This window comes from Typopeltis vanoorti, chromosome 25, assembly GCF_054136105.1.
Source record: "Typopeltis vanoorti isolate ZY-2024b chromosome 25, IOZ_Tvanoo_1.0, whole genome shotgun sequence".
Classification (NCBI taxonomy): domain Eukaryota; kingdom Metazoa; phylum Arthropoda; class Arachnida; order Uropygi; family Thelyphonidae; genus Typopeltis; species Typopeltis vanoorti.
In genome coordinates, this window is record NC_143573.1 from 31,675,728 (window position 1) to 32,829,160 (window position 1,153,433).

At 35.0% G+C, this 1,153,433-nt stretch overlaps 3 protein-coding genes across 4 annotated transcripts; 1 reads left to right on the plus strand and 2 right to left on the minus strand.

Moving 5' to 3' along the window:
• Positions 1 to 230: 230 nt before the first annotated feature.
• On the minus strand, positions 231 to 193,194 carry LOC150092636 (E3 ubiquitin-protein ligase RNF217-like). Its single transcript, XM_090414493.1, has 4 exons — positions 191,681 to 193,194; positions 105,259 to 105,424; positions 13,424 to 13,625; positions 231 to 1,039 (listed from the first exon to the last, which is right to left on the minus strand). The coding sequence occupies exons 1-4, from the start codon at positions 192,742 to 192,744 to the stop codon at positions 870 to 872; spliced, it is 1,602 nt and encodes a 533-aa protein (XP_090270619.1). The 5' UTR covers positions 192,745 to 193,194; the 3' UTR covers positions 231 to 869.
• Positions 193,195 to 193,337: 143 nt separating this feature from the next.
• On the plus strand, positions 193,338 to 646,252 carry brun (trafficking protein particle complex subunit brun). Of its 2 annotated transcripts, XM_090414220.1 has the most exons (25): positions 193,338 to 193,497; positions 195,763 to 195,903; positions 222,411 to 222,599; positions 232,076 to 232,874; positions 255,296 to 255,567; positions 278,213 to 278,346; positions 288,053 to 288,121; positions 296,036 to 296,107; positions 304,546 to 304,674; positions 315,654 to 315,723; positions 345,051 to 345,144; positions 376,410 to 376,586; positions 388,947 to 389,098; positions 415,604 to 415,689; positions 427,099 to 427,225; positions 446,482 to 446,692; positions 457,759 to 457,844; positions 480,126 to 480,269; positions 500,040 to 500,152; positions 512,172 to 512,314; positions 541,240 to 541,507; positions 566,278 to 566,371; positions 601,760 to 601,858; positions 625,295 to 625,419; positions 645,130 to 646,252. In XM_090414220.1, the coding sequence occupies exons 2-25, from the start codon at positions 195,834 to 195,836 to the stop codon at positions 645,400 to 645,402; spliced, it is 3,996 nt and encodes a 1,331-aa protein (XP_090270346.1). In that variant the 5' UTR covers positions 193,338 to 193,497; positions 195,763 to 195,833; the 3' UTR covers positions 645,403 to 646,252. The 2 variants fall into 2 exon arrangements, with proteins under 2 accessions (XP_090270346.1, XP_090270347.1); XM_090414221.1 differs by lacking the exons at positions 541,240 to 541,507; positions 625,295 to 625,419; positions 645,130 to 646,252 and having other exon boundaries at positions 566,272 to 566,371.
• A 214,350-nt stretch (positions 646,253 to 860,602) lies between these two features.
• On the minus strand, positions 860,603 to 898,865 carry LOC150092638 (two pore potassium channel protein sup-9-like). Its single transcript, XM_090414532.1, has 3 exons — positions 898,644 to 898,865; positions 871,589 to 872,103; positions 860,603 to 861,971 (listed from the first exon to the last, which is right to left on the minus strand). The coding sequence occupies exons 2-3, from the start codon at positions 871,869 to 871,871 to the stop codon at positions 861,151 to 861,153; spliced, it is 1,104 nt and encodes a 367-aa protein (XP_090270658.1). The 5' UTR covers positions 871,872 to 872,103; positions 898,644 to 898,865; the 3' UTR covers positions 860,603 to 861,150.
• Between the last annotated feature and the right edge of the window lie 254,568 nt (positions 898,866 to 1,153,433).

Consider the following 1,153,433-nt stretch of genomic DNA (forward strand, 5'->3'; position numbering starts at 1 on the left):
AATTGTAGATAGGAAGTCAGTAATGATGTAAATTTTTCATGCAGTACACCCCTTAAGGATATATATCAGGAATTTGATGATGATAGTTTCCCCCTCCACACACACACACACTCCCCTACTAGTTCCTTCTTTAATAATGTGTTCTCAGGAATTTATCTCAGTAAACTTCTTTATCCATTACATTTTTATTCATATGATGCTTAATTTAAAAAAAATGACAAAGTCAAACACCAAGAAAACAGTTTTATATTCAGCATGTGTTTACTTTTCATGAAATTTAAAAAATCTACATTTTGCATTGGTTTACATTTTTTTCAAAGAAAAAAAGGTTATATGAACATATTTAGTGAGCATTTAAAAGTGAATTCAGGAATTTGTGTCCTCCTACTTAAAAAAGACATCTTGCTGACTAATGCTCACCTAATAAGCATATAGAGAACTGAGTATGCTGCAGTAATTTTCAGTTCTACATAATTTAGGTGTTAACAGAGGAAGTATTGACACAAAAACATAGCACACTCCATTCTCTGCATGCACAGTTAAGAACAGCCACTCATTGGCTAAGGATCTTCTTTTATGTTTCACAAAAACTGTTGCACTGGCTGGTATTTTAATAAAAATAGCTACTAGTTACAATAACAAATGAACAGAGATAATTTAGAAAATATTTATGTATTAATCATAAACTACACACCTACACAATAAACAATACACTATTTTAATAGAGCAGCTGATTAATAAACATTGCATCTGATTTCATTATAAAAATGAAACAAAATCTATTATTATGGATATCTACAGTATATGTTTCACAGGATCGGGTTACTTTTTTGAACATTAAATTTGACATTTATTAAAACTAGATTTAGTTAGGGATCATGACAGTATATGATCCTATGCTCATTTTTCCTTCTATTCTTCAGTTCATATAACTTGACACCTCCATATACAGGCAAAGCAAATATCCCAATTCCAACAGCAACTACTCCTGCACACAGAGCTAGAGTTCCAAGCACTGGAGCAGCCATTATTTTACTTCCTATAAAAAAGAAAAAAAAAAAGAGTCAGTACTTATTTTACTATCATCATTTATTCAACACTTTTACTCAATCCTCAGGAGTAACTCGTTGTTTCTCCTCTCCAAGTATGTACTGAAAAATTCCCCTTCGTGTAATTTATAAAACCCCTTTAGCAACTTATTCTTGTCACATCCTCTTTCTTCTGTCTATCAATTAATTTTTGTAACCTACAAACCTTCATGTGATATAAGAGGTATCTGTAGAAAAGTTTTCTATTAAAATCTAGAGTATGAATTAAATCCTGGGTATAGCACCTATGGATGAGGTCTCAAAGGTCAAAACTGGCCTGAGTAGTGATCTTTCAATAATGCATACCATTATGAATGTCTGAAAGTGTGCTTCTCATTATGATGGAATATCAGCATGTTTGCTAAAGGAATGTTCAACCAAATTGGCTATGCCTTTCACATGTGTGTATAACTTGAGTCTCAGCTCAGGAATGATACCACAAGAATGGAAGAAATGTATGATAGCTCCATTATACAAGGGTGGTGCAAAAACTGATGTATCTAACTACCAACCCTATTAGTATCTCTGGTGTGGTAGTGAAGATTTTAGAGAAGTTTGTAAGAACTTGCATATAGAAATAGATAGACCAACAAGCTATACTCTGCAGGGAGCAGAATGGGTTTATGAAAGGAAGGTCATGTTTTAGCAATTTGCTCATATTTTATAATAATATTATGGCCAAGTTGGATAAAGGAAATGGATAGTATAATGATGTTGGATTTTGCTAAGGCATTTGATAGGAGATCATATGAAAGACTGCTGCATAAACTGGAGAATATAGGATTGGAATATAAACTCTTGGCTTGGATCAGTGGATGTGAATGCCATATTTAAGGTGACCAATGGTGTACCTCAGGGTTCAGTCCTTAGGTCACTGTTTAATGACATTAGAAAGGGTCTAAAAGAGATGTGAAATTGTTTGCCGATAATGTGAAGATAGGCAGAGCAATCAGGGATTCTACTGATATCCAGCACTTACAAAATAATTTAAATAGGCTGGAAATTTGGGCATACAAAAATGGCTGTCAGGTTTAATATTGGTAAGTATAAAGTTATGCACTTTGGCATGATGAATTTCCAGTGGCATATTATATTAGTGGGATTATGCTACAAGAAACTGATGAGGTTAGGGATCTTGATGTAATGGTGGATAGGAATTTGAAGTTCAACAGTCACATAGCAAAAGTTGCAAATAGAACTCAGAGGATAATTGCAGATAATAATATAAGAGGATAATATCAGAGGATAAGGAAGTCATTTTGCCTTATTATAAGGCCTTGATAAGACTTCACCTGGATTTGTGTGCAGATTTAGTCTCATTCCAAGGGGATAAAGAAGCTGTGGAGAGGATGCAAAAAAAAAGAGTTACAAAGATTATATCTGGATTATAGTATTTAGATTATAAGGAGAGATTGCAAGTATGTGGATTACAGACTATGGTTATAACAGGAGAAAGAGGTGATATGATAGAGGTCTATAAACCTCTGAATCGGTGTTATAGGATATTGTTTTTCTCTCACAGAGTAGGAGCAGCAAGTGAGTGGAATAGTTTGCCTTTAGGGATAGTGAGTACATCTAGTGTGAATGAATTTAAGGGAAGGTATGACAGTTGGTTTGGGGGATTTATAAGCTCTCTTGATGAGTCTGTACAGGACTCATCAAGAGGTGGCTACACATTATAATAATTTCTTGTCAATTAAAAGTCTGTTGACTACATGGAGGCCTATTAATAATGATAATAATATACTAAGGAAATGGAACATTATGTTCCATAGCCAGCCTGGTTGGCTGAGTGGTTAGCGTATCTATCTGCTCTCCAGCCAAAAGGCTGTAGGTTCGAATCCTGCCGTGGGCATGGATGTTTGTGATTGTCTGTGAAAATACTAGTGGTGGCAGGCGGTAGATGGCGTTGGTGTAGTTGCAGTTGGTGGATTGAATGGTAGAGATGGAGAGCTGTAGAGTAGGTGACTTCCCTCGATGAGTTTTTGGACTCCCTGGAGGTGTCACGTAATAATAGTAACTAAATTATAGAATAATGGCTTATCCTGCTAATTTTTTTTTTTTATTTGCTGGCCTGGTTGACCAAGTGGTTAGCATATCCGCTCTCCAGCCAAAAGGTTGCGGGTTCGAATCCTGCCATGGGCATGGATGTTTGCGATTGTCTGTGAAAATACTAGTGGCAGTGGTGGGCAGTAGATGGCATTGGTGTAGAAGATGATGGTAGCTGCGGTTCTTTATATAGCTGGTGGATTGAGTGGTGGAGACAGTTGTAGAGTAGGTGCCCTTCCTCCCTTGATGAGTCTTTGGACTCCCTGGTGGTGTCACGTAATAATAATAATAATTATATTTTGAATAAATATTAACTCTATATTATACTATATATAGTTAATATACTCTATACTATACTATATTAATAAATATACTCGTTAATATTAACTTTGTTTATAAGCTTAAATATTATTGAATACTCAGAGGGATGAAATTAAAACAAATTTGTTTAATTAAATATAAATTAGTTTGATGTTTCCAGCATTTTGTCTCATTACAAAGATATTGTAATTTTAACCCACTAAAAAGACTCATGAAGATAGTAAACGGACAAACTTTTTTGGGAACGAACTGGCTTGGAATAAGGATTTGAGAAGAAAATTACCGAAAACAAAAAAAAAAGCAGAAATACACGTATTAGTGTATTTCTGCTTTTTATATATAGCCACCTGGAATGTTAGAAGTATCCACCACAAAATCATAGAACTGGACCAAGCACTAGAAGAAAGAAATGTAAAAATAGTAGTAATTACAGAATCTAAAAAAAAGCAGTGAGGAACAGACAAAACTGAAAATTATATCTATATATACAGTGGGGTAAAAGAAGAGAGAGCTAAATCTGGTGTAATGATCTTTCTACATAAATCTCTTAGAAACAATATAATCCATTACAACTTTTGGAGCGATAGAATAATAGAAATGAGAATTAAAATAGACAGAGGCTATATGGTAATTGGAACTTATGCACCTGAAGAAGGAAAAGAGGAGGACTCAGAAAACTTCTACACCCAACTGCAGAACATATGAAATAAGACCAATCCTAAGGATCACATTTTGGTAATAGGAGATCTCAATGCAAGAATTGGCAATAAACCATATAAACCAAACATAGGACCTATCGGAGAACTTAACTGAAATGGAAATAGATTAAGAGATTTTACTATAAGCAATAACCTTAAAATAATGAACACCTTCTTCAAACATAAAGACATCCACAGATACACCTGGGAAGCAAGAGACACAAGAAGCATTATTGATTACATAATCAGCAATATCAAAATGTCAGAAATGATAATAGATACAAGAGTATATAGAGGATCTGAAATAGAATCAGATCATTACCTTTTAATTGGAAAAATAAAATGGGAACCAAGATGGAAAACAACAAAAAAGCATAAGGAAAATAGAAATTTTGAATCTTTCAAAGTTAGACTTTTGGATGACAGTAGTATTAAAGACTTGTACCAAAAAAGAATAAAGAACTGGATGACAGGTATAAAACAAAATCAGAACATAGAAGAAGAATGGTCAAACCTAAAAACCATAATGACAAAAGCTGCAAAAGAAAGTTTAGGAACAAAGAAAAAGTGGAAAAGAAAAAGAGGCCTTAGGGACTGGGATGATGAAATTAAATGCATTATTGAAGAAAAGAATAAAGCATATAAACACTGGCTCAGCCTAAAAACAATAGAATCAAAAATGGAATACAGCAGAAAAAAAGCAATAGCAAAAGCAGCATGCAGGAGAATAAACAGAAACAGATGGAACAATTTTGTAACAAAATTAGAGAGATTGTATGCTCAAAAGACCTAATGCATATAAAATCCTTCAAGATCTAAGCAATGAAACTAGAGAAAAAGCAGATATTAATACCATTAAAATAGAAACATGGCAAAATTACTACCAAGGTCTATGGTATGATGAAAACATTCAAAACAGAAAACTACCCTTTGTAAACATCTCTCTACAACAGTGGTTCTCAAAGGGTGCACCCTAGAAGATTTCCAGGTATGCCCTGTGGTATTCCAGAGAAATATGTGTCCAGATATAAAAATAAATATAGTTACTCTATTATACCTTTTCATTACGGATATACCGCTCTTTATTATTATTCTTTAATAAAGAATAATCATTATTATGTTAATTAACAGCGGATTTTCTTGCAAAGAGAACAAGAATATGGTTTATTCTTGTTGTGTATATTACTTATTTTAAAAGTGTTGGAAGTGGATGTTATGTGCATATTACTTATTTTCAAATAAATACACCCAAATAAAATGGATAGATTTCTCAAAAAGAAGCGTGATATTGAAGAATCAGATTCTGGAAGTGAGCAAAAGTTAAGTGCAAAGTAAGAAAGCAAAATCGCGGCCTACTCGCAAATATAATGAAAGTTATTTAAGCTTTGGTTTCACTTGGACCAGAAGTGAAGATCATCCTTTGCCGCTATGTTTAGTATGTGGATGTAAAATGGCAAATGAATCATTGCTTCCTAGTAAATTTAGAGATTGTCTGAACAGCAAACAAAAGCAGCAAATTCTTTTAAAAGTATAATGACTGTTTCTGATAAAGCTCAAATCGCTTCTTATCAAGTCTCAGAACTGATAGCAAAAATTATGAAAGATCATACTTTAGGTGAGTCACTTATTTTGCCTGCATGCAAAACATGGTCATGACAATGCTAGCGCCTCCGTAGCGCAATTGGAAGAACAACGGTACATTGCGCCCTTCGATTGGAATAGGCCTAAGTTCGATTCTCGTCGCGACGGGAGGAATCTTTATCTGGTCGATTTCAATCGAAGGTGAGTTAGCCGATCTCATATGGAGGTAGCAGGGTTTTTTCTCCCGGAAACTCGGGCTTTTCATCCCGCATACATACAAATCGGCCCATCAGAACACACGCAATTTACAGACAAAAATTACTAGTTGTGGTGGTGTTGGAAGTGGGCGGTAGATGGCGTTGATGGAGATGATTCGTAGTAGAGGTTAGGTGTAGAGAGAATTGTAGATGTCCTCCCACGATGAGTCTTCGGACTCCTTGGAGGTATCAGGAATAATAATAAATTGAATAAACATTTTAAAACTATACACTCTAATTTACAAGATAAATTTGTAAGTTTTTTCAAGAGATTGTCTGAACAGCAAACAAAAGCAGCAAATTCTTTTAAAAGTATAATGACTGTTTCTGATAAAGCTCAAATCGCTTCTTATCAAGTCTCAGAACTGATAGCAAAAATTATGAAAGATCATACTTTAGGTGAGTCACTTATTTTGCCTGCATGCAAAACATGGTCATGACAATGCTAGAAATGAAGCAGCAATGAAAATAAGCAAGATTCCTCTGTCCAACGATACAGTTCACAGGCATATTATAGAAATGTCTTCTGATATTGAGAAAAATGTATGCAGTAATAAACTTCAGTATTCAAATTTTGCATTGCAAGTTGATGAGTCAACAGACATTACCAACAAAGCACAACTCTTAGCATTCATCCGTTTTATTAATGAAGATCAAATAGTAAATCAGTTTCTTTTTTGCAAAGAATTAAGTGTCTCTACAAAAGGTGAGGACGTTTTTAACATTTTGAATAGCTATCTTGATAAATGGCAGTTAACATGGAAGTCATGTGTAGGCATTTGTACAGATGGAGCACCTTCCATGGTAGGCTGTGTTAAGGGCCTTACATCTTTTGTAAAAAAACAAAATGAGAATGTTATCGTAACTCACTGTTTTCTTCATAGGGAGGCCTTGATGGCAAAAACATTGGGAGAAAAATTAAGAGAAGTTTTAGATCAAGTTGTTCAGATGGTAAACTTTATTAAAACAAGACCTGTCAAATCACGTTTATTCGAAAAGCTTTGTATCAATATGGATTCACAACACAGATGGCTGCTTTTACACACTGAGGTGAGGTGGCTGTCAAGGGGGAAAGTACTTACCTATGTACACGAGCTACGACAAGAAATGCTTGCGTTTTTTGAAGAGATGAAACAATTACATTTTTGTAACCTCCTTCGGTGTGAATTTTGGATTGCCAGGTTACAGTATTTGGCCGATATTCAGCAGCTCAATATTTTGAATACTAGCATGCAAGGGAAAGAAGAAAATATTCTCACATCCACTGACAAAATGAAAGCGTTTCAGAGAAAACTACAGATTTGGAAAAGAAAAGCTGTTGAAGGTAATTTGGAAATGTTTCCATTGGTAAGTAACACTTGCATAAATGAAACACTTCCAATAATAGTTGAACATTTAACAAGCTTAGAAGAAAAATTGAGTTCTTATTTTCCATCACTTAACACTGAACAATACGATTGGATTAGAAACCCATTTATGGAAACTTCGAGTGATTTTGGTTTAACATTAACAGAAGAAGAAGAACTGGCAGCTATATCCACTGATCGTGGATTGATGATTAAACATAAGGAATTGTCTCTTGAAGCCTTCTGGATTTCTACAAAAGAAGAATATGTGTCAATATCTAAAAAAGCTTTGAACATTTTACTACAATTTTCAACATATTTATGTGAATTAGGATTTTCTACCCTCACCACAATTAAGTGTAAAAAGAGAGGAACTCTTCAATGTATTGACGAGAAAATGAGAGTTTGCCTTTCAAATATATGGCCAAACATTGAAGCAATCGCTAGGACACATCAGGCTCATGTTTCTCATAAACACAAGAATGAATAAACTTAAGGGATGTTTCATTTTATTTTATCACATTATTTTTTTCTGTAATATTTGACTTAATTATTATAACATATTTCTCAGAAATTTGTATATAGTGCGCCTACAATTATTTGTAGGATTTTAAATGCGCCTCGACTTCAAAAAGTTTGAGAACCACTATTCTAGAAGAATTAACAGAAGCTTTAACCCAAAGCAAAACAGGAAAGGCTCCAGGAGAAGACAATATAAACTTGGAACTTATCAAATATGTAGGACTTGAATTCTCACTCAGGTTACTTAACTTTTATAATATGATCTGGAAAGAAGGAAAATGCCCACAAGATTGGACCAAAGCAATAGTTATTCCCATCTAACACAAATCTGATTGTAATAATTATGGTGGAATCAGCTTACTTAGTACCTGTTATAAAGTATATGCAAAAATCTTAGCATATAAACTTAACGTATAGTAGATCCAAAATTAATAGAACAAAATGGATTCAGAAAAGGCAGGTCTTGCATAGACTCTGCATTTATGTTAAAATTATTAATTGAAAAACACAGAGAAATGAACGTAAAAACACACATAGCTTTTATAGATTACACCAAAGCATTTGATAAAATTATCAGAGAAAAACTATGGGAAATCCTAGAAGAATATGAAATACCAAACCAACTCTTTAGAGCCTTATATAATATATATCAAGATAATAAAATATCTGTGAAGTACAATCATTCAACATCAAGCTGGAAACCAATAAATAGAGAGTACGTCCGGGTTGCCCTCTCTCACCAGTTTTATTTAATATATACATAGATAAAATCAAAAGAATGGAAGATAACTAATGAAGGAGGATTCAAAATAAACCGTAACACCAGATTAGCTACTCTTCTTTTTGCTGATGACCAAATAATCCTTGGAAATAATGAAGAAACTACAAAATTCATTATGGAGTCTAAATAATCTGATAAAAACATGGTATGGAAATATCAACAGACAAAACAAAAGTCATGGCCTTCAAAGGTGCTAATCTAATAAGAAGCAAAATAGTATAAACAACAAAATAATAGAGCAAGTAAATACATTCAGATATTTAGGTTGCACAATGTCATATGAAAATGAAGCTGATATAGAACCAAAGATATCAAACTTTTTAAAAGTAACAGTTATCATAAATAAAATTTTTAAACCCAATTATGTACAAAAACACACACAAATAAGAATCTACAATACAGTAGCTAAACCAACCTTACTTTATGGCAGTGAGATATGAGATATGAACAATAAAAAAAGCAGATGAAAGAAGAATTTAATCATCCGAAATGAAATTTCTGCGCAGAACTGAAGAAGTCACAATAATGGACAAAACGAAAAGCAGCGAAATCAGAAAAAAACTTGGAATTACACCCTCCCTAAATGAAACAGTTATTTGCTATAGAGAAAAATGGAAAGAACACATACTAAGAATGAATAGAAGCAGAATACCTAAACAAATTCTAAATTGCCACCCAAAAGGTACTCGATGCAGAGGAAGACTCTTAAAAAGGTGGAATTGAGTCCGGAACAGGCCACTTGGCCTATAAGCCTGGAAAGGAAGAAGAAGACAAAGATATTGTAGGAACAGTGTAAAACAATAATGTGCACACAAGCAACACAAAGTGGCCATTATTACTACCTTTCCTAGTCCTAGAAAAGGAATCCTCTGTGGGATAGTTTCGACTGTTAAGCAGGAAGCCTAAAAATTGCAGTTTGCCATATCATAAGGAGTTTTATATGCATGTTTATTTTTGTTAGAAGTTTATTTATTTTTTTTTTTTTTTATTTAGTTCTGTGGATAGTGTCCATGACATGATCAACTAAGCCTGACTGGCCATAGTTCTGAAAGTAAATTGTACTTTGGCTTGAGTATACTAAAATTGGGCAATATTGAGAATAATTGGATGGTCTCAGTGCAAGGATGATATGAAAACTCATGAAGCATTCCAATTTGTGTGTGTGTGTGTGTGTGTGTGTGTGTGTGTGTGTGTGGTGAATGAGAAGGTGCACACTCCAGGAAAATAAAGTTTATTTTCCTGGAGTGTGACAGGAATGGAAGTGAGTGTGTCGCCCAGCTATGACAGTGGAGAGTTGAGATAGTTAGAAAAGATATGTGAGAAGAAAGGATGTGTGAATAAATGTGGGATAAGTTTGAGAGATGAATGCAATTGTATTAATAGTGATGGATTACATTTCAATGCTTTTGATGTGACTCAACTAGAAAAGCTATTGCAGGAAAGGAGGACAATAACTGCTAAGAAGAGAAGATTTAAAGAAGTTAGAGATAATGTGGAAGGGCAAGAGAACTGTGTTGGAAAGATTGGGGAAGTGCTTGTGAAGAAAGAGGTAAGTAATGTGAGTAAGGGGAATGAGTTGTAGAAAGCTTTCACTTGGTTACAAAGTAAATTATACTTGCCAAGAAATTACATTCTTGTTTGATCTTTATCCAAGTGTAAGCAAAGTTTGCACATGAAGTATCTTCATGACCTAGCAGGCTGATGACTTCACATCAATTGCCTTAGTATATCATAATGCAAAGCACACTTTCTTTTCGATGTGAATAATACTATACGTTGGGGGGGGGGGGAATCACTATTCAGACTAGTTTTGATTTTTATAGGTGAAAAAGTAAAGGATGTTTATCATAGGCCTAGTACAGAGCAAGAGAGTCATAGTATTAGGGGGGGGAAACATTTAAGTTCCAAGGACATATTGCAAAGGCTGTGAAGACATGTCAAAAAATTGCTGCAATGTTAAGGAGGACATTGACCCCATTAGATAAAAGTTGGGTGGTCCCATTGTATACAGCTTTGATCAGACCACATCTGGATTTCTGCGCTCAGATCTGGTCACTGGGATTTGAAGGGGATGAAATAACCTTGGAGATGGTGCAGAGACGGATAACAAAAAATGTCATCAGGACTGTACAATGTTAATTATGAGGACAGACAGTGCATGAAGACTGCACAGTTTGGTAAATAGAAAACAAAGGGATATGATCAAGACATTTAAGCTGTTGAAGGGTTATTATCGTATTAACACCGAGGAGATTTTTCATACCATAGAACAAGCAAAACGAGCAAGAAGAAGGGCCATTCCTGGAAGTTGCAAAAGGGAATGATGAGTAGTGTCCACGCAGTTAGCCAAGAGGCTATGCACTTCGCAACCACATGCCTAGGAAAGGAGTGTCCTGGATTCGATTCCTGTTACAGACATGAGGAGCTTCGGATCTTTCTCAGACATAGCCAAGATAGCCGGTCTTGGGTATGGACTGCAGGGTTTTCTCCCCAGTTAATCTGGGGTTTTTCATCCCACAGACAGGCAAACCAGACTTGAGAATTCAATGCTTCTACATACATAGGATACACCGAGAGGAATAGGGCTAACCACCTTATCATTGTGTATGGTTGCAGTTAAATGAATAGAAAACCCTCAACACTACAAGGTAAAAGAGGAAAAAAGGAAGAAGAGTAAAAGGATAAGAAGTAAGTTTGTGCATGGAAAGTGATAGGAGCATGAAATGCATTGCCTGAGAGAGTGATGAATGTGCAGACATTGGATGAGTTTAAGGAGTGGTATGATAGACTTTGTGTTGACCTTCCACGATGAGTCTTATGACTTCATGGAGGTCCAGAAATAATAATCATAATAACAATATGAGAGAGAAAGGCCTCAGCTTTTTTTATATCATCATCATATAGCCAAAGGCTATCTTTTCTTTTTCGCCAGTCTCATGCAGCTGAACAACTAACAGACCAATTGAAACTAAAATCCCGAGGATAATTAGTACCCAGGTGGTTAGCCTTATCTAGAGTAACTTAGATAAGGCTAACCACCTCAGGCCAACTGCCTTGAGTTGGCCTGAGAAAGTTTGCCAGTCATCAACATTCCTGCTGTTGACAATAACACCATAGTGAATTAAGAGGATGGAACCATGCCAGCTTGGTTGGTATATCTGCTCTCCAACCAAAAGGTTGCAGGTTCGAATCCCACCGTGGGCATGGATGTTTGCGATTGTCTGTGAAAATACTAGTGGTGGTGGTCAGCGGTAGATGGCATTGGTGTAGATGAAGGTAGTTGCGGTTGGTGGAGACTGAGAGTTGTAGAGTAGGTGCCTTCCCTCAATGAGTCCTTGGACTCCCTGGAGGTGTTATGTAATAATAATAATATTAACAAACCTCTCATAGTAATAAAAATAAACAAAATTTTATCTCCCCTGGTGAATGTTGCATAATGTTGGTGGTCTATACCACCTAGCTAAAAATTTGTTATCTCCAGAATGCTTCTTTCTAAATACAATAATCAGACTGAACAATCAAATTTCCATTATGCAATATTGTGAAGCATTTGTATGTCATATTGCTTTTCAAATCCATGTTTTTTTCCTAACTTTCTATGAATGATATTTCAACTCAGTTATAAAAATCAAAATTCTCTTCCCATTGCTGACAAGTGGGGAGAAGGGGGGTATGCAAAAAAAAAAAAAAAAAAAGAACCCATTCTGCTGTAAGTAATGGAATGCCCAATACATTACATATTCTGTTTCATATATGCATAGCAATAGGACAGCTGTGGAATGTATGTTCTACTGCTTCCAATCTGTAACATATGTCACAGATTGGATCTTCAATATTAAAGTACCTCCATTTGATGGCATTTACTGAAAGGTGACCATTAAGATCTCTTCTGTTAGGGTGTCCTTGGAACTTCAGTGAGTTAAACAGAGTGTTATTGTTAGTGTCCAACTGGAAGTTCATGGCTGAAGAGGTTAAAGATTTCATTATAACAAGTTTTGCCATTATTAAAAAGAATGTCATTCCCAGAATGCTGTAGTATTCAGGAATAATCTCAACTCTTGGACCATCATTCGGTATAGATGAAGCCCTTTGGTCGGAAAGACCTAGGTTTGATTCCTGTCCATGACGTGAGGAACCTTTATCAGGTCTCTTTCGACTAAAGGTATGATCCGTATGAGATAAGACTGCCTAATCTCACACGGAGGTAGAAGATTTTTTTCACCCAGAAATTCTAGTTTTTTATCCCTCAGAACATATATGGATCTACAATCATAAAATATATACTTAATCCCTCGTTAGGAGGGCTCAACCAGTCCTAAGGGATGGTAAATAGGGGAAAGATGTAAACCAGGATACACGTGTAATATTTCATGAATTTTTGAAGCTGTATTGTTTAAATAGCAGAATTTAAACAAACCTCTCATAATAATAAAAATAGACAAAATTTAATTCATATATAATATAATCAGTATGTAATCAGTATAATATAAGCAGACTGATAATAATTATCAGTCTGCTTTCAATTAATTTTTATCTTTTATGTATGTTACTGATAGTTTAATAATGCTTAATTTTATTGATTTTACTGTAATAGCTGGTTATGGAAATACAAGGTTTTTCTGCTAATATAAAAAAAGCAGAATCTTTAAATGAGTTACAATACATTAAAAAATTCCTGATAGCTGTAAATTAATATAAGTAATTGCTAATTCCCAAAATAGGTGATAAATAATATGCAATAAATAATTTTAGAAAGCAAATCCCTAGAATATTGACTTACCAAATACAGCTCCTCGTACTAACTTTCTTTGAACTGGTTTTTCAGCTTTATAGCGAAACTTGCAACCAAACACACTCAGTTTGCTATAATGGTCCCCAAAGAACTTGAGACGCCGAAACCGATCTCCACATCTATAACAGAAGTCAGTTTTGCATCTGGTACAGTGCATGTGATCACATCCAGTAGTACGCTGAATGAAAATCTGTTAAAGAAATATACTTGAATAAGATATATTCATCAATAATTTCCAAAATATGAAATTAATATGAAGAATATGTATTTTTCTTCAGATTAAAATAACGATATGCTGACAGAAGAAAAAAAATCTGACTGGTAAAGTGAATATGACTTTTTTCTTTAGTCTTATATTCTGATTTCTAAACCATAACTATACTTGCTACTTGTGTGGATGGCACTTTATTCAGGGAGTCTCAAGGTCCCCACTAACCTATGCAATGCTTACTGTACCTCTCCTTATATGCATTTACTCAATGCACTCACAACATCTTAGCAATCCATTTCATTCATTCATCTTTGTGATACAACATAAGGCTCAGATCCATCTTCTCCATTTAGCGCTCCATCTTTTGCACTGATTCTGCTTCTATCAGGCCTCTGTAATGAAAAATTTATTCAGCATCCGTTCTATAAAATCCATTTAATAATTATACGCTTTCATCATATCCCTTCTTTTTCATCTATTAACCATATTTTGATACCCACAAATCTTTAATCTATCCTCATACCAAGCATTCTACAGATCTGTTATCACATTGGTTATCCACCACCACAAAACTTAGGCATCCAAATCTGAGCACATTAGTCCAGAAGGGTAATATCAAGGCCTTTTGAAAAGGGAGAACTTTCTTATTATTTCCTACTGATGTGGAAAACGCACTTATGGTTAGTCTATTCAAATCCACCTTCAGGATCTCTACATCAGCTTCATTTATTATTGCTTTCCAACTCATCACTTTATTCCCTGTTTAAATCCTCCATGATCTCATTGGCATAAAAATTTAGCAGCAGTGTGGTCCAAGCACCGAGTCCTCTGCCATGACACTAGTCACCTGCAGTCACTTAGATTCTGCTCTACCATATACTACTTTCTGATAACTATCAGTTACTGTCTTATCCATGCCACTGACTTCATATTATCATCATCACAGCATCTCCATGGAATCATAAAATTGGACTCACCACAAGTCTGCTTTAGATACTACAAACCTATTATAGACATTACAAAGTCTGTTATTGACTGAACTCCAATTACATAATGCCACAACCACTTAACTGTCCAAACTACAATCTGCATGACTGTCTGCCAAGGGTGGAACTTGTGTTTTTGTGAGGTCTGAATATTTATTGATAGAGATGCCTCAATATTAAATACACGTTTTTTGCCCTTCTGTGGCTTATGAATTCCTTGCCTCCTTTCTACTGTCTTTATGCTCTCTCAATTCTGGTTTCTTTGACCTTCTTACTGACTTCTGGAAGCTTGATTTCCTGCAATCCAGCTATCCCAATAGTGAAATCATCCTCCTCGAATTTGATGTCTACAATTCCGAGTAGCTCCATTTTTCCAGTTCCACTGACCAAAATACTGGACAATCCTTTCCAATCACCAAACATACTAGATTTTTCCTTAACCAGTTCTCCTTTAAACACATTGAGATGACCTCTCTTCTTGATAATTCAGATCATAATTATTATTATGTGACACTTCCAGGGAGTCCATAGACTCATCGAGAGAGAGTGCCAACAGCACTGAATGACTGATCCCTTCCAACTACTTACCACGCTCAAACTTTCTTAATTTTTTGCATGAGCCATTAGTAGCAGAGGCTCTACCAATCTTTAGTGGGATGCCCTTCTCTCAGCAATTCACAATCACACATCTCACACTACAACAATGCCAAATGGAAAGATCTCCATATATTTTTACTCTTGGGAGATCTATACTCTCTCTCTCTCTCTCTCATGAGAAAAGATCATTGAACCATGCCTTGAACCAGTTCACAGTTCCTGCAGTTACACCACTTTCAGACAATCCATTCCGCTCACCAATCACTCTCCATGCAAAGAACCTGCTTCTCACTCCCCTGCTTGCATCCTCCTCTTTTTCCATCCATTAAACAGAAGTAATGCAGTATTTCCATATACAAGTGGTCAAAAGGTGTCATATCTTATTAATAAAATACTCTGGATTAGAGATAGATGTTGAAGAAGAGAAAAGCCAGAATATTTTAGTAACAAGGTATGACACCTTTTGACTACTTGTATATGGGAATATGACTTCTGTATTACTTCAACCTTGATATCACTTCTGGTCTGGCTCCCACTGATGAGCCCTCAGTGAAGGTCAAAACCAGTCTGGATAGTGGCCCTTCTGATAATGCATAAGTCCGTAAGGATGTGTATAGTATTATACATGTCAGTAAGGATATGTGCATTTCATTATGGGATACTAAGGCAATTAATGTGAAGTCATTAGCCTCTATATACGAGTAGCCCAGTAGTCATGTTTCTTCACGTGCAGATTTTTATTTCCTTCCACTTGGATAAAGGATTTAAACTAAGAATATAATTTCTTGGCATTTTTAATTTAGATTTTTGATTTTCCAGATCTAAAAACCGGAATATAACAAGGTAGCCTTGTTATATTTCATGATTTCTCAACTATTTGTCTTAAAGTGAAAATCTGATCCTGACATCTACTTAGTCTAGATCTTATTTCCTGTCATCATATAACACGAGAGCTGTTCAATAAGTCCGTGCAAAGTCTAAGAGATGGCGCCACCAGTACATATCAAGGTTATTTTTAGTTGCTGGCAACTGTTGGAGGATCGTACACTATGTTTCAGTCAAATAGATCTATTACTCTGTGTTTGGCGTTCATTTGAATCGATCAAGTACCGTGATTTGTGAAAAATGGATGAGTAAGAATTTCGTGTAATGATTAAACATTACTTTTTGAAAGGCAAAACGGCTCAGGAAACCAAAGCTAATCTTGATAAACATTATGGTGAGTCTGCGCCTTCGATTAGAATGGTTTATAAGTGGTTTAGTAACTTTCGAAGTGGTCATATGAGCACAAGTGACGCTGAACATTCTGAACGCCTTGTTGAGGTCACTACTCCAGAAATTATTAAAAAACTCCATGATATGGTGATGGATGATAGAAGAGTGAAGGTGCGTGAAATTGCTAAGGCTGTGAGAATCCCAAATGACTGCGTACATAATACTTTACATGAACATTTACATATGAGAAACTATCTGCAAGATGGATGCCACAAATTGCTCACACTGGATCAAAAGCATCAATGTGTGAACTGTTGCAAAATTGTTCGATTTATGCTACAAAGTCCTTTCGCATCCCCCCCCCTCCCCCACTCTCCAGATTTGTCTCCCTCAGACTACTATATGTTTCGAAACATGAAAAAATGACTGACAGGAAAGAGATTTACATCCAACGATGAGGTGAATGCCTAAACAACTGCCAATGTTGAAGATTTGGACAAATCATATTATATGGATGGGATCAAAAAAACTAGCATAATGGATTAAGTGTATAGACCTCAAAGGAGACTATTTGAAAAATAAAAAACGTTTGTGTCCCCAAAAAATTATTTTCTTCATTTTTGCAAGGACTTACTGAACAACCCTCATACTTGTATGATGGCAGGAAACAAGTTTCCTTTTCACAATTTTCTTTTAGCTTCTCTTACATAAATCTTACTTGAAATACCCAGTAAGAAAATGACAATTCTCTCATTGTTTTATTTCTCTTTTTTTTTTTTTTTTTTTTGTAGATTAGTATAAAAGATCTGCACCAATCATCCAGAATTTAACACCCTGGCCAGGTTTTCTAAATTATGCAGTGAATCTGCTGTAAAACTTTTATACCTCCATATTCAAGCATTCATTCCAGCACCTTTCCACATTTCAGATGTTTGATACCATTTTCTCAAGTGTTGTATGAACTCCTGATTGCAGTCCTCTTGAATGTTTTCTATCACTGTTCTGTCATCTTTATTTAACAGTCTTTCAAAATAATTACTCCAAACATCTCTGATATCATTACTAACTATTATAATAACTAAATTAACTCACGTCAATTATTCTTTATTCGTAGAATTTTCACCTGAGTATCACAGGCATCATCAGTACAGGTACAAGGCTAATTAAACAATAACTGTTATATTCACAAAGTGCCACCTAAGTAGCTAAGGTTAAATTTCCTAAATTTATTTAATTTTTATTATTAAATAATTATTTAATTATTCAATTATAATAATTTAAAAAAAACATTTTTTTCTCCTTCATATCCAATGGCTATAAGAAGTCCTTCATAAAAAGAACTTTAAGTAGTCATGCTCCAGCATCCTCTTCAAGTACAGAAGAACCTACACATATACCTATCCCCTATGTACAAAGGGTTGGTGAACACATAGCTAAGGTGCTAAAACCACTAAATATCTGTGTGGCTTTTTGACCTGTCAGAAAAATCTCCACTTTCCTAATGTCTCCAAAGGACAAGCTCCCACATCTCAGCTATCCAGGTGTCTACCAGATTCCCTGCTCGTGTGGATTATCATATTTTGGACAAACAGGAAGATCTGCTCAGGTCCGGTTAGAAGAACACCAGTTGTACATCCAGTACCTTGAACCCGAACAGTCTGGAATTGCAGAACATGCCATCAACACAGACAGAGTTAAGTGGAACAAGACAAAAGTTGGTTCCTAATGGAACGGCTATACAAAGAAACATGTGAAACATTACTTTACTCCCCTAACCTAAACAGATCCGATGGTCTACGTCTTTCCTCCTTGTGGGAGATAGTACTTTATAAAGCAGCAAATCTTTCCTAACATAATTGTATACACATGTATATACTAAAAATAAAATAAAATTTTAATTATTATAATTGAATAATTAAATAAATTTAGGAAATTTAACCTTAGCTACTTAGGTGGCACTTTGTGAATATAACAGTTATTCTTTAATTAGCCTTGTACCTGTACTGATGATGCCTGTGATACTCAGGTGAAAATTCTACGAATAAAGAATAATTGACATGAGTTAACTCAGGTTATTATAATAGATAGTAATATGTCTACTCATGGTATTTCCTTACTGAAACTTAAAATCTCTGATATCTTTATCCTAGATGTCATGTCACTTACCATCTCTGATTCCTTTTACAATACTCTTCAATTTCTAAGTTTTTCAATGGCCTCCAAAACGTTTTGCCACTTTCCTGTAATCTTCTATATTATTGCTCAAGTCTTCTCATGACTTTTGTTGAGCTACTGTTATGCATAGCTTAGTTTTCTAACATTTTTCTCAATGTGCTATGAGGGTGCCTGTAGACTTATTTACCAAAATGCTTTCTTTTTATGGACTGCCTCTAATTTCCTGAGTCCACCATGGAATTCTAATTTTTCTCTTCTTGCATACAACTTCACCAAAAGCCTTTCTGACAAGTCTACTAATGAGTCTCCAGAGTTTGATTATCTTTTCTTCTTTTGATTATTTTCCCCCAATAATCTTTGTATATTTCAATCTACAGTTCACTGAAAGCTGCTCTACTTTAATTCTTTTTAAGTTTCTTACACATTTTTCATTTCATTTTATGATATTCATTTTTTATCCTCCTCAAAACCAAATCATGATCACTTGTAAATTTCCTATATACCTTGTATTTTGAACCAAAAGAGAGTGAAAAGCAAGTTTTTTGCATAGAGAGTTGTGAATGATTAAAATTCTTTGCAGACACCAATGTGTTTAAGGCACACTGTATGACGAAAGGGAACCTCCCAGATGAATCTGACTCCATTAGGATAATAATAATATCACTATTAACAATAACATGGGCAATGAGACTTTTCTTGTGTCCTCTCTCCATGTTAATTTGTGAGCATCTTTATTATTATACCACACCGTCATGAAGTCAAAAGGCTCATCACAGGAAATGTGCACTGTCACATGCACACAAAGCTCAAACTGTGCTTTAAATTCATTCAACATGCATTCACTAACACTGTCAGGCAATGCATTCCACTTACCAGTTACTCTCCATGAAAAGAACCTGATCCTTACTCCCGCCTTATAGTGTTATGAAATCATTTTTTCTTGTTTCAAGATTAAGCATGTTAGAGATATTGTAAGGCGCAAGAGAGTGGAGGTGAAAAAGATGTTTATTTTGGCTGTACAAATGCTTTAGCAGGTGATAAGTGCAGTATGCAAGAAGATATGAAAGACTTGGTGGTATGTGCAAAAAAAAAGTAGAGTGAAAAAGTAAAAGTTGTAAGTCTGTTGCTATGGTATGATATAGGCTCCCTTTGAGTCTTTGACTCCATGAGGTCTTGGGATAATAATAATAATAGATGCTGAGATATATAGCTATCATCGTGAATGAATCAGTGCATAGATTGTGCAGGAGGAATGGTGTGTGGAGTGAGTTTGAGGGAAGGAAAGAGTTATGAGTATATAAGGTGGATCAAAAATCCATTTTTGATCAGGAGTCTTGAGAAAGTATTGTTCAGTGATATTTTAAAAGTGTGGAGTCAGGGAAGCTAGAATGCTTGTGAGAAGATGTAGGTGAGTGTGGATAAAGGTTAGCAAGTGGGAGAGCAAACACATGATACTAAAGGTAGCATATTCAGAGAGGCCAAAAAGAACAGAATTGGGGGGACGGGTTTTTGCTAATGACAGCAGAGCAATTGCTACTCAAAAAGAGTAGAAGTACATAAGCACATCAGAAGACATGGATGCAGAGGTCAGTTCATTTGAGGCTATCTGGTGTGAGATAGAGGCCAACAGGACAAAATATAATTGGTTACTGCTATAATCCAAAGGATATAAGGGAGCATATAAATAGATAACATGCATTGGTCAAGTAATTATGCAGGATTTGAACTATGAGGGCATAGATTGGGAGGAGGAATGGTGACAGAGAAAGAAGGAAATGAAATTTATATAGTTGCTAAGAGAGATAATTAGATAATGAGACAGCATGTAATGGTGGGGATACAAAGTTTGAGAGTGCTATATTTGGTCATAACATTAGAAAACTGCAGTAGCCAATGTAGCCAAACTGCCACTGCTTGGGGAAAGCAATCACGTAGTCCTGGCTGGGAGATTGCCAGGTATGCAGAATTTTTAGTTAAGAAAAGGTATACGCTGAATTACAAATCAAGTGATTATGCCAAACTGAGGAGTCAGCTTGCAGCAGTGCCATGGCATAAGAATGTGGAGGGAAGAGATGTTGGAAGTGCATGGGAGATGGTCAAGGTGTGTGTGGGGGGGGGGGTTCGAAGAAAGCAGTATCAAATGTATACCCAGAGTCAGAAGGATAAATCAAGTAGGAGTTAGATGGATGAATAGCATCATTAAGCAGGAGTTGGAAAAATAAAAAAAGTTGTTGAGGAATATAAAGAAAAGGTGATCAGCATGCCCATGAGCAGTACAAGGCATGGGCAAGAGAAGTGACTGGTGTGGTAAAAAGTACCAAAGTTAATTATGAAAGAAACCTAGCCGATGAGGCCAAAAGAAATCTTAAAGAGTTTCTTTCACTTGGCAAGTAAAAGGAGGATTGACTGTGTAAGGATGACTTTAAAAAGTGGTGATGATGGTGGGGAAGGAAACAGAAGTAAACCAAGTAGTTGAATTACTGAGTGAGCATTTTGCAGGGCTGTACCATCAAGGTGGTGATGGTAATTATCAGCTCCTCTGACCAAGCTGTTTAATTTTAGCCTCAGTACCAGGAAGGTGCCAATGGGGTAGAAAGAGGGCTTAAGATAATCCGGTGCATAAAAGAGGCTTCAAGACAAAAAAAAGCAAATTATAGATCAATCAGAATCTCAAGAGTGGTGGTTTAGGTATTGGAGAAATTGGTGAAAGAATTCGGGATTGGGTAGATAGGAATATGATACTCTGTAAGGGACAACAAGGTTTTGTGAAGGATAGATCTTGCCTTAGTAATATGCTTATTTTTTATAATAAAGTGACAACAGAGTTTGGATAAGGGAAATGGCTAGAGATATTGCTAAGCTTTGAAAAGGCATTTAGACAAGATTCCACATAGAACTCTGTTGCATAAATTGGAGCAAATGGGGTTGGATATGAATCTGGCAATTTGGATTAGAGGATGGCTGATGGACAGATATCAAAGAATAGTTTATGGAGTAGTTGGGTCGAGAAGGCAGGTGATGAGTGATGTACCACAGGGCTCGGTACTTGGTTCTCTTTTGTTTAAATTGTACATCAATGATATAGGAAATTATCTGATGGGAAATTTCAGCTGATAATGCAAAACCAGGAAGAGCGATGATAAATGAAGGTGATGTAGAGATCCCCGCAGGAAGAGACTTAAATAGACGCAGTATGGGCAAAAGTAAATGGCTACCAGTTTAATCTGGCCAAGCGTAAGATGATGCACTTTGAAAAGAAGAGATTGCAAGCTGTGTACTATATTGATGGAACTGAACTGCAGAAAAATAATGAGGGCTAAGGACTTGGGGATGATTATGGATAGGGAGTTGAGTATTGCAAAGTAACAAAACAGCACATATCAGATTACATACTAACAAACAGAGATAGAGTAGTTATTGTTCCCTCTATATAAGGCCACATCTGGACTACTGCATGCAATCACACGTGCACACCCACACACACACACACACCCCTGGGTTCTATGGGAATGAAAAAATGTGGAAAGGATCTGGAAGCAAGTGACAAAGACCGTGACATGTCTATAGAATACTCCCTATGAGAATAGATTGATGGTCTGAGATCTTCAAAAATTAGTTGATAGACAAAATGGAGGGGTTTTATAGGATTGATACTGTAGACTTTTTTTTTTTCAGTACATGCCAGGAAGGAATAGAATGAAAGATCACTCATGGAAATTGTGTAAGGGTGCGGTTAGCAAGAGTGTTAAGACTACATTTTTTGATTTGTGGGTGGGTGGTGAATGAGTTGTAATAGGTGGTTGAGTGCTTCGTCAGTGAATGAATTTAAGAATAGGTACGAGTTATTGTGTAAATAATAGCTAGGGTATGAATAATGGATCACCCATGATGAGACTTTTGACTCGATGGAAATATCTATATAATGAATGATGATAATAAGCTTACAAGAATAACCTCTTGTTCGATCCACACCCTTCTATTGTATGAAAAATTTCTCTTACCAAGTTAAACATCTCAATTATATTCCTCTCCTATTCATGAAAATTTGTAAAAATTTGTACAAAGAATTCTTTTTACAAATGTCCTATTTGTAAAAAGAATTCCCACAATCTTCACACTCCAAATTCCTAAGACCAGTTATTACTTGGTCAATCTTCTCCTGACCCTTTCTAATATATTCTCATGACCATGAGCACCAGGTAGCCAAATCTGTGCACAGCAGTCCATAAGGGGCCTGATAAGTCTTATACAATGGAACCAGGAATTCTTGATTTCTGTTCAGAGGTTCTCTGCATCATTTCCATAAACCAAGGTGATGACTTTACAACTTGTGCAGTGTGAACCCTGAAATTCAGTTTTATTCCCCAAAATTTCAACCTACCAAATTTCAGAACCTTGAACAGGCAATTTGACTCACTTCCTCACAACGTCTGCTGAACACTTCAAGGTTCTTCCCAATTCTGCATCATCTGAAAACAGTTGCATATCTCCCATTATTCCTACCACAATATCATTAATATACAAGTTAAACAGCAATGGCCCAAAAGAAATCCCCTGCAATACACCACTAGTAGTGACTTTCCTCTTTCAGGATACGGCATCCCTATAAACAACATGCTTCTTCCTCTGCTGTGCGTTTTTCCTGCTTCCATCAGGAAAAATGCATGTTTCATAGATACGAGTTTGTTAGTACAACCCCCAGCCAGCCTGCAGCTGGGGGGGGATATATTTTTTTACTGTAGCAGCATGTGTTCACAGGGCCAGTTTGCCTGCTTGTGGGATGAAAAACCCCAGATAAACTGGGGGTGGGGACTCTGCTGTCCATGCCCGAGACCAGACCTTAAGCTCCTCACGTCGTCGATGAGAATCAAACCTAGGACACTTCTTCCCCAGGCATATGGTTGCGAAGCGCACAGCCACTAGGCTAACTGTGCAGAAACAGCCTGCTGGTTTATGGAAATACAGTCTTTATTTATTTACACAATAGCTATTTGTACCTATTCTTAAATTCATTCACTGATGAAGCACTCAACCAACCCATCTGATAGCCAGTCACCTATCCAACTCATCCCATCCATTCTAGTTTAGTAACTAACTTGTGTAGCAAGCTATCAAAAGCCTTTGCAAAATATCTAAATATACCAATGTATATACATCTCCCTTGTCCAATGAAGTCATCACATTGTGATAGTACATAAGTTGGTAAAACATGACCACATAGAAAACTGCTGTTATCTGCCTAGTTTTGTATCCTAGCTCTCAAACATCATGACCACAATTCGATATGTAGATTGTTGCTATATATATATATATATATATATATATATATATATATAGATGTAGAAAGTATTTTACCTTGGGTATAATAAATGTTAAAAGATACCAAGCTATTTTAAACCTGGTTTTACTCCATTTCCCAAGTAAGCAAACAGACAAACAAGTCAAGTTTGCGCCTGCAAGTGTTGCAAGTCTAGCTGACCCTGCACGTAGTGCAAGACCAAGGCAATTCATGGTAAAAGGAATAAGCTCTGATCACAGAGCTTATTCTACTCTTAATATTTACCCTTAATGCAAAGCACATCTCCTGGAGGAGATGTATGATGTTTTGTATTAAAGGCAAGGGACCACTACCCAGACCGGTTTTGACCTTTATTGAGGTCTCATCAGTGGGAGCCAGGCTAGAAATACCAAGATTTTAGTAATACAGAGCTTATAAGTATTTTACCAGAACAAGTTACCATAAGGTGTTTTAACCTTATTAAATAAAAATCTCAGGAGGAGATATAAATGTAGAACTACGTGCAGGGTCAGCTAGACTTGCAACACTTGCAGGAGCAAACTAGACTTGTTTGTCTGTTTGCTTACTTGGGAAATGGAGTAAAACCAGGTTTAAAATAGCTTGGTATCTTTAACATTTATTATACCCAAGGTAAAATACTTTCTACATTTATATCTCCTGCTGAGATTTTTATTTAATAAGGTTAAAACACCTTATGGTAACTTGTTCTGGTAAAATACTTATAAGCTCTGTATTACTAAAATCTTGGTATTTCTAGCCTGGCTCCCACTGATGAGACCTTGATAGGGGTCGGAACTGGTGGGGGCTGGCTTTGAGAGGCTCTACTTGGGGAAAGGTTTTTGCCTGTCTCTGAGTAGGGAAACCGCTGAGATTATGGCTGTGGCTGGTGGTGGGGTGAGCCTGCCACTGGGTAGAGCCAACACTGAGAAGTTCTTCTCAGTGAAGCCTGTCACTGAGTGGAACAACGCTGAGTTGGACAGTCTTTCGGCCACTATGGAGTGGTCTAGGGATCGTACTAATTTTTAGAGAGGTCTTTACTTAAATACACCTCAATAAAGGTCGAAACCGGTTGGGGACTATTATGAGTTCACTCTCTTAAGGTTTTTGCCTTAAGGGAGCAATTTGAGTCTCTGGGGGGAGTGTTTTCCGGTACGGCCCAGTGAGGGGCTTTATCGGTGAATGTTTTTCTTTGGAATATGAGCGGTTCTGCTCGGTGGTGGTGGTGGTGGGTGGAAGACCATCACTGAGTGGAGCCAACGCTGAGATGGACGGTCTTTCACCCACAATTTAGTGGCCTAGGGATCGTCCGAATTTTTAGAGACAGCTTTACTTACTCATAGGGGTCGGAACTGGTGGGGGCTGGCTTTGAGAGGCTCTGCTTGGGGATAGGTTTTTGCCTGTCTCTGAGTAGGGCCACCGCTGAGATTATGGCCCTGGCTGGTGGTGGGGTGAGCCTGCCACTGGGTAGAGCCAACGCTGAGAAGTTCTTCTCGGTGACGGGGTGAGCCTGTCACTGAGTGGAACAACGCTGAGTTGGACGGTCTTTCGGCCACTATGGAGTGGTCTAGGGATCGTCCTAATTTTTTGAGAGGTCTTTACTTAAATACACCTCAATAAAGGTCGAAAACGGTCTGGGTAGTGGCCCCTTGCCTTTAATACAAAGCATCATACATCTCCAGGAGTTGTGCTTTGCATTAAGGGTAAATATTAAGATTAGTGATCGGAGCTTATTCTACTTTTACCATGAGTTGCCTTGGTCTTGCACTACATGCAGGGTCAGCTAGACTTTCAACACTTACAGGCGCAAACTTGACTTGTTTGTCTATTTGCTTACTTGGGAAATGGAGTAAAACCAGGTTTAAAATAGCTTGGTATCTTTAACATATATACAGATATATAATTTGTAGCATCAGCCTTATCACCACTTTTCTGAAGTGAATAATTTTACTTTCTTCTACTCCTTTGGGACTTATGGTGTTTCAACACATATGCCAGGTTGAAGCTAACTCCTGGAATATTCCATTAACACTTGTGTTGATATGTCATCGTCCTATTTCCTTATTGACATCAAGCTTATTTAACTCGCATAGAAATAGCAATTCCTGTTTGACTTCTCCATTCAACTATTTCACTCTAAATTTCAGGACTGCTTAGGCTAATTTCTTATTCTATTATAATCACCTACGCTGTGATTCCTTACAGAGTAAGACTATTAAACTGTTAAATGTCACCTTAATCCTGAAGATGACATCTCAGTCATAGTCAATCTTCTGATACTACAACCAAATTCAAAATGCCTTCACTTAAGATGGCTATTCTTCAAGTATTCAGAAAATTAGTTTCTTTATTACCATATGTCCCTAATCTATATTTTATTGATGGTACCACTCCAAGCTGCTTCATATTTGATCTGTACTTTCACATATACCTCTTCTTCACTGAAAATTATGCATATTTAATTGCCTCCAAGTTAAGACAGCATAATTACTGTCAGACTGGAGGGCAGTGTAGTGCTTCTTTGGTTACAGACAAATTCTCTAATGCTATCATCATATTTAACATACTCAAAAGCTAGGGTCCTCTTCACACGTTTTAAATAATTATTCCTTAGTTCTATAAATTCCACTGCTTTCATTCCAATCTGTCCTTTCAAAAACATTAAAATCACAAATAAGTATTACTTATTTGAGATTTTATCAAGTTCCTTCCCCTCTCCCAAACAGGGTATATACAGGATTCCCTTGTTCTTGCAACTTGTTGTATTATGATCAAACTGGGAGATCTGCTAACATCTGCCTTGAAGAACACAAGAAATATATCTTCCGCTATGGTTAATCTGTTTTAGATGACCATGCCTTGGACACCTCACACAGAATCAAATGGACAAAAAAAAAAAAAAAAGTATTATGCTGTAGACCTGATAATATGGAGGGTAATGAGAAGGAAATGTTATAAGCTAATTAGCCTGGCTAGCAAGAAATGAGTGATTATTATGGGTGACTAATTATGGTAATATAGACTGGAATCAAGAGACTGCATCTGGGGGAGGGGAGGGGCAAAGAAAATGAATTTCTGGAGTTTTTCAGAGAGAAGGTTACCTTAGGCAGTATGTAACAGAGGATATTGGATATGTTCATTCCATCAGATGATATTGTAAATGGGGCATCAAATCTTCCACCAGTTGGTGAGAGTGACCATGAGGTGATCACTTGCAGGGTGACTAGTCATTTGAGGATGTCTGTTAGAAAGGGATATATGTGGGATTACGATAATTATGAAAAGCTCAGGAAATAGCTTGTGGCAATAACTTGGGAAGAGGAACTGGATAGAAGGGATATCAGTGCTGCTTGGGCCCTACTCAAGAACCATTTGGTGGAGGCAATATCAGAATGTATTCCAAAGGTCAAGAGGATAAATAGAGCAGGTGTGAAATTGATGAATCAAGAGTAAGGCATGCAATCTGGAAGAAGAAGGTATTATGGAAAAAAGCACAAAATGAGTTAACAACCATTTGCATGAGAAGTACAAAGGGCAGGCTAAGAAAGTAATAATAATAATAATCGTATGATGATACATGGCCATGAGTCCCCTTTACAGGGAGGTACGGCACCATCTTAGCCCACCCAAATTTTATCCGGGCTCCGGAACCGGCATAGCTGATGAATCAGACCTATGGCTGGATCAGTATTCCTGACTGTAATCCGTGTGTATTCACTGAACCGATTTGCCTGCTTGCAGGATGAAAAACCCCAGATAAACTGGTGGAAAAAACCCTGCTGTCCACACCCAAGACTGGCTAACTTGGCTATGGCTGAGGAAGATCCTTAAGCTCCTCGCGTCATCGACGGGAATCGAACCTAGGACACTTCTTCCTCAGGCATATGGTTGTGAAGTGCATAGCCACTAGGCTAACGATGCAGACAGCTAAGAAGGTGACTTGCTGGATAAGAGTAACAAAAGTGCAGTATGAGCAGCAGTTAGCTAAATTGGCTAAAAAAATCCTAGGGAATATTTTTGATATATGGCCAGTAGAAGAAAGAATGGCACTGATTGGTGAAAATGGAGGAATGATAACCACTGCAGAGGATATAGTTGACATATTTGATGAACACTTTATAAAAGTACTTCATTCCTGTGAATGTGATCATGAAGAACTTGAATGCAGCAGGAAAGGAGGCAGAGGAACTATTAGTAAGTGAGCAGGGGGTATATGAGGAATTGAATAAACTTTATGTAAATAAGGCTTTAGGACTTGATGCTATTTCACCACGTTTTGAGGGAATGTTTCAGGGAGTTAATGGCTTTTATAACAGCAAAGGAGTGGAAAGGGGTAAAATTGTTCTGATTCATTCATCGATAAGTAGGGCTTGAATTATAGGCCAGTCTGCGTGTCTGGAGTTGTGGTTCAAGTGTTAGAGAGGTTAGTTAGGAACAAGATTCAGAATTGGGTTGACAACAGTAAAATACTCTTTGATGGCCAACATGGTTTGTTAAAGAAAGATAGTGTTTTAGAAATCTGCTTGCTTATTATAAAATGACAAATGCATTGGATAAGGGTAACGTATATGCAGTGGTACATTTAGGTTTTGCAAAGGCCTTTGATAAATTGCTACATGACAAGCTAGTAATTAAATTGGAATGGATGGGACTAACAGTAGATTAGTGTGCTGTATTGGAGACTGAGTGTGATAAGTATTAGTGACCTGTCTTTGGAGGAGCAATATCCCAGAGGAGGAAAGTTACTAATGTTGTACCTCAAAGATCTGTTTTGGGTCCATTACTGTTTAAGTTATATGTAAACATTATTGGGAGAGGTCTGAATAGTGATATGCAGTTGTTTGCAGATGATGAAAAGTTAGTGGAGGGCTATCAGGAGTAGAGCAGATGCTGTGGCTTTGCAAGAGAACTCAAATACACTGGCTGAATGGGTACATGAGTGAGAATATCAATCAATGTTACAATGTGTACAAAGTTTTGAAATTTAAAATTTGGGAAGTACAGATGGGATGCAGAGTACACAATCGGTGGAAATATCTTGGAAGAGGTAGAGATGAGAGATCTGGGAGTGATTGTGGACATAAATTGTGGACTAAAATTTTGGGGACATATTGCTAAAATTGTGAGGATAGCACAGTGGATAATGGAATGATGCAGAGGGCATCATTCTGTGATGATGCCCACCAGACCAAAACTGTGTACAGATTTGGTCTAGTTTTCACAAAGATAAAGATGTATTGGAAAAGGTGCAGAGATGATTGACTTATATGGTTTCTGGTCTCTGGAACATTGAGTATGAAGACTGATTGAGAAAATGCAATTTATAAAAATTGGTGGATAGGAGTTTCATCTCCATTCCTGTCAGGATGTCATCCTCATCCAACCATGTCTCACTTATTCCAACAATTCTTGGGTGAACAGACTCAATTAATGCAACCATTTCATTTGTCTTGTTTCTTACACTTCTAGCATTTGTATACAAACATAACTCATTTCTGGATCTATAGCAAATTTCACTGATACCACTTATTAGATGCAACTTCTCCATACTTAACTCAAGCCATTTCTTTTCTTCTTATTCATCTTAGAACCTTCTTCAAATTCAATAGTTTTCCCTTCCCTTTTTGTCTGCACATGCATTCACATCCTCTTGGAGCATCAACCTCTCATGCGATGTTTCCCTGTCCACCCTGAGCCTCCCCATACTCTCCTGCTCTTTCACATTGCTTCTTACTTGCTCAGATTCATTCTCTGCACTCATTACCTCTCTTCCAGCAACAGTCTCAGGATGAATAGGAAAAGAGAGATATGCATCCCACAGTGTGCATGGAATAGCAACACCATAATGCAATACTGATAATGATATTTTACACAAACCTTCAGTTTCTAAATTACACCAGTCAGGTTAGTCACTGATTATTTTATTATCTTCTAATGCCTTTTATTTCTTAAACAGAGCCAGCAAAGATCCTTTAATCCTAACTTCTAGCCATCCAGTCTCCAGTCTCCATCCTTCACATAGTGAACATCAGAGCCAAGGCTTTCAAGAAATAGAGAGAATGACAATCAACTGCTGCCATTTGTGGCCCTAAACTTCAAAACTCGTACTGTGGTCTGTAATAATTGCAAGTTCTACTATGGATTTGTAATGAGGTAAAAACCCAGGCTTCCAGAGGTTGGGGCATCCTACTTGCTTGCACCAAAGATCGGCAAAGTCAGAAACCAACCGAAGAATGGCTTAAAAACAGTTCCGCTGGTCAGCAACTAGAATCAAACCTATAATGGTCTTTCTTCATCCTAGGATGGGCTACACCAGGGCTGTCTTAAGACATGGGCACACTGGGCAATTGCCCAGGGACCCCATGCTTCCCCTCTTTTATTTTGTTAAAAGTACCAATAAATCTATAGGCTTAATTTTATTGACTATTTACATTTTTATTCCCATAGGTGGGTGGGTAAGGGCCCCAGTGCATTGCTTTGCCGAGTGGCCTACAGTACTGTTAAGACGGTACTGGGCTACACACTTAAAAAAATAGAATTACGCTACTTTAAGTGTATCACACACAATACTAAATACTAGAAATACCAAAAGTAGTCGAAGTCATTGCATACGATTCTGTAAATATCAACATTGGCTTCTGTTCCTTCTTATTCCCCTAAAAAAGAATTTGTAGTTGACAACAGATTTTCTCATGATAAGCTTAAGAAATGAACAAAAATCCATTTTAAAAAATACATCAATCGTTATTGGAACTTTTATTTGCATTTTAGCTCCTTTGAGCTTTCTGTCAACAGAACGAAAGTTCGGTGACATCTACCCTATTTAAACTTTTTTTTTTTTTTTTTACAATCTCACCGAGAATGCCATCAGTGGGAAATCATTAGATTACAGAGGAAGTAAATTGCGTCTAGCAGCATAGTTGGAACACTAAGTGAACAGTAAGAACACTTTTGCTATCTCCAAATCTAATTATGCTATCGTCGATTTAAAGTTAACACTATTTTTTTTTTCTCCCCTGGTTACCGATGTCTCGCCTGCTGGAAGGCGCATAGCTAATGAAAATAAGAAATGGTTGACAGGACGTCGGGACCGCTACTCAGGCGGTGTAGCTTAATTTTTATCTTCGAGCGAAATTTAATAACCTTGCCGTAACAGCAGCACAGCATTCATCCTTGATGTATTGAACGGCGAAACATTTTATAGTTCAAGAATGTGCCATGAAGTTAAAAAGATTGTGCGAATATACTTCTTGCAATGGAAAACGGCTATCGAGCAAGCTGCTTGATTGGAGTTGGAAATAAGAAATAAAAGAAAATAAAGAGAGAATAACATTTGTTAACGTGCTGCTATTCCAGTTAAATCAACTGCATAATTTAATGAAACTAACTTAGCTGCCATAATGAATCGACGTCACAGTAATGCCAGCAAAGGTTGACCGATTGGACTGAGCCATTAGAGCCTCTGCTACTAATGGCTCAGTTAAGTAAGTTTGAGCGCGGTTAGTAGTTGGAAGGGATTTCGTTCGATGTTGTTGGCACACTCTCCCTCGATGAGTCTTTAGACTCCCTGGCGGTATCAAATAATAATAATAATAAACGGAGAAAAAAAGTGGCTGAAAGAGTAAAGATCTCAAACATATCAGTCTGCCAACATCTCGTGTGAGAATTTAGAGAAGTTAGTTAGTAGTCTAACTTCGAGTTCTTTTGACTGTTAAAAAAATCCATATTTACGAACTCTTAAATTCCATTGGCCATCATTGAGAAATACTAAAAAAATAATCGAAAAGTCGTCGTCGAATACACTTTTTTTGATTCTGTAAATATGTACATCAGCTTCTGTTCTTCCTTATTCCTCAAAATAACACCTTATAGTTGACAACGAATTTTCTCTAAAATAAAATTTTTCGCCCCCGTGTTCCGCAAAAAAAAAAAAAAGGGAAAACATTTCGCCCCCGTATTCCGCAAAATGGGAAAACAAAAACAACAACAAAACCACTTTACTTCTAACGTCTGGCCCAGTAAAAAAATCGCAGTCATAGTTGGCGGTAGGCAATCTGTGTGTGTACAGGATAAATAATCAGGAATGAGCATAACTCTGTGTGCATCTGGGCAGTGGTGGCTTGAAATCGTGGGGGTGCTGCAACTTTCGAAATATACATACACACTGTAAGTACAGTGTATATGTGTTTGGATAAAATATCGAGATTATGATAAAAATTAAAAAAAATAATTAAACGTGATAAAATATTGTTTATTATCGATAAAATTATACAGTTTAGTATAATTCAAAGTCCGCGCGGTTAGCCTAGTGGCTTTGCGCTTCGCAGCCATATAAAAGGTGTGTCCCAGGTTCAATTCCCGTCGAAGACGTGAGGAATTTGAATATCTGCCATAGTCAAGTTAGCCCGTCTTGAGCGCGAGCAGTAGGGTTTTTTCCGCCAGTTTATCTGGCGTTTTTCTTCCCGCAAACAGGCAAACCGGCCCCATGAACATACGCTGTTACAGTCAAAAATATACCCCCCCCCCCCACCAGCGACAGGTCGGTTGGGAGTGGTACTAACAAGAAGTCGCATCTAAGTAACACGCGGACCCTTCGCAGGAAGCGGGAATAATGTGTAGTGAAAGAAGAAGTTTAGTATAATTCAAAATTACTATAACAAATGTTATGTCTTTAATTGTAATGTCCAAATATTTAAAGATACAGAGTAAACACGATCAGCACTATGAACACTCCACTGGCGCAAACTGCATATAAACAATAGTAGAACTGCGCGACGGACAGTGCCACATTACGCTAATAGCTCGTGTCTCACTATGACGTGCATATGCTTGCGCACGTAGCAAATACTAGCAATATGACACTGTGGTAAACACAGTGCTGCCAGCGCCCTCCTAAGCGCTACAAGATGGATTTTTATTATTTTTTATATAAAATAAGAGAATTGTATAGGATTGTTGATGATAAAATTAAATATTATAAGCAAATATAAATAAAATAATGAATATATATAATTAAAAGAAACACACGTATTAACCACAGTGAAAATTATTTAATTGTAAATATTTCATCCTAAGTATCTTAGGACATCATGATGTCCTAAGATACTAAGATACGTGTGTTTCTTTTAATTATGATCACACCACAGGTTTCGTTATTTAAAAAATATTTATATATCGATAAAAATTGGGAGTTCTGCAGTGCCTATGCACAAGTCGCCCCCGGACATGCATCTAGTAAAGCGTTATCAAGAATTTACAATTCATATTTACAATAGGTTCTTAAAAAATGCTATCCTCGACATCAAAGCACATTCATCTGCATATGACGCATGCAGCTCGCATTTTTTAAAACTGACGTTTAATTTTATATCATTGTGAATCTTACCTAAGAAAGACTATTAGCCTATAGTACATGATGAGCATTTATACCACTATTAAAGAATTAAATAATCTGTAAACCTTACTGTAATGACTAAACATCGAACTTTTTTCCAGGCCATTTCTCCAATAAGCAAACAGGATAATGGTCTTCCAGAGGGCGATGAAATTCCTGTGCCTGCTAAAAGCATTCACAAAACATCCATGTCCACTGTGGGATTCGAACCCACAGCCTGTTGGAAAGTGGGTACACTCACCAATCATCCAACCAAGTCAGTATTCGGGCAAGGGAATTCTGAATATTGCGGTCCTTTACGGACTGTAGCATAATGCTTACCGATCAATGCATGTTGGGTCTCCACTTCTGCACATACACCAGCCGTTCATTCCCCCAACGCAGAAAACAATCCACATAGTAAGGTCCAGACCTAAGCGCCTCTGTAACGCAATTGGAAGAACGATGGTACATTGCGCCCTTCGATTGGAATAGGCCTAAGTTCGATTCTTGTCGCGATGGGAGGAATCTTTATCTGGACTATTTCAATCGAAGGTGAGTTAGCTGATCTCATACGGAGGTAGCAGGGTTTTTTCTCTCGGAAACGCGGATTTTTCATCTCGCATACAGACAAATCGGCCCTTCAGAACATACGCAATTTACAGACAAAAAAATACTAGTTGTGGAGGTGGGCGGTCGATGGCGTTGATTCGTAGTAGAGGTTCGGTGTAGTGGTTGAGACAGTTGTAGGTGTCCTCCTACGATGAGTCTTTGGACTCCTTGGAGGTGTCAGGAATAATAATAATAATAAGTGACTAATTATTATTAATGGGTATCTCCATGGAGTCCAAAGGCTCATCACGGGAGGACCACATCGTTCAAGGTATACCAGCTACAATGCATCCAAAATTTCCCCATGGGAGGAAGAAGCTAACTATTTTGTGCACCATCCACTACATATCTCCAAACAAAATGGAGGAGCTTCGTGATGGAAATACGATCTGGCCAGAGGTAACATCAAATGGTAGGAAAACCATTTTTGTGGATGGTTTTCCTACCATCTGGTGTATATAAAATATTATGTGACTGCGATATTCCTTATTTCGGGCAGACAGACTAATCTGTCGAGATGCGTATGGAAGAACACATGAGAGACATTACTTACAAGAGACAGCGAGCGAGTACATTATCAAGTCATATATCCTTTTCTCGGCTAATCGTAATGATGATAACCAAAGTCACAAAGTCTGCTGGGAAAAATCTACTAACATCTTCCGTTGCAATGACGAAATAGAGAGAAAAATTGTGGAATCTAGAGAAATCATCTTCAATCCTGTTCATCTAAATAACTTAAGCTACAACCTCCCAGATAGTCATTCAGCTGTAATCGTGTACTGGCGTTCACGTGATGCAGCAAGCACGCACTCTCCCAACAATGCAACAAATGAAAGAACAGCATCAACTACAACGTTTTCATGCTAATTATGTATAAAGACTGTCCATGTTGTTCATAGTCTTTTAACCGTCAATGTTTAGTTTTTTTTCTTTTATAACGTCACCTGAAGAAGGCTGTTACAGGCCGAAACTAGTAGTGCGTTTATATTAAAACCTTTTTACTTAAATCTCGGTTCTAGTCATTCAATTTATTCATAAATATATATATTTACATACATATATATACCGTTACGTTATATATATTTACAGGGCATATTGCAAAGATTGCCAAAACATCACATCAAATTACATGGTTGTTGAGGAACACACTAACAAGCAGGGATAGGGAAGTTATTGTTCCACTCTATAAGGCATTAATAAGGCCGCATTTGGACTATTGTGCAGAGATCTGGTCGCCAGGATTTCTTGGTGATGCGGAAGTGGTGGAGAGGATTCAGAGGCGGGTTACAAAGATTGTTGCAGGTCTGTGGGATGTTACCTATGAGAATAGATTGATGATCTGTGGCTCCAAAAACTAGCTGATAGACGTAGGAGAGGAGATATGATAGAGGTATTTAAATTGTTAAAGGGATTTTACAGGATTGATACTGATGATATTCTTAAGACCAGTGCAGGATGTGAGAGAACGAGAGGCCATCCCTGGAGATTGTGTAAGAGTGTGGTTAACAAGGGTGTTAGGACTAGATTTTTTACTTGGAGGGTTGTGAATGGGTGGAATGCTTTGCCAGAACTGGTTGTGAATGCTTCAACTGTGAATGAATTTAAGGAGAGGTATGACAGGTATTGTGTAAATAATGGTTAGTGTGCCAATGTCGGGTCTCCCGCGATGAGTCTTTTGACTCCATGGAAACACTGTTAAAATAATAATAATAATAATAATAATAATAATATACCGTTACGTTATATATATTTTACATATACATCTCGTAACGATATATATATATTTCAGAACTAGAAATACTTTAACAAAAATAAACGGCATATTTCTGTTAATTTCCAGGTTTATATTAGACAGTAGGTATACAGCTTATGTCAAATCACATTATTCATATAATAGGATCATCGAAGATTTTATTGGAACTAGAAATACTTTAACAAAAATAAAATTTCAAGCGTAGAAATCGAAAATCAGAAGATTTCATAACAGTCGACTTCGCGATCGATGATTACATTCTTACGTAAAGGAGACTACTGATTTCCCTTGTGATATCGAAAGCCCAAAAGTTTCCTCTAGAGAATTTGGACTTGTTTTGAGATAGTTTGAAAGAAGCGGCCAGTTTTAATAGATCTTCCTTATAAACGAAAGAAATGGGCTAAGCACCACGCCATCGCACCAAGACCGAATACTAGGAAAAAACTATAAAAGATCAGTCGTTCGTTTCCAAACCTATTGCTTTCCATGTGACATAAAATGTCTCACAGAAGAGCAATGGATTCCCATATTAGCCAAATTTTGTTTACCTACACTTGGATAAAGGATGAAACCAAGAATATAATTTCTTGACATTTTTAATTTATAATATAATCAAGTCAAAAAAACTAAGGCGATACGTCTTTTTATTTCATGCATATGGGAAATACAGTATATGAAATCTGCATTACTTCAGCAGAGTATATAAGTTCTTTTTGCTTCAAGACGGTGGAAGATGAATACCGGCATGATGGTTGTTGTTGCGAAGAAGGACTGAGTTTTGATCGCGGTTGCTAAGTGTTTATATATATATATATATATATGATCCATGATTTTGACATTTGATATAAAATGTGATTCAAGGAATTTTAACGAGTATATTTACTGGCAGTAAATAGTTTTACTGGTGTAGTCAATCGGTTTGGTTTTCAAACAGGTCCAAATAATCAGCTAAGTAGGTAAGTCAACAAATTTTCAAAACAAGGGCGATACGCTAGGTCTACTACCATTAGTATCGCCATTGTTTCATTGCTTCATTAGAAACTATGTACTCATTATTGTGGAAAGGAAAAGTCATGTCCTGTGGTATAGAACAAGGCTTAGGTCTAACCATGGATGCACCGTATGAAGAACTTACTTTTAAGCAGCTTCTGGCTATTTTCAAACATGTAGGCAATTTGCTTCACACGAAATGGCCAGGAAAGTTGTTCATGAAATAAAGGAAGTCGATACAGATGACTCTCAACACTTAGAACTTCTTCAAGACAGCGCTAGCGAAACAGCAACAACTGCTGATGATAATCCCCTAACAGACCACTCTGATTATCAGGAGGTTCGCGCTCGCAAAAAACGAAAAACTACAGCCTCTGTACTACCAAATTCAGATGAAATTGAAGAAGATGGCCCTGTCCCGGACTCTCCTACCTCATCAACGGAAAAGATACCCCTTATTCTGCGCGAAAAGAATAAATGGATGTCGCTAACGACTACGATGCAGAACTTACAGATCTCATACAGCCAAGCAAAGAATGTCACAGACGGTATCAAAATCCAACCCAGGTCAGTGATGGACTATCGTCGGTTAACCTCTGAATTGAATACCAGAGGTATTCAGTATCACACTTTCTCACTTTGATCAGAAATAAATCTCAAGGTAGTGATTAGAGGTGTATCTGAAGATGTTTCCACAGAAGAAATCACTACAGATCTACACCAGAAAGACTTACCACCCGTAAAGGTCATCAGAATGACCAGGAGAGACAAGACTCCAATGCCACTGAAGTTAATTGAGATCGGTCAAACCTACAAGCATATATATCATCTGACAACCATCTGTGGAACAGATGGTTGTCAGATGATATATATGCTTGACTGAAAATCACTATAGAACCATTAAAAAAAGGCTTCAACAGGGCAATGCCATAGATGTCAGAAGTTTGGTCATGCCCAGAAAATGTGTACGGCTGAGTTTAAATGCTTGAAGTGTGGGGTCGGTCACCCAACCGACCATGCTCTAAGCCAAAATCCACAGCAGCTAAATGTGCCAACTGTGGCGGTCCTCACACTGCCAACTATAGAGGATGCGTGCACAATCCACGAAATAGAAAACCAGTTTTTCCAGAAGAAGGAACATACTCTTCCTCTCTTAGCACACCTACATCAGAGATTACTTCACAGCCTCCTATTGTTCAACAAAGAATCAGAAGCCTATTTGCTGAAATCTGAGACCCCTAAAAGAACAACCCAAAAACAACAGTCTAGGACATATGCGGATGTAACTCGCCCTAAACAGACATCCCTGGAACAGCCAACATCACATCCAAATCTGACAGCTATCATTACCTCTTCATTGGCAAATATGCTGTTGATTTTAGCAGATCCAACCCTTCACAAAGTTCTACTAACAGATTTCTAAAGGACACCCAAGCCATCATTTCAGCGCTCACTAATGAACAGTAACAAACTAAAACCAGAATCTCTAGAGATTATTGCGTGAAATGCGAGCTGCCTGAGGAGTAAGATTCTAGAACTTCAAAATTTTGTCCAAACACATCAGCCAGATGTCCTTTTAATAAATGAAACGCACCTAAGACCTTCAGACAGTCCCAAAATTTGTGGATACCAATTGTACTGAGCAGATAGACGATCCCACAGAGGTGGAGGCAGGACAATTTTCATTAAAAATTCATCTCTCATAACTCCATAAACATCCCTCCTACCACCAACCTTGAGGTCACCAGCATTGAGATTCTCACGAGTTCTGTCGGCAAATTAAAAATCTTTGCAGCATATCATCCTCCACAAAAATTATTATTGTTCTCGGATTTGAATGCCTTATTTGATACTGGAGAGCCTATCATTGTGGCAGGTGATTTAAATTCCAAGCATTCAACCTGGAATAGCCGTTCCACCAACAAAAATGGACAGATACTACAAAACTATCCTGGTTTCAACAACCTTCATGTAATAGGTCTTGCTGACCCCACCCATCACAACACTTATGGTCGGGCTGATGTGTTGGACATAGCCATACTGCAGCACATCAGACTCCAATACAATTTAATAACGATTAATGATGTCATCAGACCAAAACCCAATATGGTTAAAATTGGGAAACCTTGAAAAATTATCTCCCCCCCCTTACTCATTCATTCCTTGAGAAAGGCTCTCCAAGGTACTTCCAAAATATATTGGTCCTGTTCCCATCATTAAATCAAAAGAGGATTGAAACAGCTGTTAAAAATTTAACAGAACAGATTAAAGCAGCCTGTGCAGCAGTTACTACCCCTGCAACTACCCGCAAGTCAAACCACTTGCCAGAATATATTATGAATCTGATTAGAGAAAAAAATAAGGCAAGAAAAAGATATCACAACACCAGGGCGCCACAAGACAAACGGATCTTGAACGTTCAACTCTGCAGTGAGAGATGCCCTTGCAGCCCGTAGAACTCAACTCTGGGAAGAAAAACTAACCTCCATCTTTACTGATAATCACTCCATATGGAATCTCCCCCCCCCCCTCACCTCTAAACAGAGTCGGGTCTCATCCACACGGATGCTGATAAAGCTGAAGCAATAGCAAATCATCTTGAAAAACAATGTAAACCTGCATACGATCACCTCGATTTTAACCATATATACAAGATCCACCGTAATGTCAGATTTACACTCAATTCTGCTCTCACATATTCCACTCAAATTGCACCCACATCACCTGCTGAAATATATGATATTATTAAGAAGTTTAAGAACAAAAAGGCTCCTGGACCTGATGGTATCTCTAACAAAGTCATAAAGCTTCTCCCACGTAGAGCTATTGTCCAACTTACAAATATAATTAACTCCATCCTTCACCACAAATATTTCCCTTCCTACTGGAAATCGCGGACATAATACCGATCCATAAACCTAGTAAAGATCCCAGATTGCCTCAAAATTACAGACCAATCGGCCTCATCTCAAATCTCTGCAAAATTGCCGAGAAGGTAATTCTTACCAGACTTCAAGATTCAGTACTTCGATTAAATATCCTATTTGCGGAACAGTTCGGTTTCCGACAGTCGCATAGCATCACGCAGCAAATATACAGATTGGTGAAACACATCATCACGGGTTTTAATTGGCGTCAATGCACTGGGGCTGTTTTCTTTGATAGCCAGTGCATTTGACAAGGTTTGGCATTATGGTTTGCTATACAAACTGATATCATCTGGTGTACCAATCGGAATCATTTATCTTATAAAGGCATACCTCTACGATAAGCGCATGCAAGTCAGGATGTGTGGAGTAGTCTCGACACAAAAACGCATCTTAGTTGGAGTTTCACAAGGATCCTTACTAGCACCAATCCTATTCTTATACTTGTATGATATACCACACAATCCATTATCTTCAATTAAAGCCCTATACGCTGATGCCACTGCAATATTAGCCAGATCTTTAAAGCCCGACCTAGCCATTAAGAAACTGCAAGAAAACCTACTGCTAATCGAACAATATTTTTCCAAATAGCGACTTCAAGTGAATCCCCGGAAGAGCGTAGTCGTCCTATTCTCCAGAAGATCACTGCTTCCTAAAGAAGATATTCTCCTTTTCAACACTAAAATTCCGTGGAAAAATGAGATCAAATATCTTGGAGTAATATTGGACAGAAAACTGACTTTCAGCTCCCATATGAAGACTTTGTGCAAACACATCAAAATCCATAGCCCAGCTCTATCTGCTAATTAATAGAAACAGTAAGCTGAGCACCAGAATCAAACTTCTCATATACAAACTGACGATTAACGATCTGTCATCGGACCATAACCCAATACGGTTAAAATTAGGAAACCTTGAAAAATTATCTCTCCCCCTCACTCGTTCATGGTTTCCCAATTTTAACCGTATTGGGTTATGGTCCGATGACAGATCGTTAATCGTCATTAAATTGTATTGGAGTCTGATGTGCTGCAGTATGGCAATGTCCAACACATCAGTCCGAAGAGTCTCGGGAAAGGCTCTCCAAGGTGCTTCCAAAATATATTGGTCCTGTTCCCATTATTAAATCTAAAGAGGAAATTGAAACAACCGTTAAAAATCTCACAGAACAGATCAAAGCAGCCTGTGCAGCAGTTACTACCCCTGCAACTAACCGCAAATCCAACCACTTGCCAGAAGAGATTATGAATCTGATTAGAGAAAAAAACGAGGCAAGAAAAAGATACCACAACACCAGGGCACCGCAAGACAAACGGATTTTGAACACGTTCAACTCTGCAGTGGGAGATGCCCTTGCAGTCCATAGAACTCAACTCTGAGAAGAAAATCTGACCTCCATCTCTACTGATAAACACTCCATATGGAATCTCATCCGAAAGATTAAAAACAGAAATAAACCTATTCTCTCCTCCAAACAGATTTAGGTCTCATCCACACTGATGCTGATAAAGCTGAAGCAATAGCAAATCATATTGGAAAAACAATGTAAACCTGCATATGATCACCTCGAATTTAACCACACATACAAGATCCACCGTAATGTCAGATATTCACTCAATTCAGTGCTCACATATTCCACTCAAATTGCCCCTACCTCATCTGCTGAAATATATGGTATTATTAAGAAGTTTAAGAACAAAAAAGGCTCCTGGACCCAATGGTATCGGTATCCCTAACAAAGTAATAAAGCTTCTACCACGTAGAGCTATTGTCTATCTGACAAATATAATCAACTCCATCCTTCACTACAAACATTTCCCTTCCTACTGGAAACCAGCTGACATAATACCAATCCATAAACCTGGAAAAGATCCCAGATTGCCTCAAAATTACAGACCAATCAGCCTCATCTCAAACCTCGGCAAAATTGCCGAGAAGGTAATTCTTACCAGACTTCAAGATTCAGTAGTACTCTGACTAAATATCCTGCCTAATGAGCAGTTTGGCTTCCGACAATCGCATAGCACCACGGAACAAATACACAGATTGGTGGAGCACATCATCACGGGTTTTAATTGGCGTCAATGCACTGGGGCTGTTTTCTTTGATAGCCAGTGCATTTGACAAGGTTTGGCATTATGGTTTGCTATACAAACTGATATCACCTGGTGTACCAATCGGAATAATTTATCTTATAAAGGCATACCTCTACGATAGGCGCATGCATGTCAGGATGTGTGGAGTAGTCTCGACACAAAAACACATCTTGGCTGGAGTTTCACAAGGATCCTTACTGGCACCAATCCTATTTTCCTTATACTTATGTAATATACCGCACCACCCATTATCTTCAATTAAAGCTCTATATGCAGATGATACAGCGGTATTTGCCAGATCGTTAAAGCCACACCTAGCCATCAAGAAACTGCAAGAAAACCTACTGCTAATCGAACAATATTTTACCCAATGGCGACTCCAAGTGAATCCCCTGAATAGTGTAGCCGTTCTATTCTCTAGAAGATCAGTGCTTTCTAAAGAAGATATCCTCCTTTTCAACACAAAAATCCAGTGGAAAACTGAGATCAAATCTCTTGGAGTAATATTGGACAGAAAACTGACTTTCAGCTCCCATTTCAAGATTCTCTGTGCAAACTCATCAAAAACCATAGCCCAGCTCTACCCACTAATTAACAGAAACAGTAAGCTCACCACCAGAATCCAACTTCTCATATACAAACTGATGGTTCGTCCAATACTCATCTACGCTTCACCGGCCTGGAGTCATACTGCAAATATTAATATTCTCAAATTGCAAAGTATCCAGAATAAATGTTTCACAATGATTCTAGGTGCCTCATGGTTCATCTGAATTGTCCAGCTACACCAGGACGCAAATTTACCCTATATTTATACTTTCATGCAGACTATAGCAATCGAATTCTTCTCAAAAGCTTCTGTGCACTCTAACAAACTGATGGCAGATTATGACGCAATGGATTATTTCAAACATAAAAGACCCAAAGCCATCCTAAACTTCAACACTGAGGATTAATCTCCTAGCCCACTCAGGGCGAGCAATTAGCTCAAACTTTCTCCACTCAGTTTACCTTAAGATAGCGGGGAATATGAAAAGCTTTTGCTTCAACCCTTATGTCAGTAAAGTTGATAGCTTTTGTGGCGGATTACGAGGATTAAATTGGAATTGAGTGGTCTCACGTTTTTTGATTAGTGTGATATTGTTGGGCCTTCCGAATGATATATTTAGAGGTAAGCTTTCTTCCTTTTGACTATTTTTGTGATTACACATTGCTTAGCTGGTAGACTCTTGCGTTAGTCTAAGGGATTTGTCAATAGACCCTCCTAGGTCGTCAGGAATAAGACATCGGATATTCCTTCATTGTACACAAGGATGGAGAATGTAAAAGATATCAAGGACAACATTTAAACAAAGATATGTCACTTGACATTCTCAAATTCATTCAAAAGAAATTTGAAACGGATTATCCTGGTTGCTTGAATCTCTTCACCCAAGTAAATGACACCAAAGACGATGATTTGGACATCGAAGAGGACATTACACCTGTTCCGTCTACAAAGACTCTCCGACAGTTCGATTGTTCACAGGAGGAACAATCTAATAAAAGACGCAGAACATCGGAAGATGGGATGGAAGATGATGTAACAACTCACGAAAATCAGGTCACCCAAGATAGAAAAGAAAAGGTCCCTCCAGTTATCCTTCGAGAGAAAGATAAATGGACCTCAGTCTCAAAATCCCTAGGGGAACAAAATATTAATTTCTACTGGGCAAGAAATACTGAAGAGGGTGTAAAGATTAATCCTACCACTGTCACAGATTATCGCATGATGACGAAAATGCTGGACAACTCTAAATTGCCCTTCCACACCTTTGCGCCAGCAAGCGAGAAGAACCTGAAAGTGGTTCTAAGAGGAGTGGCTGAGGGTATCACAACTGATGAGATCAGATCTGACCTCATCAGTCAAGGATTGACCCCAATCAGTCAGTAGGATTCTGAGGTCAGATAAAACACCGATGCCACTGGTGTTGGTCGAAATCTCCAATACACAAAATAGAATCTATGAAGTTACTGACAGTTGTAAGCTTAAAATTACAACCGAACCTCTAAGGAAGAAGGCATCGGCAGGGCAGTGCCACAGATTCGGGCACGCCCAAAAATTGTGCAGAGCTGCCTATAGATGCCTAAAATGCGGTGAGGGTCACCAAACTCACTCCTGCACCAAGCCCAGATCCACACCTGCCTGCTGTGCCAATTGTAGAGGACCACATCCCGCTAATGACGAGGGATGCCTTTTCCATTCAAAAAAAAGTGGATCAACAAGAACGAACCATGCTCCTCCAAGCAATGCCACAAACAACAAAGCAGGTCGCCCTCGAGATCATAATACCTCACATTCGGCAGCACAGGAAGGCACTCTACCTTCATCCATGTCAAAATCATATGCGGAAACGGTAAGAACCCAGACTCTTTCATTGCGAGAGCAAACAAGCTTTAAACTCACATCAGCTTTAACCTTGTCACTTGCAACAGTGCTGCATGAATTCAGCAAAGCAAGCACCTCACCATCTTCCAGAAAGAGATTCTCTAGAAACCCAATCCATATTAACAGCTCTATAATTTTAAAAAAAATTAAACCGAATTCCCTCATGATAACAGCATGGAATGCCAATGGCTTAACAAATAAAATTCTCGAGCTGCAAGAATTCGCAAAAAGATACAATCCAGACATAATCTTGATCAGTGAATCCCACCTCAGACCATCAAACAACCCAAAACTAAGAGGTTATATAGGACAGACAGACTTAACTCTAGTGGAGGCGGCACAGCTATTTTTATTAAAAATTATTTGAGCCACAACTCGTTGACCATCCCCCAAACTAAACCTTGAGGCGACAGGTGTGGAGGTGCACACTAATAACGCAGGCAAACTCAAAATCTACGCAACGTACAATCCTCCCAGCATTCCACTATTGACGGCAGATTTAGACTCAATCCTCGGCTCCACAGATTCCATAATTATAGCAGGAAATCTAAACTCCAAACATACGGCCTGATTCAGTTCGTCAATCAACTCCAAAGGCCGTACCTTATTCAACTACACGTCACTCAACTCATTAATAGTAGCTGGACCGACTGAGCCCACCCACTACAGCCCATCAGGAAGTTCTGATGTATTAGACATAGTTATCCTCAGAAACATCAAATATCAATACCAGCTGGAGACATTAGAAGAGCTTAACTCAGATCATAATCCCATCCTGCTCAGGCTAGGACTTCAAGATCAGCTCTCTCCACATCATTCTTTCTTACCACGAGACAAGCTCTCTAAGGTTCTCCCAGTCCACATCGGTCCATCCCCTCTCATTCGTAAAAAAGAATAGACCAAGCTCTAAGCAATTTAACTAGGCAAATCAACACAGCAATAGCATCAGTCACTCAAACCAGTCTTCCACGCTCCCAACTGGATTCCAGAAGAGATAATGGACCTGATTAGGACCAAAAATAAAGCCCGAAAGCGATATCACAATCCGAAAGCGAGCCCCACAGGACAAAACAACCTGAACAGTCAGGTTCGAGAAGCCCTCCAGATGCACAGGAATTCCAAATGGGAATCCAAACTTACGGAAATCAAGACCCAGAAGATAACTCCATGTGGAAATTTGTAAAATTTCTTCATACCAAAAGACAACCCCGTCCCCCTTTGAAGCCCAATCTTGGAATTGCACACTCAGATGAAGAAAAAGTAGAAGCCCTAATTGACAATCTGGAAAATCAATGCAACCCATCTTACATAAACTTAAATATCAATCTCATTTACAAAGTTCATCGTAAAGTTAGAAATGCATTAAGACAGCCTAAGGATGATTCAGAAACCATCACTCCCACATCTCCAACAGAAATAATAAATATTTCTCATCTGAAGAACAAAAAGGCTTCCAGCCCTGACGGCATTACCAATAGAATGATAAAGCTACTCCCACGGAAAGTCATAATTTATCTAGTTAATATTACCAATTCAATTTTAAGATTACAGTACTTTCCCACAGATTGGAAAATCACTGACACTATACCTCTGAAAAAGCCTGGTAATAACTGACAACTTCCCCAACGCTACAGGCCCATCTGTCTTCTTTCCTGTCTTGGCAAAGTAACAGAAAAGGTCATCCTGTCAAGACTACAATAAGCAGTGGACAAACAGAAAATAATCCCAAATGAGCAATTTGGGTTTCGCAAAGCTCACAACACAGTACAACAAATTCAGACTAACAGAACATATCACTCATGGTTTTAACTGGCACCTTCACACTGCTTCTGCTGTATTTTTAGATGTTGCCGAGGCCTTTGATAAGGTCTGGCATCAAGGCCTTATCTTCAAACTAATTGAAAACAATATACCAATTAAACTAGTGAAACTCATATATTAGTGAAAGATACATGCAAGTAAAACTCAACGGAAATGTGTCATTAAGGCGCAAAATTCTGGCGGGAGTACCTCAGAATTCTCTTCTGGCCCCAATACGTTTCACTACTTGCATAGCAGATATTCCTCTCAACGCAAGAACAACTACTACGGCCCTTTATGCCGACGACACCGCTATTCTAGCAAGATAGCTCAGCCCTCGCCTAGCAATCACCAGACTCCAAAGAAGTATCAATGATCTAGCAAACTGGTTCACCAACTGGAGGATTCAAGTGAACCCCCTCAAAAGCTCTACCATGCTGTTTTCAAGAAGAAAGGTCTGCAACAAAGAAGACATCCTGCTCTCTGGTCATAAGATCCCATGGCAATCAGAGACCAAATATCTTTGAGTATTAATGGATAAGAAACTCCTTTTTAACAAGCACCTCAATCTCATTGGCTCCAAATCTTCCAAAGTAATAGCACAGCTCTACCCATTGATCAACTGCAAGAGCAAATTGAACCTACATAATAAATTGCTTCTTTACCGGATGGTAATATGTCCAGTCATTACCTACGCCTCACCAGCATGGAGTCACACTTCAAGACCAAAGATTTCGAAATTGCAGAGAATCCAAAACAAATACCTTGGGATGATCCTGGATGCACCGTGGTTCATCAGAAATTCACAGATTCACCGAGAAACCGGCATTCCATACATCTCCTTCCTTCTTCGTGAAGTCAAGTTCACATTCAAACCCACTGATCGTACAAGCTGTCAATTACAATGGGACTGATTACTACACAAAAGACCGAAGGCTATTCTCCTCTCAACTGATCATAGCTAACACAACTGTCCCACCAGAGGGCGAGCTTAAAAGCTTTTGTGGCGGCCGGGGATAAGAATAGTCCCACTGCAGCCCATGCATGTCATACGAGACCACTAAAATGTGCACCCAGGGAGGGTAATGGATGGCAATGCTGTAGTCAATGAAGTTTTAACTGAGGCTCGGCTATTGCTGTTACCTTCCTGCTATGATCAAAGCTTATTGCTCTATTATCTGATCCATACATTTTCTTATACAGATAACGGGGAATATGAAAACCATTCTTGATTCATCCATATAGCCAAAAAAAAAGCTTTCGTATTCGATTCGAGATTGCAGTTAGGTAGTCAGCGAGTTTTTGTGGCACATATTGTGAATGTGAAAGTTATATAACCTTAGTATCATACCGTTGTTTATAGTAATGATCCTATTCAATCTTGACTTTTCTGTTTGTGAACATCAGTAGCTGATTATCAGCTAAGAATTTCATTTCCCATGGAAAACAAACTCGGACGACTTAATCAAAAATTTAGACCGCCACGCTTGACCTTTTTAAAAGTTGTTCAAGAAGTTTGAAGTCAAGTTGCCGGGATATTTAAATCTATATTCATTGGCAAGTGACCTGGAAGGTGACGACGCTGGTACAGAGGATGAAAATATAAACTTAACCCTGTGGAGGTCGCGACTGATCTGACAGATACAAACAAACTGTTTAATATAAATATTCTTACACATATCCAGTGTATAGCTTGGAGGACATGAGTAGCTGCACATGCATATATTACGAGTGATATTCCACACTGTTTATGCGGTCAGTTTTGGTTTAACACGTATTATGATAAAGGTTTGTGATATTTCTTAGTAAATTGCACCTGAGAGATACCACGACCTCCGATGTCAGTATAATATTGGTTTAGTTTTTATTATCATTATTATTTACCGTTGAAAATGTCTGGAAAAATATATCGATTGGATAATCCATCAGATGTTAAAGAGATTCAGCGATTTTGTTCTCGAGTCTGATTATGAGAATGATAGAGTCGAATGCGAAAGTGATATTTGATAGTAAATTGTATCTGAGAGATACCGCGAACTCTGATGTCAGTATAGTATTGGTTTAGTGTTTTTTTCTTTGCTCAATAATTTCTAGACTGTAAGTGAAAATAAATAAACCATCATGTATTATATTTGCAGTTTTTTTTTTTTAAGTTTCATCGAATTTTAGCACATACTAGTAATGAATGCATCTCTCAGATAAACGCGATCTACGCTGCAATTTTTTCGACCGCGACCTCCGCAGGGTTAATCGTCTCCTCACCTAAGGAGCTTCATCAGTTGGATTCACAGGAGGAACATGTAAGTAAAAGAAGAACTGAAAAAGATCACAAAGACGATTACATGGAGGATGACTCTCCTATAAAGGATGTGCCATATAAGAATGAGAAGGTTCCTCCAGTCGTTCTACGCGACAAAGAAAAGTGGACTTCGGTCAAATTATTAAGGATCAAAATGTTGCCTACTCATGGGCAAAAAAATACAGATGAAGACAAAATTTCAGCCTACCACAGTTAGCGATTATCGTCAGTTAACTAAACTTATAATACCACACATTTGCCTTAAACAGTGAAAGAAATCTAAAGGTTGTACTTAGATGAGTCACTGATGGTATCACAATAGATCCTATCAATCATGGTATGACTCCAATTAAGGTGAGTTAGATGTACAAAACGGACAAAGAGCCAATGCCACTTGTGTTAGTGGAAATTAACAACACTCAAAAACAAATTAACGTCTGTCTGCGGTCTCAGAGTTGCTACTGAACCCCTTAGAAAGAGAACATCAACCAGGAAATGTCATAGAAGCCAAAAATTTGGCCAAGCTCAAAAGCTGTGTAGGGTTGACTACAGATGTCTAAAAGGCGGTTAATATCGCCCAAATAACTCACGCTAAACCTGGAAACGAGGCCTGCCAATTGCGGCGGGCCTCATCCAGCCAACTACAAAGGATATAATTTCTATCCAAAAAATCGATGGAAGCAAAGAAATACACAGCCTCCCTGCCATTCGTCCATCCTTGTCGATCATACTGATCATCCTCCAACTCAGATAAACTCAACAAATCAGGAAGGAAAGCAACCACTGAAGAAAACTTACGCCGATGCGGTGCGTTCCAAGAAATCGACACACTATGAACAAATAAATTCCAACCTACTTGCGGTTAAACCCGCTTCACTAGCTACCATGCTACACGATTTTAGCAAATCCAGTCCAGCACTGATTTCTACACAAAAATTTCTGCAAGAGACCCACTGTATTCTAATTGTACTTAGTAATGAATAGAACCAAAATTCTACCAAACTCTCTCCCGTTCGCCACTTAGAATGCCAACGGCCTCATCAACAAAATCCTTGAACTGCAAGAATTCGTACTCAGACACAACCCAGATATCATTTTAATCAGTGAGACACATCTTCCACAACAATGTGAAATTACGAGGATGCACTATGTATAAAAATGACAGACTCGATTCAAGAGGTGGCAGTACTGACATGTATATTAAAAACTACCTTAAATATAATACCATAGCCAACCCCCAAACCAAAAATCTGGAGATAACAGGCATTGAAGTTTACATCAACAATGCTGAAAAACTCAAAATCTATGCAGCCTACAACTCACCGAGTAAACCTTTATTGATGGCGGATTTAAACGTCATCTTAGGTATCAGATTCCACCATCAATGCAGGGGATTTAAATGCCAAGCATTCAGCATGGAACAGCTGAATGAACAATAAAAACGATCGTATACTGAAAAATGACATGAGCTTCAATTATGTCGCAGTATCAGGTCCCACAGAATCTATTCATCATGGTTCTTTTGGCAGTCTGGATGTTCTAGATCAGGGCTGTCCAAAGCACTGCCCGCGGTGCGATTTTGTGCGGCCCGCTTGTGGGTTTTGATTTTCACGAGCGAAAAAATAAAATGACAATTTGAGTCGAATGCGTATTAGATATTTTAATGCTATCACTAATCAATAATCGATCTTGGAAATTTTATTTGATGCTTTTAACATCATTATATACCCACGTGTTTTTCAAATATTAGATGTATCAAAGCATTCTTACACTGTTTTGTTCAAACGCGCATGCTCCGGGCGCTCACGGGGAACGTGAGCGAGCGATTAGTGTTGTTCGTTTGTTCAGCTTTCGAGGTGTGTCGCTGCCGCTCACAAATTACTACCGTATATTCCGGCGTATAAGTCGACTTTTCAACATTGAAAAAAAGTACTACATTTTTTAGGTCGACTTATACGCAGGGTCAAAAATTGATTGCTTTCCAAGAAAAAATCTAGTACGTATCATACTCTGTTAAATTTATTAGCAATATACAAAAAGGATAAATAAGTAAAAATATTTCAACTTATATCAAATCTATTTACAGAAAAAATTATGTACATGTTATATAATTATTTATTTATAAAAGAAAATAGGTAGGTAACTACATAATTAAAATTTAATTTTCACTGTCTGAATGTATGAAAAGTTCATTGTACTCTGGTTCTGTAATTTCTTCCGGTATATCGTCATATAAATTGTATTCGTTTTCTCCATCAGACTGAGCATCAATTTCGTCATCATTGTAAGCAAAATCATCTTCCGAGCCATCTAATTTGTTAGATATAGCACATTATTTAAAAGATTTTATTACTGTATCTGGTTTTATTTGATCCCATGCTTTCGCTACCCATTCACACACAGTCACCAAAGACGCGTCGCATTTGTCCTTCTTTTGTGTAATTTTTCTCTCCTTCTTGCATCCACGCATTCCACTGTTTTTAAACTGTCTTTAAATGGCTTGTTTATACAAACATCCAACGGTTGCCTAGTGAAGTTAACCCATGGAATCACTGCCATATTGGTATTATTCTCTCTTAATAAAGATTTTGTGCTCTCCGTTAAATGGGATTTGGACATGTCCCACACTAAAAGACTGTTTGGATTTTTTAATGCACCTTGTGTATTCCAAATATTTTTTATCCACAGCTTAACTCCTGCTTCGTCCATCCAACCATTCTCATGAACAAAAACGTTTCTTGATATTTTGATCTTTGGCATTGTTTTTCTTTTAGAAATTATCATAGGTTTTAATTTAGTACCATCAGCCATACAAGCAAGTACAACGGTGAAACGGCTTTTTTCATGTCCAGTTGTTTTTAAAGAAATAGTTTTACTTCCTTTCAATTCTACTGTTCTATTCCCGATCATATCAAACATAACTGGAGTTTCATCCATATTTCCGATTTGAGACAATAAATAATTTTTTTGCTTTCTTTTAGCAATTATAAATCTTTGAAAACTTAATAACTTATCATCCAAATCCTTTGGCAGCTTCTGTGCGATTTTCGTTTTTAGTCGAAGCATTAAATTTTTCCTTTTCAAAAACCGGCTACACCAACTCCAATGAGTTGGTGTAGCTTTGAAGTTTTCGCTGTCCTTTTTGTTTGCTTTGCCCCACTTCAAAGCAAATAAATGAATATTATTTCTCGTTATAATGAGTGTCCATTTTGGCGATTTTCTCGAACCCAATCCGCAACATTATTTTCCAGAATAGGCCACTTACAAATTCCTTTCCCTAATGCGCACTTAATTTTTGGCATTTTCATTATTAAAGTTTCATTTTGTCTCCAATCGCGAACTAGTTTTTCGTTTACTCCGAACTGAAGTGCAGCAACACATGTTAGTATATTCTTTTGCAAATTGAATCGCTTTGCATTTAAAACTCGCGTCATATTTCATTCTTTTAAAAGCAGCCATTGCATTTTAGTTCTCTATTGGTCAACTGGTCAATGCGAAAAAGAAATTTTTCGAGCCGACTTATACGACGAGTATACTATAAACTCAAAAAAATTCCAATATCGACTTATACGCCAGAATATACGGTAGATATGTATTGTGATGCGGCCCTCGGTTTTTTTTTTTTTTTTAATGCTTCGGCTCTCAGATTACCGAAGATTGGACAGCCATGTTCTAGATATTGCTATCCTACGAAATATCAGTATTAACTGCAAACGATTAATGAGCTGTCGTCAAACCACAACCGTATCTTACTTAAATTAGTAAATAGGAATAATTCTCTCCCTTCATTCCTTCATAGGGAAAAATTATCCAAAGTGTTCCCCGAATACATTGGTCCAGTACCCACCATACAAAAAAAAAAAAAAGGAGATAGACGAAGCAATAGCCAACCTCACAAATCAAATTAACAAAGCATTAGCAGCAGTTCCCAAGACTACAACTACTTTTTTCTTTGAAGTTATTTTATTTTATAAGCTTCATATTCTAGTACAAAATTTGAACAATCATATGGGTAACCAATCAGGAACAAAATAAAATAAAGTAGTTAAATAGCATTTAAATTTTTTACATTTTGCACCTGCAACGGGATCTTTTTAATGCCAATATGCAAAAACCAATCATTTATATTATTATTCTAAACAGCTTCCTCATTTCTGTGTGAAAATAAATATTTTTTTATTCGAGTTTGGTATTTGTTTGGGTTAGTTTCATTTCTTATTGTTAAAGGTATCGTGTTGAATATTTTTGGCGCTAAATAAGTACTGTATAATGTTTGTGCATTTGTGTATATTTAGGCCCTTATGTCTACTAAGGAAAGCATCTTGTTTGATATTTACGTATTCGTTGTAGTTTTTATGAATAATAGTACCAGATAGGCATATAAATATCTAAATGCATATGCAAATATCCAAATGCAAAGGGATATATGTTTAGTATGGTGTATTTATTACACATTGCAGTATCCTTATATTTGTTTCTAGTTAAGATTTTAATTACTTTATTCTGAGTCGAGACTAAGTTTCAGAGTAGTGCGATAGATTCCTCCTCTTTTTTTTTTTACTACTTTGTTTAGGTAGTAAAGTCTGTTTAACATAATCCTTACTTTATTTACGACATCGGTATTATACGGTTTCCAGCTTAAATTACTATCAATTTTTAATCCCAAGTAACTTATTACACTGACTTTTTCTACTTCCTCACAGTTGCAATTTGAATGTGTCCTGGAATTCCAATCATGCAAAATTAATTGTGCAGTGAAGTTCATTTTGCCTGTTGTATTTCGAAAGTTAAACTTGACATATTTCATTTTTGAGACATTCAGTCTGAGTTTGTTTGACTGGAACCAATGTGTTACTTTTAAAATATCGGCATTCACTATGGTTTGCATTTGTTCGGCTGTGTCTGTAGAGAAAATTAGTACCGTATCATCTGCAAAAGTATTTATTTTACTATTTAGTTTAAGATTGCAGAAGTCATTGATATAAATATTAAATAAAATTGATCTTAAGACAGATACTGCAGCCTACTGTGTTGGATTCCTCGTATTCCTATGACTTCTAATTTTTTTATTAAAATTTCATGTGATACAGAGTCAAAAGCTTTGTGTACATCTAGAGATACTGCTGATGTTAGTTTATGGTCATCAAGGGAGGTATTTGTGAAGTTCAGTAAAGCATGTTCTGTGCTAAACTTTTGCCTGAACCCAAATTGATTCTTTGAAAAGAAGTTGTTTTTGTCCAAAAATTCATGACTAATATTTACCAATTTCTCTAATATTTTCGAAAAAACCGATATAAGGGGAGATTAGTCTGTAAATAGGTACAACTACGGCCTTCTTAAAATCTGATGGAAACATCAGTGATAAGTTAAAAATATACATTAGGGGTTCCATAATGTACATTTGACATTCTTTTACAATGCTAGTATTAATACCAACGTATCTTGAAGTTTTAGTTGTTTTTAGGCTAGCTATAACACTTTTAATTTCGTTTTCATAAGTGGGGAAAAGATATATGGAGTTTGAATTCTCTTGGGAGTGCAATTCTGAGCCGTGGTTTTAGCATTTTTCAGAATGCTTTCACTGATCGTGGGAAAGTGATTATTGAATTCATCAGCTAATCCTCTGTCTCCATTTTCTCTATTCCTGCCGATATCTTTACGTATGGGGAGGGTTTCTTTGTGTATATCTTTGCCGATTAATTTATTCACAAACTTCCATTGTTTTCTGGGGTTTCCTTGGCATTTTAGGAATTCATTTCTGTAGTATTCGTTTTTAACTTTCTTTTAATTTCTGGTGTATTAGATTTCTATAGTACTTAAAACTGTGTTCATAATATTGCTTGTGCGGTTTTTTTAAAAACATTTTATACACTTTATCTCCAATTTTTATGTAGTGTCTGATTTCCTGTGTAATCCAGGGCTTTGTTTCTTTCATTTTGTCTATTATTTTGACTTTAATTGAGTATTTATTTTATTGTTTGATATTGCAATAAATTTATGATACGAGGTATCAATATTTGTTTCCGTCGTTATCTCTTACCAGGAGACAGTACTCAAGTTACGTTTCAATACTCTGAAGTCAATTGTTGTGAAGGGAATGTTTTTCGGTTGTATTATCCCTGTGCTGTACCTGCAAATGCACGTGCAAAGATTATTTAATAGTATAATTTTCGCCTGTGTGTCACAGGCATCTTCAGTACATTAAGCTCAAATTAAACAATAACTGACAATTCCAAAAAGCGCCACCTAAGTAGCTGGTGTAAGATAACTAAGAAGGTCAATAACTTTCCTTAAAAAAAAAAGTTAGGAAAGATGAGCTGATTTGTAAAGTACTATCTCCCATAAAGGGGATAGACGTAAGCCGTCGGATCTGTTTATGTACAAGGCATCAGTGAACGTATACAAAAGTTTTAAAACCACTGAATATTTTTGTTGCCTTTCGACCGTTTAGAAAAATCTCCACCTTTCTCACTTCTCCTAAGGACAAGCTTCCACATCTTAATCATCCAGGTGTCTACCAGATTCCGTGCTCTTGTGGATTATCTTATTTCGGACAAACGGGAAGATCTGCCTCTATTCGGCTAGAAGAACACCAATCTTATATTGAATACTTTAAACCTGAAAAGTCTGGACTTGCAGAACATGCCATCTTCACCAGACACAGAGTTCATTGGAGAAAGACAAAAGTTCTTCACAAAAGTCAGTTTCTCATGGAACGCCTTTATAAAGAAACATGTGAAACTCTGCTTCATTCTCCTAACTTAAACAGATCCGACGGCTTACGTCTATCCCCTTTATGGGAGATAGTACTTTACAAATCAGCTCATCTTTCCTAACTTTTTATTGTATTGATTTTTATTTTATTATTATTATTATTTTATTATTATTATTTTTTTTTAAGGAAAGTTATTGACCTTTTTAGTTATCTTACACCAGCTACTTAGGTGGCGCTTTTTGGAATTGTCAGTTATTGTTTAATTTGAGCTTAATATGTACTGAAGATGCCTGTGACACTCAGGCGAAAATTATACTATTAAATAATCTTTGTACGTGAGTTTTTTCCGTTATTAATTTTGTATCGATGTCTACTCACGGTATACCTCTTTTAAAACTTAAATGCACGTGCGCCACTGCCAATCCGTATTGGCAGTGGCGCACCCGGGGGAGAGACAGTGGCCCGGGCCTCCAAAAAATAGAAAAAGGAAAAAAACACTAGAAAATTTTCCGAAAATCTTTTCCTAATTAAAATTATTATTTTTTTTTATTTATGTTGTGTCGCGTCATGAATTTGCACTCATATAAGGTGGGAATGCCCTATAGCGCTCAGGAACCACGGCCGCTGTGAATGCAAGGGGAAAGAGGTAGTGCTCAGGCAGACTGAGCACTACCCGAGCAGGGTCATAGGATATCACGGGTATCATGTATCGGCGATCACTGCAGATGCTCAGTCATAGATTGTATGCAATTCGTAGTGTCTATTTTCAAATCGTCTACTCAACTCTCCCCCCCACAAGATTAAATCCTGAGTGCGCCACTGCCGATTGGCAAGTGATCCGCGAGAGGTTGGCACAGAACTGCTGCTGTTCAGATTTTGTTTCCAGTTAAAGTTCTCTCGAATACATGATCTAGGCACGTTCTACTACCATTGAATTTTCTCATGGGGACAATAATATATTGTTCGAGTCCATGCATGACAAGTAGATCTAGATAATCTTGAGAGGAGCCGCTATTCCTCAGCAAGTCAATATTTATATCCCCAATTATGAGAACATTGTCACTTCTGATCTCATCTAGACTATACTAGAGTTCTTGTATAAAGTTGGACTCTGCGTAACAATGCGACCTATATACAGTCATTATATATATATATATATATATATATATTATGATGTTCTAAATATAAATTGACATTTTCAGCTGTTTTCATTTTTATGTTAGTAATGTTATTAACAGATATTGAATTTTGGATAAAGATAATTACTCCTCCAGATTTGTTATAATTTCTACATTGATAATAATTTTAAATCCGCTTAACTGATACAAATCAATTTCTTCGCCTTTAACCCAGATTTCTGTTAATATCAGAACATCTAGCCCAGCGTTTCCCAAATGGTGGGTCACGAAAGTTAAATGCTGGGTCGCCTAAAAAAAAACTCTCGAAAACCTAGGTTTTTCATTTTTGGGTTTTTTTCACGAAACTCTAAAATACAAGTAAAAAGCGTTTAGTCGGGACTAATTACTAATTTAATTAATAGAGACGAAAAACGCTCCCCGTCTGCATCGCCATTTCACAGTCTCTTTGTTCGCGGTAAAGTGGCTCAATTAATGGCGAGGCTGCGCGGCGGCAACCGCGCCACCAGCCGGATCGTTTGGCAGTCTGGCGTTTGTTTTACTCTCTCGCCACGTACTGTCCAGTTTGAGAGCATCGAGAGAGAGAGAGAGCGTATTTTTTTGTATTTACTGAATCTATAATTGAACTGTCGTGTGATACGGCACTCAAAGACATCTTCAACACAATACCACTGATGGATTTTTGGCTGTCTTGCCGTCAGGAGTACCCAGTTTTAGCAGAAAAAGCGATAAAATTTCCAATGCCTTTTGTCACAGCCTATAAGCGTGAAACAGGAATTTCAACACTGGTTTTTCTAAAAAAATAAATATAGAGACCGATGTCGAACCGGAAGAATAAAGTTATCTTTTCCTCCAAACCTGAAGTTTCTAGTTACCAAACAGCATCACACTTCTCATTAATAAATTACTTGGCTTTAGTTTAATTTCTTTATATTTTTGTAAGAGTAAATACTTCTTTATTATAATAATAATAAATGAAAACTCTATGAAGATTCAAATCTGTTTTATTTTACCTATTGGCCATAAAAATTTTAGCGGGTCACGAAGATGAAGTATTAAAATAACCGGGCCACGGAAAGAAATTTGGGAAACCTTGATCTAGCCGATAGTTTAAATTGTCTAGTAGTAATTCAATGTGCTCTAATTTATCTTGAATACTTTTTATATTTATATGCAAAATATTCAAGGTACAGGATCAGAGGATAAAAAGTTTCTTAATTCTACTGAATCATGACAAATTACACATTTCTGAAAAGGGACATCACAGTTATTATTCTCATCTGTCATTGTTGTTCGTAATTAGTTATCACTCTCGCTGTTTTCTCAGAGTTTAGACCCGTCTTCTTCGCATCTGATTCGTCGTATTTTAGGTGTATCGTTTCTTCTCATGAAAAGTTTGCCCTCTTTGATCCAGAGATATTTGTAGTGGACTTCTTTACATTTCTTGGCAATAAAGAGGTGTTTTAGGTTTCCAGTCAAGTGCTCGTTTAAATATAGTTTACATCCTTAAAATTGTCACACATACGAGTATATCAGTTGTACTTATATTTGATACTTTTGTTTCGGTCCAGCCATTCATCTCTGATCGCTTTACTTTTAAATTTTATAATGATAGGCATTGCTCTGTTTTTCTGCCCACTAGGAACACAATGTATAGCCATCAATCTAATCTTCGTTATAGTTGATCTTGATTTTATGTGCAATTTTCTTTGCTATTTCATGCACATTTTCACGTGGAACACCAAAAATTTCTAGGTTTGACCTGATTGCCTGTTGATTCAAGTCATCCACTGTTTCATGAATTTTTTTCAGCTCCCTACGCGGCTCCATATTTGCGTTTTCTAGTTCAAAGTTCTTTTTAAGTTCCTTAACTTCTTGTGTCAGGTCAGCAATGATGATAGAAAGTCATCTATTTTGTTCTTCGACGTATATTCAGTCGAACTTCTTAAGTCGTTGACGTCTTTTTTTTAATTATTTTATTAATCCCATTAAATCCGTTATACATATATTGTCTGTGTTACTAATCTCTGGAATGCATGAGTCTTCACCCCTGGGAGAAGTTGCCGGAGGGCGTTGGCTAGCATTGGAATGGCGTCCGTCGTGGAACAAAGAGTTGAAACACTGAGCAGGTCTTAGTTGTTCGCCGATTTTGCACGAAGCGCATTTCTTACACTGATAAGTCCAACTGTCTCCAGGATGAGATTATGAATCGAATCAGGGAAAAGAATAAAACCAGGAAAATATATCATAACACACGTGCTCCACAAGATCGAAAACTCATCAACAAATTGAGCAATCTAGTTAGAGAAGCTCTCAGAAACCACAAAAATCAAGAATGGAAAAATAAGCTAACATCTCTAAGTCCTGAAGATCACTCATTTTGGAAATTTTTGAAATCTCTCGATAACAAACGTAAACCTCTCCCCTATGTAGGCCGAGCACGGTATGGTACATACAGATGCAGAGAAAGCTGAAGCTCTCGTCAGCAATCTGAAAAACAGTGCAGTTCAGCATATGAAAATATAAATATCAACCTCGTCTACAAGGTTCACCAACATGGAGAAGAAGGCGCACTTCTTCTCCAGCAGAATTAAAGATATCAAAGATCTCAACAACAAAAAAAAAAGCACCAGATCCAGACGGCGTCACAAACAAAATCAAACTACTCCCACGCAAAGCTATAATGCATCTTGTCAACATCATAAACGCAATACTAAGATTGCGGTATTTTCTTGCGACATGGAAAATTGCCGACATTATTCCAATACACAAACCTGATAAAGATTCCACAGTTTCCTCAAAACTACAGACCCATCAGCTTACTATCCAATCTAGGAAAAATTGCTGGAAACAATCATCCTATGCAGACTGCAAGAATCAACAGATAAATTAAACATCATTCCAAATGAACAATTCGGTTTCAGAAGAGGTCTTAGCACAGTTCAGCAAGTTTATCGACTTGTTGAATATTAATTACTACAGGATAAATCTGGAAACAGCACACTCGTACTGTATTCCTAGACATTGCAAAGGCTTTTGACAAAATCTGGCACCAAGAGCTTCCTTACAAACTCAAAGCAAATGTACCAATAAATTTAATGCGTCTAATTAAATTACATCTGAGTGACAGAACAATGCAAGTGAAGATTAGTGGAATAATCTATACCAAATGTAATATCATGTGTGTATATAATAACGTAAAACGTAACCTCGTGTGTGTGTAACAACCACCACTATGGCAACTTGTCCTGGGTTCTACAGCGACAATGCCTACGCATTGTAAAAATCGAGTACGGGGTTGCTAACATTATTTTGTTATATGGCTGTGTCGTTGATGTCAAGACAATTACAATAAAATCTAAGAGGAAAAAAATAATTGAAGTAATATGAAGTAATATTGAAGTAATGATAATTTGTTATAAAAACCGTTTTATGTGCTGTAATAAGAGGCAAGAGAACGGCTGGTAAAGACTTACGTTAATCATCTACATTAAAAATGGTTTCAAGCCTGAACATAGACACAAACATCCCAACCGATCGCCTTCATTCTTCCCACTGTTTATGTTTTATAATTTAATACGAAGCAATCCATATGCTAAATAACACACATAACTCAATATTCTTACGATGAACTTTACATCAGAGTATTTTATGCGTTATTGATCATAATTAAATTTCCTTTGCTTTTTTCAATAGAGTTCCCTTTCTTTTCTCGTATCTTCATTTTTCTGGAGCTCTGAGATATTTTCTCATCATTCTTCCTTCGCGGTTCCGTTTGAGAAGGAAGTCCGTTGTTTGGATGAAAAGAGCTCATTTCAAATACTATCACAGTATTGTTCATCTCCTCTTCTTTCCAAATCTCAGTTAGGAATTATCCTTAAATGATGTTGCCTCCCCCTCTTTTCATGACTTTGGGTCCTCCTGTGTCACAATTTCGTTCCTTCCTTTTAAGATTGGAATCATCGCAGAATGATCCCTTAGATACTGAAGCGTCTCTGGTAACAGCCAATGACTAATTACTATCTTGTACATTTATATATCATACTTTCTTGTCAGACATCACTCCTGTGTATTATTCTTCATATGTTACAGTCAGCTTTGACCTCATCTATACCACCTTCTTTACACAAACTTTTCCTTTTGGCTTACGACAATCTTACAATATCTTCTAAGTATATGCTTATATTTATTTTGTATGATATGTTTCAGACTAAATTATGAAAAGAAGAAGCGATATGCGTGCCATGGAAGGCTGAAGTGAAGTCACTAACCGTAGCACGGCAGTGATTCTGTATACAGCGTTTGCAAAATACCACCAGCTCGAAGATATTCGAATACATCGATGACAAAAAAAAAAAAAAAAAAAATCCGAACTGAGTATTCTGAAACAGTAAAGTATAGAGAGGCCCAGAACAGTGGACGAGGATAGTGAATGTATATATGTTACTTTCAAGGAAGTCCATTCATCGTGACAATAACGAATTGATATTCATATCAAAAAGAAAATTATGCTACATGCTGGAGCATGTGAACTTCAGTCCAGACTACATGACGCGTCTTACGAGGTTGAAAGAGAAAACCCAAAAGTTAATGTTGGGAGTGGGCTCGTGCGTAATAGGGTTGTCGGGCCATTCTTCTTCTTCGCAGATAGAAAACATGTATGAGAAAGGTAATGTGCAGTTAGACATACTTCAGATGTTTGTGCCATTACAATTAGAGGATCTAGCCTCATATTCCAGCAGGGAAGACCTCTCAGGTGGTCTTGCTAGGTTGCACCTTCCATGATAGCTGGGAGCCAGACGATTGAATAGGTACAGATGGACCAATTACTTTGACCACTTAGATCAACCTACCTATCCAGCTTGACTTTTTTTCTCTGCTGAGTTATGTGAAAGGTAAAGAGTACTTTACATAGGTGCAGAACTGTTTTCAATTGAAAGAGTGCATCACATTAGCAGTGGCCTCTGCGACACTGAACCATCAACATCATATTATGCACTCTAATATATCTGAATTTTGTTTACATATATCATCGGAAATTCAAGCATAATGTAATAAAAAGTCGTTTTCAACGTTGTCTGATTTCTATTTAAACATCCTGCATTATACTTCTTTCCAAAATATCTATATATTATTTCTAAAGAATATTAATTTTAACATCTAAAAACAGTTGGTAAAAAGCTTCAGAAAGTAAACTAGCATATCAGACATTCATTTCCTAGTCTTCACTATGTAATTTAGCTCGGTTATGCAGTGGAAAACCAAATAAAAATTCTTTATTCCTGATTATTTTTTTTTCAGTACTACAAAATAGATATCTTTTAGGATGCTATACGAAAACTAAAAAGAAATTAAAAACTTAAAATACAGCAGTTGAAAGCCCATTAAGATTATATTCCCCCTGATTATTTTTATCTATTTTTTCAGTATTTCAAAACGGATATATTTAGATATGTTTTAGGATGTTATACGAAACTCGAAACTAAAAAAGGAAATTAAAACAAAAATACAGTTGTTTTTTTAATTAAAAGCCAAATATGTATTTGTTAAATATTATCGTATCAAAACAAATACATTTTAAGTGAACTATCCTATCACCTTAGGGATGGAAAAATAAAGATGGCGTCTTTCTTGCTAAGAAATCAAATCACTCGCGTCACAAATTTCATGGGAAAATATTCCTAAAATCTTTCACGAAGACTAGCGTAATCAATAGATTTCAGTCCTTTTAATGTTGCTGCCACTCCGCGTTTGTTTCTACCTAGGAGGCTCTTCTTATGGCTCATATGGTTTCCATGATATTATCCTACCAAATATAAGTCCAGTGAAATATTTGCCTTTACGCAGGAATGAAAAACTCAAATGACGGAAGAGAAAAAAACTCTTGCAGCTTCACATGAGACCGGCTAATTCACCTGCAGCAAAATCCCCTTTATAAATAAACTAAGTCGTTCCAACCAAAGGACATCATTTACCGTCTGGGCTACGGAGGCTTAATTAGAAGGCTAAAATAACATAAGCAAACAACATCCAGTATATTAGTATATTTAATTAACACTTATGTGACGACGAAGAAAAAGATAAACACTCAAAATTAGAAAGTCATTTAAAAAAATAAAGATAGTCATTTAAAAAGATACGCTTGCTGCTTATGAGATATTTAGTACTTTTTGATTTTCTTTGAGAAACGTATCCAGTTCTCGAAGAATCGTTACGTTCTGTTAATTAACATGGCAATTTTTGAAAAGTGATACGAGTTTTGCTTTGGTAATAAGATGTAATTAAAGATTTCTCACGGCGTGCCAAAGAAAAGTTTTTTTTTCCCCATCGTGAGTGTTTTCAAAGGTGAGTCATTTTTAGCTTGATGTTATCTTTAATGAAATTATATTTTACTTTGAAAACTCAATTTTTCCTCTTTCAGTTAAGCGTGAAACTCCAGGACTGTCGAACACAAAATAAAAATATTTCCTTGCGCCTTTCAATAGAATCGAAGAATTAGAATCTCTCATTCTTATTCGAGAAATATGTCTACCAATGCCAAAGATTTTTGAATAAAAAATTGTCATTTCCGAATTAATAAAAGAATTATATTAACATTATATAAAAATTTGTGTTATTCATATTAGAACAAAAGTAAAGTTGTATGAAGGAAACTTTTATTCGAAAGATAAACTTATTTCGAATAACGTATTTAAATCACATAAACAAGTACTTTCACGGCGAGGTTTTCCAACTAAAGAGTTTTCCAACTCTTTAGTTGGAAAGATTTGAGTTCGAATCCTGTTTAGGATATAAAGAACATTTATAGCGACTTTTCAAATGAAGGCGAGTTATCCGGTTTCTCACGGAGAAAGATTTTTTTTTTCCCTTGCAAAACAAACCATCATTGGATGGACACCAACGCATGTTTATCTACTGACGTGCACGCACACAAACATTGACAGCCGTGGAGTACAACAGAGATCATTAATAACCCACGATAGATGGTAATTTCGTTTTAAGGCTGAAGATATTTGGAATCGAAAACACTAGTCAGTCTCTCTCTTTGATAAGCTGATGTAAATTACCAAAATAAAGAGCCAAAAGGCTTCGGTTCGGCAATGTAAAATTACATAAGCCAAGTGGATATTAGATCCAGAATTATTTCAAAGCCGAATGTAGAAACTGAAAGTTTCGTAAGGTAAGTTGACCAGAGAGTTTACGAGAATACATCCAGTATTCACGAGTTGACTTAGTATGGACCACTTAGAAGACATAGGCGCCGCCCATTCGTGAATGCCGGAGAATGTATTCCCGTAAACTATCTGGTCAACTTACCTTACGAAACTTTCATAGTTTCTATATTCGGCTTGGAAATAATGCTGGATCTAATATCCACTTGACTTATATAATTGAACCTGTAAATATAATTTCCTTTAATGTGTTTAAGCTCAAAGGCCTGCCTGTCGGAGTGAAGTAACTTTGCTTCGTTTTCACCTAATGAATGCGATGTTTAATAATATCTACAAGACTTATGACTGTCAACTGAGTATTTTCTTCCAGGTATGCTTGTTTTGTAGGAAAGAAAATCCGAGTTTCAACAGGAAAATCCTACTATCCATCTTCGTTATGAGCTCAACTAACTCAGTTTTAACTTCAAAGCCCTGATAAAGGTTCTTCCTATCCCAGATGGAATGCGAACTCAGGTCTTTCCTACCAAACAGGATCATCATTACTAACCAGGAGGCTCATAATATATAAATCCATTAAGAACATATTTAATGCTATGATAAGGCAGTTAATTCAACCTACATAGTCTGCTATGCTGGCGTGTTCGGACCGGTTAATCTATTCTGCGGAACGCGTTTCCAAAAAGGAAAAACTCTTGAAGAAATTCTTCGAGTTCTCGTTGGCCGAGTGGTTAACGTATCCGCTCCTTACCAACAAGGATGTGGGTTCGAATACGGCCTTCGGCGTGAATGTTTGTAATTGTTTCTAGGTGGGAGATGAATTTCATCGCTCAGTGTGAGACATCCCTGCTTATTGGATGCCTGAAATGGCTTAAAAAAATCGCATGTTTGGTTTCGTTACTACATCATATTAATTTTAACTTCTCCACTGGTAGCCAATCAGAGATAGCTAGCCCAAAAGATCATCACTAATTATAAGTGGCAACCGATGAAGAGACTGGCAAACAAGTGCTGCCAGTTCTTATTACTTAACCCTAACAGGATATGTTCTTATCTGAAATAGTATGGGTTCTACGGTCATTTTCTTCAGTTTACGGGACGAAAAACTAGTTTCCGGTGGGGGGGGGGGATGAGAGAGAGAGAGAAAAAAAAACGCTTGCCCATGCCAGAGATCGACTAAATCGGGAACCAGTTGACTTACAAAAAGTTGCTGCAATCGATCGACGACTAGACTTGAACATGGAAGTTTAAGTGGCAAGCGCCACTTCCAAGCTACAGAGGCTTTTTCAGTACTACATTAGAGTAGGAGTTCCGTACTATGTAAAAAAATAGATAAAATTAATAAAAACAGAAAATAAAGAGCTTTAGGTAAAAAAAATTTTTTTTTTTTAAATCATCCACCATACTAGCTTTTCTTTTTTTTTTTTTAAAGCAAACTTTCGTGGGTGGTGCGAGTCATTCGAAGTTGTCTTTCCTAACAAAGGACATCATCATCACCACCGACCCGTTTACAAGGCATGCCCATATATAACTTTTATTATTATTTTTAATGATAATCCCTACCATGAAAAGTTGGGAATCTATAGCATATGAATAACCGTTGGATGAGATAAACCTGCAGTCCTGCTTTGGGAAACCAAACATGGTCTTTTTCCCAAGCAACTTCAGGATTCCTATTAAGCAGAATATCGTACTGCATATGGCAATCAAATTAATATACTACTTTCAATATTTTTTTTTGTCTTGTTTGTAATCTGATAGAAGCATATTAAGTTCGAGCCAGGTAGAAACGTGTAATAAGAATTAAGAAACAATAAGAAACACTATATTAAAAGAAATAATAACGTATACCAGATATCTTTATTGAACCAAATCAAGAGGTGACAAGACGAAGTGTCAGAATTATGAAATGTTTATGACTGCTAATTTTTTTAAGAGGAAGTGATGAAACAGATATAGCAATGTTATACAGGGAGTGTTATTTGTGACTGTACTGATAACTTTCCAGTGATAAGTTTTATACGGATGAGATTATACAACATAAAGAGCAAAAGACGATTAAGAATATACTAACATAAGGCATTTCGACCATTAACCTGAAAAAACATCAGTACTTAAATAGATAAAAACTGTACATAGTAACTGAAGGTTGAATATCGGGAAATATGGGAGAGAGAGATGAACATGCTCAATTTTACCGAAAAGGAGAAGAAAATCAATTAAGTAAGAAACAACTTAAGGAAAGAGGGGGGGAAAGGTTTAAAGAGATTAAAATCAAGTTAGGTTGGTTCAGATGAGTGAACAGGGGCAACTAAGGTTAGGTTTGATTCTGGTTAATATATATTTTAAGTACTAAATTTCTGGATGTTACGGCTGAGTGAGTGAAAAATTCCATCCATTGGTGGTACTTGAAGTCATACTCCCTCCACTCAGACCATGACAAGGGGTGATAGCGGAGAGGAAGAAGGAGATGGTACACGTAAGAGATAGAATTGATAAATCAGCAGAATGATGACAGAGGCCATATAGATGACTGGAGATCGGATCTACAGGTCAAAGAAAGGCGAACAGGAATGGATAAGGTGCAGATATTAGAAAAGTCTATATATAAACGGCGCGGAAGTAGAAAAGGAAGAGATCTTTGTTACTAAATAAATAAAAATTATGGCATGAAGTTGTCAAAGCATAACTATCGGCATGAATACAGTCTAATCGATATATGAACTTGTTCCTCCGATCATTAAAACAGCAAAATGGGGATTTAAATAAGCACTCATCAAGCCTGCAGGTAACTGAAAAATTATACAGGCATTATTTCATAGAACAGTAAACTATATGAAGTTTCTGAAGCTATTACAGGGCAATAATTAAAAAATACATACTGTAATTAAATTTTTGGAAGATTTTAAATTAATAATCGTAATGATTTCTTTTATGGTGTTTCTTAAACGATTCCCACGAACTAACTTCTTACATAAGATGAATTAAATGACATTAGACGGACCCCGATTAAGGGTCTGTTCATTTCTATCAATGGGTTAAAACCACAGTGATAAGAATCTATATGATTATTACTAGTACACTTGTCAGCATTTATAACCTTCGCATGAAACGCAAAATTCTATATTCATTTATTAACCTTAGTTTCTAAGACAAGGTTATGGCTTCGAACTATTTGTGACTCTTTTCTTAGTAGCACGATGGATTATAAACCTACCGTCTTGTCTAGGTTTCAGACCTGGTGATTTCAGTTTTGGAAATAAAAACTAATTTATATAATTATTGGTGAACCTAAAATGCGAAGTGTTAATCAAGTGACCATATTTTATCGAATTCATATAACTCGTGAGGGAAGAAAAGATACATAAGATACACTAAGCATTAAGTTAGGCTTAGATAGGAAGGAATTCTTGAAGAACTGTATAGTAGCGATAACAATGAATTTCCTGCAGTAAGAAGAAATGAGATAAGCAGCCTACGCAGCATGTAGGTGTGATAACTACGCAGAAATATAATCTTTATAACAAATAGCAAAAAAAAAAAAAAACTATTAGAAAACAGAAGTGAAATATGTTAGAACCAACACTTCTTGTAAAAACAAAATCCTTAAATTACTGATATGAATTCACGGGCTAGGAAAAACTTTCAGCGATGTTATATACCGGTATATTAAATTAGCATTAGTTTTTTTAAGTTACGTGTTTTATTGGAGGTCATTATTTTGTTTTAATAGTACTGTATTTGAATTTTCATAATACTGATTGTCCATTTTTTTCTATATTTATTAGCATAATTCGTTTCTAAAATTTATCCCAACCTAAAATAGACGTTCCCAGCATACTTGTAATTCAATTCTCTTACATTCCACCTTCGATGCCTTACTTGGCTTTACTCAAAGTGATACGTTTGGATTTGTAAGAAATGCTTCCTCAGCTCACTACTTTTTGAAATCTTTCTTCAAAAGATACCTCAGTCGGGAGAGGGGGGGTGGGGAAAGAAGTCTAATGCTAAGCTTCAACTCGATCCGTAGGGCACGTGAGTGAATGATAGAAAGAAACGGTCACACACACGCATGCACACGCACAAGTATTTACAAAATTTTCCGAAGTGCAGAAACTACCTACCATTTTGATAGGCAGTTCCTGCAGCGAATTTAGTCTTACCCTCAACTGATATTATAACTCGTCCGAAAGTGTTCTGTAAGGTAAATACTAAATTTTTTATCTTCATTTTTCTCAAACTGTTTGGCGCCACTAATCGATTCCGTAGAACGCTCACAGCGTAATAGAACTGTTCGGAATTCGTTTTTTCCACACACTAAAACAAGGTTCCAAGTCCAAAGTGAGATACGCCCATTCATCACAACGCTGGCATGGTTGGCCGAGTGGTTAGCATATCCGCTCTACAGCCAAAAGGCTGCGGGTTCGAATCCCGCCGTGGGAATGGATGTTTGTGATTGTCCGTGAAAAGATGATGATGAAGGTAGTGGAGTCGGAGAGTTGTAGAGTAGGTGCCTTCCCTCGATGAGTCTTTGGACTCCCTGGATGTGTTACGTAATGATATCACTGGAACGAGGCATTCTGTGAGCACCATTCTCCTGGGAACAAGAAACACGTCCATCCAGTTTAAAGGGTATGCAATTCGTGATTCTCTACTCCATACTATGATGGAGTGCATGATGTCTGGCTTGTACACTTACATATAAACCAAGGCTACAGAGTTCAGTACTTAATGTTCTAACAAAAACCTGTGAAGGCCACGATCTCCTATTTCAGTGAATTTAAGGATGAACCACATGAGAAACACTCTTCGCTTGCACTCTCCTATTCCATTTTTCTGATTTGTATTAATCGGCACTGACTACCTCTTAGGTTTTTTTTTTTCCACCATCACGTTTCCGTATTTTAGTGACGTCGACCACAGTTGATCTGAGATATTCAAAGTGTGTTAAAATTATACCAACTGATGAGGACTTGGCACGGCAACTATGACGAACACCTCACTGGAAGTTATTCAACTCTATGCCACACCTTTAACGATACTTTGTTGTTCTACGTGGTACGATAATGGCAGAAACAGATCAGGAATATCAGAAAGAACGTATATGATGACTTAAAAAATACAGCAACTGCTTTGTTTTCAGACCTCGAGAAGGTGATAAATCAATAGCCATATGCACACAATGATGACATACTCGCATCCGAACCAGGCCTTTGTACACCCTCTGTCCAAAAAGAAACCGAACTTTTCGAAAAGGGAAAAAACTAGTGGCGCCACCTGTTGTATCTTTTTGTTGTCGAAAGCGGCAACCTTCAGTGTTGTGTCAACTGTTTATGACATTTCTTTCATTAGAAGCCGAGTTATAGTGCCAAGAGTGACAGTGTGCTTTGACGAACGGTCGGTCGTCACGATATTCATGCCGTACACCAGTGCTTCCCAAACTTCTGGATGTCAGGGCCCCCTTTGCAAAAATTAAAATATTTCACGGCCCCCCTCGAAAAAAAATCGTAATAGAGAGATATATTATTATAATATTTATTGTATTTATATTCAAAACAAAACATACACAGCGAATATTGCAAAAATCAAATGCATATATTGCATTTTTTGCCTCTTACCGTTTGGTTCTGAAGACGATGCGGGCTGTTCTGGTAAAATATGAAATACTGTCCTTTTGTTTTTTTGAGTCTGTTTCTGCTTCTTCTGATTGTTCGTGGGGATTTTTTTATATTTTTTTTATCAGCTACTTATCCATCTCAGGGTTAAATTTTTTAATGTAGAATAGATCAAATAATATCGCCACTTACCGCTTACCGATACTGGCACACCACAGACTGATAACATGAAATTAGTGAATATTACCTGAATAAGGGAATCCCCAGACAAGGAACATTTTTCTCTTTTGTGACTTTTCTCCCTTTAAGGTAATTAAGCCTAACGCGAAACAGACAGCAAAGGCAATGTTATGAAAAAGTGACAATTGAGTTGAAATGTTAAATCTCTTCAACCGAATTCCATATGTGAAACTGCCATAACATTCATTATATATATATATATATATATATATACATATATATACATACATATACACACACACACACACACACACACACACACACACACACACACAATAGTTTTTAGTTAGACACTGTGTTTGCCCATGCAACATATGGTTTTATTCCAGTCTATACAGCATAGTTTCTGTATGAGGGGACATGTGATTCATTAATTAGTGTGTTTTTATCCCAGTTGTCTCTAATTGCACTATTTGTTGAGAAATATATTACACAGACTCCTCATACTTTATTCACTGGCATAATAAAAGTACTTGTTTTTATTGCCTCTGCAGTATAGTGGCTGTTAGGGAGGGCGTGTTGTTTACCACTGCAAGGGAGTTACTATTTCCCCACATGAACTTGTTTAAGCTTTTTTTCACGTGTGAAGTATATGCGAAACTTTTATTGGTAACAGAAAACTAGCTCGGATGACAGTGATAATATAAAACAAGTTTTGATATGTATATAAAGTCAATATCAACAGTCCCTGATTACGAACGCGTGATGAAAGGGATGGAAGATTTGGAGCTTCCCTGGATAGCATTCGAAGTAAATACAATTAACCACTACTTTGAAATTAAACATATGAATAAGCAATATTTACTAATATTCATTAAGCGCCGAAATACGCAGGAATTCAAATATTGCAAATGATCCAAGCAAAGTTTGTGAACCAACACCAATGTGTGAATTTTTCCATTAAAATATAAAATAACAACAAAAAAGAAATAATAAATAATAAAAGTTAAATAAGTTTCTTTTAAAATAAAAAAATTTACTTAGTCTTAAAACATTTTAAATTTGTTTCCATTATTTCACGGCCCCCCTCAACAAAACCTATGGCCCCCAAGGGGGACGCAGCCCACAGTTTGGGAAGCGCTGCCGTACACGACGCATTCTCGCTATCAATCGCTTCAAAACTTCGAGATAAAACTCACCATTGACTGTTTGGCCAGGCGGAACGAATTCTTTGTGGATAATGCCCTCGGAATCGCAGAAATAAATCAGCATTGTCTTTACTTTTGACTTCTCCATGCGACTTTTTTTTCGGATGCCTCTCTTCTGGTTGTCTTCACTCAGCACTCGGGGGCTTTGTTTCGGGCTCATACTCAAAACACCACATTATTACCTTTTCACCACGTTTTATCACCGCTCATAAAGACTCAAACTTCCTTGAAAAAGGAAGTGTTCAATTCGATACAATACATTTTTTGGTCTTCGGTCAACTTGTGGGGAACAAATTGCGAATTCAATTTACGAAGGCCCAAACTCTCAGTCAAAATGTTGTGCACAGTTGATTTTGGAATCCACAATTCATCTTCAATCAAATCTCACGGACGATTTTGGGTTTTCTTTGATGAACTCACGCAACTTTTGGATGTTAACTTCGCTCAGTCCAGCTTTTGGACAGCCCGGCTTCTCGTGTCCTCAAGCGTCTCACGACCACTTTGAAATCGCTTAAACCACTTGTAAACTTGAGTAAGGGATAAGCATTCATCACCGTATGCTTTTTGAAGCATTTGACGCGTTTCGGTAAAACTTTTACTAAGTTTAGCACAAAAGTCAATCGCAGCTCTCTGTTTGAAACTCATTTTCCGAGCGTTCGTCAAAACACTGTCACTCTAGGCACTATAACTCGGCCTCTAATGAAACAAATGTCATAACCAGTTGACACAACACTAATGAAGGTCGCCACTTTCGACAACAAAAAGATACAACAGGTGGCGCCACTAGTTTCTTCTGTTTTCGAAAAGTTCGTCTTTTTGGACAGAGGGTGTAGTTTAGCCGGTAGCCTGCTAAGAAGACAGGTCTATATTTGAAATCCTCTTCCCCACTTCACACATACCTATTAATGACAGAATATTTTCTGGGGATTTTTTATTCCAAAATAAGTAGTTCACAAGTGGAAATCTCCAACAGGGAAACCTTAGGATCAGATAAAGAAATTAGAGACCGATTGCCCACTTTGAGTCAATGAACAAAAAGTGCAGGGCAACATCAGGTCCGTTTTTCTTTCCGCTTAGCGACTTTTTTTTTTTTTTCCCCTGCATTTGTATATGCCAGTCGATTCTACAACTTTGGTCACTGAGAAATAATCTAGGAAAAGCCAATATAAACAAGCTATGGCGATCCAACCATAAATAACATGTGCCATCAAGCTCACTCAGCATCTTCAGACAATATCCTATCTTATCGAAATATCGCAGATGATCAGAATTGAATAGAAACGTATAATGCATAATCAATGCAATGTATTAATCCATTGATTATGCATTAATACACCATTTAGAAGGTTGCTTGATGTGGTGTTTCAGGGTATGAAAGAATACAGTCCGAACTGAAATGTTAAAGTTAAGAATTCGAAATCGCATGTTGAGATGTTTGCGCAGATAAAAGTTCTGATAGAGAGAAAGATAGTGAAAAGCTATACACTGAAGCTCTTAAGTGGTAGGATACTTTATTTCGTTCTCTCTCTCTGTATTGAAATCCTTTTCAATACAGAGTTGACTATTTTTTTTTTTTTTAATAGAATTTCAATAGGAAAAATTTCAGTTGCGATTTACTTTTAGCTTCCCCCCCCCCCCGCCCGCTGAAAGTAAATAGTGCTGAGGTCACGGAAAGTGTGTGGCGCTTTTCAATTCGGATACATTTATCAACTAGTTTAAGATCATTTTCTTGGCAAAAAACTCTTGGAGATAATAACTTTCGAAGTAATATATAAAAGCGAAACATTTATAAAAAAATAAAAAATAAATAAAAAAAAAAAAAAAACCAGATGGATCAGAAATGAGATTTTGTCATATAATAGAAAGCGATGTCACTTATTCACCTGAGAATAGAACGAAAAGTAATTTGTCTTCGTCAAAAATTCTTTACGTACATCCCACACAGCGCTCTTACATGACATTTATTGAAAATGAACATTCAGTCAATGAACGAAAGATTAACCACTATACGAATCAGCAATGTTTGGCTCAATGCAGTTTCTGCCTGAACGAAACGAAATCCTACATTCAAATATCCTGCACTTGTCGTCCTTAATAAAAAAACACATAATACAAACATTGTGTTGTTACACTGGCTGATGCATGAGTATTTGAACTTCATTTTTACTTTATAAATTTTAAAAAATGCATCTTTACTTCTATTTTATTCACTAGGAATTTTCCAAATGTGTGCCAGTTTCGTATTGACGTTCAATACAACAGAACTTCGCGAAATCATTTAAGAAAATGCAGTTTAATAAATTATATGAATACTAGAAGCGGGAAGAAAATCATTGGCAGGAGCGACTCGTGCATAGGCACTGCAGAACTGCAGCATCCCCAATTTTTCTCGATATATAAATGTTTATTAATTTATTTATATTTGCTTGTAATATTTAATTTTATCATCAACAATCCTATACAATTCTCTTATTTTGTTTAAAAAATAATAAAAATCCATCTTGTAGCACTTAGGAGGACGAAGGACGCTAGTAGCACTGTGTTTACCAGTGTCATATTGCTGTGCGCGCAAGCATATGCACATCATAGCGGGATGCGAGCTATTTTAGCGTAATGCGGCACTGTCCGTCGCGCAGTTCCACTGTTGTTTATATGCAGTTTGCGCCAGTAGTAGAGTGTTCGTAGTGCTTATCGTGTTTACGCTCTTTAAATATTTGGACATTAAAGACATAACATTTGTTATAGTTTTTATTTTAGAACATTATTGGGGTTATGATAATGGATTTCATTTTTAAGTAATTTTTAATTATACTAAACTGTATAATCTTATCGATAATAAACAATAATTATTTATGAAACAAAACAAGAAGAATTTAGAAAGTTTTTTTACCTTGGGTATAATATACGTTAAAGATACCAAGCTATTTTAAACCTGGTTTTAATCCATTTCCCAAGTAAGCAAACAGACAAAGTCAAGCTTGCGTCTGCAAGTCTGGGTGACCCAGACTTGCAGGCGCAAGCTTGACTTTGTCTGTTTGCTTACTTGGGAAATGGATTAAAACCAGGTTTAAAATAGCTTGGTATCTTTAAAAACAAGAAGAATGTTTTAGTTTTAAGTAATTTTGAATTATACCAAACTGTATAATTTTATCGATAATAAACAATATTTTTTGATGTTTAATTTTTACCATAATTTGGATATTTTATCCAAACACGTATACACTGTACTTACAGTGTGTATGTATATTTCGAAAATTGCTATATCCCCAATTTCAAACCACGAGCCGCCACTGATCACTGGTAAAATCAAACTGTACGTAAGAAATAAAGTGTTTTAGGCTTTTGTTAGCTTCTCACACTGAGCTTAACACAGTTTCTCGCCCTTCTGCACTATACTATATATTCATAGTAACAGTGCGTTTGCGAGTACATCGTGTCTATCCGTTACGATTTTTATCTTTAAAACTATTTGATAACTTTGGTGAATTTTGGAATAACAATTCTGTTATAAGAACATTCACCCAGGACCAAAACAAACTCATCTGCGCTTTTATACAAATGATATCAATTAGTTTTTCTAGTATTATATTATCTTCCTGCTTGCAATATGCGAGATTCACGACATATGACAAAATGTTTGCCGAAGTATGACTGAGAATGTTACAAATTACATCGTGCATCACGTTAGAATAAAATAAAAAATAAAAAAAGCGAAACTGATCATTTTCAGTAATATATAATGTAAAAGTTTTAATTACAAATTTTAAAAAATTGTAATTAAGTTTTTGGTAATGGAATTAAATATTTTCACAGGACCTGACGACACAGTTCTTTCCGGTACTTATTAGGAAGCTTTAATAATAAATCAGAATTAGACTCATTAGTTATAGTAATTCTACAGAGTGATTCTTCAAAAGTCTTCAGACATCGGGAATGACGTTTAATTTTTATTTTTTCTAATTTTAGGTACCCTTCTAAAATGTCTTTGTCTAAAAAATAACAAATAATTATCATTCTCGTGGCCGCATCAGGAAGCTATCGCAAGATTGCAATGGAAATTAACAGGAGACAAGCAAGCACACCACTGTTACCAAACTTATTGAGAGTTCAGCAAGTCTGTGGATGTTACTGACCAACCGAGAAATGGTTGGTCAGTAACATCCACGAAGATGAGATAACTGACGTTTACTTTGATGGATGTCGTATTAGTACTACTATAAACCCAGCAGCATTATTCGAAGTTAGGTTAGTCGTGTCTGACTTTAAACTATCTCCTTATGTCAAGCTCATGAACTAACACTAATAAGAATGTATGTTACCAGCTGTTGAACTGACTTGTGAGAAAGGCATAATACGCGGACCTTGTATTATGCGTTAAACTGCGTGTTTTTCTGGACAGTTTGCCTGTTTTGAGAGTTTTTCTTCCGAAGACTTGAGATTTTTCTCAAGTCCGAGTTTCCCGAAGGAAAAACCTTCTCGATAGGAGATCGAATAACTCGCCTTCGAATTCAACCAAAATAGATGAATAAAAATAACCTTTTATCACGGACACCGCAGTTCTTTTTGTATTTCTAGAGTAGTTTCAGATGATTCATTAACATAATTAGATCCATAAAAAGGTAGATGCTACTTTACAAATCAACCTACGAATGCACAAATAAAATCTTTCAAGAGATGATGCTATTGTTCAAGTATGCCTTTTAATCTTATCAGTAAGTTTTTTTTTTTTCAATTAAATTTGCAAGAACGAATACAGCGAGAGAGAGAAAATGGATATTTCTCTCAAAAGGTTTGCTTCAGTCTCACTGGAAAGAATAAAATATACTGTACAAGGACATACTAGAGAAATAAGCAGTCGCTTCATGCTGTGTATTTCTTAAAAAAAATCAATAATACAGATTTTATACCTTCAAGAACTGGCGGTACGGATGCAACTTTATACGAGATTATATTAATTTTTGAATGCATGTGACCTCGTTTTCTTGTTTGTTGGAAAACAGCCTATCACACTTGAAAAGGAAACATCAAATTATAAAAAAAAGCAAAACTCAACGAAAAGTGATTCAGTACAGTAAAATAGCAGATTGCAGTATAATGGTCTATTCAATAGTAACGCATCATTATTATTATTTTAAATATATATATATCAATGATACTGGTCATGAAATTAAAAGATTAATGTTTAAATTGACCGATGGTACACAAAGTGGGAAAGATAATAATGAATAGCAAAGGGTTACTGTTTCAGAAAGATATTTTGTTGGTCTGAGAAATGGTAATTAAGATTTAACAGCTAAAAATGTAAAGCCTAAATCTGGCTAGAAAAAAAATCCAAGGATGGTCCATTGTTTTGATAAGGATAAACCCCAAATAGTGGAAGATAAAAAGAACTTAGGAATAGTAATGCAGTCTAACACGAAATTTTCAAACAATGTAGTTTCCAAATAGTCAGCTGCACACTGGATTTCTTTTCTTTTTAAAATTGAAATTTAATTAACACTGTAGAAGTAGTATAAATGAAAATATAATACTACGTATGTTATATAAAAATATCCTACAATTATTTCCACTTGGTAATATAGAGATTGATAGTTAAAGAAAGGACATAGAACAGAAAATGGAAATAGATAGAAGGAACTAAGGGCTGTAGCCATACTGGATACCACAAAAATACAAATGATGTGGGTGATACAGTCATTAAAAATTAGACTATAACTATGAGGGTACATGTATACATACATACAGAAAATAACTGAAACATAATATATAATATTTAGAGTAAGTTCCTATAATATGCGTTTAAAATAAAAGTCGACATTATTTAGTCTCTCAGCCATTTTCTACAAGTGTACCCTGATGCTACCGACTATTTCATTTGACAATTTATTGCAGCTGCTTGTTGCTAAGTGCTCAAAAGATTCGTGAAAATTTGTTTTGTTTCCCTTGGGAACTGTCAGCAAATTTCTTACATATAGTATACAATTATATAAACCGAGTTTCTGTAGTGGCAAAATGTAAAGCATGACAAACAGGTCACTAGTCGGATATGTGAAGAAACTGGTAATAGCTATAGTGACTGTTCTATTTTGTATTCAAATTAAAAGTAGAATGTTGTAGTAATCTCCATCCCAACAGGCGCTACCATATTACATTGAAAAATTTACCCATGAATAGTATATCCATCTTAAAAATGTTGCATTTACAAATTTTTTAAATAATATATTCTATTAATAACAAACTTCAACTTGATAAAAATATGGTATGGGAGTTCTATTCAGGTTGCTATCAGTATGAAGGCCATTTCACTCCATTTTATAGTTATATCGTGATCTAGCTTATCTTTTAAAGTGAAATATGTGTATTTAGTTTCAGCATATCATAGTCCATCTGATTTTCTAAATCCTCAAGGATCGTTTCAGTATATATTAATGCCGTGTCATCAGCAAACGATATCCCATCCCAATGGCTTTAACAGGCCTTTAAGGCCCACAGCCTTCCAAGCATGCTTGGATTTCGTAACCAAAGTACGAGGATTAGGATGGTCACCCCTATGCCTCTAAGTATTCCTAGCTGTATCCCTGTGTGTTCACGGGGCCGGTTTGCCTGCTTGCGGGATGAAAAAGCCCAGATAAACTGGCGGAAAAAACTCAGCTGTCCACGTCCGGCTAACTTGGCTATGGGTGAGGAAGATCCTTAAGCTTCTCATGTCGGCGATGGGAATCGAACCTTTGACACTCCTTCCCCAGGCAGATGGTTGCGAAGCGCAAAGCCATTAGGCTAACCGTGCGGAGCAAACGATATCATTTTACCAAAAAAAGTGTGTACTCACGCAGATCATTTACATATATTACAAATAAGATAGGTCCTAGTACCGAATCCTATGGTACTCCGTATTTTATTATATTTATTGCGCTATTGAAGGTCGAACAGCTGATATTTAAATAACAGAAAACATAAGATTTGAACCAAATCATTTGTAACCCCTCTAATGCCATGTCTAGACATTTTCAAGAAGAGGAAGTCATGATATACTTGAAACCAATTCAGGTAGCCATAAACAAGTATTTGAAGGTCATTAATTCAGTATAACTGGTTAACCTTGCAGTCTGTACTTATGTACAATGTTTTTATATAGATCAGATGTTTTATTCACCTGGATATATGGTCAAAAGAGCACGAAGACAATAATTAGTTAGGTGATACTTTTATTTTCATTTGTTTTCATTATTAAAACATTAAATGAGAGTATTTTTTATAACATAAAAATAACATTTTCATTTAAACTGCATGTGTAAGACCGTACTTAGTATGTTCTGATGAAAATTTGTGTTACATCCTTGCATCAGATTTCATACTAATATTAATTGTTTCTTTATCACATTTTATTAATACACTAACCAGAATGTATGAGCCAGATTCTAATAATTTCTGTCCAATCATTATATGTCTATCTTTTGAAGAAATATTTTATAATTTTATATATTATGAGCCAATGACTAATCATGGCTTATATCAATGAAGGTTGCATCCAAAATTATTCATAATCAACAGTAAAATATTTATTTCATTTTACATTTTGCCACTTAATAAAAATAATTATATAATATTAGATTTTCTATCCTGTAAAAATTTGTAATAACTTATTACAAAAGTTTTAGATTATATTAAAATATTTTTGAATCATTAACTGAAAATTCTGCATCCATTTATTATTAAATATATATTGTGACAATAAAACTATTATTAATAAAAACATCCCGTTTTTATGTGAGGGAAGAATTTTATAATAAACGATCCCTAAACGTTTTTTTTTTAATTTCCCAAGGAAAGTAGGTGGCACTCTTTAGCCATATATTTTTGAAATCGACTGGACAATATTTCTGCTTTATTTTATTTTTTTTTATTATCGCCAAAAAATTATTGCGATCTCCAGCAGGCATGGACAGACGAAAAATAACAACAATACGACAGACAACTACCATATTCTGATCTATTTCTAATCCCAACTAGTATATTACTATAGTGTATGTTCTACAAGCGATTTTCTGAGTTGTTCTGTTAACAACTCGAGGTTTTTTCGATAGCTATGCTATTAATATGAATCCTCAGAAATGGCAGTTATGTTGGGAAAGATTGAGGGAATGAGAAGGAGAGGAGACTGCAGAAAAGTTGAAAGGATAACATAAAGGAACAATTTTGAATTTATGATTGCTGAAAGAAAAAGACAAGAGGCTGAATGAGGTGAAGAGCCTTTGTTCGCAAGATCACCAAGAGTCGAAAACGACTGGATGGCACATAATCGTGAAGAACACAAATAAGTGAAAAAATAAAAATTGGGAGAAGAAAGAACTAGGGTGAAGATCCAAAGCAATGCGATGCCCATCCATCAAATTAAAAAAAAAAAAAAAAAATTATCCTGGCAGTCTTTGCATCCGACAATTATTTACTTTATGTTTTCGGATTCTTATTTTTAATTAATTTTGGTTTGTTATGACATAAAAACACCAAAGAGGAAATCATGAACACGCTACTATCTAATTTTGAATTCCTTACAAACCCTGGCCTAGTTGATGGCGTAGTTAGCATAAATCGTTTTCCAACAAGTTACAAGTTCGAATCTCGCCGTGGGCATGGATGTCTTTACTGGGAAATGAATTTCATCGACTGGTATGAGTTCACTTCTCCGATTAATGGAAGCCAAAAGTAGCTTGAAAAGGTTCATGTTTGGTCTAGGAGGAGGGTTTCCGGAGTATGTAAAAAAAATAAAATAAAATAAAAAATCCTTAACCTACCGTTGGGTGAGAATCTCATAATAATAAAAAAAAATTAGTCAATGGAATAATTATAAGAAATTCTTTGGGGATGAAGGATTTAAATATAAAACAGGAAAGAAGTAATTGAAAAAGCTATAAATTTAGCGAAAAGACATGAGCAATATCACAAATCAAAGGAAAACTATTAGAGGTGAATTGGTGGCTCGTCTTTTATTGTGTTTTTCACCTTCAGAGGCTAAAAAAGAAATAAAAGACGAGATAAAAATAGAAAAAATAATCACAGGTTGAATCAATGAAAGAAGACGTCAGTGTTGATGAAATTAATGCTAATAGAAGAGAAACGTACATTTCACTAGAGACCAAACGTTTGGTAAATCCTAATGAAAGAAAAAGGTCAGCTATACCTGTTGCAGAAAGAGACGCTATTACTTCGTGAATCTAATAACGGGAAAAAAAAAGACCTGACAGAATCAATGATGCTAATGGTATAAGTATCGAAAATCGTATGAAGTTTTAAACAAAAATTAGTTTTTGTTTAAAAGTTGTGTGTGCGTAAACCTGCCATACATTTTCTTCTACCCATGTTATTTTCAAGTGCTTTTATTCATCGGGGAATTCTTATTGACTGTTTCTGGTGAGGTTGTTGGGGGAAATGAATTAATTCGTAATGGCTGGCCAAATGATGATGCCGTCAAATTGCAGCTGTAGCTTAAGTGCACCGAAGTACTTCCAGTCTGCAGTTGTGGCAGTATAAATAGCGTTCTGTAGTTGTCAGTAGCAAAACACAACGCAGAGTGCTCCCTAAAGATTAATGTTATTCGACCTTTCATGAGCACAACGATTCACATCTTTCTCTTTACGCGCGCGAGTGTGTGTTGGCACGCTTATAAAATATTCGTATTAAAAAAGCACGGTAGTCAACCAAGTATTTATAAATGAGCGCAATAAAAGAAAGTGTTTTATCGATCGCTTACTAAGATTATGTGTGTGCATTGCTTTCATAAATTCTCGATTTTAATTGCGAGAACTATGCATTATTTAAGAAGATTCGTCCTTCTTGGAACACAAGTTTTTTTTTTTTTTTTCAAGAAACAAAATAGCCAAACAAAACTGCAATATTTTAGTTTTTGTTATGTTGAAAGACAAGAGTTTGCATAAGAAAGAAAATAATGAAAGCCGAGGTATTAATTTCAGAAGCGGGTTTACTTTATTTAGGTAAATAAACATCGTTTATTTTACAATAAACAAATCCATTTATTGTAAAAAAAAAATGATACATAAATTAACATAAAAAAATACTAATTCGAAGCGTCACACAGAGCAAACGAATATTATTAACACCAGACTTCCATGGAATCAAAAGATTCATCGCAGAAGGCACACACAGTTACACACAAATCCCATCAAATCGTGCTTTAAACTCATTCATCACAATGTCAGGCAACACATTCCACTCTCCATGCAAAGAACTTGCTCCTTTAGCTCCTGCTCACACTCTCCGTATACGGATTCCAGGGATATCCATTCTATGAAACATTTCTTCTACATTAACTCGGTAACAACCTTTTACCAACTTAAATGTCTCAATTACCTCTCTTTTCCTCCTATTCACAAGGTTTTGCAAACTGCATTCCCTCAATCTGTCTTCATATCCCACATCCCAAAGACCAGTTACCACCATAATCTTCTCTGAATCCTTTCCAATATATCCTCTTCACCATGAAAACCAGGAAACGAAATCTGTGCACAATAATATATACGAGACTTGATCAAGGTCTTATATATGGAATCAGAACCTCTATTTCTGCTTGTTAAGATCCTCGGCATCATTGATATTCTTCGATGTGACGACTTCATAACGTGTACAATGTGACCTCTGAATTGCAGAGGATATGCTGGGCCTAGGAGAAATCAAGATTCGGTTTGGGAAAATACTGATAAAGCAATGTATTACGCCACAGCGCTTTTAATAGTATTTGGATATAAGAATGTCATAACAAGTGAATAGTGATATAATTAAGATATTAACGGGGAATGAGGCATTTCTTGCATCTCCTTTTGAACAGTTTCGTGATATTCTAATAAACAGGTAGTAAGCCATCACGTACTACCTAACGTCTCCTGAACACTTTCGTCAGAATCCCGTACCGTAATGATGTACCGTTATAAGGGCTTTTCACTGAAAATGAGCCAGTTATACAGAAAGGCAGAGATCGTCCTCTTGCAAAACAGGTAAATGGACTAAAAAAAACAGACTACGAAAATAAAACTGATAATTAAATCGCCTTACCATTAATAAAATTAGACATCTATGAAGACAGAAGGCCTTAACAGCTATATATTTAAGCTCAATATGATATGCTTTCTTATTTCAAAACCAAGCTAAACTAAATACGGATCTGATCAAAATAAAACTAAAGTTGCATTCAATTCTATGAAATTCAATGCTAACGAACTAATAACACTAGGATAGGTTACTTTTAAATAATTCTACTATACCAGAAATAAACATTTCTGTTATAAAAGTTGTTTTTTTCTCTACATCTGTATGGATGTCCAATTTTGTTAGCCTCTTGATTCCATCGTCTCAGCATATAGACATGCTCAGGGACGGCGAAAGCGTGCGGCGATGCATACGGGCGCCGCTACGAAGGGAACGCGGTTCATAAGTTCATTTTTAAGAAAAAATTTTTATCATAAAAACAAAATTCTCAGAATGATCAATATTAAAATAAATAAGGCCCAATACATCGAATAAAAATAAAAAAAAATTGTATATTTCCGCCTCTTTGATCAGTCGGCTGTTTACAATTTTGCAGCGAGAGCAGGCTAAATGCTTGCCTGCATTTTGTTGTGTCTACTGCAGTCTATCTAAAGTGAAACAGTGAACGGTTTTTATGCGCAGAAATGAATTGTCGTACAAAACATTTGTTGCTAGTTAACCATTCATATGGTACGCATCTCAGTAGGCTACTGAGAGTAGTGCAGTGCGGACTATTATTTCTTCCTGTGTCGTGTTGTGTAATAATTTCTTGTGGGTATAAAATAGAAATGGAATCAAAAATTAAAAAAAAAGTTATCCAGTGCACAAAATCGTAAGCGTCATGCTTCGAAAGAAGCAGATGTTAAAAAACAAACTGAGAGTTTTAATAAATTCATCATACGTATCAAGCATTTAGGCCTAGCATGGCCTGTTCCGGCCTTAGAAGTCATCGTTGAATCGTTTAAGAGGACATCCTGGTTTTCTTTTTCCTAATGGCTTGTACTTTAAGGCTTGTTTTGGTAATCTTTCTGTTTTCATTCTTTGAACGTGTTCCATCCATTTATGTTTATATTTTTTAATTTTTTCCATTACTGGTTCTTGGTTTAATTCTTTCATAATATCTTCGTTTCTTTTGTGATCAAATAGGGTATACTTTGCAGTTCTTTACAGCATAAACTTCATTTCTGCTGTTGCTAATCTTTGTCTTTTTGTTTTATTGTCCAGATTTCGCTTCCATACATTAAGACTGGTAAGGCTAATGTATTGTATACTTTTAGCCTAGTTTGTTTTTGAACTAGGTTTGGTTTAAATATAGAGTTAATTACACCTGTTATTTTTAAATATTTTGCAATTTTTACGTTTATATCTTATTCATATGTGATCATACATCCTAGGTGGTTAAATGAATTCACCTGTTCTAAGATCTTGTTATCTATTACTATTTTAGTTCTTGCTGGATCTTGTCCTTTAAAGGCCATAGTTTTTGATTTTTCTGTTGATACTATCATACCATAATCTTTGGATATCTCATTTAGATTTAAAATAGCTTTCTGCAAGTTATCTTCAGAATTTGTAATTATTATTTGGTCGTCTGCAGAGAGTGTTTATGTTAACTGTAGGTGAAAGTTTAATTCCTTGGTGTAACTTTTTACTCCATTTATTATTTCATTTAAGTAGATTTTAAAAAGAGTTGCTCAGAGGGGACATCCCTGTCGGATCCCTTGGTTTATCTCTCTCGTATATGATAGCTCGTGATTTAATCTTATTTGTATTTGATTATTTTCATATATACTTGTGATAGCTTTTAGGATATTATTTGGTATTTGTCCTTCTTTTAATATGTTAAATAATATGTTTCTTTTAACTTTGTCAAATGCTTTTTCAAAGACAATAAATGCAATATGTGTTTCCAAATTATATTCTCTTCTTTTCTCTACTATTAATTTTAGGCAAAAGCTGGGTCTATGCATGATCGTCCTTTTCTAAATCCATTCTGTACCTCTAGAATAAAGTTTTCGGAATATTTCATTAGTTTGTTATTTAGGATTCTGCTATATATTTTGTAACAGGAATTTAGTATACTGATACCTCTATAATTTTTAGGGTCATCTCTATTACCTTTCTTAAAGATAATAATCACAATTGCTTTTTTCCATTCTATTGGGGGGATACCAGTTGAGTAAATTTTATTTATAAAGAGTAAGAGTCTTTTTTTGAATGTTGTTCCTGCGTATTTATATAGTTCTGAACCTAGCTTATCTTCTCCAGGTGATTTTCCGTTTCTTGTTTCTTTCAGGCTGATTTCTAATTCTTCTTCAGTTATTTCCTTTTCATTTTCGTTAATTGTTTGCCAGTTGTCTTTTTTAAAATATTTGTCTGTCCACAGTTCTGTGTAGTAATTTAGAAATTCTTCTAATTTTACTTCAGTGTTTAATTTTATGTTTTCTTTGGCATCTGTATTTAGGTGTTTCAAAATCTTATATACATTGGGTCATATTTTATATAAATAATGTTCTAAATTGGAAACAAATTTATTCCATGATTCTGTGTTTTTCTGACTTCTCTTTTAGCTATGGCTCTTATTCTTTTATATTCTATTTCATCTTCTAATCTTTTACTGCTTAACCATTTGTGATAGGCTTCTTTTTTCTTTTTAATTATTTCTTTGATTGTATCATCCCAGATCTTCAGTTTTTTTCTTTTATTGAATTTTTTGTCTTTCCTAAGCTTTCATTTGCTGCTGCATTTAGTATCGTTTTTATATTAAGGCATTCTATTTCTTCATTTTGTTTTATTTTATCTAGATAGTGGTTAATTCTTTGTTCATATAGCCATTGTACATTTATCATTCAATAGTCTAGTTTTATAAACAAATGTTTCAATTTTTCTTTCTTTTCTTGTTACTTGTAGCCATTTAGGTGGTAATCTTAATTTTATTTTAAGAACGAAGTGGTCTAAGAATAAATTTGTTAAAATATTCTGATGCAGATTGTAACCAACTCGATACATCAGAAAGCAAAGTTGAAGAACCGTGCACATCATCCGCTTTCATGAAAGTACTATTGCAACTATTGAACAAGATAACAAGACGCATGATTTAAGTGAAAAACAGTTAGAAGATTTAGTTGTAGTTGACCACGAAACTAACACACTGTTAGTCTCTGTAAATTTAGAAGATCCAGGTGAATGACCATTATTATTCGCTTTGTTTCCTGTGACAATAGAATTGTCAAGATCAGGGAAAACCTTTTAGGTTTTGCAGATATATCAGATTCGACAGGACGTGGTTTATGTGCAACAATAATGGAACAACGGGAAAAATGGAACATTCCCATTGAAGACATGTGAGGGTATGACAATGGGGCAAATATGAAAGGGAAAAAATATGGACTCCAAAATTTGCTTTTGAACAAAAATCCTCGAGTTTTTTTTACGTGCCATGTGCTGCTCATATTCTAAATTTAATCATTTACGATGTAGCTAAAGTGAATGTAGATACAATTAGCTGCTTTGCAATTATTCAAGAAATATACAATTTCTTTTCATTCTCTTACAAACGTTGGTCAATCCTTTTATAAAGTTCGTAAAAAATTTAACATTGAAACAGCCATCAGAAACGCGATGGGAAAGTAAAATTAATGCAATCTGCCCTCTACGATATCAGTTACAAGAAATTTACGATGCACTTTTTGAAATTTTAAATAATGAAAATTTTAATAAAGAAACTCAGTATGAAGCACAAACATTGTGCACTAAAATAAAGGATTATAAATTTATTTGCTCTCTTATAACTTGGCATGATTTACTTAACAGAATAAACCTGTGAGTAAAATGCTTCAAGACAAAAATATGAACATTACACTTGCTTTAGAATCTATCGAAAACTTAAAAATATTCTTACAAGAGTATCGATCAGATACACATTTTAAAGAAGTTCTAAAAACGGCAAAAGAACTGAGTGAAGAGGCGGATGGAGAACAAGAATTGAAAACTGGTACGGAAGTTCGATGACGAAAGAAAAGACGACAATTTGACTACGAGCATCATGACGAAACGCCACAATCGACAGAAGATAAATTTAGAGTGAATGTGTTTTATACTTGAAGTAGAAAAGGCCATCAAAGGCTTGAAATGCGGAAAGGCAGCAGGAGTAGATGATATTCGACCAGAAATGCTGAAGTATGGTGGTATAAGAGTCTTACAGTGGCTGCACTGCATAGTTCAGAAAGCCTGGACTGAGGGACGAATTCCCGATGATTGGAGTAGAGCTCTCATAGTACCCATATATAAAAAGGGAAATAAAACTGCATGTGAGAATTACAGAGGTATTTCCCTACTGAGTGTTCCTGGCAAGATCTATGCAAGTATACTTGAGAAACGGTTGAGAAGAATTGTGGAAGAAAAGCTGGGTGAAGAACAAGCTGGATTCAGGCCAAATAGAGGCTGTCAGGATCAGATCTTCACTTTACGACAAATAGTCGAGAAAGCATGGGAATATAACAAAGATCTGTATTTAAGTTTTGTCGATTTGGAAAAGGCATATGACAAGGTGCCAAGAGAGAAGCTATTCAATATGCTGCAGTTATATGGTGTAAATGGGGCATTATATCAAGCAATACTTAGTCTTTATTTGAGTTGTAAGTCAGCAGTTAGAATTGAAGTACAGGAAGATGGTTTAATGTTAAATCTGGTATGAGACAAGGATGTACATTATCACCTCTGTTATTCATTATCTATATGGATCACATTATGAAGGAATGTGGTATTAAACCTGATATCAAAATTGGAGATGTTAATGTCAGCTCTTTTCTTTATGCGCATGATGTTATACTTCTAAATAAATCCGCTACAAGTCTGCAAGATTCTCTGACTAAATTGAATAGCTGTTGTAATAGATATGGTATGAAGGTCAGCAATAAAAAGACAAAGACAATGAAAATAGGCAGAATCATTGAAAATGTCAACTGTGTTGTGAATGGAGAACCTGTGGAACAAGTAAAACATTTCAGCTACTTAGGCACGATTTTTACTGAAGATGGTAAATTAAATATAGAAATAGACAATAGAATCAGCAAAGCTGGTATGGTGGGAAGTCAATTGAATAAATTCATATGGAATAAGAGAGAAATTAGTCGGAACGCTAAATTAGCTGTATACAAGACAGTGTTCAAACCAGTTTTAACTTATGGATCTGAGAGCTGGGTCAGAAGTAAAACATTTGACCAAAGACTAGAGACCGCAGATATGAGAGTCCTGAGAAAGATTAGAGGCGTGAACAGATGGCATCAATGGCAATATCGTATTAAAAATGAGGATATTAGGAAAGAACTTGACATTGTCAGCATCCAGGAATGCATTAGCAGAGCTAATCTCAGGTGGTACGGTCACTTAAATAGAATGGGAGAGGAAAGATTAGCAAAACAAGTGTTCTCTGCCAGGTTGGCAGGAAAACGACCCAGAGGAAGACCAAGATATACGTGGATTGATACAGTACAAAGTGCCTTCGACGATAGAAATATAAGATCTGATAATGTTGGAGTCTTGACAAGTAACAGACTGATTTGGAGGAAAATTGTAGATAGGAAGTTAGTAATGATGTAAATTTTTCATGTAGTACTATCATATCCTGTACACCCCTTGAGGGTACATGGCAGGAATTTGATGATGATGTGTTTTATACACTTCTAGACGTTGTAATGTGTTCATTAATGGAACGTTTTGAACAACTAAAAACATATGATAATTTCAATTTCTTGTATAGATTACTACAAATTAATAACGAAGATTTACGAACAAATTGTAACGATTTAGAGATTCTCTTGAAGGACGGTGACAATAAAGACGTAAATGCAATAGAACTATATGATTAGTTGTGCTTTCCGGGATATTTTTCGGAAGAATAATTTAAATATTTAAAGCCATTTCGATATTCTTAATTTTATCGTGTCCTATAATTTTTCTTTCCCTAACTTTTCAATTGCTTTAAGAATACTATTAACCTTACCTGTTAGTGTAGCGAGCGGTGAACGTTCATTTTCATAGTTGAAATTGATTAAAACCTGCTTAAGAACAAGTATGTCACAAAAAAGGCTTGTTAGTTTGGCGTTAATAGCTATTGAAAATGATGTCTGTGCGGAATTAGACGTTAAGATCATTATTTCTAATTTTGTGAATATGAAATCAAAAACCCTAAAATTTTAATTAAAAAAATTTAAAGTGTATTTATGTAATTTAATTTTTTTCTGTTATTCTGTAAAGATGTTATTTTTTGAATACTTATATTAAATGTTCTCATTATTTCTGAATTCTTTTCTTATTTTCTCATTTATCTTGAATTTCTTTTATTTTCCTAAAAGATAGTTGCACTTATAAAAATTATTAAAAAATTTTTACAAGTTACTAAGAATTTAGTAACTTTTAAAATGCAAGAATTTTTTAAACTTTAGTTCAAATAAATTTTAACTTTAATTAAAATTCATTTAAATTTTGTTAGCGATTCGGGTCGGTGAGAAGGCTATAATCCCTGTATCATTATATTCAACGATTAAAGTGAAGTGGCTTTATCAAAATTTGCTTTAACTTTTGAGAATTTTTTGAATATTCTGGTTTTTAACTATTTTCCTGCCTAGTCAACACCACCGGTTCGTTACATTTAGCGAACCAACGTGTGGCTGTTCTGTCAAAATTTATTTAAGAAATTTCAAATAATTTAAATTTTTATTATCGTAAAAGAACCACACACGCCCGAATCGTTACAGGGGCGCTTAAATAGACATTGCATGCGGGCAGCAAAGATCTTAGCGCCGGTTCTGGACATGTTATTCTCTGTTCCTCCTGAGTTACTGGGTTGGAATGTTCAACATAAACACCGAAAATCAAGGCCATTATGGGAAAATATATCTCTCGACTGCGTATATTAATAATGGGAATACCGTTTGTTTCTGTTTGGGAAGTTGTTTTTAGTAACTTCGTCAGTTTGGAGGGTAGCAATCATGGCACGCCAGAGAGCGTCTGTATCTCTGACTTATGATATTGGTTCCTCACGTCATAGACAGGACTTGAATCCAGATCTTTTAAACTAAAGGACTCGTCTATACCAGCTGAACTATGGAGGCTCTGTTTGGGAAGTACCTGTGAGAAATCGGACTCAGTTTTTGCTAGAACATTTGTGGCACTTCCTCGAACGAAAGTTTCAGAAATTCAACATTTCAAATCAAAGAGTCCGCGGATTTTCTTTGCTTTCTGAAATGAAAGCAAAGAAAATCCTAATAAAAACAAAACGATCTGACAGTAAAGTATCTATTCTCGAAATATGTTCTATTGTAATGCCATAAGAAAGAAGATGAAGCGCAGATTTATTAGAACACTGATGAATATTCAGAATCTGCACTAACGTCTAAAATGATATTTCCTAAGAACAGTTACGCAAAATATTTAAAAATATATTTTTGAACATTCCCATTTTCAATTTATTACATTTGCCATTTTTTAAACATCAGCTAACGACGTCATTTGGCTTGCAACACTTTCAGATAAATCAGGAATAGATTTACCCTTCCTTCCAAAAGAGGACAGTGCATATATTTTCCAAAATTCAAGACGAAAATATTTGAAGATAGTGGTATTTCATTTAAAAGTATGGCCTTTTAAAGCTTCCCAAATTCCCCAAAATGAATATTAATTCTTTGTTCTAAATAATGATCGCTCATTTTTACACTGCCAAACAAGCACTTATTTCACTATGATCCCTAGGAGCCGACTGACTATAATGAAAGTTGAAATATGTCGGATCTAATCTCATCATTTCTAAATTACGCATCGAATTATACATTATTCCAAATCAGTTTTCATTACTTTAGATAGATCTTTCACTCGCGTGTATGTGTTTCTGTATGCGCAATGTATCTTCTGGGCTGGCGAACCTATATGCTAGTTTAAATTCTCAAATCTCACATATCTTATTAAGTAAAATTGAATTTTTAAATACCAATTAACTGCGAAAACGGATCAAATAGGTTGACAGTAATGTAAGTATTAACAGTGGGGGGTTTGTGGCTTGAAATCGTGAGGTGTGCTGCAACTTTTGAAATACACACACACACACACACACACACACACACACACTGTAAGTACAGTGTATACGTGTTTGGATAAAATATCAAAATTATGGTAAAAATTAAAAAAAAAATTAAACATGAAAAAATATTATTTATTATCGATAAAATTATAGTTTGGTATAATTCAAAATTACTTAAAAATAAAATCCATTATCATAACCACAATAATGTTCTAAAATAAAAACTATAACAAATGCTATGTCTTTAATTGTAATGTCCAAATATTTAAAGAGACGGAGTAAACACGATAAGCACTACGAACACCCTACTATTGGCGCAAACTGCATATAAACAACAGTGGAACTGCGCAACGGACAGTGCCGCATTACGCTAATAGCTCGCATCTCATTATGACGTGCTTATGCTTGCGCGCGTAGCAATATGGCACTGTGGTAAACACAGTGCTGCTAGCGTCCTTCGTCCTCCAAGTGCTACAAGATGGATTTTTATTATTTTTGATACAAAATAAGAGAATTGTATAGGATTGTTGATGATAAAATTAAATATTACAAGCAAATATAAATAAATGAATAAACGTTTATATATCGAAAAAAAAATGGGGGTGCTGCAGTTTCTCAGTGCCTATGCACGAGCTGCCCATCAACTAAAATACTAAAAACTCAGGTAACATAAGTCAATTTTCTTAGAATACCAGAAAACCTACCAGTGTTTTTTTAGCCTGCGAACTGTAAGGAGACCGGGAGGATATGCCAAGGAATTTGCTAATCATGAATCTAATTTCCTAAAAGCAATAAAAAATGAATTGACAGAAGAAATATATATAACGAAATGTGTATTCTTTGCTGCGCTGCATCATGATTTCTGTTTCATTTTTTTTTTCTTTTTTCTCAATACTTAAGTGATTCCCTCAAAAGTTAGATAGGACTAAAACGGTCTCGCCTATTATATATATATATATATATATATATATATATTAAAAAAAGCCGAGGAGCCACACCTCAGCTAAAGCTGGAAAGACGCGGAAGAGGATGACGAGAGACTTGCATTCTTTAGACGGTTTCTTGAGATATTTGTATAATATCACAAACATACAGGTATTATTTTGTTCCTGTTTTAACTATTTTATACTCGCCACGCCCACAACGAATAACCTTCTCCACCTCGCAGTGCGTGTGCTGTGCTCGGGATGAGCAGACAAAACTAAAAGTGAGAAGTGTGTGTGGCGTCTGCGCTTGTTGTACATGTAGGTTAAAAGTTAGAGCCACAGTTACATGTTCAAAGAGCCGCCCGTTGCCGATAGCTGCCTTATAGAGAACAACAGGCGTCATCTGATTTTTTTGGATTTCATTATAAATTGGCGACTGCTTTGAAAGTATCCGCGGGACAGATATTGCCTTCAGGATTGGCATATCTGTTGTAAAAATCATAAAAGGTGCGTTTCCTAACTTTTCCTTTTTTAAAAAAGAAAGAAACAAACAAAAATATGACAATTTTTTGTAAGGATTCCAAATGGCAATTTTAATCAAATTCGTCCAGATAAATTTCTGGAATAGTATGAAAGCAAAATCGAATCTAATAGCTGCTTACACTTTGCGAGACCCGTCTAAAAAGATAAATCACTCAGGACAAAAATTAATAAATGCCATGCATGCAGTCGTGTCAAGAAGACCTAGTTCGTGTGGGTAGTGTGTGTCACCACTCCTCCAACCAGAGAATGGATTTTGGTTCTAATCCCATCATGAGCATGGATGTTTTGTGAACGTCTTTAAGTAGATGACTTGCGTATCCCGGTATGGCATCACCCTGTTTAATAGATGTCCTGAATTGGCTTGGAAAAGTACTGTTTGATTTTTAGAACAGGGTTGTTTAAATCTTAGCCTGCCCATGGTACGACAGGTTTACTTTTCACGGTGGGATTCACATAGAAAAAAATAAATAAATAAAAAAGCGCCAACCTGTAATAAAAATTTTCTACTTATAAGTACATAAATATAAAATACATGTCGCTCAGAGTAAAAACGTCATTTAGTAGTTACATGAATTGTCACGGTTGGTAAATCAAGTAAGTGGTGGGGGAAAAAAATGAGAAAATAAAGATTATATATGACTGGAAATGAATCAGCACGTGCCAGAAATCAGAAAACGAAGTACTCCCTAATAATCTTAATAAACAATAATATTACTGCACACTTCTTTATAAATAAACAATAAACCATTTTACGCGCATAAACTTTTCCCCTCCCTCTAGAGGTTTCGCTGAATTGGGGAAGGCGACGAATTTTACATCAAAATGAGAGTCCTGGAGTTACTCAGGCAAATGGCAGAGCAATAATTAATGGAGACGAAATTTGGCAATCAGATGATAGCCAGTAAAGTTGGAATTAATAATGCATAGCATACAGCTTGATATAAAATTTTATTGCTTATACACAAGCTTCGTAACTTTTTTTTTTTTTTTTTAAAGGAGAGTTACTCTGAAAACAGGCTTTACGGCTTTCTATGATTACACAACAGTTCCACGAAGAAATCAAAAATGCATTTTGCACTAAAAGATTACGCAATGCATTAGTAGAAGTATAGAGAATTAGCGAATAATTTCAAGCAATCCGATTTTTTTTTTCTATCGGCATTTTTCCCCTCTATTTTATATTTATTTTCTTTACTTTTTGCAAATTACACTTGCGAATGAAGACAAGTGTAAGATGTTTTACATCACTATGCAATGAATGCAGGATAATAATTAGCTCTATTCAGTGGGTATTTTATACTACATAAAAAGTTAACGTGAGCTCTCAGTGTAAATGTAAATATTAATGTTAGAATGGAGTCCATGCGCAGTTACTTTTCTCACACAAAATATTATAAACAGAAACTTAAGTTTAAAATTCATCATTTATAACAAAAATTTGCCAACTTTAATATTCTTGGACTGTCCTAGTATACTGCGTGCATAAATATTCAGTACAATTTTATTATACTGAATAAATATTCAGTACCAATTATAATTAATAGTGTCTCTGATTAAACATTTTCGATTTCGTAATTTTCTTATGAAAAAAAAATCCTGCAAATATACTTTTCAACTATGTAAAGGAAATCACTATAAAAAACTCATTTAATATTTTAAATTATTTAAAAAACTCATTTTTTAAATAATTTAAAATAGTTTCTCCCTTTCAAAAGTCAGATTCCACTTTCGAAATTACGTAAAAGGTGTCATATTCGTAACAGAAGAGCAATCACTCACCCTGGTGACAAAATATATAAAGCTACATATATATACAAACAACAAGAATCGTCTGAGCAATTCTAATATGAGGGTGTGCTGAAAAGTTGTGATAATCACCATGAAGGAACTAAAGTAGAACCAAATTTACGTAAATATGACCATACGTAAATAACGTACAATTGTAAAATATTATTCACTATTGAATTTTTCAATTCTGTATATTTTATAATACTTATGAAAACTTTTTCTTCAATCATTTTGGGAATTTTTATTCTAGACACGTCATTCACTTCCACGTGTCACGATAGTAGTGTAATGTATGATACAATCGCGCTTCTCTCCTACTCATGACGACCATAAAAATTGCAAATAATACAAGGCGCATTGCACCACTATACTTTGAGTCATTGATGATAATCACCGATATTCTTCAGAGTAAATATTATATTCATTAGAACCTCTGTTTTTTTTTCCCTTCTCAAAAATAAAACATATAATGTTGACCAACAAATACAAAAAACTGTTTTCAGTAAGTAATAGGAAATTGATGAAATTGATGTAAGCGATGCTTTAGGAATGCCCTTCCATTAAAACAACTGAAATACCGTAATTCCTATTATTTTATTTTATTTTTTATTTTCTTCGATGGTTGATTCATCGGTTAAGATATGTCAGATATCACCCCTTTTAACAAAACCTGTGTCATCCATCGGCATGTTTTCTGCAATGTGCATGCACAACCGAGTTTTACGGTAGAGTGGCTTCCTAGTATGAAGGATGTGCGCAGGTATTGGTAGTCAAGAATATGGAGTCACTCGACTTTAAACGCGCTCGTTGCCATGGTGATAGCGATAAGCACTTTTAGATGTCGGGAGCATTTTTAGATACGTATCAGCTTTTAGGCAATGAGCCAACCACGGATAGCCACAATTTCCATTAATTAATCATGCAATCGCATACACTTCTTACCTGTTCTATTCAGATTTGTCTTTCTTTTACCGAAGTGATTACTCAAGAAGTAGAAAAATTTACTTGCCTTTGCTTGTTAAGAATGAATCACTATTTGTAAGGTGACTCAGTGTTTATAACAAAACAAAATAGATGGCAGTTAGGTGCGTTTACATTCCCATTTCATTTGATCTCCTCGCTTACTCACTTGGTTTTTCCCCAGTCTACCCACGCCTTAGTACAAATGAAGGCTTGTAAACGAATGGAAGAGACCGATTATTCAAGAATAGTTTTACCATTATAAACTAAAGGATTATCCTTAAATATGTCATATTTCAAGTGACGTTAGAGAATATGACGTGTGAGAAGAGGGAGTGTATAGAATGAGGTGAGGAAAAGGTGTGGAATGTATTTTCTTACAATTTTTTTTAGGTTAAAAAAACCTTAACATATTTTGAAGAAAAGAGAATAAAAGGCCTACAATTATTAAAATAAAACATGTCAGGCCAGTAAAACTTTAATTCAAAAGCACTAATAAAAAGCGATCATATGAGTTCTTGGGAAAAGTTCGTTGTCTTTCAAATAATGAAATATCATGGCAACTTTCATGCAAAAGGTTGTATTTTCTTACATTATCGATCATTTGAAAAGGCAAATACGGTTTTGCTTTTTGATTATAAAATAATATTGAAGATTTATTATACTTTATTCGTTGTCTTTCAAATAATGAAATATCATGGAAATATCTCTTCACCCACCCCTAATTACTAGATCAATTGGTGCGCATGCTAATTGATTGGTTTGAGTACTAAGTAAATAAATCAGTAGCAAGTCAATAAATCTAAAAACTGGTAATCCAGTATTATTGTGTTGTTTTAGTTCATTGTTGTACGCTACTGCATGCAGTAATATGTAGACATTTATGAAAGCCTAAAGATAGGACTGATGATCCTATTTGTCATCGCTCTGGTTGGTACTTAGTATATTCCAAGCACATTCAACACTGGAATATTCCTATAATGAACAAAATAGTCATTACAGCAGTATCATAATGATGTAGTGACTTGTTACTGAACGGCCTCCATTATTATAATAAATAATCCAACCGTTTTCGAAATAGCAATTTGCTAGAAATAGAATCGGATAATTTATTCATTTCATCATCCCGCCAAATCGCAAAGGTGTTTTGGTAATAATCATTTTTCATAAATGTAGGAAAATAAATGACAGTATAAACAACATCTTATAGCGTAGAAATACAATCTTAAATAAGACGATAACGGGAAAAAAAAAAAAAAATCAAGCTGTACAGGTAGAAGCAACTGTACTAACGGGTTATTTCTAGCGTGTGTGCGCAACTCTTTGTGAAAGAGGGATTTAATGTTTGAGTTTAGAGCTTCGAAGCGTGAAAACAGCTACCATTAATGATTACTATATTGAGCATTATTCAGAGAAAAAGAAAGAGAATTACTGCTTTGCACTTAAGTCAGCTTCTTGATAAATACCCCGATCACTTAGAAGTTGTGAACTATTGCCATATGTAGTTTTGAAATGCGCTTTAAAAGGTTGTTATTTGCGAAATTAACTTATATACATTGTCTTGAGAGAAAATATTTCTATTGCTGATGTTTACTGAAAGCAAACAGAATAAAATGTTTTAGTGACTTAGATTTGAATCCTGTCTAGAAAAGACAAACCTCTATAAGGGCTTTTTTCTCGCCGATTTCTCAATTCGGCGGGTGCAAAGAACAGTGGGAATTACAAATTGGTAGTATTATTGTATAATATAGATCATATTGTATAATATAGATCACATCAGGCCGGCAACGTGATTTTGAGCGGCCCGCGGCAGGATAAAAACTGTATTAAATTATATGTATTATCAATTTAGCTATTAGTTTCGCCCCCAGATTTTCTGATTGATATACTAGTTATTCATTATTTCTGATGACGGAAACAATTTATATTCCCAACACGGAATCAACTTTCGAAAATTTTGAAAATTGACTTTGAACTTGTTGCCGCACATGAACGCCCACAGTGTTCTCATTAAGTTGTGTTATATGTAAAAAAAAAACCGAAATACGTAATCAAATTTAATTTAACAACTTATATTTAAATCAATCAAGTATTTTATATTGTTCTCCCAGCAGTAAAACGATTTAACAAATATAGTAATTCAATACATAACTATTGCCTTGAAAAAATGTGGAGTTTATTTTTATTTAAGTTCTGTTTAAAAGTGTGAGGCCCGTGATGCTACCACCCATCATATAATTGGCCCTCGTATAGAATGAAGTTGGCCACGCCTGATATAGATTGTTAAAATTATCTGCGCTTATCGGTTATATTTGACTATGCATAGAATTTTTAATGAACAGAGATAAGCAACACGGTATCAGCTTGTTCTTACACGTATTTCTAGAGCTTTATTTAGGATCTCTCTCTCTCTGTAATGAAAGAGACACAGATGCACGCTGGTGAAAATTCAATTACATTTCGTGTTGTGTTTTAATAGTACTTTTTCTGTCATTCTATGTCATATAGCCTGCACAAATATATTTATGCATTATTTAAAAATAATTCATATATATCATTACAGTTTATGCGTGTTTCTTTTAAAAAACGATAAGCTGTATTTCAAAGGCATTTTTATAAGCTGCATTGGTAGTATTATTGTACAATATAGATTCTTAAACTTTTTAATCAAACAATCTCAAATTAAAATCGTTTCCGAGCAACCAATGATCTAGATAATTTCTAAATATCAGAATTAATTGTCTTAAGCATCTCAGAACACTTATCGTTGCTTTTATAGTATATAGCTAGCCAGAAATCGCTATTTTCTGCCTAGGCTACCAGCTTTTTAGTTAATAATTTCCTAGCTCCAGAATTTTTCCTTTTAACCCCGCTTAATGGATGAACTTCTTTTGATTCTGATGCTTTCGGGTAGTCACGTGAACATCAGCAATATTCTCGTTATTTTTTTTTTTTAATAGAAAAAAATCCCAGAATGCAGTATTCTCAAATACTATATTTTCCCCCTCTCGCACTAAAAACGAATGTATGAAAGATGTGTCTTATCATTGCAACAGTTTTCAATGATATTTTCTGGTAATAGTTTTCGGTAGACTATATTACTCCATTCACTTCTCAGATGCACAGTAAACTGTCAATAACAGACAATTTTCGGAATGTCGCAGATATAAGTTTTTATGCCTCGCTTCATGATAAATTTCTCTTTACATTCTTATTGTGTAGCAACAGAGAACACAAAAACATTAGTAAAGGCGCGCTGCAAGACAATCTTTCCTTCTTTAATCGATTTATCTCTGTGAGCATCCGTTTTCTGTAATAATGTATTTAAAAATTCAGGCAAAGAATAAACACCAAACGATAATTTGATGTTCACCGACAAAAAAAGTAAACATTTTTAATTAAAAATTAATCCCATTTTCTACATCCTTGTTAATTCGCTTTTCATAAAAATAGTTTTATTTGCATCATCCATATCATCATCCAATTTGAGTGATGTGGTTTTGTTGAAGCATTCTGTAGACTCTTCTAGAACCGAACTAGCAAATTTTCTTTGAAATTAAACATTACTCGTTCACATTGCAAATAATGAAAAAAAAAAAAAAAAGATATGACCGAAGTCCTTTAGCCATGGACAATAACGAATATTATGATATAAGCAAAGCTTTGTGATAAAGAGAAAGTGAGTAAAGAAATAATTATCTATTGATTACAGGAAACAAGACTTAAAAAATAATAGATGAAGGACATATAACTCAAAAGGATATTGATGATTCATTCGTGATAATCCTTAAACATACCAGTTGGAATCAATATTGTAATGAGTGAAGATCTTGTTGATGAATCAACAAGATCTTCGAGTTACTTTCCTCGCCGATTTAATATTTTTGTTTAATTCTTCTAATTAATAAATTAAAAACTCATAAACATCTTAGAACAATTAGACCTAGATGATAAGGATGTTAAGAATCATTAAAAACCTCTACTGGGGGCAGACTGCAACTGTCCTAACGGACTACATCAAGACAAGCAATATTAAAATTGAAAGAGGAGTGAGACAAGGATGTGTACTATCTCCACTTCCGTTTAACACCTACTCAGAAGTTTTATTTCTCAAGGCCTTAGAAGGAAGAACTTTATCAACATGAAACCCACTTTATGTAACAAACTTAAACAGTGAAATTCGAGTATGAATTATGAAGTGCTACGTATGGTCAAATTTACTATATGTAGTTAAAACGTTAAAGGTAAAAGACAAATACAATCAAAACACTGGAAGCCTTTCAGATGTGGATATTTAGAAGGATGCTCAGGATCCCATGGACAGAAAAAATCAAGAATGAAGAGGTACCGAGAAAAATAAAAATGGAGAATTAGTCAATATTGTGAAATCAGAAAACTGCCTACTTAGGACAGCTAATGAGAAACCATAAAATAACATTCTGCAGGTAATGCTAGAAGGTAAAATCAACGGAAAGAGAAAACCTGGAAGAAGAAAAATAGCATGGCTAGACAATATAAAAAATTGGACTAAACTAAACACAGATCTCTTAATCAGGGCCACTAAAGACAGAAGTAAATTTGTAAAGGTGGTCGCTGAACTCCATTAGGAAATAGCACACTCGAAGAATTAATAAATAATACATTGATTTGCGTTTTTTAATAAAGAAATTACATGGTAATTTCAATCAAATCATAATTAGTGCTATTTTATTTTTTCTAATTAAAATCTCTAACAGCATAATTAAAGTATAAGAATTTCTCATAGCGTTTAACACCTAACGAATTAAATGGAAGCATATTCTCTCTCTCTCTCTCTCACACACACACACACACACAGATTGGGTGTCTATAAGAATTGCAACAAACTACTAAGGCCACGAGGTCAGCTTATTATGATTGAAAACTGTGATCATTCACTTCAAAATTGCCTTAAAGGTATTTTTGCCTCTAAAAATTAGATTTTTTTTTCAGAATTCGGGATATTAATTTAAACAGTTTATACAGATTTTAATTCAACGCCGAGGATTACTTTCATATAAAAGTCATTTTGCTGTCACCTGTCTAGAAGAATAAAGTAAAAAGTTATATTTTGTTCCATTACCTTAAGATAAACAAGAAAAATTGCAAATATTTTGTAGTGAGATATTTACTAAATGATACAGTAAAGACCATTTTTACGAGCAGATTTTTTGTTTCCATTTATTTTAAATATCATGGAAAGGCTCATATAACTGTAAGGCATATTTAAAATCAATGTCGAGAATGTAATCTGTCGTTTGCTATACCATACAATGGCTTTTTTTATTTTTTTTTTATTTCAAATGAAAGTAAAAAGGGGGAAAAAATCCGTCTTGCGTTAGTAGATGGGATAGAAGAAATTACAATTTTATATAAATATAAAAAATATATAAAAAATCTAATTCCAAATTTCGAGCTAGATTGCATGACGTTTAACACGACATGTTGGATTTAACCAGTTTCACAGTTCAGTGTGCTGTTCTATTCTGTTTGAACGACTGAGGATGGATGACCTTGACAATTCCGTGAGTTCATACCAAGTAACAGTGTTAAAAACCAATGAAGGTGATACTACTGATCTTCGACCTATTTTTGTCCCATTTCGTGCTATGATGAACGCATATGTTGGAGTAAGTAACGTCGTCATGGCAACGAATGTGGAAACACTGAAGCCTTTAACAGTTGTTCGGTAGGAATGCTGAAACCAATTAGACTGTGTGCGCGCTTGTGCGGGCGTTGGTGCGCGCGCGCACGCACGCACACACTTTCCTGCACCCTCAGCACCTTCCTGCCTTGAAAATCTAATTACCTGGCAAACATAAAATACATCCATACCAAATATCACTGCAGTTTCAAATAGAAATAGAGAAATGTGTGAATGGAACACTAAATATGACACAAACGCACGCGCGCGAGCGCACACACGTCCAGACCCAGCAAAAGTACTCTAAAATGTATTTTAAGTACTGTACTTCTAGTACTTTGTACCCAGTTCTGATACGGTTTGTTCTGAATTTGCACTTGAAGAATTCGATCTCAAATTGTTTTCAATCGATTATGAGAATAACAGAGGTAAGATCGGAAAGGGTAAATCCACAATCGCATCTTCAAATTATAACAATCATTAAAAGTGATATTGAAAAATTGGATGTGTACGCCATTGATGTTGTCTTCGATAACACTCGGTAAATAAATATCGAATTAATAATTATCAATATCGAATCATAATTAGCAACTCAGCCATGAATTGCAAAGAATCACTGGATTACTTTTATTACAAAAATCATTAGGATCCATATTCGATCTCCTGTAAATTCCGGTTCTAAGTAGAATATTATTGATCTACTATCCTACTATATTTGTTCGACAGAGATATTCAACAGGACACATTCTGCCAATTTTGAAGTGCAGTTAATGAAAGAACTACACTTTAAAAATATCAAAAAAAAAAGGCCAAAGGCGTAATTTTTTTCTTTCAGCTGAAATTTTTAAGTCCTACCGATTCGTAGTCCAGATTGGGTTTTCTCAAACTGAAAGCACGGCTCACTGAAGTGAAGAATACCACATAACGACAGCAAGGAAAAAAGCTGACTCAGCGATGGCCAAGTGAATTAAAATACTGGGACAGATTGTTTCACTAAAATCTCAGCGAGAAACCGACTGCATATTTTTCTATTACTAACTTTTTTTTTGACCAACTGATATACAAAATTTTTTTTACTGATTACATTAATCTTTACGCTAATTATTACGAGTATTATTATTTTCATATGACATCATTTTGGATCATAAAATGAAAACAGGAACAAATTAAATTGTCTGGTTTTGTATGTTAACAAATGAACGCTTCCACTAGTAAAATTCAAGTAAGCACTGAATTAAAACAGTAAAACAAAATAATTCATTCAAGAACTGCATCCACGTTTCGGCTATATCGAGTTTCATTTAAAAAAAGAAACGACGTAAATTCATTAGAAATAAGTCAAATGTAGGTTAGAGCAAAGGCGGATCGAGTCAGTGTCGGACATGGCAACCGCCAGAGCCCCAAACTCGAAGAGGGCCTTGAGAATCAACTTTTCCAAATGTAGAAATTAAAAAAAAAAAATTTTTTTTTTGACTATTTCTATTTCTAATTCATCGGAGGAAAAGAAAGATCTTTCTCAGTCTTAAAAAGGGTAAAAAAAAAATATCTAAGAAGTACGATGTCAGAAGAAAGGCGCTATTGTGTATGGAACAAGTATTAAATAACATCGATACTTCGAAAATACTTGAACTTGCTAGAAAAAAAATTTAACTTTTTACTCCAACTCAAATATATTTTTATTTTTTCTTAAAATAGTTTATCATCTTGTTGAAATTTTAATTTTTATAAATTTTATGCCTGATGATATAAAGAAAAATCGAATGCAATGTTTAGAAATAAATATAAAAACACATTTTAGGGGCCCTGTAAATTAACGCAGGGACCTCAAGCCGGCTTAATCCGCAACTGGGTTAGAGCATTATCGTACTTGGTGAACAGCACTATTTCTCTGTTAACATTCATTTCAATCTACGTGATTTATATCATAGTAGTTTAAAATCTAAATCCCCTGCTGTGCTTAAATAGAGTACTCGTTAAAAAGCTAAAAGGTCACCATAAATTTTCCCTCAACTCTTTATCAAAGATATGTGATATACATTATCGAAGAACGTACTTAGATATTATGAAATGAACTCAAAGATTCCCAAAAGCCAAGCTTGTCTACAATAGTTCAAAGGCCAGATAGCTTAATTAAAGCCGTAGTGTGTGTGTGTGTGTGTGTGTGTGTGTGTGTGTGTGTGTGTTATATTCGTCTCTTAAATAATATTCTTGGCAAATGCGTAGAACGGTACTGTACTTTCTGGACGTAGTCGGTTTATTCGCACCGACTACAGATTTCGGATAATTTATCATCTTGCGCTCCGTTAAGTAGATGAGATAAGAACAATAAAGTGGGGAGCAAATACCCATCTGTAACGCCTGTCGCTGAGTAATGAAATTATAGGTTCACAAGAGATGTTGTTCGCTCTGTCTTGGCGTGTGCACAGGAAACGTTGTTCGCCTGCTATTTATTGAGCACCTTACGGTTGTAGTTGGAATCGACTCATTTGCTGAATCCCGTGCTTCCATATAATCAACGCTTTATACCAGATTCCAAAAACATTTGCCAAAATAGAGTGAAATTAATGAAAGCTTTTAGCATTTTGTTGTTAAAGAAAAAGTGCCCAGCAACTGATTACTGAATGTCTTAATGATTTGTTTTATTAAATACACATTTCACGTGTGTATATATATATATATATATATATTTTTTTTTTTTTTTTTTTTCCTCACATTTATTTGCCTGCCTAATGAAATTTTCTTTCGACTTACGTCGGTGAAAAAAGGAGGGAGGGGGAAAGAAATGTTAACTATTCAGGAGAAAAATTAAGCTCATTTAATAATGTGTGTGTGTGCTTCGAAGTCTCTGGCCAATATTGGGAATTAAGGTATTTAATCACAAAGAATTAAAAGCTGGCGAGATCCTTCAAAACAACAAAATCGAGTTAAATACATGAAGAGGTTTATGGGAAGCATCGACTGGTTTCGAAAATTTAGCTGAACTTTTAACGAGAATGAAAACTTAAAATTCGTGGTAGTCACCTCAAGATGAGTACTTGAATTATATTCAGCCACTCAAGATGAGTAGATTAGAACCTCCGTAGCTCAGTAGGTATAGACCAGGGGTGAGGAACCTTTTTAGTATCAAGGGCGAAAATTGCTAATTTTAAAAACTTCCGGAGGCGACTGGAAAATTTTAACTCTTATATAGTGTATGTAGTGTGCTGATGTACATACGAGTATATCAGCAAAGGGGCGAATTGAAATAGACTCGCGGGCGTAAACAATCTTTATCTGATCTATTTCGACTAAAGGTGAGTTAATCGGTCTCATACGAGGGCGCTGAGTTTTTTCCTCCTGGAAATTCGGGTTTTTCGTTCCTCAAATCAGGCAAACCGGTCCCATGAACACATTTCTATAGACAAAATTTACCCCCCCACACACACACTCAACGCCAGGCTCTGCTTCGGCTGGGATCGCGCGCGTAAAATCGCATCATGTCAAAAAGCCGATTCCCAAATAGATGGGATAAGGCACAAGAAGAAAATGAAGACTCAAGACGAGTAAATTTTGATTATATTTGTTCTCGAAATTCGGGTTTTCGCTATAGACAAATCAGCCTGAGGACACACACACACACTAAAATAAATACCAGACAATGCGTAATATTGAAACAGTGCTTTTTTTTTAATTTATATATAAACAAGTAAAAAAGAATAGGTTCTACTCTGAAAAAAAAAAATCAACGTAAGAAAAAAGTTCCTATTTAAATTAGTTAGATCAAATATGAAAAGAAAATAAAAACTTTTGACTTGCTCATTGACTTATTTATGCTTCACTTGCATGAATATGATGAAAAAATAATGAATCACTGAAAAGTGACCATATCAGACTAGTACACAAGCAGTGCCATTTACCGTTAAAAGTAGGTCAAGAGAAATTGAAACAGTAGTACTTTGTGCTCGTGAGAATATTCAGGAAGGTACCTCTCCCAGACTATTCTATTTATGTTTATTTATCCAAGTATGCATATACCTGGAGAAATAATATTATCCTTACAATATTAATAAATTTAAGTAAATTTTAAATAGATAAATTTAAATAAAAATATTAATATTATCGAAATCGATCCAAATTATTTCCTCCCTTTTGCGAGAAGAGATGGAATAGTCTATAATCTGGATTTAAAATCCTGTGCAAAAATATTCAGTGATTATGAAAGGACAAAAAACAAAAAGGCAAACAAATGCTTTCTCCGTGTTAAGTTCACCGTTGGTGGTGAAAGAGTAGAAGTGCTTGAGTAACATTGGAATAATGATGCTATCTAGGTGGACGGACCAATGAAAAATAAAATCTCTTAAGTCTTTTATAATAATCAAGGCCGAATTATTATTTATTTATTTTTTAGATAGAGTAAACCGGTTAACCTGAAAAATCGGCTGGATATAACATTTATTAAGGCCACAGAAACATCACAGTGGTCTCATGGAAGTGTTTACATGTATTTCTATAATCATAGTTAACTACTTCTGCGTGTGGGATTCCAATAAATCAATGAATCAAGATTATTTTTTATAAATAATGGTACGTAAACATGACAGTGTCCTTAAAAAGGGTACTGTGTCAATCAATAAATGAAATTTAGAAAAAAAAAGGTTTTTAATATTAAACTTATAGCGTTTGAAGAGCAATTACGAAATATATTTCATTCAAATTTTATGTCAAACTAAATAATGAATTTAAGGTTTGAATGGCAGACATAACGGAGACTACCAAACCGGATCATCTTGTCCTGGAGTATATAACTAAATTATTTCCTCTTTATTTACATCGGGAATTCGTTTAATATATATATATATAATATATATATATATATATATTCGTTTTATATATATATTTCTTTAGCAATATATAAGACCGATTTTTAGCTGTACTCTGCAAAACAACTACCTATTAACTTCGAACACTTGTCTATCCGTATGCATATAATTACCTCGTTATAGCAAATGGATTTTTAATAAAATGCAGTATTTGGGATTCTTAAGAAAGCCTTATCAATTGCAGTGATCATGGTACAGGAAGGCTACACACGGTAGCCTTATTAATTTTTTAAATTGTTTCTGATTCTTCCATATTTGTTGTTTTTATGTAAATATGTAACAAACTAAGCATATAAATGAGTATTACCTAAGAAAATAAGAATAGTCCAAATGGATCATAACTGGATCAGCTACAAGATATTATCAATCAGAGAGAGAGAGCTTTCTCTTAAGAATAGTTTTAACCTTCAGTACCACGCCATATCAGTAATTAAATCCCAATTTATGCATTTGCCATATATAGTGTCTGGTTCCAACTCAGCTAATTACCAAAAATATCAACAGTTTGGTCATTTAGACACTGATTTAATTTTTAGATCGCTCAAAGCTCTCAGGTCGCGTTGGCGATCTGAATATATTTGAAACGAACATTGTGAGTTGGTTCTTTTTTTGATCATTTTAAGATGTCCACTGCGCATCTTATGATGCATTAAAAATTTACGGTAAAACGTGACATAGTACGTGAATACGGCGAGCTAAAAAAAAGTTTTATACAAAAATAGAATATTGAATTCTATTTCATATCTGATTTTAAAGAATTATAAAAGCTTAATTATGTAGAGACAAACATTAACACTTTTCGCACTTTTTTTCCTGTTATTAAAACAAACTGACGGCCACGAAATTTGCTACCTCTCAAACATTGATTATTTTTAACGTTTTACATATTACAGAAGAGCTTGTTTCGTGATAAATAACACTGTTGCTCAATGAGCTGTTTCTCTTGTAGCATTGCTGCTTCGATGACGTAATATGCTCGTCATCCGAAACATCTTTTCACAATATGAACACTAACTGGTATTTCATGACTAACCAGTTAGTCATGAAATTTGTAAAAATACAAATTTCATGACTTAAATTTGTATTTTTAAATTTTGCTGACCTTTCATTGAACATTAACAGCGATGCACCGGATCTTGATCCCTTAACAACCCAAAACTTTTGAATGTTGTCTAAGAACTTACCTTGCATTTCGGACACCTCTGAGCATTTAGTTGTCCATAGCTTCTCTCCTTGGCCCAAATTCTTAGTAATCTGTCACCTTTGCGAAACTGTTTGCACGTCATTAGTTCGTGCCATGGTGCATGACACTGGAAACACCAATCTAGCTGACATGACGGGCATTTTATCCTATTGAAAATGAAATGGAAAAACAATATGTACTTATAGTTCAGTATTAAAGAATGAAGAAAAGTAATAATTGGCAGCATATTTCGATACTAGGAAAATATTTTTACAAGTTAATTTTTTTTTGGAATAAGAACAGAATCATGGGAGGAAATCAACAGCGAGTCAATGGTGAAATAAGCAAAGCTTGTTGTTATTAGCAATCTGCATTAAGTGAGATTTCATGATAGCATATGGGTAACATTTAAAATTGTTTTTATGCTTACCTGTTTAAAAATAGCAAAATTACCACTATTTCATTTTTTGAAAAATAAACTGTTTTGATCTTTGGTCATGTGGAACAATCTCTGAAGGATAGGCTTGGTATAGCTCGCAATTTGCCAGCTTTTTTCCATTAAATTTCTCAATGGTGTACTGACTCATGTCTTCTTAGAAGACAAACTCTAAACCCAAGATTAGATTTCATTCTGGATTTCATTCTGCAGAATAAACACTTTTAAGTTTGAATTAATTAGCTCTTATTTTGGTATGATCAACAGTTCTCGACTTTAATAAAAAATTATCACACGACTCAGTGAGAATAGTACTGCGATTTTCCCCACTGAACAAGAATATTATATATGAACGAGAGAATAGTATAAGTAGTGGCAGAATTCAGAAGGCATTTTCTGATAATGGCATCCGTGTACCATAATTAATAAATGTCCTTGCATTGTCTATAAATGTTGGTAGCGTGTATTTATGTGTGTGGAAATGAGGGGAAAAGGAATACATTTAGTACACTTTTCTCGAAGAGCAACAATAGCTAGTTCCGCTTCAATATAATTGCTCTACAATAAATCCACTAATTGAACATTCTGAACTTTGGAAAAGGTAAAGCATGACAATAGAGTATTACAGTAATATTGCATGATTTGAGATGTATGAATACAGGTTCAGGTTTTTCAACAATTTATTTATTTATTAACCATAATTTATCTACGTCTCCATTTTTAAAAGGGCTATTCGCAAAAATCACGGGAGATGGCGCCACAGTCGATTGCGGGAAGTGTAAAATGAGAGTTTGCAAGCCTTAGAATAATAATTAAACACACACACACACTGAATGCAATTTATTTTCGAAACACATCCGTTAAGCTAATTTTGAATGATATAATAGTATGTTTTAAAAGCAAGCTTTTTTTTTAATTATAAAGATGACACAGCTCTCAGACATGATTTAGTGCAATATTTATCAGTATCTTAATTTGACATTACAAATATAATCATGGATCACACAAAACAGATACAAGTTGAAGATACTCGCATTAAGTTATCAGCACATATAGAGCAGCGCTCCTAGGCTTTGTAATTAGCAAAGCTCAGAGTCTGTATGCGTGTGGGATGCGAGCACACATCCCACACGCATACAAGACTACACGCAACTACTGACGTATATTATACAGCAGGCATTGCCAAATCCGTCGCGCAGATACATTCAAAGTAGCGCTTCAATACTGAGATTCGATTCAAAATTTCCAGAACAAATTATAAATATATTTTTCACAGATACAGTCATATATATATATATATACACACACACACACACACACACACACACACACACGAACATTGATATTCTTCAGATTCCATGGGAAAGAGTAAATTAGCACGAAGGCTATCTTCCTGATGGGCCCTGACTCAAGTTTATTATCAGGTGACTTCAGCCTTCTGAATTACTGCTTTCATACTGCACGCACTTAACGCATTTTCCTTCTCATAAAATTGCTTAGTAGTATGCTGACTCATGTTACGAGGTTAACGAAAGTAATAAACAACACTGAGATTTTTCTCTGCATACAGAACAGCTTCAAATGACATACATATGTATAGCAAAACATCCAGATGAACTTAGGTTTTGTAATCAAAGAAAAAGAACTGTCACTTCATTTGCAGATTTTTTTTTATGCAACTAGTCCTAAAATTAACCCTTTTTTGTTAATTAAAAACAATATCTCTATGTTAAGAGGTTCCGCTTACTTCAAAGTATAACGTTGAAGTAAGCGGAACCTATTATGGTCTCCGACTGTTGTCTCAAATGAAACTTTATGAGAAAAAATTGTACCTATAACCATTCCGTGTATCACAAAAATGAAGAAATAGCAAACTATTTATTTATTTATTCTTAATATGATGAGCGCACCTGCTATTCTTATTATATATAACCACCTCCAGAAACTCAAGATAAGGCCCATGACGTCATGTTTGTTTAAAGATATATTTTTTGCTAATATATTTTCGAAAAACATTTCTTTTCAGTTGATAAAGTTTTTTTTTCTTTTAAAGTACCATAACATTACAAATATTCTTGCTTACTGAGGGTTCTGTCCAGCGAAATCTTCAAAATACCCTATCTATAATTCATGCTATAAAAGAGGGGATTGAGCTGGTTTGTACGTGCACCCTTTGTAGAATAGCTTTCAATTAAGATTAATATCATGCTTTGAAAGCAGCTGAATACCCTCCAAAAATGCCGTTTTGGCATACAAAACTGTTACAGTTCTTTAATTCGAAGAATATATTAACTTTACTCTTTTCATTACCTGCTGTAAGCACGGTATTAATATTTAACAATAATGTGACCATCATTGCAAGTTAGTATAAAATCAATATCTGAAGTTCCCAAATACGATATCAGTGTTAGCTTTCATGCAGTTCTTTCATATATCATTCAATGAAACAGCACAACAAAAGCTAATACATGCTGAAAACATCAAACGTATTTAGGCGCAACAGCCTTCAATATTGATTCATTTCAAATTAATCACATTTAGAGACTATCTCGGGTATACATTGCAAATAATGTGCAGATAAATAAAAAAGTGATATTGTAACAAAATGACGATGTCTTACAACTATTTCTCAGATATGAGATATCTTGTAAAAATTACTATCGCCCGTGTACTTTGGCCTACACCTTAATCTCTTGCCTAGAAGAGCATTGACCCATTTAGTTGCAAGGACAGGACAGGTACAAGGATATAGTTTAAAATTATATCCCTGAAAACAGTTAAGAGATTGTCTATTTGTATTTTCAAATGGCTTTGTTTTTTCATAACTTTGTACAGTCTAGTTTTTAATCCAAAATTGCATACATAATTTGTAGTTTACTTCGATAATTAAAAAAAAAAAAAAAAATCCAGAACCAATAACGCGTGTGAGTGTCGAAATTAAAATTTGCAACTTTTTTCTTGGGTATCAGCTCTTGAAACGTTTCAAGGTTAAATGATATTTCTGTGCATTCCAACGTTACATTTTCATTCTGAGAAACTAAGTAATGCAGGGAGGGTACAGGAAACAACTGGGCTACTTTCCACTGAAGATTCGCGATTTTCACGTCTGTAACAGGTCCAAAGAAGCATTTCGTCACATTGAGATATGCTGACTAGATAGTGGGCAATGGACATTATATATAGTTTCCGTTAATATAGCCCTATTATTCGGCAATATTAATTGTCTAACTGTAGATCAAATCACAAAATTGAGATTCCCCGTAAAAAAAAAAAAAAAAAAAACTAGCAGAAAAAATTTATTAGTAATAAGGTTTTTGTTTACTTCCTTTTGCAATCATGCGCTTTTAAAAGAAATATCTCCGAAATGTTTATTTAAAATGTTCTTGAAAATAGAAGGTCAATCATACTAACGGAACATTAACATTCTATGCATTCACAGTTTTAAGGTCATTAATAATAAACAGTTCAAAACAGAGAACTAGGGTTTTCCATCTAGGAAGCGGAGTACCTTTATAGAGGTTGTCAATTGAAGTTAAGCTGACCGCCGGTCTCATATGGAGACAGAAGGATTTTTACTCGGAATTTTTTTTAATGCCTCAAAGTAGCCAAATTGCCCAGAGAATACATTCAATTCAGACATAGAAACGGGATTAACCGTCCTTTCATATCAATCATTATGTTTATATGAACATAATCTGTTGCAGAATAAGGAATAAAAGAGTAATGGACAATTATATAATTCCATTATATATATATATATAGAGAGAGTTTTTTACCTTGGGTATACTATACGTTAAAGATACCAAGCAATTTTATACTTGGTTTTAATCCTTTTTGCCATGTAAGCAAACAAGCAGGTAAGTTTGCGCGAGAAGTATTTTCAGGTCTGAGGCAACTCGTGGTAAAGGCGGAGTAAGCTCTGATCACTTTCTTTAGTATCCCTCATAATCAGTGGCGTAACAAGGGGGGGGGCGGTCCGTCCCGGGCGGCACTTAATCTTTTTGAACTTTTGCAATTAATCCTAAAATACAGTCTCGAGAACTCATTTCCAAATATTGTAATACTACTGCGAATTTTCCTCACAATTGCTATAAGTGTTGCTAGTTGTGAGAGGAGTTTTTTAAATAAAATTTGATTAAGAATTACCTACATTACTATGAAATAGATTTCGCCAATGTCATCGACGATTTTTCTAACAGAAAAGCAAGAAAAACATTTTAGAATGTTGAAATTATAGTTTTACTTCAAAAGTAAACAGTGTTTTAATTTATTTCCCTATAAGTCATTTTGACTTTTTGTAGTATTTTGGTGTGTACTGAGAGGGGCGGCAACAGCTCTAGCTACGCCACTGCCCATAATGCAAAATACATCTCCTTGCGGACATGTATGATGCTATGGATTAAGGGAATTCAACCTTTATTGAGGTCTCATCAGTGGGAGCCAGACCCTGAGACGCCAAGGTTGAAGTAATGCAGAACTTATAAATTTTACCTATACAAGTTGCCACAGGATGCTTCGACCTTATTAAATAACAATCTCAGGATGAGAAAAAGATGTAGAAATACTAAGGAAAGTGATCAGAGCCTACTCCACCTTTACCACGAGTTGTTTCAGACCTGAAAATACTTATCGCGTAAACTTGACTTACCTGCTTGTTTGCTTACTTGGAAAAAAGGATTAAAACCAAGTTTATAAAATTGCTTGGTATCTTTAATATATATATATATATATATATATATATATATATATATATATATATATATATATATATGGCAAAGCATTTCCAAATAACAGAAAAGGTAGATGAAGTTAAGAGGATGAGAATTTGCCCGGTAAATTTGAAGCTAAATAAATTGTCCAGCTGTTCAGTCTGAGTTGCCAAAAGAAGAACTTACACGATTAGTGAGAAGGGAAAAAAAAAAAAAAAAAACTGGTTAAGAAAGGTAAAAAAACTGTTGAGAGAATTATCTAGTATTCTAGTAGGTAGATGGAGAATTTGTGTTAGATCATTCCCGACCCAAATATATCGGCATTTCTTCTAGCTGGATCAGTGAAACCGAAGATGGGAAGCTAGTTTAAGTTTTGGTGGCTGAAGTTTTAGGGAGACAACTTCACTATTTGGATATTTTGAGCATAGAAAATCTAACAACTGAGAAATAATCGAAATATCTAGAACGTTAAAACTATACTGAGAGAAAAAATTATTGGACTTATGTTCCTACAAGTTTTTTTTATTCTTACCAAGAAAGATCGTATCGTATTATAAGACAAGGTGATTATTCAAATATCGCAACCTTTTCAAGATGTCTACTAAGACTTCAGATGCATTTATAAGAAATCAGTAAGTTAATTATGTCTAATACAGTGACGGCCCGTACATAAGCACTGCGACACTGCAGCTCTCCGAAGGAAAAAATGAAAAAATTAAATTTTGTTTGTGTTCATAAATAATAACAATGCTTACAACATTATATAAATGCTACAACATGTTAAAGGTTACAGCTTATGTTTTCACATTGATCGAACAGTTAATAATTGGAATTGTTCGATTAACGCTTTAGATTACGAAACAAATGCACTGCCATCTAACGCCGATATTCGTTTGCGTTTGTCATTGATACGAAACTTTTATTATTGGTGTTCGTTCGTGGCGAGGATGAAATATTTTTAATAAAGCAATTTTTAATATGTACATTTATTTATTTTATTTTTTTTTTTTTTTTGTATATGCAGCACCCCCACTTAAAATTTTCACTGGCCGTCACTGGTCTAATACCCGAAAACTGTATTTTTGATTTTTTCAGAACAAACATTTTTAGTAATAAATCAAGAATGTTTTTATTTAGAAAATTTTCTAAATAAAAATACTTAAGAAATTTTTATTTTAGAAAAAATTAATTTCTTGAAAGATTGCTGACACCTGATCTAAATTCCAGTTACTGAAATGTAATGCCCGAAAAGAGACTGACACATGAATCACCACAGCTAAATTAACAAAATGTTAACATCCCACGCCAATTAATAAACATTTCTATTACTCTGTAAGCGCATTATTTGTGTTGGTTTATGTAGTGCGTAATCCCTTCAAAAGAAATTTTCGAAATGGGAACATGGTATGGTGGCCATTAAAAATTAAAATCATAAACAATCGAGCGACAGATATAGACCTACCAATTATTTCCATTCAGAGAACGTCTGTCAATCATTCCCACTTTAGCCAGGAGCAAAATGTTTTAACTCAGCGTTCTGATGAATTTTTTAAGGGAAAAAAAAAATCAACGTTTTTTTTCGTTACAGATGTATGTTATAAAAAAAATCATTTCATGCTTCTTTCCAAAAGTTCCGAAGTATAAAAATAAGATGAAAAAAATTAGCCGAGAAAAAAAAAATGCATCATGAGAATCAAATTTCGTGCAACTCACACGAACGAGCTTGCAAGCGTCCCTGCGAGGAGAATATGACAATATAATTGAACACAGAATTGCACCATATTCCTGTAACTTGGAAGGAAATGTTTCTTAACTGTTTATGAAATGACTAATCCTATAACAGCCAGCAGCAGCAGACCGGTCTGTTAATGTGTGGGAATCCCTTTTTGTACAGGTTTCCTTGTTTAGAGAATGCCTATTCAATACAAACTGAACTATTGTTGGAAATGGTGCCTGGGCGTGCATTTGATATTTTGTATTGATTTTCCAGCATTATTCATACTGGGCGGAGTTTTTACCAGTCTACAGCATTATAGGAAATTTAGGCATTAAATATTCAGTCTCTCTCTCTGTACCCTATTTTACGAAGTCCATGTTAATCTCTTTGCGTCTTTTATGAGCTCGTATATGTAGCATAAAACTGGTAGCGCACAAGTAGAGAAAAGAGTAAACTAAACTTACCATGAAGAGTGATAGTAAATGTAGTTTAACGCAAATATCTAACTGCAGCGATGCCGTAGCAAAAAATTACCATATACACCTGAATTTTATCTAATGCAGTGGGGGGGGGGGGGGGTAGTATTGCATGCAAAATGTATTTGCTAAAAGAAAGTATAAAACAGCTACACTGTGTTTGCTACCAACATGGAAATACTTGCTGGTTATTGTGCAACTAGGAAGAATCGATAGGACCTACTGTTTGTTCTATACATGACTTTCATTATTAATGATTCCAGCTTCATTCACGTGCCCATTTCAAAAGCGTCTTGTTATGAGACAGCAGGTGCTAGCGATAATACGGATATGTAGAAAGTTGTATTGCAAACGGGAAGAGAACTAGGGTCATCGGTTGACGTGTTATCTTCACACCTGGACAAGCACGAGCGACCTTTGCAGTTCGCTTCCACAGTGCATCCAAGCTTGCATCCTCTATTTTCTAGCGTGTAAAATAAACATAAAGATGCCTTAGAGATTTTTTTTATTACCACTGCATCAAATAAAGTGCGTAACAAACGATTCGAATTGGAAACAGAACGCACTTAAACATGTAGAGATCCCATCACACAAACTCAGGACCATTCGTCCTGAAAACTCTGTTTTTCATTTCACAATCAGGCAAACGGCAAGGAGACCACAAGCAATGTAACTTACGAAGTATACTTATAGGTACAGAGCTCTTAGGGTTCAAGAGTTTATTGAAACCGCTAATGATGAGCTCTGTCATGAACATTTCGTTCTGGCATATCAAATTAATCATCTTCGGATTGTAGAACTATCGCACTACAGTGCGATTAATTAATTCATTCATTCATTTCTATAGTAATTCAACAGCCGTGAGCCTCTTTTACGGGGAGGGACCGGCATAGCTGACAATTCAGACCTATGGCTGGAGGGATTGTCTTAAGTATTCCTGACTGTATCCGTGTGTGTTCACGGGGCCTGTCTGTCTGCTTGCGGGATGAAACCCCCCCAGATAAACTGGGGGGGGGGGGAACCCTGCTGTCCACGCCCAAGAACGGCTAACTTGGCTATGGCTGAGGAAGATCCTTAAGCTCCTCACGTCACCGACGGGAATCGAACCTAGGACACTCCTTCCCCAGGCATATGGTTGCGAAGCGCATACCCACTAGGCTAACCGCGCGGATGTGATTAATGATACAGGGTTTAGAAAGTGGTGAAACTAATAGAACAGTGGTTTGATGAAGGATCTAAAATGGAACTTGGAGAAAAGTTCCAAGGTATCAGTGGAGAAGGGGGGGGGGTTACAACGAAAACGTTATACATCATGGAGGTCTAATGTGGGATCTCGAAAAACAACTGTGTTATCTTTCGTTTATTCAATGGATGAATATTCTGCACCAGGGTGATATAAAAGTGCGCATACCTACTCACTAGATTTTGAACTGGACAGGTCAAAATATATCAGAATGCCGAGCGTTCTACTCCAAATCCTTCCTTACGAGTGAACTTAGAAAAATATTTTTTTAAATTATTTTTCAAACTTTTAATGGGAACACTGCATCCAAAATTTTCAGAACCATTTTCTGGACTTCTGAAAGAAAACACCAGCCGACTTTAAGGCAAACTCTGTTCGGGAGATTAGAAACAATTGATGTCAAACAGATCATCACAGCACTCCAAACTTAAGTGTTTGGTTTGAACATCCCTGACCACATAATATTCTTTTCTTCTCTTCTCTGTATGGGAAAAATGAAACCCGCTGAAAAGTGTGGCTACTCAGATAAAACTCGTGAAGGTGTAAGACCATAGATAAAAGGATTTGGAAGTTGTCTTCAGTCTTCACAAATAATGGAACCAGAGTAAACATGAATGCCTAATTTGAACCACTACTGATACTGATTTACAGTTCAATAAACACTGCAGTCACCCTGAAAGAACTAAACTATGCAATAACGATAAATTCTGCATACAGCAGATGCATGTCAATCTAAAACCATTAATTATGCCACTGGTTTTAGATAAGTAAATCCGATTTCACAACTTGAATAATCAAATGTGAAAATGCTATCACTTCTTTAATGACAATTCTGCCATCGTAGGAGCGACTTAATAGCACTAAATTCCGATTTATCTCACGTGTCTCAGCTTTGGTTAATATCATTAGATAAGAGATTTTAGTTTTTATTTATTTTTACACATTTCAAGCATCATGTTATCTTTATATTGAAGATGAATATCTTAACACCGGATTAAGTTTTTTTTTCGATTATTTTTCAAAAAGTTTGTGAAACACCATCGTGCTTGTAGTGAACCGAAAGACTACTGTAGACGATGGTGTTTGCGATTCCAAGCGTACTGAAGAACTTACATGAACTGACAGGTGTTGCAGTTGGCTGACTAGGTCAATTCCTTCTGACCTTATAATCTGCGTATACCTCTCTCGCTGCACGCATAACTTTTAGTGATTCAGCAAGTCTTACTGGTTATGTACCGCATGATTAGATAAATAAATTAAGATAAAGAATGAAATAGGCTTTACTGTAGACAAAAATGGGCGAGTTAACAAGGGAAGACGAGCTCCGTAGCCCAGTTCAAATCCAGCGCAGGACATGAACCTTTATCAAGACTTTTCAGATGGACAGTCATACGGTGATGAAGATTTTTTTTTTTTTTTTTGCTTCCGGCAAATTGAGTTTTTCATCCATTACACTGGCTAGAGAGCGCGCACAATTTACGCACATGAATTTAGGCATAAGACTAAACTTTATACTATAATTATGGTTACAAAAAATTGATCAAGAGATGATACTACCACATTAATAAAAAAACTTTTGCCTTAAGAATAGATGCAGCAGAATAGGTTGGATCATTTTTCTTTAAATGTAGTATTTTTTTGCTGAGAAGTAATCGCGGATGATCGTGTGCAGTGCAGTTTTCTTTTTATCAAAAATGGCAGACTTCAAGAATGGCTGATGTTTGAGTTCGGATTCGAAGGTAAAATCTTAGTTATGAAAACATTTTTGGAGAAGAATCTACGGGTAGAACTAAAATATTAGTTGTTACGATTTCTAAAGTGGAGTAGTGTCTGTTTGCCGAAGGTTGCGGACGTCCACCAAAGAGCAAAGCGAATGAATGCGACGCTGACCAAAGAGCTTGTCCAGAAAACAGCGGAATTATTACCCACGAGTCAGATAATCCTTGACATCGTGCTAATAGCATTTCGATACAACGTCCATCATCATACACATGACATATGAACCGCGCCAGTGGCGCACTCAGGATTTAATCTTGGAGTGGGGGGAGTCGAGTAGACGATTTACGAATACACACTACGCATTGCATACGACCTATGACTCAGCATCTGCAGTGATCGCCAATACATGACAAATAGTATAGAAATAGAAGACAACATAAATTTTAAAAAAAAATCAATTTTAATTAGGAAAGATTTTTGGAAAATCTTCTAGTGTTTATTTCCTTTTTTTTTTCTTGGGGGGGCCTTGGTCCCCTCCCTGGATGCGCCACTGAACCGCTTACACTAAGTGCTGCAGAGGAGTTTGGTTCATCGTCCTTTCTCATTTCGATCTTTACAAGTTTTAGAGTTTGTTAATGAAGATTCGTTGAGTAACGAACAACAGAAGCAACAATTGTAAAGCGACAAGTAAATATCATACTATAAAATGCAAAGTATTTCATACGTTGGAATTAAGTTCCAAGTTAAATATAAAGCAGGAGATACTGGGAGATTGCTTGCGTTCTCTTCTCCCAGAAAATGGGGGGGGGGGAAACACAATCAATTAAGAACACAATACTGACCTCGCAGTCTTAGCTGTTTCGACTGCAATTCCAAAACAAATCTATGATACAAAATACGAAAGTAATAATTGGAATAGTAATCATCTCAGTTGGTTATTCTTGCAAAATAATTATTCAGCAAAATTGATCCTTTTTAGATTAAAAAAAAAAAGTCCGAGAGAATTAATAGCTTAGCGATGTTTAACGCAGCTCGGCTGTCCGCTTCCGCAAACATTTAAAGTAAATATGGTTTCATTTAGATGACTGAATTTTTGCTAGTCTTCATTCAGGAAATGTTGAAAAGCTATAGGATATTAATTGACGGATGTGCCAAAAGTTAAGTAAACCGGAGATCCTGCAATATCAAATATCCTGTTGGTAGTGGCAAAGCGAGCCTTTGTTTACTCGACTACCGAAGAGCAATCTCTAAGTAAAGCAATTTCACCGAGAAAAAATATTTTAGTCAAGTTAACGAGGGCAACCTGGATAAAATTCGAATCACACACACTTAAAAAAAAAAAATCTCACTAATAAGAAGGATGCAAATGTACAAGCACCACGAACTGGCTAAGATAAAGTAATCCTCGATGATTATAGGATATGAACCAAAATTTATATTCGAAAAGTACTGGATTTATTCTAGATACTAAACAGGATACTTTTCAAGCAGCTTTAGGTCTCCAATATTGGAGTTGGAGTTATTAATGAATAGCATTCAAGGAAATTTATGGGATGAATTTTCTGGAATGCTATCTCTTGCTGGGACTAATGGATATCACCTTATCGATTATTCTGGCTAGCTCTTTTAGGAATGTCACTTCTTTTCGTCTACTGACACACTATTTCTTATTATAAAAGGAGTAAAAAATAATGGTGTTAATATTTTCTATAGGTTAAACTTCAGATGAATGGTTAAAGTTAATACTACACCACTTAATTTTGAAGTTCTATAAAAAAAAATAATGAAGGAGAAATTAATCCTATGAATAAGTGAGCAAACCAGTATAGATTTATAGCGGTTATACCAACTCAAGCACGCGAAAATGAAAGGAAGAAAACAGTTTTTAATAGGAGTAATAACGTGAACGTTAACTTCGATATAAACAAACCACTTAACTGGTAAAATTTAGAAAAGCAGTGTCATTGTTATCAGATTTTAAATTTACTTTAATAAGTGGCAATATATGCAGGAAACATGGTTATTAAAATTAATCCTCTGACAAGAAAGAAACATTTACCCGCTCTACTGACTACGATCTGCCTTGGTTAGTGAAGAGATCCATCACACTATAAGACAGCAGCAGCTCAAAGGCCACAATAGGAGGCGTAATTAAGTAGAATATGATCTTACAAACAACTACAAGAATGATTTAATCCTCTGAGGGATTAATGAGGCTTTCAGTTTCTGAGGCTAATAAGTTCACGTCCTGGGAAAATACATTAAAAGCGTTACACAACAGGTGTCTTTTACAAAGATCAAAGAGAAGCAAAGACTTTTTAGCCTCGGCTCTAACCCAAAGCCTTCGTGAGTGGAATTCACATATATACATTTCTGTATACTCTGGTAATGTAAAGCAATGAAGTTTACAAAAATCAACATGGAATTTTAATTATATGTAACACATAGATCCTCCCCAAACTAAATATTCAAAAACTAAACCGAGCTGTGGATTTCGTAGATGGAATTTCGTTTTGCATAGAGATTCTCATTCTTGGGAAGTTTTCGTACAGAAAAAATGTCAACTATAAAACAAAATTTCATTAATATAATTCAATAAAATATTTGATTGTATTTATTTTAAGAGAAATAAAGCAATCATAGCTAAATCGGTATTGTCAATGACCATCTAGGACGCGAAGAACCTTTATAGGTTATTTTGTCGGTCTCACACGTAGATAGAAGGGTTTTCCTCCAGGAAAGTCTAGTTTTTCATCCTGTAATACACAAAAACCAGTCATGGAACACACGCAGTTAGGAGATAAGCGCTAACCATCTTATTCGGTTGCATGTGAAAAATATCGAAAGCCCGCATGGTAAGCTGCAGCTCATAAGCAAGTTCTAAAATATAAGCTTTATTTCATTTCGAAATAAAATTTATTTCTGGCATGTGTTTGTCGTTACTTTTCTTGTAGACGGCAAATGATTTCTACTCGGCATGCTATAATGCAGTTTTGACACTTAGAAAAGTTTTGTCAGGTTATTTAGAATTAATGTTAAAATTCGCTATGAACGTATTATGTCTGAATATATTACATTTACTTGGTGTTTTTCTTAACTCCAAAACTGTTGTCTTTATCGATATAACTGTAACTGAAACTGAAAAACATTTCCTTAATTAAATGTAAATATTAATATCCCCCCCCCCTTCCCAAATAGCGGAAGATGTCTGGTACTGGGCAGACAAAAGCAATTTCTGTCTGTTCATAGAACTGCAAAACTTTAACTAGAAATAAATGTCTGTTGCCATGGGAATGGAAACAGAAGTCTGTCAACACCGATTGTCTTTCCAAGGCCAGTTCAGACAGGATTTCCGAATTGCACCATCGATGATCAAATTTCGTTTTATTTCCTTTAAGTTCAAAAATTTACGGAAATTTAACTGACTGTAACATAGCGAAGGATTATTGTCAGCTGTCTTCAATATTTCAACTGCGTTGCTGAGTTCCTGGTGTTCAGATTACTATGGCACAAGAAAGAAAAGAACAACGTTCTTGCTCATTTCTATCATTGCTAGATAGAACCAACAATTAATTAGAACCGTATAAGAAGTTAAAATGGCGTCATTTGGACAGGAAATTGTTACACAGTAGTGTTTCTTTAAACTAGCTGTTTGCTAGTTAAATTTTCGCTTACTTACCATCCACTGTCACTGCCAGCCAATTTGACATTACGGCGCCAGTTTTATCGTCTCTGGCATGACGATAAAATTTATATTAACTTTCCATCTAATCACCCTTTCCGTACCACTTGGAAACTGCGGTGACTACCAGTACACCATGACGGTCTCTAGGGCGTACGTACTAGTTAGAGAAATGCTACTCTGGTGCGATTTTGACACCACTATTCACATTTAGACTAGACTATTTTAGTTTGCTGACTGATATCCCTAGATATTAAAATCACTGCTTTATTAGACTACTGAAAATAACATCAGTTAATGTGCAACACATACATATAGTATTTGAAATTTATTGATTTAAATAAGTTTATTTAATATTAAGATTAATTTATACAATTTAATAAATTGTTTTTATATAAATAACTAGGGGGCTCCTCCCCCTGGCGCCCCCCCCCCGTGTTCAGGACTGGGAGGCCAGTTCTCCTTGAACTCTGATGACTCGCATTTTGAAGACTCGACACTTAGGGTAGTCCCTGAGTTTCAAAACGTTTCAAATAACTTAAGCCTTTGTTATTTTATATTATAGAGTAGATTTATTTAAATAAGTTTATTAATTTATCAAAAGAGATAAATACTATCGAAGAATCGGCCAGTTTATTTTTTCTAATATAGTATATTAAAAAATAGTATATTCTCGTATATCCAATGCATTCAAAATTGGGACCAGCAACTGAAAGCTTCATTTGTATATTTTGATAATTACCGGCCTGGTTGGGCGAGATTACCACCCCACACACTGGAAGCGAAAAATGGGTGAAATAGTTTTTCTTAGAGCATGGTCATATGAACTTAAATAAAAGTATAATAATAAAAAAAAAAAGAACGAGTCCTAATGCACTATAGGCTTACATTCTTTCATAGACAGGAGTTAAGCTTCTGGACAAGATACTATTCCCGCCTGGTTGGGCGAGTGGTTAGCGTATGCGCTCTCCAGCCAAAGGCTATGGGTTCGAAACCCGCCATGGACATGGATGTTTGTGATTGTCTGGGAAAATATTAGTGGTGGTGACTGCCAGTAGATAGCATTGATGATAGAGGGACGATGGTTTGGTGGAGACAGAATTGTAGATAGATGCCCGCCCTCGATGAGTCTTCGGACCTCTTGGAGGTGTCAAATAATAATTATATATATACACGTTAAGCAAGCTGTGGTGTTTATGATAATGCTCTTTGTAATCTTCTTTTAGAGCTTCCGTAACTCAATTGGTATTGGGAACACCTGGGTTCGATTCCCATCTATGACGAGAAGAATCTTTATCACGACTTTTCAATTAAAGGTGAGTTAGCCGGTTTCACACCGAGGTGAGGGTGTTTTCACATGGAAACGCCTGTGGAAAAAAACCCTTTTCATCCCTTAAATGCTAGCCGTCCCGGTGAGCAGACAGATCTTGACATAAAATACTTGCTCTTAGGGGATGCATCAAAGCAGAGAACAGGCCGGCTCCATTAATTGTCTAAAAACCTCTGATGAGGGCACTCAACCCGTCTCGGATGGATTCCTCTTCTTTTGCGGTTTAATTCAGTTATTTTCCTTCAGCTATGCGGTTTTATTTTCGCAGAAATGTTCATATTTCTGAATTTTAACACTCTTCATTAGACCTGCCTGAACATAAAATCATATTTTCTCCTCTCTGCACAAGTCTCCACTCATTTCCATAACGATTTCAATAGATAAATTTATTTCTTTAGGTCTTCTCTATGTAAGATGCTAAAATCGTTCATAGGTAATTTTTTGCGAACCGAAAAAACTTAAAATGATCGGATACAGTCGTTAAAAATGAAGTGCAGAATAGCATTTTGCATAATACTATCATTCATTTTCACAATAAACGAACCTGCAGTCTTCTTTCAAGGTTCGTTTAACAACACTCATATCGCCTTTTTGATATGCTTTGTCAGTTTGTTAGTAAATTATCTTCTGCTCTGGATGGATGGATGGATTTTATCGAAATTCGATATACTTAAAATATATCGAGCTATCTCACTTTAGTTCTAATTGGGACCAACTGCATGTGCCACATTTAGCCAACGTCTCGAAATCATGTTTAGCAATAACTGCTCTTGAATGGATCGAATTTAATGAAGTTCCCTAAAATTCCATCCCACTCAATTTCGGTTTTAATCGGACCATTTCAGTAGCAAAACCAATTGTGTCTACACAGTATATAAATTAAAATTAACTGTAGTTTGTGTGTGTTAAAGAGCGATGTCACTACACAAGAATACTATGACACATTTCATTACTTCTCCAATTCCTTTGCTTTGATTATTATGTAAAGGAGGGCCTATACATTTTTATTTTATTTTTTATTATGTAATTAAACTTGCTTGAGTTTTATTTCATAAAACCCAAGGCAAGGCTTATCGGAAAGTGGAAGACAACAGAGCCAGTTCAGTCAGTGGCAGTAACTGTAGAAAAAAAACGTTCCATCTATTATTATTCCTCCATACATATACAGTACATATATACAAATAGGCCTTCCTTCAGCCTCATTGATAATATATCAGGTATTCTAGACAATTCCTCTTTCATCGTTATCACCAGCCCATGCACCATTGCTGAAAGCAATAGTCTTCCTTACGCTCAAAGTTCAAACTGTGGAAGTCCAAAACATGTTGCACACTGTGCCGAAAGAGACTAAGGTCTGTTCTTAAGTGTCCATCTTTTCAGAAACAACCAAAAGGTCCATGAGAAACAGTTCCAGATCATTACACCTCATAGTTTGGACGATGCAATAGGGAACATTCCTCGGTATCCTCTATACACACCCATCTGATCGAAAAGGGATGCATCGCGATTCATCGATCCAATATCAGGATTCCAACACTATGACCAGTCAAGATATTCTTTACATTAGTGGACACTAATGTAAAGAATATCACAAAGAATATTTGATACCAATGTATGTTAACTTATATGGCTGATGTTGAAACAGACTTCGCAACTTTTCACGTCCTGTCCTTTTACTGACCCCTTATAGAATCTGATCATTTTCGCATGGGACTGCAGAGATTTCGTACTACCTTTCTCTTGGTGTTTAGCTCCCTGTGCATTTCCTGGCTAAGGTGGCATCCTCACATCTTTATCGTCGGCTAATATTGGCTATATTTGATTTTAAGTGAAACAGTCAACAATAGGCAGCTGATAACACTTCTTTCGAACTGCACGTGCTTCAGTGACAGTATACAGATGTAGTGGACTAAGTGTATCTGTTTTCCTTCTGTAGGAGTATAGACAATGTGTAAAAGGAATATAGATCAGTATTTATTTCATTCTAAACGGGAAGAATATTTAACCACTTTTGAATACGTGCAGTAAAAATGATTTGTTATGTAGGTATTTTATTTATGACAGGCAACCGTTTCCAATAATCAGAAACCTGTCACCTATCTGCGAAGTAAAATAAATGTTTAACTTTCAGTTGCTGTTTTTGTAATTACATCGAAGCGATTAAGGCTAGGAGGCATGTATACGAGTATTATATCCATTATTTGTACGCATCTGTCTTGCATAAATAAAAATGGAATTCTGGAAAGAAAAAAAGGATGATACCCTGTACGAGTCATTCGCATTTTATTTTGTTGTTAATAATTAATAAAATATTTCGCTCATCTACATGTTGCAATAGCGCAGAATACACACTGTATATCTTATTCTATAGGTATAAATAACATATAGGGAATATACAGACGATATTCCTGTAATTAAAATAGGACACACAGACGGGAAATCACAAAAACTTTCGTAGTTTATTTCTACTGTAGTCACATTTAGGTTCTTTCTCTCTCTCTCTCTCGGATTATTTTTTTTTATTTCTACACGCCTCCATGAAATCAGAAGGTTCGTCGTGGAATGATGAAGTGGAGAAAATCGTTATTCGAACAATAACGCACGAACTGCAAGTTCAATTTAAAATAAATGAAAACAGAGTGAAGATATCAAGTAAAATTATAGTTGTCATGTATCCTTGGAGAGATTCCAACTTTTGAAAGGTACTATTGGAAAGAGCAAATTATAAATTTGCAGTCCTTAGCAAGAGAGAGGGAGCGCGCGCACTCACCACCCTTCCATCCAGAATTCCTTATAATAATAAATTATAACATTGAGTTTTTTAAAATTGGTCCGAGTCCAGTAAATCGATGTGAAAATACGTTTGATTATTATGAGTGACTGTTGGTATCAACACCACATCTTAAATATTTTATCTGGAAGACCAATGAATCCATGTGATTACTATCAAATCCCATTGAAACAGACTTAACCAACTCAAAGTGGGCCAATAATTTGACAAAATTTCATTCAATAGAGAAACATAGTTATATGTCGAATACATAGTTATTAACTTGAAATTAAGTTACTGAGGGCAGTCTGCCTCCCTACTTCCTCCCTAATACACCATTATTTGCAGCGAAAGAGCTATCACATAATATCATTGCATATACAACTAGCTGAAATATTCCTTCACTCAGAAATCACACCGATATCTTAGCACCAATTAAGAGTGAGAAATATAATCAAGTCGTGGGCCAATAGGCAAGCCCTAGGGGTGGTATCACTCGAAATATAAATGAACAGCACAATGGAATAGACATGGGCATAGATAATAGTGCTAGCTTTTTTTTTTTTTTTTACACGCACATTTATATTTGACCCAACAGCAACCTCTGTGTCTTTCCCGGACTCACTGGTTTTCCACGTTTTTATCCTCAGATGTGGGAATAAAGCCAAAGCGTTGTAAAATCCAATTTTGAATTGAAATTACCCCCCACCCCCATGTCTTCATATACAGATGGGTTCATTTGGGTATTTAGGCTGTCGCAGCACTCCTTTACTCATCCACATCACTGGAGAGGGTTATACCTCCCGATGCACCCCCCCCGCCTTTTAACGCATGCAATTCAATATACAAGTATATTAAAGATATCCTTATAGTTGTGCCTTTATAATGCGTTCCTATTTATTTGTTTGTTGAATACATATTACTCAGCTGATTACTTGACTTTGCTTGAATCTTAATTGAATTTAAAATACATAAATATTCACTTTACAAGATAATTTCTTGAGGGTTTTTTTTTTTTTTTTTTTTTTATTTATTTTAAACGTAGTCTCATTTCAAATTCTAGGCAAAATATCTAAACTGAATATTGCATATTAAATAGTAGCGTGCATGTTCCATACATTAGTACTAGCACGACGTCTCATGTTCCAAAAATATTAAGTATCTTTATTTAAATTAGGGTTTAAAAAATTGCCTTCCAATAAGTGAAGTCTTTTCCCCGTTTTTGATATCCTATCATCGAATGAAAACAAATTACAAATAAACGAATTGTTTTTCCTATACTAGATTTAAGGTTTCGACGCCCACAGGCAGTATTTTTAGTATGTCTTTATAATTTATTAATTGAGGCATATTTTGAAATAAAGGTTTATCACTTATGTTTATTTATATTAATTTTAAAGCTATTAAATTAACAATATTACATTTTAATTATGAATATTTTATTATTTTAATTATGTCATACGTTGTCTATTTATGCCTACGTATAAATAAACAACGTACAACATAAGTTATTTTCCAAATTACATGCATTTCACATGAAGGATTTTTGATGAAGGAGAGAGAGAGAGGGGGGGGGGCTTGTTTTCTAGAATAAAACACTGGCCAGAATATGCATTCTGAGGATTTGCGAACGACTTTGTCGCACGTTATCTAGCGTGAATAAACAAACGAACAACCCACAGGTTAAAATCTCTTAAATGAATTTAACAGCTGTCATGGCATAAATCAGAAGCATGTTGCCAACGAAAAAATAAAATAAAATAAATGCTCACGGGGAAGTTACTGCGGCTTTGACTGACAGCAACGTACGCACGCACACAAAGAGAAAAAACGGAAATAAATATTAAAAAAAGATAATTCAGACAGTGCCGATGCTAGGTTCTTTGCCGCCCGCATGTAATTTCTATCTAAGCGCCCCTGTAACGATCCGGGCGTGTGTGGTTCTTTTACGATAATAAACATTGAAATTATTTGAAATTTCTTAAATAAATTTTGACAGAACAACCACACGTTGGTTCACTAAATATAAAGAACCGGGGGTGTTGACTAGGCAGGATAATCGTTAAATCGCTAACAAAATTAAAATGAATTTTAATTAAAGTTAAAATTTATTTGAACTAAAGTTCAAAAAATTCTTGCATTTTACAAGTTACTAAGAATTTAGTAACTTATAAAAATTATTAAACCATTTTTACAAGTGGAACTATCTTTTAGGAAAATAAAAGAATCTCAAGATAGATGAGAAAATAAGAAAAGAATTCAGAAATAATTAGAAGATTTAATATAAGTATTCAAAAAATAACATCTTTACAGAACAGAAAATAAATTAAATTACATAAATATACTTGAAAATTTTTTAATTAAAATTTTAGGGTTCTTGATTTCATATTCACAAAATTAGAAATAATGGTCTTAATGTCTAATTCCGCACAGACATCATTTTCAATAGCTATTAACGCCAAACTAACAAGCCTTTTTTCTGACATACTTGTTCTTAGGTAGATTTTAATCAATTTCTACTTGGAAAAGGAACGTTCACCGCTCGCTACAGTAACAGGTAAGGTTAATAGTATTCTTAAAGCAACTGAAAACTTAGGGAAAGTTAAATTATTGGACACAATAAAATTAAGAATATCAAAAGGGTTTTGAATATTTAAATTATCCTTCCGAAAAATATCCCAGAAAGCACATAACTCGTCATATAGTTCTATTGCATTCACGTCTTTATTGTCGCCGTCCTTCAAGAGAATCTCCAAATCGTCACAATTTTTTCGTAAATCTTCGTTATTAATTTGTAGTAATTTATACAAGAAATTAAAATTATCATAATCTGTTTTTAGTTGTTAAAAACGTTCTATTAACGAACACATTGCAACGTCTAGAAGTGCATAAAACACATTCACTCTAAATTTATCTTCTGGCGATTGTGGCGTTTCGTCATGATGCTTGTAGTCAAATTGTCGTGTCTTCTTTACCGTCGAACTTCCGTACCAGTTTTAAATTCTTGTTCTCCATCCACCTCTTCACTCAGTTCTTTTGCCGTTTTTAGAACTTCTTTAAAATGTGTATCTGATCGATACTCTTGTAAGAATATTTTTAAGTTTTCGATAGATTCTAAAGCAAGTGTAATGTTCATATTTTTGTCTTGAAGCATTTTACTCACAGGTTTATTCTGTTAAGTAAATCATGCCAAGTTATAAGAGAGCAAATAAATTTATAGTTCTTTATTTTAGCGCACAATGTTTGTGCTTCATACCGAGTTTCTTTATTAAAATTTTCATTATTTAAAATTTCAAAAAGTGCATCGTAAATTTCTCGTAACTGATATCGTAAAGGGCGGATTGCATTAATTTTACTTTCCCATCGCGTTTCTGATGGCTGTTTCAATGTTAAATTTTTTACGAACTTTAAAAGGATTGCCCAACGTTTGTGAGAGAATGAAAAGAAATTGTATATTTTTTGAATAATTGCAAAGAAACTAATTGTATCTGCATTCACTTTGGCTGCATCGTTAATGATTAAATTTAGAGTATGAGCAGCACATGGCACGTAAACAGCTCGAGGATTTTTGTTCAAAAACCAATTTTGGAGTCCATATTTTTTCCCTTTCATATTTGCCCCATTGTCATACCCTTGACCTCGCATGTCTTCAATGGGAATGTTCCATTTTTCCAGTTGTTGCACATAAACCACGTCCTGTGGAATCTGATATATCTGCAAAACCTAAAAGGTTTTCCCTGATCTTGACAATTCCATTGTCACAGGAAACAAAGCGAAATAATAATGGTCATTTGTTCTATTTTACTTGCATCAGGTGTGCAGTATAAAATTATGGAATAATATTTAGATTTTCGAATTGATAATAAAATTGTATCCCTGATTGCGTTACTTAAAGTTTCCAATATTTCATTTTGACTGTCTGTACTCAAATGTTGTTTCGTTGTAGGGCCCTTTCAACATGATTTTCCATAACGGGATCGAACTTCGCAAACAGTTCGACTAATTTAAAAAAAAAATTGCCGTTATTCCTTGCATATAATTTATGAGATGATCCGCGAAAAGCTAAATTTTGGCTACCAAGGAATTTTATAATTTCAATCAAGCGTTCTAAAACACTCGTCTAATGTTTCTTTTCCATTTCATACATGCTTTGAGTCTGGCAATGAATAGTAGTTTTTTTTTTTTTTTTTTTTTTTTAATTTTTATCAAGTTCCTGCCATTTTAAGAAAATTTTCATGAGAGTTAAACTAGTCTCGTGTCTATGCAAAGTTATACTTATTTCTCCAATCGTTATAACCTTCTAGAAGACTACTTGATTAGGTAGGTGCGAAAAGTTTGCAACAAAAGCAAAAAACAGAATTTAAAGTTTCGGAATAAATGAGCCATATTCTTGGCACGAGCCCCCCGTTTTCCATTTTTCTATTATAATGTGTCGCCAAATTTACGATCATATGCATCTCTGGGATATATTATTATTTTTCTTTTTAACAGGCCTCATTTCAATTAAAACAACTCGTAAGCTTTCATCAATATTTCCCCATTCACCTGGGTCTTCTAAATTTACAGAGACTAACAATGTTTAAGTTTCGTGGTCAACTACAACTAAATCTTCTCCTAACTGTTTTTCATTTAAATCATGTGTCTTGTTATCTTGTTCAATAGTACTTTCATGAAAACTGGATGATGTGCGCGGTTCGTCAACTCCGATTTCTGATGTATTGAGTTGGTTACAATCTGCATCAGAATATTTTAATAAATTTATTAAGAGCCCCAGTTTGTTTCTTAATATCTGCTTCTTTCGCAGCATGACGCTTAGGATTTTGTGCACCGGATGACTTTTTTTTTTAATTTTTGATTCCATTTCTATTTTATACCCACAAGAAATTATTACACAACACGACATAGAGACGAAATAATCGTCCGCACTGCGCTACTGTCAGTAGCCTGCTGACATGCGTACCATATGAGTCATATGGTGCGCATGTCAGTAGGCTCTTGTTGCTAGGTGACCAGTCATATGATATGACTGGTCACCTAGCAACAAATGTTTTGTACAAAAATTAGTTTCTGTGCATAAAAACCGTTCACTGTTCGATTTGATAGTTCCACTTTAGATAGACTGCTGTAGACACAACAACTGCAGGCAAGCATTTAGCCTGCTCTTGCTGCAAAATTGTAAACATACAATTTATGTACAATTTTTTAAATTTTTATTCGGCCTTATTTATTTTAATATTGATCATTCTAAGAATTTTTTCTTTATATGATAAAAATTTTGTTTCTTAAAAATGAACTTATGAACCGTGCCCCGGCGGCACCCCTTCGTAGCGGCGCCCGCATGCTCTGAATGCTTGCTTCGGTCGGCCCTGAATTCAGATATATAACTTATTGCGTTGCTTCAAAACAAATTTCTAATCACTTGGACTGATTGGGGGTTAACGGTCGAAGTATCTAAGGCTCTGAAATCCATGTATTATGTCTGTTAACTACGTATGTTCTTGTGGCCGGGTTGCCTTGTTCCGTGGGATGAACAAAACTGAATTTCTTGGAATAAAAATTAATTTCCTTCAACGTATGAGACCGGCTAAAGGTTCTTTGCGTCATACGCGATTCGAAGTAAGGTAGAGAAGGGTCCGTTAGGCTTGCATGATCAGCTTTTAATCACATATATTGGTAGTTATATTTAAAAAAAAAAAGTGACGATTCACTTGCGACTTTAGTACAGGTACTGCAGCGAATTGATAAAATAAATTCAACCTTAATCATAATATATTTATTTATTTATTGCTAACGATAATCAACGATGCTGTGAAATAGCTTTTATTTTGTTTTGACTGCTCAACTACACGGCACCACAGGTGTTATGACTATAGATAATCGATATCGAGGTTCATAGCCCCAGTACTGTCAACCTCGTATTGCACAATCCATATTTTGAAAACCTTGCAAAAAGCAAAACAGTTTTGTACGCGTACTTTACCTCTGCTATAATTATCTACTCTACCAATTTTATCAACATAAAGGAATCACATGACGCCTCGAGGGAGTTATCAGAAAATGCCAGTCACACACCTAAAAGAGTAGAATTCTTTCGTAACATCTTGTATTTGTCAGTAGTTCCGTAACTAGGGAAAAATACGTACACGTCATAAACGGAAATGTGTGAAGTTCTCAGCAATAAAAATAGCGTCATGTAGCTTATGTTAAACGTGCGTGTTTCTGTGCTGGTCTGTAATATTCTAAAGTGGATAAGAAAGCGCTTCTATTTTACTTAGAAAAATATTTTAAGAATCTTGCAAAAGACTCACATTTATGAGAATTATTCCCTCCCCCCTAACAACCCACATTAATTAGAATTAATTAAAAATACAACTATTTATCATATGGGATCATATTGAAGCCAAAACTTGCAAAAAAAATTCGGCACAACTTATTCAGAATTGCAATTTTAATTAAATATTCTACAAAAAAAAAATTGAAAAGGACATTTGGTACGGAAAATTGAATAAACATTTAAGCCACTCTATAGCATGGATATTTGCGAAATGTTTTCAGGTGGTAGATGATTTTCGCAGTGTGAGATCTCCACGCTGCTGACTGGAGGCCTGAAATAGCTTTAAAAAAGGTCCCCCCCTTTGGTTTTCTAAAGTAGGTCCCCTTTATACTCTCAGCCTACATACGATAGCTTATTTTTATGACAATCACAAAAATTAAAACCGTCTAATTTCGTCCTTTTTTGGTGTGTGTGTGTGGGGAGGGGGGGCATTACCAAGGGTATTCTTGTTAAGAAGATTAAAAACGAACTCTCTCATATCTGGACACAACATGGGGCTTGAAGGGCAGTATTATTACTTTTGTGGTTTAGTATGGAATCTAGTAAATGCAGGACTATTGTAGTTGCGTACATCTGTTCTAGAAAGTATTATATTCAGATATGATTTTGCTCAATCCTGATATTTATGCATCTGCAATTACAAGATATAAGAACAAACCAAAATATTCAGGGACTTAGTAACAGCATTGCCATGAATGAATTTTTATCTCTTTGTATAAAAAATACAAACTGGCAGCCATTACAGGCTCTCTTTCTCTCTCTCTCTCACTCACACACACACGATAGCCAAGTAGCAATAATACACAAGAGTCCACAGAAAGAAAAAAAAAAATCAGCAGAATATAATATATGTAATGTATGTGCAGAATTAAAAAAAATAAAATAAATAAAAAAATATAAACATAAATGGATGGAACACGTCCAAAGAATGAAAACAGAAAGATTACCAAAACAAGTCTTAAAGTACAAGCCAGTAGGAAAAAGAAAACCAGGACGTCCTCTTAAACGATTCAACGATGACTTCTAAGGCCGGAACAGGCCATGCTAGGCCTAAATCCTTGATACGCATGATGACGTATGTGCAGAACATATATGGACAATACAGAAATTAGTTAATAAATATTCAAAATGCTATACATTCGCATTAATGAATTTATCAGCTCTGTTCATTACCTTCCGACATAAATCGGCATTAATTTGTGCTCAAATACGTAAATACAATTTTCTATATTGATGCAATGTAACACTGAAGTACATTGCATCAAGTATAAGAGTAACTGTATTATTGTGAAGAGTGGCTATTCAGTATTATCGACCAAATACCATTCAGAATCAGTCCATTAAATCTCTTTGAACGCTTCCTTAAATCTCTCTCTCTCTCTCAAAATATATCCAGTAAATGCTGTGCTTAGTATATATGGCGTGTTCAGCAAAATCAAATCGTGCTCAACGGTAGTACTTCAACGTCGCTATCAGCGTTTTCATTTATTCTTATCTCCAAAGAGTAACCCAGTGTTCCATTCTTTGAACTCAATATACTGGTCCCCAAGACATATACACTGTAATTTTCCTGTTTATTATTGCGCATACCATCGATATCGAAAACGGTCCGTTTAAATAGCTTGTGATTATAGTCATTTGGTAGAAATTGTTTCAAAAGTTTTTTTACTTTTTTGTTGAAAGTTCTTTTTTTCTTCCAAAAAACACACTTTGGCTCTCCAACACAACTGATAGAGAACAGACAAAATGGAGCCATAAAATACCATATCAATCACCATATGAATAAAATACATAATACCAATCTCTAATTAAAAGTGTGCGGATTGATATCCAGAGCAATTGGAAGTCACATAAGATTCTTCAGTAATAGGTGTAAATGATTCTGTAATCATTTACAGAATGGATGAAATGTTCTTTGTTATTTCAACACATATTCTTAAGAAAATCATGACCCGCTTCCGCTCGGAATCTTGCTTCCTGCAATAGCTGCAACCTGTACGCATAACACAAGGTTGGACTTGAACTTACACAGTAAACAGTTTCCTGATGCTTTTAAAAAAATCCTGCAATGATTGCATGTTCTGTGGGTTGAATTACGAGTCATAAGGATGCTTGAGTCAGTCAAAAATACCTCCCGTCTGTTTTCAGTTTAGCGGAAAATATTCTGCAAATACTTTACTACAGCACAGAAACACGGAAGTCTTTTGTCCTTAAACCTTTGTGGTATTACTTAGCTAACATCACTAGAAGCGTGGAAGCATATTCAGTGAATGAGTCGGGGGGGGGGGAGTGGTGTCATTCCTACTATTTAATATGCCTATAAGCTGAGGTGCAAGTTAGTTATAGGCATAATGGATTGATTTTAAAACAAAAAAAAAATTAGGAAAATATTTTTAAAAGTGAATAGAGAAGAACTTGTCATTTCTCAGATTATAATAAATAAATAATAATAAAAACGTTAACGGTGCGTGTGTGTGTGTGTGGGGGGGGGGCTTCAAGCGTTCTTAGCCAGATCATGCATCTTTCCAGACAAATATAGCAAACGACGTAGTTACGGATTATGCCGCTGTGTATTCGTCACACTGTGAAGAGAACTTAATTAAAACCTGAACTCTTTGTTTATTTGGAAAGTTAAATTCGTCGTTAGTTTTTATCGAAGTATTGTACTCTTTTAAAAGTGACAAAATGTACTTGTTTATATGCAGGTAGCGTAAAATAAAGTTCCAGAACGTGGTTTGGTTGGCAAAAAGTCGTCTGGCGCCGTCATGGTCTTTCACTGCAGCCTTGGTTAAATCGAAGGGAAAGTTTCGAGTATCGCTCTCAGTAAAAAAAAAAAAAAAAACAAGACATTCTAAGATATATATAAGAAATATTCTAGAAGTTATTGCATAACTTCTTTATATATCTAGATATCTGAAATTTACAATCATAGAAATGGTCATAATATGACAAATATCGCTAAATCGGCTCGTTTTACCATGTTTCTAGAACAATCCCAAGACGTCTTTAATACATGCTGTCTTTGGTTGCTTAGCAACTTATCATCAAGGAGTATTACTTCTGCTGTCATCTATTCTGGTTAGTGAACGGTAGTGCTATAATGTCTGCTTACATTAGAAAGCTCCAAAGACTATGTATGCTATGCATAGTTAAAAAGTATTTTTTTTTTTAATATAAAGCTGAAATAAAGGAGTACACAGACCTCGGTAAAATCATTAAAAATAAGAGAGAGATTTATATGCAATATATTTATGAGTCGTGTTAAATCTGAATATAAGAAAAAGATTATAAATTTTATTTCATCCGTTCTCTCTTCCAAGAACAAAACGATGGTGACGTCGTCATGTTTCTTGCATACGATTGTAGGAATGTATTAGCATAAAAGAAACAAATCTCTTCTTGAAATAGAAACTGTAGAGGTGAAGAGAATGTTCATTAGTCAAGCAGCACAGCGCGAAAAGAATGAGAATTGATGAGTTTGCCAGTGTTGCTTAGTAACTTCTCCATGGATCACTGAAAAGCTTATCTTTGAGGAAAATTACTTCTACTTTCGTCTTTTCCCTATTGACCAATGATTGCGCAAGCTACTCGACTAGTACTATTGCCAGGTTTCTCTGCTATGAGATAGCTAAGATCTATTTAAGCTACGCAATCGACAGAATTCCACAGAAGCTTATCAGGGTTTTTATGCATTGCACGAGTCAACATGTGTTTATTACAAGAACAAAAAAGGTTGCAGGCGGAAAATCCTGATGACAAACATTTATTAAAATGAGAGCAATATGTTATCACGACAGATTTATCACGAATTGCGTCAACGGAATATATGTTAAATACAGTATAAATCTTCCTTCTGAAAAGATAAAAAAAAATCTTCGATTTAACTTCAGTTTATTGAAATGAATAAGAATGACTTATTTAGTTAGACGCATTAATACTCTCTTTAAAAGCTTAAAATTGGAAAAAAGAAGAAATAATAACATTTTTGAATTTAAGCCAATTCTTAGACTGAAAATCAATAAGCGGTTTGATTTGAGTAATGCAAATATATGTACCTATCATCAGTGCTTCAGATAAGGAAGATCATTTCTATGAGTATCTATCCAACACTAAGAGATAATACGTTATTGGAAGATTATAATTAGAGACCAACTGTAATAGGCAAGAAAACACCAGGGAGAAAGTACTTTAAGTGTGGGACAAAGAAATGAGAGAGGACAAAAATAATGAATTTGCAGTCAGGGACTATTCATATGTAATGCTTAATTTAAAAAACAAAGTAAACCAAAGTGGATGGACATGGAGATCACCAAATGGAGAATTTTTTTTTTTTTTAACTAAACTAATGAACATCATGGAAATATTAGATGATGCATTTACTGTCGACCACGATAGTGATCACAGGCTAGTAAGGATAAACATTAATAGAGATCAGTAATGATCTCTATTAATGTTTATCTAACTAAATCCCACAATATAAGGTGAGGATGTAATGAACCATAAAGAAAAATTTGAGGAAATAATGGAAAGGAAGTTTAAAGGAAAAGTATCACCGAGTGCGACATCAAATAGAATGGAGGAAATAACTTGAACACTAACACAAGTTACTAAATATTTAAGAAAATCATTACCAGCAAACAGAACATGTAGGGAAAAAACCTCAGTTCGAATCGCGTCTAAAATGCAGAGAATCTTTATAAGAACTATTCAAATGAAAGTGAGTTAACCGGTCTCATACGGAAGAGGAAGTGAATTTTTACTCCAAGAAATTCAGAGTTGTGTTCATCCCACAAAACAGTCAAACAAGAACACACCCAGTTAACAGACAATACATCGACTCCAGAGCCTTAGTTACTTCGGCTGTTAACTACAAACAACAGTCCTCCGATAGTGATTAGACATTTATATTGAAGCCACGCGATAAGCTATATATATCTGAATTCTTTTTTATTTAAATATTTTTTTACATTGTTTCTATTTTGTATGTGTTGTCAATCAAAGCCGCAATAACTCCCCATTGAGCAGTTTTATATTATTTTTTCGTTGGCAATAATGCTTCTGACTTATGCCATGACAGTCTATTAAGGAAGAGATTTCAACCTGTGGGTTGTTCGTTTGTTTATTCACACTAAATAATGTGCAATAAATTCGTTCGCTAATCCTCAGAATGCATATTCTGACCAGTGTTTTATACTAGAAAATGAGTTCCTCCTCTATCCTTCATCTCATATGCACGTCATTTAGTAGATAACTGTTGTACGTTGCCTATTTATGCCTACGCATAAACAGACAACATAATCGAAATAAAATATTCATAATTAAGAGAAGTAGCGTAGACAATATAGAATTTGCAAAAATGAGAAAGTTTGTTAAAAAACAAAGGAAATCAAAACGACATAAGAAAATAAAATTTAAGGACAATTCAAAACATAATAGAAAACAAAAACAAAAAAAAAAACTTTGAAAATGATCAAACGAGGATTGAATGGAATTTAAAAACTGGATTCTAAAACTTAAAAATAAACGAATAGTACAATACAATAGAGAAAAAATAACGGATACAGTGATTTTTATATGACTAATAGAGAAACAAGTACAGATCCTGTACTAAATTTAGATGGGGCAGACACAAAACCACCAGTTGTAACAGAAGAACCATGGAAAGTCCTCAAGTACAAAGAACAATAAAAGTCCTGGATAAAATGATATTTTAACTACAAAAAAATCGACTACAACGGCATAAAGCAAAGATTATCTTATTATATAAAAAGGGATAGCATATATGATATCGACAACTATAGGTCAATCAGTTCGTTAACACAAGTGCAGAGAAATTTCATAACTACTATACCATTATAATAAACAGAATCACAGGCTGCAGAGTAACTCTTTACAAATAGATCGTATTCACTCTATTAACCAATTAATAGGAAAAGTAAATAAATATCATAATCCTGCATATTTAGTGTTTGTAGATTTTGAAAAAGTTAATTCTTTATATCAGTCTGAAAATAGCTTAAAACGGAGCACTGCATTTCAAAATATTAAAAACTACACAGTAGAATTCAACAGGTAGCAAAGTTACAACATGGAAAAAATGTGGCATTGAGAGAGGAGTAAGGCAAGGAGATCCGACATCAATCAAATTGTTTTCTGTTACATTAAAATTAAGCAGTAGCGGCTCGTGCACAGGCACTGTGGAACTGCAGCACCCCCAATTTTTCTCGATATATAAATATATTTATTAACATTTGCTTGTAATATTTAATTTTATCATCAACAATCCTATACAATTCTTATTTTGTATAAAAAATACTAAAAATCCATCTTGTAGCACTTAGGAGGGCGAAGCACGCTAGCAGCACTGTGTTTACCACAGTGTCATATTGCTACGCGCACGCAAGCATATGCACGTCATAGTGAAATGTGAGCTATTAGCGTAATGCGGCACTGTCCGTCGCGCAGTTCCACTCTTGTTTATATGCAGCTTGCGCCAGTAGTAGAGTGTTCGTAGTGCTCATCGTGTTTACTCCGTGTCTTTGAATGTTTGGACATTACAATTAAAGGATTTAATTTTAATGTCCAAAAATTGTAAATCCATTCCTTTAATTACAATTAAAGGAATGGATTTTATTTTTAAGTAATTTTGAATTATACTAAACTGTATAATTTTATCGATAATAAACAATATTTTTCATGAAACAAAACAAGAATATATTTTATTTTTAATTTTGAATTATACCAAACTGTATACTTTTATCGATAATAAACAATATTGTTTCATATTTATTTTATTTTTTTTAAATTTTTACCATAATTTTGATATTTTATCCAAACACGTATACACTGTACTTACAGTGTGTACGTATATTTCGAAAGTTGCAGCACCCCCACGATTTCAAGCCAGGAGCCGCCATTGGAAATAAGTCTCATTATAGTCTATTTCTTTAGAAATAAATCATGGGAAAACTGGAATTAACATCAATAGAAAAAATCAATCATTTATGTTTCGCAGATAGCACTGTTCTGCAAAAAATAAAGCAGAAGTTCGAAACGATAAACGCACTTGCTAGATAAAGCACGAAAAATGGTTTCAAAAATAACCAGAATAAAACTTATGGCAAATTCAGATCACACTGAACCAAAATTAGCATTTAATTCTATTCAAATTGTGGAAGACTGTTTACCTTGGACAATTAGCTATATTTAAGGAAAACAAGATAATGAAATAAACAGAAGTATCACACAAGAAAACAAAGTTTTGGATGAATAAAGATTATTATCTCTTAGATTATTGCATGTTTAAAAAGAAAGCTATTTAATATGTGCATTATTCCAGTGTTTATCTAGGGAAGTGAGACATAGGCAATGACTAAAAAACAGGTTGTGTGTGGTACAAAGAGCTTTATAGATAAGGGATGGAATCGGAAATAACTGAATTAGAGAGATGATTGGAGTAGCGGACATTGTGAAGTATTACAAAGCATGTAAATGGAGACGAGCTTCATATTAACAGGCTAGCAGACGAAAGATAGACCAAATTTATCACCGAGTGGATACCAAGAGAAGAAAAGGTCGCTAAAGAACAAGATGGAGGGATGATCTACAAAAGGTTTGGCATGAGAGGGTGGAAGTTGGTTAAAGACGAACTGGTAAGTTAAGCGGGAGGCCTACATTCAGCAGTGTATGAAAAGAGAGCTAAAGAAGAAGAAAACTTTTTTAAAAAAAGGAAGGCAGTATTTAATATGTTGATAACAATTTACTTAATGCAAAAAAAAAAAAAAAATCAATTCTCATTCTCAGAGAGAAATAAAGGTGCGTACAGAATTGAACAAGAAAACATTTTGTGAAATTTATTTAGAAAACAAATTAGCGCAGCTGGAAGAAAGCGATGATGCACCCTTTGATTGGAGGAATCTTTATATATGGACTTTTTCAAATTAAGGTGAGTTAGCCGATTTCATATGGAGGCTGCAGGGTTTTTTTTTTCTCTCAAAATCTTTTTTTTTTTTTTTTTTTTTTTATTCCACATACATGCAAATCAATCAATTTATTTATTTATTCGTATGGAGTTCCCTCCCTTTTCTCTCCCATCCCTATTGGAGCGAGTTGAGCCCCCTCATGGGAGGTTAAATATTTATGGCTGTAGATCCGTGTGTTCACTGGGCCGGTTTGCCTGCTTGCGGGATGAAAATCCCCAGATAAACGGGGGGGGGGGAACCTTGCTGTCCACGCCAAAGACTAACTTGGCTATGGCTGAGAAAGATCCTGAAGCTCCTCAAGTGGGCGACGGGAATCGAACCTAGGACACTCCTTCCCCAGGCATATGGTTGGAAAAGCGCAAAGCCACTAGGCTAACCGCGCGGACAATCAACCAATGAAAACAAGCAATTAACAGACAAAAATACAGTTAGTTGACGGTAGATAACGCAGTGTGTGTGTGTGGATGGTAGATTATGTAGTGCAGCGCTTCCCAAACTGCGGGCCGCGGCCCCCTTGGGGACCGTAGGTTTTGTTGAAGGGGGCCGTGAAATAATGAAAACAAACTGAAAATGTTTTAAGACTAAGTAGATTTTTTATCTTAAAAGAAACGTATTTATTTTTTTATTATTTATTTTTTGGTATTTTTTATATTTTAATGAAAAAAAATCACACGTTGGTGCGGGTTCACAAATTTTGCTTCCCGCATATTTCGGCGTTTAATGAATATTACTAAATATATCCTGATTCATATAAGTTTCATTTCAAAGCAGAAATCTAAGAATTGTAGTTTCAATTTCACCTGATATTGACTTTTTGTGTAGCAGTATTGAAACACATCCATCGCATTGAATTGTTATTAAACTTCTTTTATGTTTTTAATTCTTTCTTTATTACTAATCGTTTTACGTTTCGTGTGCTTGTACTGCAAATGTACAACAACAATATATCTATCTATATAAAAATATGTACCATGTCAAATGCGTATGTAAGATGCTAAAATGTAATATTTGCATTTGATTTTTGCAATATTCGCTGCATATGTTTTGTATTGAATATAAATACAATAAATATTATAATAATATATGTCTATATTATGATTTTTTTTCGAGGTGGCGTGAAATATTGTAATTTTTCAAAAGGGGGCCTGACATCCAGAAGTTTGGGAAGCACTGATGTAGTGTATTGGTGGATGATGTAGTGTGGATAGTAAATTGTGTGCATGTGGTATAGATCGTCCTCTCGCGATGAATCTTCGGACTACTGGGGATGTCAAGTATTGTAATAATGATATTTTATTGTATGTTATATAACTCGACATAATTACATTACCGTTTAATATACTGCATATGCATATTGACGGCTTGAAGTATCTTTAAAAAAGTTTCATGTTTGGTTTTTAAAACAGGGTTTTCCGGCTATGGGAAACATTATATATATAATAGAAATAAAATTTTAGCCCACTCACGATTCGAATGCACTGTAGAATAGGAGCCAGGTTATAAAAAAAATGCAAACTAGGGAAATGTAGAGGAGGGGGGGGGGGGATCTATCCAGTTCAATCCTTTAACGATACAAAATCGTATAATATCCAAAAATTGAAAGAAAAAAAAAAAAGAAAGAAAAAACTGTGTTCCGAATCCTTGGGATACATGATTGCTTCAGCATCATCCCTTCAAACTCGTTCACTACCACGCCGCCGACAAATGTCAAATCCCATTACTCACCACCAATGGCGGCTCGTGACTTGAAATCGTGGGGGGGGTGCTGCAACTTTCGAAATATACATTCACACTGTAAGTACAGTGTATATGTGTTTGGATAAAATATTAAAATTATGGTAAAAATTAAACATGAAAAAATATTGTTTATTATCGATAAAATTATAGTTTGGTATAATTCAAAATTACTTTAAAATAAAATCCATTATCATAACCCCAATAATGTTCTAAAATAAAAACTATAACAAATGTTATGTCTTTAAATGTAATGTCCAAATATTTAAAGAGACGGAGTAAACACGATAAGCACTACGAACACTACTACTGGCGCAAACTACATATAAACGACAGTGCCGTATTACGCTAATAGCTGGTATCTCACTATGACGTGCATATGCGCGTAGCAATAAAGCACTGTGGTAAACACAGTGCTGCTAGCGTCCTTCGTGTTACAAGATGGATTTTTATTATTTTTTACACAAAATAAGAGAATCGTATAGGATTGTTGATGATAAAATTAAATTTTACAAGCAAATATAAATAAATAAATATGTTTATGTATCGCGAAAAATTGAGGCTGCTGCAATTCGGCAGTGACTATGCACGAGCCGCCCCTGCTCACCACTGTAAGGTGTTTAAACAATTCGTAATGTTTCAGGATTACACTTATTTTTATTTATTTTTTTTTTCTAATTCTTGTGGGGCTTCGCATTACGATCAGAATTTTATTTTATTCTGATATAATGGTCTTAATTCCTTAAAAACTGCGGCTCAAATAAACTCGCCTTAAAAACTAAGTTCAAATAAACTCGACTTACTGGATACACTGTCAGTTTTGTTTAATAGTTAAACAGAATGAGAAAAGCCAACCATATTTTTCAAAACCCTTTACGTATAACTGGCAGGAAATATAATACATGCACATTATTCGTCTTAAATTTCTAGAGCAGAATACGAGAATAACCGTACTGTAATAATTCGATATCAGACGAAAACAAGAATCGCTTCTTATTAAGTTTCATAGTTGGAATATTTAAATTCCTAAGTGTGAACTTTAGCACGGTCGAGTTATGTTTATAGTCAGTAATCTTGTTTAAGTCTAAGTTACCTTAGTAAACAACTGAAGATTTGTAAGTTGTATGTTTTATTTTAGAACATGGAAAAAAAAATTTAATGACTACGAGTAGTTTAAGAAAATTCAGTGTATAAATTCAACGAAGTTATTTATTGGTTAGAAAAATATAAATCACATTGTTCGTGAAATCATGAAATATGGTATAAATAAAAATAAAGTATATCAACCGATTTTAACAATGGTAGAAGAGGATTTATTATTTATTTAGAATTTATTACAAATGTGTGTAAATGGAAATTAAGTAAAGATGAGTTTTGCAGAGTGGGTACCTTCCACGATTATTACTTGATACCTCCCAGGAACCATTAACGGTATCAGATGATGATGATAATAAACTTTGATTTTTTTTATATATCAGTCCTCCACACACACGAGAGGTCCCAAGACCTATGAGCAAAGGTTCCGTATGTGGGAAAGTTGTACACAGAAGAAAGAAATTTGGTGATCTGTCTCTTGAAGAGCTGAGGGTTGTAATCATTGGGGAAAACGGTATGGGAAAGACTGTTAGGAGCTGAACTGTATATGGGTGTTGACCAGCAGTTGCTCGTACCTGATTTAAGGAAAGTAGAGGGATGGTTTGACCAGTTCAACAGAGAAGCGTACACGTAAATACTTACAGAAAAAGACAATGCAGCAACAGAAGGCCTATAGGAAAGGAACAACTAAAGGAAGTCAGTGAGAGGTATCGTCAATTAAGCGAAACGCTATCTCCCTCTCTCTTTTGAATAGAATCGAGGATTCGAAGGGAAATCCTAAGTGCAACACACTAAATGTAAGAATAATATTGTAAGGGTAGACGGATTTGAGATTTATAAAAGGTCAGGAATTGAGCTGAAGAAAAGTGTTTTTTTTTAGAATGAAAAAGATGCCTGGGCCAGGATTGGCTAGACGTAAAAGTCAGTTCAAGAACAGTTGATGGAAGAGGACTTTGCTCCCGGATCCGTTTTACTAACATGTCCCACACATTCGCAATGGGCTTCAGATCCGGGCTTTGTGGTGGCCAGGAAGATTGTGGAAGTTGCTGTTATGCTCACTGAACAATTCTTGAGAGATTAACAATATCATTGTCGTCCATGAAACAACCGTCACCTGCAGCATAAAGTCAACATTGTAAGATGGCCTTGACTGGCAACAATGTTCAGATATTTCTTGGAGGACACCCGACCTTACAGCAATATCAGGAAACCCCGTTCCGTACCAACGGAACATGCCCCCTCCAGAACCTTGAGTCGTGTTTACAAGGAAAGCTGGGTTCATTGCTTCATGGGGCTTCCGCCAAACTCTCTGGCTGCTCGGTACAGAACAAGGTGTACCGTGACTGTTCTTCGCAGAAATCAGTGGTTTTTGTATAGGCATGCGACCGCCAATGCCGATCCTCTTTAATTACCTGCACGTAGTTCGGTGGAGTATCAAATAGTACTACTGGATATTTGTAGTGATTTTAAAGTAATGTGTTACTGCATGCATTGATGATTTGTAATTCTCGTATTTCAAGAAAATGTGACTTTCCCTAGAGGATTATATACTAGGAAGAGAGAACAAAAAAAACACAGATCCTTCATTTATCCCAAGAAAATATTTCCACCATAACTGCATATTAAATTGGGTTTCATGAAAAACTTTGTCAAAGCACTAAACAAAGATGGAAAACAAACTGCAAGATTACCAAAATATTAGTAACCAAACTTAAGGAAAATAATTCGGAAAGAGTTTCAATAGATTAGAGTAGGAAGCTTGGAATTCGTTCTGAGATACTGCTGAAGGTTTGGGACAAACAATAAAAAGGTCAAATTATAAAGAACTAGCTGACCAACAAGATGGGGCCTGGGATGGTACCGAAGATTCACTTTATTCATTATTAACTGGATCTCCTTCCTGAAGATCTTAGTGTGGTGAGTGAAAGAAATGGAGCAATGGTATTAGAGAGAATGCTGGTAGGATGAAATATCCTGTAAGTTTCTCAAAGACACGCTTTTCCTAATTGCGTTTACAAGAAGAAACAAAGTACTTCTAAGGACATTTTTAAATCTGAGCGTATTTTTGACATCCCCCCTAACTTATTTACAATAAGTTAGCGGATTGGATGGTCGCAGTGTCTCTGAATCTGTATTCAGTGGTTTGAATATCACTGTAGCATGGGTGTTTGTGGATTTCTGTAAGTCACCACTTTACTTATTGGAGTCCTAAAGTTGCTTGAAAAAGTATTATTTTTGGTCCCTAGGGAACGAGAGGGTTGGATTGCCGGGTTATATTATCTACCTACCTGTGGTACTAATGTATGATAAATTTACTTTCCTAAGTTCGTAATAAAATAAAAAAAAATCACTATAATGGAGAAATTAATGTTTGTTAAAAAAGAAATTAGTGAAAGGATAATTAAATCAACATATTTAGATAAAATTTGAAATATCGGTAAATTTTCAAAATTTACCGAAATTATTACGAGAACAAAAAACACTGTATAAAGGAATTAAATGAATAACACAATAATTAGATGACATGGAGTGAGATGAAATTCGTCATGGGAAATCATTAAACAAATATAAAATTTAAGCTTCGACTAATTATTATTATTACGTGACAGCTATAAAGAGTCCAAGCACACCGGGAAGGGCATCCCGCACATCACACTACACTACTCAATCCTCCATCTAAAGAATACGCCATCCGCCCACTAATAGTATGTGTTTGTAAACTACAAGTGTTCTGTGACTCATTTGTTTGTGGATGAAAAACTCTAGTTTTTTTTTTTTTTTGGGGGGGGGGGGGGAATACACCTCCTACCCTGATCGTTCTTCAATCTCCCTTTGAAAGGAGATTGTATTCTAGCGCATATACTAGAATGCTGAAACAGAGCATTCCAACATTTTAGGGAACGGGGAATGAAACTGGTGGAAGGAGTGTTATCGTACCCAAGAAGCAGATCCTCAGAATAAAACTGTGCCCTGTGCTATTTAAAGGACACGCCAGTCTTTAACTCCTCCACACGCCCATCATTATCAATTAAAATAAACTTTCTTTTGTCGTCTGCTCTTCCCTAATATATTTTATCTTGTATTTATATTTTAAGTGTAACAATGTTCCTTCACTATGAAATCAAAGCTTATATTTCTCATATAGCTCACAGTTAATACTGTATCCGGTTTTTCGCTCCTGACTCATCAAAAGGGACTTTCGTTAATAAGAAAAAAAACAGAGTTCTAGATTCGAAGCATGTATTTTATCGAGAATGGTCGATACGCTTTGCTGCTCTAGTTCTGTCACCCCCTCTCAAAAGTACGCTTCACTGATCTGATACGCAGACGAAGTGTTTAGTGAAGAAAAAAGCTTGGTAACCTAACACAGCAATAGTATGCTATCAGGAGGACTAACTGAATTATCTTGTATTGACATTAACTGAGTTACTCCAGACCGACGGAAACAAAAACAAAACAAAAAAAAAATTCGATGTTAAAAAAGACTTGTATCAAGAAAAGTAAACAAATAAAGTGGATTCCTTGCCATCCTACAAGTTGCATAAAGTTGGCAACGTCTCTTGTTTACAAAAGAAAAAGATAAATGTCAGTTGGTTAGCTAAATATAATTAGCACACGCGAGTACGAAGAATGCAGTTTACATTTCTTTAGCTTTTATAAACAAACACCTACGAGAGAACGAGAACAGAATGCAGATTTAAGATATTAATACTAGAAAATACTATTCTTTTTAAGACTTCTAACCTTTCGATTAGAAATACACATTCTCCCATATGTACAAATACTTCAAAAAAATACAAAATTACTACGACAAATACAATGTTGTGTATAACATGCTAAAAGTATACGATAAAACTATATTTGAAGCTTTCAAACAAGTTTCAAACAGAAAAAAAAAGTAATTTAACTTTTCAAAATAAAACATTTTCAAAGAAGTATGGGGAAGTGGGAGGATATTAAAATATGGTATAGTATAAAAACTCATAAAAATTTTGCCTTGTTTTTATCCCAGAATAAAAAGAAAATATTTCTCTGATAACCATCAAAGGTGTGGCTACAAACATTTAAAAATACCGAGCGTAGAAAGAGCATTCTATGTTTCTTAAAATGTGCTGAACCCTACCCGCATAGGCCTCACGGCCGTTGTATCACCATAGACTAACTAATGAGAATTATTATCGCAGTAGCACCCATGACTCCATACTATAGTTGGAACAGAGTAAACTTTTCAGTTATAAAATTCTAAATGGCCAGACAAGCATATCATTGTATTTAATCCAACTAGATTTAAGACCATGCTATATGATATATTTTATTCATATTTCCTAGAGGGTGGTTAAAATAACATTTTTGTTTCCAAATTTATAATTAGAAAAATGTCTTGCGTGACGGAAGTTATTGTATGCCACTAGTATTTCCCATTATAATCCACGAGTTTTCAGCACATTAGTCTTAGTTTCACTTCATGGTTCATTTTTCAATAATCAGATTCCTGCCCTATTTATTATACTTTTCTGAGTAGAATTCGTATCAGGGCATATTGTCCGTCTTTAGTTTTAAATGAAGCAGTAAAAGAGGGTCAAACAGTGTGAAAAGTGTCAGAATTAAACTAGCTCAATCTCATAATCGCTGGCTTGATCTTATACATTGGGAACACTGAAAGCTTGGGAATTGTTAAAACGATTCCATATTACAATTGTTAAACTTCATGGGTTAGTGTAATAAAGAGACAGAGAGCATAACTGTCACTTTCATTCTAGCGTATCTAAAGCATTTAGATAATAGTGAGAAGTGTACCGGTTTAAGTAGCCAGCAATCATAAGAATCATATATAATGCCCTTTCGCTTCACTTCTACTCAAAGAAACTGGTTAGCAATAATTTAAAAGCATTCAGTCCATCATGTTGGCCTTATTTGGCTGCTCCAAAAAAAGCCATATAAAACGGACTGATTTGCAACTGAAAAAAGTCATACCTTATTAAATAAACTAGTTGTTACATTTTGTATTGCCTTTCTTTGTTTATTCGCAGTTTTAAAATATAATTAACTGGGACAGAATTTCTTATCTCTTCGCAAGAATGTTCTTCGTATTTTTTTTGCGTCGCATGCTAGCACAAGTGACGTTATCACGCCCCCATGATGAACTGTGCGTATGATTGCGAACTGCTTATGGGATGCAAGAAACTATTTCTGGACACGCCATTGAAATACATAAGACAAATTGCTGTATCCGGAATCAGCGTGTTTTGAAAGAGGAAATGCATTATACTATGGTCTAAAGGTTTTTTGGCACCGAATACAAGAATAATTTCGATGTTATGCGCTAAATAGGAGATGAGAGGGCAGTGGATGCCATAGTCAATACCTAGCTGAGTTTATCATATAATGCAAAAATGCTAGCGATAACAAAGATAATATAAATTATAAAATGTGAAAGTAAGGCAAACAATTTGATAATTTTTTTCGTATTGATTACAAAGGAATGTCGAATATTTTTTTTTGTCACTTACCCTTCCAAATGATTAGATTCAATCTAAAATACACTTTCCATTAAATAGTATACAAAACAATTTTTTAAAAAATTACTTCACGGAAGAGATTAAATCACAAAAAAAAATAACAATAATGAAATAAAATAAAATAAATAAATACAAATAAGTTAAATAAAAATAAGGAAAATATTTCCATATTTTTGCAGTTTGGCACATAGAAAAGGTACGCTAATTAAAGTACAAATTGTATTGAAATCTGGAATCTAATGCATACGGATTTTATATCGTTTTGAAATGGGATTTAAATGCATGATACACAGATGTCCTCCTGCAATATGCCTAAATAACAAGTATGCTAATAAAAGTATAACGAGTTAAAAAAAAAAAAAAAAGACAGTTACAAATTGCGTATAAAACTTTTTCTCCAATTCTATAAGATTATTAGTTAAGGTGTGTGTGTGTGTGTGTGTGTGTGTGTGTGTGTGTGTGTGTGTGTGTTGGGGGGGGGGAGAGTACATAAACAAGTTCAATATCGTACATACGTATTTACATTTCAACACCTCCGTACACATAATTGGAAAACCCCTGAATTCAATTCTTGTGGTGATGAGGAATCTTTATACGGCTTTTTCAATTTAAGGTGAGTTAGCAGATCTTACATAGAGGTGGTTTTTTTTTTTTTTTTTCCTCGAAAATTCGGGTTTTTCTTCCGGCGTACAGGCCAATTGGCCAGAGAACGCACCCAATTTCTAGACAAAATTACATTACAGCCAATAGCATTCTGTTGGTTTTATAAGATGGTGATGCACCTGCCTATATGGCACTCAAGGCCGCGTGTCATACACTAAATAAATAAACCTGAACACTTGAGTATTTAAGTGATACGTTATATTAAAATTATAAATACATTTCAGAAGGTTTGCTATCTAAACAGGAATCTCTAACTCAGGCTTTCCAATTATGCTTACGGAGGTGTTGAAGTGAAATGCGTATATACAATATACCACTTATACTTTAATTATTCTCTCATTCGCTCGATCCAAAAAGTTAACAGTGACAACATCCTTATGGAATGTTCTGCGGTGTCTACAGAAAGATATCGAAGGAAAAACATGAAATGGTGCAATGGAGATTGATTTCTCCATCACGACAATAGTCCCGCTCATTCTGCTTTGTTTGTGCAAGAATTTATGGCAAGATTCTCAGATGAGCACTTTTTTTTTTTTTTTACCTTTATTCTGACTTCAAGCTTGAACTGGAGGGGGGAAAAAAAAAGATTAGATGACATCATAGCGATTTTCTCCCACCGGAAAAAAAAAATCTATAGTTGCTAACTTCGTAACATAGAACATTTGTGTTTATGTTTCCAAACGACGCTAAACATTGGACACATTTTATCAAGTTGCAGGGGAACTACCTCGAAGGGAATAGAATGGTACAGAAGGTTCTCATAAAACACATACCGGACATTTTTTGATGATATATGTTAATGTGTTTATGAGGTATGATAGTTCGTTACTAGAACTACTGTTGCCATGTATTATAAAATCTGAAGAAAGTATGAAGTGATGACTAATTGCGTCCTTCGGTCGAGTTGCCTGCTTCACAAGACAAAGTCCTGCCATCTTTATATGAGATACGATAAAAGCTTACACACATTCAGATCAAAAGGTTTGTCCCTCGAATCTAGACAGGATTCGAACAACCAAGGTCTTTTAAACGGCAGATGACCTGTTTCAATTGAGCTATAAAAAGGCAGCTCATTACTGCCACTACTAGTTTATTTTCTTTTTCAGTCTGATTCTAGTCCACGAAATGGAAGCCTATTTTACATTAGGGAATTCAGCAGGTGTGTTGAACTACATAATGTAGAAATCACGTCTAGAGTCCAAATATGGAACCTTTCAAGCCACTCCAGGTCTCCAATAGGAGAGTTTTGATCTTACACTGAACAATAAAATTCCTCTTTCACCAAAAACTTGGACAAACATCCATGCACATCCTTTAATTAGAACCCATATTTTCTGGTTTGAAGAGAGGAAGCGCTGTCAATTCGACGAACCAGTTCAGCTATAGTAGTTTATATAAATAATCTTTATATTGTTCCAGGGTTTCATAAGAGCATTCTAGATGGAATAATCATTTGCCATCTAGCGGATTTATCTATTTTTTTATTATTATTCTTTCTAATGATCCACGCCTGTATTTTGAACTGTTTTACAGCGAACTCAACCCACGATTTTCTATCCTAGGGGAATAAAATGCACAATATATTTCATTTGAGATCCCGCCGTCATCTACGAATATATCTGACTTTCACTTTAAACAGAACCATAGCAAAACGATATTAGCTTTTCAACCTTGTGGTTATGGGACTTTAAATTCAGTCGTAACACCGAACCAGCGGAAGACACGAATATTCACCTTTTCTTATTAAGATTCCACTACCAATTATAACGCTTTCAAATGCTTTTTTTTTTTTTTTTTTTTTTTTTTAACGAAAAGCAGGTTTCGATAAAGATGTCGATTGCTGGATCAATACTTTTTTGTTCTGTTAATGGATGATAATTATAATCATCCATTAACAGAGGAACTTAGGATATTGACAAGTTCCGGAAACCACTGAAGAATATATTCGAAGGGACGTCTGGTAGGGGAGCCTTTAAAAATGAACTCATAAAAGGCGAATATACGGGCATTTCAATAGTTATGCCTTTTATGAATTCGCATGTTGAAAGTCGTATGGCATCCGTGATGGCAGAGTTGAAGGCTAATGTAATAATTTTACCTGCTGCTTTTGAGTTCCTAGCAAAAACCGATTATATTCAGAGAAGATCGTGGGATCACAAATTGGATATATTCACTTCATTTTAAAATTAGTTCATTTTAAAAGAAGTCTGTTCAATAAAATTAAACAGACTTCTTTTTTTTAATATCAGCTATGGCCTAGGTTGCATTGTAAGCTAAGCCTAAGTTTTCTTCTTTATACGCAAGATCTCCCACAGGTTGCTGCTGACGTTTTTCTAGGGATTGTCTAGTTTCGCCTATACGGAATTTCTACACTAAAAAAAAAATTAAATTAAATTAAAAAAAAAACTGTGTATAAAACGTCAATTTCATAGGGCTTTAGAATAATAAAGAATTCCTGCAATTGCAGTAGATGGCGCTGAAATGTTTTCAGATATAATACGAAATTGTTTTTCTGTATCTTTTTTTTTTTTTCGTACGAATTAAAAACTATTTATCTCGTTTACTTTTAATAGTCAACGATATTGCGGCTACCATCAACTAATTGCCTATATCTGCCTTAATGAAAATCTTTGCCGCTATTTTGACGTACGCAGGAGTGACAGTTTCTGAAAGATCATTTCCATCCTTATTTGTCTGATGTATTTGCAGAATATTTTTTTTTTTTTTTTTTTTTTTTTTTTTTTTTACTAAATATGAGTCAACTTTTTTTTCTTTTTTTTTTTCACGAAGGCAAATTGTACTAGGCAGTTATTCCTTAGATAATCTGGCGCCCTTTTAACAAAAAATGTAACAGTACAGAAAATGTAATTAAAATGAAAAGCCAAACGGCTAGTTTTCTGGCAACTTAATAGATATTAAAGGGATAAAATTTTATCCCTTTTTTATCACTTTAAGTACAGAAAATGGTTATACAGACACTGAAAGTAAGCTGGCAACAATAATGAAGTCTGTCACATCAATAACAATACTCGATTGTCAATTTAAATGCAAGACGATTAGTGTGCTAATAATGAAGAAATATTGATTTATTACAATGGAACACAGGGAGAAGTTTGTTTTAAGAAAGTTATGAATACAATGATTATTTTAATATGATACCTATACGGTATTCTGTGAAAGTAGTTTTTAAAATTTTTCATTTCGCCCAAGCACTGTCATTTTATTACTATGTTTCTTATTGTGAAGAATAAGATTGTGATGATGTTAAAGTATCGTCTTGTAACACACTTGCGAGGTCAAGGATATGCACTTCTTAATTCCGCAAGCATTTCTTCCGTCACTGGAAAGGTTCTGCTTTAAATTCCTTTGATGACCACAGTACGAAACACCAAGTTTCGCATTTCCTTTTCTAATTAAAGAGACCTACACTTCAGATTTTTTTTTTTTTTTTTTTTTTTTTTTTTTTTTTTTTACCGCTGGAGAAGAATGCTAATTACAGGGCCCACCCAAATTTCGTGCTGGGATGAAATACTTATTATATGCCTCTCTCTTTCTCTACTTGAATGTTGTCTCTTAGTTTTTAATTCTTTGATTAAGGGAACATTTATTCAAAATAAAAATACATTAGAACATTAATAAGAAAAATACAAAAAAAAAACTTATATTTGTATAAATTATTGCATCTCTGATTCTGCTTGGCTTGGGATCGACGGATCAACTACGCATCTACTCGTTGCACCCTAGTCCGAGATAAATGGAGCTTCTGCAGTGGTGATAGGAATAAAGTTTTTAAGAAATAAAAATACAACCTGTATTAACAATTTACAGAAGTGTTGAAAAATAGAACATTTACACATTTTTTTTGCACCGAAAAAAATGTGTAAATTTTACTATTAACGAGACTGAATATATTCGAAAAATAAAACAAATGATACCTCACAATAGGTATATCGTGACTAATGTAATAACAGCTGATTGCATAATACATCCGATATTGCATCATCTAGAAATTATAATACTAATCTACGAGGACAGGTTATAGTTGCTAAGTTTCTTGGACTTGTTTCAGCACAACGGCATCGCTAACCCGTGAACAACATTTTTAGCAATGAGCAAAAAATTGCACTGCCATCATTCAATGTCTTATCTCTTTACCAGAAAAAAAGAAAAAAGTTAAGTATTGCTTTACACTAACACTTCTGATTATTACTAACTAAAATCTGATGACTATCGCATTTCCAGTAACATTTATTCTCAGAGCTTCTGCCTGAATATTCCTTGTACTAATTCTTTTTTTTTTTTTTTTTTTTTTTTTTTTTATTATACTCATCGATCTAGAGTGATAGAAAACGCTCCATTTCGATCATTAAATGGCTTCTATTTCGGGTGATCTGCATGCTTAAAGAAGCAGTAGTAACTTTCCCTTGTTCTTTGCTCTTATTTAATATAGTCCAAACTGTAGACTCGCTGTATCCCAGGTCTCGCACGATCATTGTATTATTAACGCCACGTTCATGTCTTTTAATGACTTCCAGCTTTTCCGCTCGCTGCAGATTGGCGACAAAAAATTTCGCATAATGTAAAAAAAAAAAAATCGCGTTAACTGATTAATCACTCGCTTAAAGCGGGAAATAGTATCATTTCATTCAATCGCGCTGACTGATAATCGCGTATATCGAATTCGCATTAAGCGAGGTTTCCTATAGTATCATGAAGTCAGTCGTGAAATCATACGCAGTCTGATTCCAGCAAGTCAAAGAGATGCGTTGTTGTAATAAAGGAGAAGGATGGTCTAGCGAATAGTGAGGAAACACTTGGGTCATGTATTCTTTGTTAAGTTAATTGTTAAGTTAAATGTTCAGCACTGCTCAGTAGTAGGGGTCCCACTCTGAACAAAATCAAGATACGATAAGGAATCGTGACGTCATGGGATTGGAATTTCCCTGTGGGCATATGTGTCAGTGAGGTGAGTTCTTGTGTTTTGGTTCGCGTATGGAATTATGGGTGATTGTAGAGATAAGGATTCGTGTTGTGATTGGTGGGACACTCTGAACAAGATCAAGATAAGATAAGGAATCGTGACGTGGGTGGTGTTATGAGATGTACATAAGTGACGTCATTTGTTAGTTGTAAATAAGCGACGTCATTTGTTAGTTGTAAATAAGCGACGTCATTGTTTTCAATGGAAAGGATGATCTATTAGTGTATTAGGAATCGTCGTGATTGGTGGGACACTTTTGACCAGATGAAGATCAAGATAAGGAATCGTGACGTGAATGTTTGTTGTAAATAAAGAAATGTATCCAGATAGGAAGTGGGAGAAATAGGATCCATCCTTCATGTTAATTGGGAGATAACCACATTTTTCGTTGGTAATTTATAATAGTTATAAAAATTATAAAATCAGAACTGTTTTTCTGTTTTAAAATAATCTTAAGTGATGTAATTATCGTTTCTTCTATTCGTCCTTAGTGGGAGAACGCCATTCTCTTCTACAAAAATAAGTGAGGAAACGGCAATTACAATAAGCCCCGGTACCAATACCACTGCTTGTTTCCAAAACAGATTGTGTGTGTACATACACAGATACCGCTAATGACAATGATATTGGCATTAATTCAACTCAGCACAAGATAACTACAAATTGTACAACTAAACTACAGTTTTTATCTCAGATGAAAACGTCGCATAAAAGCAAGTCTTTTAGATGTTTGGAAACAAGTTCATCACATTAGTCATGGATGCTTTTCGTAAGAAAGCACAACACAGCTTAGCCTGTTTTGCTTTGCCTAAATCCGATCTGTGTTTTATGACACTCTTTTGGGTAAAAAGTAATCTTTTTTTTTTTTTTATTCAGAACAGAAAAATTCTAACAATAAAATTATCGCAAAAAAAACCTATCCAGAAGATTATCTACAAATAATGTTGAGGTTATGTGTTCATTCAGAACCTCCACAAAGAAATACTGCAACAAATAGCTTATCTATCCAACAGAACACCACACGATCCATCCTATTTTCCAACATTTGATTTTTTTAAATTTTTTCTAACTAGTTCTCCACCGGACATAATGAAAATGTCAGATTTCATATGAGTAATTTAGATCATAACTTTGCCCAAATACCCTTTTCTACACCCACACCTCCTTTAACCACTCTCAACCCCATATCCCATGTACGGAGATATCCGTAATTTCTACTCTTCCCTGTCACAGTCCAATTATCGTTTTCACTCTAGTGATCTACATACCTTCTTTGATTTAACCACTGAAATAATTTAATTCCCGATTTAATATAATTGCTGGAATTAAGGTCTTAATCCTCAATTCTAACTAAAACCCTAGCCTATTATCTAGGCATCGATTTTCTGATAAGTGTGCCAAGGCAGTTCGAGCAAAAAATCAGCATACCACAAGTGAGTTGAAACAAAAACTACAGCTTCACACTTGCATTGCAGTTAATTTGTTTGATGATTTTAGAAACATCTGATAAAACACGGTGACGTTGAAAGTGCCACACGCATATCAACTAACCTTTTGCTTAAACGTCAGTCGTGCATTCTGGTACTTTCATGTACTTTTTTACTCCCATATCCAAATTGTATCATCCTTACCCTACAAGACAAAGCTGAATTCTGAGAAAATTCTTCGTCTTCATCTACTACAAATATGATCTAGACAGGGTTTCAGCGGCTGTTCTTCCAGGAAGAGCACGTTACAACTTGCTCCCCTCGGAAGAGAAAAGTACTGGACATTCGCTAACAAGTACAGTCATCCGTTCCATCTGGGAGGACGTAAGTCGATACAATAAATCAACGGAGTTATACAGATTAGGGACTTAACAGTAATAAGTATACTGTCATTTTAATTTTTAAACTTTATTATAAAACTGTATTATGCGTTACTGCCACTATAAAACAGGAGAATAATTACCGAAATCTTCCTCCACAATCACATCTTCATTAATGTGAAGGACCAAGGTGTAATGTAACTTATTTTTTGATGAAAATGTCCAATGTGCTTTGCTTATTCCTCCTCCTTTGTTTATAGCAAGCAAACGCGTCATGTACTTTCCTTTCTACGAATAAGTAGCGTTCAACATTGGGGTCCTTGTCTTCAACCATTTTGAGAACATTGCTAACTGCAGAGAGCATTTCTGCAAGACCCTTCACTGTGAGTTGTTTAACTACCTCTTCATGTTTCTCTTTTTCCTCTTCCTTTTCTCGTTCTTCCTCTTCTGCAACACGTTGTTCCTCCAGTTCGACCAATTCTTCGTTGGTCAACTTTCGTTGGTTCACTCAATTTACAAAATTCTTAATTTTTTTCAAACTTCCAAAATCCTGCACAAACCTTTTTAATGTCTTTTTCCATATGCCACTCATACATTAAGAGATCACTTCGTCCCAAACTTCAGCAATATTTTTAAAAGCATGATAAATATTGAACGCTTTCCAGAATTGCATGAGTCTGGTCGTTTCCAGTAGCCGAAATAGCTTGTGAAAAAGTTCTCCGTAGGTAATAAGCCTTAAAAAATAAGAGCTCTCTAATCCATCGGTTGGATCAATGAAGTAGTGTTTGGAGGGAGAAACATGACAGGAACTTGGTGAAGATCACCGATATAAGACAGATGACCTAGGCCATTATCTAGAATTAATTAAATTTTAAATTCTACATTTGCTTTCACACAACAGCTTTCAATTTCACTCGCATAACAGTTGATTAAGGCATCCCCAAACAATTTTTGAGTTCATAAGAAGTCATCCACGACTTCTTATATCTCTGCTAATGAACTGGAAGAGTATGCTTCCTGATGCTTTTGAAGGCTCGTGGATTCTCATTGTGCCATATCACAAATAGTTTGTTTATATCCAGCCACGTTTTCTCCTAACAGAATCGTAACAGGGTCTTCAAGAGCTTTGAAACCAGGCATAGATTTTAGTTTTTTGTGGATAGTCCGCTCGGGCATTTTTTTCCGAAACAAAGAAGTCTCATCGATATTAAATATTCGCTGTGGCAAATAATTTTCCTCATTAATAATTTTATCCAATTTATCCACAAACTCCTCGGCAGCCTTCTCATCGGAACTTGCAGATTCACCATACATTTTCACAATATGCAGCGCAAACGCTGCTTGAATCCATGAACCAACCAGAAGAAGCGTTGAATTTGCAATCGGGTCCTGCTTTCTCCTTCAACATGTTGAAGAGACTTTGTGCCTTAGCGGTTATGGTCATAGTGCTAATGGGTATGCGCTTTTGGTTCAGGTCCTCTATGCATAATGGAAGTAGCTTTTCAATCACCGATAAGACCTTGATCGTTGCTTCGTCACTATCGCTGAACTTGCAACTTCGTTTCAAGATCAACTGCTCGCCTCTTTTTCTGTAATTCTTCACTAAGTTTTTTAATTGGGCGTGTAGGGACCATGCTGCACAAAATATCGCGAAATATTTAGCGATAAATACACAAAACTTATTTTTCAAACACAAAATCAACAGAGGAACTGTTGAAGCCACGTGCCGAGAGAGGATGCCGCTGATTGCGCTATTGCCAATGCATTGTTGCTAAATAAAAACGTTTTTACTTTACGCTGGCATGCATCTTGTTCGAAAGTATAGTAGAAAATGTTATTTATTCCTTTATAGGATCACGGATGTATCTTCGAACGGACTTAAGTCGAGGGACGATTGTATTCTTTTTTGATGAACTAAAAATTGTTCATAAGATAGCCATTCTATAAACTGACGATCCTCGTTACAGGTTCATAGAGATTCTCACAGACAATCTATTTCTGTTTTTTTTTTTTTCCTCCCTAGATATTTTCGAATGCGCTGTTCTACTGAACTAGCATTCTTCATTACTCTACCCTCTTCTAAATATCTTAAAGAGAAGAAGCTACTGGTCAACATCTATTCAAAGTCCAACTTGAAAATTTATTTAAGTACTTGTCCTCTTCTTTCATTACGTCTTCGTCTGCCTTCCTCAAGTAGTGCTGCGCAATGGTAACCTCCAGATGTTCACGAAAAATGTCAGCGAGTCATTCTCTTCTTAATCCTCATGTCCACACACACAGGTTTGCTATTTCTAAATTTCTAAGAGACGCTGCAATCTAAAAAAAAAACACACACACCCGTAGCCCTCGATCCCCATAAGATCGCTAATAGTAACATATTAAAAAATGCAATATTTATAAAAATTTAAAATTTTTATGTAATGAATGGAATATACTTTATATTAAAATAATTATAATCGTGTACTAATATGCAAAAGACTGCTGCTTGGTTGGTTTGTAGGGTAGATTGCGTTTCCATTATTCAAATGGATTGAAGATTCCAATTTCAATGTAGAATGGATGCGAATTTCTTGAGATTGCGTCTAACGGGCGTGAGAATACCGCTCTAGTTACTGGAAATCAAAAGTGATTTCAAAAATGACCAAGTTTGATCTCTAGAGCGTATTTTTGGATTAATTAACCTTTAGCTTACCTTCGGTACTAATGTGTTATAAGTTTACAATCATTCGTCGGACTGAAAAAAAAAAATACAACAAATAACATAATGCGTAGCGAGTAGCAATGTTGCCTATATATGAGTGCAGGATATTTGGAGACTCGTTACTCGTGCATTAAAATACTCTGAATATCAAAAAAAGGAATAGTCACTTGTAATAACGACAATTGTAATATTATCGAAATGAAGTTTTTTTTTTTTTTTTTTTTTTTTTTTTTTTTAAACGAACACTAATTTAGCTATCTGGTTGCAATGATATTCATTACTTTTAACAGGAAAAGGAAAATATGGCGCAAATGTTACATCTTTATCAGATAGCTTCGTACCAGGAAATCCGCAAAACTTAATACAGTGATTTTACTTTGGTGGATAATAGGAAATTCTCTTTCATCTTTATTTCTGACATTCTCTGGCATAATCTGCTAAGCCTCTTTCGTCTCCTCGCCTACACCCGGAAGAGATTAGCTTTGAAATAACACTTAGAGATCAGGCAAGGAAGTTTCCATTAGGCAGGCCTGCCATTACTTCGGGCATCGCATCTGTTGTTTAAACAATGGCAAAGAATGCTGAAGTGAGCAGCTTCTACTTTGTCAGCACTACGTGTGTGCGCGCGCGCGAGTACACTTTTCTAACAGCACCAGGCTACAACGACAATTTCAATTAACAGTTATCATAAAAGTGCTCATAAAGCTACATTAATATTTACTGTTCCACGTATGTCGAAACTGAAGTGGATGTTTAACTTAAATATAATGCATCTATTCCTAAGATTTAAGAGATTTCTAATATCTGAAGTTTCTCTAAGAATATTCATAACGTATTAAATTTTTTAAGACATTCTGTTGATGTAATTAATATTAATATTTAATAATTATTTAATATTTAGTAATTAATATTTTATTGCTGATTTTCATACCAAATTTGTTACAGCGCAGCGGTTATTCAATTTAGTTAGAATTCTGAAGACGTGTACGAATTTATTTAAGAGTATAACATCTGCATAGAGTAAAAGGCTGAGATTAATATCTCCAATTTTAATATCAAGTTTTGCCACTTATCATAATATGATCCATACAGATAATGTATAACAATGGAGATGATGTGAATCCATATTATACGCATGTGTGCGTATGTGTGTATTATAAAACTGATTTTACAAACCATCTTCTTGTATCTTCAATTCTAATGACTTAAATGTAAACCATGTATCGCTCTGTATTCAGAACTGTAGTGTTTTGATGATTTATCAACTATTTGTGTTAACGAGAAAATCTAATCTTGACTAATCCTATTTTGTCCGAACGCATCTTGTTCTTTCCCAAGTCTGTGTTCCACAGTTTTTCTTAACTTCTTCTCAAGTATTCTTGAGAAGCAGCTAAGTAAAACTATGCATTTTATCTGAACTCAGTAGGGATAATCCTCTGTGATTTTCACATTCAGTTTTATATCCGGTTTTACAGATGGGTACTATACTAATGGCCTGTTTTCAGCAGTATGAAGCTTTTTTTTTCGTTTAGAAATTACGTACGTATACAAATCATGAATTTGTACTCAGCAGAATTGGTAGTTCTAAAATAAAAAATGCTCCATATACAAATTGGTTGTTTTGGACAATGTTTTTTTTTTTTTTTTTTTCCTGTAAGGGAAAAAAAAAAAAAAAAACCAAGAAAGCGAGAAGTGTGATGACAGAAACTGAACTATCAATTCTAATGAATTTGTATTTATTCGGCACAAAATTGTTTTTATAAGAAGCGAATTTTAATATCAATTATGTAATTCATTATCATCAGATATCTAGATCGATTCTGGTATTCAGAGTGGCAAATCAATACAAATCGAAATATAACTAAATTGCCTTTTTTCTTTCACAGCAAGCATAATGCCGTTTAAACAATGACAATAAAATTAATTAACATGTTTATACTCTTTTCTCAATAAAACAGACCACCAGTCATTCAATAAACACAACCAAATAAAAACAGAATAAGTGTAGCCACTTTACTACTGCGCGTATATTGTAACAGAAAAATAAATAAATAACGCCTCAAGACATACAGTTCCCCCCCCCTCACTTTGCATAGTCAACTTGAAGAAAAGAACAGAAATGCTTATATGACGAGTGTATACTGCAAGAACAATACGTTTTAATGTCGAATAGCCTGTTCCGCGTAACTCTTTTAATCCTATTCTGTATTTTATAGGGAAATACAAATATATGAATACATAGTGTCAGCAAGGCCGTTTAATACTGAACGTGCACTATCTAAGGTAAGTTATACTTGAAATCTCGGAAATATATTATACTTTTTTTTTTTAATAAGCTTTGAATTGCACAAATGGTTTTAATGACAGTGTACTTTGATTTCCTTAACCTCATTCACAATTTCCTCGGTATTGTGCTGTTCAAGGACAGGCTGAAAAGAAAGGTCTTGTCAAATACATACTTGGAAATCGGCTACTACACCCTTCTTACCGTTTTTAAGAAGGAGCGCTACACTCAAAACTTTTCCAACAATCAGGAAGTACCGATACATTTGCCTTTACAAGCAAGTCTTATCGCCGGCCTACTGTAACTGCACTGCTGAAGATCTGATGACCGCCTACCATCTCGAATGAGTTTTAGCTTCTTATAGTTATCGATTTTTTTTTTACTACTTCTTTATATTTTTTTTTTATATAGCCCATTTGAGAGTATGCAAATACATAGAGCACACCAGTATTCAGAAAAAGTGCACACAGATAAAAATTGGGAAAAGAAAATTAAAATAAGGTCTAATAGTGGATACCCAAATTGGAACGAGCAAAAATATATTTAACTAAAATAAATAAATTAAAAAAATACTGAATTCAAGTGAGATTGATATATACATCCATTGTACTTGTATACTATAGATTCTCAACCTTTTTCCAAGAAAAGAATTATCATAACAAAATAAATAAATAAAACTGCTATATTTATTTATTTACATATGGAGACAAGTGAGAGATGGTAAAGAAAAATCTACTGATATTTTTCTTGAAGAGCAAGAGATTGTAGTTGTTGGGGAACACTTCATGAGAAAGGTTATTCTAGAGGAGGAAGAGAGAGAGAGAAGTACATGCAATAAAAGTGGAGGAGGAGGATGATGGTGCGGTTGAAAAACAGGATTGAAAAAAGAATGTGTTGTACTCAGTGGAGCAGTGTCCACAGAACAAACCTGTAGAAGACACAGAGCAGAAACAGTTCATCTGTGAGATACTGGCTAAAGTAAGCCAATGAGGAAGGAATCATCTAAAAGCTGCATCACTCTCCTGTGAACAGCATTAAGATTTTAGGGAAGTTTTTGGTGACCACTCCAAACACGTGAACAGTATTCTAAGGAAGAGTTGGAATTTCTACACATTTAATAGTTGGATAAAATGTAGTTTCGTAAGGGGAAAAAGAATGAATAATTTCTCAGAAGTGAGGATGCTATTTATGTGATGTATTTATGCCAGGAGAGGCTGAAAATCAAAGTAAGTCCAAGGAGTAAGATCTTATCCTTTATTTATCATTTGGTGTAGTTGTACACTCTCTTACCAAAAAGAAACCGAACTTTTCGAAAATAGAAGAAACTAGTGGCGCCCCCTGCTGTATCTTTTTGTTGTCGAAAGCGGCGACCTTCATTAATGTTGTGTCAACTATTTATGACATTTGTTTCATTAGAAGCCGAGTTATAGTGCCAAGGGTGACAGTGTGTTTTGACGAACAGTTGGAAAATGAGTTTCAAACAGAGAACAGCGATTGACTTTTGTGTTAAACTTGGTAAAAGTTTTACCGAAACGCATCAAATGTTTCAAAAAGCATACGGTGATGAATGCTTATCCCGTACTCAAGTTTACGAGTGGTTTAAGCGATTTCAAAGTGGTCGTGAGACGCTTGAGGACGACGAAAATCCGGGCCGTCCAAAAACTGGACCGAGCGAAGTTAACATCCTAAAAGTGGGTGATTTCATCAAAGAAAAACCGAAATCATCCGTGAGATTGAAGATGAATTGGGTATTCCAAAATCAACTGTGCACAACATTTTGACCGAGAGTTTGGGCCTTCGTAAATTGAATACGCGATTTGTTCCCTACAAGTTGACCGACAACCAAAAAATGTATCGAATTGAACACTGCAAGGACCTCATTAAAACTGCTCGTAAGGACTCAAACTTCCTTGAAACGATTCTTACTGGTGACGAAACGTGGTGTTTTGAGTATGAGCCCGAAACAAAGCGCCAGAGTGGAGACCAACAGAAGAGGGGCATCCGAAAAAAAGTCGCTTGGAGAAGTCAAAAGTAAAGACAATGCTGATTTGTTTCTACGATTCCAAGGGCATTTTCCACACTAGTTAAAGAAAATAAAACACAGGCCAATTATAATTATTCAAATAATTTATTGTAATCAATATGCTCTCCCTCAGCTTCGATAGCGTTTGGCACGGTCAATTAATTCATTAAATGAATTTTTTATATCGGTTTTTGGGATACTGTTGAGGGTCGTGTTTACTGCTGCTTGAACGTTTTCGATGGTGTCGTATCGCTTTCCTTTCATCAGCAAATTGAGTCGGGGGGAAGAGAAAGAAGTCACAAGGTCCTAAATCAGGTGAATACCGCGAGTGATCCAACACACAAACTTGGTTTTTGCTCAAACACTGTCTCACAATGATGAGATGGTGCATTATCGTGCAAACGTGACCAGCTGCCTGCATCAGATATTCATGCTGTACGCGACGAATTCTCGCTATCAATCGCTTAAACTTCGAGATAAAACTCACCATTGACCATTTGGCCAGACAGAACGAATTCTTTGTTCCTTATGTTCGGCAGTTTGAATTTATAAACAATCAAGCAGTGGATCAAATCTACAGGAATTCGGATTAGCAGTAACAAGCAGTAGTATATACATAGTTGCACATTCCCCTTTTATACGGAAGAGCAGCTGCACCTAATGTAAACATAGCCATGCCAATTAACATTACAGATTATACAAAACATGAGAGATGAATCATACTACATAATTCCATTCCACTTAGAATTGGGGACAGTGTGGGTGTAACAGGCATCCGGGAAATGTCTTATGCCTGAGTACATCATCTCACCTGTGAAGTTTAATGGTATAGGAGTTTTTTTTTTTTTTTTTTTTGTTTTTTTTTTCACCACTTGGTAAGACTATAAATGATATATTTAGTTTAATCCTTTGTCCAAGTGTAAGCAAACAAAGTTTGAGCCTGAAGTATCTTCAGGAATGGGGAAACTCGTGGCAAAGGTGGACTGAGTTCTCATCACTTTCCTTAGTATTCCATAATGCAAAGCACATCTCCTTGAAGACATGTATAATGTCTATGCATTATGGGAAGGGCCACTATCCAGACCGTGTTCGACCTCTATTGAGGTTTCTTCAGTGGGAGCCAGACCCAGAGGTGATACCAAGGTTGAAGGAATACAGAAGTCATATTTCCATATGCCAGTTGCCAAAAGGTGTCGTACCTTATTATTAATTACTCTGGATTAGAGAAAGATGTTGGAAGTTTTTTTTTTTTTCCAAAACCGGTCTGGATAGTGACCCTTCCCATAATGCATAGCATTATACATGTCTGCAAGGAGATGTTCTTTGCATTATGGTATACTAAGGAAAATGATGAGAACTCAGTCCACCTTTGCCACGAGTTGCCCCAGTCCTGAAAGATGCTTCAGCCGCAAACTTTGTCTGCCTACACTTGGATAAAGGATTAAACTAAATATATACTGGTGGATTCATATATCTGCCTGTTGTTCGCAAAAGGATGAATACAACGATTAGGCAACACAGATGATCAAGTCTAAGGTTATCCGACAGACAGATAATGCAATGCGTCCGAAACACACTCATAAGCCTCTTTCAACAGAACAATGCACCATGTCATACTACAAACGTTACTGTGAGAAAGCCATTAGGAAAAAGAAAACCAGGACGTCCTCTTAAAAGATTAAACGATGACTTCTAAGGCCGGAGCAGGCCACGCTAGGCCTAAATCCTTGATATGAATGATGATGAAAAACTTCATTGGTCTGCGGTCTTGATATTAACTTAACACCTTTGATACGTACTGGAAAGTTTAGTGTGGGCCAGAACAGTGTGTCCAACAAACGCTCATTAGAGACTGGTGATAATTTTGAAGGAAGAATGGTTCAAAATATTTGACTCTTATTATTATTGGACTAGTGGAGACAGGGCCGACCCTAAGAATTTTGCCGCCCTCATTGTTACTAATATCGATATTACTGGGATCGCAATTAGAACTACTTGTTATGAGCTGAGAATTTTTGGTTTCGGTCCTTTTGCTTATTTTCTCTTACTACATTAACTGTTTCAGTTTTTACATATTTATGCTAAGTCCCTCTTTGTTTCTGAATATCGCGTTCTTTTTCCGATTTTCGTTTGTGATATTCTGCGCCTGACAGTTTTTTTTTCTTTTATCACACATATTGGAATGTCAAAATTATTTTAAAAGTCAAAAATCCTAATTACTCTATCAAAAAAGTGTTATTAACAATCGCTGCACAACTGTATTTATGTATTTTGATTCTATTTCTTTAATTGGTTTACTCTTAACTAATTATCTCATAATGATCGTTTGGACTCATTGATTAAATGAGATTTAACCTCAGGTCAAGGTCAACTCACGGCCAACAATGGAATCGGAAATAAATGCAAGATAGGTGTTCTTGAAAGTTTATTTATTTATTTATTATTTTTTTTTCACTTGGTTAGACTATAATATAATACATTTAGTTTAATCCTTTATTCAAGTGTGAGCAAACAAAGTTTGCGCCTGAAAATATCTTCAGGATTGAATGTGGTGTTGTACTACCTTACCCCAGTAAGGTAGTACAACACCATATTCAGTCCTGAAGATATTTTCAAGCGCAAACTTTGTTTGTTCACACTTGGATAAAGGATTAAACTAAATTTATGATAGGTGTTCTGTTATTGTCACGTCGTCTGATATTAACACTGACAGTGCGATATTATACGCAGCATAATACTACATTATTTTAAATGATTAGGAGTTTTAAAAAATATACAATACAATGAAATTTTATTATGCAAAAATTTAACTAACGACATTAGGAAGTCTGGTTTCAACAGCGAAGGAATAAATGACTATGATTTATTTTTCGTATAATTTAGGCCAATTTTACCGCTTCCCCAAAAACTTGTCGCCCTGTGCAAATGCAGGTGTTGCACTGTCGGTAGAGACGGCCCTGAGTGGAGAGGATGTCTATGAGGATGGAAAGTGTGGCTAGGGCCAGAAGAAGGCACACACTTTTGAGATGCAATTTAGTTTCTTTGAATAGAGTGAGTCTCAATATTTATTTCAAGATTCTGTAATTGTCATTACAATTATTGTGATATTTTCTGCAGGAAACTGATTTTAATTTTATTAAACGTTTGCATATTACTATTACAAACTAAGTTCACTGCAATAAAAAGTACAAACGACAACTTTAGAGACTAAAAATCATATTCATTGCATATCGTGAATTCCCTCCTCCCTGTGCTATCTTTTTAAATATGCAATGAATATATGATTTTGCTTAATGTTTACATGCGGTGCTTGGTCATCAAGACAAGGCGATTCACATATTTGATGAAGCCTTTTTATTGATTTTTGTTTCGATCCCTCTTGCATTTAGACAACTAACTCGTAGTCAGATATTACTGGATTCCCCATATAACGCTGCAGGCTAAGGAGTACTGTACGATGACATGAAATCGTAACTAGAATGTATTAATTTATAATTTTGTAGTTATCTGAGAGAGACACGCAATAATTTTACTAACTTTGTAGAAGCATTGCGAAAATTTGGAGTGTAAGCATATTAAATACAAAGGCAAGCGCCTAGAAAGAAAGATCGCTTAGTTACAGGTGCGATGCTTCAGATGCTGTTTAATGTACTAGTTTAAAAAAACGGGCTGAGAAAGAAAACAGCTGCAACTTTAAGTGAGCCGGCAACCGCAGTCTGATGCAACTTGCAAACATAATTTACTGTGCTGGTTTCCTATCGAATTCCACTGAAAATAAAACTGTTGGACACAATTTCCATGGAATATTTAATTACTGTTTATGAATCAATATTATTTATATTATTTAATTCTACTTTACTGCTATATATGATACTAACGTACTACAGGTTGATCAACCTCTAGTGTATGGGCCCAACATAAACAAAAATAAATTAAAAATAACTGACCCTCTTAACTCACTTAAAATTAAATTTATTAAATTTAATTTATGAAATGAAATCAATGATTAATTACTTATGTGAAATGATTAAATAACTACTACTAAAATGTATTAAATGATTTTTAAGAAATAAATTTAATATGCCTGTAAAATTTTAATACCATGGAAATATTAAGAAGAGGGGAGAATGAAAATCCTAAATATTTCATTAGAAATTTTCCAGAGGAAAAAAAAATAATGAAAATGGGTGTGGTTTTGCATATCTGTACGTGAATCGACGGACCGAATCAGGTACATCTATGGCCTGTCTTTTTTTTTTTTTTTTTTTTTTTTCTCCCTTAGGCTAGATCTTTGTGGACTGAATACTGAAGTCTGTGGGTCACAGTGTAGTAGGCCTGAGGCATTTTAGCATAGTGTGGAAATAAACCTCGGAAGTGCTTGACTTCCTATTTGTGCTTTTATATCAACTGAACATGCAATAACAATGTTTAAAATATGGGAGTTATCAATCAATATTAGTAAGAAATATTAGCGTTTTTGTTGGTTATTTGAAAAAAAAAAACGTACAGGTCTTGATATTTTTAAACGTTTTTCTAATACGTTCATAATCCAAAATATTTGACAGTTATGAATCTTTACCAAGCCTTAAGTTAATTCCAAATGCGAAATCCATATTTTCTACATTTTAGCAATTTCTACCTGTTAAGGATATCTTCTTATTGTGCTATCTTCTATCGAAGGTCAGCGACTATCTTGGCGAACAAACTGCGCTCTTGTGCTAATCTGAGCAGTTGTGCACTGCTCTTTCCTGTCCACTTCTTGATGTTGTCAAACCATGATATTCTTTTTCTTCCTCTAGTTCCTTTGCCATCAATTCTTCCTGCCAAAATAGTTTGTAGAAGTTGGTATTTGCTGTTTCTCATGATGTGGCCAAGATATGATGTTTTTCGTTTCTTGATTATTTGTACAAGATGTTTAGCTTTGCCAATGGATTTTAAGACATCTTCATTGGTAATTTTTTCTGTCCATGATATCGTTAGCATTCTTCTGTATAGCCACATCTCAAAGGCTTCGATTTTCTTGATGGTTGTCGCCTTCAATGTCCATGTTTTAACTCCATAGAGCAGAATAGACCACACGTAGCATTTCAGCATTCGGCATCTGACTTCCATGTTTAGGTCTTTATTGCAGAATAGTGTTCTCATTTTCATGAAGGACTGCCGTGTGTAACTTCAATCCTTGTCTTTATATCTATTTCTGGATCCCACCGTTCATTAAGCCAGCAAAGATATTTATATCTTGACACTTGATCAATATTTTTCCCATTGAGTGTCAGTTTCATTGACGAGGCTGGATGTTGCTGATGATCATGTATTTTGTCTTGTTAATGTTTATATTTATTCCCATTCTTTGGCTTTCTATGTATACTCTGTCAACGAGTTTTTGGAGATCCATAATGTTATCTGCAATTAGCACGGTGTCATCTGCATATCGTAGGTTGTTAACAATCTTTCCATTTATTGTGATTCCCTCTGGACATTCTTCCAATGCTTTTTTAAAGATTACCTCTGCATATATGTTGAACAGGAGTGGTGAGCGCACACATCCTTGTCTCACTCCTCTTTTGATGTTAATATCACTGGTGGTAATGTTGTCTAATTGAACGGTAGCTGACTGATTCCAATACAGATTTGTTATTAGTCTTGTCTTGTTCGTCTAGCCTTATTTGTTGAAGGATTTCTATTAAGTTAGTGTGTCTGACTGTGTCGAATGCTTTTTCAAAATCTATGAAACACATAAAGACAGATTTCTGTTTTTCTATGCAGTTTTGTATCAATATTTGGGTACAGAAAAGGGCCTCTCTAATACCAAAACCATTCCGAAAGCCGAATTGTGTTTCACTTAGAGTTTCTTCACTTTTTCTATAAATGCGATTCTGAATTACTTTCAAAAATATTTTTAATGTTTGGCTCATTAGACTAATACTGTAAGTCTGAAGTCACCACAGGAATTCGCTTTGGGTTTCTTTGGGATAGTGATAAATGTAGATTTGAGCCAATCTGATGGAAATTCATCACTTTCATATATTTTATTAAAAATAGTTTTTCAAGAAGTTTTGATGTTATCTGGTTCTATTAATTTTAAAAATTCTGTTTGCACACCATCTGGTCCACTGGCTTTTCCTGTTTTACTTGTTCGTATAGCATTCTCTATTTCGCATTTCATGATTGCTGGTCCTTGAATGTTATCTTTTATATTTATAGACTTCTGTCTAGTATCATTGAAAAGTTCTGTTACATATTTTATCCAAATCTGTGCTTTATTCTCTTCTTCTAGAACTATTTTTCCATTTTCGTCTCTTAGAGACACTATTTGCTTTTTCCTCAGTTTTCCGGAAATTTCGTCGATTTTCTTATACAGATTGAAATTATCATGTTTTTTCTGAAGCAGTTCAATTTCAGTACATAAATTTTTCATCCAATTTTCCTTGGCTTCTTTTATTTTTTTCTTGATGTTATGTGTTTCTGTATACCTGGCTAGGTCTTTGTTTTTATACATTCTTCTTGTATCAATAAGAGAAAGAATCTCATCTGTCATCCATTCCTGTTGTTTTATATTATTCACATAACCTACTTCTTCAATACTTGTTGTTACGATGGCATTCTTTAAGCTATTCCAAAGAGATTCCACACTTTTATTTTCTTCTATGTTAATCTGTTGTAATCGCAGGTTAAGCTGTGTCTTGGCACTTTTATTTATGTTCGGGTCTTTCAGTTTTTCTACATCAATTTTCTTTTTCTTCTTTTGTGATTTTTTAGCTGATTTTAATCTAAGACGTACTTCTGCAACTATGGGATTGTGGTCTGATGAGATATCTGCTCCAGGATAAGTCTTTGCACTCTTTATACTACTGTGGAATCTTTTATTTATCAGTATATAATCAATTTGATTTCTGACAATATTATGTTGGTTATCTTGAGGCGATTTCCAAGTGTACAGTCTTCTGGGTGGAAGTTTAAACCAGGTATTTGCTATTGTTAGATCTTCTTCCTGACAGAATTGGACTAGGCGATCTCCTCTGTCATTTCTAGTGCCTAAGCCATGTTCGCCAACAATTTCTCCATCACCCCCTCTTCCCACTTTTGCATTGAAGTCACCCATCACTATGTTTATATCACGTTTCTTTGTTAGGTTTTTAAACTCTTTTAGGTGTTCATAAAACTCTTCAACATCTTCTTCACTTTTGTCAGCTGTGGGTGCATAAGCTTGGATGATATTTATGTTAACGGGGTTTCCCTTAAGTTGTAACAGCATTATCCTTTCAGAAAATGGAATCCAGGATATAATAAAATTTATTTCACATTTTATTTCTAACAATGGATACAGGTGAATAATGGATGTGAATATTTTCCATAAATGCTCACATTTGTTAGTTAGATATATTTCTAAAATTAACGGAATTACAAGACGAAAATTCTTCGAATTAAAAATTAGCTTTGTCCAAAATTATTGTATAAAGGAAAGGAATAAGTTTTATGTAATGAGAAAAACCCCAGGTGTAGCAAATCTTTTCAACTATGCTCGCGCAGCAAAGAAACGGACGACACACACACATTTAATATTTCATTTTTTTTTTGTCTCGAATACTACATTAAAATTGCAATATTTGAAAAAAGAAATGAAGGAAGGAAACTAATTTGCTAATCGGTAGTTTTACACTCAAAATAAAGTGAAATAAACAAACACAGCTTCCCTCTTTCATCTACACCCATTTGATCATAATAGATTTTCCATTTCGTAATACCAACTTGACATTATTATTCAAAAGACATCGAAAAACAGCCTACACTGCTATTAATCTTAATCCTTTCACTATAATTATATCAGTATGTCGTGCCAAATTAAATGATTTTCACTTCATCACAGAAAGCATTCGTATTTTGATTAAGCTATTAAGAGTATCAGGGAAAAAAAAAATGTCACACACGCGAGGAGCTCATTACATCCCCATTAGTCTAATACTCTCTTTGAAAAACTCGGAGGGTAGAATTATGATAGTTATTAGTGGCTATTCAAACTTCCCTTTTTTTTTTTTTTTTTTTTTTTTGTTGTTGAAGATTCTGTATGACGGACTTCACAATGAAATCACTTCTTTACATTACCTTAAGACAACATAAGAGTTTTAATCATTGTTAAACTTCCGTATAGATGATAAACATATAATTTCAGTCAAAATAAATGACATTATCTGTAAGTTACATTAACATTATTATGGTAGGAAGCTTCTGATACTTCTGTAGGGATAGCTAATAGGAACCGGAAGTGACTGTGTGCACGTGAAAGTAACATCGATCAGTAAGACGGTGCACCATGGCAACCGGAATCAATATGCTTAGTGCAATTTACGCGGCAACAGATGTCTGATGAACTATCATATCAAGTCTCTGAAATAGTGGATATGAAAAAGAAATGACAAAGAAGAGAGAAATGCAGTTTTTCTATCAAAGGAACAGCTGCTGTAATGAATTTTTAGTATAAATTTAAAGGGTAGAAGTAGGGGGGGGGGTATGTGCAGTTCTACGAGACTAATCTATAATTTTACGCTATGTGTTAATTCACGAACTGAGAGAATTTGTTTATATTTACAAAAAAAAAAAAAGGATTTTAATAAAACACAAGTCGATATATATGTTAATATTTATGCATAAATAAATTCTAACAATTTCCATAACTTTTAAAAAAATATTGCCACATAAAATGTATGAGTTAATTACCAGATATATCTAAACATTAGATAAATTTAGATTTGAAATCGCAACTAGGTTATCTACTCATTTTGCTGTATGTTTAAAAGTACTTGGTTCCTTTAGAGCATCGCTGGTGGATATTCTCTCGGATCAATAGTGCTCGAATGTAACAGAGCAACTGTGATACCATACAATGAAGCAAAGTGCAGATGGTGGTTCTCGACATAGATACCAGGCGGAGACAATGAGATTTTTCAGGTGTTAACCATTAATGTATAGTGAAGTGAAAGCTACGAAGGAATATTATTTTACCAATGATTAAATCAATTCCAAACATCATGTATAACTGTTCCCTTTTATATACAAAGTCTAGGAATAAGAATACATGCATTTAAAATGTAAATAGGTGTTGTGTGTGTGTGGGGGGGGAGATTAAAATATTGCAGTAACAAATATCTTAATCAAATGACAGTTCGGAGAGTAAAGTTTTATTATTTTATTTATTTATTTTTATTTGATTACTTTTATCTTTTAAGACGTGCAGCGAAGTTCACTTTTGATGTATGTACTTCAATCTTTAATTCATTCTTTAAAAGTAAACCCATTAAAAATATAAGGAGTGGAAAGGTAGGGTCACAAGATGGCTAGAAAATTGATCCTTTTCTACTCAACATATTTCAGAAATGGACATCCAGGATATTCGAAGCTGTGTGTTACGTTTTTTTTTTTTTTTTATTACCAGAGTCATTAAATGGATTAAATCTGATATTCAGGTGAATTAGCCGGATAAATGCGCCTAAATTCTAGATGCACAAGTATAATATTATATTTCTAGTGATTGTTTGAAATGCTGCCATCTTGGCATCTACCTATTAAACTGTTGGATGTGCGCATGCGCGCACATCCAACAGTTTAATCGGTTAGTAAAGGTAGTTACAGGATAATAACGCGCATAAACAGTCAGGAAATGAGAAACGTCCCGTTATAATCAAAATTTTGATGAACTATCATGTCAAGTTTTTGCAGCACTCGATATGATACTGAGAAAAGAATAACAGGATCCTTCATGATCAGTGAAGGATCCTGTTATTTTGGATATTATGCCACATCCAAAATCGTCAAGAATTCCTCATGATTACTTTTCTTCAGGCAAAAGTTTGAACTAGGAGATTTCAAGAAAGAACTGAATAGCTTTCGGTAACAAATCTACTGGAATTTTTTCTTTCAGAGCATTTAAGTTATTTGTTTGTGATATTTCAAATTATCAGATTAGTGCTGCAAAGACGTCAATCATTTTAAAATGAGACCATGTAAGTCAAAATGTATAATTCGTATTTTACATTGTACGCTTGACAGCTGCAATAAAGTGTGACGCTTCAGAATAACAGTGAACAGAACTGGGTTGACACTAGATTGACAAGGATAGTGAAGACTTTTCTTTACAAAGAAGTTCTTTTTTACTTTTTTTAATAAATAAAAAAGGTGTGCTAATTGAAAATGATTTATGAACACAGACAATTGTTAAGGATGATAACAGGAAGATATCGTCTAGTAATTCACATTCAATCCAACTAAAAAGTCGTCAGTTGAAAGAGGCCAGGGAGATTGGATGAAATATTGTTTTATCACTTTGTGTGTATATTTGTGTGTATATCATTAGTGAGAATGGAAACAAGAGTAACCAGTTGGCTCCATCTGACGGTAGAATTTCTGAAGAAATGTTAACAGTAGCTCACTTATTAAAATCTTTAACTGTGGTAATTGGCTCACGACTATGAGAATCGGAATAGAATTCCAATATTCTACTTTAGAAAATGGTAACTAAACTTCTACTAGCTTACTACTGTGTAATTCAAATTAATGACAATATATTTGTAATATTTTCTTCTAGTTCGTGCTTATTAAGGCCAGTAATATACTAATATAATATTTTAGTTTCCACAAAGCATATGTCAGCAGTTCCTGCTACCTCATTTTGAAGTATTAAATAAAGACACGAAAGTGATCAGATAGCAATGAAATACAGTTTCTACCCCTATGGCAAGCCACACCCAAACAGCAAAGCTTATACTGTCGATTGAAAGTGGTAGTTTTCTATTCAAAGCGTTAGGATATTTCTGACAATCTCGAGTGGATGACAACTCCCTTTATAATTTGCTGACGTGCGGCTATTTCAAACTGAGCTGAGTAGTCAAAATTTCTAGCATGCGATCATCAAGATAACAAGTACAAAAGACAATGTACGATTTTCATTTTAGTGGATGGAAAGAAGAATGTAGATTATCATTGCCAATTCGATGTTATTCAGACTCGCCGATATTCATAATAGGTTACAAAGTATATTGTTTATCTTCCACACATGATTTGCATAGTGTCCAAAAATGTATTCAAGTAATCTCAGGTAAATTTAGGTATCGAGTAGTGCAAGATATTATAATAGTAATAAGTTGAATCCGAAAGTTGCTTCAACCCATACATTTCTGAATATGTAACTATAATTAACTCAATGCTAGACATTTCGGAAGTAAATAAGGAACATTATCGTGTTCAGGTAAGGAGGAGGATGGATTAATAAGCTCGTCGCCCGGAAACTTCGACCATACAACTTATACTATCCCAGAAATTAATACCGATTAGGGTTAGGAACCAGAGATGGCAGCAGTTCTCTGCCATATTCTCGCTATTACATGAGTCTGCCAGTGATCGATCTATAAACTTACTTATCGGAAAACACTAAGGATGAAGCCCGACTTCCGATTTCCAAAAGTTAGGGCTAAAAGAGTTCTGTGCCCTTTAGAGACTGAAAGGAAGTTAGAGGATATATATACAGGGTGTTCGGGATAAATTTGACATATTTATAATTAATTATATTTTTCCGTAAGTTACATGTATTAACACACACTTCTCTTCATTTAAAAGTTTGGACCCTTCTTCATTCATATACAAGATGTCAGAAAGGATGGATAGCTGGAACCCACCTGAATCATGGAAGAGAATAACTTGTATCATGATGATTCGTGCCCGCCATCAAAATAAGGATATTACGACTGCTGCCCAATGCTCCCTGAATACAGTAAAAACAATCAGGCATGAACTAGAGACTTGCAATGGTGACTACGAGGATGTAGCAAGAAGAAAGATCCCTAGCAGACGATCTGATTGCGTTCGTACAGCAGAATTCCTCGCAAATCTGCAGGAACAGGTGTTGAAGAACCCTGGCATTGGAATTCGGGCTTTGTTCGTGGAGTTGCTAACTGTAGTCAAGCCCTGGATAACAAGGGTAGCCAATGGTAGGCCGTATGTATGGCAGCAGGATTCGGCCCCTTGCCACACCTCTGGGAAAAGTCAAAAATGGTTGTCTGAAAATTTCTACGACTTCACCAGTCCAAATGTTTGGCCTCCAAACTCCCCAGACCTTAACCCCATGGATTATTTTGTATGGGGCGCAGTTGAAAAAGACACCAATCGCACTTCCAGTAATACAAAAGCCCAGTTAATGGATAAAATTAAAACAGTTTTTGCGGCCCTTCCCAGGGAGACTGTAGCATCAGCTTGTTCGAGGTTCCGAAGCAGAATTGAAGCTGTGATCGATGCTAATGGTGGTTATTTTGAGTAAATCTTGTTGATAGTATTGTAATTAACTCTGCCTGTAATGTTTTTTTGTCAATTCATTAAATTTAATAGATACAAAGAAGATTTTCTTTTTCCTTACGAAACTGTCAAATTTATCCCGAACACCCTGTATATATATATATTTGTGTGTGTATTTTCTTCTGGTCGTATTTCATCTGGTTATTTGTAACTGTTTACTTATCCGTGTAAGAAGAGATTCGATTTCTATAAAACACACTGCAGAAACAAAAATAACTAGAGATGAAAGTATGGCACATGTGAATTTATAATCTTACTGATTTATTAATTATTTTTAATTGTATTTTATTGTTTATATAATTTATATTTTGACTATCTGGATTTGTTTCGTACAAAACTCAGAATTCGTTTTTTAAAAATTGTTTTATCAAAATTTCTTTGTTTCTTTTTTATTTTACTCTTCTATAAGGACGAATTAAATTATAAAATTACAGCATAATTCTTATCGAGTAGGTCCTTCATTGAAAAAAAAAAAAAAAAGCATTTTCCTTTATTTTCTGTTATTAAATTAACGCGAGGACGTCGAGTATATTTAATGACTTCCATACAACAGACAGATATGACGTAAGGTGACCATGACAACAGTGGGTTCTGCTTTTGCCCACTATCACGCTTCCAGGCGTTCCAAGTTTTGAGTCCCTTACGGCGTAAGGCTTACGTCACAAATGTTTTTTGAATTAGCGAGAGAGGAAAGTATTATTTTAGCGCCCTACGCGCGCTCCGAGTTGGTATATACAGTATATAAATTAGAAATTACAGCAGTATTCCAGCAAAAAAAAAAAGTCTTAGCTATTTAAACACTAATTTTCAAATAACGAAGAAATAATGCTGTGCGTTATTTATAGATATACATCTTTTCAGTAAACAGGTGGTGCTGTGAATACCAAATACACACTGGAAAAAAATATACCCTTTATGCAGCGAGCAGGAAAGTCGAGATTAATTTTTACAAAAGCGTATTTGCACAGGTAACAGCTTCGGAAGTATAGCTCTTGACAATTAAGTCTGAAATTATCTGTCAAAGAAATTTTCAAGCATTTGCACGGAATAACAAAACAAACAATATTGGCACTGGCAATTTGATCTTCAAGTATTATATAAATAAGAAATATAGGCATAACAGATGCACTGTATTCTTTATCTGATCAAACGAATGTTAGATCAAAACAGTAGTTACAGCAATAGTCAGCGTTTAGCTTCACAGAACATTCGTTTATTCGTTAGTAATATTTGAAATTCTAATAACCATCATCATACATAGGAGTAGACAATAAGCTAGATGTATGGTTCAATGACTACACATGCAAAATGCAAAGCCAATTACGCAATTAGGACAGTTCATATTAGGGGAATATCAGTAACACGGAGAGTTTAACAGAATGTCAAACTTTTCTTAATCCTGTTAAGGAAAAATGTTTTGGCGATAACATCAACCAAACAAAATCATTTCCGCTGGTATTTGGTTGGCAGTGTTTAAGGAGTGTTCTTAACACTGCCAACCAAATACCAGTGGAAATGATTTTGTTTGGTTGATGTTATGGCCAAAACAACTAAATATTACGAGTGTGTTCTTCGACCCATTTGCTCGTTTTGTAGATGAAAAAATCCTCCACTTCCTTAGAAGGTCGGCCGACTACCTCGATGAAAAGCATATAAGGGTTCCTCGCATTCCTAGACGGGATGCGAGGATCCCTTATTGGAGTCCAGATCTTATCGACCGAATGTATGTCGTGTCGAAGGAGCTTGAAGGCTTGCATTACAAAACATAAATGTATTTTAAATTATCTAAATCATAAAAAATATATCGAACTTACATTCATTTTCCCATAAACCTTTGTATATTTCTCTTTCCCTATTTATTCCTCCATAGTTTAGTTAGTAACTTCACTTATTGCTGTTATTCGGAATTACAGCCAAAGTACGAGAATTGCGCATGTTCATCAGCCCAGTTTGTTTATTTTGAGTATTAAAAAAAAAAAAAAAAAAAAACCCCTGCCAATTTCATATGAAACCAGCTAACTCACATTCAGGTGAAAAGCTTTTATAAAAGTTCTTCGCGTACTGGATGGGATTGGAACCCATTTTCCAACCAGACTACGTCGACACATTGGTTATTCTAACCAATGTGTTCTAATCTCATCAGACACGTTAAGAAATCTCAAAAACTTTTCAACTTTGATAGAGTTACCCTGTCTAGGATAGCGAGACCTCATTTATTTTTATCTCGAAACAATTCAAGTTTACCGTCTGGGAATTAGCAAATCGTTTCTGCAAATATGTGTGACAAACATTATTACGGTTGATGACGCCAAGAAAGCAATGGGAAAGCAGGCTTAGTTCCCCATTTTTTTTTTTTAATGGTAATCCAATCTACCGAAGTTCGGAAAACTGTTATATTAGTACCATCCATACGCGAACTACTAGCTTACCGATGTTACTGATCTAAAGAGCACACATGCTACTTTTTTCAAGAAAATTTACGAAGTCCTCAAAGCATACTGGCTGACTGAAAATCACCGACTACTTAAAATATTTAATAGTTTCCATGTCACAGTGGAATTTGAACCAGCATCCTGTTGGCTGCAAATCAGTGATGCTATCTCTTCAGGCTATTCAAGAAGACTGGATTTAATGAATATTTTATACCCAAATTAACAAACAGTTACCTTTGAATGTTTCCAGAGTGATCAAGAGCTACCAAAATGCAAGTCTAGTCATATGACAAGGTACCCAGAGAAAAGCTTTTTAAAAACACTACAATTACATGGAGGTAAATGGAACACTATACAGAGCAATACATAGTCTACATTTAAGTTGTAAGTCAGCAGTTAGAATTGAAGAGAATACAGGAAGATGGTTTGATGTAAAATCGGGAGTAAGAGAAGGACGCACATTATCTCCATTCTTATTCATCATCTATATGGATCACATTATGAAACGTGGCATTAGCACTGATATTAGAATTGGACATATCCGACTTTGCTTTATGCAGAAGACGTTGTACTCCTCATCCAGAGCAAGTCTCCAGGATTCTCTAACTAAATCGAATAACAGCTTTAACAAATTTGGCATGAAATCAGCAATAAAAATACCAAAAACTACGAAAATAGGCAGAAACATTGAACACGTCAAATGTATTCTGAATCAACATGAGCCTATCAACATGTAAACTATTTAAGCTATTTAGGCACAGTTTTTACTGAAGCTTACAAGTTAAATCTGAACAGACAACAGAATAAGCAAAGCTGGTATGGTGGATAGCCAGCTGAAAAAAAAAATCATATGGAATAAAAGAGAAATGAGCCAAAACACTAAACTAGCAGTATACAAGTGTTCAAACCAGTTTTAAGTTATGGATCTGAGAGCTGGATTAGAGATAATGCATTTGATCAAAGATTAGAGACCACAGATACGAGGGTTCTCTGCTTATACATTCTTGGATGTATAAGCAGAGTTATCTAAGGTGATGTGACCACTTAAACAGAATGCGTGAGGAAAGGTTAGCAAAACAGTTGTTTGATGCCAAAATGGCAGGAAAGAGACCCATAGGAACACTAAAATCTAGTGTGCCTAAGACACTTCAGTTAGAAGTGCCTTAGACGCACGAAATGTTAGGTGTGACAATATTGGAGTGCTGACAAATAATAGATTAATTTGGAGGAAAACTGTGGATAAGGTTAATAATAATGTAAACGTAATGGTGATGACGATCAGTTTATATTTATGCATCATCGGAAAGATTGTCAACAAAGCATGTTATATTTTAGCTGTTTACTGGAAGACTTGTTAATTATAATTAATTATGCAAGTAAGAAAATTAAATAATTAAGTATGCTGTTCGTTTAATAAATTAAGTGGCTTCCACTGATAACACCTCAATCAAGATCGAAACCGGTCTGGGTAGCGACTCCTTTCATAATGCACAACGATATACACGTCAGAAAGGAAGTGCGCTTTGCATTATGGGATGCTCGTTCAAGCAGTCTAATCGTCAAGATACTTATTATGTGACAACTCCAGGGAGTCCAAAGACTCAGTATGCCAACAGCATCGAACGATTGATCCCCGTCCAACTACTAACCGAGCTCAAACTACACGTGCAAACTTTGATAACATCCAAAAGATTAAACAAGCGTGTAATTAATTTTCTTCGAGCAGTACAATAATTGAGGAATGTTTGCATACCTTGAAGTTTCTAAAATGCTGGTTTGAAAGCGCCAAGTTTGCAAGGAAGACAGCACATTAAAGAGGCAAAATATAAACAAGAGTGAACTATGATCTCTTTGTGCTCGCAAATCCCGATATACTCGTATGCAGGTATATTTCATTTACCAATCAAGTGACTAATATTCTGGAAATCGAGTGAATATCACTCGTAAAGATCATTTACTGGTTGGTAAAAATCCTCATGCAACAGTTTAAGAGTATTTCCCACGTCAGTTTTGGTAGATGTTTGATGAGGACTAGTTGGGAACTAATCTGCCCATTTCGGTGATCCTCTAAGCAAAATTTTTATTTATTTTATTTTCATTTATTTTTATTAAAAGGCATGGCAACTCATTAAACTCAGTTGCTGAGTCTTTTCAAAGACTCTCTCTTCTTGAGGTGACACCATACATATTTTGATTATGATTATTTGCATTTTTTCCGACAGCCTTCTGATGTATACATACTGGCTACCATGCAGATTAACGTAAACGTCACGTATGCAGCATATATGCAAAATACTTGCTTATGTGCGTCACCACGTGTTCTAGGCAACTATTTAAGACGGCTGATCAGTAATCGTTAATAATATTGTTCGATATGGGAAAAACAAAGGATCTTTAGGAGTTTCATAAAGGGTTTATTGTGGATACCAGTCTGGCTGGAGCCATGATTCTGAAAACAGCAGAGGTGATTGATTTCTCAAAAGATGAGATATTCCAGGTGTTTAATCAGTGTAAAAATAACCCATTTTCTTATATAAGAGGTGTAACTGTGCCCTAAGTATCGCGAATGAGATTGCCATCGTCTGAGAAGACTGGTATGGATAAACAGAACTTTGTGTGCAGCAATTGACGAACGCATTTTAATTAAGGCTGTTCCCGACCCATACCACACCAAACTATGCGCAGGGAATTGAAGAGGTATTGGCAGTCGCATGCCTAAAACAGAAACCACAGATTTCTGCAAAGAACCGGAAAGTTTGTCTACAGTGGTGCCAGGAGCACTGACTGGACACTGGAAAAAAAGTTGTGATCCAATGAGTCACAATACACCTTGTTTTGTATCGACGGTAGGCAGAGATTTTAGATGTAGCCCCATGAAACAATGCACCCAGCCTTGTAAACACAACTCAAGGTTCTGGAGATAGTATGAGTCATGTTCTGTTGTATGGAACAAGTCCCCTGATATGGCAGGAAGGTCGGGTGTCTTCCAAGGAAATCTGAACTTGTAACCGATCAAGTCCATCCTGCAATGCTGGCTTTTTATCCAGCAGTCACCGGTTGTTTCACGGACGACAATGCTACTGTCAGTCGCGCAAGTATTGTTCAGCAGTGGATTGACGAGCTGACAGCAACTTTCAACACCAAGCCCGGATATGAACCCCATCGAGAATGTATGGGATATGTTAGAAAAATAGAAGGGATCAAAGTCCTCTTCCGTCAAATATGAGCCAGTTAAAGGAATGTCTGGTGAACGCCTAATAGATGCAGTTCAACATCCTGAGCCAAACCGCATACACGCTGTAATTCGGGCTAAAGGAAGTCCAACACGGTATTAAACAAAAGCTTCTAATTCAGACCTGTATGTGTATATGAACCGTCACTATTCCAACTGCAGATCAGTCAAGGAGGCGTTTATCCTTGGCCAGCTGGATCTCCCATCTTAATTCTTTCCATCATCTCGGGTTAAATGAAAGCATTAGCGCATGCGCACAAGATTAACGATAAGGATGAACTTCATTAGGACTGTTGACTAAATTCAAATGATAAAACCAAAGCAAAGAAATGTGCATCAAAGAAAAAGGCAGATGTTTAGAACAATTATTAAAACAATTTTACTAATGTTCATTTCTTAAAATAATCGATTTTATAATATAAGTTCGCCGATAAATTACTTTTGCTATATTCTAGTTTTATTTATTTTTACAATTGCTAGATATCCATATCGGTTAGAAATCGAATCCTTGTTATCTTTTTTTTTTTTTTTTCCTCCACACATGGGATCAACCCCTGAAATTTTGTAGATTCCTGAGGTACATTGAATGATATTTTTAAAGTTGCAGATGAAAATCATAGGCCAGTGGTGAGCACTTTGCTTACTGAAAACCGTACGCGGTCAGAAAAAGTACCATGCTTGGTCTCTAGAGCAAAGGTTTCCGGATTATCTTGTTGAAAACTTACCATACATTACTAATGTAAGTTTTTGGTCTTTCATGGCTGAGATCGACACACATAGATTTAATTATAATTTAATTATAATTAAATACGAAATATTTCTTTTGTTTTATTTAAATTTAAATTTCATTTTTAAATACTTTCATTCCATAGTATGATTTTCTCGGTCTATATTTTCATTGGAAAAATGGTTATACAAATTGTTCTTTTAGTATATACATTGTACCATTTTCGAGAAGCGTTTTCTGCAACCAACGTTTTGTTAAATATCGACAATCAGAGGATAAGCTTATTTACACCTTTATTACTCACCAATTGCTAACTCGGCACGCCCTATAATATCATTGGAATATTCTCAGGCGTGATTATATCAATTATTCATGAATTTAAGCCGAAGTGAGCGGCTAATTCTGCCACCACGCCTTTCAGAAGCCCGCTGTATTTCACCGTTTTCTTGCGTTTTTACCAGTTCGTTATAATAAAGACGAAAGTGAATAACATACGAAGTGAGGAATACGGACAAAAAGTGATCTAATGTAATGTATTTCTTTAATTTAAAATATTTATTAAATCGAGAAAAAAAAATAACGGCCATAATGATGAATTAATTTTGCTACATCATTCAGAAAGTTTTTTTTTTTAATACAAAATTACTACTAGTAATAATATCTGAGATTAGTTCTAATTTCTACCAGTTATTGCTGAAGAAAAACCTTTGTCAATTTATTCAGATATTATTAGTTTTTCGAAGGAAAAAAAAATCTTATTTTGAAGAAAGAGCCTGAAGTCACATTAGCATAGCTAATGTAATTAAGTAGTATTGCGTCAAGCACGAAGGGGGGGGGGGATACATATCTCCTTATTTTGCACAGTGAAACAATAGAAATTTATGATGGCGAATGACAGCATAAAACCGTTTCCATGTTCACGAATGTGCTCAATATATCACAGTTCTTGAAGAACGAAAATACCTCCCCTGTTGGACAAAATATTTTTGCCTTATACCATCTTAAATTTAATAACAGTAAGAAAAGGAAAAATTATGTCCTAAAGATATTTTCCTTTCAACTGAAGGTGAGTTAGTCGGTTTCAAACACTAGCAAGTTTTTTTTTTTCCCTTTTTTCCCCAGAAATTCGGCTTGTTGAAACCCGCAAGACAGAAAAACCAGAGAATATATGCAATTAATAGATACAAGATCTATCATAGCGTGAAATAGGTTTATATAAAGACACGTTACGCAGCAGTGACAAACTAGTTTAACATGTAAAAAGAGAAAATGAAATGAGTGTCTTGCGAGGATGGGAAACAGAGCAACTTGATATGCATTAAGAAATGCTATCACGTAGACCACTTTGATTTTTTTCTTACTACCAACGTTCGGTTTGCCTTTCTTTTATGTGGCTATTATACTCGTAATTTGTCTCCCTCTCGCTCTTTCTATCATACTGTTTACACGGCCTATGTAGACAATGTGATTAACATATGGTATTGCGAACAGGCGAATGAGACATTTATGGCATACTTAATTCTGGGATCTACTGTACGATGCAAAATTTAGAAAAGTCCGGAACATTTTCTTGAGTTCCACGGAAAAGGTAACTTAATTTTGAGATGATAGATCCTTATTATCTCTTTCTTACATCTAGACAGAGAAAGCTGAATCAACTAGACTTACATCATCATCAAATTCCTGATATGTACCCTCAGGGGGTATACAGGATAATTATGATAGTACTATATGAAAAATTTACACCATTACTAACTTCCGATCAACAATTTTCCTCCAAATTAATCTGTTATCTGTCAAGATTTTAATATTATCAGACCGCAAATTTCTGTCTTTTAAGGCGATTTTTACACATCTTGGTCTTTCTCTGGGTCTTTTTCCTGCCAACCTGGAAGAGAACACTAGTTTTGCTAATCTTTCCTTGCCCAATGTCATATTTCCGAAAATCCTTGCCTTTCGGTTTAGGCGTCTCCACAGCGAAGTCAAGAGTCATGCTTTATTTGTCGTTCGGTAGAAAAAACAAGGGTCGAATCCTCTTCAGGAAGCGAGAAACTTCATAAGGGATTTTCCGCTAATAGCGAGTTTCGGTCTCATACGATTACGGTAGAGTTTCTCAGAGAAGAACTTTATTCCACTACACAATCGACAGACCAGCCAGAGAACACACAATTAGCAAACATAATATTCTAACCTCAGTTGCCTGTAAACCCAGTTCCAATCCTATATGGAATATTTAAAGTTAAGGATTATTAATATTATCCTTTGAGAATATAAAAAGCGATTTGGTATAAACTTTGGGAATCAGTGATTACTAAATCTTATTCTAATAAATATCTAATCATTTCTTTTCAACAAACAATTTAACTTATGTTGATGGAGGTAATGTCAATTTTATTATTCACTTGAAAAAAATACAGAAATAAAAATAGGATTTCTTTTTCAGCTACGTTACTTAACAAGCTGATAGATTTCTATAACGTCCTATGCCACAATTCGACGTAGTAGAAAAAAATTAAGGATTTATTCTCTCGCTGCTAAGATCCCCCCCCACCTCACTTTAGCCTTTGAATAGTTATTTCTTTTGTGTAATACGAGAATACTTCAGCAATAAAACTTCTGCAGCTGTAAACGCTTTCGTTTACTTTTTTATGCGTATAAACATCACAATTACAATTCCAAAATTAACTATACTATAGTTACTTATATATCATAATCAATTTCATCATATTCTACGAGAGGGGCGATGACCTAATACTGAAATTACTCTGAGACAACGGAACACACACAACTGAATAAAGCATCTAAATATGTGATGGCTGAGTGACTACATTTATTGCACACTGGGATCAACTGTCACTTACTAGTTCAGAAGAAGCCATGTGGAAAGCGAGAGTGTAACTCCAGGAGGGGCACTGACCATAGTGAATGAGCTAGTGATGAACAGAACAGAAATCGGCGAGAACTATACTTAAACACAATTACAAAGCTTCACTAGCAGTAGTCCTCAAATTCAGACGATGGAAAGTAGAGGTACTCAGAATTACAGTAGTATCAGTTTATCTGCTGGTGCATCATTATTATATTGAATATTACTGTATTTAAAATGCAAGAGAGGTTAATGACTTTACAAAAGATATATCACTACTTATTGAACATACGTCAGTGATTAGATGAATAGTTCGGAATTTGATAGACCACAAAACAGGACACGGCCAGAAGAACACACACAATATAATATATATATAATATACTGGCTTAAGTGCTTTGGTTGTAATTCCAAGTAACAATAACAATGCTGATGATAGACAATCAGAATGTATTTACGAACCATACTTAGTTGACGAATTTGCAAAAGTAAAACTGGCTATAAAAGTAGTAATTGTGAGGACACTGAAGAGCAATGGAGAAACGTTCAATGGATGATGATTACCAGTACAGGTATCCCTAGATATATGCGGTTAATTAATCCTCGATGGACACCGCATATATCAAAACCGCATTATTCAATGTTAAGAATTAATGGGAATAATTATAATGAATCCTACAAAATATAAAAATTTAAACATCATTTATTTTTTTAAGGTGACATGTATTTATATATTTTATTTATATATATTTGTTACATAAAAACTTATCTAACGTAAATTGAACAGTGGTAGCTTTTTTTTTCTCCTCCATGATTTTACGATAACAATCAATTTGTTTATCTAATCAGTGACTAACGAAGCCTAGAGCTCTCCCGATGTTTGCTTTGCTTTCTCCGTTATCAAACCTTTACTAATGTCAATTTTAGTAAGTATCGAAAGTAATAAGTTTTCGTTTATTACTCTTTTTCGAGACCATGGTTACGAAGGGTAATGTTTTACATAATTTGAAAATTACGTGATATGCGGATAGGTCGTAAGCGTACACTGTAATACATTCACATACGTCTGTACGCGCCACACTCTGCTGATCAATTGAACCACTGAGACGAGGCCATTATTATGACCCGAAAACCCATCCTGGGAGGGTAATGGATAGCAATGCTGTAGCCAATGAAGTTCTGTGATTCGGCTATTGCTGTTACCCTCCTGCCATGATCAGAGCTTTATAGCCAATGAAGTTCTGTGATTCGGCTATTGCTGTTACCCTCCTGCCATGATCAGAGCTTTATATAGCTCAATAACACCTTATCCTTACACTGTCCTCTGCAGATAGCGGGGAAGATAAAAAGCATTCTTGCTTCGCCCCTTTAAGCCAGTCCTTATAAAGGGATATAAGCTGAGAGTGATTATTAACGTTGGAGCACGACTCGTACCACGTGATCTGATCGTTTCATTGACCAAGTCTAACGCTTCGCTTATTTTCAAACTTTTTAGACCGCACTAATCAAATTTGATATCGCATATATCAAGTTTATAGTGACAATAATTTTTTGTGCACTAATCAAAGCCGCATATATCAAGGGATACCTGTATATGTTATTTCCTGAAGACAGAAGGGAAAAGAATATAGCGACAACACAAAGCCATACATCGATTGTCGCAGCAACAAGATAGACATGGAATGGTCTAGGACTTGCTTATGTGATACCCTTAGGCACCTTCATAAAAGCAGAACAAGAGATGAATGTGTGATCAACTTGAATAACATTGTGGTCAAGCACACCCATTCGTATTAGTCATTTACATGGTATGTAATGGACACGTTCAGCACGATAACACACCACGTAATAGGGTATATACAGGGTGTTCGGGATAAATTTGATATATTTATAATTATATTTTTCCGTAAGTTACATGTATTAACACACACTTCTCTTCATTTAAAAGTTTGGACCCTTCTTCATTCATATACAAGATGTCAGAAAGGATGGATAGCTGGAACCCACCTGAATCATGGAAGAGAATAACTTGTATCATGATGATTCGTGCCCGCCATCAAAATAAGGATATTACGACTGCTGCCCAATGCTCCCTGAATACAGTAAAAACAATCAGGCATGAACTAGAGACTTGCAATGGTGACTACGAGGATGTAGCAAGAAGAAAGATCCCTAGCAGACGATCTGAATGCGTTCGTACAGCAGAATTCCTCGCAAATCTGCAGGAACAGGTGTTGAAGAACCCTGGCATTGGAATTCGGGCTTTGTTCGTGGAGTTGCTAACTGTAGTCAAGCCCTGGATAACAAGGGTAGCCAATGGTAGGCCGTATGTATGGCAGCAGGATTCGGCCCCTTGCCACACCTCTGGGAAAAGTCAAAAATGGTTGTCTGAAAATTTCTACGACTTCACCAGTCCAAATATTTGGCCTCCAAACTCCCCAGACCTTAACCCCATGGATTATTTTGTATGGGGCGCAGTTGAAAAAGACACCAATCGCACTTCCAGTAATACAAAAGCCCAGTTAATGGATAAAATTAAAACAGTTTTTGCGGCCCTTCCCAGGGAGACTGTAGCATCAGCTTGTTCGAGGTTCCGAAGCAGAATTGAAGCTGTGATCGATGCTAATGGTGGTTATTTTGAGTAAATCTTGTTGATAGTATTGTAATTAACTCTGCTTGTAATGTTTTTTTGTCAATTCATTAAATTTAATAGATACAAAGAAGATTTTCTTTTTCCTTACGAAACTGTCAAATTTATCCCGAACACCCTGTATATTAACTATTCCTGGATAATCCACGAATAGTTACAGGAATGTGACAGTGAGTGTACCTTAATGGATTCATTTTTTTACAATTTTTTCCTAAAACTCTGGTTTTTAACTCCGCATTTCAAAAATCGATCGTACAACTCATTTTATTACAGACAATAACACAAACATCAAGGTTTAGGGTCACAAAATGGCCGTAGTTCTCGTTCTCCTGAAAAGCGTTGTTCGTTTGATATCTTGAATCAATGAAGGATGGAAACTAGCCACCCATAATGTCTTAGAAATTTGGGTGAAAAGAACTCTGCTAACTCCATTTGGGGAAAAGGCATTACATTTATATTTTACTCAGTCCTCTTTGAAATTTGAATTACTACTGTATAACAACCCAAACAGTGAAGGGACTTCAATGCTCAAGAATTCCTTTTCTTTCTTCACGACTAACTTTATTGAACAAAGTGGAAAACATGCTAAGGTAGAAGAACAACACAAACTGTCCATCTACCTACCTATGAGAACAATGGATAACTCTCACCATTCTACTAACACCCTTGACGTTTTTTTATAATTAACTCTTCTTCCAAATGCATGGTGAATTTAGGTTCTCTTGGTAACGTTTCCCTTTGTACAGAGCCTCCTTCATGCAGACTGTCTCGTGTCCTTTGGCACTACTCTAATAACAAATCGGATGACCTCCATGATTTTAGTCTTCCAACCGATGGTCCCATTACTATTACCACTCTCCTGATTCAGACACTTGCTCTAACCAAATAATTGAAATAACTCTCGCTAGAACGACCTTGCCTTCCCCGTTCTACCCAAAACCTGATGACTATCCAAGCTTCATCTCTCCAAAGCTGTCACAGTAATTAAAGATACGTTATGCTTTCCAACAAAAACTTCACCTCTGCACTACAACAGATCCAAATACGACGTTCAAAGGCCTAACTGCAGAACACCCGTCTTCTGTTTAAGCACCATTCCCTCCAGTAACTTCTGAAGGCAGAAGTTACTCCCAAACTAGTGGAAGTAACTTCTGCCTTCCACTTCTTTCATACATCTACACAGTATTAATATCAAAGATAAGCCTTATATTCCAGTCGTCACCCTTCTCATCTATATCTTTTATGTACAACGACCAAGAGAAATCATATCTCACTACACCAAGAATTCATAAATAACTTCAGTGATTTTTCTGATGAAAGATTCTGAGAACTGTGCTCCAGAATTATCCCATCCTATTAAAGCTGTCATTTACCCAACACTATGGAAATAAGCTTCGATCCAGCCCATTTATCAAAACGGAAGAAAAGTCTGCTACCAAACTATCATCTCGTTGTCTTACCTCAATTCTCTTGATAAGTGAAGAATGTCATAAATATAAATTTCTTCACTAGAAAGTCTAACAATTAAATAACGTTCACCAACATTTCATTTTATATTAAAATATTCATAAATATACCTAAATCATTCAGCATGATTTTTGATAATTAAAAACAAAATAAAGCTCTAGAGCAGGGGTTCTCAACCTTTTCCAGTGGCGTACCACTATATTTAATTCAAGATATTAGATGTACCAGTAAGGCAGTGGTACGCGTACCACAGGTTGAGAATCCCTGCTCTAGAGAATAGTAATATAAAATGCATTATTACCACAGTATGTCTGCACCATATTACGTTTGTGGCTGTTTAGGGGAAATTAGATATGCCATTTTAACAATTTCAGTAATCCCTTCGTGGCACAGGTCCATGTTGTTCACAAAACATGGGCCTCTGTTACAGAAAAGCTGACGTTTTCTTGTTTTGCAACGATATAAAAGAAACAAACTTGTTCTTAAGATTCGGCTCTATTTCAACTACGAATACCATCAACAATTTCTGTGACAATCTATCGGTAACAGCTGACTGATATATTTTTCAAGAAGAACATGCACAGATGTGTTTATTTCCATTTGAGGTATGAAATTAATGGTAACTTCTGAGATTAAATGAGCAAAAGTGTAAGTGGGACATTTATCCCAGACAGAGAGTAAAAAATGCTCAATTTACAGAAATTTGAAATAAAATACTGCAACTTGTCATTTGCTTAGAAAAGTTAATCTAGTAAAGATAGATTTTGTCTTAAATTTTAACACGAATCTTATGCTTTAGAATCTTCAGTACTGAGTAGTTCTTGAACTGGAATTCCAGTAATTAAAATTCGAGAGTATAAGGTGGCACATTAATTAAGCAGAATTATGAGACTTTGCATTCAAGTTACAGGATTGCAAGACATTCTTCTGAGTATGGCTTTATACCTAAAACAAGCATCTATTAATTTATTTTCTCTATGCAGTGATATCTTAAACCCTTTCAACACCAATTGGAGACCTCACTGACTGAAGTGCGTTGTGGTATGCTTGCGATTACGAAATGTGTCGAAATATTTTCCGGATTGCATATTTCTTTCTAAGATAACTGTGAGATCTGGATTCACGCCATTGATTAAACATCTATAAAAGTCTGCTTGCGATGTGTTATTTTTTATTTTATTCATTTGCTACTATTATTAGTTTTGAATCACAATGTTTTTTTTTTTTTTTTATCAAATCTCTTTTTCCTCTGGTGTCAAATGGTGTTAAAAAAGAAATCTTGAGGAGTGCCAGGCACCATTAATAAATATACTAACAATCAGACCAGAAAGAAATGTTTCACAGAAAATTATAAAGCAAACCAACACACAAATAATGATTATATTCATTGTTTCGCCTCCGTTAACAAGTTTTAACAACATATAGTTTTCTATAATGAGATACTCTTTGAAGTCTGATTTTTTTAAGGATAAGAATTCAAAACGTAGCAGCATTCCCGCATTACGAGGTCTTATCCTCTGAACTAAATAACGAATACCCAGCAGATGCTACTCTAATTACGACTAGCGCAGACATTTCGGTCAGAAAACTATTTGATTACACTTCGTATTTTTCTATAAATTACATACGTGTGATCCAACTTTATCGTAATACTGTCCAAATCATACTCAGCACATGCAGAAGCACACAATAAATGTAACTATCAACAAATCCAAGTCGAAAAACTTTTCTCTGGTCCAAACGGTAGCCGTGTCCTTCTGGTCTTCTCGCAAAAGCCATCGGACGTAATTTCTGCTCGCCTGCGCTCCCTTCCCACCCATCCAGATGGCACACTGTTACAGAATCCAAAGAAAAAGCCAAACTCCTAGCATCACTCTTTTCCTCCAACTCCTACATAGATGAAGGCAAACCACCTCCTTCCATACCAGCAACTGAGCACCATATGTCCTGTGGCCTTTCTGCCGAAAGGTCAAGAAAAATATTAGACTTGGCCACTACCCATACAGTCGTCTGGTCCATGGTAGTATATCTCCTAGTGTCCTCAAACGTTGTGCTCAGAGCTAACACCTATCCTCTATCGACTCTTCAAATCTTCTATACTAAGCTGGCACCTATCCCATCTCATGAAAATTAACATATATCCAACCCATTCCATAAAAGGGAGACAAAAAACTACCAACTAATTATAGACCTACTGTCATCCCCTCAATCTTCTCCAAAATAACGGAGAAATTTATCAATGGTCAACTTCTTCACTACCAAGAAGCTCATTTAATCAGCGAGTACCAGTATGGATTCCACCAATCCAGATCCATGGCTGATATCTTAGCCTACATGATTCACACATGCCGTGAAGCCTTGGAATGGCATTTCCAAGGCTTTCGATCGTGTTTAGCATAGGCTTGCTTTGCAAACCGCCTTTCGTCGGCCTACCTGCCACCTTCTGTAACTGGATAGCCAGCTTTCTCTCTAGTCATTTACTGTTTGTAATGGTGGATGGCATCCTCTATTCCAGATTTGCCACCAATGCAAGAGTACCTCAGAGCTCCATTCTCTCACCCACCTTCTTTCTCTTCTACATAAATGATCTACTCTTAATCGCTACAAATCCTATCTATCGCTTTGTTGACGCTAGCACTCTTCATTCATCGTACTTTTCTGACAAACCATATAGTTCCCAGACCCCTCAAATCAAGATCATCAGTATCCATACCATCCTACAGTGGTAGAAGGGATAACATATTGACCTTCAATGCCGCCAAAAGCAGTTCTGCCTTTTCTCTTGTAAAAGGAATCTCAGCTCACCTTCCCTCATCCTCAGTAACACGCACATCACCAGACAGAATGAAATGTCTCTCCTTGGACTGACATTTATCTCACACCACTCTTGGCACAAAAACATCACGTCAATAGCTTCCTTAGATTTTAAAAATCTAAGCATTATTTTCCGCTCGAGAAGCCATTTACAGCCACCCTATACAAACTTAAAGCTACTAACCCTATACAAACTCAAAATCAGTCGATCCTTAGAATATTGTTTACACCTAACACTTCCTTAAAAATCCTTGATGCTATCCAGAGGAGAGCAATTCGGCTCATAGATGATCCTTCCCTCACAGGCTCACTTTAATATCTCACAGATGCAGTGTTTCAGCTGTGTGTTCGTGCGTCTTCCACGGCCACTGCTCCAGTGAATCGGCAAAATCATTCCTCTACTTGCTGTTAGGCCCGTTAAAACAAGGCAGCAGCTGTCCAACATCTCTTTGAAGTACAACTACAAACTCATCGAACCTGCTTTTCTACTTCCTCGTTTATGACATCTAACTCTGAAACTGCCCTCCCCATGATACGTTCGCGACAATTTCAAACTACAGCTCTTTAAGAAGAATGTCAATAGGCTTCTTTTTCAAGCCTTATCTGCACCTCATGCACGGCAATGATGTGCTATAAGTTCTTGTACCTCTCGAGTATGGAGATTAGATTAGATTAAACAGAATTAAAATATTTCATCCAGTTTGGATAAAACAAAGTATTTTTATCAGCAAACAATTTTTTAATACATTTAATATTATATCAGTATGAAAATATAACTTCCAGAAGATATTTATTAAATAATTAACTGTCTTCTAGAAATTTTAGTCTGCACGGTGCTAAATTCATAGCGGTATCGTCACAACTCAAATTATCAATAGTTAAATACAAATATGTATTCCCTTATCTTGTGAAAAAATATATTTTTTTGTTTGATAAATTAATACATGTTTTTGATAATGCTTCTGTGGTAGAACTCTTAGGAAAAGCAAGATGTAGGAGAAAAAGATTAGCAGTCTTTTTTTTTCCCTTCAATTTTTAAGACTTTCTGCAAGAAACTCGACAGTATGCCAAAAATACACTGCTGGCATTTGTACAGTAGCGCAAGCTTTTTTTTAAGCCGGATATAATGCTTAGAAACAGATTCTTAAAAATTCTGATTAATCCACCATTGCTTTAACTAAAGGCCAGTCTATGTAAGTGGTAGGTTTTATTTATTTTAAATACTCCAGGAGACACACTGGTTTTTCATTACGCAAAATAGGCCAGAAGAACACGTGGAATAAACAGGTATAATATACTGGTCTCACGGACTCGGTATAGTTGTAAATTACAAACAACCCAACCGTACATGAGTGTTGGATAGCTTGGAAACTAATGGTGAGATTACTTAAAGATAGTGGCAATTTTTAGGAAAATATGCGGTTATCCATGTAAACCTGAAATTGCAAACAAGGAGGCAGTTCGCGTTATAAGTTGAATGATAATAAAATAATATAAAATCAACAATCCTTCAACGCCTTTTCATTTCCCTTTCGAACAATGAAAAAGCATTTATATAAACTACACAGACTTATGTAACTTCCCTAGGTCTGCAGGAGAAAGGCCATTAAGGGGTTCAATCAAGTCCGCGATTAGAGCCAATTTTTACCCCCCCCCCCCCCAGCTGATTTCAGAGTTTGTTGATCTTTACAGCGGGCAACTAAGTTTTTTTTTTTTTTTTTTCCCTCCCGTAATAAACTCTGGATTTCAATCGCAACAAAAATAGACGGAGAGTATGAGAGAGGTGGGGTGCCTGAGATTTCAAAAATAAAAAGTTAGGATTAAACGAGTACCCCCCCCCCCCCCCAACACCTGCGCTAAAGATCATTCTGAAATCTTTTTCTTTTTCTAATAAGATAAAAAAATCTGCATTTGGTGGCTTTGTTCAAAAAGAAAAGAAATTATACGATCTTCGTCTTGCAGACGTAGCATTATCTAAGGGCAAGTGGGCCTTTCGATTAATAATAACATTTGTAAGTAAATAAATAAATAAATAAATATATTTGCAAATTAGCAGTAACGTATATAAGTACCGGTACTCATTTCTGCTAGAGGGAAGAATTGTAAATATATATTAAAAATTGTAGTGATATCTTAATAGACGTAGTAAAAAATGCATATTTCATTAAATAACTAATCTTATTTGCATAACAGATAAACGTGTAAAAAATTTACTGAATATTACAAATCAGAATGTAACGCATCCATATATCACGCGTCATGTTAATAAAGGTGCCGGTACGGCGTACCGTACCCTTACCCCAAAAGCAGTATACAGTATTACACCACGATTATCAGCAGACTCATCGTGGGAGGTTCATTCAACTGACTGTTTTATCGTACTGAATCATAAAATCCTTAACACTCCCTAAATAAACAACATATTCCGGCAATGCGTTCCATTCACTCAATTCTCCATGTAAAAAATCTACTCCTCATACCTTTCTTCACCACACACATATATATTCATTTTAAGCAGAATGACATATTGTATACATAATAAAATAAGTACTCATAAATAATAAGTTTTGTAGAGTTTCTCAAATAACTGTCTTAATCTACGCATTTTGTTATTAAAAGTGGCTACAACTGTAAAACTTATGGATACTTTTTTTTATATCTAAGCTACTTTCTATAGAATATTTTACTTACCGATAACTCCTTCTGGAATCTATTTTTTTTGAACGAAGACGATCGATTTTGGTTATATGATTACATCGTGGACATGTTTTGGTACAAGCATCCTCATTTGCCAAAATTAGCAATTTGTGGAATTTTTCCTTTAGTGGAGAATCAAGACGAGCAGAAATTTCGTCTCTATGGATATATGTCTTGCAGTTCGGATTGCAGCATTCAATTTTTACTTGTCCGAATTCAACTTTTTGTGCAAAATATTTCTTTAAGCATTTGCTGCACGCCGAAAAAGAACAACATGGTCTCAAATAAAACCACTCCAGTTCGAAGCATATACCACATTCCTGAAATTCTAACTCTCCTACCGGGTAATGAGGAATAGGTTCTCTTGAAGGAAAATTTCCATCTGGTAGAAGGAACAGTATATCATGAAGATCAGCATTCTCTCGTAAATCGCCACTTCGAGTTTCTAGCAGTCTTTCTAAAAGTACTCTCATTTCCGAAAGTTCTCGAATGAGAACTTCATCAGGAAATGACATATCGTCTTCATCTTCAACAGGAGATGGAAAAAAATCATCGTCATTATACAACTCATTTCTTGCAGAATGAGCCTTTGTCACTGCTTTATTACATATATCAGCAGAAGATGCACTTTCTTCACTATTACTAGAAGAAGCCCATAAAAAAGGAATATCACTTACTTGGAGTGCACAGCGATGATTATCTCTGGTTTGACTATTCCACTCGTTACCATCATATTTTTTTAACGCAAGTTGGTCAGGTCCTGGTTCGGGACGATTTCTTCCTAACTGTGGCATATCTGGACCGAATGATAAGACAAAACAGTCTAACAAAAAGGCTAAATGGTGTACCGTCGTTGACTCATTGCATGAATGTGAATGAGAAATGTTTTCATTTTCTGTTAGCTCAATGCAACCTGCACAGCAATATATATTAGTTTTAGTTTCTTCATTGGCATGCCTTTGTTGCTGCACATATTCTTGTACGTGGTTAGTACTAAGAATCCTATTTTCTTCATTACCATGCAGTCGTTTGCAAATGGGTGTGGAAGTCCTATCCATTATATGCTGTAAACACGGTTTTATGTGGTCACAATATTTCAGGACTTTTCAATACTGATAGAAAACTGGCTAACAGTTTCAGCACATATTTCAAAAATATACATTTCAATTTATTTCGCTCGTAACTATAAGCCTCCTGTTAATAATCAATCAGTAGTTCTATTAGCATTAGAACTATATATTATCATTCTTTCGTAAACAGAACAGTAAACTCACAATCGTAGAATAAATACACTTAAATATATACCTGTCTAGCTCGATATTAGAGAATCTTCACAATTAAATCAATTGCTACGATGTCCAGGTAAAAATTTAAAAAAAGGATCGAAAAATCACTTGATCATTCCTTATTTAGTTAAGGTTGCATACACTCGATTTCGCTTAACTCGCTTCTCATCATAAACCCTTCGCTCTCGGTCTTCTGTAGCGCTCTTGTCGCTAACACAGGAATGCTTCTGTCAAGTGAGCTATACCGATGAAAACAAGACACCTGATCGATTCTTACTTTACTGTAGCGCCATCTAGCCTTATGAGGCGTAATCGATTTCGGTTTCAAGAGTGCAACATGGAAGAACGATCATCTGATCGGTGTCTTCAATCAACAAGAAATAGTAGTGTTGTAATAATTGGTGATATGTGCTTTTAAGCTTAATATTCATATGGTGACTTCCAGTATAATTCATATTGAAATTAATTTAGTATCCTGCAGATATATGTTGAAAATGCTTTATTAAATTATATACCAATATTTAGGTAAGCCTAATATTATTAGTTTTGTCACATGAAATCTGTTTCACTCATATTACTTCAAAAAGTGACGAGATCAGAACAAAAAAAAAGTTTATGAAGCATATTACATCAGAAATGGCATTTTTTATATATAAGCTACATATTTTTTAGTTGATTCATTCATTTTCTTGCACCATGATAAGTTCTAAATACTTGATCAGTAATTCATGTCAAAAGCGTCAATCCGGACAAAAACCAGTGTATTGTTTATACTGTCAGAAAACTATGTGCATGACAAATTTTTCTTTAATGTCAACAGCAAGTAACTGAGCAATTTAATTTGTGTAAAATAAGGTTGCTGTGGAAATTTCAGAATTTAGAAATCTATTGTGTAAAGTCCACAACGAATTAATTAAGTTCAAAATGTTAAGTCACGTGTTTTTAGTTCAGAGAAATCGGATATTAGAAATTCATAAAGTCAATTAGTATAACTCTGGTTTTATCCAGAGTTATTCCACTGTAACATTTATGCCCCCCCCCCACCCAATATTTATACCGGTCTGGGATAAAACCAGAAAATAAACCTTGTCGAGATGATAAAATGATAACATGCAGAATTCATAGCCAGACTTATAACCCGGTAACAATCCCCCCCCCCCCCACTTCTTCCAGAGAATAACCAAATTGGGGAACACCCACCCAACAGACCAAAATATCTTTGGTGGTGGCCTATTATGAGTTAGTGGGATTCCTTGGAGGTGCCATATAATAATTTCAAGTTGCAGTGAGTAATCATTCAATTTAAAAAAAAAAAAAAATTGTATAAATTGGACAGAACAACATGATTTTTACCCTTTCATGTGGCATGCCATTCACCATAACTAGATAACAGTATAACATAAGGCGATTGTATGAACTTAAGCAATTTTGATTTATTCAGTTAAACTTGCATTTCTTAAAGCATGGGCTACAAAGTATTTTTGTCTTTTGGAATATGCATTAACAATGAAAATGTTTTCTCTTTAAAAGCTCAGAGAAATTATATAATAAAAGTAAAGAGAATGCAATTTTTATTTATTGAAACTTGATAATGCCATATCACATACTTCTTCTTTTCATGGCATGTGATCTAGCAGTTACAATTCCACTCCCCCCCCTTTTTTTTCTCCCAACTATTTGTTGTTAAAGTTGTATTTAATAAAAGTAGGAGATATGATTGTAATGGCATCATTTTCACAACATCTAAGGTATTAATTTTTTTTTATCTCACATTGATTTTAATCATATGACTTAAGAAATAATCAGCTCTATGTCCATAGTCTTATTACATTTGGCAGTTTGTGTTCACAAATTACTCCTCCCATTTTTGTGAAGGATAAACATAAGTTGGTGAGAGAGCAGGGACAAAAAATAATAATAAAAAACCCTACTATCTATCTATCTGAGGCCAGGTGACTTGGTTCTTCGTGAAAAGACAATGAACATTTAAGTTTTACTTTTCTTATGCATAAGTGAAATGATTACACACATATGTAGATATATATACACACATGTATTTGTATGTATACAGCTGCACTTTTATGAGGTGTACAATATCAAAAATTTGATATTTAGCAAATGTCAGTTATTTATCATTCAGTTTGTAAGTTTATTATATTTTATTTTTAATATTTATTTAACGTATTTTGAAATTCATTGGAATATTTTATCCTTGATGACATCATCCATGTTTCTCTGTATTTTAAATAATGGTATTTCAGCTTTAATTAGCATTGCACTGATTATTATTTATAGTTATTAAATTTTAAAATATTTAATTAGAATTTCTTTGACATTATTACACTCTCTCTCAAGCAGTTCTCAAGAAAAATTACAATGACATATTAAAATGTTTTGCATGTGATTGCCTTATAGGAGCAAGTCTTTTTACTTTCAGTTCTGTGATAGTGAATCAAATTACTTTTGACAGTTCCCTTAATTAGTTATGGGTAAATGAGGGTTACAATTTATTGATGGATCAATATACTGTGTGTGTGTGTGTGTAATATAAATATAACTTCTGCTCTTTCATCTGTTTTCCTTTCCGGTATGACCCCTTCATTGTAATTATGCCTTTCTATATAGTACCAAGCAAGCAAGCAAACAAACATTTCATATATATAGCAGAATTGAATTTATAAATTCATTATAAGTATTGTATTATATTATGAATGCTTTATGTATTAACTTTTAATGTATTATTATTCTGTTAACCTTATTCCTCAGTTAATGATTTAAGTGTGTTAACAGGTTTTAGAATAAACAGCCTAGGAGCTATAATTAATAGACTATCTTAAAATGTAAAGAGAAGGTTGCTCATCATGAGCTCTCCAGATTATACTCAGAGGGCAGAAGATCACCAAGCCTTACTGATTCTTGTGAAACAAATAGGTAACAATTTTTTTTTATTTATATTTAAATGAATTATTAATGCAAGCATTGAAAGCATTTGTGTGCTGCTTTAAGTTTAAGTGATTGTTAAAAGGAAATGTTTGAATATAATATATTTTTTCTAATATATCTCAGCATTAAAAGGAGGGAAAAAAACCCTCTAATATTATTCAAAACAACTTTGAAATTACTGGTATTTAAATTCTAATTTTTTAGGAATCAAAGAAATGATTGGTTTTTGCTATAAGCTTTAGAAAGGAAAAAAAAACAGATCTAAGAAAGAACCTGCCAGGATAAAATGAATTTAACTGGTGCTTTTGATCATAGGAAAACTTTTAAAAACAGAAGACGAGAAGTGCATATTTTCACTTTTAGTGAAGGTTTTTTTTCCTTATAAAACATGTCTGCTTTATCCAAGTAAATTTGCGCAATTTCCAGTCATTTGTGTTGCCATGTGTCTTATTTATATCCAAGGAAAAAAAAAAAAAAAAATTAAGAAGCTTCTTCCATATGCATCTGCATCCATTTTCAGTTTCACATTGTATGACTTCTGGTACTGAACATTGCACGATTCTTCATATGATCATTTGTCAGTCATGCTTCAGCCATCATTAAAGTAATCTACTAATACCCGTTATATCAGAATCTGTAAATAAAGATGCCAAGAAACTGTATTATTGGGTTTAATCCTTTTTCTAAGTGTAAACAAACCAAGTTTGCACACGAGGTATCTTCACAACTGGGCTTCTTGTATATAGAGGCTAATGACTTTGTGTCAATTGCTTCAGTATCCCATGATGCAAAGCACACATGCCCTTTTTGTTGTGTACAATATAATGCTATGCATTATGGGAATGACCATTACCCAGACCAGTTTGACCACTGATTAAGTAAAGGTCTTCTTCAAAATCTATGTGATCGCTCAGATCACTCTAACCTCAATGAATGACACAAAGGAGGATCATTTTAACTCATAATTCTCCATCACTAAAAGATACTCAGCAGTGGTTCTACTTATGACAGGCTCACCCTGCCACTGAGCAGAACTGCTCATCTCCCACAGAAAAGCACATACCAAAAGGCCATACCATAAGCATCTAATGGAATGCTGTGATTGAGTCAACTTCAGTGGGTCCTACTGTATAAGTAAAGGGAATTCTTCATAAACTCAGGCAAATTCTAGATCACTCTAATCTCAGCAAGTACTTAAAAGATCATTTAACTTGTATCTCAGCAGTGGTTCTACTTGGTGATAGGCCTATCCCACCACCGAGAACACTCTGCAGTGGCAGACTCACCTCACCACTTGGCAGCACCATTCATATTCCAGGGTAAAGTATCCACTTCAATGGTCCCACCTCCATGGGGACCATTTCAGCACAAAAGCACATTAGTGGGAGCTATACCTATCCACTTCAATGGTCCCACCTCCATGGGGACCATTTCAGCACAAAAGCACATTAGTGGGAGCTATACCTAGAAGTGATGCCAAAGTTGAAGTAATGCAGAAATCATGTATTTCCCATATAGAAGTAGTGAAAAGGTGTATTACCTTATTCTTAAAATACTCTGGATCAGAGTTATATGTTGAAAGTTTTCCCACTTTGTTAAATTATATATTAAAGAGGCCAAGAACATATCCTTGGTTTAATCTTTTATCCAAGTGTAAGCAAAGTTTTCACATGAAGACTGGCTACTTACAAGTAGCCAGTTGTGAATATATAGCTAATATATATATATATATATATATATATATAATAAATAGCTAATAACTTCACATCATTTGCCTTAGTATCAGAATTATATCAGGATCATTTAAAATACTCTGGATCAGAGTTATATGTTGAAAGTTTTCCCACTTTGTTAGATTATATCCTTGGTTTAATCCAAGCGTAAGCAAAGTTTGCACGTGAAGACGTGAATATATAGCTAATATATATATATAATAAATAGCTAATAACTTCACATCATTTGCCTTAGTATCAGAATTATATCAGGATCATTTAATAGATCATAGAATAACTATCCTGATAATTCCAGATCAAGCAGGTCCAACATTAGATTGTAAAGTCATATATACATTTGACATCAGAAGCAGAAGACACAAACATGAAAAAGATGCTAATATGTAATAAGAGCCAGATATAATAACTGTAATTAAGATAAAAGATATAGTATTTTTAGGAATGACGAAAGAGATAGGAGAAGAGGAAAGGGGTTTACTACTAATGATGATTTGAGTTTAGTAAGGGTGAAAATTCATGAAAGCAATAGTAGTAATAACATTCCATGTAGCAGTGATGTGGTGATTAATAAATAATTTCATCTAACAAGATGAAATGTATGGTTGAGTGTTGCTATAGACCTAGCAGATCATTTGTTGGAAACACTGAAATGCATTACCAAATTATCCTCATTGGTACTAAAGAAATAATCATTATGGATGACTTAAATTATCTGAACATTGATTAGGTCGCAGAAAAAACTCATGACTAGAATGAAGAATTTACTGAACTGTTACTTCTTTCTCAAGCAGTATGGGAAAGAAGGAACTTGTACTCAGAGTGTTAGATTTAATCATAGCATTAAATCAGAAGGGGATCTCAGTTAAGGATATAACTGTTTTGTCACCATTTGATGACATTAGTCATGTGATACTGACCTGGGTAGTAGCTAAGTATATGGATGTTCCAATTAGGATAAGTTATTACATGTTGGACTACAAAGCTGGAAACTATGACATTTAGGAGATTACTATGTTGGGTCACATGGTATCAGTTACTGAATGGGAAACATGAAAGATGCTTAAATGATAGAATATCTGAATGTGCCCCTAGTTGAAAGAACAAATAGGATTGGAGTGAAATGGAGGTGCAGGCTAGAAATGTTAGGGGTATTATACAGATAGCTAAGTTGGAGTATGAAAAGACATTGGCAGTGCAGGCCAAAGGCAATCCAAAATAATTTTATCATTATTTTGCAAGTAAAAGAAAGAATGAATGTGAAAGAATAACTTGACTGAATGCAGTAAATTTATTCTTTACTGTCAGACACAGGTGCAGTTGTTCAAATAAGAGTACTCACTTGGCTAAAACCTATCAACCTTTTATATGCAACATGGCCTACAGTGCTATCACTGCATTGGATGAAGAGATATAGGTGCCTTAGAAGGAGGTTCTAGAGCTGTTACATAATCTATTCAGCAATAGGGACAAATTTAATATCATCGTTATCCTAAAAGACTGTTCAACTGAACAGTCTTTTAGGATAACGTATATATGATGGTATATATGATGGATAGCATATATGATGATAAAAGAAGTTTGTTTGCATAATTTGAGTCTCAGATCAGGAAGGATCTCACAGGAATGGAAAGAATATATGATAATTCCATTGTACAAGGGTAGTGCAAAAACTGATATTTAACTACTGACCTATCAGCATTTCTGGAGTGATGATGGAGAAGATATTAGGGAAGTAGAGGTAAAAACTCACATATAGAAATGGGTTGACAGACAAGTTGTACTTTGCAAGGAACAGCATGCATTTACTAAGGGGAAGTGTCATGTCTGATCAGGCACATATTTTCTAATAATGTTACAGCTGAGTTGGATGGAGGGAATGGATACACTATGATACTGTAGGGCTTGGCTAAGACATTTGATATGATACCACATGAAAGGCTGTTGCTTGCATTGAAGGATATGGGATTAAAATATAAACTGTTGACTTGGATAAGCAACAAACACATGCCCATGGCAGGTGTGAATCCTGCCATTAACATGTGTTTGGAGATACTAACTACTCAGCCAACCAGATCATGTTGAAGGAGGGGGAAAATAATTGTATTGCTTATGTAATGGATGCGCTAAGACTGCAGTATCAAATTATAGACCAGTCAGTCTATAATTTCATTGTACAATGTAAATCTTGGGAATGTTAATACAGCTATAGGAAAAGCTGGTCAAAGACAGAATTCAGAAATGGCAGATAAGAATATGATACTCTGTGTGGATAAGGAGTTAGCATGGTTTTGTGTGGCATGCTTTAATAATTTACTAACTCTATAATAAGTGATGGCTGAGTTGGATAAAGGGAATGCTTGATTTTGCAAAAGTGTTTGACAGGAATACCATTATACAAATGGAGATGGATATGATGCAGGTAATATGAATATGAGGGTGGCTAATGTATATACCAATGAGTAGTATATAGAGAAGTAGAATTTTGGAGAAAGCAGATGACTTGCAGTGTATCCCAAGGTTCTCTACTTGGTTGGCTGCTGTTTATTTTTTTATGTAAATGATGACTTGAAGGCAAATATTCAGTTGTTTGCTGATGATACAAAATTGGGTAGGATAATAATTCATTCTGATGTAGAGAGAGCTTGTAGCATGATTGAAATAGGTTGACAGAATGGACAAAAGATAATTGATACCATTTTAATGTGGAAATGTGTAAAGTTAAGCCTTTCAGGATGAAAATATTAAAAGCTGTGCACCACACTGATGGAACTGCCCTCCAAGAAATTGATGATGTTAGGGAAATGGGAGTGCTGATGATTAGGGATTTGGAATTCAGAGACCATATTGTAAAGATGATCAAGACAATTCATATGATAACTTCCTTATCTCTGCTTGTTAATGCCTCTCTTAATAATCAGATGATTATATGAGCTATTGTGGCCACCTTTGGCCTCATCTAGATTTCTGTGCTGTCTGGTCAATTGGGGGATTTCTTGGGGGGATGAGGAAGTGATTTAGAGGTGAGTGACCAAGATGTTGAGTAGTCTGTGGAATGCTCTGTTTGATGATGGTGATAAGAAGACATAATTATGAACATAATATACCTCCCTCAGTAATCTTAATTGCTTCAGCTATAATTGAAACTAAACCAAATCATACTGTGGTTTTGATTGCCAGCCCCTGGTGGGCCAAGTGGTTTGCATATCTGCTCTCCAACAAACAAGTTGCTGATTCAAATCCTGCTGTGGGCATGGATGTTTGTGATTGTCTTTAGGTAGGAGATGTTCTTCATTGCCCGTGTGAAACTACTGCCTATTGGAGGCCAGAAGTAGTTGAAAAAAGTTCCATGTTTGGTCTTTAGAGCAGGATTTCTAATTTATATAAAAAGAAATAAAAAAAATACAAAAAATAGAAAATTAATAAAATTAGAATAAAAAATCCTTAGTACACACATGGTAGGTATGTACAAGGTAATCAAAATTGAAGTATCCCTGTTTAAGGCTTTATGGAGTGCCACTCAATGATCCAAATGCTGCGAAACTTTGCAGGGATACATTGTGGTTTTACTGTGGTTTTGATTGCCAAATCATACTGTGGTTTTGATTGCCAGCCCCTGGTGGGCCAAGTGGTTTGCATATCTGCTCTCCAGCAAACAAGTTGCTGATTCAAATCCTGCTGTCGGCATGGATGTTTGTGATTGTCTTTAGGTAGGAGATGTTCTTCATTGCCCGTGTGAAACTACTGCCTATTGGAGGCCAGAAGTAGTTGAAAAAAGTTCCATGTTTGGTCTTTAGAGCAGGATTTCTAATTTATATAAAAAGAAATAAAAAAAAATACAAAAAATAGAAAATTAATAAAATTAGAATAAAAAATTCTTAGTACACACATGGTAGGTATGTACAAGGTAATCAAAATTGAAGTATCCCTGTTTAAGGCTTTATGGAGTGCCACTCAATGATCCAAATGCTGCGAAACTTTGCAGGAATACATTGTGGTTTTACTGTGGTTTTGATTGCCAAATCATACTGTGGTTTTGATTGCCAGCCCCTGGTGGGCCAAGTGGTTTGCATATCTGCTCTCCAACAAACAAGTTGCTGATTCAAATCCTGCTGTCGGCATGGATGTTTGTGATTGTCTTTAGGTAGGAGATGTTCTTCATTGCCCGTGTGAAACTACTGCCTATTGGAGGCCAGAAGTAGTTGAAAAAAGTTCCATATTTGGTCTTTAGAGCAGGATTTCTAATTTATATAAAAAGAAATAAAAAAATACAAAAAATAGAAAATTAATAAAATTAGAATAAAAAAATCCTTAGTACACACATGGTAGGTATGTACAAGGTAATCAAAATTGAAGTATCCCTGTTTAAGTCTTTATGGAGTGCCACTCAGTGATCCAAATGCTGCGAAACTTTGCAGGGATACATTGTGCATCATACAGAAGCAATATCTGAGGGGGGGGGATATTTGTTCCAAAATTCACCACCAGGGATGATGTACTGAATGTAGATGTAGTAATTTTTCTGTCTGTGTAACAAGGAGAAAAGCAACACAAGCATAAATAACACATTTTTATTCATTTCTGTTATACATTCATGGGTTGTACTGTTCAATGTGCTATCCTTCCTGGTATGCCACAAACTATATCCTTTGCACAGTGTTCAATGGCAGAACGCAGCCTGGTCGGGACTGATGTTACGTATATGCTGTGCTACTGTCTTTCAGTGCTTCCAGGTTATGTGGATGATCCTGATAAACCCCATCTTTGAGAAATTCCCAGGGCCAGAAGTCAAAATGGGGGGGGGGGGGTCAGATCAGCTGAATGAGGTGAGCATGCAGTGGAAAACGCATGGATGATTACTCTGGCTTCTGTGAAATGTTCTCAAAGAACCTCCTATATGGATTGGATCAACTGATGTGTGGAAAGACTGAATGACTTTCCACTGAATGAATGAAAAAATAACTGAATCCATGTACAGGTGCTGCAGCACAACAAAATTATTTATCATATCATATATATGCAACCTCCTGGCAGTAACTGAGCAGGTCACATGACTGGACTGGGAAATGTCCTCGAAGAAGAATGGTCCAATAATAAATGAAGCTGTAAACCTACACTAGACATTGGATTGCATACAGATTTTGTGTAGTCCATACATGACAATTGTAGGTATTCACAACTGTTCAGGTGAAAGTGAGCCTCATCTTACAACAAAATCATCCACGGCCATGCAGCATCCATCTCAACTCGAGCAGAATGTTAAAGTAAATGGCAGTTGAATTTCAAAGTCCTGTGTCAGGGTTCTCTTTAATGTTTAGAAATTCAGAATCATCCATATAGAATTTTTCAGACAGTTGTATAAGGCTCATCTATGTGTTTTAATATAGCATGTGCACTGCAGGAACCAGTGCTGTTATTCATGGCCCTCCACAATGGCAGTAGCAACTTCATCCACTTGTGAACTGATTGGTTTGCAACTATGTCTAACTCCCAATGATCCCATTTCTTCAAAAGAACTCTTATTTCGTTGCAAATTGGCATTTGTTCAGGTGACGAAATTAATGAAGTGAAGCAACAGCATTGCAATTGTTTAGATAGTAGTGTTTCATAAGCAAAGCACATTGGGGCAAGGTTAGTGCCATCACTGTGAACAGTATTAACAACCAGAATGAAAAGAAAAATCCTGTCTCCATATTTTTAAACTCTCATGGTGCCTGACATGTTGCATGAGATGCAAATTCCATGCATTAGGTGCTTACAACACCCCTGGTGGCAAATTTTGCAACGACTTTTTTTTTTCTCGTATGTTGCTTCCGCATATGCACAATATATTCCTGGAAAGTTTCACAACATTTCGATCACTGAATGGTGCTTCACAAGGCCTTAAACTGAGATACTTTAATTTTGATCACCCTGTACACAAAAACCTTTCATGGGTGGGAGTCGCATAATAAAAAAAAATAAAATAAATTTTGAAAGAATAATAATAAAAAAAAACTACCAGGCTTTGGAATCCTGCTTCGTTAATTGAGAAAGGCAGCATTATTTTTTCATCCTCCTGAGAATTGCCTCATCTTTCATTTGAAGACAGTATTTTGAACAAGTTTTTTTCCTCCATTAATTTTCTTTCTTAAAGAACAATTAGTCATTGAAATCCAGAGATGTCAGGATGTAATCTCAAATGATCTGATTCAGATTTCAAGTTTAACATTTTTCTGGGATATATATAATAGATCTCAAAGCTTTTTTTTAGTGTCCCTGCAAAATTATTCCATTGAGAGAGATTTCAGGTTAGAGTTCCAGCAAAGTAAGCAATTCTCAGAATGGCTGTTAAAAATTCCACTTGGCCATCTATACTCTCCAAAAACCTTTTTTTTTCCTTTTTTTTTTTTGATGAATGAAATTTTTTTGTCAATATTAATCCAAGTTGTGACCATGCATAGATATTGGTTTCATTAGTAAGAAGCAATGTTTAGCTAGCTGCTTCAACAATCTCACATGCCAGCAAAGTTGACCTAGTTTGATGACATTCGTTACTTTTCTGAAAAAAACATACATCAGTTTCAGTTTTCATTTTTAAGACTGTGCGGTATCTAATGGATCTCTCCTTGAGAGAGCCATTAGTTATTGGAATGTAAAAGAACAGACCTGATAGAGTTCTGGCTGCATTTTTTTTAGTTGCTAAGTTTTTCAGCACAGGAAGTCATGGCAACACTGACATTATTTCCTGAGTAAACAGTGAAACTGACTTCCTTGACCCAGGTTAAAAATCCTGCCCTGCTTCTCATCATGTATGGAGTTCCCTCAATACAGACTGCCAATCAGTTCATTCACTTAAGGACATGAATCTTGAAGAAACTGTTAACCAGCTTGAAGATGCCTTTGTCCTTTTGTCATGTTTTGCATTGAATATCAGAAGGAGAATTCTTTGATTGTCCTTTTTTCTTTTGTACCCTAAGAAGAATATAACCCAAGGATCATCTCCAGTACTGACTTCTTCCTCTCTCATTGGAGGAGGAACTCCTCTACTTTTTTTCAGTCTTATCAGGATTCAGTATTTAATACTGTTACTGGAAAGTGGTACCATTGCTACTGTGCAGCTGTTTTCATAAGTTCCTCTGAATGTTGTGAGACATCTAGTTCTTACTTTCCATGTCACCTTGTTAAAACTAAACTTACATAGGTCTCTTCCTCAAAGTCTGCAGGACTTGAAGTGCAACAAGGTGAATTTCACTAAGATCCTGTACACATTGCACATGAGATAATCCTATTCGCTCTTTTTGTTCAGTGAAGTCAAGCTTCATAAATTCTGGATTATGTATATTGATGCAAGTCACTATTTCTTGGCCATTTTTCCAAATAAGAAATCTGAAATATTGAGATCAAAATGGGCAGTATGAAATAATAGGAAATCATAAAAAAAATCACATTTCTGAAATCTGTAAATTTTTCTGTTTACTCTGAATGATCTAGTAATTAGGAAAGGCATTCTTCCAAAATGAAAGAGTGTTAAAAATCATGACTCTGAACTGATTTGTGATAGGTTGATGCTCATGTAGCAAAGAAACCAATTCACAGTATAGCACAAAAAAAAAAAAAAAACTACTGAACTACAATGATATATGTTATGGAGTAAATGAGTTTATTAACAAAGAAATATATGTTTACACATGATGATATGTATATTCACAACTATCGGTGGAATCTTGGTCGAATAAAGCATGATGGTAGATTATGTGCTCAAAATGGGCATCTTGTCTTTCAAGACAGGTTTTATAGCACTGCGAAGGTTCTCTGTAATCTTGGAGAACAAGGGTTGGGACATCTGCTGGACATATTGTGTGATTTTATCCCTTAGTTCATCAAGGTTTGAAGGCTGGTCATGGTGGAATACTTATTCATTGAACATACCCCATATGGAGGCATCACGTGATGCGAGATCAGGAGAATGTGAAGGATACGGGAATTTTGTTAATCTCGAAATGTATCTTCCATGGAAGTGTTCTGATAAATAGGCTCTAGAACCATGTGATGTGTGACAGGTTGCTCTGCCCTGTTGGAATACCTGTACACGGAATGGAATGTTTTTTGCATAGGATATGCAAATCCTGGATGAATGGAACCAACATATTCTTGATGTAACATTTGCTCTTCAAGGTCACAGTTACACCACCAATGTAGGATCCAGTTATGCCATGGCTGGAAACAGCACACCATGCATTGACCTTCTTGCTCTGAAGAGGTTTCTCTTCGACAAATTCAGGTCTTGAGAAACCAAGAAACCTGTAGGTTCATCTGTTTACATGACTGCTTAGATGGAAATGCGCTTCATCTGAGAACCAGACATTATGGAGGAAGGATGGATCTTCATAGCATTGGCCAGCACATGTGCACAGTATTCCCACCATGCAGTATAATCCATTGCGGTTGAATACCTGAATGGCACATGAAAAGACATCCAGCTCCTTAAGGATTCTCTGTAGTGACCGCTTCAGCATCAAAAGTTTCACTGCTGTTTGGTGTTGACTTCAGTTTGGAGCCTGTAACACTTGCTTTAGCACATACCTGCGATTCTCATTTGTGTTAACAATTCGTGGTCTCCCCAGATGCTCTACACTATACAGCAGAACACTCCCAGTATGTCAGAACCTCCTGATTAAGGCAGTGATGACACTATTGCTTGGGGCACACTTATGGAAATGAACTGTTCACAAACATGGCGTAAGCTTGGACCATTTGCTCTACCACTCTGTATGAACGAAAATTATTCTCAACAATAAACATCTTTTTTTCTTCCAACATCAGCACCATTGCTACAGCTAAATGTAATAGTATAGACTCTACACATGCTCTTCTATTAAAGTACATGCAGTTGAATGGTATATCTCATAACATGTGAACTATGACACTCCCTACCGAAGGGAGTGTCGTAGTTCAGCTGTTTTTTTGCACCATACCATATTTCTACATCACACCCGAGTATGATAGAAACAGTTCTTCTTGTATCTTGATTCTTTGATGATGCTTGGTGGTATAAAATAATTTATAGATTGCACTTTTTGAATAATTATTAAGAATGAATTGATGTAGAGAGGATAAAGCTGTTTTGTTTATTCCTCTCTTAAAATATGGCTCTGTTTTTTTAGACATAGTAATAATGCCAAATGTCAAGAGTAGTGAAAGAGCTAGCATAGACTTCATTTTGTGATATGACCATCAATAAAATTATATTCACTGTTGAAATAGGAACAAAACTTCCATTTCTCCATATCCCAATCAATAAAAAAACAAAACAAAACAGGAGGTGACATACCAGTTGATGTTTATAGAAATCCATTCATATAGGTTGATATCTTCATTCTAGTTCTTTTATTACACTCATTGGTAGAGGTAAAGAATGAATCAGGACTCATGTTGCTGCAGAAAATGATGAAACTGATTGGTGCATAGTTTAAATGCTTAGTGAATTATCTTGATAGCGCCTTCTTGTCTCATCACTTCCAGGAGACTAGTTAAATGGTTAGCTCACATAGCAGTCTGAATAGAAACTACGGTCCCAATTTGTATGATGTTTGAAAATCACTTATCTGGGATTGCAGCATATCAGGTTCTTACTGCTTCATTTACCTGTGAGTCATTTGAAACAGTTAACTGTGTGTGTGTGTGTGTGTGTGTGTGTGTGTGTGTGTGTGTGTGTGTGTGTGTGTGATAGATTCATCTGTATAAGATGTGCCATGGCTTTGAATTGTTACTTGGTTAAAAAAGAACAATTGTTATTCTTTGCATTGAGTTCTATTATAAATCTTTTTACCTTCTAATTGATTCACCATGTTAATACTGTTAAAACAAAAGACAATCATGTAGTTATTTTGTTTAAATTTAACAAGCATTCTGAATGCCATTATAAAATTCTTGGTATTCAAGAATATTCAAGCAGATATGATCTCAGATTATAGTCACTTGAACTAATGGAGTATACTATCATCAGCAGAGGTTTGAAGTGGATTTAATTGAGGTCAGTCAGAGAAAGTCATTTATGTGAAAGAGGAAGAAGGTGGGTGAAGGTACAGGGCACTAGGATATCCTAGCACTGGTGAGGATGCCTGAGGAGAGGAAGACATCTATCATGACACACAGTAAATGAACAGAGAGGAAACTAGTGATCTAATTACAAAGGGTCATAGGTGGACCATAAGATGTTTGCTGAGGCAGGCTGCTGGTCCTGACCTGATGAAATGCTCCAGAAATGTTGAGATTAATCTTATGAGGATCTCCATGCTTTTTCATTGCTTGTGTTCGAAGGTAGGGTGATGACTGCAGTGAGTGTGCTTACCTCCATATTGCTGATCACTAATTATTATTTGTGACACCTCCAAGGAGTTCGAAGACTCATCACGGGAGGACACCTACTGTACAACTCTCCATCTCCACTACCACGCAGAACCTCTACTACCAATCACCTACATCAACTGAAGGGCCGATTTGTCTGTATTCTTGTATATTTGTCGGTAATTAGTTGATTGTCTACAGAAGGTGCAGAAATTGGCATTTGATGACTTTCTTCATGATTTTTTGAGAGTTGAATAATAGTTTGTTGGCCAACTTTTTTGCTGAAGTTATCTATACAGGTTTTGGAAGAGTATAATGATGCCATCTGTGGATGATACTTCATTTTGACTGCCATTTGAACAGGAGGCAGTATGCTGCATTTGATTATTTCAAAATCAGATTTAGATTTGTTAACAGTTTTTTTATCAGCTGTTGTGAGCTGCAGTATAGGTTGAATGTAAAGTTCTAGTTCTGGTCTCGAGTTTTAACATGCTGAATTTTATTCTGCAAATGTCTTGGCATAAGATGAAGAAAGCATGGATATTGGTAGATGATTTTAAGTGGAATGGGAGGATGCCCTTCATTATTTCTGTTAGAATTATTTATGTTATTTGGTTGGTTTTTTGATCAGGATACCAATGCCAGTAATTAGACTATGGAAAGGAGGAGTAGAAGTCACATATGTTATCCCATTTAGCACCATTGTAATGCCAGAGGATACAAGACTAAGAAGTGTGTTTCATAGTAAAGGAAACTTTAATGAGGCTATGATCTGAATTACTAAGATAACTGATATTTTCTGTGCATTTGGAAGGAGAGAACAGGTGTTGGATGCTGAGGATTGTCTGATATTTTGGCAGGTAGATGGGTTATCTGTTCTAGGTTATTGCTCACAACAAATACCTCAGCATTCTTATTATGATCACTGGAATTGGAAGGGAAGCCAGTCTGAGTTGTGGATGTTGACTGGATATTTGTACAGTAAAAGATCAAACTTAGAGATATATAATTAAAGAGGATCAGATCTCAATTTGGAGAGTGGCAGAGAAAGAAAATGAAGGCAACAAACTATTATACATCAAGGAAATTTTGTGCCAGAATGGAATAAATAGGTAGGGGAGAGATTCAAGATTTAATGTTATTTTATATTGGATGTCAGATCTTATAAATATACGAGGGGGGGTCTGAAAAGTTCCCCACCTAACGATGAAAAAACAAATTTATAATTTCAAAATTATTTTTATTTTTCAACGTAATCTCCCTTAAGACTAATACATTTATTCCAGTGCCATTTTCCCATCCTTGTAGTGGTTCTCAGTAAGATCTGCAAAATACCCCTCTTCTTTGGCACTGAACAACCAGCTTCTGTCCACTGTTTTGACTGCTGTTTGGATTGTGGTATGCAATGGTGAATCCAAGTCTCGTCCATAGTAATAAATCGATGCACAAAATCACTTTTCAGAGATTTTCATGCGAGTGCATTTTTGATCTGCTGTGAGCAAGCATGGCACTCATCTTGTATTTTCATTTGCAATTTTTCATGCAAAATATATCTTACACGTTCTTTTGAAATGCCTATAGTCTCAGCAATTTCACGCACTTTGACTTGGTGGTCATCCGATACCATATCATGCACTCGATCAGTGATTTCTGGTGTTGTTACACTTTTTGGACATCCTTGACATGGATCATCTTCAAGGCTGGTACAGCCATGTTTAAACTCGCCAGCCCATTTCTTAATTGTCGAAAATGAAGGAGAAGAGTGCCATTCACATAATTATAGTATTTTTTAATTAAAATTATAATGGAATTAACTCACGTAAAATATTATTTGAATTTTTGCCTGAGTATCACAGGGATCTTCAGTACATGTAAAAAGCTAATTAAGTGATTATAAAGAAACGTGCGAAACTTTACTTCACTTTCCTAACTTAAACAGATCGAACGGTCTGCGTCTATCCCGTTTGTGGGAGATAGTACTTTTTAAATCAGCTAATATTTCCTAACTTTTTTAATTGTATACACCTAAACCTCTTTTTATGTGAATTTTTTTTACGCGAATTGGGATGTCAAAAATATTTTTTTTTTACGCAATATTTATTCACTTTTATGTGACCATCCTAAAGTCTATGTTAGGAAAAAATCCGTAATTCAAGAAAATTCTGAGAATTTTGTAGAATTGCATTCTTGTTTCAATTAAGAAAATTCTGAGATTTTTTTTTTTTTTTTGCATTCTCGTTTCAATTAAGAAAATTCTAAATTCTTACGAATTTCATTTATTGGGAATTCCCTGAATTACATAACTGACTGCACATAAAAAAGCAGTTCTTAGCAGTGTTTGAATTTGGTGTTTGAGTAGACAACACCGTTACCGCATTTTTTGCATTTGCATTTTTTAAGTGAAATCAAAATTGCGTTATAAAATTAATAATTTTGCCAAGAAATAATAAATGGTAAGCTCTATGTAATTTTCAAACTTTCATTTCATTAACCGAAGATTTTAATCCAGCCCTCACATGATGTTGCCGGTAACCAGAAAAAAAAAAGGAAAGCTGTTTCCTTGGATATAAAAAATTCAAATTTTAGATCGTCTTCAAACTGGGGAAGGTGCAACTGCTGTTGATAAGCATTTTGGAGTCCATGTATCAACTGTCAGATCTATAAAGAAAAATGAAGAGGCTATTAGAAAAGCGGTATGTTCTGGTACAAAATCGAGTGCAAAATTATCATCATACATAAGAGATGTTGTTCTAGAAAAGGCTGAAAAAGCTTTAGTGATGTGGATAATGTACAAAACAAGAATGCCAGTTGACGGAAATTCCATCAAGCAATCAGCATTGAGATTTTATGAACAGATTAAAAAACTGCAGCCAGATACTTCATCTCAATCGAAAAAAATATGAATTTCATGCAAGATGGTTGGCTGGCTAAGTTTATTAAAAGACATGCTCTTGATAATATAAAAATTAAAGGTGAAACGGCTTCTTCTGATGAAACAGCTGCTAAAGCATTTCCACAAAAACTAGCTAAAATAACTGAAGATGGAGGTTACACTCGTTTACAAGTTTAGAATATGGATGAAACCGGACTTTTCTGGAAAAAAATGCCAAACAGAATTTGCGTATCAAAAATGCAAAAACCTGTTGGTGAGTTCAAAGCAGCAAAGGATCACATAACACTCCTATTTTGTTTGAACGCTTTAGGAGATCGGGTGTTAAAACCACTGCTCATAAATCGATCATTAAGACCACGGCCAATGAAAGGAGTAGATTTTCAAAAATTGCCAGTTCATTGGATGGCCAACAAAAAAAGCTTGGGCGACCATTGATATTTTCACTGAGCGGTTCCACAAACATTTTGTGCCAGAAGTTAGATGCTATTTGAATGATAAGGGTCTCGAATTTAAAGTGCTTTTGATTCTTGATAATGCACCCGGTCATCCTGCTATAGAAAACCCAAATGTGCAATTTTTTTTTTTCTACCACCAAATACCACATCATTGCTACAACCGCTAGATCAGGGTATAATTGTGACTTTTAAAACATATTATGTCAGACGAACATTTCAGTACGTTTTGAACAAGCTAAATGATGATGAAACACTGTCAGTTATGGATGTGTGGAAAAAAAAATTCAATTATGGATTGTATTGATCAGGTTTGATTATCATTATCTGAATTGAGACCAGAAACTATGAATGCATGCTGGAAAGCTATTTGGCCCACATGTGTTAAAGAGAATGCTCCTGTTCCCTTCAATCATACTGCAGAATTCCCCAATATAATAAGTTTGGCATGTGAAATTGGCAGAGAAGGATTCGATGATCTTATCGAAGAATTGTTAATTGATAAATCTCTTAGCAAAGACGAAATAGTGGAGATTGTTTCTGAGACTCCTGAAAGCGAAGAAGTTAATGATAATGATCAAGATAATCCTACTTTTACTGCTGATATTATTAAAGGAGATCTTAAACTGGCTAGTAATTTAGACAATTATTTTGCCCGACATGATCCAAATGAAGAACGTGCTGGGAAATTTTCACATTAGCTTAAGTTGTTAATGTTTTCATACAGAGAATTATATCACGACTTATCTAAAGCATCAACACAGTGATTAATAACTGAGTTCATGCTTAAAACTACCGAAACAGCCAGTGGTACTTTTATTCAAGACATAACAAGAACAATTCCACAAGTTGAGGCGGAAGTCGATGACGATAATACCATATCTAGTAGTTCTAGTTATATTACAGTCTCACAAAAATGAAAGCTTTCGCGTTTATTGTCAGAAACTGATAGCGAATAACATATTTTTTTTATAGAATCCTTAGCAAACAACTGAAATGAATATGTTTTTTTTTAAAGTTTTTAAAATTCATTATATGTATGTGCGTTCTCCGTGAAATGTAAATAAAAATCTTATGATCCTAACGAATTTAGTGTTTGTTTTTTTTTCATTATTTTGCTTATATTTCAGGTTTGAAACCAATCTTCACTTTTTCTATGAAGTCAGTAGTTCTTTTTATGCGTAATTTTTAGGAATGTATCTATCGTGTAAAAAGAGGTTTAGGTGTGTATATATATATATATATATATATATCTATCTAATTTATTTATTTATTTTTTATTTTTTAAAAAAAGTTAGGAAATTTAATGACCTTTTTTTAGTTATTTTACATTAGCTACTTAGGTGGCACCTTTTGGAATTGTCAGTTATTGTTTAATTAGCTTTTTACATGTACTGAAGATGCCTGTGATACTCAGGCAAAAATTCTGCTAATAAATAATATTTTACATGAGTTAATTCCATTATTATAATTTTAATTAATATATCTGCTCATGGTATTTCCTCTGAAACATATATCGAGACTTTACAGAGAGTGTACTTCCAAACAGTGTGCTAATACAGTAAAGTATTAGTAAAGGAGTGCATTAACAAAATAATATTCCTAAAGCGCTGTAAGATAGCTCAGGTTATTCCTACCTGTTAAAATGCTCCAAGCACTGTTCAGAGATTTTCATGCGAGTGCATTTTTGATCTGCTGTGAGAAAGCGCAGCACCCATCTTGCACAGAGCTTTTTCATTTGCAATTCTTCATGCAAAATATATCCTACACACGTTGTTTTGAAATGCCTATAGTCTCAGCAATTTAATGCACTTTGACTCGGCGGTCATCCAATACCATATCATGTACTTGATCAGTGATTTCTGGTGTTGTTACACTTCTTGGACATCCTTCACGTGGATAATCTTTAAGGCTGGTATGGTCATGTTCAAATAAAAGAAGTTTTTAGGTCCCAAAGAGCTCATCGGATTTATTTAAAGGCCAGTAGGTCACTTTTAAATTATCAGCTACTTGAAGCTAAAAAATCTCTCGCCCTCTTAAATAGAGAAACTGTTGATATCAAGAACACTCTAAAATCTGTATTAGTGGCTGAAACTTTTAACACTATTTTGCACATATAGACTTTGTACCTAAAGGTTTTTAATGGTGATAAGTTAAAGCGTATGTTTGATTCACTGGTGAGCCTCCCTAGATCCATTACTAATGTCTGCGATATAGATAGAGTAGTTATGAATGTTTCTGGCCGTCCACTAACAGACAGTGAACGCAAAAGAACATAATTTCACCGTTGCTCTGAATAAGGTACCCTTATTCATCTTGATGGATTTTTTTATAGCACATAGACAGAGGTGTTCGATCCTTATCCTAAAAAACAGCCAACAGGACGCGTTTTGAATGTGCAAAAATTCTTTTTAATTCCAAGCCTCTTCATCCTAATCTATCTTACTCTGAATTTAAAGCACTGAAATCATTGATTCTCTTATAGATAATTTATCTACATGGGATGAAGATCGAAAGAAAAAACTTAAAGCCTTGTTCAGTTGTCCACCTAGATTGTATGGTCTCTCTCCCAAAAGTTCATAAACCAGGTATCCCGTTAAGGCCAGTTGTAGACTGCATAGGTTGTCCCACTTATAAAATTTCAAAATTTTCATCAAATTTACTAACTACTTCAACTAAAAGAATTGCTACTTATATAAAAAATACTTTGAATTCAAAAATAAAATTTCAGATCTTCATTTGGATGCTTTGGATATTATGATTAGTTTAGATGTTGTTTCATTATTTACTAATGTTCCTTTATCTGACAGCATTGAATTACTGCAACAAGAATTTCCTTCAGACATTGTTAAAATATTTGATTTTGTAATACATTCTGGTTATTTTTCCTTTAAAAACAAGTTATATCAACATATTGAAGGAACAGCAATGGGCAATCCTATTTCTCCTGCTATTTCCAACTTCTTTATGGAGCACTTTCAACAACGTATTTTTGACAAACATTTCACCTAGACCTACTCATTGGTTCAGATATGTAGATGATATTTTTGCTATCTGGAATGGCTCTTCTGATGAATTACAACAGTTTCTCTCTGAATTAAATGCACTTCATCCAAGGATCCACTTCACCCTAGAAGTAGAAGTAAACAAGCAGGTTAGCCATTTTAGATCTTTTAATTCTTCGCCAAACAGATAGTAACCTACATTTCTCAGTCTATAGGAAGAAGACTCATACAGGCCATTATATCCATGCTGAATCTCATCACCATCCCAATCAAAAGGCAGGAATTGTTAAAACACTGGTTCATTGGGCCCACTCCTTTTGTTCTTCAGATGAACTATTACAGAAAGAATTGCAATATATTATTTCCTCATTTTTATTTAATGGATATAAGAATTCCTTCATCAAAAGTGCTTTGAGTATAGTTCGCCCACCGATTTGAGGTCCCTCGACACTTCTGCGCATGTCAGAAAAAGGAGAATCCATTCCGATAATAGGGTAATCAGTCTGTCTTCTGGGATGTAATAATAAACAAACTGAGTTTGTTTATTATTACAGGTCGGAAAATTTAGCTTTTCTTTTACGAACATTGCTGTTTTTAAAGTGTAACTATTTTGCTTGTATAACAGTTGGAAAAATGTACGTAGAGTGTTAATACGTACTACATAAAACAATGTCACTTCGCTCCATGATAAGTTTCCTTTTATTCTGGGACTTTTTAAAACAAAATCCGATTTCATGAAGTATTTTCCTTAGAGTTTTTCTTTTCCAAGGAAAATTAATTTTTTCTTTAAGCACAGGAATCAATTTCGGAACAGTTGGCACTCTTTTCTCGACCACGTAAAATTCGTGAATAGCTCTTCTTATAACGTCTACATCAAAATCATTCAAAGCTACGATTTTGATGGTTTTCTTTCTCTGGCGCTTTTTTTTAGGAGATTTAAATTTTGGCTTACCTTCACCTTTTGATTCCCTACGAATTCTTTTAACAGTCGACCCCGATACGCCTGCAATTGCACTTGCATTTTATGACTTGAGAAAGGGGAACAAGAAGACGGCCTTCTGACTATTCTTTTTCGCAGAATGTCAGCACATTATTCAATATTCTTTTGCAAGAGCTACTGAAACGTGTAACAACAGAACTTGTTGACTGTACTGGATCCATCATACAAATTAATAATAAAAAAATAATGCAAAAAGAGAACAACAAAAATCAAGCTAGTACTAGTACAGCGACAGACAAGAAAGCACGTGATTTCGCATGTTGGCGACCAATTCGTACATCCTTCATTTCTTTCTCCCCTTCAGCATGAATCGACTATTCTTGGCACCAAGCCAAGAAGGGATCTAGAAATGGTGGGTGAACTATAGTTTGATATATCTTTCTCTTCAAATACAGAAGAAATAATGCATATTCCTATCCCTTATGTGCAAGGCATTAGTGAATGCAAAGCAAAAGTTTTAAAATCACTAAATATTTTTGTTGCATTTCAACCAATAAATAAAATCTTCACCTTTCCCACTTCTCCAAAGGACAAACTTCCATATCTTAGTTATCCAGGTGTCTACCAGATTCCTTGCTCTTGTGGGTTATCTTATTTCATGCAGACAGGAAGATCTGCTTTTATTTGGCTAGAAGAACATCAGTCTTATATTCAGTACCTTGAACCCAAACAGTCTGAACTTGCAGAACATGCCATCAACACTAGACATAGAGTTCATTGGAACAAGACAAGAGTCTTTCACAAAAGTTGGTTCCTCATGGAAATGCTTTATAAAGAAACATGTGAAACTTTGCTTCACTCGCATAACTTAAACAGATCCGATGGTCTACATCTCTACCCTTTGTGGGAGACAGTTTAAATCACCTAATCTTTTCTAACTTTTTTAATTGTATATATATATATATATATATATATATATATATATATATATATGTAAAAAGTTTTTTACCTTGGGTATAATATATGTTAAAGATACCAAGCTATTTTAAACCTGGTTTTACTCCATTTCCCAAGTAAGCAAACAGACAAATAAGTCAACTTTGCACCTGCACATAGTGTGAGTCTAACTGACCCACAAGGTAGTGCAACTCGTGGTAAAAGTGGAATAAGCTCTGATCACTATTCTTAATATTTACCCTTAATGCGAAGCCCATCTCCTTGAGGAGATGTATGATGCCATGCATTAAAGGCAAGGGGCTACTACCCAGACCGATTTCGACCTTTATTGAAGTCTCATCAGTAGGAGCCAGGCTTAGAAATAGCAAGGTTAAGTAATACAGAGCTTATAAGTATTTTACCAAAGCAAGTTACCAAAAGGTGCTTTGACATTACTTAACCTGGGTATTTCTAAGCTTGGCTCCCAGGTTTAAAATAGCTTGGTATCTTTAACATATATTATACCCAAGGTAAAAAACTTTCTACATCTATCTCTCATCCTGAGATTTTTATTTAATAAGGTCAAAGAACCTTTTGGTAACTTGTTTTGGTAAAATACTTATAAGCTCTGTATTACTTAACCTTGCTATTTCTAAGCCTGGCTCCCACTGATGAGACCTCAATAAAGGTCGAAACCGGTCTGAGGGCCCCTTGCCTTTAATGCATAGCATCATACATCTCCTCAAGGAGATGGGCTTTGCATTAAGGGTAAATATTAAGAATAGCGATCAGAGCTTATTCCACTTTTACCACGAGTTGTCTAGATTTGCACTACCTTGTGGGTCAGTTAGACTCACACTACATGCAGGCGCAAACTTGACTTATTTGTTGTTTGCTTACTTGGGAAATGGAATAAAACCAGGTTTAAAATTGCTTGGTATCTTTAACACACACACACACATATATATATATATATATATAATGTATTGTATATATAAATATATAATATATTTAATAATATATAATAAATATATTATTTATTTACTTTTCTATTTTTTTTTTAAATAAGTTAGGAAATTTAATGACCTTTTTTTAGTTATCTTACATTAGCTACTTAGGTGCTGCCTTTTTGGAATTGTCAGTTATTGTTTAATTAGCTTTTTATGTGTGCTGAAGATGCCTGACACTCAGGCAAAAATTATACTAATAAATAATATTTTACTTGAGTTAATTCTGTTATTATAATTTTAATTAAACTATATTATATGTTTCAGTAAGGAAATAACATGTCTACTCATGGTATTTCCTTACTGAAACATATAGTATTTTTTTAATATTAGTTGGCATAAATAGCAAGACAATAACTTGTGCACTTTGTTTTGGAAAAAAAGAATGAAAGAGCATTGTGATTAAAATGTAATTCTGAAAAGATCATGTTCCATAATAATTGAGTGATTTCATATTATGTTTCTTTCTTTATGTGTGAAGTGCTTTTGAAGGAAATGTAGTGTAAGTACTTGGAGTATCCATTTTTACATCCCCTGTCCAAAAAGAAACTGAACTTTTGATTGAAAATTAAACACAGGCCAATTATAATTATTCAAATCATTTATTTCAATCAATATACTCTCCCTCAGCTTCGATTAATTAATCAATCAATTAATTCGTTAAATGAGTTTTTTATATCAGTTTTTGGGATACTGTCGAGGGTCGTGGTTACTGCTGCTTGAACGTTTCCATAAGTGTCGTATCGCTTTCCTTTCATCGGCAAATAAAGTTCGGGGAAGAAAAAGAAGTCACAGAGTGCTAAATCAGGTGAATATGGTGAGTGATCCAACACACAAACTTGGTTTTTGCTCAAAAACTGTCTCGCAATGTTAGAACGATGAGATGGTGCATTATCGTGCAAAAGTGACCAGCTGCCTCTATCACGATATTCATGCCATACGCGATGAATTCTCGCTATCAGTCGCTTCAAAACTTTAAGATAAAACTCACCATTGACCGTTTAGTCAGGCGGAACGAATTCTTTATGGATAATGCCCTTGGAATTGTAGAAACAAATCAGCATTGTCTTTACTTTTGACTTCTCCAAGCGACTTTATTTCAGATGCCCCTCTTCTGGTGGTCTCCACTCAGCAGTCTAGCACTTTGTTTTGGGCTCATACTCAAAACACTATGTTTCGTCACCAGTAACGATCGTTTAAAGGAAGTTTGAGTCCTTGCGAATGGTTTTAATGAGGTCCTTGCAGTGTTCAATTCGATACATTTTTTCGTTGTTGGTCAACTTGTGAGGAACAAATTGCGAATTCAATTTACGAAGGCCCAAATCCTCGTTCAAAATGTTGTGCACAGTTGATTTTGGAATCCCCAATTCATCTTCAATTAATATCACGAACGATTTCGGGTTTTCTTTGATGAAATCATGCACGTTTTGGATGTTAACTTCGCTCAGTCCAGTTTTTGGACGGCCCGGCTTTTCGTCATCCTTAAGTGTCTCACAACCACTTTGAAATCTCTTAAACCACTCGTAAACTTGAGTACAAGATAAGCTTTCATCACTATGCTTTTTGAAGCATTCGATGCATTTCAGTAAAACGTTTACCAAGTTTAACACAAAAGTCGATTGCTGCTCTCTGTTTGAAACTTATTTTTCAACCGTTTGTCAAAACACACTGTCACTCTTGGCACTATAATACGGCTTCTTATGAAACAAATGTCATAAACAGTTGACAGAACACTAATGAAGGTTGTTTCTTTTGACAACAAAAAGATACAACAGCTGACGCCACTAGTTTCTTCTATTTTTGAAAAGTTCATTTTTTTTTTTTTTGGACAGAGGGTGTATAACCATAGAGATTGTTTCTTATCATGGTTCTAACGAACCTGGAAGTAAATTTGCAGAATGACTCCATGGAACACAAATGCAGATTTAATATGCATAATTAATTTCCTCACTTGAATTCCAAAAGTTCAAAAACAAATTAATTATAAAAAGTGTGGGGGGGAAGAGCGAGAGAAAGAAAAGTTAGTTATTCAAGAATGAAAGCAATGGAAAATATGTTGAACTTTAAAAGTTACAATAGACTTGCAAATCAGAGTACAAAATTTTATCACAGCTGTATTTTATCATAGAATGCTATACCACAGAGTTTAGCATTCTATGATATGTGAAAAACAGCACTGTTTTGTTTTCTTTTGCCTTGCAATCATTGCCAAAACATCATGTTTATGAGTGATTATGATCCTTATATGTTTTTATTTGTTTTTTTTTTACCCTTGTATCAGAGTATCAGCAGTTTGCAATTTTGCAATACATTAATATTAATCCATCTAGATTAATATTTAAAATTTTAAATATTTATATTTAAAAATATTTTAAAATTTGTCATTTAGTTTCATTTGAACTTTCTTGTGGAAAAATTACTCAGAATGAATTTTAATGTTTAGAGTATATATCCAAAATCAAGTTGTTTCATATGATGAATCCCCATGCACCTTATGAAATAGATGTACACATTATAGAATAATGTAAAATATTACAGAATAATTATTAGTCTCAATTACCTTCTTATGTTATCAGCATCTTAGGTAAAAGTATAGCAAACAAACTGGAATTTATTTGTAATATTGAAAGAGGCTTAAGATTCATCCCAAATAACATAGCAGACAAAATATGTTTAGAAACCACCAACATTTTAAATCATAACAAAACAATAACAAGCAACTTAACAAAACACTAATTAACAGCAGTGAAATCATTAAAATCAAATCCGAACATCGTAATAACTAGAGCCAATAAAGGAAGTGCCACCGTTATTTTAAACCGAACCACTTATTTAGAAAAAATAAATCTGCTAGTCTCGGACAATAATACATATCGACTCGTTAACTACAACCCAACCAATAGAATAAAAAAGAAAACAGAGAAACTACGTAAATCAATCACCACATGGCCCAAAGATACTGTCAAAAAAACTATTTCTGCACTACGCTCGTTCCCCAAGAATTTATGGGCTACCAAAAATACACAAACAAAACACACCACTCCGGTTAATAGTCGAAAAGATAGATAGCCTGAATTATCACTTAGCCGAGAAATTAGTGGCAACACTCAAGGAATTGGTAGGTCATTCCCCCTCCTATATCAGAAACACACAACACTTCATAAATATTATCAAAGACATTACATTAGAAAAGCATGATTTATTAGTCACTTTTGACGTTTCTGCCCTCTTTACGAATGTCCCAATCAATGACACAATCCTTCTTTTACAGAACAAATTCCTTCCAAATATCACGATGTTCTTTGTGCATGCATTATGTTCTAGTTATTTTGTATGATAAAACGCTTTCTACCTACAAAAAGAAGGCACAGCCATGGGCTTGCCATTATCCTCCCCTATTGCTAACTTTTATATGGAACATTTTGAGCAATATGTTTTATATTCCTCTCCTTTAAAACCCAAAGTCTGGCTTAGATACGTTGACGATGTTTTCGTGATCTGGTCCCATGGCTGCCAAACACTAGACACATTCCTTAGCCACCTAAACAAACAACACAAATGCCTACAATTCACAATTGAGATTGAAAAACAGAACACACTTCCGTTTCTAGATACATATGTCACATGTCTTCCTTCTGGCAATCTTTCCTTCACTGATTTTTATCGGAAACTGACACATACTGGCCAATATATATACATAAACTCCTACCACCATCCAACACAAAAACTAGGTGTCATTAATACTCTAAAAAACAGGGCTCTGAAGATCTGCTCCAGTGAACATGTACTGAAAGACAAATTTAAAGTTATCAGCAATACTTTTCAAAAAAATGCCAAAACACTATTAACAAAATTCTCTACAAGACCTCGATAAAAAGCAAAGACAAACCAGACTACAATAAAACTATAACCATTCCTTACATTAATGAGACATCAGATAAAATAAACAGAATACTACAAAAATACAACCTCAAAGCCACCTTTGAACCTCCTGCAAAATTAAAAAAGCTTACTCAACTCATCCAAAGACCCACTCCCTCCGCTGGCCCTCCCTTGAATATACCGTATTTATTGCACCTGTAACATATCATATATAGGGGAAACAGGATACACAATTCTTATCAGACAAAAAGAACGTAAACGACACATTAAATATAATAATTATGGTGAAGCCGGCCTTTCTGATCATGCCCTGAACACCTTACATAGAATTGACTGGAAAAGTACTAGTTGTCTGCATCACACCAAAACATGGTATGAATGCAAATTTAAAGAAGCCTGTGAGATTATTATCAGCCACCGCAATCTGAACATGTCTAAAAATCCCAAACATATGGGAGCCACATATTCGACCCACAGAACCTTCCTCTCTAAGAGTAACTATAAACAGGACTGTAGATAATCCAGGATCCTAAATCAAAAATAATTGTAATGCTAAAAAGAGGACATCATTGTTACTGAAAGAAAACTATCTATAAGAAAGAATGTTTATTCATGTTATTATAAATAGAATTTAGCTTGATGTAGTTTCTAAATAATTAATTTTTTTTTTTTTCCTCCCACTAAAGGTCATGCCAGTAGAATAACCTGTGATCAAATCATTGTTTCTCTAGCTTACTGTATGTAATGTAACTCAGCTTGTCCTGTATATTTGTATATGCTCCAGATGATGATCTTAATATGAAGATCGAAATGTCGGGAAATTAAAAAAGTTATTTATAACACTATTGTAAAGTCTATAATTTCTAAAATGAATACTTTCTTTCTTTACTTGGTGTGTATCATATCAACCATCTGTTATTTTGGTCAAACTGCCTGTTCCATCGAGAAAAGGATTATCGAGTATGAAGACTCATACATTATGGTGAATCTCATATCTAGTCTTGCTCAGCATCCTGTTTGATACTGAACATTATTGGATTCTTTGGAGATTGACTAAGCTCATTCAGAGAAGTCATTTTATGCAAGAATGTTTGTTTGAAATTTTTGAAGTCCTATTAATGAATATCTTCATAGTTCATCAGTTGGATCCTGCAATTTAAACAGAAAATGTTACGTTTATTTCTGGAGTTTATCCAGTGGTTAGATTTTTTAGCTAAAAAATGGTAATATATCATATATTTTCAAAAAAAAAATCATACCAAATTTTGTTTTGAATTATCTATTAAATATGTTTACATGTGATGTTAATATTTCTTATTAGGCCCTCAAATTAACCAGAAGACTTTTAACAAAATATTTGAAAGAATATCACGTGTTCAACATGTCAAAATTCAAGATACTGGTCAGCAACGTGGAATTTGGTTGAGATATCGAAAACTATATAGTACAGAAAACAATGAATGGGGAGATTTTCAAGCACATCGTAAAGTATTAGGTTTATTGTGCATTGGTAAGTAAAAATAGTCTTTTGTTGAAAGTTTCTATTATTATATCTGTATACAGATTTTAATAGAACAAGCATTTAGTAATTTTGAACACTCAGATACGAGGGACATCCAAAAAGTAAGTTCCATTTTTAAATATTTTCACTGTAGCACTGTGATTGCAGTGGTGCTCATGCGTGCTGAGTTTGTTGATTCCTTAGCAAGACATTGGTGTTTTCAGACATTCTCGCAGTCCTTACGCTTGGTGTGTGTTTATAATGTCTAAGAAAATTGAATCGCCCACTGCATGTGAAATTAGGTAAGTTATCCATTTCTTGAATGTGAGGAATGTTAAAGCAGCTGAAATTCATCGGCAAATTATTGAGGTTTATGGAGAACACGCACTGAGTGATTCAATGGTATGAAGATTGGCAAAACTTTTTAATGAAAGAAGGAAGGACAGGTGTGCACGATGATGAACGGAGCGAGTGACCATCTTTAGTGACTGACGATTTGGTGAGTTCAGTTGAAGAGAAGATTTGATAGAATCTTCTCTCTCACTGCAATTTCCAGAAGTTTCACGTTTATGTCTTTGTGAAATTGTTTCAGAGAATCTGAATTATCGGAAATTGTTTGCATGCTGGGTGCCGGAGTTATTTACAGAACAACACAAAGTGAATTGGCTGGGCAGTGCGTTGGAATTCTTGACATGCTACCATGAGGATGGTGATGCTTTCCTGAGCAGACTTGTCACTGAGGACGAGACTTGGGTGCTGCACCCAACCCCTGAATCCAAACAACAGTCCATGGAGTGGAGGCACACCTCATCACCAGTCAAGATGAAATTGAAGACAATGGTTTCCACTCGGAAAATCATGTGAACTGTTTTGGGACAGACAAGGACTTTTGCTGGTAGACTTTTTGAGTCAAGGCTCCACAATCAATGCAAGTATGTACTGCCAAACCCTTAAGAAACTGTGTTGTGCGATCCAGAATAAATGACGTGGCATGCTTACCATGGGTGTTGTTTTGATTAATGATAACACCTGCTTACAAACAGCTGGCGTAACACAACAACTTCTTGCCACCTTCGGCTGGGAACAATTCCATCATCCCCCATATGGTCCTAACCTCAACCGAAGCGACTTTCACCTGTTGAAACATCTGAAATTTTTCCTTGGTGGCTTTCGGTTTCAAGACAACGACGAAGTCCAAGAAGCAGTCGATACATGGTTTGTGTCACAGGCGGTAACCTTCTACGACGAAGATATACAACTCTTGGTGCCCCATTATGATAAGCGCCTGAACAATGGCAGAAATTATGTAGAAAAGTAGTGAAAGATGTCTACTTTAATTTTCAATAAAGTCTTTTTTTTTTTTTTGTAAGTATATTTTTGTTTCTCTAACAGCCCATTGGAACTTACTTTCTGGACATCCCTCGTGCATACTTTTCATTTCATAGTTGTTTTATTGTATATCAGTAATTAATATAATGAGTAATAACAACACTAGCATGAAAGCTGATATGTGTGATTGTTATTCAGTTTTTTTTGATTTTCAAAAAAATTCCTTAAGAAATTTACAGATAATACTGAGTCTTCTGGGACTTTAAGCTATCCTGTCTTCTGTCCTCTGGGCTCTGTTCTATTGCCTACCCTCTTTCTCACATAGTTAACCTTGATTACCATTAATCCTCTATGTCAGCTTTGCTGATGTATAGTACTCTCTGTTCATCCTTCTCATTTGACAAACCATGTGGTATTTAGACATCTCATCTTTAAGTTCATCTTCAACCACTGGCTTAAATGTTGATCTCCATACATCATTCAATCGAACAAGGACAATCTGGTCACCTTTAACGCAACCAAAACATGTTCTTATCTTTTGTTTTGCAAAAGATATCTCAGCTAATTCTACTTTTAGTAATATACAAATCACCAGACATGATCAGATTTCTCTCTGCTTGGACTGACATTTACTTTTAATTTCTCCTATTATAGTCACAATTAGAAATTAGATGGTAGTGCACCTAAAACCTTCCTAAAAATTCTCGATTGTATCTTGCAGACTCACTTCACCCTCTATCTAATAGATGCACTGTTTCAGCTCTGTGTCTGGTCTACAGGCTACTCCAATGCTCACTGCTCCACTAAGCTGGCAACCATCATTCCTCTACTTTCTCTTCGGCTTGTTAAAACAAACAGCATCTGCCTAGGATTCCCTTTTCAGCACAGCTGCAAACTCACTGAACCTGCATCTCCTCTTTCTCTTTAATTTCTTTAATTCCATCTGTAGCTCTTGAACTACCTTCCTCATGAAGTATTCCTTAAACAGCTACAACTTTTCAAGAAAAATGTCAATAAATGTCTTATTTTCCAGCCATCACCTCTAATCTCCCATACAGCATTGATGTGCTTATAGATTTTTCTGCTTCTCATGTATGTCAATTAAAAAAAACACATCTTGCAATGTTTGTTGGCTTTCTGTGGGCAGAAAAAGATAAGGCATCATTTGATAATCATGACCAGTGTTTTTAAGAAGAACAGACAGTTATCGATTTGATTTTTTTATATAGTGAACTGTAGTTTAGAATTTTGGCTGTTTAAATGTGCAAAAAAAGAATCTTAATATGTCTGGTCCTTGAGACCAAACAGTAAACCTACATAGTACAACCAGTCTAAGGGGTTTGAGTGTAACCATGTTTGGTGCTTTGTTCTTTAAGTGTTTATGTATAAAAATTAGTTAAGGGGAGAGAGAGAGAGAGAGAGAAGGATATCATTCGTTATGTCAGTGATTTTCAGACTCTCAAAACGTTCATTGCCAACCACGCGATATCGTGTGATGCGAGTTCTCATCTGGCGGCCGATCACGCGTTATCGCTATCAAGTAAAAAAAAAAAATTGGCCACGACACGAAATTCCAATTTTCAGCTTGGCAATGAATGTGTTAAGGGACACCTGCCACTTTTTTATTTTTTTTTTATTTTTATTTTTTTTTGGAAAAAAAAAAATTCTTCCCTCACTTTTTATAAAATAATATTAACTTGTATTTTATTCTAGTAAAGCTAAGATGTTACGATATTCATACAATGCTTTTTTTTTGCAGGGGACTGTACACAGTAGTATGGCCTACTGGCACTTTTATTAATAGTGGTGACATACTGTTGCGATACACTTAGAGAAATTTGTAATATTCAGTAATATTTTTCACATTTATCTAGCATTCAGTAAGCTGAGTTATTTAATGAAATTTATATTTTTGACTATGTGTATTAAGATATTTGCCATATTAAACTTTTATGCAGCAGAACATTGATTAACTGACCGAATTGGGATCAAGGTTGGTTAGGTTAATCATCATCATCAAATTCCTGCCATGTACCCTCAAGGGGTGTACAGGATATGATAGTACTACATGAAAAATTTACATCATTAATAACTTCCTATCTACAATTTTCCTCCAAATCAGTGTGTTACTTGCCAAGATTAAAACATTATCAGATCTTATATTTCTATTGTCTAAGGCCCTTTGTACAGTATCAATCCACCTATATCTTGGTCTTCCTCTCGGTCGTTTTCCTGCCAACCTTGCAGAGAACAATTCTTTTGCTAATCTTTCCTTGCCCATTCTATTTAAGTGAGATTAGCTCTGCTAATGCATTCCTGGATGCTGACGATTTCAAGTTATTTCCTAATATCATTTTTAATATGATATTGCCATTGATGTCATCTGTTCACGCCTCTAATCTTTCTCAGAACTCTCATATCTGCTGTCTCTAGTCTTTATTCAAGTCAAGTGTTTTGCTTCTGACCCAGCTCTCAGATCCATAAGTTAACTGGTTTGAACACTGTCTTGTATACAGCTAATTTAGTGTTCAGACTAATTTCTCTGTTATTCCATATGAATTTATTCCTTTGACTTCCTACCATACCAGCTTTGTTGATTCTGTTGTCTATTTCCATATTTAATTTACCATCTTCACTAAAAATCTTGCCTAAGTAGCTGAAACATTTTACTTGTTCCACAGATTTTCTGTTCAAAATGCAGTTAACATTTTCAACAATTCTGCCTATTTTCATTGTTTTTGTCTTTTTATTGCTGACCTTCATACCATTACAACAGCTATTCAATTTAATCAGAGAACCTTGCAGACTTGTAGTGGATTTATTTAGAAGTATAAAATCGTCTCCATAAAGCAAAGAGTTGACATTAACATCTCCAATTTTGATATCATGTTTAATTCCACTTTCCTTCATAACGTGATCCATATAGATAATGAATAACAGAGGGGATAATGTACATCCTTGTCTCACACCAGATTTAACATTAAACCATCTTCCTGTACTTTCTTCAATTCTAATTGCTGACTTACAACTCAAATAAAGACTAAGTATAGTATTGCTTGATATAATGCCCCATTGACACCATATAACTGTAGCGTTTTGAATAGCTTCTCTCTTGGCACCTTGTCATATGCCTTTTCCAGATCAACAAAATTTAAGTATAGATCTTTGTTATATTCCCATGCTTTCTCAACTATTTGTCGTAAAGTGAAGATCTGATCCTGACAGCCTCTATTTGGCCTGAATCCAGCTTGTTCTTCACCAAGCTTTTCTTCCACAATTCTTCTCAACCATTTCTCAAGTATTCTTGCATATATCTTACCAGAACACTCAGTAATGAAATGCCTCTGTAATTCTCTCATTCAGTTTTATTTCCCTTTTTATATATGGGTACTATGAGAGCTCTACTCCAATCATCGGGAATTCGTTCCTCTGTCCAGGCTTTCTGAACTATGCAGTACAGCCACAGTAAGATTTTATACCACCATACTTCAACATTTCTGTCCGAATATCATTTACTCCTGCTGCCTTTCCACATTTCAGGCCTATGATGGCTTTTTCTACTTCAAGTATGGATATGTATTCCTGACTGTATGCCTGTTGAGTGTTTTTTACCACTGTGCTATCACTGCTTGTTTCATTTAGCAATTTTTTGAAGTAATTACTCCATACTTCAAGGATATCTTTTTCTCCCTTTTTCATATCACCTTTATCATGTCTAACTCCTTTTACAACACTCTTTCCTCCATTTCTAAGCCTCTTCAACAGCCTCCACAATATCTTACCACCTTCTTGATATTTATTTTCTATGTTCTTGCTGAAGTCCTCCCATGACTTTTGTTTAGATAGTTTTACACAGTGTTTAGCTTTCTTACATTTGTCTCTGTATTCTTTAAGAGCATAAGCTGTCTTATTTGGCAGGAACTTTTGATATGCTTTCTTCTTTTCCTTCACTGCCTCTTTAACTTCCTGTGTCCACCATGAAGTTCTGATTTTTCTATCCTTGCAGACAACCTCACCACATACCTCTCTGACTGAATCAATCAGTGTTTTCTTCAAGGCTTGCCATTGAATCTCCAAGGTTTCATTCCTGTTTTCAAACTCTTTCATTTTTTCTTCATAATTTTTGTGTATTTTAGTCTACAGTTCATATCTGAGAGCTGCTCAACTTTTATTCGCTTTAAAACTTTCTTACATGTTATTCTTTTCAATATGAAATTCAATTTTATCCCGCTCAAGACTAAATAGTGATCACTTCCAATTTCAAATCCTCTGTACACTCTGGTGTCCTCCGCCAGGGAGAAAACATCACTATCAACTATAACATAGTCAATGAGACTTTTCTTATTCTTTGCCTCTTCTCTCCATGTGAATTTGTGCACATTTTTATGTTGGAACATGGTGTTAGCAATAACCAGTCCATGTCCTGAGCAGAAATCCAACAGGTATTTGCCATTATTATTAGCTTTGCTCTTTTCTCCAAATTTTCCCAAAATATTTTTGATTGTCTGACAATCATTTCCCACTCTGCTATTTAGATCTCCAAAAAGGAAAAACTTTTCCTTTTTTCATTGTGTCAGTTGCTTTCTCTAAAGCATGAAAAAATTCCTCTACTTCTACTTTAGTAGAACTTTCTGTGGGACCATAGGCACAAATAAGTCTCATTGTCCAGTTCCCCCATTCTGATATTTGCCCACATCACTCTACTTGAGACTGCCTGCCATTCATGAAGATTAGCCTCGTATTTAGTGTTGAATACTATGGTTACTACTTCTTTTCCTTGATTGTCATTGCCTTTATATAACATTTTGTATTTATTGCTCAGAAAGATCTCACCAGTTTTTGTCTTTTTTGTTTCAGTCACCCCTATTATGTCGATCTGGTACTTATCTAATTCCTCAGCTAGCGCCATTTCTTTGCCATTCAGGCTTCTTATGTTGATAGTACCGATCTTTAACTCTGGTGATGTTGATTTGGGGTGTGTTTTCAGATTTGTTCCAGTAGCTGACTTTTCGCTGTTCACCCTGGTTTCCTGGCAAAAACAACGGGGGCCTTGTTTAACCAGGCGATGCCCCAGCTGGCATGAAATTTTGTCATGTTGTACCATCATTTTGTATTTTGGTTTAAGCCAATAAGAATACAATTTGGTCTGCTAAATCCCAAATTGGCAGCCCATCCTCGTTCGTTCATTGTCCAGGTAGATACCCAACAGGGTGCACCACAAAAAGGGGAGGATTGGACATCCTCAGTTCTCCACATTCCTTTAAAGGCTATGTGGAGGTCTCCTCTCGGTTATATAACTTTGACTCTTAAGCACCCGGGTTAGGTTAATCAGATTAGATAATTAAACATATATGAGAATATCCAGTTTATATACAAAACAAAGTATACCTATACCTACAATTAAATTATTGCTTGCAAGGTTATTACTACTGTATTTTGAAATATGAAGTATTATAAAAAATAATTGATTCTGGAAATGGTTAGTAAATAATAACCAAAACATCTTGATGAAACGATGTATGTTATATTTATTTTGAACTTACCTAATTGTTTTACATGGTTTCAACTATAAATAACTTTTTTTTACATAAACAAATACAAGAAATTGTACATAAATAAGAGTATAATGAATCTTGTGGAGGATTATTTTTCAAATATGTAATCTTGAATTTATCTTTGAACCATGCAAGATGGTCTTTTTTTTTGCCTCAAGCTTTCTCATTCTCTTTAATAGTGGTATCTCCTTGGAAATTCGTTTAGACTGTTGCTTGCACCACAGAACAGCATGGAATTGTAGTTTCTAGCACAGTGAAGGCATCATCAGAATCACCTTGGTTAAAATAAGCAAGTTCTACATACTGGACTAATGCAACACTTTCTTCTTTGGTAAAATATGATAACCAGGATTGTTGGCACCATTGTTTAACCATGTGTCATCTTGCTTACACTTAGAAAACTTGTGAATCCCTTGAAATAAAGTTACAATGTCACCTATATCTTCATTCCAGTCTGGCACATGTGATCATCTCTCTGGCAGCACCTTAAAGTATATGCCATGCCTTTTTCAGATTCCCCTTTGACAACATTTCTGGGCATCTGTTAATCAGAATTTCTAGCTCCCTTATACCATGAAGAGTGAAATTTTTCAGTCATCCTATATTGGCTTTAAATTCAAACTTTTGATTCAATTGTAATGCTTTTTTGCATAACAGTGCTCCAGTAAAGGTTTGCTTTGACTTTTGTAGAAACCAGAAATAAACAGCTTCTTCTAATTTCTCATTGCTAGCTTTTTCCCCCCATAGAGTTCTCTTTTTAGAGCCATTTTCATTGTCTAGTTTTGAAAAATTTTATTTTTTCTACTCTTGTCAGATATGGTTGCTTTACCACATTAAAAATCTTAGCAAGAGATACACCAGTTTCATCCTTTTCCAGTCTATCAGTCTATTAATAATTGTTATCTTGTCTTCTATTGACAAATTATGAGGTTTCTTTTGCCTGTAGAATGCCATTATTAACACAAAGTATTAAAATTAAAAAAAGCAAGATGATATGGTATTTCACTTTGTGATAGCCACAAACGAAAACTCAAACATTCAGTTATTTGAAGCAAAACACCTTCAATAACTTCACATAGGCTCAAATTTCATTGCTCATTTCACTCAGTGGCTTAAATCTGACTGAGCACAAGCTTCCCCCTCCCCCAATACTTCCACATCCACAATAGATAACAGTAATTCATCTAGCTTACAGGAGACTGTCTTGGGTCCACACAGGGCAAGTGTACACTTGCCCTGTGTGGACAAGTATTTATAAATATTTAACTCTGTAATGATAAAATAAGTCTATTTTTATGCTATACTATATATTTTTGAATAAATAATCAGAAATGAATTAAGTAGCAGGAGCAATATTTTAGCATAGCAACCGATGCAATAAAAGTAGATTTTGGAAGCTCCAGAGGTTCTGCTAATTGTTCAGATAATCAACATTGTACTGTATTTGCTATATAAAATTTTAGTGGTTCAGATAATTGATGTGGTAGTGTATTTGTTATATGAAATTTTTTATTAAAATTATCTTGTACATTTTAGTTATTTTTATATACCTGTACAATAAATTTATATTCAACAAATCATGTTATATAGCTAATTTGCTGTTCTAATTCCTAAAACATTATCATATTATGAAGTAATTCAAACTAAACTAAAAATAAAACAGCATACAGATATATTTATACATGGAAGTTTTGTTTTAACGCTATATTATATTGAAATAAGTGGATAATATCAAGCACATGTGGAAGTTGTTGAAAATGAACAATAGTATTGTTTGCTTCCCCCCCCCCCCAGAAATGTTTTTGTGGGGGAATGCCTCACAGTTTGAACATTAGCTTATGGTTTGAGAGTATTGACAGACCTGCTTAAAAACTGCCAAAGTTGTAGCAAAATTACTCCACACACACACACACACACAAATTAGTAAAATTAATTACAGTATCAACTGGAAATGAAATTTTTGCAATGCAGAAATTTTTTTCTTTTTTACTTTCTTAGAGGATCTCATATTCTAAATACCTATAGCGATTGATTTGTTAACATTTTATTTATTTGTATTGGTTCTCATCTCCCACCCCATTCCTCCACTGTCCCTTAGGATTGGTTGAGCCCTTCTATGAGGGATTAATCCCCTTCATATGTATTTTATGACCGTAGATCTGTGTGTGTTTTCACGGGCCAGTTTACCTTTTCTGAGGGATGAAAAACCTGAGTTTCTGGTTGAAAACACCTTCTACCCTTCATATGAGACTGGTTAACTCACCTTTAGTCAAACGAGACCAGATAAAGGTTCCTTACGTCATGGAGGAACTTTCCTACCATAGGGCATCATCTATACTGCTTGAGCTATGGAGGCCCATTTGTTAACTTTGTAATCTTGATGAATGTAACTGCATTTTTTCTTTCCGTTTACTGCATGATATTTTTAATGAATGAAATCTTTATATAAAATACTTGCTTTCTGGTTTCATATTCCTATCGAGTTCTAAAAGTTTATTCAATTTTATAAATGCTTTTTCTTATCAGTGTATTAACAAAAACTTGATGTTGCCTGTTTTATTTCTAAAGGATAATAAATGAGTAATTTTTTTTTTAAAATAGGTAAATGCAGAAGTCAGGTAGATGTGGAAGAACTGTGTAGATACCATAATTTTTTACGCGAACAATATAGCTGTACTTTATATGATTCTCGATGCCTTGTGTTTGGTACAGGTTCTGCATTGGACATCACAGCATATTCCAGAAATTCTTCAGATGATAGCACCTCATTATTAACAAACTTTCCATTTGTTCGGGATGTGGCAAGAACTGACACTTTTGATGCAAATAAAGATTCTCCAATTGTGAATCATGAGTTTGTGCCAAAGAATGTTGAGTGTTTGGAGGACAAAGATAGTGGTGTATATGAACAGTTAAGCTCTTTTGTGGAACATGATAGTGCAGAACATGATACAGAAGATGGAAAAATAGTTGAAACTCCAGTGCATGTAAATGGTTCTTCTCTATCACAGGAGGGAAAAAGCTTGCTATATGCAAATATTTTAGTAACTCCATTTGAGAGTGCTTCTGGAGATGGACAGGTGGCTAGGGATTGTAGCCTTACTAGTATATGTAGTACAAACAGTTCTGATAGTCCCATAGTAGAAGGAAATAATTCTCCTTCATGTTCTAAGAAAATGACTCTATCTGTAATTAAATCTCAGAGTATACACTGTATATTATACCCAGGTGTAGATGACTGTGATAATTTAGAACCAGATCTTTTTGAATTTGTGTCATCATTGTTTTGGATTTTAGAATCAAAACGCCTTGATCGCTCATTTGAAAAACAGGATAAACTACCTCTTCTTACTGCTCCATTTGAGAAGAAAGATTTTGTAGGATTAGACAAAGATTCACGGTAAGTTATTTATTGATAATTTTGAATGATTTCACATGAATTCATCATTCATTCAGTAATTAATGTAAAAGCATCACTAGTCCTATTAGGTAGCTATTATGGTTTTTGGTGAGAAGATGAAAATTTAATTCGAAACAGCAGAACAATATCGCTCTCTCTCTCTCTCTCTCTCTCTCTCTCTCTCTTTTTTTTTTTTATACCAATCTAGTGCCATCTCTCTCTTTCCTTCAGTTGCCAAGTTACAGGGAACATGTGATCCAACCTCTTTGTCCATGTATCTCCTGTCTGACAATACTAATGCAATATATATATATATATAGAGAGAGAGAGAGAGAGAGAGAGAGAGACCTACTTAATCCCCTTCCCCAATTCTAGCCTTACTTCTTAATACATGCCCGTTTTCTCTTATTTTTGCATATGCTTCAGTTCCTCTTTCCTTTGGATTATACATTAAAAGGTAATCTCTTACCTGGGCTTTCTTTATATTAGCCAGTATGAATCACCTAGTTTCATTTAAGATGACTTTCTTTCTTTCCTTCTGTATTAAGAGGGATTAAGGGTTTTCTTTTAGCTCATGCTTGGCATCCTGAAGTGTTAGCAGCTGCTAACCATAAAATAATATAATAAAAGTGCTTTGACACACTTTTGTCTAATATCCAGCCTAAGACATTAACAAATTGTGTGTGAAATCTGCATAGAAACATAAAGTCATGACTGAAAATAATTTAACCAGATAAGCATAGGGAAAACTTATTTATTTTGCAAATGTTTTGTCAAAGTCATTGTACACTAAAACAATCTAAGAACATGATGATGTAACAAGCAAAGTGAAATAGAATAGTAAAAATTAAATTTATACAACAGTATGTGATATGTTGCTGATGTGATTCTTACAATTTGATCAGATATCACCTAAAGACATTTATAGGCCGGAGAGCAAAGTTACTGTTAATCCAGCCAACCAGGCCAGCATGTTAGATGTTCAAAAAAAAAAAAAAAAGCATAGTGCTGAGAAAGTGGCAATTGCATACAATTTAGGAGCATTTGTTTCATTTTCAAGTCACCACTCACCACTTTTATAATTCAAAAAGCCCTCCTACTTTCTTCAGTGCTCAGTGCTTCTTCATTTTTATGTATGTTTTTTTTTTTAAAGTATTATTGTTTAGAGTGTGTTATGTCCTTTGTTATTCTCATGATAAGAATGAAGGAGAATTTATTGATCTGTTGCTAGATAACTTTCTCAAGCAGCATGTGTAAAAGAAGGTACTCAAGGTCAAAGAGTATTAAATTTGATCATAGTGTCAAAGCGATCTCAGTTAAGAATGGGAATGTTTCGTCTCTCGGTGATGACAGTGATCATCCCATACTGTTCTTGTAAGTAGCTAACTACCTAGTCCATCCATAAATACTGTTACAACTTGAACAGCGCATAAACTTTTAATCTGTCAGTAAATCATTACAGCTTTCAGCACATACAAACCACATGTATAATGTGCATGTATCAGTACTCGGTGTTTGAAATGTCCACCTTCTGCCTTCACATATGCCCAAAGTCTGTGAAGGCATGCACAACATCCAACAGAAAATTTCCACTACTTACTTCAAATCCACCTTCAGTGTGGTGGTGCCGAGATGTTGTTTCTTGCAGGCTACTCTCATACTCTGACCCCAATTTGAAGTCCAACAGATTTATATCAGGACTTCCAGCCAGCCAATCAGATGGCAATATGTGGTCATGCACATTCGTCTCCTGTTTTGTGGTCCTCACCTTGTGTGCACTAGCTGAGTCCTGTTGGAAAGTCCACCACCTACCGTAAAATGAGGTGTTATCCAGGAGCAGTACCACAGGGTCCAGCAAAGTGTCTTGATATACTTTGTTTGGTGGAGGTTTTGACCCCTTGATCACAGAAATGCATCTTGGATGTCTCCTGACACAGGGTGATGATCTCTCTGAATCCTAGGTGCTATGGCACGTACTGTGTGATATACCTGATTTTTTGGCAGTTAAACGACTCTTCATTGAATGAAAATCTTTTCATCTGTGAAGAGGATATTTCTGTATCTGTTCTTCGCCTACTGCCAGAGAAGTGCCTTTGATTTTATCACTCTCTGCTGCATAAGTTGTGGTATTAGGGGGAAGTGTCCAGTAGAACAACGTTAGACTCTCACCCCCCCCCCCAGGTCAGCAGCTAGTACATGTGATATCATTCTCTGCAAAACATTCCTCTCTCATGACATCACTTTCTGCATTCTCGGATTCTGGCAGAAACATGCATTTGCAGTCCTCATAAGCTGTTGCGTCCCAGCGGATCATGTTGACCTGTTCTTGGCAGTCAGATACGGCTTCTATATCGTTATAACGGTCAATAATCCAATACACAAACATTCTACTGATCCCAAATGTTTTTCTCATGTTAAAAACAACAGGTGAGAATAAGACTGAGGAGTTAAGAAAGATATAATGCACAAGCCAGAAAAGTTGCATATATTGTATGGAATGCTAAATCAGAGTATGAAAAGAAATTGGCTGTGTAGGCTAAAAGCAATGTAAAAGAATTTTATTGCTATGCTGTAAGTAAAAAAAAAACGAATGTAGATGAATAACTTTAGTGAATGCAGATGGTACACTAGATGAAGAGATAGAGATGCACAAAAATGAGATTCAACAGCTGTTGCATAACCTGGATATCATTTCAGCTATAGGGCCAGATGGTATATCAGCACATGTGCTAAAGGAATGTTAAATCGAAATGGCTTAACCCTTGATGTGTTTATATAACTTGAGTCTCAGCTCAGGAAATATCTCATGGGAATAGGAGAATAGAAAGATTTTGTAGGAAAAAATATCCGATGACCATCATGAGTGGTACTATGGATATTTTTCCTCACATTTCACAACTAATGCTGAATATCACAGGTTCCATATTTTCATCCAACCACCTAAACATTGTGTTTTTCCATATGAAGTAATGTTTTAAAAACTTTCTAATTTTTTAATGCTGTACAGAAGAATGTCGATTTTTTGATGTTCTTTCTCTCTCTCATGCACACATGTTGCACAACTTATCAGATGTTTACTTTCTACTTTACCAATTTTCTACGGATGCTTCCATGACAATTGCTCATCAGAAATGATACCAGCCTTCCACATTTTCTAAACTAAGACACTATTAATTCATTCATTCGCACTTCAGCTCAGACTTGCAGAATAGACTTTTTTTCTCCATCTTATGTATTAATATATACTGTTGATATTATTTTACTTATGTAGTGGTGGTAGGGTTTTTTATTCATTAGAATAGAAACACTAGCTACAGAGCACATACGCTTTAACATGCATAATATATGAGTCCTATAGTCTTAGTTGCTTCAGTCATAATTGCAACAGTATCAGTGTTGTTATTTTAAACGAGTTGTCACCTATATAATTTTGATAAATATAGTCTACAGATATTTAAATTTTAATTTCTACTACTCCAGTATTAACCTTCTCATGACACTAATTTATTGGAGATCTTTATTTTTGGATTACCAAACAATACCCATTTTCCAGTATTTTCTGCCCTGGTTGGCTGAGTGGATAGCATCTCTGCTCTTCAGCCAACAGCAGGCTATAAGTTTGAATCTCTTTCTTGGGAAGCTTTAGGGGATAAATGATTTTTATTTCCAGGTGCAAAACCACTGTGCTCTTTATTTGAAGGCCTGGCATGGCTTGCCTCTAGAGGAGAATTCCCAGATTATTTAATCCTTCATCTACATGTACTAAATGTACTATAAGTTACACTAACCTTTTGTGAGTGGGATCGATATTGTATTCAATATTGCATGTAGTAGAATATTAGATATATTTTTTCCTTGTAATATATCAAACTATAATTTCTTGGTATCTTTAATTTATAGTATAATCAAGTGGAAAAACTTCAAACAACTGTCTCTAATCCAGAGTATTTCAATAATCAGGTGTGACACCATTTGGTTACTCGTATATGAAAATATGACTTTTGCATCACTCCAACCCTGGTATCACCTGATCTTTCTGGTGAGGGCTTCCAGGGTAACAAAGGGCAATGTTGTAGCCAATGAAGTTTTAACTGAGTTTTGGCTATTGCCGTTATCCAGCCATGACTAGAGCTTTTTAGCTCAATAACACTCCATCCACACAGATTTTCTACATTCAGATGACGGGATAAAGAGTCAAGGACTCAGTCCATCGCCCAGTTCTTTTAAGAACTTTAAGAACCTGGTATCACCTGAGAGAAATCGACCGTGAGATGCGGTGATTACTCATACCCTTGGAGGGTAATGGATGGCAATGCCATAGCCAATGAAGTTCTAACTGAGGCTCGGCTATTGCTGTTACCTTCCTGCCATGATCAGAGCTTTAATAGCTCAATAACACCTTATCCCTACACTGTCCTCTACAGATAACGGGGAAGATAAAAAGCATTCTTGCTTCGCCCCTTTAAGCCAGTCCTTATAAGGACTATAAGGATAAGGACCCTGGTATCACCTCTTGGTTTGGCTCCCACTGATGAGACCTCAATAAAAGTGAAAACTGGTCTGGGTAGTGACTCTTCCCATAATGCATAGCATTATACATGTCTGCAGGATATGTGCTTTGCATTTTAGGATATTAAGGCAAGTGATGCGAAGTCATTAGCTTCCATATACAAGTTGCCCCGTTCCTGAAAATACTTCAGGCACAAACTTTGCTTGCTTACACTTGGATAAAGGGTTCAACCAAGTATATAATTTCTTGCTATCTTTAATTTATAAAATAAAATTTAGTTTTTTTTTTATATTCAGATGATTTTTTTAGACTATTTCTTTTAATAAAAATCTGGTCTAGATTCAATCCAAATGTTCTTTATCTATTTTCTCTTTAACTATTTAACCCCCCCCCCCTTTTTTTTTTTAAAATCTACTTGCATAACTATTTCTTAGACCTTTCTGCAGAGTTTCCTCTAATTCTCACCTATTTCATTTTACTTCTTTATAAGTTGGTTTTCTGCATTTGACCTTTTGACTGAGCATTTGAGTTATGCACTGGACATATAGCCTGAATTGCATTGGCTGTAAATCCAATCAACCAACTGAATCTGAGTTATGTAACATAACTACTTTATTACTTTTAGACTTTCGCATTTAAGCGTGAACTTGATATGATAATGCAGGATGTCATTTTTTTGTAGAAATGAGTAGAGTTCAGGTTCTCTGTGACTTCTCACTGCCAAGACATCATCAATGTAGCATAGCCACATTGTTGGTTTTGGATCAAGAGCAAAAATCCTGACTTCTAGGTGTTCAAGAAAAAAGTTAGGTGATAAGGGCGAGCTCATTGCTGTTCCTTCCTGTTATTTATATATTTTATCTTTCCATGTGAAGTAACCTGATGTGATTGCAAATTTGAATAATTCCACTATGTCCAGTGGAAATTTTTGGGTTAACAATGCCATTGTTTCTTTGTGTGAGAGATTAGTGAAGAGAGGACAATGTCAAAGTTTACTAACATGTCTGTATCTGCTAGTTTAATATCTTTTAACCTTCTATGGAATTTTTTATCGAAGAGGTTGAGTGGCCAGTGAGGGGACGGAGAAGGTTAAACAGGAATCTTGATATTTTATATGTGGGACTGCCTATAGAATCCACAATAGGTCTGAGTTTTTTACTTTTATGTAATTACTTTTACTTTGAACCATATATTCTGGGAGGTCTCGCATGGTATGTTTTGATGGTTTCTTCATCTATGGATGTTGTTTCATCATGTAACTTATCGAGTTTTTTGCTGACTTTTGGTGGGATCATTATTAAGCTGGGAGTAAGTACTGTAATTATGAACAGTAATTCATTTTCCGATCATATGATTTAGCATCTAAGACTACAGTGGCTGGCTTTGTCGATAACTATATTATTATTACCTTTTAATGAATTCAGGACTTTTAATTCTTGTTATTTTAATTTAATTCTGTAAATTTATGTAAAATTAATTCTTTCTAATTGCTTTGGCTATTTCAAAACAAAGGCAATTAACACATTCGCTGCCACGCTTCTCGGGCATAGTTTGTTACCGCATGCCAAGCACTTTTGCTTCTACAAGGTGAGTACGAGTTATCTCGTAGCTGGCTTATCAGACAGAATTTTGTTTCATATGCCAGCTACGAGTAATCTTGTATCGTCCCCCACCTATGTCTTACATGCGCTGACAACTGTGCAACTTGAGCTCAGAATCAGTGATGGTCAGCATTCAGTATAGTAAGATTTATTGCATCTAGTCTTACAATTATTTAAAATTATCTAAATAAAAACCTTCAATTATGCCATGGCCAGTAAAAGAAAGCTTACTGATGAAAAATTAGAAGCTTACGCTAATGTGAGCGATAATGAATGGAATGAATTATTTGGTGCCTACAGATGATGATATATTGTATATATAAATATATGTATATGTTGAAAAAACTTCAAAAAATTGTTTTATTTGCATTAATAAATACACAGTTTCCGCAACAATATCTCTTATAATATACTATACTTTTGCTGAAATTATTTTCTTTCTATCAAGCCCTCAGACGTGCTCTCCGCTTTATTCACAAGCCATGGGTTCAAATTAATGTGCATATACTACAGGTTAACTCGTGCTTAGCATAGGAGGTCAGTAATCGACTTATGATTATATTCATAGTTGGCTTGTGAGGCTCATATACCAACTACAAGTATACTCGTAGTTGGCAGAGAACATGTGGCAAAATTGCAAAGTTATGACCTCTTGCTAGTTACATTTAGCTCATCTTCAGTTAGAGGCCAGCCAGATAAGTTCACAATCCATTTGTCAGCAGGTAATTTTGTTGTATTTTTCTTAAATCATTCTAGCAATGTTAAGTATTTTCTGTTTATTTATGATAAATCAACCCAGACTTCTTGTCTGGGTTGATTTGTAGGATTCCCATTCCATATATTAAAGGCATCTCTGAATGTGTTGTAAAAATTATAAGAAAATATCAACTCGTTGCTACAAACTCATCAACCAAATTCACAACTTGCTGCCTTCTCCAAAAGACAAACTGTCACCAATGATGCTACCTGGCATATACCAAGTACCATGTTTGTGTAACTTGTCTTACTATAGACAAACAGGAAGATCTATAAATAAATGTATTTCCAAAAATCAAGATCACATCCACCTTATCAAACTTCACAAATCTAGCCTTGCACAACATGGAATCGAAAATGCTAACAACAGGATCCAGTGGCAAAATGCCAAGTTACTACACATAGATCCACATATAAACATGAATGGGTATACAAAGCAAGTGCTGAAGCCTTACTTCATAGGCCTAAGTTTAATCAAAATGACTGTCTCACTATTCCAAATGTTTGGGAAATTGTTATCTTCAATTGTATTCAATAATTTATCTGCTATATTTTAATTTAAGTAATTTTACTTTCAACCCGGTAGTTTTTATTTCATGAACACACGACTGTATACATAGAGGGATTCCAAATTAAGCATGCATCTATTGATTTTTTGACTTCAATTCCTACCAATGATGTCTTATGATACATAAGATGAAATATCTACATAATAAAAAAGTTATTTACTGTGGCATATGTGTTATTCTATAGCTATCATAATATTGATTACATTTCTATGAAGCCATGAGAGTCATCGAGCCTAATATGTAAGATGAACTGAGACAAATAACAGGTTATGAAGATGAATCATGTTACTTTTGCTGCTTCTTTACTACATTCTTTAAATGTAACAGATGGAAAAAGCCCATGAGTATCTGTACTTTACCAGGTTCATTAGGAAACAATTTAGCAGCAACACAATTTGGTAGATAGTATTGTTTCTAAAATTTGTACTGATTTCAAAGAAAAGTAAACTAGAGTACAGTCAGACAGTTCAAAGCACTTTTTCCAAAAGAGACAGTGCCTCTTTTGGAGCAATTATTTTTGACATTTTAAAAGTTACAGACCTGTAACTTTTTTACAAACTTCTAGGGTGAATCCAACTGGGAGGCAACCTGTAAATGTTTGTAAAGGAATACTCTCCTTAATGACATAATGGTTTCTCTCAGTCAGGCTGATTTAGCCAAGAAACTATTGTGACCATGCACTTATCCTAATTTCCTATATATACTTACTTCCATTAGGAGTCTTACATCAGGGCTATTTTTATGGACCTAATGGGGCTGTGTATGACACATTCTGGCTGTATGGCCTGAGTATTAATTATTAATTAAATGACTTTCCCTATCCCTGCTTATCTGTTTTTTTTAGCCATCATGATATGTGGAGAGTGTGATGATGTGTTGGTATTTAAGTGTACACTGTGTTGCCAAATGTGTCTAGACAGCAACTGTTTGTATTTCCTGTTGCTACAGCATTGCTGTCAATAATGGCTGGAATAGCAAAAGCAGCAAAAGGCAGCCCAACGAGGTTGAGCCTCCTTTTGCTGCTTTTGCTATTCCAGCCATTATCCTTTGGGGTAGGCTCCACTAAGTTCTGTAAACAGCTGCTGGAATTCTTTTCCATTCCTCTTATATTATAGCAAACAGTGTTCACTATAATATAAGGTTGCATGCCAGACCTACTCATCCAATGTTAGTTGGGCAAGTAGGTCTGGCATGCAACCTTTGCTCCAGCTCATCCCGAAGATGTTCAGTAGGGCTGAGATTGAGACTTTGGTACTGCCCATTTTGGTTCTAACACCTCCATGTCTTCAAACCATGGAGCTACAGCCCTTGCTTTGTGTGGAGGTGCATTATTGTGCTGATACAGGAAAGGTCTTATTCCAAACTGTTGCCACAGTGTGGGAGAGAACAGAATTGTCCAGAATGTCATGTATGGTATCAGTGTTTAAAGATCTCGACACAGAAACCAGAAAAACAACCTCACACCATTATGCTACTGCCTTCAAATTTCACGGTTGATACAAGACATTTCTGTAACTATTATTCACCAGGTCAGTCACATCCTTTGGATTTCCAGATCATGTACTGCGATTCATCATTCCGCAGAACCATTATCCATCGATCCATATTTTATTGACAGTGTTGTTTGTATCATTCCAGATGATGCTGGGCATTGGCAGGTGCAATCAAGGGCTTGTGAGCAGCAGCATGATGATGATGAAACCCAAGAGCAAACACCTCCTTGCAAACAGTTGTCACTGCATCCATTCTAGAGCTGATGTAGGAATCATTTGCAATGGTTACTAAGGCTGATTGACGATTTACTGTGAAAACATACTTGAGAGTTCACCAGTCCCGATTTGTCAGTTTCTTGTGCCTACCAGTTCAAGAGAGGGGTTTGGTGGTTCCATCATGTTTCCACTTGATAACCTCACTGACAGTAGACCAGGGCACTTGTAATGTGCTGGAAAACTCTCGGACTGAACTTGTGGGCTCTGGCTATCATACCACATTTGAATAAACTCAACTCTTTTTCTCCTCCTCCTGACAGCAAAGAATGTCTATACTGCTGATGCCCATGTGCCTATGTTTATATAGCATTGTAGATGTGTATCTGTGTCATGCGGGCAAGACAACGTAGAATTATGTGAATGTCTAGAAACTTTTGGCAACATAGTGCATATGGAATTACTAGTGCAAACATATCACTACTAAAATACTATACAATGTGTTTGTGCCTTAGAGAAAACAAAGGCAAATAATTGTTTGCATTCTTATATTAAAATTGCACATTGTAATACATATAGTATTACTTCCAGGCAATGTTCTCTCTAAGCTGTGTGCATGCACACCAGTCAAAAAGGGAGTGCATGTGCACAAAATTTTTTCTTTCAGAATTTCTAATATATAGTCAAAAATTTTTGATTGTACTATAAAAATAAATTATATGATGAATCATATTTGTCACTGATTTTATTTAGTAATTTCTGCAGTCTCTCCTCTCCAGTATTACTCTAACCCATTCCAGCTTAATACACTCTTATTAGTTATTTTTAGTCTGCACTATGTGGGTGAACTAATGGTTTTCAGCAAGTTGCAAAGTCATATTTGTTTAGGGTGTTTACTGTTTAGACAATACAGGTAATGGGCTTTTGTTATCCACATTTTTGCATATATACACAGTTTAATTTCAGTGTATAAGGACTGTCGATGCTTCCTATTCTGGGTTTTTCAGAAACTTCTGTGTATTCTGTGTTTTTTGTAACTCCACTCGCTATACTCAGTGACTCTCAGTGTCCATTTTGGGTCTCTATCCCCTTTATGGTATTGTTTTTATCTCTAAGTAACTTCTGTGCCCTGAGCAATGAAGATCATCTAGCTATGGAAAAGCTCATTAGTACAGAATCTGGGCTAAGTCCTGTGGATGTTGAGCCTGATAAAACTCGCACAATGAAGATCACATCTCAAGCTTTTAAGCTGATAGATGTCATGGCTCTTTTTGAAAATGACTCTGCCAACATAAAGTGAAAAGGAGATTGAAAGCATCCTTAAATGCTACAAGGATATCTACAATCAGAAGTTGAAAACTGCAAGTCAGGTTTCCATTGAGAGAGTTTTCCATTGAAAAAGTAGCCTTCAACTTCAATATGCAATCTAAAGATGTGATTAAGATGGTTATGATGTATTAATCTCGAAAATAAAGAACCGCTTTAATTGTTATTTGTTTTATACATACTGAATATTTTATTTACTACTCTTATGCCTTAATATGTATGAAAAATAGGTGCTTTTATGATTAAATTAATCTTAAAAGATCAGAATCTCACTCACTTGGTAACACAACCTCTATTATCTCATTATTTAAGCCTCCCATTTTATGCATTTTTGATATACATTGCTATTCTCCAAAATGCAACCTCTGCATATAATGAGAATTACCTCTACAGTCACTTAAACTTGTGGAAATGGTGATGGATTTTTGTAGCTATGCAGATTTAAGTAATTAATTTAGTGCACACAGTTATACAGGTTAAAGCTAGAAAATAAAACAGGGTAACATTGATATGGGAAATGTTACATTAATGCATGCATTATGTCTGAGACTGGAAACTTGCCCACATGGACTAGCAAAAATTAGATGGACCATGATTTCCAAGCCAAAGAAACATTGCAGGAAGTCAAACACTCACAGACTACAATTAACTGTTATACATCGCCTTGAATACATTCAATGTTAGAGCACTCACCACCCACTCTGGCAGTGCATGCTATTCATTCATGGCCCACTAAGCAAAAAATATCTTCTTTTCACTTCTTTACTCACATGACCTATGTACAGTTTCCAGGGATGACTTCTCATTCTCACATCACCCATTATCATATGTAATAATTCCCCTGTATCTGTCTGATACACTTCTCACCAATGTATATCACCCTACCTCCTCCTGTCTGCCAAGCTCCGAAGACCACATTCTCTCAGTCTGTTCTCATGTTCAGTATTCCAGAGTCCTGAGCCAGTGTTAATTATTTGCATCTGCACTCTCTCTCCAATGTTTCCTTATCACCAGTATAACCAGTTGACCAGATCTGTGCACAGAAATCAAAATGAGTCCTAGTTAGTGCCTTATGGTGGAATTATTACATGTTTATCCGTATGTCAGGTGTTCTTTGCATTATAGGAGCAGTTGTTTTGCATAAGGTCCCCAGATTCCTTGCTTCTTCCAATTCCTGAAAGCAACGTTCCTCCAATATGGTATACCTTATTCCATCTTCTCTGTTATATCATACTTGAACTCTTCCATTATTGGTATGTTCACTATCCAGTTTGGCAATAGATTCCATGGACCTACCACTGCATCCAGTTTGTGGATTGCATCTTCCTTTTTTCTCAGTACCTTTTATCCTGTGCAATATTTCCCCTACAGCAACCTCATACTCTTCTTTGTCAAGCTGTGCAACCACATCCCTAAATTTCTTCTGACTTTTAGACCTGATGCAATCTTAATAATATTGGAGCACTTTATGTAACTGTGTTTTGTTTAATTTTCTTCTTCTTAAGTAGCATCTCCAATTTGGAAGTTAGCAATCGTGGTAAGCTACAGTGTCTGATCCTCTGCATTCTTTTGATCTTAACATCCATTTCTAGAAACATTTTTCTTACTGATCCTCTTAATATGTGTTCTGCCATCTTGCACTTTCTGTTTATATGGTCTTCTATAAGTGCTCTTTAGGTTCCCATTAACTTCAATATCTCTTCATTAGTTTTTTTCTTGTTCCAAGAAATCTTCAGTGCTCCTATAGCACCACATTTCAAAGGCCTGCAATTTCTTTATTATGAATTTTGTATATGTCCACGTCTCACATCCCTAATTCAATGTGGACCATACATAGGATTTTATTAATCTTATTTTAGTCTGTTTATTTATTCCAGAGGTCATTAGTAATTTATTATTCCAGAATGCTTCTTTTTCCTTAGCTATTCTTGATTTAATTTCTATAACTGTTGTTCCATCTTCAGTGATCATTACTCCTAAATGATTATAAGCTTTTACAATTTGAACGAATCCTGTTGATACTCTTAAATTTCTGCTTTGTTGCTGTTTTTTTACTTATTATCATATACTTGGTTTTTGCTGTATTTAATACTAAGCCATAATTCTGACTCTTTTTGATTAATATTTCAAGCATATTTTGTAACTCTATTTTTGATTTCACTATGAACACCAAATCATCAGCTAATATTGTTAATTCTAATGCCATTTATTTTTATTCCCATTTCCATTTCTTCATATTCTTTCATTATTATTTCACTGTGGGACCTGTTCATAAAAGTTGAGGGAAATTACTCTTGTCCTCATTTTCAAGGGTAAAGGGGATGCACAAGACTGTAAAAATTACAGAGGAATAAAGTTGATGTCTCACACAATGAAAATCCTAGAAAGGGTTCTTGATGGAAGATTGAGGAAGGAGGTGGAGATTGCAAAGGAGCAATTTGGCTTCATGCCTGGTCGATCAATGACAGATGCTATCTTTGGTTTACAGCAGACGATGGAAAAGTTTTGAGGGAAACAACGGGAGCTACATCTGGTGTTTATTGATCTGACATATGATAGAGTGCCAAGGCAAGAAGTCTGGAGGTGTCCGAGGGAAAAGAAGTTACCAGAGAAATATGTCAGGTTGGTGCAGGAGATGTACAGAAATGTGAAGGCGAGTTCGGACCTGCTTAGGACAGACAGAAAGTTTTCAAGTGACAGTTGGCTTGCATCAAGGGTCAGCATTAAGTCCATTCCTGTTTAATATTGTGATGGAGGTGGTGACAGAGGAGGTTCAGAGAAGACGCAACTTGGACAATGTTTTATGTGGGTGACATCTTGCTGTGTCCAGAATCAAGAGAAGTAGTGGCAGCTAAACTGGAAAGATGGAGGAAAGTACTGGAAGAGAGGTATGAGGCTGAGCAGAAGTATGACAGACTATATGTGTTACAAAGTGGATTGTGGCCAGGAGACAGATCTGGAAGGAAATGTCATCAGGAAGGTTAGGGACTTTAGATACTTAGGTTAAACAGCAGAAGAAGATGGAGCAGCTGAGAAAGAAGTGGGATGCAGGATACAAGCGGGATGGAGGAACTGGAGAGAGAGATGGCTCGAGTGCTATGCAATAAGAGAGTGCCGATCAATCTAAAAGGCAAAAACTATAGGACAGTAGTGAGACCAGCTATGATGTATGCTATGGAAACTGTGGCCTTGAAGAAAAATAACATCAACAGGATGGAGGTAGTGGAGATGAGAATGCTTCGGTGGATGTCCAGTGTGACCAGAAAGGATCATTTGAGAAATGACTTTGTGAAGGGAACAGTGAAAGTTACAAAGTTATGTGCTAAGATACAGGAGGCAAGGTTGAGATGGTTTGGTTATGTGATGAGGAGGGAGGACGAATATGTGGGAAGAAAGGTCATGGAGATGGATGTGCAGGGGAGGAGGAAGCGCAGGTGACCAAAGAAGAGATGGAGGGAGCTGGTGGAGGGGGACTTGAGGATGAAGAACTTGGATGTGGTTACAGCCCAATACAGGAGGATGTGGAGGAGACTCACGATAAACAGCGACCCTACTTAAGTGGGACGATCTACAGAAGAAGAAGAAGATCATTTCACTGTGTGTATATATATATATATATATTGAAAAGTAAAGGGGTATTATACACCCTTATCTCGCTCTTCTCTCTCCTTTTGATATATATTGCTTCATTATTAATGTCATTTATAATTTGTGTCTTCTGATTCCAGTATAATTTGATTATTATTCTGACTTCCTTTGTATCACTTTTAATGTCTTTTAATATTTCTATTAACTTTTCATGGCTTACTGTGTGAAATGCTTTTTCAATAATAGTTTTTAATTTATAAATGGCATTAATTGTACTTTTTCCTGGCATGAATGCTTTTTGTTTTTCACTTGTATGGCATTCATTCTAAAACGACATTCTGTTTTTTATTATTTTCAATAGTATTTTAGAAGTATGGGATATGATACTAATTGTTCTAAAATCTTTACATTCTGCTGCAGAAAAATGAATTAATTATTAATTTTTTTGGTATTGGGATGCAAACAGATTTTATAGTCTTTTGGTAGTATGCTGTATCATTTCTATTCTATATTATTTCTATTGATAAATCTGTTCCTTTTTTCCCCTGTCTCTTTTATTAACTCAGTTACTATTCCATCATTTCCAGTCATTTTGCCATTAGGTATTCTTTTATTGTGCTTACTATTTCTTCTTTAAGTATACCTGGATTTTTTGAATGAACACTGATCAGCTTTGCCAGGCTGTGGTCATTATACAGTTTTGTTAGGTATTCTTTCCATATTTGTATCTTGTCTTCTGGATTTATAATAACATTATTATCTTTTAACTGGTAGCTTAAAATAAAATAAAAAATAAAATAAAATTCCAATTTTATTTTTGAATTCAACTCTACAATTTTATTTTCTTTATCTAATTTCTCTACTTCAAAGCAGTTATTAATGATCCATCTATGTTTTTCTTCTTTACATTTATTTTTCATTTTTTTATCCAATCTTTTATATTTTTCATTCCCATTGGGGTTATTTTTCCAGGTTCTTCTTTTATCCATTAGTTGTAGTATCTCTTTAGTAGTCAACTATGTTTTTTTTTTAATTTACTCTTAGTTTTTCCAATACATTTTCTGCTGCTGTCAGTATTGCTTCTTTTATTATTATCATCATTATTATTAAGAGAAACCTCCAGGGAGTCAAGAGACTCATCGAGGGAGGCCATATACTACACACACCAGCTATCATACTTATTCTTGAATTCATTCACACTGCTTGCACTCACAACATCCAATGGCAATCTATTCCAATCACACCTCATCCTCTGAGAGAAAAATCTAGCCCTCACACCCTTCTTGGCAGCCTTCATTTTCAGCTTCCAAGGATGCCCTCTCGTCCTTTCCCCATCCTCCATAAATTGAAAAATTCCATGATTTGAAATCCTGTATGAAACTTTCAGAAGTTTGTTAGTCTCAATCATATCACTCCTCTTTCTTCTGTTTGCTAGTGTCTACAGTCTACAAATTCTCAATCTGTCCTCATAATCAGTATTCCACAATCCTGATATCATTTTTAACACTCTCCTTTGTACTCTCTCCAATATATCAGAATCACAATGGAAACCAGGAGACCAGACCTGTGCACAATAGTCCAAGTGAGGTCTTATCAAGGCCTTGTCAAGAGGCAAAATAACATCCTTATCTTTACATCTGATAAGAGAAAATTTCATGACAATTTGTCTAGGACGATCTCTTTGACAAATTTGGGTGCATTACTGTAATATTTGTATAGACAGATGAAGGAAATTTAATTGGTGGTTACATATTGTTGTGAAAAGCATCTTAAAAGACCTTACTTATTTTTACAGAAGTGAATTAGATATTTGATGATAATGGTAATTAGTAAATAATACAGTATGACCAAAAAGAAATGGAAGTATGTGATTATAAAGATGACTTGAACTTAATGGCATAGAAGAGCTCAGATAATAGAATGGAGAAAGGTTTCTATATATATATATGATCATATATGAAAGGGATTAATGCTGTGTGTGTGTGTGTGTGAGAGAGAGAGAGAGAGCAAAGTTGAGGAAGGCATTCATCCAGCATTGGACAGAAAATGGCTGATGAAGAATAAAATAATTGATATATTTTACATAGTATTCTTCGATTGATCATATTAAGTTTTAATTAATTTTTACTCCTTGTTAGTAATAAATTTAGTTTAATCCTTTATGCAAGTGTGAGCAAACAAAGTTTGCACCTGAAATTTCTCTGGATTTAGAGAAAGATGTTGAAAGTTTATTTTGCACTTGGTTAGACTATAATAAATTTAGTTGTTTGCTCACATTTGGATGAAGGATTAAACTAAATTTATTATAGCCAAACCAATTGCAAAATAAACTTTCAACATCTTTCTCTAAATCCAGAGTAATTTAATAATAAGGTGGCACACCTTATGGCAACTCCTATAGTTAAAGATGACCTCTCCATTGCTTCTGCTTGGTATCTCTACTTCAGAGCTTGGCTCCCACTGATGAGACCTCAATAAAGGTCGAAACCGGTATGATTAGTGGCCCTTCCCTTAATGCATAACATTATACATATCCACAAGGAGATGTGTTTTGCATTATGGGAGATACTGAGATAGGAGTGATGGTAGCTTGACCACCTTTGCTGCAAGTTGCCTGGTGTTGTACTACCTTACCTCAGTCCTGAAGATATTTTCAGGTGCAAACTTTTTTGCTCACACTTGGATAAAGGATTAAATTAAATTTATTATAGTTTAACCAAGTGCAAAATAAACTTTCTACTCCTTGTTAGGTTATCAAATTTCACTCTTTATTTGATGAGATAAGGAAAATCACTTGATTCTCTCCAAGTAATATTGAACATATAAACTATATATACAAAATAGTTGTATGCAATATAATGTATGCAATTGTAATATACACAAAGTGTCTAAAAAAGACCCAACTTTTGCTATAAAGACTTTCTTGCTCATTTCAAAGTAGTCGCCTACTTTGGAATGCCCTTTCTGTGATGGCATGCAGTTCTCTTATCGCATTTTCCTGAATCTCCTCTATGGTTTGGAAATTACATCCTTTCGAAGTGGTTTTAAGTTTGTGAAACAGGAAAAAGTCTGCTGGAGCTAAGTCCGAAGAATAGGGTGGATGGGGCACAACTAACATCTGATGTTTTGTTATATGGATGACTGCGCATAGCAATCCTCAAACTCGCTAAAACTTCCCGGTACAATTCTTTGTTTACCATCTGACCACATGGTACAAATGCATAATAGACAATGCCTTTCCAATAAAAAAAGAAATACAACCAACATCACCTTGATCTTTGACCGATCCATCCATCAACGCTTAAACCACTCATAGCATTGCATTCAGCTCATACAGTCCTCCCCTTATGCTTGGTTAAGCAATTGAAACGTCTCTGTAAAATGTTTAACAAGTTTGCAGAAAATTTCAAACACACATTGTTCTTCAAGCTCTTTCATTTTCACTTTGTCACTAATCTGACAAACAGTTTGTTTGTTGGATTAGTGCTCGCTTCAGCCGATGTAATTCGACGATTAATCCTCATAGCAGAACAGGGTAAATGGAAGTTTGTTCTCAAAAGCTGCCACTAGGTGCACTCAGTAGCTGCATTGAGCTCTCTGTGCCAGTTGGCACACTATTAAAAAAGTTCGGTCTTTTTTTGAATATGTCTCATATATATGTACTAGGGGACGCTACCCCTGCCTACGGCGCCCAACCACCCATGTTCCGGACTGGTAGGCCGGTTCTTCTTGAATTCTGATGACTCGAATTTTGAAGACTCCAAAGGAAGGTTCCCATCCCCTGGTGCCTACGGTGCCCAACCCCCCGAGTTCCAGATTGGTAGGCCGGTTCTCCTTGAATTCTGATGACTCGATTTTGAAGACTCAACACTCAGGGTAGCCCCTGAGTTTCAAAATGTTTCAAAAAATGTGACATACAAACATGACATAAAAAGGCTTATCATTTTATATATAGGGTAGATATATATCATCATCAATTTCCTGATATGTTATCCCCAAGGGGTATTCAGGGTACTCTGATGGCATTACATTGATTAAATTTACATTATTATTAATCTCCTATCCATATACCATATACAGGTATCCCTCGATTAACATGGTTAATTAATCCCTCGATGTTACCGCGTGTATCAAAATCGCGTTAATCAAATCTAATAATCAATGGTAAAAATTACAATTTGTCCACGATTGATTACTGCATTAATAATTCGTTTTATATGGTACTCTTTTAGGAAAGATAAAAAATGAATGCAAAGGTAAATGTTTAATAAATGCTTGTACCTACATTATTTACCGCAATTTTTTTTTATCAAAAGAAGTTATCAAGAGTCGTTTGAACAGTTTTAGTTTTTTTCTTATTGGCATAAATTCTACCATAACAAGCAAAGTGACTCTCCAGATCTTGGCAAACAAGCAATAAAACAAAGAAAAAAACACTGCAAATAATGTACAGTTACAATCTAGAAATTATTGAACAAAGAATAAAAAAAGAAAAAACTAAAAAAAACTAAACCATATTATACTGACATCGGAGGTCGCGGTATCTCTCAGATACAATTCACAGTCAAATATCACAAACCTTTACATAACACTTGCTAAAGCAAAAAAACTGACTGCATAAACAGTGTGGAATATCACTCATAATCTATGCATGCGCATATGTACATGCTACTCATGACCTCTGAGCTGTACACTGAATTGTGTAAGAATATTTGTATTAAACATTTTTCATGTATCTGTCAGATCAGCTGCGAGCTCCACAGGGTTAAAGGCACTTTAATCAAAACTCTTGCCATGTATATCAAGGGATTGCTGCAATTGATTACACTACGTTAATCAAATTCTGTGTTAAGCAAAACCGCATTAAGCAAGGGATACCTATATATATATATATATATATTATATTTGCATATGTATGTGAAGAATAGCTGAGAGGAAACAGTAACAGAATATACTGGTATACTTTTGTGAACAAGTAGTTTCATCCTTATTACAAACAACTTCAGGTGTACAAAAATGATAAAAGCAGATAGTATATATTGATAACAGTAGTATTAACAAATACAGTATTAATTGAGATTCTTGTCTTTAAATTACCAGAATCCATGTCACTATTCTCTGAATATGACAAAAGCTCTGTACACTTCTCACTATAGATTACTGAAACTTCCAATCCCACAACACTTATGCCATTTTAGTGGTATACCACTATACCAAATCTTCCACAATAATAAACTGTTCCATTGAAAATTTTTTCACTCTGTTATAAATTAAAGATGGCAAGAAATTATATTCTTGTTTTAATCCTTTATTCAAGTGTAAAGCAAACAAAGTCTGTGCATGAAACGTCTTCACAGCTCGTCTACTTGTATATAGAGACGATTTCACATTAACTGCCTTAGCATCCCATAATGCATAGCACACATCCTTCTGAGTGTGTATAATGTTCTGCATTATGGGATGGACCAATACTAAGACTGGTTTTGACCTTTATTGTGGTCTCATCAGTGGATCTGACCCAGAAGAGATACCAATTAACTATTCTGGCAGTATGAACTGATTGGACCTGTGGTCCATTATCCTATTGTCAGATTTGCAACAAAATTTCTGGATTAAGGAGTATTATTGAGCACTTGACTCATCCATTGTAGGCTATTGAGTATCAGTAAGTTTTTTTTTATTATTAAAAAAAACTTGTTCAGCATGCTTTTTTTTGGACATTTGTCTGGAGATATTTGTTTAGGTTTACCACTAGGTGGTAGACAGTAATGGACTTGGGATATTATTGAGCCTTTGACTCACCCAATTTTGTGCTTCTGGCAGTTGGTTTAAAAAACTTACTTGTTTAGTACAGTTTGGGGATGTTTGTTTTGCAGGGTCATGCTCACTGCAGTGTACTGCTTGGTGGATTAATGAGCTAGGATGGATAGCAACATTTGAAAAGAAATTTGCAGCCTTTTCATATAGAAAAGTTTTGATCTCAAGAATATTGGCCTCTCAGGGAAGCTGTATGTTTCTTACAAACCATGGTGCATTGAACACTATTCATAAACATTTGTTTTGGATTATCTGTAGTTTGTGAATGTTTGAATCCATTGTGTGACTCCTGTGAGAAGGTGTACTTCTTTTCCTGGTGTTGGGATTACATCTACTGCTTTCCATCATTCAGGGAAGTAGCGATATCTTAATATTGCATTTATAATAGCAACAATGTGCATTATGAGTTTTATGTGGCAAACATTTGAACATTTTTTTTTAGAAATCCCATTTGGGCCTGATGCATTCCTGTTCTTAAGTTTGATGATTTCATTCACCTCAGCAGGTGGTATCATTTGGCTGGGGTTTATATACTCTGTGCATTTTAGTGCACAGTATGTCAAGGTGTGTACTTAACTGACCAAGTCTAGGTCCGCATGAGTGTAGTTTGGACTACACTGCTTCTCTGAGTCATTGGTAAAAGCTTCAACTTCATATATGTCACTGTAAACCAGATCGCATTCACCATGGATTGGTTGGGAGGGATTTACGATTTATGTGTCGAGCTTCAGAGATACCAAGGTTGAAGTCATATATATTTCCCATACAAGTATTGAAAAGCTGTAACACCTTATTATTAAAATACTTTGGATTAGAGTAGATGTTGAAGGTTTTATTCACTTGGTTATAAATTAAATTAAAGAGGTCAAGAAATTATATTGTTATTTAAGGCTTTATCCAAGTGTAAGTAAATGAAGTTTGGACATGAAATATCTTTACGACTAGGTTACTTGTATATACATACAGACTATATACATATACATACAGACTAATGACTTCACATTAATTGCCTTAGTACCTACACACACATGCACGCACTGCTTGGAAAGAAGTCAATGGACACCCCCCCCCCCCCATGGGCAAGGTGCATTGCCATGTAACGAGTCACATGCTTGTAGTCGGTTTAACTTGGGAACAGTATGATGCTACCAAGTCAGTGCAACTGTGTCTTGGTGAAATGGCCACGTAAAGGAAACTGATGGAGTTTGAAAGGCATTGTGATAGGATGCCATGTTGCAGGTCTCTCTGTTCGGCAAATTGTTGATATATTGGACCATCTCAGGTTAACAATCAGTGATATCATACGAGATGAAAGTGCAGGGAGACAACTGCAAGTTCCGCCTGCAGTGGAAAACCCACCACACTCACTGAATGTGATTGTAATTTGCTATGAAGGATAATATGTAAAACTGCCATTCGCTGGCTGACTAACTGAATGTGGAGTTCCAGTCACTGACCGGAACATGAATCTCCACATAAACATAAGTTTCCATGGTAGGACTGCAATATGCAAGCCCCACTCATGGATGGATGTAGGTGTGGTGGATGCTCAGTGAATGTCTCTTACCAGAGTGTGTAACCCCAATTATGAAATTTGGAGGTGTTGATGTAATGTTATAGGCCTGTTTTTCCTGGTTTGCCCTTTGTACCTCTGTTTATGGTGCCACAAACGTTATCTGAACATTCTTTAGATATGCTTCTACTTTGAGGCCTTTCTTTGGAACTGACCATTGTGTCTTTTAAAGAAAGGCCTGAAAGTAGGAAGCATTGCATGTCCTTGGTTTGTGGATACATGAACGTCACACTTGACTGACCTCCACAGAGCCCCGATCTCAATCTTATTGAACATTTGTGGGATGAACTGGAGCATCAGGTGAGGTCAAGGAATGTTTGCTCCACAACACTCCAGGACCTCGTTACATGCCTACAGGAAGAATGGTCCAAAATTCCTATTGATTGCTATTGTATGCTTGTGATGTACAATATGGTGGTGTCAAGTATGTGCTGTAGGATTGCTGCAGTCATTGCAGTGAAAGGAGGTCTTATATCTTATTAAGTTGGGTGCAATAGCTGTTTGTTCCTCACACTGTGTCCGATGACATCTTTCTAAGCAGTGTAGTCTTTTCAATACTTCTATATGGGAAATATATGACTACTTCAATCTTGGTATATCTCTTTTGGGTCTGACTCCTACTAATGAGAACTCAATAAAGGTTGAAACTGGTCTCAGTAGTGGCCCTTCCCATAATTCATAGCATTATAGACACATTGAAAAGATGTGTGCTTTGCATTATAGGATACTAAGGCAATTAATGTGAAGTCAGTCTATATATATGAGTAGTATAGTCGTCAGGATGTTTCATGTGCAAACTTTGTTTGCTTACACTTGGATAAAGAATTAAACAAGAATATAAATTTCTTGGTATCTTTAATTTAATAAACTATTCCTTTTGTTTCTGTGAGATTACTCTAGTTGATTCTATACATATAGGCTGTAATAAAATATATTATATATATATAATTGTTTTTCTTTGTGTCATGTTTATAGGACATTTAAGAAACGATGTCTTGGAAGAATGAAAAAGCACATAGGAGATTTGGCATTACAAGCTAGTTTGCCCCTCGATGCTCTTTCTCTTTATTCTTCTGCATATGAGCTTTTAAAACCATTGAATGACTGGCAGTGGCTTGCAGCCATTCATGAAGGCCAGTGTGCAGCATCAGTAGTCCTTTTATATCCACCTCCGTTACAGAGTCCAGTACTTCATCGAAATTCTTCCTTTCCTGTTGGTAGCCAATCAGTAATGAAAGTGAAATCAGGTAGATATTATTATTTTTTGCATAAAATTTTAAGATATATTTCTGTCCTCATATTTTTCTAAGTGAGATAAGAAGAGATTAATGATTAACAAATTAATAATATATTATATTCTTGTTTTTTTTTCATTCATATTTATCATTTCATAATCAAACAATAGACAAGGTTTCCCTTTATATAATGACAGCAGTTAACTTCACTGCAAGATGTTCGGTTATCCCATATTGCAGAACATACTTTCTGTGAATCGTATTTTCCCATATTATACTTAATAGTCAGCAGCCACTTTTGAGATCCTGCTGGTGGGAAGATTGTCGTCTTTAGAAACTCAATGACAGTCACATTCCTTATAATAAAAGTAGCAAAACAGTATATTAATATATTTTTACGATTCTCTGAATTAGAGAGTGATATGATGAAGGTTTTTGTTGTGTTGGTTAGTATATTATCATCATCAGATTCCTGATATATGCATTCATTGGTGTACAGGATATTACGATAGTACCTCATGAAAAAAAAGTAGCTCATTACTAACTTCCTATTAAATTTTTTTGTCCGAATTAATTTGTTATCTGACAAGACTTCAATATTATCATAGTTTATTTTTCCTTCTAAGGCACATCTTACTGTATCCACTCAAACCTGGTCTTTTTCCTGTCAAATTGGCAAAGATTTTGCTAACTTTTCCTCTTCCATCCTGTTTAAGGGACCATATCACTTGGGATTAGTTCTGCTAACACATTCATGAATGCTAACAGCATCAAGTTTTTTCCTAATATTCTCATTTTTAATATGATACTGTCAATGATGCCATCTATTGAATCCTCCCCTCCCCTTCCATAATCTTTCTCACAACTATCATATCTGTGGCCCCTGGTCTTTAAACAAGTGTTTTATTTCTAATCCAACTATCAGATCCATAAGTTAAAATTGGATTTGTCTTGTATAGAGCTGGTTTATTGTTCTGATTGACTTCTCTTTCAATCAGAACAGCAAATTCCATATAAATTTATTCATTTGACTTTCTACATTACCAACATTGCTAATTCTGTTATCTACTTCCATATTTAATTTGCCATTCTCACTAAAAAATCATTCCTAAATAGCTGAAATGTTTTACTTGTTCTATAGGTTCACCATTCAGGATGCAATCAGTGTTTTCAATGTTTCTGCCTATTTTCATTGTCTTTGGCTTTTTATTGCTATGATACTGCTGACTTGTAAGCCAAATCAGACTATGTATTGCCTGATATAATTCCCATGGATGTACAGTTGTTGACCCAAGAGCAATTGCTAACATTCTCAGGAAGATTTTCATCCAAAACCAGCAGTATCTTCTTATCCATCCCCCCCCCCCCAAGTTTCTTGTCCAAAAATGTAAAGCAAAAAAAAAACAAATTCTGTTCTCTTTGAGTGGTATAAAAGAAATGAAAGCCACTTTGCTTAAATGTTGCCCAACTGCTGTTGTACCAGTTAACATTTATTATTAGATGATAGATGATCAAACATCTGTCATTGGCTACCAAGGATCAACTACTGTATCTGTTCAACAGAATATTCTGTGAGAATCAAAGGCAGTGATAATTGCCTTTTGATTTTCTAAGTTAGGGAAGGATTCAAAATCCTCAATTAACTATTGGTCAGAGCAATTGCTTTTTCCATATCAAAGAAAACTGATTTAAGTGCTCATATTTTAGGAAGGCATCTCATATAGAAGCTTCCAGTCAGACTAGACCATCAATTATTGAATGATATTTGTGGAAGTCAGATTGTATTCTAAAAAAAAAAAAAAAGGTTTTTACAGAATCTTGCACAAGCGGATTCTGGAAAAAATAGTTAACTCTCATCTTTTATGATTTTTCGAGAGAAACAACTTTATTTATTTTTTTAGAATGCAATCTGACTTCCACAAATATCATTTGATAATTGATTGTTTAGTCTGACTGGAAGCTTCCATATGAGATGCCTTCCTAAAATATGAGCACTTAAATCAGTTTTCTTTGATATGGAAAAAGCATAATGACACTGCATAGAAATTTGGAATACTGAAATGCCTATTAACTTTGGTGTCAGAGGGAATCTTTCTCTTTATCAGTAATTTTTTTATCCAACTGAATCTTCAAAGTCCATCTGGGAACCACCCTCTCCCAACTGTATACCCAAGAAGAAGGAATCCCACAAAGTTCAGTTTTAAGTGTCATGCTTTTTGCATCAAGGTTAACTTGATAACCAAATACCTGCCTCCAACTGTAATTTATACCTCTATGTAGATGACTTTACCATCTTCTTTCATTCATGTAATATGAGGGTCATAGAAAGACTGCTGCAGCAAGCCAGTGACCAGCTTTCAAAATGGGCATTTGCAAATAGATTCAGATTTTCCCAGCAGAAGGCACTTTGTGTATGTTTTTGCTTAAAATGTCTTCATCCTGATCAAGAAATTAGAATCATATATTCTACCATTCTTTAAATCACAGTTCATTTAAGTTGGACATATGCTACTGAAAGATTTGAAAAAAATTGTATGCAGTGATGCTTTACATTGTCAAGCCATTGCATTGAATTTTGCATAGAGGCCAACAGTAAATTATGATCCTATTTTCTACCTTATTTATTTATTTATTTTTTCTATAAGGAGTGGAGAACTGATTAGTTGATCTAATATCCAATATTCACCTTCAAGTGGTGTGCTGCATACAGAATGAATGAATGAGGATGGGATAGCAATTTGGGATATAGCCTACCAAACTGCATCCTTTATTGGCTTAAACCACAAATAAACATAATGGTACAATATGATGAAATTTCATACCAGCTGGGGTATTACCTGGTTAAACAATGCTACAACTGATTTCACCAGGGAACCAGGGCCAGCAATGAAAAGTCAGCTATCAGAACAAACTCAACATTCACAGATTTGAAGATAGGCACCATCAGCATATGAACTAGCAACAGAAAAGAAGTTTGACTAGCAAAAGAACTAGGGAGGTAGGACATAATTGGTGTTACTGAGACAAAGAAGACTAAAATCAGTCAGATCCTAAATAATAATTTAGTCCTTTGACTCTGGTGGTGTTAATAATAAAATCTTGATAAGAAAGGAACGATAATTAACCATAATCTTATCATTCAAATCTTAAAGTGACCTGAATTTTTTTTTATCAGGTTCATCTGCCTTAATCTCATCATCATCATCAAATTCCTGACATGTACCCTCAAGGGGTGTACAGGATATGATAGTACTACATGAAAAATTTACATCATTACTAACTTCCTATCTACAATTTTCCTCCAAATCAGTCTGTTACTTGTCAAGACTCCAACTTTATCAGATCTTATATTTCTATCGTCTAAGGCACTTTGTACCGTATCAATCCACCTATATCTTGGTCTTCCTCTGAGTTGTTTTCCTGCCAACCTTGCAGAGAACACTTGTTTTGCTAATCTTTCCTCGCCCATTCTATTTAAGTGACCATACCACCTGAGATTAGCTCTACTACCGCATTCCTGGATGCTGACAATGTCAAGTTCTTTCCTAATATCCTCGTTTTTAATATGATATTGCCATTGATGACATCTGTTCATGCCTCTAATCTTTCTCAGGACTCTCATATCTGCGGTCTCTAGTCTTTGGTCAAGTGTTTTACTTCTGACCCAGCTCTCAGATCCATAAGTTTAAACTGGTTTGAATACTGTCTTGTATACAGCTAATTTAGTGTTCCGATTAATTTCTCTCTTATTCCATATGAATTTATTCAATTTATTCAACTGGTATGGTATTGAATAAATTCCATATCAATTTATTCAATACCATACCAGCTTTGTTGATTCTGTTGTCTATTTCCATATTTAATTTACCATCTTCACTAAAAATCGTGCCTAAGTAGCTGAAATGTTTTCCTTGTTCCACAGGTTCTCCGTTCAAAACACAGTTGACATTTTCAACAATTCTACCTATTTTCATTGTCTTTGTCTTTTTATTGCTGATCTTCATACCATATCTATTACAATCATCATCATCATCAAATTCCTGTACATCCCGCAGGGGATGTACAGGATATGATAGTACTACATGAAAAAAATTACATCATTACTAACTTCCTGTCTACAATTTTCCTCCAAATCAGTCTGTTACTTGTCAAGGCTTCAACATTATCAGATCTTATATTTCTATTGTCTAAGGCACTTTGTACCGTATTAATCCACCTATATTTCTATATCTATTACAACCTATATCTCTATATCTATTACAACCTATATCTACTATACCACCTATATCTATTACAACAGTTATTCAATTTAGTCAGGGAATCTTGCAAACTTGTAGTGGATTTATTTAGAAGTATAACATCATCCATATCTCCAATTTTGATATAATTTTTAATACCACTTTCCTTCATAGTGTGATCCATATAGATAATAAATAACAGAGGGGATAATGTTCATCCTTGTCTCACACCAGATTTAACAATAAATCATTGACCTGTACTACCTTCAATTCTTACTGCTGACTTACCACTCAAATACAGACTAAGTATTGCTTGATATAATGCCCCATTGACACCATATAACTGTAGTGTATTGAATAGCTTCTCTCTTGGCACCTTGTCATATGCCTTTTCCAAATCGACAAAACTTAAATACAGATCTCTGTTATATTCCCATGCTTTCTCGACTATTTGTCGTAAAGTGAAGATCTGATCCTGACAGTCTCTATTTGGCCTGAATCCAGCTTGTTCTTCACCAAGCTTTTCTTCCACAATTCTTCTCAACCGTTTCTCAAGTATACTTGCATAGATCTTGCCAGGAACACTCAGTAGGGAAATACCTCTGTAATTCTCACATTCAATTTTATTTCCCTTTTTATATATGGGCACTATTAGGGCTCTACTCCAATCATCGGGAATTCGTCCCTCTGTCCAGGCTTTCTGAACTATGCAGTGCAGCCACTGTAAAATTCTTATACCACCATACTTCAGCATTTCTGGTCGAATATCATCTACTCCTGCTGCCTTTCCACATTTCAAGCCTTTGATGGCTTTTTCTACTTCAAGTATGGATGTGTATTCCTGACTGTATGCCTGTTGAGTGTTTTTTACCACTGTGCTATCATCACTGCTTGTTTCAGTTAGCAATTTCTCAAAGTAATTACTCCATACTTCAAGGATATCTTTTTCTCCCATTTTCATGTCACCTTTATCATCTCTAAGTCCTTTTCCAGCACTCTTTCCTCCATTTCTAAACTTCTTCAACAACCTTCAGAATATTTTGCCACCTTCTTGATATTTGCCATTCAAGAAGATTAGCCTCATATTTAGTGTTGAATACTATGGCTACTCCTTCTTTTCTTTGATTGTCATATTTTCTATCTTCTTGGCAAAGTCCTCCCATGACTTTTGTTTGGCTAGTTTTACACAGTGTTTAGCTTTCTTACATTTGTCTCTGTATTCTCTAAGAGCACAAGTTGACTTATTTGCCAGGAACGTTTGATATGCTTTCTTCTTTTCCTTCTCTGCCTCTTTAATTTCCTGTGTCCACCATGGAGTTCTGATTTTTCTATCCTTGCAGACAACCTCACCACATGCCTCTCTGGCTGAATCAATCAGGGTTTTTTTCAAGGTTTGCCACTGAATCTCCATGGTTTGGTTCTTGTTCTCAAACTGTTTCATTTTTTCTTCAGTAATATTGTATTTTAGTTTACAGTTCACATCTAAGAGCTGCTCAACTTTCATTCGCTTTAAAACTTTCTTACATGTTATTCTTTTCGATATGAAATTTAATTTTATACTGCTCAAGACAAAATATTGATTGCTTCCAATTTCAAATCCTCTGTACACTCTGGTGTCCTGCACCAGGGAGAAAACATCACTATCAACTATAACATAGTCAATGAGACTTTTCTTATTCCTTGCCTCTTCTCTCCATGTGAATTTGTGCACATTTTTATGTCGGAACATGGTTAGCAATAACCAGTCCATATCCTGAGCAGAAATCCAACAGGTATTTGCCATTATTATTAGCTTTGCTCTTTTCTCCAAATTTTCCCCAATATTTTTGATTGTCTGACAATCATTTCCCACTCTGCTATTTAAATCTCCAAAAAGGACCAACTTTTCCTTTTTCATTGTGTCAGTTGCTTTCTCTAAAGCATGAAAAAATTCCTCTACTTCTACCTTAGTAGAACCTTCTGTAGGACCATAGGCACAAATAAGTCTCATTGTCCAGTTCCCCATTCTGATATTTGCCCACATCACTCTACTTGATACTGCCTGCCATTCAAGAAGATTAGCCTCGTATTTAGTGTTGAATACTATGGTTACTGCTTCTTTTCCTTGATTGTCATTGCCTGAATATAACATTTTGTATTTATTGCTCAAAAAGTTCTCACCAGTTTTTGTCTTTTATTTTTCAGTCACCCCTATTATGTCGATCTGGTACTTATCTAATTCCTCAGCTAGCTCCATTTTATTTGCCATTCAGGCTTGTTATGTTGATAGTACTGATCTTTAACTCTGGTGATGTTGATTTGGGGTGTGCTTTCAGATTGTTCCAGTAGCTGACTTTTCGTTGTTCGCCCTGGTTTCCTGGCGAAAACAATGGGAGCCTTGTTTAACCAGGCGATGCCCCAGCTAGCATGAAATTTTGTCATGTTGTACCATCATTTTGTATATTGGTTTAAGCCAATAAAAATGCAATTTGGTCGGCTAAATCCAAAATTTTCAGCCTATCCTCGTTCGTTCATTGTCCAGGTAGATACCCAACAAGGTGCACCACGAGAAGGTGAGGATTGGACATTAGGTCTGAAGCCCTGTTCAGTTCTCCGTATTCCTTTAAAGGCTATGTGAGGTTTCCTCTCCGTTATACAGCTTTGACCCTTAACAAGTTCATTGCCAGTCATGCGATATCGCGTGATGCGAGTTCTCACCAAACGGCCGCTCAAGCGTTATCGCGTGGACGTCACTATCAAGTAAAAAAAATTTGGCCACCACACGAAATTCCAATTTTCAGCCTGGCAATGAACGTGTTATGCCCCCCAATCTGCCTTAATCTCCATTCATATGTGTGGTGAATATTGGTATCAGAATTTTCAGGAGTTTCAAGAGAAGGAAATGATCACAAGACACTGCTTTTCACAATAAATCCTTCAAAAAAAATCCTTAGAACTTACTTACTTCAAACTCAAATCATCCATGTGATACATTTTCATTTATGTTCTTGTCTTCTTTGATTCTTGACTTGCAGCTAAGCCTTATAGGGAGACGTTATTTCATGATCACTATAATGCTTTCTGAGAAAGTTCTTGTTCATGTAGTTAGTATTAACAATCAACCATTTAGACTTAAGTGCTGGTTTGAACTTATTATCCTGTATTTCATCTCAGTCACTTAGACATCCTCAGGGAAACACTATTAAAATTGCAAATCACACACCACAAATTTGCACAAACACTAAATGCAAAAGATTTGACTAAAAGCCTAAACTCTTATGGGGGGGGGGTAGGCCTGAGAATCAAAAGTCCCAAATCTTGAGGAGTTTAATACAACCCCTTATTAAGATTAGGTTGGTTTTCTAATTCTATTGCTGATTCTAAAAAAAGTCTTTTGTGCCAAAGCGTAGTAGTTTTTTCCATTTAATTCTGTGCTGCTAGATATCCAGTGCATGGGGACTCACCATGCTTATGGTTACAAATGTATTTTTTATCTTCTTCTAGACAGATGTTAGCAGATCTCTCAGTTTCACCATAATATTGCAGGAAGAAGGAACTTTGTAAAGCACTATAACTGTTAGAGGAGGTAGAAGATCGTTGGGAAAGCATATGAGGATTGGTTACTCATAACTATTATTTTTCAGGAAATAACAATGTATACTAAAATATTAATTATAAAAACTTTAATTAATACTTTCCTATATTTCAGCAACGTTACATTGCCATCATCAGGGATCACCCAAAACCGTGCACACAGTTTTTGGTGATCCCTGATTATTCACTGGGAAATGATCCTGAAAAAAAGGCAACGAAAGTCGGACCTAGAGTCCCAAATGGCCCTCCAAATGGGCTAAATCTTCAGCTCAGTGGCCAAGACTACCCAATTTAGCCTGCTGGGGATACCATTTGAACTCTAGGTCTGACTTTGGTTGCCTTTATTCAGCCTCATTTGCCCAGTGTTAGTGACTGCGTGAACACATCATTGTTTTTTGCGATCGCTGATGATGACAATGTAGCGTTCCTGAAATATAGGAAAATATTAATTAAACTTTTTATAATTAACATTTTAGTATACATTGTTATTTCCTAAAAATTAATAGTTGTTAGATAAGCTTTGAATAAAGATGGCCACACTCATTTGCTCTCCCAAGGATTCTCTACCTCTATCAGTTTCGGGTGTTTACAAAACTCCTTGTTCCTGCAACTTCTTACTATTGTCAAACTGGGAGATCTGATAGAAGAACATAAAAATACATCTGTAACCATCAATATCTAAGGTATGGGTTTGCTGACCATACCTTAGATAGTTGGCTAGTACCTATGGCTAGCCAATAGCACCCATAGAGGATGCTCCTAATAGGAGTTGATGCTTTCAGTCTAATCTTTTCCTCTTAGTGTTTGTGCAAATTTGTGTCTTTTTTGCAATTTTTAATATTGTTTCCCATGATAATGTCTCAAACATATCAAATGCTGACATAACTGCCAATATATCATATGTAGATGTACACAAATATTGTTCCTTTATGGTCTCTATCTCTTTCTCTGTTATTGTATTTCTGCTTTAAACGTATCTTGTTTTATACAACTTTAGTTGGTTGCACATCATATATTCCATTCATGAATGTCGAATTCATAAAGAGAATCAGTATATAGAAATTATATAATTGGATAATCACACACACACACACACACACACACACACACACATGCAAAAAAAAGTATATAATATTTAAGAGAAGGGCTATGGTAGCAAACGATTTGATGCATAGGCTATGTAGGAGTGGATGAGAGTTTTTGGATGTGTGGAGTGAGTTTGAGGGAAGATTGGATTTGTTAGAGGAATGGCCTACACCTGAATGTGTTTGTTATCAGCAGTCTAGAAAAACTAATAACTGGTATGAGACCTAACACAGTCAGGGAAACTAAAATATAAAGGGAGGAATGAAGTGAATGTAAGTATAAGAGTGACAATGTAATATAACTGCATTAATGACTGGAATGGGTTTTGTCATGGAAATGTTGACAAGAAGAGAACAATTTTGGGTTTCTGTTCATCCGGTTCGTACCCATAAAATGTGTGCAAAGATGTCTACATGTGTAAGGCATTAGAGAAGAATAGAGATCTGCAAGTTGTCCAACTGTGTCAGGCAGACATCAGACAAGACAATACAAAAGAACAAACAGGTAGGTTATTATGTCTGTACACGAATACTAGGAGTATCAGAAACAAATGGATAGAGTTTGTTGCCTTAGCCAATATGTTGCATCCTCATATTTGTAGGTATTAGGGAGACCTGGCTATCAGAATCAGACGTACTAACTGGTATCGAGTGTCAAGAGTACAGTATTTTTAGGAAGGATAGAGAGGATAGGAGAGGAAGGGGGCATGCTCATAACGATATCGGATGACTTGAATCCAGTTAGAGTTGAGACCTATGATTGTAATACTACTACTAACAATATTTCACGTGGTAGTGAGTTTGAAGCCATCTGGTGTGAGATGGAATCTAAGACGATCAATTACATAGTGGGATGTTGTTACGGACCTGATGGATCAGTTGCTAGTGACAAAGAAATCAACAATAGAAAAGATGAGCACGAAAAGAATAATCATAATGGGAGACTTTAATTATCCAAATATTGATTGAGTAGCAGTAGAATCTCATGAGAAGAATGAAAATGCATTTATTGAGCTGTTGTGGGACAACTTCCTCAAGCAGCATGTGATTGAAGGAACTCGAGGGCAAAGAGTGTTAGTTTTGATTATACTGTCAGAGGGCATTTCAGTTAAAGATATAACTATTCTGCCTCTGGTTGGTGACAGTGATCATGCGGTACTCACTTGAGAAGTGACTAAGTTTATGAATGTTCCATTCAGAAAAGGTTACATGCTGAACTACAAAGCAGGAATTATGACCAACTGAGGAGTATACTGAGTTCAGTGGAATGGGATTGGTTGCTGGATGGAAAGAATATTGATAGTGCATGGGAAGCATTTAAACAGCACTTGAATGATGTGATATCAGAATGTGTCCCAAGAGTTCGAAGAATAAATAGAGTAGGAGTCAAATGGATGTGTAATCTTATTAAGCAAGAGATTTGTAAGAAAAGGCCAATGTGGAAGGAATACTGTGTGCATAACGATGACTTCCGTATGAAGATTATAAGCAACAGCCTTCCGAACTGTTGTATGGAAAGCAAAGTTTGAGTATGAAAAGAAACTGGCTCTGCGTGCTAAAGACAACCCACAAGAATTCTATCAATATGCTGTAAGTAAAAGAAAATGAAAGAATAACTCTTCTAAATCCAGATGGAAGAGGTTGTCCAATTAATGAGTGCCCATTTTGTTAAAAGCTATCAACCTGGTGTATGCAACATTGAGCTCACTGCTACCTCTTCACTAGATGAAGAAATGCAGGTGTATGAGGACAAGGTATTAGAGCTGTTGCACAAATTGAATAAGAATTCAGCAATAGGGACTGATGAGATATCAGCACGTGTGCTAAAAGAGTGTTCAGCTGAACTGGCCATTCTTTTGACCAGGCTGTTTAACACTGACTGCCGTATGCAGCAAGTGTTCCTCACAACACACACACACTTTCCGCTAGCATCATGTAATATATATCTGTTTCACAGGTTAACCTGTCATTATTCCTTAGTGAAACAGTTGTGTCTCACAGCAGCTATTTTTAATGCATGGGCTGTATATAAGCATAGCCTCACTAGAAACTGAGCTTAGCCCATCAAAATACAGGCAGCCCTCGATTCACAATAACGGCGGATGGCTGCGTGTGCTTTCTTACTGCAGTGTGGTCTGACTCTGACTGAGAAACGATGCTAGCAAGCACTCTAGTGTTTGAGTGTTTACCGAGCTACTATGACATATGAATCAAATCTCGTTTTACTGTTGAATCTACCTAATTGTTCTGTTTATTATTTTTTTTTTTACATACGTATTTAAATTGATAAAGTATATAATTACATACCATGTCTGATAAAAGAAGTGCAGAACTTCGTGTTAAGAAGGCGAGCAAATCAATCGCACTGAAAAGAAGATGGAGGTGTTTCAAAGAATGGAAGATGGGCAGACATGTGCTAATGTCTGTAGAAGTATGAACTTACCTCCATCGACTGTTACTACAATTATGAAAAATGCAGATAGAATAAAACAGTCTGTGCAACAATCTATGGCAGTACTAAATGCAGAACATGTAAGTTATAGCAGGGGTAAACTTCATGAAAAAATGGAAAAATTATTATCATTATGGATGGATGACTTGAATCAGAAAAACATTCCTCTGACACAGGCTGTTATAACTGAGAAAGCAAAAACCATTTTTGAGGATCTTAAACAGACAGATGGAGGCGAAACAGTTTTAGGAAGCAAAGGTTGGTTCACGAGATTTAAGTCTCGAAGTAAGTGCCACAGTGTCAAATTATGTGGTGAGGCCGCAAGTGCAGATGTTGCGGCAGCGGCTGCTTTTCCTTAAGAATTTCAAGACTGTGTAGTACAAGGAAGTTATCCTCCTGATCTCATTTTTAATGTTGATGAGACTGGGCTGTACTGGAAACAATTGCCATCACGCACCTGTGAAGAACGTTCTGCTTTAGGTTTTAAAGCTGCAAAAGACAGACTTATGCTTTTGTTGGGTGCAAATGTCTCTGGAACTTTGAAGTTTAAACCAGTGTTGGTGTACCATTCACAGACACCATGCACCTTCAAGGGTCTAAAAGCCACGCTGCCAGTCTATTGGAAATGGAACAAGAGAGCTTGGGTTACACGAGACGTTTTTATAGATTGGTACACAAATTATTTTTGTCCTATCATACTTTGCTTCTGTAAAGAAAATGATTTGCCAGCCAAGGCATTGCTTCAATGGCTTGGTCGATCTACCAATCGACCAACCTTTGCCTCAGCCGGCAAAGGTTGGTCGATTGGTAGAGCCTCTGCTACTAATGGCTCAGTTAAGTAAGTTTGAGCGCGGTTAGTAGTTGGAAGGGGGCCAATCGTTCGATGCTGTCGGCACACTCTCCCTCGATGAGTCTTTGGACTCCCTGGAGGTGTCAAAATAATAATAATAATAATAATAATAATAATAATAAAACCTTGCTGAAGTAAGAACACCATTGGATGTCAAGGTTGTTTACAGGCCCCCAAACACAACATTGCTTTTGCAACCGATGGATCAGCGGATTATATCAATCTTCAAAGCCTATTACCTCCGTCTAACATTTATGGAAATGGTAAGAGTCTTGGACACTTCAGGAAAAACTATTAAAGACTATTGGCAGTCATTTGATATTTTGAAGGGCATTAACAACATCAAGGCAGCTTGGAACAAAGTGTCAGCAAAGTGTTTAAAAGGAGCATGGCAATAACTTCTTCCAGCATTTATGCACAACTTCAAGGAACTAGAGCAAGAGGAGAATGTTATTGAAGACATTACCAAGCTTGCGTGAGAGGTGGGATATTACAGCTGAAGATGTGACAGAAGTCTTAGAGAGTCATGATAAACCGCTTTTCAATGAAGACTTAAAGGAATTAGCCGAACAATTAAGTTAACATCCAAAGGAGGAGAAATAAAATGAAGAAGGTCCTCTGAGAGATATAAAAACGGCTGATTTACAACATATCCTTGCAAGCATTGACTGATGAACTCTGCGAAATGGACCACGATTGGGAACAGAGTGCAGAAGTAAAAAGGAGTGTAATTGCATCTATTCGACCTTGCACTGAACTTAAAGAAAGAAAAAGAAAATCTAGGCAGTTAACACTGGATACTTTTTTTCAAAAAAAAAAAAATGCAGGTGATCTGAAACCAGGAACTTCATCATAGAAATATGTAATATCTTTTCGAAGTTTCATACTTTTTGAATATAATTTTGTTTTGTTTTCGTTATTAATAATTTTATTTTAACAAATATATTTGTATGTATTTTCAAAGCTTTAAATATAATAATGTTACACATACTTCATGTGCATATTTTTTGACTGCACGGAACATAAACCTTGTACCTCCCATTAAATTTGGGTTCATTTTACGCTGATTCGGTTTACGCCTGTTTTTTCAGGAATGGAAGTGAGGCATAAACTGAGGGCTGCCTGTACTTGAAATTTTTCATGTATCAAAATAAGAAAACATATATATGTATATATTTTTACTATTTTTTCGCAAGTGTTTAAATAAAACAAAGGAGATAAATTGAAGTATTTATTTCAAAAATGCAAGAAACGTAAGCTATTTTGATTTCAGCTTGAAGACGATAAAAGAAATGTTATTTTTATTATTTTAGTCAATAAATGAAAAAAAAATAGCTAATTGCTAAAGAGTGCAATCATGGGCTTTGCAAAGGCATGTCACACAGTAATATTTTTCGCACTGGTCACATTTATTGATATGTTACTACCAGTCTCACCTTTATAGAGGAAATAAGAGTTTATGGCAGACGACCCTAGAACAGGGCCGGTTTTATCATTAGGCAAACCTCGGCAATCGCCTAGGGGTGCTAAGACTTCGGGGTACCCTGAAGTCTTATAGAGACAATAAGAAGGCATATAGAGACAATGTATAGGGGTGCTTAAATTTTCTTTGCCAAGGGTCATCAGATACTCTCAAACTGGCCCTGCCCTAGAAGCATGCCAGCGGCAATTTTTCTGTACGTCTATCATAAGAACAGAACAGAGCCGGTTTTATCATTAGGCGAACCTAGGCAATCGCCTAGAGGCACTAAGACTTTGGGGTACCCTGAAGTCTTAGAGAGACAATCTTCTGGTTCCCATCTGCCATACGGCCGCAGGAGGGTAGCTAAATGCTACCATTCTAGGGAGAGATGATTATGAGCAAGGTGGTTTCCCGTTGCCTTCCTTGCCGTAAGTATTTATGACTGTAACCTGTGTGTTCCCGGGGCCGGTTTGCCTGCTTGCTGGATGAAAACCCCGGATAAACTGGCGGAAAAACCCTGCTGCCCACGCCCAAGACCAGCTAACTTGGCTATGGCTGAGGAAGATCCTTAAGCTCCTCACGTCGTGGACGGGAATCGAACCTAGGACACTCCTTCCCCAGGCATATGGTTGCAAAGCGCACAGCCACTAGGCTAACCGCGCAGGCAGAGAGACAATAAGAAGGCATATAGAGACAATGTATAGGGGTGCCTAAATTTTTGTTTGCCTGGGGGCATCAGATACTCTCGAACCGGCTGTGCCCTAGAAGCATGTCAGTGGCAATTTTTCTGTACCATTTGATACATTTTCTCAAACTTGTTGAGTAAGATTTAATCTGGTCAGATAAATCTATGAAAGTCTTAGATTTGTTATAATCTACGACGCCATCAGGCTTATTTACTTCAGAATTTCGACTGGAGCTGACCATCATCATCTGACCAACATGCTTTGTAGAAAGAGTTGGGACATCACGTTTGTCCTGCCACTTCGTGACCACAATTCCTGTATTGCTCTCCATAGAGATACATTTACCTTTTCTTAGTTTTTTTTTAATTACTTCTCCTGGGTTGTTTTTCCTCAAGGTACCAACTAGTGGTGTGTTTTTCTTTCAAGTAACTTATGGGCAAGATCTACCCTCGTGTAATAATTGTCTACATAAATTGTTCTGCCACAATCTAGCAGTGGGTTGCATAATTTCATAATAACAGTAATTGGGACATTTTCATTGGCATTTGTCAAATTTTTTCTTTCCCGCAATAAGTTTTGAAGTCATGGGTATAGCCACCTTCGACGCATAACTTGAATAGTTTGACTCTGAATTATGTCGTTTGTTTATTATGTATTGCAGGAATGTTATCCTGCCTCGAAAAGGGACCAATGTCTTGTCTATACAGACTCGTTCTCTGCTTGTGAAATAATGTTTGAAATGAGCTCTCAAAGATTCAATTAATGTCTTGAGCTTATACAGTCTATTGGAAACATCTGCATTTTCATTATTCGAAAAATGCCAGTTTGATAGCAGCAGCTCGAAACAATTTTGTGACATGACATTACTAATTTTATTTGAATGGATTATTTTTTTCGACCAATAGTTAGACAGGTGAGGCAAACGGAAAAGACCGATCCAAAGCTGCGATCCAATGAAAGTCTTCATTTCTTGTATGTTGGTATCTTTCCATTTGTTGATTCTTGTACTGGGCAAATAACTTGCATTTATTTTCTGAGAAAAAAAAAAAATCATTGATCACGAGTTCTAACAAATGTTCATCTAAAAACAATCTATAAAAATCGATGGGTGACTTTTCAAACATATTTTCAAATAGTTCAACAAGTATTCCTGCATTTTCACCTTCGAATGTGCCAATTCCTTCAAATACCTACCCATTACTTCGCTCCATGCCAGAGAAGGTAATTCATCTTTGTTTTCTTTTTCTGAGGAATCGTATAGGTAGAAATTACTCCCAACATTCTCAATAGCTTCTGTGATGTGGTCATCTATAAAATAGTTTTCGGTAGGCACGTTTGTGGATGAGGAACAAGATGGAAAAACAGGAGGACGTCTGGGAGTGTTTTTTTCTTTTTCAAGAGTGGTCTTTCACCATCTGAAGATGATGAGTTTCCTGCTTCACTTGGCTCATACTCTGCATCATCAGATGAGCCCTCGAAAGGATGGTCTTCTTCTTCTTCGACATCAATTCGTCCAAATGTTTTTGCAATCTTTGCTGCTGTCTCTTGTAGTCACCCATATTATTAAATAATAACGTTCTCAAAACATTTCAAAACAGTCACTATTTTACATCAGAATTACCTAAGAGTTTCATGCCGAAGAACTATCGGCAAGTCCAAGTGTAAGTCAACACCTGGGTGGTGCAACTCAGAGCAAAGGTGGAGCAAGATCCATCACTATGCTTAATATTTTAACATAATGTAAAATGCAACTCCTAGGAGATGTATTACTGTTTTACATTATGAGGAGAAGTCACTACCCAGACCAGTTTCGACCTTTATTGAGGTCTCATCAGTGAGTAGGCAGACCTGGATAATACCAAGGTTTAAGTGAACCGAACTTACATATACTACTACTAACGAATTGCCAGACTGGTGTACCCATATATTATTATTACTATGATAAAGAGCTAAGAGGCTATTTTTCCGGTGGCATAAATTAAGTTAAGGGGATAATAAATCCCTCATTATTTTAAAGCTGGATACAAAACTCGGAGATTGAAATCTAAGAGTTTCATGCCAAAGAACTATCGGCGAGTCCAAGCGTAAGATAACACCTGGGTGGTGCAACTCAGAGCAAAGGTGGAGCAAGATCCATCACTATCATTAATATTTTGTCATAATGTAAAATGCAGCTCCTAGGAGATGTAGTACTATTTTACATTATGAGGAGAGGTCACTACCCAGACCGGTTTTGACCTTTATTGAGGTCTCATCAGTTAGTAGGTAGACCTGGATAATACCAAGGTTTAAGTGAACCGAACTTACATATACTCCTACTAACGAATTGCCAGACCGGGGTCTGGGTAGTGACCTCTCCTCATAATGTAAAACAGTAATACATCTCCTAGGAGCTGCATTTTACATTATGAGAAAATATTATGGATAGTGATGGAACTTGCTCCGAGTTGCCCTAGTGTTGTACCACCCAGGTGTTGACTTATGTTTGGATTCGCCGATAGTTCTTCGCCATGAAACTTTTAGATTTCGATCTTTGAGTTTCGTATCGGGCTTTAAAATAATGAGAGATTTATTATCCCCCTTAACTTAGAATTACCCGATGAAAAGAACTACCTGTTTTTTGTTTCACTATATCATTTAACTAGTGATAAAACAAAGTCACAACAACTCGGTAAACAAATATACTAAGAAATCCAAACTTGATAAATGGGTTATATGTGAAACATGCATGCCTCATATGGCCATATAGTGTTTTATTGTTGGCACAGTCTTTCTTTGCTCAGCAGGCCATGTGAAATGCATGTGTGTCACACTGAATAAATGTTTCAACAAAAACAAAAAATTATTTTCACAGCTCAGTTAAGTGAAATAATTACTAGAATAACATAATAACATCAGAACAGGGAAGATTCTGCAGGAATGGAAGGAAGGAATGTATGGTAATTCCATTGCACAAGGGTGGTGCAAAGACTGGTATCCAACTATCAACCAATTAGTTTCTCAGGAGCGGTAGTGAAGATTTTGGAAAAATTGATTAGGACTCGCATTCAGAAATGGGTTGATAGTGAATCTCTATTTTGCAATGAACAATATGGGTTTACTAAGGGAAGGTCATGTTTTAGCAACTTGCTCACATTCTATAACAATGTTACCATTGAACTAGACAAGGGGAATGGATTCACCATGATACTTTTGGATTTTGTTAAGGCTTTTGACAGAATATAGCATGGAAGAATGTTGAATAAATTGGAGAATATGGGTTTGGATTATAAAATATTAGTGTGGTTAAGAGGATGGCTGACTGACATAAATAAAAAAGTGGTATATGAAGGATGTGAGTCTGCAAGATTTATGGTAACCAGTGATGTACCACAAGTATCAGTGCCTGGTCCACTGTTATTCAATCTGTACATTAAGGATATTGGAAAGGATTTGACCAGTGACATACAGCTATTTGTTGATGATGCAAACATAGGTAGGCTAATCAGGAATGCTGCTGATATGCAGTACTTGCAGAATGATTTGAATAGGCTGGAATAATGGCCATGGGAAAATGGGTGTCAGTTCAATGTTATTAAATGTAAAGTCATTCACTTTGGCGTGATTAGATAACCAATGTATTATATTGGTGGGATTAGGCTAGAAGAAACTGATGAGGCTAGGGATCTTGGAGTGTTAATAGATAGGAAGTTGAAGTTCAGGGGCCATGTGGCAAAGATTGCAAATACAACTCAAAAAAGATAATTGCAATGCTGAAACGAACATTCACATGTAAAAATAAGGATGTTATTTTGCCTCTTTACAAGCCCTTGATGAGACCTCACTTGGACTATTGTGCACAGGTCTGGTCTCCTGGTTTCCATTCTGATTCTGATATATTGGAGAGAGTACAAAGGAGAGTGTTAAAAAGGATATCATGATTGTGGAATACTGATTATGAAGACAGATTGCGAATTTGTAGACTGCGGACACTAGCAAACAGGAGAAAAAGGGGATGATATGATTGAGACTTACAAACTTCTGAAAGTGTCATACAGGATTTCAATTGATGAAATTTTTCAATTTATAGAGGGGGGTGGGAAGGACGAGAGGGCATCCTTGGAAGCTGAGAATGAAGGCCGCTAAGAAGGGGGTGAGGGCTAGATTTTTCTCTCCTGCAAGCAGTGTGAATGAATTCAAGAATAAGTATGATATCTGGTGTGTGTGTGGTATGTGGCCTCTATCGATGAGTCTCTGTCACCCTGGAGATCTCTCTTAAATAATAATAATATTTTTTTATCACATTTTCAGGTTTCAATATCCATTATTAATGGTTCTAATTCTGCATCTTTCATCTTTGAATGTGAAATAATTCAATTATTTGGCATTGGTTATTGTTGATCTGCGTGTCTATTTTTGATTTTCTTTTCTTGATTGGCTGTTTACTTTGCAGTATGCTCGAATGCTCTCTAAACATATAATCATTCGTATGCATTATTTTTATTTGGTCATATTCCAAAATGGCAAAATATCAGTATTAGACAAAATAGATTTTTGGAGTGACTGGCATAAAACATCCTGTGAAACTGCCATTATGTAAATAAAGCTTGATGATATACTGAAATTCCTCCTCCTCCTCTGAATTTTTGGTTTCTAATGCTTTTCTGTCATAAAAAATTCTGACTCATCATGGACAAACACCCCCCCCCCCACAATTCCTAGGATGAGTATGCACAATAGGCTTGTGACTTGGATTATAGAGTGGGTAATTGATAGGTATCTTGGAGTGATATCTACAAAATACTACATTCTTCTTTGCTTGGACCACCACTGTTTAACCACTGTATATTAATGACATTGGGGATGGCCCAGATGAGAATATCCATTTATATAATGATGATGACGATGATTATGCAAAGATCAAATGTCTCTTATTATTTGAACTTTGCATAATCATGAAAATTCTTACAGTTAAACTTGAACAGCCTGATTATATTGACAAATGTTAACCATTGTAAGTTTCTTTTGTAATTACATGGTTATGCATTTTGGATTGAAACATGCAGGCTGAATTTTATGTTAATGGGAATTTGCTGTAAACAGTTGGTGAAACTAGAGGCCTAGGGGTAATAGTAAACAGCAAGTTGTAATTTAGCAGATTACTAAGGGCACATTGCACATCAGATAACTGCATGGTTGAAGTGAACACTAACTTAGAATGAAGTAATTCTCCAACTTAACAAAGTTTTGACAAGGCCACTTCTGGATTATTCTGTTTAGGTATGGCCACCTAGATTGCATGGAGATGAGCAAACAGTTCAAAAGATCCAATATTGGTAATCGAGAAAATATCTTTCCTGTGGAACTTTGAATATGAAGATCTGTTTCGTATTCAAAATGGAAAAAAAGTGATCTTTCATTTTGTACCATATTTTTATTTAGCATCTATATATATACCCTGTTGGCAAAACATTTTTGGTTACTAATGCTTTTCTGCCATAAGAAAGATCATTATGGGTCCAGTTTTAGTCATTGACTAAAGGAATGTTTTCTAGGTGTTTTTCAGGCATACCTGATCCTTTCAGGTTGAACATATAACTCATTATTTCAGACTATAATACTAGTTAGGGTTTATGATTATGAGTTACTGGCAATTGTTTGCTATATTCTTGCCCTGAGGTCTTTGAAGTCAAACTCTTAATTGTCAGTGATGAACAAAGGCAGTGATTGGCTGCTGATTTCTAAAAGTCAGTGATAGCTAAATGAGTTCTGTAACGTTTGGGTAATAAAAGCCTTTAGAGGATAGTTATTGAGAGTTTATTTTTCACTTCGTTAGACTATAATAAGTTTAGTTTAATCCTTTATCCAAGTGTGAGCAAACAAAGTTTGCGCCTGAAAGTATCTTCAAGACTGGGGTAAGGTAGTACAACACCAGGCAACTTGTTGCAAAGGTGGAGAAAGATCTCATCACTCCTATCTCAGTATCTCCAATAATGCAAAGCACGTCGCCTTGCGGATATGTGTAATGCTATGCATTAAGGCAAGGGCCACTACCCATACCGGTTTTGACCTCTCATTGCTTATGCCTTGGTGTCTTCACTACTGGGCCTTACTTCCACTGACGAGAATTCAATAAAGGTCAAAACCAGTATGGGTAGTGGCCCTTGCCTTAATGCATAGCATTACACATATCTGCAAGGAGACGTGCTTTGCATTATGGGAGATACTGAGATAGGAGTGATGAGAACTTTCTCCACCTTTGCAATGAGTTGCCCGGTGTTGTACTACCTTATTCCAGTCCTGAAGATACTTTCAGGTCCTAACTTTGTTTGCTCACACTTGGATAAAGGATTAAACTAAACTTATTATAGGATAGTTATTATTTAGAAGAATGTCTCCTGTTTTTGTCTTCTAAATTTATAACAGTTTTGTTAACATGGTATTTCCTTAATTCTTCTGTTAGTTCCTAGATAGCTTTACTGTTGCCCTTGCTCCCTGATGAAAACAGTGGGGTTTAAACCCCATCTAGCATAGCATTTGATCACATTGTATCAGTATTTATGCATAGTTTATTCCAATACATAACATCATTTGGTTTACTAAGTCTCAAATTGCTAGCACTTCACATGGAAAATTATCAAGTTTTGGATTTAAAAAAACATCTCTAGTGTGTAATCTAACAGATAAGCTTAGGTGTTGATGGTTATTTATGACTTATTTTTCACGGTATTAACAACACCACAAACACTTTTATCAACAAAGATGTTTTATTAAATTCTACAAACAGATTAATGGTACTGCTATGGGTTCCCCCCCCCTCTCTCCCCCGTTAGCAAATTTTTACATGGAACACTTTGAAAACAAAGTACTTACCATAGCTACATACAAGCCACAAGTGTGGTTGCACTATGTAGATGATGTGTTTGCCATCTGGCCCCATGGACAAGACACTTTGGATGCTTTTGTCACCTACCTAAACAGCCAACACCCCAAAATTCACTTCACAGAAGAAAAAGAATCAAAGCCTACACACACAGGAAGATACCTACATAAACAATCACATCATCATCCAGTCCAACAGTACGGCGTTTTAAAAACACTTACACACAGAGCCAGAGCCATTTGTTCTAACGATACAGCTCTGGATACTGAACTCCAGTACCTGCGCCATACGTTCTTAGCCAACGGCTACAATCCCTACAAAATAGATAAAATACTATATAGGCCCATTACTTCCCCCCCCCCCCAATACACAAGAATACAACACGACCATTTCTATTCCCTATATCAGAGGTACATCGGAAAAGACAGTCAAAGTATTGTTGAAACATGGCCTTCGCACCACCTTCAAACCTCATGTCAAGCTGGCAACTCTGATCCGCTCACCTAAGGATGAACTTCACCCTTTAGCACACCCAGGAGTGTATGAAGTTCCATGTGACTGTGACTTGGCCTATTATGGGCAAACAGGAAGATCAGTGAACATCCGCCTGGAAGAAAATGAAAGATACATTCACTACTATTACTATGGCAAGTCGGGACTGGCAGACCACGCTTTGGACACTCCTTCACACAGGATTAGATGGAGGAAAATGAATGTGCTATTTAGGAGTCGTTATAGATCTGAAAGATTATTTTTTGAGTCAGCAATGGCTTTGAAGAATTCTCCCAACCTTAACAAATATGGTTGCATTAATTTGCCAAAAATTTGGGAGACGGTTATCCTAAGAAAAACTCCTGGATAACTGCTTTTTTTTTTTTCTCTCATTAGAGGGTGCCAAAATAGGACTTTAGATCTTTTGTCTTTTGCAATATTGTTGTTTCACTCAATGTCACGTTTACATGTGTGTTGTGCTCTGATGATGCTGAGTTGAAAATCAGCGAAATATAAGCATTAATAAAACATCTAGTGTGTAATGTTCAGCAGCATGCTACATCATTTTATCTTTAGAGTAGTATTATCATAGATTTTATGCACATTTTAAATGTGTTGTTCTTTTTCTTCCTTTTATTCTGTAGTTTTCATATATTAAAATAATTTCATTGAGCATTGAAATTATTTTGAGACTATTGAAACATAATGTTTTGATTTGCATTACATTAGAAAAAATAATTATACTTACATTTTTCATCAATTGCATTTAATTATACTCTTCTATTATTATTATTAACAGTAAGAAAAGTTATATGAGTGATAATATTGAGATTAAAAAATAATGGATTCACTGTCTCACTTCGAGTTTTCTTTCTTGTTGCTTTAAACAAATTATTGATTTATACTGTCTGCTGCTTAGTTTTTTAATTACTGTATTTTTTTTTTTTATTTGTCAAGGAAACTTCACAAATCATAGTAGAAGCCTTCCAAATGGCATTGATCCATCAGATTATAAGGCACTTGGTAAAGGTGTTCTCTCTAATGACAGTATTATTGAAAAATATAAAACTTCCCTCAGTTATTATAGAAAAGTAAGTATATAATATGCTTGTAAGAAGACATTATTCTTTAAATGAAAAAAAAAAGTTTCATAAAACTTTTGGAATATGATTCAGATTTTTATGTTTGTAATTAGACTGTTAGTCTGATCTTTTTGCTGCATTTACTGAGAAATATATTATAGAGTTTAATAATTCAAATTTAGTTTGTTCAGTTCTAAAATTTGATTCTTAATAGTGCTTGCTCTTTTTCATGTAAAAATATAAATAAAATAAAAATAATTAAAGAAAAATCCACTGCCTGAGTACTAATATACTCAGGCACTGGCTACATTGGTGGGAAAATACAGGGTGGCCATAAAATAACTTTCCCTCTTTAAAGGCATCTGTAGCTAAAACCAATAAACGGAATGAGACCAAATTTTATATCGAGACTTTTGAAGGCATGGGGAGATGATTTCTGCGAAAAAAAGATTTAGTCGCCAATAGGGGAAATTTTGGTGCTGACAGAGCTGAAAACAAGCGGATAATTTCATTAAAGGCAGATAAAATAGAATAATAACATTTCGACGGTGTAAGCGACAGCCACATCACTCATTCCAGCTGGATATGTGGCGTGTTACAATGATGATAATAATAATAATAATTAAACTAAAACAACAACTTGCGAGAGAGACAGAAATTAATGTAGTGATTGAACTCACAGGAAATAATGTTTTGTTCATCAGAATCAGAGTCCCCTGGACCACATACATGATTTTCAATGTGCTGACCTTTCTTGTGTACAACAAATTGCATCTGGTGTGCGACATGCTCTACAGCTGAGCGTAAGGAGTTGGATTGGATGTTCATAACAGCCCGTTTTATGTTCTCTGGGAATGCCACCAACATACACAATGGATTTCAAATATCCCCACAGTCAAAAGTCGCATAGAATCGCATGGAATTTAATGTAATTATCCACTTGTTTTCAGCTCTGCCAGTGCCAAAATTTCCCCTATCAGCGACTTTTGGTACTAAATCTTTTTTTTTTGCAGAAATCATCTCCACATGCCTTCAAAAGTCTCACTATAAAATTTGGTCTCATTCCGTTTATTGATTTTAGCTACAGATGCCTCCAAAGAGGGAAGGTTATTTTATGGCCACCCTATACATTCAGCTATCATGGAAGCAAACTTGTAAGGAAGAAAAGTATATCACTGTATGATACTTCAGGCCTTTTGGCTGTTGTTTTTTTATGGTGAGTAAATTCACTGTAACAGTGATTACTGTAATGAAAAGGCAGTTGTACTAGGAAAGGACAACCAATGTCAGTATCCACATGTGCTCAATTGCAGCAGGGATAGTCAGTAAGGGAATCAGCACATTATTCATTCCTCACTGTACATGTCAGATTTTGAAAATTATTGGAGAGAGAGAGAGAGAAGCTGAACTTACATAAAAATTCAAAAAATGTCCAACAAATAGAATAGCATCACTTCAATCTTTATATTCTTGACACAGTTTCAGTCTCTGCTTCTACTGGTATGCATTCATAACTGTGTTGCAATAGAGTGAGAAAATGCTACAATTTTCATTCAGAAAATCTTCTGTACAACAGTTGATGTTGAATGTCATGTTTAAGTATTCATCAATTATGAGAAATAAATTCCAGCCCAGGGAGCAAAAGAAATATGCTTACTGAGTCATGCTGATGTCTGTTGTCATCACTTATTGGATACTCTTAACTGCTCCTTGAGAGTTCCCCTTGTACATTATACAGCAAGATGAGATTGGTCCTGTTGTAGGACATGCACAGACTCCAAAAGAGGAAAGCATAGAAAACACATACCAGTTGTAACATGATAGCTGTTAGTCACATCATAAACATACGAATAATGTTCATGATGTTCATGAATTCTGATCATTCTGTACATTAATGTAATCTGTTAACAATAAAGTTAGATAGAGATTACACTAATATAAGGTTGTAAATAAAGTAATGGCAATATTGTCAGGAGACATAGTTGGTAACTCAAATGTTACTCTTGACAAGAGTCACTAATTGTATGTACTGTACCCAGGCACAAGGCAACACAGCCCATTCTAACACGTGTCCTTGTGTGGAGAAGTAGTTAAAGTCAACTTCTCAGTGTGCAATGTTCTAAAGTATGTTCATAAGATTAGAACAACGATCCTGGATCAAGGTCCAGGTTGCATGAGGTAAAACTGCGAGCATTTGTTATCGCCTTAGGGAAGCCTCTGGCTATCATGCCCTACTATACCAGACTGTTGCAAGATGGGTCAGTTCATTTTGTGTAGGGGCAAGATCACCCAGATGATAATTATCATGCAGGATGATCTGCCATTTCATATGAGTATGTTGAGCTTGTTTGGGGACTCCTCACGGTTGATTGGTGATGGACTGCACACCATTTGTCCCAGAAAACTGGGATAAACCACCAAAGTGTTTGGCACATCCTAAAAGAGAGGCTCGGTATTTACAAAAACTTGTTGGGTTCCACGTTGCTTGACTGAGATGCAAAAATGGCACAGGTACACGGTTGCTTGTCTCTATCTGGAACAATACAAAAATGAAAGGGATGTATTCCTGAATTGTAGGGGCTTATGAGCCTGAACTAAGAAGACAATCCAATGAATGCTGCCATTCAGGATCAGCCCGCCCAAAAAAAAACTTTGCCAGGAAAAGTCCCAGCAAAGCTAGTCATGTCGATAGTTGTTTACAACATTCAAGGTGTAATTCTTCATCATGCTGTGCCCCGAGGGCAAACTTAATGTGCAATACTGTCAATGATTTCTGGAGCACCATTTGTCCAGCTTTAAGGAGAAAGCGACCACATTTTTTCATGGGTTCTCCACAGTGTCTGTTGCACAACAATGCCTGTTGTGCAATGTTCTAACCTTACACAACAATGCCTGATGTCATCTGTCACAATTGGTGATAGAGATATTGGACAGGTGGCAGATCCTCTGTATTCACTGGATATGAGTCCTTGTACTTCCATTTGTTTCCAAAAATGAAATTCTGGGTCTGTGGTTTTTGTGATGTGCAAAAGGTTCTTCAAGCAGTAGGTTGTGCTATCACCAATATCAACAGACAACACTGCTGTTGGTATCCACTGGCTCCCACAAATTTGGAAACAGGTGCAGAACATGGCAAGAAATTACATTGAAGGGGATGTAATTGTATAGACTTGATAAATAAACTATTTTACATTTTGTGCACATTGCCACTACTTTATTTTCAATTCTCGTAGTGCATTATGGAGATGAATAAAGACACAAAAGGATTGAATGATAAAAGTGGAAGGATTTTAAACATTTTCCATAGATCATATACATTTTTAAAGATTATGAACAGTCCTATGGAAATTAGTTTTTTTTTCTTCTTTATTTTCCATACACATTTTTTTTCCCCAAAACAAACATTGTAATTCAGAAGTATCAGATTTATTCACTGTTTCCAATACTTATTATGGTCCAAGTGACTGTTTTTTTATCCCCCTTGGAAATAAAAATATCATGTTGCCACCATTTCTGATAATTTTCTAGATATTTTTCTAGGTTTGTCTTTTATATATATTTTTTTCTTTCTCATTTCTTACTTATATTTTTAATGAATACATTCGGCATTTGTAATATCCTAGGTTTACATAAGAAGTGTAGATATTTTATGTTTGCTAATATTTAGCTAGATTTCACTTAGTCAAGAGAATGTGTGTTACAGCATGTATACATGGCCATGCATTTCATTTTTATCACTGTGTCTGAAGATAGAATTCATCAGCAACAATAAAAGTTCATTGTGTTTTATGGTATGCAAAATATGAGTCTGTGATTGATGTGCAACTAGAGTTTAGGTGACTATCAAGCTAATTCATCTGATAAATCATGCATCGATATAATTAGTTTAAATGAATTGGCAATGTTGAATAGCTTAATGCTAACAGACCCAACAGTTGTTTTGGGCACCTATTTTATGAATGAGTGATTGGAGAAAAGCATTGATTTTTTAGCCCGTTCTAACCCTACACCTAGGATGTTTTTTGCTATAAGATTACATCATTATCATCAGCTAACACCTTTTATTCCCTTCTAGGGAGTAGGTGAAGCCTTTTTAGCCCTGTTTGAATTTTGCAGACTGAGGAGGCAGTTCAATCTCTACTGGTAGCCAATCATAGATAAGATTACATAAGGTATAAAATGTACAGATCAAAAGTGAGTTTGCTATAAGAATTAAAAGACAGAATTAATGCACTCATGTACTGATTAGATGTAAGTTAGTTGTTGTACATTGAGCTTACACCAAATAGAAAACTTTATACTCCAAAACCAGCATTTCCCAGCTGTGTTCCATGAGATGTGAACAAGTGTTCCATGAAAAATTGTAATTAATAATTAAAAAAAGAAAATATTTTTTAGGTATAATTAGGAATAATGCTTTCCAGCATTATATCTAATATTAACCAGATTTGTGATTCAGAGACACAGAAATACCAATCCCATTGAAATGCAATTAATTTTTTCCTTTTAAAAATCATAATGTGTATTGTTTTGGCTATGTATGTTTGTATATAACTTTTCTTATATAGAATACAGCATTAATTTTCAACTGAATTTTTGCATGCTTATTTTTATTTTATTGGATTTGAACATTAACTATGTTTTTTTTATTATTTTTTATTTTAAAACCAAGTAGTGACTAAAAAAGTTTTGGAAACTGTGCTCCAAACTATCATTTACAATATTTGTTATTGTATTTTAATTTTTGCAATAATATTTACAATTAAAATGGTGGTATTTTTTGTGACATCCTCTGTATTTTCAGATATTCTCAATTTATGTAGATTGATTCTACTAATATACCTGATCTCAAACCAGCCAAATTACATTTGGCTGTGGATTCAAATTCTACCATAGGCATTGATGTTTATGCAAAGCTGCTTGAAGAATTTCTGTGTTTGGGTTCTAGAGCAGGATTTCTGACTAGCTAACCCTTAGCCCACCATAGAACTAAGATTAGCTAACCCTTAGCCCACCATAGAACTAAGATATTATAGGTTTACAACCTTTTGTGAGTAGGATTCATATAAAAAAATATATGTAGATATTATCAGGACATACTGACCTAGATGCATAACATATCAAGCTGATATGCTAACCTTAACTGAACAGAGCATACAGCACTAGCATCTATGCTGGTATTTATATGGTACTTAAACATATTTCGTTTGTTTAAGCACAGTTTTAAGCATAGGGAAAATGACTAATTAAATAGTCATTTTCCCTATGCTAAGATATTAAATATGGAAATAGGCAATAGAATAAGCAAAGTAAGTATGGTGAGGAACCAGTTGAATAAATTTATATGAAGTAAGAGAGAGAATTTAGCTAAAACACTTAGCTAGCATATATAAGACAGTATTCAAACCAATTTTAAGTTATGGATCTGAGACAGTTGATCACTAGACACTAGATCACTAGAGACCATCCTCACAGCAACAATTCAAGTCTTTCATCCTGCAAAACAAACCAGCAATAACCAGTAACAATTTACAGATATAACACGCTGGCCTCATAGCCTTACTTCATCCATAAATCTAAAACAACTAGACTACAGGTATAACAGTTCTGAAAAAAATTAGAAGATCAAACAAATATCATCAATGGCAGAATCATATTAAATATGAAGATATTAGGAAGGATGTTGCCATTGTTAACATTCAAGAATGTGTGTGCAGAGCTAATCTGAGTTAGTATGGTTACTTAACTAGAGTGGGAGAGGAAAGGTTAGCAGAATAGTTGATTGAAAAGATCCAGACCAAGATCTAGGTGGATTGATTCAGTCAGAAGTGTGCTACAGGAGATAGAAACGTAAGATCTGACAGTATTGGAGTGCTGACAACTGCTAGACTGATTTGGAGGAAAATTGTTGACAGAAAATTAGTAGTAATATAAAATTATGATTTCATGGTATTCTGTACACTTATTGAGTATACATATCAGGAAATTGATATGATGATGTGTTCAGTGATTCGATACAAATAATTTTTTGAAATAATTCTAAGTATTGAGGAACCAGTTTGCAGATTAAGCTAAGCTAACTTTAAAAAAAAAAAGTGTGTGTGTGTGTGTGTGTGTGTAGAACATAATATGTAGTTATGTTCTAATTACAATTGGCTTATTTTAACTGTAAATTTAAGCGAGATTATTTTTTCAATAACATGAAGTCGAAGTTAATTTTAGTAGTCACACACACACACACACACACACACACACACACACACACACACACACACACACACACACACACACACACACACACACACACACACACACACACACACACACACACACAGTTGACCTTTGAAGAACACAGGTTTGAACTGCGTCGATCCACTCATACTCGTTTTTTTATGAACAAACATATTGAAAATTTTTGGAGATTTGTGACAATTCGAAAAAACACCCAGATGAACAACATAGCTTAGAAATATCGAAAAACTTAAGAAAAGTTAGGTAGGTCATGAATGCATAAAATATATGTAGATATTAGTCTATTTTATCATTTACTATCATAAAGTATACACAAATATACAGAGGATGATCGGTTAACGAACATAATCTGTTCAAAGACGATGTTCCCTACCCAATTTGTTCGTTAGCCGATCATCGATTTACCATAGATTTTTATGGGAATTTGACTAATTCGTTTTGGAAACCCCCCCCCCAAAAAAAAAAAAAAAAAAAAATTTAAAATTATATAATTTCTTACTATGTTTATTTATAATAACAATAATATATGCATACACAGTCTTTCATTTTCATCAATCATGTTTTTTTCCCCATTTGTGGGGCGTTAAAGAATCTGTCCAATGTCAATTGCTTTTCTCTCTTCAGGATTTTTCAGAAGTGATTAATAGCATTGCATTGTAGAGATCCCCAAGCCTATTGACCTCAGCCTGATTTGGGTGCCATTCTAAGACCATTGTTCTGACATCCTTCCACTTCAAAAGATCTTTAATAGCAGATGTCAGCATTGGTCCTCTTTCGTCTTCCTCTTTTTCAGAAGAAAACACATCTCGCTGAGTTTCTTGGTGTTCTTCATTCAATAGTTCTTGGAGTTCTTCTGTCGTCAGATCATTTTCATGTTCCATTATGAGCTCTTCAGTGTCATCTTCATTCACCTCCAATTCCAGATCTCTAGCAGTTGTCACAATTTCATCCATAATTTCAGGGACATCATCTCAGTCTCCCTGAATGCAGGATGGACACAGCTTTTGCCAAGTAGAATTCAACTGTCATTGAGTGACTTGTGACCACGCCTTTTGAATGAGCCAGATAGCTTCAAGAATATTAAATTTTTCTTTCCAAAACATTTTTAATGTTATCGTTGAGGAGAACTGGCATGCTTCAAAACACCGATGAAACAGCGCACGAGTGTACAATTTCTTGAAACCCACAATAACCTCCTGATCAATCGGCTGAATCAACGAAGTGGTATTTGGAGGCAGAAACTGAACTGTCAGTCAGGGAAAGTCTTCCAGCAAATTATCTTCAAGGTCTTTTGGGTGTCTTGGTGCATTGTCCAGTAGCAACAGTGCTCAATGGCAATTCATTGGTCTGAAGGTAATCCTTGATGCTTGGGGCACAAACTTTAAACAGCCATTCCTTGAAAAGAACCTGCATAACCCATGCCCTTTCATTCGATCTTCACATCACTGGCAGTCTTTCTCTAATTATGGAATTTTTGTTGAATGCTCTAGGGTTCTCAGAGTGATAGACAAGAAGTGGTTTAAGCTTCATATCACCACTAGCGTTAGCTCCCAAAAGTAGCGTCAATTGGTCTTTCATGGGTTTATGCCCAGGAATATTTTTCTCATCTTTTGTGATGTAGGTATGATTTGGCATGCGCTTCCAAAATAAACCAGTTTCATCACAATTGAAAATTTGTTGTGGACAATATCATTCTTTTTTTAATGAATTCTTGAAATTTGAGACAGAACTTCTCAGGTTCTTTATCTGCACTAGCAGACTCACCGTGCATTACCACATGTTTAATGCCAGATCTCCTTCTGAACTTTGCAAACCATCCAGTGGTAGCCTTGAATTCTATCTCCTCATGTGATGAATGTGGAGTTTGTTTCTTCAGTTCTTCAAAAATTTCTCTAGCCTTCTCTTTAATGATAGTCATACTAGTTACATCTCTTTTCATTTCCCTTTCTTTTATCCAAACTAAAAGCAATCTCTCCATTTTTTCATGGATGGCACATCTTTGTTTCTCAGATGTGATTTTCGTTACTCCTTTAGCTGCTTGAGTCTTCTTGATTATATCTTTCTTAGCTAAGATTGTGCCTACTGTAGACCTGTTCGAGCCATACTGCCTAGCAACATCAGACATCTTCTACCCACTCTCTACCTTGGCTATTATCTCTTGCTTGGTTTCTATGGTGAGCATAGTTCTTGACACTCCACTCTTTTTAGGTCCCATGATACATTTTATCCGTTTTTTTTAAAATAAAAAGTTCAGAAAAGCACTTACAAAAATTCAGAGAACAGAAATCAACTAGCGCACAAAAAGGTTATGTATACAACTGTCAAAGTCTCGTTCCAGAAACCATTTATAGGTGGCAGTAAAATACAGTTCTACAAATCTTACACACACAGCGTCGCTTCTTCTTGTGTTTGTTCTGTGAGGTGTTCGTTATCCGAACATGCGTTTGTTGTGTGAACATAAAAATCTTTTGGGAAAGTGTTCATTGTCTGATTTGTTCGCAGTCCGAACTGTTTGTTAACCGATCATCCACTGTATTGTAAAAAGTTCAAATTTATCAAAATTATGTACACAAACACTTACCGACCATACATGGCCATTTGCAGTCGAAAGAAATCTAAAAAATGTAAAGGTGCAGTGTTAAATCCTAACTGCATAAAATTAATTGTTATTAATTAGTTAAATTAATTGGTATAAAATAAAAATTTTATAATGATTCATTCATTAGTCTATAGACTAGCCTACCATGAAACAACGTATCAATTGCACTAGGCTACCATAAAGCAATCATATTGCTGCTGCTTCATTTTCAATGCATGAATCATACCTGTAAATAAATAAATATGAATAATTTCTTTTTCACATTATCTTTTTTCATTTCTGATTATTCTAGTGTTAGTAATATGTAATCACATCTACAGTGTTTTGTATCATATAAGACAATATTCATGTAGCTACTGGCAGATATACGATTCATCTTGTAAACAGATGGCATAAACTTATAGTATTGATAAATACTATAAGTTTAGTATATAAATACTATAAGTATAAGCATTTACAGTACTGTACAGTACAGTACTGTAAATGCATTTTCACTTCCTTATGATTTTCGTTAATAACATTTTCTTTTCTCTAGCTTACTTATTGTAAGAATATAGTATACATACATACATACATACCATATAAAATATGTGTTAATCGACTGTTTATGTTATTGGTAAGGCTTCAGGTCAACAGTGGGCTTTTAATAGTTAAGTTTATGGGGAATCAAAAGTTATGCATGATTTTCGAACAATGCAGGGAGTCAGTTCCCCTAACCTCTGCATTGTTCAAGGACCAGCTGTGTGTGTGTGTGTGTGTATATATATATTTGAATTAAATTTTCTTAAATTGAGATCTTTGCTTATTTAATATTTTATGCACTTATGTTTTTGAATTCAAATGAATATGCTTTTTTTTGCTTAGAGTCAACATTTAGTCATTGTAGAAGCAGAATGTAATATGAAGGCTGCCCGAGTAATGATCCTACTTGAAGTAAGTAATTTCAATTTGTATTTGAACTTTTCTTTTTTGTCGTTTATACTATAATGTCTTTCTCACCATATGCTCAATATATGTTCTTTTAAAAAAATGGAGCATCTTGCAGATCAAATCAGCTCCTGAAGGATACTGTAATTTTTACACATGTATATGTCTGAAAAGGAAAAATAAATTAGGATATACTTGGATTTTCTGAAACTGGAAGAATATTACTGAAATAAACAAGTGTATTTTATGTACTGCTGGAGGAGATTATATTCAAGTAGGAGTTGGAATTAAGTTTCATAAAAGATAGCAAAATAATATCCTTCTATTTAAACCAGTCTCCCATAGAATTACAACTCTTAGATTAAAAATCAACAAGCAGTTTGATTTGGGTGTGTTGCAAATATATACAGATGACAAATTGTCAACTTGTATGAGGATATCTCTAACACTCACATATAACTTGTTATATAAAGTAAGCAAGAAACAACAAAGAGAAAGTTCTTTAGTATGCAAGTCATGGATCAAAGAAATGAGGAGACAAAGACTTAAGTTTGCACAGAGCCAAGAATTGTATGTAGATAATACTTTTGTATAAAAACTAAAAATGAAATGGACTTGGAGATCATCATGTGGAAGAGTTTTTAGTGAAATTTGATTATATTATGGAAATATTAGAAGATGGATGTATTTTCCACAAGTTTAACTATGCTGGTGACCATAGGCTACTGAGAATAAAAGAATTTAAAAAAAAAAACATCAAACGAGAAAGATTGAAATTAGTAATGAAAAAACCCACATTGATAGTATAGTAAAACAATAAAGAAAAAGAAAAGTAAAGTTAGTAAAACCATAAAAAGGTTACCAGAATTCAAAACATATAAAGAAAAACTGTGTGGACACTTGATATGATAAAAAAAAGAGAGAAGAATTAAGTTAAAAGGAAACAAAAGAAAAAAAAGCAGAGACAACATAGAATTTGTAGAAATGCAAAAGTCGAAAAGAAATTATAAAATCGAATCATTAAAAAGTTTTCATGGAATGAAAGATTGGATTCCAAAACTAAAAAATAAGCAGGGAATAATACAATAGATAAAAAAAATAGTGAAAATATGCAGTGTTGGCAGAATCTGTGAGGATAAGGGAGTGGAGTTTGTAAATGTGTGGGATGCATTTAAGAGAAGGATGGAAATGTACAAAAGTGAAAGACTGAAGCAGGAGCAAAGAGTGATGTGAGCTAGAGAGCTGAGGAAGTAAGAAATGAAGCAAAAGATCAGGAGAGAGAGAGAGAGAGAGAGAGGAACTGGTGAGATTGAAGTGGTTGTAAACGAGAATAGTAGTACTGTGAGTGATAATGACAGAATGAGAATGCTGTTGGATCAGTGACAGGCTGTCAGATAGGTATCAGAAAGTTGTACATGGTAGTGTAGAATCCTGAAAGAGGAAAGTTACTGGTGTATGCTAAATGGATCTGTATTGGGCCATTGTTGTTCATTTTGTATGTTAATGATATTGGAATGGGTTTAACTGATGATATTCAGCTGTCTGGATCATCTGCATCTTCTATGTCAACCTGATAACAATCCCTGACTAACTTATATGTCTCAATCATATTCCCCATCCTCTTATTCACGAGGCTTTGCAAATTTCTTTCAATCTGTCTTCATGCTCCATATTCCAAAGACCAGTTACCACCTTTGTGAATCGTCTCTGGATCCTTTTTAACATATTCTCATCACCATGAAAACCCAGTGACCAAATCTTTATCTGTGCACAATAATCCAGGAGGCCTGATCAAGGCCTTATACAATGAAATCATAATCTTTATTTCTGCATGTTAAGGTCTTCCGCATCATTGCGATTATCCGATGTGACATCTTCACAACTTGTGCAATGTGGCCTCTGAATTTTGGGCCCTTGTCCACCACCACTCCCAAATCTCTCATCTCTTCCACCTCCTTTAACGTTTCCTTTATATTCACCTCCTTTCTATTCAAGTCCTCCTGTCAGGCCATAACATATGCTCTACTTTGCATTGAAAATAGGCGACGTCCGAACCGGCATGTTGTAGCTGTTGATTGTATAGGCATCAGATAATAATCATGCTTTTTCTTTACACTCCTCTTTTATCCAGGCATGGGACTGGCATGAGACTCCTAAGGATTCCATGGCGGCTTTTTGCTTTGCTTTCTGGCAAAGCAGTTACAGCAGATTATTCAGTGCCTTAAAGGGCTTACGTTCATCATTAGATCCCAAAACATTAATGGTTGACATTGAGAAAGCAACTATCAATGCTTTTTCTAACATATTTACATCAACCTATAACAGGTTGTTTATTTTATAATACCCTTTATCATCCATTGATTATTTACAAAAATTAATGCGAAAATGTTTGCAGCGAATTTTCCTATTGTGAAAATGTTTACAGTGAATTTTCTTGTATAGGCATCACTTTATAACGATATAACTATAGGCCAATTGTACAATTTTTTTTATTATTTTAAATAGAATCGTGATTTTTGAATGTGAGTCGGCTTTAGAGGAAGATTTTTTTACAATAGATCATATCTACACTATTATCCAAGTAATAGGAAAAATAAATGAATATAAACTTTATGGATATTTTTAGCGTTTTGTAGATTTTTTGACAAATATTTTCATTCTTTATATCAGTCTGAAATAATGAACTTGGAATGTCTGTCATATGACTGGCTATTTAGCTCATTAGAAGATTTCTCATATCTGTAATCCTTTGCTAACTTCTTGAGCTGAGTAAGATTGATTGTTGCATTAAAACACCATGCTTAGAGTAGCATAGGCATTTAGTAGCTATTCAAGATCTTTGTGGCACATCTTGAGCAGCTTACCACTCACTGGTGTTGAAGGTACAAATAAGAAACTTTAATGATAAATGAAGTATTTGTTAAACTGAAATCTCCCAAACACTGCCAGCAAGGAACTTAAATTTGTTTCTAATAGTTGGTTGTGATTAACAACTTGTGAAATTTTATGGGGGGATGGGGGATATTCTTTGATTCATTAATCTGAATCTGTTCAAGTGAGAAAAGTGTGATACAGAGTTATTTTTTATTTATTTATCGTTATTTTTTTAAATCTGTAGCAGTTCATTTTTATGTTCAAAGGTAAACCAAGCATTGAATCTCGATAGGAAGCACGTTCTCCTATCGAGATTTAGCTTGTTCTCCTATCCTGTAAATACTCCATATCTGAGAAATGTATTTGGCCAATGAGTTTTATATTAGTAGATCTCCATATAGTTGTTTCATTATAAACTGTTTTTTATTTGTACATTATTTAGTATTGTTATTAAAGCATATTTACATTTGATTGAGTGAGTCTTTTCTAAAAACTGGAAGAGAAGTTATATCTTTATTTTAATATTTGCTCTGTAAGAAAAATTGTTATCTGAAAACATATCTCTTTCCCTTACTACTCAGCATAAAAAGGAATAATTAAATGAAAATCACATAATTAAATAACACAATGTGATAGCTGACTTAATTATGTAATGAATTTCATACTACTTATATTCTTAAGTTATATTCTTATAATTGAGAGCCTCCTAACTCATTCGGTATAGACAAAGCCCTTTGTTTGGAAAGACCTGAGTTTGAATCCCGTCTTCTAGGACATGAAGAACCTTTATCAGGGCTTTTCAACTGAAGGTGAGTTATTCGGTCTCATACGAAGGTTAGATGACCCAGAAACTTGGGTTTTTCGTTACTCAGAACAGGCAAACTGGCCATTAGAACACAGGCAATTAACATACATAATACACTTTTTGTAGGAAACAACTCCACTTCTGAGGAAGCTTAAAAAAACCAGGCAAGTAACCAGTAACAAATAGTCCAGTGGTATCCACAGCGGTGTGCTGGTTATAAGGGGCCAGCTCTATTCAGGCACAAGTGAAGGAAGTAAAGAAATGTTTGCATCATTAGAAAAGACTGCTGACAGAAGAAAAAGGGAAAGCTGGATCTTGTTGGAGATCTAAACAATAGGGTATGAAATTGCTGCGTTAATATAAGTATGTAAATTGACATACTGAGAAAAAATTAAAGATGGAAACTTAAACTTGCAATAAATAAATTTACTAGCTGTAAAATTTTCACCTACATATCATAGGCATCCTCACTTTATTGATAATGGAACACATTATAAAATTACAATTAAAGAATCATTTTCAATAACATGTGGCATGTTCTGCTAGGCCAGACTATTCTGGTTCATGGCACTGGATGTAAGTGTTCTTTATGATGGATGCCAGACTGCCCAAAGGTAAGATAAAGAAACTCATACTGATTGTTTTATCCATGCTAATTTTCATCATCATCATCCTAGTCAAAAGATTGGAACTATGAAAACCCTTGAACTATTGGTTCTTACTGATGAAACCCCAATAAAAGTCGAAACTGGACTGGGTAGTGGTCTTTCTCATAATACATAGCTTTATACATCTCCAAAAGGATGTGTGCTTTGCATTATGGAATACTAAGGTAATGATGTGAGGTCATTAGCCTCTGTATACAAATAGCCCAGTTGTGAAGCTACTTCACACCTTAACTTTGTTTGCTTACTTGGATAAAGGATGAAACCAAGAATATAATTTCTTGGTATTTTTAATTTATACTAAAATCCTGTTATATCATGCTCATAACATTTGTTCTACTGAAGATCTTTTACAACAAGAATTGAATTATATTTGCTTTTATGAAGAAAGCCTTTCACAGCTTTAGCCAACCAGTCTCTAGATTTCCTGAAGATTTCACTCCTTTTTTTAAAGGGATTTCTGAACATAGAGCTAAAGTCTCTTAATATTACAGTATCCTTTTGTCTTGTCAGGAAGATTTCTACCTTCTATTCTTCACATAAAGACAAGCTTTCTCCACTCAACCTTCCAGGTTTCTATCAGATCTCATGCTGCTATGGTTTGTCTTACTTTGGACGGTGTAGCAGATTTGCAGCCATCCATTGTGAAGAACATAAATCTTACATCCAGTACCATGAACCAGAACAGTCTGACTCAACAGAACATGCTATCTTGACTAAACATAGTTTTTGGAAGAAAACTAAGCTTTTACATAGAAGTAGATTCCTAATAGAGGACTTATATAAAGAGAGTTGTGAGATCTTGCTACACTGACCAAACTTAAACAGATCTGATTGCTTTTGGTTATCCCCTTTATGGGAAATATTATTACATAATTTTTATGCAAATTCCTGATTATTATTGTAATTAAAAAAAAAATGGCAATTTTACTGACCATTTGTTGTCCTATTAATGCTATTGTGATGCTTTTTGAAAATGATTCTTTAATTGTATTGATGTTGAAAGTTTATTTTTCACTTGGTTAGACTATAATAAATTTAGTTTAATCCTTTATCCAAGTGTGAGCAAACAAAGTTTGCACCTGAAAGTATCTTCAGGACTGGGGTAAGGTGGTGCAACTTGTTGCAAAGGTGGAGCAAGCTCACAAAACTCCTATCTCAGTATTTCCCATAATGCAAAACACATCTCCTTGCGGATATGTATAATGTTATGCATTAAGGGGAGGGCCACTACCCAGACTAGTTTCGACCTTTATTGAGGTCTCTTCAGTGGGAGCCAGGCCCAAGTGGAGATACCAGACAGAAGCATTAGCAAGGTCATCTCTACCTATAGGAGTTGCCAAACGGTGTGCCACCTTTTTATTAAATTACTCTGGATTTAGAGAAAGATGTTGAAAGTTTATTTTTTACTTGCTTAGACTATAATAAATTTAGTTTAATCCTTTATCCAAGTGTGAGCAAACAAAGTTTGTGCCTAAAAGTATCTTCAGGATTGGGGTAAGGTGGTACAACACCTGGAAACTTGTTGCAAAGGTGGAGCAAGCTCAAAACACTCCTACCGCAGTATTTCCCATAATCCAAAACACATCTCCTTGTGGATATGTATAATGTTATGCATTAAGGGGAGGGCCACTACCCAGACTAGTTTCGACCTTTATTGAGGTCTCTTCAGTGGGAGCCAGGCCCAAGTGGAGATACCAGACAGAAGCATTAGCAAGGTCATCTCTACCTATAGGAGTTGCCAAACGAAAGGTGGCACACACATTATAGTCTAACCAAGTGAAAAATAAACTTTCAACATCTTTCTCTAAATCTAGAATAATTTAATAAAAAGGTGGCACACCATTTGGCAACTCCTATAGTTAGAGATGACCTTGCTAATGCTTCTGTCTGGTATCTCCACTTGGGCCTGGCTCCCACTGAAGAGACCTCAATAAAGGTCGAAACTAGTCTGGGTAGTAGCCCTCCCCTTAATGCATAACATTATACATATCCGCAAGGAGATGTGTTTTGCATTATAGGAGATACTGAGATAGGAGTGTTGTGAGCTTGCTCCACCTTTGCAACAAGTTTCCCGGTGTTGTACTACCTTACCCCAGTCCTGAAGATACTTTCAGGCACAAACTTTGTTTGCTCACACTTGGATAAAGGATTAAACTAAATTTATTATATCTTTAATTGTAATTTCATATTGTGTTCCATTATAAAGGTACTGAGGATGCCTATGATATTTAAGTGAAAAATTTCCAGCTAATAAATTTATTTCATGTACGTTTAAGTTTGTCTTTAATTTTTCTAAGAGTGTGCTTTATAATTATAAATTATAAAGTATGAAATTATTATAATTTCATACTTAAAAACCTATCATATCTCTCTTTGAAAACATTTACTGAAGACTTCTTCACAACATCTTGTAGTCTATTCCACACAACTCCTAGCCAGCTTCTAGGGATGACATAAGTTTTACCTCACCATCCATAAGATGCAAAATTTCATTTGTGTGTGTATACTGTTAAGTATAGACACAAGTGAGATTTTTCAGCTTCCCTTACTAACTTGTATGTTTCTATCATATCTCTTCCACCTATTCTTAAAACTTAAGACTACATTCCCTCGCTCTGTCCTCATATGCACAGTTTTGTAGGCTAGCCTCATTATCTTAGTTACTTACTACCAAATCTTTTCAGATATCTTCCATCTCCTTTGAACCCTGGTGACCATATCAGCACACACAGTAATCTAGATGTGGTCCTGTCAAAACCTTGTAAAGTGAGAGAATAACTTCTTTATTTCTAGAAGTTAGTGTTCTCTTTAACAATGTTATCTAATCCAATGATAGGTTATCCTCACCCCATCAAAGAAATAGTCTGAAAATCTGTGTTTAAGACACTGTTATCTTCTACAAACAATGTCCAGATTTTCACACTATTCTTGAAACTTGAAATGCTCAGAGCAAGGTTTCTGGATTATGTAAAAAATAAATAAAAATACAAAAATAAAATCCATAGTCCAACCACAGTGCAAATGTATTATAGGTTTACAAGGAGTTTTTGTGAGGAGTCATAAAAAATTTGATATGAGGTCATCTTCTTCCATATACAAGTAGCTTGGTTTTGACATTACATGCACACATGCTCATTACTTTACATGCAAACTTCTGTTTGCTCGCATGTGGGTAAAGGATAAAAACAAGAATATAATATAATTTCAAAACAGAAATATAATTTTAGAAATAATGTAATAAATGAAATTTCTGATATGTATACCCTCAGGGGTTATATAATTTCTTCTCATATATACATGTCAACAAGTGTTTTACCTCTGTTGTAGGAAAAAAAAGCTTGCCCTCCACAAAAATATTGAATAAACATTGCATATTCCATAAATGTAGGTCTTATCTGCACATTCATTATTGTCTTTATTAAAAATGAACTTCATTAAGCAATTGTATTTTAATGTGTATATATACAGAATCATTTTACCATAAAATATTGATTATATTTTCGAACATGATTATTAGAAGAATATAAAGCAGTTTATGGATGATTAGAATTATTTGTATTGTTTATATTTTAGAAATATCTTGAAACAGCAGAATTCCTTCAGAATGTGGTTTTTATTAATCTACAGCAAAGTGACGAAGAAAAAGTATGTACTTTGTATTTATTGTAAAAATTTTTTGTTTTGGTACATCAAAAATGACATCAGTATTGTTTCATGAACCATAAATTTCTTTTGCTTAGGAAGTCTTTTATACCCACCCTCTAAAGCAGAAGTCAATAAAGCTCTCCAGGGCATTCAGTTATATAAGGACTCTATCATGCCTGTTACTGTCCAGCAAAGTAGCTTTGTTTGTTTGTTTGAATTCCATCTCTGGTTTTGCTTCTACATGTGTTAACATAGTTGGCTTATGCAACTCTGCCCGAAGTTGCAGTTGCATGATGCCTCATGATTATATGAACAGTGCACTTTGCTATGTATATTTGGTGAAGCAGTATTAAAATCTACATAACAAGTGATTTAATGGGAATGTTGAGAAAAAAACTTGATCCCAGTGAAAGGGATTTGTTTTAGATGCAGCAAAGTTTGAAAGCTGTGTTTCAACAAATATACACAGTTCTTCAACTTTTAAATGGGTTGTATTCAACTGAATTACAGAACAGCATATGCTACTGTAACTTCTGTTAAATTCATACTTCAATTGTATGAGTAAGAAATTATAAGAAAATTAATTTCTCACTGCTATTAGATAATTGAGAGATTGTTGAATCTTTATATTATCTCTATAAAGGAGTCTTCTCAAAATATGCTTTGCACTTAAATATATTAATTATTATAGCTACTGGTGGAACATTTGCAATTATGTCAAAATGATAACATTTAATGCATTTAGGTTCATGAAATGTTGCTTTTATGTGAAATAGATAGCTGAGTTAAGAGACTGTCATTGTGAAGTTAAAATAAAGTCTAACTTGACAGGATTTTATACCTTATCTTGCTTATACTTTTTCATTAAACTTGATTTGATGAAAATTCCTCTTTAAATAAGAATAGTGATGGTTTCAAGTATTTAAGGCAGAAGTTTGCAATAATAAGTGATGCAAAAATTAAAGAAAGTACTTTTATTGGTTCTCAAATTTGTATGCTCACAAGGACACTGCTTTCATTGACATTTTAAATGACACTGAAAAAACAGCACAGAAGGCTTTCATAAAGGATCTCTTAAAAGTGATAAATACAGAGATCTTGTAGAATATATGCTTTGTAGTTCTACAAAAAGAGATTAGAAACAACTGATTACACATATTAGATATTATCAGAACTTCACGATTGGTACATATAAATAAGTAATCAGAATAAAAATGTTAGATTAATTACTGTATAATTGTTGGAACAATGCTAGTTACTGCTATCACATTCTGTAGCCTCACACATGTTGTATCCTAGATTTGCAGCAGTTAGATTTTAAATGAAAGTAGACCAAACTTGGTTTAGAATGCCGTGATTTTTGTTACATCGTGTTGGGGGATCTGCAGCATTTGTGAGGCTTCCCTCAACTTTCTTGTAAAACAATTATGATCCATATAAGGCATTTTTGTTTGTTGCCAAACTACTTGATGGCTTGTGATAGTTGTATGGGATGCCAAACCTGGTTTATGCTGTCTCCTTTTTTTCAGCATCTTTTGAGGGTTTAGACATGTAGATTTCCCCTCGCCTTCCCATCTGGCTTACATAGCAAATGCTACAAGAGCAATGAATTTCATAAATGCCTGGTTTTTTTCATGGGATGATGTCGAGGTTTTGGTGGATGTAAGAATCTGAGATTTTATGCAGTAGTAAAAACCCACTTTAATGTTGTACCCATGGATGTGGAGCTACTTTGTCTATAACATTGCATTCTTAAAATCTTAAGTACAGGAGCTGTTGGTGGTGTTTTGTTTGATCGTCTTGGGTTCATAACCCTTGAGGGTGAGGTTATGCCTCAGGTAGTGCAGTTCTTCATTCCTTTTGATTGACGTATTAGGCATATTGCATACTTTATCTTGTAATGACTTAATCATGTCTGTCTTTTGTAATGGATGATGGTGTGAAATGGTATTTAAAAATCTTCCAGTTGCAGTAAGTTGTCTGTATACTGAAAAGGACAACCTTTTATCTTCTTTGTTTATTTGTAGTTTAGATGCAGTCAGTCTTTTTGTTACTGTACCTAGGAATGACACAGTGGGTTTACTTGTAATTCTTTTCTCACCAAATGCAGCAAGAATATTCAAACACTGTACGTTAGAATTGAAGGAAGTACAGGAAGATGGTTTAATGTTAAATCTGGTGTGAGACAAGGATGTACGTTATCCCCTCTGTTATTCATTATCTATATGGATCACATTATGAAGGAATGTGGTATTAAACCTGATATCAAAATTGGAGATGTTAATGTCAGCTCTTTGCTTTATGCGGATGATGTTATACTTCTAAATAAATCCGCTACAAGTCTGCAAGATTCTCTGACTAAATTGAATAGCTGTTGTAATAGATATGGTATGAAGGTCAGCAATAAAAAGACAAAGACAATGAAAATAGGCAGAATCATTGAAAATGTCAACTGTGTTGTGAATGGAAAACCTGTGGAACAAGTAAAACATTTCAGCTACTTAGGCACAATTTTTAGTGAAGATGGTAAATTAAATATAGAAATAGACAACAGAATCAGCAAAGCTGGTATCGTGGGAAGTCAATTGAATAAATTCATATGGAATAAGAAAGAAATTAGTCGGAACACTAAATTAGCTGTATACAAGACTGTGTTCAAACCAATTTTAACTTATGGATCTGAGAGCTGGGTCAGAAGTAAAACTCTTGACCAAAGACTAGAGACCGCAGATATGAGAGTCCTGAGAAAGATTAGAGGCGTGAACAGATGGCATCAATGGCAATATCATATTAAAAATGAGGATATTAGGAAAGAACTTGACATTGTCAGCATCCAGGAATGCGTTAGCAGAGCTAATCTCAGATGGTATGGTCACTTAAATAGAATGGGAGAGGAAAGATTAGCAAAACAAGTGTTCTCTGCCAGGTTGGCAGGAAAACGACCCAGAGGAAGACCAAGATATAGGTGGATTGATACGGTACAAAGTGCCTTAGACGATAGAAATATAAGATATGATAATGTTGGAGTCTTGACAAGTAACAGACTGATTTGGAGGAAAATTGTAGATAGGAAGTTAGTAATGATGTAATTTTTTCATGTAGTACTGTCATATCCTGTACACCCCTTGAGGGTACATGGCAGGAATTTGATGATGATGATGATGATGATGTACGGAAAACACTTTTTTCATATTTCAGGACAAATGTTGGAAAGAAAAAGAACTTGACATGTGTCCCTCCCCCATCTCCAGCCATGGCCCAACCTCTTTATGGAAAATTTCGAAACAAATACTATTAAAAACTTTGTACATTACATTCATAATATTTTCGTTATTTGGTTAGGAACAATGGATAACTTAATTCATTTCAATGACTATTTGAACAGCTTGCATTCCAATATAAAATTCACTCTTGTACTTTAAGATCACAAAAAGAAATTACCATTCCTTGATATCCTTTTTGCAATAAACAAAGAATAAAAAAAGATTGTCCTTTTCAATATGTGAAAACCTATTGCAACTGAAAAATTTTTCCATACCGCTTTGCCCCATCATTCATTACAAAAGATAGGCATGATTAAAACATTATGAGATAGAGCATACAGTATGTCCAGAACATCAATCAACAGGATTAAAGAACAACTACCTTAGGCATAAAGTGCTTTCTATTCCAGAACTGTCATATGACTTTTTGGAATGGTTAGCATGTGCAGACAATTCTTGTTATTGAAAGGAACTGATAACCAAAGGAATAATTTTGTTATAATGGAAAGCTTGCTGTATGTTCTTGAATATTCTTTAGCAGTATGGTTTGGAGCTTTGGCTCGGACATTTCATTAATTCACTATAGTGAATTCATTCATTTTAATGGTGTTATTTGTGTTAGCATAGTGATAGTGTAGCAGTGAATCTGAGACATTTACATTGTATTTTGATATCCAGTTGCATTTTCAGTACTAGACATACATTTTTGGTATGTTATCAGAGCCAAGAACTTTTTGCTAAAATAAATATTTCAAAAAGTTAAATATTTCGCTCCCTGACAAAAGTTCATCATCATCAAATTCGTGCCATGTACCCTCAAGGGTGTACAGGATATGAAAAAAATAGTACTACATGAAAAAAATTACATCATTACTAACTTCGTATCTACGATTTTCCTCCAAATCAGTCAGTTACTTGTCAAGACTCCAACATTATCAGATCTTATATTTCTATCATCTAAGGCACTTTGTACCGTATCAATCCACCTATATCTTGGTCTTTCTCTGGGTCGTTTTGCTGCCAACCTGGCAGAGAACACTTGTTTTGCTAATCTTTCTTCATCCATTCTGTTTAAGTGATCATACCACCTGAGATTAGCTCAGCTAACGCATTCATAGATGTTGACAATGTCAAGTTCTTTCTTAATATCCTCATTTTTAATATGATATTGACATTCATGCAATATCATATTGATGTCACACCTATAATCTTTCTCAGGACTCTCATATCTGCGGTCTCTAGTCTTTGGTCAAGTGTTTTACTTCTGACCCAGCTCTCAGATCCATGTTAAAACTGGTTTGAACACTGTCTTGTATACAGCTAATTTAGTGTTCCGACTAATTTCTCTCTTATTCCATATGAATTTATTCAATTGACTTCCTACCATACCAGCTTTGCTGATTCTGTTGTTTATTTCTATATTTAATTTACCATCTTCAGTAAAAATCGTGCCTAAGTAGCTGAAATGTTTCACTTGTTTCACAGGTTCTCCATTCACAACACAGTTGGCATTTTCAATGATTCTGCCTATTTTCATTGTCTTTGTCTTTTTATTGCTGACCTTCATACCATATCTATTACAACAGCTATTCAATTTAGTCAGAGAATCTTGCAGACTTGTAGTGGATTTACTTAGAAGTATAACATCATCTGCATAAAGCAAAGAGCTGACATTAACATCTCCAATTTTGATATTATGTTTAATAGCACTTTCCTTCATAATGTGATCCATATAGATAATGAATGACAGAGGAGATAATGTACATCCTTGTCTCACACCAGATTTAACATTAAACCATCTTCCTGTACTTCCTTCAATTCTAACTGCTGACTTACAACTCAAATAAAGACTAAGTATTGCTTGATATAATGCCCCACTGACACCATATAACTGTAGCACATTGAATAGCTTCTCTCTTGGCAGCTTGTCATATGCCTTTTCGAAATCGACAAAACTTAAATACAGATCTCTGTTATATTCCTATGCTTTCTCAACTATTTGTCGTAAAGTGAAGATCTGATCCTGACTGCCTCTATTTGGCCTGAATCCAGCTTGTTCTTCACGAAGCTTTTCTTCCTCAATTCTTCTCATCCGTTTCTCAAGTATACTTGCATAGATCTTCCCAGGAACACTCAGTAGGAAAATACCTCTGTAATTCTCACATTCAGTTTTATTTCCCTTTTTATATATGGGTACTATGAGAGCTCTACTCCGATCATCGGGAATTCGTCCCTCTGTCCAGGCTTTCTGAACTATGCAGTGCAGCCATTGTAAAACTCTTATATCACCATACTTCAGCATTTCTGGTTGAATATCATCTACTCCTGCTGCCTTTCCACATTTCAAGCTTTTGATGGGTTTTTCTATTTCAAGTATGGATATGTATTCCTGACTGCATGCCTGGGCAGCGTTTTTAACCACTGTGCTGTCATCACTGCTTGTTTCATTTAGCAGATTTTCAAAGTAATTACTCCATACTTCAAGGATATCTTTTTCTCCCGGTTTCATGTCACCTTTATCATCTCTAACTCCTTTTACAGCACTCTTAACTCCATTCTTAAGCTTCTTCAACAACCTCCAGAATATTTTGCCACCTGGATATTTATTTTCTATCTTCTTGCCAAAGTCCTCCCATGACTTTTATTTAGCTAGTTTTACACAGTGTTTAGCATTTTTGCTTTTGTCTCTGTATTCTCTAAGAGCACAAGCTGACGTATTTGACAGGAACTTTTGATAAGCTTTCTTCTTTTCCTTCACTGCCTGTTTAACTTCCTGTGTCCACCAGGGCGTTCTGATTTTTCTATCCTTGCAGACAACCTCACCACATACCTCTCTCGCAGAATCAATCAATGTTTTCTTCAGAGTTTGCCACTGAATCTCCAAGGTTTGATTCCTGTTCTCAAACTCTTTCATTTTTTCTGCAATAATCTTTGTGTATTTTAGTCTACAGTTCACATCTGAGAGCTGCTCAACTTTTATTCGCTTTAAAACTTTCTTACATGTTATTCTTTTCAATATGAAATTCAATTTTATCCTGCTCAAGACTAAATAGTGATCACTTCCAATTTCAAATCCTCTGTATACTCTGGTGTCCTGCACCAGGGAGAAAACATCATTATCAACAATAACATAGTCAATGAGATTTTTCTTATTCCTTGCCTCTTCTCTCCATGTGAATTTGTGCACATTTTTATGTTGGAACATGGTGTTAGCAATAACCAGTCATGTCCTGACCAGAAATCCAACAGGTATTTGCCATTATTATTATTAGCTTTGCTCTTTTCTCCAAATTTTCCAAAATATTTTTGTATGTCTCACAATCATTTCCTACTCTGCTATTTAGATCTCCAAAAAGGACCAACTTTTCCTTTTTCATTGTGTCAGTTGCTTTTTCTAAAGCCTCAAAAAATTCCTCCACTTCTGCCTTTGTAGAACCTTCTGTGAACTCAGGCAGGTATAACTTTAGATTTACAGACCTAGAAGCACGAGTCGTGGAGGTTGTGACACCTGATACTCTCACTCGTTGCTTAAGGTGAGTGATATTATCCTTGGCATAAGGCTCTATTATCTTAAAGTAATCCTCAGATATGATGGATGATTGAGCCCCAGTGTCCAGCAAAGCATTGCAGTGTCTTCCATGTGCACTGGCCTTCACCTCCATTTTGTAAGGATGCTGCTTTCTTCTTTGCCCCCTTTTCCATACTCTATTTGTATAAATATGTGAATCCACATCTCCATCATAACCTCTACGCTTCTTGTTGATGTAACAGTTTCGAGCAAAATGTCCCAGTTTGTTACAACTGAAACATCTTGGGGGATCTCTACTGCCACTTTGGTCATTAGCTCTCCCTTGATTTTGAGGATTAGTTGTTGTTTGTTGTGGGGTGATTTCTGACAGCCTCTGCATTACTGAGTCCATTTGATCGAGAAGAGGTCTTTGCAGACGCTCAACTTCCTCTTTAATTAACTTAGTGGTTTCCTCAGCTCTGCTATAATCAGGCTCTGGGGTCTTTACAGATAATGTTCTCAGTTGTCTCATCACTTTGTTTAACCAATCTATAATGGGGTTTTGGAGCATTTCTATTTCTTGTTTCACAATAACCCTGATATTATCTGAATCAGTATATGACTCTGTCAACTTGTTTATCACCTGCCTATTGTCTTCTTCTAGTCTCTCTCTCTTGCCTTAGGCCTTTCTCTACCAGTTCCCCATTCTCATGTTTGCCGACATTACTCTACTTGAGACTGCCTGCCATTCAAGAAGATTAGCCTCGTATTTTGTGTTGAATACTATGGCTACTCCTTCTTTTCGTTGATTGTCATTGCCTGAATATAACATTTTGTATTTATTGCTCAGAAAGATCTCACTAGTTTTTGTCTTTTTTGTTTCAGTCACCCCTATTATGTCGATCTGGTACTTATTAAATTCCTCAGCTAGCTCCATTTCTTTGCCATTGAGGCTTCTTATGTTGATAGTACCAATCTTTAACTCTGGTGATGTTGAGTTGGGATTCGTTTTCAGATTTGTTCCAGTAGCTGACTTTTCGCTGTTCGCCCTGGTTCCCTGGCGAAAACAACGGGGGCCTTGTTTAACCGGGCGACGCCCCACCCAGCATGAAATTTTGTCATGTCGTACCATCATTTTTTTTTATTTTGGTTTAGCCAATAAGAATACAACTTGGTTGGCTAAATTCCAAATTGCCAGCCCATCCTTGTTTGTTCGGTATCCAAGTAGATACCCAACAGGGTGCACCACAAGAAGGTGAGAATTGGACATTATGTCAGAAGCCCTGGTCGGTTCTCCGCATTCCTTTAAAAGCTATGTGGAGGTCTCCTCTCAGTTATACAGCTTTGACCCTTAAGCACTCCTGACAAAAGTTTTCTTGCTGAAATAATTTTGATTATTTCTGTTTTGCTACTAAAAATAATTGGACATCCCATAGTATAATAATGGAGAAGCATACATTTGTTACTCTGTTGATCAGATTGTCTATCAAATCATACAATCTGTTTTACCACACATCTTGTAAATGAATTATAGATTAAAGCATTTACAATAAGTTTTATAGAACGTGTGAAAAAATAAATTTTAGAAATTTTATTTTTTGTAATTGTTTCACAGTTTTTCTATTATTTTTTTTTTACAGCATAGTTAGAATTTTTATTTATTCTAGGTGCAAAGATTTAGTGCACTTTCTCAGCTTTATTCAGAAATTGGTTTCCAAAGAAAAGCAGCATTCTTTAAAAGAATAGCTGCAATGAGATGTGTTTCTCAGAAAAACCCAAATCCCGACTGGCTTCAGGTATAACTTATATATATATATATATATATATAGTATAGTATATTCGTGAGTTATTTTTCTTACACTGACTGGAATTATAAGATATTCAAAAATTATCTTTACAACTTTTACCAATATAAGCAGTCAACCAGAAGCTGTTGACATGCTGGGATTATCCTATTTTACAGGGATTTTCTGATTACCAAGTTTTAACAAGCTTTCTCTTTTTTTTTTTTTCCCAGATCTTCATTTCTCTGCTCAGCACAATGAATCCATAGGAGAAAGCATATTGTGTTGAGTAGTTTATTCAAACAAAATCTGACCACAGTTCTAATGAAGGTTTGGGATATGTTACAACTGATTATCCCATCAAGGCTAACCACAGAAGCTTGATATAAAAAGTTTATGGAAAGTGGAAATATGTAACACAAGAAAGGAGCAGGGCAAACTTGAAAATTGAGTGTATTTGAGAGGCCTTTGTTCAAAGTCTAGACGAGTCGACACAAATTGTATCATGCGCATTACAGTTGCTCCCTTTCAACAGTGCATGATGTTTTGCAAAAACATTTGAAGTTGCATTCTTATAAGTTGCAACTCTTGCAAGAGATTACGCAGAATGACAGCCTTGCCTGTAAGGAATTTGCATGTTTTTGCAAATGCATGAATCATATTTTTTGATGAGGCAGCTTTTCATGTTTCAGGTGTTAAATTGTGAATAAAATTGTTTTGTATGTTTTTATTCTTCATTCACATTTAACATAATCTACCATATACTAAGCAAGACTTGTTTAAATATTGTTTGTTAGTCCCTTGCTTAAGATTTATTATTCATGTATTATCCTTGAATTTTATCAGCTATTATTTAATTATATAATTTTAATGTATATTATACTATTGAAAGGACTCTGTAGTAAATAACATTTATCTTATTACTTTATTCCTTCAATAATATTATGAGGAATTCTATGTATGTAACTTTTATGTGCCTTATATAAACTGTAACATATATTTTATTATTATTATTTGTAAATGAAATGAAAGAGAAAATTAAGTAACTATAATATTTTTATTATTATTTTTCATTACTCAGTGTAAAGGTATAACCTTATATAACGTTAATGCTTATGTTTACGTTCTGTCTTCATCGTTGCTATTTCCATAGCAACGATCTCCATAGCAACCTTGCAGTAATTTATCTCTGATTTAATCTTAACTTCCTTAGATTTCTTTTCACCGATTAACTCCTCATTTAATGATCTCTTCACTTTATTCATGTGGGATTCATGGTTCCTCTCCTGAGGCTCATTTCTCCCTTCTTTACGTAACTCTGGAGTTTGCCCCCTTCTTGTAATCTGTCTCCTTCCCAATAGGTATATTTCCTTCCTCATATAATCACATTTAAAGTCATACCTTGACAGGAAATCCCTACCCAGGATCAGCTTGATGGGTGGAAGAGAGGCTCCTGATAGGATCAGAAACACCTGCCAAACACATAATTTGAACTCAGGCAGGTATAACTTTAGATTTACAGACCTAGAAGCACAAGTCGTGGAGGTTGTGACACCTGATACTCTCACTCGTTGCTTAAGGTGAGTGATATTATCCTTGGCATAAGGCTCTATTATCTTAAAGTAATCCTCAGATATGATGGATGATTGAGCCCCAGTGTCCAGCAAAGCATTGCAGTGTCTTCCATATGCACTGGCCTTCACCACCATTTCGTAAGGATTCTCCTTTCTTCCTTGCCCCCTTTTCCATACTCTGTTTGTATAAATATGTGAATCCACATCTCCATCATAACCTCTACGCTTCTTGTTGATTGTAACAGTTTCGAGCAAAATATCCCAGTTTGTTACAACTGAAACATCTTGGGGGCTATCTACTGCCGCTTTGGTCATTAGCTCTCCCTTGATTTTGAGGATTAGCTGTTGTTTGTTGTGGGGTGATTTCTGACAGCCTCTGCATTACTGAGTCCATTTGATCGAGAAGAGGTCTTTGCAGACGCTCAACTTCCTCTTTAATTAACTTAGTGGTTTCCTCAGCTCTGCTATAATCAGGCTCTGGGGTCTTTACAGATAATGTTCCCAGTTGTCTCATCACTTTGTTTAACCAATCTATAATGGGTTTTTGGAGCATTTCTATTTCTTGTTTCACAATAACCCTGATATTATCTAAATCAGTATATGACTCTGTCAACTTGTTTATCACCTGCCTATTGTCGTCTTCTAGTCTCTCTCTTGCCTTAGGTCTTTCTCCTTTCCTTACTCTCTTTATTATGTCCTTGCCCGTTTTCAGAATTACCCTTCTCTTCAATTATGTTTATTGACCCCAGAACAGGTCTCCCAGCAATTGTTCACGTTCCTTAACAGCATCGTAACATTCACTTAAACTGGACAACCTTTTATCGAATGTCATTTCCTTTAACTCAGGTTTGACTCCCTGTCTGAATTGTTGGAAGATGGCTCAGTCCAAGTGAGGCTTTCCTTCACTAAGGACACTCAGGGTGCTAGCTACTGTCAGTAACCTGTTATGGAACTCAGCTACGCTTTCCTTCTCCCTCTTTGTGCACCTCTGGAGCTTCCATAAGTTAGTTCCCAAGCTTCCCAATTTTGAGAATTCAGAAATTAGGACTGTCTTAAATCGGGAGTAATCCAGGGTTTCCTTGAGAATGGGGGAGGAATACAGGAAAGCTTTAGCCTTTCCCACCAGTTTACTCCGGAGCAAGACTAAAAACTGAAAATCAGTCCATCCTCTAACTCTTCTAAATAACTAAAAAAAACTGAGGACATCATCAGTCTCCTCGCCTGAAAATTGTGGGAACACCTGCTGTGGGTTAATATAACGAAAAAATTAGCCGTTATCCATGCCTAAACTACTAGAGGGATCTGTCATACTTGCATCCAGTTTACAGTAATTTACTCTTTAAAATTTTCAACAATACTTAATTAAACTTTTGCCTCTCAGTTATCTGACCTGCACCAAAAACCAACTTGCTGTGAATAGCTTGTAATTAGGATTTAATTAGCTAAACTACATCCTGCCGACTGCGCCATTTATGTTGTGTCCCATTTTATGATTATTATGCTTTCAACTATCCTTACATGTGAAACTCTACTTGTCTTTATCTAAATCTTACCTATATACAAGATATCACCCAAATAAAAATATTCAAGCTTCTTCTCCCCTTAGTGTCCCTAAATATTTATTTTATACTATGCCTTTTAGGACATTTAGTTTAAGATTCAAAAACAAGGAGTCTTCTTCTTCTTCTGCAGCTTCTCCCACTTAAGTGGGGTCACTGTTTGTTATGAGTCTCCTCCACACCTTCCTGTCTTGGGCTGTCACCACATCCAAGTTCTTCATCTTCAAGTCCTCTTCTACCAGCTCCCTCCATCTCTTTTTTGGCCGCCCACGCTTCCACCTTCCTTGCACATCCATCTACATGACCCTTCCCACATATTCGTCCTCCCTCCTCATCACATGACCAAACCATCTCAACCTTGCCTCCTGTATTTTCGCTCCTAAGTTCGTAACTTTCACTGTTCCCCTGACATAGTCATTTTTCAGATGATCCTTTCTGGTCACACCGCACATCCACCTAAGCATTCTCATCTCTGCTACTTCCATCCTGCTAATGTTATTTTTCCTCAGGGCCACAGTTTCTATAGCATATGTCATAGCTGGCCTCACTACTGTCCTATAAATTTTGCCTTTCAGATTGATCGGCACCCTCTTATCGCATAACACTCCAGCCATCTCCCTCCAGTTCCTCCAACCCGCTTGTATCCTGCATCCCACTTCCTTCTCAGCTCCTCCATCTTCTTCCACTGTTGAACCTAAGTATCTAAAGTCTCTCACCTTCCTGATGACATTTCCTTCCAGCTCCAGATCTGTCTCCTGGCCACCGCCCACTGCGCAACACATATACTCTGTCTTACTTCTGCTCAGTCTCATACCTCTCTCTTCCAGTAGTTTTCTCCATCTTTCCAGTTTAGTTTCCGCTTCTTCTCTTGAATCTACACACAGCAAGATGTCATCTGCATACATCATTGTCCAGGGTGCATCTTCTCTCACCTCCTCTGTTACCACCTCCATCACAATATTAAACAGAAATGGACTTAATGCTGACCCTTGATGCAAGCGCCAACTGTTACTTGAAAACTTTCTGTCTGTCCCAAACAGGTCCGAACACTTGTCTTCACATTTCTGTACATTTCCTGCACCAACCTGACATATTTCTCCGGCACCTTCTTCTCCCTCAGACACCTCCAGACTTCTTGCCTTGGCATTCTATCGTATGCTTTCTCTAGATCAATAAATACCAGATGTAGCTCCCTTTGTTTCTCTCGATATTTTTCCATCATCTGTCGTAACCCAAAGATAGCATCTGTTGTTGATCTACCAGGCATGAAGCCAAATTGTTCCTTTGCAATCTCCACCTCCTCCCTCAATCTACCATCAAGAACCCTTTCTAGGATCTTCATTGTGTGGGACATCAACTTTATTCCTCTGTAATTTTTACAGTCTTGTGCATCCCCTTTACACTTGTAGATGGGAACAAGAGTACTCTCTCTCCATTCCTCGAGTATATTTTCCTGTTGGCAAACTTTCATGAACAGGTCCCACAGCAGGTAAATTCCCTCTTCCCCCAGTGCCTTCCATGCCTCACTGGAATTCTGTCGGGGCCCACCGCTTTTCCATTCCTCATCCTCTTCATGGCCTCCGTCACTTCCATTCTACTGATGTTCTGCAGCATCCCCTCAGAAGGCTGCCCATCTCCTCTGTGAGTCCTTGCATTTTCCTCATTCAAAAGTCCCTCAAAGTATATTTTTCATCTGTTTCTTATGTCCACATCCCTCCATAATACTCTTCCTTCATCATCTTTGATGAAGGAAGATTATTATGGAGGGATGATTTGGTAATCTTATTATGGATTCAGAAACAAGGAGTAATTACCAAAATATGTCTGAGTATGAAACTAATATGCAGTCGTGACCTTTATCTCGTAACTTAACAAAATTTCCCCCCTGCGTGATTAGGCTCATATGTTGTTACAAATTGTGCATTGAGCGGCAATCTCAGACAACTGTATTTTCATTGAACCAAAGTTTATTGAACTTTTAAACATATTACAATTCATTCTTTATCAAATAAAACTCAATTCAATACTAAGAATATATAATACAAATTAACACTAGCTAAACACAAGTATTAGGCTAAGGTATGGGAATTGTGATCATACCACCATGACAGATTCTATACAAACAAACATATATAGTCCTAGAACTAGTTGACCCTTTATCTAACCCCTTACTAGTTTGATCACGCTATAATTCTGTACTTTCTAGGACATATATATATATATATATATATATTCAGTTACTCTAATTTTCTTACTAAGACAATATGGATTAAAATTATCCTTTCGCTGAGCTAATACACACTTTTGACCTTTAAAACTCTCTTAAATGAAAAATACAATGTACATGCATAAATCTCTAGGCACATGAATACTTATTAATTAATAGTAACAAGCTTATTCTCATTCCAGTCTGACATGCACTAAAGTCCTAGTATAATTCTCATTAATCCCTTCAACTGTTCTGGTATTGAACAATGATTACAGTTGCATCTGATTTGAATTGGTACGAGATTCTTACAGTACCTTTTTACTTGGATCTTCTACACTGGTTTCTACCCTTTTCTGATTGTACCTTCTTAGAACGAACTCTTCCATGACTTATCACTCCTAAGTTCCTTTGGCATTAAGATGGGCTTTCATGATCTTTGCTTTACATGCTTCAATCAAGGACATACATAGGATCATCTATTTTATGGCTGTGAAATTCACCATGTGGGCACTGACTTCTGTACAGATTTCTTTACCGTTATTATCACTGTATGATGAAACACACTGACATTATCTTCTTTCTTTTAACTAAACGGCATCCCTCATTTCTTAAAATAGGAACATGGAATCGAAATCCCGCACACTTTGTTTCCTTATTGTGTCAGACGGAGAAAACTCCTAACCCGTCACTCAGGAAAACTGTGTGAGACCTATACGAAGACTCGTGAAGAAAACGCTCAGGAAAAAAAGCCTCGTGGGGGGGGGTCCTAACCCTTTTATACGATGACCCTACTGGCACCCTCTTCAATTTCTTTTCTTCCCCCCTTTACTGGAGTCGATTTCACTGACCAATTAGAGTGACATTTTTCTGTCGAAACATCTTGCGGTCCATGTGCACGTGACTGACACGTGACGAAGTCTCAATTCAGGAATTATGCTCTTGGGCTTTAGTCTTTGTTTAAGCTAACCTCTATGTCATCTATACTAAATTAATCCCCCTTCCAACGAATCTTTAATCTCTTATTTCAAGTGTAAAAACTATCCTTTCACATACAAACTCCTATGACTAATCTTCTTTGCTTTACTTAACCTTATTTTGTCATATCACAACTGTAATAAAATTCCTTTCATCAAGAGACAATTTCAGCTATATTTTTCACTTGGATGCAAGCATATTTTTCTTTCTTTTAATTTTATATATTCGTTATTTCAAAGGCTCTTAATGATATCTGCTTAGGAACAAACTTGCTTACTTAGTTATTTATACAGGTTTTTTTTATTTTCTTCTCTTGTTACATCATGATAACTGAAATTTTCACATTCTTAAGTTATCAGGGTGTAACAGTGGTGAAATCGAGTTCACGAATGTTTGAGATCAACTTTCCTTTCTATTTTTATCCAGCATTGCTATGAGCTCCTTAGCAACAGTTGGGTCTTCAGTCTCTTCATTTGGCTAAAAGTTCCTCAGATTCTCTACTCCAGCATGGGATGTATTGCTTTCTGTAGCCTCTAGGAATAGTGGCTTTGGCTGCAGTTTTGATTAGTTTAACAAATCTTGGATAGTAATTAGGGGTGGGCAGAATTGCTCTAGTGGTTTGCTCAATTTGTTTCTCAAATGCATTGCAGTTGGGCCTGCGAAGGTTCCATCTAGCGATTGGTGTTCCACTGATGACTGGGATTGATGTGCCTGTCTCTATTAATGTAGGACAATACTGACTATTAGGGAATCTGTTGAGGATGTGTCTGGTTGTTGGCAGAGGGTGGTCTTCAGAGTCTTTAGATACTATGCACAGATCTGGAGTGTAGGTTCTGTTCCATCTGGCTGAGTGGAAAGTGCTTCCTGCTTGGCATCGTAAATCAAATACAGGTTATATGTATCCATCCAGTTAACTAGATTATTACTGTCCCAGTTGTTAGAGGAATAACCCCACATGGTGTGATGAGAGTTGAAGTCACCAACATAGATAAGGATAAGGTGGTGGCCAGTCTATCTGATCAGGCCACGATTGTGATGGTCGTTTGTAGACATTGTAGATGAAAGTATTTTGAACTTTAATACTTATGGAGTATTCTGCATTAGTATTCAGGTACACATTGGGTTATGTCCCTGAGGCTAGGCCAGATGTAAGTTGCCAGGCCATGTTTGGGATGGCTGTTATAAGACATGAGAATTAGGCCTGGGATCTTTAGTCTATTGAGGGCTGTGTCAGGCAGATGGGTTTCCTGGAGAGCCAGGATGTCAGTTGCTTTGTCTTTGGTTATTTTGCCAATGACTTCAGCTTTGGATTTAGATAGTCCTATGTTTAAGGAACATATCTTGAGAGAGTGTTGTTTAGGGGACTATAACTTATTTTTCGAAGCTTGTCCTTCACCCAAACAAGCAACACGATCCTTGTTATTCTGGGCAACGATTGAGCTGGCATGGAGCTTTTTAAGCTTTGTATTTATCATAGTTGCTGCAAGTATTCCTGGAGGCTTGGTACTTTTGGAAGCCTTGTTTGAGACATTAGCTTCATGTTACTTGATTGGTCTATAATTTGCTACTTCTGTCTTGGAGCTTTCCTTATGCTGAAATTATTTTTCCCTGTTTCCACTCTATTGGAACTTTACCAGAACTGAGGCTTAAATTAAACAGGCAGGTCAGAGGAGATGCTAATTCTCTTGCACATTCTTGTAACACATGGGCCGATATGCCATATAACCCTATGGCAGTGTTAGCATTAAGGTTCTGTAATATACTAAGCACCTCTATTTCCTTTTCTAAATGAAAATATTAAGAAAAATAGTTAACAAAACAAAATTTGATAGAGTTAAAAACAAAAAGATTTATGAAGAATATCAATTACAACCCATAAATGCCTGAATAAAAAAGAGAAGATTAGTAAAGGGGATAAAAATCCCTTATTGTTTTTCAGCCAGTATGCGAAACTCTAAGATCGAAAACTACGATCTAAACGTTTCATGCCGACGAACTGTCGGCGGATCCAAGCGTAAGTGACCACTTGGTAGTGCCACACCAATGCAACTCGATGCAAAGGTGGAGCAAGCTCCCTCACTATTCTTGATATTTTCTCATAATGTAAAAACACACAGCTCCTAGGAGATGTAGTGCTGCTTTACATTATGAGGAGAGGTCACTACCCAGACCGGTTCGGTTTCAACCTTTTTTGAGGTCTCATCAGTGAGTAGCTAGACCAGATGATATCAAAGTTTGAGTGAAAAGAACTTACATACCTTCGCTATACGAATGCCAGAAAGGTGTGCCACTATATTATATTATAACATATTATAACTAAGATGAAAAGCCAAACTGCTATTTTTTCTGGTGAGGTTGATAAGTAAAGGGGATAAAAATCCCTTATTGTTTTTCAGCCAGTATGCAAAACTCTAAGATCGAAAACTGTGATCTAAACATTTCATGCCGACGAACTGTCGGTGGATCCAAGCGTAAGTGACCACTTGGTAGTGCCACACCAAGGCAACTCGATGCAAAGGTGGAGCAAGCTCCCTCACTATTCTTGATATTTTCTCATAATGTAAAAACACACAGCTCCTAGGAGATGTAGTACTGCTTTACATTATGAGGAGAGGTCACTACCAGACCGGTTTCAACCTTTTTTGAGGTCTCATCAAAAAAAAAAAAAAACAATAAGGGATTTTTATTCCCTTTACTTATCAACCTCGCCAGAAAAAATAGCCGTTTGGCTTTTCATCTTAGTTATAAAAGAGAAGATTGTTGTGGAATCTTTAATCTGATGAACCCAAAAACCATAGGTAAACTAGCCAGAGACTGGAAACCAAATACAAAAAGACCAGTCGGTAGACCAAAAAAAGCAATGGACAGACTGCTTGCATTGAGGTATTGAAGATTTAACAAGCTGAGGTTTAATGCAAGAAGAAGAAATAACTCAACCAGCATCTGATGGAGTGAATTTATAATATATGACCATTAGGTCTGTTGATAGCATCTGAGAATATGTCTATAAATTATAAATGAGGTGACTGTTATGTCTTTGATTAGTAAGAGCAATCATGGCATTTTGCCCAAAAAGATAATAATGCATTTGGGGAATTTCACTAAGAAGAGGCATATGTGACTATAATAAACTGAGAGAGCAGTTTTGCATGAGAAACTGTATGGTAGAGGAATCCACAGTGCATCGGAAGTAGTCAAAGATATCACTGAAGGGAGCTGTCTGACTGCATTGCCAAGAGTTAGGAAAAATAAATCATGTAGCAGTTAAATGGATAAGTCACACCTTAAAGCAAGTGCTGCATAAAAAGAGAAAGTTATTCTTGACAAGAAATTGTATTCTTATTTAATCCTTTATCCAAGTGTATGCAAACAAAGTTTGTCCATGAAGTATCTTCATGGCTAGGCTATTTGTATTTAAATGCTGTTGACTTCAGATTGATTGTATCTCATAATGCAAAGCCTATTTCCTTTCAGACGTGCATAATGCTGCATATTAAGGGGAGGGGAGACTATTTCAACATTCATTGAGATCTCATCACTGGGTGCTATACCCAGGGAGATATCAAGGTTGAATTAATGCAAAAAGTCATTTCTCATATACAAGCAGTAAAAAGGCAATCACCTTATTATTAAAATATTCTGGATCAGAGATAGTTATAGAAAGTTTTTCATTTAGCTGCAAAGTAAGTTATACTTGAAAAGAAATTATATTCTCATTTAACCCTTTGTTTGCTTACCCCTGAGGAAGTCCCCAGATGGACTGGTATTTTCTTGGTGGATAATAATTTGTCAGCTATAATTATATTGCTCAGCATAGGGCGAAACAACTAAACATTTATAACTTTAACATTTATAACATTACATGTCTGCATCACATTTTACAATATGAATTCATATTTTAAGTGCCTCCTTTTCTCTTGATCTCATATGTGAGAGATTGGTTGGTCATTCAACCTATAGTATATTAGTACCACAAATGGGTAGAGAGTTGAAAAAGAAAAAACTTGTTCACATTTGATTTGAAGACCTGTTTGTTGTATGCATTGGGAAACCCATAAGAGGGAGGAGTACAGCAATGGAATGAAACAGGAGGAAGAGAAACTTGGTTCTTTGAGAGTGGCAGCTGCACACAGTGGATTTAGTAGAGAGTGGAGGAATTATTAATGCTAATTTATATAAACAATTTTTTAATCATATTATCTATTTTTGCCACAACAAAAGACATGAGATTCTTGACAAATAACCACTGATTGTCAAGCGTGGTGGGATAGTGATATAGCCTTTTGATGAATGTTGACATTATGATCCTAGCAATCATGAAAAATGTTTGACGTAAGAGAAGCAATGTTTAATAAAAGTTTTTTAGAGGTAAAAAATAAATAAAAATAAATAAATAAATGTTAAATTTTCCTTGATATTGATGCTAAAGAACTTTTACACATTTTATTTGCCTGTAGGAAGTGAATACAAAAATTGTTTCAAATGTCATAGCCACATTTTTATTGTTCAGTCTTTTATAGAAAAAAAATTATCTTTTGGTATTATTAAAAAAAAAAATAAGGATTTCATTTAGATTGAAGTTACTTTCATTTAAATCATATTTAATTATACAATAATATGATGCATGTGTATTTTGCAAATATGACTATTAATTTTAATAATTCTGTTTTTCAGAGTTATCTCTTCATGCTTCAAACTCTGGATGGATATAAACTTACTCTTGATCCAAAAGATTTTCCAAGAGGTAATGTAATAATGACCACATCTTTTAGACTTAATTAACAAAAAAAAAAAAAAAAAAAAAAAAAAAAAAAAAAAAAAAAAAAAAAAAATGCAATTTAAGTTCTCTTTAAATTTCCCCTCTTATCATCAGGGGAAATTTAAAGAGAACTTAAATTGCAAATTTTTTTTTTAAGATTTTGTAAAACATTAGATAAAGTATAGAATGTGATACATTAATGGTTAAGAGTTAATACTTAATAATTTCATAAGGATTTGAAAATATGAAAATATGATTTGAAAATTTCCTGATAACTTTTATTGTTTTCACATTTTTGAGAACATGCCATAACTATTTGCAGATATCGTATACTTTCAGTCATAATCTATATTATGACTTCAATTCAGTTTGCAAAAGTCAGATAATTTACATTTCATTTGAAATGTGGTTGTCCAAGTGATTAGCATATCCACTCTCCAACACAGTCTTTAGGTCTGATTTTATTTTTATTTTTAGGGGAGATGAATTTCGTTGCTCAATGTGAGGCCTCCACTTATTGGAGTCCTGAAGTGTCTTGAAAAAAGTTCCACATTTGATCTCAGAGTAGGGTATCTGGATTATGAAAAAATACAGAAAAAATGTATAAAGTTAATAAAAATGGCAAAAAAATGCTTAGCCCACCTATGGTGATAATTTACTATAGTTTTACAACTTTTCTTGGTGGAAATTATTAAACAAAACTCTGTTTCTTTTCTCTTTTTTTGTTTTAAACAAACAGAACTTCTTTTTAATTTCAGTTTGCAAAAAAATAGTTACAAGTGTTAACAAATTCATATAAGGAATGATTCTTGATTGATTTGTTATCCTTCAGAATTTTTCTTGCATTCAGACAGTAGCCTGAGAAACACTTACAGAACATGATGAATCAGTTGCAATATATAAAGATTTTTAGTAAAAGAACATCAGAAGTAGTAAGTAAGTTGTTTATTGCTGTTTTTTTTAGAGTAGGTCATAACAGTAATTAACTCTGCTTTGTATAATGCCTTCTGATGATTTTAGACTTTTCGAACTTGTTGATGGTTCACCATGAGTAATAAATAATGACTGGTATGTGCAGATTTTTATATACAAAAAAAAAAAAAAAAAAAAAAAGGGGTCGGGAGGGCTCAGCCAATTGTTTTGCTACCTAAGTGTCTAGAAATGCAGTGAACGTTCATTGTCCTCCAGCCTCATGGAAACATTAAATTTTCACATTGATGTAGTTAAGAAATGAAAATAATTGTCTCAGTTCTTTGAAGGTGTAGGGGTATGTGAGTAACACATCACTTATGCACCTAATACAGGTATTACATTTTAGTGCATCTTGAGGAACAAAGCTGTTCAAAGAACTCCATGTATAGACTTAGGGAGTACACCTGGTCATCGACTTATGACCGTCCGCACTTACGTCCACAAAAAAAAAAAAAAAAAAAAAAAGAATAAATTAATAATAAATCAAGCAGCTGCGCATATGATAACTATAGGATACGATAGTTATCGTACGATAACCTGCGTACGATAACTATCTCTCACATACACTCAGTCGCTTTCAAGCATCTATTGCATGTGGTGTATTAATTAAAATTCTACTGAAATACTACCCATAAAATGTCTACTAAAAGGAAAATGCCTTCATCTACACCAGCTAAGAAGTCAAGGAAAACTATTGATTTAGAGTGTAAAATGAAAGTTATCCAGAAGTATGAAGGCGGAAAGAAAGTGAATATGATAGCACGTGACTTGAGGTTATCACATTCCACGGTATTGATGATACTTAAGGACAAAGAAAGAATTTGGGAAGCTGTGAAAGGTTCTGTACCTATGAAGTCTACAATTTTAACCAAACAACGACAGGGTCCCATCTATGAAATGGAGAAATTGTTGTTTCTGTGGATGGAAGATTTAATACAGAAAAATTCACCCATGAGCCTTTGCACAGTGCAAGCGAAGACTAGAAGTCTGTTTCAGAGTTTAAAATCACGTGCCGGAGATGATTATGCAGAAGATTTTCAGGCTAGTACTGGATGGTTTAAGCGTTTTAAAAAAAGATTTGCTTTGCATAATGCACTTGACACAGGAGAAGCAGGAAGTGCAGATGAAGATGAAACCCAAAAATTCGTTGCTAGTTTCGACTCTTTAATCAAAGAAGAAGGTTATCTACCGGAACAAATATTTAATGTAGATGAAACCACCTTGCAATGGAAATGCATGCCTAATCGTGCGTACATACACCAAGAAACAGAAAGGATGCCAGGATTCAAAGCTTTTAAGGATCGGTTGACTTTGTTGCTTGGTGGGAATGCTTTGGGTTTTAAGCTGAGGCCTTTTCTCATTTATCGTTCAGAAAATCCTCGTGCATTTAAGCACATCAACAAGCACACACTGCCCGTTTACTACCATTCAAACCCTAAAGCTTGGATGACTCAAGCACTATTCAAAGACTGGTTCATGAACTGCTTTATTCCCCAGGCTCGTGAATATTGTGTGGAGAGAGGTATCCCTTTCAAGATTTTATTGATTATGGACAATGCCCCTGGCCACCCTCCTCATCTGTACGACCTTCAACATTATGTTAGTGATTTTTATACCACCTAACACAACCGCTCTCATTCAACCCATGGATCAGGGTGCTATTTCAGCATTCAAGGCTCACTACCTCAGAACGACATTTGCACAAGCCATCGAAGCGATAGATTCTGATGCTGATTTATCTTTGCGAGACTTTTGGAAGCAGTACAACATTCTTCAGTGTATCAAGAATGTTTCGACCGCATGGGAATGTGTAACAAAGAATTGTATGTCAGGAATTTGGAAAAAGTGTCTAAAATGTTATGCGAATACATTTGAAGGATTTGAAAAAGGAGAGGAACTGGAAGTGATTAGAGAAAAAATAGTTAAACTTCCAAAAAATCTTAAATTAGAATGTGAAATAGAAGACGTAGAAGAATTGCTAGATGCTGAAATAAAAGAACTTTCGGATGAGGAGTTGATTGAATTGGAAGCACAGAGAGTGTCAGAAGAAAAAGCGAGAGAGGAAGAAGAGAAAGAAGAAGAGGAGCCAGAAAAGAAATTCACTGCAAAGAGTTTATCAGATTCTTTTTCGCAACTGAATAAAGCTCTCGCCCGTTTCGAAGTAATGGACCCTAATGTCAAACGATTCACAAAGGTTGAACATATCATTCAAGATGCTGTGCGTTGTTATCATGAGATATATGAAGAAAAAAAGAAACAAACTGTTCAAACAAAGCTCAGCATGTTCCTCATCAAGAGAACATCTCCTACCTCAACCCAAGAACATGACCCTGACGATCCACAACCCAACACAAGCAAAGATTTCATTTGTATTAATTTTTACATTAATTTTAGATTGTATTTTTGGGTTTATAGTACAGTATTATTTTTCACATTATGTACAATATACATAATTATAAATTTAAAAGATTATAAAAATAAATTATAAAGATGATAAAAAGATTAGAAATATTAAAGAATACTGTTAATAAATATATGGCCGACATACAACCAGATCGATTTACGACCTGTCAGCCAGAACGGAAGTCGGTCGTAAATCGACAACCAAGTGTATTCTATTATTGTAAAGATTTTTTTTATTTTGCAAATTATGCATAAAAAAATGATTAACTTAGAGTAAGTTTAACTCTTTTTGTTAAATAGCATAGTAGTATTACATTATGGTTAGATTTTGCGAATTTTATTTCCTTGGCATGCTTAGGAAATGGAAAAAAATGGAAGTAAGCAACTTTGAAGAAATATATTGAGATAATGGTCAACATGAGCTAACATGTTGACCATTACCTTCACCAATGATCTCATACAGAGGTAATATTTTTTTAATTTTTTTTTATTCTGGCAATGAAGTTTTTCGTCCTGCATACAAGCAAACTGGCTAGAGTAAACACATAGCTGTTAATTGTGTGTGTTTACTCTAGCCAGTTTGTTTGTATGCAGGATGAAAAATCTGAATTGCCAGAAGAAGAAAAAACAATATTACCTCTGTATGAGATTGGCTAACTTACCTTTATTTGAAAAAGACCATATAATGATCCTGTTATCATGATAAGAATTGAATATGGATCTTTTCCATTTGAAGGGATTTTTGAAACTTATAGCTGCTAAGTTGAGAATTAAAAAGATTAATTTTATTTATAAATGCCATATTTGGCAATGAGGAATCCATGTCATAGCAGTGTCAAATAATTGGATTCTAATTGGGTTTATTACTTTATGGAATCAGTTTGTTAATAATCAGAAATGATTTGGTAGTGATGAGACACATCTAAAATACTGATGGGTCTATTTAGTTGAACAAGGCTTTAATTAAGCTTTAGAAATGTTACCAAAGGAAATTTAATGTAACTAGCTGAATGTAAATGTGAATGGTTATAATGGGAAGGATGTTCACATTAATAGTAGGGGAAAAACAACATTCAAGTGCACCTTGAATGGCATCATCATCTTATGTATTAATGAACAAAGCTTAAAGAATATGCTCACATAATAAGAATTTGCCAGCCTGGTTGGCTGAGGGTTAGCATATCTGCTCTTTAACCAACAGGCTGAAGGCTTGAGTCTTGCCATGGGAGATGAATTTCATTGCTTAATGAAATTCATTGAAGCCTATTCCCTGCCTAGTGGAGGCCTGAAATGACTTGAAAAAAGTTCCATGTTTGATCACTAGAGCAGAATTTCCAGACTATGCAATAAGTTAATAAAAATGCAAAAAACAAATTATAAGACTATTAAAAATAGAAAAAAAAATCCTTAGCCTGCTCATGGTACTAATATACTATAAGCTTACAAACTTTCATGAGTGGGAGTCACATAAAGTGATTTAATTTGTTAACTACACACACACATACATATTGTGAAGATTTCAGGGAAGATTTAGACTATGGGGAAGAATTTGAGACTGTGGGGCATAATAAACTTGGAGTTTATACATTGAGGGTTGGAATATGTTATCATAGTAGAGAAAATAGTGATAATATTATGGACCATTTACTTGAGCAGATTATTCTTATTCAGTGAGAACTCCAAGAAGTAAGGGACTCATCAAGGGAGGCCATAAATAACCTGCACCAGCTGTCATACCTTTTCTTGAATTCATTCACACCACCTGCACTCACCACCTCCAGTGGCAGTCCATTCCAATCACACACACCAAACTATAAGAACAAATTCTAGCTCTCAGCCTTTCACGTGCATTTGTTCTCAGCTACCAAGGATGACCTCTCATCCTCCATAAAATGAGAAATTCCATTGACTGATATCCTGTATGACCCCTCCAGAAGTCTGTAAGTCTCAATCATATCGCTTCTCTTTCTCCTGTTGGCTAATGTCTGCAAATTCTTAATATGTCTTCATAAACTGTATTTCACATTCCTGATATCATTTTTAACATTCTCCTTTGCACTCTCTTCTCTGTACCATGGAAATCAGATCTTCACACAAAAGTCTAAGTTAGGTCTTATTAAGGCCTCATAAAGAGGCAAAATTATTGCTTTTATTTACAACAAGGTTTGTTTCAGCATTCCAGTTATCCTTGGAGTTGTATTTGCAATTTTTGCTATATGATCATGAACTTCAACTTCCTATCTGTTTAAAACTCCAAAATCCCTAGCTTGATCAGTTTCTTCTAGCATAATCCCACAATATAAACTCATTACACTAAAGTGCATTATGTCGTCATCATCATCAAATTCCTGCCATGTAACCTCAAGAGGTGTACAGCATAATACTACATGAAAAATTTACATCATTACTAACTTCCTATCTACAATTTTCCTCCAAATTAGTCTATTACTTGTCAAGACTCCAATATTATTATTATCAGATCTTATATTTCCATTGATTAAGGCACATTGCACCGTATCAATCCACCTATATCTTGGTCTTTCTCTGGGTCGTTTTCCTGCCAACCTGGCAGAGAACACTTGTTTTGTTAATCTTTCCTTGCCCATTCTGTTTAAGTGACCATTCCACCTGAGATTTGCTCTGCTAACGCATTTCTGGATGCTGACAATGTCAAGTTCTTTCCTAATATCCTCGTTTTTAATATGATATTGCCATTGATGCCTTCTATTCATGTCCCTAATCTTTCTCAGGACTCTCATATCTGCAGTCTCTAGTCTTTGGTCAAGTATTTTACTTCTGCCCCAGCTCTCAGATCCTTAAGTTTAAACTGGTTTGAATACTGTCTTGTATACAGCTAATTTAGTGTTCCGATTAATTTCTCTCTTATTCCATATGAATTTATTCAAGTGACTTCTTATCATACCAGCTTTATTGATTCTGTTGTCTATTTCCATATTTAATTTACAATCTTCACTAAGAATTGTGTCTAAGTAGCTGAAATGTTTTACTTGTTCCACAGGTTGTCCGTTCACAACGCAGTTGATATTTTTCAACGATTCTGCCTGTTTTCATTGTCTTTGTCTTTTTATTGCTGACCTTCATATCATATCTATTACAACAGTTATTCAATTTAGTCAAGGAATCTTGCAGACTTGTAGCAGATTTATTTAGAAGTATAAAAGTATAGAAGTATATTTATTTAGACGTATCTGCATAAAGCAAACAGCTGACATTAACATCTCCAATTTTGATATCATATTTAATAGCACTTTCCTTCATAATGTGATCCATATAGTTAATGAATAACAGGGGATAATGTACATCCTTGTCTCACTCCAGATTTAACATTAAAAACCATCTTCCTGTACTTCTTCAATTCTGACTGCTGACTTACAACTCTAATACAGACTAAGCATTGCTTGATATAATGCCTCATTGACACCATATAACTGTAGCGTATTGAATGGCTTGTCTCTTGGCACCTTGTTATATGCCATTTCCGGATCGACACAACTTAAATACAGATCTTTGTTATATTCCCATGATTTCTTAACTAATTGTTGTAAAGTGAAAATCTGATTCTGATAGCCTCTATTTGGCCTTAATCTAGCTTGTTCTTCATCAAACTTTTCTTCCACAATTCTTCTCAACTGTTTCTCAAGTATACTTACATAAATCTTCCCAGGAACACTCAGTAGGGAAATACCTCTGTAATTCTCACTTTCAGTTTTATTTCCCTTTTTATATATAAGGGTACTATTAGAGCTCTACTCCAATCATCGGGAATTCGTCCCTCTGTCCAGGTCTTCTGAACTATGCAGTGCAGCCACTGTAGGACTTACAGTGGCTGCACAGCAGCAGGGGTAGATGATATTTGACCACCATACTTAAGCATTTTTGGTCAAATATCATCTACTCCTGCTGCCTTTCCACATTTCAAGACTTTGATGGCTTTTTCTACTTCAAGTATCGATATGTTTCCCGGACTGTATTGCCTGTTGAGTGTTTTTTACCATTGTGCTATCACTGCTTGTTTCATTTAGCAATTTTTTGAAGTAATTATTCCATACTTCAAGGATATCTTTTTCTCCTATTTTCATGTCACCTTTATCATATCTAACTCCTTTTACAACACTCTTTCCTCCATTTCTAAGCTTCTTCAACAACCTCCAGAATATCTTACCACCTTCTTGATATTTATTTTCTATGTTCTTGCTGAAGTCCTCCCATGACTTTTGTTTAGCTAGTTTTACACAGTGTTTAGCTTTCTTACATTTGTCTCTGTATTCTCTAAGAGCACGAGCTGACTTATTTGCCAGGAACTTTTGATATGCTTTCTTCTTTTCCTTCACTGCCTCTTTAACTTCCTATGTCCACCATGGAGTTCTGATTTTTCTATCCTTGCAGACAACCTCACCATATGCCTCTCTGGCTGAATCAATCAGGGCTTTTCTGTTATGTTACATTTACTAACACTGAACCAACAGCCATTTTCATTCTAGCCTAGTTAGCCAAATGGTTATCTTACCTGCTCTGCAACCAATAGGTTAAAGGTTCAAATCATGTTTCTGGCATGGATGTTTATGATCGTCTTACCTTGTATACTGCTGTAACCTTTGATATGGTGTTGTGCCCCCTTTCTTATAAATTCTTATACCTCTATATCAAGCCTTTAAAAGTGATGTCTCTTCTACGTGGGTCACGTGGTAATCTCTATCACACAAAAAAAATAACCTCAGGATAGAGCCAAAATTCAATGTGACAGAGTCCTGAAACCTTACCTCTCTTAAAATCCCAAGAAATTTGTATTTTTAGATTGTGCCACTTAGAATTATTAGATTGGAGATAATAACTCAATCAAGAAGTAAGTTAGAAGATATACTCATGTGACCTAGGGTTGCAATCGTGGCCTTGACCTTACTCAATTAAATTCCCGCTCAGATCCGTAATAAGTTTCACAAGCTAATTTAGTGTTCCGACTAAATTAGCTTCCTACCATATCAGCTTTGTTGATTCTGTTGTCTATTTCCATACTTAATTTACAATCTTCACTAAGAATAGTGCCTAAGTAGCTGAAATGTTTTACTTGTTCCACAGGTTCCCCGTTCACAACACGGTTGACATTTTCAACAATTCTACCTATTTTCATTGTCTTTGTCTTTGTAATGCTGACCTTCATACCATATCTATTACAACAGTTATTCAATTTAGTCAGGAAATCTTGCAAACTTGTAGTGGATTTTTTAGAAGTATAACATCGTCCGCATAAAGCAAAGAGCTGACATTAACATCTCCAATTCTGATATCATGTTTAATACCGCTTTCTTTCATAATGTGATCCGTATAGATAATGAATAACAGAGGGGATAATATACATCCTTGTCTCACACCAGATTTAACATTAAACCATCTCCCTGTACTTCCTTCAATTCTAACTGCTGACTTACATCTCAAATACAGATTAAGTATTGCTTGATGTAATGCCCCATTGACACCATATAACTGTAGCGTATTGAATAGCTTCTCTCTTGGCACCTTGTCATATGCCTTTTCTTGATCAACAAAACTTAAATACAGATCTCTGTTATATTCCCATGCTTTCTCGACTATTTGTCGTAAAGTGAAGATCCGAACCTGACAGCCTCTATTTGGCCTGAATCCAGCTTGTTCTTCCCCAAGCTTTTCTTCCACAATTCTTCTCAACCGTTTCTCAAGTATACTTGCATAGATCTTGCCAGGAACACTCAGTAGGTAAATACCTCTGTAATTCTCACATTCAGTTTTATTTCCCTTTTTATATATGGGCACTATTAGAGCTCTACTCCAATCATCGGGAATTCGTCCCTCTGTCCAGGTTTTCTGAACTATGCAGTGCAGTCGCTGCAAGACTTTTATACCGCCATACTTCAGCATTTCTGGTCGAATATCATCTACTCCTGCTGGCTTTCCACATTTCAAGCCTTTGATGGCTTTTTCTACTTCAAGTATGTATATGTATTCCTGACTATATGCCTATTGAGTGTTTTTTAGCACTATGCTATCACTGCTTGTTTCATTTAGCAATTTTTCAAAGTAATTACTCCATACTTAAAGGATATCTTTTTCTCCTGTTTTCATGTCACCTTTATCATCTCTAACTCCTTTTACAGCACTCTTTCCTCCATTTCTAAGCTTCTTCAACTCCAGAATATCTTACCACCTTGATATTTATTTTCTATGTTCTTGCCAAAGTCCTCCCATGACTTTTGTTTAGCTAGTTTTACACAGAGTTTAGATTTCTTACATTTGTCTCTGTGTTCTCTAAGAACACGAGCTGACTTATTTGCCAGGAACTTTTGATATGCTTTCGTCTTTTCCTTCACTGCCTCATTAACTTCTTTGTCCACCATGGAGTTCTGATTTTTTTATCCTTGCAGACAACCTCACCACATGCCTCTGTGGGTGAATCAGTCAGGGTTTTCTTCAAGGCTTGCTACTGAATCTCCAATGTTTGGTTCTTGTTCTCAAACTGTTTCATTTTTTCTTCAGTAGTATTGTATTTTAGTTTACAGTTCACATCTGAGAGCTGCTCAACTTTCATTCGCTTTAAAACTTTCTTACATGTTATTCTTTTCAATAGGAAATTTAATTTTATACTGCTCAAGACAAAATATTGATTGCTTCCAATTTCAAATCCTCTGTACACTCTGGTGTCCTGCACCAGGGAGAAAACATCACTATCAACTATAACATAGTCAATGAGACTTTTCTTATTCCTTGCTTCTTCTCTCCATGTGAATTTGTGCACATTTTTATGTTGGAACATGGTGTTAGCAATAACCAGTCCATGTCCTGAGCAGAAATCCAACAGGTATTTGCCATTATTATTAGCTTTGCTCTTTTCTCCAAATTTTCCCAAATATTTTTGTATGTCTGACAATCATTTCCTACACTGCTATTTAGATCCCCAACAAGGACCAACTTTTCCTTTTTCATTTTGTCAGTTGCTTTTTCTAAAGCATCAAAAAATTCCTCCAGTTCTACCTTAGTAGAACCTTCTGTGGGACCATAGATACAAATAAGTCTCATTGTCCAGTTACCCATTCTCATATTTGCCTGCATCACTCTACTTGAGACAGCCTGCCATTCAAGGAGATTAGCATCATATTTGTGTTGAATAGTATGGCTATACCTTCTTTTCCTTGCTTGTCATTGCCTGAATATAACATTTTGTTTTTATTGCTCAGAAAGATCTCACCAGTTTTTGTCTTTTTTGTTTCAGTCACCCCTATTATGTTGATCTGGTACTTATTAATTTCCTCAGCTAGCTCCATTTCTTTTCCATTGAGGCTTCTTATGTTGATAGTACTGATCTTTAACTCTGGTGATTTTGAGTTGGGATTCGTTTTCAGATTTGTTCCAGTAGCTGACTTTTTGCTGTTCGCCCTGGTTCCCTGGTGAAAACAACTGGGGCCCTTGTTTAACCGGGTGACGCCCCAGCCAGCATGAAATTTTGTCATGTTGTACCATCATTTTTTATTTTGGTTTAACCAATAAGAATACAATTTGGTCCGCTAAATCCCAAATTGCCAGCCCTTCCTCGTTCGTTCAGTATCCAGGTAGATGCCCAACATTGTGCACCATGAGAAGGCGAGGATTGGACCTTAGGTGAGAATACCTGGTCGTTTCTCTGCATTGCTTTAAAGGCTATGTGGAGGTCTCCTCTCAGTTATTCGCCTTTGACCCTTAAGCACCCTTGATTATTATTGTTAAAAGAGACCTCCACGGAGTCAGAGACTCATCAAGAAAGGCCATATACTACACACACCAGCTATCATACTTTTTCTTGAATTCATTCACACTGCTTGCACTCACAACATCCAGTAGCATTCCATTCCATTCACACACCACCCTCTGAGAGAAAAATCTAGCCCTCATCCCTTTCTTTGCAGCCTTCATTCTCAGCTTCCAAAGATGCCGTCTTTTCTTTTCCTCACCCTCCATAAATTGAAAAATTCCATGAACTGAAATACTCTATGACCCTTTCAGAAGTTTGTAAGTCTGAATCATATCTCCCCTCTTTCTCCTGTTTGCTACTGTCTGCAGTCTACAAATTCTCACTCTGTCTTCATATTCAGTATTCCACAATCCTGATATCATTTTTAATACACTTCTTTGTACTCTCTCCTCTATATCAGAATCACAACAGAAACCAGGAGACTCAATAGTGACCTGTGCACAATAGACCAAGTGAGGTCTTATTCATGCCTTGTAAAGAGGCAAAATGACATCCTTATCTTTACATGTGAACATTCGTTTCGTCATTGCAATTATCTTTTGAATTATATTTGCAATCTTTGCTACATGGCCCCTGAACTTGAACTTCCTATCTATTAACACTCCAAGATCCCTAGCCTTATCAATTTCTTCTAGCATAATCCCACCAATATAATACAACATTGGATATGTAATCATGCCGAAGTGAATGACTTGACATTTATTGACATCCTTTTTTTCAATTTTCCATCATGCCCACAATTCCAGCCTATTCAAATCATTCTGCAAGTACTGTATATCAGCAGCATTCCTGATTACTTACCTATCTTTGCATCATCAGCAAATAGCTGTATGTCACTTGTCAAATCCTTCCCAATATCATTAATGTACAGATTGAATAACAATGGACCAAATGCTGATCCTTGTGGTACACTACTAGTTACCATAAATCTTGCAGATTCACATCCCCGTATACCACTTTTTGATATCTGTCAGTCAGCAATTCTCTTATCCATGCTAATATTGTATAAAACAAACCCATTTTCTTCAGTTTATACAAAAGTGTACCATTCTGTATTCTGTCAAAAGCCTTAGCAAAATCCAAAAGTATAATGGTGTATATATTCCCCCTTGTCTAGTTCAATGGTAACATTGTTATAGAATGTGAACAAGTTGCTAAAATATGACCTTCCCTTAGTAAACCCATGTTGTTCATGGCAAAGTAGAGATTCACTGTCAACCCATTCTGAATGCGAGCCCTAACCAATTTTTTTAAAATCTTCACCACCACTCCTGAGATACTAATTGGTTGATAGTTAGATATCAACCAATTAGTATCTCAGGAGTGGTGTGGTAATTTATGGTAATTCCATTGCGCCACCCTTGTGCAATGGAATTACCATACATTCCTTCCATTCCTGCAGAATCTTCCCTGTTCTGAGACTCATATTAAACAGCCTGGTCAAAGGAATGGCCAGTCAGCTGAACACTCTTTTAGCATACGTGCTGATATCGCATTAGTCCCTATTGCTGAATTCTTATTCAATTTGTGCAACAGTTCTAATACCTCATCCTCATAGACCTGCGTTTCTTCATCTAGTGAAGAGGTAACAGTGAGCTCAATGTTGCGTAAACCAGGTTGATAGCTTTTAACAAAATGGGTACTCATTAACTGAACAACCTCTTCTGCATCTGTAACCCTCATGCCATCAGGATTTAGAATAGTTATTCTTTCATGTTCATTCTTTCTTTTACTTGCAACATATCGATAGAATTTTTGTGGGTTGTCTTTAGCACACAGAGCCAGTTTCTTTTCATACTCAGTCTTTGCTTTCCATACAACAGTTGTGACTATTCTAGCCTGCTGCTTATAATTTTCATAATGGACATCATCCTTATGTACACGGTAATCCTTCCACATCATCCTTTACTTATGAATCTCTCGCTTCATAAGATTATACATCCCTTTGACTCCTACCCTGTTTATTCATCGAACTCTCAGGACCCATTCTGATATTGCATCATCATGTAAGTATTGTTTAAATGCTTCCCATGCACTGTTAATATTCGTCACATCCAACAACTGATCCCGTTCTACTAAACTCAGTATACCCCTCAGTTGTTCATAATTTCCTGTTTTGTTGTTCAGCATGTAACCTTTTCTAAATGGAGTATTCATAAACTTTGTGACTTCACAAGTGAGTACTGCATGATCTCTATCACCAACTGGAGGCAGAATAGTTATGTCTTTAATTGAAATGCCATCTGACAGTATAATCAAATCTAACACTCTTTGTCCTTGAGTTCCTTCTGTCACATGGCGCTTGAGGAAGTTTTCCCACAACAATTCAATAAATGCATTTTCATTCTTCTCATGAGATTCTACCTACCCAATCAATATTTGGATAATTAAAGTCTCCCTTTATAATTACTCTTTTTGCACTCATCTTTTCTATTTGCTGATGCATTTCTTCCTTACTAACAACTGATCCACCAGGTCTGTAACAACATCCCACTATGCAATTGATCTTGTTAGATTCCACCTCACACCGGATGGCTTCAAACTCACTGCCACATGAAATACTGTTAGTAATAGTACTACCATCATAGGTCTCAATTCTAACTGGATTCAAGTCATCTAATATCATTGGCAGCACTTCCTCTCCTCTCCTATCCTCTCCATCCTTCCTAAAAATACTGTATCTTTTACACTCGATGCCAAGTTTGTATGTCTGATTCTGATAGCCAGGTCTCACTAATGCCTACAATCTGAAGTTCCAACATATTGACCAAGGCAACAAACTCTATTTCTTTGTTTCCTATACTCCTAGCATTCATGTACAGATATATATAATAATTTACCTGTGTGTTCTTTTGTATACTCTTGTTTGCAGTCTGCATGACACAGTTGGACAACTTGCAGATCTCTGTTCTTCTCTAGCGCCTTATACATGTAGCCATGTTTGCACACGCTTTATAGGTCTGAATCGGATGAACATAAAGTCAAAATTGTTCTCTCCTCATCAACATTTCCATAATAAAGCCCATCCCTGTCATTAACACAGTTATATAACATTGTCACTCTTACACTCACATTCTCACCATTCCTCCCTTTATAATTTAGTTTCTCTGAATCTTTGCGGTAGGTCTCATACTATTTATTAATTTTTCAAGATCTTGATACCAAATGCATTCAGGTGTAGGCTGTCTCTGTTATACAAATCCAGTCTTCCCTCAAACTCACTCCACACATCCAAAATCTAGCATCCATTCCTTCTACACAGCCTATGCATTGATTCGTTTGCCATCATAGCCCTTCTTCTTAATTCACTTTCTTACTCTTCACTCTCACCTTTTCCAACAACCCTTTCATGTTCTCGCTCTCTGTGTCATACTGAACTTATCGCTAGACATTAGTACCTACTACAATTACGATCTCGTAATTGTAGTAGGTATGAAATGAGGATTTGAAATTAGAAGCGATCACTATTTAGTCTTGAGCAGGATAAAATTGAATTTCATATTGAAAAGAATAACATGTAAGAAAGTTTTAAAGCGAATGAAGATTGAGCAGCTCTCAGATGTGAACTGTAGACTAACATATACAAAGATTATTGAAGAAAAAATGAAAGAGAACAGGAACCAAACTTTGGAGATTCAATGGCAAGCCTTGAAGAAAACCCTGATTGCTTCAGCCAGAGAGACATGTGGTGAGGTTGTCTACAAGGATAGAAAAATCAGGACTCCATGGTGGACACAGGAAGTTAAAGAGGCAGTGAAGGAAAAGAAGAAATCATATCAAAAGTTCCTGGCAAATAAGTCAGCTTTTGCTCTTAGAGAATGCAGAGACAAATGTAAGAAAGCTAAACGCTGTGTAAAACTAGCTAAACAAAAGTGATGGGAGGACTTTGGCAAGAACATAGAAAATAAATATCAAGAAGGTGGTAAGATATTCTGGAGGTTGTTGAAGAAGCTTAGAAATGGAGGAAAGAGTGCTGTAAAAGGAGTTAGAGATGATAAAGGTGACATGAAAATAGGAGAAAAAGATATCCTTGAATTATGGGAATAATTACTTCGAAAAATTGCTAAATGAAACAAGCAGTGATAGCACAGTACTAAAAAACACTCAAAAGGCATGCAGTCAGGAATACATATCCATACTTGAAGTAGAAAAAGTCATCAAAGGCTTGAAATGTGGAAAGGCAGCAGGAGTACATGATATTCGACCTGAAATGCTGAAGTATGGTGGTATAAAAGTCTTACAGTGGCTGCACTGCATAGTTCAGAAAGCCTGGACAAAGGGACAAATTCCCGATGATTGGATTAGAGCTCTAATAGTGCCCATATATAAAATGGGAAATAAAACTGAATGTGAGAATTTCAGAGGCATTTCACTACAGAGTGTTCCTGGCAAGATCTATGCAAGTATACTTGAGAAACGGTTGAGAAGAATTGTGGAAGAAAAGCTTGGGGAAGAACAAGCTGGATTCAGGCCAAATAGAGGCTGTCATTATCAGATCTTCACTTTACGACAAATAGTGGAGAAATTATGGGAATATAACAAAGATCTGATATCCAGATCAACAAAACTTAAACCTTCCAGTTTAAGTTTTGTTGATCTGGAAAAGGCATATGACAAGGTGCCAAGAGACAAGCTATTCAATACGTTACAGTTATATGGTGTCACTGGGGCATTATATCAAGCAATACTTAGTCTGTATTTGAGTGGTAAGTCAGCAGTTAGAATTGAAGGATGTACAGGAAGATGGTTTAATGTTAAATCTGGTGTGAGACAAGGATGTACATTATCCCCTCTGTTATTCATTATCTATATGGATCACATTATGAAGGAAAGTGGTATTAAACATTATATCAGAATTGGAGATCTTAATGTCAGCTCTTTGCTTTATGCAGATGATGTTATACTTCTGAATAAATCCACTACAAGTTTGCAAGAGTCCCTGACTAAATTGAATAACTGTTGTAATAGATATGGTATGAAGGTCAGCATTAAAAAAACAAAGATAATGAAAATAGGTAGAATTGTTGAAAATGTCAACCGTGTTGTGAACGGGGATCCTGTGGAACAAGTAAAACATTTCAGCTACTTAGGCACGATTTTTAGTGAAGATGGTAAATTAAGTATGGAAATAGACAACAGAATCAACAAAGCTGGTATGGTAGGAAGTCAACTGAATAAATTCATATGGAATAAGAGAGAAATTAGTCGAACACTAAATTAGCTGTATACAAGACAGTATTCAAACCAGTTTAAACTTATGGATCTGAGAACTGGGTCAGAAGTAAAACACTTGACCAAAGACTAAAGACCGCAGATATGAGAGTCCTGAGAAAGATTAGAGGCATGAACAAATGGCATCAATGGCAATATATATTAAAAACGAGGATATTAGGAAATAACTTGTCATTGTCAGCATCCAGGAATACGTTAGCAGAGCTAATCTCAGGTGGTATGGTCACTTAAACAGAATGGGCGAGGAAAGATTAACAAAACAAGTGTTCTCTTCCAGGTTGGCAGGAAAACGTTTTAAACGTTTTCCTGCCAACTGAAAACAATTTAAGATCTGATAATGATAATATTGGAGTCTTGACAAGTAATAGACTGATTTGGAGAAAAATTGTAGATAGGAAGTTAGTAATTATGTAAATTTTTCATGTAGTACTATCATATCCTATACACCCCTTGAGGGTACATGTCAGGAATTTGATGATGATGATGATGAAATCTGCACAATAACTTTTACGACACCCTGTATACACACTGGGAAACAAGATTCATCACAATACACTTTAGTAAGCTGTAGCATAAATGCTGTGTTAATCATTGACCCTAGCTTAACTTTTGGTCAAGAAAAAAAAAGAAGAGTAAAATTTAAATTAAAAAAAGATAATAAAAATAATAATAAATAATCGGATACTCGAATAAGTGGAACTACATAACTGCTACTAGTTAAATTCTCTTATTTCGATTTTATGTGCTGTTCCCATATGCAAGTTAAACCCACAAAATTAAAGTCCACACTCTTCTATTCCACACTTGCCCACCCAGGGGTATACAGAATACATTGCATGTAATTTGCCCTACAATTTGGAAATAGAACACACAATCCCAATAAGAAAAGAAGAACTCAAACAACACATTAAATTCCTTTGTTATGGAAAATCAAGCCTTTCTGATCATGCATTTCAAATGTGTAGAACTGAATGGAAAGACATCCTTACATCATACTAAAACCTGGGGGGGGGGGACATCAAAGAAGCTTATGAGATGATGATGATCCATCTTCCCAGCCTCAACAAGAATGATGGGTTATGAGTTCCAAGAGTCTGGAACGCTTAGCTGAACTCATATAGCATCTAGGAATAGAACAACAGAAGAAGAAGAGAATGGCACAACTCCAAAAAACCTAACACAGAAAATCTTTTCAGTAGACAATAAACAGAATCCAATCATAACAGGACTGTAGAGATTAGGTATTTGCTTATTCTGGCTTCACTGATCTTTCCATGTTGCTGCTTGTTCTCTTTCTCTACTTTCCTTTGGTTTATATTTACCCACATCTTTTCGTAGTTGATATCTTTCCATTCTAAATAAATGCTCTTTCCATTTTTCTCTATTGATCTTTTCATTTGCATTGTAAAGACTTGACTCTCTCTTCTGTTGTTTTAATTTTTTATATGGTCTAATTTTGTTTTAATTGTTCTTAAAAATCTCATTTCTGCTGCTTGTATTTTATTTTGATCTTTCTTGTTAACAATCCATGTTTCTGAGATATATAATAGAGTTGGAGTGGCTGTTACTTTATAAAATTTAATTTGGATATCTCATCTTGTTTGTTTTTTAATTAGTGTCCTTTTAATTGTTCCACAGTTTTTTTGAAATGTATTTAGTTTTTCATCTATACTTTGTCTTTTAGATATGTTATTATGCAAACCCAAATAATTAAACTGTGTCATCTGTTCTATTATTTTATCTTCTATGACTGCTTATGATCTTAACATTTAAATTACTTGACTTTTGTTTTCTTTTGTGAGATCTTTAAATTGTACTGTTGGAATATTTAATTCATAAACTGACTTGAAAGTCACCTGCATTATCTTGTAATATCATCTGAATCATCTGCATACAGCATTGTATCAGAATTGTATCAAAAATACAATATGCAGCGTATGCTGTATGTTGTGTTTTTGACAACAGTTCTTCTGGTTAACTTGGATACCTTGTTTTATTGCTGCTTTCCATTATTTAATAATTTGATCAATATATTGAATAGATTTGGAGACAATTACAAGGCTAAATGCATCTCTAAATTCCATCTTCTTTTAATGATTTGTTTTAAAACAGATATTGTCTATACATGATATACCATGTCGAAACCTATTTTGTTCTTCTGAGAGTAGACGGTTTGCAATATTTCCAAGTATTTTATTCAAAATTTTACTGTAATCTCATATTTTAACAGGATATGGTATTTAATAAACTTATTCTTCTGTAATTTTGTCATTTCTATCTTCTTTCTTAAATATAACTTAGCTTTTGACCAATGTGATAGCACTTCACATATCCTCCAATAGTTACTCATTAGCTTTAAGAATCTTCGATATTATTATTTATATGGATCTCTATGGACTCAATAAACTCATTGCAGGAGAACCACACTATTCATTAACCTGATACCTATCATACATCACCTTAAATTTATTATTGGGATGCTCACAACCACCTCTTTTATTTTATTTATCCTTTTCTTTTTTATGCTGGAGCTTACTAAATGTGATATAGCTTGTGTTCCACTGTGTACATATTTGTTCTTATAATAACCTAGATATAAGGGTCGAAATGTTGAATTTTGTTATATTTTAGTTTTAATCATAGTAATGGCTCTAACATAGAAGTTTGCATTCATAATTTCTACACAATGACTATGAAATATGTACTGATGTGATATCACACGTAGTGATATGGGTAAGAAATTGGTCAAACTGATAGATGATGGAAAGTAATGTTCAGAAGGAGAGCCTTCAAAGAGCCAGGTTGTTAGGAGCAGAGTACCACAGGGTTTTGTTTTAGGATCCTTTTTGTTGTTCAAAATGTTCATAAATGATTAAGATTCAAATATTAAAATTTCTTCCTTATCTGATGGATGTAGAAAGTTGGGCAGAATAGTTACTTGTTCTGATGAACAAAGTTTTGTATATAGGATGATCTTAATATTGTCATTAAGATCATCCTATATACAAATATTGGCAGAATGGATCAGGAGGTAGTGTTTAAAATTTAATGTTAACATTATTGTGATTTATTTTTGGTGAGTAATTTATGTATAATTGAATAGATTGGTTGATAAGGAATTTAAGTTCAGAGCTCATATTGGTAGGACTGTCAGTAAAGCTCAGCAGATTATAGGATTAATTGAACAAAGCTTTGCTTGTAAGAGGAAGGAAGGAAGGATATCATTATAGAAGTCTTTAGTCACACCAATATTAGATTATTGCTTCCAACTTCACTTGCAAATAATTTTAATGGATGTAAAGAAAATTGAAAGTATTCAGAAAGGGTTGTATCATATTTGTATGTAAGTTAGTTCATAACATATATAAGACAGACAGCAGGAGTTTGCTGCATTTGCTGAACCAGGTTCTGCTATATGGCATAATGAAAAAGATACTGAAGAAGATATGTACAAGTTCATTTGTACATGAACTTGTACATATCCCATAAGAATACCCCTCCTGGGGGGGGGGGGCATTATTATAGATATCATGATACATAAAAAAAGTTACATCATTACAAACTTCATGTTGACAGTTTTCCTCAAAATTAATCTGTTATCTGTAAAGACTCGAATATTACTAGCTCTTGTATTTATGTCTTACAAAACACTTCATACTGTATCAATCCACCTAGATCTTGGTCTTTCACTATATATATTTCTTCCTTTCTTGAAAAAAAAAAAAAAAAGAAAAAAGACTTCATTTCTTAATATTTCTTCTTTCATTCTGTTTAAATGACAATGCTACTTTAGATTAATTCTGCAAACACATCCCTAAATGCTAAGAACATCAAGTCCTTTCCTGAATCCTTGTTTTTTAATATGATACTCAAGTCCTTCCTAATATCCTTTTTTTTTTTAAATATGATACTGCTATTGATGCCATCTGTATACTCTTCTAATCTATCTCAGGACTTATATTTGCTTAGTACAGTCTTTGATTAAGAAATTTATTTCTTAATCAAAGCCTTTATTTCTAACCCATCTATCAGATCTGTTAATTAAAATTAATTGGAACACTTCTTGTATACACCAAGTTTAATGTTTTGACTAAATCTCTTATATCATATAACTTTATTTGGTTGATTTCCTACCATACTGGCTTTGCTAATTCTGTTCTGTGTCCATGTTTAATTTACCATCTACAGCAAAAATTGGGGCTATGCAGCTGAAATATTTTACTTGTTTCATAATTTCCCCATTTAGGATTCAGTTGATGTGTTCCTGCCTATTTATCTTTTCCTTTTTATTGCTCATTCTCATACCAGACTTATTGCAGCAGTTATTTAATTTAATTTGTCGGCTTGCTTTGCTGAATAGTTAGCATACCTGCTCTCCAACAGGCTGCTGGTTCAAATTCTGCCATGGGCATGGATGTTTGTGATTGTCTTTCTTTAGGTATGAGATGAATGTCATCACCCAGTATGAGACCAAACTGATTATTGGAGGCCTGAAGGGGCTTGAAAAAATTTCATGTTTGATCTAGAAGGGCTTCTGGACTATTTAAAAAATAAATGAAAAATACAAAACAATATATAGAGAAAATTGATAAAATAGGGAAAAAATATTTCTAGCCCGTTCACAATACAAAATGTACTTTAGGTTTAAAATAACTTTTCAAGGGTAAGAGCAACATAAAAAAAGGAAAAAAAAACTTTTTTTTTTTATTTAGAATCCTATAGAGCTGCACTGGATTTATTTAGGGGTATAACATCATATGTGAAGTAAAGAGCTGATCTTAACATCTCCAATTTTGATATCAGTCTTATTGTCACCTTCCTACGAGGGTGGTCTGAAAAGTTCTCGGTCTCGACCATAGATGGCAACACTATTGGCAAGATTTTTTTCTATAATTTTGGTACATCTGTCATAAGCATCCATGTGAAATTGGTCATGCTCTCAAGTAGTTGATAGCATGAAATTATATTTTTGTCATTGAAATTATAAATTTTTTTTTCATTGTTAGGCCTAGAACTTTTCAGACCACCCTCATGCATAATGTGAACCATGTAGATGATAACAGTGGAGATAATGTGTACCCTTGTCTGGTACCTGATTTAACATTAAACCATTTTCCTCTACCTGCTTCAATTCTAACTGCTGACTTACAATTTAAATATAGACTGTGTATATATTTATATATAATGTTCCATTACACCATATAACTGTGAACAGCATTTTTCTTGGTACCTTGTGTTATATACATATCTAAGAAAAATGCTGTTCACAGTTATATGGTAAATGGAACATTATGTGTACCAATATGTAATGGTGAAAATCTCATCCTGGCAATGTCTGTTTGGACTGAGAGCTTGTTCTTCTCTAAGCTTTTCACAATTTTTCTTACCATTTTCTCAAGTATAACAGGGACACTTGGTAGAGAAATTCCTCTATATTTCTCATATTCATATTTGTTTCCCTTTTTATAGATGGGTACTACGAGAGCTCTACTCCAGTCATATGGAATTTGAGTGGCTAACCGAGAAGAGACCTCCACATAGCCTTTTAAGGAATGTGAAAAACTGACATGGGCTTCTGACTTAATGTCTACTCCTCACCTTTTTTGTGGTGCATCTCATTAGTAGTTATCTACCTGGATACTGAATGAACAGGGATGGGCTGCAGTTTGATATTTAGCCAACCAAATTGTATTCTTATTGTCTCAAACTGAATAATGATGATGATACACGATGAAAAAATGATGATGATTGGTAATAGGAAATGCTTCTGCATCTCTACATGCTTGAAACAGTGCTGTCATCTGATCTATAACATTAGAAGGAGTAATAGACACGATTGGATAAAATGAAGCAGATTTTAAATGTGAGAAGATTAGAAAGAGAATTTGAATTTATTCAGTTTCTTATATTGAATATGAGTGTATGTATATATAAATGCTATCTTTGAGATGAAGAGAGCTAAAAGGGTGTAATTATGGGAGAGAGGAGTAGCAGTGAAGTAACTCATAATTGAGTTTCTTTTAGGAAGTGTGGTTCTGGTTTTGCAGATTTGATATGGACATCATTGAGGTTGGAATTGAACTGATATATATTTTGGGTTGAATTTGTAAAGATTTAAAAGTTTGCATTTGTTTGCATATAATTTGATTTTTTATTGGTGGTTTGTGATAAACTGAAATTAGTTAAGACATGGAATATGCAGTGAAGACTTCTGCATTACATATATGTTCTGCATAGAGAAAATCTTCTCAACAAGTTACCTGCCTGTTGGCTGACAAATACATAGAGGCAGTAAGAAGACACATTCACTATAATTATCAATTATAGATTGATAAAACTATAGTTATAGTATAACAATGGGAATAAAATAAAATAAAACACGCACACACACACACACACACACATACATATATACACATTCAATTTTGTATTCATAAATTACATATATCGATAAACACTTTAGAAACATATTCATTTAACTTCACAGTAAACTGAAAATTAAAAATAACTGAGCACAGCAAGTGAAATAAATCATGAGGCAGTAAGAAGACACATTCACTCAATTAGAATGGATGTTTTGACTGAGCAATCAGCTGTTCAGGTAGGTTCGGCTCTCAGGTAGGGAGGATTGACAAACGTGTATAGACATGAACTACAGCACTATGCTTTGTCACTTAGTTCTCAGAAATTAATCAATATCAGTGTTGCCAACTTTGCGACTTTATTACTAGATCTTGCGACTTTTGAGCTTTCACGACACATACCCCAAAATTTTACCATGTACCCCAAGGGGTGTGTGTGTACCACAGGTTGAGAACTCCCTCTAGGGTAAGATATAAGTATATAACTGAAATAAATGTCATTGCTTTCATTCTTCATTAAAATCAGTAAAATTTAAATTTTGGAGTTTAAATTAGCATTTATGGTCATAGTCAGTTATTTGTTCCTTTGACCCTCCATGACTGACATGCTATTCTTTGGAGAATGAACCTGTTCTTTATATTGATCCCATACATGAGAGGCTGAGGAACCTGTAAGCACATCAGTGCCATGTTTTGGATGCAGTTGAGAACTGAGAATTGGGAATATTTCATGAGAAAGGCTGTTCTGGAGGACAGAGGTGGACAGAATAAAAGAGGCAGAATGGAAGCAGGTTCTGTGTGTTTGCATTGCACAATAAAGGGATGCTGGGCAGCTGTTGCTCTTGTTTTAACAGGTGCAACAGAAAGTGAAGAAATGATGGTTGCCAATTCACTTGAGCAGTGATTATGGATGTACCTGTAGAAGAGAGAGACAGTGCTGAAACACTGCACCTGTGCAATAGAAGTTGAAGTGAATCTGTACGAGAGGGATCATCTGGGAGCCTAATTGCTTGCCTTTGGGCAGTATCAAGGATTTTAAGGGAAACTTTAAGTGCACTATCCCAAACACATGAGCAGTATTCTAAACATTGGCAGATTTGGGATTTATATATAGTTAAGAGTTGGTTGGGTATAAAATGGGCTCTTGAATGAAAGAGAATGTCATGTTTCTTGGATGCTGAGGAGGCTATTAATATGATGTGTTTATGCCAGTAAAGACTGGAGATAAACATTAGCAAAAACAAGGAGATCTGATGTTGTCTTGTGATTTGCATATTACTAAGGCTAGGGAATGGGTGAGCTGGAATCACTTTTGCATGAGAAAAGGCAAGACTGTGTTTTAGTGGCATTGAACATAACAAGGTTGTCCTCTCAATATTGAAAGATAGTATCTAAATCAATGTTTAAGGCATCTTGTAGCCTGGGATGTCAGAGTACTGCATGGTTTGTCAAATAAGTAGAATGAGTGGAGATCATCTGCATAGCTGTGGATGGGATTCATGGTTATTATGAGTAAGTCATTTATGTACAGGAGAAAGCGGATAGGTGATAGGACAAAGCCTTTAGACACTCCAGCAGTGGTGGTGAAGCCCAAAGAGAGAGATCTACCATCACTCACAGAGAACAACCAGAGAGAAAGCTGGTTACCCAAATATAGACAGAGGCTATGAAGCTTTGAAAATATCAAGGTGATATTACAAGTGTCTCTGAACCTTTCCATGTTATGTGTCCAGTGATGGTAATGTAAGTTACATGGTCAGCTGTGGATCTTGAATATCAGTATCCATACTGCTGGTTGCTGATTAATTGGTAGGCCTCTAAGCAGTGGAGAAGTTGGCTGTTGATGATTTTCTTTATTATTTTGGAGAGAATAGAAGTGATAGTAATTAGGCTGTAGTTTGATGGTAGACTTCTATTACCCTTTTTTGGAATAGGATGAATATGAGATTGCTTCCATGCATTGGGATAAGTACCAGATATATATAATAAATTATAGACACCACAGAATGGGTGTTAACTCTTGAGCACAATGTTTGAGAACCATTGCAGAGATGTCATCACGACCAGAAGGCTTTTTGTATCCAAGTTATTTAGTAGTTTGATGCATTTTTGTTGAAAAACTGTAGTAGGCATATGGAGCTTGGATTCTAGTATGGTAAGAGGTTATTTCTATTTGTCATCTCTGCAGGAGTTCAAGGAAAAGAGTGATTCCAGAGGTCAACTTTATCTTTGGGTGAAATAACAGTGGTACCATCAGGATGAGAGAGAGAGAGGTGGAAGTGCAGGAGAGCAAAAGTTGCATCCTACCCCTTTTCAAGGGACCAGAAGGCATGGCTTCCATTTGGACAGGAAAATCAGGACAGGGTTAGAATCATGTTTAGGATACATAAAACTCATATAAGAACTTTTGAAGTGAGGGTGAGTTAGCCTGGTCTCATTCAGAGGTAGGAGAGGCCCACCCCTCAGATTTTGCATTCTAGAAAGTAGGCATAATGACCAGAAGAACATATGTGATGAACACATATAATAACACTAGCCTCATAGTTTTAGTTGCTTCAGCTGTAAATCAAAACAGTCCAGCACAATTCTTTGGGAAGTGGTTTGCTTTTCTCTAAAGGTAATATCTAAAAACATATTTAAAAATAAAATAATAAAATAAAATAAATTCTCATAATGCCTTTTTATTCCCCAGTGGGAGTAGATGGAGTGAGCTGTTTTAGCCCTAACTTCCGTTTAAAAATTTTGGGAATGCTGGTCTATATACACTGCTTGGAAAGAAGTCAATGGACACCATAGTGTGATGAACAAACAGCCTTTATAAGATGTAGGACTTCCGTTCAATGCAATGACTGCAGCAATCCTACAGGGTATACTTTCCACAAATGTACGATAGTGATCAGTGATGTCCCTTGACCTCACCTGATGCTCCAGTTCATCCCACAGATGTTAAATAGGGTTGAGATCAGGGCTCTGTGGAGGCCAGTCAAGTGTGGTGACGTTATGTTTACAAACCATGCAGTTAGTCTTGGACACTTATAAACTCCATGTATTCATTGCCTGTTTGCAAAAGATAAATCCTCAGTTGTCATGGAGGGGGGGGTAAATTGTGTTTGCTAGTTTTTTCAGCTCTGTCTGAAGACCTAATTTCTTCATTTCATGAAGTGATTTGAACCAGGAACTCTTTCTCTGGTCAGGCCTTGCTCAAAGCAGACATATTTGCAGTCAACAGACATGCTGTACTTGCCTCTCATAGCTTTATTGCTTTGGTTGTAATTCCAATCTGTGAGAATCTTTCTCATACTTGTGTACAGGTTAGAAAAATCTCTGGAACTGGAATTCATTTAAAGCATACTTAGATACTAATTATACAAGTTTCAGTAAGGAAATACCGTGAGTAGACATATTACTAACTATTATAATAACTGAATTAACTCACATAAATTATTCTTTATTCGTAGAATTTTCACCCGAGTATCACAGGCATCATCAGTATAGGTACAAGGCTAATTAAACAACTGTTATATTCACAATGTGCCACCTAAGTAGCTAAGGTTAAATTTCCTAAATTTATTTATTAATTATTTTTTAAATTATTTAAATTTAATTATTTAGTTATTAAATTATTCAATTATAATAATTTATTTATTTTATTTTTTTTAATATATATGTGTATACAATTATATGTTAGGAAAGATTTGCTGCCTTATAAAGTACTATCTCCCACAAGGGCCAAGACGTAGACCATCGGATCTGTTTAGGTTAGGGGAGTGAAGTAATGTTTCACATTACTTCACTCCCCTAGTTAAGTGGAACAAGACAAAAGTCATTCACAGAAGTCGGTTCCTAATGGAATGGCTATACAAAGAAACATGTGAAACATTACTTCACTCCCCTAACCTAAACAGATCCGATGGTCTACGTCTTTCCCCCTTGTGGGAGATAGTACTTTATAAAGCAGCAAATCTTTCCTAACATATATATATTTAAAAAAAAAAAATTAAATTTATATAATTTAAAAAATAATTAATAAATAAATAATAATAATAATAATTAAATAAATTTAGGAAATTTAACCTTAGCTACTTAGGTGGTGCATTGTGAATATAACAGTTATTGTTTAATTAGCATTGTACCTACTGATGATGCCTGTGATACTCGGGTGAAAATTCTACGAATAAAGAATAATTCACGTGAGTTAATTCCGTTATTATAATAGTTAGTAATGCTAATTATACAATTTTTAAATCTTTCCCTGCTTTTTAGGTAACCTGAAGATGACACTGGTTAAGTCTATTTTATAATGATCCATGAATTTGATAAACAATACCTTCAAAATTAATCATTTCAACTACCATTTCATGTAGTAAAATATGTGATTGAATTTTTTCCAGACAGACCCCTAGATGATGCCACTGCAGTTAGTACCTTGCACTTCCAGTTAGTGGAAGAATGGAATCTGCCAGGTCATTTGTTTCAAAGTTGCAGCTTGCATTATTAAGATGTACTACTACTTAAATGGAAACTGTGTGTGTGCGCGCATGCATGCACACATGCTGTGTGTCAAAAATGCAGTGATGCCAATTGACATTTTTTGATATCCATCAAATTTTATCAAATATCTTGATAATGGCCCAAACTCTAGACTTCCTGTTTAAAAGGACAATATAGAACTTCACATAAATACCATTATCATAGAGAAAATAAAATGAAGAACTTTCTTTGATGAAATCCCAAATATACTTTCTTCATTTACAATTTCATAACGTGCAGATGAAGCAAAATATTTGCATAACTTCTAATGGCAGATCCATCTATGATTCTAAATATATAATGCTTAATAACTTTCCCATACCGACACAAGATCAACCAGTACATTAAGTTCATCACATAGATAATTTGATGATGTATTTAACAATTAGCAAAATGTATTTTGGCTTTATGGTTTGTTATACAGAAAGTTTACTTTTATTTGGCAACAAAAACAAGAAAGAAGCCTGAATACCATCTAGGTATGAAATTTACTGCCTTGAATTCTTTCTTTTTACACTGAAAAGTGAAAAGTATGGAAATGATATGAGAAAATCCTAATGCCCATTCTTATCACAAAAATTTTTTTTCTTACGCTAAAAAAGTAAACCATTCCGAAAATACACTCACTGATGCACATTTTTGTAGAGATAAAAGTAGCATTTATTGTAGACATTTTATAACATTTATTTAAAAATACCCTGCTTGGATATCTATAAATAAAAGAAGTCAACAGCCATGGCACCCACCTTAAGATGTAGAACCTCCTTTCACCTTACTGACAGCAGCAGTTCCATGGTGCATACGTTCCACAAGCATACAATAGCGATCGATAGGAATTTTGTACTATTCTTCCTGTAGGCATTTAATGAGGTCCTGGACTGTTGTGGGGCCAACATTCCTTGATCTCACCCAATGCTCCAGTTCATCACACAGATATTCAGTAGGGTTGAGATCAGGACTCTGTGGAAGTTAGTCAAGTGTAGTGACATTCATGTTCACAAACCATGCAGTAATGGCAGCAGCCTGGTGCATTGTCTTTCTGAAAGAGACAATGGTCAGTTTAGAAACCCCAAAGTAGGAAGCATTGTGTTGAATTTTTTCTTGACAATTATTCATAAGACTATTACACTATTACTGTTGTCACGCACAATACCAATTTTTTGTATGAATTAGAACCATCAGTTATAACCTAGTCTGTAACCTTCATTTTAGCTTACTAGTTTGTATTCCCTGAGGATGCCAATAGAAAAATTGGCGAAACATGTAGGAGGATAAAATAAAGCTACTTGACAAAGATTATATAAAAAAAGTGTAATAGTCTTAGGAAGCATTGTGTTATACACAATGTTCAGATTGCTCATGGAGTTCAGTGTTAAACCTGGAAAAAAAAAAAAAATAAGGATCACACTATCACCGCCAAATTTCATAGAGGTTACACACTCTGCTAAGAGACGTTCGCCAGGCATCTGCCATCGCCACATCCATCCACCTACTCGATAGAGAATCGTTGCTGCATAACAGTTTTCCAAGCTTCCACCTCTCTGTACTATCCTATCACAATGCTTCTTTCAAATGCCATCAGTTCCCTTCATGTAGCCATTTCACCCAGACACGTTGCACTAACTTGGGAGTCCAATTTATAGTGGCTACAAACATGTGAATCATTACATGGCACAATGCACCTTCCACATGGGGGGGGGTATCCATTGACTTCTTTCCAGCCATTGTGTGTGTTTATTTATCATCTGTATAGTTTTTGTTGTTGAACCTTATGAATGATATCTACTCATTTCACTGCTATGGTTAACTTAATCCTTTATTTTCTTCATGAAGTTAAATTTATTCTCTAAGATATTTAAAAACTAATTATTTTGTAATGTGCTTTTGTAAAAAACAAAACAACAACAACAAAAAAAAAAAAACAGAAATTAAGCTTTTATTAATTTCTTTAATTTCTGTTTATGCATGTGAGATTGGTAAAGTGATTGATTTAAGTTTGCTATTCTTATTTTAATGCTAATGTAATTCTCTCATAGATATTACATATGGATGGCCATGGATTCAGATTCAAATTCTGCAAGAGCTATCTAGAACAGCTAAAAGAATGGGAAACCAGGCTGTTGCTGTTAGGTAATTTTTGAATAATTTTTTCTTTATGACTAAAATTTATTATATGAAAATTATGTCAGTTTGCCATTTGCTTAATTTTTGCCATTCTTATTATTGAGGAGAAAAATGAAGGAAGCAAGTATTTTCTCAAACTCATTTTGACTGTAAACATTTAGGGTGCATTGTTTCCCCAGACTTTCATTGCATTTGTTAATATTATTTACCAATGATGAATAATATAAGCAAGAAGATCCCTTGTTGATCAAGAGAGGCAGAATCCATACTGGCAGCCATTAATTAATTTTCATATAGTATAGAATTGAGTGTTGATGGTTTTTCATTGAGTGAAGATGAGTTGAAATCCCTGTGACTTGTATTCATAATTTTTAATTAATTGCTGGCAAAAACCACTTAAACAATGTAAAACACTTTAATAAAATGACTAGTTTCATATAGCCTTATTGTGGCAAAGATTTGTCATGAGTTCTTAGATACTAGTGGAAAGAGTATAAAAAGGCAACATAGAACAAATTTCAGCTCTGGTACAAACCTTCAACTCAATTGGAAAAGTGCCATAAGAACCAGGAGGTTTTTCTAGTTATATGGTTTAGACAAGATTATTTTAATCTCTTTCTAGCAAAAAAAAAAAAAAAAAAAAAAAAAAAAAAAAGGATGGGAGGGGAATGTTGTGTACTTGGAGTAGCAATAGGATATTTACCAAGATCATGTATGCAAGAATTAGAGAAAAGTAAGATGCCTGGATATTGGTCTTATCTGTGGGTAAGAATCATGACTGCTATTTGTATATAATGAAAACTTCTTGCTTTCAGCCATTTCAAAATCAGATTTGGATGGATTGATAGTTTACTTTTATCTATTTGAGGCTTTAGCTTTGATCAAAATTTTCATCTTCCTTTTCTGTTTATATTTTTATACAACCTTGGTCTTTGGAGAACCAATATGTAGATAAGGAATAAGAAATTAAAATGGAATGTGGAATAAATGGTTTCATACCAATAAGAATTGCTATAGTGATATATTCAGTGTAAATGTTTTAATTAGAAGACTGAAAACAATAATCCAACCAAAGAAGTGAGACATAGGGATCACAGTGGTCCTCCCACTTGACATTCTCATAATGCCAGGCAACACATGGATGAGAGTGATGCTTTGAGTTTTGCTCCATAGGAGAAGAAATTGGTACTGAAATGTGATTTGAATTTTCTAGATGACAAACAACATGCCCCATTATAGAAAGTTCACCAGTGAGGAAGTGATCTGAGTGTGTAGACTGGTTAGAATTATCTGGTATTCTGCTACGTATGTGAACAATTTGTGTTCGGATATTAAATGTTGGAACAATTCTATCATTGCAATTGTGAACATGAAAAGCTATGGAGAAAATAATTCCTGTTAGGAAAGTTGGACTGGAAAAAATCAACATTTCAGAAATCAAAAAGTTCAGAATGATTGATGACATTAGGAGAATAACAGAGAGAATGAATTAGAATGGTGCAACAAGATTTTTAACCAGAGAATTTCAAAAGGAGGATATTGTAAGTTAGACATTATACATCAGAGTGAATATATGCACAAAATGCTACCTTTGAGATGAATAGAATCAATGTGTGTAATTGGGAAACTGCTTAAAGAAGCAGAAATTTGAGTTAGGAAAATTCATTTCCACCTCCAATCTTCTGATCCTGAAGATTGGAGTTGGAAATGAATATTGTTGAGGTTGGAACTAAGACCATGTATATTTATGAAGTGAATATGGAAAACTGGGTTTGGCACTATTTGTGTGTAATTTGTCAGCCTAGTTGGCCGAGTAGATTGATAGTGTCTTCATTCTCCTTAGAATCACGTTATGGACATTGATGTTTGTGATTGTCTTTAGAGTAGGGTTTCCATTCCAGATTATGTAAAAATGAAATGAGAAAAAAGAAAAAAAAATGAAAATAAAAAAAATAGGCTCACCTTCTGTACTGATGTATTATAGATATTCATCGTTTTGTGAGCCAGCCTGGTTGGCCGAATGGTTAGCGTGTCCGCTCTGCAGCTAAGAGGCTGCTGGTTCGAATCCTGCCATGGGCATGGATGTTTGTGATGTTCCTACAAACTTTGTGTGGAAAGGGAATCTGCGACCCTACCACTTATTGTAGCAGAAGACATCATTGCCAAAACCATGTGAGGTTCAGCAGTGACCATATGGCATCTATGGACGTCAAATGTGAAAATTTTTAAATGTGAAAACATTTTGTGAGTGAGAGCCTCAAAAAAAAAAAAAAAAAAAAAAAAAAATAGACTACCCTCATTAACTGAATGTGTTGCAGAGATTATTTTACTGCTCTTACCAATCTGCTCAAGTTGTGTATAATTATGGAGATTTTATCACATTTATCAGATATAGCCATATTTTAAATTTCTACAACATATTAATTTATATATTCTTTACAATCTGTTGATGTACATATATTTCTGCATGATTGATATCCACATAAATCTTGAGATACAAATACTTTTTATAAATTCTGTTTTTTTTTTCCCTTCATTTTTTTTTCTTTTAAACATTAAGCACATGGTCGTAGTTTTTTGATGTGCCATAAAAATTTAAAACAGCAAGCTGACTATATAGTCTGCTGTGTCTGTCAATCATATATGTTGATTTTGGTACCTTGAAAATCAAAAATTTTCATTATCCAATGGAAGACCACCATTTTGCTTATTGAAGCCTGAAGTGGCTCAAAAAAGTATCATGCTTGGTCTAGAACTGAATTCTCATTACGTAATCTTCACCTGTCCATGCCACTAATCCATGATACATCCACAGCCTTTTTGTGGACATGATGCATATAAAAAAAATAATAACAAATACATAGGTGTTCTGATTTAATTTCTTAATACACTGGTGTCCAAAAGCTAAAAACTACCTATATTTTTACTGGTATATGAAAAAATTTTCATGACTACAGCCAGATGTGGACGCAAATTTATTGTGAGCATACTAATAAATTATATTACATAAAAAATGTGTTATAAATTTCATACCAATTAAATTGCAATATGTTTTTGGCAAAAGTTATGAATTTCTTAAGGATGTAGTTGAGGAATTAATGTACAATGCTTACAGAAAACTATGCTGAGAGATATTTCAATATGGAATATATCCACCTCAAACTGTGATGCAGCTCTCACATCTACCATGCTTAGCACCAAGTGATTCAGGAGTTCTAGAGGCAAATTGACTCACTCCTTCAGAGCAAGGATTGTTTGTTTTCTGGAGGGGAATTTCGAGCAGTAATGCATCTCCCTATTACATCACAAACATGTTCTGTGGAGTTCAGATCTTGGAGGTGTGTTGGCCACTCCATTTGATTAATATCCTTGGTCTCCAGAAGTATCTCCACTGCTCATGTACGATGTGGTGTTGGATTGTCATCCATAATGTCAATGAATTCTTTGCTTACAGCACTGCAGAACAATCGAACATAATGTTGAATAACTTCATTGCAATATAGTTTAACATTCAGTCCCTTTTTCCAGCACTTGTAGCTTGGTGCATCCATTAAGCATAATGCCTCCCCCACACCATAACCCCACATATCCATCCTTCTCGAGGACATTCTCATGATGAAAAGCAGTACCACTTTCACACCAGATCAAGTGTCGTCTAGAATTGGAGGAAAGACTAAAATGATTCACCTGTGAAGAGTACATTAGCCCATTGGTATCTTGTCCAATTTTTATGGATACAACACCACTGAAAACATGCCTCTACAATTAGCTGTAGATAAAGTGACGTAGACTAGAGACTTTCAAGCATATAGGCCTACTTATTGATATCCACATAAATTATCGCAGACACCTTGCCACAGTTTGTCAAGATATTTGTGTATCTTGACAAACTTGACCTGCCGTGATGCATCAATTACATTTTGCTGCTGTAACCAAAAATCTGTCTTCATGCTCCATGGTAGAGTGAGGGCAACCCCCTTAGCAAATGTCTGAAACACATTCCATTATTTGAAATGCTGCCCAGAGCCTGGATACAATGCTATGTGAGATTCCAAACTCTCTGGCAATATTGGTAATTTCGCAGCCTTCTTCAAGCTTTCCAATAATTCTTCCCCTTCATGAAATCATGTAGAAGTTGTCTTTGAGACATTACAAGATATCCACATTTGCAACTTTACTCCTTCATGAAAAGAGCATCCTTTAACCACAGTTTACTTTTTGTAGCCTTTTGCCTTTTATCCTGTTGAGTGTTACAATGTGACCCCTTTGCATGTTATTCGAAAATTTGAATGTGTGACTGCTTTCTACTCAAAATCATCAGTTATCCAAATTGTCACAAGCTGATTCATCTGAATTTGTGTTGTAATCTTCAGAAATAGTGTTTCCTTAAGTTTTGGACATCAGTGTATTATTTCAGTTCCTCTTTTATGAATTTAACTTTTTTTTTTTTTTTAATTAAGAATTAAAAATCACTACTATATAGTTAACTATGTAGTATACATATTTTATGTTTAGTTGGTTTCTGTTGTTGTTTATAATTCTGATGAGAAACTGTATAGATATTGTCTAGATATAGACATCAAGATATTGTAATTGCTGTTATTCCTGTGATGTCTTCCAACTCAGTGGAGATGCTCATATGATAATATCACAAAAGTTTTTTTCTTCAAAGGTCAATAAATTTTTTAAAAATAATTATTAATTAATTAATAAAATTTCATTATTTAATTATTATTTAATTATTATTATTACAGTAAAATCCCTTTTTTACACTTTTCAGGGGACTGATGGGAAAAAGTGTAAATAGCAGGAAATGTAAAAAAACATTTAAAAAAGGCTAAAAGATGACTTACTGCTAGTATGAGTCGACATACTCGATTACAAAATTTAATAACTGAAAATAAATGAATTTACAATTACTTACATTTATCTATTAAAAAGTAATCTTTAATTGTTGATTGTTTTTGTTTTTCATTTTTTTTTCTTCTTTGACATAGTGCCAGATTGCTTTGCATTGAGTTCAATGCTTGACCTGTTTTTTACTATCGTGTTCCAAGTGGATACGGAGTGTCCAAGATCTTTTGCTAAATGCACACGTGTTCCGGCATGCCACTCTACACATCGCAGAATTGCCATCTTTTCTTCTATCGAAATACATTTTCTGTCTTTTTTCTCCATGTTACTAACATGGATAATCCACCACCGCAACTTTCACACATTAAGTTACGTAGCAGAACTTCTGCAATATCAATTCGTACGGTGATTGAAAAATCACGGTATCGCTCATCACTACATTACTGCTGCAAACGTGCAGGTCACCGTGATGGCAAAAATGAAACTACAGCCAAAAGCAACGCCATCTGAAAACAGAAATGTGCAATTTCTGCAGAAATCAATTCGAAAATCAGTATTGCCACCCAAGAAAAAAACGCGAATCACGGGAAATAACGTCCACATTGGGAAAACAATATATCATAAGAATAGGCCTCAGGACGGGACCAACAGAAAATGATGTAAATGGCAGGAAAACGTAAATTGCATGAACGTAAAAACAGGGTCTTACTGTATTTTATTTTATTTTTTTTTTGAGGGGAGAGAGAGACAAAGGAAATTGTGCTGGTACAAAGAAAGAAATGGCTAATTTTCATCAGAACCTCACCACCTACAGCACACTTTAGCTGGTTCATCTTGTGTGAGACATGATGAATGTTTGAGGGATCTTTCAAGTAAAGGTGAGCAAGGTTTTTCTTCTCAGAACCTCGGGGGTTTTTTGGAAAGTAGATATACCTGCTGTCCAGGATGAAGGCCTTTGGTCTTCAATTTCAGCCTTCATAGGCCACGAATCACTCTAAAATAGACACACATCATGGTGTTTCAAATTCAGTTTAGCTAACAATGGTAACAAGTTGGAACTTAACTTGTATTGGCAGTATCACAAAAGTGTTGTAATACATTTCATAACCTTTACTTCTGTCATGTGCCTATGACTATGAATCGTATGAAGAAAGTAGAGTGCTATAGCATTATCCAGGATGTGCTTCGAGGAGTGCAGTCCGCTTTATATTGCTGTATAAAAGTTGCATCAATCCTCTGATACTACAAATAAGTTAGCAGTGGCAGAAACACACTGCTAACTTATATGTCATTATTCCTGATCCAACTGCCAGACTCAAGGATTTAACCTTTCAAGACATCTGTGGTCTGCACTTAATCATATCAAGACAGGACATGGGAGATGCAAGCCCTGCCTTGATTGACTCTCCATATTCTAACTAGGGCAGTTTAGTTCAGACCATCTCATTAGTGATTATCCTATGTTCTCTTATCCTGGAATTTGTGTAGGCTTTTTTTGATGTTAAACTTAAAGCTTTATTGTGTATATAGAACTTCACTGTTAAACTATGATTCCCACTCTGTTTTATACGAAGGTGGTCTGAAAAGTTCTTGGCCTCAACCATAGATGGCAACAGTATCAGCAAGATTTTTTTCTTTCTAAGTTGTTACATCTTTCATAAGCATCCATGTGAAATTGCAAGTCATTCTATCAAGTAGTCTGAAGCAAAAGTGTTGTCTGTATCCCTTGAAATGGATAAAATTGAGTATCATGTGATTATAAACTTCTTTCTAAAAGAAGGTTTAACGGCAAAAGAAATTCATTCGAACTTCATAAAAGTTTATGGGCACTCTTTTCCTTCGTTTTTGACAATTAAGAAATGGGTGTTTAAACGTGGCTGTACCAGCCTTGAAGATGATCCACGTGAAGGACGTCCAAAAAGTGTAACAACACCAGGAATCATTGATCAAGTGCTAGGCATTTGCTGTGCTAAAGACTAGGCATTTCAAAAGAACATGTAGGATATATTTTGCATAAATGAGTGGACAGACTTATGTGTTCATCGTACATGTTGTTTATTTCTTAACAGTATATATTAGAACACAGAAAAATAAGTAAATAATTAATTTATTAACTTATTGCTGATATTTTGCTGGTGATATAACCAGCATTTTCAGAGGTTATATCACCAGCAAAATATCACACAAAACACAGTTTGTCACAATACGCGAGACTATAACAACATGGTGTAATCAACGGACTAGTTAAACAAAATTGTAGCAGCAACACAAAGACTAGAGTCCTGATTTTGGTGCCCTCTTAAAAAAAAAAAAAAAAAAAAAATTGCAGCTATCACATAAGACTAGAGTCCTAAATAGAGAAAAAAACGATACTAGTTTTTTTTTTAAGATGACTGTCTCCCAGATTTTAGGCAAATTCATACAGCCATATTTGTTGAGATTTGGAGTGTGTTTTAGGGCTTCTGTTGCCTCTAAGAGCAATCTCTCTGACTTTTAAGAGCTTCTGTGCAGTACTTTTGTGTTCTTCCAGTTGATCCTGTATGCAGGGGTATCCAGAGCATGGTCTGCTAGGCCCGACTTGCCATAGTGATAATGCCGGACGTATCTTTTGTGTTCGCTGATGCGGATGTTCACAGTTCTTCCTGTTTGACCGTAGTAGGCTTGATTACATGAGCAGGGTACTTCGTAGACTCCTGGATGTGCTAGAGGGGGAATGCTGTCCTTGGGTGAGCGGATAAGGGTTGTTAATTTGTCTGAATGTGGTGCGTTGTTCATGTTTATTAAGAGTTCTTGCAATCTTTTCGGATGTATGGGATGGTGACTGTTTTGTTGTAGTTCTCTGGAGTGGATAGTGGGAGGGGTTTCTTAGGGACTTTTAGTATTTTGTTTATCTTATGAGATTATAGTCATTGGCCAAGAAGGTGTGGCATACGTGAGCCAGTTCAGCAGCAAGAGCATTGTCATTGGAACAGATTGCTCTCGTTCTGTGAGTTAGCGTTTTTAAAATGCCATATTGTTGAGAAGAGTGATGGTGTGATTGTTTGTGTAAATATCTCCCTGTATGTGTGGGTTTTCTAAAAACTGAAAATGATAAGGAACCATCTGGAAGACATGTGATAAGTGTATCCAGGAAGGGCAGACAGTTATTAGCTTCTAGTTCCATTGTAAAGTGGATTTTTTTGGATGTTGGCTATTTAAATGCACTAAGAATGTTTCCAATGTCTCTAGGCCATGTGGCCAAATAGCAAGCGCATCGTCAACATAGCATAGCAAAAGTGTTGATTTGAGAGTGGCTGTATTGATTGCTAGTTTTACCAGGTGTTCCATGTAAAAGTTGGCTGGGGGGGGGGCATGGCTGTCCAATCTATTTGTTTGTATATTTTCCCCTTTCCATGTGAAATATCCTGCATGTATTGTGAATTTGAATAGTTCAAATATATCAGGGGGGAAAGTGTGACTGCAATTGAGGGTTTCTATTAGTGGTACATTTGTGAATAGTGAGGTGATATCAAAGCTTACTATTAAGTCTGAGCTTTTTAGGATAAGGTGTTTAAGATGCTTTTTAGGTGGGCTGCATTTTTGACAAAGGAGGGAGAATTGTTTGTGAGAGTGGCTAGTAGCTTCGCTAAATGTCTAGCCAGTTTGTATGTGGGACTATTTATACTGTCCACAATTGGGCGTAGGGGTGTACCTTGTTTGTGAATTTTTGGTGCTCCATAAATCCTAGGTGTTTTAACATGTTCATTGCCAATCACTCGATATCGCGTGATGCGAGTTCTCACCCAGCGGCCGATCACGCGTTATCGTGTGGACGTCACTATCAAGTAAAAAAAATTTGGCCACCACACGAAATTCCAATTTTCAGCTTGGCAATGAACGTGTTAACATGGAAGGGCTTGAGTTTGTTTATTGTGTCTTTGGGCCAGGAAGTGAATTTTTTCAATAATTTACGTGCCTTATTCTTTTGTGTGTTGGTGAGATTGCGATCTATAATTTTGTATGTTGACTGATCTTTCAGTCAACATACAAAATTATACAAAATTTAACAGCGTGTGCATTTTGTTTTCATATTCTGTTGTGTCCATCACCGCGGTTGCATTGTCTGCTTTTGTTATGATAATCTGGCTATTATTCTGTAGCTCTTTTACAGCAGTGATTTCCTTATGCGGGATATTATTTTTGGGAGGCTTAGACTTGATTAGGATGTTGGCCACATCTAAATATATGTTGTTGGCGGCAGGTCGTATATTCCCCGTTCGATGGACGCCATTATTTTGGCTTTTGGAACTTGTTTGGGAGTCACGGCAAGATTGTGCCCTCGACTTAAAGCACTAGTGGCTTCTTTGCTTAAGGTGAGCGACAATAAATTCACAAAGACAAGGTCTTGTTGTAATTGCAGTCATTGTATGGTGTTGCATTGTTGGAGATTTTCAAACTTATTTTGGTGTCGGTTTTTGACTATGTTGAATTCTTTTTTAGCCGTTGCGTCGGTGATGTTATCCAGGATCTAAGAAACCCCTCCCACTATCCACCACAGAGAACTACAACAAAACAGTCACCATCCCATATATTAAAGGCACATCCAAAAAGATTGCAAGAATTCTTAATAAACATGAACTACGCACCACATTCAGACTATGTGGCAAATTAGCAACCCTTATCCGCTCACCCAAGGACAGCATTACCCCTCTAGCACATCCAGAAGTCTACGAAGTACTCTGCTTATGTAATCAAGCCTACTGCGGTCAAACAGGAAGAACTGTGAACATCAGCAAACACAAAAGATACGTCCGGCATTATCACTATGGCAAGTCGGACCTAGCAGATTATGCTCTGGATACCCCTGCATTCAGGATCAACTGCAAGAACACAAAAGTACTGCACAGAAGCTCTTACAAGTCAGAGGGATTGTTCTTAGAGGCAACAGAAGCCCTGAAACACGCTCCAAATCTCAACAAATATGGCTGTATAAATTTGCCTAAAATCTGTGAGACAGTCATCTTAAGAAAAAAACTAGTACCGGTTTTTTCTCTATTTAGGACTCTAGTCTTATGTGATAGCTGCAATTTTTTTTTTTTTTTTTTTTTTTTTAAGAGGGCACCAAAATCAGGACTCTAGTCTTTGTGTTGCTGCTACAATTTTTTTGACTAGTCTGTTGATTACACCATGTTATAGTCTCACGTATTGTGACAAACTGTGTTTTGTGCTCTGAAGATGCTGGTTATATCACCAGCGAAATATTAGCAATAAGTTAATAAATTAATTATTTACTTATTTTTCTGTGTTCTAATATATACTGTTAAGAAATAAACAACATTTTGCATAAAGAATTGCAAATGAACAAGCTTTGCACAAGATGGGTGCTGCACTTGCTCACAGCAGATCAAACACTTGCGCATGAAAATCTCTGAACAGTGCTTGGAGCGTTTTAACAAGAATAAAACTGATTTTGTGCATTGATTTATTATATGGATGAGACTTGGATTTACCATTACACACCAGAATTCAAACAGCAGTCAAAACAGTGGATAGAAGCTGGTTGTTCAGTGCCAAAGAAGACAAAGTCAGTTCCGTCAGCAGGAAAGGTCATGGCATCAGTGTTTTGGGATGCTAAAGGCATTTTGTTTATTAATTATCTTGAAAAGGGTAAAACAATAACCGGGGAATATTATTCCAATCTTTTAACTGGACGACTAGACATGAGAAAAGATTTGTTTTGCAGGGGGGGGGAAATCATCTTTCATCAGGACAATACACCTGCCCAGAAAGGTGTTTTGGCAATGGAAAAATTAAGGGATCTGCACTATGGATTGTTGAAACATCCATAGTGCAGATAGTTGAAATATCCCTATCCATAGTTGAATCCAAATATCCCTATCCAAATATCCATAGTTGAAACATCGCTATTCCTCAGATTTGGCTCCCTCTGACTTCTATCTCTTCACAGAACTAAAACTCTTCCTTGCTGGTCAGCATTTTTCTTCAAATGATTGTAGCTGTAGAGGGGTATTTTGTAGATCTTACTGAGAACCACTACAACAATAGGGTAATGGCGCTGGAGTATCGTTGGAATAAATGCATTAGTCTTAAGGGAGATTATGCTGAAAAATAAAAATAATTTTGAAATTATATTCGTTTTTTCATTGTTAGGCTGAGAACTTTTCAGACCACCCTTGTATAAGTAATAGCTCCATCTTTTTATTCTCGTATCACTTTCTATATGTTCACCATCTGCTAAATTTATAAATAAATAATACTTTATCCATGTTTTTGTAAAATTTTGCCAATTGAAAGGGCGAGGATGTGGGAAGAAAATATCTCTTCTGCTGAAATGAAAGAGAAGGTATGAGGACTCACTATTCATGCAAAATGTTAGGTATGAAACTTTGAACAAAATGAGAGTCAAACAAGTATTGTTTGACACTCATTTTGTTCAAAATGAGTGGCAAACAAACCAGTGTCAAACAAGTATTGTTTGACCTAACACATTTTGCAGCCTGTTCAGAATTACACAAATTACAGCCTCTAGAGAAGAAGGATGAGATTAATGCATGGCATATAGGGGAAGTTGAAAACCTCATGTCTTGAATTTTATCTATAATGCCAGTGAAACAAGTTCACTTTATATAAAATTCAAAACACGGGGTTTTCTCCCTCATCCTATTCTGCATTATACACTTGATGTCAGAGTAACAGTGCATTAGGAAGAAAAAGATGAGACTGTTTTTTTTTTGTGGATCATTCTGTTAAGTCCAGTGGATGTGCATGGTAGAAATTACTGAAATGGATATGAATTGCCTACAGGACAAACAGCGTGAATAAGATACTATGGATGGTTATTGTATAGAGGGAATTAGTGGGCTTGATGTCATCCTGGGATTAGCCTATAGTCAGATTGTTGTTGGATTCTTGGTTGAAGATGGGTCCTCCACATTCTTGGAATAATTAATCCATCATTTATGTTCAGATTTGGATGATGTTTTAGCATCTCACAAGCTTCTTTGAATTTTCGTTCATACCAGGTTTTGGTTTAATTATTCCAAGAATATGGAGGATCCATTTTCTTCAACCCCAGACAGAAGAAAATCTCAGTATGAAAGGACCGTAGAAATTGTTTAATGTAGTTCCTTTTTTTTTTTTTTTTCGCACCAGAGGTCAGGCTAGGATAAATGATTAACAAACATTTAGATTCATTTTACTTTTGTGTAGTGCAACAGCATGTAGCTTGTATTTGTACGTATGTGTGTTTCCTGATGATGACTTCAATACAGAGGTCAAAACGTCGATTGTTACTTGCTTAATGTCAAGTAAAGTAATTATTCTAACACGTATTTTGTGTCTTCATAAATTCTTCACTATAAATATAATTGCAGTGTTTTGAAAAGCTTTTCTCTGGGCACTTTGTCATATGCCTTTTCTAGATCTACAAAACAACTTAAGCACAGATCCTTATTATATTCCCATGATTACTCTACTATTTGTCATAAAGTGAAAATCTGATCTTGACTACTTCTGTTTGGTCTGGACCCAGCTTTGTTTTCTCCAAGTTTCTCTTCCACATTCTTTTTGAATCTCTTTTCAAGTATGCTTGCATAAATCTTACCTGGAAAACTTAGTAGAGAAATTCCTCTGTAATTCTCACACTCAGTTTTATTCCCATTTTTATAGATGGGAGCTATGATAGCTCTACTCCAATCATCTGGTATTTGACTTATGTTCAGCCTCCTGAATTATGTAGTGCAATCACTGCAAAACTTTAAAACCTCCATACTTAGCATATCTGTCACTACTTTTTGTGTAACAGTCTTTCAAAGTAATTACTCTAGACATCTAGTATATATCCTTATCTTCAGTTTTCATATCACTTTTATCATCTTTGATTCTTTTAGAGTATTCTTTCTTGCATTTCTAATCTTTTTATAGCCTTCAGAACATTTTCCGATCTTCTTGATATTTAACTTTTATATTCTTACCAAAGTCTTCCCTTATTCTTTTAGGACATCTGCCAACTTATTTACTAGGAACTTTTGGTATGCTTTCTTCTTTTTCTGGACTGCTTAATTTTTTTTTATATTCTTACCAAAGTCTTCCCGTATTCATCTGCCAACTTATTTACTAGGAATTTACTAGGATGCTTTCTTCTTTTTCTGGACTGCTTAATTTTTTTTTAATATACAATAAACTAGTAAAGTCTTTAAATCTTACCAGTATTTTTGCGGTAATTCTCTTTATCTATCTTTTCTTTCCTCAACTCTAAGGTACACACTGTACCTGTCCACACTGTGCACAATTAATGCTAAGAAATGTATTTTATGTGGTCAGGTAGATTAACTTGCCTTATAGGCATCTTCTCACCTCTAACGGGTTGAAACTACTCTTTATTATTGATTACTTCCAATTTATAGTTAGTCTGTTTATGTACCTTTTTTTTTTTACCATCAAAAAAGGTATATTTGATTTTTGCTTGTAAATTTAATTTCGATTCCTACTGGTATGGATGGTTGTGAATGATTTTCATTTCCTTCTCTGAGACTATCTTCATTCTAATGGAAGATCACTAGGGCAAGATTAGTTAATAGTTATAGGACAGTCTTTCATGAGGAAGATTTACCATTAACAAAATGTTGCCTGTAGTTACTAATTGTATACTCAAATTCAGAGATCATTGTGATTATTGGTTATTTATTCTTTCTGCTACCAGTTATTTCTTTTCCTCTCTCATATTAATATCAATTAGAATCAGTCTGAGAAAAATCATTGTGGCTCTGCTCTTTACTTGCTTGGTACTCTTTACTTTCTATCATCCTTACAGGGCATAACATTTACTAAATTTGTTTCACTTCAATTTTACAAAAATTTGATTTGATAAACGAAACCAAGTATAAAATTATTATTAATTCCACATTTTCCCTGTCTTATTGATTTTTCCCCCTTTACATTTCTTTTCCTCTCTCAGTTTAATATCAATTATAATCAGTCAGAGAAAAATCATTGTGGCTCTGTTCGCTCGGTACTCTTCACAAGGATGGAGCAAAAACCGATGTATTTAACCATTGACCAATCAGTGGTGGTGAAGATTTTGGAAAAGTTGGTTAGGGCTTGCATTCAGAAATGGGTTGACAGAGAATATCTACTTTGTAATGAACAACATGGGTTTACCAAGGGAAGATTATGTTTTGCAACTTTCTCACATTCTATAATAATGTTACCACCAAGATAGACAAGGGGAATGGATACACTGTGATACTTTTGGATTTTGCTAAGGCTTTAAACAGAATACAGCATGGAATACAGTTCCATAAATTGGAAAATATGGGATTGGATTATTTATTATTGGCATAGATAAGAGGATGGTTGGGTGACAGATATCCAAAAGTGGTATGGGGGGTGAATCTGCAGGATTCAAGGTAACCAGTGGTGTGCATCAACTCCTTGGTCCCTTGTTATTCAATCAGTACATCAATGACACTGGGAAGGATTTGACATGTGACATACAGCTGTTTGTTGATGATGCAAAGATAGATAGGGTAATCAGGAGTGCTGCTGCTGATATGCAGTATTTCCAGAATGATTTGAATAGGCTGGAGTTATGGGCATGTGAACGTGGTTGTAATTCCAATGTTAGTAAATGTAAAGTCATGCATTTTGGTGTGGTTAGATAACCAATGTATTATATTGGTGGAATTATGCTTGAAGAAACTGATGAGACTAGGGATCTTGGAGTGTTAGTAGATAGGAAGGTCAATGGTCATATAGCAAAAGTTGCTATATGACTAATACAACTCAGAGAATAATGGCAATGCTGAAATGAACCTTGACATGTAAAGATGAAGTCATTTTGCCTCTTTATGCAGAATGACTCTTGTAAAGTGACTTGCAAAATGACTCTTGTAATTTTTGCCTTAATAAGACCTCACTTGGACTATTGCACATAGGTCTGGTCTCCTGGTTTCTGTGGTGATTCTGACATAGTGGAGAGAGTGCAAAGGAGAGTGTCAAAAATGATATCAGGATTATGGAATAGAGATTATGAAGAGATTGAGAATTTGTAGGCTGCAGAGACTAGCAAATAGGAGAAAGAGAGGTGATATGATAAAATTTCCATAGATTGAATTTTTCATTTTATAGAGGGTAGGGAAAGAATGCAAGGGCTTCCATGGAAGTTGGGATGAATGAAGGGGATTACGGATAGAATTTCTCTCATAGAGCAGTGTGTGATTGGAACGGATTGCCATTGGATGTTGTTTGTGCAATTAGCGTGAATGAATGCAAGAATAGGTATAACAGCTAGTGCAAATAGTATGGCCTTCCTGACTTCCTTGAGGTCAATCTGTATATCTCTTGATAATAATAATAATTGATTTATTTGAGGCTTCTCTGAGTTTTGCAGTCAGCAAATGTCAGCTCTTCTTTTCCTCAATATCATTATAAAATTACTTTAACCAAAATGTTGTAGCAGTTATAAATATCAGTGTATTCTTCATTATTTAAAGATTGCATTTTTCAGTTTCATAGGCATAACTTTTTTTCACATTTTCAGATTAGTTGTTACCAGTATACCATAAAGGGTTTGTTCAGAATTATAAATTTTGTTTTCAGGTGCTATAGAATAGGTGCTAGGTGGATATTGAAGATTGTAAAGATGATATGAGATGGGCATTAGTTATGGAGCACAGCTTTTAAGCATGAGTTAGCTTTATAATCAACATTATTTGGTTCTGTTTTTTGTCTGTTTCTTATCTGTTTCATCAAACTCAATTTTTACTAGGCAGAAAGGATGATACTTCAAAAATATTAACAGAGACATCCAGAGCTGATCAGGGACCCATTCAGGGAGGCTGCATGTCACCTGCACCAACTGTCATACCTTTCTTGAATTGATTCACACTACCTACACTCACAATCTCCAAAGGCAATCCATTTCAATCGTGCACCACTCTATAAGAGAAAAATCTAGCCCCACCCCTTTTTTTTTTTCCTGCATTCATTCTCATCTTCCGTGGATGCCCTTCATAAAATGAAAAATTCCCTCTACTTTTGTCATAATATGTGACTTTCAGAAACTTTGCCACTACTCCAGAGATACTGATAGGTCAGTAGTTGGACACATCGGTCTCTGTACCACCTTTTTATGCTATAGAAATTTACTACAGAATTTTGCATAAGCACAGTAAAAGTGGTCAAGAGATTTTGACTTCCTACAGAATGCTTACAGACCAGAAACAGTGAGCACAGCAACAATATTTATCTTGTGGAAACAGTTTCAAGGCAATGTGGCAATTGAAAAAAGCATGGTGCTATGAGAAAGATGATTGATTGTTTGGAAGATTATTGTCATGGAAGTTGCCCGCTAGTTTAAATGTCCCATTTAAACTTGCAGGCAAGTGTTCATTATATTGTTATAGTTGAATACTGAATTAAATATTTCAGTAGGTGCAGGATAGGTTTCGGTATTCTCATTGAATGAATAAAAACAGTGTTCTTGTAAGTCTGCTAATGATATATGATATTTGTTGAACATATCCCTGATTTTTTTTTATCATCTCTAATGACCTCTGATGAGTCTGGGAACTTCCATTATAACCAGAATCAAAATAGCAGTCAAGTGCTTTGAAACGAGCTCATGCCCACTGTGAGAATTTTGCCCACCACCTTTGTTTAGCATGATGGCTGATGTCATATTTTGATATTAGAAAAATCATATTTTTCAGCATAAGATTAGAGAGAAACATTGACTAGTGAGTATTAAAATATTGATGGATTGATTATTAATATTGATTATTGATGGAAAACTTACAGTATACTGACTTTGCTCTGGCATAAAAGTGATGGAAACCATTACTACAGTTCATGGTCACTATAGTGAACTCAAAGAAACTACAGGTACAGCTTTACTAGTGCAGCACTTCCCAAACTGTGGGCTGCGGTCCCCCTTGAGGGCTGTGAAATAAGGAAAACAAATTTAAAATGTTTTAAGACTAAGTAGATTTTTTTTTTGATCTTAAAAGAAACGTATTTAATTTTGAATATTTATTTCTTTTTTGTTATTTTTTATATTTTAATGGAAAAAATCACACATCGGTGTTGGTTCACAAATTTTGCTCCCTGCATATTTTGCCGCTTAATGAATATTAGTAAATATATGCTTATTCATATAAGATTCATTTCAAAGGTATTGATAAGAAGCACAAAAAAGCTTACAAATGCAAAATCTTGTGCTCATCTAAAATGGTCAAGTTTTTCATGCTTTAAATTAATGTTTTATTGCTAGTGTACACAGGTGCAGGCGATGCATGGGAAAGACATGTGCTTGGGGTGCAGGCGACTGCACTGATAGCACAGATCACGTGCATCAGAACTATAAATGCCAGGGATTCCCTTCTTCACGTAATTCACTAATTTCATCTTGTTAGTCTGCGGTGCCGGTATCAGTATGTGGTGCTATTATTTGATCTATTCTAGTTAAAAATTTAACCCTGACTGACTGATAAAAAAAAAAAAAAAAAAATCAGCAGAAGCAGAAACAGACTCACAAATGACAGTATCTCATATTTTTACTAGAACAGTTCGCATCATCTTCAGTGCCAGAAGGTAAGAGGCAAAAAATGTCATATGAAAAAATTCTAAAATACAATCCTTCTTATTTGAAATATGGGTTTGTACCATCATATAATGATCCAAACAAACCTATGTGTGTAATCTGCAGGAAACAGTTATCAAATGATTGTATGCGACCTGGAAAACTTTATCACCATTTAGATAATCTTCGTTAGGAATTTATAGAAGTAAGACAGTTGAGTTTTTTTCAAAGAAAAGCTGAAGAATTAAAACAGCAAACAAAATATTTTTAAAAACATACTGAATTAAATGACAAATTAGTAAAAGTATCTTTCGAAATTGCTTTGTTAATTGCAAAAATAAAGATACTCATACAATTGGTAAAGATCTCGTCTTACCAGCAGCAATAAAAATTTGCGAAAGTATCCATGGTTCCGAAATATCAGAACCTTTAAAAAAAATTCCTGTGTCTAATAACACAATTAAAAGAAGAATAGGTTGCATTGCCAATAATATCATGCCTACATTAATTTCACGAATCAAACAAAGTAATACATTTGCCATTCAACTTGATGAATCTACGGATAATACAAAAGCCTCTAATTTAATGGTTTTTGTTAGATACCTCTATAATTTTCAAATTCATGAAGCTCTACTGTTTTGCAGAAATCTTTCTAATACCACCAAAGGAAAAGATATACGGTGGTACCTTGGTTTGCGAGCATAATTCGTTCTGGAAACGTGCTCGTAATCCAATGCACTCGTATATCAAAGCGAATTTCCCCATAAGAAATAATAGAAACTCAGATGATTCGTTCCAAAACTCAAAAATATTCATATAAAAATGATTATTGTAATAATCTAACTGATAAGCTTAGGCGTTGCTGGTTATTCATTACTTATTTTTTCACGGTATTAACAACACCACAAACACTTTTATCAACAAGGATGTTTTATTAACACTAATATTTCGCTGATTTTCAAATCAGCATCATCAGAGCACAACACACATGTAAACGCGACAGTGAGTGAAACAATATAATTGCAGAAAGACAAAAGATCTAAAGTCCTATTTTTGGCGCCCTCTAACGAAAAAAAAAAAAAAAAAAAAAAAAAAAGCAGTTATCCAGGAGTTTTTCTTAGGATAACCGTCTCCCAAATTTTTGGCAAATTAATGCAACCATATTTGTTAAGGTTGGGAGAATTCTTCAAAGCTATTGCTGACTCAAAAAATAGTCTTTCAGATCTATAACGACTCCTAAATAGCACATTCGTTTTTCTCCATCTAATCCTGTGTGAAGGAGTGTCCAAAGCATGGTCTGCCAGTCCCGACTTGCCATAGTAATAGTAGCAAATGTATCTTTCATGTTCTTCCAGGCGGATGTTCACTGATCTTCCTGTTTGCCCATAATAGGCCAAGTCACAGTCACATGGAACTTCATACACTCCTGGGTGTGCTAAAGGGTGAAGTTTATCCTTTGGTGAGCGGATCAGAGTTGCCAGCTTGACATGAGGCTTGAAGGTGGTACGAAGGCCATGTTTCACCAATACTTTGGCTATCTTTTCCGATGTACCTCTGATATAGGGAATAGAAATGGTCATGTTGTATTCTTGTGTATTAGGGGGGGGGGGGGCAAAGTAATGGGCCTATGTAGTATTTTTTCTATTTTGTAGGGATTGTAGCCATTGGCTAAGAACGTATGGCGCAGGTACTGGAGTTCAGTGGTCAGAGCTGTATCGTTAGAACAAATGGCTCTGGCTCTGTGTGTCAGTGTTTTTAAAATGCCGTACTGTTGGACTGGATGATGATGTGATTGTTTATGTAGGTATCTTCCTGTGTGTGTAGGCTTCCTGTAAATAGAAAAAGATAGTGATCATCTGAAAGGCGGGTGACTAATGTGTCAAGAAATGGTAAACAGTTATTTGATTCTTTTTCTACTGTGAAGTGAATTTTGGGGTGTTGGCTGTTTAGGTAGGTGACAAAAGCATCCAAAGTGTCTTGTCCATGGGGCCAGATGGCAAACACATCATCTACATAGCGCAACCACACTAGTGGCTTGTATGTAGCTGTGGTAAGTACTTTGTTTTCAAAGTGTTCTATGTAAAAATTTGCTAGCCGATAAAGGAAATGCAACAGTTGTCATGAATAAAGAAGAGTATAACAAAAAAATGCAAGATCTCATATGTGACAGTTCTACGTATCAAAGTATACATCGAGACCCTACAATGGCGCAAAAGAAAAAAGTCCGAAAATTACAAAAAAAGTGACATCATGGCCCAAAGAAATCATCAGGAAAATAAAACCAATTCATGTTAAAACACCCCGCATTTATGGATTACCAAAAATCCACAAAACTAATGTTCCCCTACGCCCCATAGTTGATAGCATAGATAGTCCCACATATAAACTGGCCCGGCATTTAGCTAAGTCGCTTGCCCCTCTTACTGGCAACTCCTCTACTTTTGTAAAAAATTCTATCCATTTCAAAACACTGGTTAAAAATCTAATCCTAAAAAATTCAGACATAATGGTTAGTTTCGATGTCACCTCCCTATTTACCAATGTACCACTTATAGACACTCTTGAATTAATCAAGTCTAAATTTCCCCCAGATATTTTTGAATTATTTCAATTTACCATGAATGCAGGTTACTTTACATGGGGGGGGGGAATTCTACAAACAGATTAATGGTACTGCTATGGGTTCCCCCCTCTCCCCCCCGTTAGCAAATTTTTACATAGAACACTTTGAAAACAAAGTACTTACCACAGCTACATACAAGCCACTAGTGTGGTTGCGCTATGTAGATGATGTGTTTGCCATCTGGCCCCATGGACAAGACACTTTGGATGCTTTTGCCACCTACCTAAACAGCCAACACCCCAAAATTCACTTCACAGTAGAAAAAGAATCAAATAACTGTTTACCATTTCTTGACACATTAGTCACCTGCCTTTCAGATGGATCACTATCTTTTTCTATTTACAGGAAGCCTACACACACAGGAAGATACCTACATAAACAATCACATCATCATTCAGTCCAACAGTACGGCATTTTAAAAACACTTACACACAGAGCCAGAGCCATTTGTTCTAACGATACAGCTCTGGCCACTGAACTCCAGTACCTGCGCCATACGTTCTTAGCCAATGGCTACAATCCCTACAAAATAGAAAAAATACTACATAGGCCCATTACTTTCCCCCTCCCCCCCTAATACACAAGAATACAACATGACAATTTCTATTCCCTATATCAGAGGTACATCGGAAAAGATAGCCAAAGTATTGGTGAAACATGGCCTTCGCACCACCTTCAAGCCTCATGTCAAGCTGGCAACTCTGATCTGCTCACCAAAAGATAAACTTCACCCTTTAGCACACCCAGGAGTGTATGAAGTTCCATGTGACTGTGACTTGGCCTATTATGGGCAAACAGGAAGATCAGTGAACATTCGCCTGGAAGAACATGAAAGATACATTCGCTACTATTACTATGGCAAGTCGGGACTGGCAGACCACGCTTTGGACACTCCTTCACACAGGATTAGATGGAGAAAAACGAATGTGCTATTTAGGAGTCGTTATAGATCTGAAAGACTATTTTTTGAGTCAGCAATAGCTTTGAAGAATTCTCCCAACCTTAACAAATATGGTTGCATTAATTTGCCAAAAATTTGGGAGACGGTTATCCTAAGAAAAACTCCTGGATAACTGCTTTTTTTTTTTTTTTTTTTTTTTTTTTTCTCGTTAGAGGGCGCCAAAAATAGGACTTTAGATCTTTTGTCTTTCTGCAATTATATTGTTTCACTCACTTTCGCGTTTACATGTGTGTTGTGCTCTGATGATGCTGATTTGAAAATCAGCGAAATATTAGCGTTAATAAAACATCCTTGTTGATAAAAGTGTTTGTGGTGTTGTTAATACCGTGAAAAAATAAGTAATGATTATTGTAATACAAAATACATAAAGTAATCGAATTTATCAATTACATTACAATTACATATTACAGTAAATACAATTAATTGTATTTGGTAGGACGACTTTCATTGTCACTAACGGAATTACTGCTATCTGTTGGCTCTTTTTCTTTTTGTGCGACTTTAACAAGGAACCTATCCAATGACACTTGCTTTTGCCTCTTTTTGAGGATATCACGGAAATATGACATTACATTGTCGTTAAACAGATTCATCGCTCGCACTGCCATAGCCTTACTCGGGTAGTGCTTTTCTACAAATTTTGCACTGTTTCCCACATTTTACACACCTCCCTAATCTCATTTGAAGAGAGGGATGTCTCCATCTTTTTCTCCTCCTCAGACCAGATCTCCTCCATAACCTCTTGTTGTTGCTCGCGATGCAGATCCATCAGTTTGTCGGTGGTAAACTCCTGGCCATGTTCCTCCACTAGCTCTTGAATGTCGTCCTCATTCACCTCCAGTCCTATGGTCTTCCCCAAGGACACAATTTCATCGACAACTGGCAGCTCCTGTTCATGAGCAAACCCCTCGATGCAATCAGACCACAGTTTTCTCCAAGCAGAATTAAGGGTTCTGTTACACCCTGATACCTTAAGAATGTAGAATTCCCAGTTATCATGATGTAAAATGAAGAGAAAATAAAATAAAACTCCTGTATAACAGCTAATAGATGAATTATTTAAAAGAAAGAAAAATATTCTTGCATTCAAGTAAAATATATAACAAAAAAAGTATTTGTTGAAATAAATAATAAAAGAAGGAAAATATTACAGTTGTGATATAAAACAATTAGCTAAGTAAAACAGAAAATATTAGTAATAAGAAATTGTATGTGAGAGGCTAGAGATTAAAATATTAAGTAAATTCTTAAAAATTTGGAAGGGGGATTAATTTAGAGGCTAGCAAAAGAAAAACAATAGACTATCGTTCAGGGTCAATTCCTGGATTTAGACATCGTCATGGGCTTGCCGACCAAAGGATGTTTGGCAGAAAAATGCCACCCTAATTGGTCGGTGAAGTCGAATCAAGTAAGGGGCTGAGAAAAGAAATTAAAGAAAGTACCGTTAGGGGTCAAGGTAGAAAAGGGTTAGAACCCCCCCCCCCCCCCACGAGGCTTTTTCCTGGATAGTTTCTACACGAGCTCCTTGGTATTGGTTTCACGTGGTTTTCCTGAGTGGCGGGATTGGAGTTAATCTCCGTCGTCACAACAAGGAAACAATGGTGAGCGGGATTTCGATTCCGTATTTCCTATGATGAGAAACGAGGAATGCCATTTAGCTAAAGGAAAGATGGTATTATCTATGTGTTTCATAATCCAGTGACAACTACGAAAAAAGGAAATCTGTAAAAGAGGTCTGTGTCCACGTGGTGAGTTTCCCAGCCATTGTATAGATAATTCTAAAGGTGTCCGTAATTCAAGTACAAGAAGTTAAGATCGTGTAAGCACAGTTTAGTGCCAAAAGAACTTAGGAGTAACAGATTATTAGAGAGATCATACCAGGATAGAATAATCGGATAAAGGTAGAGGACAATATAGAAAACTCGAGAAAAAGGTACTGAAAAATTCTCATGTTAACTGAAATTCGTCTGTAATTGTTATCATTATTCTATTACTGAACTGTTGAAGAGACTAAGGAAAGTTATACTAGGACTTTAGTGCATGACTGATTATAATGAAAGTATGCTTGTTAATATTAATATTATATAAGTAATTATGTGTCCTAAAATTTATGCATGTGTATTGTAACTTATAGGAAAGTTTTAAATGTCAAAGTTATGTGTTAGTACAGTGAAAGGATAATTTAATCTACATAGTTTTGGATAGTTAAATAGAGTGAATTGATTACATATGTCCATGTGCTACAGCATATAGTGTATTCAGACTAATATAGGGTTAGCTAAAGTGTTAATTAGATAAGGGATTACACATATGATTGTATGAGTCGAATTTGTCATGGCGGCATGATCGCATTACTCATATAGAATCATAGCCAAATTACTTGTGATAAGCTAATGCTACTTTGTAAATATTTTCTTAGTATTGAATTGAATTATATTAGAAATTGAATTGTACCATGCTAATGAGTTTAATAAACCTTTGTTCATTGATAAAACAGTTGTCTGAAATTGCTGCCCAATGCACCACTTGAAAAACAAATGAACCTAATCACGCGGGAAAATTAATGTGTTAAGAAACGAGATAAAGTGTCACGACTGCAATATTGTTTCACATTCAGACATATTTTAGTAATTGCTCCTCATTTTTGTATTTAATATCTCAAACTAAATGTCCCAAAAGGCATAGCATAATATAAATATTAGGGATACTAAGGGGAGAAATAACTTAAATGTTTGTATTTTTGGGTGATATCTCGTACATAGATAATAGTTGAATATAGATAAGCATAATTTCACTAGATAGGATAATAATTGTAAATTGGGACACAACAGTTCTCTAGGTGACCCAAACCCAGGCTTTATCGATGATCTTGAAGCAGTTTACGATGTGGAAATGATTTTTCCAAAACTCTCTGAGGGTAAGGTTATTTCCTTCGGTCACCTCGAAGCATCGCTGAAATAGTGCCTTGGTGAAAAGCTTTTTAAAGTTCGAAATGACCTGCTGATCCATGGGTTGGAGTAGTGTTGGGAGGAAGGAACTTGACCTTAATGAACTCGAATTCTTCCAGTAAGTCATCCTCAAGGCCTGGAGGATGAGCAGGAGCATTATTCATAACCAACAAGACTTTGAGTGGCAATTTTTTTTCTAAAAGGTATTTCTTTACTGCAGGACTGAAGAACTCGTTAATCCACTCAACGAACAAGGTAGGAGTGACCCAAGCCTTGCTGTTGGACCTCCACATAACATTTAACTGGCTCTTCTGCACCTTGCATTTCTTGAATGGGTTCTCAGAATGATACACGTTTTCATTCTGATAAAATTTTCATGGGCTTGTGACCGAGCATTGCATTTTCTTCTACTGTAATGTAGGTCCTCTTTGGCATCTTTTTCCAAAAAACCCCATCTCATTGCAATTAAAAACTTGCTGCAGCAGGTATCACTCAGAAACCATGAGCTTCTGAAACTCGGCAATGAACGCCACAGCTGCCTTTGCGTCCGAACTCGCAGACTCTCCGTGCCTCACAACACTATGGATGCCACTTCTCCTCTTAAAGTTATCAAACCATCCCCTGCTCGCCTTGAAGTCTTCTTCATTTTCTGTAGACATACCTGGCAGTTTACTTACGAGGTTGGCGTACAAGGCCTTTGCCTTCTCACAGATCAAGTTCTTGGTCACAGTATCACCTGCTAGTTGCTTCTTGTTTATCTACACCAAAAGCAACTTTTCTACATCTTCCAGAATATGTGGTCGTTGCTTTGATACTCTTGTGATTCCTTTTGCTACATCTAGCCCTCTTAGTTCTTCTTTCTTCTTTAACACTGTGCAAATCGTTGACATAGACTTCTTATAAAATCTTGCGATGGTGGCCACTTGCATGCCTTGTTCGTGCTTCCCGATGATTTCCTTCTTACTTCCACCGTAATCATCTCCTTCTTCTTATCGCCTTCCTTTTCAACCCTTTTCTTCATTGGCACCATTGTCGTAGTACAGTTAATAAAGAACAGTCACTACATTTGGACACAAAATAAAAAAATGCTTTACGCACACACACACGTGGTCACAACACTAGCACGAATGTTGACTATACGAATGAGGTATGCCGACTGAGACTGTGAATGCGAGACGACTACCCACAATCCCGACCGGCTTGTGATCACATGACACTCGGCAGACAAAGCATATAGGTAATACAGTACTTGTATTGCAAGACGTCGCTCATTTATCAAGTTATAATTTATTAAAAATTTTTGCTCGTCTTGCGAAACACTCACAGACCAAGTTACTCGCAATCCAAGGTACCACTGTATTTGAAAAAGTGAATAATTTTTTTAAAGAATATGAACTTGCTTGGCAAAAGTGCATTGGGATTTGCGCTGGCAGTGCCGCAACCATGACAGGGAGAATTTCAGGTTTTGTAGCAGAAGTAAAAAAATAAAAGTTTATCCGAATGCAAGACGTGTTCATTGCCTTATCCATAGAGAAAACTTAGCGTTTCGACAAATGGAAGAATTGCTGAATAAAGTGTTATCAGAAGTTTCTACTATAGTTAATTATATAAAAAATAATGCTACTAATACAAGACTGTTTTGTATTTTATGCCAAGAGATGGATTCCAATTATGACACACTTTTATACACACAGAAGTAAGGTGGTTGTCCCGCAGATAAGTTCTAAAACGAGTTTTAATATTGAAAGATGAACTATGAATTTTTCTTCTTGATAAGAATCACATATTAGCAGATTTTTTCAAAAAAGTTAATGAATTGAATCTTTCTCTGCAAGGAAAATGCACTAATGTATTAACACTAAACATTAAATTGCAAGCATTTCAAAGTAAACTTTCTGTGTGGTTAAAAAGTTTTAAGGATAATGAAACGGAAATGTTTACTTCTCTTCATGAATATGTTAAAGATAATATTTTACTATCAACAGAAAATAAAAGGAATATAATTAACCACCTCACAAATTCCATGGTTTTTTTTTTCCTAAAAATTTTTCCTAATTTGAATGAAGATAAAGAATGTGATTGGGTGAGAACACCATTTGCTCTTTCTCTACAATATAGCAATCTTCCATGGTCATCGCAAGAAGAACTAATTGATAAGAGAATAGATTGAACCTTCAAATCAGAATTTGTTAACATTGGTTTATCCAAATTTTGGATTCGACAACAAAAAGAATGTCCTTCATTAGCAAACACAGCCTTAAATCTACTAATTCCTTTCATATCTACATACCTTTGTGAAACAGCATTTTCATCTTTATTGGTAATTAAAAATAAACACAGGTCCTGCTTATCAATGGAAGCATTGGAAAGAAATCTAAGAATTGCAGTTTCAAATATTTCACCTGATATTGACTTTTTGTGTAGTAGTATTGAAACACATTCATCACATTAAATTGTTATTAAACTTCTTTTATGTTTTTAATTCTTACTTTGTTTATTACTAATCGTTTTACGTTTCATGTGCTTGTAATGCAATTGTACAATAACAATATATCTATCTATATAAAAATATAAGATAATGGGCCATGTCAAATATGTATGTAAGATGCTAAAAATATAATATTTGCATTTGATTCTTGCAATATTCGCTATGTATGTTTTTTTATTGAATATAAATACGATAAATATTGTAATAATATATGTCTGTATTATAATTTTTTTTTTCGATGGGGCAGTGAAATATTTTAATTTTTCAGAAGGAGACTTGACATCCATCAGTTTGGGAAGCACTGTTCTTCTAGTGCAGGGTTTCCCAAACTGTGTTCTACGGAATACTGGTGTTCTGCGGAAGGTGAATAAGTGTTCCATGAGAAGTTCTAGAATTTGTCATTTTAGTTTTCTAAGCATTTTTCGTGAATAAATATTTTATAGTGGAAATATTCTGAGGAGAATAATATTCGTGAATATGTCAAAAAGCTCAGACCCAGAATCCTAATGACATCTGTGTAGCAAATGTTAGTGACCAAGCTGTGTACTTTTAAATGTGGAAATATTCATGAATTATCGTTAATTTTCACACATCGAAACCTTTCAACATTTGGGAAAGGGAATACCACTGTTTATGACTGGTCATAAAAATTGCCTGCTAGTGGATTATAACAATGGGCAGCATATCCTCTGTTCTCAAAATTGAAGGAAATGACATCTGTGTAGTAAATGTCAGTGACCAAGCGGCATATTTTTAAACATGGAAATATTCATGAATTATCATTAATTTTCACACATCGAAATCTTTCAACATTTGGAAAAGGGAATACAGCTGTTTATGACCGGTCATAAAAATTGCCTGCAAGCCGATTACAACAATGGGCGGTGTATCCTCTGTTCTCAAAACCATACAAAATAACATCTATGTTGCAAATGACCAATCAGCAAGGAAGTATAAAGAAAATTTTTCCACTAAAATTGAAGATCAAGGTAGTCTGTATCTGGCTCTCAAATCTAGTAATACTGAATACTTTCTTCGCAAGTTCGTATTATAAGGTGAAAGTTTTGAAACTATAGTGCCGTGATTTTTTAAAAGTAATAGGCCTGCAGATTTAAATTTTAATATGAATAAGAGACAAGGGACTTTGTTTATTTTTGGTATTAAGAAATCTCTTATTGTGAAGGTGTTTGTGATGCAACAGATAGTAAGTCCACCACTAACCTACAAAGCGATCTCCAGAATATACAAAAGGAGGGGAAAACTACTAGCACACAGGAGAAAAAGTCTGCATTCGCTGTTAAGTACTTATAATAATATTATAAATCAGCAAATTTTTGATGATCAGAATGGGATATGTCAATGAAAATCAGCACAAATTAATTTAATGATATTTATGTTTAATTTATGTTTAATTAATTATTAATAATAAAAATCAGCTATGTTAACAATTAATTATTAATTAATACATTACAAGATAACCAAGATGTTCGGTGAAAATTTCAGGATTTGTGAAGTGTTCCGTTGTAGGAAAAGTTTGGGAAACACTGTTCTAGTAGATGGTTTGCTATAGTGATTTTTTTTTAGAATAACATTATGATTAAAGTTTTGGTGGTTTGATACGAGTGAGTTTCTTTTAATGATTGCTGTAGTGAGATGTTGAAAGTTTATTTTTCACTTGGTTAGAGTATAATAAATTTATTTAGTTTAATCCTTTATCCAAGTGTGAGCAAACAAAGTTTGCACCTGAAAGTATCTTCAGGACTGGGGTAAGGTGATACAACACCAGGGCAACTCGTTGCAAAGGTGTAGCAAGCTACCAACACTCCTGTCTCAGTATCTCCTTTAATGCAAAACACATCTCCTTGCGGATATGTCTAATGTTATGCATTAAGGGAAGGGCCACTACCCAGACTAGTTTCGACCTTTATTGAGGTAGAATGGGAGTTCATGTCTCTCATCATTGGCCTTTGGAGAATAAAGCATGCTGAGGATCAGCAGACAGTAAAAGAGGAGTATGATATAAGATATAGTAGGAGGTAAAAAGAGGCCTCAGTCAACCTGTTTAGCCTTATTGGCTAATTGGTCTGTAACATATAATCTCAATTTATCTGTTCAGAAAAAGGTTAAACATAGACTTTTGTCTATAGTTCACATATTATTTTATCTAAAATAATGATTTACTCCAGTATTAATGGAGGTTCTTTTTATGTTACTAGATATAATATCCTTATTTTTATTCCAGGTATATAATTTTTTTTTTTTTTTAAAAGACAAGATGTAAATAATAAGACTTATTTAAATATTTATTTTAAATCTAAAATAACAGGACTTAAGGTCCGGTAAGTAGGAATGAATAGGAACTTACTGAGGAACTTGTATACCTGGTACCACTGGGACTTAGAATGGGGAAGAGACTGGCCCGGGAGATGCCGCTCACGAGGAGCGGCACCGCCTCGCAGTAAGCCTTCGCCGCCCGGGTTCTCAGCTCTCCCCCCCCTTGTTTGGAGTAAAGAAACCATGCCAGCGAAAGCTTTGTGGCTAGGGGAGACAGAGTGGTTATTCTTTTTCCTGGGGTGGTGGGGGATGGTGAGTTTTTTTGGGTTCTAAAGAGATATACAGGGCTTGATGCGTCCCTGTATAAGAAAGCATATTGTCGGTGGTTTGCAGTATTGATTCACAAATTTAAAGTCTCCTAGTAAGTGCCTTTCTTGTGCAAGAAATTTGGGTAAGTAGAAAAAGAAACCTTTTCTTATTCTTGCATACATTAAATTTGCGTCTCGTACCTGGGATTTTTTCCGTACTTTCCAGATGTGATATTTTAGTACATTGATTAGGAAGATAGTGAACTTTTGGGTTTTTTGGACTGGTGGTGGGAATTGTAGTCGTACGACCTCTTCTACTGTCAGCATGGGGATTCCCAATGCTGTGCTGAGTCTCCGCCAGATGCGTTGGGCTGGTGGGCAAAAATAAAAGAAGTGGTCCACCGTTTCCACGTCCCGGCAGACATCGCAGAATGGGTCGCATGGGTTAGGTACATACTGGGATTTCACCTGTTTCACCGGGAGCCGCCCGTAGGCTATTCTCCAGGCTAGATCCCGATGAAAAGGCTGTCCCCAGCTATTTTTGATGTTTCTGAAGAGAATTTCATTATTTGTACTAAGATTGGGTGTATCACGCCTGGAAAGTTGGAAGAAATCCCAGTATACTGCTTTGGGTTTGTGTGTGAAGATTGCTATTCCTCTGTCTCTGAGTGTTGTGATCGATTTCACTACTGTATGGTACCACTTGGGCACCCCCCTTGCGCGGGGTCCAGCATAGTCCGTGATCCCAAAGAGGGGGAGGAAAAGTCCTATAAAATATCTAATTAGTAGGCCAGAAATGTGGTTGGAGTTTAAGGCCTTCCGTACGGTTTTGAACGTGTTTGCTTGTAGCAAGCTTTTGTGATCGGGCAGAGCATAACCCCCTTCTTCCTGTTTGAGTTGTAGGTATTCTTTCTTTACTTCGCGTTTTCTCCCATTCCAGAAGAAATCCAGGAGTTCTTTTGATAATTTATTTTCTCGTGCCAGTGTGATGCCTGTGATATTGACAGCAGTGGGAGCCAGGCCCAAGCTGAGATACCAGGCAGAAGCATTCGCAGGTCATCTCTACCTATAGGAGTTGCCAAATGGTGTGCCACCCTTTTTTAATAAATTACTCTGGATTTAGAGAAAGATGTTGAAAGTTTATTTTTCACTTGGTTAGAGTATAATAAATTTAGTTTAATCCTTTATCCAAGTGTGAGCAAACAAAGTTTGCGCCTGAAAGTATCTTCAGGACTGGGGTAAGGTGATACAACACCAGGGCAACTCGTTGCAAAGGTGTAGCAAGCTACCAACACTCCTGTCTCAGTATCTCCTTTAATGCAAAACACATCTCCTTGCGGATATTTATTATACTCTAACCAAGTTAAAAATAAACTTTCAACATCTTTCTCTAAATCCAGAGTAATTTATTAAAAAAGGGTGGCACACCATTTGGCAACTCCTATAGGTAGAGATGACCTGCGAATTCTTCTGCCTGTTATCTCAGCTTGGGCCTGGCTCCCACTGAAGAGACCTCAATAAAGTTCGAAACTAGTCTGGGTAGTGGCCCTTCCCTTAATGCATAACATTAGACATATCCGCAAGGAGATGTGTTTTGCATTAAAGGAGATACTGAGACAGGAGTGTTGGTAGCTTGCTACACCTTTGCAACGAGTTACTCTGGTGTTGTATCACCTTACCCCAGTCCTGAAGATACTTTCAGGCGCAAACTTTGTTTGCTCACACTTGGATAAAGGATTAAACTAAATTTATTATGGTGTAGTGAGAGTTGACTAAGCTAGATGTTCCAATACAGCATTTTACACATTTGAAAAGTGAGTGGAGTAATTTTAAAAATTTATAGCACACCAAGGACATACCTTGAAAAGTAATGTCTGAGAACACCTGTCATATCAAATAACATATCAAATAATGTGAGTAATTTCACTTCTTTTTAAACCTCCATTGTAACTTGCATTCATGCCTGTCTAAAAAATAGTTATCCAAAAATTATTTATGCAACTATTAACTATATTTGCACAAATGCACTCATATGATTATTGTATCTTCATCAATTTGAAACATGCATTTTTCAGTCCCACCCATGAATTTTTAATATGTAATCTTCCCCCATTTCCCTTCGAAATCTCTCTTCTCTCTGTTTTTTCTACACACTAGTACAAAACATATATGACAAATTAATACTAATGCATTTTGAAGTTATTATACACAGTTGTATATTTCATTTTGTTTCAGGCATATGACATTCCTTCTTCATACATTATCAAATCACTTGTCACATACAGAATGTAAAGACTTTTGTGCAGAATTAGAAACGCTTACAGAAAGCTGTGAAGGTGCTCCAGTACCACTTGCATTAGATAATGGGTTAATCATTCCTCCAGTTAACCTGCTCAATTTGCCATATGTTAGGTAAGTTTACTTCTCTCTCTCTCTCTGTGTTGTTTTTTAAAATTATGGAATGCCAAACATGGAGTTGGGAGAGATTAGGGTTTAATTGTAATTATATTTCCTAATATTATTCCATAAGCACAAGAAATTTTGTTTTTATAACTTTTTACAATCAGTATGAGACATTACTTTCAAACATTCTGTTACTCTTCCCTGAATATGGTGACCCTAAATGGGAAATTATTATCTCTCTTCTAATATATCCATAAATGTAAGAAAAGTTTGAAAGAAAGAAAGAACCTCATTAATATTGGATTTGGATATTTTTAGATTACAAGTTTTAGGAAAAGAATAAGAAGGGGGGGGGGGGGAGTTATTCCAAAGAATGAGAGCAACTCTGATCAGTGAGGAGAAAGAAAAGTTGTTTCTTGTGAACTGCTAAATAAATTTGAATTTTGATTTAATTCTTAACTTACAGGTGTTACCCTTCTGTAATTCCTTCAGTTTTAATGAAGTGACAATTATGGACTAGTTCTATTGAATAATGGCTCGAGCCATTAATCAACAGACTTGGCAATATATATAGAAAATACAGATAGCAGTATAGTATAGTTGTGAAGGTGATGTGACATTTACCCTTTGGTTGGAAAGATCTAAGTTCAAATCACTCTAAAAAGCAAAGAACCTTCAACCTTTAAAGCTTTTCAACTGAAAGGTGAGTAAAAGACAAATGAAGATGGGAAGATTTTTCCTCCTGGAAAATTGACTTTTTTTTGGTATTCAGAACAGGCCAACTAGAGAATACGTTTGTTAACAGATGATGTACTCGGCTTAGATCCTTAATTTCTTTAACTGTAATTCAAATCCAAAAGTTAGGTGCCCTTTTCTGTTTGAGCCATTACTTCTCAGGAGAAGTGCAGTCTTTTCTTGTTTGGAACAAAACAGGATTGTGTTATGGGGTGGCATTGAAGCTGACAAGATTCATTTGATTCTGTGAGATCTTGTAGCTTGGGATATATGACCACTGCAAGGTTTGTCAAATAAGAGGGACAAAACTAGGGACATTATTTAAGGTTAGTGATAGAAAATAATTTATGACTAGTATAAAGAGCATGGGCAAAAGTACAAGAGTCCTGAAGTTCTTCAGCAGTTGTGGGGAAATCTGAAGAAAGGAATCCAGCTTACTATTATGTGTAGTGAATGATTCAAGAAGAAACTGACACTCTAATTGCAGAGGGTGAATTGTAAAAATAAGATGATAATTTGGTAAGTAAACCTTCATTCCAGGCATAACCAAATACTGGAAATGTCTAGAGTGACCACAGGGGCCTCATCGGTCAGCCAGTAAACTTTGGAAACTGGGTTTCCATAGTTTGTGTCCATATATGGGTGATTTGGAAAGGGATTTGCTATGGGTAGAGAGTGGTTGAATCCAAATTGGTGGTCACTGACACTGATTAACTGTGTTCTTCCAGGTGGTGAAGGAGTTGTTATTATTATTGATGATCCCCCCCCCCCTCATTATTTTCAATAGAATTGAGATAAGTTCTGTGGGATAATATTTGATGGCTGGATTTTATCTCCCCCTCTCTCTCTCTCTCTCTCTCTCTCTCTCTCTCTCTCTCTCTCTCTCTCTCTCTTTGGACTGGGTGAATGTAAGCAGTTTCCATGTTTGTTTGTTTTTTTGGGTGGATGCCACATGGGTATGAATAATTGTAAAGATGATATAAGATGGACATTAGTTCTGTCGCACAAGTTTTATGCACAGTTGAGTATACCATCAGACTGGAAGAGTTATTGATATCCAAGCTATTCAGGAATTTTCTGCTATCTTCATTATGAAAGACTAGAGAGAGAGTATGCAGTGAACCATTCCTAGTAATTTAGAGAGTACTTTGCCTTGATCATCACTATAGAGTTGGAGGAGAAGGATGCCAGGAAATCAGCATTATATTTTGGTAACATTGCAGTAGATACCATCTGGATGTGTGTGAGAGAGAGAGAGAGGTGGAAATATGGGTGTACAAGAGTTGCATTCAGTCATTGTGAGGGACTAGCTACCAGAAAGATTGTCTGCCATCTGAGTAGGAGGTAAGGTTCCACACTTGGTTCACTCAGAGGCTGATTGTCTTTATGCAGCCATTTTGTGTTACCTTGTAGGATGCTGAAATTTTGGTCTTGAGCCACTTGGGATATTCTGAATTGTTTCTTGAACTGCCTGTGCACTAAGATTGGGGTAGTAGTCTGGATTTTTGGGTGGAATAGAAGATGAAGGTTTTACTGCAGTAAGAATTATTATTTTAATTATTTGGTTAGGGGCATCTATTGAATCAGAAGAGTGTGTATAGTAGTTATCTCAAGGAGAGGAGAAGTAGAAATCATTGCAGATCATCATATTATAGTTTAATGGAATGAAGGTACATAAGGTATCTTTAAAGATGCAGTTTAAAAATTGTAACAATGTAAACAGAAGAGATTAACTGAAACTAAGGATGCCAGTAGACAGTCATATGCTTTTTTTCCAGATTCACAAATATTAAGTATAGAACTTTGTTACATTCCCATGATTTCTCAACTATTCGTCATGAAGTGAAAATCTGATCCTGACAACTGCTGTTTGGGCTGAAGACAGCTTGCTCTTCTTCTTCAGGCTTTCCTTCCACAGTTTTATTAGCCTTTTCTCAAGTATGCTTGCATAAATCTTACTATGAATACTCAATAGGTAAATTACTCTGTAATTGTCATATTTTGTTTTATTTCTCTTTTTATAGATGAGTACTACAGAAACTACTCCAATGATCTGGAAATTGAAACTAACCAAGCCTTCTGAATTATACAGTGTAGTTGCAGTGTAAAACTTTTATACATCTATATTTGAGTTTCTGGTCGAATGTTATTTACACCTACTGCCTTTCCATATTTCAGATTTTTGATAGTTCCCCCCCCCCCCCTCCCACCTCAAGATGTACTCCTGATTGCATTCCTCTTGAATGCTTTCTTTTACCATACTGTCACTGCTTGTTTTATTTAGCAGTCTTTCAGAGTAATTCCTCCAGGCATCTAGACTGTCTTTATTATTCAGTTTTTATGTAACATTTTAAATTTCTGATTCCTTTTCAAGTACTGTTTTCTCCATTTTAAAAGCTTTCTATTTTAATGTTTTCTCCTTTTTCAATACGCTTCAAAAATTTTTACTGCCTTCCTGATATTTACCATCTGTATTCTTATCAGTCTTTCCATGATTTTCATTCAGTTACTTTTACAGATTGCTTCACTTTATTACATTTCTCTGTCTGTTCTCTTAGAGTACATGCTAATTTATTTGCTAGGAACTTTTCAGTTTGCTTTTTTTTTTTTCAGGACTGCTTCTTTAAAACTTCTTACTTTGAGTCTGCCATGGAATTCTGATTTTTCTGTCGTACCAGGCAACTTCACCACATGCTTCCCTGGCTGAATCAATCGATATGTCTTCACTGAAATCCCTGAGATTTTTTTTTCTTGTATGTAAACTTTCTTTTTTGTTTCAATAAGATCGGTATATTCAAATGTGAATGAACTGCATTCAAACACAAATGCAGTTCATATCTGAAAGCTGCTTAACTCTAGTTATTTTTAAAACTTGCTTACATAGTTTTCTTTTCAATATATTCAATTTTATTCCACTCAAAACCAAATCATTGATAACTTTGCATTTCATATCCTCTGTATACTCTTGTGTCCTGAACCACTGCAAAAATCAGTGGATCAGAGACTGGCTATCTGATATATGTCAGCAAGTCGTCTATGGGGGAGCAATATCCCAGAAGAGGAAAGTCCTAATGGTGTGCCTTAGGTGGTCTGTTTAACTTGTATGTTAGTGAGATTGGCAATGATTTGGATGGGGATATTCAGTTGTTTGCAGATGATGCAAAGTTCGGATGAACTATGAAGAGTAGAGAAGATGTTGTGGCCTTACACGAAGACTTGAATAAATTGAGTGAATGGGCATGAGAATGCGAGTTCAGTGTTGCAAAATGTAAGGTTTAAAAATTTGGGAAACAAAAAGATGGGACATAGAATTTATGCTTGGTGGGGATATATTGTTCAAGGGGGGGGGGAGATAAGAGATCTTGGGGTAATAACAGATAAAGATCTGAAATTTAGGGGACACATTGCCAAAATTCTGAGAACAATACAAAGAATTATGGGAATGATGCGGAGCACACTGACTTGTAGAATTAAGGAGAATCTTGTTCCATTGTGTAAGGCGTTGATTAGACCACATGTGGACTGCTGTGAACAGATTTGGTCACCTAGTTTTCAAAAGGACAGAGATGTTGGAAAGGGTCTAGAGGCGACTGACTAAGGTACTTTCTGATCTCTGGAATGTCAAATATGAGGAAAGGTTGAGAAGATGCAATTTACAGAGAGAGTCTAGTGGATAGGAGGAAGAGGGATGATATGATAGTAACCTACAAGTTAGTAAGGGATCAATGTTGGAAAGGTTTTACAGAAAATGATGGGAGATCAGAGGAGAATAAGAGGTCATCCCTGGAAGCTGCATAAGGAGGGTGCAAGTAAGGGGAGTGTGAAGCAGAGTTTTTGCATGCAGAGTTGTGAATGATTGGAATGCCTTGCCTGAGAGTATGGTATCTGCAGAGAATTTGAGTTTGTTTAAGGTACCATGGTAATGTGCTATGTGTATGACAAAAGGACCTCCTAAATGAGTCTTTGACTCCATGGGGTCTTGAAATAATAATAATAAATATTGCTATCAACAGTAACATAGTGAATGAGAATTTTCTTATTTCTTGCACTTCTCTCCTTGCAAATTTGAGAATATCTTTATGTTGGACCACTGTGTTAATAATGACTAATTCATATCCTGAACAGAAATCCAACAGCTACTTAACCATTATTATTAGCTTTGCTTTGTTCTCCAAATTTTCCCAAAACATTTTTATATGTCTAATCATTTCCTACTCTGCTGTTTTGATCTGACATTGACCAACTTCTTTATTTCTTTGTGTCAGCTGGCTTCTATGATCTCTTGAAAACTTCTTTCACTTCTTCCTTAGTAGATCCTTATGTGATACTTGTGGCACAAAAAGTCTCACTCTTCAATATCCCATTCTGATATTTGCCCACATCACTACTTAATATGGCATTCTCATGCAAGAGGATTATCCTCATATTTACTGTTGAATACTTTAGCTACTTCTTTTTCATGAATATTATTGCTTGAACATTTTGTTTGTTGCTTAGGAGAATCTTGCCTGTTTTTGCCTTTGTTGTTTCAGTAACTATTCAGTACTTATCCAGTTCTAATTCCATTTCCTTTATGTTGATGCTCCTTATGTCTCTGGTGCCAGTCTTGACTTCTGCTGATGTTGGGTTGGAGTTTATTTCATTAGTTGACTTTTTTGTGCATTGCTTCTCTGACATAAACAGCAAGGGGGGGGGGTGCTTTTATTTTTTTTTTATTTTTTATTTTTTTAAAACTGAGCATCTTCCCACCTGGTATGAGATTCCGTCATATTACCATCCTTTTTTACTTTGGTTTAAACGATAACAATGCATTTTGAATGACTAAATCTCATTTTATCAGCCCATTTTCACTGTTGTTGTTGTTTCAATATCCTCTTAGAGACCTACTAACAGCACCACAAGGTGAGGATTGGACATTATGTCAGAAACCTCAGTCACTGTTCTGTAAACGGCTGCATGGAGATACCCTCCCAGTTATCCAACATTGACCCTTAAAGCTGACCAATATATCAAAATTATTTATAATGAAAGTTTTGATGTGTATTAAGATTTTGTTTTATACTCCTGAAGGACCTCTATGACTGAGATGAAATACTGAAGCAATAATTAAACATTAGTTATGATCCTTTCTCGGCATTCTTTTTATTCTAGTAAGCCTTTAACATAATTTCTACATAACACATAGCCTATGTATGCAAAAAAATTGAGTTATTGAATCAATGATGTACTATATTTTACTTTATTTTCATTTGGCATCTTGAGAATACAAATTGCAAGTGCAGTAAATATGCACCACTTAATTAGGTAATTGTCAAAACATTTCAACTCATAATGTAAAAGGAGCTAATGTCCTAATAAGATTCCATCTATGGACCAGATAAAAATGAAGTAAATTCAGGAAAGTTAGGCTAAATGTAATTTTCATCTGATAGTCTCTTATGTTGGAGGTTTAATGGATTTTTTACAACACTCAAAAAGAATTAAAATAGAATTTAATACTTCCTATATTTCGTCCTAGTCACTAGGACATCTACGGGGATTACAAAAACAATTAATGTAACATGCACACAAAAACTTACAATACTAAACCCAGCCACGTGGGTGACACTAAAGTCCTATCTAGGTGGAACGCCCTCTAAGGGCGGTAGTAGGTGGCCTGAAATGTAAGGTGGGACCTCTGGTGATGAGTGTTTCCCAAATCTTAGGAAGCTTAATGCAACAGTATTTATTGAGATTTGGTTGGTTTCTGAGAGCTGCTGCTGCTTCTAAGAAAAGCCTCTCTTTCTTGAATTTGCTGTGGTGGAGCATGGTGGTTTTCTTCCATGATACTCTGTGGGTGGTGTCCAACACATGGTCAGCCAAGCCTGAATGGCCGTAGTTGTGTTTAACGATGTACGACTTGTGTTCCTCCAGGCGGATGGATGCTGATCTGCCTGTCTGTCCAAAGTACGCAAGCTTACAGGAACAGGGTACTTTGTAAACTCCAGGCAGAGAGAGAGGAGGGAGCTGATCTTTCGTAGAATGGATAAGGGTAGCAAGTTTGCAGTAGGGCTTATGTGCTGTGTGTAGGTTATACTTTTTTAGTATCTTGGCTATTTTTTCTGAAGTACCACAGATGTAGGGTATGGTGATGGCATTTTTGAAATCTTGTTGATGAGAGGGACAGGGAATAGGGGAGGAATTGATTATTTTTTTGATACTGTGTTCGCTGTAGCCATTGGAGAGGAAAGTTCTGTGTATGTGGTTAAGCTCAGTAGTGAGGGCGGTTCCACTGGAACAAAGATTGTGGGCTCTCTTGGTAAGAGTTTTAATGATGCCATATGATGATGCGAGGGGTGGTGGTGGGAGAGTTTGTGAATGTATCTACCTGTGTGGGTTTTCTGTATACAGTGAAGGCAAGTGTATCATTAGGCAGGCGTGTGACTAAGGTGTCTAGGAAGGGTAAACAATTGTTCTTTTCCTTTTCCATAGTAAACTAGATTCTTGGATGTAGGCTATTGAGATGACTGAGGAAGGAGTCTAACGTGTCTGGGCCATGAGGCCAAATAGAGAACACATCATCTACATATCTTAGCCAGATAGAAGGTTTGAGTGGGGCTGAGTCTATGGCTCGTTTTTCAAAATCTTCCATATAGAAATTGGCAAGGGGGGATGAGAGGGGGGACCCATGGCGGTTCCCTCTTTATCTCTCTTAGAAAACGTTTTTCCCTCTGCCATCTTAGATCTCTTTTCCTTTGCCATCAATTCTGGGTATTTCTCTTGGAAGAACAAAATCTACAAGCAGATAGAGGGACCACCAAGGGTTCCCCCCTCTCACCCCCCCTTGCCAATTTCTATATGGAAGATTTTGAAAAACGAGCCATAGACTCAGCCCCACTGAAACCTTCTATCTGGCTAAGATATGTAGATGATGTGTTCTCTATTTGGCCTCATGGCCCAGACACGTTAGACTCCTTCCTCAGTCATCTCAATAGCCTACATCCAAGAATCCAGTTTACTATGGAAAAGGAAAAGAACAATTGTTTACCCTTCCTAGACACCTTAGTCACATGCCTGCCTAATGATACACTTGCCTTCACTGTATACAGAAAACCCACACAGGCAGATACATTCACAAACTCTCCCACCACCACCCCTCGCAACAATATGGCATCATTAAAACTCTTACCAAGAGAGCCCACAATCTTTGTTCCAGTGGAACTGCCCTCACTACTGAGCTTAACCACATACACAGAACTTTCCTCTCCAATGGCTACAGCGAACACAGTATCAAAAAAATAATCAATTCCTCCCCCATTCCCTGTCCCTCTCGTCAACAAGATTTCAAAAATGCCATCACCATACCCTACATCCGTGGTACTTCGGAAAAAATAGCCAAGATACTAAAAAAGTATAACCTACACACAGCATATAAGCCCTACTGCAAACTTGATACCCTTATCCATTCTACGAAAGATCAGCTCCCTCCTCTCTCTCTGCCTGGAGTTTACAAAGTACCCTGTTCCTGTAAGCTTGCGTACTTTGGACAGACAGTCAGATCAGCATCCATCCGCCTGGAGGAACACAAGTCGTACATCGTTAAACACAACTACGGCCATTCAGGCTTGGCTGACCATGTGTTGGACACCACCCACAGAGTATCATGGAAGAAAACCACCATGCTCCACCACAGCAAATTCAAGAAAGAGAGGCTTTTCTTAGAAGCAGCAGCAGCTCTCAGAAACCAACCAAATCTCAATAAATACTGTTGCATTAAGCTTCCTAAGATTTGGGGAACACTCATCACCAGAGGTCCCACCTTACATTCCAGGCCACCTACTACCGCCCTTAGAGGGCGCTCCACCTAGATAGGACTTTAGTATCACCCACGTGGTTGGGTTTAGTATTGTAAGTTTTTGTGTGCATGTTACATTAATTGTTTTTGTAATCCCCGTAGATGTCCTAGTAACTAGGACGAAATATAGGAAGTATTAAATTCTATTTTAATTCTTTTTGAGTGTTCTGAGTGTTTTGAGTGTTTTTGAGTTAAATCCATTACACCTCCAACATAATGTCCTCACAGCACTTAAGCCTCTACACAAGAATGATAGTCTCTTAGATCTTTGGCAGATTAATGCATCTGTACGTGTTGAGGTTGTGGAGTACCTCATAGGTGATGCTGATTCTTAAAATAATCTCTTAGACCTATAATAACTTATCTGTAGCACAGTTTTCTTCCATTTAATTCTGTGTGAAGGAATTCAGAGCATGACTTACCAGTCCTCGCTTGCTATACAGATGATCATGGATGTAGTCTTTTTGTTCTTCACGTCTATCATAGTCTCTCTCCAAAGTGGTTTAAGTTTCACGCACAAGGAACTTTATATACACTCCAAGGTTTGCAAGAGGTTGAAACTTAGGAAAATGGATGAAGGTTGCTAGTTGAACTTTCTTTTCTGTTATAGTTTGGATTATTTCTGCAGCTATCTAATCAAGAGCACTTTGTTTACAATATTTGTGAGTTGTGCTCTGCAGCTTCTCATTGGAAATCCAATGAAATGTTAGTTGGACGAAGATAATTTAAGGGTATTAAATTAATTATTATTTCATATAATAAATTTAGTTTAATCCTTTATCCAAGTGTGTGTAAACAAAGTTTGCGCCTGAAAGTATCTTCAGGACTGGGGTAAAGTGGTACAACACAGGGCGACTCCTTGCAAAGGTGGAGCAAGCTACACCAACACTCCTATCCCAGTATCTCCCATAATGCAAAAACACATCTCCTTGCAGATATGTATAATGTTTTGCATTAAGGGAAGGGCCACTACCCAGACTAGTTTCGACCTTTATTGAGGTCTCTTCAGTGGGAGCCAGGCCCAAGTGGAGATATCAAGGCAGAAGCATTAGCAAGGTCATCTCCTCCTATAGGAACTGCCAAATAGTGTGCCACCTTTTTATTAAATTACTCTGGATTTAGAGAAAGATGTTGAAAGTTTATTTTTCACTTATCAGAATATAATAAATTTAATCCTTTATCCAAGTGTGAGCAAACAAAGTTTGCTCACACTTGGATAAAGGTGCACACATTTGAAAGTATCTTCAGGACTGGGGTAAAGTGGTCCAACACTGTGCGACTCCTTGCAAAGGTGGAGCAAGCTTTTGACCTTGCTAACGCTTCTGCCTTGGTATCTCCACTTGGGCCTGGCTCCCACTGAAGAGACCTCAATAAAGGTCGAAACTAGTCTGGGTAGTGGCCCTTCTCTTAATGCAAAACATTATACATATCTGCAAGGAGATGTGTTTTGCATTATGGGAGATACTGAGATAGGAGTGTTGGTAGCTTGCTCCACCTTTGTAAGGAGTCGCCCGGTGTTGTACCACTTTACCCCAGTCCTGAAGATACTTTCAGGCACAAACTTTGTTTGCACACACTTGGATAAAGGATTAAACTAAATTTATTATATTCTGACCAAGTGAAAAATAAACTTTCAATAATTATTATTTCATCTGCTGTTGCTTATAATATGAAATACTGTTATGAACAAAATCCAACAATTAATCCTGTTTATACCTATAAAATGGAATTGATAAATCAAGAGGGCAATATATCCTAAAACATATGGTTGAATAATATAAATGGACCTAAAAGAAATAAATAGTATTAATGTGATATATCCTAGCTTCCTTGCACACCACTTGATAGTATGAAAATATGTAAGTTTTTTAAATACTATATATATATATCGGCATATAGGATGACCGGCATATAAGACAAGTCCTAAATTGTAGGCTATTTTTAGGTTTTAAGCTTATGTCGGTTGTATAAGACGAACCCCCAATTTCTTCTTTCTTGTATTAATGCAACATTAGATATTGTTGTTATATCCGTTATTTTTATATCTATGCATATCCGTTATTTTTTTGCATAGCATAGATTTAGTATTTACGCAAATTACCTTAATTAAAAGTGATTAGCCCAATTTTAATTATTAATTTTGCATTTTTTTTTAATTTTAAGATTATTAAAATTGTTATCATTTAAAATCATGAAACAAGCAACAAAACGAAGAAAGTATGAAGCACAATTTAAAATAAGGGTAATTGAAATGGCAAAGCAAACAAATAACTGTGCTGCTGCAAGAAAGTTTGACATAACCGAGAAGATGGTAAGAGAATGGAGGAAGAAAGAAGATATTTTAAAAAAATTGCCAAAGAAAAAATGTGCGATATGAACGGGGATCACCCGTTGGCAGCAACTGGAAAATCACATGATCACATGAAAATCACAGAATGGGTATTTGAACAAAGTCAGAATGGTTATAAGAAATATGATTAGAGCTTATACACTAAAATGGTCAAGATTGAATCAAAAGTATAGAATTTCAAGCTACTTCAGGATGGTGTAATCGTTTTATGAACAGACAAAATCTGGTAATACGACAAAAAAAAATACTCAAAAACTACCAGTAGATCTTGACCACAAACTTACCAGTTTCCATACATTTATTATTCAGTTGAGACAAGAACATAAAAATTTTTATTGTCAAATTTTGGAAATATGGATGAAACTCCTATGAGCTTTGATATGATAAGCAATAAAAAGTGGAGTCTGAAGGTAGTAAGAGTGTGTTAGTTCGAAGTACAGGTCATGAAAAAACAAGGCTTATGGTTCTGTTGTCATGTTTGGCTGATGGAACCAAGTTAAAACCAGTGATCATCTTCAAACGTAAAACTAAACCTAAGATAAAATTTCCTTCAGGTATTTTTGTACATTTTCATGAAAAAGGATGGATGGACGAAAATGGTGTGAAATTATGGATAAATAATGTGTGCAACATGTGACCAGGCAGTATAATGAAGAAATGCAGTTTATTAGTATGGGATATGTTTCGTAGTCATTTAACTGAGAATACTAAAAGTCTTCTAGAAAAAATATAATACAAAAATTGCTGTTATACCAGGTGGTTTAAATATAATATTGCAACCACTAGACGTCTGCTTGAACAAACCATTTAAAGATTACATGTGAGAAGAGTGGAATAATTGGATGTTGACTGATGAAAAATCATTTACAAATGATGGATCTATGTGCGCTGCATCACTTGATATGTTGTGCAATTTTGTGATCAAAGCATGGAATAAAGTTAAAGTATAGACTGTAATAAAATCATTTAAAAAGTGTGGTATCTCTAATCTTATGGATGGTATGGAAGATAATCTGTTGTGGGACACTGATGACGATGAAAACAAAATCAATTCACCAGATTCAAACTGGGATCCATATGACAATCATTTAAACAATGAATCTGAACTATTTTCAACAGATGATGAAGAAAATCAACATGAAAATTGAAGTTAATAATTATTATTTGTTTTTTAAGACTTACATCTATTGTAATATTTTAAATAAATTTATATAACAAAAAATTAATCTGATTTGTTTATAAACACTGCCTATTTTCTTATATAATGATGTATTGTAACTACCTAAATGTTCATCCAAGAAATTAAGTTTCCCTTTTTATACTCTCCGCATAAGATGACGCATGATTTCGAGAGGTTTTCTGTAGTTTTTGAGAGTCGTCTTATATGCCGACATATACGGTAATCATTTTGTAAATCTTATAAGTTCCTACTTTTCTCATCCTGTTTTAGGAATTTTAAATTACAGGAGCTTGCACCACATCTCCGACCTGTAAGGATTGCATCACAGAAACCTAAGTCTGCTATGGAACCTTCTGGCCCCTTTATTTTTTCACCATTACAAATGCAAAAGGAGAAATCAACAAAAGAAGATAACAAATTAGGTATTTTTAATCACTAATTCGCATAGCTTGATGATGATTTTGTTTATATTTATTTTTTTTTATGGATATTAATAAACAGTTATGTGCAGAATTAGGTATATTTATTTAGATATAAAAACTGTTCTCTACAAGTTACCTAAATTGAAGCAGACCTAAGCACACATTTGTATGGTGATTACTATTCCATTTTGAACAGGTAAATAAGTCTAGAGAACTATACAGTCCATTTATTTAATGCAGTTACTTAGAAGCTCACACTTTATTTTTATATCAGTCACGCAGGTACACAAGTGGATAATGATTGGGGTAGAGCGACAAATGAAGACTCTCATTTTAGATTCACATTATTTCAGCAATGATTCAGTGCTGGTATTTGGATTAGGAGAATGGAAATGACCTAGAAATTCCAGACATTATCTATCTGTCTATCTATATATATTAGCTAGTTTGGATGTGTCATTATTTACAAATGTTTGAAGTGAAGAATCTATCATTCTCCTAGAAATTTGAAACTGCCAGATACTACAAAAGTTTTTCAATGCTGCTTTTCATCTATCTTCACTTGGAAATGTCAAATTTATATCTACCACCATTCAGTAAATTATACCTAGAAAACTTCAAGGAGAAAGCTTCGAGCTCTGTCACAAACCACCTTCAAACCACATGTATTGTGGTGATACATAGACAATATATTCATTATTTTGAAACTTATCCCAACAGACTTGAACAACTTTGTCTGTTTCATAAATAATAGTCATCATCCTCCAAAATTTCAGTTTACACTGGATATTGAAAGGAATATCAAATTTTTTATTTTTTTTTTTTTGGATTTTAATTAACCAAACAGAAAATAGCAGAATATTTTCAGCTGTCTATAGGAAGCCCAACTCATACAGGAAGATAACTTCATGGTAACTCATGTCATCATCCAAACCAGAACTTAGGAATTATCACAACCTTAAAAAATCAAGCTATATGCATCATCAAAGTTGAAAAATTGTTCAAAAAAAAAAGAAAATTAACTTAATAATTTGTTTCAACAATTCTTCAGAATGGCTATTCAAAAAATTGTTAGAAAACCAGACTTGGATGTTGCACTGACTCATGCATTGTTCCTCATCCGCAGTCATATGACAAACATCAAGCATCCGTTGGGCCCCATCCACTCTATTTTCTGGACTTAGCCCCAGCAGACTTTTTCCTGTTTCCCAAACTTAAACCACTTTGAAAGGACGTCATTTCCAAACCATAGAGAAGATTCAGGAAAATGCAATAAGAGAACTGCATGCTATCACAGAAAGTGCATTCCAGGAAACATTCCAACAATGGAATAAACGTTGTGAACGATGTATTGCCAGTAGAGGGGGGACTACTTTGAAGGGGGACAGTGCTTAAAATGTTGTAAAATGAGCATTAAAGTCTTTATAGCAAAATATTAAGCAACTTTTTCTTCAAGAAATATACAGTGTGATCAATAAAGTCAAATATAAAAATTCCACCTCCTCACTCTAGGTCAGTGGAGTTTGTAGATGTATATCTCAGTTTTTAAAACAAAACAATATAATTGATTTCAATCCAGTTTTGGTCCTACAGAATTTCCTACATTGGTGCATACAAGATTTTTGTTCATGCAGAAAAGCCTTCATTGGTCAAAGAGGAAGAACTTTTGAAATACATTAAAAAAAAAAAAACACCTGAGTTACATTGAATACAAAGTAGGATCAGTAAAATTATTCTCACTTCCTGCATTATTTTGCAGAATGCCACGAAATGAATGGGTCATCTGCCCGTCATTTCATTGATCCATTGCCTCATCTAGAAGACAGCCTGTTGTTAAGGATTCTCAAGCAATCAGCTGAGGTCACACTCCCAATGCGCATATTGAATAGGAACCAAGAACATATCTTATATGACAATGGAAGTTGTTTATACAACTGTATAATATATCAGACCTCTATTATTGCTGTTAATCATCTAAAAGCAGATTGCAGTAAACAATAACTTGCTGAATAATAACTTGCTTCCTAATATGCTAAATGATTTTTGTTTGTAAAACTTACATAATGTTATGCTTTCAAATATAACTTTTATTATAGGAGTTCCCAGAGCTGTTGTTCTACATTTCTCCAGTTTTGTTAACCTGTTGAAGGTACTATTAGTGATAATATAGCAAAACATGTAGAAGTTGATTTTCTGTTAAAACCAACTTCATCAAATTCCTGATAGGTACCATCAAGGGTGTTCAGGCAATTATGACAGCACTACATGAGGAAGTTTACTTTATATCAATATTTTTCTTCCAAATAGTCTATTACTTGTGAGAATTTCAATATTGTTGTATCTAACATTTTGTTCTTCTGAGACACTTCTGATGGACTAAGGTGGTTTTGTTCCAAGTGAACAAAACCTTAGATGCTCTACTGGCACATTCTTGAATGCTAACGATGTCTAGTTCCTTTCTAATATGTTCATTTTTAATATGATTCTGCCATTGATGCCATCAGTTCACTCCTCTAATTTTTCTCAGAAACCCTCATATCTGTGGTCTCTACATCATGTGCTTTATTTCTAAGCCAACTCTTAGATCCATAACATAAAACTGGTTTGAACACACTGTCTTCTGCTAGTTGGGTGTTTTTGGCTAATTTCTCTCTTATTCCATGTACATTTATTTAGCTGGCTTCCTGCTATACCAGCATAGCTTATTCTGTTATGTCCATTTCCAGATTTAACTTGCTATCTTCACTAAAAACTGTTGCACACTAATCACATATAATCACACAATGTTTGGATCTTCATATGAAGGTCGTCATCTAGAGCAGGGGTCGGCAAACTTTTGAGACGGAAGAGCCAAACCTGTCCCTCACAACAATTTAAAAATTATTTGAGAGCCATAAATATATTTTTACAAATAAGGAAAATTTAAAGTAATATTATAGTAAATTTATAGCAATATATAACAAGTTATATATTGCTCATCATCATCATCATCAAATTCCTGCCATGTACCCTCAAGGGGTGTACAGGATATGACAGTACTACATGAAAAAATTACATCATTACTAACTTCCTATCTACAATTTTCCTCCAAATCAGTCTGTTACTTGTCAAGACTCCAACATTATCAGATCTTATATTTCTATCGTCTAAGGCACTTTGTACCGTATCAATCCACCTATATCTTGGTCTTCCTCTGGGTCGTTTTCCTGCCAACCTGGCAGAGGACACTTGTTTTGCTAATCTTTCCTCTCCCATTCTATTTAAGTGACCATACCATCAGAGATTAGCTCTGCTAACGCATTCCTGGATGCTGACAATGTCAAGTTCTTTCCTAATATCTTCATTTTTAATATGATATTGCCATTGATGCCATCTGTTCACGCCTCTAATCTTTCTCAGGACTCTCATATCTACGGTCTCTAGTCTTTGGTCAAGTGTTTTACTTCTGACCCAGCTCTCAGATCCATAAGTTAAAATTGGTTTGAACACAGTCTTGTATACAGCTAATTTAGTGTTCCGACTAATTTCTTTCTTATTCCATATGAATTTATTCAATTGACTTCCCACCATAAGAGCTTTGCTGATTCTGTTGTCTATTTCTATATTTAGTTTTCTATCTTCAGTAAAAATTGTGCCTAAGTAGCTGAAATGTTTTACTTGTTCCACAGGTTCTCCATTCACAACACAGTTGACATTTTCAAAGATTCTGCCTATTTTCATTGTCTTTGTCTTTTTATTGCTGACCTTCATACCATATCTATTACAACAGCTATTCAATTTAGTCAGAGAATCTTGCAGACTTGTAGCGGATTTATTTAGAAGTATAACATCATCCGCATAAAGCAAAGAGCTGACATTAACATCTCCAATTTTGATATCAGGTTTAATACGACATTCCTTCATAATGTGATCCATATAGATAATGAATAACAGAGGGGATAATGTACATCCTTGTCTCACACCAGATTTAACATTAAACCATCTTCCTGTACTTCCTTCAATTCTAACTGCTGACTCACAACTCAAATAAAGACTAAGTATTACTTGATATAATGCCCCATTGACACCATATAACTGCAGCGTATTGAATAGCTTCTCTCTTGGCACCTTGTCATATGCCTTTTCCAAATCGACAAAACTTAAATACAGATCTTTGTTATATTCCCATGCTTTCTCGACTATTTGTCGTAAAGTGAAGATCTGATCCTGACAGCCTCTATTTGGCCTGAATCCAGTTTGTTCTTCACGAAGCTTTTCTTCCACAATTCTTCTCAACCGTTTCTCAAGTATACTTGCATAGATCTTGCCAGGAACACTCAGTAGGGAAATACCTCTGTAATTCTCACATTCAGTTTTCTTTCCCTTTTTATATATGGGTACTATGAGAGCTCTACTCCAATCATCGGGAATTCGTCCCTCTGTCCAGGCTTTCTGAACTATGCAGTGCAGCCACTGTAAGACTCTTATACCACCATACTTCAGCATTTCTGGTCGAACATCATCTACTCCTGCTGCCTTTCCACATTTCAAGCCTTTGATGGCTTCTTCTACTTCAAGTATGGATATGTATTCCTGACTGCATGCCTGGTCAGTGTTTTTTATCACTGTGCTGTCATCACTGCTTGTTTCATTTAGCAGTTTTTCAAAGTAATTACTCCATACTTCAAGGATATCTTTTTCTCCTGTTTTCATTTCACCTTTATCATCTCTAATTCCTTTTACAGCACTCTTTCCTCCATTCCTAAGCTTCTTCAACAACCTCCAGAATATTTTGCCACCTTCTTGATATTTATTTTCTATATTCTTGCCAAAGTCCTCCCATGACTTTTGTTTAGCTAGTTTTACACACTGTTTAGCTTTCTTACATTTGTCTCTGTATTCTGTAAGAATAAAAGCTGACTTATTTGCCAGGAACTTTTGATATGCTTTCTTCTTTTCCTTCATTGCCTCTTTAACTTCCTGTATCCACCAGGGAGTTCTGATTTTTTTATCCTTGCACACAACCTCACCACATTCCTCTCTGGCAGAATCAATCAATGTTTCCTTCAGAGTTTGCCACTGAATCTCCAAGGTTTGATTCCTGTTCTCAAACTCTTTCATTTTCTTTTCAATAATATTTCTGTATTTTAGTCTACAGTTCACATCTGAGAGCTGCTCAACTTTTATTCGCTTTAAAACTTTCTTACATGTTATTCTTTTCAATATGAAATTCAATTTTATCCTGCTCAAGACTAAATAGTGATCACTTCCAATTTCAAATCCTCTGTACACTCTGGTGTCCTGCACCAGGGAGAAAACATCACTATCAACAATAACATAGTCAATGAGACTTTTCTTATTCCTAGCCTCTTCTCTCCATGTGAATTTGTGCACATTTTTATGTTGGAACATGGTGTTAGTAATAACCAGTCCATGTCCTGAGCAGAAATCCAACAGATATTTGCCATTATTATTAGCTTTGCTCTTTTCTCCAAATTTTCCCAAAATATTTTTGTATGTCTCACAATCATTCCCTACTCTACTATTTAGATCCCCAACAAGGACCAACTTTTCCTTTTTCATTGTGTCAGTTGCTTTTTCTAAAGCCTCAAAAAATTCCTCCACTTCTACCTTAGTAGAACCTTCTGTGGGACCATAGGCACAAATAAGTCTCATTGTCCAGTTCCCCATTCTGATATTTGCCCACATTACTCTACTTGAGACTGACTGCCATTCAAGAAGATTAGCCTCGTATTTTGTGTTGAATACTATGGCTACTCCTTCTTTTCCTTGATTGTCATTGCCTGAATATAACATTTTGTATTTATTGCTCAGAAAGATCTCACCAGTTTTGGTCTTTTTTGTTTCAGTCACCCCTATTATGTCGATCTGGTACTTATCTAATTCCTCAGCTAGCTCCATTTCTTTGCCATTCAGGCTTCTTACGTTGATAGTACCGATCTTTAACTCTGGTGATGTTGAGTTGGGGTTTGTTTTCAGATTTGTTCCAGTAGCTGACTTTTCGCTGTTCGCCCTGGTTCCCTGGCGAAAACAACGGGGGCCTTGTTTAACCGGGCGACGCCCCAGCCGGCATGAAATTTTGTCATGTTGTACCATCATTTTTTATTTTGGTTTAACCAATAAGAATACAATTTGGTCGGCTAAATCCCAAATTGCCAGCCCATCCTCGTTCGTTCAGTATCAAATTAGATACCCAACAGGGTGCACCACAAGAAGGTGAGGATTGGACATTAGGTCAGAAGCCCTGGTCGGTTCTCCGCATTCCTTTAAAGGCTATGTGGAGGTCTCCTCTCAGTTATACAGCTTTGACCCTTAAGCATCCCGTTATATATTGCTATATATTATAAAGATATAATATTAATTATATCTTTATTAAATGAAGAAAAAATCACACAAAAAATTGCTCTCATTGGTTTTAATCAGTGTGAGCAATGAGCTTGCATTTCCTTAGAAAGTTTCTGTATGTCTGGTTTGTAACTAGTCATTTTTAATTTAAAGCACGATTCCAAGGTGGCATCAGTAATTTGGTTCCTCAATTTACATTTAATGAAATTCATGTTAGAAAATGATTGCTCACATAAATATGTACACCCAAAGATACTGAGAACACCAAATGCAAATTTTTTCAACTCATGATATGAGTCCGGAAGACTATTCCAAGTATTGAAAATCATTGAGGCTGCCTTCTGTAGTTCTTTTAAAGCAGTCTGCTTATGTGCTGTGAAATCAGATTGCATTTTTCTTTTTCCAGTTCTATTTCAGTACCAAGACGTACAAATTTTGAGCTCCATAAGTCTTTGCTTGTCAAGTCCAGCAATTGTGTTTCAAAATTAGCTATGTCAATATCGGAGAAAAATTTAATTCCTTCACATTGGCATTGAGAGGATTTGTAATAAAAGCTAGAGTCACTTTATTATTTCTGAATTCCTGAAACCTTTGAAGAAAAGATTCTCTCATGTTTGAAACTGCTGTCTCGAAATAATCTTTGTTAATGAGGGCATTGTTTTCTTGGCAATATTGAGACAAGTTTGAGAAATAAACTAAAGTTCCCCTCTCTAAATTTTCAGTGAACAGAATCAGTTTCTTTTCAAACGAAATAATTTCCTCTAGCATTGAAAAAGCAGTATTTCCCTTGCCTTGTAATTTACGATTGAGCTTATTCAGTTGTGATGTAACATCCACCATAAAGTAAAATTTTTGCAACCACTGATCTTCTGTTAATTCTGGGTATTGATGAACAGCCTTGTTTTTGAGAAATAGTTTGATTTCATTTATGCAAGATGCAAAATGCTTTAACATTTCGCCTCTGGAAAGCCATCGAACAACCCTGTTGTACTGGAGAAGATCTGAACACTCGCTCTCCATTTCACTTAGCAATTCTTTAAATTGTTGATGGTTTAGTCCCCCTTGCTACAATGGTGTTAGTAATCTTAATTACCAATTCCATAATTTTACCAAATTCTTCTGTAAATGTTTGTGCACAGAGTGCTTCCTGGTAGAGTATACAATGGAAAGTAATCACTTAATGATTAATTTTTCCTTTTAAAATTGAAACAAAACCTTTTTCGCTCCCGTCATACTTTTTGCACCATTGGTTGCAATTGATACAGTTTTATTGAGTGGGATATGATTTTTTTTGATGCATTCAAGGACAGCATTTGCTATGTCCTCTCCACGCATTTGGCCCTTGAGTGGCAATAATCCCAGAAATTCTTCTCTAGGACCCTCAGATGATACATACCACACAAAAAGGGAAACTTGGGCTGTGTCCTTGATGTTGCAAGACTCATCTACTACAGTTCATAAAGCTGAAGCTAATTTAACATCTTCAACTTGTTGGTCGTCACATTTGAGGACATTGTGACTGTCCTATCTGCTACTGTTTTGGCAGATAATGGTATGCTTTTAATTTTATTTAAAATCTCTGCTTTGTTTTTGAAATCCCAAAAAAGTTCTTCAGATGCATTAAGAAAACAACATTTTATGTATTCACCATCTGTGAATGGTTTTCCTCTTTTAGCGATCTCCTGACTCACTACGAAGCTTGCAATATTAATATCATTGGTAGACTCTTTCCAATAATTAAATACAGAACTTGATTTTTCAAATTTTTCTGAAGTTCTTCAACTGTTCTCTTTCTTGTGTCACGGAGAGGATTTTTCTGGCAATTGTGGCATGTTTTGTTGTGAAGTGTCTCTCTAAATTTGACTTTTTGTTGTGTGCCAGTTTTTCTTGGCAAATAAGACAGGTTGGAAGGCCATCTGAGTTCGAGATGAACGAGAAAGATTCAGTCCATTCAGTTTTCAAGCCACGATGTTCATCTGTTGTTTTTCGTAGTTTTTTTCTTCGTAGCCATGTTGAAAAGCACCCTAAACAATATATTTTATTTAATACGTTATATAAATACATTATATAAAAAGAAAATATAAAGAACTAAATGATTACTCAAAATAATAAATGACAATAATTCGGAAATATAATAAAAATAAATCTCACCAGTAACACGTTTTATTGTAACAGTTGCAAGTGAAATAAAACACACTGCGGTAAATCATGACTGTAATAATTATAATTCTCGTGGAAAGGCTTAGACGTTGGTTATGCATTTTCACTATATTATTTCAGAAAATTACAACGTACTAGGATATACATTAAAATAAATTTTAATATATTTCTATATTTCGGCAACTTCATGCTGCCATTTTCAAGAACTTAGGTACAAGATACGTGCACGCAGGCACAGCAAAAACAATAAATGAGTAAGAAGAATGAAGCTATTATTTCTCCTAAAGTCCTGATGGTGCCCTCTAGTGGGCGATGTTGGTATTCTTGGGTGATTGGGCTGAAGGTCTTCTGATGTAGGTTTCCCAAATTTGAGGAACTCTCATGCAGCCAAATTTGTTGAGGTTTGGCTCGTTTCTTAGGGCTGAAGCTGATTCTATGAAAAGCCTTTCATATCTGTATTTGCTACGGTGTATTATCATGGCTTTTTTCCACCGTATTCTATGGCAGGTATCCATAAAATATCAGAATTTCAGAACACAAGGACTACATCTGGTTTCACCAATATAGATATGATAGAATCATATCTATATTGGTGAAGAACATAGAATCAGCTTCAGCCCTAAGAAACGAGCCAAACCTCAACAAATTTGGCTGCATGAGACTTCCTCAAATTTGGGAAACCTACATCAGAAGACCTTCAGCCCAGTCGCCCAAGAATACCAACATCGCCCGCTAGAAGGCACCATCAGGACTCTAGGAGAAATAATAGCTTCATTCTTTTTACTCATTTATTGTTTTTGCTGTGCCTGCGTGCACGTATCTTGTACCTAAGTTCTTGAAAATGGCAGTGTGACGTTGCCGAAATATAGAAATATATTAAAATTTATTTTAATGTATATCCTAGTACGTTGTAATTTCCTGAAATAATATAGTGAAAATGTAATAATTATAATAAAACCATTGTTATATATACAGCAATCCCTCGATTAGTTGCCTAATGCATTCTTTAAAACAGGTGCATTAATCGAAAATGCACCAATCGAGTATAATAACCTATGGAAAAAAAGTATAATTCGTTCCTCAAATGTTTTTTTTTTACCCTTGATTTTTTTATAAAAGAATTAGGGTATGTCTCAGGGCTTAGTTAAAGGAAAACTATGAAGCTGAAAGACAATAAAACATTATTCAAAATATAAATCTATTGTTCTGGCGGGCATTGTTTCTTTTTTTTTTTTTCATACAACTGCTTCTTCTGCAAATTTTCCTGCTTCTCTCTTCACAAGGGCCAGTCTCTAAGCATTGCTGAAAGTTTATCGAAGGTGTTGGTATCCTGCTCCACCTTTGCAACAAGTGTCCTGGTGTTGTACCACCTTACCCCAGTCCTGAAGATACTGTCAGGTGCAAACTTTGTTTGCTCACACTTGGATAAAGGATTAAACTAAATTTATTATATTCTAAGCATTGCTACTTAAAAGTTTCGGTTGCACGAAAATATTTAAAATTTGTTTCTGTGAAATCTCTTTGGGCTTGTCAGTGATTAAATTTTCTTCATATTCTTCAGGATCTTCCTGCTGTGCATCTAAATTTAGCAGGTTGGAATCACTCAGTTTCTCAGAATGAGATTTAATTAACTTAGAATCATTTGAAAAGCCTCTAAAATCATTTGCACAATGTGGAAGAATGTGCTTCCAAATGGATCGCATGTTGCTAGCAGTAATTTCATTCGACTTTGTGACTTTATAACCATGCTGATATTTCTCTGATTTGGGCAGAAAAGTCTTGGAAGGCATTGGCTTCCAAAAAAGGTCAGTTTCATCGACATTAAATATTTGTTGGTCACAATAGCCCTCTTCTTATACAGTTTTCTTCAAATCTCTGGATAATTTGCGGCCACCTCCTTATCGGCACTTGCAGCTTTGCCTGTGATTAGAGCATTATGTAGGCTATTTCTCAAACCATCCAGCACTAACATGGAATTCTCCTTTTCCATCGTTTATAGCCCTTTCTTTCAAGGTTGCAAAGAGACTTAATGCTTTTGATTTAATAAAGACTAAAGTCAGTTCTTAGCAGGATCCGTTTTTGGTTACAAACTTCGATCTATGTAGAAAGAAGTCTCTCTAATTCAATCATTACGATACTTTGATTTCGAGTGTACACACGATGAACTTGAAGCACTCCTTACTTTTCTCTTTGTATTCAATAGCTTTCTTTAAAATTGCTCTTATAGTTGATTCACCCATTTTTGTGTTCTTGTCTTATCTTTGCTCTGGACTCGCCTTGTTCACTTTATTATTTCAAGTTTTTCTTCCAATGAGATTACTTTTCGAATCATTTTCACACTTTCACTTTTTTGCTCACTAATTCTTTTACTCATGATGAAAGGTTGGGAAAATACTTTAAAATAATAAAAAAAATATGTAAAGAAAATAATTGCAAAGGAGGTACGAGATATGATCGTAAAAAATGCTATGTGAATTTTGACCGTAAAAATTTGGAACATCAAGTACACGTAGTATGCCATTAAAAATAACTTTGTAAAATGTTTAAAATCAGTAACTTAATTATTTCATTCTGGTGAGTGATTTTTTAAAATAGTCAGCCATATGAAATGTATAGATAGAAAATTTTTAAAATCTGTAACATTTATTTTTAAGATGTATATAGACGCACTAATCGAATTTTAGAGGTGTACTAATCGAATTTCAGTATCGAAATTCACTAATTGGTGCGCATTAATCGAATGATTACTGTATATATATATATATATATATATACATATATATATATATACATATATAAATATTGGCGTTCACGTGAACCTGCACGCACAATTGCAATAAACAATAGCACGCCAGTTGGAACAACTTGAAAAAATACGTTTTTATGTATCGATTATGTGAGGCAATTTGTGCCTGTAATTTCCAGTTTGTTTAGATAATTCAATGTTTATTAGTATTCCTTTATAAATACCTGAAGAAGGCTGCTATATGCCGAAACTAGTAGTATTTATCATTAAAATCTTTATATGTTATCTCGGTTTTATAGTCATTAAATCTATATTTTTTTCAAAATGTACAACAACCGAGTAAAAGCTGATCACCACACACACACACACACACACACACACACACACACACACATATATATATATCAGTGGCGTCGCGTGCTCATTTCAGTTGGATGTGCTGTCATATGGATTATGCAACCCGTACTATAAATTTCACGTTAATTTGACCGTATGCATGAGCGTGCGCACGCTGAAAATTTTCCACAGCGGGGAAGCTTGGAAACAAATAATTACATCAATAAATGTCTTTTAGCTTTTTTTTTGATGTAATTGTTTGTTCATGTAAACTATAAATACATTGTTGTCATTTGGCATCGATTTTAATGATCTTTAATTCTTGGGAGAAAAAAAGGTGTTCAGAATTAATAGATTTCAGCACAATTTCATATATAAAAAAATTGACCGGCATATTTTATTCAAAAGCTACTAATTAATTAATCCTAAATTAAATTATTTCAGTTTAAAAGCCAAAAAAAAAATCATGAAACTAAACTAACAAGTAAAATAATATTAAATTACATTAATTACACTTACATTTTAAAAATGTATTTTTTTGTTTAAATTTGTTTCACTATATTACAATTCACACTTCACTCTATAATGCATACACACACAGGGAAAACTAACCATTCATTCTCCACAAATCAGAAAAAGATAAACCAAAAAGAGGAACACATGTTTTATTGTTGCAATAAAACAGCATGTCTTGCAGACTACTCATAGAAGAAGAAACAGGCATAACGCATCAGCGCTCATCTTAATTGGTCCAATGCAATTAATTGCAGAATAACTTTGAACACTTCTGCATATAGTGGGGGAACAATCTGTTTTAGGATTTATTAGAAAACAAGAATGAAGGAGAATGCTACATTTGATTAGTATATTTGAAATACTGAAAGATGAAAATACGTGAACCATCATTTATAAGACATGTAAGAATGGGAAAAAATAAGTGTGAGTAGATACACTTTCATTAATGTTAAAGGATAATTAATAGTTATTCATTTGTGATATGTGTCCTATAATTTGCTGAGTAGAGTGAATAGCACGATCCTATAAATAAACGTGAATAAGGGAATTTATTATGGCATAATTGAAAAAAAAAAACTTATGCAGAGAGAGAGTATTGCAGGAATAAATATGGTTTGATTGAACAGCAAATCATCTCGTAAAATTTGTTGCACATGTTATGTGTATTTCTCTGGTTTGTCTATATTTCACTGTGTTTTTCAAGAAATTTCTTTTGTTTATTGAAACTCAGTATACATAACATCTGATCATTATCCGGAATTATTAATTAACATTAATTAATACAAAATAAATTGCAGAAATTTATCAAGACAAGTTTAAAAATTAACATAGAATTTCATAAAAATGAACTCATAATTTGACATACACATTGTCATATACAAATCAACATCAACCTATTATCAATTTATTAATTTATCAATATCAATATATCAATTTATTAATGCGATTTTTGCTGTTGTACATTAGATCTCAAATGCTTTATATCAGGTTCATATTTTGTCACTTTTAGTAATACACACGCAGAACTAGATTCATCAGTCATTCTATTTCTTAAACTGTCTTTTATAAAATTTATTTTGGAAAATAATGACTCACAAGCATATGTAGAGGAGAAAATTAATTATGGTATAATCATAAAGAATATTAATACACTTATGTATACGGTGTAGCATATTGACAAAAATAAAAGTACGCATTTAAATTAGTTATCAATCACAGGACTAATGCTGCAATATTATAGTTTCCTCAGGCCAACATCATTAAATTAACTTGTAAGTTTCATTGAGATATTCCATTCTGATCACCAAAAATTTATAATATTATTCAGTATAAAATTATTGATTATTGTATTATTAAATTGATTTTAATGATGTTGGCTTGAAAGAAAAAAAAAACGGTAGTGAGAAAAATATTTATTAATTGTAACTCACCATAGAAGTCAGCGGAGCAGGAGAAGCAGCAGAAGGATGTCGACTTGTCGGCGGACGCTTGCCGTCGAATATAACCTCCACTCGCGTATAACTGGCACCCCTGATTTCACTCATTAATTTTGCATGCTCTCCCCCAACAACCATTATATACTGTAGGTGCAAGAAAAAAAATAGTTTTATTGTATCGCTGAATAAGGTACAGAGGCTTTTGCAGTCTGTGTAATATATTTCTCAACAAATAGTGCAATTAGAGACAGCTGGAATAAAAACGGCACTAACTAATGAATCACATGTACCCCTCTCACAGAAACTACCCTGTATAGGCAAGCAAAATCATATGTTGCACTGAAACACAGTATCTAACTAAAATGATTGTCCAATTTCTCAATTACATGAAATAAGTGTTTGTTTGACTACATTTGAAATTCTCGATGTCATTATGACAGATCACAAAGGCTAACTTCAAATAAAAATCTACCACGAATTGAAACATGCCATATAATGCTTGTGTGAGTTCCTCTACCAGCTCAAATGCAAACAAGGCAATGTTTGCATTTTAAAACGAAGAAATATATAGTGAATGTTGTTATGACATTTGCAGATGTTATGGAATTCGGTTGAAGAGAATTAGCATTTCAATTCAAAAATTGTCGGTTCCATTTGTCTTTGGGTCGCGTGATCTTTTGTTGATACCGCACCAATCAAAATTCATGTCTTCATAGCTGCTCTCTCCTAAAACAAAATTTAACTTGTACGTATTGTGTAATAATTAAAAAAAAGTGGAATAATTTATAAGCATATAAAAGGATATCATATGTACATTGTTGACGTGCCAGCAAAATTCTCGGATGTGCCACAGGTTCGCCACCACTGCCCTATAGCAGTGTTTCTCAACCTATGGTCAGCAGACCACAGGTGGTCCACAGGCAGACTTAAATTAACCAAATCTATATATTTTAATTATCCAAACAAACAAATTAAAATTTGAATAAGTAATTAAAAATGATTGAAATAAAATGGATACTTAAAAAAATAAAAATAGCGGCAGAATGTTCATGGAATGAACGTTCTGCCAATATTTTAATTTGTAGTGGCAGAATGATGAGTAATAAAAGAGGGGTGAAATTAACAACAATATGGTTTTATTGCTTTCACCCTCCCTTGCTGTTTTGTCAGATTTGAAGTGAACACTGTTATCCACATGACCACATTTCATCCAATTGCTTGTTGTTTATTGATTTTTATTGTTGAAGGTTTTCCTCCTTCAACCAAGGCTCGATATATCTTCAGAAGTGCTAAGTAATACTTGGACAAAGTGTGTTGTGAGTTAACCCCAGTATTTATATATTTTTCAGAAATCGCAAGACTGAAAGATAAAAGCAAGCCGCCAGTTGAGTTGAAACGCTAACACACATGTTCGATCACTTATTAGTCACTTTGTTGCTCTGCAAATGACCTCAGATGTCGAGGCACCCTAAAACCTAATCCTAATTAGTCACTTTGTTTGGCTGCCCTGCCTACCATGTGCTCAACCATCCCCTCCACTCCTTCTGTATAATCTTTAAAAATTTTATAAATGAAACTATGATAGTTTTATTTTTATTTTCAATTTTACTTCAGAGCCACATGTATGTACCCAAAGAGTTGCATATGGCTCGCGAGCTAGTGGCTGAGGGCTTCGCAACCATATGCTTGGGGAAGGAGTGTCCTAAGTTTCATTCCCGTCAGTGACGTGAGGAGCTGAAGGATCTTCCTCAGCCATAGCCAAGTTAGCTGGTCTTGGGTATGGACAGCAGGATTTTTTCCCCAGTTTATCTTGGGGGTTTTCATCCTGCAAAGTAGGCAAACAGGTCTTGAGAGCTCAACACTACAATACATAGGATACACCGGGGCATAGGGCTGACCACCTTATCCTGTGAATGGTTGAGATCCGAAGATTAATAAACCCTTGACATCGCAAGGTAAAAGAGGGTAAAAGAAAAATGAGATAGTAAGCTAAACTCTCACACTAATGTGATCAGCCATTAACACTACTGGCTTGACCTCTGGCAGAGGAAAAAACTATTTGTGAACTATAATTCAGCTAACAGATTAAAATGAAAACTGTTAAATTACTTAAGTCTATCACTTCTTGACCATTGGTGGATCGTAACTTCTGCTCAATCATGTTTTATCGTCTTATAACTCTCTCGTTGGTATTTATTGGTTGTAGGCTGATATATCAATCGAATATGAAGAAAATTTATATTATACTGCTTCACTCCATATTCAGAAATTGCAAGAGCAACTTAGATAAATCACCTTCAACTCTATCAGGTAATCATAAGTTGATTTTAGGCCGAAGTTTTTATTTTTATTACATAGGGTTCCCGCTGAGATTTGAATTATTTTAATGAGCAGTGCAATGAAACAATCAGGCAAATACAAGATTCAGTTCAAACAAAATTATTTAATGTAGTTTCACATAAATTACATTATAATACAGTATTCCAACAGGGACATTACAATTAAACAAATACAAAGCTCTCATTAAGATTCTAGTATACTACTCAGCTGAGCTTAAACTTTATAATTAAAGATTATATTTAACAGATCTTATCTTTCTTGTTACAATGGACTTCTATCATAACTTTACTCTGAACAAGGTTACATTTCAAAACATTTTAAATATCAAATCAGTTCAAGATATTCACAAAGAATACAACTCATGAACCATCAGACATTCATTTGTGCTTCTCTAAAATATAATAAAATTAGTTTAATCCTTTATCCAAGTGTGAGCAAACAAAGTTTGCACCTGAAAGTATCTTCAGGACTGGGGTAAAGTGGTACAACACCAGGGCAACTCGTTGCAAATGTGGAGCAAGCTTCCAACACTCCTATCTCAGTATCTCCTATAATGCAAAACACATCTCCTTGCGGAAATGTCTAATGTTATGCATTAAGGAAAGGGCCACTACGCAGACTAGTTTCGACCTTTATTGAGGTCTCTTCAGTGGGAGCCAGGCCCAAGTGGAGATACCAGGCAGAAGCATTAGCAGGTCATCTCTACCTATAGGAATTGCCAAATGGTGTGCCACCCTTTTTTAATAAATTATTCTGGATTTAGAGAAAGATGTTGAAAGTTTATTTTTCACTTGATTAGAGTATAATAAAATTAGTTTAATCCTTTATCCAAGTGTGAGCAAACAAAGTTTGCGCCTGAAAGTATCTTCAGGACTGGGGTAAGGTGGTACAACACCAGGGCAACTCGTTGCAAAGGTGGAGCAAGCTACCAACTTGCCCATTAGGCATTAGGAAATTTTGGTAAAAATTCAACTCAGAAAAAGGTAAGTTAAATTGCCAAGCGATTTCCGGTCCTTTGAATTCCGTTTTCGGCACGTCAAAATTCCCCCCAGTCTCCAGCTACTGTTCTCTATACTCCCCTATTCAATTCTCTCTTTACTTTCGTTTTCATATCCACTCCTTCCTTTTTCCTGCCAATAACTGGTTCTCAATGGCTCGCATCAAACTTGTTTTTCTCTTGGTATATAGTAGTTCACGCTCCAACACGCACTAGTAGAAATTTGCATGTTTTCTCACAACAACCAATCAATTGATATCACAAAGAATCTTCTGGATATATTAAAATTACATACATTACAGTTTCTAATATTATTATTAAAAGAATAAAGCAAATAAAATAAATTACACTTTAATATAGAGGCATTTCATATCTATAATATATTTAAAAATTACATAAATAAAATTAACTAACAAAACTAAAAAGGAATTCATGAATAACATTTTATAAGCTAGAGACTAACAAAATAAATTTAAATAAATCCTGCTTATGATATGGTAGGTCTTGTTAATTATGAAGTATTATTAATTATAAATATCTTCATTCACAATTTAACACTATCAGACTGTTAAAACGGTTCTCACATTATGCACACTCTCCTAGAATTTATGGTGTTTCTAAAGTACACAAACATACTGTTCCACTTTGACTGACAGGTGAAAATATTGACAGCTCTAATTATCACCCAGCCAAGAAACTAGAATCAACACTCAAAGAGTAGATAGGTTATCTCCCTCTCTATATTAAAAAACGTACGACATTTCATGAACAAAATCTAAAATGTAATGCTTGACAAGGATGATTTATTTGTCAATTTTGATGTTTCTGCATCCTTGTCACAAATCTCCTAATCATTGACACAATTCTTCTCTTACAGAATAAATTTCCTCCTGATATTATGGCTCTCTTTGCCCATATACTGTGTCCTGGTTACTTCATGTGGCAAAATAATTTTTGTACATATAAAACAAAGGTACAGCAATAGATTCACCATTGTTACCTCCTTTTGCTAACTTATATAACTTTTATGTGGAAGCTTTTGAGCAACATGCTCTAAGATTGCTTTTCAGTTTGGTTTAGATATATTGATATTTTTGTTATCTGGCCACAACTGCTAAACTTTAAACACTTTCCTTAGCCACCTGAACAAACAACACAAGCACATACAATTTGTTATTGAATTGAAAACGAAACTTTTCTGGCTATACTTGTCACACGTCTTCCCTCAAGCAGTTCATCCTTCTTTTCGAATGAATTTCTTTCGGCAAAAGAAATTCATTCGAAGTTCATAAAAGTTTATGGGCACTCTTCTCGTTCATTTTCAACAATTAAGAAATGGGCTGCCGAGTTTGAACGTTGAAGATGATCCACATGAAGGACTTCCAAAAAATGTAACTACCAGAAATCATTGATCAAGTGCACGATATGGTATTGGATGGCTGGCAAGTCAAAGTGTGTGAAAATGCTGAGACTAGGCATTTCAAAAGAATGTGTAGGATATATTTTGCATGAAGAATTGCAAATGAAAAAGCTTTGCACAAGATGGGTGCCACACTTGCCCACAACATATCAAAAACGCACTCGCATGAAAATTTCTGAACAGTGCTTGGAGCATTTTAACAAGAATAAAACTGATTTTGTGCATTTATTTATTACCATGGATGAGACTTGGATTCACCATTACCCTCCCGAATCCAAACAGCAGTCAAAACAGTGGACAGAAGGGAGCTATTCAGTGCCAAAGAAGACAAAGTCAGTTCCATCAGCAGGAAAGGTCATGGCATCGGTGTTTTGGGATGCTGAAAGCATTTTGTTTATTAATTATCTTGAAAAGGGTAAAACAATAACCAGGAAATATTTTTCTTCAGATGTTTTAACCAGACTAGACAAAAAAATCTGTGAGAAAAGACCCGGTTTGCAGAAGAAAAAAAATAATCTTTCATCAGGACAATGCACCTGCCCACAAAAGTGTTTTGGCAATGGGAAAATTAAGGGATCTGCACTATGAATTGTTGGAACATCCACCCTATTCCCCAAATTTGGCTCCCTCTGACTTCTGTCTCTTCCCAAAACTAAAACTTCCTCGCTGGTCAGCATTTTTCTTTGAATCAAGAAGTGATTGCAACTGTAGTGGTGTATTTTGCAGATCTTACTGAGAACCACTACAGGGACGGGATAATGGCACTGGAACATTGCTGGAATAAATGTATTAGTCTTAAGGGAGAATATGTTGAAAAATAAAAATAATTTTGAAATTTTTTGAAATTGTTAGGCCGAGAACTTTTCAGAACACCCTCATAAACAGTGGCTATGATAAAAACCATCAATAAAATTCTTTGCAACATTACACCTAAAAATAGAAATGATATAGATTACAGTAAAACATCACTATTTCATATATTAAAGAGATATCAGATAAAATAAATAGAATGATACACCATAACAAATACCCCCACCTCAAACCCAACCTTGGGTATACCGAATCCAGCAAATCTGTAACCTACCTTATATTGACAAAACTGGATGCACAATTCTAATCTGCAAACAATAACACAAATGGCACATAAAATTTAACAATTTTGGTAAATCAGGCCTCTCTATTCCTGCTTTTAACACCCTACACCAAATTCATTGGAAATGAACCTGTTCCTTACAACACACAAAAAATTGGCATGAATGCATATTTACAGAAGCCTGAAATTTTGATCAGCCATCCTAATTTAAACAGCAATGGTGGCCTAAAAATCTTAATAATATAGATGACACACACATGCAATTTACATACTAGCAGACCCTCATTTTTGAACTTTAAACAATAATTTCAGCTCTTATTTTATTGGGTTGACAAATAAATTCGTTCAGTTTATACGTTAGTACAAGTTTACGCCGCTTCGTCTGTCACTATTGTACTACCGCAACGCTATTGCGCAGTTGAAAGGCAACATTTCACATAACCTTTCAGTGAATTTTCGTTTGGCCTACTTCAGTTGGGTATGTGTAACATAGTTTTATTAATGGAAGGAAATAACATACATTACCGGCATATTTTGCTTTTTTATTTCAAAAAAGGCAAATGAGCTGTGGAGGCCCATAAAAAAAATGTGCAGCGTGGTTTGCCAAATTCTATTCTGGAGACTTCGACGTCAGTGATGCGCCTCGTGCCGGTCGCCCGACAGAAGTTGATTCGAGTGTTGTGTAGGATATCATTGACAAAAATCTGTCACAAACAGTGTGGGAGATTGCTGCAGTACTGAACATATCTCATACATGTATTGAAAACCATTTGCACAAGCTAGGATATGTTTCAAAACAAAATGTTTGGGTGCTGCATGAATTGACTGAGGCCAACATGACTGTTCGCATATCCATCTCTGATTCGCTGTGATGTCGCCAAGAAAATGACCCATTTTTGAAGCAGATGATTATGAGAGATGAAAAATGGGTTGTGTGTGATAATGTGGTACGCAAAAGATCATGGGGGCACAAGAGCGAACCGCCGCAAACAACCTTGAAAGCAGGATTGCACCCAAAGAAGATCATGCTCTCTGTGTGGTGGGATTATAAAGTTGTTGTCCAATACGAGGTGTTACCGTCAGGCAGAACGATTGATTCAACTGTCTATTGCTCGCAGTTAATGCGACTAGCTTGTGCAATTAGCACAAAACGTCTTGAATTGGCAAATCAGAAAGGAGTTAGGAGTTGTCTTTCACCACAACAATGCCAGATCCCCCACACATCGTTAACAACCCGGAGTAAATTGTTACATGTTGGCTGGGATGTTTTGCTGCATCCTCTGTATTCACCAGACCTGGCAACTTCTGATTACCACTTATTCCGATCATTGCAGAATTCTCTGAACGGGAAAACCTTCGCTAATGAGAAGGCTGTCAAAAGAACCTGGATCAGTTTTTCGCCAGTAAACCTCAGGAGTTTAATGAACGCGGCATAATGAAGTTGGTGGACATATGGCAAGAGGTCATCGTTAAAGAGGGTAAATATATCACTGACTAGTATGTGTTATATATATTAAATAAAATGTGTTTCATTCCACTCTGAAAAACCGAATGAACTTATTTGCTAACCCAATATATTTGCCACTGTTAATACTGTTTTTGTTCTAATTTATCTATTAGTAATTCCTAGCCAAAAAAAAGATAAGGCTAACTTTCATGTGGTAGATTTTTTTTTCTCACCAGAGGTCAGTCCAATAGTGTTAATGGTTCACCAGATTAGTGTCATATCAAGATGGCAGCAGACCCCTATGGGCATTGGACCCATGGTTGATGATGATGATGAGATTAGTGTGATTTTGGCTTCCTGAGTATTGTAATATAGATTGTCTCATTGCACAGTAATTGTCTCAATAAAAATTTCATGATCAAACTGAGCAGATACCAAATTTTGAAGGTCTCGTCTTTATTTTAAAACAACTTATGGCTGCCATGGGTGTACAAAAATTATTGTTATAGATTTTAGTCAACAAAAATGAATACCAGCCAACAAAACTACACATAATATTTTGAAGTATCTTTAGCATAATTCCTGTTACAAAACAAAGAAATGTTTTTAATAATATTCATTACTATAATGACAAGTATAAATTAAATTATAATTTTAGAAAACAGTCATCATGCTAAACTTTATTGTGCAAAATAATTTTATGATAGCCTGTGTAGCTCATTGGGAGTGGCACATGCTGTCCATGATGCTAGACTCCTCAAAGAAAGAGCATCATAAGTTCTAGTTGCCAACTAGAGGAACTTTTTCTAAGCCTATTTGACCAGTTTCCAAGTAAGTCAATCTCTGGCACGGGCAAGTGTGCTTTTTTCCTGGAAACTCGAGTTTTTTTTGTCTCTTAAACTTAAGAAAATTGACTCTAGACCTCACCATTTTAGGCAGTAAAACATAGTGTTAGAATTAGGGACTATGAGATGACACAGCCCTCTCTTCACCAGATGCCTTATATCATTAGTGATAGTCTTGGTTGGCTACCGCTGATTGAATCTGGTGAAGATTGAATTACCCCCTCAACCTCCAAAAGTTAGATAGCTCTAAAATGGCCTCACTTATTCCCTATAGGGTAGGGATGCACAGACCGCGGGCTGTATACGGCCCTCCATTGATTTGCTAGTGGCCCGCCTCACTGTGTATTATTTTAACTTTAACAAGTTACACGATAGGTAATTTTTAAAAATGGTACATGTGCAAAGCAGCCGTGACGTCACAATTGCCTGTCTACTTACGATAATCGGTTAGTAATAATGTTAACAAATTTTATAATTCATCTATTTGTCATATGAGTATTTTGTTTTCGTAGGTGTGGTTGCTACAATTAATTATCACCCCTACGAAACGGTAAAAAATAAATTCTACAATGGATAAAGCAGGGCCAAGTAGGAAATGCAAACTACAGGATGAAAAACGGCAGTTTCAGGATAGCTGGACCGAAAAATATGGTTTTGTGCAGTCGATTAATAATATCGTGTGCTTGATTTGCAGAAGTGCTATAGCCATACCAAAAGAATACAATATAAGGAGATACTATGAAAGTCTGCATTCTACATTTTCAAATCTACCCGAAGAACTACATAAACAAAAGATTTCATTTTTGAAATGAGAATTGACAGATCAGCAAATGATGTTTACAAAACCTATTCAAGATTCGGAAATCACAACAGAAATAAGTTTTGAAATATCTCGCCTTATAGCAAAAAGGTGCCGACCATTTACAGACAGAGATTTCGTTAAAGATTGCCTTGAGATAGCTGCTAAAAAAATTTGTTCTGAATCAGCCAAAATGTTGAGAAAATTCATTTAAACAGGATTGTGCAAAGCAGAATTACGGCATTGTTGGAAAATGTAAAGGACCAATTAACATCTTATTCAAAGAAATTTGCCTATTTTTCATTAGCTATTGATGAATCAACTGACATTACTTCCACAGCCCAGTTGTTAATATTTGCACGTGGAATAACGCGAGAGTTTGAGGTAAGTGAGGAGCTGATTGGAATGAGTTCATTGTCAGATCAAATGAAAGGTAATGACATGTTCACTGAGCTTTTGGAACAGTGTTCCAAAATTGATTTAGATCTGACAAAATTATCAGGTATCACGACTGATGGAGCGCTTTCCATGATAGGAGCTAATTCTGGATTGGTAACATTATTGAAACAGCATTTGGGAAATTTCAGCAATTTCACTCTATAATCCACCAGGAGAGCTTGTGCCCTAAGAAACTTGGATTTGAACATGTCATGAAAGTTGTTGTTTCAACGATTAATTTTATAAGATCCCGTGGCCTTAATCACCGACAATTTAAAAAATTTCTTGAAGACATTGAAAGTGAATATGGTGACTTAATTTTTTACACAGAAGTGAGGTGGCTAAGTCATGGACAAACATTGGAGCGGTTCCAAAATTTAATTGATGAAATTGAAATCTTCATGACTGAAAAAAACAAAAATGTCCCTGACATAAAAAATCCGGATTGGTTATGTGACTACCTTTCTGGTTGACATTCTAATCATTTAAATACGTTAAATACACGACTTCAGGGTGAAGATCAATTGGTTACTCAACTTCACGGCCACATTTTGTCTTTTCAGTGCAAGTTAAATCTATTTCAAATCCAACTGAAGTCAGGGAATTACACCTATTTCCTAATTATAAGAAAGTTTCTGAAAAGTTCAATGTCAACTTCAAAACTGTGTATGTTGAAAAGATTGATAACTTGATATCAGCCTTCAGGGTTCCATTTTCTGATTTTAAAAAAGTGAAACCGTTGCTAGATTTATTTAGCAATCCTTTTGCCATTTTGCCTGAAAATGCACCCGAATTAGCACAGCTTGAACTCATCAACATTCAAAATGATGAGAGCCTGCGAAATAAATTTAACGAAGGCAATAAACTTCTATTGTTGTGTCGATAAAAACAATTATAAATGGTTGCTAGATAATGCATTAAAATGTGCAAGCCTTTTAGGCTTAACATATATTTGTGAACAAACTTTTTTCAGTTATTAATATTAACAAATTGAAAAATAGGAACCGCTTGACTGATGAAATTTTAGAATCTATTTTGCGGTTGGTTACTACAAAACTCGAACCAAATATCAAAACAATTGTCAAATCAATGCAGTGTCACACATCAAATTAAATTCACTTACTTTTTATTACCTTTTTTGTAACTATTATGATAGGTATAAATAAAATAAACAATATGTGGTAGATAACTCGAGTTTTTTTTGGCGGCCCTCCCATAAGTAACAGTGGAACTATGCGGTCCTTGGCCTTAACAAGTTTGTGCATCCTTGCTATAGGGGAATAAAAACATTAGCTGATAATTGTAGGAAGAGCAATTACATCAGCAGTTTATATTTTATTTCCTATATATAAAATTATCTATCCTGATTGACCAAAGTAGATAGTATCTGAGCTCCCCAACCTGTAGGCCATGAGTTCACATCCATGATCTATAGCATGGTTATTAAGTCTTTGGGTGATAGATGATTTTTATCACTTGGTGTGAGACCACCATCCTTCTTATTGAAGACCTGAAAGGCTTAGGAGAGTTCTGGGTTTGGTTTCTTCAGCTGGGTCCCTGGACTTTCTAATTTGTGATGCTTAGTATGCTTTGTGTTTCTGCCCATTTTTTAGGTTGCATTGACATAAAACACATTTATTTATTAATGGTTCTTCAGTTACCTGGCATACCTTATTTTGCTATTTGAAAAGATCTGATTTTGATTTTCATTGATGGTGTAAGCATACGCTGGCCTGCCTGACCAAGTGGTTAGCATATCCACTTTCCAGCCAAAAGATTGTCCGTTCGAATCCTACCGTGGACATGGATGTTTGTTATTGTCTGTGAAAATATTATTGGTGGTGATGGGTGGTAGATGGCATTGTTGTAGATAATGATGTAGTTGCAGTTCGTTGTAACTGGTGGATTGAGAGGTGGAGATGGAGAGTTGTAGAGTAGGTGCCTTCCCTTAGTGATTTTTTGGACTCCTTGGTGGTGTCTTATCTCATTTTCCTTTTACCCTCTTTTACCTTGCAGTGTCGAGGGTTTATTAATCATCGGACCTCAAACCGTTCACAGGATAAGGTGGTCAGCTCTATTCCCTGAGGTATCCTATATCCTGTAGTGTTGAGTTCTCAAGGCCGGTTTTCCTGCTTTGTGGGATGAAAAACCCCAGGATAAACTGGGGGAAAAAAAAAACCTACCATCCATGCCTAAGACTGGCTAACTTGGCTATGGCTTGAGGAAGATCCTTCTGCTCCTCACGTCACTGACGGGAATGAAACCTAGGACACTCTTTCCCCAGGCATTTGGTTACAAAGCGCACAGCCACTAGGCTAACCGCGTGGATGGAGGTGTTGCATAATAATAATATTTCTATTCTTTTGTGTCTTAAGTTAGTCAGTATCTGGCAGAGGTTGATTGGATTTTTCCTTATGCATACAAACAAATTAACCTTGGTAAAAATTTCTTACACTTGGATAAAGTTTAATCCTTTATCCAAGTGTAAGCAAACCAAGTTTGCACCTGAAAATATCTTCAGGACTGAGGTAAGGTACAATACCAGGCAACTCGGAGCAAAGGTGGACCAAGCTCTCGTCATTCCTTGTCTCAGTATCTCCCATAATGCACTTGGATAAAGGATTAAACTAAATTTATTATAGTCTAACCAAGTGCAAAATAAACTTCCAATATCTTTCTCTAAATCCAGAGTAATTCAATAATAAGGTGGTACACCTGTTGGCAACTCGTATAGATAAATATGACCTCTCCCTACTTCTACCTTAGTATCTCTGTGTTTGGGTCTGCCTCCCACTGACAACAGCTCAATAAAGGTCGAAACTGGTCTGGGTAGTGGTCCTTCTCTTAATGCAGAGCAGTATACATGTCTGCAAGATGTGCTTTGCATTATGGGAGATACTGAGACAAGGAATGATGAGAGCTTGGTCCACCTTTGCTCCAAGTTGCCTGTTGTTGTACCACCTTACCTCAGTCCTGAAAATATTTTCAGGCACAAACTTTGTTTGCTTACACTTGGATAAAGGATTAAACTAAATTTATTATAGTCTAACCAAGAGCAAAATAAACTGCCAAAATTAACCTTGAAACCACACAATTTACTGATTGTACATATAATTGGAATGGACTTGAAAAATTTATTGTCTAACTTTCCCAGATTCCATATATATATATCATCCCAACATGACAGCACCAGATACCAAATTACAAAACGTGTTTACAAAATAGTAATGATGTCATTAAAAAATTATTCATTATTTGTGTAAAAATATGCCAATTCTTAAATGATAATTGGCATATTTTAGGTGTAGATGCGTTTCATTACTTGTTTTAAGACCACCATTCTGTTTATTGGAGTTCTAAAGGCCTCGAATCAACAGAATATTTGGTCTCTAGAACAGGGAAGTTGAATTACTAACTTTGGTGCAGCCATGCTGCTAAATTATAAGCTTATAATCTTTAGGTGAGAGTTTAAAAAAAAAAAAAAAAAACTTTATGACTATTTTGCATTTCACACATGAAATGTTTGTTGTATTGGTCAAGCTTGTAGAATGTGTTGACACTTATGGTTATTTCCATTGTTCTTGTAGGTTTCAAGTGGGTACAAGGAGATGTGTGTGAAGTTTCCCTCCAGCTCTTCAATCCACTTCCTTTTGAGCTCAAAGTTACTCATATGGTAGGACATTTATTTCCTTTTTTATATCTGGAGGTACTTGCAGTTAAGAAAACTTCATATATAAGCACAATAGTAACATCTTAATTTCTACTTATTTACTTAATAAAAATGAACAATAAGTTTCTGTGCATTTCTCAATAAATTTTCAGTTCATATTTAATTTGGAACCTGAACAAGGGTCATTTCGAAAATTCTTTGCACCAAACCCCTGTTGTTAACTCAATGATTTAATGTAATACATGTACAGTGCTTCAGTATAGTCTTCATTCTGAATTAGTATGGGCAAAAGATAATAGGTGCCAGTTTAATTTTACATCAGAAATGTAAAATTTTGCATAAGTAACATTTAAGTTACTTAGAGGGTTTTCCAGGATTGATTCAGGAGAAACGTTTCAGTACTTGGCTAGAGGGGCAGAACAAGAGGTTATCCCTCTATGTTAGTAAAGAGTGTCTTTAGTAGGGATATGAGAACTAGATTTTTTTCACTCAAAGAGTAGTGAATGGGTTGCCGGAGTCAGTTGTGAGTGCTCTGTTAATGGGTTCAAGGAGAAGAGTATGATAGATATTGTGTGGATAGTCTAGGGCTCCCTCAATGAGTTTTTGGACTTCATGTAGGTATCCATACAAAAAAATAAGTCGGATCACTTAATTCGAAACCTCATTGGTGATAGTGAAGCTTCCTGTGGAGTGGTGCATTCAAATTGAAATTCATATTTTTCCATAAGATCATGTGGCCTTGCTGTCATTTTTGTGAAACAAGAACAGCAGAAACAGGAAAACAACACACATAATTTTTACTTAGTTTGACTTACAACTAACATGAAGATGGAAACTGTTGCTTCATCCTGCATGACATGCTTGTGCAGAGGAATTGACTCTCATATTTAATAATATTTTAAATGTGTGTATGAACCACTCATATCATTTAAGGAACATTGTAATGTTCCTTATTTTTAACAAGGAACATTACGATGGATGATATTATGGATCCATCCATATTTAATAGCCAAATTATTAATAGTTTTGAATATACCAGAGAGTTTGCCTTTGACATCAGAGTTGCCTTGGTGCACTATTTAAAAGACATGAACTTGGTCCAGTAGTCCATGTGTTTGCTTTTTATTAGTGCTTAAATTAGCAAGCAAAAAATATTTTTTAATTTTAATTTAATTTCATATTTTTATTTAATGTTCTTTCTTTCTTTCTTTTTAACCACAAGAGTCAGATGAGATGGGTTAAGTAGTTTTCGATATGATGTAGCTTTGTATGGTATGTTCCTGAAGATTTGACTCAATAAACTGAATATGACTGCTGTTCACCATGTAAATTCTCTGAATGAAAGTGCTTAAATTAGGTTTTACTGAACTGACAGTTTCAAACTGTTAATGCTAATCAGAAAGCAGGTGGAAACCTTAAAAGGGAAAAAATCGCATGTTCATACCATAGCAATTCACTTTCAGAAAGTTAAGCTCATCATGAGTGAATTGGTGTGTGTGTGTGTGTGTGTGTGTAATCAAATACTAAAGTATAGAGCCAGAAGGCTTCAATTTGGCATAAATAAGATAATATAATTGAGGATATTATGGATCCATCCACATTTTAAAGCCAAATGTAGAAAGACAAGCTTCAAAATTTACCAGAGAGCTTAATGGTTTGCACTGTTTAAAAGACATGAACGCTCCACAGGAGACTGTATCTTTATCTTTTGGCATTAAAGGGTTATTAGTAATGGTACTAAATATGGTAATGAATGGAAGTTTTTGCCTGCTTAAGGTTTCTTTCTGGTCTCTGATAAGAATCATCAATTTGACACAGCAATCAGGCTAGTGAAACTTAATTTAGGCACTAATAAAAGGTGAACATATAGGTTCCTGAGCAGAGTTCATCTATCAAGCAGTGCAAACTAAGTCATTGCCAATGCTGAAGGTTATATTCTCATACGTTTCTGGGTAAATTGTGAAACTTTTAAGTTTTTTCTACATTTGGCTATAAAATATGGATGGAACCATAATATTCTTCATTGTAATATCTTATTTATGTCAAATTCAAGTTTTTTTGACTCTATACTTGAGTAATAATGAACTTTATTTTACTTGTAACTAATTTTTAATGAAGTGTGGATGATTTGCAATAATATTAATGTTAATTAAGATACCAAATATATTAATGTTAATTAAGATACCAAATATATTAATGTTAATTAAGATACCAAATATATTAATATGCATTTAATTATATATGCAAACTTTACCATGAAATGTAGATTAAAAAACTTATCTGGTTAGAATTACAATTCTGTGACATAATACATAATAGATCATCATCATATCGCCCCTCCCCACTTATGTAATAGGCTTGATTGATGACTTATTATGATGATTAAGTACCATATTTAATATAAACCAAATGAATGCAATGATAGAATGGCTAAACATATCTTCATACTTTGCTATGTTTCCAGTTGTGTTTGTGTTCTTTAGTCAGTTTGCTTGTTTTTGTAGGACGAAAAAATCCTTCCATAGCTTCTCCATATAGGATTAACTTATTCACCTTTCATTGAAAACCCATATTCACCTATTCCTCACATCCTAAATTTAATTTAGATACAGATCTTCCAGTGAAAAACTTTTCTTGCTAATGGTCACTTTCAGAGTCACTTAATATATATTACAAATATATGTTATTATTTAGTAAAATATTCCACATTCACAGGAGAATATATAAATTCCAAAAATAAAAAATAACTGAAAATCAAAATTATGTCTCACAACAGCTATCACAACTGTGATATATTAGAATTATAATTGCAAGGAAATATTTAGTTATTTGCAAATGATGACATGAAACTGAGGATTATTAGTAATGGTACTAAATATTTGAATAAGAAGGAAAAGTCAGTGATTGAGTGGACCAGAGTAATGCAATTATGTGTAAGGTTTTGAGTTTCAGAATTGTGAGGTTGGAAGGTTGTGAGATCTGTTCATGGAACAGTACTGGAGGAAGTGGCAGAAGTAAAAATTCTTTCCCTCATTCCAGGAAGCTTTGATAATGATGGATAGTAACTTGAAATTCATGAAACACATGACAGAGGTTGTGAAGAGAGGATAGAAAGGCAAGTAACAAAAATCATATCAAGAAAATGAAGTGTTAGTTATGAGGATAGATTGAGAGCATCTAATCAGCAGAGTTTGGTAGGTAGAAGATGAAGGAATATGATTGTAACATTTAAATTGTTGAGAGGTATTATTTACCACATGGACACCAGCAAGATTTTCCAAAGGGTAGACCATGGGAAGGAACAAAGAAAAGTGTCCATTCCAGTAAGAAATGAGAAATAATATTTTTGCATGAGGAGTGGTTATTTGTTTATTTAATGATTCATTTTCATAATGAAAGTAATAAGAGAACAAACAGGCAGAATTATTATATAAAAAGTGTCATAGTTTAATGGATTAGAATTCACATTAACACTTCAGGTTTACTGTCAAAAAAAAATGTCCATATAAGTTCCAGATAAGATAATAACAAGTAGTCACTGATGTTTAATGGACTTGGCTAAATTGCTAGAATCACAGTATGAAGAGTCAGTTCATTTCCATTTGTAGAGCAGACTTTTTTTTGCATCTATCATGTCCCGATGGTTAGATAGGAATGGTATATAAGCCAGAGGTATTTCCTGCCAGTAAAATTTTCTAGTTACTGTGATATCAAGAGCTTGTGTGCCATTTGCACAGCAGTTCTGTAGACAGGTTGTCTTGATTTAAGTCTCTAAGTAGCTGTGTGGGAGTTGTCTTCATGTATGAACAATTCGTTATGCTCAGTAATTTTCTCCCATGAATTGCTCATAGCTCATTTCCTCTAATGGAGGAGGAGTAATATTATTATTATATTACTAGCTGGAAGCCACTAAGTTGGTATTGATCTTATTGTTCCAGAGACAGATCTCATGGCTCAATTGTAATGGACATCAACTAAATTGCGCATAGTTTCAGCACTGTTAAACCATGCTGAGGTTCACTATTCTATTGTGAATACACTAATGACAAAGTTGCATGCAGTTGAAGAGCCTGCTAGTTTCTGTAAGACATGATTGAGCTCTTAATTTACCAGCAAGTCACGTCAAGTGTTCTTTTAAGGTCAAGAATGTGTCTAAAGTCACTCCAAGATACTTTGGAGGCTTTAATGTATTTCACTATTCTATTTCTAAAGTAGAATTTAGCCATATAGTTTGATTTGCTCGGCTGAACTGACAACCATCATTCATCATTCCTCCACTTTCTGTTGCACCTGAGAAGAAGCAGGTTCGGTGTGTTTGCGCAGCTACAAACACATTGAACCTGCTTCTCCTCTTGCTCTTTCATTCTATCTCTGTCCTCTGAAACAGCTTTTCCCATGAAGTATTCTCTAACAACTACAACCTGCAACTCTTCAAAAAAAAAAAAAAAAAACTTCTTAGTCCCCATCTGCACTGCACACATGGCATTAATTTGCATTTAGACTGGTTTATGTCATTGTTCAAAGTAATTATCATGTTTTGATAAATCTTCTATTAGTGTATTCATTACTTAGTTTATGGAATTTTGAAATAATTAGCATATATCTGAATTCCTGTTTGATATCATATTGTTTACAATTAGCAATCTTGAGAGAAGGAATGAGCTCTAGGAATTTCAGGATGACTCTCTCAGTCTCTCCAGACAATATGCTTCTGAAAGATCAGCAGCATATTATATGCTGTGAAAGATTCACAAAAACAGAGATTGTCTTCAGTCCTTTATCACAACCTGTTTTCAGTATATATATATATATATGGTCAGTATACTGTGTTATTCTTGGATGTCTCTGTGCTGTGAATGATAGAGGGGAAATTCTTTCAAGAAGTTTCTGACAAATATTATAGAAATATTATTAGTTTTTATTGCTTTTGAGAATGGCACTGAAAACTTGTCACAACAGGCAGTGTCTAAAGCACAAGTTAAAGTTGTTACTACTGAAGAGAATCTTTATCCTGGTGAGCAGAAGCGTTGCTTCAATGATGATGATAATATATCTGAGGATAATCTGACATTGAAATATTCTGATTTAAAGAAATTATTAGAAAATTGACCAGAAAATTAGAAAAACGTTTAACAAAACTTAAACAGTATAAGAATCAGAACAAGAAGAGGCAGGAAATCATAATAATTATAACAACAAGGTAAGTCAATTAAAATCTAAGAAAAAAAGAGGTGATATGGTATGGTGATTCAATTGTAAAATTTGTGCTTACTGAGGGAGTCACTACTTCCCCGGGGGCAAAAATTAAAGATATGACAAACATAATCAAAATACAGAAGAGAAAAGTAAAATGATATGGCAGTTCTTGTAGGAACTAATAATTTAAGTAGTGACAAATATAGAATAAGAGAAGATATGAAAGGTCTGTTGGAAGAAGCAAGAAAGAAATGTGAGAGATCAAAAATTGTAGGTTTGCTACCAGGATAAGACAGTACTGAGTTAAGAAGGAGGGCAATGGTAGCAAATGATTCTGTGTGTAGGCTGTATAGAAGAAATGCATGTGAATCTTTAGATCTGTAGAGTGTGTGTGTTAGATGGCAGGAAAGACTTGTACAAGAGGGATGGTCTGTACTTGAATTCATTTGGCATCAGGAACCTGGACAAATTGCTTATTGGGATGAGACTAATCCAGAGTCAGGGAAACTAGATCATCAAGGGTGGAATAGGAAAAATGTGTGTGAAAGTTCAGGTATGGTATGGTATGCAAATACGATAAAGATATGAATGACTTTAAACATGGTTATATATCTAGACCTGGAAATATACACTTTGGGTTTGGACCTTTTGAGTATGTCTAGGCAAGGAAGAGAGAAAGTTCTACAAAAAGATCAAATAGATTGTATGTCTAATTTTAAGAATAGGCTATGTGGTAATTTGTTATATCTATACACAAATGCCAGGAGCATCAAAAACAAAGGGGTTGAGTTCGTTGCTTTATTGAATATGATGTGGCCTAAGATTGTTGGCATTAGTGAAACTTGGCTATCAGAATCAGATATGGTAACTGGATTGAGTGTAATGGGTATACTATTTTTAGGAATGACAAGCGATAGAAGAGGAAGGAGGGAGGGGGGAAGAAGTACTACTAATGATATTAGATGACTTATGTACAGTTAAGATAGAAACTCAAGAAAATAATGATGGCAAAAATGTCCCGTGTAATGGTTAGTGGTGACTTTGAGGCTATCTGGTGTGAAGTGGAGGCTAACAGAATGAAATATATGGTGGGATGTTGCTATAGAACTTGCGGCTGAGTCGCAGTATTTTGAAGTAACATTTGTGTTGTGGGAGGTTTTTGATATTGAGACCACATTATAATATAAATAAGGAGCTTAATAAAAATTAATTTAATTGCTTAATAAAAATAATCAATTAAAACCTGACAAGTTTTGTACGTTGTAAGACTTAAATTTTCATGGGTAGTGGTACATAAGTTTTACACAATAAAACCTATTAATAATTAATTACACATATTAGATGTTTTTGATAACTCCACAACTGTTAAATATAATATATAAACCAGAATACAAATGATAAATCCATTATATGCATGTTAGAACATTGCTAGTTATTGCTATCACATTTTGTAGTATTATGCGTGCTATATCCTAGGTCCGTGGAGGTTAAATTTTTGATGAAAGCAGAGCATATTTGATGTAAAATTAATTACTAAGCATTTATAAGGCATCTTTAAATTTTCTTGTAAAACAGTTACGATCTATATGTGACATTTTTGTTTGTTGCCAGAGTACTTGATGGCCCGGTAGTGATTGTGTGGAATGTCAAGTCTGATTTATGATCTCTTCTTTTTTTTTTGACATCTTCTGTGTGTTCTGGCATACAGATCTCTCCCAACCTTCCTGTCTGGCTTACATAACAAATGTCACAAGAGCAATGAATCTTATAGATTCCTGGTTTTTTCATGGGGTGATGTGGAGGTTTTGGTGGATGTAGGAATCTTGATATTTTTTGTAAAGGTAAAAAAAGCCATTTTGTGTTGTACTCGCGGTGTAATGCAGCCACTTTGTTTGTGACATTCTTGATGTAAGGCATCATGATTGCATTCTTAATCATAACTGTTTTACAAGAAAATTTAAAGAAGCCTCGCAAATGCTTAGGATCCCTACACTATGCAATAAAAAATCAAGGCTTAATTTTACATAGAGTATGGTTTGCTTTCATCAAAAATTTAACTACCATGGACCTAGGATATAGCATGCATAATACCACAAAACATGATAGCAACAGCTAGCAATGTTCCAACATGCATGCAGTAATGAATTTACCATTTGTATTCTGGTTTATCAATTATATTTAACAGTTGTGAAGTTATCAAAAACATCTGATATAAAAAAAAAAAAAAAAAAAAATCAGCTAACGCCTTTTTATTCCCGTATATACGGGAGTAGGCAAGGCCATTTAGCCCTATCTAACTTTTGGAGACTGAGTGGGCAGTTCAATCTCCACTGGTACCCAATCAGAGACAGATGGCCCAAGGCTATCACTAATTAAGCGGTACGCAGTGAAGAGAGACGGCTCAAATGTGCCGCCATCTCGTGGTCTCTAACCCTAACACAATATATTTTTAATGTCTGAAATAATGTGGGTTTTCTACGGTCGATTTTCTTGAGTTTACAGGATGAAAAACCCGAGTTTCCGGGAGGAAAAACCTGCTTGCCCGTGCCAGAGATCGACTAACTCGGGAACCAGTCGAAAAAAGGCTTAGAAAAATTTCCTCTAGTCGCCGACTAGACTCGAAACCAAGGCTTCCTTCGTGCGGCCTAGCGCGGTGGTGTGCAAACGCCACATCCACTGAGCTACACAGGCTCTAGTGCAGATTAACCCAGTCCAAAGGAAAGAAAGAAAAAAAAAAAAATCCGTGACGATTCTGGAAAGCCCATCTGATATGTATAATTAATTGTTAATAGGCTTTTATTGCGTAAAACTTTTATTTATCTACCACTACTCCTGATGATGTTTGTCTTACGACATCTGAAACCTGTTGGGTTTTAATTGCTTATTTTTATTAAACTCCTTACTTATATTATAATTGGTCTCAATACCGAGAACTTCCCACAGAACTGCTAAACCACAGAAACTTAGGGTATATAACATTTGTGTTGTTTAATGCAAAACTTCCTCCTATAAAACTGTCTGCTGCCTAATTTTATGCTTTAGGACATTTAGACACAACATCCACTAGTCTATTTCTAAAGCACATAAAAGCATATATGAATAGAGCTGATGAGAACAGGAAAGTTCTCTCTCTCCTTTTTTACTGAGAATCTGCAGAATCCCATTAAACCCAGCCTGTGACTTCATCTAAGAGATGAAATGATTAGCTAGGGTAGTAATATGCTAAAAAAAACTATGCAAAATTTGGAAGGGCCATTTGGTTACTACTGTGGCTTACCAAAAAGAAAGTTATCCTTTGAGGCTTATTATGAATTACCCTAATATGCTTACTTGGATTGCAAAATTCTTTCTCCTTTATTAAAATGAGAAGAAGTTTTGCACATGTAAGATAATCTAGATCTTTTATCAGAAATTAAACATATTTCTTGTAGCAGTTTTTTTTTTTTTTTTTTTTTCACTAGGTTGCAAAATAAATTATGTTTAACAAGAAATTTTACTCTTGTTTTTGTGTGGTGATGCACTGTTTTACTGCTTGTGAGAGCTATTGATTTAGCCCTCAATATCTCACAGGTTTAGCTCACTGGCGAGTTACTAAAAGTCAAAAATGATCTGGTTAATTGGTTAATGACTCTTCTCATAATGCATAGCAATATACATGTGTGAAAGTGTATATTATATGATATCTGCCTCCTTATACAAATAACCTACTGTAACATTACTTTTAGTGCTCATGCTTGGGTCTAGATAAAAACAATAATATAATTTCTTGTTAAGTATAATTCATCAGCAGGCTGTGAGTTCGAATCCCACCTTGGGTATGGATGTTTGTGATTGTCTTTATGCGGGAGATGAATTTCATTGCCAGGTGTGAGACCACTATTCTTCTTATTGGAGGCCTAAAGTCTCTGGAAAAAGTTCCATGTTTAGTGTCTAGAGCAGGGTTTGAAGATTGTGTTAAAAATAAATAATAAAAAAATAAACATGATAAAAATTTCTTAGCCTGCCAATGATTCTGATGTACTACATAAAGAAAATTAATTTAGCAACTTATTAACACTGTCTGGATGGATGTCATATCCAAGAGTCTTTCTCCTCTCACTGTATATCCCTGCTCTATCCTTTCATCCAAGAACAAATGAAACATTTAAATAGCAGTAGTAACATGAGATCAGAACAAATCTCTCTTGAAAATTAATCCTAACAAATAAGCCAAATCAAGCACAATATACAAAAAATGCCAGAATCTCTACCAATAAAACTTATTTTACCTCCATTTTACCAGCATCCGTGGTATATAGACAAATATAAATGACTTACAGACATCCAAACCAGACTTCCTACTTTTGACAGAAACCCAAATTACAGCATCAACAACACTTCAACTTTATAATGTCCAAATTCCCCCCTTTTTTTGATCTCCTTTGGCTCAAAGCAGTAATTGTAGCAGTGATTGGATACATTCATCAGCTGCTGTCCAAATTCCACAAATCACTCTGACTTCTTCATCTTCCTTTCCTAGAAGCTTGACCTGCAACCCATCTTTTCAAATAGTAATCTTCCTGGTTGACCTTAATGTTCACAATTCCAACTGGCTCTCCTTTTCCAGTACAACTGACAGTTTTTGCTACAAGCAATGACCTGTTACAAATCATCAATCTACCTTCCTAACTGAATTCCTGATAACCCTCTCCACTCTTGCAATATCCTTAATATTGTTTTGACCATTTCTTGTTACATATACTCTGTATAGAAGTCATCTCTCCTCTTATTTACTCAGATCGCAATTTTTACACAAGTCTCCTCTCCTACAGAATGTCCTGCCTTCAGCCACTTCCAACCTTATGTACCAAATAAGATGACCACATGAACTTCTACTCTTTCTTTCCATGGCCTGATCACTGCTTCTGCTCTTCTGACCTGTGAGAAGAGCAGAAGCAGTGATCAGGCCATGGAACAGTGAATCATACTTCCTGTGAGTGATTCACAGAAATTATTCATGCTGCTATTGAAGACCTTCACTTCCAGTTTTCCACCTAAAATTCTTGTCCCCTTTTTCAAACTCCCGTTCCACAGAAGATGTACTAGAATACATGTTCTGTTGAACTGGACTCTTGGGAAGTGCTCTTGGAACTGGGCTCTTCTGATTTTTTTTTAACAATCTGAAAAAAACTCGCCATACATGTTGAATTTTTTTTCAGGCGAATGAAAAAAATAACTCATCTTGTGTGCTTCAGTATACTTGGCCTATCCGGAAGCATGCAGTAAATGCAAAATAACCAGCAAATCGAAATTTGACTTCATAAAGGCCAGTAACAGAAAACTTTTCTTCTCTCCAAATGGAAATTGTATCTTCTGATCCCTTGTAAAAGCCATCAGACACTTCTCCACTTCTTGTCCAGATGTCACCAATCATAGCACCTAAAGATGAAGCTAATCTCCTGGCATCACAATTTTCTTCCAAGTCCATTGATGATGAGAAAGGTAAATCGCCTCTTACCCTACCAAAACCTCAGTGGTTTCATGTGGTTTTTTGACAGAAAGACATCAGAAGAATACTAAACAACTTGGTTACTAAAAAGTACTCTGGTTCTGATGCCATCTCCACAATTGTACTCGAACACTATGCTCCAGAGTTAATACAGTCTTTTATCCTCAGCTGACACTTATCCTAATGAATGAAAGTAAGCATATATCTGACCTATTCAAAAGGGAGATAAATCTTCCATTCAAGTATACCAACCAATCACCATCTCCTCAGTTCTCTTCAAAATAATGGAGAAAGTTAATTTAGCATTCAACTTTTCCACTACCTGGAAACCCACCAATTAATTAGCAACCATCAGTATAGATTTCATCACTGTAGATCCACAAGTGATCTGCTACCTCACTTAAACACCTTGCCAGCTCCATATTATACTGGCTAACTTACCTTGTGCTCTGGATGAAGATGAGTAAAAGCTTTATTTATAAAGTTCTTTGCATCATAGATGTGATGCAAGCTTTCTGTCATTATCATCAGCCTTTTCATTACCAGCTCAGCCTGTGGAGGTTAATCCAATAACTTGTTTTTATTAATTTTCTGAATTGCACTCTAAATTAAAGAGAGAAGTAAAATACATAGTTTATTCATTTTTAAAATGAGAAGTTAATGAGTTGAAAAAGATGTTTAAAATAAATATTTCTTTGAAAAATGTTTAATAAATAATACCTTTACAGGGTTTACTAGCTGATGGTATTGCATTTGAGAGTTTCCCTGCTAGCCTTACCTTACCTGCTAAGTCTGGCCCATATCCTGTTAATTTGTTGGGTACTCCTCTCAGTACTGGCGAATTACAAGTGTTAGGTAATGTCAAAGTACTACATATTTAAAATGACACATGGTTTTGTTTTTTATTATTTATATGTCAGATTACATTTAGTGCATTTGTTACTTTATCATACAGATAAATTGAATTAAAATTGTCATTTAATTAGGTTTTGTTAGTTTCTGGTAGTGTAATTGTTTGTCTAAAATGCACACTCTTCAAGGGTGGCTAGTTTTCTAAAAAAATTAATTATTAAAAATAATTAAATATAGATTTATATTTTTATTTAAATATTAGACTATAGAGAATAGAATATATAGAGTAATATAAGATTAAATATTGACACAAATATATATATATATATTTATGTCTTGGAAAAATATTATGTGTGTATCATGAATTTTTGCCCTTTATGATAAACACAATAAAAATCAAAATTGCCTCCAGAGCTGCAGTGAATAAGCTGCAAACTGGGATTGGCCACCACTGCTATATGTTGTTATCAGTTCTTCCTACATGGAAACTTCATGTATGAAGAAACTCCAGGTAACTTCCCACATGTGGAATGTCAGGATTCATAATGTTAAAGAAATGCAACAAATTAAGCTTGATCCCAGAACCTGTTTTGCATTTAGCATATCTCGGTTTGTGTGGCAGTGTTGGATGTTAATAAAATGTGGGGCATGTCCAGATGGTGGGTTTATGTGGGACAAAGTTTAAGGGTTTTTCTTCAAAGGCCTCCATGAAGAAATTGGCCAGGGGTGGAGAAAGTAGAGAACCCATAGCCGTCCCCTTCTATCTGCCTGTAGAATTTTCCTTACCAAATGAAATAGGCTGAGTTCAAGGTGAACTGAAACAGGACTGAAATATTGGGAAGAAATATGGCTGGGATGAGATTAAGGTATCTTTGAGTGAGATATTAGTGAATAAAGAGGAGACATCAAAACTGACCATTTTTTCAGTGTATTGGAGTATGAAGTTTTGTATATTGACTTTAAAGTAGGCTGAGTTTTTTATGTGTGAAGGTGTGTTGGAAGTATACTGCGTGAGTACTTTGACTAAATTGGCCACCACCAGGTAACATCCCACATGTGGAATGTCAGGATTCATAATGTAAAAGAAATGTAACAAATTAAGCTTGATCCCAGAACCTGTTTTGCATCTAGCATATTTCAGCTTGTGTGGCAGTGTTGGATGTTAATAAAATCTGGGACATATCCAGATGGTGGGTTTATGTGGGGCAGAGTTTAAGGGTTTTCTTCAAAGGTCTCCATGAAGAAATTGGCCAGGGGTGGAGAAAGTAGAGAACCCATAGCTGTCCCCTCTATGTGCCTGTAGAATTTTCCTTGCCAAATGAAATAGGCTGAGTTCAAGGTGAACTGAAACAGGACTAAAATATTGGGAAGAAATATGGCTGGGATGAGGTTTAAGGTATCTTTGAGTGAGATATTAGTGAATAAAGAGGAGACATCAAAATTAACCATTATGTCAGTGTGTTGGAGTGTGAAGTTTTTTATATTGACTTTAAAGTAGGCTGAGTTTTTTATGTGTGAAGGTGTGTTGGAAGTATACTGCGTGAGCACATTGACTAAATTGGCTACCACTGCTATATATTGTTATCATTTCTTCCTACATGGAAACTTCATGTATGAAGAAACTCCAGGTAACATCCCACATGTGGAATGTCAGGATTCATAATGTAAAAGAAATACAACAAATTGAGCTTGATCCCAGAACCTGTTTTTCATTTAGCATATTTCTGCTTGTGTAGCAGTGTTGGATTTTAAAAATTCCATTTATTAACTGGTAATAACTGGACTTTTCCTATGTAAAGAAGGGTATTTAAAAACATTTAAAGAGCATCTGAATTGTGCAGGCAATTTTTTCTTGGTGATAATTTTTTTTACAAACCATTATATTAAACTGAAATTGACATGTTAAATATCTCTTGCCATGTGCTTTTCAATTTTATTGTTTGAGCCTCACTTGACAGGAATTTTTACAGTCAAAATTACTAAGGTTAGGACATATTGCTGATATGTCTTAGAAAATCCAGATCTTAGAAAATTGGCATAAACAAAGATTAAATCAGCCTGAAACTGAGAGGAATAAAGTGAGAGAGTCATGCTAATAAAATTAAAGTGCATATTTTTTTCATGATTCATGTTGAAGTTTGGAACAAAAAAATACATAGAATCAGGAATGCAGATAAATAATTGACTGATTAAAATTAATTATTTACAGCTAACATTTTTCAAACTCAAGCTAGCTTTGTCAAAGGTTTGACGGTATACAGTCAGTGAAGACAGGGAATGAAATGACCTTGCACACAAGAACAGTCGTGTGCATGGAGGGTGACAGTTATGCTCTTTGTGGTAATTTTTGTTATTAATACTGATAGGCAGATGGGTTGGTGTACCAAAATCTATGCAGGATTACATCGTTAGTTCAGTTGCAATTAACCATGTTTTGTAAAACTGCAACTGAACTGATGGTGTAATCTTGCATAGAATTTGGGCACCACCCTAACTGTCCATCAGCATTAGTAACAGAAGTTATCATGATGAGTGTAACTATCACCCTCGATTCATGTGATGGTTCTTGTTCGTGAATTCATTTCATTCATTGTCTTCACTGACTGAATATTGTTAAAGTGCCTCTGGTAATGCTAGCTTAAGCTAGCAAAACCTCAATTATAAATAATTAATTTGTCAGTAAATTATTTATTTGCATTCTTCTTTCTACATTTTTTTTTTCCCCCAGAAACTTTGATTTGAATCATAGCAACAGCTACAGAAATGTGAACATGGAAATAAAAAAAAAATAGAATATATATATTCTTAAAAATGCTTAAAAACAAGTAAATATGACTTATAATTTGCAATGCATTGTAAACATATATGCATTGAAATCATGCACACAAGTTGATCACATAATTAATACAAATTTAAAATGAACTAATTTCTCATCCCATGCTGACACAGGTGTGACAAAACTTCTGCTTCAATGCAAGGCTTAAAATCATTTTAAATTTCACATAAGAATGTCAGTTCTGAACAAGTCAGTGTAGTATTGCAGTTTCAGTGAAGAAACCAACGGGGATCTGAACCTTTCTGTATTTACTGATCATATTATTCAAAAGGAAAGATTACTAGCAGCTTTTAAATCTTCCACTGAACTGTCACATCAAAATTATTAAAACAATAACCCATACAAAATAGGTATTCTGATTGATATCTTATAAAACTTCTTGAAATATAGTCATTGATGAGAGCTCTCTTACTGCACTGGTTGATACTTCCATGTTCCATTTTTTTTTGCACATACTTAAAGCACAAACTGTTTTGATCATATACCTGCTTTCTTTTTTGTTTTTTCATGAGGATGCCATGGAAGGTCATTTTTGCTTAGTAGTCTCATCTCATCTTCCTTTTCCCCTCTTTTACCTTGCGGCTTAGTAGTTTATGTTATTTTTTTATTCTTTGTTTATTTTATATAACAGCTAAAACAGGCTGTGTTTTAGCAAATTGGCTGTGTTCATGACAATTTGCATCTTCCCTTGCCCATGTTTTTTTATTATGCTTCCAACAGCTGATATCTTAAATATCTGGAAATTTGGTTATCATTATGTATGTGTGATGTGCTACACTCTAGAATTAGGAAACATGTGACTGCAATTTCTGTGAAGTGAGATGTTCAAAAAATGCTTAAAAACAGATAAATATGACTTATTACTCCTAAGTGTTGCTAAGAGTCAAAGCTAGATAACTGGGAGGAGAACTCCACATAGTCTTTCAAGGGATGTGGAGAACTGACTAACACATTTTGACATAATGGCCGTTCCTCACCTTCTCATGGCGTACTCCATTAGTAGGTATCTGTCTGGATACCAGATGAACAAGGATTGGTGGGCAATTTGGATTTAGCTGATCTGATTGTATTCCTGTTGGCTTAAACCAAAATAAAATAATGGTACAGCATGAGGGTATTTCATGATGTCTGAAGGATTGCTCAGATCAACATGTTCCCTGCAGATTTTGTCAGGGAACAAAGAGTGCATAGCAGAAGGTCAGCTACTAAAACAAACTTCAACTTAGCATCAACAGAGTTGGGGATTGGCACCATCGTCATATACCATAACAGAAAGGAAATGGAACTAGCAGGAGCACTAGATAAGTATTGATCAACATAATAGATGTTACTGAAACACAAAAATAGATAAGATTCTTCTAAGTAATGAATACAAAATATTATATACAGGCAATAATGAACAGGGATAAGAAGGAGTAGCAATACTCTTCAACACTACATACGAGAATGATCTTGAATGGTGGGCAATATCAACTTAAGTAATGTGGACAAATATTGGAATAGGGAATTGGATAGTGAGACTAAGTTGTGCCTGTGGTCCTGAAGGTTCTACTAAAGAAGGAGTGGAGGAACTTTTTAAGGCATTAGATAAGGTATCTAACACACACAACAACAACAAAAAAAGATAGTCCTTGTTGAAGATCGAAACCAGCAGAGTGAAATAGCAAAAATATTTCAATAGTTCAACAGGGATCTGAACCTTTCTGTATTTACTGATCATATTATTCAGAAGGAAAGATTACCAGTAGAGCCTTCTGGAGTGTGTAGTTTTATTCATTGATTTTGATTCAGCTATCATGTAATATGAGCATTGTACCTGTAGATTCTTAGATTATACTCTGTTATAATAAAAATGTTCTTAAGGGGGTATACGGATGTTTATCAGTTCATTCTGCTGTCCCCTGGGCACACATGCACTCTGTGGTCTTTCTTGTCAATATGGTGCTATCTGGCATGACTGATGTTATTGTTGTATTAATTTTTATGTCAGCCAGTTTATCTTGCATATGCTTTTTCACAGTTCCATTTCATTCTTTTATACTTCTGGAAATTTTTCGCTTGATGTTCTTTTTTTATAGTTTTATGATTAGCTAGAAGGTTATTTTTATTGCATTATTTTATAGTGTCATTTGGAATAGTGCCTTCCTACTGAGCTCCTCATATAATTGAGGTATTGATCCAATTCTGCTGAGAGCATAATGAATTAGATATTTATTTATCATAGCTGTTTCATTTTAATTGCTATTAGAGAGATTCTGTTTATGTTCTTCTTTTTGCAACACATTTAAAGTTTGTTGATATAATGTTTTGATTATATCTGATTTTTTTTTTTTTTTTTTGCATTGGGTGACTATTTAAAGTTAGATTTTGATTAAAATAAACTGTTTAATTTAATTTTTATTTATTTATTTATTTTTGTTTAATATTTTAATATGTGAATTCCATCTACAGAAAAATTTGTTAACTATTGCACATCATTACTGTCTGTCATGTTGTGCAGTTCTATATATTTCTAGAGAAAGGATTGGTCATTTTATTTCAATAGCTAGACTATGTGAGGGTGGTGCCTTATTTTTTTCAAGCTCATTGCTGAACTTTATTTTTGGATAGTGTTTGTTATTCACATATTACTGGCCACATCCAGAAAGTAATGTCAAGTCAAGAATTAAAAGGATTTATTATATGCTAAATTACCTACATAGATACCATTGACTTCCAGGCATTTTTGGTATTGTGGCATCAGCTTCTTCATATCTGTGTCAAAAAAAAAAGTGACACAATGAGTCATGCTGTTCTTAATTTCCTCATATTCTTCTTCAAATAGCTGAGATGGGAGCCACTGCTTCATATTCAGGAACAAGAGTATGAAGTTGGGACTTAGGTTGGGTAGTCAAGAAGTTTGGGTGGAACTTCGAGCTGCAGTGTGAACTTGCCTGTTATCATGCAAACTGATTGCTGATGACAACATTCCTCATCTTTTGTTCTGAATTGTTCATCTGATTTCTTCAGCATTTGACAATATGCATCAGCATTAATTGTAGTTCCTTGCTGAAGAAAATTGATGAGCAAGATCCTCCCTTTTCAGTCCCAGAAGTTTGCCATAATATGTTGGAGATAATGAATGGCACCACTACATTGATTGTGTTTTGACTCGACGTTGGTGTACAAAATCCACATTTTGTTGCCACACACGATACATGAAAAAAGTACATCTCCTTCATTTTCGTAATGCTCCAAAAATTTTTGTGCTGAGTCCAGTCATTGCTGTTTATGTGCATCAGCATTTTTGGGACTCATCTGGCATGCAGTTTCTTACACCCCAGCCTTTCTGTCTTAATTTCATGAATGACTGAGCATGAAACTTCCGGGAATTCAAAAGAAAGTTTTGTAATTGTGAAACTACAATTCTCATAAATGTTTGTGTTCACTCTTTCCACAAAATTGTCTGTCACTACTGTTGCTCTCTTCTTTAAACAAATGACGGCTGTCACTCTTTACATTATGCCTGTAAACCTTACACATTTGTCGGTGAATTTCTGCAACATTCTTGTTTTTTGTCAACAAAAACCGTATTGTAACAAACTTTGCAACTGGCAGGATTTTTTATCATAGCATTCATTATAAATTATTCAAAGAAGACAACAAACGATAATGTGATGAAAGTAAAATAATCAACAGCTAGATAATGAGTCATTCTATGCTACCATGCATGTACAACTCCTCTCCCATATCTTATTTAGCAGTAAATTTTCAACGGACCTTACTTTCTTGATGTTCCTCGTTATAAACTTTTCCACCTCTTCTATGTTTCTGCAGCACAGCTTGGTCTCATGGAAAAAAAAAAAAATATATATATATATATATATATATATATATATATATATATACAGGGTGTTCGGGATAAATTTGACAGTTTCGTAAGGAAAAAGAAAATCTTCTTTGTATCTATTAAATTTAATTAATTGACAAAAAAAACATTACAGGCAGAGTTAATTACAATACTATCAACAAGATTTACTCAAAATAACCACCATTAGCATCGATCACAGCTTCAATTCTGCTTCGGAACCTCGAACAAGCTGATGCTACAGTCTCCCTGGGAAGGGCCGCAAAAACTGTTTTAATTTTATCCATTAACTGGGCTTTTGTATTACTGGAAGTGCGATTGGTGTCTTTTTCAACTGCGCCCCATACAAAATAATCCATGGGGTTAAGGTCTGGGGAGTTTGGAGGCCAAACATTTGGACTGGTGAAGTCGTAGAAATTTTCAGACAACCATTTTTGACTTTTCCCAGAGGTGTGGCAAGGGGCCGAACCCTGCTGCCATACATACGGCCTACCATTGGCTACCCTTGTTATCCAGGGCTTGACTACAGTTAGCAACTCCACGAACAAAGCCCGAATTCCAATGCCAGGGTTCTTCAACACCTGTTCCTGCAGATTTGCGAGGAATTCTGCTGTACGAACGCAATCAGATCGTCTGCTAGGGATCTTTCTTCTTGCTACATCCTCGTAGTCACCATTGCAAGTCTCTAGTTCATGCCTGATTGTTTTTACTGTATTCAGGGAGCATTGGGCAGCAGTCGTAATATCCTTATTTTGATGGCGGGCACGAATCATCATGATACAAGTTATTCTCTTCCATGATTCAGGTGGGTTCCAGCTATCCATCCTTTCTGACATCTTGTATATGAATGAAGAAGGGTCCAAACTTTTAAATGAAGAGAAGTGTGTGTTAATACATGTAACTTACGGAAAAATATAATTAATTATAAATATGTCAAATTTATCCCGAACACCCTGTATATATATATATATATATATATATATATATATATATATATATATATCATGAGACCAACACTATATATAGTATTGGGGAGACATCATGCAAAACCCTTTGTGGAAATGGAAAATAAACTATATTCTGGTATATTTTTTTAAAAAAAAGAAAGAAAAAGAAAAAAAAACTTTTGAGGATTACATAAGTCAGAAAGAAAGAACTTGCACATTAACCTTGTACTTCTTTGAAAAGCTTAAGAACTTGTAGAAAAAAATACTTTTTAAAAAAAGTTAAATAATGAACAAGTTAAATAATAATCTAATAGACAAGCTTAGGTATTGAGCATTATTTGTAACTTATTTTAATGGTATTAACAACTAACAACACCAAATGAAGTACTTAATTAAAGAAGAGATGATTATTAACTGGCTTATGTTTTGCTGGATTTCAAACTGGCATCTTCAGAGCATGAAGCAGAATAAGCTAAACAATTCAAATTGTATTCATTTTAAAATTTATGGAATTTAGAACCGTGTTAAAAAACTTTTTTATTATCCCATCGTTTCGATCTTCACATCAAGATCATCATCTGCAGCATACATCAATATACAAGACAAGCTGAGTTACATTATTAACTGTAAGCTAAAGAGACAATGCTTTGATCACATGTTATTCTACTGGCACGCCCTCTAGTGAAAAAAAAAATATGTCAAGCTAAATTCTATTTGCAATGGCAGGAATAAACATTCTTTCAGATGGTTTTCTTTCAGAAACAACGATGTCCTGTTTTTAGTATTACAATTCTTATTTTTGCTTTTAAGATACTGGATTTTCTACAGTCCTGTTTATTGTTGTTCTTAGTGGAAAATGTTCCGTGGGTCAAATATATACTTTCCATATGTTTGGGATTTTTAGACCATCATTATTGTTCAGATTGGGGTGGTTGATAATAATCTCACATGCTTCCTTAAATTTCTATTCATACCATGTTTTAGTGCAACGTACCAGTCAATTCTGTGTAAGGTATTCAAGGCATGATCAGAAAGGCCAGCTTCACCATAATTATTATATTTAATGTGTCGTTTATGTTCTTTTTGTCTGATAGGAATTGTGTGTCCTGTTTCTCCTATATATGGTGTGTTGCAAGTACAATAAATCCGGTATACTCCAGGGTGGGCTGGTGGAGGGAGTGGGTCTTTGGATGAGTTGAGCAAGCTTTTTAATTTTGCAGGAGGTTTGAAGGTGGCTTTGAGGTTGTATTTTTGTAGTACTCTGTTTATTTTGTCTGACGTTCCTTTAATGTAGGGAATAGTTATAGTTTTACTGTAGTCTGGTTTGTCTTTGTTTTTTATTGAGGTTTTGTAGAGAATTTTGTTAATAGTGTTTTGGCTGTATCCATTTTTCTGCAAAGTATTAGTGATAATTTTAAATTCGTCTTTCAGTGCCTGTTCATTGGAACAGATCGTCTGAGCCATGTTTTTTAGCGTGTTGATGACACCTAGTTTTTGTGTTGGATGGTAGTAAGAGTTTATGTGTATATATTGTCCCCTATGTGTCAGTTTCCAGTAAACCGTGAAGGAAAGATTGCCAGAGGGAAGACGTGTGACAAGTGTATCCAGAAACGGAAGTATGTTGTGTTTTTTAATTTCAATTGTGAATTGTATGCGTGTGTGTTTCTTGTTTATGTGGCTAAGGGCCATGGGACCAGATCGCGAAAACATCGTCAACGTATCTAGGCCAGACTTTGGGTTTTAGAGGGGAGGAACCTAAGGCAAGTTGCTCAAAATGTTCAATGTAAAAGTTAGCATTGGGGGGGGGGGAGGATAATGGCTAGCCCATGACTGTGCCTTCTTTTTGTAAGTAGAAGGTGTTTTGCCATACAAAATAACCCGACCGTAATACATGCGCAAATAGTGCTGTGATATCTGGAGGGAATTTGTTCTGTAGGAGAAGGATTGTGTCATTGATTGGGACATTTGTGAAGAGGGTGGAGACATCAACACTGACTAATAAATCATCTTTTTCTAATGTAATGTCTTTGATGGTGTTTATGAAGTGTTGTGTGTTTTTGATATAGGAGAGGGAATGACCTACCAACTCCTTGAGTGTTGCCGCTAATTTTTTGGCTAAGTGATAAGTCAGGTTATTAATTCCTTCAACTATAGGTCTTAACAATGTGTTTTCTTTGTGAATTTTCGGTAGCCCATAAATTCTTGGGGAGCACGCGTAATGAGGAAATAGTTTTTTGACCATATCTTCGGGCCATGTGGTAATTGACTTATGTAGTTTCTCTGTTTTGTTTTTTATTCTGTTGGTTGGGTTGTAGTTACTAATTGGTATGTGTTATTGTCAGAGAGCAGCAGATTCATTTTTTCTACATAAGTGGTACAGTTTAAAATAACGGTGGTATTTCCTTTATCAGTCTGGTTATTACTATGTTTGGATTTGTTTTAAGTGATTTTATCGCTGTTAATTCATGTTTAGTAATGTTGTTTGTTATTGTTTTGTTATGATTTAAAATGTTGGCAGTTTCTAACGTATTTTGTATGTTAGAAACTGCCATGCTATGTTATTAGGGATGAATCTTAGGCCCCTTTCAAAATTACACATAAATTCAAGTTTGTTTATCGATTTCGGTGCTATAGCAAAATTTAAACCTTTGTTAAGTATAGAGATTTCGTCTTTTTTAACATGGTTGTAAATTCCATAAATTTTAAAATGAATGCTGATTACCGTGTAATTCTAAAAGAAAGAATTAAAATTGTAATGGACACAAGATCTAAAGTCCTAATTTAGTGTCCTCTAATGTTGTAAAATAAAGTAGTAGTATTACAGATATGTAGGAGTTGATCTTGAGATAACAGTCTCCTAAATTTGGCAAATTAATGCAACCATATTTGTTCAGGTTAGGAGAATTCTTTATAGCCATGGCTGACTCTAAAAGTAATCTTTCTGATTTGTAATTATTTTTAAATAGAGTTGAATAATATGTCTGTTAACTTTTCAGAGTTTATACCTGGTACCTGTGAGGCTTTAATGAAATGTGCTTACATTATATTTAGGATTTTACTAATTATTCATACTGTTTGTGATGATTGTATGAATCTGATAACAGTTTTCCCTGCAAATATTTCAGTAATTTGGATTTATACAAATAACATATTACTACTTTTGACATTGTTTGAAATAAATGAGTGAATGCAATTTTTTTTATTCATTCAACCTTTACTGTACAGTGCCAAAGTTGCTTTGGGAAGTATAATCACTTTTGCTAGGTCTTGTATCTTGTTAATTTTGTTGCCTTTTTAATGGCAAAAATTTTCTTTAAATGTAAGCAGCATCCATTTTTACCAGAAATACTTGACAAATGACATTCTTTAAATGGGTTGTTTAGTAACTTTGTGAAGAGAATTTAAAAAAGAAACATGATGAGCAAACTCATGAGCAGCATAAAGCTCACTCAAGAAGGGTAATGACGAGGATGTTAAGGTAGGTGAAATTAGCTAAGAAAGCCTATGGTATTCTTTTAGTGTGTGTGGCAAGTAAAAGGAAGAATGATCATGGTGGAATAATTTTGACAAATGCTGATAGTAGGGAAGAGTAGTGATTGAGCTGGATGAAATAATTGAATTACTAAATATCACTTTGCAAATGTATATCATCCAGGTGGAGATATTGCAGCAATATGTGTGTCAAAGGCAGATATGGAAATAGAGGTAAATGAAGTAGATGTGTTTTTTGTAGATAAGCTTATATGTTGGTTGAAATGACAACATATACTAGAATATTAATTTAAAAACTTTAAACAATACCTTCCTATATTTTGGCAATGTTACATTGCCATCATCAGAGATCACAAAAAACAATGATATGTACATGCAGGCACTAACATTGAGCAAATGAAGCTGAATAAAGGCAACAAAAGTCAAGTCTAGAATCCTAAACAGTGCCCCCTAGTGGCTAAATTGAGTTGTCTAGGATGTTGGACTGACAATCTTAAAATGTAAGCTTCCCAAATTTGAGGTAGTCTTATATGCCCAAATTTGTTGAGGTTTGGAAGGTTTTTTAGAGCTGAGGCAGATTCGATACATAATCTTTCATACTTGTATTTGCTGCAGTGTAATAGAGTGGCCTTCTTCCAGCATATCCTGTAGTGAGTATCCAAGAATCAGGTCAGCAAGTCCTGAGTGGCTGTATTAGTGGAACCGGATGTAGTTCTTGTGTTCATATATCCTGATATTTGGTGTCCTGCCTGTTTGGCCATAGTAGTTTGCAACTGCAAAGGACCTGGTATACTCCTGGTAGGTCTAGGGGATGTAACTTATTATCTGCTATAACTGACATTTAAAGAATGTCACTTAGAGATACATACCCTAGACCTGGTAGGTCTAGGGGATGTATCTCTCATTTGCTCTGGGTGGAGCAGATAAGAGATGCCAGTATGGAATGGTGATAGATTTTGAGTAATCTCTGCTTTGGGTGGTGAGGGGAAAGGGTGACAGCTGGTGAATGTATCTCCCTACTGTATATGTGTAGGTTTTCTGTAAATGGAGAATGCTAGGGATCTGTCAGGCTTTGCGTGTAATCAGAGTATCTAGAAATGGGAGACTGTTGTTGTTTTCCTTTTCCAAGATAAACTGGATCCTGGAGTATTAATTATTTATGTGTGCCAAGAAATTGTGGAGTGTATCCAGGCCATGTGGCCAAATAGAGAAAATTACAGAGCTTTCCCTGGCTGAGTATTCCTGGTAAGATTTGTGCAAATACACCAGCAGTATGAGTAGCCATTGAACATTTTATTGTATGTATGTAATTTACAAATTTGACTTATGTAAAATTCGAGTTACTTAATCAATCCTCTCATATTTAACATTCAGTGTAGCCAGACAGTAGGTTTATATGGGGTAGAGTTTAAGTTTTTTCTTCAAAGGTCTCCATGAAGAAGTTGGCCAGGGGCAGAGAGAGAGAGTGGAGAACCCATGGCTGTTTCTTCTATCTATTTGTAGAATTTTCCTTGCCAAACAAAATAGCCTGAGTTCATTGCGAACTGAAATAGGGCTGAGATATCAGTAGGAAATATGGCTTGGATGAGGTCTAAGGTATCTTTGAGTGGGATATGGGTAAATAAGGAGGAGATATCAAAACTGACCATTATATCAGTGTGAGGTTTTCTATACTGGTGTAAAATCTCTCACAAAAGATTAAATTAATTACAATTTTCCAAGTTCGATTTTACCGAGGTTTCCACATATATAAAATATGAATTACTACATATTACTATGTAGTAATTCATACAATTACTACATAGTAATATGTAGTAATTGTATGAATGTTAAATTTTACTGTAAAAGTACACAAACATAAGCTTTATTAAGTTGTATGTAAAATGAAGGAAAGCAGATTAGCCTGGATTATAACGATGGCTGTGCATAAACAAACATTTGCAAGATCTTGTGAACATAAAAATATGCACCCACGATATAGTGTCTTGCACAGAGCCTGCCAATGTGATGTCACTGTGCCGACAGGTGATCCTGGCAACAATTACGTGGTTACATAGAATGAGACAAGATATTTAAGAGAGCTGAAAGGTCTCTCAAAAAATTAGAGTATAGAGAAGAGAGGATTTAGAAGACTCTCACTGGTCACTCTATCACTCTCCTTCTTGAGTTTTGGAGGCTGCTGGCGCCGCTCCCTTTCAATGGATGGAGTCCTAGTAGTGAAGGTGAGGCCGTATTTCGATGGAACTCCAGCCAGATTGCAATGTCATGCTCGGAGCGTACAGCTATCCGTGGGCATAGCAGAAGACATCAGCAGTTCATTTCCTGTTTCTGACTGAGAAATCTACCTAAATTTCTCGGCAACTGCAAGAGTGAAGAACCGTCATACAATCCAGTCAACAGTCGTATTCCAGGAAAAGGTCACAAGGTTAAGCAGACCTAGCTGAAGAATTGTTCATGTTAACTGGACTGTATCTGTAAAGACTTGTTTTGTTAATGTTTTAAAAGTTTACCGTTGGAATTTATGTATGTAATGAAAGTGCTTATAGGAAATTGTTAATAACTATTTAAGTAAACAGTTATGGTAATGAAAGGAAACTCATGTAAATTTTATATATAGAATGAATGGAGATTAGCTAAGTTAGCTCATAAAGAATAACTGTATGTTAAATTTAGACGAGTTAACAGCATAAAGGGGGTTAAGCAAGTGTTATGTAAGAGAAAGTTAATTGTATGTTACACTTAATGTGTATATGACTAGGTTTAGAAAGAGATTTTTCTCCCTCTTATATTGTGATTTGTAGTTTCATACTAAGATCAAAATGAAATGTTTTGTTTGTATAACTATCTTGCCTTATCTATTGCCAATGCACTGTCTCCCAGAAAATTAGTGAACCTGTGAGCTTGTTTGAATAAAAATCGCCACGACTAGCAATAAGAGATTGTGTATGTTAAATTTGATCTTCCCTATGTTCCATACTTTAATTCTCAAGCTGTATATACAAATTAGAATGGCGCAGTCATTAAATAAATAAATTTTTCTAATTGCATAGTTTGAGAGTCGATAACCTGTTTTTTCGTGGATAGACTAATAACAAAGGTTATTTACTAGCAGTGGAAACATAAAGAAGATTATAAGGGATTAATTGAGAGGTCTATCTTAAGCAGATTATAGTTATGACTGGGTAAAGTAGAAGTAGTAAATTAGGCCTAAGGTGCACATGTAAAAGAATAACAAAGGTGCAATTGATAAAAATACAAAGTTGATAATAGATGTAGAATATTAGAATGCTGCAGTCAACATCAATTAACAATTAAATTATAAACCGATATTATAATTTAACACTGGCTTAAAGTATGCTAAGATTTTATGTGTGAAGGTGTGTTGCTGGTATACTGTGTAAGCACTTTGCTAAATGTTCGGCTAATTTCTATCTGGGTCGGGGAGGGGGGGTCTAGAGTTATAAGGTTTTAGTCTGTTTGTAACCTCCATAGGTCAAGTGGTAATCTTTTTAAGGAGCCTATGGAGTGTTCTGATTTGTGTGCTGGTGGAATCGTAGTCTATAAGGAGGTAGGTAGAACGATCTAAAATTAAAGAGGCAATCTTACCTAAGTAATCTGATTGGTTTAAAACCACAGTGGCATTTCCCCCTTATCCACTCTGGTGATTATTATTCTACTATTGCTATTTATCTCTTGCAGAGCTTCAAATTCCTTTTTTGTAAAGTTGATTTTTGGTGGTTTAGCTTGGCGAGATGTTGTTGGCAGTATAGTTGGGAAAAGTGTGGATTCGTCTTTCTACTTGTATCATTATTTCCTCTGCTAAAATTTTTTTAAGTGCTATTGCAAATTTATGGCCACGTGCAAGTATGTTAATTGCTTTAGGCTTTAGGGCAATGGAACTTAATTAATATTCTAATATACATTGTCATTTCCTGAAAAATTAAAAGCGAAGTAGATGTGTTTAGGATATTACAGCGCCTCAATATGAATATAGCTTTGGATTAAATGGATTATCAGTTTGCATGTTACCAGAATGTGCTAGTGTTAAATTGTGAATGAAGAATTTTATGATTTATTAATACTTCATTCATGATTTAACATGAATTGCATTTCCTGAGCTAAGTTTGCTCCTAAATAAATTGTAATTTAAACACTTACTGTTATTTGTTCATTGAAATAATAATTGTAATTTTTTTTTAGTTATTTTATCTTGTATAAATTATTAATATAACTTGTAAATGTATCCTAAGTGAACTGTGATGCATTTTATTTGTTGTTACGAAAAGTGAAAGTATTTCTAACGGACTCTGCTAATGTGATTTGATTGGCCGCTGTCAGAAAACTAAGTTAGTTCATGATAGCGCGTTCCTTAGAGAACTTTACAGTGATCACGTGATAATTTCATGGTGTGGGTGGGAAAAAAGAGAGTGGATTTATGAGATAGAGGAAGAAGGAACCAGAAGGAAAATGGAGTGAGTGTAGATAGGTAGCGAGACATGACCTAACTCGAGATCGAACGTCGCAACAAAGATTTGGAAGCTTGTTCTGATTTTAATGAATCTTACTTCAAACTCATAATTATTTAGTTTCCTGTCACCTTGTAAAGGAATTTACCTGAGTGAGTGGATAATAATAATATGATTGAGATTTATCGTAAGACAAGTTATTATGAGCACGAAAATATCTTTTCCAGTCTTGGCAAATAAGTTGTTGAACTCAGGGATACTACAAGTTTTGTGTCGTCTATAGTGGAAGATTATCGAGTGCCTAGAAGTGATGTAAGAATTTTCCATAATGTGCAAGCTATGATGATCATACCAGTAAGAATATCTATTCTATAACTAACGTGTGATAGTGTTGCTTGTGTCTGAAGAGCTTTGTAAAATTTCGCGTTGCTGAAGCCAGCTAGTCCAGCTTGATTGAGTGATATTATAAAACATTTCCTTGTGAAACAAAATGTGAGAAACTTCATTAAAGAAATAGTTCGTGTTTGAATGTGTTATCTCACAATGCATATGTATATTTAAGATTGAACCTTTTAAGAACTATTTTAATCCTCTGATATATATTGATGTTGCCAGTTAAGTGTTTGATAAATCGAAGTTTATGAATATTTCTCTGAGACTAAAAAGAATTAACTTTTAAAAAGTTTTGCTGAATATTGATCTTGTTTAAAGTGAAACTAAGTTGAAATCATAATGGATGAGAATTGTGAAAGCCTTATACATAAGTTCTAGCAGTAAATGATATACTCAGCTGAGTAGAATCTAATTTCTTTATAGAATGCATAAATTGTTTTCTAATTGTATTGATCTTAATAGAGTTCTTGTTTCTTATGTAAGAATAATTTTGTGAAAGAATTAAATATCTTGGTTAACTTGATTCTTATGCTTGCCTAATTTCAGTTTCATTGCACTGCTCATTAAAATACGAATCTTGCGGGAAACCCTATATATAAGTAAGATAATTTTGGCCTGTAGTAAGTTCTCATAGCTATAGTGCTAATTGGTGCTTGATTCCCCTCAATCACAAAATCAATTCCCTCAATCACCACTCTATGTTTAAAATCACAAAAATTGTGTGATTTTAAACATAGAGTGGTGCAGTATAATAAAAATTTTCTTTATGTTTGAAAGTGGGGTCAAACAACAGTTAGCAAATATAAGGCTGGATGAAAGACAAAACCAACATGGGAAAAATTGGCATTTCCTTTGACAAAATTGCTTGAGTCTTAGCTCTGGTATAGCCAATGAGAGTGGAAAGAAGGGGAAAATGGTTCCATTGTATGAAGGAGGCTCCAAGTCTTCTGTAGCAAATTATTGACTGATCAGCATGTAAGCAGTGATGGTCAAGATATTGGAGAAGTTGGGTTAAGGGCAAAATTCAGGAATCCATGGATAGGAATAGCATACTGTATCAGGAATGTTTTTTGGGGAGGTTACTTTGTGGCTCAGTAATTTACTCAATTTTTGTAATAAAGTAACAGCTGAGTTGGATAGGGAGAACTGGTCTATGATGATACCGCTTGACTTTGTAAAAGCATGTGGAGGATATTGCATGGGACTCTGTTACATAAATTGGACAGATGGATTTGGATAGGAAGCTAATGATGCAGATAGGAGAGTGGTTAATGGATAGACATCAGAGTAGTTTAGGAGTCCAGGAGAAGACATGTGTCCAGTGGTGTGCCATAAGATTCTGTATTTGGGCCACTGTTTTAACTTTTATATTAATTATAGAAGAAATGGTTTGAAGGGAATTATATAAAGAATTACTTGCTAATGATAAAACTGTGTAGAGCAATTGTTAATAAAGCTGATATAGAGAGCATGCAGAATGATTTAAATGGAATGGCATTATGAGCAAGGCACAATGGCTATCAGTTTAATGTGACAAAATATTAAAAGGTCATGAATTTTAGAATGAAAAGATTACCAGTTGTGCTGCACTACACTGATAGAATTGGACTATAGGAAATTCATAAAACTATGGGATTTGGGGGTGCTGGTGGACTGTGAGTTAAAGTTCAGAAATCATATTGCAGAAGTGGCCAAAAGCACTCATAGGATTTACTTGGTTATTTAAGAATACTGACTAGCAAAGATAAGGATGTTATTATATACCTCTTTTTAAGGCTTTAACTGTCTGGATTGTTGTGCACAGATGTCATTTGGGTTTCTTGGTTTATTTCTTCTCCCATGAAACCCAAATAACAAGATATGGATTGTTATGCACAGATCTTGTCATTTGGGTTTCTTGGGAGAATTGGAGAGGATCTAATAGGTCTATGCAATCTTCACACTATCCTTATGAAGATTCCATAGACTAAGAATTTTCATGGATTCCAAGAATGAAGATTTGTGAGTTAAAGAAATTGGTTGATAGAAAAGGGGGATATGATAGTAACATATGAGCTACTTAAAAGTTCTATAGAATTTATACAGAGAGGAGAATTAGGGACTATTTTTGAAAATTGAGAAGTGTAGTTAGCACACGAGAACTAGATTTTTTGCTTGGAGATAGTGGTGAATGATTGTAATGGGTTTCTAGAGTCAGTTGCGAGTGATTTGTTGGTAAATGAGTGAATTCAAAGAGAAGTATAACAGGTATTGTGTGAATCATGATTAGTGCTTGTTGAAATGTTACTTGGCATTCTGCATTGAGGTTCCCCTATAATAATAATAATAAAATTCTTTTGTCTTGTTCATCGTAATTCTCATATTTTATTCTTCCACAATAAATCAAGTTCAGTTGCATGCATTTCATTTTTTAATACTTAATTACAGAAATTCACATTCTTTATTAACAGATGAACATTAAATAATTCAGCACACAAACAAGGACACATTTTTTCTTCCCTTTGCCTTGTCATTTGTATTTTGTTGCACGAATAGCTCCCTATATGAAATAGAAATTGTTTCTGAAAAATGAGAATAAAACATTTTGAAGTGCATTAATCTCAAAAAAAAAAAAAAGATTATTGAATAATAATAAATATTAAATATATTACCTTGGATTTATGACTAAATTGTATTTGAGAAGGCCTGCCTTTTTTGAAACTCATGATTAAAACCAGAAACAAATTACTTTTTTAAAGTACTGATATGTACAAAATTTTTTGTTTTCTAGAGGAAAACTTAAAGCTGGAACTCTTCAGACTACCATTATGACTGTTAACAAAAACAAAAGTTCTAAATCTTTAATAACTTATGATATAGAAATTATGAACAATTTTCATGTCATATTTATGATATAATAGTGTGTTTACAATATTGTTTTTATAAGGAATTCCTTTTTTTTTTAAGTTAATTGAAGTTTATTAATTAATTGCATTTTATTAGACATGTAGTATGTATGTAGCGAATATTTTAAAACTCACAATGTTGCGCTTCATAAATGTTTGTTTAGCTTAGTGAATTTTTTTTGTCCATTAACTGCTTTTTTTTTTTTTTTTTTTTTTTTTTTTTTTTTTTTTTTTTTTTGGAAGTAACATGTTTTTAAGATATGAAGAATGATTGGTTAAAACTTTCAAGTAATTGTTTAACCAATGTATTTTTGTTGTATTTATTTTTTAACTGTTATCAGTATATATATATCTATTGATAAATACATAAAGGATCTGTATATTTTATTACAGGTTACACAACTTGTGTACTTGGGGTGAAAAGCAATTGTAGATTAAGAGATATACTAACTATTAAGAAACCCTTCTTCTCTGTTGATGTTATTCCTCTGCTACCTCAGCTGCAGGTTACTACCTCACTTCCAAAGGCCAATACTTTTTCCTCTTTAAGAGATACCAGTCATGTTGTTATTAGTGCTGCTGTAACTATGTATGCAGGAGAAAGGTATTTTAAACACACATACATACTGCTATTAGTATCCTTTTTAAGTTGAGTATTTCTATAACTCAAAGCTCCACTGTCACTTATGAATCATTACTAGTCAAAAAAAAAAAGAAAGTTGTCTGTGGACTTATTATGCAAATAGCAGCTTGCTGTCAGCTATACTGCACAATCACTAATTACATTTTTACTTAGCTGTTTATGTAACATTAACAGATGCATGCAGCATTTGTAAGACCATCTGACATTGTGCTAAGACCTATTTTTAGAATGGTAATCCTATTCACATTAGTGGAAATTTATAGTTTGTGTGTGTGTCAAAAGTTAGATTAACTGGAAATCCTGCCTAGAGAGACCAAATATCTTCTTCTTCTTCTGCAGCTTTACCCACTTAAGTAGGGTCGCTGTTTGTGGTGAGTCTCCTCCACAACTTCCTGTCTTGGGCTGTAGCCACATCCAAGTTCTTCATCCTCAAATCCTCCTCCACCATCTCCCTCCATCTCTTCTTTGGACGTCCGTGCTTCCTCTTCCCCTGCACATCCATCTGCATGACCTTTCTTCCCACATACTCTTCCTCCCTCCTCATCACATGACCAAACCATCTCAATCTTGCCTCCTGTATCTTTGCTCCTAAGTTTGTAACTTTCACCGTTCCCCTTACATAGTCATTTCTCAGATGATCCTTTCTGGTCACACCACACATCCACCTAAGCATTCTCATCTCTGCTACCTCCATCCTGCTGATGTTATTTTTCCCCAGGGCCACAGTTTCCAAAGCATATGTCATAGTTGGTCTCACTACTGTCCTGTAAATTTTGCCTTTTAGATTGATCGGCACCCTCTTATCGCATAACACTCCAGCCATCTCTCTCTCTCTCCAGTTCCTCCATCTTGCTTGTATTCTGCATCCCACTTCCTTCTCAGCCTCACCATCCTCATTCATTGTTGACCCTTTAGATACTTAGGGGACGGCAGCCAGGAGACAGATCTAGAGCTGGAAGGAAATGTCATCAGGAAGGTCAGTGACATTTCCTTCCAGCTCCAGATCTGTCTCCTGGCTGCCGTCCACTTTGCAACACATATACTCAGTCTTACTTCTGCTCAGTCTCATACCTCTCTCTCTCTCTTCCAGTACTTTCCTCCAACTTTCCAGTTTAGCTGCCACTTCTTCTCTTGATTCTGCACACAGCACAATATCATCTGCATACAACATGGTCCAAGGTGCATCTTCTCTCACTTCCTCCATCACAATATTAACACGTTCGCTGCCACGCTACTTTGGCATGGTCTGTTCCCCTACGCCGAGCAGTTTTACTTCTTCAATGTCAGTACGATAATCTCGTTACCGGAGGTAAACGTCCTACGAGTATACTCGTAGTTGGCTTGTACAGAGCATATACGGTCTATGAGAATACACAGTTTTGATGCTAGCCCCACAAGCCAAGGATTTTCGCTTCTTCAAGGTCACTACAATACTCTCGTTCCCGGCGGTAAGCGTCATACGAGTATACTCGTAGCTGGCTTGTGAAGCAGGTTTACCCACTACGAGTATACTCGTAGTTGGCAGCGAACGTGTTAAACAGGCTTAATGCAGACCCTTGATGCAAGCTAACTGTCACTGGAAAACTTTCTGTCATTCCCAGGCAGGTTCGAACACTTGTCTTCACATTTCTTTACATCTCCTGCACCAACCTGACATATTTCTCTGGTACCTTCTTCTCCCTCAACCTCCAGATTTCTTGGCACTCTATCATACGCTTTCTCCAGATCTATAAATACCAGATGTAGCTGCCATTGCTTCTCTCGAAACTTTTCCATCATCTGTCGTGCCCCAAAGATAGCATCTGTGGCCCATCGACTAGGCATGAAACCAAATTGCTCCTTTGCAATCTCCACCTCCTTCCTCAGTCTTCCATCAAGAACCCTTTCTAGGATTTTCATTGTGTGGGACATCAACTTTATTCCTCTGTAATTCTTAGTCTTGCGCATCCCCTTTACCCTTGTAGATGGGGACAAGAGTACTTTTCCTCCATTCCTCGGGTATATTTTCCTGTTGGCAAACTTTCATGAGAGACCAAATATAATAAACATAATATAATGACATCACTTACCTTCTTTAAAGAAGGTAGTGATGTCATTCCAAGAGATGAAAATCATCTACAAATCATGTATTTGTAGACATTTACAAACTTCTCAGTCACAGTCAAATTTAAATCCATAGTAGTCTTCACATAGTATGCTAGATACTTCATCCACTTTGTTGTCATTATTGTCAGTTAGTCAAAAATGGATTGGTGAAAAAATTCAAATAGAAAATAAAAATACCTCCTTTTGAAGACATAGTGGTTTAATCTGCTATTCAAAACTTAAAAGAATCACTGGCAGATGGCCTTATAGCTAGCTGATTTACTGCATTCTGTACATATCCTTTGATGTTATATGAATATCTTTGTACAAGTCTGTCTGTTATAAATAATAATTATCCTACAACTTAATAGCATAATTACATAGCATGAAGATGCAAATGAAGCAGTAGTTTAGCAATTAATTTCATTATTTCATGTTTTACAGAGATATCATTGGAGCACAGGAATTGTAGTATGCATTTAAGCAATTCAAAGGAAAGTATAAATGATCAGGTTTAGATTCTAGAATCCTAGGATGGCTATCGTGTGTGTGGGTTCTTTCCTGAACCTTGGTTATTGAGTAGGCCTTAATATCAGTGTTTTCATATCTTGGAAAGTTTTTGTATAATTTTTTTTTTATTAAGTTTTGAATTATCTTCAGTGTAGATGCAGAAATGTCTTTGTTTGAATTTTCTGTAATGCAGCATGCTTTTCCAGGGTATGCTCTATTAGGTGCTACTGGTGGTAGAGGATGTATTTTAAATATACAGTAGTCCTCCCCTTATCCATTGGGGATATGTTCCAAGACCTCCTGTGAATACCTGAAACTGAGAATAGTACCGAAAACCCTATATACACACACACACACACACACACACACACACACACACACACACACACACACACACACACACACACACACACACACACACAGGGTATTCAGTTATATATATATATATATATATATATCATGATCATCATCAGCAGCTATTGTCGATACACTGCTGGATGAAGGCCTTTCCAAGATTACTCCAAGACTGTCTGTCCATGGCCCTCCTTTCCTGTGTCACTCCTGCAAATCTGATGATATCAATTCACCGTGATTATTTAGGTCAGCGTCATGGTTGTTTTTCCTCTCGTGGAATCCAATCCAGCATTTCTTTTGTCCAACGTTGATCTTGTCTTCGAGCAATATGCCAAGCCCATTGCCACTTCAGATGTTTCACTCTTCCTATGATGTCAGACACTTTGCTTTGATTTCTTATCCATGTATTCCTTTTGTGATCCAGTCTTGTGATACCAAGCATACTTCTTTCCATGCTAAATTGTGTTGTTCTTAATTTTTGAATTTCCTTTACATTTAGTGTCCGTGTTTCACAGCCATATGTCAACACAGGAAGAATGCATTGGTTAAAAACTTTTCTGTTAAGGCATAATGGTAGTTGACTTTTGCATATTGAATGTAATCTTCCGAATGCTTTCCACCCGAGCATCATGCGTCTTTTAATTTCATCCTGATATTTTGTTCCATTGATATCTGTTGTCCTAAGTATATGTAATGATCTGCAGTACTTGTTTAATTTCATCTTTATTGATTTTTATTATTTCTGGTTGGACGTAGCTATTGAACATAACTTGAGTCTTCTTTAGGTTTATTTTTAGTCCAGCTGTTTTGCTAGCATGGAGTTCGTGGGTACGAGTCTATAATTCATGAGCAGTTGAAGTAAAGATAACCATGTCATCTGCAAAGTGTAAATGGCTTAAATATCTTCCATTTATCTTCAGACCTTTCCTTTCCTAATCAAGAAGTTTTGAATATTTCTTCAAACTTCTTGAAGAAATTGGCATTGGTGTATGTTGATTTGATGGTCCTGATGTATGGCTCCTGTATTTGTTGGTTTAGTAATACTTTAAGTATTGCACAAGTTTTTACTGAATCAAAGGCTTTCTCATAATCAATAAAACCAAGACATAATGGTAACTGATATTCATTACACCATTCAGTAATCTTGTACAACTTGAATATGGTCCATCGTACTAAAGCCACTTTGAATATATATATATATATTCAAAGTGACTTTAGTATTCCATAGTATATAATATTATGTTTTTTTCCTATACATACATACCTATGATAAAGTTTAATTTATAAATAAGCATAGTAAGAGATTAACATCAATAGCTAAAAAAAAAAGTTATCCGAATGTGAATGGAATCTTCGCAATCTCAGCATATGTTTTTATTTATTATTTAGGAAGTCGAGAACTTTCACCTTTTCACTTAAAAGAAAGCACTTTACAGCTTCTTTTGGCATATTAATAAAATGTAATGCAATTGGAAGAATGACTGCATTCTTCCAATTGCGTTACATATATTATGGAGATACAGACTGGAAGGAAGAAAGATCTCATGGCAAAAATGAAATAGAATTTATACACCTGCTGAGTCATAATTACTTAAGGCAGCATGTGATGGAGGGGACTAGGGGTGGGAGAGTATTGGACCTGGTTAAGAAAATACCTTGTTTTATTGTTTTCCATATTTTAATAATCTGATCAATATATGAGGGTGGTCTGAAAAGTTCTCGGCCTAACAATGAAAAAACAAATTTATAATTTCAGAATTATTTTTATTTTTCAATATAATCTCCCTTAAGACTAATACATTTATTCCAGCGATGCTCCAGTGCTATTATCCCATCCCTGTAGTGGTTCTCAATAAGATCTACAAAATACCCCTCTACAACTGCAATCACCTCTTGATTCGAAGAAAAACGCTGACCAGCGAGGAAGAATTTTAGTTTTGGGAAGAGACAGAAGTCAGAGGGAGCCAAATCTGGGGAATAGGGTGGATGTTCCAACAATTCATAGTGCAGATCCCTTAATTTTCCCATTGCCAAAACATCTTTGTGGGCAGGTGCATTGTAGTGATGAAAGATGATTTTTTTCTTCTATAAACCAGGTCTTTTCTCGTCTAGTCTTGTTAAAAGATCAGAATAATATTCTCTATTTGTCGTAAAGTGAAGATCAGATCTTCACTTTACGACAAATAGTCGAGAAAGCATGGGAATATAACAAAGATCTGTATTTAAGTTTTGTCGATTTGGAAAAGGCATATGACAAGGTGCCAAGAGAGAAGCTATTCAATACGCTGCAGTTATATGGTGTCAACGGGGCATTATATCAAGCAATACTTAGTCTTTATTTGAGTTGTGAGTCAGCAGTTAGAATTGAAGGAAGTACAGGGAGATGGTTTAATGTTAAATCTGGTGTGAGACAAGGATGTACATTATCCCCTCTGTTATTCATTATCTATATGGATCACATTATGAAGGAATGTGGTATTGAACCTGATATCAAAATTGGAGATGTTAATGTCAGCTCTTTGCTTTATGCGGATGATGTTATACTTCTAAATAAATCCGCTACAAGTCTGCAAGATTCTCTGACTAAATTGAATAGCTGTTGTAATAGATATGGTATGAAGGTCAGCAATAAAAAGACAAAGACAATGAAAATAGGCAGAATCTTTGAAAATGTCAACTGTGTTGTGAATGGAGAACCTGTGGAACAAGTAAAACATTTCAGCTACTTAGGCACAATTTTTACTGAAGATGGTAAACTAAATATAGAAATAGACAACAGAATCAGCAAAGCTGGTATCGTGGGAAGTCAATTGAATAAATTCATATGGAATAAGAAAGAAATTAGTCGGAACACTAAATTAGCTGTATACAAGACTGTGTTCAAACCAATTTTAACTTATGGATATGAGAGCTGGGTCAGAAGTAAAACACTTGACCAAAGACTAGAGACCGCAGATATGAGAGTCCTGAGAATGATTAGAGACGTGAACAGATGGCATCAATGGCAATATCATATTAAAAATGAGGATATTAGGAAAGAACTTGACATTGTCAGCATCCAGGAATGCGTTAGCAGAGCTAATCTCTGATGGTATGGTCACTTAAATAGAATGGGAGAGGAAAGATTAGCAAAACAAGTGTTCTCTGCCAGGTTGGCAGGAAAACGACCCAGAGGAAGACCAAGATATAGGTGGATTGATACGGTACAAAGTGCCTTAGACGATAGAAATATAAGATCTGATAATGTTGGAGTCTTGACAAGTAACAGACTGATTTGGAGGAAAATTGTAGATAGGAAGTTAGTAATGATGTAATTTTTTCATGTAGTACTGTCATATCCTGTACACCCCTTGAGGGTACATGGCAGGAATTTGATGATGATGATGATATTCTCTGGTTATTGTTTTACTCTTTTCAAGATAATTAATAAACAAACTTCCTTTAGCATTCCAAAACACCGATGCCATGACCTTTCCTCTGATGAAACCGACTTTGTCTTCTTTGGTGCTGAACAATCGGCTTCTGTCCACTGTTTTGATTCTGGTATGTAATGGTGAATCCAAGTCTCATCCATAGTAATAAATCAACGCACAAGCACTGTTCAGAAATTTTCATGCGAGTGCATTTTTGATCTGCTGTGAGCAAGCACGATATCCATCTTGTGTAAAGCTTTTTCATTTGCAATTCTTCATGCAAAATATATCCTACACGTTCTTTTGAAATTCCTATAATCTCAGCATTTTCACACACTTTGACTCGTCAGTCATCCAATACCATGTTGTGCACTTGATTAATGATTTCTGTTGTTACATTTTTTTGGATGTTCTTCATGAGGATTATCTTCAAGGCTGGTACAGCCATGTTTAAACTTGGCAGCCCATTTCTTAATTGTCGAAAACGAAGGAGAAGAGTGCCCATAAACTTTTATGGACTCGAATGAATTTCTTTTGGTGTTAAACCTTCTTTTACAAAGAATTTTATAACGCACTATACTCAATTTTATCCATTTCAAGGGATACAGATGACTTTTGCTTCAGATAGCTGTATAAAACAAACCACTTGATAGAATGACTTGCAATTTCACATGGATGTTTATGAGAAATGTGCCAACTAAGAAAAAAAAAAAAACAATCTTGCCAATAGTGTTGCCATCTATGGTCGAGGCTGAGAACTTTTCAGACTAACCTCGTATGTATATATATATATATATATATATATATATATTAAATTAAGTTGGAGACAAGCTACATCCCTGCCTGACACCCTGATTTATTTCAGTCTCTTCTGTTAAATTATTACTTAACTGTAACTGCATTTTTATATAAACTTTTTATAGCTTATACAAAATGTAATGGATATCCTTGTTTTTTCATTATATTCCATAGTTTTTTCTCTGTGTATTTTATCAAAAGCTTTCTTGTAATCTCTAAAGGCCATATGCGTCTCTAAATTAAATTCTCGTCTTTTTTCAATAATTTGTTTTAGCACATAAATATTGTCTGTACATGATCTTACATGTCTGAAGCCAATTTGTTCTTCTGAGAGTAGATTGTTGGCAATATTTCTAAGTGTTTTCAAAATTTTACTGTAAATTTTGTAACTTTTATTTAATAAACTTATTCCTCTGTAATTTCCACAATCATCTCTGTCTCCTTTCTTAATATGGATATAATCTTAGCTTTTAACCAGTCTGATGGAACCTCACATTTCCTCCAACAGTTGTTTATTAATTTTAAGAATCTGTAATATATTCTCTGCCATATTTTCAAAGCTCTGTATTTATGCAATCTAATCTGGTTGATTTTCTATTTTTTGATACCTTTATTGCATCATCATGTTATACTTCTAAATAAATCCAGTACAAGTCTGCAATTTTCCTTGACTAAATTGAATAACTCTTGCAATAGATATGGTATGAATGTCAGCAATAACAAGACAAAGACAATAATAATAGGCAGACGCATTGAAAATATCAATTGCATTGTGAATGGAGAACCTATAGGACAAGAAAAACATTTCAGCTACTTACTCATGATTTTTAGTGAAGATGATAAATTAAATATGGAAATAGACAACAGAAACAACAAAGCTTGGTATGGTAGGAAGTCAACTGAATAACTTTATATGGAATAAGAGAGAAATTAATCAAAACACAAAATTAGCTGTATTTCTAAGTGTTAAAAATTTTACTGTATATTTTGTAACCTTTATTTAATAAACTTATTCCTCGTATACAAGACAGTGTTCAAACCAATTTTATCTTATGAATCTGAGAGTTGGGCTAGAAGTAAAACACTTGACCAAAGAGTAGAGATTAGATATGAGAGTCTCTTGAGAAAGATTAGGGGCATGAACAGATGGCATCAATGGCAATATCATATTAAAGATGAGGATATTAGAAAAGAACTTGACATCATTAGCATGTAGGAATGTGTTAGCAGAGCTAATCTCATGTGGTATGGTCACTTAAACAGAATGGGAGAGGAAAGATTAGCAAAACAAGTGTTCTCTGCCAGGTTGGCAGGAGGAAGACCAAAATATAGGTGGATTGATATAGTAAAAAGTGCCTTAAATGATAGCAATATGAGATCTGATAATGTTGGAGTCTTGACAGGTAACAGATCGATTTGCAGGAAAATTGTAGATAGGAAGTTAGTAATGATGTAAATATCTCATGTAGTACTATCATATTCTGTACATCCCCCCTGAGAGTATATGTCAGGAATTTGACGATGATGATGAGTTCTTCAAATTTTATTGGTTCTATATCAGTACCGATTTCTTCATTATTATTTTCTGTTATTAAATTTGGAAAATACCATAAATTCTTATAATGTTCTATCCATTCTCTTGTATTATGTTATTTTGTGTTGTATCTCTTTCTTCATTGTTTAATTTTTCTTAATATTCTATAGGCTATGGCTTGTGTTCAATGTACATTTGTTTTATTAATAAATCTGTCCCAAGAATCTTGATGAGCTTTCTGTGCTATGGTTTTAGCTATATTTCTTTCTTTCTTTTTTTTTTTTTTTTGTATATTTCTTCTGTTTCCTTTGCATGTTTTTGAAGGAGTGATTTGTATGCCATTTGTTTTTCTTTTATTACATTTTCTATGTCTGTGTTCCAGATTTTTAATGTTTTTCTTTTTAATATTTTATTTTTCTTTACAGATATTTCAGAGACTGCTTTATGAATTATATTTATTAAAGTTTTCCATTCTTCTTCTATATCTTCACTGATTTGGGCTTCTTTAAGGTAATCTGTTAATCATGATTGATACTCTAATGGTTTATTCTTGTAATATATATATTTGTTCTATTTCTTGTTTTTTCTTATTTACTTTCTTTCTCTACTTTGCTAGTATTTCTATTTTAGAGACTACTAAATAATGATCTGAAAAAAATTTCACTTTCTCTTTAAACATTTACATCTCTCACACATGGAGCTAGTTTCTGATTAGTAATGATATAATCAATTATAGATTTTGTTCTTCTGCCATTCCAAGTATATTTATTTATATATATATTTTTAAAGTATTGATTATTTTAAAATTATTAAAAGTACAGAAGTCTAACAGTTCTTGACCATTGTTATGGTCAAGAATTGTTAGACTTCATTCCAATGAGAAATTGGAATGTTATTCATTCCAATTTCTCCATATTTTCTTAAGACATTAGGGATTAGATTATTTCCAACTCTAGCATTAAGATCTGCTATTAATATATAGTAATTTTTATTACATTCATTTAACTGTTTTTGTAGTTATAAAATTGTTCGGAATCCTCTTTCCTACCTTCTTCGGGGGCATATTCTACTATGATATTGAAGTAGCTTTTATTTGTTTTTAATTTAACTGTTATGATTCGATCATTTATAAAAGTGTACTTTCATATTCTATTTTTCCATTTATTATTGATTAAAATGGCCAATTCTCTAGAATCTCTTATACGACTGTCCACTCTCTATAGCATAGTAAAACATCTATATCTTTTGTTCCCTTTAATTTCTTTTTTGTTTCTGTTGTCACGGCTATATTAATATTTGTATTGTATTACCAATTTTAATTCCTTTGTTGTTATGCTTTGCACATTCCACGTGGCTACTTTTAAAATGTCCACGATTCCTAATAATTTAGCTTTATTCTTTCTTGATCATTTTCCTTTGTTAGTGAATCTAATGAATTTTCCAGTTCCAGCATCTTAATTATAGAAACTTTTTGCTTTGTAAAGTAATCAGTCTTACGCAAAACCTCCAACCTGGAAGATCAGGGTATCTCTCTGTTAGTCTGGCCCCTACCTCTCAATCTGTCCAGCTAGGGAGGCCTTTATTATTTATTTTATATTATCATTATTTTATTTTATGTTTTTACATAAACTGGAAACTCCTGCTCAAGAGACCAAACATAGCAATTTTTCAAGCCACTTCAGTCCTCTAAAATTTCTCACACTGGGTGATGAAATCCATTTCCCATCTGAGGACAACATGAACATCCATGCCCCTGGTGGAATTTGAACCTAGCCATTCTACTTTATAACCATGTGGGAACTTATAGTTGTCATTTTAAGAAATTGACTGTTAGTTATATTTTATAAGTTAGTGTTCACATTATATCACAGATTAGTGTGCATACTTTCTTTCAGGTTACAAATTTGGACTATTAACTTGAGCATTTGGTCAGTTAGGAGTATTCTCTTGATAGGTGACAGCTGGTTGGCGATTATAGATTAAGCATGGAAAAACATAAAGCTTTGAGGTGTCTACAGTGAGAATTTTTCTTTCTTTCTTTTTTAAGTCTAGTTAGTGGCACAGGATCTTTTTTAGGTATACACAACAACCAGAATAGATATTTAGAGTCAATGTAATGGAAATTATTTCATAACTTATCTGCTTTTATAAAGAAAATATTGCTTTATTAGTGATAGATGTTATTTGTATTGCAATTACATATTTTACGTGTGAATTGTTAATTTCTTCCCCTCCCATTCCACATGAAGGTTGTTTGTTTTTTATTTAATATTTCTTTTATTGGCATTTCTAAATACAAATATATTTTGAAAACTCATTTTTATTTTTAACAGCCGAGAATGCACAATTACATTAGCAAATTCTGGGAAAGAACTAGTTTCCAAAATTGACATAAGCCTTCAGACAAAACTAGAAAAAGGTATGTTTTATTATTAGTTAATGATTATAAAAAAACAATGTGTTACAGTTAAGTCATGTAGAGATTATGGTGTGGAGTCTTCTTAGCTGTATTATTATTATTATAGTTATCATCATCATGCCTCAGTAGGAGGTCCCTCTGTCACACATAGCTTATCATGTCATGCTTCAAACATTAATTTTCTCCACACTCTCAGACAGTCCATTCCAACAACCTACCACTCTCCATGTATAAAGTCTACTCCCCCACTTCTCTCTATTTCCCCTCGCACTTCCTCTTATAGAGCTTCAGGGAAGACCGCTTCTCTCAACCCCCCCCCCCCGGTGTATCCTCATTGCAGCAAAATCCTCATTCACATTTATCTGGTAATAATCTCTTATCATTTTATAAGTCACAGCCATAATCCGTTATCCATAGACTTCAAATTGCATTTTCTGAATCTTTCTTCATATTCAACATCCCAAAGACTAGGAAACCACTTCAGTTAATTGTCTTTGGACACATTCAATATCTCTTCATCCTTTTGAAAACCTAGTGAAAATCTGTGCATGGTAAATCCAATTATTACATGAACCAGGCCTTATACAATGGAAATATAATTACCTTACTTCCATATATCAGTGTCTTCTGCATTATTACCATGATCTATTGTTGTGTCTTCACACTTTTAGTAGTATGTTTCTTATATTTTAGGTCCTTATTCATCATTACCCCTAGATCTTTTATCTCTTCTATCTCCTCTAAAATATTGGCATTCCATCTTTGCTTCACAAATTTTATAATCCTACGCTTTGTAACACTGAACTAGAGACCCCACTCACTTGCCCATCCACTAGGTCAAGTCAAATCCTTGTGCAAATCCGCAACATCAGCTTTACTTTCATAGTCCTTCCCAAACTTTGCATCATCTGCAAACAACTGCATATTGCTATTCAAACCTTTTCCAATATAATTAACACACAAGATAAAGAGCAATAGCCACAAAACAGACTGTATGGGCACATCCCTAGTGACTTTCCATTCCTGGGATATTGTTCACCCAGCTTACCTTAGCTAAATGGATAACTTATCTACTCCCAATCAGTAAACCATGGTTGTTTGTGAAGAGGTAGTACATGCTTTTCACTAATTAGTTGGTGTAACCACCACTTGATTATTGGAGGCTTGAAATAGTTCTGTGATTGGTCTCTAGAGCAGGGTTTCTGGATTATCTAACCAACAGCCTACCCATAGTATTAATACTAATGTACTATAACTTAACAATCTTTTGTGGGTAGGATTTACATAAATATATATATATATATGTGTGTGTGTATATATATATATATACATGCACAATAATATACTGTTTATCCAATCTTTAGAACAACAATCCTTCAATTAATTGACCCTGGTATGTCAACTGACTTATCATAGAGCACCATCTAATTGTACTTGTACAATAATTGTATCACAAAAAAACTGGAAAGTTAGCAAGAGCAAAAATGAACTTCTCGTATAAACAAGTCAGGAACAACAACAGTCAAATTTGAACTGGCTTCTGCGTCGCAGGTCTAGTGTGAGGCATTAGTGAGTGGGAACTATCTAGAGAATGCCAGAACTGAATTACTGTGCTGTGTGAATCAGGTAAGCTATAACTTAAATTACTGTTCATGTGTGAGGGGTCCAGAACTATTTCTCTCGATTCTGCGATGCGTCTTTCTAGTTCATCAGGGCATTTATGTATATTTGTAGTAAGATTCCAGTCTATCTGGTGTTTGACACTCTTCTAAATTAGAGTTGGCAGAGAAAAGGACATGACAGGAGAGGATGCTTGCACTGGTTCTGTTGTAAGAGATATCACGTTGAGGCTCTTCGAGTCATAGTGAGATATGAATCTCTTTGCCCATAATATGGCTTCCTGCAACTACAGATGATTTTATATACTCCTGGAAACTGAAGTTCGTGATGGGTTGACTCAGGAAAGAACAAAGTCTTGGTAGGGTAGTGAAGTAAGTTCTAATGTTAAATTTCTTCATAATTTTCGCCAATTTGGGCAATAGAGAACTTATGTACGGTAATTGAATGTGTGCAATAGGGTTCAAGTTATCTTCTTGCCGAGGTTGGGGACGTAGATATAGATGGTGAGAAATGCTTCGAGGTGAGTAGCTGTTGTTTAAGAAAATACTTTTGAGGTGGTGAAGTTCGATTTGAAGATCTTCTGAAATTAGAGATCTGGCCCGATGAGCCAGAGTGGTGATAATTCCAAGTTTCTGCGAAGGGAAGTGATGAGAGGAGGCATGTAAGTATCTGTCCATATGAGTTGTTTTTTGAAAAATAGAAAATTTGAGACAATTAGGCATCCTAGTAATCTTTACATCTAAAAAGGAGAGGACACCATTCACCTCAAGCTCCAATGTGAATTTGATGTTTTGGAGGCGATTGTTCATAAGATCTAGGAAGGTTTGTAAGTTCTCTGGACCATATTCCCAGATGAGGAAGATTTCATCTATATATCGAAGCCACAGTTTTTGTTTTAGTGTAGCGCTACAAATTGCCTTTATCTCAAAGTCTTCAAGAAAAATATTGGCCAACACTGGAGACAAAGGGCTGCCCATAGCTAAACCGCTGGTTTGTTTAAAGTTATTTCCTTCAAATAAGAAATAGCTGGAGTTTACACAATGCATTAATAAGGAGAAAATTTTTTTGGAGAGTTTGTTTTTTAGGAGATTGAGGACTTCTTTAGTAGGAACATTTGTAAAGAGAGAGAGACAATATTAAAACTGACTATTCTGTCACACTCCTTGAGGTGTAAATTTTTTACCTTCTATATAAAATCTGCAGAATTCTTGATATAAGAGGAAGAATTCCCAGTGAGATGTTTTAAAGATGAGGCAAGGTATTTTGACAGGTTGTGAGTGGGTGAGTCAATGCCTTCAACTATCGGTCTTAAAGGTGTGTCTGCTTTGTGGATCTTTGGAAGGCTGTATAAATGTGGATTCAGGAGATGAAGAGAACGGGGAGAAACCTGGTGTGTCTTGGAAGTTCCAAGGTTGACTTGAGAAGTTATTGGTCCAGTTGTGAAGTTCTCTCATAGGGTCACTTTGTAAAAGAGAGTAAGTATTAGGCATTAATAATTCGTTGATCGTGATGCAGTAATCAGATCTGTTAAGGATGACTGTTGCATTTCCTTTGTTTGCTGGTAAAATAATGTTGTTATTACGAAGTTGGTGGATAGCTTTTCTTTCAGCACGAGATAAATTATCTGGAGGTGGATGACTGTTGTTGATTGTAAAAATAGCTTCTATTCTGAGTAGGTTCACTGCTTGTTTTGGGAGATGTGAGGCAGCCTTTTCTACTTTGGTGAGAAAGAGTTACTTGGGAATAGAGGCAGAGACGTGACTAAGTTGAGCCCTTTAGAAAGTATGCTTATTTCTGCTAAAGAAAGGGTTTGTGAAGATAAGATTTGTTTATGACAACATTTTTTAGGTCCTGTAAAGGAATGGAAGATGGACGAGTTTGTTCCTGTTTAAGGCAATTAAATTTCCTAATAAGAGACAATTTATTGATGTGTTAGGATCTAGAAGCACGGTGTGCTGATATTTTAACCATTCCAAGATGTGTTGTCTAAAGATGATTTTAGGCTGTTTTCTAATGAGATAGATGTATCTGTTTGCCCATAATACGGCTTCCCGCAACTACAGATGATTTTATATACTCATGGGAACTGAAGTTGGTGATGTTTTGGCTTGGGTTGACTCAGGAAAGAACAGAGTTTTGGTAGGGTAGTAAAGTAATTTCTAATGTTAAATTTCTTTGTAATTTTCACCAATTTGTACGATAGATCAACTTCACTTCCCAGGAGTATTATAAAATCATCTGTAGTTGCAGGAAGCCATATTATGGGCAAACGGATAAGCCTATCTCACCATGACTCGAAGAGCATCAATGTGATATCTCTTACAACCGCACCCATGCAAGCATCCTCTCCAGTGCAGTCATGTCCTTTTTCTCTGCCAACTCTAATTTAGAAGAACGTCAGCACCAAAGAAGTCCTCAATCTGCTTAAAAACAAACTCTCCAAAAAAATTTTCTCCTTATTAATGCATTGTGTAAACTCCAGCTATTTCTTATTTGAAGGAAAAATCTTTAAACAAACCAGCAGTTTAGATTTGGGCAGCCCTTTGTCTCCAGTGTTAGCCAACATTTTTCTTGAAGACTTCGAGATAAAGGCAATTTGTAGCGCTACACTAAAACAAAAACTGTGACTTTGATATATAGATGAAATCTTCCTCATCTGGGAATATGGTCCAGAGAACTTGCAAACCTTCCTAGATCATGTGAACAATAATCGCCTCCAAAACATCAAATTCACATTGGAGCTTGAGGTGAATGGTGTCCTCTCCTTTTTAGATGTAAAGATTACTAGGATGCCTAATTGTCTCAAATTTTCTATTTTTTCAAAAAAACAACTCATATGGACAGATACTTACATGCCTCCTCTCATCACTTCCCTTTGCAGAAACTTGGAATTATCACCACTCTAGCTCATCGAGCCAGATCTCTAATTTCAGAAGATCTTCAAATCGAACTTCACCACCTCAAAAGTATTTTCTTAAACAACAGCTACTCACCTTGAAGCATTTCTCACCATCTATATCTACGTCCCCAACCTCGGCAAGAAGATAACTCGAACCCTATTGCACACATTCAATTACCGTACATAAGTTCTCTATCACCCAAATTGGCGAAAATTATGAAGAAATTTAACATTAGAACTTACTTCACTACCCTACCAAGACTTTGTTCTTTCCTGAGTCAACCCAAGCCAGAACATCACGAACTTCAGTTTCCAGGAGTATATAAAATTATTTGTAGTTGCGGGAAGCTCGTATTATGGGCATACAGATAAGTCTATCTCACTATGACTTGAAGAGCATCAACATGATATATCTTACAACAGAACCTGTGCAAGCACCCTCTCCAGTCATGTTTTTTCTCTGCCAACTCTGATTTAGAAGAGCATCAACACCAGTAGACTGGAATCTTACTACAAATATACATAAATACCCTGATGAACTAGAAAGACGTATCTTAGAATCGAAAGAAATTGTTCTGCACTCCCACACGAACAGTAATTTAAGTTATAGCTTACTTGATTCACACAGCGCAGTAATTCAGTTCGGGCATTCTCGAGATAGTTCCCACTCACTAACGTCTCATGTTAGACCTGCCTCACGGACCACAGTTCAAACTTGACTATTGTTGTTCCTAACTTGTTTATATGAGAAGTTCATTTTTGATCTTGCTAAATTTCCAGTTTTTTTGTGATAGTATGTACACCTGAAGAAGTCGGCATTCTGACGAAACTAGTTGTGTTCTAATTAAAGTTTTTGTCTTATCTCTGTATTTCTAGTCAGTAAAATTCTAATATAAAAATGTCTACAATCCGAGTAAATATCCTTAATAATATATATATATTTGGTATGAAATTTTTTGTCCTGTTGTTAAACAACAACAACAATAGGAACTGGCATATTCAACAATGACATGCATAAACTGCATGTACATAATGTAGAGTGTCATGGTCTAATTATATTAAGGTTCTACTAAAAGTAACTGTAACAAGTTAAAAATACAGGCGTAGACTTCTGTGGCTAATTGGTTCAAAAGATATATTTCAGTGATTACACCACATTTTTATTATTCAGTTATACAAAATACTGAAATAATAGTTCCTGACAAGTTTCATAAATCGTAGGATTTACATCTTCAGGGGGTAAATAGTATAACTTAAAGTTTAAACAAGAGAATTAATAAATACAAATCATTACCGTCTGGTTATTCATAAACTCAAATAACAGAATGCAGATATAAAACGTTATTGACGTTGAACAATTCTGGTTTTTTAAGAGGATGTTGAGGTGGTTTTGGTGGATGTAGGAATCTCGAGATTTTTTTCCATAGGAAGGAAGGCTACTTTTATGCTGTGTTTGTTCATTAATTTGGCTAGCTTATCTGTAACATTTTTGATACGAGGAAGCGAGATTGCATTTTTGTAATCCTGTTTTATTGTGTTGTTAGTTGGAGGCATTTTAAGGATTCTCGTGATGGTTTTTGTTTCGTATCCATTCTGTTGGAGGATTTGTGTTAAGTATTTTAGTTCTTCATTACATCTTTCTTGTGTGCTGGAGATATTGTATGCTCTGTCTCAAAGAGTTTTAATTAAGCTTATTTTTTGTGAAGGATGGTGGTGTGAGGTTGCATTTAGAAATCTTCCAGTGTTTGTCGGCTTCCTATATACGGAGAAGGAGAGTTTACTTTCTTCATTAACTTCTAATAGAATATCCAGAAAAGGAAGTTTTTTATTTTCTTCTTGTTCTAAAGTGAATTTTATGGTGTTGTGCAAATTGTTGAGATAATTTTTGAAATTGATAAGTTCATCTGTTATTCCATTGAATATGATGAAAATATCATCCACATAGCGTAGCCATATTTTTGGTTTTTTATGGTAATTCTTAAGAGCATTGTTTTCAAATTTTTATATAAATAGGTTTGCTAATACTGGTGATAATGATGAACCCACAGCCAGTCCTTTTTGTTCCCAGATTCTGTCTTGATAGGTGAATAAAGTATTGTTTATACGATGTTTAAAAAGATTTAAGATGTCCCGAGGGAAGAGGTCTTCTAGGAGATTCAAAATTTCTTGTCTCGGGATGTTTGTAAACAAGCTGATAATGTATAGACTTGCTAAGATGTCTGTTGGACCAATATGTATATCTTTCACTTTTTCTATGAAATGTTTACTATTTTTTATGAAGGAAGATGTTTTTCCTATATGTTGTGAGATCATGTTGGTGAGGTATTTCACCAAGTTGGAAGTCTAATAAAAAAGTACCTCTCTGGATGGAAGAACTTAATAAATACTTACAATCAAAACATCCTTTGATACCAAGAATTTTTTAAGTTCTTCCATCCAGAGAGGCACTTTTTTATTAGATCATTTGTTTTTTTTGTGTGTATGCCAAGTTGGGTCTCTGTCTAAGGGTTTGTAGGTGTTTGTATCTCCCAGGAGACTTTTCATTTTGTTATCATATTCTGTAGCATTTAAAATGACAGTTACATTGTCTTTATCCGCTTTGATTACGACAATATTTTTGTCATCCTTTAACTTTTTAAGGCAGGCGTATTCATTGTAAGGTAGATTCCTATGAGGTAATCTCTGCTTTTTAATAGTAAAGCTGTACTTTCTAGTACAAGCCTAATCAAAGTCTTCATCAGTTCGCAGATATTTTGTTGCACATTCTCTTAATATATGAGCCAATATTCCATCCAATCCCACTGCTGTATTTGCATTCAGATTCTGCAATATCTTAAGTACCTCCAGTTTATCAACATCAACTTCTGTTCTCACATCAGTCCCCTTTCACCTTTGCCATAACAATATCTTTACTTGGATGATATACCCCTGCAAAGTAGTCACTGAGTATCTCAACAATTTTGGACAATCTCACCTCTTTACCATCTGCACTCGTTAAATTTCTTCCATAGTCATTCTTCCTCCTATTTTCCACATAACGAAAAACTCTTTGGGATTTCCTTTTGTCTGTTTGCTTAATTTATTCTCATCATCTGATTTTGCATTTTTTACCATGCTGCTCATGTTTCTTGCCTGATCCTTGTACTGTTCATGAGTTAGCTGGTAACCTTTCTCCTTCCTCCATAACATTTTCTTTTTTTTTGTAGCTCATGCTTAATGATACTACTCATCCATCTAACTCTTACGCGATTTACTCTTCTGCCCTTGGGTATACAGTGTGATGTTGCTTCCTCCAGATATCCTGTGACTGTTCCCCATGCACTGTGAACATCCTTTCCTTGCAGATCTTTATGCCATAGTCCTGCTTCAAATTGCCCTCCTAAGTGTATCATAATCATCCCTTGGAGTTCCATATATCCCTTCTTAACTGGAATTCCCACGTGTTTTGCTGCCTCTCAAGTCAAAAGATCACATGATCACTTTCCCCAATTGGATGCAATGTAGCTACGTTAGTTACAGACAGATCTTCTGCTGTAACCAGCTCCAACACTCTCGTACACTGAGTCCCCTCTGTCACATTCTGCTTCAAGTAACTATCTCCAGTAAGTGCACGAATTCCATTTCCTTCCTGTCATGTGATCTTTCCTCCTTCCATATTTATGTAAAACTATCTTCATCCATCTGTGCAGTTAGCCTAGTGGCTGTGTGCTTTGCAACCATATGCCTGGGGAAGGAGTGTCCTAGGTTTGATTCCTGTTGGAGACGTGAAGAGCTCAAAGATCTATCTTGGTCAAGGGCAGTAGGGTCCCCCCACCCCCAGTTTAGCTGGGTTTATTTCATCCTGCAAGTAGGCAAACCGGCCCCGTGAACACACACACATGCTACAGTCATGAATACCTCCAATAGGGATGCAGCAGAGGAGTGGCATGCCAGCTGCATTATTTCGCCATGATTCCTCATTAGGAGAAGACCCAACTTGTCTGAAGCAGATGGAAGGGTGAGATAGATGGACCTTCATCCTATATAACGATAGGAATTCCATTAAGTGATTAATGGTTCTGTATCATTTTTAGAGAATGTTCCCTTTGTGTGAGTATCATTCTAATAAGGAGAAGTCAAGAAATAATAAAATAGGAAGCAATGTTGATTTTCGAAAATATAATTTGTTACATTAATTTTTGTTTACTAGAATGGCTCTTTATATTACACAATATTACGCATATTCATCTGTGTTTTCTTAAATGTTAAAAAAAAGATTTTGTTTATAAGATTTTTTTTTATTGTTATTAAATAACAATATTTTATCCAGACTGCAGCTACTCACCACAGGTAAGTGGGTGAGCATATTTGTTGAGCCCTCATAATGATAGTAGGAATTATTAGACTTAAGAAATGTTTGATATAACCAAAGAAACACTGCTTGATGTCATGCAGATTGCATTGGTAGCATTTTGGATCCTCACTCTATGCTTAGAAATATGGCTTTCACAATATGAGCCTGTCTTTGTTCCAAGATAATCTTTCAAAATCTTTACTGAAATAATATTGTTTGAACTTTTATTCAGTATTTTCTTGCACTATGCATCTAAAATTCTTCACAAACACACACACACACTAAGGAAATTAGTTTCATAATTGCTGTGCCATGATGTCAGCAATGTAAGCTAACCAGTATCAATTACATAATGATATAATGCTCTAAATATTTCCATATACATTCAGTCTTGGCCACCTTTACAATATCAGTATTTTACAAAACATATATTCATCACAATAAAATATTTACAAACAATTAATGAAATGTGCATTACACTTGAATAATTATTCAATATAAAGTGATCATATTGTTGGATATTATTAGGTGTTATGAGGTACTATCATAAAGTTGAGACAAATAAGTAGAACAGATGTTGTGGTCTTACAAGAAGATTTGAATAGAGATTGAGGGAGATCATGTTTTAGTAATCTCCTTACTTATTACAATAAGGTGGCAGCTTTATTGGACAAAGGAGTGGATACACAGTAGTATACTTAGATTTTGCAAAGGCTTTTGATAGATTACCACATGATGAGTTAATAGTCAAACTAGAGTGGATTGGATATTAGACTAGTGCATTGGATCGGAGATTGGCTATCTGATAGGTATCAGCAAGTTGTGTATGGGGAAGCAATATCCCAGAACAGGGAAGTCACCAGTGGCGTGCCTCAGGAGTATGTTTTAGGGCCATTGCTGTTTAACTTGTATGTTAATGATATTGGGAAGATTTGGATGAGGATATTCAGTTGTTTGTAGATGATACAAAATTGGGACAAACTATGAGGAGTAGAGCAGATGTTGTGGCTTTACAAGAAAACATGAATAGGTTGAGTGAATGGACATTGGAGTTGGGATGCCAGTTCAGTGTTGCAAAATGTAAGTTGTGGATAATTTAAATTTTAAAATTTGTTCCTAAATGTTTTAAAATTTGGGAAACAAAGATGGGATGTAGAATTTACATTTGGTGGGGATATATTGTTGGCAGTGGAGGAAATAAGTGATCTTGAAGTGATGGTTGATAAGGATATAAAATTTAGAGGACCCATTGCCAAAATTGTGAGGACAGCACAAGAAATTCTGGGAATGATAAGGAGGACACTGACTTGTAGAAGTAAGGAGATTCTTGCTCCATTGTATAAGGCTCTGATTAGGCCACACATGGACTACTGTGAGCAGATTTGGTCACCTAGTTTTCAAAAGGACAGAGATGTTTGAAAAGATCCAGAGGTGACTGACTAAGGTAATTTCTGATCTCTGGAATGTTGAATATGAGGAAAGGTCGAAGATGTAATTTACAGAGTCTGGTGGACAGGAGGAAGGGGGGGGGGATATGATAGACTTACAAGTTGGTAAGGAGTTGTTATAGGATCAATGTTGAAGAGGTTTTTCTTAAAATGGTGGGAGATCAGAGGAGAATAAGAGGTCATCCCTGGAAGCTGTATAAGGAGGGTGTGAACAAGGGAGTGAGAAGTAGGGAGCATCTTGGCCAGCGTAACACAACAACTTCTCGCCACCTTTGGCTGGGAACAATTCCATCATCCCCCACGACCTTGTGCCAAGCGACTTTCACCTGTTCAAACATCTGAAATCTTTCCTTGGTGGCCGGCGGCTTCAAGACGACAACAAAGTCAAAGAAGCAGTCTATAAATGGTTTGTGTCACAGGCGGCAACCTCCTTCAACGAAGGTATACAACTCTTGGTTGCCCGTTATGATAAGTGCCTGAAGAATGGTGGAAATTATGTAGAAAAGTAGTGAAAGATGTCTACTTTAATTTCCAATAAATTTTTTTTTTTTTTTTGTAACTATATTTTTATTTTCTGACAGCCCATCAGAACTTACTTTTTGGACATCCCTTGTACTTTAATGATTTTAATAAATTATTAAAATAATTGAAACATTCTCATTGCACATGAAACTCTGATTCTAATTCAATTTTTAAGTATCATAACATATATGCACAGCTTTTTCTTGATCCCTTGACATCTACTAATTAAAATCAGATGTATGTTATGTGCGCACTAAACTTTTGAGTAGTAGTACTACTCTCTGTACATAACATACAATGAAGTTTTATGTCAAAGTATTTTTAACATGACAGCATTTGTTGCCAAAAGGCTGTGGTATGTATGAATTTTTTATGTATAAATTGCCACATTCCTTTTGACAGTCTTGTAATTTTGTATATATTGCTAAAAGAAAATCAAGGTTGTTGTAAGATTTTCAAATAGCTATACAAATTGCATTACTGGTGATTTTTCAAAAACATGTCCCACAGGTTACCATCTCTCTCAGTTTGTTGAAAATCTGCAGCCTACAATGATATTTTTAATATCTAAAGCAGTATGTTTAACTGTTTAATCCATATTGGATGTTTTGTTTTGCAGATTTAGTTCTAATTTATTTTTATGCTACACTACTAATAATCTAAAAATACAGTCTTATTTTCTGTGCTATATTAAAGAAGAAAAGTGGTTCAGTTTCACTGCAAAAAGCATATAGTTTAAATTTACTTAAACTTCACTGACATGCTCTTTACTGACATAACTTACAAATGGTTGTCACCACATATGATATGGCGCAAAAAGAAACAGTACTGGACTTTGACGCCCTCCTTCACTACATGCACTATGAGATATGCTGTTCAGTACTGTTTTTTTTTGGGCCATACTGTACATTCCATCAAGATAATTTTTGAACAGATGCTATACAGCAGTGTTTCTCAACGTAGGACATACATCCACAGGAGGGCAATTAGAAAATGTACATGTACATATTTATATTATACTTTTTCAGAACTTGGCTGACTATTATGCTAGGGGGGGCATCAAAATCTTTGAGATGTTGAGGTGGGGCATCAAGATCTTTGGGATGTTGAGGTGGGGCATGATCCAAAAAAGGTTGAGAAACTCTGCTATACAGCTAACTCTTGCTATATGCAGAGGTTGTGTTTTTGAGAATCTCAGTGTATATTGAAGATTTAAACAGGAGATTTATAACATGGGATAATTGATGCTGCATTCCCAAACAAGCAAGATTCTGATCTTTCAACATTAATTTAATTGAAACTGCACCTATGTTTCATACATATTTATGGGTGCCAGCCTGGTTGGCTGAGTAGTTAACATACCTGCTTTCCAACCAACAGGTGTGGGCTTGAATCCCACTGCCTGCATGTTGGATTCGGCGAACTTGTGTACTGCTATTTGGTTAAAACTATAAAATCATAAATCATCATATACATATTGAGGCAATTAGAATAATAAATAAAATATTCATTACATATAAAACAGTTTATTAAAATAGTTCTTTATTTTCAAGTTTCATATATTGTGCCTGTCTTGAAAAATATTCGCTGAAAATTTGTGATGCTATCCATCCTTTCTTATTTGCTCTCCAAACAACGGGTAGCTTGCTTTTACATATCCTTTTAGTGACTGCATGTTTTCTCAGTGGTACACCATGAGAGGTCTTATTTTCTGGTCCCCAGAAGCATTGCCTCCCAAAAGCAGTGTGTAGTGGTCTTTGGTGGCTGTAAAGCCAGTTGCTGTCTTTTCTTCAACCTTATCCTCCTGCTATCTTTGTTTTGATGAGATCATAAAATTCTTCGGTGGCAACAATAGCATGTAGACCAATAAGACAGTAGGGACACAGATACAAAATGGATACTGAGCCAGTGATCACAGTAGATGATGGTAGGAAATGGAACATGCATGGATGCTTCCATGACTTTGGATAGCAAACAGCAGTAATCCTTATGTACCAAAATTAAACCATGTATGTGCAAAAACTGGATAATGAAAGCACATATAGCGAGTTACCTGTATTTCAAAACTAAAACAACAGTAAGTCTTTATGTAATTGGTTATTATTAGCTTGATACTAAAAGTGTTGTCTGTATTTGAATAGAAGAATAAAAGAAAATTGTTATTCCATATTTACTGTATGTATGCCATTTTGGTAATGAATATGTTATTTATTCATATAATTGATTTTGGGATTAAAATGTTTTTTGTGAATCAAATGGTAAACTAAAAACACTATGCATGGCCTTAATATTTGATTTGGGAAAAATAAATAAATTATAAAAAGAGTGAATGCATAGTAAACAAGCAACTGTTGTGTGTGTGTGGGTGAGTGGTAATATCAGAAAAATAGCAATATTGACTGATTGATTTTGATCATAATCATTTTTGCTTGGTTATGATTAATCAATAAAAAATTGTTCTCTCTAAATTTTTGCCTGCAGTTGCATCAAGTAAACTGATCATGGAATAATGTGCTTAACACACCAACTATGAAATAACTCGTAGTTGGCAGTCTGCCGCTAAATGCCCACTATGAGTTATCTCATAGTGGCTGGGATGATCTATGACACAGACTATGATCATTCTCGTAGCAAATACATGCTAGCTATATGTATTGGGCGTCTGTGGCAAGTCCATTCAAAGCCTTGATGGTGACGGAAAATGAAACAAGTTGTAAATAAGATGGATTTATTCAGAAAATAAAAAAAATTCACATTTTATAAGGCGGGTTTTTCTTCACAAACTGGGCAAAAATATCTCGTTTCTTGCCAGCGTTTTTCATTCTTACAAACATGGCATGGTTTAGTTGGTTATGATTTTTTTTCAGTCGGTGATATGGCTTCCAGGTAACGGAAATTTTCAGGATTTGTAGATTTATTGTTGTTTGTCTTGGGCATTTTATTTCCAGTTAGATGGGCCATGAATTTTTCCCTGATTTTCAATGTCCTTATATCTGAGTTGGTATCTTTTCGATATAACAAATGGGCACATTATAAATGTAAATTTCTATAATATGTAGAAATATTTTCTTAGGTGACCTAATTGTTTTTCGCATAGTGAAATAATATGATAGCATTTGATCCGATCTGTCAGTGTTGGACATGCCATTATTATAGTCCTTGATAATGTTCGGCTTTACTGATATCTTACCATTCCTATTTTGAACTTCAACACATTGCACTTTGTGCATGTTTGATATAGCCAGAATGTCTCTTTTATCTTTCCACTTTCATACAACAACTGATTCATGTTTGCTCCATGAAACCTCACCTTTTTTTCAGTTTATTTGTTACCAAATCTTTCAGATTCCCTTTCCTGTTGGATCTTAGGGTCCCACAGACATATGTTTTCCTAGCAGTGAGTCCTTTCGTTAGCATGACAGAATAATAAAAGTTATCTGTTAAGAGCATGTAGCCTTTGTCCAAGTAGTCTTCCATCAATTCAAAGACTACATCTGAGGCATGGCCCATTTCAGTTGATATTTCAGTCTTGCCGCAATATATTTTGATTCTCAGCACCATCCCATTTGACTCACATAACTCATAAAATTTCACACTGTACTTGTAATTTTTGTTTTTAATATACTGCCAGAAAAACAGTCTTCCACGTCAAAGTACCGTGAACTCGTCTATACACAAACTTCTGTCAGGAACATATTTCTTATGCATTGTTTTATTGAAATGGTTCAAAACTGCTGTTATTTTATAGAGTCTGTCATTGCTGTCTAGAGAATTATCAGCGAAATGTAAAATCAATTGAAATCAGTTACGACTCATAACTGAACTCCAAAATGACATTTTGTATAGAATACTGGTATTCCAATAATGTTCAATACTTGGAAGTGTGCAAGGTCCCGTATGTAGTAACAAAACCAAGTAAAACTTCATTTCTTCAGTGACATCTTTCCAACGTGTTAATCGTGAGGACCTTGTCAGTGGTTCCATGCTTTTAACAAGCACAGGACCACTTGATTTGCATACGTTAGTCTGCATGACAAGGAGATTCAAAAATTCCTCTGTGAAGACAAGATCCACAAGATTTTCAATGGTCAAATTTTGGGAGTCAAATTGCAAGCTCCAATCCTCTAGAAAATCTAATTGAGGTGGATCTTGCTCAGTTTGACACCAAGAAATGATTTTGTTAGTAGCTGTAGGTTGCTGCTGAATGTCTTCATCTTTGTTTTCTTCTGATTTCAGAAATATATTCGTCATTTCCATGAGTATTCGTATTTGACGGCTGATAATTTTCATCGACATCTGAAGCATCCTGCAGAAAGTCCTTCCAATCTGATTTGTTCATATTTGCATAAATTTCTATTTCTCTTTCTGTTAACTTTCTTTTTTGTAACATGATGTGTATGCTGTCATACATGCACTTTGCATAAAACTGAACAATATCTAGACTGAATCTACACTCTGCAAGAATCAATTAGTTTTTACAAGCCGCTGCAGTGAGACAATACATAGAGATAAGTAGAATCGGTAGAAGAGGTGATACAAGATAAGTCGTAGTTCACATATGGTAGTACTACTTCTTTCAGGATGCCAACTACGAGATAACTTGAGTGATATTTTATTTATTTATTTATTTTTTTTTTTTCAAAAAAAAAAGAAGACTTTTGTAACAAAACTCATTTTGTCACAAAAAAGTATCAAAAAATCAAAATTCCTCATTTTCATATTGAATAAAGTAGTTTATAGACTATGGTGTCCGGGATCGGACTTGACGAATCCCCCATGGCAGTCATCATGTTAAAAATAGATTTTAAACTAGCAGCATCAAAAGGGATTTGGAACTGTTCACTTAAAACTTCTGACCAATCATTGTTTTCATCTGTTATTCATTTCCTTCTTTCTTTTATACAAGTGATTTGTTTCGGCTTTATGTCTTTTCTGTTAGGCTCTTCAATCAGCATTGTTCAAATGGAATGCATTACATTCATAATTTTGCCTCCACATGCATATACTTTCCTCAGAACATAAAAACACAAGCTGCATCTAAGGTTTTCACTAATCAATATGTTACTTTCTGTCTTCTCAATTTGTAACCAAGGCACTGTTTAAATAAATGTCACTTAGAATGTGTTTATATATCGAAATTATTATCATCAGATCGCCATGAAGTTCGAAGACTTATCATGGAAAATCCCACTGTTTTTCTTACACACACCACCATCAACATACTGAGTCTTAGCATTAATTGTATACACACTGTCAAGAAATGTTATTTCAACCACCTATAACTCTCCATGCAAAAATAAAATGCTCCTAACCACCCTACTTATGCCTTATTTATACAGCTACCAGGGATGTCCTTCCATCTGGTAATATCTCAATCATATCATAACCTCTTGTTCCTCCTCTTATTCACCAAACTCCGCAAATTGCATTCCTTGAATCTGCCCTCATACTCATCATTCCAGAGACTGCCAGTCATCCTAGTTAATTATCTCTGGACCCTTTTATATCACTCTTCATCCTTTTGAAAACCATGACCAAATCTGTGCACAATAATCCACATGTGACCTGATCAAAGCCTTACATAATGGAATGAGAACATCATTGCTTCTGCATATCAGTGTCCTCTGCATCATTGCCATAATCTGCTGTGCGATACTCACAATTTTAGAAATATGTCCCCGAAATTCAGGTCCTTGTCTGCCATCATACTCAAATCCCTCATCTTCTCCACTTCCTCTGAGATCCCCCCCCCACCAACTCCATACTTTGCATTCTGTCTCTGCTTCCCAATTTTAAAACCTTACACTTTGCAGTGTTGAACTAGCACCTCCACTCTTTTTACAGTTTGACTAATCTGTTTAAGTCTTCTTGCAAAGCTACATCTGCTCAACCCCCTCTTAGTTCTTGCCAACTTTGCATCTGCAAACAACTGCATATCACCATTCTGACTTTCCTCAATATCATGAACATACAAGTTGAATGGCAAGACCCTGGGCACACTACTAAATAAAGTAGGAGAGGGAAGAGAGAGATGGAGAGAAAGAAAAGATAACAGATATGTAGTTTAATGGTGGTAATATCATCGTTATCAAATTCCTGATATGTACTCTCAAGCATTGAGGGGGGGGGAAGGAGTTTAGGATATCATGATAGTACTACATGAAAAGATTACATCAATTGTTCCTTTATATTAATCTGTTATGTATCAGGATTATATTTCATTCTTTCATTTCTTATATTTCTGTCTTCTAAGGCACTTCTTACTGTATCAATCCACCTGGTTCTTGGTCTTCCTCTGGGTCTTTTTCCTGCTATTTTGACAAAAAATACCTGTTTTGCTAACCTTTCCTCTCCCATTCTGTTTAAGCGACCATAACTAGCTGAGATTAGCTCTTCTTCCTGGCTAATAATGTCAAGTTCCTTGCTTAATATCCTCATTTTTAATATGATTCTGCATTTGCTACCATCTCTTCACTCCTCTAATCTTTCTTAGAATTCTCATATCTGCTGTCTCCACCTTTAATCAAATGTTTTTTTGATTTCTATCTCAGCTCACAGATTAATAAGTTAAAATTGGTTTGAAACAGTTTTAAGATTTACGTCTAGTTTAGTGTTTTGACAAATTTCTCTTGTATTCCATATAAATTTATTCAATTGATTTCCTATGATACCAGCTTTGCTAATGCTTTTGTCTATTTCCATATTAATTTTGCCATCCAAACTCAAAATTGCACCTGAATAACTGAAGTGTTTTATTTGTTCTCTAGGTATTCCATTCAGGGTGCGGTTGATGTTTTCAGTGTCCCTGCTTATTCACATCTCTTTTTATTGTTGATTTTCATATCAGATTTATTATAGCAATTATTAAATTTATTTAGGAAATGTTTCTATATTGGTTTTATTAACAACTTGGCATCAAGTAAAGATCTCAGTTGAATATCTCCAATTTCATATTAGGCATTATAATAAGTTTAGTTTAATCCTTTATCCAAGTGAGCAAACAAAGTCTGTGCCTGAAAGTATCTTCAGGACTGAGCTAAGGTGGTGCAACGCCACTACCCAAATGGGTAGTGGCCCTTGCCTTAATGCATAGCATTACACATATCCGTAAGGAGATGTGCTTTGCATTATGGGAGATACTGAGATAGGAGTGATGATAGTTTTCTCCACCTTTGCCACGAGTTGCCTTGATGTTGCACCACCTTAGCTCAGTCCTGAAGATACTTTCAGGTGCAAACTTTGTTTGCTCACACTTGGATAAAGGACTAAACTAAACTTATTATAGTCTAACCAAGTGGAAAATAAACTCTCAACATGATATTAGGCATATGGACCCATTGCCACTTTCCTTCATAATTTGATTCATATAGCTGATGAATAACAGTGGATATTAATGTGCACCATTATCTTACACTATTTTGTGGTGGCAGTGGTCTTAGTAAATGATTAGAAATATATAAGGTGTTTATACATAAATTGTCATCAAATTCCTAATTTTTCCCTCAGTGGATATACAAGATATTATTACTAACCTCCTATCAACAATGTTTTTCCAAATTAATTTGTCATTTTTTAGTCTTCAGTATTATCAAGTCTCACATCCACCATCTTGATTATTCTCTGGGCCTTTTTCCTGCCATCCTAACTGTCATTTGTCAATCTTTCCTTTCCTATTCTGTTTAAATGGCAATTGTCCCCTTAGATTTATTCTGCACTTACATTCTTGAATGCTGATAATGTAGATTTCCTTCTAATGTTTACCTTTTTAATATTCCATGTCTGTGATTGACTGTTTTATTTTTAAGCAAATTATACTCTAAAATTGGCTTGAACACTGTCTCATATCATTATTAGTTTGTTTTGCCTAATTTCGCTCTTATTTAGATACCCCCCCCCCCCACACACACACCAAAACCAAATACTAGCTTCAATTATCTGTTTCCAAATTTCCAAATTTAATTTCCCATCTTCATTAAAATGTATGCCTAAATAACTGAAATAGTTTACTCATTCTGAAGGTGTCCATTGAGAATATAATGAATATTTGATGCAGCAGTTATTTTTTAGTATATGATATTTGCATAAAGTAATTAGTTGCATTAAATATTTTGAAATGTAATCTGTGTAGATGATGAATAAGGGTGGCAAGGGCACTCTTGTCTTGCACCTTATTTTATATCAAGCTAATTTTCCTGTAACTTCTTCAATTAACAGCCAACTTACTTCTTTAGTATTTCCTGTACTCAGTATGTCCTTTAATTAAATAGATTTTGTTTCATGCTTACTGTAAATATAATTGAGCAAAATGGTATATCATTTTTAACTGCTAGAATGTGCTCTTTCTGAAGAACACATGAATGTTGTAAAACTTTATTAGTTCTTGTGTAGATGCTGTTTGAGTGAGACAGTGTTAGTGCCTCGTGTCAAAAATTTTAACATGAAACGATGAGCACATTGTTCCATTTTCAAATTGTATTTAAAATAAAATTTTATTTTAAACTGGGCAAGTCCACTGCAGAAACCTTTCATAATCTTAAACTGGTGTGTGGGAATGGCTACCTATCACATGCACAAGTTTTTGAATGGTTCACACAGTTTTGAGATAGCAGGAATTCAATAGAATATTCATCACTAGGAATGTCTGTCTAGGTTTGGACTGATGAAAATGTGGAAAATTTCATGAGTTCATCAAGAGTGGTTGTTGAATTACCACTCAAGTGATTGTACAGAAATTAAATATTGGAAAGGAAGCAGCCCTGAAATTTTGCTGGAAAATTTAACAAAAAGAATTAGTTGTTCACAATTCATAAGTTTCTTCAAGCTTAATCCCAACTAATATCCATTGACACTTTCATCATGCCAAAGTTTATAACTTCATACTTATTAACATTGAATTCATAGCTGTTATCATTTGCTCATACTTCCAACCTATTTGTGCCATTCTATAAGATGCTGCATATCAGTTAGCATCCGTGACTGTCCTGTCTTTGCATTGTCAGCAAATAATTGAATATTCTCTATCAGGTCCTCATTAATATCATTAATGTATAGATTGAACCACAATGGGAATGAAGCAGATGAGTAACTTTATTAAGCAAGAGATTCATAATAAGAAGTGAATGTGGATGGAATATCATAAGAATAAGAAGAGCAATTATAAAATATATATAAAGCACAGACCAGAAAAGTAACAAGGGTTGTATGGAATGCAAAGTGTTGGAGTAAGAAAAGAAATTGGTTGTGCAGGCTAAAGGTAACCCAAAAGAATTTTGTTGTGCTGCAAGTAAAAGAAAGCATGAATATGGAAGAATAAACTTCACTGAATCCCCACATATGCTTGCTTTTAAAGAGAATGCAACTGTTTAAATAATGAGTCTCATTTTATTATGATATACCAACTTGATATATACAAGGTGGTGCACAATGCTGACACTAGATTGGAGGGAAAAAGTGGCTGAGAGAGATGCATGAAAAGAGGATTCCAGAGCTGTTGAGAGATTCCAGAGCCATAACCTGGACAAAAATTTGGCAATGTAGATATATAGAATATTAATGCATTTGCTAAAGAAATGTTCAGCTGAATTGGACTTTCACTAGTCACTTTAAATATGGTAAAATTACACACCCTGTAACCACTTTCTGATATCAGTCTCTCAGCCTTTTGATTATCCAAGTGAAAAGTTTATATTCCAATCCTCTACATCCCGTTTAGACAACAACCTTTAACATCGTATCCTGTCAAATGCCTTAAAAAGACATGACCTTTTTAGAGTAAACCTTTGCAATTCCTTTCTTTCTTACTCTGGCACTTTGCATTCTATACGATACTTATTACTTTTCTGGTCTGTGCTTATATATTTTACAATTGCTCTCCTCCTTATCCTCATGATATTCTTTTCACGTTCTCTTATTTTTATGATTATCTTTCTTAATAAGGCTATACATTTGTTTCATTCCCATTGTATATTTGTTCTTCACCCCAGGAACATTCAGATGCTGTATCATTGAAGCATTTTTTCACTGCTTCCTGTGCACTGCTGATATCCTTCCCATTCACTAATTGATTACAAATATAGTATTCTCTTGAGATTGTCATAATTGTTTGCTTTGTGTTTCAGTAGATAACCTTTCTTGATTGGAACATCTGTATACTTCAGCTATGATTGTTGTCAACTGGTGGCAACACAGTCATTATCCTTAAATCCCTTCCAATGGTATGATAAAATCTAATGCCCTTCAAGTTCCTTTTTTCGTATGTGGTTTGAGAACATTGTCTCACATCAGCTCAATAAATTTGTCTTCACTGTTACCATGGGTTTTCTCTGCTTCCCAATCAATGTTCAAAAAATTTAAGTTATCTATAATGATTACTCATTTCGTACTAATCAGAGTAATTTGGTGATGCATCTCATTATCTTTAGCAGCAGATCTGCCAGGTCTGTGGCAACACTCCACCATATATTTCATCTTGTTAGCCTTCACTTCACACCAGATAGCCTCAAACTCACTGCTGTGCAGGACATTATTGCTATTATTGCTTTCATGAGTTTCTACCCTAATTGGACTCAAATCATCTGATATCATTTGTTGTACCCCGTTTCTCTCCTGTTCTTCTTAAAACTACTATGCCTGACTCTGACCTTTTAATGCCGACAATCTTCTTAACCTGTACAACCAATTTCTTTTCATACTCCAGCACCACATTTTATACAAAGCCTTCTTAACTCAGTACTGTCATATCTTGGTAATAGAATAATAACTCTCACTCTTTCTTGCTTCTTCCAGCAAGCCTTTCATATCCTCTGCCATATTTATCAGTACTGAAATCCTTTTTTAGAGGTATTACTATCTCTTCTCTTTTCTGTTTCTCCATCGATTTTGCCACATCCATAATTTTTGTGCTCCTGCAAAGCCTGAAGTAGTAATGCCATCAAGTGCAGATATAATGAGCATTACCATACCATTCTATATAATTTTTTTTTTAATACATTGTACTTGACTGATCTTGTTATTCATTACTTTTTATGCTTTGCTGCCTCTTATTTTTTGCTTATTTTTTTTATCCTGTGAGTTTTTCTAAATGTTTCTTTTTTTTTTTTTCCCAACTCCCAGGTTGATTATGTAATAATTTGTTTGGTATGTTTGTTTAATAATTTATACTTAATTTCACCTTAAAATAACCTTCAAGTTATTGTACAAGTGTTAAGATTATATATATATATATATATTATTTTGTTTTTAAATGTGCAGACACAAAAAATTTTAGTATACGTTTTATGTATTTAAAATCATTGTCGGACCTTTAACAAGAAGCAAACGTTAAACTTAATGTAGTTGCACATGAAATTTTTCTACACATCTTTTATATGTAGAATAATAGGATTTTTTTTTTTTTTCAAGTTTCTTTTTTGATGTCATTTTTAATCTTGCTAATTATATTTGTCATAATTTTTATATAGCAAAAGAAGCTGTATTCTTTACGTGGAGTAAAGAGAATCTGGAGACCCAATTGCCTATACCTCCTGGAAGTTCAGCTAGTTTTACTCTTTACATCAATGCCCTAGGAGAGTTTGTAAGTCGTGGAAGGCAAGGAGAAAAGTCAGGTAACAATGTGCATAATATAGTCAAGCTGTAATCAAATGATGTTAGAAATGATATGCTACAGAAAAATCAACCTGAATCCTATAGAACCAGTGCCATTTTAAGTCTGTTAATGGTAAAACCAAAAGTTCAAACATTTTCTTTAACTGAATTTCCTAGCAAACAACATCATAATTCACCTGTGAAATTTTTCATTTGCTGCACACAGAAGCATATATTTCTAACCTAAGTTACTCAGCATAGCAGGAACATCTAATAGCAGCTTTGCCAGCTCTGATGCAAAAGGAAATCATCATGCCTTTCATGAAGGGTAGCTTTGCATAGTGTTTACCTGTACTGGTTGGTAATTGAGAACCAACCACTCATTGTGCAACTCTGGTGTAAGTAGTAGTAGTACCAGGGGGAAGTACTCTGAAATTTATTGCTATAGTTTGTATTAAAATCATAAACTAAAACATTTATCAGGTGAATGATTTTAACAGGTGCTAATAAACTCCTAATTTTTACTAGTTAAATAAAATCTGCAACATTTGGTTTCAACATATATTTGTAGAAGGGACCAGCTAAGCTTTTACAGGAGGAGACTGCATACCTGTTAATGGCCATGTTAAAGAGAGCCATGGTTACCATTTGGTAACTGTGGCACTCTTTTTGATTAGATAAAATCACACAACACTTTGGTTGGATACAGGATATGTCGATGGGGTTAAAAATCTTACGATGCTTTAAGTTACGATAAGGAAATCTATATTCTAAATTTGAGGATTGTAACTGTTTTTTGATTAGATAAATTTCTCAAAAATTTTATCATCTCTCCCTCCCAAATCTGAAGAGGGAGAAAGTACACAGGCAGACTTTTATGGTTCTTTATGTTATAATAAGAGTTGGACAGTATTCTAAATTTGGTAATTACATCTCCTTTTTGTTTCATAAAAATCTGCAAGACTTTAGTTTAGGCCTCTGGATATAAGGAGAGAATAAAAACCCTTACAGTCTTAATTTACAATCAAATGAAGCAAGTTTAGTGATTGTACCTGTGTATATTTAGATAAAATCTTCTAAGGGTGAGTTTGGACTCCCAGGTTTGGGAAGAGGAGCCAAACATTTAATGAATATCAAATTTGGATATTATAGCTCTTTTTTGTTTAATATAAAATTTCTTCACTATACTTAGTGAAGCATAGTTTGCTTTGGTGGGAAAGGGAAATGCAGTTGTTACAGTGCTTTGAGTTATAGTAAGAGGAAGCTGTATACTCAGTTTGGCTATTTTAGTTATTTTTGTTTAAAATCTGAAATTTCTAAGTCTAATTTTTCTCTTCCCCCTCCCCTCATCATGAATGGGAGATGCAGGAAGTGCTGATGATCCACCTATGTGTAAGAAATGTGACACCTGTCTTGCAATTAGTCATATTCTGGTGGAGTGTGAGGTGCTTCACATAAGATATTTTTACTGAAGCTCTCTAAATTTGAAGTTCTCTTAGCAAACTTCAAAATTGCACCAATAACCATTTGAAAACAACCTATGAGTTTTACAGAGAAACCAGACTAGCTCTCTGATGTTTTCATCCTCTTCCTCTATGGCTATATGGAGCTCTTAAAATTCATGAAATAGACACACTTCTATGTCCAATAGTAGAAGGGACAGATTCTCTGATATATCTGCTTTCCAAACATTTACCTAAACTACTTAGGAGCCTGACAGGACAATCACCATCCTTTGTTAAAAACTTTGAGCATTTTGTTTCAAGCAATTTTATCCTTGATGGACATGGCATTTTAGCAAGCTTTGACATAGTTAATCTGTTTACCAATGTTCCTACTGATGATTTACTTGCACTGCTACAAGATAAATTCTCTAAGAAGTTATGGCACTCCTAAAATACTGTATTTCATCTGGATATTTCAAATACAAAAGCACAATATACAGACAGAACTCTGGTCTTAGCTATGGGCAGTCCTCTTTCCAGTTTTAGCAAACCTTTATATGGAAGCATTTGAAAACAAGATCTTAGAAGAATACCATCATAGACCAAAATTATGGAAAAGGTACATTGATGATATATTCTTAGTCTGGAACCATCTGCTTTTTCATCAGTACATGAATTGTCAATATCCTAATATAAAATTCATCTATGAATTAGAATCTAATAGGTCACTCCCATTTCTGGACCGTTTACTAAGGAATTGGGGAAAATTAAAAGTCTCTATATTTCAAAAGTCTCCATATACTGACATATCTATTTGCCTCTTCCCATCATTATAGAACTCAAAAATTGGGTATTATTTCTACACTAAGAGCAAGAACCTGCCAACTCATCACTGACAAGGATGAATTAGCCAAAGAACTTCAATATTTAAAAAACACTTTTCTTCAAAATGGCTGTAATGATCACATCATGGTGTTTATCAGCTATGGTGCAATTGCCAGTCATCTTACTATGGACATACAGAAAAATCAATTAAACGATGTACTGAAAAACACATTTCAGATATTGAATACCATTAGAAGTGAAGCCCCAACTTTGTGATCACATGTGCTCTCTTCAGCAGACCCACAAGATACTTTGTAAATGAAACATCAAATGTTATGGAATAAATTGGAACTATCGCACCATTGCCATGATATAGCAGAGAAAAAAATCTGGGAGACTTTGGAAATGGCATTTATATCCTAAACATCTAATATCAATCCAAGTATCAACTTGTCTGAATACATCCTAGCCTTCATTAGCACATGGTTATGTAAACATGCACAACGTTCTGAACAATGTAACATGTAGTTAGAAATATTTTAAAATAACATCAGTCTCTTCTATAACTGCATAATAGTTTTTACTTTAGTTAACCCTTACTGTTTTGTCTATTAGTTTGTATGTTTACACTTGAATAAATCCTGTTTAATTAGGACGAAGCATCATGTTGTCAATTGAAATAAATGTTATTATCTTATTCCTGTGTTCTACCTTATAAACTTAGTCATATATTCATGAACTGGCAAAGTGTACATGCTTATGCATGTATGTTTTTGCATTTTCCTCCCAATAGTAACCCTACCAGGAGGTAATTTATTCCTACATGCCCCACTGCATAAAATACATATATTACATGTGGCTTCCAAGTACTGGTTAACATTTATATTTCCAATTTGGTATCAATATTCATATTTACATTTATATTTTTACATCTATATGTACATATTCTGACCTTTTACATCCATATTTATATTTTTATATATACATATATTTACACTATATAATTCATACAATATCAGTAATTTATGTTGCATTACAATGACTGGAAGTTGATCTTATTGGCAAATTTAATTAATTCTGTGTAATACTTTTCGATAAGTCTCTGTTTTGACACTGGCCACTTGTCTACAGAAGTAATGACATGTTGTATTAGGGGCATCCGAATGGAGTCCAGCATCTGAGAGTTGTAAAGTATGTGATAAAAGTGATGCAACAGTCTGTTGAAGGTGTGGACTACAAATGCATGATAGTGATTCCAGGATATGGAATCTGTGTAAATAGTGTTTTAGTTTTCCATGTCCCGTTAGTAGTTTAAACCTAGAGAAATTGCGTGTTTTTTCAGCCAGAGTCTACTTCGGATTCTTGGCAAGAATTCTTTTGTTGTTGATCTGTTTTTTGATGTTTCCATTCTTCTTCCCACAAGTCTAGGCTTCTTTCTTTTTTTTTTTTTATATTAATGCTATATGGTTCTGGTTTTTTATGCCATCTATAGTGCTTTTACTATCACTGTAAATTGTTGCTCTCTTTTGATGAAAGCTGGAGATATGTAAGTGAATGAAACTATAGCAAGTTGTTCTGCTTGGTTGTTGGAATAGAGTGGATGCAGTCTGGAGTAGCATTATTGTATAATGGACTACCTGCTATATGCAATGAAAGAACAACGGACATTCCCTCTGTTTTTGCTTCTGTTAGTGTATATTGGAATTTGTCACTTTCAGAGCTTTCCTTCTCCTTAGTATATATTCTCTTTGCTGGTTGAGGCCACTTACTGTAGTGAAGCGGACGTTTATAGCAATTTGGATCACTGTTGTAATTTTCATTGTATCTTCTGGAAGTGACTTCATACATAAGAGAGAATTCTTGTATTTTCAGGCAGATCGGTGTTAGAGCTGCAATAATGCAAGCTGCCTTGAAAGATATTGTCCTGTATCCTTTAATTAACGACTATAAGGCATTGAACTCTATTTAGCTTTTGTCAGTTTTTCTTAGATTTTAGTGTATGTTTCCAGGCAGGTGCAGCATAAAATATCAATGGCAGTATAACTTTGATATATATTGTTTATATCAATACAACATTGTCCTAATCCCCACTGACTTTGCTAGAAGGTTTACAATTTGTAAGCTGTTTTTTCGGCAACATATGAAATGTGCTTGTTGAAGGAAAATTTTTCATTTGTTGTTATTCCTAGGTATTTCAGTTCGCTGGCTACCTCGAGAACTTCCCCATTTAGGAAGACCATTACAGGTTGTTTTGATTTTTTACGTAAGATGTGGAGCACTTTAGACTTGGTGCTATTGAAGGTAACTTTCTTCTCGCGTGCCCATTCTGCAATTTTAAAGAGTTCTTTGTTGGCCATTACTTCTAACTGTAAGCCGTCATGTCCCCGAATCATTATCATCACATCATTGGCAAAAGCTATGACTTTTGCCGATGATGTGATGGTAAGCAGTGAAAGGAAGCCTTAATAGTGAGACTTCCTTTCACTACTTACCATCACATCATCATGATGGTAAGTAGTGAAAAGGAAGTCTTAATAGTGAGTCGTACTGGAAGTTGCAGAAGCCTGGTCTACAGCAAGAGCCTTGCAGACAGCCTCGTATGTTAAGACATATGTTAAAAACATAAAGGCATAAAAACATAAAGTTACAGTTGTAGTTTTTAATGTAATGGTTGCTCTTCTGTCTGTAAAATAATTTTTTGTAAGACAGAGTAAGTTTTTTGGACATTTTAAATCGTTTAATTGATTGATTATTGCTGGCCACCACATAGCATTGAAGGCTCCTTGTACATCGAGTGAGATCAGTAGTATATCTTTTTTTTTACTGTAGACCATCTTCTGTGAACTCTTTAACCTCCATAATTGCATCCATGCATCTACTGTGCTTGATTGAGGTCTAAATGCATATTGATTGCTGCTTAATATGTTTTTTACCAATTATATATTTAGTTTTATCCTTACACTTGGGTAAAGGATTAAACCAAATACACTCGGGTCTCTCTTTTTTTTTTAATTTTTTTTTTTATGGGTATCTTTTTTATCAGTTTTGAAGTTATGCAGTGCATATTTCATGCAAATTTGGGGTTTCCCCGTTGTACATAATGAACAGCGTGTTGCAGCGCATTCTGGCATAATGTGAGTAAGTAAGCAGTGAGTGTCCATGAAGTTTAGTTTTGCATTTGAGTAAGTGTGTTTGTCTTTTGATTATTGTAAGTCTAAATTTTGCTAATTTTTATTTTAAAGGGCCCAGTGGAGGGGAAAAAAAAAGCACCAAAGAAAAGCAATTTCTTTGGAAATGAAAATTGCAATTTTAGGTAGCTTAGCAAAAGGAGAGGAATCTACGGCGATTGGTAAACATTTTAATTTAGGCGAATCTACTATGGGAGCAATTAAAAAGATTGATGCTGTAATAAGAAAATCAGTCATTACTGGCACAAAACTAAGTGCCAAATTATCATCGTACTCAAGAGAAGCTTTATTAAAAATACAGAATGAGCGCTCGTAATTTGGATTGAAGAATTAACTCAAAGAGGAATTCCTATAAGTGGTTATTTAATTAAACAAAAAGCTCTTCGGTTTTATAAACAGATGAAACAACTGGAGCCATCTATTTCCACTTCCAAGGCTGATAAAGAATTTTCGGCTAGCAAAGGATAGCTAACCGGATTTTTAAAAAAGGAATGCACTTCATAACGTGAAGATTACAGACGAGGTTGCAGCAGCAGATGAAGAAGCAGCCAAAAATTTTCAAGAGAAGTTAGCAAAATTATTGAAGATGATGGATATTGTCCTGATCAAGTGTTTAATGCTGATGAAACAGGATTGTTTTGGAAGAAAATGTCTAGTCGAACTTACATCGCAAAGTCTGAGAAAAAAGCAAGTATATTTAAAGCAAGCAAAGATTGAGTAATGTTGTTACTTGGTAGCAATTCATCAGCGAATCGAATGTTGAAACCCCTCCTAGTAACTCGATCTCTAAGACCACGTGCTCTAAAAGGCAAAGATCTAAAACAGCTGCCGGTACATTGGATGGCTAATACAAAGGCCTGGGTAACAAGTGCTGTATTTACTGAATGGTTCAATAATTGCTTTGTACCAGAAGTGGAAACATTCATGAAGCAAAAAGCTCTCGATTTTAAAGTTTTATTAATTGTTGACAATGTGCCAAGTCATCCGCATTTAGAACATCCAAATGTGTGGTAGTGTTTTTTCCACCAATATAACAAGCATTATTCAGCCATTAGATCAAGGCATAATTGCTACTTTTAAAAAACATTACATTAAGCACACTTTTCAATTTATATCGGATAAACTAGAAAATGAATCATTAATAGTAACTGACTTTTGGAAAAAATTTTCTATTTTGGACTGTTTAAATCATTTTGCATCTGCTATCGCTGAATAAGATCACGAACTTTAAATGCCTGCTAAAAAGTAACTTGGCCTGGATGTGTTGTAAACAGTGCAACCATTCAAACATCTACGTTATCAGCTGAAATCATTACTTTGGCACATGAAATTGGTGGAGAAGGTACATTTAGCCAGAAATGTATCAAACGTAGATGAATTACTTGTGGATAATGCCTTAAATGACAATGATATTATTGGATATCGATTAACTTTAGATATCTTCGACGATCCAGAAAATGATAGTGAAGGGGAAGAAAAACCTGGCCCCCTCACTGCAAATATAATTCGAGAAGGTCTTAAACTGTGCAATAAATTGGAAAATCATTTATTTGTTAATGACACAAATTCTGAACGAGCCTTTAAATTTCAACGTGAGCTGAAGAACTGTATTTCTGGATATCAGAGAGCTGTATAAAAAATTAGTAAAATCATCATCATTGCAAAGTTTAATCAATGATTACATTGTCAGATGAAAAAAATTAGCACAGAACGAGGGTGAAGTTAATTCTGTTTGTGAAGAACCATTGCCTTTACCATACAGATCTGATGCGCTGACTATCTCTTCTGGTGATGAAAGTAATTTTGAACCAGTTCGCAAACATTGCCGAATATTTATAATAGCGACGATAATTCTGATGAAAAAATTGTTACTTTTCAATAGAATTAAATGATTAAAGCTTTAAAACAAACTTGGGCATTTTTATTTTCCTGAATTTTTATAAACTTTTTTTATGCGATTTTAGGTTTATTTTAATTCATTGCTTCGGTTTTATGTGGAATTACAAAAGTATGGAATGTATCCCTAATTTTTCAACTTAATTTAGGTCTTTTTTGTGCAATTTTTTATATGCAGTTTTCTGTGGAATGTATTATTATTACTATTATTACGGGCAACTCCAGGGAGTCATTAGACTCATCGAGGGAGGCCCCAAATCATATTCATCACAACTATTTGACATTCATACAGTATCTATCATACCTCGCCTTAAACTCATTCACTGTCACAGCATCCACCACAGACTCAGGGAGCGCATTCCACTCATTCACTACTCTAAAAGTAAAGAACCCAGCTCTAACACCTTTACTAACCACACTTTTGCCCAGTTTCCATGGATGTCCCCTAGTCCTCCCACAACCAGCCCTGTTCTCAAAAATATCTTCTGAATTAATTTTATAGAAACCCTTCAGTAATTTGAATGTCTCAATCATATCTCCCCTTCTCCGCCTATCAACCAATTTTTGCAACCCACAAATCCTCAATCTGTTCTCATATGGTTCATTCCGCAGACCTGCTATCATCTTAGTTATGTATCTACCACATTAAAAGAGATCCGACTGTATATAATTGGTAGCATAACCAAGTGAAAAAATTTCCATCAAAATATGTTTTTGAGTAGACATAGTGCATTATTTGGTTTATCAGAAACTTTTCTAGCACCTTATCAGCAATGTTTATGAAACTGATTGCCCTGTATTTGCTAATTTTGTCAGATGTTTCTTTCCCTGGTTTGATTATGGGTATAATTTTAGAGCATTTCTATACTAAAGGAAATTGCCCTCTTTTTAGGCCTTCATTGTAAACTGTTATAAATTTGAGGAATTTGACAAATGCTCTTAGGAGTATCATCATCGTCGTCGTGTAAGCAATTCAGGTATAGCCTTTATGTCCTGTTCGTGCTCTGCAGATGAAGTTGATCTTTCCACCTTAATCTTGGATGTCTGCGGTCTCTTCTTCCTGTAAGTTTATATTTAAATGCTAATTTGGGAATCCTGTTGTTATTCATCCTTTCTATGTGGTGTAGCCAATTTTGCTGATATTCTTCTATTTCTTATATGATGTTTTTTGTATCTAATCATTCTCTTATTTCTGTGTTTTTCTTTTTATCTAACCTAGTGAGTCCCAGGAGAGGTCTTAGACTCTCTTCATCTGTGCTGATTCCAGTCTTTGTTTCTTTGTTTTAGAATCCAGCTTTCATTTCCAAATTTGAGAGATGGTTTAGAGGTCATATTATGTAATCTTAATTGAGTTTCTGGTCATTTGTTTTCCAAAATCTCTTTTAATTATGCCATTCATTCAAAAGAGGAGCGATCCCAGGCATGTACATTCACATCCGAGCCTACTCGAATTCTTCTGTGTGCGTGTGTGTGTGTGTATACACATGCACACACACACACAAGCATGTAGACTTTGCCAGTTCATGAGAGAGAGAGAGAGAGAGAGAGAGAGACTATATCTAAACTCACAAGAAAATCCTAGATGACAAAATGATTCAACCATTTTAGAGCAAAATTGCCTGAATTTTTAATAATCCAGATAGTTGTTTGGATAATAAATAAATAGATGAGCATATTCCATCAACTATTGAAGCACATAGGAATATCAATCTTTTGAATTTTGAGTGTGCCATATAATCTTGGAGTCAGAAGGTGAAGAGATTTAAGTTTTTGTTTCAGTTCAATAGGCCAATATTTCCATTTCACAAATCAGATTGTTGGTTTCTTCATTGGTGACTTAGAGAGGATCACAGTCAGAGTGGAGTAGGTTGAAGAATCCACAGGCAGGTTATGGCTAAAAGCACCATAATGATTTGGCTACCTCTCTCAGGCTGAGAGGCCTAAACTAAACTTGTATATTTTAATTAAGCATGTGGATACTTTTGTTTGTTCATGCTTGAGTGAAATGAGGACGAAAACAAATATAATTTTTGGTCTTCATTTCTTGTCTTACATCCTCAGTCTAGAAGAGCTAGACTATACTAAAATTTGGTATAGTCTCCTCTTACTGAAAATTTAAAACAGAATAATTGAATATTAGTGGTGCTATGCATAGCACCACTAATATTCAACTGTCTCCTCCAGACACAGGGAGGCCAAAATCAAACACACTTGCCCTTGCAATATTTTATCTACACAAAAAGATCAGTACCCTAACAAGAGCAATTAGCACCTTAGGCAAGAAAAAAAGCAATCCTCCCCCTCCCCCTACTCCCATTACTAACAGAATCAAGATATCAAAAAGTGGCAGCAACAGTATAGTAACATGTAATTTTAGCTAATTATATATGCAATATATTATTATTATTGTACAGGCACTTCCATGGAGTCTGAATACTCATCATAGGAGACCCGAACTATCCACACAATATATTGTACCTCTTCTTGAATCCATTAACAAACAGTGCAATCAGAATTGACTCTGACAATCCATTCCACTCTTTCACAACTTTCCAAGCAAAAAATCTAATCCTCACACCCCAACTAACCACACCTTTATTCAACTTCCAGGGATGACCTCTTGTTGTGGAGTGCTGTGAAGTGCTGAAACGTGTATATGTTTGCATTATATGCAATTAAATAAATTTCATTTTATGATATAATCCCATCCATCCATTCAAGGCAGGTTATGTCTCGTAATTAAGGGTTTTAAGGCAATTTAATGCAGCAGGCTTGGCATTCCTCTACAGGTAAGTATTTTATGTCTGTGGATAATGTATGTTGTTAATTTATTTCTAGTATTTGGTGCATCAGATGACCACCCTGCACTACCCTTTTAACAGTTTTGTACCCATTAATTCACTTGGAACACATACCCCTACTTGCTCTATCCTTGTGCACTGGCTATAATTGCCAAACCAATACAAAGCTCTGTCTGTTACTATAACTTGAAGCCTGTTGGAGGGTCTACTGCCTACCATGAAACAAGGTGTGTTCAGGGGCCAGGCTCCTCTACCACCTCCAAACCATCACTGATGCAGCGTGATGATCCCTCCGAATCCTGGGTACCATGGCACATGCTGTGTGACCATCCGGGGCATATACCCAATAATTTTAGTGGTTAAATGACTCTTCAGTGGTGAAAAACTTTTCTGTAAAGAGGATATCTCTGTGTCTGTTGTTCATGTACCACCAGAGAAGTGCCTTTGATTTTATCACCCTCTGCTGCATAAGTTTTGTTGTTAGGAAGTGGCCAGTATAACGATGATAGGCTGTCAACCCCCCAGGTCATCAATTAGTACACGTTACATCGTTCTCTGTGAAACGTTTCTCTCTCATGACATCACTTTCTGAATTCTCACAGGATTACACCAGAGGCATACCTTCACAAGCTGTTGTATCCTAGCACGGCGTGGTTGACCTGTTCTTTGGCATTCAGATACGTCTTCTGTTATTGTTAAAATGGTTAATAGTCTGATACACAAACATCATACTGATCTCAAGTGTTTTTTTAGAGTATTGAAAATAACAGGTAGCTGCATTCCAGCCTTGTGAAGTGCTGTTACAGCTACACATTTCTCATAATCTCCCCACTGCATGTTAACCTCACAGCTAGACAACTGTCTCTCTCTCTCTCTCTATTGATAAACAGGCAAACATTGACTATGCATAGCACCACTAATGGAACTGGTCTCGTGCAATTCTGAGGACAGCACAGGGGTATGCAGAAGTTGTAATAGTATTTATGGCAAGACCATGTAAACTTTGTACATACATTTTATTTACTCATTTATCTTCTTATAACTTTATAGGTATATTTTATATTATTCACCAATTTATCTCTTTGTAACTATTTATTTGCCTATCAACACCCTATGTGCTGCTGTAACATGTCCTGGTGCATTATGACATTTGCTGTCCTTGTACAATAAAACTCCAAATCAATCAATCAGTCAATTCTGCCAATATCCATTACAGACTGCATCCATCCATACAGTTTCCATCCCATATGTTGGAAATCTTTCCATGAAGATTGCAGTCCTTAATCCTTAAGAGCCATAGCATCAGAGTAGCTTATTGTGGAGTATCTGGTTTTTATTCAGACAACCACATTTTATGTTTGCTGAATGCTAAAATAAACTTAGTTTATTCAATCTTATATTATATATATATATATATATATATATATATTGAAAAGAGAACAGATATAATTAAACATATTTATTCCTCCCCCTTTACAGGAATATGATGCAATTTTTAATACTGTGTTGGGAAATTTAATTTAACATTAAAATTAAAATTTACTTGTCTTCATCCTAACATAGCATTAAAAACTGCATTATATTACTGTAAAGAGGGGGGGTCATCATCAAATTCCTGACATATACTCTCGGGGGGGGGGTACAGGATTTTATGATAGCACTAAATGAAAAGTTACATCATTACAAACTTCCGATCAATAATTTTCCTCCAATTTAATCTGTTATCTGTCACTATTCCAATATTATCAGATCATATTCTGTCTTCGAAGGCACTTTTTACTGTATTAATCCACCAATATCTTGGTCTTCCTCTGGATCTTTTTTTCTTGTCATCCTGACAAAGAACACTTGTTTAGCTAATCTTTCCTCTCCCATTCTGTTTAAGTTGCCATGTCACCTGAGATTAGCTCTACTAACACATTCCTGAATGCTAGTAATGTGAAATTCTTTCCTAATATCCTCTTTTTTAATATGATACTGCCATTGATATCATGTGTTCAGTCCTCTAATCTTTCTAAGGACTCTCATATCTGTGGTCACCAGTCTTTCATCAAGAGTTTTATTTTTAACTCTGCTCTTTAACCAATTTTGACTTATGAATCTGAATCCATAAGCTAAAATTGGTTTGAACACTGTCTTGTATACAGCGAGTTTACTGTTTTGACTAATCTCTCTTATTCCATATAAATTTATTCAGTTGACTTCCTACCATACTGGCTTTGCTAATTCTTTCTATTTCCAAATTTAATTTGCTATCTTCACTAAAAAATGTGCCTCAATAGCTGAAATGTTCTACTTGTTCCATTCAGAATGCAGTTGATGTTTAAGGTGTTTCTGCCTGTTTCATTGTCTTTGTCTTTTTAATGCTGATTTTCATACGAAATTTATTACAACAGCTATTCAATTTGGTGAGGGAATCCTGCTAACTTGTCCTGGATTTGTTTAAAAGTATAACATCATCTGCATAAAGTAAAGAGCTGAGAATTACATCTCCAATTTTGATATCAGGTTTAACACCACTTACTTTCCTTCATAATGTGATCCATATAGATGATGAATAACAGAGATGATAATGTGCATCTTTGTCTCACACCTGATTTAACATCAAACAATCTTCCTGTACTTCCTTCAATTCTTACTGCTGATTTTCAATTCAAATAGAGACTATATGTTGTTTGATATAATGTCCCATTTACACCATATAATTGGAGCATTTTGAAAAGATTTCCTCTTAGCACCTTGTCATATGCCTTTTCCAGATCTACAAAACTTAAACATGTATCCTTGTTATATTTCCATAATTACTCAACTATTTGTTGGCCTGAACCCAGCTTATTCTTCTCCAAGCTCAAGAATGGAGATCAACAAAGTGTTAAATATATATCTGTATCTTTATCAGCCACAAAAAGAATAAAAATATTATGTAAATTAAGTCATTTTATATGCTTACTAAATAACTTAAGGAAATTACAACGTACAATAGAATATACATTAAAATAAATTTTAATACGCTTCCAATATTTTGGCAATGTCACGTTGCCATTTTCACAGGAACTTAGAAACAAGACACGTGCACACAAGCACACAAGCACAATACACAGTAAATGAGGACGAAGCAAGAAGCTATTCTTTCTCTTAAAAGTCCTGTTGGTGCCCCCTAGCGGGCAATGTAGGTATTCTTGGCCGTTTGGGCTGAAGGTCTTCTGATGTAGGTTTCACAAATTTGCGGCAGTCTCATGCAACCAAATTTGTTGAGGTTTGGATTGTTTCTTAGGGCTAAGGCTGATTCCATGAATAGCCTTTTGTATTTGAATTTACTACGGTGTATTATCGTGGCTTTCTTCCACTGTATTTTATGGCAGGTATCCAGAGCACGGTCTGCAAGACCAGAGTTGCTATATTGGTGAAACTGGATGTAGTCCTTGTGTTCCGAAATTCTGATATTAGCTATCCTGCCTGTTTGGACAAAGTAGGACAGCTTACAGCTGCAAGGGACCTGGTATACACCTGGTAGGTCTAGGGGAGGAGGTTGATCTTTAGTGGAGTGGATAAGGGATGCCAATTTTCTATATGGTCTGTAACAAGAAATGAAGTCATGTTTTTTTAGGATTTTTGTAATTTTTTCCGAGGTGCCTCAGATATAGGGAATAGTGATGGATTTAGTAATCCTTGTTGTGAAGTGGGGGTTGTGGTTTATTGGTTTTAATATTTTTTGGGTTTTTTTTTTGGTGGGAGTAGCCATTGGCTGAGAAAATGTTGAGAATGTGGTTTAGTTCTGTGATTAGGGCATTGTCATTTGAACAGATAAGTTTAACCCTGTTGTGTAGTGTCTTAATGACTCCATATTGTTGTGAGGGAGAGGTTGGTGGGATTGTTGATGGATGTATCTGCCTGTGTGGGTGGGTTTTCTATAATCTGAGAAAACCAAGGTTCCATTAGGCTGCTGGGTGACTAGTGTGTCTAAGATGGGAAGGCAATTGTTTTTTTCTTCTTCCAGGGTGAACTTGATTCTGGGGTGTTGGTTGTTTAACTGTGTTAGGAAGGAGAGGAGTGCATCAGAGCCATGTGGCCAAATAGTGAACACATCATCAACATAGCGAAGCCATATGTTTGGTTTTTGTGGGGCAGAGTTTAAGGCTTTCTCTTCAAAAGTCTCCATATAAAAGTTGGCCAAGGGTGGGGAGAGTGGAGAACCCATGGCTGTCCCCTCTATTTGTTTATAGAATTTTCCTTGCCAAACAAAATAGCCTGAGTTCATTGTAAACTGAAATAGGGCTGTGTTATCGGAAGGAAATTTAGCTTGGATTAGCTCTAAGGTTTCTTTGAGTGGGACATTTGTGAATAAGGAGGAGACATCAAAACTGACCATTATGTTAGTATGTTGGAATGTAAGGTTTTCTATGCTGGCTTTGAAGTGGGCTGAGTATTTTATGTATGATGGTGTATGCCAGTATAGTGTGTGAGCGCTTTGGCCAAATGTTTAGCTAGTTTGTATGTGGGGGAATCAAAGCCATCCACTATGGGACATAATGACACATTTTCTTCATGTATTTTTGGGAGTCCATATATAAGTGGGGGGGGGGGTATGGAGTTAAACGATTTTAATTTGTTAGTGACTTCTACAAGCCAAGAAGTGACTTTCTTAAGTAGCCTGTAGAGTTTTCTAATTTGAGAGTTGGTGGGATTGTACTCGATAGGGAGGTAAGTAGCCAGACCTAACAATAGAGCATTAAGCTTACCTGTGTAATTCGTTTTGTTAAGCAATACCGTGGTGTTCCCTTTATCCGCTTTGGTGATTATTATTTCCTTGTTTTTCTTTAATTCTTGCAGAGTTTTGCTCTGGATACCCGCCATAGAATACGGTGGAAGAAAGCCATGATAATACTGTAGTAAATTCAAATACGAAAGGTTATTCATGGAATCAGTCTCAGCCCTGAGAAACAATCCAAACCTCAACAAATTTGGTTGCATGAGACTGCCCCAAATTTGGGAAACCTACATCAGAAGACCTTCAGCCCAAACTGCCAAGAATACCTACATTGCCTGCTAGGGCACCATCAGAACTTTTAGGAGAAAGAATAGCTTCCTGCTTCGTCCTCATTTGCTGTTGTTAAATTCTGAATGAAGATATTTATAATTAATAATACTTCATTCATAATTAACATGACCTACCATATCATAAGCAGGGTTTATTTAAATTTATTTTGTCAGTCTCTTGCTTATAAAATGTTATTCATGTAATCCTTTTGAGTTTTGTTAGTTAATTTTATTTATGTAATTTTAAAATATATTATAGATATGAAAAAGCTCTGTATTAAAGTGTCATTTATTTTATTTGCTTTATTCCTTTAGTAATATAAGAAACTGTAATGTATGTAATTTTAATATATCCAGAAGATTCTTTGTGATATCATTTGATTGGTTGTTGTGAGAAAACATGCAAATTTCTCCTAGCGCATGTTGGAGCGTGAACTACTATATACCAAGGGAAAAACAAGTTCGATATGAGCTAAACCGGTGAGAACCAGTTTTTGGCGGGAAAAAGGAAGGAGTGGGTAGGAAAATGAAAGTAAAGGGAGAATCGAATAGGGGAGTATAGAGAATGGTAGCTGGAGACTGGAGGGGAATTTTGACGTGCCGAAAACGGTATTTAAAGGACCGGGAATCGCTTGGTATTTTAACGTACCTTTTTTTGAGTTGGATTTTTACCAAAACTTCGTAACGCCTAGCAGTGAAATAGTACAAGAAATAGGTTAATACGTATAAGAAAACAAAGAAATAAGTAGATAACTTAAACCAAGTGCATAAAGATTATATTCTCCCAAGTCTATAAATCAGTCGTGGAAATGGAAGATTCATTTAAATTTGCGTTACTACAAAGTAAAAGTCAGGAAGGACTTTAAAATTATTGTTCGATCTCCTTATGATGTGATGAAGCTATAACCTGGTAAGATTACCTTTACTATACTTAGTGAGAAGTAACGAAAATTAATTCCGCTGAAAGTAAATTATTCCTAGTTGCTGTATTCAGTGAGTCAAGATTTAATGTGTGATGTGCTAAGACTTTTCCCTCTACATTCAATAATATAAATTATAAATGCTGTATTATTGAATTAAGTGTTCATTGACTGAATGAGAATACTGTGAAGCCTATTTGATGTAATTTAGAAATCTCGAACTTACAAGAACTGAAATTGATTGACTGAGCTTAGAGAATTGCAAATGATGTCTGATGGTTCATGAGTTGTATTCTTTGTGAATATCTTGAACTGATTTGATATATAAATGTTTTGAAATGTAACCTTGATCAGAGTAAAGTTATGATAGAAGTCCTTTGTAACAAGAAGGATAAGATCTGTTAGATATAATCTTTAATTATAAACGTGTGGACAGACTTATGTGTTCGTCGAACATGTTGTTTATTATTTTAACGGTATAATAGAACACAGACACTAAGTAAATAATTGATTTATTAACTTGATGCTGATATTTCGCTGGTATTATAACCAGCATCTTCAGAGCACAAAAACACTGTTTGTCACAATACGCGAGACTAAAACAACATGGTGTACATTAACAAAATTGTAGCAGCAACACAAAGACTAGAGTCCTGATTTTGGCGCCCTCTATCTGAAAAAAAACAAAAACAAAATGTGTGATGTGCTAAGACTTTTCCCTCTACATTCAATAATATAAATTATAAATCCAACACTGTGTATTGTTCTTGCGTGCACGCGTGTCTTGTTTCTAAGTTCCTGTGAAAATGGCAACGTGACGTTGCTGAAATATTGGAAGTGTATTAAAATTTATTTTAATGTATATTCTATTGTACGTTGTAATTTCCTTAAGCTATTTAGTAAGCATGTATAACCAATGTCTAAGCCTTTCCACGAGAATTAAGTCATTTTATAAGATTTAAAGTTGATATTAAAACAGTTTATAAGTTTAATTTATTTTATAAAAATCACTAAACTTCATTGATGTTTCATAAAGAGCCCTAACACATTGAGTTTAATAGTTTCAGATTTTTTAATTTGGTGAGTAAATGTCAAGAACTTATAATTCTTTTACTGTATTACACTGAAACTGCATAGTAAAATTGTTTTCTTTCAACTCTGAAAATTTATTTTACATGTTGTTTGTCCTACCCATACAAGAACTCTATTAAATTAAATCTGCAGTTTAAAATGAGTGCATGCTTATGCAGACATCCAAGAAGTTGCACAACTTGTTGCAAGAGCTGAAAAGTTTTGGTTGTGGAGACTGGAATTGAATGTAGGTGAGAGCAAAGGGAGAAAGTAAGGAATTAAAAGAATGGAATCAGATACCAATAGATTTATGTTCAAGAGTTTCTTTCAGATTGTGAATGACCATCATAAGATATACATCTAAAGAAGGCCTTTGAAATACATATTGATATTAAAGATATTTAGACTAGTTTGGAGAAAGATAATTTCCCTTAGTAATTGGACTACTATTGTCATCCATACTAAGCTTGTTGCTCACACATTCTTTAATTGAAGATAGAATAATTTATATTGTTCTAAAGATAGTTAAACTTGAGAAGATAGCATTTAATTAAGATAGTGTTTACTTCAAGCCTGTACTGATTGCTGTCTTCATGCACTTCACCATCTCTCTCAAAAAATAGGTGTAAGTTACACTTGGGGGGGGGGGGGACTTCACCCTCCCTTCACCATCTCTCTCAAAAAATAGGTGCAAGTTACATTTGGGGGGGGGGAACTCACCCTCCCTCTTCCAGCATCCTTTACACGTGTGTGGAAGAGGTTTATTGTCTTCTATATGGTCTTCTGTATGTGTTGTTGCACAGTTCAAGATTCTCTGTAGTCAGTATATTGGAGGCAAGGAAGAAACAGTGAAATAGAATTTGGAACATTTTATCAAGCAGAAAAATTGTTTTTAACAAACTGTCAAGTCATGGTTCTATACCAGAGTTGTTTCTTTATGAATGTTTTCTGAAGCTAGGTAAATCTAATTTATGGTAAAACTTTTATGATGAAAACTGCCTAGGTAGGAGTGTATCGTTTTTTGTTTCCAGTTAAGAAAATGGATTCATTTTTGAAGTTGGATGCTCGTTTTGAATTTAAACAATCAGTTCTCATTTGAACTGATTGTATGGCTGATTGTATTTACATATAATTGTAATGGAGAACAAAGGGTTAACAAAAGGAATTAATGAATTTTCCATTGTTTATTTTGATTGTCACACTTAAAACTTATTATTTATTTTTTTTTTCTGAAATTAATTTGTGTTTGTGTGAGAGTGCATGTCTATAAAGTTCTTTTTAAATCACATGTAAATATTTATTTGTTTATAATTATATTTGTATATATATAATATTAGTTAATGTTTATTTTTTTGTATTACAGTTCTCTTGTCTTATATTTTTATGACTAAGATAAGTAAATATAGTAAATAAGAATAGTTTTAATAATTTGGGGAAACTGTTATTCTTTTAAGATAAATCAATTGAGATACTGGAAAGAAACCAGGTATGAATCTTTTAGATGCAGTAAAAACAGAAATTTTTACATATATATTTTTTAACATTATAAACTTATCTAAATTGTCTGTAGCTTCCTTAGATCTCTAAAAAACAGTATCTCCTTCTGCAGATATCCAGGTGCTTATAGAATTTCATGTTCTTGCAGTTTACCTTGCATAGATTAGACGAGCAGAAGTTTAAAATATCACAAAGGAACAACATCTCCGTGACATTTCATACAGAAGGGAAGAACGATCTCTTGTTCATCATTCATTTACCATACATTGTGCCATTGAATGGTCTGTCTAATGAAAAACTTTCTTTCCTGTCAAATCAAGGAAGGTACTGCTATCATTCACTTACATGGCGTCTTCAATCACCTCAATATCATGACTATACATGTCAAAGAACAATGATCTAAGTATAAAATCCTCTGGTGCTCCACTGGTCTGGTCAGCTCCTCTTAACTTGGCAATTCCATGCAATACTCTCTGATACCTGTCATGTCATTCATCCACTCTCCCATCTACATTACGTCTGTTTTGTACACCCCATCCTCTGAGTTTATATAACAACCTCCTCTATATGAAATCCTGTCAAGTGCCTTGACAAAAATTTAGAAGTATTCATAGAATATCCATCCATTCCCCTTATTCAACTCTGCAGTTGAAATATGCAGCAATATGCTCATATAAAACATGAGCATATTGCTGAAAGAAGACCTACTTTTAATACAGCATGGCTGTATTAAAAGTAGGTTAAAATTATAGAGGGTTAAAGTATCTACCCACGCAAGATATTGACTCTCCAACACCTTAATGATCACTCTACAGATAGATTTTATAATTGGTTTCGTCAGTTCTAGCATTCTTCCTTGTATAATGCATTTTTCTTGCCATCTTTACTTTCATTAATTCCTAATTAAAGGAACTTGTTCTCATTGCTAATTCTCTTTAGTGTATTTTTGTGTAGTGAGTAAGATCATGAGTTCAGTATTTTGGTATTGTCAGAAAGTCCTTATAAAATGTGCAATCACTGTGTTGCTTGAAAGTACCACACTGAAAGTTAGTTTATACAGTGACTGAAATTAGATTGTGATAACAGATTATTGATTTTTTTTTTTTTAAGATGTTAACAGTGACTCTGACATTACAAAGAGCCCAAGAACCCTTTCAACATCAGTAGGAACACCAAGCAGAAAACCAGTTATTATTACTAGTCCTGAACCTTATCCCCCTCAGGTGAGTTAATTTTGCATTTTAAGTACAGTGATACCCTGACTTACACGAATCCGGAGTTACGCAGTTTCTTATATGTACGTATTCCCGTCATGCCTCACCACTGGTCGTATCTTTCCACGCCGGCTGCATTTGCCAGTGTCGCACATGCTGTGAACAAGCACTGACTTGTTTCATGCAGTCTCCATTCATACACGATTTTTATAGTCTACAAAATCACATAAAAAATAATAATGTCGTCCAAAAGAAGCAAGTCCGATTCTTCTACAGCTAGCAAGAAAAGAAAAACATTGACTTTGGAAACAAAACTCAACATTATTAAGGATTTTGAAGGCGGAATGAAAATTTGTGAGCTATCAAAGAAGTTCGATCTACAGGAATCCACAGTAAGAACAATCATGAAAGATAAAGAAAGAATTCTTGCTGCTATGAAAAATGCCCAATCATTGAATTCAAGCATAATTTGTAAATGTTATGGGATTATTGGTGAGATGGAAGTGATGCTTAAATTATGGTGTGATAATCAAGTGAGAGTAAAAAATTGCCCAGTTGATCAAACGATGATATGCAGCCAAGCCAAGCTGATTTTTGAGAGGCTAAAAGTAGAAGCTGGAGAAGCGGCCAAAGAAGAAAATTTCGTGGCCAGTAATGGTTGGTTCAACCGATTTAAAAATCGCTGTAACTGGCACAGCATCGCGGAGAGTGGTGAGGCGGCAAGCGCTGATAAAGAGACTTCGTCTGCTTTTCCTGAGACACTTAAGGCTATCATCGAGGAAGGTAGCTATAGCAGTCAAACCACATTTAATGTAGACGAGACCGGCTTGTTCTGGAAAAAGATGCCTAAGAGAACTTTCATCGCATGTGAAGAAAAAACGTTTCCTGGCTTTAAGGCTTCCAGAGACCGGTTGATAGTAATGCTTGGTGGAAATGCAGCTGGTGATTACAAGTTAAAACCTCTCTTAATTTATTGCTCTGAAAATCCAAGAGCTCTGAAAACAAAATCTAAAGCTGGCTTGCCAGTGATTTGGAAGTCAAATTCTAAAGCTTGGGTGACAGCTTCTATTTTTGAAGACTGGTTTGGTCACCACTTCATACCTGAAGTTGAACGTTATTGCCAGTTTAAAAAAATTTCGTTTAAAGTTATGCTCATTATTGATAATGCACCTGGTCACCCTCCTGCAACTTTAATTGATTTGATCCACGTGTAAAAGTTGTTTTCTTGCCTCCAAATACAACCAGCTTACTTCAACCGATGGACCAAGGGGTTATCAAAACATTCAAAGCATACTACGCACGCCGTTCATTTGCAAGTCTGAATGAAGCTATGAGGCAAAATGAGCAACTGTCTGTTAAAGAGTTTTGGAAACCGTTTAATGTTTTAGATGCTGTAAGGATTATCGGAGATTCTTGGGGTGAAATTTCCTAAAAAACCTTGAATGGTGTCTGGAATAAACTTTGTCCATCCTTTTTTAAATGCAAAACGGAAATGTTGCCAGAAACTGATCAAGTTGCTGAGGCAATAGAAGAAGTTGTCAACCTTGCCAGGCAATTAGATTTAGAAGTCCACAGTGAAGATGTCTGCGAGCTGTTAGACTCACATAACAAGGAGCTTACAATGAGCTCATAGAGATGCGTAAGCAAAGCGTTACTGAAGAGACCAAAACCGCAGATCCAGTTTTACCAGAAAAGCACATGACAATTGCAGAATTAACAGAAGGTCTCAGCTTAATTAAGAAAGGTTTACAGATTTTGGAGGACATAGATTCTAACGAGGAACGAATTGTAGCCACAAGGCAAGGAATAAAAAAAATCACTGGCTTGCTATGAAGAAATTTTGCATGACAAGAAAAAGACATTATGCTGTCAGACGAATCTATTAGATTTTATGAAACCATAGACATTGAAATAACTTTCTTTTTTTTTATGTACGAAAAACTACAATTATGATTACTGTATATTTCTTAAAAAATATAGGTGTTTTTGTAAACCTTTGATCCCAATTGTATGTTTGTATATATAAATTACATGCAAAATTATATCTCGAGTTACGCGAATTCGACTTGCACACTTTTCGTTGATCCCACCCACCTACTGCGTAACTTCGGGGTATCACTGTATATTCTTAATAACGTAATTGATCATTTTGCTGAAACGAGTCATTACACTTCATCAACTCATAATTTCTTTGAATTATATGATTTGTAGTTAGTATAAAAGCCTACCAATTCAGCACATTTGTATATTTTTCCTTGGAAGTGTCACAACAGTGATACATGTGGAATTGATAACATAATATAAAAAATTGTTTTTGCTTATCAACTCAGTACACAGTTCAACAAACACAAAGATAAATAAAAATAACAAAACATTATCATCTTAAAGCAAAAAAAAAAATAAAAAATCTTCAAAATATTTCATTGAGGATCAGTTTGTTCTGTTAACTTATTCAAGTATTACTTTAAAATTTTAGTGTCCCATCTACATCGCTTTGTTAGTGTCCCAAATACATTGGGTTAATTCTTCCGGCAACACTGCTTTAGAGACAAACATGAAACTTTCATACCACTTCCGACCTGTACAGTGGTCTTCAAGTAGAATAGAAGAAAAGCATCTGTCACCTAAGATTAGAAATCTAATATAGAATATGATTAAAATATAAATAAAATCTTACTTTGGAAGTAGAGGCATAAATTGGAAGCTATCTTACAGAGATATATAATTACAGGTCAAAGCAGAGAAAATTAATTTCATTACAAATTAGAATTAAAAATCACCCTTTTATCTTATCAAATAAAATTGGATAAGATAAAAGGGTGATATTGAAACTGAGGCTAGAGGTGGTGGGATTTTTTTTTTGTATGTGTGTGTGGGAGGGGGATTAGAGTGATTTACAGGGGAATCTTTCCTTGATGCGACTGTTTTGAAATAGGAAAATATTAAGGGCTAATTAATAATTTAAAAATTAAGGCTAATTGTTAGAAATTCAACGACAATAGATGTGCTTAATAAATAATTGATGAAAACTTGATTTTTGATGCAAAGGTTTAGGAGACTGTAAAAATTCACAGAAATAATTGTAATAGTATGTACAAGTGACTTAAAAGGAGACAAATGTGGTATGAGAGAAAAGGAGAATGAATTGCTAGAAGTAGACAAAGAAAAAAAAAGCTAAAATTATGAGTGCTGTAAGCATTTGGAGAATGGTTGTGATGGCAAATGATTGGTTGTGTAAATTGTGTAGAAGGAATGGTGTGCACAATATATGGATGTCTGGAATAATTTCACTGGGAGAAATGAATTAAGCATTGGGCAAAGACTGTTGGTTTGTAAGAGTGTAGAGGAGTTAGTGAAGAAATGAGAATTTTTAAGGTACATTTTAATTTTTTAATACAGGTAAAGATAACATGGAGATAACATCACTGTTTTCAAGCAGAGTCAGCAATGATGATGTCTGTTGATTGGAAAGATCTGGGAATTGAATCCTGTCTAGGATGCCAAAATTCTAGACAGGATTCAATTCCCAGATCTTTAAGAACTTTTCAGCTGCAGCTGAGTTAGCTAATCTTATATGGAGATAGCAGGATTTCATCTCTCCTGGAAATGTAGGGCTATCCAAGGCATTAATTAGATTTCTCTGAAGCCAAGTTTCTTGGCCATGACATTCCATTGAGTCGAATGTGTAAAAGGAAGCTGAAAATAACTTCTGGGAAGAAACTTTGTTTGAATGCCATATTGTAAAAGATTGATTGGAATGAAATGTCCCTGGATACTTCTGGCCTAAGGGGTAATTTTTGTGGTTGTTTACCAATTCCAGAAACATCAGTAATAAGAGGTAGGAGGTTATGACTTTGGTTAGTTTGACTTACCCAAATATTACATTGTTGATGACAGCAGAATAATTGCATCCAGCAATAGTGGAAGTTTGATATGAAAACAGTAAATTAAGAGGCACTTTGAAGCCATCTTGTGTGTGATGTAGAGGCTGACAGAACAGAATATAGCTGGATGCTGTTTTAGGAATAGAGGTTCAGAGAAAGAAAATATGTATAGGCAAGTTAGCTAAGTGAACACAGGATGAGTAAACAAAGTAGTTTAACATGTACAGAGGATTTTTAATGTGGAGACATTGATTAAAAAGAGAAAGGAAATCCTTAGAGGATGGCCAAGGAATACTTATTTAAAAGGAGCATTTGACAGAAGGGGGGGGGGGAGCTAACTGTGTTGGATATAGATAGCATAGCATTTTGCTCCAATTTTTCTCCAGGTAATCATATAATTTTGACTCTGGAGGTGGTAGTGAGTAATGTGAAGCTATAGTATGTAGTAAGCAATTATGACAAATCTAGAAGACAGCTAGAAACAGTATTATAGCATCAGAAACTTCCAAGGAAGGTTTCAATACATCAGAAATAGTCAGATAGTTTGATGCTATAAATCTGGCTGTCTTCTAAAAAAAAAAAAAATCAGCTAACGCCTTTTTATTCCCGTATACGGGAGTAGGCGAGGCCATTTAGCCCTATCTAACTTTTGGAGACTGAGTGGGCAGTCTTCTAGATTTCTCTTCTTCTGAGCTGTCTTCTGAGCTGTCTTCTAGATTTGTCATAATTGCTTGTTCTGTAGCTTCACGTGACTCACCACTTCCAAAGTCAGGATTATATGATTACCTAGATTGAGATAGGAGTTAAACGGATGAGTAAAACCATGAAACAGGAACTGCATTAAAAAAAAAATGATAATAAAGTTGTAAAAGAATTTTATGTAAAGGAGAAATTTGATGAGCTTGCAAAGTAATACAAAGTGTAGTGTAGAAAGGGATAGGCATAGTGAGGAAGGTAAGGACTAGGAGAGAAAATTATCCAAAAAGGTTAAGGGAATCTTAAAAAGTTATTTTACTATATGACAAGTAAAAAGTAGAATAATTGTAGAAGTTCAGCTTTAATGAATGAGACAATAGGAAGGTGACAGGTAGACATTGCTGAATTACTGATTCTTTGCAAGGATATATCATGAAGATGGTATATCCTTGATGATATAATCATCACATCAGTGCTGTATAATCATCAAGATGATTATACGGTGCTGATGTGAGAAGAATGGATGAGAGAATAGAAGGATAAAAAATGGTGCTCCAGTATATTGCAAAATCTTAATGTGCATATATCTTGGAGATCAAATGGGATATCAGCATATATGTTATGAAAATGAGAATGTGATGAGGACAATGTCGGTCTGTTATAAGAGACGATTCATGTTAGAGGTAGCAAATCACATTACTAGTTATTGATGGGGGAAGTGTTTTTAAGTTACAAATTCAGGAATAGATAGGAATGTGATACTTTGTGGAAGATAAAATGAGTTTGCTAAGGACAGATCTTGCTTTGGCAATTTACTCAGTTTTTATATAATAATGTAAATGCCGGCCTGGTTGGCCAAGTGGTTAGCTTATCTGCTGTCCAGCCAAAAGGCTGCGGGTTCAAATCTCGCCATGGGCATGGATGTTTGGGATTGTCGGTGAAAATACTAGTGGTGATTGGCAGTAGATGTGGCTTATGTAGTTGCAGTTAGTTGTAGTTGGTGAATTGAGTGGTGGAGACAGAGAGCTGTAGACTAGGTGCTCTCTCTCGATGAGTCTTTGGACTCCCGAGGTGTCACGTAATAATAATAATGTGAGAGTTGAGTTGGTTAAGGAAAATGGTTACACTGTTTTTAGACTTAGGAAGAGGGGACTTGACAGAGTACCACATAAGATTTTAAATAAATTGGAGGAGAAAATATGGCTGGATATTGAACTGATTGCATGTTTTAGAGGGGTGGGAAAGAAATGGGTTGCAATCAGGGAATACCACATAATGCACAGATTAGCAGAATGCAGGTGAATTCTTATTAATGTCTTTGTTAATTGTATTGAGGATGATTTGAAGTACTGCTAAGTCAGGAATTGTATTATTAAATAAAACTTTCATAGAAACTCTGAAGCAAGATTTGAATACACTGATGTTTCAGCAAAATGTTAATTCAGTATTGCAAAGTGTAGGATTTTATATTTTGCATTAAAAATATTATATGCTATGCATTTCAAGACTAAAAAATGGTTACACTGGGGTGGGGAATAAATGAAAATGGAAAATGGGGCAGGGAAGAAATGGGTTGCACTCATGGATTGAATACAGCATAATGCACAGATTAGCAGAATTCAAGCAATCCCTGCTATTAGTTTATATGTTAATCATTTTGAGGATGGTTTGAAGTGGTGCTAAGTCAGGAATTGTAATATTAAATAAAATTGGCATAGAAACCCTGAAGCAGGATTTGAATAGACTGATGTTTCAGCAAAATGTTAATTCAGTATTGCAAAGTGTAGGATTACACATTTTGCGTTAAAATTATTATAAGCTATGCATTTCAAGTGCTAGTAAAATACAGTTCTGCCTTATTTCCCACAAAAAATTCCCTTCTATCTTAATTTTCACAACATCCAAATTTTTATTTGAGATGAGATTTATCTTCTTGAGATTACTCTAGCCTCAAATCTCTCATCACATAAGCATATCACAATTGTTGCTTCCTCTGCATCCAAACAATTAAGTTTTTCTTTTTTCTTAAGGCATTTCTTTATCGCTTCTAACTCTGTACAAAACACAGCTCTGTCTGACCATTGAATATTGCTCTCACATCTGGGTAGTACACCTAAGAGCTCCCTAAAACTGCTAGATTTTATACAGAAAAGATCAGTTAGATTGCTTAATGATCCTTTTTCACTAATGCACTTCTCTCTCTCTCTCTCACTATACATTTTCTTTGGATATTCTACAAATAATTCTATGATGGCCACTGTTCATCAGCAATGGCATCAATAATCCCCCCCCCCCCATTGTCAAATTTGTTCAAGTGCTGCAGCTAATCATTACTCCTCAGTCAATTCCAAACCTGTAGAACAAATTTCTTCTTCTCTTTCTTCATCCCTTCTTCTTCTTCTGCTGCTGCTGCCCTCTGGAACAGTCTCCTATTTTTGTTTCCTAAGAAGTACAATCCACAACTCTTCAAGTCAAACGGGAAAAAGTTCCTGATGGATTTGGCATCAAGTAGTTGGAAAAATTATTTATTAGAGTGAGATCTTATGCAACAAGTTAGGGAAACTAAATCATCTTGGAAGGAACACTTACACACTAAGAATGTGTAAGTTTAGCTAGGATTTCTAGATGTGATAGTGATACAGAGTCAGTGAACATGGTTTTGAATTTGGTAAAGGGGGTAACCTGTTAAGTTTGGACTTTTGAGTGTGTCTAGGAATGGAAAAGAGTAAGTTGTCCAACCAGGCCAATCAGACTGAAGAAGCAAATATACAAAAAACCAAGAGGTAGGTTATGTCTATGTGAGTATTAGAAACAAAGTAGTTGAGTCTTGGTGAATATGTGGCCTAAAATTGTTAGCATTAGTAAAACCTAGCTCTCCGAGTTGGATGTAGAACTGGAATCAAATATAAAGGATGTTGTATTTTTAGGAATGACAGAAGAGATTGGGGGGGGGGGGGGGTTCTACTAATGATATTAGATGATTTGAGTCCAATTAGGTTAGAAACTCATGAAAGCCTATCCAGTGTGAAAGGGAGGCTAAAAGGTGGGGTATAGACTTGGCAGTTGCTGGGGATGAAGAAATGCATCTCCAAATCATCCTGATGGGTACTAAATTTTGATTATAGCATCAGAAGGAGTCTCAGTTAAAGATGCGACTGTTTTGCTGCCAATTTTTGATGGTCATCATGTTGCACTGACCGGAGAAGTAGCTATGCATATGAATGTTCTGATTAGGAAAGATTATATGCTGAACTATAAAAAACCAAAGTACGAGTATGACAAACTCAGAAGAATACCATGTTCATTCCCATGGTATCATTTACAAAACAGGAAGAATATCATCAATGCATTGGAAGCTTTAAATGTATCTAAATGTGCCTTAGAGCTTGAAGAACAAATAGGGTGGGAGTGAAATGGATGTGCATCATTATTTAGCTAGAAATCCATAAGAAAAGGATGATGTGGAAGGAATATTATGAGAATAAGGGTGAGAGGAGTTATGAAATTTATAAAGTGTAGGCCAGAATATCCAGAATAAGGAGTTTTGAAGAAAATTTTATGAAGCCATCACATATTATGTGATGACATTTTTGGCTGATATTTCTTAATTATCTTATTCTAGAGAAGCTTCTAAGTGAATTTGTGAATCAAAGATTACAGCGTAGTCTTTATATATAATTCTTTTCAAATAATGCATGCATATTTGATACATTTAAACTCACTTTTGCTCCCTGAGTATATAAAGCTTTACTTTAAAAAAAAGTTTTTTTGAACTTTAATTTTTGTATTATATTTAAAAAGTTTTTAAATTTATTTAAACTTTTATGAACTGTTCATATATTTGAATCTATCATCTTAATGTTAGGAGTCTCACCCAGTTTACTCTATTATATAAGTACTGGGGGGCTCCTGACAAACTCCTGACATTTGCCTTCATGAGACAAATGTTACCGTGTATATCAAAATCACGTTAATCAAATCTAATAATCAATGGTAAAAAGTAAAATTCGTCCCTGATCAATTACTGTACTAATAGTTTGTTTTATATGGTACTCTTTTAGGAAAGATAAAAAATGAATGCAAAGTAAATGTTTAATAAATACTGTACCTACATTAGTTACTGCAATTTTTTTCAATCAAAAGAAGTATAAAGAGTCGTTTGAACAGTTTTATATTTTTCTTATAGGCATAAATTCTACGATAACAAGCAAAATGACTCTCCAGACCTCGGCAAACAAGCATTCTTCGATTACCATCTGGATCCATATCCATTATTTGCTGCTTAAGCGATTCTAAACTGCGAAATATTCCATCCAGTTCTTTGACTGTTATTTCCTTAGGAACCTCATCTTCACATTCCATTTGTTCGTTGTCTTCATATGTGCATTGTTCAATTTCAAGAAGATCGTTGTCACTGAAATCTTTTGAATTTGAATCCAATAATTCTTTAACATCTTCTGCATCAACAACACCATCAAAACCAAGGTCTTCACCAATTGCAACGATTTCTTTGACCACGTTGTTCACAGGATTTTGAAAACAACCTAAGTCATTAGCGCATTTTGGCAGAAGGTTTTCTAAACAGCTTTCATGCAACTAGAAGACACTTGCTTCCACAAGTCACGAATGTTCTCAATTGTGTGTTCAATGTTAAATTTTTACCAAAATTCCTGGAGTGTAATTGCATTTTTTCCCATTGTTGTATCTACTGCCTTTGAGAATGTCTTTTTAAGAAAATAGGCTTTGAAAGTTGCAATGACGCCCATGTCCATGGGTTGTAGCAGTGATATCGTATTTGGTGGGAAAAATAAAATTTTCACATTCTCACACAGATCATTAAGAGAATTTGGATGACCAGGTGTGTTGTCTAAAAGCAAAAGAGCTTTGAAAGCTAAGTTATTTCTCTTGCAATAAGTTTCAATTGCCGGGCAATTGAAACTTATTGCAAGAGAAATAAGAATTTGAAATAACAATTCGAAGTAGAAATCTTCGAATAGACTTTGGTTAAGCCAAGCCGTCTGATTCGCCAGACAAATTACAGGTAAGGAGTTCTTGTTACATCCTTTTAAAGCCCTTGGTTTCTGAATTCGATAGAGAAGCAGCGGCTTCAATTTAAAATCTCCATTAGCATTCCCTTCAAGCATAACAGTTATGTGATCTTTTTTTATATAAAAAAAAAAAGGCTGCGCTGCTTTTTTTTTTTATATAAAAGTTCTAGATGGCATTTTTTTCCAATAGAGTCCAGTTTCTTCTACATTGAAAATTTGGCAGTAATCGGAATCATTTTCTTCGATAATTTTCTGCAGCTCAGCAGGAAATGTGGATGCAGCATCTTCATCGGCACTTGCAGCTTCACCTGTTATTTTCACATTCTTTAGTCCAGCTCTAGATTTAAAATTTTCAAGCCAGCCTTTGCTAGCTGTGAATTTTGAATTGTCTTCTTAATATTTAGTCTCTTTAAGTCTTGAAAAACAGGCTTAGAGCTTTGGCCATGATATTATAGGCACTAATTGGAATTCTCTTTTGATTGCAGTCTTCCAGCCAAATAATCAACAGATCTTCCATTTCAACCATTATAGCACTCCGGTTATATGTGCATTGCATACTTTCAGATGTAGATGCTACTTTACCTTGCTCGCAATGCTCATCAGCTTTGGATAAAATAGTCCGTATTGTAGACTCGTTAAAACCAAGTTCGCATCCGATCTTACTTTTACTTTCACCATGTTTAAATCTTTTAATTATATCAAGTTTTGTATCGAAGGTAATTACCTTCCTCTTCTTTTTTTCACTTAATGACCTAGTTGTGGAATTGCTCTTATTCTTCGACATGATCAATGGGCTGTAAAATTTACGAAGAACGTAATTTGTAAATATGTACAACAGAACAACTGGAGCTTGTATTGCACCTACTCTTAATGCTAGCAGTGAAGTAACTGGCTGGCACTCAGCCTCGTGGCATGATTTTCTCAGGATTTTCCCAGCCTTGTGGTGTGATTTTCATGATTTTCACCCGTTGTTGTTTCAACTGCCTTTGAGAATGTCTTCTTAAGAAAATAGGCTTTGAAAGTTGCAATGACTCCCATATCCATAGGTTGTAACAATGATGTATTTGGTGGGAAAAATAAAACTTTCACATTCTCACACAGATCATTAAGAGAATTTGGATGACCACGATGCTAGCAGCCTCATGGCGTAAGCATGATTTTGTGTGGTAAATTTAAAGGCGCATTAATCAAAACTCTTGCCGCAATTAATTTCGACGCGATAATCAAATCTGCATTAAGCAAGGGATACCTGTACATTGTTAGTCGTTTCAAAACAATGAAGAGACAAAAAACATGACATAAAAATGTTTCCAATTTTGGCTTATCTTTTTATATATATAGAATGATATAAGACCAGTGTTCTACCTTCATTGCCAACGGTTGAGGCATTACTACTCTATGAAAAATTTTATTCTTCATATTAGCCATATACCTTTCAGGCATTAGCAGAATAAATTCAAGCTATTGTTAAGACATTGCAATCCTAACCAGCCAATGTTGGGCAGTATATCACATGACCATTGTTCAACAAATTTATGTAGAAATGATCAGGTATTTAAAGAAATGCTATCAGGTTTCATTGCCTTTGCAACCTGTTCTATGATGGAGAACAAAGTCCTGCTGAACTTGACTCTTCCACTAATTTTGATAAGATTATCGTGATTATAAAATGCTTTGCTAAGAAGATGTAATATCACTTGGATCATCAGAGATCTCCTATCCATGAGACTGCTGTGTAGCAACTTATTATTTGCATTAAATTTTTCAAGGATGCCAGGTTCTAAGATGGAGAACAAAGTCCTGCTGAACTTGACTCTTCCACTAATTTTGATAAGATTATCGTGATTATAAAATGCTTTGCTAAGAAGATGTAATATCACTTGGATCATCAGAGATCTCCTACCCGTGAGGCTGCTGTGTAGAAACTTATTATTTGCATTAAATTTTTCAAGGATGCCAGGTATCATTAAAACTAATAAGTGAATATTGATATCAGTACTGATAATACTAAAAGTTGTTCTATAAAGGAATGCTATTTCACAACATTATCTACTAAATAATTCTTGCCAAAAAATTAGAAATGTTGGCAATGTCATAAAGATGAAAGGTTAGTGGTTAATGTAGTCAGCTTCAAAACATAACATTTGCATCTTTCATATAAATTTAGTTCAGCAGAGATAATTTTATAACTATGCTATGCTATTTTAACAAGCACATGTCATTTGTGTAATATTTGATGCTTAAATATTACAAAAACTAATAATTACACATATTTTTCTACATGTGTAATTATTAGTTTTTGTAAATTTATAAAGCACATATCATTATGATTTGAACTTTTTTGCATTTTAAACCTGAATTACATTTGCAGAAATCTCTAAAATAAATATTTTTATTTAGATAGTGGAAGCAGTGTTGCAGCTTCAGTATACTGGTGGCCCTGGTATGGAGGCAAAATTCTGTCGACAATGTGCTGTTGCTATCAATGTGGAAGTTCAGTCATCTGTCTTTATTACAAAGTGGGATGTTCTTCCTGCTGAAGTGTAAGAGAAAAATTTATATTAAATATTGTGGATTGTAGCTACTTATCCTCAAGGGCTCACTTTCGTGAGTACAGGCTTCATGTAATATACATCTATTATATTATCTGTAGACTGGTCCCTCCCCTTTTTTTCTTTCCTTCTTTCTTTTCTTCTTGCTCCTTCCCCTCAATGCTATTAGAGTGCTCGAGGGCTAGGTGTGAATCTTTCCTATTTTGCTATTTCATCTTATGTGGAAATGGCTGCAATTCTGCAACCGTACCACTTTCTTCTTGCAGTGACTTCACTCCAAAATGCTAATATGGTTGTGCCTTATAACGCATCTCATGCTGCATCTGCTGTCGTGCAGGATAATCAGAGCTGTGTTCAGGGCTTAGGCAGAGGGTCCTGTTCAAGAAGTATATTACAGTCTCCATCAAAAGTCAGTGATACTGTGAACGAGCAACACAGAATGTATAAGATTAATCTTAGAAAGGAATTTTACATAGGCACATGGAATGTCCGGGGTTTATAGATGGGTACTCTTGAGATTGTCTGTAAAGAGATGGATAGGTATAAAATTGACATCTTGGGAATTACAGAGACCAGATGGAATTTAGAAGGTCACTTCAAAAGACAGGATGGTAAGCTAGTTATTTACTTAAGTGGTGATTCAAAACATCATGGGGGTAGCTGTGATACTGAAGACAGCTCAGGCAAGAAGCCTTCTTGGTTATAATCCCATTAATGATAGGATACTCTCTATTAGACTTAAGGCTCAGCCTACCAATGTATCGATTGTGATAGTTTATTTACCCCACATGGATAGGCCTGAAAAATTCTATGAAAACTTACAAACTGTTTTGAACTGCCTACCAAGGAGAGACGTACTGTACATCTTAGGGGACTTAAATGCAAAAGTGGGAAAGAGTATGAGAGTCAGTCCGGAGTGTGGCATGTTTGGTCTGGGTGAACGTAACACCCATGGTGAAAGACTGTTGGAATTTGCCCATGCTAACAGATTAGTTATTACCATTACCCTGCTTCCAGAAACATCCACGATGGACCTATACTTGGACATCTAACATTGATAGGTCAAGGTACCAGATTGATTACATCCTGGCTCTCCAGCGGTGGAAGACAAGCATCTCTGATGTGCATACTTGTTCTGGAGCAGATTGTGGTACAGACCATCAGCTAGTAAGAGCCAAAGTAAGACTAAGTCTCCGAAAACTTCCAGGTCAGGCACATCCCACTAGATTGGATGTTAGAGTAATTCCTAGTGGATTCACAGAAGAAACATCAACTCGGTTGGATGATTTTTTGGAAACCAATGAGGGAAACTCACCAGAAATGCTTCATGGGAAGGAGTCAAGATGAATACATACAGCAAAGAAGTATCTCAGCCCAATAAGAAAACCAAGAGACCCATGGATATTAGATTCAACATGGGAACTAATCAAAAGAAGGCAGTTGGAAAAACAAAGAGACACAATGACTGAAGAATACAAGAGATTACATAGAGAAGTCAGAAGAGCCATCAAGAAGGACAAGGAAAAGTTCTGTACTAATAAATGCGAAGAAATAGAGTTCCAGATGAGGATGCATAATTATAAAAGGATGTTTTATTTAGTTCGTGACTTAAAGCACAAGTTTAAGCCTGAATCGAATGTCATCAAAGATGGATCATTACTAACAGAAGAGTTGGAAATCAAAAACAGATGGAAAGAATAATTTGAGGAACTGTACAGCAGAGTGGATAAAGAAAATGTGGAGTCCTCCCACCAAGAAAATTTTTATTTGGAACCTCCTCCACCTAGGCATGAAGTTGAAAGAGCAGTTAAGCAGCTTAACAGCAGTAAGGTCCCAGGTGCAGATGAAATCCCAGCAGAGTTAATTAAGGCCACAGGGGATGGAGGTATAAGAGTGTTTCATAGATTGATTACAAGGGTATGGGAGACAGGATCATGGCCTAGAGACTGGAAGAAGTCAGTTTTCATACCACTATATAAGAAAGGTGATATGAAGGCATGCAAGAATTATAGAACTATTAGTTTGATATCTCATGCAAGCAAAATTTTATTAAAGATCTTACTAAATACAATTGAGGCCAAAGTTGAGGCAGAGATGCCCGAGGAATAAGCAGGCTTTAGGAAAGGTAGGGGCACCAGAGATCAGATCCTTTGCCTTAGACAGATGATAGAAAAATATAAAGAATTCAGACTCCCTCTGGTAATGTGTTTCTTAGACTACTCTAAAGCTTTTGACTGTGTCGAGCATGTGAAACGGTGGAAGTAATGAAAAGAATGGGTTTTCATCAACACACTATCAGGTTGATAGCCGACTTGTATAAGGAGCAAGAGCTATGGTAAGAACAGGTGTTGGATTGACTGACTGGCTTCAAGTTGGAAAAGGAGTTAGGCAAGGATGTTTACTTTCTCCTCACTTGTTTAGTATATATGCAGAGGACATCATGCATGAAGCATTGGATTAGCTCAGGACAGAAATTAGGATAGGAGGTAGATTGATCAGTAATCTGAGGTATGCTGATGATACAATACTCCTTTGTAATGACATGGAAGAACTAGGACTAATTCTTGACAAAGTTAACAAGATAGTAATAACAGAGGACTTCAACTCAATTCTAGCAAGACAAAGATCATGATTCTCAAAGGAAAAACAAACAGGGAAGCTCTTGAGAAAGAATTGAGGAAGTCAGCAAGTTTGAGTACATGGGATCCATTATTAATGTGAAGAATTGCTATTCAGAAGATGTCAGAAAAAGGTTAGGAATGGCTAAAACAACAGTCGGAGACCTGTCTAAAATCCGGAAGGATGGATCTATCTCCATGGGAACAAAGTTGAGGATTTTGGATGCAGTTATTTTTCCACAGCGACTTATAGATGCGAGACTTGGAACCTAAAGAAGTCAGATAAGAAATGGATATCTGCTTTTGAGATGTGTTACAGAAGGCTGTTGAGGATATCATGTACTGAAAGGGATACAAATGAATGGGTGTTAGAAAAGATCAGTAGAACTTTAAGGCTCCTTAAGGATATTGACAGAAGAAAGTTAAAATATTTTGGACACATAGAAAGGATGGAAGGAGGACTTCTCAGAACAGTAATAGAAGGTAAAGTTCCTGGAAAAAGAGGCAGGGGTAGACCATCAATGAGATGGATGGATGGCATGTGTGGAGTGATTGATCTTCAGAGAGTTGAGGCTGCCAGAAAAGCAAACAACAGGACTTCATGGCGAGGCGTGGTGTGAAACATCACAGAGCATTGGAGTGACCATATGGCATCTGTAGATGCCCAGTGAACATAGTAGTAGTAGTAGTACTTACTTCACTTTTAAAGGAAAAAAAAATAAGCTTCAGGATAATCATACTTTTTTTATTATTATTAATTTTAACATATATTCTGAAGTAATGGAGATTAAAAATCTAAATAAGTGATTAATTTATTCTTAAATCTGGATTTTGATGTATTTTAAAATCCTTTAAACTGATATTTTTAATAATTAACACAGAAAATACTAGAACCTGTAGTATGGGATTTAAATAGCTGTGACTTACAACAAAATTTTTTACTTGCAACAAAATGTTGCAGTAAAATCTAGTGTTAATACCTTTGAAAACTGCACTAAATTTTGCCAATGGTGATTTTGTAAAATTTTGTAAAGAAAAGGGGTGGAAGGAATGAACGAAAAGCCAAGTTTGGTGAGTGGGATGTTGGATTTTATATATATGATAGATAATTGGTGATGAATAAAGAAAGTGAAAGTATAGCAGATGTTCTAATGAAAAATGATCGTAGAAGGAAGTTTCTCTTAATAGCATGTACTAGATAAATGAGTAATATATGCCAAATGAAGCTGAAAGAACATCAATGAGACCTTCTCGTAGATTATCATCTTCATCCAGAGATAATGTAAGTTCATTGATACATTTCAATTGGTCGAAATGAATCTGTTTGATTGTTTACTTTCTTGAGGCAGGATGATAATTGTTTTAACAATGTTGCCCACGCTTACTCACACCTAACGAGAAAACAGACATTAGCAGAACAAAAGAAAAATCTTTGAATTTTCGTGCTACCTATACCAGTTACTTATATACAAATACAGGTATCCCTTGATTAACGATTAATTAATCCCTCTATGTTTCTGCTTATATCAAAATCACATTATCAAATATAATAATCAATGATAATATTGATAAAAATTACAATTCGTCCATGATGGATTACTGTATTACAATTCATTTTATATGGTACTCTTTTAGGAAAAATAAAAAATGAATGGAAAGTAAATGTTTAATAAATTCTTGTACCTATATTAGTTACGCAACGTAAGTTTTTTTCTTATCAGCATAAACTCTACGAAAACAAGCAAAATGACTCTCTAGACCTCAGGCAAACAAAAAAAAAAAAAGCATTCTTAGATTAACATCTACTTGCTGTTAAGCGATTTTAAACTGTGAAATATTCCATCCAGTTCTTTGATTGTTATCTCATCTTCACATTCCATTTGTTCGTTGTCTTTATATGCACGTTGTCGTTCAATTTCAAGAAGATCATTGTCACTGAAATCTTTTGAATTTGAATCCAATAATTCTTTAACATCTTCTGCATCAACACCATCAAAACCAAGGTCTTCACCAATTGCAACGATTTCTTTGACCATGTTGTTCACAGGATTTTGAAAACCACCTAAGTCATTAGTGCATTCTGGTAAAAGGTTTTTCCAAACAGCTCTCTCATACAGCTAGAAGATATTTGCTCCCACAAGTCATGAATGTGTTCAATTGCATGTTTAATGTTAAAATTCTTCCAAAATTCTTGGAACATAATTGCATTTTCTCCCATTGTTGTTTCTACTGCCTTTGAGAATGTCTTTTTAAGAAAATAGGCTTTGAAAGTTGCAATGACGCCCATGGACATGGGCATCATTGCATATGCAATTATGTCATATTTGGTGGGAAAAAATAAAACTTTCACATTCTCACACAGATCATTAAGAGAATTTGGATGACCAGATGCATTACCTAAAAGCAAAAGAGCTTTGAAAGCTAAGTTATTTCTCTTGCAATAAGCTTCAACTGCTGGACAAAAATAAGACAAACCAATCTTCAACAATTGGAGCTTGTAATACACCCAGTCTTAATGCTTAATGGGAGGAATGATGTCATCATGCTCACAACTTTCTTTCTCTCGGCTAGGAAACACTCATTGAGGTTTGCATGGTAAACTTAAAGGCGTGTTAATTAAAATTCTTGCTGCCTATATAAAGGAATTGTCACAACTAATTTCGCTGTGTTAATTAAATCCCACGTTAAACAAAGGCTACCTGTATATTCAGTTATCTTATGTAGCATTTAGTGAAACCGAGATAAATAGTATGTTTTAAAGAAGAAACTTTTTCAATCTTGTACAACCATATACAGTAGACAGTTGCTGTAGTGAACCCTTAGAAAAAGAGACATACTTATTATAATACTGGGTTTACTATAGGGAATTTAGGGTAAAAATACTAACACCTGTACACCATTCCTATGAGACAAAAGAAATCATGGGAAACAGAACAAAGGAAATCTCAAAATATTATTATTATTATGGGCAACTGCAAGGAGTCCTTAGACTTATCGAGGGAGACCCCCAAACATCATATCAAGAACTATCCAACATTTGTGCAGTATCTGTCATACTTTGCTTTGAATTTATTCACAGTCATGGCACCCATAACAAACTCTGGCAACCTATTCCACTCATTCACTACTCTCCAACCAAAAAACCTAGTTCTAACACTCTTGCTAACTACACTTTTACTCAGTTTCCATAGATGGCCCCTAGTTCTCCCACCACCAGACCTGTTCTGAAAAATGTCCTCTGAATTAATCTTGTCAAAATTCTTCATATTACCCCTTTTCTTCTTATCACACCAGTTTCTGTAACCCACAAATCTTCAACCTATTCTTGTAAGGTTCATTCCATAGACCTACTGCCATCTTGATTATTAGCCTCTGGATCCTCTCTACCACCACCTCATCAAGAAATCCTGGCACCCAGAACTGCATTTAGTAGTCAAGATGGGGGTCTTATCAACGCTCGATAAAGAGGAACAATAACCTGCTTGTCTCTGCTAATCAAAGTATTCTTCAGTAATCAAGTGATCTGATGAGCTGCTTTAGCCACTTTTGCCATGTGCCGCCTAAATTTTAACTCGCTATCCACTAACATTCCCAAATTTCTGGCTTCATCAATTTCCTGGAGTACAGTTTCACCAATGTGGTATACCACTGGTAATCTTTTCACTCCAAAATGCATAACCTTACACTTTGCCACATTAAACTGACATTCATTTTCCTTGCCTGGTCTACCAATCTATCTGAATCATCCTGCAAAATTTTGTCATCATCTTATTAACTATTGCTCTATCCAGCTTTGCATCATTGGCACATAACTAAACAGATCCTCTCAGATCATTTCCTATATCGTTAATGAATAAATTAAACATTAGCAATCCAAGATCAGAACCCTGTGACGTGCCATTAGTCACAGGCCTTTTTTTTGACTCTACTCCTGAATAAACTACTCTCTGATATCTCTCCATCAACCCCCCCCCCCCTCCCTTTATATCCATCTCACCAACCCTATATCCATCCCCATGTGCTGCAGTTTACTGATTAGAGTTCCATGTGGTATTCTGTCAGGCCATTGCAAAGTTCAGCAGTATCACTGTAAACCCATTACCTGTATCCAACTCAGCTGTTACTGTATTATAAAAGGGATCCGGAAAAGTCGCCTTTACCGAGTCGCCTTTACTGCTTTACCGAGCAATCTCCAGGATTGCTCGGTAAAGCAGGAGTACCATTGTTGCATCGAACATGACGAATGGTTCATTTAAGTAAATCCTTTTTAGGAAGTAATGCCGTGACATTGGCATGAGCCTCTGCAATTACTGATGCAACAATTTGCTGTGGCCGTTCGTTTGTGGTTGTTACATGTTGCTGTATTTGACCAATCAATTGCAAAGCTTCCGACCTTGCAGCTTGAGCTGCATGGTTATGTTTAGTTACGAATTTCACAGCTGGGCCTTCCAAACCCTCTGTCCAAACACGCCCTTTACAGGTGGAACGTTTTTCACAAACCTAGATTTCATGTTGTTCATCTACAGTTCTCTTTGAAAATACGTAAATGTGGTTGTCATCATCTACCAATTTTCTTTTGCCTCTTATTGACGGAACACTTTTTGCCATTGTACACACAGCATTAATCAATCAAGATGCAAAAATAATATGTAGATATTGCACTGCCTGCGATGCTCAGCTTGTTCACACGATGCACTGCCGATAATGAGGAGCGAAAACAGCAAATGCACGGTGTCCACTGTTTTCTCCCCCATGTCCGTCACTAATCACGTGACTATCATCCTCTTGGTCGAGTATGTATTCTTTCCATTGTCAAAGGATTGACAGTTCCAGTTAATACTTTAACAATGGAAAAAGAACCCTGAAGATACAAAAGGGGAGAAATTAGTTTAAAAGCTACGTGACAATTTGTACATGAATGTAATTTTAAAATTTGTTTGGAAAAGTTAAGAGTTTAGCATCAAATCTCCACTAAAGGGGCTGGGAATTCATTAAAAATTTGAGTTATCGAGAGTTGACTGTATTTACATTTTTGTAACCTACTCATTATCTACAGGGAGCGAAATTTGTTGGGGGGGAAATATGCTGGGGGCAACTTTTCCCGTAAACCATTATAAAATGTGTGCAAGTCACTGAGACATGACCTACCTTCACAAAACCATGCTGATCCTCCAAACAGTATCTCATTTTCATCTACCCATTCCTGTATGTTGCTCTTGACCAACTACTCCAATACTTGGACAACAACTCTTGATATGCTGATCAGTTGGTAATTTGCTAAAGGAGGCTTCAGTCTTGAAGCCTCTTTTATGCAATTGAACTATTTTCTCCAATTTACATATAAAAGAAAGCATGAAAAATAGCATAAAAGAAATTGGGAAAAACAGAACATAGAAAATAACAGTAAATATAACAAACGAAATTGCCAGAAATAGAACAAAAAAATATCATGAGAAATAAAAGTAATAACGGCAGCCAGAGAATTTTGTACTTAGGTAGTTATTTAGAAAACATGACAGACGAAAGAATATTAATAGAAGATTCCGAAAGGGAATCATAGCACTGTGAATCTTTAAACTGGAAGAGTTGACACTGTCAACAAGTGTTTAGTAAATAAAAGAAGATATTGGAATTGACACTCTAATTCAATGTTTGAGGAAACGCTAAATGAAAATTTTCATCTTATGTCTTAAGGATGCCAGATCTATTTTATTATTCTATGGGAAAAAGTTACAGAATGAATGAAACCCTGAAATTGTAAAGAAACTTTTTTCTCTGGTACAAAAATTGGTAATTTGTGTGTCAAATTGAACTGTGAGAGGTAAGAATATTTATACTCCAGTGAAACAGGAGGAATGATTGAAAAAATTGTATACTAAATAAGGAATTGGAGAAAAAAAAAGTATCCCATGAAAGTGAAGAGGTAGTTCTATGTTTCCAGGAAAGGGCCCAACAAGAAAACTGACTCTGATGAGTATTTTGTTGTGTAAACAAAGTGTTTAGTTTGGTAGGCATGATCAAGTATATATTAAACAAACTATCATGTATTATCGCGTATAATGTGATCCACGTATAATGCGAACTAGATTTTTTGTTTGAAAACTAGCCCTAAAATGCCATGTCCACGTATAATACGATCTGTTAATCTTGTTCCATAACATTATAAATAATACAATACGAATTAACTAGAGAAATATTTATTTTAAAACAATGTCAAAATACAAAACGAATTAACTAAAGAAATATTTATTTTAAAACAAAATGTCAAAATGCAATACGAATTAATGAAAGAAATATTTATTTTAAAACAAAATGTCAAAATCCTTTAAATTCTTCTTCATCTTTTGAGTCGTCAAACATTTCATTTATAAATTCATCTGTAGGGATTGCGTCATCAGTAGCAGTTGTTGTCATCGTCTTCATGCTCTCCAATTTGTTGTGCATCATCCTCGCTTTCGTATATGACGTGATCTTCGAATCCATCCATTGAATTATTTATTCCACATTTAAGAAATGAGCGTTGAATCATTTCAGATGGTATCGAATCCCATGCTTCTTTAATCCAGCTGGTGACTAGGGTGATCTCAGGCTTCTGAAAATTCCCACCATTTGTCATCTTCACTAAACTAGATGACATCCATTCTCTCCATTTTTCACGTAAGTGATCTTTAAATGGCTTATTCAAGCTGACATCAAGCAGCTGCAAAACGGAAGTTAGACCACCCGGTATGACTGCTAGGTCTGTACTTAGCTCACATGCTTTCTCTTTGCTTGCCTCTGTTAAATGCGCCCGGAACATATCCCAGACTAGCATGCTTTGTTGACGTAACAAGCTACCTGGACGTATGTTCCATACTTGATCCAGCCGCAATTGTACACCTTCTTCATCCATCCAACCTTTCTGATTGACACGAACAATTACACCTGGTGGAAATTTCATATGCTTTGGAATTTTCTTCCTTTTAAATATCACTGTTGGCTTTAATTTGGTTCCGTCTGCCATGCATGCTAGAACAACGGTAAAATGCGTTTTTTCATGTCCCGTTGTTTTTATGAAGACACCCTTTTCACCAATTGAGTTTACTGTTCGATTCCCGGGCATATCAAAGTACATGGGCATCTCATCCATATTGCCAATTTGGGAAAGTTCATATCCGTGACACTTCCAGGATTTTTTCAAGACTGTCTTTTTGCTTACGCCAAAGTCTAATATTACTCTCTGCTACACCAAATTCTCTCATAGCAACACTGTTATTGTGTTCTTCTGCAAACTGCACGACACGCAATTTAAATCCTGCTTCAAAAGATGAACGTTTACGTTTCTGTTGGCTCATTTTCAGGCTAGGTTTGTTTAACGAATAATATTTAAAATGAACTGTGGTTAAACCGATATACCTAACTGTGCTCTATCTATCTCGCTGTGCTCTATCATTCGGCGACGGAGAGCACATCGTATCTGCGCATAATGCCAGTAATGTAAGTAGCTTTATGCGCAGATATGATGCATGCTCGGTCGCCGAATGCGAGTGAGTCAAGTAGATTTGGTTGCATAGGCATTAGGTAGTATATATATTTGTGTGCAAGTCTAATAAGCTGTTATATTTTTTAGGATTTGCATATAATGCGAACTCCTAACTTTAAGTAGTGTTTTTTACCATAAATTTTTCGCATTATACACGATAATATATGGTGATTATAGAAAGAGTCAGAGAGTGAATGCCTGTATTCTTTTAAGATGAGGAGATCTTAAAAGAATCTTCTTATTTTAGGCCTTGGGGCGAGTTATTTTTGTAGTTATTTATGTAGTTTTATTTAAAATGTATATAATGTTTTAGTTTCATTAAAATGTATATATTTTTTATTTGGTACTCAAGTAAATTATTTTCTGGATTCTAAAAGAAATAGAGTTAGTCATTGCACCAATCGGAATAAACTCTTGTGTAATTTCTTAACACTCAGTGTAAAACAATTTCTTTACTGAGAAAAAATAATAATAAATAGACACTATCATGACCCCATTTGCCAACCTCAGCAATCATTGTCCACTTCAACTGCCAAAATTACACATTACATGGATGTTATGGACTTTGCAACCATGTTATAAATAACTATTTTAATTTCCAACGTTTTGACCATCATATTAAGGTCATCATCTGGAGTATACACAAATATACAAGGACAAGCTGAGTTAACACAGTACATTTCACACAGTATACTAAAGAGACAATTATTTGATCAATGGTTATTCTACTGGCATGATCTCTAGTGAAAGTATAATATATATTAAAAATATATATATAAAAAATACAAATAACATTTAAAAATTAATTAGAAACTACATCAAAGCTATATTCTATTCAAGATAACACCAGAGAAACATTCTTTCATATAGAGAGTTTTCTTCCAATAACTATGATGTCCTAATTTAACATGACAATTGTTATATTAGATTTAAGATTCTGGATTATCTACACTCCTGTTTATAGTTAACTCTTAAGGAGAAAAGGTTCCTTAGGTAGAATATGTGCCTTCCATATGCTTGGAATTTTTAGACCATCATTATTGTTAAGATTTGGGTGGTTGATAAGAATCTCACAGGCTTCCTTAAATTTACGTTCATACCATGTTTTGGTGTGATGTAAACAACTGATGCTTTTCCAGTCAATTTTATGTAAAGTGTTCAGGGCATGATCAGAAAGGCCAGCTTCACCATAGTTATTATATTTAATGTGTCGCTTATGTTCCTTTTGCTTGCTAGGAATTGTGCATCCTGTTTCCCCTATATATGGTAGATTACAGGTGCAATAAATACCGTATACTCCAGGGTTGGCCAGTGGAGGGAGTGGGATTTTGGATTTTGTTGATAGTGTTTTGGCTGTAACTGTTTTTTAGGAAAGTATTACTGATAACTTTAAATTCATCTTTAAGCGCTTGATCATTGGAGCATAGCTTCAAAGCCCTGTTTTTTAGAGATACACTTGCCACACATCTTCCTTCTGGCAGTCTTTCCTTCACTGTTTATCGGAAAGCAACACATACTGGCCGATACACACACACACACACATAAACTCCTACCACCACCGAACACAAAAACTAGGTGTCATTAATACTCTAAAAAACAGGGCTTTGAAGATATGCTCAAATGAACAAACCCTTAAAGATGAATTTTAAGTTATCAGTAATACTTTCCTAAAAAATGGTTACAGCCAAAACATTATGAACAAAATTCTCTACAAGACCTCACTAAAAAACAAAGATAAAATAGACTACAATAAAACTATAACCATTCCATACATTAAAGGGACATCAGATAAAATAAACAGAATACTACAGAAATACAACCTTAAAGCCACTTTTAAACCTCCTGCAAAAATTAAAAAGCTTACTCAACTCATCCAAAGACCCCACTCCCTCCACTTGCCTACCCTGGAGTATACCTTATTTATTGCACCTGTAATCTACCATATATAGGGAAAACAGGACGCACAATTCCTATCAGACAAAAGGAACATAAACGACACATTAAATATAATAACTATGGTGAAGCTGGCCTTTCTGATCATGCTCTGAACACTTTACATAGAATTGGCTGGAAAAACACCAGTTGTTTACATCACACCAAAACATGGTATGAACGTAAATTTAAGGAAGCCTGTGAGATTCTTATCAACCACCCTAATCTTAACAATAATGATGGTCTAAAAATTCCAAGCATATGGAAGGCACATATTCTACCTAAGGAACCTTTCTCCTTAAGAGTTAACTATAAACAGGAGTGTAGATAATCCAGAATCTTAAATCTAATATAACAATTGTCATGTTAAATTAGGACATCAAGTTACTGGAAGAAAACTCTCTATATGAAAGAATGTTTCTCTGGTGTTATCTTGAATAGAATATAGCTTTGATGTAGTTTCTAATTAATTTTTAAATGTTATTTGTATTTTTTATATATATATTTTTAATATATATTATACTTTCACTAGAGGTCATGCCAGTAGAATAACCATTGATCAAATCATTGTCTCTTTAGTATACTGTGTGAAATGTACTGTGTGAACTCAGCTTGTCCTTGTATATTTGTGTATACTCCAGATCCTTAATATGATGGTCGAAACGTCGAAAATTAAAATAGTTATTTATAACATGGTTGTAAAGTCCATAATTTCTAAAATGAATTACACAGCTCTTTCTGCCTTCTGATAAATGCATAAGGGGCAGCACTTGTGCATTTATCAGAAATGACATGCTATGCCAGAGATCACAAATCCTTGAATACCTACTGTTTGATCTCTTTTGGCTCAAAATTTCCCTGCCAAATCAAATTGCTCTTTTCATATGCTCTCTCTATCACTCTCCAAACTCCATCAACCACTCTGATCTCTTTCTCAAGCCTGACTTTCTGCAGCCGAAACACCTCAATAGTGAGGTCATCCTTTTTAGGGACTTCACTGTCCACAACTCATATTGGCTTCCCTGCTTATCCAGTTTCACTGATCAAGCACAAGCAGGGATGCTGAGGTGGTTGCCATCAGCAGTGACCTGTCTCGGTTCATCAATCTTCCTACCAGAATACCTGACCCCCCCCCTCCAATTTACCAACACACTTTACCTCTTCCTAACAAGTTCCCCTTCTAATTATACTGTTGATGCTAGTTCTCCTCTTAGTAACTCAGATTTCTTTTGCACAGAACAACATTCACTGACCAGTTTTCAGTCTCGTGTCCTTTGGCATAACAAGGATGCCAAATGGGATGACCTATGTGACTTCTATTCTTCCTCTTCATGGTCCAACTACTGTTTCTTCAGCAGTTGGAACATGCTCAGACCAAACACTTGCTCAGACTGAATAACATAAATCATCCTCACAGCAAGGTCCAAACACTCACATTTTAAAGAAAAATTTTAATTTTGCAAGAAAATAAGTACAAAAATTAAACTCCAACTTTACCTAATCATTTATATGTGCTTCTCTGGCTTAGACATGGACTCTACCAAGGTGGAACACGTTTTTATTATTTCTGCATCTGAAAACCATACTTTTATAATGGATTGTATTAAGTTATCCTTTGTATCACAATTTAATTTTCCAAGTCTCTTTTTCACTATGGCCCACAAATTTTCTGTTGGATTAATGTCAGAAGAATTTCCTGGCCACTGAAGCAGTTGGATGTAGTGATTTTTGAGGAACTCTTTCACTTTTTTTGAAGTGTGGCATGGAGCGAGATTCTGGTGGAAGATGAGTTCTTTGTCTTTCTGGATGTGTGGGACTACTCTTTTCTTCAATAGTTTTATGTATTGGGTTACTTTTCATCATACCATCAACAGGCACAAGTGATCCTGGACTGTTATGTGTAAAACAACCCCAGCACATCTTTTTAGTTGGGTGTTTAGGAGCTTGTTTGAAGTTAGGCAGGAGAAGTCTTCACAGCCGCTGATTTGTGAACATAGGGTACTCACTCTCCTTGGACAGAGAATTGGCTCTCATCTAAGAATATGACCTTTTTCCACTTCTCAACAGTCCAATCTTTACACACTTTTGCCCACTGAGCCTCTTTTCTGCATAGTTTTCGTCAACAGTTGTTTCTTTTTTGGTCCGTGGGCAGTCCTCCCTGCTTCCAACAATTTTCGATGGACTGTCATGTCAGAAACATTAATCCCGCTAGTTGCCAAGTCTTTATTCAACTCTACAGTAGACAATCTTGGATTCATTTTGCTTTTCTTAACTAGAAAACAATCTTGAATAAGTATAGCTTTCCTTTTTCACCTACATTTTCCTTTTGTCACAGGAGAAGTGACTGGTACATGTCTCCCTAAACCTCTTTAAAATTTGCATTAACAGTATCCAAACCAACATCACACTTATTGACAATTTGCCTTTGAGTCATGGATGTGTGCTGAGAAAGAGTACATATTTTTGAACACTTTCTTGGAGGTGTATCCATTTTATTCATACTCAAAATGAATAAAACATCATGAATGTCAACTTGTTTACACTATTAAAAATGCACAACACTATTAATAAATCGCAGAGACAGTTAAAACATGCCGCACCCAACCAAAACAGTGAACTAAAATCAAAACCAAAAATAGTAAATCCCCGAAACCAAAACCAAACTTATTGTGAACTGAAACAAAAACCAAAAACTTGAAAATTCTGGTTCAGATTAATTTGTTCTCTACTGTATATGTAGTTGTCAAAGTATGTAGCCAAACCATTAAGAGAATTGGTAGATTCCACAGATTCTTATATCAAGAACACCAAACATTTGTTTTGTGTGATAAAGGACATTCATCTTGAAAAAGATGAGTTCATGGAAAGCTTTGATTTTCCTTCTCTTTTCACAAATGTTCCACTGAAGAAGTAATAATTACTGTATATTCAACTCTTCAGAAAAGGCATAGCACTCTAAAATGTTGTATGAATTTAGGTTTCTTTGAGTACAAGGACAATAGCTACAAACAAAATTTAGGCCTGACATAGGAACCCTCTATTGCTGATGCTAGCAATTATCTATATGCTAACCTTTTGAAGAAAAAGCTTTGAGCACTTACTCATTAAGACCAAACTTTAGAAAAGATATATTGATAATGTTCTCTTAATATGGAGTTATGGTCAGAACACACTCTAGTAGTTCAGTTGAACAACCAACATCCAAAAATCAAACATGGCAGAGTTAGAAACTTATGGTTGTCATCCTTTATGAATCAGACTTTATTGTTCTTCAAACCAGTTGAAGATTGCAATACAAGATCAAGCCTGTGCTCTCCTTATTGATGAAGAAGAAACAACTAAAGAACTGAAATTTCTTTGAGACACATTCCAGATGTATGGCTATGACAAAAGGACTCTTACCAGACTTTTGTTTCATCCACAAGCATGCTATGAAATTTATAATAGTAAATTGGATGTTTATTTTGCACTTGGTTAGACTCTAATAAATTTAGTTTAATCCTTTATCCAAGTGTAAGCAAACGAAGTTTACGCCTGAAAATATCTTCAGAACTGAGGTAAGGTGGTACATCCCTTGGCAACTTGCAGCAAAGTTGGACCAAGCTGTCATCACTCCTTGTCTCAGTATCTCTCATAATGCAAAGCACATCTCTTTGCAGACATGTATACTGCTATGCATTAAGAGAAGAGTGACTACCCAGACCGGTTTCGACCTTTATTGAGGTCTCGTCAGTGGGAGGCAGACCCAGAGTGGTGATACTGAGGCAGAAGCAATGGAGAGGTCATATTTACCTATACGAGTTACCAACCGGTGTACCACCTTATTATTAAATTACTCTGGATTTAGAGAAAGATGTTGGAAGTTTATTTTGCACTTGGTTAGACTATAATAAATTTAGTTTAATCCTTTATCCAAGTGTATGAAAATGAAGTTTGTGCCTGAAAATATCTTCAGGACTGAGGCAAGGTGGTACATCCCTTGGCAACTCGTAACAAAGGTGGACCAAGCGCTCATCACTCCTTGTCTCAGTATCTCCCATAATGCAAAACACATCTCCTTGTAGACATGTATACTGCTATGCATTAAGGGAAGGGCCACTACCCAGATCGGTTTTGACCTTTATTGAGGTCTCATCAGTGGGAGGCAGACCCAGAGCGGTGATACTAAGGCAAGTGATACTCAAGCAACCTTGCTTGAGTATCACCTGCTTCATCAATTAAAATCAACTAAAATCACCTGCTTTCCTTGCTTCATCAAGTGAAACTAAAACACAGTAGCTTGAAATACACAGGTGTTTTATGTGACTGCCGTTCATGAAAGGTTGTAAACCTATAATGCATTAATACTAGATAGACTAAGAATTTTTAAAATTTTTTTATTTTATTTATTTCTTTATTTATTTTTTACATAATCAGGAAACTCTGCCCTAGAGACCAAACATAGAACTTTATTTTTCTTATTCAAACCACTTCAGGCATCTGATAAGCAGGAGGTAGTCTCACCAATATCCATGCACCACAGAACTTGAACTTGCAGCCTATTGGTTGAAGAGCAGATACACGAGCTGCTTGGCCAACTAGGCTGACAACGCAGTTTACCTCCTTTGGTGTGATTACAATACCCCATGTTATGGACAAACAAAGGAATCCATTGAACAGTGTATAGAAGAGCATGGTAGAGACATTGTGTGCAGAAGATCAAGATATTCAGCTCTGTCCAGTCACATTTTAAATTCTACAGATCAAAATGACAATATACTATATGCCTACTAAAATCAGTAAAATCACACCCATCAGAGACCTTGCTCTGATGCTTGATTGATTGAAAGAAAGATATTAGAATCCACAGAACCTTTAATCCTGATCATGAATGGATATGGATATAGATGTAGATGAGATGAATATAAATCTCATCTACAACTTAACAGCCTGTTATTGAACTGCAGTTCAGCTACAGTGAATGCAAGATGAGCACGCACGCACGCACGCACGCACGCACGCACACACACACGTTCAGCAGTACCATTAGGACCAGCATAGTTTCAAATAACAGCAATCCATTTTTAATGTAATGGCAGTTGCTATTTTTTTCCTACTCTTGAAGACTTGATCACCAGATCAAGTCTTCAAGAGTAGGACAAAAGTAATTATGATTTTTTAAAAGTTTAAAATAGAATAGTTTATTATTTATTTGTGTGTGTGTGGGGGGGGGGTATTTTTGTACTGCTATAAAGGCATCTATTATAATTTTACATATATGCAGATACTGCATTCCTTGGAATGCAGATTATATTGTTAACTATTTTTTGCACTACTATAATAACCTCTGACCTTGTGTGTTGCTGTGCCCTCTGCAGCAGTTCTGTTTACCTAGAGATGCTGCTTTGTGAAACTAGATTCTTGTACAGACATGTTGTTTACAATTTTCTGTAAATGCTAATGTTGTAACGTTTAGTATGGCACAGCATGACCTTTGTAGTTTTTGTGCCAAATAAATTATAAACCAAAAAAACAACCTAATTTCTAAAGGTAATATTTTTAATATGGTTTTGCATTGATGCCATCTAGTGTCTCTTATATTTCTGTGGTATAGTGGCTTTTTGTTGAAATGCTATTATGCAGATCACATTATTTGTAGAGTAAAATTGCTTCATTTAAAACATAAATAAAACAAACCATGTTATAAATAATTATTTTAATTTCCTGATGTTTCAAAGGTCATCTATAATATAGACATATATATATACAGAGACAAGCTAAATTACATTTCACATAGTATGCTGAAGAGACAAAGATTTTGATCAACGGTTATTCTACTGGCCTGACCTCTAGTGAAAATAAAATAAAATAAATTAACTACATTAAAGCCATATTCTATTTAAGACAATGTAATACAATTAATGTAATACAATTAATTGCAATTAAATACAATTAAATTGTCTTAAATTGTAATACAGTTTAAGACAATTTAAGATGATAATGACCTTAATATGAAGGTCGAAACGTCAGGAAATCAAAATAATTATTTATAACACACTTGTAGAGTCCATAATTGATATAAAATGAGTGTTATATTAACTGATTGGAAAACTAGAAAATATCATTACACAACATTATGAACTTCAAGAGTATAATAGAATGAAATCCATTTAAATGAAACAATGCATGCATAATGGAAAGAGAACCAATTAATGCTATTACATTCTGTGGCATAGAATCTCTTAGTCTAGGTCTCAGGATGTCAAATTATTAATAAATGAAGACCAAACTTGGTGCAGTATCGGATCTTTCATTTTGTTGCATTGTGTCTGTGTGTGGACCATTTCCTGATTCTTTCTTAAATTTTCTTACAAAACAATTGTGGTCTCATGCAGAAAAGAATTCATCTGAAGGTTTCAATTTTGCTTTGAATCCAAGGTGGATCTTATAGCTAACTTGGAAAAGGGATTATGATGATTATGAGGAATTTCTTCAAATCATATCAGCACCTAAACTGCTTCCTGTTACTCACTTGATTACCAGCTAGAAATATTCCAAAAACAGAAATAGTGGCTTTTAAAAAATTATGATGCAACAAAATTAGCATTGAGCAAATAAACACAATGCAACTGTTGCCATGAATGCAGAGAAATATGCAACAAAAATGAATAACTTTCTAGAAGTTACCAATACCTACACCACTTCAGACCTGGATCTGTTGGTGCCACATAACAAAACCAGTGACTTAGTTAGAAAGTTAGTCTGTTGGCCAGAAGATTTAAAGAAATCTCCAAAAATCCACAAACCAGAGGAGCTTTTAAGTTCTTTCATGGATGCTAGAGACTCTTCTGCCTTGAACTTTAGCAAAATACTTGTCTTAATTTGTGACCTCACATGGGAAAAACAGTCATATCTGAAGAACAGTTGACTCTTTATTGAAAGGGTTAAAAATTTAACACTAGAACTACCAGAGACATCATTATAAATTTAGACATTGTCACCCTTTTCACTAGTGTCTCAAGAGATGAAATGTTATATCTTAAAGAAATTTCTTTTCTCCAGATACCAGTATGCTATTCAGACATTGCATGGAAAGGGTTCATCCCTTTCACAGGTTCTATCAAATCTATTTATGGAAATTTTTGACAAGAAAGCAGTTGAAATATATCATAAAAAGCTTAAAACTCATATTTATGATTTGGTAAAACCAACCAAAGAATTAGAATATTCCAAAAATTACTTAACAGACTCAATAAGAGTTGTGATAATATGACTGGCAATTACGTCTAAGCTTATGTCATTCTTAATACCACTGATTTATTTTCCTCTACCAGTTTTTCCCACTAAACTCCTTTTTTTTCTACTTTAATATTGAAAATTCATATTCTGTGCAGTTTCTGTCTAATTGATGTTGCATGTTATGTCAAACAGCTTGACAATTCATGTGCAATTTCAGGATCATTTTTTTAAAGCTGTTCATATAATTATTTGCTTCTGTGATTTTAACTAGAAATTGTGAAATCTGTGTGGGATATACTTTTCAGCAGTTGCACTAAACCTTTTGTAACACTACAGAGGATTTACTCCTGTTCTTAGCTACTGCTTCAATCTGTCTTGTGCATGCACGTGTGTGCACACACATACACATGATATCAAGTGCTTTTGTGAAATTGCACTTCACTGGGGGATTAAGTGAAACAATGACATTTGGATTTCGAGTTTGAGCAATATTGAGCAGTACCAACTATTAAGTCAATATTTTCTAGTACTGAACTTAATTTCCTAAAGGAAATTTTGTTTAGCACTTGTCTAGGAGCATGTAGTGGTTTGTTATTATTGTTGCATGTTATCGAACATAAATCCAGACTCTACTCTCTTTCCCATTTTGTGGAACAAAATATGTCTGTGTCTAGCACTGAAGATAAAATGAATGTTATTTGATTCTGCTCAGTCACTAGACGAATATTCCCATGAGTAAAATCACCTACTTACACTGTTGGATCATTATAAAGTGGTGTACCTGGTTAATACTCAACAGTTAACATCGCTCTTTGGCATATATGCAAAGTGAGAATAGGGAGTCATGAGAAAATATGCAACATACTAATGGGAATAATGCTGCACTATATGAAATGACGAAATGTATCAGAGCTAGAATCAGCATTTGCAGTTGAATATTAAGGATATGAATACAGCAAAAGGTGAATGCTTATAGAAATTAGGCTTTGCTTAGTTTTCCTCCAGTTATACCATGCTTCATTTTTTCTATAGTCTGCATTTTGTCTATTATCCAAGTCTGCAGACTTGGATAATAAATATGAGTTCGAAGTATGAAGAATGATAGTATAAATACCATTTAAAAATAAAAAATAATTTCTGCAATGCATTCACAGTATGTGTAATGATCCAGAGACTAAAAGCACAAATGCTGTGAAATAAAAATTGCAGAGATCACTCCGTTTAACATTTTTGTCGTGCCCAATCACTTAAGGTTGAGAATGATTGAATGAAGTTTGATGCAGATTTCTTCCCTTATAGGAGCTAAATGGGAAGAAATCTCTTGCATGTAAGCAGCACAGTTGGAAGCATTGTTAGTGAGAAAAGGTGATGAACATTGGCAGAATTGCTGGGATAATCAGTAGTTCTGATAATTTCTTGTACCATTTACATTAAGTCACTGCTGAGCATAACCTTCATTTCTTCCATAATAGTATGTGAAAGTAGATTACCGTATATTGCCACGTATAATGCGAAAAATTTATGGTAAAAAATACTACTTAAAGTTAGGGGTTCGTATTATATGCGGATCCTAAAAAATATAACATCTTATTAGACTTGCACACACAATATATACTACCTAATGCCTATGCAACCAAATCTACTTGACCCACTCGCATTCGGCGACCGAGCATGCATCGTATCTGCGCATGTGCTCTCCGTTGCCGAATGATAGAGCACAGTTAGGTATATTGGTTTAACCACAGTTCATTTTAAATATTATTCATTAAACAAACCTAGCCTGAAAATGAGCCAACAGAAACGTAAACGTTCATCTTTTGAAGCAGGATTTAAATTCCGTGTCGTGCAGTTTGCAGAAGAACATAATAACAGTGTTGCTATGAGAGAATTTGGTGTAGCAGAGAGTAATATTAGATTTTGGCATAAGCAAAAAGACAGTCTTGAAAAAATCCCCAAAACGAAACGTGCTCGTCGTGGAGATGTAGCATCCTTTCCAGAACTCGAAAAAGAGCTAAATGAATGGATTTTGACGCAACGATAACAAGAAATGCAATTCGTTTTCGAGCTCCACAACTCAAGAATGGTAAATTCAAGGACACACCAGGTGTTTCATCTTTTCTTGCTTCACCTGGGTGGTGCAACAGATTTATGGAACGCAAAGCATTACGACACCGAACAAAAATTGTGCAGACGTTACCAAAGCAGCTCGAAGAAAAAGTGCAGTCCTTCCATAAATTTATCATAAAATTACGGAAGTGTCACGGATATGAACTTTCCCAAATAGGCAATATGGATGAGACGCCCATGTACTTTGATATGCCTGGGAATCGAACAGTAAACTCAGTTGGTGAAAAGGGTGTCTTCATAAAAACAGTGGGACATGAAAAAACGCATTTTACCTTTGTTCTAGCATGTATGGCAGACGGAACCAAATTAAAGCCAACAGTGATATTTAAAAGGAAGAAAATTCCGAAGCATATGAAATTTCCACCAGGTGTAATTGTTCGCGCCAATCAGAAAGGTTGGATGGGTGAAGAAGGTGTACAATTGTGGCTGGATCAAGTATGGAACATACGTCCAGGTAGCTTGTTACGTCAACAAAGCATGCTAGTCTGGGATATGTTCCAGGTGCATTTAACAGAGGCAAGCAAAAAGAAAGCACGTGAGCTACGTACAGGCCTAGCAGTCATACTGGCTGGTCTAACTTCCGTTTTGCAACCGCTTGATGTCAGCTTGAATAAGCCATTTAAAGATCACTTACATGAAAAATGGAGAGAATGGATGTCATCTGGTTTAGTGAAGATGACAAAAGGTGGGAATTTTCAGAAGCCTGAGATCACCCTAGTCACCAGCTGGATTAAAGAAGCATGGGATTCGATACCATCTGAAATGATTCAATGCTCATTTCTTAAATGTGGAATAAGTAATTCAATGGATGGATTCGAAGATCACTTCATATACGAAAGCGAGGATGATGCACAACAAATTGGAGAGCATGAAGACGATGACGACAACTGCTACACCGATGATGCAATCCCTACAGATGAATTTATAAATGAAATGTTTGACGACTCAAAAGATGAAGAAGAATTTAAAGGATTTTGACATTTAGTTTTAAAATAAATATTTCTTTCGTTTATTCGTCTTGTATTTTGACATTTTATTTTTAAATAAATATTTCTTTTGTTAATTCATATTGTATTATTTATAATGTTATGGAACAAGATTAACAGATCGTATTATACGTGGACATGGCATTTTAGGGCTAGTTTTCAAACAAAATTTCTAGTTCGCATTATACGTGGTAATTCTAGTTCACATTATACGCGGTAATTCTAGTTCACATTATATGCGATAATATACGGTAAGTCAGCCAGTCAACATTGTCTTTAAAAAAGAATGCTGACTTTTTTTTTTTCTTTTTTTATAGTTATAGAGCAATAGAAGCAGCTATTGAATCATTGAGTGATACAAGGAAACCTTAAGCCAGAGAAAGTCAAAATGAGAAAAGATACTTCATATTTATCACACTTTGATAGATATGTCATAACAGAGATCCCTCCCTTTAGAACTGAAAAATTCAAAGAGGATCATCATCAAATTCCTGATATGTACCCTCAGGAGGTGTACAGGATAATTGTGATAGTACTACATGGGAGGTACACCATTAATAACTTCCAATCAATAATTATCCTCCAAATTAATCTGTTATCTGTCATGATTCCAATATTATATATTTCTGTCTTTTAAGGCACTTTTTTACTCTATCAATCCATGTACATGTTGGTCTTCCCCTGGGTCTTTTCCCTGCCAACCTGGCAAAGAACATTTGCTTGTTGCTCACCTCTACCAAAACTCCGCTCTTTACTGAGGCAGCCTAAACCTAGACATAGCAGCCTAAAATATCCTGGTCCACCAGATTTGGTGCAACTGTGATTAAACCATACTTTGGCCAAACAGAGAAATCCATCGAGTTACACATTGAAGAACATCAGAGAGACATGAGTTACAAAAGAATGCGAGCCAGTGCTCTGTCTAGCCATGTTCTATTTTCCACGAATTCTAATGAAGAGAACCACACCCGTCCAGTACTATGGGACAAATCTAATAATATTTTTCATTGTTACAATGAACTTGAAAGAAAGATAGTAGAATCTAAAAAAAATCATCCTTAATCCTATACATCTCAACAGCAACCTGAGTTACAACCTATCAGACTGTCATCATTCTACTATCCAATATTGGCATACACGAGATTTTGAGCACATGCGTACACCCAACAATGAAGTCAGAGAGAGATGTTTTTAAATACACAAACGTCAAACACATTAACGTTGAAATGTACACTAACTTTTTGGGTTGTTTAGAGTTAATTCCTTTACGTTTTTGTTAGTTATTTCTATTATTTTTTTTTTTTGCAAAACTAGTCATGCCATTAAAATCTGCATTTTATTTCACATCTCGGTTTCCCACTCATTTAATCCTAAAAAACAGGTATTTCAACTGAGTAAATCAGTCATCTAACATTTTGGGAAATGGAGTAAAACCAGGTTTAAAATAGCTTGGTATCTTTAACATTTATTATACCCAATTGTAAAATACTTTCTATATACAGGGTGTTCGGGATAAATTTGACATATTTATAATTAATTATATTTTTCCGTAAGTTACATGTATTAACACACACTTCTCTTCATTTAAAAGTTTGGACCCTTCTTCATTCATATACAAGATGTCAGAAAGGATGGATAGCTGGAACCCACCTGAATCATGGAAGAGAATAACTTGTATCATGATGATTCGTGCCCGCCATCAAAATAAGGATATTACGACTGCTGCCCAATGCTCCCTGAATACAGTAAAAACAATCAGGCATGAACTAGAGACTTGCAATGGTGACTACGAGGATGTAGCAAGAAGAAAGATCCCTAGCAGACGATCTGATTGCGTTCGTACAGCAGAATTCCTCGCAAATCTGCAGGAACAGGTGTTGAAGAACCCTGGCATTGGAATTCGGGCTTTGTTCGTGGAGTTGCTAACTGTAGTCAAGCCCTGGATAACAAGGGTAGGCAATGGTAGGCCGTATGTATGGCAGCAGGATTCGGCCCCTTGCCACACCTCTGGGAAAAGTCAAAAATGGTTGTCTGAAAATTTCTACGACTTCACCAGTCCAAATGTTTGGCCTCCAAACTCCCCAGACCTTAACCCCATGGGTTATTTTGTATGGGGCGCAGTTGAAAAAGACACCAATCGCACTTCCAGTAATACAAAAGCCCAGTTAATGGATAAAATTAAAACAGTTTTTGCGGCCCTTCCCAGGGAGACTGTAGCATCAGCTTGTTCGAGGTTCCGAAGCAGAATTGAAGCTGTGATCGATGCTAATGGTGGTTATTTTGAGTAAATCTTGTTGATAGTATTGTAATTAACTCTGCCTGTAATGTTTTTTTGTCAATTCATTAAATTTAATAGATACAAAGAAGATTTTCTTTTTCCTTACGAAACTGTCAAATTTATCCCGAACACCCTGTATATATATATATATATAACTTGAAATCAGTTTGAATTGCATTTGAGATACTGCATTTACTTGAATATAACTCGCATGTTTTTCCTCAAAATTAAAGATAAAAAATCATAGTGCGAAATATGTGCTGGGGTTTTTGGTAACTAAAGGTTTTCAGGAAAAAACTAAATTTACATTTATAAATAAATCCTCAGTATTCGTTATGGACGGGTTCAATTCCCGTCCAAGATGTCAGGAACCTTTATATCATCTCTTTCAACTAAAGGTAAATTAGCCGGTCTCATATGAAGGTAGAGGGTTTTTCCACCCAGAAACTCAGGTGCTTTGTCTCTCAGAACAGGCAAACCAGCTCCTGAACGCACATGGATCTACAGTCATAGAATACATATACTTAATCCCTCATTAAGTGAGCTCAACCCATCTTAACAGACTGGGGAGAAAGAGGGGGAACCCCATACAAATGAATAAATAAATTGCTCACATTATTTATAAAATGAATTCATTTAAATTTTAATGAACAACTTTATTTATGCGATCAGCAGCTCACCTTTGTCACACGATGTATTTGAATATTTATAATGGAAGAAGTACTGTGGAAGTTTCTTCTTCCCCAATACAAGTCCAGTCAAATCCTTTAAATGACTGTCTAAAAGAGGATGATACTCAGAGCACATTTAAAAATTCTCTATAATTTCCTTCATTAGCTGAAACTTCAGACTCATCTGAACCTCTCAAAGGAAGCTCTTGCTTAGCCAAATAGTATACAGCATCAGTTAATCTTTTTAAATTCTCTTTCTTTATCTGTTCATTATGATGGGTAATTTCAATTTTTCTTTGTTTGTCAATGAGTGTCAATTCTTTATTTTCCAAACATCTTAAGATTTAACAATAACTGAACATGTGATTGGAAGCACTCATGTTTTTGCACTGCTGCTGTTAAATGATTAAAGTCAGAATATCCATGCTTATTCCAAACGCCTTTCTCTCTGAAGAATAATAAACAAGACAAAAAAAGTCTAGACCACACTTCAAATCCAGTTAACTATTGTACTGCATTGTATTGTGAAATAGAGATGTGTCTCATGTACTCAGTTTTTGCATCTTTCTGCTTGCTCAGTAAATTTGGAAGAGGATGAGGCTTACCTCCTTCAACTACAGTCATACAATCTGTAAAAGTTCTGGCAGAAAATGGGACATTTATTAGATTATCAACATTGTTTCCCATTGTGAATATTGGCAAAAAAAATTTTAATATATAAATGCATTTATATATTAAAAACTTGTCTATATTATATATAAAAACTTGCCTACCATGTCATTTCATGCACACAAAACAGATGAAACTCAGAAAACAAAAACACCAACTCATGACAACGCATTACAACTAATCCAACAGCATTCAGTTGGATTAGTTGTAATGCTTTGTTTACACATCAAAAAGTGTGTTCTTCATGAAGCATTTGTATATTGTGTTTAATTTTAGGAATGATGTGAAGCAAGGAAATGATTAGGAGAGTGTTTAGTGGGAATAAATGCAAAAATATATCAATGATCTATGGATATGCACTGCACACCTGGAATATTTTCCCCTGCATTACATTCAATCTCTGGGAAGTGTTTCAAACAATGGAATGTGTTCAAGACATTTGCTAAGAGGTTGCCCTCACTCTACCGCAGAGCACGAAGACAGATTTTTGGTTATAGCAACAAAATGTAATTGACGCATGATGGCAGGTCAGCCTGCAAGTCGGCTCCATTCAAACGCAGGTACTCGGATATCTCGACAAACTGTGGCAAGATGTCTGCAAAAAAGTAGACCTATGTGCCTGTAGCATGCATCCCTTTATCAAAAGCTCATTTTAAAGCATGTTTTCAGTGATGTTGTATCCGTAAAAATTGGACAACAAAGTTCTTCAGCATCATGTTTGATTTGTGGTGCTGTAGATAAAGAATTGATTTGTATTATGGATGACAGTGCCACACTACATCATACGCGAGTAGTGGAGACTGGAGATATTAATCAAATTGAGTGGTTAGCATGCTCCCCAGATCTCAATCCCATAGAACACATTTGAGATGCAATAAGGAGATGCATTGCATCTCAAATGCAATGGAAGGAGCTCAAAATTTCCTTCCAGAGAACAAAAGGCCTTATTATTGCCCTGACTGAGGAGTGGGCCAGCTTTCCTGAAGAACTCCTGAATCGCTAGGTGTGCTAAGTATGGCATGACATTGTGAGAGCTGCATTGCAGTTTGGGGTGGACATATTCCATACTGAAATGTCTTTGCACATAGTTTTCTGTAAGCAATGTGCATTAATTCCTTAATTATGTTCTTAGGAAATTTCTAACTTTTGCCAAAAATGTATTGCAATTTAATTTGTACAAAATTTATAACACAGATTTTGTGTGATATAATTTATTAGTATGCTGGGAATAAATTTATGTCCAAATTTGCCTGTAGTTGTGAAAATTTTATCACATACTGCTAAAAATGTAATTAGTCCTTAGCTTTTGGACACAAGCATATATGAATCTTTTTCTTTTTGCATTCTTAAGTAAAAAGTTACAAAACTTACTTATGCAGCCTTGTAACAATTTTCCTACAATTTCTATGCATCATGTTTCATAATATTGTTTTCTACAGCTTTATTTTTTACAAATCCTAACTCCTCTCTTTGTTTGACATCCTGTAGTCCCTTCCAGTAACGCACATTTCTTGATTTTATTGTTATGTGTTCTACTTTTCTTTTCAGTTTACTTAGATCTGTTACATCACATCTCATTTTACATATTTAATATTCTAGTTCTACCTTTTTTGTCTTATGTTCTTGTTCTTATATTTTATATACAGCAAATATGATAGTAATCTGTCGCATTCATTTTTGTCATTTTATTTTGGAGAGGCATGTTCAGTCAAGTAGCTGCATTTAGTATCTGCAGATACCAAACTAAAATATCTGGATATTTTAAAGCTGTACAGTGCTGTATACTGTGTAGGCTCTTTCTCACTTGTTGATTTTAATGTTAATTAAAATGCTTTAATTAGAGGGTCGAGTTTGGGAATGAATGGGCAGTAGCTTTAACTATGGCTCTGGCACATCATTACATATCATCCCAGTTGTCATCCAAAGGATATAACCCCTATCTCAAGGGTTATAGGTGCTATTCTGAAGCTTCTCTTTCTTTTGCTCCCACTGGGACTCTTTCTTAGCTCAGTTCCTCAGCATTTATTTTTCTCGCTTTGTAAGTCATTCTGGGAATGCACTGTATTTTACATGGCTCAGTACATCTTTAGGACACACAAACTTCTTCATGTCAGAATGAGGATTTCTGCGAAGGAAAGGAAAGTGATAATTTATATACTTTTCCAGTGTATAAGATGCACTTTTTTACCTTAAAAATTCATCTTAAAAATGGGGTGTGTCTTATATAATGAAGGTAAAGATTGTTTCCACTTTTCAAAGTCATACGCACTCCCTCTTATGTTCCAAGATCTTTGTAGATGGTTAATGGTGCAATCAAATTGATGCGTGACCTTCACGTGACTTCTAGCGCGTCATTGGCTAAGAACGGGGGGTCCCTATTCAAGTTTCATAATATCTTATCCGAGTAATCAGTTACCGATGTTTATCAGTATTGAGTTGACGTGTTGAGATATTTTGTGTTCAGTTTGATATTTCCCCGTAGATTTTAGTGATGGAATAAAACAGGCAACATTCATATACTTCAAGTTAAATTGCAGGTTGTAAAATATGCAGAAGAACACGGGAATAGGGAAGCTGAAAGACATTTTGGACCTCTGCCTACAGAAAAAGTTTTTTTTAGATTTTTTCCAGAAAATTGTATTAATTTTCTTGGGTGCATCTTATACAACGGAAAATATGGTAATTTATAGTGATGATTAGATCTTAATATATTAAACTCTGTAAATACACGTGAATGAGTCAGATACATTTACAAAACAATTATAAGAATTGTAACACAATAGCAAATCTTAAATATGTATTTGCATAGTTAAGATTTGTTTTACAATTGCTTCTGTTGCCAACATGAACTTTATTCTCTCTCTCTCTCTCTCTCTCTCTTTCTTTCTTTAATAGGCCAACTCATTGTTACCTTGTATTAGATGTACTGAATGCAACCAGTCATGAGATGGAACTTCAGTATGCTTCAAATAAATGTGTTCTAATTGAAGCTTGGGATACTTGTCGCATTCCAGTCCCTGTAGAACGCTTTCCTCTTGCATCACATGTGTTGTTAGCTTCTGATGGAAAAGGAAGTGAAGATAATCAGAAACAAAAAATATCATCGATTCAGTCAGCATGCTGCCAACATTTAGTCAATTTAGTTGACTTGAAGTGGACTTTGATATCCTTTTTTTAATTTTCTGTGTCAACTGATAATCAGTCCATTATTTAAATTTTAGTTATGTTTACATTGTTCATCAATTTTCATAACACAAAATATACTTCTGCAGGTATTTACCCTAATTGCAAATACTCACCATCTTCATCTCTAGAAAGTTAATTACTGAATTGTAACTCAAAAGACTTAATTTAAACACTTCGGCTTTAAATATTCTAGACAAAGTCCAAAGTTACTTAGGTATAAACAAAATCAATAATTAACGAAATGTTATTTTAACAGCAGGTATCTGCAGAATATTCACAACACACACACACAACTCATATGGGGTCTCTCTCTCAATACACATACGAGGGGGGGGGAAGGGTTAGAAAGTTATGATAAACACCTAGAAAAAAAATTATTAAATTTGTATTTGTAATTATATTTTTGCATTTGTAATTTGTATTTGTAATAATTTGCTCTTTTTCTTTCTTGTGATTATATCAGTTGCTTTAATATCATTTTTGTTCTAGATGTTTATAAGAACTTTCCCCCCCCCCACCTTTACCCTCATGCACACACTTTTCACTCAATTTAAATCATGTGGAAAAATTTGTGTTGAGTAAAGTTAAGATACTGGGATAATCTCAAGATAAAGGCCAAAAACAGTATGTCATAAAATTCCATGTTAGTTACATATTATTTCTCTATTGTAGAGAACAGTTGCACAGTTCATGCGCTTGTATGTTTATCTATATATATATATATCAGATAAACATACAAGCATATACTATATATATATATATATATATATATATATATATAGTATATGCACATTTTATCTGCACTAATTCAGAAGATGAGGTGGTTCAGTTACTGAATATACGTGTATTTTGAAAATGACTCCGCTTTTCCTAAATAGAAAAGATATGTTGAACGCTGTTATCATTAACAGAGCTAGTTTAAGATCATAGGTGCACTTTTGAGTAATTATATTAAAGAAAATGATAATAAAATTATGTAAATGCTATCATAATGATGTAAGTCAATAACTAAATTGCCATTTGCAGCTGCAATACTAGTCTTTACCTTTGCTTCCAATGCTAGTATTTTCAGACAAAGAAATTCATCTCTCACCGAATAACAATTACAAACATCCATGCCTATTGCAAGTTTCGAATCCACAGCTCATTGGAGAGAGAGGGTACACTATCTAGTTGGTCGTTCATCATCATGGTTTATGGGGAAATGAACTAAATAAATAGGAATAAGAAAAAGTTAATTATTATATGTAGCTTTCTAGGCATCTTTGTTTTGAGCCAATTGAGTTATTTCTTGTGGAGAGAGAGAGAGAGAATCTGTGCTGATAAAGTGGTTAATATATTTCCAGAATTAATTAGCTGTTCTTCCTCTCTGTCTTTGTCCATTTGAGGGGGCATATAAAAATAAGATGTCAAATTATGGAGACGGATGATGTCTCAGTTGATGTCCAATCTAACTTCCAACAATGAAGTTGACGTCTGCATTGGGTTTCAATCAAGGGTTATTGGTTTGCCCCTTCTAAAATAGTGAAATCATGAATATGATCCTTCCAAGAGTAACCAAGTAATATGTCATTAATAATTAATATGTACATTAATAATAATATGTACATTAATATTATGTCATTTACTCATTTACAGTATTATTTATATTTGTGCCTAAGTATTTGAAATCTTCTACATTTTCTAAAAGTTGATTGTGTTCTGTAATGATGGAACCTTGTACTATATTTGTGAGTATTTTAGTTTTATTTCATTTAACTGTCAATCCAAATATTTTTGCAGCTTGGCATAGTTTATCAAAGTTTTGTTGCATTTTGGCTAAAGATAAGCCTATTAATACTATATCATCTGCATAGCTGAGATTATTAGTCAGTTGAGTCGTTTGTTAATGACATGATATTTCTGATTACAGTTTACTTTTGATTGGTTCACAAGAGAAGTAATTAATTACGTATTTCACTTTGGAAGCATCCGTCTATATATATTTTTTTTTTTCAGTAAAATATTATTAAATTCTTAAGTATTTTGTTCTCCCTAATAATTATTCTAACTATTAATAGAATAGTTAATAGGAATAATAGGAATGTGTAAATAGTTAACTATAAATATTAGTTGGATATAACTATTATCTCTAAATATTCTTAAATATGGTGCTCCTTCTCCCTAACCATCCTATGCCAGTTTTGTAGCAATTAATGTTCCACCTAAAGAGTCTGATAAGAAAGAATATTAATAACTTTATATGGAATAAAAAATTTCACAACACTAAATATAATCGAAATAATAAATAATATATAAAATTTTTTTTTTTCATATATGGAAATGACATGAAACAGGATTTTAAATTTTCCCCACGTGAGTATTTGGGGTCCCTGGAGGTGTTACATAATAATAATAATAAATGAATTGTCTGGACATACATAGTCTTAGTTCCTTTAGGTATAATCCAGCTAGTCTAACTGCATATTTGTTTCAATAATGAAATACTACGAGTTGGCATATTGAAAGGAATTTTAAAACCACAAGAAACCACAGGAATAACTTTATTGGCATAGAATTTTCACCTAAGTATCATAGGCATTGTTAGCACAAGATCACAAAATGGCTATTAAGCATTTCCAGACAATTCTAAAAAGCCCACCTAAGTAGTTAATGTACGATAACTAAATAAGGTCAATAATTTCCTAACTTATTTAAAAAAATATATATATCATCATCATCGTCATCAAATTCCTGACATTTACCCTCAAGAGGTGTACAGGATATGATAGCACTACATGAAAAATTTACGTCATTACTAACTTCCTATCTACAATTTTCTGCCAAATCAATCTGTTACCTGTCAAAGTTACAACATTGTCAGATCTTATTATTATTATTGTTGTTCCAGGCAACTCCAAGGAGTCGACAGACTCATCGAGGGGGGCCCTAACATCATGTCAAGAACAACAATTAGACATTGACACAGTATCTATCATACCTTGCCTTGAACTCATTCATGGTCGTAGCACCTACAACAGACTCTGGAAGCTTATTCCACTCGTTCACCACTCTCCAAGTAAAAAACCTAGCTCTAACAACCTTGTCAACCACACTCTTGCCCAGCTTCCATGCATGGTCCCTAGTCCTCCCACCACCAGTCATATTTTCAAAAATATCTTCTGGATCAATCTTATAGAAACCCTTCAGTAATTTGAATGTCTCAATCATATCACCCCTCCTTCGCCTATCTTCCAATCTCTGCAACCCACAAATTTTCAACCTATTCTCATAAGGTTCATTCCACAGCCCTTCTATCATCTTGGTCACTCTTCTCTGAACCCTCTCCACTTCCTCCCCATCACGAAGAAACCCTGGTGCCCATAACTGAGACATAACTCTATATCTTGGTCTTCCTCTGGGTCTTTTTCCTGCCAACCTGGTAGAGAACACTTGCTTGGCTAATCTTTCTTCGCCCATTCTGTTTAAGTGAACATATCACCTGAGATTAGCTGTCTCCTAACACATTCCTGGATGCTGACGATGTCAAGTTCTTTCCTAATATCCTCATTTTTAATATGATATTGCCATTGATGCCATCTGTTCACGCATCTAATCTTTCTCAGACTCCCATATCTGCGGCCTCTAGTCTTTGGTCAAATGTTTTACTTCTGATCCAGTTCTCAGATCCATAAATTGAAATTGGTTTGAACACTATCTTGTATACAGCTAATTTAGTTAGTGTTTTGACTAATTTCTCTCTTATTCCATATAAATTTATTCAGTTGACTTCCTACCATACCAGCTTTGTTGATTCTATTGTCTATTTCCATATTTAATTTACCGTCTTCACTAAAAATCGTGCCTAAGTAGCTGAAATGTTTTACTTGTTCTATAGGTTCTCCATTCACAATGCAGCTGATATTTTCGATGCTTCTACCTATTTTTATTATCTTTATCTTACTATTGCTGACCTTCCTACCATATCTGTCATAACAGTTATTCAATTTAGTCAGGGAATCTTGCAGTCTTGTAGCGGATTTATTTGGAAGTATAACATCATCCGCATAAAGCAAGGAGCTTACATTAACATTACTGCTTTCCTTCATAATGTGATCCATATAGATAATGAATAACAGAGGCGATAATATACATCCTTGTCTGACACCCGATTTAATATTAAACCATCTCCCTGTATTTCCTTCAATTCTAAGTGCTGACTTACAACTCAAATAAAGACTAAGAGTATTGCTTGATATAATTCCCCATTAACACCATACAATTGTAACGTTTTGAATAGCTTCTCTCTTGGCACCTTGTCATATGCTTTTTCCAGATCTACAAAACTTAAATACAGATCTTTGTTATATTCCCATGACTTTTCAACTATTTGTCGTAAAGTGAATATCTGATCCTGACAGCCTCTATTTGGCCTGAATCCAGCTTGTTCCTCATCAAGCTTCTCTTCTACAATCCTTCTCAACCGTTTCTCAAGTATACTGGCATAAATCTTACCAGGAACACTCAGTAGAGAAATACCTCTGTAATTATCACAATCAGTTTTATTTCCTTTTTTATATATGGGTACTATGAGAGCTCTACTCCAATCATCTGGAATTCGTCCTTCTGTCCAGGCCCTCTAAATTATGCAGTGTAGCCACTGTAAAACGTTTATAATACCATACTAAAGCATTTCTGGTCTAATATCATCTACTCCAGCTGCCTTTCCACATTTGAGACTTTTGATGGCTTTTTCTACTTCAAGCATTAATATGTATTCCTGATTGCATGCCTGGTCAGTGTTTTTTTATCACTGTGCTGTCATCACTGCTAGTTTCATTTAGCAATTTTTCGAAGTACTTCAAGGATACCTTTTTCTCCAGTTTTCAAATCACTTTTCATCTCTAATTCCTTTTACAGCACTCTTTCCTCCATTTCTGAGCTTCTTCAACAACCTCCAGAATATCTTGCCACCTTCTTGATATTTATTTTCTATGTTCTTACCAAAATCTTTCCATGACTTTTATTTAGCTAGTTTTATACAGTGTTTAGCTTTCTTACATTTGTCTCTGTATTTTGTAAGAGCACAAGCTTACTTATTTACCAGGAACTTCTGATATGCTTTCTTCTTTTCTTTCACTGCCTCTTTAACTTTCTGTGTCCACCAGGGAGTTCTGATTTTTCTATCCTTGCAGACAACCTCACCATATGACTCTGGCAGGATCAATCAATGTTTTCTTCAGAGTTTCCACTGAATCTCCATGGTTTGATTCCTGTTCTCAAACTCTTTCATTTTTTCTTGAATAATGTTTGTATATTTTCGTCTGCAGTTCACATCTGAGAGATGCTCAACTTTCATTCGTTTTAAAACTTTCTTACGTGTTCTTCTTTTCAATATGAAATTCAATTTTATCCTGCTTAAGACTAAACGGTGATCACTTCCAATTTCAAATCCTCTGTACACCCTAGTGTCCTGCACCAGAGAGAAAACATCACTGTCAACAACAATATAATCAATGAGACTTTTCTTATTCCTTGCCTCTTCTCTCCATGTGAATTTGTGCATATTTTTATGTTGGAACATGGTGTTAGTAATAACCAGTCCATATCCTGAGCAGAAATCGAACAAGTATTTGCCATTATTATTAGCTTTGTTCTTTTCTCCAAATTTTCCCAAAATATTATTGTATGTCTGACAATGATTTCCTACTCTGCTTTTTAGATCCCCAACAAGGACCAATTTTTCATTGTGTCAGTTGCTTTTTCTAAAGCCTCAAAAAATTCCTCCACTTCTACCTTAGTAGAACCTTCTGTGGAACCATAGGCACAAATAAGTCACATTGTCGAGTTCCCCATTCTGATATTTGCCCACATCACTCTACTTGAAATTGCTTGCCATTCAAGAAGATTAGCCTCGTATTTAGTGTTGAATATTATGGCTACTCCTTCTTTTCTTTGATTGTCATTGCCTGAATATAACATTTTGTATTTATTGCTCAGAAAGAGCTCACCAGTTTTGGTCTTTTTTGTTTCTGTCACCCCTATTATGTCAATCTAGTACTTATCTAATTCTTCAGCTAGCTCCATTTCTTTGCCATTCAGGCTTCTTATGTTGATAGTACCGATTTTCAATTCTGGTGATATTGAGTTGGGGTGTGTTTTAGGATTTATTTCAGTATCTGATGTTTCGCTGTTCGCCCTGGTTCCCTGGCGAAAACAGTGGGAGCCTTGTTTAACCGGGTGATGCCCCAGCTGGCATGAAATTTTGTCATGTTGTATCATCATTTTGTATATTGGTTTAAGCCAATAAGAATACAGTTTGGTCGCTAAATCCCAAATTGCCAGCCCGTCCTCGTTCGTTCAGTATCCAGGTAGATATCTAACAGGGTGCACCACGAGAAGGTGAGGATTGGATATTAGGTCAGAAACCCTGGGCGGTTCTCCACATTCCTTTAAAGGCTATGTGGAAGTCTCCGCTAAGTTATACAGCTTTGGCCCTTAAGCACCCCCCCCCCCCCCAAAAAAAAATAAAATATATATATATATTCAGACAAAATAAAGTTAGGAAAGATTAGCTTATTTAAAAAGTATTATCTCCCACAAAGGGGATAGACATAGACCATCAGATCTGTTTAATTTGGGACAGTGAAGTAAAGTTTCACGTGTTTCTTTATAAAGTCGTTCTGTGAGGAAACAACTTTTATGAACTCCTGTCTTGTTCCAACGAACTATGTTTAGCGTTATTAGCATGCGCCGCAAATCCAGACTGCTTAAGCTCATGATGGTATTTAATATAAGACTTGTGTTTTCTAGCCAGATAGCAGCAGATCTTCCTGTATGTCCAAAATAAGATAACCCACAAGAATCTGTTAAACGCCTGGATAATTGAGAGGTGGAAGCTTGTCCTTAGAGGTAAGCGAGGTGGAGATTTTTTTGATGTGGTGAAAGGCAACAAAAATATTCAGTGGTTTTAGAACTTTTGCTTTATGTTCGCTAATGCCATGCACATAAGGAATAAGAATGCGAATTATTTCTTCTGTATTTGAAGAGTAGAGATACCATAACTGTTAAAAGCTCTTTTGATGAAAACATCCTTAAAATCATTAGATAAAAATGTGGAATTAATATATTGTAATTCTTTCTATAACAGTTTGTCTGAGGAACATCACAATGTACTAATGTTTAAATAATTCCAGCCTTTTGACAAGATGGTGATGAGAGCCCATGGATATAATGGCCTGTATGAGTCTTCTTCCAAAAAACTAAAAATGTAGGCTACCATCTGGTTGACGAAGAATTAAAAGATATAAAATGGCTAATTACTTATTTACTTCAAAGGTGAATTGGATCCTGGGATTGAATTGCATTTAGTTTAGAAAGAAACTGAGATAACTCATTAGGAAGAGCTATTCCAAATTGCAAAAATGTCATCCACATATCGTAATCACTGAGTAGGTCTAGGTGAAATGTTATCAAAAATATGTTGTTCAAAAGTGTTCCACGAAGAAGTTGGTGATAGTAGGAGAAATAGGATTGCCCATGGCTGTTTCTTTGATTTGTTCATATAATTTATTTCTCCTTTTTTAAAGGAGAAATAATCAGAATAGATTACAAAATCAGCTAGTTTTAACAATAGCTGAAGGAAATTCTTTTTGAAGTAATTCAATGGTGTCAGATGAAGGAACATTAGTAAACAAGAATGCAACATCTAAACTAATTATAATATCTGAAACATCCTAAAGAAGATCAGAAATTTTATTTTTAAAATTCAAAGTAATTTTTATATAAGCAGCAGTTCTTCTAATTGATGAAATAAGTAAATTAGATGAAGTAAAAATTTTATAAGCAGACATCCTACACAATCTACAACTGGTCTTAATAGAATACCTGGTTTATGAACTTTGGGAAGACCATACAATCTAGGTGGATGACCAAAGAAGGTTTTAAGCTTTTTCTTTTGATCTTAATCCCAAATAGAAACATTATCGATAAGATAATTAAGTCCGTTAAGTCTGATTCTGCCTTTTGTCAACTGCATGTAGGATTGGATGCGAGTGCCTTTAATTTGAATTTCATATTGAAAAAAAGAACATATAAGAAAGTTTTAAAGAGAATAAAAGTTGAGCAGCTCTCAGATGTGAACTGTAGACTAAAATACACAAATATTATTCAAGAAAAAATGAAAGAGAGAGTTTGAGAGCAGGAAACAAACTTTGGTGATTCAGTGGCAAGTCCTGAAGAAAACACTGATTGATTCAGCCAGAGAGGCATGTGGTGAGGTTGTGTGCAAGGATAGTAAAATCGGAACTCCAATGCGGACACAGGAAGTTAAAGAGGCAGTGAAGGAAAAGAAGAAAGTGTATCAAAAGTTCCTGGCAAAAAAGTCGGCTTGTGCTATTAGAGAATACAGAGACAAATGTAAGAACGCTAAACACTGTGTAAACCTGACTAAACCAAAGTTGGGAGGACTTTGGCAAGAACATAGAAAATAAATATCAAGAAGGTGGCAAGACATTCTGGAGGTTGTTGAAGAAGCTCAGAAATGGAGGAAAGAGTGCTGTAAAAGGAATTAGAGATGACAAAGGTGATATGAAAACTGGAGAAAAAAATATCCTTGAAAATTCCTAAATGAAACTAGCAGTGATGGCAGCACAGTGATAAAAAAAACACTGACCAGGCATGGAATCAGGAATACATATCCATACTTCAAGTAGAAAAAACCATCAAAAGCCTGAAATGTGGAAAAGCAGCAGGAGTAATGATATTCGACCAGAAATGCTCAAGTATGGAGGTATAAAAGTCATACAGTGGCTGCAATGCATAGTTCAAAACGCTTGGACAGAAGGACGAATTCCAGATGATTGGCGTAGCTCTCATAGTATCCATATATAGAAAGGGAAATGAAACTGATTGTCATAATTACAGAGGTATCTCCCTACTGAGTGTTCCTGGCAAGATTTATGCCAGTATACTTGAGAAACGGTTGAGAAGAATTGTGGAAGAAAAGCTTGGTGAAGAACAAGCTGGATTCAGGCCAAATAGAGGCTGTCAGGATCAGATCTTCACTTTACGACAAATAGTTGAGAAAGCATGGGAATATAACAAAGATCTGTATTTAAGTTTTGTCGATCTGGAAAAGGCATATGACAAGGTGCCAAGAGAGAAGCTATTCTAAATGTTACAGTTATATGGTGTCAATGGGGCATTATATCAAGCAATACTTAGTCTATATTTGAGTTGCAAGTCAGCAGTTAGAATTGAAGGAAATACAGGAAGATGGTTTAATGTTAAATCTGGCGTGAGACAAGGATGTACATTATCCCGTCTGTTATTCATTATCTATATGGATCGCATTATGAAGGAAAGTGGTATTAAACATGATATCAGAATTGGAGATATTAATGTCAGCTCTTTGCTTTATGCGGACCATGTTATACTCCTAAATAAATCCTGGTGATATTGAGTTGGGGTGTGTTTTAAGATTTGTTCGAGTATCTGACGTTTTGCTGTTCGCCCTGGTTTCCTGGTGAAAACAACAGGGGCCTTGTTTAACCGGGCAATGCCCCAGCCGGCATGAAATTTTGTCATGTTGTACCATCATTTTGTATATTGGTTTAAGCCAATAAGAATACAATTTGGTCGGCTAAATCCCAAATTGCCAGCTCGTCCTCGTTCGTTCAGTATCCAGGTAGATACCTAACAGGGTGCATCACAAGAAGGTGGGGATTGGACATTAGGTCAGAAGCTCTGGTCGGTTCTCCACATTACTTTAAAGGCTATGTGGAGGGCTCCTGTCAGTTATACAGCTTTGAACTTTAATCATCCCGATGATATATATATATATATGGATATTCTTGTTTTTTCATTATAATCCATAGTTTTCCTCTGCGTATTTTATCAAAAGCTTTTTTTGTAATCTATAAAGGCCATATGAATCTCTAAATTATTGTCTTTTTGCACTGATCTGTTTTAACACATAAATATTGTATAAATTATATATTTAGTTTAATCCTTTATCCAAGTGTAAGCAAACAAAGTTTGTGCCTGAAGTATCTTCAGGACTGGGGCAACTCGTGGCAAAGGTGGACTAACTTCATATCAGTGCCTTAGTATCCCATAATACAAAGCACATCTCCTTGCGGACATGAATAGTGATATGCATTATGGGAAGGGTCACTACTCAGACCAGTTTTGACCTTTATTGAGGCTTCTTCAGTGGGATCCAGACCCAGAGGTGATACCAATGTCGAAGCAATGCAGAAGTCATACTTCCATATACGAGTTGCTAAAAGGTGTCACACCTTATTAAATTACTCTGGATTAGAGAAAGATGCTGGAAGTTTTTTTTTCACTTGGTTAGACTATAAATTACATATTTTGTTTAATCCTTTATCTAGGTTTAAGCAAACAAAGTTTGCGCCTGAAGTATCTTCAGGACTGGGGCAACTCCTTCCAAAGGTGAACTGACTTCACATCACTTGCCTTAGTATCCCATAGTGCATAACACATCTCCTTGCAGACATGTATAAGAGACCTCAGTGAATCGAAACCAGTCTAGGTAGTGACTCTTCCCATAATGCATAGCATTATACATGTCCGCAAGGAGATGTGCTTTGCATTATGGGATACTAAGGCAAGTGATGTGAAGTCAGTCCACCTTTGCCACTAGTTGCCCCAGTTCTGAAGATACTTCATGCACAAACTTTTTTTACTTACACTTGGATAAAAGATTAAACTAAATATGTAATTTATAGTCTAACCAAGTGGGGAAAAAACTTCCAACATAAATGATATTGTCTATACTTGATCTTCCATGTCTGAAGCCGTTTTGTTCTTCTGAGAGTAGATTGTTTGCAATATTTATAAGTCTTTATTTCAGGATTTTACTATAAATTTTGTAACCTGTGTTTAATACACTTATTCCTCTGTAATTTCCACAATCATCTTTGTCTCCTTTCTTAAATATGCGAGGGCTGTTCAATAAGTCCATGTGCAGTTGAAGAGATGGCGCTATCATATGTATCAAGATTATTTTTAGTTGCTGGCAACTGTTGGAATATCGCACACTAAGTGTCAATCAGACAGATCTATTACTCTGTGTTTGCCGTTCATTTGAATCGATCAAGTACCATGATTTGTGAAATGGATGAGAAAGAATTTCGTGTAGTGATTAAACATTACTTTTTGAAAGGCAAAACAGCTCAGGAAACCAAAGCTAAGCTTGATAAACATTATGGTGAGTCTGCATCTTCGATTAGAACAGTTTATAAGTGGTTTAGTAACTCTCGAAGTGGCCATATGAGCACAAGTGATACTGAACGTTCTGGATGCCTTGTTAAGGTCACTACTCCAAAAATTATTGAAAAAATCCATGATATGGTGATGGATGATTGAAGAGTGAAAGTACGTGAAATCTTGAGGAATTTTTGTGTCATTTTGTAACAGTGGACGAAACATGGATTCATCACTACCAGCCTGAGACCAAGGAACAGTCAAAGCAATGGGTTGCAAGTGGAGAATCTGCACCAAAGGAAGCAAAAACCATTCCTTCAGCAAGAAATGTTATGTTCACTGTCTTCTGGGATTATCGTGGCACAGTCTTCATAGACTTCTTGGAAAAGGGCAAGCAGTTACCGGAGTGTATTATGTGTCTTTGCTGGATCATTTAAATAATGAAATAAAAGAAAAACGACCACACTTTCCAAAAAAGATTCTTTTTCACGCTACGAAGTCCTTTCGCATCCCCCCCCCCCACTCTCCAGATTTGGCTCCCGCAGACTATTATCTGTTTCCAAACATGAAAAAATGGCTGACAGGAAAGAGATTTTCATCAAACAATGAGGTGATTGCTGAAATAACTGCCTATTTTGAAGAGTTGGACAAATCATACTATATGGATGGGATCAAAAAACTCAAGCATCATTGGATTAAGTGTATAGACCTCAAAGGTGACTATGTTGAAAAATAAAAAATGTTTGTCCCCAAAAAATTATGTTTTCTTCATTTTTGCATGGATTTATTTAACAACCCTCATAGATATAAAACCTTAGCTTTTAACTAATCTGTTGGTACCTCACATTTCCTCCAACATTTATTAATTTTAAGAATATGTGATGTAAATATTCTCCACAATATTTCCGAAGCTCTTTATTCGTACCATCTAATCTGGTTGATTTACTATTTTTTGATACCTTTATTGCTTCTTTTAGTTCTAAATTTATTGGTTCTATATCAGTCTTGATTTCTTCATTATTATTTTTTGTTTATCCTCTGTAGTGCAGTATATATAAATGAAGCCCTTTGGTTGGAAAGACCTTGGTTCAATTCCTGTCAGTGACTTGAGGAACCCTTTATTGGTATCTTTCGATGAAAAGTGAGTTAGCAAGTCTCATATGGAGGTAGGAGGGGTTTCTTCACCCGGAAACTTGGATTTTTTTGTCCCCCAGATGAGGCAAACTGGTCCCATTAAAACACGTGGATTACAATTCATGAATATTGTCCTTAGGAGATGCAGCAGAGGAGTGACATACTGGCTGCATTAATTCCTCATAAGCCCCTGATTAGGGAGGACTCAACTCATCCTAAGGACAAATGAGAAGGATAGGATAGGTATTTTGTATTATTAAATTAGGGTCATACCAAAAATCCTAATAATGTTCTATCCATTGTTTCTCTTGTATTATGTTGATTTGTGCTGTATATCTTTCTTCGTTGTTTAATTTTTCTTAATACAAGTAATCCTCGTATAACGCAGTACTTATACAATGTGGTTTCGATATAACACGGTACTTATTCAACATGGTTTTGATATAATGCAGTCTACAAATTGTAGTAACCCTTGTTCAACGCCATACTTATACAATGCAGTTTCAATATAACACAGTACTTATACAACATGGTTTCGATATAACACGGTCTACAAACTATAGTAACCCTTTATATTTCATATATTTTTCACTGCACGAATTAAAAATCAAATTTTATCTTCATTAAATTTGCGTCTGCTTGTATGCGCATGTAGTTACAAGTAGCGAATTTATATTAAGGAAATACCCTTTAGCACTCATCTACGTCAATTGTTTACCATATAAATTGTCTATTGTTGAAAATGGTCTTCGTTTTCTACCAGGAAAGCACATTAAAAATCTTAAATGTGTTAATGTATGATTTTAATGTTGTATGTAAAAAAATATATTTATAGTAATGGCCACTAAAACTGCAATGAAAGGGAGAAACCAACATTGAAAAGAAAATTAATTTCTCACGAAGAAAAAATTAAAATCTTGAATCGGTTGCAAAATGAAGAAAAACCAAGAGTTGTTGCAAGGACTTTGAACTTTGAATTTAAATGAATCAACAATTCTAACAATCAAACAAAATGAACATAAAATCCGAGAAAGTATTGTTGCTGGGTCAATGGTAAGTGCAAAGCATATTGCTTGTGTACATGATATTCTAATGAAAAAAATGGAGAAATCTCCAATGATTTGGATAGAAGATTCTAAAAGAAAATTCCTTTGGATGGAAATCTTATTAAACAAAAAGCTCTCAAAGTTTATAAACATTTAAAAGAACATGATCAAGATTCTTCATCCAAATGGTGGGGAAAGTTCTGTCAAAGATGCTGATAGTGATGAATCTGTTAAAGAATTCAGTTTAAAGAAATTAGCAGAAGGATTGAACTTGGCAAGAAAGTTAAGAAGTTATTTTATGGATAACGATCCCTCAGTGGAGCACTCCAGAAAATTCACGTGACAATTCGATATTTGTTTAGCTCCAATATTATGAACTTAATAAAAAATTGTAGCATAGTGGTAAGCAAGGTCTTATTACTGACTTCTTGATAACTAAACCAGCCGAAGTATGCAAATGCAAAGTATGCAAATTTCTAAGAGATTTCAAGTGATGACGACGTCCAGCTATTCATAAATAAAGAACATCTACGAAATGTTATTTATGAAGACAGTGATGATGATTAAAATTTGCACTTTTATCTGCCTAAAACATTTATGCATTATGTGCAATGAAGTTTACGTACAATTTGTAATTTTTATAATTTCATACTATGTGTTTGTTTCATAGTTTGTGTTTTCTTAACTTACATGAATTATCTGAATTAAATAAAAATATTTATTTTGTTGGATATATCATTGCTGTTTATATAATTAAAAGAAAACACGATTTCAGAAATAACCCTACTTTTTCTATGTGATCTGAGTCTCGCATAACACGATTTATATAACGTGGCATTTCTATGGAACCTAACTTCTGCGTTATACGAGGGTTACCTGTATTTTATTGGCTTGTGTTCCATGTACATCTTCTACTTTATTAATAAATATGACCTAAGAATCTTGATGAGCTTTCTGTACATGCTTTTAGCTGCATTTCTTTTGTTTTTGTATATTTCTTTGCTTTGTATGTTTTTGAAGGAGGGATTTGTATGTCATTTGTTTTTCTTTTATTGCATTTTCTGTATCTGTGTTACAGATCTTTAATGTTTTTCTTTTTAATATTTTATTTTTCTTTCCAAGTATTTATGGATAAAGTATTTCTTAATCTATAAAGACTGCTTTATTGGTTATCTTTATTAAGATATTCTATTCTTCTTTTATATCAAGAGCTCACTTTAGTGAGTATGGGCATGGCAAACCCGAGGTATCAGATGCTGGACCATGCCTTACTTCATGTAATATACATCTGTTATATTATTCTGTAGACTGGTCCCTCCTCTTCTTTCTTTGCTTCTTTCTCCTCTCCTTGCTCCTTCCCCCTGATGCTATTAGAGTATTCGAGGGCTAGGGGTGAGTCTTTCCTATCTTGCTAAGTCATTTCGTCTTATGCTGCCACCGAAGGAGGCAAGCTAGCCTCAATAGGTGCCGGTCCCAAGCCCGGATAAATGGTGAGGGTTCATGTCAGGAAGGGCATCTGGTCGTAAAACTTCAATGCCAGCTCAAACTATGATATGAGTCAAAGAGAAAATGATATGGGCTATGGCATACCCCTTAAGCGACGTGCAGCCACATCACCCTACAGCTGCGAGAAGTGGACGAGGGCTACTGCATCAAGGGTGGGTGCAGTTAAAAAAGCGAGCCCAGCAGGTGGAGAGGATGTTGCAAGTGGGAACACTGAATGTTGGAAGCATGACTTGAAGGGGAAGAGAGGTGGCAGACATGATGAGGAAGAGGAAGTTGGACATTTTATGTGTGCAGGAGACAAGGTGGAAGGTGGGGAAAGGCGAAGGAACTGGGAGATGGATATAAATTGTTCTACTCTGGAGCGAATAACGAGGGAAGAAATGGTGTAGGAATTGTGGTGTGTGGCAGAATGAAGGGCGAAGTAGAAGGAACGACAGATCATGCGAATGAAATTGGGTCTTGGAGAAGAGCAGGTGGTCGTATTATGTGTATATGCCCTGCAAGTTGGTTGTACGGTAGAGGAGAAAGATGAGTTCTGGAAAGTGTTAGATGAAGAAATGAGGGAACTGGAAGAAAATGAGATGGTGATTGTCGGAGGAGACTTGAACAGACACATAGGGAAACAGAATAGAGACTGTGAAAGGGTGCATGGTGGCCACGGAGTGGGAATGATGAACCAGGAAGGAGAGAGGGTTGTGGACTTTCCGGTAGCGTTTGATCTGGCAATTGTGAACTCGTTTTTCTACCAGAGGGAAGAACGTTTAATAACATTTAGGAGTGGTAACACCAGTTCACAAATTGACTACATTTTGACTAGAAGAAAACATCTTAAGGTTGTGACAAATTGTAAAGTAATTCTAACAGATCAAGTGGCACAGCAACACTGACTGCTGTGCGCAGACTTTAAAATAAGATCGAAGATAAAAACCTCTGGATGCCATGGGATGAAGACAATTAAGTGGTTTCGCTTAAAATAGGAGAGTGTGAGGAATCGTTTTAGGGAGAGGGTGTTAGAGAGGATTCTGGATGGACTGGAAAGTGTACAAGATTGGTGGAAACATAATTCAAAAGTAATCCTGAGCTGTGCAATCGAGGTGCTTGGTGAGACATCTGGAAAGATTAGAGAGCAGAAGGAGGGTTGGTGGTGGAATAATAATCTACAAGTGGCAGTGACAGCTAAGGGGAAGGCAAAGCAGAAGTGGGATGAGTCAAGAGTGGAAGAGGACGGAGAGGTGTACAGAGAGAGAGAGAGAAAGCAAGAAGCCAAGAGAGTTGTGGCACAGACGAAGGCCATGGCATATCAAGATCTGTATGATCAATTAGAAACAAAGGAAGGACAGAGAAAAATTTGCCAACTAGCGAAATGTAGAAATAAAGCAGCAACGGACATCTTACATGCAAGGCAGATCAAAGACGCTGAAGGAAGAGTATTATGGAGGGATGTGGACATAAGAAACAGACGGAAAATATACTTTGAGGGACTTTTGAATGAGGAAAATGCAAGGACTCACAGAGAAGATGGGCAGCCTTCTGAGGGGATGGTGCAAAACATCAGTAGAGTGGAAGTGACGGAGGCCATGAAGAGGATGAAGAATGGAAAATCGGTGGGCCCCAACAGAATTCCAGTGGAGGCATGGAAGGCACTGGGGGAAGAGGGAATTGACCTGCTGTGGGACCTGTTCATGAAAGTTTGCCAACAGGAAAATATACCCGAGGAATGGAGGGAGGGTACTCTTGTCGCCATCTAAAAGGGTAAAGGGGATGCACAAGACTGTAAAAATTACAGAGGAATAAAGTTGATGTCCCATGCAATGAAAATTCTAGAAAGGGTTCTTGATGTAGCTTGAGGAAGGAGGTGGAGATTGCAAAGGAACAATTTGGCTTCATGCCTGGTAGATCAACAACAGATGCTATCTTTGGGTTACGGCAGATGATGGAAAAGTATCGAGAGAAACAACGGGAGCTACATCTGGCATTTATTGATCTGGAGAAAGCATACGATAGAGTGCCAAGGCAAGAAGGTTCTGGAGAAATATGTCAGGTTGGTGCGGGAAATGTACAGAAATGTGAAGACAAGTGTTCGGACCTGTCTGGGACAGACAGAAAGTTTTCAAGTAACAGTTGGCTTTGCATCAAAGATCAGCATTAAGTCCGTTTCTGTTTAACATTGTGATGGAGGTGGTAACAGAGGAGGTGAGAGAAGATGCACCTTGGACAATGTATGCAGATGACATCTTGCTGTGTGCAGATTCAAGAGAAGAAGCAGGAACTAAACTGGAAAGATGGAAAAAAGTACTGGAAGAGAGAGGTATGAGACTGAGCAGAAGTAAGACAGAGTATATGTGTTGCACAGTGGGCTGCGGACAGGAGGCAGATCTGGAAGGAAATGTCATCAGGAAGGTCAGTGACTTTAGATACTTAGGGTCAACAATGAAAGAGGATGGAGGAACTGGAGGGAGACGGCTGGAGTGTTATGCGAAAAGAGGGTACCGATCAATCTGAAAGGCAAAATCTATAGGACAGTAGTGAGGCCAGCTATGACATATGCTATAGAAACTGTGGCCTTGAGGAAAATAACATCAGCAGGATGGAAGTAGCAGAGATGAGAATGCTTAGGTGGATGTGCGGTGTGACCAGAAAGGATCATCTGAGAAATGACTATGTCAGGGGAACAGTGAAAGTTACGAACTTAGGAGCGAAAATGCAGGAGGCAAGGTTGAGATGGTTTGGTCATGTGATGAGGAGGGAGGACGAATATGTCGGAAGAAGGGTCATGCAGATGGATGTGCAAGGAAGGCAGAAGCGTGGGCTGCCAAAGAAGAGATGGAGGGAGCTGGTAGAAGAGGACTTGAGGATGAAGAACTTGGATGTGGTGACAGCCCAAGACAGGAAGGTGTGGAGGAGACTCATTATCAACAGTGACCCCACTTAAGTGGGAGAAGCTGCAGAAGAAGAAGAAGATTCTTCTTCTATATCCTCACTGATTTGGGTTTCTTTTAGGTAATCTGTTAATCGTGATTGATACAGCATTCTAATACTTTCTTCTTGTAATATATATTTTGTATACTTGTTCTATTTCTTGTTTTTTCTTATTTACTTTCTTTTGCCATTTTGCTAGTATTTCTATTTTAGAGACTACTAAATAATGATCTGAAAAAAGTTTACTTCCTCTGTAAACATGTTACTCACACGTGGAGCTAGTTTCTGTTTAGTAATATTATAATCAATTATAGATCTTGTTCCTCTGCCATTCCAAGTATAACCTTGGAATGGCAGTTTATTTATATTTTTTTTAAAAAAAAAAGTTGGTTATTTTAAAATTATTAAAAGTCCATAAGTCTAATAGCTCTTGACTATTGTTATTCATTCAAATTTCTCCATGTTTTCCTAAGAAATTTGGGATAGGATTATTTCCTACTCTAGCATAAGATCTCTTACTATTAAGAGATCTTTTGCTAGAGTAGGAATTATATGTTTTTAATCTGAACAATTATATGTAGTTCCTAATATAACTGTTCAGAATCCTCTTTCCTACCTTCAGAGGCATATACTCCTATGATATTTAAGTAGCTTTCATTTGTTTTTAATTTAACTGTTATGATTTGATCATTTATAAAATTGTACTTTCATGTTCTATTTTTCCATTTGTTTTCAATTAAAATAGCCACACCACTAGAAGCTCTGATGTGTTGGTCCACTCCACTATATAGTATAATAAAGCCATTTATATCTTTTGTTCCCTTGTTTTAGTAATTCTAATTCCTTCGTTGTTATTGCTTTGCACATTCCACATGGCTACTTCTAAAATGTCCAAGATTCCTAATCATTTACTTCTATTCTTTCTTGGTCCTTTTCCATTATTTCAGTCCAATGAATTTTCCAGTTCAAGTGTCTGAACTCCCAACCTGGAAGACCAGAGTATCACTCTTAGTCTGGCTCCAGTCTCTCTACCTGTCCATCTAGGTAGGCCCTACCAGTAGCTTAGCTACTTCTGGCATAGCTCATGAGGTCATTGGTGCGTGCAAGCCTCTTTACCACATCAAGGTGGAGATACCATTTAAGGAGGGATTATTACAATTATATTATATTATATATTAATAAATATTACAATATATACTAGATCTGAGTTAGTTTAATGTCCAGAAATAAAAACAATTTGCTTTGAATTAAATTAATTCAAATTATGAAAGGTTTATTTTACCCCCCCCCCTCCATGCACATGAGTTCCTTGTCAGGTTGGAAGAGCACACCAAAAACTTTCCAAAAAACTCTTAATGAAGAAATCACATCTTGTTTTCATTTCTTGAAATCATGTTTAAGTAAAAATACATAATATATGATCAGTTTAAAAAATGAAGAAAAAAGTCCTTTAAGTCTTTGCATTTAGTCTAAGCAAACTATTTAATTAAATTATAGAATCATGCTATAATAGTACTTGAAAAGCAGCACCTAGAAAAAATGTGAAATTTGATATGTACTCCTCATTACTTTCCTCTTTAATATTTTCTACTACTATTCTGCCACTGCTTATCTCAATTTAACAATTTTTCGACATATTGTTAAATAACTTATTGCAATTTGATTTTTAATGTGAATAAATATATTAAGAGAAAAATGACACCTTATGACAGCTTTCACATTTGGTATTGATGATTTAACAGTATAAGGCTGCACATGCTATCATTACCAAGGACATTTTGTCAGTACCGTAGTACCTTTAATACTGCATGCTGCAACAGTTATCTTTATGATCAGAGTTATTCCCTGTGAGATATTAGCATAATATTAGATTGACACTGTTCATCAATCTCATGTATCTTCAAAATATAATGAGGAAACCTAGATGTGGATGAAGAGAATAAGGAGAAGCAGTATTGTCTACTGTGCTCTGCAAACTACATGTATTCATGCTGGTTTGGTGTTTTATGGAATGAAGTCCTTTCCGGAAGGAAAACCTGCCACTTCTATATGAAACTGGCTTATTTGCCTTCACTTGAAAAGTCCTGATAAAGGGTCTTCATGCTCAAGACAGAATTCAAACCCAAATCTTTCCAGTTAAAGAGCATTGTTCATACTGACTGAGATATGGAGACTTACTGAAAGATAGATTTTGCAAAAAACATGCATATTTAAAATGACCAAAGCAAAACTGTAAATAGAATCTGTTTGAACACTATTTTTTTTTTTGCATGAATCAAAGTGCAACATACATGATTCAGATGGAATTCACTATGGTGAGGTATGTGTATTTTAGACGTGTATAACTTAAGTAGAACACAAACCTTGGAAAAACAAAAAGTGTGTGAAAACAAGAACCAAACCTCAGATGATTTAGTGGCAAAATTAGAAGAAAATGTTGATTAAAAATATTGTTAGTAGGGACAGAAAATATCTAGTTAGTTACTCTGTTCAACTTCCAAATCTATCCAACCTTGGTATATTGCTCTCTCTGATTTGGGTTTGTGCACCTAAAACCAGTCTAAAAATTCTTGATGTTCAGAAGAGAGTAGTTTGGTTGCTTGATGATCCCCCCCACACACACACCTTCTCTCATAGATTCTCTTCAACTGTTGTCTCAGAGATAATCAGTTTCTGCATTGTGTCCCTTCTACAGATATTTCTGTGGGTGCTATTCAACAGAACTAACATGCATTATTATTATTATTAACAGGCCTCCATGGAGTCAAGAGACTCATCTGGGCAGTCCCACTCTCACATGTACAGCTCATTGTACCTTGATTTAAATGCATTTAATGTCCCTGTACCCACCACACTCTTAGGCAATTCATTCCAATCAACCACCACTCTCCATGCAAAAAATCTACTTGCTCACATCTGCCTTATTCAGCTTCCAGGGATGGCCTCTCGTTTTCCCCCTGATATTCTATAAAAAATCTCATCCATGTTAATCTGGTAATTATCCCTTACCAACTTATGTCAATCATGTCTTCCCCTCTTCCTTCTATCCACTAGGCTCTGTAATTTGCATTCTTTCAATCTGTCCTCATATTCCACATTCCAGAGACTAGAAACCAACTTAGTCAATTGCCTCTAGACCGTCTCTAACATCTCATCATCCTTTTGAAAGGCAACCAAATCTGTGCACAATAATCCATATGCGGCCTGATATCAAAATTGTTTTCCATTTCTTCTAAACCTACAACAACGTGACTAACCACTGCCTAACATCCTTTTACAGTTGAACTGCTGGCTCACTGAACAAGCCACTCCCCTTCATCTTTCATTTCATCTATCCCAGTTCTGTAGTACAGCCTTCCCCATTAAGTATTCCCCAAAAACTAACCTCCAGCTCTTCAAGAGAAATATCAACAGATTACTTGGCTCTTGATCTCAGCCTATACTATATTTATTTGCTATAGGCTTTGTGACCTCTAAAACTAAAGAGCCATATTTAGTAAGTGAGGCTCTTCTGAAAATTGAGTATTTAAGACTCAATGTTGTTTGCTGAAAAGTAGAACATTTTTGGGAGAGGGGAGAATATGTAGTAAACTTCAAATAACTTTTCTTTATGCTGAGTATTTTTCTTAAAAACAAGCAAAAACTGCACATGTCATCTCATGTCTAGTTTGAATTTTTGAAAGGAGAGTATTGAATATGAGATTATTATTATTATGGGTATCTCCATGGAGTCAGCAGACTCATCTCGGGAGATCCAAACTATCAAAACAATATCTATCATATCTGTTCTTGAATTCATTTACAGATGAAGAACTCACAACTGAGTCAGGCAATGCATTCCACTCATTCACCACCCTCCAGGTGAAAAACCTCGTTCTCACGCCCTTGTTAACCACACTTTTCCTTAATTTCCAGGGATGACCTCTTGTTCTTCCATCACTATCACACAGCTGAAACATTACCCCTGCATCAATCTTATAAAAACCTTTTAGTAATTTAAATGTTTCTATCATATCGCCTCTTCTTCGCCTATCAACCAACCTCTGCAATCCACAAGCTCTCAATCTATCAATGTAGGGAGCATATTTTACATCACTCACCAACTTAGCCACTCTCCTCTGAACCCTCTCCACAGCCTCCTCATCTCCAAGGAATCCAGGTGACCAGACCTGAGCACAGTAATCCAAATGTGGAAGTATCAATGCTTTACAAAGGGGAATAATAACTTCTTTATCTTTGGATGTTAGTGTGTTTCTCAATAACCAAGTAATCCTATGTGCAATCTTGGACACCTTAACAATGTATCCCCTGAACTTCATCTCCCTATCTACCAACACCCCTAAGTCCCTAGCCTCATCAATCTCGTGGAGTAATGTTCCATCAATGTAGTACACAGCTGGTAATCTTTTAATCTCAAAATGCATAACTTTACACTTTTCCACATTGAACTGATATCCATTTCCTTTTGCCCATTTTACCAGCTTATTTAAATCTCCTGCAGACTCTCAACATCAGCTTGATTTTTTTATTGCGCTACCCAACTTTACATCATCAGCAAATAACTGAATATCTCCCTTTAAATCATTTTCTATATCATTTATGTACAAATTAAACAGCAATGGCCCAAGCACAGAGCCCTGAGGCACACCACTGGTCACTTGCCTCATTCTGGACTCTGCTCCTCCATACACCACCTTCTGGTATCTCTCCCTGAGGCATTCTCCTATCCATATCACCAGTTTAGTATCCATCCCCATCTGCTCCAATTTGCACAACAGTATTCCATGGGTATCCTGTTAAAAGCCTTAGCAAAATCTAAAAGTACCACTGTGTAGTCATTTCCTTCGTCCAACTCAGATGTCATTTTATTATAAAAAGCTAATAAATTGCTAAGGCAGGATCAACCTTTAACAAAACCATGTTGGCCCCTATAGAGTATCATATCCAGATCCACCCATTCTTGAATTTTGTCTTTAATCAACTTTTCCAATACTTCTACCACCACCACTCCTGAGGGTGATTGGTCTGTAATTAACTACTGCAGTTTTAGAGCCACCTTATTTAAAAGAACTACTTTGCCATCCTTCCACTCCCTAGGGACGATACCAGAGTTCAAACTTAAGTTAAATAACTAAGTAAGAGGCATTGACAATTCCTTTGCACATTCACGCAACACCCGAGCTGATATTCCATCTAAACCTACAGCAGTGTTCACATTTAAATTTTGCAATATACTAAGTACCTCTGATTTCTTAATTTCAATTCTCACATTAGTTATTGCTACAGGTACAGAGATATTCTCACTTGGGTGATAGACTTTTGAAAAGTGATCACTCAGTAACTCTACTATTACATCTGAATTGGTCACCTCGATACCATCAGCACCCACTAAGGTTATCCTTCCGAAGTCATTCTTCCTTTTACTTGCCACATAGTGGAAGAACTCTTTGGGATTACCCTAGATCTCCTTAGCTAAAGTCTTCTCATAATCTGATTTAGCTTTTCTTACTATGCTGGTAACCTTCCTAGCTTGAGCCCTTGTACTGCTCATGGGTGTACTGATCACCTTTCTCCTTGTAAATTCTCCATAACATTTTATTTTTTTGCAGATCAAGCTTGATACTACTCCTCATCCATCTAACCTACCTTCTTTGTCTTCCTGACCATGGAGACACAATCCGATATTGCCTTCCTCAGATACCTGCTGATTTTATCCCATGCACTGCTAACATCTTTCTCCTGCAATAGATGCTGACTGAATGATTGTGAATTATTTGAGCTGCATAGTGCTAAGTCATTGTGGTTTATAATATGTATATTATGATCATTTTTTTGGTATATAATGGTATATAGATCCTCATGAAGTTTATGGATATAGTATGATAATCTGCCACAATTCAGTAATTTTCTTTCTTTGATATTGGATTATTATTTGTTATGGTCTTTATTTGTTCAACCTGTATCTCTTCTGAGTCTAGCTCCCATTGATGAGACCTCAGTAAAGGTTGAAACTGGTCTTGGTAGTGGCCCCTCCCATAATGCATAGCATTATACATACTTGAAAGGATGTGTGCTTTGCCTTATGGAATACCAAGGCAATTCATGAATTCATTAGTTTCTATATACAAGTAACCTGGTCATGAAGAAGCTTCATACACAAACTTTGTTTGCTTACATTTGGATAAAGAAGTAAACAAGAATATAATTTCTTGACATGTTTAATTTATGTCTTTCATTTGATCAGCTCTTACTATCATCCACAAACTATGTCCCTATATTTTTAATTATTTGTACTTTTATTTATTTTATTTATTTATTTGGCTTTTTAAGGGAAAATACCACCTTAGATTTGCTCACTTACATGTTCTTTAATGTCAGTTTCAAATTTTTTATTTCTGATGTTATGGTGTATGGTAATATCAAAAAAATGAGGTATCTCTGTTATGATTGTGTGTCCCTGGTGCTGTAGAGTTATATCAAAGTATATCAGTGATACATGCCTCTCAAGTTTTTCTTAACCATACTAAAGCAATTAGCATTAAAGTTCATATCTGATGATTCTAGGTAAATTCTCATCCCTCCCTTAACATGCATCTTTCTTCCATGACAAAAATATAGAGGCTTTCTTTATCTGGTCAACATGGTTATGTTGTGCCATCATAAATAATGGATAGAACAAAATAGTGGAGAGGGAAAGGAAAGATCTGTTGAACAACATCTCAAAAATATGTACATGGTAGTGGAGGGTTCATTAGAGGTATATTATTGCTAAAAGTTTTATAAGTTATTTTTATGTGTTGTTCATTGGAAGTTCATAAAGAATATATCGATCTTAAAAAGTGTATAGTCAAGTATATTATGATGAGATATTGTTTTACTTAGAAATTAGGCTGCTTTCATTGAGCAGTGTTCTCCTTAACTCAAGGTGTACCCTGCAATTGATGTTAGTGGAAAAGCTTCAGTTGTTGATGTTACTTGGACTGAAACTATGATGAATGTAATACTTATGTCTCCTGTTCAGTGGGGTATGTAGTACTTTTTATATTATAACATTTCAGTGATGCTTTTTAAAATTATTGATAATGGCACATACAGAATATTGTTATTTTGCAAAACAAACATGTCTCCCTCACTTAGTAATATTTTTCAAATAAACATTTCATTAAGCTTTAAAGCTAATAAATAAAAATTCTATGAACAAAGTGTGTATATTTAGGTTATATAGTTTCAAAATTCAAAACCCTAAAAAATGAAAAAAAAAAAACCTAAATTAAATGAATATTTTTTATTATTACTACATTACACCTCCAAGGAGTCCAATGACTCATCATGAGAGGACTCACCTTCACACAGCCTACCATCTCTGCTACTTATGGATGAAATTACTTCAATATTTTTTTTTAAAGTTGATTTGTTAAATGTTTGAATTGGTTTTGTGAAGTAGAGACTATGATAAATTGCTGTTTCATGTTATGGTGGCGTATAGTAGTTCTTACATTTGTTAATAGCAGGCAGTGCTAAGTCTAAAACAACACTCATGGAATTACTTGGATATTTTAAGTGCATTTGTTATTGTTTCATTTCATTGGGTTTTGTGAAGTAGTCTAGTTGATTGCTGTGTCACGTTATTATTATTATTACGTAACACCTCCAGAGAGTCTAAAGACTCATCAAGGGAGGGCACCTACTTTACAACTCTCCGTCTCCACCACTCCACCAACCGCAACTACTTTCATCATCTACACCAAAGCAATCTGCCACCAACCACCACCACTGGTATTTTCACAGACAATTACAACATCCATGCCTACGGCGGGATTTGAACCCGTAGCCTTTTGACTGGGGAGCGGATACGCTAACCACTCAGCCAACCAGGCCAGTTTGTGTTATGGTGGCTTATAGTGGTGCTTACATTGATTAACCTCCCTACCGGCCAGGATGTGTATATATGTACGTCCAGGATACAATGAATACAATCTGTTGAAAAAACATGGATACAAAGTGCAAGTTGACACCGTCACATCCATTACAAGCTGCAATAATCCTTTATGCTGAGGAGAACACTTAACCAGATTAACTCACATTCATAGCTATATCTCTGTGACTATAGCAAGAAACTCAGTTCCTTGCTGTATACTGGGTAACTGGAATCTAATTAAATAGACTAAATACTTCCAAATTATTTTTATTTTTTCGTCATGACGATCACATTCGATGGTAGAGGATTTTTTCTTCCAGAAACTCGGGTTTTTCATCCTGTGTACAGACAAATCAGCCTTCAGAATACACGCAATTTACGGACAAAAAATACTGTTGTTGGTGATGATGGGCAATAGATGGTGTTGGTGGTGGTAGTATTGTAGTTGGAGAGCTAAGTAGTAGTGGAGAGGATGAAATGTATTTTGCGAAGTAATGTGTCCTCTCACGATGAGTCCTTGGACTCCCTGGAGGTGTCATGTAATAATAATAATTTTTATTTTTTTTCTTCTACTTTTATTGTATAGTTATAATTTTTGATGCCAGAACAAGATAAGAGATCCTTTCATACTTTCTTCACTTAAATATTGTATCATGTTGGAAAAGCAATGTCATTATCAGTTTTTTTTTGTGCTAATGTGTCTTTTAGTCGACAACACATTTTATTTGTTCTTGAAGAACTTGATTCAGAATAATTTCTTCCAAACAATTATTTTATAATTTAATGGGGGCTGAAAGGCACCTTATGTCCCAGAATTAAGCATTATTTATTTATTTATTTTTATTCATAATCATAGTTCCAAGAATACTTCGCAAGCTCCTTGAAGATCTACAATCTTACAATTTGCTTCTAGAGAGCTATACAAAAATCTTTAATCATATCGTGAAATGAATAATAATCTATATAATCTGCAGTTCTTTGCACTTCTTGGTTTCCCCAGAATTGCTCACTACAAATTGAAATAAATGATTATGAAGCAAATTGTTATGTATATATTATCTACTAGTTTAGATATTATGTGCCAATTTTGAAGTAGCAATACTTTCACTATAGTTTAGATTCAAAATATGTATAGGTGAATGTGTTAAAAGTGAATTCTAAATTTCTGCACAATAGAATTATAATTAAAATTATTACTATTATTATTATTAGTAGTAGTATTTTACTAAAAGTGGGATAAAGAGACTTTTTATGTCAGAAAACATGGTGTTATCATAATGTAAAATATATTCTATAATAACAGTAAACCTAAACCTCTTTTTACACGATAGATATGTTCCTAAAAATTATGCGTAAATAGAATTTGCTTAAAAGGAACTACTGACTCCTATAAAAAGTGAAGATTCCAAACCTGAATTATAAGCAAAATAATGAAAATATGTTTTAAAAGTCACAATTATACCCTGATCTAGAGGTTGTAGCAATGATGTGGTATTGGGGCAGAAAAAAAAAAATTGCACATTTGGGTGTTCTATGGCAGGATGACCAAGTGCATTATCAAGAATCAAAAACACTTTAAATTCGAGACCCTTGTCATTCAAATACCGTCTAACTTCTGGCACAAAATGTTTGTGGAACCACTCAGTGAAAATATCAATGGTCACCCAAGCTTTTTTGTTGGCCATCCAATGAACTGGCAATTTTTGAAAATCTACGCCTTTCATTGCCCGTGGTCTTAGTGATCGATTTATGAGCAGTGGTTTTAACATCTGATCTCCTAAAGCGTTTGTACAAAATAGAAGTGTTATGCGATCATTTGTGGCTTTGAACCCACCAAACTTTTTTTGCATTTTTGATACGCAAATTCTGTTTGGCATTTTTTTCCAGAAAAGTCCGGTTTCATCCATATTCTAAACTTGTTCACAAGTGTAACCTCCATCTTCAGTTATTTTAGCTATTGTGGAAATTCTTTAGCAGCTGTTTCATCAGAAGAAGCCGTTTCACCTTTAATTTTTATATTATGAAGAGCATGTCTTTTAATAAACTTAGCCAGCCAACAATTGCTTGCAAGAAATTCATAATTTTTTCTCGATTGAGATGAAGTATCTGGCTGCAGTTTTTTAATCTGTCATAAAATCTCAATGCTGATTGCTTGATGGAATTTCCATCAACTGGCATTCTTTTTTGTACATTATCTTCTATCCACATCACTAAAGCTTTTTTGGCCTTTTCTAGAACAACTTCTCTTGTGTATGATGATAATTTCACACTCGATTTTGTTCCAGAACATACTGCTTTTCTAATAGCCTCTTCATTTTTTTTTATAGATCTGACAGTTGATTCACGGACTCCAAAATGCTTACCCACAGCTGTCGCACCTTCCCCAGTTAGAAGACGATCTAAAATTTGAATTTTTATATCCAAGGAAACGGCTTTCCTTTTTTTTTGGTTATCGGCAACATCATGTGAGGGCTGGATTAAAATCTTCAGTTAATGAAATAAAAGTTAGAAAATTACATATAGCTTACCATTTATTATTTCTTGGCAAAATTATTAATTTTATAATGTGATTTTTATTTTGATTTCACTTAAAAAAATGCGGTAATGGTGTTGTCTACTCAAACACCAAATTCGAACTGCTAAGAACTGCTTTTTTATGTGCAGTCAGTTATGTAATTTGGGGGATTCCCAATAAATGAAATTCGTAAGAATTTAGAATTTCCTAATTGAAATGAGAATGCAATTCTAAAAAATTCTCAGAATTTTCTTAATTGAAATGAGAATGCAATTCTACAAAATTCTCAGAATTTTCTTGAATTACAGATTTTTTTCATCTTAGACTTGAGGTAGGTCGCATAAAAAAAAATTTTTTTTTTTGATATCCCAATTCGCATAAAAATATTTGCATAAAAAGAGGTTTAGATGTATAGTGATAATAACAATAGTTACATAGTCTATTATTCTCATTTTCTCAGGGAGAGTGAATGAAAGGAAGATTAGCTATTAATAACTTTTATTATCAAATGTCATTTCTAATAGAAAAGAAAGAAACCATTTACTATTAGAACATAAAATTTTCTGAAAAAAAACTACAGAACAATCCTGAACAGAAAATTATCTCATAATATTCAAACTTTGTGTTGCATGAAATACCAGTTTTATCAGGATTTTTTTATTTTTTGAAACATTCTGTGTAACACAGTCACACCTAATGCAACTGGTTTTGGAAATTTGTCTACTCTAAGACTGTTTGGTAAATAAGAGTATGGTTTTCCAATAGTGAAACTCTCTTTTAAATTTTTATAGCAGTGTGTGCCACAGACAAGAAATTTTCAAACTAGCACTAATAATATTGTTTATTACAAAATAGCAAAGTAAAAAAATAATGCCATATTCAAAGGCAAAAAATATTCTGTATAAACAGAATATGTTTATACAGAAAAATGGAATAATCAAATATCAAAGAAATGAATGGATATATGGATGCAGATAAGAGAATAATTATTTCATTTCATTTCTTGACAGGTAAAGTGAAGTTAAATATTTCATTTACTGAAATGTGAAGTACACTCTGTGAAAAGTATGAAATTAAATTGATAAAAAAAATTGATAAATAGGATGTGAAGTTTTCAGAGATGGTCTCAATTGGGAGGATGAATGGCAAATAAGAGTGGCTGACTTGCAGATAGAGAGAGAGATCTGAAAGAGCAGGTGGAATGGCTAGGGAATGAGATGAGAAGTGTGAAAGATGAGATTAGGTGAATGGAAGAGATGAATGCAAGGCGAATCAGAGCAGGAGTGAGAGAGAGTTATGGGAATGATAGAAGAGGAGAGAATAGGAACAGTAGAAGAGAGAGAATGAGAGAGAGTTATAGGAATGATAGAAGAGGAGAGAATAGGAACAGTAGAAGAGGAGAGAATAGGAACAGTAGAAGAGAGGGAATGAGAGAGAGTTATGGAAATGGTAGAAGAGGAAAGAATAGGAACATAGAAGAGAGGGAATGTGAGAGAGATATAGGAATGATAGAAGAGAGGGAATGAGAGAGAGAGAGAGAGTTGTAGGAATGATAGAAGAGGAGAGAATAGGAACAGTAGAAGAGAGGGAATGAGAGAGAGTTATGGGAATGGTAGAAGAGGAGAGAATAGGAATAGTAGAAGAGAGGGAATGAGAGAGAGAATTATGGGAATGATAGAAGAGGAGAGAATAGGAACAATAGAAGACAGGGAATGATAGAAGAGGAGAGAATAGGAACAATAGAAGACAGGGAATGAGAGAGAGTAATGGAAATGGTAGAAGAGGAAAGAATAGGAACAGTAGAAGAGAGGGAATGTGAGAGAGAATTATGGGAATGATAGAAGAGGAGAGAATAGGAACAATAGAAGACAGGGAATGAAAGAGAGTTATGGGAATGATAGAAGAGGAGAGAATAGGAAGAGTAGAAGAGAGGGAATGACAGAGAGTTATGTGAATGATAGAAGAGGAGAGAATAGGATAAGTGGAAGAGAGGGAATGAGAGAGAGAGAGATATGGGAATGTTAGAAGAGGAGAGAATGGAGACAGGAGGGAGGGAATGAGAAGAATGCGAGGGAGCACTGGAACCAGGGATAGAGTGATGTCAGGAAGGCAAGTAGGGGAACACAGAGAGAAAGTGTTAGAGGAGAAAGAGTGAGGGATGCATGTGAGCAATCGAGGAACAGGGTGGTGAGAGGAGTCATGTATTGGGACTCGATGATATCCGTGGTGTTCAAGATAGGATGAATGAGGAGTGTTTGCCTGGAGAAATGATAGAAAGTGTGGCTATGGCAATTAAGAGGGATGAAGGGTGGATGAGATGATTATGATAGTAGGAACAAATGACTTGAGAGGTGATGTAAATTGGGCAGTGAGAGATATGAGATTCTTGCTTGAGGTTGTACGAAGATGCAGAGAGGAAAGATAGTGTGCATGCTGCCTAGGTATGATAGTTAAGAGTTGAGCAGAAGAGCAGTAATATTGAATAACATAATAGCTAGAATGTGTTGGAAGACAGGATTGAAATATGTGGATGTTTGGAGGGCGTTTGAGGACAGAAAGGAATTGCATGCGAGAGACTGCTTGCATTTGAATGAGGGACGTAGGCATCTGAAGAGATTGCTGTTCTGAACGAGTCGGTATGTCATTGCAGGGAAACTAGAATGGTAGCAGGGGTGGCCTCTTGTGGGAATGGGTACTTGGTAGAAGGGGAACAACATCAGGTAACACTGAGCCCAGTGGAGTCTAGAGGGGATAATGCTGGATATAGAAACAGTGGCATTTTTATGCTTTATACTAATGCCAAGAGTATCTGGAATAAAGGAGAGGAATTGGTGGTGCTGATAGAATCAGCCTGGCCAAAGATTATTGGGATCACTGAGATGTGGTTGACAGAAGAGGATATAATAACAGGAATAGAAGTAGCAGGGTACAGTATTTTTTAGCAGGATAGGAAGGGAAAGCATGGTGGTGGAGTACTGCTTATGATAAGTGACAACTTATGTCCTCTAAGAGTGGAGGCTTTGGAAGGCAGTGACACTAATGATTTTGAAAGCATATGGTGTGAGGTAGAGGTGGGCAACACAGGATATTTTGTGGGATATTGTTACACATACCAAGGAGCACAGAGGGTGGGGACCAGGAGATGTTTAGACAGTTGAGCTTGGCAAGTGCAAGAAAAATTATTGCTATGGGAGATTTTAACTACAGCAGTATAAATTGGGGAGAGAAAGATGCATGTAGCAATAAAGGAATGGAATTTCTAGAATTCTTGAGAGACAAATGTCTTAGGCAACATCTAATAGAGGGAACAAGAGGTTCAAGAGTTTTGGATTTGGTCATAGCATCAGAAGAGTTGATAACTGAATGACATCTCTCCCATCAGTTGGAGAGAGTGACCATGGGTTTTGACTTGGAAGATGAATAGACATGCAGGAGTATTAAAGAGATGGGAACATATGTGGAATTTTAAGGGAGGTGATTATTATAGTCTTAGACGTCAACTTGGGGAAGTTTCATGGAGTGAGGAATTGGAAGGCCAGGATATCATTAGTGCTTGGGAAATTGTGAAGGAATATTTGTTAGCAGCAATAGTAAGCTGTATTCCACAAGTGAAGAAGAGGACACAGTTTGGAGTAAAGTGAATGACAAACAATATTAAACAGGAACTGCATGTGAAGTTCAGGTGAAGAGCAGATGCATGAAGAATATAAGACACAGTCCAGGAGAGTGACTAGTATGGTAAGGAAGGTGAAACTGGAATATGAGAAGAGATTGGCCCTAAGATCCAAAGAAAATCCTAGGGAAATTTTTAGCTATGTGGCCAGTAGGAGGAGAAATGATTGATGATTGTGGGATAAAAATGGGAATAGAGTGACTGATGCAGAGGACAAAGTGGAATTGTTCAATGAACACTTTATTGGAATATTTCATCCTGGAGGAGTAAATTTTAATACTAGAGGGATAGGGCAGGTTCGAGGTTTAGAGGTGCAGGAGAAGAGTGTGTTCCAAATACTGAGTACTCTGGATGTCAGTAAAGCTGTGGGACTGGATGGTATTTCACCATGAGTTTTGTGAGAATGTGCTGAAAAACAGACAGCTCCTTTGACCTGGCTTTTCATTGCAAGTCTGGCTACAGGAAAGGTGCCCAGGGAATGGAAGGAAGGTAAGATAGTGCCATTGCATAAGGGCAGAAGCAGACTGGAAGTGTCTAATTATAGGCCACTTTGTGTGTCATCAGTAGTTGTTAAGATCTTGGAGAAATTAGTGAGGGACCTTATACAGCATTGGGCAGATGAGGGTAATGTTATCTGTGAGAGTCAACATGAATTTGTGAAGGGGTGCTCTTGTTTTAGTAATATGCTAGCCTTTTTGTTACAAGAGCAGTAGATGAGGGAAAGGCATATACTGCCATTTTCTTGGATTTAGCAAAGCCATTTGACAAGGTGCCACATGATAAGCTGATATTTAAGTTGCAGCACATAGGTTTGGATATCAGGTTGGTCAACGATTCAGGATTGGCTGTCCAATAGGTATCAGAGAGTTGTGTATGGTGAGGCAGAGGGTTACAAGTGGGGTCCCACAGGGCTCAATACTAGGACCTACAGTAAAACTCCTTTTTTTATACTTTCCAGAGATGGAAAAAAAGTGTAAATAGCAGTAAATGTAAAAAAAAACATTAATAAATGACTAAAAGATGACTTACTGCTAGTATGTGACTCTACGTACTAGATTACAAAATTTAACAACTGAAAATAAATGAATTTACAATTACTTACATTTATCTATTTAAAAAAATCTTTCATTGTTGAATTGTTTTTGCTTTTTCTGCACTCTTATAAGTTCCACCTGCCTCTCCACAGTGTATAAGGCATTAAATGCCCGTCTCCTGATGCACTTGTAATATATCATCTCAAAACAGAGATAGCTTCCATTGCTTCTTTACTAGTGGGGACAGTAGGTTCTTGATCACAGTCTTCTTCAACCATTTCTTCTTCTTCACCAAGGTGGTTGGAAAGGATGTCTTCTACACTTGGTACCATTGATGTGATCACACCGGCATCAACATAGTCTTGAAACTAGGAAGACTCATCCATTACATACCAGTCGTTGGGCTCTGACATTTCTTCTTCTTCCTCCTGTAGTTGTTCACTTGTACAATTAGGGGGAAAGAACACTAATCTAATATTTCTCAGCTACAGATCTTCAGGGTGTTCAGGACATTTGTCTAGCAGTAGTAGTATTTTGGGGGGTGATTTGCCCCCATTTTAGCATCGAGCATGCATGGTGAATGTGAAGATGCTGCTGCTGGTCATCCATGCTGTTCTGTTGGCATCATACTTAGGCAGATTTTTCACATTCTTAAAATATCTTTTCTTTTTAAATTTACCAATTACCAGTGGAGGTAATTTTTCTAATCCATCGGCATTGACCATGAACAAAACAGTTACTCTCTGCTTGCTGAGTTTTCCACCGTGACACTTCTCTCCTTTAAACACAACGTTTTACTTGGCAAAATATTATAAAAGAGCCCACTTTCATCAACATTGAAATATATTTTTGGTTCATAGTCCTGAATAATAGTCTTTAGTTCATGTTTCACTGATTTACAGTTTCCCTTGCAACACTATTACTTTCTCCACACACTTGATTATGCACAATATTGTGACAAGTCTTGAAACGATCAATCCATCCATTTGACACAGTAAAATCATTAATCCCCAGCCTCACAGCAAATTCAGTGGCTTTCACTAGGAGTATAGTACCATCGACTGGAATACTTGACACTCTCGTAGAAACAAACCACTCAGTCACAAGTTTATCCAATTTATCATATGTTGATGTCCAAATATATTTTCGTTTTTTTTACATAGCACCAGATTGCTTTGCATTGAGTTCAATGCTTAACCTGTTTTTTTACTATTGTGTTTAAAGTGGACACGGGGAGGCCAAGATCTTTTGCTAATTGCACACGTGTTCTGCCATGCCAATCTACACGTCACAGAATTGCCATCTTTTCTTCTACCGAAATACATTTTCTGTCTTTTTTCTAGTAATAATGGATCATTCACCACTGCAACTTGAAAGCAACTATGACATGCTAAATTATGTAGCAGAAATTCTGCAATATCAGTTCGTACTGTCATTGAAAAATCATGGTATTGCACAATGCTACAAACGTGCAAGTCACCATGATGGTGGAAACGAAACTACAGCTGAAAGCAACACCATCTGGGAACAGAAATTCGCAGATTTCTGCAGAAATCAATTCGAAAATCAGTGTTGCCACCCAAGAAAAAAATGCAAATCACGGGAAATAACATCCACATCAAGTTGTTATTGGTGGGAAAACAATATATCGTAAGAATAGGCCTTAAGACGGGACCAACGGAAAATGACGTAAATGGCAGGAAAACATAAATTGCGGGAACGTAAAAACGGAGTTTTACTATTGTTTAACCTTTATATCAATGACATTGTCAGTAGATTGCAGGAGGATATTCAGTTGTTTGCAGATGATGTGAAGCTGGGAAAGGTTATTACTAATAGTGCAAAAGTGGTAGCCCTGCAAGAGGATTTGAATAAGCTAGACAGATGAACAAATGAATGGGGGTGTCGGTTTAATGCAGCAAACTTTAAGGTCTTGAGGTTTGGGACACATCGATGGGAGGATGCTGCATACTTTATTGGATGGGCTATACTGGAGGAAGTAGCGGAGACAAGAGATCTGGGGTTGATGATTGATAGAAACCTGAAATTTAGGGGACATATTGCAAAGATGTGAAGGTAACACAGAGCATTGCTACAGTAATGAGAAGGATGCTGACCTGCAGAGATAAGAGGTATCATTCCGTTGTATAAGACCCTGATCAGACCACACACTTAGAATATTGTTCTCAGATTTGGTCCCCCAGGTTTCGAAGGGGATAAATTAACTGTGGAAAGGGTATAAAGGCGGATAACAAAGATGGTTTCAGTACTGTACGATTTTAGTTATGAGAATCAGCTGAGGGAATGTGGACTGCAGAGTTTGGTGGATAAAAGAAAGAGAGGTGATATGATTGAGACTTTTAAACTGTTGAGAGGTGGTTACAGGGTTGACATTTCTTGTTTGGACAGCAAGAAGGAGTGATGACAGGGGGCCATTCCTGGAAGTTACGAAAGGAAACTGTGAGCAAGAGGGTGAGGAGTGGTTTCTTTGCATGGAGGGTGGTTGAACCATGGAATGCATTGTCTGATAGAGTGGTGAGAGGCGAGAATGGTCAATGAGTTTAAAGAGTGGTATGATAGACTTTGTGTTTCCCAGTAGGGACTTCCCATGATGAGTCTTTTGACTCCATGGAGGCCTGAATAATATATTATTATTCAGGTAATCAGCTAATATATTGTTTATTATTACTAATAATAATAATAAAAAAAGTAGATATTTATAATTCAGGTTACTGAATTATAAATATCTACTTTGAGTGGTCTTGAGGTTACTGTGAGTGGTCTTGAGGTGTGTGTGTGTGGAGGGGAGAGTTGTGATTGGAATACTTCAAAACAAACAAAAAATGTAAATCAATTCTGCATAGGACATGTCTCAGAATTTCTTAACCATTGTAAAATATATGGTCAAATGACCATATATTTTACAATGGTTAAGAAATTGAATTATTATTAGTGAAATGAGCTCTACAAATAACAACAGCAGTAATAATAATAATCAGTTTCATTTTTCAACTGCGAGTTCATTTGAAACACTACTAAATATGAATTTGTGATTTTTAAAAATTAACCTCAAAATAAGAATGTAATGCAGTTTAACATAATTTCTTGTTCAGAAAAGTAGATATTGCTAATGCATTCTGTCCTCCTTCTTGAAGCTGTTTAGTGTGACTTATGGGGAATTGTCTTTTCTTTCTTGATAGCAGTGAGAGTAACCTAATCTCTTAGCGTTTTCCTCCAGCTGAGAAGATTATTATCTAGAATTTCTAAGACAGAAATTTCTATTTCAGAAATGACAACTAAGCAGCAGTAATTTTCACCATATAAAACAGTTTTTATATGGTGAAAATATAGCATACTATTTATAAAACTTTTTAGAATAATTTCAGTGGACAGCCTCATCGTATCATACATCTCCTTAAACCTATTCACTGTTGGGGTGCTCACCGCCACCTCTGGCAATCTATTCCGCTCATTCACCACTCTTCAAAAAAAGAACATAGTTCGCACACCTTTACTAACTACACTCTTAGACAGCTTCAAAGTTTATTTTTCACTTGGTTAGACTATAATAAATTTAGTTTAATCCTTTATCAAAGTGTAAGCAAACAAAGTTTGCACCTGAAAATATCTTCAGGACTAAGGTAAGATAGTGCCCTTCCCTTAATGCATAGCAGTATACATGTCCACAAGGAGATGTGCTTTGCATTATGGGAGATACTGAGACAAGGAGTGATGAGAGCTTGGTCCACCTTTGCTTGGAGTTGCCTGGTGGTGCACTACCTTACCTCGGGCCTGAAGATATTTTCAGGTGCAAACTTTGTTTGCTTACACTTGGATAAAGGATTAAACTAAATTTATTATAGTTTCAAATAGTTAACCCCCTTGTTTTCTCCCTACTCCCCATGTATTGAAAAATTTCTTGTGTCAATCTTATAGTTTCCCTTTAGTAACTATAAGTTTCTATCATATCCCCTCTCTCCACCTGTTAGTTAAACTCTGCAACCCATGTGCCCTCAATCTATCCTCAGAGGGAACATTCCACAGACCTGTTACCAGCTTGGTCACCACCACCTCTCAATCTCCAAGAAACACAGGACAGACTCTGTGCAACCAAATCTGTGTGCAGTAGTCAACATGTGGCTGAATCATAGCCTTATAAAGAGAGATAATAACCTCCATGTCTTTACTTGTCATTGTGCTATTCAGCATCCAATTAACCCTCTGAGCTATTTTGCCACTCTTGCAATATGTCTTTGAATTTCAAATCTCTATCCACCATCACTCCCAGATCCCTAGCCTCATCAATTTCCTGTAAACTAGTGCCATCAACATGATATGAAGTGTGTAATCTTTTCATCCCAAAGTGCATTGGCTTACATTTTAGAACATTGAATTGACAACTATTATCCTTTGCCCACACTGCCTGTTTATTTAACTCATCTTGTAAGATATCTAAATCACCTTTATCAACTATTGCCCTCCCTTGTTTTGCATCATTGGCAAACAACTGAATGTCGTCCTTCAAATGTTCTATTATATCATTAATATACAAATTAAAGAGTAGTGGTCCTAGTACAAACCCCCTGAGGCATTCTACTAGTCACCCTTATTTTCCTTGATTCCACTTCACCATACACCATCCTCTATTGTCTGTCTATCAACCCCCTCCTCCCATCCATGCCACCAGCCCCATATCATTCCCATTTGTTCCAACTTATGTAATAGTTTTGTATGCAGTATTCTGTCAAATGCCTTTGCAAAGTCCAGCAGTAACATGGTGTAGCCATTTCCTTTATCCAGTTCTGCTGTCACCTTATTATGAAATGTGAATAAATTACTGAGGCCATTTACAAAGTCATGCTGCCCTCTATAAAGTACAATATTCCTATCTGCTCATTTCTTTTCCAATACTTTAATCACCACTCCAGAGATACTAATTGGTCTGTAATTTTCTGTCTTGGAATCACCTTTATGTAATGGAACTATCTTAGTTTTTTCCCACTCCCTTAGAACCTTGCCAGAGCTCAGACTTAATTAAACAACTTTGTTAGAGGCACTGCCAGTGTACTTACACATTCTTGTAGCACATGAGCAGACATACAATCCAGGCCCACTGCTGTATTTACATTGATATTTATGGGCATGGTCACTACCCAGACCAGTTTCGACCTTTATTGAGGTCTCTACAGTGGGAGCCAGACCCAGAGGTTATTCTTTCTCTAATCCAGAGTAATTTAATAATAAGGTGTGACACCTCATATATGAAAATATGACTTCTGCATTACTTCAACCTTAGTATCACTCTGGGTCTGGCTCCCACTGAAGAGATCTCAATAAAGGTCAAAACTGGTCTGTAGTGACCCTTCCCATAATGCATGGCATTATACATGTCTGCAAGGACATGCATAATGGTACTAAGGCAAGTGATGCGAAGTCATACCACTTTTACCACGAGTTGCCCCAGTCCTGAAAATACTTCAGATTACACTTGGATAAAGGATTAAGCCAGGTATATAATTTCTTGGTATCTTTAATTTATAGTATAATCAAGGGAAAAAACTTTCAATGAACATTGGGTAGCCTTTTTGGTGGCATTCTTTCGACACGTCCATACCAATGAAGTTGTTTTCTTTTGATCTTTTCTATTAATGAGTCTGTATAGTTTAGGTCTTGTCTTATAGTTTCATTTGTTTTCTTTTCTGTCCATTTTGTTTTATTTATTTTTCTGAGACATTTCATCTCGAAAGCCCCCAGTTTTCATATCTCTGTCTTCTTGAGTGTCCAAATTTCTGAAGCATATAGCACAGTGGGTATTATAATTGCATTAAATACTTTTATTTTTAGAGGTTTGGAGATTTTATTATTTTTCCAGATTTTACCTAGCTTATTAAATGATGAGCATGCAATCGATATTCTATGTTTAATAGTGGTCATGGTATCTAAGTGTTCTGTTATTATGATGAGCATGCAGTCGATATTCTACGTTTAATAGTGGTCATGGTATCTAAGTGTACTGTTATTACTTTTCCTAAATAGGTGAATTGTTTTACCTGTCCATTTGTTGATTCATTCAAGGAGAATTTACTTTTTCTTCATTTTTTCCAAGTACCAAGATTTTTGTTTTGGCCGTATTTATGGTCATGCTGTATTCTTTAGCAATATTGTTTAGTTTGGTTATTAGGTTCATAATTTTTTTTCTTTTGTGTCCGCTATCATTATGATGTTCTTGCATGTTTTATGCTATTCAGGTTATAACCATTTAGGTTGACTCCTTTTTTCTCCTTCCAGGCTTATGTCTAATAATGCTTATAAATGTGTTAGACAACATGTAATAGAGAAAACATGAGATTCAAGAGGTTTGGATTTGATGCTAGCATCAGAGGACCTGATTATAACTGAGATGTCATCATTGCCCCTAGTAGGAGAGAGTGACTATATAGTCCTAACTTAGAGGATGAAAAATCAGGTAGAGGTATCAAGGACAAAGGCATTTATGTGAAATTATAAGGCAGGTGATTATAGTAGTCTTAGAAATCAGCTTGGGGAAATTCTAGGAATGGAAAAATGAGAATTGGATTGGGAGGGAGAGATATCACCAGTGCATGGAACTAGTAAGGAAATATTTATTCATTGAAATGGCAAGATGTATACCTCAAGTGAAAATGATAAAATGTTTTGGCAGAAAGTGGTGACTAATTAAATCAAATAGGAACTGCAGATAAAAAGAGGCTATGGAAAAATTATAAAGAGAGAAGTAGAGAGTAGTTGCATGAGGAATATAATGGTGAGGTAGTAACTAGCATAGTAAGAAAGACAAAACTGGAATACAAGAAAAGGTCAGCCTTGTAAGGCTGACCCTTTCGTTATGTGACCAATAGGAGGGGAAATTGAGAAAAATTGACGTTAGATGAAAATAGAGGTCGAGGGACCAAGCAAATGATGTAGCAGAGTAGGTTAATGATTACTTTATTGAGGTATTTCATCCTGGGAAAGTAGATTTTATTATGAAAGGGAATGGAAAAGTTCAAGGCTTGAAGTGCATTCATATACTAAATATGAATGTCAATAAAGCACCAAGGCTGGATGGGATTCCATGTGGTTTAAGAGTGTACTAGGGAGCTTTGACCTGGCTTTTCAATAAAATTTTGGCTATGGGAAAGGTGCTCAAGAGTGGAAGGAAGGTAATAATGCCATTGTATAAGGTTGGTGGTAAAATGGAAGTGTCAAATGATAGACCAGTTTCTTCTGCAGTTTTAACATTTTTGAGAAATGATTGAGTGATTGTGTACAGCACTGGGTAGATGAGGGTAATGTTACCTGTGAGGGTCGGCATGAATTTCTTAAGGGCATTCTTGTTTCAGTAATCTACCTGCCTTTTTATGATAAAGGAACAAGAGCCGTTGATGAGAGAAAGGCATGTACTACCTTTTGTTTGGATTGTGCTAAGGTAGTTGATAGGGTGGCACATGATAAGCTGCTAATATTTAAGCTAGAACATATGGGTTTAGATATTAGGGTAACGAACTGGATCGGAGAGTGATTGTCTGGTATCTATCAGACAATGAGGGAATGGTATCAATGAAGTAAGTGAGGTGCCATAGGGCTCACTACCAAGATCTCTGCTGTTTAACTTTAATGTTGATGACATTGTTAGTGGATTTCTATGTGATTCAATACAAGTAGATTTGCTTGAATAATAGATAACCAGGATTTAACTCATGTGTTTTTTAATTATACTAGATGTATTTCCTCAACATGTTTCACAGTCAATTGGGAAATAAATATCTATGTCTAACAGCATCTAAACTATTCAGAAATGGACCATAATCCCTTGGCCATCACATATAACTAATGATTTGATTTCAGTACTTTTGAATTTACAGAAGACCTTAAAAAACAACTGAATTGAGACACCCAATCACTCCAAGATTATATAGCATGCCTAATGTTCATAAGACAGACATCTACATTCAATAGTTGATGGCAGAAGCTCTCCAATGTATCTTCTCTCTAAACACTTATCTAACCTCCTCAAACCTCATATCATACTAACTTCCAACTTGAAAAACTCAACACATTTTGTAGATAAACTTTCAAACATTCAGATTTCCCCATCAGATATATTAGTTAGTTTGGATGTATTTTCGTTATTTACCAACATTTCTATTGAAGAATCGATCAATATACTTGAAAACCTATTTCCTCCGGACATCAGATGTCTCTTCCAACATTGCCTAAAATCTTCATTCTTCACTTGGAAAGGAAAATTTTACTACCAAATATATGGTCTTGCTATGGGCTCACCTGTCTCATCTCCAATCACCAACATGGAATTAAAGAATCAGTTATAGCTCAGGTACATGCATGGTAGAGATATGTAGATAACATATTTATCATCTGGAAACATACCCACAGAAACTTTGAAGATTTTTTACATTTTCTGAATAATCAACATCCAAAAATAAAATTTACATTAGAAGTAGAAAATTACCATTTCTAGGCATCCTTGTCAACAAAAACATCACTGGAAAATTATCACTAGACGTCTACTGGAAAGAAAACCACACAGGCAGGTACCTAAAAACAAGCTCATTCCATCACCCTCAATAAAAATTAGGTATAATCAGAACTTTGAAAAATAGAACTTTAAACATACTAAAAAATGATGAAATCAAACCAAAACAAGAACTTCAAATCCTATTTAATCAGTTCCTCCAAAATAGCTACTTAAAAAAAAAAATGTATTAAAAAAACTTTTATTTTCTGATAATAACCTGGAAATTAATTAAAAAAGCAGACACAGTATCCCTACCATACATTGGAAATGCATCAAGAAAAATAGCCAAAATATTAAAGGCAGTCAACATCAGAACATCCTAAAAACCAGTCAACATTTTATGAACTTCAAGAACAAGAACTTCAAATTCTATGCTTTCCTGAAGAGAAAGTTCCATTTAATAAACATCTAAGCATATACAAGATTCCATATTCTTATGGAAAGATATAAATAGGTCAAACTGGGAAAAGTATTGAAATCTCCAACAAAGAACATGTAGACAATGTTGAAAACAAAAGGGAAGAAAAAAAAGTGCACTTGTAGCACACATCCTCAAAGAACATCACGCAGTAAATTGGCAAGCATTCTTCATGCACTGCTTAGAAGAGAATTACTTCAACAGGTGTTCAACTCATCTGAGTGATTCACTCAAAAGGCACTATGAATAGAAACCAAGGAATGATCCTTCATAATTAGCCGAATTGCCCTCTTCTGGATAGAACTGAGCAATCTTAGAGAGGATTTTGGTGTGCCCCTATTTGGAAGTCATTAATTACTATGTGTAACATTGAAGACCTCGTTATGCCAGCAATCACATAGAGTTTGCACAACAGTGCAGAGACTGCATGCACTTTGCCTAATGATACTCATGATTAAACTATCATTCCACTCTTTTCAATTTATAATTTTTCTTTCTTTCTTTCTTTCTTTTTTTTTTTAATATCTGATCCACACAAAAGGCCACAAGACCACCTATGGCACACTATTACTGCTGCCATGTGTGGGCAAAGGAATAGAAGAAAGGAGTCTGTTCACATTTTGCTTGAACAGCTGAGGGTTGCAGAGTGGGGGAGGAACTGTTCCAAATGACAGAAGTAAATGGAATGAAAGAGCAGCAGTGAAGTTGGTTTGGTGAATTTCAAAATGGATAAAAAGGGTGTTGGGTAGCAGTGGCTCTTTTTTTAATCATTTTGGAGGAGAGTGGAGGAATAATAGTGGCCAATTCAGCAGAGCACTCTCCATGAAAGTATCTGTGGAAGAGGCACAAGGCAGAAACTTAACATCTGTGATAGAGGGATTGAAGTGGGTTTGTAAGAGACAGAGAGGGGGGGGGGGGATCATTAAATAGCCGAATTGCCCTCTTCTGGATAGAACTGAGCAATCTTAGAGAGGATTTTGGTGTGCCCCTAAATATTGGTGTTAGTCCATGGCTGGATAGATTTGGGTTTTGTATGTTGGCGATACAGTTGCAGAGTGAGGAAGACAGACCATAAAATGGCAGTTTGGTGAATAGGCCCCTGTTTCAAACCCAGTCAAATGCCTTTAAATGTCAACAACAATCGTGTGAGTTTCTCCAAATTTCTCCATGGCCTGAGTCCATAGGTGGTGAAAGCAAGATGAGTTGGCTTTTGATGACTTTCTCCATAATTTTTGAGAGAACAGAAGTATAAGCAATTGGATGATAGTTCGTTAGTTGACTATTAACACCTTTCTTTGGATGGGCTGGATGTGGACCTGCTTCCATGTTGTAGGATAGATGCCAGTTGAATAGGATAGATTGACAAGGTGATACAGGATAGGTGTTACTTCTGGGGCACAATTTTTAACACAATAGGTGGGAAATCCTTCAGATTTATTTTTGTGGAAAGACTATGGAGCCATCCCTTAGTCCATTAGCCATCCATTTGTGGAGTGGAGGGAACTTTGTCCAGATCATCAATGCAGGAATTGAAAGAGAAGAGTGATGCCAGTAAGTTGGTCTTGTATTTTGGTGAGGTACTACAGTACCATGGGGATGTGAGAGTTCTGAAAACCTGGGTGGGCAGACGTTGTGCCAAATGGCCTTGGTAAGGGACCAGAAGGAGCAACTTTGATTTGGGCAGGAGGCAAATTTGCAGCATTTGTTCCTTTCAAAGTCTGACTTGGACTTGGTAACAGCAACAGTAGCAAAAGAATCGATATTCTTTTGCTACTGTTGCTGGATGCAAAGAGGGCAGCTGGAATTTTGGTCTTGTGCCAATTGTGGTAAGCAGAGGTGTTTTCTTTTACAGCATTGGCACACTTTTTTTGAGAACCGAGGTTTGGATGGTGACTGAGAATTTGGAGTGTAATAAGGGATGAAAGCCTTTATTCTTGTGAATTGGATTTTTGTTATTCGGTCAGAGCAAGGGTTTGGATCAGAAGAACTAAAGCTACAGTTGGGCTTTTATTTATTATTTTTTGTCATTTATTTTTATTTTTTTGTCAGTTTTCTACTTTAAGCAACTTTTTGAACATGCTGTTAGTCATATAGACAGTGAAACATGTTAAGGAAATACATTAGTATAAATAAAAACATATACAAATTAAAACTTGGTTCTTTATTATTCATTGTTAGTGGATTGTGCATGGTGGGGGAGGGTATTGAGTTGTTTGCAGATTTTATGAAGCTGTGAAGGGTTATTGGTAATAGTGCTGATGTAGTGGCCCTTGAATAAGCTGGACAGAGAGCATAGGAATGGGACATTACTTTAATACAACTAAATATAAGATCTTGAAATTTGGGTTTTGCTCTTAGAAGGCCGCATACTCTTTTGGTGGATCTATATTAGAGGAAGTGGAGTAGGCAGTATATAAAGGGATCTTGGGATAATGATTGATAGAAATTTAAATACTAGGGGACATATAGTTTTATTTATTTCGTATAATGATTCAATGGCCATCACCATCTCAAGGCCCCCCCCCTCCTCCCATTTTTATTCATGCTCAGGACTGGCATAGCTGGTGAATCAGACCTATGACTGGAGAGACTGTCTTAAGTATTCCTGACTGTAATCCGCGTGTGTTCATGGGGCCAGTTTGGTTCTGAGGTATGAAAAACTCAAGTTTCCAGGTGAAAAAACCCCTACCTCCGTATGAGATCAGCTAACTCACCTTTCATCGAAAGAGACCAGATAAAGGTTCCTCACATCACTGACAGGAATCGAACCCAGGTCTTTCCAACCAAAGGGCTTCGTCTATACCGACTGAGCTACAGAGGCTCGGGACATATAGTGATGGTGGCAAAAGTAACTCAGAGGATTGCTGCAATATTAAGAAGGACACTGACCAGCAAAGATAGAAGAGTACTGATTCTATTGTATAAAGTCCTGATCAGACCATATCTGTATGTGGCCAGATATCATGACTATGCAATGTTAATTATGAGAATTGATTTACAGCATGTGGACTGCAGAGTTTGATAGATAGAAGATGAAGCGGTGATGTGATTGAGACATTTGATGTAGGATTGACACCCGGGAGAGCATTTATATGTTAGAACAAGGGGAAGAGGCACGGAAAAGGGTCCATCCCTGAAAGTGGTAAAGAAGAAGGTGAGACATGGGTTTTTTTTCATGGAGGATAGTTGTACTGTGATATGCATTGCCTGATGATAGGGTGATGAGAACATGAACAGTGAATGAGTTTAAGGAGTAGGGTGATAGACTTTGTGCTGTCTGAAATGGGGACCCCCCCCCCCCCCACAATGAATCTTGTGACTCCATGGAGGTTCTGAGAAATAATAATAATAATGAAATCTAAAATCAATGTTCACATTTTGAAAGAATATATATAGTTTAAAATAATGTCATTTACCTAAATATTCATAAGAAACTAAATATATGCAGTCTATACCAGGGGTTCCCAACCTTTTTGTTTCCTAGAGCACATTCTAAAATACCGATAGGGCGACGTGCTCCATCTATTTTTTCAAGCAAATTTTTTGAATTCTTTTGTTAAATGAATACATACAAAGTTTACATTATAATCAAGTGTTTTATTACTTAAAAGTTTACATCATATAAAAATGTAAATATATATATGTAAGTTAGTGTGATCTTTGGCATTGCATTTCATTGGCCAGTGCTTCATAATTAGGAGAACATGATGATATTCCAGTTCTTAAATTGAAATGAACAATTTCGAATGCACATCTACTTTACATTGTATGCATTTAATACTCTTTAATACTCGTCATGTGTCATTAACGCATGCGTAAATAGCATGCCATGAATTGTTGCGTGATTATTTCAAACTATACGGCACACGGTTGAACAGTGGCGGGCACACACAAATTGGTTGACGGGCACAAGGTTGGGAACCCCTGGTCTATACCATTAAAATCAAAAATAACCTGACCATTTCAGCACTCAACCAACTTTATAATTGGTTACCTCCAATTACAAATAGAGGAAGGGAACATAAGTGATGAACAGTCAGTATTAGTTAGTTTAAGAGGAGGGGGGAAAAGTGATTGGCACAGATGATATGAGCAAGTCATTTTCATAATGGACAGACTCAGTGAAGGACAGCTGATATAAATTTATACCACTTTCTTAGAACTCTTTAATTCATACTTTGACTGAAAGTTATAAAGTTTATGTGGATAACAGCTCATTTTGTGTTTGAAAAATTCTTTAATCAAAGGTATAAACTATTCTGATTTTGACTTTTTGATATTTTTATTTTGCTATGTGGATACCTTTTTGCTTTGTTTTGTTTACATTTGTATACATTTCTTACTGTATGAATTTGCTACATTTCTATTTGCTATGTGAATGTATGTGTGAATAACCTGAAAGGAAATATTCAGTTGTTTGCTGATGATGTGAAATTAGGTGGAATAATAGTTAATCAAGGTGATGTGGGAAGCTTGCAGGATGATTTAAATAGGCTGTCAGTATGTTAACCATTAACAAAAGTTAATGTGTGTCAGTTTAATGTGGAGAAATGTAAAGTTATATTTTGGGATAAATACATTACAAGCTGTATACCACATTGATGGGCCTGTACTCCAGGAAATAGATAAAGCTAGAGATATTGGGGGGGGGGGTAGACAGAGAGTTAAAGTTTAGAGGACTTATTGCTAAGGTAGCTTATAAGATTACTTGACTATTGAAAACATATTAACAAGTGGAGATAAAGAAGTTGTTATTCTTTTTTTATATCAAGGTGATGTACCTTGGGGGATGAGGAAGCGGTGGAGAAGATTCAGAGGCGAGTGACCAAGATGGTGAGTGGTCTGTGGAACATTCCTTATGAGGATAGATTGAGGGTGTGTGTGGATTGCAGAAGTCGGTTGATAGGAAAAAAAGAGGGGGATATGATAGAAACATTTAAGTTGCTTAAAGGATTTTATAGGATAGATGCAGGGGAAATGTTTCAGCACTTCACTAGAGGGACCAGAACAAGGGGTCATCCATGGATGGTGAGTAGGGGTGTGAGGACTAGATTTTTTGCTTGTAGAGTGGTGAATGAGTGGAATGGGTTGTCAGAGTCAGTTGTGAGTGCTTTTTCTGTTAATGGGCTTAAGGAAAGGTATAATAGATTGGGTCGCCAGTGATAAGTCTTCAGACTCCATGGAGGTGCCTATACAATAATAATGTGCAAAAGATTGGCATTGCCTCTGATGAAGTTGTTCACTCTAAGTCTGAGCTCTGGCAAGGTTCTAAGGGAACAAAAAAGAGGATTAGATAGTTCAATCACATAAAGGTGACTCCAAGACAGACGTAGCAGTCCAATTAATATATAGGAGTGGTTGTTAAAATATTGGGAAAGTTGGTTAAAGGTAAAATTCAACAGTGGGTGGATAAGGATATGACACTGTATAATAGGTAATGTGGCTTTGTAAAAGGTAGGCCCTGTCTTAGTAATTTATTCACACTTTATTATAAACGTAACCATGGAATTGGATAAAGGAAATGGCTACACCATGATACTGCTGTACTTTGCAAAGGAATTTGATAGAATACCACACGGAAAACTATTACAAAAGTTGGAGCAAATGGGAATGAATATGAAGCTAGTAGCACGGATAAGAGGAATGGCTGACTGACAGATGCCAGAGAGCAGTAGATGGTTGAGTGGAATCTAGGAGAATGAGAGTGACTAGTGGAGTACTACCTCAGAGTTCTGTACTAAGTGCCACTACTCTTTAATTTGTATATTATTCCTCTTTAAATCCCTCCCTATATCAGTGATGTAGGGAGGGATTTAAAGGGGAATATTCAGTTGTTTACTAATGATGCAAAATTGGAGAAAGCAATACTTGATAAAGATGATTTAAATAAATTGGCATTGCGGGATAATGATTGTCAATTTAATGTTACAGAATGTAAGGTTGAAAAGGTTGCATACTATGTATCACATTGATGGTACTGCAGGAAAATTAATGAGGCTAGGGACTTGGGGATAATAGCAGACAGAGAGTTGAAGTTCAGAGGGCATATTGCAAAAGTTGTAAAATAGCTCAAAAGATTGCTTGGATTTGAAAAACATGCTAATAAGTAAAAATAGGGAGATATTATCCCTCTTTATAAGGCTATGATTTGGTTGCATCTTGATTATTGTGCACAGATTTTGTCACCTGGATTTCTTGGGAATCAGGAAGTGGTAAAAATTCCACAGGTCTGTGGAATGCTCTTTATGAGGATAGGCTGAAGGTGTGTTGGTTTGTAAAGTTTGGTTGATAGGCCAAAAAGAGGGGACATGATGGAAACTTATAAGATATTAAATAGGTTTTATAAAATTGATGCAAAGGAAGTTCTTCAGTATATGACAAATAGTCAGAGAACTAGGGATCATCCATGGAAATTGTGTAAGGGGGTGGTTAGTAAGGATGTGCGGACTAGATTTTTTCGATGGGAATCAAACAATGGTGCCATTTATAGCAGTTGTGAATGAGTGGAACCTATTACAAAATTAGTCTGAGTGCCCTGACAGTGAATGAGTTTAAGGAGAGGTATGATAGGTTCACCATTGTCATCATGAAATTCCTGATATGTACGCTCAAGAGGTTGACAGGATAATTTTGATAGTAATACATGAAAAAGGTGCACCATTACTAACTTCCAATCAACAATTTGCCTCCAAATTAATCTAGTATCTGTCACGACTCCAAGATTATCAGATCATATATTTCTGTCTTTTACGGAACTTTTTACTGTATCAATCCATCTATATTTTGGTCTCTCTTTCTCCTCTGGTATTTTTTCTGCCAACCTGTCAAAGAACGCTTGTTTTGCTAATCCTTCCTCTCCCATTCTGTTTAAGTGACCATACCACTTGAGATTAGCTCTGCTAACACATTCCTGAATGCTAACAATGGCAAGTTCTTCCCTGATATTCTCATTATTGATGTGATACTGCCATTGATGCCATCTGTTCACTCCACTATCTTTCTCAGAACTCTCATATCAGAGATCTCCAGTCTTTGATCAAAGTGTTTTATTTCTAATCCAGCTCTCAGGATCCATAAGTTAAAATTGGTTTGAACTCTGTCTTGTGTATAGCTAAGTTTTGACTAATTTCTTTCTTATTCCATATAAATTTATTCAGCCAACTATTTACCATATCAGCTTTACTAATTTTGTTGCCTATTTGCATATTTAATTTATCATATTCCCTAAAAAATGTGCTCAAATAGCTGAAATGTTTTACTTGTTTCTATAGGTTCACCATTTATACAGTTGATGTTATCAATGTTCCTGCCTATTTTCATTGTCTTTTTATTGTTGAATTTCATACCAAACTTATTACAAACAATTATCCAGTTTAGTCAGGGAATCTTGCAGACTTGTACTGGGTTTATTCAGAAGTATAACATCGTCTGCATAAAGTACAGAACTAAGATTAACATTACCAATTTTGATATCAGATTTAATATCACTTTCCTTCATAAGGTGATCCATATAGATAATGAATAACAGTGGAGATCATGTGCACTCTTGTCACACACCTGATTTTACTTCAAACTATCTTCCTATACTTCATTTCTAACTGCTAACTGCTTAAATAAACTATTGCTCAATATAATGTCCCATTTACACCATATAACTGCAGTGTTTTGAAGCGCTTTCCTTTTCAAATGCCTTTTCCAGATCAACAAAACTTAAATACAAATCCTTGTTATATTCCCAAGATTTCTCAACTATTTGTCTTAAGTGAAAATCTGATCCTGACAACCTCCATTTGGCCTGAATCCAGTTCTTCACCAAGTTTCCCTTCCACAATTTTTCTTAACTGTTTCTCAAGTATACTTGCATAAATGAAGTATACTGCAGTAATGTGCAGTAAGGAAATACCTCTGCAATTCTCACATTCAGTTTTATTTCCCTTTTTATAGATAGGGGCACTACGAAAGCTCTGCTCGAATTATCTGGAATTCGACCCTCTGACCAGGCCTTCTGAAGTATGCAATCAAGCTATTGTAAAACTTATATCTCCATATTTGAGTATTTCTGGTCATATTTCATCTGCTTCAGCTACCTTAACACATTTCAGATTTTTGATGACTTTTTCTACTTCCAGTATGGATACGTATTTCTGACTGCATTCCTGTTGGGAGTTTTCTACCACCCTGCTGACACTGTTTGTTTCATTTAGCAGTCTTTCAAGGTAATTACTCCAGACATCTAGAATATCTTGAGTTTTCATGTCACATTTATCATCTCTGATTTCTTTTACAGTACTCTTTCCTCCATTTCAAAACTTTTTCAATAGCTTCAAGAATATTCTGCCACCTTCCTGATATTTATTTTCTGTGTTCTTGCCAAAACCTTCTGCATGACTTTTGTTTAGCTAGTTTTACATAGTGCTTCACTTTCTCACATTTTCTCTGTATTCTCTAAGAGTACAAGCCGGCTTCCTTGCTGAAACTTTTGATATCTTTCTTCTTTCTTTGACTGCTTCCTTAACTTCCTGAGTCCACCATGGAGTTCTGATATGTCTATCCTTAAAACAATCTCACCACATGCCTCTCAGGATGAATCATTCTTCAGGGGTTGCCATTGAATCTCCAAAGTTTGGTTCTTGTTTTCAAACTCTTTCATTTTTTTTCTTCAGTGATGTTTGTGTATTTGTATAAATTTTTGATTTTTGCGTACATTCTGCATATTTAGTTCATTATGAAGATTTCTTCTATATGACTAACTGTAACATTTTGAAATTTAAACTTTAATTCTGCATTTTCATTTTTTATAATTTCATACTCCTTTTTCTTATATGTATCCCATTATTGTTTGCATTTGTAATTTCTTATGTTATTCTGTGTTCCTTATCTTTCGTTCCTGCCAATTGTTTGTGTTGTGGTCAATGTATGATTTCCTTTCCTGCCATTTACTTTGTTGTGTTTTTGGCAAATTCAGTTCTTCTGTTTCCCATAATTTCCTTTGTTTTGTTTCCCTTAATTTTCTCTGTACACTAGTTTGGAGTAGAGTGTTATTGGGACAAACAATCACTCTCTCTGTTTGTTAACATGTAGGATGGTTGTGCGGATTAATATTTGGGTGTCTGTTGGTGTGTTTTCCATAGAGAGCATAAAGACAGCCATATGGAAATTTGGTGACTGTGATATCTAGAAACCGTAATGGTTGTGTTATAAGTTTTAAGTTGTTTTACCACACACACACACAAAACAACAATAACAAAAAAAAACATATCAATCAATGTGTGTGTGCATGCGTGCGGACTATGGAGCCAAATAGTGAATATGTCATCAATATAACACAGACATATGCCAGGTTTTAGATGGTCAGTGCATAATATTTCCTCCTTAAACACTCCAACTCCATTGGATGTATCACAAAAGCAGTAAGTCCATAGCCATGCTGATCATTTAGACGTAAATCCTTTTACCCCATGTGAAATAATCCGATTACATTTCTAGTTTAAACACTTCAATATTCGGTGGGCATTTTTCTAATGTTTCTTTTTGTGAAATGTTTGTGATGGTGCAAAATAGGTTAGAATTTGAAGTAGATTATGTTATAATTGTGTTATAGGATGTGTCCTGTGTGTTATGCAGTGTTTTTGTTAAATATTTGGCAAAATTTTGATATTTCTTTTATTGATTTTTTTCATTGAGCTTGATTTTTTCATTGATTATGTGCTGCAGCAAATAAATGTTGTTTGATGAATTTTCAGCAATCCATATATACAGCAGGTGATGCAAGAATTTCATCTCTAAAAGATGAAATCCATCTGTTATCTGTATCAGGGATAGATCTGCCAGCTTGTGCTTAATATGGAACAAATAAAGAAATGATTACAGATGGTCAGAAAGAAGCATTTCTTGTAATTGCATTATTTTGTATAGTTACCACTCAGTATTACAAAAGTTGATTCTAGTTGTTCTGGTATTTGAAGTTCATTAAATTCCATCAAGCCAGTTGTTATCATTTTTAATCATTTTACTAATAAGAACATTCCACTGATAACAAAAAAAGAAGAAAAAAAAATATATCATCATCAAATTCCTGCCATGTACCCTCAAGGGGTGTACAGGATATGATAGTACTACATGAAAAAACTACATCATTACTAACTTCCTATCTACAATTTTCCTCCAAATCAGTCTGTTATTTGTCAAGACTCCAACATGTTTAAGGAGGAAATATTATGCACTGACCATCCAAAACCTGGCTTATGTCTGTGTTATATTGATGACATATTCACTATTTGGCTTCATAGTCCGCATGCACACACACACACACACACACACACATTGATTGATATGTTTTTTTTTGTTGTTGTTGTTTTGTGTGTGTGTGTGTGGTAAAACAACTTAAAACTTATAACACAATATGTACATTGTAATTTCAGATCATTCTGATAATAAAAATGTAATTATAAGGAGAGAAAAAAATTATCATGCTGCCTTGAACTCAAAACTTGATAATGAAAGCCACTGCCTGACAGCGTGAGTGCATGTGCATGCACTTAACCCCCCCTCCCCCCCACACACACCATAACTATACATTAAGCTTAACTGCTTTTATCATTGTTTACATACAAATATAGTTAGAAAGTGTTCAGAGTTGAAATTTCAGTTCATGTTTTCATCAGTTTCCAAGAATTATCTTATTATCTGTAACAGATTTATGATATTCAACATGCTCTATATAAAAAGCGTAGTTTTATTAAAAAAAATCTGACAAGTGTGTCAAAAGTTAAAGCATGGTTTATGAAACATTAATCTATTTTTGGCTTATGTACTGAATACTCCCCTTCCCCCATTTTACTACCACTACAAAGAGAACAAATTTTAATAGAAATCCTAATATCAAATTCCACCTGCCTTTTTTAAATTTCAGTCTCACATACATGAGAAGTTGTGAAAATTATTTTCCATAAGAACTATAACCTTTAGTTGTAGTCTTTAAGGAAAATAGGAAAGAATGTTCCAGAGCACAGTGGGAATGTATGAAACAGTAGGATGAGAAGTTGGTCTGTTATATTTGGAGCTGGACAGTGAATGGATGCTAACCAGAAGCTGCTCATCTGTTTATGGGTTGAGAGAATGTGTAGGAATGGCATCAGCTTGCTAGACAAGAATAGTGACCAAGATTAGTAATGATGAAAATAACTACAGTAGAGGTTAAAAGAATGATAATGGCAGGAGTTAGTTGAGAGGATGGCCACTAATTAATTATTAGTGACATTTATAATATTTTTAGAAAGATTTTTGGAGCACCAACTCGTGTGAGAGAAATATTCTGAAGTAGGATGGATTTGGTATTTGTTCCAAAAAACTAGATGTAAGTCAGTCCAAGAAGAGGCATCTGATCTGTTGTGTGGATTTGGAAGATGAGGGGATATGAAGTGACATCTTTATTGCATAAATAAGGCAAGATTATGTTTTGGTGTCAATGAAGTTGACAAGGTTTTTCTCGCTCATTGAAATCTAATAAGGATATCAATATTTAGGGCACTAAATATTATGGAAGACCTTGTAGTTTGGAATATATAGGCATTGCAGAGTTTGCTGAATGAAGAAGATGAATGGAATGTACTGTCATCATTAGAACTGTAGATAGGATTTCAGGTTTCTGATAGGTCATTTATGAATAGGAAAAAGGATGTGGATGAAGGTGTGCAGATTCCTAGGATATCTGGAGATTAGTGGAAATCTGAAGAAAGGAGGCCATCTGCTGTGGCACACAGTGAACAACCAGGGAGGAAATTGGTATTCTACTCATGAAGACAAATGATAGACATGTGATGGTAATTTGTTAGGTAGGCCTTTATACCTGACCCAATCAAAAGCCTGGCAAATATCTAGAGACACCACACAGGTTTCACCAAATCTTGGGTCAATAGATGGATGATGTTTTCAAGATCTACTGTGTATAGATTCAGAATCTATATTTGTGTTATTGCTTAACTGGTTGGCTTCAGGATAGTAAAGGAGTTGATTGCTAATAATTGTTCAGTATTTTCAATAGGATTGAGACTGGATTTTATCTCCTTGTTTGGGGATTGGTTGAAGGTGGACTAGTTTCCATGATGAAGGATAGATGCTAGATAAGGGTGAGAAATTGTAAAGATGATACAAGATGGTTGTTATTTCAGAAGCACAATTAGAGGGAGGATACCAACAAGACTAGAAGACTTGTTGGTATCTAAACTATTAAGGATTCTTTCGATGTCTCTCTCTCACAAAAGACCAGAGGATACATGCAATGTAAAATTCTAGATAATGCTGGGAGAACTTTACTGTGATCATTAATGCAGGAGTGGGAGTGAAGAATGATACTGTCAGTAGGTCATCCTTTTCTTTGAGTGATATTAGATTCCACCTCTCTCACATCCTGTACCATCAGGATATGAGAGAAGTGGAAATATGGATGAGCACCTTAGTGGCCATTGCAAGGGACAAGAAAATTCAGTTTGGGGATTGGTTGAAGGTGGACTAGTTTCCATGATGAAGGATAGATGCTAGATAAGGGTGAGAAATTGTAAAGATGATACAAGATGGTTGTTATTTCAGAAGCACAATTAGAGGGAGGATACCAACAAGACTAGAAGACTTGTTGGTATCTAAACTATTAAGGATTCTTTCGATGTCTCTCTCTCACAAAAGACCAGAGGATACATGCAATGTAAAATTCTAGATAATGCTGGGAGAACTTTACTGTGATCATTAATGCAGGAGTGGGAGTGAAGAATGATACTGTCAGTAGGTCATCCTTTTCTTTGAGTGATATTAGATTCCACCTCTCTCACATCCTGTACCATCAGGATATGAGAGAAGTGGAAATATGGATGAGCACCTTAGTGGCCATTGCAAGGGACAAGAAAATTCAGCTGCCATTTAAACTGGAGGCAAGTTGTTACATTTGGCCTTTTCAAAGTCAGATTTTGAGTTGTTTGGTTGAAGCAGATGTCTGGATCTGAAAAGTGAAAACAATAGTCAACCTAAGTAAGCTGAGTAGAAATTGTGCAAAGTAACCCATTTCTTACTTGGTACCACTTTGGCAATATAATAGTGTGCCAAAAGACACAAAGCTAGGAGTCTAAATGACCAAGAGAAGACCTGATATCAGGCAAATTGTTTTAGAAGAGATTTATGAAAGACTGTTAAGGACAGCAAAAATCTCAGTGTGTCTGCTAAATTGACTAGTAAAATTGGGGAAGTGAAGCCATTGAAGTTTCTAAAAAAATACTTCACTGTTTGGGTATTTCAATAGTAGATGATTAATCATTACTGACAGATATTTGTAGTGGAAAATATCACATTGTGAATCAGTATTTAGAGAGTGACAGAGAGCAAGGAAATTTTGAGCTACAGCAGCTCTTAAAAATGGAATTCGATTCGAGGCTTGACATTCTCTGCATTGAATGATACTTCACAAATGCACAGGTCTCATTCTTGTGATAGAAAGAAGTGTGCAGAGTGTAGTTAGGAAAGTTGAGGTAAATGGCAGAAATTCCATTAAATATTTGTTTAATGGAATTTCATTAAATTCTATCTTATGGAAGATAAAGATCGAGTTTTGTTTGGTGATTCCATGATAAGAAGAGTACTTGATGAGAAAATGATAGAATTATGTCTGGGATCAAGATTAAGGGTGTTAGTAATGCTGTAAGGAATATCTATGCACCAACTCTACAATCAGGAGGAATAGTGTAAAGTATGTTTGATGAATGAAAGGATTTATATAAGGAAAATGGTTTGCATTTAAATGGATTCAGAGTTAGATGCCTTGAGAAAGTATCGTTCACTGAGAGTGCAGAAGTGCAAAGTCAGGATAACGAGATGCAAGTGATTATGGGTACCAACATTCAAGAGGTGAGTGAGTTGGATCACATGATATTGCATGTAGCTCTCCAGGTCCTTAACTTTAGTGGGATAATTAACTTTCAGCTGATTTCAGAAGTGGGATAATTAACTTTCATCTGTAACACCTTGTGTTACAGATGCTATGGGATGAAAAGGTATTATAGTTTTTGTATACTAATTCAAGAAGTATTCAGCATAAGAGAGGAACTTTTGACATAGATTACTTCAACTTGGCCAAAAGTTATAGGCATCAGTGTGATTTTGTTGACCAAGAAGAATATAGTCCTAGAGATAGAATATAAGGATGCATATTTTAAGAGTGAATACAGGGAACAGAATGGAAGGAGGGGAGGTTGTTAATGACTGCAGAATTGAAGCAAAAAAAAAATCTGTGTGTGTGTGTGTGTGTGTGTGTGTGTGTGTGTGTGTGTGTGTGTGTGTGTGTGTGTGTGTGTATCAGGAGCACAGGGATGCAGAGGACAGTTAATTTGAGACTATCTGTTGTTGAGATAAAGGCCAAGGATGAAATATGTATCATGTATCATTGGTTACTTTTATAGGCCATGGAGTAGGAGTACAAGGGAAACTGTGCAAATTAGCACAGTGAGCACTTATTATGGAAACATAGAGTTGAAGGAAGAATGGTCATAGGGAGGGAAGGAAATGGAATTTATACAGCTGATTAGAAATAATTACTTGAGACAATGTGATTTCGGGGACTCAAGGTTTGAGAGTGTTGGATCTGGTCGTAGCATCTGAAAACTTTGCAATAACCAGTTTAGCCACACTGCTTCCACTTTGGGGAAAATCAGTCGTGTAGTCTTGACTGGAGAGATTGCCAGATATGCAGAATTATATACACACACACCCTCTGTCCAAAAAGAAACCGAACTTTTGATAGAAAATAAAACACAGGCCAATTATAATTATTCAAATCATTTATTTCAATCAATATACTCTCCCCCAGCTTCGATAGAGCATTTGGCATGGTCAGTTAATTTGTTAAATGAGTTTTTTATGTCGGTTTTTGGGATACTGTTGAGGGTCGTGATTACTGCTGCTTGAATGTTTTCAATGGTGTTGTATTGCTTTCCTTTCATTGGCAAATGAAGTCGGGGGAAGAGAAAGAAGTCACAGGTTGCTAAATCAGGTGAATACTGCGAGTTATCCAACACACAAACTTGGTTTTTGCTCAAAAACTGTCTCACAATGTTCGAACGTTGAGATGGTGCATTATCGTGCAAAAGTAACTAGCTGCCTGCATCATGATATTCATGTACACGAAGAATTCTCGCTATCAATCGTTTCAAAACTTCGAGATAAAACTCACCATTGACCATTTGGCCAGGCAGAACGAATTCTTTGTGGATAATGTCCTGTAATCATAGAAACAAATCAGCATTGTCTTTACTTTTGACTTCTCCAAGCAACTTATTTTTTTTAGGATGCCCTTCTTCTGGATGTCTCCACTCAGCACTCTGGCACTTTGTTTTGGGCTCATACTCAAAACATCATGTTTTGTCACCAGTAACAATCGTTTCAAGGAAGTCTGAGTCCTTACGAGCAGTTTTAATGAGGTTCTTGCAGTGTTCAATTCGATAGATTTTTTGGTCGTCAGTCAGCTTGTGGGGAACAAATGCGAATTCAGTTTACAAAGGCCCGAATTCTCGGTCAAAATGTTGTGCACAGTTGATTTTGAAATCCCCAATTCATTTTCAATTCATTTTCATCTAAGAAAACCCAAAATCACAGATGATTTTGGGTTTTTCTTAGATGAAACACGCACTTTTCTGGATGTTAACTTCGCTCAGTCCAGTTTTTGCATGGCCAAGCTTTTTGTTGTCCTCAAGCGTCTCATGATTACTTTGAAATCGCTTAAACTACTCGTAAACTTGAGTACGGGATAAGTACCGTATGCTTTTTGAAGCATTTGATGCATTTTGGTAAAACTTTTACCAAGTTTAACACAAAAATCAATCGCAGCTCTCTGTTTGAAACGCATTTTCCGACCGTTCGTCAAAACACACTGTTGCTCTTGGCACTATAACTCGGCTTCTAATGAAACAAATGTCATAAACAATTGACACAACACTAATGAAGGTTGTCGTTTTCGTCAACAAAAAGATACAACAGGTGGTGCCACTAGTTGCTTCTATTTTCAAAAAGTTTGGTTTCTTTTTGGACAGAGGGCATATACATTTGTTGTTGTTGTTAAGAGATATATGTGGAATTACAACGTAGGTGATTATGACAACTGAAGACTCATTTTAGAGCAGTGTCGTGGCACAAAATTTAGATGAAAGAGATGTTAGCAGTGCAAGAGAGATTGAAGGTTGTTCGAAGAAAGTAGTATCAGACTGTATACCCAGAGTGAGGAAGATAAATCGGGTAAGAGTTGGATAGATAAGTAGTATCATTAAGCAAGAATTGCAGATATAGAAAAGGGTCTGATGAAAATATAAAGAAAAAGATGATCAGCAAGCCCATGAGTTATACAGGGCACAAACAAGAAGAGTAACTTGTATGTTGAGGAAGGCCAAAGCTAATTATGAAAGGAAACTAGCTTGTGAAGCCAAAGGAAATACCAAACATTTCTTTTGCTATATGGTGAGTAAAAGGAAGAATAACTATGAAAGGATTACTTTTAACAAGTACTGATGGAAGTGAAGTAACAGGAGCAAACAAATAGTTGAGTTACTGAGTAATCATTTTGCAAGGGATGCCATCCAGGTGGGGAGGTTACAGTGCCAGATGTGCAATAGACTTAGATGGAAGTGACATTAGAGGTGCTTAAATATTGCAGAACCTTAATACAAATATGGCTATGTGATAAGATAGTATATCACCTCATGTATTACAAGAATGTACAGGGAATTGGCAGCTCCTCAGACCAAACTGTTTAATTTAAGCCTTAGTTCTGGGATGGTGCCTGGAGACTGGAAAGAGGGCAGAATAGTTCCACTGCATAATGGAGGCTCCAAGACAGAAGTTCAAATTATAGGCAGTCAGTATCTGAGGAATGTGGATTAAGTATTAGAGAAGTTGGTAAAAGAATTCAGGCTGAGTAGGAATAGGGGACAGTATTGTTTCATGAATAGGTCTTGTCTTAGTAATTCACTTACTTTTTGAAATAAACTGACAGTTTAGCTGGATAAAGAAAATGGCTACTGAGTAATGCTGCTGGACTTTACATATGCATTTGACATGATACCACATTGTTGAATAAATTGGAGCAAATGAATACGAAAATGGCTGGTAGACAGATATGAAAATGTGCTGTATGGAGGAATTGAATCCAGAGAAGAGAGGTGGTGACCAGTCATGTACCACAGTGCTTTAGTTCTTGGTCTGTTGTTGTTGTTCAACTTATATATCATTATTTAAGGAAGAACATTCAGTTGTTTGGTGGTGATGCAAAACCGGAAAAACTGATAGCCAGTGATGATTATTTAACTAGACTGGCAGTATGCACAAAAGCTATAGACTGCTAGTGCATCATGGCCAAGTGTACAGTCATGCATTTTGTAATGTAGAGTTCATGTGCTGCATACTAAATTGATGGAACTGAACTGCAGGAAATTAATGAGTCTGGAGAGGGAATTTTAGAGAACATATTGCAAAGGTGGCCAAAACAGCATATCAGACTATGTTGTTGTTGAAGAACGTGCTGACAAGCAGGGATAGAGATTGTTATTTCAATTTTAAGGCTTTAATAGGGTCATATCTAATTACTGCATGTGGAGCTGGTTACCTGGATTCCATAGGGATGAGAAGTAGTGGAGAGAATCCAGAGACGATGACCAAGATTGTTACAGGTCTATGGATTGCTCTCTATGAGAATAAATTGAAGGTCACTGGGCTTCAAAAACCAGTTGATAGGCAAAAATTGATGGGACATGATAGAAACATATATAACTTGTTAAAGGTTTTATAGGATTGACACAAACGACTTTTTTCCAGTACATAGCAGGAAGAGATAAAACGAGATCATTCCTGGAAATTGCATAAAAATATGATTAGCGAGTATATTGGGATTAGATATTTTGCTTGGAGAGAGTTGTGAATGAGTGGAATGGATTGTCAGAGGTGATTGTGATTACTCCATCAGTGAATGAGTTCAAGGAGAGGTATAATGAACAGTGATTACATTGGGTCTCCTGTGATGAGTTTTTGACTCTATGGAGAAGTCTCAGAAATAATAATAATAATATCTATCCTGTAAGCATGTGTATATTACACAACTCATTTTGAGAACATCAGCTTACCATCGGAAGTGTTTTAGGATCTTCAGATTGATGAGTAAGTTTATAAAATACAAGTGTGATTCAAATATGAAACAAGTTAGTCACATTTTTATAGCATTAAAAATGTTTAGAATGTTGCTTATTATTTAAATAATTGATATTTTCATTTTCAGATATTTTGCTCAACAATAAACTTTTCAAAGTTGATGAGGAGTTTACTTTTTTAGTTGGCGAACCAGTTACAATAAGTGTCACAATTTACAATATGTCTGGTATGTAATAAATTTATTTTCAACTTAATTTAGTAGCATTTATATCTCTATTTTTTTTATTCTCAGAAATTCTGTATATGCCCGGATGTTAGTTTATAAATATGATTATCGCTCAAAACAGTTTGTATTATAAAGGAATATCTTTTATGTTTTGCACTAATAGTTCAGAGATTTCCATAGTAACTATCACAATTATGTGTAATCTTTCAGCTTTTTGATGGTTAGAACTATAAAATTATTCACAAATTAAAAACTGTTTAATTGTTTATTTTTCTTTTCACTTTCACACTTTTTTTTATAAATAAATAGCAAAACCATGCAGTGTTGCTGAATAATACATTTATTTATTTTTTAATCAAGAACTCTGTTAATACCAATTGATATGCAATTCTGATTTAAAATGTTACATTACTATGATTCTCAGTTCACTTTGCATTTGCTGCATCAATCTTAGATGATAAATTTATTTTAAAAAATATATGTATGTAAATTTTCTAATGCTCTTTTTCTCCAAAAAGAAAATAGTAGCATTCTTTTAACTCTAACTTTTATGTGTTTATTATTGTTATTTATTTTTTTTTTTTTTGGAAATCAATTTGACCCTTCATTTCTTCCCATGGCTGAAGTCAAATGTTCTTTCTTTGTGCTAGATAAGTGATATTTCTACCCTCAACCTCATATTTTTGTTCTCGTGTATATCTTGCGATTTATTTTAGTAGGTCATCATCAAATTCCTGATGATATATATACCTTCAGAGAATGCAGGATAATTACAGTAATACTACATTACTATTACAAAGTTACACCATTACTAACTTCCTATCAAAAATTTTTCTCCAAATTAATCTAACTGTCAAGATTAAAATATTATCAGCTTATATATTCTGTCTTTTAAGGCACTTTTTACTGTATCAATCCATCTACATCTTTGTCTTCCTCTGGGTCTTTTTCCTGCCAACTTGGCAAAGAACACTTGTTTTGCTAATCTTTCCTCTCCCATCTTTATTACTGAAGTGTGTCTGTGTGTAATACAAGTGTATTAATCCATGAAGATGCTGATTTAACTTCAGCAAAATATAAGAAGTAATAATTAAATATTATCTATATATATATATTTATATATAATATATTATTATCTATATATTATTATATATAATAACCCTTAGTTATTATTTGGTGTATGTTGTCATTTTCCTTAAACATCGCAATGCAGAAGACCTTTTAGTATAAAGGTGGCTAATATTTTCCTGACCTCACTTTATTCAAGATTATGGGGGGGGGGGGGGGGGCATTGACTGAGAAACTGAATTTAGGAGGAGAATGTTTTTATTGATTGATTGATGTTAGGGGATCAACTTTGTCTTTTGCAGAACTATCAACCTATGAAGAAGAGAAATTATTAAAACATTTAAGGAATTGAACAACGTAGTTAAGAATATAAATTAAATTATACTTTAATAAATATTTCCGATATTTCGGCAACGTCACGTTGCGATCTTCTAAAGGAACTTACAAAAAAGGCACATGCACGTAGGTACTACAACGCAGTAACTGAGAATGAAGAGATGAAACTATTGTTCTCCTAAAAGTCCTGATGGTGCCCTCTAGTGGGCTAAGTAGGTGTTCTTGGCCGTTGGGCTGAAGGTCTGCTGATGTAAGCCTCCCAAATTTGGAGCAGTCGCATACAACCAAATTTGTTGAGATTTGGAGAGTTTCTTAGGGCTGAGGCTGATTCCATAAATAGTCTTTCAAATTTGTATTTGCTACGGTGTATTATTCGGAGCCTGTGTAGCTCAGTGGATGTGGCGTTTGCATACCACGGCGTTTGGCTGCTCGAAGGAAGACTTGGTTTCGAGTCTAGTCGGTGACTAGAGGAAATTTTTCTAAGCCTTTTTTCGACCGGTTCCCGAGTTTGTCGATCTCTGGCATGGGCAAGCGGGTTTTTCATCCCATAAATTCAAGAAAATCGACCGTAGAACCCACATTATTTCAGACATTAAATATATTGTGTTAGGGACCACGAGATGGTGGCACATTTGAGCCATCTCTCTTCACTGTGTACCGCTTAATTAGCTATAGCCTTGGGCCATCTATCTCTGATTGGTACCAGTGGAGATTGAACTGCCCACTCAGTCTCCAAAAGTTAGATAGGGCTAAATGACCTCGCCTACTCCCCGTATATGGGAATAAAAAGGCATTAGCTGATTTTTTTTTTTTTTTTTTTACATTGTATTACTGTAGCTTTCTTCCACCGTATTCTGTGGCATGTATCCAGAGCATGGTCTGCAAGACCAGAATGGCTGTTGTTGTGTCCTGAATAAACTAAAAAAAAGTTTTAACATGAATTATTCAGGACACAACTTTAGTTAAACATAGGCAGAGAATGTGGTGTGTTTGGCTATATACCGGAAAGGTAATTTTATGTATATAACTCTAGATTAGGAGCAAGAAATTGTATAACAAATGAAAGAAAAATTGTAAGACCCAACCTGTAATGCATGTGGGTCAGATAAAGAAATTAAAGCTGTTAAATTTATTTAAGAACCCTATTTCATCTGTTATAAAGTAGCAAAGCCTGTAAGCCAGAGTCCAAGGGTCACCTTTAACTCCTGTGTTATGTATACGGGGGGGGGAGTAGTTATAGGAAAGAGAAACTAGAGCGCTTTCCAAGAAAAACACAACAAGTGCACGTGCGATGTGATAGAGGGAGCTGGACGCCATGACGTAAACCCACGTGACCGTGTTGGCGGGCATTGTGATAGCCGAGAAACGCCAAGAAGAGAAAGAAAACAAAAAGGTCAAGCAACCCCCACTCGAGGCTTTTTTTTTTTTGGTTCCTGTTTCCTGACCTCTCGGACGTAGGTCCAGTCCGCACCGACGGAGAAGTTCCTGGCTGGCCTTGGAAGGTATGGTTCATCTGCTGCAGCGTTTGAAATAGGCCTAGCTATTTCCTAAGAACTAGGATAGCTGAGTGATGTCGTGCGACAGAAGAACCAAGTAGATGCCGTTCACTCTGGCTTAGCTCCTGAGCCGTATCGCCCTTCCTGCCAAAAATCTGGCAGTATAGTTTGTCGAAGGTGACCAGACGAGAAGCACATTGAAGAAGCCTTGATGCCCAGACAAGGCAAGAAGAAAGACAGAGTATCATTTCAGAGACGGTAAAGTAGACTTTTGTGATATATTTCCCAGTTAAGAAAGTGTGTGTATTTCCCTAAGAACGTTTGTGTAGAGGACTCATTTTATGGAACTTTAGGAACTGTCTACAACTTGGCACAGGCCCATTTTGTTTGAGAATTGTCTGCCTAGCAAGGCCAAGTTTATTCTGTATGAATTAGTAGCAATGTGTAGAATGATATAACTAATGACCACGTGAATGTAGAAAGTGTAATAAATGTTATTGAGATAATGTTAAGTTGCATATAGAGGTGGTCTAAGCAAGTTTGTTTATATATTTTGTATAGTAGTATTGAACCAAGGATCTTACTTGAGAATAATTCAGATTAATTAGTAGTAATGCTTACTTGTATGATTTCTTTATTTAATAAACATGTTTCTCAGTAACTGCCTGATCTGTTTTAGTATATGAATTCAAACAGCCACTCATAAAAATATTAACGAACTTAGCGGGAAGAACCCACGTGTATGATTAAACAAAGCGGGCCATGACTGCATGTAAGAACTTAGTGAACAGAGATTAGATTTTATTATAGTTTAATTATTGTGTATCAGTCTGAGAGAGCCATGGGTAAGAGTCCCATCTATCCTCGGTATTGGCTGGCGCAGTTATAATACAAATTTGTCAATGCTTATCAGGTGGACTGTCTCAGATGATGTGTTAATGGTCACGTCCCACACAAGGACAAAGCCCTAGATACTAAGTAACCTACACGTGGTTAAACTATAGAGAGGCCAATAGGACTGCATATTTAAAAAGGGGAGATTTAAATAAAGAACGGAATAAATATAGGATGTTTTAGAAGGGAAGGATATACTAGAATAAGAGATAAGATTAAATAATAAAGAAAAAATAAGAATAGAATATAAACGTAACACTGTACTTGTGAAAATGGATGTAGTCCTTGTGTTCAGAAATTCTGATATTCGCTTTCCTGCCTGTTTGGCCAAAGTAAGACAGTTTTCAACTGCAAGGGACCTGGTATACACCAGGTAGGTCTAGGGGAAGTGGTTTGTCTTTAGTGGAGCGGATAAGGGATGCTAATTTTCTGTAAGGTCTGTAACAGGAGGTCAGGTCATGTTTTTTTAAGATTTTCATAATCTTTTCCGAGGTGGCTCGGATGTAGAGAATGGTGATGGATTCAGAGTAATCCTTGTTGTGGAAGGGGATCTGTGGTTTGTAGGTTCTAATATTTTTTGGATTTTTTTCGGCGGGGTAGCCATTGGCTGAGAAAATGTTGAGGATGTGATTTTGTAATTTCCTTTAAAAGATGGCAATGTGACATTGCCAAAATATCGGAAATATTTATTAAAGTATAATTTAATTTATGTTCTTAACTACATTGTTCAATTCCTTAAATGTTTTAATAATGCATAACCAACGTGTAAGCCTGTCTACGAGAATCAACATCATCCACGGAGATATGTTCGCACGGAAGGCCCGCCAATACGGTAAATTGAAGTTGAAGCTGTCTAGACAATTAAATCGTCTAACTTTCCTGAAACGCTGCCGGGATAATAAGGTAATCCCGAACTGTATAAAATTCAAGCACCATTTTGTTTCACAAGAAGCTCTCCGAATATATAACCACACTAGCTACGCGTTGCTACGTGAATAAATCACTGCCACGCGGTTTCTTTTAGCGGATATTAACGAAGCTATTTGTGCCGTCGAAGATGAGCTTTCGTGCACTTTAAATTATGAACTTTTGTCAATTTTACATGACGTCTTGCATACCGCTGCAGACAAAGAATTTGAAAAAATACGAGGCCGACAGATGAAAAAAATTCGAAAAATTAAAAAAGAACTCTACCGTCTTTCCAAAACTTGCTACCAACACCATAATCAACCTTTCCTCAGTCACCCTGAAGCTGAAGCAGTCAACGTGCTTTCACGTGGCCACAACTTCGCCATTGCTCCCAATAAAATACCTAGTGAGGATATTATGATCCAGATCGAACGCAGAATCCGCCACCTTCCACATCAAGTCGCCAACAGTGTAAGACTGGATGTAGCTTGTGTCCTCTCCAAAGCAAGACCACCAAAAACCAACATATCCAACAAGGAATATAAAGCTCTACAGGAAATGAGGAATAATAAAGAATTACACTAAAGCGGATAAGGAAAATGCAACTGTAGTACTTAACCAAAAGGACTGCACAGGTAAGCTGAATGCTCTTCTATTAGATCAGGCTACTTACCTCCCTATTGAATACAATCCCACCAACTCTCAAATGAGAAAACTTCATAGGCTCCTTAAGAAAGTCACTTCTTGGCCTGTAGAAGTTACCAACAGATTAAAGCCATTGAACTCTATATCCCCCCCTCCCCCGTATTTACGGACTCCCAAAAATACATAAAGAAAATGTGCCATTACGTCCCATAGTGGATGGCATTGATTCCCCCACATACAAATTAGCTAAACATTTGGCCAAAGAGCTCACACACTATACTGGCAACACACCATCACACACAAAAAACTCAGCCCACTTCAAAGCCAGCATAGAAAACCTTACACTCCAACGTACTGACATAACGGTCAGCTTTAACGTCTCCTCTTTATTCACAAATGTCTCACTCAAGGAAACTTTAGAGCTAATCCAAGTTAAATTTTCTCCCGATATCTCAGCCTTATTTCAGTTCACAATGAACTCAGGCTATTTCGTTTGGCAGGGAAAATTCTACAAACAAATAAAGGGGACAGCCATGGGTTCACCACTCACCCCATCCTTGGCCAATTTCTTTATGGAGACCTTTGAAGAAAAAGCCTCAGCTTCTGCCCCACAAAAACCAACCATATGGCTTCGCTACATTGATGATGTGTTCGCTATTTGGCCGCATGGCTCTGAAACACTCCTCTCCTTCTTAACACACTTAAACAACCAACACCCCAGAATCAAGTTCACCCCTGGAAAAAGAGGAAAACAATAGCCTCCCTTTCCTAGACACACTAGTCACATGCCAGCCTAATGGAACCTTGGTTTTCTCAGTTTAGAGAAAACCCACCCATACAGGCAGATACATTCACCAACAACCCCCCCCCCCCCCCAACAACAATATGGAGTGGTGAAAACACTATACAACAGGGCTAAACTAATATGTTCAAACGACTTGGCCCTAAACACTGAACTAAATCACATCCTCAACACTTTCTCAGCCAATGGCTATCACCCCCCCCCCCCAAAAAAAAAATCAAAAAAATATTAGAACCTACAAATCACAGATTTCCCCCCCCTCAACAACAAGGATTATTCTAAATCCATCACCATTCCCTACATCCGAGGCACCTCGGAAAAGATTACAAAAATCTTAAAAAAACATGACCTGACCTCCTGTTACAGACCTTACAGAAAATTGGCATCCCTTATCCACTCCACTAAAGACCAACCACCTCCCCTAGACCTACCTGGTGTATACCAGGTCCCTTGTAGTTGAAAACTGTCTTACTTCGGCCAAATAGGCAGGAAAGCGAATATCAGAATTTCTGAACACAAGGACTACATCCGTTTTCACAAGTACAGCCATTCTAGTCTTGCAGACCATGCTCTGGATAAATGCCACAGAATACGGTGGAAGAAAGCTACAGTAATACACCATAGCAAATACAAATTCGAAAGACTATTTATGGAATCAGCCTCAGCCCTAAGAAACTCTCCAAACCTCAACAAATTTGGTTGTATGCGACTGCCCCAAAATTTTCGAGGCTTACATCAGCAGACCTTCAGCCCAACGGCCAAGAACACCTACTTAGCCACTAGAGGGCACCATCAGGACTTTTAGGAGAACAATAGCTTCATTCTCAGTTACTGTGTTGTAGTGCCTATGTGCACGTGCCTTTTTTTTGTAAGTTCCTTTAGAAGATGGCAAAGTGACATTGCCGAAATATCGGAAATATTTATTAAAGTATAATTTAATTTATATTCTTAACTACGTTGTTCAATTCCTTAAATGTTTTAATAATGAAGAAGAGAAAGTAAGGATAGACAGACATTAGAAATTCTAACCAGTGGCTCTGTGCAGAAGGCATGACTCTCATTTAGGCCTGACAAAAACAAAATGTTTTTGGAGACATTTTGCAGACATTGTGTTCATTCAAAAAATGAAGCTTATAGAAATGAGGCTTTGCTTAGTTTTTTGCCAGTTATACCATGCTTCATTTTTTACTGTAGTAAAAAATGTTCTGCCTTTTTGCTGATAGAAGAACAGACTTGGATAATAAACGAGTTCAAAGTAGAATGAAAGAAGATGGTTTAAATACCATTTAAAAATAAAAATAATTTCTGGAATGTATTCACAGTATGTGTGACGATCCAGAGACTGAAAGCCAAATGCTGTTAAATAAAAATTGCAGAGATCAACCTGTTTAACATTTTTGTAGTGCCCAATCACTTAAGGTTGAGAATGATTGAATGAGGTTTGATACAGACTTCTTCCCTTATAGGAGCTACATGGGAAGAAATCTTTTGAGTGTAAACAGTATACTCTACGCCCACAGATGCAAGACCCTTCAAAACTTCTGCACATCAGGAGAAGGAGAATTCATTCTGATGTTAGGATAATCAATGTGTTTCATGAGATGAGTGTTTATTATTATACGTCGGAAAATTAACTTGTCTTTTATGAAAATTCTAGTTCTTAAAGTGGTAACTATTTTGTAATAAATTTAGTTTAATCCTTTATCCAAGTGTAAGCAAACAAAGTTTGCACCTGAAGTATCTTCAGGACTGAGGCAACTCGTGGTAAAGGTGGACCAAGCTCTCACACTACTTGTCTTAGTATCTCCCATAATGCAAAGCATATCTCCTTGCGGACTGTATAATTCTATATATTAAGGGAAGGGCCACTACCCAGACCAGTTTCTACCTTTATTGAGGTCCTGTCAGTGGGAGCCAGACCCAGAGGTGATGATACTAAGATGGAAGCAATGGAGAGGTCATATTTACCTATAAGAGTTACCAGAAGGTGTCTCACCTTATTATTAAATTACTCTGGATTTAGAGAAAGATATTGGAAGTTTTTTTTTTTTTCCCCTCTAACCAAGTGGAAATTGCTGCCATTATAGTGTTTGACTCTCACATCAAGCATGGATCTTACAAATTTGCTATTAATAGCAACATGATCAATTTGGTTTCTTGTACTACCGTTCAGCACGATCCAAGTCAGTTTATGTATTTCTTTGTGCTTGAATTTACTTCTTGCAATGACAAAGTTGTTCATTTCACAAAAGGATACAAACATCATGCCACTTTAATTTCAGTCTCCACAAGCCCCGAAACCTAAGGAGTCTTCTTCTACACATGACCTTTTACTCACTTATGCATTAAAATCGCCAATGAGTATTATCATATCATATTTTGGAATAGAATTTATTACCTTTTGGAGTTGTTCATGAAAGCATTATTTTATTTCGAATTTATCGAACTTTCTGCACAACAGAAAGTTCGATAAATTTTGAATAGAACCTGGCTTTTATAATTCTCTCATTTACTGGTTCCCTTTCCAGCAGACTTTTGGTTACTTTTGGGTTCAATATTAGTGCAACTCCATTTTCATGCTCCTCTTCTGATCTGGAGTAATTGTCTTGCTGTCTTTAGTTATAAGTCTACCAAAACTAGTCCATCTGAGTTCGCTGATGCCTAAAATGTCTAACTTGTAATTATCCATTTCATTTGTTACCTGCCTAATTTTTCCTACCTGGTACACTGTTCTGACATTCCATGATCCAATCTTTAAAATTTTTTGTGACTTCATAAGTGACTCTTTCAGCAACAAGGGTTCCAAAAGGTTTTCCCCTTGGTGTGTCATATATATGTTATCTGCATCAAACCAGGCTAGATAACCATCTTCTATGGTCTTGCAAGTCATGTCTGTCACCAGGAGCATTTGTTCATCCAGATTTGCAGTTTCTGTAATCAGATAATTTTTACAGGGAGGGGTGATTAGCCCTTCTCCCAACTCCCAAAGAGGACTCGGCTGTACCCCGGGGACTGGGTCTCCATTTATCGCCCCTTACGATATGCAGGAGTGTGGTTGGGGTATTCTACTACTTGCCCCAACACAGGGGGATCTTTCCCTTTAGAACTGAAAAATTCAAAGGGGATTATCATCATCATCAAATTCCTGATATGTACCCACAGGAGGTGTACAGGATAATTATGACAGTGCTACATGAAAAATTTACACCAATACTTCCGGTCAACAATTTTCCTCCAGATTAATCTGTTATCTCTCATGACTAGACTCTATCAGATCTTATATTTCTATCTTCTAAGGCACTTTTTACTGTATCAAATCACCTATATCTTGGTCTTCCTATGGGTCTTTTTCCTGCCAACTGGACAGAGAACACTTGTTTTTGCTAATCTTTCCTCTCTCTCTCTCCCCCATTCTGTTTAAGTGACCATACCACCTGAGATTAGCTCCACTAGCACATTCCTGAATGCTAACAATGGCAAGTTCTTTTCTAATATCCTCATTTTTAATGTGATACTGCCGTTGATGCCATCTGTTCACTCCACTAATCTTTCTCAGAACTTTCATATCTGTGGTCTCCAGTCTTTGATCAGGAGTTTTATTTCTAACCTAGCTCTCAGAAGTTAAAATTGGTGTAATCGTGTAAAAAAAAAAAGACCGCTGTCTTGTGTACAGCCAATTTAGTATTTTGACTAATTTCTTTCTTATTCCGTCAGCTGACTTCCTACCATGCCAGCTTTACTAATTCCGTTGTCTATTTTGATCTGTTGGAATTAAAAATGGAAGGTGTGTACCTGAGTACTGAATGAACAAGAATGGGCTTTGAATTTCAGATTCAGCCAATCAAATTGTATTCTCTATTGGCTTAAACCAAAACAAAACAATGGTACAGTATGATGAAATTTCATGCCAGATGGGGAATTATCAGTTAAACAAGGTTCATATTGATTTCCTCAGGGAACCAAGTTGAACAGTGAAAACTCAGTTACCGGAACATACTCCAGCTCAGCATCAACTGAATGAAGATAGTCATCATCATCATAAGAAGTATCAATGGAAAATAAGTAGTACTGACAGAAGAGTTAGAAAAGCACCACACTGATATAATTGATATAAAAACTACAAGATGTATTCAGGCAGTATTGATCAGCAAAAGGAAGATATAACTATGTAATATTGAACACTAAACACAAAGGAAATGCCCTTTTTAACAGAACTGAATTCAAACAGAAATGTTAAAAATAATTGCTTTCGTTTTCTAAACCGTTTTATTTTGAAATCGTGTAAAAAAAAACCGCATAAAAAGATATGAGATATATATGACATAACAGAATAGTGGTAGAAAATATTCAATAGGAATGCCATCAGGAGAAGCCTACCATTACTGAATGTAGAAAACATCATCATCATAAAATTCCTGACAAAATTTCCTCCCAATTAATCTGTTTCTGTCAAGACTCCAATATTAACCAGAAATTCACTCTCTAATCAGAGGGTCAAATTCCAGATGACTGGAGTAGAGCTTTATAAAAAAAAAAGAAAATAAAACAGTGAATGGAATTTCTGGTGAAACTGCAGAAAATTTTAAGACTAGTAAGATTGTAGAAAACATCAAAACCTGAAATTTGGAATGATACCTGGAGTAGATGATATTTGACCAGAAATGCTCAAATTTGAAGTATAAAGTTTTATAGCACCAGCATAATTCAGAAGATTGAATACAGGATAATTGGGATGATCTCAGTTTTGTTTACCCTTATTTAGATAGTACCTGTTTAAAAAGAAAAAGAAAATTGGATGAGAGAATTACAGAGGATATTCCTACTGAGTAATCCTGCTAAAAATTATGCCAGCATACTTCAGGATAAGAAAAAATGTAAAAGTGAAACTTGGAGAAGAACAAGCTGGGTTCAGGCCAAATAGCGTTTACAGGATCAGATTTTTACATTAAGATAAATAGTGATTAATCATGGAAGTATAATATAGAACTGTATTTAAGTTTTATAGATGTGACAAAGACATATTGCAAAGAGAAAAGCCATTCAAAATGCTACAGTTATATGGTGTAAATGGAATACTATTAAGCATAATTAAGCACAGATTTGGTCACCTCGGTTCCTTCTTGATGGGGAGGAGGTTGAGAGGATCCAGAGGCGAGTGACTAAGATGATAGCAGGTCTATGGAATGAACCATATGAGAACAGGTTGAAGATTTGTGTGTTGCAGAAACTAGTTGATAGGCAGAAAAGGGGAGATATGATTGAGACATTCAAATTGCTAAAAGGATTCTATAGGATTAATTCAGATGATATTTTTGAGATCAGGACTGGTGGTGGGAGAACTAGGGGACACCCATGGAAGCTGGGCAAGAGCGTGGTTAGCAGGGGTGTTAGAGCTGGGTTCTTTACTTTTAGAGTGGTAAATGAGTGGAATAAGCTGCCAGAGTCTGTTGTGGGTGCTATGACAGTGAGCGAGTTCAAGGCAAGGTATGATAGATATTGTGAGAATGTTGAACAGCTGTGTGAACATGATGTTTAGGGCCTCCCTCGATGAGTCTAAGGACTCCTGGAGTAGCCCGTGGTAATAATAATAATAATAATAATCTATATTTGAGTTGTAAGTCAGCATTTTGAATTGAAGGACGTACAGGAAAATGATTTGATGTAAGATCAGGTGTGAGACAAGGTTGGACACTATCTCCACGGTTATCCATCATCTAATATAGTTCACATCATGAAGGAAAGCAGCATTAAAGCTGATATCAAAACTGAAGGTTAAGCTCAGCTCTTTACTTTATTTTTTAGCTTTTATTCCTAAATAAATCCAGTACAAGTCTTCAGGATTCTTTAAACTAAATTGAATAACTGCTGCAATACAGGGGGGGGGGTTGAGTCAACTGAATAAATTTATATGGAATAAGAGAGAAATTTGTTAAAAACTAAAATAACTGTGGTTCAAACCAGTTTTAACCTATGAATCTGAGAGCTGGATCAGAAATAATTGATCAAAGATTGCTGACTACAGATATGAGAGTTCTGAAAAAATTAAGGGAGCAAACAGGTAGTATAAATGGCAGAATCATATTGAAAATGAAGTTATTAGGAATGAACTTGATATATTTCCATGTTCAAATTTCTGTTGTATGATTCATATCATAGTTTCTGGAACATTATTCTAGTACATATCTTTGTTACATTTCCAGGATTTCTCAACTGTTTGTTGTAAATAAAATCTGATTTTGACAACCTTTATTTGGCCTGAGCCCCCTTTTTTTCCTCAGAATTTTCCCTTCACAATTTTTCTTATCCTCAAGTATGCTTGCATAAATTTTCCTAGGAGTAGGAAATTTCTCTAATTCTCACATTTTTTTATTATTTTTTTAATTTTTAATTTTAATATTTTTTTTTTTTTTTGTAAATAGGTACTATCAGAGTTGTATTCCAATCATCTGGTATTCAACCCCTCTGACCAGGATGTTTCTCTGTGTGAAGCGCCTGTTCCTGTTGGAGGGGGAACCTCCCAGTGATGGTACTGGCCCTTTTTTGTTCTTATTCTATTTTGTGCTTTTCTTCGTGTATTCTTCATTCTCCTTCTCCTGAGTCTCTTTTGCTGTCCTGGTTTGCTGTGGTGCTCATATAACATCCAGAATAGACCTGGCATTCCACTCCTGAGATAGTCATTGCTTGCTGGTGAGTGGGTGACCGTTTGTGGCTTTGTCATGGGTGGGGAGCTCTCGTGGTGAATTAAACTCTTCCTGAGAATGAATACTTTCTCATTCTCATATTTATCAGGGACCCTCAGCAAGCCTGAATGTCACAAAACTAGACACCAACTGAAAATCAGAATAAGAAGCAGAAAACATCAGTGGCTGCAATCAGTAGTACACCACTTTTCTTAATAATACATTCAACAGGGGATGGTCCTCTTGGAAAAATGTCACTCTTCTTCATCTAGAAGGGTTGACTGGATCTCCAAAGTCTGTAAAGAAGCCTCTTCCATTCAGGAGATATACTTATCAAAGCATACTAAGACACAATCAGAAAAGGTTATTTTGTGCGACATTTTCAGGAGAATACTGATTATGGTTACCCCCCCCCCCCCCCAAAAAAAAAAAAAAAACTTTCAACTTTTCAAGAGGCGTAATATCAAAGTGGGATTTCCTCGATGTACCTGACAAAGAGATCTGGTCAGAAATGAAACATCAGGGAGTGACAGCAATGAGAAAAATATGTATATTTATGGATGGTCACCTGGTTCCTACCAGAAACATCTTCCTTACATTTAACCAAAATCACACCAAAATCACAACATATGTCAAAGCAGTCTGTTTCATCTGCCCAGTAAGGCTCTACTTCCTGAACCCTTTGCACTCCTTTAAATGTTAGAAATATGGTCATTCTCAAATTACCTCTCATGGTTCAGCCATCTGTGTCCTGTGTTCATCCTGGTTCCCTGACTAAAACAATGGGACCATTTTTAATAAAACAACGCCCTAGCTGGCATGCAATTTCATCATGTTTGTTTCTGGTTTAAGCTAATACTTAGTCAGCTAAGTCTCAAATTAGATTACATCTATTTCTGACATTATGGTCAACTTTGACATTACTTCATTGTTTACTAATGCACCTTTGACAGATTCCCTTTTCTCCCATTAAGTCATATTTCTCCTCTGAAATATTTGAATTATTTACATTCACCATTTATTTTGGTTATTTATGGAAAGCAAAAATATAAACAGCTAAATGTGACCGCAGTGAGTCTCCTCACACATGCACCCTTGCGCGCGCACACACACACACAATCTCCAACTTTTATATGGAACAATTTTGAAAGCCAACTCAACACAGGTAATTTGGCTACACTATGTAAACAATGTTTGCTAATTGGTCTGATGGACTAGATGCATTGCATTTCACAATAGAAAAAGAAAGTAACAAACTATCGGCTGCAGATTTTCTCAACTTACTAGTGACACAACCACCTAATGGTTCGTTATCCTTTTCCATTTATAGAAAACTAACTGAGAAGGTATTTGCATAAGCAATCACACCACCACCCTTCCCAGCACACGGCATCCTGAAAACACTTATACAGAGAGCCAGGACTATTTGTTCAAATGCCATACAGTCCTTTTTAAGAATTTTTTATGCCAATGGCTTAAATCCTTATAAAATATATAAAATACTTCATGCACTCCCACCTCCCCATATTTATTATAATCAACACACAAGATCACAGCAAAACTGTTCTGATCACTTATATTCAGGTACATCAGAAATAATAGCTAAAGTTCTCTGCAAACATACTCTCCATGCATAAAAGTAATTAAAGACAAATATATGAATGCTTGGGCAGTGCCCATGTTTTTTAATAGTGCATGCTAAGGCAACTTGGAGATGCTGAGGATTGTATTCTCATAAGCTCTCAGGTCAACTTACAAAACTTTCATAGTTTCCAAACATTTGGCTTTGAAATAATATTGGATCTAGTATCTGCTTTGCCTATGTAATAACCTCCATGCTACTTTCAAGCCACTCATTCAGCTACCTTCATGTATTCATGTAAAACATCCACAGTCATCTGTATGGCAAGTCAAGACTGGCAGACTATACAGGATTAAATGGAAGAAGACATTGGTTTAACATGGATATTGCTATAGGTCTGAGAGACTATTTTTGGAATTAGCATTGGCTATAAAACGCTTCACCAAACAAGTATGACTGCATTAATTTGCCAAAGATCTGGGAGACTAGCTGTTTGGGAAGATATCTACATAAGCAATCACACTAACACCTAGTGGTGATCGTGGTTTTTTATTACATATTGTCTAGCTATTCATGACTTATTTTTAACGGTATTAACAATGCCAAACAAACTATTTTATAAAAATAAGTTTTATTAACTTGCTTATATTTTCCTGAATTTCAAATCAGCATCATCAAAGCACAACACAGCATGTATATGCAACAGTGAGTAAGTGAAACAATACAATTGTAATGGACAAAAGACCTAAACTCCTATTTTTGGTGCCCTCTAATGTTGTAAAAAAAAAAATTATGGAGTTGCTCTTAAGATAACAGTCTCCCAAATTTTTGGCAAATTAATGCAACCATATTACTTCAGGTTAGGAGATTTCTTCATAGCCATGGCTGACTCAAAAAATAATCTTTCATATCTGTAACGACTTCTAAATAGCACATTAATTTTTTTCCATCTAATTTTCTGTGAAGGGGTAACCAAAGCATGGTCTGCCAGTCCTGACTTGCCACAATAACGATAGCAAATGTATTTTTTATGTTCTTCCAGGTAGATGTTAACAGATCTTCTTGTCTGCCCATAGTAGGCCAAGTCATAGTCACAGGGAACTTCATACACACTTCAGGGTGTGCTAGAGGGTGAAGATACAACATACTACACACACACCAGCTATCATACTTATTCTTGAATTCATTCATACTGCTTGCACTCACAATATCCAGTGGCAATCCATTCCAATCACACACCACCCTCTGAGAGAAAAGTCTAGCCCTCACCCCCTTCTTAGCAGCCTTCATTCTCAGCTTCCAAGGATGCTCTCTTGTCCTTTCCCTACCCTCCATAAATTGAAAAATTCTATCAATTGAAATCCTGTATGACCCTTTCAGAAGTATTGTAAGTCTCAATCATATCACCCCCTTTTTCTCCTGTTTGCTAGTGTCTACAGTCTACAAATTCTCAATCTGTCTTCATAATCAGTATTCTACGATCCTGATATCATTTTTAACACTCTCCTATGTACTCTCTCTCTCTCTCTCTCTCCCTCCAATATATCGGAAATTACAACGGAAACCAGGAGGCCAGACCTGCGCACAAGAATCCAAGTGAGGTCTTATCAAGGCCTTGTAAAGAGGCAAAATGACATTTTGCCTCTTTACATGTAAACATTCGTTTCAGCATTGCTATTATCTTTTGAGTTGTATTTGCAATCTTTGCCACATGGCCCCGTAAACTTCAACTTCCTATCTGCTAACACTCCAAGATCCCTAGCCTCATCAGTTTCTTCTAGCATAATCCCTTCAATATAATACGACATTGGATATCTAATCACGCTGGAGTGAATGACTTTACATTTACTGACATTGAACTGATACCCAAAAAAGAATCGATACGGTGATAAGGCCATGTTTCATTAGTACTTTTGCTATCTTTTCTGATGTACTTCTGACACAGGCAATAGAAATGGTAATGTTGTGTTCCTCTGTAATGGGGCTAATATTTTATCTATTTTGTAGGAATTGTAGCCATTGGCCAAGAAAGTAGGGTGCAAATATTTGAGTTCTGTGGACAGAGCTGTATCATTAGAACAAATGGCTCTGGCTTTGTGTGTAAGCATTTTTAAAAGGCCATACTATTGGACTGGATGATGATGTAATTGTTTATTTAGATATCTTCCGGTGTGTGTGTTGGCTTTCTGTAAATGGAAAAAGATAGTGATCCAGCTTTTTTTTTTTTTTTTTTAATTTTTAATTTTTTATTTTTTTATAACAACATTAGAGGGCAAGATTTAATTGAAAATCGATTGATTTGTTCCGGCTCCTCTCCACAACCATAGTACATATTAAAAATGCAGATAAAACTCATTTAAAATGTCATAAAAATATGGTAAATATCATTTATTTATTATACAGTAATTTGCTACAAAAAATTAACATTAATGAAATGAATTGTTAATGAAAACAGTTTTTAATTATCAATCTTCACCAGAAGGACAATTGGGCTCACTTCGGAGTTTTTTGACAAATGGACCTGTAAAAAACATGTCTAGGGTTGTTTGCTTCTGCCTCTTTTTTTAAAATGTTTCTGAAAAACTGCATGGACTGTTCATTAAATAGATCTGTTATAGATACAATAATTATTATACAGATGAGATTTTATTTTGCCTTTTGATGGTGAACGAACAGTGACACGCACCCGACGATTTATTGTCTATATGAACCAACACATAAAAAATAAATGCTTACATACTAATTTTCATCATAAAACGCATTTAAAACCACAAATTTTAAAATAAAGCACAGTACACTACAAGAAAAGAAACAATAAACAACGAAACAGCTGGCTATGATGTGTCAAACATATCTGAGCTTCACAGCTATGCCACGTGGCTGTTCTCTATTTGACAATGTCTTCCCGCACATGGCTGTTCTCTATTCGACAATGTTTTCCCGTGCGTGGCTGAGTGCAATTGGAAAATTCTGGGTTTTTTTTAGATTGGATAGAGGTTCACATAATCGAGAGTTGTTAATGAAGAGATTTTTTTCTTACAGCCACTCATCGTTATCTGAGGCCGTTGTTAACCAAGGCACCACTGTATTGTGTTATGAATTATACTATATTATGACTAATAGATGCTTGCACATTTTGGAAAATCCAAAAAAAAAAAAAAAAAGTTTTCTACATTTATGTAAGAAGCCTCAGAACTGTTTTATCACCTATGGAGAATTCAGCAAGTATTTTTTCTAGTGGTAATTTTTTTTTCTGATTTTCCAGAAAGCAGCAAACATGTTTAAATATTGATCTCTTGTGAAGAACTGTCAAGGTCAACACTAAAATCAGTGTATTAAAGATTAACAAGAGATCTGTTTTCATGTGCAAAGTCACTATTCCTTTACAGATATTGTTCAAAATTTTATTTCTCTGTAAATGCTAAGGACAATTTTGTATTTTCCAGCAGCCTTTATTACTAGTATTATTACTGTCGTTATATGACACCTCCAAGGAGTCCAGGGACTATTGTGGGAAGGCAATCTACTCCACTACACACAATAACACTATTACTATATTTATTCTATTACCAGTACTACTTTATTCAGATATTTTTAGCTTCAAACTATAAAAACTGTCTCTGATCTTGGAAGTTGTTGGAAGTTTTTTTTTTTTTTTGTCTCTGATCAAGATCAAAAAGTCTCATTAAACTTTTATATGTATGCTTAAAAAAGTCCACTCATGAAGTATCTTTATGACTAGGCTAATTGTATATAGTGACTATTGAATTCGCATCGTGAAGGTACTTCTCATGTAGACTTTGTTTCCTTGCCTGAAAGGGAGTGTGCTGTGCATTATGGGCTACTGACACAAGAATAATTTGTTTACTTCACTCTCTAATGTATCAAACTACCCTACAGTTTGCAACAAAATTACAGTAATAAATGTCTCTTTCAGTTTCCGATCTAGAAGAAATCTAACTCTGCTGGAGTTTTTGATTTCTTAAACAATTCTTCTTTAACAACATCAGCAGTAACTGACACATCATTTTCATGGTAGTTAAATTAATTTAATCTTAATTCCTTATAAGATACTATCTCCTGATTTCTGGGTGAAAAAATCCTCCACCTCCATGTGAGACTGACTAACTCACCTTTAGTCAAAAGAGACTAGATAAACGTTCCTCACGTCATGGACAAGAATCGAACCCAGGTCTTTCCAACCAAAGGGCTTCATCTGTACTGAATGAGTTATGGAAATGGCTGTCTAAAAGAGTATCATACTCACAGAGCACATTTAAAAAATTCTGTATAATTTCCTTCATTAGCTGAAACTTCAGACTCATCTGACCTCTCAAAGGAAGCTCTTGCTTAACCAAATAGTATAGAGCATCAATTAATCTTTTTTTAAAATGTTTTCTATTTATCTTTACCTGTTCATTATGATGAGTGACTTCAAATTTCTCTTTGTTTGTCAATGAGTGTCAATTCTTTGTTTTCCAAACATCTTAAGATTTAAAAATGACTGAACATGTGATTGGGAGCTCTCATGTTTTTACACTGCTGTTAAATGATTAAGGTCAGAATATCCATGCTTATTCCAAACACCTTTCTCTCTGGGAATTGATAAACAAGGCCAACCAAAACAGTCTTGACTGCACTTCACATCCAGTTAACCATTCTACTGTACTGCATTGTGAAATAGGGAAGCTTCTCATAATCAGTTTTTGCATCTTTGTGCTTGCTCTGTAAATTTGGAAGAGGAGGATTAGGGTTATCTCCTTCGACTACAGTCATACAATCCACAAAAGTTCTGGCAGAAAGCGGGATATTCATTAGATCGTCAACACTGTTTCCCATTGTAAATATGGACAAAAAAGTTATAAATTTATTGAAACATTATATATTAAAAGCTTGTCTACCACGTGAGTTCACTGATGCACACAACACAGATGAAACTCAGTAAACAATAAGTGTAAATCATGACAATGTTCATTTGGATTGATTGATACAATAACCAATCATAGATACTGATTTCTAGGTGCTGTTGTCTCAATGTTCACTGTGCCTTGCCTTTTCATTGGTTTAGAACACTAATAATTTGTCCCATTTTGCCTACATAGCTTTTCAAAGGACTCAAAGTTGTACAAGGGTGGTTGGAAAAGTTCTCAGCCTAACAATGAAAAAACAAATTTATAATTTCAAAATTATTTTTATTTTTCAACATAATCTCCCTTAAGACTAATACATTTATTCCAGCGATACTCCAGCACAATTATCCCCTCCCTGTAGTGGTTCTCAGTAAGATCTGCAAAATATCTCTCTACAGCTGCAATCAACTCTTGATTCGAAGAAAAATGCTGACCAGTGAGGAAGAGTTTTGGTTCTGGGAAGAGATAGAAGTCAGAGACAGCCAAATCTGGGGAATAGGGTGGATGTTCCAACAATTCATAGTGCAGATCCCTTAATTTTCCCATTGCCAAAACACCTTTGTGGGGAGGTGCACTGTCCTGATGAAAGATGATTTTTTCCTTCTGCAAACCGGGTCTTTTCTCACGAATTTTTTCATCTTGTCTGGTGAAAAGATCAGAATAATATTACCTGGTTATTGTTTTACCTTTTTCATGATAATTAATAAACAAAATGCCTTTAGTTAGCATCCCAAAACACCGATGCCATGACCTTTCCTCCTGATGGAACTGAATTTGTCTTCTTTGGTGCTGAACAACCGCCTTCTGTCCACTGTTTTGACTGCTATTTGGATTCTGGTGTGTAATGGTGAATCCAAGTCACCTCCACAGTAATAAATCGATGCACAAAATCAGTTTTATTCTTGTTAAAACGCTCCAGGCACTGTTCAGAGATTTTCATACGAATGCGTTTTTGATCTGCCGTAAGCAAGCATGGCACCCATCTTGTGCAAAGCTTTTTCATTAGCAATTCTTCATGCAAAATATATCTTACACATTCTTTTGAAATGCCTATAGTCTCAACAATTTCACGCACTTTGACTCACTGGTCATCCAATACCATATCGTGCACTTCATCAATGATTTCTGGTGTTGTTACATGTTTTGGATGTCCTTCACATTGATCATCTTCAAGGCTGGTACAACAACGTTTAAACTCTGCAGCCATTTCTTAATTGTCAGAAACGAAGGAGAAGAGTGCCCATAAACTTTTATGAACTTCGAATGAATTTCTTTTGGCGTTAAACCTTCTTTTCCAAAGAATTTTATAACTGCACAATACTCAATTTTATCCATTTCAAGGGATACAGACAATACTTTTGCTTCAGACAGCTGTATAAAACAAACTGCTTGATAGAATGACTTGCAATTTCACATGGATGCTTATGACTGATGTACCAACTTAGGGAAAAAAAAACTCTTGCTGATACTTTTGCCATCTGTGGTCGAAGCCGAGAACTTTTCAGAACACCCTCATATGTATTTGTGACTTCACATACACCCAGGCTATAAATGCAAATGTGATGCAATGTTTATGTGCCAAGAAGCATCCTCTTCATAAAGCATTAGTATGTTGTGTTTAATTTTAGCAATCACACAAAGCCAGGACACAATTAGGGGGAGTCTTTAATGGGAATAAATGCAAAAATATAATATCAGTGATATTGCTATTCTGTGGATGTGCACTGCATACCTAGTACACTTTGAATATTCATCCCTGATTACCTTGATGGACCTGTGATTTTAATCTGAATCTCTCCATGACTGGAGGTCGTAAAGAGTCCTGTCTTAAGCCTTTCTTCTTCATTTTATTCCAACTCTCTTGATCACTGGGTCTTCCCACCCAGTGGTGGGAAGGCCATTCTTCCAGGTTTCCTTTTGGTATCTCTTGGATACCAATTTGTTACTCTGACTGTTCATTTGTTGTCTCTCATTCTAACGAGACATCCTGCCCTTCTACTTTTGCTGTTGTAGATTGCTTTTATTACATCTTTGAGTCCAGACTTCTCTGTGATTTCTGTGTGTCTTACGTGGTCTATTTTATTTATATTGCACATTTTTCTTTCTATTGCATGTTGAGTTGCTATTGGGCTTTGTTTTTCTTTTAAAATTGTGTTCCATGTTTCACTACCGTAAGTTAATGCTGGTAGGATGTGACTATTGAAAAGATGGGCTGTTATTTCTGTATCTATGTTTTGGTTGGTAATTGTTGATTTTATTTTGTTGAAGGCCATCCAAGCAGCTCTTTTTCTTCTTGCTATTTCATTTGATATGTCATTATTCATTTTTATGGACTGTCCAAGGCAGATATAATGTTCAACTTTTTCGATGTTGGGATTCTAGAGTGATTGTATAATATTTACAGTATTCATTTTTCATCCATCTTGTTTTGTCCGAATGTATTTCCAATCCAATTTTTTGGCAGTTTTGGCTTATGTTATTCAGCATTGATTCTAAGAATTTGGGGGTGTGAGATATTAATACCACATCATCTGCAGTGTGGTATTAATATCTATATATTGAATATTAATATATATTAATATTAAGTGATATTATGTATATTAATAAAAAGATTCTTCTGATCCCTGATTTTCCCCAAAGGGAATAGGTCAACCCCTTCTAACTTTTCAAAATTATTTAGTTAGTAGCTGGTCTCCATCTGTTGTTATCACCAATAATTGAGTTCGAGACAGATTTTAAGGATAATGAGGGTTTTGTAAAGAACTGCTGCCATCTTATGTTTCTCATCCTAATTTGCATTATTGCCTGAACTATAATGAGCTTTTTTGTTTGATTTCTTTGGAGTTGCTGGTTTAAATCTCGAGTTTCTGGGGAGGGGGAAAACTATTTGCCTGTGCCAAACATTAAACTAACTCAGGGAACAGCAAACAAAAAGGCCTTAAAAAGTTCCTCTTACTTCTTCTGACAGTCACTTATTATGACTGACTGTCAGAAGCATTATCACCAAGTACAGAGGCACTACATGCACGCACGCACGTGTAAACATGTATTTAACTATATGTAACGCTGTGCAAATAGGATTAAGTGTTACTGAAATAAAGAGCCAAAAGGCTTCACTTTGGCGATGCAAAATTATTCAAATTAAGTGGATATTGAATCCAACATTATTTCAAAACTGAATAGAGAAACTACAAGAGTTTCGTGCCGAATATAGAAACTATATAAAAGTTTTGACAGATCCAAGTGTAGGCAAACCTTTCATGACAGGGGCAACTCGTGGTAAAGGTGGAGTAAGATCTGATCACTTTCCTTAGTATTTCCCATAATGTAAAGCACATCTCCTTGCAGACATGTATGTAAGATCTGATCACTTTCCTTAGTATTTCCCATAATGTAAAGCACATCTCCTTGCAGACATGTATGATGCTATACATTATGGGAGGGGGTCACTACCCAGACCAGTTTCGACCTTTGTTGAGGTCTCATCAGTGGATAGGTAGACCCAGATGTAAATACCCAGGTTGAAGTGATGCAGAAGTTATACTTTTCTTTACCATGCGAGTTGCCAAAAGGTGTCACATCACAAAAGGCACCAAGAATTAGTATTGGATTAAGTGTATTAATTAGGTTTATATGAAGCCATGTTACTCATCTACGACAAGCCATGGAGCTTACCACATTAAGAAGATGGTGACATGCATACGCACATACACACACAAAAATAAATAAGCTTCTTTAATTTTATTTCTTCTTCCTTTATTTTTTTAAAATTAAAGTTGAAGATATTTAATATTTCATAAATATTTTTAGATGTTTCATGCCTATTCTCAACTGCCATTTCATATTATCTGAATGATTTTGCACTGAATTTATAATCTTTTTGTTGCAGTTTCTTTATATATATATTTTAAATTTGGTCATGTGAATAAATATACACAGAAAAGTAGGCATGAAAACGGTCCTATACATTTTATTAACTACTAAATCATTTAACAAAGTGAATGCATATAAATTTCTATTTTGCTTCTTTTCTAATATGCTTTGATTTTTAAGAGGCTGTTGCATTGGTAATGTAATTAATAATTCAGAGATGCACCTACATTTTTCCCCTTAGACAGTGCACTTCATTTCCTGAATCTCTGTATACAGGGCTATCAGGATCATCAGAATGGACATTATAATTATCACTTAGAGAATAAACGTGCTATAATTGGCAGTGATAAGGTTCTAATTAAAGAGGTGAGTCAGTCTTATTGAATATGGCTATTTTGTTTAACTTGGATTCTTTATTAAGCCATTTTTTTATTTATTTAAACTTATTTCTTGGTTTCTTACATCCTTCTATACTCATATCATTTAAGGAGAAATTACATTTTTTTTTCTTCAAAGGATAAAATATTCTTGATTGTATACTGTAATATAAAGAGGTTTTGCACAGTACCTGTTAATATTAGCTTGCCAGCATCTGATTGTTGTTTATGTACAGGGCTGACAGAATTACCAATCAATAACAAAATAATGGCCTACTATATAAAGCAAAGAGATATATCCATTGAGTTCATGTGATGTCTGTATACTGTTAGTGATGCATGGAAAAGAACTTATCAACTTAGAAAGAGGTGTGGTGATATAAGTTGTCATTTCACTGGCCTGTCTGTTTATGATAATGGTAAAAGACTGCATCATCCAAAATTATCTAAAAGCAGCATTATTAGTAGATGGAAATTTAAGATCACCTGGCCAAGTAATGTGCTGGAATGCTAAGGAAGCTAATTCCAAGAAACTTCTGTTCTTCAGGAGTTAGAAAATCTTGGCAGTCTGATGTGGAAAGAATCAGAAATTGAAAGAGTCTGCGAGGTGTTTGGATTACTAGCAGGACATAGCGAACAGCTGCATAGTCTCTGTTCATAGTAACAAATCACATTACACCCTTTTTTAATCAGAATGGCAAATGTGGTGGATATCTGTGGTTTGTCTTATACTAAAATGTACATTCATGCACTCAAAAGTATATTTATCTGAGTTGCAAAATTTGGTGCTAGAGGCATAATGGTCTGGAGCTCTTTCTCCTGTTATGGACTGCCCTGATTATAGTGCCCAGAGGATGAATCCAACATATAATATTTCAGTGGGATTAACATAAAAAACTGTATCTACTGAATTTAGTTTCACAACGTGCTGACAGCAATAAGCAAACTCATGTGTTACACATACTGCTTGTATCATAAGTAATCGGTTTGATTTTCGTGTAACATTCAAAGTAAACCAGTAAAACGAAGACTTAAAGTACTAACTGAAAGCAATCATGTAAACAGTTTGTGCATGTGAATGTGCAACTGTAAGATTAATTATATGAGGTGAATGCAATAGAACTTGCACATTTCTCTGATTTTAGTGGTAAACATAATGCTGCTCTTCTAGATTATGAAAAATTTGTTCTTATACAGGCAATGCTATAGTGAAAATGGTACCAAATTTAGAGCTATAAATTACTACTAAGGAATGGTTGGCCGAGCAGTTAGAGTATCCGCTCTCCAGCCAAAAGGCTGTGGGTTTCTAATCCCGCCATGGCCATGGATGTTTGTGATTGTCTGTGAAAATACTAGTGGTGGTGGTGGTGGGAAGTAGATGGTGTTGGTGTAGTTGCAGTTCATTTGGTCGAGTGGTGGAAAGAGAGAGCCGTAGAGTAGGTGTCCTCCCTCAATGAGTCTTTGGACTCCCTGGAGGTGTTGAGTAATAATAATTTTGAAAACTTAGCATTCTCTTAAGATAAAAATTGTGTTCTCTACAAATCTTTTAGTAAAGAAGTATCTAGCCATAAATTACATTCTTTACCAATTAACAGTTTTTTAAAATTAACATTTCTCTGAATAAATGCATATATTTTGAGTATGTATGCTTATAACAAGTATTTTTATATAATGAGTAATTCTTTTGTCCCTTTTAATATCAGTAGAACCATTTTAATCGATGCAATTTCCTGCTTAGTTTTTTTTTTTTAAACTCTATCTCTTGATTAAGTTACATCAATGTTCACTTTATAAGTTTTTTTTTTTTTTAAATAACTATTATCATTATTCTTCTGTTGTTTGAGACCATCATCTTGTGCACAGCACATTCGCCGTGTCTTCGTTTAAGTCATGTTTCTTGTCCTGTTTCTGATGATTCAATCCTCATCTGATATGCACTCTCAAGAGGTGTTCGGGCTACTATGACAGCACCACATGATTAAGTTTACATTATTATTAATCTCCTATCAATTTTCCTCCGAATTAGTCTATTACTTGTGAGCATGCCAATGTTGTTGTATCTAACATTTCTTGCTTCTAAGGCACTTCTGACAGAATCAGTCCACCCCTACCTGGGTCTTCCTCTGGATTTTTTCCCCCTATCATCATGGCATCAATGTGACATCAAACACTTGTTTTGCTAACTTTTCCTTGCCCATTCAGTTTAAGTGGCCATACCACCTTAGCTCTGCTCACACATATTCTTGAATGCTAAAAATGTCACACAAATGCAGCACTCTAGAACACCTTTTTTTTTAAAATTTACTCATATATTTATAAAAAAAAAATACTTAAAATAATTCTGAAACATTCTGAGATATTAAACCATTGCTTGCACAAATGTGCTTTAGATATAGAACATCTTTTTTGTGAGAGTGTCAAAAACATAGTCTACCTCTTGTCTTTTTTTCTTTTAAAAAGTACTTTTAAAAAATCATACTGGCATACTTATTAAATATATTTATGGAATATATGTTGTGCTCTTATTGTTTGCACTAATCTGAAGAAAGTATTAATTGACTCAGCCAGGGAAGCATGTGGTGAAGTTGTGTACAAGGATAGAAAAGTAATAATTCCAAATTCCATGGTGATTGTAAAGATTTAAAGCCAGTGAAAAGAAGACATGATGTAAAACATTCCTGGCTAGTAAGTCAGCCTATGCTTTTAGCAAATGAAAAGAAAACTGTAATTCATATAAAGATTTGAGAGAGAATATGGCAGATCAATATTGTGAGGGTGAAAAAATGTTTTGAAGTCTACTAAGATGGCTGAAATTCTAAAATAGTGCTAGAAAAGGAATTAAATATCATGAAGGTGAATCTAAACACTGAGGATAACTACTCAATGTCTAGAGTAATTACTTTAAAAATTTAAATGAGGTGATAAGTGATAGTACAGTGATAGAAAATATGACTAGCACAATTGGTACTGATTTGTATCAATACTAGGGATAGAGAAAAACCATCAGAAATTGGAAATATGGTGATTATAAAAGTTTTGTGAAGCTTGAATCATACTAATTTATAAAAAATGAAATAAAAATGAATATAAGAATTACAGACGAATTTCCCTACTTAATGCTCCAGGGAAAAAATTATATGCAAGCAGACTTGAGAGATGGCTAAGAAAAATTATTGAAGTGAAAATTGGCAAAGAAAATTGGTTGTTAAGGTCAGATTTTTACCTGATGAGAAATAGCCAAGAAATGATGAGAATATAATGACTTTTATTTAAGCTTTGTTGATCTTAAATATATAATGAGACATATTGATACTATTATACTTTAAACTGCAAATCAGAAAAATTTGGTATAAAAAGTCATTAAAAAAAGACAAAAATTAAAATAGGCAGGGTAACAAACTCAGAACTGAATCTATATAAAACAGATTACACATTTTAGTTATTTAGGAACAATTTTTAATGAAGTTGGTAAATAAAGTGTGAAAATAGGTAATACAGTCAATTTTCAGTATAGCAAACTGCATATAGTGAATAGTTCTTGTGAGTACATATATTAGTGTAAATGGTAGGGAAACAATCTTTATGCACTCTGATTGTCTTTGTTTGAACTCTGAATATTTGTAAAACCTTCCATGCATAACTTCTGTTACATTAGTTATTTGAGAAAAAACATTGTTTTGCTGTTTAACTTTTCATGCATGTATTCTTGAGGGTATCTGTATCTCTTTTTGTTTCACTTAATGCTACTGTTATTTTTAACTATACAGATTATAATTTTAAAAAATTACCACTCTTCTTAAAGGCCGATCCAACTGCTGCCAACTAAATTATGATTCCACCTTCACATGGATCACAACTGTTCTTAGACTACTAAAATTACTTTCGGACCCACAGATATGACTAACAAACTAAAATTTTACAATTCCAGTCCCCCCCCCATATTTATGGACTTCCAAAATCCATAAAGAAGATCCACTATGATGCCCAATGAAATAGACTTGCCCACCTACAAACTAGCCAAAGTGCTTACTCAGACTACTGACAGTACCTCATTACATATAAAAAAATTCAGCTCATTTTAAGTGCAGTATACAAGAAGTGAAAAGAGTTTATTTTGCCTCATCATCATCCAAATAGATGATGGAAGAGAGAAGAAGATACAAGACTTCATGCTCCTCGACTGTCCTAATGGTCGGTTACGATGTCTCCTCCTTATTCACAAATGTCCCACTTAAAGACATCCTGCCTCTTATCCAAGCACCATTTCCTCCCAATAATTCAGCCCGTTTCACTTTACCATGCTATTTTGTTTGACAAGAAAAATTCTACAAACAAATAGAGGGAACAGCCATGGCCTCCCCTCTTTCTTTCCTCCATGGTTAACTGTTTCATGGAGACATTTGAAAAGAATATCCTAAATTCTTCTACCCTCCTCCTTAAACCTACTATTTGGCTATCTATGCTATGTGGATGATGTGTTTACAATTTGGCCACATGGCCTTGGGCACCTTTTACACTTTCCTATCCCATTTGAACAGATGGCATCTAAAGACCAGAGAATCCATGTCTGTATCTTCTATTTATTGGTAGAAAATCTCTTGCTGAACAAACTACCTTAAATTTCAACAGAAATAAGGTTGAGAATTTTCTCCTAGTATTCTGAACCATACTTCAGTTGACAATAAATTCTACTAGCGAACAGAAAGTACAGCCATGAACTAAGAACAGGTCAAGGTATATGTAATGTAGTGCCTGTTTGCCTTTGCAAAAGGTAAATTGGCATCTTCATTTATTCCTAAAGATGTTTTATGTAGCATAGGCGAACTCTCCCCCCCCCACACACACCAAAGTTATTGTATCAAATAATTTTTAATTATCCAGTAATAAGTTGAAGCTGTGACTATTATAAATTAATAAAGTAAGTAAATCATGTGTTCTGGGGTGCTTAACAGTCAAAGCTGTATAACTGAGAGGAGACCTCCTACACATAAGCCTTTTAAGGAATATGGAGAACTGACCAGGGCTTCTTACCTAAATCTACCTAAATACTGAATGAACAAGGATGGGCTGGCAATTTGGAATTTAACCGACCAAATTGTATTCTTATTGGCTTAAACCATAAATAAAATGCTGGACAACATGACAAAATTTTATTTCAGCTGGGGGGTGTCACCTGGTTAATCAAGGTCTCTGTTGTTTTCACCATTTCACCTTGAATGAACAAGGACGGGCTGGTAATTTGGGATTTAGCCGACCAAATTGTATTCTTATTGGCTTAAACCATAAATAAAATGCTGGACAACATGACAAAATTTTATTTCAGCTGGGGGGGGTGTCACCTGGTTAATCAAGGCCCCTGTTGTTTTCACCAGGGAACCTGGGAGAACAGCAAAAAGTCAGCTACTGGAACAAATCCTGAAACACAGCCCAACTCAACATCACTGGAGTTCAAGATCAGTACTATCAACATAAGAAGCCTAAATGGCAAAGAAATGGAGCTGACTGAGGAATTGGATAAGTACCAGATCAACATAATAGGGGTGACTGAAACAAAAAAGACAGAAACTGGTGAGATGTTTCTGAACAATAAATACAAAATGCTATATTCAGGCAATAATGGTCAGGGAAAAGAAGGAGTACTACAGTATTCAACACTAAATATGAGGCTAATCTTCTTGAATAGCAGGCAGTATCAAGTAGAGTGATGTGGGCAGATATCAGAATGGGGAACTGGACAATGAGATGTATTTGTGCCTATGGTTTCACAGAAGGTTCTAGTAACGTAGAAGTGGAGGAATTTTTTGAAGGGTTAGAGAAAGCAACTGACACGATGAAAAAAGAAAAGTAGGTCTTTGTTGGGGATCTAAATAGCAGAGTAGAAAATTTGGAGAAAACAGCAAAGCTAATAATAATGGCAAATACCTGTTGGATTTCTGCTCAGGATATGGACTGGTTATTACTAACACAATGTTCCAACATAAAAAATATGTGCATAAATTCTCATGGAGAGAAGAGGCAAGGAATAAGAAAAGTCTGATTGACTATGTTATTGTTGATAATAATGTTTTCTCACTGGTGTAGGACACTAGAGTGTACAGAGGATTTGAAATTGGAAGCGATCACTATTTAGTCTTGAGCAGGATAAAATTGAATTTCATATTGAAAAGAATAACATGGTAAGAAAATTTTAAAGCAAATAAAAGTTGAGCAGCTCTCAGATGTGAACTGTAGACTAAAATTCACAAATATTATTCAAGAAAAAATTAAAGGGTTTGAGAATAGGAACCAAACCTTGGAGATTCAGTGGCAAGCTCTGAAGAAAACATTGATTGGTTCAGTTCATCCAGAGAGGCATGTGGTGAGGTTGTCTGCAAGGATGAAGAAATTTATATGCAATAAGAGAGAAATTAATCAAAACACTAAATTAGCTGTATACAAGACAGTGCTCACACTAGTTTGAACTTATGAATGTGAGAGCTGGGTTAGAAATAAAACACTTGACCAAAGACTAGAGACCACAGTTATGACAGTCCTGAGAAAGATCAGGGGGTGTGAACAGATGGCATCAATGGCAATATCATATTAAAAATGAGGATTAGGAAAGAACGTATTGTTAGTATCCAGGAATGTGTTAGCAGAGCTAATCTAAGGTCACTTAAACAGAAAGGGAGAGAGAAGATTAGCAAAACAAGTGTTCTCTGTCAGGTTGGCAGGAAAAAAACCCAGAGGAAGACCAAGATATACCGTATTTACTGGAATATAACTCCCACTTTTTTTTTCCAAAATTAAAGCCAAAAAATCGTTGTGCAGGGATTTTTGGAAACTAAAGTTTTCTGAAAAAAAAAAATGAAAATGGATATAACTTACCAAGAATCTCCTATTCGCTGTCGTTACTTCCGGCCTTGAGAACAGTTTCCTTGTGTTCATCGTCAAAGTCATCTACCTAAATAGTGTCATCTTCTTTCCCATTATTTCAAGCAAAAATTATCAGTAATTTACACGACTTGAGATATGTAATGAATATTTCTTCACGAGACTAATGAGAACTGAGAGCAGAGTGCAAAACACAGCAATGGTAGGCCATCAGAGATAGAGCAGCTTATGAAGACATGCATATGATTGGTGCAGTATTAACAAAAGATCATGCTACCAAACGACAAAGGCAAGCCGACAGTTGTTGAGTTGAAATGCTAATTCTCATCAACCGAATTCCTTAATATTTGAAACTGCCATAACAACGTTCACTATATATTTCTTAGTTTTAACACGTTCATGACGTGGGGGTGATGTTTTGCCCGTTTATCGTTCCAGTGGAACTTCTCATTACCGGGCTAACTCACATAAATTTCAATGCCCGTTGAATTTTATTGCTGGTTGTTTGCATGCCACTTCTGCTTTTTTAATGTTTTAATGACATCGAAAATTGGACAATAGTTTTAGTTAGATAATGTGTTTGCCAATGCAACATTTTTACTTGAGTCTACACAGCATAATTTCTGTGGGAGGGGACATGTGATTCATTAATTAGTGCTGTTTTTATCCCAGTTGTCTCTAATAGCACTATTTGTTGAGAAATATATTACACAGACAGCCAGTGTTTCTGTACCTTGTTCGGTGATACCATAAAACTACTTGTTTTTCTTGAATCTGTAGTATAGTGGCTGTTGGGGAAGGCATGTTGTTTACTGTGAGGAGCAAGTTATTATCGCCCTGATGTGAACGTGTTTAATTTTTTTTTCGTGTGTGAGGTATATTCAAAACGTTTTAATTTATTTTTTCATAAAGTAAAGTCAGGGATGCACAGTGGTGTAGCTAGAGCTTTTGCTTCCCCTCTCAATAAACACCAAAAATACTACAAAAAGTCAAAATGACATATAGGGAAATAAATTAAAACACTATGTTTATTTTTGAAGTAAAACTTTAATTTCAACATTTTAAAATGTTATTTTTCTTGCTTTTCTGTTAGCAAAATCGTCAATGACATTGGCGAAGTCTATTTCACAGTAATGTAGGTAATTCTTAATCAATTTTACTTAGAAAACCTCCTCTCACACCGTGAGAGGAGGTTTTCTAAGTAAAATAAGTAGAGGAGGCTAGTAGCACTTACAGCAATTGTGAGGAAAATTTGCAGTAGTATTATAATATTTGGGAATGAGTTCTCGAGATTGGATTTTAGAATTAACTGCAAAAGTTCAAAAAGGTTCAAAGTGCCACCTGGAGCGGACCGCTCACTCCACTCCTCCCTAGCTATGCCTCTTGGGGTGCAAGTTATACCACGAGGGCGAGCTATATTCAAGTAAATACGGTAGGTGGATTGATACAGTATAAAGTGCCTTATAAGACAGAAATATAAGATTTGATAATGTTAAGAGTCTTGGCAGATAACAGATTGATTTGGAGGAAAATTGTCGATTGGAAGTTAGTAATGATGTAAGTTCTTCATGTATTACTATCATAATATCCTGTACACCTCCCCTGAGGGTACATATCAGTAATTTGAAATGATGATAATGAATCGTGTTCTTTGTTATGAGTAGATGAAATTGATTTTGGCAAAAATATTGCATCAACCTACAAAAAAAATACCAGAATTTCTATTTAGAATGTGTGCTAATCCACTAATGGACAGTTAATAGGTAAGTGATGTACAATATACAGCTGTTGCATCATCTCCTATCCTTAATGTGCCCTTTCTTATCTCTATCAAAACTATATATATATTATATAACTCTTATTTCTATCAACACTTATTACTCCCAGGTTATTTCCTATCAAAAAAACGCTACTGGCCGAATTCATGATAAGAGTGAAGCTGTTGTTTTGTGAGACAAAGAAATGCAAATGGTGGATGCCTATGTCTTTGTCTCAGCACTGGTTCTATCTCCCTTTTCAAATTCAGAGAAAATTTATTTGTATACGCTGCACCACCCTGAATCCTAGGATATACTAAAAGTAGGACCAAGTGTTAGTTATCATAATCAATTATCCTGTAGGCTGCACCATTGTTAATAATTATACTATATACTTATGAGGTGATTTATTATATAAATCTCTTTTACTAACAATTATTTTTATTTTGACTCCGAGTGTCCCTATATGTTATTATATTTGCACAAAGAGTTCACTCCAATTGGTGCAATGACTTTAACTCACTCTTTCAGAATCCAACTAATCATTGACTCAATACCAAGTACAAAATAAACACATTTAATAAAACTAAAACAATATATATACACTTCTAGTAATAATACATAACTATAATTACAGATTATATGGATCCAAGGCCTTATTTAAAAATATAAACTTACTCTTAAGACTAAACACTTTTTCTTTCACAATCACAAAAAAAAATGTTCATAGTCTTTTTCTCTTTCTGTTAAGGCTCTTTTCCAGAAGTTACAAGGCTCTGTACTTCATTTCATCAATCAATATAACACACATAAAGTCTTCTTGACTATATCCTGTTTTCCTTTTAGTAGTAATACTCATCAGATCAGGCACCTTTAATACCTAAAAATCTTCTTAATTCAATATATTTTCTAAACTTTCACTTTCAAGCATTCTTAATACTTATAAAACTTCCTTATCATTATTTTCTCTAAGAAAAACATTCACTTTAGAATGTAAGCAACAAGTTCTCCTTTCATTCACAATACTAAATTGACAGTCTTAACTTATTTCACCATAAAAACTTACAGTTTCAAGATTTCCTTTTATTCATTACTTATTTCTCCTTGAAACCTAATATTTCCACTATTCCCTTTTCGGAATACACTATAAAATATCTTCCGACTGCCACACACAAAAAAATATCAAGTTCCTTCTAACTTGAATATTTACCGGCCAATTTATAAAAACTTAGTTTCAAGATTTCCTTTTTATTCATTTCTTATTCCTGCTTGTAACCTATTATTTTCACTATTCCCTTTTCGGAATACATTATAAAACTTCCTTTGACTGCCGCACACAAAAATCAAGTTCCTCCCAACTTGAATATATCTCGGCCAGTGTTCTAAAAAACTTCCGAACGCACTCTTGTTTACAACTCTAACTTGGATACGCAACGCTTTCCTTGTCAGCTGTCAATCACACATCAAGTTCTCTCCGGGAGCATGTGCACTCTACAAAAGTCAGAAACTACGCACTGCAATGAAATGTTTCTTCAATAAAATGGCTGACTCGCTGTATCTATCAGCGCTAAGAGAAAGTCTTTTACAAACACAAAATTCAACATTTTAAAATACAACAAACTTTCTTATAAGTAACACAAATAATCAGTTTAGTAAGTACTTCAATATTTTTTACTTCTTTACATGTTACTTCTAATATAACATTTTCATAACGAGCACATCACAAGTGCAGACACTGCGTGTATGAAAACAAAAACTAACGAGCATAATTAATACGTAAAAATATTCAGAATTTTTAATATGATTATTTTTACACAAGGAATTAGAAACCAGTCAGTGTTCACTCTTCTCAGCTAAAACTTACAACTTGCAGTCATGACCTTATATTATACAATTTCCCGCCCTTTTGTGGTTCGTTATATCTTATGAGCAAGTGCAGTAGGATCAATTACAGGCAAGACTACATTCACATTAAAACAAAACATTTTAATTACAGTTAGAATTCACATATTACACTGAGAAGCACTTAGTTAATCATTCAACTAAATTATATATACATCATTAACACTCGTACATACAGTTAATTATCCCCTTTCATGAATTTCTATCTTAGAAACATAAATACTAACATTTAATCACTTAGTCTCAATTTTCTACTTAATTTTCTTCTCAATTTAATTGCTTAAATTTTACTCTTAATACTTGTCAAATTCCATTCATAATTCTCTTTAACAATCCTAATCAAATTTTACATATATCTCAGATTTAAATAAGAGCATTCATAATTCACTCTCCTTCAAGACACATTTATGAGACACTATTATATTTCCTTCTAAATCTATCTGCAAGTTCAAAGAAATGTCTCTTAGCACACACATTAAAATCTTCTCATTCAATTCTTTAGTTAGTAGACATAAAGGTTTCACCTTACCAATTTGCTGAATATTCTACTTTGGCCACTTCAATTCTTTCGTCAGACAACTACCTTATATGATCGCTTTTCTTCACACTTCCTTGGGATCTTCTATACGATTTCCCTCTATGCTTCAACTGAAATTATTCTGTAGTTTTCCACTATCAGGATCTGCTTGGCTTTTATTTCCGACTAGTAAGTTCTCTTGGTCATTCGGTCGTAACTTCCACGAACAAAGGAAACCCGCGTGGAGGCTCCATACCAGCCAGACTTCTGTAGCACAGGAATACAGCAGCAGGAAAATGTCTAAAAGCCTGGTTTACTGCATTACATTTTCTTTTAAACACTGCACCATTTCTCTCTTTCGTCATCAATGTGTACGTCATGCTTTCACTACGTCATGCGGCACTTAGCCCCGCTCGCAGAATCCTTTCGTAACTCTCGTAGCGTTACGGTGGAAGGGGGGGGGAAGCACCGTGCTACATAACAGATATACTAGTACATTCACCACATGTCTCAGAAGTCGGCCGTTTCACATTTAGATTATTATTTCTTACCCAGCAAATGGTTAGTTACTCACATAATAATTTAGACTAAGCACTTTACAATAATAACATTGAAATTTCACATCACATAATAATATATATACAACTAAATTAAGAATTCTATAAAGTGCTTCTTTATTTCTGATAAATCATTATTTTCCTCAAGAGAGTGATAACAATGTTAAGTCCTCTGACTTAACACAGCCCTTCTCTTTCAAGTTACTCCTGGCCTTTTTTACACTAAATAGGCTTTGTTGTACCCATCGAGCATTCCCACTGCAAAGGCATATCTGGAGTGGTAATGTCAACTAGACCTACTAGGCGTTAGATGATGTTTATCATCCAGTGAAATACCACTACCCTGCTTATTGGAGGTTTGAAATGTTAATGCCATGTCTCCTTTAAGAAAAGGTGCTCTGGTTTGTTTTACCCCCTCTTTTTTCCATGCACTATAAATGATACACTTCATGGGCATGCTAGACATATTAGAGACCCAAAACCTCCTCCATTTTGAGGGTATATCAGTAAAAACAGTGCTGCCACCAGATAGCCCATAGGCCTGAATCTATCAGTAACAAGTCACCTGGCACATAATCCTACTATAACATACTCTGCCAGGTATGTTATTACGTACTTTGGCATTACGTAGCCTCCACCTCCTCCAGGAGGTGGAGGCTACGTAATGCCAAAGAGAGTGGTTGCTCTCATATAGGTGTTATGTCCAAGAGTGTTTCGGTAAGTAGACATATTACTTACTATTATAATAACAGAATTAACTCACGTAAAATTATTAGCTTTATTAGTATTTTCGCCTGAGTATCACAGGCATCATCAGTACAAGTACAAAGGCTAATTAAACAATAACTGATATATTCACAAAGCGCCACCTAAGTAGTTAAGGTTAAATTTCCTAAATTTATTTCAAAAATAATAATAATAATTAAATAAAATAAAATAAATAAAAATTTATATATGTGTGTGTGTATACAATTACAAAAGTTAGGAAAGATTTGCTGATTTATAGAATACTATCTCCACAAGGGAGAAAGATGTAGACCATCGGATCTGTTTAGGTTAGGAGAGTGAAGTAACATTTCACGTGTTTCTTTGTAAAGCCGTTCCATGGAAAACCAACTTTTGTGAATGACTTTTGTCTTTTTCCAATAAACTCTATGTCTAGTATTGATGGTGTACTCTTCAAGTCCAGACTGTTCAAGTTCAAGGTACTGAATATACGACGCGTTCTTCTAACAGGATCAGAGCAGATCTTCCTGTTTGTCCGAAATATAATAACCCACAAGAGCAGAGAATCTGGTAGACACCTGGATAGCTGAGATGTTGGAGCTTGTCCTTTGGAGATGTGAGGAATGTAGAGATTTTTCTGATGGGTTGAAAGGCAACACAAATATTTAGTGGTTTTAACACTTTAGCTATGTGTTCGCTAACATCTTGCACATAGGGGATAGGTATACATGTTGTTTCTTCTGTATTTGAAGAGAATGCTGAAGCACAACTACTTAAAGCTCTTCTTATGAAGGAATTCTTATAACCATTGGATAAGAAGGAGGAATTAATATATTGTAATTGTTTCTGTAATAGTTCTTATGAAGAACAAAAGGAGTGGGCTCTATGAACCAGTGTTTTTATAGACTGGGATGGTGATGTGATTCAGCCTGGATGTACTTGCCTGTATGAGTCTCCTTCCTATGGACTGTGAATTGTAGGTTACCATCTGGTTAAGAGGTCTAGAAAGGCTAACTGCTTATTTACTTCTACTTCTAGGGAGAACTGGATCCTTGGATGAAGTGCATTTATTTTTGAGAGAAACTGTTGTAATTCTTCCGAAGTGCCCTTCAATATGACAAAAATGTCGTCCACATATCGGAAACAAAGGTCAGGTCTGGGTGAAATGTTGTCAAAAATACATTGTTCGAAGTGCTCCATGAAGTAGTTGGCAATAGCAAGATGTATAGGATTACCCATTGCTGTTCCTTCGATTTGTTGGTATAACTGGTTTTTGAAGGAAAAATAACCGGACTTTATTATAAATTCAAATAATTTGACTGTGCCTGGAGGAAATTACGATAGGTTCGGCCTCCTCGGCCGAACCCATCATACGCTGAACAAAAAGCACTGAAATCACTGAAGAATAACAAGAACCTAATTATTACGAAAGCTGACAAAGGGAAGGCTGTAATCATTCAAGACAGAAGAGAATACGAGAGAAAAATGCCACTGTTACTTTGCAACTATTCGACTTATAGGCCCCTCACTTCGGATCCTACCAGTAGTCAAATAAAAAGACTTAATGCTCTTATAGATAATATATCGATATGGGATGAAGATGAAAAGAAAACACTAAAATCCTCCTACTTTGCGCATCTAGATTATATGGTCTTCCAAAAGTACATAAGCCAGGAATTCCATTAAGACCCGTTGTAGACTATATAGGTAGTCCCACTTACAAAATTTCTGCAAATTTACCCACTTCTTCAACTAGAAGAACTGCTATGTATGTAAAAAATTCTTTGGATTTCAGAAATAAAATTTCCGATCTTCATCTAGACGATTCAGAGATTATGATTAGTCTTGATGTTGTTTCTCTATTTACAAATGTTCCGTTAGCGGACAGCATTGAATTACTGCAACAAGAATTTCCTCCAGCCATAGTCAAATTATCTGAATTTGTAATAAAGTCTGGATATTTTTCCTTCAATTTTCCTTTCTACCCATCAGAAAAATCTCTGCATTCCTCACATCTCCAAAGGACAAGCTCCCACATCTCAGCTATCCAGGTGTCTACCAGATTCCCTGCTCTGATCCGGTTAGAAGAACACAAGTCGTATATTCAGTACCTTGAACATGAACAGTCTGGACTTGCAGAGCACGCCATCAACACTAGACACAGAGTTCATTGGAAAAAGACAAAAGTCATTCACAAAAGTCGGTTCCTCATGGAACAGCTTTACAAAGAAACATGTGAAACGTTACTTCACTCCCCTAACTTAAACAGATCCGATGGTCTATGTCTTTCCCCCCTTGTGGGAGATAGTACTCTATAAATCAGCAAATCTTTCCTAACTTTTGTAATTGTATACACACACACACACACACACACACATATATATACAGGGTATTCGGGATAAATTTGACAGTTTCGTAAGGAAAAAGAAAATCTTCTTTGTATCTATTAAATTTAATGAATTGACAAAAAAACATTACAGGCAGAGTTAATTACAATACTATCAACAAGATTTACTCAAAATAACCACCATTAGCATCGATCACAGCTTCAATTCTGCTTCGGAACCTCGAACAAGCTGATGTTACAGTCTCCCTGGGAAGGGCTGCAAAAACTGTTTTAATTTTATCCATTAACTGGGCTTTTGTATTACTGGAAGTGCGATTGGTGTCTTTTTCAACTGCGCCCCATACAAAATAATCCATGGGGTTAAGGTCTGGGGAGTTTGGAGGCCAAACATTTGGACTGGTGAAGTCGTAGAAATTTTCAGACAACCATTTTTGACTTTTCCCAGAGGTGTGGCAAGGGGCCGAATCCTGCTGCCATACATACGGCCTACCATTGGCTACCCTTGTTATCCAGGGCTTGACTACAGTTAGCAACTCCACGAACAAAGCCCGAATTCCAATGCCAGGGTTCTTCAACACCTGTTCCTGCAGATTTGCGAGGAATTCTGCTGTACGAACGCAATCAGATCATCTGCTAGGGATCTTTCTTCTTGCTACATCCTCGTAGTCACCATTGCAAGTCTCTAGTTCATGCCTGATTGTTTTTACTGTATTCAGGGAGCATTGGGCAGCAGTCGTAATATCCTTATTTTGATGGCGGGCACGAATCATCATGATACAAGTTATTCTCTTCCATGATTCAGGTGGGTTCCAGCTATCCATCCTTTCTGACATCTTGTATATGAATGAAGAAGGGTCCAAACTTTTAAATGAAGAGAAGTGTGTGTTAATACATGTAACTTACGGAAAAATATAATTAATTATAAATATGTCAAATTTATCCCGAACACCCTGTATGTATATATATATATAAATTTTTATTTATTTAATTTAATTTAATTTTTTTAAAAATAAATTTGGGAAATTTAACCTTAGCTACTTAGGTGGGGCTTTGTGAATATATCAGTTATTGTTTAATTAACCTTTGTACTTGTACTGATGATGCCTGTGATACTCAGGCGAAAATTCTGGAAAATGGAGGAGAATATGGGATTGGAATATAAACTGTTGGCTTGGATAAGTGGGTGATTGGTGGACAGGTATCAGAAAGTCATATACGCAGGATATGACTTGGATTTTAGGTGACGAGTGGTGTGCCCCGAGGATCAGTCCTTGAACCATTATTGTGTAATCTATACATTAATGATATTGGAAAGGGGCTGACAGGAGAACTTCAGTTGTTTGCTGGTGATGCAAAGAAAGACAGACAATCAGAGATACTACTGATATACAGCATTTACAGGGTGATTTGAATAGGCTGGAAGTGTGGGCAAATGATGCAATGGTGTAATCTAATATCCTACAGCATATTATTATTATTTGACACCTCCAGGGAGTCCAAGGACTCATAGAGGGAGGGCACCTGCTCTACAACTCAGTCTCACCACTCAATCACCAACTGACCGCAACCACACCAATGCCATCTACCGCTGACCACCACTGGTATTACCACAGACAATCACAAACATTCATGCCCAGCAGCATGGATGTTTGTGCATAATCCCACCAATATTATATATTGGTGGGATTATGCTTGGAGTAAGTGATGATGCAAGATCTTGGAGTTATGGTGGATAGAAAGTTCAGAGGTCACATAGCAAAAATTGGAAATACAACTCAGAAAATAATTGCAATGTTGAAGCAAACATTGACATGTAAGGATATGGAAGTCATTTTGCTTATTTACAAGACCTTGATATGACCACATCTGAACTACTGTGTGCAGATTTGGTCTCCTGTGTTGCAAAGAGTTACACAGATCATATTGGGATGATGGAATGTAGATTATGAGGATAGATTGAGAGTATATGGACTACAGACAATGGTATACAGAAGAAAGAGGGGTGATATGATAGAGGTCTATAAACTTTTGAGAGGATGTAGGATATTGGTTGACAAAATTTTTCATTATATTGAAGGTGTGGAAAGGACAAAGTGATATCTATGGAAGTTAAGTTTGAGTGCAGTTAAGAAAGGGGTAAGAGCTGGATTTTTCTGTCATAGAGCTGAGTGAGTGGAACAATTTGCCTGTTGAAGTAGTAATGCGAGTGTGAATGAGTTTAAGAAAGGTATGATATCTGGTGTGTGTGTGTGTGATGTATGGCCTGTCTGCAGGTCTAATAATAATAATAAAAGGAATCTCAGCTCGCTTTTCCTTACCCTCGGTAGTGCACAATCACCAGACAGGATCAGATCACTCCTTGGATTTACGTTAACCTCTAGCATCTCCTGGTCATCACATTACTAACTTCCTCAGTCTTTAAAAATTTAGGCATTTTTTTCTGCTGATGATGCCATTTTTCACCTTCTCAGTTACTAACTCTATAGAAATCCCAAATCTGCCTGTTTTTGGAATATTCATCACATGTTTGGGCTGTAACATTCAAACCTGACAAATTTTTGATGGTGTCCAAAGGAGAGCAATTGGACTCTATTGTTTTTTCAAGTACTCCACAACCACTACTCTACTGAACTGGCAACTATCATTCCTCTACTTTCTGTTACCCCTGTTAAAACAACAGCAACAGCTGCCAAACATCCCTACTCAAGTTCAATTACAAACTTACCAATTTTCTTAGATAGTGAAATTACAGCCCAATAGTTTTTAATCCTTAAACACCCTACTGTATATACATAGAGGGATTTCAATGTAAGCATGCACACAAATGTTTTTTTGAATGTAATTCCTATTGTTGGAGTTAATAGCTGTACTGATGTGTGAATTTTTAGTTACAAACATGTTGAAAGTTTATTTTTCACTTGGTCAGACTATAATAATTTTAGTTTAATCCTTTATCCAAGTGTGTACAAACAAAGTTTGCGCCTGAAAGTATCTTCAGGACTGGGGTAAAGTGGTACAACACCAGGTGACTCCTTGCAAAGGTGGAACAAGCTACCAACACTCCTATCTCAGTATCTCCCATAATGCAAAACACATCTCCTTGCGGATATGTATAATGTTATGCATTAAGGGAAGGGCCACTACCCAGTCTAGTTTCGACCTTTATTTAGATCTCTTCAGTGGGAGCCAGGCCCAAGTGGAGATACCAAGACAGAAGCATTAGCAAGGTTATCTCCTTCTATAGGAGCTGCCAAACGGTGTGCCACCTTTTTATTAAATTACTCTGGATTTAGAGAAAGATGTTGAAAGTTTATTTTTCACTTGGTCAGACTATAATAATTTTAGTTTAATCCTTTATCCAAGTGTGTGCAAACAAAGTTTGCGCCTGAAAGTATCTTCAGGACTGGGGTAAAGTGGTACAACACCGGGCAACTCCTTGCAAAGGTCGAGCAAGCTACCAACACTCCTATCTCAGTATCTCCCATAATGCAACAGACATTCTTATGAAGTGTTCCCCATCAACTGCAAACTCTTCAAAAAAAAAAAAAAGTATTTGTAAAACTTAGAATAATTTCAGCTGTTCACTATTTTTTAAAAAAGTAGTGATTTATTATTCGGTTCTTAGTGTGCGCACATGCTTGAATTCTTCAGAATGAGTATTGTATGTTTTAAACTGATCTCTATGTGGCATGTATCCAACATTTTTACCACACAGTGGATAAACATTGAAATAAACAAATAAATAAAATTTTTAAAATAAAATAATTCATCTGTTGCAGTTTTAAGCTAACGCTGAAAGGAAAACTGCAGTTCTAAAACATTATTTGTATATAAATCTGTGATATTTTAAAACACAGTCTTACAATGAAGAAGCAGTTAAAGCAATTTAAATAATTTTTTGCTCATAAAAACAGAATGAAACATAGTTAAAACTAAGCATGATGCATGCCATGCATTGGAATTTTGAAAGGAAAGAAATATTCTAATCATATTTCTTTCAATAATATTACTTGAAAACATCTTTTTATTCATGAAAATATTGAACATGATGAGTTTTAGTGCAAGCATTTGAAAAATAGCACATAATTTCTGCAATTTTTTCAATAATATGAAAGAACATAAAAATAAAATAATTTGTTCTGTTGAACTGATCTGAAGAATAAAAGATTGCATATATTGTTGGCAGTAAATAAATCTACTGCTAAGATTGAAATTTATTTTTATATATTTTATGGGAAACAAAATGAACTAAATGTAAAAATATTGATTAACAGTTTCTGATAGAGAAAATTTCAAGCAAAACAGTATACTCGTGTGGATGCAAAAATTACTCTGTTAATTTACTCTGTTAATTAATCTGTTAATGCTTTAAGGATTAAGGCAGAATATGGTAATTACATGATAAAAGAGAGAAAGCCACTAATGTTTCTATTCTTGAAAAATCATAAGGTGATTTGTATTTGATTCACTTTGGCTGATAGGGAAGTTAAAGCATTCAATAATTTTTTTAATTGTTTTTACTGACATATGGATTGTATATAAAAAGGAACACACTAAAGAAATCACTTCTTTCTGCTGCTTTTATGCAAATTATAACTTTTTCACTTCCAGTCGTCTGTTTAGATTAACTTCAATTTATTATAAAATAATCATTGTAATAACAGCTTTACTTTACTTTAAAGTAAAGTATGGGTTTTTTTTTTTTTTTTTTTTTTTTTGGAAGAGGTCGAGGTATGCATCAAGTATTTAAATATTACTTTTGAAATTTCTTTATTTGTAAAAAAGAGAATATTGCAAAGGAAATTTAAGCCATTTTTAAATCACTGGAGGAGTTTGCTGGAGAATTTTATTAAGACACATTTTGAGGATAAAAGTTTTGAAATTTGAATTTTATTTCCTGATATTTAATGTTCAGTTGTACTGTACTATTTAACATTGGTTCAATTTACTTATTTAATACAAAAACAATATATATATATTTGGATGGCAATTATACTTATGTGCTTTCATTTATGTACAGATTCTTCCTCATGAATGCCACTGTCATGAATGTGGATTTGTGTTTTTTCACACTGGTGTTTATAAAATGGATGTACAGTGCAGCAGTAATAAACATTATGGAATTTGGCCATCTGCTACTGCAGGGACTTTTACAGTTGATTCCGTTGCATCAACTAATAGACATGTTGGAAGAGAATTACAAGCACCTAGTGGCCTTCATAGAGTTAGTGATCAAAATGGTCATGTTTGGAAGTGTACACCATCAATTGAAATAACCATAGTAGAAAATTAGTTTAAAAAAAAATCCTTCCCGAAGGACAGTGTTAAAATTCACCTTTTTGAATAAATTATATCATTCTGATTTTTATACATTACAGGTAATAACTTTTCTTTTGATATCTCTTCATAAAATGGAGATACAGTCCTAAGTTATTTTGCAGTAAAATGGAACTATATCCATTGCTCCAAAGAAGATGAACTGATGCAGAAAGGCCTGTTTAAGAAAGTATTTGGAGTCACTGTGATGCTAAAAGTGAACTATTAATTTATATTCATAGGTCTGTTATTTGTATAATATGTGTTATAATTGATATGCCAAAAGAGATTAATTTTTTTTTAGAGTTTTCTTTTAGGCAATATGTAGAATATGTAAAAGCCATATCTTGAGTTTTGTTGCCATAAAATATTAGTGTGTGTGTTTGTGTGTGTGTATATGTGTATATATACACACACACGTACACATATTATTTCTTTTCTTTCTTTCTTCTCTTTTTTTTTTAATCATATTATTATGATACTGTTTGTAAATTTGCTATTTGTACTGTTTTATATGGAAATCATTTGAAGAAAGACTGCATTGTGAAATTAGATTGTTAAAATCAAGTAATTTTAATAGTATATTTTGATAGGTTAAAAGCTTTTCCTCATGTTCTATGTCTTTTACTTAAACTATTTCTTAGCCTGATGAACTGTGCTTCATTAAAAAGCAAATCACATAGCATTTGAATTGTGAATCAGAATACAGGTATGTTTGGAATAGAGTAAATGGAATTAAGTTTTATGCATGCCTATAATTATTTACACATTATAATTCAGTAGCAGTTGTGGGATTTTTGAGAAATAAAATTGTTTTTGTTGGTTCAGCTACAAATGTGTATACTCAAGGACTGCAAATAAAACTCAGCAAAACTATGTTATTGTAAAAAAATCACTGTACAAAAATTGTTCGTTATTGTTTTCTTCCTAATGGGAAAATAGAATAAAATATTTAAAAAAAAAGCCATATAGAATATGACTAAAGTAGATAACAGATCTTAATACCTCATCTTAACTGCAGCCCCTCTTCTCCATAATATGTACATAAAAAGGTCTGCTTGATAAAATGTAGGTAGAGTTGAATGTTTCTTCTAACCTTGTAGAATACACCTTTCATAGTAAAATTCGTTTTATATAGAATGAATATTTAAACTATTTTAAAGAGTTATAGTTTGGTATTTGGATATGTGCACTGAGCTACTGACTGTTGATGCTGTGATACACATAATGAATTAAATAACGTTTTGCATTTCTCTTAAGTTTTCATTGGTTTCTGACATATTTCTTTATGTATTAATTTTTTGTCTTTTCCCTGTTTTTTTTTTTTTTTTCCGGTTTAATCATCATGCATTTTGCATAAAATAAATACTTATATGCTAGTTATTATTCATATGACGTTTTAATAATATTAAGCAGAGCACACACACACTTAGAATCAATAAACATAATTTATTACAGTAGTATTTCTTTTGATCTCTATGGCATCTTTAGGTGCAGCTTTATTTTAAATGTTGAACACAGACACATACATGGTAAACTAAACTTACTATTACTGAATTTTTTTTTAAGCGTTGTTCCAGAGTTTGAAGCAAAGCACCACAGTTACATGTATTCATTTGTGTATACTTATATAATAACAGTTTCCTAAATCTTGGGTAACTTAAAAAATACCATGTTTATTAAGTTCTGTTGTGTTTTAGAATGCTGATGCTGATTATTAGAATAGTCTTTCTCCTTTAAGTTGCTCCTTTTTAATAGTCTTCCTCCAATGCATTTTATGTAAGGTCTTGTGCACTGTTAGTCACACCAGTCTTTCTGAATTCATTAAATTTGATGTCACATCATTATACATATCTCTTCTTTAGACTGCAACTTTCTGTGATTGATCAAAACAGGCTAATTTAAATTGACAAGAGATTTTATAAACACTGGAGGGTGGGAACAAATCAGAAAAGATAATCTCTGGAGAGAGAGAGAGATCTGTGGGTCATTTGGCTAATTCTTACTGTTTTAAACTTATAGGCCCAAAACAATAATTTGTTATAGTGGAAATTTTGTGGAAAACACTAGAAAAGTAGCTATATTGAATTTCTTTGAGAATGACATTGATACTATGCTGCTCTGACTGGCACTTTTTTTGTTATTTGCTATAGTAAGTTTGTTTTAAGAATTTTTGCTTAGTCAGAGTTGACTGTACTTATGTAAGATTTATGTTCTTGATTTACTTTTTAAGTAGAAAACAATACCTGATTGCTCTTCTTCATTCCTCAACTGTTGTCTTGGTCCCCCACTTTCATTATTTATAGAAAACTTAGCCTATACTGATAGATACCTTCAAAAAAATTCTCACCATCTCACCAACCTTGAACTGCCTGCTCAAATAAGTTTTTTTTTTTAATTGAATATATCTAATAAATTAATAACACTATCTATCACTATTATTTTATTTAAATAAATAAATAAATCTTAGCCAAGAATGCCCTACAAACTACTTCAACCTGTTTAAAATTTCTTCACTTAAATTGTTCTGTATTTACTGTGCTGTATTTACTTTCTTTTCTAACATAAAATTTATTCTCAGCATAAATTAGCCTACTATCCATCAGTATTACTTTATCTAAACAAATAAATAAATCTTAGCTAAGAATGCTCTATGAACTACTACTTTAACTTGTTTAACAAATTTCTTCACTTAAATTGTTCTGAGGATGTGCTGCATTTACTTTCTTTTCTACCACAAAATTTCTTCTCAGCGTAAATTAGCCTACTTTAGAGAAAGAGAGAGATCCGCAACTATAAAAAGAGAAGAATCAGAATGTATAAATGGCATAAAATTTATTATATTTTTATATGTTTTGAAAGAATAGTTTGGCTAACCGTGAATTGGGTATCCTGCATAAAGACCATTGATGGAGAACTAAGATATTAAAAAGAAGCAAATTTAAAACAGAGAGGCATTAACACCATCAATTGATAACATGCCAAACTTAAAAAAAAAATATGGCTCCTCTAATATTTGAGAAACTTCTGTTATATATCCAAATGAAAATATATAACTGTGCCTCTATGATCATTTCTAGAAAGAATGCTTATAGGACTTTAGTCGGACAGTATGTTTGTTACTGTCATGTTATTTGCTTTTCTATTAAAGTTTAAAGTAATCATGTAAAGAAGATGGTATAGTGACTGTATTAAAGTATTCTTAATAAATTACATCCTGTTTATTCTATTTCTGTGCTGTTTTTAATACTTCTATGTACAAGATGAGTATCATATATGTTCTATATGTACAAATTTCAGGACCTTTTTTATCATCACATTTCTTTTGTATTATCACTGTTCCAATTCTCCCCCATTCATGAACACAAACTCCCCCCAGTTATAAATTTTAAAGATATCTTCAGTAAGTCATGCAGTTATCATAGATGATTTGAACAAAATTTAAGTATTGAATACAATAACTATTTTAGAATTTAGTCTGTACAATTAATTCACTTAATGTAGTTTCTAAAAAAATTGACTAGCTTCTACAGAAATTAAAGATACCAAGAAATTATATACTTGGTTTAATCCGTTATCCATAATCCAAGATTATATTTCAGGCGCAAACTTTGTTTGTGCCTGAAATATAATCTTGGATTACGGATATAATCTTGGAAAAAGGTTGAAATAATGCCAAAGTCATATTTCCATATACGAGTAGCCAAAAGGTGTCACACCTTATTAAAAATACTCTGGATTAGAAATAGTTGTTGGAAGTTTTTCCACTTGGTTATACCAAGTGGTTAAAGATACCAAAAAATTATATACTTGCTTTAATCCGTTATCCAAGTGTAAGCGGTCTGGGTAGTGATCCTTCCCATAATGCATAGCATTATACATACCCATAAGGATATGTACTTTGCATTATGGGATACTAAGGCAAGTGATGTGAAGTCATTAGGTTCTGTATATGAGTTGTCTCAGTCCTGATTATATTTCAGGTGCAAACTTTGTTTGCTTACACTTGGATAATGGATTAAACCAAGTATATAATTTCTTGGTATCTTTAATTTATAGTATTACCAAGTGGAAAAAACTTCCAAAAACTAGCTTCTGTAGAGTCAGACTCAGATTACTGAGGGCAAAATGATATGAATATTAAGTTTTAGAAGACAGTTTGCTGTTCTTTTAATTTTATAATGAAGCTGTATAATTTCTAAAAAAAATTATTGGTCAACATTTAAATCAGTCTTCTTAGTCATTCATCCCCCCCCCCATTAAAGTTTTTTGCATTCTTATATTTTGATAAATGTTTTAGATATGTTATTTAATTTCAGTGTTATATTTATGAATAACCCAACTCTGAGCACTGCTTATTATTGCAAATTATTGGTTCAAAGAAAGACTTTCACAAAATTAATTTAATTACCATTTCAAATTATAATGAATGCAATATGCATACAAGTATAAAAGGGAGAGAGTAATTTAGGTCAAGTTATTATGATGACTTTGAATGTCACTGTCATTTATTTTCTTTTCAGTCGTTTATGGGTGATGTGAACGAATGTTATGATTCCATATATCATCAATAATCTGATGAGATTCCTTATGAGTTTTTTTCAAAAACAAAGAAAATTTTCTTACTGCACCTTTGAAATTGTCCATTAACTTAAACACTAGTTTTCTTATGAAAAAATACCAAAAATGCAATTTTTGAAAAATAAATAAATTAAATACCTTAATTCAAAATTAAAACATATACAAAAAAAATTTCTTTATTAAATTACTCTGTTTCAAGTTTTCATCAGACATGTTAATATAGTATAACATCCTATGTCATATAAAGTTGATTTTTATATTTTAATAATTTATATAGGAACTTTAATTTTAGGCTTTGTTATTTTAATATATATTTTCAAACAAACTTGAAATCCACTAATATAGAATTGTAACATGTATATTAGAGTTGAAATATTTCTGGTGCTGCATTGACACTTTGATTAATGTAAAATAGTTGGGTGAAGATAATGTCAGATCCTGCTGGTTAATTAGTTCATTCAATATAGATGAAAACAGGTTTTGTTATGTGATAAAAAGATAGAATTTATACTATAAATTATATTATAAGATGCAAGAATTGGACCTACAGGATTCCATAAATACTAGATTAATTTTCTCTTTAGCCTTTTATTGAAAGCAGGATAGAGAGATAATTTATGAACCGGTAAGGAAGAAAGAACATTAAGTGTATTAATGTTTTGACTAAGGATATTTCTATGAAGATCATCTTCATTTGATTTGAATTAGGGTTTGAACTTGGGAAAATCCCAAGGTTTTTTTTTTTTATTTTTTTTATTTATTTTTATAGAAAAGTAATGACTAAAATTATTGTGTTGACAGCTATCAGTATTATGTGAATACTGATATCTGCAGTTATTCAATGGAAGAATTTTGTTTCAAAATCTTAACCAGAGTAAATTTTATTTAATCTGTTTGTTTTGCTTTTGTGACAGAAATGCAGTTTTAATTATAAATAAAACATTATCTGTCTTTATTTTCTTTAGCTTATTATAGATCCAGACCTTTTTTCCCATTTCAGTACTGATTAAAATTAAAAAAAAATGTTTGGTATATTTTGCAGTTCATCTCAACTTTATGGAATTGAAATTTTACAGATACCTGGTTTATAGGTTGGTCGATTGGTAGAGCCTCTGCTACTAATGGCTCAGTTAAGTAAGTTTGAGCACGGTTAGTAGTTGGAAGGGGACCAATCGTTTGATGCTGTTGGCACACTCTCCTTCGATTAGTCTTTGGACTCCCTGGAGGTGTCAAATAATAATAATAAATCTCTGAAATGAATTGCAAATTCAACACAAAAGTTTTGTGTTATTTTAATAATAGTTTTGAATATTTTAGACTTGAAATTTTTGAAGTGAACTCTTTTCATATAATTAACACCATAATATACTGCCAATTATATCTCAACCTGTATTTTTTCATTTCTTAAACAGTTTCCAGTAACCTTTTGTGTTGCTTTTTTTTTGCAAGATTGCCATCAAAGTAGTTATACCTATAGCATATTATATATTGCTCACTCATACATATCCCTTCCCCTTTCAGTTTTGAATCACATTTAGCATAGTTGTTAACAATGACCTATATGCTGTATTAATTGAAATACCATTTCAATTAAACATTACTGAAGGTCAAGGTCAAGTAATGATCATTAACAGTTCAGGTCAGGGGTGATCAGAACTCTCTTGTTGCCACCCTGACCATTTGGCAGGGCAAAGGAAAACAGTGTGTCTGTGGAAATTTCATTCCTATTAATCATTGGATGTGCCATACATCATGATGGTTCTTCAATTGTAACCAAATCTGCATCGGGGGGGACTAACGTTTTTGATTTGGGATATATTAGAAAATAGTAATAAATATGTGAACCATCATTAATGAGTCATGTTGAGAATGGGAAAAAAGGAGTGAAAGTCATGTGAGAAAGGGATGAAAGAAGAGGTGTGAATAGAAATACTTCCATTACTGGAAATGAATTATTCATAATTAACATTTGTGATATGCCATGTGGGTTCTGTAAGTTGCAAAAAACGTGATCCTATAAACTCCAGACATAACAAGTGGCATAATTTAAAAAAAAACAAAAAAAAACCAGTAAATTTGTTTATCTAATTTACATAAATGAATTACCTAATCCAGTGATCAGGTAATTTATTTAGGCTTGCCAGGAATATGTGTGGGTTCATAGAGCAGAAAATCATCTTGTAAAATTCCTTGTGCATGTTATGTGTATTTATTTCTATGTTTTATTTATATGGTTTTCCAAGAATTTTCTTTTATTCACTGATACAGTTTCTTTTTTGTCAGCAGCTTTTCTGTCTTATCAATAAGATATATCTGGCATATTCCAGCATTTGTTGGAGATCAGTGGATGCAGTTCACTTCTTATACACAGGATTCATTTCTATTCAGGAAAAGATGAATTTTTACTTACTATGTCTCTTCTTTTAGAAAACTGGAAACATTTCATCTTCAACAAACACTATACTGTGGAAGTAAGAAAAACAAGCAGTTTTATGGTATCACTAAATGCAATACAGAGACATTTACAGTCTATGTACTACATTTAGCAACAATAGTGTAATTAGAGACAACTGGAAGAATCCATCATAAAGAAAAACACATCCCTCCCACAAATGCTATAATACTACATGCATGCCAGAAACAGTTTATTGCAGCAACACATTTGTCCTAACATCTTCTGGTGTTAAGAAATACTGGTCTGAGAAAAGGAAAAAAAAAAAAAAAAAAACGACAACATCCATCTGTTATTAAACTGCCACTTATGCCATAATCACATAGAAATTATGTGAACTATTTATATTAATGTATTAATGTTCTTCTTTTACTCTCATTTCTTTTTCTATAGATATTAAGCTTTACAATGATCTATCAACTCGATTAATCGATTGCACTGAGAAATCAGTTTTTGGCAATTAACTGAGATTACAGTTTATTGAATTTAGATTCAGTAGATACATTGTGCAGTTCTGGCAATCAGTTGACACATTGATTTGTTCAAGAATGAGGCTACCAAAATATCGATTAGTTGATGGTTAGATGATTGAGAGAATACTCTTATGTATTTTTGGTTAAGTTTTCTATGATTTTATTATATTTTTAATTATAAAATAATGTTTTAAATTATGAGAATGCAAATAGTTTGGCAGGACTGTTAAGCTGACCGATATGAATTTTTCTGCAGTATGTTCACAGCCAAAGTAGTTACTGTCCTTCCATCAAATTTACATCTTTTATTTATATATTTAAAAAATAGATGGTGATTTCATTTTACATATGACTTAGGTACAAAATTATTCAACATATGTTACTTGCTGCCAGAAAATGTATTAGTGATAATTCTTATATTAATTCTCAAAGGAAAAATCTGTCTGTTGTACTTCAGAAACAAATGAAATGAACTTTTCATACTTTGAAATCAGCAATTAACTCACTAAAGCGCTCAGGATATCTAGAGACATTGCTTTTAACTTTAAATGACTTCAGTTATTCACTTTATCTCATTACTTATTAAGGTAGATAAGAGATCAGTTATTTTACATTATAGTCTAATATTATGATTAGGAGTTGGAAGTTTTCCGCTTGGTTATACTATAAATTAAAGATGCCAAGAAATTATGTTCTTGGTTTAATCCTTTATCCAAGTGTAAGCAAACAAAGTTTGCTCCTGAAGTATTTTCAGGACATGGCAACTCAGAGAGAGGCTAATGATTTCACATCACTTGCCTTAGTACCATTATGCATATCCTTGCAGACATGTATAATGCTGTGCATTATGGGAAGGGTCACTACCCAGACTGGTTTCGACCTTTATTGAGGTCTCATCAGTGGGAGCCAGATCCAGAGGTGATACCCTCTAGCTCCCACTGATGAGACCTCAATAAAGGTTGAAACTAGTCTAGGTAGTGATCCTTCCCATGGCATTATGGGATACTAAAGCAAGTGATGTGAAGTCATCTCTATTGAGTTGCCCTGTCCTGAAAATACTTCAGGAGCAAACTTTGTTTGCTTTCACTTGGATAAAGGATTAAACCAAGAACATAATTTCTTGGCATCTTTAATTTATTATATTATGATTATGAGTTATGTCCTTTAGATAAATGTATTGCTTGCATTGAGATAATGGCTAGGGGTGTGGATAATGATTTTGTGAGTAAAAGTGAAATCTCAGTAATAAGTTATTAAAGCATTATATGTTCCTTTGTGCATACATAATATTTAATTGATGAGTTTCATTATTAATAAATTATTATTGATTTAAATGAGGGACTCTATATAACATTTTCACTGATTTTTCTCTTTAATTGGTAAATCAGTATGTCTTAAAAAAACCTGTAAAAGGGCAATTGACGTTGCCACTTTTTTAAATATTGCTCAAAATATTAATAAATAACAACCATTCAGTTTTAGTAGAATTTATGTATTGTTTTGTCTTTTGCATCTGAAGGAGAGCTTACATTCTTTTATTATTATTATTATTATTCACTGATTAAAACAAATATTTTTTTAAAATAAATTATAGAGAAAAGTACACTACTCAGTTGTAACATTCATGTAGCATTCACTTTTTTAATATTAAGAAATCTCTTCCAATCTAGTTGGAAATGGCCTAGTACTGGATTATATATATATATATATATATTGACTATATATGTATATTTCTCTCTTGCTCTCTCTTTTAATCTTGATTATTGCATCTATAATATTGTAACATCATTTCTGGATTCACTGGGTTACCAATGAGCATCAAGATTCTTCAGGTATGCTGCACAATTTTCTTTTTACTCTTTTAAAAGCATTCATCATACTCATTTTTGATGCAACAGTAATCTCTGTTACCTGAGAGCTAACATGCTATATATCCCCCCCCCAGAAACTTGGGTATTCTACCTCATAACAGATAGTGATCAGAGAACACATGAAAGTAACTGTTTACTTGGAAAACAGTGAGCTGATTAGTGATCTAAGAGTTTTAAGAATCTGAACTTAGAGAAGGACCCCTATAATGACCATCTCATTCCATGTCATACCATACCATACCATGCTTATGGGAATGGATTATCTTTTCATATCAGTTTGTGTGATTTGTATTTATTAAAGAACAGGGCTGTTATTAATTTTTGTCATAATTTCACTTAAATTCAGTCTGACTTTATTCGCCTGCCATATTATGGCACTTAAGGTTATTGTCAGTGAAGATGAGAAGAAATCTTTTTTATGTTAATCCTATCCATGAAAAAGTGAAGTGAGGATTAAATAATCCACTCTAGAATCTGGATTACATTCTAGCGACCAAATATTTAATCAGTAGCTAACAATATTTGCTAATTTTCTGAAATTAAATACCAGGATAAAAAGAAATATTTAAGTGTTTTTTTTTTGTTTGTTTTTTTAATAAACTATTCTGTATTGTTTATAGAGCTGTGCTCAAAATAAGTATATGTATATTTAAGTACTGTTCTCTATGCCATTGAATTACCTGTAAGTGTTATAGCTTTTTTTTTTATCTCATTAAATGAGTATTCATGCATTTAAACATGCACATTTGTATATAAGTCATGCTAAGAACTTGAAAACGATAGCACTTCTTGAAACGTTAAAGAAATTTATAATATGATACAATTGCAAAGTGTAACTATTAATCAGCTTTATTTTTTGATATCGTAAATGAGTTTCACTGTCTGAGTATAAACAACTTTTATCTGTCATTGATTTCATATATGAACACAGGTGACATTTAATCATACATTTTTTCTTAATTTTTCTTTGATTTGCATAATGAGAACAAGTTACCAACTTTAAACCTAATTATGAGTTTTCTTTTTTTTTATCAGTTTATTTTTTCTATTCATTTATAAATGTGTTTAAGTTTTAAAACCTTACATTTTATGAAAAAAATTCTTTAATGCTATGTTAACCTCCCTCCCTTGGACAAAGTAAGCAGTTTCACAATATGTACTCCAAGAAAATATCCTGTTTCATTTCTTTTACCTGTGCTAGATGTTTTCACAGATTTATTATATTTCTTAAAAAATTGAATGTAAAAACTTTTAAACTGTAGCAGATGCCCATGTTCTTAAGTCATAGTACATTCATTATGAAAATTTTACTAGTATTGTAATGAATGGCACATATATTCTGTTGATTTCTTAAAAAGCAAAAATGCACATATACACAGGAAGTATTTTGTGAACTAGTCATAGTGACAAAAAATTCTATTCTTATTTCTTGTAATACATCTTTTGTACAGTGAGTGGTAGTTGAACATTTCTGATAAGACAGTTCCTATAAAGATCAGTTCATAATTGTTATTATCATATATGAAAACTGCATCATTATGAAATATGCCTCAATTAGACTGGAGAAACATGTTATGATGTGTTAACTCGGATTTTTTTTAATCCAAAATGCATGAAAATAATAAATAATAATGTAACCATGATGAATCATTATGCTATAATCAGTCAAAAGAAAAAGAAAATTAATAGAGGAACTCTATTAGAACTTAATTCTGTTCTTATTGTTAATTTTGCTGGCGTACTTAATATATCATTACTAACAATGTAAAAAAAAAAGTAAATCTTTTATTTTCAGTGATGTACAGGATATGATCTTGAATTCTGTATAAGAGACTTTGGTTATTGTTGTAAAGAAAATGAAAGGGAAAAAAACAACTATATATATATATATATAATGTATAGAAAGAAAGAAGAACAGAATAATTACCTGTAATAAAGTGTAATTTTTTTAATTGGTCTACTTCTTTTCTAAAAAAAAAAAACAACTTATGATTAACTATATACTTCTTTTTAAAATATAACAGTCATATAATAACTTCCTCTTTTTTTTTTTTTTCTGGTTATTGAAAGATCATAGTTGGGTTTGCTTTTAAACCTGGAGCTGTCACATTAAAAATACAATTTTCATCCCAAATAAATGCATAAGCTTTGTTTGTCAAAACCATATTTTACCATTCTACAAGTTAAAAACATTTTGCCTCCTTACTGCATCTTTGTTTACAATATATAGTCAAGTTTAATATTTATATATATATATATATATTAAACTTCACTATATATTGTAAACACATCCATTTAAGATGGGAGAATAATAATGAGAGAAATAGCATGTCTTGTGAAACACATTGTTTAATAAGACAAATAATGAACTTGAGTGACTGGAGAAGTATCTTGTAAGTAGTACCACAGAAGAGAAGGAATGGAGAGTAAAAAGTATGAGTATTGTATAGTTATTCCATGATATAGGATACACTTGATGAAAGTGATAAATTCATTTTGTTTTATTTTATTTTTTGCAAAGATTAGAGATATTAATGAAGCTGTAAGAATGCAAAAGGGGATAGTAAAAGCATTGATAAGAAGTAAGGCAGGGAGTATAAATGATTTGAAAGATGATTCAAACCATTTAAAATATCAGTAACCAAAAAGGTTTTTAGTAGAGTTCACTGCATTCACTTGTTTTCTTTTGTAGAGGTTTGCAGAGCATTTATGTGCATCATAAGGCACAGATGCGCATCAGTCAGTCGGTGCACTCTAACTTGGTGTGTTCTCTTTTTCTGTGACTCTGAGCCCTTTTAAAATGTCAGTTGAACCTGGTGTAATTCGGTCTGTTTGCTTTACTTGTTTGGTCCCGCATGCATTATCAGATGACAGTAAGCTTCAAAGCCTATAAATTTGTTCTTCACTTCTTTCATGTCATAAAAATGAGCTATTTTTGGATTACTTGCTCACTTATCATGAAAAATGGATCTTGTAACTCTAACAGGAAGCGAAATGATCATTGGTTGTCACCAAACGATCCAGTACCACACATTTCAAAGACACTGTTTCATCCCCAGAAGAGTATGCTTTGTGTGTGGTGGACTGGAGCCAGTTTTGTTCACTATGAGTTTCTTGCTGCAGGCTACACAATTATGGATGAGATCTACTTGATCGTTTGCAGGATGCATTAATTCAGAAACAGCCAGGACTAGTTAATCAGAAGAAAATGCTATTCTTACAGGACAACACAAAACCTCATAACTGCAAAACTTACCTGTGAGAAGATTTTGTGCTTTAGGATGGGAGATACTCCCTCATCTTCCATATTCTCTTGACATTTCTCAAAAGTGATTATCACCTTTTTTTGGCACTAGACAATCACATGCAAAATAGACAGTTCCACAATAAAACAAAGATTGAAGCTGAGGTTGCTAGGGTATTACTTCTAAAGACAATGTTTTATAAAAGCAGAATTTACAAACTTGTATTACATTGGAAAAGAGTTGTAGATTGTGGGTGCTTATTGTGGGTGAATAAAAAACATTTTATTAAAATTTCGGCAGTTTAATTTTTATTATGAAAAATTGCACAAACTTTTTTGGTTACCTGATATACCGGGTGATTATAAAATAACGTCAAGTGTTCAGAGCCCTCTAGCGAGTAATGTATTGGACGAAACACACCAATATTCGGTAGACGTACACAGTGGAACATGGGGATTCGATTTAACGAAAAAAATAGTACCAAAAGTCGCCAACAGGGGAAATTTTGGCGCTGTTTACCGAGTAAAATGCATTAATTTGCATTATTGCGTTTCTTTTGAGCGATCATGCAATAAAAGGAAAGCCTGTAGATTTCTTATCATTCGTAGACGAACTGCTTTTTGATACCTCTTACCTTACGTGAGCGTGCTTTGTTAGTCAGACTATTATAAGCGGAACAATAATGACAGTGCTTGTCTTCATGATTTTCGGTGTATGAAAAATTTATGAAAAGGACCCATTAGCGTAACAAACTTACGAAAACTGATTTAGCGATTTGAAACTACTGGAACTTTAGCAGTGCAGGTAGGCAGGGGATGCAAACCAATCAATCACCAACAGGTTGCAACTGCTATTGTGGAACAGGAGATGACGAATGTGCAGGGTACCGGCAGTGCACGAGCAATATCCCGGCAAACAGATATCGCATACACAACGGTGTGGAAAATCCTACATCAGATGTTGAAGTTTTACCCCTATAAAATCAGTCGTGTTCAAGAATTGCACCCTGGTGATGCAACCACATGAATCGATGATGCATGGCATTTGGGCTGCAACTAATCCACACATGTGTCTGCAAATGCCTATCCACTCGCTCAAAGTCACAGTGTGATGCGGATTTATGGAATCTTTTATCATCGGCCTGTACTTTTACGAGGAAAATCACCAAAATGGACCAGTGACCTGTTTCGTCAATGCTAAGTATGCCAATATGCTACAGAACTTTGTGGTTCCACAACTGCAGCAAAGAGGATGTCTCGATTCGACCATCTTCATGCAGGATGGTGCACCACCCCACATCAGACTTCAGGTACAGCTTGTTTTGTGACAACATTTCTCTGACAGAAGAATCATTAGTCGTGTATTTCCCACGCCATGGTCACCGAGATCGCCTGATCTCAATCCTTGTGACTTTTGGCTGTGGGGATTTCTTAAAAGCATTGTGTATCAAGGACATGTACCCGATATTTCAACTTTGAAAGATCGAATAACGTTACACGTGAGACAAATCAATTCCAATATGTTGCGAGCCACTGTCATTCATTAGTCACACCTACTAAAATTAATGTGGCACCGCCAACATTTCCCCTGTTGGCGACTTTTGGTACTATTTTTTTTCCATTAAATTGAATCCCCAAGTTCCACTGTGTATGTCTACCGAATATTGGTGTGTTTCGTCCAATATATTACTCGCTAGAGGGCTCTGAACATGACGTTATTTTATAATCACACCTGGTGTATATGAAGGGATGGTCTGGAAAGTTTTGATAAACACCTAGAACAAAAATTAATTTTGTCGTCTTATATATATATATCCTAAAAGAAAAGATATTTTCTAAAAAAACATTTTTGTTCTAGGTGTTTATCAAAACTTTCCAGATATGATAGAAACGTTTAAGTTGCTTAAAGGGTTTTATAGGATAGGTAGGGGAAATATTTCAGCACTTGGCTAGAGGGACTAGAACAACGGGTCATCCCTGGAAGTTGAATAAAGGCGTGGTTAGTAGGGGTGTGAGTACTAGATTTTTTGCTTGAACAGTTGTCAATGAGTGGAATGGGTTGCCAGAGTTAGTTCCTATTAATAGACAAAGCGAGTGCTTTGTCTATTAATAGGTTCAAAGAGAGGTATGACAGATTGTGTCTCCTGCATTGGAGGTGCCTGTATAATAATAATAGTGGCTAGTTCAGCAGAGCACTGTCTCTATGAAAGTATCTTTAGAAAAGGCAGAAACTGAACGTCTGTGAGAGAGGATCATTAATTAGCCAGATTGCCCTGTTCTGTATAGAATCGAGCAATCTTAGAGAGGATTTTGGTGCACCACCCCAAATATGGGAGCAATATTACATGACTAGGTGGATTTGGGTTTTGTATAGATTTAGCAGCTCTGTGAAGTAGTCTTGTGCAGAAAGTACACCAACTTTTTTGGTGGCTGCAGAAATTATAGTTGAAATAGGATTCTGCCAGAAAAGATCAAAGGTGCAGGTCAGTCCAAGAAGAGAAATCTGATTGTGTTTTGATATCTCAGTATTACTGAAGGTAAGGGGGAGGGGAGATGCACACTCTTTCTTTCAGACAGAACTGAGTTTTGCTGGCACTTGGTTTACATGGTTGTCCTTGCCCCACTTGGATGTAGCTAGGTGATCTGAGATCCCTGGTTGTAGTAGATCTTGAAGATTCTAATACTTGAGCACTAGAAGGTTTGTCGAATGAAAAGGAGGAATGGAGTGTATCATCAGCAAAGCTATTGATAAGATTGGAAGTCTGTCAGAGTAGGTCATTTATATACAAGAGGAAGAGAGTGGGTGAAAGAACAGAACCTTGAGGTACTCCTACATTGGTGGAGAAATCTGAGGAGAGTAAACTGTCCACCATGACACGTGAGTGACCAGTGAGAAAGTTGGCAATCCAGTTGCAGAGTGAGGATGGCATTTTGGTGGGTAGGCCCTTATGCCAAACCCAATCAAATGCCTTTGAAATGTCAAGGGCAATCATGCGAGTTTCTCCAAATTTTTCTATGGCCTGAGTCCATAGGTGGGTAGTGAAAGCAAGATCAGTTGTAGATCGCTAGTGGCAGAAACCATACTGCTGGTCACTGATTAGGTTGATATGTCTCTAGGTGGTTCAAGAGTTTTTGATAACTTTCTCCATAATCTCTGAGAGAATAGACTTTTATCACCTTTCTTTGGATGGGCTGGATGTGGACCTGTTTCCATGTTGTAGGGTAGATGTCAGTCGAATAGGACAGATTGCCAAGGTGATACAGGATATGTATTAGTTCTGTGGCACAAATTTTAAACATAATAGGTAGGATACCATCAAGACCAGATGCATTGTTTGTGTTCAGGTTATTAAGAATTCTTCAGATTTATTTCTGTTGAAAGACTATGGGAGACATGAAGGGAGCCATTCTTTGTGGAGTGGAGAGAACTTTGCTCAAATTATCAAGGCAGGTATTGAAAGAGAAGAGTGATGCCAGTAAGTTGGCCTTGTATTTTAGTGAGGTACTATAGTACCATGGGGGTGAGAGTAGTGGAAACCTGGGTGGGCAGAAGTTGCACCCAGTGGCCTTACCTAGGGACCAGAAGGAGCAACTGCCTTTTGGGCAGTAAGCAAATTTGCAGCATTTAGCCCTTTCAAAGTCTGACTTGGACTTCATGATGATTCTTTTGCAACTGTTGCAGGCTGAAATATAGGCAGAGAGGGCAGCTGGAGTTTTGGGCTTGAGCCGTGGTAAGCAGAGGTTTTTTCTTTTACAACATTGGCACACTTTTTTTGAGAACCAAGGCTTGGATGGTAGCTGAGAATTTGGAGTGTAATAAGGGATGAAAGCCTTCATTCCTGTGAGTTGGATTTCTGTTATTCAGTCTGAGCAGGTGTTTGGATCAGAAGAACTGAAGCAGTAATCATACCATGGGAAGGAAGAATAGAACTCACAGAGGTCATCCCATTTGGCATTCTTGTAGTGCCAAAGGACATGAGGCTGTGAACTGGTGGGTGAAAGTTGTTCTGTGGCAAAAGAAACTAGTATGAGGTTATGGTTCGCGTTTCCAAGAGTAGAATAGACAACCACAGTATACCTGGAAGAGGAGCTTTTTAGGAAGAGATCAAGTGTGTTGGCAGATTGGAGGGGTTGTCTGGTATTCTGGTAGGAAGATTGATGATCTGAGATAGGTCAGTGCTAATGGCAAACACCTCAGTATCCCTGCTGCTTGATCATTGAAACTAGACAAGTGGAACTAATATGAGCTGTGCACATTGAAGTCCCCAAGAAGGATGACTTCACTTTTCGAGTATTTAGACTCCAATAAGTTGAGCTTTAGAGAGAAAGTTGTAGAGGTCAGAGGTTGATGGAGTTTGGAAAGCAATAGAGGGCACATATGAAAAGGGCATGTTGATTTGGTAGAGAAATTTCGAACCAAAGCAGATCAAACAGTGAGGATTCAAGGATTTGCAGTCTCTGGCATGGTATGTCGATTCTGACTAATGCATATGCCACCCTTGTGGCAGAAAGAGCTGTGTAATGTGTAGTTTGCGTTGTTGAGGTATACAGTGGCTGTTGGGGTTGTGAAAGGAATAGTAGTTCTGGTTTTTGGATGACTGTAGCTGTTGCTGCACATTGTTTACGATGCTGTTTAGGCCATGGATACTGGTGAAGTAGATGTGAAAACTTTTTTTTTTGGCAAGAATTAGTGTTGGTGGTTTATGTGGTTGGATTTTTGATGCTTTTTATGGGTTTTTTAACTATTTTGTATGGGAGAATTTTTGAGATCCGCAGTAGAAATGTATTTCTTTCACTTGTGGTTCAGTATTTGATAGGGAAGAGATAAAATGGAAGTGGGGCATGCAGAAAGAGGTAAGAAACTTGCAAACATACCTCCCTCGTAGAGGGGAGTCGGTGTCCTGTCCATACGTGGCCTCCACAGTTCCCTTTACAGCCACAGTATTTGGTCTCCCTCCAGTCATTAACTAGCAAAATACATGGTTACAGGATTTTTTGCTAGCTGATTGGGAAGCCTCCAGGTTTGTTACTACTTAGTTCAGTCCTGTGTGCACTAACTAGTGGCCAGCCTGCAGAATCATTTTACTGCTGTATCCTCGAGTAGTGGAGGGTCCGTGCCCCCCTACAGTGAGACTGGTATGTTATTGAGGCTATCACTCACCATACGTGGGAAGAGTGGGGAAACTGAAACTGGAATCCTTGCCCCAGCAACCAATCATGGCTGCAGCCACATCAGGTTTCTAATAAGCAATGGGGTGGTATTTCACTGGGTGATGTTAGACATCTACCACCTAGAGGTCTAGTTGGCATTTCCTCCAACTAAGGAAGATATACATTTGTGGAGGCAACGTTGTCAGGTTCACCAGAGCCCCATTTGCGGAAGGATGTGTACAGGTGAGTGGTTACAAAATAAAATGAGATTGCAATTAAATCTCTATACAAAATTAAATTATTTCATACCAAGGAATGATGAAGTATTTTTGGTTTTATTCAAAAGTTAGCCTTACATTTCAGCCCACTTGTGTGCATTCATTCACACATGCATGAATGCAGTGGTGAGGTGTCATGGCTGAGAAGTAGAAGAGAGTGAATTGGTTGTAAGTCCCAAAATGAATCCCTACCTTCTTATTCCTAATATTCATATTAGGGATAAGAAGGAAGAATTATTACAAATATAACTAAAACACAGGTGGGTGAGGGTGATATATAAATGGATGTTTATGGTAATGAAAGTGGGAATCGATGAGGATATCAGAGGAACTATATCAACTCTGAGAAGATTCTTGGGGGAGGGGGGGATAAATGATGTCTGATTTTGAGGTTTTGTTTTGACAGTGGCATCAAGTGAAAGAGTAGGAAAAAAAATTTATGAAATTTTATAAGCTGGGAAGTGTGGAAGATGATGACAGTGAAAGGTTTATGGAAATTAGCTTAGTAAATTAGAACAGTGCAATTATCACGATTATTTTAATTATAGAAAATAACTTGGAAGGTTTTTAAATTGTGCTTGTATTCACAGAATAATAATTTTATTATTGCAAATATTTCAGCCAGAAATTAATGGGCCATCATCACATCATAATCACAAAGTGAAGCTAGAACAAAGAATGTTAATTCTATTTACAGAACTGAGTGACATATTGGAGTGCCACCCTATGAGTGGTTACAAAATAAAATGAGATTACAATTAAGCTAAAATTAAAAAAATGAACTTTGAAATACTTTAAAATAACAAAAATTAGATTAATACCATGACTGAATGACATAACATAATATATCTATTAAGAGTGGGGTTTTTTTTTGGGGGGGGGTAAGGGAAACATGCTATTGTTTAAAAATGTTGAGTATGACCCCAAATCTTGGCAATGGATAGACATTTATTGCAATTTAAGCTTGGGTGGTATAGATGTACTTCATCACTCTCTTTAAATAACTGCTCAAACCTAAATTAGCACTGATGTCAAAGGCAAGTATTGGACCAGAGAATATTGTGGTCAGTGTCTACTCCATACTGTGCAAGGCCTGATTTTTCAGATTTATTGTTGTGGATATGAGAGTGGTGTTCTTATAGTCATTTTGTTTTACCAAAAACATCCTGTTTGTCCAAAGCAGAGGCAAGTACATCGTATGTTTCAAACACCAGAAAGTTATCCTTTCTGGATATCCTCCTTTTCTGTATCCCCATCTGGAATATTTACATCTGTCCACCTTAAAGCACAAGTAAAGGCTATTATATCAAACCTATAAACACCAGGAAGGAAGAAAATTAGCTTTCCTGGATATTCACCTTTTCTGTATCCCCATCTGGAATATTTACATCAGTTCACCATAAAGCACAAGTAAAGGCAATTATATCAAACCTATAAACACCAGGAAGGAAGAAAATTAGCTTTCCTGGATATTCACCTTTTCTGTATCCCCATCTGGAATATTTACATCAGTTCACCATAAACCTACCTTCACAGACCACTTCATACAACAAAATTCTGCTCATCATTCATCTCAGAAAATAGGCATTTTCAAATCTTTCCTCAATAGAACATGTTATCTGCTCCAATTCCAAGGATCTCCAACGAGAACTGAGCGCCATCCAATGCATCATACTACAGAATGGCTTCACCTCAAGAAAGTTTAAATGCATCCTGGAACTTCTCCTAAGAACCCTTAGTCTGTACAGTGAGTCCCTATCCCATACATTGCAGGCACCTTGAAGGCATTTGCAAAGATTCTGAAAAGATGCATTTTAGTTCTTACATTCTTCCTTATCAACAAATTCTCCTCCTGGTTACTATCCATGAAAGATGAACACGCAGGAGGCAATCACATTGAATGTGGTGTTCACCAGATTCAGTGTCATTGCCTCCTCTCACACTCAGCACAAATGGGATGTTTGGTTGAAAAATAACAACACTACCACCAATCTTATATCAACGATAATAAACCTGAAATATTTGGCCTTCCACAGTATCTTCTAGTCCAGTACTTGCCTTTTACATCAGTGCCAGTTTAGATTTGAGCAGTTACTTAAAGAGTGCTCAAGCACTTCTGCACTGCCCAAACTTAATCTGAATGAATGTCTCTCCATTGCCAAGATTTGAGAGAGTCATCCTCATAAATAGCAAGCAACAGCATTCTTTCCTGCCTTTTTTTTTTTTTTAATGTATAATGCTATGTCATTCAATCATTTTATTTATCTAATTTTTGTTCTTTTATTGTATTATATTTTAAAGTTAATTATTTTAGTTTTAGCTTTAATTGCAGTCTCATTTTATTTTATAACCACTTGTATGGTGTCACTCCAGCATGTTACTCAATTCTGTAAATAGGATTTATAATATCTAAGACAACAAAGATAAGTTAACGAAGAACGTTAATCATATTTAACCTTCTTTGTTCTGGATTCACCTTGTGATTATGCTGATGATGGCACATTAGTTTCTAGCTGAAATATTTGCAATAATGAAATTATTCTTTATTCTTGTAAAAATGGAAGAATTTTTGATATTCTCAAAGAATGTTGTCTTAGATATTATATAAAAGAGGACACACAAGTATTGAGATTCAAGGATTTGATTATAGCATCATACAATGTTACTATAAACAAATTGTCAAATTCTCTTTCCTATCCAGTGAAAGAGGAACAAAGCATACCTTGTTGGTGACCAGCAATATGATGTCTTCTATGAGAAAAGGATGTCAAATACAGGCATCCTTTTACTATAGATAATTATTTAAAAAAAAAGCAACTTAGGGGACACTCTGGAAAAATAGCATAGAAGGAATAATTTGGTGGCAAAGTGATCAGCACTGTATGAAGAAGTGTCAAGAAATATTTAATAGTAGCAATGTCTGAATGTATATCAAGTGTTGGGAGAATATTTAAGGTAGGTGACTGATGAGCAGCAACAGTTTGGAAGAAGGAAACAGTGTAAAGTGGAAGGCAATCAGTCACACAGAGTATAAAGAATGAGTCTGTCTCCTTTCCAGTTGTCCCCTAAGCTTTTCATAATCACCAGTCTTGCAGTTTCACAAATATCCCTTTTTCTCTTATTGTTCTCACATAACACATCATCGTCACTCTTGCCAACTGGGGAAGATTAGACAATCCACTCATAATTACATCCTCTGATGTTAAGAAAATAAACTCCTTCACCAACTTTCATATCTCAGTCATACCCCCTCTCCTATTCACAGGGCTCTCCAAGTTGCGTTCCCTCAATCTCTCCTTGTATCTGACATTCCGTAGATCCAACACTTGCTTAATGAACCCTGTACCCTCTTCAGTACATCCTCATGAAAACTAGGCGGCCAAATCTGTGTGCAGTAGTCCATATGTGGCCTTATAGTAGGGAACCATAGCCTCTTTGCTTCTACATTTCAGTGTCCTCATCATTGCCATAATTTGGTGTGATAGTTTTAAAATGTTTACAATGCTGTCCCTGAAATTCAAGTCCCTGTTCTCCATCATTCCCAGACTCTCATCTTTTCCACTTTCTTAATGTCTCCATCAATTTGCCTGCTTACATAGTCTATTGAGATTCTCTTGCAAAGCCACATCTGTTCTTCTCCTCATAATTCTTACCAACTTTGCATCATTGGCAAACTGCTGCATATCTCCAGTTAAGGCTTAACTGCAGGTTAAAAATGCTTAACATGCAGGTTAAACAATAATGGTTCCAAAACAGATCCCTGTAGCACTCCATTAGTGACCTTCCTCTTTTGGGATACTACTCCTAAATACAGTGCACAACGTGATACTTATCCAATCAGCTGTCCAACGCACCAGTCTATTATCAAATGCCATCTGCTTGTTTCAGTGGTGCACCCAGGGAGGCGGCCATGGCCCCTCCAAAAGAAAAAGGGAAAAAACACTAGAAAATTTTCCAAAAATCTTTTCCTAATTAAAATTCTTTTTTTTTTTATTTATGTTGTGTCTTCTATTTCTATACTACTTATGAATTAGCGGCCACATAAGGTGGGAATACCGTATAGCTCTCGGGAATCATGGCCGCTGTGAATGCAAGGCGAACGAAGTAGTGCTCTTGAGGACCGAGCGTTACTTCATTTGCCAGAGGAGATCACGGGTATCATGTATTGGCGATCACTGCAGATGCTCGGTCATAGGTCGTATGCAATGTAGTGTGCATTCTCAAATCATCTACTCAACTCGGCCTCCCCCAAGATTAAATATCTTGAGTGCTCAGCCCCCTCCAAGATTAAATCCTGAGTGCACTACTTGCTTGTTTAGCTACCAACTTGTTAAGTGGCGGTCTATCAAAGGCCTTTGAAAAATCCAAGTATACCATTGTATATGCATCTCCCTTATCCAGTGGATTTGTTGTAATATGTAATCAGATTGCTAAAGCATGACCCCCCCCCCCAATAAACCCATGCTGACCATTATAAAGAATACTGCTATTATCACCCCATTTCTGAATCCTAGTCAACAACCGCTCTAACATCTTAACAACTCCAGACAGATTGGCCTATAATTTGTAGCCTCATTCTTATCCTCCATCCCTTTGTGAAAGGAATAATTTTTTTTCCACTCCTTTGGGACTCATCCTATTGCATGACTCATGTTAAACAGGCAAAGGTGTCATTAATTCCCTAGAGCACACCTTCAAGAGGTACCAGTATAGTGTAAAGTCCTTCTGCATTATTAACATCAAGTTTCTGCTCATTCACTATCAGTTCCTCTTCAACCGTACACTCCGGCTTCTCATGATGTCACCTCTATGTGAATGAAACACACTGATAAACTGCTCACAATTTACTTCAACTATATCCTCTGCATCAGTTACCAATCTGCCAGTGTCGTCAGCTATCATACTTCCATAGTAATTCTTTCTTCTACTTTGCCACATATCAAAAGAACTCACTAGAATTTTTCTTAGCTTGATTGGCTAATTTCTACTCATGCTCCACTTTTCCTGTTGTTACCAACTACATCACCTTCCTGGCCTGCTGTTTGTACTCTTCATGCAACTATTATCAACCAACATTCATCCTATGTTGCTTCCACATTATTACCCTCTTCCAGATGTCATGCGTAATTTCTTCATTTTACATCTGCCTTATTTAGCTTTTCATCTTTGGAATATACTCAGACATTGCTGCTGTTAAACAATTCTTGATCAATGCCCAAGCAACATCTGTCTCCTTTCTGCTCATTCCTCTTTCCATACTATAGCTCTCAGTTGTCATCTAAGCTTTTCATAATCACAAGTCTTGCAGTTCCACAAATATCCCCTTTTCTCTTATTGTTCTCATATAACTGGCTATAGCCTATGTGATCACATCATTGTCACTCTTGCCAACTGGGGGAAGATTAGATACTCCATTCTTTATCACATCCTTTGATGTTATAACTAGAAGATCTGACTTTTAACCATCACTTGCTCTCCATAACATATTGCTTAAAATTGCTGTTCCTTAAGAATTTAAGGAAATTATTCCCTGACACTATCTTCTCATTTCAATCAATATTGCCACAATTGAAATCATCCTTTGCTTGCTCATCATGTTATGGGGAGGTTATATATACAACCCTGTAGTAACATCAACCAAATATCTCATTCTGTCAACATCCACCTTACACCATACTGTTTAAAAACCACTACCACTTTTTTCCCCCTTTGATTCTCAACATTGTGTGGACATAATCCCCTCTGTTATCATCAACAGTACTCTTCCCATCTTGCCTATCCTATCCTCACAAAAAATAATCCCCTCTGTTATCATCAACAGTACTCCTCCCATCTTGCCTTTCCTATCCTCACAAAAAAAGTATCATATCCTTCTGTTCTCTATTCCCATCAAGATATCATTCTCACCCATCCATGTTTCATGCTAGTGAGAGATACAAAACTTAGCTAAGGCTAGAGACCTATCTCCATCCTTACACTGAACTGGGCATTTGAGATGTTAAGTAAATTCAATGTAAATAGGATGAGCCTGTTTCAAGGAGTTAACAATGTTCTCTATTTGTTTAATGTGAGTTTTTTATAACAGAAGATTCCAAAAAAGAGGATAAAATAGTATGACTAAAATTGGCCAGATTAGATTACACTCTAGTTTCTTTTCCTCCTCCATCCCTGCTACTGCTGTACTGTGGAATAGTCTTCCCCCCTGACACATTTCCAAAGGAATACAATATACAGACTTTTAAATCAAATGCCAACAATCAATTCTCCTATCCCAGTCCACTACCCATATACGGTACTAATGTACTATAGGTTGATCAGCCAACCTCTCATGTATGGGCCCAACACACACACACACACAAAAAGACCAGTTCATGTATATGAAGTAGTAGCTAAGATGCTGCAGAAGTTGGTGAGTGCTAGGATCCAATAAAATACGCTCTCTCTTTATACTTAACGTGCAGGCGAGTAAAACGAACGCCAGACAGCCAAACGATTCGGCTGGTGGCGCGGTTGCCGCCTCGCCATTAGTTGAGCTACTTTACTGTGAACAGACTGAAATGGCGACGTGGACAGTGCGCGTTTTTCGCCTCAATTAATTAAATTATTTATTCAATTTCCCGATTAAACGCTATTTACTTGCATTTTAGTTTCATGAAAAAAAGAAAACCCCAAAACGAAACACCTAGGTTTTCGAGAGTTTTTTTAGGCGACCCGGCATTTAGCTTTCATGACCCATTTGGGAAACGCTGTTGTAAACTCTTAGTTATATTCAGACAAATCTTAGCCAAACGCGTGCACACGCACAACGTTTGAACAGTCACCTTCGTTAGTCTTTTGTCTGCTGTTATGTTTACACCTAAAGAAATCCTAGGCAATTAGGATGAAACATGTTGTTAATCAAAATAAATGTTATCTTATTCCAGTGTTTTACCTTATAAACTCTTAGTTATATATACTTGATTTAAGGGGTGAAAGAACACACCTAAACAAGCACTTTTCGTCAGCAAGCCTGCAATGCATGGTCCGAACTCAAGCGGTGAAGCACTAGAGGGGGCTTTCCAGTGAACACTTTTGGTTCATTTTCCTGGTTTTTGCAATCGTTATTTCTATCGTGGAGTGCAAAAAGGATGGATTTTTCACAAATCAGGAGAAGGCTGACATGCATTTCATTTACGGAGCTGCGGACGGGAATACGAGGGAAGCCCAAAGACTACCGAGAGCGCTTTCCTACCAGACGGGTGCCTGATCGTAAAACCTTTCAGCGATTGCACCGGTATCTGTGCGAAATGTGCTCCTTTGTCAGCGGCATGCAAGATACAGGGCGTGCGAGGATGCCGCGTGTTACAGAGGAAATTTTATGTAGGGTTGCAGATCGTCACCAATGTAGCACGTGAGCAATTTCTCATACCGTACGTGTGTCCCAATCGACGGCGTAGCGAGTTCTACGAGACGAACGATTACACCCCTACCATGCACAGAGGGTGCACTCTTGACACCTGCAGATTACCGGCTTGTGAGGATTTTGCACAGTGGTTCCTGTAGCAGACTGTAGCGCAGCCGGAGTTTGATGCACATGTCTTATTCACTGACGAATGCACCTTTACACGTGAGGACATTTTTAATACCCACAATTATCATGTATGGGCAAGCCGAAATCCGCACGTCATACACTTCCACATTCGTACCAGTGGCGTTTCTCCATAAATGTTTGGGCTGGAATCCTACATGACCATTTGATTGGCCCATACCTTCTGCCAGCACGACTGAATGGGAGAACATACCTCGTATTTTTACAAGAGGTCTTGCCAGAATTACTGAACCCTGTTCCAGCAAACATTGAAACAAGTATGTGGTCCCAACATAACGGAGCGCCACCCCATTTCAGCGTGAATGTGCGGGACGCCTTGGATGCAACATTTCCAGGACGATGGATTGGTCGGGGTGGTCCCATCGCTTGGTCGCCACGATCGCCCGATCTCTCGTGTCTGGACTTTTTCCTATGTGGGCCATATGAAAAGCCTGATCTACGATTGCCCTATTGATTCCAATGAGGACCTTAGGATTGCTGCTACCGCTGTACGAGAAATGCCTGGTGTTTTCGCCAATGTACGCCAATCACTACGTCGAAGGTGTGAAGCCTGCATTAATGTTGGCGGTCGCTCTTTTGAGCAGTTTCTGTAATTTGTTCAATAAAATTCTTTAATTTATGTTCTGTAATTTCTGCAAATGTTTCAAATCTCCTCTGTCATTCTTGTGTTTCTTCATTTCCCGACACAGTAGTTGCTAATCCCTAGCGCTTCACCGCTTGAGTTCGGACCGTGCCTTGTATGACGAAAAGTGCTTGTTTAGGTGTGTTCTATCACCCCTTAAAGTTTGGCCCAAGAGTTCTGAATCACCCTGTATATCTATATCTATATAAAGAAAATCTACTTCTGTGTGAGAAGTGGATTTTCTTTCTTGGAAGTGGAAGGTTAAAATGTGAGTTACCTTGTAAACGTTCTAGTCTTAGACAGAATTCAACCCAGGTCTTTCGACCAAAGGGCACTGACTAAACTACGGAGGCACTTTTAGTAGTGCTAGGAGGGAAAGATGAGGAGCAGAATAATATAAATGAGAAAAAAAAAACGATATAGTGATAGGACGTATGAATGGAAGTCGCAGAATTTTAGGCCACTAGTTCATCTCAATTTTTACATCAGATATTTCAGAGAATGAAATAAACTTCTGCATATAATATAAGGAAAGTATCCCAGTATTGAATATAATCCGCCAGCACTCTCTTTTACAAGAGGATCCAAGTAAAAACTTTTTTATTCTTAACGAAAATCTGACTGTTGATACCACTCAACCATCCAATGATTCTTTCAATATAATTGGGACTGTGCTTGTATTTGTAGGCCAATCACCGAACAATATAGCTGCCTGCACTTAAACCAGGTTGGAGATGGAACCACTATTCTGTGTGTGTCCGTTCAAGTTAAATTATTCAACTAAAACTAATATTTTACATGGCTTGAAGTCATAATCGGACTCGTTGCATTCGGTGAGATAAATCCTTCACTATTAACACTACCAACAAACTTAAGATACACTCCGATCCATTCTCTGAAAATGAATGCAGCTGCAACAAATAGTGTAACTGAGTTGTTGGCTCTCCAATAATTTGAGTTATTTGGCATGTTAGTACATTTCGTGATGTGTTTAGTTTTATTTTTGTGTTATCCTTTGGAAAATGGCATGCAAAAGACAAAACGAAATAGGAGAAAGAAAAAAAAATCGACAGAATAAAGGCAGAAGACGAGAAGTTTATTTGGCAGGTTTGAAAATGCGAGCAGATGTTGATCAGCTGTTGATGTTTACGGATTTAATGGAAAGTGGAGGAGAAATAGGGATAGCCACTTAGCAAAACATCTCCCATATATGAAAAGAAACCAATAGTAGAAACCGAACGGCTATAAGAAAGCGACTGGAGTGGATCTTTGTTAAAAAGGATTATCAGCTGGCCTGACTAACTTGTGAATAACGCCACGAATTTTTAGGGAGGCTTTTGGTACGCTGTCACCAATGTGAGAATAGTATTCTGGAATTTGTAGGGTTAGAATCTTTACAAGGAAAAATGACGTCACAAAAGGATATCTAGTTTATTAGAAGAGAGGATGATATGGATGTGGGAATGTAGATAAGTCCCCCCCCCCCACACACACACACTCCACATCCAAATTAGTGTTAAACCTCTGGAATGTAAAGTTTCTTTCAATATTTCTTTCTCTTACTGCTGTAACGTTGTTACAAACTCCGCTTCCTCCCTGCCGGAACTTTAAAAAAAAATATTAGAAAAGTCGGAAATGCACTTCCTAAAGCCTGTCATAATTGGTGAATACAGAAAAGCGGTAAGGAATTGCGTTACCTTCTTTTGACTACGTCGTGCTCTAGAGAATAGAATAACTTAGTGACGTCTGAAGCAGAGAAAGAGAAAATGTTTCAATGATGTGACGTTAACGTTATGACAGCTAACGCCACCGTTGTAGAATGAACCTGACATAAATATCGATATTGGTGGATCTTTTAACGCACGAAAATGACCTTTTCGTATTTTTCAAAATATATTTTAGCCACTTTCTGTTATGCTATTATCACGTAGTTGCTTCAGTTTTAAATATATCATTTCTGGAGATCAAAGTTCTGGTTTTCTGCAATTACACAGTGATGCTTATTCGAATATATACTGAATTTCATCTTGTAAGATCGATAACAAATAAAATATTTACAGCCCAAAAGAAATGTAGATGAACTCCCAGATGTCTGATTCACAAATTTAAAAATGTATTTTTCTCTTTGCAGTTGAGACTTTTTTTGTGACTATTATATTTCTGATTTTAGCTTATATAAGAAAGATTGAGAAGGAATATATATAAGGAGGAATTGGCTCAAAAACGTATGTATATTAAGAAAATATGTTGAATTTTAAACACTTGAACGACACATTTTTTTTAACTTACTAGGCTCAGGGATATTTTAATTGATATGATTCACTTTTGTAATCTAATTTCGAAAAAAGAAAAAAAAAACTAGCACATTCTATTCTAGAGAACATAATCTTACAAACTGATGTTTTAAATAATACTTTTTAAATTTTAACCATTTAAATCTTAATAAAGAAACTTTATACCCTCCTTATGAGTCACTTGATCGAAGAAAGATCGTATAGGTTGTCTACTAAGTTGTCGACTAGAAAAAAATTTAGTAGATCTTTTTTTCAGCTGATTTCAGAGTTAAAACTTTAGCGTCTCGGTTTAATCCTTCAACTCAGCAAAATCACATACATATACACACGCACACACACACGAGTAGAACCACCTATTTAGAATTCTGTGGTAATGCACTGAACCCCGGTAAGAGGTGAAGACTTACTGATTTCGGACAAGTTAGGACTAGGAAATCAATCAGTACCACGTATTCCATTTGAGGAATGAAAAAGGCTGTTTGGAGCTATTATTATTATTATTAGAACGTGTCTCCATGGAGTCAAAAGACTCATCGCGGGAGACCCGACATTGACACACTAACCATTATTTACACAATACCTATCATACTTCTTAAATTCATTCACAGATGAAGCATTCACAACCACCTCTGGCAATGCATTCCACTCCTTCACAACCCTCCAAGTAAAAAATCTAGTCCTAACACCCTTGTTAACCACACTCTTAAATAATCTCCAGGAATGGCCCCTCGTTTTCTCTCCCTTCCTGCACTGCTCTTAAAAATGTCATCAGCATCAATCCTGTAAAATCCTTTTAATAATTTATACGCTTCTATCATATCTCCTCTCCTACGTCTATCAGCTAGTTTTTGGAGCCAATAGATCTTCAATTTATCCTGGTAGGGAACATCCCACAGACCTGCAACAATCTTTGTAACTCGCCTCTGAATCCTCTCCACCATTTCTTCATCACCAAGAAATCAAGGTGACCAGATCTGTGCATAATAGTCCAAATGCGGTCTTATTAATGCCTTACAAAGTGGAACAATAACTTCCTTATCCCTGCTTGTTAGTGTGTTCTTCAACAACCATGTAATTTGATGTGATGTTTTGGCTATCTTTGCATTATGCCCATTAAATCTAAGTTCTCTGTCCACAATGACTCCCAAGTCCCTTGCCTCATCAACTTCTTGCAGTTCAGTTCCGTTAATATAGTAAACAGCATGTGATCTCATCCTCCCGAAGTGCATCACCTTACACTTAGCCACATTAAATTGACAGCCATTTACTTTAGTCCATACCGCCAGCCTATTCAAGTCATCCTGTAAGATATCTACATCATCTGAATTGACTATCGCTCTTCCTAATTTTGCATAATCAGCAAACAAGTGGACATTTCCATTCAAAGTATTCCCAATATCATTGATGCACAAATTAAACAATAGAGGACCAAGCACTGAGCCTTGAGGTACACCACTAGTCACTTGCCTTCTCCTGGACTCAGCTCCTCCGTAAACCACTCTTTGATATCTATCGACCAGCCATCCTCTTATCCATATAATCAGCTTCGGATCCATACCCATTTGCTCTAATTTATGCAACAGAGTTCCGTTTGGAATCTTGTTGAATGCCTTTGCAAAGTCCAGCAGTATCACTGAATGAGGATTTCCTTTATCCAACTCTACTGTTACTTTATTATAGAAAGTAAGCAAGTTACTGAGGCAAGACCTACCTTTCACAAAACCATGTTGTCCCTTATAAAGTATCATGTTGCTGTCAACCCAGTCCTGAATTCTAATTTTTACCAATTTCTCCAAACCTTAACCACCACTCCAGATATATTGATTGGTCTATAATTTCGAACCTCAGTCTTGGAGCCTTCCCTGTGCAGTGGAATTATTTTCACCTCTTTCCACTCTATTGGTACCAGAACTGAGGCTTAAAATAAACAGCCTGGTTAGAGGAGGCGCTAATTCTCTTGCACATTCTTGTAACACATGGGCCGATATGCCATTTAACTCAATTGCAGTGTTAGCATTAAGGTTCTGTAATATACTAAACACCTCCATTTCGTCTAGCTCTAGACTCTCATCAGTCAATGACACATTTGACACTGCACTATCACAACCAAGATGGTACACTTTTGCAACATGATCACTAAGCAACTCAACTATTTGATTTGCTTCTATTATTTCTCTACCATCAACACTTTTTAAAATAATCTTCCCATGGTTATTCTTCCTTTTACCAGCCACAAAGCGAAAGAACTCCTATGGCCAAAGCAACTAAGCTATGAGGCCAATGTATTACGTTTGTTAATTGCGCCCCTTTTTCTGGACGAGGAAGGCATAAAGGGATTGATTCAATTTATAATTAAGAAACTTGTCAAAATGCATCTTCTGTTTTAGTAATCGCACTAGTTGAGGAAAACTATTACGTATATTAACAGTGGTGTAAATGCAGTCAATAATGGATGCATGCGAGTGCCATGAAGGAGAATGAAATACAGAAGTAATCAAATACAGTATTAACAAAATATGAAAGATTAGGCCAAAATATGTTTACTTACAGACAGTGGTGTAGCTAGAGCTTTTGCCGCCAGGGGCGGTTTCTGAGTTTGCCTCCCCTCTCAATACACACCAAAAATACTACAAAAAGTCAAAACGACGTTTAGGGAAATAAATTAAAGCACTATTTATTTTTGAAGTAAAACTTTAATTTCAACATTCTAAAATGTTATTTTTCTTGCTTTTCTGTTAGCAAAAGCGTCGATGACATTGGCGAAGTCTCTTTCATAGTAATGTAGGTAATTCTTAATCAAATTTTATTTAGAAAAACTCCTCTCACAACTAGCAACACTTACAGCAATTCTGAGGAAAATTCGCAGTAGCATTACAATATTTGGAACTGAGTTCTCCAGACTGTATTTTTGAATTAACTGCAAAAGTTCAAAAAGGTTCAAAGTACCGCCCGGGGAGGACCCCTCCCCCCAGCTACGCCTCTGCTTACAGACCTTACATTTGTACTGATGTTATTCATGAGTCATTTTACATCAATATCATGTGTAATCTTAATTAAAGAAATTTCTTTTGTTTATTTGGTATTCATTGAGTAAATATTCTCCTTAGAAAGAGGGAACTTTTCTGAGAGTATATTTTATGGGTATCATTAGCGAAATAATTAAATGAAAACGCGAAATCAATGGGATATCTTCATAAAGACAGCGGCATTGATCATAGTATGGATCAATACCATGATCAATGACGCAGCAATCAATCACTAAGATTTCTGTTTTCTGAGCTCGTTTATATGCTTTGATCATCACCATAGATTATATTTTACTGAGTAGAACGCATTGTACTAAACAAATGAACACAGTAATAGTTTCCTATATAGTTATTTACTTAGCGGAATACTTTTCTTTAAAATATGTTAAAAAAAATTATATATATAGCAACATTAGTACAATTGGATACGAGACTATCCAGTAATGGCAATATAATATATATTGTGTTTATATATTCTTCCAGGAATCCTATTCGTATTAGACCGTCTCAAGTAAATTGCACGACCTTGAGACCATATGGCTTTAATCTCTGCTTAATGATATTTCCAGTGTAATGCTCTCTCGTGAATCTGATTATAGAAGGGCGAGCTATAAAAATTCATCTTCATCATATCGGGACTCAGTTGTCCTCTGGCAGTTTAGTTGATTTATTTATTTCAATTTGAAATCCCGTCTTCGGTTTAAATGATAAAAATGCCAGTAGCATATTAAAGTTCCATACTTTATCTTAGCTTTTTTTTTTCTGAGCATAAGTTTTGTGTTTTAGTTTAGAAAAATAATATACGTATGATGAACAGAAACTGCACATAAAGCATCCATTTTTCATTTTCAGAATACTCTTAGTAACGCATCGAACGATGCAAGCAAGCCAGCTTGCGTTTTTATTTTTGTAAAGAAATATGTCGACATTTCTTATTTCACTTTCGTCTGTCACCCTTTGGCAAAATAGTAAAATACACACACTTGTGCATTTGGTAAAAGAGGCCGCAACTCACGAAAAGGACTTGCAAATATCGCAAACAGAAAGTAGCCGCGCAACATTATTCAGATTGATTCCCAGTGATATTAGAAACACTATTGGATTTCATCTTCGAAGGTCCAAAATTACCTTTTTTCTCGCTTATCAGTGTTTTGTTCAATGAGTTGTTAGAAATCTTTAAAGATATTGTATTAACATTGCTTTGAGAAATCAACTATTTTATGTATTATTATAAATTTCGGCAACTATGTTTTATTTATCCATTTAAATATGAAATTATGCACATATTAAAATATTCTATTATAAATCCAAAAGTTATTTAACCTACAGAGCTTTAATATTAGTCCATCGTGATTTACACCTTTATCTCCTTACATAAGGGTGTCATGAAACGTCCTGTTTTACTTGTATACAGCAGTTATCGAACTGTCAGTTATCGTATCTTTTGATATATCATTGAACGCAAGGATTGGAAGTTTCCACTCACGTGAATCGTGTTCTTGATTATTCAATATCGCTGATGCATCTAAAGACGTTCTAATAACTGTACCTGGTGTTTCTTGACATTGGTTGAAGGCCTGTGTAGCTCAGCAGTAGCAGCGCTTGTGTCCTCTGTGCTTGGTCGCTCAAAGTTTGACTTAAGTTCAAGTCTAGTCTCTGACTTGAGGAACTTTTTCTTAACCTTTTTTCGACCGATTCGCGAGTTAGTCGATCTCTGGCACAGGCGAGCGGGTTTTTCATTCCGGAAGCTTTTTTTTTTTTTTTTATCCCATAAACTCAAGAAAATCCGCCGTAGTACCCACATTATTTCAGACAGTAACATATCTTCTTAGGGTTAGGTACCAAGAGATGGCAGCACTTGTTTGCCAGCCTCTTCATCGGTGGCTCCCTATAATTAGTGATAGACATTGGCCAGCTATCTCCGATTGGCTACCGGTGGAGATTGGACTGCCCACTCAGTCTCCAAAAGCTAGATAGAGTATAAAGGCCTCGCCTACTCCCTATAAGGGAATAAAAGGCGTTAGCTGATTTTTTATTATTATTTAGAACCATAACTTCTCCATTAGTTGAAATCTTGGCTTTCTTCACGCTCTGATCGTGCTCACCCATTCATTATGCCACAAACTGCTGAGTTTTACAGACAATTAAGAATGTTCTCACAAATTTAACTCCTTCACAGATACACGATCATTGGAACAAATCCCTGTCTATAAAGTTTTCTCAGGAATTCATACAAACAAATATTTCTGGATTTCACTTTATATGCGTGGATGGTTCAAAACAGACAAATTATACGTTGCGCTTTTTCCGTACCATTAAATGGAATGAGGAACTAGATGGAAAGGATATCAATGCTGTTTGGACCTTAATCAAGAACTATTCTAGTTGAGACAATATCAGAATGAATACTGCGTGGAAAGAAGTCAACGAATCACCCCATGGGCAAGGTGCAGCCGGCCATGTAATGAGTTCCATGTTTGTAGCCAGCATAAATTGGAGGAATACGATGCTCCCAAGTCAGTTCAACTGTGTCCGGGTGAAATGACTGCGAGAAGCGAACTGATGGAGTTTGAAAGGATGCCATCTTACAAGCCTATCTATTCGGCAAATTATTGACAAATAGGGCCATCCCAAGTCAACAATCAGTGATACCACACTGAGATGGAAGCGCAGGGAGTCAACTGCAAGTGCAACCCGCAGTGGACGACTCACAGAACGCGACTGTAGGGTACTACGAAGTATAGTGTGTAAAAATATGAGTATTGACAGAACATGAATCTACAAAAGCATTCCGAACCGAGCCTCACACCATGGGTTTCCATGGTAGCAATATGCAAGCCCTCATTATCCGAACCAACGTGCAGCATCGTCTTCAGTTGTGCAAAAAGAGCGTGTACAGTAGGACGTCGAAGCTTGGAAAGCTGTTATGGATAGACGAATCACGCTACACCTTCTTCCGAGAAGATGGATGAGTGTGGGTTGGCTAATGCCCGGTGAATCCTTACCAGAGTGTGTAACAGCAAGTATGAAATTCGGAGGTGGCATTGTAATGGTAGGGTCCTATTTTTTTTACTGGTTGTTTGGTATCGGACTTCTGTTTGTGTTACTACAAACATTGAACTCCGTGAGGTATCTGAACATTCTGAACAACGCAGTGCTTCTTACGTTGTGGCGTCTCTACAGAACTGACCATTGTCTTTTTCAGCAAGCAATGCACCGTGTCATAATGTTGCTGCTGTAACTGTGCATTTTGTGGACATGAACGTCACCACACTTGACTGGCCTCTACAGAGCCCTGAACTTACTGCTGAACTAGGATGAACTGGAGCGAAAGCCTAAAAAAGCGATACTTTACGCTAATTCAATTTATCGCTGTATTTCCATTGATTCGTGTATAATACGATTATTCCCGAACTCGAACCAATGAGCGAAAGGTTGCGATTCGTCCTAGCCCTGTAATTCCTCTAAACCCTATATCTGCGTTTGTCCCGTGCATTTGTTTTCCTCCATACATCGTGTAGTTGTTCATTGGCAGTGAAAATTCTTTAAATTCTTTTTAAATTATTCAAAATGAGTTGCTGTAGAGATGATAAAACAAAATTGATACGAAAAAGCATTTCGCTCGACATTAAAATACAGGTGCTGAGGCGATTAGAAAAAGGCGAACGCCAAGTTGACATTGGAGCCGCTTTAAATTTGTCTACTTCTACTGCTACGCCTGTTAGACAAATTTAGGTTATTTTCCAATTGATTAAACATCCGGGATATCTCACCTTTTGTGAAACCAGCCAGCTATGCTGTTTTTAAAATCGTCACTCCAGCCAGATGCCACCCACATTAAGCCCATAATCGAACTACGAAAGATCCTTTGTTTATCTCATTGTGATCAACACTATTGTGACCAGCAACATTCTTAAATAGTTGCCTAGAACACCTGTGACCAAGTATTTGCATCTAAGACTAATTCCCCGTTCTTTAAGACTGTTAAAAGTTGTTGTAGTATCTGTAATAATAAATGTTATACGTAATTTTTTACGTATAATATTTTTACGTATAGCTGAGCTAAAAAACGTATAATAAATATTATACGTTTTTTAGCTCAGCAAGGAAGGTGACGCGATAGGAAAACACACACCTACTGACGCAAACATAATGAAAGGCAATTGTAGTAAGCCACAGTATGGACAAGGAAAATATGTTCATCTTCCTCAAAATAATACTCAAAAGGACCGAACACTTGTTAATTCATAAAAGCCTTGGAAACATTGGGAAAACGTATCTACTGTGACACTCTTTAGTTCCATTGTCACATTCTTTCGAATGCCATTAACGCTATGAAATCGGCGTCTTTTCCGTCTCAATTTCAATTTGGGAAAACAAAAATAAATAAAGTCTGGGGCCCAGTTAGGAAAGTGGATGAACAAAGATTGTTATAATTTTTTTTTTAGATTAAGTTTCGTCATTTTTTATAGCAATTTGTATAGAATTCTAATGCATTGTTAGCATCAGTGGCGGCTCGTGTCTTGAAATCTTGGGGGTGCTGCAACTTTCGAAATATGCACACATACACTGTATGTACGGTATACGTGCTTGGATAACTCATCAAAATTATCGTAAAAATTAAAAAAAAAATTAACATGAAAAAACATTGTTTATTATCGATAAAATTATACAGTTTGGTATAATTCAAAATTACTTAAAAATAAAATCCAATCTCTTTAATTGTAATTAAAGGAATGGATTTACAATTTTTGGACATCACAATTAAATCCTTTAATTGTAATGTCCAAATATCTAAAGAGACGGAGTAAACACGATAAGCACTACGAACACTCTACTACTGGCGCAAACTGCATATAAACAAAGTGGAACTGTGCAACGGACAGTGCCGCATTACGCTAATAGCTCGCATCTCACTATGACGTGCATATGCTTGTGCATAGCAATATGACACTGTGGTAAACACAGTGCTGCTAGCGTCCTTCGCCCTCCTTAGTGCTACAAGATGGATTTTTATTATTTTTTATACAAAATAAGAGAATTGTACAGGATTGTTGATCACAGAATTAAATATTACAAGCAAATATAAATAAATTAATAAATATATTTATATATCGAGAAAAATTGGGGTGTGCAGTTCCGCCTCTGGTTAGCATGCATGATAGTTACATACACACACACACACACACACACACACACACACACACACACACACACACACACACACACACACACACACACACGATATTGATTTCCTTTCATGTCTGGAATATTTAGTACACTATTGGTGGAACAGAGACTGTATACTTCTTCTTTCTTTTCCCCTTTCAATACTGTATTTCTTTTCTCTGCTACTTAAGAACTCAGCGTATTGCCTCTGATAAGATAATTCTACTTGCTCCTTTATCCTCTTGATGAGCAAACTCTTATCTCGCTGTTGCTGCTAACGGTAACGAACTCGTATATTTGGCTTACTGTGTACAGAGGATTTAGCGCCTTAGGCTTTAAGGACAGAGTCAATTAGTATAGGTTAAGGTGGATGTTTTCGCTGCTCTCTGAGAACCGTATTTGTTTACGGTCGACTTCGAGAAGAAGAAATAGGGGAGACAATGAATGCAGATAGTTTCCTCTGTCATTCATGCAGCCACCAACTAGAACAAACGAGTATAAAGCAATGTTATCATTAAATTTTAGTAACGAACGCCATGATCGTGAACCTATTATTCATATCATAAAAACAATGCTTTTAATAACATTACGAAGACTGCTAATTTAAGAGCTAGCGACTTGAACAAAATAAAATAGTATATTTAGATTGTTTTTGACAAATACTGCTTAAGTTATAGAAAAATATCTCAATTTCAAAACATAATTCTGAGGTTATCACGATGTCACGTAGTACAGAATCACAACCTACGCAAAAAAAGTCATCGCAAAATGTCATCATCTTCGCATCACACTTTTTATCAATAAATGAAGCAAACGTTACTAATAACAGCGTTTGACTCGCGCAATTGAAGATTGCTTTCGGCTTGCGTTTCGCTTTTCTTCTTGTTGACTTGCAGCGAGAGATCTTATTGTTGTTTTCCATTAGGACATGCTTTGCACTCGGTAAAATGTCATAGAGGTGGGGGGGGGGGAGGAAATCGAATGTTCGTGATAGTGTGATGTTTTTTTACAGCTACAATGAAGTGTAGTTGTGAATGCTTCTCAAAAGGAGTTTTAGAAATTATTTCCTATGTATAGTCTGGAAAGAAAATTTTTTTAAGCATTTAAAAATACTCTCCTTAAATTATAGTCTTCTTTAATTGGATTTACTTCTTTAATTAATACTTTGGATTAGTTATTCTTGTCGAAGTTTCTGGAACATAAAACTACGTGGACACTAGAATGTAAACAAATAATTTATTAACTTCAACTAATTGTTTTACGGACGACGTTTCGCTAGCTTAAACTAGCATTATCAGAGGTAAATTTAACACTACATAATCAGTGAAGACAAACTAAAATGACTTGGATAAGAAGGGCAGTCACGTGCGTGGAGGACGATAGTGACACTCTTCGTGGTGATTCTTTGTTAATGCTGACGGAAGGATAGGGCCGTGCGCAAAAATCTATTTAAAATCATATCTGTTCTGCTGCAGTTAGCTGAGTTTTCTAGAACTTGTGCTGCTTACAGGAACAATTTGAAGTGGAATTTGTAAATTAGAATGGCTTTCTTCTATCTGATAAAGTGATCTTTCTCTATGGCATGTTGAGATAGTCCGCTTTTAGGTTCTCCATTCCGGATGTACTTTTTGTGTTATTTTTTCGTGACCAAAGTAGTTCGTCCTGTCTGTCCGAAATACTGAGTTCTACACTGACAGGGGATGCTGTAGACATCTGGGAAGAAGAGAGAGTGTAGGCGATCCTTGATTTGTCTTAGGAAGGTAGAAATTTTGTTTAGAGATGTTTGGATACAGTTTTGATTGTGTGTCGTTTCAGGAAAGAATCCAGTTTATCTGTTGTGTCTTTGATATATCGTAAAGATATTGTGTATGTGTAGTCTGGTTTTGGTGGGTTGGGATTTGGTGTTCTTTTTAAGGAGTTTGGCCAGCTTTTTTTTTTTTTTTTTTTGTAATCATTTTTGTTGGAAAGATGTGAGTAGAACCTGTTGTTCAAGATGCAGTGCTTGTCCTGAGGACCTAATTCCATCTCCTGGAGCCTAAGATTTTAAAAATTCCAAGGTGTGTGTGTGAGAGAGAGAGAGAGAGAGAGAGAGAGAGAGAGAGAGAGAGAGAGAGAGAGAGAGAGATGTAACAGGTTGATAACAACAAGAACAAATGAAAATATACGCAATGGAAATATATGTAATATCATTAGTCAGTATAATGTTTTTGGGAGATAACAGAGGATATTCATCTCCTGATAAACCTTAATCTCCAGAGCAGGGTTCTCCGGTTATGAAAACGCTTTGCCCTTATTAGTATACTACATACCTCAGATTGTCACGGTATTTATAGGGTTCTTAACTTTTCGTGGAGTAGGGATACTATAAAAATGGCCATAGATGGGTTTATTACATTTTAAGTTTTTATGTCATTTTCATCTATAAAAAAGCTGTAAAACTTTAGGACTTACGTTAAAATAAGTTCATTCTATGGTAAGTACAAAGGGCGTTCAGAAAGTAATGCCTCCATTGTGATAGCTCCCACCTAAAAGAGATGTCAGTGAAATGAAAAAAAAAAAAAGTTTGATGACAATACCTTATTTTCATACACTACTTCTCAATACAAGTTTTCTTTTGTTTTCGGAATCCTTTTCCCACCTCTGCTTTGAGACATGTTCACAAGAAATAACTAAACGTATTTGCAAAGATACGTAATGGCTGAACTTCGCAACCAGATGCCTGGGGAAGGAGTGTCCTAGGTTCGATTCCCGTTGGAGATGTGAGGAGCTCAAGGATCTTCCTCAACCATAGCCAAGTTAGCCGGTCGTGGGTGCGGGAAGTAGGGTTCCCCCCCCCCCCCCCAGTTTAACTGGGGATTTTTCATCCCGCAAGCAGGCAAGCCGGGCCCGTGAACACACACACACACGGACTACAGTCATGAATACCTCCAATAGGGATGCAGCAGAGGAGTGGTGCGCCGGCTATAACATCATGCATCTCCTAGGAGATGTGTGTTTTATATTATGGGAAATACTAAGAATAGTGATCAGAGCTTTATTCACCTTTGTCACGAGTTGCCCTAGTTTGTACGTGCTTTAGCTTACGCTAGTATCCGCCGATACTTTTATAGTTTACTATATTCGGCATGAAACTCTTTGATTCCAATCTTTGAGTTTCTTATTCGGCTTTGAAATAATGTGGGATTTAATATCCCCTTCTTTTAAATACTTTTGAATTTTCACTAAAGCTGCTCATGTTGACACGAATTATGAAAAATACAAATTATTTGCTGGCTTTTTTGCTGAGGAACCTGCATTTCATGCCATATCGTTATAATTTATTTATACTTTGTAAGTTTTCTTCTTTGGGTTAGATATATAAAAAAACGTCTTCCATTAAGGGAAGACATAACACTAGTGCACCATGTGTCTGTCTGTTTTCGAGTATATTAGTAGTGCAAACATGAACTAGAAATATCAAAGGAATGCTTATAATGGAATCGCTAGTCATTTCCTTCCTTTGAGACTGCTGATAATCAGCACACGGTGTTCTGAATAAAGCAATTCTAATTGCGATACGCAGTACTACCCTCTAACTCTTATTCGGGATCTTGATTTTAGATAATGAATTATATGCAAAGTGTTCTGATGCATCTGCTTCACTAATCCTGCAGGACTAATATTACACCCATACTTGACATTTGATTAGAGACTAAAGGTAGTCTATTCATGCAGCATAACAGTTTGTCTGTAGGTGGCATCAATAGCGCCGCGTACAACGTTATTATGCATGGTTGAAATTTACTTAAGTAATTATGAATAAACTTAGTTTATATATAAACTAAGTTTGAGCGGAGAAGTAAATGAGTTGCTTTGCTTTGAACTGTTTTTGTCGTTAATGAACTATTTATTGCTGTTTTCGGCAATCGGCACCCCATCTCGTTTTGTTTCAGGGATGTATTGATTTCAACTACTAGTTTTCCGCAATGCATTCACGTATAAAGGAAGGCTTATAATAATGCCTCGAACATCAGTAAATTATTAGACTGATTTCAAAGGATTGTTGTTGTTTGACGTAGCTGAGAACTAGTTTGCGACCAGAAATCCTTTGATACTGCTTTATTTCGTTCGACTGAATTTCGCTTGTTAGTGGTTGGTACGATGCTAATACAAGTTCTGTAATAAAAATAAGCAAACTGAATCACCATCAAATATTTCTACACTAATGCTATAATTTATATCTTCTATATTAAACTGTTCTGTCACATTGCAAACTAACTAAAAATTTGTCGTAATCGTCGTAAGAAAATGGATTCGAAAAAAAAAAAATGTTCACATGTTTAGTTACTTATGGTTTAGTAGTAAAAACAGGCGAAAGTGTTGATGCATAAGAGAAAAAAAAAATCCAACTAAACAAACTCCCAATATTCATGTTATCATTATCTTTAATATAGTTTACAAATAAGCAATATGACAACATAATAATAATCCACGCGGTTAGCCTAGTGACTATGCGCTTCGCAACCATATGCCTGGAAAAGGAGTGTCCTAGATTCGATTCCTGGCGCCGACGTGAGGAGCCTAAGGATCTTTCTCAGTCATAGCCGGTCTTGGGTGTGAACAGCAGGGTTTTCTCCCCGGTTTATCTGGGGTTTTTCCTCTCGCAAGCAGGCAAACCGGCCCCGTGAGCACACGCAGTTACAGCCATAGAATATACCGGGAGGCATACGGCTAGCCTTATCCTCTGGACGGGTACGACTTAGAAGGGCTTGAGCTCTGTAACACGCCAGTTGGCCTAACACGTAGAAGGGAAAATAATAATAATAATATAATAAGCAATAGAATTCCCACGGCTTATTAATAAATAATGGGATGTTTCCTGATCTTTGAATTTATTTGTATATACTCGTCTATATTCGTTGCAGATTATGCTAAGTTTTGAATTTAAAAATTTAGCATATTCTGAGGACGACGAGTGACTAACTTGGGAATCGGCTGAAATAAAAAGTTTCTTTTTTTTGTCTACGTTAGTTGCTGAATTCGAGCCTGAGGAATCATTTTTCTTCTGCAGATCTAGAGTCATGAAGGTATACTTAGGCTACAAAAATTTAAAATGCAACTTAAATAAAATTCCATAGAAAGTTCCGTGAATTTTTTAATTATTTTTATCTAGGGATCCAGGAATACAGAAAATACATTTTAAGGGTATATATATGGTACACACTTACATGGGGCGATTGTGGTTCATGTATTTTTATTTATTTTTCCCATTTGCAACTACATATCACAAGATCTTAGTAAATAAAACCGATAGACTAAAAGTTTAGAACAAGGAGAGCTGTTAGAGCAACAAAAGATGGATGAAAAGCGAGTAAGATCAACATCAATGGCAAGTGTAACACTCTGTTAGATAAAACTGTTATATGCCCTGGGGTCATATGATACAAAAGGAATCAATTCTCAGTTGATCAATAAACGCCTTCGTCTATGAAAAGTTGTAAGACTTCATCAGTGCTATACAACTGGCTGAGTTAGCCATTAAAAATATTTCTTCTGGCAATCGCAGTACTGAACTGTTTCATTTTGTAGCACGTGACCAACTGATGCCCAATTCACGTGCTCTCTCTCAAGAGAGATTGTAAAAATAATATGTTTTTATCTTACTGGACGCGTAAATTCCTTAATCGTACTAGCCCATTGTTTTAATCGAATGCTGCTCTGAGAGAAAGAAAATGAAGTGCGGATAAAATCTCGAAAAAACTGCAATCTTTGGAAATTTATGGCAATTATTTATTCCCCAAAATGTCGATTTATATTTGTTTACTTTATCTAGATTATGCCCTTTCCTTTAAACCACTTTTGATGCCACACACACACACACACACACACACACACATATATATATATATATATATATATATATATATATATATATATATATCCCCAAGTTAAAATATGTATTATATATATATATGTTAAAGATACCAAGCTATTTTAAATCTGGTTTTACTCCATTTCTCAAGTACGCAAACAGAGAAACAAGTCAAGTTTGCGCCTGCAAGTGTTGCAAGTCTGGCTGATCCTCAAAGTAGTGCACGTCAAGGCAACTCATGGTAAAGGTAGAATAAGCTCTGATCACTATTCTGATCACTAAGTATTTCTGGCCAAATATTTACCCTTAATTCACAGCCCATCTCCTTGAGGAGATGTATGATGCTGTGTATTAAAGGCAAGGTGCCACTACCCAGACTGGTTTCGGCTTGGCTCCCACGGATGAGACCTCAATAAAGGTTGAAACCGGTCTGGATAGTGGCACCTTACCTTTAGTACACAGCATCATACATCTCCTCAAGGAAATGCGCTGTGCATTAAGGGTAAATATTAAGAATAGTGATCAGAGCTTATTCTACTTTTACCATGAGTTGCCTTGACTTGCACTACTTTGAGGGTCAGCTAGACTTGCAACACTTGCAGGCGCAAACTTGACTTGTTTGTCTGTTTGCTTACTTGGAAAATGGAGTAAAACCAGGTTTAAAATAGGTTGGTATTTTTAACATTTATTATACCCAAGGAAAAAAATACTTTCTACATACATACATATATATATATATATATATATATATATATTTATTTATTTATTTATTTATACATTCTGTATAAATATTACATATATATACAGAATTCCCTCGATTAATGCGCCCCCGAATAGTGCGTTTTCGATTGGGTATTTTGATACCCAAATTCGATTAGTGCGCCTATACACATCTTAAAAATAAATGTTACCGATTTTAAAAATTTTCTATCTATACATTTTTTTATGGCTAACTATTTTAAAAAATCACTCGCCAGGATGAAATAATTTAGTTTCCTATTTAAAACATTTTACAAACTTATTTTTTAATGGCATACTACATTATTTCTATCTACACTATGTTCCAAATTTAACGCTTCAATTAATGTCGTCTGCTAATTGCATAGCATTTTGATGATCATATCTCGTGTCTCCTTTGCAGTTGTTTTCCTTACTTTTTTTTTATTTTAAAGTATTTTCCCAATCTTTCATCATGAGTAAAAGAATTAGTGAGCAAAAAAGTGGAAGTGTGAAAATGATTCGAAAAGTAATCTCACTGGAAGAAAACCTTGAAATAATAAAGAAAATGAGCAAGGCGATTCCAGAGAAAAGGACAAGAACACAAAACTTGGTGAATCAACTATAAGTGGAATTTTAAGCAACGCTGCTGAATACAAAGCGAAAGGTAAGGTTGCTTCAAGTTCATCCTGCATGCACTCGAAATCAAAGTATTATAATCATTGAATTAGAGAGACGTCTTTCTACATGGATCGAAGATTGTAACCAAAAACGGATCCACTGACGTTATTAGATGAAAAGCATTACGTCTCTTTGCATCCTTGAAAGAAAAGGCTATCAATGATGGAAAAGAAGAATTCCACGCTAGTGCTGGGTGGTTTGAACGTTTCCTAAAGAGAAATAGCCTACATAGTGTTCTAATCACAGGTGGAACTGCAAGTGCAGATAACGAAGTGGCCGCAAATTATCCAGAGATTTTGAACAAAATTGTGAACGAACGGGGTTATTTTAACCAATAAATATTTAATGTCAATGAAACCGGTCTTTTTGGAAGTGAATGCCTTCCAAGACTTTTCTGGCCAAATCAGAGAAATCTCAGCGTGGACATCTCCACCAAACTACGTTAGCTGAAGTCGCAAAGTCGAATGAAATTACTGCGAGCAATATGCGAGCCATTTGGAAGCACATTCTTCCACATTGTGCAAATTATTTTAAAGGCTTTTTCAAATGAATCTAAGTTAATTAAATCTCATTCTGAGAAACTGAGTGATTCAGACCTGCTAAATTTAGATACACAGCGGGAAGATCCCGAAGAATATGAAGAAAATTTAATCACTGACAAGCCCAAAGAGATTTCACAAAAACAAATTGAAATATTTTTCGTGCAACCGAAGTTCTTAAGCAGCAATGCTTAGAGGCTGACCTTGATAAAGAGAGAAGCAGTAAAATTTGCAGAAGAGGCAATAGGGCCATATCGTCAGTTTGTATGAAAAAAAGAGACAAAATGCCCGCCAAACTACGTTAGCTCAATTCTTTGTTAAGAAGCAGAATAATAAATTTATATTCTGAATATGTTTTATTGTCTTTCAGCTTCATGGTTTTCCTTTAACTAGGCCCTGAGACATACCCTAATTCTTTTATAAAAAAACTCAAGGGTCAAAAAAGAAATCTAAGGAACGAATTATACATTTTCCCATAGGTTATTATATTCAATTAGTGCGTTTTCGATTAATGCGCCTGTTTTAAAAAATGGATTAGCTCATTAATCGAGGGATTGCTGTATATATATATATATATATATATATATATATATATATATATATATATATATATATATATATATATATATATATATATATATAATATATATGTGTGTGTGTGTGCGTGTGTGTGTGTGTGTGTGTGTGTGTGTGTGTGTGTTATTTTATAATAACAAAAATGGAAAAATTAATAAGGATATCCTGTAATATCTTGGATATCCAAGATACCATTATTAATGAATCTTTTATGAAGTCACAAGGGAAATATATACGTAACGGCTATGGTGTGATTTATTTGGACTTCAGCACAGTTTACTTCTGATAGTGTTTCACATGAAAAGTTGCTGACGAAAATGCTCTAATCCTGAATTACTGTATGAGATGAAGAGGACATTGATTAATAGATACACGACAGGAAGTAATGCGTGGAAGTGAGTTTTCTAAGAGTCACGCGGTTAGGAGTGGATAATCATGGTTTGGTGGTAAAGCCCTTGTTTATTATATCCCTAAATGATTTAGTTCAAATATTAAGAGTAAAATTTCTCTCTTTGCTGATGATAGGGAGCTGAGTGATGTAGTCATTCATTTGGATGACCAAAGTTCCGGTGATCGTAAAAGACTGGAAAAGGAGTCAGGGAAATGGGATTTAAAATTTAATGGGAACAAATGCAAGTATAGGCACTTCGATAAGTAGGTAATGTTAGATGGATATAAGTTAAATAGACAGGGGATAGCAAATCTATTTTGAGCATTAATAGATTCCTAAGTATTTCGAATACCACAGGCTCCTCCTTCTTTTGACAGATATAAAAAAGATTACTTCTGACTGACGGAATTAAAATGGGGGACTTTTTTTTAATTGTTATATTAATAAAAGATTCAGGTTTTTAATATCTCACAGGTGTTCAAAAATACTCGTATAGCTTCTAAGATAAAACTAATTCAAGCGTCCTTCATTTAAAACTGTTTCATGAACGTCATCCAAAAAGGCGTGGTTTTATTTCATTCTGGTTTAACTTTTAAAATACATACAAACGTTAACCTTTTTAAACCTTTCGAACGAAGTAAATGCGAGTTGTTTTGTTTTCCAATAAACAAATTAGCTCAAGTACGTAACCTTTAAGCGTCCTTTTGAGATTAGACTTCATTAAAGGTGAAGATCTCCTAATGAGGTACTAAAACACTGCCCAGCACGAATTAGATAGTTTTAAAAGAGTACTGGTAATTTATGTTTTTAAATTCTGTATAAAACAACCATGTTATGCAAATATTTTTCCTGCATTCTACTTAATAAATTACTATTACATGCATAATTTATGGCTTTTAGTTTTACTTTGTTCATTATCTTAATGAGAGTAATTCCGCTGATAGAAAAGTCTGATTTTGAAGTTGTCTCATTTTTATTTTCTTTCTGTTTTTGTCATAAAATAATTTAAATGACTTGATTAATTAAAATAAGTTTCGTATAAATATTCTACTTAGACAGTACGAAGTAAGATTTAACAGACTTTCTCCATTGATTAATTTTCCCCCGTAATTCAAATTTGTTTTTCTGATTTTGCTTACTAGAGCTAACCTTCCTAACTATGCGTTATTTCGTAAATCAGCACCTTCGTACCTCAGCTGGTAGGGACAATACCGCTTCGATTCGATCACATGGACATTTTGTAAGCTTTTTCTTATTATTTTATAACTAAAGGTGATTTAATTTAGCTGGTGTAACATGGAGATCCCGAAATTTTCCTTCTTGAGACATAGAAGATGAGTTAACAGGCTCAGACGAATGAGGCAGGTCCCAGGAAACTCCGATTTTTCATTCGACCCAAAACAAGTAAGAGAACCCATACAGTTGAAATATTAAAAATGCATTTTGTGAATGGAGTGACCTTCAACAATAAGTTAATGCGACATGATACTGGTTACTGATAAATGCCATGCAAACTCCTTACGAACAATTCACAAATATAATTCGCCCTCTTCCTGAATTTTAATATAACTTATATAAAGAACTTTGTAGTTCGTTTGATTTTTTTGATGATTTTTTTTTTCATTAAAATGATCGTGATTTTTATTGCTAGTATAATTCTGAAGCGATTTCGTTTGCTTCGCGCACACTTTGTCGTTGTCCTTGTATACCTTCCAGTTAAGTAAACGCGAGTGCATTTTTGTATTATGGAAAATTTTCAGAATTTATGAATACTTTAAAGAAGCGTCGAGTATAAGACCGAAGACAGATGGATATCATTAATAGTGACAAGAGAAACACCCAACGCTCGTCATTCACTTTATATATAAAAGAGAACAAATCCTCCAGGTCAGAAGTCGCTATTAATCTTCCTTTGATGCTCAAAAAGATAGAAAGAGAAAGAGAGAAAGTTGTTTCAAATTTGTCATCGTCCTCTGAGACAACTGATAACATTTATTTCTCATGAAAATGCACATAAATCCACAGCCAACAAATTAATGTCATGTTCATCGAACTAGTTGAAGTCAGATTATTGAACTCCCTAGACGGATATTTTTTACAATAATTTGTGTACATTTATCGATCTATATCTGACCAGTTGGTATGAAGCAGTGTAGTCAAGAGACCTGCACTGAATTATAATCAGTATGTCTTAGCTAAAGGCGACTGTCGTGATAAATTGCAATTCCAGATTATCACCGATGGGAAGAAAAAAGGGACTGCGAAAAAAAAAAATAATAAAAAGAGAGAGATGATAATGCACTGAAAGATTCACATTAACGGATTCTCCAGGAATGATTGACCACTTTCTGTTAATCATCATAGTAATAAATTGTAATTCTAGATGCACAGTTGCTGCAGAATTATTTCTGCTCCATCTATGAGGACCTGGTTTGTAAACGATGTTATTTATTAGATTTTTCACAGTTTAGTTTTCTTTAAGGCTCATCTACAGCCGTCTTCGAACTTGACTAGGATCATCAAGTATGAATAGGGAAAAAAAACCCGAGCCACACCTCCTACCTCGCGTCCCCGGGAAGCGATGGATATACTCCCAGTAGGCTAACGTGGCTGGTGAAGCATGTCAGGGCCAATCACCCGATATGTGGATTTTTTTGCTGATTACGAAAGGAGCAAGAAATATAGGAAAAAAATTCCTGTACTGTAACCTTCATTTTTTTTCTTTTTTCAAAGAGAAGTTATGAAGCCTGTAGGTGAAAACCTGCAAGCTAAGGTAGGAACAGGCACGCATGCAAACATATCAGTTCTGGAGAAATCCACTTACAATATTCGTACCCTCTTGAAATGTGGAAAGTTTCATTAACTTTACAATAGAGCAGAATTAGCAAACCTTGATGCAATTTACACCCAAGAACACAAGTGTTAAATTGATATTGAGTGAATGAAGTCATAAAAAAGAACAGAAGAACACAGCAGTTCATAAACATAATTGTAACTCCCACTTGTGGCCTCAGTTACATCGAAACAATTTTTTTTAAACCGACTAACCAAACTTCATTATTTTGCAAATAACTTTCTTCCACATCAGAAATTCTCTTAGTATGTTTGCAGTACTGTTCAAGGAGTACAAACCGTGATTTATTGATATCATCTTTTCCTATTTAAGTATATATTATGTCTCTTGGGAATTTCTTATACACTTGGTAAGAAAGTTGAATGGTTATTATATCATATATTCTATATGAACAAGAATTTCACAAGTATAGCAAACGAGTCAGAGAGGGTCAGCAAGGTACTATAAATATTTTAAAATCCTCGGTAGTTTATTTCATAACACATCACACACCTTGTTTGTTGATTGCGATAACCATCCTTTATTGAAGACTTCATCTTGTCTGCGCGGTTAGTCTAGTGGCTATGCGCTTCGCAACCATATGCCTGGGGAAGGAGTGTCCTAGGTTCGATTCCCGTCTACGATGTGAGGAGCTTAAGGATCTGCCATAGCCAAGTTAGCCGGTCTTGGGCGTGGACAGCAGGGTTTTTTCCGCCAGTTTATCTGGGGTTTTTCATCCCGCAAGCAGGCAAACCGGCCCGTGAACACACGCTGCTACAGTCAAAAAATACACCCCCCCCCAAGCAGCAGGCTCGGCGACAAGCCGGTTGGGGGTTGTAATAACAAAAAGTCGCATCAAAATGTAACACGCGGACCCTGCATTGGCAGCGGGATAAACGCGTAGAGGAAGAAGATTGAAGACTTCATAAGGTCTTAAGTTTGTCCAATTCATTCTGGTAGGGACACTCTATTCTAATACAATATTCAACAGAACGAATTTATTCTTATTACGTGACGTCTCCAAGGAGTCCAAGGACTCATCTCCAGAGGGCGCTCCACTCCACAACATAACCTACTGTCTACACTACTTAATTTCCCAACATGCAACAGCGCTATCTTCATAGTACGCCATACATCATCTACACAGAACGCTATCTCTACAGCCTACGAACAGTATTTTATTTTGTAAATTGCGTGTGTACATTGGCCGATTTACCTGTATGCTGAAAGAAAAATCCGAATTGCCGAGAGAAAAAATCTTACTCCTTCTCTATGAAATCGGCTAACTCTTCTTCAATTGAAAATGCCCATATAAATATTATTTTCTAGTTTTTGTTGAGGAAATGGTACCTAAGAAAATCAGTGTATCCCTAAATTTTCAGAGATAAGAGTACAGGATAAGTTCTTGTAATATAACAATTTTCGTGAATTTTATGCTGAGAAAATAAGAATATAATTTTTGAGGTTTTTTTTAAAGAACTAAAGGTATTATTAACCCTCCTTCTTCCCTAAATATCCCATCATAATATTATCTTTCATCATTGTCCTTTAAATTCCAGATGGTCACGTACAATACTGAAGATTATGAAACCGACCATAGTTTAGAATACTCGAATCTGAATCTCGAAGGCGAAATTTTATATTCATGAAAAAACTGAGGACACATCTTTAATGAGCAGACATTAATTTTCCACGCTGCTCACAGAGATAATAACCTCATCAACGCCAATTTTATTCACGAGTCTGTAGCTTCCTTTTTAGCACGCAAAACAAAAACAACAAGAAATAATAATAAGTTTGGTGCAATCAATACAACACAAATTGGCTGTAATTGGAATGAAAAAAAAAAAAAAACTGCAGTGAGGAAAAAACGGGCAGCTCAAAAACCCCAGCGGCGTATTCCCTGTTATGAGGTAGTTTAGAAAAATTATTGAAGGTGACAGGTTGTTACGGAAAGAGTTTTTGTTGTAAATCGATCTACGACACTCCCATCTTGGCTACCTGGAGGGAGAGATAAAATGTAAGAAATGGTTTCATCCAGCGCCTGTGACGTTTCGATGAAATATTAGTAAGTAGGAATAGCCACAGTAAACGAGGGAATATTTATTGTAAAAACCTACAGGAATATTTATATAAATTACGCAGGAGACCATAAAAAATAGAAGATAGTGGACAGACATAATTTTAATGCATAACTTCAGTTGAGGTGTTTTATTTGGATGCTATTGATTATATTTTGTTCGAATCAAATGACATTGTTAGTAGGACAAGATCAAGATCTAGATAAGATAAGGAATCGTGACGTGATTGGTTGTTCATTTGATGACGTCATTGTGCATGACGTCATGATTTCGGAATGTTTAGAATTTCCCTTGGGGCATGTGTGTGTGTGTGACGTTACGTTGTTTGTTTTGTTCGCGTATGGAATTATTGGTGATGATTAGAGATAAGGATTCATGTCATGATTGGTGGTGCACTTCTGACAACACCAAGATCAAGACAGGATAAGGAATCGTGACGTGGGTGTGTGTTGTTATGAGATGTAGATAAGTGACGTCATTTGTTAGTTGTAAATAAGTGATGTTATTGTTTTGAATGGAAACGAAGATATATTACTGGATAAGGAATCGTGTTGTGATTGGTGGGACACTTCTAACAAGATCAAGATCAAGATAAGATAAGGAATCGTAACGTGATGTTTGTTATTATAGATTTGAGAAATTCGCTGCGGGCCCTCGTCTGTCAGGGACATCACGAGGTGTGTTTGGTTCGCTTAATGCATTATGGGTAATATTTAGAGATAAGAATCGTGACGTTATGTGTTTGGAAATTTCTGGGGAACATACGTCTCTCTGTGATATCACATGGTGTTTTGGTTTGGCTATAGAATTGTGGACGATGTTTTTTGAGATAAGATATCTTGGAATTTTCCCAGGGTGACACACATCCGACATTGTCATCATGTTTTGTGTTTGGTTGTCTATAGATGGGTGTACTAATCGTGAGTATTTCTTTGGTGTATTTCTTTTCTGTTAAAGTGAATTCTTAGAATAGAGTCTAGTGGCGGCAGTGTTTCGAGCTTTTCTGAATAATTAAATTATATGCCTGGCATTCCTCAAACACACGCGCGCGCGCGCACACACACACACACACACACACACACACACATTAGACATGAAAAGTCGCTAATATATCCAAGTTAATACTCTAATATGCATCCTATGATTATTCTTATGAAAAAAAAAAACAGTTCACTATTAGAATTATGCTTACCAAAATATACGAGCAGTGATTATTGAAATTACAATTATCAATTGTTATGTTTAAGTTAAAAAAAAATAAACTTACATTTCTTTCCAGAATGGGAACATCTTGGTACTATCTAGGTTTTCTGAATATTCCAAATTGTTGATTTTGAACATATATTCACAGCACAGAACACAAACACAAGACTGAAAATGCAGTTGACTTTTCCATTATAGGTTACTGGGGTTAACCTATATTCACATCACCTGTCTTTTGCTGACTAATATATCCGCCAGCGATCGGAAATTGTTGTGTCTACTTGTGAACTTATCTCACTGCATTGTACTTCCCACACAGCATTCCAAACGTCATCTTTTTCATGACTCATATTCTCCCTTTGATGTTTTGTGTGGTATTATGAGTTCAGGGAAGTACGACTGTTTTTCTAGTGTAAAATTCTTATGACACATATCCTAAAATTATTCATTCCTGATTAAGGATTTTATACAGTTATTGTTTTCAAGTAGATGGCTTGTTTGTTTGCTTACATTTTGTGTAGCTAGGAAACTGGAATTTATTTCAAATGAATATTAGCTCTGTAATATATCCTTTGTTAATTTCTATGTTACCTTTTATTTGAGTGTAATATTATTAACAAATTGTATTTATTGAATTTAACATACAGAAATTAAATAAAGTGAAAAATACAATATTATTTTTTTCTTATTCTTCTGATTTCACATTTGCGCTGATGTTCATAGTTTATGATTTACCACTGGTGCTTACGTGTAATTCATGTGATTTTTCTCCATGTGACATTTCAAAACAAGTTGAACTATGGTTTTTACATAGTTCAAATATGTAAAACTCATATCTGTTAGTCCCTATTGACTGTTGTCCTCTCAGCCCAACATTTATTTCACAGTAGGGATATTTATATTTATATTTTAACACAATTATTATATTAGATATTCTTTGCAATACAAATATTTATGATAACAACAAACAAGAAATTCATCACCCTTTCAAAGTTTTGAAATTCATGCACGTATCGTTTTCATCATTTGGTATCATTTAAATGAAGAACAGATCTGGCTATTAAGTTCGTTAATATTTTTTGATTTTTCTCATCCAATGGCGAGTATTTTTTGATATATGCATGTTGATTCACTTGGTATCCGCATGCTACGATACCTTTTTATTTATACAACAACCTTTTTAAGAGTTTAGTAACTTGATGGGTTAAAATTCTAATGTCCCTTTGTAAATAACCAAATTCTAACAGTCGTACTTTAAGTACGATTTTTTTCTAGTCTATTGGAGGTATCTACATATATAATAAATAAATTGTCACTTTTCAGGTGAAATATTCTCCACTAACATTTTGCCTATTAATTTAATACCCATTTCCTTTTGCTTCCAAGAGTTCACACAGTTTCATTGAGTGGATTTTCAAAAAAAAAAGTCTCTTGTTAGTTTGTGGCATGAAAAAAAAAAAAAAAACTGCAGTGAGGAAAAAACGGGCAGCTCAAAAACCCCAGCGGCGTATTCCCTGTTATGAGGTAGTTTAGAAAAATTATTGAAGGTGACAGGTTGTTACGGAAAGAGTTTTTGTTGTAAATCGATCTACGACACTCCCATCTTGGCTACCTGGAGGGAGAGATAAAATGTAAGAAATGGTTTCATCCAGCGCCTGTGACGTTTCGATGAAATATTAGTAAGTAGGAATAGCCACAGTAAACGAGGGAATATTTATTGTAAAAACCTACAGGAATATTTATATAAATTACGCAGGAGACCATAAAAAATAGAAGATAGTGGACAGACATAATTTTAATGCATAACTTCAGTTGAGGTGTTTTATTTGGATGCTATTGATTATATTTTGTTCGAATCAAATGACATTGTTAGTAGGACAAGATCAAGATCTAGATAAGATAAGGAATCGTGACGTGATTGGTTGTTCATTTGATGACGTCATTGTGCATGACGTCATGATTTCGGAATGTTTAGAATTTCCCTTGGGGCATGTGTGTGTGTGTGACGTTACGTTGTTTGTTTTGTTCGCGTATGGAATTATTGGTGATGATTAGAGATAAGGATTCATGTCATGATTGGTGGTGCACTTCTGACAACACCAAGATCAAGACAGGATAAGGAATCGTGACGTGGGTGTGTGTTGTTATGAGATGTAGATAAGTGACGTCATTTGTTAGTTGTAAATAAGTGATGTTATTGTTTTGAATGGAAACGAAGATATATTACTGGATAAGGAATCGTGTTGTGATTGGTGGGACACTTCTAACAAGATCAAGATCAAGATAAGATAAGGAATCGTAACGTGATGTTTGTTATTATAGATTTGAGAAATTCGCTGCGGCCCTCGTCTGTCAGGGACATCACGAGGTGTGTTTGGTTCGCTTAATGCATTATGGGTAATATTTAGAGATAAGAATCGTGACGTTATGTGTTTGGAAATTTCTGGGGAACATACGTCTCTCTGTGATATCACATGGTGTTTTGGTTTGGCTATAGAATTGTGGACGATGTTTTTGAGATAAGATATCTTGGAATTTTCCCAGGGTGACACACATCCGACATTGTCATCATGTTTTGTGTTTGGTTGTCTATAGATGGGTGTACTAATCGTGAGTATTTCTTTGGTGTATTTCTTTTCTGTTAAAGTGAATTCTTAGAATAGAGTCTAGTGGCGGCAGTGTTTCGAGCTTTTCTGAATAATTAAATTATATGCCTGGCATTCCTCAAACACACGCGCGCGCGCGCACACACACACACACACACACACAACACACACACATTAGACATGAAAAGTCGCTAATATATCCAAGTTAATACTCTAATATGCATCCTATGATTATTCTTATGAAAAAAAAAACAGTTCACTATTAGAATTATGCTTACCAAAATATACGAGCAGTGATTATTGAAATTACAATTATCAATTGTTATGTTTAAGTTAAAAAAAAATAAACTTACATTTCTTTCCAGAATGGGAACATCTTGGTACTATCTAGGTTTTCTGAATATTCCAAATTGTTGATTTTGAACATATATTCACAGCACAGAACACAAACACAAGACTGAAAATGCAGTTGACTTTTCCATTATAGGTTACTGGGGTTAACCTATATTCACATCACCTGTCTTTTGCTGACTAATATATCCGCCAGCGATCGGAAATTGTTGTGTCTACTTGTGAACTTATCTCACTGCATTGTACTTCCCACACAGCATTCCAAACGTCATCTTTTTCATGACTCATATTCTCCCTTTGATGTTTTGTGTGGTATTATGAGTTCAGGGAAGTACGACTGTTTTTCTAGTGTAAAATTCTTATGACACATATCCTAAAATTATTCATTCCTGATTAAGGATTTTATACAGTTATTGTTTTCAAGTAGATGGCTTGTTTGTTTGCTTACATTTTGTGTAGCTAGGAAACTGGAATTTATTTCAAATGAATATTAGCTCTGTAATATATCCTTTGTTAATTTCTATGTTACCTTTTATTTGAGTGTAATATTATTAACAAATTGTATTTATTGAATTTAACATACAGAAATTAAATAAAGTGAAAAATACAATATTATTTTTTTCTTATTCTTCTGATTTCACATTTGCGCTGATGTTCATAGTTTATGATTTACCACTGGTGCTTACGTGTAATTCATGTGATTTTTCTCCATGTGACATTTCAAAACAAGTTGAACTATGGTTTTTACATAGTTCAAATATGTAAAACTCATATCTGTTAGTCCCTATTGACTGTTGTCCTCTCAGCCCAACATTTATTTCACAGTAGGGATATTTATATTTATATTTTAACACAATTATTATATTAGATATTCTTTGCAATACAAATATTTATGATAACAACAAACAAGAAATTCATCACCCTTTCAAAGTTTTGAAATTCATGCACGTATCGTTTTCATCATTTGGTATCATTTAAATGAAGAACACCCCACCCCCCCCCCCCCCCACCCCCCCCCCCCCCCACCCCCCCCCCCCCCCACCCCCCCCCCCCCCCACCCCCCCCCCCCCCCACCCCCCCCCCCCCCCACCCCCCCCCCCCCCCACCCCCCCCCCCCCCCACCCCCCCCCCCCCCCACCCCCCCCCCCCCCCACCCCCCCCCCCCCCCACCCCCCCCCCCCCCCACCCCCCCCCCCCCCCACCCCCCCCCCCCCCCACCCCCCCCCCCCCCCACCCCCCCCCCCCCCCACCCCCCCCCCCCCCCACCCCCCCCCCCCCCCACCCCCCCCCCCCCCCACCCCCCCCCCCCCCCACCCCCCCCCCCCCCCACCCCCCCCCCCCCCCACCCCCCCCCCCCCCCACCCCCCCCCCCCCCCACCCCCCCCCCCCCCCACCCCCCCCCCCCCCCACCCCCCCCCCCCCCCACCCCCCCCCCCCCCCACCCCCCCCCCCCCCCACCCCCCCCCCCCCCCACCCCCCCCCCCCAAGTGGAAGTGTGAAAATGATTCGAAAAGTAATCTCACTGGAAGAAAACCTTGAAATAATAAAGAAAATGAGCAAGGCGATTCCAGAGAAAAGGACAAGAACACAAAACTTGGTGAATCAACTATAAGTGGAATTTTAAGCAACGCTGCTGAATACAAAGCGAAAGGTAAGGTTGCTTCAAGTTCATCCTGCATGCACTCGAAATCAAAGTATTATAATCATTGAATTAGAGAGACGTCTTTCTACATGGATCGAAGATTGTAACCAAAAACGGATCCACTGACGTTATTAGATGAAAAGCATTACGTCTCTTTGCATCCTTGAAAGAAAAGGCTATCAATGATGGAAAAGAAGAATTCCACGCTAGTGCTGGGTGGTTTGAACGTTTCCTAAAGAGAAATAGCCTACATAGTGTTCTAATCACAGGTGGAACTGCAAGTGCAGATAACGAAGTGGCCGCAAATTATCCAGAGATTTTGAACAAAATTGTGAACGAACGGGGTTATTTTAACCAATAAATATTTAATGTCAATGAAACCGGTCTTTTTGGAAGTGAATGCCTTCCAAGACTTTTCTGGCCAAATCAGAGAAATCTCAGCGTGGACATCTCCACCAAACTACGTTAGCTGAAGTCGCAAAGTCGAATGAAATTACTGCGAGCAATATGCGAGCCATTTGGAAGCACATTCTTCCACATTGTGCAAATTATTTTAAAGGCTTTTTCAAATGAATCTAAGTTAATTAAATCTCATTCTGAGAAACTGAGTGATTCAGACCTGCTAAATTTAGATACACAGCGGGAAGATCCCGAAGAATATGAAGAAAATTTAATCACTGACAAGCCCAAAGAGATTTCACAAAAACAAATTGAAATATTTTTCGTGCAACCGAAGTTCTTAAGCAGCAATGCTTAGAGGCTGACCTTGATAAAGAGAGAAGCAGTAAAATTTGCAGAAGAGGCAATAGGGCCATATCGTCAGTTTGTATGAAAAAAAGAGACAAAATGCCCGCCAAACTACGTTAGCTCAATTCTTTGTTAAGAAGCAGAATAATAAATTTATATTCTGAATATGTTTTATTGTCTTTCAGCTTCATGGTTTTCCTTTAACTAGGCCCTGAGACATACCCTAATTCTTTTATAAAAAAACTCAAGGGTCAAAAAAGTAATCTAAGGAACGAATTATACATTTTCCCATAGGTTATTATATTCAATTAGTGCGTTTTCGATTAATGCGCCTGTTTTAAAAAATGGATTAGCTCATTAATCGAGGGATTGCTGTATATATATATATATATATATATGTGTGTGTGTGTGTGTGTGTGTGTGTGTGTGTGTGTGTGTGTGTGTGTGTGTGTGTGTGTGTGTGTTATTTTATAATAACAAAAATGGAAAAATTAATAAGGATATCCTGTAATATCTTGGATATCCAAGATACCATTATTAATGAATCTTTTATGAAGTCACAAGGGAAATATATACGTAACGGCTATGGTGTGATTTATTTGGACTTCAGCACAGTTTACTTCTGATAGTGTTTCACATGAAAAGTTGCTGACGAAAATGCTCTAATCCTGAATTACTGTATGAGATGAAGAGGACATTGATTAATAGATACACGACAGGAAGTAATGCGTGGAAGTGAGTTTTCTAAGAGTCACGCGGTTAGGAGTGGATAATCATGGTTTGGTGGTAAAGCCCTTGTTTATTATATCCCTAAATGATTTAGTTCAAATATTAAGAGTAAAATTTCTCTCTTTGCTGATGATAGGGAGCTGAGTGATGTAGTCATTCATTTGGATGACCAAAGTTCCGGTGATCGTAAAAGACTGGAAAAGGAGTCAGGGAAATGGGATTTAAAATTTAATGGGAACAAATGCAAGTATAGGCACTTCGATAAGTAGGTAATGTTAGATGGATATAAGTTAAATAGACAGGGGATAGCAAATCTATTTTGAGCATTAATAGATTCCTAAGTATTTCGAATACCACAGGCTCCTCCTTCTTTTGACAGATATAAAAAAGATTACTTCTGACTGACGGAATTAAAATGGGGGACTTTTTTTTAATTGTTATATTAATAAAAGATTCAGGTTTTTAATATCTCACAGGTGTTCAAAAATACTCGTATAGCTTCTAAGATAAAACTAATTCAAGCGTCCTTCATTTAAAACTGTTTCATGAACGTCATCCAAAAAGGCGTGGTTTTATTTCATTCTGGTTTAACTTTTAAAATACATACAAACGTTAACCTTTTTAAACCTTTCGAACGAAGTAAATGCGAGTTGTTTTGTTTTCCAATAAACAAATTAGCTCAAGTACGTAACCTTTAAGCGTCCTTTTGAGATTAGACTTCATTAAAGGTGAAGATCTCCTAATGAGGTACTAAAACACTGCCCAGCACGAATTAGATAGTTTTAAAAGAGTACTGGTAATTTATGTTTTTAAATTCTGTATAAAACAACCATGTTATGCAAATATTTTTCCTGCATTCTACTTAATAAATTACTATTACATGCATAATTTATGGCTTTTAGTTTTACTTTGTTCATTATCTTAATGAGAGTAATTCCGCTGATAGAAAAGTCTGATTTTGAAGTTGTCTCATTTTTATTTTCTTTCTGTTTTTGTCATAAAATAATTTAAATGACTTGATTAATTAAAATAAGTTTCGTATAAATATTCTACTTAGACAGTACGAAGTAAGATTTAACAGACTTTCTCCATTGATTAATTTTCCCCCGTAATTCAAATTTGTTTTTCTGATTTTGCTTACTAGAGCTAACCTTCCTAACTATGCGTTATTTCGTAAATCAGCACCTTCGTACCTCAGCTGGTAGGGACAATACCGCTTCGATTCGATCACATGGACATTTTGTAAGCTTTTTCTTATTATTTTATAACTAAAGGTGATTTAATTTAGCTGGTGTAACATGGAGATCCCGAAATTTTCCTTCTTGAGACATAGAAGATGAGTTAACAGGCTCAGACGAATGAGGCAGGTCCCAGGAAACTCCGATTTTTCATTCGACCCAAAACAAGTAAGAGAACCCATACAGTTGAAATATTAAAAATGCATTTTGTGAATGGAGTGACCTTCAACAATAAGTTAATGCGACATGATACTGGTTACTGATAAATGCCATGCAAACTCCTTACGAACAATTCACAAATATAATTCGCCCTCTTCCTGAATTTTAATATAACTTATATAAAGAACTTTGTAGTTCGTTTGATTTTTTTGATGATTTTTTTTTTCATTAAAATGATCGTGATTTTTATTGCTAGTATAATTCTGAAGCGATTTCGTTTGCTTCGCGCACACTTTGTCGTTGTCCTTGTATACCTTCCAGTTAAGTAAACGCGAGTGCATTTTTGTATTATGGAAAATTTTCAGAATTTATGAATACTTTAAAGAAGCGTCGAGTATAAGACCGAAGACAGATGGATATCATTAATAGTGACAAGAGAAACACCCAACGCTCGTCATTCACTTTATATATAAAAGAGAACAAATCCTCCAGGTCAGAAGTCGCTATTAATCTTCCTTTGATGCTCAAAAAGATAGAAAGAGAAAGAGAGAAAGTTGTTTCAAATTTGTCATCGTCCTCTGAGACAACTGATAACATTTATTTCTCATGAAAATGCACATAAATCCACAGCCAACAAATTAATGTCATGTTCATCGAACTAGTTGAAGTCAGATTATTGAACTCCCTAGACGGATATTTTTTACAATAATTTGTGTACATTTATCGATCTATATCTGACCAGTTGGTATGAAGCAGTGTAGTCAAGAGACCTGCACTGAATTATAATCAGTATGTCTTAGCTAAAGGCGACTGTCGTGATAAATTGCAATTCCAGATTATCACCGATGGGAAGAAAAAAGGGACTGCGAAAAAAAAAAAATAATAAAAAGAGAGAGATGATAATGCACTGAAAGATTCACATTAACGGATTCTCCAGGAATGATTGACCACTTTCTGTTAATCATCATAGTAATAAATTGTAATTCTAGATGCACAGTTGCTGCAGAATTATTTCTGCTCCATCTATGAGGACCTGGTTTGTAAACGATGTTATTTATTAGATTTTTCACAGTTTAGTTTTCTTTAAGGCTCATCTACAGCCGTCTTCGAACTTGACTAGGATCATCAAGTATGAATAGGGAAAAAAACCCGAGCCACACCTCCTACCTCGCGTCCCCGGGAAGCGATGGATATACTCCCAGTAGGCTAACGTGGCTGGTGAAGCATGTCAGGGCCAATCACCCGATATGTGGATTTTTTTTGCTGATTACGAAAGGAGCAAGAAATATAGGAAAAAAATTCCTGTACTGTAACCTTCATTTTTTTTCTTTTTTCAAAGAGAAGTTATGAAGCCTGTAGGTGAAAACCTGCAAGCTAAGGTAGGAACAGGCACGCATGCAAACATATCAGTTCTGGAGAAATCCACTTACAATATTCGTACCCTCTTGAAATGTGGAAAGTTTCATTAACTTTACAATAGAGCAGAATTAGCAAACCTTGATGCAATTTACACCCAAGAACACAAGTGTTAAATTGATATTGAGTGAATGAAGTCATAAAAAAGAACAGAAGAACACAGCAGTTCATAAACATAATTGTAACTCCCACTTGTGGCCTCAGTTACATCGAAACAATTTTTTTTAAACCGACTAACCAAACTTCATTATTTTGCAAATAACTTTCTTCCACATCAGAAATTCTCTTAGTATGTTTGCAGTACTGTTCAAGGAGTACAAACCGTGATTTATTGATATCATCTTTTCCTATTTAAGTATATATTATGTCTCTTGGGAATTTCTTATACACTTGGTAAGAAAGTTGAATGGTTATTATATCATATATTCTATATGAACAAGAATTTCACAAGTATAGCAAACGAGTCAGAGAGGGTCAGCAAGGTACTATAAATATTTTAAAATCCTCGGTAGTTTATTTCATAACACATCACACACCTTGTTTGTTGATTGCGATAACCATCCTTTATTGAAGACTTCATCTTGTCTGCGCGGTTAGTCTAGTGGCTATGCGCTTCGCAACCATATGCCTGGGGAAGGAGTGTCCTAGGTTCGATTCCCGTCTACGATGTGAGGAGCTTAAGGATCTGCCATAGCCAAGTTAGCCGGTCTTGGGCGTGGACAGCAGGGTTTTTTCCGCCAGTTTATCTGGGGTTTTTCATCCCGCAAGCAGGCAAACCGGCCCGTGAACACACGCTGCTACAGTCAAAAAATACACCCCCCCCCAAGCAGCAGGCTCGGCGACAAGCCGGTTGGGGGTTGTAATAACAAAAAGTCGCATCAAAATGTAACACGCGGACCCTGCATTGGCAGCGGGATAAACGCGTAGAGGAAGAAGATTGAAGACTTCATAAGGTCTTAAGTTTGTCCAATTCATTCTGGTAGGACACTCTATTCTAATACAATATTCAACAGAACGAATTTATTCTTATTACGTGACGTCTCCAAGAAGTCCAAGGACTCATCTCCAGAGGGCGCTCCACTCCACAACATAACCTACTGTCTACACTACTTAATTTTCCAACATGCAACAGCGCTATCTTCATAGTACGCCATACATCATCTACACAGAACGCTATCTCTACAGCCTACGAACAGTATTTTATTTTGTAAATTGCGTGTGTACATTGGCCGATTTACCTGTATGCTGAAAGAAAAATCCGAATTGCCGAGAGAAAAAATCTTACTCCTTCTCTATGAAATCGGCTAACTCTTCTTCAATTGAAAATGCCCATATAAATATTATTTTCTAGTTTTTGTTGAGGAAATGGTACCTAAGAAAATCAGTGTATCCCTAAATTTTCAGAGATAAGAGTACAGGATAAGTTCTTGTAATATAACAATTTTCGTGAATTTTATGCTGAGAAAATAAGAATATAATTTTTGAGGTTTTTTTTAAAGAACTAAAGGTATTATTAACCCTCCTTCTTCCCTAAATATCCCATCATAATATTATCTTTCATCATTGTCCTTTAAATTCCAGATGGTCACGTACAATACTGAAGATTATGAAACCGACCATAGTTTAGAATACTCGAATCTGAATCTCGAAGGCGAAATTTTATATTCATGAAAAAACTGAGGACACATCTTTAATGAGCAGACATTAATTTTCCACGCTGCTCACAGAGATAATAACCTCATCAACGCCAATTTTATTCACGAGTCTGTAGCTTCCTTTTTAGCACGCAAAACAAAAACAACAAGAAATAATAATAAGTTTGGTGCAATCAATACAACACAAATTGGCTGTAATTGGAATGAAAAAAAAAAAAAAACTGCAGTGAGGAAAAAACGGGCAGCTCAAAAACCCCAGCGACGTATTCCCTGTTATGAGGTAGTTTAGAAAAATTATTGAAGGTGACAGGTTGTTACGGAAAGAGTTTTTGTTGTAAATCGATCTACGACACTCCCATCTTGGCTACCTGGAGGGAGAGATAAAATGTAAGAAATGGTTTCATCCAGCGCCTGTGACGTTTCGATGAAATATTAGTAAGTAGGAATAGCCACAGTAAACGAGGGAATATTTATTGTAAAAACCTACAGGAATATTTATATAAATTACGCAGGAGACCATAAAAAATAGAAGATAGTGGACAGACATAATTTTAATGCATAACTTCAGTTGAGGTGTTTTATTTGGATGCTATTGATTATATTTTGTTCGAATCAAATGACATTGTTAGTAGGACAAGATCAAGATCTAGATAAGATAAGGAATCGTGACGTGATTGGTTGTTCATTTGATGACGTCATTGTGCATGACGTCATGATTTCGGAATGTTTAGAATTTCCCTTGGGGCATGTGTGTGTGTGACGTTACGTTGTTTGTTTTGTTCGCGTATGGAATTATTGGTGATGATTAGAGATAAGGATTCATGTCATGATTGGTGGTGCACTTCTGACAACACCAAGATCAAGACAGGATAAGGAATCGTGACGTGGGTGTGTGTTGTTATGAGATGTAGATAAGTGACGTCATTTGTTAGTTGTAAATAAGTGATGTTATTGTTTTGAATGGAAACGAAGATATATTACTGGATAAGGAATCGTGTTGTGATTGGTGGGACACTTCTAACAAGATCAAGATCAAGATAAGATAAGGAATCGTAACGTGATGTTTGTTATTATAGATTTGAGAAATTCGCTGCGGCCCTCGTCTGTCAGGGACATCACGAGGTGTGTTTGGTTCGCTTAATGCATTATGGGTAATATTTAGAGATAAGAATCGTGACGTTATGTGTTTGGAAATTTCTGGGGAACATACGTCTCTCTGTGATATCACATGGTGTTTTGGTTTGGCTATAGAATTGTGGACGATGTTTTTGAGATAAGATATCTTGGAATTTTCCCAGGGTGACACACATCCGACATTGTCATCATGTTTTGTGTTTGGTTGTCTATAGATGGGTGTACTAATCGTGAGTATTTCTTTGGTGTATTTCTTTTCTGTTAAAGTGAATTCTTAGAATAGAGTCTAGTGGCGGCAGTGTTTCGAGCTTTTCTGAATAATTAAATTATATGCCTGGCATTCCTCAAACACACGCGCGCGCGCGCACACACACACACACACACACATTAGACATGAAAAGTCGCTAATATATCCAAGTTAATACTCTAATATGCATCCTATGATTATTCTTATGAAAAAAAAAACAGTTCACTATTAGAATTATGCTTACCAAAATATACGAGCAGTGATTATTGAAATTACAATTATCAATTGTTATGTTTAAGTTAAAAAAAAATAAACTTACATTTCTTTCCAGAATGGGAACATCTTGGTACTATCTAGGTTTTCTGAATATTCCAAATTGTTGATTTTGAACATATATTCACAGCACAGAACACAAACACAAGACTGAAAATGCAGTTGACTTTTCCATTATAGGTTACTGGGGTTAACCTATATTCACATCACCTGTCTTTTGCTGACTAATATATCCGCCAGCGATCGGAAATTGTTGTGTCTACTTGTGAACTTATCTCACTGCATTGTACTTCCCACACAACATTCCAAACGTCATCTTTTTCATGACTCATATTCTCCCTTTGATGTTTTGTGTGGTATTATGAGTTCAGGGAAGTACGACTGTTTTTCTAGTGTAAAATTCTTATGACACATATCCTAAAATTATTCATTCCTGATTAAGGATTTTATACAGTTATTGTTTTCAAGTAGATGGCTTGTTTGTTTGCTTACATTTTGTGTAGCTAGGAAACTGGAATTTATTTCAAATGAATATTAGCTCTGTAATATATCCTTTGTTAATTTCTATGTTACCTTTTATTTGAGTGTAATATTATTAACAAATTGTATTTATTGAATTTAACATACAGAAATTAAATAAAGTGAAAAATACAATATTATTATTTTCTTATTCTTCTGATTTCACATTTGCGCTGATGTTCATGATTTGCCACTGGTGCTTACGTGTAATTCATGTGTTTTTTTCCTTCATGTGACATTTCAAAACAAGTTGAACTATGGTTTTTACATAGTTCAACTATGTAAATCTCAAAGCTGTTAGTCCCTATTGACTGTTGTCCTCTCAGCCCGACATTTATTTCACAGTAGGGATATTTATGTTTATATTTTAACACAATTATTATATTAGATATTCTTTGCAATACAAATATTTATGATCACAGCAAACAAGAAATTCATCAGCTTTTTCAAAGTTTTGAAATTCATGCACGTATCGTGTTCATCATTTGGTATCATTTAAATAAAGAACGGATCTGGCTATTAAGTTCGTTAATATTTTTTGATTTTTCTCATCCAATGGCGAGTATTTTTTGATATATGCATGTTGATTCACTTGGTATCCGCATGCTACGATACCTTTTTATTTATACAACAACCTTTTTAAGAGTTTAGTAACTTGATGGGTTAAAATTCTAATGTCCCTTTGTAAATAACCAAATTCTAACAGTCGTACTTTAAGTACGATTTTTTTCTAGTCTATTGGAGGTATCTACATATATAATAAATAAATTGTCACTTTTCAGGTGAAATATTCTCCACTAAAATTTTGCCTATTAATTTAATACCCATTTCCTTTTGCTTCCAAGAGTTCACACAGTTTCATTGAGTGGATTTTCAAAAAAAAAAGTCTCTTGTTAGTTTGTGGCATGAAATTTTACAAGGAGAAAAAAAATTTTACGGTCTTACTTAAATTTGTATAACCCATCAACGACACCAAATTTGTTTCATTTGATTTTACACATTTTATTTGAATGAAATATTCTTTACAAATTGTATTTACTGAATCTAACATTCAGAAAATAAATAAAGTGAAAAATACAATCTATTTTTTTTGTTCCTTTATCTTCTTATTGTTAAATTTGCACTGTTGTTCAAAGGTTCTTCCCATTCTTGTGGAATTGCCATCATGTTGTTTTTGACAATGTGACTTACATCTGAAAGTTAATTTTCATTTGGTGATCGTTGGGAAATTATTACTGAAATAAAATTAAGGGTTGCATATTTATTTTTTTGAAACCAATACATATACTTCTGAGAATTATTAAAAGCACAGAATATTTTGTTATGTTTCCAAAAGCATTTAAAAGTACACGTTATGTTTTCACGATTTGAGCATCCAATTTCATTTAAATCAAGAACAAGCCTCCCTATTAACCTCGTTGATGTTTTTGATTTTTCTCTTCCTTTGGCAAGTAATATTTGATATTTGCATGGTGATTCTATCATCCAATTTCTTAGTTTGTCCAGAGATAGTGAACCAATTTCCCACTTCAGCTGAAGGTTATATTTTATTAACCAAGAATTCTGGTTTTTAACTCTTTCAGGTAATTCTTTCCAACTACAAGGTGATCTTGTCAATGCATATCTTACAATAATTCCATCAGAAATACAAATTTCTTTAGGAAATAAATTCGAAGTCTTATTCAAAAGAAATTGACAATCAAGTATAGCAATGATAACCAAAAATTCGTATTTTTCACCCATTGGCGATTTTTAATAATCGTTTTCCTTCATTCTTTTTCTTCTTCTTCTTAGATTACTTCATATGCACCACAAATAAATAGTTATTATTATTATTATTATTATTATTATTATTATTATTATTATTTCACTGATTATTAGCTCTGATCTTATATTTTATGTTAACTTTCTGTTACAAAATTCGAAACAATTAGAACTTTTTACAAAGAAACTTTCAAAGAATTTTGTGGCTCACCCATTATTTTTAGATTACCAAACACAAAACACCACAACATAAAACAGCAGCTGCAGTGGATGAACGATTACCTTAAGTCCAAAGTCACTTGACTCTGTGGTTTTTTCTTATAGTATGTTTACCCTTACTATATGTCCTACCGGAAATTATTGCTAATCATTTAAATTCATCAATGGTAAAATTAGACTTTCAAGATTTTATCCAATTCGATTAAGATTCTTTATTTTGGGACATTTATGAACATTTTATGAAAACTGTTTGTGTATATTTGCTGACAAAAGAATACCCAGAATGTTTAGGGAGGCATGGTGTCATTTCCAGACTGACACAATATCAAATGTATGGAAGTGTGCTTACCATGGTATCTAATTTAAAAACTCTTTTGCGTGACCAGCTATTTTGATGTAATGTAACCAAGAAACAGTGAGTAACAAAAATTTATTCATTGAACTCTTTGGAAAATGTTAAGAGTCTAAACCAAATATTGTGAAATATTTTTAGGTAATTACATGTTTCGCATTTTTCTCAGTAAATATACTTGTAAATAGTATTTCAGCAAAATAAAATATGCAATTGTAAACTGAAATGAACAAAGATGTGTGTTTTTGTTGTTGTGTTTTTCCACAGTGAATTTTTTACTCGGTTATTCTGATTAGAATTTGATATTTAAATCCACAGCTTTATACCTTAATGCAATTCTGTTTAATTATTTAAAAAAAAATCACTACTGTGAAATTAATGCCAGGAACTGGGGGGGTGTTGAAAACTGATATTCATGTATTGATTATTTTAGAAATTGTCTACTGCTACTTATTGACATTGTTTGAGTTATCTGAAAACAATTCATTCACATAATCGAAAATACGAACTGTTACAATTTGGTTGTTTTACAGAGAGATATCAGGTATAATTAAACCCAAACACATGACTTAAACTCTTCAAGTTTGGTATAGAAAAAATGTTTGTACTCTCCAGATAAAACATATACAAATTTTACCTTTCCCCACAAAAAGTAAGATAAAAACACACCAACAGTATATCCAACAGTATGCGAAAACATGTCTTTGAGGCATCTGTGCAAAAGGTTCATTTTTGAAGGAACGGTCGGGGTAGGGCATATAGTAAGGGTAAACAGTACTATAAGAAAAAACCATAAGGTCGAGTGATTTTTGAGTTAAGGTAAACGTTCATCCACTGCAGCTGCTGTTTTGTGTTGTGGGGTTTTGTATTTGGTTGTTTTGTGTTTGGTAATGTAAAAATAACGGGTCAGCCACAAAATTCTTTGAAAGTTTCTTTGTAAAAAGTTCTAATTGTTTAGAATTTTGTAACAGAAAGTTAACATAAAATATAAGATCAGAGCTAATAATCAGTGAAATAATAATAATCATAAATAACTATTTATTTGTGGTACCATATGAAGTAATCTAAGAAGAAGAAGAAGAATGAAGGAAAAAACGAATATTAAAAATCGCCAGTGGGTGAAAAATACGAATTTTCAGTTATCATTGCTATACTTGATTGTCAATTTCTTTTGAATAAGACTTCAAATTTATTTCCTAAAGAAATTTGTATTTCTGATGGAATTATTGTAAGATATGTATTGACAAAATCACCTTGTAATTGGAAAGAATTACCTGAAAGAGTTAAAGCCCGGAATTCTTGGTTAATAAAGTATAACCATCAGCTGAAATGGGAAATTGGTTCACTATCTCTGGACAAACTAAGAAATTGGATGATAGAATCAACATGCAAATATCATATATTACTCGCGAAAGGAAGAGAAAAATCAAAAACATCAACAAGGTTAATAGGGAGGCTCGTTCTTGATTTAAATGAAATTGGATGACCAAAATGTGAAAACATAACGTGTACTTTTAAATGCTTTTGGAAACATAACGAAATATTCTGTGCTTTTAATAATTCTCAGAAATATATGTATTGGTTTCAAAAAAATAAATATGCAACCCTAAATTTTACTTCATTAATAATTATTAGATATGTGAAGAGCCAAAGGCTTCAATTTGGCGACATATAACTTGTTTAAGTTAAGGGATATTACATCTCATATAGTTTCTTAGCCGAATAAGAAACTCAAAGAATTTCATGCCGAATATAGTAGAAACTATATAAAGTTCGGCGATTCCAAGCGTAAGCAAATACCTGGATACTGCAGCACTGATCCCAAAGGGTAATGCAAGCTGGGGCAACTCGTGGTAGAAGTGGAGCAAGCTCCAATCACTATTCTTGATATTTGCCCATAATGTAAACTTAGTTCCTAGGAACTGTATTTTTGTTCACATTATGAGAGAAGGTCACAACACAGACCGGTTTCGACCTTTATTGAGGTCTCATCAGTGAGTAGCCAGACCTAGTTAATATCAAGTTTGTAGCGAACAGAACTTGTATCCCTTCTACGAGTATTGCTGTGAGGTGCTCTAATAAACTATTGTGAACAAAAATACAGTTCCTAGGAGCTAAGTTCACATTATGGGCAAATATCAAGAATAGTGATCGGAGCTTGCTCCACTTCTACCACGAGTTGCCCCAACTTGCACTACCCTTTGGGATCAGTGCTGCAGTATCCAGGTATTTGCTTACGCTTGGAATCGCCGAACTTTATATAGTTTCTACTATATTCGGCATGAAACTCTTTGAGTTTCTTATTCGGCTAAGAAACTATATGGGATGTAATATCCTTTAACTTAAACAAGTTATATGTCGCCGAATTGAAGCCTTTGGCTCTTCACATATCTAATAGTTTATTAGAGCACCTCACGGCAATACTCGTAGAAGGGATACAAGTTCTGTTCGCTACAAACTTGATATTAACTAGGTCTGGTTACTCACTGATGAGACCTCAATAAAGGTCGAAACCAGTCTGGGTAGTGACCTTCTCTCATAATGTGAACAAAAATACAGTTCCTAGGAGCTAAGTTCACATTATGGGAAAATATCAAGAATAGTGATCAGAGCTTGCTCCACTTCTACCACGAGTTTCCCCAGCTTGCACTACCCTTTGGGATCAGTGCTGCAGTATCCAGGTATTTGCTTACGCTTGGAATCGCCGAACTTTATATAGTTTCTACTATATTCAGCATGAAACTCTTTGAGTTTCTTATTCGGCTAAGAAACTATATGGGATGTAATATCCCTTAACTTAAACTTCATTAATAATTTCCCAATGATCACCAAATGAAAATTAACTTTCAGATGTAAGTCACATTGTCAAAAACAACATGATGGCAATTCCACAAGCATGGAAAGAACCTTTGAACAACAGTGCAAATTTAACAATGAGAAGATTAAGGAACAAAAAAAAATAGATTGTATATTTCACTTTATTTATTTTCTGTATGTTAGATTCAGTAAATACAATTTGTAAATAATATTTCATTCAATTAAAATGTGGGAAATCAAATGAACAAATTGGGTGTCATTGATGTGTTATACAAATTTAAGTAAGACCATAACATTTTTTTTTCTGGGAAAATTCCAAGATATCTTATCTCAAAAACATCGCCCACAATTCCATAGCCAAACCAAAACACCATGTGATATCACAGAGCGACATATGTTCGCCAGAAATTTCCAAACACATAACTTTATGATTCATATCTCTAATTACACCCACAATGAATTAAGCAAACCAAACACAACACGTGATGTCCCTGACAGACGAGCGCCCCAGCGAAATTCCAAAATCTATAATAACAAACATTCAAGTCACGATTCCTTATCTTATCTTGATCTTGTTAGAAGTGTCCCACCAATCACGACACGATTCCTTATCCACTAATATATCTTCCTTTCTATTAAAAACAATAACGTCACTTATTTACAACTAACAAATGATGTCACTTATCTTCATCTGATAAGAACAAACATTCACATCACGATTCCTTATCTTATCTTGATCTTGACAGAAGTGTCCCACCAATCACGACACTATTCCTTATCCACTAATGTATCTTCCTTTTCATTCAAAACAATAACGTCACTTATTTGCAACTAACAAATGACGTCGCTTATCGACAACAACAAATGACAAAAACACACCCATGTCACGATTCCTTATCTTAGCGTGATCTTGGTGTTGTCAGAAGTGCACCACCAATCATGACATGAATCCTTATCTCTAATCATCACCCATAATTCCATGCGCAAACAAAACAAACAATGTGACGTCACACACACATATGCCCCCAGGGAAATTACAAACATTCCAAAATCATGACGTCATGCACAATGACGTCATCAAATGAACAACCTCACATCATGATTCCTTATCTTATCTTGATCTTGTCACTAGTGACAACGCTACTACTATTGTTCGTAAAATGAACGAACAGTCATAAGGATTTCTCATTTCAAAAATCAGTAAACGTGGGAGTTCGATTACCTTCATTTCTATAGGAGTTGAAAACCATTCGAAAAATTAAAATTCACGTAAATGAAACCATTCAATTGGTAATGAATAAAATTACAATGGAACCAACTATGGCTATAAGTTGAATGTATTATGTCTGTTTATTAGTTGCATTTTTCAGCTTATTTGCTAAATCATCATCATCATCATCATCATCATCATCATGCGTATCAAGGATTTAGGTCTAGTGTGGCCTGTTCCGGCCTTAGAAATCATCGTTGAATCTTTTAAGAGGACGTCCTGGTTTTCTTATTCCGAATGGCTTATTTATTTATTTGCTAAATGAGTAGCTTAATTGTCTATTTTGCGCCGCTTTCATATAAGAGCGGCTAAGCCCCTTTGAAGAGTCATCACATATATGTCATGGAGACACTAGAACACATTCCAATGAATTAAGATTAAAAAAAAATCCCTCTTTCTCGCCTGCCCCTTTCAATATCCTATCCAAATATCTTTTTCACGTAATATTTGTTCTACCTCTTCTTATAAAAAATATATTGCATATATTATTGCCTACTGGCAGGGGCAAATTCTCCATGCTTGCTATGCTTGCTGCTGCGCAAGCTCATTACTTGAGAAAGAAGTACTATTTATTTGTTAATAAATGCATACATTTATAAGCATTCCATTTAGGCTTTTATTTTTGTAGACAGAAGACGTCTTAAGCTTGAGTGGCAATAATTGAGCTTTGCGTTGTGTATCAAAGGCCAATGCTTGTTCGTCTAGTTAAAGCTACCTTGGCTTGCTGTTGTAGGAGCTTCCAGGTCCTCGCAGCAGCACTGTGATTTCATGCGCGCGCATCACTATTTCACGTCGTCTTACTCTGTTGCTTAAACACAGGCCGTACGAGTCAACGTAGCTCTAGCCAGTGAGCTTCAGCCAGCCTTTACAAGTGTGCGTGTTGCTTGGGAAAAATTAAGTTACAACCAACTTTTTATGACGATGTTGTTGACCAGTTCATAAAGAAGAACTGTAGGGTAGAATTTGTATTCAAGTAGCTAAATTGAAAAAGATAGAATATCATTTGTAAAATAAATGTTGTATTTGTAGGATTAAATGTACATAAATTTCTAAATATATAGTTTTAAATGGTCAGTAATTCGTTATTCCGCTAATCAGACTTCAATCACACCTTTCACTCCCTGAATGATAACAAGAGCAAGCGTGAATTTCAAGACCAGCATTCGCCCCTGCCTACTGGTCAGAAAGCGCTATGAATCAGACAAGCAGGTAAAGAACAATAAAACTGCATACCACAAATCATGGAAATATATGCATGAAAAAAACTATTTGTATAAAACAAGTATTATATTTGCATTTCTTTAGTTATATTTATTCCTTATTTTGTATCCTTGACAGAGTTAAAAAGGATAGGAATGAATCATTCACTAAATGTCCTCATAAATAAAACATCATGGAGCTGAAAGATAAATGCCGTGTTTGAATAACTCATATGAAAATGTAATTTTAAGGTGTATTACTGTCGTGGGAATATTATTATTTGAAATTTATAAGCCAGGATTACAGTAAAACATTAATCTATAAATATATGTTATTAATAATACGTTATTATCTAATTATTTTTACTACAAGAGAATCTCAGTACAAGTTATAGACATTGTGAACAAACCGATGAAATTTAAATACGATTTTGGCAACTTGCCAAAATGTTGAAGGGTATTTTTTCAAGACGGTTTTAATTTTAGTTGGACTATGGCTTTCACTGACGTAATTGACATCTTGCCACTTTCAGAGAACTGTTCAGCATTCCGAAAGGGATCGTTGGTTGTCTCTTCCGGACGGACGCAAGAAAAACACAAACACCCAAAGGAGACCCAGCAATGTCATGTTAGAAGGAAAGAGAAATCCATCATTCATTTAGCTGAGGTAGCAAAAGAAAGGCACTAAGAAGTTCTCAATCTATTCGCTTTTGTAGAGAAGAAACGGGAGAGAAAGAATAAAAAAAAAAAAAAAGAAAGAAAGAAAGAAGTAATACTTCAAAAACTAAAGAAATCCGTCACTTGTTTATCGGAAACAGCTGAAATGGTTCGCAAGAAAGAGTGAGTTACTTTTCTGGAGACAGTTGACATAAAGGATATGAACTAAGAAAGCTGGTATCGAGGTGATGGATAAAAATTCGAGACAGCTGGTGCCTACGCACATCACAAAATCTTGATCTCTTGGTTAACAAAATGAAAAAGTGCTGAGAAGTCGTTTGATGGGTTTATTGAAGCGGAAAAAACTAATCAAGTGAAGGTAAGAAACCAAAATGCTTCCAAAAAAAAGACGTTATAACACATTTACTATGAAAAGTATCTCAAATATAATAAAATCAAACGTCTTTCTACACATCTCTAAAATTCAAATGTAAAATCAATTTTATAAATGGAATTTCTGACTGAACATTTGATACCAAAAGTGAAATGCCAAACGCAGATGGAAATACTGTATGTCAAAAATATGTTATAAATTTCAACTGCTGTACAATAATGAAAACCACTGTCAGTCAAAACCAAAATCACATTGAATATACGCTGTTATAAATTAAGACGATTTTTGAATTTTGAAATAAACTACGTACAATAAGGGATTTAGATTCACCTGACTGTTTCAACCTAGACAATAAACAAACTTTAAAATACGTTGCATTTTATAGAGTGTTTCCTTATCACAGTTTGTCGAAATGTTTGAAAGCTCTTAAGTCTTTTATACGTCTTGAAGGTAGTGTCAGAAAGATGAAGTGAGGATGTTTTCAAGATATGAATGTGGTAGCCTTCAAGGTAACATGTTAACTACCGAGTGTTTGGATCTTTCTCCTTTCGTCCTTTCTAATGTTTCTTTTACGTTTTTTTTTTTCGAGATAGATCCTTTACTCTGTCTAGTGCACACTTACCACATTGTCATGCTCTGTAGACACCGATTTAGAAACTTACTGCGCATTTACTGAAAATGTCTAAATGAGGTTAAAGATCTCGGCATAATTTTAGCAACCATACTGGAATAAATTTGAATAAATATCAGAAATATATCGCGCAACGGTAGAAATCCTGTTTTTCTCCCGTTGTTATATATATATAGTTATTACTATATTGCTTATGTTAAGACAACTAAGTAGATTATTTCCAGTTTTGTATGTACTTTTTTGCTTCCAAATATCAAATATTTCTTTTGATATTTAAATAAAAATATTGATCAAGTTCTCAAATATATATTTTTTTCAATTTAGGTGAACTTGTCTTTATGAGCGATATTATGTAGATATAGAAAACATGGAAATTGAAATTATTTTCCGATTCATTTAGTTTGGATGCTACCAAAATTACAAGCATTCTCAGCAATGATTTTGTATTCATTCTTTTTCTATCTCTTCGTAAATTTCTTTAGTTTTTCCTTTTCAAAACAGACTTTCTTGTTCATACTGAAACGAAAGTACTTTACATTCATGGTTTATTCGGGAATGCACAAAATATATTTTCTTTCTTCTGTCATGATAGCAAACAGAATTTCCTCAGTTTCAAGATGAAAGTAAGTGCGTTGCTTTTTTTTTTTTTTTTTTGTTTTCGGACCCTTTTTTTTCTTTAGAGTACTAGAGTAGTTTATTCAGGAGGCAATGATTTCTTTTTGGATGAAGTTTTAGTCCATTAATTGTTGGAACGAATTTAACTACAAAAACTGCTTCATCATTATTATATGTATATATAGAGAGAGAGAATGACATAGAAGAAAAAGAGGAATGACATAGAAGAAACCCAACAAATAATAATACATAAGAAGAAAGGAAAGCAGATTTTTAAAACACGCCCGACAAATATAGGATTTTATTTACGACATTCATACCATTCTATCGGTCTGGTGAAAATTTAGGCTTAAGAAACCCGAATGTTGCTTTTAAGCCACACGCTAGATTTTTCATTATTATATTTTATTTATTAAATTAGTAAATCTCTCTCTCTCTCTCTTTAATAATAATAATAATAATAATAATAATAATAATAATAATAATAATAATAATAATAATAATAATAATAATGAAAAGAAATGTGGTGGTTTGTCTTCAACATCATCATCTATATGTAAAAACCATCTTTCACATAAAATAAGATTCACCAGCTACGAGTGAAATGCTATAACATATTTTCTTACTCAAGTGCGCGAAGTGAGTTGGATAAATCGAGTGAGGAATTTAAAAAAAAAAATCATATTATGTGGAGCCATGGGATCTTAGAGAGAGAATAAGGCAGATAAATTCTAGGAGAACGTTTTAGATGAAAGACGAACATGATTGACAAGACATTGTTGTCAAAAATTTGTTGTAGTTTACATCAAGTTAGTGTCTGGCTCAGATCGTCATAGAGAGGTAATTATGATCAGCTGAAATATTGTCAATAAATGGAACCATTACGACTGCAATTGCAGAAGCAAAGAGAGCAGATGAAAATATGAGTTGAGAAGAGGGGCGGCTCGTGGGCACTGCGGAACTGCAGCACCCATAATTTTTCTCGATATATAAATATATTTATTGATTTATTTATATTTGTTTGTAATATTTAATTTTATTATCAACAATCCTATATAATTCTCTTATTTTTTGTTAAATATAATAAAAATCCATCTTGTAGCACTTAGGAGGGGCGAAGGACGCTAGCAACGCTGTGTTTACCACAGTGTCATATTGCTCGCGCGCAAGCATATGTACGTCATAGTGAGATGCGAGCTATTAGCGTAATGCGGCACTGTCCGTCGCACAGTTCCACAGTTGTTTATATGCAGTTTGCGCCAGTAGTAGTGTTCGTAGTGCTTATCGTGTTTACTCGGTCTCTTTAAATATTTGGACATTACAATTAAAGACAACATTTGTTATAGTTTTTATTTTAGAATTATTGGGGTTATTGACAATGATGACCTCAGAAATGCAACCTCAAGAAATAAGTTCTGTGACAGTAGTGACTGTAACTGAGCTACAAAAACTTAAATTTTTGTAGGAAAAAAAAACATTTCTGAGGAGCACTATGAATCAGGACAGGTTAAATGCACTTACGATGATTTCAACGGAGAAAAAATTCTTCAACAGTCACACAAACATCAAGATAAAAGTTATTGACCTTTTCACTCAAAACAAGAAGAATGGATTTTATTTTTAAGTAATTTTGAATTATACCAAACTGTATAATTTTATCGATAATAAACAATATTTTTTCATTGGAGTTATTGACAAATTTAAGTAATATTTTCATTGCCGAAATGAAGCTTATTAGCTCTTTATACTTAAGTAACTTAATGGTTGCACCTGTTTGGAAAACTCGTTCGCAGAGTACATAAGTTCTTTTCGCTATACACTTTTGTATTAGGTCTAGCTACTCACTGATGAAGCCTCAAAAAAGGCTGAAACCGGTCTGGGTAGTGACCTCCCTCCATAATGTAATAACAGCATACATTTCCTAGGAAATGTGTTTTTACATTATGGAAAATACCTAAGAATAGCGATCTGAACTTCCTCCACCTTTGCAACGAGCTGCCCAGTATTGTACTACGTACTAGGATCACTTGCATTGGCTAACGCTAGTGTTCGCCGATACTTTATACTTTATAGTTTACTATATTCGGCAAGAAACTCTCTGATCCCAATCTTTGAGTTTCTTATTCGGCTTTAAAACTATGTGGGATTTAATATCCCCTTAATTTAAGTAATATTTTTTCATGTTTAATTTTTTATTTTAAATATTTACCATAATTTTGATATTTTATCCAAACACGTATACACTGTACTTGCAGTGTGTATGTATATTTCAAAAGTTGCAGCACCCTCACGATTTCAAGCCGCGAGCCGCCACTGGAGTTGAGATGAGATGAGATGAGATAAAAATTGGAGCGCAGTTTGCAAATACCTACTTATCTAGCTACTCCCCTGCATATTCTATACAAGAAATAATTAATGTATTTGCCCATATTAAACGTAGCAAGCAAGAGATGCGCCTAATTCCAAGCATCACTCCTCATCACAACGCTATTATGGTTTATCAAGTTACGTACTGAGTGAATGGATTGTCCCATTCAATAGTTGATTTCAATCATCGCTGAAGAGTTACGAAACAAAACAAATCATCATTTTCTATTTTATAACAGTTGAAAGATTTTATCTTTGTGAACTAGTATTTCCCACATAATTTTCTTTTATGTTTTGGATCTGTCAGTAGTGACGATCCTTTGGTTGGAAGGACTTTGATTCGAATCCTATTTAAGACTCGAACTCTTTAAGGACTTTTCAACTGAAGGTGAGTTAGTCTCATAAATATGGAGGCGGCAGGGTTTGAACGCCATTTATGTCGTATATATATATAGGTACATGATGGAGAATGCTGTAAAACATTATCGGTATTTCATCATATGCAGTTACATGAATGGAATTAAAGATTGTCTTAAAACGGAAATATATAAAAATAGTAAAACGAAATTTATCCATTTAAAATAAAACCAAATCAAGTTGACTTTAGGCTTAATTTGAACATGAGGGAAATTACGTTCCGATAATAATATTTGGCCCAATCGTCTCGATGATTTTCTCTTCCGCGTCTTTAACAGGATTATAAAGTTTTTATGACAGAACTGATGTGCTTCGGCAATAGATCTTACCTATGCACTAGTTCCCTTTAATCAAACATTTCCGAACGGATCGATCGGACGTGATGTTCTTGAAGTGGCTGGCTAGACTGGCACGTTTGGCGCCTGGAAACTTTCTTGTATGGCCGTGTCAGAAGCGAAGTGTACACGGAAAAATCACTGGATAAACAGTGGTTTGCCGAAGAATCAGTGAAGCGTTTAGATTTATTTCCTAGGATTCTTCGCAATGCGTGGTAAACGTTTTCTTTTACATTCCCCTCTTCCCTCCATATCCTACCCACTCACCCGCACCACCGCATTGCAGTCTGAGAACTCTGTTAACCCTCTGCAGTGTTTTAAAAGTATGATTTACCTCTCGCAGTTTTTTTTTTGTGTATTTCATTTACTGTAGGTTCCTTTGTGCTGCTTTTAGAGCAGTTTCACTCTTTTTTTTATATATTTTTTTTAAACAAACGAAGTATTTCAAATCTCTCTGTTTCGTGACCCATAAAACTGTGGTATATAAATTTCAAACTGAAGCTTTATTTATGTTTCTATTGCTAATTAATACGATAGATCGTTGAGGAAAATAGCGCACATTTTAGAGAAATGCCATAAAAGCAATTTTCATTTCTAAAACGAGTTCCAAGCCTGTTTACGAAAAGATCAAATCCGAACAGTAGCACAGTAGCAGCAGTCATCAATCATTGTCAGCCAACTGCTGAGAAAGCAAAATCAGGTGATGCAACAGTCATTTAATCGTGACTGATTAAATGACTGATTTAACGTGTGATTATGACACGTTACCGTACAACAATGATCATAGCAATGTCGTAGTTAATAATAATAACCTTTTGGTTTTAGTAAATATTATCATTTAATTTTGAATATAATTCAACATATCCTCTTTACAGCGGAATGTTTGACTAGCAATTCAAATTATAATTTCCTAATGACGTGTTCTACTTCTAGAAAATTTCTAACCTTTAAGACAGAAAATTTTAATCTGAATTTGAACTTAACATTCATTCTCTAATGCTCACAGTATGTTCGGAACTCCATGAACTCCATTACTATTTACCGAAAGCTCATGTTCATTAATGTCAATATTTGTGTTATGCTTCGCCAACAGACGTCACTTCTCAATTTCGTTACTATCAACAAATGTCGCGAGTCAGAAAGAGATAGCTCGTCACACACGCTGACGCAATAATAACAGAGTGGAGTGGAGTGGTACGTTATCAGATATACATAATCTCATACATAAGCACAGATAGAATTTTCATCTCTTTTTTTATGTAGAAAAAAATTCCTGCTATAAAAATTGATTTAATTTAGCACAATTCGAAAGTTTTTTTCCATCTTCCTGCCAAAATAAAAAATTGGAGAAAAGTCAAAATTGCACAAACATGATGTAGAATCGTAGATCATTAGAATTGTGACGTAAGAGTGGCACTTCATTGTTAAGTGATCGAGTGCATTATTACGTCAACAGTGGGTGAAATAGTTGACTAGCTTAAGCATATTGTATAGTTAAAATGAGTAATACATCTTACTGGAATGTCATTTTATCAATAATCAACTCAGAGAACGTTAATAAATTACGTTAATACTGAGTGAGCTTGCTTTCAAACATCTTAAACTTTTACAGATCGGATTCGGAAGCGAAATATTAACTTTCTCCGGAAGAAATATAATTTTATAATTTGTTTTCGAATGCTTTTCTTAGTCATTTCGAGTAATTGTTTTCTTAAATTGATTTTCCCACAAAATTTCTCTATCTTCTTTTCATTTACTTAACTCATGACTTACCGGCTGGTAGCTAAAGACAAGTGGCTCTCAGAGAAGGAAATGTTTGCGAAATCCTTCTTGCTTCGCTAGGTACGTTTACCCCCTGAAGCTATGACATGACAATACAGCACTCGGCCTCTTTCATAAGCTGTTCATCTGTATTTAAGAGCACAACTGTGGCGTTCAGTATATCCGTCTCCACTATCGCGGTTGCCATAGTGACATTCTTATTAACAATGCGTGTGCTGTCAAGGTTGATAAGCAATTAACTGAAACTCGAATAATGAGATTGTGTATACTTTAATATATCTAAGTGTACGTTACTGGTAGGAGAAGGGTAGCAACTGAGTCGTGGAGAAAAAGGGATTATCCCAAGAAATTAAATAGCCCAAACGGATTATTTCAAAAGGTTGCGTTAAGGAGCGCATAGCAGTAAACAAAGTGCCGAGGTATTGCATTAAGAAATAGATATTTTATTAAAGTAAGGCGTAAAAAATGTAACTTGCAGCTTGAAAGAGTTTATTTCAGGTTGCTGCTCCTTAGGAATGAATAAAATTAGAGAGACAGGGAGAGAGAAGAGGATAATGATGAAGAACAGGAAGAAGAAGAAGTTCATCAAAGTAGAAGAAGAGGAAGAATTATAGGAGGAAGATAAAGACGAAGACGAAGAGGAGGAGGATGAAGAAGAAGTTGAAGAAGAAGAAGAGGAGGAAGAGGAGGAGAAATAGGAAAATGAAGATGAAGAAGAGGAGGAGGAACGCGAAGTATAGGAGAAAGATGAAGAAGAAGAAGACGAAGAGGAGGAAGATGAAGAAGAAGTTGAAGGAGGAGAAGAGGAGAAAGAGGAAGAAGAAGATGAAGAAGAGAAGGAGGAATACAAGGAAGAAGATGAACATTTATTATACAAGAACATTTATTATACAAGAATTAGAAAAGGAGAACATGGAGAAGAAGATGATGATGATGAAGATGGGGAAGAAGAAGAGGAAGAGAAGAAAAAGAAGATTAAGAAGAGGAGAAGGAAGAAGAAGAGGAAGAGAAGAAAAGAAGATTAAGAAGAGGAGGAGGAAGAAGAAGAAGAGGAAGAGAATAGTGAAAAAACAAGAAAAAAAGAGAAATATAACAAAGAAGCAGGGGGGAAAGAGAGAGAGAGATAAAGAGAGAGAGAGAGAGAGAGAGGGTAAAAAAGCAAAGAATAGATAGCAGAGTAAAAAAATGAAGGATAAAAGAAAAGAAACGGGAAAATAAATAAACAACATTAAGAAAATAAATTAAAGAGAAGACATGGCAAAAATGAAATAGAAAAAAGACAAACAGAGAAAAGAAATAAAAATAAAAATAAAAATAAAATATGAGAATGAAAGAGAGAAATAATCAGAAAACAGGTAAAACTCGAAGAAAAAGGAAAAGACAGAATACAAGATAAAGAGAAGAGATGAGTGGAAATAGCAAAGTAAATAATAATAAGAAATACAAGAAAATTTCCATCAAATGTTTTGGTCTTAATTCCCTGCCATTGTTGCTGCAGACAGTGGGATAAAACGCATCAGAAAATTAAATCTTAAGATTCATTACGCAGTTGACAGAGATGCATTAAGCGCAACGACAACCCATTAAGTCTCAGTTAATTTATAATTAAGGCTACTGTTCACTACCTTTTAATTATCGGCTGTCCTTTGTGAGCTGGGCGGCTCGCGCAAGCTATACTGGAAAGTAAGTGGGTAAACTGTACAGGGATTATCCTAGGGAACATATCGATTTGTTTCAGTCCATTTTCAGGCGATCGAGTCTGTGAAATGGCATTGAAAAGAAAAATGAGATACTAAAAGATTGAGAGAGAAGAAATTTTTTTATTTTTCCTGATAAGGGACCATCCATCCATAGTTACTGTACATTTCAATCATGGTCGCTAAGCTACGTTTTTCCTCTTCGTTCATTCATTTCCTCTTTGAGCTTAGTTTTTGTCACCCATTTCAGAACTCATTAACCACCTTGGATTGATTTAAGAGTGAAGAGAACCCCGTTAATATGGCTTTCCATCTTTCACTAACGTGCTAGGCCTAATGGCTTGCAACATCCAAGAAACTGCTTTTCCGAAGCCTAGTCATCGTTGATAAAGAGTTAAGCATGTTCATAATCTTCTGTTTCTCAATGCTTGTATTCTCCGGTTGGTTTTCTGAAGAAAAAAAAGCACTTCCTTCACTTAAAACCGACTACCTCACCTTCAATAGAAAGGACATTTAAGGCTCCCGTCCTAGACGAGACTCGAACCATGATCTTTTCAACCAACGGATGTCGTCTCTACTACCGACAACACTACGAAGGCGCTACGAATATTCAGATGTTCTCTCGCTCTTCTCTAAGATTTTATGGTTAATAAACTTCTTTATTCTCATCGGATCTCAACTCCTTAGCTATGATGAGTATTCAAGAGCTAACTCTATTCGACGTTGCTCTTAAAATATTGATCAAATAATTTGTCTGATGTTATCTTATTTAAGTCCGGAAACGAGTGTTTGCATTAATAATTAAATTGCATAAATTACTAAATATTCACATTATTAGTGTTAAAAAGGCCCACCAACCGAGAAACGAGCACAGTATTGTTTATCCAAACAGGACGGTTCATTGTTGGATTAACGTTTTCCAACTCACCGCTAGAGGGCAATGTTTAGTTTTGTTTTTTAAACCTCCTGTGATGATATTTCATTCTCCATTTATTTAGAACAGAGTCTTTTGTTCCCAAAATTGGAGTTTCACACGAGTTTCAGATACTGTGGTTTGGTGTTTTGTGACTTGGATGTTCAGAGAACAAATAAATCATTCTTATTCACACGCAGCTGTCTAGAAGATTTATCGTTATCCGTAATCTTGTTTCTTTTGTCGGTAGTCTATCTGGCGTTGCTTTTGTTTGTTGGTCTAGAAAACACAAACATCCACGTTTGAAGAAGTATTTGTGAATTTTTTTTATTATTTTATGCAATAGATGGCGCTGCAGTTATTCTTTCACTAAACTGTGCTTTGAATCTCTCAATTGGTTTTTGTGGTTATGATGGGTAAAGGCGAAGGAGATGTAAGTTCAATGTTGTAATGGGCAATTTTACGTTACCCGTCTACTATGTTGTGTCGTAAAATTGCGCGTGGGTTCTTCCAGGTGCAGCAGTGTAAAAAAAAAAGTTTCCTAAAATGCAGCCATTGAAGTAGAAAATGGCTGTTTGCAGCTTCAGGTTAAACCTCAAGTAAACTTTAGTCTTATTTGTGTTTCCTCAGCAGAAGTGCTTGAAGGACAAAAGTTTTTCCATTAAGTAAACTAAGTCTGGAAACTTTCAAGTTCTGCTAGATTTAACGCCCACTTCAGTGACAGATATGACTGCGCCATCTGCTCACAGGTCATTGAGCTTCTTTGATGTCTACTGCTAGAAATTATCTCAGTTTCTGGTCTACTTAGAATTTATTAATTGGTTGCGAGTTCATTGACAATCAGTATACGCTGCACTAATAAAGAATTCTATGAGTTTTTCTAAAATATTAAAATGTAGAATTTTCATTTTAATGCAGCCAGTAAAAAGAAATAAAGATTTATTTTTACAGTGGTGATTTAAAAAAAAATTTTTTTTACTCGTCATTGTTAAATGAAAGCTAATGAGCCACACAAAGAAATTTCTTTGACGTTTTTCTCTTTGCCTTATGACTCACTTGAAGAGTTCATTCACCTTTCCGTTATTCTGGCTCTTCTATCAAAGTAGTATTTTATGCAGGCCGTTGAGACAGATAATCCATCTTTTTCAGATAAATATGTTCCACTACGGAACATTTTCCAGTCTGTCAATAAATGTCTTTACGCTTGTTCTCAATTAATATACTAAAACCTCCCAATATCTGTCATATAGTGCATTTTTTTAATCCAAAATTCAAAATATCACTCATTTCTTCGTGATTTTATGCAAAATTCCAAGTTCTTGACAGAAACTATTAATCTTATGCTTCGCGATGTTATTTATAGTCTTGATATATTTTAAAGGGAAGAAAAATAATTCTAAGTTTATATAACAGTGCACTAGAGTTGGAAATATATGGAGTCGTATCCCATCTAGTGCGCGAAGAACCCTTATCAAAGTATTTTCAAGTAAAGATGAGGAAACCGGTCTCATACGGAGATGGAGGATCTTCCTCTAGGAAATTCTAGATTCTTCAACCATTTAAACTCGCCTTCCTCAGTGTATCTTAACTTTTGATTCTCAGTTTATTCTTAAGCATTTCAATCTAGAGTTAAGTTCTCTATGATATCTTGTGTTACTAAGTTTAGGGACGATAAAATAATTAATTCTATCAACCTACTTTACAATCAGTTAGTTAAACTGTACATTATTTGGAAACGCTTATCGTTAATATCAATGATCATCTCAATTAATATATTGAAATCATCTCCCAATATCTGTCATATAACGCATTTTTTTAATCGCCAAAATTCATACACTCTCATTTCTTCCTGAGTTTTTGCAAAATAAAAAATCAATTCACTTTCCATCACTGTTGATCTAGACCAATGTTTCCCAACGCTTTTTGGATCATGCCCCACCTCAACGCCTCAAAGATTTTGAAGCCCCCCACTCTAGCATAATAGTCATCCAAGTTCTGAAAAAGTATAACATAAATATATACTTTAAATAAAAAAAGGTAAAACTGTTTTTAATTCGACTTTCTTCAATGAATATAAATTTTATATTACACTTTGTATATTATAAAACATAAACCGAACTGAACTCGGGGAAATAAAATCCAAGTTAATGCGATCTCTGAGCTTGATGCTGCTGCAAATAGTTTTTATTTGAGGTACTAATTTAGTCATTAGTACCTCATATCTTATCTTATGTCATCGGTCATTAAACAATAGAAACAATCAAAGACTAGTTATTACAGATATCTGAAAGGAATCTTGTAATTTTCTTTTTTTTTAACAAATATCGATATTCTGTCCACTTCTTGTTCTGTTTTTCATTTACAATTCACCTTCTCATTTAATAGGCGACTTTTCTACAAATCGGGTTGGGTTACTTAGATAAGGGTCATCATGCCATCAGCTAGTATATAATGAATATATGATCAGAATCATTTTCTTTCTTTCTTTTTTTTAGTTGAAAAGGCCAAAAAATGTTCTTAGGATCAGTGATAGAATTCGGACTCAGTAGGCGTACATTTTTGGGATTAATTCATTTTCTAATAATTCACAGAATTCTTTAAAGTGTTTTTTTCATTTAGTTCGCTACTTTAAACACAATCGTTCTAAATTAGTTTATTTACTGACTCTTTCATTAGGTGTTATTCGTTCATTCGATATAAGTAGCTTAACACAGAAAGAGAAGTAGAATTGGGAGTTCGTTTTGAAGTTCATTTAGTTCGGATGTTAAAAGTGCCTCAACGATAAATTTTGAAAAACAGGAAGCTTATGACTAAAGTTTTATAACTGCACGGTTCTACATTCTGTTTGAATTGCAGCTATTAAAAATCATTATTTTATTTGTACCAATTATTACGCAGATTTTAATGCTTGAACTGAACTTAGACTGTCGACCAATTGTTATTTTGTTATTTATTATACACAACTGAAGCTTTAACCAAATAAAAAGTAAACAGAGAAGGGACTATGATGTACACACACTGGCCACTCATTTAGATACTTTATGCAAATGTGCGTAAACATTACTTACAGAGCGTACATGCGAAATACTTGGTCACATGCATCACCACGTATTCAACTATTTAAGAATGCTGCTGATCAGTAATTGTCAATAGTGTTGGTCACAATGGGAAAATCCGATCTTTCGGAGTTCGATCAAGGGCTTATTGTGGGTGCCCTTTACTGGCTGGAGCCACAATTTTGAAAACAGCAGAGCCGACTGCTTCCTCAAAAAGTGAGATATCTCGCTGAGAAGGTGCGGACAAACAGAACTTCCTGTGTGCAGCAATTGACCGAAGTGTTTAACGAAGGCTGTTCCGGACCCATTTCTCATCGAACTATGCGCAGGGAATTGAAGAGGATCAGTATTGGCAGTCGCATGCTTATACGCAAAATAAGTTTCTACTTCAGTGGCCGGTATGCTTGTAAGTGAACAGCGTGTACTTTAGCTAGACAGGGAGACTTCAGTGTTACAGTAGATCGATTTATTTATGTAGTTCAGACCTTAGTTTATTCTGAGGTGTTTCATGCACAAACTAGGTGTATATATCGGTCAATGAGAAGAAGAGATTCTTTGAATTAATTGTTTATGCATTGGTCATTCAATTTCCAATTAAAAGCATAGTCGGTAATTGTCAATACCCCTTTGGATGGAAAGACCTAGGTTCGAATCTTGTTCAGAATGCGAAGAACCTTCATAAGGTAAGTTAGTTGGTTTTATGTGACGGTGGCTGAGTTCTTCATCCCGCAAACCAGTCAGGAGAATACAAACATTTAACAATCACAATATATTGGCCTTGTAGATTTAGTTGTTACGGCCAAAGATAACAACAGAAACCAATCAACCAAAAGGTGCCTTTTTTTTTTAGAATGAGCCTCTTTTTTCCCCCTTCCCGGGGAATCAGTCTTTCATTCCTCGAGCCGGCCGGAGGAATCCCCCCCCCACCTACCCCCCCACATCTTAACAGGCATATTACACCGGTCTTAAAATCCAATCAACCAAATCAGAATGAGTCCTGAAGGCATTAACCACCGAAAATAAATCCCAAGTTTTTCTAATCAAAGTATCCTGCATTTATCCATGTCTATGGATTATTAAACAGCTGGTGAAATTTATTCTTAACTAGTTTGAAGCGCAAAAGAGAAATTGGTTTATTGACTGCTTTCACGAGAATGCAATGTTTAAAATGTGAACAGAAAAAAAAATGACACATCGCTGTTAGCTTTGTTCAGTTTAGTACAATTATGTTGCCTATAATAGCAATTTAGGTGAGATTATTCTCTTATTTCTCTTCCTGTTCCAAATTAACAAATCTTAGGTAGGCTTAGTTGCGATCTGCAATGAATGATTGGACCGATTATTTATCTACAAAACTAATGTCATTCGAAATGTGAAGTTAGCAATATCGTAAAGCAAACTGAGCCTCATAATGCGAGTTCTTATTTCAAAATAACCAAATTTAGGACAGGGAGAAATAAATAGCACTTAGCTTTCTCGGAGTTATAAAATATATTGCCAAGAATGTCGTTTGCATCGCCACAACTTTCATCTGGGATTCGTGAGCACTGACTGCTAATGTTCGCTAAGCTAATTTCGGAATATTTTATAAGTCATTTACCGTATCGTGTGTAGAGATTAAACAGCGTGCCATGAAAAAGTAAACGCTATCATCAGCACGACGTGTCGGACATAAGGTGTGTTGTAAAGTAATCCGCCACTGTTTACAGAACGATCGAAGAGTCAGGTGAGCGAAAATTTCGGTAATCAACTTTAACAAATTAATTAAGCAGCTGAAAATGGCTTAAGTGTGAAATCTTGTTACCACAGTTTCAGTGTTCCGTCGTCATTAATGTCTTAAGCTCACAGCTCGCAATAGCAGCTTCTTAGGTTTAAGTATCTCATAACTTAGATGGTCAATTTAGTGGAAAATTACACGGAATAAGACTGAACACTTCAGAAGGTTAAATATATATTTTTTCTGACGATGTAATAACACCTTTAGACAGGGTTTTAGTTTTCAATGAAAGTGGGTATACTTGTAAGTAAACACCCTTCTCAGGAATAAGCAAAAATGGCAGCCCTTATCTTTATTAGCCAGACATGTCTACTGAGTGTTAACAGTCCCTGTGTCAACATTACATGATGATGAGAAAGACGATATTTGTTGTAATTTTAGCTAAATAATGAGTCTATAAAACTTGTATCATCTGATGCAGTCACTCGACGAAATACTTAAAAGTGTTTAAATTTGGACACGATCATTGTGTTTAAAGAGAATGAAAGGAAACTTACTGGAAGTTTACGAAACAATGTCCATTGTGTTTGTCGTAATATGGATACATTCACTAAGTATGACATGCAGCTGTTAAGTTCAAAACTTCTTTCTCCAGTCGGTTTGCTAGTTTTAAGAGACTAATTATTATTATTATTATTTTATTCATATAATTGATATCACATAAATAAAAATATGACTGGTGATTCAGAACAATTCAGATTCTACCCAAGAATAGTCCGTCAGGTAGCGTCGTAAAATATGGACTGTTCCAAGTAATGCTATTTTTCGTAGGTCATATGGGGTCACTTCATTGATTTTTAATTGCTGTAAATAGTTGGACAGCTTCTTTGAAGTTGCACCAAGTGCACCGATAACTATTGGAATGACTTTGGTGTGTTTAAGCCACAGTCGGCCAACTTCGATTGCCAGATCTCGATATTTAGTAATTTTTTCCAGTTCTTTGTTGTTAATGTTGTTATCACTGGGTGCTGCGATATCGATAATCCAAACCTGTCGATGTTCGATAATTGTGATGTCAGGTCTATTGTGTTCCAAATGCCGATCAGTTTGTATTCTAATGCTCCAGAGAATTTTTGTTGTTTCGTTTTCCAATACTATCTGTATTTTATGCTGCCACCAGTTATCAGAAGTAGGAAAGCCATATTTTTTGCATACATGCCAATGAATTATTTCGGCCACTTGATCATGGCGGTATTTATAGTCAGTTTAAGCTATTTGGCTGCAGGCACTGATTAGATGTTCTACAGTCTCATCTTTCTGATCGCATCATCTGCATTTGCTGTTATTATTGATGTTGAAAATTTTTGCTTTGATTGCATTAGTTTGTAATGCCTGTTCTTGAGCTGCTAGAATAAATCCTTGTTTCTTTTTTAATGTATCCGTGTTGTAGCCATTGCCATGTCTTGTTCACGTCAATTTTATTCTTAGTATCTCGAAGAAATTGGCCATGCAAGGGTTTATTTTTCCAGCGCACATATCGGATATTTTGTTGTTTCTTTTTGTAATCGGATTTGTTTCGTGTTGCTTTTAGAAGGCCCTCTTGTGTAATTGCTTGAAGCATTGGCTCAGAGCTATTGTCGATGTAATTTCTTAAACCAATTTCTTCTTCTTCCACAGTCTGTCTCACTTGCAGCAGAACCCGTCCACCTATTCTCCTCGGTAGGTACAACCGGTCAACATCACTTCGTGAGTGTAATATATGATGCATAGTCATTAGTTTTCTAGTTTTGCGGTCTAGTTTGTCCAGGTCGTCTTTTGTCCAATTTATTATGCCAGCTGTGTATTGGATCACTGGTATAGACCAAGAATTCATCTCTAATTGTGTTTAATCCATTTAGTTTTGTTTTCAGAATATTTCTAACTCTTTTGATGTATTCTGATGCTGCCTGTTGTTTAACTTACGAGTGGAGAATATCATTGGCTTCTAATATTCCTAGGTATTTATAATGTTCGTCAGCTGCAATTGCTTTTATATATTTCTCTTGATCAAAATTAAAATTGCTAGTGTCATTAATTTTTCCTCGTTTAATAGATAAAATTGCCCATTTATCTAAACCAAATTCCATTTTGATGTCCTGAAAAATGCGAACTATGTTCAATAAAGAATCTATTTGCTGGGCCGATTTTCCATATAGCTTCAAGTCATCCATATACAACAGATGGGAAATTTTAATATTACATTTAGGAATTTCATATCCAAGTTTTGTTTTGTTCAGAATCATAGATAAAGGTATCAAAGAAATGTTGAAGAGCAATGGTGACAAGGAATCAGCTTGGAAAATTCCACGTTTAATGCTGATATCTCCAAATTCTTCATTATTCACTATTAATGTTGTTTTCCATGATTTCAAAGCAGTAGCCATGTTTTTGCTAATTCCAAATATTTTAGTGATTTTAGGATCCAGGAGTGTGGGAGGGAATCGTATGCTTTCTTGTAATCTATCCATGCCATGTTTAAATTAGTTTTTCGTGTTTTTGAGTTTCTGAGAATCATTTTATTAATAAGGATCTGGTCTTTTGTTCCTCTAGATTTTTGAAAATTGCCTTTTTGTTCAATCAGATAAATCTGATTATCTGATAAGTAGTGGTATATGGAATTTGCTATGATTGCAGTGAACAGCTTAAGCATAGTTGGTAGTCATGTTATTGGACGATAGTTACTTGGGTCTGCATCCTTATCCTTATCTTTCATGAAGAGAAAAGTGCGCCCAGATATCATACAGTCTTCTACTGAGCCAGACTGCAACAAATAATTAAATTGTTCTGCCATTCGATCATGTAGACTGGTTAGATGTTTTAACCAAAATCCATGTAGTTCGTCTTTGCCAGGTGCACTCCAGTTTTTTTAATTTTCTAGCTTCAGAACTGATCATTTCTTTAGTGATAACCATTTTGCATTTGTTTTTGTTTCATTTCTGATTCTATTTCATTAATCCATGAAGCATCTTTATTGTGTTCAATAGGATTATTCCAGATTGACTTCCAAAATTTGAGTGTTTCTTCTTTTCCGGGTGAATGATGGTTTGCATTTGTATTTCTCTGGAGAGACTGGAAGAACTGACGTTGGTTCTGTCGAAATTGCATATTTTGTACGTATTGGTTTAATCTTGCTTCATATCTTTTAATTTTCTGTGTAGTCGCTGTAATTCTTTGTTTTAGCTCTTCGGTAACTTCAGCAATTGTTTTGTAGGCCAATTATATGTGTTAAAATCAGTTTGTTTTTGATGTTATTATTTTTCAACCGTCCTTTAACATGTTCATTGCCAAACACGCGATATCGCGCGATGCAAGACACACCAAAGGGCCGATCACGCGTTATCGCGTGGACGTCGTTAACTAAATAAAAAAATTAAAAAAAAGTTGGCCACCACACGAAATTCCAATTTTCAGCTTGGCAATGAAAGTGTTAAAACTTTTAAGTTGCTCAGATCAGCTCGAAGCCTGTTGACGTTTCGTTCTAACCGGATTTTCCATGGTGCAGATTGTTTCATCCTCGGCTTTTGCTCTTTCGGTATGCAACCAAGCTTCACTAAAATAATATAGGCTGTGCTGTATAGGAGTTGATTGTTTTCCTTTATACTGTTGGTTGTGATGGTTTCAATTACAGCATTTGCGTCTAAGAGGAGCTGTTTTAGCTTAGATTGTTGTAAAGCTTTTAATGGTGGTAGCCTTATACAGTCATTTATGGAGTTTATATGTTCCAATATCCCTGGCTTCATTTTACACTGCCCTTTTGTCAAAACATTCTGAGGTATGTCGTCAGCTTGATGTTTACTGAGTTGAATTCCAAAGTTTGATATAGCTACCTCCTGATGATTTTCTGTTACTGGAGTTGTTGGTTTATTACGTAACTCTTGCAGCTCAAGTTCAGTAAATATTTTGCTACAGAAAATTAATTTTTATGGTCCATAAGTCTTTGTTCTGTTATTGCAGATTCTGGGAATTTTTGTTTCCAAATTAAATGCATACGCTTTCTGAAACCTCGTTTTTCTGGTGTTGATCTGTAAAAACATTTCATAATTTCTCTGTTTTCTTCTACAGTCCATTTTTTACATTTGGTTTCTTCCAGTCGCTTTTCAGCTTCCTGCCCTGATTTCCCAGCAAGGAGAGCTGGGTCCTGTAGCCCACTTGTCGCCTAATGCCCAGGATCCCCAACATCTGACGCAGTCGTTGATGACTCGGGAGTAGGCTGATCCGGTATAGATCTCTTCTTCCTTTTCACCATTAAGATGGGGGATGGGACAATCTTAGTCTGGCTCCTCAGTTGAGACCTGCCTGACAAGGGTAGCCCTGCTGGTAGCTATGAAACCGTCAGAATAGCTCTCAACATCACTGAAGCACGCAAGCCCCTCCGCCACGACAAGGCCGTGTTCCTTCGGGGGGATTATTATTATTATTATTATTACTATTATTATTATTATTATTATGTAACACCTCCAGGGAGTCCAAAGACTCATTGAGGGAGGGCACCTACTCTACAACTCTCCATCTCCACCACTCAAATCCACCAAATACAACTACTTTCATCATCTATACCAGTGCCATCTACCACCGACTACCACTAGTATTTTCACAGACAATCACAAACAACCATGCCCACGGCGGGATTCGAACCCCCTACGGGTTCGAATCCCACCGTGGGCATGGATGGTTAATGGTTAACATGGTTAACGTACTTGCAGCTGATAAAAAAAAAATCTATAAATGTTTACGTCATAGACAGAATTTCATCTCAGGAATGTCTTACTGCGTTACGAAGGCGCTGCTAATAGGAGAACGCACAATAAGTACAATCATGTGATAGCGATCGGTTAGAATTATAAACATTTAAGACCTCTAGAGATTATGCTAATCCTTTAACTTGAAACGATCGATGTAAGTTTTTCGTGTAAACGCTTTTAGGAATGATGTTAATGGATGTCCCAACAATAGGAGTTTGCATTCAAATGCGATTGAGTATCAAATATACAACTGTTTGGAGCTAGAATAAAGTATTACAAATGAAAAGGCTAATGTTTCTTGCATGGAAAGATCAGAGTTCAAATCCAGTCAAACAAATGGCATTTACTAGTACATGTTAAGCGAAGCTGTTAGATTTCAGTCTCTGGCAAAAGCTGACAACAGGAAAATCCAACCGGAGAAAAAATCGACTAAAATAAATAAATCAGTTTATTTTTTATTTTTATCTTATAGCCTTAATTGTCCAGGCCTCATCCACAAATGAGAGTTATAACACGTATTTGATCTCTGCTTAGGAGTGAAACCAGAATAACTTAATATTCTTTTAATATAAGAAAAATGTCCTTAACAAGACAATATGTTGTACGGTTAATACAGTCTTATTTAATTTGGATCGGAGTGGTGAAATGGCTCCCATTCCAATGATTATGTAGCTTCACTAATATTTCTCGGGGGTAAGAGAGGGTATATTAAGGTAATAAAACCGGTTGCAATACATTGATTGACCTGCCTATCAGTAGAGCTTTTAGTTCTGTTTTCATGTCTAAATAACAATACGATTCATAAATAACAAAATATGGTAAAAAAATTCACAAACATCGATGCCACAGTGAGATTGCAATTCATAGATCAGAGACCAAAGATGGTATCTACTCGGCCAACCTTGTTGCCATACGAACAAAGTCCAAGCAAAGACAAAATAGAAAAAAAAGTTAAATAAAATGCTAATTACATATTCGAAATTCTGCAGTCTTTTTTGGGATTACTAAGCAAAATTATAGATATTTAGCAATAAAAAGTTGCAGCCAAAATGTGTCGCTGCTACTGTGAAACATTTTACGATATGTGAATTCAGGTGAGTATTTAAATACTGATTTAAAGTATTTAAATAGTGCAGATAATTGCTACTCCAAAAAGTACATTCACTACCGCGTAATATCCAATAATAATATGGAAAGAAAACCATCGCATATATCGACATTTATTTCATTAGATTCTAAATTATTTATAACATCAAAATTTATTCATAAATACGCTAAATCATACTTACAAATGTCCGTAAAGAGGGCAAAATCCTTTTCACACTGGACTATATTTTTGTGGTCACTTTTGTCTAATTATTTTGAACTCCCTAATTTGATAGAACGACAAAGACACTTCTGTCTAGTTGAAACATTAACGCCTTTAGTCCGGATATTCAGATTTGAATTATTCATCGGTAATTAAAAACATCAACAAATCTTGCCAAAGAAAGATAGCATCTAAGTAGTATCTCGGGATGCATTTTATATCGAACTTGCGAACTAAGAAATATTCCAATGTAAGAAGAAGAAAAAGAAATGTCTTGCAGGGTGACTACTTAGCTATTCACACTTGTCTGTCTTCTCAACAGCGGTGAAAGTAAAGCATTTCCGATGCTGCGTATGGAATTCCAAACACTGAATGCTACTCTAGTTTTTTTTTATTTTATTTTGTGTCGTTTTCCATTTTAATCTCCTGGCCGAGTTTTTCTATTTCTTTTTTCTCTTTTCTTTTCATGCTCTTCATAAACGCGCAGAAGTCCCAGCTGGTGCTTCAAGCTTAAATCGATAAGTTCTGTCTTTTCTTTTGCCTTTAATATTTGAAGGAAATGCATTAGGTGTCATAAGATGACTTTGTTCTAAGAAACAAGCCCATTTTTTTTCGTAATATCTTTAAGGAAAGCTTCTATCACGCCTAAAGATGTGCGTTATTTAAAAGGCAATTTTTTCCCCTCTCCTCTTTTGTTTTTTTTATGTGCATTTAAAAAATGCTTTCTCTAAAGTGTTACTTACCTTTTGATGAGGCCATGCTTAGCATTCTGTCGGTTACTCCCACTGAGTATTGAACCAGAATTTTCATCATTGTATATCATCTGGTGCTCATCACTGCGCTGACGTAAGGCTTTTAAGAAGGCAGAACAATGTAAAAATCACATCTGAATAGAAATAAGAATTGCGAAGGATGAAGAATAAAACGAATACTTCCATTTTTATTTAATATAATTAATTTTAATTTTTGTTTAAATTCATGTATTCAGACTTAAAGATGTTGTTTTTAAATTCTTTGAATTCGTAAAAATTCTAAAAGAAACTTTTTAGAAATCTTTAGAATCTTGCAATGTCTAGAATTTTAAAATCTTTAGAATTTAAATTTTAAACTTTTAAAATCGTTTTTAGAATTTAAAACTTTTTAGACTAAACTTTATAAAATCATATTTAGAATTTTAAAAGCTTTAAATGCGTTCTCTAGACTCTTTCGAATTTTAAAATGTTTAGTAAAAAACAAAAAAATTTAAAAATTCTTTACATTTTGTGTCATTTTCCATTTTAATCTCCATACAGAGTTTTTTCTGTTTCTTTTTTCTTTTCTTTTCATGCTCTTCATAAACGCGCAGAAGAAGAAGTCCCAGCTGGTGCTTAAAGCTTAAATCGATAAGTTGTAAAAATATTTTATTTTGTGGATTTTGAGCTGCAAATTTTAGCTGTATTCATTGCTTAACATTTTATTTCATCTTTAAAAAAATTGCTTTATGTATACTTTTTTTTAACTTAATGCAACGCTACACTGTTGTTACGGGACATACCTAATGGTAGAAAACACACTCTGAATAGCTTCCTGAAATGAAGTTTTACAATAGAAGCGCCTGCAAACCTGAGACGATAGTAAACAGCAACTAAGCTACTCGTTCAGCATCATCCCAAGTTTCTGACTAATCCACGCAGGGCATGTGTTATGTCTGTGACAGCAGCTGTCAGTATCTCGTGTCTCTTCTTTGCTACTAAGAGCCACCTGCCTATGCTCTTCGTCCTCATTAAATGACACTCACAACGTTCTCAAAAACCCCAGAAGGCCACCAGGATAGCAACATGACACTTTTACAAGAGAAAGTAAAATTACATTTATAAGACTTTTTTTTTTTCGTGTAGTCAATGTCTACGTTTTTTGACATTCACTTTTTTCTTTTTCTCCCTAAATGCACAGTATATTAAACAAAAAACAAGCACATGGCACGAGTTTCGTAAAAATATTACCAACAGTTTCAAATTTTTTTTTCTTTTATTTCCTCATTCTGAATGAGATCGTTAATGTCACTTCTGGAAGCCTTATATTTTTAAAAGGGAAATGTCTCAAAGATTGCCACATTCATCAGTCAAGTTAATAGAGACATGGGAATATTAACAATAAGATTCCTTAAAGAAATGCGAAATAAGAAATCTTCAGAAAGAAAAGAGAAATGACTTAAATTTCAGAGAGAGAGAGAGAGAGAGAGAGAGAGAGAGAGCTAATCAAGAAACTAGAAGCACTTTTTACGTCGTATGAAAAAAAAAACATTGCAGCGGCCAACATCGATACCATTCGAGGTTTTCATCGAAGATAACCAGCTGTCGCAGACCAACTGAACCGAAGTACACACGCTATTCTTCTCCGCATGGAATTGTCCAATATTAATTGCGAACATCTTTTGTCTCAAACAACGCTGAGATTTTTGTTCTGTACATTCAGAACATCATGAGTTAATAATATCAACACACAAAACATTCCTCACTGTGATGGTTAACTTACTAGAAATTATCGAAACTTTCTTATGGAACACTCTTTGAAGGCCTGAGAAATCCATGACCGGAAGACAAGTGTGTATTTTTATATGCGTAGAACATGTATTCCTCTATTCTCTTCTGAAATTTTTTGGGTGGTTGAGGAGGGGAGGGGGTGCGTTGATGGTTGTATCAAAGTAAGTATATATCAAATAGCGATGTGAGGTGATGTATGATATTTTAATAATTCAAGATAAAGATAAAATCTTGAATTATATCGCATTAAATATCAATATCAAGAAAATATTAATTTTATGATATTTTCTTGATATTGATGATGATAACGACGTTGTCGTTATCATGATGTTGTTATCATCTTTAATGTGATAACGACATTGTCGCTCTCAATAGTTGAAATAAGATCATAATGATAACTCTGTCTTTATTACTGTCCAACACTGGTAGATCCAACAATTCTTAGATTTACCTACACTGGTAGATCGTTTTTTCCTCTTCTTAGATTTCCCTGCCAACGGAATAAAAACCTAGGGATTTATTCTTATCCATTCTTTCCCTTATACTTAAATGCTCTTCGCTCACTGACATCAAATCTAATTTGTAATTTTGCTGATGAAAGTACACTCCACACTTCTTCCCCATTTGACAAACTTTGTAGCGCACAATCATTACAAACCTCAAGGTCAAATACTGAACCTCAAGATACCTCAAGATATTAAACTCTGCAGAAAATTTTGTAACCACGAATTATATCAAGCTCAGTCCAAATTTCTCGCAAGAAAGAGATCTCTACTTTCTCTTTTGATAATACTAAATAATGATCAAATTTATCTTCCAGTACGGACAATATACGCAAGACTTTTCTGCTATAAACACATCTCGACTATAGCTTGGTGAACGTTTTGCTTACGACACTACTTTTCACCTGCACGACTTCTAACACTGTATAAATCCTACACTTTCCAACTATGAATACTGCTCAGACATTTGAGATAATACGCCCAAAACCAAACCTGTCTAAGATTGCTCAATGCTGTATACCAAAGAGGGTAATTCTATTAATCAAAACCCTCTGTGTCGCTCTCATGGACCATTGATTCCAATTATGTGTCTCTTCTATAGGTACTTTCATGACAACGTTCTATTGACAGATCACCATTGTTCCTCATTTTTTTCCATGATTGTAATAGGAATAGCAACAGCCAGTCAACATTCAATTATCTGGCTCCAGACTTATGGAACCAAGTTTTTTTTTTGCTTCCTCTTTTCTTCCATTTAACTCTGTTTTCTGGAACAACTCTCCACACTCTGTCGCCCATACAACCTTTGTGTGTGCGCGCGCGCATGCATGCGTGCGTGTAGAGGTATACAATGTATTACATCGAACACAAAATGATTCCTCTGATGAAATGGGCGTCTGATTCGCGTGGTTTATTTACATAGCTTTGTTTAGATCTTCAATAGTACATCACTTTACGGTCTACACACTCCAAGTACCGCACTGGCAATCAATATTACATACGAAGTCATCAAAGCTTAGTTTTTCAATTATGTTTTTTCGTTAGTGCATGTCTCCACACTAAACCTGGCAACTGATATTATTCTTGCAACACAGTAAACACACGTGCTGATCAATATCGACATGCAAGATGGTACTTCTGTCCCTGTTTTTTTTTTCCCCACAGTAATCTGTTATATGCAGGATTGCGAAAGAACACGTAAGGAAATAAACATGACCACGCAGTTACTCTTGGGAATGTTCACGAAATTTTTATAACTGTTAACAAATTGCAGATTTTTCGAAAAATCTCAAGTGGTGTATGCAGCCAGTGAATCCTACACGTTTCTGGACTTCTAGAATGTCATTGGAAGCATTAGATCGAAAGACACGAGTTCCGTCGCTTGTCCCGCGGGAGCATTGCTTTGGGTCGTGCACGAGCACATACCTCGCACACTACGTGGATCATATTAGGATCTCCTGGTGCTCATAAATGATAACTGAAACATTCATGATCTCACGCATTCCTGAATAACTCTACAACAGTAACTTAGGACCAACTGCTTTTATCAGTCCTGCCGAAACTTGGTGCAGTTTGATTATAACGTAAAACCAATTGCGAACTAATTTAAATAAAGGGTGTAGACCAGAAACCCCTTTTAAACCACCCTTAAGTGTAGCATTTCCTTCTTTTACAAACGTCTTTCTCTTGGTATTACAAATATTTATGTTGATTAAATTTTAATTCAAATTTATGCTAATAATTCTGCAAAGGAAAATAAAACATGCAGCAAATAGTTCACGTTCATAAATCGAGAACTAATAGAATTAAAGAGATTCTCTTCAGTGGTTTATTCTCTAACTTCCTAATTTTCTAAAAGTTTTCTTTGGTGGATTAACTGTAGCACGCGTCCAAAGAGGAAGTTCTTTATTTTGGAGCCGTGCAGCATGAAATCGAGTTCAGCAGACCGAGATAATAGAAACTGTTATTTTATCTGCGCACTTCGTTATTTTAGAAGCACGCCCATACAAAGTATCCCTCTTTCAGTTTATAAATTATTCGACTGGGCGAATAAACAGAAAGGTTTCTCGCCACCGGCGTTTTATTTTGCACCGTTCGTATCGTGCACGGACTTCGACATCATCGTAACAGTAAAAAAGAATTTGCAATCGTTCAAGGTCGGTTTATTTAATATCATCGGATTGTGAAATGTTGTACTGTTAAAGCCTATCAGCAAAACGGGAATAAACCATCAGCAAACTGTTTTCTTTGTATTAATAATAAGCTAACATGCTGTTAAGATTTATTTAACGTCTAAAGTAGTTGATATTCAACAATCCAATTTTTTTTTTTTTTTTGAAGATGAGGCGAATAAACGAAAAAAAAATGACATCAAATTCACATTTAATATTACGACTACAACAGATGAAACGTTGACTTATAAATCTATTACTTTAAACACAATATCTTTATAATGTATGCAATAATCTCTGTTAAATTTTACGCAAACCGTAGAACAATTGAGTCTCAATTGTTCTAATTCACAGAGTCCGACTCATGAACAAGCGCATAACATCCATGTTATTTCTTTGTATTTTGCTCTCTGTGGAGGAGCCATCGTAATTGCGTGGGTATCGATGATGCTCTTTGGTCTAAGTTCGAATTTCTTCTAGGATCCTTATATGAACTTTAGAAGTAAACATGAATTATTCAGGTCTTATACAAATGCGAGAAGCTTGTGTTTCCTCCCGGAAGTTTTTGGTTTTTTCTTTTTTTGCAGACCATTAAGATTGCATTAACGCCCTATCATAACTTGGTTATGCTATATGTAGACAATTTACTTGGTCATAGCAGACCATTTAACTTAATACGAAAAAGGAAGATGAAGTGAGATAAGAATATCTATTTGTTCATTTCCCATCAACTTTTCATCTGGATTGGAGAATTTTATAAGCCAAGCGCAAGACTAACCAGTCTTCTCTGCAGTGCATATCATGTGTGTGTGTGTGGGGGGGGGGTGTTTAAGGAACAGTTTGACATCATCATCATCATCAAATTCCTGCCGTGTACCCTCAAGTCGTGTACAGGATAGGATAGTACTACATGAAAAATTTACATCATTACTAACTTCCTATCTACAATTTTCCTCCAAATCAGTCTGTTACTTATCAAGACTCCAACTTACAGGAATAGTTTGTTTTGAAAGCAAAAAAAGCCGAGTTTTTGGGAAGAGGAGGAAACTTTGCTATTTTCGTATGAAAGGTGGTTTCTGGACTCGGAAACACTAGTTTTCCAGTCCATAAACTAGACGAACGTTCTCCCTCCATTTCATATAATCCAATACAATATAATCCAATGCATTTTTTATTGTGAATTTTCATGAACCTCAAGTGGCAAAAGTGTTAATTCGTAAAACCATTGTTAATTTTCTTCGTAAGTATTAACTTCCTTTCCTGCATTTTCATTTGGGAAAAATCTGCACGACAAGCTAAAGAACTAACAATAGATGACATTGTACAGAATGATTACTTCTACGTCATTGTTAGCAGAGTACCGGTGCGTGTTCAGCTGTTGAAAAGTGTTGCTAGTTATGAGAATAGAGAAAACACCATAAACGCTAGAGTGAAACACCTGCGCACCAGACTGTGTCGATAGTACCCTGTTTTGTGAAAGGCACATTTAGTAAGCATGTTCATAATGGATGTCATCGGTTACCGGAAACCAAAATAACACGCACGTGCTGCAAGGAAATTAATTGAGCTCGTAATTGCTTCTCAGGTGACCATGAATGGCTATTTTCAGCTTTATCCAAGCAAGAGATTAACTAAGTGCTAACAGTTTATATTTAAAACGAGAGAGAGAGAGAGAGAGAGAGAGAGAGAGAGAGAGAATGCACGACATTCTCTCTCTCTCTCTCTCTCTCTCTCTCTCTCTATTTATAACGTACAATTTTCAGTAGACGCTTTTAAAGATGGTTTTTCTTCCATTTGGGCTAATTTGGGCTACTAAACTCTGTAATTAAATAATTTTCCAGCTTCAGATTGAATGAATGTTATTTCTCGCAATAACAATTTACAAAAAAAAAACAAAAAAAGCTCAGACATTCGTTTGTTTGTATGTATTTGGGGAGATTCGACAATTTAATTAAGATTTTAGTTTGCTATTCAATACCGAGTTCGTATGAATCCAGCGGAGGTCAGAAAGGAGAAGAGAAGGGTTGTCAAACAACAAGGTGAGTTAATTTGATTTTATAGCCTCTAGTGAGCGAGCATTTAATAGCATATCGCTGTCGGATCGCGAAATCCCTGAATGCTCACAAAACACACATTACCATTTACATATGACTGCTAAACAACCAGCGGTGTTGCCTTTATACGTTTCCCGTGATTTGTGCCGAGAATTTAATCAATCTTTCACTTTAAAGGACTGAATTCTTCCGAGGAATTCAATTTATTTTTATTCGTTTGCTTCGTTCCGCTTGTGTTGTAAAGGTCGGTGGTATACGGCGCCGAACATTCTTAATTGCAGACTATTGATCACCTTCATCGTGTGAACAGGGATTGGTGTCATCTGCGTGAGAAGGGTTTCGACTTAGTTTATTAAATTAAAATGTTTTTACTCGTTCCCATATATGAATAAACTGTCCCTCACTATTGTGCCCGAATATTGCTAAGGGAACGTCGCTTTATTTGATTTCCTTTTGACTTTTTTTCCAAATATGTCAGATCAAGAGCAAGCCGTTTTAAATTCGATTGGATTTCGCTGCTAGGATTCAATAAAAATTGAGATGCGCAACGTAAGCGAAGTCTTCGAACGGTTGGGTTAAAATTCCACAGTCGATCTTTTTTTTATTTATTTAGTTTTATTTTTCTAACAATAAAGTTATTTTTGGGTTTAGCTACGTGATATTAGGGAGTAACCTAGCAATGAATCAACTTTTTTGATATTGTTATCAACGAATATCTTGGTTATGTCTATTTTTGCTGGTGGAATTCATTTTTTTTTTTTTTTGTGAGTGGCTAAACAGCTTAACATCACTGTACAATTTTTCAATTGTGTGCGATGAATTTTTCTTTTATATCTCAATGAATGTTTCTGTATTTGTCAACCATTAACATTACATACACATTTTAACATTCTATTCAATCTAGAGTTTTTGCCACTTATTTCACTTTCTTTCTTTCTTTTCTTTTATCAAATTAAAATAATTGAACTTTAATTTTACAAGTATGCTGTTTCCAATTTCTATTTCCGTAAGTCACACATTTAAGCGCTTGTTGGTTGAACGCGAAGTCAGCGAATTGGTGGCGGGTGTTGGATTCAAACTATATAAAAAAAAAATTTCGAAATTATGTAGAACTTCTTACAACTGAACTACCAAGCGATCGCCTATTTCGTTATTGACAACGCAACCCGATAGATGTAATGGGAAACTGTGTTGCTATGGAAACCTTCTTCGTATCCTTCATAATTAAGCTATTTCAAGAAAATTATATTATATATGACGAATAATCAGCCATATAAGGAATATTGAACGCACCTTCAGTATGATGAACTGGAATTAATCAATGCTTTACGTAGTTTTCTGGATGAAAATAATGAAAAACTTTTCCAAAGATATTTTCATGAAGAAATTTATTATATTCAAGAGAAATAGTGAACCTTATAATAGATAAAAATGTGGCAGTTAGCAAGTTCCTAGAACACATCAAGTGTCCTAGGGAGACACAGAAGGTCGGAAATTTGCTGGACTTGCAACTCTCTGCTGGGGATATTGATCCAGGAGAGGGAGAGAGACACTCGCTCAGCACGATTAATGGGATGGCAACAGACAAAAAAAGACTGCTATTCTAAAAGAATGGACTTGCAAGACGACTTCTTTATCAGTAGAAAATCTGAGGGTAATTTCATGACACTTGTAGAATAAAAGTAAGAATAAAGCGGAAGAACAAGAAACATGTGTTGATATCACGTTGCTTTAAACAACAGAAGAAATCAAGCATCAGATTTAAAGAGAGAGTTACTTGTCATGTAATTATCCAGGTGTGTTTGCTTACGTTACCATATATGATACAAGTTTTCCAATTACCATAATTTGACGCAGAAAAAATACTTTTCGGATGCTAAAATCTTTTGTTGCTGCAGTTAACTCTGTTTCCAGACTTTTGCTCTGAAATGATTATATGTTGGGTGTATGTTAATATGCCAGTTGGAAAATGATTGCGTCAGAGATTAAAAGAAAAATGTAGCTGGAAGTTGGGGATCATTTAATCTTTTTAATGCTCCGTTGTTATTTAGTTGAATAATAAATATAATACAAATAAATACATTTACTGTTGACGAGGTGAAATGAAAATAGATAGTTCGGTAAATAAATATTAGGCGAAGATTAAACTAATTTAACTGCAGCTTTGGTTAACGTAATTAAGTGAAATATTGCCTATTTATAACATCATCTACATATGTGCAGATGATGTAACATTACACACACACACACACACACACACACACACACACACACACACACACACACACACACACACACACACACACACACACACACACACACACACACACACACACACACACACACACACACAGAGATTTAAAATAAGCCAATATATATTAAAATATTTGCGTTTCATAAATCCTTCAGAGCTTATTTAATTCGAAAAGTAAACTCAGCAAATTTTTATTTTGCAGTAAGTTTGCCTTTAGTGAGTAAACAGTTTTTATCTCCCTCTGCTATTATGACAATAACATCTGCGGGAAATCAATCATTTTTTGTGTTTTCTTTCGCGAAAAAATGCTATAAAAAGAGAGAACATAAAATGAAGAATAAAAATAGAAATGAAATAGAAAAAAAGATGCCTTTATAGAATGTTCCAAGCTGTATCAACTACTCACAGCTGTATTAGCAAAAAATTAAAAAAATGACTATTCTCCCCATCTTTTTAATCAAATTACAAATCTTTCACAAACACTAATATTTTTAGTCTTCCACAGGAGAGTAAAATTGATATGGAAAATGTCTTATTGTTGATCATGTATGACGTAATTGCTGTGTTGCAGTCCGCTGCTAATTTAATTATTTTCATTATTGCAAATCGTCTGCTCTATTCATACTGATATCACAACAATGTAGAAATGATATATTGTTGCTTTATAAAAAATATACATAATAACTGTGTACAGAATACAATAACTACACCTATTCAACAATAATGATCATTGTTTCTCCAAATAAATATATTCGATTATTCAGCATGAAGACTTCATTTTATTGTAATCTTCTAACAATCTTATCATGTTAAATTGCCATTCTGTTATAGTCAAGAATGCACAGTCAGGTCATTAAATGCACCGATTATTTTGCAAATGACCTTCCACGGCAAATTTAACGTCAAAGATCTTTAGCCCACGAGAATTTTTATTTCATTATTTTCGGTTTCAAATAATGCGTGTACACACTAACGCTGATATCAAATATTGATTTAGTGAAGGTGACTGAGTATACGAGTTTAATACTTCGTTACCCTGGAAACAAGGACACAATTATTCTCAATGCGTAAAGTAATCCTATAGGAGTTTCAGGTTACTCATGAGTGCGGTTATTGTTACTTGAGAGAAACTTTCTTGTTTTTTCATCACAAGAGGAAATGGAAGACAAAATCCATTGAAATCGAAAGGATTTTGTGCCCTGTGGCAAACAACTCAGAATGGGAGGCTGAAAAAGTTAATTAGAGATTAAGATTATAATTATTGCAAAGAAGAGAAAATGGCTTTAGGTTTAGTTATTGTGATAAAGACATCGTTAGTCAAGAATGATGTTGCGTAACAAGCCTTTTTATAATTGCCCTGGTTCATGTTCTTCATTGTTTATCACGTTGCGTCCTAGGAATAAGGACATTTCCAATCTAACATATATATGTATACTATATGACCAAAATATTCGGAACAATAAGAAAAAAAATATCAAATGGGATACTTATGAAGCTTCAATACTATTTTAATATCATTATTTTGAATATGGGAGCATTGATCCTATCTGGATAAGTTGTAGATAAGTCTCACTGCTTTCCGTGACACCACCAAATATTTTAATTAAAAAAAAACTAAATTGTTGGGGTCAATATGATGCCTTCACTATTTTTGAACTGTAGAGAAGGATTCTTATCTACACTAATTTACTATACCAGCTCCATTGTTATGAACCTTTTGCAAATCAATGAATGCCACGTCAAAGGAGAAAATCACGCAATTGATTTTCTTTCATGCAAGTGTTTTATTTCGTATAAAATACTTAGAACGTTGGTGAATTGTGACCAAATAGCATATTTTTAGGACTAGATAAGAATATATTTGGTGACTTTGTTGGCCAAGTGGTTAGTATACCTGCCCTCTAACCAACAGGTCATGGGTTCTAATCCCACTAATGGTATTGAAGCTTGTGAATGCCTTTAGGCGGAAGATGGATTTATCACCCGGTGTAAAACCACTATTTCGCTAATATAGGAGACCTCAAGCTTGGCCCCATGTTTGGAATTCTAGAGGAAGGTTCTCGGATTACTAAACTCTCAGAATATAGCATACTTCCCTTTTCCCACTATAAATGATTGCCCAAACGAAATCCATGACAGAATTTCCATTTTGGTTTTGAGAATATCGTATACCCACACTGCAATCTCAGGCATCCTTCATCTTCTTCTTCTTCTTCTCCTTTTACCATTAAGCCTGATTGCTTGTAGTCCTGCCATCCTTTCCTCGTTCATCCTTTGCTTTTCGTTGCTCTTGTTATCTAGTTCTTTACTTTCTTCGCCGATATGTCGTTCTGCATTCTGTCTATATGATTTTCATTCTTTCCGTTTTTGGATCCCATCGGCTATTGTTACACCTTCATGTATTCTTAATGTTTCACCTTAATGGTTTCATTAATTAGTCTAGTTTTTGGAGTTTCTATACGTGTTTCTGCTGCATCTGTCAGTACAGATGTGATAACACCTTTGTTAATTATTATTTTTGTTTCTTTACTTATATTCTTATTCTTCCAGATGAGGAAGCTATTTAGACATCTAGATATTCTACTAGTTTTCATCGCTTTTTCTTGTACTTCGTTTTTTACTATTTTTGTGATGCCATAGTCATTTATTTCTATTCCTGAATACTTTAACATTCTAACTTGTATCCCTCCCCCCTTAAATACCGTATTTATAATATTACATAATTATTTTGTTAAGTGTTTCTCATCTTATTTTAGTGATTCATTTTTATTATTATTATCTTATTATTCCAGCGGATTTTCTATCTTTAGTTCTTTAAGATAGAATAACAATTATCTCAATTGTTATCTATGTATAAGGCTTTGAAAATAAATTCCATTTATCCGATCCAATAATGTTCTAATTCTTGGAGCGTAACTCCAAGAATTAGAACATTATTTTTATGGTACTGAAGAAGAACCTGGAGAATAATACAAATCCAAAAGAAAGAACTAAAATTTTATTATCAATTTTATTATCTCTAAAGCATTCTATTGAAATAGTTCATCCTACTGTTCTTATTGGTTCATATAGTGAAATTTACTGTAGCTAGATAATGATTTATATGCTTATTTGCTGCCATGATCATATATGCATTTTTAAGGGTATCAAATACCGATAAAGCTAGAATTAATCTTTTTTTTTTCTGGATTAATTGCCATTCTTTGTCTCATAAAATTGAGCTATCTCTGAACTCCTATTATGAGTCCTAGAGTTTCTAAGATGGTTTCGTTTTACTCTTTGAGCTATTAGCCAGCGTTTAGTGAAATCTTTTAGCGAGAACAGACAGTCTAAGATCAATGTACTAAAACCAAATTAAGTTTTACTCGTATTATATTTTTTCGTTGGTCTAGACGCAGTTTGAGTCTATTCTGACTGCCATTCCAGAAACTCGCTCACCATCAGCAAATATTAATTGGTCTAGCCAGTCTAGAAGTCATAAATAGAAATAACATATTTTTAAAATATTTCTATGTGGGATGGCATTGATTTTGTTTAATGCCTCACTAGCCGTTATTAGATATTCTTACTACTGTAGTTTTGTTAGTTTTCTTTAGACTATATCGTCAGGTGAATAATTCATCAGAAATTAATACTTGTAAATACTTTTACTTAAATAACAAATGTTATTTAAGTAAAAAAAAAATAATTAAAGTCATAATTAAGCAAAAGTTTCGAAAGGATACGAAGTTATGTTACATACAATAATAACAAACTTGCTACAAATTCAAATTAACTTTTGCCATAATAAATGTCGTCACTAAATAAGAATGCTAGCGAAACGTACTTATAAATAGGTATAAATCTCTCCTCCTGCGCTCTCCCCTCCCCTAAGCTCGAAACTTGGACAAATCTCTTGAATTAAATCGCCATGTCTGCAAAAATAAATAAATGTATCCTGTAACAGTATGTAAAACAATGTATGGCTGTAAATTAATATAAAAACGCACTTTGACTGTATGTATTCTAATTGAGTTTATCTCCACGTCAAAATGATCACATTGGTAAACACGTACATCAAATCAACAATCTTTTTTGTAAACAGCTAAATTTAAATGAAGTTGCATTTAAAACGTAGACATTTCTTGGGAATGTCTCTATGCTTAAAAGTTAGATGTTTCTTTGATGTTAGTTCGAAGAATAAGTAACTTTCTGTGATAGCATTAAGATGTAATTTTTCTCGTGTTCACACTTTTTTTGGCCAAAATTCGCTTAGCTGTTTCATTAAAGAGCTTAATTATAGTTTTCCCAAACTTTCCACATCGTTTTAATGTTAATTTGTTGTTCCAAATTCAAACACTAAAGAAAACACTCTGACTCTGACTATCAGTGATCTGATTTTTTTAATCAATATATGACTGTGCCTATTGTAAAATCAAAGCCTTTGTACCCGTTTGCTAAATCCACTTGAAGACACACCCCCTTCGGCACATCATGGCACCAACCGTGCACATCTTGTCCTTTTATTTTCACTGCAAAAAAATCAATTACCGACAATGTCTTCATTCTTCAGTGTTGTATTGTGTCATCATTAATATTTTCTTCGCATAGACGATGATGGTTTCGAAGGTTAGCAATTGCTGCCAGCGACACAACGTACAGAATAACACTGAGAATTTTATCAATGCTCAGTTTGCTTAGAAGTAACATTTTCCGCAAGTTCCCCCCTCCAAAAACGTTTACCCATCTCATTCACTGTATCATCATCTTTACTATTCATACTATTTACTATTCATACTTTACTATTCAGTGTCTTTTTCGAAACTTCATTATGTTCTTCCATTCTTGCCATTTAAGTACACCCTGTTCATATACAATACTAATAATATCAAAACACACTAAACTTGCGATCAAACCTCATACACAAGAGAAAATAATAAAAATTGAAACGATAATAAATTAATTTTTTTCATAATTCATTTAATAATTTTTTCATAATCCAAATAAATTCTTTTTTTTTTTTTCATAATACTTCTTGTCCGAGCAAATTAAGCAGCTCAAAATGTTGATAGCATATTATCTTGTTCGCCTCCGAACACATATTTGAATTACATCTCTTTAGATCTCTGTTTTATTTCGTTTACATGTTGTCATTCTCTAGGTTTTTCCCTTTCTTCCGATCCTAAGTGAACATATAAGTACAGGAGATTTAAAATATATCTTTTAACTTCAATGGCTGTAATCATCCATTACTATTTTCGTGTTAGTAATTAACTACTTCAGCTAAAATTAGGTTCCGATTCATTGAATACTTTGAATACTAAGAAACAGTGGTTTAACTGGGATAACCCCTCAATTCGTGTGTGTGTGGGGGGGCGAGAGTTAAGGGCCCAATGAAATCGAAAAAGGAGTCATACGAAAAGTCTAACTGATGCAAAACTCTTAACAGGAGCTCGAAATCATACAGATACCGAGTCGTAGTTAGCGCGGTGATTAAGGATATTTAAATATCATGCCAAAAAAAATAATAAAAAAATAAAGATTCAGTCTGTGAGTTCATTCACTTTTTTCATTGCCATTTAATTCACTTGCAATGGAGGTAAATGAAAGGCGAACAACGTACATATTCTCTAGCTGCAGATAATCACCAATGTATGACAGATGTTAGTTTATGGAATAATCCCACCAAGAGGCTGGGAAATGTTTAAATACGCTTTCCTTTACGGAAATATGCAAATAATAATGTGGAAGAAAATTACTTTCTGTTGTTCGGGAGGGAGAGAGAGACAGCCATAAGGTAGACTCGCAAGAAGTGCATTTATGGCTATACAGGAGATGTAAATTTATAAAATTTTGATCGAAATGACGTACGAAGCACCACTGAACATAGCCGCATCTCACGATCGTACGGCATAAATCCATTCTTTAACATCTTAAAAGCCATGAAAGCTGTGAAGAAAACATGTGCATGAAATTTATGGCAACTTCGGAGTTATCCTCCGAACAAGCGAATCTTTATGAAAACCATAATTTATCATCACTTTCCTTCGCTTCCGGGAGAATGGAGACCGTTTTCGCGACACGTATCGGTAATGACCCACCGTTCACCTGTCATCTGTAGTACATTACCTTCTTACGACGTAGCCTTTTCGTGGCGCGAGTCAGATGAGACCCATTTCGCGTAATCGCTGGGATTAGGATGTTCCACTCTGCTAGACCAAACGCTTTAATAGCATCACTTCCGTTGGCTGTTTGATGCTTCCGTGTCCGCCTTAATTATAGCTAATTATATCCAAAATGAAGACCTAATTGATCCTTTCGATAGCATTGCATATCAGTTCCAATTTTACTACCAGCCTACACTTGATCGCTACATATATTACACTTTATGATGTTAGCATACATAAAAAAAAAATCTTGGCTCACGTTTTAACTTGCACTCTGACATTTATTCTGCTGTCAAAAATGACGGATAATTCATATCAGATCGTGCCGCCACGTTCATTTTAATTGTTAATATTAGAACTGTTTATGAAGTCAGTCATCCTATTTGTCAGTATGGTTGCGAACTGTAAAAAAAAAAGCCAATGCAAGCAAATTTCCTGCGGTTAATTTTTGCGTCGTTGGCGTTGTTGCTTGGTTCTAATTTTAACTTGGAATATGTGTTTATAGCAGAATGAGATGAATTGTTCGCATTTATTCTATTTTGAACTTTTAATTGTTAGCATTTATTATATTTTTGAACTTTTAATTGTTGGTATTTTTCTATTTTGAACTTTTAATTGTTGGCAAATTTTCTATTTTGAACTTTTAATTGTTGGCATTTATTCTATTTTGAACTTTTAATTGTCGGCATTTATTCTATTTCAACTTTTAATTGTTAGCATTTATTATATTTTTGAACTTTTAATTGTTGGTATTTTTCTATTTTGAACTTTTAATTGTTGGCAAATTTTCTATTTTGAACTTTTAATTGTCGGCATTTATTCTATTTCAACTTTTAATTGTTAGCATTTATTATATTTTTGAACTTTTAATTGTTAGCATTTATTATATTTTTGAACTTTTAATTGTTAGCATTTATTATATTTTTGAACTTTTAATTGTTGGTATTTTTCTATTTTGAATTTTTAATTGTTGGCATTTAGCCTATTTGAAACTTTTTAATCGTTGGTATTTTGGTTGTTAGTTTCATTCTGATTCTGAACTTTTAACTATTGGTATTTGCGCTGTTAATTGCATTGTCACTGTGAAGTTTTAATTGTTGGTATTTTAACTATTATGGATTTCAGTTACGTTAAAGGATTAGGATTGGTTAAAGTGAACTTTCAGCGTATTTTTATTTCTAGCACAATTAATTATTGAAGTTAAATTTATCTAATTTGTATGCTCCCTTTTCTTTTGCAAGGATTCATAATTGAAGGATATTTCTTACATTACACGACGTCCTCTTATGATTAACAGCTGAAGGAACGCGGTTTACAAAATGATCTTATCCTAGCTCTTTGTAATTTCTTTCACTGTCCTATTTATCAAACAGAAACAAAATGGATATGGTATCGGCTGATTTTGTAGAATACAGTGCCATTTGGATAGAAGACGAAGGAAACGGGGATGGAAGCAACATCCTAACAACAAATAACGATCACTCTGCCAAATGGCTTAGGAGCAGAGCAGTCATCTGGGACAGGAACCAGAGAGCGACCTTAAAGGAAATGGCGAACATCAGAAAGAGAGCCTTGCATCAGATAGGTTCGTTCCTTATGGCAATGGAGAAATAACACCAATGACGCTATTGCTTTGAAGCAACAATGACAAAAACGAACAGAGAAATGCAACGCAAGGAAGCCATTATTGTAAACAATCATTTATTTATATATATTTTATGCATAAAATATTTATGCAAGTATTAAAATCTTTGCAAAAACTTAAATTATTTAATAGAATCTTAGAATCAAAACCATCTTACTAGATCTAATATTCTACACCAATAAACAGATTTAATAATCATAATATAATAATTCCATGAGTAAGGCACGTTTTAGGAGAGCGCTGTAAGGAGAATGCGCTCTTCATAGGCTACTATGTCTTTTGCATTTCGAATAAAAAATTCATTTTTTTATGGATTTGATTTGATGTCGTTCCATATTTTGAAGTGTCAGCTTTTTAAAATTCTGGTACGATGGTTTTTCTTCGTTGTTCACAAAAGGGAAGTTCGATCTTTTCTTTTCTTTTCAACCTTCCTGTATAAAATAAAAAAAAAGAAAAACTCACCTGCATATGACATTGTTCTTTTCCTAGCTTCTACGTCACTACAGATAGCAGTGAGTGCTCGCTTGCTTAAGATTGGTTATTCCCAAATCTGTACTTTCAGGATGTAGTATCGACTGACAGGAGCATCTGCCATACACAAAAACAAAACGAAAAATTGTCAATACTCCTCAGCGGCTTAGCAGATGTGCAGCTAACGTTTTTCTCTCGCATGCAGTTTTATCTGATTAAGAGTTATTTATGTCTTGAAGGCTGCTTATTGAGGAAATAACTTCAGAAATTGGAGTGACGCAGTTTTTTTACCTCTCTCTCTCTCTCTCTCTCTCTCTCTTTCTTTCTCTCTCATTGCTCACAATTTTTCTTGGAATATTCATCAGCAGACGCTCAACATTTTTAATGCGCAATGTAGACGTTGCATGTTTAATGATGAATAATATAACTCAGCAAATATGTTTTATGCGTTTGATTATTTCTCTGAAGGCCAGAGGCATATTTTAAATTAAAGGTCTTTCCTTCATATGAGTTTTAATAAAACATAAACTGTGAGCTTAAAATTCGAATAAAAATGATTTTAAGAAAACTTTCCAATAGCTGAAGGCTGCACAAATACACTCCTGAGGTAAAACATTATGACCGCCTACCTAACGTGTTGAGGCTCTTTTGGTTGAGATAACCGCTTATACCCGTTTCGGCATTGACTCCACTAGATCATGGAACGTGTCCTGGGATATTCTACAATTCTACAGTAGTTCTGAACAACTAAATAGACGGTAGTCAGCAACTGAGCGAGGCACTGGCGTTTGACCGGAGAATGCCGAGTTCCTCGTGATCCCATGCATGCCCAATTCGAATCTTCTGACACGGAGTGTGGTCGTGCTGAAAGGGTCCAGCCATCATGCCACACGGTTATCCCGTAGGATAATACTTGGTCCGAAACAGTTCCACATGTATGAATTAGCGAGCAAGGTGTGTTCAGTGGAGGTGAGAGGACCCAGTGAGGTCTATGAGAATAATCATCATACCAAAATACTGCCACCATTGATCTGTCTCTGGCCAACCGTGCAATATCTGGTTGGCTGGAAATAGGCCTGAGTAGTCATGAGTGTGTGTAATAGACTGCAAATTTCGTATATTATTATTACTAATGTTGATTATTTTTTGAACTTTTAACTGTTAGCATTTAGTCTATTTGAAACTTTTAATTGTTGGTATTTGGGTTGTTAGTTTCATTCTGATTCTGAACTTTTAATTGTTGGCATTTAGTCCATTTGAAACTTTTTAATTATTGGTATTTGGGTTGTTAGTTTCATTCTGATTCTGAACTTTTAATTGTTGGCATTTAGTCTATTTGAAACTTTTTAATTGTTGGTATTTGGGTAGTTAGTTTCATTCTGATTCTGAACTTTTAATTGTTGGCATTTAGTCTATTTGAAACCTTTTAATTGTTGGTATTTGGACTGTTAGTTTCATTCTGATTCTGAACTTTTAATTGTTGGTATTTTGCGCCGTGAATTGCATTGTGACTGTGAAGTTACACGTAGGCTTTTTGAGGGGGAGGGGGGAGAGTTAGATTACAGGAGATCGATATTGAATCTTAGTGTCAGAATGATTTTTTTTTTCAGTTCTCTTTGTTTATTATGATTTAAATGCCCTAGAGTTTACATAGGAAAAAATATAACTAATTATTGAGTATCTTTTTTTTAACTTTTAAACATTACACTCAAGACTCATTCCATCAATTGATCAAGGCACAACTTCTTTAGATCCTGAAAACCTTCGCCCGAACATGCTTTGAAATGTTACAAAATCGTAACTGCTATACTGAAATTTTGATTTTCAGGTTCAGCTGAATTTCCTAACGTTATTAAAACAGATTGGAGAGATTTAAAAAAAAACAATCAGAACCAGAAACCTTTTTCAACATGGCTTTTTAAAACTTTGGTTTACAAAATTTGAATTTCTGATTATTATGATAAGTACTATCATAATAATCAGAAATTCAAATACAATCAACCATTGCGAATCAAAACAGCCTACTATTTTGAAAAGAAAAAAAACGACAATAATTTCAAGATATCTGCATTTACATTTAATTTTAATTTTAGATTAGGAAGCGTTTGTATATTAAAGTATGCATATTTTTATTCGTACTTTTTTTGTTATCTCTCAGTTATCTACGTCGTTTTTCTCTGTTCTCAGATCTAGATGGAATTGGAGTATGCGACACGTCTTATTTTATGCTTATTTATTTATTTTCAAGAACTTTCTTTAATTGAAAACTTTCGCAACAGTAATCTCATATTTAGAATGCATGCGCATATCTGATGAAATAATTCCCCTCTCGTTCTTTCCTCGTTGAAAGTGTAGTAATTTATGTAGGAAACGTAATGGTGTCGAGAATACCGGCTCCACTATGGAATGAGTAATGCAAAAGCACTTGAGATTATGCCTGTCTTAATTTTCTTGGTGACGCTATGTCTTGTTTTTTTATTTTACATTGTCACAGTTTCTTAAATGAGCTCAAAGAACAATAATCTTTTTTGCAAGTTCTGCCAAAAAATTTTTATCTTTATTAAATTATTATCATTATTCTAAACAGTAATACTAAACATTGTAAATAATTTTAAAATTTAAATTATTGTTAATCAACTTTATTCTTGAAATTTTTGATCCAACTCGGAATGTTTTTTTTTTTTTTACATAAAATGTGAACAATTCCCGTTATTAATCCATCAGAATATTTCACCAGATCTGTCAAGGTCTATCAGTTTCCAAAGTTACTGATAATTTTATGAAATATTTTATTATTATTTAGGTTGATATTCATTGATTCTTTGCAACCGAGCTGTAATTTCTTCTGTACAAACGACTAACGTACCATGTCATAAAACGCCAAACCGAAGACTTGATTATGCTGCCATCCTTAATTTGGAATGGCTGACTAGAAGGAGAGTTAAACAGTTGTGCTTGCTCCTTCTCAATTTTTTTTTTTTTTTTTTTTTTTTTTTTTGACGTGAAAATACGTCTTTAAATTCAGAACAGTACTAGGAGGTACAGGACGAAAAGTTGAGTGTAATGAAATCATTCGATAAGGTTGGCTTAATAATTTCTAAAGTATTAAAGTAGCCAAACCAAACTTATATCATTCGATGGCTGAGGGAATAAAGATTCGTCAGTGCCCTTCAGATAGCGCGCCGCGCCCCGCCCCGCGGGTGGCAGTAGGGGGCTCCGCCATTTTCTATACGATCCGCCGCGCCTCGGACATTTCCACTCAGTATAACTTCGCACTCTGTCGTGGTACGACGATCTATCGATTTAATGCGTAATTCTTAAATTTGAAGACAGCGTTGGTGAAGAAAATGTGGATTGAAGTTGAAAAATTTTAGAAATTTCACAATGTCCGCCTATACTCGTCGGAAAGCCAGCCAGAAATATGCCGAAAGCATACGACGGGAAAGAGCAGCTCGTCAACTTTCCAATAATATCCCGATGTCTGGGTCGGAACGAATAAGGAAGTATCGGGAGCGAAAGAAATTGGAAGCGTCTCGGCGGGCGTCATTTACATCCACGAACCCATGGATGTAAATGACGTTAGCGACTATGCCACCACTTCGGAAGATGGATTGAACGAAATGGATGTAGATTTCGGAAGATGGGTGACAATGGAAGAGCTTTGGAGGTCGGCGAGCCTGCTTGTGCCATAACGATTCACAAATCGTAAGGAGACACCTTCGATCGAGTCATCTTTCAGTACAACAAGTCTCAACAAAATCAACTGGTGTACGTTGCACTGAGCAGAGTTACTTCTATCGACGGGTTGTATTTGACTAACGAGAGAGACGATTATAAATTTTATCATGGTTACGGAAATTCAGCACCCACCGTCAGGGAGATACGCGACGAATACGAGAGAATGAAGAAACACCACTTGCCGACGCTAGTTAAGCGAATTGACAGTTTCTGTGGTCGACGATCGTCGACTGCTGCGATCACAGAGGAGGTCCAGATATTAAACGTAGATGATGATCATGACAACGACGAAAACTCACGAGCGGGGGGGGGGGGAGTCTTACTTGTCTCAGCGATCAACGCACAGAGTTTGGTGGAGCACCCCGAAGATATCGAAACTGAGCCCTTATGAACAGATCTGACTATTTGGTCATCAGTGAAACCTGGATGGATGATGCCACACCTGTGGATGTATCTGGTTTCAAAGGCCATAGAAAGGCGACGCAATCAACCGTCAATTTCGTTGTCATCGTCCAAACGCACCGCCGATTGAGTCTCCATATACAGGAACCTCAACAGCTTCACCGATTGTCAACGTATCGTTACCATCGATGTCAGTCGTAAGCTTAGAATCGAAGAACCATCAGTGGGAAATACATGCCAGGACGACGTAACGATCAACGGTGTATCGAAATTTGTCCTCGGAGCTGTGTACATTCATCCAAACGCTTCATCGTCAGCGATAGAATGTTGTATCCGTCGATCCCTGCTGCAATACTCGAAAAGCGTAAAGAAAATAATCCCCATTATCGAGCCAGACCTGCATACTCCCATCATCATCACCGGTGACTTCAATATCGATGTGTGACAAAACCGATCACCGCAGGACTTTGTGGAACGCGAGTTTAATCTCACTTACGTTCAGACCACGGCGACCACGCTAGATAACACTTGTATTGATTGGACTTTCGCCAGAAACTTGGATGTATGTTGTCTACCGTTTGTATCTTACTTATCTTACCATAGATGATAAATAAAATTATAATCGATTATTAAACTTGTTTTCATTTATTTACACTTCCTAACACATATAATCCGCTGGCGTGACGTATTCTCGTAAAACCTCTCCGACCGTGTTCCGACACAGCCACACCCGATTTTTTTTGATACTCGGTAAAAGACTGATAAACGTATATACTCTATTACAAAAAAGGATTCAGACATACTTATCCCTTTATTGGTGAATACTGCGTACCAGCGACAAATGACGTAACTTAGTAAGTTATAAAAGCAAGGAATGCGCACTAAATGAATGGAAATTTACAGTGAAAGCTGCAGTTTCAGTCAGTAATCATTTTGTGCGAAGGTGCTACAATTGGAGCATCTGAAATTAATGGTCGGAAGACCACACAAACTAATGGAAAAGGTGGACTAAAGAATACTAAACGAAACTGTGCACATGTGCATTTTCTCGTGTAGTTAATCTCCAGCAGAATCTATGTGCATGCATTTGTCAGAGCATTATATACTTAAATCCATATCCTCCGGTTATTTCCGTAGAAGGGCTACTGCGTGCACTGAATGTCGAATGTTTTTATACGATATTCGTTGAGCAGAATTCGCTATGATTGGAGAAACTATATTCTTAAATCTGGTGAAGGTGATATTATTGTATTCTGCATGCTTCACTTGTCAGCACAAGATAATATCACCAGCATAATATCTCGATTTTGAACCGTGGAGAATACCATTCGGCAAGATTGTGAAGGGTTAGAATGGCCAGATAAAGAAGAAAACAAGACGTCCAACTTAACCATGTTTAATTGTTAGGAATCTCCTAATACAAATGATTAGATTAGAAAATCTCCTTAAATTTTGAATAATTTTTATCTTTAAATCCTAGCAATTTCTAATTCTTCGGCTCTATTTTCCGATTACCCGAGAATGTATGACAGTTTCTATGACTTTTTTTTTAACTGTTGGTCTATGACAAACAATCCAGAAGAAACGAAGAAACTAAATCCTCTTTCCTTCAAAGCAGCTTCTTGCATATACAGCTCCTAACACTGTATAAACCATACATCCTTCCAAGTTTAGAATTTCTACTCGCTTTTCAAAGATCGCACCAAAAATCTCCCTGAGAATGTTTGATACTTGAAAGAAGGCAGTCGGCTTAATAGATGCTCTCTCTCTCTCTCTCTCTCTCTCTCTCTCACACACACACACACACACACACACACACACACACACACACACACACACACACACACACACACACACACACACACACACACACACACACACACACACACACACACACACACACACACACACACACACAGGAAATCCCTCGGGATGTTTTATTCACCACTATATGCATTTAACTGTCAGGTTTCTGTGATCTTTTATGGTAAACATCCTCTTTGTGTTATTTTTCGCGAATTTTTAAAATATCTCTCCGTTTGACGCAACTTCTAGATAATGAACAGCATAGCACCAGCATCCGAAATATTGCAAACTGAATGAATAGGTTTTTTTTTTTTTTTTTTTTTCATAACGAATCGTAACTTCATTCTTGTAAAGTAACATATGTTAGGAATGTGCGTTGAGGTTTTTTGTTTAATTATATTTAATCTGAAGAAGACTTATAAATGGAGGAGAAATTTAATAAATAAAATAAAAACCTGAATGGTATTTTAAACAGTAGTTTTCATGGATCGCAGAAAAACAAGATGGCTCATAACTTTATTCCTAGACGTAGGAGAAAAATTGTATTTTGGATGTTGAATAAATTGGAAATGATATGTTTGAAACCAAGAGAGATTGATAATTCTCGGGAGAGAAATTGTCTTCAGCAAACAGGAGATATTTCTGGTATACGCATAAGTGTAAGAGATTTTGTCTCCCAGAACATGGAATAGCACTGAAGGTAAATAAAGAATTCGCTAAACCATTTCTCAGAGACGTTTGGCACCCAAAAAGCGATCCAACATCAAAGAGTGGTTCACTCAGAAAACAAGCAAATCTAATTGCGAATGCAGACAATTTCGTAAGACAGAAGCTTAACTCCAAGAGTTTTATTAACTTTATTCAGTCCCGTTAAAATACGATTGGCAGCTACATGCGTTTCTCTGAATTTGCTATGACGTTTATCCAGAGGTGAATGACGTAAGCAAGAATATCCCCAGTGGACTGGTAGTGATGAAGTCCACCGTGACGATCAATAATTAGATACCAGTTTAAAGACAACAAGTAAGTTGACTGTCGTGTATAATGACAAGGATTTCTTCATTAATTGAGAAAGGCAAACTAGTCACTGCTGTTCCTCCACTTTCTTCTAAGTGATTAGAGGAAGGTGGAGGAATAGCAGTACTAGTTAGATGGAGCAATACCCATTTTATGGGTATTGCTCCATTTAACATCTAACAGAGAGTCTATGAGAAAGTGGATGAAGGGAGTCTCTGAAGTCTCTCCCCACAGCCTTAGCAAGGGACCGAAGAATCGACTGCCATTTGGATTGGACAATGCATTTGACCCCTAACGAAATCTGATTTCGATTTTCTAATGGGGTTTTTACGGGCTGCAGTGTAAGCTGATTAATAAACTAAAATTTACTGGAGTCATTGAATTTATATTGAATTTTTTTTTTCTTGGACTAATTTGGCCCATTTTCTGGAGAAGCAGAGCATGAACAAATGTTCAGAGCGAAGTGGAGAATAAAGACACTCATTGCGGCAATAATCATTTCAGTTATATTCAATAGGGACAAGTGCTTGTGCCGAAAAGAGGAAATAATAATCAGACCATGGAAATTGGTGTGAATGTTCTGCAGGATGAAAAACCCGCGAAAAAAAGAACAAAAAAAAACGGTTCTTTCCACGAGATGAGACGAGATCAAATCAAGATGAATGTTTAAATATTGATCGTATATAAATTGAAAATCCCACATTCGAAGGACGATGTTTATTGCTTTCGAAAAAAATGTTATAGTGGAATCTTAAATCTCGGAGACTTTTGCAACCTCTTTTTGAAAAATGAATCCATTCTGCCCTACTCCCCTTGAGTTTTTTCCATTGATGAACATCATCAGCTTCTCTCTGGGGTAAAGTAGAAAGGGGAAGGTCTGAGTATTTCATACTCAAATATATAACGTCATATTTGCTCGGGTTTCACGACACAAGCAGCAACTTGGGTGAAGAAATATTGTTGTGCTGTAGGAGCTGAGCAATTGACTTCTACAATGCCCTTCCGTTACCGGAATTTCCAAGACGTTTCAAACTTTTTTTTTTTTTGTCAGTCACCGTACTTTCTTTTTGAAGAATCTTTTGATGAATAATGCATTCTGATTTCAAACAAAATAATGCTATCCAATTTTCTTTTTTTCTGTAGAACTCTTAAATCATCTTAAAAATAAAAGTCGACAAGAAAATGATCGGAGAGTATTATAAAAATGTATTTCGTAAATATAATACGACGAAATTTCGTAATATAATACGACGAAATTTCGAACATATCCCTTCCCAGAGGAATTCCCAATAGGAACTACCTCCACTTAGGCATGAGGTCGAAAGAACAGTTAAGGAACTTAATGACAATAAGGCCCCAGGTGCAGATGGAACTCCAGCACAGTTAATTAAGGCCGCAGGGGATAGAAGGATAAAAGTGTTTCATGGATTGATTATAATGAGAAACAGGAGTTTGCTTACAGACTGGAAGAAGTCGCTATTCATACTGCATTAGTTTAATCTCGCATGCAAGCAAGACTCTATTATATATTATTCTAAATAGGATTTGAGGCTAAAGTCGAGACTGAGATACGTGAATAGGAAGGTTTCAGGAAAGGCAGGACTACCAGAGGTCAGATCTTTTGATGTATGCAGTCTTTGAGAGTATGAAAAGTTTCGATTTCCTTTAGTGATATGCTCAATAGACCACTGAAAATCTTTCGAATAAAACTGTAGAAGGTAATGAAAGTAATATGTTTTTCCTCGATATATTATCAGGTTGATAACTAACTTGTACAATGAGCAAAATTCCATGGTAAGAACAGGCATTGGATTAACTGATTGGGTTCAGGTAAACCAAAAGGATTTAAGCACGGAATTTCTCTTCGCCTGATCAGTAACTACAATGAGGATATAATGTTGATGAGTAACTAATGTTCAGTAACTGTTGAGTGATGATGAGTAAATAATGATGAGTAACTATGATGAGAATATAATGCGTGTCGTACATAGGCATTTGGATAGGAGGAAGATGAGTCAGAAATCTGAGGTACGCTGATGATACAGTACTTCTGTGTAATGCTAGAGAAGAATTAAGATTAATCCTGACAGAATGAATGATATAAGAAAAAACAAAGGAATTACATTCGATTCTAAAAAGACGAATATCGTGGTTCTTAGAGGAAATATAGACAGGAAAGGTCCTAAGAAACAAATGCATCATCATGGAGAAATAACCGAGGAAGTCAGCAAATATGAGTACCTAAGATTCATTAGCAATGTGAAGAATTGCCCTTTAGAAGACATTAGAAGAAGAAGAAGAAGATTAGCAATGGCTAAAAATATCATAAATTATCTAAAAAGTCTCCAATAATATTTTTTTCACTACAGGTGTAAAGATGAGGACTTTTGATGCAGTCGTTTTCAGTAGCTACTTGTAGATGTGAAACTTGGAATCTAAACGAGTAGTCATAGGAAAAAGGAAGCTGATTTTGGTGGAAACATGGATGGGTCCTAGAAAGGATCGTAGTACTCGTATTTTAATACTTATTAAGAGCTCTCACAGAACAAAGCTGAAATACTTTGTACACATAGTAAGAATGGGAGGTCAGCACATTAATATAGAAGGAAGTTTCTAGAAAAAGGGAATTGGCGGATTATCAGTGAGATGAGTGTATGATGTTTCTGGAGTCCCAGGTGTTATATATGCGTTTATTATTTTTTTGGTTGCTTTTACTTATTTTCATTGAATAACTCTTACTTAATGCTTTTCTTAAATCTTTCTAGCTTAGTTTCGTCTAAATAATATGCTCTATCTTACTATCCGTCTTAAGATTCACTCAGGGCCGTTATTCACTCTTAAGTATGGTGCATGTGGATTATGAAGACAAAGGGTTTACTACTGGACAATGCCGATCCCCTTTGTCTCAACACTGGTTCTGATTCCTTCTTCGGATTCAGGGAAACTTTCTCTTATACTGCACCACCCTGAATCCTAGATTATTGAACAGCACAAAATCTAGGATCCAGAACTCAGTTTAGTACACTATCTTAAATCACTTAAGCTTATTTTGCAGTAGTAGCCTCCCTAACAATTTATCTCCTGCTGTGGTTCGAAAGGTATCTAAAGAAAAGAACCTTTAATTTCAATTCAGACATTTACACATTATAAATAGACACTGACATATAATTTCGCTAATATCAAAGAATGAATATAATATTCAAACCTTCTAAATTTCTCATAGCATGCAACACACATCAATTCAAGTATGCAGTTCTATCTACGAACCGCCATGCACTTTTATACACTTCAAGGCTAAGGATTATTCACTTATCAAATCACAAAGTAACCTCCACATGCTTCCGCACTAATTCCTTCAAAAACTCATATTTTATCACTACTTCAAAACCTAACTATCTCTCAAGTCCTTAGCCTAATTAATAACCTCAACAAAACTTATTGTCCTTCCTAAATTTTAAGAAAATAAAAGCTATTTCCTGGGGAATCGGAAACTGCCTTTCAACGGGGCTAAGCGTTGACCGGCAAGCTTTTATGAACATCACGGCATGCTTCTTCAGTCTTTGTCTCGATGACCTCTTCGAAGCATGGGGAAAGAATCTAACTTTTGGAGACTGAGTGGGCAGTTCAATCTCCACTGGTACCCAATCAGAGATAGCTGGCCCAAAGCGATCACTAATTAAGTGGCACACAGTGAAGAGTGACGGCTCAGCAAGTGCTGCCATCTCGTGGTCCCTAACCCTAACACTCGTATTTTAATGTCTGAAATAATGTGGGTTCTATGGTCGATTTTCTTAAGTTTACGGGACGAAACACACGAGTTTCTGGGAGAAAAAACCCGCTTGGATGTGCCAGAGATCGACTAACTCGGGAACTGGTCGAAAAAAGGCTTAGAAAATTTCCTCTAGTCGCCGACTAAACTCGAAATCAAGTCTTCCTTCGTGCGGTCAAGCGCCGTGGGGTGCAAGCGCCACATCCACTGAGCTACACACGCTCTTAAAAAATGACAACATATTTAAAATAATAACATTTTAACGATGGCGCAGCCGACAGGATTTAATTCACGCAATCAATCGGTGAAATATATGAATTAAAGTGAGTTAGTTTTGGTTCAGAATCAGGCAGTTATCAAAAAAAATTTTTTTGTGAAAAGTTAAGATTTTTTGGATTAATTTACAAGTATGAGTCTACCCACTACTACAGGCATGTATGACGTTGAGTTCTTTAGAACCATTAATCCCCAACAAGTATTTCCACAGTTTTCTGGAGAGGAAACTGACGATGTCTTAGCTTTTTTCAGCTTCGTCGAGGAATTGAGAAAAGTTGGTAGATGGACAGACTTCCAACTTCTTGTCTTACTACGGAACAAGCTGGTCAGAAAGGCCAAAAGCTTCCTGTTCATCCCCAATCTTGAAGGATACCTTGAAATACACGAAGTTTAAAGAGACCTTAATTTCCCAGTTCTCCAGGGTAAGAAGTTTAGGCCCTAATATATGGAAATTGCAGAGATGTGCTCAAAGATAAGGAGAATCTGAATGAGTACTACAATAGGTTATTGACAATTGCCAACAGTCTGAGCGTCTCTAATGAGGATAAACCTCACCTCGACTGGGCAGTGTTTCATCAGTTTAGGCAAGGTGTAAAACAAGATTTGAAGGAGACTGCCTATAAGAAAAAAATCACGAATCTTGAGAAATGTTTCCTTGCTGTAAAAGAGAAGGAACAGATGCTCGGAGACATTCGTCCCGCATCTAATGCCAGCTATGTTAACGTGATTAAAGAGTCGAATAATTCCGCTAGCGAGAATAAAACTGTGAAACGAATTTATCACGTGCAAAGGAAAGTCTAAAGATCAAAAAGATAGTAAAGTAGAAAGAGAAATGTCAGTCGACGTTAATCAAGTGACTGACAATAGAGCTAGCATCACAAAAGAAGTAGGGTAACTAACTCAGAGGAAATAGGTTCTATAGTTAAACAAGAAGATGAATAGCAACAACCCTTAATAGACCGTCTTGATGCTGCACTGAAGCAGCTGGCGGCAATAACGGAAAGGACTTCAAAATCAGATATATCTCAGACAGACAGGACTAATGAGATGATAAGACAAAAGGTCGAACGATTACAACAGCCGATGATGAACCGTCTTGATGCTGTACTGAAACGGCTGGCGGCCGTCACAGATAAGACTTCGAAATCATCTATCCCTCAACCAGAAAAGACTAATGACTTGATCAGACTAGAAGTAGAAAGACTTCACCAGCCTATGTTGAACCGTCTGGATGATGTAATGCAAAAGTTGGCGGCAGTGACAGAACGGAAACCCGAAGTGTCTCTACCTCAAACACAGAGAAATAATGAGCAAGGAGACAGAAGAGAGCCTCCTAGATGCTTTGATTGTAACAAGATAGGGCACTTAGCTCGTAATTGTTTTAGTAACAGGAGACCCTCCGTGAGAAACAATAGAAATGAGTCGAAGGTTGGACAAACTGCTCATAGGTATGAAGGTAGACAATGGGATCGGGGTCGACAAAGAAAGTCGAAAATGATAATTAAAGGTAAAGTGCAAGGATCTCGTATTGTGACATGATGTTACATGATGATACGGGTTACCAGGCCTCTGTCATAACGGGAGATTATTTTCTAGGAATAAAATTCCGTGTATGGGGAGGCATTTTTAATCTGAAGAAACTGATCGGAATATCGGGGTTATCCACATCCAAAGTTTATGCGACCAAGAAGGTTAGAATAAAAATATACTTACCTGACTTTAATATGTGTGTTTGGCAGGAGTTGTTGGTCCTCCCAGGGACATCTTGCCCACACGTTCAGACAATTTTGGGATCTGACTTTCTAGAAAAATACAAATTCTCATGCGACTTTTCTAGAAATGAAATATCTCTTATGGGAAGGAAACGGTTTAATAAAAAGAATCATAAAATTAAAATTTGGCATAGAAATTTAAGTTGATAGATTTACTTAGAATTAAGAGAGAAAAGTTCCGTGTGGTTTACTGTGTGTTATTTTTTGGAGGGAGATTCACCTCCCACCCACGAATTTGGTGGCGCAGCTACAAACTAAATAAATTTTCTAAATTCAGTTGAGAATAAATACCAGTAGGTCAGACAAAGAGATTGGCTCCAGCCAGAAGTCATCTCCTTGTTCTGTAAGTTTTGCACACGTGAGAGTTATTATTTGCGGCCATAAGTCAGATGTAGAATAAAGGTTAAGAAGAAACGTTTAAACGATATAACTATAGTTTTTTTTACAAAGGCGCAGAAGACAAGATATAATTGAAAAACAATGATAACATATTTAAAATAATACAATTTTAACACTGGTCCTCGTAGAGTTTGAAGCCTCAAGAAAGCCCTAGAGTAGGGCTATCTAGTGAGAACTCGTGTGGCGCAATCGAGGTACGGAGTTGCTATACTGAATCTACCGATGTCCAGTGAAATAATGGACGAATAGGCCCTGGAGTGGGGCAAAACGAATCTAATAAGTTCTCTGTGTTTTGCGAAACACATTTAAATAAGTTATTTATTTATAAATGATCTGAAAAACCTACAAAAATTATTTCTTGTATTACAGAAATTGTTCACTACCACATTCTTCTATTTATGTTAACTATAAATTAGACTGATATTTGTCATAAGTAGTTTCCTTTGTAGAATTTGCGCAAAGAATTGTAATATTTACGTTTACTCATTTCTAATCTAATAATTCTAGAAGTTACTCTACTTTTTCATGACGATATGTTCACGATCAATAAAAATACTCATTTCTATCATGTAATGGAGTTCGTTTTTAATATTGCAGAAGCAAGTTTTCATTTGAAAAATTGTTTAACACCAAAGCAAAAATTCAACAAACAAAAAAATATTCTCTTTCTTCTTTTTTGAATGGAAGACAACTGTCTAAGTCTGTAATCAATACAGCTGAAAATAGTAAGTAAATCAATCCTATCTGTTTAAAACATCGACTAGCCTTGTGTTTGAGTGTGTGACGATGTTAATAAAACAGTTTTAAACCTTTACAAAATGAAGACATATTCCAGTGATAGTACATACAAGTCAATAAAGACATAAATTATCTAAGAAGTATTACTGGATATATGTATGACATTTCACCGAACAAACACGCCGTCTACTTCATGCATAGATACCCAGAATATGCCATATATATCTGGGATTTCTTTCCCGATAACTTAGTATCTCGAATATCATAGAAATATGAATGATATACCTTTTCATTCAGATTTTTCAGTGCCGAACAGTTCACGATATTTCCATATCGATCAAATTAAAGATGTGATTAGGAAGGTAGAGAAATGTAAAAATAGATTACACGTAACTCAAGTCCTACCTATTAGTAAACTAAAGAGACCACTTGGAAGAGGAAAGAGTGATGATCATCTGGAGCTAGAAAATTTGGGAGACTGAGAATGTGATGTCATATTGAGATCGACAAGTACCATAAAGTTAAATTTGTAGAAAATGTATGTTTCTTAAAAAATGGTTTAGATTAAAACCACCTTACCAGTGGTTTTAATCTAAAACTCACCTTACCGGTGAGTTTTAGATTAAGAGATTTTTAGTGAGTTTTAGATTAAGGTGAGTTTTACCTCACCGTATGTGATCCATTATGGATCAAATACGCATCCTCATACGTTTCGTATCTATCATATATTTCAATGTAATATCAATGGTATTACACTTTTAATATGCACTTCGCATCCATGATAACCTTGCTTATTAGAAACACTTTTTATCCAATCATTCCAAACATTTATCTGGTTGTGAAACTAAGAAGACTAGAATCTTTCAGATTGTGTTTTTATAGCTGCAGATAAAAAAAACACCGCTTAGTTGTGATCGATACTGCGTCGAAACGAATTTAGATACTTAATGTGATAGTAAATAGTTTTGTATATAAACTAAGCTATAATCAATATTTCCATTAAGCAATTATTGTTCAGAAAGATATTTAGAATAGGGTTGATAGGGCAATGAGGATTATCTCGAATTCTTATAGGTAAATGGAAATTTTGTGTTATTAATTAGAAGCTCCTCAAACCCATTTGGGAAGCACTAACGTTTATCAATTTAAATGATATTTGTTTGAGAAAGAGAATGAGTCTGATGGAATGGATAAAAACATTGGAAACGGATGTAGATCGGATATTAATAAAAGGTTAATATATCTAATTTCGTTTAATTTTCGAATTAAAAAATTTAACAATTCAGAATGAAGTAAGTGAAGTTAAGTCATTTATATTAGATCGCCCTATTATGGTAATATTGGTAAATCATATAAACTGCTTGGAAAGAAAATAACGGAACAAACAGCCATGGCGCGCACCATAATAAGATGTAAGACCTGCTTTCGCTGCATTGACCTCAGCAATCCTACGGGGCATACTTTCCACATGCGTACGATAGCGATCAATGGGAATTTTTGAACCATTCTTCCTTTAGGCATGTAATGAGGTCCTGTACTATTGTGGGGCCGACGTCCTTTGACCTTACCCAATGCTCTAGTTCATCCCAGAGATGTTCAATAGGGTTGAGATGTGGGCTTTGTTGAGGCTGACCAAGTGTGGTGACGTTCATGTACACAAACCACGCTGTTACAGTAGCAACCTTATGACACAGTTTTGCTGGAAGAGACAGCGGTCAGTTACGTACAAATATCACAAAGCAGGAAGCATTGCATTGTTCAGAATGTTCAGATACGTCGCGGAATTCAATGTTCGTGGGACCACAAACAGAAGCCCGAAGTAAAACCAGGAAAAACAGGACCATACCATCACACTACCAACTCCATATTTCATAGTTGGGGTTATGCACTCTAGTAAGAGACATTCACTGGGCATGCGCCGTATCCATATCCGTTTATCTGCTCGGTAGAGGATGTAGAGTGATTTGTCGCTCCATAACACATCATTCCAAGCTTCCACGTCCAGCTGTACGTGCTCTTTGCACCACTGAAGACGACGCTGCATGTTGGTTCGGCTAATGTGGGGCTGGCATACTGCGGTCCTACCATGGAAACCCGATGTTTGGTGAGCGTAGGTCGTCCAATGCGGGTAGTACTTACAGTTTACTCCCTGCGCTTCCATCTCTGTATGGTATCAATGAATGTTGATCTGGAATGACTCAATTTATCAACCATTTGCCGATCAGATATGGCCTGAAACATGGCATCCCATCACAACGCTTCTTTCAAACTCTGTCAGTTCCCTTCTAGCAGCCAAATTCACCCGGATGCAGTTGCACTAACTTGGGAGCATCACAGTCTTCCAATTTATACGGGCTAGAAATACTGACTCGTTACATGGCACGATGCACCTTGCCAATGTGGGTGTCTGTTGATTTCTTTTCAAGCAGTGTATACTTTCTTTATTTTGATACACTGAGTTTCAAAATTAAGATTACATATTAATTACATATTAATTGTGAACAACATTAATCCTCTTGTGGACACCAAGTTTGTCCGTTGACCTTGGGAAGTCATTTCCACACTCTTAAACAAATGATCACATTTCTGGAAAACGCTTACTGATATTATATTAGTTTTTTGTTTCGTTTGGTTTTTAAATACGTCTTTACTTTTCTCGTGTTGCTAATTCCAGAAATTTGTGCAATATACGACTCAAAGCTTGACTAAATTTCGATTGCGTGTCTGTTTTTTTTATGGTGTGAACACTTTTTTTTCTTGCTTTTGATTATCAATGCTGTTAGTTCATTAACGAGATTAAGGGGAATATTACTATTCACCGTCAAATTTGAATCGAATAACTTGTGTAGATCTTTTTATTGTCTTGTTTCTTCAAAATGCAGTAATTTTTTACAACACATTTTAGAATATTGAGAGATATACATTTAACTTGCTATGCATCGAACTTTGTTTAATGTAATTCCGAAATAAGAAATGCTTTAAACCTAAAGTACATTTAGTATTGCGGACAGGCTGTGGATTACATCGGAACCTGTGCTCTAGAGACCAACTTTTACTTTTTGGAACCACTTTAGGCCTCCAATAAGCAGAATTGGTGATGGTCTCATAGTGGTTTAAACATTCCTAACGAGTCTAATTTACATAACATGACTTTATAGCCTTTATTTTTTGCCTTTCATGAAACGAATTAATCAGTTAATTCGTCTAAAATAATTCCCTAAAACTTTAACATAATGAACTTGCGCAGTCTTTGGAAAAAAAGAAAGAAAAAAAAAAGAAATTGAATAATTTGAAATTACTCGCGTAACCTGTTAAGCATTTTCAACCTTATAAAATTTAATCCATTGGGGAAAATATATTTTTTCCATAATCATCACTTAAGAATGCGGCTTTTGTGATTTAACCCATTAGTTACATATACAGATTTAATCAAGAAAATAATTCAGTTTTTTTATTTTATTTCGAATAGAATTAAAGTAAACACTTTCTTTAATTTCATTTAAAATGTAACTACAAACGATAATTTACACCAAGAGAATGTGATGCAGTACCCAAAACGAATTATTATCCCGGAAAAATGCGTGAAAAAAGGTTTCCTAAACTCCTATGTAAAACGTTAATTACTGGATTAATAATTCATCTCCATTTATTCTTCGCAACCAGCACAAACTCTTTCCACTCAAGTAATTAGTGCAACCAGTTAATTGTGCAATTGTGTTCATTCCTCGTTTAAAGTAGCATCCAGTTTCTACTAATTCCTCATAGGTCACTGCATCCATTCTCTAAAGTTCCCACTACTGTAATAGTCGAAAATACAATTAAAGATTTCATTATATTTGAAACAGAGGATCTTCGCTCTGACATACATTTCTGGTTTTAGTAAAACCGTTTATTTGTTAATCCTTTCATTATTACACACAGAGAAAGCTGCCTGGAGAGAGAGAGAGAGATCGGGATTCTTCTTATTCTTATTCTTCTTTCCGACTTGTCTTTATCTTTACTGATTCACAGCCTTAACGGCTATCCCTGACAAATCACTGGCACCATTACAGTAAGCGAGCTGCAACTGAACACACATCTTTAGTAAGAACTGTGCGGCAAATAGCATCATTTGTCTTGATTAGCAATCGTTTCAGTAAGCTCAGATAACCGTCTGTTGTCCTCGTCTACCTTTCCCTTTCTCTTAGTTACTTGTAACAGATTAAGATGAATATCAAGAAACGACAACATAGCGGTAAATGACCCACAGAGCTGTCGCCAGCACTCTTTATTTTGAAGAGGCGGAGGAAAAGAAGGTGCAAGGCTAATGATTACCAAGAATTTTTCCATTTTCATAGCGTTTAGTTTTCTTTTCCCTTTTTATACAGATGACATTTATTGTGGTGTTTTTCCATTAGATTTATTACAACAAAGCTTTTCCATTTGTTTCATAAAGGTACATGATGCGAACCATTCGCCAGGGATCACCATTAATTTTTTGCAGTTCTTATGTCTTTTTGGGAACCGAGATAACTTGGAATCGAACGATTTTCGACCATTTGGATTTGAACTTAATTTAGAATCAGAGTTTAAGATATTAAACTGGATAATTTCAACGATTGAGCCAAGAATGGCAGAGATTTCTGTGCTACAACAAAGAAAGATTACTTACTTGACTACGTTTTTCAAGGTATTTTTAAATGCATGCGTCTTGGAAGTTAAATGTAAATACATCCTCTGGAGAGGAATATTCTTCCGTTACGAATCATCCATCCTCTCAATAAATAACCAATCTAATTTGAGAAAGCATAAGCTTCTCACTTTTCAGATATTTGAATTCTGAATGGAGAATTAAATCTCATAACTATTATGTACTCATCGGATAGCACAAGAGTTAGACTGTTTATCTTTCCTCAACATTATAGGAATTTTAAAATGCTGCACATAAAATATACAACTTGGAATAAGTATACGGAATTTTTTCATCACGATACATTATTTCTAAAAATATATTTTTACTGTTTCATCATCCTACATGTTGTTTGAAAAATTTCAAGTTTTCTTTTTTTATAAATTTACAATGCGTAACTTTGGTCTGCAGCCTACGTTGTTTTATTCATGTTGTTGTTTAACTAATGCTAACAGCATAACATATTGAACTTTTCTGAAATACATTTTACTTTTTTGACGTCATAATTTGCGTCACAGGAGAAGGAATTTGTGCTTTTAGTGTATTTAAGGAAAGTAAATAGAAGAAAAATATTCTGCAACAATGAAGACCAATTAGAAAAATCAATGGAAATAATGTTGACGACAAGAAACATTCCCTAAAGAATTGTGCATTAAGAGCAACCATGAGGTTAATCTTAATGCACATTTTTTTTTTCCTTTTTTTTTTCCCGAAGAACAACTTCTGCAATTCTGGATTAGTCATGTGGCAATGGGCCAGCAGTAGTTAAAGCTAATATCAGAATACAAAGGAAACATTAAAAAGCACATCCCAGAATACCAAAAGTATTTCATTCGCTCAGTCGTAAACAACATGAAGCGATCTAATTTGCGAGAAACAACGAAACGTTGATTGCTATGGCATTTAGTGGCGGAGGGAATGTGCATTAGTGTAAGGAGAATGTAAAACTCTGTCTAAACGATCTTCTCACTTGGGTGCCTTTCTAATGTTCGAAGGTTATTTTGATTAAGCGTCATTCCAGAATGCTCGACAACGATCATTACAATAGACACGAGGGATGGACTGGAGATTAATAGTTTTATTGATTTTTTAAAAAAAATTCCCGCAAATGGAATCATTAAAAGAAATTGATCCAATGAGAAGAATCCGATATATTTTTAAATACTATTTCTTTTCGGTTAAATTCGATTTATTCTATCAAGCTTTCTTTTATAAGTAATGTGATAGCTTATGGATCCATTTACTATTTTAATTCTAGAAAAAAATAGCTTTCCCCCTTGATTGTAATTCGTTTCTAAAATCATGGAAATTCTTTTGCTTCGGAAGATTTGAAGCGTCTCATCTCAAGAAAGAGAAATGCATGGGCAATTCATATAATTAGTTGAGTACACTATATCAGTTATTTAATTTAATTTTCTTTCTTATATTTAAATTAGATGGCGGTAGATGGCGTTTGTGTAGTTGTGGTCAGTTGGTGGATTGAGTGGCAGCGACAGAATTGTAGGTCAGGTGCCCTCCCTCGATGAGTCCTTGGACTTCCTGGAGGTGTTCTCTAATAATAATAATAATAATAATAATAATAATAATAATAATAAAATTCAGATTAATTTCAAATTTAGTCTGACTGTCCTCACTTCTAATCCCAGTTTCCTACGTAATATTTCCATATTATTAGTTAGATGAGTAAGAATTAGTTTACTCTTCCAAACAATCTTTTCCCAACATCTGTTGTGTTTATTCTTATTTTTTTCTTCTGTACTTTCTTCCTATTTTTCTCTTCTTCTTTTCTTTTTACAGTTTTTCACTGCTCAGTCCCTTGGTAGTCGTTTTCTTTCTTATTTACATCTTTGTTGAACATCATACTGCAGGTCTACTTACCATCCCGTGCAGTTTGCATTTTATTTTCAGGTAGAATTTTCTTGTCACACATCAGTCCCTGTCATTTGTTTTCATATATTCCAGACAGCTTTGATCCTCTGTCTCGTATCATCTTTACAAAAATTCTCACGCTGCAGCACTCATGTCTAAACTATCCTGGTCTACCTTATCTTTCTTTATAGTTACTGCATGGGATTCTCACTTTCACTTGGCATGATATGTTTTTCTAACATTTTTCACTATAAATGTTTAGGGCGTTCTTTTCAAGTCTTCTTTGTCAGTTCCTTAAGATGTTTATTAACGTTATGGATTTCATGAAGAATGTACCAAGACCATCTTGTAATTCTATAATTATAAAATTACTATTTAACGCGAAGGATGAGAAAAAAGTAATGGCATAGTAAGTTACAAATGCAGTGTCAAACTGTGCACATGAGCATGATTGATGGCATCAGTGGTATGGTTGATATCGGCCATAATACACTGGGGTACTTGTGACTGCAGTAATTGCAACGTTTAGATGACCTTAATATTCTCGAAACCGTTCATGAAACAGAGCAATGTACCATGGAGAATGAAAGGCCTAAGCAACGAAACAATTGCTTCAAGAATTATATAATACAAAGGTGATGCCAGGAGTGAAACTTACAGGGTGACCATAAAAATTATTCTCGGTAGCCCTGGTTAAAACTGTGAAGTAATTCCTTTTATTGAATATCTGAAAGACTCTGAATGTTTCATTGAAACACTTTCAGATATTTCCAGTTATTATTATTATTATTACTATTATTACATAACACCTCCAGAGAGTCCAAAGACTCATTGAGGGAGGGCACCTTCTCTACAACTCTCCGTCTCCACCACTCCACCAACTGCAACTATCTTCATCATCTACACCAACACCATCTACCGCCGACCACCACCACCACTAGTATTTTTACAGACAATCAAAAACATCCATGCCCATGGTAGTATTGGACCCGCAGCGAGCGGATACGCTAACCACTCGGCCAACCATGCCGGCTTATGTTGAAGAAATTTCGGCTGTAAGCGAATGAACCGAAAATAAATAGGTATGGAAATAATTAACACAATCCTGAAAAAGATAAGGCACTGTGGATACTTTTTTGGTTAAATCAAAATGATTTGATTTAAATAAATTTTAATGACTCAAAAATCTAAAGAGAGAGATTCGAAATAATAAACTTCATTAAATTCCATCTGTTCAGACTTTATGGCCAGAGACTTCCTGTTAAGTCAATGGAACTGTAAAACCATCTGAGCGTCTATCCTGTTACCTTGATCAGAGTTATTATCACAATTTCAAATAGTTTTCACTAAAATCTGTATCTGAAAATAGGCCTATTAAAACCAACTACGAGAACAACTATAAGTTTCTTTTTACGTGAGAAACACGTAAAAAGAAACTCCAGAATAAGAATACTTTCTTAAGAAGAACTTCAAAGATAAGGAAAATAGTCAAGGGAGCAATCACTGAAGAAGTAATAAACTAAAAGCAGTTCGACTTGGCTCGGCTTAAACATGGAAAAGGTCACAGACGAGACTGTCTAATGTTCCTCAGCCTGAAATTGGATTTAGAAAACAGCGAAATCACGTATGATTTTTTTCCACTTCAAATCCCACTCTTAACTGTTTCTATTGCACAACCTGAGTGGATGTTTTTATACTTCTCCTTTTTTTTAAGTGGAACTCGTGAAGCCTGTGTAATCAGGCATCTACCTACCTTAGTATGCACTTTTAACTTCTTTACGCAGTAGGAACATTTAAGTGTTCGGTAACATGCTAAGAATGCCATCTTCTCCTTACCTTAACATCACGCTACAAAGATTTTATCTTATTCCAGGAATTTCTTCTGTATATCATCTTTTCCTCGTGTTATAAGAATAAAACGCCCTTAAACCATTTCGAGGCATCATATGCAAAGTCATTTTTTGCCTCGACAACAACCGTAATCAGATGTAGGGTTTCATGCTTTATTTCGCTCTTCTTTTCCCCTCTTATTGTGCAGCACGGATGCGGTTCCATTACTACCACATCCTCATTCGTATGCGTTATTTATTCGGCAGCAGCAGCATCTTGCAGATAGCGAGAAGGACATCCATTACGCAAAAGATGACAGGTGCGAGAAACAGTAAAACGATATATTTAGAATGGCTTTTTTCATTTTATCTTCATCCTCTACATGGATGCGATGCGTGTATAACCACATCTGCTTTTGGAGTTCAGAGAAGGAAGTGTTTAATATATTCGTAAATAAAATCAATTTGGGAACCATTTTAGTGCATTATTTGGAATTCGATCGAAATTTGTAATAGAAACAAAGTAGGGATATAAAAAAGAGTAAAATGAGATTAGATGAGTTTGGAAACCGTTATCTATATTAATAATTAGTTTTGAATTCGATACTATTTCGATTTTAAACTCTCAGGCTAAATTCATTTGACCAGTTGAAAGAATATTTTTGGTTTGTCTACTATGTAAGAAAGAAAAGTCCATCTTAATTCCGTTTCCTACATTATATTATTCAAGGTATTCATATACTCCTATAGCTCTTGACTACAAGTCACAAAGCTTCGACATATCACAGCAAGACTATCTGTGGTTACTCCCTACATATGTTGTCATTAACGCATTCACTTTTGAAGAAGCCTACACAGCAACGTTATCGTGTTGTACTTTTTTTACTTCTTATATAGAATACACATGAAAAAAAAACTCCAATAACGGTTACTGTGTGATCAAATTGTATACGATAATAGATTCCTTAAAACGATATCCAATATCGTTTTATATACACCGACTAATATTAAAATCTTTTGATCCACCTTTGGAACATTAGCATCAACTCGTTCATGACCTATCATTGCCAAATATTCGTTTCATGAGATATCCGCGTTCAAATATATCGACATTTAAAATATAATACGTGCAGAATGAAAATAAATTAAAAATAAATTAAGTCTCATACGAAGGCTAATGGAACCAAATGAGAAAAAAACCATAACAAAAACCATTAAGCTTGAGCTGCAAAAAAAGAAACAACTATGAAGGGAATTTAAGGAGAAAGGTACCTGCAGGCACATGAACGGTATAAAGCGCAGGCCAGAAGGGTAACGAGTGTGGTAAGAAAAGCAAAAAAGGATTACGAAAGAACATTGGCCATGCAGGCTAAAGACAATCCTAAACAGTTTTTTCGATATGTTGCAAGTAAAAGAAAAATTGTATGTGGCAGAATGATTTTAAAGAATGCCGATGGTAGGGAGGTAACTGAATCAGTTGATATAGTTGAATTACTGAGCGAGCACTTTGCAAGAGTATATCATCCAGGTGGTGACATTGCAGAAATGATTAAACCAATAGATCATACGGGAATTGTGGTGAATGAAGTGGAGGTGAGTAGTCTATTGCAAAACCTCAATGTCAATACATCTGTGGGATTGTATGGTATACCAGCTCGTGTCGTACGTGAAGCGGCTAAAGAATTGTCAGTACCCTTGACCATTTTGTTTAACTTGAATCTCGGGTCTGGGTTAGTTCCGAGGGGTGGAAAGAGGGGAAAATAGTTCCACTGCATAAAGGAGGTTCCAAGACTGCTGTTGTAAATTACCGACCGATTAGCATATCAGGAATCGTTGTCAAGGTCTTAGAGAAATTAGTCAAGAAAAGAATACAGGATTGGATAGATGAAAATGGGATATTGTATGGGGGACAACATGGTTTTGTGAAGGGTAGATCATGCCTCAGCAACTTGCTCACGTTTTATAACACAGTGATGGCTGAACTGGATAAGTGTAATGGGTTTACAGTGATTCCACTAGACCTTGCCAAGGCCTTTGATAGGATACCACATGAAACTCTAATCGGTAAACTGGAGCAGATTGGGTGGATATAGGGTTGGTGAGATGGATAGGAGGGTGGTGGATGGAGAGATACCAGACAGTGGTTTATTCAGCAGTTGAGTCTAAAAGACGGCTTGTGACTAATGGTGTGCCGCAGGGGTTCTGTTCTTCGACCACTACTTTTCAATTTGTTCATCAATGATATAGGAAAGAATCTGAGAGGAAGTGTTCACTTGTTCTGATGATGCAAAGTTGGGTAGAGCAATTGTGAGTGCACAGGATGTCAAAATTTTGCAGGATGATTCGGATAGTTTGGAGGACTGGGCTAGGGAAAATGGATGTCAATTTAATGTGGCAAAGTGTAAGGTTATGCATTTTGGGGTGAAAAGAATAGCAGCAGTATATCACATTGGTGGAACCGTATTCCAGGAGATTAATGAGGCCAGGGATTTGGGAGTGTTGGTGGATAGGGAATTGAAGTTTAGGGGGTACGTTGCAAAAGTGGCTAAATCAGCTCATCAAATCACTTGGCTTCTGAAAAATACTTTAACAAACAGAGACAAACAAGTTATTGTTCCTCTGTATCGAGCCTTGATAAGATCCCATCTACACTACTGTGCCCAGATATGGGCGTCAGGGTTTCTTCTTGATGGGGAGGAGGTGGAGAGGATCCAGAGACGAGTGATCAAGATGATAGCAGGTCTGCGGAATGAACCTTATGAGAACAGATTGAAGATTTGTGGGTTGCAAAAATTGGTCGATAGGCGGAAAAGGGGTGATATGATTGAGACATTCAAATTACTGAAGGGTTTCTATAAGATTAATCCAGAATATATTTTTGAGAATAGGACTGGTGGTGGGAGGACTAGGGGCCATACATGGAAGCTGGGCAAGAATGTGGTTAGCAGGGGTGTTAGAGCTAGGTTTTTTACTTGGAGAGTGGTGAATGAGTGGAATAAGCTGCCAGAGTCTGTTGTGGGTGCTATGACCGTCAATGAGTTCAAGACGAGGTATGATAGATACTGTGTGAATGTCGAATAGTTGTACTTGACATGATGTTAGGGCCTCCCTCGATGAGTCTGTCGACTCCTTGGAGTTGCCCGGAATAATAATAATAATAATAATAATAATAATAATAATAATAATAATAATAATAATAATAATAATAAAGACAGAACGATTTTAACCGTCAAATGGATGCCATATTTCTAACAGGTAAATAAAAAACAAAAGTAATCTCTCTTTTACTGACGAATTTATGTAATTAATCTATCGCTTACAATTATCTTTTAAGTGGAATGTGAAATAGCGCCATCTTGATGGAACCAGAGCTTAGGGAATGCTATTATGAAAGTTAGAAAAATTTGAAGGCCCAAACTAATGGACCTTGCTATAATAAATTTAGTTTAATCCTTTATCCAAGTGTAAGCAAACAAAGTTTGCGCTTGAAGTATCTTCAGGACTGAGGCAACTCGTGGTAAAGGTGGACTAAGCTCTTATCACTTGTATTAGTATCTCCCATAATGCAAGGATTAAACTAGAAATAAAGGATTAAACTAAATTTATTATAGTCTAACCAAGCGAAATGAAACTTTCAACAATAATGGCCCTTGTCTTGTATCATCGATCAGCAATTATGTCTTCTGTCATCATTTTCAATAAAGTGATATCACACCGAGATAAAGCATATGATACAGCAAAGCGATCGCCATAGAGAGCTATGTTACAAGTATCTACTTGTTGCTCATAATCATAATAAAATAATCCAAGAAATCTCCTTTTTTATTTTTGTTACCGGTCTTATACCAGATTTTTTTTACAGTGCATAAAAAAAGAGTAATGTCATATGCATATTTATCTTTTTTTTGTAGCTCAACATAAATACTACCTTATTGAAGTTTTCGATGTAATTCTAGAAATATCAAACGAATATTTAAAAAAAATTGATTTAATCGTCATTGTTATAAGCAGCAACTTGCAAAGCATCTGATGTATTATTACCGGCAATCAATTAACAGCGACATCAATCATTTAATAAACGATACCAATGGGATTTTGTTTCTTAGCGAGCTATTTCATTTAAGTGGTATTCATTTGGTTTCTTTACTTTGTCAGTACATTGACATGTTTTCTTCAACTGAAGTCCAATTAGGTGGAATGGAATATTGAGATAATTGCATCGTATTCCACACCATTGCAAGAAATGGTCAGTTGCCTCAGATAAATGTGAAGTAAATAATAATCATTATCTTAGCGCAGTACGAATGCATATTAAAGTCAAAGATCTAAAGCGCTATAGTTGACAAGATCATTATCAATATTTGGTAAAAAGACGGTAAATTGAAAGTATCCATTATTTTCAGACAGAGCAGTAACTTGCGACTTCGTGAACTGGACCCTAGAGAGAAAAAGTTAAATGACGTCATCTAAGAATGATTCTTTACTAATTTCAATGGAGTCTCTTTCAAAATAGGAGATGCTCTGCAGTTCACCTAAATTTGAAAATGCAGCCACCGATGAGAACGAATTCTCTTCAAATTGAAAACCAGTGCTTTAAATATCCTCCATCAAATCTCATTTCCAGGAAAGAAAAGTCATCCTTTTTAAAAGTCACTAGCTATTTTAAACCATTTTTCTGGTCAACACGCCATTAGACTTTTCATCTTCAGTAACACGCAATTTCGAGTGCGGTAATGTTTAAAGGCACGAGATTTCGAAATCAAGATTGTTATTGTTCAGAGTTCGCAGCTGAACTGCTCTCCCGAAACACAAATAAAATTGTTTGTATAAGATGATGCAGTCTGACTTATACTTGCATTTATTTTTTGATTATTCCTTGTTGATGAAAGTGTACCTTGTTTACAGTTTCGCTAGTTCATTGATGAAAAATTTTTGTTGATTTTTTGCATATGCAGGACTGAGTTTTTCTCAAGGTAACAGTCAAGTTTCTTCATCTCAAATTCATTTCAAATCGGAGAGAATTTCGGAGGAGAATATTCAAAACCATGAATTTATACAGAAAATAACCCATATTTTATTTGAAAAGAATAGTTATTTTATAGAAATATAATAATATATTTTTGGCTTTCCGGAACTAAAAATTTAATCCATACTTTTGCCTTATTTGAATTCTATAATCATTTGTGTGATATGGATTACAAACTTCATTGGGAATAAAAACATTTCATGGTTTTATATATGAATGAACAAAGTTGCCCGCAAAGCAGACATCAAAAGGGCATTTACTCGTAAGAATATAAATTCTATACTGAGTTCTCAGTTTTGATTGATCGATAGACCAACACTACCGAGAGGAACATTTTGAGATTAAGTATGGTTGCATACATTTAAGTAAACTACTGTTTAAGTAGAAGATAAGAAGGCTCAGTAAGGTAGTAAAGACGGATTAATTTTACAAGAATAAAGAGAAAGACACTCGCTGAAGTGTGGGATAAATTTAATGACCCTAGTCCCTCAGGAGATGAAGAATAGGGAAAACGTAACCGACGAAACAGAACGCAACAGTAGCACTTTAAGGATAAGTAAGCTCACTTTTATAGCTCCTTCTGAGAGCTATTCACGTGCAGATACTTTATGCAGTCAACTCCCGGATTTCAGTGGTGAGGAGCTTCGTGGTAGTTAGTCGTAAATCAGACCAAGAGTTAGCTCGTTATGAAGACGAAGATTATTTAGAACTATTTAATGTTCCTTTTCGGACCACTACACTCGATGAAATGCTAATAATTATTTATTATTTTTTTTACTGGAATGCTTGTGGCTAGAACAGAAGGGGTCGTCATCAATTATCATCAATCTATTTTTCTCTCTTCATAGGATTCGCTCCATTAAATGAACATTAATAGCTAAGCACATCGAATCTTATTTTTTTTTTGTCTTGTCTTCACCAGCGTGAAATGTTCCATAAATCTTTTCGCCAGTTACTGGAACGACAATATTACTAAAGAAAGTACACTTTATTATCAACGAAATGAAAATCTAAGTCACCCAATAAAATTAATAATTGAAATGATCTTTTATCTTATGGCATATATCGATTTTCCCTTTCTTTTTTTTCTTTTGGTTGAAAAATATGAATACAGTGTTTTGAATTACTTTATTTTGAAAAAAATCGACATTTTTAATGAACAGCAGAAACATGAAACACTCCAATACATGAAGATATTTTGAATAGAATAAGGCAGAACTGATTTATTTATGCAATACTAGTTTAATCTGAGGATAGCAAATGATTTTGGAATATTTCGGAGTGTTGCAGACCATATTAATTGATAAAATAATGGTTAGATTTTCATGTTCTCAAGATGTTTTGCTTTTGAGACAGAAATAAGTTGATCAACTGAATTAAGGAACAAACGAAAATTAATCTTCTCTAAAGCTGGGATGTTACAGTAATAATTAACTGTTCAACTATCTACATGCCTATATAGTCTCTTCTTAACTTTAGTGAACAAAAGAAAACTTCCAGCACATTCTCCAGACCCAGATCTGGAGGATCTTGTTTTAATCTTTACAGAAATTAAACATGGTTTTCTAGAACTGGAACCAAGGCGGTGCAAGAAAAAATATAGCTTTAGCAGTCCAAGAACAGCTTTATCCTAGGCCTCAGACAAAAACTCCAACTTCATTCACAGCTTACACTGAGGCTCGCAATACTTGCGAGTTCTTGTTCACCTGGAACTACATAACATGCAAATCAGAGGAATATTGAACAATCTGAATAACAAAAACGTTTCCCGGTCCTGATGGTCTCCCACCAGTTGTGTTGAATAGATGTTCTCCTGAATTAAAACCTGTTTTGATTCATCTCCATATTAAATTTTACTCAGCTGGCATTCAACTAACAGCATACCAGCAAGTCCGTATACGACAATTCCTAATCAAAGGTGATGTGTCCATTATCAAAGTGTTAGCCTATTGCTCTCACCTCAGCGTTTTCTATAATGAAGATCATTATCATCATCATCATGCGTGTCAAGGATTTAAGCTAAGCATGGCCTGTTCCGGCCTTAGAAGTCATCGCTAAATCGTTTAAGAGGACGTCCTGGTTTTCTTTTTCCTAATGGCTTGTACTTTAAGGCTTGTTTTGGTAATCTTTATGTTTTCATTCTTTGAACGTGTTCCATCCATCTATGTTTATATTTTTTAATTTTTTCTATTACTGGTTCTTGGTTTAATTCTTTCATAATTTCTTCATTTCTTTTGTGATCAAATAGGATATACTTTGCAGTTTTTCTCATAAACTTTATTTCTGCTCTTGTTAATCTTTGCTTGTCTTTTTGTTTTATTGTCCAGATTTCGCTTCCATACATTAAGACCGGTAAGGATAATGTATTGTATACTTTTAGTCTGGTTTGTTTTTGAACTAGATTTGGTTTAAATATAGAGTTAATTACACCTGTTATTTTTAAATATTTTACAAGTTTTACGTTTATATCTTTTTTTATTTTCATATGTGATCATACATCCTAGATAGTTAAATGAATTCGCCTGTTCTAAGATCTTGTTATCTAATACTATTTTAGTTCTTGCTGGATCTTGTCTTTTAAAGGCCATAGTTTTTGATTTTTCTGTTGATATTATCATACCATAATCTTTGGATATCTCATTTAGATCTAAAATAGCTTTCTGTAAGTTATCTTCAGAATTTGTAATTATTATTTGGTCGTCGACAAAGAGGAGAGTGTTTAAGTTTACTGTAGGAGAAAGATTAATTCCTTGGTGTAAATTTTTATTCCATTTTATTATTGTTTCATTTAAGTAGATATTAAAAAGAGTCGCTGAGAGGGGACATCCCTGTCGGACCCCTTGGTTTATCTCTCTTGTATATGATAGCTCGTGATTTAATCTTATTTGTATTTGATTATTTTCATATATACTTGTGATAGCTTTTAGGATATTATTTGGTATTTGTCTTTCTTTTAATATGTAAAATAATATGTTTCTTTTAACTTTGTCAAATGCTTCCTCAAAGTCAATAAATGCAATATGTGCTTCTAAATTGTATTCTCTTCTTTTCTCTATTATTAATTTTAGGCAAAAGGCCGGGTCTATACATGATAGTCCTTTTCTAAATCTATTCTGTACTTCTAGAATAAAGTTTTCGCAATATTTCATTAGTTTGCTATTTAAGATTCTGCTATATATTTTATAACAGGAATTTAGTATACTGATACCTCTGTAGTTTTTAGGGTCATCTCTGTTATCGATTTTAAAGAGAGGAATCACAATTGCTTTTTTCTATTCTATTGGGGTGGATACCAGTTGAATAAATTTTATTTAAAAATAATAAGTATTTCTTTGAATCTTTTTCCTGCGTATTTATACAGTTCTGAACCTAGCTTATCTTCTCCAGGTGATTTTCCGTTTCTTGTTTCTTTCAGGCTGGTTTCTAATTCTTCTTATTAGTTATTTTCTTTTCATTTTCGTTAATTGTTTGCCAGTTGTATTTTTTAAAATATCTGTCTGTCTACAATTCTGTGTAGTAATTTAGAAATTCTTCTAATTTCAATTCGGTGTTTAATTTTATGTTTTCTTTGGTATCTGCATTTAAGTGTTTCAAAATCTTATATACATTGGGTATTATTTTATATAAATCATGTTCTAAATTAGAACCAAATTTGTTCAATGATTCTCTCTGTTTTTTCTGACTTCTCTTTTAACTATGGCTCTTATTCTTTTATTTCTTTTATATTCTATTTCATCTTCTAATCTTTTACTGCTTAACCATTTATGATAGGCTTCTTTTTTCATTTTGATTATTTTTTTGATTGTATCATCCCAGATCTTCATTTTTTACTTTTATTGAATTTTTTGGTCTTTCCTAAGCTTTCATTTGCTGCTGCATTTAGTAGCGTTTTTATATCAAGCCATTTCTATTTCCATTTCTTCATTTTGTTTTATTTTATCTACATATTGGTTAATTCTTTGTTCATATAGCCATTGTAAATTTGTGTCATTCAATAGTCTAGTTTTATAAATAAATGTTTCAATTTTTCTTTCTGTTCTTGTTACTTGTAGCCATTTAGGTGGTAATCTTAATTTTATTTTAACAAGGAAGTGGTCACTGCTTATTTCATATCCTCTGTGAACTCTAACATCTAGAGAAAATTTTGATGTCTTTTCATTTAATATGAAGTAATCTAATGTTGATTTCCATCCTCTTGCTGCCCAAGTATATTTATGTATGTCTTTATGTTTATAGAAGGAATTCATTATTTTTAGGTTATTATAAACTACAAAGTCAATCAGTTTTTTACCATTCCTGTTTAGAGTATGTTCTCCATGTATTCCTATATTATTATTAATTTTCGTTTCCAATTCTTGCATTTAAGTCTCCTGCTAAAATTATGTAATCATTTTTATTTATTTTATTATATATGTTTTGTAGTTGATTATAAAAATCAATATTATCCTGTTCTCTTCCTTCTTCTGGGGCATATAAACCAATTATTGTTAAATAGCCTCTATCTATTTTTATTCTAGCTTCTATTATTCTTTCATTCCATAATTTATAATGTTTTAACTGTTTTGAAAGGGAGTTATGAATCCAAATCATGACTCCTGTTTGTGCTCTTTGGCTACAATGAAGATGATTATCAAAAGTCAACTTCGACACCCTGAGGAAGGAACAGTTATGTAATAACTACCAGTATGGATTTCGCCAATCAAGATCCGCATCAGATCGCCTCGCTACATCATTCACCTCTGAACATATGCATACAAGGATTAGGAGTGATCTATGCTATTACGTTTGATATTTCCGGACATTTGATAGCGTTTGGCGTCGTGAGCTTCTCACCAAATTGCCATCTTGTGGTGTGCCTTCCTTCCTTTATAATTGGATTGCCGGCTTTCTCTTGGGTCGTTCACTGCGTGTAATTGTGGAGGATTTCTTCAGATTTTCCTGTTTTTAAGCATGTCTTAGGGCTCGATTATTTCACCACTTTCTTCCTCATATACACAAATAGCCTTCTGTCACTGACCTGGAATCCGTCCACAGCGTTACTGATGATAATGCTCAAGCATCTTGCAAAAAAGACTGTAGTATATTCCCCCCTTACCTGTGATAGTGTTTAACGTAATAATCCACACACTATCTCACTTCTCGGAATGATTGTTACTCCTAGCCATTCCTAGCCTAATCACATCACTTCAATAGTATCTTTAGATTCCAAAAACTGGCTTCCCTTTTCGCTCAATTCGTTTCTTTTCTCTGTGTTCAGTTAATTCTTCCATGCAAATTCAAAATCCGCCAGTCTTGAAATAATTTCTCACATTTGAATGTGAGATCATCCAGGAGCTCTCTAAAAATTCTTGATGTTGTTCCGTTGATTGATGATCGCTCTCTCACAGATTGTCTTCAATATAGACTGCCAGCTTCTGCACTGTCTCTCTTCTACAGATATTTCCATGGGCACTGTTCAGGAGAAATGGCATCGCCCCCCCCACATCATTTCTGTTAAGTCTGCCGCAACACGAGTATAGCTGCCTAACATCCTTTTATGCTGCTAACTCACTGAAACTGCTATTTTTCCATATATATATATATATATATATCATCGTCTGCTCTTGGAGGCAAAAAGTAGCTAGGAAAAGGCTCACTCTTGATGGCTAAAGCAGAAGTTTCAGATTGAGTAAAGAAATAAAAAAAAAATATATAAAATTAATCGAAAATAGAAAATAAGAATCCTTAGCCCCTACGGTACTAATTCGCTATAGATTTATAATCTTTCATGGATAAAAGTCACAAAAAATGGTAAGGTAAGTAGGGTCACCTTTTATTTTTAATTTTTATTTCTTAGTTTCCAATCTTAGGTTTGTAATAACAAATCACAACAAAATCGGTTGATGTGCAAATACATATTTGTTAGGAACATTGGCTTGGATCCAGTACAGTAGCAAAATGCTGAGGTGTATCCAAAATCTTGTGATAAAGCGTTAGAGGATTTTTGTTTTTTTTCCAACGGTTAAAAGCCGAAGATCACAGCTTTTTACGTTTCTAATAAAAGAAAAAAAAGACGGGGTTATATAAATACAATATTTTATTTATTTAAAAATTAAACTATTTATCCCATCTTATCCTTGTCAATGTAGTTTAATGGTTTGTCAAAACCTAATTAATTCTACGATAGAGCGGTTAATACTATTTGCAATGTCGGTATATTCCTTAAATATGTGAGATCATATGGATGGTTTGTTTGTCTGTCTATCTAGCCGGATATAATGCCCGAATAAAACCTTGCCACCCGCATGAGACTGATTAACTCAACGTGATTTGGAAAATCCTTATAAATGTTTCTTCGCGTTGCAGGTGGATTCAAATCGAATTCTTTCGGACTCAAGGGACATTACAGACTGAAATACAAAGGCTTTTAATTCATAATAATAATAATAATAATAATTACGGTTTATTATTTATATCATTGATGTGCGTAATATATATATTCTAGAAATATATATCTCGTAATTTCCTTCATAATCTGGAGTCAAAAGTTTTGACTACAGAGAATCACTTGAAAGATTAATAAAACTGAAATTAAAATTTGGTTAATTATCTTAACTATAATCAATCTCTGAACTTTGAGGAAATAGTGGTAAAAGGCAACCAATCTCGTATTTTTTTGTACCAAAATTTCAAAGCAATTTTCGACGAGCTGGCAAGAAAAATTCCCTTCGGGCATCACTTAATGTTCACCCCGAAAGATGAAGCAATAAGATAAAATCCCAGCTTATCCGTCCGTCATACCAATTACACAAGTATTATTTATAGGATTACTTTCACAGTTATTTCTTTCCCAGCGAGTTCAAGAAATAACGAATGTGTAGTAATTAACGTTTTTCTCAATGTTCTGGAACCTGACCAAAGATTATTATTATTTTTTTCTTTTTTTTAAGTTCATCAATTACCGTAACACAATTTCCTGCCGCTTGCTTGCCACCAGCATACGCAAGGCAGTCAACTTCATCCTTTGCGTAACACAAGCAAGTCTAAGAAATCTCCTGACAAAAATAGCGGAGTGGTGGCTGGCCTTTCCGTCTCTTCGCTCTTGTCATCCACTTTATAAGCGGCAAAAGAGAAACACGACCTGACTACCAACACCCTGTTCTATTGCGCGGCGCCAGTAAAACCATTTAAGCGGAACTGTTGCTTCACTGAAATGGTTACGACTGGAATAATATTTGTAGACAGCTTTGATTAAAATCGTTCTCGCACTACAGTTGGAATTGTAAACATCTAACGCTTAAGAAAGGACAGAATAATTGTGTCACAAAATTGTGTTTTTATGTGATATGATTTATACTTTCAAAACGGAAGAAAAGGATTGAATTTTAAAAAGCTGATTACGATGTTTTATAAGTAACTCATTAATTTATTTATGTCTGATACTTTCCCATCAACTGATGGCTCTTTAGGTTCTTCCGAAAGAATTCAAGCATGCGGTTTTAATGTGCAATACATTTAAAAGCAAAAAGCAAATGGATATTTCCAAGAATATGTAATTTTTTATATACTTTCCTGCTTTCATAGCGACTATTTGCCTCAGGATAGTTTTGGAATGTATTACTAATATATTAAGTGCATTTTCGATTTAGATTCTTTTAGCAGATAAACACGCCTACATGTTATTAGTTGCTTATCTGATAAAAACCATCTAAAATCTGCCTCTTCACTATCCCTGCTGGATGGGAAAAAGAGGAAAGAGAGAGATGTTTATGCGTTTACGTACTTTTGCCTCCAGCTGTTTTTTTCTTATTATCTTTTCATAGTCATTCGTTACTGGGGAAGCTAACATCAACAGAATCCCTTCCGTCTTTCTGTACAATTTTTCCTTTCCATTTGATGAATTTTATCAATTTTGATACTCGGATCGTCATTAAATATAAATTCAGGATCAAATTTTGGTTCATATTGGATAATGTAATTTACTCGTTGTACACAGACCGAAGTTTATGTTTTTTAGCCCATATGTTTACCCAAATTTGCTCAACTCGGTTTAGTAGATCAAGAATTAAGTGTTAGTGCTATTGTGCGCCTCGCGCTTCTGCTGCCTCTCAGCATATTTTATGTATTTAGCTGCTTTTTATGCATGAACTTGGGAATTTATGGACCAACCGTTTGGTTGATATCTCTTTATGTTCATGAATTAGTATTCATTTGGATGCAAGGAAGCAGAACATTTGCAGTAAACCTCAAATGACAGAATTAAAAAAAAATAAAACCTCCTAAATGTATGGTTTTGGAAATATCTAAATATCTATGGTGCTTCTAATCACTACGGTACAAATTTTCTTGGAGGTTATACCAAAACTTCAAAATAATTGAGATATGGAAAGATTTGTTTCCTAATCGAATTTTTGTGTAGTGATTCATCATCGTCAATTTCTTTATAACAATTCGAAATTTATTATTATTATTACTAAGAGTAACTCTAGGGAGTCAGGAACTCATTTATAGAGGCCACATACTACACGCACCAGCTGTCATACTTGTTGTTGAATTCATTCACACTTCTTGTACACCCAGCATCCAATGGCAATCCATTCGAATCACGCACTATCCTATGAGAGAAAAATCTAGCCTTAACCTCCTTCTTGACAGCATTCATTTTCAACTTCCATGGATGGCCTCTTATTCTTTCTCCACCCTCCATAAAATGGAAAATTCCATCAAACTGAAATCCTGTGTGACTCTTTCAAAAGTTTGTAAGTCTCAATCAATCACTCCTCTTTCTCCTTTTTGCTAGTATCTGTAGCATGCAACTTCTCAATCTCTCTTTAATCAGTATTCCACAATCCTGACATAATGTTTTATACTATTGTCCTTGCACTGCTCCACTGTATCAGAATCACCACGAAAACCAGGAGACCAGACCTACACTCAATAGTCCAAGTGAGGTCGTATCAGAATCTTGTAAAAGAGGCAAAATCACTTCCTCATCTTTACATATCAAGCTTCGTTTCAGCATTGCCATTATTCTCTGAGTTGTATTTACAGATTTTGCTATATGTCCCTTGAAACTTCAACTTCCTGTCTACTAAAACTCCAAGATCCCTAGACTCATCGGTTTTTTCAAGCATAATTCCACCAATATAATACGACATTGGATATCTAATCACACCAAAATCCATGACCTTACATTTATTAACATTGAAATGACAACCATTTTTACCTACCCATAACTCTAGCCTATGCAAATCATTCTGGAAGTACTGCATATCATCAGCAAATAGCTGTACGTCGCATGTCAAATCCTTCCCAATGTCATTAATGTACAGATTGAATAACAGTGGACCAAGGGCCAAGGACTCTTTTGGCCTGCTGTTTATAATTGTCATAACTGACATTATCATCCCCATGCACACGATATTCTTTGTACATCATCTCTTTCTTATGAATCTCTTGCTTAATTAGATTACACATCCATTTCACTCCTACTCTATTTATTCTTCGAACTCGGGACAAATTCTTGATATCGCATCATTTAAGTATTTTTATTCACTTCCCACGCACTGTCGATATTTTCCCCACCCAATAACTGATACCATGGTAACAGAACCCAGCATATCCCTCAGTTGATCATAATTTTCTGCTTTGTTGTTCAGCATGCAACCTTTTCTGAATGGAACATTCAGAAACTTAGTAAACTTCCCAGACCAAGTGAGTACCGCATAATCGCTATCATCAACTGGAGACAGAATAGTTACGATTTTAGCTGAAACCTCTGACACCATAATCAAATCTAACACTCTTTGACCACGAGTTCCTTCTGTCCCATGCTGCTTGAGGAAGTTGTCCTGCAACAGCTTAATAAATTCAGTTTCATTTTTCTCATGCGATTTCATAGCTACCCAATAAAAGTTTGGATAATTAAAGTCTTCTATTATGAGTACTCTGATTAAACATGATATTTATAGTACATAATTTTGTTTTACTCAATTCTTTCATTAAGGTGAGTCAATTATGTGGATCAGTTATAGCAAAAATAACGAAAGAAAAAAAAAATAACATTTCAGATTTCTGAATATAATTTCCAATAAGTTTCTTAGTAAAAATGCAATATCGAAATCAAACTCTTATATAGCGTCCTATTACTAACTTGAATCCCGTCCAAGGTGGTCCTTCCCCACCTTGGACTACTGAGATTTCCTTTCACTTTTTCGAGCAGACTTTGATGTTAGTTTCTTAGGTTTTCCTGTACGTTCATTGGTTGTGGTGAAATCGCGATATTTCTCTCTAATATCGCCTAAAGTTTATTTTTGTGAAACACTATTTTACGATATCACTAATAGATATATGCACATGCAGCATTCTTCTGATAAAACGTCGTTTGAAGTCCGAAACTTATTTTTTACGAGCCATCGAGTAGTATCTAGAGATACATTCAACTTAGAGGTATATCTAAGTTGAATGTATATCTCTAAAAAGGAGTTTGAGATAAATCGACCAGAAATTCAATATAAAAAATTATCATTAATGTATCAGCAACGCACAAGAATAGGATTGCATGGCGATGGTTATGCTTTGCTCCTAATTCATTTGCAATTTGACGTCCAATGTAAATGTTCTTTTGAATGTTCTATTTCTAAACAAAATCGAGGCATATTGTCTAGACATAAATGGTCTTATATCTTGTTAGAAAGCTTCCATAATTCAGTCAGTAATTATGATATCCTTTGTTTGTAAAGATCGGCGTTTGAATCCTGTCTAGGATGTGAAGAATCTTTCTAAGATCTTTCTCATTAAAGATAACCTAGTGGGTCTCATACAAAAGTAGTGTTGTTCCTCTTTGAAATTGATTTTTTCTCAGCTGTGTATGTATATATATGTAAGCACTTATGATAAGTATATACATCGGGTCTATCTCAATCTACCATCGCCTCTATATTATTCCTTTTAATACTAAGAGGTTGTATTTTATCTTTGTTTCTCTTTTTAATGGTAATATGTCCAACACATAAGATCTCAACTAAATCGCCACATATTTTCCCTACAGCGTTATTACTAAAGGAATGGAAGGTTCTTATCTTGTTTTGCTGATACGCTCGTAGTCTTTAATGTCTTCTTCCTTCACTCTCCGATAAAACTGTACACTCTTCATCTTTCCTGTATCGTTTACGTTCCTTTCAGATGACGTGCACACGTGTCTCTTCACAGTCTGCTACCTTCCTGTTTTCTCAGCTCTTTGTTGGATCCCATATGGCTGCTATTAGACTGGCTCCAGTCATTCTTGCAAGCTATTGATATTGTCTCCAAACCCTGCTCGTGTTCTACTTCCCGTCACTGACTATTAACTTTAATTTCCTCTTTCCAGCTCTCTTGCCCCTTTCACCTGAGGACGAACGAAAGCTTTCATGTAGCTTCCGGCTGATTTCTCCGTGCTGTTCTGGCTTCTCCTCCTTTCATTATCGTTTACGTATTTGGTTCTTATTTTATCTAAGATATATAAAATTGGATCGATAGAATAAGTTGATGATTCTTTTGTTGAACTTAGTCAAAGAATTGACAGAACTATAATTCTCTATGCTTTTACAGTTAATTTGCGGCACTTTTTTTGTTTTGCGGAACTACTTAATTTAGTTCACTTTACCGAACAGTTTCATTATCAGAAAATCATCTTTCAAAAATTGAAGTGATTTACTGACGACAAATGATCGAAGAACAGAACAAGCTAATATTTGGTTGCTCAATTAAAAGATTCGCCATTTTTTATTTCAAGTCCGAACGTGTTATTGTCGATTTCCTCTGTAGACTTAAGTTAGCGATTTTTGTGAAAGATTTTGGAAACGTGTATAGTGTGCTTGACTTTAAATCTAGTTTAATGAAGTACTCATTTCGCTCAACAGTAATAGTTGGGATTCCTTGAGATCGCTGCCATATCGTGGAACTCAATGCATACGAAATTCCAGGCAACTTTCATTCCAAATGACGAACCAAATGAAGTATACTGATTAAAAAAAGTATTAAATTTTATCTTTTCAACTTGATAATGTTTATTGGTTCACTTTTGTTGGCGACACATTGTTATCTTTGCATTTCATCCTAATATTATTTTTTTATTAATTTTATTAATTTTATTAATTTCATCCTAATTATCCTAATATGCTACACTTTCTCGCTTATATCTGATTCTTGTACGCGATGCTACTGAAATATCAGCATTACTGATTACCTGTCGATGGAATGCTTCTGTGGAGTAGTTGACAGCAGTGACGCTCTTTGGTTGGAACGTTCAGGTTTGAATCCTGTCAAAACACTCAGAATCTTTATATAACTTAAGATGAGTTTATTGGTCTATTTCGAAAGTGACAGATTTTTCTTTTGCGAAATTGGCTTTTTCATCACGCAAAACATAAACCAGTTAGAAGCACATGCTCAATTAACATATATAATATACTAGCCTCATAGATTTATTTAACAGCATATTCAGAAGGCTGGCTTCCTTGAATGAATTTCGTATTCGTTCAGCCAGATGGTTTTGAAGGTAATTGAATATTTCTTATCAACTATAAAATGTATTTATGAATGCTCGGAAAATGGAGGTAATGCCAGAGCAGCAAATCTGATACTAAAGTGATTTCAAGACGTCCTCTAAATGGTTTTGACCACACACACACACAAATATTTTAGGAAACGTTATCACTTTGTATTCCTTACCACTCTTTGAAATTATCTGAACATCAGAGAATATGCTTAGATGTTTATTATGTCCAAGGATAGACGCAATGTGTTCTTGGGAACATCCTATGATATCTGATTATAGACCAACCTGATGAACTGATGCAGTTCCATCAGTTTTGTTAGTGTTGTTCTTGTCACGAACAACTCGCTCCACCATATCTAATGGGACTGCGATCCAACTATGTTCATGTTCATGTATCCAATGAACATGTATCATGCATCATATTCATGTTCATTATCCAATTTAGGATGATATTTTTCCTGTGATGTAGCATCTATGGCAGCTATGTCACACAGTTCATCACATGCAGAATAAATGGTCAACACGAATGGATAGATCCATTCGTTTTTGGCTTAGTGTTTTTGTCACCATGAACTTGTACATCCATCTATATGAAATAAACGAAACTAATGTTCATCTCCTTAATTCGATCTTTCTTCACTTCTCTGGTGTATCCAATGCTGATATTTCGTTGCCCACCTTATCGTACATTTTATTTTTAAAATCAACCATACCAATACCATTCCTTAGCTTGTAAAATGAATCATACCAGTTACACAGATCTATTTATAGAACATACTATGTCAAGTTCCATGGCTACGTAGTCAGTAGAGATCATGCCATTCATTGGATAAGACCAAGGTTCGAATTCCAAGAGACACGTCAATCGACATTTAAAGGTTTTAAATTTTATATAAAGATTATGGTATCATAATCAAAAGTAAATATGGTACCACATTTCATACAGGTTTGTCGTGTTTTTCCTCCTCTAGACTCCGGTATTCCCTTTTGCAAAACAGATAAACCGCCGGTAGAACATATATAGTGATTGACATCGGTTAGATAGGAATTGCTCTAAAATACCAAATGTAGGGTTACAGGAAGTCAAGTTCCTGGTGTAATTCCTTGGCAGTAATAGTCCATTTAGACCTAACAGATAAAGAAGATGGAATGGGACTGATATATAACAAAATCACAGGCAATGTATGTTAATATAATAAGGAACAAATTAATAATAAAAAAGAATATAAATGTCATTATCAATATATTAAATGGAGTGTAAACTCCAGTCTATTGCTGTCGCTAATGTGTACAATAAAACGTACAAATACTTGATGAGTCGCAGGTTTGCTCTGTACTGATAAGCTCAGCTAATCTTTGCAGATTTCTGGTGCATCTAATGTTTTGTTGCTAACGACTCTTTTGGAAATAAAAGTGGTCTTACCAACTCCATTAATCTTAGGGTAAGTGCCATAGAGGAAAGTAAAGTAAACTAAAAGAGTTATTTTGAATGTGTTTTAAGTAAACTTACAAGCGAAAGAAAGCGTCCACTTTTTACTTTTTTTTTTCTAATTTTAGAAAACGCTAGTATGCCCATCAAAATGCACCATTTATTATTTTTTGTCATCTCTTTGCACTTTATCTATTCTTCTACATCTGCCAGACCACGAAGGACAATAAAAATTAGTACATGAGTAGAATATTAATACATTCTACTCATCGAAAGATTATCACTAACCCTCACTGCATTCTGTATTATCTGCATTACTTATTAATTAAGTGTTTGGATTTATTCCGCTCATTAAAAAACATTAATGATGCCATAGCAACTATTTCGAAATGATATCTCGTTGATAAAAGTATATTGGACAGATGTGTTTCCAAATTCGATAAAATATATTGAAATACCTTTTCAATTGTAGCGAACGGATAACTACTTCTTCACATGGCTTTGATCTGACTTCATCTGGACGGTACGCAGATCCTAGTTTACTAGGTGATGTACATGCAGTGATGCAAAGGAAAGTGTTAAAGACGGGCTGTGGAGTGTAGTTTATGAGGACAGATCCAGAATGTGAGGACTGCAGACGCCAGTAAACAGGAAAAAGAAGAATAATATTATATAGACTTAAAAATTTCTGAAAGGGTAATGCAGGGTACAGTTGGGTGGAACTTTTCATTTTATGGAGGATGGAGAGAGCACAAGAGGCATCCATTGAAGTTCAGAATGAATACAGTCAAGAAATGGGATGAGAGCTACATTTTGTTTTCTCAAAAAGCGAGGCTTTATTAAACTATTGAAATGTATTGGCTTTGGAGGAAGTGGTCTGTGAATGAATTCAAGAAAGGTATGACAGATGGTGAGGATGATTTTTCCCCATGCCTCGATGAATCCCTTGACTCTCCAAAGGTCTTTTTTTATTAATAATAATATGCGAAATCTACGATGCTTCGAAAATAAATCTGCAAGTCAACTGTGCATTTTGAAACAAATCTAATAACTATCGCCATGCCTCACAACTTGATTGCTCAAAAGCCACTCCGGTGGTTAAGTTTTAAGGTTTTAATAAAAGGCCTTTTGATATTTTTAAAAATATTTAGTTAAAAGTCAGTCATTTTGTCATTAGGTTTAGACTACTAAATATTTTTGAAAGCCTCTGTGTTCATTTTATAGATACAGCTTTTATTTTGATAAACTTTCATTTAAAAAAAAGCAGCTACGAAAACTATTCTTGGTGAAATCATGCTAGACGAATACTGAGTAATTTGTTTTCTAAAATCTAAAAAATAAGTAAGGAACTTGCTACTGAGGATAGATTAGGTTAACGATAATTGTTTTGAAAACTTATAAGTTGGCACACTACAGCAGTCCGCCATGGAACAAAAAAGAATATTCTGCTGTTTCAGTTGCAGTTGTTTTGAGCATGGTAAGAAGTCTTTTCTTGCTCTAACTCTTCGCACTGAATCAATTTCCGGTCAAATAATTTTAACAATGATTGACGTTTGTATCTATTTTTCGAAGGATTTTCTTCTGTACTAAAATTCTACAGATCTAACAAAACTACGTAAGTTAGTTTCATTTTTATCTCATTTTAACTTAAGTGTATTCGGTTAAAGAAATTATTTTTATAGTAAGCTGGAGGTTCAGTTATCTTAGCAAGCAGACAACTAACACCAATAAAAACTATCCGAAAATTGAACAGAAGGAGAATTAACAGCGTTACAAACTAACAACGTTATTATTATTATTTTTTTTGTAAATCTCACCTCACAAAGATTGTTAACCTGCAGTACAATTAATACTATAGATGAGCTAAGGTTTTTCATTCATATTTGATTTTCATTCTTTTTCTTTCTTTTTTTTGTTTATTTTAAAGAAACATCTACCGTTAAGTAACCGCAGTGTTCCAAGTCATGTTAGCCTTCTTTGCATAACTTTCAGACCGGCTTAAGCCTAATGACATTAATTTTATTTCTAAGTGGTTACACTTGTAAGATGCTACGACGAATTAAATCCCAGCTGCAGTGAGAGTTTAATGTGTTTAGTATAACCCACTCATCATCACAGAAACATTAATGAGTTTAGTATTTCATAAAGAGAATTATCCTTTTTGTTCTTATTTGTATCTGATTTCTTCCATGAAATTTTCAAGCGTTACAAGCAGCAATACATAGAAAATATTCTGGAGGATGATGTAGTGGTATGTTCGTTTTGGCAGCAATAAAATATGCAAACTAACCAAAACATTGCAGATATTTATTGGTGGTTTTAGTTCTTTTAAAGCGGCCGTTTAATTTGCTATTCTTCATATGCAGAAGTCGATGCTTATGAGTGAGTTGGGTATGCGTTCATCTCATTGAAAATTAAAATAAATATGAATTAATATATTGTTCTGTTTCAAAGAAAATATAAGTTTATTATTATTTCTCTTAATAAATGTGTTCTATCTAATCATTGCGAGCAGGATTGCTTTCAAGAATGCCTCTTGGGAATGGAAGAGGCGGTTCAAGTGAGGTTAGCTGAATAAACAGACGACGAAATGGTCCATTATGGCTTCTTTGGGAAGCATTTAAATGCTAATATTATTTGTTTGCGATGCACGGGTCTGCTCACTCTAGCATTATGTTTTATTCGATATACAGTACTTTATTATGTGACTTACAGCAATCTCTCTCTCTCTCTCTCTCTCTCTCTCTCTCTCTCTCTCTCTCTCTCTCTCTCTCTCTCTCTCTGAGCTATACGATCAAGCTTTGGTTTCTGAACGATAAGGAAGTTATGTTTTTCAATACTCGCTGAGCAAAATGTTGTATTAGATAAGACAACGTTAGGTTGGCTTATCTAATACAATTTGTCAAAAATACTGTTTAAAAAGTACAACAAATTTCCAACTCTGATTAGTTTAATACTGTATAAAAAGTACAAGAAATTTCTAACTCTGATTAGGGATTTTGTCAGGTTTCTTGACAAAGTATTTATGTCAAAGACACCTGTTCCCTTTAGCCAGAAGAAGAGATTCTCTATTGCTAAGGAAACTGGTCGATAACTCGACTTTTTCCTTTCTTTGCTTCTTTTCAGAATGTTATGTGGTCGTCATAAATTCAAGGTAGGTAGCTTTCGTTGTAGTTTGTGCGTGTCTTTACGCTCAATCCAATTTCACATTGCTTGAGGTCCGTTTTCCAAAATATAACTGCTTTTCCTTTTTTGTTTTCGGTTTATAAGGAGAAAAAAACAGTTTTTCCCTTATTGTGGCTATCTGCTGGATTTTGCAGGATTGCTTCAAATGCTTTTATATTTTGCCGACTAAAAATAAATTTTCAAACAATCATCTGACTATTACAAATATTATTATAATATATTATCTCTCATCGGTAATATGGAATATTATTTAGGGATAATAAAAATTAAATATGTATTAATTTGTTACACATTTTAAAAGTCTAATTCATACAATACTAAAAGACCTTTGGCGTTTTATGAATGATTTTTATCATCTTTATTATTAATTGACATACATGATCGAAGCTTGATAACTCGGAAGGGACATTCACATAACCTGTAAAGAATGTGAAGAATTGAATGGGGACTTCTGATCCGATGTCTAATCTCCATTTTTTTGGTGGTATGTTTCGCTACTGGCTATCTATTTGTATGCCGAACGAAAGAAGATAACACATTTGGAATTAAGAGACCAAATGTTGGTTGAAATGTCTATGTTGGTTGAAACAAGGTATGTTATGATGGTAAAACGTAATCAGATATCATAACCGGGCAACTGCCGAGTAAGAACTCCCAGTTACACACTTTCACCGGGAAGCTTGGCGAACAGTGAAAAGTAAGCCATTGTAACAACTCAGACTCAGAGATCAATTTAGAAGAAAGTGATTCACAAAATTTTCATTGTGCTATGTTTCCATAATATGTAGTTCCTCTATAAGAGTATACATCAGAAGATGATGGATGATGGTGAATAATAATTAATTGTTTAACAAATTAAAATAGCCTAAATAGTAAGTTTTCATAAAAGCATGCTGAATGTAATCAAAATTATTTTGAATAGCTTCAGTCCTGATATGCGAGACCATTAATAAGCATGGTAGTGTCACGCGCGCGCACACACACACACACACACAGTGATTTTCAAATGATCTAACAAAGACCTGTTGAGGAAAGTGTGCTAGTTGACTGAGTTTAATATTGAGAAGTACTTGGGAAGCAGAATGGCGTCAATTATTTCGAATTTGTTTTATTAGCACTAGTATTTGTTTTTCGTAATTAATAAGTGTATGACATAAGTGGCAATATTAGGAACTAATTTGCAGAATATGTTTAATATTAGTCTGTCTGACACTCCTTGGCAAAAACTTTCTGTCCTTGAAGGAATATGAATCGAAGTCTATAAAACCAAAAGTCCCGTGTTTATTCTTTCTTCTGGGCTACAAAAGGTGTGTTGTGTACCAGATCAATTATAGATTAGCCATTCTCGAACAGAGAATGAAAGTTCTTCTCCTTAGCATTTTTTAAGATAAAACAAACAGTAAATACAGTCGCCTTGGTGTCCTGGCTACTTCTAAACAACCACAACCGAACCTAGGAGTCGACAATATGTTTATATACAGTGGAATATTCCAGGAACGATAAATAACCGAATATGAATCTTAGGATCAGGTTCACTCTTCACACTGATTCTTGGTAAAATTCCGAAACGCTCATTTACTGTAAGTGATTTGTTTGTTTCTGTAGAATTCTTTTCTTTACTTATACCCGTGAATTGTCCTTCAAGTGATAGTTCTTAAGGCAGTAATTAGAAAGACCTGACTAACACCTGATGCTAGACGGAATGATTAACGAGGGACGCACAGAGGCTAACTTCTGTAATTACTCAGTCTTGTTAAAGCGTTGGCTTAGCTCTCTAAATCTGCACTTGCATTCTTGGTAGGATTTGACATTCTCAGCTCTAATGAGCAATCTCATGTCAAAAGCACTGTTTTTCCCTCAATGGGAAATATAAGGAAACTTTTTTTCGCGATTGCCAAGTTGTGTTTGTTGTGCTAAATAACAAGGAAGTGTTTAGTTAAACGAATTAAGCAAGTTTGCCTCTAGTCTTGTCTTTTGTCTACTGAGATTTCACTTAAATTTACAAATCCGTGAACTCTTAATTTATCCGATATGTCTGATAATAGTTCCATTACTAATCTCTTGTATATAGGAAGGGATCAAATTTATTCAAAATAGGTGAAATCTTCTAGCTGGTTTACTCGTTTCAGTCACAGCAAGATTGGCCCAGCATAAATCTATGCAACACAACAAATTAGGGTTTTTCCTGCTGCAATACTTTGTTACTTTGTTCATATACCCAGGACGGACAAACGACAGAGTAGAGGCATACGATGATGCACCCCATTTTACCAAAGGCTAGATAAAATAGGCTAGTATCACCTTATAGTGACGACACACAAATCAACAATTATTTTCTATTGAACAGGAAATGGATTTCCTGGTCTAAACTAGTTAAATATTTGACTAGACTACTGAGGGGTATTATGTTCAGAAGAACGGTAAAAGAACTTACTGAAATAATGATGTGTGGTATGCAGATGTGTTTGAGACTGGGATCACCTTTTGTCGTTGCTAATGGTGCGTCTGTCATAAAGTGACAAAGCGTTTACTGAACGTAGTCCATTTTCTCCATTAGGTTACATTTATCTGCTAAACTATGCGAAATATAAACGTGTGAAGGGCTGATGGAACTGATGAAGCTGTTAAATGACAGATACTGAAATCATTTTAATAATCATCAAAAAACAATACCGATCAATACTAGATTATGATTATGACCACTGTTTAATAAAAAAATGGCTTTTCCACTTTCTCAAGCTGTTATAGCTGAAAAAAAAGAAATATATCGTGAAAGCATCCATTCAGAATTATTTGGGTGAATCAATATTTGCATTTATGTATTTTCCGAAAAGTTTTCTATTTGATTTGCTTTTGAAAAAAAAGGAGAATTAAACTTGGAAATTTTCTTAAGCATTTGATGAGGGATAAAATTCTCGCATTTATAAATCAAGTAGAGCAAATTATATTTATTTCCAAGCAACACAAAGTTGAAAATGATGTTATAGTTTATGAAGCCTTTTTACCACTGACGTGAATCTGTTCCAGATGATGATGATATTTGCTACTTACCTGCAAGACATGCTTGTCTTATTTTGGTTATTAATATAACCAAAAATAATTTGAAATATATTTGAAAATCATGATAAAGACGCAGTATTCTACATTCATGTGGAATGTACTTACTATTTATGTGCTCATAGTAAAGTTCATAGTAAGACACAAAATATACGATTTACTTCTTGTATTTTGAGTGATGATAGTGCTGAGTCAAATCGTGGAAGATAGTTATCTTCTTATGATAGTATAATGCTAACTTTCGCTGTAGTTTATCAGGACAGCATTCATTTCCTGTCTGTTGTCTAAAAATAAAATTTATCCTTTTTCACCAATCAAATATTTCGCAAAGTTATGAAATTGACTAATAATTTAACAATAAAAATGTTCATAGATAGTGAAAGATTCCGAAACATGTTTTATTCCCTCTATTATTAATTCTGTAACTACATAGGAAACAACAAAAATCGACAGTACAAGGAATAAAAGAGGCTGCGTTTTTACCATTGATAAATGTCGTTGAATGCATCGCACTTCTCTGTTGAAATCAAATGTGGCCATCGATGTAGATATGTGAATATTTATAATAATAAATTATGAGTAGCAGATAAAATGAAAACACTTCGTGAATAAATGAAATAGTAAATTTAATACATTTATTTTGTCTGCTTCTTATGTTTTACTTGCCTATTATATTCCTATCTTGGTCGTAGTAAATATTCATTGTAACCATTGCCATTTTGTTTCATAGAAAATGATAAAGGAATAGTATGTGGATAGTTTCTTTTGCCTGATGCTTTTTATAGGATTATTTGTAAAAGCTAAGTTTATGTTTAAAATCTCCGTATGGAGAAATAGTCACAAAATAAAACTGAAAAACGTTTACTTTAAAACCAGCATAAAAGCTCAAGAACGAACAGGTAGAGGAAATTCGTTGTTCGCTACACTTCCAAGAAGTAAAAGAACGAGAGACAGAATGGAGAAAAGAGGAAATTATTCAGAATATACTTTAACAAATTACAAATGTTAGCAATTCAAGTAGAAGAGATACCCACAAGACGCAAAATTCGGAATACATATACTGTAACGGACTGTACGTTTAGGAAAAGAAAAGGATGGATCACAAGACCTCTCCTACTAAGAGAGAGTGAAAGAGAAAATACGTGGTTCTCGGCTGACAGCTGTAAAGAATAAAAATATTTAATCTTGAACACTGACTTGCCAGAAACAGGAAACACAGTGCACTATTTCAATATAAAGTCAGTTCTGCGGGTGTTGGATCTTTGCGAAAACATAGAAATGTTGGTTGATTAAAGAGATTATCCTTTCTACAGAAATCAAAGCTCATCTTCGAGAATAATATTTATTTAATATAATTTCAAATGGATTTTATGAATTTCCGGCATTTATATAAAAAGACGGGCAGGTTTATTTGGTTCAAAACAAGTCAATCTTACTTTAGAATCAATGCGATTCGTTCTCAGAAAACTGTTAGTGTATAGATGATGGTAATCCGTATAGTTAAAGAACAACTTAAAGTCCTGACATACATTTTTTCCCTTTAGAACGAAACCATGCATTCAGAACTTGGTGAAGAACTGGCTAATAGCAAGCGGAACTTCTCTTCAACTGAGACAAATTTTGAATACGAAATCATCACACTTTTGGAAGTCTTGAAAGAGTATTTAGACAGCAAGATTAGTTGGTGAATCAAAGGAATTGTTAAACATTGAAACGTCATTCATTAGCAGCTACCCACAATCCCAGATATCGCCTACTTCCCTATACGATGATTTTTGCTACAAAGTGCTGCTGTTCTATAATTTTATTTTAAATGCATAAATGAAAGTTGTTGTAAAGAACATCAATAAAATGGACATTACTATAAATCCCAGTGGGAAGGATTCACCATATCTATATAAATGAGAATGGAAAGAACTATGTCCACATAAATCAGCAACTACCGTTCGTCTATAGTAACATTTTGTAATAACGTGTGCTGTTGTTTTGAGCTCTGTTAAGATTTCTCTCATTCTACGCAATTGTACAAAATAAATACACGGATATTTTGAGAAAGTTTCTGCCTCTATCAGTTATTTTTTACCTTGTTTCTTAGATCACAAATATATCACGAATATGTAATCTAAGATGCAAGACCTGGGATACAGCCCTTAAATCCTCGTATTTCACAATTGGTTCACTCTCTGCTACTGAGTAGATAATATGAATCCACGTAATTCCAAATTTATGCTATTCTTCTTTCCCCAACGAATTAATTAACAAAATGCCCAAGATATATATTTTTTTTTATAAAAAAATTAACTTTATTTTAATCGATATACGTTTTACAACAACTGCCATATAGCATAAACTTTGGCCGCCATGTGTAATCTCAACATACATACATACATACATACATAAAATTTTAAATTAATATTGGTGATATGATATTGATATTAATGGCTAATTTGAAGGCGGAGAAAGGATAATAGGTTATCCTTGGAAGCTGAGAATGAATGCCACTAAGAAGGGGGTTGAGGGCTAGATTTTGCTCTCCTAGGGTGGTGCATGATTGGAATCGATTGCCATTGGATGTTGTGAGTGCAAGCAGTATGAATGAATTCAAGAATAAGTATGATAGCTGGTGTGTGTAGTATGTGGTCTCCCTTGATGAGTCTCTGACTCCCTGGAGGACTCTAGTAGTAGTAGTAGTAGTAGCATTACTGGCCTGGATGGCCGAGTTGGTTAGCGCTCTCCAACTAAGAGGTTGTTGGTTCGAATCCCGCCAAGAGCATGGATGTTTGTGATTGTCCTTTCAACTCTTTGCGGAAAGGACATTTAAAAACCCTATCACATCTTCTAGCAGCTGCAGTTAGTCCCTTGCCGAAGGGCCGTAAAACCAAGAAAGAAACAATGGACAAGTAGTCCAGCAGCATCCGTAGCAGTGTACTGATTAAGGGAACAGCCTCATCCAGGCACCAGTTAAGGAATTTAAAAAAATGGCTAATTGGGTGATTCCTGAATATTAGTACGTTAGTTGCTTTTCCAGTTGGTACACCAATTTCATTCTTTTTATATCACACACACACACACACACACACACACACACACACACACACACACACACACACACACACACACACACACACACACACACACACACACACACACACACACACACACACACACACACACACACACACACACACACACACACACACACACACACACACACACACACAGTTAGCTATACAAAAGATTTCATTCAGTGAGTGTAGATATGGTACAACACACAGAGATATTTCGCAAATTGCTACCATTCTTTATTATATCCTTCCAGCTCATGTCTCAACAGCCCATTATCTCTCTCTCTCTCTCTCTCTCTCTCTCTCTCTCTCTCTCTCTATGTCCGCAGGAAATTTATTGATTTCGTATTTTCTCATTGAGTGTAATTACATCTCCATAGATTACATCTCTTTGAAGCAAGTGCTTCCGCTTCGGTGGTCGCTTTTGATTGGTTTCAAAAAATGTTTGACTGTTTCGGTAGCAAGTAGAAGAGGAAAATCTATATTCGCATCACTCTCACGACATGGACAGAGAACGTGAAGTGTCTCCTTCAGAAATTGGGTCTTCGCATAAAACATACGGGTCTTTAACTACAACATCTTGGTATTGATAACAAGATTTAACGTAAAAGTTCTAATGTTTGCAAATAACAAGCTTCATTAAACAAATATCTGTGCCGAGCATTCCGAGTTGCATTTTGAACTGCTCTGACATTAATGAACCCCCGTTCACTGAGTATGATGTAAACATAACATACTGTCCCATGTGAGGTCCACAAACCACAGACCCCACAGAAATAGAGAAATTTACCTGCAAGATGGATTAGTGCAGATATATGATTACACCCATCACCTCCCTTCCACATTTCGAGTACTAGTTTGTGTGCATCAAAATCCATTATGATACGACATGATCTATTTCATGTTTGTTATTATCGTTTGAAAAGATCACAATGTATATTTTCACGCCCAATATTTCTAATATTGACCTTTTTGATACTATGAAAATATTTCATCACAAACTATAGAAAGAACTGTAAAAACCATGTAGAAAGAATGAATGAGGACAGATAGCCAAATATTGCCTGGAAATATAAACCAAAGGAACAGCGATCAAGAGGAAGACCCAGGAGGAGATGGGTAGAACTTTTTAAACCCTTGAAAACGTTACAGGCAAACAATTGCTTAATACGGAAGCCAATAATAATAAGAAATAATAAGAAGAGAATATTCCAGTCGCCAATGTGGTACACACACGAAAAAATAGACTACGTAAGAAAGTAAATTCTTTTGCAACAAATACTGCATATTCCGTTTGTTGTGGAATAGGGAGTGTGCATTCTGAATTTCTCATAATCATTTAAGCATTGCAAATAATATCGTTTTAAATCATATTCTACTATCGATTGTCTAAATATATTTAAGAATATATTAATTTCGTTTCTTTACATGACAAATAATAAAATAAGGGTTAAAATGTAATCAAGACAAAAAAACTTTTGCTACATTTGCTAAGTACAATTCTGCGTTTGATTCATATATCCAAGGTATCACTTAAGCCATTCATAAGAATGTAACTGAAAGAAGTATAAATGCATTTTATATCTCTGTGGGTTAACTTAACTGTCGTTATTTTCGGTTAGTCGCTAACGAGGAATGTCAGTTGTATCTTGGATCGATTTTCTTGTTTTGCAGAAGGACAAGAAGTTCCTGAGAGAAAAAGAAGAGTAAGATTAATGCTTAAGAACAAATTAAGGTAAAGAAAATTTCTTTTGTCAGCGATGAAATACCATTTTTTCCTAAGAAAGTTACGTCTTGAAACATTCTCTTCGGGATATCTTTGTAACACAAAATGCGCATTTATAAATGCAGTTAAATTTACTAACCGTGAATGTTTTAAAAAATTTCACCTTAAGCAAGTCCTAAACGGTCTATGACTCTATAAGCAAACGTCGATATTTTAACAGGTTCCAAAGTCCACTACAACAGAGACACCTTAAAATAAATGTATTATGTGAAGATTTTAAAAAAATAATTTCAACATTGATTTTTAAAATCTTTTGATAGAGCATGTCAGTTGAAGTTTATAAAATAAATAAACTTGCCCCACGTCAACATTACATCACGTGGGGAGAGGGGAAAACTGCAGTCCTCCTCGTTTTACCGATAGACTGTATATTAGCAAGCCTTTTCGTAGTTCAGTCAGTATAGATGATGCCGTCGATTGGAAATACTGGGTTCGAGTTCGGATTTATGTCTTAAATTTGCGTCCATCTAGGAACGCATAAACCATTTTAAGGACTTTTCAATAGAAGGTGAATTAGCCGGTTTCTGCTTGAAGATATTTACAAGACGTCCATGTCTTGTAGTATTCCGTGAATATCTTTAGCAAGGTGTGAACAAACAGTGTCAAGTTGAGTAGAGTAGCAAGCAAAATCAGAAATGTGCTTGTACGAGTCTTAGGAATTAATTTATCAATGACTTAAATATTCAAATCGTAATAATCTACCTCGAAGATTTCCTCACAATTTAAATAACTGTATTATATTCAACACGTCTTGTTATCTTAATTTTCCACCTCTGTAGTGTGTGTGTGTGTGTGTGTGTGACCTGAAATTAAATAACTTTAATAGAATTTGGATTTTCGATTGCCGAAATAAGGGAAGTCAGAATGCAGGTGAATGCAGGTTGAGAAGGTGCACGTGTTAATTCTATCTTTCAGAAAGATTAATAGTCATAGTCTTGACCGCTCAATACTAAGATTTAGTATCTTCGTACTACTATGCTTTAAGTGGACACTTATGTTCTCCTTTCAATATAAATTGAGTTATTAGGATGATCTTGAAATACTATATACATTTTTATCACTAATTATATAGTTATTAATTTTTTGTTAAGTATATACCTGTATACTGAGGATCGTCAAATAATAGCTCACATCCCAAAAGTTTTCTTTTATTTCTTTCTTTTTTTTTTTTTTTTGAAAATTGCCTAAATTCTTTATTGTACTCCTCGCGCCCATGCCTCAGTATACTTTCCGTCTGTCTGCAGTGAATATGTTGCTACCGAATGTTTTCCTTGAAAGCAATTGCATAAATCGGGTTTCGTTCAAGAAACCCGATTTAACTGGTTGCGTTATTTAGATCTCGCTGGTTTCTAGAAAAATCACTTTTATTATCAGTGTTAAGACAGAAGGCGAAAATATATCTGCCTGTTAGTTCCTTATACAAATAGAGAACATCCAGTGCCTCTTTCAGAAACTGAGTGTCTATCTAACTGAGCGTACATCCCAGTATGGATGCTCAGAGGGCTATTCATCACCCAAATCATAGGTCATTTATCCTTTGTGCTATTACGGTATATGTTAGAAAGCCATGATTTAGAATCCTATCATAAGAGAAGAAGATTTTTTATAAAGTATTTTCAAATGAATCTAGTCTAATAGGGAATTTTTGATTCTAATATTTTTCCTCCTCAGGTTTTTCATCTCTCAAAATATGCAAGGAAAGAAGGAAAGCTAAGATACAATGAAGAAAGTCACGAACCGGCCGAGTTAGAAATGCTTCTTAGCTTGTATTTCCTGAAATCTGAGTTAATGAAAAGGCTTGCAAATGAGTCAATATACAGAACATGACAAAATCTCTACAAAAATCACTTTCAGATCCATTTTATAAATATCCCTGGCATAAATGCTAACGTAAATGCTTTACAGTCATCTAGACCAGATCTTTAATTATTGATAAAACGTGGCTATAACAATCGCAGTTTACCTCATTGAGTGTCCACAATCAGACGGATGCTAAATTGTTTTGTTAAAATACTTAATACGGAATGAAATCGTCTTAATACGGGAAGAAGTGAAGAGACTGAAAGTGAAGATTAGAGATGTCTGAAATTTTGATCACAACAAAAGCACCGCATACGAAAGAATGTGCATGTTAAGGAATTAATCTACTTATCATGGTTGTTTAATGAGGGTTTTGCATCTAGCAGAACCCAAAGGAATGGAAAGAGGTTAAGATGGTATTATTGTGTACCAGATGAATTAAAGCAGAGGCATGAAATAATTAAACTAATGTGCATTGGTAGAGTGGTAAATTAAGGCGAAGAAGTCTGTTAAGAATTGGGTGTAGTGTTGGGAAGCGATCGAAAGGTCAACATGGACTTGTTCACAGATATTGTTTTAATTAATCTATTTCCATTTTATAACAGAAAGAAGTTGTAGGGATGCAGATACTCTGATGTTGCTAATTTTTCGAAAGTGGTTTACAAAATCTGTGTTCAAATTAATATTTAAAATGTATCAGATAATTGGTGAACGGATTGGATGAGGAAACTGATTCCTCTCTGATAGATTTCACAGGGTTGCGTATTGGGAATATGTACCTCAGAGAAAGGGGATCGCGCGTGTGTGCGTGTGTGCGTGCGTGCGTGCGTCAAATAGCACGCTATTTGACTTATGCTAATAACATTGCGCACACTTTAAGTAGACCTTTCAGGTGCTTATGTGAACAACGTCCATGAAAATTTTAGGAATCTTGCTGATATAAAGATTCTTCGAGGTAACTTTTTAACGTGAATCCTACAGATAGAGACACGAAAACAAAATCTGAATATTGGGGTATGTGTAAGCGGATTGAGATTGACCGAATACAGCAAGAAATCAGCGACTAGTTATATTACTTGTATAAGTAGCATTTTTTGCAGAAAAAATGGCAGATGAATAGAATGCATTATATTAGCAAAGTGAGTGGCGATTGCTGAAGAGAAAACAAATTTTATCCAGTTAGATGAATAATAATTAATTAAATAAAGGAATCATTTTATGAAACATTCATTTTTTTAATCATTTTCCTTCATGACATGGAAATCTGGTAATAAATAATTAAAAACGGTTCAATGTGGAATGTCATTACTGCGTAATCAAAAAAGGAAATCACCGAATATTAGTCTAACTTTAAAATATGATGAACTGCTTAATATTAAAACTTTCCTGCTCATATATTGTTCACAGACATCCATTGAATCCTTTGAATTAACTGCGTATACAATTTCATTTGTTTTATTTTGATTAAGAATATTTAGCAGAGAAAGAGAGAAACCTTTTATTTTGAGCACACCTGGTGGTGAATTAAGATAAATAATTAAGCAAATAAAATCAAGATAATTAATAGTGGGATAAATGGTATTACGTGTGTAAGCAGCGTGTGCAAATGACTAGATATTTACATAACAATCCATTTGCGCAAAAATTGTTATGTGACTACAAAAATGTAAAAAAATGTAATATCCACTATTAATGAATTTATTTAACTATTTAAATTAACTCGAACGTTTTCTACTATGAAAAATGTTGGTTCGATTCCCAACTGCCTATTTTACCAAAAGAATTCCTACTCACTTTTATCTTTATGCTTCTGTAGCTTTCCTATCTTCATTCAAAAATTTAACTCAGTAACATATTTGACTTACATAGAGAAGACATGACACACCTTACTTAGGAGTTTTATCATACAATATACCATGTATTATGTACTACGTAGTTTATTCCTTCAGATCATACTTTGCATTAAACAGCATAAAATGGCATCCGACTGTCATATTGTAACACACTCCGTTTGCCTACTTTTAATAGTATTTTCTATTTTCACGATAATTTGAACTGTAATTATGTCTAACAAAATACGATCAGTATTAAATCTGTACCAACTAAAATAACGATATTTTAACTGCTTATATGAATGATAACATAAGCTGTGACATCCCAAAGCCATCCTTTATTAACTTCCTTAATTATTAATAAAAAAATCACAAATCGGATTCATAAAAAGAGTAAATTAAAACAGCAACTAATCATCGTAGAAAATGGACTATACGATGCAGCACTTTAGTATGTAAATACTTCTACGTAAATATTGTAACGTTAATAAATTAACAAATAAAAATAAATAAAAATATTATATATTATTATCAGTGATAATAACAATAAATTAATATTAATACTACCATTACTGTTACTGGTAGCAATATTTATATTTATCCAAATAATTAATGTACTTTGTACTGTATATTTTTACTAATTACAAAAATATAACCTGTTAATTGTACACAAGTAAACGCAACAAAGATTGTAAATGTATGATAATACATATTTTTTCAAACTTTAAAATTTTAATATATGTGAATATCAGCTGTATAATTTCCTGTACAAATGGACCTACATTGTCAATGCAAATGTCATTGCACATCATAACAAGCTGTCCTACTACTTATGCGAATATGGTTTTACTGCACGTTTCTTGATGTGCATTTGTATATAACATTATTGTTATACTCAATGATATTACTTTTATTACTAGTAGTATTTGTAACTATTCTCGAAGACCAGTAAATACGAATATTATTATTTAAAAAGTTATTATTACCGAACTTCAATGGAACCAGAAGAGAAACTACGAGAATGCTCCTGTAGGTCGTACACAATTCATTACTTTTTTTTTTAAACTCTCTCATCCATCCATCTGGTAAAGCAACTTGTGTCTCCGTAATATCACCACTCATATCTATCCGTCAAATTCTGTAGATTATATACTCTCAGCGTTCAAATAGCAGACACTCTATAGGACCGAAGTAATCTCTGTAAATAGTCTCTTTATCCCTCTAAATTTTGCCATCTCAAGTCTATTAATTAGAGCTTTGTACAATGGAACCAGGCATTCCTGTCTCTACTAATCATCTCTCTCTCTCTGGAAGCTATTTTCAGGATTGTGTGTACCTACCTCCACCATCAAGATCCTTCGCACCCACTTTATCCGGTATAGTCCCAGCAACAGAATACTCAGCCTTCGGCCTGTGAAATCAAAAGTTTAATATTGTGCATTCTACTATTTTAAACAGCTCTATTAATCTAGTTATTCACCCAGTTATCATGTCTATTCAAGTCCTTGCTATGATGGAGCAGAATACTAGCATTATTTCTAATTCACGCGCTAATTTGCATAATCAAAACGGAACATTTCCCAGCAATTCAATCAAAATGTTATTAACATAAAAGTTGTACATAAATCGCCTCGATATACTGAGCTTTGTGAAACTAGATGTTAAAGCGATTACTATATACTGCTTGGAAAGAAGTAAACGGACACCATGCGAGGAACAAACAGCCATGGTACCCAACTTAATAAGATGCAGGACCTCTTTTCGCTACGATGACTGCAGCAATCCTACTGGGTATACTTTCCACAAGCATATGATAGCGATCAATGGTAATTTTGGACCATTCTTCCTATAGGCATGTAATGACATCCTGGATATTTGTTCAACCCAATTGAACATCCATGTTCAATAGGGTTGAACAATGCCCGGAACTCCCCATTTAGCATGTCGGCCGAATAATGGTAGATTTTACTTAGGGTAGCATCGTCCGGTCGTGTTCGGTGAGTGTGGGAAGTCGTCCACTGCGGGAAGCACTTGCAGTTGACTCCCTGCGCTTCCATCGCAGTTGGTGTCACTGAATGTTGACCTGGAATGGCTTGTCAACAATCTTTCAAACAAATAGGCCTGCAACATGGCATCCTATCACAATGCCTCTTTCAAACTTCATCAGTTCACCTCTCGTTCCATTTTACAGACAAAGTTGCGTGTCGGCCGAATAATGGTAGATTTTACTTAGGGTAGCATCGTCCGGTCATGTTCGGTGAGTGTGGGAAGTCGTGCACTGGCTTGGGAGCATCATATTCCTCCAATTTATACCGGCTGCAAACACATGACTCGTTACTTAGCACTTCACAGACTTCCATGCACGCAGCAAGATTAGAACTCCGTAGCCTGATGTTTGGAGAGTTCGTATGCTATCCATCAGGCCAACCAAGAAAGTAATTATGTATGAAAATTTGCAAATTGGTTTGCCTCTTTAGTGGGAGCTATCATTTGGAGAGATCACTACACAGTTTGCGGATGAGATACGCAGAGGAATTCAAATGACGAAGTTGGAGGAAATTGGAAATGCATTAATACTGCCTTCAGCCATGCTACTGAAACAGCAAAACAACTTCCCCAATCGAAAGAACTTTCGTGTGCAAACATTTCATGCTATACGCAATATTAATTACAAACGTCATTACTGGCTATCGATTCTAAATGTAAATGATAGTCCCTCCTCTCCCCTAATCCTATTAGCATTCCATAGTTGTTTTGCAACAACGTGTATTTTCCCGATATTAGCCTACAGAGGGCTATAAAAACATCGACGTATTTTATTGTGATATAATTATGGGAATGATTTCGTGTAGCGTGCAACTGGGTAGGAAGCACCAAGAAGCTTAATTTGGACTGATACAATAGCGCTGATTAAACTAGAAGAACATAACTCCGAATCAAATAAAGAATCCTTGTTCATTGCGAACACTTCGACCAATTCGGAAAAATGCAAATTATAAGTATTATGAATTCTCATTTTAAGTTAGAAAGCTTTTGGTTGAAAACGCATTCAGTTCTGTGACTTTTCGAAGTTAATGGACTTCTGATTAGGAATTTTTAGTTTGATTGGTCTGATAAACTTTGATCAGATAAAGTTAATAGCAAACGTGTTTATATGATTATCAGATGAGCAGCAAGTTAAAATGAAAGTCGGATCCGAAATCCCAGATTCAGAAATTAGAGATCAGCCTTCTTAGAACAGTTCACTTTAGCGCGTGTTCTTGGTAATACACTTCTCCTTTATTCAACATTCTTTTCTTCCAATGATTGCTTCGTAAGTTGCAGTCAGTCGAATCGATTCGTTGCTCCGAATAATCCTAATAGCGTTCATTCATTACCTTAGAATACGTAACGAGGTCGTGTGCACTATTTACGAAGTTTTTCTGTTTTTGTTCTCCGCTTGAATAGTGAGAGAGAACAAAGTCGCCCAACCTATCGTTTGTGTAACTATGCTGTCCTTTCCAGGCGTATAAACAAGTTGTCATTTAGCTATCGATACTAGAAGAATGTTGAATGAATTGAATATTTAGCTCAAAATCAGGGAATACTTTAGGCTAAACAATTGAAAGTTTGATAGAAAAACATGCAATGTACTCAACTTTGGCATGAAAAATTACTACGTTAATTTTTAATAACATTCTATGAGGAGGTACCATGCAATACTTTTAAGGTCTGCATCAGATCTGGAAAAACGATAATCTACCGCTGAGATTTACTGCATTCCCATCAGGAAATCCTAACAAGTATTTATTGCGGGTATGTTTTCGATTTTGTTAAAATGGTTGGATTAAAAACCAAAGTTTCTTCCTAAATAATAATAAAAAAAACACTTGACTGTTCAAAGACTGACAGTGGACGAATTGGCTGAAAAAAAAGGTTTGAAAATAGTTCGTCTAGTGGGAGACTCGCCTCGGACTTATAATGATCTTGCTTTTGAAGATCTGGAATCAGGGGATATTTCCTAACGGCGAAACATAGTCTAAACCAGATGGCGCAGTTGTCTAAGATGTTCTTTCTATGTGCTTACTGTCATGATCCAAGACATGTTAATCGCTTTCTGTGTCTACTGAAGAATGTTGTTCACATTCTTCAGTGAACTTCGGTTCGGTCTTTATTGAAGGACCGAACACATCTTGCCGGATAAATCAAAGTAAGAGAATTTTTTTGTCTTCATCAGCAAAACGGCCTTCTTGAACATTAGCAGTGCTGATCAAGTGCAACACAAATGTCGCAGTTGATCTGAATACTTGTGTATTAAGATGCTAACAAACTGTTATCTTCCTCTGACTGATGTACTTGTTCAAAGAAATCTTTTTGGACCTACGTTTAAAGGGAAAAATGAAGTATATTATCACTAAAGGCTCTTAGTTTTGTTCTTTCCACAAATATATGCGAGTGACATATCTCCCCAATTTTATAGTTTAGAAGTCTCACACTTTATTACATTTTCAAATGAAATATATATATATTTTAGAATATTTAATTTGATAGAGAATGTTTCTTATTTCTTTTATTATGATCCGATACACCCTAAAGAACGGTACAATGGACGGTCAGAAAGTTAAGGAAAAGGAACAAGCCTATTCACATTTGATATAAAGACTTGCAAGCTATATTCCACATAACATGAGAGACAATTCCAGAAGGTATTAGAAGTGATGAACGAAGAGGAGGAAAATACATTTGCTCTGCATTTGGAGTTGAAATGTAAAGGAGTGCTGAAGAGCTTCTGTGCTGTTTCAACGAATTTTGATATTTTAGATATCAGAATTTAGGATGCTAGAGATTGATATTCCGGTGATTGTGCTTAATTGTGTAGCGCAAGGTTTGTCAAATGAGAAAGGAGAACGCAGGGTGTGGTGTCATCAACAAGATGAGTGACGGTCAACTGGAGTAGATTATTGGTGTATTTACAAGGAAGAGCCGTGTAGAATCCTAGCATAAAGTTCGTTAAAGAGTCGCTCAATATCTCGAATGGTGTATGCATTTAGAAAGATGCGAACCCATTTGCAAAAGTCAGGGGGAAGACCAAATGATAGGAGTTTAATTAATGGACCTTTGTGCCAGATCTTGACAAAAGCAGTATTTATATCAAGAGTCGCCACTTGAAATTATTCAGACTTTTCATGGTATTTACCTAAAGATGAGTGATATAAAATCCTCCTGTCGATCATTAGTAGTGGATGCTCGTATATTAGTAATTATTAGTTTATTAACCACTGAGGTAACGCAGGAGTTGAGCGTTAATAGTTCTCTTCGTTACTTCAGAGAAAAGTGAGATGAGAGAAATTAGATTATAATTTGATGGGAAAGATATATAATTCTTCACAGGAATGGATTGTATAAGGACGTTTGAGAGTGATGGATAGATAACAGCGAAACAGAAGAGTTCAAAGAATACATCTTGAGTGTTTGGGGGAGTGTTGGGGTATGTTGTACTCAGGTAGGTATATGAATAAAATGTGGGGATAGCAAATGATTCAGGAACGATACCTGCTTGATCTGTGCAGTTGGAAGTGGAAAGCCAATTGGTGTTGGGAACATTAAAATCGCTAGGACGGTGACTTCAACCTTAGGAAAGCTGAGTAGAAGCAAATCAACATGCAAAGAAACTTAATCAAAAAGTTCAGAATGGTTGGTGGCATATTACGTGAGCGACAGAGTAAGTGGATTTTATAGGAGTAGAAAGATTTTAGCCAATGGAGATTCATTGATATAACCAAAATCATCCTGAAAATTCTCTATGCTCTCCAGAGGAGAGCAATTCTCATCATAGGTGATTCCCCTTCCCCTTACAGATCCACTTCGACATCTATATCTCTCCCAGACGCTGTAGAACAGATACACTCAATCTGTTCCACAAGTACTTCCATGATCACTTCTTCATTGATCTAGCAGGAGTCATTCTTCCAATTTCTGTTGAGCCTGTTAAAAACAAGAGCAACAGCTGCTCAGCACCTTTACAATACAATCTCAAAGACACACACAGGACCTGTTTCTTCTCTTTCTCTTTTTTTCCATCTACCTCTATCGTCTGGAACACAGGTAGTTGGAACATTCCCAAAAAAAGTACAACGTTGTAACTTCTCAAGAAAATCAACAAACTTCTTTCTTAATCCTCGTCCTGCAGCCCATGCAATAATAAAATGTAAACCATATTATTTAGAAACCAGGTGATTTAGTATTATATCTTTAGAATATCTTAGTATTATCTACTGATTTTATTTTTTCCAGTTTTTCAATTTCCTTGAATAAACATAAATTTTATCTGCAATAATAATGCGAATGTGAATGTCGCTAAATTCTAAATATTACAATGAGTTTTTCCTCATAAATCTATGTAGGGAACATTTAAAATACGTTTGTATTGAGTTAGAATTAAGCTATAATGCAATACAGAACAGTCCAATTTTCGTAGAACTATTGAGAGAGAGAGAGAGAGAGAGAGATTTATAATTGCTCATGCGATAGCGGAAAATAATTCTATTCATATAATTATGAAATTATATCATATTTTATTACAGGCATAAAGAGAACTCATCTCTTTACGTTTAATGCCACTGTTTCCTGATGCCATCTGGAGGCATTAAAATCCCCAATGGGTTGTTACGAACAGTTAATTTCATACTTAGTGGCGTGTTTCTAATTGGATTGAAGACTTTTCTTATCGTTGGTCGGGTTTTAAGCATCCACTATCTGTTAACAACTTTAATATCGTAATTGTGTATTATATGTTACTTAAAATAAGTGAAGGCAGTGAGTGAATCACTAGCTTTTCATAAGTATGCAAGTTTATTCAAAACATTCTTGCAAGCTTCGTGATATTTCCTGTTGTTCTTGCGCGAAAAGCTTTAAAACGCATTGTGTTACGTCTGTTCTGACCCAATTATAAATGAATGACGTCACAAATTGTTCATTTCTGTTAACTAATGTTAACTAAAAATATGAGAATAAAAAAGTGCGATACTAATGTACTGTCTTGGCACGGATTGTTTTAAAACAGTAACCTTTAAAGAAGCGGAAACCTCTGAAGAAAAGCATCCTGTTGTTCTAAGGATTATTTCAAATTTAAATGGTTTTCTTCTTTTCTAAGCCTTCATTCCTTTAATCTTTCCGCACACTAACAATATTCCTTTAACTCAATCATTCCATCAGTTTTGTTCTTTTTGTCATTCGTAACCTTGTAGGCTAGTTAGCGATGAAATGCACTGCTTTCCCTGTGGCTATGAGAGGCCATCAAATTCACTTTACAAGCTACCGTCACTTTCCAAATTTTTTTCCTTCTTTCTCTTTCATCTGTTTTAAGTCATTTCCTCTTAGTAACAAGTTTAGCTTTTGAAGTATAATCAGTCACGTGTTTGTTGTGTTTTATTGAGTCTTCTGTGCCAACTGACGTTTTCTCTGCAGAAGAATTAAAAAACCTATCTTCTAATTTTTTTGAATTATTTTTCTTAATGAATTAAAAATCTTGTAGAAATTTGGTTTACGTCATAAGATATAGTTCAGAAAATATTTTAGGAATTGAGGTTTAATAACTCATGGTGTGTTTCTAATACAGGTGGAGAAGGAAAAGAAAGAGAACATAAATGGTTATGAAGAACCATAGATGGTTATGAAAAAGGATAGCAGTTGACAGATGATTCTAACGTTGGTGCTGGAAAATGAAATAATGAAGATCACACGTTTATGCACCACAAACACGTTTGGATAATAGTAGCAATAGTAAGAATAGTTTTGGAACTAAGAATGCCATTACCTAAGTAAGGGCGCAGGAAAATTAGAACAGCCTAAGAAATGATGTAGGAAGATTGCGGGTTTCCAGAAAGAGACACAGAAGGAATTAATATATTAGAAAGTGCAGTAGCATAGGACGAGGTTGCGTTTGCTGAATATATTCTTCAAGATAAGCATAGAGCATCCATCATAAAATGGTATATAAAATACTATTTTTTGATGAGGAGAAAGATTCTCTTACCATCGTATAAGTACAGGTTTGGGAATAAAAGTTGAGTAAATTCAAAAGGATAACCTTTTATATAAGGCTGATGATGTGGAGGACGATCACGATGTATTGTTTATATATAATGTGGAAACAGATTGGGGATTATAATAAGTGAATTAATTAGAAAAGAGGTTTTTTTTGGATGTCAAACGGTAAAATAAAGAACGTAACTATGGCTACTTTATGGCTACCATGTAATAAATAATAAACATGGTAGAGTTTAATGAGTATTAGTAACGAAAAGATTTCTCTCTAAATATACTTAGGCCATCATGAGAGAGTTGAGTTATCAAGAGCGAGAAGTGCTTTGGATAAACTAAACGCTGGTCAGCATTGATTTTTTTCACAGTGGTGTCAAGTGAGTTAACTATGGTACTAGAACTGTTTTAAACGTTCTAGACAGTCTAATCCTGTTTTCAAACCAGAAATTTATTTAAAAGTACATTTATTCGCCTTCAACACGCTCTTCATGTTACCTTATCGCTGTTATCCATTGTTTATTCTTTTGTGTTGCTGTCAGCAAACATTTTTTGTTGATTTGTTTCCATCACTCGCCTTTTTCAGCAGAACCTCGTCAATCACAGAGAAGCCTTTCCTCCACAATAGTTCTTCTTTCTACTTGGGGAACAAATCGAAGTCTAGAGAGCTCCACATGAGAACGGTATGGGAGGGAGGGAGTGAGAAAGCAGTTGTCACTATACTTTTTTCATAAGATTAAATTGAAACATGTTACTGGTCATTACGCTACATCCGACCTCAGTAAGATTCTTCCTACATTTCGAAGTTTTATTTTGAGGAGCAGAAAACGAGAACAAAACTTTACTCAGAATCTGACTTACAACGAATGGAACGCTCACTATTACATCATTCTTTGGTTCATTGGTATACATAATTTTAAAATGAACTATCATATTTGATGTTTGTAAATAAACATCTAGTTCTGGATTTGAGGTTTAAATGATAAGTAGCGGAGGAGAAAAGGTCGAGAAAATGTTAAAGATTAGTAGATCTAAGACCACACAAGCATAATGTAAATTTTTGGTGAGGGAAGAATCAATTTAAGTACCTAAGCAAATTATGCAAGAGAATGAGGCATTCATAGGGATGTCAGATATAAAATTTTGAATGAAGTGGAAACAGGCAATTGGGGATATTATGAAAGATAAGAACTAAAGGTCGATTGTATAAGAATGCAGTAAATCCAACTGTGATGTATGGAATAGAATTTGGAGGTCAAAGGAAAAAAATCACGTGTAAAGTTTAGAAATTGCGTAGATGCTGATGGATCGCCAAGGAATGACAAGATTAGAAGTAACTTTATTAGAGAGAGAGACAGAGAGAGAGAGAGAGAGAGAGAGAGAGAGAGAGAGAGAGAGAGAGAGAGAGAGAGAGTAGATATCACTGAAGAAAATCTGAGGAAACTTCTTAAGATGTTTAGTCATATGGAGGCAGGGAGATCTAATTCGTTTGTTTTCTTTAATAATAATAATAATAATAATAATAATTTCTTTATAATTTTTTTACAATGGCAAAGTTTATTATTCTCATCACAAATTATTTACAAATATATAACTGTAGTATTACTATCACATTTTCTGTTTACTACAAGTATTCATTACAGAATGTTAACTAAATAATGTTAGATAAATACTACTACTGGGATGTAATGTCTCACCTGCATCCTCGAAACTTTGTAATTAGCTTATCTGAGGATGACACTGGTTATATATATATACAAATATATTATTCATTTGGTTGCCTGTGTTGGAAGAGGGCAGGTGTTTGGGAGGTCAAATGAATGATTTGAAAGGTCTGATCAAGGTGAAATTGCTGATATATCCTGTGTTATTGCACATGTCTTGATGGTTCACATTCATTTTCATTGTGGGCTTCTTTTGGAGCTAATTAGGAGGTTTGTTTTTTCACTGTAGCAGCCTTTCTATGTCTTCTAGTCTTTTAATTTGTATCGGCTTTGAAGTTTGTGACTTCCTTATGAATATCTTGGCATCTCTGGTCCACAAAAATTAGGCCAGAGATGCCATTCTATTTTTGCTTTCCTTGCTTGGTAAACAGATTCTGGTTGTATGGTGTTAAATATTCGGATAGGAAGATTGGTGTATTGTCTTGCTGTGCGTTCAAGTTCTTGGAAACTGGTTTTTTTCTGCTTGCTGACTTTTATGAGATTGTCTCTTCTGGACTTGCTCGTAAGACGAATTATGACTGGCGCAGGTCGTGGCAAGCCTTGGTTTTTGCTCTTCCTAGGAATCTGATTTACGGTCTGAATGTCGTTTTTTTTTCAAATTTTTGTTTATATGATATCTTGCTTTGACTGAGTATCAATTATGTTTTTTTTATTGCTAAAATATTTATTGATTGCTACAATATTTATACATATAAACATCTTGTGTGACATTGCACTTATAATTTTACAGAGTTCAGCACTAAGTGCTGCAATTCCTACATTGGATTTCAATTAAAAGTTTTAATAATACTTTTTTTGCCTTTATATTATAGATTTACAACACATGTTCTTCTAATATTAACAATGAAGATTATACAGAATTTTTTGTATAATTTTTTATTTTTTATTTTATTTTTGCATGGTCATCAAATTGCCATACATCCAAAACACATACAAGGCTAACAAATACATTTTCAAAAACACGAACTATAAGCTAGTATTCACCACAAACCATAAATTAGGAACTCTCCTAAAACCTACTAAATCTCTCACTCATACAGAATTATTCGAACACCACAACGTAGTCTACAAATTTCCTTTTCAAAAAGACTGTGACGTCACCTACACGGGCTCTACAATTAGGTCGTTATGGACTAGACTACAAGAGCACTTCAGGGATTGCAATATTCCCATTCCAGAATATCTGAACACGAAAAAACATCGCAACATCAAAAAGAAAAACAAACCACAGAATACAGGGAAGACTGAAATTGCAGCTCATGCCCTTGAACTAAAACGCATTCCCCAAATTGACAAAGCCATAATCATTGACAAACAAGAAAACGAAACGATGCTTAGAATATCCGAAACTATTGCCATAAAGTGTGATGGTAATTCTATCAACGTCCACCGCCCCTACCTAATTTCCGAATGTTGGACGTTCCAAAACTTACAAATTAAGCCACGCCTTCGGCCATTTAGCAACAACAAATGCCCAAATTTGGCAGATACATCTTGCAGCCTTGACATAGCCCTACAGTCATTCCCACAAAGTTCCGACGATGGTCAGACGATGACCGAAACGGTCCACACCCAGTAAACCCTTGCCCCAGTTTCCACATAAGGATACCCTTCCCCTTCATTCCCCCCTCTCCCCACAACAAAATAATATATATATATATATATTTATATATATATTATTAATAGTAACCCGGGTTCCCAAACTTATTTCCCGTGTCCCAAGTACATCCCCATGTTCTTTCCCTCTCTTCCCCCCCTTCCACAAGAGCTTGGATTTAGAAGGCATCTTTAAACCAAAATCAAGGTATGTACATAATTTTTCAACATTTTTTATTCTGCCATAATTGCCTTCTACACTCGCCCGTAATGTGCTAAAGTATATATACAGGGTGTTCGGGATAAATTTGACAGTTTCGTAAGGAAAACGAAAATCTTCTTTGTATCTATTAAATTTAATGAATTGACAAAAAACATTACAGGCAGAGTTAATTACAATACTATCAACAAGATTTACTCAAAATAACCACCATTAGCATCGATCACAGCTTCAATTCTGCTTCGGAACCTCGAACAAGCTGATGCTACAGTCTCCCTGGGAAGGGCCGCAAAAACTGTTTTAATTTTATCCATTAACTGGGCTTTTGTATTACTGGAAGTGCGATTGGTGTCTTTTTCAACTGCGCCCCATACAAAATAATCCATGGGGTTAAGGTCTGGGGAGTTTGGAGGCCAAACATTTGGACTGGTGAAGTCGTAGAAATTTTCAGACAACCATTTTTGACTTTTCCCAGAGGTGTGGCAAGGGGCCGAATCCTGCTGCCATACATACGGCCTACCATTGGCTACCCTTGTTATCCAGGGCTTGACTACAGTTAGCAACTCCACGAACAAAGCCCGAATTCCAATGCCAGGGTTCTTCAACACCTGTTCCTGCAGATTTGCGAGGAATTCTGCTGTACGAACGCAATCAGATCGTCTGCTAGGGATCTTTCTTCTTGCTACATCCTCGTAGTCACCATTGCAAGTCTCTAGTTCATGCCTGATTGTTTTTACTGTATTCAGGGAGCATTGGGCAGCAGTCGTAATATCCTTATTTTGATGGCGGGCACGAATCATCATGATACAAGTTATTCTCTTCCATGATTCAGGTGGGTTCCAGCTATCCATCCTTTCTGACATCTTGTATATGAATGAAGAAGGGTCCAAACTTTTAAATGAAGAGAAGTGTGTGTTAATACATGTAACTTACGGAAAAATATAATTAATTATAAATATGTCAAATTTATCCCGAACACCCTGTATATATATATATATATATATATACCCCTTTTGAGTTATGTTAGCCAATGTATTAAATATAAGGGACACTCCTAAACAAAAACAGGCTAAAATAGCTGTTAATTATATTAATAGTGTTTTAGAGGAGTAGCATGGGAATTTCCCAGAAATTATACTTAATTTTATTTTTGTTTTATTATTATTTTTTTTAAGTTTGAGAAAGAGTGATTATACATACCAATTTCTGCATTTGCTTATAAGGATTACTTGTAGATGAGCGAGGCAAGTTAATCCCACCTACTTCGAAGCTTGTGTTAGCTTTTATGAAGAGAGTGGGATTTAGCCTTCACTATTTGTGTTGTTGCTACTGTTTATGTATGGGATGTAGGCATTGCATGCTGGTGATTTGTGATGTGTATATTAGTGTTAACGGTTTCTTAACTTTGTTGGTATATTTTCCAGAGTTCGTTTTTTAATGTTCTGTAGTTATCTACGTGTTTTAACTTTCTTGGTAGGTTGTTGAGTTGCGTGGGTATCTGATGTGATCTCACGAAAGAACCGTATGAGTTGTTGAAGGGTGTGGGGATGTAGGAGTTGTTGTAGCTCGTGTTATACGATATGTGTCTCTGTTGTTTCGAGAGGTGATGTTGAAGTAATTCCTTGTTAATGTCATGTAGTTTTAAGGTTTTTAATGCTCAGAATTCTGTGTATCGCCATGTGCTTGTCGGATATTGGTTGTTGCGTGTAAGATGTTCAGATCACTGTTGACACGGTTTTGATGTGTATTGTTTCTAATTTTGTTAGGTGGCTGTTTGATGTATTTGCATAGACTGTTATTTGCATAGACGTATCTGAGTAGGGATCCGCAGATACCGTGATATAGGAGATTTTTTATGTTGGGTGGAATAATGTCTTTAACTTGCAAGAGTTTTGCTGCGATGATCCGGAGTTTGGCGTGTAGGTATTCTATATGTTTTGTCCATTTAAGGTGGGAATCTATATAGAGACCGAGGTATTTTGCGCGTGTTACAGGTTTGATTTCGGAACATTGGCAGGTAGTTTTGTTGTTAATGCAGAAGTATGTGTGACAATGTATCGATAGTGATGCGGGACGTATGATTCTTGGGTTGTGTATTATCAACATCTGTGTTTTGGTGCCGTTGATTAGAATTGCGTTTTGGTGGAGGTATGTTGTGATTTCGTTTAGGTCTTGTTGTGCTTCGCAGTGAGCTGTGTTAATGTCTGTGTGGATTGCTAGTAGTGCAGTGTCATCTGCGTATTGAAATATTTGACTTCTTATGGATATGTTATGAACATCGTTAATGTATATGTTGAATAGAGTGGGTGATAATATGGCACCTTGAGGTACACATGCTTTACTTGTATACTCCGACTGTGACATGTACCTATTTTTGTTATTTCTGTTCTGTTTGAGAGGTAGTTCTTGAACCATGTATGCAGTGTTCCTCTTATACCTATTGAATATAGTTTGGTGAGTAGTATGTCATGTTCAAGTGTGTCAAATGCTTTGGTTGGGTCCAGCAGTATAAGGACGGCGTACTTGTTTTTGTCGAGAGCTTTGTTTATTGTATCGGCGATGTCTTCTAATAAAGTAATGGTGCTTTTTGTTTTCTGAAACCCGTATTGGTTTTGTGAGATGATGTTGTACTCCTCTAAATAGTTCTGTGATCTGGTGTATGTTATTTTTTCTAGAATTTTTTAGATGACTGGTAGTGTAGCTATCTATTGGTCTGTAGGTATGAGTATCGTTTCTTTTGCCGTATTTGTATATTGGCGTAATTACTGCAGTTTTTAGTTGTTATGGAATAATGACTGTGTCGAATATTATGTTCACGCTTTTCAAAAGTATTGGATTTATTTGTTCAAACTGTGTTGTAAGGTCTGTGAGTCTTATTTTGTCTATTCCTGGAGTGGTCTTTGGTTTTAGTTGTAGGATTGCGGCTTTCAGTTCCTGTTTTGTTATGGGTGGAAAATACATCATTTGTTGTTGATTATTTGTTGTCGGTAGTTTTTTGTTGATCGTTGGTAGATTGTCTTTTTTGAGTTGTGTGATGTTGTTTGTGAAAGCATGGTTGAATGAGTCTGCTAGTTCCTCTTGATTTGTGTCCTGACCGAAGCTTACTACAATAAAATCTTGTGCTGAAGTTTTCTTTTTTCGGGTTACTAATTCGTTGAGTGTAGCCCATGTTTGCTTAATGTTGTCGTTATATTCCGTGAACTTTTGGAAGTAGTAGCGTCTTTTTGCCCTACAAATTTTTGTTGTTAGTTTATTCCTTGTGTTTTTGTATAAGGTTTGTAAATGTGTATTATTGGGTGACGTTTTAAGTTTTTTCCATAGATTTTCTTTTACAATAATAGTATTTAGTATGTTGTCATTTATTTATGGATTGTTGTCTGTTTGTCGCCTCGTTTGTGTAGGTTTTGTTGCTTTTTTGTATATTTCTGTGAACTTTAGTTGAAAATTCTCGTATAATGTTACAGGATCGTTTATTTTAAGTACGGAATTCCAGTCCGTATTTTTTACTTGGTTATCGACAGTGCTCTTTAGTATGATCGAGTTTTGTCGACTTTTGTGGTGGTGGGAGAGGGGGGGGGTGTAGGAAACGTAATAAAACGAAGTTCAGACAAAGTAGTGATCGGCAATTTTTACGTTAATTACTGATGATGTATATGTATGGATGAGAGCCCGTATGTTGATATGATCAATGCATGATTGTGTTAGTGAGCTATTGAGTATTTCTTCTTGTTGGGGAGTTAATGGTAGGGTTTATGTTGTACTGACTTAGTATATCAAGATATGTGTTAGTGGTTGAGGAAGCGTGGTCAAGAGTATTTATGTTAATGTCTCCTATTAGGATGAGCTTGTGTGTTGTACGCGGTTCGATGCCGCTTAGCCATGTTTCCAACTCGTAAAGAAAATTGAGTGGATTATTATCTGGGGGTCTGTATGTTGTGTTTATTGTGTATTTGATACTACTGTGGCTATTTCTGATTTCCAAAATCAGTGTTTCCGCATGTTCGAAGTGAGTTTGTTTTTCTGTCACATTGTATTTTTCCTTGATCAATGCCACAATGCCACCTCCTCTTTTGTTTGGTCTACATAAATTGTAGGTTTGATAATTATTTATGTTGTATGCGTAAATTTCTGTGTCGTTTATTGCAACTTCGGTCAGTATTAGCGCATCTATGTTTATCATGGTATAATTGAGCTGTGTTATCAATGTAAGCCAGTGTTTTTTTATTCTTCTTATGTTTGTGTGTATGATAGTGAAGTTGGTTATATAATTATGTATACTCGAGTGTTTTCATTCTTTCTCAAAAATATCCGGGAATTCTTTGTCCACAGGAACTTGTAGTTTTTCTCTGTTTTTGTCTTCCTTGCTTGGTATAGAAGATTTTTGAAGCATGGAGTCCAGTGTTCCGTTATATAGATTGGTGTTGGGAGTTTCTTATCAGTTAGGATCGTTGTTGTCGGCCTTGTTTTCTTGCTTGCTGTAAGAATAGAGTCTCTCAGATTTCTGTTGGTAAAACGAGCGATGATTGGTGGCGGTCTTTTTTTATTTTTTTGTGGGCCTCGGTTGATATAGGTGATATCTGTGGTTGCGATCTGAATTCCAATTTTGCTGCCGATCAGTTGCATTATGTTGCTTAAATCTTTGTATTTTTGTTAGTTATTCCCTCAATTTGAAGTTCTTTTTTTCTTTCTTTTTGTAGCATGTGTTCCATTTGACACTTGAGTATGTTTACTTCTTTCCGCAATTCTTGATTTTCGCGTTGGAGTGTTTCTTGCGTTTCTATCGCTACCGTTAATTTCGTCTTTATTTCTCGCACGGTTCCTAACATTTTTTCAGAGGTCTCGTTTTTGAACTAATGCTCATACTCCTCGAATTTTTTGTTAATTTGTTCCATGTGTGCATTTAATAAGTCTTTCACCATGAGTTTAAATAAATCAAAGTTATCTGTAATTTTAGTACCCGGAAGCGGCTTACCTTGATATGCGTCGTTACTTTTCTTTAGTGTCTGGTCTTTGTTCTTCGTTTTCTCACGGCACTGTTGATATCGCCATTCGGTCCGTTTCACGGCTCCTTTTGCTTTCCACGTGCTTTCTGAGATCCCTGAACAGTGGAAGTGTTGTTTTTTGTTACATCCGGAACAATGCGGCCCGTCCCCTTTATCGCTTAATGGCTTATTGCATTTGTTACAGCTCATTTTGCTTGAACTTCGCTGTCTCGGTGACCTTTAGCCTTTCTTCCCGTCAGCGACTATAGTGCGACTTTTAAAAATGGCATCGTCCTTTGTTCTTCGTTGGCTGGCGACTGCAGTACACTCTATGAACACCCAACACTGACAATTTGAATCTTACTTATCCGATTTTGGTAATTTGAACGTCCCTGTCTTCAGCGTGACTAGTAGAATTAAATAGTAGCACTTTCAAGTTGGAAGCATGAGTTAAATAACACTTTAAACCTATAAAACCAGGAGCTGCTATACAGCGCACGTGCATCCGTCTGCCTACACAGCGCCCTCTGTATTAATTAAGGTTAACTGTGCTAATTACTAATTACTGTACTAATTAATGTAACGTTAAGCTGTACTATAATAATAATAATAATAATAAATAATAATAATAATAATAATAATAATAATAATAATAATAATAATTTATTGCATATGATACATACATTACATAGTTTTGATTACGTATGATACAACATTACATACATTTGTTTACATATGAAACAACATTACATACATTTGTTTACATGTGATACGTACATTATATGCATTTGATTACATATCATACGTTTATTTGTTTTTTATTTACTTATTTATTTTTTTATCTTGGATGAGATGAGATGCATTTTCTCAGCTTTCATCCTCGAAGCTTATTTGTGAGCTTATCTGAGAATGACACCAGTTATTATTTATTGGTTTATTTGCAGTGCTGGGAAGATATATAATCAAATCTATGCTTAATTGGCTTGATTTCCACTGCAGCCGTTGATTGAGAAATTCGCACGCGTACGCGCGCGCACACACACACACACACGACAACTCGGAATGTCTTGATGCGTCGTTGAACTGGAAGCCTGGACGAAAATATTATAATATATATATTGTAAATTGAATATATTGTAAATAAATAAATAAATAAATAAATAAATAATAATAATAATAATAATTTTTTTTAAAAACTTTAATAACATTTTATTTATCATCGTACAGAGTATTTACATATATACAATAAAGCATACTATTGCATTTTCTGTTCAGTACTAAATGTAGAGTAGAGTGATTCTTTTTAAATGTAAATGTATATATTTTTTTCAATATCAATATCATAGCTTTTTATTATACAGCCTATTTACATATACACAATTTTTTTATATCAGTATCTTCATTATTATTATACACCGTACTGACTGTTTTGTTACATAATTTGCAGTCTTCGATTATGAGGATTACGTGTGGATGAATGAAGCAGATTAATCCCACCTACGTACCAAACAACATAAATAGCCTTCGCTATTTATGTTGTTTGGTACTTTTTATGGATGGGATGTAGGCATTGGATGCTGGTGATTTGTGATGTGTATATTAGTGTTAATGGTATTAACTTTGTTGGTATATTCTCCAGTGTTCGTGTTTAAATGTTCTGTAGTTGTCTATGTGTTTTAAGTTTCTTGGTAGGTTGTTGAGTAGCGTGGAATTCGCAGATACCACAGTATTCGCAGATAGGTTGTTGAAGGGTGTAGGGATGTAGAGAGTTGTTGTGGGTCGTGTTATACGATATGTGTCTCTGTTGTTTCGATAGGTGATGTTGAAGTAATTCCTTGTTAATGTCATGTAGAGTTTCAGATTTTTAATGCTCAGAATTTTGTGTATCGCCATGTGGTTGTTGCGTGTAAGGTATTCAGATCACTGTTGACACGATTTTGATGTGTAGTGTTTCTAATTTTGTTAGGTGGCTGTTTGATGTATTTGCATAGACTGTTATTTCGTATCTGAGTAGGAATTCGCAGATACCGTGATATAGGAGTTTTTTTTTATGTTGGGTGGAATAATGTCTTTAACTTGGAAGAGTTTTGCTGCGATGATCCGGAGTTTGGTGTGTAGGTATTCTATATGTTTTGTCCATTTAAGGTGGGAATCTATATAGAGACCGAGGTATTTTGTGTGTATTACAGGTTTGATTTCGGAACATTGGCAGGTATTTTTGTTGTTAATGCAGCGGTGTGTATGATAGATAGTGTATCGATAGTGGTGCGGGGCCATGATTCTAAGGTTGTGTATTATTAATATCTGTGTTTTGGTGTGCTGATGATTACAATTGCGTTTTGGTAGAAGTATGTTGTGATTTCATTCAGGTATTGTTGTGCTTTGCAGAGAGCCCTGTTGATGTCTGTGTGGATTGCTAGTAGTGCGGTGTCATCCGCTTACTGAACTATTTGACTTCTTATGTCCAGGTTATGAACATCGTTAATGTATATGTTGAATAGAGTAGATGATAATATGGCACCTTCAGGTACACCGTGTTTTACTTGTATACTCCGACTGTGACATGTGCCTATATGTGTTACTTGTGTTCTGCTTGAGAGGTAGTTTTTGAACCATGTATGCAATGTTTCGTCTTATACCTGTTGAGTATAGTTTTACCTGTTAATTGAGTATAGTTTGGTGAGTAGTATGTCATGTTCAAGTGTATCAAATGCTTTGGTTAAGTCAAGCAGTATAAGGACGGCGTACTTGTTTTTATCGAGAGCTTTGTTTATTGCTTCGGCGATGTCTTCTTCTTCTAATAATAATAAGAAGAAAAAGGAGTAGAAGAAAAAGACGAACTTCATTTACATGTATTTATTCTGCTTTACTTGTATTTTACTATATTTCAAATCCTTAAAACACGATCACCTGCTGTTAACCATACATCGTCAAACTTACGGACCCAACCACATGTTATGGAACGGTATTCCTTAATTGTTTCTCAAGAATCAATAAGATAAATGATCGAAACTGTGATGCGTTAGCTTTATTAAGTTGAATCAATTCAGTGTTAATTGACCAGAGGCGAATCAGCATTACCAGTTCATTATGGGATACGAGATCTATTATATTAAGAAAATATTAAAATGGAATTGTGTTTATTCGGACGAATATTCAATAGAATATTCTTCTGAATATTCTGCCAGTTTACAGATTAAAGGGATCACGGTGTGCTACTTTTAATGGTAAAAGCATGCCAAGAAGACTGCATCCCAAGATATACCAATAATTGCATCAGAATTAGGAAGTAAAACTTCCAGGTAAAATGGTACACTGCATACCAGACAATATTTTCACAGTCACCTCACTGGAATCAATGTAAGGCAGACGCAAGTTTAAAAGCATTCGCTTAAAAGAAAGTCCGTAATATTCCATCCTTTACTACGTCAAAGCTCGAAATTACTGTAATCGTGAAAACCATAAAATTCTTAATAATTTTCGTTTTCTTTACGTGTCGCTTAGAAATGGCGGTTTGAATTAAAAATTCAGTGAAAAAGCTCCCAAAGTACTAAATTAAATTTGTATTTATTTCATTCATTCATAAGTAGTGTTTACAAAGCATACTTTCTGGTATACGTCACTTCGGTAATCATAATTGTATTAGGTCAAGGTAGGTACTGAGTCTTATGCCTAAAGTACATGTGATCATTCACCTGGCCTGTGTGTCATAGCGGGAATTATGAATTTCAGAAAGGAAAATCCTCCTACTGCTACATGGGACCGGCTATCTCTCCTTCATTTAAAAGTCAGTATAAATATAATTTTCATTCCAAATAGGATTCGAACCCGGGTCTTTCAAACAAAAAGTCAGATTAATCAGGATAATATTAACTTGCACAACATCTATTATATACGGTATATATCTGAACTAGATATTATGTTTCGAATTTCAAAAAGTTATTCAAAACGTGTTCGATAATAAGATATTCATTAAAATTTTAACAGTTCAAAGTACCTCTAGTGACTAAACAAGGAACATTTTCAAGCCCAGAGCTCCAGTGGTGTGTGCTGGACTGACGCCAAGCAATACATTTCGTCTATCGCATCTAACCCATAGCCTGTGGGTTGGATAATAGAAACACTCATCACTAGGACAGCCAGGCAGACTAAAAATGAAAGTTCTTGGGCAATAGAATGGCTACAAATTCATTTTAATGATAACAAATCACTTTGACTAAATACGAGGTGACTTATATTCATAAAACACCAGTTTTTTATTACAGAGATTTGCATGATATTAGGTTATTTTTAAAGGCGTGGTGTTTTAAACTCTCAGGAAAAGGTAAATAACGCGTTTGATTGCTGAGCTGTCAATATTTTGCAGGCATTGGTTTAATGGATGTACAATGAAAATTAAAAAAAAAAGTTCCGATTTAAATGAGAGGTAGCAAGAATCAGAAGAAGGCGATTGAATTGAGGTCTGTTTTAAGTAGCAGTTTTCTTCAATTCAGCGATTACGTATTAAATGGTAGTTAATGGAAACATTAACTACCATTCGTATCTTTCCCCCCTCCAATGAAACTTTTATTATATAAAGAGCCTAGGATCTTATAAGAAAAGTTGTTGAATTTAAGGTGTTTAATAATGTGGTTTATTATGTTTAACACATGTGAAGTGCTACCTAAATGTTCGGAGAATTTGAATAACGCACATGAACCAGTTGAAGCACGATCTGCGGCCACCAGAAGGGGTGAACAGTACCGTTTGTGAATCAGTATGCCAACAGCTGGTAAACTGAGAGGGTTCCCATTCTTAGGTTAATTTTGTTTCTACTTCAAAAGAACTGATGCAGAAACCCACCGAATAAGCATTTGGTGATAATCATAAAATAGAAAATATTCACGTCAAGTTACAGGAGAGGTAAGTCAATGTTTATTTCCTTTAACATCCAAAGCATTGTCCACAAAGAAATCTGGTCTTCCCTGGTCAAACTGTCAACAGGAAGTTTTACTGTGAGGTTTTTAAAGCGGCTTCGAGAGAGGATTCTGCGCAAACGTCCAGACAAGCGGAGGAACAACGACTAGCCCACACATCATTCGTTTTTTGACAGTTCTTGGCTTCCAAAACAATAGTTACTCTTCATCAAGATGAAATTTCAGTAGCACCTCACATAGAAAATGATTAACTTGTTTGACTATTACTCACAACATTTAGATCATGTACAGTATATTTTTGTTTCATTAAAACACATCAGTTAGTGGTTTTTGGAATTTAGATTTAAGTTAGTTTTATTTATTTATTTATTCGTATGCAGTTTCCTCCCTTTTTCTCCCCCGTCCCTATTGGGGAGAGTTGAGCCCCCTCATGGGGGGAGTTAAATATTTACGGCCCTAGATCCGTGTGGTCATGGGGCCGGTTTGCTTGCTTGCGGGATTAAAACCCCCAGATAAACTGGGGGAAAACCCTGCTGTCCAAGCTCAAGACCGGCTAACTTGGCTATGGCTGAGGAAGATCCTTAAGCTCCTCACGTCGGCGACGGGAATCGAACCTAGGACACTCCTTCCCCAGGCATATGGTTGCGAAGCGCATAACCACTAGGCTAACCGCTCGGATTTAAGTTTGTTAAGAAGCGTAAAGGAAATTAAATCACAGATGATATTCTTTAGTAAGAGCGTACCTGAAGTTAGCAAACCACATATGGTTCCTTTTCATCTTGATGACAGCCATAAACTTTATTAAAAACTGAAGTAGACTGAAAACGTTCCATGTTTAATGTATAGAGTACGATTTCGTACTACACAAAAATAAATAAATTGTAAAAAAACATAAAATAAGTAAATTCGAATCTCCTTGCCATGACGATTATAACGAAACCTAGGAGCTCACTTCTAGTAATTTAGTGGATACAGCGTTTAAAAGTTATTTTTTTCGAATCCGTTTATGATACACAGAAAGTTTATTATTGCTTTTCAACTGAAGATGGTTAGCTAGTCATATACAGAGGTGGAAGTTTTCCGGAAACTCTAGTTGTTTTTCCTGCAAAACAGATTCATTGGCCTGAAAACAATACGATTAAAAACTTGCCTAATTGCCTAAGTTGCTTCAGCCATGACACTAAATAGCCCAACATGATTCTTTGTTTTGACATTGTAACATACCGTAAATATAATCGTGAATGCATATAAAATATATAAAAAATATATAAAAGAATATATAGGTGCAGATATTGCTTTTCCTCCTAGATAATATTCCTATTAATAGTAAAATATAACTTTTCGTTTTGGTTTTAAATGGAATATCTGAGGGAGTAGGATTAATGCCGAAGTTATATCATAGTTTATGAAAGAGCGAATGTAATTTCTAACGGCAAAGAAATTGATGCGATGTTAATTAAAATTAAACATATTTTAACAAGATTAAACATACTTTATGAGACCGATGTTTAGTACCAAGAGCTTAGTGGGTTTCATATAAAGAACATACCGAACAAGGGATGAAAATATGTTAGGCATGGCTTAATAAGGATGAAAGTCGGTAAGGTATAACTTAATTTTTAACTACTCTAAGACTAAAAAGTCTTTTGGAAGTTTTTTAAATAGTTTTTTTTCCCTAAAATAAGATGTCTGTTGCAAATGGAAAAAACGATATTTCTCTAAAGGCTCATGTACTCTTCCACACATACAGTTAAAAAGAGAACTCGTAAAGTTCACTTATGGTTTTTGATAGGTAAAAATTACGATTTATTTGGGGGAAAGTGCTAAAATGTCCACCTAATGGTTCACGGTCAAAGAATGTTATCAACATATCTGACCAATGTTCGTTCTCTATTTTTCTTTCTTTGGCAGAGATGTTGCAGCCTATTTGTTTTGTAACTTCACAACATTTACAGGTCAAATCCATAAATCAATCTCATTGTCATTTATGATTATCAGGTTTATTTTAGAGGTCTCTTTTGTCGTTCCTGAAATAGAAAAGCAGTTTCCTTCATATTAAATGCGATCTTTAGTGAAAATTAAAGAAAAGGTGTAGTCTTGGTGTCTGATGCAAAGCTAAAAAACTGCACCTCTTGAAGAATAATTTTGCATTTTATTTTTGGATTGCATTTAAAAAATAATAAAGACTCTTATTTAAATTAAGGGGATATTAAATCCCACATAGTTTTAAAACCGAATAAGAAACTCAAAGATTGGAATCAGAGAGTTTCATGCCGAATATAGTAAACTATAAAAGTATCGGCGATTACTAGCGTAAGCTAATGCAAGTAGTCCTAGTACGTAGTACAATCTCGGGCAACTCGTAGCAAAGGTGGTAAAGTTCTGATCGCTATTCTTGGTATTTTCCATAATGTAAAAACATTTCCTAGGAAATGTATGCTGTTTTAACATTATGGTGGGAGGTCACTACCCAGACCGGTTTCAGCCTTTTTTGAGGCTTCATCATTCGGTTTTAAAACAATGTGGGATTTAATATCCCCTTAATTTAAATAATGTTTATATCGCCGAAATGAAGCCTATCGGCTCTTTATATTTAAGTAATAAAGACTCTTCTCTTTTCTTCTTGCTGTGGTTTACTTGCCATTTTGATGGACTTCTGTAACAATTATATTAGCTTCTACAGTACCTGAACAGAACTCCTGTTTATTTAGTCCATTGTTTACAATGAGATGCAGGAATTCCAGAGGTTTCGATATTTAAAGCAAATACTTCCACGAGGTTATGAATATTCTGTAATATTATACCTGAACAACAGGAATTCTCTAAAACAATATAAAAGGATTCTATTTTAAATTGGGATGTTTCATCAACTCTCCTACAATATGTTGTCGCCTTTCCTCATGCACTTATTCCATATCCGAAGAATCTGTTCCGCACACATAATCATGAAGATATCCAGTACTTAATTAGATTCACCAGGCGAACTTACCTCTCTCTTCACTTCTCGTTGCTATTAATGTCATTATTCTTGACCTCTGATGCCCTCTGGATACATTAAAAGAGCCTGTGTGTTACTGTCGAAGTTAATTTTATACTTGGAGGCACGTTTCTAATTGCCTTTGAGGTCATCTTATCAGGGGTAGAGTTTCAGAGAGTAACTAACCCACGTTCCGATCCTGAGGTAAATGTTCATTATACTGTATGCACTTGAAACACATGAAGGCGGCTTCTCTGCAGTGCTAAAGTGCAATGCAAGGTAGTGGCCTCTGAGAAGCTATGCCGGCAAATTTTGGGATTAAGTCTCTTAGGGTTAGAGAATTTCTAGCTTCAAGACAATATATTCCTTGTGTTTGCTGCTACTGTATGCTCACGAAAGGAAAGAAAAGAAATTGCATGAAAATATTTCATTGAATATGTTGTTTTCTTGTTATCATTCTGTCTTCTTAATAGTCTTGCTTATCTCTATTTCTAGATTTTATAAGGGTTATCTAAAATTTAGTAATTAAATCATTTTGACTATTTATTTTCTTTCGAGTTTATAGTTTAGTATTCGTTTTTATACTCCAGTGAAGCTAAAGGAAAGAAAATTGCATACGGTGAAATTCTTTAGTTAACGCATATTTCAGAAAGTAAGACTTGAGATTCTTGAGAATGAACAGATTACTATGTTGTTAAAAAAGGTTTATGAAGGGAAATTTCGGAAAAGGAATTACAGTGAGACGATGAATTAATCTATACATCAATCAGTCACATCCACATGGCAAATTAAACTCAAACATGACGTGTAGATGCTTTCTGCTTCCTTATTCCAATTTATTCTAAATATTTCAGTTTAATTCGTAGTGTTCTTACGTAGTTCAATTATAACACTTTCTGGAAGGCTATCTTATTATTGGCTTTATCTTCGCATGCTTTTCTCATCCCCCCTTTAGGTTTTTTTACCTTTCAAGTATGAAAAAAAATGTATGATTGATTCCTTTAAGGAATCAATCTTACATTTAAACTTATCCACACTGTTTGATTTTTTGCTCTGTGTCTTCTTTCTTCTTCAGTGTTCCTCAGAAATGTCATCTCCGCTATTCATTATTTTCTGAAAAATCTGCAGTTAAGGATCACTTCTCTAGGGATATCTCAACGTGGTACTCATGTTAGATTAAAGTGATTTTCTTAGTTCTTTCGGCTTACGAAAGAAAGAGAGATTACTCTCTCTCTCTCTCTCTCTCTCTCTCTCCCATAAGCCTCATTTAATTATATTAAAAGTCTTATTATAATAGAAATCCGATAACAGAAGACTATTTTCCTTCTCTCTCTCTCTCTCTCTCCTTTCCAATTTATTTTATGCTTACTATCTGCTTTACCAAAACACTAATTTGTATTTTCTGCGCTTATTTTCATTTCCCCATCAATTAGACTGAATGTTTTTCCTTCATCCAATTTTGTAAAGTGTATCTTCATTTTATTTCCAGAGTAAACTTATTTTATTTGTAACATTTTATTTCTTTGCGTAACCCCATATGAAAAGTTCTTGAATAATAATACTAAGTTAATATTACATCTCTGTCTTCTGCCTACATTACATTTGAATTCGTAGATTCACATTTGAAACTCTTACATAACTAATGCATTTTAATACTCGTTGTGTACTGCTTCTGTGAGCCTTTTATTAATATGTAGTGATTATAATATATACCATCCAATATATATCTGGGAGGTATGTATGTATGTATGTATGTATGTATGTATTATTATTATTATTATTATTATTGTAGCAGATAACTACGGAACATTAAAAAACGAACTCTGGAAAATATACCAACAAAGTTAATACACCATTAAAACTAACATACACATCACAAATCACCAGCATCCAATGCCTATAGCCCATGCATAAACAGTAACAACAACATAAATAGTGAAGGCTAAATCCCACTGTCTTCATAAAAGCTAACCCAAGCTTCGAAGTAGGTGGGATTAACTTGCCTGACCTATCTACACATAATCCTTATAATCAAATGCAGAAATGTAACAAAACAGTCAGTAAATTACACAACAATAAAGAAGATACTGAAGATACTAATTATTATGTGATAATATCATTAATATAATATTACTATGTAACATGAAAAAAATTTATTCTTCTTATTAAAAAAATATGTAAATAATGAATTTACATTGTATGTTTGTGAGAAATAGGAAATATAATATTTTAATTGCACATGTGTAAATACTGTTGTTTAATCACTCTTTCGCAAACTTTGAAAAAATAAATAAACTACATGTAATATTATATAACTTGTGTAACTCTGAACTATATAATTGTAAATTATTACTGTGATTGTTATTTTGAAAGATAGCAAAAAAACTATATTATCATTGTTATTATTGAAATTTCATTATATGTAGCACTCAGTGCTGAACCTTGTAAAATAATATACTGAATGTCACGTAAGATGATAATTGTATATATGTAAATATTTGAGAGATCAATAAAAATATTATTATTATTATTATTATTATTGTAAAGGCACCTCCCTGAAGTCCGAAGACTCATCTCTGGAGACCAAACTATCCACACAATCTATCATTAAACATATCTCATTGAATCCATTAACAGAGAAGCATAGCATTCACAACTGACTCTGGTAACCGATTCCACTCACACAAATCAAAAATTCTAGTCCTCACACCCCTACTGACCACACCTTTATTTAATCTAGAATTATAATAAAATCCTTTAAGCGACTTAAATGTTTCTATCATATTCCCTCTTTCTCCCTTCAACAAATCTACAATCTACACACCCTCAATCTATCCTCATAGGGAACATTCCACAAACCACTCACCATCCCGGTCGCGCCTCTGAATTTTCTCCACCGCTTCATCATCCTCAAGAATCAACTTCCTTATCTCCACTTGTTAATGTGTTCTTCAGTAGCCATCTAATGAGCTACTTTAGCAACCTTAACAATATGTGCTCTAAACTTTAACTCTATGTCTACCCCCCCCCCCAATCTCTAGATTCATATATTTCCTGGAGTACAGTTCTTCCATCAATGTGATACACGGCTTGGGCTTGTAATCTATTTGTTCCATAATGCATAACTTTGCATATCTCCACAATAAACTGACGATCATTTTTAATCCTATCTTTACATTCATCATCAATGAGAAATAAAACGCATTCCGATATTACTCTCCAACGGTATAGTTAGTCCTGGTGTTTAAGATTTCTCTCAGAGACGTTATTTAGAAGTAGAAAACAGTACTCATTACTAAAACAAGTATATCATAGCGTCAAGCCGAATTACTTTCCATTAATTTGACGCACAGCAATTTCGTTAATCATTATGAAAAGGCTAACAAAATTAACATTCATTAACATTAATGAAACCATTATTTAAAATATGTGGCGTCTTAAACGATAAATAATTTTCTCATCTGCATTATCGCTGATGGGTTGGATTTAAGTACATTATAAATGACGTAATAGTAAAACTATTTTAATATGTAATTGTACTGATTTTCCAAACTTCTGTAATTATGTAATACAGACGTGTTGATATAAAATTTCTTTACTTTAGTACTGTGAATTGAATTATGCCGAGTAAATGTTTTTTTTTTTTTTTTTGAAATCTCTAATCTGCTGAAAATGAAAATTTTTGTTGGTAATTGATTGCCTAAGTAAAAGTAAACGATCTGATATTTCATCATCAGCACTAGCCACTATGTGTCGCCCTGCAGTAGTCAAATGGAAATCTTGTAATTATTTCTTCAATATCGTGTTACAGGAGATATTATTTTAAAGTGGAAAGGAATCTTAAGTTAGAGGTGATGATGGCGATCTCTAGCATTCTTAATGTCGGCTACAAAGAATATGTGGAAACTTTTCATGACATGTAAATTAGTTTTATTGATTTGCTCATTAAAAAAAGATTTTCACTTTTATGTGTGTCATAGGTTTGAACAGAAGAGCTCATTGTCTGCATCATATTGATACACGATGTTGTTTTTTATTATAAAGGTGAAAAGGTGATTTTTGGATTTAAGTCATCCGATTAAATATTATTATTATTATTATTATTATTATTATTATTATTTCGGGCTACTACAGGAGTCCTTAGACTCATCGAGGGAGGCCCTAAACATCATGTCCACACAACTATGCGATTACATTCTCACAGTATCTATCATACCTTGTCTTGAACTCGTTCACCGTCAAAGCACCCACAACAGACTCTGGCAGCTTATTCCACTCATTTACCACTCTAAAAGTAAAGAACCCAGCTCTAACACACCCCTGCTAACCACACTCTTGCCCAGCTTCCATAGGTGTCCCCTAGTTCTCCCACCACCAGTCCTGATCTCAAAAATATCCTCTGAATTAATCCTATAGAATCCCTTTAGCAATTTGAATGTCTCAATCATATCTCCCCTCCTCCGCCTATCAACTAGTTTCTGCAACCCACAAATCTTCAACCTGTTCTCATATGGTTCATTCCATAGACCTGTTATCATCTTAGTCACTCGCCTCTGGATCCTCTCCATATTAAAACGATATTTTAAGGAACTCTTTTCCTGATTGTTCGTCCTAGAAGTCTTTTGTTAAACGTGTTGTTAAATCATCCTGTTACAGAGATACGAGAAAGATATTTAATTAAGTTTAGTGGGTGGCATTTATTACAATTATTCTTTTCCGCTAGGAAAACCAATTTCTTTGAGTAATGATCACTGTTCTGTATAATACATGTTGCTTTATTTCAATTTTTATTTTCAGATACATATTTCTACACGAAACGTAGACCAGTCCCGGAAACATATACCACATTGCTAAATTACTTAGCCATTATATATCAATTTTAAATTAATCTATTTTTCAGCCCAAATAACATGCCAATAAAAATACTGACAACACTAACTGATCTAAAATTCTCAACTTTAAGTAATGAACGATTCTTATAAATTGCACTAACTCCTAAACCTCCACTCATAAGACAGTGTTTCCATCCTAGAAACCTATTGAAGATGATCAAAAGAGAACTGATGAACACTTACATTATACCTGTTCACCATGAAAGGATATATTTTGTCCTCCATCAATCTTATCAGCTGTGAAATAATTTAAAATCTGGGCAATCCTTATCCTTACACATTATGTCATTAGACACCCACGATAAGCCTTAGACTACATAAAGATTTCGGAGAAAATAATAATAAAAGAATCTCTTCTCCCTCTTAAGCAAGCAATATTTGCTCTTTAATAGATCAATATTCACAGGTATAGTCGTACAAATAGGTATTAAAATCTCTCTTCAACCATAATAGAATCGTTTAGATCACTTATATTTATACTGGAGGAGGTGCCTAGGCAGCTTAAATTCATTTCTATTATCCATACTTATTTTTTTATATCTACGAAGACATTCTGATAATCTTAGCATGCCTAACTTACTGAATTTCCTATTTGCTTTACTGTTTTAAATGAGCAATTTAGTTAACTCTAGTTGTGGGTTATACTTATCATATTAAGTAACATATTGACTATCGAAAGAACACAAATTTGACATATTAGCCTAGTAATTCCTCAGAATATCAGACGTGTATACTAGTTCCATAGCTTTTTTTTAAATTTATTATATAATACTTCTTTGAGAACTTGATCATTCATTACTCCGACTTTTTATAAAATTTACTCCTTCAAATAAAACTTCGGAGTAAATTAGATTAAGCAAGATATCTATACTTCAGTGTTACTCATTTTCCATTAGGATTTTTTCCGATCAAACAATGTCTTCCAGTTAATATTTATTGCTTTATTTTAATATCCTTAAATTTAGCTTTCTGGAAATCTGGACTTCTTTCTACCAATTAATTCCTTTCTTAAGGTGACATGGATGTCACCTGCAGATCATACTATCATACTGCAGATCTAGTATTCGCTATCACTACTTCGTTTAATGCTATTAATGAAATATGAGATTCTGTCTTTTCCAGCAGGTTAGCGTGCATGTTGTTTCAGATATCAATTAAGAAAATGCTCCAAAATTACCATTTTCTTTATTAGCTGTTTCATTATCCCAGTTAATGTCTCTCATGTTAAAATCCCTCGTTAATAATATTGTGCTTTTTTGGATGTCCTTCTAAGTACCATTCCATAATAATATCACTTCTTGCACCATTACTATATACTTTTATATGTAGTCTGTACAAGAAGATATGTTTATTATTTCTTCACCCGCAAGCTCTTCCCCAAATCAGCATTTTAATGCATCATCGATCAGAAAGGAAAAGAAGTTGTTATTGCCCAGAATTTAGATTTAGCTTTAAAAGTTTCTCAACAGCAAAGAAATATTCCCTTCCAACTGATCGTATGCAAATTTATTCTACATTAAACTGTGATACTTTCCTTGCCTATCTTATAACGAGAATTATATGATTCTCATAAGAACAGAACAACCCACTAACGTCCACCACTTACTCTCGCGATGTTATTTTATCCCACATTTTCAATTACGAGTTCTTTGATTGTTGTATGTGTGGGCTAATTATTTATTTTTTGTCACTCCAACTCATGAAAGGTTGTAAATCTAAAGCACATTTTAATTCCATTGAAAAACTGCAGGTTATATTACGGAAATCCAGTTCTACAATTAAAACATGGGACTTATTCAGACCTTCCCAGGCCTTTAATCAGCATAACGACAGTCTCATTAGCGGGCGATGAAAAAGAAATCGCTAAACAAATTGAGAAAAATCCATGCCACATAGGATCCAGGATCCTAGATCACAAACTATACTCGTATTCCTCGTGATTTCTCCTTTATGTTGCTGTACACTGATATCTATTGGAAATCATTTTCATATTCGGAATCTATTATTAATATTATTCCATATCTTAGCTGAAAACATTTCCCATCGTCTTCCTCTTCTTTCTGAAGCTAGGGTCATCTTAATTATTCTTTATGCCCAAGCATCTTATTTTGTTTTTTTGTCACTCTCATTTAATTCTTACTCCTTTCTTATTGTACATATATATTTTTATATTTTTTTTCCTAAAGTTTTTCAAGCACCCAACAACTTCATTTTCTTTTAGCTCATTAATTAGATCTTCCAGTTTCATTTTTAATTAAGAAGATAATTTCTTCACCCCATTCATTTTGTCATCTAATTTAACAAAACTTTCTTACATAGTTTCTTCCCTTTTTCACGTTCTCCTGATCTATGTTTCCTTTGATTTTCTCTTTCCGAAATAAAGCCCATCTACAATACATTATATTACATTGCCGAGTATAACGATATTGTAAAGAATTTTTGGGAATGGGCGATATACGCTTGAATAAAAACAAGAAGTGTGTTTGAGGGAGAGGAACCATTTAATAGGGCAACAGAGAATGCGTTTCATTTACTTTGGCGTGTGCTGCATCAAGGCTTGTCAACTCGGCCTTCTATGTTCAACTGATAATAAATGTTAGCTGTGGAGCTCGCATTGGTATGAATATATGAATTCATTACATTTTTAAGTACTTGAAAATTACTTTGCATTTCTTTTCACGTAATTCTTGCCCGTTAGCATTCTTTTTCTTTCGTTTGGCTGCACGACAGTATTATTAAATCATTTATTTTATTCACTGCTTCCTCTTGCTCAAGTCGAAGTTCTTTCCGGTTACTTTTACTTTACGGTAATTTATGGAGCGTTATTAGAGTCTAGAGGTGACCAATCTTTTTTAATGATTTTGTTACGATCTTACAGCGTGCGGGTCTAAAGATGAAAACAACTCCAAGTTCTCAACAAGCAATTTTATCGGAATCAGTAAACACACACACACACCATATCTGTTTAAATTAGATACCCATTGAGTTCTTCATTATCTATTCAAATACTCGGGGAATTTTTCGTGTACTTCTCTTATTAACAAGATGAACAGAAGGATTACCTCAAATAAGAGTGTGTATGTTTTCCTTACAAGAGATAATTATCTGGTTTTCCTCCACGAGAAGTAGTTCTCCCTAGAGCAATTAAAGTAATGGAATATTTTAAGATTCTAGAAAAAATTTCCCATCTGAGTGTTTAGTATTTTCTCTAAAAAATGAAATTCTTGGGAAATAAAACTGTGCTTTTAGTACAGTATGAGATATATCCATCTAGATGTTTTTACAATTTTCAATTTTACAGTTAGGAATCGCAGGTTTTTAAAAAGGTTTATCCAAATAGTTTAATGATGAAATTTATTGAAAAACGTTTTGTACTGTTTAAAAGCTGCTGTTGCGATAATAGATTTTCTCTTGAAATTAGAGGGCTACAATGCGTCATGGGAACTTGGTAGCCAAAACGGCGCCATTGAGCTCATCTGCATTGCTGGATAGATGACGAGGTTTCTCTCTCTCTCTCTCTCATTCTGTTTAACATATTCACGCATGACCTTAACCAACTCCCATTAAAATCTAAGTTCTTCCAATATGCCAATGCAAACATAGCCAACATAGCCACGCAGTGCATCAGTAACACTTTTGAGTCCTAGACCTACTAGGACTTAATGTCCTATCGATGCATATTTACATCGATAGGACTCAAAGTGTTAAGTTCGTCACCAGCTGGCTAACCGAAAATTCATGCACATAAACTGTAAAAAAAAATTAATGATATTCAAAAACCCACAGACAACCCATAGAAACTAAGTATCTCGCTATTCGATATTAACTCACCTATACTCGAGACACCAAACCTACTAAACAACTGCTGCTAAGGTTAATGCAATATGACACCTTGGAGACTTCACTTCGATGCTAATCTAAATTGGAATAGCCATGCAAGCTATCTACGACACAACTCTCGATAATAACTAGCAAACTATATTGATTAAGAGACATATTATACGTATTATGCGAAAATATTCTAAGATACGCGTTTAAAGACTACAAACTAATCAGATCACAATCACTGCAATATAAAACGTAAAACTAGTTTTTTGAGAACAAAGAAAAGATGTCACACTCATACTAGTCACAGTAACAGAACACGAAATATTTAATCTAAAACACCTATGCGTATACAGTTCTGTTAAACACACTGCTTCAACCTTAATTACAGAATAACCACAACAGTATGTCAGATAACAAGACCATAATCAAGGATTTAATAAAATATTAAATGAAAAATCAATCGATGTATGCAACTTTCGTTTCAGATTGTGTAAAAGATTATGTTGGAATCTAACTCAAGACGGTCATTGTTCGTATGTAAATATTTGTGCTAAATAAAAAGTTATGGTTATTATTGTTTGAGGTGCATGTGTGACGCGATACTTCCATGTTTAACAATAGATTACCATTGAAACATTGGTCTGCTGACATCGACAATACATTATGATTTTATTAGCTTGTTTTGTTGACTCTAAGTAAATTAAACAATTTATTACAGTGTTTGTGTTTTGGACAGCATGCTGTGTGACGGTGATCTTGGTAAATCCATATTCCTTCCAGAAAACGTTCTAAAAAACTAAGACTTCAGATATGAATAATTCCTTTATTGGGTGTCAATTCATTATGTATAGCTATCTCATTTAAAAAAAAAACTAATTAATAAAAGCGTTTGTGATTTTCATCTTCATTGAAAGAAAACTGAGTTTTTTTTTTTGAATGACTTAACAAACTAGTTTTTTATCTTTAAATTACTCATATTTAATTGGATTATTATATTAATAATAATCTTTAAAATACTCATTTAATTGGATTATTATATTAATAATAATCTTTAAAATACTCATATTTAATTGGATTATTATATTAATCCAATACTCTTTATGATTTCTTGTGCCAAAATTAGAAATTAACGAAATCAAGTGGAAATTAATTATGTGAAAGTCATATTGGGTTTTTCTTAATCAATTAATACCAACAGTCGCTATATAGTGTGCTAAAAAGGACTCAAATCACGTCACTACACCTGATCAATAATAAGCATGTAAAGCAGTTCCCATTCAAACGAACAAAGGATGCTATTTGTTTTTATCCTTGTTATGTCTGAACAAAGCACGATAAAAAAAGCCTGAAAATAAGAGTTTATTGTTCGTTAGCAACGCTGACTCGTTTTCCAAAAAATAAGAATAAAAAAAATACAACTGAAAACGTGTGTTAATTAACTTTGAAAACAAGAGCATTATTTGTAGATACGCAACAATGCTTCCCTTTCTGACTGGTGTAGCGAGGCACGAGACCATTTGGAGCAGTCAGAATTATGGTAATTATGTAGAGAGAGAGAGAATGTGTGTCGATTGTGTTAGCTGCTAATAACAGCGTAATGCGTTCCAGGTTGGGAAGATTATTAGTTTTCTTTATTCACGAGAAGATAAGGATGCACACAGGGAAGCATTGCTGTGGAATAATATCGTAAAAGGGATGGCAGTGAAAGGAGGGGGGGGGAGTAGAGTGTGTTGCTAAGAAGAAAGGCTTCGAAATAACGTCGTTTATTGCTACTGGCCCGTTTCCATTAAATTCCTCGCTCTACTTAGAAGCATTGTATTGAATGTAAATGAGGAGAGGCTGCAATTTCTTATGCAGGAATTAGGGATACGTTTTCTAAATGAGTGTGTTTAGGATCATTGTTCATGACTTAGTTGCTTGTTACTCACTTTACTATTGCTCATACATCTAACCTAATGTAGCCTGTTATGCTAAGCCGTAACTCTCCACTAGAAAGCATGTCCCTTTTGTTTTAGGGGATGTTTATCTCTTAAGCATAAATGCTTGTGGTGCTTCAGTTTTCCACAGTATCCCGCTATCTTGGTCTTCGTTTATTTCTTTTTCTCTTTAGTATTTATTCTTTACTTTCACTGACCATTCTACATTCTTTCTATATGATTTTTCCATTCTTCTTTCTTGATTGGATCCAGTCGTTTATTGGCTGTATTTCAAACATTTCTCTGATTTGTGAGTTTCGAAGTTTGCTTAATATTGTTTAGCACCTTCACTTTTTCTTAATGTTTTCATCTCAGAGTTTGGGCATACAACTGAATATCAGTTGCGTGCCCAAACTGTGATTTGAATTCACCGCTTCTGAACTGAAAACGGTGACCTTATTCACACTCATCTTGTCCTCAAAATGAATATCGATTCAAAATAAATACAAGAAAAACATAGAATGTATGTGATTATTATTTCTAAACTAATAAAGGTAGATAATTATTAATAATTCTGTTAAAAATAGAGAGAGATTAGAAAAATATGGCATATTGAAGATATATGTAAACTTCGAAGTGAAAATTTAGGAATTTAGGCACGTCATTCTCTATATTTATATTCACGATTAGGTATCTCTTACATGAGCTGTATAAAGTCCACTATAAACTAAATTTTATTATGATAAATTCAATACCAAAATGGAGTTTTTGCATACAGTAATTTAGCCTACCAACCAGCAGTCAACCGAACTCCAAAACGTCGTTCATACAATGAACTGCATCTCGAGATTTCATCTCCTTTCAAAGTGAATCAAGTTAGAATTATTGCTGTGAGGTCATTGAACTCTTACACAAACACAAACAAAAGGCGAATACGCAAAGAGAGAAAAATGAATTACTGAACAGCCAACACATAAACGTACAGCATTTAGGAAAGTAGAAAATTTCAATACTACTCTTCTTTACAGAATATTTTAAGTTGAATTGCTGGGGATGGTAGACTTCTTGTATATCACCAAACAAGTTTATTATTCATTTTAAAATGACGCAGGTCAACTAAGTGTATAAGACGAACGGATTAGCAATTTTTGGCTGGCGATTTTTCTCCCCTCATCTTGTTCTGAGCAGGAGTAGGATCGAGGCTCATGTTGTACATGTCTTTGAATATGTTGTATATGTCTTTGAATTTGGTGGAGAACCCACCAAATTCACAGACATATACAATGCAGTCGCCTTCGTGGCCTTGGTTTTCGCACGTTCATTCTAAACATATTTGTTCTTTCTATCTTTTTTCTTCTTGAGAAACACTCAAAGTTGCTTAGATTAAAAAAAAAAACCACTACAAATAAAATCACCGGCGTATTGAATTTAGTTACTTCTAGCTATGGTCTATATTTCAGAAGAATGAAGAGGGAAATTTATGAAGGAAGCAAGTTCTATTTTCATCGTCCTCTGATATAGGTCATAGAGAGGAAATAACTAAGGTTCAGTACACTGGTGAGCTCATCGTAGGTGTTTATTGAATCCAAATCACATCGGCATAAGAAAAGGTGGAAGTCATTATGAGAATAATTTCATGGGTGAAATTATTCTCAATAAAGAGCATTCGTAGCCCAGTCAGTAGACGAAGCCCTTTGTTCGGAAAGACCTGGGTTCGATTCCCGTCCATGACGTGAGGAACGTTTATCCCATCTCTTTCGACTAAAGGCGAATTAACCGGTCTCATACGGAGAAGAAGTTTTTTTTCACCCAGAACTCGGGTTTTTCGTCCCTCAGAACATCAAACCGGCCCGTGAACACACACACACACACACACACACGTATCTACAGTCATAAAATACACATTTAATTGCTCACTAGCAGGGCTCAGCCAGCCTTAAGGGACTGTGGAGGAACGGGGGAGAGGAACCCTAATACGAATAAATAAATAAATTCTGCATAAAATGAAGCATATGCTAAAATACTTGTGAAAAATATCTTGTGTTCAGTTACTTTTATTTACTTTCTTACTTTTGTTTGCTTATTTTTGTAAACATACTTAATATAACATGCTTAAATTTATTCAGAATATATATATATATATATATATATATATATATATATATATATATATATATATATATATATATATATATATATATATATATATATATTTTTTTTTTTTTTTTTTTTTTTTTTTTTTTTTTTTGAAAATTAATTGTTTTTAATTCTTTGGAACGGTTTAAAATGATGAGCTCTGTTGCCAAGCTGATTACAAAACAGCGCTTAGATTTTTCTTTTTCTTTTTTTTTTCTAAACCAAACAAACTTACGTTCAGGTTAAGTTTAACTCACATAATCCATGGAATGCATGAAGATTCTAAATTAATTAACCTTGAAGCGTGTGTATGTGTGTGTGTGTGTGTGTGTGTGTGTGTGTGTGTGTGTGTGTGTGGTCAACTGGATGCGAAATTACTGAATTCTGCTGGCAGCTGTAATCCTACCTTCATTTATAAAACAGAATTACATCCGAGGATACTCATTTATTTTAAAGAAAACAATATCCAAATGATTTCCATGGAAGGACTGTGGGTTACCATGGTAATGTTTAATCACAATTAGTTTATCCACTCAATGTTTCAGATCGTTGTCATGGTGATTGCTTATCAGCTGAGTGTTGCAAAATATCCCATCCAAGGAGAATAGCCTGTAAGCTCCACGCATCTGTTGGCTACCTGGATACTGATACTCTCATTGTTGAAATAGGCTGTGTGAGTTGCCATGGCGAGTCTTTCTATTCGCTTAAAATCCCTCAGATTAGTCCAACGAACCATCTTCGAATTTCTAGCAAACATATTAAAGGGTCGGGATTCATTATTAATGTTTATCGACTAATGAAGTTCCTCCGCAACGCGGTAATCATGCCAATTATTCTTAGAAGTAATTACACTATGCAGCGGAAGTCATTAAAGTTCTGTTTAATTATTATTAACCATTGACCAGCAGAAACAACTGATGTCGAAATACAGATGCAAATAACGAGTCTGCTTCTGTTAGTTATAAGAAAATTATGTAACTGCTATTATTTCCAAGTAGATTTGCTGTCTGTAGCTTTAGTTAATGATCTTTTTTATTTCTTGTTAGTTTCAGGAGATTTTCCTCTAACTCACGTTTCCATAGTAACAGTGTTCATGCAGTTTAGGGAATGTCTACTTTCTTCTTAAAGATCTAGTTCCAGATTGCTTTCGCAAATACTAATATGAGAGAAACCAAAATCGATTTTTAGGATGAAAAATATGCGAAATGAACATTAAAACTGTCAAGTGAATTTCCTCTCGCCTTTTTTCCCTTTGATTTTGTTTTTACAGGGAGATGATAGAAAGAACCATTTATATAGAGCTTGGTAATGACAGCACCGCGTGATCAGCCCATAATTTAATAAAATTTCACTTTGAGAAATGATGAAAATATTACTTTTTTTTTCGATGTCTGCTGTAATTTGTCTCGACAACTTTTTTGTTCCTCCTCTAAAATCTTAAAAAGGAAACAACGTTCAGAAACTAGCTAGTTAATCAACTACATTTAGACACTTTTGGGGGGATTATAGGATAAAACGCGCTTTGTATTCTTGTGAGCATTGTTGTGCGCATATTACCGAAATCTCCATCCACGTTGAGCACGTACCTATTGTTATAGTGCAGCACGACTTAAGTGACGTCACTTAAGTGGTGCTGCACTGCAATTGTCGTTAGCAGAAAAAAAATCTTGTTAGCTTTAGGAAGCATAAGTTGAATTCACATTTTTTTTTCTGCAATCGAAGGCAGTTCTTTATAAAATGCGATTTCATAAAACTACATTACGACCCATGAAGAATCCTTTATTTTTCGGTAGAGATGTTTTAGAAGGGACATAATGGCTTGATGGAGAATAGTCGACCATTTCCGTACAGTATCATAAATATTTTAATGAAGACATTTAAAGAGGATGCGTCTCTATATAATTGCGTATACTTCAACATATATTTTATTATTAAACTTAGTATTATTGTTCCTTTTCGAAGCACATTTTCTTATGTGTTTTCATTTCAAAGTGTTTGTCATCTGAAGATGTCAAGGAATAAGAGGATTATGAATAAATGAATGTTCGAAATATTCTAAAGCAAGATCTAAATGTTATTTTATGTTTGTAAGAATAATTACTTCAAACAAAAAATCCAAATACCCTGAAAAAAGTATTCGGAATTTTTCCTTTAATTTAATTCATGTTTGTCTTCATATTTCGAAATGTTCGTAAAGAAATTTACTAAAAGCTCTTATCAGACAACTCAAAGCTTCCAGAAACTCTATTTATAATCCTACAACCTGCCTAGGAATTATCGACTGCAGAACATATCCTATTTTACATCATAACAATACCTGTTTAGCGTTAGGATCACAATATGGCAGTAGCAGCATTCTTTATGTTCGCCTGTAGCAATCGTGTTGATCTTCAGGAGAATGATGAAAGTGAGTCCAGATAGCTACCAGTGTATTCGATAATATTAGAGCTGTTGTGCCACGTACTTCTCTTACTGAATAACAGGGCACATTCGATTTATTTCATTTATTTGTTTTATCTTTTAAACTTATACTAAGCCTACCAGGTTTAAATATTTTAATATAAATAACCGCAAATTGTTTATTGCTTATTTATTCATTACAAACATTAAACAAATTGCTTGTAATAAATATCTTGTTGTAAAAAAATAAATGAAACAAAAAATATTAGATTCAAAGCAATGTGAAATAAAAGCGCTTGTTTACAAAATAATCCCAAACTGCTTTTCAACCGAAGTTTATTCTACAAATCTTTCCTGTCATTCTTGTTTAGGATCAGAAAGAAGCAACTATGACTGTGACATGTTACTCTGTTCGATTTTGTAGCAGCCAACTGATGTTGGTTGCTGCAAAACTCAAGTTTTCAATGCAAACAATTCTGCTACCTTCATATGTAAACACCTAAATCACTTTCAGCCGGATATTCGTTATAAATATTTTAAACACATAGTAGATGAGAATCGAATTTATTACGTTCTTTCAAAAGGATATTGTCGTTCTTCTGACTGCTAAAAAGTTGTTACAAATGACTTCTTGGGAACCCCTTCAAAGGAACAGTTCGAGGTTACATATGTCGAGAATATCAATGCTATTAACATACATTTTTCATAATGTTGATACAGTTTAGATAAAATTAAAAAAAATCATTATGCAGTTGACAATAAAATTATATCACTAAAAAACACACGAACTAACCACAGTGATAAGTTTTAATACGTAAATATTTCATCCCAAGTATCTTGGGACATCCTCAGTACAGTAATTCAAACAATACTAGGAATAACATACAGTTAGGGCGCATGATTACAATGGAATCTCAATATGCGTGCAGTAGCGTGTTAGAGAATTAAATTTTAAAAAAAAGATAACATATATAAAGAGATTATTTTACACAATTTTGTATGACAATTTCCCATACTTTAGGAATAGTAAGAACGTCATTGCGGTTTAAATTTGGTTCTGTGAAGCAGGGCTTCAGCACTTTCTTCATATAAACGTTCATGTTTATATAAAGATCAATGTAAAAGTTTAGACTTTTCCCAATGGATCCTTTGGTTTGGATTTTCAACTCCGTGTTGAGAGAGACCAGATTTCTGCGGTTTGAAAAGACGAATATGATCTTGATGTGTTCCGAGATGCGTTTTTGAACAGACCTACCTGTCTGACCAACGTAAGACAACTTGCAGGGGCATGGGACCTCATACATGCCAGGTAACATCAGAGGTGAGAGTTTGTTTTTAGGAGAAGGTAACAAGTTATAGATCTGGTTGATAGGTTTGTATGTGGCAGCAAGATTGTATTTCTTCATAATTTTTGAAATATGTTCGGAGATGCCTTTGACATAAAGTATGGGAATCCTATGGGCTTCTTCTTGTATAAGTTGATGTGTGGGGAAGTGACTGATGATTTTTTGAGTTGTTTTAAGATTGTATCCATTTAGTATGGATGTATTTTTGATTATTTATAGTTCTTGGTTTAGAGATTCTTCAGAGGAGAAGAATTTGCGTGCTCTGGTAACTAATGATTTATTGATGCCAAATTTTTGAGATGGATGATGAGCGGAAGAATTGTGAATGTAGCGACCTCAAAATGTAGGCTTGCGATAGACAGCGTGGTGATGGAACCATCTTCTTTTCTTTGAATGTGCAAATCCATTGTATGAATGTGATGAATTCATCACAGGTTTCATTGTATAAAAAATATAATCATGAATAGACAGACACTTTTAGACATTTTATCCATCAATACAAACAAATCCCCAACAAAAGAAGAAAGTTCATAATCTTAAATGTGACAAGCTTTAGACTCCAGCCAGTCTGTTTTAAAATCTTTATAAGCTCTACTCAGAAACCTTCTCCTCGATCTTCTCGAAGATTTTACTGGAGCGTTAATTTTTTTTATTCCTTGACGTCTCTAATTATAGTCGTTTTCGCAGTAGTTTTAGTCAATTGTAGCTTCAGTTTCTTGGGTTTCTTCACGTATGTCAACAACCAGAACGCCTTACCTGACTGCAATAAACCTATACCTGTGTGTGACTGCAAACAGGTATACAGTAGGTTTATGTTTATCAAAAAGCTGTGGATTCAGACATGCACATCTTATTCTTATTTGCAGCTATAATATGCTCTGAATTTGATCACTATTCATGCTAATTTTGCTAAATGTAGGCTGTTAGAAGAAAATTTCATATTTTATAAGCAGCATAGGAAATTTAGAAAATATCACCTCAACTAGGATTCATACGTTACGTATACATGTTGGATAGTTAATACTATTATTCTGCGATACATCAAGTTAATGCTATTATTCTGCGAAACAGGCCTTTACTTCAATCTACCCAAAATGGATTTCATAACCACAATTATAGAAGGTAGTTAGTCTTATGCTTAAAGATATATTTTAACTGCAAACTGTTTGTGTCCTTCTGGCCAATTTGCCTGGTTGGGGGAATGATAAACCCAAGTTTCCCGGGTGAAAAATCTTTTGTCACTTCTGAATGAGACACGGGAATTAGTTATCCACTTAAAATTGAAGAAACTTATTAATGTTTATAAAACAGTAGTGTAGTTAGTGAGCGATCATATGTATGCATGACAACATTGTTTCAAATGTTATCCCCCTACATTGTTATCGAGAGATATGAAAATGATTGGGATGTCCATTTTGATGACCCTTAACAAAAACTAATAAAAAAGAAAGCAATCACTTTGTTAGTTTTTCAAAATTTCTTATAATCTTAATTTAAAAAGGTTTTCTTATTTTAAACTCGCATTTTCAAGAGAATATTATCGTCATGAATCAAATAAACTGTGAATTTTATTTTGATAAAACAGTTTTATCAAAATAAAATTCAAGGGACATAATCAAGGGACATGAATATGTCCCTTGACGTTTTCAAGGGACATAATCAAAATTTTATTTTGATTATGTCCCTTGAAATGGTATTGCAAGGGACATGACAACTATAAACCGCCATGCAACTGTTTCATGTAAAGTGTGTGTGTTTCATTTAATAGTAAATAGTACAGTGAATAATTGTCGCGTGAACATCAGTGACAGTCTAATGCACATTACGCGCGTTAACAACATCATTAGCAACTAACTGTTTGCCTATTTAACTTAAATGTTAACTAGCAATAAATATTTATTATTCATGTCCGTGTTCTATCATGCATAGCTTGCTTTTTCCTCTAAGCTGATAAACTGTTGTAGATCAAAAATATAATACCGTAATAATAATAATAATAATAATAATAATAATAATAATAATAATAATTATTATTATTATTATTAGGATCATCTGTCAGTGACAAATGCAGGTGAATCAAACATTTCTCTTAATTCATATGATAAGAGCATCTGCCCAATTTATTTTGCCCTTTTACTTGCATCGGTGATGCCGACCGCATCTGGCTGTCCGCCAATAATTATACAATGCATAAGACTAGGAACCATACGTCAAGTCCGTAAGATACCCAATACAGAACTCTGTTGACAACACACATGCTGCTAGCATGGGTCAACAAACGTGATCTTCGTAAAGGTTATTACAAATGGGGAACGTTATAGCAGACATTCTGATTACATATGACACTGAAGGATGAGGATTGGAGAACAGACCGCAAAGCACGATGGGAAACTATGAAGCAGTCCTTTGAGCAATCAAACACTGTCTATCTCACATTACAAATAACATATACGGTTAATTCAGAATTCCCAATATTTTGTCAATATTTAATAGAAATATTTAAACACGAATCGTATTATTTTAACTTGAGGATTTTGTAAAGTGTTTCATTAGATGGATTATTACTTTGGTTCCATTGGGGGTTAGAGAACTTTTCTTTCTGTATTTCGCTTCTGGAGGTTTTGTTCTTAAATTTCCTCTAGTAGTCGAGGAAAAAGTGAAGAATCGGTCGAAGGCGAAAAAAAAGATCTATAGTTTTCTCTGCCTCCCATTATCCTTTTCTAGTGAAAAGGATCTCGATCTTGTCAAAGATTGATGGCTTCATATCGTATGCTGGAAACTTTCCACTTTATTTTTTTATTTTTATTTTTTTGTATGATTTAGACTTGTCTCGGATCGATACATATGCCATCCGTGATGACGAGTAAAATATTGGATCCTGCATTTTAACCAACACTTAGTAACTAGGATGACTTGTTTCCATGGTGACATCGTATTAGCCAAAGATGAAAGAATATGCATGCTCTCTCTCTCTCTCTCTCCAGCTAAAAGTAGGGAACACATAAATTTAAAAGCAAGGATGACGAAAATTAATTACTTAAACTGGCATTTTATTACGAATAAAGATAAATTAAATCAACAAATTATACTCATGTACTTGACATTTGCCTCTTGTATATTCATAAATAATCCTATTTATCATCTTTTGCATAATTTGCACAGTTCGTATTATAATTAATTAATAAACGTCAGATGTTTCAAATAAATGTGGTAGTGTAAGGTCCGCATAGTGATTTATGTAGCGTCATAACCAGATGTGTTATTTTGAAAACAAAAACAGAGAGTGTATATCCCTTATTAACGTGTTATATCATCTGTATAAATAATGGATATGCTGTACTTATATACTACTATTCGAACATCTCAACGTCCTCTTTTATTAAATTTCTACACCCTGACATTAATAATTATCTTTTTTACAGGTTTAATATATTCTTATATTTGATATAAGGATATCAATGTAAGCAATTGCGTTGTCTGGTTCCTACTGGCCATGCTCTTTATCTGGAAAGACTCTTTAAGATCGAAGAAACTTAATGGAAGAATTTTCTTTCTGGAAACGCGTTTTTATTTTTCTTTCGCTAGATTGAAAACCAGATTAAATACATGTATTAACAGACGTAATAGACTGCAAATTGGATTAGCCACCCTATCCTAACCTTTAATTTCTACGAAACTAGGTTTCTTTGGCGTTAAACCTGACTTTAAGGGGAAGATCAGATGACATCATATTTGGTTTAACGTTATTTTAATTCGAATGTCGTCTAGAATGCAAAGAACGTTTATAAAGTATCTTCTACTAAGGTTACCTGTCTTCTACGGAGGTGGCCGGGTGTTTTTTCGTACCAGAAACGCAGGTGTTTAAATCGAAACACACACACACACACACACACACGCCCGTTAGCTTTATTTGCTTCGTTGTCATATCCCAAACACAACCAACAGCAATTTTTCAGCAATTATACCGAATTTGAATTTATAATTTTTTTACTATATAGTATTCATGGCTTTATACCGACTTTTATGCATTTTCGAAAAGAGTATTCAAATATAAATAAATATTTTCTTCATATTTAAAAAAAAACGCTACGGTTATTTTTCCAACTACAAGACTTGAACTTTGATTTTTCTTAGCTAAACAAAAGCAATTGTTTGGGATTTTAAATAAATTAATACATAACTTGATTTCTGAGATGGAAGGGTGTAATATATATATATATTTACTGCATTCAGATTTCTCGGTGTTCTTTACGATTTGGTTGTTTCTGCGACCACTAAAGTATGCCGTTATTAGAATGGCACCTTACTCCGGTACTTACATGAACTTGGTCCTGACGCTCCGTTATTACGCCTCTGGCCTTAGCCATTCACTATTACTTAGTCTCATTCATCATCGTCTTATAGTACTCTGCAAGAAAAGCTCGACCTGAGCGATTGCCCTCCATATTAGATGGTTTATGAGCAAAAAGATCAATGCCTTTGGTGCTGTGAATAGAAAATCGCCATTGGTTCTGTTCTTGGGATAATAACTCTGGGATTACTGGAATAATTCTCTTTAATCGCATTTCCTTTAATCCATTTAATTATATTTACTTGCTATCTTTTACGATGATGTTTTTTCTTATTTTTCATAAAGAAAATATCTGATCTTAGATCCCAATGTCAGACCTTTCGTTCTCCGGAGAAGTTTGGTTTTCCCTTTTGAAAAAACAAACGTTATATTAGAATTCTTATCAAAATATATTTTCTTAAATCATACTCCAAAAGACATCGTTTTGCTAAAAAGAAGATATTCACCACTTATTCTAACGAAGTTTGAACACTGGTGATTGCTTTGAATCATAAATGAAAACAACTTCATTACTTATTTCTGACTTTCAAAATTTTATTAATAATTATAATATCGTAAAGGAATTTAAATAATTTATCGAACTATTCGGTAAGAAAATTATTCAATATAAGCCGCCTTCATCCCTTTTTAAACATCAACATGAAGAATGATTATTAATAAAGTTCATTTTTGCATAGTTTGCCGCATTCCTTCTGGCTTCATATTGGAATATTGTAGAGTATTAATTAATCAATAAATCTTTTTCGTGAATAAATTCCATTCACACTAACAATATTCGCATATGAATTCTAGAAGTTATCTTTCTTACTTAAATTCTTCTGCAAAATTTGGTGATATGGCATCGAAAATGCAAATGATGATAAAATAAAATGGAACCCCGTAATTGATGGATGCCTTGCGTCGAGGAATAATTTAAAAAAGGGTTTTCTGTACGCTTCTAGGACACAAACACAATAGTGAAACGTCTATCCGTATATGCCTCCGTAGAATGATAGAAAGAACAACCCATACTCTGGAAAGACATAAGAAGAAAAAAAACAGACAATAGATTACACACTTAAAAATTTAATTACTGATCAGATGAATACTAATAAATGTTCCTTATTTGTCTAAAAGGCAAAAGATAAGTGAACAATAAGATTTAAGTTTGATCTAACAGATCCTTTTAATGTAGTTACAGAATTCGATTCCATCTTATGTATGCTGATTACTTACATAACGTAAGAAAATCTGTATAAGTGATGATAAGGCAGTGCTTAAGAATAAATACAGACATGTAGGACTCTAGATTTTTAGAGATTATTCGTATCGTTAGAATTTACAGTCAACGTATCCGCTTTTAATTAAACTTCGAAGCAATAACTGAAACTTAGAAAAGAACCCTTTATTTTGTTAAAAACAGAGAAAAATAGAAAATTTATTATACACTTAACATTTAGTTCATATAGTAAATCAAGTATTTAGTACGTCGTTGGTTATCATTCATATAACTACAGGCTTACTAAAACTATACAAAGTGTACTGGAATTATACAAGAGATTTTACTGTTCTATCTTGATACGTAACATTTTTCTCACACACTTCAAATATAGTCATGACACTGAATACATAGACTCACTAAGATCCCACAACGAAATTGTTTTCAGCTTAACGTTCCTCTAGTCAACATCAAAAAACTACATCTAGCTATATGAGGAACTTTACAGAGAAAATTCAGTATACGATCTCTCTGTTTTACAAAATTTATAACTAGAAAAAAATAAATATTATACAGAACTTATGCCGGAGGCTTCGCTGTATATGTCAATAATAATTGAGCATCATCAGTTAAAATACTACAAATCACTACTCGAAGGTTCTATAATTAATTACATAAGCATATACACTTTGGAAAAACACTAGATAGTTTTATCACATCTATAATGAATTTTTTTGATATAAAAATTCATTTTTGTTTTACATAAACAGAAACATTCTCAAACACTATAAAACACTAGTTTATCTGCTATTTTCAATTGCAATGATACAATAATTGTTTCATTACAAATTATAAATCACACATTCAACATTGAAATCTATATAACTCAAATATGATATACACTTACATCACTTACATTTTACGTAGAATTTGGAAGCGAAATTGATATTGTGTATCTATAAGAATTAACCTAAATATATCCTCCTAAAAGGATAGACAAGCTGTTCAATCATAACGATTAATAGGTTTTATAGATGACAATTTTAATTAAAACGAATGGCTTTATATTATGAACAGTTAACTCTCCTTTTAATACAAGCATTACGTTAAGGATAATTAAATTTTGTACAAGTAGACACATCAAGACAGAATGACTACTGTTCACCCGATATTCGTATTCCTTTGTCTCCTACACCAGTACTAATGCTTATTTGACAAACCTTCTACTTGTTAAATAGGCTTTATAAAACATTCACATATCTTAGCGACGATTTAATAGCCAGCTAACTTGATACAAGTTGAAACGTCTTTACTAAAACAAGCAAGACACTAATTGGAGATATAAAATAAATCTTAGGCTTAAGTCTACTCTTGATTTTCTGCAATTAATATAACTTTTTTTCTTCTGATTATAGCAATTAGAGAAACATTAAATTACGAAAGATAAGCAATTATGGATTTGCAACTTAATTTACGGATCTTGAAGATTTTCCTATTCAGATAGTTTTAATTAGCTACGAAAATTTAACCAATAGTAAACTAGAAAAAGTTTAAACATTTCTAATCAGTCAGTAAGAATAATCCCGTTTATCAAAAGGATAAACCATAAACTATTTGTTCGAATTGCTATCACCAAGAAAATGGATTATATGTACACAATACGGCAATGATATCGAAAATTACTGGACTCTTGCGTCATAAGCAAGGTCTTCAGTCAAGGAGAATACTATAAACTTTGAACAAATAAAATCGCATTTGAAAACCTCATTTTCAAATATTTATTTTGAAATCAATGTTGCCTGCAGGTAAGTTAAATAACAAGCAGTAGAAAAAGTCTTATTTAACTCATCTGTTTTGTTTTTCAATATTATACACTTTTTTAAAAGTATATACTAGAATAACTATTTATAATAGCTAGAGGACAAAAGTAAGTTCTTATACTTTTCTGAGTATAAATATTTACGAAACAATCCAATGTCAGCATCCTAAAAGAATCATCTCCGCTTTCTTGGTACGTTACGTAGACTCTAACACATGAACTGAGAAATAAAACAAGATTTTGCAAGATAATTGAACGATTGCCTATATGGAACTCCTGACAGATAATCAGAAAATATTTTTTATGGAAAAAATAATCTGGTCTTGCAATGAAAGCGTAACTTAGACATATTATGACAGACGTATTCCATTAAGATTAGTTGCTATTGAGTTTATACGAATTTATTTAATAAATTTCTACCAGAAAGATTTATACTGTTCATAAATTAGAGAATCACTTGCAGTAGTAAACGAAACATGTCAAAACATGTTACTAAAAACAACTAGAATTGATATTTTTAAGATAACAGGATTCCTAACAGTAAAATTATATTTATTTCAATAAAATTGCATTTTGAATTTGAAAAAAATACTAAATATGTTTGAATGTTTGATAGAAAATCACAAATACTTTTTTACTCTGAAATCTCACCTATGTAGCCGTGGATCTTTTTAGAAATTATAACATTCTAAAGGTCCAGGCGAGGATCATTACGACAGCTAATGATCTAGTAATATACAAAGTTATAAATGTTTTAGCTCGTCTATAGAAATATAAACTCAGACTTCTTGGAGGTATTCTCTAATCACCTTATAGTTTGATTGAAAGAGAAAATAAAATGATACCCATTAGGCGAGTCTAACGATCTACCATTTCTAATATGGTTATCAAAGTCTTTAACCTTTGAATTCAGCGAAGTGAAAACTCAATTTTTTGCCAGTATTTCTACTGAATAAGTCATCTCACTTGAAGGTCATCTAGTCCGATTTGATAGAAAAAACATTAAAATTACTACGATTGGGTATTTGTCAGATGGACGCTCGCTTCTGATTCGCTTCGAAATATTCTTCGGACAGTTCTGATTCTGACTGATGGAGGGAGTCCAAGATGTCGTCCTTTGTATCCGATGGACTAATGATATTCATTTGAAGCAAATGAGGCGATCTGCTCAAGGATCTCCTCAGGGCGTATTTCTGACTCGTGATTCTCTTGTGAGGATAGCACGAACACGAACACACCGACGTGGTGTCGTCGCTGTCTGAGCTGTCCGGACCATGACCGGATATGACACTTCCATTGGCTGTGATGACGTCACCTTCTAGTCTCACCGCTTCCTGGGCTGCACTTTGAGCCTCGGCTTCGTCTCTTCTCTCGTCCTCGGTGTTCATAGTGAGGAAACGAAGGACGAGCAGATTCATGCCGGCCGAGACCACCGAAAGACCGAACAGAATGAAAACTAAACTGAACGCCACGTACTCTGGGTTTCTCTGCAATGCACTTTCCTTCTGTAGGGCCACGTAGTCTCCGAAGCCGATCGTCGTGAGCGTAATGAAGCAGTAATAGAACGAGTCGAAGTAGTTCCAACGTTCGTATTTGGAAAACGCCGCAGCTCCGGTTGTCATAACGAGCGTGGACAGTATCGAAACAAGACAAATAAGATGCGTTTCGGAGACGTCGCTGTTTTTCATTCCGAGACACTGCTTACAGTACTTGAGCATGCAAGCCACGAACGTGTTCAATCTCTCCCCGATACTCTGGAAAACTACAAGACCCAGTGGAATGCCGGCTAAGGCGTAAAACATGCAGAAAGTCTTTCCTCCCCATGTGGCTGGAGTTGAATGGCCATAACCTGCAAGAAAAGAAAAGATATGTAGGAATTTTATAGTAGCTTTTGCACTTCTTATTATTGCTCCTTAAACTACTCAAGAAGTGTCATACATTTGATATGAATACGTGTAAAAATAAGACAAATACTTTTACTGTTCAGTAATTTGGAAAGTTATGAGTAATATGGAAAGTTGCAAAAATAAGACAAATACTTTTACTGTTCAGTAATTTGGAAAGTTATGAAACATAACACAATTATGTGCATAAGTGATTTTACCAGCGCTTAAAAAGATCGAATATTATTAATCTTTTAATGTCTAAATACAACTTCTTAACATTATTCTGTCATAAAATCCATTAATAATAATACTTTCTTTCATTTTGAAATTCTTATGCTGTTCTCTTGTTCGTAAATGGGTGGCTGGTTTCATCTTTGATCATTCACTGCAAGTCGCGGCAGACATCAAAACCAAATTTATCTCAACGTAGTACCTCTACATTAACAAAAAAGTTTAATGTTTTCCCTGATAACTAATCGATAGTTCTGCTGATAACACATTATATTCCATTCTCCTCATCTGACAAGTAGTCCATCATTCACAAATAACTAAAGCACCAAGAATACATAGAGAAAGTACTTTAAATGATGATATCTATTCCGTTCATAATCAAGGAGAGATAACCTATGAACATAATACAACGACAAAATTCAGTTCTGTTTTGTTCCTGTGTTTTCTCAAAAAAAGTGAAGAAAACAAGGAATTCTACTTTGCTTTTTTATTCTTATAATACCCACATCTTAAAGAGAAGTGATACCCTATCTCCTAAAATGTGCCTCCGACCTTTCCTGACATAAAAATATCAGATTTATAGTTGAAGTATATCTATCTTATAGATTTATGTACGGATCGATAGCTAAAGTATTAGATTTATAGCGGACTCTCTAGGAAGTTTGACTTTCTCTTCCGTTGCAGACAGGCGTTATTTCAATTCCGAGAAATGGTTTTTCTACACAAATTCTAGCTTCCTCTTACCACCTCAGAATCCTATTTTCAGTATTAGTAGTTCTAAAAACCTTCATAAAATTGTCGTCCTTCTAGACGATAGCAATTTGGCTAATTGACGGCTCACCCTTTATCGAAGTACTCAACACTCAATCCTCAGACTTTCTTAACTATACTTTCTCTGTGATTTCAGCTGAATAGATTATGACTAAGGAAGCAAGTTGATAAAGAGTGATATCTGTAAAATGAATGTTTTCTTGCCAGTATAAGTCTTTTAAATTACAACCAAGATTTCGTTATTTTTTTCTCATCCTTTTATATATCAAGTTTTACACCTCATATATGAGGAAAACAAATTTTATTTTTAGTTTCGAAAAGCATGGATATTTCAAAAAAAAAGACACAGAAAACGCAATTAAAGTTCTTTTACATAACAACAGAAAACAAGACTTTATAGAATTGAATTATCATTACAATTACTGCAGAAGTAACAAAGGAAGTGTGTTATTTATTTTAGTTGTGTGTGCGCGTGTGTGCTTCTGCCAGTTTGCCTCTTTTGCGAAGAAAGAACCTGAATTATCTGGAAGATAAAGCTGTTTCGGAAACTCATGAGTTTTTTTATGTAATCAGTAGTTAGTAGTTAAGCAGAATTTGGTGTTTAAAATGAAATCTGTAATTGAATTGATAAACTCTACCGATCTGCTTAGTCGTTCCAGAGTAAGACATTAAAACTAAGTTTTAAAACTTTAAAATATTGGTCTTTTGGACAATTATTCCACTGTGAATAAAGCGATGTGAAGTAGCTAATCTTATTTAGGCACCATTTGTTGTTATTCTTGTTGAGCATAAGTTTATGGAGAAATAAAAATTCAGCTTTTGTCAAAATTCATCCTTTAAACACTTATAAATGACAAAATGTTCAAGAACAACGATATTAGACAAGTTACATTGATCAGATTTACGATGATATACTGTATGTTGGAATAACTACAGTTGAAAAACGGCGTGTTTTAAATAGAAAAGTAAGTAAAGGTTTTAATGATTTTTATTTTATTTTAGAATTTGCTTTGTTACACAGGGTGGGAGATTCACGAAAACAATTTAAGTTATATGAACAATTTCCAACAGGCTGTAGGTTCGAATCCCATCATGGTATGGGTTTTGTGCCATTCCTACTATTCTGTGTGAAAAGGATTGTGCGATTCTATCACTTCTTCTAGCAGAGACTTCATTCCCAAAACTCTCGATAAAGCGACCATACAGCATCCATTTAGAGAGATCAAATGTAAAAAATAATTAATAATACTTTGAGAAATTATTATTTATTTGGAGAATTTATAAACAAGTCTATTGCGTATATTTTAAAGTAAAGAAATCTTTTATTTTCAGGCTTTTGTCACGTTCTGAGAAATGATCCATAATCTGTGCGCAAATTATTCCTTGGGGTGCACAACCGCGTCATTTGTATTGTAGAAACCTTGCATTATGCATCCCTGTAAAATCCTGTACTGTACACGTTGAGCGATTTTCTTTCTACCAGAGGAGGGGTAATTATTTTTAGATTAACTTCTCAAGCTTATTACGGGGATAATTACATTACAGAAACTTTAAGTAACTATTATTGAGGGTTGAAAATATTTAAAAAAAAAAAAGAAATAAAATATTGAAGAAAAAATAATAGGGTGTTATTCTTCCAGCAACATTTTGATAATGTTTCTTATAAAACGAACTACATATATATTGAACCTAACATGGTGACACAATGACTTCTCTCCCGATAACTTCATACAAAGTATTCAAATCAGGCCTGTGAGCCTGATTTGTATTCGGAAAACAGAATAACGCCCTCTCCTTCATCTTCATTAGATATATTGAGCATTTGAAGATGAAAACTGTAACGGAAAACTGTAATGTGTGCAACTTAAAGGACCCTTTGTAAGACTGCATTATTATATTACGGAAATGAAAAATTTTGTACTCCTGTGAAACAGTTTTAAATTCAAAAATGATAAATAATATTTGCTTGCATAACAACAATTTTTACACCAATAAAATGTAAAACAAAATAAGTAATGATGAAATACAGTTTTGTTTTATACAGTTCAAATGTAATGATCATCATGCTTGTTAAAAATCACTTGAAGTATACATTAAATAAAACTAAATTGAACTTTACACTGTGTCATATTCTGGTAGTTGCTAGCGAGGATGACCTGTTTGGAGAAATTACTGTAATATTTTGTCTGAATTCCCCTCACAAAAGGTTGTCAAGCTATCGATAAGCTACGGTTTTGATAATTTGGAGACCCTGCTCTTAAGAACCAAACGTAGAACGCTTTAAGGAGTCTTTGAACAATTTCCCTCAGTTATAGATCTTCAATAAGAAGGTGATATAAAAACAAGTGATAAATTCGCCTACCAATTAGAAAACTTTATAACCATCCACGCCTTTAGTGCGATTTCGCACAACTTATTGGTTGAATAACCAATGCGCTTTTCACTCGGAAAAACAAGAGTCGGAAAATAAACTGTATTTTAGGCGACATCTTGATTCTTTACCATACGGGATAATTTGGTGTGGTATATACTGAAAATGATATCAATTTACTAGTGCTTTTATTCGGTAATTTACTGTATTAGATAGGTAAGGAAATTTCCTTTGTTTTTCAGTATACAAAATATGCCGTTTGTGCGTGAAATATCAGAAAATAAAATATTAATAATGTGAACCATGAAAGAATTATAAAGAAAATCTCTTTATCCTTCTTAGTGAGGCGGACATAAAAACAGTATTATAAATAACAAAAGAAACTTATTCCATTCAATGCCATGTATTTTGATAATTATTTCTTTATAGTTAGGCGTATCTATGTTCTTTTGTTTTGAGGGAATAAAAATCTTTTTTTTGCTATATTTTACAACAATATCTGTTTCAGAAACTACGAAATTTTGTATTTATCTCTTGTCACATATAAATAACTATTTCCGTCATACACCCTAACATTTTGGCTCATAATTCTACAACTTGAAGAAGGTTGTAAACGTAACAGACATTTAGCATAGAGAGTAGATTAGAGGTCAGATAACTGTCATCTGGAGAGCAAACATGAACTTTTTACTTCAAGCCAACTTGGGATGAACAATAATCTCTTGTCTAAAGGAACTCACAGCGACCCATGCACGGAGTGATTCGAATCTACAGTCTTTTGGTTGGAGAGTGGAATTCAAATGATTTCTTTCTTAGTAATATGCTTTATTCTGTATCTCAGATAATCTGATTCTACTTTATACCACTTTTACAGCAAACTTGTTTAAGTAGTTCTCCGCTGAAAATGGCAGAATCCCTGTGCCGCTCACAAAATCTACAAAACGAGTAGCAACTAGTTACCACTCAAGTTACAATATATATGCTAGCTGTCCTTCAAAGTCACCAGTAATAAAACAGCTACGTCATGCTACGTAAGGAAACATCCCGGTTTGTTTGAATAAAACTACTATTGCCTTGAAGAATGCAGCTACCATTGGTTCCGTAATCCTTGTCGTGTTTACGCTAGAGATACTCAATCATAATTGAGGACAGGTGTTTAAAATTAACTCAAAGAAAAAATAGATGCATTCAAGAAGTAAATTGTAAAACCATTATCGATGGTTTATTAAGTTAAAAATTGAAGTACTTGCGATTCAATAGTAAATGTTATTGAAATAAGTAACTGTTGGCGTCACTTAAAATATTTCAAACTTCAAAAGGCATGCGAATCATATAAAACAGAAGCGAAATCTGAACGAAGTAACACGTCCTAAAAATTAAAAGGAAATATATCGCTATTGAACATACTTCTATTACTATTCAATGACAACTGGTTCACTGAAGAAGGAATGGAGGAAGCTAAGAGAAGTAAAAAAAAACAGAGTGAACACATTTCGCATACAGGATATTATGCCTTTTTTCGGCTACGTACTATATTTGATCTTTACTGAAATAGATTCAAAACACGGTAAAAATATTGCATCTGATTTAATTGGAAACGGTATTAGCAAGTCTTTGTATGTTTTTATAGTACGCCCACAAGTACGAGACCCTTCGACACTTCTGCGCATGTCAAAAGAAGGAGAATCCATTCCGATAAGAGGGTAATCAATCTTCATTGTGGGATGAGTGTTTATTATTACACGTCGGAAAATTAACTTCTCTTTTATGATCATTGTAGTTTTTAAAGAGGTAACTATTTTGCTTGTATAACAGTTGCAAAATTTTACGCATAAAGCACGTGATTTCGTGTTGGTGACCAATTCGTACAACGCTTTATTTCTTACTCCCCCTTCAACATGAATTGACTCTTCTTGGCAGTCTGCCAACGACAGCTCTCGCTGATGTGGTGGGACTATACATCAATCACTTGGATCTTTCACTTATCGTAAAAATCGCCACAAAACAAACAAGTTTGCATTTATTAGTTCATCGAGGTATACCCTTTATTCCGATGACACTATGAAAACTTGCGTTTTGAAATTTAACAATATGTGGTTAGTTAATATTCATGAAAATGAGGATATTCATACATCTAATAAGTGAACTATTAGTTATAAATAATCATCATTTGCTATTAGAATATCTGTGTTTGTTAGAACTTTCTAAACTTACTTTCATCACCACATTATTTTCATAAGAATGCTAATTATGCATCGGTTACTTGAACTAATTAAATTTTAATGTTTGGTAATGAGTTGGATAAACATTTTATAGTTAGCAGAATTGCTTTTTAGCTTATCAGAATATGTATCGAGAAGAGTAAAGCTATAATACGAAAATTCTCTTTGATGAAACAAGAAACTCCCATCTGGTAACCTTATATAGCGTGTAAAGTTTTGCAACAATATTCCGAGAAGTAGCTCTGTCAACAGAATCACAAGTGACCAAGAATAAACAGGTAAGTGAGTTATTCTAATTAATGTAAATTTCTCTTAAAATTTAATTATTTCAGTATGCACAAAGATTACTTAGTATTCAGTCGATAGCCAAGTTCATACGCGTTGCTAATCAAATAACGATATCTTATTTTTCTCCTTTTGGCTTGATTGCATTTTCTTACACATAAATCTTTAGAATTCTAGGGTCTAAATTTATTAGTATAGAAATGAAAGAAGTTTAGTGGATGTTTAGATAAACATGAACGCTTCTAGAGGACGAGTTTGAATGTTCGTTATAGAAGGATATAGCTAACAAAAATTAAATTATCTCCTTTAATAATTACTTTTTTGTAGTACATTATTGTTAACCAGAACAGCTACATTTACAGGGGTAAACAATGATCGTCACTGTAGATTGTACTGCTAATTGTACAGTAATCCCGCGATTAATGCGTTTTCGATTAGTGTGTCATTTTTTTTTCGATACCCAAATTCGATTAGTGAGCCTGTATACATCTTAAAAATAAATGTTACAGATTTTAAAAATTTTCTATCCATACATTTTTATGGCTAACTATTCTAAAAAAGCATTCACCAGAATGAAATAATTTAGTTACCGATTTAAAACATTTTACAAAGTTATTTTTAATGGCATACTACACTACTTCCATGTAGTATTTCTAAAAAATATTTCTAAGCATTTTTCATGAATAAATATTTTATAGTGGAAATATTCTGAGGAGAATAATATTCGAGAATATGTCGAAAAGCTCAGATCCAGAACACCTAATAACATCTGTGTATCGTTAATTTTCACACATCGAAACCTTTCAACATTTGGGAAAGGGAATACCGCTGTTTATGATCGGTCATAAATATTGCCTGCAAGCGGATTATAACAATCGGCGGCGTATCCTCTGTTCTCAAAACTGAAGGAAATGACACCTGTGTAGAAATGTCAGTGACCAAGCGGAATATTTTTAAACATGGATATATTCATGAATTATCGTTAATTTTCACACATCGAAATCTTTCAACAATCGGGAAAGAGAATACCGCTGTTTATGACCGTCATAAAAATTGCCTGCAAGCGGGTTACAACAATGGGCGGCGTGTTCTCAAAACTGAACGAAATAACATCTGTGTCGCAAATGTTAGTGACCAATCACCAAGGTAGTATAAAGAAAATTTTTCCACTAAAATTGAAGATCAAGGTACATACTATAATTACATAGAGTTTTGATGATCGTATCTCGTGCCTCATTTACAATGTTATATGAATGTGTTTTCCCTTCCTTTTTTATTTTAAAGTATTTTCCCAAGCTTTAATCATGAGTGAAACAATTAGTGAGCAAAAAAGTGGATGTGTGAAAAAGATTCGAAAAGTAATCTCATTGGAAGAAAAACTTAAAATAATAAAGAAAAATGAACAAGGCGAGTCCAGAGCAAAGATAGGACAAGAACACAAAATGGGTGAATCAAGTATAAAAGCAAATTTAAGTAAAGTTGCTGAATACAGAAAAAAAGGTAAGGCTGCTTCAAATTCATCATGCATGACCACTCGAAATCAAAGTATTATAATGATTGAATTAGATAGACTTCTCATGGATCAAAAATTGTAACCAAAAACGGATCCCGCTAAGCAAAGCACTGATCTTATTAAATCAAAAGCATTGTCTATTTGCAATCTTGAAAGAAATGGCTATCAACGATGTAAAAGAAGAATTCCACGCTAGTGCTAGGTGGTTTGAGCGATTCAAAAAGAGAAATGGCCTACATAATGTTCGAATTACAGCGAAGCTGCAAGTGCAGATAAAGAGGTGGCCAGAAAAATTATCCAGAGATTTTGAAGAAAATTGTGGAAGAAGGGGGCTATTGTAACCAACAAATATTTAATGTCGATGAAACCGGCCTTTTTTGGAAGCGAATGCCTTCCAAGACTTTTCTGGCCAAATCATAGAAATCTCAGTCTGGTTATAAAGTCGCAAAGGATAGAATGACTCTTCTATTAGATGACAATGCCGAAGGTGATCTAAAGTTAAAACTCATGGTAATTTATAGGGCACAAAATCCTAGGGCTTTCAAAAGCATTGATCAAGCTTCTCTCCCCGTTATTTGGAAATCTAACAAGAAAGCATGGATTACTAAATCTTTATTTTAAAGCTGGTTCACAAGTTATTTTCGTCCAACAGTTGAGAATTTTTGCAACGAAATAATCTTGATTTTAAAGCTCTGTTTATTATAGACAACGCACCTGGTTACCCTACTTCTCTTGATTCATTGTGTGAGAATATTAAAGTGATATTTTTACCGCCAAATACAATTTCTCTCATACAACCTACGGACCAAGGGACTATCGCAACCTTTAAGGCATACTACCTGAGAAGAACATTTAAACAGGCAATAGAAGCAACATCTGGTGAGAATTCTATGATATTAGTAGAATTCTGGAAGAAATTTAATGTTAAATATACTATTGAAAAGATTAATCAATCTTGGAATAAAATTACTGCTAGCAATATGCGAGCCGTTTGGAAGCACATTCTTCCACACTGTACAAAAGAATTTGGAAGCTTTTCAAATGAAATGGATAATGCTGTTGAGGAAATTGCCAACATCGGGCATGAACTGGGTTTTGATGAGATTGACAATGATAACGTCCAAGAGTTAATTTATTCTCATTCTGAAGAATTAAGTGATTCCGACCTGCTAAATTAAGATGCACAGCGGGAAGATCCCGAAGAATATGAAGAAAATTTAACCACTGATGGTCAGCCAAAAGAGATTTCACAGAAACAACTTGAAAATGTTTTTCGTACGATCGAAGTTTTTAAGCAGCAATGCTTAGAGGCTGATCCTGATGAAGAGAGAAGCAGTGAAACTTGCAGAAGAGTAGAAGAGACAATAGTTATATGAAAACAAGAAATGGAATGCCCGCCTAACACCGTTAGCTCAATTCTTTGTTAAGAAGTAGAATAATAAAATTTATATTCTGAATATGTTTTATTGTCTTTCAGCGTCATGGTTTTTCTTTAACTAGGCCCTGAGACGTACCTTAATTCTTTTATAAAAAAATTAAGGTTCAAAAAAGAAATCCGAGGAACGAATTATACTTTTCCTAGGTTATTCGATTAGTGCGTTTCCGATTAATGCGCCTGTTTTAAACAACGCATTAGGCGCACTAATCGAGGATTTCTGTATAAGCATTCTCCAATGCTTTTTGGTCAATTCGTGATGAGTCCATGCTTTCTTATGAATGAACACAATTTTTAAAACTTTTTTTGTTTAATGTTATCTGAAAAATGCACATGATTGAGAGTCGAAAGATTATTATGTTAAGATAGAGAAGGAAAAGCATATGACACTATTCGAACAGTTTCTATCTGCAACTTTTAAATCACAGAGTTTATTTCGTTAATTCCGAATTCAGTACAACATAAGAGAATTATATGTTGCTTACCCTTATTGCTCATATTTTAGATGTAAAAACCAAATAAAAAAATTCTAAGAAGATGTTTCTCATCAATAAACACTCACCTCAATGTCTAAAAATGTATTTTCAAATTTTAAACTATTTTAAGCAAACACAATTACAAACGAACAGCTTGTATTCATTATGCGTTTGTACAATTTATACTCTTTATCCCAAATTCCAATTTTGGATGTTTAACATCGGTTAGAAAATGTTAAATACTCACGATTTTCTTGAAATGTGATATCTACTTACCAATAGTTGTCACAACAGTTGTGGCGAAGTAAAACGCTCCAGAAAATTTCCACTGGATACCAGCTTTATGAGGAACACTTTTAATGATAACCGTAGTCCACACCATGTAGTCTTCTGCACTGATATTATACTTCTGAATGAATAAATCTTCAACGTAGTTCAGCACTAACTTTTGTCTATCTTCATTCTCTGACTCCAAGGCATCAAAAATAGCTGCTCCCACCAACAAGTATGTGAAGGTGCAAACTATTAGAGACAGTGTGCGTACGTTCTGTCTTTTCATATCTCTGAGATTAATATCTTTTTCCAGAATAGCCCATTAGCGTTTTCATTTATGAATTTATGGAAGATAAGTATTATAATGTTAGAATTTTCACGTTTCAAATTGTCATACTATGTTGTCTAATACACATGTTCAATATAGAACTCGAGTATGGATTCTGTAAGCAGTCATTGTTCATATTTCATTTTTTTAATTAATTTGAACAGGAAAACAGAAGACATCAGCAACTCTCCTGGAAGAAGAAAATTTAATGAGACTCGTGTTTTATAATAAAATCAAAGTTTTTGTATATTCTATATATATCAACGAAATATTCAATAATTCATTGTTTCTCTATTAATCATTTGCAAACTGTAGATAATTTATTGTACTAGTGTAATTTCTTAGTTCATAAAGAATAATTAGTTTTCTATCTGTTAAAATTTAATGACAAACTAAGTTTTAACCTTAATTCTTCTCTGTTGGATTTTTTGCAACCCATCAATGAAATTAAATATTTTATTCAGATAATATCTACAGTTTATCAGAAAATAATTAAAGTTTTCTAAACTGAAAAGATATTTTTTTTAAATTCAAATGCATTTTTAGATTTGTTCATTTAAGAAGAAATATTTGTACAAAATCCGATATCTGCTTTTTGGAATTATGCCAAATTCTTTTTCCAAAGTGTTCATGCTAGCGAGAATGCATATTTGCTCCAAGGTTTTTCAGTTTAACTACATAGCTTTAATGTCACGTGTGCTGTTTCTCTTGGAATGCATATTTACGTGTGTATGAAATAGCGTACATCATGGTACGTCAACATTCTGACTTTGGTAGCAACGCTAAAATTTAATATAAATTAAATGTACTACATTTATATTTCGTAACGTCCCTGCAGTTATATGCTTCATTGCGACAAAGAATTTTATGATGCCTTGTTTTCTAGCAGTGTCGCATCATAACAACATTCGCATTTTGGTGGAGATGAAAACGCAAAGAGTAGTTAAATACTTTGATTGCTGTCTATCTCATTAATAATTGCAAAGTTTGAATATTTTCCATTGTCTAAACTATTCAGATAGATTATTTACATAATGCAGTTCGCATGAACTTCACCTGCACGAGGTAATAAACCTTACAAAGAAGTTAATATTATTCACCTTTTAATTCATCTCTTCTTTCCATTCTTTCGAACGACCGCTCATATATATTTTCTGAGGTTTGCAATCTATAAAATTCAAATCCATTTAGTACCGCTTTCCTCTTTATTCTTTCTTTCCAACCATCAGTTAACTCGTAGATCTGGCAGCCTTGTTTGAAACAATCTACAAAAATGATCACTTTCACAAAGAAAGAGCTTATTAATAATAATTCACAACAATGGATAACGAAGGTATCCGATTGAAATCGGATACATTCGTATAAAATAACACAATTCTGCACTTCTACACAAGGGATGCGAATAGGAAATTACACAAAACAAAAACTTCACTCTTTTGCACTGGGATAAACATTAGTTTACTCAAAGGACGCTGTTCGCTGCTTCCCAAGGGAGTGCTTATTGTGAGCCGAAAGTTTTATTTAACTCCTGCAAATACTTTTGAAAGCAATAGAAAAAGGCACTTTACCGTATACACTATCTCAATCTCAAAGACTAAGTTACGAGAGCAAAATGATGTGTCATTAATGTCATTAAATGGCACTGAATGGAAAGTGGAAGAGGAAAGACCACGAGGGGGGAAATAGATCCATGGAGATGGTGAGAAAATGTACATAAAGCATGCCCGGTGGACAGGAGATGGTCAGAACAGCTCAGCATACAATGCATTGGGAAAAAAGTCGTTTCACAGAGTTATATTAAATAGCGTGCAATGTATTTTACATTCCATTAAATATTTAAACTCAAAGCTCGGAAAATGAGACAACACGTATAGCATTTTAAATTTTGTATGCAGTGTAAGAGTAGCTAAACAGAAAAGGCCATTTCAGGCAGACAGTTTATAAGCATACAATTTATTTGAATATACTTTGTTTAGTAGACAAGAAATTTTGGTTTCTTCTTTCTTTTTTATTCTTTTGCGTAATGTGTCATTAAAGAGAAGGGACATTCACAAAGAATAAATATTTTAGAGATGTGTACAGTCGTAATAAGGTGAACTTCCTTTTCGATTTCTTCCTCTTCGCTACATGTTTCATGGTAAGCACTTAGCACCAGCAATTGAACAGTTCGTTCTGCCACCCATTTGTGTTTAATTCATGTGGATGACAACGATTCAGTTTATTTGGTTAGAAAAATCTTCAGAAACATCGAAATAAACAAAATATGAAGTATTTTAAGCTTTTACAGCTTTGATGTTTGAGAATAAGTCTTATATAGCTACTAAAAGGTTTTGAAAGCTATAGCGACAAGATAATCGATGTACAACCGTGTACAATACCTTGATACAATAAGTAAGAGAGAACTGGTACATAAAAATCCATTAAATATATGTTAGCCCTAAGAAGAAGCTTGGAAAGTAAACTTATCAAAAAAGAAAAAGTAGTAAGCTAAGATTAGTTTGCACGACTTATTTTCACAACAATGACGGATAGACAGTTACAATCCCTTGGGTATGACCTGAAGGTCAAAAGGATTTGACAAAACTGCATTATTTTTCCCCATGAGACGTGTGAAAGATCAAATTTACGGAGAAAGCCATGCAATTACAGTCTCAAGGGATTTATCCCAGCTAAAGTGATGTACATCATTCAAGGGGAAAAAAGTCTTCGATGTATATCTTGTTAAATGAATATTGGAGGATGTAGGTACAAGGACATTTATGGCTACCAAATGCTGATAAATCACTACAGAATCCTATTTAATAATGTATGAAGAGAAAACATTCCTGTACATTGAGGTTACATTGTAGGTAAAGTAGGATTAATATGACACACAGCGACGTACTTTTGAACTTCTTTTGTTCAGCATTCAAACGCAGATAAAATAAATATCTTGTGTTAGTCTACTTCACCACTTTCATGATCACAACCTTATAAGCCAATCAGTTTCCGAAACCAAAAGTTACGTTATTACCGTGGCTACAAAAAGTATTAATTTATCCTTACAGCAAATAACTGAATAAAATAATGAGCTCGAGAGATGCTAATTTCCTCTTTGTTAAGAGTTGTACTGTTTCGAATTATTATCATTATCGAGAACTATATTAATAAAACATCAATGAACAAGAATGATTCGGAGTTGACTGTTGTTATGGTTTATGATTTTATGGGGAATTATGGAGTATCGAAAACACAACAGTTTAATGTAGTGCATTCAAATTTAATGTACAATAGTCATGCAAATTGAGGAAGAAATATCCTTAATTTTGTTAATCCAAACTACTTAACAAAATTAAGGGTTTCATTCTGAAAAACTGCGTGCATTTATTTTTGTTAGTGAATCTCACAAACGGAATAGCAGTTTTTGGAAAGAAAATATTAAATAGATAAAACCAAATTAGAACACATTCTGAAGTAGTTACATGTACATGAACCCGGGATGTTTAGTGGTTCCATGCTATTACTACCCAAGATGAACTTATCTTTGTGGAAGGCTAATAATAATATCATTCGGGATACCTTTACAGTTTAAATATTATTTCTTCAACCTTTCACCTCTTTATACAATACAATCAATGCCACACTGGAGTTATTTGGTCATTCTGAACCATTTCAAATGAAGTATATGGAACTTTTAAGGAAGTATTTGAGAATACTGCCTAATGTATTTGCATTTCTTTTTAATTACATAACGCAACTAATCTAGGTTAGTATTTTATTCCTGTCATTTGATTATGTTTGCTTGATGGAGAGGTTCTAACACTTCTGTAGCAATTATAGGCCAATCAGTATCTTAGGAGTAGTGGTAAAAGTACTAGAAAAATTGGTCAAAAAGAAAATTCATGTATGGGTGGATACAAATATAATACTGTATGAGGGGCAACATGGCTTTTTCACAAAAAAACGTTTTCACTATGGAAGATTAACCTTAATGAGAATGATGGTTATGAGGTGGCAGAAGCAGATAAAATAGCTAAGTTACTGAGTGACTACTTTGCATGGGTATATCATACAAGTGATGTCATGCCTTAGTGAATTATTGTCTTTTTTTATAAGAGAGTAATAGCAGAGTTGGATAAAGGTAATGGCTATAATGATTCTGCTAGATTTTGCAAAGGCATTTCACAGAATATCACATGGAACTCTGTTATGCAATGAAGGGATGGATATGACACTGGTTAAGTGGATTAGAGGGTGGCTGCTGAACAGATATCAAAAAATTTTTTTGGAGAGGCAGAATCAAGACAAACGAAGTGACCAGTGGCGTGCCGCAAGGTTTGGTTCTTGGACCATTGCTGTTGCGGGAATAACGCGTTGTGAAAGAGAACTTTAACACTAAGAATTCAAACTAGAAATTTTTAACCATAATCAAAGCTCGCACGTATCTATTTTTCTGTCAGCAGTGGGAACACACGTAATTTGGAATAGGAAAGGCGTTGTAATTAATACATCATTATGAGAAAAATAGTCATTTAGAATCGCATGCATTCACATTAATTTCAGCCTGCTTAATCCAAGTTTAACAAACAAACATGACATCTCGAGGGTGTCGTTAACCGTAAACGCAAGCCTTCTAATTTTTACAAATATTTAAAGATAGCTATTATAGAAATATTCGCTTTGCAGAAGTATTTTACAGGTAAAATACTTCTGCAAAGTATTTGAAATGTAATTATCCATTATTATTATTATTATTATTAATTGAAATTTATGCAATCATGAAAACCGCCATTATAACATCCAATCTAATTACTTCAAGGCTGTAAATGGAGCGAACACCACTGAGAATTAATACAAAGAGAAATGAAATGATGGACTTCAAAGCACATATGTTGGTATCCAAGGGACAAACAACTACTACCAACGATGGCGTTACTAAGATAAAGGCAAACAGCTTACATCAACTATATCTGGCAGGCTGTTACGTGGCTGCAGTTAAAGCCATTAATGGCATCTCACCCTGGAATTACAAATGGGATACGCATCGTTTCTTCAAACCTTTTAGCGAAATTAGCCGTTCGTTATAATAAATAAAAAAAAACAAAGCATTGTCTTGATGAAGATCAAACAGCTTTTATTGCCTGTAAGAGTTAATACGGATGGTTTTACGGAAGTTAAAAGCCGTGTACATGCTAGCTTAAATAGGCATGTGGTTTAAAACAAAAAGATACGCATTGCTCAGTTAATGAAGAAAATTTCTTTGTGTTGTGTTGTGTGTGTGTGTGTGTGTTAAGAATCTTTACTGTTTCTGCTACCCAGAAACGTAAAAGAAAACATCCCACGGAGATCCTTTTTAACGACTACTTCATGGTATAAAAAAAGACAATCTAAAAAGAACCCACTTTAACAAGAAATGTTTCTTCTAATGAATGCGGGTATGTGGAACCCGATGCTTGCATTCATTAAGAAAAAAAAAGTATTGTGTAAACAATAGGTTCAGACGTAGTCGTTCGTGCAACTCAACCATCGCTTCCTTCAGTTTGTCTGAAACCTACGATGAACAGTAACACACTGATAACGATGTCTGAAAACAGAAGTACGTAGTTTACTAACAAGCGAAGTAGGACAACCTTTGTGAGAAACTAACTGTACGAAACGTGAAACAGAATTGCAATCTAGTTTGTTGAAAAAAAATATATTTGGAATAAGACAAAATACTAACTTTTCAAAATACTAGGTGATTAAAACGCTTACAGGAAGTAATAAAGTGCTTATAAAATTTGAAGCGGTTGAAAAAGGGGAAATATGATATAGTAGAATCAATGGACAGTGAGAGAGAGAGAGAGAGAGAGAGAGAAATACTAGATTAAGTGCGGTAGACATTAAAATGCTATTGTTGACGTGTCGAATTCATTTCCAGTCAATGTTCAAACAAAATTCAAAACAAAACAGGGTTCACCTGAGAGATATCACAATGTGATGGCATAAACAGTTGTTAGAGAGATTTTGAAGATATCTTAGGAATAGCGAGACAATGGGTGAGGATTGAACATGAAAAAATATAAGAAATTTTTCAACCTATCCTTCTTAAATCTATTAGGTGAGCCATTGCCAACCACATATTCTACAGAATGGTGTACACAACGTTGCGTGTAACATTACGCAATGCTGAGTACATAAGAACAGTTTACAGCTTAAGAAATTTAGTTAGCAGAAATTACAAATGAAAAACGAAAACGTTCGCGCTAGAAATATTATCGTGGTGAAGATAACAAAGAATCCCTTTGATGACGTCAAATTTCACTTCAGGTATATTGATGAAATTTGCATCATGCATCCTGGGTTTTGATTCTGTGATTGAGTCATTCTTCCTTTTTAAATCTATAGAATACCACAAATAAATAGCTTTCATTCTTCTCCATATTATGCCAACTCAATGAAAGGCTTCTCGAATAAGCATTTTTCACACAAATGGATTGGGAGAACAGGTCCCTTCGTAAATCTTCCTATATCACACGAAAGCACCTAATATTATAGAAAAAGGATGAATATAGAAGGGATCATTAAATTTCAATGATGACTTCAATTTCTACCAAGCTACTAGATTTTTTGTAGAGCACGCATTATTGTTGAGCTGAATTGGGAAATAATAGCTACACTCAATTCAGAAATGTTACCATATTGATATTTATCGCACTCATTTTTGTCCTGAAAGCCATTAAAAATCTGATGTACCTTCATTTTATCTATTTTGTTATTGATACTTCTACCAAAAACGCAAACACCATGTGTTTCGCGGCTAAGGAAGATGCTGGTTTTGCGACTTAATTGTTTTAGCTCAATTCAGATAATATTCTATCATTAGTTAACAGGCCAGATCAATAAAAACGGTTACTTTTATGTTCCAAAACAGACTGATTAAAGATACCAAGAAATTATATACTTGGTTAAATTCTCTTCCCAAAGAAGCAAAATAATGTTTTGTGCGTGAAATATATTCACGTCTGAGCTACATGTATATAGAGGTAATGACTTCACGTCATTTACTTTAGTATGTATGTATCCCTTATAATTCAAAGTACACGCCCGAAAGGATGTAAACTTTGCATTTTTTCGGACGTGCATAATATAATGCTATGCATAATTGGAAGGGCCACTAACCATACCGGTTTCAACCTTTACTGGGGTCAAATTATCACCAATACTAAGATTTCTGGTTAGATGGGTGAAGATTTCTGGCTAGATGGATGAATCAAAATTGCTTTTCATATTCCCCTTTGTCTTGTAATGAAAGAACTTTGAATGGAGTGTTTTTGAGCTATATGCTCGCCCATTGAGGGCAGTGAAGTTAGCTGTGTTCAGCTGAAATTAAGATAGACCTTGGTCTTTTATATTTGTTGATTTCTGCTTCATTATATTCTGAGGCTCCTTGATTAACGGGTTTGGATGGTTACCTGTCTTGGTAAAGAACTTCTCAGCTAGATCTAAGAGAAGGGAAGAGATATGAGGGACATTAACTCGTCTATGGATCTGGGTGTTTCTTATAAACCAAGGGGCATCCAGAATCATCCTCAGGCACTTATTCTGTAATCTCTGAAGTTTTAGAATGTTTGAATTCGCGGTGTGGCTCCACGCCGGGGATGCGTAAGTGATCACCGGTCGAATTACCATCTTGTAAATTGCTAATTTTGTTTGCGTGTCCATATTACTTTGTCTGTTGATCATAGGGTAGAGCTGTGCTAAGACTTTGGATGTCTTTGAGGTAATGTAACTAATATGTTTGCTGAATAGGAGTTTACTATCCAGAATCGCTCCAAGATATTTAACTTCAGTCTTCCATGGAATCTTTACTCCCAATAAATAAATATCCTCCATGGTATGGATTTTCTTTCTAGTAAACAATATAGTTGAGCTTTTCTGGGGGTTAACTTGGATCCTCCAGTCTGCTATCCACTTTTCTAAAACGTGTATGCTGGTTTGGAGTCTTTTAGTCGCAAATTTTGGGCTAAGTGATCTTGCCATCAGTGCAGTATCATCTGCATATAATGCAGTGAATGTTGTTCTTGGGTTTATAGGGATGTTCGCTACATAGATTGAGAACAGGAGAGGTGCCAGAAGAGATCCCTGAGGTACGCCTGCTGAGATCCTGCGTCTGGTAGAAATCGTTTCGCCGACCCTGACCTGAATATATCTGTCTTTCAGGTAAGAATGTATTATTTTTATTAATTTGACTGGCAAGTTAAATTTTATCAGTTTGTAGAGAAGGCCTTGATGCCATACTTTATCAAAGGCCTTCTCTGCATCGATGAAGATGGCAGCTGTGTTGAGTCTCCAGTTAAAGCCTTTAGTAATGATTTCTACCAGCCAGTGCACTTGTTGAGCTGTACTATGGGCCTTACGGAAGCCGAAATGTTCATTAGGCAAAATTCCTAACTTATCTGTTTCTGCTTGAAGTCTTGAGAGGATCACTTTCTCTGTCACCTTTCCGAGGCTGGACAATAAGCTTATGGGTCTGTAGCTTTCGGAAAGGTGAGGAGTTTTTCCTGGCTTCTTCAGTGGCATGATGGTGGCTGTTTTCCATGTAGTAGGAAAATGCTGGAATCTATAGATGGCATTTGTAATGTTGACGAGATGGACTACAGCCTTTCTTGGAAGTAGTTTTAATATTCTGCTGGTTGTGCCATCCGGTCCTTGAGCTTTTTTACTCTTTAGATGGGAGATGATATTTATCATTTCTGCTGGATTTGTAGGAGTGATATGTTCGGAGTTAACAGCGTTCTGACTTAAGGGTGTCGTAACATGACACTAATCTTGTACATTAGGTTGATATTTAGATTTGTATGAGATGGATTGCACTGAGATTCTAGGTTATCTACTAGTGCTTCGGCTTTCTCTTCATCTTTGTGAACTGTCCCTTTCTTGGTTTGAATAGGGGGTATGAGTTGCTTTTTGGTGCGGATTGCTCTTAAGAATTTCCATACAGAATGATATTCAGTATTGATGTTAGCCAATTTGGTTTCCCATTGATGGTTTCTGTGTTTTTGAAGAGCTTCCCGGACCTGCCTATTTAGATTGTTCAATACTGTTTTATCTTGTGGGGCTCTGGTATTGTGGTATCTCTTTCTGGCCCTATTTTTGCTCTGATAAGCTCCATGATTTCTTCAGGGATACGGTTGGTTGGGTGGAAGACAATGGATTGTCTGACTGATTCTATTGCTTTCTGAATTTGTATGGTTAAGTTATTTATTGCTGTGTCAATCTCTTCCTTTTTACTGATATTGGGCAGCGGACCAATATGATCGGGAAGAACCTTGGCTAACTTGTCCCATAGTATGAATGTGTGCAGGGGAGAGAATTGATCTGATGAACCTAGATTAAGCTCTATGGGACTGTGGTCAGAAGATAATTCGTTAACTGATTCCAATTTGAATTGGTATCTTAAATTTTTAAAGATGACAATATCTAGTACATCCGAGTTACCTGAAGAGTTGAAATAGGTGGTTTCGGTAGGGTCGGCCACAACAACAGAGTTGAGCATTGAAAAATTGAAAGGTGAGTGGCCTTTGGCGTTAGTTGATGAGCTGTACCAAGATGTGTGTTTTGAGGTGAGATCTCCTGCTATTATTATGGAGCCTTTCGGACCAAGTAAGGAGTCCAGATCTGTTGTCAGCAGAGGAATGTTTGGAGGGTTATAAGCAGCATAGATCTTGAGACTCCCAGCATTGAAGGTATGTACCTCCACACCGGTCACCTCCAAGTTTACTGTTTTGGGCTTGTCTATTGTATTATGATTCAAATAACTCTTAATATGTATATGGCTGTGCCTCCACCTCTTGTGCCAATTCTGTCGTTTCTGCACATAGTGTACCCACGAATTTTTGGGTTATTAGCTGGTCTTAGGTGTATTTCACCAATTAAGATGATATCAGCACTGAGACGGGTTGCAAATTCTTGAAGTTCCCAAACCTTGTTCATCAATCCATTTGCATTCCATGCGATTATCTTAAGAGCTTTTGGTTTGAATTTATTACTCATGACAGATCGCTGTTATAATGTTTTGAGTGCCTTGTAGGAATCTCTTTCTGGAAGATGTTGAGGGGAGGAGCATGTCTTGCTGAATTCCTGCAGCATAGTGGCAAGTGAGGCTGTTAATACGGATGTTATGTTGGAGCTTTCTAGCTCGAGAGATGTAGGAGGCTTAGTTCTTGTAGCCTCAGCATATGTTTTGGTCATGTTGTTCCTTCCTGTGAGGTTGAAGCCGAGGTGTTTTGGACAGGAGGACGATTTGTTTGGTTGCTTAAAACGTTGTTACGTGGAGGAGCAAGATTTACTTTTGTCGATCCTCGATTTTTTGAATTGGAAAGGCATCCCTTGTAGTTGGGGTGAGGTCCTCTGCAGTTTGCACAACATGCTGGAGTTGTGCGTGGTTTGGTGCATGTGATGGTCTGGTGTCCCTCGCCGCACTTCAAGCACCTGAAGCCTGTCTTATATAATTTTTGGGCATGACCAAACCTTTGGCACCTATGACACTGACCTGCAGATGCTCTTTTCCTAAGAAGCTCAGTTGCAATCTTGAGTCTGCATACTACTGTCAGTTCATAGATCTGCTTTTGTGTGTTGCTTATTTCCACCAGCACCAAAGGCATTGGTCTTTTGTCAGATCTGAGCATTCTGCTCACTTTTACTGGGGACAGGCCCTGTCTGGAGAGATCAGTGCTCACATCTTCAGAAGTGATACCTTCGGCTATCCCACGTAGAACGACCTTTAGGTTCTTTTCGTTGGGTAAAGTGAAGGTGTGATATGGGATGTTATCATTGTCCATAATTCTGGTCATCTGTCTGTAATCCGAGACAGTAGTGGGTTGTATTTTAACTCCCTCATCTGAGTTTTTGGCCCATGAGTATGAGATGTTTTGTTCTCTGAGGGCTGATGAGACAGGGATCCATTTTTCCTTATCCCTTAATATGACTGGTGGTATCTTTTCTTTAGGACCATTGAGTGTTTCTATCCCTGTTGTTTTTGGTTCTTCCACATTGGTGGAGATTTTCCTCTTCTTTTTTTTGAAAATTTGGAGCTGTGTATCTGTTTCCAAGGTATGATAACTGCTGTCTTGGGATGTAGCATCTTCCATACTAGGGGAGTGTGCAAAATCTGATTGAGTCAGAGTTATGGGCTCTTCGCTTATGTCATCCATATTGTCCTCTGTGACTGCTGTGGGTGGGAATGTGTCAAAGAGATTGACTTTTCCTGGCCAATTATCACTCAGCAGCTTTCATAGTCTGAGGAATTCCATGTATACTTCCTCGAATTTGGCCTCATTCAGAAGTTTTGCCATTACAATAATTTAAAATGTGTTCAGACACAGATGGAAAAAGAGTAGAGATTTCTCAGGTATCCCGAGCAGGTAAAGATAATCCTGTGGACTTTTGAGGGTCCACTACCAAATCCCGTAGACACTCTTAGGTATCTACCAGCAATAAAATGTCACTATAAGAAACAATGGCGATACTAGCAGCAGTAGGCGTATCGCCCTTGTAATTACAAATGACTTACCTGGATAAACCACTATGGAAAATAAAGTATCTGTTTATGGTAGCAAGAAACTAACTACTTTTACTAATGAATAAGCATAAATCGCTAAAACACATCAATCAAATTCACAATTCACCATCAATAATACACGACACGAAACACTAACACACCAGCCGCCATCTTCCTATCACTCCTTTTTATTCGGCAAAAAATCGTTCATTTTACTTGACTTGGCTATACTTCTCACTTATTAACAATACTTCTCACTTATTAACAACACAATGACTCGGTAGCGCCCTCCATTTTGGCATGTATTAATATTAATACTATTAATACTAAGATTAAAGCAATGCAGAAATCCTATATATCTCATATACAAATAAGTAAAAGGTGCCAGAACGTATTATTAAAAATCTGTGGATAAGAGAAAGATCCTGAAAGACTTTTACCTTGATTCTATTACACGTTAAAGATATCAAGAAATTATATACTTAATTTTAATAATTTATCCAATAAAGCAAAGTGCGTGAAATATATTCACGTCTGAGCTACTTGTATCCAGAAGCTAATGACTTTACATCACTTAAAAACTCACCTAGGTCTAGCTCTCAGTAATGAGATGTCAATGAAGATCGAAACCAGTCTAGTTAGTGACCCTTCTCATTATACGTAGCATTATACACGTCCCAAATGATGTGTGCTTTGCATTATGGGATACATACTAAGGCAAGTGATATGAAATCATTAGCCCTATATACATATAGCTCAGACGTGAATATATTTCAGGCGCAAAACATTGTTTTGCTTCCTTGGGAAGAGAATTTAACCAAGTATATAATTTCTTGGTATCTTTAATGTATAATAGAATCAAGGTAAAAAACTTTCAACATAGATTGGTTATATTTATTGTAATGTTCCGCTACTATGATTAATATAATCAAATCCTGCATAATATCGGCTGTATAAATAATTTGTATAAATAATGTACAAATAATTTAAGTGGTCACAAACATAGTATGAGAGAAGATATGAAAGGTCTCTTTGAAGAAGCGAGAAAGAAATGTGAAAGAGTAAAAATTGTAGGATTACTACCTAGATATGACAGTACTGAGTTAAGGAGGGCGAATGATAGCAAATGATTTCACGCGCAGGCCATGTAGAAGATATGGATGTGAGTGTTTAGATGTGTGGGGTGTGTTCGATGGCAGAAAAGATTTGTATAAGAATGATGGCCTGCACTTGAATTCGTTTGGCATCAGAAGCCTGAAGAAATTACTTCTTGATATGAGACTTAATGCAGAGAGTCAAGGAAACTAGATCATCAAGGGAGGAATGGGGAAGATGTGTGTGAAAGTTCAACTATGATATACAAACGAGATAAAGATATGAATGCCTTTGAACACGGTTATGTATATGACGAAGGGATGGAAAAATATGCTTTGGGTTCGGACCTTTTAAGTATGTCTGGGGAGGGAAAAGAGAAAATTCTAGAACAAGACGAAATACATTGCATATCTAATTATAAGAATAGTCTAGGTTGTAATTTATTATGTCTATACACAAATGCTAGGAGCAACAGAAACAAAGGGGTTGAGTTCGTTGCTTTATTGAATACGATGTGGCCTAAGATTATTGGCATTAGTGAAACCTGGTCATCAGAATCAGATATGGTAAGCGGGATCGAGTGTAATGGATATACTATTTTTAGAAATGACAGAAGAGATAGGAGAGAAGGAGGAGTGATACTAATGATATCAGATGACTTAAGTCCAGTTAGGGTAGAAATACAAGAAAACAATGAGGGTAACAATGTTCCATGTAGCGATGAGTTTGAGTCTATTTGGTGTGATGAAGGTTAACAGAATGAAATATATGGTGGGTGTTGCTAACCTGGCAGCTCAGTTGTAGGGGACGAAGAAATGCATCGCCAATTTAGCCAAATGGGTACCAAGCGAATGATCATTATGGGTGACTTTAATTTTCTAAACATTGATTGGGTAGAAGAGAAATCTCATGATCAAAAAGAACAGGAATTTATGGAATTGTTGAGAGATGACTTTCTCAAGCAGCATGTGAAAGAAGGAACTCGAGGTCAAAGAGTGTTGGATTTGCTCATAGCATCAGAAGGGATCTCTGTTAAGAATATGGCTATGTTATCACCAATTGTTGACAGTGATCATGCTCTTTATTCTTGGGAAGTATCTAATTGTATTGAAGCTCCGATTAAATCAGGCTACATGCTAAATTACAAAGCTGGAAATTATGATCAACTTAGAAGAATACTATCTTGGGTCCCATGGTATCAGTTACTGAATGGAAAAAATGTCAGCAATTCATGGGAATCTCTGAAAAAGCTTGAATGAGGCGGTATCTGAATGTATCCCTAGTATTCGAAGAATAAATAGGTTGGGTGTGAAATGGATGTGCAGCCTTATTAAGCTAGAGATCCACAAGAAGAAGTTGATGTGGAAAGAATATCGTGAGTATAAGAGTGAGAGGAGTTATGAAATATATAAAGCTCAGGCCAGAAAACTAACGAGTATGTGAGGAAAGCTAAAACGGAGTATGAAAATAAATTGGCCATGCAAGCTAAAGGCAATCCAAAAGAATTTTATCGTTATGTCTCAAGCAAAAGAAAGAATGAATGTGGAAGAATAAGTTTATTGAATGCAGATGTTACTGGAGTGTTGGAAGCTAATGAGATTGTTCAGTTAATGAGTGCTCACTTTGCTAAGATATATCAACCTGGTGCATGGTGCTACTGCTACGTTAGATGAAGAGTTACAGGTTCGTGAAAATGAGGTTGAAGAGCTCTTGCATAACCTGGATAAGAACTTGTCAATAGGGACAGATGGAATATCTGCCCGTTTGTTAAAGTAATGTTCAGCTGAATTGGCTAGGCCTTTCACACATTTGAATAACTTGGGTCTCGGCTCAGGAATGATACCACAGGAATGGAAGGAATGTATGATAGTTCCATTGCACAAGGATGATGCAAAAACTGATGTGTCTAACTACCGACCTATTAGTATCTATGGTGTGGTAGCGAAGATTTTAGAGAAGTTGGTAAGAACTTGCATATAGAAATGGGTAGACAAGCATTCTATACTAAGCAGGGAACAACATGGGTTTACTAAAGGAAGGTCATGTTTTAGCAATTTGCTCATATGTTACAGCCAAGTTGGATAAAGGGAATGGATACACTATGATAATGTTGAATTTTTCTAAGGCATTTGATAGGATGTCACACGATATACTGTTGTGTAAACTGAAGAATATGGGACTAAAACATAATCTATTGACTTGGATCAGGGGATGGTTGACAGACAGATATCAAAAGGTGGATACAGTGGGTGTAAATATGCCAGATTTAAGGTAACCAGTGGTGTACCTCAGGGTTCAGTCCTTGGACCATTATTGTTCAATCTATGCATTAATGACATCAAGCAGGATCTATCATCAGATTTGCAATTGTTTGCTGATGATGCGAAGATAGGCGGGGCAATCAAGGATGCTACTGATATTCAGATATTACAAAATGATTTGAATAGACTGGAAATCTGGGCTAAATAAAATGGTTATCAGTTTAATGTTAGTAAGTGTAAAGTTATGCACTTTGGCATGATTAGAGTTCCAGCGGCATATTATATTAGCGGGGTTATGCTACAAGAAACTGAAGAGGCAAGGGATCTTGGTGTATTGATGGATAAGAATTTAAAGTTCAAAGGTCACATAGCAAAAGTTGCAAATACAACTCAGAGGATAATTGGTATGTTGAAGCGAATCTTGACATGTAAGGAAGTAATTTTGCCTCTTTATAAGGCTTTGATAAGACCACACTTGGATTACTGTGCACAGAGTTGGTCTCCCGGGTTCCAAGGGAATAAAGAAGCTGTGGAAAGGGTGCAAAGAAGAGTTACAAAGATTATACCCGGATTATGGGATTTAGATTATGAGGAAAGATTGCGAGTATGGGGATTACAGACTCTGGTTAACAGAAGAAAGAGGGGTGATATGATAGAAGTCTATAAACTTTTGAATGGGTGTTTTAGCATTTCAAATGATGAAATTTTTCTTATATGGAAGGCGGGGAGAGAACAAGGGGGGGCATCCATGGAAGTTAAGGTTGTTCACGGTCAAGAAAAGGGTTAAGAGCTAGGTTTTTCTCCCAGAGAGCAGTGAGCGAGTGGAATAATTTGTCCTTAAAGGTAGTGAGTGCATCTAGTGTGAATGAATTCAAGGGTAGGTATGATAGCTGGAGTGGGTAATTTACAGCCCTCGATGAGGCCTTAACTCCCTGGTGATCTTAGATAATAATAATAATAATTTTGGTACTAAAAAGCTAGCTGATGTTTTTTTTCAATGCAGGATTTCTGCCAAGCAGTTGACGAGTATCAGTATTTGATGCGTGTATATAATAAAAAGCTGGATCTTTTTCTCCTTTTAGTGATATGATTTCTTCAGGTTGTAAAAGTGAACTCCTTTGGTAAATCTAAATGTGAAAAGAGAAAGTTATCAATATCAAGTGTATCCTTTCTTGTCACTGCATTGATCACTGAGCTCTCAAGGACAGATGCAGTGCCAAGCTGTAACTGCTTCACATCAGTGTCGCTGCTAGAGTGCAAACCCCCCCCCCTCTCCAGAATGAGTCTCCAACAGGCACTGAATGACAAATGACAACTCCTAATTTGAAAATATCGATCCTTTCACTGTGATAATCGCTAAGCCGCTTGTTTCGTGTTTCGAGGTAATGATTCATGAGTGGATGCCGGAGTAATAAAATACTACTTGTGATTTTTGTCCTTCTGTTTTTGCCTCATACACGTGGCGATAATCGATACAAGGTGAGTTGTGGAATAGCTTCACGAAGTTAATTCCATCCTCCAAGAGATACAGTACAATCGATTAAGCCTAAGTGCATCTGTTGAAAACGTCAGCAGTATTTCTTTCTTTAAAAAAATTCTGACAGATCTAATGTTCAGAGGAAATCAAACTCTTTAGAGTAAATGATCCAAATACCAGTAAATGTTACTTTTAAACTGTTACTTCAAATACTACTAAAATCATCCACGTTACTTATTGAGGATTACTTTTCCAGTCATGATGGAAGTGCTACGATAGCTTTAGGCGACTATTGATACTTCTTTCTGTCACTGTGAGGGCCACTTACTTTCATTAATACCAATGTTTAATTTATCAAAAAAAGTCAAACTTTTAAACTTATACTTAAATATGAGGACTTTCTATCGAAGGCCCTTATTTGGTCTTCGACGAAAATTCTTAGGTTTATCCTACCTGGAAAAAAGAGGACACTTTCTAACGAAAGTGATTTAGCTGGTCTCACTGGGATTGAAAGGATTTTCCTCAGAGTGGAACTTGTGTTTTTCTTGGCGCAAATCTGGCAGAATAATTGTATGTTTGTCGCGAAGTAGAGGATTGACTTTATGATTTATAAAATTCAATACCTGGAAGTCAAAGGAAGCCACACATTATTTATCGAGGATTAGCTTTCCAGTCAATGCTGGAATGGTTACGATAGCTTTCGGCAGAAGGAAGTTGAGGCAAAAGGGAAAAAGTTGTTCATTGAGCAAAATGGACGATGTATCCCTATTTTACATTTTTTTAGAGAAATGGACGCAAGCAGAGATAATTATAGTGTCGAGAACTATATCAAAATTTCACAGACTGCTATCTCAGATGTACTGCGTGCTATTGCCCAGCGAAGAGTCATAAACACACTCATTTTGTTAACGAATCCGTTAGATAGCTGTTAAGATGTGACAAGAGAAGCAGCCGCATAACCCTGAATGGAGATGATGATTCGGAGTCATATCTGTTCATGATACTACGGAATAATCAAAAATGAGCGATTTCTCATTGGTTTCGTGAAGAACATTTCCCTCCGGAATACTAAAAAAAAAATGCAAACTAAATCAACGGATCCGGTTACATTTCGTCAGTATTCTAAAAGATAAGACCATGACAGTGACAAAGTTAGTATTCTAAAAGACAGAACACTGTGACAAAGATTTTAATCCTCCCCTCCGATTTGTTAATTGATCAGACACTCAAAAATAAACTCTCGAGCGGTCTAAAAGCCGCGTCAGTTTGCCAGATGGAAACATAGTCGTAGGTAGAGTTGTCAAGGAGGTACCAGCAGGTAGGCAGAGTAATACCTTATGCATAAAGGTGTCCTTATGCTGTATAATAACCGTGCTGGAGACTTCCAAATGTACGCCTGTTGTTATTACCGCACAACTATCAAACATTTCTATCCCTTCCTCACCCTTTCAGAGTCCCGCAATTGAATCCAATGATTTTCATCTTTTTGAAAGTGAATCTAAAGGCAAACAATATCAGTTTTCTAATAAATCTGAAATCGACTTCTAAAGAACGGTTTTTGCAGCGCCGTGGTATTGTTGCCGTGGTGGGACGCGTGCATAAACATCTTTAGTGACTATCTAGAAAAATGATGCAGCGAACTCATCTTAAGTGTCATAAATGAATCATCACCTTCTTAACGCCCGATTGCGAAACCCAATGACAATTCAAATTGACACATCCCATCAATTTTAAACTCTCTTTCCTAATAAAATCTGATTAAATAGCTACATTTACTGTGTAAACAAATGAAATATTGAGTATGCTGAGGAAATCACTAATATTGACCACCTGTGGATTCTTCTGAAAGGTGGCCGACTTACAATAATAATAATAATAAAAATTGCGTGTCATAGAAATGTTTCGTAGCCTTTCTGTCACACAAAAGCATGTCGTGAGGAAGATCGTGATAGGCTGCAGTTACTTTCATTCCCGTCATCGCAGCTAGGCGCAATAACTCGTGTTTGTGTAACACTCACTGCCAACGCAGCCTTGAATTGAAAACCTGTGCTACTAATTTTTATTTGCTTATTTTATCTCGTTGCTAATATTGGTCTGTTTGTTTTTCCTATCTTGCATTGATATCGCTTGCTCTGTAAGATAAACGGAACTATTTGTATTCATTCTTCATCGAATACTTCTCTGGAAGAAGAAAAGAGATCATAAGAACAGACTGAAAATATGTGGGCTGCAGATCCTTGTAAACGGGAGAAAGAGGAGAGATATGATAGAAGTCTGTAGACTTCTGAAAGGGTGTTATAGGTTATCAACTTATGAAATTCACGGGAATATTAATGGAAGTTAGGTTTGTGCTTCGTGAAAGGGGTAGGAGCTGGATCTTTTTCTCATAGTGCAGTGAGTGAATGAGCGGATCAGATTTCCTGTTGAAGTATTGAATGCATCTGTTGTGAACGAGTTTAAAAATAGGTGTGATAGCTAGCGTGGGTGATATATTGCTTTCCTCAATGACTCTCTTGAGGTCTAATAATAATAATAATAATAATAATAATAATAATAATAATAATAATAATAATAATAATAATAATAATAATAAAGATTTCTGTCGTCATGACGAGAGGAATCTTTCTATGGGAATTTTTCAATTGAAGGTGAGTTACCCGATCTCATATACGGAAGCGGGGGTTTTTCTCCCGGAAACGCGAGTTTTTCATTCCGCATACAGACAAATCGCCTTCAGAACACACGTCATTTAATTAAATTAGACAAGAAGAAATTACCTCAACAGCATTATATGCCCAAAACGGTTCTAGTTTCAACTGCTGTTAATTAGTGACTCCACTATACGAGGATGTTATTGCGAGACTTTTGCATGATTTTCTTGATTGTTTCGTTACATTTAATATTTCTTAATTATATGCGTTGCAATTACTGGAATTAAATCTGAATTATTTCGTAGTTTTATGAAAAAAATTAATATGAACTTTTAATTCAAGTTTTCATCCGATAAATTATCAATCATTCAATGAAAGTTTATTTGTGAGTTGCTGCTTCATTCTCACAGCTTTTAAAACTTCGGGTCTTTAAAATAAAGGTATTAATCCTTTAATTAAGACGTAAAGCTTAATTTGTCGTGGCAATATCGATTTTGATGTCTTTAGGAAAAATTTCCTCGTAATTCTGAATTGAAACTAAATTCAGTTTCTTAATTTAGTGTGAATTCTTCATTTTAAAGAACAGGAGAGTTTCGAAAATTATTGAGAACTGAAGTATAGCTTATCTTAGCTTATATTATCTAATCCATCTGAAAAAATTAATAAACACAGTATTCACTTAATTATTGTAAGATAACTTTCATTTAGTGTGTCATCAATATTGAAAAAAAAATGGAGTTCTGAAGTTTTATGTTCTTCGGTCAAAGCATGAACTCAAATAACGTAAACATCATCATCATCAATGGCCTTCAAAGGAATTTCATCCAATGAGTATCTGGTATGATGGATGGATGGTGAATGTGTATCTATTCTGAGCCATAGACTTCCAAAATCTGCCAGTATTTTCCAAATTTGGCCAAGTTAAATAACAGCCGTTTATATAACAGAAGTGGATATAGTTTATAATCTTTGCAATCACTTCTTTTTACTTGACTCGTTATTCCTCGGATTCAGCTGTAGAGATGTTATCAAAATGTACTTAGAATCCTTAGAAAAATTTCATTCAAGTGAATTTTCATTTTATTCGTATCATTTTCAAGGTCACATTTTGGCAAAAAAATGCCTCGATGTGATAGTAATGATTCCTCTTTGATAGAAAACTATCAATGAAATTTCGTATTTAGAATCGCTACTATAGATCATTCTTATTCCTACACATGCGAATTCCCAAAATATATGATACAACAATTCTGTGCGAGAACAAGCGATTTTATCTCTCTCTCTCTCTCTCTCTCTCGCTCGCTCTATTCATTTTCTAGCGCATATTATTCAACATTCCACTAACACGGTTAAAGTATTGTTCAGTAATCTAAATACCCATATTTGGATTACTGAACAATATGATTAAGAAGCCGTCACATAAATAGGTTAGTTTGCTTTTGATTGTTAATCTAGAATATCAATTACAGAAAACACTCAACTTCTCAAGGTATTTTATCGTATATTTTCTATTATCCAGTTTTTTTTTCAAGATATTCTTCAGGAAAAAAAGTATTCAGTTAAATCAATATGAAACAAGAAAGGAAAATTCACTACAAACGAGTTTGAAAAGATAATGGTGGTGTCTGTTTTTCAGCGATGTGTCATATAGTTTAATTCTGTTATTTGTTTATTGATTTACAGTTCGGAAACTGTGTCTTCGATAAAAATAGGAAACGATGTAGAATCGTTGATTCCGTTCTCGTAAAAGTAGTAAGGTTCAATGGACGGTTACGTTGTTGTTTTGTTTTTCGTTTTTGCATTAAGCGAGAGAAATCTGATAGCATCATTTTCTCTAATCGGTGATATTTTCGTACTTTTTATTATCAGAAAAGATTTACCGCAGTTATTTTGAAACCTAATATCTTAACAAGAAGCAGAATGATCATTTAGCACAGGTAATTTGTGCAATGTTTTCGATATTTATAGAAATAGTTCCAAGATTCGTTTGAAAATTTAAAAAAAAAATTGAAAAATAAAAATCGGAAAATTCACTGCATTGTTAATCGTGAAAATTTTAAAGAATAGACCGTTCCCATGGTAACACATCGAAAGAGAAATTGACTAAATGTTAAATAAAATGTTTTGTAAGGCTATTTGAAACTATTATCATGTGATTTATAAGAGCCTATAGGAAAAAGGCAAATATTTCATGAATAGCGAATGGATTCCTGTACTATTATATGAATTTCCAATAATCAAAAATTAGTTTTTTAATGAATTATTAAAATTACACTTTGTTGCCATTATCCTTTACACGATTTGAACTTTAACAAGTTTTCAGTTTTCTTTTTAATCAAAAATATTTTATCATATCTTAGGTAACTTGAATAGAAATACTAAACAAGATTCAATTGAAATAATATAAAAATTATAAATTATCTGGGGGGGGGGGGCATGGGAAATTGCGTCTTGGTATAAGTGGAATTTAAGACACTCAAGTTAAATCAAAATTGAAAGGACACGATATCTTTTATTGAAAAAAAAATACTTATGAAAATTTTCGCATTCTGCTAACCCTCGAAAGTTAATGGCATTTGCCTTTTTCAAAGGAAATCTTTAATTGATAAAAGACAGCGTGAAATATAAAATATAAAATTACAATTTAGGCCACTAAATGATTTTCTCCTTTTTCATCTCACCGCAAACGCAAATTTAAAAAAATGCAATTTACAAAGCATAATGCACTCTTCGACTCATACCCTTTGTCTTCTTGAGATAATTCAAGCAACCCAAGCATTCACTTCTTTTATTCTCCGTTGATGGCATTAGTTCTTTTGCCAGTAAAGTTATGAATATAGGGTTATTATCAGTTAATTTGCTATTAAGTAAGTTACTATAGTTTTATTATAAGATAGGAAGCCTTAGTTTATACTTAGTTCGGGTATTTTCTTCCTGGCTTTATGTATTTTAACTTCAGTACCTCAGAGTCGACTACCAAATTAGTATAGTAAAATGGACGGTGCTTCTGTCCTGTTGAATAATTCATAGTCGCATAATAGAAGCATGGATACTTTTTTTTAAACGTTGTTGGTGATGTTTGATTGTCCGATAAACAAAGACATAAGGCCTCATTCCAAGCGCATATTATCCGCATGAAAATGTCATCTTCATATCTCGCTCTCGCTAAGATTGAATCAATAAATTAAGAAAATAGTTAGTGTCTTTCATCAATCAGGATTTAGCAAGGTCTATGTAAACCAGAAACTTTAAAATTACAAAACGGTGGCTGTTAAATCCTGTTTAATCAGGAGTGTGGATTATTTCTTTAATTAAACCCATAGATTTTTTTTCTTTCATTAGAAAATAATAAATCCTTATTCTTTATCATTCGAGGGATTACTTTCCCTTTTAATTATGAATAAAAAAATTATGTTTTTAATGAGATTAACCTAATCTAAGATTATCAGATTTTGTTGATGTTCATAGAAAGCTGTTCATTACTGTTGATGTTCATTACTTAATATTCATGTGTCTGAAGGCATTATATGAACTGGACCAACGTTATTCACGTTTCTACAAGTATTATATGGAATAAGACAACCGTACATATGCAGTTAGTTCAAGTGTTTATTCTGCTGGTTGTCGTTAAAAGGAAAATATAATTTCTTTATGTATTGTGCTTAGAGGTACAGAATACAAACTTGAAGATGAGCAGTAATTCTTAGAGCTGCTTCAGAGATTTTAGCGTGTAAAGAACATCCCCCTGTGAAGCCATATTTCTGTCTCCCTCATTAGGCTGTATCACGTAGTGCGGTGAGTTTCTTCAGAATAGTTCGTTTATTCATTACCAAGCCTCGCTCTTCATCCTCGCAGTCATATCCTCATAACGTTTAAAGTATTGAGATATTCATTAATATTGAACCAATCTGAACAAAATTGGCGAGTTCTCAATTAATTTGTGAGTTGATTTGCATGGTTTTTTTGTAAGGAAACCATCTTATATATGCAGGAAAACTTTACCACTCCCTGAACAATATATATGTATATATAAAGGTCCTAGAGGAGATTCAAAGTAAATAAAGGAATTTTTGAGGGGTCTCGCTTGATGCTTTACATCAAGAAAATACAACATTTCTTAAGGCTTTCAGATCCTATCTGAAGATATGGATGTTTGTATATATATCGATATGAGATCACTACCCCTTATCGCACCTAATATATGGTATTAAATGAGCGATAGGTTAACAACACCTTTCGTGAGTAAAATTCGTATATAGGATATGCATGTCGGACACCTAATTTTACGCAAGTGCTTTGTTCTGTTTAGAAGGCAGTTACTAAAATTGCTATTTCAGTTTTCTCTGCAGTAAAGCGATACACAGAGTCACATCTGTAGCTATATGAGCAAATCTTGTATGTACTAGATATAAGACAACGCTAATTCAAGCTTTAAAATTAAGGCTTTATTTCAATATATAAATTTAACAGCGAGTGACCTGAAAGTTTACTTGCATAGTTTCTTTGAAAAAAATATCTGCAGAAGTTTTGTATTTTTCATGAGTCAAGCAAGTGTGCAACACTTTGATTAGCATTTCGCTCTTGCAAATAAAGTGCCACTTAATGAAAAAAAGGACATTTTCAGGGTTGTGTTCATGTGAATTCAATCTCCACTCACTATAGTACAGTTGTACTAGTTCAGTAGACAGGTTAAGCATTAGATATGGAAACTTCATCAAGCCACTTCTGGCTTCCACTACGGTGATGGTGATACATTAGGGTAGGAAATTTATCGACCACCGAAAAACATTCCAGCTACACTCGGGTTTACTTCTTTTCCTTTATCATTCTTGATGGTTTCTTCAGGAATGAGAGATCCGAGAATAACCTAATACTGCAGAGGTTATAAAAGATGCACTTAATTTAGTCTTGCGCAATATGTGCACGACCATGTCTGATTTAATTCTTCAGCAGTGCTAAAAATCCGCATCCCTTGCGTTGTAATTTTATTTCTCTTAATAAACGCCCCACTGTTTATAATAATTACAACTGTGTACCCACATTTTACAATTAAAATTTAATAGCCACTACCCAAATAAATGAACCTGACACTTATAAGTTTTTATTGGAATAAAATCGTTGACAGGAAACATTAGTACAAGTCTTTTTATATGAAACTTATGCTACAAACAAAACAATTCATCTACGATTCCTTACCGTCCTAGAACTATGAAAAAAAATAAACTTATAAACGAAAAACATTCAACGTTATGAAAAGAAACTACGATCTTTAATGTGTTACTATTTTGATGAGCATCCAAGCATTTCTTATGGAGTTATTTATAGTGAAGGGGAATTTTTTTTCATGGACTACTTATGAACCTCCATTCCTAAAGATCATGTCTCTGTACTTAGGTGTCTTATTACTTTCTTCTACTCCAGTAATTACGTCCATCAAATGCATGTATTCGGATCTGTTTTAATGTACCTTGCGATGAAAGAAGGACAAAGGGAAGATCTAATTTTCTTGTGATATTGACTAACTCAGAATCAATTCAAAAGACGTAGAAAACGTTTTTGCTTCCTTGACGAGATGCAAAACCTTGATGTTTATTTGTATTTTATTTCGGCGCCCTAAGAACGTTCAAATAGGGGACGTACAAGCATCCTAACGACTTCTTCAGACTTCGGGAAAAGTACTAGTATGTACTAGATATAAGACAACGCTAGTTCAAGCTTTAAAATTAAGGATTTATTTCAATATATAAATTTAACAGTGAGTGACCTGAAAGTTTGCTTGCATCTCACGTTTCATTTCTGCACCAAATAAAATTAACATCGACATAACAGGAGAAATCAGCAGTAGTTCACTTTTAAAAAGCTTTATTTCTAACAGCTCTCCAAATATATCAGGTAAACTATCTGTCTCGATGCTAAGAAGAGCCCGGCCATTAGGTCCGCTGGGACGAATGTGAGAAGTAGTCAGGTGTCTAGATACATGTCGAAGTCCCAAGAGTCACCTGCAGAATCGATTCCAGGGGATAGGAGACGTCAATAAAGCAGAGAAAAGTTTCTCGCACACATACACACGCACATTACAGTTACTGAAGATATTTATGTGGTAATAATGCTCTGCAAACATCAGTGTTACACCTGAAGAGATGCGTGGTGATTTCTATTCTTACCATTTGAGACATTTATTATCAGTCCGGGATACGAGCGGATTTGAGCAGAAGTATTTACATGCGGTCTGTCGTCTTTGGTTTAAGGAGACATCGGATATGTTGACGAAGGCTCTTTGGACCCTCTGAGGTTTACGAAAAGAGGGAAAAGATGATGATTTGATTCTTGAGGTCTACGTTATGGTTATTTCTAGATGGTTCTCTGACGGAGAGTATTCGGTGTTATCAATGATTTTCCAAAGACATACATTACGTGCCTCTCCTTATGATGATTACCTTTGTGTATTGGTATCACAGTTAATTACACTGCCGTGACTCTTTCATGGGGAGTCGAAATGTATGGGTAGATATGAATGGTTAGTCTATTCCATCAAATCAAGAAAGATGGCGCTGATCGCAGTAGGATGGGTGAGTGATTTATCTTTACACCTGCAGTAGTTCAAAATGATTGGATTTATAATTGATGACTATAGCTCCCTCTAAATTTGGATAATCATGCAGTGATTGTCCAAATTATTCAAATTAGCAGAAGACTTTTGTGCGTTTAATAATATTGTAGTTATTGCAACAGAAAATGTAAAATTTTATTCTTTATTAAAATGAAATCAATAGATTTGGGTTTAAGAAACAAAACTTTTGGTCGGGTTTGTTAAGTCTTTGATTATTAAATCTACTATTTTGTATTAGGTTGATATATTTTGTTTTTATTCATGGATACAGTCGGAACCACTTTAGAAATTAAATTTAAAATATAATGACTGAGAAAGTGGATTATAGAAAATTATAAATCAGCAAATCCGTTATGAGTATATGACAATCGATCTAATACTAACATACGATAACCTTAAGTTATTATTATTATCATTACTATTACTCTTCAATGTGTCGGGTGACATGAGCTTAACAAAATAACTAAATTCATCATTTATACATATAATTAAAACTAAAGTGTGCTCAAAGACAGACAAAAAATAACCCTACACATTTCTGAGACCGACTAACTCAGTGCTGAAAAAAAATGAACAGCAAGTGAACCACGTATAGGAATGAAAGTCAACCAATGATATCCGGTGTATATTTCTATGGGTGATGTATATAAAACATGTAACTGATAGAAAAAAGAAAGAGACATTTTTAAAAAGTTTATGAAATAAAATAATACGCTTATAAGAAATGCCGCTAGAATATTTTCATAATAAAAAAGAAAGACGTAAAGAAATCTAAAGCAATTGTCAGTGATCTATTGAGCAACTTGGAAACTACAGTCATTGCGAGATTAGTTTACATCATCAGCTAGAAGTGTCTCCATAAGAAACAATTGATGAAGTTTATAACAAAGTATCGGCTAATATAAAAGCGAGAATTGAATGAACTATGACACTCAGCTGAATATTTAAATTTTGATTTTTGAAAATCATACGAAATTTACCTAACATATTAAATTATTTATTCAGACATATTTCATATTCCTTTATCATTGTACACTTCGTAATCGAAATATTTTATAAAATAAATATATTTCATGAAAAATTATTATTTTTATTTGTAAGTTAAAAACACTTACCTTTTTGGCCATTCGTTATCTGCTTAACGCATAATCCGGCTTTTGGAGTCAAAGCGTGTGAAATTTAACGTTAAGTATTCTACCCCTCGTCGACATTACCATTTGAATTGGAATAGTCAGCGGCTTGAAGAAACTGTCGCCGATGCTTACAGCGAACCTTTTAACGCCAGAACGAATCGAAATATGGCATTCTGTCTTCTTGCATGCGATCTGCAACAAACACTGCATGTATTCACTCTTCGACGAGTACATTTTAGTAACGGAGTAACGTTGGCGACGGCCTGCATGGTTTCGAAACAGTGACTACAAGCGGGAGTAGCCGACAAGCAACCACTGCGCCCTCTCGGAAACTGTAAGCAGTAGTCTGTTTGTGACTTGCGCATTCAGAGCTACTGTTTCACCACTACGTCACATGCAGTCTCCTGTCTCGGATACAGAGCGAAGAAACAGATGCTACAGCAAGGAGGAGGGAGAATTAAATTAGCCTGGTATTATAGAAGCAAAGGAGTTCAAAAGTGGAAATACTGGAAACGAAAATACGTCTGCTGGGAAAAGGAACAAATTGTTTTATCGTTACTTTTCTGCAAATCAGGAATTTTCTTAAGAGAATTATTTATTAGGGAGAAAAATGTCACTTTTTGTTATTTCCAACTTTATCTACTATAATTATATTATTAACAAGTTTTAGGCCTAAGTTTCTGCATTTAACGATGTACTTTTCCAATGACAATTTCGTGCTCGATAGAACTAATGTTTACAAACTTTTTTGTAACCAATAACAACGTACCAGGAAATGCATATGATAAATAGATTCAATTGATTCGTTTCACAATTGCCAAACATATAAAATAATTATTATAATTTAAGATGAATGTATATTTTATATTAAATTTCTTTCTTTATTTATTTTTACATCTTAAAAATAAAATTAATATAATTATTTTATAAGTACACCTGATAAAAATATTTATAGGATTCATATAAAAGCCTGAAATTATATATAAAAGCGATAGAGGAGGGAAGAAGATCGATATTGATCTGGTAAAAAAGTCCTTCTTAGGACTTCCAGGGTAACAAATGGCAATGCTGTAGTCAATGAAGTTTTAAGTGAGGCTCGGTTATCGCCATTACCCAGCCATGACTAGAGCTTTTTAGCTCAATAACACCCCATCCACACAGATTTACTTCATTCAGATGACGGGATAAAGAGTCAAGGACTCAGTCCATCGCCCAGTTCTTATAAGAACTATAAGAAAAGCGATAGAGTAACTTTTTACCATCAAATAATTGCAAGAAAAAACTACTACTGATTGAGATTGAAAAATGGTTTCACCAAATGGAGACGGTAAGTGAATCCCCAGAAGAGCATAGCCATTCTATTCAGCAGAAGGATGCTTCCTAAAGGGATATCTTTCTGTTTAACACAAAAATCCCGTGGCAAACAGAAGTCAAATACCCTGGTGTACTACTGGACAGAAGGCTAACTTTCAGCTGCCATGTCAAGGCTCTCTGCGCAAAGGCATCAAAAGCCATTGCTCAACTCTATCATCTAATCAACTGATGGTTCGCCCTATACTCACGCTTCTCCGGCTTGTAGCCATACCGCTGATACCAATATTCTCAACTTACAACATGTGCAAAATAAATGTCTACGAATGATCCTAAACGCTCCTTGGTTCGTAAGAAACGTGCAACTCCATCGAGACATAGATGTCCCCTATATTTACACTTTCCTGCAAACTATAGCAACAAAGTTCTTTTCAAAAGCATCTGTACACCGTAACAAATTGGTTCAACTAGCTGCAAACTACGACGCAACAGATTACTTCAAACATAAAAGACCAAAAACCATCTTAAACTCCAGTTCTGATGTTTAATCTCCAAGCCTGCTCAGGGCGAGCAATTGGCTCATAAATTTTTCCACACTGACAGCTTACCTATCAGACAACGGGGAGTATGAAAAGCATTTTGCTTTACCCTTTATGTCAGAAATGTTAATTAAAAAAAAGTGATAGCAATATATCTATAGCAACAAGAAAGTGTTGTGGAATTCGTTCACTCAGTGAAGTTACTTAAAATAATTGTTTTTTATGTAATCTTTAAATCTGATATGAATTTCAGTTTATGCTGTTTCTAAGTATCTATTCTAAGTATATTGCGAGCTCGTAATTTCTAAATTTCTTCTTTTGTATATAAATATAGCAATTATTTTGTATGTTTCAAGTGATTTGTACTCATGTGCTCTCTCAGTCTCACACACACACACACAGTCATATTAAAATTAAATGCTACAATGCCAATTCTGAGACATACAAGTGTAAATTGCTTTATCGAAGCATTTGCAGACGTTAACAGAGACACAGACACTCTACATCAATCGTAGAAGACGAATTTCATTCGTTTGCACTTTACTTTCTGTCTTCAGTGCAACTGTTTGCTTGTAAGAAGCAATTTTTCAAAGTAGCGAATAGACTTGACAGAAATCCATTATAGTTTAATGAAGTCTGAGCGAACGGCCTTGTATGTTCTGTCAGCAAGCTTCTTTTCACACGTGTGGTGTGCGGAAGTGTTTCGTGTACAATAATATTCCGCCGAAATCAAATATATCAGACGAGGCAGTATCGTGTATTACTCCTCTGATGGGAAAAAGAGCGTGTCCTATAACATCCTTAGAACGGATCCTTTCACCATCACTTATCTCCCTCTTCAGTCCTGGATGCTTTGTTTTTATCGAGTCATTACGCAACCTGATTATACCTTAAACTTTTGGCACTTATCCCAATATCTTTAATTAATATTTTTCTTGGTTTGTAGGTGCGCATTGTAGTCATTAAAATGAATTTATTTTTGTAAAATTTAATTGAGAGTTCAGATTAAAGAATAACAAACTAATATTTATTTGCACTCATGTTCGTGTAGGACAACCATATTTATAGGCCATGGTATAAATTATATATAACATTGTATTATATGTTGCACTGACACACGTGATCGATATAACTTAATGTGTTTTTCAAACAGCAATATGCAAATAATGGTCCAAACTCAGCCTGTCTGGCATTTTGTATTCCACGGCCTGGCGCCTAGCATTAAAGGAATCGCCCGTTTCACTGGACATTTGCCAGGCAACACTTATTACCAGCTGTCTACTGATCCAGAAACACTCTATGCATAGTATATCTTGCCTTTACATAAATTCTAATGCAAATACTCGCTCACATCCACACACACACAAATAACGTGTACATGGAACTCAGTAAATAGGATTTGCGAATGATGCCATATTTGCTACCGGTATCAATGAGAAAACTATTTAGGTAAACATTTCACAATTTAATATTTAATTATACAACACCTCAGATGAAAACAACTACTACTATAGGATAAAATATCTTATTAACATAAGATGGAAGTGGCTCTGATCCAGTATATAGACCTCCTGCTTCGCCATTATAACAAGTTGAGTTTCGAGCATTTGTCATCATTTGAGACATTATGTGAAGACGTTCCGGTCTCCTTCAAAGAGAAAAACGGACTTGAGAACGAAACGGACTTGAGAACGAATCGAAATATAATCGAATCTCATAGCTACTCAGTTCGGAAATAAACAGCGATTAAATTAGAATAAATCCTAAACGCTTAATAAAAAGAAAGAGAAAAAGCACTAAAAGGAATAACTACTTCTAATTCGATTTCTGCTTTTGAATTCGAAATGTCAGGATTCCCATAACAACACAAAACAAGAGGATTATGTAACACGCCGGAAAGAAGTTTGAAGTATTAGGTACTAATCGCCACAGTTGGAGATTTTTGCAATTTCCTCGTGTGTCTGAGTTCTTCACTCGCTCACTCTCAAGCATCTTATGCTTTCCAAAGTTTCCAACCAGTCACAGTTCGCAGTGTAGACAGAAAAAAGCGCCATCAATTACTGTGAGGGATAAAACAGAATTAATATCTTACTCGATGCATTTGGAACAGTCAATAAAGCGATAAAGAAGATCAGTCATCGTTCGCTGAAATAAAGTGATTGAAATCCTGGTTTCCGGGCGAACATGAACTCATAAATATAACTGGGCTACTAAATGCCGAACAGCGAGCACTTAAAATTTTGTTTTTACGTAGCGGAAAAGAGAACCCTACTTTAGTGGCTTGTCTGGCTGTTTGCAAATTCTCAGACAGCTAAGGTTGGTTAGCAACTACATTTACTTTATTGTTTTTTAGAAGTGGGAGTCTACAAAATGCGTTGCTTTAAAAATGGTAGCAGGAATATCCCTAATAAATAAATAAATAAAAACTGTCAGTCGAAAGTTTCAAACTGTAATGAATATTTCAAATATAATAATATTAATTCTTCTATAATAGAAGAATTAATATTATTATAGCCTGGAACGAGTCATCTTAGATGACTCGGTTCCAGGCTATAGTTCACTTGTTAAATCCGATGCCAATACCACTTATAACTCTATTTTATAATTTAATTGCGAAGAATTTATCTGTTAAATTACAAATAATAAGTATTTATTAGTAGGACTTTTCCGTATTACACGAGGTAACAAATTAAACTAGGTCATGTTTTCTTAAAACTACTATATTAACACCTTAACAAATGAATGTATTTTGACTGCTTTCATTATTTTTAAACTCGCCAGACACCTTCATTGGAACAAGTGAACTATAGCCTGGAACGAGTCATCTAAGATGATGTAAGTGGCTGTTAAACTGACAGCAAGACTTCATTTCTCCTAAAACTTTTACTCCGTTTAATCAAAAATGTAATCGTCTTATCACGAGAACATGTTTTCTAACTTATTCTTTCTTCTTTCTTTTCTAACGAACTGTCTGAAGTTGCGATATCCTACGTCATAGCCATATCATCGCAGATCAATACACGGTCTTACATAAATATTAAATCTGGCATATTTAAATCAAAGTTACCTTGGCAGCAATTTTAATAAAATATTCGCCGACAGCAGGTGAATTGCTTTCAGGTAGATGATGCGGAAAGGAAATGTTATGGAATGATCTAGGAGAGAGAGAGAGAGAGAGAGAGAGAGAGAGAGAGAGAGATTTTACTAATCTTAACGGAAAGATTTCAAACCACTTAAGGTATGATTTGTAAGCCACATAAGAAGATTAATATTTCCCATATCTTTAACTTAATTCCTTCTGTAAATTTCTATTAAACTGATGGGAATGCAAAATGCACAGTAACTAAAGAAAACGTTAAATTAAAAAGTTTGGAAATATAAAAAAAAAGTATTGAAATTTTATACATTTTTTCAGATATAGCCATTCTTATTTTATGCATATGATTCTATTTTATTTTAGTATGCAGAATTTTGAAGAGCATATTTTCATTTCTTTCTGGAGAACGATCAACGATGTTTCCATATTTGAATACAATTTGTAGTAACGAACATAATCTGCCGAGCTGGAAAGCTTCGACCATTTAGTATGAAATAAAGCAATTTAAATGCTTGAATATAATGATGTAATGATAAATACAATAATCTGCAGTTAATTTTAAAAATACAGTATTTAATGTTATTTTGTGTTTGTCATCATCAACATCATCATCGAACGTTTCAAGGATTTAGGCCTAGAGTGGCCTATTCCGGACTTGTCATCGTTGAATCTCTTTAGAAGACATCCTTTTCTTTTTCCTAATGGTTATCCTGTATTTGTCTCTTCATAAAAATTGTTTCTTACTATGGAAATTAGTTGGCTGTATATACTAAAAGAAGATAAATATTTGTATTACTTAGGCGACTCAGCATGTTGTTTACATTATGAGAGATATCTTCGATCAATATGCGGGCTTTGTTATTCATGTGGGAAATATTTAAGATGTCAATATTTGTAACACAGATTTCAGAAAAAAATATAACATATAGTATTCTGACTTGGGAGAATTTAAATAAATATATTTAACATAAGTTGGATCTTTATGTTATTCAATAACTAAGCATGAAAACAAACAGAAATAGGTGTTTTAAAAACTGGTTCTAGCTGGACGCTATAACTGAAAGTAATATGAAAATAGATGATTCATACTTGAAACAGAATTATTATCAAATACGGATTTTCAGTGAACGCATTGTAAAAAAAATTTAAGTTATACACATAGAGTTTGCAAAATGCCAGCGATATTTTGAAAGTGGTGGCGAGAGAGAGATGTCTAAACATAAAGCGGTTGGTAGTCAAAAGATAAGTTGTGAGTATCAAATGAGCTAACGATGCATCATTACTGAGTATTCACCAAACTAATGTCTCCTTTTTTGAGATTATACTTAACAAGTAGAACTTTTGAGACCTTGACGACTATAGAGCATTTTAAATATGTGGGAAATTTGTTTGGGCATCGCTAAGGTAAGAGTTTCTCTTTCTTATTTTGCTATCTGGTTGATTTTCTGTTCATTAATCCTATAGTAGAGGGCTTAGTTGGTCGGGTGGTTAGCGTATTCGGATTCCACTTTCCAGTTTGCACCCTTGTCTCACTCCACGCTCTATTGGAAAGGAGGTACTATAATTTCTTTTGATTTCAACGATCATTTCGGAGGATGAGTACAAGGATTCAATCAGTCGTATTATCTTGCTGTGTATTTCGTAATGATGCAGAAGTTTCTCAAGGACATCACAGAATCCAAACCTTTCTTACGTAGGTCAATAAAATTATGGCACATTGCTGTATTATTTTTCAGATATTTACGTATTTACTTTATTATGTTTCTACGTACTCATCTATTGGTAACCTGCAAATCTACTTACCGAAATTCTTTCAAGATACTTTCGTTTTTGCTGCTAATTTACATTTCATTAATAGTAATGTAAAGCATTCTTAGTTCCATTTTGTTGTCAGTTATTCCATTCCTAGTTTTGCAGTAGTTTATGTTCAACGTCTTTGTGGAATTCTTGTTTCTTTATACTTAAATATTTTACCTTTTTTCAACTGTTTCTACTTTTCTCATGCAGTTCTGTAAAATATTGGGGTTTTTAGATCAATATACTAGAAGTTCTGAAATTTCTGAATATTTGAAACAGTTGCCTCTGTTCTACGAATAAAATATGTTAAGTAATTGATTTCCATCAGATCAAGCACCTATAAATTTCCTTTTCTGTTGTTCTATTCTGTTGACGTATGATGTTGTTGCGTTTTGATAGCCACTGAATGCTTTCGCGTGACTGTTTTGATATGAGCTCGATTTGGATGGCGACTAGTTTTCCTTAATAACAGAATAATGAAAGTTATTTTCTGTAGAACTCAAGTTTATGATAATCCAATGTCGATAAATTAGTTTTGTTCGAGCAAAAAATAATAGATATTATAAGAAAACAAAAGAACAATGCATCTTTGCTGGTATTTTATGTTTATAACTACAACGTAGCAGAAATAACGTTTTAAAAATATTAAAACAAATTCAAAAACCAGACTAGACTTACGAAAGAGGAACAGAACAAAACACAGAGAGTTTAATATTCTTAATAATCTTCTAAAGTGTGTTACTATTAGAAACCTTTATGGAAGTGTACGTAAATGTCATGTGGAATGCTACTACTCATCGAGCAACAATTCTTCAGCAGTGGTTCAGCGATTTCAACCATCTTCCCTGGCCACCAAAAAGTCTGGTATGGGTCCCATTGAGAATGTATGAGACATATTTGATAAACAGATCCGGGAGCAATGTCCCCCCGCCCTCTGTCAAATATAATGCAGTTAAAGGACTCTCTAGTGAACACCTAGAATACTGTAGATGTATATGGAATCCAGCACCTTGCGGAATCTATGCCAAACCGGATACGTGTTGTACTTCGGGCTAAAGGAGGTTCAACACGGACCTCCCATTTAGTTTATTGTTTTCCACAATGAAAAATCAGAACTTTTAGAAGAAAACCCTTTACCCTTCGCACGAGATTGGCAAACGCACTCCTGTTAGAAAAGTGCTTGTAAAAATTCTTCGTGTCCTAGATAGGATTCAAAACCAGTTTTTTTTTTTTCGAATTAAAGAGCATCATCATTAACAGCTGCGCTACGGAGGTTCGTCGTCATTGATTTCTGAGAGGATTATAAAGCAATTCGTCCGGTATGGACCTTTTCTCTTAATTCTTGAATTCAAATAAGAAATTTAAAAATTTATGACATTCGTACATTTATTAAAACGTAACTGGAAAAACTTTAAACTTTTTATCAAAGCTGACAAAATGGATTATTCCTAAATCAAATTTCTCTTTAATGAATTTTTTTGTCTAATCTTTACGTACTTGTGAACTGCTAAGTAGCTTTGATTTTTATAGATAAGCATTCATATCATAGGAGAGTTAATCCTATCTACATAGTTTGCTGTCAATGTCGTGCATTGTGTGATTGGAAGGGATAACAGCACGAGTGTCCAAGAGTAGAAAAATCCTTACATTCGCCTTTGAGACCGGCTAACTTATTTTCTATTGATAATCTTTTATGACAGACAGACGGAACTGTAAAGTCCAATAAAATAGACTACTGGTTACAAGATTTATGCATAGCAAGGAACTGCAATGGAGTGTGTCCGAGCATACTATGCATCTGGCACCGTCCGATATGCATAAACAGAAGATGGCTATCGTAGGTACTGCAGCTAAAAACAAGTATCTATGGCTTAAATGGGCGAAAAAAAACTTAAGGATTTTCAGAAATATCGAACGGAGTTATGACTCCTAGTTTCTGTTATGTTGTGATCATGATTGATCACAAATGCTGAAAGGTAGCAGGTGGTAGGGCACGTAGGGCAAATTTTCCATTCGCTACTTAAGGCCTTCGACGCCAGTATTGAATAGAGCGGCCTACCTGAACATCGTTGTTGTACAAGTATACACATTCACGTTAAATGCTTATTCTGCATATTACGGATATTTTCAATAGAATAGCATGCCATGTTGCTGAGGTGTCTTTCAGAAATTGTTAGCCGTAATTGATAGTGAAGATGCCTTAATTGACGAGTACCTTGAATCTTCGGATCTCAATTCCACTGAAAATTTATCTGATTTTCGCTTGATGTCACTGAGGTACCTGAGCAGATTTCTAGAATCTCTTGGGATTCTAGAAATCTTGTCTAACGCTTACTCTATTAGATGTATGTTTGTATCATTCTTGTTACTGTGTGTAGAATAAACGGAAATAAATAAACAATAAAAGTTGGGCAATAAAATGAATTCAAGTACCTCAGAAAATAGATAAAAGATGTATGAATTGAATTACACAAATTACTACGAGTGTCTGAACAGTAGCATACCCTTGTACATAACATAAATCCGAATAAACACAATTTGTTAATCTAAAATCATATAATAATTTGCGATGTTAAAGGAAGCGATGACTTTTTAACAATAAAGATATCTAAATAGTCAATATAAAAATTCTGGAATACAATATCATTAAAATCAACAATTACAAACTAATCAGAAGAATATTATTTGGTGTAAAATGTAAACAAATGGCAGTGCAGGTGACCTACGATAAATCTGGAAGAGAACGTTTGAGAGGAATTCTGTTTTGTAAAGTTTAAAAGACATCGCACTTAGCTTAACATCAATGTTTTTCGCTGTAGGAGAGATTTAGTCGGGTCAGAACAAATCGTTTCCTTTAAAAGAAGTAATATTTTGTTCTAAAAATACCCCTGACATTTTGAATGCTTAGGTAGCATTAGGTGCGAATTAGTTAGACTAAGAAGGCTATAAAAAGCTTGTGATTAACTTTCTTTCAAAAAAAGAGAAATACAGTCTCCTCTCGATAGCTGATGGTTATCGCTGGGTTTGTTTCTTTTTACAAGAAGTAAGACTGAAAATTCAACAAACATAAATGGTTATCTGGGTTGCGCTCTCCACTGATATATGATTTAAACATTAGAAGAGTTTGGAATGAGAGAAAGAGAGCAAGCGAGCGAGAGAGAGAGAGAGAGAGATTTTTGAATGAAAGAAGTGCAGAATGTTTGCTATGAATAGAAAAAAAAGACTATTGCTATGCAAAAATGGAAGATGGATGAAAGACTTTCTAACATTATTAGAATAGTCTGAAGCTGTCCATCAGCATGCGGTATGAAACTGCCGTCATAGAACACGCTAACCACTAGCCACCTTACAGATCAAGTGAAGACAAATATTAAGATGAGGAGTTACGTAGACAATATTTATGCAAAATCCTGTTACATGTACTGGAAAGATCAGATTAACTCTCTCTCTTCTCTCTCTCTCTCTCTCTCTCTCTCTCTCTAGATCCTCCAGTTCCTCTCATGACATGTTTTCAAAGGATTTTGACGTAAGCAAGACGATCCTCTGTGGATCGATAGCAACGAGATCCATATTGGCGATCGTTAATTAGGTTGGGCAGCATCCAGGTCGTACAGAGGTTGACTCTTAATGGATTTCTCCATTATTTTCGAAAGGACTGAAGTGGAAGTGTTAGCGATAAATCCACAGCAAGATGTCAAACTCATCTCGGAAACGAAACGGATGCTATTTTCCCAAATCAACGAGGAAAAGAAATGCGACGTAGCATCTGCAAATTAGAAAGATACTGAATTTGTCTTTTGGTTTGTTTGTTTACCATTTTGTAATGTCTATTGACTTTAAAGATAGGAAAAGGGAATAAAATGATAGAGATGCAGTTTACCGTATATTTCTGCATTCGTATTTTTCAGTGTTCAGTAATATAATCATTGATGTGGACGGAACGAGCTGATTAATGTACAGTAAGTAAACTCGGTGGGAAAAACGTAATTCCAATCCTATAAGATGAAAATAACTTCCACAAAGATAACACAGAATAGCTGATGTGAAGTTCGTCTCCTTTATCGGTCAAAAACTTCCTAAGCAAATGTTCTTAAAAATCATAAGTGCAAATTTATTTTATGAGTTGCGTTTCGACATAGTAGATTTTTGAAACTGGTTCAAAAACTGATAATTAATAATTAATAATAAAAAATTAATAATTAAGTTGGATATTTATTCCTTTATTTATTGATTGATATTTAAAAGAAAGCTTTGGGCTTAGAACAGTATTACGTACTCAATGTTTATTAAAAGACAATGACAATATATTTCATATTTTCCCATTATCACAGTTTAGTAACATTTTAACTTGCATATTTTGACCCATCAAACATGTAGACATCTTTGCACACGTTTGATGGGTCAAAATATGCAAGTTAGGCACTAGAGAAGAATAGAGATCGGCAAGTTGTCCAACTGTATCATGCAGACTGCTAACAAGCGTATACAAAAGGACATGTGGGTAGATTATTATGTCTGTACACGAATGCTAGGAGTATCAGAAACAAAGGGGGAGGATAGAGTTTGTTCTTTGGTCAATACGTTAGGACCTCAGATTGTAGGCATGAACGAGACCTAGCTATCAGAATCAGACCTACTAACTGGTATCGAGTGTAAATGGTACACTATTTTTAGGAAGGATGGAGAGGATAGGAGAAGAGGGGGCGTGCCGCTAATGATATTGAATGACTTGAATCCAGTTAGAGTTGAGACCTATGATTGTAGTACTACTACGAACAGTATTTAATGTGGCAGTGAGTTTGAAGCAATATGGTGTGAGGTGGAATCTAACAAGATCCATTACATAGTGGGGTGTTGTTACAGACCTGGTGGATCAGTTGCTAGTGACGAAGAAATGAATCAACAATAGAAAAGATGTGCGTAAAAGGAGTAATCATAATGGGACACTTTATCTAAATATTCATTGAGTAGCAGTGGAATTTCAGGAGAAGTTATGTAACAGATATGTAACATATTCTGTTACATACCTCAAGCAGGTATGTAACAGAAGGAACTCGAGGTCAAAGAGGGTTAGATTTCATTATAGTGTCAACTGGTGTTTCAGTTAAAGACGTAACTATTCTGCCTAGGTTGGTGAGAGTGATTCACGTGAAAGTGACTAAGTTTATGAATGTTCCATTCGGAAAAGGTTACATGAACCAAAGCAGGAAATGATGACCAACTGAGGAATATACTGAGTTCAGTGGAATGGGATTGGTTGCTGGATGGAAAGAATATCGACAATGCATGGTAAACGTTTAAACAATAATTAAATGATGCAATATCAGAATGTGTCCCGAGAGTTCGAAGAATAAATAGAGTAGGAGTCAAATCGATGTGTAATTTTATTAAGCAAGAGATTCGTAAGAAAATGATGATGTGGAAGGAATACCGTGTTCGCAAGGATGCCATCTGTTATGAACGTTATAAGCAGCAGGCTAAAATAGTCTCAACCAGTGCTTTTTTTCTGGCGGTACGCAGTACCGGCACCTTTTTTTCTTAATGCGATTTATTGACAGCAAAATGTATTATAAATAATCAGGTAGATGGTACTGTGTTCACGAATTGAATTTTCAGTTTTGATTACTCGTAAGTTGGTAACCTGCTTTCCTGTTTCATAGGTTGGTGCGCGAAAACAGGAAGTTGTGTTCACTTCTGATTGCTGTCAATATCAGTTTATCAGTTGTATATTCACTCTGCAACAGGCAGATATTCACGTGAGTTTTGAATTAATCTAATTTAATCAGTGCAATCATTGTTCAAAATGAGTAAAATAAGTAGTTACTTTATGCCAATGAGTAAAAAAAAGGAAGGCTGAAGAAGCAGAAATTGTCGAATCTACTTGTGATCCTATAAAACAGAGAACTAGCAATACGTTCATCTGCTTTCTATAAAAGTTTGAAAAAAGCTGTTGGAAAGCGTCTGCTTGAAGGAGATGATGCTGATTTGCATGAATGTGCTAAGATTTTATATTCGAAGTACAGTATTGGCCAGAAAATCCCAGGAAGCATCTGCCATTTGGTGAAGCTGAAATTAAAAAGTTAGCACGCAAATTTCGCTTAAATGAAAGAGAACCAGTTCGTGGTTTACGTTAATATCTTCAAGAAAATAAAGTCCCGGACATACTACTTTCTCTAATGCACATTTTGGGCACAATTGCAATATCTTCCAGTGAATGTGAAAGGGGTTTCTCTCAGATGAATCTTATGATAACTTCATCTAGGTCATCTCTGCTTGTACGGACAACTTCTGCACTGATGTTCATCAGGATAGTAGGACCTCCTCTCACTCAGTTCAAGCCTAGCAAATATGTGGACTCATGGCTGCTCCGAGGTCGTCATTCTGCAGTTGATAACAAAAGGAAGAAGCGATCTACAGACCACGAGGATACATCGGAGGAAATGTTAAAAGTGTGGACATTGCTGTAATAATCTTCGTGGTGAGTACTGGCACCTTTTCTTCCAGAAAAAAACACTGGTCTCGACTGCTGTACGGAAAGCTGAGTATGAAAAGAAACTGGAAGTTTCTTTCAGTAAAAAGAAAGTTAAAGACAACTCAAAAGAATTTTGTCATTATGCTACAAGTAAAAGAAAGAATGAATATGAAAGAATAACTCTACTGAATGCAGATGGTAAGCGGGTGACTGATGCACAAGTGATTGTTCAACTAATGAGCAGCAGTTTTGCTAAAGCTATCAATCTGGTGTATGTACCATTGAGCTCACCGCTACCCCTTCACCGGATGAGGAAACTCATAGGGATGAGGAGGAACTACTAGAGCTGATGCACAATCTGAATAAGAATTCAGCAGTAAGGACTGATGGGATATCAGCACGTGTGCTAAAAGAGTGTTCAGTTGAACTGGCTATTTATTTTACCAGGCTGCTTAATATGAGTCTCAAAAAAAGGGAAAATTCCGCAGGAGTGGAAAGAATTTATGGTAATTCCATTGCACAAGTGTGGTACAAAGACCATTTATCCAACTATCGACCAATTAGTATCTCAGGACTGGTGGTGGTGAAGATGTTGGAAAAATTGGTTAAGGCTCGCATTCAGAAATGCGTTGAGTGTGAATCTCTACTTTGCAATGCGCAACATGGGTTTACTAAGGTAGGGTCATGTTTTAGCAACTTGCTCACATTCTATAACAATGTTACCATTGAACTAGGCAAGGGAATGGATACAACATGATACTTTAGGATTTTTCTAAGGCTTTTGACAGAATACAGCATGCAAGACTGTTGCATAAATTGGAGAATATTAGCGTGGATAATGGCTGACTGATAGATATCAAAATGTAGTATACAGGGGGATCTGAGTCTGGGAGATTTATGATAACCAGCGGTGTACCACAAGGATCAGTGCTTGGTCCACTGTTATTCAATCTGTACATTAATGATATTGGGAAGGATTTGACAAAGCGACATACCGCTATTTGCTGATGATAGAAAGATTGGTAGGATAGTTAGGAATGCTGCTGATATTCAGTACTTGCAGAATGATTTGAATAGGCTGGAGTTGTGGGAATGTGAAATGGGTGTCAGTTCAATGTCAGTAAATGCGAAGTCATGCACTTTGGCGTGATTAGATATCCAATTGCAGGCGTAGACTTCTGTGGTTAATTGGTTCAAAAGATATATTTCGGTGATTACACCACGTTTTAAAGGCTTTAAAGAAAATTTAAAGAAGCTGCCAATATGCTGAAAACTGAAAACTGAAAACTGAAAACCCTAATCCAATGCAATAAAAATCAAGGTTTAATTCTCCATCAAGTGTGGTCAGCTCTAATAAAAAATCTACTTCAATCTGAGCTCGGACTGTATGAACGAGAACAAGAACACGTGACATCGCCCAGTATTGTTCAACGTCAATAACGTTTTATATCTGCATTCTGTTATTTGAGTTTATGAATAGCCACACGGTTATGATTTGTATTTATAAATTCTCTTGTTTAAACTTTAAGTTATACTATTTACCCCCCGAAGATGTAAATCCTACGATTTACGAAACTTGTCGGGAACTATTATTTCAGTATTTTGTATAACTGAATAATAAAAAAATGTGGTGTAATGACAGAAATATATCTTTTGAACCAATTAGCCACAGAAATCTACGCCTACAATTACAAACTTACGGTGAGTGCTTTTGGCATAAAGTTATACAACTAGAGAAACTACGCATTAAACATCTCAACTTCATTAACCGTCTAATTTTCCTCCTCCGATGCAGAGATAACGAAGTCATCCCGAAATTCATCAAAATCAAACGCATATTCCACACAAACAAGGTCTCCAGAATTTATCATAAAATGGAACTAGCTTTTCTAAGAGAAAGAATTACAGTCACTAGAGCTGAATTAGCATTAATTAGTAATAACACTTGTTCTCTTCATAATGAACTGGCCAAATCTCTTCCATCCTACCTATGGAACAACATCGATAGTGTTACATTCAACAAAGCAATAGCGATCTCAGAACAGAAGAAACATACATTAATTCATAAGTTCAACTTACTCCTTCAGAAGAAGGAAATACATAAAAAACAACTAGATCATTCAAAAGTAGTTATTAACCTTTCTTCAAGAGTCCTAGCAAAAGAGGAAAATAACCTTTTACTTAAGAATTTTAACTTCGCCTTAACCTCACGTTTCCTACCAAAAATTGATATCATAGCACAAATAGAAAAAAGAATTAGAAATCTACCGGACAACACGGCAGATCTTATCCGTATAGAAAGTACAGCTTTATTATTAGAAAGCAGATTATCTCGTAGGAATCTACCTTATAATGAATACGCTTGCCTTAAAAAGTTAAAGGATGACAAAAATATTGTCATAATAAAAGCGGATAAAGGCAACGCAACTGTCGTTTTAAATGCTACAGACAGAATATGATAACAAAATGAAAAGTCTCCTGGAAGATACAAACACCTACAAACCCTTAGATAGAGACTCGACTTGGCATACATACAAAAAAAAACAAATGATCTAATAAAAAAGTTCCTCTCTCTGGACGGAAGAACTTAAAAAATACTTACAATCAAAACATCCTTTCATACTAAGAATATATGGTGTTCCAAAGATCCATAAAACAGATACACCTTTAAGACCAATAGTAGATGGAAGAGATTCACCGACTTCCAACTTGGCGAAATACCTCACCAACATGATCTCACAACATATAGGAAAAACATCTTCCTTCATAAAAAATAGTAAACATTTCATAGAAAAAGTGAAAGATATACATATTGGTCCAACAGCCATCGCAAGTCTAGACATTATCAGCTTGTTTACAAACGTCCCGAGACAAGAAATTTTGAATCTCCTAGAAGACCTCTTCCCTCTGGACATCTTAAATCTTTTTAAACATTATATAAACAATACTTTTTTCACTTATCAAGACAGAATCTGGGAACAAAAAGAAGGATTGGCCATGGGTTCATCATTATCGCCGGTATTAGCAAACCTATTTATGGAAAAAATTGAAAACAATGCTCTTAAGAATTACCATAAAAAAACAAAAATATGGCTACGCTATGTGGACGATATTTTCATCATATTCAATGGAACAACAGATGAACTTATCAATTTCAAAAATTATCTCAACAATTTGCACAACACCATAAAATTCACTTTAGAACAAGAAGAAAATAAAAAACTTCCTTTTCTGGATATTCTATTAGAAGTTAATGAAGAAAGTAAATTCTCCTTCTCAGTATATAGGAAGCCGACAAACACTGGAAGATTTCTAAATGCAACCTCATACCACCATCCTTCACAAAAAATAAGCTTAATTAAAACTCTTCGAGACAGATCATACAATATCTCCAACACACAAGAAAGATGTAATGAAGAACTAAAATACTCAACACAAATCCTCCAACAGAATGGATATGAAACAAAAACCATCAAGAGAATCCTTAAAATGCCTCCAACTAGCAACACAATAAAACAGGATTACAAAAACGCAATCTCGCTTCCTTATATCAAAAATGTTACAGATAAACTAGCCAAATTAATGAACAAACACAACGTAAAAGTAGCCTTCCTTCCTATGGAGAAAATCTCAAGATTCCTACATCCACCAAAACCACCTCATCATCCTCTTAAAAAACCAGGAGTCTACAAAATCCATTGCTCTTGCGGGATTTGCTACGTAGGACAGACAGGAAGATCTGGAGAAATACGCATGGCTGAACACCAAAAAGATGTGCAGTAAAAAAGATAACAAAAAACGGGTCTTGCTTTCCATACCACTTCCACTGGACACGATGTACTCTGCAAAAAAACGAAGATGTCATACATAGAAAACAGCAGTTATATAAGAAAATTTAAAGAAGCTGCTAATATGCTAAAAAACCCAACCCAATGCAATAAAAATCAAGGTTTAATTCTCCATCAAGTGTGGTCAGCTCTAATAAAAAATCTATCTCAATATGAGTTCGGACTGTATGAACGAGAACAAGAACACGTGACATCGTCCAGTATTGTTCAACGTCAATAACGTTTTATATCTGCATTCTGTTATTTGAGTTTATGAATAGCCACACGGTTATGATTTGTATTTATAAATTCTCTTGTTTAAACTTTAAGTTATACTATTTACCCCCTGAAGATGTAAATCCTACGATTTACGAAACTTGTCGGGAACTATTATTTCAGTATTTTGTATAACTGAATAATAAAAAAATGTGGTGTAATCACCGAAATATACCTTTAGATATCCAATGTCGTATTATAATAATGGGATTAATTATGCTTGAAGAAAGTGATGAGGCTAGGGATCTTGGAGTGTTAATAGATAGGAAGTTGAAGTTTTGGGGCCATGTAGTACAGATTGCAAATAAAACTCAAAATATAATTGCAATGCTGAACCCAACGTTCACATGTAAAGATAAGGATGTCATTTTGCCTCTTTACAAAGTCTTGATAAGAACTCACTTCGATTGTTGTGCCCAGGCCTGGTCTCCTGGTTTCCATTGTGATTCTGATATAGTGGAGAGAGTGCAAAGGAGAGTGTTAAAAATATCACGCTTGTGGAATAAGGATTATGAAGACAGATTGAGAATTTGTAGACAACAGACACTAGCAAACAGGAGAAAGAGGGAGTGATATGATTGAGACATACAAACTTCTGAAAAGTTCATTCGGGATTTCAGTTGATAGAATTCTTCAATTTATGGAGGGTGGGGAAAGGACAAGAGGACATCCTTGGAAGCTGAGAATGAATGTCGTTAAGAAACGGGTTGAGGGCTAGAGTTTTCTCTCAGAGGGTGGTGCGTGATTGGAATGGATTGCCATTGGATGTTGTGAGTGCAAGCAGTGTCAAAGAATTCAAGAATAAGTATGATAGCTGGTTCGTGTAGTATGTCGCCTCCCTTGCTCAGTTCCTGACTCCCCTAGGGAGTCAGGAACTGAGAAAGGGAGGCGACATAATAATAATAATAATAATAATAATAATAATAATAATAATAATATTTCAGCTTGTCTTTTATAAAGATTATTAAATGAAAAGTAGATAATTCATACCTCTTAGTACTTAACAGAGAGGTCATTGCGACCCAGTTTGACTTTTGTGTGTATCGTTAGCAAATATCGTAAATAGACGTGTGACATAAGTAACACAGAATAATAACGATAAATGTTTAAAAGTTCATTTTTCATCTGTGTTCATTTCTAGGGGATTTTTTTAGGGGAGGCGTGATGGCAAAAAAAAGTTTGGGAATCCCTGGCCTAGAACATAAAACATTCTAAATACAGTCATGATCTCTTCTCATGAGATCTCTATTTTCAATCTTTAAGAAATTACGAAGGAAATTGAACGGGTGCAGGTCAAACCTCACAGATCAACAAATGTCGTTTAGAAAACTATGTATGATGTAATATTGCTAACTTTATGTTGGTATTCATCTTTGAGAAGCATAAAGTAAATAAATGCTTTATTCCATTGTTGTCCATTTGAAGAACTGTTATCAATGGGAAATGCAAACCTCATTGGTTAATTCGGCGAATGGTTTGAAAGTATTCCGTAGGAATACTTTCAAACCATTTTGTCTACCGTTTCGTAAATGGGATTACCATAAAAGTTGAACATTAAAATTGCGACAGTCGATAAACTTAGTTCAAAGTTATTATTTTTAAAAAAGTCGAAATGCGTTGCTAACTTTAGCAAGAAGAAACGCATTTTTGAAGACGAAATAAAATGAACTGTACGCAGGTAATAACCTATTTTCACCCACGGCATTGCCACCAAATATTAAACAATGCACTGGTTTATTTCGCTGTATTTTGTTTATGTTCACTGCTGTCTTAAATGGGCATCCTCTAACTTAATATCGTCCGAATAATTCAATTACAAGGACATCCATTTTTTTAATTGTTCCAGCTTTTGTCCTAATATGATACAATGCTTTTCCTCTTAATACCTTAACAGTAGAAAAAATTACTTCTTCTCTTTGAGTACGAGAGATGACATCACTCCATGTAACTTTTCTGTAGAACTCTAGAATCTAACACAGCGTAGCTCAGTCGGTATTGACGATCCACTTCAGATGGAAAACTAGACATGAATCCAGGAGGCGAAGAGCCCTTATAATATTATTTATCTAAGTGTCATACAAAAGTGGTTATTTCACGATAAACAGACAAACAGATAGGAAAATATATGGACAAAATTACCAGGTTTAATATATTTACCTTGTAGTCTCATTTGCCTGCACCAGATTCCAATCAACTAATCACCACCACCACCAACAACAACAAGAATTCTCCATCGGGGAGAGGCTTAGGATTTATTATTATTACTACTTTTGTTGTTGTTCATATTTATTTGTTATATAACCTTAAGTATTAAAGTTGTTGCCTGTAGAATTCTATGCAATCAGTTTCACTATATTGAGTATAACATTCAATGTACAATTTAATTTAATGATATATATCGCGGAGGCTCTGTAGCTCAGTCGGTTTCGACAACTCCCTTCATTTAGAGAGACATGAGTGCGAATCCTGCGTCCTTTATTAGGGCTTTTCATATGAATGAGTTATCCCAGTCTCATGCGGGGTAGGACTTTTTATTCTCCTGAAAACTCAAGTTGTTCATCCCACAAAACAGGAATATCAGCCAGAAGAAAAAATAAAACACGTAATTTACATATAATATATACTATATACATAGGACTAATCATCCTATCTAGGAATAAAGAGTTAAGAAATTCAATAGTACTTGGAAGATTATGGGAATGTAAGGGCCTACGAAAACCATAAAATGATTTAATGAGAATTGAGAATTGTGAATTTAAGAATTATGGAATGAACCTTACGAAAACAGGTTGAAGATTTGAGGGTTACACAAACTCGTTGATAGGCAGAAAAAGAGTGATATGACTGAGATATACAAATTACTGAGGGATTTTTACGAGGTTAATTTAGAGGAAATTTTTCAGAACAGGTATGGTGGTGGGAGAACTAGGAGCCATCCATGGAAACTGAGTTAGAATGTAGTTAGCAAGGATGTTAGAAGTAGGTATTTTCTTGGAGAGTAGTGAATGAGTGGAATAGGTTGCCAGAGTCTGTTGTGGGTGCTATGATGATGCCGATGATATTGCGCAGTAAAATATGATAGATACTGCGCAAATGTTGGATAGTTCTTGACATGATCTTCAGGAGCCTTCCTCGATGAGTCTAAGGACTCCTTGCAGTAGTCCGTAGTAATAATAATAAGAATAGAAAAAAGGCGATATGCATCAAACGTTTTAATTCTCTCTACATTAGCAAAAATAAACACTCCTCTTTAGTGTTATTGTTTTAGATTCAACGGCCACCAGAAACTTGACTTCACATTAATGCTATAATAAAGCATCTATTCTTAGTCTGATATGCCTGTTAATGCCTCTATTCTCTCGGGTTTACTATTCTCAGTGATGAAAATCATGATGAGATTTTTGATGAGAGATTTTTCCCGAAGGAAAAATCTCTCATCAAAGTATGAGACCGGCTAACATACATTCACTTTAAAAGCCCTTATAAAGGCTCCCTCCGAGTTCTGGATTTGTTCGAAAGTGAACAAGTCGAGAACTTAAATTTAGCAATTTAAAAGCAATATTTTTGGACCATAATTTATAACCCTCTACGATTTTATATATTTAATCCAGAATTGAACTTGCTTGATCAACGTTACCTGTTATCCTTTTAAAAACATGATGATTAATTGTTTTTACTCATACACATAAATATTGGTGTATTTGTATAAGTTTGAGAATCCCTGATATTTTAATAATAATAATAATAATTCGTTCGCCCATAATGAAATATTACTACCATTGAATTCCTTCTTTCAGTTCTATTTTTACTAATGATGCAGTGAAAATATTCCGTATAGAACATTTTACGTAGATTCACTATTTTGTACGACAAATGCGAGGCCACATGTTTCACATAAAGCGCATCTGATCTTTTAGAAAAGTACGGATGCTTCCTCATCGCAAAGTCCTAACATGAGCCCTCCAGCCTTTGATCTGTTCCCTAAGTTGATAAAATCATTCCCTGGTAAACGCTTCACTACCACTAACGAGGTTTCAACTGAAGCGAACTCGACTTATCAACAGAAGTAAAATGTTTGCTGACAAGAATACAAGACTCGACTAAACATAGGACAGCAACGTATAATCTCTATAGGGCAGAACAGAGATTATACTGTAGTTCTGTAAACGCATTGATTAAATAACTTATCTCAAATAACCAATTATTTCAGATAAGCTGACAGTACTGACATCACTTTTTATTTAAAAAAAACGACTTTTTTTATCGTTGTTATTAATGGTGTTTAATATGATACTGACCAGTTTCTATTTTATTTTCTTACTATGAAATAATCGTATTTCATGGGATTATTTCCGTATGTTACACACACACACACACACACACACACACACACACACACACACACACACACACACACACACACACACACACACATATATATATATATACTTTTCTGTGTGTTCATCGGTGTGTATGTATTGTAAATAGTATTTATAAATAAAAAAACCTTGATTGATTGATTAAAAAAAATAACAGATTTAATTGGTGTCATACGACATTGTAGAACATGCACTTGATGCTCTAATGCCTGCCATATCATATCTTAAATTCATTCCGTATTCTCACACCAAAAACATTTTCTGGCAGCGTATTTCAGATCATCACTGCTTTCCATGCCCTAGAACCTTACACTCGTATTCACCATATTTTATCTGATTTCTAGAAATAGTCTATCGTTCTTATTGCTTGACTGCTGTAGTATTCTCCTATCAATAATTTATATGTTTCGATCATACCACTCCCTGCTTTTCTTCTATTAACTAGGTTCTACGTTTACACTGCCTCAAACTACTTCTACGTTCCATAGCCAAGAACTTACTTTAATTGTCCATTTGTGTATCTTTCCTAGGCTTTCCATGAATACTAGGAGAGCAGGTCTACTCAACGCCTAATACAAGGCAACAATGACATATCTTTTCTTTTTATATTTCGCACCATAGAAGCAATCCTCTGAGTTAAATCCACCTTTTTTATGTGTTTCAAAAATTCAACAATATCCTGTCCACCATCAATATACGATCTCTTATTTTCTTCACCCCAGCAGCTGAAACGTCTATTTTATCTGATATTTCTTCTAATTTCAGATTTTTTCGTGTTTCCTTGTTCATTTCTTCTTGGTTCATCGCTATTCTTTTTCTATAGTGTTCTGATTCCACTTCATCTTTTGTTCCATAGTTTTTCCATGCTGCTTAAGAAATACAGAAATTGTAAGATAATAATAATAATAATAATAATAATAATAATAATAATAATAATAATAATAATTATTATTATTATTATTATTATTATTATTATTATTATTATTATTTCGGGCGACTCCAGGAGTCCTTAGACTCATCGAGGGAGGCCCTAAACATCATGTCCACACAAGTATGCGATTACATTCTCACAGTATCTATCATACCTTGTCTTGAACTCGTTCACCGTCATAGCACCCACAACAGACTCTGGCAGCTTATTCCACTCATTTACCACTCTAAAAGTAAAGAACCCAGTTCTAACACCCCTGCTAACCACACTCTTGCCCAGCTTCCATAGGTGTCCCCTAGTTCTCCCACCACCAGTCCTGATCTCAAAAATATCCTCTGAATTAATCCTATAGAATCCCTTTAGCAATTTGAATGTCTCAATCATATCTCCCCTCCTCCGCCTATCAACTAGTTTCTGCAACCCACAAATCTTCAACCTGTTCTCATATGGTTCATTCCATAGACCTGTTATCATCTTAGTCACTCGCCTCTGGATCCTCTCCACCTCCTCCCCATCAAGAAGGAACCGAGGTGACCAAATCTGGGCACAGTAGTCGAGATGAGGTCTTATCAAGGCTCGGTACAGAGGTACAATAACTTGCTTGTCTCTGCTCGTCAAGGTATTTTTCAACAACCAAGTGAGTTGATGAGCTGATTTAGCTACTTTTGCAGTGTGCCCCCTAAACTTCATCTCCCTATCCACCAACACTCCCAAGTTCCTGGCCTCATCAATCTCTCGGAGTACAGTTCCACTCCCAAGTTCCTGGCCTCATCAATCTCTCGGAGTACAGTTCCACCAATGTGGTATACTGCTGCTAATCTTTTCACCCCAAAATGCATAACCTTACATTTTGTCACATTAAATTGACATCCATTCTCCTTAGCCCAGAGCTCCAATCTATCTAAGTCATCCTGCAAGACTTGGACATCTTCTGCATTCACTATTGCCCTACCCAACTTTGCATCATCAGCGAACAAATGAATTGTTCCACTTAGATCCTTCCCTGTATCGTTAATGAACAGATTAAACAGCAGTGGTCCAAGAACAGAACCCTGCGGCACACCACTAGTCACAGGCCGTCTTTTAGACTCTACTCCTGAATAAACTACTCTTTGATATCTCTCCATCAACCAACCACTTATCTATCTCACTAACCCTATATCCATTCCCATATGTTGTAGTTTACGGATTAGTATTCCATGTGGTATCCTGTCAAACGCCTTTGCCAGGTCCAGCAGTATCACTGTAAAACCATTTCCCTTATCCAGTTCAGCCGTCACCTTGTTATAAAACTTGAGCAAGTTACTGAAGCATGATCTACCCTTCACAAAGCCATGCTGTCCCCTGTACAGTATCTCGTTTTCATCAATCCATTCCTGTATTTTCCCCTTGACTACTTTCTCTAAGACCTTGACAACGACTCCTGATATGCTGATCGGTCGGTAATTTGCAACCGTAGTCTTGGATCCTCCTTTATGCAGTGAAACTATTTTCCCCTCTTTCCACACCTTCGGGACTAAGCCAGACATGAGATTCAGATTAAACAACATGGTCAAGGGCACTGATAATTCTTTAGCCGCTTCACGCAAGACCCGTGCCGGTATACCATCCAATCCCACAGATGTGTTCACATTAAGGTTCTGTAATAGACTAGTCACCTCCACTTCATTCATCACTATTCCCGTATAAACTAATGGTTCCTTCATTTTTTCAATGTCACCACCTGGATGATATACTTTTGCAAAGTGCGCGTTCAGTAACTCCACTATATCGACTGATTCAGTGACCTCCTTACCATCGTCATTCCTTAAAATCATTTTGCCGTGTACATTTTTTTGCTTACTTTCAGCATATTCAAAGAACTGTTTTGGATTCTCTTTTGCTTGCAAAGCTAGTTTCCTTTCATAATCCGCTTTTGCTTTTTTTACCACACTCGTTACCTTTCTGGCCTGCACTTTATACCGTTCGTGTGCCTGCAGGTCACCCCTTTCTTTAAATTCCCTCCACAGTTGTTTCTTTTTTTGCAGCTCAAGCTTAATGGTGTTATTCATCCATTTATCCTCTACTTGTTTTACTATTCGGACCCTAGGTATACAATCAGCCATTACCTCCTGTAAATGCTCCTTGACCACTTCCCATGCTCTATCAACGTCCAGCCCTTGCAGTTGTACATGCCATGGCACTGATACAAGCAATCTCCCAAGCTTGTCATACTTGCCAGCACGGTAATTCCACGTCTTAATCGAAAATTCCACACCTGTAGCCACCTCCCAGGTCAAGACCTTATGATCACTATCACCAATAGGTGGCAACATGGTCATATTCATTACAGTCAAATTCTCAGATGCTATTACCAGGTCAAGCACTCTCACACCCCTAGTATTTTCAATTACATGCTCTCTCAGATAGTTATCCCTTAATAATTGAATAAAATCCTTTTCCTTCCTCACTTTTCATTCCTCACATGTGCCCTCTCCTCCTTCCAATCAATGTTACCATAGTTGAAATCCCCCATAATAATTATCCTCCTTCCACTCATTTCATCAATTTCCCTATGCATACTATCTCCACCATCTTTTCAATCACCTGGTCTATAGCAGCACCCAACTGTATATTTTATTCTGCCAGTCTCAATCTCACACCAAATAGCCTCAAATGAGCTCCTTTCACTATCCTGCGATACAACTTCAATTCTCCTTGGCTGCAGTTCATCAGCTATCATCAATAATACCCCTCCCCCCATTTTATTCTCTCTGTCCCTCCTAAACACACTATAACTTACACATTCTATCCTACTAACTATATCTTCTTCCGTCAGCCATGTTTCACTAATGCCAATAACCTGTGGCCAGGAAGAGCCAATCAAGGCCAAAAATTCTTCCTTCTTGTTCCTAATACTCCTGGCATTAGTATACATGAAATGCAGTGATCCCTTAGTCCCACCCCTATATTGATACGTTATTCTAAATGACCCATTCCCATTTTTTGTCCTTAGTGCTGGCTCGGGTACATTATATACATTCTTACACTCATCTGTCTCACTGATGTCTGCATATCCATCCCCCCCCCCCTCCTTGGTAGTTCTAGTTTCCCTGGTTTTGCACATCCATTTTCACTTCATTCAGCAACACTCTTTCCAGTCTCCGCACACCGAGTCCATTCAAATGCAGGCCATCCATCTTGTATAAGTCCTTTCGCCCTTCAAACTCATGCCACACGTCCACGAATTCCACACCACACCGTCTGCATAACCTACGCATAATGTCATTTGCGATTATGTCCCTCCTTCTAAACTCCTCTCTGTCATACCGCGGCAACAGACTCACCATTCTAACTCTGTCACTCTTTTATTTCGCTACCTTTAACAATACTTTTAAGTCCTCTCTCATAAAAAATTTATCACCTTTCAATTCATTCGTACCCGCCACAATTATTAATTCTTTCACCCTCTGTTTTTACACTCTAATACTCTCACTTACATCCTTAAATTTCGCACCCGGTAAGTACGATTTAGTTTCACTGCCATCTATCACCCCTCTTAATAACGAGTCACCATACAAACACTCTTTCCTTCATTTCAGAAACTCTCTCATTCTTGCACTGTTTTTTTACGTTAGCCGAATCACTCTGGAAAGAGTTTTGCAGGTGGTCTAATTGCCGCTGCGCATTTTGTATCACTGCGAGCAACTTAGCGATATCACTTCCTACAAATAATTCCTCATTATTTTTATCATTTAAATCATTTTCTCTCTCAGTATGGTTGCTTTCACTCTTTCTTAGATCACCGCTCTCATTACCATCTTGTACATCGCAATTCTCTATCAAGCCACTATTTTCACTCACATTCTGGCAATTCTGGCTTTCTTCAACCATAACTATCTCACTACCTGACACATACTTCAACTCCTCACTTTGCTTACACTTTCTGCATATTCTCCCACCACTATCATAATAGTTATTATACTAATTTATTGTATGTTATACTAGATCTTTTCTTTTCTTTTGAAGAACTTCACATCTTTGCCAAAGACACGGATGTCAATGAATGATGCATGTGAAGAGAGTTATAGTGCGAAAAATAAAAGAAACGAAAGGTATTATAACAACAGTTTGTCAATTACTGGACGCTTGATGATTTTAAAGTTACAATTCTTGTCTATAAAAATGCAAAACACACCTTTGAAATCATTTGATGATTTTTACAGTTCTCAGCGTTTATCACATGTGAGTAAGAAATATGTACAGGTAATGGAGAAAATAACGGAAACACTGGGCTATCTGTAGTTGCACTATCGGTGGTTTCAATGCAGCGAAGATTATTCAAACACTGTATGAAAGAAATTTTTTCATATTTCAAGACAAATATTGGGAACAAAAGAAGGACTTGCCATGAGTTCTTCCTTTCTCCAGTCTTAGCCAACCTGTTAATGGAAAATTTCGAAACCAGTTCATTATTCAGCAAAATTCTTTATACACTTCTTGCAGCTCCCTTACTTAAATGAGATTTTAATAATGCAGTCGTGCTATCTTACATCAAGAATGTTACGGACAAAGTAGCTATGTTATTCTGCTAGTACAACATAAAAGTGGCTTTTTTTACCCTTGCAAAATATCTCAAGGTTTTTACATCCACCAAAACCTCCACATCACCCCATGACAAAAATCAGACGTTTATGAGATTCATTGCTCTTGTGGTATTTGTTTTGTAGGCTAAAGAGGAAGGTCAGGAGAGATCGGCATGTCTGAACACGTAAAAGACATCGAGAAAAGAATACAGCATAAGTCAGACCATCAAGTGATTTGCCAAGACAAAAAATGCCATATATTGATTCATAATTGTTTTACAAGAAAGTTTAAAGTAGTCTTGCAAGTGCTTAGGATCCCCACAAAATGTAATAAAAATCAAGGCTCAATCTTCCACCAAGTATGGTCTGTTTTCATTAAAAATCTAACTGCCACGGACGTAGGATATGACCCTCGGGATGCCACAGAACGTGATAACAACAACTAGCAGTGTTCTAACACGCATGGAGTAATTAATTGAACGTTTTTATTCTGGTTTCTCATTTGTATGTAACATTTCTGAAGTTATCATAACATCTGATATGTATAATGAATTGTTTATAATTTTTATTGTGTAAAACGTTTTTGTATTAGTACCCCTGATGATACAAGTCTTACGACTTACAAAACTTGTCAGGTTTTAATTGCTTATTACTTTTTTATTTCTTAAATTCTTTATTTACATTATAATGTGGTCGCGATAGCGAAAGCTTTCCACACATGAGGAATCTATGATGTCGTTTTTGAACAGTTAGAGTTTATATTTCTTGGAGAGTACTGAGTGAGGAAGTACAATTTTTTTTCTTTTTTTTTTTTACAGAGAATAGAAGTGCATGGAATGAATAGGAAGAAGATGATTTCGAGGATTCGTAGCTGGACTGTGAAAGAAATGAAAATATGTTGATAAATTATCAGTAGAATTTTATAAGTCTTAAAGGAAAATAGAGAAATAACCGCTGCAAGTTCAGTGGAACAAAGCCTACGGAAGTATTTCAGCAAAAAAGCAAAAGGCGAAAATAATCGTTCCAGATAAAGCAATTGAAGTAAGTCTGTGAATGAGAGAGGAGGGTCATCAAGTAACCGAATTATTCCTCCCCTGGTCATTATGTATTTTGAGGGGTGCTGTGAATGTGAAGTGTTTATACTCGGAAAGATTTGAGTCGAATCTCAGTATGAGAAGATGAGATCTTCTTTTAGTGGAAAAGTAGGTAGAATTGTTTTTCTGTAAGATTAAAATTTGTCTAAGTAGTTCTCACTCATTGAACGATAGCATATATATTAGTGTGAGCCTGAAGCTCACACCAATATATATGCTATCAGTAGCTCAGTCGGTATAGACGAAGCCCTTTGGTCGGTAAAACGTTTCGTCCCTCAGAACAAACAAACAAACCGGTCGGTAGAACACACGCAATTTACATACAAGAATACTTAGAGGCATATGGGTAAATGCCTTATCCTCGTATTAAGGTTGGGAAATCAAAGGATACTTGGAAGTCCGTGGGCACTTAAGTGCCTGTTAGAGCCACCGATGGATGGATCGATTAGTGTTTAAGCATTGATTATAACATATCATGAAACCTGAAGTGTTTGACTACAGCAAGGTTGGTAAAATGAAACAATTATTCATATGTATCAAGAAGAGATTGAAAAGAAAATAGTGTCCGGGCACTGTCGCATTGGTTAAGAATATTTAAACATTGTAACTGATGAAGAACGTGACTGCGTTACTAAGGTTACAAAGTAAATCACTATCCTGTTATGTGCTTTCACATAACAGGACAGTGGTTTACTCAGATGGACCTCTACAGATTTCATCAAATACCTTAGAATTATCGGAATCATTAGTTCTTTTCAAACATGGTATGGCATGTATGCTCCTTGGAAAGAAGCCAACGGACATTCCGTAAGCAACGTACATCGTGCCAGTGTGACAATTCATGTGTTTATAGCCGTTATAAACTGATAGAGTTTGTGATATTGTGATAAGGTGCGATACTGCAGGCACCCTATCAACAAGTTGACAAATTGGGCTATCCTAGGTCAACAATCAGTGGTACCATTCTGAGATTTCAACAGAAATCTCAGAATGGTACCACTGATTCTACCCACAGTGGAGGACCCACCACACTCACTGAACATGATCATAAGGTTTTATGAAAGATATGCAGAACTCGCCATTCGTCGACTGACACGTTAAATGCGGAGTTCCGGGTATCGACTGGAACACGATTCTGTACAAAACAAATTCAGAACCGAGGTTCCCAACATGGGTTTCCATGGTAGGATCACAATATACAAGTCCCACTCTCGAACCAACATGCAGCTTTGTCTTAGTGGTGCAAAGAGCGAATACACTGAGACTTCGAATCTTGGAAAGCTGTGTGTTGTGGAACGATGAATCACGCTACACCCTCTACCGAGTAAATTGACGCTTGTGGGTGTGGCGGATGCCTAGTGGACGTCTCTCCAAAGTGAGCAACGTGGTGGTAGTGTGATTCTATGGTCCTATTTTTTTTCCTAATTTGGTCTAGGACCTCTGTTTCTAGTACCACGAATACTGAACTTTGAGAAGTATTTGAACATTATGGACAATGCGAAGCTTCCTACCTTGCGGCAGGAAGGTAGAAAGGTAGCTTTTCTACAGAACTGACCATTGTCTCTTTGAGCAAGACAATGCAGCGTGTCATAAGGCTGCTGTTGTAAGTTCGTGGTTTGTGGACATGAACGTCACCACACTTGACGGGCCTCCACAGAGCCCTGATCTCAACGCTATTGAATATCTGTGGAATGTTCAACAGCGAGTAAGGTCAAGCAATGTTTGCCCTACAACATTCCAGGACCTCATTACATGCCTACAGGAAAAATGGTCTAAAATTCTCATTGATCGCTATCGTACGCTTGTCGAAAGTATGCCCTGTAAGATTGCTGCAGTCATCGCGGCGAAAGGAGGTCCTACCCCTTATTAAGTTGGGCAATTACTGTTTATAACTAACACTATAATGTCTGTTGACTTCTTTCCAAGCAGAAAGTCCAGAAGTGGACGAAGAAAGATAGCAGAGTTTTTGTAGTGGTTGTTGGAATTTCACTCTTCCTGGATATGCATACAATGTGGACAGAAAAAACACAGGTTCATCTAAAGGTGAGTTAACTATGGCATATGGAAGATAGCAGAGTTTTTCATCCGGCAAGACAGGAAAATTTGGCAGAAGTGTGCACACAAGTAGCAAATATAATACACTGGTCTTACAGTTGCTTTCATCACTTAAAAAAATAACACTCCAAGAAGAATGTTAGAACAAGAAGGATATTAGTTAAAGTTCTGTTGAAATCGCCATTGATAAACTGATTCGTTTCATTTTTTGTTTGTTATCTGGATATAAATTTTCTCGCATCGAATCAACAAACTAACTCGATCTTTCAAAGCAATCGCAACTCTTCAGTTTATTAAAGCTACGTTATCAAGGATGTCGGAAGCAAAACGTTTATAGATTTGCCTGATACTAATTACGCTGACTGCCACAGATGACTGAATAAATTGATTTTATATCATGCAGACATTACCTTAAAATCTCGTATTAACAGATGAATGACATACCTAAGATCATAGAATCACCTAAGACAGAAGCATTCCATTAGATTGAAGGATTCCATTAGCTCTCAGACATTTTACGTAAGCTTGTATTTCCACTGTCATCTCTTGGTATACTTTGTGTGAAGTCGATATAATTTGCTATTTTAATGGCATAGGGCTTACCGATGCTCGCCAATAATACACGACAGACCCACACAGTATTTCGTATACGTTCTTATTAATAGTCACTCTCCTTTCTGGTCTCTAAAATCGATGCGTGCAGACCGCTTGCTCAGGATCTGCTATTGAGCTGCAATGTATTCCACGGAGATGAAGGAGAATACTGGGCGTCTTTATCTCTACAATTTATCACCGAAAGGCGAATTTAGTTCTTGTAACGGTACCCAGGAGAGAAAAGTGGTCTGAATTTTTCCAATAGCAATATCCAGCAACAAAATTAACCCGGCATGTGGTGATAAGATAAAATAGCGAAATAAATAAAAAAAAAGCGACCAAATAATAGAAGAGGAAAGAGCAACCTCGAAAGTATCTACTACTCTAAATGAGAACTCTTCTACTATATATATATATATATATATATATATATATATATATATACATCAAATGGATCAAACAAATCCAAAGATGAGCAACCTTGATCTAGCTGCTCAGGTTTCAACTCCTCAGTGCCTTATAAAAATTATTGATTTAATAAATAAGGTATCAGGTATGATTTGCTAATCCAAACAATCATACTACCGAAGTTTATTCTATAAGTGGTGGAACAGCGCTGTATTTCAAAGTGACCTAAATTGCGCATGTACCTTAATAATATCTATAACTGGCGTTCCCATTTGTTCCAAATCTTTTATATTGAGTTGACTCGATATTCTGTACAGTCCAACCAAGTTTTTCCGTGTGATTTCTTTCAAACTATACCGTAGTATTACTTGAAATAGAATATTTGAGGGAATAAAACAGACCTTAAAACTGCTATGCAAAAAATATTGCACTTTCCAGAAGAACTGCATATCGCTGGTATTCATCTTCGCAAACCATACAGCCAAAGATCCAGATCACGCACCTGGAGCAGTCTCAGAAGAGTATGGCCCACCACCACCACCACCACCAAACACTTCAACTGGAGTGAGATACACGAACAGAATGAGTTCTCTCAGTCATTCGCCAAACTCAAATTTACTTATCCTATGGGAAAATGGGATAGTGTAGTGCAATCAACTGCTTTAAATCACGAATTTCAGATCAGTCACGACCTCCTTACACCAATATAGTCTTCTATGTTGTATTATTGTTCGGCTAATATGCAGCTTCTCTTCTGTAGATATTCAGAATGTGAAATGTCTCAAATCGTGTTCTGCTAATAACACGAACCCATGTAGATTAGTCGAATCGATTATTTCCACATCGGATATTTCTACCAATATGTCTGTGGTTCGAAGGATATGGTTTTTGCACCTTTACGAGCACCATTTGTTCTTTATAAGTTTCTTTTCTGGGTGTTCCCGGCATTTCTTGGTGGAGGGGGACACCTGCGCAACGTTCTCCATAGTTTTATCAGTGCCACGAACGGATAGATCGCAGACAAGGCATCCTATGACAACATTTATTTCTAAGTCCGCAAATCCTTGTGCACTTGTACCTATGCTGGCGTACAGATTCTAAAGTACATCTATCTGACTTATTTAGCAGTATAGGACATGTGGAATGACAAGAATTTACATATACGTGCGTTTCATTCTGAAAGAGGTGTTTCCTAATACTTTTTAAGCATAGTGTATGTAGCTTAAATCCTAAGTTTTCAGAATGATCGTCCGCAGGTTCTCCACGTTACCAAAATTTGATCCAAACTGATCGAACGCTTTAGATCAGTTTGGACCAAACTGATCGAACGCTTTGGTCATGGATCGTGGACGACGTTTGGACCCTTCAAAGGGTGTTTTTTCTCGACCCGCGGATGATTTATTTCTAACTACTTGGTTTTCCCTTTCAGTCGTTTACGACCGTAGGCGACTTTATAGGCTTTGCCCACAAAGTATTCCTGGTGAGATTTTTACAGGGTAGTTCACGAGTGCTTTCCCCCTCCAGTTTTATCCGGGCTCGGGACTGACCGGCAAATGGCTGGGACGTATTCATGTGCGTTCACAGGGCCGGTTTGCCTGTTCTGGGGGACGTAAAACCTGAGTTTCCGGGTGAAAAAAAAACACGCTACCTCTGTATGAGACCGGCTAACTCACCTTTCGTCGAAAGAGACCAAATAAAGTTCCTCGCGTCATATACAGGAAACGAACCAGGTCTCTCCAACCAAAGGGCTCCATCTATACTGACTGAGCTACGGAGGCTTATTTCTAATTCAATAATGTATATATAAAGTAATAATACGTATGCATTTTTTTTAATCTTTTCATTGATAACTTATATTAAAAAAATTAAAAATAAAAATGTCAACGCACATTTCATGTAACTCAATGAATAGGTCTTCATTTTTTTGCGTCAATGATAACATTTGTATTTTATGCTATAAAGATTTAATGACTTCGAAAACCGAGATAACTTATAAAGATTTTAATGAGAATAATATGACTAGTTTCGGCTTATAACAGCCTTCTTCAGGTATTCATAAAGGAAAAGAATAGTAATAAACATTGAAGTATATAAACAAACCGGAAATTACAGGTAAAAATTGCCACACATAATTGATACATAAAAAACTTTGTATTTTTTCAAGTTGTTCTAACGGGCGTGCCATTGTTTATTGCAAGTGTGCGTGCAGGCTCACGTGAACGCCAATATCGAATAACTGCAGCATGGCAATCTGGGATGTTATAACTCAAATTGTTGTTTAAGTGGACAGGGTTCAGCAGGATTTCCCTTGATTCTACAATTTTCCTCTCAAACTCATCATCACAGCGAAAGATATTTTCTGATCTTTCCCAGCAAACGGAGTGGTTTTGTTGAGCATCATTAGGATTATTTGAAAAAAGAACATGACTGGAAATATATATATAGATATTTTTTTTTTTTTAAACTGCAATAACATTTTATTTAAGTTTATTTATCCTAAGTTTAAAGTTTCAGAATCATCATCATACAGAGTATTTACATATATACAATAAAGCATACTATTACATTTTCTGTTCAGCACAAATGCAGAGCACAGTGATTTTTTTAAATATAAATGTATATAATTTTTTTTTTCAATATCAATATCATAGCTTATTATTATACAGCCTATTTACATATACACAGTTTTTTTAATATCAGTATCTTCATTATTGTTATCACTTTACTGACTGTTTTGTTACATAATCTGCATTTTTTTGATTATAAGGATTACGTGTAGATGACTGAGGCGATTTTAATCCCACCTACTTCGAAGCTTGGATTAACCTTTATGAAAAGAGTGGGATTTAGCCTTCACTATTTATATTGTTGTTACTGTTTATGCATGGGATGTAGGCATTGGATGCTGATGATTTGTGATGTGTATTAAGTTTGTTGGTATGTTTTCCAGGTTTCGTGTTTTAATGTTCTGTAATTATCTATGTGTTTTAAGTTTCTTGGTAGGTTGTTGAGTAGCGTGGAACCGTATGAGTTGTTGAGGTCGTGTTATACGATATGTGTCTCTGTGGTTTCGATAGGTGATGTTGAATAATTCCTTATTAACGTGATGTACTGTTTAAGGTTTTTAATGCTCAGGATTCTGTGTGTAGCCATGTGCTTGTCGGATATTGGTTGTTGTGTGTAAGGTGTTCAAATCACTGTTGACACAATTTTCCTGTGTAATGTTTCTAATTTTGTTAGGTGGCTGTTTGATGTGTTTGCATAGATTGTTATTCCGTATCTGACTAGGGAGATCTGCAGATACCGTGATATAGGAGTTTTTTTTATGTTGGATGGAATAATGTCTTTTACTTGGAAGAGTTTTGCTGCGATGATCCAGAGTTTGGTGTGTAAGTATTCTATATGTTTTGTCCATTTAAGATGGCAATCTATATAGAGACCAAGGTATTTTGCATGTGTTACAGGTTTGATTTCGGAATATTGGCAGGTATTTTTGTTGTTAATGCAGCGGTATGTGTGACAATGTATCGATAGTGATGCAGGGCGTATGATTCTTGGGTTGTGTATTATCAACATCTGTGTTTTGGTGCCGTTGATTAGAATTGCGTTTTGGTGGAAGTATGTTGTAGTTTCGTTTAGGTCTTGTTGTGCTTTGCAGAGAGCCCTGTTGATGTCTGTGTGGATTGCTAGTAGTGCAGTGTCATCTGCGTATTGAAATATTTGACTTCTTATGGATATGTTATGAACATCGTTAATGTATATGATGAATAGAGTGGGTGATAATATGGCACTTTCAGGTACACCGTGTTTTACTTGTATACTCCGACTGTGACATGTGCCTATATTTGTTACTTGTGTTCTGCTTGAGAGGTAGTTCTTGAACCATGTATGCAGTGTTCCTCTTATACCTATTGAGTATAGTTTGGTGAGTAGTATGTCGTGTTCAAGTGTGTCAAATACTTTGGTTAGGTCCAGTAGTATAAGGATGGCGTACTTGTTTTTGTCGAGAGCTTAGTTTATTGTGTCGGCGATGTCTTCTAATAAAGTAATGGTGCTTTTTGTTTTCTGAAAGCCGTATCGGTTTTGTGAGATGATGTTGTACTTCTGTAAATAGTTCTGTAGTCTGGTGCGTGTTATTTTTTCTACAATTTTTGAGATGGCTGGTAGGGTAGCTATCGGTCTGTAGTTTTGAGTAGTTTCTTTTACCATATTTGTATATTGGCGTAATTATTGCTGTTTTTAGTTGTTGTGGAATAATGCCTGTGTCGAATATTATGTTCACAAATCTCAAAAGTATTGGATTTATTTGTTTAAATATGTTATATGGTCCGTGAGTCTTATTTTGTCTATTTCTGGAGTGGTCTTTGGTTTTAGTTGTAGCAGTTCGTCTTTCAGTTCCTGTTTTGTTATGGGTGGAAAATACATCGTTTGTTGTTGACTTTGTGTTGGTAGGTTTTTGTTGATCGTTGGTAGTTTGTCTTTTTTGAGTTGTGTGATGTTCTTTGTGAAAGCATAGTTGAATGAGTCTACTTTCACAAACCGAAGCTTTTTGCAATAAAATCTTGTGCTGAAGTTTTCTTTTTTCGGGTTACTAATTCGTTGAGTGTAGCCCATGTTTGCTTAATGTTGTCGTATTCCATGAATTTTTGTAAGTAGTAGTGTCTTTTTGCCCTACGAATTTTTGTTGTTAGTTGATTTTTTTTTGTTTGTGTATAAAGTTTGTAAATGTGTGTTGCTGGTTGACTTTTGGAGTTTTTTCCATAGATTTTCTTTTAGAGTAATACTATTTAGTATGTCGTCATTTATCCATGAATTGTTGTCTGATTGTCGCCTCGTTTGTGTAGGCTTTTTTTTTTTTTTTGTATATTTCTGTGAACTTTAGTTAAAAATTCTCGTATAATGTTACAGGATCGTTTATTTTAAGTAGGGAATTCCAGTCCGTATTTTTTACTTGGTTATCGACAATGCTCTTTAGTATGATCGAGTTTTGTCGACTTTTGTGGTGGTGGGAGGAGGGGTAAGTAACGTAATAAAACGAAGTTGAGACAAAGTAGTGATCGGCTATTTTTACGTTAATTACTGATGATGTATATGTTTGGATGGGGGCCCGTATGTTGATATGATCAATGCATGATTGTGTTTGTGAGTTATTGAGTATTTCTTCCCTTGTTGGGGAGTTAATGGTAGGGTTTATATTGTACTGACTTAGTATATCAAGATATGTGTTAGTGGTTGAAGAAGCGTGGTCAAGAGTATTTATGTTAATGTCTCCTATTAGGATGAGCCTGTGTGTTGTTCGCGGTTCGATGCCGCTTAGCCATGCTTCTAACTCATGAAGAAAGCTGAGTGGATTATTATCTGGGGGTTTGTATATTGTGTTTATTGTGTATTTGATACTGTTGTGGCTCTTTGTGATTTCCAAAATTAGTGTTTCCGCATGTTCGAAGCGAGTTTGGTTTTCAGTAACATTGTATTTTTCTTTGATAAATGCCACCTCCTCATTTGTTTGGCCTACCTAAATTGTAGGTTTGGTAATTATTTTGTTGTACGCGTAAATTTCTGTGTCGTTTATTGCAACTTCGGTCAGTATTAGCGCATTTATGTTTATCATTATGTAGTTGAGCTGTGTTATCAATGTAAGCCAGTGTTTTTTTATACTTCTTATGTTTGTGTGTATGATAGTGAAGTTGGTATTAGTGGAAATGTTGTCTGACCATTTCTTCAGAATATCAAAACCTTGAAGTTTATATTATCTGACTGGATATATATATATATATTTTTAATAATATAATAATAATAATTTATTACATATGATAAATGCATTACATAGTTTTGATTACGTATGATACAACATTACATACATTTGTTTACATATGAAACAACATTACTCACATTTGTTTACGTATGATATAACATTACATAAATTTCTTTACATTTGATATATTCATGTATTCTATTTTTTTTAAAACATTTTATTATGTCTCAGTATAAATTACATACAATAATAATATTTACAATATTTACAATAAGGTTTATACAGAATTTTTGAATTTAGAATATAATAATAATAATAATATTTTTTTTTTTTATTTCTATAAAAGACTTATTTATTTTTACAATGAAAATGATAAGGTTTACTATCACACAGGGTATCTGCACACACACAATGAAAAACATATTATCTTTTCTGTACAGTACGAAAATTCGATATACAAAATGCAGAGTACATTTTATAAATATGAATATACATTTTTTTAAACTAGCTAAATATGGATTGGCACCAATGTGCACACAATTCACGATACAATGCAGTAATGCAACATACACACATTTCAATAATAATTATAATAATTTATTTATTTATTTTTTTTTTTTACATTTTATTATGTCTCAGTATAAGTTACATACAATAATAATATTTATAGTATTTACAATAAGGATTATACAGAATTTTTTTTTTTTTTTTTTTATGTCTCAGATGAATTGCATACATAGTTGCTGTAGTAATTATATGTATATAATATTTATAACGCATTACAAGTGTGTATAACAGATACTTGCAAGTTAGTAATTTTCTTCCTCGAAGCTTAGCAGAGCTTATCTGAGGAAGATAATAGATGACAGAGGGTGGTGGTTTCATGGTTGTGTTCCTATAGTGGTCACAAGCCAGGTGTTAATTTTACTGTTTGTTGGTACGTGCTTGAAAGACTTCGACTGCTATTACAGTTTAACTTTTTTTTTTTTTTGTGAAAATAGGGTTGGATTTAGACATGGTGTGTTTGTTTCTTTGAGTTCTTGTAGTGATAGTTTTTGAGAGGGGGGTTGTTGTAGGTTTGTGTGTGTGTGTGTGTGTGTGTGTGGTGGGGGAGAGAGAAACAGGAATTGCTCTAATTTTCATTCTCGCTATAATATTTATATAGTGCCTGTTTCAGCTCTCTGTATGTTCCTAGATTTCTGTTGTCGAACGACAGTTTGTTTATCGTGTCAGGTACGTAGAAGTTTCGGGTGGCTTTGCCGTGCTGATTGTTGTACTTATATGTTATGTAGTTTGTTGACTGTGGTCTTGTTATTTGATATGTTGTTCTGGTTACTCTATATGTTGGACTGTAGTAGTGTTTTAACATGACTGTGTAGTGGCGTAAGTGTTTCACCTTAAATATTTTGTGTTTTGTCCGTGCTTCCTGCATAAGAGTGGGTTGTTCCCAGAATATGAGTTTTACCATTTTATCTTGCAACCATTGTAGCCTGTTAAGTCTGTAGTCTGCGCAGAATGCGTATGATGTGATTGCATATCTTAAAATGTTTTCACATAATGCTTTATAGATTAGTATTTTTATGTGGGTTGGGGCAATGTCTTTTAATCTGTATAGTTTGCTTGCTATTATCCTAAGCTTGGTATGTAGGTAGTTTGTATGGCTATTCCAACTTTGATCTGCATCGAAGTGAAGTCCAAGGTAGCGTGTTGTTTTCACCTGTGTGACGGTTGTGATTTTAGGTTCTGCACTTTGTGTATAGGAGGATGAATGTTTGATAGTGAGATATTTAGTTTCGATGGGCAGGGTTCCCCCCCCACCCCCCCCCCCCCCCACCCCCCCCCCCCCCCACCCCCCCCCCCCCCCACCCCCCCCCCCCCCCACCCCCCCCCCCCCCCACCCCCCCCCCCCCCCACCCCCCCCCCCCCCCACCCCCCCCCCCCCCCACCCCCCCCCCCCCCCACCCCCCCCCCCCCCCACCCCCCCCCCCCCCCACCCCCCCCCCCCCCCACCCCCCCCCCCCCCCACCCCCCCCCCCCCCCACCCCCCCCCCCCCCCACCCCCCCCCCCCCCCACCCCCCCCCCCCCCCACCCCCCCCCCCCCCCACCCCCCCCCCCCCCCACCCCCCCCCCCCCCCACCCCCCCCCCCCCCCACCCCCCCCCCCCCCCACCCCCCCCCCCCCCCACCCCCCCCCCCCCCCACCCCCCCCCCCCCCCACCCCCCCCCCCCCCCACCCCCCCCCCCCCCCACCCCCCCCCCCCCCCACCCCCCCCCCCCCCCACCCCCCCCCCCCCCCACCCCCCCCCCAATGAAATGAACAGCCAAAAAAATAGAGATGAGTCTTATAATTTGAATTCCGTAAATTTATTACTAGAAAAAGGTTTAGCAAATATAAAAGCCAGCTAAGTAGATCTCGTCCAAGAACTCTTTAATAAACAGAACGAACAAATCTTCTGCTTCTTCTTTCACCATGCGTTATTCCCGCTTCCTATGCAGGGTCCGCATGATACTTAAATGCGAATAATTGTTAATACCACTCCCAACTGACCTGTCACCAAGTCTGCCACTGGGGGGGGATATATTTTTGACTGTAGAAGCGTATGTTCAACGGGGCCAGTTTGCCTGCTTGCAGGATGAAAAACGCCAGAAAAACAGGCGGGAAAACCCTACTGCCTGCGCCTTAGACTGGCTAACTTTGATATGCCTGAGGAAGATCCTCAAATTCCTCAGGTCTTCGACGGGAATGGAACCTGGGACACTCCATCCCCAGGCATATGGTTGCAAAATGCAAAGCCATTAGGCTAACTTCTGTCATAAACAGAATGAACAAATAACAAAAAAATAAAAAACAAAAAATTAGCCGATATGAAGAATTTGTTAAACAGTGCACCCGGTGAAAAGTTTGAGTGTGGGTGCTGCATATACAAAAAAAAATCTTTTTTTCCTCATCAGTAACTTTTTGTTCCCATATAGGGAGTAGGCGAGAACGTTTTGCCCAATCTAACTTTTGGAGACTGTGTGGGCAGTTCAATCTCCACTGCTAGCCAATCAGAGATAGCTGGCGCAAAGATATCACTAATTAAGCGGCAAGCAGTGAAGAGAGATGGCTCAACAAGTGCCGCCATCTCGTGGTCCCTAACCGTAACACTATATATTTAATGTGGGTTCCAAGATCGATTTTCTAGTGTTTACGGGACAATAAACCCGAGTTTCTGGGATCAAAAACCCGCTTGCTCGTGTCAGAGATCGACTAACTCGGGAACCGGTTGAAAAAAGGCTTAGAAAAATTTCCTCTAGTTGACGACTAGATTCGAAACAAAGTCTTTCCTTCGTGCGGTCAAGCACCGTTGTGTGTAAAAGCCATATCCACTGATTTACAAATTTACATATTAAAAAATTTCTTTATTAAAGATATGTCATCCTCAGCCCAAACACACACCAATAATAAAAGTTTCATATCTCACAGAAATAAAGCACGCATGCATACAATTTATCTGTGGCTACACTACGCAAACGAGCAGTGTCGAATTCACTTGTTACGTGCAATGATATACGCAAACGGATATCAGTGAGTCGAGCTGAAATTGGCCGAATGATAATTCCGACATTTGTTTTGTAATCTTAAGCCTTAATGGAACAATTCCAATTATTAACTCTTCAATCAATGTCGAAACGTAAGCAGCAACCTTTAACATGTTGTATTGCATTTATATATTGTTGTCAGCATTGTTATTATTTATAAACACAAACAAAATTTAATTTTTTCATTTTTTTCCTTGGGAGTGCTGCAGAGTTGCAGTGCTTATGTACAAGCCGCCACTGTTGTTCATCGTGCATATAAAGGATTTAGACCTAGGATGAACTTAGAAGTCATCGTTGAATCGTTTAAGAGGACGTCCTGGTTTTCTTTTTCCTACTGGCTTGTACTTCAAGGCTTGTTTTAGTAATCTTTCTATTTTCATTCTTTGAGCGTGTTCCATCCATTTATGTTTATATTTTTTAATTTTTTCTATTACTGGTTCTTGGTTTAATTCTTTCATTATTTCTTCGTTTCTTTTGTGATCAAATAGGGTATACTTTGCAGTTTTCTCATAAACTTCATTTCTGCTGTTATTAATCTTTGTTAATCTTTTTGGTTTATTGTTTTTAAATATAATAAATCAACAGTTGAAGAAATCTTGCAAATGGTAAAAGACCAAAATCAGCAATAACATACTAACTGATCGGCAACCCAAATTGATGAAAGACACATCCGAACTCTTCAAGAACGTAATTCCCTAAAACTTCAATACGAACTTTTAAATCAACAACAATCTAAAGAAGTTCTTGTCGTAAACGGTGTCTTCAAAAAACTTCATCCACAGAAAATCTCAGAGATGTAGTTTTAAAGTTAGGCCATGCAATTGACACCCCCGTACAGCATAATGATATTCAGACCATAAATCGGTTTCCCAGGAAGACCAAAAAACAAGGCTTTCCACGACCCTCACCAATCACAGTTCGTCTGACAAGCAAGTCCACAAGAGAGGACAATCTCATAAAAGCCAGCAGACTGAAAAAAAAACCAGTTATCAAGAACTTAAATGTCGCAAGTTTGTACAAGTAAAAAGGTCGCAGGTCGCAAGATATAGATAGGCTGCCAGAGTGAAACAAAAGACTCCAAATTAGTTCAAAAAGAAGATCTCCACACAACAAAAATGAATGTGAACCAACAGATAGATGTAATTACACCAGAATACATCAGTAATTGTACTTTAGAATCACTTGATGCATGGAAACAACCAGGGCCGCATTTATACTGTTGGAGGCCCGAGACGCAACACATCATTAGGGGTCGCTCAAAAATGTGCTTCTTTTTTTAGTTTATTAAAAATAAAAGTCAACATTTTCATAATAACTTATTTTAATAACACAATACAACATTGGTATACATATATTTGCATTTTAAAAAAGTATAAAAATAAATCAGTTCAAATTTAAATAAAAAAAATTAATAAAAAGCTTTTTTTTCTGGCTTGGGTTTTATCAAATATATCTATAATGTTATCATATAATGTTATCATAATTGATCGAGTCCATTACATCTGATTCAATGCATAATAACGACCGGTCACTTGTTTCATTTTGGTGCATGTTGCTTTTAAATAATTTTTTTCTTCCTTACAACACCGAAAATGTTTGCCTGTTTCAGCAATTGCATTTGAAACAGGCATCGCCAAAAATATTTTTAAAATTGTTTCTACGTTCGGAAAAGCAGACCTTAACCAATCGTTTATAAATTTATGGACAGTTATGTGTCCTTCACTATTCATTCGTCACTTTTCGAATCACTATTCGTCACTTCACCTGAAATAACACTATTATTGTTTTGAAATCTCGAAACAATAACAGTGTTATTATTGTTTCGAGATTTCGTGTTTTAATGTTCTCTAGTTGTCTGGTTGCTTTAAATTTCTTGGTTAGTTGACGAGTAGCGTGGGTATAATTTGCGATCTCACAACACTCTCTTCTGTTTAAATATCTTGTTTGAAAATGGATTTTTGTGTGGCTAAAATAAACGCTTATCAACTTGTTTTTCTTTGGAGTTGGGTTTCCAAAGATAATTATACAAGTGTTACATTCTTTGGATATATATTCCTATGGACATTGTTATATGTGTGCACTACTAAATTATATCTATCTATAGTTAAACGCAAGCTCCCGTAGTATAGTTGGTTTAGAAGAGCCCATTGGTTAGAAAGATCCTGGTTCGAAATACCCGGTGTGTATGACGTAAGGAACGGTTATGAGGTCTTTGAAATCAAATGGTGTGTGTGTGTGTGTGTGTTCGATGGATTCGTACGGATGTTGTGGATTTGGAAAATTTATTCTTTTCGTCCCTCGGTACAGAAAACCTACCCCCTGAACATACAAATCTATAGCCATAATATACTGGCTCTAAATGGATGCTACGCAGAAGTGACATGCCACCTGCATTACTTCGTCTTGACTTCAAATCAGGATTTATAAACAAGTTGATCTGCTATAAATGCCATACAGATGTATCAAGGCAAGAACACCTCATACAATACCAGAAAATTCACTTTCATTCGTCGACATAGTCTGATGAAAGGTTTTCGCAATGGACATTTACGGGAATAAAAATCGATCGCTGAGCTTGATTTCTGATAACGTGAAAAAAACAAAACCAAAATTAAATTATCAGTTCCGAAAAAAGAAATGAAATAAAATATCAGTTGTCAAAATAATAAAAGAAAATATCTCTTCCCAAATATATGGAGATACTGAGAAAGAGATTTATGAACTTCCACATTAGTTAATTACTGCTTATTTATTGATTCAAGACGACATGAAGTAATTGCTATGTTTCCCCAGCACACTCTTCTTCAACGTTTTTATTACTATATTTGATTTGAAAATGAATTTCTTATTAGATGTGTAAAACATTCATTCTCAATCATCAGGAACGACCAAGTAATTCCTCCTTGTAGAAATATATGATCCTTCCATCACCCAACAGCGTGTAGGTAAATAGCGCAAGTGTAAATTAATTAATAGCACAAACTCAGATTAATTTACACTCCACCAACGAGACCCTAAAGATCCAATCATTAGCCATCTTCTTCCAACCCAACCAACCAACCAGTGACCACCAATCCGCCCCTCGACATATCCACCCGCAGTGGGATCATCCGACTGCAGGTGGATCCGACTACGGTCGGATGGTCGGCGATTGGCCACTCGCCGACCATCCGACCACCCGCACCACTCCCAATCCATCCCACCACTCTCAGCTAACTTCCAAAACCGCCCTAATTGATAGCTAGATGAAAGGAAGCTGTCAAAGCCTCAAACTCTTCGAGGGAGTCTTTGAGTCTCTTTGCAACACTTGAAACACACCCTCGAAGTGTCTACTTATATATCATGCAACAATCAATGGTATAATAACAATAATACTTCCAACAACAGATCGCATTGATTGATGTGGATAAAAATGAACCATTATTATTACTCATGGCATAATACGAAATAAACTATAGAAATTCGATATTGATCAGTGAATGAAAACTTGAAATTTCTAAACATGGTCAATGCAATCAGTTTACTTCCAAGAAATCGCCATATAATCGTAAGATGACAACCACAGCCATCTATTCTTCCCTAATCCCAACAGTAAATACTTTTGTAAAAAATGTTTGAATTCTACATTCAATTTTCTTCATCAGCAGTAAATACAATTCCAACAGTGTGAGATATTATTATTATTATTATTATTATTATTATTATTATTATTATTATTATTATTATTATTATTATTATTATTCAAAGCACTATGCCAAAACATACTAAGATACGCTATAACAACACATGCTTTCTGTGCACCCTACAAATTAAATAGGATGGGAGATAGGACAGCTCCTTGTGGTACTCCACAGGTTACATGTACCTCTTGTAAAACAGAAAGCACACCACACGTATAGGATTAGCTGTATGCTGATCCTATACGTATGGTGTGCTTTCTGTTTTTCGTGTATGCTTTAAACCACTGTAGTAGACGACCTCCAATTCCGATATGGGTTAGTTTCGTTAAAAAGGTTTTGTGTGTTAGTGTGTCAAATGCTTTTATTAGGTCAATGAATACCACTAATGTTATTCTGTTTCTATCCAATGTAGCGTTTATTAGATCTGTGAAATCTTCCACGAGTGTTGTTATTTCTTTATTTTTTTGAAAGCCATATTGTGTTTTGGGTATGATTTGAAATTTTTCAACGTATGTGGAGAGTTTCTGATGCACGATGCGCTCCATGATTTGGTTGATTACAGACAGCGTGGAGATTGGTCTGTAATTACTTATAAAGTTTCTTTTCCCCTGTTTGTGTATGGGTGTGATTAATGCAGTTTTCAGTGTTTCAGGTATGTGTCCCGTTTCGAAGATTTTATTTAACAGTTTTTGAATAACTGGAAGTAGGTCGGTTGAGTGTTTCTTGATGTCTTTTGGTCTGATTCCGTCTATCCCCGGTCCTTTGTTAGGGTTAATTTGTTGAATTGCCAGTTGCTCGTGGACCTAGTGGAGAATGTTCGTTTGTGTGAGGAAAGGTTGTTTCTTGTAGCTTTTGGACACAGTTCACGAAGTGCTGATTAAAGTTGTTTGCTAATTGTTTGAGGGATTCAGGCGCCAGGTTTCCTTTATGTCATTCTGAGCTGTTGTTAATTTGTTGCTGTAATAGTTTTTTTTTTGCCGTTCTAATCTGTGTTGTTAGCAGATTCCGTTTTCTTTTGTATTCAGCTTTTAAAGCGATATTGCTCGGCGACTTCTTAAGTTGTTTCCATAGGACATCTTTTCTTTGTATGTCTGTTAGTATGTTGTCTGTTTGTTATCCATGGATTTTGTTTCGTTTGGGGGCGTATTTTTATTTTTGTTAATGCTTTGTTATATATTTTGCTAAATGCAAGTTTAAGATTACTATATACAGCTTCAGCAGAGTCTGAAGATGCTATCTGCATCCAGTCTGTTTTTCTGATTTCATCGTTTACTATTGTTTCGTTTAGAATGCTATAATGCTGTTTTGTAGTCTCAGTGATTTTTATGGGTTCTGGTTCAGTGTGTAATGCTGTGAAATAATGGTCTGCCAGTTTCCATGCTTTGACGGCTGCTGTGTGGCCTGTTTGGAGCGGCCCTTATATTTATATGATCAATGCAGGATGAGGTTGTTGTGTTTCCGACTATCTCTTCTCGTGTATACGACTGTATGGATGGGGTTATATTATATGCCGATAATAGGTCTAGGTATTGTTCTGTGTTGTTATGTATGTTCCTAATGTTTATATTAATGTCTGCTATTATTACCAAGCATTCTGAGGTCCTACTTCCGTGGCTGAAAGCCATCTGTTTAGTTCTTCTAGGAATTTTGTGGTGCTTAAGTTGGGTGGTCTGTATATTGCGTTTAATATCAGAGAGTTTTCTTGTTTGATGTTTTTAATTGCGATGCATATGCTTTCTGCGTATTCTAATTTATAGTTTATTTCTGTTACTTCTAGTTTATGTTTGGTAAATATTATTATACCACCGCCTCGTTTTGTTTGTCTGCAGTGTTTGTGTTGTTGGAAGTGTGGCATTTGGTAGGTGGATGCCTCTTCGTTTGTCGTAGATACTTCTGTCAGTATTAAAATGTCTATTTCGTCTATATCTTCCTTCAGATAAGCTTGCAGGGTTAGCCAGCATTTTTGAATGCTTCTGATGTTAATGTGGAGAATAGATAGTCCTTTTTTGGGGATGGTCACTTGTTTCCATTCTGTTATTGATTTCAGAATGTGGCAATTGTCATGTTCCGGGGTGATTACCTCTTCTTGATGGTCTGCATTCATGTTGGTTGGTGTGCTGTTCCTTCTTTACAAGTTGTCAATATTTCTTTCAATGTGGCAGCCTGTTGAGGTCGTCTACGGATTTTATTTCGATTGGTTTTGCGTCTTATGTCTTTGTAAGGAATATTTTGCTGTCACTTATCCATATAAACTGGTAATTGTTTTCTGTGTTTGCTTTCCTTGCTTGTTAGAATATTTTCTGATAATATGGCGTTAGGTATTCGGAGAAGTATATTGGAGTATTGTCGTGGTCTCCTTTCCGATCCATGACTACTGGTTTTTCAATCCTGCTAGCTTTTACGAGTGTAGTTTTTGTTGGGCTGTTGGTGAGTCGCACTACGACGGGAGAATAATAATAATAATTTAACGAAAAGTATTACGGTTTAAGTCATTATTGATTACGCATAGTGTAAATAACGATTTAGGCGATTTACATAATGCATAATAATAACAATTTGCTTTCGAAATATCAAGAAAATATAGCTCCATGTTTCCAAACGTTTTGAAATACAAAGCTTTGTTAAGTAACTAATACAAGTAACTAGAAAAGGTGTATTTTTGCATTAAGTAGTGTGTCAATGTGTAAAGAATTTCATACAATGCAAATTAAGAGGAATATAATGTGTAAAAGATACTAATAATTTTAATAATATAAAATAATATAATACATTTTCAATTACTTAGAAACCAAAGATTTAAAAGTTTCTTTAGATGTGTGCGAACGAAGAAAATTACCTGAATTTTATTGCTTCAGACGCATTTGTTTACCGTTTTCTTTTTCTTTCTATGCTATAAGCAGTATTTCTTTTATTTTTTTTTTTTCATCGCCTTACTATATAATTACACCTTCACCTATTCTTCAAGTTTTATCTAAATAGAATGAGTTTTATTTTCATTGTTAAAAAAATTAAAGAATTTCGTTCAACAGCATTAAATTATAATAAGAGATAATTATAAAAAACGCATGACGAAATCACTTTCTCTAAACAAATGTAAATTTAATAAACAACTTTAACTTTGAAATGCATTTGTTCCTACGAAGTGCTACGCTATTGTTTAGTGAATATTAATATTATTGTTACAATGTTAGTTAATCCAGATATCTGCAAATACCATGTAATTGAGTAAAATTCTAACTGAGAGTCTACATTGGAATGTGAATTACAGCTCAATTTAATACCTAATCAGGACTACCGGTTGATAGAATTGCACGTAAGGCTATCAATTCACACATCACAAATAGAAATTTAGAGTTGTCCGCAATATGCAAAGATAATTCCAGATGTAAAGCATAAGAAAACACAGATATTAATTTTCATTGACTAATTTCGTATATATTTTATGTGTCATCATCACAGGACTATTTAGTTTATATTAATGACAATTAAATTTTGAAAATTTACTTCGACTGCGCTAACTCCGCCATCTATCGAGAGGAAAGGTAACTAGACAACTTCATTAAAAATAATAATATTATGGTTTCGGGAAAAGTATTTCATAATTTGCCACGTCATGAATGGTGATATTATTCAAGTTTTTCATTTAAACTGATAGCAAAGGATTATTTATAAGAAACATCATATATATATATATATATATATATATATGTGTGTGTGTGTGTGTGTGTGTGTGTGTGTGTGTGTGTGTGTGTGTGTCAAGCTAAATGTCAAAATGAAGGGTAATAGGGCCAGTAGATATAGCTATTCAATGTGTAATTAATCACGTGATTTGAAGAGTCCATGGTACCAACCTATGCACTCGTGTGTGAACGAATAACTGAAGATATCATAATTAATAATTTTCCTTTTGAAGTAAAGAATTTGGAGACTATTGATAGAAACTTCAGGTATACGTATAATATCTGAGGCTTTTAATTGATTCATCAGAATGTCTATGAAGGATTCATTTCTTAGAGCTTCATTTCAAATTTGAAAATTAACAGGACGCATGCATGTTAATATAAACGTGTACGAATTTAGATTTCCATTTTTGGTTTAGAAAATTGGCATTTTCCAACAGCTAATGAAGTACGTCATATAATTAAGCTTACCAATCTATTAATTTTCTTTATCTACTCCATATTTAACATTATATATCCTTGAACTTTGTATATCGTTCAAAATTATGATAAAATTACCGAATACTTTTCATAATTCAGATATAGGTCTGTAAGTACATATTTGAAGTTTTGAAAACACCAATGTATTTGTACGCAAAATAGGCTTATCGAATGAATTGGAGAGTGGTTATCTAATAGGTATCAAAGCGTGATTTATGAAGAGCCAAATCGAAAGGGAAATGAGGGTGACTCATTCCTGGAAGCTGCGTTAGGGTGTGGCTAGGAAGACTGTGAGGTCCAGGTTCTTTCCATGGCACGCAGTGAGAGAATGGAATAAATCCTGTGGATATTATGTGTGTGTGTCCATTTATTCTCTGTATGGTTAAATATTTCAACCTTTAAGCTTTCTGATTTGATAAAGGATGTGATCATATCAGCTTCGATGTTGAATAGAGGCGTAGCCCGAATTACGTAAGAGTTATGCAACACAAACTTTACGTAACTCGAATTTTACCGATTTAATTCTCTAATATGTTAACAACACTACTGCTTGCGTGTTTATAATACGTGCACGAGGTAGTGCGTGGCATGTTTTAAAGCAGGGGTCTTCAACCTTCCAGACAGTGAGGGCAGCATTAAAAATTTCAATGAAGCCCGCGGGCCACTAAGCTATACTGCGGTATTTAGAATTGCAAGATGCTTTCCAGATTCACAAGGAACGCTGTGCATTTGATACTTTACATAAAAGCCTATAAAAATAAACAAACTGAGCTTTAAGAGTGTAGGTAGAAGTCGAGTTCATGATAAGTAAATACAATCAATACTTGAAAAAGGATAATTTAATGAAGAACACATTCATTTTTTACAATGTCAATGGGCAACTTGGCAATGTTTTTCCTTGACCAGCTTGTCGATGTTGGCATCAATGTTGGAAGTCGCTATGCGCAGAGTATTCTCGAGATATTGGTCCGTAATCTGAGTTCTTGTCTTGGACTTCACATGCTTCATTCTGGAGAAGAACTGCTCACAGAAGTATGTGCTTCCTAACAAAGCGCACATCTTCAAAGCATGTCGGCGAAGATTAGGGAATGCGTCCTCAGAAATGTAGTGTTCGTAAAATGTAAGCAAGGGCACAATGAATAATTTTTTTTTCAAAGAAGAGTTATTTTGAAGTTCAAGTAGCTCCATTTCTACTGAGCCTGGCATTGAAAATAAATCTAAAGATTGTTGGTTGCGAAAATCACTAAATCTCTCTTCGAACTCACTTCGCAACACGGCTTATTTTATAGCACATTCATCAAGAGACAAACAGTTGGAATCAGCTAGACGCTGAAAATGAGTTAAGTCTTTTTTTGCGAGTTGTACCTCCCAAAGTTTGAGCTTGGCCACAAAAGCTTTGATGTGATCAAACAGAGTGTGCACGAGTTGATCTTTGGATTGTAGCTGCGTATTTAGGTCATTCATATGCAACGAGATGTCGGTGACAAAGGCAAAGTTTGTCATCCACTTCGGATCATTAAATTCGACAATCGGATTCCCCTTGGTTTGCATGAACTGCTGTATTTCGCTCCTTAAGTCAAAGACTCTTTTAAGACCCTTCCCTCTGCTCAACCAACGCACATCACCATAATAAACCACATCGCTGTGATCCGAATCGCACTCTTGGGCCAAAAACTCTTGGGATTGACGATGATTCAATCCTCTTGCCCTAATAATATTGATGACAGTCACAATAACTTTCATGACATTCTCAAATCCAATAGTTTCGCGCACACAAATTCTTCTGGTGGATTAAACAGTGATAATGGACTTAATCTTTTCCTTCTAGTTCCAGTTCTTTTCGTAGCAGCGCAACAAACCCTTCGTTCTTTCCCACCATAGCAGGGGCACCATCAGTTACCACACCCTCGAGGTTGATTAAGCTGAGGTCGAAACGCTGGAGAATTTTCTTGGCGGCTTCAAGAATATCAGTGTCTTTCGTCATTCCCTTCATAGGCATGAGCGCTAGCAGTTCTTCTGTCACATTGAATTGTCGATCAATTCCACCGACAAAGATAGCCAGTTGTGCTGTATCCTTCACATCTGTGCTCTCATCTAAAGCAAGTGAATATGACGTAAATTCGGACGACCGTCTTTTTAAAATTCCTTCAACGTCATTGGCAAGTTCTTTGACACATCGTGCTACAGTTACCCCAGACAAACTCGGTTTTTTAAGCACTTCCTTATTATTTGGGCACAGAATATCCCCAGCAGCGATGAGACACTGTTTCACAAACTCGTCGTCAAAGAAGGCTTTTGATTTTTTTTAAGCAATTTTTTCAGCTATTACAGTGGTAATGGATAAAATATTTTCCTTCTGGTTCCGGTTCTTTGGCAAGTTCTTTGACACGTCGTGATACAGTTACCCCAGACAAATTCGCACTCTTCGCTCTATTCCCTCTGCCTTTTAAACGTATCCTGCAGGTATTTTAAATCAATTTGAAGACGGTTCACTTTGTTTACACGAAGCCGCCCTTGAAGGTGATCGAAACTGGGCGCATTCTCTGTCTCATAATGTCGTTTTATATTGTATTCTTTTGACACTGCCTCACGACAAATTAAACACACTGGCTTATCGTCGATCGGCACAAAAAAAGTACAAATTGTCCACTTTTATTAAAAATCCGACAAGAATCACTTGATTTACGCTTTTTACTCGTAGACGCCATAGTGATGGAAGGTGAGCCCAAAAAATGATCCAAAATGGCAGTGTAACGGTTATTATCCACCGAATATGTCTCACACTAATGAAAAAAAGTGTGGCAATATAAAACCACAATAGGCTATGACTGACACGACGAACCTGCGTGCGCTTATACACGAATATCACACTGCTCACGACAATGACTGACTCTGGATGAGATCCTCTTGTATTTATATGAAAATAACGAAGCATCGAGAACCTTCGAGATGTATCTGGAAGGCACTAGACAGCGCACTCGAACGAACTACTGCTTCAGCCATCTACCTGCGACGTTAGTACCTAAGTACCGTTTTAGCGCTGGTATAATACTGCAGCAGTATAGCTTAGTGGCCCGCGGGCTTCATTGAAATTAATTTTTATTTAATCGCGTTTTAATGTTAAGTAGTTATTTTTTCAAAATGGGCGGCGGGCCACGGCAAAGAGCTCCGCGGGCCATGGGTTGTAAACCCCTGTTTTAAAGGTTATGTCTGTTGTTTCACTCGGAATTCACACAAATTGGAATTTAATGTGTAAGTATTAATGCAAACTAATGTAATACAATATAAATGGTATGAAAAAATTGACAACTTGAAAGAGAAATGTTTAACTTTTCTGTTCGATCGTTCTTTACCAAATTACCAAAATGGCTGAATATGGTTTGTTTCTTTCTTCACAGCTATCTCAACAGAAGGCTAACACGTCAACTGATTGAGTTTAGGCTTTTAGGAATCGTGTGGCATTAAGATCCACGCAAATATTAAAAATATACAGCATGCAAACACTAAAAACATGCAGCACTAACATCCTAAAGATATAGTACATCCATGTTGAAAGCGAGACTAAGAAAGTACACGCATGCGCCAGTGGGCTGTCTATCTTGTGGAAGACTGTGAATAAATGGCATTGAATAACGTAGAGTATTTTATATATTATTCACAATTTTCTCTCATTTTCACGCAAATTTTCGTATGTCAAAATTTATATAAGTCACATTGACGTAGTTCTAATTAGATTAAAATTACCTGTATTAATCAAATTAGAAATAATTGGATCTAATGCGTAATGATATGTTGCGCCCTCTTAAATCCTTTCTTGTCATTATGAAATTTCATCAAGAGATAGAAGTAGTAACTTTTCTATGTTCTCTGCCTTTTGTATCTGTTTTGCTCTGGCCTTATTCTGAAGATCTTTAGCTCTTGTAGATTCTGTACTTTTTTTTTTTTTTAATTAGCTTTCAGTCTCAAATAAACTATGCATTTTTAACAATTTAATAATTATATCCTTTAAATTTTTATTTGTTCATTTCCATACATTTTCTTTAGATAAATATTTATGCACAAATTAAAAACTGCATAAGAAGCTGTATTTATGTAAAATAAAAAAAAAAACTTATTGAATTTCCGTATGCTAGAGATTATGTTTAAAACATCTTGGAAATTTTATAGCACAGTATTTCTTATATCGGACACTGTTAAGATTACTGTTGGCGTTGTGGCACTGTATGACCAATCCCAATTCAACCAGAATTCTTCTAGACTTAAGTCTATATAAGATACCAGCAGTATTTTAGAATAAAATAATCTATCGAGACATAGTTATATTATATCTCGATAGATGGCACCACAAACTGGTCATGTTAAAATATACACAGTGGAGGAAATCAAGGAAACACTACCTACTCGCAATACTTTTTTTTTTTTTTGGCAAATTTTTTAAGAACTCTGAATACAGTATGATACATATATTCTTTCCTTTATCTGTTATATTATTTCACCATTCGTAAATATTTCGTAAAATATCAGACCATGAATTGCTGCATAGGCTGATATTTTACCATGAACTCCTAACGCTCTAAAAACAGAGTTAGGTCATGGATAAAGAGTTATTGTTCGATAACTCTTAATAGTGTTAATACTCAATGTTTCGAATACGAGTATTGCTAACCCAATAACCGCATTGGAATGTGATCAGATTTCTTACAAAAGAAAGAAACCGAATCACGTTCCACATTAACATAAAATACGAAAGAGCTATTTATAATTTAAAATATCAGATATCAAGAAAAAATACTAGCCGTAAATAATTAATGAATATATCATAAATATTCGCCTACAGGGCACAGTATGGTCATTCTAGATCTTTAGCCAGAATTTCGTTTTGGATGCGATGAAACTTTATAAAGGATTTTTAGCTGAATGTCACTTAATTGACTCAAAACCTGTTTTCGTTTTCTTTTATCTGTTTTTCTACCAAAAAGATAATCTGACTAGGGAACATGCACTGACAAAATATCAGGCTCGGATTTAAACTATTAGTATTAGAGTTTAAAATATTAGACAAGGAAGCCTACCAATAAACCCAATAAAAGTCCGTGTTCCGTAATAACAAATTGGGCTTCCAATAGGGAAGCCCAATTTGTTATTACGGAACACGGACTCACAGTTGATGTCAACTGAATCCTTTTGCCATGCAGAAACAAGGCACAAGACTTGGAAAGTATTTATTTTTAACTTTATTTCCATAAGTCCTGTAGTAATGGTGTTTGCTTCCGAAGCATTAGGCTTCCAGGAAGAAGTCAGTTATACTATAAGTTCCATTCTAGCACTGACTAGAGTAAATGTTTTCCACTCATTCTTAGACTAGTGCTTAAGTTAGGTGGATGTTTGACATTGGTAAGTTATTATTATTATTTTCTTTTCTTCAAGAAACTTGAGTTTTAATCCCGAATATCAAAAAATCGACTGTCCTACTAGTAGGAATAATAATACTAGTATTAGGATTTAAGGTAATCAAATTACAGCATTTTACAGCCGTTTCATCTCTCTCTCTCTCTCTCTCTCTCTCTCTCTCTCTCTCTCTCTCTCTCTCTCACTTTGCTCTCCCTCTTTTCCCATAATCCTTTCATATCCTCTCTGTCATACTATAATTATCTCTAGTTCAATCATTAGTTCCCAGCAAACACTATCAACACTGTTATATTTATGTTCTGTTTATTATATTTGTCGCATTTTTAATTTTCACTCCTAGGAAATTCGAAGTAGGGACTCCTTCGGTAAGCACAAATTTCATGAGCTAATCAACGTACCATATTACTTCTTTTTTCCTACGTTGTAATAGACTTACTGTAATTTTAATATTATTATCTGGATAAATGAAATTCGAAGTCATTCTCACTTATATCATAAACCTAAGTGATACAATGCTTCTTCTCAGCGGGACCAAGGCCTTCGTCTTCGGCATCTATGTTAACTTGTGCCTTTGATACCGCTCTGTTCTGATAGATTTTGACAATTTTTAAGACTATGTTAAATTAACAATAGATCTTAAATTATTTTTCTAAATGCACTTAATACAATAGATCTACTCGAAACTACATTAATATAGTAAACATACACCAATTAATCTCATAAACCCAATAAATAACCAAATAAAACGCAAATATTACAGGTGCTTCGTAATAATATGTCCACAATACAATCAACTAATCATTAAAAATAAACAGAAACAAATAAATGCATGCATATTTTTTATATTACCATTTCTCGGATATTTCTAAAATGTGTTGTAATGCACGTTCTGCTAGATGGAGGGAGTAAAGCTCAATAGTAATTAAGCATTCTTATTTCTTTGGATGATAATTGCTTTCATTCGAAGACAGACAAATAAAAAAGTCGGATGATTCGAATGAAGTCGTTCAGTATAAAAGTCGAGCAATTACCATAAAAAGGCTAAGTGGTGAATAACATTAAGCCAAAGTTGCTACAAAGAAATATTTCTTCAAAGACTTTAACGTTGAATTGCAAAATATATAAACGCTTCTTGGATTTTAGCTTGGTCAAAAGAGAAGGGATTTCTTTTTTTTAGCTTTATCTTTCCAAAAATTTGTAATTAATTTATATAGTAAGTTAAGAGCATTATGGAGAAATAGACAGATCGAATATCGCTATTCATATGGGCATATTAAAAGCGTATAAAAACATTGTAGACACTTATTTTCTTGCTAGCTATAAAAAGAAACGTAATTTCCATTATGTTTTACAAATCGTATATATTAAAGACTATTTCAATGTAATTAATTGCAAATAATCCTTCTATAAAGAAAGGATTAGATCTTTGGGAAATTAAATTCCTTAATTTTTTATGTGCTGAAGTACATTGAGGAGCAAGAATAAACAGAAGATTTGAGTATATAGAAACGACTTTTAAAAAATTAATTTAAGCATAAGAACACTGTGCACATCGAAGTAAATAACTAGATTGCTTATTAATGCAACATTCAAAGATGGAAATTGCAAAATAAACCGCAAAAAATAAGCTTTTCATGAGTATTTGCCAATGGATAATGAACCTTGGAAAAAAATTAATGCCTAATGGAAAACTTGAAAGTAGTATAAATAAATGTCTTCTGCTTTTCCAATCCTTAAAAAATAGTTTTACTCTTGCTGTTAGAATAATTACGAAATACCAGATGAACAACAAAACATTATTATTTGTTTTTTATTTCTCTATAATTGACGTAAAACATTTCTGCAATATTTTGTAATCTTTAAGAAATTACGAAACTCGAATCAATACCACGTCTATCCAAATAGCACCCAGTTTTAGCATTACATGGGGAGAAAGCTAAAAGTGAATAATATAGCCATCACCTCTGCGTGCACCGTCCAGGAAATATTGATCCATCTTCTTACTCGAAATCGAACCTCAAAAATTAGCACATCGACTTGCAGTCTATATCAATAGTATTTAATGGTAGTGCTGTAATGATACTACTAGTACCATTATGTTATATTTTTATTACTATTTGTGATACTATCGTACATTTGTACTAGATCACCGCAAATTTTCAAATACAGCTAATTCTCTATCATTCCAATAACCAAATACAATAATACGTACTCGTACAATGCTAGTACATAATCCTTTTTTGCGCAATTAATACTAACTAAACGTTTAGTGACTAGTTTAATTTCAGTAATATGCCAAAAAGTAAACGAAGACGTAAGAGCCCTTCTCCCCACCTTTCTTAACAACTTGGGGAAAAAAACATATTTTTTATCTAAAATGTGTACCTCTGCTGAATACTCAGACGACTGAGGAATCATTGTAATTGACAGACACACAGAAAGCTTAATACATCGTCTTTTCATGAGAAATTCGGAAGAACAAAAAAGTTAATCCATTTAGCTTGAATAACTGTAGTTTGAAAGAAGTTAAAAGAATAAAGAAAAAAAGAAAAAATATTCCCTTCTTTGTAATATCCTCAAACACTATCAAATATCGTTCTTTTAAGACTGATATGCTATTTCTATCCTTAAGATATGAGAGTTCTGATCAAGTCTTCGATTTCGTTCATCAATTTATCTAATTTGCTATTTGTCTTTAAAATGCGCGTAAGAAGTAGAAATTTTTATTGTTCTATAGGATATCCATTCGGAAAATGGACAGAAATGTTGTCAACATTTCTGTCTGTTTTAATTCTCTTTGTGTTTTAATTTTTGACTTTCATACCAAATGTTTTACAGTAGTTATTCGATTTAGTTAGGGAATCTTGCAGACTACTTGTTTAGATTTATTTAGGAGTACAATGTCATCTGCATAAAATACAGAGCTGAGATTAACATCGCCAATTTTGATATCAGATTTAATACCACTTCCCTTCATAATATGATTCATATAGATGATGAAGAACAGAGGAGATTGTACCCTTGTTTCACACCCCTGATTTAACATGAAATCATCTTCCTGTGCTTCATCCATTTCTAAATGCCGAAATATCGACTATGTATTGCTCGATATAATGTACCATTATAGGATTGTGGCGTTTTGAACAACTTTTCTTTTTGTGTCATTGCTATGGGTTTTCTTTTCGAGATCTACAAAATTGAAATACTGATTTCTATGATATTTTCATGATTTCCGAACTATTTGTCTTAAAGTGAAATCGATCTCGAGAGCCTCCACTTGGTCTATACATTGTTCTTGTTCTTCTCCAAGTTTCCCTTCTACAAAATTTCTCCACTTGGTCTATACATTGTTCTTGTTCTTCTCCAAGTTTCCCTTCCTGAATTATTCTTAGCTAGTTCTCAAGTTTCCTTACATAATCTTACCCGGAATATTCAGTAAGGGTATTCATCTGTAATTTTCACTTTCACTTTTCATTCTCCTTTTAATAGACAGATACAGTGAGATATATTCCACTCATCTAGAATTCGACCAAGTGATCAGGCCATCTGAATTACGCAGTGTCAAATTTTCATACCTCCATTTTTGAGCATTTCTGATCCAATATCATCTATTTCAGCTTCCTTTCCACACTTCGGGGTTCTTAATAGCTTTTTTCTGCCTCAGATATTGATTCTGATTGCATTTCTCTTGAATATTTCTACTACTGTACTATCACCACTTTTTTTCATTCACCAATCTTCAAAATACTTACTCAAGACATCTAGAATATCTTTCAGTTTTGATCTCATCTTTATCATCTTTGATTCCTTGGACAGTATTCTTTCCTCCATTTCTGAGCTTTTTCAAAAACCTTCAGAACATTTTGCCACCTTCTTAATATTTATAAATGTTTGTTTATCAAAGCACCTCCATGACTTTCGTTTAGTAGCTTTTACGCATTGCTTTTCTGTGTGTGATGTTTAATTTAGGATGAGGATATGCGATCTTCATTTACAAATTTTCTAGCTAAATGACTCTTACTGTTCCCTTATGTAAATTTATCTCTTCACCAATTAATCTTCTAATTTAGTATCTCTTCTGCGCTTCAATATAACAGTGGAGTTCAGCACTTTATCCTTTATGATAGAGACATCCTTGAATATCTTTAACTGCTTCTGTATTGTAATGATTAATTATCAAATGGGAAAAATGAAACGCATAGTAATGTCGCTAACGAAACTATCGATAGGATTTACTATCAATGAAAAGTTCCTTTTCATTGGTAGTAAATTGAACAAGTTCCTGGATGGGAACTTGTTCAAAGTATGATAGCTAAAAGCCATCAAGTGCCTAGAAATGAAGGTAGAAAAGCAGCAACTGGAGTTTTGTTGATGGCCTTTTTTTAAATAATAAAGCAATAAAGCAGTAAGATAGACGACCATTGTAAAGCAATGTTTGTCTTCTTTTTTAGGATTACTAAACACCGAAAAACTTTTAAACTGCGACACACTGGAAGGATAAGTGAAAAATACATTGATGTAAAATGCAGATCAGATCGGTTATGAGGCAAATGTGTAGCAATTGGACTGGAGAGATATTAAACCTGAAAAATGATTGGTATCCAGATTTGTCAAGATTATTTCGATTTTTTCTGACAAAAGATAAAAAGTCTTTGCCTTCTTTAATAACAAAGTGAAATGAATAAATGCTAGCTCAGTTTTATGTTTAGATGATGTTGCGATAGAACTGCCTTCATGCTAAAGAGTTTTGACATTAACTTACTCAAAAAAAAAAAAAAACTGGAAGATATCATCGCTATCTCGTCATGAGTCAATGTTTCCGATTTTTTTTCAAAACTAGATTTAGTTTTCTTAGTTTCATATAGTTATTTGGTACAAATGGAAAATAAATTTGAATATCGTTTTAACCGAGTTATAATATGTTGAGTTTTTATTTTTGTAGTGCATCAGATATACTTTTTATGAAATCGAGGTTCGGATATACATTGAGTGGCTACTCTATTAGGAACATCTTCCATTGATAAAATGAATATATTCATTCTAACAACAATTATTTTGATAACTATCAGGTTTGAAGTAGCACAGTGGAGATACTGGTTTGATAACTTCCAAGGGGAAAAAGATGAATAAATATTACTAATATGGCATCTGAGAAATACCTACAAAATTAGGGTCTGAGTTATTCAAAGGAGAGCTGATATAACTATTGTACGTAGAAACTCAGTTATTGAAGAAAATATTGATTGAATTAAGACTGTTGTGAAAGTTAAGTAAAAAAACGTTTGAGATTTTTTGCATGTTCCAACTGTAGATCCAGTTCAAATGAACTGGATCTGCAGTTGGAACCGATGGCTAGAGATTATCATTAGGAAGACGTTCTTCTTAATAATAATCTCTAAAAATCTAGGGAAGCAATTATACACGGTCTTCGGAAATGGCAGGAGTTACTATATAAAACGTAAAATATTAAAGACAGTAAAATAATTGCAATCTACGAGTCGTTTGAATTCCCAGAGAAAGGCTACCTTAGCTAATAATAGAAAATCTCTTAGGATTATTAAGTTGGGTTTAGATGAGTGTAAATGAAAGTTTATTTCGATACATTTTACAAACGAGGGTAGAATAATACAGACATTTTAGTTTATTTGTTTATTTATTTTTATTGCTAAGTAATTTTGTGTTGTTTTTGTGTTTTGTTATTACGTATGAAAAATATTCCTTTGTTTGGCCTTGAGATGATTCATATATGGGGAAAAAATAAAAACAACTAAGATCTACATTTGAATTACTAAATATATCGAAATTCCAAACTTTCCTGCAGCTCTAATTGAGTATTCGATATGTGCAGCTTGTCCCCCTTAAAGGGGAAAAAAAAAGATCGCCTAACTAATGAGCTCAAGAGCAGTTGAGTTTACGAAAAATCCTTTCAAAAACACATGTTTTGTCTATTCTGTTTAATGCTAGCTCACTCCCAACAAACAGAAAATAATTATATATATATATACGGTTTATTTAACTCGAATACCACATCATTATATGCTACACCTGTACGACGAACGCAGCTCACAGTTCGGTGCCTATCAAAGGCGGCTTTAGACTCAGCGTACATCACGGCTTATAGCTCGCCTCTGGAAAAGTTTGATCGAAGACACATCAGGTTATTGGTAAAGCGATGATACCAACAGAACGGAGAACAATATTTACATTGATGTTGTTCTCCATTCTTTGAGTTCTTTACACAGAATTCTTTACATAAAATAATGAAGCTTAGTTAGGAATCAATATCATCTAACACTCTTGAGGAATGAGACGCCTACCGTATCAGGTCGTCATGCATTTAACAAGCTGTCATCAATTAATTGAAGGAGAAAAACTATGATACATCGAATTACAATAGTTTGTAAATAAATCGAAAACTCAATTATTCAGGTGTTGAAGCGTCTTTTAGAAACAATTCTATACAGCATGTTTTTTAGCTTCTAATTATGAATACCTCATGGAGAAGACATCTAATCAAGATTAGATGTCTTCTCTATGAGGTATTGTTTGAAACCGGAAAGGTGGGAGTCTCATTTGTGAACACCCACATGGTTGCCCACTCTGTACACAAACACGCCCACTCAATCTGCATATCTTACTAAGACATATGTCGAATATATGTTAATATATTATGCAGCCATAATGTTGATATTTTTCAGGTGGCAAAACAAATTGCTGATTGTAATTTATAGAAATTGAAACTGAACGAAGTATCTTGATTTATTTTTGCTTAGTGACAGCATTTTCCTTGAGTAACTATTTTTTTAAAATAATCAATCACTCAGTCAATCGATTAATTCCTTTAATTAATATTACTATCCAAAGATTATCACGGAGAATTTTTTTTCAGATTTTGTAATATCGTTTATTTGCTTCCATGACAGACTCACCACCTAAATGATTTTATTATGGAAGCAACTACACCATCTGAAGAATTTTTATATGAAGATACTTCATATCCTAGACGAGATTCGAACTCAGGTTATTGTAACCAAATAGCATCTTTGATTGAGCTACCGAGGGAGACTTCGCCCAGTGAGATCATCTTACTTTATGGAATGTGGAAAAGGAACCCCATTATTCATTGAACTGCCACAGAGAAATGTGGTTTAAGTAATGTTTACATTTTTCGTACTACATAAAAAACAAATGACTTCTCTTTTTTTTTAAATTACGTCCTTCTTAAGAAATACATTTACCAACTATCAAACAAAATTTCCTTTATGTCCAATATCAAAGTTTAATATCTAATACATTAACATTTGATCTATCTAAGATGTGAAATGATCATTCCACATACATACTGCATTTCGCTTTTGGTTTTGCTCGCAAAATAGATTGGAAAAAAATCTGTAATTAAAGTTTGGAAGGATGCCTTTATATTAAGAGCATTAACCATGAAATTAAAGATTTAATTTTTTTAAGAAGAAAATGACAGAACCACGTGGAATCTTGATTACGAGTATGAATCTGCCATACAAGACTTTGTTTACTATTTCAGCGCGTGTTACAAGTTTGTTCATGAGAATTCATCCTTGGATGAGTTTAATTTAATCTAGATGCACAGAGAAGGCGAAAAAACAAGAAAGAATAGTATAGTAAATACAGGATAAACATTAAGTTTATCCTGTATTTAATCTTTATCTGTTAATCTGTTTATACTATTTTACTAAATTTAAGATCTGGATGTGATTTAAACTAACTGTTGATTTTATTGTTGATTTATTATAATGTTAATCATATTTTTACTTAAAACTATCCTGTATAATATATAAAATAGTCTACATGAACAAATAGAAGCGAGTTTATTACAAGTTTTCTTAATTATGCATTGATTTATGAAGGACTATTTTTAAACTTCTACAATTTTTCTATTTGGTTTTAATCAATATAAGATTTAACTGGTTCGAAATTGTCTTCATTGAACTTTAGAAAATAAATAGAAGACAAGATGTATTGCTTTATAATCCTGTATATCTTATATGTTGCGATAATAGTAATTTTCTTTTATTCAACACGGCGTATTATTACAGTGATTTATGAGGTTCTGTGTTAGATTTAGTTCTACAAATTTTTTATTTAGTTTTAATCAACGACTGACTGTTAAAAATTCGAAATAGCTTACTAGAAGTTACGGTAAGAATATAAAATACAACGTATTGCTTTATAATCCTGTATAAGCTTTATACATTGCAGGAATAGTAATTTAATTTTGATTCCTCTCCCTTCTATTCGCCTGATTTTATTCACGAAGAATTATTTAAATCCTCTTAGTGATTTTTCGAAACAAGAGAATGGTAGATATCGGGCTGGAATATTATTTTAATTTTGGAGTGGCAATATAAAAACAAAAGACAAACACCACTGCAGCAGAAGAAAGCAGCGTCCTCTATAAAAATGATTGCATTTCTCTGTGGTTTTATTGATATCAAAGAGAAAATGATAGCTAAGAAAGATAGAAATGCATAGCAACACTCCCACTAATTTTATTTTTATTTGTTTATTTTTTTTTACAGCTGCGTGGGCCTGCCAATGCTCTGCGTGGACAGTTTTTACACCATCTAACGAATGCTGTACTTTGAAAGTTTTTTTTGTTTTTTTTTTGTCTAATTCTGTATGTAGCTGCATAGCAACAATTCACTGTGTGCTAGGAGTATTTCAGTTATGGCGTGCCATGTACTGCAACTTAGAGGATACACTGCTACATATGCTAAGTTCTCTTGTACCTGGGATGAAAAATAGTCCGACGCTTTTGCATTTTATTGTTTATTTACTTATTTGTAAATTTGTGCCAGAAAAATGCCTTTAGTTATACAATATAAAAATGAAAAAAATAAAAATATATACAAGTATATAAAAATCTTGAGTGAAATTATTTTTATTGATTTATTTTACACTCTGACATAAAACTTATATTAAGCATAATAGATAAACGATAATAGATATCTTAAATCACCCTTACTATTTAGCTCACATTCACACGCTTAACACATTTCTTCTCAAATATTTTCAAGACGATATTTTTTTCTAAAATTCCTACCTCCTCGTAGCCACTTTAGTTAACTAACCTGTTTTCTGAACTTGAAAATGTCCGCTAGGTGGTATTATCGATGCTTTAGTAAGATCTATCCCAGTACTGAAGTGTCATGGTATTTTGTCAGTTGGAAATACCGAATACCATGACATCACTGGTATTTCCAACTGATGCATAATTATTAGTCTTCTTATTTTTATTATCAGCATCGATCATTGAACCCTCTTTTATTACATTTTCTAGTGGTAAATATATATAATTTAGAAGGATAGATGCATAATTTAGATCTAGATATTTAGATGAATATATAACTAATTTAGATAACGTCATAATTTGGAATATTAGGACAGGAAAAAAAAATCGAACGAAAATGGCATTAAACTTTAAACTTTAATGGAATAAAGGTTATGTATAACCAAAGGGATCGGTAAAATAATAAGAACGATAATTATGCGTGCCATGCAAGTAGAATCTTAGCAATGTGGCAGTTGGGTTTGGTTTGCAGCAACTTTTCCATATACACTGAACAGTAGATTTCCTAAAATTAGCGTAAATCCTAATCTAATCATCCATGAAATTTTAGCGTAAAATCTACTATTTCATGGATGATTGGACTTGTGATTATGCCTTTGTCTGATCTACATGAAATTGTTGGATTAACAGTGATTATTGTCCATTTGGCTTTCTCGCAATTTGGTTCCAGGAGTTTGAAAAGAAGACCATTGTGCCATATTTTGTTGAATGCTTTGGCAACGTTCAATAAGATGCCTCAGTGTGCTGTTCCCAGTTATACCCTAGACTGATATTTTCTACGACTCTGGGAACTTGATGTTCGGTGCAGTGGCTCCCGGAATCCAAACTGCTCATCAGGAACGAAATTTAATTCTTTAGTGATTTTTTAAGTCTTTTTTTTATATTATCCTCTTGGCTGTGTTTATTTGACAGGAGATCAAGCCAACTGAACGACAGTTTTTCTGGGAATTGTGCCGCTTTTCTGGTTTTGGAATTCGTCAGCTATTCTTAACAGTAGGAAGTAGTGATACCTTAATATTGAATTAATAATAAAAAATGTGCATAACGACTTTAAGCGGGTGTTTGATGATTTTGTTATAAATCTCATCTGAGCTTGATGCTTTCCTATATTTTAGTTTGGTGATGATTTCTTGTACCTCAGCATGAGATGTCGATTGGATGAAGTTTACGTACTCAGTGCATGTTAGAGCACAACGTAAGCGAGTGTGCACTTCGCTGATGAAGTCTATAGTCGCAGGGGTATAGTTTAGATATAAGTAAGGTATGCATTATTTCAACTTTATCTGCGCGTCACAGTAAACCGGATTACGTTTAACTTATACTAGTGAGAGGAGATTACAGCCTGTGCATAGGGCTTTAGTCATTTTCCAAAGAGTTGTCCACTGGGTTTAGAGACTGAATTTTTGTTTCTCACCATTCATTTCAATAGTTTTTAAACACATATTGAACGTCGTTCGTAGCCCTGTTGAGTGCTTGTCGGTGTTCTGGTGCTAGCATTCTGTGGTATTCGCACCAATCTCTGTTTTTGTTTAATCCGGAATTTGTGCATGAAAAATCCGCGGTAGCAACTGTTAATGCAGTTGTTATATGCTCTTCCAATCTCGAAACTGAGTCGTCGATTTTTTTCCCTTTCGAGTTGACTGGAACTGAGCCAATAAATTCGTGCAGAGCGGTTGGGAGCCAATCTAGAATATTTTTGTGTTGTGAGCCAGGTTGGAGTAAAACTAGGTTAAGGTCAGAACGGAGGTCGTCCATGTATGTGCTATGCTTTAAATACCAAATGTGGTATTTAAAGCCACTTCAGAGTTCAGTAATTAAGAGCTCTGATTAGGCAATGAAAATTAGCTATCCCCTACACGCCTTCATAATATTTTTTTATGATTATTTGATTTTTATGGCGCAAAGACATCAAGGGTCATACTGTGCCAGGACACAGGTCACAGCAGTACATTGGTTAGTAGGACAATCATAAACTTCCATGCCCTTGGCAGGATTCGAACCCACAGCCTGGAGAGCGGATACGGTAACCACTCGGCCAACCATACGACAGTGAATTCGAACCCACGCTGTGTTTTGTTGTCGATCGAAGATGTTATCAATTCGTCCCACACTGGAATTTAAAAATATTGCTATACATTGATACAACACTGTATTTTATGCAAACTGTGGGTGTAGCAATGCAATATTTAGAGGCAATTCTGTTCGTTAATATTACCGACTGCATGATCAACTGTTTATTCATCAGACATAAGGGAACCCGCTTGTAAACAAACTTTAATAAAGCAAACAGAAATGGTTCTCGTATAGTTGAACTGAATGTCCATTGATTTCATCTCCAGGGTGGATGGATTATGTTACTTACAGAATGTTTTCACTTTTTTACCTCATTAGTTTTTTTATATTTGAAAACAATATGAGAATATATCATTATGTGTAAGTCATTCTCCATAGTCGAATGCTTACTGTTATTATTTTTAATTTTTTCCGTTACAAATTCTTTTTTAACGCTAATCAGTGAACATATCTGAAACTCCCTTTACGTTCTGTTGATGAAATAACACATATCTACGCATATTAATAAACTGCTGCTTCAACCGGGTACAGTAATTACTGAGGTATATTTTTAACTTATCCAGGCAAAAGTTGATTTTCAAAAAATAAATAAATAAGTAAAAATAAAGAAAGAAAGAAAAAAAAATACGTAAGCACAAAAATTACCTCTATGACTGCACTTTTTCTATAGGATTTCTTCAAATAGATACAAGTTATTATCACGAAAATTCGTGTTCCTTGACATCGTGTATCTTAATGTTGGTTTTGTTTTTCTTATACCATCATCATCATCATCATCATACGTATCAAGGATTTAGGCCTAGTATGGCCTGTTCCGGCCTTAGAAGTCATCGTTGAATCGTTTAAGAGGACGTCCTGGTTTTCTTTTTCCTAATGGCTTGTACTTTTCTTATACCGTACATAATCGAAATAACTAACCTACTCGTTCTTGAAAAGAATTTATATCTGATGTGATATCTAATTTCATATATTTTTGCGTGATACGCATCTAATTGAATAGACACTAGTATTATTTTGGCCCATTTCTCCATCAAATTAGCAGTCGATTGCTATCACGTGATAGTTTCGTTTTCGGTTCATGCTTCCCAAAGGGACTCTATAGATTCAGATAATAAATCTGTGGTGGTTAGTCTAACTTTTGCACCGCCGTTTCCTCCATGTGGTATACAGCACGTTCAGTGCGACAAGCGATATTATCACGTTGCCACATTGGATCGTTTGCATACAACTATAATATCATAGGCAACAAAATTGTCCATAATAGTAAATAACGTTCTACTTGCAATTACTCTACCCAAACACGTCCACCTAATTTGAAAAGTTTTTTGAAACCTGGCAATTATTTGGGATTAATGTGAGTTTGCAGCAGGTTCCTACATATAATCAAAGAAAAGGAGTTTAAGGCTTCCAAAAGATCGGTTTTGACACTAGATGGATTTTGGATCCAGTGGGGGAAGTACGCATTGTCGAAGCCTATTTGAAACATCTTGTAAGTTTTCATATTGTCGGGTCGATGCATAATTTAAAGAAAAACACTAAAAGAAATCTACGAATGTTTTATGTTATTAAACCTAGATATACTAATACCGTTTTACTACACATGAAATCCTGAATTTGGATACAAATACACAAACATTAGTCAGTTTTCGTTCAGTCTAGCGTCTAAAAAATTGGTGTTCGCTTGCTTTTGAAATTGTAATAAATGTCGACGCATTCTTCTTATGATTTGGTACACGGCTTAAGTTTTAAAATAATAACTATAGGAACACAATATAGCAAACAATGAATGTCCTTAACTTCCGAGAACTATGCAAACTTGATGCTTTATGTTTAGTTGGATTTTCAATTTTTATTACACTTGCCCATCATCGTGCGTTAAATGATGTTTGGTCGCAGTAGAATTGTGAGTTCAAAGATAAAATGAATTAATTTATCCCTAATCTCAGATGATGCTTATTTTAAAGCTTCATGAATTTTATCTTCATCACATGACATATTTTATAATAGAATATGTGCTGATAGGCAACTGAGTGGATAATATTAACATCGCACAGAAAAACGTAAAGCTTTTTCGTCTCATTGCCACATATTTTTCTAATATTGCATTTATGCTACTGAAAATAATTAATTAATTCGAAAAACGTATGAAATTTGTGTTATTATATTACTTGAACAATTTATATAATCCCTGGAGAAGTCCGATGGATTACCAAATCTTAAATAGCTCACGATATTAATATCTTAATATGCATTGTATTCAAAGCATTTTGGCGAATTATCATAAAAAATAACAATTGAGAATTTAAGAAGAAAAAAAAAAAGAAAGAGGAAATCTTATTTTTTTTGTACTAAGCGCGTGTTTCTTCTTGAAAAACAGACAAAAATATTGTAACAAATAAAAGTCATCCAGAAGTTAGTAAGATAGGTACTGTTGAATATTACATAAATTTCTTACCAGAACAAAGCTGACAGTATTCTTTCGTAGATAGATATGCAAACTTCATTTACAAAAACATCCCTGAATTTGAACTGAACATCTGTTAGGTCTCTTTACGTATGAAATCGCTCATAAGCCTGTTGAAATATTGCGGATGAACTGAAGAAGAAAATTATACTCTATTTTTAGCATATATATTTGAATGTTGTTGAATGTTTGATGCCGTGTGTCGATTTTTTTCATGTTTGTATAGGAAATGTACGAAAATATTCACTTGTGACTCACTGAAGACGTAATTTTCCTTGAAGAATTTTCGCATTGAATAAAGATGAACTGCTGCTAACTATAGATTTGTAAATGTCGTATTACTATATTGTGCTAATTACTGAAATTGAAAACAGTTATCATTATTATCGTAATAATTTTTCTTTCACATATTAAAACTATTTGATTCATAATATATTAGAAGCATATTTCAAAATTAATACCCTAAGAAGAAGTAATACCATTTTCGTTAGCAAAGTACATCTTAAAGGAACTGCCTATTCTAACCGTCAGAGCACTGCGGTGATGGAACAAAACCTGATGTACACGTGTGTATGTGGGGAGGGGGGGGGGGGAAGCTGTTGTTCACTGAAGCAGGTGAAAGGAAAAAAGATGGAAAGAAGGAGAAGAGAAAGAGCAAAAAAGTTTATTACGAAGACTTTCATGTTCTCCATTAAAAGAGATGGATTCAGGAACATTGCATGGATGAAAGAAGACAAAAGTATGTCATGCCAAGAGTGCACTCATACTGTTAATGGCCATGTTCGTGAAACCTGAGGACACACAACAAATGTTAGAAAGTCTGTTGGGCGATGTTAGATAGCAGATAAGTTCAATAGTTTCTCATCTTGCTGAGATAAAAAAAGAAAAAAAAACACATTAATTTACGTTTGCATTGCGGTAGGTCAAAATAAAATTACGGCAGCCTTTCTGAATACAAAATGCTATTAGCGATCATATTTCTTTACGCACCATACGCACTTAAAGTGTTTAATATGTCTATTTATTTAGTTGTATAACTTCATTGATGAGAATTTTATATATGGCAGTGATGTGAAGTACATAGCCATTATTGTCTGTTCACATCAAGACAGACTTATCATCAGAGAGTTGGTCACCTGTTATAATTAGTCTTGAACACTTACAACCTGCATGTATTCACAGCCTGTTTGCGAAAGATAAATCCTCGGCTGTCATTTGGATGGGATAAATTGTGTTTGTTAGTTTCCTGAAGGCCTACTTTCTTCATTTAGCGAACCGATTTGAACTGGAATCCTTTCTCCGGTCAGACTTCGCGGAAAGCAGACAAATAAGTCGGAGACACATTTCCAGTTAACAGACATGTTATTCTTGTTCCTCATAGCTTTAATGCTTCGGCTGTAATTCCAATCTCTGAGAGTCATTCTCATGTGTGCATGTGAGAAAAATCTCCGAATCCATTTAAAGCATACTTAGATACTAATTAATTATACAATTTTTAAATCCGTCACTGCTTTTCAGATAACCTGAAGTCAATAAAACTTGTTAAGTCTATTTTATAATGATCCATGAATTTCATAAGCAATGCCTTCAAAATTAATCCGACTGCCATTTGATATAATAAAAGATGTGATTAAAATGTTTCTGGACCGACTACTAGATGACGCTACTGCAGTTAGTACAACACTCTTCCAGTTAGTGTAAAGAGAATGGGATCTGCTGAATCATTTGTCATTGATTCAGATAACGGTTGTCGTATGTTGCAGCTTATCGTTATGAATGTGTGCGTGTGCGTGCGCGCGCGCGCGCGCGCGTGTATGCATGTTATATGAAAGAATATCATCTATGTATGAAATTTGCTGTTGTGAATTCTTTCTTTTTACATCAATGAAACGTATGGAAATGACATGAGAAAATCCTAAAAAGGTGAACATTTCGCTGGAATTCTTGTTAAATAACGCCAATTCTTATCACAGCAATTTCCAAAAACGCACACGCTCACTGACGCACGTTTATAGAGATAAAAAAGGCATTTATTGTAGACATTTCATAACATTTATTGATAGATATGTAGCTATTGGTGAGTTTATCCGCGTAAAATTGTGCTGAAAACCTGCGAGTGACCATAAACAAGTAAAATATCTGTATTAAAATCACGAGTTTAAAATATATAAATGAATGAAAGTTAGAAGTCATTAATAACGTACTATTTTGTAAAGTAGTTGGTTAAACATTTGTTTATTTTATATCTTAGCAAGGCTTCAGTAGCCAAAAACAGGAATGACATTGCAAAACGTCTTCTTGCTCGCATACAAAAATAAACATTACTATGTTACGATATTTAATTATCTTAACATAGTAGTTTGTAAATCATCATCACTAGTCTTTACAAGCCCTTAATTAAAGCCTCGAAGGAAAAGATATGATGATGATGATGGTCAGTGATCTACCATCCATGGATTCAGAACCATACTTTTATTAGAATAAAGTGATCAGTAATATGATTATTAAATATATTTTGTCAGTAATTTAATTTGCATTCTTTTGGTAGGTTTTCCTGTTTTGGGGACTCCATAAATAATTTTTCTGGCAGAAGATGAGAAAATTTTATACATCGGTGTATAAAGAGACCATCTAACTCACTTTTAGTTATAAAGCTTTTTATAAAGGTCTCTTCGTGTCATAGGATTGATTAGAATCCGAGTCTTTGCAAGTAAAAACACATTTCTGATACTGACTATAGCTTTTAAATCACGTGTGGACAAATACCAATCAGCCAGTTAAGTTTGAAAATCTGGATGGATGACGAAGGGATGGTGATAATATTCTGATTTGTAAAATGTGGAGATAAAACCGACTTGACTGCTTTAGAGAAATAATATAGCAAATGCCTAAAATTCAACTTTTGTTCAAATCAAGAAAGAAACATAAATTTCACAATGCCAACTAGTGTGTCCTATCAGAACACAACAAGCTTTTTTCTTTTTTCTTAGTTTTAATTCTCTTAGTTAAAGCCTGAATTGTGTATGCTGTTGTCATGACGGAAATTTGGCGGTATATAGTCAACCGCTTTCTGTAAAATTATTCTAATTTCATTAATCGCTTAAAATAAACCAAACGGGACACAGCGTTTAGAAATGTAACTCGTACAAAATCAACAAGAATTAGGAACTGGAAATAAACTAACTCCAACTGCTTCAAAAAGTGCTGTCAGATATTTTATTTTCATTTTAAAGAAAATGAAATCATCATAAAACTTTTAATACGTATTTTAGATTATATCACAAGAGCAATTTTAATATGTTTTTATTTTCTTTCTTTCTTCCCCCCCTCCTTTTGTTTTCATTATTTCGCACAGCTCCTGAAAGTACCCGCTCAATTTGGAATTTGCCTTATAGTAAAGTAAGACAATTCATAAAAATAAAAATAATTCAGCTCTTCGAATGTTCTAATATCACAAGTGTTGGATTCCTTAGATTCTAAGATAGTTATTTTACAGGAAAATATTTTCTTAGATGGACCGAAACTAGTTTAATGGCATAGCAAGAATTGAACTCAACAGAAACCACGGTAAGTAATGTACGCCATTAAAGAAGGTCCGAAAAATCTGCGAATATATAAAGCTATTGCCTGAAAATGATCTTTAGTTTCACCGATGCGATACGAATGAGATTGCATGTGAGATGTCGGGAGACTTCTTCAACCCACCAACCTATTAACAAAATACGAAAGAAGATGAATTTTACACCAACAGATATCATCCATCGGAATATTAACTGAACTCACAACACATGTACACAACTATCGAGGGACGAGATTGGTATGGAATGCTGATCATAACCAAGAAAAAAATTCACTTTTGAACTAGTAGCTATGAATAATACAAAAACAAATCGGAAAAGCGCTACGTATATTTCACAGTTGATATTTTCTTGGCATCACACAACAAGGTGGATTTTTCATCTTTTTGTATTAGCACTTCCGCCATCACCAACTAATATATTGTGGTCATGAACAGTTTCAAATGATAATAATAATTTATCTCTTCGAAGAATGAGTATCTTTTTAATTCATCCTTGGATTAACCCCTTGATGTTTCATCATAAAAATACAATGGACTTATATCTATCAACTTCCTGTTTATATCTATCAACTTTTCATTCCTAATCCATTTTAATACCTAAATTGAACATACTTTTTTTAGACATCAAATCAAATTTCAAACTCAAAAATCAAATTTTACAAATCAGGGATCACTTATAAAAGCTTGGATATGTGGAGGAAAAAAAGCTGGTTTCAAATTTTTTAAGGATGACAAAACGTTCTTCAGATCTTTTTCTAGAAATTGAACAGAGTACGATTTAAATAAACTACTGTGTCTTATTAAGACATTTAGAATTTTTCAGATTAAATTTTTTAGAGGATTTTAAGAAAAATTTCACCTTCTGCCTTAAAACAGATAAGTTTCTAGTTTTACTTAAGTATTCGTGTAAAAACTATTTGTCTTCCCCAAAATTATGTGGCCATTTAATGTCTAAAAATTTCGTTATAGCGCTAGAATTCTATAAAATGGGTAACTGTGTACAAACATTTCTCTATAAGACATCTTTATGAATTTTCAAGAACATATGTAAAATAATGCTGCTCTTAAGAAGAATACATAGAAACAAACATAGCTATGTTTCTTTCAAAAACTGAAATACAGTTTTTAGAAAAGCTTTAGTTTTGTATAAGTACGATCTCCGAATTCAAAGTTACTAAATATGTTGCAAAAGTACTTTCGGACTCTCTTCTTTCTGTGGAACCACAGTTTGTGGTAGTTTCGTCATTTCAATTTCGTCTAAAGAGATCAGTGTGTAAACCATTTCAAACGATCCTAGCCCTGTATGTCTCTCTCTCTCTCTCTCTCTCTCTCTCTTCTTTCAATATTACAATAACAAGAGAAACTATCACTCAATATCCATTTACCGTCCAGCTCCAGACTTCATTTTAACGAGCTCTGTTCTTTGAAACATTTTTCTTGTTCAGTCTTCCCCAAAAGACCACAATTTTCAGCTGTTCATAAAACATGTTTGACAGATTTCTTCTTTTTTCTCATTGTCTTATCCACACATTATACTCATGTTTACAGATCTAATAAATCTATAGTAATTTTTGTTTTGCAGATTTAGGTTATAAAAATTACCACGAGCTTCCTAAAATGAGATCATAGTTGAATTCTTTAAGTGGGATTCCTGGATTTTCTAACCATGAACCTAACCAAGATATAATGCTATAAGTTACCAATATTTCGTGAATAAATATGTAAAATAGATAAAATAAATCCATTAGCGCATTTTAGTAAGGTTGTAGACGAATAAGTTTAGACCAAAATAATTTTTCCAAATCACTAGACAGCAGATCTCTATCTTTAGAGTTTCGAAGATTTTAAGACTTCGGAGAGAATTTCTATAGAACTGTTACCATTTCTTATTCAAAAAGCTAACTGGTACATTATTTTCTAAAATAATATTAATTCCTTTGTTGATGTTTCTTAGTTTCGGTGTTATAAACTCGAGTTTTGAGTAGTATACAAAACTATGTGCATTCGCCAAATCTAATTACAGAATTTGCCGGTAAAAGACTTACTTCCAACCTCTCTTTCTATATATATATCGGTTGCGAAACTACTGACTAATTTTTATCACTTCGGCCTTCTCTAAAATATGCCACAAGTTCATCAGCAATCAACTTTTTCACAACCTAGAGATCCATCTATTAATCAATGATTACCAACATTCATTCTGCACTGGACCCTCCGCTGATCTTGCTTACTTCACCCATCTTTGGATATGTGTTTTGAAGAAAATCGGGCTGTTGCCACTGGCATTTTATCCGGTTTGTTATCGAGGTCTGATCAACCAAGTGTTATTCATTGGTCACCTTCCACTCAATTTGGTAACGAGTTTTCTCTCTGATCGAACATTGCGCATCATGTTATATGGCTTCCTCTCTTTGAACTTTTCTGACAATGCAGGAGTGCTCAAAGGATCTCTACTATCGCTTTCCCCTCATTATACCGGACACGAATCTTCTCACTGACCAAAAAATTATCTTCCATAATTTTGTTGATAACAGAATATTCTATTCTTCATACTAATTTGCTGCTTCTTGCTTCAAGACCTTTCGTTAAATACCAGTTATTTAAATGCATTATTTTGTGCCACTTTTCAAGAAGAAAGATAACTTTCCTCAGCACCACTAAAGCACAGGTCAGAATTTTTTTCATACAGCTCGGTCGTTGTCAGCGTTTGGTTCTGAACATCCGCGTTCGAATTCTGTTTAGGCCTCTACTGACCTTTATAATGTTTTTTTTTTCTTTCATCTGAAGGTGAGTTAGTTGGTTGGTCTCATGCGAAGGTTGCAGGGTTTTGTCCTCCTGGAAACTCGGTTTTTTTCATCCATCAAACAGTAATCCGGCCAGAACACATGCAATTAAAATAGAAAATACATCAAACTCGCCTTCTCAACGTTTTCAATCTTTTCACCAAAGCGGTTTTGGCACTATCAGAGAGCAATCTCGCTCAAAAGCTACCTTCCTAGTCGGAGGAAATACCAACTGGATCTGAAAAGTCGTAGATGACTTTCATCACCGATTGAAACATCATCTTGTTTACTCATATTCTTGAAGTGGCTGATGCCATATTAGGTCTCCAGACTTCTATCTCCCTCCAACTTTGTAATATAGTGTGATTGATAACTTCTAGGGCATGCCAAACATGCCGTAGAAATCTAGAGTATTTTTTTCGTCTTCACAGGGTACCGCAGTAGCCGGCCGCCAGATAGCCTACCGGACCAACTGGATGGTACAGTGTTTAGGCCGCTTCCCTATCAGCTAGAGCCTAATTCCTCTGCCATCTACACGACAGATCGTGCTTGGAGGGATTGTGGCATGGAGACTGGATGCTTTCTATGTAGGTGACATATCAATGAGTCTTTTCCTCCTCCATTTTCCCTTGCTCTCTTTTTCACACTTCACATCTTAAATATTATTATTATTATTATTATTATTATTATTATTATTATTATTATTATTATTATTATTATTATTATTGATGGATGGTCGTATCGCTCGTCCCGTTCTTATAGTTTTAATGTGGTTCTAACTCCTGTTTTTAATTTAAAAGTGTCATAAAGAAACTCTACTTGTCACGCTGAAGACAGTGACATATAATTCATCGAAATCGGCCAAGTGGAATCCAAAATCTGAGGATTGCTAACGAGTACAGAACAAAGGACGTCGCCATCTTTGCGGCTGTCCAGAGGAAGAAAGGAGAGTCATGAAGTGCAACAAGTGTCAGAAGGAATTGCCGTCCGACGAATGTTACACAACCTGCAGGAAATGCCATAGTAATCTTCACTTTACATGTTCCAGACTTTCTGAAACAACCTGGCAACGCAAATCTAATGCCAAACGAGAAGAATGGAAGTGCCTAAACTGTAGAGAGAACAAAGAAACGCCACCACCCACGACGCAACGGATTACGCCGGAGGCAGAATCGGACGATGAACTGAACAGACAACAAAACACCGGTGAGTCTTATAATTTGAGTTCCGTTAATTTATTGCTAGAAAAAGGTTTAGAAAATATAAAAGCCAGCTTGGTAGATCTTGTCCAAGAACTATTTGATAAACAGAATAAAGAAATAACAAAAAAAAATTAGCGAATATGAAGAGTTTGTTAAATTTAATAATTCAAAAGTAGAAGTCTTGCAAACGGTAAAAGACATTAAAACCAGCATTAACGCATTAACTGAGAGGCAGCACAAATTGATAAAAGACACATCGGAACTCTGTCAAGAATTTAATTCCCTGAAACAACAATACGAAGTTTTAAACCAACAACAACATAAAGAAGACCTTGTCATAAACGGTCTTCCAGAAACCGAATCCACAGAAAATCTCAGAGACGTAGTTCTAAAGTTAGGCCATGCAATTGACATCCCCTTACAGCATAATGATATTCAGACCATAAATCCGTTTCCCAGGAAGAACAGAAAACAAGGTTCGCCACGACCGGCACCAGTCATAGTTCGTCTGAAAAGCAAGGCTACAAGAGACAATCTCATAAAAGCCAGCAGACTGAAAAAACCAGTAGTCAAGGATTTAAATGCATCGCAAGACAATACGCCAATCTTTCTATCTGAGTATTTAACACCTTTCAATCAGAATCTTTTGTACCAAGCAAGAAAGGAAAAAACAGAAAAAAAGTATCAATTTTTATCGATCAAAGACGGCAAAATATTCTTGAGAAAGTCACAGACTTCAAAGTCAATACAAATAAAAAGCTCGGAAGATATAGACAGGTTGCCAGAGTGAAACAAAAGACTATAACTTAGTTCAATAAGAAGATCTCAACACAACAAAAATGAATGTGAACCATCAGATAGATGTAATTACACCAGAATACATCAGTACTTGTACTTTCGAATCTCTTGATGCATGGAAACAAAACACAATACAAGCGAGAGGTCTCTCAATCTTGCATATTAACATCAGAAGCATCCGAAAACATTGGTTATTATTACAGGCTTATCTGAGGAATTAAAAGAAACGGCCTATCAGTTTGAGCATGCTGAAACCATCTGCCTCGAAATCATTAATACCACGAATACACAGCATCCCATAATACTAAATGCTATTTACAGGCCACCAAACCTAAACATGATAAAATTCTTACACGAACTCAATTGCTGGCTTTCAAGCCAACAAATATGCTCAACCGAACACCTAATGATAATTGGCGACATAAACATAAATATTGCAAATGAAAACCAGAACAACACTGTACAATACCTAGACACACTATCCATGTACAATCTAATACCAACAATAACATCATGTACCAGAGAAGAAATATTCGGAAATATTATCACTGCCTCCTGTCTAGACCATATAAACGTCCGAGCATCACCAAATAGTTACACTGCATCAGTCATAAAGTGCAAAGTAGCAGACCATTACTTCACCGCCATAAACCTGCACACCAAGACAATACCCATGCAATGTCCCACAGAAGTAAAACGACAGAAAACAATAATAGACGAAGAAATAGTCAACCACGAAATAAGAAAAACAGACTGGGAACACCTGGCATCAGATTCAGCAGATATCTTATACAACAACATTAAACTCACACTGGAGGAAATATATAAGAAAGCTACAAAGAAAGTCCGAATTCGATCAAAAACAACACAAAATCCTTGGATAACACAAAACTTAATCCTAGAAATACACAGAAAGGACGCTTTATGGAAAGAATTAAAGCGATATCCAAATAACACAACTTTAAAAACTGAATATAAGATAACAAGGAATCGCCTTACAACACAAATCAGAAATGCAAAAAGAAGCTACTACAGAGACAAACTAACCTCCGCACAAAACAACATGAAACAAACCTGGCATCTGATTAATGAGATGCTAGATTATGTTCCCAACACCACTGCCTCGGAAACCATAAAACACAGCTTCATGAAAGACACAAAACCTATCCAACAACCAGCAAATGACTTTAACCAATACTTTGCAGACTCCATCCAAGAACTTCACAGAAATATTCCCCCAATCACAAAACGAGACCCTTCACTTGGACCGCGATCAAAACAGACATTATGGTTCCCAATCATAAAAGAAGCAGAACTCCTCTCAGCAATATACCAAATCAAACCAAACAAAGGCCCAGGAATAGATGGCATCAGACCTAAAGATATAAAGCAACATGCAACTAGTTTAAGTCCTATTCTACTAAAACTAATAAATAAAATATTTAAAACAGGACAGATACCAAGTATGCTAAAGACCGCCATAATTACACCCATATACAAACAAGGAAAAAGAAATTTAATCAGCAATTACAGACCCATAGCAACATTACCAATTATCAATCAAATTATGGAGCGGATCATACTGAAGAAACTCACAGCATACACTGAGATCTTTAATATTATCCCCAAAACACAATATGGTTTTCAGAAAAATAAGGGAACAACATCTCTCTTGGAAGACTTTAGAGACATAATTAATACCGCCTTAGACAAAAACCAAATTACCATGGTAGTCTTTATAGATCTAACCAAAGCATTCGATACACTTACACATCAAACCTTGTTAGAAAAGCTGAGGCATGTTGGAATAGACGGGCCTCTTCACATTTGATTCACAAATTACCTCCAAAATAGAAAGCATATCACACCTATCGGATCAAACCGAAGCAGAGAGCTACCAGTAACCTGTGGAGTGCCACAGGGAGCTGTTCTCTCCCCAACTCTATTCAACATTTACACGCACGATATTAATCAGTTACCACTCAAAGGTAAGATATTCCAGTACGCAGACGATACAGCAATAATATCCATCCACAATAACGCAAGCATAGTCCAAACAAATATGCAACATGATACAAATCTGATCATAGAAAAATCTGATCATAGAAATCTGCTCACGAAAAACTCCATACACCTAAACTCAGAAAAGACAAAATTAATGATATTCAGAAATCCGACTCGACCAGTTGATAACAAATATATAACCATCCAACATCCACTTTCCAACACAAAAAAACCCAGAACAGCAAAACCACTACAATCACTCAGGTTGAAACAATACGATACCTTGGAATTTACCTCGATGCAGATATGAACTGGAATAGCCATATAAAACATCTACACAACAAACTCCGAACAATAAGTGGCAAACTCTACAGATTAAAAGACATAGTTCCCATACGCCTAAAAACACTAATATACAAAGCACTATGCCAAAATATACTATGCCAAAATATACGCGATAACAACCTATGCTTTCTGTGCACCCTTCAAATTAAATAGACTAATATCGCTACAGTACAAAATGACAAAACTGATCTTTTGGGAACAAATAGAAAATCACGACCTTATAAACATTGCGATGGCAGAACACAAAATACTGACAGCAAAACATTTATGTCACTACGCAGCCTTGCTAAAACATTATTTCGATGCCAACTACAGGACAGTTAGAAATACATACCGTATAACAAGACCTCAGACTACTAATGATATCACATATAAATACAATAATCACTACGGAAAGGCCACGCGAAACTTCTACATCCCAGACATGATAAACAAATTACCTTTTGAATACAGAAACCTTACAAACTACAATAGCCTGAAAAGAGCTCTGAGGACATACTACGAACAAGAAACACGCACCCAAAATACCATACAAACTTAATGAAACACAATATAATTGCTCAGGCTTCCAGTTCAGCGACTCATCAGTACATTCCAATTTATTGTGTGTGTGGGGGGTGGGAGGGGTGCGCGTGTGTGCGTGCGTGCGTGCGTGTGAGTGCGCGCGCGCGAATTTCTCAATCATAGATTCCGTAGCACCCTAACATAGAAAAAAAAACATAATAACCAGCTGGTGTCATCCTCAGATAAGCTTACATTTAAGCTTCGAGGATGAAAGGAAAAAAAATTAGTTCTCATCCAAGATGTATCATATGTAACGAAATGTATGTAATGTACGTATCACAAGAAAACCAATGTATGTATTATATGTAAACCAATGTACGTAATGTAAATATCACATGTAAACAAATGAATGTAATGTATATAATAACTGTAACAAATGTATGCAATGTAAAAAAAAATTATCTTAAAAGTAAATCATGAGTTTACACCGTATGTTTGTGAAAATAAGGACACATAATATTCAGATTGCATATCTGTAAATACTGTTGTATAATCACACCTTTTCAAACTTGAAAAAAAAAATAGTAAACCACAACATTTAATATTATACAACTTATGTAATTCTGAACAATATAATTGTAAATTTTTATTATGATTGTTATATAAAAAAAAATTGTTATCATCATTACTATTTAAATCTCATTATATGCAGCACAAAATGCTGAACCTTGTAAAATAATATACTGAATAGATGATCATTGTACATATGTAAATATTTGAAAGAACAATAAAATAAAATAAAAAAATAAAAAAATTATTATTATTATTATTATTATTATTATTATTATTATTATTATTATTATTATTATTATTATTATTCGTGACACCTCCAAGGAGTCCGTAGACTCATCGCGGGAGGATATCTACTGTACAACTCTCCGTCTCCACTACTACACAGAACCTCTACTACCAATCACCTACATCAACGCCATCTACCTCCACCACCACCACCACCGCTAGTATTTTTTGTCTGTAAATTGTGTGTGTTCTGAAGGGCCGATTTGTCTGTATGCGGGATGAAACACCCGCATTTCTGGGAGAAAAAACCCTGCTATTACATGATAATAAAATTTAAATAGCGAAAAAACCTTATAAACACATGTCTTACACATTCACCTCATGAAAATTCGTTAGCATAAATAGCAACTTAAATGACGTGCACCATCACCTATAGACATCTCATCTGATCTCGTTTTGATCGAACTCCAAAAAAACTGCCACAATCCATCTTAATGTCCAGACTTACTTGCTTTCACCACAAGGGGTAGTACTTGTGCTTTCTGTGACCTGCTTTTTTCCTTGCCAGAGGATTACTAATCTTGAATCTCTTACTTTGTATCTTTTGTGGTTTAAGATTTCTACACTTCATTTATCATTCATCTGCTCTCTCTACCGCTCCCTGAAATTCTGAAATTCTTCCTTGAAACTTAATTTCCTGCAATCCAACTACAATAACAGTGAACTCTAGTGATTTTAATGTTCACAACTCCCGCTGACTGCCTTTTTCAAGTTACCTGACCAAGCTGAGATGTTGAGCTATTAAATATGAGCAGTGACATAAACCAAACTGATCATCTACCAAGCAAAATACTCGCTAATCCTCTCCACTCACCCCACTGGTCTTTTCATAATCAGGTTTTCTTCCAGTTACACGTACTCTGTTTGAGATAACTTTGATAATTCAGATAATAACTTCATATACTGTAAGTAACATCTCTTTCATCTTTCAACGCCCTTCCCTCAAGCATTCACAGCCTTGTATCCATTGGCACTACAACAACACCAGGTGAGAAGATCTCAGACTGTTACTCCTGTTTGTAGTCAGAATATTCTTTGAGGAGAACAAATATTAACAGTTAACAGGAGAGCTCGTAATATTTGTTATGACTGTGTGAAAGAAATTATCCCTATCGAAATAAAAATCACCTTCACCATTTGGTTCAAAATTCTTGTTCCATTATTCAAATCATGATTTTATAAATCCGCCTTCATATACGAGATAGCAGCCTACATTGAATCCTGCAACAAATGCAAAACAGTCATTAGAAGTGCTAAGTCTCACATTGAAAGGGCTAAATATATAAAAAAATCTCTCTGATTTTGATGGCAATCGTACGCTGTGGTCTCCTTTTGAAAGCTGTTGGACGCAATTTCTATCCATACTCTTTCAGCTCCCTCTATCTCACTCAGATGGCAATATTGCCACATTATTTAAAGATAAAGCTGACTTACTGGCATCCCTCTTGTCATCTATGCAGATTACCAAGGTAAATCACTTCCAACTTTACCCTAGAACACTGCATCGCATGCCTCTTATGGCCTTCTTTTAGAAAGTCATCAGAAGAATCATGAACAACCTAGATACGAAAACGTCTTTTATTCCTGATGGTATCGAATCAGTTGTATTAAAGGATGTACCCCTAAATTTACGCTTACCTGTCTTTTATTTCAAAGTTTCATTAAATAATCTTTCAATTTTTTTGAAATTAACTATATATGGGCTTGCTTCCATTCTGTGAAACGAAAATCGTCTATCATGAAAGGATGAACTTATATCTTTTATAATGATATATATATAATGTAATGGAGGGCAATGGTCAACCTTATTCAACAACGGGAAAAGTACCAATTAATCAAGGATCAACAACAACATTGATTTTGCTAATCAAGATCCACATCACATCTCGTGTCTTATATTCTTTGTAAATATTGCCATTATTTTCTCGAATCATTCATTGCAATGATGGAGGGTGTTCTCTCTTAAGATTGTCCTGTTAATGCAAGAGTTCCTCAGGGCTCTCTTATTTCACCCACCTCTTACTCATATATGGACCTTCTCTTACTGACCAAATTCCTCTTCACATTTTGCTGATGATAGCATTCTGCATCCTTCCTAATCCTATGAGACGTAGTGCTCAAGCATCTCGAGCTTCATAATCTCCATATCATCCATCGACAGCATGATTACTAACCTAATCAAATTTAATGTTTCTCGCAAAAAATAAATTACCTTTGATAGCGCCTAACTTAGCAGTCAATACTAGATGTCGCTTTTCCAACTGACACTTATTCCTAGAGTTTTCGCTGAAGACGTTGCTTTTCATCTGTTTAGCTACTAAATCTGTATAAAATCACAAATCCGTCAAACCCTGGCATGGTGCTCTCACATTTGAAAACTGTCACTCAAAAGTTGGTAAATCTAAAAGTTCTCTAAAATTCTTAATGCTTTTAAGAGAGAGGTCAGCTAATTCACGACTCTCTCACAGACTCTCCAACCTCTGTCTCAAAGAAGATCGCTTTCTACATTGTGTCTCTTCTGCTCATAGATATTTTCATTGAAATAGTGAATGAAGCGCTCACAATCGATTACAACCTCTAGCTCTTGAAAAGAACATCAAACAATTACTTTTCTCTTGACCCTGGCCCACATGTAGCATTGGTTTTCAATAGACTTTGGATTTCCCGTGTGCGGGAGCGATATTAAAAAATTGCTAGTAGTTACGTTTATATAATCCTATCCACGAAAGGATATGAAGTTATGCCACAATTAATACCGTAGGTGGGGGATAAACTTAGTTAATTTGGTTTCGCATGGTTTAGAGAAGAATCCTGATAGATTTCTGAAGTCAATTGAGGCCTCCAATCAGCATGGTGTGATCTTTCACCTGTAGGTAAAATTGTCTGGCGCCAAAAGACGTTCACAAATATTCTTTTCTAAGTGGAATTTGGACTAACGGCCTATTGGTTGCAGAGTCGGGATCCTATCAATCCGGCAAACCATAGCAACCTCTTGCCTATAACAATTGTTCACTTACTCTAAATGTTTAATTTAATAAATATCTAAACCCTGAGACGTTAAAAAAACATTGTGCGATAAATTTTTGTACCAATTTTCTAAATAATCGTTGGATAGAAAAAGTACCTATTTTCTATCGATTTTGCCTTTTCTGTTTTTCTCTAGGTTTAGGTAAAATATAAAGTGTACAACATCATTAACGACTTTAGTAAATGAGTTAAAAGTCTAAACATAGGCACGTTACTTATAGTTACGCCTTAAATGAGGTGTACACAACAAGAGTTGAATTACATGTTGAACGTATATCTAAACAACACATAGTGGCAGAATACGTTGTCCTCATATTAAAAAAATATATATATTCCATACAGATATTCAAAATATTTGTTATTTTGTATTTCATCTCAAAGCAACGTGCTTCATAAAAACATAATGAATCCGTGATAGAGCGGATAATTCTATCTACACAGTGAGCTATATTCTGCTAATTTGTTAACTGTGTATGTTCTTTGACCGGTTGCTTATTTTGCAAGATGGATAACGTCAGTTTCCGAAGGGAACCTTCCACCACCAAATGAGAGTGGCTAATTCCCCTCTAGTTAAAAATCCCGTAATAAAAGTTCCATGTACTAGACGAGTTTCGAACATAAGATCTTACAATGCATTGCAGTTAACAACTGAGCTGTGTATTTTAATTCCGCTTTCAAAATAAATATTTTACATTTCAAATGTCAGCAATCATTTGAAAAATTCCTGTATTGCCGCACATATGATTTTGACTGACTTTTTTTCATCTCAGAGATCTTCATTTAACTTAGCACTTTTATCTGACGACTAGTAAGAAATAAAGTTCTCAGGACCAAACGTTGTGAGGTAATTCAGACTTCTGTTCAGTTAACTTGAAGAACTAATATGTAAACTCGAACTCATTTTATTTGTTAAATTACTGTGTCAGTTTTTTTTCTTTATTCTTACACATCCGTAGGGTCAATGATAATTAGATTTTTATACTAAAAGACAGTTTCATATCGCATCCTCCAAGAGGACCGAAACGTTTATATGAAATTGGGATTACATACTGGAAATATGAATAATTATTTTTTTCATAATTTCAATTTATGTTTAATTAAACTTCATGCCTTAGTAAAAACTAAGGACATGAGATCGGTATGATAATGCCTTCAATTTATCCCCCACCCCCAGTTCTAGTTTACAGGTGAGGAGAGGAATCCCAAGTCCACATCTTCAGTTAAAAACATCTTATAAAGTTCCTCGCATCTGGCAATAATACACAGGATTTGCAATAAGATCTTTCCAACAGAAGGTCACATATTGATTGCATAAAGATCAGGTAAGGTGAGTAAGTCGATCTCATACGGAAATTATAGGATTTTTCTTCAGGAGCAACTCGGATTTTATTTCTAGAAGTACTTCTTAACTTTGCACTTTGAACCATATTCATTTTTATCGGCTGATGTCACTTAATTTCTAACATATTCAGCAAGACACAATTCTCTAGTTTCCTAAACTTATTTATCCTTTTAAGTTCGGATTTTATACTAGCGAATTCTAGTTTGAACTTTGAGTTTTCTTAAATTACTTCACTATATTCAGGAGTCAATATTACGACCAAAACATGCTTCATTGTCTAAGACATTTAGATCTAGCTACAGTGCTTTTCAGCTGTCTAAACTTGTAATATGGAACGAGATAAGTAAAAATAAAGTTCCACGATAACAATGGTTGTTGATCTGTTTTCTTCTTGACCATTCTGCAGAACAGAATAACTATGACTCTATGAAAGATAACACGCAAATCACCTAAAGCATAAAAAATAATTGGACTCTCAAGAAAATAATTGAGTATGGTAACTGAAGAGACTGCAGAGCTTTGCTTAATTTTTATAGCACTAGCTTTTAGGAACACAAGAAAAATCTACTTGTTAAAAAGAGAAAAGATTATTTTTCCGTTATTCCAGCACTGCTGTTTATGCATATAAATATACGTGTATTTAAAAAAAAAATATACGGTTCACCTTACAAAAAAGTAAAAAAATACTGTTATAAAGCAGTTTGTTTTTTCATTCCACATACTTTTAAAGGAACGTGAATTTAATTAATTTTTCAACAATGATATCATAAAATATCGTTCATAAGCGTTAATTTGAAACAGTGTACATTTCTTATTTTCCCCTTTAAATGATGCTTCTCCGCATTTCAAAGTGCATAGCAGGGAAGAAAAGTCATTCATGTGGAAAAAATAAATCCGAACTGTCAAAAGAAAATGAAATCTTCACATTGTGTTAAGTAGAGCTACGAATATAATAGAAAAAACAACCTAAAGAAGCAATTGTGACCTTTACTATTTATAATAATTAACAAATATGGAAAAATTGGTTGTAATAGAGTACTAACACACTAAACTAGTAAAATGCACTTTCGCTGTTTGTGTTTAACTGATCCTCTTTAATTTAAATATAATTTAATATGGCAGTGAGAAGCTCATTCGGTTTCTACAATACCCGTTGGTTGGAAAGACATGACTTTGAATCCCATCTTAGTGCTTTTAATCTGAAGATGAGTTTAGCTGATCTCATTTGGCAGTGGAAAGGGGTTTTATCCTGGAAACTCGTTTTTTTATGACTCACAGTAGATAAACTAGCCAGAACACACGCAATATACAAACACAGGGCACTACTTGAATAAGGAGTCCTATTGATGTGAGTCGACGCATAATCGTAAAACAGAACAGAACTAAAACAACTGAAGAATAAGTGAATTTCACTTTCAGAATAATTTAATTTGCTTATTATACGTTATTCATTGTGCATCCGTTTTAATTGGGACCTGCAATATACTAAGACTACATTAATATGAGATTATAGTGAGTGTAATCTCATATGTGTTCATGAACCCAGAAGTGAAATTTGCAAATTCTTTGGACCAACTGATCCAAACATTCCTAGAAGTTAACTTCTCTTGTGATAAAGAACCCTCATATTTCTGATATTTGCATATTCTCAAATGGAATATGGTGCATTAAATCTGCTTGATCCACATTCATTTCCAAAATTGGATCCAAAATTATTGGCAGTAGACATTTACTTAACATAAAAATCGTTACTTTTATACTGATACACGAGCGAATTATTTTTGCATACGTCATTCAGCAGTAGATAACTGAGGACACTTGAAAATTTTCAATTGGGCATCTCTATCACTGAACTCTGTAGTTCACCCAATAACAGCGATATCTTTTTTGTGGAAAATCTAGGTTAGAATCTCTTCCTATGCTAATACTAATCTTTTAAAAAATCTTCTAAGTCAGTGGGTAAACTTTCTCTATCACGATCTTTGATAACAGCTTTTATGAAGCTAAGCTGCTTGGTAGTGACAGAAAGGGACACTGTAATAAAGACATTCTTCTTCCTCTTCTTCCTCTTTATAGCGCTTTTATCCCGCTTTGTGCAGGGTCCGCTATAATTATGCGACTGTGGAAAACCCAACCCGGCTTGTTGCAGAGTCTGACTTTTTTTTTGGGGGGGGGGGGTACAATTTTTATGACTGTAAAAGTGTGTGTAAACAGGGCCGGTTTGTCTGTTTTGGGAGACAGTCAAAAACTAAGTTTCCTGGCGAAAAAAAAAAAACCTATCTCCCTATGAGACCAGCTAACTCACCTTTAGTCGAAAGGGACCAGATAAAGGTTCCTTACGTCTTTCCGACCAAAGGTCTTCGTCTATGCTGACTGAACTGAGGAAGCTCTAATCAAGACATTAACATGTAGATTTGATTTCATTAACACACAACGTGTCAAAAACTCCACTTCTAGTGGAAGAATTTTTGAGAGGTTGTATACGAATATAAATATATTTATACGACTTCCTATTTAGTCGAGTCATACACATATTAATCAGTCCTCAACCCAATAGTAAATACTGCTTTATTATATTATTTTTGTAAAAAAATCTTGTAAGCCTGTTTTAATAGAGGCGTTGTTTTAGAGGTCACTTATATATGAACTGTTTCATGGAAAACGAGGCACACTGTGCCGTAAACTCCAGGCAGTGAATCAACACCACTCTCTCGATTCTCATTTTGCACTTGACAAACAAGCCAAAAAATTAACTTGCAAAAACCTGTACCAGTAAAATATTAGCTTGAACACTATAATACTTGACAATGTTTATATTTCGAGGAGTACCAAAACAAAAGTAGAGAAATTAACTATCATGAAGACCAACATGTTAGACCTGCATAAAATTCTTTAGCGAATCGATGGATCTTATCGAAATTTTTATATAGGATTGCTATTAAATTTTGCCAAGCCATTTCAGTTTAGGCTTAATTTGGCTATTTCAATGGCGAAAATAATCTAAAGTATTCTCAACGATATACAAAATTATGTGTTAATAATAATAATAATAATAATAATAATAATAATAATAATAATAATAATAATAATAAAACTTCTTTCAAAGCTTGATTTGTTGTTTTTAAGGAATTGAGACTTAAGTAATTCCATTTTGAACTGATATTTTTTATCAATATAATTACCGGTTGTTAATTTTTTTGTTTAACATAATACAGAATGCTGTTTAAAACGCACTCCATCTTATAACCCTATGAGCATTTTTCCACAGGCTTGTTATTTTTATCCTTCGTTTCTTTTGTGTTTATTTTAATGCAATTAAAACGCCACTTTGAATGTTATATTATCATCTGAATAAAATCAGCAATCTTTTTATGAGAATCCAACCATAGAAGAGTTGTAAACCTATACACAGCGGTACACAGGTTTCCATAAATTAAGGAGCGAAGAGAAAAAAAATCACGATAACTTAATGACTGTGATACAGTTTTTATTCAATTCTGTAAAAAGCAGTAATATATGAGATGCGAAAGAAATGCTCACAAAAATTGTAAATAAATAGTTTAATTCAGTAACAAATGGGTACATGAAGACAATTGTCGAAAACAATAAGGCAAAATGAGAAAGTGCCTCAGTAAGGAATGTGCTCACTCCTCACACCAATACAGCGCTCGCAATGGTGCGTTGACTGTTTCATGCTGTTCAACTGTCCCTCAAAGCTCTCCTCGTCCCTCAGGTTTTGTGAAGGAGGTTAAAGAGTTCAGGAGACCTGACTGGCCAGTCCATACGTAGGATAGTCTCTTCTCGAAGATATTAATAACCGAGTTCGCTCGATGAAGATGGCATTATCATCTTGTGTAGATGAATATCTCCCCGATGGCTTCCTCATACTGTTAAACATAGACACTACCACACTACCACAAGTCATTTTCACTGATATGAAAGGGATATACCTGTTCTCTCGAGATCAGAGCAAGATTGGTATCGATTTGTAGAGAAAATCGGAACTCGTTTGTAAACAATACTGACTACAATTGGCATTGGGTATAGTTTGACCTAGCTGGACTCATTTCAAATGTTCATGGGATCAGAGATATTAGACTACCGGTAACCTAGCATCCAGACCTTCTACGCACGGTGGAAGCAGATACTAATTTCCTGTAGCCGACGCGAGGTCAGATCGTAGCTGATTCTGGTTAGCTCTCCTGTTTTGGAGAGAATATAATCAAAGATAGTGGTCATCCACTGCCGTTGCGGGATTCTGTTTGTGACTATTGGATTTGCTTCCAGAATATGTGAACCACGGATCGTTTCGGATCCGTGGTTCACATATTGGTGGTTGCATGTAAGTGCATGTAAGTCAGTTAGCCAGATGGTTGCACCTACATGCAACCATCTGGATAACTGACTTTGCCGGTCCTCTATTCATATGATGACTCGCCACCTAAATTTATTTGTTGAATCATGTCTTTCAACCATATTCAAGTATTTTGCTATGAAGAAATATGCTGTTCTCGCTCCAGAAATGAAATAGAAAAATACTCTAAAACATTCTCTTTAATATCGCGGCTCATTTGCATATACTGCTGACAGCACCACCCATTTTGTGTAAGATAACTAGACTCAGCATCACGTTTTACATAACGTACCTGCCTGGCATATGAGTTTTCCCTTCATTCCCAGTTATCGGCATTTTTCTCTTTGTTTCTTAATTTTAGCTTACTGATTTTACGTTCTGTGATATTTTATTTTCAATATTCACTTAATTGTTCTCGTTTAAATAGATATTATCATCTAAAGTTTCTTTAAGGAATAACTGAAGTACTTTGTCTTGCTATTGATCTGAATGAGCTACAACAGAAACATGCAAAACCCATAAGAAGTGTAAAGAAACATTGAGGATCTCCTTCTGAATAATTGTCCATTATATTAGAAGTAGAGAAAATGTTTCTTCAGAGAAAGCGTAAAGAAATCTTATATTGCTTGCTGATCAGTTTTACGAGACAGATAAAGAGAGATCACTAGATAAAATTCCTTTACAATTGAACAAGAAGCCCCATCAGTATTTTCTTTGAGTGACAATCAAAATACGAAGTTAAGATCGTGTGGTTTCTGTACGGACTGTTAAATGATCAAATTTAATTATACTACATTTATTTATTTAAACATGACAGTTTCAACTGCTTTCAGTCCGTATTAGCTCTCATAAAATGGTATTTATTGAAGCAAAGTTAGGAATTACGTACCGATTTCACGCTATTGAAAGAAGCCCACGTATTCATGCCCATAGTTTTTCCCCTAGTATTTCAGTGTTTTTTGTTCTGTGAAGTCGAGATACAGTGAATTAGATTTAATTTGATTCTGACTGTATATGTAAATCGTGAGCGAATCTTCAAGAATAATTGAATTCAGACATTAAATCAATTAATAATGCACTTTAAGTTGAAGTTGCCTTAATGCAAAGGGACTACTTTGGGGATTTGAGTATTATCCCCTCCTTTCATTCTCTCTCTCTGACACACACACACACGGTAATGGAGGGACAGATCTTAAATGTGCAAATAAAAAGGTCGCTTCAGCTTTAAATAACTTCAATCTTTGCTCTTCACATTTTCCACGCAAAAAAAGTCATCTGCGCTTCATCAGCCTACATTGCAATTAAGAAATTGTAAGTTTGAAAACAAACGAAGTCTTTGTTGGCAGACTTTATATAAGTGAATGCATTTAATCACTTCTCTAAGTCTGAATCCCAAGATAGAATTTTTCAAAAGTAGACAGAGTTGAAGAAGAATGGAATTAAGAAATCGGGAATAATATGTTGAGTCGTAATTTATTATTCAATCTGAGCTCAGGCACTCTGACAAATAATGATATTGGTTTCGAAATTTCCAAATGATTGAACTCAATTTTTTATTTTCATGGCATAAAGAGTAATCTGATTTACGTAATAAAATAAATTCACTAGAGATGAACAGCATTGGACAAGAGGACACTTTTTTTACCTCACTTCACCTTTGACATTTTTATGGTCTGTCTCCCACTGATGAGACCTCAATAAAGGTCGCAACCGGTCTGGGTAGTGGCCCTTGCCTTTAATGCATAGCATCATACATCTCCGCAAGGGAATGTGCTTTGCATTAGGGGAAAATACTAAGGAAAGTGATCGGATCTTACACCACCTTTTCCACGAGTTGCCCCAGACTTGCACTACGTGCAATCGCAAACTTGACTTACTTGTCTGTTTGCTTACTTGGGAAAAAAAAAGGATTTAAACCTAACTTATAAGCTAGCTATCTTTAACATAGTGTACCCAAGTTAAAAAACTTTCTACATATATATATATATATAAGTTTTTTTTTTACCTTGGGAATAATGTATATTATGGTTACCAAGTAATTTTATAAACTTGGTTATTTTACTCCTAATCCCAAGTAAGCAAACAATTAAGTTTGCGCCTGAACGTAGTTCAAGTCTAAAGGTGGTGCAACACCAGGGCAACTCATTGTAAAGGTGGGTAAAGCTCTGATCACTATTCTTAGTATTTTCCACAATGTAAAGCACATCTCACTAAGAGATGTATACCGCAATACATTATGGGTGGGGTCACTACCCAGACCGGTTTCAACCTTTTTTGAGGTCTCCTCAGTGAGTAGCTAGACCCTAAATACCACCTCCACCTCCATTAGACTTGAACTACGTTCAGGCGCAAATTTAACTGATTTGCTTACTTGGGAGAAAAAAAAACAGGTTTATAAAATTACTTGCTATCCTTAATATATATTATCCTCAAGGTTAAAAACTTTTCACACACACACACACACACACACACACACACACACACACATATACAATAAAAGTATGCTACAAATAATAATAAATAAACATTCTAGGCTCAACTGCTGTAATAATAAAACAGCGTCACAATATTGATAAAAGATTTGCGAAACGCATACAACATAAATGGCATTTTGAAGAATTGTTAAAGGATGAACAAAATTATATCACATAAACATGAAAATATTAGAAGATCCGTAAATATTTATAGTTTAATTGAAAAGATCAAAAATTACAGAAAAATATGGAAAGAGCATTTATACAGCGAAGCAGAGAGGATAAGGCCAGTTGAACATTGCACAAAACAATAAAGCCAGAAAATAAATGCCGAATCTTTGATGAGAAGAAAAAGAAAAGAGGAATAGGTGGTTGCGTTATGATTAGTGCAGAATGGTGTAAAACGTTTAGAGAAAGAGCGAGAAAATTTCTTTTAGAATTTACTTATGATGATAGAAGCAGTCGTATTTATTGATGCTTTAGATCAGGCGTTCCCAACCCTATGCCCGCGGGCACCATGGCGCCCGTCGATCATTTTTGTGTGTGCCCACCGCTGTTCAACCTTGTGCCGTATAGTTTGAAATAATCACGTGCACATCACCCAACAATTCATGGCATGCTATATGACGCATGCGTTAATGACACATGGCGATTATTAAACGCATACAATGTAAAGTACACGCGCATTCGAAGTTGCATTCATTTAACAAGAGAACCTCAAAAAATTCACTTGCAAAAATAGATGGTGCCCGTCGCCCTACCGGTATTTTAGAATGTGCTCCAGGAAAAAAAAGGTTGGGAACCCCTGCTTTAGATGAACAGCAATGAAAGTGCTAACCAGAATTATGGCTACAAAATTTTATGATACTTGGAAGATAGTGGGAGAACCAATCAGAACGATTGAATGTTATGGCAGTTGTTTTCGAAGAAAGTTTTAATAAGTTTAGAGGTATTGACGATCATTGGAGTATTCTTATAGAGAATACTGATAATTTTTCCTTTGGAAAGCTAAGTTCAATTATTTATTGATATTTTCCTTTTCGTGAACCGAAGACTGTTGGCTTTCATGGAAAAGGAATGATCCGTTTCAATATTTCGGGCATTACTGCTGCATAACATTTTTGTATGATACATACGGCTTCATATTTAAATAGCACAACGTTTACATTTCCCACATGAGGACTTAATTAGCGTATCATTACTAGCAGAGTGAGTTTATTCTCATAATTCTCCATAGCGGATGCAGCAGTAGCCTTCAATGAAGGGCGATGGCAAGATCATGTGGACTGAAAGCCATTCGAAAACGTGTTGCTCGCCGTGGAGAAGAATTATAGTTGCACTTGTATCTAGCTAAGTTCTTTGATGCTTTTATTTTGGACGCATTCATAAGAATCCGGGTTTACTCCTAGTGACTTTCAAAGAGAAACTCCTTCATAATTACTAGTATTTAAATGTTGTGCAAGTGATATTTTGAAAAACAAATTAAACGGTCTATGATTTAGTTAGAAGATTTTCAGACTCCGAAAATCAAGAAATGATCTAAGGTTTAAATGTTAATATGCCGTTATGTTTCGTAACCCATTTACACGTTTCTTTGAATAGCGGCTTATTTTATCGTGGGGCTTCCAAGTGAGGTCGTTTTACGATACTCTGAAGGTTACATGTATCAGAGAACTATTTAATTTGCATCATCTAAAGACGTATTTAAGATCACTAATGTAATTCTTTTATTCGTATTTGGCTAATACATTTTAATACTTTCTCAGAGTTACCGCAACTGGTCTCAATTATTGGAAGATTTCATCTGGTGTTTGGAATAAAGTAACATAGTGCGTTTTATTCTAACACGGCTTTTCGGTTCAAAGAAGATACGATTTTTTCCCTATGCTTGAGATAATATCTATCAGATGACTGCGTTTGCGCAGTATCAAAAGTGAACTGCTCGGTACGTTCAGATAGTTCCGGTTTACTAAGTTTATTTCTAGATAAGTTTATTACTACTTTCTTTTACAAATAAAAATCTGTCTTATATCTCTTTTTGATGTGTTTGTGCATTAACTTCATTTAATTGTTTAGTTAAAAAGCTTCAGTTCTGTTTTTTATCGGTGTGTATTTGTCTACCATAGAATATATCGCATCGGGAAACGCGAGAGAAGGCAAAATGAATAAACTTTGTAGATCGTAGCTCGTAAACAAAATAATTATAATTGGCCTTAGAAGAAAATTCACCTGCATCGGAAATAAAATAAAAACTGCCTCTTCTGTGGCATTTTGTGCAGAATAACAATGTAAAACCAAATTAGTGATTAGTCGTGAACTCTATTTTAGTCCGATCCTGCAAATTTATTCATTAAGACCACTAAGAATCCCTCTAAGAGATGCTTTAGATCCCATTTTCTGAAGAAATATTTTGATGTATTTCTTATTGGTCATAGAACTTTGAAAAATTATTTTAAGGAACGTGAACGAGATTGAAAATTGGATCCAATCAAATCACTCCCTTACCAGTAACTTACAAACATGCAAATTAACATTATAGAAAGATTATAGAAAGTAAATGAAATCCTGTAGTGTTTGATATAAGAAAAGGGGAACTAAATTGAAAGACATCATAGCAGATTCTCACTGTGGTTCTTCAATAAAGATAAGAGTGTCAGGATCGCAAAAAAATAATTAAAATCAAAAAACGAGTTGCGCATAGCACCAACGTTACAAAGGAGGTTCAACTCCTATCAATTTGTTCCCTCTCCCGAAAAAAAAAAAAACGACTCCATTAAACATGTAGTTAAAGTATTGTTTTCATCTATGTTACTTTTGGTGTAACTCGAATAGGAATAACCTGAGTTCTTGCAAATTCCATTCACTGACAAAAACACTGACAGACTTTATCATTAAAGAAATCGAACAAACTCTTAAAAACAAAATATTTTGCACCTCTAAATGAAAGAACATAAAGAAATAAATAACTTTTATTGTAGAAAACGATTTTATGGAATAATAAAACTTTCATAGGATGGTATAGTCATCAAATAATATGTAGAACTACATGCGATGCTGCAATGATAGAAAAATCAACATTTTGTCTAATTCAGCGTTAAAAAATCAATTGTCTACTTTTTTCTAAATCCCAAAAACCAAGGTAACTCTAAATGGCTACTTTGATAGTTTCTCGACAGGAGATCATCTCCCACCAAGAAGAAATTAGAAACGTTTCAATAGACAACTGTTCTCTTATGAAAAGTAAAAAAAAAAAAAATTCCTAGAAACTGAGCACTGAAGAACTAGAGTTTTAACAAATTTTCGAGATCAGACTGCGACTATCATCGTCTTTCTTCCTGTTTTTAAGTTTACTTTGTAGTATAAACGATATAGCATCGCGCATTTATATAAAGATAACAAAAATATGTAGTTTGTTTAACAACACAAATCAGTGTCTTCTGCAACAGCAGTTCTTTTTAAAATACTTCTGTTCTGATCGAGTTTTTTTTATTTATTTCTTTTTTTTCCAGTATTTTAATATTTTATTTAAAAAATGTTAAATATCGATATTTAATAAAATCATAAAAATGTACTAAGAATGCTAATTTAAAATGATATGATGACGTCCTTTCCCAATCCTACGATGATTTAGAATGTTAGGGGAGTCGCTTCCTATTCATGTATCACTTCAAAGCAACAATCTTCGTGTAAAATATAACATTTTTCTTCAATATTAGCATTTCACGCATATTCTTCCCGCACCACCTAAAGAAGCGTGCTTAGAAATGACAATAGGGTGTGAATATTCGAATCAAAGGTGGTTTGCTTAGATTTCTACGTGAACTGGATACATACATAGAATTTCTAAAATTCTGAAGTGGTTAAAAGTTTTCGGTATATGTATGTAAGACTCACCGTCGCTATTTTTGGTATGCTCTGGCCACAACACATGTGAAAATTTGAGAAGTCTCTCAGAAAGTAGGCACGTTATAAGAGTGATTGGTCAATTCTCTTGAAGGATAGTGCTACAAACTAGCATTGCACCTAATCAATTTCGAGTCCCGAGCTAAGAGAAGTATCGTGAGTCATTTTGACGATAAGCTGTACAGAATAATACTAATTATGTTATAATTTTAAACTGCATCCGTTCTAGTTCATCACTACCATTGATTATCCCTATGCCCACCGGTCTCCAAGTAAACTATCGACTAGTTGTCCTTCCTTCAATGATTGAAACTACGAAACCCGACCATTGGGCCCAATAAACGTTAACTAGACAGCTAGTAGGCACCGTGACAGGTGGTGAAAATATAAATAAATTAGCCTTTAAAAGGAATGAAATTCATAATAAAATACCAGACTGATTAGTTTATGAAATTGCTGTATTATTGAATTCTGCAGGTCAACAAACTCTCTCCGCAGAGATTTTTAATATGTGTGGCTGAAAAGCCTTTTTTTTTCATTATAAATCTTAGTTTATCTGCTACCTTCTATATTTTATAAATAAACAGAATTGCTGGGTAGGTAATTGTCGCATTAAACATATGAAAAGAATAAAATAATAACAAAATATGGGAGCTCTGTTTGGCATCTCCGAAATAAAAAAGAACATTGAGAGAACCTGGTAATCTTTGCTAATTATATCGTATCACTTAAATTATGGACAAGTTCAAGCAAACGCTTAAGGAATCTTTTTTGCATACAGTCCACTTAAAATGGATTAGTCAGAAAGTGAAAAATAATTCCAGTGTTGATTAAGCTTTTGGAATGCTTCATGGCAGTTAGCTTATGAAGTGCGTTAGAAAAGTGTGTGGATAAAATCTAAAAATAAAATATTACTTTGATAGATTATTCGAGATATTCCCAAGTGATTTGTTAGTTTGCCGTTCTTACATGTTTAATGTTTAGAATACGTTTACAGTTTAAAACGAAATATTTAAAATATGTTCACAATTTTTCTGAAGGGTTTAATCATTGCAATTAAATTTAACTTCTCTTAGTAGTATTCATTATTAAATCCAAAAACTTGGAACCAAATCGATCTTTTCTGTAAAGATAATATTGATCAATAGCTTGTATGTTTTCCAATTTTTATCTGGAGTAAAAATAGAAATGAAGATGAAGATTCAATGTGATCCCAAGAGAATAATTCAATAAGTATGAATACGGTTTAATCATTGTTACGGGGCATCCAGCAGGCATACCAGTGACAAACGCTGCAACTATTGATAACGTATCAAGAGCTGCAGTCAGCGAAAGAGAACATTCCACAAGCAAGTTCTCGAGATTAGTTCTCATTTATGACGACGTACAAAGCGAAATACGAAAGAAACAATAAACCATCTGTATTGCATGGTTCAATGTAATCGTATTATTGCTAACAGTAGATGAGAACCCACAAAGATGGATTATGACCTGTTTCCTTTGCACAAGCCCCTTTACAAGAATAATGATTACTTAGCGAATTATGTACATATACAGGGTGTCTCAAAATTCACGCAAGGTTTAAATTTAGCGCCATTTGTGCGGTAAAGTGTTGCCAACGAGAACAAAAAAGACAGCGTGACAGCTGACAGTTCAGAGTTATTAAAAATGACCACACACACAGCGAAGAGAGTTCGTTGAATGGATTATGGAACAACAACAAGTGGATGCTTATTTTTCGAACAAAATCATCTTCGGCGATGAGGCTCATTTTCATCTTGATGGCTTCGTTAATCGACAAAATTGTCGCATTTGGGGTTCAGAAAATCCACGAGTGATTGTTGAGAAACAAATGCATCCACAACGTGTCACTGTTTGGTGCGGATTTTGGGCTGGAGGCATCATCGGTCCATTCTTCTTCGAAAATGCGGCTGGTAAGGCAATAACGGTTAATGGTGCTCGCTATCGCGACATGATAATCCAGTTTTTTGCCTAAATTGCAAGATATGGATGTGGACGACATGTGGTTTCAACAAGACGGTGCCACATGCCATACAACCCGAGAAACAATTCAATTACTGCACGAGTCATTTCCTGGTCGTGTAATTTCCCGTTTTGGTGATCAGAATTGGCCGCCCAGATCATGTGACTTAACGCCGTTGGACTTTTTTCATTGGGGTTTTTTGAAGTCTAAGGTTTATGCCAACAAGCCCACGACCACCCACGCCTTGAAGGAGGAAATTGAGCGCTGTATCAATGAAATTCAGCCACATTTATGCAAAACGGTCATGGAAAATTTCGACCAAAGAGTGCGTATGTGCCAGCAAAGCCGTGGAGGCCATTTACCCGATATGCTATTCCATGCATAACCCTATACTGTATACTTTATGAATCAATAAGAAATTACAATTTTTAATTAAAAACTGTGTTTTCTATCAAAATTACTTCTTGGGTGAATTTTGGGACACCCTGTAGAAAGTAAGAGAATAAACGGATGGAATAATTACATAATACAGAAAAGATATGCTATTTTAATACTTATATTCTGAATCACAATAAAGCTTTAGATTTAAAATAAAAAAAAGTCCCTATAAGTTAAGTAAGAAAACGCAGCGCAATCATTAAAAATATATGTAATAGTCTAGGATTAATTGCCACACTAACTGTATAACAATAAGCGCATTTCCATTTGCGAAGCATCTGACTTGATCTTTCATGTTATGTCTTGATCTAATTAAGTAGTTCATAGATGTCTTGAAGAGTCAAATCTAGGTAGCTGGATCAGTAAGCTACACGTGTTCCTTAAGCAAAGTTTCTTGGTAAATATAGTTCAGATACTTCATGTACTTTAACCTGCCTCCTGTTGGAGTATATGCTTCAGTAGATGTTTGAGAGATATTTTCATATATGGAGTCACTGTTCTCAATACGTTTAATCCTCAGTTTGCATAAAGTCCTTTTCCTCAGTAATGGAGTAGGAGAATAAAAGTTGGGAGCTAATAAGTTGGTGATGTTATTTTTCCAGAGAGAGATCTTATTTCTTGGTTGAGATGAACATCAACCAATCAAGGTTGAGCACTCGGTGTTCTTCTGTAGACTACACTAATGCCAAAGCTATTGTACGTAATGTTCTAGTGTCTGAGCTCTATGAAGGACCTTCTAATTTCTACAGTATGTTACTAAAGAGTTTATAATTTATCACCAATCTTTGTCAAATGTTGTTTAAAGGGTCAGTAATGTGATCTGATCTATTTAGAGTCATTCCTAAGTTTTTTGGAATTCTATTCCTTTTCGCCGTACTATGTCAAGTGACTTTATTTATTATATTCTCTGTAAGCTGAAAGGAAGTGCTCCGAGTTACAGTTGCGATATCATCTACGTATAAATATTTCGTCAAGATACATTTACAATATGATTACTAACAGTTTATAATATATAAGAAGTACGCAAAATGATGACGCTACTACTACTAGTAGCCTTGTCACGAATAAAGCTGTCGGCCTCTTCCTGGCGAACACGACATGGAAGAGAGAAACAAAACTCAATTCGTCTTTTATTACTAAGTGTTTAAATTGTCTCCAAACGTAAATTTAGCCTTTTTGCAATGGAGGAAAAACGAAATGAAAAAAAAGATACGTTCTCTCCGTCAGAAACATTTAAGGCTGGATGATAATGGCTGATTCAATGTCGCTTCTATTTTGGTACTGTGATATGTGATTCTCCTAGTGCAGTTATGTAAAGTGAATGCTAGCACTAGAGGATGAAATTGCCATACACTCTCTGCTGCGGGTTTCCTTTTCTGTTGGAGAATAGAGAAACACCGAAGCAGGTTAACTGCCAACGATTCTGAGGTTTTTCCTAGACATTTGAAGGAGCATCTCTAACCAGAAACTTATAAGTAGTCCCTGGAGAAATAGAGAACAGTCTCTGACTCTCCGTATGATTTTGATCCTATCTGACACACACACACACAAACACACACACACAATGTCAACAAACATTATTCCTTTAAAGTTTATGAAAAATTTTGTTTGTATTTTGTTACTTCTCTGTAGCTTTTCGGTTTTGTAGATTTTCTATTTCCATGGTTCTTAATTAACCTTGAGCAGAAAGCCTGCCATCAAAGGATACTTGTTATCATTAATTTATCACTGAGGAACTGATTAATTAATCATTTTCTAGTTAGTTTAATTTCTAATGATAAATATATGGTTCCCTTGATTTGTCTGTTCCACAAGGGGAACATAAACTGCTGGAAACATCTACCAGTTTAGGAGTAATGTGTCATATGGATCTTGCTGTACATCAGATGAAGACATTTATTGAGGCTATAAAGTAATAACATCCTGCAGGTGATTACAAGAGAATGTAATATCAGAGCTATTAATAATAGGTATTAATCTCCATTATGTAAGTAACAAACATTGATGCAGCAAAGCTTCATAGGAGTTTGATTTAATGTTCAAATTATAGGGCTATCTTCATTCATACACATACCATACACACACACACAGTAGCTTTAGGTCTTCTCAGAAGAACTCCCCATCTTCTATTTTGAGACAATATTCATCTGCGTGTTTTGTTGGCATTATACTCAAAAGAACTCTTCCTCTTCTATTTTGGAGAGAGGATTCATCCGAATCCACTGTTGTCATTATACAAAACCATGGCAAAAGCATATAATCTCATGTAATGGTCAGTTATGCAGTATAGGATAATATATATACACTCGAACATTCGCATCTAAACGCATGCTGCATAGTCTAGTACTAACAGATACGAGTATAAGATTAAGTCGTAAGTGCATCCCTGTTTTTTTGTTATTTCAAAGCTCACGAGTCTCACAGTTTTCTTTGTTTTGTTACCTTCTTTAAAAACAAGATACAGAGAACCTAACAACTGGGAGCTGAGGGCACGATGATCTGCCTTTAGGTTTTGATATGCAGGAATAGGGAACCATCGAATCTTTTTGTAAGAAAAAAAGATGAAATCAATTAGAGCAGAGGGTAGTAATATCTGCATACACTTAGGTCAACTTCCATGATGCCGAAGTGGAAGAAGAATATTTTGAGAGGCTTTGTTCAAGTCGCCGATTAAAGCACTCCCTTTATACTTTATTTTTAGCCAGTTGCAGAGTTAGCTGATTTTAAGCGTAGGGAATATCCTTTTTTTCTTTCAAAAACTCAGGTTTTTAACCGAAGATCAGCTGCCAACTGATTTCAAAAGTGGGAATAAAAGAGTTCCTTCTACTTTCTATGGAGTTTAAAAAAGGCTCAAGAGGATTTATTTTATTCATTTATAGATATTTTAGTGGGTAGTAAAGAGTAAGGTGGTAGGCTAAAGGTGGAACTTAAAGTAAAGAATTAACTCTGAATTCGATGTTTAAATCATGGCTGACGTTTCTTAGATATGATGCGACACGTGACTTAAATCAGACTGTTAGGGATAGGCTAATCATGAGAAGAGATTTGCGCTTCTCCTATTGCGCATCAGTTGATCTAATAAGCTGGAATAGAGAATCTTTCCACACCTATTAAAATTTGTTCCAACACCTTACTTACTGAACTCCGCATCCTGGAAAGACTTCGGCGTACAAAGGGATATCACCTCAGACAATTTTTGGATTCGACTTGCATGGCTTGGTGGTTGCCTTGAACGGATATTAGGTGTTGGAAAGCTGTTGTATGAAGTGATGAATCACGACACACGCACACATACACACCCACCCACCCACCCACACACACACACACATCGACTATTTCAAATGAGTTGGGTGTGCTTTGTTATGGTACTTTCCAGATGAATGATATTCATCAGAGTATATACCTACACGAGACAGCAGTAAGAGTTCGTGTGGTGTGGACCAAAACCCGAGTTTCTTGTCATGCTGTCCAGAATAATGAGAATGCTGGACCAACCATTCTGTTGTCTACCCTTTAGCGGTTTCCATGGAAGTGAACCCGTTCCAGTATCAACATGATAATGCAACATACGGCGACCGCTGAAGAAATGCGACTGAAAAGATGAGACTGGCCAGCACATTCCAAATCGAAAAGTCTATAAGAAACCGTAGGTAATAGCAGGTATGTCGCCTGAGAGCAAGATTACACTATCCACTAATAACTGTCCGGACACCCCTCTTATTTGAAGTTATTGAACATTCCAGGTTTGTTAATAACATAAAACTGGTGTAGTAGGAAGCAATATTTCATCATAGCGGCTGAATACAGGTGGTATGGCAACACAACTTGAATTGAGTGACTTCAAGAGAGGTGTCATCGTAGGCTGTCACATTGGTGGGGCATCCAAACTCAACGGTTGACAATCTAATCAACAAATGAATACGTTCTCAGGAGTGCAGGAAAACACCCAGGGCGGCAGCCAAAATAACTGACAGGGACAGGAGGGTGTTAAAACCGGCTATAATCGGCACAGACCATCCGTGATGAGTTCCACAGCGCCAGTAACATCATGGTGAGCACTAATACTGTGCATTTACTGGATTTCCACGGAAGAGCAGCGGCACACAAGGCGATCATCACAACAATGAACAAGGTAGCTCCTCTGGCCTGGTGCAAAGACCGTGTAACCTGGATAATTGATCAGTGGAAAACGGCACTCTGGAGTGATGAATCAAGGTGCACCTGTTTCCAGTCGGATAGCATGGTGTGGGTATGGAGCAGCCCGGTGAACGCTTGTTACCACAGTGTGTTGTACTCACAGTGAAGTCAGTAAAGTTTGATGGTGGAGGAGTAATGGTGTGAGGAGTGGGACCACCGGCTGTTTTCTGTGGTTTCATGAAGACAGCTCAGTACCTTGATATTCTGGATAATTAGGTGCTACCTACATTGTGGAGTTTTTATGGAACGGACTCGCATTACTGTCAAGACGACAATGCTCCTTGCCACAAAGCTGCAGCTGTTATGAAATGTTACGAAAAGATGGGTGTTAAAAGACTGCCCTGGCTTGCAAAGAGTCCTGACCTAAACCCCATCGAACACCTGTGGAACGAATTGGAGGAGCGATTCAGATCCAGAGCAGCAGTCCTCGATCTGTCGCTGAACTCAGTGTTGCTTTGATGGAGAAATGGAGACAAATTTCACCCGGTGTGTGCCGCACAGGCAGAAAGCCTCCCTAGAAGGGTGCAGGAGGTGATCAAATCCTACAATAGGGTTCGCCTGCTGGTATCAATTGTAAATTGATAAAGTTTCCGGACAATTATTGGTAGATTATATCTTATCAACGTGAAATATCGCGGCCACAGATTAGCCGATAGTATGTTTAGGTTTGTGTAAATGAAATAAACTGCTTTTGAAACAGTTAGGCACACATCTGGTGTATACGTTTTGCAACATAGTTCATATTGAATTCAAAAGCGTTGAGTTTAACTTATTTCAAGTAGAGATATTTATATAATGTAGATAATATAAGATCTCTACATTATACTTATTAAATATGTTATTATTTTATTTTATTTTGATATCTGAGTATTATAAAAATAATACTTCTCCCTCACGATACCAATGTATTTTACATTTACAACACAAAAAGCACTTTTCGTGGATTGGAGCCATATTAATATATTTATACATATATATTATGTGACTTCTACTCCGAAGGGTTCTGTGGTTCTGTGTAAACCTACAGAACCCGCAGCTGACTAGCTGGACTAACGAATCAGAGCGGCTTAGTATTTGTTTTTATTACTGTAATTGAAATCTCTGGTACAAGATATCGAATATCCTAAACTTAATTATAAAAATCATTTGTTTTCAAGTGCAGTGTTTTATCATTTTGCCTTCAATAAAGGCCAGCTTTTAGAAGCTCTGCAAAATGTGGACGCTTTTATTTTTGCTTGCGTATGTAGTTTGTGGATAATTTACTTTCCTTGGTGTGATATCACCTTGCTGGAAGCTCGAAGTTGCTGAAACCACATAAATAAGTTTACAACCTTTCTTGAGTGGATTTAATATAAAAAACATATTTAGTTTGATTGAAGTATAGTCTTGGTCAGTCTATTTTTAATCTTTTTGAAGTTTTAAATTTGTAAAGATAATTTTATGAAACTCTGAAATCTTCTCAATGCATTAAATATCAGAAATCTAAAACAAAGTTTCAGTTAAATCCAAACGCAGTTTCTATTATAAAAGACTAAATGTTAACAGATACTGAATATACTCGATGGCAAATTGTCCACTTCTTCTGCATAGTGTAACTGCCTTGGAGAGTATTAATTTAATATTATTATTGTAAAGTTCTGTTGCCTCTGAGACCGAGCTCATTAAGCGCAGTACCACAAAATTCTAACAGCAGGCGGTTTACGGATATTGACAAAAGTGAAAACAGAGTCAAATCTAATATTGCTTTTATGAGAAAACTTGGAGCTATGGAATTTCCATATGGATTAACTATTTACGAAACACCTCGTTACCGTTCACCTACGTTAATTTTATCGTATTTTATTCAATAACATTATCTTAAGTTAAAAAAAAAGAAAATATCTTTAACCGAATTAATAAACAATGTAGATGCAAGCAGCAAACATCGGGGAATAAAAGAAATCCATAGGATAATTGAGAACCATCTTTGTGGCTTGGAGTATTGTGTGAGCGAGCTTGTTAATTGGAAAAGATCAATAAAAGTAAGCCACAGCCACCCTCGCTGAAGTATTTTGAATATTTAAAAATGGAACAACAGGTGTTAGGAAGACACCAGCTGCTCTCTCGCTCAGAGCGTTAAAAGATGCATGAAGAAGTGAGTGAAAGCTTATGCATGTAGAAAAGAGAGATGATGCTCAGGAAACAACTTATTATGCTTCTCTCAGCAAATAGGTGTCATATAACCTTTGATATTCAAAGTTCAACGTAACATAGTAACCTATTCTTGCCTGTCTCTTTGGGATGTGTTATAATTTTGCTAGCGAAAATAGAAATTTGTCATGTACCAAGGACATTCCGAAAGTAATGCCTGCATGAACACAGCGCTTGGAATATCAGTAACCACGAAACGTGTCTAATCGTGTTCTGTTTTTTCCTTATGCTAGACTTTGATATATAGTGGCGCACGATCCAAGTTGCATTTTTCGAGTTATCACGTACAATGGTGGTCGTGTCTTTCACAAGTTTATCCAAGCGTGTAAAACAGCGCACAGAAATTACTGTTGCAGTTGACCGATTACAAGTTTTTATGATGTTGAATCTGTACAAGCGAACACTACTTGTTGTTGGTAACGAAGAACAAGAGACAACGATGACACAGTTGACATTAATAACGATCAAGAAGTCGGTGGACAGACAAAAACTACAGCTGATGATTTCCATAAGCAGAAAGATTAGCAGTTAATCATCAATATAATCAGCGACTAAATCAGAAATCATTTGATATTGAACTTCGGATTAGCAGATTAGCATTATTTGTCGAAATAATGCTAATCGAAAGGGATTGCAGCCCAATAAAATAGAATTTAAAATTATGGAATACCCTTCCGGTATATGATACTTGGCTCCATTTGAATTATTTTCTAAACTTAAGACTCATCTCAGGGAGATGTATTTTGAAAATAACAAACAAAGCATCAACGCTGAGGTGAGAAAATAGTTCCAGAAATAATAGGGTAAGTTTAGCTATTAAGTCTTTAAAAAACTTGTTAGCGATGGAGAAAATGCATCGAAATGGAAGAGTATTTTGTGGTATGAAATAATGCATGAGAATAAAGAGACTCGAACTATTATTTTTGTTTTTAATATGCCAGCATATTTCTTTTGGAGAGGGAACAATCACAAAAGACCTAATAATTTCGTAAAGGCCCAACTATGATGTGCTGAATTCATTTCTATAAGCCATATTAACACTATCGTAGCTAGTAAGTTGAATGATCAAAAAAGTGGATGCTGCTTTTGACAGGGTGGCAGACATAGAATCAGTCCTGCTAATGGGTGACTTCAATGCACATGTTGGAACAGATGACCAGACATGGAGGGGTGTGGTTGGGAGGAACGGGGCCCCTGACCTTAACATGAATCGATTGAAATTATTGGACTTCTGCTGTACTAACAGCTTGTCCATAATGAATACCTTCTTCCAGCACCGAGAAGTCCATAAGCATACCTGGTACAAGGATACACTAGAACAGTCTCCGATTGACTTCTTTATAGTCTCAGCAGACCTATTTTCCTCAGTGTTGGACGTTTGTTTGAGAAGAGGGGCAGAATTGTCAACTGACCACCGCCTTGTTGTGTGCACTCTACGGCTTCAAACACCAGATGCTACCATCAACGCTGGTAGGCCTAAGCAGCTATACCGCGTGAAATGGGAGGCATTGGAAAATGAGGCTGTGAGGAAGAATTTTGCAGATGACATTTCCTCCAGGTTCAAAGAGATTTCCAAGCATAGTGCAGATGTTGAGGAGGAGTGGAAGCTATTCAGAACAGCTGTCACTGCCTCTGCACTCTCATGCTGTGGCAGAAAGCGGCTCGGCGTGGCAACGGGCAGTGAGAAAAGAACACCTTGGTGGAACCAAGAAATCCAAAAAACTGTCCGGGCAAAAAAGGAGTCCTACTTAACATGGCTTAGGGTCAGGTCACCTGAGATGCGTTTGCGATATGCTGAAGCACGAAAAGCTGCTGCTGAGGCAGTAAAGAGAGCAAAGCAGAAGGCTTGGGAATCCTTTGGAGAAAGATTAGAGTCATCCTATGCAAATGCAAACAAAGTATTCTAGCAGACCATCCGCTACCTTCGAGGGAGGAAATCGTGCACAGCAAGGGCAATTAAGGTCTCTGATGGTGAACCTTTAACAACCGAGAAGGATATCCTCCACAGATGGAGGGAATACTTTGAGAGCCTTCTTAACCCGGGTGGCCCAGCAGTTGTGGACATCCAAGAGGTGCAGATCGGAGCAATGACTAGTCTCACAGCAGAAGAGGTCCATTTAGCAATAAAATCGCTAAAATCGGGCAAGGCTACTGGCGATGATGAAATTCGGCCCGAAATGCTAAAAGCCTGAAATCGAGACGGTGTTCTCTGGCTGACTCGAGTGTGTCAGGATGCTTGGATATCTGGGCGAGCACCAAAGCAATGGCAGACAGGCATAATAATACCAGTCTTCAAGAAGGGAGACCAGAAGGATTGCAGTAACTATCGTGGCATCTCTCTGCTCAGCCTGCCTGGGAAAGTGTATGCTAGGTGCTTGGATAGACGGTGCAGGAGCATAGTTGAGTCAAAGTTCCAGGAAGAACAATGTGGTTTTCGTCCTGGTAGAAGCACGACTGACCAAATCTTCACTTTAAGGCAAGGCTTTGAGAAATCTTGGGAATAAGCCAAGAATGTCTACACATGTTTTGTGGACTTGGAGAAGGCATATGACCGGGTTCCTCGCGATAAGCTTTGGCAAGTAGTACAGGAGTATGGAATGTATGGCCAACTATTAGCTGCCATCAAGTCCCTGTATGAATGCCCAGAGTTTTGTGTCAGGTTAAACAGCACAAAGTCTCAACCCTTCACAGTCTCCGTTGGCCTCCGCCAAGGGTATGTTCTGTTACCCCTCCTTTTCATAATATTTATGGACTGGATTGATAGGCACAGCCGAGGCAGTGAGTGTGTCAGAATTGGAAGATGTAGCATTGGACGTCTGCTTTTTGCAGATGACCTAGTTCTGCTTAGCTCTTCCACAGATGACCTCCAGCGGGCCCTAGATAGGTTTGTAGCTGTTTGTGCAGACGCCGTAATGAAGATCAGTGTGGCCAAAACTGAAACATTTGTGGTCTCAAGACAACCATCCCAGTGCACTCTACATGTAAGTGGAGTCCCAATGAAGCAGGTGGAGAAGTTTAAATACATTGGGTCAATATTCACGAATGATGGAAAATGGGAAGTAGAGCTAGATACTCGAATTGGCTTAGCAAGTTCAATATTGCGGGAGCTTGGCCGTTCGGTAGTATTGAAGCGGGAGTTAAGCCAGAAGGCAAAGCTGGCTGTCTTTAATACAGTCTATGTCCCCATCCTCACCTATGGTCATGAGAGTTGGGTAATGACCGAAAGAATGCGGACACGAATCCAAGCGGCTGAAATGAGGTTCCTTCGAGGGGTTGCGAGGCTGACAAGACTCGACAGAGACAGAAGTTCTGCAATTCGGGAACCCTCAATACTCAACCGCTGCTTCTCCGTGTTGAGAGATCACAGTTACGTTGGTACGGGCACCTGGTCAGAATGCCACAAGAGAGGCTCCATCAGCAGCCCCTCTTTGCCAAGCCAGAGGGTGGGAGGCCACGTGGAAGGCCAAGGACTCTCTGGATAGATTATATCCAAAACCTTGGGTGGACACGTTTGGGAATCCCACCAGAACACCTGAGCTTGGTGGCAGAGGATCGTCACCATTGGAAATTCCTCTTGCAGTTGTTTCCCCCACAACCCAATTAGGAAAGATGGGCCTTGAAGATGTATCTGTATGTATGTATGTATGTAGTGATAAAGTGAAGTAAGCTTCATTAACAACCAACGTTTATTTTTTTCAGGAACGTAAATGGAAAATATTGAGATCAATTTATTGGTGATTGCACCTCATTTTCTAGTAATATTGCTTGAAACCTAAAGGACCATTTGTATCATTCATTTAAGTTGTTTATTGTGCACATAATCCTTTATTTGTTTAGCATTGCTAATCATTTTGTTTAATATTTTGTTTTGTAAAAGATTACATATTTCATACATTTAATAAATATTATAGCCAAGTGTTTCCTGGTAGGCTCTAATTGTTCAAAGCCACTTTTGCTTCTTTCTGAAACTGTTATTTCTTACCTGATTCATCAGTTCTGATATTGTCCATTTCAGTTTGTTTTGAGAGAAGTAATTCTAATTGACAGTGAGATTTTTGTATCCAAAAGTTTTAAATATCTTGAGCAATTCAAATTTATCATTAACGTTTAATCTACGGGCTATCGCCATCCAATTAATTGATTAAAAGTGTGTCTCTTTAGGTCCTCGTAATTTCTCTTGGAAAAATGAGGTTCACTACCTTTTTCATTCCCTTTCTTGTAGTTTCATGATAGAGGTTCTAGAGCATAAATTTTTTTTATTTTTTTATTCGTTTATCCCCAATCTAAAACAGTGTGTTTTACTGTTATCTTTCATAAATTAGATTTAAATCATTCTCAACAGAAATCAGAAATGTCTTACACTCTTTAACAGGTGTAAGAAAATGATAGAAGTGTGTATATGATGTATAACTTCTCGACATGCGTTTTGCGTAATGAGAAGCAGTTGACTTTACCATAAGATACTCTAAGTATTCGTGTAATAAAAAGGTTTCTTAGGAATTTTGAGAAGTTACTTCGGAAAATTAACACATATACATCATATATTTAACAGACATAAAAACGTAAAATACACAAGATAAGAATAATCTCACCACCATTACATTTTATAAAAGCCAAATTCTAGTATTCTAGCATTTCTGGTACCATTGGTTTTGATTAAGTTAAAACAAAATAGTTTCATCGGCTGACTCCCAAATTTATTCAGTAGGAGAGGATACCTAATAATGGTTGCACCATCAGAGTGTGAGGATCAGACATGGATTCTGCGCAGACCATGTATAGATGAAATATATATTCACAAGATTAAACTATGAAAATAACCAGGAACTTCGAAACTTAACTGCATTCTGAATGGAAAATCTGTAGAACAAGTAAAATATTTCAGCTATTTAGGCGTAGTTTTTAGTGAAAATTCCAAATTAAATGCAATAAAATGCGTAAATACACAACAGAACAAGCAACGCAAATATGACGAGGACCGAGTTGAATAAAGTTATGTGGAATAAGAGAAAAATTAGTCAAAACACTAAATGAATAGTATACAAGACAGTCTTCAAACCAATTTTAAGTTATGGATCGAGAATTACGTTACTATAGACCACAGACATGACAATTCTTCTGAGGAAAATTAGGGAACAGAACGAATGACATCAATGACAGAATTATGTTAAAAATGAAAATATTTAGAAGGAACTTGAGATTGTTAGCATTAGAGAATGGGAGAGGAAAGATTAGAAAACAGGAGTTTGATGTTAGAATGGCAGAGAAAAAACCCTAGAGGAAGATCAAGAACCAGCTACATTGTAGAAAACCTGTAATAATGCAAACTTATAATCATCTACTGTGATCATGTTATCCTATTCGATCCATGACGACAGATGTCGATAATTTTACGATAAAAATGAAGTTACTTGGTCACAAGAGGGCAATCTCAAACGAGATCCAAGTCTTTCCAGTCTTCATGTTTACAAACGGACGTGATAAAGCTTTTTCTTCCCATTGTAAAAAGATAAACTGAGAATAAGCAGGAAATGGCGCATAACTAATAGCTTGTGGTTTTTAGTTTTTTTGAAAATAAGACCAAAATGTTTTAATATAGAAGTTTTAACATTTGAGACAAGATTAAGATATCCTTAATTTAGTTTACTCTTAAGTTCCTCTGTTGTATTTGATTAAGATATTTTAAGATCAGTATACATTTAAAATCATATTTAGGTCCAGAGTCAAATCGTGTTGACAATTGAATTATAAAGTATCATGAGTATTTTAGGCAGCCGAAGTAATTTGTCGAAAACGTATAGGCAGGAACAATAATAGTGACGATCTTCCGAACTAATCTTCAGTACTATTGTTGTACTTGAGAAAAGTGCTTAAAAAGATACGTAGAGCCTATCCATTAACAAAATACGCTGGTTAACTTTTTTTCACATATGTTAATCATAACTACTCATTGTTCTGGTTGACAGTGTATATTATGTTTGTAGGTGTGTGTGTGTGTGTGTGTGTGTGTGTGTGTGTGTGTGTGTGTGTGTGTGTGTGTGTGTGTGTGTGTGTGTGTGTGTGTGTGTGTGTGTGTGTGTGTGTGGAAGGGAGGGAGAGAAGAATCAGTGTTTGCCTTCGTGGGTGGAAAAACCCACGATACCTGGGTTTTTCCACCCACGAAAAAATGACCTTGACACCTGCGTATGGGACCAGCAAACTCATCTTCAGCTAAAAAAGAGTCCGTGTAAAAAAGTATTATTAAAGACGTAGCTATGGAGGAGTTTCCCTGAATAAATGTCAAGTACAGTATATTGTATAAAAGTGTAAATATTTCTTTAGTATGTGAGCATGTTTCAGTTTAATAGAAAAGAGACAGAAAGATTATTTGCAATGATGAAACTGTGTTATTGCTATGCGCCTATCATTACGCACATGACATTTTAAACTTAAATCCTTTTGAAAACGGATAAAAGAAAAAAATTTCTGTTATAGTTAAGGATAATTCAAACTGAATAATTTGTTTATTTGTATATTTAATAATAAAGACACAGTTTCCTAAGTCCTTCACCCTTTGAATATATCGTGATCAAAATATGTCTTTTGATCATTTAGAAATGATAATTTAGCAGTATGTTCTCTTAATAGCATTCTGTAATGACAAGGGTCTTCATTTCAAAGAAATAACTTACATTTTCTAAACTAAAGAGTGAACTAAAATGTAATTTTGACAAAAAAAACTTCAAGCCACATTTCTTTCGCTTATTTTCAAATTAAACACTGACTGCCTATGTGGATGCTGATGCCCATAAAATAATTAGCTATCTCGCATATGTTGATTAGTCTGTTTTGAATAGCTTGACATTTGATCTATCTTGCTTGTGTTATCGATGGAGGTCTCGATCATTATAATGAGCAGGCGTCACTCAACTTTTGAACTCTGAAAAAAATCACATGTTGAATTTTCCTTACTGTTTTCTTTCCAAATATTTCCTTCAGGTAATATCTTTAAGGTTTCTGCGTATGGTTTCTAGTTTCAAAGAGAATATTATGCACATGTCTCTGTCAGTTCTGAATATGAGGAAATCACGGAAAGGCACAACACATAATTATTATTTACAAGATATTACCCTCAATGATGAAAGCTACAAATATGAAATAAATGTGACTGACTTTCCAAATTGTAGTCCACATACATCTAGCAAAAGTGCTTTTTATTACACCTAACAGTCAATCAAGAAACATTTTGATCAAACGTCGTTTAGGGAGGATTGAAATTATTTGCTGTGAAATTTTGTATACGGAGATAGTAGGTCTCGATCACTCACTCTATACCAAAAATCAATGTTAAAATTTTAAACATGATTAATAGTTTTTTGACAGTTATGGAGTAATAATTGTCATCATCCACATCGAATAAAGTGAAATAAACGGTGCATGTTATCTTCATGACGAAAATTACTTATCAGTAAATCTCCAAGAAAAAATCAGAACACAAATACAAATTTATTAACATGCAATTCAAACTATTCATTATATTTCATAAACACTTAATTATCCAACTATTAGTCAATTAGTGCACTTAGTTAATGTTAGTTAGAAAAAATAAGCCACCACAAAAATGATCGATTGATTAATGTTCCTGATTGAGCAAGAGCTTAACAGAAAAAAAAAAGTTACACAAGCAAGCGATACATTTGATAATGGCAGAACAGCAGTCAAGATAGAAAAAATGATGAGATGAACAAATGATGGATGAGATAAGACAGAAAAATTTGTTCAACGTTTTTACGTAAAAATAATAAAATATTAAATTGGATAAGATTAAGCAAGCCTGAAAGTGATTTGAGTATCGTAAAATTAAAAACTAATTTTAGTTGAGTAAAAAAAATTACTTACGCCTACATAATCAAGTATGAAGTTAAAAATCATGATCAGCGAAAGCAGGCATAATATTCCATATTCTATTTGTTTTATAGAGTGATATGGATGAAGAGCGGGTCTTGTAACTGAAACCAGGGCAGAAAAACTATAATTTTTAATGTCACCAGTTTGCATCTGCAACTGCCTGGATTTTGATGGGGAAATCTGACGAACATTTTTCCCTTTTTTTAACAGGAAACAAAAAGAACTAATTGTTCACATCTGAAAGAGATGATTTCGAAATTTTCAAAGAAAGTACTTAGTGAAAGGAAAAAATATTAATACAATCAAAGACGAAAAAACTAATCAATTAAGTCTCCTAGGAACAATGAATGTATTTTTCCCGATCATTCAACGCAATGTTTAACAGTGTTCTCAGCATTCAAGGTGTGTGCAGCTACTTTTTGTGCAGAATCGTAAACAATAATAAATACTGCAGAAAACCGGCTATACTCAAGGGACAAGTTCGAAACTGCAGTAGAAAAAGAATGAACGAAAACAGAGAGGCCAAATCCTTTGGAGTTTTAAAACGAATCGTCAATCAAAAGAAAGTCAAGAGAGAAATAAAATACTTCTGTGAATAGACGAAGAAAAGAAACAAATTCTACTATAATTGAAATTACCCTGATCAAAATTAGCTAGCTTGTATATAATGAACGCCTATTAGCGCAAGTTCATCTACTGTTTACCGAGTTCTTCGTCACAAAGACCTCAACCTAATATAACGCAATCAGTGAAGAACATTCACAGTATACTTTCGTTGCTACAATCACAAGGACGGTCCCAACCTCCCTGACGTTCTGAAAAGGATAATAGTCCCTTCCTGGTAACTGTTTTCCTAATGTGTGAAGAAACAGGAAGAATCAACAGACTTTTTTTTAAGATTGTTTTTTATAATAAAAAATGAATGCCGAGTCTAGTGAAAATGATTATAAACGAGGGTCTATAACTACGCACATTATGTAGTACACAATGAGTATTTGTATTGCAATAATTTACCAAAAAAAAAAGGTTGAAGGTTCGCGGTTTGACATTGATTGATGCGTTTACTTTGTTGTGTCATGCAAGCGAAGTATTATTTTTAACTGAAAAATGTCTTTTGGAGGAATAATGAAAGACGTGAAACCACTTGTAGATCAAAGTATTTAAATTTGAGTCAAGAATAATGGAAATTCTCTCAAACTAGATTTACTTGGATTCTCGGATGAATGTTTTTTTATTTTATTTTATTTTTAACAGAACGAACCAAAACTTAAAGAATACGTGAATATTAAGAAAGCGACAATCACCATAGAAAAGCAGATTTCACTACAATATGCACTCAAATTCTGAAGAAATAGAAGAATACTAATAAAAACGGCGTTCCTTTTCGATTTACACTTCCTCAATTACACTGTTTTACTAAAATCTGTTTCCAAATGCTTATCAAGAAGGTTCAGTGGATACAAGACAGTTAAGTTCATAATAAGATATAAGGTGTCGAAGTGTAAATCTAAAAAAAAAAAAGCAGAAACTAATCAGGAATCATTTTAATTACACCGAATGAGAGAAAGAGAGTTTTTCAGTGAGAGGAGTAGGATTCATTCGAAATGCGCGTGCGTGTTGGATGTAGCGAACGGAGCGCGCGTTGCGAGCTTCAGGTGTGTTTGTGTGTGTGTGTGAATATGTTTCAAAGCGTAGGCACATATTGCTGTATAAAAGGCAGGACCACCGATAGACGCGTCTTTGCAGGCTGGTGTGTGACAATTGTTTTACTGACTTTATCCACTGGACTAATCCTCGATAAAGTAGAAGCGTAGGTCAGATCATATATTTTACAGAGGGGCTACGAGTGACAACCGAAAAAGATTCTTTTACTCAAAGCATAAGACAATCTTCGAAAGAGGTAAGGAGATATTTATACCTGTCTTTAAGATTCAACAGGTTAATCTCCCGTCTTTGTATACGAGTTTGGAAACTTTTCATCAGTCATATTTCTTAGAGATATAGTAAGAAATAGGAGGCAGAGGCGTAGATATATTTTCTTGTGATTGTTTATTATTCTGTTCAAATTATTGCGTACTAGTTTGGCCAGAAACAAAAAATAATCAGTTTTCCATTTCGTATATGAGGATGCTAAATTAGCAACTGTTCCGAGAGACTTCCTTCTTTCAAACGTGTAAATCAATTAATTTTGCTGTCGAGGAAGCGTTAATTATTTGATTGAAATATCATTTCAATAAATTCCTGATTTACTATAATCAATATCGGTAATATTATTCAGTTAAGGAAACATAGCCGTGTGTTTTCCCTTTCCTTATTAATTAATATCATCGCTTAGTAATCCTTTTGCCTTTTAAAAAAGCGTAATTCCCACTTGCGCTCGAAGTCATTGGTTTATCTGTGGGCCTGAAAACAAAGTTTTGCATTTGTAGTACGGTCACGATTATCCGAAGTAAAATCTGTGGACAAAATAGCTCAGAGTACAAGAAATCTTTTCCCGATATCGGTCTGCTGTATCCGTTCACAATTACTGCTTTGTAAGCGAAATACGGTAAAGGAATTATTAATGACCCTCGCAAACTTATGGGATGTTTTACGTACATGTATACCAATGTTTCATATTATGTATGTTCTGAGATTTATTTGAAGAGATAAAGTAGGAAATCCACCCTCATAAATAATTCCATAAGAATAATAACCAGAGTTGGATTCTGAACATAACTTCTCGTGTTAGCTAGTCAAGTAATGAATCTAATAGTACTAAACATGACATTGTCGATCTTTTTTCTTTTATACTTATACGCATTTATCGTAAATTTTGATGAGGATACGATGTGCGCACATGAAACAGATATGAAGATCAATCTGTAGTATAGTTTGAATCTAATGATAAGAACATCCACTTCCCTAGTATCAATTATGCTTACTATGCATTGTTCACTTGAAATATCAGTCATTACTGCAAGGTAGACTAGAACACATGCGCCACGATGCGATTGGCTTTAGGGAAAGGAATCAACCTTTAAAATGATGCCCTATCCGACAGGATATACTAAGGAAGTGTAAGAACCGCTATATACTGTAAACCTACGCTGAAAACCTCCAGTAAACGTCGATCAGAATAGAACCTTCTCCAAAAAAGTTACAGTAATTTTTATTTTATTTATTTATTTATTTATTTATGCTTACTGATGTTCTTGAAGCACCTAGAAATATAGAGAATATAAGTATAAATCCTTGGTTGTTTTTTATTTACAGCAGACCAGCTAAGGCCATGAGGCCAGTGTATTCTGTCTCTGTGAACTTTGCGTTGACACAGACAGAAGTAAACCCTCTCACCACTGTCTACTATCGCATAGTTCATCCTAGAAGAAATATCAGTGCAGTCAAAAGGATGCCGCTCCACTTCTTTTGAGAAGATCTAGATCCAAATCAAATTCTACAATGCAAGGGTTTTTTCCTCTAAAGGTGAATTGGTCCATCTCCCATAGAGATAACAGAGCTTTCTTGCTAAATATGCACGTACTAACAAACAGAGTGGTCAATGGAGCCTTATATGTAAATGAAGATGAAACTAGGAAATATCCCTCGGTCCCTGACGGGGTCTTAACTAAGGTCTAACCAAAGAACTCATGTAATTCTTCCGATCCATGAAGATGTCCTTAGTCAATGATAAAAAGGAAGGAATAGTTTCATGAGCGAAAGAAATGAATAATCATCATCACTGATCATTATTACGAAAATAATAATAAGACTCCAACTGATATTCATCCACTCATCTCTTGTTATCTGTGAAAATCCCAGAATATATCCGATTCTTCTTAAAGATTTGTTTTTCGGTTACTTTATAAACATAACAACGGAGTAGAACTAACGTTAGCCGTATGCGTCATTGGGGTCTGATAACACATTTTTAAAGTAGTGTTTAATGTGAATCGAATATATTTTTGTTGTTTTTGTTTCTGATCTAATTCATAACTACCACGGGGATCAGTACAAGTTTGTAAAACAAACAAATGACCAAAGATCAGCCCTCTCTTAAAAATAAATTATGTTTTGCATCAGAAGTGCACTTCTTCATAAATATAGTTCCGAAAATAAACTTTGCTGAGAAATGTTTGACTTTCCAATATCATCTCTGATAACATCCGAATAAATAAATAATACTTTGTTTACATATATTTATTTTTATAAATCAAAATAAGATTTTTTTCTATTGCCTACAAAATGAAAAGAAATAATAATGCGGGTATGCAAATAACTTAAATAGACCTCTTCTGTTCGATCAGTTCTGTTTTATTTTCAAGGCAGTATTTGTATAAAAGTCAAGATGATTATAATGGACCACTAAAATACCAACTGAACAAATAAACGTACGATTTATGAAGAAATAAGGTTTATGAAGTTATTCGAATACAGAGTACCTAAAAGCAAATGTTTCTGCAGGTCCTGACCTATCATATTCTACTATTCTGATGATCTCCTATTCGAATTCGCGAAAGAAGTGGATTATGTTGGAAAACGACTGCATTCTTTCTACTCAAATGGTTATTAAGGTTGATTTTATTTGTACGATCGAATTTATTGGGTGGTCTCTTTTAGTCCATTAGATAGCATGAGATGTTATCGAAGTCAGTAAATGAATCAGTTGTTAATATCAGTAGTACGAGGTTAAAATAATCTGTCCCATTTTTTCAACATTTTTTAAATCTGAATTAACCAATATAACATCTACTGTTACGTATTCATGTGGCTAAAATATTACTGCTGGAAGTGTGTTCATTCTTTTGAAAACATTATTTTAACCTTAAAAATCGGTAGTCAGCCGTCTTCACCTCTTACTATGATCGATTGAATTAAACTTATAAACGTGCTATGGACTTTGCGTTGTTTCTAGTTAATAATGCTGGGCTGTTAGAAGAAAGACTTATAGGATCGACTCTAGCCTATACAAATACCAAATAGAGTTCAAAAGCACCAGATGAGCCAGATATCTATCATACTCTCCCCGAAATCTTCAAATAAAGCCATGAACTCAACTCGGGGGGAGAGCTGCTTACAGATTTATTAAAGGTTGTTAGTTAGATAAAAAAAAATAGATAAAATGAGTTAAATAATTTATTTACTTAGTTATTTTTGTTGTGGTTTATGTATTTTCTATGTCACTAAAATTTATAATAATGATATCGAATGACTGGCTATTCTTGCTTCAAAATTGTTTAATTTTCTATCAGTCTTTCTTAAACCTGACAAACATTTGTTTTTTAAGAGTTTTCCACTATTATCATAATTCGCTTTATGTTTCTGTTTTATTAGTATATATATTTATACACGTATATATATACACGATTAGATCATTCATTGAAAAAGTCATACTAGTTTTTCAAGGCAAATTTCAAGACAGGTGTCCAGTAATTCAAGACAGAAACTCGAGGAAGCGTATTTTACTTTCTACCAATGCCTGATTTTTTTTATCTCTCAACGAGTATATCTTAGAGTAAAATTGTGAAGTTTACTTCTCACTTGAGTGATGGGTAAAACTTCATCCTTCCAAGCAGAGGCATGTTATACATGCGAACAGTTATTTAACAGTTCGTTGGAAAAGTGAGGAAAAATCCACTGCTAAGGAATGCAAATATGTGACCTACTTGCGCGAGCACAATTGAGCCCGCGGCAGCACAGTCCCTCCTCTTCTTCTAAAATACTTCATAAACTTGAAATGTTTTTGTGAATATTTTTCTTAGTTAAACGTATGATATATAAACACACAATAATGATACTTGAACAGCTAAGATGAGAATTATAGTCACTTTTCTATAGCATGAACGTCAGTCCTGAATATTTTGGTCTAATAAATTAGTTTTTAGAACTCAATCGTATATGAGAATTAGAGTTAGTAGCAGTGGTTAGTAAGATGCCGTCCAATATCACTGCGTGTTTTTTTTTGATAATAATCTCAATGGCATGCAAAACCAAAACACTGTAGGTTTTTCGGTTTGTACTCTTGTCGATCTCTATTTAGAGAGAAACCTGGACTCCTAGCGGCAAGTTCGGCGTTAGTAATAGGGCTACCTAAATTCACTCACTCTCCTTAAGTTGAAACATCCTTAAAAAATCTTATCCTAGACGAATCATAGGTACGAAGATAACACGACATTAACCACTCAGTTGGAAAGACCCAATATGAATCCTATCTGAGAAAGGAGGGGAAAAAATAAGGACGTCGTATGCAGATAAGTTATTCAGTCTAATGTTGACAGTTCTGATTATTTAGAATTGAAGCATTCAAGGAAAAAGAAAGTTGTCCGTATGTAAAGGTGGCAGGATTTTTTCTTCCGAAAACTTGGATATTTCATCTCCGAAAACAAATGACCAATCAGAACATAGAAACAGATATAGTACATGGCTGTATTATATCTGTTTCTATGTTCTGATTGGTCATCTGTTTAGGGAGTAAATTAAACCTAATCCAATCCGAATCCCCCACCAAAGAGAATTCCATCGTGCTCGAGTGCACTACGTAGATGTTCATCGGTAACTGCTTTACAATTAGCCATAAAAAAGCAGCTTTTACTGCTTTTAGACTTCGCATTTCAAACGGGGCTTATTACTTAATTTAAAAAATAAGTTCCGACCATCCTTGATTTAGAATTGAAGCATATAAGGAAGAATGAAGTTGTCCATATGTTATAGCCAATTATACATACAATATAGGATTATGAGATTATAGAATTATCTCTCAGTAAACTACTACAGACTACAAGATGGACTCAAACAATATGAGTCCATCTTGTAGTCTTAAAATATCATTATCTCTTCAATTACTCTCTCTCTCTCTCTCTCTCTCTCTCTCTAGTTTCTTGTCGTTTTATCATATGCGCATCATTCCAGAACAGATTTACTTCATTAATGCACAGCGTTTTAATAAAATAGCATGAAATCGCCTGAGGCTTCGAGTTGATTAGGCACACAAAAAGAAGTTTTCAAAAACAAATTGTTTTTCGCAATCAACAGAAATTTAATCTTGTCCGACTACCAGTCTTCTTAACTCCGATAAATTATTGCTTTAGAAACAGTGAACTTTTTTTTTTCTGTCGAATTTATACAGTATATCTAACCTGTCATTTTGAGAAACTTCCATAGAAAAATAATTACATCCAAACAGATTCCGATATCTTAATTAGCAGAGTAGATTCTGTGATTCCTTTGCACAGTTTGTTTATAATGAGGTTCAAAAACTGTTCATTTTCCTCGGATAAAAGTATTGGATTTAATATTCGACGTGTGTGCGGGCGTCTCTTTTCATACAAAACTTCCGAAGTTTATTCGTGATAGCAATAAACAGAGCCCAGAATAGTCTTTGATTAGCAACGGTTTCTAAGACAACCGCCCTGAAAGTGTGTTTGCTCTTTTGGTGTTCGATTTCCATAAGTGTTCTGTAAGGGAATTTCGAATAAGTCTCTTGCGATTTTGCCAGTACAATACTCTTTGATAGAGACTCGAAGTTAACTTGATTTAGTTAGCAACAGCATTTTTGAATATATTTTGAGAAAATTGACAGATTTAGCTTCTACAACACTAAAAATGCAAATACATTATTTGGTCAGAAATGATTAAACTTTTCAACGCCGAGAGCAGTGATTTTTCTAGGATTTACAAATTATTTTTCTAAAGAATGTGGCATATTGTTTTTCGGTATTTTCATTGAACATTGTATTATACTTCATGGTGATTAAACTATGAATAAGAATACATCCGCAAATGTCTTTCTATCCATCCAATAACACTAAGTTTGAGGTAACCACTCCTGCTGTGTTTCCGATTTTAGTTATTTTTGACACATATTTCGACTGACTAATTAAGTTTTTCTTTTTGCTATATTTATTTATTTATTCACTATGGCGTAGCTCAATACAAATGCCTATTTTAAAATAATACGATATAATGAACTTTTCATTAGAATGCCTACATAATTTATGGTTGTCCAAATGGTAAATAAACTTCACCATTCGGTGTGATACCACCGCTTCGCTTATCATGGGCTGTAAGAGGCGTAATCAAATCTTTCACCACTTAGAGTAATGACGAACTAAAGTTGAAAGAGTTGTCATAAAAAATCTAAAAGTATGCGATAAAATCCTGAAGAATATTTTATCGCAACTAAAAGAAGCTTTGTCATTATCTGTAAATTATTTTCTAACGGTCCAGCCTGAGTTCTTTTCCTTCTGACACAGATTTTTAATCATCGAAGCTAATTGTAATGCTTATTAATTTAATTGACTCTCTGTCTGTCTGTTGAATTGCGGTAACTGTAAGTTGTTTGTTGGTTTTGTAGCAGCATGAATCACGTTATGCTCCTAGTGATGTTTCTTTTGCTTTAAAAGGCATCTGAATAATTATACTTGAGAAAGAACGAACCCGTTGATGTGTTTCTTGAGCAAATGGAGGTTGTAGTCCTTGGAAAATCAGTGTGAAGAAGTGTATATTCCAAATTACTGAGATAGATGGAATGAAAAAGAGGATAGGAAGTTTGGTGTATCGTGAGGAAAACGACATCAAGTTCGAATGAGTCCATAAAGGGGAAAAAGTAAGAAATCCAGTAGGTTACCTTCAGACAAGGGAAAGGGAAGCAGAAAATCAGGGGAGTAAGAAGGGGGAGAAAGATAATAAAATCATTAAGACAAAACAAGCTGAATCTAAATGATTAAGAAGCACGAAAAAAACATGATGAACTCCTTCAATATCCAATTTGAATAAAACTCATAAGAAATCCTATTATTGTATGGCATACGTTTTTTTTTTTTTTTCATTATGTAAAACATATCAATCGGTCTGAAACTCATGCAATTAGCGGACATGGTATCCCCAACCCCGTCATGGTCTTAGTTCCTTCGGCAGTAATTCCAACTAATAGACCTCAGCCTAGTCATGACGACATTTTCCCTTCCGTTTGAAAGGCTTAAGGATCAGTCCCGTGTAGAAGACGAGGACTGACTGACTGAAAGATTTTCCCTTTTCAGTCGTTTCCGACCGTATGTGAATTTGTAGGCTTTGCCCATAACGTATTCCCGGTGAGATTTTTACAAGGTAGTTCACCATTGCTTTCCCCAGCCCCCTATTTTATCCGAACTCCAGACCGGCATATGGCTGAGATGTATTCATGACTGTAATCCGTGTGTGTTCACGGGGCCGGTTTGCCTGTTCTGGGGGACGAAAAACCCGAGTTTCCGGGTGAAAAAACCCTACTCCCATATGACACAGGCTAACTCGCCCTTAGTCGAAAGAGACCAGATAAGGGTTCCTCCCGCCACTGACGGGAATCGAACCCAGGTCTTTCCGACCAAATGACTACGTCTATACTGACTGAGCTACGGCGGCTTTGGAATACGAAGAACATTTAAAAAAGGCTTTTCGAATTAAGTAGGGTGAATTCATTCTCATATGGAGATGGCCGAATTTGGACTCCTGAAATTGGCGAAAATTTTCATCCTTGAAAATCAGTTTAGTTTTATCCTCAAAACGGGATTGAAGAATACTCGCAAGCGACCATTATTTCATTGGACAACTTTCTCGATTTGACTCGATTATTAGTAAAAAGGTATTGCAACGATTGAATAAGAAACTTCCATCCGAATTTGATTGAGTATAATGGCAATAGTTGTACGATGCTTCTTTCTTATGCATTAGAAAACGTTTTGAGAAACCCAATATTTCGTTTTCTCATTACACGTTTCATTTTTGTTTTGAGTGCAATTGAAAAGTGCAGTGGGGTGTGTGTTTGTGTCGTTAGACATCCTGCCCTGCCAACTTGATCAATTAACGTAAGTATTTTGATAGAAGTAGACAAGAAATGGATTTCATTGACAAAATGAACTTCACAAGAGTCAACCTAGAGGTATGTCCTCAGATATAATTGTTTTTCTAATCAAATACAATGCCTGAAACCAGAGCTTGGTTCGCGAACCAGTTTTTGATAAATTTAAGAATATTTTTCTAACTATAAGTTTTCTTATTTCCTAGAGTGGGATGAAACTGAAACTCTATACGAAACTAATCACGATTTTCAAACTGGAACAAAGCACCGTTTTAAGTGCAATTCGTTTGACAACTGAAAAAAAAAAAGAAAAAAAAATCTTCTAACATTCGAGTATTTGCTTTATTACAGCAAGATTTTATTTCCGTTTGGCGTTTACACACAAACACACACACGAGTGATTGATTGTATTTCTGTGTCTAAGATACTAATAAATTAAATCACCAATTAATATATATTGGCATCACCAAATTTCTCATTTTATTTGAAACTGAAAATATTATGACCATTTAAATATGTCCCAAAGGTGAATACTAGCTTCAAGCGTTATGCTACACGTAGCTCCCGTTCCAGTAACAAGATCCCTCGTAAATCCAATCGAAATATCAGATGACGTCTTTTCCAAGTACAGTCGCTTTATTATGAGAATTATTCACTGCATTTAATGTATCGAACTGACTAAAAATATGCGTTAATTAGTATAGAGTACATGCAGGAGGTTTAAACAATCTAACCTATTTCAGATATTGATTTTTTTGAATATCGTGCACTGAATTACGCTCAGGGTTAAAGATTCCTAATGAAATAATCTAGAATAATAAATCATATTTGCGATTTAGTGTATTTCAAAAAATCATAAAGCAAACTAACAGCAGTAACAATTTGATATGGCTTTATTATGTCAGAATATATTGGCACTACTTTAAAAATGATCGTCCAAGAGTCGCTGCTATATTTATATTTCATTAGCGGTTTGCAAACTTACTTGGCAGCAGCATTTCGAAATTGTAGATCCTCTTGCGATATTCCATGTCTTAAAGAAAGGAGAATGTATGGTCTCTTCGGAGATTGTATATTTTCAGAAAGTTTAATACCAAGTAACACATGCCAGTGTATTATCAACTGTTCGCGATAATCATCATGTTTATGCTATATGTTTAAAGCAAGAGCTCAATCTATTCCGAGAATGTTGTTGAATCTCAAATGTATTGCATGCGGTAATAGATTGCAAAACAAAATATATCAAGTTGAATTTCAGTGAGGGTTAGATAGTCCATAACCCCTGCCCTCGACAGAACACAGAACGTTTTAGAGGTACACTCCACCCTTCAAAAAAATCAGGGTAGCAGTCTCACACCAGGACGTTAAATTCATCAGTGATGGATTTACCTTGAACGAAAAACCTGCCCTCTGCCGGAGATTAGATTATTCAATCTCGCTTAAAAATGCTTAATACATTTTCGTCTTCTTGATGTTTGATGGAAAGGTGAACTTCTCGCATTTTTTGTGACATATATTATGTCAGACGTAAAGAGAAAATTACAGACTATTAAGTTACATCAAGTTGACCTCTTCGCACGGACGGTTAATGCAATTTTTGATTCTCTTCTACGACTTTATTTAAAAGTTTGTAACTGAACTGCTGTTGCTAATTTCCCATCTACAGATATATTTAAAGATTACCGATTGAAAGTTTCGTTTCTATCTGCACGTTCCACAGGATTTGCATAATTAATCTTTCGAATTGGAAAGATAATTTTGTATGCCATCTTCTGCTTCTGAAACATCCATTAATGATGACAACTATCGCAAGTGATATCATTAGTTTGTTATTCAGATAAAATTTAATTATTCTGATGTAAAGTGGAGGGCGATAAGGTGTTTGGAATTAAGTGCAAATTTTAGAAATAATTAAAAAAATAAGAGCAACTTTTGAAAATAATTATCACGAGGTTAATAAACGAATGTGGAGTTCAACTACTTTAACTTCGGCTCAATGAATGTCACGTTTTATACCTGAAAAAAATTGCATCATAATTTGATGGCCGACAGATGTCACTGTTAACTGACTAACTGACCAGGTTCAAATAAAACATATCTTAATGAAATATTTTGAGCTTGTCGGTTGCTTTTGTCATTTTGTTTACCATGAAAACCATGGTATTCGATCCTATTCGTCTGTGGCGTAGTCGGAAAGATGCCACCTGCTCTTTGGTTGAAAAGCTCTGTGTTCAAATTTTTAAGGATGCAAAGAACATTTCTAGTACAATACACTAGCTTTCTGATCGACATAGTTGCTTCTTCTATAACTTAAACCAAATCAAAAGCACACTATTATTTAATAGTATCTAATAATAAGTCTGTGAAGAAAAAAACGCAGATTTGTTTAGATTTCTCGGCTGTCCAGTTAACAGATCATAGTTTTCAATTCCCTAGAATAGTTTGACGAATATAAACGTATAAGTGAGTAATTCGTTACTATCGCGAATTTCGATGAATTTCAATATGAATTATGTTCTGTTATACAAAGAACGTATATTAGGATTACAAATATTTTAATTTTTTTTTGTACAAAAAAACATAAGAAAGGTCTAACGATGTAGGATCTGGAAATGAATTACAGAACTTGGATGTATAAATGCAGCATTTGTCACAGAGGAATTGCCAAGAAAAATTATAAATACATTTCTATTTCATAGGCTCCATAAAACAAAGCAAAAACTTCAAGCATGGAATCAAGAAATGTATTTTAGAATGAGTTGCACGTCGTTATACGTTGGGCAATAATCCTTTTGATAAGTAGTTAATTCCGCACACCTTTTAATAACTGTATGATATCTTTTTGTTATTATGCACAAAGTTAACTGCTCGACTAATGTAGTTATTATCATTATTAATAATACTTTTTGTGATTCTTACAATAAAACTCTTAATTTGTTTGCTGACCAATTGTGAACTTATACATTTTTTAATGTGAATGATAATTTGCAAGAAAAAAACGTTTCTTGTCTGGTTACATGAGTAGGTAGCAGAAGACACCCACTGTCCAAGTAGATAGTAGGTTTGAATCCCATAGTGAACATGATGCTTGTGACTGTTTTTATATGACAGATGAATAAACGTTGGAATATACGTTGATTATTCAAAGTTTATCCCACCCACGGAGTCTAAATGAGTTGTAGGTTTCCAGCCTTTCGTGCGTGGTGGGATGGTTATTAAAAAGCAAATATTTGTGAGAATTTGACGATGCAAATATTTTTAGGGCGTTACTCCAAGGTAAGAAACCTAACTCGGTTGAAATACCACTGAAAGCTTCTTAATTTGCTTTTTAAAATTAACCCTGTTGTCTTGTTGTCCTCAATATTTTTATCCTCATAATAAACAGCAAAAAAAGTCAAATATGATGAAAGTAGGGGTCCCTCGTTGAGCCAGTATGACTAATCCATTTTTAAAAGTTTGATGTAGCTAACAATTTGCTTCTGGAAAGAGAAAGAACCAATTTAGCGTTGTACAACGACACCCTTCAAATAAGAAGGATTCTATCACAAGCTTTCGTTATTTTCTTTCGTAATCTCGTATCCTGTATCCTACATTTCATCGAAAACCACACTTCCGGTGTATTTTCCCACCCCTCAAATCATAATCTGCGGTAGTCTGCAGTGAAAACCGTTTTGGTTCTGGAGAGCAAACTATACTAATAAACCTGAAATATTATCAGGAGATACGTTTCAACTGTTAAGACATTAAAAAAATTAAAAATGTGCGAAAAGGAAAATAATGATGAAAATCGAAATCTGTCTTAGACAATCAAATACGTCTTGGATGTTTAAAACACTTTTGAGAAAAGAATAGCTAAAAATTTTCTGTGTCCACATAGTTGAGGATTCCAAGAATAGAATTCTATGTCTCCATTGATGAGTAAGTCAATAAGCTGACAAAAGAGAAAAGTGGTAGACAGAATATACAGTTTATTTCCTTTCTTTTGTTTTATTGCTTTGGTCTCTAAATAATCAATGCTAGTTTTTGTTGTCATGGAAACTACTGTGGATGAAAAAAATTCTCGAGATATCTACTTGTAAGCAGTTCTATTCAGTTTTTTTATTGTAGTTAAATGAATTCATATATAGTCTTTACTTCGGCTATTTTGTGATGCAATAAAGACCTTTTTTTCGCCAAGATTATTCTTTTGAAACAATAGCGCTTATTTTTAGTACGTTCTTTACAAATACGATACATCTTCCAAGATTCATCTCTGCTTGTTCATAGCCTCAGTCTCTTGTTCGAAATAATCCTCCGAATCGACAGATTCTAAGTAACCAGCTGGTATATTCTTTGTCATTAATTACGCAAGAAATGCAATCTGTTATTGCTTTATAAATATGCTATTTACATGTGTGACGTAGGTTTTACCTGGGAGGCTTTTGCTACAATTCTTTCCACATCACTTACAGGTGCGTATCGGTCAACACTCTATTTTTATATATTTAAAAATGAAATTAATTTCGAAGCAGCAACTACAATGAAAAACATTTTTTTTTTTTTGAATTGTGAGTTGTCTGTGACACCTGGAAGCAAAGTTTTTAGAACAGAAATGCTCTGCCAAAAAAGAAACAATTTATTGCAGAGGCATTTCATTCTTTTTTTTTTCATTCTTTCACGCTCAACTGCTCCACATGCGTGTAAACATCTTGTATTATATTTATCTCACATTTACTGTCACGAGCATCCACAAGTTTTACTCTCAAATAATAAAATCAACAACACTATGCTACACGACCTTTGGCAGCAGACAAATTCTGAGCAATTTTACTGAGCAATTAACATTTATGCATAAAAATTTCCTGAGCATTAAAAAATAATGGGCTTAAAGCATTGAGTCGCAGATTAATTATTCTGTAACACAATAACTAAATTATTTTAGAGTTAATGAATATCGTAGATTTTCTAAAAGTGTGAGGAACAGGGAAAACGCAGATTCAAAAATTTCAATTTTCAAGGTAATCCTAATCGAAATTGCGAAAATAATTTTAATAGGTCTCTTATAGATAAAAGAGGTCCTTTAAGTGCTATTAGAGATTCATAAAGCCTTTTAAATAAAGTTTCTATTAAAAAATATGGAACACATTTTCCGAGAAGAAGCATCCTATATCTAATTCATTTAAAAGAAGACAGTCGTCGTTCTTTACGCAATCTAAAAGAATCTTGTGCTTTCTTAATACGTAGATACATATTCTCTCGATGAACCATTCTCTTATTACCAATGATTAAGGCCAAATCATAAGGAAACAAGTATAAAAGCACCTCTTTGCTTAAATATAAATGTTTTGTATGCGAAATACATAGCAATGGTAATCTGCTTGTTGAATTTTACTCATTTTCTTGCTCAGCGCGAGTGACTCCACCACGTGACCTATAGCTCAGTTTAGTTTACTTATTTAAGCTTAGTTTATGTAAGCGTAGCTGAAAGCATCTATAAAGAGGTCATAAGATATCAACACCGATCCAGAGTGTCTCCATTGGCAAGTCTAGCACCCAACCAAACAAAAGATTGTCATCTGAATTTTTTTTTCTCTGCTTTAATCTGTGCAGATTTTGATAATTGCACCGACAGATTTTAACAAAACAAAACGTTTCAAAACGATAGAAAGTTAAAACTACTCTCCATTTGGGGAGAATGGAGTCAATTACTGATTTCATTAAATTCCGCATTTTGGAGATCTACCAAAGTCTGTCCAGTAATCTAGATTTTGGTTTCATTTCGACTAATTTAGTTATGTTTATATCGCAAGTGTTAATCAATCTCGACAGTACAGTTGCCATGATAATGTCGAAAAAGATGTGGAATTCATAAACTGTTCTCTATTTATTATTATTATTATTATTATTATTATTATTATTATTATTATTATTATTATTATTATTATTATTATTATTATTATTATTATTATTATTACATACAGGCACCTCCATGCAGTCCGTAGACTTATCGTGGGAAGTCCATTTCAAAAACATTAATCAACAATTATCAATACATGTACAATATCTGTCATATTTTATCTTGAAATCATTCACCGACAGAAGTACACACGCACTGACTCTGGGAATCTATTCCACTCATTCACCATTCTGAAAGCAAAAAAGTTAGTCCTCACTCTCTTTCTAACCACACTCTTACTCAGTTTCCATAGATAACCTCTAATATTCTTCACATTGTTCATGCGCTAAAATATTTCACCCACATCAATCCTATAAACCCAAGCAACTTGAATGTCTCTATCGTATCCTCCCCCCCCCCATATCTGCCGATCAACCAGATTCTGTAAACCATAAACACTTCAATCTCTCCTTATGTGGAGCGTGACACAGTACTGCCACCATGTTAGTACTTGCTCTTAATCCGTTCTACCTCATCCACATCTCCAAGAAACCCAGGCGACCAGATGTGTGCTCAGTAAACCAGATGAACCTATCAGGCCCTATCTTATAAAGAAAAAGAATAACCGTATCTCTGCATGTCAAGGTGATCCAACAACAAGATAATCCTATGAGCTGTTTTAGCTACTTTTGCAATATGCTCTCTGAATTTTATTTTTAAATGAAATTTAAAATGAATAAAAATAATTAAAATTAAAAATTTAAATGAATTTAAATTAAATGAAATACTAGTGGCCCGAATACAGAACACTGTAGCAAAATAGAATAAAATAAAAAAAATAATAAATAAATAAAAATAAGAATCATGTCTGTATCATAGCCCAACAATGCAATAATTAAATAAGATATTTGTAACGAAAATTAACCTAAATTTGACCCTGTTTCCTTGCTCATTGTTTGATTAACTACTAAACAAAAATTAGAATTAGGTCGTTTCAACAGTAAGAGAACGAAACAATAAGAACATGCAGAAAGTAAATGGAGGTTTGTATGTAATGTGGTAATCAATGTGTTCACGCTATGCCATGAAAAATAAAAATCTTCTTCAATCTCTCCGTGTTATTATAAGTAATTATTCTTAGATGTTTAATTAAAGAAACAATTTTCTCAACGGCAATAATCTCATAAGTGGCATATTCCATTATCTGAAACTAGCTGGGGACACAGAATTTCTGAGCTAATAAATAACAGAAGATAAAACAATTCTACTGATGAGTTAATCTTGTAATGGTTTGTTGTGTCAAAGACAGATCGTAATAATTAACAAATCAGAATTGCGCAACAACAGAATACATCCATTTGTATGTATATTATGTGATGAAGAAAATGCCTTCGATTTTCAGAAATTACTGGATTTAACGAATGCACATAAATCTGGAGATGACACGTTGAGTTGTCGATATTCAGGTGTGAATGCGTATCTTGCGGATTCGAGTTAAATAAAATTGGCTTAACTGTATATCAACTGTTTTTTTGGCGGTATTATAGAAGCAGTAAATTTTTAAATATTAATTTTCTGCAGTCGGTGAGGTCCTTGCCAAAATACCTGAACTGTTCGAGTTTTCCAATGTACTGTATAATTAGGAGTAATCGGTGCTAGCTTTCAAGTGAGAACATTTGACGCACCGAATCGTACAACTCCAAAAATTCATTATTTTGTATTTTTATGACGCAATTTATATATAGAAATCCCATTTTCCGGTCTCTTATATTTCAAATCATCCGTCTCACATTATACTGGGAGATATTTACTTATAGAGGATAGTTATCGGAGTAACTATCTGTGTTGAATATAGTAATAGACAATGCCATACATTAGTTATGTTTAAAGGACATTTATGAATTTCGTAAAAAAAATTCAAAAGTGATATGCAAATGAGAATTGTTATTTAAAAAATTAAATATTTTGACAATGCATCATATTTACTTTCACTACAGATCGATAATAATCTCAATTTGAGATAAATTTTATTTATAGGCTAGCGGTTGCGATATTCTAAAAGTGGATAGTACACAGGAACACGCCAAGGGCATTTGTAAAAAGGAAAGAAAGATGGAGAGGTGTTTCAACCTAGTTCATACATTATGCTGACTGAAGGAACTTTACAGGAAGGAGGAAAACTGGTTGTTAAATTTGGAGACAAAAGCAGAATGAATTGAATGAAGATTGAGTACGAAGAAGAGAAGAATAAATAGGTTGGGAAGAAGGAATAATTCCTTGCTGAATTTTCCGGTCCACAACTCTCCTTAATTTTATTCTACCACATTTTAATTCTGTTCCTCCGTACCCTTCTTTTCGTTATTCCTTCTTCTTCTTCTTCTTTCCTTCCCAAATTAAACTCCTTCATAATCCAATTAAAAAGTTTCGTCAACCAGCATAGGATCCTACCTAATCAAGATAAGACACTTCCTCATCTCCAACTTACTATCCTTTTTTACAATGCTGTGATCTATTTTGCGACCAAATATTGAGAATAAAGCGATTGTTAACTTATAAATATTTCTGGATTTGGTGAAATTTCTGACGCTTAATAAATAATTCGACAATGGTTCATGAAAAATAAAAGAAATCTCTTTAAAATGGTCAAAAAGATTTTCAGTGAGTTAAAGAATAAAGTAAAATATCACCCTTAAATGTGTGCTAGTTGCTATATCCTAAAGATTGTTGAAAGATGTTAACAACGTAAGGAAATTTGATCTTAGGAAAATTGCTAACGTAACAACTAGTTCTGTATATCAGAAATGCTTAGTAGAGGTTCTAATTCACATATTAAATTCTATAAGAGATATATTTCCTTACGCAATTTACATCGAAATCACTCTTGTCCAAGAAAACTGTATCTAAGAGCAAGTACGCTGCTCTTACATGGAGTATTTTCTGCCGTTAGCTAACTTAATACACGCGGAGAAGCTATATTCAGTAGCTTAATTGATGCCCACCAAGTTATCGCGCAATAGTAATAATGACCTCGGACGTCTCAGGGATCGTAATATTACCAATTTAATCTTTAATTTATTCAGTGAATTAAGAAACTCTACTTTCATTGCCATTTTGATGATAATAACTTACCAGCTGGTATATATCTGGAACCTTCATGCTTCTCTTATTGCATTTCAGCGTTCTCGTTTGAATAGTTCATCGCTATTATTCTCTGCGCATAATTCTGTCAATTGTATAATGTTTGCATAATGAACTAGAGCAATTGCACTTCATCCGTTACGAACTTTGATTTCTTCATCAAATAATTATTTGGAATTTAACTTGTGGCAATTCTTTCGTAAAATAAGACTTTGTATTTACAAAGTTAAAGTAATTATGCGGCTAAATTGATTCACTTTCTTTCGTTCGTTAATTGTGTGTAGGAGAATTTTTTGTTCGTATTATTGTATAACGTACCTAATTTGTGTGTTGTCATGACGCTGTTAGATTTAGATTACAGCGACCTCTAATGACTAAGTCAACAGAGTTGGATATTTTGACAGAGAATTCGCACGTTAATTTCTAGTGAAATTAGCTTTGTATTGCATTGTCTTACAAAAAATGTCATTGTAAATTTATGTTGTAATACAGAAACCTTTACGAAGGAAATATTTTTAATTGTATTTTTGATATGATGAAAATGCGAAATTTGTGTATTGGAAATACATAAGCACTGCAATGTAATAACGCAATATAATACACCAATAATGTAATACTCCAATTTTGGCTCTGGCTACCTCATAAAAATATGAAGAAAAAGCTTTCAATTTAAGCAATTTTTTTCCTTTTTAGAATGACTTTTAGCTTCCCTTACTTGGTAACGCTTTCTATCGGCCTACGTACCCATTCCGATAAAGCAATTTTTCTTTTTCTGCAGGTTGTATTAACAACGTAAAAATATTCAGAATACTTAAAATGACAAACGTAACGAATAAACTATATCAGAAAATACTCGTTGTTTCCTTCATTGCATTTTTATTAGTTTCTTAACGAATTAATTATCAAAAAAAACGCTGTGGGCGAAGTTTCTGAAATTAGAAAACAAACCTGCAGGACACTGAAGAAGAATTGTCAGAAGAAAATTAATCTGGTCACTAAATTAAAATGCAATTCAATTTTGCTGTACATCTCTGACAGGTACCCAGTACAACGAAACTGCTTGTAATAATAAAATCAAATCACCTTCATATAGCACTCATGAATTCAATTATTTCTTCAATTTTATATTTTATATTCATGGCTCTGTAGATAGAAACATGCCTCAGCGATCGACAAGACTTTTATAACGAAATACAGGATGCAACATATCTGGTCTCCATCCTTGCAAATGGCCTGCAAATTTGTATCTGCTGTGGACGTTCTGTGATTGTTTGGAATATCACGCGTAGAATGTATCACATTCTACGCGTGATATTTTTATGGTGGTTTTTGAACTAATGAATCATTTTACTAAAGTGTTTGTTTATTTTTAATAATATATGATTATTTTCTCTAAATGGTTGGAAAGAGAATGAGAATTTTCTTGATAAATCCTGTATGGGTTTGAAAAAAAAAAACGTTTGAAGTCTTTCTGTCTCAATTTTTACTTTGCTCCCTGGAACGGTATAAGTTTGAACTTGTTGATATTTACACGTTAAGTATGTTTGAAAATATAGAATAAAGTACTGGGTCCATAAAATACTAATAACCATCATTATGTTGCACTTCGTAAAACATCTTCTTTTGTTATATATATTCAGAAAAGAAATAGTGGTGGTTATTAATAATCCGTGTTATCAGCTTTAATCTGGAAGTGTTGCCTCATTTATAGAGTTTTATTCATTTATTTTTTTAAAGATTCGTTCAGAAAGTCCTTGTTCTATTGCTTACATTTTCTATTCAACTTTGGAAAAATTTTATGAGCTTAGCATTTCGCTATTAGGGTATGAAAATTTATCATTTGTTTACCCGATTCTTCAACTCACGCACTTCAAGGAACTAAATAGTTCAATCACCGGCTTTAAAGCACACGAAGAAATACGTTTGAGGATCCGTTTTTATGTAACTCATTATCGACTTAATATTTCCAAATAATGGTAAGATAAAAATGAATGCTACATATCTAAACAAAGTAATATTTAATAGCTGATATTATATATATATATATAAATTAACTTTTTTTTTTTGAAAATTTGTAGTTGTTTGGTAATATTTGTTGCAGATGGCTGTTCCAGAGGACAGAGGTAGATGCATTAAAAGAAGAACAACAACAACAACAACAAAAAACAGGTTTAGTGTGTTTGCAGTTGTACAGTAAAGGGATGCTGGGCAGCTGCTACTCTTGTGTTAACAGGTGCAACAGTAAGTGAAATGATGGTTGCCTGTTCGGTGGGAGCAATGGCCGTTGAAGTACCTGTAGAATAGACACAGTACCGAAACATTGCATGGAGATTGTGATATGGACAGTTTATTCGTTCATGGGTAGACGAATAATTTGCTCTTGTACAATTACAATTTTTACAAGTATATTAGATTAATTTTATAATGATTTGCGCAATTAACTTTTTTCTGGCTCATAAATGGCTTACAAAAGTTTTGTGAGCTTATATAATCCCTTTGAAAATGAGTAAACTGTTTGTTTCGAGTTCAAAAACTTTATTAAAAAAAGAAAAGAAAAAGAATTTACAGAGTGTGGGGTTCGTAGATATCTTGTACTTGACTATTCGATATTCAAAGTAGCATTGACCACGTGATCTCTAGGTTGACCTCGACGTCGGATATTTTAACATGGATGCCATGTTTGTTTGTGTTCAGTAGAATTTTTTTCTACTTGAAGGAACTAGCTACCACCACCACCACATTTTTCGAACATACCGAAAGAGAAGTGGTAGCTAGTCAAACCAATTCACAGGTCCAGCTTCGACAGCACTGAACCAGTATTTGTTCTTAATTTTTTATCCCTTTTTCATTTATTTGCATTCTGCGAAACAGCCTTCTTCATAAAATCCACCTAAAGGATTACAAACTGCATTTGATCAAGTCAAATATCAACACTCTCTTCTCTAATATACTACATATGATGTGTTCTTTCGTTCCTGCGAGAGATTAATGTTAAAAAATCATAACGCGATATCTTATAAAATCACCTCTTCTCCATATGTGCATTCAACGAACATTTTTTCATTTCTTTTTCCAGTCCTACCTACACGAAAGAAATGCAGCCCACGTTGCAGTTTGGAGTAACACTCATAGCTTGCCTTCTATGGATCGGACAAACTGCTGATGCTGTGGACTGCAGGTACGTCTATCTCCCCCCACCTCCTATAATAATTTGTAATATGTAAATAAATGTATCTATATAAATAAATTTTATTTATTATTAAATATACATAAAATGCATGATTGTTTTTATAATATCATCATCTATCTACTCTAAGAATATTATATTATTTATTTATTTGAGTTCGGAACGAAATTAGAAGTGCACCTTTTATTGTTTAGTTTTTTTTCTGGATACGTTTATTCCTTATGAATGATAAATGAAAAGCATTTTCATTTATCTTGTAAATAATATAATGCTTATTCCGATTGCCTAGCTGTGTTTGGATAATATTTCAAAGGAGACTTGATTAAGAATATGCATGTAAATACCTAATATTTTAGAATATTCATAAGTGTCTGATTATCTGCTTTATGTCTATTATTATTTATTTGTCGTGCACAGAATGAAATTAAAAAATTACTTTTGTTGTCTTGTGCTTTTATGTGTAAGTTATTCCTTTTTAATAACTAAATAAAATCTCAATGTCTACTTCAATTATCAGTCAAATCAGTCAAAACATTAATTTTTTGTGAGCAGATGAATGCTTCAGAATAATTAAATTATCTTTCTTTAATTAGTTTTTAGAACTGTTTACCTTTAACTATTTAGTTCCAAATTGTTATAAGCAAGTTGATTCGAAGAAATATTTCTTTTGTTTAATTTCTTTTTATGTTGCTTCTTTTCTTATCTCCTCTATTTCGTGCTAATAACCTTTGCTGACAATTGTTATGCTTTCAGTTTTCATTGCTGTAACCGATATAATAAACAGCATTTTTGACAAATTAATGGTAACATTAGAAACTCACCGAACGATGTGGTTTGTTAGTTTTCTGGAGGAATTAACATACAACAACATTTAGTATTAGCTTTAAGTATTTAATTAATCTTTTTTGGATAAGATATCCTATATATTTATGACTTATTAACTGTACGACTATTGAAAATAATACGTAGAAGAAGAAGTATTCTTTCTCTTTTATCAGTTTTATCAGTGACCTTAGTCACTGATTACACAGTCCAACACAGTTTTTGCTTACTTTTATATGAGACTTGTTTTTTACTAATTTGGATGCGCTGATTTCAAATATCAAACCCATTTTTCTCTATCTCGTCAGGTTTTTCCTCTATGGCATTTTCGTTTTGCTAATTTGTAAGTTTTTGATAGTTTTAAGGAGGCAGTACTATTTAGAAGATCAAAAAAATCGATTTTTTAATATTATTTTCTGAAAGTATGTACTTTTAGAAATCTGTTCCTAACTTTTTATCAAGAAATTCGAAAAATTTCCGAAGATATAGCCTATTACTCAAAGCAGTACGCAGATCAGAATCGGAGCGCTCACCGCTCTCGCTTGTTAGTAAACGTCCTTTATAAATTGGCACAGTTATTTCATTGGAATGAGCAACTGGCCGAATTGCTGAGTGGAGATTTGGATACACAATTTTTTTCTTATTCTTCTTATTATAACCAGAAGTCTGAACTAAACAAAAATAGCAATCGTCTACGTGATTTTTTGGTTCACGCCAAATCATTGGAATGCCAAAAGTTAATTTTTGGCGTTTTCCCTTGCTCCGCTGTCGTAAATTTTCTACACATGACTTACACACTTTATTTGGAGCCCATGACTTGTCCTGATCTGCAATTTTTACGTCAAAGTATGCAAAGTACACTTTCTTAACGAAATCAGATGTTTGTCCTTTGACTGGGAACAGTAAAGCTGCCACAAATGTAGCAGAAGGAATCTACACTATTGACACAATTTCGAGTAGTAGACATGATGTATTTTCTTCACTGCCGACTAACATGCAATTAACAAGACAAAAAAAAAACAGAGACTTTATTGAAACTTTATAAGCGCTCATCATACTTTCACGATCGATTAACGATTGACTGATTTCGATCGTTCTTTGTCCGCTATGACGCATATAGCATTCATTTGTTTTAGGCAGTTGTCATCGCCTACTTTTCATCACCTAAATGTATTAGGTCGGTTATCGGCCTCTCTCGCATTCAAAGAGCCAGTACGTACCGTTGCAGGTTCTTACGCATTTATTCGTTTACTAACAAGCGAAAGCGGTGAGCGCTCCGATTCTGATCTGCGCACCGCTTTGAATAATAGGCTATATCTTCGGGAATTTTTCGAATTTCTTGATAAAAAGTTAGGAACAGATTTATAAAAGTACATACTTTCAGAAAATAATATTAAAAATTTATTTTTTTGATCCTCTAAATAGTACTGCCTCCTTAAAACTATCAAAAACTTACAAATTAGCAAAAAGAAAATGCCATAGAGGAAAATCCTGACGTGATCGAGAAAAATGGGTTTGATATTTGAAATCAGTGCACCCAAATTAGTAAAAAACAAGTCTCATATAAAAGTCAGCAAAAACTGTGTTGGCCAGTGTAATTAGTGACTAATTCAGTTTTATCAGTGACATGGATTATTTGCAAACACTGAAATGTTTTTCCTTTACGTGAACTGATAATCGCAGTGCCCTTTAAATTTCTCTTAAAGCCACTGTGGTCTTATTATTAACTTTATTTTTGATAAGACAATAAAAGAATTGATACTTCGTGTTAGGTGCTTTTAACAAGGAAATGGACTTTGTATTGTCTTTAAATACTTTAAATCTTTAAATACTTTTTACACAGAAATCTACGCGATGTTTGGTTTGATATCGACCTACAACATGTCGCAAAACATTTGAAATGTGCGTGAAAATCGTATGCTATAAAGAATAAAAAATGATTAAATACGGGTATTGATAAGTTTTGTTATATTATGGTAACTTTCTTTCGGAACGTCCATTTTTATATTTTCTCATCTCGGTTGATGTGTTGTCTGCGGAATATCTCAGACAACATTTCGCTATAACCATCTTCATGTGATGAACGCAGCCTATCTCCCAAGCCCGAATAAAATTCACCACCTAAATTCGTTTATTCTAATAGTGGGATGAATTATTCATCTTACAACGTTTAAGTTTTATCATCGCCACCCATGGCGTTGTTGCTTTGAAAAGGCTTTTCTCAATAAATAAAGTTCGCTTACCGCAAACGTATTCTTTTCTGTACAATATAAAATCTCACTTTATCATCCGTCAATTTTCATTTATCATTGTAGAAAAAAAAAAAACATTCAGGAGATTTTGAATATAGAATAAGACATTGTAGAATGATTTTGTACATTAAATATCAAAATCCATAGCCGATAAAGTACGAACACAAAACGTTAAAATTCTCAAGCATTCCAAACAGTTTTATTAGAATACTAGAGACTCAGAGCGCATAAGATTACTGCTGAGAACTGATATATTGTCTAATATGTACAAGAAGAACCGATAGCTTCCACTGAAATACGAAAAGATAACATTAACATGAACAAACAAATACAGTTTTAATATCTAGCGAGATTTGAATTTATGCTGGCGTAAGCTTTTCATCTTTCCTACCTTTTTTACCTTACACGTTGATTGTTATATATTTAGTAATACTTAAGCAAAGCTTTCACAAGAAGACAAAGATCAACGGATTATCTAGATAATGTTTGGAGAGATGAATGAATAATAAAAACAAAAGAATCAAAGTTTCATGATTTTATCAATTCATATTTTATCCTTAAGGATAATGTAACCAGATGAATGGTCGTGAGTGGTTTTAAAAGTGTTGGCAAATACAGGCGAATCTACTAACCCTATAAGTTAATACATTGTGTCTGTAAACTGCCTCAATTCTTTACTGGGTATGTCTGTTTCTGGGAAGAAAATCCCGGAGTTTTTGCATCCGAGACTGGCTAAGTCACGATCATTTAAAACCCCTATAAACTCCTCATGCCTTAGATAAGATGATTCAAAAACGTTTTTTTTTTTCTTTCTTTTAAGGATCGAACAAAGTCTGAAGTCAATATGAGGGCCAGTGTATTAGGTCTTTGAGTTTTGTGGGTTTTTTTTTTTTTTTTTTTTTTGCTGGTTCATCTGTTTTAAGGGATCAAAAAACCTTAGTCTTCGGAAAATAAAAACTATCACTTCGATATGCGCTAGCTAACTCATCTCCGGATGAAAAAAATTATAAAAATTCTTGGCATCTAACAAGAACAGTTTATACGAGCTCATTGTACAAGAATTTCATTTTTAAAACGGTTTTGCCTCCTTTTTAATAAATTGATTTCAGTTGTTCTGTTTGAATCATTGTTAGTTTGTGTGTAATTTTTTGAATCTTATATCAGAATCACGTTTCATGGAACCAAAGTATAAGTGTTTAGCTATCCGCTCTCCAGCCAAAAAGCTGTGGGTTCGAATCCTACCGTAAGCATGTATGTTTGTGATTTTCTGTGGGAATATTAGTGGCGGGCGGTAGATGGCGTTGGTGTAGTTGCGGTTAGTTGTAGTTGGTGGAGACAGAGAGATGGAGAGTAGGTGTCCTCCCTCAATGAGGCTTTGGACTCCCTGGAGGTGTCACGTGATAATAATATTGATAACGAAAGATAAGAATGATAATGTACATAGTTCCCGATGATGAAAGGTAAATATGAAAATTTAACTGATTATTAATTTTGCTTATGTATAAAGTTTAAAAATGTATATATATAGCGAAAATAAAACAAAACATTCTTTAGTCTAACAGCTAGTTACGTTTTTATACGCTATCAAAATAATGAGCAGCAATTTATTATCTAGAAGCTATTTTTGAATAAAGAATGAAACATGATTTCATTCCCATAAAAACTAAATGAAATTTAAAAAAAATGAACTGCCATTTAAAAAATCAGATTTAATCCAGTTTGTAAAAATCCTATTTTTAAATAATGAAATCATCTTTCAACAAACAAATTGTTTACTTACTGAATTAAACTGATTATTAAAAAAACGATCTCGAGAAAATTTTAATCCCGTTTTAACTCGACAACACTTTCTCTTTTTTATTCTTCATTTTAATGTTAAAGCTTTCGTAGTTTATATTCATTCCATGTTTCTTTTTACAGATTTTGTAATTCGCAGTGTTTATACTTTTATTGTTGGAATTTTTAGGTAATATGATTTTGATTTGGTACACTTGGTTTATAGCATATTTCAGTTTAAGGTTTATTTAATAAAACCACTGGAGTTGAGAGTATGCTTGCGTTATCGTATTTGGTTCAGCCAGAGTTGTACGCACTCCATAGTTATCCGTTCTTTATATGGTTTATTGATTTCTCTTGTTAATTGTGTTATAGAGAGAGGTAAGTAATTTTTGCAAAATTCTTTGAACTAAATTTGACATATCGAAATCAAAAATCCCCAGAAGTAATTGTTATTATAAAGCACTAATAAAATTCTTAATTATTTCCAAAAATTATTATTTACAGAAATGAATCATATATTTTAATAGCTATTAGTTTCAGATGGAAGGCGTGGCGTTCTACCTGAAATAAATAAGCAATATAATTTAAAGGAGATGTTTAAAATATAATCCAACTGTTGCAAGAAATCATTATTTTCATTTTTATTTTTATGTTTTATTCTAATATTTACAGTTAATTCTTCAAAGTTGGTTCTGCTGCCGTCTTGAAGTTAATTCTTCAAAACGGCAGCAGAATCAATCAAAGTCCAGAAACGTAGAGGGAATTGTATCAACAGTCAAGCTATCCCCGCGACATGAATGCAGAGACCGTTGCGGTGATGAATGCAATGTCATGACATAACAGGGCTAAGAATATCATACGATGTGGAAGAAATTCAAAACTTTAATCCAACCGCCACATATCACAGCCTGGTATAAATGACGTAACATGACTTAGGGTGATGTTCTGAAGATCGTAGGTGAACCCTTAACTAGGTGTATAGATATTTAGCTCAAATATACAGTTGTTTCTCATTTATCAGACATTACATCTGTAGGATGGGGAGAAAAATGCAGATTTGACAACACCACTTAATGTAAATCATTAACTTGACGAACTTTCGAGAGGATTATGTTAAAAGGCTAGCTATTACTTCGATGTGAAAATTATAAAGTTTATATTTGCGATCAGCTTAATGTGTCAAAAATAATTGGATTATATAGCTACATTTACTGGTACGTACAGTGTCCGTACCAGTAAACTAAAAGTTCTGAATGAACGTAAAAAAAAAAATCGCAAAGCAAAGAAGAGTTATGAGTCCCCAGGCAGTCATTATTATCAGACAAATCCTCTAAACTATTCATGACATAAGTAGGATCTTATCAGATAGTTTCCAGTTGACAACTTAAGCTTACATAATGTTTCTTAAATCGACAGAGTCTCTGCTTTAAACGACAAAAACAACCAACAGTTCAAATCTTGAAATCCAAAATCCCTTGACATTGAAAAAGAAATGCAAACTATCTTTTCTTATTATTTATAATGGTGAAAAATTGATGCAACACAACAGTTTGGAATTTCTTTTGTTAATACAGTAGTAGTTTATAAAAATCGGCTGCTGTATTATACATATAGAAGTAAAACTTGTTAGCTTAATTTGCATGCTTATAGTAATATCCGATAGATGGCAATAACAGTCAATAAAGATTTTAGTATTGAATAACAACGTCTGATAAATAGGATGTCTTTTGATTATTTTTTTCTTTCGAATTATAAAATTGTTGTTACTTTACAAATTTCTGAAGACATATCTCATAACAAGTAAAGTGCCGCGTCAATTAGCATATTTATCACTCATAAATAATTTTATTTTTAAATTATGTAGGTTATCTAAATTAATTAAGTATCTACATTAATTCAAGGTATCAAGTGCGCACTCTCATTAGAGTATTGCTAAAAGCCATATGATTTACTAAACCTTTTATTCAAATATATAAACACGCGGCATGCCCTTAATTAGATTTTCGAATTCGAATAAAAATTTAATTAAGGGTTCGCATGATCTCATTTCAATTTCACTTAGCAGATATATGCCTATTAATTCGCATTATTTAAAATTCACTTCAATCACCGGATAGATTTTTTTTTCACCGATACGTTTCATACCGCCAATAGCAACGGAAGCACGCTTGTATTTTCCAACCCACTGCAGGCGTTCATTACGCCACAATACTTGAACTTACTCTTTGCGCAAATATCCATTTCCTCGCCAATTGATTACTCTTGGGTCTGTACACATCGACATGCAGCGATCACTTCAGAGCGTGCATCGGATCGGAGCAAGGTTACAGACGCCTTTTAGCTGGACGACAGTTGACGATGGTATTTCAAATGACATCAGTTAGCTACCTGAAGTAACTAGAAAGATGTCCCGAGTATCAACTAGAGAAGTGACAGCAATGCACTTGTATAAGTCAATGTCGCTGGAAACAGTGCTCGCTCGTCAACCTACTTGTAGTGTTGCAGTATGCTTTTTCAAATAGCTTCGACATTTCTGAACTCATCCGAGGTTTATGCTTCACTGGTTCTATTTATGGAAATACGGGAAGTGGACTGTAGACATTTTTTGAGCCTCTTCCTTGACGTTTTATTTTCAAAACCATATTACTAATCGAAATTGTATTTTGAGTTTTTTACCTTGAAAACAAAATCAGAGTGCAAAAGCAGTTAGTAAAGAATTTATTTTCACTTGAGTGAAAATACGTTAGTTGCAATCAAATGAAAATGTAATTATTTTTCACTTTAGTTATTATTATTTTTTTACATAATCTGGAAACCCTACTTTAAAGACCAACCAAGCCACTTTAGGCAATAGGCGAGTGCTCTCTCAACCCTGGACGTTGAATGCCATATTCCACCTAAAGACATTCACAACATCCATGTCTATGGCAAGATTCAAGTCTGCAGTCTATTAGTTGGAGACTGATTAGTTTTTCTTTATCTGTTTTACAATATTATTCTTTGATTATTTAAGTATATAAATAAGTATATTTAAGAACGCAAGAAAAACATTTGTAAATGATTTTCGGCTAGATGAGTTTTATTCTCATCTATAATATGAGCAGTGTAGTACGAAGAAGTGTCTTTTTTCTTTCCGAGAAACACGAGTATTTAATCCTTCAGAAACTGATAAACTAGCCAGAGAACTCACGCATTGGTGTCCTTTCATTATTATTATTATTATGCGACACCTCCAGGGAGTCCAAAGACTCATCGAGGGAGGGCACCTACTCTACAATTCTCTATCTCCACCAGTCAGTCCGCCTACTGCAACGAGCCCCAACGCCATCTACCGCCCACCACCATCACTAGTATTTTCAAAGACAATCACAAACATGTCCATGGCGGGATTCAAACCCGCAACCTTTTAAGATTAAACTAAGATCAAAACAAGGAATTTTCTACTTTAGAACATATAATTTAATTACAAATGTTACAAATTATGTAAAATACACGCTGGACGAATTAGAAATCCAGATGAGAATAAAGGAAATAAATCTTCAATGATACTGAGTTAACTGAGTGGTTGTAATTATTTGCTTTATTTTTGCTCAAAAATTTTTAATAATATTTCTTCAGTAATATCTAGTGAGGTTCAAGATTTCTAGTTCTATTTTACTCAGATTCTTTTGGCATTACTCATACTTTAATACTTTCCTATTTTGAGTTTCAACAAAAGAATGCACATTCTAAAGTCTCGCTTTTGAAAATGTCGCTAATATCACAATTAGTTACTGGAGTTGAAGGTCCATTTTGTCCAGTGTTTTCATACAGTTTTTTGTGCGACCCAAATATACAATAGTAGCAGAAATATTTTCATGGGTCAATAAGACTAAGTTTTCTCCCTTTCGGGTGTAAACATTTTTCTAGAAGACAATATTTTCGCACTTTAATATTTCATCGTTGCCCTGATGTTCCATTTGCCAACTTTAAACTTGTTTCGTAATAAATACAGAAGTACACAAAACCGCCAATCTTTCGACTCATCAATTTCATTCACTTCTCTAAAATGGCTAAGTACATCGTAAGATTTTATTGCTGTTTCTAATAATAACATAAAGTTTCTATCATCTGTTGCGAAAAAAAAACCACACATAATGACAAGAGAGCAGCAATGAAGAGCTTGATGATGATTATTATTATTTCGTGACACCTCCAAGGAGTCCAAAGACTCATCGAGGAAGGACGCCTGCTCTACGACTCTTCATCTCCATGTACACCAACCCCATCTACTGCTCACCACCACCACTAATATTTTTTGTCTGTAAATTGCGTGTGTTCTAAAGGCCGATTTGCCTATGCGGGATGAAAATCCCAGGTTCGGTCGTGTTTAAACATGTTCAAATCGCTCCATTTTTATAGGATTTATATTTATAATTATAGGATAATACCTCAGAATATCCCCCACTCTAAAATATGAGACAGTTTACTTGTTTGTAGATGTTGGAAGATGTTGGAATATATCAAATACACTGTCATTCTGGCACTATAACTCGGCTTCTAATGAAACAAATGTCATAAACAGTTGGCACAACACTAATGAAGGTTGCCGCTTTCGACAACAAAAAGATACAACAGGTGGCGCCACTAGTGTCTTCTATTTTCGAAAAGTTTTTTTTTTTTTTGGACAGAGGGTGTGCTAAAATATTATTATTCAATACTTAGACGGCTAATTTATGGTATTCTGGTAAAGTAGAATTACCTCTTCGGCAATCTTGTTTACGTCACTGGATTAAGTGAATTATTTATGAATCTAAACACGTTTTCTGAAATGTTTTTCGTGCTGTTTAGACGTTCGACTACTTATGAACAAATAATTTTGCCCACGAAACAAATAAATTTTAAGATCAAACTTCTGATGGCTCGTTTTGCAGAATTTTAAGTGCATCATTTTCACAAATACGAATGCAAATATCTTGCTAAATGTGAAAGTAGCTTAGAAATTTTCTATGTTTATTGTCGTTGATTATTTATTTATTCCTTCTTCAATTTATTATTTATTTAAAGGAACGACAGAACATTCATTGCTCGCCGAAGGCAAATTGATGTTTGCTAGAAACTTCAAAAGAAGTTTCGAAATGTATGGCATAAATACATTTATTTGGTTGTTTATATGTTATTCATCGATTCAGTTATTATTTTCTTGTTTCGTTGTTATTTTGAAATCAGTCTGATTTCAGACAATAAACTTATTTAATTGCAATTTTAATATATGTATATATAATGTGTTACTTCCGATGTATATTTGTATTTATTTGTCTTTAATATCATCTCTCTCTCTCTCTCTCTCCCTTACACACACACACACACACACACACACACACACACACACACACACACACACACACACACACACACACACACACACACACACACACACACACACACACACACACACACACACACACGCTCACTTTTAGATTAGTACTTATTTACTGCTACTTACATAATTATTTTAAATATTTGCAAAATATAAAGTACACTACAGAAAGTTTAGACACGGAATCCACCGCATGAAAAGTGGATTTTATCTTCTTCATAAGGTTTCAGACGAAAACCTTAATCAAAGGCACTAATAAATGGTGAACGAGTGAATATACAGACTTTAGGCAGAGTTTGCCGTCTTTGTACTAATGCACTGCTAAGGAATGTTCATAACTATACAACCTGTTTCTGGCCAATCAGACTGCATAATGATCCGATGGAAACGACCTAATAGTGACGATATTTGGTATGGGGACTGTACTCATGGTCATCTTTGGGTCCTCTCATCCTGAGAAAAATATACCCGTCGCCAATTCTTCTTCTTCTATCGGTAAGCCCTTATTGTATCTGCGAATAACAAATATTTTAATATTAATATCAGTTAAAAATGATTGCTTGTTCTCGCGTTCTGTTATTTCATACTGTATCAATTCCACATAGTTAAAATTAGTTGACGTATATTTATTTTTTCATGTAGCAGATAAAACGCCACAAAAATAAAAACATAGACGGACTCCAACCTAAAGCAGAGTGTAATTCTCTTTTATCCGTACCGTTGCTTTTATTATGGAGTGTTGTTTTTTTTGACCAAATTATATACAGTATTTTAAAGAAAACTGATATGTAGTACTAAGTAGATGATAACATCAAAGCTGAAGAGGAACAAAAATATATAAAAAGACTGAAACAAAAGAAGGATATAATATAATGCAAGAAGAATATTGTACTCCACAATAAGCTATTATTTTCTACCTATATATATATATATATATATACACCCACACGCACGCACGCACACACACACACACACACACACACACACACACACACACACACACACACACACACAGGTATAAATATTTATTGAATGGAAAAGCAAGCAGATTGGTAAGACGACAAGATAATGTTTTACCAGTGATAGTAGAGATAGAGTACAACGTAATGCACGAGGGATCGAAGGGAATAGAATACCCATTACTTTGTAAAGTCAATATTGATCTCCCACCAAGCAAGCAGTTCGTGTAAGGAAATGGATGAATATTAAATAAGGCCCTTATTACAAGAATGCGTGGTTTTGAAAGATCTTATATCATCCAGTTTATTTAAATTGTTTGTTTTAAACTCTTAGCCATTGTCTACTAAATAGATTTTTTTTTAAGCTATGTATATTATCAATGGATTTGTTGAAGCCCTATTGAATATTTCACTGGTTTGTTTGATTACTTTTACCTTTGGTTTACAACGTATGTTTTCAGTTCGCTCAGTATTCTTCAATGCTAAATGTCCTGCACTTTTTGTCGTTCTTGTGGTAGTCTTTGTATCTTTTCTTAGGATTTTCCATTATTTTCATTTGGTTCGAAATGGAAAATTAAAAATAACTAATCAGCGTTTTTCTCAGTGATGAACCTGTAATTAGTTTGGAGTATATTGTAGGAAATTATCTATAGGGCATACGGATGTTTATGCAAAAATATAATACCATTGGAATGCGCTACTCTAAAAATCCACAAGAATCTGCCCTGAAGAAAAGAATGCAAAAATAGCTCTTAGAAAAAAATATATATACGGGCTCAAAACATAATTAAAAGCTATACTATGGCTTTTAATTTTTTATACTGCTTCCCTTCATATATGGGATATCTATCCTTCATCAGTCATGTATTTGCTTTCGAACAGGTGGCGCAGTACTTCAGGTTACAGCCTAGACTTCAAGCAGATATTTTGCTTTCCTCGTTTAGTGCTTCCTTGAATTTTTATAATATCATAATTGGGATAATCTCTGGTTCGATCGATCTTTGATATATTTGATTCTATGCGACTTCTATACGTTTTCCAGCTATGAAATTTCGTTTAAAATAACGCAGAATTGAATGAATATAATGCTGAAGTTAAAACAAGCTGAAAAGGGAATTTGAACATCTGTAAAACGAACTTAGATCAGTCTTCTTTTCTTTAAGAGAAAAAACATAGCTAGAAAAATAAAGCATCAATAGGAGTTTATTGTAATAAAAAGTCGGAAAATTCTTTCTAGTGCATTTGATCTTTTTTTGCCACAAAGTACTCCTTAAGCAAATATCATTTGATGGTCTTATTCATGCAATTTTAATGGATGTTTAGTTTTCTGTCTAAATATCCATTGAAATTTGTTTACATCGTTTGCCTGATGAATGTCGAACTCATTCATCAGGAAAAAAAAAAAAAAAAAAAAAAAAAAACTGGCTAGTGAACACGCGCGCTCATTTAACACATAGATACACTAACTTCATTTGTTGTTCGTTTACACTCAAGTTTAAAACGCTATGGTTTCGAATCTGGATGAATCAGCATTTCATTCTCCTCTGTCATCCTCGCTACTTCCATTTTGTGAGACTGACTCTTAGCATTAGTATATCATTCCAAATATTCATTCCTCTCTTTCTGGGATTAGTTTGCTATGCTGTTGTTATAAGTCCTACAGGTAAGATTATTTTATAAAATACTGTAGAGTAAAATATATTAAGTTTAGTATTTAATAAGCCCATTTCTTAAATATAACTCGTTACTTTTCACTGCAATTAGTAAAAATAAATTACTTAGAAAGATGGAAGAATTTCCAGGTGTATATTAAATTTTACAAAGGAATTGCGTGTTTAATTTAACGATGTCTTCGTTAAAATTAATTGAAGGGAAAAGAACAGTTTACTCGATTTAATTAGATGAAGTAAATCAGTGCTGGAACGAAATTTGAAGCGCTGTTTATAACAGACCTTTCAATTATAGCTGCTGGTTCCTTTGCTTTGCATTAGAAGCAAAACTTAAAACTACACTTGTTAATGTGTATCTAGAAACAACAATACCTAAAGATAAATTCAACAATAAATAAAACCAAGACAAAAAACGAAAACAAAAGCAGAATTATTTGCATATAATTCTATTAGAGATATTATGCACAAAAATGCAGTGGAAAAATAACACATACACACCGTGGGCTATTTACTGGAAATTGGCTATTTCGTTTGCGTCTAGTAGTAAAATTGCAAAATATTTCACCAGTATAGTGCATTGCACTTTTCAGCAACTTTTGAAGGATTATATCAGTTTTGACACCTTCTATGATAGTGCTTTTATCCTTAAGCGATCCAATATATACAAACCTCGTGAGAGCTTATCTGTCATATCTTATCAACCAAGATTTAGCTCTGAGATAGAGTTGAATTCAAGATATCCCACAAGTCACGGGCCATAGGAAAGTAGGATTATTTGGCAAAATACGAAAAATTTTAAGAAGCGAAAACTGCTACAAATAATGTTTCCTATCTCAAATATTGGATTCTTTTACCTAGGATGAGGCGTTTACAGTGCTACACTCTGTACATATCAATAGTGATGTCAGTTGATATTATTGTATGGCGTTGTTGTTCAGTTGCTATTGACGTTGATGCACATCTTACATAACAATGATAAACGTGAACAACATTGCCATAACTTGAGTATCAATAGGATACTGCGGCATCTATTCATCCTAGGCAAAAAAATAAAATAAAAAATAAACACCAACGCTTCCATTTTTAACCAACCGAGGTTCCCATGATCCCAGAGTGTATAAGACATCCTGTATATTTGCATTTTATATCTGAAGAGGATTTATTTTTTTCTCTTTTTTAAACGAGAAAATTTCTAATAACGTGACCTTATTCATTTCACCACTTAGTCGCAGTAAAAATGTTAATATACCCTATTAATTATTCTATGCACGGAATAAGAATTTAAAAAAAAAACAGAATTCGACTATGAATCTTAAACATTTTTATATCACTTTAACTAAAGAAAAACTATGTGTGTGTGTGTGTGTGTGTGTGTGTGTGTGTGTGTGTGTGTGTGTGTCATTTGAATAAACCAACGTGGTAACATATCTGTGAAAGAAAACAATTGCTATTTTTTATGAATGTAAAAGACGTAAAGGAGAAATAAATTGTAAGAAAACCAGCAGCTGCAGTGCATAATGTAATTAAGACGTCATTAAAATATCATTAGTCTCATGGAGAGAATGTAGGGTAACAATATCATTACTATCTACTCTCGTAAGTTTGATAACATGACTCCAACAAAAAATAATTGTACTTCACAGGAAAGAACTCGGAATAAAAGCATGATCTTTAAATTAACCAAAAAACATATATTTAATTTAAATGAATTGTTGTTCGTAAAGAATTTCGAAGTCTTTACTTTTCATAAGTGTGATTTTATGTTTTTAATTATATTATTCTTTGTTATTTTTATTTTATATTTTATGTTTTTATGTCTTTTTTATATCCATGTCGTAGTAGTTTTAAGACTTTTATGTTCTTTATATGCGTTTCAATTTCTTTATAATAACTAATTTAAAAATAACTCATTTATTAGTTTTTAAACGAATTGCGTACGATGAAAACCAACATAAATCTACTATCACTATAAACACTTAATTTGACACACATACTAATGTACAATGATTGATGGAATCTCCAATTTAAACGGCTAAATTATGTTTCTATGTGATGACGATTTTTGAACTCATGCGCAAAACGTTTAGAGTAATAGCGCCACCATTGTTAAGAAAGCGAAACCTATTGTTGTCATGGAAACTACGTTATAATTATCAGTTGTTCTAAAGTAACTGGTTTTTGTTTTTATAGCAAAGCTATCAAATAATCTAATGTGGAAGAAATGCGAGTTTCTAATTGCAAAGCAATTAAGAACGCACATTCTTGAAGAATGCTAAGCTTTCGCTAAAGAGCAACGAACTAGCTGTTATCTTAAAGCACTTAGCAGATTGAAATATAATCATTATCCTACCATTAATTAAGCAATCAATAGATCATTACTTTACGTTCTCTAGTTAAGACGTCTGTAAATTTAAAGGAGGCTGCTTATTTGGTTAATAATAATAATTTAATTATTAAATATACACATATATAATACAATTAGTACATACAAAAATTATCCTCGAAATTTTCATGATGAATTAACATATTTGTGTAGTAAAATATATGACATTTTAATCACGTACACAAGTTAATAATGAAATATCTTGTAACATGTTTTAAATTTTTTTTTTTTATTGTTTTTGATGTAGTTGACAAAATGCAAAATTTTAAATCCGAATAATGTTAAAATTGGTGTCTGGGAGACAATATCGATATAAATAACAGCTCAATAGTTCCCTGATATTATACTGAGAATCTGGAAACGACATAAGTAACAACTACACTTCTACAAGCTCATCTGATCAATACTAGTAATCAAGAGTCATGTTTTCTTTTTAGAAAAACATTGTACTCATATTTTATTAATAATACTTTTCTGAGTTTTCATTTCTTGTTTGATGAGATCAGTATTGGATATTTTAATGCTAAAGATACCTTATTTCCTAGAGAATGTATTTTGTCGTTGGCCAATAACCGCACGTGCATATTTATCTGATTGAAATGGAAAAAAAAAAAAAAAAGAATTAGGTCATTGCTAGAAATCAATTTTGATTCTATACTTTTGTCAAATGTTTCTAGATGGCGTGTTGAAGAAATTGGTTGTTTTATTCGTTTGTGTTTCTGCAGTTACAACCATAATATGCCTTATTTGTCATTCAGTTAAAATGGTCTTCTTCAGCGCTCTCTCGCACATTGATCTCTCTCTCTCTCTCTCTTTTCTTGTATCCAATTCATTGGCTACTTTCCATTATCCATAAAAATGGGAAATTTCTGCATTTGTATAAATATATCTCCAAATAAAACGAAGACCTTGTTTTCAACATTTAATGATAATCGATGGTCATGGAAAGGATTCTACAATAAAATATTCAACTTTACGTTATGTAAGCAACAAAAACGGATCAAACTTTTTGCCCGCAAGACCAAATAAAACACAATAATCTCTAAAAATCAAGGTTCTCTAACGAACAGGGAATTCTACAAAACAACAACAAAAATCCCATACGGACAAAACTTGAACCCTGAATAATAAGCAGCCTAGAAGCCTTACCAATTCCGTAGATAAAAAAAATCCATACTCGAGTTAGAAAATATAAAGTATTGGAAGTTCTAATCAGTCCAAATTAAAACAGACTGGCTTAAATAGATGATGGAATTAATTTCTCTTTGCTTACCTCAAAGCCCTGTAGTTGGAAAGATCCGGGTTCTCATCCCACATAAGACCGAGTTATCTTTATAAGAATACTTTAGATGATGGTAGGTTAACTGGTCACATACATACATATGTGGAAAGTTTTTCTCGTAAAACATCCTGCTGGAGAACGCATGCGTAATTAATGGGCATAAAATACTCACCTCATGGATTTAGTTGCTTCTTTCTAATTTCAAGCAAAATGATTTCCAATTCTTTGCACTTTCTTCTCTCTCTTTGTCTCTTAACAATAATGATGGTCCTAATATTTTATTGCCAAAATTGTATTATTGGCATTTATATGACAAAACTTTAGACGCTTTTTTTTCCTATAAAATATTAAGTGGACCATTGACTCAAATGCCACTTTACGCAACCATGGTTTATTGTATCTATATTAAGCTAAATCTTGCGAACTAAAATCTATAGCAGATGTTTTAAATTACTTCGGCTATTCAGTGCAACAGAATCAACTGTAAACCCACGATTCATATGGAAATTAGAAGAATAAGTTGCATTTATCTTGCTTCGTCTTCCGTGAATGCATTTTAATCAAAATATCTCCCTCTGTAATATCTTCAAGTTACAGTGTTGCATGAAGTTCCTTGTCTGTGCTCTCTTCAAGAGGAAGGCACTTTAATTATAGTTTCAGCACTTTGTTTAAATAGCTACGTGTTTTGGTATCGACAGCACCCGAGAATCTACTAACATAGATGCAATGTGTAATCGCGGTTTTGGGTTACAAGATTGGAAGCCTACACGTTTTAATGCGTATTTTAAAGTTTGCATAAAAGAAAACCTCGTGACCTAACGTTAAAAGAATGTAATTATGGTCAGTGCCTTGTAAGATATGCTGTAGTGATTAGTGCGAGCGATGCATGCAAAGTTTTGAATGCTTCCAATCACAGAATTCTTACCATCAGATTACTTCTTGTGAAAACACATACTACCTTCTACTTAGGAGCACTTACGGTTTACTTTGAACCCTTTCGAAAACTGAGAAGTGCGGGCCATAGAATCCTTAAAAGGTCTCTTGGATTTATTACAATATATTCTTACAAGTTTCATCAATGGATGATGAATGGTATGTACCAAAACTTGTTTCATCAATGATGATTTATATCGTAGTAAATCATCCTAAATGAAAAATTGGAGACTTCATCTAAGAGACTTCAATTCAATTGTGACAGAATGCAATCTATTTAAACTTTGTTTCAAAATGTAAAACTATAAAGCCATTTATAATCAGAAGGTCATTTCCTGTATTGTAATCAAACAATGAATCTGCGACTTCGTGTTGTTCAAACGTATCGACGCTACGTTTGAATTTTCTTCTGTTCAATGGTGATGTCCATTTACCCACTCTGGAAGTAGCCGCTTGTTTATTATTATTATTATTATTATTATTATTATTATTATTAATAGAGGGCGCTGTATATGCATACGAACGGTTGCATGATTGTATCGCTGGTCCAGTTTTTATACTTTAATGTGGTTCAAACTCCTGTTGTTAATTTAAAAGTGTCACAAAGTAACTCTACTTATCACGCTGAAGACAGCGATATATAACTCATCGAAATCGGCCAAGTGAAACCCAAATTTTGACTGTGCTGAAAATTGAGCAGAGTTCACCGTGGTCACTAACGAGCATAGAACAAAGGACTTTGCCATCTTTACAGTTGTCCAAGGGAAGAAAGGTGAGCCATGAAGTGCAACAAGTGCCTGAAGGAATTATCGTCCGACGGAAGTCATATAACTGCAGGAAATGTCTTAGGAATCTTCACTTTACATGTTCAGAATCTCAGAAACACCATGGTAACGCAAATCCAGTGCCAAGCGAGAGGAATGAAAATGCCTATACTGCAGAGAGAACAAAGAAACGACGCAACTGATTACGCCGGAGGCAGAATCAGACGAGAACTGAACAGACAAAAAAAAAAAAAACCCAAGAACTGCACAGAAATATTCTCCCAATCACAAAACGTGACCCTCCACTTGGACCACAATCAAAACAGACATTATGGTCCCCAATCATAAAAGAAGCAGAACTTCCCTCTGCAATACATCAAATCAAACCAAAAGGCCCAGAATTGATGGTATAAGCCCTAAGGATATCAAGCAACATGCAACTAGTTTAAGTCCTATCCTACTAAAATTAATAAATAAAATATTTAAAATAGGAGAGATATGCTAAAGATCGCCATAATCACACCCATATGCAAACATGGAAAAAGAAATTTAATCAGCAATTACAGACCCATAGCAACATTACCAATTATCAACCAAATTATGGAGCGGATCATACTGAAGAAACTCACAGCATACACTGAGGTCTTTCATATTATCGCCAAAACACAATATGGTTTTCAGAAAAATAAGGGAACAACATCTCTCTTGGAAGACTTTAGAGACATAATTAATACCGCCTTAGACAAAAACCAAATTGCCATGGTAGTTTTTATTGATCAAACTAAAGCATTCGATACACTCACACATCAAACCTTGTTAGAAAAGCTGAGGCATGTTGGAATTGACGGGCCTCTGCACACGTGGTTTACAAACCACCTTCAAAATAGAAAGCATATCACACGTATCGGGTCAAACCGAAGCAGAGAGCCACCAGTAACCTGTGGAGTACCACAGGGAGCTGTACTCTCCCCAACTCTATTCAACATTTACAGGCAGATATTAATCAGCTACCACTCAAAGGTAAGATATTCCAATACGCAGACGATACAGCAATAATATCCATCCACAATAACGCAAGCATAGTCCAAACAAATATGCAACATGACATAAATCTGATCATAGACTAGCTCACGAAAAACTCCGTACATCTAAATTCAGAAAAGACAAAATTAATGATATTCAGAAATTCACTAACGACCAGTTGATAACAAATATATAACCATTCAACATCCATTTTCCAACATAAAAAAACAGAACAGCAAAACCACTACAATCACTCAGGTTGAAACAATACGATACCTTGGAATTTATATCGATGCAGATATGAATTGGAATAGCCACATAAACCATCTACACAACAGACTCCGAACAATAAGTGGCAAACTCTACAGGTTAAAAGACATCCCATAATTCCCATACGCTTAAAACACTTATATACAAAGCACTATGCCAAAATATACTAAGATACGCTATAACAACGTATGCTTTCTGTGCACCCTACAAATTAAATAGATTAATGTCGCTACAGTACAAAATGATAAAACTGATCTTTTGGGAACAAAGAGAAAATGTCAGAACACAAAATACTGACAGCAAAACATTTATGTCACTATGCAGCTTCGCTAAAACATTATTTCGATGCCAACTACAGGACAGTCAGAAATACATACCGTATAACAAGACCTCAGACAACTAATTATATCACATATAAATACAATAATCACTACGGAAAGGCCACGCGAAACTTCTACATCCCAGACATGATGATAAGCAAATTACCTTTTGAATACAGAAACCTTACAAACTACAATAGCCTGGAAAGAGCTCTAAGGTCATACTATGAACAAGAAACCCGCACCCAAAATACCATACAAACTTAATGAAACACAATATATTCGCTCAGGCTCCCAGTTCAGCGACGCATCAGTACATTCCAATTTATTGTGTGTGTGTGTGTGTGTGTGTGTGTGTGTGTGTGTGTGTGTGTGTGTGTGTGTGTGTGTGTGTGTGTGTGTGTGTGTGTGTGTGTGTGTGTGTGTGTGTGTGTGTGTGTGTGTGTGTGTGTGTGTGTGTGTGTGTGTGTGTGAGCATTTATCTTTGATTTTAGTGTATGTTTCCAGGCAGGTGCAGCATAAGATATCAGTGGTAGTATAGCACCGGTATATATTGTTTTCAGCGCTCGTTGGCTTAATCCCCACTTAATCCTTGCCGACTTAGCTAGGAGGTTTACTATTTATAATCTTTTTTCGGAAACATATGAGATGTGCTTATTGAAGGTGAATTTTTCGTCTATTGTTACTCCTAGGTATTTTAGCTCACTGGCTGCCTCGAGAACTTCTCCCTTTAGGAAGACTATTACAGGTTGTTTTGGTTTTTTACATGAGATGTGGAGCACTTTAGACTTGTTGCTATTGAAGGTCACTTTCTTCTCGCGTGCCCACTCTGCAATTTTAAAGAGGTCCTCGTTGGCATTTACTTCTAACTGCACGTCATCGCGTTCCGGAATCATTATCATCGGCGAAGGCTACGACTTTGTTGCAGTAGTGAAAGGAAGTCTTAAGAGCGAGTCGTACTGGATGTTCCAGAAACCTGGCCCACAGCAAGAGCCTTGCGGACAGCCTCGTTTGACGTTTTTTGTTACAGTTGTGGTTTTTAGAGTCAATAGTTGCTCTTCTGTCTGAGAAATAATTTTTTGTAAGGCAGAGTAAGTTTTTGGGCATTTTAAATCTATTAATTGATTGATTATGGCTGGCCACCAAGCAGCATCGAAGGCTCCTTGTACATCGAGTGAGATCAGTAGTACGTCTTTTTTTTTTTTTTTGCTGCAGACTATGTTCTGTAAACTCTTTCACCTCCATAATTGCATCTACTGTGCTGGACTGAGGTCTGAACGTATTGATTACTGCTTAATAAGCTTCTTGAGTAGACGTAGTGCATTATTCGGTTTATTAGAAGTTTTTCTAGTACCTTGCCAGCAACGTTTATGAGGCTGATTGGTCTGTATTTGTTAATTTCGTCGGATGTTTCTTTTCCTGGTTTGATTATAGGTATAATTTTTGAGTGTTTCCATATTGAAGGAAATCGTCCTCTTTTTAGGCATTTGTTGTAAACTGTTGTTATGAATTCGGGGAATTCGAGAAACGCTGTTAAATGTATGTCGCTGCTTATTCCGTCTTCTCCAGGAGTTTTTCTTGGATCCATGGATCTTAATATTGACTCGATTTCATTAGTTGCAAACGAGTCGTCATCAGGAAAGTCTGTATCTGTTTCCATTCTTTGTCTGTAAGTTTTGTGGATTTCTTCATCTGTTGATTCATCGTCATCGGGAATAAACTTCTCCATCATAATAGCTGCAGTTTCTGCTAAGTTTTTAGTGTAGGTGCCGTCTGTTTTCTTGATAGTTGATAGAATAGGTGTTGTCTTGTTCTTGCTTGCTGCTAATTTATATATGCAATTCCAAGGATTCGATACGGTTGAAATTGTACAAATTTTTTCCATGATTCTGTTTTCGCGTTTGTAATTTTGGACTGATAGCTGTATTTGGCTTTATAGTAGTTCTGTCTTCTGCTCTCTCTTAAACCTCGGTTATTTTATATTCTTTGGTATAGTCGTTTGAGTGCGTTGACACGTTTTCTTAGGACTGTTAGTTCGTCGTTCCACCACGGTACTGATTTTCTTCTATTGATGTTTAGCTTCTTGGTTGTTCTGAGTGTTTGATTGTTGGATTTTTTCAGACCTGATGAAAGCGCAGAAGCAAGGAATTCTACATCGGTTTGTGCTGATGCCCAGATGGCTAGGTTTTTGTCTAAGCCGAGCTGTTTTTCGCTGTTCGCATCAAGGTGATGTTCTGAGATCAAGCGTGAAAATTCTCTTTTTAATGCTTTAATAAATTTCTCTCGGTTGGTTTTATTAGTGTTTGATGTTAATGCGGTGGTTTTTGTTGTCTATTCCGTTTAAAGTTTTGTTACTAATGATGAAACTTATGCGATGGTCAGAACAGCTTTCCTCTTCTTCGTATTTCTATTCAGAAACGCGGGGTAAAATAGCGTTGTTTGCCATTGTTAGGTCGATGAAACTGCTTCCTCTGCTATCTTCAAATGATGGAGTGTTACAGTCGTCGTTTAGTATGGGTAGGGAGTTTGATGCTATGAACTCTTCCAAATTTTTCCCTCTATTGTTTGTGTTTTCATTAAACCATAATACCGAATGGGCGTTGCTATCTATTCCAAGTATTAGGCTGTGGTTGGTGATAAACTCTGCGATGTTGGTCATTTTTTAAGTCGTGTTTTATGTCTGTGTGATAGTCGAGATACATACTCGCAGCAAAAGTTTTAATTCCTCTATACGTGATTTCAATAAATACCGAGTCCTCGTTGCTGTGCTGGGTAATTAATATTGCCTCAACTTCAGGGTTTACTACGAGTATTGCAGCTCTCTTTCTTTCTAATCCTTTGGTTCTTGTATTAATGCCAGTCCTATATCTTTTCTATTTATGATTTCTGTTAAGTTATTGACAGCCTTGATAGAGCGTTGTAGATTTATTTGAAGGCATACCAGGGAAATAGTGCTGTTTCTACAAGCTTTATTATTGCTTTCCATAATCTATGTTTTATGTTTTAAATTTTGAGCTGTTTGTAATAATTATATGTCGGGCAGTCTTTGCTTAATGCCGTGTGTTTGCAATCGTTTTTGGTTTGGCATGCTTGTTGTGCTTTTGGCAGTTTATGAAATTCATCTCGGACTTATTTCGTGGGTACTCGGTAAATTTATGTTCTCTTGAGCAGAATGGACAGGTGGTTTTCTCCCTGCAGTATCGTGTGTGATGGTAGAATTTATTGCAGTTAAAGCACCTCAGAACGCTTACGTAGTCTGCACAATGGCAAATTCTCCACAACATTTTGACACCGGTTTTTAGCAATTTGGTCCTCACCTTTGGATCGACTTCAATAATTAAGTTTCTCTTGTTCGTTTTTTTATTTGTCATGATGTATTTTTGTGTCAGCTTTGCATCGGTACTGAAGAGTTCTTCGTTCTGCATGCGGATTGAGTCAGTTGCATTGTTGGTATCAATTTCACTGGGAATGTCATATATAATTAGTCTTGGAAGATGTTTCCTGCTAACGTATCTTTGCATTCCTCCGTGATTTCGTTATGTAGCAAATCTGTGTCGGCCTTTACTTTCGATTCAATTAAGACTCCTCGATTATTGATACTTTTCATTTTTGTGATTCCGATTTTGATTTTCCTTGGATCGATTTTTTCTTTGATGATATTTTTAGTTTCCTCGCTGTTTAATTGAGCTATCGGTTTCACTATGAGTTTATAGCATGGGTTGTTTTCAGATTCGTCTTTGTTTTTAGCGTTGTTTTTAACGACATGCGAGTATAGCTGAGTAGGCTGAGCCGAGTTAGCCTGTTCCTGGTTGCTTGTAGTAGTCTGTAGTTCTATTGATACTTTAGTTTCGTGTTTCATTTTATTGAAAACCTTTGTTAATTCACTCACTGCTATTAGTATGTCCTTTTTTAAATCGTTCCTTAAATTGCCGCTTACTTTAGCTACTTTACGCAGCAAATCTAGAGCTTTTTCGAATTCTAATTCGTCCCGTGCTACCATTTTAATATTACTGAAGTTGTAGTATTATATCCTCTTATTGAACTGCTAACTTTTCTAATGTACGAAGTTCAAGAAAATTGTACTTACAGTTTTCCTGCTTGTTCCTAGAACGGACGCTTCCATTGAATTAGGTTTCCAGTGGCAGCAGCTAATCCTATTATGCACGGGTCTTTGTTTTGAGGGTTGAACGATAAATACAGTCAGAATAGCAGTATTCAGTCCGTAAAGATAGAATAAAATTCACTCATACGCGTTTAGAACTGTGAAACTATAGAATAAATTACTCCCTGTTAGATAGATCACTGTCAAGCTATCATTCGATACCAGATACATCCAGTTATTCTGTTAGATACCGCACAAGTCGAGGTAAAAGCAGGAGCGATTTCAGGGACGTCCGTTCGCGTCCGAGCCTGAAAGTAGCTTCCCAACACAACAAAAAAACGAATAAATAATAACCAAGTTAGCTGGTCTTGGAGCGTGGACAGCAGAGTTTTTTCCTCGGTTTATCTGGGGTTTTTCCTCCCGCAAGCTGGTAAACCGGCCTCTTGAACACACGCAGCTACAGCCATAGAATATACCGGGAGGCATAGGGCTAATCACCTTATCCTCGGGACGGGTACGACTTAGAAGGCTTAAGATAGCTCTGTAACAGGCTAGTAGGCCTAACACGTAGAAGGGAGAAGAAGAAGATTTTCCAAATGTCGCCGTGCTCTTGTACCTTATTCCAGATCCTGTGCGACACTTGAAACGTTCAGATATACTTCCTCGCAACTCCTTGCTTGTGGCATGCAGTCATCTGACCAGTTACAAAATTACTTGTAAAAATTACAATTCTCATGACACAATCTGCTATTTCTAACAATAGCAGACATGTTGAGAGGCTTTTGCATCACATCAGTCGTTGTACACCAAGAAATGCGGTCCATTTAGCCAACCTGACTGGGTAATCGTTTCAGATATACTCTTACTGGCTTATCAGATTCCACTAAAATCGCCCACCGTTCTAAGCCACTCAGATTTTATCTGTTATTATACACAATTGAATGCAGATACTGTTTGCCATACGTTTTCTTCTTCATTTGTGGATCGCCATGGGATTCGAACCTACATGTTTCTACTGAATCGCCGAAATGGACTGAACTACGGAGGATCTTTCGTTGATTTCTAGCATAGGTAACTTGGGTTATTTTGGATTTACAGACGAAGCCACTCAGGCTAAGAGGCCACTGTATTATGTCTGCTAATTATTGTGCGTGCTCTTACGTCCGGCAGTTTGTCTTCTTTGATGATAAACCTAGTTTCTAGTTTCAATCAACCAGTTTTCTTTCAAAGAATTAGATCTAATGAAATCATTTAGATTCCTATAAATTTAATTTTGGTACTGACAGGATGGTTAACTGAATGGGTCGTATTTTTCAAGTTTTGCTTGAAGAAGAACCATGCTGTTTCCATATGAAACTGGTTTGAGTCGTCTTCAGTTGAAAAGACCTAAAGTTTCTTCATCTGCTACGCAAAGTTGTTCTCAAATCTTTCTTTTAGTGTCATGAAAAGGCAGCAATAAACATTTCTTAGAATGAAAGAAAGGATCTTCAATGTCGTTTAAGCTAATTTCACAACGATAGCTTTTTTTATGTCAGTGTCTTTTTAATGAAAGAAAAATGTTGTGATTACAACAAACTCTGAACTGACTACAAAATATATGCCTGAAGAACTCATGAAAATCCAGCTTACGATTTCAGGTTTGATGAGTAAGAGATCAACTAACATCTAGGTGTACATTATTCATTTGTTTCTTTCATGGCGTGATAATCTAAAAGGATAAACTTTTCTAGATTTATCCTCGCTAAAGAAGAAAAATAAAAGAAACCGCTCAATATACACTAATCAGAATATTTATCAATGTGGACTTTCCACCACCCGGCTATTTTTAGAATCTGCGTTATTTTTCATCAGTTTTACTAAGATGAACACGATGAGAAAACAGTGGAAAAAAAACACCCTTGTGTGTCATTCAGCTCCCATCTCTTCTCATCCATCAATTCCTCCATTTGTGATCATTAGTAGGAAGAACGTGGTTTCGTTCTTTTATTGCTTCATCGCTTTGTTAAAACTAAAGGGAATCCTACCTTTGCTTCCGCTTTTCATAAAATCATTTGGTTGCTCCTGATGATAGCGTCAATATTTTTTTTTCCTGCTTATATTTTATCTTCTTAACGCGTCAAGAAATCTCCACTAATGGCCTAAATAGGAAAGTTTTTATACGCTGCCATTTGTGTATTACATTATCCTGCATCGAAGCATTGATGCTTGTCACATTACCAGAGATTGGCTTGAGAATGCGGAAAAGCAGGTTTTCGACAACTCTCTTATCTTAGGCCTTGATCACTTAGTTACTTTATCTTGCCGCGTGTTTTTTTTGTTGTATGTTTGATAGAAACCACTTTTATCCATATGCGAAAGAGGTCAACACTTATTGGCACTTGTATTATGTCAATCTCTTGGGGATATTCTTGCTTTGCTTCCTTCCGAATATAGCGTGGATCGCCTAGCGTTTCGTGCAACTCTCAAGTTTCGTTCTCCTTTTGAAATAATCAAGGAGCATTGACGGTTTCATATCACGCCATGTATTTTTGTTTTCTCTAAGAGGCGTGCATCCACATGCACTCAGAATACATATTTATATTTTTCTGCATCATAAAAATCTTTCAGATGGCATTCTATCGTAAGAATAACGTCTTCGAACTACAAACACCCTTGATGGAGTAGCAGCATCGCTCTTATACGAAAACTAAAAAAGAAATAAAATGTTCTTTGTAGGATATAAAGTCAAGTAGATTGACACTAGTGGAACCGTTGGCTTTAAACCATTCTCCCTTCCTTCTCTGTACACGGGAAAACATTTTTACTCCTTTCGACTGATGCTAAAAATGCAATTACACAATTTTGATTTCATATTTTAGTTCATATTTAACAATAACTAGAAACTTTCTGCAGTATTAATTAGAAGTCCTGTGTGCTAATCGCAATGTCTTTTAGCTTTTTGAATAGATCGAAACTGGGAAGAATTTTGAACTTCCACACTATGAGTTAGCGACGTATTGAGGTTCTTTTAGCGGAAAGTGTATGTCTAATTTTCCTAAATGAGACTATTGACTCGTTCAAATTTATGCAAATATACGTGCTTCACTTTGCTTCATACTGATAGTTTGTCAGAGGGATACTGTATACACATAATGCATTAGGAAGATCCAAATCCCGTTGATCTTAACCTGAATAATTATTCCACGAGTTATGATCAATCAGCTCGTGTTCCTGGGAAAAGTTATCTTCTAGAAGACATCATATAGATATTGTAATTATGGTATCGCTTGGTTCTGCCAAATACAGGAGTTTATGAATGAAATTTAGAACAGCTTCAGTGAATAGAAGTAATAAGTGAGTGAGACAAAACAAATTATGGTAATTCTCTCTTTCTCTCTCTCTTTCTCTCTCTCTCTCTCTCTCTCTCTCTCTCTTTCTCTCAGTGTATGCGTGTGTGTATATTCCCCAAAGGGAATAGCCCTAACCCTAAATTGTCGAAGTTTGGTAGACAGCAAGTCTGACTTCACCCTTAGCTATCAAGGACAGCTTTCCCAAGGCTATCAGTGATGTTAATAGATAATGGTGCAGGAGAGTAGGGCAGACAACTTCTGCCATCTTGTGATCCCTAACTCTAACACCATATATTACTGTCTGAAATAATACGTGTTCTACAGTCGAATTTCATGATTTGCGTGATTAAATTTTGAACAAAAAAAAACAAAACATATTTGACTGTTCTACAGATCACGTAACTTGAGAATGGACTGAAAAAAAGGTTATATATATATATATATAACCTTTTTTTATATATATAACTATATATATAAAATATATAATTATATATTATATATATATATATATATATATATTTCCGATTTCGGCATTTCCGATATATATATATATCGGAAATGCCGACTTCGTCAGGTGAATACAATACCATAGAGAAACAACATCTAAAAATAGATTGTACTTTAGACAAACATAAAGTTTAGAACAAAATAGTAGTTGTGTTTGAAATGAGTCCGAGCGTTAGTTCTGGCATGAAGCACTGTGCGTGTGAATGATATCATGAATACGGTAAAACTGGATTAAAGCGCTATGTGAATAGGGTAGGCTGTAACTGAGATTGCTGTTTAGATGGGAAGGATCAAGAGCTATTACTTTGGATTCCAAGATACGTCTTTCTAATTCATCGGAGCATTTATGGATTTTTGAAGTTAAGTTCCAGTCTATTTGATGTGGTCGTCCTTCAACATTGCTACTGGCCGAGAATAAAAGATAGGGCACCAGCACGGACTCTGTTATAAGAAATGTCACGTTGGTGTTCTTCTAGGGGGGGGAGAGAGAGAGAGAGATGGACTTTTCTGTTTGGCCATAATATGGTTTGCGCAACTGCAAATGATTTTGTATACTCCTGGAAACTGAAGAAGGTTGTGCTTCACTTTAAGTTGACTTAGGCAGGTTCGGAGTTTTGGAAAGGTGGAGTTTTGGAAAGGAAACTAGCTTTGCAAGCAAAAGAGAATCCAAAACAGTTCTTTCAATATGCTGCAAGCAAGAAAAAACTGTACACGGCAAAATGATTTTAAGGAATGACGATGGTAAGGAGGTTACTGAATCAGTCGATATAGTGGAGTTACTGAGCGCGCACTTTGCAAAAGCATATCATCCAGGTGGTGACATTGAAAAAATGAAGGAACCATTAGTTTATACGGGAATAGTGATGAATGAAGTGGAGGTGACTAGTCTATTACAGAACCTTAATGTGAACACATCTGTGGGATTGGATGGTATACCGGCACGGGTCTTGCGTGAAGCGGCTAAAGAATTATCAGTGCCCTTGACCATGTTGTTTAATCTGAGTCTCAGGTCTGGCTTAGTCCCGAAGGTGTGGAAAGAGGGGAAAATAGTTTCACTGCATAAAGGAGGATCCAAGACTACGGTTACAAATTACCGACCGATCAGCATATCAGGAGTCGTTGTCAAGGTCTTAGAGAAAGTAGTCAAGGGGAAAATACAGGAATGGATTGATGAAAACGAGATACTGTACAGGGGATAGCATGGCTTTGTGAAGGGTAGATCATGCTTCAGTAACTTGCTCAAGTTTTATAACAAGGTGACGGCTGAACTGGATAAGGGAAATGGGTTTACAGTGATACTGCTGGACCTGCCAAAGGCGTTTGACAGGATACCACATGGAATTCCAATCCGTAAATTACAACATATGGGAATGTATATAGGGTTGGTGAGGTGGATAGGTGGTTGGTTGATGGAGAGAAATCAAAGAGTAGTTTATTCAGGAGTAGAGTTCAAAAGACGGCCTGTGACTAGTGGTGTGCCGCAGGGTTCTGTTCTTGGACCACTGCTGTTTAATCTGTTCATTAACGATATAGGGAAGGATCTAAGTGGAACAATTCATTTGTTCGCTGATGATGCAAAGTTGGGTGGGGCAATAGTGAATGCAGAAGATGTCAAAGTCTTGCAGGATGACTTAGATAGATTGGAGTTCTGGGCTAAGGAGAATGGATGTCAATTTAATGTGACAAAATGTAAGATTATGCATTTTGGGGTGAAAAGATTAGCAGCAGTATACCACATTGGTGGAACTGTACTCCAAGAGATTGATGAGGCCAGGGACTTGGGAGTGTTGGTGGATAGGGAGATGAATTTTAGGGGGAACACTGCAAAAGTAGCTAAATCAGCTCATCAACTCACTTGATTGTTGAAAAATACCTTGACGAGCAGAGACAAGCAAGTTATTGTAACTCTGTACCGAGCCTTGATAAGACCTCATCCCGACTACTGTGCCCAGATTTGGTCACCTCGGTTCCTTCTTGATGGGGAGGAGGTGGAGAGGATCCAGAGGCGAGTGACTAAGATGATAACAGGTCTATGGAATGAACTATATGAGAACAGGTTGAAGATTTGTGGGTTGCAGAAACTAGTTGATAGCCGGAGGAGGGGAGATATGATTGAGACATTCAAATTGCTAAAGGGGTTCTATAGGATTAATTCAGAGGATATTTTTGAGATTAGGACTGGTGGTGGGAGAACTAGGGAACACCTATGGAAGCTGGGCAAGAGTGTGGTTAGCAGGGGTGTTAGAGCTGGGTTCTTTACTTTTAGAGTGGTAAATGAGTGGAATAAGCTGCCAGAGTCTGTTGTGGGTGCTATGACGGTGAACGAGTTCAAGACAAGGTATGATAGATACTGTGAGAATGTAATCGCATCGTTGTGTGGACATGATGTTTAGGGCCTCCCTCGATGAGTCTAAGGACTCCTGGAGTCGCCCGAAATAATAATAATAATAATAATAATAATAATAATAATAATATATAATAACAATTAATATATATATAATAATAATTTTAACATGATATATATATATATATATATATATATATATATATATATATATATATATATATATATATATCATGTTGATGTATATATATCATATATGTAGATCAACAGGCATCGACGATCTCCTTTAGCTGGAATGCACTTGCACCAAATCCTTTATGAGCATTTGTTTCATTTAAAGATGAATTAACAAGTCTCATTCGGAGGTGGAGGACACCCAAACGAACAAACGCAATGCAAACAGACATAATTTGTTGCCCTCGTAGCCTTTATTAGTTTGGCTAGAACTCAAAATAGTCCATCTATTTCTTCGCTTCCAATTATTTGAAGAAATTGTATTTGTTTGAAGAAATTTTGTACTATTGTATTGTACTTATATATTTTCTTTCCTCTCTCTATCTTTCTTTCTGTACAGAGAGAGACCGCAAAATCTAAATTTTTAAAGTACCTAGTGCCTGAAGGCACTGAAGGTAAACTTCGTATACCATAGAAATCTTATTAGATTTATATAATATTATATAAAACTATATATAACATTTTGTTATATATAAAATAACAATTTCTTCAGCTGAAAGAATAACATAAACACACCAGGTTTATATTAGTCAGTATAAATAACAAATTCAGCTCAGCTTATTTATTCATGACATATTCATATTTTTATTGCAATTTCAAAGGTTCGTTTATTCGCTCTCATTTTGTTTTGTAAAATCTCAACTTTTCTCTCCAAGGAAAATGTACATTTACGAGATCATCTAACTTATAGAGCAGCCTGATTCTGTTTCATCCTTTAGGGGATTGCAGTGACATTTCTCAATCTTTCCTCCATCCAGCAGTGGGATGGAGAACTAAACTGTAGCTATTAATCTAAACCCACTCATATATCTGAAATATCAAAATCTAAGTAAACAATTACGAAACGTGTATCAAAAGGAGTTTTATTTCCTAATGGATAAAATTCAGTGACTCGCTAAGTTAGGTTTCCAATTTAAGGCGCTCGAGATCTTTTGGTATAAACACACCCTCGTACCAGTGAATATAGTAAGTACTAAGCATCGCTGTTTATTAAACTCAATTCCCCTGTGCCCTAGTACATTTTGATGTATTTTCATATCACCTAAAATTCGGGATGTTTATCCTATCATATAATTCTTGCAAGAGCGCCTAAAAGCGAATAGAAATAGCAGTTATTTATTATTTATTACATTTACTAATTATTGACTGAAACATTTGCTATGTAAATAAGGTCATGAGGCACTTTGATTTCTCTTTAAATTTTCTTTTTATTCTTCGGGATCTTCCCGCTGTGCATCTAAATTTAGCAGGTCCGAATCACTCAATTCTTCAGAATGAGATTTAATTAACTCTTATCATTGAAGGGGAGAAAGAAATGAAGGACGTACGAATTGGTCGCCAACACGCGAAATCACGTGCTTTATAGATAAAATTTCCCAACTGTTATACAAGCAAAATAGTTACCACTTTAAAAACGACAATGTTCATAAAAGAGAAGTTAATTTTCCGACGTGTAATAATAAACAACTCATCCCAGAAGACGGATTGACTACCCTATTATCGGAATGGATTCTCCTTTTTGTGACATGCGCAGAAGTGTCGAAGGGTCTCGAATCTGTGGGCGTACTATAGCAGACGACATAAATATTGGCGTTAAATTTTGTAACATAGTATACATAGTGTACATGGACGTAGTGTAGTATGCCATTAAAAATAACTTTGTAAAATGTTTTAAATCGGTAACTAAATTATTTCATTCTGGTGAGTGATTCTTTAAAATAGTTAGCCATAAAATGTATAGATAGAAAATTTTTAAAATCTGTAACATTTATTTTTAAGATGCGTATAGGCGCACTAATCGGGGGCGCATTAATCGAAGGATTACTGTATAAGTGCTATTTTTGAAGTGCCTTTTTATGGTAAATAAAGAAATTTCCACGAAACTTCTCATTCTTAAGACAGGAGAGGGAGGAAGGAATGCAGATAAAAGTACAGGTAGCTACCTTGAATCTGATTCGCCGAGATAACGGATGACTTTCCTGTTCACAGACACATTTTCTTGTGTGATTCTTTAGTTGAACTTTAGACGTTGACTACTAAGGTTAACCTATTTCTGAAAGGTGCATATTTTCTAAGTTAGTATGAAGATTTAATTTGATGCGTTTGCGAGTTTTGTAATGTTTTTACGTAGTATTGTGTAATAGTGTTGATGTCATTCGTTAAAATTCGTTTAACTGTGTTTTAAGTCGTGTTTGTAATGGTTTCAAAAGGTTGCAAAAATTCATCTAACAAAAGAGAATACACCAAATACTCGTGCTTTTTGTACGAGTGGGACAGCCGAGATCGAGAACAACATTCGATCAAAGGAATGGCCAGAAAGAGTCACATTAGAACCTGAAAGTAAAAATGTGTTGCACGAAACTTTGGTTGCTCGGGGGGGAAAATCCTTTTACCCCTGCTTCACATAAAGTTGGGATTGATGAAACAATTTGTCAAGGCTTTGTCGAAGGAAGGAGAGTGTTTTAAATACATCTGTGCAAAATTTCCGGGATTATTTACTGCAAAATTGAAAGAGGGTATTTTTATCGATCCGGAAATCAGGAAACTTATGAAGGATAAACTGTTTGAAGGAAAAATTGGCAACTGTTGAAAAAGAAGCGTGGAAAGCTTTGAAAGAGGTGGTGACCAAATGTTTAGGAAATCACAAGGAACCCAACTATAAAATGATTGTGGAAGACATGCTACAGAAATTCAAGGATTTGGGATGCTTCTTGAGCTTAAAAGTGCACTTTCTGAACTCTCATTTAGACTACTTTCTTGAGAATCTGGAAACTTTCAGCGAAGAGCAAGGAGAGCAATTCCACCAAGACATCAAGGTGATGGAAAGAAGGTATCAGGGGAGGTGGAATGTCAACATGATAGCGGACTATTGCTGGATGTTGCACAGAGATGGCCCGGGAAAAGAATTTCCCAGAAAAAGTTCAAAAAGAAGCTTTGAAGGAAAAAGAAAAAGAAACCACAACGAAATGTACTAAAGATTAATCTTTAATTACTTTAATTAAATTTTTTTTCCAATATTTTCATTCCAAAAATGTTTATGGAAAATTTTAAATACTATTATTTTACTTAATATAATGCGTTTTAAAGCTATTTTACTGTAATATTGAGATCCATTTTGTAAAACATCCTTACGTGATAGAGAAAAACGGAAGAGATATTTGAAATCAGCGGTCAAAAATAAATCAGAAACAGTTAATAGTTTCCAGACAACTTTTCATGACTCGAATTTTGCAGGCCTGTGTTATTTACTGATAACTGCATAATCTTACATGTTAACGTGGCATTATTGACAATTAAAACGTCTATTACAGATAAATTTGCAAGATAAAGTCACATTGCTGCAGAAGGTACATTTTAGTAAATATACGAAACAATTAATTGCCTTGTTTGAAATATTCTTTAGAGACACAGAAAAAGATAAATAAGTGATGCCTTCAGTTTTTCATCGTTAAGAAAGATAGCCCGTTTTACTATTATGTTTTCAATGATCCAATAGAAAGCAAACTTAGCCATGCCGAGTTGTCATATAAAAATAAAATAAGAAACACGTACAGAATGAAGATTCTGTAGTAGGAAAGAAAAAAGCTAGAATTCGACATTCATTTCATCATCCCTAACTGTTTGTCTCGGTTTCCTAATAAACCGGACTATCTCTACTTGTACAAGCATCCGTACAATGTGATCACCAACCTTACCGTACTAATAATTTACGAACTACAGGCCAATGAGATCAAGCTGTGCGCATCTAGCATCTAGTGAATCATTAGCGTCTGTTGATTGTGTGATGTATCCGCCAGGCGCGAAACCCTTGGTCAATCAGAAACATAGCTTACACTTACTTTGTCAGTAGACTACTGAAATGCAATACTTGCTAGTAAGGATTCACATAAAAGATGAGTCTCATTAGCGAACAGTTTCGACATTGCGCCTACAAAGAGAATTATGATACACAAAAACAGCTCGCTAGTGGGAAAAACAACTCCAGTAACATACTTGTTTGTACAGTCCGCATGGATCTGACAGAAGAAATCAAGTTAAAAGAACTTGATACATTTTTGATCTAATTAATGTATATGATTTGTACGTGTTTTAAAAATGTAACTTGAGTTACGTATAAAATCACGCCAAAACAAACAACAAGAATTCTATAACAATCTAATCAATTTGCATTAAGTGTATTTTATTTAAATTCTTAACGATATAGGGTACTCCTGCTGTCCAATTATGGAAATATAATAGCGTTTGTTCTCTAAGAGGAAAGATTGGGCGTGGGTATAGGCGGCCTTGTAGTTTTTTTTTTTTTCCTAATGAACATTTTAATCACTGTAGTTACGTTTCAACTGTGTGTGTGTGTGTGTGTGTGTGTGTGTGTGTGTGTGTGTGTGTGTGTGTGTGTGTGTGTGTGTGTGTGTGTGTGTGTGTGTGTGTGTGTGTGTGTAGATCAACAGTAAGGGGTCGTTAGCATGTTATTTATTTATTATCTTCTAACTACAATATTGTTTGAAACACATCACTATTCTGTCATTTCGATCTTTAACTTTTGTTCTCTCTTTCATACACTCAAAACGTTAAAAATGTGTAGGAGCGCACAGAAGAAAATGAATTAATCCAATCATTTATTAGCTACTAGCATGTCTTTTTTACTTTCACTACTTTAAATGAAAAACTGAAGAAAGGAAACTAGGTGCTGCATCTTATTAGCTTGTAGCGCGGAAGCGGGTTGTTTCGCAGAGAGAGAGAGGGGGGGGGGGAAGCATTACAACTACGTCTTGATGGCGTTAGAAAGAAAGCTTCAAAACAAAACAAAAATCGAATCTTATTAAAGACAGCAAGCATTCAACAAGACGACACATTCTATTAGAGGTGTTAAAATGTTTTTTCTTCAACTTTTTTCGAGGAAAACAAATGCTGTTTTCTAGCCATTCATGTCCCTCTTAATAGCTCACAAGGATCCTTTTGTTCTTTTTTGGTAGAACTGCTAGATCTTTTTCATATAAATAACTAAGAAAAGCGCTTAGCTTAAGCCTAACCGAATAAACTTCAGCTATACAGTTTTTTGTTTTGTTACCTAGCAACGTGCACATTTATCTGATCTGCTATGAAATTTTAATGACGTGCTATTCCATACACAACATCCATTAATTATTAATATTGTTTGTTTCTTTTGAAGTATATTACTAATCCAGAAATAAACTGCGACAAGCACAAACTAGCTAGCTGTTCAGTAAACAAATTCATAATCTGAAGTTTTTTTCCCTTTTTAATTTTCTTTCTGTTAGTATTTATTTTTAGTTTCTGAAGTTCTTTTACATCTCGTTTAATTTGATATTTTATGTGGATATTTTATGCATTTTTTTGTTCGTAATTGCTGCATGTTTCCTCCCTTCCATATACCTTTTCTCTACAAAGAACTGATTATTTTTCTGTCCTCTTTGTTAACGTTGTAACTCTTCCTACCTTGAAGCAATGCTGTGAATTAAATGTTTCCTAAAATAAAAGTGATTAAGGAGGTCCGGAAATGAAGTTACCCACGTGCTAAGTATTCAGACCTTAATGTGATTTAAAAGGAAGGACGAACATCTATTAGTTTTCAACTTCAGAAATGATTACATTATCATCGACTCTTCACCACTTTTGTAACACAAGTCTCGAATTTATTTTACTCGATGATTAAGAATTTTTTATGTTGCTCACACCAACTAAAGGGTATTTGCAAAGTATAGCACATTTTGTACCGCGGAGTGTATTAATTAAATAACGTTTATTCGTTTCTAAGGTCCTAACAACTTCTGCATTAAACAATAGACTGCAAGCATCATTTCGCATTGAATCATCTTGCAAAAGAAGCAAAATAGGACTAATTGATAATGTTTTACTACTGTCCGCAACTCTTAGACATAAACCGTCAGGGAAAAAAAATGTTTACTCAGAACTTAGCATTGAATGGTTTTCATAAGCATGAGGGACCAGTAATTGTTCTTGCATATCTACACCACGAAAACTTTACCAAATGAACACATCTAACAGAATCATAGAAACTTTGTGAGTTCAACATACGGTGAGGCTTTCAGTGAATTAAACAGAAAATGTAATCTGACGTCAGTAATTATTATTTGTCTTTTGTTTTAGTGTGTATTCAAGTGAAATAGAAACATAATTTATATTTTTTTTTTTCAAATTTATATTGATTATTTTTAATTACAAAAAATTTAATTAATGCTAAAAAATTCGTATTATACTTATTATTTTTCATTATTATTAGGGGAATATCTAATTACTATCAGATATTCCTTTTGAGATAGAGAGAGAGAGAAGTAGAACATGCAATTTTAGCATCGTTTTGACTTGAAAGTGCTGTTAAGGTCACAACAATGTGTCAGTGAAATCCGGTTGGTATCCAACAACAAACTCCTTTGCTTAATTCTTCATGTCGATCGAGCCTGTTAGCAGTGCTGGATATATCACACAACTAGCAGATGGTAAACTATGAGAGCAGCCAACGACTCAATCTACAAGCGGACCAACAAACAGAAAGGTTGAATGAGGCATCCACACAACTCAGAAGAAATTCCGATCCTCCGTGGTTCCACCAGACAGGAGATGAGTTTGTCAATTTTAATACTCACGTTGCTTATTGAAGGCCTCGGAGTAGCCAAAAACGAAGTTCGGATTTCAGTTTGATTTTTATTTCTTCTGTCAGTCAATATGAGTTACAGTAAATACCGAGGAAATATCCGATATATATATTTTTGTTGTTGTTGTTGTTTTATTTTCTAGGGTACAGCTTAAAATGGTTATACATCAGAGCGGTTCCTGAGTATACTGGATCGAACCTAATAGTAATGCTTTAGGAGTCTACCATTGAATGCCTTTGTCATATTTGTTATGTTATGGTATAGTATCCCTGATAGCTCCCTGATATTTTGTACTCAGTACAGAATTATATTCTCTACAAATATTTTTATATTTTATTCATAAGAATTGGCAGCGACAGTTCTTTCATTCTCCATTACATCGGTTAAAACAGCTACGTCGACTACTCACTTCTCTTCACAGTATTTCAACCTCACTTCCCAAGTATTTCGAAATGAATACAATTTTAAACTCGTAGAATCCAATGTTAATATTTTTTCTATCTTTCTTTTCAGTTTTTTGTTTTGTCTGCAGTGAGTTTGCAGAATGAAAAATGTCACGTTTAGAATTCTAACTACCGTCTTATTCAAATTCCTGGATGATCCGGCTTTTGTTCTCTTCTTGCCCTCTGTGTTAAAAATTCAATTGTATCCTTCATCTTAACCTCACGTGTTAAGCACGTCACAGCCAAATAAACCGACTTCATATTAATGCTATGATAAAGTGGGTAATAAAGTCTGCGAAGTCTGCTATACTTCTTCTTCTTCTTCCTTTCCAGGCTTATAGGCCAAGTGGCCTGTTCCGGACTCAATTCCATCTTTTTAAGGGACTTCCTCTGCATCGAGTACCTTTTGGGTGGTAATTTAGAATTTGTTTAGGTATTCTGCTTCTATTCATTCTCAGTACGTGTTCTTTCCATTTTCCTTCTATAGTGAGTAACTGTTTCATTTAGAGAGGTTGTAATTCCGAGTTTTTTTTCTGATTTCGCTGCTTTTCATTTTGTCCATTATTGTGACTCCTTCAGTTCTGCGCATAAATTTCATTTCGGACGATTCAATTCTTCTTTCATCTGCTTTTTTTATTGTCCATATCTCACTGCCATAAAGTAAGGTTGGTTTAGCTACTGTATTGTAGATTCTTATTTGTGTGTGTTTTTGTACATAATTGGGTTTAAAAATTTTATTTATAATGCCTGGTACTTTTAAAAGGTTTGATATCTTTGGTTCTATATCAGCTTCATTTTCATATGACATTGTGCAACCTAAATATTTGAATGCATTTACTTGCTCTATTATTTTGTTGTTTATTACTATTTCGCTTCTTATTGGATTAGCACCTTTGAAGGCCATGACTTTTGTTTTGTCTGTTGATATTTCCATACCATATGTTTTTATCAGATTATTTAGACTCCATAATAATTTTTGTAGTTCATCTTTATTATTTCCAAGGATTATTTGGTCATCAGCAAAAAGAAGAGTAGCTAATCTGGTGTTACGGTTTATCTTGAATCCTCCTTCATTAGTTATCTTCCATTCTTTTATGATTTTATCTATGTATATATTAAATACAATTAGTGAGAGAGGGCAACCCTGACGTACTCCTCGATTTATTGGTTTCCAGTTTGATGTTGAATTATTGTACTTCACAGATATTTTATTATCTTGATATATATTATATAAGACTCTAAAGAGTTGGTTTGGTATTTCATATTCTTCTAGGATTTCCCATAGTTTTTCTCTGATAATTTTATCAAATGTTTTGGTGTAATCTATAAAAGCTATGTGTGTTTCTATGTTCATTTCTCTGTGTTTTTCAATTAATAATTTTAACGTAAATGAGGAGTCTATGCAAGACCTGCCTTTTCTGAATACATTTGGTTCTTCTATTAATTTTGGGTCCATTATACGTTTAAGTTTATATGCTAAGAATTTTGCATATACTTTATAACAGGTACTAAGTAAGCTGATTCCACGATAATTGTTACAATCAGATTTGTGTCCTTTTTTGTAGATGGGAATAACTATTGCTTTGGTCCAATCTTGTGGGCATTTTCCTTCTTTTCAGATCATATTATAAAAGTTAAATAACCTGAGTGAGAATTGAAGTCCTGCATATTTGATAAGTTGTTCCAAGTTTATATTGTCTTCTCCTGGAGCCTTTCCTGTTTTGTTTTGGGTTAATGCTTCTGTTAATTCTTCTAGAGTGATGTTTTCCAAGTTATCAGAGATGTTTACAAAGAGTAGTTTTCTGTTTTGAATGTTTTCATCATACCATAGATCTTGGTAGTGATTTTGCCATGTTTCTATTTTAATGGTATTAATGTCTGCTTTTTCTCTAGTTTCATTGCTTAGATCTTTGAGGATTTTATATGCATTAGGTCTTTTGAGCGTACAGTCTCTCTCTAATTTTGTTACAAAATTGTTCCATCTGTTTCTGTTTATTCTCCTGCATGCTGCTTTTGCTATTGCTTTTTTTCTGCTGTATTCGATTTTTGATTCTATTGTTTTTAGGTTGAGACAGTTTTTATATGCTTTTTTCTTTTCTTCAATAATGCATTTAATTTCATCATCCCAGTCCCTAAGGCCTCTTTTTCTTTTCCACTTTTTCTTTGTTCCTAAAGCTTTCTTTTGCAGCTTTTGTCATTATGGTTTTTAGGTTTGACCATTCTTCTTCTATATTCTGATTTTGTTTTATACCTGTCATCCAGTTCTTTATTCTTTTTTTGGTACAAGTGTGTCGTCCATACTACTGTCGTCCAAAAGTCTAACTTTGAAAGATTCAAAATTTCTATTTCCCTTCTGCTTTTTTGTTGTTTTCCATCTTGTTTCCCATTTTATTTTTCCAATTGAAAGGTAATGATCTCATTCTATCTCAGATCTTCTGTATACTCTTGTATCTATTATCATTTTTGACAGTTTGATATTGCTGATTATGTAATCAATAATGTTTCTTGTGTCTCTCGCTTCCCAGGTGTATCTGTGGATGTCTTTATGTTTGAAGAAGGTGTTTATTATTTTAAGGTTATTTCTTATAGTAAAATATCTTAATCTATTTCCATTTCTATTACAGTTAAGTTCTCCGATAGGTCCTATGTTTGGTTTATATGGTTTATTGCCAATTCTTGCATTGAGATCTCCTATTACCAAAATGTGATTCTTAGGATTGGTCTTATTTAATATGTTCTGCAGTTGGGTGTAGAAGTTTTCCGAGTCCTCCTCTTTTCCTTCTTCAGGTGCATGTTCCAATCACTGTCATATACCCTCTGTCTATTTTAATTCTCATTTCTATTATTCTATCGCCCCAAAAGTTGTAATGGATTATATTGTTTCTAAGAGATTTATGTAGAATGATCATTACATCAGATTTAGCTCTCTCCTCTGCTTTTACCCCACCGTACATAGAGATGTAATTTTCAGTTTCGTTTGTTCCTCTGTGCTTTTTTTATATTCTGTAATTACTGCTATTTTTACATTTCTTTCTTCTAGTGCTTGGTCTAGTTCTATGATTTTCTGGTGGATACTTCTCATATTCCAGGTGGCTATATTCCAATAGGTGTATTTCTGCTTTTTTTTTTGTTTTCGATAATTTTCTTCTCGAATCCTTATTCCAAGCCGGTTCGTTACCAAAAAAAGTCTGTCCGTTTACTATCTTCATGAGTCTTTTTAGTGAGTTAAAATTTTGACTGAGAGGGTTACTGGTCATCTGCAGTCTGGCTTGGTGATGGGGCTGCCATCTGGAGGCCTTCAAGCTTGCCTTAAGTGTAGGAGAGAATTTTAAAGAGAAGACGTAGAGATAGAGTAGAGATAGAAATAGAATGACCCATAGCCCTCGATTACTCTAATCGCATTAGGGTCGTGAGTTACAATAGCTGGACGAGGAATGCCATATAGGAAAGATTAAAGAGTAAGGAGGCCTACCTCAAAGAAGAGGGAAGAGAGAGAATTGACCCAGTTGGGGACCATGGGAAAGCAACTTCCCTTACTATTAAGATGATAGCCCCCTGTGGCTCTGTTGGTCCACGAGTCCTTATTCAACATATTCGGACCACCCTGCCATATCTGGTGGGCTATCTGCCACCCAGAGGACGCGCTCTCTAGAGGTTACAGGGTCTTCCGAGAGGTCTGCTATACTTGAGCATTGAATATTTCTAAAAATTCCTGAATTCTACTCCTAATCACTTTTCCAAGACTTTAATGAGTGTGCTTAAACAAATACTAACTTATAATTTGCTGCCTCCATACATCAGTCTGTAATAATGATGCCAATGATGAGAAAGATTTGGGTTCGAATACAGTCTAAGACGCAAAGAAATTTATAAGGGCTTTACGGCTGAAAATTAGTTAGCCGTTGTCATATGGAGACGAGAGGGTTTTTTTTTTTTTTTTTGGAAAGCCAACAACTCTCATATAATCATGTAATATTTTATCGGCAAAACAGACAAACCACCCTCGCAATTTACAGATATAATTCACTGTTCTCATAACCTTGGTTGCCTCTTTTCTCTTAACCTTGGTTGCCTCTTTCCTCTTTCTAAACAACAACAACAACCTCTATTTTGGTACTTTATTTTCGTATAGTTCCATGTGAAGTATCTTCCTTATCTGCTTTTAGTTTCTTTTTAATGTGCCGAGTTAAGAAATATTATTATTTGCACTAACCAATGGTTTTTTTCGATAATGTTTCTTTTATTATCGGCATCGCATCATTCATGCAACACTTTCTTATCTCTGTTTTACACCAAGTTATACAAAATATCGGATAAACTTAAAACATATAATAGAAACGTAAAATTAATTTTTTGCATCCTTTAATATTTGCGTCTCAAATTTAATGCTTCGTTCGTTTTGTTTGTATTTTCAATTGAAATCGTTTAATATTAAAACAAATACTTATAATTAATTGCGACATCACAGAAATAAATATTTACGCTCCCGGCTATATTTATGTCGCTGATGTTTTAGCAGAAAAACCGTCCAATCTCAAAGGAGAATCTGATACTTTCAAAGAGAAAAAGTGTGCGCATACAATGATCATCTAGGACTAGATGAAGTCAAACGAATCAGTATAGGTAACAATTTTAGACAAATCACTTCAGAGGGAGGGGAATCAGGATACGTGGATGAGGTTAAAATCATCTCCTCGCTCCCTGTGAAACCAATCTCACGGCAAAATTATTTTACCTTTTTAAAGCAATTTTAATATACATCTTCGCATGTATGCAAAATCTATCATACTCCAGTAACAGCTAATTAATTTATTTAACTGTTTTTTCCCACTTTATCCTTTCCCAAATTACGTTGCATGTACACGATGAGCCTTGTTTTCATAGATTTATCTTTTTTTCCCGCTTCTTACACATTGCTGTTTCTATTAATAATCTGCTTATATTCATTATCAGCTATTCTAAAAATCGCGTGGGTAAATACCTTCACAATTACTGTTGAGCTACTGAGGAAAACGTGGAATGCTTGAAAACAGCCAGGCTCTTCCTGCTCTTCTCTGGAAAGTGCAATCATATTACTAAAAAAGATGAAAGATCTCAGATCAGAGATATGAAAACCACAGTTCTTAGAAGGCCCCAGACTCCCTTATCTGCTGATGTAGGGAAGTACAAACTTACATTATGAAGCTGTAGGTTTAGTATGATATATTTTGTTATCTTTCGCATATCTCCTATTCCTATGTGTATGCTTCTATTCTAGCGGACGATGCAGAGTAATTGAAAGATGAGTGTCAAAGGAATAATGTCTTTAACTCTGCTGTCACGACAGAAAAATTATATCAGTATTTGGTAGATACTTCTCTATGTGATCAGCTAGTCGCAAAAATAAACGTATCATAAAATATTCTGGGTGTTTTTATTACAGTAATTTGCGAAACATTTATTGTATTCATCATATACATAAGCGAAATAGTCGTCGTAAATACACTGTGAAGCATTACGTTTCTACAAAACAAGGTTATTTATCTCATTGATATATGAGATAACGTTGTCACTGTATACTAAATGTAAGAAGTTTTCGTTTGAAAAGTACATAAACTATTTATGTGGAATTATTTTTATATTTTTTCACCTTCATGTTAGCATAAAGAGCAAGATAAAAAGAAAACATCTGAAGAGGAAGGAATCTAATACGCTTTGTAATTAAAATCATATTAACTGTACTATGTATCTTACAGTCAACACGGATTGTTATTTATCCAGATTAAATCCTTCTGGAAATATATTTAAGTAAATGCATGCTGTTCAATGATATGCACGTATTTTGGTCTTTGAAACAGATTTAAAGTTCTGTGGCTGGCAGCGCATTTAAATCCAACCAGAATAAACTAGTTCGGTTTAAATCTACAAGAAGCATTAGACATTGAATTCATCCATGTAAGACAAGTCACTTACATTCGATGAATTTTTTCTTCACTCACCACAGATCTCATCGCAAATGTGAAAAGCTAATTGGTGACAGAAAATTGACGTCTTTCCCTGGATACTTACCGCATTAAAATTTATATGCGTTGAGTCTCATGTCCAGCAATTTTCATAGTGAGTGCGTTTGGTTATTAGAGGGTCTTAGGGGGATCAAAGTAAATGCACGAATGTTTCTAACCTGATGTTATTCTTCTTGCAACGTCAACAGTCGCTCGATCCATTATTACCACTAGTTAAAAATGCCCTCTAATGAATTTTTAACGATAAAATAGCGATATGTAAGCCTTAATTTTCATTTCTTTTCTTAGAAATTGGGATGAATTTAAAATTAAATTACAGGAGCAGATTTGCCTTCATTTTTATTCAAATTATTCGATACTTAGTTATTATGCTTGCAACCCTAATAATCTCCTTTATATTCAGGTAATTACTGAATACAAATATATCTACACCTTTTTCTTCTCTTTATACTCGTATCAAGGTCCTTGCAACTGATTAATAATTTCAAATTTCTCAGATTATAATTTCAGCGATTTCTTAAGAACTTTGAACACAGTTAACCAGCTATGTGTTTATCTCTAAACTGTTCATCCTGTTTTTGATTATTCATAAGATAATCGAAAACAGGATGGATAGTGGGTCTAATAACACATTATAACTGGAACAAAATAGGAAATAATGCAGGTTCGAACCTTCGTAGCTCAGTTGGTTTTGATGGAGCCTTTTAAATGGTAAGACCTGAGTTCGAATCCCGTCTATGATGCAAAGAATCTTTATTAGCACTTTATAATCAAAGGTGAGTTAGCCCGGTTGGATGTGGGGAATTTTTTCTCCTGGAAATTCAGGTTTTTCGTCCTTCAAAAGAGGCAAACCAGCCTATGAACCCAGAGAATATTATTGGAAAAGGAAAGCAACGGAAAACCATCTTCTTTTATAATTCTCCCCATCGGATTGAGGGAAACACACACAAAAATACAAGTTTAGTATTGTTGCAATTCAGAGAACACAAACTAAACTGCGGGAATACATTCTATTCAAATTTATAATGTTTCTTCTAAACAGAATTAAATTTAAAAAATTTAATTTCAACGAAGATAAACGTATTGAAAGTTGGGCAATTTCGCAAAATAGAATTACAGAATTGGAAATTTCAAAGTGAATTAGAAAATTTAAAAATAGGATGTGGATAATGAGATTATCTCTCTGCTTGTCGTGCCACAAAGGATTCTACTGAGGAAAAATTGGAGAATTTTTCTAGTCATCAAGGAGGACAGGTATCAAAGGATAATTCTTGAAGATCTAAAAACAGCGTAAAAAGCCTCGTCCATGTATAAATTGCATTCAATGCTTTGAGAAAATTTGAAGAAAAGAACGTGGCTAATAATAATGACGAAACCATGTTTGATTTCAGTTCAGGACATGCATTAACATTACTAATGTCCCAACATAAAGATGTGCACAAATTCACATGGACAGAAGACAAGCAATAAGAAAAGTCATATTGATAATGTTACTGTTGATAGTGATATCGTCATACTTATTCAGGATGTAGGTGTAGATGATTTCAAATAAGAAGTGATCACCATTTAGTTTTGAATCAGATAACAATGAAAATGATAATAATAATAAAGTTCAGCAGCTTTCAGAAACGAACTGTAGGCTCAAATATGTAAATATTATCGGAGAAATAAAAATGAAAAAATCAGAAACAAGATCTAAACCTTGTAGTTTCAATGATAATGTTCACTGACTCAACCAGAGAAAGACGTGATGAAGTTGTCTGTAAGGGCCAAAACTTCGGCCAGAATCGTATGGCGGAGTCAGGAAGTTAAGGAGATGATACTCCTGGAAAAGAAGAAATCATATTCAGTGGTAGTAGTAAGGAGGTCACCAGGAATACAAAGAAATTCTTTGTATTCCATATTCTTATCTCTTTGGAAAGACTTTGGTAAGAACATACAAGATAAATATTACGAAGGATGAAAATATTTAAAAATGCTATTAGAAATTATGAAATTGTAAGAGTATTGTAAAGGAATTCGATATGATAAATGTGACATAAAAGTGTAGAAAATGGTGATCATGTGTGTCTGAAGGAATTACTTTAAAACTGGTTAAATGAAACAAGAAGTGACAGTGAAGTGCTTGAAAATATTCAAGAGGAGCGCACTCAGCGGTACATATCAATATTTGAGGTACAAAAAACTATATTCAAATATGGAAGTAAAGAAGTTTTAGAGTAAATACACTATATCTCAGAGGGTCTAGTCAGAAGATCGAGTTCCTCTCCTCTGAGAATTACACATGAATTTCCGTGCTGAGTGTTCCATATAAGATAAATAGAGGCTAAGAAAAATTGTGAAAGTAACACTTCCGGGAAAAAACAAGCTGAATTTAGGTCAAATGGTGAAAGAGTCGGACTGATATTTTGACTTTAAGAGAAATAGACGACAAATCATGGCATGTGATAATGTATTAAAAAGAATACTGTTCAAACACTATCGTTATATAGTGTAAATGGAACATTATGCAATGCAGTGTATATATAGAGATGCATTCTATCTTCACTCTTATTTATCACCTATCATATTATGAATGAAAGGACATTCAAACTAACTCAGTTCTCTTCTTTATGCAGATGATGCGTCTTCGGGATTTTGCAACTCTGCTGATTAACTAATGTAACAAATTTCACATGAAAAAAACAGCAATAAAAAGACAAAGAAAACGAAAATGGGCAGAAACATGGAAGATATCACCTACATCCTGGATGGAGAATCTACAGAAAGAAGTAAAATGTTTTAGTTATTTGGACAAATTTTCATTAAATATGGCAAAGTAGATATGAAAATGAACAACACAAGTAGCAAAACTGGTATGGCAGAGAGCCAAGTGAATAAATTTCGATGGAATAAGAAAAGAATTAGCCAAAACGCTAAAGCAGAAATATAAGAGACAGTATTCAAACCAGTTTTAAGTTATGGATCTGTGAGATGGATTAGAAATAAAGGATCAAGGATAGGGACTACAGATAGGAGAGTTCTCAGGTGAACTATTCCAATGAACAGATGGCATCAATGCAGAACCATATTAAAATGAAGACATTAGGAAGGAACTTGACATTGTTAGCATCCAGGATGTGTTCGAAGAGCTAATCAAAAGTCAAATGGAAATGAAAGGCTAGCAAAATATGTGATTCCCGAATAGCACGTAAAAAGAACCACAGGAAGAGTCTCTTTCTTCTACTAGATAGATTATTATAATTAAGACTGCCTTAGAAGAATGAAATATAAAGTTCAGCAATACTAAGTCTATTGTCTTACATTATCGATGAATGAGGGCAAACAAATAACAGTTTACCAATGCAACTGATTCGTTTCTTTTTTTTTTGTCTATTTTTTCTATAATTATATGTATTATGACTGTAAATGTTTGTATGCATGCAGATTGACTGACCGATTTGTGTTCTCTTTAATAAACTATCATAAAGACTAAATAAAGTTGTCATTTTAATTCTCTGCACACAGATATCTACGTTGTTAGTATGTTTTTTTATTTCACGGGACAGTGTGAATATAGTCCAAACATCCCTTAGGCACTCACTCTAAACTAAGAGTACGCTGTTGTCACAAAATAACACGTTTATAATAACACAACTAGGAGTCTCATATTCGATTAACAATGTAACGCGACACCTATCCATTGTTTGCTGACTTCTACACAATGCACTCAGGCCTCATCGAACTGTCGATGATTTATGATGTGTCATGGAGTCATTTCCCGTTTGTACAGTTGAACAATCATCGTAACGCTGTGAGCACGCGGTGTACAATCGAAATGTATCAGTCTCGTGTGTGAAAATGAGTGTTTATGTGGGAAATTTTATCATAACTAATTACCTTGCTTGTTTGTACAGCGGTAATAATTTGTTACAGTAAATGTTATGAACCTGTCGGTAGCATTTAACTCCGAAAATTACGATACTGACGAAATTAGGCACTTGCTCGTCGACTAGTAGGAGTGAAAGTTTCTGTATTCGTTTCTAGAAATTTCTCGCTTTCTTAAGTACTTGTCACTTACGTTTCTAAGGACATTTCTCGAAGAGTCTTTTAAAGCTTATTCATTTTCTTACTAATTGCTGAATTATAATTATCGGGGTGACATTCAGATACAAATTTGAGCTTCTTAATAAGCTTATGTAATTATTATAGGAATATTTATTTAAATTTGCATTAGGAAGAACCGTAAGTTATTTCGACTACAAAGGTCATGTTTTTATTTGGCGTGGGATCGGTATTACTGGAAAGATTGAATTCTGTATTATTCTCTCTTTATTTTGTCGATGCATATCGGATAATATACTTCCGAAGAATATATGGTTTCTTGAGTATTTTGAAAAGAAAAGAGAAATAGTTCTCTTTTATCTGATTGTCAGAGAAAGAACTCTTTCTCAACATACCAACTTCGAACATTTCGGACTAATGTTAGCGGGGTGTATCTGAAATCGGAGTAGATACGCGCTTCCCACCAGTAGCATTCCCTACGTTCTCTTCTCCTCCATGAAATTTACTCCACACTTTTCCATTCTTCTCGTTTTTCAGAACTTCATTTGATGTTCTGAAACCACCTTGGTGCTAAATAAAGTTGTCATTTTTTTTTGTCCGATAGAGAAGTCATTGAGAGGTTAGCAAGCAAATAAATCGACGCCAATCGATTTATTCCTTGCTTGCTAACCTTTCAATGACTTCTCTATCACCCCACTGCACATAAAAGTATTTTAAATCACTATGCCGTATCATTGACGTCCGCATACTGCACCTACAATGGTAGAGATGTCCAGCTTACGAAACATCTAAGCAGTACTATGCAGAGCTTCTCTGTTTTTTCTCTTCTGCAATTAAGACCACCTTTCATATCACAGTTTTTGATATCATCGGTTTATGGTGGCAATCTTATTGTATGTAGAGTATTAATATTCTGTACGTATAACTAGATACGTTATTTATATTAGTTCGATAATATAGTGAAGCATTACAGCAACGTTTACATGTACGTTACAGAACGTATTCTGTAGCAGCATTCTTCTCTTCGCTACTCGTAAATACATAATTATTTTATTTAAAAAAACATTAATTTACAACAGTATTAAATACTTTCAGGTAATGTTATCGTAAAATTACCTTAAGAATTTTAATTAGCTAATATTTATTCAACATGGAACACCATGTTGAATAAATATGTTGAATAAATGGGTGTTCCATGTTGAATTTATTCAGCATGGAACACCATGTTGAATAATAGTGTAGTACTATATTTCAGAGAATCCTATTTTGACCTTGAAGTACTTACCATTCTTCTAAGGCACATTTTCCATCAGTTTGTAATAACAAACTGTATTTTTATATCAACATGATGAACAGTCCATCTAATAGTTGTTGGGTTCGTGTTCAAAGGTCTAGTTCCTCCCGCATGTGTTCTATTGGTTTGAAATTACAGTCTAGTTTCGCCTCATCATTTTCCTCTAATTGTGTTGCAATACAACAATACTTGCAAGATCATATGATGCAATGTATTGAAATAGACGTGGATCTTAACATAGAAAAGATTTTATCATCCAGAAGATGTGCATAATATCAGTACAAGTTATCAGCTGTACAGGGGATAGTACAATTTAAAATATTTAGATTTCTATATATAGTATTGAATAAGTTAAATGAAGCCAATTAATACTTAATTGAGTTAGGCTTAATAGTTTCCGATGACTATTCATTCCTCTTGAATGTCTATTACCAGCCGATAATATTGAAGTTTTGATCATTGACTCTCAGTAATTAAATCTCAAGCGTGTGTGAAGAATACACAGTATATGCGTAGCATGCTTGCTATTTCAAGCAGTATATGATATGACCTTTTGATATGCGAATATTCTCATTTAGTGAAATTGTGTCTAAATAGCCATCACTGTCAAAGCACTGTTTACGAAAGAGCAGAGCCCGGAGAGAACTTAATAAGTCGAATAAATGATCTAGCAAGCTGTTACAAATGACTAGCTCGTAACAATATTTATTGATTTGCGAAAACCTTTTGATAACACCGATATATCATCGTGCAACTTCATTTGTTAGGGTAAAACTGAGGGGAGGAAATCGTGGAGAGTAGAAATCAGTCTTCATCATTTACGCGCACATCTGCCATTCGCAGAATTCAACAGGCAGTGTGTCAATCCAATGATATCGCTGATCTGTTTAGTAATAATGCCTACACATTGAATTGTCTTGGAGAATGCGTCTGACATATGACTGTGTGGCAATGCATCGATTGGTTGGATTGATTCCTCGGCTGTAATGATAGTCCCATCCTGTTTGTCATGTATTAGTATGCCAATTTGTGTCACAGACGTAATTTTTGCATTAAAATGAGTCGCAACTTTAATTTATCCCCCTTAAAGTATAGACAGTATCCTCCTCCTCCTCCTATTTTTAATTCATATTTGTTAACAAAGAATTAATTGCATATATTTCTTATATAATTACAGAATGCATACGTCAAATTCACTTACATAGATCACAATATTCCATACAAATTATCTGGTGATAAGACAGAAAATCCACAAATCACTTTAAGGTTTTCTTTCATAAATAAAGAAACCTTCCAAAAGACCTAGCAATTTCGATGTATTACAAACTTACACAGATCTGATAAGTTAGAAGATGATTGCCTTCGCTTCTGACAGGTATAATTTGTGCACAGCTCCAGAAAATCACATCCGATGAATTCATTGCGACTTAAAAGTTAATTACCTCAGACTAACATTTTATTTGGAGATTCTGTAGAATGACTATTGGGCAATTTTATAAAATGTGTTGGACAATTTCAAAGCAGTCTTGGATGTTCTAGGGCAACGCTCTTGGATTGAAGGATGCCCTTGTGTTTTCAATAGAATTGTTCATCTTTCATTAACTTTTCTGCTTTCTTTATTATTTTACTATTTTTATTTTGTTTATAGCAGGTGTTTATCGTTCTAGGCTTAGAAAAAAATTAAATCAATGTGAGATATTGACATTTTTTGGCGTTTAGTTTTAAGCCAAATGCATGAGAAAGTCACTGGATCATTTTAATCCCTTTAAGTGGGTAATGCCTTCCAGGATGATACGATTTTCAAGGAAGAAAATATATAAAACAAGCTAAATTGAGTTTCAAATTTCTGTAATTCGTTTAAAATATTCATAGAGCATCCCGGATTAGAAACCACATTTTCCTAACCGATTGACATCATCTTTGAAACTTAAGAATTGGAAGTGCTTAGTATAAAAATAAATCTTCACGTGTTTTAGTCCCATTTTTATACCAACAGAGTGAACTTTTCAGTCTGTTTTTTATCATCGCTGAAGTTGAGTACCTTATCTGTGTTTCTATAAAATGCCACAAAAGTATGAAATACAACGTCCAGTTTGTCGGGTTCCTAATCAATCCCAACTAGTATAATTCTGTACTTCTTTCTGTTCGACGGTCAGTTTTACCGAGTCGTGAGGTTAAAATCCCAAATTGTGCATAGGCTTTCCACTATATATTATTGAGAAACTATACAGGGTATTTTGGTCCATTCCTTCAGAAAAATTGTTCTATGGCGTTCACATCGAGATTCTCTGATCGTCTGTCGAAAACTTGAATTCCTCCTTCAAATCTTACTGTTAAAACCCTTGGCACTTGGCACATATGCTACATGTGATGCTACAGTGGATTTTTTGGGGAGAAGGGGGGAGAACTTCCATAGCTCAGTCGGAAATAAACATGATTTTGTTGATGGAAAGTCCTGGTCTCAAATACCATTTGGGATCTTCTGAAATTTCATCAAAAAATTCAGTCTCTTCTTAGCATGATAATACTGGAAATCATAAGGATGAAAAGAATGTCATAGTCATTTGTTATAAATGTGAATCGAGTGTGGGACGAACTGCGTTTTGGTCATTACTAGATGAGTATGATCACTAGTCAGCGTAGTTAGATGAAAGTTACACCAAGGTATTTGGTAAACTACTACCATCTTGTATTTGTAATCATAATTACGGTATTATTTTGTCCTAATGTCATGTGATCGTGTGGTAATAGTGAAGTGCTCATTTTTTTAATCGAGTTGGGAGAGAGAGAGAGAGAGAGCTTTTATAGCTCAGTCGGAAATAAAGATGATTTTGTTGTTAATATTCCAAAATTAATCAAACTCTTCCGAAGTTCGACTAACTGGAATCTGTAGGGGGGGGGGAAGAATACCAAGAAAATTTCCTTTAAGAATTGATGACTATAGTAGAAATCGAACGAATAAGATAATATATTTTAAACCAAATTAAAGTTTGACGCCTGCACTCCCCCCCCCCCCGCTCATGATACTCCTCATGAACACAGAAAGGTGATTTTTGTAGCCGATCTTAGAGGAGTCTGGGAATAAGTCAGATAGAATGAAGAACGTCAGAAGACAATTTCACATTTTATTCTACACTGGTAGAATTCCGAAATGCTTCCCCTTCCACTGTATTATCTATAGCAATGTTGGTCTACATTCCTTACACAATATGAAGAAGTACGGTTTAAGTCTAATATGTTTTTACCTCTGTCTCTCTTTCTCTCTCCCCATAACAGTTGATGTCAGCATCTTGGAATTCTACAAATCTCTTTTATTGCATCCACCATGAACTATTTCGTCTTCTCGCAGTGGACATTCCAGACAATGCTTTAGTACTTTTTTTATGAAGACTTTTTGTGACGTCTATTCGTCCTAGGTCTAAGAATTTTTTATGTTCTACACTTTTTTTACGATCCGGATTATTGTTGCTATGCAAATTCTTCTCAGATCTTTACGATGAACAAACTCATCTTAATTTTATGAATATTACATAACTTTACTATACTTGAGTGATTTTGACAGTGGTTAATCTTAGCAAGATTGTATCGCTCTTCATATTCGCGAAGTAAACGTAAAACTCCATAAAATTTCATCAAATACTGTATAATATAAGATACTCTATCTAATTAAACATTCATGGAGAACCAGAAGAAGAAAAAAAAAGAACTTTAACATTCTGCTATCAGAATGACGACATTCTCATGATTTCATTACATATTACTTGTTATATATACATTGCTACTTTCAATAGTCCCTGTTTTTGCCTTTAAATAATAATGAGATTCAACTGGAGAAAAATAATATTTTATATGTATATTATGTATAAAAGCATCCTACTTCAGTGAAAAATAAATAAAATTTGCAATATCAAAACTTTATTTCTGTGCTCTCTGATGCTTGCCTGAGCTGCATTTAATGTACGTATTCTTGAGTAACTTACCAGAAAGAACATCATCTGAATATTTATTTACGAGAAAGTAAAAATAAGTGGGCGTGTCAGAAATATTGATCTACATAACACTTAACACTTCTCTAATGTTACTGCTATTATTAAATAATAATTGTTTGGAGGGTTTTATAGGATTGACATGGATTAAATATTTGTGTACATTAATAACATGAGAAAAACTAGAGGTCATGCATGGAAATTAAGTAATAATGTGGTTAGCAAAGGCGTGAGGACTAGATTTTTGTTTGGAGAGTGGTGAATGAGTGGAGTAAATTTCCAGAGTCATTTGTGTATAATGTGAATTGATTTGTTGATGCACAGTTCATTTCAGTGAATCATCACACAGCTACAAAAAAAACTGACTTCTGGCTACAAATCTTGATTAATTCATGATCTTACCAGCGTGCAATGAAATATGCTTTACAACTGAAAATCACTTACTTAATGAGCAATACAAATACATAAAATTCTCGAAAATAATTAGTAAAATTAAACATTATCCTGCAAAAAATCTGGTAATTAACTAATGGATTTTCTTAATTAAAAGTGCTTTTAAATGGGAAATTTTGATGTTATTTTGCGCTGACAATTAAGTAATGGACTATCATCTAATGTTCTTTATATAAGCCTTGCATATTAAATAATCGACAATCTTTTTTCACCTATTTTGGTACTTTACTAACTGAAATTAATATTTTTAATGTTTTACTTTTCTTTCTTCTTGCATTAATCTTAACAGCTTATCAAAATGATTGATTACCCTTTGCATATTACAAAGAAGAAGGCAAAAAATTACCAATCATTTAAATACTTGAGTTAAAGGAAACACAATCTCTTAAAAGCAGGTATCATTTTTAGCACAATATCCGTGCATTGACTATCATGATTTTGTGTTCCTTTTTAGCACAATATCCGTGCATTGACTATCATGATTTTGTGTTCCTTATCATTGTTTATTTACTAATAATAATAAGCTTTTCGATAGAAAAATGACTACCATTAGTGTTTGATGGCATATTTAAGTTGAAATGGCATCGATTGCAGATATCGTAAGTTATAGAAAAATGGATTGCAGAAGACATCGTGTTTAGTCAGATCAACACTTTCCACTAGTGGCTCTCATGAGATAGTTGCTTTTTCTTCTCGCCAGTGGCGTTAGCTCTGTTCAAGCTGAAATTTTCATTAGAATCTATGAAATATTTATTTAATGCATTTCTTTAAGTTCAAAAATGTCCTCTATTTAATTTATTTTTAATACAAATCGTTACAAATTTTCTGCAAGATGCGAAATTCACAAAACATGAATTATAATGTGACGTCTTTAGGTATTTGGTCCAGTGGAATAAGAGAACGATTTCAAATAAATAAATAAATATTATCTATAGCAATGTTTCTATATGCTTCGTAGCAGAATAAAAGCTAAGAAATTAATCTTTCGTTGAAAGATTAATTTCTTAGCTTTTATTCTGCTACGAAGGTTGTGATATGCAAATAGCTGTGTAAAATCTTTTAAAAGGATATAATATATAAAAAATAGTATTCGTATAAAAATAAATACTAATTTGTATTAATGAATGCAAATCAAAGTTTATACAAAAACTATGTATGAGACATGAAAACATGAGAATAGTGAGAAATCTAATAATAATTATTATTTTTTTATAATTATAAGTTGTTCCACTCTAGTCACCGAATAATGGAATTTTTTGTAAAACTTGTATTCGACCAGTTCTCGAGTGAGTCGATCTTTGGCATGGGTAAATTTTTTTCCTACCAGAAATTCGGATTTTTAATCCCGCAATTCAAGAAAATCAACTCTTAAGTACCGTGAGATGGCGACACTTGTCTCCCAATGCCCTTCCCGGATGCCTATTAAAATTATTGATAGCAATGGGTCAGCTGTCAGTGATTGGTTAAGTGTGGAGATCCGCTGGCCATCTGTCTTTAAAAAGTTATGGCTAAACGGATTCTCGTACTGTCTTTGAGGAATAGAAGGCGCTAGTGGATTTATTTGTATTTATTTTTTTATAAGTATTAGTATTATGAGTCCAAAAATGACAACTATTAGATGAATTCGAAACAGACACAGTGCATTAAATCTGCAGTCCACATAACATAATCATTTCGCTACTCCAATCGAGTTCTTTATGTTTTTTTTTCCTTCAATCAAACAAAACTTCATCGGAAAAAAAATTGAATTTTTCTAAACCATTACATGCTTCTAAAAAATAGTGAACTTAAAATAAGGATATGATATCTTGAAGAAATTGGCAGTTTCGACTCAATATTTCCAAAAGCTTGTTCAGCCGAGAACTGAACAAGTTGAAGAAATTTTGGAAATGCTACGGAGTACGTTTTTGGAAGAGATAAGTCATTTCATTTCTTTAAGACAGAAATTCCTGTTGGTTCAGTTTATATTGAAGAATATTGATCGCCATTTTCTTATATGAGGAGCGTTTTTATCTCGTAAAAAATTGAATCAGTACATTTTTTGATACGGCATTATGTTCTCTTGTGGATTCCAGCTTCGGTCGTATGACGTTTCGACGACAGTCTGTAATTCTTCATCCAGAGAGTGAGAAAGTGAGTAAAATAAATCGTACCAGTGATTTCGAATCTAAATCTCGTCTAACGAAGGCGATTTGCTCTCAGAGTAATGCTAAGGTAACTTTTTATTTTAATAAATCCTTTTCTCCGTATTATTATTTTTTACAACAAAAGAATTATGTTCGTATTCAACCCCATTTTAAAGGCCAGTTTAAATATATATAAAGGAATTAGCAAGTGTGCAGTTTGCTAAATAATTTGTCGTTGCATTTAGTGAATTAACCATTCTTCTTCTAATGGCATAGAATTTGAAATAATTATTAAATAATTAATGATTTCTTTTTGTTTTGAAATGTTTCTCGTATCTTTTCACTGACTTACTCTCTTTTTAGCATATTGAAAGTTATCAAGCTTGCGATCCAGAGCATTTTTTTTTATTTTGGATTCAATTCATAATTATGAAAAAAATTGGATCTTCGACTGGATTTTAAAGTATGGCATTAATTTGTTTTTAAAAAATTACCAGATTTGTCGAGAGAGAGAGAGAGAGAGAAGGAAACGTAAAAGCAGTTAATTATGGAAAATCAAAATACTTACTTAATTTCGACTGAAGATTATGCTGAAATATTTTATTTCGAGATTCTTTTAGGTTTCGAAGTTTGCTTTCCAGAACAAATTTTCCTTCGCATTAACCAAGTCATCTCCCTTACTGTGATTTGGTTGATCTTCATCTAATCTTGCTTAATCTAAAACAGCTGGAGATTAACCGTTCGAAGTATCTTCCTCACTGATAAATGGCCTGATGGAAGTAGGACTATTACTGCCTTCTTTAAATTAGGATTTAGGACAATGTCAGCACAGTTTACTGTTATTTGTCCTTTACGATCGTCTGAAGTCAGTAGAAAAGGGTGTGTAACTATTATTCATTCTGTGATTAAGTGCTTTATTCTCTTATTGTTCTCAGGTCATCTCACCTCTCGAGCTGTCGTACTTTCAATTGTCAGTTCTCACAAGCAGTTTAATCTGAAATCATATTCTGAAAAATGATGAGAATTTCGTACGCTTTCTACTTGTCTCGCGTTAGTTATTTACTCCTAAAACCCCGTACCTTATAGGGTTTTTGGGAGTAAAGCCTTCTGCTAGACGAAGTTCTAGGGTCGAAGAGCCCTTTCCACAAACCGTTAGTAGGACAATCACAAACATCCATGTCCATGGCAGGATCCGTACCTAGTCTCGTATTGGGCGACTTGGATCCATCTCTCTCTCTCACCTAATAACAATTACAAACATCCGTGCTCACGGTGGGATTTTTTCCAGCATGTCCATGAACCCTGTTCCATGGAAAGCAGGTACGTTATCCATTCACACACCAGGCCCGTATTACACTTACACCGAAAAAGAACATTAAAAAAACGAAAAGGGACACTGGAATGATTTCAATGTCTTAATGTTATTTCTCGGCTGGGAAATATAAGTATAAAATAAAACCAATTCTCCCGATTTTATTTTGGTTCCATATTTAGTTTTCCTGTCAAGGAGCGCCATTTTCTGTCAACAGCATGTGATTAAACTGTTCGAAAGAGAAACATTGTGCAAAATCCAGTAGGATGATTCAAATGATTTTTATTATTGGGCCTCGTAGCCTATGTCGCTGGTGGATTAGTTAGCGCAAAAATCATGTGGGTGCCATGGCATTGCGTCTCTGAAGGTCATGTCACCCACAATATTAGAAACTTTAATATACAGTATAGCACTGAGAACCTTATGAGATGCTCATGCGTGTCAGGATTATAGATATGAATATTCTATCTGTAATACTCTACAAACAGGTCGTGATAAAAAATGAGAAAATAAAATTCTTTGTTATTGCTCTACCTAGTATGCATTCCCTAAATTAAAAGCATGATTAAATATAATAAAGCCTATTGGTTATATAATAATGGGTTTGGATCAAACTCTAGATTGTGAACTCTAGCTATGAATACGCTAGCTTTTCAGAAATTTGAAGAATGAGAAAATAGAAACATTTCGTTCAAAAAGTTTACTTGAATTTCATTGATTACTGGCTTCGTAACATGAAATACAACGTACAGTATTAAAGAATGGATCTTGCTCTTAATCTTAGCGTCATCGGATGAAGCATCATGACGTTTCTTAATAACCAATGTATTTCCTGCTACAATTGTAATCCCGAGGCCTCATTAATTAAAATAACTGCATGAAAGAAAAATATTTGTTTGCTGTAAAGAAAAATATATAATAATATAAATTAGAACACAAATAACGTTTCTTTCGAATTCCAGTATTCTTTTCGAAACGCAGTATCCGCCTTGAAAGGATTTTTATTGAGTAAGACGAACTTCAAAAAGCGAAAATATTTTGCCTTGTTCTGTTCTTTCTAGTCTGCAATTTGTCTTATTATTATTATGTCGAAAAAAAAGTTAATTTATATATATTAAACGTAATATAGCTAATATTGTTTAGATGTTGAAAAGATTGAGATCGGCTCGATCTGCTCACTAAGGCTATGATTAAGTGTATGTTCCTTTACCATTTTTTAAAAATTTCTTTGGGGGTGAGAGGACTTGAGTTTCCAGGAGGGGGAAAACCCTTCCACTTCTGTATAGTACTGGTTAACTCAAGTTTCTAGGAAATTACTTTATAAAAGATATCTCAAGTTTATAGAAAAAAAAAAGCCAACCCAGGTCCAAGCTGTGCAATGCCTTCGTTTGTTACAGATAAGCTGTGCATTCGGATTATCCTGGGACATGGCTGTTTGTAAAAAATGTGGCCAGATTAGAATATTTATTAGGTTTTTTAAAGATAAAATAAATAAATAATAAAAATAAGTGCGAATGATTTTTATATATGGGCTAATAATTTGGATATTTTTATCCAAATTGGTATTAGATAAAGCTTCACATCTAAGTTAAGCTCATTCAATGGCAAAATGTGCTTCGATAGTACCCTTCAAATGATAACCCAAAAAATACTCAATTATTCTTAAGTAAAGCGGCTAATTTTAAATCTGTCTTTGACGGGATTCAAACTTAACAAAAGAAAAAAAAGCAGCCAAGAACAGGTAATAACATTACCTGTTCTTGTATGTTATTGTAGTGCTTAGCTGTGGTGGTTTAACTTATAAATCCGTAAAAAATGACGAACTAGTCGTTTGCATCATAATCTTTCAACTGTCGTCTAATTTAAGAAGTGCAGTTTTTTGTTTTCTCGTAAAAACGGCACTGAGTTTTTATATCCCTAGTTTTCTGCCAGTGTTTATTGCGTTACTCTGGGCCTGTATCGAATGACAGTTTTTATATTCAAATAAAAAAAACATCTGTTTATCGTGTGTTGTTCGCTATCTCCTTGTCGAAAGGCATAAAGCATTTCAAGTTTCTCTTACGTTGTTGCAGATTCTACATGTTTTTTTTTTTTAAATCATCACAGATGAAACACGAAACCTCGAGCATATCAATATTGTGTATGGGGATACCACTTAGTTTTAAAAGCCCATTTCCATCAGTAATTATAACTAATATTTGGACTCAGTTCATACAGCAAAATACCACTCAAATAGATGAAATATTAAAAAGAAAAACTATCATGGAAAATATCAAGTAATCGTTCATCTTCATATCTTGAGAATCACTTATCGATTGCTTAACAAAGCTAACTGGTGTGGTTGGAAGTTTGACAATTATTAGAACAGAAAAAAAGGCCTTTATTACCTCATCATATTATAAACGGAGTTATCTTGAATCCCAACTATAAAATGCATTTAGATTTATAAACCAATGTTGTGTTTCATACTTTCGTCTCAAAACATTGCAATTTTTTATACTTTTCCAGGGTATATTTTTTTTAACTTTCACGTGTTTTTACTCGATTAATTTTTTTTCTTGAAACTAAAAAGACCGCAGGAATTTTAATTATCTCTTAAGATTTGATCAAAACTTCTTGTTAACACCTGCTGTTCTCATACTAATCTTTTATTCTGAAAAGTACTCTTTTTTTATAATTCGCCGGTGGATTTTTTTAATGAACCTTAAATCAACAAATCCGAAACGCTTACCCAGAACAACGGCAAGCACATTTTAAGTGGATAGAAAACCAAATATCTGACGACATACCGTAGCTTGCGATGTAAAACTAAAGCATTGCATTTTAGCATTAATTTCTGAATAAAGTTATAAAAAAGAAAGAAGAAAAAAAAACGTATGTTGCATAAAACTTTTACAGCCTGATTATCAGGCAGGGCATGTACTTTGGGATAATAATTACATGTTTGTAATTCATTAGAAGTATCCTTTTTTTTCTTCATTTTAGTGGCATATAATTATGAGAATCATAGATCTCAAATCTTTTGTTATGGTCTCTATTATTTTGAATATTCTGTAGCGGTTTTTTCTTGTTTATAAAATATCGCAATGTTCATAAATTTTGACAAAAGCTAACTGTATTAGATATGAGCAGTATGAAAATAAAAACGCGCGTACTTCATGCATAATAAAGTGCTCTAAAAGACGGAGAATAGCATCTGGAAGAAATATGATGATTACTCTCGACGCGTGTATATTATTACTATCATCCCTATTATCTTTGTCTTTATGTCTACCTAGTAATGGGTGTCTATTGTGCGTGTTGGGCGTCAGTCGTAGGCAATATGTATTTAACCAGTAGCTAGCTGAACTATGCAACCCCTCTCCTTATTTGTCATCGTTTATGACACAATTATGAACAGATATCACCTGAAATCGTATCCAAGAGGAGTCTATATTATTATAAATGCTATGAAGAAAAAATTAATAAAAGTATGCTTGTATTCAATTTTTGCTTGTAACTAGCTTTTCAGTGAACGTAGAATGTTAAAATATCACATACTGGTTCTTTTTTTCTTTTTTTTTTTTTCAAGTAAAACAATGTTTGTAGCATGCGGAGGAATTGCAGAGCATATTACCACTCAGCTATAAGCAGCACATTCTTTAATTCCTAATGTAACATCGAAAGAATTACGTAACATCCGTCTTCGTTACCAACAAATGAGACTTTGATTATATACAGAGTAAATAACATCGCTATATAAATTTTTGTTATCTTTATGAAGTATTTAATTGTGATGGTTAGATATCATGTGATTTTACTTTTTGATTACATTAAGATGACACTGCGATTAATTTCAGTACTTAATTTTATTTATTTTTAAACTTTAATTTGTTTTACTTTTTTAATTTTGACATTTTAATTTTACGTTTTTATTCATTTGAGTACTAAGTACGCTAATATGGCTGTTGAAAATTCGGAACACATATCAGCTGTTCCAATATTTCAATGGTGTCCTCGATTCAGAATGTACGTTCGAAATAGCTTACTTAGGCAGTTTAAGTTGGTAAAAGCCACAGTTTGTTAACCGCAAAGAATGCAAGTTCGAACCACGCATAGGATATGGATCTCTTTAGTCCCACAAATCTTTCTGAACAAGAGCTTGTATCTCCTTCAGTTGATAAGGTTTTTAAAGCATTGCGATTTCATAAGGAAAGCGATTATAGTAACTGCTGAAAGATTAAAATATAATGCAAATCTCATTATGTCGGATAGTGATAATGTTTGTTTGTTGAACTAATATGTTCGTAGTTTAAGAGATATAAAAATATACGTAAATGAGTTCGCAATAAATATATGCGCGTTACCTTCTCAGCAATAAAATTGAAATATGCAAATGTATTCGGATGTTGACATTAAGTAGTCCTCTCTGCGTAATTTAGTATCATAAAACGAAAACAAGTGAAAGGCAAATTGATTCTTATAAATGAAAACGCAAACTACACTCGTGAATTTTGCATCATGGAATCATTGAAATTAATTTTGCTTATAAAATTTAGACCTTCAAGTAGAATTGCTACATACAGAGCAACGTACTTATTGCACAATAGCTTACTATGAAATCATGTTTTCGTTGTGTCGCTACAAATTCTTTTCTCACAAATTCAATTTCCTGATTCTGGTAGGATTTCCGTGCTGAACAAAGCATCTTGTCCAATTGCAGGAATTCCCACAAGAATCGTTATTTTTTTAAGTGGATAATGGAGGTAAGAAAATCAGAGAGAAGCTAACGAAAACAGGGAGGGATAAGAGGTGTAGATAAATTAAGGGGAATGGGATCAGACAAAATAACTAGAAATATAATATGATGACGTCATCCTGTAAGAAAAATACTTCAAAGAAAAAAAAGTGGAAAACGTGAATTATTTAAAAAAATGTAAAAGGAACATAATTTTTGGTGACGATAAAAATGCTGTAAAGATTTATCAGTAGACTGGAGATGAACTGACATATTCAGTGGAAAAAGGAGACATGGTGGACCGGCCGTGGTGGATGAAATAGTAAGACCTAATTGCACTTCTTATCCATGCTATTCAATAGGTGTTACAGAATCGTATCCAGATTTTGCTGGACGACTATAGACGTCATGGCCGGTTGGGGGTGTTAACCTCAGTTGTACCCTGTTCTATACCTTTCGGTTAAATCTTCTCAAATGTTAGTAGGTTTGCAACATAGAAGGATTAGTAGGTTTTGCAAAACCTAAAAGGATTCAGATTTCTTCTACTCTTAATTTCTATTACTGAGCAGACAATAAATAGATAGTTTTGCTTACACAAATGAGCTGTGGGGGATCGATAGTTGGGGTTGGGGTTGATCAGTGTTTCGTTTGTTTTAACGATTGCACTGATTGAAAAAGCAAATAACATATTTATTGTTGGTGTTGTCCGTAATTACAGATGGACAATTAAGGCTATGATGTCCATGTATTATGTCTAGTAATTTCTTATTTTTCTGCGGTATGAGATACTCCAGTTTCCAAGTATTCCCAAAAACCAAGGCATCGAAGGTTCAGTATGCTTGTATTAGCATGAAAGAACTGACGTGCCACAAGGACTGTAACATCTGACTGTAACTACGAGGCTACCAGCCAAGTTGGAGAATAATATTTAAACTTGGCTGTGGAAAGGAGATGTCAAATATCGTCAATATAATAAGTGAATAAAAATAAAATATTGTTGGATTTGTTTCTGATAAATTCCTGTTTTAGCACATACTTTTGTTTTTCAAACAGGCCCTCATATCTTTATTGTATCATATCCAATACTAAATATTATTGGACGAATCATTGCACTAATGATAATTCATACAGTAATAGATTATTATGAATTTGGTTATTACAGATTATGATCTATGGAGAGCCATCTGGTTTATTTTTTTAACATCTTGTTTGTTCTTCTACATGAACTGAAAATTTGGCCTCTATACTGTTAAGATTGTTCATTAAAAGGTCCAGCTATGAGCTATATTCCAGGCTGGCAAGAACTTGACTTCGTCGATATATGGACGACATACCTTTTTCATCCTGGTTTATAATGTTCAGAAGTAGCTGTTTAAAATGTTTTGGTGCTGATATTGCAATTCCCTTCCTTATTCATTCATTACCAATGAAGGTCTTGGGTTAAAAGATCGTCTCGAATCTACTCTCCGATGCGAAGATACTTAATAAATGCTTTCCAGCCGAAGTGAGTTAGCCAATCTCACGAGAAGGTTGTTCATCCAATTAAGGGGACAAACTGGTTGGATAACATGTAAGATTAACACGCTGTCATCATAGCCTTAGTTGACCAAAACTTCAAATAACAACAGCGTTCACCTTTTGCTTGATGCATTGTCCTAATCATCTGATAAACTACATGTTAGCCAGGTATGAATAATTTTTGAACTTTCCAAGAACTTTTAATGTAATGTTTAAAATTTCCAAGAAATTTTAAACATTACTTTTAATCAAGTAATGACATCTAAAACGTTTGTAAATACATGTTATATATCGTAACCAGATCAAAATTTAAATTTCTAACATATTTTTGTCCCTCCCCTAAGGTCGTACTCTTAACCCTAACTTTTTGAAATCGATTGACAGCTGGTTATAGCTTTTTGGAGGGAATAATGGCGTTTCTATTAGGCGTGGGTAGATGAAAGATGACATGATTATAGCCATTTGATGCTCCTAATGCTATATTAACTGTAGGCGTTATAGTATATGCGAGATTTGGATTTTATAAGCTGCGGGGTAAAAATTGAGTTCTTTCAATAAACAACTAAAAATCAAAATGTGCTCTAAAACAGCGACTAATACGGGCACCAACTGAAAAAAAAAACGGCGAAAATATCCCTCTAGTTGTTTAACTATAATATAAGTGATTTACATTCTAATATTTAATATACAATATAAACCTACTATTTAGTTCTCGACTACCTCTCATTAGTTAGTGTATTTAGGACCAAATAAAACGAGAAGATATATGTACACGGTATTCATTCAGGTAAAATAATAATTAGCAAAATTTTTATCACGAATAGGACAACTGGTTGGTTTTGTATTTACGACTGAAGCCACACTGGCTACCAGGCCAACGTATTATGTCTTTTAATTGGGTGGTCTTATGGCCGGTAAAACCAGTGTTTGCAAGGGGGGGGGGAATCCTGCAACCTCAGACTAATATCACACAATAACTGCACCTTCATTTGAAAATCCTTGATAAAGGTAATTTCCGTCTTGTACGGGAGGGATTCGAACGCGGTTTTTTCCGTCTAAAGAGCTTTGTCGAAATCGACAAAACTACGGAGCTCAAATCGGACGAATAGTTTAGTTCTTCATATTGATCATGGAGCAACACTCCCACATAAACTGTGATGTGTGTGTGTGTGTGTGTGTGTGTGTGTGTGTGTGTGTGTGTGTGTCCGTGCGGAGCGCGTTTTCTTTGTACGCCTTGAAGAGTACTTAAAAGTTCTTTTTGTCCTTTCTTTTGTTACTCATAGCATCTAAAATTATTATACTCAAAAACTCAAAAACTAAATGTCATATAAGGAAACCCGAATACAACCGAAATTCATCTTCAAATTATAAATCACTAATTTTTCTGCAGTTAAACAAAGCTATAAAAGTTAAAATCATACGTCCTACATACCAAGAGTAAATATCTCCTTTTAAGATATATTTCCCTTGGTAGATAGGATATATACTTTTTGCATAAATTAAATATAAGAACATAATTAAAATCATAGCGATGATTTCAATAGAACACTTGCTTTATTTTGTAAACATTGTATTTCTATGGGGAATTTATTCTAATGATTTATTATAGCAAAGGTCTCATTTAGAATAAAGAATCAAATGAACAAGCATTCGGATTTAAAAATTTGTATCCATCTTTTATTTCATTACTCTTTCTATTCTCTATGGTAACGAATTGCAGATTGACTCAGCGAAGAGTTTCCATGGCTTTAGCAGAGGACACTTGTCTGATTACTTCGAAATATTCAGGCACGTATCCAAATCACTGAAGCAATTAAAACAAAGCCAATGATGTCGTAGTAAAATTAATCAAATTTCATGTGAGGATACTTCAAAACAAATACGATATGAAATTCCTTATTTAATAAAATGTTGACATTCGAATTACACTTTGCAATGAAAGTTGGTAACGAACCCTTAAGTAAAAACGAAGCATAGCTTTAAGTTTTAAAAATATATCACTTACAGAATATTTCTATCGTTGTATACACTCATTAGGAAATTAAAGAATCCAACAGATTAAAGCAGAGGTACTGGGTACTGGTACCCAATCCAAGATTAGGTACCAGTGCTTCGGCCTTTATTCTTCCCACAAATCCCATAGTATAACTCCACTTATGATTGCTGTGTGTGTGTGTGTGTGTGTGTGTCGGAACTTATGAAGGTTATGTAGCTTATGTAACAGACGTGAATAAAACAGAGAAATAAGTAAATAAATTTTAATCCTTTCCTTCACTTCTCTATAATGCTATTTATTTATTGATAACTAATCTATAATAATTTCTGTAAAAAATGTATATTAAGATTTTTATAAATGTAATAGTGTTGGTAAATGTTTCTTCTATGTCCTTTCTTTTCCCTTTAATAAATATTTATCCACATTTTCCTAGAATTTATCTACATTGTTCATGTAACTACTTCATTTAGGTAATTTATTTCAGCCAAGTAGAATCCTCCAAGTAAAATACTGTACATATTTCGTTATGTCCAATCAGTTTCACTGGTTGATTTTAGATGCATTTCCTCTTATGTGTTTGTCGTTTCCATCTTCAATCTCGTTGAGCTCTTTCATGGATGAGTTCATCCGCATTTAATTCCCACGAAAATCTCTTGTTTCTAATATTACAGCGCAGATTTACATTAGTACTCTCTCTCTCTCTCTCTCGCTCCTCTCTCTAAGTGTATGCATTTCCCGGTAATGGGATCCAAGCATACAGAAATGTATACCATTCTTCGAGGTCTTGTAACGATTCCCAGTAATGTGACAGTACATTAGCATGGCTTTGTCTCTCATGGGTTTGCCGACACGCATTTTACATCGTACTAGCTGCATGCTGCATGATGTTCAATGAAATTTAGTGTAATTGCCCCTTGGTAAATTTATAAACTATTTCATTTTTCTTACCTTTTGATCATGAAATATTTACGTATCATTTGAAGACAATGGGAAAATATCATTGATATGTAAGACGGCAATATACAAAGAAACACTAACATTCTACGTTATTTGAGAAGTTTCAGAATAAACTATGGATGCATGACTAGGGTTGGATCAAAATAATAGAGGGTACTTGAAAAATTTCTAAGCGAAACTGCTATCAAACCAGCCGCTCTAAATTTATTAGCCTTTTACCTTAGAGTCGTTCGAAAATGGCAAAAGAAAAAAAAGAAAAAGAAAAAATCATTATCTGTCTCGACGAAATCGATATTCTTGCCTTGATCAGTAATTAGGCAAGGTGCGTTGATGTAATGCAAGATTTAGTTGTTAATGGACTTCATACTTCCACCGCATTCGAAAGGCGTAAACGACACAAATTAAATAATTACAATCCAATTGTTTCCCATTTTTATGAGTACGTTGGACTTGGTAGACTTCTCTGTATTTTTTTTCCCGCAGTACAGAGCTGTAGGATTAAGGAGAATGATAAAACGACAGCGTAAAAGAATAGTTAATTCTGGAGTTTTAAGAGGGGGAAAATTAACATTACGAGCACGAAATAATCTTTCTGTTATTGAGATCATTTTTTTTTGCTTTCTGCTTCGTTGGTTCAACATCTTTGATTATCAAGGGTACTGGGAGGATAGGAAGATAACTGTCACTTAGTGCAAGAGATGTAGTAAAAGTAGGATTGGGTTAAAATAACGTAAGAACCAGAAAAAAAAAAAAAATATATATATATATATATATAGAGGTGGTAACCATGAACACATTTTATATGTATGACCTTAAAAAAGAACCAGAAAGAATAATATTGATGACTTTTATATCATCCAGAGGTTCCGATTTGTAGTTGTTGTCATATGGGGTTCCCTCCAATTTTTACTCATCCGTCCCTTAAGACCGATTGAGGTTGTGCCCTCCAATGAGGGACTTAAGTATGTATTTTTGATTGTAGATCCGCATGTTCACGGGCCGGTTTGCCTGTTCTAAGAGACAACAAACCCGAGTTTCCGGTAGAAAAAACACTCCATACGAGACCGGCTAACTCACCTTTAGTCGAACGAGACCACATAAAGTTTCCTCACGTCATAGACAAGAATCGAACCCAGGGCTTTCCAACCAAAGGGCTTTGTGTATACCGACTGAGTTACGGAGGTTCTTGGATTTGTAGTACGACACTCGTTATAAGCTTTCGGTTACGTCAGAGAAGACACCTAACATCAACCATGATAATCAGCAGTGCAGACAACAGTAATGTAAATCGTGGTTTGTAGACAGGGAATTCTGATATGGAACAATCAGTCAGTCCTCTGTAGCTTTCTCGGAAATATATTGCTATTCTTTCAGGGGCGGCTCGTACATAGGCACTGAGGAACTACAGCACCCCCAATTTTTCTCGATACATAAATATATTTATTCATTTATTTATATTTGCTTGTAATATTTAATTTTATCATCAACAATCCTCTACAATTCTCTTATTCTGTATAAAACATGATAAAAATCCATCTTGTAGCACTTAGGAGGGCGAAGGACGCTAGCAGCACTGTGTTTACCACAGTGCCATATTGCTACGCGCGCAAGCATATGCACGTCATAGTGAGATGCGAGCTATTAGCGTAATGCGGCACTGTCCGTTGCGCAGTTCCACTGTTGTTTATATGCAGTTTGCGCCAGCAGTACAGTGTAAAATTTTAAATCAATTCCTTTAATTACAATTAAAGGAATGGATTTTATTTTTAAGTAATTTTGAATTATACCAAACTGTATAATTTTATCGATAATAAACAATATTTTTTCATGTTTAATTTTTTTTTTAAATTTTCACCATCATTTTGATATTTTATCCAAACACGTATACACCGTACTTACAGTGTGTATGTATATTTCGAAAGTTGCAGCACCCCCACGATTTCAAGCCACGTTCCGCCACTGATTCTTTTACTTATTTGAACACAGGCTTGATTTGTATTAAAACAAAAATAAATGCATAATCCGACCACTGCAGTAATAAACTCTCTCTCTCTCTCTCAAGATAAAGCATCGTAGTCTAACTCATTATATTTCGTCGTTCTGTTCTTATTTCATCCATAACTCAATCGAAACTAGAACTAGCATTAGCTGCTGCCATTAATTTTCTGTTTCCTTTCACTCACTGTTTGTACGCATGCATCATCACTACCACGCAATGTTGCTATATAAACATGTGGTTTGTACTTAAATCGGATCATTCACTATTAGCTAATGGAAATGGTATGGTTATTTTTGATGGAATTCTTGTATTCATTGACTAAGCAAGGAAAGGTCGCGTGATTTCTATATGTTCTTTCGTGATGTTTTCCAAGATTCTATCATTAAGACGTGGTCGACTTTTTTCCTTTTATAATTATACGGTTTTGGATCAGGATCGTCTCTTGTTTGTTTGTACGTGGATATCTTGACCCACAAACAACAAATAAAAAGCTTAAAGCATCGATTCTTTAAATCACTAATGCATGATTCTATTTTAATTTCAGGAGGTTTGTGTTTGCTCCATCTTGCAGAGGCGTAAGCGCCAAGAGATCAGATCCATCATCTTATTCTGGTTTATTCAGGTAAGTAAATATATACGTAGTTTATAGTGTCTTATTTCAGTTATTCTTATACCAAAATCGTTCATTGTTAAAACACATTTTATTTGCATAATACAATCGTTGAAATAACTGAGCAAGGCCTCTAAAAGTATCCTGTTAGCCATGCTTTAATTATATGCTACAAATACGATCTCATGGGATTAATGAGGGAGTTGAAATTACTTTAAATTAAGCCATGTTTTTCGCGACTACTTTACTCATAAATTCAAAACCTACTTGGTGATCCATCTCTCCAAATTTTGTACTGTTTCACTAGTTTATTCGTCATATAAAATGATTTATTGTTTACTGCAGATGAAAATCCATTCTTAAATGCTTCTATCTAATGCTATTATGACACACGATGTTTTCAACGAAGCATTCTGCAAAACCTTTTTTTTTTTCATTTTTATCGCCTCATGCTGAGAAAGTACCTGCCTTCATTCATCTGAAGAAAACTTAGAAGGGTCTTTAGTGAACTTTTTTATTTTATTTTCAGAAACTTTTAATGAAATCATTTGCTGCCCAATAACTCCATTAAAAACCTATTTCCCGTGGGAAACTACGGAGAGGTAGTTTATTGTCTGTTGACCTCGCTAGCCACAAATATCTGTACTACACATATTGCACCCATCTAGTATCCCCTGACGAACAAAGATGTTGTTGCTATCTAATACAGAGTAATCTGCTTTATTCCTCGTGTGTGTGTGTGTGTGATGTTAAAGTTTCTAGAGTAGAATTTTTTTTATCGGTAAGACATTTTCTCTCAAACGATATTTGTGGTTAAATTTATTTTTCTTCTAGAAAAATATTGCGTCCTATTTTTGTATAAAAATGATATTTTAATATTATTTATTTGGCACCACTCTTAGTCGAATAAAGAATGGAATAAATGCCAATAAAATTTACAAAATTATCCTATTTTTAACACGACTGCAATGACACAATTATCTTCATTTAAAAAACAAGAACTGAATTTTCAAAGCAACAATTTCATGCAAAATAATGACTTCTGTTTTCAAAACAATAAATTTCATTTTCGAAAATTAATTTTCTAAACAACGAATTCTGTTTTCAATAAATCTTGGTGCATGGTGCATTAGTATAATGTTCTGTTACCAATGCCAGAAAGAATGAACATCATTGGTTTCATTATGCAGTCAGGATAATTTTTCCTCCTAGAAATTCATCTCAAAGTATACAATAGACCGGATGAAAAATTCAGTTTAGATCATTAATTTTCATTTTACACGGCTGTTCTAATAAAAGCATTGTTTGCATATATTAGGAATGACAGTTGTACTCTTTCAATTCTTTTACAGCTCAAACATTTAAGTGGGGCTTAATCAGACGATTTTTAGCGAATCTCCCATTTTAAGGCTTTAAGAGATTGTTGCCGATAAATAAAATACTTCATATTATTAATGTTATCCTTCTTACAGATCAAGGTTCTGTAGAACGAGCTTACACGACATCAAAATGGACTCTTAAGAATTGAGCCACATTGGCTGGTACCTGTAATTACTTCTCCCTGAAATTGCCTCTCTGTAGCCGTATGATCATCCTACTGTCATTTAAATGCAAATCACAAATTGATGTTTCCAAACGTGATTTTATCCAAAGCCCGGTTAGTCGCACTTCTGCTTGGTTTCCCTCTTCTTCTCTCAACGGACCATTCCCATCATGCAGGGCTCTATAGAATTCTGATATAACACCACGAAAATAAATTGATAATTACAAGGTTCTATAAATAATCGAAGGAGAAACTGGTGAGAGAAAAAAAAAAGGGTATATTTATCAAGATATGGATTACAGAAGTGTGCTTCAGAGTTTCCTTACGATATCATTTTGTAACTCGACGAACGTTACAAAATTAATATATGGTCAAATTAAAAATGCATGCGGAATCCCGTGAGGAATGCGCACGCACACACATGCACAGAGAGAAAGAGATAAAAAACAACTTTTGCTTCAATGTAAATACTGAATTATTCATTTTACTTTCAACGAAACTTAATTTATATTCATACACTATCTGAATCTACCCTTATACATTATGATGCATAAATGTAGCCTTGAAAGTAGCTAATTTCCTGAAGAAAAGGAACAATTATAGTCCATAATGAATATCTATTCTTATACAAAAGAATGTTATCAATAGATAGATAAAATGTGCTGACGTCTTCTATTCTCAATATGGAGTAGACGAAGCTGTTTAATAGGTTTGAAATTTGAAAGTGGGCGTTTCCTTCATATTGTTCTCCTTAAAAAGCCACGATCTCTGAAGATCCGATATATACGTATTATTATTATTATTATTATTATTATTATTATTATTATTATTATTATTATTATTATTATTATTAGAGATGAGAGAAGTTAGAAACTCATAAATGAAGCACTGAAAGATACATCTTTGGTGAAATTGCACCCTTAGCAAATATAATCGTGTTTGTTATTCTTCTTAAAACGAAGGCTTTGATGATAAGTTAAAACTTTTTTGTTTCATTCATTGTTTTCTAAGTTTTCAATTACTATTAGCGAAAACTTTCTCACTTTATAGTTTTACGTTAGCTTTTTCTTCTGCCATCTCTCTCTCTCTCTCTCTCTCTCTCTCTCTCTCTTTCTCTCTCTCTCTCTTGTTCTATACATTTATTTAACTGTCTTTCCCTCCTCCATATTAGTCTGTTACGTCTTTCTATATTTAATTTGCATATTCACTAAAATTATGCCTAAACAGCTAAAATCCCTTTACAAACTAAATATGCAAACAAGTTTTCTACTAAAAATGCAGTTAATATTTTTCTGTTTGCCAGCTTATTTTCATCGTTTTGATTTTTTTTAAAAAGTAGTTCATCATATCATATTTGCATAACAATTAAATCAAAGCCGTTCATGTATTTTATTGATTAAATAATTATAGTTTTAAGTGATTACATTAAAGGTTAGAGGATTTATCAGCTCGTTAGAGAATTTTATTAAGTAAATAATTACAATTCTCTATCATTTAATTAGTTCACAATCTCTACACTTCATTATATATTGCGTTAAATGTAAAACAAACAAAATAATTAAAATTTGCAGTAAGCTTTGAGCAACGATAGAAGTGTAAGATAATATATATTACTGTATATGTATATTTTTTAAGGAATCCAGAAGAAGAAAATCGGATGGATTCGGAAACCTGGCCAGAAGATGAGAAATGGTGGAATGAGTTTAGTCAAGAAGCTGAAAATTTGGCTGTAAGTATTTTGTTACTGTAATCATTTGCTATCTCTATTCGTTATTTTCCCAGCAACCTACCATCCGACCACAGATCCGAGACCTTTAGCTGGCAATGTACCAAGAAGAGTCAATTCATGTTGAAGGGAAGAATGAAATAAGGAGATGAACGACTTTGTTACCAACACGCGAAATCACGCGCATCAACGTAAACTTTTCCAACTCTTATACAAGCAAAATAGTTACCACTCTAAAAACTTCAACGTTCATAAAAGAAAACTTAATTTTTCCACGTGTAATAATAAACAACTCATCTCACAAGATGGATTGATTATCTTATTATCGGAATGGATTCCCCTTCTTCCGACATGCGCAGAAGTGTTGAAGGGTCTCGCATCTGTGGGCGTGCAGTATGTTATTGGAGGCTCAATAATCTGATTGATGAGTAAAAGTTATTATTCTTGCTCCGGTTATCTTTATTAAATATTGTACTTAATATCAGCATTAATGTGATATTTAATAAAAATGTTGCCTTGGAAAGAGAGTACTAATAGGGAGTAACTTAGAGTAGAGAGTACTAATGAAGACAAGGCAAGAAGAATTCCACAAAAAAAAAATAGTTCGAAAAGTCGTCGATAAGGGAGTATGGTGCTGTAGAATGAAGAATAAGGCGTTAAAATGAACAGACAAATGAATAACAAAGACTAAACTGAAATGAAAGATTTCCTTTATGTGTTGCACTTATGATAACACAGCAATAAACATTCAATATCAGTTTAATTTAGACAGTAATACGATATTACAGTTACTGGAGTGTAAGTGTTGTCACAAACCTGTTGCACAACTCGAGCACATTGAGTTCACCTATGCCAAAGAGGACCTGGTTCAATGTGGCCACCATTCTCGTGGACCAGAAATTGCATCCTGGACACAGCATTCTCAACAGAAGAAAGTAACATGTCTGAAGGAATGTTCGTCACAGTCCGTGATACGTTGTCCTTTAAGGCTGCCAAGTTCAAGATACCGCCACGATAGACATTGGCCCCTTTAGGTAACCACACAATTAAAAATCGCATGGAGTAATATCAAGGGAGCGAGGTGGTCATGCAACTGGAGAGAAGCGACTCGTGTGTGACGCGGTGCCGTAGACGCTGCTGTACCGGTCGTGCAATGTAGAGAGGTGCTCCATCTTGCATAAAAATGGTCTCATCCAGACGTCGATGCTGAAGCTGAATGACAAAACTGTTCAACGTATCGCGATATTTCCGTGAGGTAATGGAACAGGGTACTGGTCCTATCCGAGTGATGTCCTCAAAAAAGAATAGCCCTATTATAAAAACAAAAATTACCGTTTGATAATTTTTGGCTGATCTTGTATGGATAAAATGCAATCATTTTTGGGCAAGCCTTTCCATACCGCGGAATAAGGCATATGCAATGGTCGCGCAACTACACGGGCGCTGCCTTTCAGCAACGTTTTCGTGTGATCTGTCGACTACTTTTTCAATTACCGGTGGTGCCACTGGTTTCCATCCTCTTCCAGGTCGAATTTCCAAAGATCCTGTTTTTTCAAACTTCCGAATGATCGATTTAACTGCGTCAGCTGACAAAGGACCTTTACGCAAGTTCTGGTGGGTTCTAAACTTATGAAGAGCTGCTTATGCATTGCACTCGTTAAGATAAAATGTAAAATAACTTTACAAGTAACGAAGCGAGAAGGTAAAGGGAGACGCATGTTGAACACCACTATCAGTACGAAAGCGTTTGTGAAGTTCTCTTTACTTTATAGCTCTTACGATGAAAACAAAATAAATGTTCAACTTCGTTTTATGTAAATTTTAGGGTTACAACAGTGCCCCCTGTCGGCGACATTTCGAACTTTTTTCCCCACGGAATCCTTCCCTCCCTATCAAATTTAGTGCATTCCAGTTGTAAGATCGAGCTACATAAGGCTTTGATATAGCCAACCTGAATATTTGACATATTAATATCAACATCTTGCTGCCTAAGCATCTTATGATATCATCCATAATACTGTAACAGTAAATACATTGGTAAATTAATTAACTAGTCAAACTTATCAGCATCTACAAATATCAAAGTATTGTCTAGAAGTGATAACATCATGATATCTCGCATTGCTAATTTTCTTCTTCTTAAAGAGCTGTCTGTAGTATCATTTATTTAGCTGTAGTGTCGTAGGTTGAGCTAAAATGAATGTCTTTTTTAGCTGTAAAGAGCGTATTTCATTATTTTCGTTGTAGGTTCTTTGTGTTTATTGGCTATTGCAGTGAACAGACATGTGAAAGCGATGGACAAAACTCCGCAATTTATCTACTAACTGCTGTGTTCCAAACGACGCGCAACTGTACTATTCAATCCAGATTGCTTCTTGCTTTCATTCGCGACCAATCATCAGTTAATAAATCACAGCAGGTTTATTTTAGATAGTTAGTTCAGTTTTACCCTTTGCATTTGTTCCTATTGTCATTCTCACACGCTGCATTTGTATATTTCCTATTCTCTGGGAAAAGAGAGTATTTCATCCCACTACCTCCGCATGAGATCGACTGACTCACCTTCAATTGAAAATCCACCTAAAATCCTTTTTCTTCAGATGTTTTCAGTTGACAGGCACAACCCATCATTCTTCCAATTGCGTTATAGATACGCTTATATAATTTCGTTATAATTCATCCTCACAACAGTATTTTTTTTTTAATATTTAAGTTTTGAAATAACTGTTAACTCTACACGGAATTAGCCAAGTTTCTCCAAGAGTGATCTCTGATGCACAGGAAGTCTGGAAGAATAAACCAGGTGACGAAAAGTGTTTGATTGATAGTGTTCAATAAATTAAAAAAATGCTATCTTAAGATGTATTATTAATGTGACATAGTCGCCTATAAAGACAAAAGCATAGAATTAAAATTTTACTTTAGCTTAATGTTGAAATTTCATCTGTTCTAATTTGTAGAATAGTACCGAAGTTATTACAACTGTACTCATCAATTAGAAGAGACTGGAATCGCTTAGGACATACAAGAATTTGTTTTCCCTAAAAAGTTGAAAAAAAACCCTCAAAAATCAATTTATTCCAAATGCAATCATAAACGCTTTCAACTTAGAACTCCATTTCTCAAACAAAAACTTTTTAATTATTCATAACTTTCTCCTTTACTAATTGAAACACTTGTCTCTATTCATTGGAAACAGAAAGAATTCAGAGAATAACTTGTAGACTATATTTTAGTTCCAGTATGTCTGTAAGTACTTCGTGAAATTCCTTTTTTTTTTCTTGTAAATATAAAACTTTGAAGTTTTATCACACCGTAAACAGATACAGTATTCGCTGTGCACACATGTCCGATAATTCCATATTTAGTGGAAAGAATTTTAATTAAAATGTCAAAAAACTAATTACTTTGTAACGTTTTTTGATACCAGAGAGAGAGAGTTTAATTTTACACATCGAAAATCTTTAGCCTAGGAAACCGTTTAAGTTATTATTTCAGAAGAATTTTCCATCAAAACGGGTTAAATTTTGCACAAATGGTGAAGAAAAGTAGCGTCCAGTCATTTCGTATTATGATGAAGCCAATTACGATAACTAACAATTTACATTTCTGGCTAGATGGGTGAAGCAAATATAACTAACCAATAGTTTTCTCCTTTTGTATTAAAAATATAGAAATAAAAAGGAGGTGTTGGAATTATAACAATGTTATGTTTTAAACAAGATTTAAATGTAAAATAAGACTTTAACAAATAGAATTTATTAAACAACTACATAATTATTATTAACAACTACAGTTTTTGCTGTTTTATTTCTTAATAAATAGTTACAATCTGATGGTTCCTAAATAATTAATTCCTTTGGAGCAATTAGCGACTTTTTTTTTGTAAAAATGTCTGTTATCTTAAAAATCTGACAGTAATAACAGTAATGAGAAAATTACAAAAGAAAAGCCAGCCGGAAAAAAAATAATTTGGATTTTTTTTTTTTTTTTTAGAAATACTGTATACATGTTGGTGCGTTGTTCGTTATGTTTTTATATTAGCGGTCTCTTTCCAATTGGACATACAAACTCCGGATAGCTTTTTACAGCCGAAACATGCACAAAATATAATTTCGAAATTGGCATGAAAAAAGCTTTTAAAATCACGTGCTATTTAAAGTATTAGTACAAAACAAAAATTCCACTCTAGGGAACGTATCTGTTTGGTAGAGTTAAATCATTTGGCAAAGAACATAATTCACAAATAAAACAGGTTCGCTATAGCATGTCTTTGCAAACGATATAATCATATTCGCACCTCTGAAATGTTAGAAATTCAATAAAAATCAGAGTGTGATCTGTTGATAGAGAGGTTATTATATAACAGATGATATAAAACACACAGAAAATAGAATAAAAATTGCAAGCGTGTATTTCAAATGTATCGTAGCCTAAGGAAAAATGCCTTCCAGGATGTTTGTTCGCCCGTTTGGGTTTTATTCAAAGAACTAGGAAGGAGCTGCTAAAATACTGTACTATCAGAGGACCACACTGCTTGGCTAAATTTTGTTAGAAAACTATGATTTGCTCAGTAAACTACAAGGATTCGGATAAAATGTCAGTATATGAGATCGTTACACGTCAAAATCATTCATCGCTCAGTCGTGTGTGACCAAGGGCAAAAAAGAGAGCCGTTAGCAGAATTATGACAATATTGGCTCTGTGAAAGGTTCGGGTCATTTGCTTTGTTACCTTGTGGACATAGTGCTTCTTACATGTAAAAAACCACTCGGCCTAGAGTGTCTGCGTGTGTGAATATGGTAAGAGCGTTTCTTGATTGCAGAGTTTTGCACCAGCGATAAGTTCGGATCGTGTAGTAGCTCCTAGTAAAAATATGACCTCAGACAATGGGTTCATAAAAGAGAGATAAATAAAGGTATTGGAACTTGTGAAACTTTTCTAATTATACAAATACGGATTAGATTTAACATTTAAAAAAAAGAAAAAAAAGAAAGTGAATGCGGATAACATATAGTGATAACCCTTCTTCCTGTTTTCGTGTAAGTAGGCATTACTTTATTTCCTTTCTTGAAAAGACATACTACTCCTCCCACATGAAATACATGACAAAGAAAAGCGCGAATGAGACTCACCTTTAGCCAGCAAACCGACTGCATTGCAGTTCATGAAATTCATAAGTATTTATAAATTGGTAGAAGCTCTAAATTTAGACTAACACGACATCATCTGAAACTGGATGCTCGACTTAGAGGTTTTCCTTTTTATTTATAAAATGTTTTTCCACTTATCTTTTCTTCCATTGCACTTTTGAGACAGGAAAACACCGGAACATCTATATGGAACACGACTCCACCTACAGAATTTCTGCAATATGTGGAACTCCATTGCTAATATTTTTTCTTTGTAAAAATACGACAGCTGCTTCCTCAGTTAAAGTGTTTTGTGTTTTGTATTTTAATACAACTATTATAATAAACTCTTTGTGTAAAATAGCATTTTTTATTCATCCAGTTGCTCTGAAGGTGAATTTTAGTTTCGATGATTAAAACAGTTATATTTTGATTAAGTATTTTTATAAAATGATTATATACTTATCAAAATTGTTTAAATAATTTTTACGGTTTAAAGTAAGTGTAATAAATACATCTATAAAAATTATAAATTAAATCTCAAGAATTCGTGTAGACTACAAAAAGTTCTTCAGAAATCTCAAAGAAAAATATCACTTAATACAACATATGCATTTCATCTCACCAAGTTTTTCTCCCAGAAAATCAGATATACGTCTCCTCCCCCTTCCCCCTCGAGAAAAAGTAAATCACCTGATTTCTGAGGAGTAAAAACTATTGTTCTCCTAGAAAAGTGGACAAGGCAACCAGAGAGAGAGTACACCGACTCGTGTTAGAAGTTTAATGGATTGAAACAATTCTGGAAAAAGATTAAAAATAACATTTAACTCTTCCAATATTTCGTGTAACTTACGGATACACTCAAGGAGTACAATATGAGATTTGTTTGTTTGTGTGCTACAAGGCAATACAAAAGTAAGTGAAACACTTGAACGAAAGACGAGTCTTAACTGGGCGGAGCGCCCTCTATGGACACCTATCGGTGGCTTAGGATGTAAACTGTGATCTCGAAGTATTAGTGTTTCTCATATTTCGGGATGTTTTATGCAACCATATTTATTCAAATTAGTCTGATTTTTCAGAGCAGTAGCAGCAGATCCTAAAAACCGTTTTTCATTTAAATTTACTGCGATGTAGCATGGTGATCTTTTTCCAAACGAGCCGTATTTAAAGATAGTCTGCGAAACCCGATTAACCATAATCATGACTGCAGATGCATTTCGTGTGTTCTTTGATCCGGATAGTAACTGATCATCCTGTCTGTCCATAGTAGGCCAACTTAAAGGAATGAGGACTGCTATATTCGCCAGGAACTTTGAGAGGAGGGAGTTTGTCTTTAGTGGAGCGGATAAGGATAACTAGTTTTAAGTAGGGCTTGAGAGCTGTGCAAAGTTTCTATTTCTTTAGGATTCTCACTATTTTTTTCTTATATTCCTCGGACATAGGGAATGTGTTAGAAGCACTAAAATCTTGAGCCTCCGTAGCTCAGTGGGTATAGAAGAAGCTTTTGGTCGGAAAGAGTTGGGTTCGATTTCCGTCAGTGACGCGAGGAACTTTCATCTGGTCTCTTTCGACGAAAAGTGAGTTAGCCGGTCTCATGTAGTATCCGGGTGAAAAAACTCTACCTCCGTAGGGGGTTTTTTCACCCGGAAACTCGGGTTTTCGTCCCCCCATGTAAACCAGCCCCTTGAACACACACGGATTACAGTCAGGAATCTTGACCCAGCCATAGGCCTGATTCATCAGCTATGCCCCAAACCTGGATAAAATACGGGGCTCAGATGGTGCCGTATATCCCCGTAAAAGGGGTTCACGACCGTTGTATCATCATACGAAATAAATAAATAAACTAAAGTCTTTCTGAAGAGAAAATCATTTCACTCCATTAAACTTCTAGCATGAGTTATTCCCAGTTTAAGCCTTAACACATAAGCATAATACATTCTCTTGACAGCTTTTGCTGTTTGAGGGCAATCTTAACCAGTGGGCGAATTATAATGGTGGCTGTCCATTCACATTATTCGAAACACATAGATCAGTGAGTGGCAAGCAGTTCTAAGGCGCTTCCTCCTATTATTCAACCGTTTCTGACTAGAGATCCAAAGGAATCAGTAAACATCTGAACTTGGAAGGTATAAAACTATAGAGGATGGATGAAACATTTATGAATGGCTGCTTCATACCTTAAAGTATTCATTTTTACTCTTATAATTTTTAAATTTTTATTTAGAATTATATTATAAGGATATAATTTACTGATAGGTTTACTAAATATTAATTTTCGATATATTCGGATAAGCACTGCAGTATGCATAAACACTGGAACTAATTGAGTTCTACAGTCGATATTCTTCGTATATAATTAAATTATCCTGATATTTTTTTCGACAGGTCGCTGGATGAGTGAGTAGTTAAAGCACCTATGCGTTCATGCTACCTCAACGTGAATTTCTATTAAGGTTTTCCAGTAATATCATTAGCTCAATATTACCTCAATGATCGCTAAATTTATACAATCACGTTGCGCGCAGTGCTAGATTTAAATTGTGTCCATAGGCATTATGTTAGGATAATCCGGGAACTTGAGAGTACAAATATGGTACTTTTTCAAACCGCTGTAGATTTCAAGTAGGCAGTAGATAGTTTAAACATAGTATTCAATATGTTAAGAGTTTATTATATATTTAAAATTATTTTGAATTGTTGGAAAATTGTTCATTTATAAATTTAAAATTCTTAATGAAATTGTTAGGTACAGTAATTGAAATTATTATATGAAGTAAAACCATTTTTAAATTATATGCTATTTAAAAAAAAACGTAGGTATTATTTGGCTTAATAGACTAATAGGTCCAAATTATGGCCGCACAGCTCATTTCATTCATCTTTGCACGGTGAACACAACTAAGTATAAAAAGAAACAATTATCTTGAATAAGCAAGCACTTATTGATAACAAAGTCCCGACAGTCTGAAATGCATATTGCGCTCTGGATATTGTTTAAGATGGCCGGAAACTCAACAAAATAATAGGTAAAATTACATATGTGAGAGGATTTAGAATATCTGAAAGAGGGGCTTTTGTATATTTATTTATTTAGCTTATGATGATACAACAGTCATGAGGTGCATACAAGAAGGTAAAGAGCATCGCCTCACTAAACTACTGTAAATTATTGATTGTAATGTTACTTGTCTCTGTAAATTACGTGTGTTTTGTTGGCCATTTTGTTTCTTTGCGCGAAGAAAATCTCAAGTTTCTAGGAAGAAATACCCTCCTGTCTCCGCATGAGACTGGCTAACTCACTATCAGCTAAAAACTGATAGTGACAAGTCGTTATCACTATCAGCTAAAAACTGATAGTGATAACTATCAGTTTTATAGAAGGAATTAAAACCTAGTAAAGAGGGTGAGATCATCCTCATCTTTATGTTGCACAAAGATGAATGCTGCATAAAAAAATGTTGCATTCCATTCTGCGTATTTTTGATGTTACTCCCACCCACGAAAACTTATTTTCCAACCTATAGTACATTTCGTACCGTAGGTGGACTATGGCTGTTTTTAAAAAAACGTTTATCAGTTTTATATCATTTTTGTATTTTTAGTTTATTTTTGACACAGTCCGGCATTACTGTTCTAGAAAATGGAACCTTTTCATGCCACTTCAGGCCTCCAATAAGCTAGTCGTTGGTCTCACACCGTTAATGAAATTCATCTCCCACTTAAAGACAATCTCAAACATCCATGCTCATATCGGAATTCGAAGTCCCAGCCTGTTGGCTGGAGAGCTGTTACGCTAACCAGAAATGGCTTCACAGTGTGACATCATTATTGTTCAAGGACAGTTCTTGTTAGCTTGAATATTACTCGAAAGCAAAGAAAAGACGACTAAAATATTTCGATCCCTATAATTTTTTTTCGGGAAAAAACATGTCTTAAGTGTGGAATGCACAAAAGGGATTCGCCTTATCGGCGTGAATGCCACAATGCTTCATAACAGTATTCATTAATGAAATACTCATAAAAGAACTTCCGCTGTTTCCAGACACCAGAAAGATGAAATTTTTCCAAAGACTAGAAAAATTGAGCTCAAATCCTAAGGTGATTCGAATCCAAGAAATTTCAGCCATCTGGTCAGTTACTATGGTTTCTCAGATCTTTTATATGTATATAAATACACGTAAACTTTAAAAGTTCATTTCACTGTAAAATTTGATAAATAACACAAAACATTTAAATAGAAGAAGAATTGTTATTTACGTTTTATAGAAGGGAAATCACACCCTGGTATGCGATCCATGAATTTCCTGTTCTAATCCAACCTTTATCGCATGTTGTCATCTTATTGTAGGTAATTTCTCATTAATGAATTGGTAAATTACTTCGTACTACTTATTATTTAATCAAAATCTGGATTCAAATCCATCTAGTGTGCGAAGAACAAAGCTGAAGATGAAGCCCAGATAGTCGGTTTGATACTGAGGTGGAATCACTTCTCATCTTGGAAAGTTCTAACCATCCTATTTGCTGTTGAATTAATGAATCGAAAACCGGTGAAGGAGGTTAGCTTCTTGACAATTAGTCAAGAAGTAGCCCCTTAGATTACACTTTATTTCTTTTGGAACAAGATTGAAAAACAGAAAAACAGCACAGTTTGAAAACTATCTACTAATCAGATGACTTACATGAAGCATAAAGGAAACATTTGCCAACAATAAAGCTTTTAGTAGTAGTATAATCTATTCGTGAGAATGTTTATTTTCTTAGTCCTGCTAACAACAGCCATGATGAAAATATCATCGGGGATACAGAAAGTTATCGGCAGATTCTCTAACAATCCTTTGGATATGTTTCCAATTGACAGAATCTATTCTATTGAACCAAAAGGTCAGATTGTTAGAACGGCACCGTGGTCACTAAAGCATTGAAGATGATAAAACACAAACGACAGGGCAATCGCAAGAAAGAATTCCTAAGTATATCGTTTAGTATGAAGAAGCAAAGAAAACTGAAGCTTATTCGCTTTGGAAGATACAGAATGCGGTTGACTGCAGTGATTTGTGCCTTTCTTTCGGCAGTGGTCTCTCTCTCTCTCTCTCTCTCTCTCTGCTTAAATATCTAGAGAGAAAGGGTTCTTTTTCGTTGTGTTTTCTTTCACTTTTGAGATATTAGTAAGGTCATCGTTTCTGTCAATTGGCTTATGCATCATTAGATCACCTTACAAACTGAATCGAATTCGTGTTTTCTGTGGACATCTTTTTTATATTTGCCAATGGTTATCTGACTCCATTCTGAGTCAGTTATTAATAACTTTGTATTAAAAATAACTAGCAGCAAATGTTTCAGTTAAGTATTATAATTAACGTGTTTTTGAATGCTAATGAATTGAAATACGTTTGTTCATATTGATCTTCACAATAATCACAAATCATAAATATCAAACCAAGATTGGACAAATGGGTTTTTAAATTTGAGATAGTTTAAAGTTATAGTAATTGCACTGAAAAATCAAAACAAACAACACAAAGAATAAGAACATTTTGATGACTCGAATATGCTGATGCAAAGCGGTCAATATCTTCTCTCAGACGGAAGAGTTAAAAATTTTTGAATATGCTAGGGGAATCAGAGAAAACGCAGGTAGGAGTTTAATAAGCTGAAGTTGCATTGATATAATCAGGAATGGCATCTACAAATAATGGGTGTTAATAAGGAACAGTTTTGCTTTAAAAAATTAAAATTATGCATCTCACTTTGACGTTATTAGAGTTAATTAGCTGGAAAACCGTATGCTTTATCCTTTCTCATTCCTCCCCTACTATTTTTTCCCCATTTCTAAAAATATTACAATTCATGATTTTAATCAGCTAATGTGAGCGTTCATCTCTACTAACCCGGGGCGAAACCCACTCATGAAATCTTAACAATATTTTCTTAACAAGGTTTCCTGTTTTGCAGATAAGAAATCCTTCCATGCCCGTATGACATTGGCTAATTCATCTACAGCTGAAAAACCCTTTTATAGTTCCTCCCCATCTTCAAACGAGACGGAGTATACATCGCGACTGAGCAAAGGATGTCCTCAAGAATGGAAACATCGCTTCTTATCTAGCATGCTTTTCATCATCAATAAGAGTTTACTGCTCTTCGGCGATGGTGAAAAGTGGAAACCTACAGCATCGAATACATACCGATTTCCAAAAGTTAGAGCTAAAAGAGTGCCACTTACTTTCCTGGGAAAATTCAAAGGCACTGGAGGATTTATCTATTTAAATAAAATGTTCATTTTTATTCAAAAACTGGCAGAATTTTGTTTTTAGGGAAGAAATCAAACTTTGGAAAGTAATTATGTAATTATTTTTTATTAGAACCCTAACAAGTTTCTAAACCCCCTTCTAATATTTAATGGCTCAGCGTATAACAAGCAGGGTGCCAACTAAATGAGTGCTCGTATCGGACAAAATGAAAACACAAACACTCAAAATTATACTTGTCTGTGGAAATACTAGTGGTGGTGGTTGGCGGTAGATGGAGTTGGTGTAGTTGCGGTCAGTTGGTGGATTGAGTGGTTGAGACAGAGTTTGTAGAGCAGGTGCCCTCCCTCGATGAGTCTTTGGACTCTCTGGAGGTGTCTAATAATAATAATAATAATAATAATAATAATAATAATAATAATAATGCCCTGCGGAAGCATGTCCATAATGCATGGCATTTAATTAATTATTGGAAGCAGGGATTATCTTAATTTTACATTTAGACTTTCAAGACTATAATAACTAGTTAATATACATTACTGGTTGGCAATAAGAATAAATTGCGTAAAAGAATAACTAAATAATTATCATTGTTTAGTTGGTTTTGTAACTATTGCATGTTTCAAGCGGTCTTTCTACTAATAAATACGGGGACTTTTCTTTGTTTTCAGATGGTTCTAGTGTTAGTCGTTGTTTCGAACAAGAGAGTAGAGCTTTGGAGCTGTAGATTTTTAATCCTACAGCTAACAAAATCTATTACAGGCGTAATATATACTTGTTAAACTTTAGGGTTATGAAATGGCGACGCTTGTCTGCCTAAATCTTTCCGATGCAGGCCCTAATTCATTAATAGTTGTTCACTGTCAGGGATGGCTGAAGAGTCGAAACTGGCTACATACCGATCTTTAAAAAAAGTTAGTTAGGGATAAAGGAACTTTGCCTGCTACTTTTGGGAATAAAAGGCATTACAGGAATTTTTTTTTATTTTCATTAATTACAATACGGATTAGTTAGAATTTATCCTCTCCATCGTTTTTCTCTCTTGACGTCTTATTTTCCTTCATCCGTCTCTCTCTCTCTCTCTCTCTCTCTGTTACTTACTATTCATATCTCTATACTTGAGATTACTATTATATCATTAAGCACAAAACATTATCAAGATTTGTTTTCATCGAGAAAAGTATTACAACAAAAAAATTAATTATTATTTAGCAGTTATTTTTTCCATGAAAAGATTTTAAGTCCATTATAACAAAATTACCAATTGCCACGTATGTTCTCACAATGAAAGTCCTTCCAGATTACACATAATAATGCTAGTTTTGAATTGAGTTCTTTTTTAGCTGATAAAATCTTGTTTCTAAACGTCTTTTTTATCAGACAATGAAAATGAGGAATGATTATGCAAAGCTTATTCAGAACCACCATTCTTATTTCCTTACATCCTTTTGAAGCAAATATTAGAGTACTGTTACTCTACTGAAGTAAAACTAACGTAAAACATTTGCTCCACGAGCGTCTGGTAGACGGAAAATATTCGAAATTAGCTGTTATGTTATCAGATGTCTTCTAGATGAAGAAATAGCAGTTCTTGTGAGTTTGTAGTGTTTGCTCTTACATTAACGTGGATAATGGGCTAAAAGGTGGAGAGTAGGAGGGTTCAGTAAGCCTAAATGACCTCTCCCTCTTCGCACAAGGTCTGTACAGTTACGTTATGACACAAGAGGCCCTTCGCGTCCATTTATTGTTAAAACGAACCGATGTCTTTGTCTAACCGCCCACATCCTTTAGAAGATCGTTTTAGTTGTCTCCTTATATATCGACTAATGCAAAGAATGAAGTGGGAGGGAATCACTACAGTGCCTTGCGGAGCTTTAGCGACACAACAACTCGATTTTAGTAGCGAGAAAAATGGAAGTAAATTGGGTGGAAATGAGTGAATGAAAACTGGCCAAATAAGGATGTAGTTATAACACTTGTCTATGAGACGGGCATTTAGAAAAGAAAAAAAGAAGAAAAAAACAATACATTATGTATGCGGACTCACAAATCTTTGAAGTATCGCAATGAACAGCAGACTAGTTTATATCTGAAATATTAAAAAAAACAGTAACGAATTTTTAATTTTGTTAATATTAACAATATTAAGAAAAATAAATAAATACAATAAAATAAATAAAATGAAATAAAAGTGTTTTAAATATAATATAAAATATATAAAGCAAATTTATTATTTATAAATAATAAATAATATATTTTAATATAAAAAATAGGTAATTAAGAAACTCTGAATCTGAGACGAAGCTCCGAACTTTCTCATTTCAATAAGAATTGAAATAAAAATAAATTAAAAGAAGTAAAAGAAACGTGTTAGTATTGTGTGTTTTAACTTCTGCAATCCCTAAAAATTATACTGCGTCCTCGAATGGTTATAATTCTATTATAAGAAGTTCACGTTGTTATATTTGTATAAAATGTCATTTGATTTATAATACCATGTCAAGAAAACAAAAAACAAGTCAAGCCGTATAAGCAAAACGCTATTTTAATAAAAAGTTCGGAAAGCAAAGATATATTTGCCCAGTGAATGATATCCACGCTGCCTTTTAAAAGCACTAGATCTAAACAAATAACACTTCATAAAGTATTCAAAAGTCTCTGAAATCTCTGTTGATATTTCCCAACAGAGAAAGAATACGTCATGTTGACTAATTCATATCGATATTTCCTTCCTTCCATTTTTAAATTCTACAAATAACTTTTTATATCGACCTGTTTTGCAATTGTAAGTTTTCACTTCATTTTTTTTTAATAAAGTTTTGCATAGAGTGTGTCCATAAACTGCATGCGTACGAAGATATAAATATTTAAGTAAAGCGGGTATGCAAAAATAAAAGTTTTGCAAATTAAAACCAGCCGATCATGATAGACAAATATGACAAATCCATAAGCTAATTAAAATTGTAAAGATAAACCATGGAAATCGAAGTACAATCTAAATATTTACAGAATATGTGCTCGTCGGTTACTTTATATATACATATATATAGAGAGAGTGAAACTTAAAAGACACGAATAATTGATAAAGTAGAAAGTAACCTCCAATCTTTCGAATATTGGAGAAATAACAAAGTGCACTCAAACATCTTCGCAAAATAAGTTCCAGTTATGCGTCATCGTGCGTCATTTCACTCATATTGAAGAAATATTGTAAACAACAACAAACGATTGTAAAAACTAAAAGAGTAACGATAAAATATTCTTTGATGTTAAGATTTAATTTTTTGATGGATCTAGGTGAAGATGCAATACGCATTTTAATTAGTTTCAATAATTTATCATTTCTATATCAAACTCAATTCAAATATTTTTAACTCAATAATTCATCGATTCTGTATTTTTTTTTTATTTTTAATATTGATTTTCTAAATTAAAAGAGAAAAGATAAATCTGAAAAATGTGTTATTGGAGACACTGATCAACAAAACAGAACTCGAATGATGTTATTGCAAATGATCGCTATGTTTTGATAATTTAATAATTAAAATAAATTGAAAATCTTACAGAAGAAACTTATACTATTAAAAAGTACAATTCTCAGTTCCAAATGTAATTTCCGACAGTTGGTGTATAACTACCAGTTATGGGCACTGGAGGGCGCATGTGTTATCAATACACCCTGGTGGTATGAGGAACAGCAAGCAAATCCTCATTTGCGATTCAGATACAATAACGAATTTTTAATTTTGTTAATATTAACAATATTAAGAAAAATAAATAAATACAATAAAATAAATAAAGTGAAATAAAAGTGTTTTAAATATAATATAAAATATATAAAACAAATTTGTTATTTATAAATAATAAATAAAATATTTTAATATAAAAAATAGGTAACTAAGAAACTCTGAACCTGTATGAGGACCAGCCAGCAAATCCTTATTTGCGATTCAGATACAGTTGGTGTATAACTGCCAGTCATGGCCACTAGAGAGCGCATGTGCTGTCAGTACCATGGCTGTATGAGAAACAGTCAGTCCTTATAGTCCTTTTAAGGACTGGCTTAAAGGGGCGAAGCAAGAATGCTTTTCATCTTTTCCGTTATCTGTAGAGGACAGTGTTAGGATAAGGTGTTATTGCGCTATTAAAGCTCTGATCATGGCAGGAGAGTAACAGCAATAGCCAAGCCTCAGTTAGAACTTCATTGGCTACAACATTATCATCCATTACCTTCCAAGGGTATTAATAATCACCGCATCTCACGTTCGATTAACCAACTCCATTCTCCTTCCAGGAACAGTCAGTACTTTCTGTTTTGCAGTTTCATAAATCCACATTTACGATTAATTCTGGTATAACCGGTATAGGGAAAGTCGTCTGCATATTTAACAAAGGTCTAGGACAGGGATCTCAAACTCAAACGCAGCAAAAGGCCAGTGAATTAGATGTATATCTGACGAGGGCTATATTCAGTATTATTCTGTGAACCAAAACATAAACTAAAAAAAGAAAGGCTCTAACAAAGGTCCTTTTGTTGCCCGGCCTTTACGACCTATGTAAACAGTTACACCACCATTTAAATTTATAACCATTTTTATTTTTAAATTTTAAAAATATAACAAGTTCAGATAAGTTCAATTACATTTTATTCATACTTTAAGAAAATTATTTAAATACATAATTTTCACTTACAAAAATAAAGTTTTTTTATCTACGAGTCCTTTTTTTAATTTGATTTTGATCCTGAAACCTGACATCTTTCCTCTGTACTAACATGTCAACATCAGCTTTATCGTTTCGTGTTGCAATATGAAGTATTGCATTTCATCTAGAATCTTTTATCCGTGAGCGGAACTTTGACTTATTAAGTTTTATAATTGAAAATAATTGCTCACATACATAGGTGCTTTCACAGATTGACAACATTTTTGCACAATAAATTTTATATTTATGATATTTATTGTCGAGGTATTTATAAAATTTGGTATGCCAACTTCGTTATTTTTATTTTTTAGTTCAGTATTGCACTGCTGTTGAATTACTTCCATTTGTAATTCTTCGTCAACATTTTCAATATTAATTAAAAAGATGAACTGAATAATAATTCATTTTCCAACTGGTTGAAATCAGAAAATCTTTTTTCAAATTCAAATTTCAATTCTTCGATTTGAGGAATGTACTTTTCAGTATCATTATTATTTCGAGATATCGATTTAAGTGTAGGAAAGTGGCCTAAATTATTCTTTGCCAGCTGGGTTGACCAAAGATAAAGTTTTGCTAGAAATTACATAATTGAATCATACATATGACATATCAACTGTTCACGTCATTGCAGAGCATATTCAAAGTGTTTAAGTGGCTTGTTATGTCAACTAAAAAGACTAAGTCTTTGCACCAATCTTCATCGGCGAGCTGAGGAATCAATTTTCCTTTGGATGAAGTGAACATGTCAATTTCTTTTAAAAGTTCAAAAAATATTTTTAAAACGACGCCACCACTAAGCTACCTAACCTCCGTATAATATAGCAAACTGCTGTATTGTGAATCCAATTCATCCAACAAAGCATTGAATTGTCGATGATTCAAGGCGTGAGAGCATCAACGTCGACACTTTGTCTACATATCAAACATTGGAATATTTTTTATTTCCACAAAGAAATACGCCTTCTCCCATTTTTCTTGAAAAGTTCTATTTTTCTTTTTTTAACTTTAAATTCAGACATTGTTATCGGAAAAAAAAGATAAGTTATTGAGGTAACTTTTTATTAACACACTATCATATTACAATGGTAACCTGTAACTTATTGACATTGTATCACGTGACTTAAAATGGCTGCGTGACGAGTAACTTCCATTCAGTGTTTGCCAACATTTGATGAATAGAAACATGGTACAAAGAATTGTAGTAATAAGTTCTACTTTTGTTTAAAGCTCATAAAACATTTAGAAGTTTGAATTTTTACTGTTTTAATCCCGCAGGATGTTAGAAACATTGATTTTTAGAAAAGAAATCATTAAAGTCGCGGGCCAGATGCGAAGGCTTCGTATCCGCGGGCCCCCAGTTTGATTCCGCTTTCTTCCGCTAGTGCTTTTGATAGTAGTGACTTTTCAAAGTCACTACTATCACTGAAGAGAACCAACATGTCGAAATACTTCTGTCTGGTAGTGGAACCTTAAAACTAAACCACTAAATACTGTTTACAAATAAATGAGGATACAGAGATCGTATCCTCATTTATTTGCCATTATAATGTATGTAACCCATTTTTTGGGTTATGCAACCTTTGATCAGTAGGTTGCAGAGAAATAGAATTGATTTTTTAAACTTTGTATTTCGTGTTTAAGCTAAAAAAAAATTGATGTTTTCAAAGTTCTTCGGTTCTGCAAGAGAATATATTAGTCGATTGAAGAAGCTAAGAAACTCAATTCAAATTAAAGAGTAATGGACTTTGAGAATGACTGGCAGCCTATTCGCCAAAAACAGCAGAAGTGGTTATAATTTTATAGGCTTTTGTGCGACTTAATTTTAATCTGAGATGGGAAAATAAAAATGATTCAGCATAGATTTTGGCATATTGCAAACATATAGCTAATAAATAAAATTGAACTGAACAACTAAAATAGCTTCTATGTTCATTGTATTTACTCTGAAACTTTTTGTTTTGTTTTGTTTGGCTCCAGAGTCTTTCTTTTTGTAAAATTTTGTTTTTGTTCTCATTTAAATCTGTGTGTTTTCGAATAAATAAATAAAATTTAAAAGTCACAGATTTGATGACGTTGAAGCCATCGAACGCAACTTGAATAATGATAGAAACGAATAGTGACATCCAATAGTGATAGAAACGAATTGTGATATCCAATAGTGATAGAAACGATGGAATGAAGTGGACTATTATAGACGAGGCATTCTTCAAGGTAACTTAACTCCAAATTGTATAAAATATCACATTCTTTGTTCAGTCACATTAATGCATACTATGTGAGCAAACTTCGTGTTTCCCATACCTTAATCTTTTATTTGAAATGCGTATACAGTGTTATTTTATAAAACACTCCATACTAATTAGACTATAATGTAAGCTTTTAATGTCAGCACTTCCAAGAATGATATCTGCTAAAGGATTTCGGTGAAGTACGAGGCATACTTAAGCAGTTAAATTACTAACACAATGTAAATGCTTTGAAAGCAGATGTCTGCATCTAACAACACAATGCCCAAGTATAAGCAATTCGCTGACCTCCACTTCTAAATTAAATTGATTTTTCCAAATGAACTCAACTGGCAACAGCAGTAGCGAATAATCAATTAGCTTTGCTGGATCGCCAAAGCGTACTTCGAACAGCAGAGTCCTCTGTCTAAATCCATCATGCAGTCATTGGCCTAATTAATACAATTCGAATATCGGAGTAGAGTCAATCATCAACACTTTCTGCTAGATGATCATTGTGTTCGGGTGAAACCAAAGAATTAGTACCAATGCAGGTAAAATTTATGTTGGAATAGTAACGAATTATGTCTTTATTTGCATGTAAGATTCAGGAATGAGTAATACTTGTGGATAGTGCACTAATTTAAGAGATAAAAGCAAATAATTATCGATCGTGTGTGTGGAGAGAGAGAGAGAGAGAGAGAGAGAGAGAGAGAGAGAAAGAAAGAGAGAATCAGATGCGGCCATTATTAGATAATGGACCTGGTTTGAAACAATACCGAACTCAAAATACATATATAAAAGGCAAATATAACACGCTCTTTAGAGATCACAGCTTTCACCATACGTATGTATTACACCAGTTTCCGGTAGTGCGATACATAAGGTTGCACATTTAGACATTTAGACCTAATAATCTAAATGTCTAAGATTATAAGGGTTTCATTGGCCGTAAGGTCACAGTAATACACGTTTTATTTTATTATAAGCTTTATTGTTTTTATTTTTTTTTGTTTAAATTAAAATCTAGACGTATTATAAGATGGCTGTAGACTTATAAAATAAAATATATAAATTTAGTGATGGATCGTGACTTGAAATCGTGGGGGTGCTGCAACTTTCGAAATGTACATACACACTGTAAGTACATTGTATACCTGTTTGGATAAAATATCAAAATTATGATAAAAAAATTTTAAAAAATTAAATATGAAAAAATATTGTTTATTTTCGATAAAATTATACAGTTTGGTATAATTCAAAATTACTTAAAAATAAAATCCATTATCATAACCCCAATAATGTTCATAAATAAAAACTATAACAAATGTTATGTTTTTAATTGTAATGTCCAAATATTTAAAGAGACGGAGTAAACACGATAAGCACTGCGAAGACTCTACTACTGGCGCAAACTGCATATAAACAACAGTGGAACTGCGCGACGGACAGTGCCGCATTACGCTAATAGCTCGCATCTCACTATGACGTGCATATGCTTGCACGCGTAGCAATATGACACTGGTAAACACAGTGCTGCTAGCGTCCTTCGCCCCTCCTAAATGCTACAAGATGGATTTTTATTATTTTTTATACAAAATAAGAGAATTGTATAGGATTGTTAATGATAAAATTAAATATTACAAGCAAATATAAATAAATTAATAAATATATTTATATATCGAGAAAAATTGGGGGTGCAGTTCCGCAGTGCGTATGCACGAGCCGCCCCTTTATATAATGCTCCTTTGTTCTTTCATTAGGCTTTTGTCCTAATAGGAATATAATTGAATAGTAAATCTATTGGATAATTTTCTTGCATTTATCCTGTATGATGAGTACCCAACCACCCTTAAGATTTCCATCGATTCATTTCACTACTGCGTCTTTAATTAATTATCTGACTTGCAGTACAGAAAAAAGAACAGAAGAAATGGAATAGAAAAAGGAGAGAGAGAGAATATACATAACAAAATATTACAACATATTAAAATGAATAAATAATAAAAATCATTGCTAAGAATCATAATCTAACGCATTAATTATTACCGATAGACAAACAAATAGTAAACAAGGAGAAGCAAAGAAAGAAATGTTTCGTGTTTATTATTTTTAAATTCTACTCGCAACCCTTCAAATTCCCCAATACTCTAATTGGCTCTCATTCTTTTTCTAACAAATATCTCTGCTTTAGGCGCTCATATTTGGGATTAGAGTTTTTTAATTTTCCTCCATCGTTCTCTGAATAACAGGAGCTCCCTTTCCGTGCAATTATTTTTCATGCAGAGACGTATTTTCTTTCAATGTTTCATTCTCTCTCTCTCTCTCTCTCTCTCTCATTCTTGTCACTGCATTGGCCAAGAACCAGAAATGGTTTCCGAATTTAGAATTTCCGACATCGTTATCTGCTTGGATATTAGTCTAATCTTCCGTGATTTCGTCATTAGATTAATAAGATAATCCCATCAAATTCCACAGTAATATCTCTAATAAATCAGTAGATACTTTCTGACTTTTAAGCAGCTCTTCTTATTCCATCTTATCAGAGCTATTTTGGGATCGATCTAGTAATTCTTCATTTGGTCAAAGTTAATGCTATCAGCTCATTGGCTAACAGAGGTGGATGCTGTGTTGTCTCTGTGTAGATGCCTGTTTGTGTGTAGGGGTGGATGGGAAGAAGAAACTCGCGTATTTTGAAAACGATCTTTCATCTAAGATAATCTAAGATTATCTTTGCGTGAAAAATGCTAAAAAATACTCTATCACACATGGGATTAGAACTCGGGTTTCTTTCTCAATTATGTAACATCATGTAATCATCTGACTACAAAGGCCTACTTTAATCAGAAGACTGAAGGATATCAAAATATTAAATACTGCAGTAGACCAAAATATGCAGTATAACAAAAATACATCAGACTGGAATCAAACCGAAGTATTTCCAAATGGTGCAACAGCCTCAATGTTACGCTAGGGCGCATTTCAAAACGCAAGGCTTCAGTGACATACTGTAATAACTAAATTGAGCAGTAAACATGAATATAATTAAAGCCTTTGCACAGTATCCAGTCCGGAAATATGCATGAAACCACCCAATCGACATATGCGAATAATAAAATATTCACTACTCTCGAACCATCGACTCAATCTTCATAAAAGCTTTTAGTCGCAAAGATCAATCCTCCAAACATTGATAATCATTATAAGTGCAGTATTTGCATATTCACTAACTAGATGTTCCTCGCTACCAATTATAAATAAAGCTGTGTTTGTTTGAGCACTTTGCATCCGAGTTCATCTAAGTCTAATCTACTGAAATACATCACTCATCTAATATTACTATGGTTACCTAATGGCATTTCATTTGATTTTATAGCGTGTCCATTGTTAGCAAATGTTACAAATATTTTCCAATCAACATCAGTTTATTGGTATTCTTGTGTCCAACAACAATAACAAAAAAAAATGATTATTCTCTTCTTTACGCGCTGTTTTCATTTTTAGGATTTCGTGGTACGCCAACTACTGAAGGCAAAAATCAGAAATATGGGAAGACAGCGGCAACTACTAGAGGATGAATAATCCATTTACCAGTGGCAGTCCATAAAGAAATATATTCCGAAGATAAAAAGAAATCAAGGATCTTTTATTTGAAGAAGATTTGGAGAAAAACAAAAAACCGATCTGTAGAACAAATGTGCCTAACACTCCCTTATGTTGATAGAAGTGATTTTGTTTAAATGGTTTCGCAATTGAATAATTGTTATTGTAAAAGCATATCTACCAAAATAAAACCCGATATTTAATCATATGTGTTTAAGCTGGTTTGTTCAACAATGTGTAATAATAATCTATCTTTATCCAAAAAGTCTGTGTATTTATTACTCCATAGAAAAATAAATTATATATACTTCATTAATGATGGAGTTTATCATTTTTATATACTATCGGGCATAAAATGAAGCGATATTTAAATTATTTGGTGAAAATAACAAAAAAAATCATGCACTAACGCTGCTTACTTTGACTTGGTTTTATTATAATTTTTTATCCTAAGATAATACGCGATTTTTTGAAAGAGTTTGTTTACGCAGTTATATGCAAATAGCATGAATTAATTCGAGATCTTTCAATCTCTTTTGATGCAAATAGAGTTTTATTTTTGGCATTTGTATACAGATACCAAATAATTTTGATAACAAAAGTTAATTTCATAAGGTCTTTGTTTGCCGGAAACTGCCCAAAGCATTTTTCGCATTCTTAATGCAAAAAAAAAGTAACTGAAATTTTTTTTATGCAACAGAACTCCTCAACAATCAAAAGGAAAATTACGCTTTTTTTTTTTTTTGTCGTTGTACTTGCTTTAATTTGCTTTTATCTGATGACATTAAACAAGTTTTTCTCTGGTAATTATTCCTATTTGTCCAGATTTTGAAAATATATAACTAATGTGTTATCATAAAGGTTCACATAAAATTAAAATATAATGTTTTTTTTTTTATGCAATAATTAATGACTGCAAAACAAAATGAATTCTTCATATTAGTGTTGAAAAAACTAACGTTTAGGCCATAACGTCATGCGTAGAAGTCTCACCAGTGACATCTATTTGGATACCGACAAAAGACGAATTTTTTCTTAACTGCTAGAAAAATATGGAAGATTCATAATAAAGTTTATATCTGTCATTCCAGAATCTTCTCAACGACATTATCAAGTAATCCAAACGATGCTCCTAACATTATTTTCTTAGTTTTTTTTTTATTATTATTATTAGTTGTGCATGTCCAGTAGACATTCGATGATGACGTCACTTTTTTTTTTTTTTTTTTATAATATATATTATATGTACGGCGAAATGATAATTTAAAACGAATATAAATCCATTATGAACGCTAGAAAATACTCAACATTTATTCTGCTTCGTGATAACTTCACATGTCAGATTTATTTTTAACGTATATATAAGTGTAGCATTTTGCTTCACAACTTCTATGACGATAAAACGCGTTTGTCAGATCTAAAAATAATAATTTTAAATAATAATACGCATAACTCACCACTAATTCGAATAAGTTTCACCCTTTTTTATATCAATTACCAACCTTGTTGGTGATTGATATAAAAAATAAATATCAAGTTAAATTGAATGCGATGCTCACGTGACCTCAGTCTCCTGTTCATTACTATTGAAGCATCTCTCTGAAGACGATTGTCAAGCAGTTTTAGTTGAATCGAGCATCACACCGTCATCGTGTCGCTTCTGTTCACGAATTAAGATGTTTTTGATATCTCAAGGGACTTCTTAAAACAACTTCCAAAGTCTCTCAACATAAAACAGAATAAATAAGAGATCTAGTTGATGCTTAGCTTGGCTGCTAAGATCTGTTAACCAAGTGTGACGTGTTCGTTTTTTGACATTCCATACTGCTTACGTATTCTCTCTTTCTCATTTCTCCAGGTCGTCTTTTCTATGTATGCTTTGACTCATCATATTTTATTCATTTTTTTAACGTTAATGGACATCCATTATGTTTCGGATTCATGTTTTAAATCCCATGGAAATAAGCTTGCTTGAGTTTCTTATTTATTTCCTTAAAAAGATTCTCAAGACGTCCACTTTACATCTTCGATATATTGGTGTGCTGTATGTAATATTTCTAGTGATATTTGATATTACTTGTGTGGATCACAAATTTATGTTGTGTTGCATAATCAAAATTCTTTTCGTAGACAATACTGTTTGCTATTCACGACAAGTGCGCGTTTGTCGAACTCAATAGGAATGCTCTTAGGACGTATAAAGTGTCGAAATAAACTCGGCACAAGAATAATAAATCCAACTGTTAAGAGAAGCGTAATCAGCTAATATTACTTTATGTCAACTCCATTCATGTCGGATCATGTTGTGGATTAGGCACCAGATATTGCAGTGCCACTCGAGCTTCTCTAAAACGCCTGGTGGTGATTTTTGCGCTTTCTCCATCAACTGTTACAAACAAATCACATCTCTTTCCTGATAACGATAGCTTCGCTAGATTCCTACACTTCATACAAAAAACAGTCTTTTAAAAGCTGAAATTCATATAAATATATTCTTGTATTTGTTTTTAATTCTTCAATTTATCTTTTTCCCCCCTAATACGACCGCATTTTTTTTTTTTTTTTTTTTTTTTTTTTTTTTTTTTTTTTTTGGAGGTGGAATTACATTTATTGTCCTTCACATGATAACCTACTCCACTTAAACACCTTCGTATATGTTTATGCTCGCAATTTGTGCTCATTGCGTCCAAATTTGAATACTGTTTATGTAAATAATAAATCTCCATAACGCCCTTGTAATTACTGATTTTCATATGTTGCATTGTTGAGGTCACGTGTTGTCAACCTATTCTTTGCGAGAGAATACATCAGATTAAAGCAAAAATAGAAAAACAATAAATGACAATATTTTGGATTCATATTATTCTAATGAGAAAAGAATAAATAAGAATCCAAGGAACAGTCTGCAAATGATCAAATAAATTAAAAGTAATCTCGAAGATACCTTAAAAGCCAAGTTCTAAGTAACGATGAATTAAAACAACCAATTGCGATATAAACCCGATTTCTCTAAGGTCATCATGATGACACTAACATTTTCAAAAACAACTTCGGAAGCCACTGCTTTGCACTTTTATTTTCATTTTTGCTTTTACTCCCGAGGACAGACACTCCAGCGAATGGTACCGTCAGTCAATAATTGGCCCGACTTTTGGAAGTCTGGATGGTCAGCCTTTTCTCAGCTATTCTCTGGAGAGATTAGCTAGTGATTCTTACAACCTTTTTATCGAGTTATGACTCTGATAACTGCGAAAATGGCGAAACAAGAGCGGTGATGTTTTTTCGGTGTAAAAGATTTTCGTAAGGAGTTGCTGGTCGTATTCCCAATGTGGATTTAATGTTCGCTTATTGACGCCAATGACTATCTTCCAATATAAGAAGTTGTTGGGTGCTAAATTGTGTAGAAAGATGTACCAGAAACGTCAGAATCACGGAAACTGTCAAAAATCCTGTATTAGTTTCTACGGGTTTTTTTCTTTCCCCCCTTGAAGTTTTTGTTCTGTGATTTCAGCAGGTGATTGGCATATCGCAATAATCTTGGAAGTTTTCTTTTTTCAAAAAAAAAAAAAAAAGTCTAAAAATACTAGAGCACGTTTTTTTTTTTTTTTACAAAAAAAAAAGAAAGCATATTCAAATAAACAAATGTTTATATTCGCTATATAATGCTCTAATTAATTATCAATGCTTATTAACGCTATATGCTACTTGAATTATAATTCTGTCATTAAAAATAAATAAATAAACAACATTATATACATTTTTGTGAAAACAAAATACTAAACAATTATTCTAATAATCACCAGAAGGAAATGCAGGAAACTTGATAGCAACAATAACGCTTGCAACACGAGACTTAAGTTTTCTATTGTTAACAACTAATCTCAGTATAAATGTGTTAATTGTTTTGTACATGCAACCTTGCGAAACTTATCGGCTGTATTATTACAGTAAAGCAGTTAACTTTAAAATCTTTTATGTTTTACCATAAAGACTTTTTAACTTTTGATGGTTAAGTATTTTTATAGTTATTCAGTATCGGCTGGTGTTTATCTACCGCAATGCAGAGTTGAAAATCCAATCACATTTCCAACCAAAGGGTTTCCTGAAAACCGACTGAGTTATGGAGGCTCATAACTGCATAAATTCTACGTGAATTCTGAAAAATCCTGTTCTTATTAGTCAAGACGTCTAGAATACTTCGCAGGATTTTGATTACACGTTGCAGAGGCAGTCAACATTTGACTGCCTGACTAATGTTTCCGCGGGATATTAGTCACGCTAGAAGTAGCAAGTCCTAACTTGCCATGTCTAAAATGCTCCTAAGGTGAAGCTATGAAAATGAGCTCAAGTACGTTAGATATCAGTTTCTGCTTGTAAAACAAACTCAGTCTCATAGTAGCGAAATCAGCATACGAGGTAAACTTATTGCCTTCATTTTATACACGCCATAAATAAAACTAATTAAATACCTTTTCTGGACTGGTTATCCGAGTGTCTACATACATACTTTCAAATCAATGGGCTTACAGAGCTGAATCCTATCCTGCTGCTGCCTATTGGAGGCCTGAAGTTGCTTAAAAACGTTCCATGTTTGGTCTGTAGAGCAGGGTTGAGACTATGTAAAAATAATTTTAAAAATATTTTTTAAAAAATTAATAAAATGAAAAAATTATTTTAAAGATTAGTCCACCCACTGTTACAGTGGGTGCACTAATGAAACAGTGGGAAATAATTATGAATAAGAGATGATGTGATTATAAACTATTTAGTGCGAGTAATGCGTGCAGTCTTTCAAGAGAAAACTACAAACTTCAAGTTTTTTTACCATTTTTTTACCATTTGTTCTGTTGCGTACAATTTTAGTCCAGTTGTAAGGTGTTCGATAGTTCAAACCGGTTTTTTATCGGTAACTTTGTTTCATTTTTTTTTCAATCTTCTAATTCTTTAGTGTAAGCTTGTTGCAGATGAATATTTATTCATCTGCAATAAGCTTAACTACGAATAGTTTAATGAAGCTCAACGAGCAAATCAGGTGGAGGAAAATTACCCATTCACCAAACGTAAGTTACTAACTCATAAATCTAGTTAAGAAAGTCAAAGAAATACCGCATCTCAAGAAATTCTCAATTATTATTGATTAAAACGATTACATATATGGCAGTGAAATACTATGTTGAATACACACGAATGCAGGAACATTACAAAGCAATAATTTCGGGGGGGGGGAATGTGATTATGGTGTATCTCTATGTAAGCAGCGTGAAACAAAGAACTGTAGAATGAAGAACCTAGAAAAAAGTTTGGTTTCAAAACCAATGAGTTAGTCGTAGAAGCCAATCAGCTTTATTAGCATGTAGTCAAACTCAGGTGGCAACTAAACATTTTCAGTGAATCATCAGCAACATTAACAAAATTTGTTTTCTTGCGAATATCAAACAGTAAGATGTTTGCTTATGTTGCAACAACTCGAAGACTTCCAGAAATAAGAACATCTTCCGAAAAACTGGACACTATTCAAAACGTGGGTTCAGTCGAAGAAGTAAATTAAGATGCAAATAATACGATTACATAATAAAGGTCGAAACCGGTCTGGGTAGTGACCTTCCACCATAATGTATAACATCAAACATCTCCTAGGAGATGTGTTTTGCATTATGGGAAATACTAAGAATAGTGATCAGAACTTTACCCACCTTTACAACGAGTTGCCCTAGTGTTGAACTACTTGCTTTAGCTTACGCTACAGTCCGCAGAAACTTTTATAGTTTACTATATTCGGCATGAAACTCTTTGATTCCTATCTTTGAGTTTCTTTAATATTTAATATCTCTTTAATTTAAATAATGTTACATCGCCGAATTGAAGCCTATTGGCTCTTTATTTGAATGATTACATAGACAAACTTGTAAAGACATTGAACTAAATGTCTTAGGTGTATTCAGCTTATAAAAAAATTGTGTTCATCACATTCAACAAAGAACATTGTGAAGTAACGGCGACTGTTAAGCAAAAATGCTGAAAAAAAAAAAAAATTGCGAAAAAGCAGAGAAGGAAATAGCGTTCTGAACATCAGAGCAAGTAAAGAAAGACCTATAAGTCAAGACAAATATGATACAACAAAAATTAGAACGAAAACCGATTTGGAAACAAAGTAAATAGAAAGGTCTACTAGGTACACGCTGTGAAAAACAAAGTATCGTGAGTGCAACATGCTACAGAAGTATTCAGCTGATTTCAGTTAATGTACAAAGAACAAAGCGAGTCGCGAGGTAGCATATTTACATTCCCTGTAACAATAAAAATAAAACTTCAGAAGAAAAGATCTACGACACACACACACACACAGATCAGTTGAAGACTCAAAGAACAGAACCGTTGCAATATTCAAATATTCACTTCCTCCAGCAGAAGTTGGAGATATCTTTCGTTTGAGAGTATATGCGTCGATAGAACATGCAGTATTCGAAGAACTACATGCCCTAAGTCAATTCCCAGAAAAAAATCAGATGTTATTAGATCTGCTTCCTGTTTGAAGAAATAAAGTCACTAATAGCTAGCTGCAATCAGATTGATCACAGGATGAAAAGGCCTAAGCCCGATACGTACAGGTACAAAAAATGTAACAGTAATCGAGGCAAGTGCAAACCTCAGAAAAATATGGCAAAAAAGCACAAAGAATTGCCATAAAAAGTATATACAATGGGGAATCATCATTCTAAATTCATATTTATAGATGAACTGACGTTTAGAATGATTTCAAGATATGCTTACGTATTATTCTAGATATTCACAATTATTTTAAATATTCATAATTGAAGTTTAAAAAATTTATCAATGAATTTTAAAGGCGAAATATGCTATGTAGATTTTTATTTGCTACGTGAAAAATATGTAATGGAAATTTAATGTCTTGTGACAGAGGGAGAAAAGACTGAAAATAAAAGGTGAGAATATATAAAGGATTACATCTTCATAGTTACATCTATGCTAGTTGTAATCCCTGTCCTTCTATGTTTGATATTCAAATTGCTTCCTTTATGTTTCTTTGTCTTTGATAGGCTACGTCAACTGCTGACACTGTCTTTCTCGATATGTCCTCAATATGACACCGAGTTTGTACAACACTCTAGCCAATGTACCTGAAGTAAAATACAAACTTATTTAATACTGATCATTAACAAACAAACTTACATTATAGCCAACAGTTTCGCCAGCAAACTGTCTGGCTTTTTCAAGGCGTTTACGGAAAAACATAAAAACTAGTAAATGCAAATTGAAAGAAACATAAAAAACGTTGTAAACCAACTAGTAGCTGGTTACACGTTCACGTGACAGAGAGGACTTATTGTTGTTATTCATTATCACGCATGCGTGTTTGTTGTAAACGTGTAATGTGATTACTGGCTAGCTGTAGTTCACATTGATTTAGAGAGAGGATCAGGTTTTTCCACGAACTGTTTAGGATTGCACCCTGATTTCTGCTGAGGTTTCCGCCGGTTATTAACACTATTGTGGCTTCCTTGAATAAACGATGTCTGTAGACGCCATCCAGATATGGCATGTAGCTGTTTTGCCACTCTATTGTGTGATTAGACGTACTGTCGTGACGTGTTCTATTGACGTTCGAATCCGCCATCTTGCTAAAAGTCACTTTCATAAAATAAAGGGAAACTAATTGCAAATTAATCACTGATCTAAGGGTAGAGAAATTTCTATTATACTGCGCCACTCTATCCTTAGATAAGTCTATATGAATTAGTAGGATCAATTCAAAATTAGTTAGCAGTCTTTTCATTCATTCTGGCCGAGGTATTTTATTTTCCACTTGGGATTCCCGCAAGATTCGAATTTTTGTGAACGGTGCAGTAAAAAGAATTTCAGGCAAATACAACAGTTAGGTTAACAAATAAAGCATTTAATATAGGTCATATAACACTTACATAAATTTTACTTCTAATTTTAAACAATAGAAATAAGTCAAACATTAAGTCAAGTCAATTACATTAGCACAATCTTCCAAGTCTTCACATGCACATTCTCAGCTTCTGGGTTACAAAGTTTCTACACTTAAATTAAACAAGCAGAATATCCAATCTAGTTAATTTTCACACAATTCTCAGTCATGCTATAAGTTCAAAATATCACAAGCACTAATAGCTGAAAATATCTTTCAAACAATTCTTATATCCAACTCTCATTCACGAAGAGTTTCCACAGTTAAAGTAGCGTTAAGGATAGCGTAATTAACACACAATTCTTCAAGCATTGAAATAATACACTATGATAAACCCTTACCGGAATTAGTTCCTAGTACATCATTTATGTTGTGAGCAAACTTTTGGAATTTATTTATCTTACAAAAAAAAACACATCAACAAGACTTATCCACGGTCATACTTAAAGCACTATCAAACGCACTTCAGAATTCTAGACATCAAATTCAGGGTTCTTCATCTATCCTCGTAATCACTCATAAACTAATTAAAACACTGTGAGGTTCTTTTTAGGGTAAATCGGAAATAAGCCACAATTCTAGAATAGCCGGGTTCATTCAGAATTCTTCCTTAAACGTCCAGCTACTTATTTTACCCGATTGTAGCATTAATTTCCTTTCTATAATTACTGCTGATTTCACTTTCAGCTAACTATAAAATTCGTTTCTTCCTTGCTCACTTATAAAAATTATCCACTTAACTCCTACCCTAAGAACCTTTTATTTACTTCTCTTCTCTAGTTTATCCCCTTGCTACTTTTTACTTCCAAAATTCCGTTCCGACTCCCCTACTACGTATATATTTTTTCTTCTTATTTTTTTTCCCACGCTCCCTTCACTCGCGCTCGTTTATTTCACGCGTCTCTATGACAACCGATAAACGTAAACATTCTCGCGAATGTTACATTAGGCTATACCACTACATTCAGTTATTACATAACGTTAAACTTTCACAAAAAAGAATAAATAGAATATTTGCATTTCAATAAGTGCGTAGTTAAATTACAAATAATTTAACAAGTTCTTATAATATTGACATAACAATAAATAAAATAACTTAATAATATTTAATACAGAACCTCTTTATCATTAACACTTTCTTTTGATTAAATAATTAAAAACTTGATATAATTAAGGCAGTTATATGATATCAATTATAATTTATGTTATTTACATTAAATAATATTTACAAATATAGTTCTTGTGACGGAAAATCATGTTGGATTCTGAATCAAATAACATTTATTCTAATTTCTACATAATCAGAATCCAACAGTACAGAAATGATCTGCTAAGCCGGAAGAGATGCTTCTGTTGTGGTTTACATCACCAACATGTTATTTTTGTCTGATTTGTAAACTCCGTGAAGTTTGTTCGATGTAGGCAAGACCACAGGAGCAAGGAATGTAATATATTCCTGGATATTTGTAGAAAGGCACCTTATCTTTTGGGGATCCTAAAACTTGTCTGATGCCGGTGGTTGGTTTGAAGCCCACTCTGATGTTGTGGGCTCTTAGTATTCTGGCTATTTGATAAGAAATTGACTTGATGAAAGGGATCACTACAGTAGAAATGTGCTGGGAGTGTGATTCTTCTTGTCTGGGATTGTCACCGTATAGATATTTTTGGATGATGTTTTGAGGATATCCATTTTGTGATAATGTGTTGGCTATTAGTGAGAGTTCATTCTGTGTATCCTCCTCTTCTGATATAAACTTTCTGGCCCTATATTTCAACATGTGGATAATGCTCAGCTTGTGTGTCTTGTGGTGGTTTGAAGTATAATAAAGATATCTTCCAGTATCTGTGGGCTTTCTGTAAATAGATAATTTGACACTATTTGATTGTTTCTTTATCAAGATGTCTAAAAAATGCAGTTGGTTGTTGTTTTCCACTTCCAGAGTGAATTTATCTTGTTATATATTGAGTTGATTTTATCCACAACGATTTTAGATTTTCTAAGCTGTCTTGCCATATAATAAAGATATCGTCAACATATCTCCACCTTGTAGATGGTCTAGGGGAGATTAGATTGAACGCAGTGTCTAAACATCTGTGTGACCTAAAATCGTTTGTGGATAAAATCAACTCAATAAATAGCAAGATAAAATTCACTCTGGAAGTGGAAAACAACAACAACAACTGCATTTTTTTAGACATCTTGATAAAGAAACAATCAAGTAGTGTCAAATTATCTATTTACAGAAAGCCCACAGATACTGGAAGATATCTTCATTATACTTCAAACCACCACAAGACACACAAGCTGAGCATTATCCACATGTTGAAACATAGGGCCAGAAAGTTTATATCAGAAGAGGAGGATACACAGAATGAACTCTCATTAATAGCCAATACATTATCACAAAATGGATATCCTCAAAACATCATCAAAAATATCTATACGGTGACAACCCCAGACAAGAAGAATCACACTCCCAGCACATTTCCACTGTAGTGATCCCTTTCATCAAGTCAATTTCTTATCAAATAGCCAGAATACTAAGAGCCTACAACATCAGAGTGGTCTTCAAACCAACCACCAGCATCAGACAAGTTTTAGGATTCCCAAAAGATAAGGTGCCTTTCTAGAAATATCCAGGAGTATATTACATTCCTTGCTCCTGTGGTCCTGCCTACATCGGACAAACTTCACGGAGTTTAGAAATCTGACAAAAAGAACATGTTGGTGATGTAAACCACAACAGCAGTATCTCTTCCAGCTTAGCAAATCATTTCTGTACGTCTAACTACACGATAGAGTGGCAAAACAGCTCCATGCTATATCTGGATGACGACTACAGACATCGTTTATTCAAGGAGGCGACAATAGTGTTAATAACCGGAGGAAACCTCAACAGAAATCAGGGTGCAATCCTAAACAGTTCGTGGAAAAACCTGATCCTTTCTCTAAATCAATGTGAACTACAGCTAGCCAGTAATCACATTACACGTTTACAACAAACACGCATGCGTGATAATGAATAACAACAATAAGTCCTCTCTGTCACGAGTAGCTAATGTTACTAGTTGGTTTACAACGTTTTTTATGTTTCTTTCAATTTGCATTTACTAGTTTTTATGTCTTTCCGTAAACGCCTTGAAAAAGCCAGACAGTTTGCTGGCGAAACTGGTAGGCCATGATGTAAGTTTGTTTGTTAATGGTCAGTATTAAGTAAGTTTGTATTATAATTATAAAACGACCAAATATGTTTAGTTTAACCAGTACCTGAAGCAGTATAGGTCTCTGAGCATCCAGTGTTTTTCTATATTTCAATGTTCATGTCCTTTTAACTCAAAAATGCATGCTGATACAGACTATGGATCAGTTTATGGGATAATCTGAATTACTTATTCCTACATATTGTACTTCGTGACTATATTATGATTCTCAGTTCAATAAAGTTCAATACATCCAATTTGAGAATGCTCGGGCGCGCGCGCACACACACACACACGATTTTAAGAAAGAAGTTGAAACAAAATGACAGAAAATACACCATCAGAAATGTGTCTGAGTTATTTAAGTTTTCGTTGAAAAATGAATAGCACAATATCTCAAATTAATTCTCCCTTATTTTCAAGACAGCATACAAACTGCAGAATAATTACAGAAAAAGAAAAGTTGAAGAATAATGACAGGTACAATGTAAATGCGTTCAGGTTTTACAAAAAAAAAACATCCAATTCCTTTTGTTTTAGTTATTCCATAAGTTCAGGATTCTGAACTTATGGAAAAACAAAGGTCGATTTACGAACGGCTACCGAAGAACAAATTACGTCGAAAAACTGGAGATCTGTGGGACTAATATAACCTCAAAATCAAGACAGTTTATGGAGAAACTGATTTAAACATTTTGAACATTGTTCAAAATTTTTGGCGTCTTGTTTGGTCTAAATCTATGCAATAGAAGACATGGAAAAGTCGTTTTAGCGGGTTTGATAGCATGATGTATTTGTGAGTTTACCAGTCGTGAGATCATTAGCATGGCTCTGCTGACTTTTCTCTGTAAGTAGTAAAACGCACATATTACTTCTTACAGAAACGTTGTGAATCTCATGTTAGTCACTAACGTGATGTATAACTGTTAAAAAGTTAGCATCAGAAATCTAATATGGTGGAAAATCCGAATCACAATGAGAAAACTGAACATGTAAGGTTATTTATTACACCAATGAGAAATATCGTTGATAGTTATTTAGGAAATTTTCTATGATTGTTTATATACAGTCAACAGCGCTTCAGATAAAAGTTTGTTCGATTTTAGTAAATAAGGAACAGTATTGTTCTATAGATATATAAAGTCTCGGTCAACGTTACTTTGACTAACATTCGGGGAGTGTCCTAACATAAAGAACGGCTACGTCTTTAGGTGTAACCGCGCATTCTCTAGAAGTGGGATTGACCGGGTGACGCTTTAACCTTGACATGGCAAAGCGATGGGATCGACTCTTCTCCATGAACATTAGCGATGCATTAACCCAATCTGCTCGTTCGATTGGCTGGTTACACCTTTGACGTTAAGAACCTCGCTTTCAATGCTTAGGCGGAGTTCAGGAGGTCAAACTGACTCTCTCTCGGTGTTAGTGATGCGAAGTTATTAAATCAAGAGCATCAGCACCTTCGAAAGCAATCATGAGAACATGAAAATTTACGAAAGCGTAAATAAGTGGAAAATAGAATTAAAAAAGCAACTTAGTTAGGGAGAGCCCACTAACACATTAAAATCTTTGGGAAAAATTAATTAATTAAAGAATATAACCAATTTTAAAAATTCGCAGTCTGGATAGATGTCGTATTACCATTGACTAGAGTCGCTGTGGTTGTGAATAACGTGTAAGAAAAAAAATGAAGGAAAGTGTTATGCTTAAAAATAGTAGAATAAAAGTATTCTTTCATAAAATTTCTTAATTTTCATTGCTTAAAATAAATACGTTAATGCTAATCAGTGTTAATAAAAATTAAAAATAAAGTTAATAAAAATTTTGTAATTGCCAGTACTTCAGTACAAAAATCTGATAACTAAAGGCCTAATTAGAGTGAAGTCCTAATTCCCCAAATTCTTTTATTCCTAAAATTGGTAACTAGGAAAGTATTATTATTACCGTTAAGTGACATCCTCCCCAAGGAGTCCACGGAATCAACGCGTACGATCCACTTCATACAATACACCACTATTCTACTGCGCCTACACACTACGCCATCTACCGCCCACTATGTTCTTTATTTATTTATTTTTTTTTTTGGTTTGGGTATATGCAGGATGAGAAACCCGATTTTCCAGGAAAGAAAGAAGTATGTGTGTGTGTGGGGGGGGTCTGCTATTCTCTGATAAAGACGAGAATCAAAGAAAGAAAAAAAAAACAGCGGAAGACTTGGGAATGACAGCGGATATTGTTGGTTGTATAGATGGTACTTAAAGCAAAAGTACAGCGAAAAACATTACTTACGCCAAAGATCGAATAAAATCACAGAAAAAAGTTCTAGTTGACGACTAGAATCTAACTTATAACGGCATTTCCTCTGGCGGCAAAATACAATGGGTTCAAACACCATTTCCATAGGGCTACATGGACACAGAAAGTCGGGGCTGGTGCATCATCTTTAGTATCGGCCATCACTGAAATAAATGAAGACATTTAATAGTTCGCATAACGTGGAGATAAACCAAATTGTGCAAGGAGTTGCATAAATAGCAAGAAATAGAGCAAAGGAAATGCGACAGCCAAGATTTTCAGTAAATATGTGTTCTAGGTAATCTCAAAATGATCTTATATGATGTTAACATTTGATTTTTCATGAAAATGATTTTTCTCTATTCGTTTCTTCAATATGACGATATTTTATTCAAGAAAAAAATATTTAACGGTAGCTGGTGGGTTAGAGTGGAGTGGCAGAGAAGTAATTCAACAAAAGAGGATTTGTTGGTGATTATTTCTGTGCATTCTGTAAATAAGAAAACAATGCGACAGTCGATTCAGCCAAAAATAAGGATGTCACATTTATTTTTATCTAATTACTTGTGTTAAAGCTAGTTTCATTATGAGAATCATTCTTTTACTGTATTACATTTATGCAAACACAAAAATCAACCAAATAAAATAATGTTTTGATTTCAGGCATTCGGGCATCAATAATATTTTGCGCTAATTAGTGTGCCCTCCTATTGAAATGCAATCTTCAGTTGTGTTATTACTTTCATTTACGACACTATGAAAGAAACAACACAGATTTATTTTCTTGGACTTACGATTATTATTTCTAAGTGAAATGCATTTACAGGAAGAAAAAAAACAAACAAACAGGAAATCTATCCTTTATTTATTTATTAATTATTTTTTCTGTTTTTTTTTTTCTTTTCTCGTTGAATTTGAGCTTAGGTTTAAAATGACACGCCATTCCAAGTCTAAATTAAAAGTGAAATTGTTTACTGCATTCTTTTCATACCTCCTTTTCTTAGCTCGAACTTTTTTGCTTTTAAGAATATCTTTGAACAAATATTCAGCTTTTAATAAACATTGTGCCCTTTAGCATTTTTCCCAACTGGGTCTTAAAGAAGACAAATAAGTTTTTATTTTTGTTACTTAGATTCAAATTTAGTTGCATGAAATTTCAAAGCACACTCGTCCAATGCATACAAAACGTACGACAGTTGAATAAACTAGTAAATTTTAAATGCACGGATTCGATAGGAAATCTTAGAAATAATTATTTATTTCATTTTTAGTCTATCCATAAAAAGTGGTAAATATACAGTGAAAAAATAATTATTAGTAAAAGTAAGACTGAGTAAAAAAAGGTTTTGAGTTATCATAGTCATAATTTCGAATTCTAGTGAATGGAGAAAGTTTGTATGGGTTTTTACAGCTGGTTACTAATTAGTTGACTGGCGAGTAGGGTTGTTTCCCTGCCGAAAACTTAGTTCTTATTAAACCAACATCTCAACAAAAAAAAAAAGAAAGAAAGAAAGAAATAGACTATAGAACTCATGTGATTTCCGACAACAATACATGCGTTAGTGTTTTGGATCGTGAGAGCGTAGTAATTGATTTGCACTCTCGTCTCCCCTATACCTTTAAAATCAACGAAAGTTATAGACTCAACTACTAGTGCGGGCTAGGGTGAACACAGCTGCCAACTAATTATCAAAAGGTAAGTCAGTCAAAAAGAGATCTCTAATTTTTTTTTTTTTATTATTATTTCATGAAACAATAGTGCCGGTATGTGATAATGTATACTCCTAGATGTGGGTATACTAATTATTATGTGAAACATATTACACGTGATATTGTTATTATTATTATTATTATTATTATTATTATTATTATTATTATTATTATTATTATTATTATTATTATTATTATTATTATTATTATTATTATTATTATTATTATTATAGTAATGTACGTATCACATGTAAACCGATGTATGTAATATAAATATCATATGTAAACAAATGTAAGTAATGTATCATATGTGATCAAATGTATGTAAACTGTAACAAAAGTATGCAATATAGAATGATTATATCTATTGATATTGTATATATAGAGTGTAAAATTGCAAAGAAACATCTGTAATAATCATCATTATGAATATTATAATAATATACGTTGTAAACAGTTATTGTTATTATTTAAAAAAACTTTATGTACGAGAAAGTATTTGTTATGCATAATTGTGTTCCTATAATGTATGTAATTTATCTGAGAAATAATAAAAATGTTAAAAAAAATAAAAATAAAAATAAATTATTATTAATAAAGTTGTAAAATTGTAAAGTTTCATTGTTCATTGATGCTCGATTTTTTTTAATTTTAATTATTATTGTGAAAAGTGCATAATGTTAATATGCATTCAGCATGTTAATAAAAAAAAGTAATTGTTAATGTGAATTGTGAATAAAAATGAATTGTAAAATTAAAATGTAAATGACAAAATGCAAAAATAGCTGTTTATATGTTTTAATGTAAAACTGTAAAAATATTTTTGTTAGGATTACTATTAATTTTAACATTAATTATGGTATTACATTGTCCTAATCATAATAATTTCAATAACATGTAACAAAATGTATCCTACACTCATGTAATTTCTATGAAAGATAATAAACTGTGTTAAAAATATTATTATTATTCCTTCTTCTTCTCCTTACTATGTATTAGGCCTACTGGCCTGTTACAGAGCTGACTTGAGCTCTTCTAAGTCGTACTCGTCCTGAGGATAAGTTGACTAGCTTTATGCCTCCCGGCATATATTCTGTGGGTGTATCTCGTGTGCTCACGGGGCTGGTTTGTCGGCTTGCGGGAGGAAAAATCCCCAGACAAACTGGGAAGAAAAAGCCTGCTATCCGCGCTCAAGACCGGCTAACTTAACTTGTCTATGCCTGAGAGCTCCTTAAGCTCCTCACGTTGGCTACGGGAATCGAACCCAGAACACTTCTTTCCCAGGCATATGTTGCGAAGCGCATAGCCACTACGCTAACCGCGCGAACATCATTATTATTATTATACGGACACCTCCATGGAGTCTGAAGACTCATCGCGGGAGACCCAATCTATCCACACAATGTATCATACCTGTCCTTGAACCCATTAAAAGACATAGCACTCACAACGGACTCTGGCAACTCATTCCACTCATTGACAACTCTCCAAGCAAAACATCTAGTCCTCACACCACTACTAACCACACATTTATTCAACTTCCAGGGATGAGCCCTTGTTCTGGTCCCTCTAGCCAAGTGCTGAAACATTTCCCCTGCATCTATCCTATAAAATCCTTTAAGCAATTAAATATTTCTATCGTATCCTCTCTTTTTCTCCTATCAACCAACTTCTGCAATCCTCACACCCTCAATCTATCCTCATAGGGCATATCTCATAGGCCACTCACCATCTTGGTCACTCGCCTCTGAATCCTCTCCACTGCTTCCTCTTCCCCAAGAATCCCAAGGGACCAGACCTGAGCACAGTAATTTACAATATGTCCTAAACTTTAACTCTCTGTCTACCCCCCTCCTAAATTTCTAAATTCACCTATTTCTTGGAGTACAGTGCCATCAATGTGATATATGGCTTGTAATCTATTTATTCCAAAATGCATAACTTTACATTTCTCGACATTAAACTGACACCTATTAACAGTGCCCATAGAGACACCCTATTTAAATCGACCTGCAAGCCTCTCCACATCGCCTTGGTTAACTATTATTCTACCTAATTTCGCATCATCAGCAAACAACTGAATATTTATTTTAAGGTTATTTCCTATATCATTTATGTACAGATTAAAAAGCAATGATCCTTTCACTGAATTGAATCTTGTGGCATACCACTGGTCACCTGTTTCGTCTCGATTCTGCCCCTCCACATACCACTTTTTGATATCTGTCCCGCAACCACCCTCTTATCCACCAGTGTCATATTCATCCCCAGAGTTCGATGTGGTATTTTGTCAAATGCCTTTGCAAAATCCAGAAAAATCATCGTGTAGCCGTTTCCTTTATCCAACTCATCTGTAACTCCATTATTAAAAAGTTACTAAATTACTAAGGCATGACCGACCCTTCATAAAGCCATGTTGACCCTCATGCAGTATCATATTTGTATCCACCCATTCTTGAATTCTCTTCTTTACCAATTTTTCCAGTACTTTTATCACCACGCCTGAGATACTGATTGGTCTCTAATTTGCTACTGTAGTCTTAGAACCTTCCTTATGCAAAGGAATTATTCTGCCCTCTTTCCACTACCTTGGAACTTTGCTAGGGCTGAGAGTTAAATTAAAGAGCCTATTCAAAGGCATTGCCAGTTCCCTTGCACATTCTTGTAAAACCCTAGCTGATATCCCATCTAATCCCACAACTGTATTTACATTGAGATTCTGCAATATCCTAAGAATCTCCAATTCATCCACCTCTGTTCCTACCTTAGTGTCTGTCACATAGTTTAAAGCAGTAACCTCACTTCGATGATATATGCTTGCAAAGTGGTCACTCAGTAATTGAAATATTTTATCTGCTTCTGTCTCCTCATGACCATCATCATTCATTAAAGTTATCTCCCATAGCCATTCTTCCTGTTACTTGTTACATAACGAAAGAACTGTTTGGAATTTACTTTAGCTTGCTTGGCTAGATCCTTCTCATAATCTTATTTTTCCTTCCTTGTCAATTTTAACATAAAATGAAAATTTCTTCTTCCAAATGGGAACCATTTATTATACTGAAGAATAAGATTTCTTCTTATAAACGATCACAGAGGGTAAGTGTTCATATCACGCACGTGAAAAATTATGCTGAATACAACCTAGTATATGCGAGAAATTTTCCTGGTGCAGGAGAAAAGAAGTTAATGGTATTGAATGTGTGTACATGTGCGCGTATACACGCATGGAGATGAGGACTTGTGCGGGGGTTTTGTAATACTGTAAGTCGACACGTTTCGTCAATGATTTAAAGAAAAACTGAAAAAACGATGGTTCGACGATTTTTTTAATAAAAATTCCAAAAGACGAATTTCAATAAAATATCTGTAGCCAAAGTCCCGGAATAGCTTTTGTGTGGACAGAAAGATAGACAAACTGAATCCAGTTTCTAGAAATGCACTCGATAAAAAGGTAGTGTTCACTTGCTGTGATAATAAATGATGTGAATAGAAAGAATGATATTGCGAAATGCAACTTTATCTGTGAATACCTCAGATCATTTCCTTCATGTTTTTATTTTGAACCTTAATAAACAGTTGATAAATTGAAGGTAGAATAGATCCAACAAAGTACCTTATAATTGCTACAATTTGTCTTTTAGATATCACAATAAAAAATTATAATAAAATAAATACTATAGTGAAAAAATCTGCAAAAATTTGTACACTCTTCCTTTCTTATGTCTGTGTGTTTTCTTTCTTTCTTTCTTTTTTTTTTTTTAGGAAAACAAAATTACAAATTTGAAATGTTGCTTTTATAACACCTCATTAAAAGTGAATCATGACAGAAATCCTAACTTCATTTCTACAAAATAGGGAACGTTAATAAGATTAAAAATAGCTATTTTTTTTATTTATTACACATTTATTTTACTGACAGTTCATATTTGTTATATATTTTTGGTCACTTTTTGTCCAATTATTTGGCTGAAAACATTAAAAAAAATAATTGTGACAATTTTTTTTCTTATTCACATCTGCTGCCCTATGCAAGTCAACACAATACAAAGAATCATTTAAATATTTGCGAATCACCTCAAACAAACAATTAATATTATCTGATTTCCAATCTTTATTCTATATTTCGCTAATATATTTCGACTTCTATCATAAAGTAGCAAGAAAATTCTCATTTTGCATACCCGGGATGAATTATGCCTGCAAAATGTTATACTTATCCGAAATTATCTACAACGAATGAAATAAATGAGGCTATTATTGTCAAAACCATAAAATATAAGCCGCAAAGAGCCATATTTATGGCTATGCAGAAGTACCTGTTTTCATCAGCAAATTACAGTCTGTGTTAATTAAAGAAAAGTTGTATGTTTCCAAGTCTACGAAGCTATTTTTGTCAATATTTGCAGCATCGTTTGTAGCAAACGACGCTGCAAATGTTGTATTAAAACATACTGTATTATTGATTTAAAAATGTGATACGTCTCTTGTTTTTCTACAATTCATTTACAATTGCCTTGTGTCTAAAGAATAGGAAGAAAAATGTGTTCTTTCAATTGAACATAATATATTTGAACGATGCTTGAGTCACACAGAAATGAATGCATATTATTTGTATTAAAATAAAAGAAGTTTTTTTATAGATTATCTTAATGAGGTGCTTCCTTTTGATAGTTGAAATTCACAGGAAAATAAAAATTAGTTTGTGCTTTAAGAAGCTGGTTTTAAATTTAAAAATAAAAAAAAAGTTATGTAAAAAAAATGCTGAACTATCGTCTTATGAACGTTATTGATCCAGAAGCACTTAAACGAAATTGAAAATAATGAAAAATTGTTACTCAACAGATTGTCCTCTCATTTTTAAATTGCCAATAGGTTTTAATGACTCGAAGTTTTTAAATAAATCACATTTTTTTATTAGGATGTCATTGTTTTCGATGACATCCTAATACAAATGGCATGCTTATTTTATTTTATTTTTCATTTTTATATTCGGTTTCATATTTTTCGCTACAATTAAAAAAAAAAAGTTAAATGCCAAGTAAGATCGTGTTACTGAGTTATTTTGCTGAGTATTAATGATATTTGGAGAGGTTCAAACATATCTTGAAGGGCTGAAGGACCAAAAATGTTGAAGGAACAAACACACACACAAAAAAAAAAAAAATTCTTAGTTTATTTTATATGACACTGAATATGGTTGACTATATTACAATTTTGCTAACTTAAATTCAAGTACTAAGCATATCAAATTGTTGAATTAAAATATTTAAGTTTATACTGAAAATATTTAAATATTTTACTATAAATATTTAAATATTTAAATAATAAAAAGAAAAAATAATTCTAAGGTGCATAATACGTGTTAAATAACAGAGAACAAATCTTAAAATAAGGAACAGCAAGCACTTGTAGATCTAAGCTTAGCGTTAGAGCTTGCAGTTTCGTTCTCGCTTCCCACAGTAAATCAAAGCACGGAATAATACAGCTCTTGTACATCCTGCCGGCTTCTACCTCATTAAAGTGCAATTCGTGACGAACAAAGTAAAAGAAAAATGACGTTAATTCTCCTTTAGGTGAAGTAATGTCAAACACCTGTCTAAAGCCGCTCAAGAATTTGTAAGCGGCTTTGGTCTGCGAGTTTGTAAAGTAGCTGCCGTATATACGTTTGTAACCTCCCTCGGTCACAGAAAGTGCATAATGCACGAGTAAATCATAGAAAAGTCCCTACAGTATCTTTAGTCGAGCAACAATGTTTATTAAGTACGGAGTTGAGCTACCGTGAATACGTGACGATTGTCTGTTGTCCCGGTTAGTGAATGATTTGTTAGTAAAACTGTTTCCTGTTAGATAGTACCGATGTAGGAAAGATAGTTTTAGCTAATCCTTTTTAAGCTTAAGAGAAAAGACTCCAGCTTTTTACTCATTCTTAGCAGTTTTAGGTTAATATAAAGAAGGCAGAAAACAGAATGGTGGCGTTGGTATAAGATACTTGTGAATTAAATTTAGAAAGAATTTCTAGTATAGGGATTATATAAGAGGAATTATCGGATTATATAAGAGGAATTATCATAGAATATAATATAAGTAGTTTATCCATTCAGGATATTAATAGAACACAACATCAGAAGAAAATAACCACAGGCATAAAATATGAGCCAATGGAAATTTGAGCAGCTTTTCGGACGAAAACCTACAGGAAGGAAGGAAGGAAAAACGGTACGGAAATCCCGGTGCTCTGATGTCGAAATAATCAACCAGGAATTTAAAGAATTCAGATTATTATTAGTAGTAGGGATAGTATGCAAAGAGCTTAATAGGCTTAGTATGAGGAGCTTCCGAAAAGTAAGGTAATAACGCATTTTTTTTTTCTCGAGGATATTTAAAAAGAATAGGAAGTTGAAATTATGCTCCAAGAAAAAAGTGAACATGCACCACTTCCCCAACGAAGTCTCCAAATGTATCGATGCACTTGTCCCAACGATAGATCACAATAGCAGTACTGAAGAAGTCCGTGCTCACACCCAGTAACCAACATCTCATCGCCTGATGGACTTCGTCATCTGCAATGAAATGCATTCCGGAAAGGTGTTTCTTGAGGGGACAGAACAAATCTGAAGGCGCTAAGTCTAGGCTTTTTTTGGGGGGGGGGGGGGTCGTGGCGGAGTTTCCCAACGATTACAGTGCAACCACTTACGAGTGGTGTGCGCAATGTGTAGAGTAGCGTTGTCGTGCATCAAAATCATGCCTCTTGTCAGGTGTCATGGTCGTTTGCGTCGAACGTTGGCTTTCAGTCTGTCCAATGTCGCGCAGTAAAGCTCTACATTGATTGTTCCTCTCTTCGGGAAGAAGTCCACCAACACAACGTCTTGGTGATCCCAGAACACTGTGGCCATGATTTTCGAACAGTGGGGACAGTTTTGAATTTTTTGCGCACAGGAGATTGTGGATGTTTCCAGTTCATGGATTCTTGTTTACTCTCGGGGTAAAGTGATGAACCCAGGTTTTGTCTCCTGTGAATAGGAGAGGGAGAAAATCCTGGCTGCTGTCGCTGCATCGCAACAGATTCTCCGGAGATGTATCTGAAGGATGTGTGTCGGGGGAGGGATGTGTCCCCCCGACAACTGTCAGAGGAGCCCTCTGACAGTTGTCGGGGCACCCAGCAGCAGCGCACCTTTCGAAAGCCAAGGACATCGTGAACAATTTCGTAAACAGTGGGCTTCCTAAAGTTCCCTTTTTGTGAATTTCACTCACCCGTTTTCAAGAACGATGTCCTTAGTGCACGAAATGTTGTCTTCTGTCTTGCTTGATGAAGACCTGCTCTCCCGATGTCGATCTTCAAAGTCACTACGGCCCTCTTTAAATTCACTCAAAAACACACCTGCTTCTTTGACATCATCTTTCCGCCATCCACAACAACAATGATATAAATGATTTTATCCTTTCAACTTTCTTCCATTTACAAATCTTGGTTGTTTACAAAGTAACGAAGGTAATTTATAAAGTTTTTTGTAATAACTGGATAAATACTCTGTCACAATTTCTGCATATATCTTAGTGAAGCCAAACTTGTCTGCAGAGTTACCATAAATCAGATACTGAAAAACAAGTACAAAAAAGTTGTTGTTTTTTTATTCACAAAGGATAGTCATGAACTTTGGTTCATTGTCAAGGCCACTGGTCACATTTATTTCATTTTTTATTTCATCCTTTATCACATACTGATGATTCTCCATGCCTTTGCCAAAACCGATAAGCTGACACTCCTGATCTCGTATCTCCATAGACTTCTCAATATCTGCTACATCCACAACAAAATAAAAATTCTTCATTCTGATGTATCAAACAATTTACACTCAATGCTTCTCATAATTTTCTGCAAGAAAAATAATACGTAAATCTTGAGCTATATATCATAAAATATTCTGGTTTTGATATATTTCACTAGCTGTCAACTCTGTGCTTTAGACTTGCCCCAGTTAATTCATTTTTAACGTTTTCTATTCCACAAGTATATACCTGCAATTCAACTCTTCCCGTTTTGCTACCTTCCAATTTCTCTCACTTCACTATAATCCCAAAGATTAGTATAGATATCTATTAGGAGCGACTTTTTGCAATATTCTGTTAGTGATGATCTCAAGTACGGATTCTACAACAGCGGTTCCACAGATATTCTAGCTTATGTCACATACTATTAAATAACAATGTGAAAAGATTTATTTTAAAAAAAGCAGGTTATTGCTCACAATATCTCCAAAATTTCTGGATAACCACAAAGATTGTGGTTATCCCAAAATACAAACCTTCGTCCTTTGGCCTTCTACATGCATTTTGTAACTGACGTTTAATTTCCTCTCTGGTTGAGAGGCAAATCTTGCCGATTCGCCTCAGTGTTTTTGCTTTTCTCTCTCTCTCTCTCTCTCTTTCTCTCTACCTTCTGTATGCAATGATCTTCTGCCACCAACCGGATTCATACATCATCCAACTGAGCGATGTAACCATCTACTACACCACATAACAGTTCTAAATTATTATTTAGACTAAAAATAATATATGGACGATGAATGTTTCATAAAGGAGCCTCCAGGTTAAGTTTAACAAGAATTCATTGCAGGTCAAGAATGAAAGATGATACAAGCTCACAGTGCTAGATATGTAAATAAGGCATCCGACTGCAATTGCACAGCTTTGAAGACAAAGAGCATCTGATCATGGTGATGATTAGAGTCATTAAACATAATTTTCCCCTTATTAATTTGCGTTATCTCTATGAAATATATATAGAAGATGATTGTGAGTTTGTGATTTAGAATGAGTTAAGATATTTTCGCTTGTCTTGTACATATTCAATTAAGAATTGCTAATATCTACGAAAGAATTAATTCAGCATAAATTCATCGTTATTTGAGAAATATCAAGCATCCTTATGATAACATTCATTTGACATTTGTCAAGTATAAAATCACTATAACTACTCCACGAAAATGAGTTTTTAAAGCTCTCCTATTCTTGACTTATATTTTGAAATTACAATGACAATTTAAGTCATTAGCTTGTCATAAAGCATCATTTATTCTTATTATTTAAGTGATAAATATTTTAGATTTAAGAAAAACATTTTCAATCTAAAACTGAATGTAAATTCTAAATGAATCTTGAACTTAATACACAGGTTTTCGATTAATGAACACGAAATCCTGGCAGCTACTAGGAATATTGCATTAAAGATTTTTATGTAATTGGTAATCTACAAATAAAATCTTTAATAACATAAGGCAGTGGTTATGATAATGGCTTCAACTGTCAGCAAATAGAAAACTGTAAATGGGCGATGGGAAGGGTTAAAAACGATTATACAATAGCAATGAGATACTGTACATAAGAAGAACATCTGGTGATTCAAGACTAAACAGAAAATGAAATGGACATATACAAATGAAAGAATTGAACCAAATACTGCTAGAAATAAAAACAATACGAAAACAATTACTATTACTGTGTCACACCTCCAAAGAGTCTAAGGACTGATTGTGGGAGGACACCATTTTACTATAACTCACCATCTCCCTTACTTAATCCTTCACCTACACAACTATCATCAATGCACAACTCCATCTACCACTCATCACCACCACCAATATTTTTTTCTGTAAGCTACGTATAGAAAGGTTACTTAGAAAAAATGTCGTACGAAAGAATACCCAGAAAGGTAATGGATTGTATACGACACCGAATAGACCAAGAATACTAATCAGCAGGGCCATCGCCCTATTAGATCGCGCCCTGAGGCAAACAATTAAATATCGCCTCTGGTGGATTATAAGGCAAAAATATAAGAAAATCTCCAATTGCTATTTGGTTTTTATTACAAGAGAAACATTAATGCAAAACGATTACATAATAATATTAATTAAATGTTTGCTCTACGGGGATATCGCACAATAAAATTGTTTCTAAGCTCTTCTAAATTTAAATTATAAGCTATGTCCGCCTCTATCGATGTAGTTGCTAGACCAATCAATCTTTCTTGGGTCATTGCTGTTCCTAAATAGTTTTCAATCAGTTTAAGCTTGGAAAAACTTCTTTCCGCACTTGCTACGCTAACAGGAATTGTTAGAAAAGCGACGGCGCCTACCGCAATATGGCTGAACGAGCGCCCTTATTAAGCCGCGCCGTGAGGCAGGCTGCCTCTATGTTACCCCATGTCGGCGTTACTGCTGATCAGAGAATGAAAACAGACTATCTAACCTAAATATGTAATAATGGGGACAGAGTATTATATGTAGGACTTGAGCCAAAATGTAATTTGGAGATTCAGGATTGTTTACATTAATAATAATAATAATAATAATAATAATAATAATAATAATAATAATAATAATAATAATAATAATAATAATAATAAACTTTCATTTTAAGACATCAGAGTAGTCTTAAATGCACGAAACACTTCTCTAGGCAAGTATTCCGTAATGTTTGAGTTATCTCATTTATCTCTTAAACTATTCCAATGAACAACAGTTATCACCATTTTTATACCGATAACAATGGCTGATTAGTTATTAAACTAAATGTTTTAACGCGTTATTAAAGTTAAGGGATATTACATCCCATATTGTTTCATAGAATATAAGCTAGGTTCAGAACTATATAAATACGTAGGAACAAGATTCAAAGAAAGACTATTATTATTTTTAAATAAAATTTACTCAACTGGTATCCCCCCAATAGAATGGAAAAAAGCAATTGTGATTCCTATCTTTAAAAAAGGTAATAGAGATGACCCTAAAAACTATAGAGGTATCAGTATACTAAATTCCTGTTACAAAATATATAGCAGAATCTTAAATAACAAACTAATGAAATATTCCGAAAACTTTATTCTAGAGGTACAGAATAGATTTAGAAAAGGACGATCATGTATAGACTTTTGTCTAAAATTAATAATAGAGAAAAGAAGAGAATATAATTTAGAAACACATATTGCATTTATTGACTTTGAAAAAGCATTTGACAAAGTTAAAAGAAACATATTATTTAACATATTAAAAGAAAGACAAATACGAATAATATCCTAAAAGCTATCACAAGTATATATGAAAATGATCAAATACAAATAAGATTAAATCACGAGCTATCAAATACAAGAGAGATAAACCAAGGGGTCCGACAGGGACGTCCCCTCTCAGCAACTCTTTTTAATATCTACTTAAATGAAATAATAATAAAATGGAGTAAAAATTTACATCAAGGAATTAAACTTTCAACTACAGTTAACTTAAACACTCTCCTCTTTGCAGATGACCAAATAATAATTACAAATTCTGAAGATAACTTACAGAAAGCTATTTTAAATCTAAATGAGATATCCAAAGATTATGGTATGATGATATCAACGGAAAAATCAAAAACTATGGCCTTTAAAGGACAAGATCCAGCAAGAACTAAAATAGTAATAGATAACAAGATCATAGAACAGGTGAATTCATTTAACTATCTAGGATGTATGATCACATATGAAAATGAAAAAGATATAAACATAAAAATAACAGGTGTAATTAACTCTATATTTAAACCAAACCTAGTTCAAAAACAAACCAGGCTAAAAGTATACAATATATTAGCCTTACCGGTCTTAATGTATGGAAGTGAAATCTGGACAATAAAACAAAAAGATAAACAAAGATTAACGACAGCAGAAATGAAGTTTATGAGAAAAACTGCAAAGTATACCCTATTTGATCACAAAAGAAACGAAGATATTATGAAAGAATTAAACCAAGAACCAGTAATAGAAAAAATTAAAAACTATAAACATAAATGGATGGAACACGTTCAAAGAATGAAAACAGAAAGATTACCAAAACAAGCCTTAAAGTACAAGCCATTAGGAAAAAGAAAACCAGGACGTCCTCTTAAACGATTCAACGACGACTTCTAAGGCCGGAACAGGCCATGCTAGGCCTAAATCCTTGATACGTATGATGATGATGATGATGATGATGATTGTTTCATAGCCCAATAAGAAACTCAAAGAGTTTCATGCCGAATATAGAAATTATATAAAGTTCGGAGAGTCCAAGCGTAAGCAAATACCTGGATAGTGCAACACGTAACCCATTTGATAGCGCACCACTGAGGCAACTCATAGTAAGGGTGCAGCAAGCTCCGTTCACTATTCTTGGTATTTACCCATAATGTGAAACCCAGATCCTAGGAGCTGTATTGCTGTTCTACATTATGAGAGAAGGTCACTACTCAGACCAGTTTCAACCTTCATTGAGGTCTCATCAGTGAGTAGGCAGACCTAGTTAATACCAAGTTTGTAGCGAATAGAACTTACATACCCTACTATAAGAATTGCCAAGAAGGTGTCCTAAATAAATGACTAATTATATGAAGAGTCAAAGGCTCTTTGGCTCTTCATATAATTAGTTTTAATGCGTTTTTATTTTCAGAGCAGACTCTCACGTAGTATCAGGTCGCAGATGTATTAACTGCTAAAAAATAAGAATAAAAACATTTCGTTCAATTTAATTG

Bases quoted from the DNA above. Each gene is read 5' to 3' on its own strand.
- brun (XM_090414220.1), top strand. From the start codon at position 195,834: ATGAGCTCTCCAGATTATACTCAGAGGGCAGAAGATCACCAAGCCTTA. The intron at 232,875-255,295 runs GTAAGTTATTTA...TCATGTTTATAG, and splicing joins GGATTAGACAAAGATTCACG to GACATTTAAGAAACGATGTC. The intron at 480,270-500,039 runs GTAACAATGTGC...TTTTTTTTTAAG, and splicing joins AAGGCAAGGAGAAAAGTCAG to ATGTTAACAGTGACTCTGAC.
- LOC150092638 (XM_090414532.1), bottom strand. From the start codon at position 871,871: ATGAAAAGACAGAACGTACGCACACTGTCTCTAATAGTTTGCACCTTC. The intron at 861,972-871,588 runs GTAAGTAGATAT...CTTTTCTTGCAG, and splicing joins AACTGTTGTGACAACTATTG to GTTATGGCCATTCAACTCCA.
- LOC150092636 (XM_090414493.1), bottom strand. From the start codon at position 192,744: ATGGATAGGACTTCCACACCCATTTGCAAACGACTGCATGGTAATGAA. The intron at 13,626-105,258 runs GTAAGTTCTTAG...TTTCTTTAACAG, and splicing joins AGAGGTGTCCGAAATGCAAG to ATTTTCATTCAGCGTACTAC. The intron at 1,040-13,423 runs GTAAGTCAATAT...TCTTTTTTATAG, and splicing joins AGTACGAGGAGCTGTATTTG to GAAGTAAAATAATGGCTGCT.